Here is a 1,153,433-nt window from a genome sequence, read left to right as displayed (position 1 = left end):
CTCTTAAAATATAAAAGGTTACTTTCTACACATTCCTAAAATGAAGGAAATTTTAGTGTTCTCAGTGACTCCCTTAGTATCTTCCATCTTTAGGCTATTTGATCATTAACAATGTCCATTATAAAAAGGGGTGGTGTTTCTCTTCCTTTTTTATATTTCTGTCACTGTCGTATCTCAGGCCTAGGTCAGAATGATAGGAAGCATGGCAGTAATGCAAATTCTCGTTTCTGACCCCAATAGGCCTACACCTCTCTCAGCCAGCTTCCACACATGTCTCTCAAAAATTCGAATCCAATATATCATCACCTGCCCTTAAAAATATTAATAGCTCTTTCTCTCCCTTTCCTGTGCTTTCACACCTTCAATTTTCTCTATGTTTATTTCTTGAAATTTCACTCTAAGTCTATCATGGGGAAATCAGGCTGCACATTCTGTCTATGGTTCTGTAAACCTAAGATCTATTCCTAGACTCAGGCCATCTTTCTCTACACACTCCTGCCTTGCTAATTTCTCCACAATAGATTTAGAGTGAAATTTAAATAAATAAACATAGACAAAATTTACCCACTAAACAGATATGAAAAAATAACTTTACCATTGGTAAGCCCAACAGATCCCACCTTAAGGATGTGATTCCGCAGAATTGGGTGGATCATTTGATAAAATGAAATATAAAGAATCTCTGTGACTTACGTGACCTGTACTCTTAGAAGTGTTAAGAAAAGAAAATAATAGCCAGCAAATTTCTTTATGATCCTGAACACATCCAAGGTCATATGCATGAGGGCATGGACATGGGACAAGGGCAAAATCTGTACAGGTCAGACCATGCAGATGTACTAATGTGAGTTACCTTCCTAAATTCCTGGTTATAGCTATGGAACAATGCCCGTGTTGGAAGAAAAGGCATCAAAAATATTCTGAAGCTTTACATGTAATTGTTTCAAGGATTTGTTACTAAATCAATTTAATTTTTAAAAATTATTCTAAACATGCAAGTGTACACACACACAAACATCCTACTCTCTGGTCTATATCACATGACTTAGCAAGTTTTATTATTTGACAGGTTAATAAACTTCTACAATGAATTTTATCCATTTTCTCCTTTCTATTCCACTCTCTCATCCCTTTCTCATCTTCTCAGTGAGCTTTGATTTGACAGCCATGTCTTCTTTTGTGTGTGTCACTGAGTTTACTTAGAATGTCTTGTCCAACAGTTGGTGGGAGGGAAGTAATTTACTGCAGCACAGGAAGCTTTTCATAGCTACATCACTGAAGAAGATGGTAACCCCTCTTCTAATAATCTTTAGCTGCCAATAGTTCTTCAAGGAGAGTGGGAACCTCATGGGCCCCTCCACAATCCAAGATATGCTGTCATGCCCAAACTTGTATAGGGACAAACAGATTACCACAGACTCAGTAAGTTTATTATGGCTTTGTCATGCACAGAAGACATCTTTCTGAAACCTATCACCCCAGTCTCTGGAATTGCAGGCTGCCTTCAAACTCATTATGTGCCTGAGATTAACCTTAAATTTATGATCCTCCTGCCTCTATCTCCCAAATTTGGACATTACAAGTCTAGACCACAAGACCCCATTTATGTGGTGGTAAAGATCAAACCCAAGCAAGGTACATGTTAATCAAGCACTCTACCTACTGAGATATAATCTTCACTCTGAGGTCTTATCTCATGGTCTATTTCCAATAGCTATCATGGTTTCATCAACACCATGTGTGTACATATGTATGTTTGGAATCAACTCCCTTTTGGAAGAGCTACAAACTAAAATAGCCAGTGTATTCTACTCCATCCACCCTGAGATTGCAGAAAATGGTGTTTTCTGAATTTGGCTGTGCATCAAAATTGCCTAAAATGCTTGTTAAAGCATAACATCTTCCTAATCACATATTATTCAGTGGATCCAGGTGTTGCTGACCAGATGGATGCTGTCATTATACTTTAGCTTGATCATGGGTGCATGTGGCTATGCTCTCCCAACATTGGCATTCCAGGCCTTTGAGTCAAGCCTCTGAAGTCTAGCTGATACTTTGACAGAGTCCAAAGGGTTAGCCCTCATAACCCTGAGACCTAAGTACCCATCACTCCTAGGTTAGAAGGCAGAGATTGTGATTGTGGGCATTAATTAGGATTCAGGTTGCAGTGGCTTTGAACTACCAGTGGCCCTGGCATCTGACAGCCTATTGAAATCCATAGATTTCCACAGCAGTAAGTGGAAGCAGTAGATGGGAACAAGCAGTGGGAAGCACTATCTACTACACTCAGAGCTACCAGACAGGATGAGAGCTCTCAGACCTACAGTAACAGGCATTATATAGGCCTCCAGTCTAGCATGTGAGGAGCCTCTGTGCTTGCATGGAGTATCACTATACTTATCCTTGGATAGCAGCTAGTAAGGCAACTCTGAGGCAAAGGGTATGTGGGGCTTTACAGCTTCCTGGCACTTCTTTAGTGACCTGGACCCATAGTTTACATCTCTAGCTTTCACATTCCTTGTTTCTGTCACCCCTGCTCTCCATGATCTCTTCTGCTACAGCTGATCTGTAGCTCGGTGGTGCCACCATTGTTGCCTCTGCCCTTTTTCATGCTTCTATGCTGTTCTTCTGACTTCTTCATGGACACCTTGGACTACTGTTTCAAATATGATGCTCAAGAGCCAACAACTTGCTACTTTTTTCCTTGCTCATTTTAAACGAGGACCTATATGTAAAACAATAACTTTTTAATACATTTTTATTGATATTTATTGAGCTTTACATTTTCTCTGCTCCTCTCCCTGCCTCTCCCCTCCCCATTTAAATCCTCCCCCCAAGGTCCCTATGCTCCCAATTTACTCAGGAGATCTTGTCTTTTTCTACTTTCTACTTCCCATGTAAATTAGATCTATGTAAGTCTCTCTTAGTGTCTGCATTGTTGTCTAAGTTCTCTAGGATTGTGTTTTGTGGGCTGGTTTTCTTTGATTTATGTTTAAAAACCACCTATTAGCGAGTACATGTGATAATTGTCTTTCTGTGTCTGGGTTACCTAACTCAAAATAATGTTTTCTAGCTCCATCCATTTTCCTGCAAAATTCTAGCTGTCACTATTTTTTGTACTATGTAGTACTCCATTGTGTAAATGTACCACATTTTTTTCTTATCCATTCTTCTGTCAGGGGGCATTTAGGTTGTTTTCAGGTCCTGGCTATGATAAACAAAGCTGCTATGAACATAATTGAGCACATGTCCTTGTAGCATGATTGAGCATCCTTTGTATATATACCCAAAAGTGATATTACTGGGTCTGGAGGAAGGTTGTTTCCTAATTTTCTGAAAAATTGCCACACTGACATTCAAAGAGGTTATAGCAGATTGCATACCCACCAACAATGCATAAGTGTTCTGTTTTCCCCACAACCTCTCCAGCATAAGTTTTCATCAATGTTTTTGATTTTGGCCATTCTTACAGGTGTAAGATACAACCTCAGAGTTGTTTTGATTTGCATTTCTCTAATGACTAAGGATGTTTAACGTATCCTTAAATGTCTTTCAGCCATTTTAGATTCCTTTGCTGAGAGTTCTCTGTTTAGGTTTGTACTTAATTTTTTTTATTGGATTATGTGATCATTTGGTGTCTGTTTCACATTAATATTTGAAAAAGAGTGAAGGAGCATTAATATGATCAGATGACTAACAGGTTACTTGAAACTTCCTCTTATATACAGTCCGGAATCCTCTGACTTTTGAAATAAACAGATAATTATTGATATGGTTTAGTTTATTACCCCCAACCATGCTTTCTGTTTGGGAATTGTTCTGTCATTGATTAATTTTTAAAGAAGTCATACTTATTTCTTTATGGGGAATGAGTCAGTCAGGCTTTCTTAATGTATTTATTTTTGTATTTCTTCTATTTGGTATTGTCTTGCTTTTTCATGGCTAAATATTAAATTATTCAAGTTTAATCTTCATACTACTATTAGCCAATTGGAATTAACCATGTACCAATTTATCTAAAACATACCATGGTATAATTTCAACTGTTCCCAATTGCATGTCATATTTTTCATATGTTTTACTTCTGTACATATAATAATCTCATGACTCAAAATTTTGTTATATTATCAAAAATTTATTTAGGAAATATTTATTTTTATTTTTTTTGAAAGTAAATTTTATTAAATTATAAAAGTTTCCATTTCCGCCCCTCTTCCCAACACCCTCCCACTTCCCCCGCTCCCTCTCCACCTCCCTCTTCATCCCTTAGGGCAGTCAGGGTTTCCTGCCCTGTGGGAAGTTCAGGTTCCTCCACCCTCCCTCCAGGTCCAGGAAAGTGAGTATCCAAACAGACTGGATCCCCAAAATCCAGTATATGCAGAGGAAACAAGTCCCAGAATCATAGTCAATGGCTTTTCAGAAAGACTTCGGGCCAGCCACATTCAGAGAGTCCGGCCAAATTCCGAGAATCAATTAGATCACGTCCTCGTTCAGTCCCAGTCCAACTGGACTTGGTAAACTCTCATTAGATCCGTTCCCTTTTATCAGTGGGTGATAGCATCCCTCGCAGTCCTGATTTCCTTTTTCATGTTCTTCCTCCTCCTGCTCCTCATTTGGACCTTGGGGGGCTCTGTCCGGTGCTCCAATGTGGGTCTCCGTCTGTATCGCCGTCCTTCGCCAGATGAAGGATCTATGGTGATAAGCAAAATATACATCAGTATGGTTATGGGCCACGGCCGGTTCAGGCACCCTCTCCTCTGTCCAGAGAACAATCTGGGGGATCTCTCCTTGGACCTGGGATCCCATATATAATCATGTCTCCTGTAAACCCTAAAATGACTCCCTTAGTTGAAATATATTCTTCCCTGATCCCATATTCATCCTTCCTCCCCCCCCATCCCAGGCCACCGAGCTTTCCCCATTCCTCCCCTACTCCCTTCTCTCTAACCCTCTCCCCTTCCATCAGCCCTCCCACCCCCCGCATGCACCCGAGGTTACCTGGGACTCTTGTCTATATCCTACCTCCTGGCAGATAGCTAAATAATCTTCGTCAGGTTCATCTTCTTATTTAGCTTCTCTAGGATCACGAATAATAGGCTCAAAGACCTTTAATTATGGTTAGAATCCACTTATGAGTGAATACATACCGTGTTCCTCTTTTTGGGTCTGGCTTACCTCACTCAGTAAAGCGTTTTCTATTTCCATCCATTTGCATGCAAAATTCAAGATGTCATTGTTTTTTACGGCTGAGTAAAACTCTAATGTGTATATGTTCCACACCTTTTTTAACCATTCTTCTATTGAGGGGCACCTAGGCTGTTTCCAGGTTCTGGCTATTACAAATAGTGCTGCTATGAACATAGTAGAACAAATGCTTTTGTAGTATGTTAGGGAATCTTTAGGGTATATTCCCAAGAGTGGAATTGCTGGGTCCTGAGGGAGGTTGACTCCCAGTTTCCTGAGAAACCGCCACACTGATTTCCACAGAGGCTGCACGAGTTTGCATTCCCACCAACAATGGATGAGTGTTCCCCTCACCCCACACCCTCTCCAGCAAGGGTATCGTTGGTGTTTTTGACTTTAGCTATTCTGACAGGTGTAAGATGGTATCTCAAAGTGGTTTTGATTTGCATTTCCCTGATTGCTAAGGAGGTTGAGCATGACCTTAAGTGTCTTCTGGCCATTCGAAGTTCATCTGTTGTGAATTCTCTGTTCAGTTCAGTACCCCATTTTTTAATTGGGTTAATTAGAGTTTTAGTGTCTAGTTTCTTGAGTTCTTTGTATATTTTGGAGATCAGACCTTTGTCTGATGAGGGGTTGGTGAAGATCTTCTCCCAGTCAGAAGGCAGCCTTTTTGTCCTACTGACAGTGTCCTTTTTGCTTTACAGAAGCTTCTCAGTTTCAGTAGATCCCATTTTTTCATTGTTTCTCTCACTGTCTGTGCTACTGGGGTCCTACTTAGGAAGAGGCCTCCTGTGCCTATATCTTGTAGACTACTTCCCACTTTCTCTTCTATCAGGTTCAAAGTGAACGGATTAATGTTGATGTCTTTAATCCATTTGGACATGAGTTTTGTGCATGGTGATAGATATGGATCTACTTTCATTTTTTTACAGGTTGACATCCAGTTATGCCAGCACCATTTGTTAAAGATGCTTTCCTTCTTCCATTGTATACCTTTAGCTCCCTTGTCGAAAATTAGGTGTTCATAAGTTTGTGGGTTAGTATCCGGGTCTTCTATTCGATTCCATATTCTATTCTCTGTTCTTATGCCAATACCAAGCTGTTTTCAATACTGTAGCTCTATAATAGAGTTTGAAGTCAGGGATGGTAATGCCTCCAGAAGTTCTTTTATTGTATAAGATTGTTTTGGCTATCCTGGGTTTTTTATTTTGCCATATAAACTTGATTATTGTTCTCTCAAGGTCTGTGAAGAAGTTTGATGGGATTTTGATGGGGATTGCACTGAATCTATAGATTGCTTTTGGTAGAATTGCCATTTTTACTATGTTGATTCTCCCAATCCAAGAGCAGGGGAGGTCTTTCCGTTTTCTGGTAACCTCCTCAATTTCTTTCTTCAAAGACTTAAAGTTTTTGTCAAATAGGTCTTTCACTTCCTTGGTTAGAGTAACCCCAAGATATTTTATGCTATTTGTGGCTATCATGAAAGGCGATGTTTTTCTGATTTCCCTCTCTGCTTCTTTATCCTTTGTGTATAGGAGGGCCACTGATTTTTTGGAGTTGATCTTGTATCCTGCCACGTTACTAAAGGTGTTTATCAGCTGTAGGAGTTCTTTGGTAGAGTTTTTGGGGTCACTTATATAAACTATCATATCGTCAGCAAATAACGAAAGTTTAACTTCATTCTTTCCAATACGAATCCCCTTGATCTCCTTATGTTGTCTTATTGCTATTGCTAGAACTTCAAGCACTATATTGAAGAGGTATGGAGAGAGTGGACAGCCTTGCCGCGTTCCTGATTTTAGTGGAAAGGCTTTGAGTTTCTCTCCATTCAGTTTGATGTTAGCTGTCGGCTTGCTGTATATTGCTTTTATTATATTTAGGTATGATCCTTGTATCCCCAGTCTCTCCAACACCTTTATCATAAATGGGTGTTGAATTTTGTCAAATGCTTTTTCAGCATCTAGTGAGATGATCATATGGTTTTTTTTTCTTTCAGTTTATTTATATAATGGATTACATTGATAGATTTGCGTGTGTTGAACCAGCCCTGCATCTCTGGAATGAAGCCGACTTGATCATAATGGATAATTTTTCTAATGTGTTCCTGGATTCGGTTTGCCAGTATTTTATTGACAATTTTCGCGTCGATGTTTATGAGTGAGATTGGCCTGTAATTCTCTTTCTTGGTTGTGTCTTTGTGTGGTTTTGGTATCAGGGTAACTGTAGCTTCATAAAAGGAGTTAGGCAATGACTCTTCTGTTTCTATATTGCGGAATACGTTAAGGAGTATAGGTATTAGCTCTTCCTGGAAGTTCTGGTAGAATTCTGCATTGAAACCATCTGGTCCTGGGCTTTTTTTGGTAGGGAGATTTTTGATAACAGCTTCTAATTCTTCACGACTAACAGGTCTATTTAGATTGTTCACCTGTTCTTGGTTCAACTTTGGTATATGGTACTTATCTAAAAAAATGTCCATTTCTTTTACATTTTCCAACTTTGTGGCATATAAACTTTCATAGTAAGATCTAATGATTCTCTTAATTTCCTCTGTGTCTGTGGTTATGTCCCCCTTTTCATTTCTGATCTTATTAATTTGCATGTTCTCTCTCTGCCGTTTGATTAATTTGGATAGGGGTTTGTCAATCTTGTTGATTTTCTCCAAGAACCAGCTTTTTGATTCATTGATTCTTTGGATTGTTTTCTGTGTTTCTATTTTGTTGATTTCAGCCCTCAGTTTGATTATTTCCAGTCTTCTAGACCTCCTCGGTGAATCAGCTTCTTTTTTTTCTAGATCTTTCAAGTGTGCTGTTAAGTCTCCAATGTGTGCTTTCTCTGCTTTCTTTAATTGGGCACTTAGTGCTATGAACTTTCCTCTTAGCACTGTTTTCATAGTGTCCCATAGGTTTGAGTATGTTGTGTCTTTGTTTTCATTAAATTCAAGGAAGAGTTTAATTTCTTTCTTTATTTCTTCCTTGACCCAGGGGTGATTTAGTAGTTGACTGTTCAGCTTCCATGAGTTTGTTGGCTTCCTGGGGGAAGCATTGTTGTTGAATTCTAATTTTAGTCCATGGTGATCTGACAAGACACAGGTAGTTACTAATATTTTTTTGTATCTGTGGAAGTTTGCTTTGTTACCGAGTATGTGGTCAATTTTCGAGAAGGTTCCATGAACTGCAGAGAAAAAGGTATATTCTTTCCTATTTGGGTGGAGTGTTCTATAGATGTCTGTTAAGTCCATTTGATTCAATACCTCCAATAAATCTCTCAATTCTCTGTTTGGTTTCTGTCTGATTGACCTGTCCATTGGTGAGAGAGGAGTGTTGAAGTCTCCTACTATTAGTGTGTGTGGTTTGATGACTGCCTTGAGTTCTAGAAGAGTTTCTTTTACGTATGTGGGTGTCTTTATATTAGGAGCATAGATATTCAGGATTGAGACTTCCTCCTGATGAATTGTTCTAGTTATGAGTATGAAATGTCCATCTCCATTTCTTCTGATTGATTTTAGTTTGAAGTTGATTTTGTTAGATATTAGAATGGCCACACCCGCTTGTTTCTTAGGTCCATTTGCTTGGAAAACCTTTTCCCAACCCTTTACTCTGAGTAGGTGTCTGTCTTTGTGGTTGAGGTGTGTTTCTTGTAAACAGCAGAATGTTGGATCCTGTTTTCGTATCCAATCTCTAAGTCTGTGCCTCTTTATAGGTGAATTGAGTCCATTGATATTAAGTGATATTAATGACCAGTGGTTGTTGACTCCGGTCATTTTTTTTTTTTAGGTAGTAGAGTGTATGTGTTTTTCTTCTTTGATTTGTGCTTGTGAATGGTCGCTAGGTGTTCAAGTTATTGTAGGCCGTGTTGGGAATGCTGGATTCCTTCGGTAGTGATTTTCCTTCTAATATTCTCTGTAAGGCTGGATTAGTAGCTACGTATTGTTTAAATTTGTTTTTATCCTGGAATATTTTGTTTTCTCCGTTGATAGTGAACAGTAGCTTGGCTGGGTATAGTAGTCTGGGTTTGCATCCATGGTCTCTTAGTTTCTGCAGTACCTCTATCCAGGATCTTCTGGCTTTCATGGTTTCCATAGAGAAATCCGGTGTAAGCCTGATAGGTTTTCCTTTATAAGTTACTTGACCTTTTTCCTTTGCAGCTCTTAAAATTTTTCTTTAATATGTATGTTTTGTGTTTTAATTATTATATGGCGAGGGGATGTTTTTTTCTGATCCAGTCTATTCGGTGTTCTGTATGCTTCTTGAACCTTCATAGGAATATCGTTCTTTAGGTTGGGAAAGTTTTCTTCTATAATTTTGTTGAATATATTTTCTGGGCCTTTGCTCTGCAGTTCTTCTCCTTCTTCAATCCCTATTATTCTTAGATTTGGTTTTTTTATTGTGTCCCAGATTTCCTGAATGTTTTGTGAAGAGAATTTGTTGGATTTGCCGTTTTCTTTGACCAGAGCATTCATTTTCTCTATGGTATCTTCAGAATCTGAGATTCGTTCTTCTATCTCTTGTATTCTATTGTTTATGCTTGATTCTGTAGTCTCCGTTCATTTACCTAGGTTTTCCATATCCAGCCGGTTCTCGGTTTGTGTTTTCTTCATTGTCTCCATTTCAGTTTTCAATTCTTGGACTGTTTCCTTTACTTGTTTGATTGTTTTTTCTTGGTTTCTCAGGGTCTCATTCACGGATTTACTTATTTCTTCAAACTTTTTGTTATATTTCTCATCTAATTCTATACTCATTTCTTCAAACTTTTTGTTATATATCTCATCCAAATCTTTAAGGGAGTTATTCATATCCTGTTTAAGGGACTCTATTGCTTTCATAATGGCACTTTTTTCCACTTCTTCTGGGTTAAAGTGTTCAAGTCCTTCTATTGTAGGGTCCTTGGGATCTGGTGTTTTCATGTTGTTTTTCAGATTGCTGGATGAGGTCCTGCCTTGGCGTCTGCCCATCTCTTACTTCAAATGTTCTCTATTGGAACTTCTGTTACTGGGTCAGGTTCCCTTCTTGGGCAGTGACTTCACTGACAGAATGCCCACCTTTCCTCAGGCAGGCTATTGAAGCACAGGCACTCCCTCTTTCCGGGATGTGCTTTCAATGCAGGCCCAGTGCGCAAGGCAGCTGAGCTGGGGAAATTTTATGGCCCCAGGGGGAAGGGAGAAATATAGGAATTCGTACCTGGATGGGAGCTGGGATGGCAGGCCGGAGGGGCTAGCCAGCACTGCAGGGCGACCTGGGCGTCTATGGGGTCGGGGAACGCCCAAGCTCCTCCTCACCGGGACCCTGCCCGGCCCGAAGGAAACTCACCCCTCTGATGGCCCTCTGCTAGAAGTCAGGGCCCCTGCTGGTCAGGAATGTGGCTGAGCTGGCCCCTGGTCCACCTGTCCTCAGGGAGGCCTTTAAGACCCAGCAACTGCCTCCAGCCGGGATGCGCCTGCAGCCCAGGCCCAGCTCGCAAGGCAGCTGAGCTGGGGAAATTTTATGGGCCCAGGGGGAAGGAAGAAATATAGAAATTTGTACCTGGATGGGAGCTGGGATGGCAGGCGGGAGCGGGTAGCCAGCACTGCAGGGCGACCTGGGCGTCTATGGGGTCAGGGAACGCCCAAGCTCCTCCTCACCGGGACCCTGCCCCGGCCCGAAGGAAACTCACCCCTCTGATGTTAGGAAATATTTAGTTAGGAAAAGAGTTACACTATTGGCATATATATTTGGTATTTAGAATATTCTCTTTTTAATATTAAAGTTTTCCTATTAAACAGAATAGTTTTCATTAGCTCTTAAGCTAGTGTAGATAAGCCAGAAAAAAATGATTTATAGTGCTATTAATCTTGAAACCATATAGCTATATTTGGATATTTTCTTGATATAAAATTATAGACTTAATTTTTTTCTTTTAACACTTTAGCCCCATTCTATTTTCTTGTATTCTTGTTATCCTTGTGATCTCCTCATTTATTTCATCCTGTCTTACCCTGTAGTAGCCATGTAGATTTCCTTCAATTTAAGTTGCTTAGTATTTTTTTGAGCTTCTGAAATTGGTAAGCTTCATTTTCCACCAAATCTGGAGAAATTCTGGCCTTTTTTGATTTAACTAATTGTTTGCCCTACTATGTTTTAGGTTCATTCTTTCATAGTTCAATTCTTCTCAGTAGACACTGTGATATGATATAAATATGACTTTATTTCTATGTTTTTCTCTTGTTTGTCATGAAGTTCATTGACTGTTTAACATCTGTTCATAAAATTTGAATCTGTTTTTAAGGCTGTTGGTTTTATATTTAAGAAGTATTAGCTTTTAGTTCTAAAACTTTCAGGTTTCCTTTTTCTATTACTTGTCTTTCTTTCTTATAACTCCCAAAGTGCTTGCTGACTGCATTCCCTCCTTGAAGCCATTGAACATATTGAAAATGACTCTCCTAAAATCCTTATCAACAAATGTTGATCGTATATTTATGTTGCCTTTTCATGGTTTTGTGCTGTATTCTCTTGCTTATGGAATCCCTTCCCTTCTCTTGTCTTTCTTGGCCTCGTCCTCCTCTTCCTTCCCCCCTCCTCTTATTCTTATTCGCATTCTTAGTCTTATTTATTCGTATTCTTTTCTCTTTTACTGTCCCAAGAGTTTTAAACTCTGATGGGCATCATATTTGGAAACTGAGAAAGAATGAACTACGTTTTCTTCCATTAAAGGACACTGGTTCTGTTTCTTTCGTTGTGGATAATGGAGTGGTGTGTGTGTGTGTGTGTGTGTGTGTGTGTGTGTGTGTGTGTGTGTGTGTATTGAGACAGAGTTTTACTATATAGCTCTAATTGACTTAGAAATCAATGACCATCCCAGGCTGGCCACAAACTCATGGCAATCTTTCTGTCCCAGCATCCAAAGGATAGATGTTAAAGGCATGGACCATCATATCCAACAGTTTGTTTTTGTTTTGTTTTATTAAACTTTCTTTTTATTTATTCTTTGTGTCTTTCACATCATGCATCTCAACCCCATTCATTTCTTGTCCCTTTGTATCCACCCTCTGTCCTTAAAGCATCTTCTCACAAAAGAAAAGAAAATAAATTTAAGAAAGAAAAATTAAAAATCTCCTCATAGAAGCAAGTGTTCATTGCAAAGAGTCATTGGTCTGGTTCAAGGTCTCTCTGGTTTCTACTATGCCACCAATGCTGGACCCTCATGTGGTCTCTTCTTAGGTATTCTGTTGTTGCCTTGAGTCTTGGAAATCCCACAGCTTTGTGTTTGCAAGCCCAGCCCCTTCATATGCTACAACATATCACAAATAGGCCACCCTATTTGGGGTGAGCCAACTCACAACCCTGGTTCTGAGCCTGGATATTTGCAGGTTTGGTCAGGCCACCAAGTTTCTCCCGTCTTTACCACTAGAGTGAACTCTCTGGAGTTGCCCTGGCTAGTCCCCACCTTGCAGAAATGAGTTCTCCTGCTTTCACACCATTAGGGATGGCTCTCTCTACCTACACTTTTAGGGTCAGCTCTAGTGTTTTCCCCAAGCAAGGTATAGGGGATACACTCCCAAATAGCAGCTGATGAGAGGCAGGGATAGTTCTCTCATTGTTATGACCTCAGCTCTAGCACCTGCTACAGGTGGGAGGGGCATCTCTTCCCTGCCCACACCACCTTTTGGTAGATGATGAGCAGGGCCAGTTCTCCCACTCTCACATTCTCAGGACACCCTGTGAAAAGGGTCAGCTTCACCTTCACGGTGCTGCACAGGCAGGTGCCCAGTCAGCTTTCCGGAGTGTTGGAACTGGGGTGAAGGAGCATGTCAGCTCAGTCATCAGCTAGAGGCGGTAGGAGTAACAGAGAGTGCATCTCTCCCTCACCCCCGTGCTCACTCTTCACACTAGGGAGGGAAAACTAACTATGCCCTTCACACACCCTCAGGGCTGGAGTACTACCTCCAGGATCAGCTCTACTTTGCTGGCCAGTTGAGGAACCGGGCCCATTCTCCAGAGGGCTGCATGATGGTGAGTGGCTGGGTCAGGTTCTGCACCAGATGCAGATATAGGAGGGCACTTTTCCCTCAGTCATGCCATCACGTGGCAAACAAGAGGAGAGTGACCTAATGTCCCATTCTCAGTCGCTGCCCTGCTCAGTGTATCCTGGTGTTGGGCTGTAACTTGCTTCCTCCTTGGAGCCTGAGCCTCTCTGCCCCTGGCCTGTGGGTCTCTTCCCTGATCCATCTGTTGTGGTGCTGGGCAGGAACAAGTTTTCTCCTCAGAGAGCCAACACTTTGTCCTTATTTATTTTGACTTCTGTTGAAATTTTTTAAAACCTATAAACCTTCATTGATATTTATCAGTAATTAAGGTTCAATTTTGTTTGGGTTTTAAAGACTGACTTCTGATCCTTATTTTAGCATATGGTTTTTGCTGCGATCTAAATATCTTGTCTACTAAAATTCATATATGTTAAGATTCTAATCACCAGTAGGATATCAACTGGAGCTGGGCCTTTTGGAAAATAACTAATCATAAAGATGAATGCCTTTCAGAAGAAAGATGTTGGAGAGGTTTCTTGCTTCTCTCCTCAGTTTTCTCTATTCTTCCTTCCCCTCTCTCCCACTTTACTCCCATGCACCCCTTCTTCCCTTTTCCTCACCCCTCATAAACCAAGTGAGAACCAGTAAAAGGGTGGCATCTATAAGTTTTGATGTGGGACCTCCTCAGACACTAGGTCTTCTGGTAAGACTCGGTCTTGAACTTCCTGGCTTCAGAACTGTGAGATATAAAGGATGTTTTAATTTAAGACAACTGTAATGTTGCTTTTATAGAAAAAAAAGGATTGTCTGTTACCTGCCTTATTCCTCTATTGCAACTTGTCCAGGATTTCAAAGGATGCCATGGTGCTCTATGATATCTTGTAACTCTTAACTGGCCAAGCCAGAACGCCACTGGAACAAAGGAATCAGCTGCATCTAGTATCCCAGATCACATCACCCAGCCGTGTTGTTTTCTATCATATCATCCCATGTGCCCCAGCATCTAACATGATGATGTCCTTAAACATCAATGTGAAGTCTACACTAAAAACTGTATCATCTTTTGTGGATTAGCTTTTCTCCAATCTCTTAAACCACAAATTCTGATTGTATTGAGACTTCAAACTCTATACTTTACTTAATAAGTGTTTGTACATGCTGGTGAAGTGTCTGTATTCTTGTTAATATCCATGTTAGCACCCCAGTCAAAAATCCAAGAAATTTCTGCAAATAGTAGTAGTCCTGGTCTGCAGAACTAATACTAACTCATAGTTTCTCTAGACTCGGAGAAAACCCCATGTCAAAGACTGTCTTTGTCATGATACTATCATGTTGGATACTCTGTTAGATTCACTTATCAATAGGCCATCATATTTTAATCCTTTTTCTTGATTGACACTAGTACAAATTTTGTCAAATTTTTTGATTCTTTAGTTTTAATTCAGGTGAGAGCTGGTGAAACAACTCATCAGGTAAGAGTGCTTGTTACCAAACCTGAGAACCTGAGTTGTAACCCTAGATCATTCATGGTGAAAGGAGAGGAAAAACTAGAAGCTATTCTTTGAATTCCATACATAGACCATGGAATGCATAGCATGAACATATATGCAAACATATATATATATATATATATATATATATATATATACAGAGACACATAAACATATAAATTTATTTTGAAATATTGGTTTCATAGGGAAAAGTCTGTACCTACAGTAGGTTTGACATTCATAGGTAATTAGACATAGCCATAGATAGATAGATAGATAGATAGACAGACAGACAGACAGATAGATGTGAATATAATGCCTGCACCCACACTTTGCATTGCCTCCCCCATCCCACTCCACACCCAGTCTGTCCACATCATCCTCTTGGGTATAGCCTTTTTAGTATCCCTGATCTTCTCATTCATGCCTTTTCTGCAATTTCCCTGAATCAGCTTGGGTCCCACAACCAGTGTACTAGCCTAGTCTAGCCTTCCATACCGTTACTGTAGAGGAGCTCTACACTTGGTTTAGTATCCTCCCTTTCTATCCAACAAACCTCTGGACTCTTTCACTTCATCACTAACATTTCCAATAATACCTATCTACCCTCGTATTCCTGAATTAAAATGATAAACACATCCTGTATATCAGACCATTCCCCCTGCCTACCTGAATTCATACCACTCAAGTCATTCCCAACCTCGAGATATAACCCACCCCCATATTTTTCTTCTCCACCAACTTACTCTATCTACAACAAACTCAGAAGTAGGAAAACTCACATGTCCAGGTATCATCTCAAGGATAACACCAATATGAAAGAACAAGTCTGTATCTTCTCTCCAAAGCCTACCTATCCAGAAGATGTTCTCACAAACAAGAATGACCTAGCTAAACTTCAGAACAAGTTAAAGGAATGATCCTAAATTTCCTCAAAGAATTCAGAGAGTTTAAAAAGGACAGTTCAATGAAACCAAGGAGAAAGAGCCTAAAGAAAATAAATGCCTAAATGATACCAAAGAAAACACAAAGGTAAGACTGATGAAAATGATTAATGTAATCCAAGCTTTGAGAACAGATTTCCATGCGTAGATTGAAGTGATGATGGAATTGATAAACAGAACATATCAACTATAAAACTCAAAGGAAAGTCTAACAATTAGACCATATCAAGCAGAAGATAGAATATCAGGTCTTAAAGATAAAATGGAGAATCTAAAACTTGAAATTACAGGTACAAGTGAGGGAAACCTGACCAGATGAGGGAGGTCTGATCAATGGCATAGGCTAGATCTTTAACAAGACCATAGAAAAAAACTTTCCCAAACTAGGGAAAGACACACCAAAACAAACACAAGAAGCACACAGAACAACAAATAGACAAGACTAGAAAAGAAAATACTCATGGCATATCATATTTATAACACTTTCATAACAAAGAAAGTGTATTGAAGGCTGCAAAAGAAAAAAAACTCAAGTCACATATAAAGCAAAACTGATCAAGTTAATAGCTGTTTTCTCAATAGAAAATGTGAAAGTAGAAGAGCCTAGAGCAATACAGTCTAAGACCTTAAGGACTATCAGAGCCAACCTAAAATAATATATTTAGCAAAACTATCTGCATAATTGAATGATAAAGAAAAATCTCCACTACATGTATAGCCTAAAAAATTTCTACCAACAAATCAAACCTAAGCAAAATACTAGAAGCATCATTTCAGGCTAAAGCAAGAAATGAATGGAGTGGAGGTATTGGGGAAAGAAGTACAAACTCACTGAAACACAAACAACAACAACAAAATAAACAACACAGTGACTACAATAAATATTTCAACAATAACTTTAAATATCAATGGACTCAATTGTCCAAAGAAGAAAGCACAGCCTCCCTGGTTGCATCAAGAAACAAAACATCTATATGTCACTTGCAAGAAACACAACCGGGTTTTAAAGATACTTAGAATAAAAGCATGGAAAACTTCACTCCAATCAAATGGGACCAGAAAGCAAGCAGGCATCACTGTCCTAATATGTAACAAAATGGACTTTAAAACTAACTAGAAGAGATGGAAAAGGGACACTTCCTTCTAATCTAGGGAACAATTAACCAAGAAGATGTTACTATCCTAAATATATATGCAACAAAATCTGGAGCACCCAATTTTGTAAGAAATCTACTCCTAGATTTGAAGACACAAATTAAAATAAAAATGACTGGCATTTCAATATTCCATTGTCTCAAGTTGACAGGTCATCTGGACAAAAAAAATCAGAATTATTTGACATCATACATCCAATTGACTTAGAGATGTTTACAAAATATTCTATCCAAACACCAAAATTAGATCACACACTGGGACACAAATCAAATTTAAAAAGATTGAAATCATTTCTTGTATCCTATATGGCCACATACAACAAAACTTAAAGCAGACAGCATTAAAACCTCCTGTAAATGTGCAAATTTATGGAAATTATGTAACACATTACTAAATAATGAAGGAGGTGAAGAAGTCAAGAAAGGAACAAAATTTTTTCTTTAACTAAAATGAAAAGAAAACAGAACAAAACATACCCTGTGGTACATGTTGAAAGTAGCCTCGTGAGGGAAATTTGTAGCTCTAAGTGCTTACATAACAAAGAAAACCAGAAAAATCACAAGTAACTAGCTTAGTGATGTAACTCGGAAAATTGGAGAAACAAGAACAAACCAAATCCAAATGGAATCATAACTAGAAATAAAAAAGTCAGGACAGAAATCGATGAAATAAAAACAAAGAAAATAATACAAAGAATTAACAAATCTAAAATCTGGTTCTTTGGGAATATAAAGCTGTCAGACCCTTGAGCAAACTAAACAGAAGAAAGGACCCAAATTAACAGAATTAGGAGTGGATTGCAGGCCAGCTCAACAAGAGGGACACCATGCTTGGTATGGAAAACCTAGTTAGCTACTTAATTCTAATAAATTCCTGGTTATTGTAAGAGAATCTAGAACCATTAATTTACTAAACCAACATAACCCCTAACAACAATCTATAAACAACTGTCCTTGTGCCCACGGAAAATTGTTATCTTTGCCCCTCATCAACGAAACTTATTTCTGCAACAGACAGAGATCACTACAGAAAACCACAATCACGTAAAATGCAGAGTTTTAAATTCAAGTTTCAGTGAATACATTTACAAAATACTCTTGCACAGAACGCTCCGAGAACATTGAGGGAGAAGGTTGTTCCAGAAGTCAGGATTCTCTAGATTCACAGAACTTATGAAATTAATCTCTCTCTCTCCCTATCTATCTATCTGTCTGTCTATCTATCAGTCTGTCTGTCTGTCTGTCTGTCTACCTACCAACCTATCTATCTAGTATATCATAGATGTACATGTGGTATTTATTGTAATGACACTTATTAGAAAGATTTTGAGGCTTCCATCTAAACAATCTAATAATGATTGACTGTGAATTCAAAGTCCAGGAATCTAGTAGTTGCTCAGCCCCACAAGGCTGGGTGTCTCAGTTGGTCTCCTGTATATGCTATATTCCTAAAGAAGCAGGCTACAATCCCAGTAAAAAAACAGATGTGCCAGAAAAGTGAAGACAAGTACTTTCTATTGTAAGGAGGCTGCTTGTTCATTTCCTGTTTGCTCAGCCCCAAAATAATCATACAGAAACTGTATTAATTAAATCACTGGTTGGCCCATTAGCTCTAGCTTCTTATTGGCTAATTCTTATATATTAATTTAATCCATTTCTATTAATCTGTATATCATCACATGGCTGTGGTTTACCAGTTAAAGTTCTGGCATCTGTCTCTGGCAGGGCTACATGGCTTCTCTCTGATTTTGCCTTTTTTCTCTCAGCATTCAGTTTAGTATTCCCCACCTAGCTCTATTTCCCTATAGTTCAAAGCAGTTAGCTCAAAGCAGTTCCTTTATCAACCAATGGCATTCACAGCATAGAGAGGAGAATCCCACATCACCTATCTTCTTCCATGTCTTTACATAGGATTACAGCAGAAGGTGTAGCTCAGATTAAAGATGTGTCTTCTCACCTGAAGATCTGGATCATATGTGTGCCAGCCATCCATTTCTGAATTGTACTTCATTCCAAACATAGTCAGATTGAAAACCAAGAATAACCATCACAAGTGGGAAAGAAAAGATTTTAAGACTCAGAGAACCAGGAAGTTTGCTGTGAGAATATATCCTTAAAAATATCAAATGCTATGCCTAGGAAATCTCACCAACATGACCACCCAAACATTAGCTCAAATACGATGATACCCCAAATATACCAAACTAGAAATGGAAGCCTCAACTACACACACACACACACAAGCAACTGAGTAAAGTAGACAATGAGAGAGGTGGTCCTTTCCATCCTTTTCTGGTGGTCTTTGTTCAGTGCCGAATGGTCAGCCCTAAAACCATACACACAAGTAACATTATTTGGACTCAATAGCTTATATTTTGGAATATGAGTGTATACAAATGCACATATGTATACAGTAACGAAAACAATTTGAAGGAGAGCGGGAAGGATTAAATGGGCAGATTTGGAAACAGAAAATGGTAGGGATAAATAGTGTAATTAAATTACAACCTCAAATTTTTTTTAAAAATGTCAATATTATTGAATCAACAGTGTCACTTTTACATGAATTCATAGAAATGCAATAAAATGAATATAAAATTGGATTTCTAATATATTTTGGTCAAAAGTCTAGATATTTTCCCTTATACATTTATAAAAATTAAATGATAAAAATACCAAGAGATGTGCCTAATTTTGTTTCTTTCAATATATAATATTTTGTTGTCTATTCATTAATAACATTTCTATATTTGACCTTTTCTGTTGTTACTTTGCCAATTGTAAAATACTTGAAAAGTTATCTGGTTACAGATTAGTCCAGTGAATCTCGGCAGATGATAAATTTCATTTATGTTCATTGACAATATTTTTAACTTATGAATTTAATTTTTTTTATTTTTTGAGAACTTCATATGTAAGCAATGTATTTATATCACTTCACTTGTTCTTCTCCCCCTTCCACTCTTTTGCACCTTCTCACATTCATGACTGATGTGGGATTCCCCTCTGTATGCTGTGAATATATTACCATTGGTTAATAAAGAAGCTACTTTGGACTATGGCAAGGCAAACTATAACAAGACAGAAAATCTAAGCAGAGACAGAGAATGAAAGAAGGGGGAATCAGGGAGATGTCATGTAGCCATCCAAGATATAAGAGGTAGCAAATCACGAGCCTCATAATAAAATGTTAAAAAATGGAAATGGGTTAATTTAAGATATAAGAATTAGCTAGAAATATGCCTGATCCATTGGCCAAACAGTGTTTTAATTAATACAGTTTGTGTGTGATTACTTGGGTTTGGGCAGCCGGGAAATGAATGCACAATCTCTGTTTAAACATGACACCTTCTTCTGTAGTTAGTATTAATTATGATACTAGTGGTATATAGAATATGTATATATGTATGTGTGTGTATGTATGTTTGTATGGTAGTAGGCCCATTTAATATTGCTCCTACATACATGTGTTTAGGATTTGTCACTTGGGATTGATTGCCCTCTTTGGTGGAATTTGTCTCTGGAAAGAAGCCCATTTCCTCTCTACTGGCAGCTATTGGTTGCCTGTAACTTCTAATCTAACAAGAGGGACTTCTAAAATTTCTGCTATCCACATTGGCAAGAAAACTGGTATTATCATTATGTGTCATTTTGCAAGTATTATTTAGGAGATCAAATTGTTAAAATTTTGTGAATATTATTTCTTTGTCAGGTCTAGAAGACGCTGTCTAAGAGCAGATGTTCTGCCCCTTACAGTCTTTCTGTGTCTCTCCCCTTACATCCCCCAAGCCTTAGGTATAGGGGTATGCATTGTATATGGACCACCAGGGCCTGCTTTCTCATCTTTGTGATTTCATCAGCTGTGGATTTTAGCAATAATCTTTGCTGCAAAATTAGCTTCTTTGTTGAAGGGTGACAGCCATGCTTATCTGCGTGTATATGATTTATTATTTAGAATGCAGTTAGTTATTACACAGATTTAGGGTAATTTCAATGTTAGACTCTCCTCTAGGATCTATGAACTACATCCATAAGTAATTGGCTAGATTTATAGTACCAGGCTTGAATTCCGTCTTGTTGAGCTGGCCTTAAGTGTAAGCTATTGGTTAACCACAGATAAAAGTGCCACTACTGTGCCATTAATATTTTGCCAAGCCTGTCATTGTGGTTCATGGGTTTTACAGCTGGGTAGGACTATTGGTTGTTTTCCTGCCTTGGCAGATTGCAAAGCACTTTGCGTTACCGCAAGAGTCTGCATGGAGGATAATTCCAAGTCAGTTCCAGCTCAATTTCTTCAAGTATTCTGCACAAATTTTGTTGTAATTTTGTCAATTGAGTCTTTCCTTTAACTTTTTAGCAATAATTAAGTACAGTGGCAATATCCTATATCGTTTTGGCAGTCTCTTGGATCACATGCCCCTCAAAAAGCTGAATGTCGTTTTTTTTTTGTCTGACACAGAAGTTTTAGAAGATAGTTTATTGTTCTTGTGAGAAGAATCATCACCTTGTATTTAATCCCTCCATTAAACACACAGCACCGACACAAACACTATATATGTGTGTATATATGCATATATCACATATATATGCATGTATATAATAGCTTATATTACTAAATATATATAAATGTGATATTAAATATGATCCATACAAATACAATATATATTACACATATATATTCTTACTTTCACATAAGTGCTATAAATTAATCAGTTTTTGTAGTTTCTTCTCAAATACTCTTATTTGTATATTCTTTTTAACTATCTTTGAAATTAATATGTAATTATATATTACCTCTTTCCTTTCCTCCCAGAAATTCTCCCCAGGTCCCCCTGCCTTCCTTCCTATCAAGTTCATGATCTCTTTTCTTTAATTGATATTGTTTTCCACACACACACACACACACACACACACACACACACACATACACAGACACACACACTTAAATATATAACCTACTCAGTCTATTTATTGTTGCTCAAGGACATGTAAATTCAGAGCTGATCACTTAGTACTGGGTAACCTATTAGGGAGCTCATTCCTAGGGAAGAGTAGTAGTCAATAGTTGCCTAAAGTTCTTTAACTACTAGTGTAGTCCTGTAGGATTTCCCCCTAGTGGTGTCAACTTTTTCAGGTCTTCTTTAGACAACCATATTGATGAGGTATCGTGGATGAAGGTTCCCTATCATTTTTAGGAGACAAAGTCTTACAGCAGATTGCCTTGTGCCCTGGCTCTGGGAAGATTCTAACCCACCTCCATCTCTGAGAGGAGAGCCATGGCATCTGCCTGCCTCTGCTTTCTTTCTCCCACAATTCTGTTCTGTCTATTCCACCCACCTAAGGGCTGGCCTATCAAAAAGGCCAAGGCAGTCTCTTTATTAACCAATGAAAGTAGCACATAGACAGAAGACCCTCCTCCATCAGTCACTTATATTTTACAAGTGTTTTGTATAATCATTTCTTAATATTTTGTATGCACAGAAGATTGTGTGAATTATCTATCACCAAGAAACATTTTAGAAATTGTGCTGGTCTTAGATACAACTAAAACAAACTAATCAATGTCAGGCTCTTGGAGTTTGAACCAACACTGTCTATCAAGTTGTGCTGTACTAAATTTTCTTCTTGTCTCCCCTAGATTGGCAGCCTACTGGCTATGGTGTTTTCACAGACTCCCCACAACAGCCTATTGTGGCAGAAAAACCATTGTGACAGAGCTAGAGACAGCTAACTAGTCAAATCACATCTACAGTCAAGAAGCAGAGAGAAACGTTGGTGTTTAACTAGTGTTCTTTTTGTATTCAGTCCAAAACCCTGTACCACCGAATGGCACTACCTACACATAAAGTCTATTTTCTACATCAGTTATTCCATTCCAGAAAAATTCTCATAGATAAGCTCAATGTTTTCTTTGATGATTCTAAATCTCTCCAAGTTGACAATTCATATTGACTATTACAACACCAACTATCTCCTGTTGTTGCTGGTTTCTTGTGCCTATCATTTCTCTGTGGTTGTTTTTCTATATATTTATTCTGATGTTTAATGATCCAGACTTTTTTCTCAGTACCTTTCTAGTATATATTCATTCCCACCTTTGGGTGTTTTATTTCCTTTCAAATCATAAGCACAGTTCTCATTGCCTGTTTCTTTGATACCCAGTCCCACAAACTGGTGTTTTACTAATTGTTGCTTTCTGTCTTTAGCAGAAGGGGAATTGCTATCGAAAACAAGTTAAACATTAAGTGAATGGCAGCAAGAAGGCAAAATTTATGCTATTTTTTAATCTTTTTGAAGCAACAGATGATATAAGGGAAAATTATTGTTGAATATGTTTGCCATGAGAAACAGTAAAGTGAGGGAATAAAAAAACAGAATATATTGGTTTTGTTCCTAAACTATCTCCCCATTATATTTAAACATTACTATTGCCAAGCAATCATTTTTGAAAAAGCTAGGAAAAAGAAAATGATAAGAAAGTAGACAGTATTTGGTGGCTAAACAATGCCATCTAAAAAGTTCTACTATCGTGGCTCTTCTGGTGTGTCAGCTTGCCTAGGCTAGTTATTCAGTCCAATTCTAAATAGTGTTGTAGATATAATTGAAACATGTAATCAATTTACTTTAAGTAAGTGAGATTATCCTGGATGTTCAGCATGCCTCTGATTCAATCAGTTAAAATATCTTCAAAGCAAATATTCAGTTTCTCCAAGAAGAAAATTAATGCCTTTGGACAGAGACTTCTATTCACATCCAAAAGTTACAGTCTGCATGGTTTATTCCCTTTTCTTCCTTTTGAAGGCCTTCACTGCAGAAGAAAGATCATTCTTTCAGGCAGTTGATCTCTAAGCAAATTTTCTATTAATATATCTATGTGTTTATCAATATATCTTTTTTCTTTGTTTGAATGTATAAATACTCATATATACTGTACTATTTTATGGATATATATTACATATTGTATATGTTGTGGTAGTTTGAATAGGAATGACCCCCATAGGCTTATATATTTGAATGCTTAGTCATTAGGGAGTGACATTACTTAATAGGGGTTAATAGGTGAGGCCTTGTTGAAGGAAGCTTGCTATACAGGTGGGCTTTAGGGTTTCAAATGCTCAAGACAGGCGCAGTTTCTGTTTCTTGCTGCTGCCTGCAAATACATATGTAGAATTCTCAGCTCCTCTCCAGCACATGTCTGCCTATGTGCTGCCTTGCTTCCCACCATGCTGATAATAGACTACACCTCTGAAACTATAAGCCAGCCCTAATTAAATGCTTACCTTTGTAAAAGTTGCCATTGTCAATGGTGTCTCTTCACTACACTAGAACAATGATTAAGATATGTGCCTATACTATTTCTGTCTGGATGTGTTCCAAGTAAGTCATATTTTAATGTGTAGGTAAGTTAATAATTCTGATAGAGAATTAACAATTATTGCTGATAGAGAATTAACAATTGTTGATCCATCTTGAGGACGGTCTTAAGATCAGGTGTTAAGATCATATTCAATATATTTTGTGGAAGAGTAAAGATAATTATCTTATAAGTAGTGGTTGAAATGACTGAAGAGAGTAATTCAAGTTAATAATGAAAAGATTAAATTAGACCTGACTCTCAAAATATTGTGAGGACTATCTATAGTCTCAATAAATCTGTAAACACATTAAAAATGAACAATTTTTGTATAAAACCATGCTATATCTTATATCAAGCAAAAATATGTTCATGGGGATCAGAACTAATATATCCTATAGCTAATGAATCTCACAATAGCTTTCATTGGAAGTTAATGCAAACTTTCATTTGTGTTGATAAAAAAGTATAAAAATACATGTTTAGTTGATTGATTTCCCCATTGCTCCATCTGTGAAACTAAATTTGACCCACTGATGATAATGCATTTAGGTTCATTAACCTAAAATTTCATTCATGGGAAACAGAGGAATGAGCTCCAAAATTATCTGTTAATTGTTGAAATATGACTTTCTGTAAGTTCATTAATTTTCCAAAGTTATTTATAAAAACCCTGGGGGTTTCTTGAAGCCCCGACTATAGCAAGATTTTATGAGCAGAGACTAAGCAGTTTATATCTATTTATATAGCTAGGAGGTTTGAGGTCCAACTCAACTATTTATTATTGTTTACACCAGTTTAAAATTTTCTTTGCCATTGTATCATTGCAAAAATTCAGGAATAGTTTTCCATATTCTTGTATTAAATAGATTAATACAATACAAGAATTAAAGGTTTGCATAAAGTAGAATATCTCCCTTGTTTCATTTTATAGGACATCTGTAAGCCTTTCTCTGCATATAAAATAGTTTTCTTTTAATTTGGAAATTATATTTATCATTTATTTTTATCATGTTGGAAAGTCTGTGAAAGCTTTTTTTATGTCTATATGTGTTGTCATATACTACTCTTTAGTTTCAAATAGACATGACAGATTTTCTTTCTAAAGTTCACTAGTCAAGCTATTGGGGAAAGAACAAAGGAAAGATAAGTAGGAGATAGTAAAGTATACTGTTGGGAAGTAGCAATACTGTTGTCTTTTCAGAAATATTTTAAAATGGTGTGGCAATAGAAAATAGGTTTATGGTCTCTGTGACCCAAAGAGAAGTTTTGTTGTTGTTGTCATCAGAATCTCGATAAGTCACTTTTTGGGAAGTTCTAGAAGATAAAAAGAACTCTACTCTCTCCTGATAATTTAGTTCCAAAGTGAAAATTTTAGATATTGATATCATCTGCAAAATAAGAAATCTCCAAATCTATTTATTCAAGGTAAATATATGTATTGATCAGGATAGTTAAATGTGACGTTTTATTTGCTATAATATCCTTGGGCATTTAAAAAGGTTCAACTAAGAAGATAAAGCCTACCTTAACTGTGGAAAACACCATCATAAGTACCAAAACCTAGTATTGAATCAAAAGAGGAAGGAGGGCAGGGAAAAGGGGCAGAGACGCAGTAGTGTTTTCTCTCTGCTTCCTGACCTCATATGCATGTGACCAACTACTTCTCACTGTTATGGTCATTCCTTCCCCACCATGATGGACTGTACCCCTCAAACAATGAGCCTTCTTTCATTGGGTTTCTCTTCTCGGGCATTTTGCCTCACAATGAGAAAAGTAATTAAAACATTTAAGTATACCAATGCCTGCAAAATAGCACTGTGCTTCAGCAGTAAAAAGGTAGAGTATTTGGTACCGAGAGCTTCTTTTGTGTGATTTTTCTAGAATTCTTTCAAACTAGCACATGCATGCACATGTTATTTAAGTGGGGAGAAAAGAATCATGAAGTATTCTTCATTTAAAAAAAAAAAAGGAAGCAGTCTTCGTGCTAAGGACCAGAAGATCTGCAATTCCTTCTTCAGGCACAAACCTAGACTAAGATGTGGCCACTGTGACAGTGGAAAACTGAAGGCACAAGATAACACCTTAAAAATGGCCTTTGGAGAAAAGCAAGACCACAAGGGAAAAGATGTGAAGTCCAGGAAGAAGAACTCAGACAAAGGGGAAAAGGACAATTACCCAATCTCTACTTGGACTGCTATCCTTATTAGCTAGCTAAACAATATAAAAAGAGTAGAAGGAAAGGGTTATTCCTATAGTAAACCCAGAGTCCTGTGCCTCTGTTTACCATGACTGGCCATTCCAGCCTGAGTTGCCCACAGCTGTACTATCTACAGCACATCATCACTCTTCACATTTCATGTAACTGTAAACCACGTGGTCATTCTCTTAGTGTTCCATTGCCATGAAGAGAGACGCTATGATGTAGGAAACTCTCATAAAGGAGAGTATTTTATTGGGTATTTGCTTAAAGTTTCAGAGACTTAGTCCATTATTTGAATGCTGGCATGCTGATGTGCTGGCATGCTGGCAGGCATGGCGATGGAGAAGTAACAAAGAAGTTCATATCCTGATCCTCAGGCATCAGGCAGTGAGAGAGAGACACTAGGCATGGCATGGGTTTTTGAAACCCCAGTGACATACTTCTTCTAACAAGGCCACACCTTCTAATCCTTCTCAAACAGTTCACCAACTAGGGACTTGTTGTGGGAGGTCCTTCTGTCTATGTGTTGCTTTCATTGGTTAATGAATAAAGAAACTTCCTTGGTCTGTGATAGGGCAAAAGAGTAGAGCCAGGTGGAGAAAACTGAACTCAATGCTAGGAGAAGCAGGGCAGAGTAAAGAGGAGCCATGTAGCCCCACCAGAGACAGGCGCCAGAACTTTACCTAGTAAGCCATAGACTCATGGAGATACACAGTTTAATAGAAATGGATAAAATTAAGATGTAAGAGTTAGCCAATAAGAAGCTAAAGCTAATGGGCCAAGCAGTGATTTAATTAATACAATTTCTGTGTGGTTATTTTGGGGCTGAGCAGCCAAGACTCAACAAGTGATATCCTACAACAGGGACTAGATTTGCAAATAAATATATGACACTATAGAGATAATTCTATTTAAATCACCATATTCCATTCGTTGATCACCATATCATAATGTAACCATATCATAATGCAAAATGCAATTAGTTCGACTTCAAAAGTCCCATCTTCAAAAACTCAACACCTTTAATAGCCCAAATATTCTTCATAGATTCTAGGCAATCTTTTTCTAATTTTTATTGCTTTATAAATAATACCATTCAAAATTTCCACTTCCTCCCCTCCTCCCATTTCTCTCCTGCTCACCCACTCACCCACCTCCCTCCCTCTCCAGTCCTAAGGGAGGGCAGGGTACCCAGCCCTGGGGAAGTCCAAGGCCCTCCCCGCTCCATCCAGGCTTAGGAAGATGTGCATCCAAATAGACTAGGATCCCAAAAAGCCAGTAAATGCAGTAGAGACAAATCCCAGTGTCATTATCATTGGCTTCTCAGTCAGCCCCCATTATCAGCCACAGTCAGAGAATCCAGTTTGATCACATGCTCATTCTGTCCCAGTCCAGTTGGCTTTGGTGAGTTCCCATCAGATCAGGTACACTGTCTCAGTGGGTGGACCAACCCCTCGTGGTCCTGACTTCCTTGGTCATATTCTCCCTCCTTCTGCCCTTCAACTGGATCTTTGGAGCTCAGTTCAGTGCTCCCATGTGGGTCTCTGTCTTTATCTCCATCTGTCATTGGATGAAGGTTCTATGTTGATATTTAAGATAGTCATCAGTCTGACTATGGGACAAGGCCAGTTCAGGCACCCTCTCCTCTACTACTCAAGGATCTAGGTGGGGACATCCCCATGGGCACCTGGGAACCCCTCTAGAGCCAAGCCTCTTGCCAACCCTAAAATGGCTTCCTTAATTAAGATATCTTCTTCCCTGCTCCCATATCTACCCGTTCTCCATCTCAACCATCCCACTCCCTGAAGCTCTCCCCAATCCTCCTCTTCTCCCTTCTCTCACCCCTCTTCCCTTCCCCACCCCACGCCCATTCCATGCTCCCAACTTTTGCCTGGTGATCTTGTCTGCTTCCCATTTCCAGGAGGATCTATATATGTTTTCTTTGGGTTTGCTTTATTATTTAGCTTCTCTAAGATTTTGAACTATAGGCTCAATGTTCTTTGTTTATGGCTATAATCCACTAATGAGTGAGTACAAACCATATTCAGGTTTTTGGGTCTAGGTTATCTCACTCAGGATAGTGTTTTCTATTTCCACCCATTTTCATGCAAAATTCAAGATGTCATTGTTTTTTAACGCTGAGTAGTACTCTAATACGTATATATTCCACAGTTTCTTTATCCATTCTTCCATCGAGGGGCATCTAGGTTGTTTCCAGGTTCTGGCTATTACAAATAGTGCTGCTATGAACATAGTTGAACAAATGTTTTTGTAGTAGGATTGGGCATCTCTTCGGTATATTCCCAAGAGTGGTATTTCTGGATCCTGAGGGAGGTTGACTCCTAGTTTCCTGAGAAACCGCCACACTGATTTCCACAGTGGCTGCATAAGTTTGCATTCCCACCAACAATGGATGAGTGTTCCCTTCACTCCACATCCTCTCCAGCATAGACTATTATTGGTGTTTTTGAGTTTAGCTATACTGACAGGTGTAAGATGGTATCTCAAAGTGGTTTTGATTTGCATTTCTCTGATCACTAAGGAGGTTGAGCATGACCTTAAGTGTCTTTTGGCCATTTGAACTTCTTCTGTTGAGAATTCTCTGTTCAGTTCAGTACCCCATTTTTTAATTGGGTTAATTAGAGTTTTAGTGTCTAGTTTCTTGAGTTCTTTGTATATTTTGGAGATCAGACCTTTGTCTGATGAGGGGTTGGTGAAGATCTTCTCCCAGTTGGAAGGTAGCCTTTTTGTCTTAGTGATAGTGTCCTTTGCTTTACAGAAGCTTCTCAGTTTCAGTAGGTCCCATTTATTCATTGTTTCTCTTATTGTCTGTTCTTCTGGGGTTCTGCTTAGGAAGTGGTCTCCTGTGCCTATATCTTGTAGACTATTTCCCACTTCCTCTTCTATCAGATTCAAAGTGGTCGGATTAAGGTTGATGTCTTTAATCCATTTGGACCTGAGTTTTGTGCATGGTGATAGATATGGATCTATTTTCATTCTTCTAGAGGTTGACATCCACTTGTGCCAGCACCATTTGTTAAAGATGCTTTCTTTCTTTCATTGTATACTTTTAACGACTTTGTCAAAAATCAGGTGTTCATTGGTTTGTAGATTAATATCTGTTGTTAGATTCGATTCCATTGGTCAACATCTGTTTCTGTGCCAACACCAAGCAGTTTTCATTACTGTAGCTCTGTAATAGAGTTTGAAGTCAAGGATGATAATGCCTCTGGAAGTTCCTTTATTGTATAGGATTGTTTTGGATATCCTGGGTTTTTTGTTTTTCCATATAAAGTTGATTATTCTCTCAAGGTCTGTGAAGAATTTTGACAGGGATTGCATTGAATCTATAGATTGCTTTTGGTAGATTGCCATTTTTACTATGTTTATCCTCCCAATCCAAGAGCATGGGAGATCCTTCCATTTTCTGATACCCTCTTCAATTTCTTTCTTCAAAGCCTTAAAGTTCTTGTCAAATAGATCTTTCACTTCCTTGGTTACTGTTACCCCAAGATATTTTATGCTATTTGTGGCTATCATGAAAGGTGATGTTTCTCTGATTTCCCTCTTCACTTCTTTATCCTTTGTATATAGGAAGGATACTAACTTTTTTGAGTTGATCTTGTATCCTGCCACATCACTGAGGGTATTTATCAGCTGTAGGAGTTCTTTGGTAGAGGTTTTGGTGTCACTTATGTATACTGAAGAGCTAATACCTATATTCCTTAATGTGTTTCACATAATAGAAACAGCAGAGTCATTGTCAAACTCTTTGTATGAAGTTACAATTACCCTGATACCAAAACCACTCAAAGACTCAACCAAGAAAGAGAATTACCCACCAATCTTACTCATGAACACTGATGCAAAAATTCTCAATAAAATACTGGCAAACTGAATCCATGAACACATAAAAAAAATCATCCATTTTGATCAAATAAGCTTCATTGCAGAGATGCAGGGCTGGTTCAACATATGAAAATCTATCAATGTAATCCATCATATAAATAAACTGAAAGAAAAAAAACATATGATCATTTCATTAGATGCTGAAAAAGCATTTGACAAAATTCAATACCCTTTTATGATAAAGGTCTTGGAGAGATCCCCTTTAGGGATACAAGGATCATATCTAAATATAATAAAAACAATATACAGCAAGCTGTCAGCTAACATCTCAAAGCCATTCCACTAAAACCAGGAAGAAGTCAAGGCTGTCCACTCTCTCCATATCTCTTCAATATAGTGTTTGAAGTTCTAGCAATAGCAATAAAACAACATGAAGAGATTAAGGGAATTCAAATAGGAAAGGAAGATGTCTAACTTTTGTTATCTAGGCAATCTTTAACTATAACCCCCTGTAAAGTGCAAAGGCACATCACATACTTAGAACACACAATGGCACATGCTATAAATTATCATTCCAGAAAGGGTGAGAAGGGAGCATAGTGACGAAATACTTGACCAAAGCAAGACCAAAAGCCGATAGGGAAAACTCCAAACTCAGTATCTCTATGTCTGATGTCAAATCACTGTTCAAATCTCTAATTCTTTTCAATTTTGTTGATTGTAACAAGTTTCTATTTAGGGGGCTGGTTCCACACCCTGTTAGCAGCTCTCCTTGGCAGGTGTTCTGTGTCTCTGGCATCTCCAACATTTGTGGTCTCTAATGCACTCAAGCCTCCATCTTCACAGTTTCACAAATGGTCCTCTGGACCTCTGTGCAGGAACTGCCTTGCCAAATGGCTGACCTCAGGAGCTTTCATTAACAACAAAGGAAAATTCCATATCTCCTTTCCTGGTCCCTTGACTCTAAATCTGGAACCAAGTGGGCTAAACTGTCAAGTTCTGTTGCTTGCTATACTAGAACCTGTGCCCTTCCTTGTATTACATTTGCATAAGCTTTTAGTTGTTGATGGCTTCCTTTGCTATTTAAGCTTTTCTTTAATTCCTTTTCACAAACTCAAAGCCTAACTGGGCCAGGTCTTCCTCTGAGTGCACCAGTCATTTTATCCCATTTACCATTAGGCTTTTCTGTAATCTCCTATCTCCTTTGGCACTATTACATTTCTCGGTTTTCCTTTTCTCCTCAAACTGTTCATTTTGCAATTCTTTTCATCTTTCTCACTTCTTTTCATTATAGTTCTGCATATACTTGATTGCTGTAACCATAGAACAAAGTTAATACTAGACTGTCCTGAAATCTCTTTCCCAAAGTCATTCCTCCAATATTCTTCAGTTTAGCCTCAGGCAGATTTTTAGGTCAAGTACAAAAATGCAGCTACAATCTTAGCTGATTTGTCACAAGAATGGTCTTTAGACATGTTACTAAAATTCTTCCCCTCTGAAATTTCTTGATCTGAGCCCCAACATTGCCCTCAGCACCACTGACTTCCATGTTTCTATGCTAACCTCCACTTAAAGTATTCAATCTCTTTTCTAGTAATCTACATTCCATCAACAAACAGCACATTCAGACAAATCACAGCAATACCCCATCCCAGGTAACAAAATCTGTATTAATAGGGGTTCTCTAGAGGAACAGATATTATAGACTGTATGCACACACATAGACATACACAGATGTGCATACATACACACATGTGTGTGTACACACGTGCAATGCATGCATGCACACACATACACACACACACACACACACACACACACACACACGCACACGCACACCAAAGGAAGAAGAATTCAAGAATCCAGCACTTGTTCAGTTCATGAAGCTAAATATCTCAAATGGTCTTCAGAATATACCAGAATCTAGAACAAGTAGGCGCTAATCCCAGCGAATGAATAGATTTGCCAGTGAGAGTGAGCGCAAGCAAAGAAAGCACGCTTCCTTCTTTCATGTCCTTTCCACAGGCTGCCAGCACAGGTGTGGCCCAGATGAAAAATGATATTTTCACCTCTCCCCCCCAAAAAATGTATCTTACTATTCAAATGATTTAATTAAGAAAAAAAATGCTTCTCAGAGATGTACCAGGTCACTTTAGTTTTAGATGTAGATATGTTGACAACCAAGATTAATCATTATAGCCACTTACTATCCAAAACTCAAGGGGAAAAAATATTATACATCAACATAATCAAAATCCTACAAAGGTGCTGAGCATCACTAATGGTTTTCATTTTAGCTTCTATCTTTCAGCTTTCTATTAAAGAAGTGACTATAGTAATTGGCTTATAATGAAGAATGGTTCATTTGGAGTCACAATTTTAAAGGTACATATCCATGCCCTATTATCTCTATTGCTTTGGGCCTAGAGCAAGATGTTTCATTCTCCTTAGCTGATATTCACACTGTATGGGGCCCTTTGTAATATATCCAAAAGGAAAAAGGAAGAGACCAGCATCCCACGAGGACAGCAGGTTTCAACTTGTAAAGATTTTTTTTTTCATTTCTTGGTAGATATGTAGCTTGGGGACAATAAACTGTTAGCATGTGGGGACATTTATCTAAACAGCCCCACCCTAAATAAAACAGGTTTTTTGGTGTCATCACAGAAAATAATTTAATAGCAAGGATTTCATGAATTATTAAGCAATTGCTTGAATTTTACTTTAAAATAATTATATTTAACATTATCATTTAAAATAGTTATATATACTAGTGCTACATTTAATGTTTATCACTTTCCTTTTCTATGCACAAATTATATTCATGTTCAGTCAAGCAAAACATTACTGAATCATTGGGGCATTTATTCTATTCTCTCAAGGTATTCAAGTACATCAGAACTCTTATGTTTTACTTCTGAAATGAGCTCTATCTTCAAGCTTCAGTATTCAAAATATATCTTTACTTAGTCTTCAACAGTGTGAAGCAGGATATGTCAGCCTGTTGGAGTGAGAGGAAGATCAATTAGGAAGACACCATTGCTTCCTTCACCATGAAGGGACTTCTTAGTCTTTGCCTGCTTATTCAGAGAGGAAGCATGACTCAGTGGTCTAAAATAAGGGCTTTGAAGATCAAAGTATTTGAGCTGACTTTTCAAAAGTAAAGAAATTATCTAGACTTTTAAAAATATCTTAAAATGCTACTTAATGTTGACTTCCATTTGTTTTATATTGATCATACAGGTCACAGACACGAAAGTAAGACTCACAACTCTGCCGAGGGTGTCAGATGTCCCGGTGATGGAGTGTGCAGAGATGCTGACATTTTCATTCATCAGTGCCTACAATATTTTAAAAATTGTTAGAGCATTATCTAAATAGAAGGAAAAGGATACAAGAAAAATTAAGGTTTAGAAATCTGTGATAATTGCGGTAGGTTATTGAAATAGTTAAATTAGAGCACTATTTGCTTAATATTAATTAAAATGAAATATGAGAGGATTCCTGAGTAGATATGTGTATTTTTTCTGAATTTCTCTAGAGCTCAATTAAGTCATTCAAATATCAGTTACATTTTAGAGACTACACATGGATATTTATTGTTTTCTATTGGGTTAAGTCAGTAATCATACTTCTTTTTTCATGATGTTTTTGCAATTCTAAATTTTAAGAAAAAAGTAAAGAAATGCTTATAGATATGATCTTGATGGTTTCTGATGAACTACAGTCAGATTACCAATAAATCATGAGGAAAGCCAAAGAAATGTCTCCTTCGAAAGTTCCACAGTTACTTGTATTCACAATAGCTCTATGGGAATTGTTAGAAAATCAATGAAAAAAAGTTCTTATAATACTTTTGAATACTTCCATTTTGAACCCAAATATCAAAGTCCGGAATCATCTGCATTCACCTGTGCACTAGCGAGCTTTATTTTGAAAGATCAACAGAGAGATCTCTGCTGTAACTTCAGGGATTATGATTTGTGTCAAGAGTTCTGTTTTATATATTTAACATATGCTGATGAAACAACACTAGTAGTAATCTATAGTTTCAGTATTTGGGAGGTCACGGATGTCAAAGTTGGTCTAGGTTCCACAGTAATACTATCTCATATCAAAAAACAAATACTCTGTGTGTGTGCACATGCGAGTGTCTATGTATGTGTGTGTGTGTGTGTGTGTGTGCGTGTGTGTCTGTGTGTTTGTGTGGAATGTGCAATATATTCCACATATCTAGTGTTTAATTCAATACTGTGCATTACAAAAACAAAATATTTAAAAGGTTCACACTACTTTTTATTGACAAGATCTATCTTGCCATTTTAAAACAAATCATATTCAAATTTAAAGCAATTTTGAAACTATGAACAATGGGAAACAGATATGTAAACATCATGATGAGTATGTTTGTTTCAACTTTCTTAAGGAAGAAATAGCTTTAGCTACAGGATGGACAAGTTATATCTTGTTTCTATTACTCAACAAAATTTAAAACTTGGTCAAATTTCTCAACCTGGATATCTTTTTTAAATATTCCAAACTTTTCATTTTTGACTTGCCAGAATAAATGTCCCATACTAATCATCAGAATAAGTGCCTTATTATTAATAATCCAAGTTATTAATAATATAATAATATCCAATAATCCAAATAATGCAGAGTCATTTAATGTCATAAACATCTGTCCTTGGACAGTAAATATCCTTTGTGGATGGGGCTACCTGATAGTTTCAAGTTTGTTTTTTTCCTAGCAAGTCTTAAAGCATTAAAAGATTTTTTAAAGAAAGTTTTGAATTTGCAAAATATTTTCATAGTTATAAAATAAATTGCTTAGGAATATGAAAGGCATGCATCTTCAGGATGAAATTTAACAAAAGTTCATTAAATGACCAAATTTGAGATAAATTCTTGCTAACAAAACAATTTTATGATATTCAGGTGAACATTACTTCCATGTGATGAAAGACTCATTGATGCTAAAAATATGCTTTAGAATAGTAAGTATTCAAAGATTATTAATTTCCCCTTCAGGCCAGGGAGGAAACTGTTTAATCATCTTCTAATCCAATACTTTGTCAAATGCAGTCATTTCAGAGCAACCTTTCTGATAGTTATCTTAGAAATCAAAGGCATTCTGTCTAAATCTCACTTCAGAAATGGAAAATCTGAAGTGATAACACAATATTATATACTAAGGAGATCTGATAAAGAGCTATAATATAGTGTATGAGTGTATGTATGTGTTTTAAACATTGCTGCTTACATGCATTTTTTCTGATCATATATTGTTTTCTTTGTTTCTCTGATATGTATGTATGTACACATGCTTGTAAGTGTATATGGAAGGTAAAGGCTAACCACAAGTGATACTTCCTGGGAGCGCTTCACCCTGTCTTTGAGATAGCATCTCCCACTAGACTACAGTTTAGGCGAAGTTGGTTAGCAAATGAGTCCCAGAAATCCTCCTGTCTCTGCATCCCTTTTGCCTGTGTTCTAGAGAACCAAATTCAAGTTTCCATTCTTGTATGGCTAGCATTTATTGAATAAGCAATCTCCCCAGCCCTCCTTTGTTTCTTAAGAGCGCTAATAAGGTCATGTTAGATGAAATTATCCCTATATAAATACTGTCCGTATTTTACTATATTGTTCTTTTCAGCATTTGACAATGAATCTCTTTGTTCTGATGTATCTGTTACTCATGGGCATGCACACAAACACACAGTTTGTATCAGAAGCTCATGCAGTTTCTTTCGGGAACCATGCCTTTCTCATTAAAACTTTGTATTTAAATCCATCATCATGCCTTTCCTTAATCTTGTTGCAAGTTTTTCATCAATCAGTCTAGTTTAATCTTTCTAGAAGTAAAACTTGACCTATTTCTCTCTCAATCAACATTTTTCAAGAATCCCTTATCTATGATGTAAAATCCTTTCTCATCAGATCATTACCTTCCGATTGAGGCAAACTATGGTCTAAGAACTCCCTGAGTTTTTAAGGTAAACATTTAGTTTAAATCATTATTAGATTGACATAAATTTTGCAGTGTTAATATACGGTATTCTCAAGGTACCCCTTCTCCAAAACACACATAATTTTTTTCCAAAAGTAAAATATTGTCTTTTATATATTGTGTTTTAGAAATATTTTTGCCCTCAGAGTTTCATAAAGCTTCTGGAAGATTGGATGCAAGTGTGCTGATTCCCAGGTGTATTTCTAACAAGTAGAGTCTAAAGAAAGGTAATTCATGACAACTTCATGAACTTTAATGAACTACTAAGAGTAGTCCCTCGACAATATACAGTGACTTTGAATAGCTTCCCTACGTTACAGAAATACCATCTCTATGGAAACACACTGATCCCACATGAATGTAGCTGACCAGTGAAGTCAGTCACACTGCATATCCTAACTTTGATACTCACAAGTCTGTAGGCCAAGTTCTAAGCTGCGCTCAAGAAAACGGAGGTAAATGCTAAACTGATTATTTCACAGAAGATGTTTAAATGGACAGGGATTATCCATCCATAAGATGCTGATAATCGTGTATTTATGTTCCCACCAAATGTTCATAGTTAAGTGTTAGGAGCCACATTGGTTATTTTCTATTAAAGTCTCTTTTAAAAATCCTCAATCTGTAGGTCCATATACTCTCATGCTTAAAGTTCAGGGAACGTTTCAGAAGAGGAGCAGAAAGACTGTTACAAGCCAGAGGATCAGGGAGTTTGCTATGATATTGTGTCCCTTAGTAATATTAGAAGCAAACACCTATAAAATTTCCTCATGACTACCTAAACCTGAGCAGTACAATGATGACAAAATAGACATGATAAAATGGAAAACTGGGTTAGGGGAAAACACCCACCAGGCCTCAACCCTACAATTAAGAAACACAAGAGACTAAGAGATGCTGAGAGATGGGAGAAATAGTCTTCTCCAGAAGAGAGCATGTGAATTGGTTATTGTATACCAAATGATCAGAACTAAAAACATACAAGAAACATGATACAGAATGAGCAGGTTATATTTAGAAAAATGTATGTATATACATATATACATACTGTACATAACAAGAGTCAATGAATAAGGAAGTTTTTTATTTGAAAGAGAGCAGGAAAGGTAGATGGGAAGCTTTAGAAGAAGAAAAGGTGAAAGATAAATTATGTAATTATATTATAATGTCTAAGTTAGAGGAAGAAAGAGAAACTTCATTTGGAAGGTGATGGGAAGGATTGTTTTTACCTCAGATAGAGTTTAGAAAGGAATGGAGACTTGCCTTGAGACACTTTTAGTTACAACAATTCCTGGAAAATGACAAACACTTTGGTGGGTATTAAGCAATCATTCGATGGAACCCCACAGTGGAGAGAAGGGTATATGCATGGGAGGGGAAGAAGATGACTGTCTGTCTGGATTTGTCTATTTACAGTTTAACTAATAAATACAACCACATCCTTTCCAATATAAAAAATATGCCATCCAAAATTGATGAACATAGATTTTGAAACCTTTAAAATTGAGCATTTTAATATAAAAGTAAAGTCAAGATGCATGGAAGATAAAGACTACCTACCATCTCCTAGAGCTTATTTTAATGCAAATGTCATTTGTTAACTAGATGACAATACATTTTTAATACTTGCTTCTGTGTTTTGATTATCATGTGTATGCATATTTGTATAGGTGTGTGTCATATGTATGAAGATATCATATAGGCCCAAACAGGGCCTCAGATCTCCTAAATCTCAACTTGCATATGGTTGTGAGCCACCTGATATGGGGCCTGCTACTGAGAACTGAAGAGTCCTCTGAAAGAGCAGCATTGCTTTTAACTGCCGAGACATCCTTCCAGACGAACAATAGAGTTCTATCAACTAAAACTACAAATATTTGTTTGCAAAGATAGCTCAAAGGTTAAAGTACTTGCTATGAAAACATGAATACTGGATTCAGATCCCCAGACCCCACAGAAAAGTGCCTAGGGTATAGTGGCCTGTCTGCAATCATGGCCTCAAAAAGCAGTAACAGCACATCTCAGAAGGAAGTTGGCTGGTGAGAGGACCCATCTTGGTGAGCTCTGAATTTGATTGAGAGTTCTTACCTCAATAAATATGGTAGATGAGTGATTGAGGGTGATTGACATCAATCTTGGACTCCACATACACGTACCCATATGCACCCACACTCATTTGCACACACATGCATGAATACATAGACACCCATGCATACGTATTAACGTATGGAAAGGCAGGAAAACACATATTTCCCTCACTTAATGTGTCTTCTATCAGCCTTTTTATGGTGCATCTCAAATATACATTGTCCTAAAAGCAGTGTCTTCCCCATGTGTTTCTTTGTTTCCTCCTCTCCTCTCGCCTCTTCTCCCCCACCCCTCAGCTCCCCTCCCTGTCTCTTGCCCATCCTCTCCCCTCATCATCTCCTTTTGTTCTTTCTCCTCTCCCCTCTCTACTCCCTCCTTCAATCTCCCTTCATTGTTATCCTCAATTACTCCAAATCGAACACTAGCATGTATTGCTGTAAGAGCATGATTCCTTTGTCTTTAACCTTGCTTCCCTGTCCATTCAGCCCGTTCCATCTGTGAGATTGCCAAGACCACTGATCAGACTCATTTTATGTCCTTCTCTTCGTACAGAGATATACTTGAAGAAGACTATCCCTGCCCGGTCCACACAATAAGAATGATAGGGAACAGAGACAGTGGGGAGTCTGAGAGTGTTGACATGCTTTCCCAAAATCACAGCTGCCTTCGGTGAAGTATCAATGTCTTAGTTTCCTTTTTTCCAGCCCAAGTTGTATTCTTTGGTGACTCCAGATTCCTTTACAAGGGAGCCACGACCTGCAGAGGGCCTCCATCTTCTGCCCGAAGCCGGTGGTCTTATTGGTGTCGCAGTTCACTGTGGTCAGAGCTTGTTAGCAGGCATACTGACTATGATTTCAAGCCTTTACAATTCATTCTTTTCTTAAAGTTTGCTTCCATGCCAAGGGCAGCCGTATACAAAAGCAATGCTCAGTACTGAAGATACCCTAGTATAAAAATGTAAACTGTCAAATTAGCCAGACCTCAGAGCAGACCGATCTAGGCACCCCCAAACAGAAACAAGAGTAGAGAAACAAATCTAAGACACAAAATATTCAGTAAGCCAGTAACCAGTGACTCCCATTTCAACCCCGTAAACAAAGAAACCCTTGGAAACTCTTCAATATTTCGAGATAAAGAACATTACTTTTTGTTTTGCCAGAGTCTTGAAGCTCATATTTTTAGCCTAATCTGATTCAAAAATAGAACTAGAAATAGCGCAGCTACTGGCATCCTGGAAAAAAATTTAATTCCCAAATGCTACAGCTGGGAATTTAAGAGAAAACACACCATGTTTGCTTGGCTGTTCTTAAGAAATGGTGCAGGCTTCCGCACCAGATGGGAAGGAGAATAAAGACAAGTGTCCCTACCTCCATCACAGCCACCACCTTCGGAACCACAGGCACAAAAGCTGCCTATTGAAATGTTTGTGCATCTGAGAGACTAGGGCTTCCTTTCTCCTTTTCTTTTCTGTTTAAGTAGCAGCAGGAGAGCTGTCGATGTTCCTGAGACTACAGATGGATAAAAACCGATTGCAAGAAAGGTGGAAACTTTTGTATTCCCTGCTTTAAAAGCCAGAGCCAAAGGGACTATTTTACATTATCATAAAGCCTTTAATTCCCTACCCATGCCTCCCTGGATACCCCTCAACCGTGAATACGCATTACTTCTTAGAAGACTTGGTGTTTAATAGGGCTCCCCCCACCCGCCACATTTATTCCTCCACTGAACATCTAGATAGAGAAACACAAGGGCTTAGTTTACAGTACAAAATAATCTCCTATCCCACCCCTGGCCCCTGGTTATTTACAATGCCCTGAAAATAGTTATACATCTTGATTTCCTAAGAAAACTCTAAGATTTTTCCCAAAATTTCATATATATGTATATACCCACAAGCCCTAGTTTTTATTTTTTTACATTAGAATTTCAACAAAGTTTATAGCAACTTCCTTGTCTATTCCAGAATGCTCAAAAACCTCCAAATACCTTTATTTCTGTGTAAGTTTATGGTTGTAACACTATCATTCTTTCATTGTTTTGAACTGTATTGGAATCAAGATTTTGAGAGTATATTTGTCCCTCTGTCTACATGTATACCTACCGGTACACGTGTATGTGAGTCTTCTCTCTCTCTCTCTCTCTCTCTCTCTCTCTCTCTCTCTCTCTCTCTCGTGTGTGTGTGTGTGTGTGTGAAGGAGGAAGCCCTGGGATACAGGTAGAGCCACAGGGCAATGTCACTAAGGCAGTCAGCGTGATTATCTGCTGGGCTGAAATGTTACCAAGCTCCCCAAGCGCATACTCTTCTCCAGTCAAATGCATAAAGAAACCGCTCAGCAAGGTGCTATTTTCTCAGTCTAGGAAAAGGGTAGCATTTCCCAGTGGGGCAAATCGTAATGGATCAGATGACAATATAGCACTGTGGTTTTCCTAAAAGAAAATGCTCCAGAAAATTAACACTTTTCAACAATACAAAGGCTAACAGCTTCCATCTTTGGCCCCCAGAAGTGCATAGGAGCACTGCGTATGCACAGGCTGCAGGGCATCTCTAACAACAATTCGCCTAATGCAGCAACAGTGTCTGCCCAGGACTCAGAGAGCACTGCGCTAATTGTACCATGTCAGATGGTAGGTGTGTCAGTGGTAAAATTTTAAGAGGCACATCAGTGCAGCTTTATACTGTATAATAGGCCCTGATTAGGCAGCCGTGCGGTGTAGCAGCAGTGTGCTTAGTGCTGACTGTTAGCTGCCAGCATCGAGGCCAACTTAAGATGCAGGCAAACGCCATGGTGCTGGGGAGATGGCAGAACTGCCACTCCAGTGTGTTTCTTGGGAGACTAGCTATTTGCTATGGGAAAGGGGGAAAGCATACAGCATCAGGTCTCCTCTGGAAGGCTTTACAGGATCCCAGGACACTGTCTGGTCAGCTAACTTGAACGGGAGACCGCTTTTGACCCATGGTCCTCCTGCAGCAGGTCACTCTGCACCTTCATAGAGTTCAGTGGAGACCACAAGTCTATACCCCAGCTCTCAAACAGCATTATGTGTAGTTAATTGAAACTTTTATGACACACAGAGAGTGCATGACTGTAGACTTCTGCTGCTACTGCCTTTGTGACCTGATGACATTTCTGACCATCTGTGTCACACGTCCCTGTCTGATAAGGTGTGCACAGTGGACCATAAATGGCCTTCTTCCTCATATGTCCTTGACTAGATGCCACCCAATTGTGTGTTGTGCCTTCATTCAAATGTTAGGTCTTTATTTTGCTCTTCTGATTCACTCCTACCCTTGCTGTATGTGTGTATCTGTGTATAATGTATGTATTCTTGTGTGTCCATGTGTGAATGTCTGTGAAAGCATTGAGAGCACCTGAGACTGACACTGAGTCCCTTCCGCATTCTTCTTTTAGGAGACATAATTTCTCACTGAACCTGGATCATGCAATTTAGGTAAGACTGATTAGCCAACAAGGCCCAGGAATCCAAAGAAATGTCCAGTCTTCACTCCATAGTGCTACCATTACAGGCATGTGTTTCCATGACTAGCTGCTTATGTGGATTCTACCTCGGGTCTTCATGCCTACGTGGCAAGTGATTTACACGCGCAGTCACCCCCTCATCCTTCACTCCCTTCTGTTTATTTCTGGAGTTAAACATCTAAACTAGGCTCTGGAAATCAATGACACCAGGATCACCAACTGCCAGGCAAGTCACTAAACAGCAGTCACTTCCTGGGCTGTCCTCGTGTCTCAGATGCCCAACAATGGCCCAAGGATATTTATCTTTGTTACTTCATCTCTCTCTGCTTCTATAAGAGGGCAAATGGGCTGGGTTTTCTCTTCATCTGTAAACTTGGCTTGGCTTTCTTTGCATTTTTCACCTTGATCCTTGATTCTCTGACCCGCCTTAAGGATGGTCACTACCAATTTCTATGGAAGCTGTACATTTTATTACTCAAAATCTGTCTCTTAAAGTTGTCCTTTTGATAGTCATTTTGTTTCAATCCCAATCTGCATCTTTTATGTACCCTCAGAGTGTTAAGTGTTAAGTGGTTAAGGACAAAGGCCCTGGCCTGAGTTAATGCCAAGTGAGAATATAAGTCTAATTTTCAGTCTATGTCTCAACTTTCTTGTATAGAACATAGAAAAGATTTCTTTTCTGTTAATGTTGAGAAAATTTCATGAGATAATTTCTGTTTGACACATGACATGGTTGGAAAACAAGAAATGATATTAATGACCATGATGGTTAGTCTTGCCAACTTCACAGGATCTAGAATCACCTAAATGATGAGGCTCTGGGAATGCTTGTAAGGAATTATCTTTATTGGGGCAACTGAAGCAGGATGGCCTGTCTGCTCTGGGTGTACCATTCCTTGCAGCATGGCCTGTCTACCTGGGTTCACCATTCCCTGCATCAGGGTCCTAAAATGCATGAAGCGAAGAAGTCAAACTTAACACTAGAACAAATCCAGTGCTTGGCTGCGGGTCTCTGCATTTGTTTCCACCAGTTACTGGATGAGGGTTCTCTGATGACAACTAGGGTAGTCACCAATCTGATTATAGGAGATGGCCAACCCAGGCCCCCTCTCCACTATTGCTAGGAGTCTTAGCTGGGATCATTCTTGAAGATTCCTGGGAGTCAACAATAATGCATTTGCTTCATCTCACAACAGACATGGGTTTTTAACTTGTTAGAAAACATGCCGCTGATAAGCACTATCACTTTTAATACCCAGACTCTGGTGTCATAGTTCAGAAGAGGAACATAAGTAGTATGTAGGAAGACATAAATATACAGAGAGAGAGAGAGAAAGAAAGAGAGAAACAATAGAAACAATGAATAAATGAATGGTTAGAAGAATATGTGAAATCATACTAAACAAAGTCATTCCCAGTACCATGGGGGAATTTGTCTCAGGCCATCAAATTCACAGACACGCAATCACGTATGTAAACCAGTGTTTGCATGTCATCTACATCTATTACCTGGTCTATATTTTTGTAGGAAATTGTTAATAAAATAAATAAAGACTCAAAAATATACTTAGCCAACTGTCTAAGTGATATGTTATGATAGTGCATTTATAATTCATCTGGCACTGCACTCAGAAGGAAGAGGAAAGAGGATCCTGAGTTCACGGCCAGCATGGCTGCTTAGTTTCAAATCTAGTCAGTCCTACATGTCAAAACTGCAAGACTGAGGATGTAGCTCCACGTTAGAGTATTTACCCGTCATGCACAAGGCCCTAAACTTAATTCTCAGCACCAAAGATCAACTGATATAATAATTTTTTAACTTTTTTTGTATTTATTCTGTGTGTCTTTCACATCATGCATCTTGATCCCATTCATTTTCTCATCCCTTCACATCCTCCCTCAGTCCCTACAACCCTTCCCCTAAAAATTTAAAATTTAAGGGAAAGAAATTAAAACTCTCATCATGGAAACTACAGTGTGACCCAGTGAGTCACACAGTAAGCCTTTTTGCCCGTAGATCTTTATTTGCATTCATTTATTTATTTGCATGTTCATTGTGAAGCCGTTAGTCTGGCTTGAGGCCTCTGGTTTCTACTACACTGTCAATGCTGGTCCTCAATAATACTCTACTTGGATATCCTATTGTTGACTTGTGTTATGGAGATCTTGAAGCTTTGGGTCAAGCATCTTCATGTGCTCCAGCAGATCATAGATAAGGTGGGTCAAGTCATAAACCTGGTTCTGCTACTGGCCAGCTACAGGGTTAGTCAGCCCACCACTAGAGTGAACTCCCAATAGTGCAATGCAAGGGGCAAAACCAGTTCTCCTGCCTTCCTGCCTGAGGGGTTGGTGCTCCCATACCTACACCAGCAGAAAGAGCACCACTGTATTACCTAGGTGAGGTGCATCCAGAGTGCCGCAGTTACTGATGGGCAAGGAGAGCCCTCCAGCCCTCATGAACCCAGGGCCAGCTCCTCCACCTGTCCCAGGCATCAGTGGGCTGGGGGGGGAGGTCATCTCTCCTCCACCCATGCCACCACATGTCAGTTGAGTAATGGGGACATCCCCCTCCTCACAACATAAAGACTGGGTCACCCACACCTCCAACAACAGGTCCAGCTCTGCTGTGTTGCCTAGGTGAGGAGCAGGGCTCACTTTCTAAGTGCCGCAGCTGGTATGGTATGGGGGACTCTGCTATCTTGTCTGTTGTAGGGAGTAAGCTGAAAGGGGTAAGGGAAACATGTCTCCTCCACCCCACAGGCCTGGCTCACCCACACTTCCTGCAAGAGGGCTGGCTAACTCCTGTTGCCCAGGTGAGGTGTACAACCTTCTCTCTTGAGTGTTTCCTCTGGTGGTGGGGGGCAGGGACAGCTCTCTCACTCCTGTGACCTCCCAGCCAGGTTTCCCACTCGCCTCACCATTGATGGGTGGGAGGGAGAGGGTATCTTTCCTCTGCACTCTTAGTCTCCTAGATGAGTCAGAGGAAGTCATGAGCTTCTATGGAGTGTACATCAAGTTTTATGCTAAAAGTTGAGGTATTTGGACAGAAGGCGAAATTCTAGTCTCTTTGTTTTAAAATCAGTCAGATGTTTAGATGATAAGCAGAATTAATTCTCATTCAAACAAATGAATAAAGAATGAATTCCTGAAATGAACAATCTAAGTATTCTATATCAGGACATTTTCTAAATTAGACTTAATGGAGTACCTATCATTTTTGCCTTCTTTATATGGCTGTATACGTTGATACAGAAGATTTGAAATTACAGTTTCATTTTAACCCAAAAGAAGTTGTCCACCATTTTTGTCACACTATCTAATAGAGTCTGCTAAATCTTAATTACTGTCTTTAAAATGCATTAATACTCCAAGTTATTTCAGTGTGGATTCTCTTCCATCATAAATGTCTCATTTTTATCAGACTCCAATGGCATTTGTGTGTGAGTATGTGTGTTCATTATGTATAAATTCATTGAAATGTATGGTTAAAATCAGGGTTTTTCTATTCAGGAGAGTCTCCTGTCTTATATTTTTTTTGTTGAACTTCTTAAAAATCATATTAATTTAATACTATTCAAAGTACACTACTAGGGATTAAACCCTGTCTTATCTACCTATCATTCTACTAGTTACTTTTTTCATTAGCGTAGCAAGAATATTTGGTATTGACAATTTAAAAGACGAAGAGTTTCTTTGGCTCATGGGTTCAAAGGGTAAACTATATCATATGAGTTGATTTAGGGATGTGTGGCAGAATAGAGCAATTCATATCTTGGCAGGCAGGGAAGCAGAAAAATGTAATGGCAGATCTTGGCTGTCTCTCTTCTTCTTTTTCTCTTTTTATTCTGTTGGAATTTCCAGGTCATTTGTTCTAGTTTACGCTTATTATTTAATTTATTTTTGACATTATGATGTAATTATATCCCCTTTCCTCTTCCACTTCCTCCCTCCAAATCCTCCTATCCTTTCTTTCGAATTGATGGCCTCTTTTTTTTCGTTGTTACATGCATATAAGTATATGTATATACATGTGTTTTCCTAATCTGCTCAGTCTGTATAATGTTACCTGTATGTATCTTCTTAGGGCTTGACCTTTTGGTACTGTCTTTCCTGGGGGAGATCATTGCTCCACTCTCAACATGGCTTAGTTGTCTGTAGCTCTTTGTGTTGCTGCGATTAAACAATGAGAAAAAAACTGACTTGGGGGAGAAAAGAGTTCATTTCTGTTTATAGGCTATGTCCATCATGGAGGGAAACCGGGACAGGAGCTCAAGGCAGGGACTCGGCTGGAGGGACTGAAGGATTGCAGTTTGCTGGCCTGCTCAGTCTATGTCACTCAGCTCTGCCGTATTCCTAGGGAGCTGCTGGGCTTCAGGCTGCTTCCACGGCCTTTTACCTGTATTGCCACCAGAAGGGGCTGCCCACATTTAGGTAAACCTTGCTAATTCAAATAATCTTATCAGGAAGCTACTTTGTAGGTGTAGCCAGCAACTTAGGCTTTAGCTGATTGCAGATCTTATCTCGTTGATGACCAGGCTCAGGCAACACATCATGAGCTAGTTCTGCTGATATCTAGGTTGGCCACTGGCATTCAGTTCTTTCTCTCTGGAAACATCCTCACAAGTACTCCAAGAGATGTGCCTCACCCATCTCCCATGTGATTCCAAATTCAGTAAAGCTGACAGTAAAGACTAACCACTTGGTAACTTTAATTCAAGAAACTGTTTGCCACAGTCGCCATGTTTATGACAGATATCACCTTGCGCAAGAACGGACCACAGGATATAAGACAAAACCCACTTGAAGAGTTTTTATTAATAAACAGAGAAGGGAAAGAGGGGATGCACAGGCCTGTCTGAAAGAAACATGGCAAGAGAGTGTTTGGCGGGCGTGTTCGCTTTTTAAAGGTAGTTCAGCACATGGGTATAGGGGCCTGCATAGCCATGCCACATATGCATATAAATTGCATGGCTACAATAGGTATGTGCATGTAGGACATAAGACCCTAGGGTGACTAGGCAATTTTCCTGAATGATGATGGCGTATGTGCGGCTGTGGTATCTCGGAAATGCTAGCACCTGGGGTGTCTAAGCATTTTGCCTGAATACTGATGTCTAAGGGACCCCGGACATGGTAATAATGACCTCTTCCAAATAAGTTCTTTTCCACCCCTGTTGTCACTAAGAAGCCTTAAATGTTACATTTTTTGCCTTTGATGCAGTAGAATCAACATTAGATTGGAAGTGAGAAATATGGAGCTAGTTTTAGATATGCCATTTTGGTCGTGGAAATGTAAAAAGAATAATTTGTCTCTCATAGCTCATGTTCTCTCAGTGGGAGGCTGGCTGTTCCAGTTTCATAATTATGATGGACAGAGGGTGAGCACACTTTGAAGGCCATTCCTCAGGTGCAAAGGTGTGGCAATCCTTGTTATATTCACAACAGAATATAATAGATCAACCTTGCTGAGTTCCCAATTTGCTCAGGTTCTGTACAAGGCACTGCAGAGTGATAAACATGAGTAAGAAGTCACAAGTTAAGTGTTGAAGATAAAAGAAACTGCCAGAAAAATATGATAAAAGATAAAAGATAACAGCTCAAAGAAAATATGAAAGCAGTCGCAGGCTAAACCAGAGTGGCAGAGCTGAGAGGGTGGTAGGGATACTCTTTTGATCAGTGGGATAGAGAATGAATTAGGGGGGTCTCACTGATCTTTTCTGCAGTCTCTGTGCCATGCCTTGGGGTTACAAACATCTGCTGGTGCTTCCAATTCCACATCTGATTTTTCCTTGGTTACCACAAAGTACGTAACAGTTCATTTGAAACATCCAGACCCTGGACCTTCAAGGAGCACCATGAGACAGGTGTGTTGGGAACTTGTGATTGACCTGCAAGCCATATTTTTGCTGAAAATGAAAGTCTCTTTATTTATAATAGCATGTTTCAAAGCTTCCATGGAGAAACGGAGATTATCAATATTGTATTGCCCTGTTTCAATACAACCTGCTTTGTGTATCAGTTAAGAGAGAGTTCATTTGGTCACTAGAATGTGCAGTAATTGCCTTTTGAGCAAATACAAAAACAAAACCAGGGCAGAGGCCAAGATTAAACAAATAACTGCACAGGATACAAGGTTGGCTAACTGAACAGTGCAATGACCACACGATTTGACAGGTGTTGGGATACTGTTATGTTACATTGCAGGAGCAATTGCAGTATAATTACAGTTATTGGTAGCTGGTGTTTTCTTTTAGGATTTTAGTTTTTTTTCAAGTATGCAATGTAAGTTTCTCATATTTAGAAGCATACTGCCAACATGGGAAAAACTATCAGATACATTAGACAAACTTTATATTGGCTGTCATTTAGTAATATTGCTTGAATTCACTAGAGCGAGACAAGGTACTGGCTTCATTTTTAAAGCAGTGAATTATACAATATAAACATATTCAGATTTTTGTCCATTCAATAGAAGGATGTAGATTAGACTTTTATACAATGATTCAGATAATCGAGCTATGGAAGTTCTATCATTTTTTTAATGTATAGTTTCCAGGGTTACACTGACCATCAACAGCTACCAGCTGTGACAGAGGCTCATGTCACATGCTTTTACAAGTAAGAGTCAGATGTACTGCTGTCATTTTGTCACCGTTCCATTAGCCATAACTCAGTATGATGGTCATCCAAACTGCAAAGGATGCTTGGAACCAGAATACATCCTGAACCTAAAAGGAAACATGAGCCCCTGAAGGTGATCTATCAAGTTTCATCAGATACAAGAACATACATCTACGCCACTATAGATCTCTTTTATCTGTTTTGACTCACAAGGTCATAAAAACCCTATAACTTATTTTCCTCTTCAATCCTTATCTTTGGAACAGAAATAGATCTAAACCTTTCCTACACCATGGGAGTTTCCTACAGTCACAGACTGGCTACTGATTCCAGAATCAGAAGCCTCAGCTTCTAGTCTTCTATCTCTAGAAGTCATTCTCTCTCTTTACCTAACTCCATGCATTTCTCCTTGCCTTATACTTTACTAAGAATTAAAGGAGCAACCATAGGAATTCTTAGATCCGCCAAAATAATAATAGAAGCACACAAATAAAGTGACTGAGGTATAACTACTCAGTGATATTGTAAACAAATGTGTTAAAGGGTGAAAAGGAATGCAGTTTGTTTAAAGAATCCATTTAAGTTACTACAAAAAGGGTAAATAGTTGAAAAATAAAACCTAAGGTCTTAGTCGAGGGTTTTAATAAGCTTTCTTGGAAATAGAGAATGACCAAACATAACTCTGGTAGCTACTTTTTTATCCTGGTTTTAAAACGAGTTCCTCTAAGAACTGATTCCATTTGTAGAGTTTGATATAGTCTCTGGCAGTGATTCATGAATCCATACTAAGAGGAAAACAGTTCTGCAAAAAAAGAATTTTAGAAATAAACTAAGGACCCAGTTGAGTTTAAAAACAAAACAAAACAAAACAAACAAACAAACAAAAAACCATTTGGCAGTTTTAGATTTAGCCAATGCAGGATGAGCTCCTGACAGAATCCAGATACTGCGGATGATTTACACATATCATTCTGTTTATTCTAACGTAATTACATACGAACAAAACAGCATTTGTACTATCTAGAAGTTTAGGGTCTTTATGTTATTTTTGGGTCTTTTTAGCATGAAAGAATAGTATATGGATTTAGTGATTTTTTTTCCCTCTCTCTCTCTGATCAGTTCAAACTTTTCAAAAGTTTGCTTCGCTTTCAAAAAGAGCCAGAGACCTCAGAGCGGAAGGAGACATCAGCAGCACATCTCCTTTATCCTTGCCCTGTGAAAACAAGAGCTCTCACGCTGCTCTTTAGCCATGGGACCACAGCAAGCCATTGGTGAAGCCCTGAGAGCAATATATGCTAGATCGTAGTACTGACATGCCCTGCTCACCGTTTGCTGACCTGATAGCTAGGGCCATCACATTTTAAGTGTGGTTTGGGTTTTATTTTATTTAAATCAGAAAGCATACATCAGACGGGTATTATTAGTGCTTTATTCAGCGTTAAGATGGATTACATTGTGGCCCACTCATGTTGTGTTATTATGTTTTGCTTTTATTTATCCTGCTCCTCCACCATACTTCCTTATCCCAACTGCTCCTTCCTTGCCTGCCCATATCCTATTCAACAAATAATCCCCATCTCTGCTTAGATCTCATATATAATCCATTAATCTCTGTTCTTACCTGCTCTTAAGACTACTTCCACCCTGTCACAGCCCCCTTTATAAATTCATCATGCACACGTATATGTTTATATCTAAAATATAAATATATAAATTTAAATCTTGAGTTCAGACATGACATTTATCTTTATAAATCTGGCTTATTTTGTTTAAAATAATGATTTCTACTTCCATCCAGTTTTTTTCTTCCCATGTCATGATTCTAATATTCTTATGGATGAGTAAAATTTTACCATGCAAGTGTACCATTTTTCTTTATCCATCTGTGGATGGGTATCCAGAATGGAACCATTTCCCAGCTCTACTGGCAAGTGCATCATTAGTGAAACATTGACTGATCTTTATATACTCACTGTAACATGCTTGTTGGGGTTTTCTGTCTGGCCTGGTACCCCACAACCGTTTAGCCCCAAATAAAAATCACACACAGATCTCTATTAGTTATAAAACTGGTTGGCCCATTAGGTCAGGCTACTTATTAGATAACTCTCACATCTTGATTAACCCATTTTTCTGATCTATGTTAGCAATGTGGCTTAGTACCTTTTTCAGTGGGGCAGATCACATCCTGCTGACTAGGTAATCTGGGCAGGAGTGGGAGGAATCAGCTTCCTCCTTCTCAGAATTCTCCTGCTCTCCTTGCATCATTTCCACTTCCTGTCTGGTTTTCCTGCCTACACCTCCTGCCTGGCCAATCAGCATTTATTTAAAACATGATTGACAGAATACAAACAATTCTCCTACACCAACTCACTGCAGTTAGGAGCAGAAATCTGTGTCTAAGTATCTTCCACTTTGAGAATTGATGAGCAAGAGTTGCAGTTGCTTGTTGACTTAAATGACTTTTGGTTACTATAAGGCAGAGGACATTACTAAGGTCCACACTGCAGAAAAGAGTGATCCCTTGTTGCAAAGACAAATAGAAATCTGTGAAAATTTGGAATCACTAACTACCAAGACCACTATTTAAAACTGAGTTTTAATTAATTCATATTCAAAAGACTCAAATAAAACTACATTTTTTCCAGCTTTCCCATGCTTTAAGTAGTTAAAATAGCATTCCAAAATCATTTTTTTTTCCATTTAGAGGTGAAAGCACCAGTGTTTATGGCTTTAGTGAGTTTGCTGGCTTCATGAACTTGTTTATTTAAATGAAAAATTCTGTAACATGAGGGAGCCTGTTTGTTTGGGGGGTTTTCTGTCCTGCCTGGCCCCCCAGCTGTTTAGTCCCAGAGAAAAATCACACCAAGGACTTCGTAAGTTATAAAGCTGATTGGTCCATTAGGTCAGGCTACTTATTAGATAACTCTTACATCTTGATTAACCCATTTATCTGATCTATTTTAGCCATGTAGCTCAGTACATTTTTCAGTGGGGCAGCTCACATCTGCTGCTTCGGTGGCCTGGGCAGGAGAGGGAGAGATCAACTTCCTCCTCCCCAGAATTCTCCTGCTCTCTTTGCATCATTTCCACTTCCTGTTTGGTTTTCCCGCCTATACTTCCTGCCTGGCCAATCAGCGTTTATTTAAAACATGATTGACAGAATACAGACAATTCTCCTGCACCAAAGTAGATAAAATAGCATTCCAAAATCATTTCTTTTTTTCATTTAGAGGTGAAAGCACCAGTGTTTGTGGCTTTAGTGAGTTGTTGGCTTCATGAACTTGTTTATTTAAATGGAAAAAACACAAACAAACAAAAACAGTTGGGGTCAGCAAGATGTCTCAGTGGGTTATGGTATCTATCACCAAGCTTGGCAACCTGGTTAGATTCCCAAAACCCATATGATGGAAGGAGAGAACCAACTCCTACCAGTTGTTCTCTGACCTAATACTCATATCATGGAATGCTCAGATACACACACATGTAACATAGGCACTATACAACATAAATAAAAGTACAAGAAGAATAATTTCTTAAAATTATGTGTTTATTTTCATTTAGTGAGTACATGGATAGAAGCCCACAATATTTACAACATTAAATTGTTTGCATTTTTCTTCCCCTCCCCCACCCCAAAATGGCAACAGTGAAGAATAGTACAAAAATGGTCTACTATGATATAATTTCTGCCCTGTAATCAGTCTCTATGTATTTGCTGCAGTTAGGGGCTGAAGCCTATATCCGAAAAGTCCACTTTGAGAATTTCTTTCACATTATGGTAAGAATGAGCCAAGGATGATTTGGAACACTGGATTTTGGCTGCACAAAGAGATATTCAAGCTAGCCTTTTTACACCAATGGAGGGAGACTCACGTTGGTGAGTGTGTCCAGAGTCGCTGTGGCATTGGGGCATTTTGACCCACTGAAATAAGAAGGTAATTGACACCTGTGTGTGGTGCAGTGGGAATGAGGGAGATTCCATGCTCTTGAAACCTCTGCCTTCTACAAGTGTTGCCCTGTAGGAATCACAGGAATGGTCAATGTGCTTACATGCAGTACTCTTTCAGAAAAGAAGGACCTGGAATGTGTTTACATATTTAAGTAAACATAGGTGTTTGTCCTTGCATTCTTCTGAAGAGAATTTGACCTCTACAGGAAGATGTCTAAGGGGTAGGCCAAATAATACTCAGCTCGGCAGAATACCTTCCCTCTGAGATTTAGCATTTCTGTGTGTCAGTAAGTAGTGCTTCTTAAAAACCTGGAGTTATGGCTATGTGTGTCTCCTTTAAAACCTGGTCCTACATGTAATACTAATTCGTAGTACACTGGACTGTAGCTATGCTTGAAGTTATGTTCATTAAACAAATAGTTGAATCATACTGGGAGTGTTATGGTGGACCTTAATCAAGCATGGCTGGTGTCCTGTATAAGAAAGGATGAGGACAGGGCAGACAGGGAAAAGTAGAAGACAACAGACAGACAGTATTGTCAGATTCCGCCTTGTCATTATCCGAGAGAGGAGAATGAAAGAAATGACCAGTTAAATGTTTTTAAAATCCCGTTGCTCAAAAGCAACCTCTGTTGCGTTTCTAGGAAAAGAAATCAAGAACAAGAAATTGCTCATTTTATTGTTAAGTCAATGACTGGAATTTATATTGTGGTTGAATAATGAATAATCCTTTAGGTCAGGGAAGCTAATTCAAGGCCCAGAGTCTGATGCTCAGCATGGCGAGGAAGGATATTGGTTTTGTTGTCTGGTTAAGTTTAGACATTCTCTTGTATGCTAAAAGGGGTGACCACACCCAGCTTTAGGTTGTCCAGAATTTATGCTTTATCAATGATTCTTGCTTTAAATGTTGAGCGGGGTTATGTCCTACTTTGCCACTACTTACTCACTAGACTGTTGTGACAAACAATATTGCATTTTCATTCTGCCTGCAGCCTGCCAGGACAGTGATGAGCTGTGAATACAGCGACCCGCACCTGCTCAAGTTGCTCAGAGTATGTGACAATTGAGTGTTCAGTCCTAAACAGGACATTTACACCACCTCCTCTAAGCTACGGAGAACATTACAGAAGATTCAAAAATAAATAAATCATGCAAACTGGGGCATAGGAAGAAGAGCTGCAAAATGCTGACTTTATCTTTAAGCACAACATAGCCATTGTGGTCATAATATCATAGCTGGTGGTTATCTGCCCTGGGCCAATTGTGGATTGAGTAGGGGGTTTGTGAGGTCCTACCCTACCCTGATGAAAAAGAAATATTGTCTATTGATATATTCTGAACGAGGAACAGTTGTACTCTTCAGTGAGCTGATTAGCTCCAACGTTTAGTTCTAATTCCCTGGTCACACAGTTAGGTCTAGGTAAAAGAAGTGAGTCACAAAATAAAAGAAAAAGGCACGAATATGATAAGGGAATTGTATGTGGGAGAAGAGAAGGAGAGAGATGAGGTAGCATGAGATAAAAAAGGAAAGGAAGTAGGGATAAACAGAATGTACTATATACTTCTAGGAAATTGTCAACAATTTTTGCTTTTATTAAAAATATGTCTTTTTCAAAAGAAAGCATCTTCAACAAATGGTGCTGACATAATTGGATGCTGACATGGAAAAATGCAAATAGATCCATATCTACCCCCATACACTAAACTCAAGTCGAAGTAAATCAAAGACCTCAATATAAATCCTGTCACTCTGACCCTGATAGAAGAGAAAGTGGGAAGTAGCCTTGAACACATTGGCACAGGAGATCACTTCCTAAAGATAACCCCAGTAACACAGAAACTGAGTACAACAATCAATAAATAGGACCTCCTGAAACTGAGAAGCTTCTGTAAAGCAAAGGATACAGTCAATAAGACAAAACGGCAGCTACAGAATAGGAAAGGGTCTTCACCAATCCCACATCTGACAGATGGCTGATCTCTAATATATATATATATATAAAGAAATCAATAAACTAGACACCAAAATAACAAAAAATCAAAATGTAAAAATGTGGTAGAGATCTAAACAGAAAATTTTCAACAGAAAAACTCAAATTACAGAAATATACTTAAGGAACTGCTCGACAACACCCTTAGCAATTAGGGAAATGCAAATCAAAATGACTCTGAAATAGCATCTCACACCTATCAGAATGGCTAAGACCAAAATCACTGATGACAGCTTATGCTGGAGAGGATGTGAAGTAAGGAGAACAGTCCTCCATTGCTGGTGGGAGTGCAAATTTGTACAGGCACTTTAAAAATCAGTATGGCAGTTTTTCTGAAAACTGGAAGTCAACCTAGTTGAATCTACAGATTCAACGCAATGCCCATCAAAATCCCAGCAAAATTCTTCACAGACCTTGAAAGAATAATACTCAACTTCATATAAAAAAGAAAAAAAACTCCAAATAACCAATTGCTACAATAAAGATTGTAATGATAACAATAACAACAACAAATAACAATCCTTACAATAAAAAAAAAAAACTTCTGGAGGCATCACAATCCCTCATTTCAAACTCTACTACAGAGGTACAGAGGTACAGTACTGAAAATAGCCTGGTAATGGCATAAAAACAGACAGGAGGACCAATGGAACCGACTGAAGATCTAGATATCAATTCACACACCTATGAACACTTGAGTTTTGACAAAGAAGCAAAAAATATAAAATGTAAAACAGAAAGCATACTCAAAAATTGGTACTGGCATAACTGGATATCAACAAGTAGAAGAATGAAAATAGATCCTTATCTGCAACCAGGTACAAAACCCAAGTAGAAATGGAAGAGTCCTCAACAAAAAACAACCACACTGAATCTCATAGAATTGAAAGTGGGAAGTACATTTGAATGCATTGTCACAGGAGATCATTTCCAAATATAACCTCAATAGCATAGATACTGAGAAAAACAATTAATAAATGGGACCTCCTGAAACCTAGAAGCTTCTATATATCAAAACACATGGTCAACAAGACAAAATGGCAGTCTACAGAATGGGGAAAGATCTTCACCAACCCCACATCAGACAGACGGCTGATCTCCAAAATATACAAAAAAAAAAAAATCAAGAAATTGGTCATCAAAAGACCAAATAATCCAATAAAAAATGGGGTACAGACCTAAATAGAGAAAGAACTCTCAATAGATGAATGTAAGAAGGCTGAAAGACACTTAAGGAAGTGGTCACCATACTTAGCTGTCAGAGAAATATGAATCAAAACACCTCTGAGATTCCTTCTTATACCTGTAAGAATGGCCTAGATCAAAAACACTGATGACAGCTTATGGCATCCTCTCCAACATAAGCTATCATCAGCATAAGCTATCATCCCCACATTAGAGTATGTGGGGAAATGGAACACTCCTCCATTGTTGGTGGGAGCACAAACTGGTACAGCCACTTTGGAAATCAGTATGGTGATTTCTTAGAAAATTAGGAAACAACCTACCTCAGGACCCAACAATACTTCTTTTGGATGCTCAATCATACCAAAAGGACATATGCTCAACTACGTCAGAGCAGAATTATTTGTAATAACCAGAACTGAAAACAACCTAGATGCCCCTCATCTGAAAAATGATTAAAAAAAAGATGTGGTACATTTACACAATGGAGTACTACACAGAGGAAAAAAATGACATCTTGTAATTTACAGGCAAATAGATGGATCTAGAAAAAAAAACATATTGAGTCAGGTAACCCAGACCCAGAAAGATAAATATAATGTGTACTCACTCATCAGTGGCTTTTAAACATAAAGTAAAGAAAAACCAGCTTACGGTTAACAATCCCAGAAAACTTAGACAACAAAAAAGACCCTAAGAGAGACATACATGGATCTAATTTACATGGGAAGTAGGAAAAAAACAAGATCTTCTGGGTAAATTGGGAGGGCAAGGGATCGTGGGAGAGGGCAAAAGGGAAGAGGGGAGGAGGAGAGTAGAGCAGAGAAAAATATATAGCTCAATAAAAACAATAAAAAAGTAGATTTAAAATACAATACACCTCGTGCCTGAAAAAAAAAGATAAGAAAAAAAAAGATCTGGTGCCTTTACACATTGGAGCATTACTCAATGGCAAAAAGCAATGACATCTTGAAACTTAAAACTAGAAATAACTATTCTGAATGAGGTAACTCAGTCCCAGAAAGACTCTCATGGTATATATTCACTCATAAGTGGGAAGCAGATGTGAAGCAAAGGATAACCAGGTTACAATCCACAATCCCAGAGAAGCTGGATAAAAAGGGGAATACTAAAAGGGACACACATAGGGACTCTGGGAAGGAAAATAGGATCTTCTGAGTAAACTGGGAGGGGGTAGAAGGGAGAGGATGGGGGATGCAAACATGAGAGATCAAAAAAACCAAGTTGGGCGAGGAAATGAAGGGGAGAGCAATGTAGGAGATATCTTGACAGAGGGAGCCATTATGAGGTTAGAGAGAAACCTGGTATTAGAGAAATTCTCAGGAACCCACAAGGTCTCTCTCTCTCCTTCCCTCCCTCCTTCTTCTTCTCTCTTTCTCTATGTGTGTGTGTGTGTGTGTGTGTGTGTGTGTGTGTGTGTGTGTGTGTGTGTGTGATGTCCAGTTGTGAGTCTCTGTGTTTGGTCCCATTTGTTGCAGGAGGCAACAATCTGATTTGATATGTCAATCAAGCACATTCCATGAGATGGAATATATAACAGACACTGAGAGACTTATAGTAAAGTCAAATACTACTGGTCTTTAAACAAAAAAGATGTGATAAAATGACTTCTAATGATATTCTGCTAAACTGACAAATTAATGCCTTATTCAGTCAGCATAGGAGAAACTGTTCAACAAATTTAGTCAGCTATACAAACGACAAATTCTGTGACATAAAGCTGAAGAGAATCAAAGGATGGAGAAGTCATGCTGCCTATGCTTAGATTTCTCAGTATAAATAGGCTTTTCTGTTTAATTTTGCATTATCAGTTATTTTACAATCTGAGTTTCTGTTTTTCATTTTCTTTACATGTATTCATTTGATGTAGATGGGGATGAGGTAACTCACCAAGGCTTCTGTAGAAACCAAGAATTGTTAAAAAAAAACTGTTTATCCTGTCCATCTGTGATATTAACTTGTTATTATATTTGTAACAAATTAAACAAAATCGTTTTTAAACCATATACATTTATTCTGTTACAATCTTGAAGGTCAGAATTTTAAGATGAGCCTTGCAGGGCTAACATCAAGGTGGTGATAAGGCTGTGATGCTCTCTTTGATAGTATGGAGGAGGATTTGCTCTCCTGCTTCTTCTAGCCTTGGGGGTGTGTATCCTTGGTTCACATCTTCTCTTCCATCTCATCAAATGTTTTCCTCTATCAAATGCCATTACCCTGAGAAATGTCAATATGCTTCTACTTATATAGATATATAAAATAAGTGCACAATTCAACTTCTGCTGAAATAAGTCAGAAAATATTGCACAATAAAATTTATTGGAGATAATCAAATTTGCATATTGAAATTGAATGTTTGTTTCTTCCATAATGAACTATATCTTAGCAGAAAAATGGATAGTGCAGGGCAGTGCATTATCTTCAACAGTTTTCAATGCTGATTGACGTTTTATTTGATAATTTTCAGTGCTGAGAATGCTGGTTGACATTAATATATAGTAAAAATGGTAGAAATATGTTTAAGGCTATGGTAGAAATTGTTGAAAATTGTGTCATAATTCTTAACTAAAATTTTTTTAATAATTTTCGTATGAATTCAAGTCAATAATTCAAGAAGAAATTTTAAAAATAAAGTATCCTAACACAATACAATCCAAGCTGTAAAGTAACAATAGTCTTTGTTTTGCATCATTAAATCATTATGTTTCTATAAGAACAGAAAGCTTGATGTGCAGAGTCAAACAACACTCCATAATATGTCATAGTCTCAAACTTTCGCCAAAGTGTTTTAGGCAGTTTCCTGTTCTGTCACAGGTAGTGTCTGTTGGTGTCTCACGACATGATGACCTGTGCAGTACAAAGAGCCGCTGCTTTGTGTTCAGCATCAAAACTTTAGGGAATCCCAGAGTGAAGCACGGTAAGTGTGCACAGAAACACCTCGGATCCACAGGCATATTCTTTCGCCTTGAGACAAGCATTCTGAAACCTTTTACTGTTGCATTTTAATACACAGTCCCATATGGAATCACGACTTACAGTGAATCAGTTTCCCTCTGCTTCTGCCATGTGATGTCCTCCATGTGGTCACATCTATCCTTATTTTTTATAAAAAGACTTGAATTTGTCTTTGGGGGCCCATCTGGGTAATCAGAGGATTGTTCTTTATCTAAAGACTCTTAGCCTTTTGCAGAAATCTTAATTTTTACATAAAATAATATTCACAGGTTTTAGGGTTTGTATCTGGATAGCACTGGGGTGCTTATTGCACAGTCTACATTGCCTGCTGGGACATAAATTGCCCTCAGCCTGCCATGAGGCATGGATATGAGCTCTTTGCAAGCCTTCTTATACAGACCTCTATGATTTGAGTGTAATAACTGTTATTAACATAGTATAATTTAAAACGTGCTGACCAGAATGTAAATAGTTAATATATTTATAAGGTCAGATTTAAATAAATGTAAATGTTGAAGGCCTTTACATAACTCTATGATAGTTAAATGTAAATCCTACTGGAATTTCATTTGTGTCTATTATTTCGATATAGAGTCTGATAGGTAAATCATTAAACATGCCTTTTACCCTTTCAAAGAAATTTTCTTTTTAAAATTATATTGAGTGTGTGTGTGTGTGTGTGTGTGTGTGTGTGTGTGTGTGTACACATACTCATGCCATGATATATGGAGATTAAAAGTCAACCTGTGAGAATCTACTCTGTTCTACTCTATGGATTCCAGGGATCCTGCAAGGTTCCTGAAAGAAATTTTATAATGTATGACCAAATATGTATACTTTTATGAGGTTTGGTTAAGGCTAAAGACTTACAGAGATATTATAGCTATTGATCAGAACCATTGCTTGTAACTTTAAGGAAGATTTTAGAGAAAGAAACATAAAAGCTGGCAAAATTTTTGACTAGCTAACTAAAGGTAAACTTGGGATAGTCAACTAAGCAACCCTTCATGCAGTTTCCCAGCTGTTACATGGATTAAACTCATAAATGGGAAGATAATTTTATAGACTTGTTTCTGACAAGTCCATACCCTATATGGAAATGTACTAAGTATTGGAACAAAGCAAACTTTGCTTCTTTAAATGAATACAATACATTGGGCACAGAGAGAAATTTCACTTAGTTATGTGCTTTCTATACAGGTAAAAGGCCGTGAATTTGATTCCCAGAGGTCACATAGAAACAGTTGAACATAGGTTGCAGACCAGTCAGTAGGGCCTACTCAGGAAACTGCAGGCCTGTGCGAAAGTTCATTTCAGAAAAGAGAATGGGCTGAGGAGAAAGTCTGGACAGTAGAGCAAAAGACACCCAGTGTGAAGAACTAGATTTGAATTCCCAGATCCCCATGAACTAGCCAGTGGGGGAGTGGGCCCCTGTTACTTCTGTGCTTCTACAATACAGTGGGAAGTGGAGAAAGAATCCCTAGAGGTTTGTGTGGTGGGGGACAATTCTGTATTCTGTCAATTATGCTTTAAATAAACACTAATTGGCCAGTAGCCAGGTAGAAATTATAGGTGGAACAACCAGACAGGAAGTAGAGATGGGGCAAGGAGAACAGGAGAATTCTGGGAAAAAGAAAGCCCATTCCTCCTTAGTCCTGCCCAGACTACGGAAGAAGCAGGATGTGACCTTCCCTGTTGAAAAAGTACTGAGCCATGTGGCTAATATAGATAAGAATAATGGGTTAATATATGTACGTTATAAGAGGTAATACGAAGCCTGAGCTAATGGGCCAATCAGTTTATAACTTATGGATCCTCTGTGTGATTTTCTTTGGTGCCAAATGGCTGTGGGACCTGGTGAGAGTACAGAAACCCCAACAAGCAGGCTCTCATGTTACACTTGTGGGGCATCATGCCTGGTGTGCACAGTGGTGAACACAAGTTCTCCATGAAACAAAGCAGAAGGGATGGACTCACTCCTGAAATAGTCTCTCTCCTTCATGCATGGAAAGCAGGCAAGTGATTGTCATGACTGTTTTACATACATGGATGTGAGTTCCTGCACACACATCCACACCCATGCAGCAGTGTGCAAGCACATACATACACACAAATATATATGCATACAGAGTTTGAAATGTGTATCCATTTTAATTGATTCTGTTGTTCTACAATTTCATACATACTTAAAATGTATTCTGGTTACTCCCTTTTCCTTTCCTGTCATATCTTCTTCCTGTCCTCCTAGGTCTTCAACAGCCCATTTCCTAGGTTCATATTTTGTGACCAGGGACACCTGTGTGACCACTGCATTGAAGTGTCCACTGAACCCTGGCAGGGTTATCAGTTTGTACAGGTAAGAGGGCAATAATTGTTCTACTTCCTAAAGGTGTCATTAGCTAATAGTTCAGCAATGACGAGCAGGATCCCCTGGGTCCCTGCTCTATCCTCATTTGACTATCTATGGGTTCTCTCAATGACCATTATTTTTAATCAATCATAATGGGTCCTGGAAAAGACATCCAAGGCTGACCACCATGACATGCATAATCACCTGCTACACATTTGAATATGAACTACATGTGCATGGAAAAGGAGAATGCAAAATGTTAATTGGCAACTAAATAGCATTACTTCTAACTTTTTTCAGTTAGAAAAGTCTAACTGAAAAGTGTGATACGCTTTAATTATTTTATAGTATCTGTCTTATGTTAAAAACTGGCATCTATATCTTCCATAGCTCCTCCAGTGTTTCAACTTGTTTATAAATCTTGAATGGCATACACTTTTATCTGTGAAACTGACTCACTGGAGGGAAGAAACTTCTGCACCAATGAAGTCGACACTCTCTCACTGTCCCGTTGATCTCTCAGATGCAGTAACTGACATAACCCAGTGACTTATCCTCCAACCCACCAGAAACCAAGTGCATCATCTGTGCAAGCATGTGATCTCTATTTGCCAAGTCTGAGACATCCAAAAGCTGGGGAAGACAGATGGCCCAGGGACAAGCTGCCAGGTAGAGAGCAATTGCTTCCGTGAGCTGTCAGTTTTCACCTCTATCCCCACCCCTGTCACATTCTCTAGCAGTATTCAGAACAGTCATTTCAGCCTTTGTCTGTTTGATCACCTGTCTCCTTTGTCAGACCCAGTGAGCCATTTGGCAGTCATAGTGGTGGCCATCTGTGCTGTTAGGATGAGGCTCCTTTCCCATCACTTACCTATCTTTCTCATCCAGAGATTCTTGGCTTAAAGGAGTCAGGTGCTTTGGATTTCTGGGCTTCTTGCCACTGACTAGGTGGGTTTCACATCTTGGGCCAGGTTTTGAGGTAGAAGCATCTAGAGGGAGTTGTGCTTTCTTGGAAGTTTCTTTTTCATTCCCAGAGCACTGACATTTACTTGGCTGTGCCCACTGGCTTGCTCTATTGACCCTTCTACTTTAGGTGATTTACTCTATTCCTGAGAGTTCAGTCAGTCTAGGTGAACAAGAATGGACATAATCTTAGCAACAGGGAGTGATGATCAGTCTATTCTTTATTTGTTGAGAAAAGTAGACTCATTGATTCGGGTTAAGGCCATTACAATGTAATTTTCAGGTTTTAAAATGTTATAAACAGGTCTCTAGACCTGTAAGTATAACTTCACCGAAATCTACACCTTTGACACTACTCTAGGAAATTTTTTCTGTGTGCATAGAAAAACAAAGCCATTTGCTTTTGTGCTAAATAAAGGGAAACCTATTTAATAACCATTACCATCTTTGGAAAATAATGCTAATAATCAAGAATACTGTGATTCCAATAGTCTTTTACCTTGGTTAATTTTGTCTTTGAAAATATTGACCAAGGTCAGTGGTTTATGAGGGACCCTGAAGATCAAAAAGGAATCTGATGGCATGGTAACCTTGTAAAGCCAAGGGTAGTCTTGGGAAGAGCTTGACAAGTACTGAAACTGTCTTTCTGGTGGTTTTTTTTTTTTTTCGTTATGCTTAAATCCAGGGACGGTAATATTTCTCTCCCTTCTACTTCGCAGGAATATCATTACCATACTAGTAATTAATGGCTATAAAGATCTCAGAAGTATTATGATATCATAAAAAGTGAAGGGGAAGTGTATTAGACTGCAATAAATTCTCAGTCATTTATACACTTTTAATTTAGAACTGGATGCAACAGAGTGAGACACACTTCGGCAGCATAGGTAGGCACCATGTGGGAAAAAGTCATTTGCTAGGTGAGTTAAGAGGGTTAACAGAACTTTCAGGATAAAGTAAAAAAGAAATGCATGTAGTTCCACGCTCCTGAGTAAGTACTTGAAAATAAATGAATGAGAAATCTCCAGATTCAAGGTTATCACAGAATGCCACATTAAACATCAGGAAGGTATTCTGTTAGTTCCACACATTTTTAGGTATTGTAAAATATACTTTTTTATTTCTATTTGGGAACTTGCTATATGGTGACCCTAAGATTATATATTCAATTTTTATTAAAATGCAAAGAAATATTGGTTCACTTTTTAAAAAAATAGCTACCTATAAAACCCACAGCACATATAGTTACAAAACAGTATCCCGTGATAGATTAAGAAAGAATCATTTAATTCTGACTTACATTAGATAATACCATAAGTTGTAAAAATTCATATAATTTGAATAACAGAGACAGAAAGCACTATTTGGGGAAAGTCACTGAAAACTAAAATATGTAAGTAAGCAATATACTCATAAATTGTCAAACAGTTCCTCATTGTTGGAAAATAGGATGCAAAATATGCAATCAGAGGCAGTTTTGCATAAGAGTGTAACATGAGCCCTTCCTTGTGTCCCATAACATTGAGTTTAAAATTAATAAAAAATAGAATAAGTATGTGTGTGTGTGTGTGTGTGTGTGTGTGTGTGTATTTAAGCATATGATTTTGGAAGAGGCTATGGATAAAAACTTAAGAATAGACCTAGGCAATACAAATTTTAAAAAGGAAGGAATGACCCCAAATAAAAGGCAGGTTTAGATAGTAAATTCGTGTAAGGGGTAGGAAGATAGAGAGGACATTTGGACTTCTCTTTACTAAGTTTGAGGTTACAACAAAGAAGTCACTATTAGGAATCTGTCTATCAAAATAGTAGCATTTAAATTCCATGTTTCCTGACAGAAACATGAATGAGGTTTTCTTCTGGGTAGACAAACAGGGTTACAATGTGTTGCTGCTTTACTGAAGATCATCTCTAAAACCTTGGAAGAATGTCGAATTGAAGAGGAGAAATGAGGGCAAAATGAAGAATACGATAGAATGAAAAGTTAAAAAAGAAGAGACTTCACTGAGAGGTCTGAAAAGGAATCACAGAGAAATGAAAAGTATAGAAAAAGCCAACACAAAATGGAGAAAAAGCCATATTTAGTTTTTGAGTTCACATGTATGTGGTTTTGTTTATTTGTTTGTTTTGACTTAGTTTTTTTTAAGAGGCAGAACATAAAATATGGCAGGAATAGATGGGGTAGGATCTGGAAGGAGTTCAGGGAGGTGAAAGAATATGATCAAAATATATTGAATTAGAACTTTTAAAACAATAAAACTTAATAAAAGTAACTTTTCAATCCTGAAATCTAAAGCCAAACTCTAACAGAATTCATCAGTCTGTCGGATTTCGCAGATCTTAATTAAATGAGGATTTAGATATTCTTTTTGGTAAATATTGAAATATTAATAATCTTTGACAACACAGCTTCAGAGCTTAAAATGAGAGGGTCAATGTGTCATGGAAAAGAGAGAGTGTCAGTGTTTGAACCATAAGTACCACGAGAAGCAGGCATTTCCCTTTTAAGACTAAGGTGGAAAATGCAGTATTTAAAACTCTAAAGAAAAAACTAATTCAGTAGAGAAGTAAATCTGAAGATCAAAGAGATTGAAAGATCAAACATTTATTTCACGAGGATGAACCCCGTAAAAATATGAGGACTTGTTGTGAGATGTTCAAGCATGAATGGAATCTCAGAAAGAAAAATGGTGTCATATTTCTTAGAAGGATAAATGATAAATAAAAGACAGTATTACTGAAAGTGTTGTTTCAAGGTGCTGAGAAAAGGAATCCTAGCAATTCACAGCAGCGCTCTGGGTTTTTCTTCAACAAAGTCAGAGGTGAACTAGTAGAGGAACAGGAAGAAGTCATGAAGAATTAGAAACTACTCAGATAGAGCAATAGACTGCAAAATTCATGAGGGAGGGAGAGAGAGAGAGAGAGAGAGAGAGAGAGAGAGAGAGAGAGAGAGAGAGAGAGAGAGAGAAATTGAGAGAAAGAGAGAGAGAGAAATCAACTAGGATTACCTAGGACAATGCTGATGATGAATTATAGAACTTCATTGTGAGTCTTTTTGTTTCAGGGATGTCAGAGTGTAAATATAGGGAAGATGATAATCCAAAGGAAAAAATATAAACGACAATACTCTCAAATAAAGGTAAACAGTCTTGTCTCCATGTGTATTCTTATCTGTATCTATCAGCTTATATGTGTGTGTATGTGTTCATGTGTGTATGTGTTCGTGTGTGTGTACGTGTGTGTGTGTGTGTGTGTGTGTGTGTGTGTGTGTTTCTGCGCGCACGCGCACATGTGAGCACAGAGGATATTGCATACTAATCAAAATTCTGGCAGGAAAAATTTGGTATACTATTCAAATGTGGTCATTCAGGAGAATGTAGTAAAATACCTATTTCCAAAGATAGAAGGGAAAGAGAAACTACAGGTAACTAGCAACGTATCTAGGGCTATTCTGTTTGAGATTTATGAGAGGCCTTACTAAGTATAGGGCTTTTGTGAAATTAGGAAGTCCAGTAACTTCAGTCAATACCAAACAGTAGAATATGACATTTAGGGAACCAGACCTTGCCAATGTGTTTCATCTGAAGGGATAAAGATGAAAATATAAAAGTCTTGTGGGTCCCTGTTGGTCTCTTCTCCTATTTCTCTGCTATGAGTGTCTTTTGTTGCCTGAAACAAACAGATGAACAACAACAAAACACATCAAAGCAAAAATAGACTAGCAATCCATGGAAACCAGCTCTACCAGGACGAGGCCTGAAGGACCAACACACAGAGCATCCAAGAAGAATGAGAGGAGTAGATGGTTGAGTTTACCCCATGTCTTAAGAGAGGACCTTTTCAGCGGGCAGAAAAGCAGATCGAGAATATTTTGAGACATGAATGATGGAGGCTTAACACTGTCCAAGAGACAAGTACTCCATTATCTTTTATAAGACTAGCATTTTTTTCTTTTAAATCACAAAGATCTGGGAGTACCAAACTCCCACTGGGCTAAAAAAGCTCTGACCTGGACTAGAGGAATACTTTTGGAATTATTTGGATGATAAAGTAAGGATATTTTAGTGTGGTTTGTTCAAACATCAACAAAACAAGACTCCTAGTTTTGTTGTGTGTGTATTTTTTTATTTAGTGTACTAATTTTACTTATGGTGAAATTAATGAGGTTTTCCTTTTCAAAAACTGTTTTTATGTCTAGTTTAACTCAAACAATCAAAGACAGTTTAACAGAAAGTAACTGTGGTAGTGTGGAACTCATAAAAAAGAAAAATAAGAAAGGCCGAGGTTGACATGATAATTACTGAAACAAACTTTCAATCAAAGCCCTCTGGATGTTCTTTTGGCAGGTGTTTATTGATGCAAATTGAATGGAAGATGAAGTAAGCAGACTGTCATTTAAATCTTAATTAAATTAAGGCTTACACATCAGTCCAATCTTTTCGAGTTCTCAATAGACAGGGGACAAGACTAAGAGAAAGAAGGAGAAAAATTAAGATGCAGCTTAGCTTGTTTGTAATTTATCATTTACAGCCCAAATGAGAAGATGGAGAAAAGGAGATAAAGATAAATTCCCTGAAGTTTCTCTAGTGGCATCTATGAAATTACATCAATTATATTTGTCTATCCACCATCCATCGCTCTATTCCCCACAACGACATAGTCTTGCAGGGCTTGGAGTCTTCATGTTACTTAGCCACATTTCTGTCATAATTGCAAAGCAAACTTACTTAGAGAACACTGTTGGACTTGGTGTATATTTGGGACAGGAACCCTGCTTTGAAGTCTGTTGCAAATTATGGTGTACATGTCATAATTATAGTTTGTTTAATCAGATTTTCTCATCCTATTCCAAAGGCAGGGAAACAAGCTGGTTTTATAGTGGCCTTACACAAAGTATCTTGTAGGCTATCCAATCTGATGATTCTATCATTGACTTCAAGTAGCTTTTGAAGCTGTCTGTGGCAATCTCTAATATCCAAAATGTAAATGACTTTAGTTTAATAAAAATATATTGAGCATCACTTTAAACACTGCTTAATGTCAAACACCAGTGTTACAGAGATAAAACATGCCGTGTCTTCCTGTCAAGGAGTTTATATTCTGCTATTAGAAGCAGTTATGTAAATAAATAAATGTCACACAGTATACCACATGCTGTAATTCCAGCAGAGTTCAAAGCACTCCAGGAGAGAAACAAAGCAGGCAGCAGCTGCCTCTATCTAGCAATAACATATTAAATAAGAAGACACAAATTGAATCCTGCAGAATATCAACAAAATATCTCTTTTTTTGTCTCTGCTTAACTCCAAGCTTATGTTGTGCTCTTTTCTTTCTTTTGTACACTGATGAAAATTCTCCTTCAAAAAATTTAAGTGAATTAGGTCAGAAAACACTATCAAATAATTCTTTATACATAAACAATCTTGAATAGATATATTCATGACTTAAAATAGGCACACCTTGAAAATGTTCAAATGGATGCTGTTATTAAGTATAATTGTAAATTTAAGATTAAGTCATTAGTATTGAAAATAAATTTATGAAACCAGAATCTGAAGCCTGTGGGCCTAAATCCTATATTTAAAAATTGAGAATATGTAAGGATATAAAACAGAAAAAAAGCCCTGATCATAAGTATTTGACATTTGAGCAAGGGAGTTAGACACACACACATAAATGATGTCTGCATTCCAAATGGTCTCTTAAGACAACCATGTGCAGGTACAAAAGAGCTATGCTTTGGTGATGGGAAGAGAGGATTCTGTGAGGTAAACATCTAATACTTCTTCCGGAAAGTGAGAATTTCTCTTTATATACTTTGAATTGTGTCCTGATCTCTAGCAGCAGGCTAAACCTGACAGGAGCGGTCATAGTCTCTAGCACCAGGCTAGCCCTGACAGGAATGGTTATGGTCTCTTCTATTTAGAATCAACTGTGAAGAACTCCATGTTCATCAGTGAAGCTTCCATTGCCTTCTTTGCAATCTATAATACATACAATCTTAAAAGTCCAATATTGGAATCAACATCTCCTTGTCCTATATTCTTTCATGAAACCATGGTGCCCAGCCATACCAGTGAGTGTTAACCATTGGGGTAAAAAAATGGTAGTTATGCACATTTGAAGATTGTCTTCTCAGAGACCTGTATTAACCGCACATGGCTGATAAGACTGCATTTACTGAGAGCAAGAGGAAACGAAACCACTGAGGTGACTGATACTAACCAGTCATCTTGAAGACACCTTGAAGCTTCAGTTTGTGCAACGGTTAAGTTTCAGTCTATTCCAGCTTATCAGTGTTTGCACAATTCGCAGAGTCCTGTACTCAAACTATCAGATTTATCACTCTGAGCAGCAGGGTCTATATGGCATCATAGTATCTTATTATTTTACAGTACCATGCAAATTGGGTCCAATTGGCCTATCGAGGTTCATGGAGAAGATGAAAAAGTGGCTGAGAAGCATATTCCCCATAATATACTAAATATTCCCATTACATTACACATTCGAGGCTCTATGGCAAATGGTACCAGACAAATACTGAGTAGATTAGAGTCTATTTGATCGGCATTTAGCTTTAAGAAAATAGTTTTTGAAGTGATTTTGGTATTAGATACTATGGCTTCTAAAGAGCCATAAATCTTGTTTGTATCTCTAAAGCTTTATGAAGTCTTTATTAAAATGAAACCTATCATCTGCCTTCTACCTTGATTCCACTTTAGCGAGTATATTCTCCAGCTTCAAAAGACATAATGGGTGTAGTTGCCTTTTTTCCAAGACTAAGTTCTATTGAGCAGTGAAAGTGTGTTTCCTGTTTAAATAGGGCAGGAGCCTGGATACTGAAGCTCAGTGGTGGACTGGTCACTTCATATATGTAAGGTAGTATTTAATACATAACACTGCAGATATACATATCTACCTCTGAGTCTCTCTATCTCCATCTATCTGTGTCTGTCTGCCTCTTTCTCTATGCTGTGTGTGTTTATGTTTGTGTGTCTGTGTGTCTGTGTGTGTGTGTTGAAGACAAATTGAGTAGGATTCTTTCAATTGTCTACAATGAAAAGTTCCAATTATGGAGGATAGAAACTACATTCTATTACTGAACATTCTATCTCAGGACGTGTTTACCACTCCCTAGCTGGAGCAGAGTCACTTATCAGTGTCACAACACTGAGGAAAATGATTTTCAAAAGTTTTAAGTTAGTAGTAATTTCAGTTATACATAGATGTTAGTTGATCTTGTAAGACATTCACAAGATATTGGGTAAGAGAAAAGTGAGCCTTGACTGTGGGTAGTCATTACCATAGGGAAGTGTTTGCTTCTCTTTCATAACACTGCTTATACTAACTAATAAATCACCATTAGACTCTTTTTACTCCTCATTAGATGGTGAAATCAACAGATCTTAATTGCTTAAATAAGATATGCAATTGTTTTCTTGCTCCCTTCAAGAAGATTTAAATTCAGGAAGGAAAGAGAAACTCTGCAGATATTCTCTAATTATTGCTCTATCTTTTCTGGAAATTACGCTTACTTGCTTTGTTGCATTTCTATAAAGTGGTCCCTCATGCCTCCTTACAGCCCCAAAATAAAAGTTAGTATCTTGCCTGAACAGAACCCTAAGGATGACTGACTATAAGTCAAGGGGAATTCCCTATTTACCTCCATCCTCGAGAAACATGACTGAAGGCCCTTGTTTGATCCCTGAGACTACATGATGGAAAAAGAGAATAAACATCGACAAGTTGTCATCTGTCTCCACATGTCAATTGTGCCTTATGCATACACAAGTAGAAACACAAACAAACAAAGAAACATGCTTTTAGTTTCACAAAGACTCCTACAGGATACATGAAAATCAATCTCAAGCAAAAGTAGAAGTAGCAGGGCTTGCTTGCCCAAGGCGAGGATGACTTACCTGAACAAATGCATTAGAAGATCATCATTTACTGAAGTACCATGATGGCTTAAGGCTCTGCCGTCACCATTGTAATTCTTAATCATGTTTACAATTGTCACCATAATCTCAAAATTATGTATTTGTCCTGATTTGGAACAATATTTTGTAGTAACTGGCATTGCATTTTCTGGGGGCATGTATTATATTTCAAAATGTTTGACAGAACACTGTTGCTTGGTATCTGGAGTCATTGGTCTCATTTGGATATTAAAATATAAATGACTGTCTAATCCCTGCAGATCAATAGATACCATATTTAATAGATCTCATGAAAACCCACCTCAGCTTTGAAGGTTCCAACCTCAAGGGAAGAAAAGAGACTGTGATTAACTTTGCACTTGAAGGTATTGCTGAATGAAACTATTGAGATGATTGTCAGGATCATAACAATTAAATGATTTATTGAAGTTACTAATCATAGTATCATTCCCTGCTACTAAAACATGCCTCATGACAAACTTGGAAACCTTTCATCAGAGGTCACCAACAATCAGTGAAATTAATTGTAAAATTACAATGAATTCAAATGATTGGTTAATGAAAAAAAAGTTGATGAAGGTTTAATTTTTTAATACATTGAAGGCATTTAAAGTAGTTTTGTAGCTCCCTGAGAATTTACTTTGTGTAACCTCAAACCCACATATTCACTTTGCCAATCATTTTCATCCGATAGATAAAAGAGAATCTGGCCAGTGAAACATTGTGCTCCACTCTAAGTCGCAATTACATAAAGTTCTCCACGTCTAACAAGTTATTGAAATTGCTCCATGAGTAAGTGCATTTGTCACCAAACCTAATGATTTAGGCTCCACTTCAGGACCCACATGATAGAAGAGGAGAACCAACTTCTACAAGATGTCCTCTGGTCTCCACATGCATGTGCAGGGCAAGTTTGCACAGGTACACGTGCAAGCATGAACTCTCACACAAACTAATATTAAAACCTTTTCTACCTCTAACTGGTCACGACTCTCCCCTTCTCTGATTGATGGACATCAAAAATGCTTTGCATTTAGTGTAAATATTTGTCCTCACCAGACAATAGAAAGAGGCAATAGTGTTTCTCTAGTAAAATCCTTAGATTATCACACAAAATTATAGCCAATTGGTTAGAATTTTTACCAACTGAACGGATATTCCCATGATCAAAAAGTCTGATTCAATGGTCAGTAAAATTAATCTGAGATTTTTGGCAGCAAAACATTAGGCTTAATTACCAACCCTCTCTTTACTGTTTTGTTCAGAAATATGTCAAACATCTGTACTTAAAGTCTGGATTGAACTTAGTGCTGCCTAATTATACATTCTGAAATGGTTACAAATTGTTATATGTTTTTAATCACAGAAAAAATACATTTTAACACTAATAAAACAAATAACCTAATCAGAACTGAAATAAAATCTAAGCAGAAGACATATCAACCAAGAAGTTCCAAAGATGATATATAACTCAGGAAAAGATGCCTAGCTGAATTTTCCTTTGGAACATTCCAAGTGAAAACAGTGATGAGATATACCTCTGCAAGTACTGATGTCACTAAATAAATTTCAATGGTAATGTGAGAAAGTGAAGAAAGGAGAATAACATTTGACTGCTGATGAGAAGACAAAATGGGGCATCAGCTTTGGAAGATTCAATTTTTACAAAGATAACTATAGACTAATTAATTTTGAAATCACAAGCCTCCATATTTATCCATTTAGGCAAAAGTCTTATTTCTACAAGACTTAAACCATAACACATTTTTTGATAATTAACCAAAAGTAGGAACAAATGAGAATTTCTTCCATGCATGAATAGTTTTTTAATGTATTCATTTATAGAATACAGTCATATAATAAAACAATAGCTAGCAATTAAATTTAAAATTAAACCATGGAAAGCCCAGGTTAACTGAAATGAACATTACTAAGTCAAATAAGCACTTAAAAGGCTGCAGATTATAGTATTCAAACTGTATGAAATTTTGGAAAAAGACGAAAATATATAGACAGTTTTAGATTAGTTGTTGCCAGGGATCTGGGGAAAGTCAGGATTAAAGGTGAAATGTGGGCACGATTTTAGGATGGCAAATTTTTCAGTATGCTGAAGAGATGACTGGTTTATGAGATTAGGCTGTCAAAATTTATCACAGAAAACATAAACTGTAATATATACAAGTTTTAAACAGGTTGACTGAGCCCAAAAGAAGGAATGTAGACTGTTGAAAACCTAACTACATCTTATGCATGAAACAATGTGTTTAAGAGCCATGGTGATAGAGGAGCATCTAAGTCACTTTGAGTTTTAGTAGAAACTTGAACATAAATAAGAGGACAGGAATGGGATGTGACACTGTAATAGATGAGAACTGGAGACACCAGGATGCTCTCATAGTTGGTTTGATATAGATAGATATGGATACACAAAGAGTTATTTATCGCAACATGTATATACATGGGTTGATATAAACACATAAATTTTGGGCCCAATAGAAATGACACACAGAGTAACATCAAGAATCTCTAGCACCCAGATACTTGTTCCTAATTCTAAGTCTTTTATAAAAGGAACCAGAGTTTATTGGAGTAAGGTCTTATTCTAACATTGAAATCATGAATATCTTGTAATATCCAAAGAAAATTAAGCAGAAAAATTTAATGGTTCTAAATGTCTCTTTAAAAATACCTAAAGGTAGATATATTAAAAAGAAATGTACTCATTTGGTTCTAGATGTTAGACTGAATGAATGACCATGCTGGTTGAGGGATTCTGCTGTGTGACAGAGAAATAGGAAAGGAAACGGCTATGGCACAAAGGATTGAGCATGTGACCTGGCTTCATTTAATAATACCCTGCTATAGGCTTTCTGAAAACCAAATATGTCTTATGAGAGCTGTCCCACACACAAGTCATGGGAATTTAGGGGTTCTTTATCCAAAAAACAACAAAAATCTTTTACACACATAAACATGGGTACAGAGAGAGAGAGAGAGATAGAGAGAGAGAGAGAGAGAAAGTTATCAAGATAAAGTATCCTTACAGGAAATATGGAAACTTCTGAAATATTTTATTAATATATGTTTTTTTCTATTGCTCTAAAGCTGTTCAAAATAAAACTTATTTTAAATGCTATTTTTAACTCTATGAATAGGAAAATGTAATTATATATAGTGTTGTCTGAGGTTTCTGTCCTGCCTTGTCCTGCAGTCATTCAGTCCCAAAGAATCACACAGAGGTCTACATCAATTTCAAATTGATTGACCCATTATCTCAGGCTCTTCTTATTAACTAATTCTTATAACTTATTCCATAATTTTTATCTATGTTGGCCACGTAGCTCAGTACCTTTTGGGCAAGGCAGTCACATCTTGCTTCCTTTGCAGTTGGGTCATGACTGCAGACTGTGCTTTCCTCTTCCCAGCATTCTCATTGCCCCACCTCTACTTCCTGCCTGGTCACCCTACCTATATTTCCTGCCTGGCAACTGGCCAATCATCATTTTATTAAAAGTAATACAAGTCACATAAGAAAAGACTATTGTCCCACAACAGTTAGGTTGATTTTCAAATTCCAAAGCTGGACTTTATTCTCATTGTATTTATTACAATGCGAATATGGTATAAAACAAGAAAGTTTTCAAAAAATACATACTATTTCTCTTCATGGGTTTGAAGGTCAGGAGTTCTCTCTGTGTTGACTTAATCTTTAAAATTTACTTTTGTTTTGATTTGTTTTTCTAAGACTACGTCTTATTATATAGTCCTGGCTTGCCTGGAATTCACTGTGTAAACCAGCCTGGCCAGAAATCCTCCTGTCTCTAGCTTCTGAATGAACTCTAGAATTAAAAGCATGGGCCACCATGCCCAACTTTACCTAAACATTTTAAGAAAAATATTAGAAACAAACTAATTCTAAAAACAGAAGTTATTAAAATTTACCCTATAATTTGTCTATAACTCAGCAGATAAAAATATTGAATATTTCTTCCTCTGCAATCTAAACACTGCCTTTAGTTTATATTTTCCTATTTCCATGTCCAACCATATTTGTTTATCTCCTCTCAGTGAGCAATGGTTGATTTTTTTCTGTCTTAGTCACTGTTGTATTACCAAGAAGAGACACCATAACCAAGGCCACTTGTAGAAGAAAACATTTAATTGATGACTTGAATATAGTTTCAGAGGTTTAGTCCATTATCATCATAGCAATCATGGTGGTAGATAGAAAGGCATGATACTGGAGAAGTAGTTAAGAACTCACATCTAATCCATAACTTTCAGGTCAAGAGGGAACTAGACTTGGCCTGGAGTGGGCTTCTGAAATCCCCAAATTAACCCCCAGTGGCACACTTTCTCCAAAAAGACCACACCTCCAAATCCCTTTTAAATGGTTTCACCAACTATAGGAACCAAATATTCAAATACATGAATGTGTAGGGATCATTTTTACTCAAACCACCACAGAACCTCTGTGTTCTCATCTCCATAACTATACTCATTACTGTGTGAACACAAATCTGTCATTGTGAAGGCCTCATGAACCTACTTATAACTGTGTGTGTTGACATGGAGTGTCCCACCCTATCATTTTCTATCTCTTCTTCAGATGCAAGGTCCCTCACTGAACTGGAGCTCAGTGACTGACAAGACTAGGTGCTCAGTAAAACCTAGAAACCCACCTGTTTTTATTGCCCAAAGCTGGAATGACAGCTATGGCTCATGCCTGACATTTTGAGTTAGAACTACCAAAAGGATTCCTTCTGTTTGTATAATAGGCACCAACTGAGCCATCATCCCAGCCTCCAACTTGAGCATATTCTAATGGTGTCCTCAGTCTAGTGATGGACACTTACTAGAAAACACATTTACTTCTTCAACTGCAATATCTTATAATGTATAACTCAAATTCAGGAGTTTGCAGCATGAAGCATGAGTTTGCATAGCAACAGGTTCAATAGTCATTCAACGCTGCCCTTTCTCCCAATATGCCTCACTTCTAAAGCACTGGTCAACAGGATTGGCACTTTCTTTTTCTACCTGATTGCTGCTTCTTATTTCAGTACAAGCTACATTTACATCAACAAATTATGAGCAAGACTTGATAATTCTTTCTTCCTAAGTTAGTATCAGACTTTAAGAAGAGGGTGATTAGCTCTGAGCCTCTTCATATATGAAAGATCACACAAAAGAGAGCATCTCTAATGCAGAGGGTCAGTCTTTACTTCTCCATTACTTTATGACTTTTTTATACATTGGCATTACTATTTAGAAAATGAGTTTTCCCGACATTGCTTTGGAGACTAATGTGAATTACATTTTCATATCTGTGGTGTCACACTATTCCTAGGAATTAAATTTGGAAGTCAGCCAGGTGCAGAGGGGGAAGCCCCCAGATTTAAAGGTAGACGCCCCTAGACTTGAGGGCTGCCTCTGCCTGTTTGCAATGTGTGAGTCCCAGCTTCTTCAGCAGTGAAAAGAGGGAAACGTGAGTTCATTGCACTGATCCGAGCATAAAAAGCTGTGTCTTTCCAGAGTATGCCGGGCACCTGCCACGTGGTAGGTATAGAGGACTCTTATTTTGTTAAGAAAGGAAAATAACAGAGGTTAATGAGAAAAGAGAAAAATCATTGTGTCTGAAAATTGAATATCAGTGTGAAAATAAAATTAAAATCTGAGACCTCATATAACATTGTGTGGAGCTTTTTTTGTTTGTTTGCTTGTTTGTTTGTTTGTTTGTGCTTTTTTATGGACTGGATTTCTTTGTAACTTTGGAGCCTGTCCTGTCCTAGAACTAGCACTTGTAGACCAGGTTGGCCTCGAACTCACTGAGATCTGCCTGCCTCTACCTCCACATTGCTGGGATTAAAGGTGTGTGCCACCACTCACAGGCTCATATTAAGTTTCTTAATATGTGTATATTTAAAACCTGAAAGAGGATGAGAGAAAGGGGCAGGGATTTTATAATTTCCAGTGTATTTGTTACACTATTTTAAATATTAAGAAGTGTTTTACTCATTCTCTAGAAGCTACCACTAGGAAAAAGAAATTTCAAGTCACAAATCAGGAAATAATATAAATAATACAAAGAAGTTTTGATGACTTGCATAAAAAAACTTATAAGTTTTTTTATAATCCCAAGTGATTTTTAAAATTCCAGTGGAAAATATTTGAAGATAAACTTTAAAATAATTGCCAAAGGTGCTCAACACATGAGCAGTCAAAGATATGAAAAAAAATCAAATTCAATATCACTACCCACTTGCAAAAGTGGCTAAAATTGATAAAACAATATCGAGTGTTGGCAGGGTTGTAGAAAGTTCCTGGAAAATGACCCTCATATAAATCTAGAACAGCTATAACCTCTATGTGAAAGATAAATGATATAAGCCCTGGGAAATGTATAATAAGGTTAAATGGATACCAGTTTTATATCCTAGCAATTCTCAGCAGTTCCTTGATGTTGTTGGTGGTTCCCTGCATGTTAAGTCTCTACTAGAGGAAGAATACATCATAGGAAATGACAAATAAAACAGTCTACATAAAAGAAATAAATGTGTGTGTACAAGATTTGTAGAAAATACTCCGAACATCCATACATATAGAAAGAAGAACTTAGAAGTAAACCAGATGACTATCTCCCAGGAAAATGGAATGGACCTTGTGCTACATTCCTGAAATAAAATGCTTCTAATACAAAGTGATCAAATATGACAGTCAATGTCATGGAAAGAATGCCCAGAAATCTTTTTAAGAAGACTACTAACTTTGTGATTCTATTTACATGTGACTCGTAGCAACAAAATGCAGAACAATTATCACTGATACATTGTAGTTTCTGGGAGAGAAACTGAAGAAATCCTTGGCCTGAGGAGAACAATATCTCTCTTTTGTGGTTACTTGCTACACATATTTGACAGAGTTCATGAAACTGAAACTTTAAAATTTGTGCAGTATACAACATATAAATGACACCTTAATTTTAAAATTAAAAAATATTGAAACTAAGAACAAAATATCCCCTATAATTTAAGACCAAGTGCCACTTAAGCAACAGTTTCTGAATGTCAGACCATGTCTTGTCTCTGGCACTACAACCAAAGTGACAGGGCCACTTTCCAAGGGTAACCTAAGGTCTGGATGTAAAATAACTTATGCCTCAAGAGGTCAGGGTCCTCCTACTCCACAACCATGTCTTACAGAGGTCAGGGCGACATTTTCTTGATGGACATGGGTCTTGTGTGTTCAGGTGTCAAGATCATACCCTATAGGCCTCCGTTCGCTTTCATGTGTCTCTCACCTTTAATAAATTTGACCTTTCCTTGATGCTGGTGGTGGTTCCCTGTGTGTCAAGTCTCTGCCAGAGGAAGAATACATCATAGAAATAACAAATAAAGCAGGTATTCTTGTGTTGATCTCCAAAACACTTGGTTTGGGTTCTAAGTGGTGGTCTGATAAACTGAGTCTATTTGTCTTCTGTTTATTTCCTTTACTGAGATTTTGTGAAGGAATTTAATTGGCATCTCTCTTTAGTCCTTGGACCAATCTGCGCCCTTCCCATTCCTTTTAGAAAAAAAAAGTGAGAAAGGACCCTCTCCAAATCCAGCTTTGGAGCACTGTGTCATTTAGTCAATTTCAGTTAAATTAGAGCTGACATGGAGAAATGGCTGTCCATTGCCAGTGCTCTTATTCCTGTCCGTGTTTCTGTTTCTTTTCCTCACCCCTAGTCTCTCTCATTTGTTTTGCATCATCTTTTCATAATTAGATGAAGAATAAAAGTTTTACCAAATTGTGCTTCAGTTCTTAAAACATGGTTGCCTTTGGTGATTGTACTGTACTAGAATCACCAAGTACACAACTACTTATCTGGAGGTGAATTGTCAATGGAACTAGCCCGATGCACTTCTGTCTGCTGATCTCAATGGTACTTCATCTGGCATGATCTAACATCGAAAATGTTCCTTTGCGTGCTTATTAGTGGAACACTGAAATCCTGAGTATAATTCTCATACATAGTTGCAACATTGAAATGTTACTTTGCATGTTGTATTTTTGTTAAGGGATTGTGTTTAAGAGTGGATTCATAGAAAAATGTTAACCATTTGTTAACCAAGCCATAACACTTTATTGAATCATGCACTCCAAATTAGACTCAAATCACAGAGAACATATTTTCTGTGTTTATCCAACACATAAGAAAACAATTGGAGTCCATGAGAGCATTCTAATTCTATTTAGAAAACTCAGAGTCACTCTATTTCTTCAGTTGTTCTAAATTCAGGATATTCAATATGAGCATAACTTTGGTCTCATTAGGAATATGTTCCAGCAAAGAAAGACTGGGAAGATTAGGGAGGATTTCCACTTCTTTCTAAGCACAAGATGAAACAATTATAATATTATGGATGCCCTAGAAATTGTACACCCTTGTTAAGTGTACCTTCTGGCTTGGTATGGATAAAGGATGTGCTCTCTCCTCTACAACGAGAGGAGTTGATTAGGAACACAGACTTAGTATTTTCCTCAGTTTTAGAAATGATGAATCTGGAGATAAATGAAGAAGTGCTGCCAATTGCCAAGTATCTGTCATCTGACACCAGATATGGTGGTGTGTACTTGTAATTCCTGTACACAAGAGGCTGTGGCAGGAAGATCACCCCAAATCCAAGGCCAGCGTGAACTACATCTGAGTTCAATGCTAGCCTAGGCTAAGTGGTGAGACCCTGTTTCATGAACAACGGCAACAATAATAACATAAATGAAAAGTGGGAAATGAATATTAGTTTACGTTTGAATCCAGTGGATGCACCTGGCAATGCAATGGGTCCAGAAAATTATTTATCACTCAGCTTCCCTAAGCACTCACCTTAACTGATAGCAGTCAGGTTGTCTTGATCCCCTTATCGTGTATGCAAGCTTGGCATTTGGCCTCAGAAATCACTAGTATTCCTATCCCTTCCTGGAAGACAAGGTTATGACTCTGAATGACTCTAAATCCCTTTGAAAGTCAAGAAGAAGATGGACAGACCATTTGTGAAAACACATCAAGGTATTTTTTCAGGAGTAATCTTCAAAGGCCATTTCTAGAAACTTCCAAGGATGGTGTTGCTCACCTTACCAAAAAAAAAAAAAAAAATAGCTCTACAAGTGGCCTACGTGTCTCACCAGAAGGGGACGGGTGAATCTGCACATGTATCTGTTTCTCTAAGCTTTTTTATTGGTTCTACCATAGTAGAGCAATGAAATTCTGCATTTCAGGTTCATCTGCAGTGGATTAACACTAGCTCCAGGTTACCATCCACTACAAAAACAACTGATGAAAGCCTTTCTTAGATTTCCAAGTTAGTGTAAGGAATTTGAGACCTCTTCTACGTGTGTGCAAACTGATAGATTTGATAGTTGCTATGTAAAGAAGTTCTGTAGAGGAATAGAGACAACTGAAAGAATGGATGCTAAAAGGAATTATTAAATTGCCATATGTGATGTGTACTTGGTGATCAACAATGGTAATCTTCCTACTGGAGAGGCAGTAATGTCTCTTCTCTGTTCATAAGGTTACTTGAATCAGCAATCCCAATATTTTCTGAAGGCCTGGAGGAATCCTAGGCAACCACCGTTATTCACTACTCACCGGAAGGCTGAACTTTCTGGGTCACACTGTCAGCAAAGGTGACATCAGCGGCTACAGTAGCAACGGCAAGAGTAGATGTACCAATCGGCAACAGGTGCAGGAAAGAGGAGGAAAAGCAAGAGTTTCTTCCTTGAACCTCCTTATATCTGGGCTACCCACTTTGTGGAATCATCTTCCCCTTGGTTAATCCTTCCAGAAAATTCTCTCATGTGAAGCCCATCGTTGATTCCAGAGTTAATAAAGTTGACAAAACTCTGCTCAACTATCACACTTCTACTCTATTCTTGTATACATTGATACCAAGATTCTTTCCTTCTCTGTATTATTGTCATGCTAAGAATTAAACTAAGCATGGCAAGCCCTTGTTTGTTTGTATGTTTGTATGTTTGTTTGTTTGCTTGCTTGCTTTCAGATGAGGTCTTACTATTTAGCTCAGCATCCTGAACTCACTATATAAGTAAAGTTGGCCTTGAACTCATAATCTTCCTGTTTTTACTTCCGGAATGCTGAAATTACAGACATGATCCACAGAGCCAGGACAATATATCTGAATTTTTACTGATGTAAATAAACTGCATTCTCTAGTTCTTTGAGTACATAAATCTAATTCTTCACACATCACTCTTCATGTGCATCTTCTTTAGTTACATTGGAACTGACTCTAGAGTGAGTCTAGAGCCTACAAGAGATGGTGAGTGTAGATATTTTGGAAATAAACATCCCTTGAGTTGCTAAAATTCTTTCCTGGGGAGGGGGAGATAAATACGATGTCTACCCTTTCTCCTAGGCTCCCAATGCAAACTAATACATGATTACTCCAAAGTTCATTCTGGGGAACTTGGGGCTTCCTTGGGAGCATAGGTAAAGGGTTACTTACAGGACATAACTGCTCTTCCCACCATAAGCTGCACCCAGAGAGCCTTTACCCAGTTTACTCAGAAAACTTTTACTACAGTTGCACAGCTATATAGATAGATTAAGGCCTCTTTCCCTAGTCCTCCCTGGCCTATATACCCTAATGCAGCTTCCCGGCCACCCCTTACTAAGGCAGAGTTGTCTACAGTACGTGGTAAGAAGCAGCTGCTTATGAAAGTGAGTGCCTGTGACCCTCTCCACACTTTCTCTTACAGCTAAGAGGGCATAGCTAACCTCCCCAAGACAGCAGCTGTCTTAAAGGGCAGCCACTCACAATCCCTTGTAATATAAGGCCATTGTAGCATCCACAAACTAGAAGAAGCAGACATCTTCAGAAAGAGTCAAGATACTCCGATTCAAATCCACCCAAGTTCCTTTGTGTCTGTAGTCAGACGCCAATCTTCAAATCAGTGGCCCGAAGGTGACATAAACAGGATGCCGACGAGAAATCGGTTTGAATCATAAGGTAGACGGCAGGCACGTGGTGATCTTCATGGCACACCCTTTCGTGGATGCACTTACCTTGTGTTCATCCCGTCCCCCCACTTCTCCAGTGAAATAAGGAGGAGTAGTGGACTGCACTGTACCTGTCACCCTTGGAAACAGGCAGTCATGTTGTTTACCCAGTCCCTCTTTTAGGGGAACATTTAGGCATGTGACTTTGAAAAAAAAAATACAATTTTTTTTTAAAAAATCATTTTTTAAGATATAGTCTGAATCACATGAGTAGGTAAGTCATTTGATGAGATGCCTTTGACAGGTGTTAAATCGGAGATTTGCCCCAATAAGTGAACTCTGCCTTAAAAAGGCCCATAAGAGTTCTTTATCTAGCTATAAATGTCATAGAAAGTTAAAATACCCATAAATCTAAAAAACTTATTCTTTAAAAATACTCTGTTATACCCAGTTGGTGGTGGCACACCCTTTTAATCCCAGCACTTGGGAGGCAGAGGCAGGCAGATCTCTGTGAGTTTGTGGGCAGCCTGGGGTACAGAGTAAATTCCAGGATAGGCTCCAAAGATTCAGAGAAATCCTGCCTCAAAAACAAACAAACAAACAAACAAAATTATTCTGTCATAGTCTTCACCAGTGAAAACAAACCAATTGGTATCCACTAAGGTATCAACCCCAAACCATATACATGCATGTAACATTATGCAGATTGAATAAATTAAATTTATGTATTTAGGAGTGTGTGTGTGTGTGTGTGTGTGTATCAATCAACAAGAATTTGAAAGAAGAAAGGGAGGGGTATATGAGAGGGTTTAACGGGAGGAAAGGGAAGGGGATACGAAGTAATTATATTAGAATCTCAAAAAATAAAAGAATAAACATAAACAATATAAATATGTCAATAATAAGAAAAAAGAGGTTAAAACAAATAAGGCCTGAGTTGTATTTACCCTCATTACCATTTTTGAGGCACACCTGAGACTTCCTGGTACCTTTTATCTTCGTTCACTGAGTCCCTTCATTTTTTGACTAATTGAAAAGCTGTTCCAATTACACACAGAACATTTTACTAGAAGAGACACAAATTTGCAACTTTGGCAACTCTGACTGTCTCTGGAGTCATTCTCTATCTGTATCTGGCAAAGTATGTAAGATTGGTTCTCTGCCTTTTGCAGCTTTTCCCCCATCTTCCATTTCTGGTTTCTTTCTATCCTTGATGAGGAAAAAATAAACACATCCCTTATTTCTCGTTGATAACAGAAAAATGCATGGTTATGTCTACAGAGTTGCTTTTCCCCCTGATGCTCTATTGTAACTGATAGGCTGTTCTCATGGTAAATGAGATTACCAGGGAATACATTTTTCATTACACAAGTCATTTGGTACCTTTGCAAGATACCAAAGAAAATATGGCATGTGGTTTACTATCTTCAACAAGTTTAATTCATTGAATAGATTTCTCTGAAAGTCAGAACAATCTTACATCCTTTCATCCTTTGATCAGTGTGATCAAAAACAAAAGAATGTGCAAAACTTTATTTACTAGATTAGTTTATTAAAATACAAAAATATCATGCAAAGTTTTGAGGTAAGATTGCATGAAGGAAACGTAGAACACCCTTTCTGAAAGCAAGCATTGAACTAGAATACTCTCTTGAAATAAGAATGTATAGTGTGCAAGAGCTTGTGATCTTAAGATATGATGATTCAGTCAAAACTTACGTAATATCATCTTAGAATTGATGTCATAAGATTCTGAGTGTATTCATAAAACCAGTCTTCAGAAATAAGGTGTTGAAATTGAACAAATCAAAAATAAAGATCTTTATTACTTAATTTTTTACTACCATCTACAAAACCTTCATTATCTTCGAAAATACCTTCCAAAGTAAGGAGTAAATGAGTCTGGAATTTTAATTTTTTTCCTACATATTTTCTGAGTTTAATTCATATGCAGACAAGTCCTCAGCTATTTAAGAATGATTTGGTTATGGGAAGTCTGTTATCTCTTTCCAAATCCAGGGCTGCAAAGCTGCCTTTAAACACATTTAAATAAAATTTAAATACTTTAAAAACTGCAACCCTAAGTGTATGTGTTTAAGATCTGTAAGTAATTTAAGAAACACACTGTGGCTTTGTCTTGAACAGATGGGTGTGCACTTCTGAAAAGGAACATGTCTCTCAGAGAACAGTAGATGATAACATTCTGTATGTATTTATAGTTCTTACACTGTTCAATGGCTCTTTATATAACCACCTTTTCACTTGGGGATTTTCATCCCTGGTGTATGTTGTGATTTTACTGTTTGCTTTTCTTTTCTTTGGAGACAATGGGCTATTTCGTATCTCTTTTAAAATCTGTTTAGGGTGTGCATTTTAACAGCTTTTTTCTAGTTACATTATTTGCTTGATTTCCTCCCTCTGGCATTTCTTCTTTTTAAAGCAAACAAAGACAGTAATTTGGGGTTTGAGGATAGGAAAGAGAATCTTGTGATATAAAAAGTATGGAGTAAAACAGTAGAAGTTTCACATGTTTGTTAGATGGGTTTTCCCAGAAATTCTTGCTATTTAAAAATATATATTCATACTATCGAATGTCATTAATAGAAAGTATAATGCATTATACACCCGTTGAAGACACTGTTTTTGGTTTTCAGTATGTATTTGCATATACCTACTACTGTACATAATCCTCACACATTAAAGACTTAAAAGGCAATGCTCTTATCTCATTTCTATATTGAAATCTGGCTAAAGGGTCTTAAGCAATTTTTCCCTAATCTCATGGTCATGATACAAAATAAGTGAGAATATAAATCAGTTCTATAAGACAAAAACTCCAGGCAATGGATGACATGGGTCAGTGAATAACACACATACAGATTAGTTTATATTTTGTAAGGATTGAAGGTAAAAAATTGTCAACAAGTAAATGTAGTAACATAATAATGTGTGTTTAAGAGCACAGTTAATAACGACAGCGTCAGTACCAATTAACGCCAACTATCAATTGGTCAGCATCACTTAAATCAGTGGTTTTTGGCCTTCCTAATGCTATGACCCTTTAATACAATTCCTCGTGTTGTGATGACTCCTAACCATAAGATTAAATTTGTTGCTACTTTATAAAAGTAATTTTGCTATTATTGTGAATTGTAGTGTAAATATGTGTTGTCCAGTAGTCTTAGGCAGGCCCTGTGAGAGGGTCATTTGACACCCCAAGGGTTGAGAACATTTTTTTCTTCTCAACAACACTAAGGAATGATATTCTTATTCTAAAGTCAAAACTTAAACTCAGGGAAAGCTATGCGACTTACCCAAAGTCACATAACTCATCCACTACAGACATTGAAGCTCAGATGTGCTCCAAATCATGCTTAATTTCTGCTCAACTGTGAACTCCTTTCATTGGTACTTGGGACTTCATCTCAGAAAGTCATTGTCCTGGAGTCCTGGAACTTTTAATTCTATCATAATATGACATGTATAGGGCACAATAATTGGAGCTGTCACTGTCCTTACATAGTTAGTTATCTTGTTCTTGGAGGGTTCAAAATGACTGTGCTCTTTTGGATCTTGTTGACTAAACCCAGGCTAGGGTTGTGATGGAAGAGAATACCTTGAATTGGAAAATTTCTTCACCAGATTGGCCTGTGGTTTCATGGTCTTGATTAATTATTGATGTGAAAGAGCACATCCCACTGTGAGTGCTGCTATCCCTAAGTAGGTGGTTCGGGGTTCACTAAAATACAAGTTAAGCAATCCATGGAAAGCAAGGCAAGAAGCAGCGTTCCTCTGTGGTCTCTGCTTTCATTCCTGCCCCCAGATTATTGTCTTGAGTTTCCACTCTAACTTTGTTCCATGATGTTCTGTAAGCTGTAAGATGATATGAAAAGTTCCTTCCTCAAGTAGATTTTAGTCATGGTGTTTGTCACAGCAAGAGAAAGCAAAGTAGAACAATGGTCTTCCTGAAATTGGTAAAAAAAAAAAAATGCTGGAAGCAGAGGTGGAGAACTTAAACGTAATACATCTCTCTGTGAAACATTCTCAATGGATAAGAAGAGAGAATAGAATATGAGGTCATTAAAATTATGGAACTGCTTGCAACATTTAAAGAAAATACAGCAGACATTACATAAAGTAGGGATTGAACAGTATCTCAGATATCAAAGTGCCTGCCATACAGACATGATGACCTGAGTTCAAATCCCAGTACTTTGTAAAAGCTCAGCAAAGTAAACACTTGTAATGTTAGTCCTAGGAAGATGCATTTGAAGAGTTAACAGGCCAGCCATTTTAGTCACTCATTTAGTCAACTGGGCTCCAGCTTCAAAGAGAGACCCTGCCTTACAAAACAAGCAGAAGAGTAATAAAGGAAGACATCTGAATGAATTCTGACATCACATGTGCACGTTAATATCCCTATTCACACACACACACACACACACACACACACACACACACACACACAAATACCCACAGACACACATACCACACAGGTACACAGAGAGTATTGGGGGCATAAGAGAGAGAATTTTTATCACATCTTCCAAAAGCAGTATTTACTGTGAACAGAATCATGCAAACTAAATTAACAATACTAGCTATCAAGAACACGATCCGAATCAGAAAACAAAACACCACTCATCTGAAACTTTCCTTTAAATCTGAAGGAGAAAATAAAGCAAATGCTAAGTTGAATGCTGCAGCTAAAATGTGTTACTTTATATGCAACACACAAGGAGGAAATCCAGAAAATCAGAAGGACAAACTTTAAAACCTGTACTCCACCAAATGGGAAAATCTAAAGGAATTGGATAATTTTTTTCAATACATGCCAAAGTTAAATCAAGAACAAATAAGCAATTTCAACAGACCAATAGCCTCTAGTGAAATAAAAGCAATTATTAAAATTCTCCCAACTGAAAAGGAAAAGCAAAAAACTCAGGGTCATGCAGAATTCTACTGGATTTCCAAAAATGAGTTATTAACAATACTCCTCAAATAATTCCACAAAGTAGACACAGAAGAACCTTGTCCAATTTTTCTTAAAGGCCAGCCACAGTTACCCTGATAACCAAATCACATAAACACCCAACAAAGAAAGAGAACTACAGACCAATTTTCTTTATGAACATAGATTAAAAATGTTTCAACAAAATATGTGTAAATTGAATCCAAGAACACATCCAAGATCATCTACTATAATCAAGTAGGCTTCATCCTACAGATGCTGGGATGGTTCAACATACGTAAATCTGTAAATGTAACCCACCATATAAATGGACTGAAAGACAAAAGGCACATAATCCTTTCATTAGGTTTAGAAAAGGCCTTTGACAAAATCCAACACACTTTCATGATAAAAATCCTTGAGTCCAGGCAGTGGTGGTACATGACTTTAATCCTAGCACTTCGGAGGCAGGGACAGGTGAATCTCTGTGAGGTCTAAGCTACCTACTGTACAGAGTGAGTTCCAAGACACCCAGGGCTATGTAGAGAAACCTTATCTTGGAAAAAGAAAGAGAGAGAGAGAGAGAGAGAGAGAGAGAGAGAGAGAGAGAGAGAGAGAGATTAGGGTACAAGGAACATAGGCCAACATAATAAAGGCACTTTACAGAAAGCTCATAACCAACATCAACTTAAATGGAAAGAAATTCAAAGCTATTCACCTAAAATCTGGAGCAGGACAACATTGTTCACTCTGTCAATACCTATCCAATATAGTACTTGAAATCTTAGAAAGCAATAGTACAGCTGGAGAAGATCAAGAGGACACAGCTTGAATAGAAGTCAAGGAATCTTTATTTGCAGATGATATGGTAATAGACATAAGTAACCCTAAAAATTCTACCAGGAAACTCCAATAAATGGTAAACACTTTCAGCAAAATAGCTGAATACAAAATTCACTTAAAATATTCAGTCAATCTGCATACAAGTGACAAATGGACTGAGAATGAAATCAACAAAAGAACATCTTCCACAAAAGTCTCAACTAAACAAAAATATCTGGGGTAACTCTAACAAAACAAGTAAAAGACTTGTGTGAGAAAAACTTCAAGTCAGTGGGTCTGTAGAGACAGCTCAGAAGGTAAGAGCACTGGCTGCTTTTCTGGAGGTCCTGAGTTTAATCCCCAACAACCACATGGTGACTCACAGCCATCTATAATGCGGTTCCTCTTCTAGGATGCAGACATACCAGCAAACAGAACACTGCACAGTAAATACATACATATGTACATGCATACATACATACACTTCAAATTCATGAATAAAGAAATAGAAGATATCAGAAGATAAGAAGATCTCACATGTTCATGAATCAGTAAAATTAATATAGCAAAAATGGCCAGTTTACAAAAAGCAATCTACAGACAGATAGAATGCAATAACCGTCAAAATTCCAACACAGTTCTTTCCAACTCTTGAAAAGACAATCTTCAGCTTCATATGGAACCACTGTCTAGACCAACCTCAACAAAAATATCTCTTGCCAGGGTAGAGGCATGGGAATTTAGAAATATTAGTAAAGAATATGAAGACACATGGAAAATAGTAAGAACAGAAACCATAAAACAGTACCAGGAGGGCATTCCAGTGAATACTGAAATTGCCCACGTTTATTTTTCTATAACATTTATATCCAATGTAAATGAGGATGGGGTAGAAAGTAACAAAAGACTTTATTAACATGATACAAAGGACAACTCAAAGAGTAATAGCTTTATCACTCTGATACACCAAATTATTCACATTCTGTTTGTTAATCAGTGTAGCTGCTCTAGACTATGAATTCAGAAGGCAACCATTCCCCAGGTGACCTCATAGTTATAAAATATGGAGCAGAAGTATGTTTACGTATCCTGACTATCTGTCAGGATTGAATGGAGCTATCTTAATGTCAAAAGACTCAAACAATCACATCCTGAGTTGGGACATGCAACACACTTGTCACCCATTTGAGCAACCCCCAACTCTCTGACCATCAGATAAGGTGGAAATAGGTTCACATTTTTGGGCCTTCACAAAACACAAAAACTTAGGATAAATAAAACAATCCTGAGTAATAAAAGAACATCTGAAGGTATCATCTTCCCCAATTTCAAATTGTACTACCGAGTTGTAGTAATAATAATATAAAACATGGCATTGGCACAAAAAAGAAAGGTCAATCAATGGAATTGAATTGAGGACCCAGACATAAAACCCCATACCAAGGAACACTTGATTTTTTTTTTATAAAGAAGCCATAAATACAGAATGCGAAGAAAGACAGCATCTTCAACAAATGGCTTTTCAGAGTTCGCAGTTGTGTAGAGAATCCAGGTAGCTCCATACTTATCACCCTGCATAAAACTCAACTCCATGCGGATCAAAGACCTAAACAAAATACCAGATACACTGAACCTGATAGAAGAGAAAGTGAATTATTGTGTCTTGAACTCATTGACTCAAGAGAAGACTTTCTTAACAAAACACTGTTAGCACAAGCACTAAGATCAACAACCAGTAAATGGGTTCTCAAGAAACTGAGAGTCTTCTGCATGACAGAAGACATCATTTGGATAAGGTGGCAGCCTTCAGTGTGAGAAAAGATTTTTATTAACTACATATCTGACAGAGGGTTCTTTATATCCAAACTATATAAAGAACTTAAAAAACTAAATATCAAAAATTCAAAATAACCCACTTTTTAAAAATGCAGCACAAGTGAACAGAGAATTCTCAAAAGAGAAAACTCAAAGGCTTAGAAACACTTAAAGAGCTGCAGCAAGCCAAGACTGCAGGCAGGGGCACCTCTGACCAGCGAGGGGCTCTGTTCCTGTGGAGGGGTAAGTGTATTGTTCCTGACCGCCACACAAGGCCGGTTAGGGAACACACAATACTCCCGCCACCCTTATCTCCCTGACTACTCCAAAGGGGCAGCTTCCCCAGCTAATCCCTCTCTCCTGCAACGCCATCCCAGCTTTCTGCCTGGAACCCATACCCTCCCCTCTCCTTTTTTCGGGGCTTAAATTTCTCCATCTCAGCCGGGGTGGGCACCACGGGACGTACAGGCGGTGAGTGCAAAGGGACGGAAATCCCTCTGTTCTAAAGCCTGCCTGCAGCAACCTAAGGCTGCAGGCAAAGTGATTCCTGGATAGCAAGGGGCATTAATCCAGTAGCAAAAGACCCAGTGGAGGGAAGAGCCATTGGAGAGCATCTGAAGGAAGAGATGGGCAGGCGCCAAGGCAAGAATTCCTCCAACAATCTGAAAAACAACACGAAAACACCAGATCCCAGCGATCTTATGACAGAAGGACTTGAACACCCTATACCGGAAGAAGTGGAAAACAGTGTCATTATAAAAGCAATAGAGTCTCTTAAACAGGGTATGAATAACTCACTTAAAGAAATAGAAGAGAAATATAACAAAAAGATGGAAGAAATGAGTAAAGAAATGGAAGACAAATATAACAAAAAGTTTGAAGAAATAAGTAAATTCGTAAATGATACCCTGGGAAACCAAGAAAAAATAATCAAACAGGTAATGGAATCAGTTCAAGAATTGAAAACTGAAATGGAGGCAGTGAAGAAAACACAAACCGAGGACCGGCTGGATATGGAAAATCTAGGTAAACAAACAGAGACTTCAGGAACAAGCATAACCAATAGAATACAAGAGATAGAAGAACGAATCTCAGATTATGAAGACACCATAGAGAAAATAAATGCCCTGACCAAAGAAAACAGCAAATCCAACAAATTCTCATCACAAAACATTCAGGAAATATGGGACATAATAAAAAAACCAAATCTAAGAATAATAGGAGTAGAAGAAGGAGAAGAATTGCAGTCCAAAGGTCCAGAAAATATATTCAACAAAATTATAGAAGAAAACTTTCCCATCCTAAAGAGTGATATTCCTATGAAGGTGCAAGAAGCATACAGAACACCGAATAGACTGGATCAGAAAAAAACATCCCCTCGCCATATAATAATCAAAACACAAAGCATTCAGATTAAAGAAAGGATATTAAGAGCTGCAAAGGAAAAAGGTCAAGTAACCTATAAAGGTAAACCTATCAGACTTACACCAGACTTCTCTATAGAAACCATGAAAGCCAGAAGGTCCTGGATAGAGGTACTGCAGAAACTAAGGGACCATGGATGCAAGCCCAGATTAATATACCCAGCCAAGCTTTCATTCACTATCAACGGAGAAAACAAAATATTCCAGGATAAAAACAAATTTAAACAATACGTAACTACTAATCCAGCCTTACAGAGAATATTAGAAGGAAAATTACATCCCAAGGAATCCAACATTGCCAACACTGACTACAATAACTCAGACATCTAGCGACCCTTCACTAGCACAACCCAAAGAAGGAAAACACATACACTCTACTACCTAAAAAAAAAAAAAAAAATGACTCGAGTCAACAACCACTGGTCATTAATATCTCTTAATATCAATGGACTCAATTCACCTATAAAGAGGCACAGACTTAGAGATTGGATACGAAAACAGGATCCAACATTCTGCTGTTTACAAGAAACACACCTCAACCACAAAGACAGACACCTACTCAGAGTAAAGGGTTGGGAAAAGGTTTTCCAAGCAAATGGACCTAAGAAACAAGCGGGTGTGGCCATTCTAATATCTAACAAAATCGACTTCAAACTAAAATCAATCAGAAGAGATGGAGATGGACATTTCATACTCATAACAGGAACAACTCATCAGGAAGAAGTCTCAATCCTGAATATCTATGCCCCTAATATAAAGGCACCCACTTATATAAAACAAACTCTTCTAGAACTCAAGGCAGTCATCAAACCACACACACTAATAGTAGGAGACTTCAACACTCCTCTCTCACCAATGGACAGGTCAATCACACAGAAACCAAACAGAGAATTAAGAGATTTATTGGAGGTATTGAATCAAATGGACTTAACAGACATCTATAGAACACTCCACCCAAATAGGAAAGAATATACCTTCTTCTCTGCAGTTCATGGAACCTTCTCGAAGATTGACCACATACTCGGTAACAAAGCAAACTTCCACAGATACAAAAAAATATTAGTAACCACATGTGTCTTGTCAGATCACCATGGATTAAAATTAGAATTCAACAACAATGCTAACCCCAGGAAGTCAACAAACTCATGGAAGTTGAACAGTCAACTACTAAATCACCCCTGGGTCAAGGACGAAATTAAGAAAGAAATTAAAGACTTCCTTGAATTTAATGAAAACAAAGACACAACATACTCAAACCTATGGGACACTATGAAAGCAGTACTAAGAGGAAAGTTCATAGCAATAGGTGCCCAAATAAAGAAAACGGAGAAAGCACACATTGGAGACCTAACAGCACACTTGGAAGCTCTAGAAAAAAGAGAAGCTGATTCACCCAGGAGGAGTAGAAGACTGGAAATAATCAAACTGAGGGCTGAAATCAACAAAATAGAAACAGAGAAAACAATCCAAAGAATCAATGAATCAAAAAGCTGGTTCTTGGAGAAAATCAACAAGATTGACAAACCCCTATCCAAACTAATCAAACGGCAGAGAGAGAACGTGCAAATTAATAGGATCAGAAATGAAAAGGGGGACATAACCACAGACACAGAGGAAATTCAGAGAATCATTAGATCTTACTACGAAAGTTTATATGCCACAAAGTTGGAAAATGTAAAAGAAATGGACATTTTTTTAGATAAGTACCATATACCAAAGTTGAACCAAGAACAGGTGAACAATCTAAATAGACCTGTTAGTCGCGAAGAATTAGAAGCTGTTATCAAAAATCTCCCTACCAAAAAAAGCCCAGGACCAGATGGTTTCAATGCAGAATTCTACCAGAACTTCCAGGAAGAGCTAATACCTATACTCCTTGACGTATTCCACAATATAGAAACAGAAGAGTCATTGCCTAACTCCTTTTATGAAGCTACAGTTACTCTAATACCAAAACCACACAAAGACACAACCAAGAAAGAGAATTACAGGCCAATCTCACTCATGAACATTGACGCGAAAATTCTCAATAAAATACTGGCAAACCGTATCCAAGAGCACATTAGAAAAATTATCCATTATGATCAAGTCGGCTTCATTCCAGAGATGCAGGGCTGGTTCAACATTCGCAAATCTATCAATGTAATCCATCATATAAATAAACTGAAAGAAAAAAACCATATGATCATCTCACTAGATGCTGAAAAAGCATTTGACAAAATTCAACACCCATTTATGATAAAGGTGTTGGAGAGACTGGGGATACAAGGATCATACCTAAATATAATAAAAGCAATATACAGCAAGCCGACAGCTAACATCAAACTGAATGGAGAGAAACTCAAAGCCTTTCCACTAAAATCAGGAACGCGACAAGGCTGTCCACTCTCTCCATACCTCTTCAATATAGTGCTTGAAGTTCTAGCAATAGCAATAAGACAACATAAGGAGATCAAGGGGATTCAAATTGGAAAGGATGAAGTCAAACTTTCGTTATTTGCTGACGATATGATAGTTTACATAAGTGACCCCAAAAACTCTATCAAAGAACTCCTACAGCTGATAAACACCTTTAGTAACGTGGCAGGATACAAGATCAACTCCAAAAAATCAGTGGCCTTCCTATACACAAAGGATAAAGAAGCAGAGAGGGAAATCAGAGAAACATCACCTTTCATGATAGCCACAAATAGCATAAAATATCTTGGGGTTACTCTAACCAAGGAAGTGAAAGACCTATTTGACAAAAACTTTAAGTCTTTGAAGAAAGAAATTGAGGAGGATACCAGAAAATGGAAAGACCTCCCCTGCTCTTGGATTGGGAGAATCAACATAGTAAAAATGGCAATTCTACCAAAAGCAATCTATAGATTCAATGCAATCCCCATCAAAATCCCATCAAACTTCTTCACAGACCTTGAGAGAACAATAATCAAGTTTATATGGCAAAACAAAAAACCCAGGATAGCCAAAACAATCTTATACAATAAAGGAACTTCAGGAGGCATTACCATCCCTGACTTCAAACTCTATTATAGAGCTACAGTATTGAAAACAGCTTGGTATTGGCATAAGAACAGAGAAATCGACCTTTGGAATCGAATAGAAGACCCGGATATTAACCCACAAACCTATGAGCACCTAATTTTTGACAAGGGAGCTAAAGGTATACAATGGAAGAAGGAAAGCATCTTTAACAAATGGTGCTGGCATAACTGGATGTCAACCTGTAAAAAAATGAAAGTAGATCCATATCTATCACCATGCACAAAAATCAAGTCCAAATGGATTAAAGACATCAACATTAATCCGTCCACTCTGAACCTGATAGAAGAGAAAGTGGGAAGTAGTCTACAAGATATAGGCACAGGAGTCCTCTTCCTAAGTAGGACCCCAGCAGCACAGACAATAAGAGAAACAATGAATAAATGGGATCTACTGAAACTGAGAAGCTTCTGTAAAGCAAAGGACACTGTCAGTAAGACAAAAAGGCTGCCTTCTGACTGGGAGAAGATCTTCACCAAGCCCTCATCAGACAAAGGTCTGATCTCCAGAATATACAAAGAACTCAAGAAACTAGGCACTAAAACTCTAATTAACCCAATTAAAAAATGGGGTACTGATCTGAACAGAGAATTCACAACAGATGAACTTCGAATGGCCAGAAGACACTTAAGGTCATGCTCAACCTCCTTAGCGATCAGGGAAATGCAAATCAAAACCACTTTGAGATACCATCTTACACCTGTCAGAATAGCTAAAGTTAAAAACACCAATGATAGCCTATGCTGGAGGGGATGTGGAATGAGGGGAACACTCATCCAGTGTTGGTGGGAATGCAAACTTGTGCAGCCACTTTGGAAATCAGTGTGGCGGTTTCTCAGGAAACTGGGAGTCAACCTCCCTCAGGACCCAGCAATTCCTCTCTTGGGAATATACCCTAGAGATGCCCAAACATACTACAAAAGCGTTTGTTCAACTATGTTCATAGCAGCACTATTTGTAATAGCCAGAACCTGGAAACAGCCTAGGTGCCCCTCAATAGAAGAATGGTTAAAAAAGGTGTGGAACATATACACATTAGAGTTTTACTCAGCGGTAAAAAATAATGACATCTTGAATTTTGCATGCAAATGGATGGACATAGAAAACGCTTTACTGAGTGAGGTAAGCCAGACCCTAAAAGAGGAACACGGTATGTATTCACTCATAAGTGGATTCTAACCATAATTAAAGGTCTTTGAGCCTATTATTCGTGATCCTAGAGAAGCTAAATAAGAAGACGAACCTGATGAAGATTATTTACCTATCCGCCAGGAGGTAGGAAATAGTCAAGAGTCCCAGGTAACCTTGGGTGCATGGGGGGGGTGGTGGGAGGGTTGTTGGAAGGGGAGAGGGTTAGAGAGAAGGGAGTAGGGGAGGAATGGAGAAAGCTCGGTTGACCGGGATGGGGGGAAGGGAGGAAGGATGAATGTGGGATCAGGGAAGAATATATTTCAACTAAGGGAGTCATATTAGAGTTTACAGGAAACTTGATTATATATGGGATCCCAGGTCCAAGGAGAGATCCCCAGATTGTTCTCTGGACAGAGGAGGGGGTGCCTGAACCAGCCTTGGCCCGTGACCATACTGATGAATATTTTGCTTATCACCATACATCCCTCACCTGGCGTTGGATGACGATACAGTTGGAGGCCCGCGTTGGAGCACCGAACTGAGCCCCCCAAGTTCCAAACGAGGAGCAAAAGGAGGAAGAAAATGACGAAGGACTGCGAGGGATACTATCACCCACTGATACAAGGGGTCGGATCTAATGAGAGTTTACCAAGGCCAGATGGACCGTGACTGAAAGAGCATGTGATCCAACCAGATTCTCTGAATGTGGTTGGATTTTCTGAACGTGGCTGGCCTGCAGTCTTACTGAGAAGCCATTGACAATGACACTGGGACTGTTTTCCTCTGCATATACTGGATTTTTGGGATCCAGTCTGTTTGGATGCTCACCTTCCTGGACCTGGAGTGAGGGGGGAGGAACTTGGACTTCCCACAGGGCAGGAGACCCTGACTTCCCTTGGGGACAAAGAGGGAGGAGGAGAGGGAGGGGGGGAGTGGGAGGGCGTTGGGAGGAGGGGCGTAAATGGAAACTTTTTATAATTTAATAAAATTACTAAAAGAAAAAAAAAAAAGAAACACTTAAAGAAATGTTCAACATCCTTAATCATCAGGGAATTGCAAATTAAAATTACTTTGATATTTCATTTTATATCCATCAGAATTGCTAAGACCAATAACACAATTGATAGTTCATACTGGTGAAGATATGGAGTAAGACAAACACTCATACTTGGCTGGTGAGAGTGCAAACTTGTACAGTAAATATGGAAATCCGTGTGACAGATTCTTAGGAATGTGGGAATCAATCTACATTAAGATCCAGCTATATTATTCATGGGCATATACCCAAAATATGCTTCTTCCTACCATAGAAGCACTTAATTAATTATGTTCACTTCTGTTTTATTCATAGTAGCCAGAAATTGGAAACAACCTACATATTCCTCAATGAAAGAATAAATAAATAAAATATGGTACATTTATACAGTAGAATACTACACAGCCATAAAAAATGAAATCATGAGCTTCATGGATAACTGAAAAAAACCATACCGATTGAAGTATCCCTTGCCCAGAAAGAAAAATATGGTGTTTTCATGTATGTGAATTTTAGCTGTTAACTCAACAATAACCAACAAAAAGTCTGTAGAACCACAAAAGTCAGGTGTAGAGTAAGGGAGTAGGGAGAACAGATAGAGCTTGTTAGGAAAAGGAAATAGAATGGTCATAGATGGGTGGGCCGAGGTGGAATGGGAGGATCAGGTGGGAAGAGAGAAGGAAAATACTGGCAAGAGGGAGGATCAACTAAAATTAAGGACTCTCTTGGGGGTAGTGTAGGACCTAATACACTAGAAATTTCCTAATACATACATACATACGTGTGTGTGTGTGTGTGTGTGTGTGTGTGTGTTCATGAATAATGGAAGAGACAGAGTCCCAACTGGCCATATCTTGTTACCAAATGAAGTTCTAATCCCGGGAATGGGCTACATTTAGTTGAGTTGCTGGTAAAAGGTGTCCTATAAGAACCCTTAAAAAAACTCAGGCTAAAAGCAAGGACCTATTGCTGAAGACAGTACTTACATAATTTATTGAACATTGAAAAGTCAAGATGGTAGCTACATAGAGCCTTCTCCCTTTTCTAGAGTCTTTGACGCAAGGATGCATGCTACTAAAGGATAAATATAAACACCAACATAGCTGCAAACCTTTGAATCAACATCGATGCCCTGCCTACAAGGTATGCTAGTGCAATGGTGACACAAGTCTTGTAAAAACCTACTAATATCTGATTTAATTTAAGGCCAATTCCACAAGATGAAACTGTTACCCAAGATCACCCATGGATGACCAAGAACCTAAAACTAAAGAGCCCAGAAACGCAGGGTAAAACAAAATACTTCTGTTCTAAAAAAAATATCTAGCAATAAAGTAACTCCTAATGGTGTTCTGCTATACTCATAGGTCAGTGTCTTTCTTATCTATGATCAGAGAAACTTCCTTTAGCAGCATATGGAAATAAATACAGAGATCCACATCCAGACATTATGCAGAGAGTGAGAAATATCAGAACACTTGGCTCTAAAAAGGATGTGTCCATCAAATTCTCCCCTTCAGGGCTCAGTAAACCCCAAGGAAGAGGAGGCAGAAAGAAGAGCCAGAGAGAATGGAAGACACCAGGAAAACAAAGCCCTCTAAATCAGCATGATTGGTGCATATATGAACCCACAGAGACTAGAGCTGTATGCACATGGCCCGCGTGGGTCCACACCAGTTAAAGTCCTAGTGCTGAAAGAAGTGGACACTGCTCCCATTCCTAAGTCAGAAGCAATCTTCAATTGATAAACACTTTTAAATGAAAATGTAATTTCCTCCCAGGGAGTCTCACCAGGGAAACAAACCACTCTTCAGTATAAGCTATGTGCCCAGCAGTAGTTGGCCAACACAAAATGAACTGAAAGACATCTTTGGAGCTTCTGTATCTCATAATATTTGGGAGGGCTCTTCTTCTCTACCTCCTCCTTCTCCTTATTCTTCTTTTAATTTTAACTTATGTTTAATCATATATACATATATGTATATGCATATATACACACACATATATTTCTTCTTCTTACCCTAGAGGCCCTTTGAAATATATTATGACTTCCTGTTTAGTGTTTTAATGGGATGCCTGAGTGTGTAAAGGAATGAACCTCTGTTTCTTGTACCTTCTATTATGCTTTTTCCTTCTTCCTTCCTTCCTTCCTTCCTTCCCTCCTTCCTTCCTTCCTTCCTTCCTTCCTTCCTTCCTTCCTTCCTTCCTTCTGTTTGTTTGTTTTGTCCAATTCTTATATGTTTGGCATTTTGTCTTATTATATTTTATTTTATCATTATCTCATAGAACCCTGTTCACTTTCTAATGGAAGACAGAAAGAAGGGGGATTCAGATGAAAGGGGAAGTAGGAAAAAGCAGGAAGTAATACAGGAGAAACTATAATCAGGCTATATTTTGTGGAAAAAAACCCTCTTTTCACTAAGAAAAAATGTTAGCTTTTATGTAAACAAGGCTTGTTACTCTGAGTCAGACAAGAATTGTATATATCTTTCTGTGTATACTGTGCAGTGCATTAGTCTTATTAGGCTACTTTAACAATAAGCTATAGACAAAAGGTTTATTAAGCAGAGCTTCATTTTTACAGAATGGAAAGCCAAGAGCATGTCATAGAGATTTGGTTCTGAACAGAACATTGACTTTGCCTGTACTTGGTTGTGTTTTTGCTGTGTGTATAATATGGAGGAGCGGACTGTGTCCAGCCACCTGGCTAGTTTAACCCCTGAAATAATCACACAGAAATTGTATTAATTAAAACACTGCCTGACCCATTAGCTCCACCCTCTTATTGACTAACTCTCACATCTTGATCTAACCCATTTCTAATAATCTGTTTATCACCTTGTGACTGTGGCTTACCGGCAAGATTCAAACTTATGTCCGTCTCCAGCCAAAGCTTCATGGCATCTGCCTTACTGCCTTCTTCCTCCCAGAATTCTGTTCTGTCCACTCTGCCCACCTAAGTGCTTGGCCCTATCAAAATGCCAAGACAGTTTCTTTATTCAACCAATGAAAGCAACACAAATACTGAAAGACCTCTCATATATTCAGAGAAAGGCCATTCTCTAGGGCCCATTTTCACGACTTCGTTGAGACTTAGTGACTTCTCAAAGGTTCAAATTCTATTACTGTTTCATTTCATGCTAGGATTTCAAAATATGAATATGACGTGTATATAAGTAATATTTCTCCTTCCTTCTTCCTACAGATAAATAAATATATATACATAGATGATAAATAAGAGATAGAGAGATTATATAGATCAACAGATACAGATATACAATTATAAATTTTGCCAACTACAGAAACAAAGACAACTTAAGTAGAAACATAAAAATAGAGGTGATAATATCACCTTTGAGTTGCTACTTAAATATAGCACATGCACTGTTTTTTGAAACATCTGGCAGAAGTGTTGTTTTTTTTCTTTCGTGTGAAACTTACTGAGACTTAATCTGCTGACAAGTGTATTTATTCTTAATAAGCATTCTGCATAGGCTGACAATGGTAGCACCTAAAGCTAAGCCTCCTGCATATCTCTGACATCTGGGCACATCACACATTCCCTTGAACCTTGGGTATAATGTCTACTGGCTTCCAAAGCAATAAAATACAGTTATAGTTGGTTTATTTTAAACTAAATGATTAGATAATAATTTTATTTTCAGAAAACTCTAAGGAAATGTGTATGAAAATGTATACATGTATATTTCTATATACAACCAACCTGACATTAATTATAGTAATAGAATGGTTATCAAGAGGTAGAGAATGTTTAAACCCCGATGGTGGTGGTGCATGCCTTTAATTCCAGCTCTCAGGAAGGCAGAGGCAGGCAGATCTCTGTAAGTTCAAGGCCAGCCTGATCTACAGAGTGAGTTCCAGGACAGCCAGAGATACACAGAAACACCATATCTTGAAAAACCAAAAAAAAAAAAAAAATTCTCATTAAGAATGTTTAAACCAAAGTGCAGCCACATTTAAAGAAAATATTAAGTCATAACATTTAATAATTACATTTAAACAACTGAGATAAATGTGTCAGAAAATGGGAAGAGAACAATTGTGAACATTACTATTTCATTTCCCCTCCCACCAAACTTCTATTCAACCTCAATTTGAAACAGTAAGGTAAGTTCACCAGGCAAAGCTTATCCACAGGAAGTAGCGGAAGTGCTTTATCTTCTGGTCTCTTTGGCCTCAGCTGCAGAAGCAAGATGAAAAAAGGAACGTTATCCTTCGGAAAGCGTCATAACAAGACGCACACATTGTGCCGCCGCTGTGGCTCTAAGGCCTACCACCTTCAAGAAGTCTACCTGTGACAAATGCGACTACCTTGCCAAGCGCAAGAGAAAGTATAACTGGAGTACCAAGGCTAAGAGACGAAACACTACCAGGACCGGGCAAATGAGGCACCTAAAAATTGTCTACCGAAGATTTAGACATGGATTCCATGAAGGGACAAGCCCTAAACCCAAGAGGGCAGCTGCTGCAGCATCCAGTTCATCTTGAGGATTTTAATCTGTCATAAAATAAATGTTCTGGTTTCCGAAAAGAAAAGAAAAGAAAAGAAAAGAGAAGAGAAGAGAAGAGAAGAGAAGAGAAGAGAAGAGAAGAGAAGAAAAGAAAAGAAACGAAACAGTAAGGTAATAGCTAAACTGAAGAAAAAGCAATATTACTAAACCAATTAATACAAATAAAAAGAACAGTGAATAAAAGTTTCAGGAGACTTTCTAAGACATAGAAATGAAATGAGATTGGAAACACAGAAAAACCAGACTAAAGGAAATTAGAATTCAAACCTGGATTTGCAAAGAGTTCGGTGAATTTTTCAGGAAGCTCAAAACTCGGCACTAGAACAGGATCTGGAGGGAGCCTTATGACAATCATCCAGCTAAAAGTAAGTTGGACAATAAACTATTGATTTATTCAAACTCAAGAATTTTAGATTGATCAGGGAATTATACTGTGAAGTCCACAGATGATAAAGTACCACACAAGACATGTGGATGACCTAAAAGCCAAGCTAGGGAAGAGGATCATTAAGTTCATACCTGTCATTCTCTCTGGATGTTAGCTGATAAAGATCTGGTATGCAGAAGCAATCTAAGCAAAATCATTTGAGATAAATTCATACACACACACACATACACACACACAAAAAAATTAACAATTAAAGAGTAAGAACAAACTGGTATCCAATGAAAAATTACTTCAAAGTGAACTCAGCTAATACTCTTCTGAGACATGGATGAAATATAATAACTTAAACATGTTCTCAGAAGAAAAATCTCAGTTGAGTTGAATTGCTATGAAAAAATATTAATAATACCAATTAATTAATAAATTTAACTACCAAAGTTTTGCAATATTTAGCACATTCCTTGTAAACAGAAAGTATAAAAGAGAATAAAAGGGTCATATAGAATGTACTTAGAAGTTCCCCAAATGCCCCAGAAACAGAATATTTTAAAAAGCATATTTATATAAAGGCATAAAAGAAAGACTTACAATATTACTTTTAAAATTAGAACCTATAAAATATAGAATATTTTTTATACTTATATGCCAAGGTGTATGTGTGTGGACTTCACATTCCAGGGTGGAGGTCAGAAGATATCATGTAGGAATGGCTCCTCTCTGTCTACCAAGTGGGAACCAGAAACAGAATTCAGGTCACTATCATTGGTGACAAGTTCCTTATTACTAAATCACCTCACCAGTCTCATGAAAATTCTTTATAAAGGAATCAAAGAAAGTGTTCAGGATCTAATAAAAATTGTTTGCTGTTGAATTAAATAAAAGGAGATAGAAACATCAAAAAATAATAAATTGAAGATTATAACTTAAAGAAAAGTTCAACAACAATGAAAGGGGGCATGATTTTGGGAGAAAGATGGGTTTGGGGTCAATATGGGGAGTCGGAGAAAATTAGTGATGAATTTATATGATCAATACATATTACTAAATGTCTGGAATTTTCAAAAAAGAGAAAGTACATATCTTAAAATCTAGGAAAACAGATGTATAAATAATAAAAAAGAATTTAAGGGTAAGGTAACAATAAAAAGTGTTAAATATCAAAGCAGTACTCTAGACGCAAACTTAAAGGAAAATAGAAACAAAGCAGAGGCAGAAATATAAGTGCTAAGTGTTTACCTGGTAGGGAGACAGTTGTGAATCTTCAAATACTAGAGTTGTAATCAATCCCAGTCAAGATTAAAAATAAAAGAAAAAGAAACAAAAATCAAGGTATTAAAGAATGGCAAAGAAAGACATTGGAGAATTTGTGAGGAAATCAGAATTCTTATCAATCAGTCAAAATAATGGAGTTTTAGAGGAAAAAAAAAACTTGAAATACCAGGGAGTCAATGCAGCCGTGAAGCTCTTCACCAGTTAGAAGTGAAGAGACTCATAATGCCTTCTCAAATATCTTAAAATTGCTCAAAACCATAGTCTATAACTTTCCAAGCATGAGTAGGGAGAGAAACGGAAACGTTTTTTGTCGTGTGGTAGAAAATATGTATTCCCTTCCCAGGAGAGGGGAAGTCGGCAGTCTGGGCGTGACATCAGCACCTATGAGCCAACGCCAGGACCTGCGAGACCGTTCTGAGAAGTAAAGTGAACGAGACTTCATAATGCACAATATGCTGAAGAAATAAAAAAACAAACAAACAAAGGAAAACACAACAGCAAAAACTAAATGAGAAATAAATTTAATATATAAAAAGTAAGTTCAAGAAAGTAAGACTAAGAAATAAACAAAATAGGAACGATTTGTTATAATGGTAGAAATAAACATTAATTTAATAAGAGCAAATGGATTAATGTTCTAGGTACACTAACAAAATTTTAGAAAGAGCTGATTATATGTCCAAATGAGTATTGGTGGTAATTACTTTAATTTCCTGATTTTGTTAATTCATGGACTCTGATAGATGTATAAAGTGGAATGAAGTTATGAGGTTTGCATTGGTTGGTTTTGTTTGGATTTTGTTGCATTGGTGTGCATATATAACATTAAAAATGTTATTTTTGAACTTTTGATAGAAATGACTAAAATGTGACATGGGCCAAGAATAATGTAATTTAATGTTTTGTATTAGAGAATAATGATTTTTTAAAACATTTATTGTGTGTGTGAGTGTGTGTGTCCTTTTACAACACTTATAAGTCCTGATTTGGTACTAATTAATCTTCTTTTCCATTTCTAATAATCCTTATCTGTGCTGTATTTGATTCTGATTTGTGACAGCTTGGATTTATCTCTTTGATTAGCCTTTTATTCTTAAAGAATTCTTGCTATAGTATCTTTATTTTCAGGGTCATTAATTTTAGCTTTTAACTTTCTAATTTCTTCTCCATAACTTTTTATGGATTTCATTTAATTCTTACACTAAGCAGTGCAAAAAATTCAGTCCAGGTATCTCTGTGATGTTTAAAAAAGAAAAAGGGGCTCTTCCTAGGATTTACAGTCACCAATTTAGAACAGTAAGGAGGACCAGAGAGTCTCTGCAGGTAAACGTGATGCCTGCCAAGGCTGATGACCTAAACTTAAGTCCAGAGACTTTCTGTGTAGAAGGAGAGAACCCACTCCTGCCAGTTATCCTCTGACCTCTACCACTTGCTTGTTGCAGTGGCATGCACATTACAGCCCCTGCATACAACCATGAAAATACATACATAAATATCCCAGAAAGACTGGAAAGTCAGTTGTCAATTAAAACAGATCTATGCCTTAAAAATTAATCACTGTATAAACCCATAAGAGACAATTGAGTTATGTAACTATAAAAATTGTAGCACAGTCTCATCATGCAAAAGCAAATTAAATGTTGAGTTGGTAAGCAAAGTTACTCCGTGATGTTTCCACAAAGATTTCATGAAAGAGATTTTATTAAAACACCACACAAATTAAATTCTTAAATTAACATTGATACTCCTTCCTTAAGGGAAGCATATTTAAAATTAAATTTGTCTGTGATTACCTCAAACATAGCCTTATTAACAGCCACCTAGATGTTTGTGGGTTTTCATGCATTAAATTTTTGTTCCAGATTATTCACGGTTTGTTAATTGGTGTGATACTTGATGAATATTGATGGTGCATATTGTGGAAATAATTTCCATATGAAAGGGGGTAAAAGCATTTCCTGCCCAGGCAAACTCTGGAAATAAAAATAAAAGAGTTCTGTATGCCTGGATTCAGAATAAGAGTTTACGGTAGCTACTATTTATTTAACAGTTAATTGTCTCTATAAGCAAGCCTCCCAAAATGTATGGGTGCCAGTTTATAGCTGATCGCTTTAATGATGTCTAAAACGAAGTTAAAATTAATTTATGCATTAGGGCTGTGTTTAAGTGCTTAACTTGGAGGCTAAATATTTGCTTTATTTAAATAGGATATTCCTGTTTTAGAAAAATCTAGGAGATTTAACATCTTCCATAATGCTGTAATCTCGGGGTGTTTGTTTTCCTCATTCTGTGGCAGACACATGAATTCAGTCAATACTGTTTCATGTGAAAGATCTGACAAAAAGAGGATCTTTTCCAGCCCAGTTGTGATGATTATTTACCAAACCGATGAAACTATAGATTACTATATCTGTAATACTTCACTTAGCAGAGCCGTTGAAATCTTCCTTTTTTCCATGTCTTTATTATCATACAGTCACACCGGAAGTACTCAATAAATACTTGCTTTTATTTCCTCATTAAAACCCACTTGGCACCACAGAGTCAGTACAGTGGACAATAGAACTTTACACACTAACTCATTCGATCTTCACCAAATTCATTCTAAAACTACTAGAGTCGTAACATTGACAGTGTAGGAGACTCTTGAAGAATAAAGTCATTCATTAACTCTATAGTCTTCTTTCTTAGGTAGCTGTGATATTCTTGCAGTTATGAATTTGAAATAGAACTTGAAATACTTCCCATTGTTTTCATGAGTTTATCCTTCAAGTATGTAACAAGAAAGCTAGTAGATCACATGACATGTATCTAGTGATCTCTTTGCTTACAAATGAATCATGTTCTGAGTCTAAATAGACAGCTTGTAATCTTGGGTTAAGGGTATACCTTTAATTGATTATTATGTGCAGAGCAACAGGGAAGAAAAGATTCAGAAACAGACATGTATAGTAAAGTCTCTTCTTTCCATACCCTGCCACTGAGCTAGACTTGATGTTAGGCCTGTTTGCATTGATAATCATTGTTCTTCAGTTGGTTTTTGGTTGTTTTCTACCATTCAGCTTCCTTTCAGTTTGTATATCCTTATACTTTTGTAATCACAAACCACTTCCTCACCATTCAGTATTCTATCTCCTCTCTTCTTTAATATCTGAAACTTAGCCCCAAGAGCTAAGCTATATTACACCCAAGAGCTACTCAGTACTTGGCTCAGGACTCAACTTCTACATCTGATTCTCTTTTCACCAACAGAATTTCTCTTGAAACTGTACATTGAATTATTTGTCTCAATTATTCCTAATAAAAACATAACTGAATCTTGTTTTTCTTTTTCAAATTATACTGCTAATGCAGGCAAAATGACCAATGTGTTTCTACATATTAAAAACCCCTATGGGCTTGGAATCATTGAAGTTCTCTGGGGACTTTCCTAATTTTACATATATATTCCCTGTTTCTGCTGTGAAGCAGTCATTTACTTCTTGAAAGTTCCCTGATGTCAACCTCACTGTCCTTAACCAAGTAGTAGTTGTGATAGTTAGGCCCAAGAGAAGAATCTTTCACTTCCCAAATCTTACCTGACTAGTAGTCTCTGCACATCTGACTTGCTAAAAGCAGACCCTACAACTGAACTTTCACTATGACTCTCAAGCCCTGGCATCACTACCCTGTATCCTAGGGTTTAAGGACGACTTGGACTACTTCCACCTTGAAAAGGTAAATTCTGTTAGTCTCATCAGAGGAGTCTCTTGCTTTATAGAGGGGAGCGTGGTTTTGCCAAAGTCCCTCTCCATGGGATGACAGACCACTTCAACTGTTGCTGGAATATTTCTCCCTCTGACAAGGTAACTCTGTGTCTACTTTATAAATAAATCCGAGTTAGTGACTGAAGAAAGTGATTATCAGTTATCTTTCATGACTCTTTGTTGACTTCTTGGTTGGGTGGTTTTCCTTCCCTGTAATGTCAGCTGACACCTTAGACTTAGGTATCTCAACAAGGCTGGGATATCAGAAGTATGTATCATTTAAATAATGGATATAATAAAGACTGGGGTCATCTTGGAAGACTGGGTGTCAGTCTTTCTCCATGTAGTGTGTAGTTTTAAATTCTAGACTCTTCAGCTGTCATTTGCATATGGTCACTCTGGATTTTTTTTTTTAATGACAATTTAAGAATCTACAAGCCACAGAGTTCAGAAGGAGGAAGAAGGAAAGGAAAGAAAAAGAAAACAAGCCCTGATTCCTAACTAAAGAGAAAACAAACCCCTAAAACCTGAAAAGGAAGAAAAATTCGTTAGAGAGAAAAGAGCATGTGATGCAGAATGAAGAACATTTGTCTAGATTCTAAGGAGGAACAAAGAACATTGTTCTAGAGTAGACGCATGGGACGGGGCCAGAGGAGCATAGAATGAGGTTAGCCAGAAAACTGTATACAGCCTTACTGGTTTCACCAAGGCCACAGAACCTTTTTAATAGTACAGAAGGAGACTATTCAATGGTTTGTAGATAAAAAGATTAAATGAATAGATTTTTCATCTTGAATAGGTCATGTTGGCTAGACTAGAAAATGGTTTGGCAGAAAACAGGAAGAGAAGGAAAAGCCTCATTTAGTAAAGGGTAATAATAATATGGGAGAAAGGTGATAGTTTTTAGACTAGGGTGGAAACATGGTGATAGAGGAAATCAGTTTGCATCAAAAGATTTATGGGCTAGATTAAACAGGACTTCATGATTAATTAAAGGTGCTATACTAGTATCTGGCTTGAGGCAATATGTAGATGTTGTAGATGCCAAATCAAGAGGCCACAGAAGGAGATTTGGAGAATAAATATTACTAGTTCTGCTTTGAAAGTCTTGAGTTTTAGTTCCCGTGGATACAAGAAAATTCAAGGGACTGTGGCGCAATGAATACTAGGCACATAATTACTTAAGGTTATAAGTTAATGAGAATTCAGAAGACAGTTGGAAAGGATGTTGTTGGACCATAGGAACAGACGCACAATGGTGTAATGGCACATGAGCACTCAGAAGGATGAAAGCACTGTAGGGCATATGACCGATTTACATGTAAAATGCCAGCAAATTCACCTTCCACAGTTATATGAGCATTGACAGAAGACAAGATATTTTTAGGACCAGCAAGATGGCTCAGTGGAATTGGAGCTGTGACCAAGCCCGACTACCCGGGTTCAGTCCCTGGAACACATGTGATGAAAAGAAAGACGTGAATCTTACATGATGCTGCAGTAGACATGCAAATGCACACACAACCATTCATACATACAACAAACATATTAATAAAAATTAAAGGCACTTTTAGGTAGAAACACATCATGATGATGCCCTAAATTGTATCAGCTCTTCTGTCCCCAATCCTTTCAGACCAGTCCGAGGAAAGTCTAGTGATACCATTGTCCTGGTGAGTTTTCCTGCAGGGAAAGAGCCCAGAGTTTAGGTTCCCTCAGTTTTATTTCATGGGCAGTAAGTGTGCTTCCTGAAGGGAAGACTTTGTCTTTCAAGATTATCAAGTAGACAACTACCCTGGAAACCATAGTCCAGAAGGAAGCTGTCTTCACCTAAAACAGTAAGGGCCTGAAAACTTACAAAGAATTGGCTCCCAACTGAGAAAACCCAAGACAATTGTCATTGTCTGAGTAAAATGAACTTGTGTATCACTCAGTGCTGATGACCTTCTAGTGATTTGTGGCTATTTGTTCTTTGCAGAATACAGACATTCATAATATCTAGGACCAAAGGAGAGTGACTAGAATAGGAGGGGTGTAAGAACTGGTGAGTATAAGAATAATCAGAATGCATTATATACTGCATATATAAAGTTGTGATTGAACGAATTAAATTAATAACAAGATTTCTAATTAGAATCCTTAGTTGAGTAAGATGGTGATTTGGATGAAAATGGCCTCCATAGGCTCATAGGGAGTGCCACTTGTAGGAGGTGTGGCTTAGTGGCATAGGTATGGCCTGTTGGAGGAAGTATGTCACTGGAGATGGCTTTGAGGTCTCAGAAGCTCAAGTCAGGACCAGTGGCTCACTCTCTATTTCTGCTGCCTGCTGATCCAGATATAAAACTCCCAGCTTCTTCCCTATCACCATGCCTGCTTATGTACTGCCGTGCTTCCCACCATGACAATATGGACTAATTGTCTGAAACCTGTAAACTTGTCCCAATTAAACATTTTCCTTTATAAGAATAGCCATGGCCATGGTGTCTCTTGACAGCAATAGAAACCCTAACTAAGACTACCATTCCTGTTTGTTCAGAGGGGTTGTTGTTTGCTTGATTTTTTTATTTGTTTATTTGTTTGGAGTTTTTTGTTTGTTCATTTGTTTTTGCTGTAGCAGAAACAGCAATGACGAATATCTGGAGACAAACACAGCGTGAATCTAGTAGCGTAGTGTTTATGTATACAAGTTCTAATAACAGGTTGCATGTAATTTAAGAATTTCTATTCAGGGGCTGGGTATAGCTCAGTCGATCCTGTCCTTGTCAGGCATGCATGAAGCTGTGGGTACAATCCCCAGCATCACATAAACTGCACACAGTGGTACATGTCTATAATTCCAGAATTTGGTAGGTAGAGGCAAAATGTTCTGGAGTTTGACAACATTCTTGGCTCTTTAGTGAGTTTATGGCAGCCTGGGATATATGAGATAGTATCTCAAAAATATATAAAATAACTTTATTCAGTAAAGGACACAACTATGGACATATCTCAGTCAGTCGATTGCTTGTGTTGCATAAAAAGGTATTAGGTTAAATCCTTAGTCCCACATAAACCAGAATGGCATCACCTGCCTATAATTCTAGCACGAATCAAGTAGAAGCAGCAAGATCAAAAATGTAAGCTTATCCTCATTTAGGAAAAAAAAACTTCATTGGGCAGAGATAGTTGAAACTCTGACTTTGAGTTTAGCCTAATATGTAAGGAGTCCGTGCTCAGCTAGGCTACATAATAGAGACTTTGTGTAAGTAAGCAAAGAATAACAACAAAGAAGCAGAAAGACAAGATGCTGCTGAAAGATATTTCAGGGCACAAGGGAAGATAGAATATTTTCTTTTTGCCTTCTATCGCTGTAGCAGAACCAAATTAGAATTGAAATCTATTAGTCAAATTATTATTATATCATAATCAAATCTGGGGGATTAAAAAAACCAAAATGTTGTTTGGTCTCACAGTTCTGCATGCTTCACTCTGTAATTGAATCAGTCATTGCTTTGGCCCTAAGGCTGGGTGACATAGAGAAGTGCAAAGCTGTGTCACTTACCTAACAGCCAGGAAACAAAAGAGAGACAAGGAGAAGAAGACATGAGAGCCCTATAATACCCTTCAATGGAGAGGGCTCCCTGTAGCCCCGCTATTTCAAGGTTCCACTATGTCCTTGTAGAACTCCTCTAGGGACTAACCCTTTAACACATGCACCTCTGCGGATCAGTCAAGACCCAAACCTCAGCATTGAGAATGGGGAAAAATAAGAACCACAAGTTGTGCTAATGGAAAAAGAGTGATGCAGCTTTGCAGAAAGCCATCTGGCAGTACTTAGGGAAATGAAATATGTTTATGCATATGCTACAATTTAGCAATCTTTCTCCTTGAGTAGGTACCAGACAGACTCTCCCAGGATTTCATAAAGAGATACATATGAACAAGACTGCTCTTGGGATATATGGGACTCAGAGAAATATTTTTGGCAGAACTGATCTGCATGTGCAATCTTATCAGAAAATATATTTAAAGACTCAGGTGTACCTTAGTATCATAAGTATAGTAGATGAAGGTTTGGAATAATCTCTCATAAGATAACCTTTTCTTGCCTAAGGAGCACATGTGACCATTTCATCTCATCTAGATATCACTTGATCCTATTAGGGCATTCTGCACATCTCTCCCTGTCTATTTTTATCAAATGTGCCATTTCTGATCAATTTCAAATATCCTACCATAAGGAAAAGCAACACACTGTTAATATTCATAAATTTATGACTATCTGTAGGCCATTTTCATCAAAACAAAATAGATCATCTTGCCTCTGCAGTCACAGCATGTCAGTTGTTTAATGCCGGGTGCTTGACATGATCTTGTACCACCCATGCTCCATCCCTCCATATTGCCACCTAGTGGACATCATCATAAATTCTAGTTTTACCCAGATTATCCACACTATCAAAGTTTCTGTACAAATCACCTAATATCTACTCTGGGTCTTTTGCACTACAATCAGTAAGTTCCTACGGTGTTATAGTGATAGAGATTACACCTTTGGAACTCTATGTACTAACATCACTAGAAGTCCAAGGAGCTGGGGGACAGTACTGTTGTCTCAGAGAATGACCATCCTCTGATACGAATCCAGAAGACAGAACACAATGCCATCATATTGACTAGAAGATAAAATATGAAGAGGAAAATATGTTAGAATAATGATCCAAGACTGCAGTTCTCATATGCTTTTGGAAGAGACTGACATTGTCAACCATGATGGTTTGACATGGCAAGTTTATAGAAACAGTAACCACTCTAGAGTCTAGAAGTTGGGGCGGGGGCATCTGATTGTGGCACAGTATAAAGAATAAAGGCCACTCCCCCATAACCTGAATCTATGCTGTTGGATGTCTCAGTAGATATCCAACTCTTGTTAGCACAAAGCAAGTGCAGTCCATGATTGTGGGAGTTAGCTACTGGAGAAGCCCAGTTGGTTATAGGAGGACAGAGGACCAAGCCTTTTTACTTGATTCACCCCAAGAAAACACCAACATACATTTCATGTCTTACAATAAGATCCCACCTATCTTTCTTTCTCTGCTCACTTGATTTGCTACTTACAGATGCATGTGGGTGTCATTCTCAAGTACAGTAGGAGAAACAAGACGAAGACACATGAGTAGTATTCTCTTAAAGTAATATCTTTAAAAGATCAATCAATCAAAATGAATGAAATCTACAGCAAAGTAATACTTTTTCAAATTGAATATACATACACTCATGAAAATCCCTATAATGATATATTCTGGAGTTGTGCACACCCATGTACACACACCCAAACACACACACACACTAGCAATAGCATTGAGAAAGAAGGAAATAAAGAATTGGGAAATGAGGTGGTAATGAATAGACAAGTTGAGACGTGAAAAATTACTGAACCCAAATTTGTATGGCATCAGGGACAAAGACATAGAAAAGGATGGGCATATCTCCAGCAAAGCCAGACACTTGTGTCAGAAAATAGTCCTTTAGCGTCTTAACAACTTTGAGGATGAACATAGGTCACCAGCAAAACAGAAGAGCAGCGCAGGACTTTCTAAACAGCATTCATTCATTTTCCCAGTTATCCTTCTGTTCAAAAACTGTTAATTTTTCTTGCTTGTATATCTTGCTCATTTTTGATATCTCTGCCTGAAGAATAGAATGATAGGGAATTTAGAATAGGAATTTAGAATATTGCTGCCCTCCAAAGTCCAAACCAATGACCTCATTTCTCCTCATTTATTTCATCTGCCTGTGAGTTGCTTGTATTTGACTTGCCTGCTGGGACCATAGCTTTACTAAGGTTAGGAGGCTGGGGCAAGAGAAGAGTCTTTGGAATCTAAAATTAGCAGCACTGCCTCTCTCCTTCATGCATAAGCATTCTGAGTTTTCACCCAGCCTTCCTGGGTATTTCAAGAACTACTATAATTATTTGCCAACGTTTTTTCACATTTGCATTTGTTCTGCTTTTTTATTTCTTCAAAATGTGTGAGTGTTAACAGGAAAAAGAATTCAGGAGAGAAAAAGAAGAAAAGATAAATGTGTCCTATGCTTCTTGATCCACAGGTGAGCTGCCCAGCTCTGGTTTGACCTCAGTTATATTTCTGTACAAGGAAGTGCACGTCAGTGGTCTATTTGGCAAGTACTCACTTCAGGGAAGAATAAGAAACACTTTAAATGAGAAAGATAATAAGACTTCCCATTCTGTGGATACTAACCAGTACATGTCATTGACAGCAGATGACTTGTCTCCTCGAAATTTACCCTTATTCTAAAGATTAAAGCCCTTTCTGTCATCCAGATGAAATGAGAAGATCCTCACCTAGAGCCCAGCATGGGCGTAGAAGCCTGAACAAAGGAGCTAAGAGCTGAAACAGGAAACCTCAGTGGGGCTTCCCCAAGACATCATTCCTTTGAGCCTGGGCTTCTGTCAGAACTGAGCAGTCTTTTTAGAATTCTTCTGCCCTCCAGTCACTCATGCCCCTTGTCCCTAAAATTTTACTCTCACAGATAAACTTTTATGAGGTTAGAAAGATTCCTTCAGCCTTTTTGGAAATTAGACTTTCCCAGCTAAAAGGTAGGTGACAGTAAGCATCAATAAACCCACTTTTAGTATCTCAGACTCCCCTTGTGTTATTGTTCCCTCAGGGAGCACCAGGCACTTTAAAGAGACAACTATGTGTGACAGTGGAATCAACAGTTTGTGGGGAAATGTACCTTCATCAAGGGCGGTTATGCTGCTTAGAAGTTGTTAGAAAGTAAAGTGGCCCTCATTGTCTGTGGAGGATACTTCCAGGAACCCCAGTGCCTGTCTGAGACTGTAGACAGTAAGGAAGAGGCCCCTTGCACACTGTACCTCACAGTTCAAATTATAAATTAGGCACATAAGAAGTAAAACCAATAATAATAGAAGAACAATAACAACATGCTATAATCAATGTTATCTAAACATTCCTTGCTGTGTATATGTATAAATGATGCATATGTGTACAGAGAGAGTGAGAGAGAGAGATGTGTGTGTGTGTGTGTGTGTGTGTGTGTGCCCATAAAGAGCCTTCCCCTTTCTCTTTCTTCCTGTGGGTAACTACACTGAGGAAAATCAGCGCTGGAGATGAGAGATGGCTGCAGCAGAGAAATACAGAAGTTGCCTATGTTCTCAGCCTCTGCCAAAGTCACCATCACAGAACACCAGTCTTAAGTGTTAAGACAGAAGCTGATTCTATTCCATTTCTTGTTGCTTTTCATCCTGCCTTAACACCAAGTACTTGAAGCCTTCATTCCCCCTGGCAGAGAATGCATCTAAACTATTCTTGATTCCACCCCTTATGTGTTCCTCCCCCAATTTAAAAATAAATCTTTTGTTCACTAGGTTTTGAGGTGGCAAGAGAACACTCTTAAAATAGTAAAGTGAATGAATGCTCAGTGTTCAGAAACTTTCAAATATCTTAAGACTGTAGACACTGTGAAAATGGTGTTCTAATGATTAGAAAATTATGCTACAATTTGAAGGAACATGACATTATCTTTCTTTTTAATTATAAAATCTGATCTATGACACTTCTACCACCCTAACTACTTTTTTCTTTTCTTTTTCAATTTTATTATTTTCAGTGTGTTATGCTACATGTATGAGCAGTGTGTGTGATATATGTAAGTGGTGTATGCACATGATTGTGTAGGTATATGCACTCATGCAGGTATACAAAGAAATCAGAGGAAGAAATCCAGGGTCATCCTTTGTAGCTCTCTGACATATTCCCTTGAGACAGGGGTTCTCACTGAACCAGAACCTCAACATTACAGCTAGACTGGCTGACCAGTGAGCCCCAGGAGTTGACCTGTCTCTACCCCACAACACCAGAGTTACAGGCATACATAGGCAAGCCTGGAAGTCTTTATGAATGTTGAGGATTCAAACTCGGAGCCTCTCAGATGCATGGCAAGGATTCTTACCCTGTAAGGTAGCCCTATACAATTCCTTTTCCATAGCTATCAAAGTAAAGTGACTGTAACCCTTCAATTCTTCTTTGCTTGTGTCCTAGGCTAGCATTGCTGAGGTAGGGAAAATAGATGCACGCACGCACGCACACACACACACACACACACACACACACACACATATATAGCTTTCCCTCTCTTTCCTAATCTGTGAAGTGATGACAACTACAGCACTAACTGCATATGATTGCATAAAGGTTATACAGAGTTATAGAAATAATTTATATGGGTCGCTTGTACCATTAGATGTGGACAGTGGGAGAAACACACAAAACACATATTATATAGATAGTTCATCTGAACCTTATGTTCTTATACAGTTTCCTGATCAGATTATTCTCTTCTCAGGCTTCTGTTCTCTGCTTAGAACACCTTGCTAGAAATAGTATTAATTTTTCCTAGAACTCAACCCAACTTGACAAAATCGTTGGCTTCTCAAAGATTATATATAAAAGAGGTACCCATTTCTACCACAGAACTCTCACACAGCACTCTCTGGTGTGAACTTTCATATAATTCCTAATCCAAGGTCGTTGGCTCATTATTTCCGACTAATTTATGTTGTCCTCGAGCCTTGGTTAGAAGATTACCAAGCAATCTCCACACCTCCTAAAAAGGAATATTTTTTTTTTTCCTCTCTTGAAGCTGTCAAAAATTTTCTTCATTCTTAGTTCCTGCTCCGGAGGCACTGGGGCTCATTATGTAAATTAAAATGACTTCTACACAACCCACATCACCTCGGGTTACACTAACGAGTTCTAGATAAGAGAGAATGAACATAAAATTGTATCAGGGGTATTTAGGAGCAACTGCCCAAGTGAAAGAATAATGAGATGAGTTGTAAAGGGAAGCTAAGGAAAGGTAGTTAAGATAAGAGTTCATATCTTCAATCATGTTTTAAAATATGCTCACCTGCTAATGTGTTACACATCTGAGCTGTACATTTAAGAACACATTCTGAATATCACTCGATATTGAGCTTGCCAATATATGGTCTGTGTTAGGAGGACATTTGCCTTCTTGAGTACCAGTCCTGAGGGTCAGAGGGTCCTGTTCTATACCTATAGCATCAAATTCAGTCACTGAAGATATCAGCGAAATGAGACCTCACTGTGCCTTGCAAAGAGGAAACTACTGAAAGTATTGGCTTTTTCAGTAACAGAACCTTTGCCAATCCTAAAGTCAAAACAAGCTAAAGAATCTTTTACCCTAAATGGAAGTATCTAGAACCCCCAAACAGCATGTGCTAAATCTATAGTCAAAGACTATTAAGATTTTTGTTTTTTGCTGGAATTCCACTTGGGGATCTACTTTTTAATTTAATTTAGCCTTTAACAATTTTATGTATATGTGCAATACACATTGACCACACTCACTCCCCCAGCCCTCCTTAGTCTCATTCCCACCTCTATTCTTTCATCCCAACAAGTGTAAAATATACAGAAGAATGTGGATAACTTACATACAACTGCTATACAATTTCATACAAGAATATGCATGGATGCATTAGATTAGCTAGAGATCTCGATGGCCATGGGAGATCCTGGAACTGGTCCTCATAAGACAGTGGGTACAACTGTACATACTACTTAGTTTGTTATTAGGAGGGCTAATCAGTGTAGTGTGGTTGGGTTTAGAAAGTGCACAGAATTGACTCTCAAATTTCATACTTATTTAGAGGAAAAAACTATAAAGAAAAAGAGAAAAGTTAGACTTCAGAGTAGAAGACACCTGTACTGTGCTTCCTGATCCAGTCATTGGCAAAAAGATTGAAATTAAAGAATCCTTTTGACTTTTCCCATCTTAGTTTCACTTTTAGAAAAATGTAATTGTAGACACAGCATCCATCACCTGATACATTATTAGATGAACTCTGATGTCTTCTTGCCTGCAGACTTTCATGGTGGCCTTTTGGTCTGGCTATCCTTGTCCTTGATTACTTAACTCAATAGTCACGTCTACACGTCACCTCCCATCTAAATTAATACTCTAGGGCAGACTGTGAGGACCTAAAAAAGTCCAAACTCCAACATCTACTACTATTGTTCATAGGCCAAGAATTTAATGCTGCAGGATGTTTTTCTTCAATTGTATAATGAGTAGCTTTGAAAATTTATTAAAAGATAAAAACAAAACAAAAAATGTTGAACTGTTTATTCAAATGATTCACTTGTTTACCCTCAGTCAAGAAAGTGCCTTCTTATTTCTAGTTATTTTCATACTTAATGCTTGGTTAAGTTATGTTTAATAGGTGTATTTTCAAGGAATAGAAGACAAAGCATAGGTACTTAAAAATAAAGGAAATCATGGTTTAGATTTTTGATGGATATGAGGATTCCTTCATAGTATTTTTGACATATATATGTTTTTTGCGTGTGTGTGTGTGTGTGTGTGATAAAATAGGACATACTTTTTTCAGTTTGCATAAACTTAATTATTGATTCCTCACTCTAACCATAAAATTATTTATCCAAGATTTTATTGAGCACATTCTATTTATAGTCTACTTAACGTAAGATCTTGCCCTTGACTTCCAAAAGCTCTTAAGTTAATAGAAAGAAAATGGTATGGGAATACATGAAATGACCTAGCAAAGTGTGATTTAAAAGATAGTTTGTGCTGTAAGTAGGATGGGCTGGCTTTATGTTTGAATTCCAAGGGCACACTAAGAAAGGATCAGTGCGCTCTGTGAAAATGTGTTCCTGGTGGTATTCCAGATGTGTTAAAAGAAATAAAATTGTTAACTGTGTTTGCTAAGTACAAGGCACTATCATAAGCACTTCTATTATTAAATTACTTAAGACTGACAAAATATTTTGTGATCTATCCTGAGCAAATCAAGTTAGAAACCTTGTGCAAGGTCTTCTTGTGACATGGAATGGGACTGTGATTCCTATTATGTGGTGATTTGAATAAGAATGGTCCCAGTCCTTCCCTTCTCCCTTCCCTCTCCCCCTCTCCCTTTCCCCCTACCTCACTCCAACACCTACCCTTACTCCCATGATTACAACTTTGGCCCTGCAATCTTGTTTGCTTCCAATTTCCAGGAGGATCTATATATGTTTTTCTTTGGATTCACCTTGTTATTTGGCTTCTCTGGGCTTGTGAACTATAGGCTTAATGACCTTGGTTTATGGCTAGAGTCCACAAATGAGTGAGTACATACCATATTCATCCTTTTGGGTCTGGGTTATCTCACTCAGGATAGTGTTTTCTATTTCCATCCACTTGCATGCAAAATTCAAGATACTATTGTTTTTTACCGCTGAGTAGTACTCTAATGCATATATATTCCACACTTTCTTTATCCATTCTTCCATTGAGGGGCATCTAGGTTGTTTTCAGGTTCTGGCAACTACAAATAATGCTGCTATGAACATTTTTGAACAAATGCTTTTGTAGTATGATTGGGCACCTCTTGGGTATATTCCCAAGAGTGGTATTGTTGGATCCTGAGGTAGGTTGATTCAGAATTTCCTGAGAAACCGCCACACTGATTTCCAAAGTGGTTACACAAGTTTGCATTTCCACCAGCAATGGATGAGTGTTCCCCTCACTCCACATCCTCTCCAGCAAAGGCTATCATTGGTGTTTTCAATTTTAGCCTTTCTGACAGGTGTAAGATGTTATCTCAAAGTTGTTTTGATTTGCATTTCCCTGATTGCTAAGGAAGTTGAACATGACCTTAAGTGTCTTTTGGCCATTTGAACTTCTTCTGTTGAGAATTCTCTGTTCAGTTCAGTACCCCATTTTTTAATTGGCTTAATTAGCATTTTAAAGTCTAGTTTCTTGAGTTCTTTATATATTTTGGAGATTAGACCTTCGTCTGTTGAGGGGTTGGTGAAGATCTTCTCCCATTCAGTAGGATGCCTTTTTGCCTTAATGACAGTGTCCTTTGCTTCACAGAAGCTTCTCAGTTTTAGGAGGTCCCATTTATTCAATATCACCGTTATTGTCTGTGCTACTGGGGTTATATGTAGGAAGTGGTCTCCTGTGTTCATGTGTTGCAGTCTACTTCCCATTTTCTCTTCTATCAGGTTCATTGTGGTCAGATTTATATTGAGGTCTTTAATCCATTTGGACTTGAGTTTTGTGCATGGTGATAAATATGGATCTATTTTCATTCTTCTGCAGGTTGACATCCATTTATGCCAGCACCATTTGTTAAAGATGCTTTCTTTCTTCCATTGTATACTTTTAGCTCCTTTGTCAAAAATCAGGTGTTCATAGGTTTGTGGGTTAATATCCGGGTCTTCTATTTGATTCCATTGGTCGACTTCTCTGTTTTTATGCCAATACCAAGCTGTTTTCATTACTGTAGCTCTATAATAGAATTTGAAGTCAGGGATGGTAATGCCTTCAGAAGTTCCTTTATTATATAGGATTGTTTTGGCTATCCAGGGTTTTTTGTTTTTCCATATAAAGTTGATTATTGTTCTCTCAAGGTCTGTGAAGAATCTTCTTGGGATTTTGATGGGGATTGCATTGAATTTATAGATTGCCTTTGGTAGAATTGCAAGAGCTTGGGGGAGTGGGATGGAGATGGAGGAAGGGTGGATATAGGAGCAGGGAAGAAGATACCTTCATTAAGGGATCCATTTTAGGGTTGGCAAGAGACTTGGCTCTAGAGGGGATCCCAGGTGTCCACGGGGATGTCCCCAGCTAGGTCCTTGGACAGCAGAGGAGAGGGTGCATGAACTGTCCTTGCCCTACAATCACTCTGATGATTATATCGAATATCACCATAAAGTCTTCGTCCAGCGACGGATGGAGATAGAGACAGAGACCCTCATCAGAGCAACGGACTGAACTCCCAAGGTCCAGTAGAAAGGCAGAAGGAGGGAGAAGATGAGCAAGGAATTCAGGACCGCAAGGGGTTGGTCCACCCACTGAGGCAGTGTGCCTGTACTAATGGGAGCCCACCAAATCCAGCTAGACCAGGTCGGAATGAGCATGTGATCAAACTGGACTCTCTGATTGTGGCTGACAATGGGGGCTGACTGAGAAGCTTTTGATAAAGGCACTGAGACTTGTTTTTATGGCGTATTCTGACTTTTTGGGACCCTAGTCTATATGAATGCACAGCTCCCTAGGCCTGGATGTAGGAGAGAGGGCCTTGGACTTCCCACAGGGCAGAGGTCCCTGCCCTCTCTCAAGCAGGGAGATGGAGGGAGGAGGTGGTGTGGGGGAGCGGGAGGGGATTGGGAGGAGGAAGGAAGTATAAATAATTGAATGAAAAAAATAAAAATTAAAAAAATAAAAATAAAACAAAGACTAAACAAACAAACAAAAAGAATGGTCCCTATAAACTCATAGATTTGAATGCTTGCTCACCAGGGAGTAGCATTATTTGATAGGATTAGGACTCATGGTCTTGTTGGAGGAAGTGTGTCACTGACGTGGGGGTTTGAGGTTTTCAGAAGCCCAAGCCAGACCCAGTGGCTTTCTCTTTTCCTGCTTCCTGTAGATCCAGATGTAGAGCTCTTGATTGCAGCTTCAGCACTGTGTCTACCTGTGTGCTGCCATTCTTGCGACTATGATGATGACGTACTAAACCCCCAAACTGTAAGCCAATCCAAATTAAATGCTTTCTTTAATAAGGGTTGCCAGTCATGGTGTCTCTTCATAGCCACAGAACACTGAGACACATATAGTGACATTCTGACTCTCAAGTTTACAATTTTTCTACCATGCCATAGTACAAGAGAGAATCCTTCCCCATGGGAATGTCAAGGAAAAAAAGACAGGCAAATTGACACATTTTTCTAGTTCTTGGGTCAAACAAACAAAAACCTCCAGTAGTAGAAATAACAATATCTCTACCTAAGTATATAAACTTTGTATATTGAAATTTTGACTAAGTCTACCAAGGTTAAGAAATTTTGGAATTCACAGATGAGCCCTGGGTGAAGAGAGTGGCCATGTTGTTATCATTCTCCATGCATGATTATGCAAATATTGATATAAAGAAGAGCCCGGAAGTGTCAAGAAGAAACTCTAGCATCAAGGCAAGACCTGCTTTGTTAGACACATTCATTAGATGTATTTGTGAGGTGATAGATGAAGAGATATGATAGGGTATGTATACAAAGACAATACACACATGAAATGCAGGGTGATTGCATGCACCATTTGAAAAGCATGAACTTAATATTTTGTATTAGTTCATCGTTAACCACAAGAAATGACAGAGTGAAAGAGTGGGGGTTACTCAGTAACAGTAGTTTCTGGTTCTCAAAGAAGGCAAATCAAGGAAAGGCAGACTTCTTAGTATATGATTCCTGAATAGAGCATGTCTTCTTTTATAATATATAGAGCATATGACACTTCCAATAGCAACATGGATGCTTGATGCTGCTGAAACAGAGCCAAGGCAGGACCTGTTGGAGGCTGCAGAGAAAATGTCCCCATCTTCCTCATAATGGTGCCTCACACATTCTGTTTCTCTCAAACCTTACTCTTCCAACTGAATTGTTCTCTTTGCAGATGGTTTGCCCTAATGAACATGATTTCCTAGGCTGTTTTCATGATCTTCATACTCCTCTTAAAACATTTAATAGAAAACACTCAACCCTAGATATCAAAGAACTTATTGCAAAACCACCTCATTAAGCATGTGGTGAATTACATTGTCATAGAATACCCAGAGGCCTACATAGTCAGTGCCCTAGAAGCGGTTATCTGGTTCCTTTCTTGCAGTCCAAGGAGACATTTGCTATTGTGACTTAACACATTTCCCTTAGACCACACCAGACAATCTAGTCTTTTTGGGCAACTTTCAATCAGTCTAGGCTTTTTAGGATACATCATTTATTTTACATGTTCAGGTTTAGGGACTTAAATGCTTTAGATTTAGGGACTTAAAAGAGAGGGGAATAAGGTTCTCTTTTCATTTGTTTTTTAATCACCAAATAAAATTGTGAAGGTTCTCAGGTTATGCTTATGACTAAACTTGGTAAGCTTGACTTTAGTTCCAGAAAAATTGTTAGTAAATAATAAATATTTTCTTGGCATACCTCAAATCTTTGGAGGCAAAGCTCAATATATGAGAAGGATACATTTTAGTCACTTTTATTGGTCATTTAGTCATTTTATTGGTCATTTATTTAGTCATTGGTATCTGTGTTATTTTTTCCTTACTTTTATTTACTTATTTTGGTCACTCAAAAGTGTTGGCATTCTAATTATTCTGTTATTTCTAATCCATAATGCTTTACATGATTATAACACAATTTCTGTAGTATTTTTGGATAGACAGTGATTAATGATAGATAGCTCAATAAGTAAGTGATAAATGATAGATGATATCATAAGACAGATAGAAGATGATAGGTAGATAGATAGATATTAATACAGTGTTTCTTAACAACATATGTGTTCATTTGTTGACTAATGTAGACATTTTATAACAATGTAATCCAATTTTGACCCTTTCTTTATACTCTTATTATGAGGGTTTTTTAAAACTCACATATGTAATTTTGTTATTTATATAAATTATTTAATTTGACTCAATTTTTAAAAATCCATGACTGTTGACTCAAATATTCTGACTCATCTTTAGGCCTGTTTTCACAAACTGATTTTTCTGTTTGTCTATCTCAGTTCAAAATGTTAAACTCTGAATTGTACCCTGTCAAGATGAGACTCTGGATTCTGCTGTCTTCCAGGAATGAAAGCCTTGTTCGATCTAGTAGAGAGATAAATTATTGGAATCCAGCATGAGCTGAGTGATCCTTGGTGTCACTATTGTTAAAGTCGAATGTGTTTCAGTTTTGCCTCTTAGTTATAGTGAATCTCTTGGCTTTTGTAAGTGGGCCTTCAATGAAAAATCCAAAATATTTACCAAACCACCTTTGCCCAGTGGGACCTAAATTACCAATTCAGTCTCCTCTGCAAAAGACAGCTATGTCTCCAACTATTTCACCTTTAAGCTGCCTGTTTCCTTCTGAGCCCCAAGCTACCTCCTCAAACACACTCCTCAGTATGATTTAAAATATCTGAAGCTAGTTAGTCAGTTTGTCTGCCAGCTTGGTGATTTCTCCTCATGTAGTTCCATTCTTCCTGCTGCGCCCCTCCCCTGGCAATTTCCCACATTTTATCCCCTTACTCATGAGGCTAATAACACTTGGATTTTTTTTTCTCTTTCTCCAGCTAGGGAATCTGGGATTGCCCTGGCAGGGGAGAATCATATTAACGGGATTTCGCCCGCTGCGGTTTCCTTCTTTCATGAGACGGCCCCCTCTGGTGTCTACCTGATTTGGGTCATGCTCCAGTGCTTTTAAACCGCTTTCTAAATATAATTGTTACCAGCAGGCCAACGGAACCAATGCAAGAGACTGCAGTCTATGAAAATAGGAATCGAAAGATAAATTCTTAAATATGAATTAATTTCAATCTAAAAGAATAAATTGTATTTATCTCAGAATGTAAGCCAGGACTAATGGCTAGATAGGGTGCTAGATCCTAATCTACTCGTGTAATTGAAGCTAAATGTAATTGGGCCGCTTCACCTGAAGACTTACTTTTTTTCCTCCTTAAAATGGCTATTTTCCTGGGGGTGCCCTCGCACTACCGAGGGCATCTGAAGAACACTGGTGTTAATATTTTGAAGCAAGGTGAACACTGCTGGGGAGAGGGCAGTTCTCTGAGTTAATATAATTTCTGGGTTGCTAAAGCAACGGAAGGCTGTGCACTCTTAAAAAAATCTGATTTATTAAGTTCTATGAATAGCTTCACTCATTTCTCATTACTTGCTCTTGACTTTGCCTCTTTTCTGGGCAGTGGGAAAAAGCACCAAGATAAATCTTACTTTCCTCGGTCTTTATTTTTTAAATATATTTTAATATACTCTTTGAGAATTTCATCATGTACACACAGTACAATAGTTCAATCTCACTATGTAGAACTCCTCCCAGACTGACCCCACTGCATCCAGCTCCCAACTTCACATTCTCTTTTAAGTATTATTTCATTATTATTCTGAAGAAGATATATGTGTGTATGGAGGGGATTATGCATGTTTGTAAGTTTAGGTATCTTCAGAAGCCAGTGACATTGGGTGCCCCTGAGCTGAAGTTATAGTCAGTAAGCTCAGCTGTGTACCACTAGTCCATGTGTGGGTAGGGTCCCAACTCTGGTCCTCTGAAAGGGCACTGTGTACTCCTAACTGCTGAGATATCACCCCAGTCCTATGTCCTCTTTTGTTGTTGCTGTTTTTTGTTTTATTGGGGGAGGGGGTATTTGAAATATTTTGTTGTTGTTTTTAACTTTATATACAGTTTACTGTGTTATGTTAGTGCATGAATAACCTGCCAGAGACCACACTCCAGAGGAAAACGACTTCACCCCTGCCTGGAAGCCATCAACTGCCAATGGCTTCTCTGCTAGGGGTGACACCATGAGTCCTGCCTTATCCATGCTGGCTTGATCTTCTACAGGCCTTGTGTGTGCAGTTCCATGGTGGCTATGAAACTATGGACCTACTACACATCCTCTGTCTTTCATTATGTTTTCTTGGAGAAATATTTTTATAATTATGCAATTATCTGGCGTTTGAAAAAGCAGAAACCATATGTACAGAACTAATAATGAAGTGTTTTTAAAATAAAATAATTTTTCTGTTTCAAATACATCTTGGAAAAGAATCAGAAAGTTGATGGAGGCCCAGAAATACTTCATGTGATTCTTCTTTGTTCACAAAGTTTCCAACCCGTACATGGTGATGTTCTGCATGCCTTTCACTGCATTCCTTTGTGCTGTCTACACACTAGAAAAAAATTTTGTCTAATGAAATTGTTGCAGACTTCATTAGAAAATAAGGTTAATAATAATGCATAGATGAGATCTTAACGATTAAGAGAAAGTCCTAAGGGAGTGTTGAGCATGGAAATTTATACATCAGAATTTCGTTTGAGGAAAAAACTCCTATGTCTAAATTTTTATTCTGTCCTAACAGCGTGGATTTTAGATATCTACCTTTACACAGGCTAAGAGTGATATTAAAAATGAAAAGGAGGGTGAGACTTAAGTGTGCATGTTCCCTCATCTGCATATGTGTGCTTACACATGCTTATGCTGGGATAGGAAGTGATGAAGGGGGCTCTTGCTGGTGCTCTGGAGTGATGAGCATCCATACTGTGCTGGAAGAAGAGTCTTCTTTTTCACTTGGGAAAGAACACTGTGAGGGTGTCTCTCAAGGTAGTTCCAAGTAAATGGCCCGTAGAAAGAACTCAGTAAATGTTACATAGACAGGTCGGTGATTTTAGTAGTCACAGTGTGCATAGAAGAGAAACAAGGAGAAAGGGAAGAGGAAAGGGGAAATAGAGAGGGAGTAGGGGGGGATGAAGGATGAACAGAGAAAGAGAGGGAGAAGAATTAGGAATAATGGGGCTCGAAAACTTCAAGTGCAGGAAGATGAATTGATATTATATCATGAGAAAATATTTCTCAAGGAAATAGAAATAGGTCTTGATCTCACACACCTGTGTCTGAATCTGTTGTCATTGCTTTTATTTGTTTTATTTATTACAGACAGGTCTCACTCCATACCCCAAGACTGGCCTCAAACTCACAGCAGTCCCTCTGTCTCATCCTCTCAAGGCTGAGAAGCCATATCCAGAATGGAACTGAATCTTCATTCTATTGAACTCTTTGCAGAATTATCAAAATTACTCTTTTGAAATTTTCTCTTCTTCTCCGTAAAAAGAGAAGTAACATCTAAACACCTACAAAAATATCACTGGAATGATGGGAATTAATGGCTAACGGATGTTAAGCTAAGTGCTGCACTGTGCCGTGACGCGTTCTCCACAGGTGGACTGGAAACGAATGACCCAACTAGTGGAAAATGCTTCCGATTTCATTCTTCCTTGTCATAGCCTTTAGGGATAATTTTCTTCTCTTTTTTTTTAGAAAAAAAATCATTTTTAAAACAAAACTAATTTAACTATGCTATCTCTACAGAATTGTTTCTTGTCCAGTCTATGATTATCTCCAAATATAGAGATATCCCACCTACATTGTTTTAGCACTCACCTTTTTAAATGAAAAAAATAAAGAAATTTCTTTTGCTAAATTTTAAAGAGCATGTTGAAAACCCATTTATGCAAAAAAAAAATAATAGTTTTTGAAGTGATATGTTCAAAGAAGGGCCAGAAATGAGGAAACAACAGAAAGTGATTCATGTTCTAAACCAGAATGATATTCAGGTGCTCACACACTGCATGAACAAATCCATCTGCCCATCCCTGTGATCAGTGCACTAGCAGAATTAGCTGCAGTGTTACCTCAAAATGACGTCATGGATTTTCATCTATTTGGCTCACCCCTTTGTAACTACATTTTATTGAACATTTATCGACTTAAACCATCTTATACATATCACCTCACATTATTCTGACACCAATTTCTGAAGAGTGATACTATTATTCTTTTTCACAAGGGAAATAGCTGAGACTTAGTAAGTTTTCCCAAAAAAAATCACACAGCCAGCAATTCCCCAAATTGGATTCCGTATCACACCCTCCCACACCAAAGCTCTGCTTGTGCACACATCCTCCAATGCAGTCAGACACAGACACTGTCATGGCTTCTCTGTTTCTCGGTGGCTAAGGAAGTCTTCAGAACATTCTGTTGGTTAATGTTTACCCCTTGAAAGGTCTTTGAGAATAGAGCTAAGCAAACAAAGCACAAACGGAGTGTTTACATGAGAATGTGAGCCACACAGTGGCCTCGTGTGTGTGTGTGTGTGTGTGTGTGTACACTCAGCACACGCTCACCTGTGTAAGACAGTAGCTTTGAGTGTCTATGTTTTGCCCAGGAACACATCACAAAGGTTTTAGTTCCTGCAGCAGCAGCAGCAGCAACAACAGCAACAGCTGTACGTAAGCCCCACCTTTCTCTGTCTTCAGACTTCTTTTCCCTCTCCTTTGCAAGCTTTGACACATCTTTTCCCAAATATTCTGATTGTTGATGTCCTGGCCTCCTAGTGTTGATGCCATGGAGGTCCTCAGAGCATGTCCTGAGTAAATCTCCTGAATACATTAAGCAGAGGGAAGGCTTCACTGCTAAACCAGCAGTTCCAGAAGAAATTCTTTCCCTGTGTAATATCAATGATCAAAATAGACAGCAGATAAGTTTATCAGAAGAAAGTAATTTTACTGTGAATACTGAGAGAGTATTGTCTGTACTGGTGAGTATATACTAGCATGTAACTTACCCGAAATCTTCCATGAGATTTTTTTTAGAATTCTCATTATATTACATAAAAATGTCACGTCATCCAAAAAGACTGTAGAAGGCCATAGTAATTATGGACACTTCTATAAGGTTAATAAGCAGAATCTCTTTATGAGACTGGTGATTCGAACAAGACATAAAGAGCATAAAGAATAAGTCTGAGGCTTATGCAGAAGAAAGCAATGAAAAGAGAGTTCATTTTCATGGCAGCCATCTGAAACAAGTCTCAACACATACCAATATTTGCTGCCATTTCCAGTAAGCACAGATATGAATCAAATGCATTCTTCTTTAAAGATATGCTTACTTTTATTCTATGTATTTGAATATGCTGTCTACATAAATGTAAGTGCACTGTGTGCATATCTAGTACATGCAGACAAAGACATGGACTACCTGGAACTGGAGTACACATGGTTGTAAGATCCCCTATAGGTACTGGGAACCAGCTCACTTCTGTAAGAGCAGCAAATGCTCCTAAGCCATGAGCCATCTCCCCAGCCCTTAGATGTCTTCTTAAGTACTTTCTCTAGTACTCTTAACAGTTTATGGAGATATATTTTCTTAAAGGTTCTTTGTGTGTGTGTGTGTGTGTGTGTGTGTGTGTGTGTGTCCAAAGAGCCCAGAAGAGGGTGTTAGATTCCTTAAAACTGGAGTCATAGGTAGTTATGAGCCACCCAGTGTAGGTGCTGAGAAGCACATGCTGGTTCTCTGGAAAAACAGAACGTGCTCTTAACCACTCAACCATCTCTCTAGACCCATAGATAATTTCTTTAATCCCCCTTTTCCTAATAAAGGTACATTAAATATTTGTGAGTCATTACTATATGACAGGTATTAATGGGATCCATTAAATAAGGGGAAAGTTGACAAAGGGTATTAAGAAATACATAATGTAGACAGGCTGGGGTGTGAGAGGGAAGCCAGAGGAGAGTCAAGACATACAGGAAAAGTCACCAGAAAACTAGCAGGAATCTCCCATGCCAGGCAAGAGGTCAGCACCTATACAGAGAGTCTGTGAGTAGAGATAGGAGATGGGAGCCATCTTCCAAGAACAGGAAAAGAGACCCAGAATAAACAAGTAGAGGCTGCAAGGAGAACAAATTCTCACAGTTCAGGCTGAAGGAAAGTTTGAAAAAGGGAACAGGGCAAAAGTAATAGAGCATCATGGCATCAACTATAAATTTGTTGATTTATAGTTTAAAGACCAGAAAAAAAATCAAATCATGTGTGGTGTGAGTATGAGCATGAATGTTTAATGTATAATATATATGGATATAACGGTATAAGTGTGGTATGTAAACATGTACTGTCCTTGCACACATGGAGGGCTCAGGAAGATGTTGGTGCTATGATCTACCATTCTCCCATTGTTTTTAAGGCAGAGTCTCCCTCTTAGCTGCGAGCTAGGCTGGCAAGCAGCAGGCCCCAGGATCCATAGTCTCCATCCTAGAGCAATGGGGTTACAGATGTCTTTGTTGCTCTGCCCAGATTTATACACTCTTGTTTAGCGTTTGACTCAGGTCCTCACACTTGAACAGCAAGTGCTCCTGCCCACCCACTTAGCCAGTGCCACCACGATCTATATAAATGTTGTTGACAAGACAAAGATAAATAAGCACATAAATGGAATATTTAGGAAGAAAGTCCAACAAGAAAAGAAATCCACTAATGAAGGTACCTAAGGGATCCTTGGGATAATATTTGAAAGCAATAGGACTTGGAGAAGAACCATTGCTATAAACAGCAGGAAGGAAGGCAGGAAGGCCTGTTGGATATGGATAGATAGATAGATAGATAGATAGATAGATAGATAGATAGATAGATAGAGATAGAGACATGGATATATATATTAAACATTTTATGACATAGTTCCTCCTTCCTGTACCTATTATATTTAAAAAGTTATTGCATAATGAACTAATTAAAATATGCCAATTCAATTAAGATTAATGGTGCTGTTAGATGGTATGTATGTGCTTTTTGTTTAGGTCAATCACATGTTATTAACATCTGCTAATTTCCTCTAAGGAGCAACTTTCTAAAATGTCAAGAGTGAGTTTAAAATTAGCCCATCCCATCACCTTATTTAATCCTTTTTGCAATTTGGTCAGGTTTTTTTTTTTTCAACTTTAGGAAGTGTGGCCAGGGTTTAATGCTTACATTAACATGTCAGATTTAGACAGAATTGAAGAACTTTGGTATCTTGGATCCAGTTTGGAGACAAAGACATCTACCCATCTTGGTTCTTGTACAGGACTCCTTTGTGTTCAGAGTTGCCACCGAAGTTATTTTCAGAACAGCGTATGGATTTTTCATTGAAACATCTGTGTTAACTTTTATTATCCCTGGTCTGCTTTGTAATTTTGGAAACAGATATAAAGAACGAGCAACCCAAAGCACAGTAATATAGTGGGAAGCATCCTTCATAAGTCAATTGAGGAATTTAATAATCTCTTTAGAAATAAGCTCTGCAGCTATGAGAAAAATGTGTGGGTTAAAGGCCTTCCAATTAAGAAAGGTTTCTCTGTGGATTTATAGGCTGGTGGTTCACTCTTCCTGTTCGTGTTTCCATAGCAACTGTCAGGTAGATTTTCTGCTACTTGCTAGGAAGTTGGAAATGTTGAGTCTGGTTGAGCCTTTTCAATTCAGTGAAGCTTAAATGAAATTCTTTGCAAGGAACTGGCATTTAGCCTGGGTCATTTATTCATATCTAGAAGGAAAAAAATCAATTATAGTAATCAAATGTGCAAATTTTTTATTGGGATTATTTTGGGTACATATTTTGTGCTGTAATCTATTTTTAATGCCAGGGTGCTAAAGGTTTTAAGGCTGCAGCTGGCCTCTTTGCTATCTGATGGCTTGTGGCTTTAATTACAGCCCAAGACATAGGAAGGCATGCCTTTTTCTGCTCTACTTTTTGCAAGCTATAATCACCCCTGGTGATATTCAGAAGCGAACGAGGATCCAGAAGGCTCATTAGTTTGAGACACCTATACTGCACAAAACACAGCGTACAACCTTTTATTCTTTTTATTTTTCTTGTCCCATTGGTTATCTGGATTAAAGCCTGGGGATATAAATAATGCAGATGCTATTATTTAAACTTCTCATGAGTACAGTGTCTTCGTTTTCCCTTCAGATTAAACCCAGTTGGGCGTCTCTCTCTATGGTTAATTTCAGCCCACATTGACTGATGCCTGACAGCTCTACGTAGGATGGTCTCTTTTAATCCTCAAAAAAGAAAATAAAAGAAAGAAAGAAATATCAAGCCTGTAGGAGGGCAGAGTGAACGCCTTATGTAACATACAACATGTGCCGCAAAGGACAGACATCTGACAAGCATTACTCAGGGTTCTTTTGTTAGCCTCTTTGCTCACTGGCATGCAAACATCGGCTTCTGCAGAAAATAAGGTGCGGTCCTTATCTCATGGGGTCCTGGATTTTTGTCTGTCAGCCTCCCCGTAGATGTTTCTTATATGTCATTCACAACAGCACCTTCAGATGGATATTTCAGTGCCCTTTATTCTGTCTTTCTTCTTTTCTTGTGTCATTTATATGACATGCCAATATCTCTTATGATGACACTTCATAATACTATAATTGAGTATCAGTAAAAATACAAATAAAGGTGACAAAGACAGAGCGAGGCAGAGAGAGAGAGAGAGAAAGAGAGAGAGAGAGAGAGAGAGAGAGAGAGAGAGAGAGAGATTTTAAGTCAAAGCTGAAGTGTCTTTTTTTCTCTTTGGTCTTGAAACTGCTTTCTTCTATTAAGCTAAATAAAAACTTTCTCAGAAGAGCTATTGAAGTTGAAGGAAGCTCGCTCTTCAGTCGCTATACTAGGAAGTGGAAATGAAGTTGCTTGGCCCTGCTCTCAGCTTTATTTACTCTAAAAGGTGGGCAATTTTCTCTTAGAATCAATCGTCCTTGGAATTGCGTGGCTCACTCAGCAGAAGATGCAGCTGTACTCAGGAGCAGAGAGGGCCGAGGAGCTGTGTTCAGGATGCTCGTTGGCATCTGGAGAGCTGAGGAGAGAAAGATGAGCTGAGTTACAGAAATGTATTATACTGTACAGATGTCTAAACACAGAGATCATTTGGCAAGAGACAGGCATGCTGACTCATGCTTTTGTGCATGAAAAAATAAGTCACTAATCGGCCAAGTGAGAAAGTTGGAAGCCCCCTCTTTGGGGAAGCAGAAGCCCCTAGACTTTGGCTGACAGTGCCTAGGGGTTAGAAATCACCTCCTCTCTGTTGCCCCCCCACCTTCCCCTGAACGTTGAGTGGGAGCTCTCTTCCACCTGTTCTTCTTCTAACGCAGGTGCCTAGCTGGGAATGTTATCAGCATTTAAAGAAACCACTTATCCTACCTGAGGCTGTATCTTAGTTGAGTGTGCTGTTAATTCAGTAAATGTCCTAGTATTTTTAACTCTAAAGTCCTTATGACCAATCATGCTCAGTAACCTGAGCTTTCTACTTGGCTCAAACTCTGTTCCTACAGACTTTTGCTCCTAGAGCAATGGAGGGCCCTTATCTCTTCAATGATTTCACTCTGAGACGTCCTTCGTAGGACTATAGCCATCACAAGTGAGTTTCTTCGCTCCACTAAGGTTTCTTTTGTACAGCAATGAAGTGGGTAGAATTGTGTCTCTGACATATTCCTCCAGACCCATATTTCAAAAAGCTGATATAAGTGGCAAGTCCTAGAGTTCCAGTCTAGTCTAAGAAAGACAGTGAAATCCTGTCTCAAATGAATAAAATAAAACAAAACTCTTAATCTCCAAATCCTCAAAGCCCACCCCAAGTTATTCACTTTGTCCATAAAGACTCCAAGTCCCAACAGTGCCATAACCTCCTTAAGCTGCAGCATCAACTGGGTACCAAGTGTTTAGACACATGGACCTGTGGCCAACATTTATCATTCGAAGCACAAAGCAAACATAAACACCAACGACATCAACAACAGATAAAAATCAGCAGATGCAAACAAGATCTGAACAAGCAAGTCCATCACTCAAAGATTGTCTGACAAATATTAGCTTACAGAATTGGCTTTGTGGAATGTTCTATGTTGTTACAAAAAGCTCAGGGCTGAACCACTATGCATGCATGTTGAAATCTCTTCTCTGCCATATGACCACATGTACACTTTAGAAATGAGTGGAGCCTTCTTCCCCTGTACTAAAACAAAGGAGTCAGTCTGAGCTCTAGACCTATGAGGAGGCATTCTCGGCCTAGCAATTACTTTATGCCTGCCTCCTGGTGCTAGCTCTTTTCTCTTCTGCCTCGTTAGCATGTTGATTCCTTAAACATCTTCTTAATTATCCTTATTGGTAACTTACTATTGTGCATATAACACACTTACACAACTACCCCTATCTTACTCTTTTTTGTAAAATATTCTTTTTCTTTATTTTTCCTTGGGGGAAATTCTCCTGATTTGATGTCAGAATTCTTGGAATAGTAGATTGGAATCAAAAGAGCCATTAACTCATTCCCCTTCCATATATAACTGAGTGCTTGCAAGACATTACTAACAACAAAGGGTGAGCCCCCGCTCACTGGGATAGAGTGTCATGGCATTAAGAAGGCATAGCGTCCTGCTGCATAGGGAATAGTGCTGAAGGAGGATGTCTTTAAAGCTTCCAAAACCCAAGCATTCCTTTTCCACTCTGTTTAGGAACACATCTTTTTGGCAGGGTGTGGAGTGCTGGAGATGTTCTCTGTCTCTTGTTCCAAATTTATATTTGGAAATTTTTTTAATTCATCAATCCTGGACGTGTTTCTAATTCCTTTGTTAAGTTTGCAGTCTCCTGCAGTTGCCAACTGTGGAATTATTTGTGTCAAAACTGCCCCTTTCAGATTGGCTAACTTGAAGATCAGAGCATTCTGCACAAGAAAAGGCTTCCTGGCTCAATGTGTCAGCTCCTTTTCATGTAGCTGGATCTTTCAATTTGTAGCATAACCCCTGCAGCACTAGAGAGAAAGGATGCTCTGTCTGAAATGCTGAACTGCACTCACCCCTGCCTACCATTATATTTCCACGGGCGTTTCTATAAAAAGCCGCGGGACCAAGGGCGCTGAGATCTGACACCTGGAATGGCTGCAATCGCTCAAAGGCACCCCTTTCCCCAGCTCTTGCTGATTTGACCCCATCCCTTCCTGCCTTTCAACATGCATCCCATTGCTCTATATTTAGGTGGATGACCAGACACACACACAGCCTCCAAACACTTCTCACTCTTCTTTGGACAGCTTCCCCTGAGAGTTTGCTGTTAAGTCGGAAGAGCTCCATTTCTGTCTGTGCTGGACCACTCCTTGTGTGATAGTATATACTTTTCTGGAGCGTTCCAATGTCTCACACTCTATAAAATATTAAACAAGAGTGACCTGACTTCTGCCACGTGTGATGCTGAGTGCATTAAGTATGTGAGTGTGTGTGTGTGGGTGTGTGTGTGTGTGTGTACAAATTTCTTTAAATCTTTTTTAAAAAAGGATTTTTTTTTACCTGATTAACCTAGGTACATATGGGATCATAGAGACTGAGCTGACAGCCAGCTGCTTGGTACTGGCCTAGACTCTCTTCATATATGTTACATTTGTGTAACTTGGTCTTTGTGTGAGACTCCAAACAGGGAGAGCAGGAGCTTTTTCTGACTCCGTTGCCTGCTTTGGGGACCCATTCCTCCAACTGGATTGCCCCATCCAGCCTTAATAGAAGAGGAGGTACCCATTCTCACTGCAACTTGATATACCATGGCTGGCTGATATCCATGGGAGGCTTGCCTCCTTCTGAAGACAAACGGTGGAGGAAGAGTGATTTGGATGGGGTGCCAGGGGGAGGCAGGACTAGGATATGGGAGGAGGGGAAGAGATGGAAGACTTCGGTCAGGATGTAAAAACAAACAAATATGTATTTTATGCTTTGAGATTATAACATGATTTCATCACTGGCCTTTCCCCACTTCCTTCAAAATTCCACCATATACCTTTTCTTGCCTTCTTGCTTCCATTCATGCCTGGTATGCAGCTTTTGGCAGACTGTCTTTAGCCATTGAAGGGAGCATTGTCATCTTAGATGGGAAACTTCCATTTAAACTATATGTGTATATTTATACATAAATTAGCATGTATTATAGGTATGTTTAGGTAGAGAGTTGATAGTATGATTCCTTATAACTTTTTCAGATATATCCTTATGCTATTTTGTCCTCCTTCCTCCCTAATTAGAGCCCCCCCATTTATTCCCATTTCCCCCATCAGATCATTCGTACCTTGCTATTCTCCTCTCCCCATTCCCACCCTAACTATGGTCCCTTTTTACCTTCCTGGTCTTAAGTTATTCAGGTTATAGTACTCATATCTGAAGATCTGTACTAGAAGTCGCCAATGAGAGAGAGCCCAAGATGTTTGTCTGTGTCCATCTTACCTTCCTCGTTATGATCACTTCCTGTTCCACCCATTTACTTGCCAAGTTCATGGCTCCATTTTATTTATTTATTTGTTTTCACAGCTGAATAGGATTCCATGGTGCAGATGTACCACATTTTCATTGTGATCCATTGGGTCAGGTAAGGGACATTTAGGTTGTTTTCATCTTCAAGATACTATGAATAGAGTAGCAGTGGACATGGCTACAAAGTATCTCTATGGAGTAGGATGTCAAGTCCCATGAGCATATGCCAAGGAGTGATATAGCTGGGTAATATTGTAGATTTATTCTTGGCTTCGTTAGGAGCTGGCCACCCTGATTTACACAGCGTCTACACTAGTGTGCCATCCCCCCGACAGTGAGGAAGGGCTGCCTTTGCCCTTACAGCCTCCAGCATTTGTTCTCAGGTCTTTTGTTGATTGTTGCCATTCTGATCTTTGCATTTCTATAATTGCTAGAGAATTTTTTTCAAGATAAATGTCTTGTGAATCAGATGTTTTTGCAGAAGAAGAAATCGAAGAATGTGTATTCCCAAATATTCCATGGTAAAGTTAGGGTTTAAACTCAAAGCCTGTGACGAATAGCCTTGATTATGTGACAGGGATAGGGTTGACCAGGAGAGACACTTCTGTGGATGTGTCTTCGGGGGCCTATAGCTGGCATGTGGAACAGGAACTGAGGGAAGGAGGGTAATTGCACTCAATATGGTATAGTTCCAGTGACGCAAGAGAAAGAAGGAAAATCCTACCCATGCAGACTTGTTCTGATGGCTTTGCTCCCAGGCTGCTGTATACGAAACAGTTTCTTGTGCCCTTCCATTGTAATGGTCACTTTCACTATGGACCCAGAAACATGGAGCCAAAAGAAAATGCCCTGAAGTGTCAGAAACTATAAGCCGAAATAAATATTTCTTTCTTTTGTTTTAATTAATAATTTGATCAATTTTATTCACACTACCAGAGATTTAAACCTGAGGTTTAAAGTGTTGAACAACTTCAGCCTCACTTAGCTACATAGCCAGCCTTCCTTTTAATTAGAAATAAATTTTTGCTTCAATATGCAGTTTGTAAAATATGTTATAGTTATATATGTTTAATATATATAGTATATATTTATAGTCAGTTATTACTATGAGAAGTAACTATATTCTATATAGTAACTGGGGGTATTGAATTAGAAAATAATTTAAGCATATATCTAGGGATAAATACAAGGTTAGGGGATCTACAAATAAGATAATTGATGTATAATTATATTGATTATAATTGATGTATAATTAATTGATTAATTAATCAATTATATCAAATATTAATAAAATATAATTATAATTATATTTTACTCTAGGAGTATTTCTATTTAAGAATTCCTTATTAGTTATAGACTGCCAATTTATTAACAATGAGCTTGTGGCCCACCACAGTATAACTTGGGCCTGAACTAAATTTGTGTGACAGATGGGTTTTTCTCAGAAAGGGACATCATAACCTTCTTGTAAACAGTAACTCTCAACATCACTTCATAACTACACTTGTGGGTCATTTGAAACAGCACAATCACTAAAAGAGTACAAAAACGTAACTCAGTGGCAAGTAAATCGCAGATGGTCATGCGTTGACAGGGTGAAAGATGCAGGCAGAAGGCCACCCTTGTCTGACCTCACCTTGGAAAGCGCCCACATCCAGATCTTAGGATTCGTAAACTGTGAAGCACAGGTGGCTGAGCTAGTAGCTAGGTGCTGAGTTGCTGGTGTGGTTCTAAATATGTTATTACTGGAAGGTTGGAAAAACGGCATATGGACCAGCACTGTTGTTGTTATCTGGTTGTTTACAAACGTGTAGACACTCGGGCCTCCCTGTACCTGCTGGACTATAGTCTACATGTTTTCATTTGCTGAGCTTCCTGCAATAGTCAAGGACAGAAAAGCAGACTTTGCCATACCAAATCTGACATTGATTTGCTGGCATTTCGTAACATTAAATACCCATTCATTTTCTCCCCAGTCATAATTCTGGCCATGGTGCCATGATCACTGAGACCTCATCAAGCCCTAGAATCTCTGTTGCTCTCCTATGAGGCCACCGCGAGCAGTGGGCTCCTACGTTTCATTAGAGCCCTTGGTGTTTTCTTTTTTTGTTATGTTTCAGTCATTTTCATTCTCAGCAGCTGCATGCAATTATCATCCATGACCAATATCTGGACTTACAAACAGCCACTATTCCGACCAGCTCACTCACCTCTTCTGCCAATCAAATGCCTTTTACCTTGTCATGTAGCCTACATGTCAGGGAGACTTTCCCTGCTACCCGGCCTGAATATGTGCGTGAGAATTTTAAATAGTTCACAGTTTGCTTGTTAAGCTAAAACTTCCACCCCATATGTTTGCTTAATTCAGAAGCCCATAATTCTCCAATTTATGCAGCCATTATGTATCAGAAGATCCGGTTAAGATTCTTATTTTTACACATACGTTCTATTATTCATGGTTTCTCAGCCTGTTGAATATTGGATAAGAGAACACTGCTCTAATTCATGCGACCTTCATAGATACCTAATGAGAAAGTGAGGATGTGCTTTCTACAACACAGACCCATTCCGCAAAGGTCAGTTAGTTTGTTACTATCACAGTACTAACAGCTCTCAGTACTAATGCTCTTAAAATCGGCAACCCATTAATACAGCAGAGAATGTGTGTGTGTGTGTCTGTGTGTGTGTGTGTGTTTCTATATTCAGGCAGAGGAAAAGCATCCCATATATAGGGTGTTACATGTCTAGAACCATAGCTGAAGTCTCTGAAATCAGCTCACATTCTTTAGCTATTGAATATTTAATGCTTCCAGAGTGACAGATAGCTAGACATGCTGGTTTCTTTCTGAAGTCTGAAGTTATTTCAATGCATAGAAGTATTTGGACCATGTTTTTAGTGAAAATGTCATCCTTGGCATTTATGAGAGCGCCAGAAACCAACAAACTCTCTAAGAAGCTTCGTCTCATATTACCTTTGCAAAGCAGGGGTGGTGTTGTCCCATTAAATAGCCGGTCATGTCATCTTTTGCTACATATAGCAAAATATATTTTACAAGCATATAAATGGATGAGTGCAGTTGAAATCCTGACTCTGCTCAGACTCAGAATCTGTGTATCTCTCTGCTTTCAAAGAAGAGAATGGGGCTAGAGAGATAGCTCAGAAATTAAGAGTACTTGCCGTTATTGTAGATGATTGCCTACAACTCTAGTTCTGGGGGATCAGATGTTCTTTTCTGACTTCTGTGGCCACCTACACAGGTGGAATATATATGTACACCCAGGCACAGACATATTCATAAAAATATGAGGAACAGTGTATATAATTCTCGAGTCACTTCTGAATACTACACATGAGTTCCCATAAAGTCCTCATTCCATAGTGTCTGATGAATATTCGCTGGTACCCATTGTCTAACTTGTTTTTTATTGGTACATATGGTATTTGCTAATGATACTATTTCATCTGAATCATTGGAATTCCTGCTTCAAAAAGCCTAGTCATGCCTGGCAAAAACAGAATACATATTGCCAGAATGATGGATTCTGTTTCCCTCAGCTGACAATGAGTTTCTCAACCATAAGGTCTCACTGGAGGTGGCAGAACCTGAAGTTTGGGGCTTACTTATGATGTTTCCTCTTTTCTTGCTATTAGAAAATATTGTTTTCCAGTTAATGTCATGGTGTCTGGAGCCCAGTGTCCCACCCTGCATGTGGTTACTGTGAGACCCACACAAAACCAGTATCTTGAAACTTTCTGATATGGTTTGCAAGAAACAGGCATAGCTGATTCTGAGAGCATTCTTCCTCCTTTTTAGTTCTGCAAACCACTCTTCATTTCAGGATTCTGTTGATTTTGATGCTAGTTTTAGAAAATAAGAAATGTTGGAGGGGATAGGGAACCTTAATTGAAAAGACTTGAAAGTCACTAGAAGAAAGGGATTTGGGTTAATAACCTCATAACGCTTAGTTTTCAATGTTGTTGAGCGCTCTAGATGGCAGCACTAAAAATTCACAGGTGGGAAGATCGTGCTCTTGGCCTCTGGCTCCTTGCAGTATCGGAAAAGCAAAAGAGCAGATTTAGTAGGGCCATGGGTGTGAGCTAGTAACACATGCTCTACTCCCAAAGAAACCAGCCTGGGAATTTGGGAGAGATGTGGTCTGGTTATTAGAAGGCCATATATGAATAAGTTGCATGAAGGAAGTGGGGTCGAAAATGCTACGAAATAGGTGTTTTAAAAGTAAGGGTACAAAGGCAGAAAAGCCTTCCCAGTGCGGCAAAGGACAAACATCTTAGAATCACTACAAGTCTGTGCTTATCAAGAATGGAGGATAAAGGTGGGAAGGAGGGAAGAGACAAGTTAACGTCATGTTTAGTAGTCTGGCTTCATCCCTAGTCAATGGGAGTTAAGGGGTTAGGGTGAGAGGATGAGAGAAGGGGGCACGTTGTGAAAATCAGGGCCCTGTCTTATCTGAACAATAAAGATGAGGAGTCTGAGAGCTGGAGAAGGAAGGAAGTGAGGCAGAGAGAGAGGAGGAAGAAGATGTGGACATGAGGAATCTCTGTAGCTAGATGGGAGGGGGTGAAGGGCTTCTGAGGAAATCTACAGTCAGGAAGATGACAGGGTGACCAGATCCAGAAAATAATTCAGGGGGGGAACTGGGAGACAGCAGCTGGATGTTCTGAAGAATAACGAAGGGCGCTTTAGGGAGCTGGTGGATGATGATCCTAGGGTTTAAGCCCATGGATGGACAGTGCTACTTCTTACAGAAGTAAGAGCTGGGAATGTCTGGGCATCCTCTCTCCAGCACAAGGCTTGCACTTGTGAAACATCTAAATGCCTAAAACTCAGAGGAGAGACAATATAATTGTATGGCCTTTTAAAACCCGGTGTTGGTTTGATGAGTCATCTAACTTTTATATGAATGTTTCAACTCAGAATTTTAACAACCAATTGAAAACATGAATCACGGATCATATTATAAGGCTGTTGTTATCATTACACTGATTCCCATTCTCATGCTTCATCAAGGGTTCCTTTTCTTTTCTACCATAGTTTCCTTCAACCATACTTAGTCCATTATCTGAAGATGTAGCAGAATATTTGAGATGGGTTAATTTGTGAAGAGAAGTCCGAGATCATGTTGTATGGCGTCTACTTTTTTCTCTTTGAACAGCTTCCTGCTGATTAGATAACTGCATGAAAATGGCAGGGGAAGTCAGCACAGGTGAGCAGGGCAAAACACATGGGATAGATTTGTGTTAGAGCAAAGAACTCTTCTAGTAATTCAGTCGGTCTCGCCAGAACAGGACATACTCATGAGAGTAATGGTAACTATACCTGGTGGTCCTGACCCATTGCCAAACCCCACCTCCAAACACTGCCTTTCTGTCCTGTGTAGGAAATTATGTTTCAACAAAGGGGATATTTAGAGAGCCACCCAAAGAATCAAAGTTGAAGGTTAATATTTTAGGAAGAGCTGCCTTTTGTTTATTGATTTGTTTTTTATTACATTTTTAATTGTCTACATGTGTGTGTGTGTGTGTGTGTGCCCATAAGTGAGTGGTGAGTGGGCACACATGCATGCGTGAAGGTGTCCACAGAGACCAGAAGAAGGTATCAGACAGTGGAGCTGGAGTTGCAGGCATTTGTGAGCTCCCAGATGAAGGCACTGGGAATGGAGCTAGGGTCCATGGAAAGAGCGACATAGGCTCTGAATCACTAAGCCATGTCTCCAGCCCATTCGTTTCTTACTCATTTAAAATTATGAATAATTTTATTCACTTGCATGTGGTTGCACATAACATGTAAAGAAGTAAAGCTTCAGCATTCAAAGGTTAATATCCTTATTCCTTAACTTTACCTTTTAATCCCTTAAAAATCAATCTGACTTTGCTTCATATCTCAAGAGTAAAACAAAAGATATTATTCATCAAAGGGTTTCATATTATTTGAAAATATATACCACTTGATTTTTTGTGAATATTTCAGTGACTCCTTTATTAAGAAGAAAATTTCACTTCTCATTTGAACATTTTTTTCAACTATCATAGATGATCACCAAAATATTTATTAGCTATCTGCAGAAAAATTTACTGAAAAATATCTGAGCTTCTGCTTATTTTTCTTATTCTAAAAATAGAATAATTTAAGCTATACCAGCTATTGCCATGGATACTAACATATTTACACATTGAGAAAGAACACGAAAATTTCTAAATGCATTTCCAACCTTATGATGTATATTTCTATAAGCAGGAGACCACATACTTCAGATGAATTGAAGTACAGGAGGTCCTAGACAATTCCTCCTTGTAAACATTTATACCCTATTACCCCATAAAGACATAAATCATAAGACTAGGGTCTGGTATTTATTTGATAATTCCGTATCATATGCAATGTACAAAAATGAAATTTATCACTTTTGTTTTTTAAAAAAAAGCATTGGAAATGAATCCTAATAGAGTTTTTTGCTAATTTTTGCTTCAACTGTTTAATAAATTCTCAAAATATCTAATTTTTAAAAATATTTCAGACCTAAAACTTCTTGGTAAATCATCTCTCTGCCTGTGTTCTAGTCTCATAGGCTCTAAACAAAGCAGAAAACACACATTTAATTCTGAGTGAATATCTATGACACTTAAACTGATAATCAATCCTACATTAAAAATCTTGAGAAGGTGATAGTCAGATGTCAGATACAAAATATGCAAGTGTTAGCTGCTGGTGTAGAAGTATAAACTAGGTATATTCAGGGCATCTGACTTAGCCTGGAGGCATCAAGGAGTCCTGGGAAACAATGGCTGGGTAGGTGAGGGGCTGAGAGTGATACCTGAATTAAATCTTAAAGAACGATAGTTTACCTTGCAGGACATGTTTGCCTGACCAAATCAATACTTATAATATACAGCTAAGCTAATGGTTAACAAATACAAACCAAAGGCTTACTGTGCACCTGTAAAAATCATGAAGGGAAAATGTCTAAATTGATTGGATAATGGAGACACGCTTCATCTTACCTCTATCATTTCACACTATGATGTTGCCAGCATTCATGACATACAAAAGTATTTTCAGAAGGGGTTTAACCTATATGAATGTTAATCTTAGAAATAGTTCTGGAGTGTTCCTCCCTTGAAGCCCCTCTTATTCCATGAAGTTTATTCTCACTTTAATAAAGCTAAATTCAATCTGCCTAAAAAACAGCTTTTAACTTTGTTCTATAATCACCTCATTAATATATAAATTTGTGTACCCATAATTTTGCTTACAGTTGTTTATTTTGTGGTAAATGCATGTTTTTAAGATAATTAAACTATGTTAATAATTTTTCATAAAACTAAGGATGAGTAAGCAAAATCACAAATTGTAACAGTTGAATTTGGAATCAGGAATACTAACTCTTACCTTTTTATCTCTCCTGTTTTCTTTCGTTGTTGTTGCTGCTGTTGTTGTTGTTGTTATTTTTGACTACACAGAAGAGAACATTGTATCTACAGGGGTAAGAAATACAAAAAAGCAAAAAGCAGAGTCAAAGGAAAACCCACAAAGTTTCAAGTTAAAGAAGTCAGAGTGATTCCTGTCTCTACTGCTGATGTCCTTGCATATTATCTTTGGCAAACAATAACGCATGCTGTGGTCTGAATGTTTGTGTCTCTCCCAAACTTATATTGAAACATGTTTCCCTTGTTCTGATATTAAAGCTGGGAACTCTAAGAGATGATAGGTCATGAGAGCTCCATCCACACAAATAAGATTAGTATTTTAACAAAAGAAAGTTGGTAGAAACTTCTGCCACATTCTCCAAGGAAGGAGAAGTATGGTAACTGTAGCACTGTGTCACCTGCAAAGCAGAGGGCAAGTCCTCACTGGACACCAAATCTAATGGCAAATTAGCCTCCTGCACTGAGAGCAAGAACTTTATGTTGTTCATAAGTTATACTGTCTATGATATCCCATCATAGCATTGTGAAATAATACACCATAGAAAACTGGGGACCTGGAAACAGTCCAAAACAAGAATGGAGTAATAAAAGATAAATAAACTTTGCTATTTGACCTTAATAAGCTTGGAGATTATAGAAATATACAGCATAATAATGTAGAACAGTGAGGAAGAGACTGAATGTCTTTGTTTTAAATAAATTTTTTATTTGTACTTTAACGGTGCATGTACATGATATATTTATTCATATTCACTCTTCAGCAACCTTTTTTTTTCCACCTCCCTTAGACAGAATGCCTCATTTTTACTAACACATTTCCCTCCTACTGACACATCTGCCTTTGTGCATGGCCCACTGAATTTAATACAGGTTCTTTGCACAGAGCAAAAAGGAACTGTTTAGTGGAGCATGGGCAACTTGTCAGTGGCTTCACCACTGAGAAAAATGACTCTCCTGCCCTCAGCACTAGCAACCGTTATCTCCCCAGGGAATGCAACACCTCCTCAGCTTGTCCCATCTGTGATGGAATGCTGACAGGCCCAGTCTAGTGCAAACCACAGCTACTATGAGCTCTTGAAGACAATAACCAATCAAGTCCTCACCAAACTCCTTATGTTGGCTAGTTTTATGGCTACTTGACACAAGCTAGAGTCCTTTGGGAAGTAATAACCTCAGCCAAGAAAAACGGTTCCAACAGACTGGCCTGTAGGTCATTTCCTTGACAGATGATTGATGAGGAAGGTCCCAGCCAATTATGGGTGGGGCCATTCCTGGACTGGTGGTCATGAGTGCTATAAGAAAGCAGACTGGACCACTGCAAAATGACTCCATAGTTAAGAGAAATTGTTGCTCTTACAGAGGATCAGTGTTTGATCCCAGCACTCCCATAGTGGCTCACGACTGTCTACAACTCCAATCATGGAGTATTTGACACTATCTCTGTCCTCTGTGGGCATGAGGCAAACACATGTTGCAGAGACACACATGCAGGCAGAATCTGTAAATAGTAAAAGAAGAGGAGAAAATAGGAAAGAAAAAAGAAGAGAGAGGGAGAGGGGGAGGGAAAGAGAGAGGAAAGAAGAAAAGGAAAGAAAAAAAAAGGAAAAAAGCAGACTGAGCAAGCAACATGAAGCCACTATGGAGCATTCATCCATTGCATCTATTTCAATTCTTGTTTCCAGGTTCCTGTCTTGAGTTCCTGCACTGACTTCTCTTAATTGTGGATTGTGATTTGAGAGTTGTAAAATGAAATCAATTCTTTCATCCTCATGTTCCTTTCAGTCATGCTGTTTTATACCAGCAACAGAAACACTAAGATACTTCTAATCTTCTGGCTCTTAATTTTTTTTTCTGCACCCTCTTCCAAATGTTCCCTGGCTCTTGGTGAGAATAATACACATGTTCCATTGGGACTAAAAACATAATGTCACTTACTTTCAGTCTTTTGACCAGTTTTAAGTATCTCCATTCAGAACTTCGTCATTGATTCCACCATCAATCCCACACTGTCTCAAGGTTCTGTAAGCTTTACCACTGATAGTAACTGGTTCATATAGTTAAAGTTCTTATAGTTTAAAAGAAAACACATCCTCACTGATAATCCCAAATAAGTTAAATCTTTGATTCACTCATATCAGGAGCTTGAAGGAAGTAAAGTTCAGTTGTTCTTTGTAGGATCCGAGAAAGTGCTTCATTCCCGGAAGCTGACTTTCTAGTTCTGAAAGTAAAAGAACACATAATTATCTCATTAGATGCTGAAAAACCCTTTGACAAAATTCAACATTCCTTCATGATAAAGGTCTTGGAGAGAGCAGGAAGCATGCCTAAACATGATAAAGGCAATAAACAGCAAGCCAACAGCCAACATCAAGCTAAATGGAGAAAACTCAAAGCCCACTGAAATCAGGAACAAGACAACATTGTCCACTCTCTCCATAACTATTCAACACAGTACTGGAGGTTCTAGCTAGAGCAATCATACAACAACACGAGATCAAGGAGATACAAATCCATAAAGAAGAAGTCGAACTTTCACTATTTACTGATGATAAGATAGTTTACGTAAGTGACCCTCAAAAGTCTACCAGGGAACTCTTAGAACACATAAACACCTTCAGTAATGTAGCAGGATACAAGATCAACTCAAAAAATATCAGTAGCCCTCCCGTATACAGATGATAAAGAAGCTGAGAAAGAAGATAAGGTGATCCCACAGTAAAGAGCATGTACTTACAATAGCAGCATAGCTAGTGTGTACTTAATGGAGGAAAGCTGCGAAACTTCCTTCAGACCAAGATCCGATCAAAAATAATGCTTCTATGAAATAGAACAGAAGCTCACTATGCACATTTAAGGTATACAACATATTAGAAGATACTTCTATATATGTATAAAAATAAGCATACTTATAGTATAGTTATTGTAGTGACAAAAGTGAATCCACTCATTCTTACATTACCCATCCTCACCTGGGGCACGAGCAGCTGTGACCATATCTACCGGAACATCTGTGATACAATACACTCTCATGAATGATATTTCCCATGTTGGCCACTGATCTTTCTGACTTCATTCTACATTATCTTTATATTCTATCCTTTGGCTTTATTCCTTCCCAATCCCAGGTCTAGGAATCATGGATTAATTCTCTATCTCCATATATCTGTCCTCTTTCAGCTGTTGCTTAAAATCTTACATATCAGTAGGCACTGTCCGTATGTTTCTTTCTCCATGTGACTCATTGCACTCAGCAGAATATACTCATTGTCTGCCATGCTTTGGCAAATGGCACATTCTCCACTCCAGTTTGAATAACATTGTGTTCTGTGTATGTGTGTGTACGTGCAAGATACATACATGATCGGTTTCCTCATACATTCATCCATTAGTAGACTCCAGGGTTTCTTTTTCCTATTTTGATATTGTAAATAAAGGCAAAATATACATGAATGTATATGTAGGCAACAAGAAGTTTATTCTTAGGGTATGACCTCCAGCACAAAATAGGAATTTCTGGGTCATACAGTAATTCTATTTTTAATTTCTTTAAAAAAAACTTCCATACTGTAGCAATATACATTCCCACTGAAAATGTACATATGTTCACTTTTCTCCTTGTTCTAATCATACTGTCCTGTAAGGAGACAGCTATTCAAACAGGTGTGCTGTATTCAAGGACTTTGATGTTTCCACTGATGACTGGTATTGTTGAGACCTTGTACAAGTACCCACTGGCCATTTTATAACTTATTTTAAGAAAATATCTGTTTAGATACTTTAATCATTTCTAAATAGGCCTTAGGGGTTCCTTGACCTTGAGGTGTATAACTCCTTTATTATTAATTTATTCATGTACTTGTTGTGGAGTGTGGGTGAATAAACACACAGCATGGTGCACATAAGGAAGACAGGGACAATTCACAGAAGCCGGTCCTATCCTTCCACCATGGGGCTACTGCGGATTAAACTGAGGTAATCAGGCTCAGGCCTAGGCTTGGCAGACTGCACATTTATGTAGTGATCCTCCTCACGGATTTGACTTGAGTTGCATGCATCCCCTATAAAGCTAGAGACTAAGGGAAAATTTCAAATTTAATGTGATCTATATCACATAAAGGTTAATATAAGAACTTATGCACTAACACTACTGGACAACATGCTAAGACTTAGAGGGAATAAAATATATGGCCAAGCTACCCCCTTGGATGATTTTAGAAAATCCACAGGATACCAGCACTTTACTCACAATTCAGTATTTCTGCATATTAATAGTGAAAAATTAGAACTATTTTGTCCCCTCTTAATATTTACAGAAATACTAGAACATAACATTCGTTAGGTATGCACTTCTAAATCATATGTGCATGATTTTTATGTTGGATAATAAATAGCAATTAAATAATATCTACGTAATTAGAGAGTTTTAGTATGTTTAGGAAATAGAAAACTGATATTCTAATATTCAATTTTTACAAATTAAAAACTAAATACAATGCAGGCAAAGTCTAAACATGCAGTTTTTGTAATGATCACTAGAAAAGTCTAAAATTTATAGAGAAAGGCAAATGAAACAGAATCGTGCAAATGCTGCAACAAAAAAGTTCTATTTGGAGTACATAATGAACTCTCAAAAAGTTTCAAGCAAACAATTTTATAGGGGACACACACACACACACACGTGTGTGTGTGTGTGTGTGTGTGTATGTGTGTGCATGTGTGAATGTGTGTATGTATGTGTGTGTATGTGTGTGTGTATTGTGTGTATGTGTGTGTATATATCTGTGTGTGTGTGCTTACAGATACTTCACCAGAGAAAGAGGTACAGATGGCAAATGAGCACAGAAATTGGTGCTAAAAATCATTAGTCATCAGGGAAAATGCAAATTAAAGCCAAATGAGATATCATTATATACGTATTAAAATAGCTATTATCAAGGATAACACCGTCCAAAAACCCACTAAATTACAGTGCTGATAAAGAGGTTAAGCAGATAGACTTCATACACACTGCTGGAAGGGATGGCAAAAGCTTCCAAAATGCCGAACACAGCACTTCAGGTCCTTAGAAAGCTCAGTCCTATAACTCATGTGTACCACACTCAATATTTATAGAAGTGAAAAGGTCACATGAGCACCTGGCTACAAATGACTACAGAAGTTTTTTTTTTTCATGATTTCTAAGAGCCTAAAGCAACCCAGCTGTCCTTCATCCAACCAAAAGACTATGAGGATGACATCACTGTTCTACAACCATTCAATAAATATGGAGGTAAAAATGAATGAGCGGTTGGTTCATGCAACAACTTAAATAAATCTTGCATGCAATTTGCTAAGTGAAAGAGGAATGACTTGAATACAGCCTGTGATCCCAAATGTGCAATACTGTGGAAAAGCAGAGCTACTGAGGTTGACAGGTTTTTGGTGAAATGTGTGTATGTTGTGGAGGCCGATAAAGAGTCAGCACAGCCACTGGGACTACAAATAAATAAAGCTAGTGTGGATAGGAAAGGGGAGGCAACACACATTAACAGTGGGCTTGCAAATTAACGCAGCCACTTTGCAATCGTTCTGAAGGGCTTTCAAAACACTAGAATTAGAACTGCTGAAAGACCCTCCTGCACCATTCCTTGGCATGTATCAAATCAAATTTCCTATTCTTCAACAGAGATACTTGTAGGCAGAGGCTGCTTGTTCGTTTCTAGCCACCCAGACCTGACATAATCACATAGAAACTATATGAATTAAAACACTGTTTGGCCTCTATAGCTCAGACTTCTTATTAACTGACCCTTATATCTTAAGTTAACCCATTTCTATTATTCTATGTATTGCCACGGGGCACGTAGCTTACAAGTAAGGTTCCAACATCTGTCTTCTTTAGCAGCTACATGGCATCTCCTCGACTCCACCTACTTTTCTTCTCTATCTCTGCTTGGAATTCCCGTCTTGCTCTATTCTGCCCTGTCATAGGCCCAAGCAGCTTCTTTATTCATTAACCAATAAAAACAACACACATACAGAAGAACTTCTCACACCAGATACTTGTACATTCATGTTCACTGCAGCTCCATTCAAAGTGGTTATGTGAAATCACCTAGATGTGCATCAGCAAGTGAATGGATAAGAAAAATGTGTTGCAAACACACAATGAAAAATTACTCAGCTATGAAGAAAAATGAAATTTGAATAAAACAGTATAATGGGTAAGTTAACTTGGACCCGGAAAGATAAACACCATATATTTTTCTCATATATGAAAGCTACCTTCAAATCTTTTGTGTATTTCACTTGGAGTACAAATGAAAGCCACGAATGTAGAAAGGGGCATTTGTGAGGGCACCTGAGAAAGAAAGAGCTAATATAATGTGTGCAAAACAAAAGCAGTGTATTAGAATAATGGGAGGAAGGAAATGCTTAAGCAGAGAGGGGTGTGGGAATGTGGAGAACCCAGAGGAAGATGAGGAAGATTTACCAAAAGGAAGGGGGTATGAAAACACATATGGAATTCTACTATCTTATAACCCAACTTGAAAAACAAAAACATGAGTGGAAAGATAGTAGACACATGTGAAAAGAAAGAAGTGGTGGGCGTGGGTGTGCTATTGAGTGTGAAAGGGTTAAATAGGGCATGGGTAGTGAGATAATGGAGGGGAAAGAGCAGTGAGTGCATTAACCAAAATTAAGATGTACAGAAAAGGTTATGGAAATCTCTTAGTAAGCTAATTTTCAAATACAACATGTTAAAAGAGGGAGATCTTGATGATAACTATACTTCAATGCTGAGCAATATTACTCCCAAAAGACATGCGTTGTTAAATGGTAAAATTATAACCCAAGGTGTGGGATACCTCCCTATGAGTTATTGGTCATGGAGACACCAGAAATCTTCAAAATACCACAGGCTATGATTATTGCTATTGGTTACTCTTGATAACTACCTGGTAAGGTGCTATTGCTGAAGACAACATTCAGCTTAGTAGTGGAGCATAGAGAAATCAATCTCAAGTCAATCAAAAAGTCTCCTCCCTGCTCACTAGATTTCATAGTGCCAGAAGGTACTTTGCAGGATACTCGGGGAGAAAATAATGGTCTTAACCGGTGCTAGAGCCTGAAATCTGGACTATCTCTCTGCCAGACCAGAAAGACACACCTACTGAAGCAATACTGGTACAAGTGTTATGGGGGTAACAAATCACATCTGTACTGAATTTGAAGCATGTTCCAGAGGACTCCTTTCTGTTAATGTCATCCTGACTCAGAACTACAGCTTGGGAGATCCAAGGCCTGAGTATAGAAGCTGCTATTGGTATTTTTCTAAATGGTGATGCTGTCAAATTATCTTTCAAATATTTAAGTTAATACCCAATGATTTATGCTTTTTACCTAGTTAGAGGAGTTTCCTTTTGCAGTAGACAGAAGTCAGTAGAGAGCTGCACATGCTGATAATCAGAGACTTAGTGTTCATCTGTAAGCAGGACATCTACATTCATTTTACCATCACCAAGGCTTAGGGAACATCTCAGAAGAGGACAGAAAAGTAGTGTAGGACCCAGAGCCTGGGGAGGAGTCCTGTGAAATACTGTTTTCTGGACACAGACACTGCAATCATGTTAACAGCCCTTGTTTCCCTGCATAAGACCTACATAAGAATATTAGCTTGTCAGACTAGTGAAATGGATGAGGTCCAGTTTTGTTGAAAGCCCTGTCTTGAAAAAAATAAGGTGAAGACTAATGTGTGAACACACCTGACACAAACTACTGGCTTCCACAGGCACAATACATAAATACATACATACATACATGAATAGAAACCCATCAAAAAATGCACACTGATTGAGATATGTTTGACTCTATGAATCTTACCATGCATCATTCTAAAGAGTTATGATGGCTTTGAACCACGCCCAGCAGGTTCCTAGGAGCTGAGTATGATCTCCTACCAGCTGTACCAGAAGATTGTTGTGGCTTTTGCTTTATAGATTATCAGTCTGTTGCAGCCCCATTGCAGTCTGCGGGGCCAATATTCTATTTGTCCTTCCTCTGACCTCCAGAGATTAAAGAATTATCTTCATCAGACTTTAGATGTTTAAACTATGCTAGTATTGGTAGAATTTTTTCCAGCTGGAAAACTAACAAGGTAGAAATTTGGAAGGTCCTCCCCAGGATCCTGGAAAATTTTTTTTCCATCTAATGTTCTTTTTTTTAATGTTAAAACTATCCTTTGTACTGTTTCTCTATTTATAGTCCACACAATTCAGCTCAAGGCAGGTGGTTCTATTGAAAAATAAACAAACTTGTAAGAGACCCCATGGGTTCGGAAATGGCCCACTGGGCGGACAGGGCAGGCTGTAGGTGACTGAGCCTGTCCAGAGATGTTGGTCACTTACTACAAAGCTGGGGACCCCACAGTGTCTTTGGCCAAGAAACAGCTGGTGTTTGCAGCGTTTTTATCTCTTAACAAAAGAAAAATCAGAACCCATGGCTTATATAAACTGGTTGAACCTATCAGTTGGGTTTTTCATCTAATTTAACAAATTCCAAAATATCAGACCTGACTTCTTTTGCCTAATGTGTTTATTGATCTCTCAGCATCCCCAAAGGTTTTTGTTGAAACGTCTTGCTTTTGAAAACATTTTTTGGTCCAGATGGAGCATTCTTTAGCATATCAGGAACATGCTTCCTCTTCTCATTGCTCCTCTCTGTCTCCTCAGCACCTTTGTAAACTCGTGTTTTCTTCCATAAAAAGAACGGATAAAGAACAATAAGAACTCCTTCCTCAAGAATGGATTTCTCTGGTTTCCTATCTATTTTTTCAATTTATTCCATGGTCTCTTTGGATGTTTATACCATCCATTTAATGAACTCATGATGAATCTACTTGCCTCCTAATTAATTAAATCTACTAGGGAAGACTGAGCCTGTGCTCGTGTCCATGAGTGTATTCTTCACAATTTTATTTTGACTGTTTGCCATAGAAAGCATCTATAACTACCCATGCCTTTTATAAGTACCAAAAAATATCTACTGAAATGTTAGTACCACTCCAAGTCAGAGCCCAGTCCAGACCAAAGTAATTACCGTCCATCAAGGAAATAGAGGACCTGCCCTTAAACGGCATCCAGGTATGATAGGTAGGCAGTTAATCACAACACGGTTGCATTTAAGGATATGGCACACGCTGAAGTTTGGATAAGTGATCTTCAACCATCGTCACATTAAAGGCTGGCCCCTAGTGGTCATAGTGGGCTGCAGCAGAATCAATAAAAGGCTCTACCTAATGGAAGGTCTTTAGGTCATCAAATATCTTCAAAGGTAATTTTGGAATATCCACCCCTAATTCTCATTCTAGTCATGGGATAAGTAGTTTTGCTTTGCTTTTCACTGCTTCCATGATGCACTGTCTCTCCTGTGTCCAGATAGCAAAGAGACCAAACCCTTTACAGATCGGAACCTCAAAAGTGTGAGTCAAAATTATCTTTTGTCCCACAGGTAGGTTGATAGGAATAGACTATCAACTATAGTTGCTGTAGTCACAAAAAGCTGATGCTACACTGAAACAAAGTGTGATGCTGAAACATTTTTAGGTGAGAAAGGAAAACCGGCAAACGATGACCTGGCAAGGGATGTTAGGGTGAAGACCCAGAGGATGGTGGGCAGTCACTGAAATCTTCAGCAAGGTATATGAAATGTCCATTCCAAAATATACTATGGCTGCAGAGAGAAACGGTGATAGAGAGAGGCAGGACTCAGAGCAAGTGCAGCTGGCAGGCTGCTGTCAAGACACAGAATATGCTGAGTCACACATATAGAAAAGCGTTGAAAAGTTTTAAAAATACGTATTTTTAAAATCAGGTTTTGAACTTCAAATGAAAATAATATAAATATCAGAGACACACACTTTGGAAAATATTTTTCTAACTACCATCCCAGAATGAATTGCACTGTCTTTTCAATTTTGTTTTATAATTAAGATTATTTATTGGCAATAACAGAAAATAGTTTAATCACAGTGCACAAACAAATTGAGAAGCGAGAAAATAAAATTAATGATAATCAATTGTTGAGCAACTGTATCTCGTAGCAGGAGAAATTGTGGCTTTGCTATCTGAGACTGAATGGAACATACCTAACTTTTAATCATCCATATTATTGATCACTAAGATATTGACATATGAAGTGGCCATTTATTATGTTAAGTAGAGAACAAAGCAACCTCTCAAGACAATTGTGTTAGCTGGACTTCATTACTGTGATAAATATATGAGAGAAGTAGCTTCAAGGAAAAAATATTTTTAATGACTAAGAGTCTCTGAAGGTTTCGTCTAATCCATGACAAAACAAAAATATTACAGAAGATCAAATGGAATGAAAAAACTTCTTCCCTCATAGCATCAGGGAAGCAAAGAGACCTAAGTAGAACAGGCTGTGGCAAGATACAGACTTGAACCAGGGTAACAAGTGGTCCCCACCTCTCCCCAGGAGTCTACTCAAATTTTGAATTCATTCAAAGCATTAAATCATTCATTAAGTCATAGCCCTCCTGATCGAATCATCTCTGGAAATGCCCTCACAGACACACCCACGGGTATGCTACACTAACATCCTAGGTATATCTCAACCGATCAACCAAATACTGAGGAATAAGTATCATGTTACTTCACGGCCTTTTGACACGGCCAAAAGACAAGTTCTTGTTTCATGAATTTCTTTCACTGCTCGAGTATAAATGTGTTTGTTAATTTACATTGCTGTGCACCATCTGAAATTCAGATGACCCTTACATCTTGTCTCTGCCCTTTTTAAGGCAGTGGGTTACCATGGTTCTAAAAGATGAGCAGGGAGATCTCCTAAGACTAGCCATGATATGAGAGGCCACAACAAATACTCAACATCGTCCTCCTCTACTGACACTCCAGTTTATGCTCACCTTCAGCTGCACTTCTGATGGTCCAAGGTCCTCATCTGCTGAGGTAATCTGGACTTTCAATGTTGCGGAATCTGTGTAGCTGATTACTGTGCATGGCTTGCCCTGTGGTTGTTTCAGTTGGCTATTTCCATCAATCACCAGGCACAGAAGTTCCCGGATGTGCCTGGTAACTTGCTCTGGCATAGAGCAGGGATCCTCTATCTTCATGAAATTCAGTGTTAACTAGCCTGTACTATTGACATAGTAATTCCTGTTCTCCTGCCCCAAGGCAGCTGACTACAGATCCCAGAATAATTGTGTAGACGCCTTTAACTCAGGTCTAGCAGTATCATTTTCTATATCCTATGAAAGTATCAATTTCTTACCATGAAATAGATTCTTTAGGAAAACTGTACAATTAATTTTGTAAGAGCAATGGTGATGGAGTCTATTCCTTTTTCCTCCTTTGGCAGTTAGGCCCATGTTTGTAGCTTTAGTGGCACAGCATCATAGAATGACTCCTTGAGGTACAGAGCCAGAGCAAGATGTTCCCTCCCTATGATGGTTTAGCGCTCTACCTTTGGTAAGTTTGTTTGCTGTCCTATCCGGCTGTCAATTTCCTCTGATGCCTTCTAAGGAGGGATTGGAGAATCCCATGGTCGTAAATCCAACATCCTGTCTTCTTCCTGTACAGTGGATCCTTGAAAGCATCTGGCAGTGGTGCAGAGGCACTGCAGACAGAATCGGCAAACCCAAGTGTAGGATGTGTTTATTCTCAGGAACAGCAGGAGATGGAAGGACAGAAGTGGTCTGAGGCTACCAGGTTGTCACATTGTGGCCAGATGTTCATTCTTAAAGGATTCTAGATAGGTCTTTGAGTCAAACGTAGGGTGCTAAGATAGAATTAATGCCAATCCAGGCAAAGCGTGTCCACTCCTCCAAACCTGACTGTGTAAGCTAGCTTACACAGGCAAGTGTATAAGCAGGAAGTCAAATATGTAAAATAGGCTACTGGAAGCTCATGAGGAATTTCTCTGTTGCAATGTTAAGGCAAAGTTTCTTCAGGAAACCTCATGCTCTACTCTTAATTCCTACAGGATTGGAAGAGACCCACTGATATCATGGAAAGTAATCTCTGTTTCTTCATAACCAGTTAATATTAAGTGGCTCATCTTAATCTAAAAAAAAAATAAACTGTCACAGCAACATCTACACGAGTAACTGATCAAAACCATGAACATTGTAGCCTAGCATAAATAACATAAAATGTATTTATGATGTCTATTTATAACATGCTTTTCTGTACCAGGTGATATGGTCTCAGGAGCGGAAATGCTCAAACCTTCTATTTTAGTTATACCCAGAGCAGTTTGTTAAGTGGTTTCAGAAAAGACAAAGATCTGAAATTATGAAATTAGACTGCATGTACTTTCTAGGACAGTTCCAGATCTCTTTTGGGGGTCTCGGATTCTCTTTCAATGGGTGGGCTCCGGTTCTTATCATTTGCTCAGATAAGGAATTGGAGTAAGACACTGTGAGGTTGATAGTCCCACAATTAACATACATTTTCTGATTCTTTCCCCTTGATTTTTTGTTTTTATAAAAAGGAGTGGTGCCCTTCTACTGGCTAATCTTTCTCTTCTTGGAATGCCATAGCAAGTAGCCAGTCACTGCTAATTGAGAAATTAAGGTAGGTGGTATTCTGATTCTGCTGCAGGTGACGGTAATTTCTCCTTCTTGACTTAATGGTTAAATACTGTCACTTGGTTTTGAAACTTCAGGAATCTTCACATTTCAAAGATTCTGGAAAGTTCAGCTTTAAAGCAGCCTTCTTCACTAGCAAGGTAACACAGCCCATCCATTCACTTTACCTCACTATAAATTCTTGTACTAGCTTCTTAGGGAAAGAAGGAGAGCTCCAGGGACCTGACATACAAAGCAGGTTCACGACTGGTCTTTTTTAAAGAGAAAGATTGGAGACAAAAGAGTTATGCCACTGGCTAATATTTATTTGACAGGACAAGATTAAATCACTTGACTGAGTGAGGAGAAAGTGATTCATTGTTATAAAATGAGACAAGAGTCCATCTTATCCATATTGGGTGTAACAAGAAAGGTTCTTAACATATTTTTTTCTCAGTGAAAGCGTGAAGAAGTTTCTTCTTACTACATCTCTTCACTCACCCACTACAGGGTCACGGTTCTCCTTCCCGAGTCCCCTCTAAGTAGTGCTATACATGGTGATAAAATTGGTTAGGTATGGAGTGTAGAGGCAATTTTTAACACTGAATATATTTAGTTCTGAACATTTCTTCTTCTACATGTGACTGTAACTTAAACAAATCAATTCCATCTGATTAAGCTCACTTTCCATGGTTAATGTACCATAGACCCCCTTTCTCCTTCAACATTTCCCCCAAGGATCACAGGGGCAGCATTGGGATGTTCATTTTGAATGTTGCCCTCATTCAAACAAAAGCCAAGAGACGCAAAAGGAGGTGCTGCATTAAATTAAATCAGCTTCAAGTGCAAAGGTTTATTCCGTATGATAAACAAGTCAAAGGAAATAATCAGATGCAATGTCACTTTTCATTTGATATCTAAATCCACTCAAAACAAGGACTTTCTAATTCAAGTCACCCTACCTAAATTTTCTTGTCATAGCTCTGTAGGGGAAGAAAATAAAAGCTTCAAGAACTTGGAGGCAGAAAAATGATGTGAAGATATAAAGAACTTAGAGCAGTTGTTTCCAACCTTGGCTGTGTTTTAGAACCACCAGGGGAGCTAGACGAATTCCCAACTCTCTGGTCTCACCTGAGACTAATTAGTTCAGACTTTCTAGGATTGAGGCCTAAACATCAATATTTTTTTAACCCCCTGGGTAATTCCAACGTGTGAGACAGGTTGGTAGGCTTTGATTTAAAGAATGAATCTCCAGGGTTGGTATATTGCAAAGCACCCAGAGAGCTTGTGAAAGCTGGATTACTAGGTCCTATCCCAGATTCCCGAATTTGTATATCTAGAACTCACTTTCACAATTTCCCAGGTGATGTTTTTGCTGCTGGTTCAGTGTGTGAACAACGACAAAGAAAAGCCCAGATCAGGGCACACAGGTGCTCATTGGCTGGTGTGGATACAGAATACGTACAACACATACACGATGGAAGTTTCTTCAGATGTAAAAAAGAGAATTATGCAATTTGCAGGGAAATGGATGGAAGTAAATATCATCATGGTAAACGAAAAAAGCCTGACTCAGAAAGACAAGTATTGCATATATATATATATATATATATATATATATATATATATATATATATATATATATATATATATCATGGCATAAAGAAAGGCAGAAGAATGCAGTTTTGTAAGAGAAAGAGGGCTAGCAACAGGAGGGAACTGTGGCAAAAAGAAAGAAAAATGGAGTTGATCACAGCTAAAGTACATGGCATATTTGAAGGCAAATGTCTTCATGAAACCTACTATGAATAAAAGTTAGTTTAAAAAGGTAAATCATGTTCAGTTGCCTTTGATACAATGTAGAAAAATGAAATAAATGTGAGGGGAAATCAGTATTTTTATGGGGAAAATGCTATTACTTAGTAAGTTCTGTGGAAGAATAAACTGGTCTAAATAAATGCATGCCAGCGTTATAGAATGCTGAGATTCTCTAAAGAAATATCTTCCTCAGATTGAGAATCTAGATGGAGAAGATAAAATAATATATTTGTGATCTGAAATATTTGGGGCAAATGAGAACATAAGAAAATTATGTCTTCATTAGTTTAGCAATGTTGGGATTCAAATCAAAGTAGAAAATAATTCCTAGTAATGATGGTGATGATGATAATGACACTGTTGGATGAGCATTAACATAAACTTCATAGGCTGCCCTTGATGACCCGTGCGTTCACGTCCTACAAATTTAAAATATTTCACAAAGTATAAGCCTCAAGCAGATGAAGGTCTTTTCTGACACCCTCTCCTGCTCTGGGCTGCTCCAAGTATGGTGGCAGTGGCAGGGAATCAGTAAGGCATGTGATGATGAGTGGTAGGCATCAGATAAGATCAGCTGTGTCATCCTGAATGTCTGGTCACTAGGCTCATTCGTTGTTGATTGGCTGGTTGAATGTTTGGAGGTCTCTGACTGATGGACTCGTAATTGGTTGTTTAGTTGGTTAGTTGAGTAATTGGTTAGTTAATTGCTTTATAGTTGCTTAATTGATTAGTTGGGTTAGTGGGTGGGTGGGTGACTGTTCAGTTAGTTATTTGGTAACTTAATTGGTTGTTTAGTTGTGTAGGTGTGTGGGAGAGTAGGTAGATGGGTGGTAATTGTTTAGTTAGTTGGTTGTTTAATTGCTTGGGTGGATAGATGGTTGGGTAACTAGTCAGTTAGTTGTTAATTGGTTGCTTTATTTGTTGCTGTCTTATATTTTGTATTTTGGTGATACTTAATCCATTAAAATCTAAACTTCAGTATTCTTCTAGTTTCTGTTACCTGATCTATGATATTGTTGATGTCAATTAAGAAATCAATATCTCCAGGAGGATAAGTACATGATTTTCTTCAGGTTCACCTTCTTATTTAGCTTCTCTAGGATCTCGAATAATAGGCTCAAAGACCTTTAATTATGGCTAGAATCCACTTATGAGTGAATACATACCATATTCCTCTTTTTGGGCAGTGGGAGGAAGAATCAATGGATATTTTCCATATACACTGTCGACACTGGAAAAGAGGAAGGGTTTGCCCCCTCCGAGCTTCACTTGGGAAAGGCTTTTGCCATACCACGAAGCTGAAGCATTGATCCTTGGTGTGGCTGTTCCCTTGTCAAACAATACATATCCACTCAGGACTTCACTCCCTTTTTATAGGGACAGGGATTATCGAATCCGAATCCCCGGCTGTCTGCTTTACAGTAGCTATAAAATCCTTTGTGTCACATGTGGCTGTAAAACAGGACAGAGAAAGCCCTTCATGAGACTATGTACTTGTAAATTCAGCTCTTGGAGGGCCAAGTCAAAAGAATAGGGTGTTCAAGGTCAGTCTAGTACTGGTGGGCAGACTGTCAAAAATGGAGGAGCGGAGCTATGCAGATGCCAATATGGAAAGATATCTGTGATAATTTTAAATAAATGAGTTCAATTAAACTTGATGTATTACATAGATATGAAATTGAAGGAGTATGCCACAGATTTCAGTCTGCTGAAGAACTCTGGGGAAAGTTCAGTGTCTGCTTTTTACGTTTTTAAAGGTTTGCGTTGTTTATGATATGATTTCTTCCACAGTGCAGAAAAAAATAAAATGCTAAGTACCCAATGGTAAAGTTTTCTGTATAAAGGTGGCTGACGAACTGAGAGCACACAGCCATTTAAAGATGCCGTTTCTCAGCCTCTTCCTAAGGGATGAACATCAGAAGGCCAAGTTCTGCAGAGGCGTTGTTTGTGCCTCCTCCTGGATATCTTTGGAGGGGTACAGTGTGTTTCTTTTGTTGCCTATTTTTCTCTCAGGAATGCAGATTTGATGTCTGGAGTATAGACAGCTAAAAGGATCAATGAAGTGCAAGCCACATGCTTCTAATATTGGAGTTACAAAAAACTGAAAGGAGTTCGTTTTCCTCACACTCCTGACTGCCTCGTCCTTCCTGAAACCAAAGATGAGGGCAGGGGGAACTTCACCTGTCCTTTTTAGTTTGGAGTGGTTTAGCAGAGGGGGCTTTTCTCAAGCCTTGACAGCTAAGAGGATGCAGATCCCAAGAGCATCAGTGTTGCCTTGACTGGGGTGTGCCTTGACAAAGAGACGATGAAGTCTTTGAAATTTGCTGAGGTCCCGCCAGTTATCAGACGATGTGCCCAGTTTACACAACAGGAATACCCCGCTTAGCAGGTGGGAAGTTAAACCGAAAAGGTTTTCTGAAGCTATCTTCCAAAACTGCTCTAAGTGGTCTACACCTCTCTCTGTTCAGTACATGAGTTGCGCTAGCTTCCGCAAAGCTCAGATCATTAACCGAGACAAGAGGAAACTCCCTTTCAACCAGGGACACGTACTAAAGAGAACTCTAAATGTTTCTTTCCAAGCTTTAGTTTTCCAATGCAGAATTTGTCCGAGTGGCCACTATACCATTCTAGCAAGAATGTACAGAAAATCAATATCTGAAAAGTTCAAAGTGGTAAAATACGCCCGAACTTGAAAATATTGTGCTAGCACTTCACTGAGTCAAGCCTACCAGACTTGTTTTCTTGTTACTACAATCCTTTTCAATGGATTCTGGTCTTCAGGTAATGTACTTACTTTCTGTTTGAAGGTTGTCATTTTTGTGTAGTGAAAAGCAATCCCTTGAGGAATTTGATCTTAAGTCTTTTTTTTTTCCTTTTAAGAAAAATGAATGCCAGGTAAAGTACCTAGACCACCTCTCTAAAAGGCTTAATTCCTCTGTGGTGAACTCCTGGGATAGAAAATCAAGAATTAGTGACTGCGTGAAACAGGAGCTATGGCAAGCTCTTTTCTGATACCTGAATTTTATGTAGGTTATAGGTTGATGGGACTCAAATCAGAGTGAAGGTAACACAATAATGCATGTCCCTGGTCTTTGAAAATAAAAGGACTGCTCTTTAATTTGGGTGGGAAGAGTGTTTTTGATCTTTGATTCTGTGGGTTGTTGGATTTTTCTTATCTTTTAATCTGCATTCCAGCCATTTAATCTCCAGCAACTCCCTGACTGTCTGGGTAGTCACGTGGTCTCAGTTACTCCTTGTTCCTAGGACAGCAGTGGCAGACTCCCCACTCCACCCCCAATGTTTAGGAAATATTCATTCAAGATGCATACCTGTTTTCAAATTAGCCTAGCTACGTAGTGAAAGATCTCTGGAGTGGGGAGACTCTCACTCAAGTCTCGGGATAACACAACCTCCCAGGAACTCACAAGAGACCATCCTTGCTGCAATCACACGAGGTTTATTGACAGGATAGGAACCAGTGCACTGGGGCCGAAACTCATTTCCCACACAGGGGTAGAGAGTTTGACTCCAAATAGCTGGGAGAAGGGGTATTTAAGGGAAGAAACCACAGCTCAGTAATCCAAAGGGGGTAGGGAGGGTGTCATTGGAAAATTCCAAAAATACCAGTGCTCATTCAAAAATTCCAAAAATACCAATGATAAGCACAAGGGGGGTAACTCCCTGTTTCTCAAGATTATAATCTAACTTTATCTTCAGCTAGTTTCTGAAACAGTCACTGAACCGGATAACCTAGATTTTTGGCTCTTCTCTTCCTGCTAGATTTTTGGCTCTATTTTTCCTGCTAGAGGGGTCTGGATTTATCCCAGTCTTTCAGTAGTTCGGTGTATCTCAAGACTGACAATGGTCATCCAGCATTGTATCCATACATATGAAGAAGAAACAAGGAAACAAGGTCTCTCAGGCCCATCCACTAGCACACACCAGAAGATGTCAGCAGGGAAACCACATCCATCACTGAGCATGGGTATCTGAGACTGTGCTTGTTGCTGGTGTCTCACAAAGCAGGCAAAGAGGAAGCTGAGAGTTAGACCTTCGCCAAGAGAAAAGACAACAGGCAGAGTGTAAAGTATGCAGGTATTTAGACCATGAACAGGGCTGGGGACATCCAGAAGTTTAGTCCAGGGAGCTAAGTGTCAGGAGTAGTGTGCAGAACCTGAACAGCAGTTGGGAAGGAAATAAAGGTGGGATGTGGGAAAGTGTGGCTCTCTTCAAACTATCATACACAGTCTGGAGAGTGAGCACAGGTACTCAGGTGAGCCCAGGTGAAGCATCTGTGTCTCAGACTTCAGTGTCAGAATTAATTGGGAGACAATGAAAGATCCCAGAGGAAGCCAAACTGAAAGTGGAGAACAGATACGGAAACTACGATTATAAAGTCTCAATCAAAAAAAAAATGAAGAAAAAAATGGGTAGAAAAGAGGGAAGAAAAAGCAATAGAGATGAAGTAGGAGGGAAATGGGAGTTTAATCATCCTCTGTTCTATTGAAAGCCCTGTTGTAGCTCTTCCATCTGTGCTCATTCATTGAACCCTATTGATATAGCTTGGATAAGGATCCCCAAAGAAATACATCATATGTGCCCTAAACCCAGAACAGAACATTATTTGGAAAAAAAATAAATTTCTCAAGTATTTGGATGAAAGATTTTGAGATGGGATTATCTTGGATGCTTCCTGAACTAGTTGCAGGGTTCCTTTTAAAAGGTCACGCAGATGTAGGTAACAGGAACCATGCAGGTGATGACAGAAACTGGAGTGGCACATCCACAAGCTTAGGTGTGTCAAAAAGCACCAGAAGCTGGAAGAAGGCATGGACCAGAATCTGACCCAGTGTATAGAGGAAGTGATCCCTATCATCACTTGAACATGGATTTTTGAACAGCAAAAATAGTGAAACAACTTTGTTTTGTTGAGAGATACAATGCCAGCGGTCATTGATTTCAAAAGTTACAGAGATTCATATATCCATAAAGTAGGCAGAATCACCCATATTTTGCAAATAAAGAAATGAAGCCCTGGTATTTTGGATTATTTCAAGATGTGTTACATTTGTTTAATGATATAAAGATGTGCTGTATTCTTCTGTGTTGTATTTGTTTAATTCAGTGAAGCTGTTACTTTGCCTGTCTAAAACATCTGATTGGTCTAATAAAGAGCTGAATGACCAATATCAAGGCAGGAGAAAGGGTAGGTGGGGCTGGCAGGCAGAGCAAATACATAGGCAAAATCTGGAGGAGTGAGAGAGAGATCTAGGAGCGGAGAAGAGGCGGATAGGAAGACTCTAGGGGCCAGGTACCCAGTTACACAGCAAACCATCAAGAAAGAAGGAAAAAAGGTATGCAGAAATAGAGAAAGATAAATAGATAAAATAAATAGAAATGGATAAAACCCCTGAGGCAAGTGTTAGATGGAATAATTTAAGATAAGAAAAGCTGGCTAGATCGAAGAACTTTGGGTGACTGTCCAGGAAGCAAGATATCTCTGTCAATTCTAGAGTTTTAGAAGTTGTTTACAATGCACTTTCTGTATACTTAGGTAATATATCCTTCTGGAGTCTTTGATGAAGTTGAAGAATAGATAAATTCTTAATTTATTTTCCTTAGTTATGATAAGAGATAAAGTAGATATAAATATTGTAACTGTAAACCTTGATTGATACCTGTTTTGTTATATATAGCTTTGCTATATTAAAGTTAAAACCTTCCATTTTATTTAAACAGAAAAGGTGAGGTGATGTGGGAGTTGATAATGTTGTGAATATGTTTTATTACCATTGGTTAATAAAGAAACTGCTTTCGGCAAAAAAAAAAAAAAAGAAAAGCTGACTAGAAACAAGCTAAGCTAAGGTCATACATTTATAAGTAATAATTAGCTTCTGTGTGTGATTTATTTGGGAGCTTGGTGATAGGCTCCCAAAGAGCAAAGAACCAAAAGAGTAAAAAAGAAAAAGAGAGAGAGAAACACACTGAAGTTACCTAGTAACAGGAGTCAGGAGGAGGATTCCAATCTAAGCAATGTGACTTCAAAGTTCACAGTCTCTACTCCTTACATGGCCTCACCAATTCTGAGAGGCTCAAGAATTATTCAGTATATCCTCGCCATTTATAATGAAGTTGAGGCCAACTAGGGAGCAATGAGCTGGGGCAGAACTAGAAACGTCAAGGCCCACACTGGTGATCCATTTCTGCCAGTAAGTCCACATTTCCCCAAGGTTCAACAATGTCTTTGAACAGAACCAAATGTTCAAAGATAGAAACCTGTGAGGACACTGTACATTTAACCTGCAACAGCTACCCAACCTACTTCTCCATCTCTTTAGACTTGTGCTGGAGAAAAACGCCTATTGGTAAATACTCATCAAACCGGCTCCTTGCAATAACAGCAGCAGCAACAAAAATCACGATTTGTAGTGTAGGCCAATGTTCACAATATAAATACATTCATCATGAATTTCAAGCTAATAAAAATGCCATTACTTGATCAGAAATAGAAACAATATGTATAAATAACACGAAAACATTGTATCCCAATACTCAAATGCACTAGGTAATAATGACCTCAGGAGCACACGTAAAGTACAATAACCAAGAAACAATTTCAGGACCCATTTGTTTGTATTTAATGTAGTTTAATTAAATGTATTTAAAGAATTTAATTTTGTGGCGACAGGTTAGCAAAACTTCCTGAAATTTACCAGTGAGCTTTAGAGAAATTGCTGTGTTTATCCATCACAGGACTAGGAGGTAGACATGTGATCTGTCGTTGAATTCCTATTTCTGCTCAGTGATTGTGGGATTTGCATGAGCTCATCCTCCCATGACTACTGCACCTTTGTATCTTAAGGCAATGCTTAATATGACCACCACCCTGAGATTTTAGTCTCTAAAGTGTGGCTGGCTCAATATTATATGAGTAATAGATATTTATAGAAACTTATCGATGGTGGGGCAATTTGTATTCAAATACCTTACATCACTGAAAATTAAAAATTAAATTACCTGTATTTTTTGAAAGTCAGGCACCATCCTGTGCCTGTCTGACCTCTAACAATGGCCACAGTCCTCTTTAATTCAAGAAACTATTTCTTCTTTATAATCCCCATTTATTTTGAAATATAAACATACTAACTTATAACAAAAATATATGTTTTTCCCTAGCCACATCTAAATCATGACCCACAGTTCTCAAACTTTCACAAATAAAGAAATCTATCAACGCTTTGCTTTGGTCTGTTTGTACTGTTAAGCATGAGGAGTTCTCGCTCTAAGAACTTTGAGCCTAGTTGGTAGATCAATAATATCGGTGATCAGCTCATCACCAAACAAGGATAATGTCCTAGACCACAGCACTCTAGTTGCTGCCGCAGGATCTACTTTAGGCCTGGTATAAATTATTTGAAACTCATATCTGCTCACCTGAACTCAGTCATATCTTGTCACCTTGGGCCGGCTGAATGTTCCCTTCCCATGTAGTTGTTTCTCAGTGAGTCCACTTTTTCCTCATTTCACTGAACTAAACTACAGCCATGTTCCACAACTGCTGACAATAATAAAACTTAACACCAGAGCACTGTGAACAAGGCCCCCTCTACAAGCTCTTCCTTTAATGTGGCCAATCCTCAGTCCGGTGGGAACATTTAAGCAAGAAAATCTGATCTTAGTAAGTACACGATCCCACCCTTTCTGCGTCTCTGGTGTCACAGTGATTCTCTGAGCCCCTGCTGCTTCCAAACAACAACCTGGTACCATCCCTACCATCTTGAAGATCTGTAAGTAATGCTTCTGTCTTGTATAGTTTAGTTCTCCCAACTTCTTGCTTCTTACCTGAGTAACAAAAAAGAAACACACACAACCAACGAACAACAAAACCTACCCAGGATGCTTATAGAGCATGGCTATTGCTAGTTTATGGCTACTCTTATGACTTCAGTCCTCTAGGCCAAATTTAAAGAAACCACGATGAGAATAATCATAAGATACAGAGGTGTCATTATTATCTAAGATGAGAGCAAGGTAATCCTTTAGAGCTGTGTTTCTCAACCTGTGGGTCTCAAACCCTTTGCAGGGACAGTCAGGTGACTCTTACACAGGGGTTGCATATCAGAAATTTACATTAGCATAACAGCAAAAAATTGCAGTTATAAAGTATCAATGAAAATAATTTGATTGTTGGGAGACACCACGACATGAGGAACTGTATTAAAGAGTCACAGCATCAGAAAGGTTGAGAACTACTGCTATAGAGAATCTTATAACCTCAAAACCATTAATACTTTGCTAAAGAAACTGGGTCCCAGCTTGTGGATATGGTGGGGTTTGCAGGAGGTCAAGGAGAGGGTTGTGCAAACACCAGGACTCATCAGTTTATGAAATGACTACAAAAATAAGGTAATTAATCAAGGAACTAAATGGGCGATCTTAGAGAGCACAAAGGACAAACTTATCTTACCTATTTGATGTGTGAGTCTAGAACCCCGGTCTATGCTATTGTCTTCAGATATCTAGTCCTGCTTATTGCAGAATATTTTTTAAGCATCCCAAATTTTAATTTATAGAAAGAGTAGTTAAATGCCCCATTTCAAATAGCTGGGCACACCCCCCCCCAGTGCAAAACAGCCCAACTCTGGGGTTACTATTCAGAGTCAGTGATGAAAAGCAGGCTGCCGTTCATCACAGGTGACCACGTGTTATTCCAGCTCCTACCCCTCCCCTGAACTGTATCTCTTGAATGAGTGGCAGTCCTGGTTCTGATCTCACAGGTTGAGACCCAGAGCAATCCTGTACTCTATTAAAACAGCTCACCACTTCTGTGTGAACTCGGGTTCTTGTTTTCCATATTGTAATTTCAGCCGAGCTCCGCTCCTGTCATTGAGATAGCACCAATTTTATATCAAAAATAAATTAGTCCTTAAGACATGTGCGTGTACATTCATGTAATCTCAGAGAGTATTACAGAACATAAGCATATTACCTCACTCCCGTGAAAATAATCCTGTCTTATTGTATTACATGTAAGAGAAGAACAGGCTAGATGAGACGGGGCATAATAGGCATATTAGCTTGAAATCCTTTCCAGGTAAAAATCCCATTGTACCAAGCTTGGTTGGAAACCAAAATTGCTATAGTGTAATCAAACAAGATGAAAGTTAATTTCTAGTAATACACTGGGTGGGGGAGACTACTGTTTGCCAGGCCTTTTCTTGTTTGTTTACTCAAAGCAGATGTTTAATGCATTCTCTTTGTACAAATATCATCTCTGTCTCTTTGGAACTGTTCTGCCAACAGGGGCATATTATGTACTTTGAAACTATGTTTAACAGTTAAGCTTTATCCATACCTGTGTGCATCTGATTTTCTCTACAAGTGCTCGAATGTGTGATGAGCATTCTCTCTTAAATTTAATATGATCTGAAATATAAACTTGATAATAAATGTTTTTTTAAGATGCATCCATTACCTTAGTACATGCTTCAAAAGCATGCTCTTCCACACTCGTCCCTAGCTGGGACCTTTGTAAGGGCAGGAATGCATCTTATTGATCTTCATGCCCTAGCAGATCAAGATGCTTAATGGATATTCATAAATATTTATTGATGAACAACAAGTTCGTATCGAGACTAAAACGCCAGAGCTATTTAGGAGCAAACTGAAAAGAATCTAGTAGGGCTGCAAATTCAATATACATGGTAGAATTTAAGGATTTGGATAGAAAAGAAGGAGTGAAGGTAGCAGGTGGGCTTTGCTTACAAAGCTTCAGGAACCTGGGCTCCTTAAAGGGAGATACGTTTGATATACGCTAAGGTACAGGATAGAGAATTGTAAGCAGACAGAAGGTGAGGAGAAAGCAGTTATCTGTCTTCTCTTGCAGTCTCTCTAACAGTTATCCCAAATTAATTTGTGTGCGTGTGCGTGTGCGTGTGTGTGTGTGTGTGTGTGTGTATATATGTGTGTGCACGCATGCACACACATTGTGGGACAATGGTATTTTATCCTGTCACTTGTATTATCTTAATAAAACACTGATTGGCCAGTAGCCAGGCAGAAAGTATAGGAGGATGGCCAGGCAGGAAGTAGAGGCAGGGTGACAAGCACAGGAGAACTCTGAGAAGAGAAAAGAGTCAGTCTGCAGTCGACACAGAGGAAGCAAGACGAGAACGCCTCATTGATAAAAAGATACCAAGACACATGGCTAAGATAGACAAGAATAATGGGATAATTTAAGATGTAAGAATTAGTTAATAAGAACCCTGAGCTAAATAGGCCAAGCAGTTTATTATTAATGTAGACCTCTGTGTTTTTCTTTGGGACTGAAAAGCTGTGAGACCAGGCGGGACAGAAACCTCGGTCAACGTGTGTGTGTGTGTGTGTGTGTGTGTGTTTGTGTGTGTGTGTGCGCGCGTGCACGTGTGTGCTGTATAAGCACATGTATGTGAATGGGTGAATGTACATATGTTCAAGTGCTGATACCAAAAGAGAATGTTCAGAGGCAGGTAGGCGCCATCCCCAGACGTCTTCCTGTCTTTGAGCGTTACCCCAAGTACTGGGGTTATAAGTGTGCATCTGGAGGTGGCAGGCTTCTTGTGTGTGAGTGCTCTGGGCATTTAAACTAAAGTCCTCCTGCATGCACAGCAAGTGTTCTTCACACATAGAACTACCTCTTTTCCCACACACAACTGCCTTTTATAGTTTTATTTCTCCTACCCAGTCAATGACTTTCGTATGTCCTCCCTTTCAGAATTTTGTTCTGAATCTTACAGGCATCTAAGTCTCAGCTTTCCTCTTTCACTTCCTCTTATACTTTTCTACACCATGTCCTCCTAAGACCACAGCAATGTTGTATGCATCATTATGTAAGTGAGCATAGAAGTATCTATACAGATATCTGCCTGTGAAAATGATCTTTTTCCATGACAAGACACTTAAGATTAGCAACAAAAGATAAAATAGACAATACTTTTACTTTCTTTTACTGAAAGATAAAATCTCAGGGAAAGTGTGAATTTGAGGATTTTTATATCTTATAAAGGAAAACACATATAAACATAAATTTATCTAAAGAAATGCCCAGGAAGAAAGCAATATAAACTTGTTCTGTACTTAATGGCCAGGAGCCTGTAAACACATTTCTTAAATAGAATTTTCATTCCCTTTTATGATGGTTTTCAGCACTTAGGAATCTTGAGTGTTGTTGATTTTTCTCTTGGGCATGATGTCCACAGTTTAGGTCACCAAAATAAAATTGAACGAAAGTTATATAATCAAGTCCAAATGAATTATCAAGTATTCTCAAAAGCCTGGATGACTAAGTATAGGATTTAAAAATTCCTAAATATATTGCTAAGCTTAACTGTGAGCAAACATGTTTTATATCATTGCTTATTTAATTCTGTATTTTATAATTTGTACTTATGGGGTATAGAAATTATGGCATTATTTCCCTTTTGAATTCCAAATTTTAGACTACAGAATAGGCGGATTCCACTGATGATCACTTTTCAGAAAGATTTTCCATGCATCTGTGAACATACATGTAAGTACTCTGTTGAGTGACACATTCAGCATAGTCTTAGAGGTGAAAGGTATACTATCTGCTTATCTATAGCATCAGAGCAGGCAGTGGGCAACAGACAGACAAAACCCAGGGACCCTACCCAAAGCAGTTAGAGGACACATCATGGGGCAGGGGGTTGGAAAACATGGGGAAAACAGCATATGCAATTCAGAAGGAACTGCCTTGTTCTCTTGTGATGATACATACCATCATGTGACCTATTTTAAGAGAGGAGTTCTCTGTTCTTTTCTACTCAGCCCTTCAGAATTGCAGCTATGATGCCTTTCTGAAGGGCATTTATTTGTCCCTATGGCTTCCTTGGAACAGGATCTCATGGAGTTCACAGGCGAGTTCAGGCTAGCCTTGAAGTCACTGTGGACTCCTGACCTTCCAGCCTCTACCTTCTGACTGCTGGAATTATAGGCATGACTTTAGAATATGGATCTGAGAGAAAAACTTAGTCCACTTAGATAAGTGAGGATAACAGTGCAGCTGCCTGTGTTCACGGAGGGAATTTAAAGTATTGAGAATCTGAGCAGAAACCTTGAGAATGACTCAGGTAATTAGCAGCAAGGACAGAAAGAATGGAAACATTGGCAACAATTGAGTTTCTTAGTATTGAGCTTGATTCAAGAAATAACTTGACATTCAACTCAGATATGAGATCACACTCTTTTCATCCAAGTAACCCCAAGCCAGTGACTAAGCACAGCAGTAACATGATGATTTGGCCACTCTTTCAACTCAGGACTCTCATGTGCCTGATCCTGAATCTCGAGTTCTTTCTGGGTTTTCTTAGACATCCTAGGGTCTGCAACTCCCAATCCTGTTTGCCTCCAACAAATGTCAGTTCTATAACATGATTTGAAAGGCCTTTCCACCTAAATCTGTTTGTGGATTGCTTTATCTGTTCCCCATGTCACCTCTGAATAAATTGCTCACATTTATGTCTATATCTAAGCTTTCACCTTAGGGTATTTGAGAAGCAATTAGAAAACAGAATTGACTGGCATGTTTATTGAAGGGGAATTTAATATTCACAAGAATAGCTCAAAGACAACTCTAGATCATTGAATGGATGGTACTACATTGAAGGTGGGTACTGGAAAGGATAGATCTGCATGTGGTAGTTTTGTGATAGTGAGGCATGTAGCAAATCAGTTCCATACGTAATTATCTACATAGGTCAAAAGAGACAAGTATATGATCAGTATCCATATCTTGTATACACAAATATTTTCAACTCTACCATTGATTAAGGATGATATAATTGTCAAAGGCACTGGTTTTTTAACCACTAACATAAGTGGCTGTGATAAATATGTTCACACACACACAGAGACACACACATACATAGAGGTCTCTTGCACTTGAGAGGTAAAGAATAATTAGCAAACAAACTTGAAGCCCCAGGGGGAGATTTTTTAGCTCATTGTTTGTGCAGCCTGGGGTAAAACTTTTCAACAACCATGCAACTAGGTGGCAGTATTTTAATATTTCAATTTTTTAATTGTAAAATAAATTTAAAATAGTACTAACATCAAGGAATTCTTATGTTTTAAATATGTAAACTAGTAGGTCTTTCTTATAGTGCTCTAACTGATGGAATTCTACAAACTATTATATGTCTTTGTGTTTTCTATAGCTACATTCAAGCTGATCTTTGTACAGTTCAAATTTGTTTGATTTTTTTGGCTAGGCAATTAATGAAATATAAGATGAATAAAAAAATTAAGAGTTTGCCACAAATAATAAACAAACCTTATTTGAGGAGGTCAGATTCTCATAAGCTCTAATTCCAGCATTCTCTGCAGTCTTCACTGCTAACTCCTACAATTCATAGCAAAGACAGAGACACCATATTAAATCTTCTTAGTGTTTGCTTAAGAACGTTATTGTCACCATCAATCTGTTCACTTTTTCACCTTTAGAAGTTTTACAGTCTTCTACTTCAATATCCTCTGTAATCTCAGGCTTCATGGAAAATAAAAAGTTGTGCTTTGCCCCCTAATAGACCAGCAATGGCATTTGTACGTGAACAATGAATGGGTCTCTATCGGGTCAGCAAAACACCATTTTATATGTTTTTAATTTCTGTCACAATGAGCCAACTGAGCTGTAGCTGAGCATCTTTGCAAATTGAACCAGCTCTGAAACCTTAATTTTCACTTTTCTATGGGGCAAAATTTAAATGCTTAGAAAGTTCATACATATGCCAGCAGCGCAGTTTTTAATTGATCTTAATAATGCAAACCCAGAGTCAGATATTAGGGGGTGAAAACTGAAAGATCAGAAAAGCAGAGCAGCCATCCACTAGTTCTTACCTCTAAAAAATCCTCTGTAATCTTGTCCCCAGACTGAAGGCCTTGAGATGCTATCTTCTCCTTTCTTATATTCCTTTCTCTGCCCAATCATATTCCTTTCTGTCTCAACCTCCCTAATGCTGGGATTAAAGACATGTGACTCCCAAGTGCTAGATTAAAGGTGTTAGCCACCACTGCCTATTTCAGTTTCTCTTTTAGACTGGATAAATTTTGTGTAGCCCAGGGTGGCCTTGAACTCACAGAGATTCATCTGCCTCTGCCTCTGCATCCCAAGTTCTGGAATTAAAAGTGTGTACCACCACAGGCTGACCTCTATGGCTAATAAGTCACTTAGCTCTGCATTCTGATCTTCAGGCAAGTTTTATTTGTTAGATCAAAAAGCAAAATACCACAGCATTTCCCCTTTTTTGTCTAAAGTAAAAAGGTTAAAGCTAATATAAGAAAAAAATATAAAATAAGTTCAATAACTATATATAATATATACAGGCAATAAATACATCAACAATGTCTAATCCATAAACTTAGAGAAAATAGTTTATTATCTATCTCATTTTGGAAAGTTCAAAGGATTGTACCTAATTCACCTTCTATCCTAATTTGCATTATCAAAATTATGTTTTAATGTCTATCATTCCTACATACTTTACACCTTTTAGTGAGTTTCTTTTCTGAATCTGTTAACAAAGAAAACTATAACTATCTAGTCTTCAAATCCCTTAGAGACTCAAGAAGGAAATACTATTAACTGAGTAAATGGGAAGAGCAAGCAAATGACTTCCAAAAACTGTGAGAAATGACAGAAACAGCTGACTCCCTCAACAGTCACCCAAGGTTGCTCTGTAACTTTGGGGCATCCATCTTCAGTCTACAGGCCTAGAATATTTGACAGACTTTTCTATGAAGCAGTTTTGAAGGACTGTGCTACCTTGTTTTGGCAAGGTTTAATAGTCATTCTCTTTTGAATCCTGCTTGTCCAATTTGGACAGCTCACTGTCAGAAGTCAATATAGGAGTACTTTCTTGCCCAGTGGCTTAATTTTGCCAAAAAGAAAGTAAACTCCATGTGGAGTTTCTTCTGTACCCATTATCTTCTCCAAAATAGGTTGATGCTGCCAGGAGGAAACATGCCTCATTGTAAAAAAGGAAAAAAAAAGAAAAAAGAAAGAAAGGAAAAGAACCTATGCTATTTAAACATCTTAAATGTCATATTTAAGATGTTTATGTAGATCTCTGAAGTTTTTGAAGATGACATGACTCTAAAATCTATGTCTATTTAGTCATAAAAACATACCTAATTTGACTACAAGTTTGATTGTAGTAGTAGGTGACTAATTACTGACCTGCAAATTTATTATTCTAAATTATTGGTAAGAACTTTTAATAACTAGAAATTTGCATTATATTGTTAAATGACATGTGATGTGAGATTCCCCTCTGTGTGACATGAATACCATTGATTAATAAAGGAACTGTCTTAGGCCTGCACAGGCAGAATATAGGTAGGTGGGGGGAAACTAAACTGAAGAAAAATAGTAGAGTCAAGAAAAGTTATGGAGACACCTCCAGAGACAGATGTGCTGGTAAACCACAACCTTATGGTGATGCACAGATTAATGGAGATGGGTTAAATTAAGAAGTAAAAGTTAGCCAATAAGAAGTTAGAGCTAATGTGCCAATCAGTGATTTAAATAATATAGTTTCTATGTGATTATTTCGGGAGTCTGGGCAGCTGGGAAACAAATAAGCAGTCTCCTACAACAAATTGGCACCCCAACATGGTCAATTAAATCCATGTAAAACCTGAGAAAGCTTGAAAAGGAATTCTAGACACAGGAAAACAAAGTTAAGCATTTTCTCGGGTGGGCTCTGTTTGTTAGAAGCAAGCAGAGACATGATTCTTTTAAGAGAAGGTTTCCAAACTCAGTGATAGCAGCAAAAATTGCACATTTTCAAAATGGTGGCTTCTTGGTTACCAGCACAAATGGCTCTGACTCTTTTGGAATGTTCAACTATGGAGCACCTGAATGGGGTTTGTGGGCCCAGGTGTTGTATGCCTGCTTGGAATTAGGAAGAAAGTAGCTGAGACCATGCCTGTAGCTCAGTACCCCCACCTCAGCAGGTGGCAGAATCAGGTCTTCTAGGAGTACACAAGCAGGAGAGCATGGCAGATTCCTGCCACCATACACAGAGATACTTCCAGGCCTCACACTGTGCTGCATGATTGATTTAGCTTTTATTCAGATAAAAAGGGTTTATATGCTGTACGGTGCTTCCCAGAGTTGAAGTGGTGAGGTTGACTTCCACCAGGCAGTCTCAGAGGCTGTAAACATGCTTCCTCCATGTTTAACTGGGTGGAACCAAGAAATAGGGCATTGTTGGCCCTAACCACACTGGTGTAGCAAAAAAAAAGGAAGAGAGAGAGAGAGAGAGAGAGAGAGAGAGAGAGAGAGAGAGAGAGGGAGACAAAGGGACACTACTCACTACTTCTGGTCAGAAAAGGATTACAGATACACAATAGGACAGATTCAGACATGAAAGACCTCTAAATGAGACAAAGTATGTTTTAAAAAATGTATGTAGGTCTTAATAGAATAAAGAGAGTAAAGGGACAGTAAATGTAATATAAAAGTGTACAGACAGTCATAGATTAAAGGAGTAAAAAAAGTAATAGAGTAATAGAGTAAGAAAAATGAGCCATGTAAAGATGGAATATACACATAGAGTCTGGATTATGTATAGTATTGCATCTTCTTTGAATTTTTGACAATGAAGGAGCTAAGTAAAAAACATATATATTTTAATGGTATCTTGTCTTCAAAGTTTGGGTTTAAGGATATGTTGTTTTGGAAAAGAGATTTTTGTTTTGTTTCCACAAAGAATGAGAAACTGTGGAATCCTTCCAGGCTAATGTGGTTTGATGGACCAAGGACACCCAAAAAGTAGTCATGAACACCCCCCAAAATTACTTTGTCCAACAAAAAACAAGAAGAAGTTTGGACAGAACTATGCCCAAATTTCCTAAATGATTATTTATAAATATTTGTTTGCATTTAAAAGGATATATTCTATAGAGATTTGCATTGGTATGGATCTTGCTCTATTGATACAAATATTGGCCAGTCTGCTTGTATATATATTGTTGTTTTTGAATAAGATATTGTGTTTGTGCAGCTCATTTAAAAATATAATGATTATAATATATAATCGTTAAGAAATATAGGTTAATTGAGAGTCATCTATAATAGTCAAACTTGTAGTCATGTTAGATTTTCTACATGTACAGAGATACATTTCAGATGGTAGTTATTCTTCAAACCTTTCAAAGACTAACAGAATTTGGCATTTAAAATGTTTTAAGAAATTAGGACTTTTCATGACATGAGACACATATACTCCTGGCAGCATCAGTCTACTTCAAGAGGATGATAAGCATCAAAGAGGATTCTTACAGAGTTTGTTAACCATTTGGACAAAAAACTGCTCTTTCCTGGACTACTTGATATTATGCTGTATGAACTAAACATGCAGGACCCACAGAAAATAACTACTGAACTTGCTAAAAGGTGAAAGAGTCCTTTAGAGTTCCTGCTTCATGAAAGAGTCTGCTAGACATTCAACAGGACACAAAGAAAGTGACTGACAAACTGCCAATATAGGTGAAACTGTCTGAAATTTCCTGCTTTATGGAAAAGTCTACAGGATACTATGGGCTTACAGGCTGAATATGGATGCCCCAATGTTACAGAAGAACTTTGGGTAACTGTCCAGGCAGAAAAATGTCTCTACCAATTCTGGAGTTTTTAAAGTTGCTCATAATGCATTTCCTCTTTACTTAGCTAATATTATATCCTTCTGGAGTCTTTGATGGAGTTGAAAAATGGATAATTATAATTATAGTTTTCCTTCATTATGATAAAAGATAAAGTAGATATAAATTTTAAAACTATAATTCTTTCTTAGTACCTGTCTTGTTATATGTAATTTTAATATGTTAAAGTTAAAGCCTTCTTTTTTATTTAAATAGAAAAGGGGAGGTGATATGGGATTCTGCTCTGTATGCTGTGAATACCATTGGTTAATAAAGAAATTGTCTTAGGCCTGCACAGAACAGAATATAGGTAGGTGGGGAAAACTAAGCTGAATGCTGGGATAAAGAATTAAGAGTCAAGAGAAGCCATACAGCTACCTTTGGAAATAGACCGCTGAAACATTGGTGGTAGGCTACAACCTCGTGGCGATACATAGATTAATAGAAATGGGTGAAATTAAGATGTAAGAGTTAGCCAATAAGAAGCTAGAGCTAATATGCCAATCGGTGATTTAAATGATACAGTTTTTGTGAGATGCGTCTGGGCAGCTGGGAAACAAAAAAGAAGTGTCCTACAACAAATTGGCACCCCAACAATATATAGGTATAATACTTTGAATAAGATTAGGAATGTATGCACAGTCTGTTTTAACAAAATTAATCTTAAAAGTGTATCAATATACAAAATTTGTATACAATATATATAAATCCAATCCAACATAAAATATTTAAAACTAGTAGTGACTTTTTAAAAGTGGATTCAATAATCTACCTTTTTATCTTATCATATCTATAGTCTTCCTTTTTTCTTTTCAGAGTAGTTTCAATAATCTACCCTTTTATCCTATCATACCTATCTCCCTCTTTTTTTGTTTTGAAAAAAGAATGTTGAATCTAATCTTTGTTTCTAACCAATGAATCTAATCTCTTTTGTTCCTGACCATGAATCTAATTATTTTTCCTAACCATTACCCATAACTACTTGTAACCAATCCCCCTAAATAATCACAAATATCCATAACCCATTGAATGACCAAAACCCACCCACCCCACCTCTTGGGATTGTGGGCATCGTGCTCTTAAATTTACTTTCTGATATCTGAGGGTGGGGGGGACAACAAAATCTTTAGAGGATCTTGAAAAGAAAATTTTTGGTTAATTGTCAAGTCCTGGGAGAGGTAGCTGTTTTGAGCAGTTTGTAGTCTAAAGTTGATCATTAGGTGATATTGTTCAGTTTAGTGGTGTTGTCGTAGTCATGGTGGAATCATTGTTGTGGGGCCCCATCTTCCTTATGGAGACTTTAAAGGTCCCTGTTAGGTATGTCATGGTTCACTGAAGAAAACTGATAGATACTCAAACCCGAAATCATGTACAGAAAACTAAATGAAGTCTTTTGCTAGAATTAATTAGTATTCTATATGATCATTAATACCATGACAAAAATAGATAAATAGATAGATAGATAGATAGATAGATAGATAGATAGATAGATAGAGATATGTTAATCATGAAAATTTGATGTAGTATTTATACCTTAAAAAATCTTTAAGGAGTCAAAATGAATCCAATGGATTATGAGATTAGTGGCAATAGAATAGTACCTTAACTTTGGTTTTTCTTCTGTCCCATATCAGATTATTCTTCTGACACAAGACAGAGATTTTAGACTTTTTCTTTTAACAAGTATTCTTGGGTTTAGAGGAGAGAGCCACACTCCAACTCCAAAACAAGCTTTAATTTTTAATTGGACTGGAACTACAAAAAGATCATTTGCATTTTATGTCTGCAGAGAAAAGTAGAAACAAACATTTGGGAAGATTTATGAAATTTTATCCTTTTGAAGATATATCAATAGGCCAAATTACTCTTTTTCTTGTGACTTTTTTTCAATGATTTGTCCTTTTTCTTCAGATGTCTTATTTTTCCAGTGGTCTTCATTCTCCTGAACAGACAAAAATAAAACCCTTCCCCGACCCTAACACTGGGGAATTTCCATTATAGAAAGGTATGTCTAATCAAATCTAACAATGAAAATATCACCATGTGTGCCTCTTCCTTTCTTAGCAAACCAATGCAGTAATAATGTCAGGCTTCTATGTCTAACCAGATGCTACAGCAGAGACCTGCATCCCCAACACTCAGGAGACAGGGGCTACAGGCTACCTACCATCTCCATACTGGCCTTAGCTATGTAATGAGTTCCTGTCAGTAACAACAGATTCTACTTTATAAGTCTTTTATTAGATTATGAAACCTGATAATATTTTGTCCCATTTTAATGTGCCTAGAAACAGTCCAGAGAAGAGAGTGTATATACAGTATGAACTGATTTTTCTAACAGAAATAATGTCAGAAAAATCAGAAACCCTAGACTAAGCACTCATCTTAAGTAGAGGATTTTCCCCATAACAATGATCCTGCAACACTCGATTCATGTTATGTAAATTAACTAAGAGTTAGAGGAATGACTTAGAGATAAAAAAAAATCATGTTCTCAAAACCTATGATAATATAGAAAAGCACTATCAGAAAATAAATGCTTCAATATTGTTTGTATTACATCGCCCTTCCAAGGCAGCCCCACATTCACACACCAACCTTGGGCTCCTTACTTTTAGCATACGTATAATTTGCACACAACTTAATATTAACCTCTGTGTTGCTTCATTTCAGACATCAGGCACATTAACCAGTTCAAATGCAAAATTATTAGATGCTCTGAGTGAAAGATTATATCTGTTTAGAAATCCAATTTACTCGATATTAACTATTGTTATGTTTTATGTTAGAATCTGCTTCCCTCTGGCATCCAGAGGTGTCCAGTTCATTCTATATGTAATTTGAGGTCAACACTGGTTGCTTAATTAGCAGCTAGTTGAAATGCAGAAAATTTTCACTGATATTTTTCATAACTGTAAATGCTTCCTAAAAAGTTGTTTTGGAGAAATAGCTGGTAGGATCCGATCCAGCTTTGAACCCCAATGTCCAGTCAACTTTTCTTTTCCTTCTGTGATGGGGACCTCCCTACTGGATGAGGGCTTACATTTTATAACTTGACAGGTCCAGACTCTGGTAAACTTTTGGGCTTCAACCAAATTCCAGAACATTTTTGAGAATTACCTGTCATGGCAGAAGAAAAATTATTGATATAAATTTAAATATTATTTAGGTTATATTAATATAATTCCTTCTACAAGTAAAGATTTTACATCAGGAAAAAAAATAAGATCTGTGAACAAAGGTAAGTTACAAGATCTGCCACCTTCCAAGGATAAGCCCTCAGGAACTTCCCCGAGTATTAAAACAAATAGACAAGCCCTGACCTCTCTGTCCAAGCACCCAGGCTTCAACCTCAGCACTCTCAGCTTCTAATTTCCTCTGTTTTCACCTAAAGACCTACCTGTTGGTTGGTACAAGTAAAAAAAGCAAACAAATGAACCAAAAACTAGACAGCATCATCCCAAGACCTTGTCTGGAGTTTGGTGACATAAGCTACTAATTTTATGACTAACATTCGACTGTTCTTCACACTGCCGGCTAGGTAGATTTCATCAGTCCAACTTAGGTTGTTGTGAAAAACTCAGGGCTTTTCCTGGCAGCTCATGCAAATGAGGTGCTAGCCATAGAAACAGACAGATGATGGCTTAACAGAAATACTCAGCAGATTTGGGAGCAACAAAAGAGGGCATAAAAAGAAAAAAACAGTTAGCAATCTTCCTGAAACTTGGCTAAAGATAAATGATGGAAGGAAGCCGGATCTTGTCATTTTTCCTCATTTAAATTTGCCCCCTTTTCTCTTAAATGAGCACGCTTTGGAATGGAATTCTGTAGAGGAAAAAAGTGGTGTCTCTGGACTGATAGCTAATTAAATGCCGCCGGTATTTCGTAGCCTAAAATTTGGTTTCAGAAATAAAGATCAAGAACCTGCCACAATAGAACATGTCCCACTGAGGCATGGGTGGCCCTGGAGCAGGTGGGAGTCTCCAGAGATCATTATCTCAATGGAAGTTCTCTGGGAAGAATGTCTGTGGCAAGATCTAAGGAACTCATAAAATTCAAAGCCAAGTGTTTGGAGCTCTGTTCAGAAGATTTTGACAAATGCTGCAAGGTGCAAAGGCAGAAGCACAAAGGTCCTGTTTCTCTGCTCCAGTGGCTCGCCTGTGGAGCTCCTGTGGGGTTCAAAGACTGCCAGACACGGTTCATCTTCTAGGGCATGGATCAGGGCAGGGAAAGGACCAAAGACAGGAAGAGATAAGGGCTAAACAAGGGGAGAGAAAAGTTCTATGGAGGAATTTTCTTACAAAAGAGGGCACCTTTCTTCTAAGCCACACCACTACTAAAGGAGCAGATAGAAGCTTCCATTATACACCTACAAAAAAGTTCTAACTGTCTCATATATCACACAGATGCATACAGTTGTCTCACATATATAAAACCCAAGATATGTTCTTTTTTGACGAGGAAAAACAATGAACTAAGGTAAGCAAAGGAGCAGAAAGGCTATGAGAAAATAGCCTCAGGGATAGATTTCAAAGATTTCAATTGTCTTGGGAGTTCAACACTGATGACTCTTTTTCCCCAGAAAAGCCATAGAGAGGGGTAGCAAACTGACTCTCTATTTGGGGCATGAGCCAGCCCTGAATACCCGGAGCACGGGAGCGAGAGACTTCTGGCTTAAAAGAAACTACTCATGAGAAGACTTGGAAAAAATAAGCAAATTTTAATTTCTTGAGAATCACTAAAGTATTTTTTTAATATTTAGGTCTTTGATACATGCACAACTTATTTTTGTATCTCATCTTTAATGTGGATACCATTTGCTGTCTCAATCTATTGTTTTGGTTTTTTTTTTTTTCCTCAGAAAGTCACAACAGTAATTCTCTCCTAGGTCCCTGTGCTCACTTTAGCCTGTTTCAGGATTTGTTATTTCTCCATCTTTCTATGTTGGCTTGTTTTGTTTTGCTTGGCAAATTCAATATCCAGATGGTCAAATTGAATCAAAAACATGTTGAGAGTTCACTTTCAATTATAGTGAAATTACAGAATAATTTTGGAGATTTTATCTTAATATTATTTAGTTTTCTCATCCATTAACACACAACCAGAAGAGAATTCTCAATCGTTTCAATCAGCAAATCTCTCTGATAACCTCTGCCTATTCTGGTGACCTCGAGGTTGCTATGGGTGACTGTTGTGTATCCACCTGAAGCCATGCTATTGTTTGCTCACACTCCTTCTTCATCTCTTTGGCCTTGCCAGGCACATCTCCTTGGTCCTCCATTGTCCTTCAATCACCAGTTTCCCCGTCTCTATATGTGGGCACCCAACAGTCTACAAATATGACACATAGACTTTGGTGTCATTTGTCCCTCCACTTTCCTATGTTGAAGAACTTTTCTCAACATTTTTTTTCTCCCTAATTTCTTCCTGATCACATCATTTTATTTAAAAAATATATTTATTTTTATTTTTATGTGCATTGAAATTTTGCCTGCATCTGTGTCTGTGTGAGGGTGTCAGATCTTGGAGTTACAGACAGTTGTGAGCTGCCATGTGGATGCTGGGATTTGAACCCAGGTCTTCTGGAAAAGCAGTCAGTGCTCTTAACCACTGAGTCATCTCTCCAGCCTCCTGATCACATCTTTGAGTCAGAACTTTTTACTGTGCCCTTCTAACTGCTCTTGTCAAGGCCTTCCACATTGAAAAACCCAGCCGTTTATTTTAAAAGGAAACAGTTCGAGTTACCTCTGACGTTCAAATGTTCCCTCTGACTTTCAAATGTTCCCTCTGGCTTTCAAATGTACTGGTACATGGTTATGCAGTGTATACTGTTGTGATCTTTTCCATGTTCACATATGTAGGAAATGCCTGTGTTCTTTATTCCCATCCTGTCCTTGTAGTTTGGAGGATTATTGATCTGGGTGTTTGTATTTTGTTGTTGTTTAGTTTTTCCTCTTTTCTTTCTGTTTCTCAAAGTTTATCATTTTTTGGTGATCTTCTCTAATCAGTCTCTACTTTTCCTTATGATAGTTTTCATTTTGTTTCACCCTTGGGCTTATTTTGCTGTTTCTTCTCTATAGTCATGAGTTTGAGACTTACATTAATCTCAATTAAAATATTATTTTTAAAGTTTTCATATTTGTTCTTCTGTTACTATCATTTTCACAATATTATCTGACTTGCAGTATAATTTGTTTCTCTGATTCATGACTTACTCCAATGCATATTTCTTATTTTCCAGCATGAGGTTTGTTATTATCTGTTAGATCTCTACTTAATTGCCTAGAGGTCAGAAAATATGCTCTTCCTTATTTAATTCCTTTGAAATTTGTTGAGCTTGCCTTAAACCTAGGATATGATGAAATTTCTGTCTTTTAAGTGTACTTGAGAGAAATGTGTATTCTGCAGCTTTGATCAAGATTACTAGTTTCTGTGTCCAAATCTTTTCTTTTTGTCAATTTGTTCTACCAATTGTTAAGAGTCACATTGAAATGCCCAGTTCTGACCACAAATTTCTGTTTTCTTCTTCTTGTAGTTCTTCCAGTTTTGTCTTATATATTTTGGGTTGATTAGATAAAATACCTACACTTTAAAATTTCAGTTGTCGGGCTGGAGAGATGGCTCAGTGGTTAAGAGCATTGACTGCTCCTCCAAAGGTCCTGAGTTCAATTCCCAGCAACCACATGGTGGCTCACAGCCATCTGTAATGAGGTCTGGTGCCCTCTTCTGGCCTGCAGGCATACACACAGACAGACTATTGTATAATAAATAAATAAATATTAAAAAAAAAATTTCAGTTGTCTGGTAAATTGGTATTTCTTACATAGCAAGGCTTTTGTCTATAGTCTTTTGTATATAGAAATAATTAATCTGTTGCATCCTTCTCCACCTTCCAACTCATTTTTTCCACAATTCTTGGAGTGGTCTACTAAGAAGCATGCACTCAGACTTCAAATTTTGTTCTTTTGATTTTCAGTCTGATACAAGTTTGCTTTCTTATAACATTCAACCCACACAAATTTAATGATTCCTTTATGCTTAGTATGCTTGCAGCTGTTTGTAGACCAAAATTCTGTCCTGCCTAATTCTGCAGTCATTCAGTTCCCCCAAAAAAACATACAGAGGCTTATATTAATTATAAACTATTGGGCCCATTAGCTCAGGCTTATTATTAACTAACTCTTACAATGTAAATTAACACTTAATTCTTGTCTACCTTGTGTCATATGGCTTGGTCCACTTTTTCAGTAAGGTATTCTCATCTTGTTTCCTCTGCATTTGACTTGTAATTGTGTCTCTGTCTTTCCTCATCCCAAAATTCTCTTAGTCTTGTCACCTTGCCTATACTTTTTGCCTGGCTACTGGTCAATCAGCATTTTATTCAACCAATATAAGTTACAAAACTTTACAATGTACAAGAGCATTATCCCACAGCATTTGTTTAATTTTTCTCTCATTTATTGCTTTTATTCATATAGATCTTCATTTCAGTTTTTCTTCCTTTTTAGCCTCTAATATGGGAATTTTGATGCTCCATTTTGAAGGTATCTACTTGTTTCAATTGATTTACTGGATTATAATACTACCCCATGACTTCTGCCTAATGCTTAGGGGTTGGTAGACTGTGAAGTATTAAAGGATATTTATCCTATGGTTATTTCTTATATAGCAAAAGGGAGCTAATCATTGAGCCCTCATGAGAGATAAGAATTGGCAGCAACAACAACAAAGAAAGCATGAATTGAAAGTTAAAAGATTGGAAGGCAGAATATTACCTGATTTTTGCAAAAGCATGGGAAATCAGAGATTATTGGATATATATCTGCAGTGTGCTGAAAAAGTTCACATAAAACTTGGTGATAGATGACCGCTCTTTCCATCGTGAGAAAGTAATACAGGAAAAATTCTTCCAGGCAAGTAAAACCTGAGTTGTTATCCACATAAAATCATTAAGAGAAATTGCTAAAGTATATTTACTGACCAGGAAAAATAATTTCTGAATGACCTGCTTGAGATGAAAGGAGCAATAGAGAGCAAAGTAAATGGTCAATGTGTGCCTCAGTCTAGGAGAACACTGGCAATATAAACTATCATATCTATAATGATGTATGGTAATAAAACAATAGGAATGCTCAGCAGTGTGGCAGGTAGGGAAGTATTCGTGTTGCATTATCTGGATAAAGCTAAATGTGATTAATTTTATAGCATGGCAAATGTGCTGTCGACTTTCTAATACAATTGCTAAATGTGTTGATATTCTATCCCTGTGTGAGAAAATCTCAAAAACTCAGTGGCTCTAAACCAAACAAATGGGTGGGCGTGGTACTGCAGGACTGTAGTCTCATCAGTCTGAGCCTGAGGAAGTCCAGTCTGAAAGGATATACATAAAGAACCCCATCTCAATTGTATAGACATATAGATCTATAAATATATGCATGACATCTGTCAAACTTTTATGCATGTCTCACACACATACACATAAAGGAATATACTGTTCATATTCATATACATTTGTACATAAACCTGCACATACTACATATGCATATTTTGACACATGTGCACATACTCACACACATATACATGTATGTGCAAACATTTTTTTAGGTTCTCTATTAATTTCATACACATATAATTCATTTTTATTACTGAATCTCCCTCCTTAGAAACTCTCTCTTTTTCCTACCTTTTTCTTTCCCAGATTAATGGCTTTTGGCTTTGTTACATGAACAATTTTTTTTTAAACCAGGGACACAGGGGTCACCATTGGGATCAGCAGTAGGTATACAAGTGAAGGAAATAATTGCTCTGGTTCCTGAATCTACCAGTAGCAAATAGTTTGACATGGAGAGGCTAGGCTCCCCGAGAATATCCTCCATCATTTCCTGGTAGCTGTTAAGCCCATCACTATTTCTATGAGACAGAATTTAGAGTCACTTTATGTATCTTAACTACCATGTTTAATTAGAGTCAACTGTATATATAATATATATTATATATAATATATGTAACTATGTATAAATATATGTATATATTTATATACTTTATCAAGAACTTAATTTCAAAATACATAAAAATATCTTACAAAAGTGGTAAACAAAACTCAGTAACTCCAACATAAGCAAAGGCAATAGACTGACTAGGTGCCTCATGAACATGGTTGTCCAGATGGTTAATGAACTTACAGAGGAGCACACTCTACGTACATGTCTTAGCTCTACCTTGTCTATCAAATTCACTCACAAAACTGATATTCTACAATCTGAGTCAGAGAAAGTTATCTTTAGGCAATTTTTAATTTGCATATATGTTTTGATTAGCTAATACGATAGAGTAAACATAAAACTGCAGTGATCCAGATTCAATAAAATATCTTCTGATCCTACTTTTTAATTTACAAAGTTTGAAAACATTAGAAAGTAATGTTTGCTGGGATTCATACACGAACTATATGGAGTTTAATAGAGTCACTATATTCTGGGGAAATAATGGGAATAGCAAAACTGAATTCTTATGAGAAAAAAGAGAAAAATATAAGACTATCCAATTCTACTCAGATGCTTTCTGTCATGATCTCTTTGGATCTGAGATTTGGTTTTTATTGCTCAGTCTTGGCTGAAGCGTTTCTCTGTGTTTATCTACTGCAGCACTGGCCATCACCACCCAGTTGAAACTATCATCTCTCCTTTGAATTACATCCTGGCTGCTCCTGTAGGCATGATCCCTTCTGTGATGAAGTTAAAACACAGTGATTTGCAGACGCTTAGACATTTCCATTCTGCTTTGAAATGAACACTCTAGATTTCAAATGCTGTGAGGAGTAGAGACAACACACCCTAGCTCTGTCTGCCTCTCTCACGTGAGATGTGTGCAATAAACACTTTAAGAACACATGCGCTATGAAATAAATTTGAATAACTATTTTGAGGGAATGAAAAAGATAACCCAAAGAAAATAAAGAGCAAGAACTCCAAAAACAAACACAGCAATAGAAGAAAAGTAAGGATAGTCGAATGCACCAATTGTGGTGGCAAAGCTTCTCCTGCGGACCTCTTTAACTGTCACGACCCGCTCTCTTCATCCCCCCTGGAATTTCAGTTTCCTCTATTTGGCTTCCACCTGTCAATCTACCTTTGAAAGCCATCATAGTTCATGATATATTTCTATGTCCGAATGTTGTAGACAATATTTTATGAAGAAAGCACAGTCATTTGCCTTATGATTAGGAGACTGGATACTGTGAGATACCAGGCTTTTCTGCTATACCCTATCATAGCAGAAGGAGTCACGTGGTAAGAGACAGAAGAGGCAAGCTTAGACGTTTAGCATAGATTTAGATTTTATTCTTGTTGTTCCCCTTTGTAAAATTACTAATCCTGACCTAGGAGCTCCACCTTTATTAACTCCTGCTACCCCAAATGCCTCCAAAATCCTGTTCTCCAAATTCTATCAACACACATAAGAACATTTAGGGTCTGTCTTAGGTTGTTTTTGATTGTTGGCAATAAAACACCAGGACCAAAACAACTTGCATAAGAAAACATTTAATTTGAGGCTCAAAAGTTTCAGATAGTTAGGGTCTATGGCCATCATGGCAGAGAGCGTGGCCACAGGCTTGACACTTGTGCAATATCTGAGAGCTCATGTCTTGAGTCACAACTATGAATCAAATGGTGCAAATCTTTTGAAAACTCAAAGTCTGCCTCCAGTTATACATCTCTTAAACAAAGCTACACATCTTAACCCTTCCCCCAAGGTTCCACCAACTAGAGACCAAGTATTCCAATATGTGAGCTTACGGGAGCGATTATCACTCAAAACCCTGCAGGACCACATTCAAAGCATATCATCCTCTGAGGTCTGCTGTCTGTATTTTTTGCCACCTGGTTGAGAGTAATTCCAGACTAGAGTTCAACCTGACCCTAGCTATCATGGGACCTGCTGTTCTGCCAACTTTTCCTCCCTTACTATCCAATCACAAAGCTGAGATCAACACCAGTTCCCAATGCCCGACACCAGTGTGTTCACACAATGGACCTTTCCCAATTCTATATAAAAAGGAAATTCTTTTTACTCTGATAGGCACGTAGATGATAAATATCATGTTACTCCTGAACAAAATATCTCTGTGAAATCAAAATATCTCTTTGAAATTGGTTGTCATCAAGCACAACCTCCCTGAGAAGCAAGTGACCATCTAGAACAAATGGAGGCTACTTTCTTCTACTATCACACTCAGTTAAGACTTCTGTTTGCTGCTGGAAGTTCTAAACTTGAACTGGGTAGGTCACTGGTTTCCTGGAAGAAAGAAAAAGGTTTTTTTTTTGGTTTTTTTTTAAATGCACTTTGGAATATATACCTGGGGCAAAAAGATTATTGTTACTAATAATGATGTTCAGAACAGTGCTTGTTCAGAACAGTGCTTGCTTCTCCTCAATCAGGAGACAGCTGTTTTCATCATGGCAACAGCTGGACAGCTGGACTATGCACACCACCCTGTGGGCAGTCTCAGATCACTGCCTGGACTCCATGGATACCAGGGAAGACTAGGTACTTTCACCTGCTGTTATAAACAAAGGATGCATCAAAGGAAATATCACATCAGAGAGGATGCATCATTGCATGGGGCCATCTAAACTAGTCTAGACCCAAGGACTCTGCGATGTCGTATACTGGCAAAATACACACGATATGAAAGAGTCATCATGGTGAGCACCATAATTACTGCTATCATCAAAGCCAAACAGTAGCTGAAGTGGCAGTGGCTGGTGTCGGACTCAGGATGGAGACCAGAATACACCCCAGCCCTCTGCCTTATGTTCCAGATCCACACCTCTGCTTGCCTGCTGTGCGGTAGCCCTGGATTATCTCATGAGAACATGAAGAACTGTACAGCATGTCTAAAATAAACATGTTTTTTTTTTTTACCCATAGGAGTCCCTTCATCATATTCTTTTCTTGACAGCAGCAAGCACCAGTGCTCATCAAAGTAGAACTTAAGGATGATCCTGGAAGCATTCAGATCCCATCCTGAGACTCTAAAGTCATGTTACTATTTTACACAACTCTACATTCCGTCACTGAAGGGGTAGCTGTTCAATTTTGAATCGACTGAGCTTCGATCATTATTTATTGAATTTGTGGCAGCTGTTCTCAAAAATCTTCCAAATATTATTTTGCTTTGTTTTGTTTTCGAGACGAGGTTTCTCTGTGTAGTTTTGAAGCCTGTCCTGGAAGAAGCTTTTGTAGACCAGGCTGACCTAGAGTTCTCATAGAGTTCTCCTGCCTCTGCCTTCCAAGCGCTGAGATTAAAGGTGTATGCCACCACCACCTGAAAAAGGGTAGCTCAGGCTAGCCTCAAACTCATGATTCTCCTGCCTCCGCCTCCTTCAGCAAATCCTACCAGCATGCTCCACCAGAGGCAAAGATTTATTTATTTATTTATTTATTATGGATACAGCATTTTGAATGTATGACGACAGGCCAGAAAAGGGCACCAGATCTCATTGCAGATGGTTGTGAGCTACCATGTGGTTGCTGGAAATTGAACTCATGGAACTGTCTGGATTGTGATAACTGAAGTAGGAAGACTAGCAGACTGTGGGTGGGACCATTTCTTGGGTAGAGATGCTGAATGTTATAAAACAGGAGGAGGGAGTTGATCACAGGCTTCTGATTAAGAATGTGATCTGGACAACAGCTTCAAGCTTCTGGTATCACAGCTTTGAGCTGTGAGCTAAAATAAACCTTCTCTCCCATAGGTTGCTTCCATGGGGACATTTTATCATCACATCAGTAAAAGAAAGGAAGACATCAACCTCATTGAAGCTACTGCACAATTTCCCATTGACCTTCCAATTAATTCCAAGCCTTTTAATAAAATGTCCAGACCCCTTAATCACCTGAGCCTAAGCATTACTTCCTATTCATCTCCACTTTCTTAACCACTGTGTTCCATTAGTGGTATTACAAGGACAAATCTGGGGCCAAGAATACCCACTAAGATTTCTAGATTCTTACGCTCCAGTGCACAGACTTTCACCAGCGATACACAAGGCACTAGAAAGGAAGACGAGAGCGCTTTCAGGAATAAGTGGACGGGTGAGCTAGAAAAGAAACATAGGTTCCAAAAATTTATCCATGTGTCTCACGATCCTTTCGCTGTCACTTCCAGAGCTCCTGCTTGTGTTCAAGTACTGCTCGCTTTCTGTCTGTGCTGTTTGTTGCTGGTAACGAAGGCTTTCCAGACCTGTGCACTGACTTTATTTTAAGACACTCATTTCAATGCCACCCTCTCTGCTCTCTAATTTACCACAGTCCTGAACTAGCAACCCCTGTGCCAAGCCCTTTAAGAAGCATCCTTTCTGGCTGAGACACAATTTCTCTCGCCTTTGATCCCCAAACCTCTGCCTAAGGAGTTCTCCATGCTTCTTCAGCTTGGTACAGCGGTTCCCCCTCTAAGGGACATAGCCTGTCATTTCAGTCCTCTGCTCCCCTGCCTTGCCATCTGTTACTCCAGAGCTCCTTCTATGGCTGCGCTGACTCTACCAGACATGTGATGCGCCAGGCTTCTCATCTGGTTATAAAGCTGCTTAGTAGAAACCAAGGGCCTCGTCTTGTCTTCAGTTTATCACCAGCACCTCATACAGTCCCTGCCATGCAATAGCTGCTGAATAAATATTTTAAGCTGAATGGGATGGAATTGAGCTGAATTACAATCGGCTTGCTGGGGGAGTGCATGCAAATAAAAAGATTCAAATGCAAAGTGCCAAATGAGAGCTGATCGCTGCTCAAAGAAGAGAGCAATTACTCTAGGCTAGGGAGCGCTGGATAAGGCAGAACATTTTATAGAATCAGGGTTATATTTCATGGGCTTTTATGTTCATTTCAATCTTCCCAGAGTTACACTAATTGTAGAAGTGGTTGATTCAAAGTATCAGGATAGTATCAACAGGCCCCTCTTCTGATGCATAATGTGAAACATAAACCCCTTGGCAAGACCATAACAAATGTGTCCCTGTTTACCTCCATGCATGGGGAGCAAAGCCAATAAGTACCTTTCCACAGTGGTGTAAATGAGGCGTACTTGACATTATTTTTATTCTGTTGTGATAACCTCTCTCTAATCCCCACCATGGAGCAAAGGTTTACATGAATCAGCACAATAATAATCCAGCCCAACGTGTTTTTACTCTGCCAGTATCCCAAGGACTTCTTAGGTGGGGAACCTGCGGGCCTTGCTTTGTTTAACCTATGGAAACCCAGCAAGGGGAACTCAGGTCTAAGAGTCAGCCCATGAATCAGATGGTGACTACTAGACATGGAGAACTAAAACTTAACCTTCTGGAACATTAGTAAAAAAATGTTCTTTTCTTCCTTCAAGTTTCCAAGCTTTCTTAATGCCAAGTTCGAACTCCAGACCAACTGACTGAAATAATTTCTAATAAAAAAGATACATATATTTAGTCTGTATAATGTGTCTTGACAGATATATACTTTACAGAATAGCTGAATTGGGTTAATTACTGCTATAAACAGGAGAAGGCAAGTCCACAGGATGCTGACGTGAATTGTCCCTCAGAAAAGTTTTTTTTTTCTTTTCTTGTTTTCAGAAAAGCATACCAAGGGCCCAGAATGGAGACCGGTCCTTTCTGATTGAGAATTCCTGCAAAGAAGCTGTGTCTACAAAGACTAATTGATTTCTCAGAACTTCAGTGACCATGGAGAGGCTGGAATGTTGCAGCTCCAGAGGCTTAATCACCTTATCATGGGTGCCTTAGCAGCCTGGCCGCCCATTCCTTATCTACCTCTATGCTGGAACTAACAGCCCATGATTGGTAGATAAAAAAACCTTTTAGAGTTCATTAAGTTAACTCCCTCAAGCAAAACACTAAGGTTTTCATTTGATAGCATCTGAGATCTGTAGAAAACCATTCCCCTCTTCCTGTAACCCCCTCTCTGATGGATCCCCCAGTACATTTTAAACTTGTCTTGATGTATGCATTTCTTTGTTCCTATAAAATCATAAAGTGTTTCTACATTGGAGCATAAAATTTGGGGTACCCCCCTCGGTGTTCCCAGGCCATGTTTACTCAAATAAACTATCTTTTATTTCCTTTAAGTTGAAAGCTGGGTTTCATGCACTGATCCTTTTGCTCTTAAGAAGGCCTTCTTTGGGAGAGATAGCCATCATGGCTAGCACAAGTGTTCCTGAAGGAAAAGAATAGAGTAGAATAGAGTATGCTATTAATTATGGTCACCTGTGGCACATTAGATGGCTTAAAATTGTTTCTTTTAACTGATGTGTGTGCGCGTGTGTGCGTGCGTGTGTGTGTGTGTGTGTGTATGTGTGTGTGTGTGTGTGTGTGAACTGATGGAGTGGCTAGGTTGTAAAACAGGGCTCCCATGAGATTACAAATCACTTTACTCAGTTGTATTTGGTCAACACAGAATGGAGTGTCTCCAGAACGGAATGTCTCCGAAACAACCTGTCTCCCAAAATAGTATATCTTGCCTCCAGCAAACAATTTCAGGTAGTGGAGACTACAGGAGCACTCACTGACTGTCCCCTGGGCCACAACAATTTCCTCACCTCCAAGACCCTCACCCCACCCCTGTAAAGGGTCACAGCTGGCCTTTTCCCCTTCTCAGTTTCGCCTGAGAGAGAGGCTGCCCCTCATTTGTGCACTAAGAAACACAGTCCTGATTGTTAAAGGTCAGACAGACACTGGTCTCTTTCTACTGTCTGTCTCTTAATGCTCAGAAATAAAACATGACTACGAAAGAAACTAAGTTTGTAAAGACTGATTGAAAGTTGATGACTTCAGTGATCTGCATGGGGAAATTGGAATGTTGCCGATCCACAAACTTGAGATAATTAATCTTGAGTAGTCTTTAACTCCCTAAATAGCCATTCCTTGCCCACCTCTGCGTCAAATTTAAACAACCAGTGACTAAGAGATAAACAATCTGAGAATGTATTTTGGAAAGCATTCGCTTAACAAAACCCTAGCTTTTCATCTGTCAAAAGGCTAAGCTGTCAGCATCAAAGACACATAGAAGCATCTCCCCATTTTGCTACAACCTGCCAACTTAATGTACCCACCTATGTGTTTGAAAGCTGTTTTGATTTATGGCTTTGTTCTGTTACTACAAACAGTTTATAAAATAGGTATCTCATTGGAACATAGAATTTAAGGAATCCAAAACCCAAGTTCCTGGGCCATTGTCGCTCATAGTTGGTTCCAGAATTAACTGTCTCTTGTCTCTTTTCAAGAGAGACCCCTGTTTTGGCATCTGCAATAGCCTTTGGCTAACTCCTTCCAAATTTTTGTTTCCCCACACACCCCACAAGCCTTTTGAATCATGTGCCGCTCTTATGAGGTTGCCATATTCCTAATCCACGAACGAGATTAGGAATGTCTTCTAAATTATATTTATTGACTTTGTGTGTGTTTGCAGGTGTGAACATGGTATGATCAGAGGACCTTTACAAGAGTTGGTTCGGTTCTCTCCCTCCAATACATGCATCATTGGAATAGAGCTAGGGTTGTTAGGCTTGGTGGCAGACACCCTTAATTACGGAGCCATCTCAGCAGCCCGGGAAGTCTTAAATTCCATTGAGACAAGATCTCAGGATGTAGCACAGCATGGGCTCAACTTCAAAACCCTCCTACCTCAGCCTGTTCAGTGTAGGACTAAGTGTTTGTGCCACTGCACAGGACGAGGGCTTGTCTGAAGTATTTGTCTGTTCCATGTCTCTTAAGTCCTTAGTCCAGGTTCATCGATGTTGTCATAAATAGAAGCTTTTTTTCAAAGGTTGGATATCAGCACACTGTGTGAGTATTCCACCTGTCCTTTATATACTGATCTGCTGCTTGGAAGTCCTGATTTTAGTCACTGTGTATGATGTGGCAGGGAGTGAGAACTGGGAGTACAAATGTAATTTAACATGCACAATTCATTCCCTTTGTGTATGTGCACAGTAGCAGAATTGCTGATAGCTCTATTATTGATGTTCTGAGAAGTTCTCATACTGTTCCCCTTGATGGCTGCATTAATTTACATTGCCACCAGCAGCACGCTAGAGTTCTCTTTGCTCTACATGCTTGCTGGCATGAGTTAGCATAATAGACAACCTGAAAGGTGTGGCCCACACGTTATCCTGACTTTAATTGTGCTTCCCCAATGATTAGTAATGGTGGGCATTCTTTTTCATATATCTACTTGCAACTTATATGTCATATCTGAAAATATGTATTGAAAATTTTGCTTGCTTTTAAAACATGTTATTTTGTTTCTTGCTCCTGCATACTTTATATCCATTTCTTCTGTTAGACTTAACAGTCTAACAAATATGTGCTATATAAATACTTTCTCCTGGTCTTCGGGTCGCTTCCCTAGTCTGTTGCTTGTTCCCTTTGATGTGCAGAAACTCTTAGCTTGATGAAGTCCCATGTGTCTGTTATTGCTTTTATAGCCTGTACTTTTGGAGTCATAAGCAAAAATATCATTGTTGAGACAAATTTCATGAAATGTTTCCCTTCTGTTTCCTGCGACTCGTGCATATTTTACTGCCTACTGACACACAGTGATGATTCGTTCAGGGACTAATGCTCTCTATCCTAGGTGACCACTCACCTAATAAAATGGTCGATGCCATCCATGCTAGAAGGTTGCTTGTGTCCGTCTAATGAAACTGGAGCTCTAAATACCATCCAACACTCTTCCCGCATATGGCAGCTTTCCAGCTGTGTAATGATTATCCCAGGACCCTGTGATCACTGCAGTGACTCTGCTTTGAAATTCTTTACTCACTGACAACATGGGCAGTGCTTTTCTTGTCACTCAGTGCCAGGACAAATGACTGAGAAAGGAAGTAGCTACCATTGTTTATCTAAATGCATCCTGATGTTAAGTCTTACCCACTAAACACAAAACGAATCCAGTAGGAGGGCATGGAGTTTTCTACTAAGTAGTCACCAGGCTCTCCTTAAATTAAAACAAGGTAATATATAATTATATAATCTTTAAAAAGCAGCACAAGCATTAATGACTTCCAAGCATCTGAAAGGAGCCAAATGAATTAAATAGTCTAAGGAAAGGCTCCACTCTTGGAATCAAAGGCTATGCTGACATTTCCTTCCATCACTTCCAGAGTCCTCTTCTGTCACTCAAGCCTCTGTCTACAGAGTTCAAGTTTTTCTATTTTTCTATTTCTATCTAGTTCAGCTCCAACCCAGTGAGTACGGTGTTGATTGCTAGTAATCCAAAGATCCAGCGGTCCTCACCCAATCCAATGGACTCACTACCGTCCAGGCTGCCTCTCCAGTTAGCCTGTCTCTTGCTTCAAGACAAGCAAAATAATATTGTCTTTTCTGGGCTTGTCTTACTTCAAAACAACCATTCAAATAAACCTTTGAGTAGCTTTTTCTTACATCAAATTGGAAGTATGAGATATATTAAGACAGTTTTCATTACAAATATGACTGACTTTTCTTTCTACCTTACTCCTAATTAAAAATGAAAATATATCTTGATTAGTCTATCCTGTTCATTCAACACATTAAAAATATTTAGTGGTGGTGGTGCATGCCTTTAATCCCAGCACTTGGGAGGCAGAGGCAGGTGGATCTCTGTATGTTTGAGGCTACTCTAACGTACAGAGTGAATTCCAGGACAGCCAGTGCTGTCTTTAAAAATATATTAAAAAATTGTATTGGATTTTATGAGAAACATTCTTGGGAATGAATATATTTGGGATCACACGTGTGAGTCATAAACTGGGTACTGTTTTCTTTCATTAAAGCCATGTGGGACTGGTTGCTTCAGCTAAGACTCCCACTTAATGTGGACTAGATGTTCCATGTAGCCATAAGCATATGGACATACCAATTTAGAATAGCTCAGAATAGTCTCTGGAAGGCCAGAAGCATTCAGAGCTTATGTGACAGAGTCATCTTGATCTTAAGAGACCAGGATCATTACCACCTCCTAATCAGTGAACTCAACACACAGGTGACTGTACCGGGGATTCTGAGGGCCATCTAATAGGACAGAATGTGCCGTACTGATTTCCCTTGATGTACTAAGTACATAGCCAGAAAGAAAAAGCAAGCGGTGGCTTCGAAAAGCATTCTGCAAATACTTTCCAGTCTTCAAAGTATCACCTTGAGGAACAGAAAGCATGTGGATTATAATTTCTCCAAGCTTAAAACAACAACAATAAAAATCCTTAAAATAGTCTTCTAAAATTTAGAGGTGTTAAGTTGGGATACAATGCAGAACACAGGGTTGTAGAAGTTAACTTAGGTATCATAAGCAGTACCATATTTTTAACCACAGGATCTAAGTACAAGCTAGCCTCTCAGCTAGTAACAATTCCAGCATGAATGAGGTAGTATCTTCCCAGGTGCTACTACCTACTTGGCAAGTGACTGGGAGTCAATGGCTCCTGATGGAAAGAGACCGTGTATCCTTTGGGTACACGGCCACTGTGTGATCTAATTGTGGATGGCCTAAATCATGGCCAGCCACCCATCCTCAATAAACCAATCAAGGTCCAAGTCTAAAGTGGAAAGTGGAAAAGGGAGATTATGTATTCAATGTGGCCAATTGGAAACAGGGAAAAGTGATGTCCAGCTAAGGCCCAAGCCCTGATTCAGAGTCCTGGAGTGAGATTTCAGCTTAAGTAGAGGGCCGAGGATATGAACTTCTATGTAGCCCATGTTATGGTACTTTCCTGGGCTTCAGCATCATCCTGTAAGATGGCCTGACAGCTGTTAGAACTGTGTCAAATCTTTTCCCTGGAGTCAAGTTTCCCTCTGGCTGGAGCCTTTTCCTTCTCCCAGCATGAGATTCCTAGGGAAAGTCCCTTATCTTTGAGATCCTTTGCTTCAAGTCTGATAGTCAGATTGAAAGACAGAAGTGTCTTTTGAGACGAGCTTCATTTTTGCCAGGTCTGTTATAGCTGGTAGACTGCTTCTGCCCCAGTGACTACCCCACACCCATGAACATATGGGCCACACTAAGTGGACTAAAAGGGATATTAATAATCCCTTTTTTTTTAAGAGGACAGGAAGTTGGTAGCAAGATTAAGTGCCACTGGGGGAAGTTTGAGAGAGATAGCATTGGATGTATATAATCAATATACATTTTATAAATATACTGTCAAAGAATGAAAAATAGCTTTTAAAAAATTTGAGCCACTCTCAGGAATAGTTCATGAAATTCTATAGCTGATTTATTAATAGATGGGTCAATTTTAGATTGTATTCCCAGTTATTTATTGCCGGGGAATTTTATATTTATCAGATAGTAATTATGAAATTATGTTGCCTTTATTAGTGCACAGTCAAGTATTAAATAACAAGTTAGATATGAGATTTTAAAACTGCTTCTTTAGCACTTAATTTGTTCCCTGATTTAATAGACATTCATAAAATGTTTTTGTATGCACAAGCCAAGTGGAGTTAAGAAGGAGGGTCTGAGTGGAAGACGGCTCATAGACTTCTTTGGGAGATTTTGCACCGTGGAAGAAGAAATTAGCCTGGAACACTCAACATATTAAGAAACGAGGCAGAAGGTCATATGCTCAGAGAAAGTTATGCATAAAATGATATGAGGTTTAAAAAATGAGTCAGTCATGTCAGATCAGTGAAAATAGAGAAGACAGTAAAAGATGTCATATTTGAACTAGATAGCAAATGTCACTTGTCATATCTGAATTCAATGTCAAGATGTCAACACCAGGGTTGGTGTGAAAAGGAGGACTATGCTAGAAAAGTAAGGGTGATTCTGTTACCACACCTGAACCGTGAGGTTCTACATCCAATTATCTTGTAGAAAGCCTTCCCAGGGGCCATTGGAGTCTCAAAAAAAAAAGGCCCAAATTACAACAGTGTACAAGGATCCTATGCTGTGGATCATCTGGGGCTGACAAGGAATCTGGTGTTTATTATGAAACAGTTTCAGTCATTCCACTGTTAAGTGAGAAAATTAGTGGTTGAGAAGAAATGGCTCTTGGGCTTGTCTCTAGAGGGTCAGGATGATTTTTCAGAAAGCCTACCTTGGAAATATGGGAAGAGAAAGTTATTGAACTGTGTAGAACAAGGCAGTTAACAGGGTGTGTCTAACAGAGCAGATCTGGAAAGGCAGAATCCAGATTCAAGATCACTAGAATTTATTGCAATAGCTCAAAGCAGAAATAGGCATGGTCAAAAGGAAGATGGCGGTATAGAATGTGAAAAGGAGATGAGGGGTTCCAAAAACTAAGTGAAGGGATACGCCATAGAATTCAGAATGGACTAAATAAGAACATTGAAGAAAAAGAAATGCCAGTCGTGGACGTCAACTCTTGGAAACAGGGAGAAACATCTAGAAATACAAAGACCTTGCTTAGGATTAAAGATAATACTTGATTTGGATATGGGTGGGTTGGTGAACAACAGGAACATACCCAATCCTTCTCAGAACTGACGTTTAGCCTAGAATCATCCTTCTCCTGGCAGGCTACTGTGAGCAAGAAAAGTACTTATATCAGTCAATCTGATGACCTTCAAATAGAATGGGGGGGGTATGGAAAAATCAGAAATAGTTTTAAGACATTCATTAATTTTTCAAGTCTTTATTACTACAACACATGAATCCATGGTACTAATTCAGAGAATGTCATAATACCCCCGATACATTAGTCACTGAAACAGGTGCATGGCTGTGTACTTTAAGGAACTGGCACTCGGGCAGAGTTGTCAGACATGAACACAGTCACTTCTTTCCCACTGACACTGAATTGTTTATTGAAGCCTAAAACATCAGAAGCCTTGTAAAGACACACACCTCATTTGCTAGTCTCTTAAAAATAGCTTCACTTTTTAGCATTTGGAGGCAGGTAAGAATCGTAAAAGTTCCCCATACAGAAATCGGGGGACTAGAGAGAAGAGGCTCAGTTGTAAAGCGCTTGTGTTAGAAACACAGGAATCTAAGTGTGATCCCATAGTTGTGTCAAAAAAAAAAAATCCATGCATGACTTTGTCATCTTGTGGAAGTGGAGCTGATCCCTGAGTCTTCCTGGCCAGGCAGCCGAGCCAAATTGTGTAGTCACACAACAATGAAAAATCCTGCCTTAAGCAAAGGGATGGAGGTGGATAGCACTTACAAAACAGCATTAGAATTGTCCTTTACACCCCAGGCATTGGTATTACCCCACAACACACAAATAAACACACAATAAACACCCAGGCATAGGTATTCCCCCCACAACACACAAACAAGAACACAATCAACACCCAAGCAAAACTCAAAAAGGAATGCATGCAAAATCACTCCTTTCTTTTTTGAAATTGTTTTGCATGTAATTAATGGAAACCATGGCTGGTAGAATACAAAGTAAATTTGTATAAGTATAATAAGTATAAGCTTTTAAGTTGCACGCCAAGCCAGTGATGGTTCTTCAGGAACTTGATTTTCCCTAGGCAAATATCTAGGCAAACACGTAAGTTAAGGAGCCATTCCCTCTTTCACTCTGTACGTTCTGACCTCTGTGAAAGGCATGCCTCACCAGTGTTCTTGACTTTCTACTTCATCCTGCATTACTGCTCATGCGAACTTTTTCACCTTCTGATCCTCTTAGCTGTAAAAGTTTTACTTTTCTTTTAGTGTTTCTTAAGGTCAGAGCGAAGGTAAATGACTCAGAGTGAAAGGGTAAAAACACAATGTGTACCAGGCACTGCCAACACTCCTCTTCCTGGGTCTTTTGTCCTCCTTTAAGCTGCAGGTTTCTCTGAACAGGTCCCAGCCTTTGTCTGAGACCCTAGAGTGTTGGACCAGCCACTGGCGTATATTATAATTGCTTTAGAGTGGGACTGTTCTGAGAGCATTGAGAAATAATGAGATTTGCCTGAAAAAATTATTATTAGCACATCTTAAAGATTTAGATCAGGCTTCGCATCTCCTTATTCCAAAGTGCTAAATATGCTAATGAGATGGCCCAGGAAAAGAATAGAATACCCATACTGAAAAGTGTGAACAGCACAGCCCGAGACGGCTGGGAAGGAAGAAAAGCAGAGTCGTGAATATGCGGAGTGACAGCATCATATGGGTGCTGTGGAGCATGGGAGACCGACCACGCCCTATCACAGAGGAGGCACGGAGACGGCTCAGGAGACTAACTTGGTTTCCAATGGGTAAGGGTGTAGGTTTACTATTGAGCGGGAACGCCCCGCCATAATGAGTCTTCTGTAGAGCTCCGTGGGGTTAAGATGGCATGGACAAAGCAGAGAAATGGAAGAGGAGATAGTGTTTGGGGTGAGATCATTCGAACTTCATCAACAACCATCAGTTACTATCACTTAGTATTGGTATGAACGCCCTCATTAACTACTGCTAAAACCAAATTGTGCTTCTCTACGAAGTGGGAAGACCCACCTCTGCTTTAAGGTTTTTCAGGTAACTCAATGTGAAAATGCGGTTCTTTTTCGAGGCAGAGGCTCTTGTGCATGCAGCACTCTCAAACTTGCTAAGTAACCCAAATTCACCTTAAAACTCCAATGCCCTGCCTTTACCACCCCAGGACTGAGATTAGTCATGTACTAAAATGTCAGGTTTATGCTGTGTTGGGGATCCAACCCCAAATTTTGTGCATGGTAGACCAGCAATCTACGAACAGAGCCAAATCTACAGTATGTGTGAAAATGCATTTTACGTCACTTACCAGAATGCTTGGATCTGCTGAAGCCCTGAGTGACGCAATTAGCTGTGTTAGTGCGCGCTTAGCTGTGTTAGTGCGCGCATGCCTGACAAAGGCAATTTAGGGAGAGAAGCCTTTCCTCCGACCCACTTCAGCTTTGCTCCATCAAGGCAGAGAAAGCATGGTAGAGTTAGTGAGTTAGTGACCGTGGAAGCATGCCCCTGGGGCTTCTCACAGTTTAGGACCCAGGAGGCAAACAAATTAGCCCCCAATTGAATGTGGGCTTCAATTCACATAGGCCTGCCCCCAGAACAAACATCATCCAACTACAGGCCCAGAGGTGCCACAACCTCCTACATCAGTCCCAGGAGCTGGGAACCAAGTCCTCAAACACATGACTCTGCGGAGGACATTTCAGACTGAAAACATCGCCTTGCTAAATTTCTTAAAGGTTTGTCAGCCATCTTTTCTTGAAATCTGTTCTAATAATTCAGCTCAGTAAACCTTCTACATGATGAAACCTCTCAGGGTTTGTCTAGCCCACCGCACTCTGCACTTGCCTGCCCAAATTCGGCTACCATGACTAAAACAATTACTTGGTGGTTTTATACAATAGTGCATCCTCTGCTTCTGAGGATTGGTTATATCCACATTTTCTGCATCTTTGCCATTGCAGCCTACACCAAGGTGTGTAGGTGTTTTCTCCCATCAGTAGGAAGGAATCTATTCTGTCATTCTCCTCCTTTATGAAGTTGGAACCAGTTATAGAAATACAATTAGACCCTTAGAAACATAGTTTGAAAATAAAATATTCTACAAAGACGATGCATTAGATTAGAGCATACTGAACTTGTTAGTGCAATGGCTTCGTTTGCTTTGTAGACTGACAGAAAGGAGAAAAAGACTTTTACCTTTATAAACGTATTTTTAGATTCCATAAATGTTTCTCGTTATCCTAAAAGTTGGATCATGGAAATTACAGTTTGTTAAGCTGCTTAGAGAGATGGAGCCTATCCTAAGACATTTATAGTCTTGGAGGAGAAAAATCATGCATATATAAATACTATAATGCAAGGTAGGGAGGATGAGAGTGTGTGATAAGTCTTGAAGGATTTGCATATATCCCACTGTGGCTTCAGAAGAACTTGGCGACTACAGTTCCAAAGTGTATGGTACATAAAATCAGTAGCTTTATCCGTAGTTCCCTGTTAACCTCTTAGTCATGTGTATAGGCACCCATCTTCATGTGTGTACAGGTAAACACTGAGGGACGTGCATATGCGTGTGCGCATGTGTAGAGACCCCAGAGATTAAGCTCAAATGTCATTCTTCAGCCACTCACCTTGATATTTGAGATAGGCTCTTTCTGGAACTTGGGTCTTTGCAGTTTGTCTGGCTTAGCTAACCCCAAGATTCCACCCATCTCCACCTCCCCATTCTGGGATTACAAGCAGATACCACGATGTCCAGCTTTTTTACATGGTTTCTGAGAATTGAACTCTTAGGTCCTTATGATTATATGGCAGGCCATTTATAGACGGACCCATCTCTCTCATTCCTAATATCCTTTTTATCATGTGATGTAATAACTTTTATTTTCTAGTTCTGCTCCAAATATGCCTCTATCAACTGATTTCATGACGAATTGAATTTTTGGTTGCTTTCTTTGGTCTATAAAAGTATGGGCAAACATTCACTCTGTGCTGTTTAGTATAAAAGTAGACACAGATAATATGTATATGATGCACATTCCTTGGTATAAAAAAATCTTTATTCATAATATTAGGTTACATTTTGTTGATGAATGTTACCTTGCCAATTCCTGGCATATTCGTTTGTTTTCTATTGCCATGATGATATACCATAACCAAGGCAACTTAAAAGGTAATACATTAAAATTTTGCTTACAGTTCCAGAGGTTTAAAAGTCCATTATGGCATAGTGAAGACATAGCTCCAGGAACTGCTGAGAGCTCACATCTTGAGTCATAAGCAGGAGGTAGAGAGCGCACCAGGAATGTAATGAGTTTTTCGAAACCTCAAAACCCACTACCACTTATACACTCTCTTCAACAAGGCTACACGTTTTAATCTCTCCCAGAGAGTTTTGCCAACTAGGGTCTGAGTATTCAAACATATGAACCTACACATGGGCCATTCTCACTCAAACTATCAGACCTGGTATTGTAGTGTGACCTCTTTCCTCCCTGTATAACATTAGCATTCCCATGCTGCCATCTTGGACTAGACTCTGCCTCTTCCAGGTAACTGTAGCAACTAATAGAGCAGAACAATAAAGTGACAGCCAGGTCTCAGATAATCATATGGAAGTATTGATACTCTTTAGACAACAGAAGAAGGAAACATCTCAGGGTTCTCTCCTGAGATTCCACCCATTATTCTTTGCTATCTCCATTTCCTGATGCAAGTAGTCACGGGAGATTTCTGGGGTACATAGGAAGTATCAGGTTAACTGACAGCACTCTACGATGCAGTTTCTATAAGGCAGTCACCTATGATGGGGCAGAACTTTGTGGTAATGCAGTTCTTTGAGGGTCACCTTCACTATGATAAATAACCCTTCACTCATGCTCTGTAAGTAAACCCAATAAACTCAAGAGTTTGCCAAGTTAACTTTTTGGTAGAATACTCACTTCGGTCTATTGTTGCTGTTGTATTTGATATGAATGGATACTTGCTCACTTATCTCTAGCTTATTTATAGTTTGAGATGTACCAATACAAAGAAAATATTTCTGCTGTGTGATATTCATACAAATGGTACTCCACCACAGAGAGTAAGCCACTTCACCAGTGTAAAAAGTACCATGTTTCATAGGTGCCAGCATAGGGCATGTGATTCCTCAGAGACAAAGGACAATTATGACTCAGTAAAGGCAGAGTGAGATGATATGCATTTCTTATGCTAATTGTCTATACTCAGACTCCCAAAGGGCCACACAAAGACTTAGTTAATAACTTTACACAGATCATTGAATTATAGGAGGAAAAGCTGGAGTCTGAATGGGTCTCTTCTGCAATGAGCTAGGTACCTGCCTGCTCTTTGCACCAGAGAGAAACATTGCATCGACCTTCGTCGTGCCGATCCTTTACTTAGAAAGGAAAATCTCTCTGGCTTCCAAAGCTGTTCTTCATGCAAATACCCTTGAAGGGGACATATAGGGAGCGCCTTCATCTAGATGTGCCAAAATACCTGAGACCCAAAGCCTTGCACACTTACCCCAGCCCCCTAAAGCTACAGGCTGGCACCTCTACATAGGTTTGGAAAGTGTTGGTAGAAGTATGGGGTGACATTAACCACAAGTTACCAAAACAAATGCAAAACTGTATCAAAACTAATGCAAGTATCCTTCCTATTTTTGGCTCATAATGATAGGTAAATAAAGCATGGTGGAGCATCCTTTATTTCACCACCAATCCATGCTTTCCTGATTCTCAAGGATCATATATTTTACCCTTAGCTATATTAGAATCAAACTGTTCAATTATGCTTATAATCCTTATTTAAGGTACAAATTTTGAATGGTATGCATGTATGTGTACATATTTTATATATATGTACATATATATATATATATATATATATATATATATATATATATATATATATATATAAAAGTCATCCTTGTACACCTACCAGAGATTACAAGGGAAAGAAAAGGGCTGACAATGTTCCTAATCTGAAAGTCAGTTGAGATGTTTCATGTCATAAGTTAGGGCAACTTGAGACAATTTCAGCTTTTAAAAGATTTGCTTTTGTGATCCTTGTTTTAAATTTAGGATTTCCAAGAATACAATTATCTATAATCACAGTTATAGGGTTTTCCCTCTGCAACCTCTGGAAATAGAGGTGCGTGTGCAAAAAGCAATTAGCATGAGGTTCCTGGCCAGAGCGAAAACAAAATCCTAATTTTGAGTAGTGCTTTCTAATCAAAAGATCTCAGGTAAGTATTACTGAATCAACCTGTTGGAGGAAAAGCCTAAAAACAAAGAAAAGGGAAAAGGTCAACACTTTCCCAATAAAAGCTGCTCAGCTGGCCAGATAATATTGACCTTTTCAGTTTAATATGGTAAGGAACTCATAACCTCAGTGTAGCCTTAGTGTGTAGGCCGTCTCCCATATTATCCCTTACAAAGACTTCCTCTTGGCCCTTCTCCCATGGTTCTTCTGGAGCTGCACATGACTCTCTCTGCAGCTTTCATTTGAGTCCACTGAGGAAGGCTATTTCTTCTTGTCCAGGATCCACTTGATCCTACAATCCTATGAGAAGACTTGGGAAAGATGAGGGCCAGCTTTACAACTCACAGTGTTAGGGAAACAGATGTCACAGGATTTTTAATTGACAACCACACCTTTTGGAAGTATAATGGCCAGGACATCAAAACAAAAATGTGTTAGCTTTCTTTTATGGGCATTTGGTTTTGACTTTCTTGGATCCCTAGGACTATATTCTATTTCTGTAGAGGATATAAAAGGCAGGATTAATATTGATCTTGTAAAGAGGCTGTCTCAACATCATGGCACACACACACATAAGCACATGGGTTACATGCAAATGGGAGAGAAATCTGCTGTATAAAAACAGAATGGTAATAGCTGAGAGCAGATAGGGAGGCAGTCTGTCCTACTTGGCTTCTAAGAACACACTTACATCTGATGTCATTAAGTTCCTAAAAACGAAAAATGGATGTGCACATGACAGGTTCATACCACAGTGTGTGTGTGTCTCCTTCACTTTTAACCATACAAATCTTTTTTTTTTTTTTTTATCACAAGCCCATAAGAACTACATCACTACCACTCTGGTCATTTCTATCTGGGGCATTTGTGATGAAAGGTTGCTGATTCATTCGGCAGAGAGCTGACTTTGTCCATTCCAGTGTACAGACATATCTCAAGTGTGACCCCAGCTTATGCATACTGACATGAAGATTTACGGAAGGTGTGATGGATGTGTCTCTCCCATGCTTCATGGAAATGCACGCAATGTTGGCAGCCGGAACAAAAAACGGTGGCAGGCACCAGGTTTGGAGGGTTTTTTTTTTTCACCCTCATGCTTGTACTTTGTTCCTCTTTTAGAAGCATCGTGATGTCAGTCACATTTAAATCAGATGAAAACCTGAATTTTTCATATTAATTAAAGTTCAGTGGTTTCCTTATAAAGAATACATGAAAAGATCCGCAGTGAGGGAGTGGGGGGCAGTCACATGGGCTAGACAGTCAGCAGATTAACTGTGATGGGGCTTAACTGCCTCCTGGGTTTTCTGGACTGATTCCAAATTTAGAAAGCAATTGACAAACAATGTTACTTTATCCTACTATTTTTTTTTAATTCCTAAAAGGAACGTAAATGGAGAAGAAGAATAAATGTTTCTAGTGAGTGGGGACGTAGACAGATTTCTGGGTATGTTTATTGTGATGCCAATGAAATAGCACTAATTTGCCTTGTGTGGGCACACACACACACACACACACACACACACACACACACACACACGATGGGAACTGGAGAGGTGGCTTGACATCTGAAAGCAATTGGTGCTTTAGAAGAGAACCGGGGTGCTGTACCTTTCACCCACATTCTGCAGCTCACATCTACCTTCTGGCCGCTGTGGTCTCCTGAACACATGGGGTACATGTACGTACATGAGCATATTTACACATACATAGGAAGTAGTATAAAGCATGCCTTTAAAAATGATCTGACAAAGCTGTCCTACCTGTAACAGCCTAAGACAGGAAACATCTTAAGGCTTGAGCTGAAGAAGCACCCCTTCCAGCTGCGACAGGTGCCTGTGCCTAGCAACTTGAGGCTTGGATCCAATCCTTCCTGCCTGAGTTTTTTCATATCACCATGCGACCCATTGTTACCAGATTTCACAATGGCTATAGGGGTGGGTTTGAAGCGAGGCTTATATTTTTCTGATAAGGTCAGAATGATAAACCAATGTTTGTTCCACCACAGTTCACACTGGAGAACCAATGAATTTATTAGGCTCAGTAGCAGAGGTATACTTTAACCCTTTCTAAGACCTACTATGCCACATGCAATTAGGGTAGAATTGCATGCACACACATACACACACACACACACACACACACACACACACAAATAGATGGGAAGAGTAGCTGGACACTCAGATAAGGGCTCAGTGACCCTCCCAACCCTTCCTTCTAGGAGGCAATATTAGCAGCCCAAAGGCACATCACGTTACTCTGACAAGTGTACGCAGATAGTCTTGTGAAGATGGCAGCAGGTGTGGTTCAGAGAGTAGTGTTATAGAACACCATTCAACACTTTCAAGTTCAACTATTGAGCTGACTTCAATTTTAACTTTCCAATACAGGTTTTTAAACAAAGAAATGATATCACCTGGGTCCAGGCTACAGCCAATCATCAAGCAAAGCAAGAGTGAGCTAAGGAGGAAGGCTGTTTACAGGCTTGCGATCGAGATCATGCTCACTTAGCTTTTGAAAAAAAATGAGATTAATTTATTTGTATGTGGGTTCTGCCTGCATGCATGTATGTATACCACGTGAATGCCCAGTACCTCGGGAATCAAAAGAAACTATTGAATTTTAGGAACTAGAGTGACATATGATTGTGGACCACCATGTGGATGCTGGGAACTAGACCTGGGACCTATGAAAGAACAAGCGCTCTTACCTGCTGAGCGATCTCTTCAGCTCTGTTAGCTTCTTATCAGCCATGGACCACCTTCCCAAGGAAGGGACTATCACATATCAAAATTATGCCCCAGAGATAATACCCAGGTGCCACTCATTAGTTGAGGTCCCTGCTTCTGGGTGAATCTAGGTTGTGTTGAGTTGAGAAAGACAAACTAGCACATGCAACAAAAACATTTCAAAAATCAACATCAAGGAGACACAATGTTACTAAAAAGCAAAGGTAAATTCAAAAGAAAGTCATAGAAACAAATGTCAAATGACATTCGGAAGGTCTGAAGTGTCTATCTCTTGGGGATTATTACATTCTTGATCTTGACTCTGAATTCCACCTGTCCCATTTAACCATCTCTTTACTTTCTAGAGAGTTCCCAGAAAGATACGAACCACAGGACATAACCAGAGTCTCTGTGAATGTGCCACCTTCTGAATGCTCAGGTGACTGTGTATGACTTGTGTGCTAGGTCTTCCCATGAAAACACTGTGAAATGTACAGATGTTCTGTGTGGAATCCCAAGGGACTATGTGAGGTCTCTGGAAGTCTGCATCACCTCCATGTGTCACGAGAGGTCTCTGGGTATGGAGAAAGTCTGTATGATTGTCCTTCTGAAGGTGCTGTGTAAAGATCTGGAAGGCAGAGGGGTGTCACTGTGAGGGAGTGCTGTGTGCTACCCTGAGGCCACCAAGTGACATCTCTACTTAGGTCTCTGGGAAGTTTCTGAGGTCTCCCTTACTGTCTTTATCAAAAGTATCTTTGAAAACTCTGTGTGGACTCTGAAGTTTGTTCCTTTTGCATGTTGTAAGATGTACCAATCATCAGAAGTCTCTTTGGCGGTCATTGTCATGGCTTCATTATTGATCTTTGTGGGGGTATTTCTGTGGAATTCAAAAACTCTGTGGTGACATCTCTCTGTGTGGGTCTTAGTAGAGGTCTGCCTTTGGTTTCTGTGTGCATGTCTGTGGAGGGCTGAGAGGGTTTCTGCTGAAGTGTGCTGGAGCAGGCCCCATGTCCATGTCCTTGATGACACCTTCTAGAAGCACATTTTCTACCAGGGAATAAGTGACGCTGCTGGAGCTGTTTCCTGTTGCCGTCTGTGAGGAACAGTGCAGGCCACCCTGGGAATAGGCTGCTCTTGTATGCAGTTGCATGCAGTTATGCCCATGTGTTTCCTAAGATACAGAGACTGGGGCAAAGAAAAATGGAAAGGTAGCTGAGCAATGCTCAGGAAGGGACCCTTTTTTGCCGGTCTAGCGCCGCATTTTAGACAAGTGCCTTCTGCTGTGTGAACCAGCACTATGAGATGGCCTGTTCTGCTGGTCTCATGGGAAGGCAAGGGCTGGAGGCCTAGAATGCCTTGCTGTGTGAGCAGAGTATCCTCTCAACCATTTCCAGGTCCTCTCTTTTCCCTTGAGAGTAATGCTAGCACAACGTGCATGTGAAGGCCACCAGGCTGTGTGGGACATTCAGAATTCCTAACTTCTGGCCTTTCCGCCAGCTCATCTCTAGATCTCAGAAGAACATGCAGATTGCTGGATGTGCTTTTGGGAAGCTACCCTCTATTTGCAAAAAGTCAAGGGTTTATCAGCCAGGACACAAAGCTGAGGGGCAGTCGTGAGCAGATGATTCATGGCCCGACAAGTGGCTGAAAGAAAGGGCCTCATGACCTCTGTTGGATTCATTCCAGAGGAGAAACTGGGGTTCCACCATAGGTGTGAAAGCAAACTTACACAAAGAAACACCCAAAGCTCCATCCAGCAAGTCAGTATGTCTACCACCACAGGATTACTAGGGTACAATCTAAGAAGAATCACGAAAACACTGTGTTAGCGAAGCCAACCCTATGGTACACAGCCAACATTCCACAGACAACTGGGTGCCCCATGATCATCCTATGTGCAGAGAACCTGTGTTCTGAGCTGTCCTGTATCATCACAGGGTACAGGCACCATGTATCACAGAGATCCCTATGCACTGTCCAAGGTACTGCCTCTGCAGAAATGTACTATCTGGAAAAGCAAGCGCTTTACCCGATTTAAATTAAATAAACACAACTATCCGGGAGAACAATATGACTTTTGAGTCCACACCATAGAGCCTCGTGGGCAGAGCCTGATACAGTGATGGGGTTCTGGAATCTTGGACAGGCAACACAAAGGAATCTGGGCCTAGACAATAATGTCTATGAGCCACAGGAGTGAGAGTTTGGCTTAGGAGAAATGTACAAAGAGGAGTAAGTTCGAGAGATCAATGTGACATCTAATCCACCAAGTAGCAAGGATACCACGGAGCTGGAGCAGGCAGAGAAGGAGGAGTCCTGTGACTGGGAACTCCCTGTGGAAGCTGTGGAGATGGGTAACTCTCAAATCAATGAATCACTGGAGACAAAAGAAGTCTATAAAATTCTAGAATTATTTCCCAGGATCCAGAAGACTCAGGACTGAGCACCTCTCACTGCTCAGCCGCTGAAGTTGTCCTGCAATATTGTGCCAAAGCAAAGTCCCTTCAAGCTAAAGGGCTCCTCCAGTCCATGGTAAAGAGACTGGGCTGAGGTTAGGTGTGTGGCTCCGACCCCCATGTCAACTGTCTGTACTGGAAGGGCAAGGGATTCACATGCATGAAACTATTAGGGCATCCTCACGTTATGTGGCCACCTGCCTTGACTCTAAACTTTGTATTTTCTACCTCCTCCTTAGCCTCATCATGCCCACGGTCAGATGAGCACTGTATATACAGGAGGTATTGCAAATGACCAGGGGTCTCTGCAGCTACCACCCTCATGAAAGTTGTCTGTTCCATGCTGGCCACCATTCTGGCATTGTAGGCAGACATAGGACAGGGTGACACTGCTTTGTCATCCAGGCTGAGCTGGAAGGGCCTGGGGAACTCTGGTGGTTGCCAGTCTCCAGTGAGTTGAGTAGGAGGTCCCTAGGGTCTCTAGGTTCTTTATGCCTCTGCAGGATATTCAGACGTGACCATTTGCCTGCTTTGAAGTCAAGGATGCCGCACTACTGTCCAGATGACTGGACCTACTTTGTGACTTGGGTAGACACTGGGCTGGCTCTCTGATGCCTGTGTACACAGCTACACAAGGATAAGTTTAGAACATATCAGGAGAAAATCATGGCGACAATAAAAAGCCTTTTATTCTGTCCCCAAACTTCTTTTCATGGTTTTTTGATGCGGAGGATTCTAGAAGCCTTGTCCCTATAGCCTATAGGTCCTGTCTGTGGCTTCCATACTCAGCTTTCTCATTATTTGGACCAAAAGATATGGCTATGCCATGCTTCCTAGGGATCCGAAATCTTGGGGACATTCCCTCTACTTGACAGAAAGGGATTCCTGTCCTGGGAGGGTGACTTGTTTGGAGCAGGCACAGTCTTGAAGCTGAACTGAGAGCCCTAGAGGCCAGGATATCTGCAGCCATCAGAACCAAAGGACCCACTCCTGAAAGAACTTTCCCTAATTGGAGCTGAGTGGTGCTGTAGTTTTGGGAGAGAGGATGGATCATGGGCCTGGGTTTGGATTCCAGCCACTGCTGGTGATCTGAACCAGAACTGATTCTGAGTCAATTGTTTGGGCTTGACAATTGATGAATCAAGGAATTCTTAGAAAGAGCTGTGGAGCTATGATAGTCTCCACTTGGTTAGGGTGTCATAGATCGTCTGTTGAATTAGATGGAGAGGTGATCTAGTGGGGACACTGCCATGTGGACAGTAACCACAGGGGACTCATTGTGGAGAAAGACAGGCCCCAGAATAATGGGCTTGATTTCTGCTGTAAATTGTCTGGTAAAACCTTCTGGTAAAAAAACTTCCAAGAACTTGAAAACTGCTCTCATTTGCAGTTTCTGCTCCAAACGGAGCGTGAGGTGGTGCTGGCCTGCTTCCGGCTCCACTGCTGTAGGATACGGTCCATACAGCTAAAGGCACAGTCAGACCTTTCTTTTTATTTCTAATTCCAAACTTTCAGTTGAACCCTATTCCTAACCTGAACTTCCAGCATTTCCTGGATGTCAGGGTTGATAAGAGAGTTCCCCAGCCTCCATCTGCCTGAATGTGGGGTCTGCCCATAGCGAAGCCTCTTGGAAGCTGACGGAAAGATCCTTTTGCTAGTACTCACCATGTGAGGAGTTGGGGTGGCACCAGGTTTTGGCAGCTACCTGGTACCTGGAAATTTTACCTGAGGCAGGCCTCCTTGTGTGGTCTAGGCCTGGAGGGATTGAGGTGGGCCTCCTTGAATGGTCAAGACCTGGGGTGGTTGAGGAAGGCCTGCTTGAGTGGTCAAGGCCTGGGTTGGTCTGGATGGGAGCTGACCCTTAGAGTAGGGTCTTACGTGGTTCACTTATCATGCTCCCCAGTACTAAGGACTTCTTGTTTGTGCCTTGCAGGGCTGATTTTGAGTCCTCCACTACACACACACACACACACACACTGACACACCCAAATCCTCAAACCTTTTGTTTTCCTAATTACAGTATAATTGACTCTAACGACAGTGATGGAACTTGGAGACGGTTCTGTTCCCCCTTTGTGGAGCCATATCCTCTCCTGAAATAGTACGCTAAGGTGGACCAGATGCAGACATCTCTTTGTGGCCTAGCAAGCAGATACAACCTCAAGATAAAACATACCCAGAGGAAATAATGTCTAAGATTTTAATTTGGGGAAAGGCTTCTTTATAGATCATACTTTAATGCAATGTCCATGACGTGGACAGTACACTGGTGTCCCTGGGACATGTGCAACATGGGCTCTTTGCTGATGAGAGCTGGTTCGGAAGATAGGGTCTCTGGATACCCGGGCCTGCTTGATGCCATTGGGCATGCCTTCGTCAGGGGAAGGTTGACTCTGAATCTTGAGGTTTGCATGGCAAACTCTGCTGTTTCTTTGGTTTCCTTGGCTATGGGTCATCGATGGTACACCCTTGTAGTTTTGCTTGGAGTTGTCTGTTACGTTATATTTGCGGTTGAAAATTGATAGTAAACATTTCTTTATTTGATGGTTTTCATTATTTGATGGGTGGGCTTGGTCAGGCTTTGTCCATTTAAGTGGTCTGCCCTGCCTGGGAGGACTTCTGTATTTATCATTTTGACTATTGGTGATAATGTGTTGGTTATACTGTGGATCCTGTGACTTGTAATTCTTGAGGACGTTTTTGTCTCTTTGTAAGAAAGGGGACCTGTAATTGCAGTGTGACTTGGCCGTAGTGGGCTCAGTCTTGGGTCTGTACCGGCAGGTCCTGGAAGCCAGGATCTCTGCAGCAATCACTACCTCGGGGTCCCAGTCTTGGCATAACTCGCCTGTAGCACAATCCTTCAGGACAACACCAGCAGCTGAGCAGTGAGGTGTGTTCAGGCCCAAGTCGTCTGCATTCTGGGGAAAGGTTTTAGATAGATTTCCACTTGCCCCCAGAAATTGATTGGTTTGAAAATCAGCGATCTTCGCAGCTTCTACGGGGAGTGTCCACTCATGAGATTCTTCTTCCTCTGTCTCCTCCAGCTTCCTGGTACCCCTGCTCCTTGAGGACTGAGAAACCCCTGTGATCTCCCTAACAGAGACCTCGTTGTCGTTATGGCTTAAAGTCCCACCCTCACTCTTCTGGACTCGGCCTGGATTGGGCTCTGGGTATTCTGCCCAAGACCTGACAAGAGTATCCCTATGCCAGGCTCTGCCCACGAGGCTCTCTGGGGTGGAAACCGAAGTGACATTGTAGCCCCGGGCAGTTGTAGGGGCCTCAGGGGGCACAGAGTTGTAACTAGGTGGAGCCTCTCTAAGGAGTGCTGGCTGGAGGGCAGGACAGTTCTGTATGGACTGACATTCCACAGAGGAAGCTGTCTTCATGTCTCTTTCTGGGGCTTGCTGGATGGGTTCTCCCAGGTCACCGGCCAGTTGGGTCATAGAGTCTTCTGTAGAGTCCCAGGACAGAGAGTCATTGGAGGACTGCGGAAACGGTGAAGTGGTATCCTTCCTCATGTTTAAAGTATGTGTGTCACTTGTTTGGAATCTCATGTGGCACGTTTCCCTCTCTGTCTCAGACAAGGCCTCGAGAACTCTGCCCAGGGAACCCTCTGGGGGCAGATCTTTTCCCAGAGCTCTTCCTAGAATGTTTGGAAGATCCTTGTGTGGGGTCCGCCATGGTTGTAACATCTCTGGACCCTTTAATGAGACACTGTGTGGACACTCTCTGCTTTCATTTTTCTGTGCAGAGGGACCTAGAGTCCTGTGATTAACTTCTGCCTGACCCAGGCCAAGAGATAGCTGGACTTTGGGGGGCCTCTGACCCTGGTGTAGTGAGAGTCTCTTTTTAAAATCTTCTTCCGTCTGCTCCCGTAGCTCGGGGATAATGTAATTCCCCTGGAGATGGACAACAGGCCCCTGGCCCTGCGAGCCCCAACTGTTGGACCTCTGTTGATTAAATACTTCCTGTGGATGGCCTTTAGTCTTAACGTGTAATGGGCTGTAAGTAGAGAGTCCATTAAACAAGATGGAGGGGGAATCTAGTGGGGACATTGTCATGATGACAGGAGTCACTAGGGACTCACTGTGGAGCCAGGGGAGACCCCAGTAAAGTTGGACACATTTCTCTTTTAAATCGTTATCTAAGTCCTTCTGGTGACCTGACAACTGGTCTGATTTGCTGTCTTTGTTCCAGAAGGAGCGTGAGGTGATGTTGGCCCCCTTGCTGCTGCAGGAATGTGGCATACTGCCCGGAGAGCCGGAGGAAAGGTCTGATCTCCCCTTTCCTTTCTCCTGCCAATATTTTAGTTGGACTCTTTTACTGAGTTGAATTTCCTGCATCTCATGTATAACTGGGCTGATGAAAGAGGGCTCCCTAGCCTCTATCTGGCTGTCTGTGGGGCCTGTCGAGAACGAGGCCTTGTGGATGGTAAGAGAAAGATCCTCTTGCAAGGACTCGTCAGTTGAGGAGGTTGAGTGGCACAAGGTACTGGAAGTTATCTGGTACTTGATAGGGCCTGAGGTAGGCCTACTTGAGTGTTCAATGCCTGGGTTGGTCGAAGTAGGCTTGCTGAAGGTATCAAGGCCTGAGGTGGTTGAAGTAGGCCTACTTGAGAAATCAAGGCCTGGGGTGGTGGAGGTAGGCCTGCTTAAGTGTTCAAGGTCTAGACTGGTTGAAGTAGACCTGCTAGAATAGTTAAGGCCTGGGGTGGTCGAGGTGGGCCTCCTTGAGTGGTTAATGCCTGGGGTGGTTGGTATGGGAGAAGGCAAACATGGCAGAGTTTGTGAGCTCTGTAAGGTCCCCAGTATTTTCGAATTAAACTCACGAACTGCCATGTTGGGATGTGGCAAGGATGGAGGATAAGCCACAGGATTCTGAGGATGAAATGGGTAGGAAGGTGCCTGTTGGGTTGGTGAATGGCATCTTCCAGTTGTCAAGGTCTCTGGTGGCCAAGAAACTCTCTCAGATAACTGTGACTCAATCGGTGAGGAAGTCATCAGGACAGGAGACAAGGGTTTAGAATCTTTGAGCAACAGGTGTTCGTTGCTAGGAGCAGAGGAAGTCTCTAGGGGTGAATGGGTTTCCACAGACTTCCCTGTGGTCTTCTTAGGTGGCAGGTGGGCTTTGGCATCATCTCGTTTGAATACTTCACCTGAGGCATCTTGTCTTAAATGTTTGCAAGTGTCGCCAAGCTTCTCCTGTATGCTGCAAGAGGCAGGAGATATGATTGCAATCAGGAGTTCATGGGGCCAGGAGGTGGAGCAAGATGAATAGGGAGGGACCCTCGCAGCCCATCACAACCACCGTTCCACTCTTTGCTCTTTACGAGACCTTGTTATCTTAACTTCCAGGGCTGTATTCATATCCCACCCATCCAGGGAGCCCTTATTCCCAGGATAACCTTATGCCCTGGTCACGGGTGATCACATAGCAGGCGATAGGAGTGAGTCAGAGAGAACTGGGGATGGCTCACCTGTGCAGAAGTGAACCCAGTACCTTGTCCTCCTTAGGTTTCTTCCTGCTGACTCTGTAAGCTAGAAATGGAGACTGGGTTATTGGTGGCTATAGGAAGGACTGGGTATCTTACCAGAGACTGGATGAACTGTCCTTCCATAGAAATCTACAGTTAAACAGGAGCTCTGATATCCATGAGCAAGGCCATGTGCCCAAACACATGGAGAGCAAGGCACATGGGCAGGACAATGACCTGCATAGGCGTCATTATCTCCCTGTGGAAGGGAAGGAAGGACTAGGGCTCTGAGAGAGAAAATTGTCTCAGAGAAGAGGCAAGCTACCAATTTACCTCCAAATCCAGGCAGCATGGCCCCACTTCCTCCCATGGCCCCACCTCCTCCCACACCATCCCTCCCCAGAGAGTACCCAGTCCTGGTGGTACAGAGCTTCATTCTGAGCACAGGACTGGGAAATGGCTTCAATTCTGGGTTCCTTTCCTGGAGCTGCCTCCTTGAGGGTCCTGAAACTCATTAGTGTTATAGTGGGACTGGGGCCTGAAGTCACCTCACCAGGGGAAGGAAGTAGCCTACCTTTCACAGTCCTGGTTTTCTTCCTAACCTTTCTGTGCTCCCTCCTCACCACCTGAGAGAGAGAGCGAGAGTGAGAGAGAGAGAGAGAGAGAGAGAGAGAGAGAGAGAGAGAGAGAGCAGCTGCGGTTCCATTCACATATTGATAATGTGGGCAAATATGTGTTCTTTTTCTCTTGGAAAACTCAAATGGGGACCGTCTCTGTGAGAGCCACATGGGACCAGAGGCTCAGCTCTGAAGTTCCAGCAGTTGGTTCCTAATGTCCTGGAGGTCACTGCCCCCTTCATATCAGGTCAGTCAACCCTATAAGCATATATGTTAGAGGGGAACATAGAAACCATCGCTCAGAACCTTTCCTTTCTCAGAGGTCCCTAACCAACCCAGGAACACCGTCCCTGACCACCAAGGCACAGGACTTCTCCCAGGTATGGATGGTCTGAGAGCAGACATCTTGGAGTCCACTCTTCCTTTCCCCTACCTGCCAGGTCTCAAGAGGATGGGGTCCGGCTCTTGGCTGAGATCCCCTGTCACCACCTCCCTATTAATTGGAAAGTGAAACCTGGAGAGAGGGAACTAGTCTTCCTTGGTTTGGGCCCAAGGCAAACTTACCTTTTGCGGGGTGGTATTTTCTGCAGGTGGAGGTGAGGGTGAATAAGGGGGGAGGAGGGGTGATAATAGGCGGAAGAGCCCCAGCCCACACACAAAGGCAAAGATCATGTCCATTACCCGAGTGGTGGAGCTGGGGGTCAGCCATGAAGGATCAATGCTTTCCAGAAGAGAGAGAAAATTCTCCATCTGAATCGCACTGTTGATCTCAGGCAACTGAACTCTGAGAGTTCTCTCTGGGAGTTGTCAGCTGGGTCAGGTCCACATCACAGAGCTCCTGTCTCCCTGTCACAAAGGGCTCCTGAGTGTGGGGGAGGGGTGCTAGGAAGAGCTGTCCAAACACTCCCTGTCCTCCAGGTTTCACATGGGCTCCATCCTCCACAGCCTTTTGTGTCTGTTTCTAATTCCATTGCACACTCCATCAGAAATAGAGTCTTATCCATTTTCTCTTCCTCTCCTATGCCCAGACAGAGGCTTGTCCACATTCTGTGGGCTTTTGAGACCTCCATGCCACCTCCAGTGACATGCCTCCTTCAAAAGGTCCCACCTCCTAATCCCTTCCAAAAGTTCTACCAACTGGAGACCAAGCACTTAAATATATGAGCCTTTGGGGGTTTATTCCACCCTCAATAGTCCATTCTCTGGCCCTCCATAGGCTTGTAGCAATATCATAAAGCAAAATTCACGTAGTCAAAGTTCAAAAGTCCCCATAGTCTTTTACAGTCTCAACACTATTTCAAAATCCAAAATCTCTTCTGAGACTCAAGTCAATCTCTTAACTGTAACCTAATATACAAATAAAACTCAAATTTCCCATTTAAACATACAATGTCACAGAAAACATATTTCCATTCCTAAAGAAAAAAAAAAGGAAGTTGTGAGGAAAGGCTGGACCAAAGCAAGACCAAAACCCAGCAGCGCAAACTCCAGACTCTACATACATGGTATCAAAGGGCTCTTCAGCTCTCCAGTCCTCTCAGCTTAGTTGACTGCAACACACTTCCTTCTCTTGGGCTGTGTCCACTCCCTGTTGGCACTCTCCTTGGCAGGAATCTACGGGACTTACATCTCCAACATCTTGGTGTCACCAATGAATTCTATGTTTCACCTTCACAGTGTCATGTAATGGGCTTTCTAGGCCTCCATGCAGGGCCGCCACTGACATATGCCTGTCCTCAGCAGCTTTCCTTAAGCCCAGAGGATGATTCCACAATGTCTTTTCTCTATTTTCCTTATTGACTCTAACTCCAGAACCACATGAACAAAGTTGCCACATTCTGCTGCCTGCTTAGGATAAAACCTGGAACCTGGATCCTTCTTGAGTAGTATTGGCATAAGCTTTGATTTGTTGTTTATCTTTAAAGACAAGTCAATCCTTAAGGCTTTTTCTGCTCACAAATTGCAGGATTGTCAGGCTGGGGTCTTGTCCTGTGGGGACCCTTCCCTGTACTTTATTCCTCTTTATCTCTTCAGCACTAAGCAAGGCTCCAACATTACATTTCTTATGCTCTTTGTCTCTTCAAACTGTACATGCTGGAGAGTGTGGAGTAGGGGGTGGAAGGATTCCTTCATATTATTGAACTCAGAGAGCAGAATTAACATAATAAAAATGGCAATCTTATCAAATACAATCTACAGATTCAACACAATGCCCATCAAAATCTCAGCAAAATTCTTCACAGACCTCAAAAGAACAGTACTCAACTTCATATGGAAAAGCAAAAACTCAAGATAGCCAAAACAATCCTGTACAATAAAAGAATTTCTGGATGCATCACAATTTCTGACTTCAAACTTCACTACAGAGCTACAATACTGAAAACAGCCTGGCATTGGCATAAGAACAGACAGGAAGACAAATGGGACTGAATCAAAGACCCGGATATTAATCCACATTTCTTTGAACACCTGATTTTTGACAAAGAAGCAAAAAATATCAAATGGGAAAAAAGCATATTTAACAAATGGTGCTGGCATAAATGGATATCAACATGCAGAAAAATGAAAATAGATCCATATCTATCACCATGCACAAAACTCAAGTCTAAACGGATCAAGACCTCAACATAAAGCCAACGACACTGAACCTTATAGAAGAGAAAGTGGGAAGTACACATGAATGCATTGGCACAGGAGACCATTTTCTAAATATAACCCTAGCGGCACAGACACTGAGAGAAACAATTAATAAATGGGACCTCCTGAATCTGAAAACTTCTGTAAAGCAAAGGACATGGTTAAAAAGGCAAAACAACAACCTACAGAATGGGAAAATATCTTCACTAACCCCACATCAAACAGATATACAAAGTACTCAAGAAATTGGTCATCAAAAGAATGAATAATCCAATAAAAAGAGTGGAGTACAGACCTAAACAGAGAACTCTCAACAGAGGAATCTAAAATGACTGAAAGACATTTAAGAAAATGTTCAACATCCTTAGTCATCAGAGAAATGCAAATCAAAACAACTCTGAGATTCCATCTTACACCTGTAAGAATAGCCAAGAATAGCCACTGATGACAATTTATGCTGGAGAGGTTGTGGGGTAAAGGGAACACTCCTGCATTGCTGGTGGAAATGCAAGCTGGTACAGCCCCTTTGGATGTCAGTGTGGCAATTTCTCAGAAAATTAAGAAACAACCTTCTTCAAGACCCAGTAATACCATTTTTGGGTATATATAGAAAGGATGCTCAATTGTGCCACAAGGACATGTGTTCAACTATGTTCATAGCAGCATTGTTTGTCATAGCCAGAACTTGGAACAACCTAAATGTCTCTTGCCCAAAGAATGGATAAGAAAAATGTGGTACATTTACACAATGGAGTACTACACAGCAGAAAAAAATAATGACATCTTAAATTTTGTAGGAAAATGGATGGAGCTAGAAAACATTATTTTGAGTGAGGTAACCCAGACACAGAAAGACAGTTATCACATGTACTCACTCAAAGGTGTTTTTAAACATAAAGCAAAGAAAACCAGCCCACAAACCACAATCCCAGAAAACTTAGACAACAATGAGGACACTAAGAGAGGCTTACATAGATCTAATTAATCTATATGGGAAGTAGAAAGTATAAAAAGACAAAATCTCCTGAGTAAATTGGGAGTAAATGGGGACATTGGGGGAGGGTTGAAGAGGGAAGGGGAGGCAGGGAGGAGAGCAGAGAAGATGTAGAGCTCAATAAAAATCAATTTAAAAAAGAAATGGACAAAAATAACTAAAATAACCTAAAAAAAAAGTTAAAAACCATGGACAAGTGGCCAACAAGCAATGTGTTCTACCTAAACCCCATCAGCCTTACTTGTGATGACTATATACATTTCAGTTATAGTTTTTTATGGTAGTAAAGAATTTGTCCTATACTTGTGTTTTTCACTGAAATTGATAACTTCTGACAAAGTGCCTTTATGAATGTTTTCCCCTTAAAAGTCAACATATATTTATCATTGGTATTCATGTTTTTCAAATGCCCCAAACTTTGATGAAATGGGACATAGGGGAAAACAGCTATAGGAACATATCTGAAAAGTTCCATTAATAACAATGCTGCCTTTTCAATATTTTCTTATTTTTATGTCTCCACATTTAACTATAAATAAAATTATTAATAGTCTATGGTAAAAAAAAAGTCAATTGCTCATTATATGTCATAGGGTAAGTTTTACATAACATTAAAAGCACAGTTGTTTTTGAAGGAAAGTTGAAGAAAGACAGTTGATTATTGAGGTCTAGGAAGAAGAAATATGGATATTTATATCGTGTGTTACATACATGTGTTGCAGTTATAGAATCCAGTTAATTCTCAAGAGACAAGATCTGAGAAATCATGGCTACCAGTTAAAGGGATGCAACTTGACAGTAGACTGCTTGCCTAGTATGCTTGTGGCCCTGGGTTCAGCCCACAACACTAAAAAAAATATCAGATTCTTCAAATGACTTGTAAAAATATAAATATTAGCGATGTTTTACCGGTGGCACACATTCATGCATAAATTCTGTGCAAACTCATCCCTCATTTGCTCTCGTGGTTACACTGAACTTGTAAACCATTGTCCTAGTTAGAAATTATTGAAATAGGTAGATAAATAAAAATATTTGTACTGGTGATCAGAGAAACTGTATGTGCTTTCAGATACAAAAAGCAAAACAGGTTTATATTATATACAAATAAATATAATTGAAGTGCTGTGGACTGTTCACCATGTTATTATCACCATATCACTTGCTGTATGTAAGTTCAGTAAGCGAAATGAAGGTTGACTGCCAAGAAGCCAGTGATGTTAACACAAGTACAGACTCTTGGAATCACAGTAGCATGCTTGCACTGATTTATGTAATAAGAAATAGGAAATTTGTATTCAAAATGGGTTTTGAATGCTCAGTTATAAATTTGAATAAACCCAGCCATCATGAATCTGCTAAATTCACTATGAATCACAACAAATGGGGGCATCGGTGCCCTCCTTTACTTTAATAGTGAAAGACATGACTCAAATGGTTTATTTGATAATAATTGAAAACCTTGATATCAGGCAAATTTATTTTCTGTCTGGAGACTTTTTCAGAGAACAAATGCAATATATTTTCAAACCCATCATCCAGAGGTGATTTTCGTTCATCAATGTAGAATGTGTTTTTCTCCTTAACATTGCTTTTCTTCTAGTAAGAAAAAATGAGGCTAAGCAAACCTCCTTTAGAAGTAAAAGGCACAAATCTGTACATTCCAGGTTTTGTGATAACGTGAAAATGTGATATTTTATGTGGTTTCTTTTTGAAGAGGAATAGCTATTTCTATATTGCTTCCTTATTAAGATCTATGCAACAACAGAAGGTCACACGTATACCAGATATTGAAGATTCCACCAGTTGGCAAGGAAAGTGGTTCATTAAAAGTAAACCAGGTATTTGGACAATTTTTCAGCCAAGAGAAAATAGAGTCTTTTTAGGTGAGTCATCTAGAGAGTGAGAGCTATATGTCATTTACACCTCTTCCTTGTACACCAAAGGAGCAATGCTCTGAGTCATCACGAATGCACACACACACACACACACGCACTAATGAATGCATGTACACACACATCCATACACAAAAAAAGAAAAAGAAATAAGGAAGGAAGGATGGAAGAAAGAAAGAAAGGAAGGAAGGAAGGAAGGAAGGAAGGAAGAAAGAAAGAAAGAAAGAAAGAAAGAAAGAAAGAAAGAAAGGGAACCTGATGTATGCAAACTTTTGTGAGGATAAGCAAAATCCTAGAAACAAAAGAGTGCAGCTGCATTATTCATGGTACTTACAGATAAAATTCAGTTTTTTTGCCTTTTTTTCCTGCAACCACCTCACAAGTAAAGTTTTACAAATTGTACTGCTAGAGATGGGTGGATAAGATTCATACATGTTAAATAATAAGCTCCCAGGATAGACAATTCAGGATTTCTAAAACCAGGTTTCCAAAGTGGAGTTCTAGATCAAAGGATGATGTTTTTCATCAATTATACCCTCAGTCAATAAGGTTAATTTGCCAGAAAAAGACCATGGTCCTGTAAAGGGCTTGATACTATAAAACAAGACACAGTTACTTCAGTAAAAACTAAACAGAGTGTGTATTGTTAAAGGGTTTCCTAAATGTGCTACATATGAATCACTAAGGCTTAAAAATCAGTATCAAGTTTTAATCAGATAATATTACACAAACCACACTTACTCTTTTATATTTTGAATTTAATTGTCCTTAGATCCTAACATCAAGACACTTGTGATATATTGCAAAAGAAGCTTAATGCACACATGTATATATGTATGTATGTATATATATATATATATATATATATATATATATATATGTAGACAGTGTGAGTGTATGAGCAAGAGAATGAAAGAAATGAGGTCCTAAAGGCTCTCAATGATACAGTAGATTTTTTTCTTTTTTTTATTTGTTTGTTTATAAAAATTTCCACTTCCTCCCCTCCTCCCCATACCCTCCCATTCCCCCCACTCTCTCTTCTCCCCCCCCACTCCCTCTGCTCCTCCCTCTCCAGTCCAAAGAGCAGTCAGGGTTTCCTGCCCTGTGGGAAGTTCAAGTTCCTCCCCCCTCCCTCCAGGCCTAGGAAGGTGAGCATCCAAACAGACTAGGATCCCAAACAGCCAGTACATGCAGATGAAACAAGACCCAGTGCCATTGTCAATGGCTTCTCAGTCAGTCCCCATGTCAGCCACATTCAGAGAATCCAGTTTGATCACATGCTCGTTCAGTCCCAGTCCAGCTTGCCTTGGTGAGCTCTCATTCGATCAATCCCCTTGTATCAGTGGGTGAACGCACCCCTCGCGGTCCTGATTTCCTTTTTCATGTTCTCCCTCCTTTTGCTCCTCATTTGGACCTTGGGGGGCTCAGTCCGGTGCTCCAATGTGGGTCTCTGTCTGTATCGCCATCCATCGTTGGATGAAGGTTCCCTCTGGTCCTGCCTTCCTTGTTCATGTTCTCCCTCCCTCTGCTTCTCATTTGGATGTAGGGAGTTAAGTCCAGTGTTTCAATGTGTGTCTCTGTCTCTATCTCCATCCATTGCCAGATGAAAATTCTATGGTGATATGCAAAATATTCATCAGTATGGTTATGGGCCAAGGCAGTGGACTTTTCAATGACAAAAATCAGCATATTTCTCACAACTATGAGTGTCATGCTTTTTACCACAGTCTGAGTAAATTGAATAAAGACACCCAAACTTAAAAAGTTTTAGTTCAAGCTTGTTTCTGAATACATTCTTTGTGTTTAGTGCTATGGTGTGATGGATTTTCTGTTACATAAATGAGAAGTACAATGAGCATTAAAAGAGTTTTGAAGCAAGTTTGGTATTGAGGTATAACCATTTGTTTTCTGTGGCAATGTTTTATATGAGATGACAAAAGTTCAGTTTAGAGATATGAATGTATTCTGTAATAAACTATACATTTTATAGAAATCCTGGCATGATCACACCAACTGTGAAAACAGTCATCATTTGAAGAGTTGTTCCTACACTGAAAACGATCCTGTAAGCAATTCAGATTTGATTTTTCATCTGGCTTCTTTTGGCAATCATAGAAGCCAAGTCTCATGTTGAGCGCATGTGTATAAATTAGTACTAATTTTCAGTTGTATAACTTACTTGCACAAAGAAGAAGGGAATTGTTCGTTAAATAATTTGGGATCATTTAGAATTTAAGAAACATAGTTGGGATAAGGAAAAAAACAAGGGCACACATGACATCAGAATTCTATCTTCATTTCAATATTCTGAGTGCTGGGTGCCCTCATTCTCTCCTTCCCCCTTTCTCTCTCTCCCTCTCTTTTTCTTTCTTCCTCTCTCAGAACCAGCACATTGAGAATATCTTAAACTCAGTTTTGTCCTACAAGATCTGAGCTTCAACCGTTTTAAGTCAGATATCTTCTCCTGAACAGTCATCTGTTTCTAGACATGCATATACACTAGGTCCAATATAAAAGATGGGTAACTCTTATTTAGGTAGAAACTAGAATTTTCCAAACTGGAGGGGGAGCCCATAACTCTCACTATTATGTGAGTTGAGATAAGTTGTGCTGGGTAGTCTGTTGGGTTAGATGTGACCTTAATCTACACTTTCTGACTCTTCCCTTTTTGATGAACAGGCAGTGTTTCCTTGCTTACCAAAAATCAGCAAGTAGTTTACAATGATCAGTGCTTGGTTCAGTTGTTTTTCAGAGTGTGGATTTATGAAGCATTCCAACTGTACTTGGCACAAGTTCTTGAGTATACTTAGGGAGGCTGCCAAAATGCACAGAGTGTCTTTGGCAAAAAAAGAAGAAGAAGAAGAAAAAAACCAGATGGTCCCATCTCCCATCAAACAGATCATATTCATGGATGTTAAATTAGATTTGAAAAGAAGAGTTATGCCTACCTGGGGGGTATGCTGTAACAGTTAAATCATTCTGTTATCACAAGCTAGTACTTAAAAACTTAAACTGATTATGTTTGAAATATATTAGACACATTCAATATATGAAGATTGGCAGAAGACAGTACTCCAACAAGACACACATGATCAGAGCGTCTATAGAAGAGCTCCTTGGAGCAAGAAAGAACTAACAAATGGACAGATCACAACTGATGAGAGAGTCCACCTGAGTGGAGTGGTGCGGATGTGAGTATCAAAGTGTGTATTAGCTGCTTCCCTGTTGCTGCAATAAAAAAGGACCCTATCAGAAGCAACTTGAAAAAGAAAGGCTTATTTTAGCCCACAGTTATTGATTATAGTCTATCACTGTGGTGAAGTCACAGTGACAGGAGCTTGAGGCAGCTAGTCACCATGCATCAAGAGTTAAGAGACAGAGGGTACTAAAAGCTTGTAGTCAGCACACTTTATCCTTTTTAGACAACTGAGGATCCCAGCCTAGGGAATGTTGCTACTCATAGTAGACTAGTCTTCCCAATTCAACTAATCTAGGCAGGATAACCCCCATAGGCTTGCTTAGGGACTTTCCTCCTCCAAGGTTTGACCATTACAGTACGTATGACAACAGAACAAGAAATTAGAACATCAGAGGGTCTCAGATAAGGATACAATGGTCTAGGTGTCTACACAATCCAGGAGATTTTACAGGATGAAGATCACCCTGTCTAAACTCATCATTTTGCAGAGACAGAATCTGAAGTTTAAAATTGTTAGTATTTAATATCAGAGCTCCAATACTCTTTTTTGCATCATTAAACAGGAACTCTGAGTTAATAATCAAAACTAGAAACAGTCTGCTGGGAAAAGAGACCTTCATATCAATCCATCCAAGACTGCTTAGTTTAATAACACTTTTTTAGTATTCATTTCTATTTTAGTAACAAAGACAATGAATGTCATTCACAAGTCAAAAATTGAGAAAATTTTATTGCCAGTCTTCACACAGTACTCAGCAAAAAATTGATTTCTCCTTTAATAAAGTTGGTAAAAATCCATGTGCCCATATGTGAGAATCTCATTTACAACAGTGACCTTGGCACTAAATAGCATTTATAACACATATCTCCTAATGCCTAAAGTAATACATAAACAGATGTGAGGAAAGAAAGGTAGGTGTGTAGATAGATAGATAGATAGATAGATAGATAGATAGATAGATAGATAGATAGATAGACAGACAGGCAGACAGACAGATAGATGAAATGTGATAGGTGATAAAATGTTAGATAATTTTGCTCAACAAAGTAACCGAATTAAGAGATGTGTGGGGTATTAAACTTAAGTTCCTTGGATGGTGCTTCCAGAGAAAATTTGGTCATGAGACCCTGGCCTAATGAATGGATATGTCCCTCAATAGGCTATTGGGAATGGATTATATGATAGCAATATTGGGAATTAAAAATAGGAAGTGAAGCTCTTAGAGAAAGTACATCACATGGAAGAGGAAAAACAATATCCTTAGGCACATCTTGCCTTTGGCCTGCCAGGACAGATACTCCCTTTTTCTCTTCTTCTTGACTACCTATGAGGTGAGTAGCTCTCAGACATTATATAGTCTTCTCACCACTGTATTCTGCTCAAGACCAGGCGACCATGCGATGAAGGACATAACTCTCTGAAATGAGGAGGCAAGACAAATCTTTCCATCTTTGCAGGTGCTTATTCAGACATCCTGTTAGACTGGCAAAGGTCATTCACACACGTGGCCTGCATAGCTCCAGGAGGCAACAGAAACAGCATTTTGAAGCAATGCATTCCTTTTCTAGGATGCAATTTATCCTAGGAAGGAATTTCCTCATTTTCTGGAATTGCATTTCTCAACTAACCCTGCATGGTGACCAGAGTGACAGTCACCTAATGACCATGCTGCTTACAGCTCAGAGGGATTAACAGATTACTGTCTCTTACTTCTTCTACCTGTTTCTATTGTCTTGTAGTATATTCTGTGAACCCAAGACATACTCAGATTCTTTCCCTGGGAAAGAGTATAGACTCCACCGTCACAGTTGGGAGCAAAGTTTTATAATTTATTTTACATTTTTGGGAACTTCCTCATGAGTAGGAATATTTCTTCAACATTTCTACCCCATCCTCTCTCCTTCCAATTCCTCTTATGTCTCCCATTCACACACAAATTCATGACCTCTTTTAAGTTTTGGCTACATCTATGTGCATACATAAGTATAATCTACTGATTCTAATTTCAAAACATTTTAGCTTTAATAGTTCATAAATGTCTACATTGCCATTATTTGACTAAGAAATAAACCTTAGTAAGATTAAAGTATTGAATATTTAGGGTTATTTATTAAAACAGCTAAAATAACCCCAATTTAATTCAATAGAACATTCTCTTGTATAGGTGCCATGTTAGATATGTCTAAAATATATGATAATAGGTCATGTTCCTAAAGGAGTGTGTTTGAATAAAGTATGTCTATTAGAAATTCATAATACACAAAAATTAAAAGCCTGTGCATCATCCTCGATATACCACTTTTCTTCAGAGTTGATGATCTGTCTCTTTGCATATCAGAAGACATAGTTTTACGCTAAAATAATGACTTATTCTTTGATTCAAGCCTTGGGATCAAATTATATTATTGGAATGAGATCTCCAAAGAACTATTGGGAATTCCATGAGCTTCTACTTCTAACAGGCTTTCCTAAGGCAGCTCCTCGAGGACCAGCGGAGGCTAATTTGTTTGTGCCAACAGGAAAATATCAAAGATGACCAAACTTCTGAAATTCCTCAACAAGTGGAACACAACCTCAAGGGGGTAGTAATAAAACTGAAGTGGCATAGAGCATAAGCTCAGAAGGCCTCTAATAGTAATGAAATCATGGGACCAGGTCTTTATTTCATGTGAAGAAAACTGTGTTGTTTTTTTTTTTTTTTAAACATGTCACTAACTCCTTTCTTTAAATACTGGAGCAGTTTTCACTAGGAAATTCTGTACCTATTTTGAGTTCCTGGTGACCATACATTCTTTTAAGTGTGTCTGTTTTGTCTCAAACCCTTGTGTAGTATTCAGCATCCTAAAGTGACATTCAGCCTTAGAAGAGAATTCTGTCACAAAGTAAGGTGGGAACTGGAAGACTGTCCTAGTGAAAGAAAGAAACACAGGAATTGTAGTTGTGAGAAAGATGAAAGAGGAACTGGGAAAATGTAGCTCATGTTGAGATATTAAATCTGGAGATCTTTAGGGTAGCAGGAGATCTTGAGTTAATATTGGATTGTGTACCTTAAATTTATAGAACACATACATTTATGACCAAAAAAATTTCTTGTGAGAAGGATGTTGTAGGAGATGGCATTTTTGTTCCTGGCTACCCATGCTCCAGAAATAACGACTCAGAAACTCTATTAATTAAATCACTGCTTGACCTATTAGCTCTAGCTTCTTATTGGCTAGCTCTTACATATAAATTTAACCCATTTCTATTAATCTGTGTATCACCATGTAGCTGTGGCTTGCCGGAAAGGTTCCATCCAGTGTCTGTCTCTGGCATGGCTACATGGTATTTCCTTGAATCTGCCTATTCTCTCTCTATATATCTCTTCCAGCCTGGCTGTGTTCTATTAAGCCACTGGCCAAAAACAGCTTCTTTATTCATTAACCAATAAAAGCAACACATATACAGGACTTCCCATACCAGAGGGATGCTGTTTAATTATAGTAATCATTTCACTATGGAAATAAATATCAAAATATTATGCAATCTTTAAATATATATATATTTACTTGAAAATAATGATGTTCAGATGAGACAGAAAGATGAGAAAACAATTTTTAAAATGTTGAACATTATATATTCAAAACTAGCTTGGACTAGATAGAACCCTAAATCCAAATTAAAGTAAAGAAATTAATGAATAAATTAATAAAATTTTTAAAATCCTATCTTAACATGAATCAAAACTATCATAGAGCTTCAGAGACACTGATAGTTTTATATATTGTAATAATAAATCTTTAGGAGGATTTATCTGAAATTATAAAGATTATTTGAAACTATTATTTTTAACTTAGAAGTGGAAAGTAGATATTATAATGTGAAAAATATACCCATGTTTTTATTTAATTATTAGTAATAATAAAAATCAGAAACCACTGAATATTCCCAACCTCTGCAGAGATAGAAAGCAATATGGTTTGCTGGTACCTAGGCTCGGTGGTACAACCCATAGTGATTGGCATAAGTTTTCATAAAAGTTTTCCTGCCTAAGGCAAGCTGAGGAGGTTTCATCTCAACATAATACCAAGATTGTAATCTATTGTATGCCTAAATTGAGAATAGATCTAGAATATCCACAAATAAAGTCAAGACAAACTCTAGCGATTGTTGTAAATAGACAATGTTGTAAAATATGTTGATGGACATCACACCTTATCTCTGTGAATGTAACATATAGATATTATGGATTTCAGGATCATGGCTATGGGTCTATTGAAGTAAAGAAAGTTTGTTTAAATGTTGAAGTATTTTCAGTATTAACAATTAAAGGACTCAGAACTATTGTTTTTGCATGGTGACAATAAAACTGCACAATCATCCTCCCTGATCTGTATTAACCCTTCTCTCTTTCATGGGTCCCTCCTCCCACAACAGGCCTTGATCATCTGAGGCAAAGCTTCATGCTTTGCCATCATATTGATTATGACACATTTAGGTGCTCTGGGAATCCAGATGCTCTGGTAAGGTTCTTGATATGTCAAAGGGGACACATATGCCTGTAGAATTCACCTGCTACTGTCATGTTTATAAAATTCTGTTAATCTGGGTCACACTGAGAATTCTCATCTAAGAAAAAAGGGCCAGTTGCCAAACTACACACTCTTTATCACTAAGAGGGAAATACCACTTCAGACTTCATGGGTTTCTTTGGGTTTTTTGAGGCAGCACATGCTGTACATAAGCATAGCATTCTGACCCTCTCATTGAGCATAAATGAAGAAAGGCTGCCAGTTGTGTGCACATAGCACAACAAAAAACTTTCTGACAGGCCCTGATTGCATGACTTGTCAAATCCAGAGACCCTGCTGTGCCTATAGTAAGCAAAGTTCTGTGTAAAGCTTCCAGTACACTCCAGTAGACAAGGTATTGCTTTGTGTTTATGGAGCTTCCCTTAGCATTCCGCATCATCTCAGTAGACAGTGAGTTCCTAGACATGGCATATATATAAGTTGGGTACAGTGACTTTGGCCTAGTTATAGAGTTGAACAGGTATAGTTACAATCAAGCATACAATGAGAATTATACTTATAGAATTTGTCCTGAGTGAGTCTAAATTACTCCTGAAACTTGACAAACAAATATTTAAGATGATTATACCGCTAACATCTATTGCTTTAGTTGACACTCCCCTATATTAAACTAAGGCCTCTTGAAACAACAAGGAAAAGAAGCGAGGGTAGAAAGACTAAATCTTGGACTACAAAATAGCTTAGTTCAATATGTTGGTAAGACGAGAGAATATTCGGATGCTTACATGCCATCCCTGTCCCAGGAATAAGCTGAAGAATTATGCTGGATGTACATGCTCTTTGTATGCTTAAAAGCAGAAGTCTTGGTTATCCCATCTAGACAGAAAACAAAGAACCCCGAGGAAAGAAGATACATGAATACCTGGGAAATAATATGATTAGTAAGAGCCTAGGAAGTACTAGACTGAAAAGCCTACAAAACGATGAAAAGCAATGAACTATGGACTCCAGTGAGTAACCAACAGCTATGAACTATAGGAGAGTGATGAATGCAAAGTAGGCACCGACCCTTGGCTTTGCCTCTCTTATATGATACAGCAGTTGTAGTGATAGAGGTAGAGGCTACACATGAATTCAATAACCCTGGGTTTCTTGAACCCATGCTCTGCTTCAGAATTTTCCATGCAGCCAACAATAGAGACCAAACCTGAGTTCTTCATATGACACTGTAATGCAGAGAGATGAGCCAGCCACTTGGTGGAAACCCTGTTACACCAAACCTGTTAAATACCACAGGCTCCTACAGAATATAACTGTGAATTCAATGACCCATTTTATGGCAAACTTGATGAGACAGTGGACACCAGATTTCATGTATGGTTGAGCCCTGTTTTGAATCTCTCTGTTTTGTTTTACCAATCAATTCCTTTATCCCTGGTCTTATCCTTTATAGTAAGTCTTGTTCCCTGAGTTACCAAAACACATGTAAACCTCACAGTTCTTACTAAAAAAGCGTGGACAAAATTTTGTCTTTGAGTGTTCTATTCTACATAAATTTAAGAACAATAAAGATCTTCATTACTTTCTTATAGAATTTTGAAGCAAGTATCACTCAAACTAGGAATCAATTTGAAGATTAAGTATTATACTAACAAGCCTTCTGGTTCAAGAACATGATGTGTCTCTTTGTAAATTTGGGTTTTTCTGTAAACAACTCTAAATGATTTTCTCCATTATTGTTTTACATAAAACTTAGACTTTTTTTCCTGCATATGACTGACAGGTTTGTGATGTGCTTCATGCTTGTTCACGTATGGAAATGACAATTTCATATGAATGTTTGACCATTTTGATCTCCAAGCATCTTTTCGCATGCTTTACAGACAAACACAGCCTCTAGGAGCACCATTGCCTCCTAATTCTCCTACTTTTTTTATCAACTTTCCTTTCAATGTTTAAAATGTAAGGACCCAATGCAAAATTGAAAAATCGTACTAAGAGTTTCATTAAGCATTTATTAAGAATTCTTTTATAGTTCCATCATTAAAACTGTTTATGAGCTGTCTTTAATTAGATAGAAGTGACAAGATTTCTTTTTTAAATATAAGCAGGTATTAAAATAAACTTATTTTATAACAGGATAATCATATAGATTTGTTTTCAAGTCAGTTAATTTACTGCTTACATTCTTCATGTAGATGTGCCATAGTTGCTTTAGTCAATGTGGATTTGAATGTTTTGGACCTCAGGTGATGACTGATGTGGGTTGCAAGATATATTGGAGTGTATTTTTATCATTTACCATTTTCTGAAATAAACTAAAATTGGAATTACTTTCTCCTTCAATGTTTTATGAAATTCAGTGGCAAAAAGTTTGGGGTAGATAATTTTTTTGTGAAATTTTCTTTAATAATTATCTCTTTTCCATGGTCATTAAAAAAAACTATATTGGCTTGTCATTCCATCTTTAGCATGCTGAATCATTCATGTGCTTTTAAAAATTTGCAGATTTGGTCCATGTTTTCAAATTAATTAGCATCAAACTGTTCATAGTTTCTCTTGGTGTACTTAAAATCTTTCCCTTACTCTAATTATACTCTCTTTATTGCTTGCATTGTTCCTGTATGAGAAAATTATATTTTTATTATTAACCTTTAAATATGTTATGTTACATTTTCTTTCAACATGAATGGTTTTTAATCTTTTATTTATTGTCTTTTCTCTACTTTTTTGTTGCTTGTTAATCTTCTATCATAAATGCTTGTGACAACTATAAAATTTCTACTCAGTTTACAACATTGTATTAAATATGTTTTGATTTATTTCATTATTCAATACCAATTTCATTTCAATTACATTGTAATTATTCTTACTTTTATTATGATTTTTTCATTTAGATACAATTTATTGAGAAATAAATTTAATTGAAAAGTATAGAAATTACGTGAAAATCATTGCATAATTTCACAATAGTAAAAGATGTTCTCAATATTATAAAAAGAAAAAAACAATCATTGGGTACTTTAATATTTGAAATTTTGTGATTAACAAGGAGACACTTTTATGTAAATAACATTTATTAGAAAACTCAGAATAAACCTCAAACAACTCAAGCTGTAGTCAAGACTTTAGTTTCCACAAACTGACAGCAAGACCTTATTGCTGAAGCTAACGTCTATACAACTCAGTGAAGTTGGAGAAGTCTCTCTGGTGCCTACACAGAGCCTTCACCCTATGTTCTAGCATCTTTGGTACAGGAAGATCCTCTGCATGCTACAAAGAGACATGTAAACTCCATCTCAACCACAAAATCTTTGGTCTGCTATGGTGCCCTACTTGCTAGATATGTTCATGCAGTGAAAGAACAAAGTCTGTGGGTGTCACAAGCCAGTATCTGATTTGATTAAAGATCCCTTCCACAGAATGGATCCAGGACGCGACAAGACTTCAGCGACTCAGATCCTGAGACTAAATAGCACAGGGATCTAGGGTAGAAACAAATGCTACTGGTCTTTAAAAAAAAAAAAGCAATAAAATGAATAAAATGTCTTGCTCAGCCACCATCAGAGAAGCTTCTTCCTGAAGCACATGGGAATAGATACAGAAACCCACAGGAAGAGATCTTGGAACATTCATCCTTAAAAGGGATGTCTCTATTCAATACAACCTCTTATTATTCAAGGAGCTCTGTATAAAGAGTGTGAGAGCCAGAGGGTTTGAGGACACCAATCTAAATCAATATGACTGGCACACACATGGGTTCTCAGAGACTGAGACAGCATGTACGTGGTCTGCGCAGGTCTGCACCAGTTGTACGTGGTCTGCGCAGGTCTGCACCAGTTCAAGTGCTGGCGCTGAAAGGAGAAACAGCTGCTGCACACCTCCATCCCTAACATAGAAGCTATCTCCATTTGATACTCACTCGTTTTTATTGTTTGTTAGTTTTTGGGGTTTTTTTTGTTGTTGCTGTTTTGTTTGTTTGTTTGTGGGTTTTTTGGGGGCGGGGTTGAGACAGGGTTTTCTCTGTGTAACAACCCTAGGTGTCCTGGAACTAGCTTTTATAGACCAGACTGGCCTTGAACTCACAGAGATCTGCCTGCCTCTGTCTCCTGAGTGCTGGGATTAAAAGCGTGCACCATCACCGCCAAGATCAACAAACTACTCTTAAAGGTGGGCTATGTGTCCAGAACTATACAGCCAACAGCAAACAAACGCAGTGGCATCTTTTGAGGTTTCTTGTCTCTTAATATCATGTCATGGCTTTTCATTTTCTAAAAAAAAGGTTTTATTTACATATTTTTTCTTCTCTCTTTTTACCCTACCGGTCCTTTGTTCAAATATTATGGCTTTTAGTTTAGTGTTTTTGTGGGGTTCCTAACTGTGTGAACAAGTGGGTCTCTGTTTCTTGTGCCTTTTCTTATGATCTTTTTCTTCTGCTCGTTTTGTACAATTCTGATTTGTTAGTTTTTGTTTTATCCCATATTATCTTATATTCCCGTAGAAACTTGTTTGTTTTTAAATAAGAAACATAAAGGCAGTAAACCTGGATGGGAGAGAAGGTGGGGAGGAGCTGGGAAGAGTAGAGGGAGAAGAACAGTATCACAAAATCTTATGTGAGGAAAAAATACCTGTTTTCAATAAAGGGGGAAAATCTCAGAATAACATTTAAAGAAGAAATCTATTTTAATAAAATGCAAGTTCACTTTCAGGAATATAATGAAAGCTCTGGCAATCCAGAAACCTAAATAATTGTCCTAATGAAAAAAATAATGAAATAATTTCCTAAAAGATAGATAAATGACTGGAATTAAAGGCAAAATATTTTTAGCAATTTATGAATCAAAAATTTATGTAGCTGATTTACCCCAGTTAGTAATATTTTAAAATGAAAATATGTAAGCAAAGACAATCTTACATATCCCATTTTGTTATTACAAATATCCTCATAAAACTGAATATCCTGTTCTCTGTTTTGAGAACAATTTTTAAAAATAGATATTTTTATACATAAACTTTTCATTGCAGGAAGGTACATTATATCAAGTCTAATTACGTTAATAGTTTATAGGTCAGAGTGGTGATTCATATCCGTAAGTATTTCAGATGCTGTAGAAAGAGGATCATGAATTCAGGGGCAGCCTCTGCTATATAAGGAAACCTTGTCTCTACACACATAGCAACACATAAGTAAATAAATAGTTTAAAGACTATTTCTTCTTTTGTCAATTGTATGAAATAATTTTTCAAGATACTTATCAATATTTATCTAGCTTGTTGTAGCCTTTAAATTGTAAATAAGCTTTTGCTCCTATAAGATCTGAATGTTATGCACCATTCTTGACAAAACATTTTCTTATCAGTTTTGAAATAATTAGTAGTGGACTGTTCTGGCCCAGGGTATAGTATATCTATGACCAATTCATAAACACATCAGAAGAAAGAAGATTACTACATCAGTAGTCAGATCTTCTATGCTTATTTTAATTTCTTTTTATTCAGTATTTTTCTGAAAGAACATTCACCAACTCTAAATTTTCCTATCTCTTTATCTCTGTCATCTTTAGACATGTTTTCAAAATACTTTCTTCAGGCAAATATACATGTAAGAGTGTTGTGTTATCCTGCTACAATTACACTTTAACTATTACAAAACCTCTTACTTATTTATTGGTTTTGATATTCCTTACCTTTCAACTTACATGGATGGCTGAAGTTAATCTTCCCATTCATGTTTTCAGGTACCTTGGGTCATCCTTTTACTTAAAGCAGGATGTTCTCATTAGATCTCTCAGTGAATCTCATGTTTATTTCATTCATCTTGGCACATCTTACTTTTTCATATAGTCTGATAATGTCTGCAATTTAGTTGGTATGCTTCTGTTATGGTTAATCTTGGTCGTCAACTTGACACACTTCAGGAGAACCTCAACCCAGGAATCACCTCCGTTGAACTGGCCTGTGAGCATGTCATAGGTCATTTTCTTGATAGCTATTTGATGGGCGGTGCCCTTTCTAGGCAGCGGTGATGGGTTTTTGTGTGAAAGCTAGCTGAGTATGAGCCTGGGAAGAAATCAGTGGGCAGCATAGCCCAGTGGTCTCTGCTTCAGTTCCTGCCTCCAGGTTCCTGTCTTGAGTTCCTGACCTGGTTTGTCTTGATGAGGGACTGTAACCTATAAGTTAAAATAAATCCTGTACTCCCCAAGTTACTTTTGACCATGGTATTTTAACACAGTAAAGCCAACTAGGATATCTCGGTTCTTTAGTACTAAATACAGTTGTTAGTATATTCGGGTATTTCTCCTTGTTTGCTGTCAGCCCTGACTCTTGTCAGCCTATGATTTCTCTTTTGTTACCTTCATTTTGATCAAATGAATTTGTATTTTCTTGCCTATCCTCATATATAGAGTAGAATCAAGGATGCTGGTTATTGTGAATGACATATTGCCTAGATCAATGACTTCTATTTTATTGAGTTTTGCTTTAATGGGATGAAATTTCCTATCAGGGCTACAAAATGTAGTTCAAGCCTGGTTTGGCATGCTTATAAAGGATGACTAATTTCTCAGATGTAGTTTTCACTCTAGCTTATCATTTTACTGATTTAGTAGCCCAGTGTCTTGTGTATTAGCAAGGACCTTCCATTCGGTTAGACTGGAATGCAGGACTGCCCAGTACAGTGTACTTTCCACTCCACTCTCAAGCCCCTACCAGCTACAGTGGACTGAGCAGTGCAGGATCCCACCCCAGCTCTAAACAAACGAAGGCAAAGAAACCATCACCGTCTCAGGAGGTCCTTCTCTGTGACCTGCTCCTTTCCCGTCCACCCACCTAAAGGGCTCCGTCTTTGTGCAACCTCAAGCTCTCTGTGGCTTCTGCTTCCGGAGGATGTGAGCTCTTCTTGAGCTAATTTACATCCTCCTGCTGGATTTGAGAATCTTCTCTTGCTGCTGGTGGGCATTTCAGATATGCCGTCTCTGCTTCCCTGCTTTGAGGGTGACAGCCCCTACCTTCTTACTTGTATTCAGTTTTTCCACATATTTGCCTCAGGTTATGGTCCATGACTGGGAGGGAAATGCTGTACTTGGTCTTCGATTCATGTTGAGAGATTGAAGTGTCTGCCCAATTAAAATAGCTTATCTTTCTGTCTTCATTACACCTTGCTTTAGCATTTATTCATTTTGTTCATTTTTTTAGACATGCTATGCTTCCTGAAGCAGTAATTTTACATTGGTAGGGAATAGCTGGAAAATTTTTTCACAGACTTCCTCCAAAATATCCTATATTAATGGGAGTCAGAGTACACCACAAGGAGCATATTGTGAATTTGGATTTTCTGAGTTCTAAAATTTAAGATTTTGATTAAAATTGTCTTTATTAAATAATGTGAATACGAAAATATAAAAATTGCAGTTACAAAATAATTTAAATTTACTATCTACAGCATCATATAGCATTTATAACATATGTTAATATATTTAATAGCATACATTAATATCTGACGTACCTCTTGTTAAAGGTATTACTTAAAACATCAAAGCATATTCCATTAAATTTTATGATTGCTTCTGAGTCATGACAACTTTGACTTCTATATATTTTTTTGTGAGAGTAATTTGATTTTCTATCAATCAAACTGCTTGTATGTAGAGTATCTTAATTATTATACATAAATAAATACATTAACTGAAAGTAGAGAAAACTAACCGTAGAGATTCTCTTCCTACAGACACTCCAGATTGTCTGTTTCATTTTGCCTCCTCCACAAGGATAACCAAAGGCACCCTTGGTTCATTACTGACCCACTAGGAACGCTGGCGTTTCTACATTTAATATGATGCCTGTCACAAACTTTAGGTAAATGACCTTCACTGTGCTAAAGAGAGGTTCAATCTATCAATATTTATTAAGAAATTAATTTCGCCTAGGAATTACTTTGAAATTTGCTCAGATTGCCCTCTTCTAAGGCATGAGAGAGAGAAATGGTAAGTCACAGGAGCGACGTTGTTCACTTCTTCACCTCAGATGTGGTAACTGAGGCTCCTTTTGGGGGCCCTTTCTTCACTTAGGCAGCTTCTGCTCTGTATTCAAGATGTCAAGTAGACGCCACTTACTTTTGGTAGCCTTCTTGGTTCCTCATGTCTCAGCTGAGAATATCATTCCTTTTCACGTGTCAGCCTGTGCTTTCCTCATCCCAACACTTCTTTCTCACTGTTGATGCTGTCTATGAACTTCTCTTGGCTCCAGTAGTGCGAAAGAAACATGGTCTTCTTCCCAGGTATATCCTCTGTGTGAAGGAGAGCACTGAACAGACTCGGTCCTCAATACCATTTAACTGAAAGCTAACCTCTTACTACATTTTGTAGTTAGTCTTATTACTAAAGTGAAAATTTCAATTATTGTGTTTTCAAGCTAAAATTATAATTCTACTTCAAGCCTAATTTAAGACGATGCATAAAATATAAATGTTTGTGTTGATAGTTATTAAATACATCATTTCTACTTCTCTCCATAAGAACCTATAAACTTATTCTCTAATTTCTCATCCTAAAAGCCTATACTTCTTGTCCACAGACTTTGCTTTCCTTTTACAGACGGTATGACACATGTGGCTGGTTGTATCATTGCTGTTTGGGACGCTGAGATCCATGGCCTGCAGATGAAGTGTGTATGCAGCACTATAGAATCATTGTGGAAGTAATTTGGTTCCTTGCTTATTTTTTTGCCTTTTCTTTACTTATGTCTACCTCCTCTCTAAAATATGAAATCTCATCTCCTGCTTTCTGGTTATAGTTCCTTGTAAAGTACCCTAAAATGTTCTCAACCAAAGTATAGTATTTTGGGGTTGATGTGTCATTAAAGCAATTCTTGCCAATTCATTCTCTTTAAAATGTTGCTGACAGATTTTTCTCCCAATAACACAGAAGTAATTGTGCTATGCTCCTAATTAACCTATTTCTCTTGTTCTCCTTACTCTATAGAGAGAAAAAAAAACAGGAAAACAGGCAAGAAATATAAACAACAACAACAACAAATCAACTTCTTAAAAAGTCGTATGTGGCATCTTCTTTTAGGTTTTGCTTTTTTTTGTTTTGTTTTGTTTTGTTTTGTTGCATCCCTTTAAGCCCAGAATGGCTACATTTTACCTAAATTACCTGTAAAAAAATAATTATTTTTCCCTATCAACATATTTGGTCTATCTTTACAACAGTGAAACAGGGCAGAATGAGTTTTGTTTGGTTTAGTTTATTCTTCTTTAGTTTTGTTTCAGAGAGGAAGGAACGGAAATGCTAGAACACTTTGTCATGCTGTAAACAGCAAAGAGTATGAGAAAAGACTTAGAGACAGAATTATTAATTCTGTAACTTTTGCCTACAGAAGCAGTCAAATCTTTAGCTTTCTGTGTCTTCTGAACAAACTGTTGTGAAAGCTACTAACTAGATAACAAACATAACTCAGAGTCAATGGAAGCTACGCCTGGTGTTGTCCATTTGCTGAGGTGACTTTAAAATAAAGAAAAGTGCTAAATTACCTCAGAAGATAAAAAAGCATTTTTAAGTCTTAAAAATAACCATACCCTCCCATTGTTTCCTCTGATTTTCTGTATCAGTTTAAATGAGAGCAAATAAAATAGTTCTCTTTATCTGTGGAACATAAAGAATTTTAAGGGCCCTAGTAGACATTGAAACCAGAGAAGGTGTTGACCTTATTGGATTATAGCCATTTCTATACACACATCCCCAACATACAGTTTCGTTTATAAATGAAACACAGGAAGAGGTTAATTATACTTAGTAATAAGATAAAAGAATTATAATAATACCTTTAATAAAAAGAACTATTTTAACCACATGAATCATTTATTTCTGGAATTTTTTATTTAATAAAAAAAATTAGATCAACATTGACTGTGACGTACTGAAATCTTACAACTCACAACTATGCATAAAGGAAGCTAGGCTATGTCAGTTCTGGTAGGTGTAGAAAATTATGGATTAGAAGAAATCACTTTGCTTCAAACAAAAAACAAAAACAAACAAAAACCTAAAAAAAATTTAAAACAAGAAAAAGCCCCACCAATTTCTTACCAACAACTTGAAAAGAAATTTTGAGATTTTGGAATGAATGCTATATTCCTTTGCTAACGTTCCAAAATAGCACATTTTTATATTCAGCCTTGCTAACAATATAAGGAAGCAGAAGCTGTGTTGAGCAGAAGCGTGCTGCAAAGCATCTGCTGAATGGGAGGGCTAACCTTCCTTTTCAATTGATAGATTAAGCTTCTACTTTGAGAGAATTTATAACCAACAACTAAGAGTCAAGTCACTGAACCAGGACAGAATATGACTGGCTCAGATTAGTATTGGTGACTGCCCTGTGCTCTGTCTAAAGCAGTGTGTTGCATGTGTACATAGCAAATGGGGTATGGGTAGTATTTAAAAAGTATGTTGGGGCACACCTCAGTTCCATTTACCTAGTTGTCTAGGAAGCAATTTCTCAGTCATGCAAGAGACAATATAATTTCTGCTCTAAAATAATATCCATACAGAATGTTCCTGCCATATTGGATATCATACACTGACCAAATATAGTTAGCTATTATTTCATATACACTTAGAATCTTCTATGCCATGTAGATTTGCTTTTGTCCAGTATTCTGGGTGAAAATTCCAGCAGCCAGTTTTATCAAGGTATTGAATGTTTCTGTAAACCATTTTGTTCTTTGTGTCTGTTTTTGTCCTACAGCTTACGACAGTGTTCTTTCTTTGTGTCTTGTATATCTAGATATTAATAAAATGCTCCAACATCCCATGTACCACATACACAAACACAGGAGTTCAGGGACACAAAGCTTACCCATTGGGTCCACAGTCGCGTGTTGGTATCTTTTACTTCACAATTGAATTTAATCTAAAGGCAGTTTGCGTTCAGCCCGTTTGCCTCTGTGGGAATATGGCTGCAGGTAGAAATGACCTGTGGAAGTTTATATCAGCCTTGGTGTCTCTGTTCTATTCTAGGGCAAATGTCAGTTTTCCTTTCAATTTCTTTATAGCCTACATCACTCAGAACGAAATGATCCATGATTCTCTTTCTATCTACTTTCAAAAGTCTGCTTGTAAAAAGCACTTAGAATCAGGAGGTTGGTGTTTTTATTGCCTACTTGTGTTCAAATGTCATATATTTAACAATTTTAATAAAAGTGGTCTATGACCATGAAGATATGTTTTTTAAAATGCTGTGAGGCCAAATAATAGACTCTTTTGATGTCAAGAATGAGATGAATATTCCCATGTTATACAGTTTATAGGGTCTAATTATGATAGCTTAGTGGTACAGGAAAAGTGAATAATTTTTCTGAGTTCTACTGAAGGAAAAATGTATTAGTGACTATTATCATTAAGACATAACATCATACACTAGACAGCATTCCATGGCCCAAAAAGCCAAATAATAAAATTACTGCTCTCATTTCCCACATTAATATTTAGTTCCTTTGGGAATGAAAATTTAAATAACGTGTGACATTACAGTAATTCAAATAATTTTTTTTTCTTGACACAGCTTCTCACTGCGTCCTACTTGTCTTGAACTTATTATGAAGTTCAGGTTGGCTTTGAACTCATGATCCTCCTGTTTGGAACTATAGGCAACCACCATCATGCCCAGTTTTAAAAGAATTTTCTTTAAAATAATACAGGCAAAATATGGTGGTACATACCTGCAGTTCCAGCACTTAGGAAACAGAAGCAGGAGGACCAGTTAGTCAAAGCTATATTCAACTATACGCCCAATTCGAAGACTAGCCTGGACAGCATGAGACCTCAAATCTAAAAAGCAACCAAGCAAACAAATAAACAAAATCTGTCTAAAAGCTAAATATGCCTTTAATCCAAACAGAGCTGAAGTGTGACCAACAGCATTTCGAGGCAGCCTGGGCTACATTGTCATTCTTTCTCAAAGAATCAAGAATGATGATGAAAGGCTCACACATTTCCAAATACTTATTCAGTTTTTAAGACACAGTCTCTTAGCTTGTAAGCCACACTGATGTCTTTCACCACCCACAATTCCCTAATTCGATAGGAATTTATTTTTGAAGTGGGTCGTTTTTCAGCAGGGCCACAAGAAATGCAGTATATTTTTAAAACCCCACCCATACAGCACCAAATGACTACTTGAGAAGTGACAGGATAAATGCCTACTAAAATAATGTTTTATACATTTTCTAAGACGTAGACGACTTAACAAAAAATGTTCCTTATCTAGAATTCAATGTAATTTTGTTTAAGGTTAATACACAAATAATTCAACTTGGTAATATTGCTTACTATAAACATATTTTGTCTTTATCTAAAATAAAAGCATTCATGACATAAATCAATGTGTGCTACCATACACATGGTCTATGTATACATGCACACACATACTGCCTAACATGTTCTAAGTATATGAGTCTTCACTTTTGCACAACCTAATTCATGTTGGCATAGTAGCCTTAAGTATTTAAAAGACACCAATTTTTAAAACTCTGGCTCAGATATTTTTCACTTACATCTGTTTGTGTATTTGTTTGCTTGTTTCTTCTTTCTAGAAGTTTTTTCTTTAAAACAGAGGAATTGAAGGAAAGTCACTAGAAATTAAAGAATGCTTCAAGGAACTGAAATCTTGTCTCACTGTGGACTCTTGAAAAAAATCTACACCTAACACAACCAAGCCAAAGTATGATTTAGTTTTATTAAATTTGTGCTACTGCAAAGATCCACAATTAGTGCCTTGGTATAATTTACCACTGTTTCATTATAGTTGATTGCCTAACTACCTGGGAAGTAAGGGTGACTTCTGGTATAGTTGGTCTGTTCTGTTTCTCTATGGTATGAAGCTGGTGGGCATTGGGCAAAGGTATTCATTATGAACAATTTTAGAACAATTTTACCCAGGTAAGGGGTGTGTGTGTGTGTGTGTGTGTGTGTGTGTGTGTGTGTGTGTGTAAGTGATTCGTCTCTGTTTCAGTCATTTCCAGTTTTAATTAGTTTGTTTTTATGGTAAACAATAAAGGCAGGATAAATATCTAATATCTGACACCCAGCTAGCATTTTACCAGTTTGGGAAACTAAATCATGTTACTCTATTGGCACCATTAAGAATTTCTCTTTTGAAAAGTGAAGTATATGAAAGGAGCCCACTGTTAGCCTTACAAAATTCTAGAAATGCTAAAATCCACTTAAATGTATAAGAAGATAAAATAGGTAGAAATAAGAAAAAGTAATTATGAGAAAAAATAATTAAGCGAAATTAAACACTATTCTGTCATTAAGAAGAATTTTCTTCTGTCTTTAGCCAATGGCACAAAGGTATGAATAATTACATCTCTGTATCTGAGTGTGTGCTTGCACACACATGTATACATACATGTTCATGTATGTAGGTGCATACTCAAAGATGTGTGCATATATATGGAGGCCAGAAAACAGACTTGAATGTCATTCCTAAGACATAGTCCACTTTGTTTTTAAAAGCAATCTCTTGCTACCCTGCAACTCAAGTGGGCTGTTCTGGATGGTCAGTGGACCCTAGGGTTCCTCTGCATGGACCACCACATTCAGCCATGGTCAGTGGACCCTAGGGTTCCTCTGCATGAACCACCACTTTCAGCTTACGGCTTATTTTACATGGGTGCGTGAGGTCAAACTCTGGTCTTCAGCTTACAAAAGAACCACTTTGCTGACTGAACTATTCTCTGAAGCCCGATTGCATATTTTGCTGCTTAACCACGATGTGGTTATGGAGCATCACAGAGATCATCGTGGCACACTTACATTAGAGTAGACAGCTTGACCCTTTGGTAGGAGACCAAGACCTGTACGATAGTATAAAAAGAAAGCTGGAGATAGAGTCACCCTTACAGAAGACCCAGAACACACCTAGGCTATGATAGTGTCACTCTCTCACTATCAAAGTAATTCATAACTGCCTGATCAGAAAAATACTAACAGGAAGTTTCCTGCAAAAAGTCCATGTAGGAAAACAATTACTCATGGAAGAATGGCTTTTCCTCTACCTATTCTTTGTTGCTAACTAGAAATATGTTGCGTCTTAAGTATCAGAGTTTTGCTACTGTTGGTAAAATTCAAAAAGTTTCCACATCTCAGGTTAAATTTTTGGTATGAACCAAGGTTAGCTCTTTGGTCTCTGGTTATTTATCTGCTTCATAAATATTAAAATAAACATTTAGAATTTGATTATGGAGGTTTCCCCCATATTTATTCCTTCCTAGAAGTTTCTGGTGCTTTTAAAAACTTGGTCGTGGGTATGCCTTCACACAAATTGTTTTCAACACTGCAGACTCTCAAAAAAAAAAAAAAGAAAACAAAAAAGTCCAAACAAAATTAAAAGCCTTTATAATTTTGATATGTCTTCTATTGTGTTCCTTGATGTGCCCTTGCTTGTAATGTAAAGGAAAAGAGAGGAGAGAATGTGTTTTGCAGCAGGAGAAAGGAGACAGCAAGGAATACAAAACTTGACACAAGATAAATATTAGGAAAAAATATAATTACAATAATGTTATAAAGATGGAATAAAAAACAAAGCAAACTGTAAGCAACCCCTCAACTACGTGTTATTAGCCTCCATGGTAAGGAATGGCATGTGAGCGCCCGAAAAGGAGCTGCAGAACACCTTCCCGGTGGTGATGCTTAGTTGACAGGACAAGTGAGACCCAAACAGCAGACAGAATGGTCCCAGCATGCTGGCTGCCTTTTTGTGTTTGAACAGTGGCCGTCAGTCCCAGCCTTGCAGGTAATGGAACCCAGCGGGAAGAAGGGGCGGGACCCAGCGGTGCAGCCTGAACTGAGAGCAAATTTAAATTACTGAGTTTTCCCCCCCTTTTTTTATTTTTCTACTCTCTGCGACAAACTGAAAAGATTCCAGCACGCTAATTTAACCACCCTGCTTCTTCTCTGCCCCCCTCCCTGTCTCCCTGCTTCCAGGATAATTAAAAGAGAAACCTGTAAAAGCAACATTCCCGTGAGCGAGTTGGTGCTGCAACGTGCTGGTAAGAAAATGAATTTAATTTTTTAATCTTTTTTTTTCTTTTTTTGGATTTTCCTTTTTTTTTTTTTTTAAGAGCTGAAGGCTTTGTCTCTCTAATGCTGTCATAAGCGAGGCTTCCCTGCTGTGAGGGGTTAGCTTGTAATGAAAAGGTATAATTGCCTGATATATGACCTCCGCGTCATACTTATAATAAGGAATAACCGCATCCCTCTCCACCCTGATGATGCTTGCCTCTGCAAACTGACTATTCGATGCCCAGCCGCAACCAGGCTGAGACTGCTCCACTGTGTCAAGGAGCCGGTTGGTGGTGTGGGGTTGGAGTTTCAGTGTCCTGTGAGAAGTCTTGACTTCCTCAAAGTTGCTGTCTGACAGGTGTTATTATTTATTCTAATAGGACCCTGACCCGTCTTAACGTTTTGATGCTTACTTCTAAACCAGGAAGCACAAAGATTAAACTTCTTTTGTTTTATGGAACAGTGTAATTATCAGAGACTTCTGAATCCAGCTATTGAAAGACCAAGGCTACTGCTCTGTGGAGTGGCTTTAATTCCTTTTATCTGTAACTAGTCAGGAGTTCGTGAGACAGCTGTGAAGGAGAGCCTATGTCGTTTGGCGACCTTGAACTTGAGATGCCAACTTGATTCTTTGAAAGGACAATTTTTAATTCGATCCAATTAAACTCAACAAGTACTTCCATACACTCTGACTGAAACGGCTAGGGAGAACGCTGGTACTGGTTATTCTGTGACGAGGGAGAAATTCAAACTACACAGAGTAAATTCCAGAGACCAGCTTCTTTCTCTGCCTTTAGAGCTGGCCTCCTACAATGCACAACGGTTAGCAGTAGATAAAGGCTCAAGGTTAGCTCTCCACGGAGTAGGACTTCCTTGCCTTTGTGTGCACATTTTGTTTGTGAATTTGTACCTGTTGCCTATATGTTTTAAATTATAGTTCAATGCTAAAGAGAAGAAAACGATGGAACTATTACCACCATTGTCACTCTTATCAAATACTATGCATGTTATTTGAAAGTACATTGCTTATGCAGATTTGAGTGTCTGAAACACAAGGACACACAGAAAGATTTAGACTTTCTGAGTCTGGCTTAGATCTGGGTCAAGAAACTTAGAAGTAAGGATTTTAAAATTTGCTCTTAAATTGCATATAAAACATCAAGGAATAAAATTTGCTGTCTTCCACTGTGCTTTATAAGCCGTAATCGATTTTACTTAGTTTCAAAAAAAAATGGATAAGCAGAAATAGGATGGGAGGCATTCAGAAGCAGCAGCCAGGAACTGTCTACCAAAACCTTTGCTAGAGACAACGTCTCCTACGGATATTTGAAGGTTGTGTACCTTTGCATCTTAGAGAGAGCGGAGTAGCACATACCCTGGTCTCTGTAGCCATTCTGTCTAATTGTGTCATTCCTCCATTTAACAGCTCTAAGCCTTGTCACCCTTAGGTCTTCACCGATGCCCCCAGACCACTTGAAATGTCTAAAACGACCTCAGAGCATTAGGAAATGTCAACTGCTAAAACAATTTCTGTCTTTTTACAACAAGACAAAATGCTGTAGATGGAATAGTTCATTTTTAGAAAAATCTGTTCTTCACCAGTAACTGTCTTTGCCGTGATTCAGTAATAATTGGAATAAACTGTTGCTCACTAACAAGTAACTAACTCCGTAGTGACTTTCCATAGAATCTGTGGCTTGAAAGAGCCACCCAGAGATGCCTAAAAGTCAAACAACAGTGTTTGTGCTTAAGTGAAAAAAAAAGTTCATGTCATTATAATTCTCTAAATTTTCATATGTACAAAGTCAGGGTCTTCTATTTGTAAATTTCTGATTGAATGAGCAGTGCCACAAGCGAAAATAAATGTCCATAGGTCTCTCCAAAATTCTATTCCAGGAACAAAATAAGAGTAAGATGGGATAAGCTCAACCTCCCCAACTTCTCATGCTAACAAGATTTGTAGCTAGCAATGTTGTTCTGCATGTAGGCTGTCATCATACCTTAAAGAACATCCTGGAAAGCCAGGGCTTTCACTGTGGGACTCTGTCAATTCATGGTTCTGTAGGTTTCTGCAATTGAAGGGATGCTTTTCCGCATTAATAAAATGCTGGAGTCACCTTTGCCCTATCCATTTCCCCAACAAATAAAGAACCAGCAATAGCCCCAAGTTCTGATCCCTAAACATAGAAAATGTCAGAATGTCTTTTATTCTCCTGCTGAAGGGCTGTGGCATGACAAATTCCAAGCTGAAATTCTTCCACAATAGTTCTGCGTTTATCATTAGCTCTTGTGGCATGTGGGAATAGCTTACACCTTCTAATTGCACAGGTGTTGAAGCAGAAAACATTTGATGAAGAGGGTACACATTGTGACTTCTCACACCAACATAAGATGAAATCATCAGGGATGCCAGAGGGAAACTCTAAAGACAGTATGAAAGCATAGGAATTGTGCCTTGTAGATATAATGGGATGTTTGCGAGATTTACTGAAAGGGGTGGACTGAGCATCAACTAAACAAGCAGTGAGAGCGTATTTAGCTATATAAATAAGACAATAAGCTGTTTTCTTGTGATGGTTGTAAGACTTTCTGTTTTTCCTAGCAGTGTGGGAGAGTTTCAAATGTGGAGTGTCTATCATCAGGTGGTGTTGCCAGTCTTTTGGATTTCAGACATTCAAGAAAGTGTGTAACAATATCTGGCAGTGGTTTTGGTTAACATTGTCCTGGAAACTACTGATGTTGTGTTTCTTTGCATGATCCCATTGACTGATTTGGAAGTGTCTGTACAAGTCTAAAAAAAAATCCATTTTTAAAATCATACAAGGTAGATTCTCTTAACATTTTGTTGTAAACATTATTTCTAGATCCTGCATAAAGACTTCTTCTCATATATCTGTATGGGAAATGCTTGTCTCCCAGGATATCATTTTTCCCATTTACTTTAATGATTTATCTCAATGGCAGTTTTATTTTGATTAATACAAAATTTACCATTGTTCCACACTGCCAACATCATTTTTAAGAGAGGATCTCTCGTAAACCAGGATCCTAATCTCCCCATGTAGCTGAGGATGACCTCAAACTTCTAATTCTTCTTCACATCTTGAATGTTGGGACTGCAGATGGGTGGCCAACATAATATTTACATACCTATTGCTTTCTCTGTTTCTTCACTTAAATACAACAAAAAGAGTTTTCTTCCGAGTTATGATTTGTTTGTTTTTTATTTGTTTTGAGATAGGGTCTAGATGTCTAGATGTCCTGAATCTCTTCCCACAGAGTAGAAGGGGCTTAATCATAACCTCCATCATGAAAAGGCAGCCTGCTGAAGTTCCTCATCTGCTGAAAGAATTTTTCCAGTGAAGGATGCTGTCCTTTGTATGCTGACAATATTTGCTAAAGCCCTGTGAGGGACTTTTGTGTCTCCATTCAGGAGAAAAACTAGGTCTTATCTGTCCTTTGATGTGTCTGGTGTAGTAACAGTCTAAAAACAGTCCCAATGCAGAGATGGGAAGGATTCCTTTCTTTCCTATTTCACAAACCATCTTGTATTTAGTTAGAATTCTGTTCTCTCTCTAAATATTTGGTGGAATTTACAGGTAGGCTCTCCAGTCCTATAAGTTTTCTTTGTGGGAAGACATGATTACAAGTCCAGTTTCATCTCCAGTTTCCTCCGGTGATTTATGCTATTTAGAGAATTTGTGCATGTTACTTGAGTTATCACGATGTTTGCTGTAAAATGACTTAGTCTTTTCTTTGCATGTTACAAGTTGTCGAGTTACATCGATTCTCTCATTAACATTAGCTTTTCTAGTTCATTCTCCTTTATAAAACCAATCCAATTTCTGTTTGCCTCATAAAAAATTTCTATGAACTCAGTGCCTTAAATAATACAATATTATTATTTTATAAATGTTGTATGTGTGTGTGTTGGTAGTTTTGGTGTATTTATATAAACATGTGTAGGTGAATGTACATTTGTATGACAAGGGTGTGAAAGTCAGAGTTCAACCATTCCCAATCATTGTAAACATTGTGTATTTGTAAGAATGTGTGTGTGTGTGTGTGTGTGTGTGTGTGTGTGTGTGTGTGTGTGTGTGTTGTGCCTGTTTGTATGAGTCTGGAGATATGTGTGCACTTTGTGTGCTGAGGCCAGAGTTTAGCACAAGCATCTTCATTAGTTACTACCTACCTTTATTTTGAGACAGGGTTATTCACTGAACCTAGAACTCATCAATTCAGCTAGGTTGGCTGATAACCGAGCTCCAGTGATTCTTTTATCTTTGTTTCCCCAAGTACAAGATCGCAGGCACACACCACAGTGCCCAGGTGTGTATCTGGGTGCTGAACAATCCAAACTCAGCCTTATTACATAATTCCCTGAGGTACAAAGTATGATACAAGTCTCACCAGGCTAAAGTCAACTTATTCTCAGCTCTTCATTCCTTTCAAAGAACTCCAGGGAAGAACTCATTTCCTTGTAGCAGTAAAGCTCATATCTGCCTGTTTCTTGGCTTCTAGAAGTCACACAGTGTTTCTTTGCCTGTAGATTCCAACCCCTGCCCAAATCTTCAAAACTGGCAGTACTGAGTCACTTGATCTGATCTCCCATCTCTCTTAATAATCTCCCTATCAAAGGATCCTGTCTGCAATTCACATCAGTGAGAGCTTTCTTTTTTTGTTTTTTGTTTTTTTTTTTTTTTTTTTTGGTTTGGTTTTTCGTTTGTTTCTTTGTTGTTGTTTCTTTGCCATCTGAGGTCACACATCTGAAGAGTATAAGGGATTAGAGGAAAGACGTCTTTGGAAATCCTTTTTTTTTTTTCACTTCATGATTGTGGTTTATGTAATTTGTCTTTAGTGCTTGCTTTCTTTCATAGTATGTATGGTTAAGGCTATGAATTTCCCTCTTAAACTCTACTTTACCTGAATATCACAAATTTACATTTATTTCATTAAAAACTAATTTCTAAATAATTTTGACTATTTCTTATCTTCCATTGAATTTAGAAAACTATATATCAATACTACAGGTACTTGGTGATTTTCTACATGTCTTTCTGTTACAAGTTTCTAATCTAGTTCTATTCTGCTCAGATAGTATACTCCATAAAATCTTTGATACTTTTCCCAATACATTGCTTATTTTGGAGAAAAATCTTACTGTCCATAAATGGAATATGTACTTCAGAATCATCCTGTGCAGTCTTTTCTGATTGTTACTTATGGTAGTCGTCTCTTTATGATCATCTATTTTCTTACTAATTTGCTTTTTTGCTTATCTTAAAACTTAACATATTCTCCCAATAACTCTTAGGGCCCCGTGCATTTGCTTTCATCATGCTTGCACTGTCTTCCAAATGGGGTAATCTGTGTCGATCTATTTTTAAGGTTGTTGAGTCTTTATCATTTCCAATCTGCTCATTATCCCTGGTAAAGTTTTGGTTTATTGAAAGTTTCAGTTAGTTTGTTTCCCCCATTTATTTATTTAAATTCCCTGACGTTTTCAATTAGGACATCAAACTTTCTTTAATTCTTTGAACATTCCATGAAAAAGTTTTGTCAGATAACTCTAGCTTCTGAGACTACTGGAAGTCATAACCTATGTCCTGTCTTTGCTTCTTTTTCATGTTTCTATGTGTGTCTTTTAAGTTTTTATTATAAACTGGTTGTTACCAATTATATATTTCTGTGATAATGAATCGGATAGAGGTTCAAGAGTCTTCATATATTCATCCCACGCTTTGGTTTTCTTGGACGTGACTGGCCTGTCTATCTTCCGTGTGCTGTACAGTCAACCACTGATGTTTCTTCTCAGTGACCAGCTTCTCAATATGGCTTTTATCATTAGTCGGCTCCTGCAGGTCTTCCCTGGGCATGTGTTAAACATGTTTGGGGGTTCATCTTTCTTCAGCCTTGCCTGGTCTTTGTTTCTTGTACTGATTTTCTAAATCCAGATGCTTTGGTTATAGCCCCTGGATCTTGTTTTTGACACTTTCAACCCACATGACCAGTTTCCTACTGCCTATGCATCACACAATTTGAAAGTGTTTTCAGCTTAAAGAGAATAAAATGTACATATTTTGTCTCCTGAATCTTCTCAGGAATACATTTACCTCTGATCTCTTCCTGCTTTGTAGATGGACTCAATTCTCTACTCCACATGAATAATTCCTCCACCATTCAAAGAATGTGGCTTTGTGTTACATTTCTCCATAGTTATCTTGATCTTTGAGGCTTTGTCTTCACATTTGGCAACCTCATACAAAGATTTTTGTCAATATTTATCAACCAGTATTTGTTTTTTCACTACCATGGTCTTAGGTATTGGAGAATAGCCTTAATCTATAAACTTGTAATCTATAGCTTGTGTACTCCTTTTTAAAGAACTTTGGGAGATTTCGCCTACCTTTAGATATATACCAGTCTCTTCTATAGACTGTTTTGAATTTTATCAGTCTTCATAATTACAGAAGGTTTGCACAGTTTGTGACTCCATTGACTTTTGTAGAGATATTGATATACAACTGATATGTATGTCATATAAATAAATGAATTTTATTCAAGTCATTTTTCCCCAAGCTCACTAATCTCAAGCTTAACTTCTGGTTACTACATTTCACTATTAAATGGATGATATATTCCCATTGCATTTTAAGATCTAGAAGTCATGATGACACCCATTATTTTGAATAATTAATATGAACTAATAAAAAAGAATTGGGAGCACTGAATTCTATAAAATGCTTATCCAAAATGCTTTGGATAAGCCACCTTTCCTGAGTATGCTAATTAATCCTGAGTGTCTGTTTGACTAGATTCCAAAGCATGTTGGAGATGTTCCTTTGGTATGTCTGTAAGCACATTGCCAGGGAGGCTTAAGGAAGAAAGACCCACCTGCCTGACTGTAGGCAGCATCACTTCATAGCCTGGAGTCCCAGATTAAATAAAAAGTAAGAAAGGATAAAGGTAACTGAGTAGCATTGTTCATAACTCTCTACCTTTTAACCAGAGATGGGATGTGACCAGCGGCCTAGTCACCATCATCATGCTTACTCTATTACTTGGTATTTGAAATTGTGGCCCCAAAACCTGTTAGTCCAAACAGTCATTCATCCCTTTTCAGGAATTTGGTAATAGTAGTGAGTTAATTAACTTGCACAATGGGCTTCGTTCTGCTGTGGAACAAACTGATGAAATTCTAGCTTAGTCATCTATTGATTCCAATGACTCCATCAGTAACTGACTAGAAGGTGATAAGTGTATGATGCCCTATAAACGACAGGTACTTACATCATCAGTTGTCCATTTCTACTCTTCATTGTGGAGTTCAAAGAGTGACTTATTGAACAATAGAAATCTCACAGGACGTTTTTACTCATCAAATAAATATTATTTACAACCGTTAATGAACAAGCACACATTTGAGAATCTTCATTGGCATAAGTAAAAAGTACACTCTCTGTTCATAAGAAAATTGTAGTGAAAAAAATCCTGCTCCCTACATCTTTGGACACTATAGTGAATTCAAGTGTAGACTCAACACCCATAAAAAAAATATTGATAATCTCCATGATCTCACAATGTGAACTATTTGGAAAAGAGCTATTGCAGATGTAATTAGTTAAGATTATATTGAAGTAAGGTTGCCCCTTCATCTAAAATGATGCTTTTAAGATAACCACATAAAGACAGACACAGAGGGATTTGGATTTGAGTGCCCTAGGACAGTGAGGCTGAGGCCAGAGTCATGTCTATGCGCAGTAAGAAAAGCCTGAACTGCTAGTTAATTACCAGAAACAAGAAAGAAATCCCTACAGGCTTCAGAGAGAGAATTGCAATTTTATTTTGAACTTCTAACCTCCAAAGTTGTGATACATTGGATTTCTCCTGTTTTAAGTCACCTAGTTTGTGAAATATTTTATAACAACTCATATATTGGTATTGTTGCCAGACAGACATATAACAAGTTTTAGAGAAACAAAACAATGGTTTATTGTGCAACTTATAAAGGGAAAAAATAAAATCTTGGCGAGAAGAGGTGTATTCCATAGCATGTTGCTGGAATATTTGGCTACTCTTCAGTTTTATTCTGCTTTTTTAAAATCATTGTTTTTTAATATCATTGTTGTACTTTGGTCAATCATTTTTGTAAAACAGGCTCAGAAGACTAATCATTAAGTCAATGAAAGAAAAAGTGAGACTACGTATCAGTAAATTCTTTGTTTAGAGTCACATACTGAGTTCTTGGAAATACTGCATAAGGGAGTAAACGACCATCTTTATTCTTATTTTGTCCTCAATGATAAGTTAGAGTCATTAAATATTAAATATTTGAACTAAAACAATGGTTCTTGGGCGGTTGGAGAGATTTCTCAGTGTTTCAGAGCACTGTCTGCTCTAGTAGAGAACCTGGGTTTGATTCCCAGTACCTACAGGGCAGCTCACAAGTGCTTGTAGCTACAATCCCAGATGTCAGACACCTTCTTCTGGCCTTTGTGACCAATGTAAAATACCCAAACCAGTAAAATAAATCAGAGAATAAAACATAAAACATTAATTCTTAACAATTATTTCAACATCTAAAGGAAAAAACTTTAGAATTAGGTAAACCAAGCATTGTGTCTTAGAAAGAGTTTTGTGGTTGCAATTCTCATTTTTGTAGCAGTTTGATTTTCTATGCAAGGATCAAGGAAGGTTTCCCTGGGTAACGTACAATTTGGTTCTAGAATGATCTGAGAAAATTATGGGGTATTCTGAGAAATAGCACCCAAGGACAAAAGAAATCAGTATACAAATGGCAGAAGTTTATAGAAAAATGAATTTAGCATGGTTATGATATATCGGAAAGTATAGGGGGGAAAATCCATTGATCTCATGACCAGAAAACAAAAGACAAAAAGGTGAAGCCTGGGATCATATTAACACTTTGACAATCTTGTTCCCAGTGACCAAAAGACCTCCCATTCTGTCCACTTCTCGAAGGTTCTAATGCCTCTGGAGAGCACAAAGGTGAAGATTACGCTTCTGATAAGTGGGTATTTATAAGACACTACAGACTAAAGCCACAGTGGCATGCAAAATAACTAAATACACCCAACAAAATAATATTTATGAACATGAAAGTTTGAATTATGTGTAATTTTTTTAAATAGCAACTGTTTAAAAACAGAAAAATATACTGAGAAATTATCTTTCCACCCACACCTGTAAAAACTTGCAAGACATGGACTCTGCAGAAAAAGTTGTCTGAGATGAATTCAGATGATGAAGATGAACATGGCATCTCTGTAAAAACAGACTCTAGAGGAGATGTGTATACCAACGGGTAACAGCTAGGCTAGCCATGGCAAACATGGGGGAGCAGAGCTAAGATATCAGTTATGAAGGTAAAGAGAAGGGGCAGCCTTGACATATCCCTGAAAAGACGATCTAAGACCATTTCCTGGTAAGTTGGGAATGGTTTTGACAACACAAAGATCAAGAGGAAGACAATTTGTCCATCAAAGATGTAGAAAAGCAAGAGTCCAAACACAGATGTTCAAATTCCAAGAGGCAACTGAAGGTTTTCCTTGACAGAAAGAAACCTTATGTATTTTAAACCATTCTTTATCGTATTTCCGGTGAACCATTTTTATGAGAATATATAAAGACTGCCCTACATTTCTCTATAGCTCTGGTTTTCTCTGTGATGTTGAAATTAATAAGGTAGGTAACGGGTATGAACTCTGAAAATGAAGCAGGTAGGCATATGGAAATCAGACATTTCTCAGTAGGATCCCATATATTCCTAAAAGTCCCGTCCTGTGAATTCTGCCCTCAGGAACTTTGACCAATACCCTTTGATATACTAATCTATCTCCATCTTACTCTTCTGAATGTGGATATGGAAAAAGGCAGCAGTACTGAGCTGGCAATGTCTCCACTGGAGGAGTTGGTCAGGTACTTATGCTTGGCCACTGGGCGGGGAGACGGCCAGTAACATAATTGTGTCTTTCTGCTTCCAGACCGCTTCTCAGGGTAGCATCCTGTCTATAGAGAAAGAAAAAATGTAATTATATAATTTGAGGACCTCTTTCTGGGCAGCAGATGTTGAACAAATCTATGTATTGGTAGCAGGACAAAGAACGCATTGTGTAGTAATTAAAACATTTTGGTCCTAAACTCATATGCTCAATGTATGTTGTATTCATAGGTAATTTGAGGCTAACAGAAAGTGCCCCTCATTGCTTAACACTTTGTTCAGACCTTCACTGTAATTTTATGCATAAAAGGCTTAACTTTTAAATAATGAACCCTTAAACTCCCAATTTTAGGCAATTAAGATGATGGAATGCATTTTTTCTTTGAGTAGTCAGACATTTTCTTCCTTTTATTCTTTTGTGAATTCCACTTTGAAGCTGTTTAGCTCTTTCTTTTGTAACGGTTGTTGACAATTGCTTTTTATTTTGTGTACCATCACTTCTGAGTCACTTTGGCACCTGACTCTGCTAACGCTTACTGTGGGTTGCTGCTTGCCGCTACCAAGACTGCTGGGATTTTGTTCTCTTAAATATGAGTTCCAAGGAAGAGAGTTGTTTAGCACAGATTAGTATAGTGCAATTAACAACCTGGGGTTTCTCAAACATAAAGACATTCTGGGGAAAAAAAAATCACAGATTCTCAACCTGTTTTAGTGTCTTGCCACTCATATGTACAGCGAAGGTTATCGAACGATCTATGAGTCCACCCTCTCCTTTTACTTTAAACAGCCATTTTCACTCAAATGCAAGCAGTTCCAAGTTGGAATGGTTGAACTTCACCACCAAGAATCGTTATAAGTTAGTCTGGTATAGAATCATAGGGGCTAGTTGAATGTAAAAGCTGCCTCTATTATCAAACTGTGAACTCAATACTATGACGATGCATGATTAATTATTAGTATCAACTCAGATAGATTTAAGATTCCTTCGAGTACGTACCTTTGGGTACTTCTGTGAAAACGTTTCCAGAGAAGAGTTACTGAGGGGGTTGACTCTCTTCATCCTAATACTACCGTCTCAGATAAAGGAAAGAGGAAAATGAGAAGACCAGCAGAAAACCAACATTCCCCTCTGTCTGTTTCCTGAGTGTATATGTGACATGATGAGCTGTTGTATGCCCCCAAATCATAAAGTCACCTGCTGCCACACCTTCCCCACCATAGGGTACCAGATCTTCTCAAACGAAAAGTCAAAATAAATCTTTTCTTCCTTAAGTTGCTTCTTGTCTGGTATTTGGTGACAGCGACCAGAAAAGTAACTAAGATAGATGCCATGGAGAAATGTATTAAATTAATTTCATCTGACTGAGGCTCTAACTTCAGGTCAGAGAAAATGTTGCTGAAGTGAGTTCTCTCCTCCCTTGTAGGATCCAGCCATGAACCTCGGGATATGAAGCTTGGCAGCAAGTGCCTTTATCTGCTGAGCAAACTTGCTGGTCCATTTTCTATTAGACCTTACACTGGAGGAAGATATGCTGTATCAAGTGATGGGTCTGAGATTAAGGGCCAGTCAGTGTCCTTGAGCTGTCCTCAATGGAAAGCTCAAGCTGCTTTTCCATCCTGCTCCCATGAGATGAAGAAAATGCACACATTCACCATATTAAAAGATAAGGTTGTTCACAGTAATGAGGAAACGAATGTATAGCTTTTTCCACCTTCAGCCTGGCCCTGCCCTTGGCTTAGAATGTTGGGGTATGCCTGCTGAAATGCAGTGTGTGAGCTTAGAAGCACTGAGTCTATTTGATTCAGACACATCAGAGTCATAGCTAAGTAGGCTGAGAAAATGGATGGCGACCTGGTGAACATTCTGACATCTGTGACTCTTGACTTCATTGTTCTTCATTCTAAACCCCCATCAGTCCCAGCTCTGGACTCCATGTTTTCTAAGCAGAGCACTTTATGGACCCCATACGTTGGCCTAGTAGGATCAATAGGCTCGCAGACTGATTTTCATATGGCCCTTAAACTAAGCATGTGTTCGCCTTTTTAATAGAAAACAGGAGGGAGGGAGAACAGAGGACACCAGAGGAAGAAGGGAGATGAAGGATCCAATGTAACTCCAGCACCAGTTAGGACTGTATCTTTATGGAGAGTCCCATCAACCTCTGAATATTGGATATTATTTTACTAAAAATGATGGCTCCACAATGAGATCACACATACAACACACAAGAGTGTTAGTAGCCTCAGACCATCTGGCATACAATTTCATCCTACAGATATGAGATTGACACTGAGGTTGGCATAGTTACCCATCATTACAAGTCACTGAGTCACCACCCAACATCAACTAGAAATGTCACCAAATTTCCAGTTCCTTATACCAGTTTCCATATGTGCCTTTATTTCTTTTTATAATTTTAGGACAGTCTCTAAATTATTTATTTTCACTACTTAAAATAATTTTTAAATTTTAATATATTTTGATCATATTTTCCCCTTTACATAGTCCTTCCTGATGCTCCCCCATCCCCATTCAACTTTAAGGTCTTTCCTAAAAATCAAACAAAAACCCTACAACAGTAACCCCCACCACAAACCAAGAAAACAAAATAAAAACCATACCCAAAGCAAAAAAAAAGAAACTATAACCAAATAAAAGCGCATACAAACACACTCATTAATAATAATAACTTTAGAGTCCATTTTATGTTGAAATGAAATCAGGGCTCTCTACTACGTGACATACTAATTTTAGACTCCAAATCCACTGCCTTGGTCTTCCCAGGTTATAGTTCCTTCCAAAAAAACCCTTTATAATGTCACAACAATCTACTTTGGAGTCATGCTTGAATCAAACAAGATATAAAAAGATCTTTGCTATACAGCTCTTATATGGTTACCACTAGAGGCATTCACCAAAGTCTTAAGTCCCGGCTTGACTAAGCTGAGCATGAGGCCTGCCCTGGAGCAGTTGATCGTGACAACTCTTAAATCAGAATTATGAAGGTGAAACTCATTCAGAGACAGTAGCTCTGAGATGTAATTCCTGGACACAGTTGAAGGGAATTCTCTTTGACCCTAGACACTTCTGGAAGCCAATCTACATCAACAGTTCTGGCTGTACAACTTCACTTTTGAAAACATTCCCAGTGAACTATTAATGAGGCGGCATTTTATCTGGATAGGGAGCAAAGGAAGGGTAAACGAACAAGGAAGAAAAGGATGACTTTGACTCTATTTGGTGGCAATTGATTAAAAATGTTTAAAAAATGTTTAACTGAATTTAAAGAAAGTGTGTGTGTGTGTGCGTGTGTGTGTGTGTGTGTGTGTGTGTGTGTGTGTGTGTGTGAAAGCACAGCTCTTGGCAGACTTATCCATCCAGACACCTAGGAGTGTTGTCTGAAGTTTCTGTCCTGCCCAGTCCTTATTCTGCCTGGTTCCTGCCGTCGTTAAGTCCCAAAGAAATCACACAGAGGTCTACATTAACTTGAAACTGATTGGTCCATTAGCTCTTAAAACTTACATTAACCCATTATTTTTATCTAGTTTAGCCACATGGCTCAGTACCTTTTTCGGTGAGGCAGTCACATCTTCCTTCTTCTGTGGCTGAGAAATGACTACGGAGAAATGGGCTTTCCTCTTCCCAGAATTCTCCTGTTCTCATTGACCTGCCTCTACTTCCTGCCTGGCTACTGGCCAATCAGCATTTATCTAAATTATAACTGACAGAATACAGACCATTGTCTCACAGCTTAGTAGGATTCAGTGCAGATCATCCAGCCTGTGTATAAGCATCTCTACCTGCCAAGGCATCTTGGTGTCCCTGGATTTTGTAGCCTTTTTGTAATGTCCTTCACATTCTCATGCTCCTCTTCACCCTGGCTCACCGTAGGTATCAGGAAACATTCCAATCTCACATACACCAAAAAATGTAAAGTTCTCCCAACACCTTCTCATGTTTGTGACTTGATTCTCCTGGAAATGTATCACTGGGTCAGCAGAACTTAGGAAGAAAAGAAAAACAATAGCATTTTTTTTGTACTGATGTATTAAACTCCAATGTGAAGACTCCCTCACCCATTTTGATTATAAATTGTTGACTCGGTTCTGTAGGATGAGTGAAATCATGCAAATACTAGGCTTCATTCTCCTTCAATAACTTCAAATAATAATTTACTGATGGAAGCATAGGCTCAGTACATGAAATGATCTAGACTCAAAACTCATTGATTATGCGGAAGGTCTGCATAGAGAGGATTCCACTTGGAAATTGTTGATTATATATTTATACTTTTGATTTTATCAGGAAACAGTTTGTTAGGAGAGGTGTCCTTGGAATATGCAGTGCACATTTTCCCTTTGTTTGTGTCATTGTAAATTATCCCTTATGCATCGAGTATGTGTAACATACATTTTGCTTCATTTCTAATGACATTTTTAAAATTTGCTCTTTAAAATACAAATAACGTTGGTTACAGAAAAGCATTTAGCAAATTAAATTCATAATATGAATTTTCTATTAATGTTAACAGATATTGACTACAAATAGTATGTCAATTTAAGAATTGTAGATCAAACAGTCTTTTAAAGGTTTGGTGGTGCACATCTTTAATCGTATCAGTCAGGAAGCAAAGGCAAAAAATCTCTGTGAGTTCAAGGCTAACCTGGTTTACAAAGTCAGTTTCAGGCCAGTCAGGATTATATGAACCCTGTCTCAAAAAAAAAGAAAAATAACAAAAATAATCTCTTTATTTTCAAACTTCAGGTAATGTTGGGTATGCTGAAGGGCACTGTAATGTTCAAGCCAAATATAATATTTACTATATTCACCCTAGTCATAACAAGATAATTTCTTAAGTGAAAGTACATTAATTAAACTTTTAATTTTTTGTATTTTTGATGTTTTGATACTAGAAAATTTCTGTTGATCCTGTAGACTGCCTTTCTCCAAGCTAATTCCCAAGAGTTTTATTTAATAGGTCTTTGATAGGAGACATGCACAGCATAATCCATGGCAACAGGCATTAGGCTGGAGCAAGTGTACATGCATCTTGACATGTGAGCACAGGGAAGTCTATCTGGAAGCCGGAAAATACTTAATATTGGTCAGTTGTCATCTTTAAGATATAAAGAAGTCATATTTGTTTGCCTTGTAATAAAATCAACTACTTTAAGGTAGTATCTATTCCTATGTTATCTCCCAACCTTAATTTTATAATGAAATAAAAATGGAGGCTCGCTCTTCTTATGATCAATGTCTCTCTTTATACTTCTACCTACCAGGCTGGTCCCCAGACATGTTTGTCAATTAGATACTAAAATATTTCTCTAGAAATAAAGCACATTGCTCTGTAGTCAGGTTGATGAATATCTTAAATGTCACCATAGAACCTTCATCCAGCAACTGATGGAAACAAAGACAGAGATTCACAACGGAGCACAGGACTGAGCTCCCAAAGACCAGTTTAAGAGTGAGAGGAGTGAGAATATGAGTAAACAGGTCATGACCATGATGGGGACATTCAATGAAACAGTTTACCTGAGCTAATGGGAGCTCACCAACTCCAGTTGGAGAGGGAAGGAACAATCATCGGACCAAACTAGATCCTCTGAATGTGGGTGAGAGTTGTATGTTTGGGGCAGACTGAGGGGCCATTGGCACTAACACTGATTTTTCCCTACTGCTTGCACTGGCTTTCTGGGAACCCGTTCTCTTTTGATGTATACCTTGCTCAACCTAGATATAGTAGGGAGGACCTTGAACCTTCCTCAAACCAATGTGCCTTACCCTCTCTGAGAAGTGGATGGGGAGGTAAAGTGGGGGAGGGGAAGGAGGAGGGAATGGAAGAAAAAGAGGGAGTTGGAACTGGGCTTGGTGCGTATAATGAAAAAAGATAGCTTGTTTTCTTTTTTAAAAAAATAAATAAAACCTCAAATAATTAAAAATATTCTGTGAAGAACATAAGTTTTCTCAAGTCCTACAACTTACAAAACTGTATTCCTCACAGACAGTTTTTCAGCAAATGTTTTTGGCTGCTCGGGTGGGTTTAGTTATACAAACATTTCCCAGGTATACATAAAGCTGACAGTGTTTATCCATGTTCAAACCAAAAATATTCCAGCAGGTAAAGAATCTAAAATAAATGAACATAGCAACTAAAAACCATAAGTCATACAGCACCATTCTTGAATACAGGCACCCTTAGTAATTAGGCAGGCAGTACCCTGACTCCCTTGGCATGGGCTTTATTTGTTCCTACATTCCTAAATAGCCACAGGAATAAGGTAGCTTTCAGATGCAAATATCCCTTTAGTTGAACTCCTCTGTGCAGAGAGTTTCTCAGTAAAGCTTTATGAGAAGCTGTGCCTCACCCCTCTTTATGTACTTTCTCTAATGCTACCAGGAATTGCCCTCTAGGGACACTCTGATATTTCACATGGTGTGCCAGGAGGGTTGCCCTTTCATACGAGAACTCTCTAGTCAGTCATTGGTAATAGATTAAATTACCCCGAGTGTCATTTCTCAGTCTTATTGTTAATGTACACTGCATGTTGTTATGGTATCATCTTTACAAAAACAATTACAGCAATGATGACGTGCACCAGTGCTCTGGATGTAAAGCTACAGCTGCCCAGAGGTGGCAGGATGCTGGTTTCGTTGTTCCGTTAAATGTTTTCTCTAATTCACAGATGTCCACATACTTATTTCAGATATACACGTTTAGTTTTTGCAACTGGGTTTGCAGTGGAAGCACTTGCCCATCTCACTTGTTTCTTCGTCAAGCTTGAGATACTGCTCTTCTTCCAAACTAGGCTTTAGGTCACACGTGTGGGCAATCAGACAAATATGTCCAGGCTGGCTGGCATTCAGAGAGCAATCTGATGGATAATTCCTCTTAAGAATTATGAGGAGGAAAATGTTCTTTCTTCATGCAGTGAGAGAAAATCAACTGTGTTCTATTTGTGGCCGCCACAGCTTTATATTAGCAATGTTCACAGCACACCCACCTTGTGAGACATTAGGAAGATGAACGCAACCATTTTTTGCAGAATTCTTTGTGTTTATGTAGCATCTCTTCCCAGAATACTCCCAGGGGTGTTGTGGTGATTTTCACTGGAGTTAACAGCCTCTGTACTATTCATTTCTAAAATAGGCCTAAGAGTACAAGGCAGAGCCCTACAACCTCATCATAACCAAGATGAATAGGAGGCTTACTTGCATGCAGCATAAACTCTGACAATTTCAATGCAGAGAGATAAAAGCAAACAAATGAGATCAGCCCTCTCATGATTAGGAACTTCACAGTTCTGTACTTGGCATGTATAAGGCAGAATGCACCATTATAAAATGAGTTAATTGTTTATATTAGAAGGTGGAGTGAGATTTGAATTATAGAGACACAAAATAGCTGCATTTGATATTTAAGTGTTTTTTTATAGCTTTTCCAATATTATGATCTTATGTCTACCAGAAAGACATGAGACTTTGAAACACAGGGATAAAAGGGCAAACAAGGAAGAGGGGGTTCTACATCCATCTTGCCACTAACTCTGCTCTAAGCAAGGCACTCAGAGCAACAATGGTGATCAGATGACAAGAGCACAGCAGTGAAGAACTAATGGCTTCTCCTCCTCTTGTTAGATATTTAAGTACACAGAACGCACACAGAGGGGGACAGGTAGAGGAGGGCTCTCTGATACTGCTCCTTATGATGATTTTCAAGTTCCATGATTTGATTAGATGTGATCTAGAACTAACAGCTGTTAAATACCAGAGCAACAGGGAGCCTCCCCCTTGGGACTATATCTTGTGTCTTCAATTCAAGAATTACACACACACACACACACACACACACACACACACACACACACACACACTATTACATATTGGTTATATACTGTTCTTTGTTTTATACTATGAAAGCACTATAAATAAATAACCCTGAGTGTGGTGCCTTGGAGTTTGTATCTTCATTTGGGAATCTGTTGACAGGAGGTTAGAAGCAGAAGGACTCAACAAAGCGGTGGAAGAGCCAGCTAAAGGTTAGGGCATAGAAAAGAACAGAGAGGAATAAAAAGCTCACGGCAACAAGTTGGTATGTGTTGACTGTATTGTCCTGCTCTGTACTGCCCTCATTTCCCAATGTGAAATTAAACTTCCTTTTGCATACTACATATATATGAAGTATTGTACTGAACTGGGGAATGTAAAGGCAACTTCAAGTTAAAGCCGTTAGGACAAGGGACGTAAGGAAGTGGATGAAGACGATGTCTTACTAGGCTATGCCTAGTAGGTTGGGTTTCAGAGAGCATGAAGTACAGATGTTGTGAGGGCGTCCTTGGTCCTCTGTGTATTTACCTTCTTATCATTACTTGGCCTGAGTTACCATTGCCTCACATGCTCCGTGGTGTAAACTACCTAGCAGAATGGCCAAGTGACCTTGTCACCAAACAGAGCATTGTAAGCACCAGGGGATCATTTGCAGATGAAACTTGCTCTCTCTGGTTGCATCTTGTCCTTTTAAAAGGCTAAGTCGTGGGATATTTCATTTTGGTTTTACACGGTTTGGATTGTTTCTGAAAGTTTTCTCACTGATTCCCCCCCGCCAAATTTCAAATCAAGCACATTGTTGTGCCTTTGTTCTTATTGACTGTTGACTTTCAAGGGATTTTCCGTAATTCTACATCCGCCCTCCTATTGGATGTCATGCTGCCCTGTCTCCCTTCTAGAAAATGTTTTAAAAAATGTTTTTTAAAACTTAATTTCAGATGTTTCATAAAGAAAAATATATACTTTAATATATACTTTAAAAGATGTTGAAATAACAACTATACCATTTAACAAAAATTATAAGAAAATCATTAAAATAATATATCTTATTCACATTTATTTCAAATTATTATGTCATGACTAAAGGTCTTACAATAAAAACAAAATAAAAGAATAATGATGGTCTCTATAATCTATGGTCTGCATAATGATTTAAACTGTGCAGGAGTGTACTTGCATAAAATTGTTCAATGTAAAAGTAAGAAACTTTAATTAAATATGTCATATTTGTTATATAAATATAGTAAAATTCTAATCATTTGAAGACCCTAATAATTTTTTAAGTCAATGTTTTATATAACAGTAAAATTCAGGGTATTGTTAATTGAGTAAGGAAATCCCCAAGCTAAAAATACATTTAGTGTGTACCACCATTATAAAACATTAAATTTGAATAACCAAATCCAATCAATCTAAGTGGTTTATTTCCATAAGAACTTGATGAATGTATGTGCTTAGTATATTGACTTGGTCAGTGCAACACAATAGTATCATAGAAATCAGATTAAATGAGAGAAATGTTTGAAATCGGTGTTGAGTCAGACAAGCCAAGGTTTCAAATTCTAGGAGAGTTACTCATTCTTTCTCTGTATCAGTCAGATTTTTAAATTCCCAGTCCACTAGTTTCTTCTTTGGTAAGAATGAAACTAAAGTTAATTGTTGCATAGACTTGGGCTTTGAGAGGCGAAAGATGGTTTGTGAAGAATACTTGGTATGGCAATTAGATACCCTGAATCTTTCTGTTCTGGCCATGCATGGTGAACTATACACACTTCATATGATTTTTACCACTTAATCTTAATGTAGTCACCAATATCATCCCATTCTCTAAATGAAAAACTGAAGCCCCAAATCATTAGTGAATAACTGCCAGGCAATGTTCTTATTGTTTCCATACTATAATACTTAACTTTTTCACCATCCATCAATATTGATTCCTATTTCTATGGGAATACAATTTAAAAAAACGCCAGTGACTACATAATTAGAAATATGTGATATTGGAATGGAGATAGAGTGCATGAGACTCTGGATTCTATCACTAGGGCCACCAAAGGGAAAGAAGGAAAGGAAGAAAGAAAGAACAAAGGAAGAATGAAAGGAAGGAACAAAGGAAGGAAGGAAGGAAGGAAGGAAGGAAGGAAGGGAGGAAGGAAGGAAGAAAGGAAGGAAGGAAGAAAAACATTATTTTGAGGTACTAAATTAATATTAAGCTAAGGATTATTTTCACAATCAAATATTTCTATTCCCCTTTGGGATCTGTAAAATAATGATAATAATGCAGAGACAAAGTGCTTATGATAAAATCTTTATTTAAGAATCCCCACCTAAGACCCACAGACCACACCACTAAGCCCTCTGTTCTATTAAAGATGCAGATTACGGTGGTATACACAGTTTAGTTTTCTCCAAGCATGGCTGTGAAAAATCTCCCATCAAGTCTCAACCTAATCATCAGAAAGCACAGCTGTGACATGCATCCCCCCCACACACACCTTGAAAGGCACCTTCTGTAAAGCTCCATAGCATTTCTGATGGAACATCAGAATCGTCTTGGGGCCAGTAGGACAGCTTAGCAGGTAGAGGCCCTTGTCCCTTGACTTGATGACTTGAGTTTATGTAAGCACCACTGTAGAACTCAACTAGTGAAGGATATTGAACCTAATAAGAATGACACACACCTAATAAGAATTAACACGCCCTTTATCTTTTATTAAGGTGTTTTTTTTATTTTTGTATGTGTGTGTGTCTGTGTATGTGTGTATGTGTAGGTGTGCCTCTGTCTATGGTTCTGTTGTGAGATGTGCACTTGAGTGCAGGTGCCTGCAGATGCCAGAAGAGGGCACCATAAGTGCTAGGACTGAAATGGGTTACAATCTATTATGAGGTGTAGAACTTAAGTTCTGGGAACCAAACTCTGGTCCCCTGGAAGACCAACAAGCACTCTTAACTACTGAGTTATCTTTCCAGTCCCAAGAATCTTTTCTTCCAAAGTCTAAAAATATTAGTTGTGTCATCTCCTTCATCCAAATGACAAATAGCCTCAGGGATTCTGGATTTTATTTAGAACAGTGTAGGTCTAAGCATAGTTACAGACAATCCTCATCCATCATCGCTCATTTAGAAACTAGCCATTTTCAATGCAAGTTTAACCCAGTTTTTACTGTTTTGATGATGTCCAATCATATTGTATTTACATATTTCTCTACTCATTTGTGAATTTTAGTTCCTTCAGCATTTCAGGTAGCTTCTTCACCCATTCATACTACTCGGTGAATGTATGGTATCTTTTAGACATATTCTGAATTTCATTGAACTTTGATTGCCATGTGCCAGTAAAATATAAGTAACTGTAGCTAATGAATAAAACCGGCACAGCAGAGAACATTGTTTGTCAAGATTTAGCAATATTGGGAATTTTTGCTGTTCTGAAGAACTTTTATCACCAGGTAGCCCATGAATTATTTGAGAGTGAGTTGTGCTAATACAGTCTCTGCCGCCTGTCTCGGAACACAAAATGCGAGAAGCGTCAGCGAAACAGTGAGATTCCAGGCAAAGCTGACAGCTTCAATTAACCTCACGAAAACTTGAGAATTTCAGAAAGGTAACTTTTTTTCCTCGTTTATTCTTCTAAATTAAAACAAAAACAAAAACCAAATAAACAAAAATCACCCTACTTCCAAGGAACACCCAAGACTGATAGGAGAATATGGCACATTTACTTATACTGAGTATTTCCCATTAGTTACAAGGAACACTTGATTTTGTAACGATTTCCTACAGGGATTTGGATGTCAGGGAGAAAAGCAGAACATACTTTTGTGGCAGAATTAACATCTCATAAATCTTTAACACTTATCTGAAAAAAAATCACTTTTGATTGTTCCTCCAATAAGATTCTGGAGTTCGGAGGAGGAGGTAGCTCAGTAAAGTGCTCACAGACAAGCACGAGAACATGAGTTCAATCCCCAGCACCCATGACAAAAGCGGGACATGATGCAGCACACCTGCCATCCAGGTGCTGGAGGGAAGAGATGGGATCCCAGGTACTCATTGACTGACCAGTTTAGCCAAATGTTTAAGTTCCAGATTCAGGAAGAGACTAATAATAATAATAATAATAATGTGGAAAGTGAGTGAGGAAGACATCAAATTTTGACCTTTGGCCTATACACACACCCATGTCTATACATGTACAAACACATAAAATTTTCACAGTACTCAGAGAGGGAATCACTTCCACAATACTGTACAGCGATGGCAATTATTAAGATGCCGTAAATTGTTTAACTTGTTTTTTATCCATCTACTAATATGTAAATATTGGTATCAGATGTTTTTAGATTTGCCTAATGACCAAATGGCAGAATGGGTCTCCATTGCCTATACTGGAAACAGTCATATCATTAGAAGATATGCAGAAGTCTTAGAGTGCCAAAACTTTTTATTTAACAATTTACAAAATTATAGTGAGCAGAAGTCCCTCTGCCTGTCATACTCACCTACCACTTACCATCTCTGATACACTTTTCGTTGTCCTTGCAACATACTCCAGTGACAGGAAATCTTACAAAGTTACTTTTCTGACTTTTATGCAGCCAAATTGTACTAACTGACTCTTTGATAAGATCAGATGCATTCAGGGAAGGATGACCATAGATGTACTGATGGTGAATATGGAGTCAAAGTTGTGATGATCTGGGAGAATTAAGAGAATTTTTAAATATACAAAACTATTCTCTGCCATCTCAGAAATTATAATTATCTGGTCATGGAGGGAGCATATAAGTAATTTATTACTCAGATTTCCATCACCATGACAAAATACAAGAGGCAAATTCTAAAGAAGAAGGTTTGTTTCAGTGCATGGTCCCAGCGGTTTCAATCCGTGATGGATTGGCCCTATTACTTTCCTATGTCAAGGCAGGAGTTCGGTGGAGCCAAGTGTTTACCTTATAATGGCCAAGGAGCAAGATAAAGAGAAAAGACACAACAGCACAGTGATTGGACGTCCTTCCTGGAGTTCTCACCTGCTAAAGCTTCTACCACCTTCCAGTGGTACCATAAACTGGTGACCAAGCCTTTAGAGGACGGCCTTTTAGGGGACAGTCAAAGTCAAAAATCACAGCATTCCGTGATTGGAAATTATTCACAACTCACTCCCCCCCTTCAGAATTAAAAGGGAAAAACAGTCAGAAAATGCTGGGTCTCTACATAAACATCCTACAAATTTGTGTACGCATGGTCCTTTCTGTCTATGCCTATGCCCTGAGGCATACAGACTCGTCAGCAGGTAAATATAGAGGTGCAGGCAGTTGACCCAACTTCCCAAGGAATCAATCAATCCAGGCTACTTGGGAGTGAAGATAAATTTTGATCCAAACAGAAGGGTTTTAGAACGAGAAACACCTCAGCTTCAAAAAAGTGACCTTATGAACTGAAAATGTGAAGATCCTATAAAAACATAGCAGGAGGGAGACAGATGATAGGAAACTTTGAAAACGCAGCCCTTGTTTGTCCTCCACGGACCACTGCAAGGAAGGCAATATTATTTAAATGTCTGTAGGGGACCTGCTGGAGAAAACTGGAGTTTGATCACCACTAGGAAGTCACTGATTGCTCTGCCTCTGACTCAGCTTGGAGTCCCCCAAGGTCAAGGTTACAGAAACTTGCTAGACGAGGAGAGTTCTCCCACGGAGCAGACAGACGAGTCAAGATCCTTCAGTCCCGATCCTTTCACTAACATTAGGATCTATTCAATATATCGTATTCAGTGTGTTTCAAAAACTCCATCCAGACACATTCAATAGAATTGTCTCCCACAGAAATTATACTTGTTTGCATAGTACATCCATTCTAAAATATGACTAAATGAGGTTTCCTGCAGCGTCTGCACTGGAAATAGTTTTCAACCATTTGTGCACATTTACATCGTCAAGCAGATAATCTCCATTCTAACTGTTCTTAGCAGCACAATCCGACGTCCTCGCGGTTCCCTGAATATGGGTGGCTGCTGGCTGCATTTTTAATCTTAAGGGGTTTGTCAGGTAATAGGAAGCCCATTGCCCCAGACCGCTTGTGTTGGTGTTCTTACTCTCCGGCTAGTGTATTTATGAGTTCTTTTGGAACCTGGATTTCTATGCCAGAAAAAAAATTTTACATTACGATCACACATGAAACCAGTGGGACCTCTCTGTCCCATGAAGTAGGCAATTCAGTTAAACCACGGTGATTAAAGGAGTGGAGAAGCTGAGCCTGCTCCAGTAACCTCCTAATCCTTGTTTGAGAAATTCTGAAATCCCTTTTGTCCCTGCTGTTCCCACTCTGTCCCAAGGACATATTTAACAGTTTTCAAATTCGTCGCATACAAGCAGACATGCCCTTCTTTACAGGAGCGCGTTCACAAAGCCTTTCTCGTACCTTTCTTCCTTACTTTCTGGTCCCTCTTCCATCTCCCACTTCCCACCTCTCCGGCTGTTTCATTCTATATGTCCTATTAACAGCTCAGTTAACATGATGTGAGTTATTTTTCCCTCACTCTCTCATGGCAGCAACTGGCTGCTGGGGTGTCCTTGTCACATAACTCCATTGAGCACTTTTCCCGAAATTTCTTCAAACAGGCTGCTGCTGTCTTCCACAAGGGGCAGCCTTCCTGACCCTCTTCACCTTGCCGCACATCTCTCTAACTTTAGCCACACTTTCTAGACTTGTTACTTTTCTGCCGACTGTGACAAAATAGTCTGACAGAGGCAGCTTAAAGTGGGAAATGTTTATCTTGGATGGAGATTTGAGCCCATCATAGTGGAGGCGGAGCTACAGCAGGAGCGGGAGCCAGAGGTTCCTTCCTATGGCGTCAGGCAGGAAATGGAGAGAGATAAGGCAGGACATGGGGCTTTCCGTTTTAATGCTGAATAATATCCCACTGTATGCATAAACTGATTCGGTCTCCTCACCTTAGTGGACATGTGGATTCTTCCTGTATTTTGCTACTGTGAATAACGTTAATACGAAGCTGGGTGAACAGCCATCTCTTCTGGCCCCTGCCGCCATTCTTTCCTCTGGATACATGACCAAGATTAAAATCTTGTGTCATCTGGGGGAGTGCTATGACTTACTTGTTTTTAGAGAAATTGCTATAGTTTTGTTGCTGTTGGTTGTTGGGGTTTTGTTCCCTGCCATCCCCTTATTTCCCTAGAGGAGGTTTGATTTCTAGAGGTTGTTAAATGGTAATGCACTGATACTTGGTTTACCAAACTCATTGCCTGATCTTTGGAGAGCTGGTGAGAGCAGGTGCATCTTGGTTAAGGTCTGGCTGTCCCGAATGCTTGTTTCCAAGACGGGAGCCTTTAGGACCTGTGCCTGGATGACAGAAGTAAAACACTAGAGGTGGGCCTTCCGGTGTTATACCCCACAAACATGTGCTGGTGTGGTTCAAATGGTCAGTTTAATGTAGTATTTATCCAGTAAAACAAACAAGACTTGCTTCTCTTTAGCATAAAGTCCAGATTCTTTAGCAAGCTGTAGATTTCTCAACACCCCTTTTACTCCATGCCCTGATCATCATATTCCGTACTTAGGAAGTGCCATTTGATCAACCCATTTTTAACCTTTTCCTGGCAATCTGAAGAAGGATTGATGTCTGGCTCTGTGAGGACCGTCTGTCTCTTTCTTCTCAAGTGCTGGAGTCTGCTGATGCAGTCTTTGAGAAATGTATCCTAATATCTTCTCCAGGCAGAGCAGCCCTTTCCTGACACCAAGCCAACACCTCATAAACATTGAATTAATTAAGAGCTTCAGCAGGTACTATTATGTAGATAATGCTGCCAGACCCATTATCGCTTCATTTTACTCTTTCTGTCAAAGGAAGGGGACAAAGGTAAATAACAAAACCTCAAAATAATCGTTTTCAAATATTGGTGTTCAAAAAGTTTTCACACAAGCCTAGCTAAGTTTAATATCAGAGGGACATTTTAGTTCAGTAACTTTTGTTATTGAATGATAGAATAATAGAGGTCAGGAACCTGAGAGCTTTGACTGTTCCCAGACAAAGGCATGGGGTTCTAAGATTCCATAGTGGATGTTTTCTGAATATCAGACTCAGTCACTTTCTAGTAAATTTCGTCTTCTAAATGAAAATAGCACAGCAAAATTCTGGTGGGGTTGATAAAACTGATGTAAATGGAGAGCAATGGCTTTGACTGGTAGATTATCAAATACAGCTTTGCTTTATGACAGTCGTGTCAAACACGCTCATGATAATTCTACAGCGAAATTCATCTCCCAACCGTGCAGTTAGAGAAAATTTGTTATGTACCTGTTATGTGATTAAACACTTGGATCCCAAGCAACTTATCACGTAAATGCCACCGTCATTGTCTCAGATGTGATAGTTAGTTTTAATTGTCAGATTACCCATCTCTAGATCACCTGGGAGAGAATCTCAGTGAGGAGTTGTCTATGTCATGCATACCTACTGGGTTCTGTGGGGGTTGCTGTGGCTGACTTAACTGAGGCAAGAAGACCCAGCCATTGTCCCCTTCCCTGCATTTGGGACCAAGACTATTCAAGTGTAGAGAGAGGCTGCAATACAGGTAAGCAGACATATTTATTCTCTTTCTGCTGTTCTTGACTGTGGATCTGAGCAGCTGCCGCAAGTTCCAATCTTGACTTTTCTGAAATGGTGGACCTAGGGGTCAGGAGTCAAGTGGGAAACTTTCTCCCCTAAGTTGACACAGTGTTCTGTCACCACCGCAGAAATTAAGCTAGGTCATCAGACATACTTTAAAGTGAGTCTACAACTCTAACTAGAGATACAAAATCAGTTGGATATCCAAAAGGGATGTATGACACTACTAGTCTCCTGCATTGGTTTAACATCAATCTACAAACACTCAAAGATCTAAGTCCCAGTCAATTTTTCCTCATTAAAATAATTACTTGTACTGCCAGGCAGTGGTGGCACATGACTTTAATCCCAGCACTTAGGAGGCAGGTACAGGCACATCTCTGAGTTTGAGGCTGTCCTGGTCTACAAAGAGAGTTCCAGGACAGCCAGGGCTGTTACAGAGAGAAACTCTCAAGAAACAAACAAACAAAACAAAACCAAAAAGCAACAAAAAAGAAATATATATATATAATATATATATATATATATATATTTGTAAGTAAAGAAGAAAACCTGAGGTTTGCATTATATATGAAACAGTAAGCAGTTATAAGCCATAATTTAATTTGTTCTATGTTGAAATAATAACTCTTTTCATGTTATGTCTTCAAATAGCTCCTTTTCTGAAATATACTACAGGACTTGCTTTTACTCATGAAGCCAGTCTTTGGAAAGAGCCCAAAGGCCCTTAAGAGCATCCTCATTATGGAATAAATTCCCTATACTAGGAAACAGCCAGATCTGCAGACACCCAACATTGATCCTCCGAACATCTGTACTTTCTCTCCTTCTTTACAGAAAACTAAGATATTTTGGCAGAGAAAATTGCTACCTGCTACCATCTGACAGTGCAATAATTAAAATGACTCTAAGTGACCTTTCTACCCAATGTTTAATGCAGCTTGGGTCATTCCTGAGTAAGAGACATGCAGGCAAAGAAAGAGTTGTGTGATTCTGCTTCCCAGATTCTGTAATGAGTCCTTCTATTCCGACAGAGTAACCTCACGGGCTGCGACACTGAACCTCATCTCTAGGCATTTCTTCCCTATATCTATATGTGCCAGAATCAGTAGCTATAATTTAGCTGAAATGGAAATTTCTGTTGGCCTCTGTTTAATTGATTGCTATGTCAACTTCCTAGATGCATCCATTTGTTACTCTTAGACTGTAGCATTGCTTATAATGTAAGTAGAAGTTTTTATTGAACACTTACTATGTTCCTGATTGTGTGTTCTGTATTTGATATGGACCATCCTGCTCAGTACTTGGAAAAAAATCCTATGAAATGATTTTTCCCCGTAATCCCATTTTCAGCTATGAATATAAGGCTGGGAAAAAAAATAACCCTAACCCTAGCCCTAAACCCTAACCCTAACCCTAACTCAAGCTTTCAGATGAAGAGCCTGGAAGTCACACTCAGATCTGTAACAACTTCAAAGCTTGAATTTTTAATAAGTCATTTCTCCATTCAAGTAAAAAAAATGATCCAGTTCCTTCATAAATTCACCCATTAAATGTTAACATGCATATATTTAGTAAGCATTATTCTGTGTAAGTCTTCTAGCTAGGATCTATAACTCCCAAATCGTACCATTTATTGGGGATCAAGTATTCAAATGCCTGAGCCTATCGTGGATGTATCTCATTTCATCACAGTTGTTAGATTGTTTAGTACCTGGGCCCATGCTTAGTGTGCAATGAGCCCTCAACAGGTTTCTTTCTGTGAACAGAGATCATGGATCCTTTCTTTCCTCTGTAGTCTCTTTCTCATGGTCCCCATTTCCTTTGTTGGCTTTCCTTTTACCTTCTTTTGCTTCATACACAAGGGTATCTCCGAAAGCTGCCCACATCACTGTAGAACAGAAGCAGCCAACAAGGTCAGAATCAGGAGTGGATACAGTTTTTAGAGGTTCACCCCAAGGAACCTATGTCTTTATGTATGACGCCATCTCCTAAATGGTCTACAGTCCCAGGAAAGAGCCACCGCTTCAGAATAAGCACTGGAAACATGAGCCTGTAGAGGACAGTTCAGCTTCAACCCATAATTAATAAGAACTGACGCAGGGGGACCTAAAGGAGGAGACCCTTGGAGTAATCCCAACCAGAGATGGAGGTGTCAAGCTGAACACATTAAGATGGAAGTGGTTAGAAGCCCAAATTCTAGAGATAATGTGCAGCTAAACCTGTCAGGATGGCCTGTCGATCAAACATGTAGAAGAGAGAGATCAACAGAGCATCAAAGTGTGAAGCCTGAGCAAAAGGAAGTGAATTTCCCACCCTGTGAAGTAAGAAATCTCAAGAAAGAGATGCATCAGTGAGCATGTCCACAGTTTAGTTAGGACGACTGGAAATCCCAGTAACTAGTCCAAAGTCTGATTGTGGGTTATAGAATTTGTAGTCACAAATGAAGCACTGGGGCCAACATCAAACCTGTATGGATATGGAAGACTAAAGAAATGGCTTGGTGGCTAAGCATGTTTGCTACTCTTCCAGAGGACCACAGTTTAGTCTCCAGTACCCACCTGCTAGTAATCCCAGCTCTTGAAAATCCAATCTCTTATTATGGCCCCTCTGTGAACAAGGATATTCAGAGGAAACCCATATACACATAAATCAGAATGGAAACAAAACTTAGGAACCTCACAAATAATGAGCATGCTGCAATTGCAGTAATGGTTAATGTTGGCAAGTTTCTTGGGTTCCATTGAGAGAGAACAGTTTGGGCTTTGTTCCCAAGGGCAGCACTTGGCTAGCCATGGGGAGGACTGTGAGGAGTGACAAAGAAAACAGCCTAGGAAGGCTGCAGTTATATGTAAAAAGTTGGGTAGTTATTAGACATCCCACTGTGTAAGTTCGACAGAAAATGCCTTTTCAGTGAGTATTATTTCGCAGGGTAGAGTTAAGATCCACCCTCCTCTGCCCTCTTTCCTTCCCATCATGGAGCTAAATAAGGGCTGCTGGAAATGCCAAATAACAAAAGCCAAGCAAATAGTACATTAAAGCCATGAAAAATTAGGAGGTAGAAATTTGCAGCTAAAATTTGATTAATTCACTTCATTACAAAAGGACATTTACATACCAAATAATGTAGTACAATTAATGGTCTCATTAAAATCTTTACTCATAAATTAGATAAGGGCTATAGGGAGGTGAGGGAGAGCTGGAGACAGAGAAACGAGAGACCATTTTTCAAGCCTTATTTCACTTTCCTGACATACAGATGGCATATGGCAGGGAAAAAACACATGTCCTCCTTACCCACCCATTATACTTAAGACTGTGACCATCTTTTGTGTGTGAACAACTGGATCTTTCCCAAGCGATTCACCAATGGGGGGCGATTCATTTTTTTTTCCTACTTTGCAAGGATGTGAAAGTAATGTGTGATCAGCTAAAACCTTACTGCAAATTTGAATTTAGAGTTTTTCTCAAACAAGTGGCATGGGATAGAATACTCTTGTGATGCTGGTGGCCAGCAAACTAAGCTCTCAGCCAGCTATTTAACCATTGGGCAAACAGGCAACCAGGGTCCACAATTCCTGACCTCAAACCATTGCTTCTCCCAGGTGAACTCATTGCATCTGCTATGTAGAATAGTTTTGACTTACTTGTTAAGTAGAGTTAAAAGCCCATCACAAGTTCAGGGAATGTTATGGGTTGCATTTAAATTATATTTTAAAGCAAAACATCTGGGGGGCTAGGGAAGTGGCTTAATGGAAAAAGTGGTTGCCACACAAATGGATTCCTAGCACCCCTTCAATGCTGGGTGGGTGTGACATCCCACCTGTAATTCACAGTCAGGAGGCGGAGCCAGAGAGCCCTAAAGTACTCTAACTAGCTAGAAAAGTCCTTCCTGGCAAGGTCTGAATTCAGTTCAGACCCTGCCTCATTGGAAAAGGTAAAGAATAATCGACTCTCAAAATCAATCCTGGGCTTACACCACACACACACACACACACACACACACACACACACAATTGCTGGGTACTTCCCTAGATGTTCTTCAAGGTTGTGGGACACATCCCTAGTGCATTACTTTTTATTGCTGAGTACTATTCCATGGCATGAATATACCACAGTTTGTTTAACCATCTACCCTCTGAAAACCATCTGTGTTGTTTCTAGTTTGGGATGAGTATAAAGACTCTAACAATATTCTGGTTTGGGTTTCTATACCATTTTAGCCTTCATCTTTCTGGAATAAATACCAAGCAGTGCAATTTCTGAGAGGGACTTTGTATAGTCTAACATTGTCAAGATTAGATGTATCATTTCATATGCACAGCAACGTATAAGCAACTTCCTTTCTTTACCTCCTTGCCAGCATTTGATTGCTCACTGCTGTTTTCCTCCAGCCCCTCTGCTAAAGGCATAGTTAGGCTTGCAGTTTTCTGTAGGTTAATGATACAAAGCAAACATCCACGTGCTAATGTGACATTTGTGTGCTCTCTTCTTGTCTTTGACCGCTGCATAATCTAATTGATTATTGTTATTGTTGTTAACATTATTAACATTTTTATTATTACTACCACTATATTTGTGGGTTTTGATTGGGGGGGGGTCTAATTGGTTTGCTTTGGTTTAGTTTCACTGTGGAGTTTTGGAAGGTCTAGGCATAAGTCATAAGGACTTGTGGTGTGTACAGGCTGTCCTCCACTACACAACTTACCTTCTCATCCCTCTTGGTCAGGTCCTTTACAGAACAGAAATCTTCAATTTCTGGAAAATGCAATTTATTGAGTCTTCCATCACATGGTGGTTTTGGTGTCATGTCTGCGGACTTTGCCATATATTTCCCTGGGTATTCTCCCATGTTTTACTCTGAAAGCATTGAAATTTTATGTGCAACACTTAAGTCAGTGATATATTTTGACTTTTTTATATGAGATATATGACTTAGGTTAACTAGACAGCCTCCCTTCCTCCTTTTCTTCCCTTTTTTTGTAAAAAAAAATTCCATTTGCCTATAAATGCAATTGGTCTCATACATTTTGTTGAGAAAGACATCCTCCATTGAATATTTTTAATTTATCAGTATAATTATTATTCCTTTAGTGCCTTTGAAATGTTTATTGCATTTACTTATGTATTTCGTGTGTGTGTATGTGTGTGTGTGTGTGTGTATGTGTGTGTGTGTGTGTCTGTGTGTACACATGTGGAGGGCACAGGACAGTTTGGGGAAATCTGTTAGCTATTTCCACCGTGTGGGTCCTGGGAATTGAACTCAAGTCCTCAGGTTTGGAAGCATGAGCTTTAACCAGTTATCTTGTCAGTATTATTATTTTAATTTCTTAAGATGGAATCTCTCTGTAAACCAGGAGATGAAGGTATGGGGTGTTTATTTAATAGTCAGAAGACAATAGAAACCAAACATCTCTTCGCTTTAACTATCCTTCCCTCAAATTTCAAATGCCTCAATATAACATTGAAACAAGTCCCTTTATTTCGTTTCTCAACTTCCTGTTTCTATAGCAGTAAAGTTACAAGCATGAAACAAGGCACCTAAGTATATCTCACATAAGCATCTGGAAATCCTTCAGCAAACACTAATTTTTGAGAAGCGAGATTTTCACTGGTAGTCCACCAGTTTCACAGAATTATCTCTCCCTTTCAGACAACATCGCTGTTAGTAAAAGAGTTTATTCCTCCACCTCCATTCCTCTCTTACCCAACCCTGTAAAGGCGGCATAAACAGGAACCATTTGACAAAATGTACTGGCTGGACCTCGTGTGTTTGCAGGATCTACCTTCTCAGTGGAGAGATGAAAGAGAATAGGCAGTTATTTCATCTTCGTGGATCAATCCCTGTCTCTGTCACGATGCTGTTTTAGAATACATCATAAGAAACCCAGTGGCCTCCTCTCATCGTCTTTGAGGAATTTAAACTCATGTGTATAAAAGACATAAGGCAAATGAAACGAGCCAAAAAACACCAATGGGCTCCAGCCTAAGCTCATTCACACCTCCTGGAAAACTTACTCTCCGAATCTCAAGAGACCAAGGGCACAGGTACTGAAAATAGACGAAACACCAGAGGGCCAGCCGCTCTTGGCACAGAGCAGTCCAGATGGCAGAGTGTGCCTCAGTCTATCCCCAAGTTCCCTCACAGATACAGAGACCGGAGCTCCAAACTTGTCAAGTGCATACAGTCCAAAATGGCTCTGGAAACTGAGAACTGATGAGTTCTTGGGAAGGGAAGAGGTTGTGGAAGGGAGGGGATGCAGCACACATCGATAATTCTTCTGAATGTCTTTGAATTCAAACTTCCTCTGCCCAAATAAAGACTGGCATTATAAAAATAGACATTGGGGAGAAAGTTAGAAGAGAGAATCATACACTAATTAACACATTCTAAGAAATTTCGTCTTTGATATCGAGAATCCCTCAATTTAGCAGAAGTTTAAAAGGGTCAAGCTATGATCCAGGGATTGTATCTAATTTAGTCTACAGAGTTGGAGTCCACACAAGACAGATGATGCTGAGATGAGGATAAATTCATTTTTCACAACATTTTCTTTTGGCTTGGGGCAGAACACAAAAGCCCAGAGAAAGAACATTTACAAAACTAAAAACGAATAAGCCCAGAACAATCTGGGAATAATATCTAAGTCTTACACTGGTCCAAACTGTAACTCCAAGGAGGTGTCTGAGCTGTCTCACACAGTCAAATCAAAAATGCATGTGCCTTGCAATAAGCAGCCAAATTGTGCATCCTGCCTCCAGCAGATAAGCCTTCCTGGTTGTCCAGTGCTGTCTAGCAGGTAAAAGGAAAACCACTGACCCCACTGAGCAACCCACAATTCGACTTGAGCACGAAAATACCAGATGGATTGAAAGTGACAGACCTAATAAGCAACTTCCAGAATCTGCATGAACCTAATTGCACGAAATCCTTGGTGCAGCTGCTTCTATTTGTCTTCTCAAATCCTTAAGCCAAACAACCTAGATCAGAGAGTCTCAGCATGCTCTTGAGCCACCCGAGCCATCTTAAATGGACTGTCGGGTTTATCTGAACCAAGGCTCCAATTAGGAATTATTAAGGAAACCTTCCAATATTCTGTAGCAGGCAGGGATGTCGACTCAAGATATTGGAGGCATCTGTGCCTCGTGGCTTAAATTCTTAATATTTCTCTCACTCAGATTTCTTAAAAGAATAATGCATGCATGTTTTCAGTTAATGAAACAATGTCTTGCTTCAAATGTCTTGACTTCCCAGGTGACTATATGGTTGGAAAACCGAGACCATACTTTTAGTGAGAAATGTGTGTTTTTCTTTTCAGAATAAGCCACCCTCAAGCACTTAAGGATCGGTTTAATTTGATTTTCCACTGTTTTTCCTGTTTGCTTGATTTCCCTTTCACAAATACTGTCACACACTGGAAGAGTCAGGCAGTGGCTGTAATGAGATGTAAGGGGCGGATAGTTTCTTTCTTCTTGAGGAAATTGTCCTCATTCTGCCATGCTACCTTGTGACACTTGTGACAGAATGTTCGTGTGTGCCCCAAACAGCCATGGAAATTCTAAAATCCTAGTTCCAGAACGATGGCTTTAGGAGGTCGAGTTTTGAGGGAGATGTGAGCTCAGAAGAGTAAAATCCCAAAGAACAGAATTTTTGTCCTTATAAAGAAACCCCAGACAACTCACAACTCATCTACCTCTCTACAGAGAAAGGATGCAATGAGTCTACACCACCTAAAGCCAGGAATCAGATCATCCCAAGACACTGAGTCCTCCAGTGTGAGCCCTGGCCAATCAGACTTCAGAGTTTTGGGATGGAAGTGTCCCTTGTTTGGAACACATGCAGCCTGCTGTATTTTTGTGATGGCAGTCCATGTAGACCCAGATAATGTTATAGTGCAGAGAACTCCTAGACTGCATCTGAAAGAACCAGAGACTCTGTTACCACTCTTTGTCATGGGGACTTTTTCTGTGAGTCCTAGTCTGCCAAGCTTTGAGTGACACTTTGTTACAATCTTGGAAATTTCTAGTCCTATTACAGATTAACACAAACTAGCGAAAACAAAGCAACTCCAGAGTGGCTTTAAAATCCCTCAATGAGTCCAAGAGTTAGTGATATTTCTCCATTGCCATTACCAAGCACAGCAAGGCATTACAGTTGGAGGATATGCTGGGAATCCAGCCACAATCTTAACAGTGAACTTGCTTTGTGCAAATAAGGTCAAATGTTTCTAATGGGCTTGCTATGTAACCAGTAAGGCTTCTGCTTCTGAATCTGTTTTTGCCTGTGAATTATAGTGCCTGCCTATGGTACCAATCACATTTCCTGGATAAGAAATATTATTTATCTCTTTTGACATTTTTCATAGACATGGTAGCTGGGCTAATTGACATTCCCACTAATGCTGTATTAGGGTCCCTTTCTCCCACTTTCTTATCAGCATTTATTGTAATTCGTACCCTGATTATAGCCATTGGTACTGTGGAGAGATGGTATCTCAATGCGATTTGAACTTGCATTTGTGTGATAGCTGAGGGTCTTGAACACTTTTTCATATATTTGTTGTCCTTTTTTATTTATTCTCTTGAAAGCCAACTGTTCGATTCATTAGTCCACAAATTTGAAAAAAAAAAATTTTCACTCAATATATTCTGATCACAGTTTCCCTTCTCACAACTTCTCCAAGATCCTCTCTATCTCCCCGCCCACCCAACTCCACTCCCTTCCTCTCTCTCTTCAGAAAACAAAACAAACAAACCTAAAATATATTTTAAAATAAAATGGAAAATGCACAAAATCAGAAATCATAATATTTAAGCAGAAGACCACTAAGACAAAAAACAAAACAAAACAAAACAAAAAAAACTCTGCAAAACTACCAAGTTCATTTTGTATTGGCCATCTACTGCTAGTCATGGGACCTATCTTTCCCATGACCTATAACAGAATGTCTTTAGGAGTCATTTTATTGATATGTTCCCTTAACAGAACAGCAGTATTTGATTTTCCCTAAGTCCATGACCTATCTAGTCTCTGGTTCTTGGCCATCTGAGCAAAGTCAGACATAGATTCTATATCATAGAGTGCATATTAGCCTACTTATCAATACTCAGTGATTTTATCCATATGAAATCCTGACATTTGCAGAAAAAAAGACGAGAACTGAGAATCATTATGTTAAGCAACATAAACCAGATAGAGAAAGATAATAATACCACATGCTAGTCTCGTGTGTGGAATCTCTCTTTCTCTCTGTCTTTCTTTCTCTCAATTTGGTGTGTGTGTAAGTAAGTTGAGAGGTAAATCAAAGCCAGATGAAGGTAATGCTGAGAGCTGGTGATAGGGTTGAGGGATAAATCAACATATTTTTCACTGACTTTTTACTTCACTAAAGTGTCCATCTTTTCCTAGCTGATAGTTCATTAAATATGTTCATTTATTGATTTACTCATTTACCAACTGTGTAATGATGCTGACAGTGTTTCAAGATTTGTTCTTGTCACCGGGATTATGGGCAGTACATAAAATAAGTTAAAACCCCTACTTTTCTGAAGTATTAATTCTAGCAGCAATAATGGTGAACATACACATAATAATGAATTGTCGGATAGTGTCAAGGAACAGAAAGCAGAGAGGGGATGCAGAGGCATAGAGTGAGGTCCTCCTTTGTAGAGCAAGTCAAAGAAGAAGGTGTCTGAGCAGAAATCTGAATGAAAGAGGCAGGACACAGTGCGAACAGTCAGGGTAAGAGCAGGAGGGGGGAGGAAAGTGCACACACAGAGGACCAGAGTGGAGAGAAAGCCTGGGTGTGCTGGGAATGGAAAGGGCAGGGTAAGCACTGGGTAAGCAGGAAGATGAGCTTCCAGGGGTGGGTGAAGCAGAATGCAGACGCTCTACAGGCCTGGGAGTGAATCTGTATTAGGGTCTGTATTACACAGGAAGTAATACAAGGGTTGGGATTAGAGAACTGTGCTCTGCTTCAGTTTAATTTATGCATATCACACACACACACACACACACACACACACAATTTCAGTGTCATTTGTAGAATAAACCTCAAGAAAGAAAAAGTCTGAAAGGAAAAGAACAGGATATGAGGATAGTTGGATAGTTCACATGATGAAGGAGGAGTCTTCTGTAGAAGGACAGAATGTCCAGACAATATCAATACCTCTGCAGCTATCCCTATATTTCCTTTTTGCCCAAGCTGAATGCTGGCTCTGCCATGAGATTTCATGTAGGCTCTTCCACTCTATCTGTGCCTCAGTTTCCTTAACTACGAAATATGGATGATACCCTCTAAAGCTTGTAAGAACCATGTGAGTAAATTGAAGAATGCCACTCCCCATGGTTGTCAGTGTGCTTGTTACTCTCATTGCTGGCTTTATGGGGGCTCATGATTTACAACACAGATTCTCCTTTTCTAGTGCATGAAGACACTTTAGTATGCAGGACTAAAGAATTAGTATGAGACTGAATGTCCAACCTTCAGTAGGTATGTGTTGAAATGAATCATCGCCAGGATGCAAATTAGTGTGTTTCTGAAGTACCACAGAACCCAGGAAAAATTGCTCTCATTTTCCTTTAAAAAATAACTTTAAAACTTAGGAGGAACTGAGAAGTGCCTTACTCCAGGGTAACATGCAGCCAGGAACCTACAAAATTTTCTGTGATCAAAAACTTGTTTGTTTCAATCTCTGTCTAAAGAAGGAACTCTGTGAATATTGTGCTACTGATAACATCTAGGGTAACAAATTGGAATGCATAATACCAAATATCAACAGTTCTGTATCTTAACAATAGAAAGTGTGACCCCTGTGTGAATCATCTCTGCATGTTTAGCAGAAGACTTTACCCATTCGAAAATGACCAGTATGGATACCTTTGGGAATTCTTAACAGAATCCATTAGTCATTTGGTTCCTGCTCTTTGGGGTTGCTCTTCCTCTCCTGCTCAACATGGCCATCTCTTCGGTTCCCTTTTTGAATTTCCTTTAGCATTAGAATATTGAAAATTCATCTATTAGTCCTTCCTGGTGGCCATAGCAACACTCTGGCCAGCATCCCAGGGCTAAAAAGAAATACCCTTGAGATGGTTTTAGCCTACTCCTTCATAAGAAGCTTCCTGTTGCCTAACATCAGATCCTTCAATTCAGTGATTCATCTAACATCATTAAGAACAGTGTGAAGGTGTTTGTTTTCCGGATGTGGTTAAATCTCTTTATTGTTCCTTTACTGTTCTGAGTTACATGCAATGGTAATATCCAGAGTCATTAAACAATTCAAGCTAGACTACTAGATTAAATTCTTATAACAGTGAATAGGGCTTTGGGGGTATTTGTGTTGTTAGTTTTAGAGGTATTTTGGTTTGCTTTGGTCTGTTTTGAGTTTTTTCTCTTGAATTTGCTCACAACCTGAAGAAATAATACCATATTTAATCTAATAATCCAAGAACAAGGGACAAGGGTTGCCAGAGATCAGCCTTTCCTCAATTCCCATTGGGTCCAATTTGGTGAAAAAAAATAGCAGTTTTTTTCTTGATATGGTAGTCTTGCTGGATTGAAAGACTTCCTACCTTTTTTGCTTTTACTTTCTTCTTCTGTGTGTGTACATGTGTATACATGTCTGTGTCTATGCTCTGTGCATGCACAGTTGTAAGTGTATGTGCACGTGCAGCCAAAGGTCAATTTCTGTAGCCTTCCTCAACTGATCCACACCTTGTTTTTTGAGACAAGGTGTCTTATTGAACCAGAAACTTGCTAATTCTACAAGAATAGAAGACCAGCAAGCCCCAGGAATCCTCCTATCACTAGTTCTCCAGTACTGGGAATATAGGTGCACGTGACTTGCCCAGTTTTTTTTTCACATAGGCACTAGGGATCAAACTCAGGTCAGTCTTAAATGACATACCTTTCAATGACTAGGCTACCTCTCCAACCTCCCTTCCTTTACCCTTCATTTCAAAACTTCTAAAAGAGTCCATCAATCCATAAGAGCAACTACTTTGATCAATTGAGAAAAAAAGGTCCTCCTTTGCCCAGTATAAATTATAAGAAAAATAACACCAAAAATAAAGGCAATATGGGAATCACGTATCTTCAACATACCTTTAGCAAAGCTGTCTGTGCACAATACAAGTACAAATGACAGAAATGAACAGCTAAGATGATGGATCTGTGCACCCACCATAAAGTGCTGACTTTATGTAAAGACTTACTGTCTAAAAACATGAGCTCTCAGAGTCCACTTTGCTATAGGCCCCACCACAGTCTACATTGATGCCAAAGAATGAACAAAGTAATATATGTGAACAAAATCTAGATTCCTTCTCTTGCCAGCAGCTCTCCCATCAGGCTTTGCCTGTGGAAACACCCCTGAGCTATCCATTCCTGATGGATTGCTGACAAGTGTATTCATATTCTTTGTTAGGCACACAGAACTCTGAGAACTTTGGATGATATTATCCTGGGATTCTCGGGGAATATATGTAAAAATAAAGTTTTAAATTTCATGTGTTCTAGCATGAAATAAGTAACTCACCTCAGAGTAATGGAAATGGAGATGTTTCCAGAAAGAGCTGACCCTAGACTATTGTTATCTATAATCCATTCATAGAATTTATTGTCAAAATGGGCAAGTTCACAGCTTACCTATTAATGACTGGTAACCCACTTGGCCAACTATATATTCTTGGGTATGTGTTGACGTGTTTTGTGTGTGTGCCTGTGTGTGTCTGTGCTCCAGCATATTTGCTCAGGTCACACTGATGTGTGCATGTGAGGCAAGAGGTACAAATTCAGGTGTCACCCATATTTAGGTTTGCTTAGTTTTGTTTTGTTTTGATGCAGGATCTCTCTCTCATTGGGTCCTGGGATCACCAGCAAGCTTCAGAAATCTGCCTATCTCTACCCCAAGGGCCAGGGTTACAAACATCTGCAACCAAACCATGCATTTATTTGTTTGTTTGTTTTAATCTGGATTCTGGAGATCAAACTAATGTCCTCATGCGTGCAAAGCAAGCACTTTACTGACTGATCTAACTCCCCAAACTAGGCATCCTTTTCTATGTAAATGATAGCTAACTGAGAACATCTCAGGCTCTGCATAACTGAAGTGAAGCTTAAAATGAATGAAAATAATAGACATGACCTCCTCACACAGGAACCTAAAAGTTCAGGAAGTAACCAGCACAGAATAGAACATGACCAAACTGAGGAAAGTTTCTGTTCAAGAAAGCTTGGGTAAAACAAAAAGTGCCGCTGTGCCTGAAATCTCAGTGCTGAGGGAGTTCAGGCAGGCACACTTCTGAAGCCCACTGGCCCAAGTGCCAGCTGAATTGATGAGCTTTATATTTTCTGAGAGACCCTGTCTCCAAAATTGACCAAGGAAGGTGGGTGGCATCTAGAAAAGACATCTACTGCAAACTTCTGCTTCCTCATGGCATACATGTGCACGAACACCTACCCACACATGTGCACAGACACCCCCACTAGCAATTACATGTAACACAGAACACACAAAACACATGGCGAGACAAGGTGAGACCTGGAAGGGAGGAGGGTGGGGCTGTGGGTCACCAATGAAGGAGGCTCTAATATAATTGGTAAATGGAGAGAAGAGCATTGGTGATGCAGTTTCCCAGTTCCTTCTTCAAAGAAACCGATTAGAGTGACTAGATCTGTCAATTAAGCCCAAAACCATGGAACTAAGAGCATGGACGCCAACTTCTGAAATGCTATGGGGTCACTATGTAGTATGATTCAAATTGTTGCCCCCAATCAATCTTACCCTCAATTTCCTCATCAGCAAAATCAGAATAACCTCTGTGTGACTTGCAAAGCACAGCTAATTAACATTTATGACAAATGAGGAATTATATAACAGATTATGTAAATACATAATAGCACCAAGAACCAAACTGCTTTGCCTATAGCATTTAAATTGAAAAGAAATCTGAAAATACAAAAAGAAAAAAAAAGCAAGTGTGGTAAAATAAAATAAAAAACAAACAAATGAAAATGAAAATGCTGTTAAGGACAGAGGTCTGGGGTAAGTGAATACCCCTCCCCAAGGGCTGTCTATAGGTATGAAAACTCTACAATGGCATATACTTTATTTTATAAACATCATGCCAAATGCTCACAGTTGATTCTAGACAAGCAATGAAGCTGGCATTCACCTCTTGAGAGGATTCATGAAATCAGGCAGCTATGCTAAGTATGAAAGCTCCTTTGTTATATTCCGTTGGAGTCATGTCATTGTTGTCTTCATTGTTTTGACTAAAGGTCATTCATTTAACACCAGAATCTCTTCCACCACAATTTTCAAAAGCTCATACATGGTAGTTGAGCATTTATATTTAATAATTAAGAAAAGCAAATGTGATTCAATTTGGTACAAAAGAATCAAATGACCTTGAGGGGGTAAAAAGGTTGATCTGAACTCAAGGCATTGTTTTGAGTCTCATGTCCTACTGTGCCTCACCAATGCTCTGTTATTATCAGTGTTGACTTCACTTAAGAAAGGAGGGGAGACATTGCTCAGAGAGAATAAAGGACTTCTCAAGGTCACAGGGGCAGACAAGCTAAGTGGGAAAGATGTGCGTCAGAAACTGGAGACACATGCCGCCTGTGTTTGCCACTTCACCATTCTTTCCCACCCCCAGCCTCGTGGTGTGTGTGTGTGTGTGTGTGTGTGTGTAACTTCTGGAAGACAGAAGTCAGCATCAGACGTCATTCATCAGGATGCTGTTCACCTTGTATTTCTGGGACAGGATGTTTCTCTCACTTGCTGTTTCTGTTGGGCCAGCGAGTGGGTCAATAATCTACCGATTTCTGCCTACTCAGTATGGAGGTAACAAGACTGAACTACCATGCTGCTATATATGTTTTGGACATTGAACTCAGATCCTCACATCACATGGTAAACATAAACCAAGCTATCTCCTCAGCCTACTCTTTGAACTTTGATCAGTCACAATACTGGTTTTCTCCTAGGAAATGTGGGTGCTGAGATTCACATTGTATGCTTTTTTTTCTTTAATGCTTCATGAACTTCTGTGCCATCCTTGTGCAGGAGCCATGCTAATCTCTACATTGTTCCAATTCCAGTATACGTGTGCTGAAGAGAGCACCATTGTATTGTTCTAATTCTCTTTGTGCATCTCTGAAATGGAGAATCATTCTAGCATGATGATGTCCTGCCCGACAATGAAATCATGAATATGACAATAAAACCAATGAAATACTGGTATGTCTTAACAGTCACAGGCCTTGGAGTACATAGACAGTAATGATTGCAGCTCTGGCGAGAATATGTGAATGTAGTATAGACGTGGAAAGGCTGTGTGGGCAAGTTATCAGCTGGATAATTCTCACCCTCCAAGGAGTTCCGTCAGGAAATTGGAATGTCCTAGGTGGTGAACGTAAAAGTTATTTAGGTGTGACTGTCATTGTGGATTAAATGAGAAATGTCTTCTATAAACTCATGTGTCTGAGTAACTTGGTGGTCCCCAGGTGACTGAGCTGTTTGAGAGATCGTGAAATTTAGTTTATTGATTATCGCTGGAGGGAGTAAGCTGCTGGAGTTGATATTGAAAATCTATAGCCTTTTTTATCCCATTTGCAGTTTGCTCTCTCATATTCCTGTGTGTGGTTAAGATGTGACCACTCAGCTTCCTGCTCTTGCTGTATGCCTTCTCCACTCTTATGGAAATCTAGCCCTCTGGAACCATAAGCCAAAACCGAAAAACTCTTCTATAAATTGTACTGGCTCATGATATTTCATGACAGCTACAGAAGTAACTGGCATAGTGTTGCACAGTTCAAGTCCCAAGGTTCTGGGGGCTGAGGCAGAAAGACCGCAAGTTCAAGTCTAAACTGGAGTGCATGGCAATAATCTGTCACCAGAAACAAAGGATACATAAAGAAAGGAATAAGGGAATGGGGAAGTAGTGAATGGGGGAAGGAAGTAGAGAGTGGGGGAGAGAGGAAATCAAAAGTAAAAATAGCCACATTTTGCTATAGTCTTAACTATTAGAATGCATAGCTATTAAATGTAATAGCTTTAAAATACTTAGGCAGGAATGGGGAACCGGCATCATTGGGTCAGTGCAAGCCAAACAATCAGAAGTTTTACGGAATGTATCTTGGAAGTCTATTATTTAAATCTGAATTCTATACTGACTTGTAATCTTGATATTTTTGACAAGTGCGTGTAAGAATTTTTGACAGTAAGGAAGTTTCCAATATATTTTTACTATATAAAAAATAAATGTAAAATACATAACTGTGTTCCTAAATTGCTACTGTTTATTTTAAGAAATAAAACATTCATCATCTTAAAACCCTTCACTTCTGAGCACTGATTGCTGTGTGCTAGGAGTGAGGGGAGCGGCGCAAATTACAGTCGATCCGGCAGCAGGGAGAGAATGCAGCTGTTTTTAGTTCTGCTTCTGCAACATCCATGGTGGAATTCAGAATTTACTGAGAGCTGGCTTTTCTCATTTTACTGGCAAAGGAATTGTAAGCTTAATTACTCTCAAGGGTCTTCTGTAAATTATTTCCATAGATCTGGAGAAAGAAGATGGCAGAAAATAAACATTCAGCCTCATTGCTTTTGTAATGAAGAAAAAAAATCACCCCCACTGAACTGTGCTCTCTACCCACACCCAGACCTCTTCTGGGGTTCGGGAGGGTGGAGAGACCCTCCCTGATTCTTGCACACATTGCTTGTCTCTTGAAAGTCTTTTCCTCTCTCTCTCTTTTCTCCCACTCTCCACCTGGTATATTTATTCACCCTGTCTGAGTAGGCCTGACCCGCATAGTTCCTTTTTCTCTTCATCTCCCCCATACAACTGGCATCTGCATGCTTGGAAAGACCCCCGTGTTCTTCCACCTTGCCTTCATTCAGTGATGAACACTGGAGCTATCGGAAAAATCATGGAGACAACCGTTAGTAAACTAGTTCATATTCCCACCCCTTGAAGGGAGAGCCAGCAGCATAATCATAGCTGACATTTATTGACTGTTTGCTCTGCCATTTATTTCATTTAGACCCCTTACACGCACTGTGAGAAGGCATTACTCTAAGTATTTCTAATGCAGACCTCCTTGATGTGCTGGAGATGACAGCATCTTCTAGCCAAACTCAGGCTGTCTGACCTCAGGGCTCACACTTTTACCCGTTTGCCATGTTTACCTTCCATAAGAATTTGGGGCAATAGGGGAGAATATGTAGTATAATTTAAAGATAAAAGGAAGGAGGGAGGATCTGGGGAGGGAGGTAAGGAGGAGAGAGGAAAATAGAATGGATCAGGAAGGTTGTGAGTGATGGACCACCTTATCTTTGGTCACCTCAATCAATGAAACAGGAAATACAATGTTTTGACACGTGACTCTCTCCTGAAGTTCCGACTGACACCCAAACTCATATTTTACATCTGATGCTTTGATGCCCTCGTCAAGTGCATTGAAGACATCAACCAGAGTTAATGTCAAGTTGTCTTATAAAATTAGCTCGGTTCACGGAAGCAGTTGAGACGGACAGTGCTCCAGGGTAGGCGAAGGCAGTAGCAGTGAGAGTGTGGTCCTGCCTAGTTCAGAGAGGCCCCCTTGACGTTCACTCAAAAAGAGCTCTGAAGCTTTTCCAAAAACAACCCCACTATGGCAAGTGTGTGGGAGACGTTTGCATTTTGCAGAAGGCCAGCAATCCTGCTGAGGAATTATATGGTTAATGTGCTAGAAAAGCCTTCATAAAACTGCATTTCCTTTTCCAGCTTTCCAGCCTCCCACACCTGGGCTTGCCAGGTTCTTGTATGAACACAATGGCCTCACTGGCACCATTGGATTTCATTGCCAATGAAAAAGCAACAAACCATGTCATAACCACCCACCATCTCTTTGAAACCCACCCAACTGTTTGGACATTTCAACCAAGCATAGCATCTCCTTTATGTCACAAGGAGACCAGGTGGCTGCAGAGCCATGAATGGCACACAGCCCGTTCTCTATTAACCCCTCCTCCAGTAGTGCTTAACTCCCTTGTTCCATCTTGTTCTTTGTCCTTCTCTCTATTCTAATTGAGAGTAGGGTGAGTACATATGGAAGTGGGATACTTTGCACTCTACTGTCCTAATGTTAGATCTAAAAAGACCCTAAGAAAAATATTGAGCATTCCTCAACCCTTGTAGCTGACTGAATAGGAAAGCATGATATAGGGAAATACCTATATAATAGATAGCATGAGGTACTGTTTGGTTTTTACTGCTTTATCACAATAGAGAAGTTGTTTATACTGTCAGGACTCTGGACAGCTCATGGATATACCCGTGAGTTTATTTAGTGTTGTTTGTTTGTTTTACCTGGGTTTTTTTATTATTATTTAGTGCTTTTTCTTTGAGATCCAATGCTGTAGGAGTAAAAATACTCTCTTATTATCTTGGGCTGCAAACACTAATGGAGATTCAGTAAAATCTTTAATTAAGCACTAAGTGCTGATGCATAGAATCTGAAAGGAGCTAATGTTTGCACTTAATATTAGCATTTATTTTCTTCTAATGAACATCAAAGTAGGTGTACTGCAGCATAAAATGGTAAGAGATAAATGACTTCATATTAGAAAAACAGGAGGCCTCTTCTAAGGATCAACAAATGGGTGAAAACAGGCTGCAAAGGAAGGAAACCAGTTTAACTGCAAGACAACTTAAACATCAGTTCTTGGGTTAGGGAGATGCTTTGTGGGAAAGCACTGGCGCAGGGGAGGACTTGAACTCCTAGCCCAGTACTCATGCAAAGGTCAGATGCCTAGTGTGAATATCTGTAATCGCAGTGGTCCCACAGCAAACTCAAAGCTAAAGACAGAGAGTTCCCAGAAGCTCACAGGCCAGCCAGCCTGATAGAAACTGTGATGAACATGAGACTATGTCTGGAATGAGGGGAATTCCAAGGATCAACATCCCAGGTTATCTTCTGACCTCCATCTGAGCACCATGGCATGCTTGCATCCACATTTACACAAACATACAAACACATATGCAAACACACATTGTAAAATAGTAATAAGTTTATACATGCAAATGTTGTATCTGTTGCTAGGTGCATGTCAAAAGAGCAAATAACACAAATAGACAAATATTTGTCAAGAGTTCAGTAAGGAACAGGATGAATAAGAGGCATACCATAGTATAGCATAACAACATAACACGATAACATAAGGTAAACTGAGGCGGACACCAATTCAGGGGCAATATAGCATGGATTTGACGGCTTTGACTAAATGGCAAGCTAAAAACAGAAATTATCACGAAAACCAAGAATTTTTTAAAGCCTCAGAGTCATCATTGACATTTTCTGTGGTTATCTGGGGGCGTGATCTTTGTGTACTTAAAGGAGATCTTGGTTTGAATTCTGGAAGGGACTGTTTTTTGACAGTTCCAACTCAGAAGTCTGATTACGATTCAGATGTACGAATGCTTGGGGAAAATCTTTTATGTAAATTACTGTCATCTAATATTAGGCTAAAACAGGAAGATAAATTCAGAGAGTGAACGCATCCAAATTTTCAGAATTGAAATGACCCATGACATCTTTTCTGACAGCATTTCTCATAGCATGGAGGATGTGTCTGTATTATTACCATTTAGGTTAACATTACAGAAGCTTTGGAACTTCACAAGTCAACAGTTAATTTGACTTACCAGTGGTAGAAAAGGGAAAAGAAACAGTCCTGACAGATGTATCCCATGGAAGCAAAGTGCTGAAAATTAAAGAATGCCTAGAATGTTCCTGTCAGATCCCATTTCCCTCACAAAGGCCTTCACATAGATGAACAATTTCAGGGTGTTCTGCTTATAAATAGGCTACTTCCCAGATGCTGAGCTGAGCCAGAACCCAAGGCTAGCTCCGGGTTTAAAGACTAATGAGAAGGGTAAATCAGATCTGCTTAAAACTGCCCTCTCTTATGCTGAACCAAAAAGTACCATCCAAGAGATACACAGGGGATGAGGCTGCGTGAAAGAGGCTCTGCCTGCCTAGTTATTCACAAGGAAGCAGAGATGCTCCCACAGTACAAGGGAAGTAAATTGTTTCATTTAGTGCAGTTCAGATCCTCTGGCTGGTTCATCACAGTAGAAGTGTGATTGCTTTCACACCCCTACCTGTTACCAGCCAAAGAGATCTACATTCCTCACAATTACTGACTCCATAGGTTCCTGATCTTGAGATCTAGCCGAACAGAATAGACTGCTAGGAACAGATCTTGAGGTTCCTTAGGGTGACCCCACTTCCTGTCCTCTCTCCTTCCAGACTGCAGGCATAATTCAACTAAACCACTCCACTCCCCTGCTGCCCTGCCTTCCCTGCCTTGCTGGATCATATACTCTAGAACTGAAAGGCAAAGCAGAAACATACAAAGCAAATGAACCAAAAGAGCTTATCCCCCTTCAAACTGCCTCCTGTCAAACATTTGGTCCCAGCCATAAGAAAGGTGAAGAGTGCTCTGAGAGTACTCAACTCTCTTCTTTGGAAACCGGAGCTACTGAATCTTTCACTGCATCTTCCCCAACAACGACCACAATAGACTAATCGAGCCCCATCTCAGTTTAGAAGGATGTCAGAACATATGGCTCTCGCCAGCATACCTGAGAATATCCAGACCTTTTGGGACCTACCACCGTGACAAGCTTCTCAGGCTATTGGGTAAGGGTCGATAAACATTTATCCCGAAAACACTGGAAAGCTTTATGCAAGCACTTGAAGAGCCAAAATATTCCTATTCCCCCAGTGCATAGGAGCATATCCTCAAGCCTTCTTCCTGCGAGTCATTCTATGGAGAGCAAAACCCACGCTGCACTGGAAGCTGCCGGGATGAAATGATATGCACAGGGAAGATGAGGGCACAGTGCTGAAGGCAAGGGTAAGAGAAGAGGGCGTGCAGAATATGGGAACAGCAGCCGGAAAGCCAGAGCACAATATGAGATGCAGCTAGCGAGAGAAACAAAGGGCAGCCAGACAATATTTCACAAATACATTAGGAACAAGACAAAGGGGAATGTAGACCCACTAATTAGAAGGGAGGGAAAACAAATAGCAGATGCATCAGAAGGCTTGAGCTTTTAATACCTATTATGCTCTAGGCTTCACAAAAATGGTTAGCTATCATCAGAAGCTGAATATAAACCACAGTAATGAGCACATGGGGAAAGGGGGGGGTTAAATGGAAACCAAACAGATTAGTAACTACTTAGTCAAGCTGGATGGTTTCAAATCAGGACCTGACAAAAGTCACAGTACCATGTAATAAAAGGAGAAAGAAAGAAAGATAAAGAAAAGGGGGAAAGTAGCTTCTGAAATTTCAGTTCCCGTTAAAAGTGTTCTTGAAACTGGGGGAGATTTCAAATGAGTAATTAGGAAGCAGGGGCACAGGACACAGCACTGTGGGCGAGAGAGAGCAAGACATGACTGAAAACAAGAGTTTGAATATTTAGAGGAGAAATTGTGGTGCCTTCTACTGTGGGAGAGTCCCAGTGAGTTTGAGAGGGGAAGTCTAGACCCAAAGCAGAGGTAGGAAAAACTCTACAGTGCTGACGGCAAAGATAAGAGATTATGGCATGTGTAAAATGGTAACAAGAGCTGGAAATCCAGAGTGCAGCAGGGTGAAGAGAACCATTTGTCCTTCTAGGATATCATATCCAAAACCAGGTCTCAATAAAATGTAAAGGACTGCGTTAGAGAAGGCCATAGGGAAAGCCAACTGTAGAATCTATAGCAGCGTCCAGATAGAGCCTGGAAAGATAAGCCAAGGTTTGGAAACTTTTGTTTTATATGTTAATAACTCTCCATCCCTATTCTGTACCATAGAACATGCTAAGCATGTTGTATGTATTCACATTTTCCTATAAATCTGTTAAGATGGGCACTATGATTATGTACAATTTCTAAGCTCTTCATTGATGCTTCATGGTAATTCTCTGTACAGATAGAAGCAGAATGGAGGAAGAATCAGAGCAGTTATATTTTTTTCATTTATTTATACATTTACTTTAATTGAAAACAGTATATTGCTATATGGCCCTGGCTTACCTGGATATTTATTGTAGCCTTGGCTTGCCTCAAGCTCATGATAATCCTTTTGCCTCTGCCTCCCCGGGTTCCTGCAGTCCACCATTGCATGCTACAAGATTGGATTTATCTTTTCAGTTGTTAATTGTAAAATATAAAATCTATGCAACTGCTTAGAGTTGTTAATAACTTTTATTAATTTGTGCCATTGATGTACAGTCATGAGGGCTCTATCTTAAAGGCAGATCTAGTTTCAAAATAAAATTCTTCAGGGCTGGAGAGATGACTTAGTGGTTAAGAGCACTGTCTGCTCTTTCAGAGGTCCGGAGTTCAATTCCCAGCAACCACATGGTAGTTCACAACCATCTAGTACTCTCTTCTGGTGTGTGAGCATACATGAAGGCAGAATATTGTATGCATAATAAATAAATAAATCTTTAAAAAAATAAAATAAAATTCTTCAGAGGTATCTTTGTCAGGGTTCTCTACAGTGATATAACTTATGTAACGAATCTCTCTCTATCTCTCTTTCTATATACATATACATATACATATACATATATGTGTGTGTGTGTGTGTGTGTGTGTTCAAATATACAAAAATGAGGTGAACCTGGGCTATAGGAGGATTTCAAGAAGTTAACTTAAAAGCCAGCATTCCTCAGAAACTTGTGAAACTATTTACCTTCTGCCAAAGGAATTGTTTCCCTTACCTCTGGCAGGTGTGACTTGGGACTGCACTGACATAACATCAAAGCCAGTACTGACTTCTAGGCTCCCTCAGTCCCTACTCACAAGTGCTTGTTACACATCTCAAAGGTAGCGTGCTGACCTGTACAACCCCAGGCTTCCCTCCTCCCAGATTTGTTCTCTTTATAATGGCAAGGTTTTATCCACTGCTCAGGCTATTTACACTAGTTTCTCTCTCTCTCTCTCTCTCTCTCTCTCTCTCTCTCTCTCTCTCTCTTTCTCTCTCTCTCTCTTTGTTTCTTTCTCTCATATATGAATATTTATATAATCTTAAATATGTGCATAATATATAGTTATGTACATATATATGTAATCTTTTCTATTACCTTTTACTCTCTTATTCTCTCTCTCTCTCTTTCTCTCTCAGCCTCTCTCTCTCCCTCCCTCCCTCACTCATATCTACATAATAATCCTAACTGTATCATGAAGCAATTATCTCAGCATATTCTTTACTATGCCCCTTTGAATACACTTCCAGAGATAATTTAAGGATTATCTTTAGAAAGAATTTTCTCTCACTAATACTTCAAAAACAGGTAAGTGCATTTTGTCTTCGTTTAGGGATTTTGAACATAGTCGGTCTGCCATCATAGAAGCATTCTAATGTCACAGAGACACATCACTCACTATCTGTGCGGGATATTTTTTAAACCTAAGAGGCATTGTTTTATATGCAGGCTGTAAATTTCTGGGAGAGGGGCTCTACATATGATTTATTTAGAGCCAAGAGGCCCAGAAAAGTCTCACATGGAGCCTGAATGGTGAAGCAATGTAAGGGTATGTGATTTTGTGCCTGGAAATGCCAGTGTTCTAGTCCTGAGGCAGGAAGTTCTCTGTAGTAGATGAGTTACTTCCTTTTCTAATTTTAATTTATTTATAGAGGATTACATGACTTCTAGATACGTATTTACATACTATGCCAATTGAAACAATCAAAGCAATGTAATTATTACCTCACATATCATGGCTTTGTGAAGCATGAGCATAGAAGATCTACTTTTAATACTTGCCAATTCTACTGTACATCCCTCACTGCCCCCTCGTGTTCTACCAGAATGCGCTCCTCCTATCTAATACAGCTTTCCACCTGTGCCCGTCATCTCCTCGGTGGCCCACCTCCAAGGTCCAATCACCCTCATCTTGCTCTCTTTTATGAGTAAAATATTTTAAAATTGCACAGGTGGATAAGATAATGAGGATTTTTTTTCTGATCCTCACTTATTTTACTTAACATATCATCCTTCTGTTTTGAGACAAATGACAGGATTTCTTTCTTTTCTGTAACCAAACAATACCTCACTGTATGTACCTATTCCCCATCTTGTTAATGGACTGTATCCGTATCGTGGCTGTTATGTACAAAGTTGCCATGAACCCAGCACATGGATGCCTCTTCAACATTCTCATTTCCTTTGTGTATAAACCAGTGGTGAGATTTGTGTTTAATTTTTAAAAGAAATTCTTATACTATATCCATCATGGTTGTTCTAGTTCATATTCCTACCAACAAAACATAAGGGCTCCCTTTTCATCACTTCCTTTGACCTCTGACACTGTAGCTAGTGGATCTATGAGCTAGGTTAAGCTTGCATGCGGGGATCCCTAGAAACTGCCCTCAGTAGCTAACAACTTACCTCTATATCCTTCACCCAAGAGTTCCCACCTTGAGGAAGCCAATATTTATTCAGAGTTCCCCCTTTAATATTGAAAGAGCTGTCTTGTGCTGTTATTTCCTTCTTTCTCCAGAGAAACAACTTACCAAGACCATATAGCTACTTACTACCATATAGGTAGTAAGAAGATGTTTTCTATTTACTGGGTGGTCAGAAAGACCAGTCCTTCAGATGTCTAGCTTTTTGAAAAAATGGGTTTTATCAAATTAGCACACCAGATAACTAAACTTCCACAATTTGAAATCTATCCTCACTTATCTTATGATTCTTTATGATACCAAAGTGAATGTGCCCAACACGGAAGAGGTGAATTCTCTAAGCTTTCTGGGAGAAGAAGATAAGATCCCAGAAGACCTAAAGCTTCAAAGACACAGGCTACCTGGAGACCATAAGAAGGCAGAGTATTGGCTTAGGGAGGTGGCTCTGTGCAGCCGCTGCTGCTCTGATGCCTCCCAGTGTTGTGTGAGCTGGCTGACACTGACAGTGAACGCTCTCACAGACGGCATCCTGTGCGACAAATGCTACGCACACAACAAGAATTCAGTCTCAAGTTTGGGGAACTGATATTTGAACCTAAGATATGAATATGTTAATTTATCCTCTCCCAATTAGCAGGAGACTAAGCGCAAGAAATTCCACAGCAGGCCTGTCTGCAGGCCCCATTTGTGCTCCTTCCCCATCCCTTCTGAGGATGGCAGTCACACACACAGCCTTATCTGCTTATTAGCATGTATTACCTAACAAGTGAACCAAGAAAGCAAATCATCCATCTGGAAGTCACTGGCTTAAAAGAGACCTAAAGAAAGGAATATTTATTTTTAACTTTTGAAAACAAATGTTTGTTCTCAAAATCTTTTTATTATTATTGTTAGTGTTATTTTGGAACTACCAAATACCCAGGAATGGCTATCATAATGCATTAGAGAGTAGTAATTGAATGAAAACTTGATTTTTATTGCATCCAACAAAAAGTAGCTATTTTATTATTATTATTATTATTATTATTATTATTATTATTATTATTTAGAAATTACTCGTAATTACAATTGTTTGGAGAATGTCTTATCAGCCTGAGTAGGACAAAAGTAAGCTAGACACACAATAGCACTTCCTGGTCTCTGATTTAAATGTATATGCTCATTAATAGCGATGCTAAATTAGCACTATGGCAATTTTGCTCCATGTCATTTTGGGCAGAGTCTAACACTACAGATGAATGATATACGACTGACGTTGCCTACATATAGTCAGCAGTGTCTGTACAGAGGGCAAGTATATTCTTTCTAATGGATGGAGATTCTGCGGTTCTCACGGCATCAGTGATTGTTCATAAAACAGTAAGTGCTTATATGTTCTCTTCTATACAATGATCTTGAAGATTAGGAAGCTAGCTGTGATCTGTGCTTTGAAGAGCTCTCATTTTATTACCTAGAGCTCCTGGCAACTTTCATATTTGATCCATAGTGGATAGTTTTAATTGCTGAGATCACCTCTGTCTCTATGAAAATGCTAAGACATCTCAGCATAAGGATAAGATGGAAGCAGAATCTCACAAGGGCACTGGCTGACCTTCCTATAACAAAGGCAGGTTAATAACACCCACCATGACGACTTGATTTCATAAAAGTGTTAAGTGACAAAGAAGTCTTCAGAAGGAAGACTCACAGACCCAGAAGAAACTGGTCATGTGTAGATTGGATAAAGCACAATGGGCAGCCATGTAAAAATCCAATAAGACCAAAATAGTATGTGCGAACGGCCATAGACTAAAGGCGAACCGCTCAACAAGGCCTGTCTATTCAGGTTATTTTGGGCCTGTCTGTGTATGTTCCTTCCTCCTAAGTACCCTGCAGAATCCATTCTGCGATGAAGGTCTTCTGATCTGCTATCAGACAAAGGAGGTCACAAAAGTGCTACAGGGCCAGCTCCAACACAGACACAGTAGTATTTTTATGCCTTATACCTTGCTTTTGGTAAAATGTGTTTTGTTTTCTATGATTTACCTTGGGAAAAAGGTCTTTCTGGTTTCTATGACCATTTTAGAAGAGAATAAAGGATGGGAAGAGGAGGGCAGAGAAACTCAGGAAGACCTTGGTTCTTGGGCCCTCTCTGACACCTTCCAATGTGCTTTAATTCAAAGTATTTGGCAGGCCAATGTGTCTTCCTTTGTAGTATCTTTTTTCTGTGTCTCAACAATGACAAAACGCTCCACTCCAGTATCTGCATCACTCCTTTACAGGTTACAGAGTGCTGCCAGTGTTTCCTAACTGGGCCTTACCTAGTAATTCTCAAGAAGTTTCCAGAGCCCAGGTGGGATGTAAGAGGGATTGTTACAGCTTTCCCTACTTACCAACTATAGCAAAGTCTCTCTCTCTCTCTCTCTCTCTCTCTCTCTCTCTCTCTCTCTCTCACACACACACACACACACACACACACACACACACACGGCCACAATGTACAATTCAATGTTTTCCTTCTACCACAATGGCTCTCAATGTTCTTAATGTTTCAGTCCTTTAATAGAGTTCCTTATGTTGTAAAGACCCAACTACCACAAAACTGTTTTGTTACTACTTCATAACTGTAGTTTTGCTACTGTTAATGAATTGTAAAGTTCTGATATGCAGGATATCTGATATGCAACCCCCAAAAGGGTCATGTTTGGTTATGGTTGAGAACCACCGTTCTACCATATGGAACCTTAGGATAATCAGGTTGGTAATCAGTACCTTTGCCCACTGAGCCATCTTCCTGGCTTTAGGATGACTCTTTGAGTATCTTGATTATCCTGGCCAGTAGAATAAGAATGGTGGTCCCTGATAGACCTAGGGAAGAGGAATGGAAGAGCAAGAGATATGAGAAATGACGGCAAGACAGTATTTCTGATCAAACCACCTATTATAACCTCAGAAGCTGTTATATAGCAAACGGGCAAGGGGGAGGGGAGATGTGTCAGGTCTGTTGGAATTCAGGCCTGGAGATATCCCTAGCTAACAAAAGAAAATGCTAATGTTTTCTAAAAGCCTGGTGCCTACAGGTCTCACCAGGCTAATGTCCTAGGTCCGGAAGTTGCATGCAAAGGTGATTATCTTACTTGTGAACTTAAGATGGCTGTAAACAAATTCAGGTCTCAAAATACAGGTCTTTGCTTTACAGCACTTGATGGCATCAGGCTACAGACTGAAAGCACCAATAGTGATGGTTGGGGGACAGGATCATCCTCAATTGCTATGCAACTATCACATGTCACTACCTGGCTGGTGACAAAGTGTTTGGACCCAAAGGATGTTGAGATAGTCAGGCAGAGTGCAAGAGGAAAGGTTTTCAAAGCAGTCAATACGGCATGCTATTCATCAATTCTATTAAATTTTAGGGTTTATTTCTCACTGTTCTTTTATTCCAGATGTTAAATAAAATGGTAGAATGCTCTTTTTCAATGTCATGTCTTCCAGTTGCATGGGAGTAAACCAGAGGGTGGACCTACACCTGCAAGCTTATGACTGCTCATGATATTTATAATGCAAAATGGCGAATTAAGATGATGGTCAAGTGGTAGCTGTCTGCGGATATTAGCATAGAAAATCAGAGTTGTGCCTCGGGGTGCATTTAGCCTTACAGTATCAGCAAGTGAAAAACAAATACTCAATCCAACATCAGTCTACCAAAAAAAAGCTAACCACATCTCTAAAGAGAATGTCTTTGGATTGGCATTCACTTGTGGTCATGCTTCATCTTAGTCTGACCATGACGGAAGACAGTGCTAGCCTCCAGGTCCAGTCATGGACCAGTGGTCAGCAAGACTAGTCAGAAGGCGTCCAGCATATTGTGGTGCTCCATCCTCTCCTTTGGTACCACATTTGTGTTAGTCTTAGTATTTATATGATGAGAAAGGAGGGAAGCTGACAGGGCATTGGAAATCCTGAAATCAACGTACTGAATGAGGAAACACTCATTTTAAATTGTGAATATTCTGAAGTTGCCTGATGGCCAGCACTGTGTGAGATACTCATATTCTTCAAGATAGGTAACTTCTTGCCCATCCCATGCCATTGTCTGAGATATGCTCAACTGAACAGAGTCTGTTCAGTTGCATCTCCTTGGTGATACTCTAAAATTCCTTCACCACAGATTTTGAAAGTCTGTGGTCATCATCCGTTCTGATGATTTAATTAACATTTAAGCTACACAGCTGTTTGATAACTTATCGACAGAGATAGGGATGCTTGTTCATGGGCTAGTGATTGACGGGGGAACAGATTGACTTGGCGTTTATGTGGAAACTTGTTAATCTTTTTTCAAGTACATCCTGGGGAAACATAGAGTTCTCTCAATAAGCTGTTCTGAAAACAGCACTTTCCTCTTGTACAGTGGGAGTTCTAGTTAAAATGGCAGCCAGAGTTAAGAAAAGAGGTCTCACTCTACAGCAACAATGTTATCTGTGTATATACATGACTTTTGTATATGACATCACCAACCTTGCTGAAGCTTAGTGGAGTTTTTTTTTGTTTGTATTTTTGTTTGTTTGCTTGTTTACTTATTTTTCAGACCAGACTAGCCTAGAGCTAACAATCCTTTTTTCTCAGATTCTTGAGATCTGGGGTGACAAGTATCTGTCACATCACCCTGTTACTGTAGCCTTAATAGCGACTAGGATAAGGCCAAGTCTGAGCTCATTCATAGATAGCACATGCTAAATGTTGATCCCTGACTGTGATTTTGTCTCTAGTTTAAGCAGCCATATCTTTGTGTTTCAGAGCAAACTCAGTAAAGGTCTTGGAGACTCCTAAGCCATGAGGGTGCATCATTGAGAAATTAGATACTAAAATGATAAGAGGTAAAAGATTAAAGATAGGTGGTGATCATTACAGATAAAGGATAAATATCCTTAAGAAAACACCCTCCAAGAATCAGCAGGAAAGAGATGCTGGCGGGAATTTCCATGAGTGTTGCGTTTCTGCCTTTGTTCTAACTCTGAATGCTGTCTCTGCACATTTAAATCCATCTTATTTCAGAATGCTGGATTCGTAAGAGAAGGAAAAAAATGGTGCAGATGGCTAAATTATCCTCACTTGTTTGAAACCATGACAACTTACCATAATATAGCTTTAAACACCTGAAATTAATTAGAGAGAGCACATTTAAACATGGATAGCAGGATTTACTGTATGGGATTAAATACAGAGATGTGTTTTGATTTTAGACTGTCATTTATTATTTTACCTATAAATGTTGATCAGACAGTTTACTTTGTCTGTTAATAAGGGATACTTTAAGGAACATAGGGAAAAGCCTCCTGTCTAATATTCTAAGCATAGGAATTTTCAAAATCCAGAATGGAATTTTCTTTTAATCATGGTGATTTAATCATAGTGATTGTCTTAGGCTTCTGTTGCTGTGATAAAATTCTTTGACCAAAAGCAACTTGGGGAGGAAAGGATTTGTTTTATATTACAATGTATAGTCTCTCACCCATGAAAGTCAGGTTAAGAATCTGGAGTCAGGAACTGAAGCAGGCACCCTGAAGGGGTGGGGCTTACTGGCTTGCTCCTGGTGGCTTACTCAACTTGCTTTCCTAAGCCATCAGGGACCACCTGCTGAGGGGTAGCACCTGCCACAATGAAATGGGCCCTCCCACATTATCAAGAAGATGCACCTTATGTATTTTCTACAGGCCAGCCTTATGGAGGCTGTTATTCTCCTGAGGAACTGCATTTCCCAAGAGGCCCCTTTGCGCAGGCGCAGAGTGAAGCGTGGCCCGCCTGACTCGAAAGACTTCATTTCCCAAAAACACATGTACTCACAATCCAACACAGATGCAGAACACAGCGTCTGATGCGTGTATGCTGGGCTGGTCTTTAAAAGGCAGAGCCGCAGTACCCACTTCCTCTTTTCCCCTTCCTGTTTCCCGCCTCTACGGTCCCCATGCCCCTTCCCTGTAATAAAGTTACATGTGGGTCTGTTTGTACTTCGTGGTTTCTTTCGTATTCCGCAGAAACAACAATAGAGACACACTTTCAGATGACTTTAGCTTGTATAAAGCTGACACAAAATTAACCAGCACAGAAATCCTTATGGGCAGACAGGAAGAAACAATAACAGTTTTTAAGGACCTATCATAGATCATTAACGTTATATAATATTTCCTGCTAACATTATTACAGGTTCTTCAGAAGCTTAAGGTAGGCCTTGTTTACCTCTGTGTGTCAGAGTGAGCCAGAGAAGATAAATCTCAGTATGATGGAGACAGACAAGCACTGATTTGAACCTTGACTCCACAGTTGACTGTCTCCATGGCCTTGGGCCAATAGCTTCACCACTCATGTGCAGAGAAAAGAGGCAAGGTGAGAGAGAAAGAAGACCAGACATGATGGCACATGTCTTTGAGGTCACAGAAAAAGTTAGGTGCTACTCAAGCTGTGTTCAATTTGAGATGCTGCTGACTACCCTGGGGAAATAAAAAGAGTTAGAGTCCAGAAGGGAGCTGGGGCACACCAAAAAGCTCTTAGACACTAAAGATAGATTTATAAATTTAAGCATAAATTTATAAAAAAAGTTAAAATTTATTAAAAAACCTTTAAATTTCTAAAAAAATAATATCACCATAGAGATCAGGAATGAGAAAATAAAACATAGTACTGTTCATAATGCTTAAAGATTAGTTAGCAGACAACAAGAGAAAGTGAGCAAATCAAGTCTAAATTACAATATCAAGATGCTTCATGCTCCAAAGAATTTTGAGTAGAAGTAAATTCTGTGTAATGGTCAAAAAAAAAAGATCAAGACAAGAAAAAAATTGCTTTGGACATGTAGGAAACACTTAGAGGAATAGCAGCCATAAAGGCCAATTGTGAAAAGGTTAGGGGCAAATGGAGGGAGGACAAAATCAAGCAGTAACTGCAGAAACACTTTCAGGAAGTTGAAGGTAAAAGAGTACAATAATTTGGGACAACTCAGAACGTCTTTCAAAGGTGGAAGATGGAGTGCTGTCGGGTCCCAAGGGTACCCCATCCCCCTCCCACAAAGGGCAGGCCCACTGAAGTGCTCCAAAATTGAGTCTAAACTCAGCTCATGCTGGACTATAGAAGGATTTCTGGCAGTTAGATAAAAAGCGAACACTTCTCAGGACCTTGTGAAGCAGGTTCCTGCCTGCTAAGAAGAGTCACTTCCCTTGCCTCTGGCAGAAGGGACATGTGTCTCTCTATTGGCATATATCTGTGGCACCTATCAGCATATCAGAGTCCATGCTAGCCTCCAGGCTCCTACAGTCTCTATTCACAGGTACCCACTATTCATTTTGCAGTCCACACTAACATCCTGGTCTTTCTCACCTCCCTAGATCCTCCCTGACTCCTCCCCAGCTCCTCCTCCACCACTCCTCAGCTCCTCCCCAACTATGCTATACTTTGTTAGCTTCTAGGCTGTTGTAGTATACAGGCTTCCCTCCTCCCAGATACCTGTTCTTTCTATATATAATGGCGAGATTTTCTCTCTAGCCCTGCTGCTACTCTCTCTACTCTTTCTTGTTATTCTCTGCCATTTCCACTTTTCTAATCATGGTCATATCCAGTCTACTTCCTTTTCTCTCTCTGCTCTGGACTTTTATACATGCCTTTGTATGTTCTCTCTTTCTTATCCACAATAAAAACTTTTCCCCTCATCGTGGAGCAGCCACCTTAGTGGTTTCTTTACTGAACCCTCACAAGTTTGTTTTGTTGATGGGGTTATACCATAAAGAGAAGAAGAAACTGATTAAGTTTCCCATCAACCTGAAAGGAAATGAGGCAAGAGACACAGTGTAGATTAACCTTGGAAAACAAAACTTTTCAAGTCAGAGGAGATGGAGATAAATTTTATGTCTTGATAAACTGAAGATATGGACCTTGTGTTCTAACACAATTTTTCTTTCCTCATCTGTAGTTCTGTGTGTCTCCTCTTTTCTAGACACCATGTCACAATCTCTTTTGGAGCAGACGATTCATTTTTAGGAAATGGTTAGCTTTATGACTTTGAACTAGAGGTTATTCCAGTACATCATTATGGTTCCAAAGAATCGTCTTCCCCCACAACAAAAAAGATAGGAAAACTTATTTTATCCCTAGTCACACCAAATATAAAGTAAAGCACTTAATAGTTGAGTGGACCTTTAGGAATCTTTAAAGGAAGATAATTTTAAAATAAACATGTGTTTATATATGCTAATTCTGTGGATTAATTAGTTTAATGCCACACAGAATATATATATATATATATATATATACACACACATAAACACACACACACACACTTACACACACACACACACACACACACACACACACACACACACACACATATATATATATATATATATATATATATATATATATATATATATATACACCTCTCCTTCTGCCTCCCCTTGCCTTACATCCAGCCCACCTCCATCCACTCCTCCAAAAAGGTAAGTCCTCCCATGGGGAGTCAACAAAGCCTGGCCCATTAAGTTGAGATAGGACCGGGCCCCTCCCCTCTGTATTAAGACAGAGCTTGGCATCCCACCATAAGGAATGGGCTCCAGCAAGCTAGCTCATGCATAAGGGTCCTATTGCCAGGGGACCCTCTAATAGATCAAGTTACACAACTGCCTCCCACATGCAGCAGATCTGGTTCCATCCCATGGAGTCCCTATAGCTGTTGGTCTATAAGTTCCTACAAACATGGCTCAGCTGTCTCTGTAAATTTCCCCACCATGATCTTGACCTCCCTTGCTCACATATTCTGGGAATCTAGTTGAAGAGAGGGAGGAAAGATGAGTTTTCAAGAGAAAGAGGAATAAAACTAGTATGTGGTTGTAGTGATCCTGTTTCACCTGGTATTTTTTATTATCTTTTTCCCCCGTTGTATAGGGACATACCAGTGAATCTCTATGACCAAAACACAACACCCAACACTAGATGGATAACTCAATAGTTGATATAAGTCATGTACATTCACAGCATTGAGGAAGACATGTTATAACATACACAGAACCACATAGCTATTGCACTGTAGGGCACTATTGACAGGTATAGGAGTATGGGAAATAAGTATTAAAAGAGTAACATGTGGGGCAGGGGTGATGATGACTCAGCGGGCAAACTGTGGGTGGTAGAAGCATCAGGAATAGGATTTGAACTCTCACCCCTCACAACCTCTAGGTGTGGGAGCACACATATGGAATCCCACTGCTTCAATTGCAAGATTAGAGGCATTTTTTTTAGTCAGTATTCTATTGTTATGAAGTATATATCACTGTGCCCAGATCTTCCATGGATGTTGGGTTTCTCACTCAGGTACTCATAACCATGAGTCAGGTTCCGGTGACTGAGCCTTTTCACCAACCTCAATAGAGAATTTGATATAAAGAAACATTTCCTGGGTAACTAAAAATGTAAAATGAGAATATTAAATGAGCCCAGAAGATAGATGAGTTGCATGAAGCTAGTTGTGCTAGAAAAAAAATATATGGGCAATAACTGAAATAATTAAAATATCCAAGATGAGAGAAGGCAGCCCGAGGGAAGATCTCTGAGGAGGGGCTTTCAAGGGGACATTCCGAGACTAGTTCTCTGGGCTTTGAAAAGCAACAAACAGGCCAAACAAACTGAATTCAGTTGTTGCTTCTACAACTGGAACAAAAGCAACTGCCAAAGGGAAAGGGTGATGCTGTGGTGACACAGGAAGTGAATTTGGGTTGGGGGTTCCCTTCTTCTTCCAGACTTGTGGTCAGACTCCCTATAGCATGGAGAACCAGACAGGGGAATGGTCGAAGGCATGAAAATCAGTTCTACTGTTCTGGAGCCATGAACTATGAAGCCACACTAAATGGCTCTGTAGTTAGTCAAGAAAGCTAAGATTAATTAATTAATTATGGACAACTAAGACAATATTGTGAAGAGCCCCAGAGGTAGAACTATGGGAAAATCGTCATTCCTGTCACTGACCTCATAGGACTTTGTGCAAGAGTGCAAGTAAACAACTCTAAATTGATGAAAGTATGAAATAAAATACATTCCATTGATTTACCTTAACAAATATCATTTTACAGTGACCCAAGTGGCTTTGCATTTAATACTGGGACTCCTTGAGATTTCTAGATACCTGCGGCATGGGCAACACCAGCCTTTCTTGTCCTTCTGCCATTGGTCCAGCTTTGCCATCTAGATGAGTTGTGCTCACCTGTGTGAGCCCTGCCAACCCAACCTGCACATGCTCCTCTAGTTAGCACCCGTAGAAGCATCCTAACTTTACCATCATTTATGGCTATGACTATAAACACTATGCATTCTTTACTGGCCCAATGAAAAGCCTTGGCAGGTTTGATAAGTAGGTACGGGGCCTTTTGAACAGAAGGCTTTGGAGTTCGTAGCACTTAGAGGCTGATTTTGAAGTGGGTTATGCATGTAATCCAAGTGGTACAGGGTTCTGATGCCACAAGGACCATCAGGTACGAGGAGAGATTTCAAGGAGGGAGAAACAAGCACCCTCCCAGACACAATCCTTATTAGGCAGAAAGAAGCTGCTGTTACCCTTAGCTATACAGCGGGAAAAAGAAAAAGGGATGAATCGCCAGAAAACAGAGGAATGACTAATGGATAAGTCCTTCAGCAGAGAAACCTACAGCTCCACATCTGTTTTTTGCACTGGGTTTATGAAGGTTGGTTGGAACTTTGCTGAACTGACCTTAGAGAAAAATCTCAATGGCTTACAAAGATCCAGCACCCTCCCTCTGCACTACCTGTGACCTTATCCACCATTAAGATTTCAGCTCATCACGGTGACAGCAGAGGGAGTTGGGGCAGATTTTTCACGACCTCACCAAAGGCGGCAAAAGAAAGGTTGGAAGAACGCTCTCAAAGCTTGGCTGCTCGAGTGACACAGAAAATTCCATAACTCCAGCCCTTAAATATTATTGTTATTATTCTATTTTTTAGTCCTAAGCGGTGTGGCCATTGCTTTTTTATTCAGCTTGTGTTGAGAATGCCTCCTGGTTAGAAATTGTACCACCAGGCATTAGAGCTGTGTGCACAGTTCATCATTGGAAAAGGCTGAGACATAATGGAACACATTCGAAATAGCTCAGCAAATACTCACGTTCAGTTACAGTTTCCAGAGCAAATGACTTTGCTACTTGAAGCAGAATGTAAGAAAATAAGCCCAGCTAAATAAGGGAATTGCGTCTAGATTGTTATTTCTTTTCCTTTGGGTATTCAGGGAAGTCTGCCAGGTATCATTTTATTCTAGCAAATTTGGGGGCAAAATTAATTAGTTCAATGGAGATGAAGGGATGTTGAACATATCTGGCTCTAACACACACACACACACACACACACACACACACACACACACACACTCCAACACTTCTTTCCAAAAACTAGTGAGGCAGCTAGTAATTCCTCTTACCACTGTCTGGACTTGGAGCTGGTGTTTAAACCGTTGCGACTTCTTTTGCTGGAGGCAGTGTTGCTCGGTTGAGTGGAGAGGGGCTTCAAGGTGAAGTTTTAATTCTCTGTCGCTGTCCAAGTTGTTTCATCTCGAGGCCTGGAAGAATGCACGTCAGCACACACAGCATAACATATCTCCCCCCAGAACCAAAAGCCTGAGGACCCACTGCAATCTAGTGTGAGACAAAGGACAGCATGCTGCTGGCATTTAGCTCTCAAATTATCCTTATCTCTTGCTTACAGTCTAGGGCTACCAGCTCCAAAAGGAAGACCCTGCCTGCGACACTCAGGAACTTTTGCCATGGGGGCCTGTTGACAATAGTCACCAAGAGCAATCGCACAGCTGGCTTATTTTGCAGCAAAACATCTAAGCTAGGTTTCCTTTCTTTTTGTTTCAGAGGACAGAGGGGCTTTTTAAATTTCTAAGTGTAGAAGACCTTGCTCCCCACACAGTGACTTCCGGCTAAGCGGAAAGTAATAGAACAACAGGAAGGGAAAATCTATCCAAATTATGGAAGGGTAGAAGTGATATATCACCACTTAAAATCAAAACTAAAAAGAGTATGGAAATGCTGTATCTCCCAGGGAAGGAGGTCTCTCTCCAACCACCACTAAGGAAAACATAGGAGGCCCCAGGTCTGGGTCAACAGGGACTCCTGAGGCTGGAGGATTTGGGGTGTTGTCCACACTGTGCAGCAAATGTGAAGGAACAGACAGCCTCTAAACTATGACAGATCCTTCAGAGTTTATCCTGCATCTGACCTTTCCCCTGCTGCCTCTTGACATCCTGACCCAACAGGTCACCCAGGTAAGAGCTTCACGTAAAGAGTCTAAAACCTTGCCAGTGTTGAATCTCTGCTGAATCCAGACAAAGAAATCTTCAGTGTATACTAAAAATTAATTTGTGAATAAGTACCAATAGTTTCAAGCAGTACTTCACACAGAGTTGCATCTTTAGTTTATTGACATGATGCAGGCCAAAGGAAGAGGTAAAGGGATAATTAAGTTTACTGTAACCAAACTAACAGTAATGGCTGTCACCAATGTGTATCAAGTCTTCGATTTTTCTCATCTACTTTATGTGGCCAAGCAGCACCATCCCCATTTTACAAATGAGGAAACTAAGAAACAGATGGTCAGGTAACTCACCCAGAGATACTTAAGAGTTGACACATGCATTTAAATACAATTCATCATGTTTCTCCAGTCCACATGCGTACTTCTGTACTACATTATAAGGGAGAAATCATTGAGGTGAATAAAAATAAGACACATTGTCTTTGTTCCTTTTCTGTCCCTGTGATTAAAGATCCTAACAAAACAACTTCAAGAAGAAAGGGTTTATTCTAGTTCACAGGTAAAACAAAAAGTCTACCATGGTGAGGAAGTCAAGGAGGGAGGAGCTTGCCGCAGCTCATTGTATCACAACCACAATCAAGAACAGAGAGTGATGAATGTATGCTGTGACCCAGCTCTTTTCTCCATTCACAAAACCCACGATCCTAGGCGGTAACTGTCTTTTCCCACCCAAGTTAATAAAGATAATACCCATAGACACCCTCAGTTTAACCTCTGTCTAGATAACCCCTCACAAATATGCCTAGAAGTGTGTGTCCTCGACCATTCTAGACTCTATCCAGTCGATAGCAACAACCATCAACCACGTCACACCTACTGGCTCAAAACTTGTTATAGCAAGAACATTGGCCACCATCTCTTGCATTCAGGTAGAAATCCAAAGAAGATGAACACTTTAGTGCAGTATAAAGAAGTTTCTCTTATATATGAGCACAGGGTGCAGTGGAGTTTCAGGATAGTTAACCAGATCATCTATATCCTGTGTGGTCAAGTAGGAGCATAGATTTGACTTTCCTCTTATTCACGATGCTATGATTTGTTGGCCAAGTCCTGATCATTTCCTGTGGTTTCTTCCTGTTACTGTTCAGTGCCCCAGGTTATTACAAGAGGTAATGATGTTTTCTTCTACAAGTCTGACTGAACAGCCAGATGCTGTAGATCACAGTAGAGCATTCTGGGATAGCTGTAATTTGAGGGTCAGGGTTCTAGTGCTCTACATGGTCTACCCATTGTTGGTTTGTATTTCCAATCTCTTGGTTGGAAGAAGCTTTTGGAAGTCCTCATAGTCCCGTAGAAAAGCCTTCCAGATGACAATAGATTCAAATCTGTGCAAACAGTGCAAGAATTAGTTTATGTTACATTCCCTGGCGTTGATCCGCTCTGGTGCTTACGATTTGATGGTAGAGAGTAGAGATGTAGAATCCCGTTCTTATTCTTACCACTGACTAAATTGCAAAGGCTGGAAGAGCTTATTGCTGATAATGAAGGAGAAGGAAATATCCTCTGCATATGTCTGGTCTCAGCTAAACACATCCACACACCGATATTGCCCTTCATGTGAGCTAGAAGTTCCCAATGGGGCCACCTGCATGTTCCTGCAGACAAAGTTTCTCTGTAGCAGCTGGTGACCTGCACAGCGGCCTCTCACCATTCACTGTGCTAGGAAATGGTTCTGTGTTTAAGAGGCTCAATTACAGCACAGAGAAGCATGTATGTAAATATCACAGCCAGTCAGCACAATTTTCCCGAGCACCACCTTGGTGCTCACCATGAGAAAGTAATAGATTACAACCCTCCTGACTCCAGAGGGTTCTATAGTCTTTTACGTGAGTGGTGAGGTTGTTTTTTTTTTCATTGACTTCATAGAATGATAAACAAATACAGCACTAAGCATCCAGTGAGGCTTGCCTTGAGAAATATATGAGTCCCTAATGAGATATGGCTCTTACAATGATTTCATTGCCTCTTCCTAACATGCAGCTAATATGAAAGTGCCTGCTTTGGGGGACTTGAATCAATTATGATACACAACAACTACAGGTAGATGTTCTAAAGACATTAAAGGGATACAACAGCAGATTAAAGAGATGCTAGCATTCTCTCTATTCACCTTCTGCTACAACAAATGTGAGTGACTAGCGCTAAAATTGGAATCTAATAGAAAATAATGTAGGAACGAATCCTTCATTGGTGACTTGGGTAAACTACAGTCTTCAGAAAGAGGGGATTGTTTGGACAAAGTCATTGTCTTATTCCCATTGACAGAAAATTATAAGGGATCAGGGGAAAGGTCATAGGAGAACAGATAGATAGGAGCCACATCCTGTTCTGTGCTGCACAGTGGGGAAAGTACATATTTCAATAAACCTGGGATCGAGCTTGATCATTTACCACCTAAAACAGTGGTTCTCAGCATGTGGGGCATGACCCTTCTGGGGTCAAATGACACTTTCAAAGGGGTAACATGTCAGATATCCTACATCTCAGATATTTATTTTACAAGTCACAACATTAGCAAAATTACAGTTATGAGGTATCAATGAAATAAGTTTATATTTGAGGTCACCGCAATATGAGGGACTATATTAAAAGGTCACAGTGTTAGGAAGGCTGACAACCACTGACCTAGAAGTATGACTTTTGAGTAAATGGCTCTCTTTGGGCTTCAGAAGAAATGAAATTTGACAGCGATACACTGGTAATATAAATGTGTGAAATTTTGGGTGGATTTGTATAGAGATAAGTGATTTAAAATAGAATAAAATATCTCATGCGTAAAGCCATTACCTCTTGGGTTTATGACTGGCCCAACATTGAAATTTTCACCAGATCTGTAGTACCAAACCAAACCATATGTAATTGTCTCACATTTGATGGGCATCAGATCCAAACAGAAAATGGTTGGCTCCCATGATGACTGTTTTGCCAGTGTTGCACCAGTGGGCTTCCCTTGCCTGTCCCATTGGCGTTGCTGTACATGGGGTCTACACTTCTCCATCAACCACCTACTTGGCACCTTCCAGCACTGAGAAGGGTGATCAGCTGCAAGAAAGCTTCCACACCAATACCAGCTTGGCTTCCCTGTGTCCTAGGATTAAGCATGTGGTATTTTCAACCACAGTGTGTTACTATCTAGTTTTGGTGTACAATCAAAATATTATCAACTGCCTGTGTTGTGTAGGAGGTCTTAGGGGGTTTGCCTCACCAACAGCTCGTAAGGAGAAAGCACAGCCCTGATATTACTGGTTCTGTGCAGTATGATAATAGTCAGACACACTCAGTACACTGCCACTCTGCACAAGAGTTCTAAAATCTGTAACTCATTTTTGAATGCTGACCAATATGACTAGCTTCTCCCTATAAGATATCAGGGTAATAATACCAGAGAATAGCAACTTCCTGTTAGAAACGACCAACCTAACGGAAAGGTTAAGCGAGCTAGCGCTCACCTGCATGAAGTGAAGACAACCTGAATACCCTTCCCAATGGCACATATACAGTAATTCCTTAGCTGGGTATTCTGTTGGCCAAAGTGTGGTGAGCAACATCAAGACGACTTTCTGGAGGCTTTGAACTTGCACGTAAGCTTCTACATCTAAGAGAAAATATTTCGTTCAGATTCATCTTGTTTAAAAGGTTCTCTAGCCTACAGTGCCTGGATTCCTAATCACTGCAGTGCACACATATCAGTGGGTTTCAGTTTGGGTTTTGTTTTTTCTTTTTTGATACACAAACAGAACTAAGCAATCAACCCATGTAAGTCCTTAGTTCCTTTGGAGCACTTGATAAATAGAAGAGAATACACACACACACACACACACACACACACACACACACACTCAAGAAGCCAAATCTGTAAAGTCATTCATTCTTCTAATACAAAAATCCTGTTTCTTACTAAAAGTATTCCTTCATGATTTAAAAGTCAGGCATGATCTATGGAGATGTATGTAGAGAGCTGTATCTTTATATAGAGAAACATGGTTTCACATGTCCCTTAGGCTATAGCAAGCACTAATAGACACATGCTCTACTTCATCTGTCATGAGGAGAAATTCTTTTCTGGACCAATTGGATTTCAGCCAACAATCAAAACAAACAAACAAGTCCCACTTCAAAAGAAATGACACCAAGTACATTTTCTAAGCAAAGAAAAAAAAACTGTGTTCATTAAGGAAAATGGATTCCTTATCAGAGTAGCAATGAGTGATTACTCACCTCATCATTCCAGAAAAAAATACACAAACACAAAACCGCATGTAAAATGACATTCTCATTAATTTCTTGATTTCTAATATTTTATTATGAGGATACTGACTTGCAATTATTCTTAGGAGAAGAATATGCCTATAATACATAATGCTGTGGATTATATGATTTATACCTTTATGTTAAGAATTAACCTTCAAATCGAAGATGACATTTTTAAAAAAAAACAAATTCAACACTTTTAGCATGGATGCGGTAACAAGGCCACCCCAAGAAGAATTCCTCAAAATCTGAGGGATGATAGCAATGGTGCCAAAGTTCTGGCAGATGCAGGCTTTCCACCAAGAGCACAGCTGCATCCATCGTTAGGAGCACTAAGACATGAGGGAATCCCTTGGAGGAGACACTGTGCATGCAATTTTGGCTATTCTCCCAGAGAAAGGTAACAACCAAGAGCAAGATTGCAAGAATCGCCTAGCCAACAGGACACAGAATAATACTGATGGTTACCATGGGAAGGATGCGGATAAGCATTTTAGGAAAGTTAATCCTGTCCGAGGCACCTGGCACCAACAGCCCATTCAAAATAGCTCTAGAAGTGTTGGGGTCATCTCTCCTTAGTTACTGTGGTAATAAACACTAAGTACTTTCACACGGATAACCAAGAAGGGTGTTGCCCTCACTCAAATGGCAGGGTAATGTGTCAGTCATTAGAAGGTAATGTTTATACTGCTCATTAAGCGTGCGTGGTGTTACAATGGCTACAGCTTAACTCAAGCTTTTAGAGTTCAGACTAGCATGATTTGTAAAAGCTCATTTTGATTTGGGTTCCTTCGTAAGGGTCAGTGAAGCAGGGAAGGAGTTTGTAGTCATTGGTGAGTCTGAGTCTGAGAGAATGGTGTAGCTCAACCCTGTGCCATTAATGGCAAACTGACCACATTAGAAGTAAACTGGCTATAACTGCTCTGAGCCATCAATGCATCTGTCCTCAGTTGTCACGGGTAACTTCAGCAGTTCACCAGGAAAGAGGAAGCATCTCCTGAGAATCTGCCTCCACCTCATTGGCCTATGGCAATGTCTATGGGGCATTTCTTGATTTTTTTAGTGGACATGGGAGGACCCAGCCCACTGTGGTTGGTATCACCCCTGGGCAAGTGAGCCTGAACTGTGAGCAGACAGCTGAACATGAATCTCAGAGTATAATTTCTTTTATATCCCAAGTTGTTTTGGGTTGGTATTTTATTACATCATCATCTATTTTATTTTAGTGTGTGTGGCGGGGAGCGGGTTTTGCGAGAGGGTTTTTCTGTGTTTGTACTGGTTTCACAGATCAGGCTGGGCTTGAACTCGCAGAGATCTGCCTCCCAAGTGTTGGGACTAAAAGTGTGCACCATTACACTTAGCTAAACACTCAGAGTTTTTTTGGTTTTGGTTTTGTTTCTTTGCTTAGTTGATTAGTTTGTTTTTTTGTGCTTGTTTATTTGGGTTTTTTGTTTGTTTATTTGTTTGCTTTGGGTTTTTTGCTTTATATTATTTTATTCTTGTTTGTTTGTTTGGTTGGTTTTTTTTTTTTTTTTGACACATGGTTTCTCTATGTAACCCTGACTGTCCTGGAATTCACTATGTAGATCAGGCTGGGGCCTTGAACCTTGCAATCTGCCTGCTTCTACCTCTCAAGTGCTTGAACTAAAAACATGTAGCACCTCTACCCAACTCTAAATTAGAATGTTTGTCCTGCATGTGGACAGGCGCGCAGGGGTAACCAAGCACATTCTGATACTTACAGGTCATCATTACTCTAAGAACACAATAATGCTGGACAGTGTTGGTACACACTTTTGATCCCAACACTTAGGAAACAGAGGCAGGCAGATATCTGTGAGTTCAAGACCAGCCTGGCCTACAAGAGCTAATTTCAGGACAGCTAGGGCTGTTACACAGAGAAAACCTATTTCAAAACACACACACACACACACACACACACACACACACACACAATAACTTAGATGTTATGCATAAATTATGTAAAACAATATTCCTTAAAAATTAAAGGAAGGGCTGGAGACATGGTTCAGTTGGTGAAGTGGACAAACATGAGAAAGTGCCTGAGTTTGATTACCCAGAATCCATGTGAAAAAAAAACCAGGCACAGTGGCATATACATGTAATCCCAGTGGAGGTGGAGGGAGAAAGATCCATGGGGCTCACAGCTAGCCAGCTAAATGTCATCAGTGAGTTCCAGGCTAATAAGAGGCCCTGTCTCTGTAAACAAGGTAAATGGCATCAAAGAAAGAATAGCCAAAATTGCCCTCTGGCCTTCACACACATACATACACATGTATTCACTTACATGTGTTCATACATATACATGTGCTCACCTATCTATATACTCATGTGTACCCCAGGGATATCCACACATGTAAGAAAAAGTAGGAAGAGTACCCCATACGTGTTTTTCCTTAATGGTTTCTTGAAACTTAATTTTCAAGTAATTGTGTCTGCATAAAAATGATTCTCTGGGATCGGGAAGTCCTGACAAGAAATTGATTTGCATCCTGGCAAATTGTATTTTTCAAGAAATTCCCATTATAAGCTCCTCATTGTCTTGCACAAGCTTCAGTCCCACCTGCAGGATGTCTGGCCAGCTAAGCTGTGTGTGGCAACACACCACAAGGCAATTACCATAATTGGTTCTACAATGGTTGGAAATACGGTGTAGACAGTAGGAGAGCTTTGATTTCCACTAAATTTTTCAACCAATGAAAAAATAAGAGATGAATATTGGATTGTCTTACAAATGAAGTACATGAAACATCCCTAAGCAAAGAACAGCAAGGCACACCTTCCTGTGCAGAAACCTTTTTAATGTGAAGTTTATTATTGTCCTGTGGAGCACTTAGTGGATCCAGCACCAGGGATCCAGTAATTCACTGGTGAACCACCTGGTCTCCGAGGAAGTTATCACAAGAAACCAAGCCCTCTGCCACAAAGTATCAGTGTTTTGTTCTAATACAGCAAACAAGTAAACAAACAAAAAGCCCACAAGACGCCTCCGAGGGCAAAGAATTCTTTGTCTCCTTCAGCAATGCCTCGCTTAATGTCCATTTTGGTGGGGGAGATGCTTATGGAGACTCACCTCCTCCTTGAGAGACTATTGGCAGTTAATGGGTTGCTGGGAAGTGGGGAGTAATTTCCTCAGTGTTGTAATCACGCATGAGTTGCCCAAACGCGGAGTCGGCCCACATCCATGCTCATGCAAACAACTGTCATTAAGCACAGTGGACCATGAAGAAATGACAGAAAAGGAGGAAGGAGACTAGTTGTAAAGAAGGGGTCAGTAGGAGAGGGTACTGGGGGCTGAATCAGATCAAGATAATTCGTATACAGGATTGAAATTATAAAATACCTGTTGCACATGATTTATTAAATCATCAAATTAATTAATCAATCTAAAAAAATTTAAAAATAGGGACTTAATTTAACAAAAAGGTAAAACTGCTAGACTTGTTGCTGTCCTCTACCTTTCAATTGTTATCCACAAAATGTCTTCCATCCCTCTCACTATGACCTAATGCTTCACTGTGACCGATAACACAAGCATAATACTCAGGTTCGTAACATCCATTTCATAACAAGATGCAAACCATCCAGAAAAGATCCAGTTCTTTAGAAAAGTGTTTTCATGTGCACTCTGGTCAGCATGTTCCTTTAAAAATAAAATATTCGTTAAGGTAAAGGCAACTTGTCATCAGGGAAAAAACCTGAAGGAAACATTAAGAGCTTTGTTTCCCATCCACCATGTAATATATGCCTATGGTTTAATCTGTCTAGACTCTAGTTCCCTTATATCTATTAAAGGAACAAGATAGACTAGAAACTGTTTAAGTCCCTCCCAGCCCCAACACATGCTCACAAATCACCCGTTGCCAACCTCCCTACTTATAGCCCTACTTATAGTGACTATTGCAAACATGAATTTTGCCCTTGGTTTGTATCTTGCTGGAGGGTGCTTGTCAGAGTCTCAGTCCTAGATTTCAGCCTTGCATTCCATAAGCGCAAGGGCAACTGTGTGGTTTGGAGAGCGACGGATGCTGGGGCGTAGAGCTATTGAGGCACACCAAGAGGGTTTATTTCTCTTTTAGTTCTGAGCTTGTCCTAATAAATATCTTAAGAGTAGAAATCTTTTGACAGTTTAAAACTTTGAAGACTCAAACAGACGCAATTATTATTTTATAGCTATGGGAGTCACAGTATTCTACAAAATTAAAAATACTTTTATCTTTCAGGGTGAATCAATAATTTTCCCTTGGCTAAGATTAAGTTATATTTTAAGATTTTTAGAAAATGTGCCAGGGTTTTCTTTATAGTTGTTTTTGGAGCTCAGTCTTAAGCTATTGTAGTTTTATAAATAAATGTGTATTTTCTGTTCCATAATTATTTTTCATATTTAGATTGCCTTGCACTTTAAAAGTGTGCTTATGATGATCTTTCTGAGTATATGTGTGTGTGTGTGTGTGTGTGTGTGTGTGTGTGTGCGCACGTGCATACATGCCATGGCACTAGAGAAAGTCAGAGACAACTTTTGTTGTCATATTTACCCTATACTTTGTGTGCGACTGTGCTTCTTCATCCCTGTTCATGCTAGACTAGCTGAAGACTTTCAATAATTCTCCTGCCTGCCTCCTATCTCACTGTAGGAATACTGGGCTTAGACACTGGCTATCTTACCTGGCTTCCCATGGGCTCTCAGGATCACAACTCAGGTCATTGTCACATTTGCATAAAGAGTACTTTACCTACTGAGCCATCTCCTAAACATCATTGTGATGTGTTTAATTATTAGTAGGAAAAAAAAAGAGTGGTTTGTGGCTTGTTCCCCTTGGCCAGTCCCAATTAGAAGGACGTTCTTTATAGGCAGTCATTAAGGATAGTGAGCGTTGATTCAGTTCTTAGGATCTGTAGAGGGCTAACAGTAGCTGCAAAGGGCCCAACAGGCAACAGCATCAAGTTTTAATTTCCTCTCTTATAATAGGAAGACAGGAGCTTTAGATTGGCATTCCGTTCCCTGGCTGAATCACCCTAGGCAAAGCATTTAACCTCCCTGATCCTCGGTTCTCGTGTATAAACCGCAGGAGGGTAGTGAGCAAGGGCTTAGGTGGAGCAACTTGTCAGAGCTGCTTCGAAAAATTCATCATTAAATGTGTATCCTTTAAACAAACAACATTTACTTCCTTATAGTTCTAGAGATCGGAATTCTAAGATCAAGAAGTTGGCAAGGTTGATTTCTGAGGTCTTGTTCTCAGGCCTCCATCGTCCCTGGGAACGTGGTCCTTCAGCAGTGAGTGATCTGGTCTTCCCGCTTTACTTCTTATGTTTCCCCCGAATAGGAACAGGGCTCAAGAGAGTTAACTCTCAGATACTTTTTAGCATTGAAATCGAAGTTTGGTCTCCTCTGACACCCTTCCTTCCACCATCCAGACCTCTTTAATCAACATAAAGCATAAAACTCCTGGTAAACAGAGCTCTTTAGGGAGCTGCATGCTGCTCCAGCATAAAGCCCTGCAATTTGCAGGGTGGAGGCTTTTTGATTATTATTTTTAAATACCCTACTTTTAAAATTTCCCATCTGCAGAGCCCCGGAGAGGAGCATGTGGAACACAATGAAGAGCAAGCCCTGGTGGAAAACAAAAGAGGAGTGGGTGGCAGCAGACAAAGCGCTCGCCTTGTCTCTCTGACATGAGGCTTTTGTTGTTTATCAGTGCAAAGGAGAGCTCGTTTGGGAAAGCCACGTGCCTCTCCAAACGGGAAGATAATACTTGGTGGTGGCGAGTCCTTGGGTTGAAGCACAGCTAGGCTAAGAGGAGAGACATTAAATGGCAGCTCATTGTTGCAGGTAGCATGGCTAGTGATGAATGGAGGAGAGGAAATAAAGACTTTTAAGTAAAGAAAGGTAATGTGTGGAAGCAAAAGAAATACATCGCATCCTTCTTGTCTGCGGCTTTACCTGATGGAACAAACAGAAGATAAATAGGAAATCGCTTGATTTATTTGGTCCCTCAAGGACAGAACCTCATATGGCCTGTCCTTCAATATTATCTGCGTGTGGCATGAAAGAAGATCCTATTTCCGCATGTAAATTCACAATCACAATACCAAGAAGGATGAAGAGATTAAAAATCCTTCTAGTTCATTCTTACCTCAAATGGACCTTCTAAGTGTACTTGGGAGCAGCATATAAAAAGTCTCAGGTTTGGGGCTCAAGAAGGACATTGAAGACTGTCCTTTGGGGTAAGAGATTACTAAAAAAGATATTAGTGCCATGGAAAGACAGCACAACAGTGAGTTTGGGACCCCAGGAATAGCGGGTTTCCCTTCTCATAGGTAACAGAAGAATGGTTCATGAGTAGATCATAGTAACCTTATAGTCAGGCTGACGCTTATTTCCAGATAGCAGTGAGGGGGAGGGCATCTTCCATTTCCATTTCTAGGAGCAAGAATTCTTGCTCCTAGAAACTAAGAGGATGTGGAGAAGCAGGCAGGAAGGGCACATTTAGCTAATGCATATCCTTTATACAGGTGAGGATTTAACCATCCCATGTCTCTGAATCTGGTAGCCAGGGGCTATAAATATTCTTAGAAGATAAGAAATAACATGCTTGCTATTCTCCTGGAATGTGGGCACCCGAGAAGTGTGTTATATGGTTACAGATACACAAAGGAGTTCTTAGTGGGTCTCCCCCTTCCTTTCCAGCAGCTGTGAGAAGAGGCTGCTGCTACTTCAGTCCCTGTCAAGGTTTCAAGGCATGGTTGTACCCATCACCAATCTCAGGACTCTCATCTCCCCAGTAAGGTGGACTAGCAAGCTATAGACCTCTTTACGGAACACAGACCTTCCCACTGGCTGCTTCCAAACATTTTTCTTGATGTATAAGATTCCTGGGGAAAGTCCAGTTTCTGGGATCCATCTGATAGTCAGGGGAAGGAGTCGAGGTACGTTTTTAGAATGTTTTTTTGTTCTTGCCAGGAAAGTTACAGGATGACATAAGTACTTCACAGTTAGGGAGGTCAGAGAGAACTTCCCTGAAGATGTGATCACTAGGTTCAGAGAGGAATGACGAGCTCAAATCCACTAAAAAAAAGGTCATTTGAGATAGAGGGGAAATGAGAGCACGGCACTAGCAGGGGACATACAAGTTCAAGGACTGAAGAAGAACATTGTGCTGGAGCCAAGAAACTTTCAGGAAACAATTATGAACAGTTTGGAAAAATCAGTGTGGCCTAGGTCGGGCAGGACTTTGCTAATTCTCGTAGAAGTTGCCATTTTCCCCAAGAAAAAAGGAGTACCCCCCCCCAAAGCAACTGACATGAAGTGGCAGTCTGACGGTAGTTTCAGTTGGAAAAGGTTGGTCACTTAGTTTCTTTTCCTATTGTTATAAAAATATAAAGACCCTAACAAAGTCAATTTAATAAAGAAAGGACTTATTTTGGTATAGAATTCCATGGGGACACAGTCTAGCATGTTAAGGACAACATGCCCCAGGCGGGAAATAAGGAAGTGCGAGGTGCAGTACACATTATCTGGAGATTGGTTAGGAACTGGGCACAGAAGAAGGAGCATGGGTGAATGTGCACACACCTACAAATGAAGCAAGCATCTCTCTGAGGTGTTTATATTGGCCTCCTACCTCTCAGTCTTCATACAAAACATCCAGTATGTGACTCACCCCACCAACCAAAAGTAGAAAGCACATGTTCCTGTGGCCATTGTCATACCACATTGCCTGATGTGTTCTTGGACTTGCATTTTGTCCTATTCTGTCCTAATTGCTGAGAAGTTGTTCCCTGAAGGCTGAGATTCCTCACTTGGACACAGGTCGGAACTGCTAAGACAGGAAACAATGGGAACAATTGGAAAGCCAGATCTCTGTCCTTGTCTCAGGCAGTGCCCAACAGTTGCTGTGTCTGCCTAAGGTCCTGCTCCTTCCTAGACACATAAGCGTTTGCTTCTGCCTTTCCTTGGCTGATGCTGGCTGGTGCTTCTGGGAACAGTACTTGTCTATTTTGGTCTTCAATTCACCTTCGAGTTATTCCTCATTATCCCCTCTTTGGCTTCACAGTGCTTCTATCATTTCAGAAAATATTTCTTTGAGTTCAATTTTCTCCACATGCCTATCTTGATTTTATTACATATAGTTCTTGAAAGTCACTAAATTCCGAGATGAATTCTTTCCAGCTACTTAGCAGAGCTAAATATAATAAAACTCAAACCCTCTTTTCACCACATATGGTAAGCCTGGCTGACCTGGCTATTGTTGATTTGGGGACTTCAGTGATTCCTTGAGGTGCCATGGATTGTAGCAAAATAAAGTGGCATTTTTGGCCAGAGAAATCTGCTTTTAAAACCCGTATTCACTAGCCATGTGTTTGTGGGTAAATTATGATAGTCTCTGGGTTTTTGTTTACTCATTAGTTAAGCCCCACGTAATGATTCTAGATAATGAAGGCAAAGCACTCCGTACAGGTTTCGGTGTGTAGATCCTCAAAGACAATTCTGACTGTTGTGTTTGAATCAGGTGGGGCTGGGGGTGGGAGACAAATTGGTAAGACAGCATTGATTTTACCCTTGTGTTACCATAATGATTCAAGCACTGGTGGTCAGAATACACAGAAAATATACTGTGGCACATATATAAGCGAAGCGTCCTATGAATGATTGCAATGAAGTCTATAAGCTGTTTAGGTAGACTTCATGAGAATTGGAAAGTAGCATGGAGACGGATGGCCTAAGCACAAGAGCAGAGCATGGACCCCTTTGTTCATAGCAGCCTGTTCTTCACTACCCTGCTCTCTCTCCCCATGTGGCAGAGGCCTCTAAAATCTTACCTATGATCTTTACTAAGAAACTCTAGGAATATAAAAACTTTGTTACAATAGTTATGGCATGGGAATTGGTAGCTTTTATTGACACTTCTGAGGTGTCCTGTGACTCCCTGGGTTTCTGGAACATACGCCACAAAGCCGAGTTGGCAGTTTTAAGCTAGACAGTGTTAAAAATGAAATCTTTAATTGAGGGCTCAGTGTCACGAAATCCTCGATCTGATTTATATCTGTTATGACTCTGCACCGGTTTCTTCCGTATTCAGGTCAACTTCCCAAGAATAACTGTCACTGAAGCACAGTCTGCGGTGGGAGCCTGGACTGTATAAAACATAAACGGGATAAATGCAATGCAGTCAGGAGCCTCGCCCCTCTGCCACCGTCCTTCCCAAAAATGACAGACCCCATCCCCTCAAATCAGGAACCACAGTAAACCCTTCCTTAGATTGCTTTTGTAACCTATTGTGGCATAACAATGAGAACGTTAACTAATGCAGAAGTACAATAAACTCAAAAACATTAGCCCCAGGCCTACCAGGACAGAAAAGAAAATAGGCTGAAAAACTCTTTGGTGGTTAATCCATCCATCAGCGATTCTATAGTTCACTGTGCCAGAGGAGCTGTCTGTGATTGTACTGTAATGTGAGCACACGTATGTATGGCTGTTTGGGGATGGATGTGAGCCTGTGTTTGCACATACGGAGGCCAGAGATAGATGTTTGGCATCTTTCTTTATAGCTCTCCGCCTTACTTATCTGAGCAGCATAGTGATTGACTACTCTCCTGGGCCAATGACTGCCTCTTTCTTCCTTTTGGCACTGGGATTACAGGATACATCCACCTATGTTGTACCACCATACTTGGATCTTCATGTGGGTTTCAATGCTCAAAATTCAGGTTCCCAACAAATTTTTAACCTCTGGGCCATCTTCCCAACCCAGGACTCTAGAATGATTTCAGCCAGTGGCCAAGGAAGATTACCCATCACAGCCCTCTTATTTTTCTCACTTTTTTCTCTGAATCGTGACAAACTTTCCACCCTCCTTTTCCTCTCCTGGACACCATTCGCACCCCTTCTCTGCTATTCTCCAACCCAACTTTGGCAGAAGATAAGTTTAACTGACTGATTTTCATTACAGACAATTAATTATTGGGCTGACATTTACTAGCTGCCTACAATGCTATGTGGTAAGAAGTACACAGCCATGGTTCAGGATCTCTGCCTTTTTTATACCAGCCATGATTTTAGTTGCCGAGACAAGGCTCTAAACAAGGCAGAGACCCCTTTCTTCGTAGCCTTGAGACATTCCCAATAAGCAAGACAAGTAATTAGAACATCGAGTATCTCCACTGATACTAAGTGCTACAGAGAAAAAGAAGGCAGAGAAAAGGAATGGGTCATTGTGGGAATCTAATGTTGAGTCAGGGAGATGGGAGCACTATCACTAAGTTGTACCTCACCATCTTGCTGCCGCCATCTTCTTTAACTTCTTTGTGGAGCCTGGTTAGGGAGTTAGACACAACCTTAAGATTAAAGTCAGGGTGGGGAAATCTAAGGTATCTAAATCACATGCTCTAATTCTAATACTCACCAAAAGGCTCTAACCTTATCAGCCAAAATCAGCGTAGCCCCTTGCCCAGAATTCCCTTGGGAACTTACCCATCTAGAGAGCTTGCTAGCCCAGAATGGTTTCCCCGCTGATAGATTTCCAGTGATAAGAACTCTCAAACTGCAGGAAAATAACCCCTCGCCCTCTGGTATCACAATTTTCTCCATCTCTCTTGAGTCCTCCAGAGACGGGGAGGGGAACAGATTTGATGACTATAGCTCCACCTAGGTTTCCTGCTCTGTGAAAACCCAGAGTGACAGCTCTGTGCAGCTGGACATAAACCCAGCTTCTCCTGATCATTTGCTGGGTTTTTGGGAAAGTTTTAGAAAAATCCCTGTCTTCTCCTGATCATTTGCTGGCTTTTAGGAGAGTTTTACTAAAATCGGTGTGCATTGGATTCTTAATCTTCTCGGCATCTCTTTTGTGCCGTAATTATTCTTACATATGATAAAGCTGAAGGGTAGGGAAATTATGTCATTTGCCTCATGTAGTGGTAAAGCCAAGGCCTGCACCCCGGCAGGCTGACTCTAGAACATTCTAATAGTCATGCTGAGTCTCTCAGGAACACAGGAAGGCGGCAGTTTCAGAGGGGAAAGTATTCATTTACTGAACTGCCCACACAATCCTCAATTTTGAAAGGTTCCATTGCCCTTTTCCTTCTTCTCTGTCTTCCCTTCCTCCCTCTTAACCCCTTCCTTTCATTTCTAGATGGGGCACGGATGCCAGCTCTCTGTCCCACATTGTTATTGAGTTTCTCGCAGTGAAGCGCAATCTCCTCCTCAGATTCTCCATAGGTCAACAGCACTTCTGGGCCACTAGAAACCATAAACAAAATGTAAATATTTTCTTTTCCTTTGTGTCCTTCCTTCTCTTCTCCTCCTCTCAACCTCTGAAACAGATTCCTAACATGTGGGTAGTGACCCAACTGAAGGTCACCCAAATATCAGATATTTACATTAAAATTTATCACAGTAACAAAATTACAGGTATGAAGTAGCAATGAAATAATCTTGTGGTTGGGGGTCACCACAACATGAGGAGCTGTATTAGAGGGTTGCAGCATTGGGAAGGTTGAGAACGACTGCTGGAAAGAATGGCAGCGTTAACCAGTAAATATCTAAGAAGCTGCAGTGTCAGTCCCCACGTCCAGAAAAGTGTAGTGAAGTTCACAGAGCAAAGAAAGTACCTAATAGGAGTCTACCAGGCCTTGGGAGAGAAAATACTCACCCTTTCCTGCTTGTCCTCATTGTACTTTGCTTCTTCCAAAACTATTTTTGTGTTAGGCATATTGGCGATGATGGTCCAGAGGAAGGTCAGGAATGGACGTTAGAGACATGTGTAAGGAAAAAGAGAAGAGAGATCTTAAGAATAGCCAGCAGAAAAAGGATAAAAGCCAGAGGCTATGGATACTTTAAAAAGAAAAAAAAAGTGTTTTTCAGACACGCAGAATAATTGCATATATGACATCATAGTAATTGCAATAGCATTTACAAAGCCAATATAAACTCAGCGTAGAGGCACAGGTGCCCAGAAAGACTCATCCTTAGCTGAGAAGCTATTGTTAATGGATAGCTACTGTAGGAGGATGTGACCCTCTGGTAGGCAGACTATTCAGCAGTGGATGAACACATACCCAAGAGTATACAGCTAACACTAATTCATTTAATTTAATGGACTTAAAGAAATGAGGGTATAAAATGTATGGGTGTGAAACAGGGAGCAGACTTTGAAGGAGTTGGGAAGAATTTTGACTATAATAGAAACACAGTATATGCTATCTTGAAATAATTAATAAACATAGGTATTTAAAAACAAAACAAAACCAGTCAAAAGAAATCACTGCTGGGAGTAGAATGGTATTCTTGCATTCACTAGTCCTACAAATGTAGGACTATCTTGAAGCTGTTACATTGTATGAAGATGCAGTCTATGGAATGTACATGCTTTGAGCCTAGTGTCAGATATAAGCAATGACACCTGACCTTTAAGACATTCACAACGCAGATTGAGTCTCATAATCGAATGCCTTAAAATTGTTTATCACCCTCAGTTGTGGAGCTTGGAAGAAGCGAGCAGAAAGTGCTGATTTGAGTGGGAACGTATCAGAGTTATACTTGGCTCAATAAGAATCCTGGAAGCTTAATGTTGTGCATCGGGTGTGTGTGTGTGTGTGTGTGTGTGTGTGTGTGTGTGTGTGTTTCCTACATGTGCGTCTCATTAAGAAGTTCAAGTGGAAGTGTAGCATAACGCTAGTATATCTTATTTGCATCTCTCCCCTCCTTTGCCCTCTACCTTCTGCCTCCACTGGCTCTGTGTGAAATATGAACCACTTCCAAACAACTTAAACTTGAAGACCTACTTAGTTTCTCAGGCTCATTACCAAGGATTTAAAACTGTTCTATTCATCCGACAACAATGGTTTCCATGGCAATGACTGCAACACATGACATTCCCTGCAGCTCAGCTTAAAAATGCACCCACAGAAATGGCTGAACATCAACACATTCTCCAGGAAAAAGCTAGACAGGTCTCTGGTTCTGAGCTTCAGAAATTAATAATAAAGAATAATAAAAACTAAAGGAAGCCATGGTTGATTTCTTTGTGCAGTATCGATCTTTCTCCTTTCTTTAAATCCACCCATTGCACTTACGAAGGTATAATTTCCTGTTCCAAGTCACTGGAGTTGCACTGATGTGAAAATGGCCAGGGACAAGAACAAAAGAGTTTATTCACAATTGTCGTTACCCATTTTATTAGTTTCTGATCGTTTAATTATTATATCTTGCTCCTTCTCCTGTTCTAAGAAATATAATTTTTGTTTAATTTAGAATATGCATTAATGTTTATACAAGCACATCTATCTATATACATACATATGCATATTTCTGTGAACATGTTCACTTGCATGCATATATGAGCATGCATGTACAAATACAATTTTTTCTCCACACGGTGAACAAAATCACATCTGGGAAAATAAATACCATAGTAGAAAGCTGTGCTGAGACATCACCTTCAGTATAATCTCTCTTCCCTTTCTGCTTCTTTCCAAGGAATATAAGCAGGAGGTTCGCTTAAAACTTGCTCCCTGAGAAATAATTGCTCAAATAAAACACACAGATTAGGAACGCTCCTTCGATGGGGCAGTGGGCCAATGTATCAGGCACTGTGGTGGGCATACTACATTAGGTATTTCAAAGCAATTATAGGAAAGCAGGCTCTTCAGTTTTGTGCACATTAATAAACATGGGCTCAGGTGGAGAAATGTGTCCTTGACCACATAGCCAAAGATTTCAGATTTGGGATAAAAACAAACCAAAACAGAAAAAAATATTAGCCTGTCTCCACAGGCTTTAATTAATTGATAAAAGGGCTTATTTTCTGGTTCGTGTTTGAGAGATGGTGGAGTGGTGCGAGATGCTCAGTCAAGTGGCCCAGGCTATTATCGGGGCGCTTGAAGTCTCTACATACTTACTAGGACAATCATAAACAGGTCCCTTGAAGCTTTATTCTCCCTCATTTTTTTTCTAGGAAATATTAATAGCAATGTTGACCTGCTTCCCTGGGCTATGTTAAAACAGTCAAAAAATAACCGTGAGGTGAGAGTTCTGAAATGCCAGCCAGTGACAATAGTGTTCAGAAACCCACAGGGACAGGCAGATGTAAGTGGAATACAGAACGAGAACACGCAGAATCTGAGGTTTTAAACTGCATTTGGGAGACGGGCTTGCCCAAATGAAAATGAATGCAGTGATCCAATTACCCTCATTCTGTCTGACCCTCAGCTCGTATGTTAGATGAGCAACAGAGCTCCTCATTCTAATTTCTGCAAGACCTGGCTCTTGAGGTGCAAAAGGCCCCTAAGAGAACACTATCCAGGTCATTCCTGACTGTTTCTGGTCTAAGAATACATAAGGCTCTGGAAGGCTTAATGTGTGTACATAAATTCTCCACTAGGAAGAGTTTGGGATTTACAGGTTTCCTTTTAATAAGCATGGCTGTAGTGCAAAGATCTGTTACCTAAAGCTTGAGAGCCTATTTGTATAATCATTAAATAAGGAGCTACATTAGCTTCATATTAAGGTAATAGCTATGCTTATCGAATTTTGCATTTACTTTACCTAGGCTCAAGCCTTAATGATGTATGATACCTTTAATTAAGGGTCAGCAATTAATGAGGCAGTTGAGGTTACTGTACTTGACTTTGTGTTTTAGTTAGCAGAAATTAAACATGGTTGGAGCACTGCATCACTCTCTCTTCTGACTGCGCTTAAGAAGCTATGTAAAAGAGACTTTGAAAGTAATGCAGAAATCCACGCCAATGCATAGTCACCCAGATGTTTATGTGACAAGCATTTATTCCCCACCTAAGGAAACAAAGCAGAAACATGCACTGTTTTACCCACAAGGAACTCAAAATCCAGGGCTAACTGCATCGGGCTCGAACAAACATCATTTCAGAGAAGCTTCCTGGAGGAAAATAGGAGACCTCATCAGTAGATGGGATCAAACCAGAGCATGGGACTTCAGCGTTTTTCATGGTTCCTCCTTTGTAGATGCAGCAAAGGCACAGGGAAAATGACGTGTAGGGATATTTCCTAATTGCTGATGGCTGTGTTAACCTCTTGTAAGAACATTCCCTGGTACCAAAAAAGTTCTTGGGATTTTCTAGCTTTTAGAAAAAGAAGACTAAGCTACTGCAGTTTATAAATCAGGAGGCTGCCATCTTTGTCACTTACATAAGTGAATTACTTACAGAGCAGAATTCTCTGTGAGATTTCAAGGAATTTCAAAGGGACTTTTCTGAGCCTGGTATTTGTGTGTGTGTGTGTGTGTGTGTGTGTGTGTGTGTGTGTGTGTGTGTGATTACCACCGCCGCCGCCGCCACCACCACCACCACCACCACCACCACCCCGCCAATCTTTGGGAAATTACTTAAGGTCCTTGAAAATAAGTGATTCTTTTAGAATGAGACTTTCCCCTATGACCCTACTTCAGTGTTAGATATTTCTCCAGCAATATATAAGCTATAACCAAAGAACAGGCATGGCATTTTGTCTTTAAGAGATAAGCATGCTTAATGATATATATATTCATATTTAATATTCATATTTAAGTACTAGTCACATCTGCTACTAAGATAAAAGTGGAGAGGATCAATATGCAGAAAAGGATAGTTAGTGTTCATTCAAGAAAAGAAAGTCTTAATGAAATATGAAAGGGGGGAAACTTCTAGTTACATTTGTTCTAAAGGAACAAATAGATGCAAATAGATTCAGTGAGTACGCTAAACATCCTCTCTCTTGCTAAGTCAGTTTTAATGGTGAAAAGAATGGAGAAGGCAGAGAAGAGCAGGGGTTCGTTTTAAAACAAGAAAATTGTGTTTCATTTTAAACAAACTGAGAAGGAAAAGCACATTGATTTGAAAATTCCCCAGAAATTGTTTTAAATCCTTATTTGCCATGACTGGATTAATTAGGCTTCAGAAAGTGTCACAGGGTGAGTCCCCTGGCAAGATGACCCTTGAGAATACAATGAAGGAAGGTTTTCCCAAGAATACGCTGGGTTCCATACACAGGGAAAGCAAAAGAAGGAGAGCAAACTGAGTAAGAAAGCAGCTGAGCCTTTAGTGTAGTCTAAGCACAGGCTCAGGCTAGGAGTGTGTTCATGATAGAACTCTAGCCTAGCATATGTATGGACCTGGGTTTACTTCCTGTACCAGCTTCTATACTGACATAGAAGAAAGAGACAATAACTGTTGGGGGCTCTGAAGTAGCTGTGTCTTAGTTAGGATTTCTATTGCAGTGAAGGGACACCATGACTACAGCAACTCTTATAAAGAAAAACATTTAATTGGAGTCGCTTACAGTTTCAGAGGGTTAGCCTATTATAATCACCGTGGGACATAGTGGCATGCAGGCTGACATGGTGCTGGAGAAAAAGCTGAGAGTTCTATATCTTGGTCCAAAGGCAACAGGAAGTGAACTCAATCACTGGGTGCAGCTTGAGCATAGGAGACCTCAAAGTCCAACAACCACAGTGACATACTTCTTCTAACAAGACCATACTTACTCCAACAAAGTCACACTTCCTAATAGTGTCATTCCTTATGGGGTCTATTTTCTTTCAAAGCACCACAAGCTGATTCTTCAGAACTGCTGTGAATTGAGGTGAGGGAATCAGGTGTGTGTGACTGTTGCACTGATCATCTGTTAGAGGGACAGAGGCTTCCTAAAGAAGTGACCATGATGTGGGCCATCTAGGTTCCTTCAGAAATGGCACATGTGAGTGAATGGCATCAGTCAATGGATTCCCTAGCATCTTAATAAATACAGTCTGTAAAGTAGTGTGTGGGCAGCATACTACAACATTTTCACATTGTGTCTCAGAACCATGCATGCAACCATTTGACAGATAATGATGGAATTTTTTCAGTCATTAGTCTAGAGGCCTGTGAACAAATGATGGATAAAGTCTGTCAGGTCCTTCCTTATCCTTACAAATTGCTTTTTCTGGGTGATATAAAGAATATACAACCTAACTAATTATAGAGTATAAGAACTACACAGAAAAGACTCAAGGTAGAGGGACTAGAGAATAGGCCAATTTAAATAGAATTTTTCAAATAGAATGGATTAAAGAATACACAGATTTCTCTGTGAGGGTGTGTAGAGAATGAAAGCAGACTTGATACTTGGAAACATTTCCTACAAAGTAAAATGAAGAGATGCAGTGAGATCTATGGACTAGGACTCTTCACTGAGGGTCACTGGGACCTTCTTAAGACTTTTTCAAAGCAGATGAGTAAAAAGGAAGGAAAGGTGGCATCGGAAGTGAGACCCTAACTGTGAAGAAAATCTAATTTAAAGATGTACTTCCTTAAAAGATGTGATTAGCTCATGTTTCAACCCTACGCTTTTTCTTCCAACCTGTGCCAGGGATATGTAAAATGTAAGACCCAAAAAATTTGGTTGAGAAAAAAACATAAGATTATCACCCCCAAGTATCCAAAGCAGAACAGAAAAATTAAAGAGACTAAAAGTAGAGTGTTGATGTTGCGTCTACAATAAGCACCGACTGGCTGCTAATTTTGGTTCTTCAAGGGGAAGAGCATAATCTTCATTGCAGATTCACTCTTGAAGCTGAAGTTGGTCCTGTATGTCAGTGAGGTGAAGAAGAGGAAGCAGAAAAGCACTCATGAAACAATGAGCACAGAGGAACTGGATAGAATCATGTGTTTATAGAAATCTTTGAGTTCTGGGAGATAACTTAGTGGGCACAGAGGCTGAGGATGTGAGTTTATATCCTCCACACTCAAGTAAAGAAAGCCGCCTAAGTTGGCCCTGTGCACCTGTATCCACAGCATGAGAAGAGAGGAGAGGCAGAGGTTGAAGATCACTGGGCTTCTGGCCAGCTAACCTAGTCAAAAACAAGGATCTCCAAAGCTCCTCCTACTCCACAGGTCCAATGAGAGACTCTGTTTCAAGAGAACAAGTCTGAGAATGATACAGGAAGATAGCCAACATCCTCTCTGACTTCTACATCCATGCACCTGAGTATGTACACACTCACATACACACAAGTGGATGTATCACACACATGTGGACACAATCATATGCACACAAGTGGATGCATAGCACCCCCCCCACACACACAAGCACAACTATTGAGTTGATTGAATAAGTAACTTGTAGGCTAGACTTCTTGAAATGACTTCAAGATACCACAAAATGAAGTACTTTAAAGTTACAGCTTCAAGGGAGATACGCTGTGGTAACATGGCAGCTACTGCCATAAGTGAAATAAACTCTGGATACCAGGAAGAAAATAATACCTTCTAACTCAGCAAAGATCAGAGAGGTTCCACAAAATTTCCCCTAATTCCATAAGCAATTTCCAAATCTAACATGGGTCTATCTCACTGGGAAATTCTAAATCTTACTTTTCAAGAGCAAGCAGAATAATTTTTCTTCAATGGTATAGCCACTAGTAAGTGATTCATATTCAACTAAGTGACCTCACACCCATATTCTTGCAAACACTCTCAGTTGCAGTTAGTGCGTAAATGAATAAACAAATAGCATTAGACGAAAGTTAATAAAGCATGTCCCCACTCTGGTTACCATAGAAATCTAACTCAGCCTTGTCCAACTAAATGCATGGAAAATTTAGGATGTTTCCTTGATATTTTGAAATAGATTATTTGACTGCAATAAATATAATGCTAACAAAACAATAAACTTTATAGCTTCCTAAACTCTCTAGATAAAATAGTAGATGAGAAATCTAACACCTCCCACAATGAGAAAATTGGGAAAGAAAAACCAGTTAATAATAATAGATATGAACGAGATCCATTTAAAATCTGTGAGTTAAAAATGCAGTTACTAAAATTCAAAATTTTCAATAGATTCCATAATACAGTTAAGGAGAAAATGGGTAAACTGGAAGATACTGTAAAGAAATTGACCTAGAACAATGATAGAGTTATTAAAAATGCAAATACCAAGGAAGAAGATGTAAAAAATAGCATAAAGTATTTTGGTGTATATCTCAAATCTTTCAAAATGAAAAGAACATAATGATATTGGAGAACTTCTAAGATTTTTGCAAGCAGAAAAAAAAATATCATTAGGGTCTTTTTCTAAAAGCAAAATATGCCTCCAATACTAAGTAAGTGAAGAAAAGTTGTTCTACACCAGGATCTATGACAGCTGAATAGCATGTCAAGAATAATAAAGTCTTAATAGTTTCTAAGAGAAAAGGGAAAAGACTTAAAACAATGGGCAATTACATGACCATCAGAATTTTCATTGGCAAAATGTGATTGATTCATCCAGATGCAAATGTTAACTTAGTATCAGAAGAACAAAAAAAAACTGACATCAAGCATGCTATAATTAGACAAGGTTATTTTAATGACAGAAAAACAAAATATTGACATACTGAATGACAGAAAGTTTACCACCTACAGACATGTACTGCAACTATTATTAAAGAATGTGCCTGTGGAGAGAAACGAAACATATTCAGTTGACTTGGGACAAAAGCACTGTAGTGAGACTTAATAACAACCACAAATTAACTATCAGCAGTAAAAAACAAATGTAGTTCAATTACCCAAAATAATATAATTTTCCATATATGTGTGCTTCTCAAGCATTGGAAGGAAGGATATGAATACTTGGGTTTTACTCCGTGAATTAAAGGAAGGAGAGGGGCATACTTATAGACTCTGTGTACCAGGGAGGTGACAATGGTAGATCATGGGTTGTAAGTGGAGCTATGTGGAATATGAAAGCCAGCTGGGGAAGTTGAAGGATCTGAGTTTGATCCCTAAAGCCCATGTGAAAAGGGATAGAGAGGGAGGAATGTTTCAGAAGTTGGGAGTGCTTGCTATGCTTTCAGAGGACCTGAGTTTGGTTCCTAGCACTCACACAGGGCTGATGGAATACCTGCGCACATGGGAGGGGACACACACACACACACACACACACACACACACACACACACACACACGGTGGGGAATAAATAGATCTAAGAAACAGAAGAAATACAGTGCTTGGATAAAAGAAGACAGGCAGATCTATGGGATCAGTGGTCAGTGACCAATGAGCCTAGGCTACCGACGCTGCCTGCTGTCTTTCTGGATATATATGCACTAGATGTTATGACTATTTCCAAGGTTTTCATGCAAGCTCTGCACTGTCTTATGGTTCCAGTATCTAGCTGTCCTGGGGAACTGTAAATCTTCATCAACCCATTATCAATCCTCAAGGAACTCTTAGTCCAATAAAATCAGGGCAGAAGTGAGATAATATGTAGATATTTTCATAATATATTGATAATGATAAATTACTCCAATGCATAGAGATAAAATCTGTTTGTGGACTCATCAGTTATATGCACTTGCTGCTCTTACAGAGGACCAGAATTTGGTTCATAGTTCCCACATTGGGAAGCTCACAACTGCCTGTAGCACGAGCTCCAAGGGATGCAACACCATTTTTTTTTGCTTACTTTACTTTATTGATTGATTGATTGATTCATTCATTCATTCATTCAGACAGACAGAGTTTCTCTGTGTGTCCCTAATTGTCCTAGAACTCTCCCTCTGTAGATCTGGCCGGCCTCAGACCCAGAAATCTACCTGCCTCTGCCTCCAGAATGCTACCATTGAGGGCATTAACCACCTCAATTTGCCTCCAACACTCTCTTCACATCCCGCTGGGCACCTACATTTAATGTGTATATATCTACACACAAACACATACATATAATTTAAAAAAATAAAATGTTGTAAGAAATCTATTTGTGAAGTAACTTTAAATCTTAAAAAGGTTCAGATCAAACAAGGAATAAGATATTTTACAGGATTAAAACTGATGAAGTAAAATTATTTGTTGAACATTTATCTAAATTTTCCGTGCCATCTGGCTCTCTATTACAAAGGAGTTTAAACAAAGTCACTGCTTCCTAGGTTCAACACTGACATACTTGTATTTATAATATCTGTAACATTTTATAAAAGCCAACAGATACTAAATGACAAAGAGAAATATTACTTTATTAATATCAAATTTATTAATAGCAATATTACTATAATATTACTTTTATTTTTCTAAATATTAATAGAGAAAAATTATCTGTGTGATATGACGTGGTACCGGGCTTCAGAAAGAGGTTTTTTTTTCTTTCTCCTTCTTTATGTTCGTAGTGTTTATGGTGTTTATGCATGTGGTGTGGCATGTGGTTGTGTGTGTGTATGTGTGTGTCTGTGTGTGTGTGTGTGTGTGTGTGTATAAGCTTAATCACTATGTTGGAGGCACAGATGTATGGGTATATGTGCCTAGGCACTCACATGAACAATCCTGTAGAAGCATGACATTGATGTCTAGAGTCATTTTAATTCATTGAGGCAAGGTCTTTCAAGCAAACACAGAGCTCATCGATATGGCTAATCTCTCTAGCCAGCTTGTTCTGGGGCCCCTCTCTCTCTCTGACTTCCAAGACTGGAATTACAGGCAGGGACTTTAATTATGAAGCCACCTATTTCCCCAGTTTGAGAGCCTATTTTAAAAATAAGTTGGAAAATTAAAAAAAATATATATGTATCTTGGACTGGTGGTGGCAGCTCACCCCTTTAATTTCAGCCCTCTGAGTTCAAGGCCAGCTTGGTCTACAACAGGGCAAGTTTCAGAATAGCAAGGGCTACACAGAGAAACCCTGCCTTAAAAAACGAAAAGTGTGTTGTGTGTTTGTGTGTGTGTGTGTGTTGAATACAAATTTGAGATACAGAAGATACGCGTGATAGAATCAACTCTCAAAATATGTTCATATGGGATGAGAATTAAAGATTAGGTGTCACAATCTGTGAATTCCATCTCTGGCCAGTGGGAGACCCAGATAAATTTTAAATAAAAGAGTAGCGCAGAACTCACTGATGACCAAGCAGAAGGACTGTAAACGAGAGCCATTGGAAATGTGACCCTCTACCAGTATAGGGTGGAGCAAAGCAGGAACCAGTAAAAGATCAACAACAGACTGTCTTACTAATTATTTGCAGTGAGCTTTTGTCTTACTAATAATTATTTGCAGGTACAAAAAGGGGACTCAAAAGTTTCCAACCAAAGTTCAACTCTATTAATGAAACTATCAGGAAAACAATGGCAGGAGCAATGTCTCAGAGATGGAGAGCGCTTGCTTCAGAAACACAATAAACTGGGTTCTTATCCCTCAAAACCCATGGAGAAAGCTGGGTCTGAACATGCACATGCCTGCTGCTTCCGGGTGGAGAGGGAGACGGCAAAGACAAGAGGGTGGCTGAGACTGCTGGGTACTGGTCCAGCTCCAGGTGCTGAGAGAGCTTTTCTCAAAGGAAAAAAGAAGAGTGATAGAACGGATATTTAACAGCCCCATCCCTCTTCACACATGTGCATATACATGTTTGCATATACTACACACACACACACACACACACACACACACACTAAAGAAAATAGCAGAAAACAGGAGAGAAAGATGTTTTATCGCCAAAAGTATTCATGTCTTGTGAAGAATAGTGCACACACAATCTCAAAATTAGCAGCTGACAGTATGTATATTGTTTAAGGCAAACAAATGAGTCCTTATTGAGTTGTCTTTGTTAGACATAACTACACTTAATATTTCTAAATTGTCTTAACAATGGAAGAATGGATATAAGTACAACCATTTGCCATTTCAGGCATGCAGTGTGTCCCTGAGCCAAGCGTTCCGAAGAAGGCAGCTTGAGCATGCATAAGCAGATACAAGAGTGAACACAATCCATCAATTCCCTCCTGAATTCATTTTCGTAAATTTAAATTTGTTCCCAATGAAACACATCAACAATTTTCGGTGGTATTAGGAATTGAATGCAGGTTTTTGTCTCAGCTGCAACACTCAAAATGAACTACTTCTTCACTCCTTCTTTCCACCTCCTGTGTGTGTATGTGTGTGTGTGTGTGTGTGTGTGTGTGTGTGTGTGCGTATGTGTATTCTGGGAGAAGACATTAGGTATCCTATTTTTTCATTCTTTCCCTCATTTTCACCAATCGTGGAGTTTACTGTTTTTTAGGAAGGAGCCCCCTTTTGTTCCACCTTTCACAGCGCTGAGGTAACAGACACACAAACCATGCCTGGCTTTGTTGTTGTTGTTGTTGCTTGTTTGGTTTTTGTTTTGGTTTTGGTTTGGCTTGGTTGCTCTGTGTCGCTTTGGTGCCTGTCCTAGAACTAGCTCTTGTAGACCAGGCTGGCCTCAAACTCACGTAGATCCCACTGCCTCTGCCTCCCGAGTGTTGGGATTAAAGGCGTGCACCCCCACTGCCCAGGCCATGCCTGGCTTTTGATGTGGGTGCTAGCAGTCTGAATGCTAGCCCTCATGTTTGTACAGAAAATCCTTTTCCCCACTGAGTCATGGCCCAGGCTCCATTAACTCATTTTAATGGGCATTAATTATTCATGGGAATATATGAAAGGCCTAATGTAGAATAAAGTTCAAGTTATGAAAGAATTCATAGTAAATCCATATTTTGTGTTTATGTTCCTTATTTCAGTTTGTTATCAAAACTTATTAGCTGAGCTTAATGGTATTTAATATAAAGTCCTGAAAATCTGACTCTTAAAATACTTAGTTCAACCATATTTTCCTTTTCTACAGGTATTTTATGCAGTATGTTGAGCTTTTTTTTCTTCAAAAAACAGAATCCATTCCACCTCCACGGCAAAGGAATAGTGTCTGACCAGGAAAATTCCTTGTCTGACCTAACATCAGATTGAGCTGATATGTTCCAAGAACTGAAAGCCTCGTTTAACTTTACACACTAAAGTGGTAACAAACTTAATGTTTTGGTCCACCCAACCAGCTAAAATAGTTTCAACACAGAATGGACATTAAACAGTGGGAGTCCTACAAAAGACACGATGCTCTCTTAAATTACATGTAAGTTAAGGGAGAACACTCTAAAGTGCATTATTGATTTGTATGATGACACCGGATAATCTAACTAAAATTGACAACTCAAGAAAATACTTTTAAAGATTGTGTTTATGGGATCCTCTGACCCCTAGCAATTCCAGGGTCACGAGCAGGCTGTACCTTCTGGCTTAGAAGGATAAATCTTATCAAAATAGATTTATCAATCAATTTTGCAAAACCTACAGAGGGCCCCATGCCAGGCACCCGATTGATTCTTTATGTGCCTGAGATTTTAGGCCTGGAATTTTTCTGTTTTTCACATGGCCAAAACTCTAAATGTTCTGCCTCATCCTTCTAAAGAGACAGACTATAGCAGGGGTCAGGTGATGCAAAGCTAAGGGACTTGGAAGGATCAGAGGGCTGGGTGTAGCTGAGAGAGAGCTCCCCACTTGCCTTGTCTGAAGTGGACAGTTAATGTAGAAAGGAAATTACCCAGACTTTCTGGTTCTTTTCTTTAGTGAAATGCCCTGGAAGGCTTCGGGTGTTAACGCATGCTATTGCTGGGAGCCTCCCAGTGGATCCACCAGGAGACACAGTTGTTTGGACACAAGCATGGGCTCTCATCAGGAGTCAAATGACCCGAGTTTGGATCTTGAATCTACCGCTAACAAAGTATAAATTTGTGCCAATTGTTCAAACTTCAGCATACGTCTAGAGAAGGTGCACAAAAATAGTGTCTACTCCAAATAATTGTGGAAATATGGCTAGTTAAGCCACGGGACACATTTAGCCTTGCGCTTCAACTGTTGTCCTGTGGTGACTTAGGGAGCCCCGTGAGAGTTCGACAGTGTTACTACTGTACTATGCTATTTGTTAATGGCCTTCACTTTTCTGGGATGTTAACTATTTGTTAACTATTTGTTAACTATTTGTTAACTATTTGTTAACTATTTGTTAATGGCCTTCACTTTTCTGGGATGACTTATTTCCTTTATTTCAAATTTCAACTCACCATTTCTCCACCAAACTATGAATCTTGGCAAAACGAACTAAACAGCAGCAGCAGCAGCAACAGCAAAACATCCTTTTCAAGAATTCCCCGCTTCCTCACTCTCAGTTCTCTCTTTCTCTCTTGCTCATCACCCATTCAGAATTTACTTGTATGCTGTGCACTCTATTTTCTCAAATGTCTGACACAAGATAAACTAAGACTCAACTTGCTCTTATCAGCAGGACATTGAACTGTGAGACACCACAAATAAAATGTAGCCGACCCATAAGTGAGTGAGAATCCCATGCTCGTTTGGGAAGTCATACTGTTCTCTCCTCAAACAGGATTCCACAGTCACTCCTGATTTTGCAGAGAGAATAAAAGCACTAATCACACATGTAGAATACAACATCCAGTCAGTCTCAAATCATAGATGCAAGACAGGACACTGTACTGGAAGCCAATATCTAAGTGTCTATAAAATTAGAGGCCCCAAAGTAGGAAGCCCAATGCCTTTGACCAGAAGTAAGTATTAAAATGAGCATGGGGTGTGGAGAGGAATACCCTCACTTGGGCGGAATCTTTGGATGGAGTCATCACAGTCAGGGCTGCATATAGTTGATAGAGCAGCAGGTTGGGAACTCACTTGATAAACTTTTCCATTTTCCTTTGTAAGAGTGAAAATCTGTGCTCTTTTTAAAACCTTCATTTTTGTATTATTTAAAAAAAAGTGTGTGTGTGTGTGTGTGTGTGTGTGTGTGTGTGTGTGTGTGTGTGTGTACATATCTATGGATCCTCACTGAAATCCAAAGAGAGTATTGGATCCCAGGGAATTTGAGTTAGTGGTGGTCATGAGCCACCTGCCATTGGTATTGGGCTTTGGACTGGGCTGGGCTAAAAGAACTGGAAACACTCCTTTTTTTTATTAATTTATAAAAATTTCCACTTCCTCCCCTCCTCCCAAAACCCTCCCCCTCCCCCCACTCCCTCTCCTCCTCCTCTCTCTTCAGTCCTAAGAGCAGTCAGGGTTTCCTGCCCTGTGGGAAGTTCAAGTTCCTCCCCCCTCCCTCCAGGTCTAGGAAGGTGAGCATCCAAACAGACTAGACTCCCAAAAAGCCAGTCCATGCAGACAGAACAAGTGCCAGTGCCATTATCAATGGCTTCTCAGTCAGCCACCATGTCAGCCACATTCAGAGAATCCGATTTGATCACATGCTCATTCAGTCCCAGTCCAGCTGGCCTTGGTGAGCTCTCATTAGATCAGTCCCCTTGTATCAGTGCGTGAACGCCCCTGTCACGGTCCTGACTTCCTTGTTCATGTTCTCCCTCCTTCTGCTCCTCATTTGTACCTTGGGGGCTCAGTCCAGTGCTCCAATGTGGGTCTCTGTCTCAATCTCCATCCATCATCAGATGAAGGTTCCCTCTGATCCTGACTTCCTTGCTCATGTTCTCCCTCCTCTTAATGGCCGCCCATCTATCTCTCCAGCCCCTGAAATTCTTGGCTGTTGTTGCGGAATTTGGCTTTACTTACTTGCACTATCAAATTGTTTTATCAATTTTCACAAGGTCTTTAGTTTTCATTTATTCGAGAAAACAGCCAATGAAAGAATATAGTCAGGGTTTGTCCTGCAAGACTGTTTAAATTGGAATATTGATTTTCAAAGCAGACAAAATACTATGCAAGCACATTTCAACCCCAGATCATAATTACCTTAACCAAATATGCGTCTCTCTGGAGAGTCTCCTCTCGTGACATTGGTGGTTTGCAGCATGGTGAGTTTGTTGCTCACATTTTATTTATAATTTTAAAGCTTCCCTGGGTTCAGACACTCTTTACACATTTAATTCAAGCCTTGATATTGCTTCTTCCCATAAAAACTAAGACTAATGTTATTCTATATTGATTGTTTTCGCACTCAGCATTTCGTTAGACTAGTCACATTGACAGGATCATTTATAGTCACTGACTTTTCCTTATAGATGGTGTTCAGCTACATTGTGATCTGCAGGTACACACACACAGTCCCCTCCTCTCAAAGCTTCGCAATGCCCAAAATTCCTCCTCCACGGTGAGACATATTGTTCAGGAGTGATTAAAGAAGTGTGTGCAAGAACAAAGACACGTTGCTAAGAGAATAGCAAGGTTCTTCTCGGACCTTCTTCCTTGATATTTCCAGATGGAAGATTGAAAAAAAATGTAAACTCCAGCTAAATGAATGCCTCATGTGGCTACAGTTATGGCAGATTCTCAGGGATCCACTTAGCTTATAATTAGGTCAAGTGTGAACGCTTCCCTTCCCTGTGTTAATTGGTGCTGGAAACTCTAACTGTACACAATTTAAATCAGGGCTTCATGAAGCTGTCCCACTACTAGCCACTTTATCTAAGAAATTCTCATGAGCCCCTGAGTATATAAGGGTGTAAAATAGGCATCCAAATCAAACATATACTGGCCATAAATCACAGAACATATTTTAAACCAATTGTTTTTCATATACATAATGTTTGCATTTTGTAAAGTTGATAGCAAGTTTGCAAAAGAATAATCTGGGTGTTCTTATTTGTCTTTACATAAAGAATTAGATCTTGACTGACTATTTGATCCTGCAGAAAATAGAGTATCTTCAGTGGTTTTTTTTTTCAGTTTACTGATATTTTGATACTGAGAATATTATTTTGCATGAGGATGTGGTACAAACTGGCAAAAGTATGCTTATGATTATTGGAGGAATAGGCATGTATTCCCACTTGGGAAGCAGAGGCAGGTGAATTTCTATGAGTATAAGGCAACACGGTCTGTATAAATCCTTTCAATTATGACATTGATTAATAAAGTGTGTTTCGTGGTTCTCCTTCCTCCATCTCACCTGCCCCTACCCATCCCCCTTTTTAGTCCTCCTAGAGTCTTTTCCTCATTTTCATTCCATATGTCCTTTCCCTACATAACCTTCTTCACCTAATGTCACCCTCTTCTGGTTTCTTTTCTAGATGTTAGACTTTATTCACACTTATACCTAATTATATGTATACATATGTTCATGGTAGGATAGGATCCATATATGATGCAGAACACGCAGTTTTTGTCTTTCTGAGTTTGAGTCACCTCACTTCATATCATACTTTCAAAATCTATTGATTTTTATGCAAATTTTGTGATTTCACCTTTCTTCATGGCTGAATAATGCTCCATTGCATGTGCATACTACATTTTTCATTACCAATTCATCTGTTTGTGGACATCTAGGTTGCTTGTGTTTACTTGTCATGGTGAATACAGAAGCAATAAACATAGATGAGCAAGTGGTTCTGTGGTAGAATATGGTGTCCATTGGGTGCATGCTCGAGTAAAATGGCTGGGTTATATGCTTGATCTATTAATTTTGAAGAACCTCCATAGTGGTTTCCATAACAGCTATGCTAACTTTTACTCCCATCAGCAGAGAATAACAGTTCCTATCCACACATTCTCTCCAATAGTTCTTGTCAGACCCATTGATGATAGCCATTCTGACGGGGGATTCACATTTCCCTGATAACTAGGGGTGTGAAGCACTTAGAAACACTGGCACTTGTGTTTCTTTCTCTAGGAATTGTCTGTTCATCTCATTAGCCCAGGTGTTGATTGAAAGTTTCATTTTCTTAGTGTTTCATATCTGTAGGGTCTTTGTTTGTTTTGTTTTTGTAACTTCTGGATAACAGCTCCCTGCCTGGACTAGAGCTACCATTTGCTCTTCTGATGGATTCTTTTGCTTGGCAAGTGCTTTTAAGTATCACATAGCTCCACCTGTTGATCTCAGGACTAGTTCCTCAGTTTCTGGAGTTCCATTCTGAAAATTCTTCCTGGACTATTATGTTGAAGAACATTCCCCATTTTTCCCCCAGCAATTACAGTGTTTCTGTTTTAAATGAAGAGATTTGCTCCACACAGAGTTGAGTTTTACAGAGTGAAAGATATGGCTCTAACTGCTGTCTTTCGCGGGTGGATGTCCAATTTTGCCAGCACCACAGACGATCTGTCTTCTCTACATATTGTTAATAACTTTGTAAAAATTTAGGTGGCCAGAGAATTGTCGGTTTATTTCTTGATTTTTAAATTTTATTCCATTGCTCTGCTTCTCTTCAGCAATTTTGAAAATCACACATTCCAAAATCATACAATTCAAAGATGAACTAATTTGAAACATCATGGTATAACATTAGGAAGACAGTAAAAAACTCTGCTTTCCATAATTAAATGATTATGTTTCTGTAATCACAGGAAACTACAATGAAACACCACCGTTTATACCATACAAGTCCTGTATCTGAGCCAAGATGCTCCAGGCAGGGCTCACTGGGATTGTGGGGCATAATGGCCTCAACACTACAAAGTGTGCCAACTGTATGTTCAGAACTAAGCTGCAGTGACGTCCTCCCCTACAGCCAGAATGCCTTGCCTTGATTTTTAGGTAATTTTTTACTGTCAGGTGTTCAGAAACTTTTTGCTTTTGAAAATTTCTCTGACTCACACATTCAGTTACATAAGAAGTTGGGGTTGCAACCTATAGTTTAAGAAACTGTGGCTTAAATGGCAGGATAAAAAGATAATAGATACCCTATAATAAACTCTTCTCTCTACTTGATGGAGGTATGTTTAGGAGAGGGTAAATAAAGTCTCTTAATGGAGGCAGTCCTGCCCCATAATGCTAGCAACAATCGTTCTTTGGCGCTAAATCGTTAGCTTGAAAATATATTGAAGGAATTTTTAATCTCCTCTGGGAAACATTAACTATCTGACATTATAGAATACTTAAAAGTTCCAAATATCTGAGAAAGGAATAAATTGTTGTTGAGTGGGAGCCGCAGAGAGAAAAGAGTTATGCCCCCCACACAATGAGGTGTTGATGGAATGGTTCAGAAATAGAATGCTGATATGGGGAAAAAGAGATTTGAGTTACAGGAACAGATAAGAGAGAATATGAGATATGGATTGACACAAGGGGATTCACAAACACATCTAAAAAGGTTACTATAAATTATGCTCTGCCTCTACACAGCAATAATAGTTGCTGTACCAGGAAAATGTGTTGAAATCATTTTCCCTTAAAATAATTCGTCTCAAAGCATATTTTCATGTGAACTTGAAATGGAGAGAATAGGTTCCCAAGGTCAAACTGCTTTAGAAGGTTATAATTGTTCTTGGATGAATCAATGCGTGTCAACCTTAGGCCAAAGAAAGGAGAACTGGGAGGCATCTATCCTATTTTCCCTGACTTATTTTTGTGCTTTGAGAGAATTGACATGTCAGAGTTGTCCGTGTATCTCCATCTAGGATCTTGAGTAGTTCTTCACAGGAAGACTCTGAACCCCATTTTTCCAGGAGTCCACATAGGAATGTCCACAATCCTTCCTGACCCGATCATCAAAGTGTATAATTTGCTGTCAAGGATATTCACTTAAATGATGATGTATGTGTGTTTGCGTGTGCATGTGTACATATATTACACATGTATGTAAATAATTGAGTGTGTATAGGCTAAAGTCAAGAGGTCTACACTGAATATTTTTCTCAATCTCTCTCTCTCCTCTCTCTTTCTCACTGATTTAACTTAACTATCTGGCCACAAACTTGAGGAATCCTTCTGTCTCCACTTTCCCAATGCTGGGATTCTAGGAATTCGCTGTCACTCCTGATTTTCTTGTGATTGTAGTTCACACTTTACCAACTGAGCCATCTCCCCATTCCCATGGTGCTGCATTTTATCTAGAAGACCAGAAGGCCCAATATTTGGATCCTATCTGTAAACATCCTTGCGACCCTGAGTATACATCGTAACTACCCTGGGTCACGGTTTCTTCATATTTAAAGTAGCGTAATTGAAACATGAAGTTTTCAAAGTCCCTGACAGTTCTTTGCTTCTGATATTAATGCATCAATTCATGGCATAAGTCATAATTGCTTTGAGAAAGGGGAATCTATTAAGGCATTGTCTTACTATATTAGGGTACGTCTATTGACACATCTGTATTCTGAGAATCAGAGAACAGGTAATAAAAATGGTTTAACAAATCATACAACATTGAATTGATAAATATTTACTGAATGATCGAGATACAGACTAAATTGATCCCATAGTGTCTGTGTGAACCCTAAACAGAGCAACAGAATTCTCTGGGACCACAATGTGAGAGATGGGGAATGATTTCCTTTTATGAACTCCGTTTGTCCATGAAAAGGTTATAATTCTAAACAATTTAGATTTAGGTTCATAACTATAGTCATACCTTTTTGTTGATCCTGTCATCCTAACTATAGTCAGTAATGCCTGTATGTCAAAGATGTTATGTTTTTGCTTTTTAAATGTTGATAAATTAAACATATTTTGAATGTCCTGACAATGATAAGATGCCAGTTTTCAAACACAGCTGTGTTGTTTCCTACATTCACAGAAACAGTTCACATGAGACTTGGGCAAGGGAAGAGATGCAGAGAGAAACCAAGACTGATACCACAGAGCTATCATGCGATATTTGCATGAGAGCAAAAGCGTGGCTTCCACAACACATCAAAGAATATGCCCTGCTCATTTGGTTTGGTAACCTTTGTTCCTCAGATACCAGATTAAATATAATCTTTTTCTATAATTTGTATATTTAAAGTAGTTTTAGAAGCAGCCAGTTATTTGAGTCACGAAGCCATCTGGGGAGGCTAAGTTGAGAACACTACCAATTTGGATCTACTTACTATCAAGAGGGCCTCTTTATGGAAAAGTCCAAAGTGCTGTTGCTTGGATTGACCATGGCAAATGGGAGATGACAGGCAGGATGAGAGATGAGGAGAAGACTTTGGCAGGGGTGGAAATCATGTCAATAGTACTCAGGAAAGCTGACACACTGACACAGTAACGGGAAAGGCGTGCAGCCTTCCCACATCCACAGAAACAGGTCACATGAGATTTCAGCAAGAAAGTGGATGCAGAGAAAAAACGACACTGATTCCACAGAGTTATTGCCAAAATTTCTTAAAAATCAAGAAAATAACTAGCCTGGTAATGTAGTAGTCTTTTAGACACCCTCTCAGTTACATTAAAGATTAAAGAGTCACAGTAATAAAAAGCCAAAGGAAGGCTCACTCAACCCTGGGACCTATGCCCCACGTGAAACCATGAGTATCCTTTTGAATGGTATTACAACTATGTTTAACCCAGTGTTACCCAATTACTGCCCTGTATTTGTGAATCCCTTCTTGAGGACTGAGGATATTTAAACTAGTTTATGTATAGATTTCTACAGTAGATTCCTTATAATATTTGGAATGCTTTATCAAAATTTGAGGAAACCTATGAGCTACCATTGTTGTGACCATTTGATTCTGAATTTTTGGTTAAGTTCTAAAGAATTTGTATGGATTCGTTCTAGGAAAGCATGGGATAATTCCTAAAATAATTTCCTGACATTTCACACTGGTCATAGAAATAGAAAACACTAAGAAAAGTTGGAGACTGTAGTAATTATGGAGTTAAGCGTCTCACTTTGTAGTTGAACAAACCTTTTGTCACTAGCATTCCAAATACTTCTCCAGTTCTGGTTCACAAAAGCATGGTCTAGGATTTGTTTTATAATTTTGCTAGTTGTACATATTTGAGTCTGAATTTTAAGCAGTCAGCAAGTATATGGTAGGTTCTCCTGTCCTCCATATGGTTCTAGCTTTCTTGGGATTGGTGGTGGCACACTAACGCTACCACCTTCTCCTTTCAAGTTTGAAAGTCTAATGAAACAAGGTGATGAAGGAAGGGCTTGGAGCCAATGGGCTTAGTGTCTCTGACTTTCCTCCAGGCTCTCCCTCCAGTAAGAAGTGGTAGAATCACGGATTTGCTTTACAGAATGATAGGATTTGGAGAGCAGGAAAGGAAACTTCAGTTCTACTCACAGGTGATCAAAGTCAGATGAAAATGAAACCTTCAGCCCTAATCCCATCTGTCTAAGAAGAGGTAGATAATTCCCAGTGTTTGTTAGATAATGAGGAATTCCAAGCACTTGTGCTGAGAGGAGATGCTGAAGAATAGTCAAGTCTCCAACCTACAGAAGAAAGTATAGCGGAAGATAATGAAGCTATCTCAGAGTATTGGAAGGCCTTGCAGGCAGCTGTGGGAGAGAACATTGTAAGAAATGTACAACTTGTTACCTCTGACCTACAAGTCCAAATGAGATCGCATCAATACCCAGATTTAGCTGCTGCTTCTTATTTTCAGAGCTGCAGTATTAGACACTACCACTCAAGATATTCCTGGGTACGTCAATGTTTTGTCAAAGTATCTTTTTCTTCTACCTGTCACACGTCAGAACCCCCACAAAAAAAACACTGCCTGCTTACCACTGTTGCTGGTGACAGCCCTATACACACGACAAAAAAGTAGTCTTTTACCCCAAGGCTCTAAATGCTGTTTAATGAAAAGACTTTGGGCCTCAGGTTGATGAGATGGTTCAGTGAGTAAAATTTGGCATTGGCTGTGCAAACCTGAAGTTAATGACCAGATCAAGGAGAGATCTAACTCTGTAGAGTTGTGCCTGGACTCCACACATGAGCCCTGGCATGTGCACACCTTCTCTTTTCTAATCTTGTACCATCACATTGTGTACACAAACACACACACACACACACACACACATTTTTGATAAATAAAACTGTATGAACCTTTAAGACACAGACAAATATGTTCCTTGTGTATTGCTCCAAAGAGAGAAAATATGCCTCTGTCCTCCAAAATCAAAGACTTGCTTTTGTTGGAAGGACTAGACAGTTTTTTCTTCCATAACACCCAAGGCAGCTCATAAAACTTTTTGTTTTTCTTTTACAAAATACGTTCCTAGAATGCGGGAAGAACAGAAGGCTAACACGAGACTCATAGCTTCATTTGCAGAACTAAACTCTGGCTGGTTGTTTTAGTTAGGAATTCAGTTGCTGTGAAAAGATACCATGACCAGGGAAACATTTAGTTGGTATTGACTTACAGTTTCAGAAGCTTAGTTCATTATCATCATGGTGGGAAGCAAGATGGATGCTGGAGAAGGAGCAGACAGTTCTACATCTTGATCTGCAGACAGCAGGGAGAAAACTGACTTGAATTTCTGATAACTCCAAGCACACTTTCTCAGTGACACAGTCCCTCGAACAAGGCCACACCTACTCCAATAAGGCTAAACATCCTAATAGTGCCACTCCCTATGGGCCAAGCAGTCAACCACATGAATCTATGGGTGGCCATATCTTTTCAGACACTTGTCAAAGTCCTGGACTAATGAGTGGACATTACTAGGGGATGTTTCAATATAAGGAAAGAAAATAATTAGGGTCTTAACAAGAAAATTGGGATTCTTTAAGAGAAACGTCCTTCACCATTCACCTTCCTTTGTAAGTTAACGGAGTTTCAAAATTGGTCCAAAGGTATCCATTCATCATCAATTCTGGTTTCTCTTGTCTCCCTTTCTGCCTTCTACATATTGCTTTACTGAGGTCATGGAAATGTCATGACATGTGTGTACTATCAAACTTAGCTAGAATTTATGCAGGGAAGCTGGGCATTTAGCTGGGTATATTGGCATGAGCACACATTGGTTTTCTAGGTAAGCTGTGTTTTGACCATGCTTGACATTGTTCTCCTGTTTTTGGAAGAGAAGTTACTGATAGCGTATTCTAACTGCAGAAAGAACAACTGGTGCTTTAAACAGATCTTTTCTTTGTCTTAAGAAGAATAAAATGTTGTTAAAATGAGTCAATAAGGAGAAGTCTGTTTCTTTGTTGTCTGATTAGCAGAGCCTTTGTATAATCGATTTCCCAAGTTCATCCTCACATTGCAGAAAGGCCCTGATGCATTCTGGGGGTGTTAGCTGTTAAAAATAGTTTTTGGTTACTGGGTAAATACCAATTTGCAGCAATTGGGAAGAAAAATTTAGCATGACTGTTTACATACATTGTAGAGAGAATATTAACATCACCTTGAGATATCTGTTGTTTGCTTGCATGTGTGAAGAGAGAAAAGCCACCGCTTAACACAACACTTGCCGCTCACATTTGCTATTGTATATTCATAAATATTAATCTAGGGAGATAATTAGCTCTATAAATTTTACAATTAGCCTTTCAGAAGAGAAGTGGATGATAATAAAAAAAAAGAGGCATGCTTTTAAGCTTCTCCACTGTGAATGTTTTCACTCTCCAAGAAGTCTGAGGCGCAGCCTGTCTCTGTTTAATCTTTTCCTGAAATACACATACTTTACACTTATTCCATCTCTCCCTCGAGACTATAATTTAACATCAGGGAAAATAGGTCTTCTATTCTTAAATCTGGTTACTGTCTGTTTTTTTAAATCTTTTTAATTTTTCCCCTAAAATACTATAAGACAACAAAGAGAAGGCCAGAGAGTTCACCCCTTAAGATGTTGCTTGAATTAAAGCCAAGTGTAATTTCCAAATGTGTCTTGCTCAGATGAAATCAAGATGTGTTTGTACTCTGTGCATATTAATGTCTAAGTGATATCCAAGCCTTTCTATCTGAAAGGTAAATCCTGTTTTATGATGTCATATGAAAGACAAGCAAGACTAGTCCAGAAAATCTTGCCAGCATCCTCTTTTAAGTGTATCCCTTCAGGAGGCCTGTTGGGGACTACACACACACCTGACAGTAAGCAGTGGAGCAGGCCAGCGAAACTGACACTTGGTCCTATCATATCATCCTCTCGGAATCGAAAATAATTGGCTCAGTTGGTAAATTCCAACCTTGACTAAGAATTTGATAGAATACAGATTCCTGAGCCTCTCTCCACCATGACTAAATTGGAATTTTTGATGAATTCACGAATTTCCCACTTTTTCAAGTTCTTTTGATAGTTGTTATAAGCTAGCAGAGAGTGTGGGCTGTGTGTGGTGGCAGTGTACTTGGTCGCCATGACTTCTGTTTTCTGTCCTGTGATCCAAGAGTGCTGGTGGATTGACGCAGGGACAGGACTGAGACGTCTGGAAGAAGACACTGCGAGCGTGGATTAGAAAGAAGACACAAATCCTCAACAGAACCAGAGATCAGTTGTTGCCTTTCCTACTCACTCAAAAATACTTATTATCTGTAAAATTAAAGTAGGCATGACCCTAGCCAGAATTTTCCCATTGGACAGCCTAGACGATTCCAAACCAACCACAGTTTTCCTGATGGTAGAAACTGGAACCCTGTATGAAGTTGGAGAAAAGTCTGAGGTCAGTCCAGAAGAGACCAGGAAGAATTTTTCATGCAGCGTTGACCATACACATCTCCTCAGATCTCTTCTAGACCATGGAAGTATTGTAAAGCCTAAAGGCTCCAGAGTCAGGTCTGGATTCAAGTTCAAACTTTGTAACCCATTGTCTTGTCACCTGGAGGGCCTGACTCTCATTTCCTCTCTGCATTCACTGAAAACCAGAGTGAATTCAGCACCCCATACCTCGAAGAGTACATTGCAGAATGTTTGAAAAGCTTGTAGAATTGTACCTAACTCTCAATAAGCAAAACGTCTTATTTCTCTATTTTTCTACTTCCCAAAGCAAAGAAATCAGCTTGGATCCATTTCAAAGTACAAAAGAACAGGAGGGCTAAATCTCTGAATGCCTACCATGAGAAATGTAGGGAAAATAACATACCCAGTGCTTCCTTCTCACGTATCTGGCACTGGTACAAACCTTGCTTATTTTTTTGGTATTTGTCCTTGAGTAATGGTTACTTGTGGAGCACAGAGAGGTGGAATGGGAGCCGGAGACCTGGCTCAGGGGTGACGAGCACCTACTGCTCCTGCTGAGGACCCAGTGCCTTCCCAGCAGTCGCAGCAGGTTGTCAGGCAGCTTGTAACTCCAGCTCCAGGGCATCCAGTGCCTCCCCTGGCTTACACGGTCGCTCCACTTACATGAGCACACCGCCACCACACACACACACACACACACACACACACACACACACACTGCATAATTAAAGAAAAAACTAAAATCTTTTTTTTCAAGAAGTGAAATACACAGCTAGTCGTTGGCACACCAGAATTCTAACTCCCACACACTCCACCATGATACCGTTTGCTAAGAGGAAGAGGCAGGAGAAGGAGAGAAACTTCACGCCAAGTAGAATATGAGAGCAATAGTCAATCCTTGTGTAAAGGACCCTTTTCGTGTGACCTGTCACGGGAACTTATTAAAAATTCAACCTGACAGCTGTAGGCAAGACATGCACATTCCGGTTCCTCTGCTCTGCGGTGCTGGCTTTGTCAAATGCTAGCCACTTTCTCCTGTGCTCCAGTCTGTTTCCTGAAGTTAATGTCTTTGAGATAACGCTTAGTGAAATTATGTGGGACTATGTGTATCCTGTCAAACAAAACCCTGGGAATTCTGGAGAACTTTGGCTACTCAGTATATCTGAAACTTTCCAAACTGTTTGGACTCATCTGTTAAAGAAAACTAAATATCTCAATGAAAAAGAAAATAGAACTTTTTCTTTTAGAAATAGAAAGCACACTTTAAAATGGGTATATCATAGGAACTTATTTTTCCACGTCTCTTTCAAATCAATTTTCTGTGACCTCAAAATATCAGAACTATCTATGTTAGTCCTAACAGTACATTTTAAGAACTCTTTTGTTTCTGTTTTCTCTTTCTCCTTTTCTCTCTACTCCTCTTCTTTCTCCTCTTCTCCTTCTTCCCCTCTTTTTCATTTCTTACCCCCTTCATGATTTTCATACTAACTAAATTTAAGAGGAGAAATTTGCAGCTGCAAAAGAAACTAGTTCTTGATTTTCTAGGCTTTGTTGGAAACATCTGAGGGAATGTTGCAAATAGGTATGTGTAGCCTTTGGAAATGCAGGATTTCCCAACCCAACTGTAATCCACTCTAAGAAAAGACATGAACGAAGTAGAGAGAGCAGAGGACAAATTCTTTGTTATTACATAGCACGACATTTTAACACTCTTGAAGATGAAGAAATAGCCTCTTCTGGCAAATGATACAGTAAAGAAGCACAAATGATTCCACTAATTGAGCCAACAGGCCTAAAATTGTGTGCATTTCACAACTGACACTCTCTATATGGCCCTTTCCCCACAAATCCCAGGGTGTCTTCAGGCACCCTGGCGACTTTAAAGGACTTGCATTTGGAACCTTGAGACTCAGAAGGAGAAGAAATCGCCTCAATGCTGACACTTTTCTCTTTGAAAAATAAGGAGCATCACAGTGTATCAGATGACCTTGACTCTAGCCTGGTTCCCAGCTGGCCAGGGTACCTATGTTTGCTGTTCCCTCTGCTAAGCTTCCAATAAGCCTCATGGCTCCAGCATTCTTCAAACATGAAGTTGGTATAGCAGGTTGCCTAGAGCTGTTATGCAATGGTACCGTCCTGGGCTTCCCGGGAACACCTTGGGGAAGGAAAGGCTGTTCAACTCAGAATTGGCCTCAGAGTGGTCCTGCCCAATGTCGAAGCAGGGGGACACTAGCAAGGGGGCCCTTTGAGGGACTGGAATTAAGTGAATTTTACCATGAGAGTTAATGTTTTATTGCCTTTTTAAATCGTGTTAGTAAAAATATATGAGATTTATGATTTTATCAAAAAACTTAGGGACTGTAAAGACTAGCCAATATTACCTCAAAGCCATTAATGAAAGAAATCTCCAGCTCTTCTCCAGGTGCTATAGACTTGATCAACAGAATCTGAGATTCCACATTTTTTTTTCATTTTTTTCTCCTATTGAAAATAGATTCTTTTCTCATATACTATATCCTCAGTATAGTTTCCCCTTCCCTCTGAATCCATTCCTTTTCTGTTTCTCATTAGAAACAAACAGGTTTCTAAGGGATATCAACCAAACATGACAAAATAAAATATAAAATAGAATAAAATAAAGTATAATAAGATGAAGGAAAAACTATCATATCAAAGTTGAACACGGCAACTCAACAGGAAGAAAAGAGTTCTAAGAACAGGCAAAAGAGTCAGAAGCCCACTTGCTCTCACAGTCAAGAGTTCCATAAAACTACCAAGCTAGTAGCTATAAACATATGCATAGATGACCTAGAAGGGATCCACATAGGCCCCATGATTGCCGCTTCAGTCTGTGAGCTCATACGTGTTTTACACAGTTGATCCAGAGGCCTTGTATTCCTGATGCCTACCATCCCCTCTGGTTCTTACAAGATCTTCTATGTAGTCTTTTTCTCCATGTAACATCTGGCTGGAGTCTCTGCATCTGTTCCTATCAGCTGCCAGGGAAGCCTCACTGATGACAACTGGGTAAGACACTAGAGATCCCACTTTCGAACACTAAGTCTATTGGAACTGAGAGCAAGCCCTCAAGTTGCACTAAAACTCCCCTCCTGCCCTGTGCTCTCAGATTCATTATGTTACACGTTCAAGGCTTGTATTCACAAGTTAACTCACTTGACCTACAGGCCACCTGCCACCTGTGTTAAGTAGTTAGAGCCAATGTCAACTCCATTTGGGAGAATAGGAAACTATGACTTTAACATACCTAGTGAGTCATTCCAAGCCAATGGAGTGGCCCCTGGTTAAGCTCTGAACTAGACTGTATCCTTTCCCCATACTAGAGGGCATGAGCCATTGTCATTGTGGTCCACTGAGAAGCGAATTAAACCCAGAGAATTAGGTGAGGTCTCAATATGTCATTCTACCTGTCTGTAGTTAATAACAAAGCATTCTCAGGTTTCCTGACTTGAAATATTACATTTTTGCACTGTACTGCTTCTAAAATGATGGGGAAGAGCCCAGCCCTGGCTTCAACGCTGACTTTAGTGCTCGAGAGCCCTAAGATCGATGTAGCTGAGTTCCTAGCCGGGTTTCAAATCCTGGCAGGAACTTCCTCCTGGTGCTAATTTCGTTTGGGAAACTAAGGAATCGTTTCCCTACTATACAGAAATAAGTCGGTCATTTATTTGACTCCAGAACCATAGAAACACGTGTTGCCTTGCGATCCGACACTCTAGATACATGCAGGCATTCGCACACTTAACTTCTAATGGTCTCTATTTGGAATGAGCACATGAGAAGAAAAAAAAACGATGAAGTTAATTTTCTGTTTTCTGTGACAGAGAATTCAAGAAATGAGTTGGGTATTTGAAACCTATAAAGAACTTACAGCCTCAATAGCCATTGTTTTAATTACTGTCTCACTGAAGTGTCTATGGGTAAGAAAGGACTAAAAGTTCCCCAACAAAAATAAAACAAAAGAAGGAAAACCAGGAGCTAGGAAAATGTGCACACTGGACGTTCAGCCTTTACTAAAGAATAAGTTATGCATCCAAAGGCAAAATGCTCAATTGTCAAGAGTGAGTGGACAAATCACAGACAGGGTCACAGTCGGCTGTGATCACTTCTGATTTGCCTGTGAGTAATGTTCTTCAGCTGTCTCCACAGCCAGCCCTGAGGCTTTCGGGATCCGCTTCCAACCTCTCTTCACTCCTAGATGCCCAACACACTAATTCCCCAGTAAAACTCCATCATAGACGGCACAGCTCCACACCAGCACAGACTTACAAACCAACCTTCTAGAGAGGCTTCCCTGCTAGTTCAGCCAAAACCTTCATAAACCTTTCACTTGATTCCTGTGCTAAGATGTAGGGTCTGTGCTTTCTTTGTGTTTTCTAAAAAAAACCTCATTTGCCACTCTCCTGTCCTTTTAAATGTTATTCCTTTTATGTGAACTTGCTATGGTAGACAAACAAAATTGCTGATCTCTGATCAGCACAAAATGAAGCAGTGAGATTAAACATTTTTACTTCATTTGCTATATTTGAAGTATATTTATTTCCGATGTTCACACAACCATAGTAACACAGAATCTCATACACCATTCAGCGAATATAATCTGACAGAAAATTTCATTAAAAATTGCCTTTGCTATTACAACCTAAACCAGTTCAAACACCCTGACCCAGAAAGTTCATTTCTTTAAATTTGCTTGGAGGTTACACAGAACTCTGTCAAAAGATTATTTATGGGGAACACTCAGTACTGTATTATTTATAATATCAAAGCTAGTAACTAAAACGAAGTATTTAAAATAATAATGAGATATTTTAAAATATAATAGTCCACATACAATATACATATAATTATTATAAGCTATATTTAGTAAGTTCTTAACACGGATTGTATCTACAACATTTTAGTATTAGTGAAAAAAGTTGGACATGTAATAAGCCTGCGTCTGAACACGCACATATGCCCAAGCACACATACATATGCACACACATGAAGAAATTAAGTGAATATTTGTGGTCGGTTACTCCTCTGAAGGAATTATAAACCATTTTTATCGTTTCCTCCTTTGGATTCCTTCATTTTGCAAAAATTTGGACTCAAATATTGTACTACATTCATATCAGGAAAAGCAAAAACTCCATATTTTTTAAATTAGAAACTGCTGTGGAAATGAGAATTTGAGCTGTTTCCCTTCCGAAATCACATGTCTGCGCTGTCCTCGGAGCTTTCCTTTCTTTAGGACATAGGTTTTCCATAAGTGGCTATCCCATTCAGATACAGAAGGAAATTCCCAAGAGATGGCTTTTCTCAGGCACATGAGTTCACTGCTGGGGCCATTTGGCTCCCCACCCATAATCCCTTGTGCCTCTCTCCCTATGCACTTAGAACATGAACTGCAAGCCCATAAGGCAAGTGTCCTGGCTGACTGCGAACTGCTACCTGCCAGTCTGTGCGGGCTCTCTCACACACCCTCTGGTAATTGGATCTGTATTTGTTTCGTTAAATTCATTCAGTCAGCAGTTTCAGCACTAAACAGTCCCTGAGGCCAAGGAAAGGGGGAAAAAAATCAGTAATCAACATACTACTTTCAAGTACCAAGTACCGACCTCTTTATAAAAGGAAATTAAGTAAAAACCGGTAATTATAACCAGAGTACAACCTTTCAACATAGTCAATGAGAAATTCAATTTGCTTAAAATAATGAGATACTCTGGCAAGAACAATCTGTTCATAGGCTGCTCCCCAGAGCCTGGGGATGGAAATGAAGCCCTGGCTGACATTTGATACTATCTGTCGCTGTGTCCACTCTGTCTTGGCGAGTTTTACGATGGTACTTGGAGATTTGGGATGGAAAGGGGAAAGAGAAATTTGCTTTCTCTTTTCTGCCTCCTTCCTGGTAACATGTTAGAAAATGGATCCAGTTTCTGAATCCTTGAACAAGGTAAATAACCTGCCCCAGTGTTTCTCCCCTTGGGTTTCCTGTAGGGACCTTGAATTCCTCTGAGCCACTGTCTAGAGCTGATGGGTGGACTTTCTGAGAAATCTGCCTGGCTGGTTTCTTGAAGATTCTTTATAGCTCAAAACTCACTAACTTAGTTCTTGTAAGAGTTGGCATCCTATGAGCAAGGAACAATATCTAAAAGACTGAATTAAGGCCAGGGAGCTGGCTCCGTGTGTAGGGCGCTCACCTTGTAAGCATGAGCACCTGCAGCTGACCTTCAGAACTCACTGCTTTGTTGTGCCCAACAAAGCAGGGCACAGAGGCGCATACCTGTGATCCTCGCACTGGTGAGATAAAAGTTGTCAGATTCCTGGGGCTTCTTGGTAAGACAACCTAGTCTAGGGCGGAGAATTCCCAGTGAGTGAGAGACCCTGTCAAAAAACACCAAGGTGGATAATTCTTGGAGAAAAGTACTCAAAGCTTTCTGCTGGCTTCCATAAGCATGCGTACACACATGCATGTACACTCACATATGTACCTGCACATTCATGAACACACACATGCACATGCATGTGCCCACATGTATATATAAAATAAAAATTTATAAACAAAGTAGTAAAGAGTGACAAATCAACTATATCCTTGTCTAATTTTTTTTTAGCTTCCTCAAGGATCGTCCTTGTAATTTTATTTATTTAAGTACTCCATCATTCACTCATTCACTCAAATAGCTTTTTAAAATTTCTATTTTATTTTTAATTTTGTGTGTGTGTGTGTGGTATGTGTGCAAGCACATGATTACAGAATGTAGTACAAGGTGTAGGATTTTCTGGAGCAGAAGTTATAGGTAGTTATGGGCTGCTTGATATGGATGCTGGGACCAAACTCCAGTATTCTGAAAGAGAAGTGTGCTCTTAGTTGTTGATCCATCTCCTCAACCTCTTCCATTTTTTGCTACCATTAAGTACCATTACTGTTCTAGATGTTGGGGAAGGGCATGAAAAGAAATGTTGGGGTGTCTTCAGAAAATCTCAGATTCTAGTAAAAGAGAAAACCAGATGTGTATCACTATAAAACATTGGAAGCATTGTGATAACACAGACTCAAAGGAATAAGTGTGAAGGCAGAAATATAAACAGTATCGAAACCAAGATGCCAAAGTGGAGCATGGTGAGACAAAGGCATTCCCAGCTGAGGGCCCATGATGAAAAGGCAGACAGGTAGAATGCTATATTAGAAAATTAAGTGAAAAGTCTGAAGTGGAACCACGGATTTGGGAAGTGGATATGTACATCATTTGACTTGTACTGTGCAGCAAACTGCCCCTAAACTTGGTGACTAAATGTAACAGTTATAGTTATCCATGATTCTGTGAATCGTCTGGGCAGTTCTTTCGGTCTAGAGCTGCAAGTCCAGAGTACTTTAGATTGGCATTTCTTACACATTGAGGTCATATTAGCAAAACAACAGTGTTTTGATGTTGTCTCTCTTCCTCAAGGATTAGCTGTGGATTCCTCATGGGGAGACCAACAGGGTCCCGGAGAGCCATAAAAAAGCATAAATTCTAAACATATGCTAAGCCTTCATTTGTGTCTCAGTTTCTAACATCTCCATGGACCATAGCAGGTCATATGGAAAGTTCACAGACAGTATGGGAGAAGAACACTGGATAAATGGATTCAATCATAGCAACCCTCCAACCAAACCAGAGGATAACAGAGAGCCTTGAGTGAAGCACTAAACAAGTGGGAAATTACTTAAGGCTTTCAATGGGAGGAGATTTTTATTGTAAATGGCCAATACAGATAACTGACTTCAAGACAGTCATTGTTTCTGTGATGTAGGCTGATTTTCTAGAGACAAATAGACCTAGACTTAAATCTTGATTCTCTGCTATGTTAAATATGAAAATTTGAGAGCATCCCTTAAGCTCAGCAAGTCACAGTTTCTCCTATCTGTCAAGAGAAGACCATGATGCCAAATGCCCAGAGAACATTCATGTCAATAAAGCAAACAAAGCACGTTGTGAAGGCTGCAGCTTTCAATTACACCCCTTAGCCATGAGCACCCTCACTAAGATATTGTCATTATTATCATGAATTTGAGAGTGATGGGTTTGGGAACAGCTAGGACCCAGATATATCAGTTTAAGGGTGATGATGAAGCAGGGACTTAGAGAAAAAGACAAAATTTTTTACTGACTATGGACAAAGGGGGTGCTGAAGACTGATCGAATCTAGGACTCTTAAGACTCCAAGTCCTTTGATTGGACATAAAGAAGACATGGCTTTGACTAAGAATCATGGGCATGACCAGAAAGTTTGAAGGACCAAACTTGTTCTTTTAGGAACTACTTTACTACTTAATTGTCATGATTGTGAGGAACTGGATGAGTGTATTTCTCTCTCACAAAGAGGTCAGAAAGTCTTCTATGTTGAAGAAATTTTAAAGTTCCGCTAGCAGATTCGGGGACTGCCCCAAGACAGCTGTCTTAATGAGGGTTCTTACTGCTGTGAGGAGACATCATGACCACAGTAATTCTTACAAAGGAAAACATTTAATTGGGGCTGGCTTACAGTTCAGAGGTTTAGTCCGTTTTCACCATGGTGGGAATCATGGTGGCATACAGGCATTTGTGCTGCTGGAAAGAGAGTTCTACACCTAGGTATGAAGGCAGCAGAAAGAGACTGAGACACTGGACCTAGCTTGAATATCTGAAACTTCCAAACCTGCCCCCAGTGACACACTTCCTCCAACAATACCACACCTATTCCGACAAGACCGCATCTCCTAATATTGCCACTACCCCATGAGCACTACCCTGTTTTCTTTCAAACCACAACAGTTTAAAAATGCCTGGAACCTCTGACTTAAGAATTACTATAGTCACTATATACAGAGCAGACTTTAGACATGCTAGGTAAAATATAGGACAAAGGATCTTTAAATATCATTCTACTATATTGTGACATATGTGAATACGTGTAAGTGGTATCTGTATCTGCTTATGTGTATCCAGAAGCGTGTGAAAGCCAGAAGTTGGTATCAGCTATCTTCCTCTTTGTTTTGAGGCATAGTCTCTGAGCTCACCAATGGGTAAGCTTGCATAACCAAGTTTCAGGGACCCTTCTGTTTCTACCACTCCAGAGCAAGGATTACAGCTACCTGGCATCACCACAGATGGCTTTCCTCTAAGGATATGAATTCAAATCCTCATGTTTGTATGGAAAGTAATTTACAAACCAAACCATCTCGCTAGACAACTGTTGTTAACCCAAAACAAACACATTGCTACACACACACACACACACACACACACACACACACACAGAAAAAAATTCACAGCATAAAATCATCTATATAATTATAGGCTATGCACAAGCCTTTTAAAGATTATAGGAGTTTGAGAACACAAAACTAAGCACTTAATATAAATATAGAAAATGTTTACGAGGTAAGCTTAACAGTTACCAAGACATTGAATCTCCTCTCAGAATGTGGCCATGCTTACACAGCATGCACAGGTTAGTCGTGATGTTAGCTGGAATGACTGGGAGATTGGTTAATTTCATATTGAAAATGGTTTAGGAAAGCCTTTCCCCCTTTGGTATAGTAGATAACTGCAGCTAATGAGATTGAATTTGGTGGAAAAAGTAAGACTTGCTAGGATGTTTAGAAGGAATCTCAATCTGTATAAATACCCAGCATTACCAAATTCAAGCCCTTCTTATACTGTTTGCCTGGAGAGATTTATGAAATTGAAATTTCTTTTTTTTCCGTGTTTAGAATATGGTTGCTGGGCAGCCCGCCCACTCTCCACATTGTCTCAGAATTGCACATGTGGTTTGGTATCCTTACAGAGAACACTGTGTGCGTGAGCTTGGGTTGGCTTTGCTGTGGTGGGTGGAAAGAAATCTGTGCAGGGAGAGACCAGGTGCTACTGCGTTAAGCGTGGGTGGCCCAGCAGGAGCAAACAGTTCTCTATTGAGAAGCGCACAGGAAGCAGAGACAGCATTGAGAATCATATCTGGTCACTCAGCAGCTTCCTGTGTTCCGAAGTTAGAATTTTCCTGGTATGAACTCTTGCTCAGTAGCTTCGTGTCTTTGTGTTTTCCACTTTGTTCTTCACCCAGTTCTCAGACTGAGGTAAAGTCACCGCCTCTGCTCTCCTTTATCACTACTCTCAAACCCTTCCTGTCTTTTTCTTTCATGGAATTGAAACTGCAGCATAGAAACATGTGAGGCAGAAAGGGAACTTGGTGGGGGCAGGTTTACAGTTTCACCAGGAATGGAGGTGACTTCCCCAACATCACACCTTGTCTTCTCAGTCATGTTGATGGGTCTTTCCCCATCCTGCTAAACTTCGGTGATCACTCAACATTGACTCAAGCAACCAACATCTGTCATGTCCCAACTGCTCCCAAAGTGCTAAGGCATGCTATTTCTTGTGTACTATCATTATCATTGATGTGACAAAATTCTGGTACAACTAAGGAAGGAAGAAAAGGTTTACTTTGGTTTAAAGTTGTGGAGGACTTATTCTAGGATCATTTAGATATGCGCTTGGGCAGAATATACTGTGGCTTATGCAGTAGTGTATGTGATGAAGTTGAGATGTAAATGTCATGGTAGACAGAAAGCAAAGGGAAACACAAGAAGGTGTTGACTGAGTTTTCTGTCCCACCCGGTCCTTGTTCTGACCAGTTCCCATAGTCCATAAGTCCCAAAGAAATCACACAGAGGTCTGCATTAACTATAAACTGATTGGCCCAGTATCTCAGGCTTCTTATTAACTCTTACAATTTATATTAGACCATTATTCTTATCTATGCTAGCCATGTGACTCAGTACTTTATTCAGCGAGGCTGTCACATCTTGCTTCTTCTGTGGCTGGGCCAGGACTGTGGAGGAATGGGCTTCCTTCTTTCCAGAATTCTCCTGTTCTCATTGACCCACTTCTAATTGCTGTCTGGTTGTCCTGCCTATACTTCCTGCCTGGCTACTGGTCAATCAGCATTTATTTAAAATATAATTGACAGAATACAGACCATTGTCCCACAGCAGGAAGGACCACCTTCCAGGAGCCTCCTTCCTTTAGGTAAGTCTCAACTAACATTTTGTCAATTTCCAAAATTAGTGCCACCAACTAAGGAATAAGCATTATAAGCAGGAGTTTCTAGATGACATTTCATAGTCATAATATAAACATTTTGCCCCTGAATCCTAATATCTCCTGCCAATATTTATAATGGCAAATTAATTAGTTGTTCTCCAAGAGTTGCCACCAACTTCAGTCTTAATCATTCTAAGTTTTTAAAAGTTCCAAGTCTCATCTGCTACTCAATACAAACTCTTATCTATGAATCCAATAGAACCAGAAAAATGACATATTTTAAATTTATAATAGTTCTGAATAAGCATTAGTATTTCAAAATGAATGAATGGGTACATAGAAATCATAATGAACTAAAGAAAGACTAAAACCCAGCAGAACAGTCATTAAATCCTGTCAGGCACCTGGAGCATGTGACATTGTGATATGGGATCCAAAAATGTGAGTAGTCATCTATATGGCTTTATCACTTACAAGCTTACATGGTCTGTTTCCTAGGAAGACTCTAATTTTGCCTAAGGCTTTCTTTAACAACAACGAAAAAATCCTAAAATCTTTAACATCCTGGAGTTTCTAAACACATTATAGAATATATGAACAGCCTAAGGAACAAAGGATTTATGTTTGCTTATAGTTTCAGGGGGTTTAGTTAATTGTAACTTGCATAATATCTACTTTGGGCAAAAACCATGGTGACTAGAATGTAGCTGTTTAGCCCATAGCAAATAGAAAGCCCAAAGAAAGACAGTGAGGGACAAGGCAGAAGATAATTAGGACCCGCCTCCACTGACCTACATCCTCCAGCCAAATTCCACATCCTAAAAGTTTGCACAACATCTCACAATAGCAGCATCAGCTGTGGAACAAGTATTCAAAACACAGGCCTCTGGAAGTCATACCATATTCAATTCTAACACCGATACACTATTGAAATCTGTTTGTTTTTCCTCCCAAACACCCTCTGCTCTTTAGATCATAGACCTCACAAATCAAACCCAGTCTTCTTTCCATTCTCAGACCAGATCTGAGTGCTTTGAGTATGTGAGCTGAGCAGAGAAAGATGCATGTCTCTAGTAACTTAAATTTTTGGATGCAGAATGATGGGTTAGCTCAAGAGAACGAGGAGCCCAAACCAGTTTCTCTGTACAAATTCAGCAACTTGTAGTCAGTCTCACTGGACTCCGAATAACGATACACTGGGAATACTGTTCTGAAAGTGGAAAGTCTTGTGAGTCTCAACAATGAAGTCTGCTGTTTGCTATGCCCAAAAAGCTCTCTTTTACCACATGCTCAGCGTTTCACAATCTTTTTCAAGTCCTTGTTCTAATAACACCAGCACTTAACTAGAGATAAAGGAACATATTTGTCCAATTAAATATTTCCTTTAAACCATTCCCCAGTGTAACTCAAAAGAAAACAGTGTCTAGGTCTAACACGGAAAAGGTACTTCCCTATCACACTCAGGAACGAGACCTTTGTTTTAATAAATGCAGTCCAATGAGACTACCTTCCTGTGAAGGGTTTCACTTACCAATACTGTTTAAAATTAATCATTTGCTTCTTAAATTATGAAGTATTATAAACAATGCTTTCGTTTAAATAATTGGTGCCTAGAGTGCTTGCTAGCCCTTCCCCCTTGTGTCTGTGTGTTTCTTGAGACCAGGAATCCCCATATGACTGGGGAAGGCCTTGAACTCAGGATCCCAGTTCCAAAATGCTAGGGTTACAGGTAAATATCACCATACCCAGAAGAAGTAAAGCAGGATTTACAATATCCAAGTTCAAGTCTTGTATTAAACCTTAATGTGTAAGATGAGATGCTAATATGGCTGAAATATTTGTTCTGGAATTTCAGATAGGCATGGACAAGGCTTGGTCATGTCTTACATGGGACTTCACTCCCTCCTCATGGAGGGTTCTTAATAGACTGGTGTCAGTCATTAGAAAAGTTCTTGCTGAGTTCTACCACTTTTCCCCAGGGACTCAGCTGTGGGTTACGTACAGTGTCTATGGTTTGTGTCAGACATCTAAGATAATCAACATGGGGCATAAAGCCCAAGACACATCAGGAAACCCTGAGGACTAGAGTTTCTGACTGTAGTTACATTGGCTCCAGGCCACTTAGTTCAACTTACAGATCCCTAATACATATGCTTTCTATGTCAATAAATTTTATGAAGCCACGCATGTCTGTGAAAATGACTGAGCGCATGTGCGCAGATCTTCAGCTTAAAAGTGAAACTACAGAATTCAACATGAGGAATAATTGTAGGACTCTGTCAACTTCTGATAGATCAAGAGGCGATTTTCCAATTTGATGATAATTCAGAAGTTTGTTTATCTTCATTCCATGTGCCCACTTAAGCCTAGTTTTAAAGATTACTTGTGTATTCATGAGAATTACCAACAAGTTGGAAGAACACTACAGAAAGCTCATTAAATACAAAGGCTTTTGAAGTTGTTTGGTTCTATCCCTTATGAAATGTGATCAGAGGGTGTAATATAACATCCATGAGACTCAAGTGAATTCCTTACCTCTAACATGAAGATAAAAATGGTATATACCCCTGAGTGTATATGTATAAGTATACATATACATACATATACACTCAGGGGTATATACTATATATACATACATACTCACATACATATGTGGGTATAGGTCATAGGTCAAATACATACATATATATATAGTTTTTGTCATGCAAGCATGAGGCCCTGAGTTGAACATCCATGTAAAAAGTCAGACATAAAGCATGGTGGTGGTAGAATATGCCTTTAATCCTAGCATTCTGTGAGTTTGAGGCCAGCTTGGTCTGGTCTACAAGATCTAGTTCCAGGGCAGGCTCCAAAGCTACAGAGAAACCCTGTCTCAAGAAACAAAAAACAAACAAACAAAAAAAGTCGGACATGATGATGCTTGTTTGCAATCTCAGTGCTGGGGAGACGGAGACAGGAAAATCCCCGGGTCCCACTGCCCAACTAGTCTAGCTTAATTAACAAACTCCGCATCCCAGTACGAATCTCAGACTAAAAATGTAGATGGCTTCTTAGGAACAACACCATAATTTGACATATGGCCTATACCCACATGTGCATACACAGAGAAAAGCAATTATGCAGTCTGGGCATGGTGGTATAGTCCTAGCACTCAGGAAGAAGATAGACAATGATTTCAAGTTTGAGGGTAGCCTTGGTTATACAGATAGACCCAGTTTCAAAAGAAGATGTCTCTATATATACTGTCTGTCTATCTGTCTGTCTGTCTGTCTACCTACCTATGAAATCCATTGGTTCTTGGATCAGAATGAGTATGCAATAAATTCTAGCTATCTTTACATGTATCCAACAGTAGGCAGTGATATTACAAAGAATGTTTTGATTCTGAATTCCAATTGATATCATTAAATTTGACCATCAGAGCTGTAAAATGTGGAGAGTTGGCAGTTAGAAAAACATTAGCCCTGAAGACAGTTTGCAGAGGAGAAAATAGAAAATGTGCCTTACAAGGCTGAGAAGATGATCTCTCTGCTCTTTGCTGCCAAACCACCTGTAGCATGTTTGTGTTTCATTCTGCTGCTGTTTTTGTTTGGTCTCTTACTCTTTCTTTGTTTGCCTCAAGACTGACCTTCTACACAAACGCACTGCCACAGCCTCAGCAGTTACTTCCAACTAAAGTAGAGAGCTAAGCAACACATACAGTACTGGTACCAATAAAATGCAGAGGAGTTCTTGCATGCCAAAAAAGGATGCTAAGAGAGGGCAGCCAGCTTTGGATAAAACTTGGGTCTTTGCACAGCAGCCTTTCACTTAGGAGTAGCTTTCTTAGCAGGGCAGTGATGGCACATGCCTTTAATCCTGGCACTTGGGAGGCAGAAGCAGGTAAATCTCTGTAATATGAAGGGGCCTGATTGTTGGGGTTTATGTCCTGCCCAGTTCCCCACAACCAGCAAACTCCAAAGAAAATTACACAGAGATCTCCATAAGTTATAAAACTGATTGGCCCATTAGCTCAGGCTACTTATTAGCTCTTGTAGCTTATGCTAACCCATTATTCTTATCTATGTTAGCCACATGGCTCGGTACTTTTCTCAGCCGGGCAGGTTACATCTTGCTTCTCCGTGGTCTGGGCAGGAGTGGGGAGGGAGCTTCCTGTTTCCCAGAATACTCCTGGTCTCATCGCCCCACCTCTACTTCCTGTCTGGTTGATCCACCTATGCTTCCGGCCTGGCCAATCATCGTTTATTTAAAACATGATTGACAGAATACAGACAATTCTCTCACACCAAATCTCTATGAGTTTGAGGCCAGCCTGGTCTACAGAATGAGTTCCAGTACAGACAGGACTAAACAGAAACAAAAAGAGTGATTTTCTTACTTGGCATTTGTAGGGTATCACTTACCTAAGTCTATTTTCAAACTTGTCCATCTGTAACTTGTCTATCTCTAAAGCTGTTTTGAAGACCAAATATGTTATGAAAATGTCCAGTGTGTTATTCCACTTCCTACTCATTGGAAGGATTAAATTATTTTTTGCATAAAGTATTTCTTAAAGATATAATTGGGGTAAAAAGAGTGGCATGGGAATTACCTATTTGATAGTTTCGTCTGTAACCATGGAGACAAATAAAACCCCAAAGTGGGGCAGAAGGACATCTGAGTGTAAGAATTTGAGAATGGCTTTCATCCACCTGGTGGATATAGGAAAAGAAAACCATTTAATTGTCTCTGAAACACACAAGTCAACAGTTACTTGGCACAGTAAACAAGGCAACAGTTCAGATGCTAAACAGAGGGTTTCTAACTTCCCAGACATGGATGTTTCTTCTCCAAGAATCTGGTATCAAGTTCAATATATAAACTAAGAGAAAAGGTAGGGAACACACCATATAGCTCTTTTGTAAGCACACCATATGCAGTTGCTCAAGTAAATCATGAAATACTCTCATTTCCCTACTGACCCTGCAAAAGATAGTCCCAGACTCTTCACAATGCCTCAACACTCCCATCCCTAAAAGAAAAAGTTCCAAGGAGGAATGGGGGAAAATGCGAATTGGAGAGAAAGACCAAACCGATATGTAATGGCAGAGGGAGCAGAGATGGGGACCACAGGCAGCAAGAGAATAGAGAACAGTGTCAATGATGTTGTAACAGCTGCAGCACACATCCAGCTGGGGTGACAGGATTTACTCAGGAAGCATAGACGACTTTAGATAAGCTAAACTTGTTCAGTGCTCGGAGAACATACTCGAAGGGAAATGGATGCCATTCTCTTCACTTGAGTCACAGACGCTCATAGTAATAAAGTTAACTGGAAAAAAAAAACTTTCTTTCTAGATGAGTCTGGGTTTCACAATTACTTAACGAATATCTTCTATATACTAAACTTTGTTATATGAATATAATTTAATATAGTAATTTTGCCAATGAATCTTCCACAATCAAAGCTGGAAGGAGCTGAAAAAATATTTCTACCATAATTTTACTTGCCTTTTAAAATAATGATCAATGCTTGGTGAACACATGTATTTTATTTTAAAAGTAAGCAGGTACTGAAGAGTATCATGAGGTTAAAAAGAGCAGTTCTGAACCAGAATGATGGATCTGTGTGTAAAGTGCTTGATGCCAAAGCATGAGGACCTGAGCTGGAATCTTTAGCATGCATGTACATAAGAGGATAGTCCCAGCCCTCCTTCCATGACCTCAGTACCTCAGTGTAGGATTGGGAGACACATGGATCTTGTAAACTCACTGGGCATCTGCTGCAGTACAAATAGCAGAATGAAGAATCAGTAAGATAATTCTTTCTCCAAAAATAAGGTAGAAATGGGCACGCCAAACTAGATGGGGCAAAATCAAGTAGGCCTCAACTCTACACAAAGAACTCTGGGCAACTGAGAAAAGTTAGGAGCAGACGGTGTGATATTCACAGGGATAGATCACCAACTGGTTACCCAGTGCCAAATTGTCACCCTTGAGAGCAAACATACAGGTAGCAGTATACAGACTGAGCAGGTTATATTTAGAAACACACACCTGTGTGTGAGTGCATGAGCAATAACAATTAATGAGCAGAGAGGTCATGAATTTGAAAGAGATTGGGAAGGGTATATATGGGAGGATGTAGAGGGAGGAAAGGAAAGAAAAGGAAGAAATGTGATTATAGTTTCAAAAATTAAAGACTTTTATTAAAAAATAAAAGTAGAGAGCAATAGAAAAAGATACTACTGTCAACCTCTGGGCTCTACACTCACACACTCACACACACACACATACACACACACACACATACACACACACACACACACACACACACACGTTCAGGAATAGGTGCACCCACATAAACATGCATGCATACACCACACAGACAGAAAACAAGAAGAGTTGGTCTTTTGTTTTTTATCAGTTAGTCACAAAGGAACCACAAACTGGAGCTGGCAAGGTTGAATAATGCAGGCATACCTTTTCCTAACTGATGTTCATCCAGGGATTTGGGATTATTTCTAAAATATGAGATGGTATGTACCAAGTGCCTCATAGGGTCCAAAACGAGCCTATATCTTATGTTTTAGAATATTTCTTATTTTATTTGTGTCTTTGCCAAGAAGTCAGAAAGCTGTCCTTACACGGGTTTTTCACGAAATCACATTGTAACTATAAATCTTCAATTTTGTTTCCTATTATTCCTAACGAAAAAAAGAGGCAGATAAATGTGTGCATGCTTGAAACACCTGACAGAGCTCTAAGAGAGGGCTGCTGTGGTAGATGGAGAATTAGAAATGCAGTTCCGTAAAGGAGGTTTAAATCTATTTTAAAGCTATGTTAAGTGTACTGGGAAGGCCCCAAATAGTTCCATGAAGCTTGAAAATGAGAAAAATAGCCAAGAGGACAATGAACCGGAGGTAGAATTATTTTCCATATATTTTGCAAATCTAGGCAATGTATTCTCTATTCAAACCACAGAATGAATGAAGAGCTGAGGGAGCAGCTGAGATGAAGACTAAAATTGCTTTTACCTCGGGGCCACTGTCTTCAGCCCCTTGGGATGCATTTCAGTCTAAATTCTCAACTTATTTGGGGGAAACTGGAGAGGCAGAGGGGTAATTATCACAAAAGTCACTTCATCACCCATCTTATCACTGAAACGACTCCACTGACATAAATAAAATAAAACCCGGGATATTTTATATTATTAAATTCTGTGCTCTTATGGAATAAACGAAGTATAAAAGGATCCTCTCTAATAGTGTGCTAATGAGCATCTGGACCTTCAGTGTGACTGCAGAACCGAATGGCTGTCTTAGTGCCAACATGTAAAGAAGTGATGCCTCGATGATTTCACATTCTCTCTCTCTCTCTCCCTCCCTCCCTCCCTTCACACACACCACACACACACACACACACACACACACGCATGCATGCACACACGCACACAAACACCCTTAAACTTTTGGAAGAAAATTGTTTTTACTTATGTGTACATGCCTGTGTCTGTGTATGGATGTGTGCGTATGAGTGCAGGTACCCACAGAGGCAAGAAGAGGGTCTCACATTCCCTTCCTAGAGCTGGAATCAGAGGAGGTTATGAGACACCTGGCAGGTGTACTGGGGAACTGAACTTGGGTCCTCTGCAAGAGGAATATCTGCTCTTAACCACTGATTGTCTATCCAGGCCTCAATTTTTGTTCAACTATTGAAGTCAACATTAATTCTTATGTAAATGGCACATATTGAAATTCTTCAGAAAGACATATAATGGTGTTTAGAATATTCAAAAATAACAATTGACTCTCATACAGGAAACAACTTAGCTTAAGAGTCTATATATTTAGTACTTTTTGTTCCAGTTTACCAGGAATTAATGCATTAACTGTTCTGGTCAAAAATAATTTTGATGGTTACAAAACAGCAGACAAAAGAAGAAGGCATGAGTTCATATCCTAAGAGAGAGTAAAATGATGTCTGTGCTTGCTCGATGACACAGTAACAGTCTGAACAATAGTGACTCGTGCCTTCTTCTGTAAGCCATGGTGAAATTCGGTGCGCCAGCATAAAGCGCTTAAAAACGAACACATGATTGAATTGACTCACCTCAGCCTTCCAAGAGTTACTTCCATAGGTAGTGCTAGAATCCTCTACCTGGTCTTGCCAGCCTCCAGCCAATCAGTAAAGCAGAAATTTTCACTGATGAATGGGATGGGGGGGGTATTGAATAACAATTCATGCTTTTTCTTTGCTAGAATAAATGTTTTGTTCAAATTAAAATTTACTAATGTTGACAACTTTATTCTTCAGTAAGTGAAATTCTTAACATCCATCCTTGGAAGGTGTATTTTATACATCGTTCCCATTTCTGTCTTCTTAAGAATAATGAGAGACAGAAAGGGTACGAATTCTGATGAGATGTGGAGGTGAAGGGGATCTCAGAGTAATCAGGGGAAGGGGAAACCATAATCAGAATATGTTGTATGAAAAAATTCATTTTCAATAGAAAAATAGAAAAGAATATTGTTAAGTTAAAAGCAATAACTCCCACATAGAAGATAAGGCAATAGATTTTTCCAAACATTCAAGGAAATCTCCATCTTCCAGTTGTATGGTTACTAGCAGTATGGTTACTCTTTTGGCTGATTAATTAATCAAATAAGAGGACTGGTTGATTCTCAAATTTACTATATAGTCAAACCTGAAATCAGCTCAAAGCATTGACCGGACCACATCCTGGCCAATTTGATCGCATTTTATATGTGTGTTTACGCCAAGGAAGAGCTCAGGAAATGCAGATGATGTGGGTTTGCATGGATGTTCGACACCCCTATCCATTTACATAGGGTCACAGTCATCATGTGATTGACAGCAAAGTTATGTACCAGCTCAGGGTGGTTACAGGCTTCTGGAAGACTTCCACCGAATCGGGCCAAAGGCCCTTAGTTAGGCAAGTGAATACAACGAGCTGTTTGGAACTGCAACAGGGCCTCAGAAATCGTTGCCTGTAATTGTGAGCCAGAGAGCATTTGAGTAATGTGCCTGAAACGTGTGATGTATGCAGAGTGTCCTGCCAACATTTTCCGGGCTCTAAGTCATTTTACAACCCTGAAAGTGACTCAGGATGTTGGCCAGAGCTGCTATTTTGTTCTGTTCTTTGCTCCTTTTATTCTTTTCTGTCCCAAATGTTGTCTCCCTTCAGTCAAGTAAATCCAGCCTTCTCTTTTAGTGTTAAACCAGGGGACCTTAAGGGCTGGGTGACTGTGTTGAGTCCTCCAGATAGTGAGGTGTTTAATGGAGTAGCTGCAGCACTGAGATATCTGTGTTTTACACACACACACACACACACACACACACACACACACACACAGAGAGAGAGAGAGAGAGAGAGAGAGAGAGAGAGTCACTGAAGAGACATGGCCAATTTTATTTCTCCAGGAGAGCTTAGGGGGATTTAGACTGAAATGGAAATTTTACTGGATGGAGAATAAAGGCTCAAGTTTTAGTCCCAGGCCTGAAACGAAAAGCAATTGCATAATTATTTTGAGCATGAATGTCCTTCATAAATCAACAGTCATGCAACTGAAACATAGTGAGTTGAAAATCAGCTTCGGATTGGGAATGATTTACTAGTGATAAATTGAGGAGCAAATACCATGGCCACTCTTGAGGCCAGTGACACATATTTTCACGAATTATGGCTCTCCACTAAGGCCATGAAATGGAATATTAACTAGCATTATTCTGAGTTCAAATCAACAAGGTTGGATCTTTGGAACATATTCTGACTGACCGGGATTTCCTAAAATGGATTATGTTGTTTTGGACCTTAAAGTTCCTTGGTATTGCTAGATTAAAATATGAATACTGAAATAATAATTTACTATTTGTAGTTATAGTGGGCCAACCATGAGAAAATAATTCCTTTGGTGTGTATGTATTCATCATATAAGCAGTGTTGTTGATTTCATCATCTCACTCACTCGTATAAGGCACTTTCTTCCATCTTTAATAAATTCTTACAGGGACCGGGAAAGTCTGGCTCCTCATTTATCTGAAACATAGGGATTTGTACAAGTATGTTGATTGAAAGATGGTAAATTAGGACCTAGACTGTAACAGTGAATAATAAATTGTATAATCAATAGTAAGATGCAGCTTACATTTTCCTGAAATTCCTTGTGAATCTACAATCCCATGTCTATCTTAATCTGAAAAAAGCAGAAAAAAATTATAGAGTAATCTTATTTAAATATGGCTATGGTAAACATAACGTTCTCTCCATAAATTTCCCAAAGCTATTTAATACTAGAAGCTGATCCCTGACCAAAAGCATTTTTATTTCCTTGTTCAATTTAAAACTTTAGCAATGGCCCTAAACTATGAAATATTCGGTGACGATGCCACGTCAAGTTCCACCACTGGAGATAAATAATGGAAGTGCTTTTCGGTGTGCCCCATCGTGTGTGTTTGCTCATGTGTCTCATTTTTCACTGCTACATTTTATTTATGTAAACAGAATGTTTAAAGAAGTAGGGAATGACAGCGAAATGAGCTCCCTGACAGCCTAACGCAATGCCTGCCATAGGAACTGTGGCTTCCATTCGTTACTTGCAGGTTTGCACTACAAGCATTGAAATCACAGGTTCAGTCCCTGCGAGACCTCAGCACCACACGTGTGTACGGTTCCATTTTGAAAAGCAGCAGGTGTTTCTCTTTCATCTTGACTTTCTCCAGACATTAAGTATAAAAAGAAAAACAATGGGGTGAAAACTGTCTAACTAGGGCTCGCTCCTCGCTCCTCCCCTCTCTTCTCTCTCTCTCTCTCTCTCTCTCTCTCTCTCTCTCTCTCTCTCTCTCTCTCTGTGTGTGTGTGTGTGTGTGTGTGTGTGTGTAAAATCTTAGAACACAATCACATGTCACTATGTATGTTTTCTTCCTCACACACAAGACTTGGAATGGGGTGATTCCTGAAAATACAGAAAATACTTCCAAACTACTTACAGAATAATTTACAATTAGGCTTAGTGTGTGTTTGTGTGTGGGGGGGGTTGCTCAAAATTACTAAAAGTCAGAATCAATGCAGTAAAGCAACAGAAGATTCTGGCATTTTCATACCAAAAGGAAAAGTTGTAAATAGGAACTGAGTGCTGCCGAGTCTTTGCTTTAATCTTGATTTCCTTCAAGCAATGGCATGGGAGATACTTTGAAGATTCCCCCAGTCTAAGATGGTTCCTTGATTTAGATAAGAGATTAATTTTGGTTCACCAGATGTGTTTAAGAAAACCAGATTAATAGTGGTCCGGGGACCCAACATCATTCATTGTTAGTGACTGTCCACTGCTTTAGGCAAAAATAACATCCTGGAATTAACACATCCCTAAGGATTTTAGTTAGCTACAAAGCCAGAATTGAATACTCCAGATTCCTCTGCCGTTTCACCTTGGAGCTTCAGAGGTTGGGTGGAGCTGTGAGGCAGGCTGCTTTGTCTTTAGTTGGGGGGTTTTAACGGAAGATTTCAAGCTTTTTCTAGGGTGAATGAGAGGCAAAGGAAAACTATCAGAATTAAATCTAAGAAGTGAAGTTTGGTGTTATAAACGGCTCTCTGCTTGCATTCAATAATCAATGTTTTCCAGCTTTCCTAGTCTTTCACCAACTCAACCGCTTCTTCCTAGGAAAGTTCAACCTCACACTAGGTCTAAGGAAATGGTGTGATTACTTTTTTAAAGGTTTATTCTCATATTTGTGTGTATGAAAGTGTGTGTGTGTGCATACACGCGTGTGCACACACAAATGCTTCTGCGTGGATATTTGAGACCTCTGGAATCCAGAAGAGCATCAGATCCTCTGAAGCTGGATACAAGGAGTTGTGAGTTGCCCTACAAGTGATGCTGGGAACCAAACTGGTCTTTAGGAAGAACAGGAAGTTCCTGTAGCCACTGAGCCATTTATCCAGCTATAGGATATGATTTAAGGAATATCCCAAAGCTTACACCCTGTCAAGTATCTCCCTCTGCTTTCTGTAATTTCTTGGAAAAGAGAAAAGACATACGGAACAAGAACACTACATAGTTAAAAAGAAAAAAAATAAAAACTATCAGAAACACTCTGAGGTATTTTGAAAAACTTAGCAGAAGAAGCTGGAAGGCCTCTTAAATCAGCATACTTAACATTCCAAATATTAAATCATCTGGAAATGAGGGTTGCAATGAATGTGACCTATAGTGACAGTTGGGAGTACTGGTCTAAACCAGCCAGGAGGCAAAGCAGCCTTATTGTGGCTGTAATCTCCTGTGAGGGACCAGCGTTATTCCCTGCCATAGAGAAAGAATTCTTGTAGCAACCCTCTAGCATTCTCCTGTCAGGACAGCCTTAGGGGTCACACAATATACTGTATGTACTTACGTGCCAGGTCTCAAAATTAAGTCCAGAGAGGAAAATTAAAATCAAAGCATAGGTTCTCTAGCCACAGGTAAATCCCAAACTCTGTATTTTCTTTACAGTTCAGTAAATATTCTGTTTTGCCAACACCTGCCCTGCCGTTATCAATTTGCTTCATAGCATCCTGCACCACAAAAGTGTAGTAAAGCATTTAAAAAAAAAGATGCAAAGTACCAATTTCTATACACATGGGAAACAGCTAAACACTGTTTTCTTCACCAAGAATAAAGATCCCTTATACCAGTTGTCCATACACACTCCTTCCCAAATACGGTATGATCAAGAAGTGTCTAAGATAGACAAGGCAAACTTTGCTGGGACCAGCTCTAACCCTTTTAATAGAATAGCTAGATGTGTCTTGCAAAGTAACAGATAACTGGCTCTCAATCCCTTGTAAGGAACAGATGGGAGGTAGGAGTTGAGAACACTATTCTGAGATTGCAGTCATCATATTTGATGCTTTGGTTTTCGCCAAATCACCCAACTGGCTTGTGACTCAGTTCTCTCCATCTGCCAGTGTGCGAAAATAATGGCTTCACCATCTTCTGTGCCTCTTAGACTCAAAGACGAGTTTTGAGGAGCAATAAATGAATTCCTTGCGATTTTCTGTATTGATTCAAAACCACTCCGGACATCAGGGATTTATTAATTACTATGGTTAAGGGGAAATTAGTTTTAACCTTTGTTTTCAGTGAGCACCCATAGACCCTTCTAAATGTAAATATTATTTTCAAAAGGACAATTGATCTGGAACCTGTTCATGTCAATCAATATATTGTACTGTGTGCATTGTACCAATTAAGATAACTAGTTCAACCTAAACCATCCTTTGATAATTTGATCAAAACTAAAAAAGGCAGCAATACAATGAATCTTGCTATCCTCCAGTTAGTTCAACAAGAGCAATCAAAGCAAATAGGCTACCAGCTTGATCGAATGCGCCTCCACATGGAACCCAGCATCTCTGTCCTTCGACCTGCATCTTTAAGCCATGCATACTTTCAAAGCTGCACATGTTCTTCCTACAGGAGCAAGGATGGCTCTCCTTTTCCTATATCCCTCAACATTTCGTAAAATGGTGCCAGCTCTCCCCCAAAGTTTTCATTTCAAAATGTAAAATATGTGTGAATATCACTTCATTTCGTGAGTGGCTTTGGAAAGTTTGTAAATTACAATTTAAAGTTGGCATTTTGTTTCAGAAGTGACACTTTTTGATGGTTCATTTAAAATGATAATAGCTTCAAGTCGTTTTTGCTAATGTGAGAGAACTTGAAAAAAATCTTATATTTATCTTTAGATAGGCTATATGCTCCTTCAGATAGAAATTGGAAGTTTGAAGGAAGTCACTTCCTTTGATGCAATTCTCCTTAATTTATAGGAAACTATTCTTTAATGTTAATGAGAGCTCTTTCAATAGGGTGTGAAAGATCCAATAATAGATTCTGAAAAGTCATTAGGAACAGTCAAACTTGTAATCTTGTAAACATAAGGTAAACAAGCTGATGGTTCTACTCCAGACCAGATTTTGTGGCTGAGGGGACAGCTGAAAAAAGAAATATTTGGGAGGTGATGACAGAGTCCAAAATCGACATTTTGCAAATCAGCCTTAGAAGTCTGGAAGTCAGAAAACCACACAGGATCTTAAGACTGCACCATTTCTCCCTCTAGTCTAGATGAGTAGAGACAGGGGCAATGAGTTTGGAATGGGGTCTTCCTAGACTTGCCCGTGATCGAGCTATGATGTGAGCTGAAAGGGGGCGAGTTGGAGATATCGCCTGTAGTGGGCCAGGTCAGCAAGTTACTTATTCTTTTTGTTCTTTGACCTACTGTGTAGATGAGGGACTAGCTCTGATGGCATGCAGACATCGCCGGGGCCATGAAAGCAACCTCCCCTGTGCATCTCTTTTTGACACTTCAACCCTATGAACTGATTAGAGAAGTTCTCTGTAGCGGGTCCTCCAGAGGAACTGACCCTGAGTTGCACACAGAGACACATCAGAGAAAACACACAAGCACCTTTGCCCATCCTGACTTCCTCCGCGAAGGCTACTTTGAGGAAACTGTATACCTCTGCATCATCCCATTCAGTTTCTTCACTTCCAAGATGGAATCTCTGATTAATTTATCTTTACATCAAGCTAGAAAAGTGGCCATCATATTGCATGAATAATGTCTTTCGGAACCCAAAGTCACACGCATATGACAAGATGATATAGTTGTAATACAGCTGTAACAAAACACAACTAAAATCACTTTAATCACCACTGGCATTCCTAAAACTCCAGTTTGATTGAAAAGCCCCTTCCCTGCAAAGCAATGTCATCTTTGCCCTTGTCTAACTTGATTTCTTGCTTAGGGTAGAGATTAATAAGTGAGTCCAGAGACACATGAGACCTATTACCTATTAATTTTATATACACATTTAAATGCAGAGTGTGTACATGTGCTCAAATATACACCACAACACATACACACACACACACACCACTAACTGGATGAATAGACAGATAAATATAGACATATAAACTATGTTTTTAATCTTCCTATTATATAATAAACTCTTGCAAGCTGTTTGTCGAAAACAAACTAAACAGTTCATCATGAACAGGGAGAGGGAGGAGTCATGGATTCTTTATTCACTATTGGCATTAATAACATTACACATCACTCCAAGAACATCTATTCTTTTGATCTAATAAGTAGTTAATTTTATGGGGAAAAGGAAAGATCAATGAGGTGACTCTGGAGTAAAAGTACATGCTGCCAAGTGTCCTTGTGACTTAATTCAGTCCCAGGACTCACATGAGGAAGGGTAGAAATGACGCTTGCAAACTGACCTTTGACTCTGATATGTGAGCTATAACACATGCCTCTGTGCACGCAAGCATGTATCCACACGCAAATAAATTAAAAGAAAACTTTTGAAAGAAGCGTAAGAATCATTTTGTCTATTTGTTATTGTTATAACAGAAACAATCCTTTGGAAAGATGAAACATTTCTCAAGTCAATCATTATCACACTATTAGAATTACAGGAGTAATTGGATTTCCGGGAGTACTAGGTAGATCTATTCAAAGAAATGCTTCAATGGCTTTTTTATCAAAAATGCATCCAGTGGTGTTTCCATTTAAAATGATTATACAAAACCTCTACTTACAAAAAAGTTTCAGTATACTTTATAGGAAAGTCAAGTTCAATCTATATTCTACCTTTCTTTTGGTCATTTCCAAAAATGGGATGCGATGATAAGCTTTTCTATATTTTTAGTGAAGATTTCATATTGTTTGAACAGGGAAAAATACACAAGGCATTCTTAGCTTAGTTCATTCATTATCATTTGTGACCTTAAAAACCCTTAACCCAAACAAGCTAAATTGTCTGGGTGCCCCCAGACTGCTGGATGTGCAAATGTACACATGAAGAGAAAATTCAACAAAGATTGGTGTCTGTGGGAATGTGTGACTTACTGTGCCCAAGGGGGTGCAGAGCATGTGCAGGGAGACAGAGGTTCTCCAACAGCAAATGCTAGAAGAAAGGCAGAGAGAGTTTGAGGAGGAATCCTTTAAGGCCTCTAGATCTCTACCCATCCCAACATATGTAAACAGGTGGGTTGGGTCAGTCTCCTGTCTTCCAACAGATCCCCACGTTACCTTTGTCATTTTTCTTCAGGGAGCATGTGCACCAATCTGTACTGCTGTGTGTGGCCAGTCCTCCTGCGGCTTGAGAGCCTGATTCTCGCAGCAGGTTCTTATTTGGTTCATCTTGATGAAAAGCCTCATTTTCTGCAAATATAGTAAAGGCCTTCTTGATAACGGAAGTGCAAGAACAGAATCCTAGATGGCAATTTTAATCCATAGCCAGATGAGTGCAGCTGTTTTAATGATTCAATTAGTGCCAAGTGATAAAATTGGCAGAAAATAAAACTAACATCACAAGAAGTAAAAGGGTGAAGGAAGAGCCATTCAGAATGGCAGCGTGGGAAATCAAAATTCCTTAGCTGAGAAGCTCTCAGCACTGTAACTTTGAAAAACTTTTTTTTTTTAGTATTTTATTTTCCATAGATCATGAAACAAATGTCAAGTGGAATTATAAAGGGTGTTCTTCCTCTTGGTGCTAAAAGTGAGGGTGGGCTGTGTGGGGAATAGGAATATTACTGTTGGCTTGACAACATTATGCTCAGAAAATATCAAAAAGCAAAGAGAGTTTAAAATGGGTATTTACATATAATATCCGTGCATATTTACATTTAATATCATATTGGATTTAATTTTATTACTTTCCGGAAGGCAATTGGGAGAAAAATAAACACAGTGGAATGCTATCTCATTGGCATGCAGAATCAATATGGTAATCACATGGCTGATATAAACTCATAAGAAAATGCTTCTGACATTTCATCGGAGCTTCTTAATTTAGTATTTACAATGTCTGTGTGAAATGATATAGTAGTTTTATTGTTTAATTATGGAAATGGCAGCATGTAGCAGATTCTTGACTGTTCTCCTTTAATTACTCTCCAATTATTGAGTGCAAATGTATGAACTTTGGTATCATTATTGAGCTGGCTATTGTTTGTATTTAGAGTAGTTTCTAATCCTTTGCCCAAACACATTGGAAAGAACAGGGGTTTCCTCTCAAGGATGGGGTCTTTCTAAAAAGGAGCAACATAGCACAAGGGTGTTATTGTGGGGAGATAATCACAAACAGAAGAGAAATGATGATTTTCAGTCAAGTTATGTCCAGAAAAAGTTGTTTATGTCATCAATGTCCCCTAGATTTGTGACTTGATACTCCAATAAGGCAATGGACACTTTGAAAACCAAGAGCTGATATTCTATTATTACACTGTTGTCAGTATCTATAATTTGTAAGTGTTGATATTTAAACTAGGAACTCTACAGTCCAGAGTAAGGCACAGTGATTGGTAACCAGTGCTTGGCCCTCTCCCGGCTCATACAGAACCATGCAAATGTGCTGAGTTTTTGTGAATAGGAATCTGGTCTTCTGTTTCTTGAATAATTTGAATATAAGAATCTGTTTTAATGAATCTTCGAGGATGATTAGAATGACCACATTCTTTCCCCCTCCATGTTTCTTGGAAAGTTTGATCAGGTGTGTTTTCACCTTCCTGTGTGCGCTCAGGTATATGTAACATGTGCACCCATGGCATAACTGAACACCAGAAACCAATCTCCACCATCTGTAACCAGATGGCTGTTTTTGTTTGTTTGCTTGTTTGTTTTCAAGTAAGGGTCCCAGTGCCCAAAATGCGCGCAGTAGGCTAGGCTGAGAGGCCAGGAATCTCCAGAAATCTGCCTGTCTCTGCATCCCCAAATGTGGGATGATAAGCACGTCACATAACTGCTTCTGAGCAAACTCACGCCCTCATACTTGCAAGGCAAGTACTTTAATAACTCAGTACCCCGGTATTTTAAGACTTCGTCGTCGTCATCATCATCAATTATTATGCACATTTGCAGTAGTACATGAGGCATAGCTCATATGAGGAAGTCTGAGGACAGTTTGTGGAGTCCGTTCTCTCCTTACGCCTTTTGAGACAGACTTATTCTTGTTTCTGCTGTTCTGCAGACTCCAACCTAGCTGGCCCATGAGCTTCCAGGTGTGTAGTAGGAGGACACTCATTCCTTCCCAGCAGCTCAGACCTGAAATAATTACTCAGAAACTATTATTTGCAACACTGTTTGGCCAATAGCTTAAGCATATTTCTGGCTAACTCTCATATGCTAAACTAACCCATCTCCGTTAATCTATGCATTGTCCCATGGCTGTGGCTTACTGGCAAGATTCCACCGAGTCTGTCCCCAGAGGCAGCTACATGGAATCTCCTTGACTCTGCCTACTCTCTCCTCCACTATCTGCTTGGAACTCCCTCCTTGTCCTAGTCTGCTAAGCCACAGATCAAAACAGATTTATTCATTAACCAATAAAAGCAACACATAGAGAGAAGGACTTCCCACAACACAGGTGATTCTTCTTTCTCCACCTCCCATCTTGCCCTAGGAGTGCTATGATTACAGATGTGTGCTACATCTGGCTTTTCCTGGGTTCTAGGGAATACATTCAGGTATGTAGGCTGATACAGCAAGTGATTTTTACCCATGCAGCCATTCCCTAGGCTCCATTTTCAACAATTGTTATGTCTCAAATTATGCACTGTTGGGTGTCCCTGGGCATCCCTGCTCTACCGGAACTGTAAAATCATCCCACAGCCTTGACTTCCCACCCCATTTCCCTCCAAGTAACAAATTCTCTCAATTTCTGGGACATAGGTCCCAACTGCAAAAAACCAGTGTGAAATACAAGGCTGCCCTCTCGGTGGCAACCCCTAAAAGCAAAAGTCCTCTGTGGAAGCTGTTTCCCTGGTGTTAAAGGCCAATCCACTATATGGCAAATGGCCCTATTTAAACAAAAGTTATAAAACTCCACTGCTTCCAGACCTGATAGGAGTGATTCACAGTCTGCATAACTCCACAAAGGCTGCCACAGGGAACTCAGCAAGGGAGCAGTGATGGAGTCACTTATTCAAGAATAAAAATGAACAAGGTGCCAGGCTTGCTGACAGGGAGAGAGATGGGGCCAGCCTTATCTACACGTCATTGCCCTTGCCAGTTGCTATCACACTATTAAGATAGAGCAGATTACCCAGGTTAGACAGTGGTTGGAAGGTGGATATTGAATTCAGGATTTTCTCTCTGCAAGTACTGCCCAGAGCCTAGATAAGGTATGTTGGTAAATAAGAAACTTCCTCTTTAGGAAATAGGCATGAGGAACAGTGCAAAGTGCTCTGTGACAGACAGAGCATGTCTACAGACTGCACTTGTGCAGTAAAATGTGGCTGACAAACAAGTAATGAGAGCTGAAGAAGAAGCAAGCTTGGAAGAGTCTGACAACATCCACTGCCCCTATCTTACCATTTCTAACAATTGTCTACTGAGAATAAATCACGTTTCCTAAACTTTAGTTACTGTTGCAAGTCATTTGAAGTATTAACTTGCTACCTAAATTTCTAAAGCTATGAAGTACAGACACACAGTATTCCAACTGATAACAAGATACAGCATATATGAAAGTAGTCCGCTCTCCTGATTTATAGAGTCTCAACATGTTAATTTTTCCTTCTAAAATATTTTGCAGTCCTAAAATCCATACTTATGGAGCTCTCTCTCTCTCACGCGCGCGCTCTCTCTCTCTCTTTCTCTCTCTCTCTCTCTCTCTCTCTGTGTGTGTGTGTGTGTGTGTGTGTGTGTGTGTGTGTGTAAGAGAGGGAGAGAGGATTTAGATTCTTGTGTAAACTTGGCAAATGCTCTCAATGCCAAATCCCAAGACTTGTGATGCATTGGAGATGCCTGCACTCTGTAGTAAAATGCCTGAATGAACTGACCAATATAAACATTCCTTGATGAAGTGAACAAGGCAACATGGTGCCTTCTCATGTCGGGTCTCTTACTACATAGTAGCGTTCTCCTCATAGACTGCTTAGTGCTGTATCTTCCACTGACCCCCAAGCAGAATAATTATGTGCTTCCCAGTCTCTCCAAGGGCAAGAAATTTGTGATATCCCTTATGTCTTAAGTAAGCTTTATGGAGACATAAATGATGCTGATGATTGCCATATGAGTGAGGGTTAATGAGTCAAGAGTCTGGGTTAGCTAAGGCATCTTTTTATAGAAACAGATATTTAAAGAGTTATTATTGACCAGTTAGTGAAAACGTAGGAGCCCAAGCCTACATTTTCTCAAAAACAACAGCTTTCTATTTGCTAATTCTGTATTTATTATAACTTTTATAGATATAAAATTCATGAATTTAATCTTAAAAAGTGAAAGCTGCTGCATAGATTGAAAGGTTGTCGGTTTCATTCAAGGTTCTATTACAAATAAATATATACCCTACTGATTAGAATAAGTGGGAAGGCTCTATAATCTTCTGTTCTAGAAATTACTTCCATTGTCTGTATATTAGTCTTTGGCCAGTCTCTCCATCTTCTGGCACAGCTGGGTGTATGAAATAGCAGTATAAAGCCTTCTTGAGTGTGTTGGATTTGACAGAAAACAGTAATAGGCATGTTGAGTGAACATATGTGTAGGTTACACTGGCAGCATCCTTGGCTGCCAAACCGCTGTCCTTTCAGGAAGAGGAAGTGGTTTTCCAGTTCCCTCCAAGAGAACAAAGAAAGAAATGTGCATTCCTCTCCAAAGTGTTCGTTCTAGGTAGAAGCAGCTTTATGAACTGTCTATTATCAGTTCACATATATTAATTGTTTTTCAGATCTTTAGTAGCTGTATTTTCTAGAAGAATGACCATTTGCATGGCTATTGGATGAGATACCACTGAAACAATGAGTTCACAGCATAGGGGTGGTAGAAAATCAGGACCACTTGGGTTGCAGAATCAATAGCAAGAATTCATCTCCCAGTTTGTGCTGTTCTAAATTTCGTGGAGTTAGGTCATCAAAGCACACACTAAACAAATAGTCGATTTTTAACTTTATTTCAAGTTAAAGCAAGCCAGACCGAAGCAGGTTGAGTAATTTGCCCAAGTTTCTAAGTGATTAAGTGGCCAAATTGGGCTTTCAACCTTGTCTATCAGGCTACAAATACCTCACTTTGATCACTACATGCAGCAGGCCCTCCTGTGTCCTCTTGGGAAAAATGAATCACTCAGAGACTCCACCATATCTTTGTCTCTGAAGCAAGAGAAAATGGGTTAGAGAAAAGGTGGGTAACAAGGGCAGAAAGGGAGAAGGTATAGGAAAGAGAAATCAGAGAGAACCAGATTGCAATACTTTGCTGGACCTAAAGAAAAAACCAGGGTGTAGCAGCCTTATCAAGAAGGGTGTGTCTAACTGCATTAGGTTCCAATCACATAACACCCCATTTATTTCTTCACTGACACCAACTCACTATGCTGGAGAGAGAAAGCAAGAACCTCAGAAATGATCCAGGGCATCCCTTTGCCTTTTTCTCCTTCTCCCATTCACCCTGTGGTGACACTGTCGCTGAATAACTCTCCCACCTCCGTGCTGCTAAATGATCAATTCATTTAGCCCCCATCACCTCCTTCCTGGATTATAGTTGCATGCCATGCTAACTTCTACTCCTAACTCTTTCCAAGCTGTTGTCTGTAATCATCTGGAAGGATATTATCAAGGGAAACTTGATACTGCCTGACACCTGGGGCTGACTTCCTAGTGGCCTAGGAGTGATCTCTCCTCCAGGCTCTATCTCTACTCATCCTCATCTGTGCCTCTCCACTAGAATCTCAATTCCCCACGCCTTTCCTTGAAAAAAGCCCATTCCCTTTCACCTCAGTGTCTTTGTACTTGCTGGACTGCTAGTCTTTGGGGTCCATACAAAATCTGTCTGATAAAATCCTGCCTTTTAGATGAGTGTCAGAATATAATACAGGAAATGAATCCCACCTCATATAATTAGATTCCTGAAGAACAACCCAACCGATTCTTGTCACAGGTCTTCCTTTCTTTCATTCAGACAGGGACTCATGTGGCCCAGGTTGACTTCACACTCACTATGTAGGTTGGGATATATTTGAACTCCTGATTTTCCCTAAGCCTTGGCCTCAAAGTGCTAGGATTACAGGCATACACCACTACCATGCCAGCTCTATCACAGATTTTATCCCTAAGTACCCAATTAATACCTTACTTGTATCTCATTCTTATTAGACTGTGTGTTCCCTCAAGACAGGAACTAGGACTGTCAAGGGATCCCCAAGACATATAGCAGCAACATTCCAGTATTTAAAAAATGTTCTGTCACTTACCAGCTGTGAGAAAAACTATGTGAGTACTGGGTCTTAGTTTAAAATGTATAGAAATAGTACATGTAGGTCATTCTAGGATGCCCCACTCACTGAAAGTCACTGAACTAACCTGGGCCCAAGGGTCTGTTGTGTTGATTGACCACACTGTTGTTTCTGAAGATTGACATTGTCTTCAGTTACAATAACCTCCCAAGTTTTCCCAGATTTCCATGTTCCCCTGGGCCTTACCTGATCCCAAAGGCATTAGAACGTGAAGCCTTTGATGATAGAGTTGGGCATGTTTTGGAATGTGCTGATGCAGAGACTGCAGTATTATCTAAATAGTATGTGTAATCTATTGTAATAGGAATCTTTTGTAATAGGAGAACTATATTGCTTGTTAAAATACCATTCTAAATGTTTGGGTACGAGTTAAGATTTCAAAGACTTAATTGTCTTTGATGGCACAGTTCTTGAAAATAATATAAGAGATGCTCTATGTAGAAAGAAAAAGTAATTTGTGGTTGTTGGTGATGGTTTGGATAGGGGATACGGTTGAAGAAAAGACACAAATGCAGGTAGGTAGACAGAACTTACAGATATCAGACACAACAACGCATGGCAAGATTAACAAGCTTGGAAGCAAAGGCCATGTTTGGCCACCATCTATTTTTGCAAATAAAGTTCTATTGGACTATAGCCATAGTAATTTGCTTACATATCGTCTGTGTCTGCTTTCACAATTCAAGGGCAAAGTTCAGTAGGTTAACAGAAACCACATGGCCCACAGAATCTAAAATAGTTACCATACGGCTTTATACATAAAGGAGAAGGAGAAAACCCCACTACGAGCAAGGCTAGAGAAAGGACAAGCGGACAGCACCCTTCTCTCATTACAATGTCTCAACAGAAGTTTTCCCACCACAGAGGTCAGGAAGCAACCTCACGTGCAACACAAGCATTATGGCTTTCAAATCTGTGGCAAGAGCTTGTTTGTTTATGAAGATTTCATAGGAGAGAGTTTGGGACAGAACATTGGAAGAACAGCTGTGTTGAGCACTGGAAGAACAGTTGTGTTCCACATCTGGGTCAATGCCGCATTCCAGAGACCCACATCCAAAGAAGTGAGTTCATGCGCCACAGGAGAACCTAGGTATCAACTCAAAATACACAGAATTTCCTGAGTCAAACTAGCAGTCCCTAGGTGATAGGTGAGTGGCAGAGACCCACAACATACAGGTTTCTGATTGTTATCCGCCCATCTTCACTCTCGGGGTTGAGGGGACCAGGAAGCAGCAACAAGGAGTGTTCCTCTGAGACTTTTATAACATCACAATGATAACTGGAATCTACACTTTAAGGATCTCAGAATCCAATCCAAACAGAAGGACTGCATTTGCTAGCAGAGTTAACGTGGGTTCTGATTACCCTTAGGAGTAGCAAGCAAAAGGAACCGTCTATCTAGGCCTGAATTCTAGGAAGAATTTCTTACATATAGCCTTGAAGGTATTTGGAGTAGGAAAATGAAAACCAAAGTTGCTCATGGCCTGATTTTAAACTTTTATATATTTTATTTTGTTTTGTGAGACAAGGTCTCACATAGCTCACCTGTAGCCCAGGATGACCCTAAACTTCTGACTCTCTCCCTCCAGCACTTTAGGATTGCAGGTGTGTACCATCATACCTGGTGCTGGGAATGGAACCCACGGCTTACTTGAATACTAGGCAAGTACTCCACCAACTAAGCCCCCCCCACCTCTGAATTTACAATGGAAAACCTTAGAGGCTTCCAGGGATTCTTACTCTTGACTTGTCCCCCAACACTGCCAGCCAGGAAAGGAATGGTCCAGGTACACCACATGCAGCCCTCCGGATGACTATGAAGAGTGGCCAGCGTTAAGCACAACAAGGATGATGTACCTTAAGCAAGAGATGAAAACATAAGAGAACAGGATGGTCGGGTGGGGAAAGGGACAGAGTGGGAGAGCAACAAAAGAGAGATCTTGAGAGACAGAGAGCCACCATGAGGTTAGTGAGAAACCTGGTGCATGGGAAATTCCCAAGAATCCGCAAGATGACCCCAACGAAGACCCCCTAGCAATAGTGGAGAGGGTACCCGAACTGGCCTTCCCCATAATCAGATTGGTGATTACCATAATTGTCATCATAGGGCCTTCATCCATTAACTGATGGAAGCAGAGGCAGAGATCCACAGCCAAGCACCAGGCTGAGCTCTGGGGATCCAATCAAAGAAAAGGAGGAGGGTATATATGAGAAAGGGAGGCCAAAATCGTGATGGAGAAATTTGCAGAGACAGCTGAACCAAGATGGTGGAAACTCAGGAACTCTAGAGCGACAGCTGTGGAGCCTCCATGGAACTGAACTAGGCCCTCCATGTGTGAAAGACAGTGGTGAAGCTTGAACTATCTGTGAGGCACCTGATAGTAGCACCAAGATCTATCCCTAGTGCATGAGCTAGTTGTTGGAGTCCATTCTCTATGGTGGGGTACCATACTCAGCCTTAATGCAGGGGGAAGGGGTTCGGCCAACTTAATGTAACATACTTTGTTGACTTCCCATAAGAGCCCTTACCTATTGGGAAGAGTTGATGAGGGGTGGACTAGGGTAGAGAGGCAGAGAGGGGAGGATGGGGGAGACCTGTGGGTGTAATGTAAAATGGAATTTAAAAAATAAAATTAAAAAAGCTAAGAAAGCAGTGGAATGCTTTAAGCATGCTCAATGGGTCATACTAATAAAAGTCTGGAAGACAAGAAAGAAAGAAAGAAAGAAAGAAAGAAAGAAAGAAAGAAAGAAAGAAAGGAAGGAAGGAAGGAAGGAAGGAAGGAAGGAAGGAAGGAAGGAGAAAGAATACAAATGAGTATTTTGGTTTTGAGATTTACCAATGTAAGACTTTTCATGTAGCACAGTGAAGAATTGTCTAGAAGACTATAGCAATTTTCAGAGAATACTAAGTCATTGCAATGAGCTGGGGAAATAACTTCGCATTTTAGCACAGATATGATTAGCAGTGGGGTTAAGGAGTAGACAGCAGGCAAAGTATGATTGGGTACGTGGCTTGGGAAGTAGGCTATGCAGTTTTCTTCATGCCCACAAACAATGTAGTTTTGAATGATAGGACACGTGGATAAGATGCTATCTGTCACTCACAAAGGACACGAAGGTTTTCAATTGCACCCTGGTAAAAAATATTTGTCAAAGTTTGAAACCTGTCTTCAGAGCATACTCAGGAGGTTCTTATTCTCCCAAAAGCAATGAATGTGGACAACACATGGAAAAAGACATGTCAGAAAAGATCTTCTTGGTGCTTTACTAAAAGTAAGAGGGCAGTTTGTGAGCTGATTGAAGAGTCCTTATTTAATTAACTCGGAACTTACGTTGACACTCCCTTCTGAGTCTGTGAGGATGCCACCCTTCACCACAGAACATCATGTCAGGATGACCATGTTTGAATGTCAGAAAGTCCCTTTCTCTTGAGCAGGGTGGACCACCACTTTGTTTTCCATGGTCACAGTAGTCACCCAAGGCTACCCCAATAGTGACTGGTTTCTTGGAAATAGTTCATCAATACTAGTAGCTCCTAGTACTTAGGGGACGGAGTCAGGAAGCCTCTGAGCTGGAGATCCTAAGACAAACCAGAGAGCATGAGTGGGGAGGCCATCTTCTGATGATGAGAGTGGTTTGGAGGGTAGGAGGCAGGGAGAAAGAGAGAGAGCAAAAAAAATCGCCATTTATTATTTGCAACATGCCATCTGCCATATTAAATGTAGTATGTACTCTTATCTAATCGAGACCACAGCTCTACAAGATACAAGATTTCTTATATTTCTTTTCACCTTTTTATTGAAAATAATTTTTTCTACTTGAGGTCTCCTCTCCTCATCTCCTCTAAAATTATTCTTATCCATCCATCTCCACATTTTCATTCTCTCCATTTAGAAAACAAGCAAATCAAAACATAAAACTCAATTTTATTATTAATAATAAACATATTTATTTATAAAGAAATAAAAGAGAAGCTAAAAAAGAAAAGACATAACAAACACATATGCTCACAGACCACACACTCTATAAAAACAAAAAAAAACAGAAATCATAATATACAAGCAAAAAAAACAGTAAGATAGTAAAATGTGCCCAAACAAAACAATCTGAGACAAAAGAAAATCCTACAAAAACATCCTTGTGTTTGTTTTGTATTGGCAAAATACAAAATTTGGCCATCTATTGCTGGCTTGTAGCCTCCCCATAAGTGTGGTTCATACACCCAGTGAAACTCCATTGAGGAGAAGGAACTTTTCCTTTGCAAGCAGTTGTCAGTGGAGATCGATTATTAGTTAAGGATGGATGCCTGTATACATTTTCACCTTTCACTGCTGGGCCCCCATCTGGCTTGGACCTGCGCAGGCCCTGTGCATGCTGCCACAGTCTATGCGAGTTCACGTGTGTAACAGTCCTATGTGTCTTTTGTTGGTGTCATCCATCCCCTCTGACTCTCATAATCTTGCCATCTCCTCTTCAGCATAGCTTACTAGGCCCCCAAGGGAGGAGTTTGGTGAATATATCCCATTTAAGACTGAGTGTTCCAAAGTCAAGATAGGATTTCTTAGATAAAAATTACTTCTTGGGAGTTTGAGATGTAGATGTAAATGAACATCGGTGTGATCTACCCACTTGAGCTGGTGAGACTCAGGACTTGAGCCTTGGGACTCAGAATGTAGATCTTCTGTAGAGAGGAGAACCTTCTGACAGTTTGGACTCTTCACGGTCCTCCAGACCAACTTCTGTGCTCGTCTCGGTATTTTCATTGACTGTTTATCTACGATTTCTTTGCTTACTCTGTGACTTGGAAAGAGAAAGAACAGGATGTCCGAGGCAGTGTGCAGTGGAAAGAAAATTCCCAAGGGCAACAGCAGCTCCTTGTCTCCGTGTCCTTGGATTCCTTCTTATCATCTCTTCCATCCAGCGACCATTGTACACATATCTGCAATCCATACTGAAATCTGCTTCATAAAAGTTTATGCAACCCCCAACCAGAGGTGCTTCAACAAACTATTCCTTCCTTCCGGCACATAAGAGCCAGACTAAGCAGTCATAGTCGTGTTTGCAATGCAAGTTCATAGTGATTTTAAAGATTTGGTCTGCATCTTTACAATCAAAATGATGCTGACTTCAATGCAATCAACTGGCAAGTCAGGCTACCTTAGTTCATATTGTGCTTGGTAATTTAGTCAGTCAATGAAGAATGGGTTATAGAAAAACGACCTAAGTAAATGTCATGCCGTGTTTTCATCTCGGAAGCCTAGCCCTGTTGCTCGTGCATATGTTGGCTGCTGAAAACTCTGGGGACGCAGGCTCCAATCCCAGTAGATCCCGAAGTCTGCAGATAGCAGACTACTCTCAGCTGTTTGCCTGGAATTTCATAAATGAAGACAATCATCCGAGGCTGAGAGATTTTTGTAGAGAATTCTGTCTGCTGAAATAATTCACGGGTAATCATCTTCCTCCAGGGAGTGAGAGGAGAAAGAGCAGATTCCCAGAGACACAAAGAGGCAGATGGCAGAGAGAAAGGGACTATTGCTGCCACTTTTGTTAATGATAAAAATAAGATGTCACATGAGCACTCGTGGCTGCTCTGTCCCTGCCCTGCACCAGCAGCATTGCCAAGCCTGAGTCAGTGGGGATATTCCCCCAAGTTCACTAAAAGTATACGGTATAATAAAAAGAGAAATGAACTAAAACAACTCAATTTTAATACTTCCATCTTAATTTTTTGTGTGTTTACAAGTGGTATGTGAATGTGTTCATGTTTGTGCGCAAATTCAGCAAGAATAGCTGACCAGGGAGCTCTAGGCATACCCATCTCTATTTCTCTAGTGCAAAGACTACAGGTATGTACCACCAAGTCTGGCTTTGTACATGGATTCTGGGGATCAAACTCAGATCACCATACTTACATGACAGCAAGCTCTTTACACTCTGAGTCATTCCCTAAGCCCCTGCAGTGTCTTCCTTTTCCCTTACACTATTCCCTGGTTTGTCCTCAGGTAATTGAGGTAGTTACTAGTTAAAAATGTGGTGAGAACAGGAGAGTTCTCACTAAGTTACTTGTGTCCATGGGTATAGTATTGATAGGAGGCAAATCCCTCCTACAAAATATGATTTTAAATCCACCTTTCCCACTATCTAAATCTTGTGATGGAGGGCAATTCAAACATGACAACCTTGACTACAGTGTGGGAACAATAGCTGCCAACATTTGCTAAATGTGTGTTGTGGGCAGGTCTCATAGACTATGGCCGTATTGCGTGCCCGTAGCAACTTCATAATCTCACTTTATACTGGAGGCAACGTTGCGTATCTCAGAATCAGAGTAAAAGAAAAAAAATCTTATACTTTTGTACAACAAAAGTGTCATGCTTGGCTGAATCAATTGGGAATGAAGAGAAGTTTCAGAACTTCAAATATTAAAGGAAAACCCGAACAGCAAGGTTCTCCCCCTTAATGAACTAGCCTTGGGGCTGAAATAGAAAACCCGTGCTTGATCATGGGTAGTGTTTAGAAAGCATCCTTGTAGGGCCACCTTTCCTTTCCCTAAAGCATCTTTGCCCTTTGATCCTTAGCCCCAGCTCTCCATTCAGGTGTCATACCATTCCTTATTGAAGAAATGCAAACGCATCAGCAGGTGCAGCATCAACCTCAGCTCCCAAGGGACAGAAGAGTCTCACGAGTTTTAGGTCTCTCTGGGCTAGCGTGATTTTCTTTATTCTTTTTGCCACTACTTTAAAAGTTCTTGTGTTGCATCATTTTTCATGTAGTTATATTTTGTTTTGTGTTGCTATTCCGAAAGAACCAAGTTGGCTGCGAAGAAGAGGCACACTCAGTATGATGCCAGGGACTATACAACAGTGGTTCATCATGTCTCACCTACCACTTAGGGGTGAAAGAGAATGGCATCTAGGGGTTTGTTTTTAACTCCGGGCAAAGTAAAAAGCCAACCAGACTCCCGTATACCTTGAATTTCCTGTGTGCCCAAATCCAATTGAGGAACAAATTAGCTGTTTCATTTACTTCTTACACATCATAGGCTTAGGTTGTAAAATCCTTTCCCCATTTCCCAAGTCTTTGGGGATAGTGACCAGGGTCTTCATAGTCAAGACCGCCACATGTATTTATGTTAGAAAAGAACTTATATTGCCAGTTGGCACAGAGAACATGTGATAAATCTGATCTACGGTAGTGAATCGGGCCAACCTGGGCTTCACTTGCTCTTAACAGCACGCCCATTTCTTAAATACAATCAACAGCTTCATGCCCATGAAGGCCACTAGTAACTGACAAAGTTCTCATAAAGCAGATGAAAACAATTACAAAGAAACAAATCTTCTAGAACTCTCTTCTCCAAGGTTTTGGTTTTGGGTTTTGGTGGGGTTTTGAGGAGAGGGATAAAGTTGAAATTTAATCTTTTTAAGAGTTCCTGTGTTACTGAGTCAAGATGGAGTAACTCCAGCTGGCTGGCTCTGATGGAAGGCTGCAGTATGTTTTCTGTTTGGTGTATTTCATCGACACTTTATTAAAATGTGCTTTCTTCTGCATATTAATTTTGGAGTTCTCAAGTCCTGAAAAAAACTCAATCTTTAATTACCTGTTTAAAATGAGATCTTAAGACGTTGAGTGTTTTTCCCTGTCAGCATTACTGACCACATACCAAACGATCCAGGACTCAGAAGGGGTTTTTATGTTTTTGGCTTTTTGTTTGTTCCTTGTTTTCAGCATTCCTTAAAGCCTACCAATCAGGCACGCTATTGGCTTTCTAAACTAAGAACACATTGGAGAGTGTTCTTAGGCCAGTGACATTTGACAAGTTATTGCCAGGGCTGAGGAGATGGCTTCATGGGTAGGAGTGCTTGCTGTTCAAGTATGAAGACTTGAACTGGAATCTCCATCACACAAATAAAAAAAAAACTAGGCATTGCCACATGTGCCTGTAACTCAAGCATTGTGGTCCGAGAAAAGAGGATCCTGGGAGCTCTCTGGCCAGTCAGCCTAGCCAAGAACGAAATTCAGATTCAATAATGGACTCTGTCTTAAAGGAAAAGGCAGAAAGTGCTAGGAAATGGTACCTGATGTGGCTTCTGGCCTCTGTATGTACACAAGCACAGAGACACATGCACCTACAAACCCACACACAGCTACATACATACCTGTATACAGACACACACATACATACACACATCCATACACATCCCTACACACATACACATACCTAAACACAAACACACACATGCATATACATACACGCACAGACCCATTAAAATTAAATTAAATTTTTTTTAAAGAACCTAATGCCAAATGCCTCTTGTAACTGAATCATAAATATATCAGAATAATCAAAGATCCTCAGCACCCAATAAGAAACATCCAGAAGGTCTTTTGAGTGAAGCACTTTGTAATATCTTAGTTCATTCCTGTAAGGAGGTGTACATGCACAGTTTAAGCAAGTCTATGTAATTTCATATCTCAGGACTCTGAGCTTTCCCATAAAATCTCTAAATAAATCTGGAATTTCCCCAACCTCCTGCCCATAGGGAAGTTATCTGAGCTGATAATGCTGTTTATAGTAAGTTGTGGAACCTTTAAGAGATAAGGGTTCACGGAACATGTAGATCACTGGAAGACCATCCACAGAAATGCGACCCACTGCAAGTGCCTACTTTCATCCCCTTCCACCACGATGGACTGAATTTCCCAAAGAAATCCCCAAATAAATCCTTCCTCCCTGAAGTTGCCCCCATCCATCACATCACTGAGAAAAGCTAGCCTGGCATGCTTTCCAAAGAGAAGGCTTCAAAGAGTCTCCATGTGTTTGGCCCTCTGAAGATAATTTGAATTCAGTTAGTACCATGCCCATGGCAATGACATTTTTAACAGCTTGTCAGCCATCCTTAAATGTGTGAATGGCCTCAGAGCTGCTTTCTTTGAGTTCTCAGTGGACCTGGGAAGTTGGCAGACCAGGAATAGAACAGTCAGAGAAATTGCAAGATGTCAAAAGCTCCTTGGGTGCAGAGAATAAGGAAGAACCTTGATGTCTTAGTCACTACCTATTGCTGTAAAGAGATAGCATGACACTGTAACTCCTCAAAGAGAAAACATTTGACTGAGGCTGGCTCACCGTTTCAGAGGCTTAGTCCGTTATCATCATGGCAGGGAGCATGAAAGCAGTCAGGAGGGGTGATGGAGAAGTAGCTGAGAGTCATGTCCAGAATCAAATGCATAGAGAAAACTGGGTCTCGTGGGCATTTTTGAAACCTCAAAGTCCACTGTCAGTGAACACACATCCTCCAACAAGGCCACAGCTCCTAATCCTTCTCAAATAGTGCCACTTCCTAGTAACTAAGCATTTAACGTATGAGCCTTTGGGGGGTCATTCTTCTTCAAACCACCCCACCTGATAACCCTATGTTCTACTTCCAAGCATTGCAAACTCTGTCTCAGACTGTTCTTCATTAAAGTTTCTGCCATCTGGTAGCTGATGATCTCAGTAGATAAGGACCCTTGACCCAAAATAAAGAAGGCTAGGTCTGAGGAGCAAAGAACCAATGTGGTCTTAATAAGACCCTACCTGACTTAAATAAATCCTCATAGAGGACTTCAGAGATCTCAAAATACTTCAGCTTCTACTTACTAAACTTTCTACATAATCTCTTAAAATGTAACTTTTTTCATTTTCAACAAGAATATACGTCCAATGAGAGTAGACCCATGTACATCATGTATGTTCGTCACTATATTCATCATGTTTGACATATTAATTGGGAACTTATGATGGCCCTCTTTTTGTCTAATTTCTTAAAAAACAGCAAACTGCATGACAAAGTCAAAACTCAAGATTGTTGTTTCTAGGGAACCAAATATTTCATTATCATAATTTTCAATGTGCTCCCATGACAAGAAATGAAGTCAGGGAAAGAAACTGGAGTGCTTACCATATGCCAACCACACATTATTCTACCCACTCTGTGTGTGCCGCACAGCCCCCTTCCCAAATTTCAGAAGTGCATGATCTTCATTTCAGAGCTTAAAAATGGAGTTTCAGGCTATTTTGTCACCAGTCACTTCCAAGAAGTGACCCACAAGAGTCTGCCTAGGAAGACTGCCTTCTTTCCAGGCCACCAGTGGCCCAGAAATGTATTGCTGGAGAGTAAAGAAACTCCAGAAAGTTCCTTCACTGTAAATTACATGCACCTTCTAACCTAAGGACTCTAAGCCTTGGCATGTAGGAAGAACCCATTCTTGAAATCCAGTTGAGTTTAAGAACACTTCCGTTAATACAGGAACTGAGTCTTCCCTGAGAAGCCATTAATGCTGGATGCTGGACTCTGGACGGATGTGACCTCAACTTCTCAAATGCCACTGCTTTGGGTTTCTGCTTCCAAAATTTCTCAGCACTGGGCTTGAATGTCTTTTTTCCAGATCCATTTTTTTCTCATGCTCTGAAGTTACCTCCAAACTAAGAGTTTCCCTCCAGGACTTAGAAGAAAATTAAGCTTATAGAAGACCCTGCTGTTACTAAGTCCTGTCTTCAGAATGATTGAGTAAATTGTCACATGTGGTTTAAATTGTTAGAGATTTTGAATACCTAGGAAAATATGCCAATTGACTTTTAACCTCTTTTGTTTTAAATTTTCCCTCCTTAAATTTAATTCAAACTCCCTTTATATCATCTTGGATAACTGTCTTGCAATGGTGCCTTCTGCTTCACAAACTGAGCATCCTTATTACTTCAGTTACATTCTTGGTGGATTACTTAAACTTGAATGCTTTGGGAATAACCATTCTTGCTGGAGAAAGAAACCAGGTGTTTGAAGTTAACTGTTCCCAGGGAGAATGTTGAAAAGACCCATGTCCTCCATATTGGAAAATGAATTGGAGGGGCATGGTTTAGGAATCTGGACACTGTGTATGATGTCTTATTAGTCACTAGGCTTTGCTTAAGCAAACCATTGCAAAGAATAACTGAAGAAGAAAAATTAGGCTTCCACTTGAATGTTAAATAATAACCTATTTAGTTGTCTCGTGCCTTAAAGAGTTTTAGCTCTTTAAGCTAAATTCCTGAGGAATCCTACTTACTGTATTATTCAATGTGCTCTCATTTCATAAATTAGATGATAAAAGAATAATAAGATAATATTATGCCAAGCAAGACTCTCCATCTGCTTTGTTTGTTACTTATTTTCCTAGCCCATTGCCTGCTTTTCCCAAATGCTTCCTCTAATGCAGTCATTTTCCTTTCTCACAGACCTGTGATTTTAATAAGTCCATCTGTGTCATTCTGTGTGGAGAAAGAGATTGGATAATCTGTGCTTGTTCAGTTGACATCTTCAGTGTAAGGGTGTATGTATCTATGTATGCACACACGGTAGCTTACTGAAAAACATTGAGCAATTACAAAGATGGTCCAAGCATCCTCAGTCCTCATGAACACTGTCTCTTTTTTTGGTTATCTTAAATATTAGATCAGATACAGTGTGTTATCTGGGTAGGAAATAATTCTGATATACCCACCATCTTGATTGGAGCACACTAGGGGTCTCTAATCAACAGTAACAGTTTCCTAACCAAGCCTAACTCAAGGAACACCTGTCCCCATTATAGTGACAGGACTCAAGTGACTAGTCAAAACCAGACCCTTGGGCTGGAGGTTGTCACTAAATGCGAAAAGGTCTTCTGTGGTCATTAAACCAAGGCTTCATAAAGGAATGAAATTTGAACGGGGACAAACCCAGAACCCGTTGATAACATCAGAAAGTCTTATGGGTTGAAAGGCAGATCCTGGGGATGGGCTTGATGGGGTGGCAGAGTGAGTGAGCTCACACCTGCCTAGCAGTTACAGCCATTTCAAAGCCTTAGAGCCATTGGCTGTGAAACTACGGAAAACGTAACTGCCAGTAGACAAGGCATAGGTGAACATTCCAGCTAGGACATCAAAGCGATGGCTCCCACTTTCCCCATAACGCTCGCTCTTCACACTCATGAAGGAGCTACGGAGTTCACAAAGTGTACATTTTTATGCCTCATTAGATAAAATGTGATGTCACGGAGTGGCAGTTGCCAGGGGAGCTCTAATTTGGAACTGCCAACGTTAGACACCTTACAACTTGTGACTGTGCTACAGCATTAAACTTTCTCACTGAATGTCTTTAATAAAAAAACACATACACAGCTGTGAACATTCATTCAAATACCTACTCATCTTGTTTTATTCCTATGAGTAATCACTTTCAGGTTCAGCCTGACATTTGGAACTTGTTTTTTCTTCCCTAAATGGAAGACTTTGAATTAGCACAGACACCTTTTCTCATTAGAAACAGAGCCAAACTCTTGGTGAGTTTTAACAAGCCGAATGATGGCTAAAGAAAACATTCATCAAAAATATATGACTACATTTTGAAATTGTCCTTTGGACCTGGCAGTCTTTACATAAACACTGAATTGATCCAAAGAGCTTAGAACTCATTCATTTTGCTGTTTAGTTTTGGGTCAAAATGACACAAACTAGAGAGTCATAGGGGAAGACAGAACCTAGATTGAGAAAATACCTCTGTAATATTTGGCCTCTAGGCAAGTCTTTGGAGACATTTTCTAAACTAATGATTGATGTGACAGGGTCTAGCCTACTGTGGGCAGTGCTACCCATGGTCTCATGGACTTGGGCACTATAAAAAAAGCAATCTGAGCAAACCATGAGAAACAACCCAGTAGGCAGTGTTCTTCAGTGACCTCTGCTTCAGTACCTTCCTCCAGGTTCCTGCCTCAAGTTCCTGTCTGGACTTCCGTTTATGATGGACTGTGATGGCGGGGACATGTGAACTCTACTAAACCCTTTCATCCCCAAGCTGCTTTTGGTCATGATGCTGTTGGTTGGTACCACAGCAACAGAGAGTTAACTAGGACTCTTAGCATTCCATCCCCCAAATCGTACTCCAACAATATTACTAGAGGCTGCCACACTTTAAAATGTCCCCTTTAAAAATTCTACGTGCTCTCCAAAAGCAAGGATTCGTTCCAGTGCCAAGCATTCTGGTGATAAATAGCTTAAAATTTGACACTATACTTACATATACCTACTTAAGATGCTAAAACATCGGGAGGAAAATATATTTTGAAGAAACTTTGGAACTGTTCGTTTCAGGGATGTCCGTAAGCAGAGCGTTTGGTGACTCACTCATCATCTTTTTCTTTTCTGGAAGAATTTTCACACGTAAGTTTCAGGTCCTCCCCAAAGGTTTAAGCATAATATAGGTGGAATCCTTCCAATAAGGTGAGAATAATATTCCATAAGATAGGATATAAAAAGTAGGGACAGTATTGAGCAAAGTTTTCAAATTCTGGCCAAACCTCTGATACAGTGTAAGCTAGAAGCAGTGGGTGGGGAACCGGCCTCCCTTCTTAGCAAATGGATGGCTGAGCTGTACATTTTAGTATCTCAGTTTACTTGAATCATGGGAAGATGCTAACCAAACATAATTACTGGTATCATTATGGGAAGAGAAGGAGATGACTGTAAACTGCTCTGCACCAACCAGGCAGGTGGCCTTTCGATTTGATGTTTTTGTTCCAACACAGCTTCCTTCCCCACCCTCCTATCTTTGCTTTCGGGTGCCACAATAGTTCAGGCTATATTCTCAAAGCTAAATGAAAATGGAAGAAGATAATTCATGGATTCTGCTCAAGACCGATATGAATGGACACTTCCACCCACTGGAGCAAAGGAGATGGTGCCTTCTTCCTAGTTAGAGATGCTGTTAGAGATGCCCGTATGGATGCTGAGAGGCACAGGGGATGGGATCGATTTTATATTCCTTCCTTGCTTTGTAAGTGGCTCTCACCTGACTCACCCAGAATTAAGAATTTCTAGAAGGCTCACCTCATAGACTGTGTGAACACAATTCCACTTCTAACTATGCCCTGAAAGGATGAAAGGATGATGTTCTAAAAATAACCATGACATCATGGGAAAGGAGAGAGGAGAGCACAAGGGTGCTGTCATCTGTCAGCAAGATGAGGCTAATCAATGAGCTTCCCCGTGCCATATTCATCTTCCAGAATTCTGTGGCAATTAGCACTTAGCATGAACCCTAGAAATTCCATGTATGCTCGTTTCCCATGTTCTCTTTGAGAAATTGCTCTGTTTCTCTACTAGATGATACGAAACAGGAATGTAAAGCACAATAGGTAGAAAATAAACATTTTTTCTGACCTCTTGACCCAGTCTTCCTGTTTTTGTCCTATTCCTAGAGGTAACTATTTTCATCAAGGCTGTAGAACATTTTTTTTCCAAAATAATAATGATATACAGACACAGGTCCAGGCACACACATACCAACATCACTACAAGATACATATTTTTATACTTTGTTTTATTTTTATACTTAACAACCTACCTTGTAGCTCATCCATTATTGGTACATATAGAGATGCCTCGTTCTGCATAAAGATTGTATAATAGTCCCTTGTTTGGATGTACTGTGATTTTCTTAATCTAGACATTTTTCTTATGATCATTGATTTTAGTTGTGGTGTTATTGTCACAATTATCATCATCATGATCTGTTTTAGAAACTAGTTTTTAGACTTATATGAACCTAACTCATTGTATAGCTGCATGAGTTTATTTGAAGAAATTTGAGAACCGCTTGTGTATCTGAGAAGTAGCCTGGAAGCAGAGATTACAGGAATCTGTCCATGTATGCTTTTGTTATGGTAGGCCCTGAATTGTGTTCAAATGTACGACTTGGAATTAACTCCTTTGTCTTTCTTCAGGCACAAGGATCTTGCAGGGCTTGATCTGGGGAAAGGATGTTAGCAACTCTTGCCCTTGGGTCTTCCAATAGGTCTTCTCTTTCCATTGTCTATACCAAAACCAGGCACCACCATCCCTCACCTGGTGTCTTTGCCCTCCTGTGAGCGTGTGGTATTTGCAGGGCAGTTGAAATTGGTGTGTCTACAGGTGCATGCTCTTAGGAGCAATCATCTTGCTCTGTTTCTGAGAACATACAAAACATTTTCAAAGATAGACAGACAGCTCCAAATTGCTTCAAACCAGATAGGTTTTTTTAGTTTGCCATTAGATAGTAAAAGACTATCCAGTTACCTCCCAGGTCCCTCCATGTTCATCAGCACCAGGCGAGGCAACAGCTTCTTTACTAATGTAAGAAGCACTATCGCTGTGGTTTCATTGTCCTTTGCTGGTTCAGTGCCTTTAATGTGCTTGTTTCTGGTTTCTTATACGTAAACCTTCTACCTAATACTGGAGTTAAGCCCCATCATAGGGTAGGACCATCTCCTTGAATCTGTCTCACTTGCTTCATCAATTTAATTTAATTTTTGATGCAGGATCCCACTGGATGGGATGGCCTGGAAGTCACTATGTAGACCAGTTAGACTTAAAACTCACAGAGACCTACTTGCCTCCTGAGTACTAGGATTAGAGGCATGTGCCACCACATCTCACCATCACTGTGGGTGGGTAGCCTGTCTTTAAGAACCACGTGTTATCTTTAGGAAAAATGGCTTTGCGCGTGCAGTGAATGAATGTAGCACATCACAGACACATGGAAAGTCTCCTTCTGTGACTGCTCCTCAAAATCGTGTCATCAAGTGTAAGTGTATTCAGTTGTCAACTAGTAAAACTAAAGGTTGGCATATGAAGAAGTGACACTACATGATCTTTGGAAAATTTTTGTCATTATTTCAAATTTTATCCAAAGTCATTCAGTTGTTTAACAAATACCCCAAGTATGTTCCACACATTTCTAACCCTTTGTGGTTGGTATAGCGACTTTGATAGCATTATTTCTTTCTTCTGAGGAGTAGTGTGTGAAGGGATTTGAGAACAATTTCATCTAGAACAAGTTGGCCTCAAACTCCCTGTGCAGCGGAAGATGTCCTTAAATTCCTGAGACCCCTCCCCCTACTTCCCACGTGCTGGGATTACAAGTATTGCCCCACTGTAATCCTAGACGCTAATATAATTTAAAATGACTGGTATATTCTCAGGAGTCATTATTCTATTTGTAAAAATCTTTCCTTGATCTCTGGAACCAGTTGAGAACATAAACAAATATGTATGTGATAAATATCATGGAAATATTAGTGGGTAAGAAATTTGTCCATAGAAGAAATGCATCAAAGAATCTAAAAGGATTTTTTTTGCATTTCCAAAATACTGTTTTAATGGTCAATTAGTTAAGAATGCCGTTTGACTCTTTCCCTTCTGATCAATAATAGATGCACAATAAAATATTTGTTTTAAAGCATTTACTGCATGATCAAAACAATATATAATTGCTACTTCACTTGCCTTACTTTGGAGTAGAGTTAATATTTGGCTTTTCAACCTGCAATAAATACCTTCCTCTCTATTCTCTTACGTTTGTGGCATAATTAACACCAAGGAAGCAGAGATTTAACTGTAGATGACAGATATTTATTTAAAATACTTTCTGCTGCATATATTAACATTTTTCTTTCAACTTGTTAAAAGTAGCCTTGAGTTCAGTGATGAAATTAGATTCCAAATTTCTGTTGTGCTAATAGCCTGGTGCTGGAGCCGAATGTGTCATCTCAGAGGAAGTCTGTGAGCAGCAGCATGACGACCAAGAGTTTAGTGTACTGGGCGATTTAAGTAGGAAGAATGCTATGGGAATATATGGCTTCCTCTTTCTCACTGACCACATCCAGGAACAAATACGGAGTCATACTCCAGTCAGCTAGCCATACTAATCCCATACATCCTCAATAGTCTGTTTCTTTCTAATAGCTGAGAAAATGGAAGTCCTCATGGGTTATAGTCTTTCCCTTAATGTCTTGGGATCAGTAATTCATCATGTAAGTAATTCTCCTGTCAAAAACAAACTTCCATGTGAAGACAATCTGTAAGGCATTGTGAAGGGGCATAGACTGTCAAATTCTAGAAGCAGAATTATGAACCATTTGTGGATGTCGCTATAAGATGGTAGGATAAATAAGTGAGCTTTGCTTTCTAATAAGATATGAGTCTTAAAATCTATAGCTTCCCAGTGTGTATAAACGGAGCACATGAAAGAAGTTATCAACCCAAGAGTTTTAAACTGAAAGGTGTTTAGAGGCCACAAGTTTGCGTAAGTTCGAAACCGGAGCTCAGAGAAGAAGGCAGTCACATGGTTCATCAGTAGTTGACTTCCATTAGATGATTTTCCCCAACACACTGCATGTGTGATCAACACTTCAAAGGAGTAAAATTCTTAAATATTAACAGTCTACATCCTATAGGACTTTGTTCTTCACCTGAAAAATATGTCTTAGTGCCCCAGTCCACTGAGTATAGGCACACTTACTGAGACAATCCTGTCACAGCACTAGGACTAATGTCCTACCTCAGAACATGTTCCAGATCCCCATCCAGTACGCTTTCTCCATACTGTCCTGTCTCCTTTATCGCTATAGAAATCAGAACTCTGATGAATCATCACATCTGCTTCTAACTAGAAGTGCTCAGCTGGCAGAGTTGGGGCTAACTGCTCCTTTTGAATGGAAAAGGGACTCTAGTGGCCATCTGGAAAACATACTCACCTTTTAGTTAACTCTGATTATCAATTATTTGAACATAGCATCCTCTCTGCTCCCCTCAAACTATCCTGAATAGTGCACCATTGCATTTGTTTAGTCCTTGGCACCATGAAATTTCTCCTTGCAATTCCACATCTGAATGAGGGTTAAGTAGAAGTTTGGAGGGTCTTAAAAATAAGCATCATATATATATATACATATACATATATATATATATCGTTCAATAATAGTTTAAAATTTGTACTTCTTTACAAAGAAAAGAACAATTAGAAAAATATTTTGTTTCGTTTCCCCTTTAATGTGGCTGATAAGGCTTTCACTATAAAAGGAATCCTGAGTAATTTAATTAAAGGCACCAACATGGGCAGAACAGCATGCTTGTGCTTGAAATATGGTAATGTTGACAATGTTGACAGCATCTTTAGAATAAAACAACAACTAAACTGTCTGTCTGTAAAGGTTAATGCCATTATATGAAGGTTATTCACATTCCTAGCTCCTAAAGAATGTTTAAGCATAGTGACACATGCTTATAACCTCTGCACCAAGGAGGCCAAGGGCAGGAGGATCTTGAGTTCCAAGCCTGCCTGAGATAGAGTAATAAGATCAGGTCTCAAACAAACAAATTTTTAAGGGCTCAGGCATATAGAAATGCGTACGCCATTTTTGACTACGTGTCCAAAGCTCTGCTTGATTAGTCTTCAAGCCAATAGCTAATTACCACCAGGCCATCCATTCCTTAATGAATTTCTACCTAAATCTACTCACTCATTAATGTATCCATCAATCCATCCACCTACCCATCTATTCACCCATTCACCCATCTACCCATCCATCCATCCATCCATCCACCTATACATCCATTGTTTTATCTAGCCACCCATTTGTTCATTTATTCAAGAATGATAAAATGGCCATACTATTGTATCACAGGGGCTCAGAACTACGTACTATTTGCTGTACCATCTACCAAAAAGCTATGGCTGTCCTGAAAAAGTTCTAGTTTTCCTGAGTTACTCACAGAAAATAAACCTTCAAAGCACCACATAGAGACTAACCATCATACCACCTAAACCATTCTGGATGGCACCCCATGGTTAGCGTCATGGTCTGGAAATGTGTGATTACCAAACAAACTGCTGTTAGCAGTATATAAGGCTACAAGGCAGAATCACAGGTATTTCCGTCATGGTCAGCCAAAGAGTACTGGCACAGGATCAGTTTTGCTCCAAAATGCAGATCTCCCTAAACCCATGAATATCCGGCTCCTAAGCAGATTGAAATTAAACATTACTTTCTGTCAAAATTTCAGCCTCATCCTGACTTGCAAAATGGAAATTATAAAAATTATAAAAGTCAACAAACAATTTTTATAGGTCCGCTGTCACTGACAATGCTTGTTTAATCACCAACAGGAGTATGGACTGGCATATTGATTTAGCATTTCCTCTTTAAGATTAAGCCTCCTTCTATTCTTCTCTTTGTTTTGAACACCCCAAAAGAGAGCTTTTACTAGAGAACCAAGGCCACTGCTTGATTGTCATAGGAAACAATTCAAATGTATCCTAGGTGAATGTACAATTGTGAACTGAATGATTGACATACTCGAGGCAAAACTTACTTTATGTGCTGGAAGACCTTCAGTGTCTTAAGTATTTTGTATCTAATATTGTCAGCTTATAGCTTATGGTACTATTAATCATGACAAATCGTTTCCCTATGTAGATTAAACCAGACTGCACTAAGGGGCTTAAGATTTTTCTTTGAATATCAAAACAGGTTGTTGCTCAGCTCCTTCAGGTTTGCAAGTCAGAGAAAATGTCACATTCATCTCCGTTTAGCTGCCCCGTTAGACTCTTTGCTGGGACACTTTCCAAGTGCTGCTTCCTACCCTGCTCACACTCCTGACTTATGCACCAAGGGCTTCTTCAATTGTTGCTCCCCTCTGATGAACTTCCGCAATTACTATCCTCTTCCTCACCCACAAGGCGAGACGTGGATTTCTTCCTGACATTTCCAGAGAAATCTCTGTCTTCTTTAAAAGCAGCGTGACTCATTTTTACTCAGTGCTCCAACTCTGAAATGTTGAAGGTTTTATAAGCAGTAGACATTTTATGAACCTTTGAGTTTCTATGACTAGCATAGTAGACAATAAATATTTGCTGGATTTATAGATTTTTAAGTAAAATTTAATGTGTAAATCTGGATCTAGTGATCATTCTTGTACTATTTTCAGCAGGGGCAGGGAAGCCATTTAAATGACAGCATAATGCAGAACACTTGGCTTCATTCACCTTCTATCCCTGCTTCACCCCACAAGCACACTGCCTCCACTATAGAAATGGGTTGCCCATCCGTCAACCATTCTTTTCCTCCGTACTTCCTATCCCATCTGCTTGGCTTTGCCTAGCGAAGAGAATCTGCTTAGTTATAATTCAGTCCTATGAATATGGTATTACTCCCTTAAGGAAAGAGAACCATTTTAGACTCCCTGAACGGAGCAAGCACCAGGCTGTTGCAGTGTCATGACGCTGCAGTCCTTTTCACATCTTACCGACCGTTCCAGAGAATTATAAAATGTCACCACTCTCCTGCAGTCTGAACGTACCCACAACAGTGACTGTGTTTTTGTTTGGACAGCAGCAGGTGTTGGTGGAGAAAATGAAGACTTCATACGCTGACAAATCAAGGTTTACGTTGCATAACTCCAGTTTCAATGTGCCCGTCGGCAAGGCCAACTTGACTTCTTTATCTGTAACGTGGAAATCCTGGACTACTTTGTCATGGGTACATAGGAATTAAGTTATGTACCACATGTCCAGACAGGCAGCATTTAGAACATGCTATGGATACAGTGCGAAAGAAACGTTAAGACAGATTTCTCATTGATCTCAATTTCAATACAGATTCCTTAACACCAAACCCATAATCAGTTTCAGAGTTAAAATGGATGAAAATGAATATCGACAAAAGCTAGTTCCAGGACAGGCTCCAAAGCTATAGAGAAACCCTGTCTCGGAAAAATAAAATTGAATATCAAAATTCCTCTGAGTGTGTGGTGAGATAGACTGATAGCAAAACTGACAGCCTGAGCTCAGTTTGCAGAACCTTCAAGGGAGAATGACAAAGGCAACAGCTACACATTGCTGTCCTACTTCCACACGCCCGCTGTAAAATGCAGATACATGAGCACATGCGTGTGCGCGCACACACATATACACAAAAATAAATATTTTTAAATGTTTAATTCATATAGCTCACCCCCATACTGTATTAGGTATTTCTCTCTTTTATTCTGGCACACCTGGATTTTCTGTTATTATAGAACTTTGTTCACTCTAGTTTAATAGTTTAATTGTAAAACCCTTTACGAGGAGGTCACTAGCTGTGCTGACTAGCCTTACGTCAACTTGACACAAGCTAGAGTTATCTGAAAGGAGGGAACTACAATTGAAAATGTGCCTCCATAAGATCCAGCTGTAAGGCAATTTTTAAATTAGTGATTGATGGGAGAGGGCCCAGCCCACCAATGTAGGTGGGAAACATCCTTGGGCTGGTGGTCCTAGGTTCTTCAAGAGAGTAGGCTGAGTCAGGCAGTAGTGGTGCACTTGAGAGGCACAATCTCTGAACTAAAGTCCAGTCTGGTCTATAGGGTAGCTAGTTCTAGGACAGTCAAGGTTACACAAAGAAAAAATAAAAGAAGAGGAAGAAGAAGACGAAGATGAAGACGAAGACGAAGACGAAGACGAAGACGAAGACGAAGAAGAAGAAGAAGAAGAAGAAGAAGAAGAAGAAGAAGAAGAAGAAGAAGAAGAAAAGGAAACAGGCTGAGCAAGCCATAGGGAGCAAGCAAGTAAGTAACATCCCTCTGTGACCTCTACATCAACTCCTGCCTCAAGGTTTCTGCCCTGCTTGACTTCCTGTCCTAGCTTCCTTCAGTGATGGACTATGATCTGAAAGTATAGCCAAATAAACCCTCTTCTCCCCAATTTACTTTAGGTCGTGGTGCTTTGTTCCAACAGTAGAAACTCTAACTAAGACACTGTCTTAACATGTGATTCTGAGTAGTGACAAATGACTTAATGGTACATGGCCAATAATTGGTTGGCTCACTGATTCACTAATTTACTCCATTGTCAGTCAACACTATCCTGCAAGGAAATTTTAGAACACCAGGAAGCCTGCTAGACAAAGACAGAAGAGCACAAAATGTGGCTCGCTTGAATTGCAAGGATATTTTTGAATGCCCAAAGATTACTAAATTTTCTGTTTATATATTTTTATCCTATTTTATGATTAGGTCTCTTGTATCCCAGCCTGGCCTCATATGACTGCATAACCTGGGAGGTAGCAGGACTAGTCCTTTCTCTCTGCTTCCTAAGGGGTAAGGTTACAAGTATGCACACTGCACCTGATAGCACAAATTCTAGTTGGTTTTAATTAATCAAAATCCAGAGTCAGATGTAGGGGTTAAAGCTGAAGATCAGAGAGGCGGAGCAGTAAGTCACTAGAGAGACCTTTTACCTCTAGCAAGGCTCAGACCGAAAGGGCGATCTAGGATTGCCTGGTCTGCACTGTGTCTCCACCAATCCTCAGACTCCGATGAGCTCTTGTCTCCTCCCCCTTATACACCTCTCTCTGACCAGCCTCATCACTCCTGTCTCCACCTCTGGAGAGCTGGCATCACTTTCTGTGAGTTCTGTTTCTCTCTTTCGACAGATTCAATCTCAAGTAGCCCAGAGTGGCCTCGACCCTGGGATTAAATGTGTGTGTCACCATTCTCTGACCTCTAGTGACTTAGTACTGCACTCTGATCTTCAGGCAAGGTTTATTAAAACACAAAGTATCACTGCAGCAGCTACTTCAAGGGGTTCTGGGGACTGAACCTGGGACTTCATTCACACAGGGCAAGCCCTCTGTGCCCCTTCTCCAGTTCTTCCTTCGCTGTTATCTGAGGCAAATTCTTTCTCTCCTAATTCGAGTATTGCCCAGGAGTGCTCTTGTGATCCTGGTGGAGCAAATGGACTTCAGGCGAGTTTTCCCCACCATTTAACTCTGTCAATCATTGTTTTCTAAGTCTCAAAGCCAAACTGGCTACTTGGAAATTCACAGTACCCAACAGACACTGTGTTGTCTGAGCGGCAGCTTGCATTAAGCAGGGATGTCATAACCAGACTGAAGATGTCTTTCTAGCAGGGAGCAAGTGGGAAAATGAAACAACTAGACAGAGAAAATGTTTATTGAAATGCAAATGAATCCTTTGTGCGTGTTCTTTGGCTCTTTTGAAACAGAAAATCCGTCAGAGGAAGGCAGCCCTCAAGCTGCCTCCCCTCCTCTCTCTACTTATTCCTACAATGTCACAGTGCACTAATAATATGAAAACATATAAGAAATTTGGAGATGCAGCACTTTATTTTTTAAATGCATGCTTCTTTCTAAAACAGCAATAGGAATAGTATAAGTTTCCAGAAGCAAATTAACGTCGGGTCAAGATCGCTGTCCTTTCCTTACTGCCCTCCCCATCCCTGGATGGCGCAGGAAACATTTGGAGAAGTATATGTTGAGCTGTAGAATCCTGGCCCGCCATCTGACCCTGGCACTGTCCTTCTACACGGGCTGCCTCTCAGTCAGCCTCTTCTGGGGGAACAAGGACATTCCTCATCTGTATCCCTGGCAAACAGCAGTTGCTGAGAGACTTGGCACAGCCCTTTGAGTTCTGCAGCTAGGCAAGTTCTCTTGAAATGTAAAATACTTTTAAAAAGCTTCAGCCATCACAGGGTAACACTTGCTGTCACACTGAACTGATCTGGGAGAGGACATGGAAGCATCTAGACATCCCAAGGGAATGAGCCTTTTACAGAGTCAGATTTCTAAATGCGAGGCAATTCTTGTAAGGGTGAAATGTTTTAAAAGTTGGACCAGAGTTTTAAATGGTCCCCTGGTTTATACTTTTTTTTGTTTGATGCTCTCAGTTAATGAAGGCTACATCTGATGGATCGTAAGAAATAAGATCTCATTAGTGGCCCCAACTGAGTCACTTCTGCAACAGATGACAACAGAACATGTTTCTTATAAGAATAGCTAAACTTCTTTTAGCTCGGGAAGCAAGCATCCTTATTTTCTCTAGCTGCTGTTGCTGGTTAAAGCACATAGTGCAAGCTACACTCAAACTCTCTAGGTAGCCAAAGATCACCTTGAATTTCTGATCGTCCTGGCTTTGTCTCTCCATTGTTGGGATTGTCACCTTTCCTGTTGAGTGTGGTGCAGTGCATGGGACCTAGGGCTTCTTCAGGATAAGCCGGCACTCTACCGACTGAGTCGCGGCCTCAGCTGTTCCCCCTATCTTAATGCACCCTCGGAGGAGTCTAAATTGCACCAGTCTTAAGTGGCAATTTCATAACCCCCATTTGCATCTAGAGCCTTTGACACGGTTGCAATTTAATGGGTTATAAATACTATAAATAATGGGCCATAAATCGCAACCTCTTATAGTCCACAGTCAGAAACAATCTCTCTTCTGTCTTGAAAAGGGTAATTTCCTGCATATTATTTTGTTCTTAAGGTAAAAAATGTAATATAATGGGCATCCTCCTCGCCCTACCCCCATAGCCCACACCTAAACTTTGCCTTTGTTTTCTAGCAGGTGACAGAAGAGAGTTACCTAAAGCTGAAGATTTTTATACAGGCTGTAGTTGAGGCTTTCTTTCTAAAAATCCTCTCTCTCTCTCTCTCTCTCTCTCTCTCTCTCTCTCTTCTCCCCCATGATAAATGGAGTCTGTACCATCCGACACTGGCAAACAATGGGTGAAATGGGTATTAGAAAAATCTCATTTATCTTCTGCTTTATTTCTTGATAGGGGTCCTTGTCACTCGGACTATTGTGTGACCAGCCCTGGAAAGGGCATCTCATTAGCTTTGCTTATCAAGATTGCCAGGTCCTTTGAAACACTAAAGCACTTACATTTTAGATTCAATTAGGTAACTTCACTGTGTGTGTGTGTGTGTGTGTGTGTGTGTGTGTGTGTACAGTAATGAACGTTTGCCCCTAGATTGTTCTGTTTTGATGCACCGAAGTGTCTGCTGGAATTTCCTGGGCTCAGTTTGTCCCATGGTTCAACCTGATCCCGCACTCTACATCTGTTTCCAGGCAGGCAAGAGATCCTGTCTGGGGCAGGATCAGGGAGCGTCAAGAAGCAAACCAGGCAGCCATCTGTGAAGTGATTGAGGCGTGGATGTCCCTTCTGAGGTAGTCTGTTTGTGTCCACGCTCCAACAAGAGGCTCCTCTTGGGCCCACCATCTCCCGGCGAGTCCCCTGGCCTTCTTTAGTTGCTCTCATGCAGTGGGCTATTCTGACTTGGGAATGGTTCAGAGTTGCCACTTTGACACCTGGGAGAATGTCGACAAGTCACCGTGACTTAGAATATGTAAGATGGAAGCTGACTTGTTTGCATCATTTCAGTACTCCTAAGTGACAGGCACACAAAGTGGGGTAACTGGAAAGCAGAGCCCCAACTGGTAAATTTAGCCAATAAAGCCAGAGAAAGCTCCTCTCTTGGAGCAGCTGGAAAAACAAACCCAAAATAAAAATATCCTTCCAGGGTAGTGAATAGTCTCCCGGGGATATTGGTCTCATCTGGAAGCCCTGGATGGTTTCAGGACAGTAGGGTGCCATATCTCTCACTTGTTGAGTGGCTATAGGATGCTAGTAGCTGATGACATTGGGTTCTGCATTACGGAACGTTCTGGAGTCCCCTCCTCACTTCTGGTAAATGGTTGCTGCAAATAAGGATAATACACTTGGAGAATCTGATTGAGTCCCTGCCAACTCTACATTTTGTTCTTCTCCACCTAAACTTGGAAGGGAGACCCAGCTCTCATGATACATCTTCAAGCACTTACGACAATTGCGATTTAGTGAATGTCAGCTTCACAGCTCCCAGAGTGCAGAGGCTGTGCTATCCGCTATCCAACTCCTATATCTCACAGGTACCTCGAGAACAGGCGCTCCATCAATTTCTTTCCGAATGGATATATGACTGAACATACAGAAGACAGATCTGTCTAAAACTCTTTGCTGTAAAGCAGAAATTTCCACTTAAGACTATGAAAGCAAGCAAGGGGAATGCTCACTTGGCAAGGCGCTGGCAGTGCAAGCATGGCAACCTAAATCTGGATCCTTAGCACCTGGGGAAAATCCTGCACGTGGTGTGTGCCTGTCATCCCAGCTCTGGGGAGTGGAGCTAAGAAGGGCCCCTTGAACAGGTTGGCCAGTCAGACTCGCTAAATCTATGAGCTCCAGTTCAGAGAGTTCCAGCCCTAGATTTCTTAAGTAACCAACTGTATATCTTAATTTAAAATAAGCAATTTCCTCACCTAAGTTGTTTTTAGTTAGTTTTTTCTATCAACACCATTGAGATATAACTAGTGTAGCCCAGAAGCCACACCACTAACTTACTATAACTCACAAGCATTGTCTCTGTGATTGACTTTCCCTGCAGATTATAAGTTGATTCCACAGATATGATAGTTCTATCATCCCCCCTCCTAATGCAATCAAAATCTCATCATCAAAACTTGAGTTTGTGGCCACATCCTTTCCTTTCTGGAATTGTACAAGTAGACATAAACTGAAAACCTCAAGTTCTACTCTCTCTCTCTCTCTCTCTCTCTCTCTCTCTCTCTCTCTCTCATCTCTCTCTCTCTTTCTTTCTCTCTCTCTCTTTCTCTCTCTCTTTCTCTCTCTCTCTCTCATCTCTCTCTCTCTCCATTTGTCCTTCCTTCCTGCCCTCCCTCTCTCAAATTAATAAATGAATGTAGAAATCACTTGGAGAATGGTTAAGGAAGAACTTTGCACCCACCTCTGGCCTCCATAAACATGCACATGTGTGGACACATGCACATAGATGTGTATACACATGTACCCCAACACAAAGATTTTGTAAAGGTTTTTTATTGCATACCTATGCCCTGTTTCTGTGTTTTGTTGATTGGGATGGTCCCTGAACATGAATTTCAAGTGACATCCATTTATCCCTGAGTAACAAGGGATGGGTATCATTTCCAGAGGAACTCACCCTAATCCCATGAATTAGAATCTGGAGATCTTGACATTTTATTCTGCCTAAACATATGAATTCTAAGCTAAGAACTACGACAGGGGGTTGTTCAAAAGTGTCAAGGCATATGCTGAGCACTATTCCCTCAAGACAGGCTACCTGAAGCTCCACAAGGTTTTCGAGCACCCACAAACAAAGGACTGGGTAGAATGGGGTGAGTCAGCCTCAAGTGAGGACAGACAGGAAACTTCCAGAACTAGAACTCAACCTAATTAACATTTTTCCCAAAACCTGAACAGTCATGTGCGAATAGAGGCAAAATAAGGAAATTAGCGAGTCCATTCCCACAGTAGCTATGACCAAAGGGGTCTTTTAATCAGGGTTCTCCATTAAACAGGCTTTCATCATGTGTCACCTACATAGGGTTGCCTGATTTCCCTTGTCCTTAGCGTGTTCCCCCACTATTTGGCTGTGTCTCTTTCCACCACTACAGCATTTGTGTTAAATATGATCTCAGTCCCATCCCCTCCTCATGCATAATTAAGAACTGGATTAGACGCTTGGAAAATGAAAATCAGTGCTGTAACTTCGAGGCTAGAAAAATTATCCAAATCCAGTATTACTTCCTGGGTTTTGTATCATGGAATATTTATGACAAGCTGTGATAAAATATTGATCCAGGATGTTCTGACTAGAAGCAGGTGTCACCGAGGGGCCACAGCCTTATGTGGTACTCCAATGGGATTTTGTCTCTAAAACATCAACTGTGCGTCTTATTGGGGTTATGGCCTCTAGAGTCTTGCACTTTGAGTGGAGAAATTGAGCCTAGAAAAGTAAGTGAATTGCCCCGTGCTAATGACTTCTACCTGCCCTTCAGTGAACCATGTGGCTCATGCAGCCTGCACACTTTTCAACAACCCCCGTGTGGCTGTGAGGGCTGGGAAAGCAAAAACATCTCCCACTTCCCACTTTTGTCTTTATAAAGAAATTCCTGGAGCCCGTCTGACCGACTTCACCTCAGATTCAGGCATTCTGAGTGGGACTAGCGGAGTCCGAGCCCGCTTGCCCATCTTTATATATCACATAGTCCCAAGCCTCATTCCTGCCATCTTGGTTTCTGTTTAGTGTTTCTCTTCAGGCTCAAACCTCTTTGTTCCTTTTCTCCTCCAAGCTAAACTCTAGACCTCTTTGGCAGCTTTGCTGACCTGTCATTACCTGCCCTAAGAAAATCGGGTCCCTACGATTTCCTGTCCTCTAAATGCTACACCACCCTGCCCTCTATGTGACTATATAAAACACCACTGTTTTTACATAAACAGTCTTTTACATTTGTCCTCAACACTTGTGTGTGCTGGGCAAATCAAAGAGAATTTCAAAAACAAATATCCACGACAAAACGTCACTACTAAATTCTGTCGCCAGTGTTCTGTCACCAAAGTGCTGGGCACACTAGGTCAGGAGTCAGATGACTTATTAATAAATAATGATGCAGATCACTAAATCTGCCTTCACAGAGAGCTGTACTTTTACCCAGCACTTCCATGTGCGCCATGTCTTAAACTGTTCTCCCCTGATACCATGGCTCTAATCACTACCCTGTAGCTCTCAAATTTAGACAGACATACTAACATTTTTTCAATTCATGCCAGTTTTTACCTTCTCTGATAAGCCTGTTCATTTTCAGTTTTAAAATGATTTAAAATGACCTGCCATTGAGCAAATGTACTTCATCCAAAGTACTTCCTTGTGTCTCCTAATCTAGTGGCCAGCACTACTGTGCGGTTCGTAATGACCCTGTTCATGGATCTATAGATAGTGAGATACCTGGTACTTTTCCATTATTGCAGATTATATTGATCAGCAATGTGATCATTTCCATAAGTTACAGGATCAGGTTATTGGACAAGGATGTGGAAAACAAATATGTTTAGCTCTGAACATCATGTATAATTATTTTTGGCCCTTATGAATCTTCCAACTGCCCTTGCTTATAATATGGAAAAGCATATTTGTTTATCTATGCTCACCACAGAGCAGCAATGTATAGGAACAGTCCAGGGTCTAGGCCCAGTGGTAGTTCATGCTCAGATTGACTTACTCTACACAGACCTTGCTCTAGCCCCTTCTGTGGTCATATATACATCATCCTATCTAAACCACAGCAATATCATGGCTTCTTAAAGCCATTTATTACCACTATAATCATGTCTGTCTACCCTTAACGTGCTATAAAACCTTTGAAGGCAAGCACCGTGTTTTACACATCTTAGTGCGTATAGTAGTCTCAGCTCAGCATGTCACCCATCTGGCATGTCCCTTTTGATGTTCTTGGTAATTGAATGAATAAATGAACTACCCTTCCGGTGACACAAAAATCCAGGGAGGATTGAAATGGGCTAAATAATTTTTCAGAACTCATTTCATCATGAGCCAGGGATGAGAATAATTGCAACAAGGAGTACATAACACCGTGATGAACCACACGGGTCTATAGCCATTGCTTTCTGCGGCCTGGATAGATATACGGTGTTCTGGAAGTAAAGGTTAGGCTTAGACATGTGAGGTGTATATTTTTATTTTCTCTTACTGCTTTTTGAAAAATATTTTATGGTTTTGTAATTTGGTTTCTGAGTCTCCGAAATGATTGACCATGCTAGCCAGAAGCCCAGGGACACCATCCTTAAATGCCATGATTATTTATCCTGAGATATTAGGGCACTCTTATTCGAGATTTGATCTTCTCAGAAGTATTACAGTAGCCTCATTCCATTTGGTTCATGGCTGAAATTAAGGGGAGGGGTGTGCAGCTTACAGACTGTGTGTTCTTGCCTATTATGTGTGTGTCCCCTCTTGAGAGCCACTGAATTGAAATGTTACAGGTGCCTCACCTTTCCTTATGATATTCTATAACTTCTCAAGGCTGAATATTTCTATTCTGTACATTTAGCTGCAAGGTAAAGACTGATTTCCCGTCTCGTCCTCTTTGATAGAGGTGCTATATCCAAAGAAACCATTATCTTTTGATTTTTTTTCCACTCTGGTGAAATACAACTGCTCAGGGATCACTCTATACACATTTATGCATTCTTGATATCGAAGAATGACAAGGTTTTCATTTCCTAAATGGTTTAACAAATGCAAGCTACATTTTCTGAATGTACTCACCTTCACTATACATCTTACACAAAATACAAAAGAGCAAGACGGTGAGTTTGCTTTCCCACTGAGGATGGCATCAACTGAAGGTGAGTGTCATTGTATGTTTTCCCCTTTTATATGCACTTGGGTCAGCATTACCATAATCAAGTCACTAATGCCAACATTTTTCTGCTAAGCAAACAAGTTGGACAATCTACAAAGGTAGTTTTGTGTTTCATATATAGATACAATCTATAACGAAGACAGTCTCTGACCTGGCTAGCATTAACTGTCAACTTGTGACAGTCTAGCGTTCCATGAGAAGGCAATCTCAGTTAATAAATTACTAAGATCAGATTGGTTTATAGGCACACCAATCAAAGATTTTTCTCCCCAGCTGTTGGTGGGCAATACTCTTTCCTATGCATGTTGTCCTGGGCTATGTAAGAAGGCTAGCTACATATGGGCCTATGATCAAGCCACCAATCAGCAATCCTCCTTGCTTTTTGCTTAAAGTTCCTGCTTGAGTTCCAGCCCTAGATTTCTTAAGTAACCAACTGTATATCTTAATTTAAAATAAGCAATTTCCTCGCCTAAGTTGTTTTTAGTTAGTTTTTTCTATCAACACCATTGAGATATAACTAGTGTAGCCCAGAAGCCACACCACTAACTTACTATAACTCACAAGCATTGTCTCTGTGATTGACTTTCCCTGCAGATTATAAGTTGATTCCACAGATACGATAGTTCTATCATCCCCCCTCCTAATGCAATAAAAATTCTCATAATCAAAACTTGAGTTTGTGGCCACATCCTTTCTGGAATTGTACAAGTAGACATAAACTGAAAACCTCAAGTTGTACCCTTTTACTTTTGAGGAGATTCTATTGTCTGCATCTATAGCCAGAGTATCTTGGAGAGAGGCCCCACACCTGCTGACTCTGCTGCCCCACACTGCTCTCCACTGAGCAGTGATCTCAGTGATTATCAAGAGCAGTGGTTCACAATATTCCTAATGCTGTAGCCCCTTAATAAAGTTCCTTATGTTATGGTGAGCCCCAACCACAAATTATTTTGTTGCTACTGCATAACTGTAATGTTTTCATTGTTATGAATCGTAATGTAAATATGTGATATGTAGGTTATCTGACCAAAAGGGTCATGACAAACAGGTTGAAAAACACTGATCTAGGTCAATTCCTGAGACCCCAACAGAGGCGTCTGCCCTGTCATAATCTGTTCATGTGTGTGACAAGCCTTAGCTTAGCTGCACAAGTGTTGTTATGCTACATTGTGTTACAGTCTAACACAGACTTCAGACTATTTAATACTACAATACTTTTCTTGGGTTTTAATAAAGGAGGATACAAAGTATAACCTTGTCCCTTAGTAGAGTTTTATTAAAGCACTAAATTGAGGCAAACTAAGGAAATCGAAAGCAAAAATCATGGAAAAGTGAATAATGGGAAGTAAAGGGTCCTGTTGAAAGCTTTGTGAGCCTTCAGTCATAGCGTGGGTAGAAATGACGCACAAGGCCTCAGGTATCTTGGCGAAAGAACCCAATTTATTTCATTGAGCATATTAAAACTTTTGCTTTTCATCTTACTTTCAGCTATTAAATCTACTCATGTTTAGTCAAACTCTTATTTTAAAAATAACTGTCATATTTGAAAATATGTATAGTCTACCACCTAGAAATTTCAGTTCTAAATATATATTCTAAATAAGTCCATGTACATACAGAACTCAAATAACCAAGTTACCCAACAAGAGTAAAAAAGGTTATTACAGGTGAAAAGATGGTATAATACATTGCCAACATTCTCCTGTTGAAAGTAGATACTTAAAATTTCCTGTCTAGAAAGGAGCTTTATATTTCCAAATATCAGTTCTCAATACAAACTGAATGCAAAGTTAGCTGGAGGACCTTTACGATCATCATAGTCTTTCTTAGCTACTTACAAAAATCTTTTGTTGTCTGTTTAGAATATTGAGGAGTGTGGTGATTTCAATGACAATAGTCCTCATAGGCTCATATATTTGTTGGATGAACTGTTTGGGAAGAGTTAGGAAGCATGGCCTCATTGGATTCTTCTCATTGGGTTTGCCACTGTGGGAAGGCTTTGATATTTCAAATCCCAGTTAGCTGTCTCTACCTCATAACTGAGTCTCAAGATGTCAGCTTTCGGCTACTGTTCCATCTCTATTCCTGCCTGTGTGCAGTCGTTCTCCTCAGCGCGGTGGTGGTCATGGATTTCAACCCTCTGAAACTGTCAGCCCATGAGAAACACTTCTGGCCTTGGTCTTGGGATCCTTTCACAACAGTAATAATAACTAAGAAAAACGTTTCTTCCATCTTAGACTATCGACCAGTTGTGTCTTTTGTAATTACACTTCTACTTAAAAAGCACTTACATGTACATATATATGTACACGTGTACAATATTTCTGTATAATATGTGTGAGTGTTGAGCATCATCTTTCATCAAACCTGTGTTCTCTTCTTTCTCCCTTCCCAATCAGTCCCCTTCATTTCTCTAAGCACTTTCACTTCACTTTCATGTTTATACACATTTGTGTGTGTGTCATATGTGCATGAGATGTGTGCATATAATTTTATGTATCTATACAAAATCTAAGATTTTGTATATATTGAAATATATTTTCCACAAGTAAAAGAAAATATAATTATTTTCTTTCTTGAACTTGCTTGATTAGACAATCATTATAATTATCTTCAGTTATATCCATCTTCCTGAAAATGTTGTATGTATCAATTTATCCATTGTCAGACTAATGTTATCTTATTATTATATTGTATAATTATATATTTAATTATATTTTATAATTAATTAATTTTTTATATTTTATAATCATTGCATATTAAGCAATACAGCACAGGCTGATTTTATGCAAGTAAATTTGTAAAAATCTAGATGTTACACACATTGTCTAAGAAACTTTGTGACTCATCCTCCAGGTAGCTTAGATTTGTTTTTCTGTGTTTTTTTAATTTCTAAAATAGAGGAATAAATACTCCTACTTTAACTTTCAAAGATACATCATCACCTTTTTAACTTTTTGAATGTGAGTATATTCCATCCAGGTTCATCTTGTTCCCTTTGCAAATAGCACGTTTAACTCTTTACTTAACCTCCTGGAATTTCTTCTTGGGGGGCTTGGTGGTCATTTCCCAGGAGTTATTGTGTTCTAAGAGTGTGGAAATCCTTCCTGATAATACAGAGAAAATGCCAAAGTCATTTTGGTAACTGAAGAATCTTCAGATGAGATATTTTCTTTCTTTTTGATTTGAAGAACAACTCCATCTTCTTATCTAGAACTCCAAAACCCTCTCATCCCTGTCTAGAATGCCTCATGTCCCGAACAAATGTTCACAGAAAGAATGTCAAATTCATCCTGGACTGCAGATTCAGAGGAAAGTCCAATATAAGCATATAGGCTCTTATTGTAAAGATGTGTTTGAATTCTTTCATTTAATCTCAAATGACCTCAAGAGCTTGACATCAGGGTTTTCTGTTATTTTATTCTCTTTGAAGCCCCAATCCCTAATTCATAAAGAAACAAAAACACAATAAAAAAATAGTGTACTCTATGATATAAATAATTTGTCACTGTTCTCATGATAGGGATTCTTCCAGTAAGGTTAGTCAGTGAATTGTTTGCTCTTTAATAAAATATTTATGTTGCTAAGTCTAAAGTGCCCTCAGTCTTGCAGTATTTAAAGTAACTTCAAAGTGAGTAATTTCAAACTTGTCTCATGAAAGTTCCCTCCCTTTAGTCTTGACCTATCTTGTCATAAGTGAGAATCACAAGTCTCAACTTTCCCATCCTGACCTCTTCTTTCAAATGTCCTTCCTGATTGTGATGAAGAAAGGCTAAACGCAATATGTAAAACTTTAAAGCCCATTTAAGGAGGGATGGTAAGTGTCTGGTACATTACAATAACTTGCGAGATTAGGGCCATGTTTCCAGATCCCCAAGCCTTGCAATCACCCTCTGCCATGATTAGAACTGCCTGAAGAAGTACAGATCTTAGTTGTTGTATATGCTTTATAGTGCTTCTTTTCTAATTTATTCACAGTGATATGCAAGGGCCTGCATAGTCTTTTCTCCACCTAAATCCCAGAGGCCTGTTCTTTATCCACTCAGATCTGTTATAGTCTCAGGGTGATTTGTATTACTTCTATGTAAGTGAAATCACATACACCTCATGCCTAATTCACCAAACTTCGATCCCCACAATCTGCTATATGTTACCTTATATGTTCTGAAAAACTTTTCAAGCATGAGTAAGTAAATAATTTAATGATAGGAGATTTTTCTGGATTGTCCCAGTGACCTAAGGCTTGAAGGTCATGGGGAGAGGAGAAAACACAACAGAAACACAATGGAAACAAAAAAGGAAGAAGGGAAGAGATAAAAAGACAGAGATAGAGAGACACAGAGAATGATACTTGAAGAGACTACGTGTTGACTTAGAAGAATCAATGAGCTAAAGATACAAGAAGCCTTTAGAAGCTGCACACAACAGCAAAAGCATCCCCAAATGAATTTTACCCACTAACTTTTTCCTGAGTTCTTAATCTGATCAAAGAAAAATGTTCATGAATGATTCTGAGTTAATCAGCCACCTTCCCAAGACAATATGGCATTATGGCAAAACTGCAAGATGAACATATTACCTAAAAGCAGAAATGACCCAGAGCTCAACCTAGGGCTTGGCTATGGATCTCTACATCTTCTTTGATTAGTTACTGGATGAAGTATCTCTGATCTCAACTAAAGTAGTCACCAATCTGATTACAGTAGATGGCCAGTGCAGGGAGTCTTGCTGAAGAAAGGGAGGAGGGATTGTATGAGCCAGGGAGGGTCATGACAGGGGAACCCACAGAGACAGCTGACCTGAGCTAGTGGGAGCTCATGGACTCTGGACCAAAATGTTAGGGAGCCTGCATGGGACCTACCTAGGCCCTCTGCATGTGCCTGACAGTTGTGTCACTTGGTCTCTTTGTAAGGCTCCTAGCAGTGAGATCAGGGCCTGTCCCTGGCCCTTAACTGGCTTTCAGAAACCTGTTCCCCATGTTAGATTACCTTGCCCAGCCTTGATGCAAGGGGAAGAGCTAGGTCGCGCCTCAATTTGATGTGCCATGCTTTGTTCAAAGCCAAGGGAGGCTGCCCTTTTCTGAATGGAGACAGAAGAGGTGTGGATGGGGAGGGGATAGATGGGAAGCTGAGGAAAGATATGGAAGGAGAAGATGGAGGGGAGAGATACTGGTAGGTAAGTAAAATTATGTAAAATTAAAAAAATACTATTTAAATTTAGAAAAAGTAGAAATAACCCACTGAGTCACCTCCTCAGCACTTACCACACTCATTTTATTTTATTATTTTTTTCAGTTGTTATTGTTGTTGTTGAGACAGTGTTCCTCTGTGTAGCTCTGACTGTCCTGGAACTCACTTCATAGACCAGGCTGGTCTTGAACTAACAGAGAACTACACTAGCCTCTGACTGCCAAGATTAGGGATTAAAGTCATGCACCACCATGCAGGACCCTACACACATTTCTTAAAGCAATGCAGAAAATAAATGTGCTCTCTCTTTCTTTGCTTTTAATTTTCTCTTTATCCATTTCTTACATCCCCCTCACTTTCAAATCCAAAGTTAACCTGGAAGAAGTTCAACCCAGATGGAAAGTCATGGGTCAAGCACACAGGGATGCTGAAGTAAAGCAACCCATGGGTCTCCTTAGTCTGTGTCTGGGACTTTGAGCTGACTTAGTCCCTGTATAACACAGTTGATGAGCAAAATAAACAAATCTTAGGAGACATAGAGAGAGAAAAAAACACTATGCTTCCTACATCTGCTTTCTGAAAATTGGCGTATAATTTACATACAGTGAGCTGCTCACATCTTAAATGTGTTCTTCAATCAGTGTTGATGAGTGAAATCAGGCAGAACATTTCCCTCACTCCTGAAATCCCTTTCTGTCCCATTCCCATCCATGTGCTTTTCCAACGCTGTCACTGATCTGACTTCTCTGCTTTTGATCAGTTGACCTATTCCAGATTTCCATTTAGAGTGAGTCATAAAGGGTCTTCTTGTTGTGAGTTGCTTCTTTCACTCTCTAGGATTTTTGAAGATCCCTCTATTCCAATGAATGTACCATGGTGCAGGCTCTTGGTTGATGATCTGGAGTCTATTTTATGCGCACACCATACTTTATATTTCCATTCTTTGGTTAATAGATGTATGGGTGTTTTATTTGAACTCTTAGGAACAAAATTGTGATAAACATTCTTGTCCAAGCCTTTCTGTGACTATATTTTATTATATTGAGATATATCCTAAGGAAGCAGAACCCTGTGTGTGTTACAATATTAATACAATATTAATCTGTATTTTTTTAACAGATTAATAATTAGATGCATGTAAAATTTTATATGGTCAACAATACACAATGGACCATATCCTCCCCCACTGTGAGAGTCAGTGTGTCACCATAGGAAGCTCAGTAACCAAGTGTCTGAGTTCACATTCTCTTTTTTTATTATTGTTTTTTATTGAGCTCTACATTTTTCTCTGCTCCTCTCCTTGCCTTTCCCCTCCCCAGTTCAATTCTCCCCCAAGGTCCCCATGCTTCCAATTTACTCAGGAGATCTTGTCTTTTTCTACTTCCCATGTAGATTAGATCCATGTAAATCTCTCTTAGTGTCCTCATTGTTGTCTAAGTTCTCTGGGATTGTGGTTTGTAGACTTGTTTTCTTTGTTTTATGTTTAAAAACCACCTATGAGTGAGTACATGTGATAACTGTCTTTCTGTGTCTGGGTTGCCTTACTCAAAATAATGTTTTCTAGCTCCATCCATTTTCCAGCAAAATTCAAGATATCATTATTTTTCTTGCTGTGTAGTACTCCATTGCGTATTTGTACCACATTTTCCTTACCCATTCTTCGGTCAAGGGGCATTTAGGTTGTTTTCAGGTTCTCTTGATAAAGTGATTAAAACTGGGGTTGTTTCGTGTGTGAGGTCTTAGCAAACATGCCGGGAGGGAGTAACTGGGAAAAGAGATAGTTTCGGATAAAGACCTACCATATCGTCATATCATAGAAAGTTAGAGAGCATATTAAGTACTGACAAGGAAGCTTTCATTTGTACCTGTCTATCACCCTGTCAGTTTTCTGGGGAGCAAGCTTCTTTATGGAATAGGACTTATATGTAGGTAATCTTACAGCCATTTCCTGTTTGAGATGGCTGTTGATTGGTTCAAGGGTGGCCATTCAATAGAAGAGCAGCTATGAGGTATTAGTAGATCCCCTGTCTGGATGATAGGTGTGTCCATCGTGGTAGATCCTATAGGAGCCACTGCAACGGGTGGGTCACCAGTGTAAGAAACTGGTATCAGCTCAGGACCCCCAAGATCAAGCTCTTAGCACAAAAGAGATTTATTTGCCCCCAGAGGAACAGAGAATAAGAGACAAAAACAGGAGATAGAGGATGAGGAAGAAGGGGAAAGGAACAAGAAACAGAGAAAGGATGTTTGTCCTGGAGTGAGAAAAAAAGATTGGTTCTGGATAGAGGAGAGACATACCTGGCACATAGAAAAAAAATGACAGTTTATAAAGATACAAGGGCGAACACTGTGTTTGTTAAGATGAGGTATTCAGTTTTAACTGGGAATGTTAGTTAGGTGAGTCAAAGGGGACTTTTGATTGGTGTACTTCACTACTTTAAAGGCTGAACCTTGGCGGTTGGCCTCAGGAGGAGAAAGCGGACATGTAAGGGAATAGACCTTGGTAGCTAGTATGAGGATTGTAATCTAAGGGTTTTTAGTAAGGCAAAAGGAATGAAAAAGAAAGACAAGGCCTGCCACAGCCATGCTTGCTAGGCCTGGGCTGTCTAGAGTTTCTTCAACCAGAAGATGTACATTCTTCTCATGTTGTAAGTGCAGAGAGAAAAACCCATACCAAGGAAAGGTTGAGAAAAGCTCACCCTCCAGAGTCAATATCTAATGTTTCCAGTTCGAAGATATTAGAAACTTTGATGGCTTCCTAGGGAGTAAAAACCAACAGTGGCTGCTACCATTGGACTTCTAACCTTAGAACACAGGAATGGTGTGTCCGCCACCTGAGATCTGTCGTTGCTACCTGGCTCCCAGGGACGGCTGCTCACGTGGACCAGTCACATGCAACGCGGTAGAGGAGTCAGTCAGTGCTGGTTACCGCATGAAGAAAGCTCACGTGATCCGGCCTAAGAAGTATCCTGTCACAGTGAAACCAACCCTAGCTCCATGGGATGGGCCTTCAGAGCAATGGATGTCTGAAGAGAACTATTTTATCCTAAATGGAGAGAAACTTGGCCCTAAACTAGCACCGTTGGAGGGTGTGATGGAAGGACGCCTCCAGAGCCCCCGGGTGATCTTCTGACCCAGCAGTTTTGCTTTCTGATGTGTTAATTAGAGTGCGCACTAACCACTTGCCGGAAAAGAAGCGTTGGGACTGCTTCACACGCGTCCATGGCAACTCAGTGTCAAAATGTCTTTCCATGACCCTCGCCGCACTTGGTGAGAACAAAGCACCGTTCTGTTTTGTCTGTCTCGGCCGCATTCTGGAGGGCCCTATTCACGGCACTCTGAGGCGCTATTGTTCCACATCTTACAAATCACATGGTGGTGGTACGATAACTGTTATTGCTAACTCATCATACTTTATTATTTCCATCAAAGAGAGAGGAGAAGTCCTCAGCTTAGCTGACATCCGACAGGGGCCGAGAGGTGGGCTTGAAAAGCCTTTCATTTTAGTGCGCAGCAGCTACAGCACAGGGAACACTCAAAATACCACGAGGAAGGGCCCGACCAAGAACAACAACCATGAAATGCAGTAGCATTTATTAATCTCTAGTTATTTCTCTGTGGTTGATCAATAACAAGTGGCTACAAGTTAGTATTTAAGACTATTCAAGGAGAAATGTCTGGTCAGCTACAATTTCTTCACAGTTTTCCTCCCACAGAAAACAAAGAAACTAGGATATTCTTACACTAATAGCAAGAGTTTTGAGAATACAACGATAACTCTTAAATTAGTTATTCTCAAACTATTATGTTGATTGAGTAGTAAAGTTGTCCATACCATGGGATAAGGCAGACCTAAAGAATGTCTGTCAGTCACTGAATCAAGGCAAAGACAGATGAGAGCAAACGCCAAAGGTTCATTATGTATCCCAGTATGCCCATTGCCAGCAAAGAGGAAGACATCATTGGGGGATGATGGGAACCAAATGGTTTCCAAGTCACCTCAGTCGGCTGACTCAGTGAAGCGCACATGAGGCTGTCTGTTGTCTGCAGTAACTTACCATGACATCTGAGACTTCACGCCCCTAACCCAAACACTTTTGCTCTCCCTCAGAGATGAATCAAGCCCTGCAAGAGAAGTAGTCTTCTATCCCTACCTCAACAGCAGCCACGTGTTATGATTAGATATAATTAGAGCCTGGGAAGACCCTTCAGCCTGCCATCTTCAGTTTATTACTGACAGCTTCAGTTTATTACTGACAGTTTATTACTGATCGGAACCAAAGGAGCCTGTTGTGCTGAAAACATCCTGAAAGTGAAGCTGGCTACGAAAATATGTATTCCGCCATTTACAGCTTATCTGCATCAACTTTGAAACCCCCTGTGTTCAAAGAAACACATCTGCCAAGGATACAAACTGCCAGAGACAGAAGCATATTAACATCCTTAGAGTCAAAATAACATGAGATCTTTGCATGGTGGCTCATGCCTGTATCCCTGAATGCAGGCAGCAGAGGCAGGAGGATCACTGTGAGTTACAGGCTGGTTTGTGCAACAGAGTAAGAGCCTGTGTCGCCAAAATGAGCAAATAATAAATAAATAAGATGATTTTGCAGAATCATACTAGGGGATATGTAGACAAAAGGATAGCAACTAAAAGACAAAGCCGCCTAGTTATCACAGCAGATATAAAGCCGGAACAAGGTTTTCAGCATCTCAAAATAATAGGCATATCAATTTAATGTGGCAACAAAAGCGTTTAACTCTTCTGAATAATGGAGATGAAGCAAGATCTCAAACCAGAACTTAATACTCATTATGAAAAATCTTTATTGCAACCAACTTGGACCCCAAGTTTTAAAATATGAGTGGAGAAATACAATGCTACGGTAACACACACCTTCAATCCTAGTACTGAGGAGGCTGAGGCAGAAGGATGTCATCTGTGCTTGAAACCAAGTTGGGCCACAGCGTGAGGTTTTTCTCAAAAATGAAAGTAAAATGAAAAGAAAAACTATAAGCGTTGTAATAGAAAATCTCTGTTGGAAGATTAATGGTCATAAAAATTAAAACCCGGACAAGTAAAGCTCGGAAGGGTCCCTCTCACAACACTCAGATACCTGAGCCAATACTGTCTAGAAGATGCAAAAAGAGGTTCCCCTTATTTGCAAAAGAACAAGCAGGAGACAGAGTCTAGAGCTAAATTTTGCCATCATGTTTTTTTCCTTCTTCCTTCTTTCTTTCTTTTGGTTTTGCGAGACAGTATTTCTCTGTGGCTTTGGAGCCTGTCCTGGAACTCACTCTGTAGATCAGGCTGACCTGACCTCATAGAGATCCACCTGTCTCTGCCTCCCGAGTGCCAGGACTAAAGGCATGCGCCGCCATCACCTGGCTTGTCATCATGGTTTGATTTTGATAGTGGAATTGACTCTTAAGGAACCATGGGGTTCCCAGAGAGTTTTAAAGGCAGTCCGATAAAAGCCAAAAAGGGATAGGAAATTCGGGAACCATCTTCCCTTAGCTCCAAGCATAAACTGAAGAGGGTTTGTGTTAGCTTCCCAGTTGTAAACTGGGCTTTGTAGCCTAGGTGACTGTGTCTTCACAGGCAAGCCTACAACCTGATGTCACAAAGACAGACAAAAGTGGCAATAAAATTGCTGAAATCCTTAAGGCATTTTTGCAATGGTAGAGGTATATTCTTAGGAACTGTGGGAACTGAAATCATCATTCTAGTGAATCAAATATAATGGAAGAAAATAACAATACCAACAAATGAAAGCAGTGTGAAGCCACTCAGCACTGTGGTACTGGATTAATCATGTTGTTCTTTGAGAATTTAAAGCTTTTAATCATGGAGTGCTGCCTTCTTTGGTTAAAATTCATGGGCACTTCACAGGTTTGTTTGGGCCTCCAGGGCCCCTTTATTGTTCGTTAAGTACAATGGAAATCCTTTTAAGAATAAAGAAGCAAAATTAATGTCAAAGTGAATAAAGAAGCTGAAAAGGTCAAAATTTGTTCCTAGGGTCACAAGAATACGATGGCATGAGGAAAAGACTGGGCCAATCAAAATTAAATACAGGGCTTATGTTCTTCTATTTGTGGATGGAGTAAAGCCATCTGCAACTTATGTTTCCATAGCTCTGTATCTCAAATACATAACACCATGAAAACACATTAAAATATATGTAAATGTATATCTAAACAAGAGGTAATTTCTGTTTTTTCTTTCAATCTGAATGATCCAATTATCTATACATCCCTCAGAATGAGACTGTACCCTTCTAGGATGCCTATTGTCTGGGAAATAAAAGTCACCAGCAGCAACCATTATTCTCACATTAAACAAGATTATATTTTGTGGGTGAAAGAAAGTAAACTGAATGATATGAGAAGGAAAATATGATTTTCTCCATATATTTACCTCAATATTAGTAAATTAATGATTTTATAATTTTTTCATTCTATTTATTTCATAGACTTAAATATGCAAGGTTAGCCACAGTCTAAAGAATTGATGCAAATAGAGAAGGACAAGAAAACAGAAAAGACAGTAGAGGTGAAGGGAAGAAGAGGCCGTTTCTATAGAAAAGGCAATAATGTTGCTCTGACTGTTACAGAATCTTGGTGCCCTAAACAAAGCTGATTATTCATCATACTGAACACAGAAATGTAGAAACATATTTATTTCTAGTACCCAGAATCAGGTTTAGATTCTTTTCTTTTCAAAGAAAAGAAAGATACCACCATGGAATGGGCCAAGTTTAAGAGTTTCACTAGAGATTACAGAAACAATTCTCATTTACAAAACCCTCACATAATTCATACTTCAATCTTAAAAGAAAACCAAAGCTATATAGACTTTGAAAATACCCCCCAAAGAGGCGTTAACTTTTAAAATTACTGGCAAGATGGCTCAGTAGGTTAAAACACTTGCTGCCTAACTTAATGACCTGAGTTCAAGCCCAGATTCACATAATGGAAGGAAAGAACTATTGTGGGAGGTATTGATTCCCTGATTTCTTTCTCAGTCATTTTGTCATTTGTATCTAGGAGGGCTACTGATTTCTGTGAGTTTGTTTTGTATCCAGCTGCTTGGCTGAAAGTGTTTATCAATTGGAGGAGTCTCCTGGTGGAATTCTTAGGGCCACTTATGTATATTCTCAATTCAACTGCAAATAAAAGTTCTTTGAATGCTTTCACTTCTTCCTTTCATATCTATATCTTCTTGATCTCTTGGAGTTGTCTTGTTGTTCTAGTTGTCAAGTACTATATTGAGTAGGTATGAAGAGAGTGGGAAACCTTGTCTTACTACTTGCTATTAAAATACTTATTATTTTAGTGGAATTGCTTTGAGTTTCTCTTTATTTTAGTTGACGTTGGCTATGGGTTTGTTGTAAACCACATTTATTATGTTGAGATATGGCCCCTGTATCCATAGTATCTCCAGGACTTTCATCGTAAAGTGTTTTTGTATTTTGTCAAATTATAATTAAATGATCATGTGGTTTCAATTTGTTTGTATGATGAATTACATTTATCAATTTGCTTATGTTGAACTTTCCCTCCATCTCTGGGATGAAGCCTACTTGATCATGGAAGATGATCTTTTAATGTGTTCTTGCATTTAGTTTGCAAATATTTTACTGAGAATTTTTGTATCTTTTCATAAGGAAAATTGGTCTGTAATTCTCTTTCTTTGTTGTGTCTTTATGTTCTTTGGGCATCTGTGTAACTGTGGCCTCATAAAAAAAATTGGACAATGTTCCTTCTGTTTCTATTCTGTGGAATAATTTCAGGAGTATTGGCATTAATTCTTCGTTGGAAATCTATTAGAAAGAATTCTACACTAAAACCATCTGGCCCTGGGCTTTTTTTTTTGTAGACTTTTAATTAGTTCTTCTATTTCACTTGGATTTATAGGTCTGTTTAAATTGCTTCTCTCATCTTGATTTAACTTTGGTAAGTGGTATGTATTGAGAAAATTACCCCTTTATTTTAGATTTTCCGTTTGACAAAGTATTACAGCTTTTTAAAAGTATGTCTTTCTGATTCTGTCTGTTGTTATGGCTCCCTCCTTACCTCTAAATTTGTTGATTTGGATATTCTCTCTCTTTCTCTCTCTCTCTTTCTCTCTCTCTCTCTCTCTCTCTCTCTCTCTCTCTCTTTCTTTCTCTCTGTCTTTTAACTATTTTGGATAAGGATTTGTCAATCTTACTGATTTTCTTAAAGAACCAACTCTTTGTTTCATTGATTCTTTATAATGTTTTTGTTTTTGTTGTCTGTGTCTATTTTATTGATTTCAGCCCTGAGTTTGATTACTTCTTGCAGTCAAATTTTTGTGGTTATGATTTTTTTCTTTTTGTTCTAGAGCTGTCAAGTGTGCTGTAAAATTACCGGCATAAAATTTCTTCGTGTGTGTGTGTATGTGTAACTTCATATATGTATATGTACTTACAGCTCTGAACTTGCCACTTGCCTCTTAGAGACTCTTTCCTTTGTCCCATAAGTTGGAGTATATTGTGCACTCATTTTCATTCAAAAGTTTTAATTCCTTTCTTAATTTCTGTCTTGACCCATTTTTCATTCAGTAGAGAGCTGTTTAGTTTCCATTTAGTTTCCATGAGTTTATGAACTTTCTCATTTCTATTGTTTTGTTAATATCCAGTTTTAGTCTATGGTGATCAAATAGGATACATAGTGTTACATAAATTTTCTTGTATATGTTAAGATTTGCTTTGTGTGTGAGTATGTGGGCAATTTTGGAGAAAACTTCCTGAGCTACTGAAAAGAAGGTTTCTTCTTTTGTGTTTGGGCGAAATACTCTACACCTATATATTAGGTTCATTTGGTGTAGAAGATCAGTTAGCTCCAGAATTTCTCTTTTTAGTTTTTGTCTGGATGACCTTTCTATTGTAGAAAATAGAATATTCAAGTCTCCCACTGTCAGTGTATGAGGACCAATATGTGGTTTAAGCTATAGTAGATTTTTGTTTCTTTAAGAACCTCGGTGTCCTTGCATTTTCTGCAAAGATATTAAGATCTGCAATGTCCTATTGTAGATTTTCCTTTGATGAACTTGTAGTCCTTCCCTAACTCTTCTGATTGCTTTCGGTTGGAAATGTATTTTATCAAACATTAAAAGGTTTTACCAGTTTACTTCTTATGTCCATTTGCTTGGAATATGTTTTTTCCATCCTTTTATCCCAAGGTAATTTTTATCCTTGACATTAGGCCTGTTTCTTGAATGCAGCAGAAGGATGGAGCCTGTTTTCACATCCATTATGTTAGTTGGTGTCTTTTCTTTGGGAAATTGAGAACACAGATGTTGAGAAATATTAATTAGTAGGGCTTGTTATTTTATTGGTGTGTGTGTGTGTGTGTGTGTGTGTGTGTGTGTGTGTGTGTGTGTGTTTTCTCCTCTTATGATTTTCTGGTCCAAGTTTACTTATTTCTTGTGTTTTCTTGGATGTGATGAACCTCTTTAGATTGACATTTTCTTTCTAGTGTCTTCTCTAGGGATTAATTTGTAGATAGACATTGCTTAAATTTGCTTTTATCATGGGATATCTTTCTCCATCTATTGTGATGAAATTTTTTTCTTTATGTAGTAACCAGGGCTGATATCTATAGCCTCTTAGTCTGTGGAACATCTGTCTAGGCCCTCAGGTTTTTAGAGTCTCTATTAAGAAGTTGGACAATATTCTAATAGGTCTGCCTTTATAAGTTAGTTGGTCATCCTTCCTTGTGGTTTTTAACATTCTTTCTTTCTTCTGTACATTTAGTGTTTTGATTATTATGTTCCAAGGGTTCTTTCTTTTTCTGTTCCATTTTATTAATGTTCTGCATTATTCTTGTAACTTGATAGGCATCTCCTTCTTTCAATTAGGGAAATTATCTTCTGTGATTTTGTCGAAAATATTTTCTATGCCTTTTACCCTGGTTTTTCCTCCTTCCCCTATTTGTGTTACTTTTAGATTTGCTCTCTTCTTAGCGTTCAAGATTTCCTTGATGCTTGTGCCAGGACTTTTTTTATTTACCATTTTCTTTGATAGATGTATCCATTTTTTCTATTATTTCTTCAATGCCTGGGATTCTCTCTTCCATCTCTTGTATTCTACTATTGAGACTTGCTTCTGAGGTCCGTGTCCCAGTTCCTAAATTTTTCCTTTCCAACTTTACCTCAGCTTAGGCTTTCTTACTGATTCTCTTTCCACTTTCAGGTTTTGAATTGATTTTTCAAAGATGGTTAGTATTGCAATTTTGCAAGTCATTAATGAATAAGCAGAAGGATTTGGGATTGCTCTGGGAGGTAGCCTTTGATGTATCAAAATCCTTTGAGTCGCTGTAAAATACTAAGGTCTACAACAGACTCTGGATAGAAAAAGGTATGTAATTCAGAGGAGAAAGAAATTATTTTGTAAAAATTACTAAATTTACCCCCATACAATCACTCACATGGTCAGTGAGGTGGGAAGGAATCAGTAGATATGAATCACAATAGGATTTCCCCCCAACCTTTCCTGGTCAAGTGATAGTAATGCCTAGCTTTCTCTTCAGGCTTCATCCTCATAGCAAAGGAGAGAAGTCTATGTCTTGTGGTTGCAGTCTTGTATACTGTTGTATATCACAGCCTACCACTTTGCCTGTATGCCTGGACTGTATTGCCCTAGAGAACAAATTTCAGTCTTTACATCCAGTACAGCCAACAGCACTAGCCTCTCCTTTCTCTTCGACAGTAATTGCCATGTGTGCACATGCCAATTGTCAGGTTCCAGTAGTCAGACCAGTATCAGGCAGTAGGGCCTGTTCTGGCTCCCTCTCTCTTCAGAGGTAATAGGACAAGGAGGCAGATGGTTGGGCAGTGCCTACAGCAGGTCCACCTCCTGCCCATAATTATTTTAAGCAATTCCTTTAAGCAATTCCTTTTCTGCTCATTGCATGCAGTAAGCAGTTTTAATCTTAGGTTGGTAATGGGAGAATAAGATGACAAGAATAAGACCCTCAAATAACCTTCTTCAAAAACATTCAAAATTTCTACCTGAGAGAAAGAAGAATAAGGAAATTAGTTAACCATCTAGTGTATGTTTGGTGTTTGATTCAAAGAGGCTGTGTTCACAAGCAAGCATTGATAGCCTCATCATATACATATAAGCCAAAAGATGCTCCAAAACAGACCAGATAGGAAGATAACAGGGGTGAACAACAGAGAAGAAAGTGAAATGCGTGATCCAAGAGGTCTCATTCTTTTGAAACTGTTTCAAGAAATCAGACTGAAGAGCTCCATGCGCCTGAAATAAGAAAATTGACTAAACCCCTGGTACGATGACTGTACCAGCTATAGTCATTAGAACTCAAAACATCTAGCATGTCTTCTCTGAACATAGGCAGTTGAATCATAATGCAATTCCGTGTACTAGAATTGACAGTATCTGGGGTCACCATTCTGAGTTAGTGACCACCTCTGTCAGTGAATTGTTGCAAAAATGTAGCCAAGCATTTGTTTTGGAAGTAGAAAATAACCTATTGAAAGTTCACTTCTGCTTACCAGCTCTTCTGAAAAAATGACACATATGTATGACATATATACAAGTGACTGTGGTGTCAGCAGCACAAAGGCCATAGGAAGAGTTGGCTGATCATAACTATAAATCCTATGAAGTGATGCTGAAATATCTCCTATAGCTTAACCAGTAAGCTGCAGTCATCGAATAACATTCAACATTTTAAGGAACCGTTTTATGTTCCGAAGCAATATTATTTTTACTGCCTGGGTCTTTTAAACAGTCTTCAGTGTGCAGGCTATGCAAAGAAGATTTTTCAATGGTCTTCCATTGAGTTCACATACATTAGCCCCCATCCCTTGGAACCATGGGTAGTAAAGGTACAACCTGGGTTCAGAAGTTCAGATGAAAATAAAATTGAGTCTCTAGGCTCTCTTGATGCACAGCCACATCATCCTCCAGTCAAGATTGTTCTACGCACCCAGGACTAGTCATGCATTTTCATTTTTTAACTGCTGAAATGAACCCACTTCTTTACCCACCTCACCAATAGCAGTCCTTAGACTAAATTAGATGCTCGAATTATCTACCCCAGCAAGACACGGATTCACAAAAGCAGCTCCACACTTCATCTCTTTCTTTTCTCCATTGTTTGGAAGGCAGAACCCAATGATTCAAGCCAAATGCCAACCTCAGGGGAGAGGTTGAGATAACCAGAAATTGAGAACAAGCATTTCTCTGCTTTCAGGAATTGTGGTGATTAACGTGACAGGCACTTTCATAGCAGTGTGGCCAACATACAACAACAGGGATTAAATGTACAAGTCAGCAAGTTGATCTTGTGTGATCGTCTATGAAATCACCAACACCATCATGATATCACCAAAATTCCCTTCAGATCTCCCTGTAATCTACCCCATCACTCCCTGTGTGCTCTGGCCTCATCCTGCAATTTATAAAGTGGACCTTTAAGAAAGCAAGCAAATGTATTATGCTGCCTGACTGCCCAGCTTTCTCGATGTTTTCGCCTGTTCCTGAAGTTAGTGGGCCCTCCTTCTCTCCTAACCCATCCTCTCCCTTTCCTTTTCACCCTTTTCCTTCCCTCCTTCTTTCCTACAAGTGGAGAGCACGTGTGTTTGACAGTAATTCCTGAGGCGTTCACACCTGTAAAAGGAACAGCAGGCCGCTTCCCGCCACCCGGCTAGCTTTACCCGAAATAATTACATGGAAACTGTATTCTTTTAAACACTGCCTGGCCATTTAGCTCTGGCCGCTTATTGGCTAACCCTCACATCTTGCTTTAACCCATATTTAGGTATCTGTGTAGCACCACGAGGTGGTGGCTTACTGGGAAAGATCCTAACCTGCGTCTGTCTGGGAGAGGAGAGCCATGGCGTCTGCCTCACTGCCTTCTTCCTCCCAGCATTCTGTTCTGTTTACTCCGCCTACCTAATTTTCTGTCCTATCAAAGGGCCAAGGCAGTTTCTTTATTAATCAATGAAAGTAATAAATAGACAGATGACCCTCTTCCATCACACACCCAGCTCCTGGCTCAGCACAGTACATACGTTTCCTGTGGTATCACATCTAAACTACTCAATATCTTGTTGACCCAACTATTTCTGTTCTAGTGTCTCTAATAGTAGGTTTTAGTTGCTTTGTTATTCTGTCTGTGACTTTCCGTAAAAGCTACATGCCATGTGAGGTGGCGGTGGGAAGAAACCCTTCTGTCTACTTGAACATTAATCAAAGAGCAATCCCTGAAAGCAGAGAAATACTCATTCTCAATTTCTGGTTACTTTAACCTCTCTTGGGTCATGAATATTCTTTAATTCTTTATTTTATTTATGTATATAACTGGGTAGCTATAGACGTGCCTATCAGTACCTGGGATAGGTAGAGACCTTTAATCTCCTGGAGCTGCAGCTGACTGTAAACTACCCAACATACGAGCTAGGAAGTGAACTTGGGTATTCTGGGAGAGGATCAAAAATTCTTACCTGCTAAGCCATCTCTCTGACGCATTGTTTAGAACATTTTAATTTTGTCTGCTTTGTAAAAGCATTTTGTGGACACCTTTGTTTACTTCTCATAATGAAGAAAGCGATAGTGTGAGAAGTGAATTTAGGTTCAGGCTCTTTGGGAGAAAGCAGAATGACCCTGGGTAATTAATTTAATTCTCTTCTCTTAGTTTTAGGTTTTCCTTCCTTGAAAATTAGAGAAAATACCTGTAAAGTCCAGTGTTTGAGTTAAAGTAGTATATAGGTTAGCATTTTATGCAAAGAGTAAAGTCTTAGTCAAACGCTATTGTGGCTATTATGTTGGCGTTCATCTGAGATGTGGAAGATTCTCCTCAGGTTCCCTTTAAATACAGATTGCTTTGCTGTATAGAGGAAGCAAATGAGACTAACAGCAAGCCAGCCACCTTGCAAGGTGGGAAACAGTATCAATGGCTCGGCCCCACCAGTTCACAGTATTAAAAACATTATTTTCATAGTCTTATTCCTTCTCAAGATGATGAGCAAGTCTTGATCCTAATTTGCAATTAGCCACCTCTCCCAGGAGCTGAACACGTAAGAAGATTAAATGTACAGGTTTGTCTTTGGCTATCACTCCCCAAAATAATCCAAATACCCGAGCTGGGTGACTTATTTCTGTCACCTCTCCCTGGGTATCTTCATTTATATTCACAAGATATTATTTCCTTTGCCTCTGAACCCTTGAGGAGTTCATCAGAGTTCCATTCTGACACATTTTTACACTGTAATATTGCTGTTTATGTAAAATAGCTGCCTTTTGAGATAGGAACTGAGTCTGAGCTACACTTTAAGTATACCACAAATATGACGTGCATTTATTGAATCAACTTACTTTTAATCCCAATCTGTGTTTCCAGTCACAGAAAGAACCTATACTGATTTTACAGCCTAAGAGGTCTCTTGTCAATCAACAAATTCTGTTTTAAAATTGTTAAATAAAATAGGTTGCTGATAGATTAACAATTAGGTATTTTCTTTTCAGAGCTCATTTTTCACCAGAACTTTTTAGGTTGTTTATTACAAATGATAGAGTTAGCCTTGACTATTTATTATTAACCAGAGTGCTCAGTGTTATCCAGTGTCTGAATACACTGCACCTATTTATCCATTCACCTACTGAAGGACACCTTGATTGCTTTTAAATTGAGCAATTGTCAACCTGATATAAGCACCTGTGTACCTTAGGTTTATATTAGCATTGTATATTCTGTAGGCTTGGACACAAGTGCAATGGCACGCTGGTAGAAAAGTTTTGTCAACCTAACAGTTTTCTGTGGGACAAGGATGTGCCAAGTGGGTGTTTGCCTCACACACAAGACTCTGGATTAGATTCTCAGGCTACAAAAAATAAAACAAAATGAAAATCTTTAAGTCCTCTGGTGCCGTACCCGTTAGTCTCACCCAAACTCTGACATTTCCTGATTTTTATCTTCACTACCTTCATAGTTTTGACTCTCTTAGACTGTCATTTGAAGCTGTCTTAGTCACTACTGTATTGCTACGAAGACACACCATGACCAAGGCATCTCTTACAAAATGAGCATTTAACTAGAAGCTTACTTACAGTTTCAGAGCATCAACCGTGCTCCCTGCCTAATCCTTCCAAACAGTTCGTCAACTGGATACTTAGCATGCAAATATGAGTCTTTGGGGGCCATTCCTACTCAAACCACCACAGAAACACAGAATATATACCCATTTCCAGTGACGTCTTTCACTTAATAATATTCTTTTAAGTCTCCCTGTGTCTCTACTGCAGAATATTGTCTGAACATGCCACAGTTTGTTCTTTCCCCTGAGGCATTTTTGTTGCTTTCTAGCTGAGGCCGTTTAGATAAAGTTACTATAAACATCTATGTGGAAGATTTTGTAGACACATTAAACACCAACTCCTTTAGATAACACTGGAGGAACAGGAAAGCTAGTATGTACAGTAAGAGTCTACTTAGTCCTGTAAGGAATTGCTAGTAGGTATACCATTTGTGCCTTCCCATCAGCACTGGGTGCTAGCATCAGTTCCTCTATGACCCAATAATGCTTACGTTAAGGGTTCTGGATTTCAGCCATTCTAAATAGTGTGATTTTTAGCTTTCATTGTCAACTTGATACAACCTAAAAACATCAGTATTATCTGCATTGGGTTGGCCTATGGGCGTATCCATGGGGCAAGAGTTGTCCTAATTAAGAAACTTTAAGATGAAATAAACTCCTGAATCTCTTTTTTCAGAGTATTTTATCACAGCAAAAGAATTGAAACTAGAACAAGTAGGTGTTCAGTGGTATTTATTGGTGCTGCTTTAATTGGCATTTCTCTGATAGGTCATCACCAGGAAGATCTCTTCAGATTGCCATTCACAGTATTGGTTTTTGTTTTGTTTTGTTTTGTTTTTTGGGATCTTTTTATGAGGTCATGAGGATCCTTGGCTTATTTCTAATATACAGACACAATATATTGTTGATTGTATTTTCTTCATGACTTTGAAGAAGTTGTTATCTCATTTTGGTATTTCCTTTACTTATTTCTTTCTTTTTAAAAGGTTTCTTCTATTGTTTTAAATCCTGTACATGTCTTTGGGTTGTGAATAGGAATGACAGTGCCCTCAGAGGCCAGAGGGCCAAATCTTCCCAGAGCTGAAGTTACAGGTAGCAGTGGGATACTCCATGTGGGTGCTGACTCTAGAACTCAGGCCCTCCTAAGAGCAGTGTGTACTCTAAACCACCGAGCCGTCTTTCCAGTCCCTATCTTGTCTTATTCTTGCTTGATACCCTTTCCTTATTCATATAGCCTTGAGTTCTAACTCGTATTGTTTTGTTTCTTTCTAAAATATTCCTTAATATTCCTTACAAAACAGATCTAAGGTCAATAGTGTCTCTTTTTCCTTGTTTTGGCTGTTTGGTTGTTTGGTTATTTTGGGGTTTGGGGGTGGGGTGCATTTGTTGTTGTTGCCATTGTTCTGTCTGAGAAAGCCTTTATTCCTCTCTAATTTTTAAAAGATAAATCTATAGAACACATACTTCTAAACTGGTAAAGTTTAGGTTTTTTCCCTCAACGCTCAATATTTCGAACCATTTTCTTGTGCATGTCTAGATAAATATTCCCTGCACATCTTTGTGGAGAAGCTGTTTTTCTAACTGTTTTTTTCCAGAATTTTGTCTATGTCTCTGCTCTTCTATAGTTTGAAGATAATATGTTCAAGGTGAAGTTCTTTTGGCTTTTACACTGCTTGGTATTCTCTGAGTTTCTGGGATCTGTGGTTTAGTATCTGACATTTACTTGGGAATATTCCCAGTCGCTGTTATTTCAAATAATTCCCCTGTTCCTTCTCTTCTCTGTCTCCCTGTTATTGCTGCTACACGTGTTTTATAGGTGCTTCGGTGCTTCCACAGTGCTGGAAACAGTCTCTTCTTGACTTTGTAATCACCCTTTATTTTCTTGGCTTCACAGATTTGGAAAGGTCTATAACATGCTGTCTTCAAATTTAGAATTCTTTCCCCAGCCAGGTTTTATCTACCAACAAGCCCGTGAAAGGCACCTTCAGTTCTGCCATGGTGGTATTTATCTCTCATGTCATTTTGGTTCATTTTTAGACTTTACATCTCTCTTCTTATATTGCCCATATGCTCCTAGTCACTGTCTTATTTGTTGTTTTAACTTCTCTGTGAGGTCATTCATCCCACATTATCTGCTTCTGATATTTGCTCTGCCTCTTCACGGTGTCTTTTTAAATTCCAGATTGCCTTTAGATTGGGTTGGTTTGACTTGGTTTGGTTTGGTTTTGTATTCACATAGTGTGTGCTGGGTAAGAAGAACTTCTGTCAATAGACCTCAGTAAAAGCAGATGCTAAGAGTATGGGGTAGGAAAGCATTCTATAGTCCAATGATTCCATGTAAGCTGGATTCTGAACTTTACAGTGTTTGTGTATCTCTACCCTCACCCCTACCTACCATATGACACAAGATGGCTACTGTGGTTTGGAATTGTGTCCCTCTCCCAAGGGGAAAGCCAAAGTTGCTTAGAGTTGGATATCTCCCCACTCCAGTGATCTGTGCTCTGATAAAATCCTCCAGGTCAGACTCTGGTGAACTAGTTTCTCCTGAGGGTAGACTGTTAGCAGAGTTAACATGGTTCTTTTTTTCTCCCTTGCTCCCTTGCTCCTGAAAAAAAAAAAAAACAAACGTTGAAAGGTTTTCCTCCAGCATTTCCTGTGAGAACCTGGTTAAGTTCTAAAGTTAACATCTGCAAGAATGTAAAAGACGTCCATACTGAGACTCCAGCAATTCATGAACTACAGTTCCTTAATATACATTCCACCCTTGGCTCCCATGGAAGTTTCTATGCAGTGTGCTGTGATACTCTGTATCTACCAATAATATGTGTCCAATGTAGGAGGGCAGAAGATGACCCTGGCCCTACTTCTCCTAATGATATATGAATCATCGTTGATTTGCTAGTTAGCTCTGATAGAGCTGACATGTAGAACTGGAGATGAGAATTACTTGCAGATTTCCCAAATTTAAAAACATAAGCTTTAAATTTGAGCAATTAAATCGAGCATGCCTGCATAATCAGTCATTATGCTAAGGGCTGGATGAGCTAACTAGTTAACCTTTAATTGCCTCCATTTATTAATAAGATAAACCTTTTAGTATGGTCCAAAAGAAGCAGATCTTATCAGCACAGCTGCTCGTGGTTTTGTTTGACAGATGTAAGGTAATGATGGCCAAAGCAATGTATGGCTTAGGAAAAGAAATCTGCCAGGATTATTCTCCCGAGACATTACAGTATACAATTACATGATGATCATAAAATACTTGGGGGAAATCACATCATTTCCATCCTCAAAATTAATAGAAATGTACTGAGTACCATTTATACACTGCCTGTACTGGCTGGTTTTGTGTGTCAACTAGACGCAAGCTAGAGTCATCAGAGAGGAAAGAGCCTCAGTTGAGGAAATGCATTTTCTCAATTAATGATCAGTAGGGGAGGGCCCAGGCCATGGTGCGTAATGCTGTCCCGGGGTTGGTGGTCCTGGGTTCTATAAAAATGCAGGCTGAACAAACCGGCAGAAACAAGCCACTTAGCAGCACCCCTCCCTGGCCTCCGCATCAGCTCTTGCTTCCAGGTTCTAGCCCCACTTGAGTTCCTGTTCTGACTTCCTCCAATGACAGGCCATGATCTGCAAGTATAAGCCAAATAAACCCTTTCCTGCCCAACTTACTTTTTAGTCATGGTGTTTCATCGCAGCAATAGAAACCCTAACTAAGACACTGGCCAAATATGTCTTAGGAATTGGGTAATACTAAAAGGAAAAAGGGTCTTTGGGAGACCCAGAAGAGTTTCTGTTTAGATTCAGGCTAAGAGACAGAGAGAGAGAGAGAGAGAGAGAGAGAGAGAGAGAGAGAGAGAGAGAGAGAAAGCCTTAGATTTCTTTAAGATTCGTATCACTTGGGTATTCGTTGAAATTGTATTCATCACTATTCACATCATCATGGTAGAGTACTTCACAGAAGCAACTCAAGGCAGGAGAAATTGACTTTGGCTCATGGGTTGAGAGAAAGTAGTTGGTCATGTCAGAGAGCATATGAGGTTACCTCATAGCAGTGGTCAAGGGGAAGATAGTTCATAGAAGAACTAGGCCCAGCTTATAACCTCATGGCCTACACAAATGACCTCATATCCAAAAGATTCCACAGCCTGCTCAAACAGTGACTCCAGCCGGTGACCCACTGTTCAAATACATATGCCTCAGGGAAGTATTTCACACAAAAACTATAACCAAAAAAAAAATGTATGTTCCTGGAACCCCATCATGAAACTCTGAATGAACACTTCTGAAATTGATCCTAGGATTCAGAGTTTCTTTCAGGTCCATTGAGTGACTTCTAACCCAACATAAGAGTTGTGAGTCTCTCTTGTGTGGCTAATGTGTCCCTGAAAGGATAGAGCGCTGTAACTACTTCTGTCCTTCTAGGTACATTCTCAGTAAGGAATATGTGTCATACTTGAAAATGACTCCGGTAAAACTGACTTGGCCTTTGGGATACTCCTTTCTGCTGTCTGTTAAACAATGAACCAAACTGTTCAGCATCAGTTGACTGAACTATTCCATTGACCAGAAGAAACTCTAACTGTTGAGATTGGTCCGATTCCATAGAAGCAGGCGGACAATGAACTCACATGATACTGTGCAATACAGTGGCTGGGACTGACAGTCTCTCTAGGTCACTTTTCAAGACAGGCACTTGAAAATTTAACCTAGTAAGTTCCTCTCTTCAGTCTAAATGTGTTCCTCTGCTTGAGCTGACCAGTCAGGCAGATTTGTTGTCAAACTACTTCTTTCGCTTATTTTGACTATTTTATTCAGTTGCCAGACATCAAAATATTTTTCTATTACTCATATACATGAACCTGAGCATTGAACAAAAAATTATTACAGAACTGGTAGTCTTAAGGTTATATTTTGAGGTTATTATTCTATCTAATATCTTATGGAGTGCCATGGCTACTTAAAATGGTTTTTACCTTACTAACAAAACTGCAACATTTGTATTTTAAAGCTCTCACCAAATAATTCAAACGCTTAGGATTGAAAACTTAAAGAAGGTCAATAAACTATCTGAAAGGGATCATTACTACTTTTAAGTTGTTTTCCCCTGTGTGGGAAATGGCCACAGGCATAAATTGTATGTGTAGCCTAAATTCACATGATTGCAGAATACTAGGAACTGGGTCTGTATATGTCTCTGTGGGTGTAATAAACAGAATTAGAGACCTGAATTAAGTCAAGTTGTCACGATTTTCAGAACTGAATTCCATAACTTCCCATCTGTGTGTTATTAATGAATGAGAGATGGATGATGATAGGTCATAGATGCTTAACTGGATAAATGATAAATAAATGGATGATAGATGATTAACTATATAAAGAGATGATATATTGATGAGATAGATAAATAAATGATAGATGGATAGACCATAAACTGATAGGTGCTTGATTAGGTATATAGATAGACAGACAGACAGACAGATAGATAATAGGTAGACAGACAGATACATAGTAGATTGATAGATGATTGATTAGATATCCAATTATGCGTAACAGTTCTCTTGAAGAATATTTTACATACTCCATATTGAGGTAATATTCTAGCTATTCTAATCAAATACTAAGGATAATCTTGAATAATTGTCAAAATGAACTTGTAAACATCTCAATTTAGTGGGAAAGCCAGTCCACACTTTCTGTCACTAAAAGGCAAGAATTTGACTTGTACATAGGACACCTTTATGGCTAACCATGAATACTTAACATGATTCCAGAGGAAAATACACTTTTATTTTGGCAGTTTTTAAGGCTATCAGTCACTTATTTTATCAACTGGCCTTACTAGTTAGCATCTATTCACATTATTTCCTGGTCCTCCAACAAAGCTGAAATCAATTACACTCTCGCCCAGGTGTCAGCAGTTTTCTTAAAGCGCCAGGCAGTGGTTCCTTCAAGATGAGCAGGCCATACCCTCTCCTTCCCAACAGCTCACATCTGCCACTTTAATGGAAAGCCAGTCACAGATTGTGGACAAAGTGTGTGGCTGAATTCCAGTTAGACTTTAGAGATAATAACATTTGGATTTTACATTTTAAAAAAAATCTTATCAACACATATTCTTCCTTTGATTTTTTTCCCCAGACATTTAGAAACGCAAGAATTATTCTTAGCTTATGAACAACATACAAACAGGATGCCACTTGAAGTTGGACCATCAGCTCTAGTTTGCCAACTCCCGGCTTAGGAACGTAGATTTCAGAGTCATAGAGCAACCCTAGCAGTAGAAAGTCTAAATCAAGACAGCAATATTTGACTATGGCGAAGACTAAGGAAGTTTCTTCTACAGCTACAATTTCACTCCTGCCATCAACTGAATAGTGACTGTTCACTTAGAACAATTGGCTGATTTGCATAAACAACTCTGAGGGAATCTCGCTTGTCAAAGATAACTCTAGTCCAATGGTGAAGGCACTCGCTACCAAGTCTGACAACTTGAGTTCAAGTCCCAAAAATAACATAGGAAGAAATTGCCAACTCCCAAAAAATGATCCTCTGGCCTCCACTCACATACACAGAAACACACTAGATAGGTAGATAGATAGATAGATAGATAGATAGATAGATAGATAGATAGATAGATAGGTAGGTAGGTAGGTAGGTAGGTAGGTAGGTAGGTAGGTAGGTAGGTAGACGGACGGACGGACGGACGGACGGACGGACGGACAGACAGACAGACAGACAGACAGACAGACAGACAGACAGACAGACAGACAGACAGATAGATAGATAGATAGATAGATAGATAGATAGATGATAGATAGATAACTGTAGCTTGATTTTAAAACCGGGAGTTTTTAACAATTATAGCTTTGCATTGAAAAGGCTTTCTCAAATTGTAAGACTGTACTTCATTTCCTGTACGCATGTTTGTTTTTGTTTAGGTCTACGCTGCTGCAGAAAGGAGTGAGCCAGGCACTGAGGTAAGATCACTGTCTTCCTCACACCAGAGGAGTGGTGTGCATACAGTGTCCTTCTGGAAGGTAGGGATGGTGCTTTGCTCGCTTCTTGCTTCTCTCCTGCTCACACTTGGCTGGGAAATAAACATTTTGGTTCTTTCTCTTGAGAATGTTCTCCTCTGGATTCTGAGTATTGCTGAGTTTGATCCTTGTACTTTTGGGTCATGTTTGCCGGAGAGTTTTGTTGTTGGATATTGGTTGGTGCGTCTATAACAGAACACTCTTTGATTTCACATCCTCATATTGCTTTGCTTTTATTGTGGGTATTTTATTGTCTCAAGACATGAACTTCTTTAAAAAGCAAAAGGATTATAAAAGGGTTATTCAGAGTCTATTCATAAAAGTACTTTTATGGATCTACTTTTGAGAATGGAAACTTTCAAGTATGGTTATATATTGATTCCTCTCTTGAATGGACACAATGTCACACAGGCCACACTGTTAAATTTCTTCTGTCCCCCAAAATCAGGAAAGAGACCTCAGAAAAAGATAGACTTATATTCTAGACATCTTAAAATGGTGTCTAAATTCAAAATAATAATTTCCTCTCTTAAATAAGTTACCTTGAGGTTTTCCCTACTAGTGTATTTTAGTATCTAGACATCGGAGTGGTTTAGATACAGTCCAGTTTCAAGGAAGAAGAAACTTAGAAATTAATCAATTGTTTTCAAGTCATCCTCACAGAACATCTCTTTCCAAGTCCCTTTTCTCCCATCTTTAGCTTGCTAAGTATTGTTGCTTTGGATACTGGGGACCCCACACTCTGGAGTATTTATTACTGATAAGTACTTCCCGTTAATAACAGTTTCATTTTTAGAGCTGTTTAATTTGTTTTTGGTTTTGTTGCTTTTCATGGTTGTATTTCTCATACTTTTTTCCCCACCACATTCCCTGTTTCTGTTTCTTTTCACTGTTTTAATCCAATTACCAGTTCTGTAAACAAGCATTTGTCACATGCACAGTAAGTGCACTGAACTGTAGTGGAAGTGATTTCTGATTACCGACAAGCTCATTTCTAAGGGACACAAGGAACAGCATGCACTGAACTGAAGAAAAGAATAATAGAAAATGCCTTGTTAGGTGACTATGGTGCAGATTCAGAACACAGATGCTAAACAAAAAAAAAAAGTCCCAGGCTTCTAAAACACAGGTATTTTTCTGGACAGTGGCTCTGATCTGAGTCATATGTGTTCAGTTTGATTATAAGAGGAAGTAAGTCACATATTTTGTAAATCCAGACTTTCATTAATATTGCTGTTAGAGTTTCTGAGTGTGCCAAAAAAATTTATACTCTTGAAATCCCTATTTTTGTTACTTTTGTTTATTTTTGTTAATAAAGCCAAAGGCAAAATCATTAAGCAAGAATAGCGTTAGGGTTTGGACTACTGGTCCTTTCATCTCATTGGTGGTCTTTGTTTTGTTTTGTTTTGTCTTTTATTCTACTATTTCTAGAATGTCTACTTCCATGGTAGACATACTCCCACAAAATAAGAAATTCTGATGCATCTTGGACCTTGACACAGATTAGAAATACCTTGAGAAAGTGTTCTGTTAAGGGAGTCAGGCCTTAAGAAGAGGTACAGAAGGTAGAGGATTGAGATTGATGCAGTAGGAACCCACAGATGAGCAACTGTTGCAGGAAGTCAGAGCCCTTTCCCAGAATCCCTACAGTCCTGGGACTGCACAGCACAGACTAAATTGACCTGCCATGAATGTGATGGCTGTGTGAGATCATGTACTCAGAGCTGGAGTCAGAACCAAGTGAGCCTGAGTCTCAGTGACTGCTGGTAGTTGAGTGATTAGTGGGGGGTGCGGGAAGCCTGTCCCATCAGCAAAAGCATCGGTAAAACGTGTTTTAAAAACCAAAAACCAACAAAATGTTTGTCAGATAAGGACATCTTCCATCTCAAAAATAGAACATTGTATTTTGTAAGAGGTAAATCTGAGAATCAAGATTCACAGCTCACAGAGTCTGGACAAGCCATCAGGGATGCTGATACAGTGAGTTTGGAATCGTGCCAAGTGAACTTTCTACATCATAGTGCTCTATAGTTTTGTGCTTAGAACCTAGGCACAGATGACTTTAGGATGCATGCTATCTGCTATAGAACAAATAATTAAAAACCCAGAGACAGATATTGGGGTTCAAGATAAAAAAATCAGAAAAACAAAGTAGCTCTTGTTGTTTGTTTGTGGTTTTTTTTATTGTTGTTTTGTTTCGTTTTTGTGGGTTTTCTTTTTTTTTTTTTTTTTTTGAGACTGGGTTTCTCTGTAGCTTTGGAGCCTGCAATGGTGGCAAGTAAAAATGAGGAAAGTCTCAACCTGGTCCATGCCCATTAGGGTTTGATGAACGCACAGGAATGGCATCTAAGAGCACAAGGGTCAGCTCCGATTTTGGTACCGCCTTCCTTTCTCAGAGACAGAAGAAAATCAGCTTTTACTCTGCCTTGAGGTGGCTTTGTATGGTGTAGTTTTACTGTGCTTAGTAATTCAGCCCTACATGTGTCAAATCATCAAATTTCCATAGTATTTAAGAAGCATTTAACTGCCAAATGGTGAATAAAATGTGTGATTTAAACAGTGAAATCTCAAGTTTAATGTCACTTTTATGGTTTCATGATGTACTATAAAGTACAGAGCATAACTTAAAATGACAATGGCAGTCACCCAATACATTTTGCAAATTTGCCCCTCATGATATCAGAACATACCTGACTGTAATGTCCATTTCCAGCTGTGACCCGGGGGTTGTAACTTTGGTTTCAAAGCTTTTAGATTATATATCAGAGGCCAAGTTCTTTGTGCTGAGAAGGTGGTCATTTGAATCTCATTGTTTGAAGATGGCTCAATAGCCCAGGACTTTTGTTGAGAGGTGAAGCAGCTCTTTCTGTGATGTGGGATGATGTGGGCGCAAAAGAATCTGTCTCTTAAATAAACCACGGGGCTGCACAAGTTAAATATAGAGAATAACACAAGTAGGACTCTTAGCAAATGCAAAGTGGCATTCAGAAAGTAAATGATCTATGCTGTTTTCCTCTATATAGATAATCATCTCAGAATTACTTCCTCTACGTAAGCGGTAACTTCAGAATTTAATATTGGCCAAAAGTATGGACTGCTCTCTTTGAGTTTGATCTTTACTATCTAGGTAAATAAGTGCTGAGTTTTCAGGATGCTTCAGTATGGTATGATGGGGAATTTTTTTGGTATTTCCACAATGCCAACATGGTAGCCACTTTATATGAACGTGGTAATACTACACAGCTGGGCACTATTTTGCAGATGACATACAAAGGTGTATGAAGTTATCACCATGAGCATTAAGATCAGGGAGCTTTTACAAAATCCTTAGTTTCTGTAAACGTTTTTGGTAGATTTCTCTCCTACAATCCCTTGTTAGCTCACCTTTTCAGACTAAACAGAGAAAATTCCTCCTTCCCCTGGATGGCTGAGTCCACGTGCCTGAGGATCTGTTTCATCCTGGAACAGAAAGTCAGATTCTGGACCGAAGGGAGGCTCTGACAGTTATACTAAATGGTATATTAAGATTCAGACCTCCAACCCCAATTTCACATTCTTGGATCAATCTTACATAGTGGTTTTTCTACCTCAGTTCCTGAGGACTGGTTTCCTATGCGCTCTGGTTCTTACCTCAGGCCTCCACAGAAGTAACTTATGCCTGTTGCGTTTCTACATCCGCAATGGTTCTACACTTAAACTCTGGGATTTTCCCCCTACCCCCCCTTTCTGGTATCTCACAGAAGACTTTGTTGTAGAATAACTGCACAGATCAGCATATTCAAAACACAGGTCCTCTGGATCTGCGTAGGTTTTCATGGCTGCCCAGACTCTACACCTAAAAGGACTGCCGTAGAAATAGAAAAGGCTAATTTTCCTCCACTTCATACTTGCTATGCAGACCTTACTGGAGAGATGAATGTGCTCTTTAAAAATTTATTTCCTCGGCAGTTTCTCTTCCTATAAATGGGAACCTGGGATCTCATAAAACCGAATTAAAATTATCAAATGCTATTGAACCAACCTAATGAAAATTTTAACCAAAAGTCATTGTAAATTAGGTGTGTGATATACTGAGGATGCAAGCTTTGCAAAGCAGGTATTGTTCTTATGTAAACTCATGAATGGAGACTTTCTTGAATAAATTACTTCTTAATAACATCAGAGAGTCATTGGCTGGGTAAATATCTCCCCGGGCACTCACTGAGGTTCCTGAATTCAAATGTTCAATCGAACTTCTTATTTGTCACGATTCCTAACGAGTTTTTCTTTATGAAATCATTATTAGTATGAAAAAGTAAAAATTTGTACCTAATTTCTAGATTAATGTTCTTTGAAAGACCTCAAGGGGTTGAATTTTTCTTGTTGAAACACAACATTTACATAATTTCTATTGCCCCAACATTTAAACTTCTCAACCCACTGTCAGTTTGCTACCTGAAGCGGGAGAAAGAAAAATGATCTGAACAGGCAGAATGGCTGGGATTTCTCCTCAGAGCAACAATAGGCTGCTTATAGGGCCTGACGGCACCATCAGTCTTTGCTCCGTGGCCTGTGAAAGATGTGAAGGCTTCGCAGATCTTCTTTCCTTAGTCCCAACAATTCCTGACGCTGCTCTACGTCTCTGAACGTTGACAGCCATGTTCAGTGCATGCTAAGCCGTTTCCTGAGTTGCGGAGGTTTGAATAAGACTGGTCCACATAAGGTCATCTGCCTGAACGCTTAGTCTCCAGGGAGTGGTGCTACTTGAGAAGGAATAGGAGGTGTGACCTTGCCGGAGTAAGTATGACCTCATTGGAAAAAGTGTGTCACTCAGGGTGGACTTGAGGTTTCAAAAGCCCAAGCCAGGTCTTTCTGCTGCGTGTCTGTTGCTGTGCTCCCCACCATGATAATAGATTAACCCTCTGAAACTGTAAGCAAGCCCCGATTAAATGCTGTCTTTCATAAGAGCTGCTGTGGTTTTAGTGTCTCTTCACAGCAACAGAACAGCGATGGAGACAGTTGTTACAGCTATAATATGGAGTTTCTAGATTTTTGGACTTAGTATGATACCTGCATTCTTTTTATTTCAGCATCGCAACAGATGGTCTGAATTCACTCCTAAAGAGGTCAGAACTGTAGGTCCTACTGGTTCAGCTTAGAACTATCAATATACTCTAAACTGCACACCCTTTAGCATAGGAGGGGAAAAAGTTTGCTCATAAACAGACCCGACTGCCTTGCACATATGGGGTAGAGAAGCACCACCGTGGCATGTCAAGGATGGTGTTCCCACTGCCATCCTCCGAAACAGGAATGCAAACAAATCATTGTTGTCCTCTAGTTCTGCCTACATCCTGCCCAGACTCCTGCCGTTTGTTGTTAAGGAGACTGAACTGGATAGCAGCTTCATTTTACCATGGATTGAAACAACAGGGTATTTGATACCCTATTATTAGGGAAATGTAACATGGAAACCTCAGTGCAGATGCAGGTGTGTGTGTGTACACATGTGTGTACATGTGATTGTGCAGTACACATGGAAGTCAGCAGACATTCTTGAGCTTCTTTTTCTCATGAGTTATCCTGTTGTTTAAAATAGAGTAAATCATTAGGCCAGAACTTCCCAAAAAGGTTAGACTGACTGAGTGGCCATAAAATTCCAGCAATCTACCTTGCTCTGCATCTCTAGTGCCAGGACTACAAATACACATCACCATGGCTGGCTTTTTCTTTCAGACTCTGTGTGACAAACTCGGATTCGGAGACTACCTTACTGAGTCGAATCTTCAGCCCAGCGCACGGCTTCTGGATCACTGTGTGTTTGTGGCACATCTGCTTCTAGACTTACTTCCCTGAACCTACCTAAAAATTGAATCTGTTAGTATAGCAGGGTTCATGTATAATCCTAACACTTGGGAGGCAAAGGCAGGGGCATCCAAAATTCAAGGCTACAAAGGGGAAGCAGAAGATCCTGTCTCAATAAAACAGACAAAAAAAACATTTAAAAAGTAGTACATTGTTAAATAATTAGTTGTATGAAAATTAATGTTTTACTTTTTGAATGCCATAATATTTAATAACCTTTCTATATAGAAGCTTATAAAAGTATATTTTATAAAACCTCATGAAAAATTAAAACTTTAACATATTTCATAATACCAGATTTTTAGAACACATGTGCTTACTATAATTATCAAAAGATATTCTAGGGTTTAGGCAATGATATTATTCCTAAGTAAACCCCAGAGATAGTATTCAAATCACCATAGCAGAAAACAAATTTTCCCCAAAAACCTAAATTGACAAATAGCTGAGTGTACATGGCTACTACCACGTGGACAGCCTGTGTTCATGAAAGACTTTAAACAAAAAGCGAGTTTTGTCTACATTACGCTACTGGTTGATTAAAATGCATATATGCTAACAAAATACTGTATTAATACATAACATTTCCCTCCTGGATTTATTTTATCAGGAAATCAAATATGAAACCCCACAGAGAATATTCTCCAGGCTACTTCATTTGAGAAATATAGGTGAAGAGAACGTGAAGTATGGTAGACGGTCTTCACCCAGGAACTGTGACAGGGTCACACAGACAAGACTGCAGTTTGAGCTGTGATTATACCTACAGCCCTGTAGTGTGCAAGCATGGAGAGCAGGAGCTACAGGCATCAGTGACAATGGTCTTAGTCTTCTCGGGTTGTTATTATAACCAACAACAGCCATATGAGTCCAGAAGACCAAGTTCACAGTATCAGTAGGATTCAAGTTTGTCAAGAGCTCTTTTCCTGTTTGTCGAATGACAGCTTCTAGCTGAGTCCTCACACAGTGGAATGGGGCTGGTTATCTTTCTGGGAATCCTTTTTTATTGATTGCCACGCCACGCTACCTATGCCTGATCATGTCTGGGGAGCCTTTTATTGACGCATTGGTTTTAACATGAGAATTGGTGCCCTAATGACCTGATGCCTTCTAAATGTCCCACCTGTAGTACCACCTCCATGGAGACAACATGTGAATTTGAGAGGACAGAAATAAAATAACAACCATTGGAGTTAAGCCTCAGTTTGATGGAACCGTTTCCTTACATATACACTAGGACCTTATGGAATATGATGAGACAACCAATCAGTGGTAGGTCAACTAATGGAGCCTAGACGATTCCAGGAGAGAACTTAACCCAGCGCAATTGATGAATGAGCTTGGAGTGGTAGGTGCTTCCCCAGGTTAGGCTATCCTCTCTCTTTATGCATGATAGCTGGCTTCTGCGCTCTTTGAGCTAACATCTTGAAAATGAAAAAAAGTAGTATTTTTGTATCTCACTATGGGGAAGATTTAAATAAGGAAAAAATTAAAAACAGGAAAGTGTCAACAAAGCATAGGATGAAAGCAAATTAGCAACATGACTTGTTCCTGAATGTTCTTTCTTCAGAATGTTCGTTCTTCCTGCATGTTCTTCCTACATTACAAAGGGGAAGCTCAGGGTAGGCGTGAAAGGGCACCCACCACTTGGGGTTAAGGCAGGAAGCCCATAAGTGAGTGGACAGTCTCAGCACAGTGAGATCCTGTGTCTAAACAGAAAGCAGGGATAGAAGTGATTCCATTTCCTCAAATCGTGTGTCCATTTACTTTTACAGCAGCCGTCCAAGAGCAGTCTTCTCAACAGAACCACAGATCAGAGTTGGCTCTTATCTAAACGTGAGCTCCTGAGACGGCACACTGGGGCTCAGCCGCTTCCCCGCTGACTGCTGCTTTAGTCTCCCGTGTTCTACAGCAAAGTTGGCAATAGAAGAATTCTCAAGGCACTTAACTATTTTTTATTATAAGCAAATAACAAAGGGTAGAACACTTGCCTAGTATATTCAGTGCACCAGGTTTTATCCATAGACATACCAAAACATGAGGATACAGAAATTAAAGAAGAATTTCTACAAGGCAGCAGGACAAGCTAAGTTGAGTCTGTCCTTTAAGCAGCTCTCATATAAAGCTGTCGCCATCTTAGACGTCACTCTCAATTATGAAGCCCAATAATGATTTCTGTCTTTTCAATAATCCTACAAGTGAATGCAAATACTTATATTTGTATATATTATCACACATAGACAGCATGGTGTATTATTATAGTATATCATGTAGACTAGTAAATTATATGTATATAACGTAATTTACATGCTAGACTCATATAATATCTATAACTATGTAATGTACATATAACTAAACATATATATATATATATACTTTAATTTCCTCATGATAGAACACCTTGTTTTTATTTCTTGAATGTGTGCGTGTATGTGTGTAAGTACAAGTGTGCATGACAGTGCTCATCACTTATGTGTGTGCATGTGAAAGCCATAGGACAATCTTGGTTATCCCTGAGAATTTGTCCACCTCACCTGAGGGAGGACCTCTCATTGACCTGGAGTTCATCAACTAGACAAGCCTAGTTGCAGAGCAAGTCCCTGGGAATCTCTTATTGTCACCCCTGAGCACTAGAATTAACAAACACATGCCACCACACATGACCGTTTTGCATGAATTCTGGGGATCAAATTCATGCCTCGTCTGAACGATTGAGCATCCCACAACCCTCCTCCCTCAAACTTTTTCCATGAGCTCATATAATAGTAGATACAAAAGATCTTTTTGAAAACTATCCCAATTACATTATACATTCTGTATATTCATACATAAATACCAAACTCACTAAAGGAAATTATACATGGTTTTCCCACTTGAAGTGCTGAACAGGTAGAGTCTATTCATATTGGTTTTTTCTTGTTATTGTTGTTTATAGACGGAGGCTCACTCTACCACCCAGGCTGCTCTTGAATTTGCAGTATTCTTCCTTTCATCCTCCTTAGTACTGAGATTATAGACATGAACCACAATGTCTAATTGATAAGGTGTTATTGAAGATTACTCCACTCATGTAATTTCCCATATGATCATAGAGTAAGTACCCTGGTAACAGTCAGCCCCAGAGTTAGACTCACCCAGTGGCAGTGACTTCTTTCTGCCCCTGTATCAGAAAATATGGAAAAACCAGGAATGACAATGGTGAGCTCTTCCCACACAGTCTCTGACAAAGAGGGTTGTTCTAGGGATTAGAGAACAGAGGTGCAAACTGAAGTATAATTACAAACAGTCTCAGGGCTATAAGTGGTAAGAATAAAGAAGATGGTTCTCAGTTGTCAGAAAATCATCTGAAAGTGAAAATGACGTTTGATCTGGCATGTGCACGGTGGTTGGGGTTAGCTAGGCAGAAGGAATAGAGTGGAAATAAAGTACTGAGCTATGAGAAGCACCCTCCAACAGAGGGGCCCATGACACATCCTAACTCAGAGGAGATGACAGCCTCACCACAGATGTCTTTGGTGTTTAAAAGCCTAAGAAGTGACCAGACAAAATGGGTGCTATAGGGGAGGAAAGACTCTCAGACAGAGACTGAAATTTTCTGATGCCTTGCAGGCCATTATAGGGATTCTGTGCTTTCAAAGCCCCGTAAAATACTCTTCTTTCTTTCTTTCTTTTCTTTCTTTCTTTCTTTCTTTCTTTCTTTCTTTCTTTCTTTCTTTCTCTCTCTCTCTCTCTCTCTCTCTCTCTCTCTCTCTCTCTCTCTCTCTCCCTCCCTCCCTCCCTCCCTCCCTCTCTCTCTCTCTCTGCCCCGAGAGAAGTTGGATGACTTCATGTATCACTATCTGCCATAGTTTTTGAAATGGGATCTCTCCCTGAACCTGATACCTGATGCTAGCCCACTGGTTGGCTAGGCCGAGTGGTTAGTGAGGTCAGAGGCATCCTCTTCAATTACAGATGTGTACCACTACACCCAGCTTTTTCACATGAGTGATGGAGGTCTGAAGTTGGGCCTTTAAGCTTCAGCAGGCACTTTAGTCATTAAGCCATCTCCCCATGTCCCTACTTTAGCTTTTACACAGGAATGGAGAGGTTTCATTCCTAGGCAATCATAGTGACATATATCGAGGACTAGAAAGATGTCTTGAACATCTCAGGTTTTACAAATCTCTGCTTCCCGTTTAGGGGAGTCTCGTCCTATTGCTATAGAAACAGCAGAACCCTAAATATTTAAATGCTGATGTTTCAGGAAAAGCTTCACCTCCAACTTTAGCAGAGAATATCAACCCCACTGGACATGTGGCATCCCCAGATAGAGGACTGACTCCTTTAGCTTCAGGCTTTGTTCCTATTAATATGCTAAGAGGACTCCGAGCAGTAGCATACAGATCTGTAGATTATACCTCACTGTGGATTAATCATTGAATCCTCTCATGGGAAGAGGCTTAATTCTGGAAGAGACAGAATAAGAGACCAGCTACAGGGAAGCTGATCTTGTGGAATGAGTGGCACTGTAGAGAGAGGGAGAACGACTCACCCTTCATACCACCAGTTGATCACTCTCATCTCCTGCCTAAGTGGAAGATGTGATGTGCAACTGCCAAACACCAAATGCTGGCCTCATTATTCCTTCTGCCAGGCCTCAACTCAGTGACTAAACCACAGTGTCTCTCGTTGTCTTACTAATCCCATAAAATCTAAATGTGGGACTGTGTAATTGAGTACAGTAGAAGAATACTTACCTGGTGTGTGCAAAGTCCTAGACTCTGTCTCCAGCACATACACACACACACACATGCACACACAATCAATCAGTTCACTTCTCCATCCATGTATTCACACGGCAGCCCTCAACTGTAGGTACTTATAGAAACACAAAGTAGGAATTCATTCCCACTGGAATAAAAAGCCAGGCTCCAGGTTTAAAGTCTCAGCCACTGGTAATGTAGGCAGGCTGTAGGGAGTGCCCAAGTGTGAGAAAAGAGCTGCCTTCTGTGAGCCAGCAGCCCAAACCAGCACCAAATGCCTCCCCAAGCTGCTAGGAAGGATTAGATCTAGGGAACTCCAACAGAGAAAGATGCAAATATCCCCCAGAACAGGGACAAATAGGAGCCTCAGTTCCAAAAGTCAATTACTAGAAGTCTCTAGAGCCTGGTTAAAAATAGATGTGCAGGTTTCTTTGTTCACGTGTCAGGAAGGGTCATCCTATCAAATCAGATTCCCATCAACCTCTTATCAGCCAAGAGCTGAGTTGTCAACCCTTTGCAACTGTTAAGTTTCTGTTATGCTGTTGTCACTGTGCCCAAATTAGGACAGAGCCTTTTGACGATATCCAAACGCTATAGTTTGCAGGTTTTCTTGGAACACGCACGGGACACAGGTATGTGAGCATTGCTGTGCTCTGGCTTTGTTTTCCCATGCAGCCTACCCCCAATGTGTTTGTGCCAAAGCAAGGAGGAGAGAGAAGGGAATAGTCCCGGCTGCCAGCAGACACATTTTGCCAGCCAAGATGCCGCATGGGCTGAGGACAAAGAGAAGTTGCGTCCTTTCCTGTTTGTGCTGGCACCCCAATTAGAGGCCTTGGGAAAACACTGAGCCAGGCCACAGCAACTCATTTGGTTGACTTTTTGTATCTCTCCGTCTATGCGTATTTGTGGTTCAATGTTGCGTCGTATGTTTCCTTCTTCCCCCAATACAAACAATCACTTCAGCCATGTTGATATTGGGGCACCTTAACCAACCCTTTTATGTCTCTACGGTTTTTGCATCCACAAAACGGCAAGTGTTTTAAGAATTAGCCTTGAAGGAAATCAAATCTACTTTTGTTGGCAAAATTTCATTAGAACGTGGGTATTCTAGGGACTGGGGTTTTGTTCAGTTGGTTGAGTGTGTGCCTAGCACAAGAATGCTCTGGGTTTGTCCCCAGCTCTGCATAATGCAAGTGTGGTCGTGTGTTGCAGTATATAATAAAGTAGTCCCACTAGCCCAGAATGGAGTATAATAAAGGTTTCTTTATTTAGGAGTAGACTCGCAGATCAGCAGTGCTCTGGAGCTGAAACCAGCAGCCAAGGGGCCCCGCACAGGCTTTTACATCTGCGTGGGACCACGCCCAAATTGGACCAGTATCTTAAAGGCTATCATGGGCTGAAGGAGTTCCCACAGCAGTAGTGCGTGTCTGTATTATCAGCACTGGAGTAGTAGACCCAGGGAGATCAGAAGTTCAAGGTCATCCACAGCTATGCAGACAGTTTGAAGCCAGCCAGGAGAAAATGAAACCCTATGGAGGAAGGTTGGGTTATGACTTGTTGGGTAACAGCTGAGTTCAGTCTTTGTGACTTCATAATGGAAGGAATTGGCCTCCGACTCCCACATGCATGCTGTGCCAAGTGCGCACACAGATACACTCATACACAGAGTAAAGGTAGCACACCTCTTAAAACTTAAAAAAACTCAACATTGTATTTAGTATTTAGAGCTGGCTTTTATTTTTTCATAGGAGGAATAGAACCCACAGCCTCACAAGTTCCAAGTCAGGCTTCAATCACTGAGCAACAGTCCCAGCTCATACTTGTCTCTAAATGCAAGCATTATTTCTTTGACCTTTCCCCCCATGCAAGCAGACTTCCTCCAAATAGGTAAAAAGTCAAAGGTCCTATAAAGTCAACTTTGTTAAGAGCCACTTACAGGGTTTATGTCAAGGGGCCAAGCTGTTTGAGCAATGTTCTCATCTCCTGAGGGTTCCAACCTGATCTCTCTTAGACTCTGGAGGAACAAGGAGACAGTGCCCTCTGCTCCCTCTGTAGATAACCTATATATCCCAAAGAATAGCAACTGGCCACCTCATGGTTCCTACTGTTGCCCAGAATAGATCTAACTGGTCATAACCCATTCAATTATAGCAACCATCACCAATACTTTTCTTTTCTGGTAGTGATAGATGAGGAGTCCTGTGCAGGGGGACCTTAAATAAATGTCAGAACAACTCACAGCTAGTCAGTAGTGGGAGAATTCAAAACTAGGACTGCCGATTCCAAGGCAATGGCATTCTTCACCGCTTTCCTTTACATGGCACGAGCCCGATTTAGTCAACAGTGCAGCTACATCCGACTTCACTCCTTCAATACCTGACACCTCTTCTCACCACCGTGGTCCCATGAAAAACAAGGAATATGCTACCTTCTGTGCAAAAGCATGGCTTCCAACTCGCCACACCTCCCCAAGGCTCTTAAACATAAATTAATGCGGAATGTCTGCAAGACGGGGAATGCTTTTAAATAGTTCCCTCATTGATTCTGTTGAACAGCCAAGGCTGGGGACCATTCAGCAGCCTTAACAGAAGGTAGGTTAGAAGAAGATGAAATGATGGGAGGAAAAACACAGGAGCATTAGGCTCTGAATCCCATTCTTACTCTTACACATGTGAGCCTTTAAACACACCAACTTGTCTAGTTCTTTCCCAGATCAGGGAAAAACTGCCTGCAAGTTAGGCCTCCCTGTTTCTGAGAAGGGGAATCATATTATTTGACAATGGAGCAGCTTAATAGACTAGAGGGTTGAACAAAACAAAACAAAAAAAAACATATGTGGGAATCTGGGAGATCTCTCAGTAAGTAAAGTGCTTGTTGTGCAAGCAAGAGGACCTGAGTTCAGACCCCAAGCACCCATGTAAAATGTCAAGTCTAGTGGCCCAGACCTGTAACCCAAAGGCTAGGGAAAGAGGCAGGTGGATCCTAGGGGTCACTGTCCAGTCAGTCTCACAACAACAAGCTTCTGCTTTAGTTAGAAACCCTATCTGAAGAGTAAGATAGATAACAAAGAGGCAAAGAACTGAAGTCAACACCTGACCTCCAAGTGTGCGGGCATGCACACATGCATGTGCATGTGCACACACACACACATACACACACACAGGTGAGTGTACCTATAATACGCATGTACACACGTGCACTCGGACACACAAGAGAACGTATATAAAATCTCTTCTGCCTCGAGATCTGTGATTGCTAAGGAGAAAAGTTATAACAATGCTAAATGGTAACTATTAAAATAGCCTTTTTCCTTTGTTCCTCGTGCCGCATTTATAGCAGACGGTCCCTCATTCTTGCTTCAGTACTCTGTAAGCCAGATCATTATTTGAAACCCCTGCAGTCCCAATGCCATTTCTGAGCAGAGATTTAATGTGTGAGTCCTAGAGTGAGATTTCTGATTACCAAGACTTCATTATCTTTATGAAACAGTGGCAATACGTATGGGCAAGTTTTATCATAGACTGTTAAATCTGAGCCACCATTGTCAAAATAAATGGAGAAAGCATATTGTCTGATATAGTTTCCCCTGTATGGTTTTTTTTCCTGACTGTTTGCATACCCACTCATCTGCAAAATTTGGTAATTCACAAAGGGTCTCTGTCATTAGTCGGAATTAGAAAGTTCCTACTGTATTTTAAGAAATCAAATTGAAGACCTCAGGAGGTTGAAACGCTTGAAATTATCTAAATGATTTTCATTATCATAGCTCAGATTTTTATTAAACATGTTATTACTTTTCAGAAATAATGAACAATAATATAATAATTAATAATCAAACATACATCAAGGGGTCCTTCATCTGAAACTGCAAAATTAAATGGCTGATGATCAGGGCCCATGGCAGGGAAAAGCAGTTGCAAGTCTCTCTGTGACGTTTTTGTAAGCTGGAGTTTTAGTTTGTTTGGTTTTGGTTTTAAGTTGTGTATGGTGGCTCTCAATACTATCCCAGCATCCAGGAGCTTGAGGCAAGAGAGTTCCCATTAGTTCAAATCTAATTTGTAATTTCAGGTAGGCCTGGGCCACACTGTCTCAAACACACAAAAGTATGTGGTTTTTTTTCCATTTTTTTAAATTTATTACTTCATTAATTCATTTGTTTGTAACAAGTATAGTGTTGGGAACCGAACCCAGGGCTTTGTGAACGCTAGGTAAATACTCTGCTGCTGAAATCCTATCTCATCTTCTGTAGCTCTCTAGCTAGACAGTTTGACTTCAGTGACCTAGAATCTCTCCACACTCACTGCCTGTCCATACTGCTCTCACACATCACGGTTGTCAGGACTGTAAACATAGTTTATAATGGCAAGAAAAGGACAGCATTTCCAATATCCACCCATCCACCTACAGATCTACTAAGCAGGACACAAAGAACCATGGGTAAGAATATCTCCCCCTCGTTTTGTCCCTCCTACCTAGCTAATCCAGTTGTTTTCTGGCATCTTCTATAAAGACTCAAACCCACGTATGTGAAACATTCTTGTTGTGTGAATGTAGGAGTTTGGTTTCCTTCTACTTCCTCTGGTTCAGGAGGCTGCCTTCTTGTCTCTACAGAGTTAGGGAAGCTCAGGGTCAGACCTCCACAGCAATGGGATGACTCCTGAAACATTAGCATTTAAAACATTGAATTCTGGAGTGTGAAATGAAAGGCTGTGTTTGAACTTCAAGGAGAAGGAGGAAGAAAGAGTAGAAAGGGTAAAAAAAAAAATCCATTTAAAATTATGCACAAAAGTCTAAAATGGAACCTGAAACTTTCCACTTAGCAACTTAGTGCTTGGGGGTTCAGAAGTCCACGATGCATTGAGGGTCAGACACTCCCCATGAGGTTCTCAGAGTTTCTCTCTCTCTCTCTCTCTCTCTCTCTCTCTCTCTCTCTCTCTCCCTCTCTCTCTACTCAGGATAGAGGTAGTTCTTCAATTTGCTTGTAAGTTCAACTAATAATATGTCCCATTGTACTTTTTCCACGGAATATTCTGTGGCATAAGGACCTGTTTTCAGGAAGTCAACCTTGTGTCAAATCTGCTTTGCCTGGTAATAGTACAGAAGTCCTGTTGTTTTTGATACATCTGCCATGTCAACTGCATGTGAAGGAAAGGCATGTATTTGCTTATTTATCCTTACCCTGTCCCCCACACAGCCAGCATTTAATTTAGTTCAAAGGAGAAGTTTGACAATTTTGTTTTCTGAATGGGAAGATAGATAAGGAATGGAATGGGTCAGTAAATCATGTAAGTGGATTTTGCATTATTTTTGCTCCCTAACCATATACTACTCCTGCTTCTAATATTGTTATTGCTCTAAAAAAATCTCCTTCAAACCTCTTCCATTCACCCTTCACTCAGAGTACATGCTAAGTGAAACCTTGCACTGAAGAAGGGGAAGAACTAAAAAAGGATCTGCTGGCTTGAATATGGGAGAATGCATGTGTTCTTGTCATGTAAAATGGACAGCAAGACCTGGGGCTTTTTCCATGTCTTGGAGCAGCAAATAGGAACAACAGAGGTGAAAGATAGAGAGAAGGCTCAGTACTTAAGGGCACACACCATAATCTTGCAGAAGAATAGAATTCAGTTCCTAATACCTACAATGGATGGCTCACAAGAATGGATGACTCCAGTTCCAGGGGATCTGAAGCCTTCTACCATGGCACACACATGCACACAGATGCACAGACATGCACACAATCACAGTTTAAATCTTTACCAAAAAAAAAAAAAGGGTTGGTGATAGAGAAGGGGAAAGATGGAGAGCCAACTCAGGTCATTGGGTGATCAAGAGAAACCACTGACACTGGCACTGGTACCAAAGTGATAAACAGTGTACTAAGAATCTGCTGGACTGTGTGACTGCTACGAATAATCTGCTGTTTTGCCCAAATGTGAAACCTGTTTGTCATTGCAAAGGGCAGGCCAGTGTGTGCCCATTTTGTTAGACTGCTTATATTAAAATGGCCAACCTATCTCACTTGTTCATTGATCTGTATATTTAGCTTGGTCAATTCTCACAGCTTTAAACACCTAAAGGTAATTATAATTATCTATGCCTGTGTTGACTTTTACAACATGGTCTAATCCTTAGTTATCTGTGCCTTAGTGATCTATGCCCTTGTCCCTTTTAGCGAAATGGTCTAATCTACTTCTAATCCTGTCTAAATTTGTGTACTCAGACCAGCAGAAAGAATAGATATGGACCTAATGCCATCTGCTTTAGATGGCAGATTTGTATATACTGTTAATATAAATTGTGATGGATCTATGATACTTCGACTCTTAGGGGCAGCAGGTATCTTCATGTAAATGAAAGTATTAGGAGCTCATGTGAGGGAGGAGTTGCCACTAAAACACTGAGTCCTTGAGGCACAGATTAAAATCAAAGGGCATAGAGGAGGGAAAAATCAAAGATAAATAGTATCTTTTCCTATTATATGTATCAATAGACTAGCCCATGATCTTAAACTTAGAAACATTGTATTATATGTAGATGTTAACATGAACACGTATGTTAAATCTCAGAAACAGAAGGACTCCTGTTTTACCAGTGAAGAAATTCAGATTCCTGAAGCTTTTGATCTTGGGAACATCATGTGGGAGACACTGATACCGTTGCTACTCAAACTAATTGATTAATTACTACAAGGAGAGCTCGCTTGTTTGCCCTGGCCACCTGGCTAGCTTAGCCAGGAAATAACCACACAAAAACTGCATTTGTTAAATCACTGCTTGGTCCATTAGCTCTTAGTTTCTTATTGGCTAACTCTTATATCTTAATTTAACCCATTTTTATTAAACTGTACATCATCATGTGGCAGTGGCTTACTGTCAAAAATTTGGCATGTCTTACTCTGGCTGTGGCTCCATGGCAGCTCCATGGTAGCTCTCTATCTCTGCTTTTCTTCTCCCAGAATTCAGTTCCATCTTCCCCACCTACCTAAGTTCTGTCCTATCAACAGGCCAGGGCAGTTTCTTTATTCATTAACCAATGAAAGCAGCACACAGAAGGACCACCTACACCAATTAATGTTTGCTTGGTACCTTCACACACAAGGAAAGGGCCTTAAGCTATACAGTGGAAGTAAAAGCAAAAGAAGGACTTGGCACATATAAAACACCTTTAACTTGAAACCTATCAGAGATAACATCAATAATATCAATATGAAAAGTTAATGGAATGGAAGAGAATATTTATCATAGGGATTCATAGCAGAAAAATATTAGATTATTCCTTTTTTCTCTCTTAGTTATTTCTCTCATTTTCTTCTTTTGGGGGAGGATCTTACCTTAGAGCCAGATATAAAAGATTAACATCTTTTATATCTGGCTCTATATAGGCAAGAATACATTTCTACATATATGATTAAAATAACAGACTGAGAATTATTAAAAAATATTTAAAATTTGGCATGGTGGCTCATGCCCTTCAATCTCAGAACTTGGGGGGTCTGAGGCAAGAGAATCAGGTGTTCAAAGTTAGCTTTGGCAGTGTAAGACTATCAAGGCCAGCATGGATTACACAGGAGCCGGGTCTAAATAAATTAAAATCAACAAACGCTGTTAGACAAAACAAGCGGAAGAATAAAAAATATATTTAAATTGAGAAATAATGACTCTTACTGAATCACTATGGACTTTGGCCCTTTCAAACACACACACACACACACACACACACACACACACACACACACACACACACACTCGTATACTGCATTTTTATGTGAGAAAAAAGATAAAGCCATCATTATAAAAACTCTGTAAAAGTAAAGGCTATTTCTGGCGCATGGTCTTTGAGCCGCCTGCCCTTGCAAGGTGTTGTGTGTGCAATATGTACTTCATAAATACTCAGATATGGGAAGGAGGATGATGACAACAACCTTTGCCAAATGCCAATTACAGGACATCCAGTCAAGGCTTCATGGGTCAATACATCAGCAGAAAGGAAGCAGCAAATGGAATTAAAATAATGTATCTGTTTGTTCATTGTTAATGGCTGCTATGAATTTGAATTAGGCCAGTAATTGCTTCCCTGATATGAGAGCAAAATGCCAAGGTAAAGACTGTAATTAACATTCTAAAGGGATGGAAGCCCAGAGTGTGGCGACCCCTTTGAAAAGAATTCTCCATTCTCCTTCCCCAGCCCTTTTCTGATTTCTTAGGACACTTTGATTTCCAAACTTCAGATTTTATTGATTTTGTTTTTGTTGCTGTTGCTCTCCATCTTTCTTCCACTAATTCTGGTACTCTCAGCTCCAAAGCTTGTTATTTCCCTATGTGCAAAGAGATAAGTTAGGACAGGACAGTAACGTCCACCTAGCATGTGGGGACTCTTCAGCAGACAGCCAGCGGCCTCTGAGGAGCTCAGCGTGTAGAGTAATACAAATTGTCCAAGCTACTCTGTGTAGAGGGAAAATGAAAAAGTGTGCTTTAACACATCTCGTCGTGATTTGACAAGAAGAGGACAGGATAATGGCTCAAGCTCTTCAAAGTGTGGAAAGTCAACTGACTTCGTTACATCCTTCAGAAATGATGGTAACTGGGATAAATCTTGAACATGAAGCTCCGGTTTTTCAACTTTTCTCAGTTTGTGTTCCCTTCCTTTCACTGGTGAGGTCTGGGACACAAGAGCGTCATCTATTTCTGTACCGCCTGATCTACTGTAAAAATGCATCTCCCTCCCCAAGAGAAGCAGATCCCCTGGTGATTGGGTAACAGAATATTTTTTTGTCCACTTCCTGGTGGTATTTTGTTCAGTTGTTGGTTGTATGATATCAGAAAGATGTTTTTAAATCATTAAAAAAAAAAGTCCTAACCAACACTTTTTACTTTACAAAAACTAAAATAATTTTCTCCTTCTTCTCATTCACCTTCCTTCCTTCCTTCCTTCCTTCCTTCCTTCCTTCCTTCCTTCCTTCCTTCCTTCCTTCCCCTTCTCTTTCTCTTCCTTTCCCTTTGTCCTTTGTGAGGCAGGGTCTTACTATGCAGCCTACACTGGCCTTCTACTCAAAATCCTCTGACTTCAATCTCGCCAGTGCTGGGGATCATAGGCAAGAACTACCACATTCATCTGAAAAAAAAAAATTGTTTTGAGAGTCAAACATCAAAACAGTTTTCTTTACAAAGGCATACAATACAAACTTAAAAAGAGGAAAATGTGTTTCTCAAATTGAAATTTGTAGGTAGGTTCTTGCAGTGAAAAGTCATTACCATCATAAAGTGGTTGTAAGGAGATAGATCTGAAGTAAGAGATACAACATTTGTGAATAATTCGTGTCCAGGTAACGATTTCCTAAGTGTAGGATTTTATGTTTCTAAGTAAACATAATTGATTATAGGCAATAGTTCTATCGGTGAGTGCTACTTATTAAAATATATATATTCAAGGATATGCCCCTATTTGTAGTGCCGTTTTCAAAGCAGAACTGAATGTAACTAAAGAATATATTTGACCTGATATTATGATTAAAGAACAAATTGTTTGGATGAAAATCAATTGCACCGGGTACCCACTACCTAGTGAGCTTAAAATTCGATTGTTTTTCACTTTTGTTCCTCTCTTGGAATGGCTCTAAAATGCCGTATTTTGTCTCCGCAACAGTAGGGGTTCCATCTGCAGGATCAGTGCCATGCAGAAACTTCATGTGCGATGCTAAAATGAATGCACAGAAACACTATGAAGCTGTGAATGTTTCTGTGTACCGCTGATGGAGTCCTGCTCTTACTTCTTCTTTCTAAAGCAAAACAAATGTCATAAAACTGAAACATCGGCACCGGTACATAGGTATCATAGAAAAGAGGGAACTAACAAGATCATACTCTGCTCATTTTCAAGTGAATGTGAATACTAAGAATTAACTGTGCCTCTGGAAGGTAATGGTTGCGCTTCGCCTGCTCAAGGCTGCATTTGAAGAGAAAGGATTTTCTTTTGGGGATGGGAGGGGGTTGGTTTGTCCCTGCATGCTGTGAGATTTTCCACATCGACAGTCATAGCCTTCAATGTTAGAAAGCCGGGTTGGTGGGCTTTGCTTTTGTTTCATGTTGTTTTGTTTTGTTTGTTTTGTTGTTGTTATTCTGTTTGGTCTCTAGACATTACCCAGTGTCCCTAGGAAGGCAAAGTCACTTTCATCCCCATTGAAAAGCACTGTTTTATGTAGGCACATAGGGGACAGTCCGTGAGGTGAGCTGTCAGAGGCTGAGCTGTCATTCTTCTCAGAGACGGCATTCTGACTTGCGGTTATAGTATATTAAAAATCTTGCCTGGCATTGAAAGTTCACGACCAAGCTTCCCAAGCAAAGGTGAACTGAAACACTAGTCCCAATTTGCACACCGGGGGTACATCTAATGAAAATAAGTATCATGAAATTAAAGGAGGGGAAAGTGAATGTGTTCCCCCTATTACTGGTTTACACCAAACTGCTTGTCCCTGGATTTGTAAGGACTAGACTCCCGGAGGAGCACAAAGTTCAGACCATTCACAATAACCCACCACTTCTCAAAGTCATTATTTTCTGACTTGTAAAATGGTGTGGGGAAGTTTTGCCTATGACTTTCAAATTGATATCAGCAGCTGCAGCTGGCTTCTTAGCTGGGTTTCTTCTATTGTTTAGATTACATAGAGACAATCATTCCTATATGTAATATAGAAGAATCCCACTTAGACCTGCTGGTCTAGTGAGCCAGCCACTGGGGTTATTCATCCCCACTTCCCTTCACTTGGCAGTTTCCAACCCCCAAATCATAGATGACCCTGAATTTACTTTCAGTGATAATGATTTATGAATCAATCAGGTGAACCCCTCCTTTGAGACAGCTTCAAAACCTTGGATGGCTTGCAATCCTACCTCCATGAATTTGAGTACCTCTAAGACTCAGTAATTTCATCTTACACAGTTTAATCAAGGACAACAAAACACTCAGAGAAAATGTGTGTCCAAGCTCTGAGAGCAAGGAGACATATTGCAAGAGAAGAGGCTATGTTCAGACAACAACCATAAATGTAACCTCTCAAAATATCCAACATCTTTTGGGCATTAGGAAACATGAAATTTCCCTCAAGAATAGCACTTAAATTGGGACATCTTTCTTTAACTCTTGTGCAACTCTCATTTTGTTTGGAATGACTTAGCTGGTGCCAGCCTCATCAGCATTAGCCTTGGTAAGAGAAATTTTATCTGAAAAAGTACAGAAAGCACGTAGTGCAATTACTAATATTGACCCAGAATATAAGACAGGACGGTAGTTGAATTATAACTAATTAGAGAAAGGCCATCAGAATTAGGGCATGCTTGTGAGGAGACATGCTCGGCTTCAAGAGGAAAAGAAAGTGTGAACAAGAAAAAAAAATATCACAGGCCCATCTTTGCATCTTCCCAGAGTTGGGCAATTAAATGAGATTCACACCAATTGAGATCAAGGGTGCCCATGGGCTGACACAATAAAAAGGAGGTTATATATGTCCCTATGCCATGATGACAGAATTACAATCATCTCAGTGCTGAGAAAGACAGGGATTTTTGATGGATTCCTTGTAAGGGATATCTTTTAATCATAGGGAAAATAACATCTACCAAGCATTAAAGTGAGAATGCTCAACTACTTCCTTTGGCATGCACATGCTTGCATTTTAATTGACAGATAATTATGTTGGCAGATCTACAAGGTACTGTCGTCAGGTCAGCCCCACCTCGAGCAGTCAAACACACTTAAGCAGTCTTATTCTTTCAAATCAAAATCTAATTTATTAGAAATAGTTCCTATTAATGGGACTTTCTTTCTGACTTTTAGAAGACCCGTCACTGTATGACTTCATAGAGAGCTCATATGTTCTCTTTAAAGTGTGTATATGTTTGTGTTGTATGGTATGTGGTGTAAGGTCTATGTGGGGGATGTGGGAGGTATCAGTGATATGTATGTTCACATGGAAATATGGAACTTCGTGTGTCTTCACATGCATGCAGAAACCCTAATGTGTAGTCTATAGTCTTTATTCAGTTCTCAGCTTAATTTATTGAGGAAGGCCTCTTACTAAACTGGAGCTTGTTAATTCTGGTTGAAGTGGGTAGTTAGTTTGCTCTCGGGAGCCCCATCTTTATTTCCTGCAAGCTGGGATGAGTGAACCACCATCTCTGCTAGCTTTTACATGGGTGCTGGGGATCTGAATTCTAGTCCTAACATTTGCCTGTCAAGTGTTTAGTCTACTGAGCCCTCTCCGGGTCCGACTTCTGTTTTTTAAGTGTTTAGTTAGAGAATATTTTTGGATCTGGATGACAGAAAGAATGAGATTTAAAGTTCAGGTATTGGAAGCCATTGCCAATTGAAGAGTTATCAGAAATAAAAATAAAGCATCTCTGGAATCATTAGCAAGTCAATAGTGGAGTCGGTGAACATTTTCAAAACTTTGTGGATCATTTTAAAGAATAAAACAGTGATATAAAACAGGAGAGTGGCAGTTAATGTAGTTCATCAAAAGCCATGAAGGAGAGAAAATGGACTCTTAGCATTTCCAATAGCTGGGGAGGTGAGGATTCAATTCTGAAGTGGGGGACTACAGTAATGGGTAAAAGCATGTGTCCTATGACCCGTCTTGGTGCCCTGAAGGAACATAAAATCCAGGAGGAGTAAGTAAAAGCAGATCACAGTAGGGTAGGTGTCTGTAACCCTAGCAGCCCTAACTGGGCAGATGCGAGGCAGACAAAAGACACAGAAGCCTTCGGGCCATCTATCAAGGCTTATCCGGTCACAAAGAAACAAACTCTTGAGCACATATAAATATCACATATCATATAGTTCATGAAAACATATTTTTAAGCCTTATTGTTCTCTGCCTTTATAATTAAAAGAAACCTGTGCAGTCGTATTTCCTTTTGTCCTTCTGTCAGAGGTCAAATGGCGTAAGTCAGCATGGAACTGTCCATGAAGCCAAAGGGACCTGACATATTACGCTAAATCTCTTAGTTAGAGGAGTTAGTTGCCTAATATTTAGTTTTGATCCCATTGTGTGACCATCCATTTTCCCAGATGTGAAATGGAGTGGAATAACTCAGCTGTCCATTTGCTTATACTGTTCTTACAAGGATAAAAGGGGATCAGGCACCTGAAAACTCTATAAGAAACATGCAGAGCTACATAAAACTGCCAGAAATGTTGGTATTTAATACCAGCACACAATTACCATTTGTAGGTAATAATGTGGTCAGGAAAACATGACATAGTATCATGAGATAGTGAATTTATTTGGGATAAAGTCTTGCAACCATGTGACCTGTATTATTAACATTGACATGGTTCTAATATAGTCTCTATAGTTAAACGGCCATCATTCCTCATTAGTTAGTAAGATTCTACTGGAATTGAAACCACATGAGAGGTATATATCAGGTATATCCAGGTGGTATTCATTGGTGGGTATGATGTTATTGTTCATTTTCAACCTAGTGGGATTTAAACTCACCAAGGTTGTTTCAAGAAAGGTTTAACTGAAGAAAGAAAACCCTCCCTGACTATGGCCATCACCACACCACGAGCTAGAGTAAGAAGCTGAGTAAACAAGAGAGGAGAGACTCTCTAGGGGCGCTCACCACCCTCTGCTTCCTGACTCCAGATGTAATATGACCTCCAGCCTCCTGGTCCTATTGCCGTACCTTCCCTCCTCTGGTGGACTGTAGCCTCAAGCTACAAGCCAAACCAGTCTTTGCTGAAGTTGTTTTTGGCAGGCATTTTGTCATGATGATGAGAAAGGTAACTAATAGGGTGTGGTCCATGGGGGGGAGGGACTGTGGGTAGGCTTCCTCATATCTGCACTCAAGGACAGTAGCTGGTACTTTACTGTCTAGAAGGTCCAGGTCAGATAATTTTTGGAATTTTTAAAAATTCATCCACATTTATATTAAAAAGCATTGAAAACAATCATTTAAGGATCCACTCCTTTCATTTTTATGTTTATGTTTTTGAAATGTAACCTTAAAACAGGCTTGGTGCCACCTGCAATTCATGGCCATGTCCTTCTGTTTGTTTCCAGTCTAACCCCAGGCGCTCACTGTGTCTTGGTATCAAAAGGAAAAAACAATCCATTGCAACCACAGTATCGACCAAGATTATTGTTTTAACATTTCCTATTCACTATAACACGTTTTGGGGGAGTTGTTTTTTATTGCCGTGACCAAAGTGTGTGCCTAAATTTTATAACCCAGGAGCTCTAATTAAGCCTAACATAACTAATCAATACAGTAAAAGGCTCCCATGATTTAATAAAGCAATAGATCTCAGACGTCTAACAGTTGAGGGTGCTCACGGGGGCCTGTGAATCACAGTGCTTATCAGGGACTCAGTGGGATCATAATACGTTCTTTCAATCTGTACAGACAGTAGTGGGAAAGTATTTTATAGATTTCTTGGTAATCTGAGCTGATACTCTACCTGTTACAGGACTTTTTCAATAAAATAGAAACACAGCAGGATAAAAAAGATACAAATGGTGATTTTTATAGCAGTCAATAAAACCATGACTCTATCGTAATGGAAAATTTGTTCATGAATTGTGAAGTACCCGTAGCTCAGTTGGTGTGGTAATAAAATAATTTGTGTCCTGCCACTGGAACTTTCTTTAACGTGCTAGCTTGTACGTTAATTTACCGGTCTCTCCTTTCCTTGAGGAGAAGAATCTCAAAAGGGCTATGAAACTTATTAAGAAAATACTGTATCTTAGTCAAATACTGACACCTAATCAAAACAACCTCCTGAATGGCTTTTTAAACTACTTCATAGGCCATTACCTTTATTCATGAAGAGAATTTTCAGATCATTATGTGAAAAAATAAATTTATATTTAGTCCTCTCATAAAAATGGAGATGGAACAATTTACGTATAAAACAGTTAACTTCATGCCTCCCGAACAAAGAGACAAGACTTTTCTCTTAGTGCTAAGTCATGAGTCAACCTATAGGAAGTGAAATTCACCAGAAAAGGAGAACAACGTGTCAATATTTTATGGGATAATTTAAATGGGCAAAAAATAAACATCCAGGAAATAAGGGCCAGAGTCAGTCAAAGGGAGCGAGCAAGATGATGACCCGGAAATAGTTTTTCCATCAGAAGATTCTTTCCCAATCCTCTCAAGAGGAAAGCTAATCTGCAAGTTCCTATTGTTGTCTTTGTGGATATCGATACCCTGGGGCAATGTTCTTCACCTCACTTTACCCCACTGTTCCTCAATTATGATAAATAATTAAAATGATGGCAGAATCCTACTTTCAGGTGAGAATATATTGTCAAATTCATGAACTATAATTTTTCCACTTTGATGACAATATATGTTCATCTAAATTACATAACTTCATAGTTGGAGCTAAAAGCAAAAAGAGAAGATAATTATTATCTTTGAAATACAGAAAATAAAATCTTGAAGGGAAAAGCTACCTATAAATGATTTCTTGTTCAACAACCAATTCAATGTTTTTTTAATTGCCAAAGTTTGAACCAACACACCCAAGAGTCATATGTGATTGTGAACTCTTATGATAATCTCTTTCATGGTCATTATAACCAACAGCTTTGAAGTCATTTTGTAAGAAATTATTTTGTGGTAAATTTTTGGAGGTTTTAATCTAGTTTGGTCATTTCCATTGTTTTAGGTCTATTATGAGGTATCTGTGGAGTAGAATGGGAGAATAAAGTAGCCTCCCCTCATGCCTACTCCTCTGATCAGAATGCCAAGAGTCAGAAAGAGAGGAAGGGACAAGGTTTTGATATCCTCTTCAGTGGCACAATCTAAGTGACCTGGAGATCTCTACCTAAGTCCTGTGTCTTAAAATCCCCACCACCACTTCTCAATACTGTAGACCTGTAGAAAAATAAAGAAGTCGTTGGAAGACCTTTAAGATCCAAGCTTCAAGTGTGCTAGCTTCTTGACAGGAAGCAAAGAACTAGTGTTGTCTGACTGTCCCTGTGGAGACATGAACAAGCAGCGATTCACCCAAATAGAACCCTAACTACAGATCAAAGAAATGAGTCTATGCAAGCTCAGCTTAACAAGTCAGTGGGTTTATTAGGATTAGTTATGGGAGCATGCGTGAAGGACTACACAGGCATGTTTGCATGCGTGACTCGACTCGACTTTGCATTACTACAAAGCCAAAGGGTTCCCCCGGAGTGACACCCCTAAGCTCCCAGTACACTTTTTAGGCAGCTGGGCCAAATGGAGAGTCTTCCTCCCTTTCTCTCCCTAGCAATTTCTTGTTAGTGCTTTTACAACCTTAGAGAGAGAATCCTTACAACTCACTGAGCCCATGGATTTCACTGGTTTCTGGAACCTCGTGCATTCAGTTAGCTTCCTGAGTTGGATGTATCTCTCTCCTCCATCTAGTGGGGAGGTGTCAGTCCAAAGAAAGATCACACACACCCAGTACATTGGTTACTTCTCCTGTCACTTTGACAGAAAAGTTGGCAAGAGGCGAGGTAAGGGAAGAAGAGTTTTTATTTTTCAGCATAAGGTTTGAGGTCGTAAGTCCAGCAGGTGGAGAAGACACTTTGGAGCATCCAGCTGGGATTCATCACCTCCTCACATTTCTCCCATTGTGAGGAAGGAGAGAGTACCAGGAATCTCACTATATAAACATCAAGACCTGACTCTCAGAGCCGACCTTCTCTCACCAGATTTCACCTCCCAAGTTTCCACCACCTCCCCAAACAGCCCCACTTGCTGAAAACCAAGCATTCAGATTTCCTATCCAAAGTGGAACAACCAGTAGATTTCAGCAGAGGACACATTTGTTCTTTCCATCCCTTTGCCCTTTTGGCTTCTCCCCTGTTCATGCACTTGAGACTTCTTGCCAACCACTTATGTGTAATTTAAAAAAAAAAAAGCCAAGGCCCCCCAAGCTCCATGGATTGCAAAGGTGCCTCCAACAATAGCATGATGCTCTTTAGGGCTGATCAATAGCATGGTCCAGTGAGACTCTTCTGCTTATCTCTACTGCATCCATATTGACATTTCTCCACATCTCCCAGGGCTAACCACAGGGTGTGGGTTATTGCTCAGATCCAGCCATGCAGAGAGGATAACATCAAAAGCTTGCATTTGAGTTCACAGGATCCTAAGAGTTGATGGGGACAGTTCTGCTTACTGGACTTGCACAACCAACACACTGTCACACACAGAGCAGGTGTGCACCCAGCATATTGCTTAGGGTGCACAGTCATGCACAGGTTCAATGGCTTCCTGCTCAGGGGAGAAAATTGATTTTGCTTATTTGTTCTCAATTCATTTAAAGAAAAATAGAAAAAAAACCAAGCAGGTGTTTTCAAGATTTACCATATTTGTGCTAGATAGCTTTCTGAAACTGTGACCAAAATACCAGGAGAAACAACTCGAGGCAGGAGGAGGGTGGATTAGTTCTTTTGGCTCACAGTTTCAGAGGCTTTAATCCATTATGATGGAAAGAGTTTGAAAGTGCAGATCACATCATGGCAGACCGGAAGCAAAATGGAACAGTAAACAGGAAGGAGGCCAAGGGCAAGATGGAACCCCCACAGGTGCTAGACTTCCAAGTATGTGTCACTGAAGTCCAAACTCCTCCCAATAGTTTGTTTGAATGTTGACTCCTTCAAGGAATTAGGCCATTTAGGTTTCACCTCTAATCTTCTCTGGGAACACCCTGGCAGACACACTCAGGGCTGTGCTTGACTGAACTTCCTAAGTGCTTCTCAATCCAGTCACGTTGACATTGAAGAGCAATATAAAAACTCTGCTGCTGAAGCTTTAGCTCCAACTGGGAGCCACACTGAAGTCTGCAGAAGCCAGGAAGAATTAAGCCAGTGACCAAAACCTATGCAAAACCTATCCTAGTTTTGGCGGGGAGGACCAGTGGCACAGGAGCTGGCTGGCAACGACCTTGAGCGGAAAGTGGCAGTGGAGTGACTTGATACGTCACAGCATGGCGCCTATGCTGACTAAGTGCTTTTGCTTAAAGCAGCCGAGAAAGGCAAGAATAATAGTTCAGAGGGTAAAACGCCAGGAGGGCAAGGAAGCAGACCTAAATTCAGATCCCCTGAAGCCACATAGAAAGCTGGAGATGGCAGAAGGCTCCTAGAACCCCAGCACTGACAGAAGGAGAAGTGCACATTGGAAACTCATTGGCCAACCAGCCTAGCTGAACCCGGAAGTGTCTGGTGCAGTGAGAGACCATGCATCAAAAAATTAAACGTGGAGAGCAACCAAAGAAAGATTTGATGTTAGCCTCTGACCTACACAGGCTTATAAATAAATAATAAATAAATAAATAAATATATCTCCACTCCCCAACACATGCACGCACGCCTGTGCGCACCCACACACCCCCCCCACATACACACTCACTCATGTACAGATGATTTTGGAGATAATATAAAAAGTTTGTGAGTATCATTCATGTTCACCTACATAACCTCATTATGCACTGTACCCTTACTAATCACCAGGTCCTTGGTTTGATGCGGGCCCAGCTCACCCTGATGAACATTGGTCAGCAATGGTTACCAGCAACCTGGCCAGGCTCCTGCCTGAACTGAGCTTGTAAACCTAGTTTTACCCTCCCCTTTCACCATTCAATCCAGCATATAATGCATAATAAAATAAGCAGAAATAAAATCTTAGGATAGCCTGTTGGGGAAAAACAATGAATGCAAATCCTAAAAGTCTCGTTTACAAGCCCTCTGGATGCAAAACAAAATGTTCTGCCTGGTAACACAGATTAATAAAATAATTAAGCCATGTTAGACAGGTAATGGTTTAGTCAATTTAGTGTGGGTAAAGCTCTCTCACACAGCTTGCAACTTCTGCTCAGAGACTATAGGCATTTGCATTTTATGAGTTTTTAAAAGCATACCTTATTTTAAATGCAAAACCTTAATGTCACATACAACCACACTTGATGGAAACTTATTTCCATGCCATTTGGGGAGAGCAGCCAAATGCTGGGTTTGGGCAGAGATTTTGAAATAGGCTGAGGTCAACTTTTAAAAGTAGCCAAATAGATCTAGCTTGAAATATTAATCATTTGTTTACCTGTTCTTAATGCATTTTACCCCTGTTAATCTACACTGAAATATCACTTGGAGTTTAATAGCAATCTATACCCAACCATCAAATATTTAGTATCTGTTTAGAAAAAGTAATTGGTAAAACTCAAAGCTACTATTTGTTCTCTTTGATTAATGTTTGCCAAGTAGAGGTTTAGGATAAAATAATACATGAGTGCTCAACATCTGCTAATGCCCCCCCTTTTCAGTAATAGCACACCATTCTTCACCTCACCATGTCTTGAAAATAGAGTATGATTATTTTCTTAAATTAAACCTTAGCTTCTATAGCAAATTTGCATCTGCTCTGGTCCACAGAACTGCCCACTTATCAAAATCTCTGCTCTATAAATTAAGAGTGTAGCCACTGTCCATGATGCAGTTGCCTTCTTTGGTAGCTGGCTAGCCACAGCCAGGTATACCAAATTGAGGGTCCAAAAAGCAGCATTCCCCATGCTGCTTCCTTGTGATTCCATCACTTCACGGCATGATCTAAAAGTCTGTAGGAAACATAGTTCTGAGCATATACTATGAGCTCCAGATCTGAGTAATGAAATGACCCTACGTTGAGCCATGAAGGCCACCTTCCAGTGTTATTGTCTACCCAAGGCACAATACAGGGTTCCTTAAACATTCTCTACTTGTGAACTGTTTTACATAACCCTGTGTATATAGTATATAAAATAAGCATATCAATAAATCACTGGTAATAAAGAAGTTTATTTAAAACAATATCTTGAAATTTATACGAACTTATTTATTAAACATGAAAGCATATTAACACACTAGTGAGGCGAAGGCACTCACTTATTCTTACATGAAGAATGAAATCTTGGCAGAGTGATTGATGCTGCTGGAAGTGGCGCATCTTCAAAAGTTTTCCAAACTGATTGATACATTTAACTTACTGTCATTAATTCTGCAAACAACATTCCACATAAAGACCGTAGCACACAAAATAACAGAGGTATGTTTTGGGCAATTTCAGAAACTGTTGGGAATCCTGCTCTAATCCCAAGTCAAAATTGATTTAATTATCTTCTTAGGAAGCTCAAGTCAGAAACTCAAACAGAAAATTTTGAAAACAAGCTTCCTAATAAAATACATTCCAAGAATATACTCATTTGATAATTCTGTGCAGAGGATTGATGGTAGGGAAATATTAAAAGTCTATGTTTTGCAGCACTGAACTATGATGCTTCTATAAGAACAGAAAACCTTGTATATACAGGAGAAACCAGGGGTCAGAGCAGACCAGAGTCTGGAGTCAGGCCTGAGATGTTTCAGGCTGAGTTCACTGGTTTGTGTGATGGCAGGCACAGTGTGAAGGACACCTGCGTGACTTAAGAACCAAGGCTGCAGTGTGGTTCTGGGATACAGCATGAGCAAATGCTGCAGAAAGCATCTCGGATTCATTATGTGTCTGATTGAACTCGTTTATGGTCATTGTACATTCAGAAACCTTTGACTATTGCCAAAATCTTCAGCACCTCCTCTTTCAGGTGTGGAGCCTCATGTAAGTCTGGCCCATAGCTTAAGAGGCTTTGAGTTTGGCAGAGCATTTTATAAATAACAAAACTTACTTTCAGGATATATTCATTAAGATTTCAGACCTTTAAATTGACCACATTAATACTAAATATTTGAAATATTTAGGAGAGGGTATAAGAAATATGTGAAGGCCCATAAAAATTAAAAGAATCTAAATTACGTTTACCCTAATAGTAGATTAAATACAGTCTCCTTAAAATCCATTTGGGAAACTGAAAACAAATGACTATTTGTTGTCATTATCATCTTTAGTGGTGGTGGTGTTAGTGGCAGTTGTAGTATTGGTGATCCTTATTGCCTTGGTGGTGGTGATGGTGGTGGTGATGATTGTGTTGGTGGTGGAGGTATTGATGGTAGTGGTCCTGCTGGTGGTGATGGTGGTGGTGGTGATGGTGATGGCTGTTGCCTTGGTGGTGGTGGTGGTACTGGTGGTTGTGGTGGTGGTGATGGTGATGGTGGTGGTGGTAGTTTCTCTTTTCTGTTACCAAGTTCTTAACTTGGAATTAAGTCTTCATAACCAAAAAAGATTTTAAAATGAAAATTTTGCATTTGGGGAGATGGCTCAGTCAGTGAAGTTCTGACAGTGCAAGAATGAAGTCCTACATTTGGATCTCCAGTGCCCATGTAAAAATCTGGATCTGGCAGTTCATGTCTATAGTGTTCACTGTGAAGAAAACAATCAATAGAACAGCCAACCTCAGAAGAAGGGCAAAAACTTGCAGACAATTTTCTGACAAGGGAAAAAATCATGCAGAAATCTCCATTTCTGCAGAGTTACAGTAATCAAACAGCATGTCATGGGAACAAAGACAACTTACAGGCCAGTGGAACAGAATAGAAAATCCCGAACTTAGTCCATATGCTCACAACCAACTGATTTCTCCACAAACACACCAAGAATGCATCAGCTTATACAGACTCTCCAAGTAACTACTGCTTTAGAAAAAAAACTATGTGATTTTTTTAAATGAGCAAAAAACATAAATAGACGTATCTCAAAAGAAGATATGTAAATAACCAAGAAACCTATGAGAAATGTCCAACATCCCAACTTGAAAAAGTACATAGCACTAATTGTCAAAATTAATATAAGAGGTATTTCTAATTATAGTGGTTATGTTCAAAGGGATAAAAAGTTATCAAAGGGTGTCAGGAAAGAGAAACTCTTATAATTTGTTTGGAGGATCATAAATTAGGATGACTAGGATGAAAAGTGATAGGTAGCTTCCAAAAGAAAAAAAAACTGAAAAGAGACTATAGTAGCCAGCAATTTCACTATTAGGCGTATACTAAAAGATAAAGAGCAAAGGTGTTATGTCCAAGAGATAAACACACACCTCTGTGCATCTCAGTGTGTCTCACAGCAGCTTTAAAAAAAAAAAAGGGAACCAAAGCATCCATCACCTGTTGCTAGATTTATCAGATGATGAGAGGGCTCCATGTGTAAAATAGTTAGTCATGCAATTGTGAGGACCTAAATTCAAATTCCCAGAACTGATGCAAAGCCCACTTCTGACCAAGAGATGGGAATGGATACAGGAGACTCCCTGGAAGCCTGAGCACCTGCAAACCTGCCACACACATCAGAGAAACAACAGAGACCTCATTAAACAGCTGGAACCTAAGATTATCCTCTGTGACACTTAGGTGCATCACGCAGAGGAATGCACGCCACACATACACACATACACACAGACCTACATACACACACACACACACACACACATAAGCCTACATACACACATATACACATACACACACTGACCTACATACACACACACACACATAGGCCTACATACACACACGCACAGACCTACATACACACACACACATAGGCCTACATACACACATATACACATACATACACACACAGACCTACATACACACACATACACACACACAGAGGCCTACATACACACACACACAGCTCTACATACACACACACACAGGCCTACATACACACACACAGGCCTACATACACACATATACACATACATACACACATACACACACATGCATAGGCCTACATACACACATATACATATATCTAAAACACAGGCCTACCTACACACATACATACACACACACAGACTTACATACACACGTACACACACACACACAGGCCTACCTATACACATACACACTTAGGCCTACATACATGCACACACACACAGAGGCCTACATATACATATAAACATACACACACACAGGCCTACCTACACACATACACACACACAGAACTACATTCACACATACATACACACACACAGACTTACATACACACGTACACACACACACACACACAGGCCTACCTATACACATACACACTTAGGCCTACATACATGCACACACACACAGAGGCCTACATATACATATAAACATACACACACACAGGCCTACCTACACACATACATACACACAGAACTACATTCACACATACACACACACACAGGCCTACATACACACTCAGGCCTACACACACACACATGCAGGCCTACCTGCACACATACATACACACATGCAGGCCTACATACACACCCTCTTATTTAAGCACAAAAGTAGTATTACTAGTGAGCTATTGATATTTAAGGGGTCAAAGACATAAGATGCCAAGGATTCCTGCAAGTACATCTGAGCCCTTCTGGAAGGAAGAAAGAGAACTCTGGAGAAGGTGGTCATTAAAACTAGCAATACAGATTTCAGAATCAGTGAAATAGTTTAGAAATGTTTTAGAAGTCATCCGTCTATTGTGTTTAAAACCACATCTCACTGGCCGTACTCTTTCCTCTTCGGGGCAGAGGGGTGCTTTCAGTATCATGGTAAAGACAGTAAGGTTAAATGGAACAAGAATTTGATCTGCAAGTGCCAGAAACTACGTCTGCTCATCTATTAAATGAAAGCTATGCAGAAATAGTGATAGGTGCATTCGAGAAGGGGCTGTTTAAATTACTCATATTCATGCCCCAGCTTAACTGAGCTCAAAACAAAAAGAAACTGAGACCCCCATCCTTGAACCTTGTGACACGTTTATATCCCCTCATTTCTGAATCTTCCTTAAAAATCCCATTCTTTTGAGTTCAGAATGAAAACCAAGTTCTGGATAACATCCATGATGTGTCTCCTGCCCCAGGTCCCTGACTCGCAAGCTGTTAAAATGATGAGGACTCAGTACTACGCTCAGCCTCAGTTTCCTCAATGAGAGATGAGAAACTTCACGGATTCTCTGAGCCCTGGAAGCTTTGAGGTTACACCAAACCACATTTCTTGGGCTTTATAAGTTATGCCCTTGACCCTGGCATTCATATACTGACTTCTCTTTTTCTCAAATCCTTGCCTCCTGTAAATGCTTCTCAGCCCTAAAATTCTTCATAAATGGCTCACTATAACCTTACGGAATCGCCGTAAGGATCGTGTTTGTTGGGATGTTGGTAAGCAGTAGTGATTTGGTTATCAATTCAGAAAGCGACGAAGAGAGTGTCATCTGTCTGTAGTCCCGAAACTGAAAATTGTCTGCTCAACTTCAAACGTTTCACCCTGAGTCACATAACTGCCTCCAACTCATTTCATATTGTTTTGAAAACATGTTCAATGTCAGCACTAACTTCTGTGAATTTATTCCTGAATTTACTTTTGCTTTTACCTGAATTCCAATTCCTAAGCTCTCTTATTGACTGTAATTTCCCTAAGGGAAGCTTTCTTTTCATGTTACAGACAAATCGATTGTTTTTGTTTCTGGAAATGAATGGAAAAGAGAGTACAATTAGCTGGAAGTATCAAAAAATAATAGTAATAATAGTGATATTGGAAAGTGCTTATGTTGAGAGAGGATTTTCTTTTTATCAAAGGAGGATAGAGCCCTTTTCCAGTTTGACAGGGTGATAAACAAACTGAATCCAAGTGATCGATCCCATCAGCCGGGGTGAAATGTGGTAGTTATTAAACAGTCTATAGCAGTGGAGCATTGTGGATGGTGACGAACAAAAGAGATGTCTTTATTTATTGCCTTGTACAACACATACCCCCTGCTAGTTGTCCTTAGCCAACCAAAGTAAACCTCAACTTGCCCATATTAAATTCCAGTTCTAGATCTCATACTTACACATTGCACAGAGCACTGAAGTTGTGTTGAAATAAAACATGATTTCTTTCCCACGAAAGCCCTCAGTCCAGTTCCTGTCAGCAACATTTCCTCTGCAGTGCATGCAAGAGGCTCCCTGGCTTCCTTGGTGAGCTGCTATAGGCATGAGATGATGGTGGGCAGATGGGGAGCCTAGGATGTGCTTTCACACTTCAGTTAATGTGCTACAGCCTATCCCTTGGCGAATAGGGATGGGCAGTGGTACTAGGGGCTGAGAAGGTGGTTATGGATTTGTCCATGCCATTTGGGGGCTGTTCAGGGATGATTATCTTCATAGTTTGCTAGCATGCCCTCTTCCTCTTCATGTGTGACTGGGTATAAGTATTTGTGTGTTTGTGTGTGTGTATATGTCCATGTTATGTATATGTGACATGAAGGAATATAGGCTACCTCGGGATTAAACAAATAATATGGCTTTGGGTAAGACTGAGTTCTCTTTTTTTAGTTGAAACAGTCTCCAATGTGTGCCAGTAGAGGCCAACAAAATCCAAAAAAATAATTAGAGAAAGTAGACAAAAAAAAAATATCAGTAGAAAAACATGCTCTCTCTAGACAGAAGAAAGGGGCAAGAACTACCAAGGCTTCAACCAAAAAGCCATGAGTCCAAGGACAACTTAGGCTTCATAGTAAGACCCTTTCTCCAAAACCCATTTTTGAATTTTGTACACAGAAGAACAGTGTCTCATCTGCTCTTGGGGACTGTGTTGTTGATGCCCTACAGGCTCAGTAGCTCAGGGGAACTTGCTTCCATCATGAGTCAGGGCCTAGAAATTCCACTCAGGAGCCATCAGGACCCTATAACACCTTACTCTGGTGGTTTCCACTTTCCTGTACTGCTTTTCTTTCTCCCACAGCTACCTGCCCTAACCTTATGAGAGATTTCACAAGCACTTTCCCACGTTTCCCACATCATTTCTGAAGCAGGCTACCAGACATTGATATTGAACTAAACCCCTAGCTGGTTTTATAAATCACCATCAGCAAAGGCCCTGAAAGCCTGCCCTTGATTGCTTCATAAAGAAAAACAGGCTGCCATCTTGAAGCTTCCTTTATGACATACCATAACTTTGTCACGCGGAAAATATTTTATACTTAATCCAATTCATTTTTATTGAGTGCTCCAATAAGCCAGGCGTGAAGCTGCTGTGGACACAGAGATGGATAAGTTCTTCCTGCATGGCTCGAAGGGGAGTGAGAAGGAAGTCGAATACACGAAGGTCATGTAGAGATGTCAGGGCTGATGTTGGTAAGCAGCGGAGGAGAGGGGAGAAGAGGCTTCTGTTGCGCTGACCTCTGGGCTGAATCCTGAAACATAAGAGGTAACTCTGTTTGCCAAGTAAATACAGGGTAAAGGGGGAAAAAACTCATACAGATGTATGAAGATAAAGAAATCCAGAATGTCTAGAGAGAGCAGGCTTTTCTTCTGATGATTTTGTCCTCTATTTTGGATTGTCTGTATTGTTGGTCTCCACAGTCCTCCACTGAAGGGTGTTTAAGTCAGGAGGGTCTGTTCTCACAAGTTATGTCTTCAGGAGCTGAAGAAATGGTTCAGTGGGTAAGAATGCTTGCAGCACAACCGTGAAGATGGGAGTTAGACTCCTCCGCACTCATGTAAGAAGCTGAGCGTGTCTCTGTGTGCACCTTAACCCTGTGCTATGTATGCGGAATAGTAATGATGATCCCGAGGGGTTTCTGGGTGGGCAACTCCCTTCAGGTTCACTGCAAGCCCCTGTCTCAAGGGAAGAAGGCAGAATAATAGAGTAGGTTACACTTTATAGCCACTCCTTCCTTCCGTGTGTGTATATATGAGTGCAATCACCCATGCCCACTTGTGTATACATACACACACGCACACACCATCAACACCATACCACACACAGAGAAGTTATATTTCAGGGCTGTTGTTCAGAGTCATGTGGTGAATCAGAAAGAGAGAGAAGGCACTTTGGTAATGCCCTGTTCCCCGTCAGTTGTTATTTCCCTAAGTGCTTTTATGGAGTTGTTTCTTTTTCACCTGCCTCAGTATAAAGCCATCATTTAAGCTTGCTATGAACTACACAATGGGAATTTATTCTTTTAGGAAAGCTACCAACACCACCAACAACCCTGTCTCTTGCACATTAACTGGTTAAGTGATTCCACTGCCTCTAAATGTGGAATATAGTTGAGTTCTGGAGGGGGAAAATTGATTGAAATAACAAGGTCTACTGCTAAACCGAACATATGTTGCTCATAATGTCACCTTCTAAATCAATGAAATTATCATTATAGAACATGTCGACAAATTAGACATGTAAAGTGCCTGCTGTATGTGGGAGAGATGTAATTTGGCTCCATAAAATGAAAATTAAACAATAAAATATCAATGACAGATGTAGTTAGCTAAAGGTTTTGAGGTTTAAATACCAATTTTCAAGGGAAAAAATATGCAGACAAACTGAGGAGAGCCGATAAAAATACCAATCTTTGTAGGGGAAGAAGATTCAGTATTCTGTCCAGATGTTTAGAGACCTCCGTGCCCTTTGTTTAGCAGGGAAACACACAGAAAACTTCCTAACTGCTTCGAGTCAAAGGATTAATGATAATAAAGGAAGTGCTGCTAATTGAATAATAATCTGTTTGTGGTTTGAATGATGCAATAGATCAGGTTTCAATTGTTAAGTCTCATTCTTCCCCACCCAGAGAGGCACTGAGTGGACGTGGTCATTCGTCCTCATCCTCAGAGAGAAACGTGCCGAAGCTATACCTCTGTTTGTGGTTAATTATCCCTCCTAATAGGTACATTATAGGAATATACAACTGACTTAAGTATGAAAAATAATGTAGCTGTTGGTGATGAGCTTATTGTTCTTACAGTAAAAAGTGCACATTTCACTTTGAACAGAAAATAAATCAAGATTAATCTCTGACATTCTTCCTCCACAGACTTTTCTACCCTCTAGGGAGTATTGAGAACAAGGTCCCATAGAAAATCATTGCAGTTTAGGTATTTCAGCATCATTTATAGATCGAGGAGGAAAAAATGGCAATGTACTGAGATTTCAGAGATATTGGCAAATTTCAATTTCATCAAGATTTAAGTATCAATTAAATTTCAGTATTGTGTGGCTCTCATCTGTGATCCCAGCTCCAAGAAGGCTGAGGTAAGAGGATTGTTAACCATCTGAGGTCAGCTTGGCTATATCGTGAGTTTCAGGTTAGCTTGGGCTACAGTGTGTTGAGAGAAGGAAAAAGTGAGAGAAAAGAGAGAGGAAGTAATTTCCAATGTCATGTAGACCTTCTGTGTTTTCCCCCAACACAGTTAACAACCCTGGGTAACAAAAATGGATTGTCTGCTGTTTTGTCCTTTGCACTGGCAGGGAAACTTACATCACAAGTAACGAAATAAGTCTAGAGATGAAAGAAAGGAAGTTAAAATATTTGCCATGCGAAATCCATTCACCCTCTTCTGAAACTTAATTCTTTGTCTTCATGTTCAGGGATGGGGTGCACTTTACTCCTTACACGGTAGTGTGGAGCCCCAAGAGTGGAGTTATGCCTTCTAGGTTTGTAAGGGATGCAATAGAGTCACCGCCTAGACTAGACCCTCTTGCTTCTAGAGTGAGGCCCAGCAGAGCAAGCTCCCTCTTCTCAGTATTCATGCCAACTGCTCGGTCAGTCCAAGTTCCAAACCGAATATAAGAAAAATAAACTACCACCAACCTGTGGAGATGACACCCAGTGAGAAATAACCTGTTTTCCCGAAATTCCTGGGATGATCCTGAATGGTACAATAGACACAGATAGAGCATGGTGGACATTTCCTAGAAACAAAGCTTAGCTAGTTAGAATGCCACATGGTAGACATCTTTGCAGTTACCATAACTTCCTTCTCAAGCACCATTCTTCCTCCCAGGAAGCACGTTAACTGTTAACTAACCATTAAATGAAGTGACATCCACATCTGAATCTCGGCCGCAAGTAGAAAACCTTGGCACCAAAGCAAAGACTCGTCCGTGGAAAATGACGCATGCAGGTGTGCATGAACAGTCCCCTGAGTCATTGTCTCCATCTTCCATCTAACCGATAGAGCAAAGGAAGTTTGCATGGTGAACTGCATTCTTGTGGTCATTCAGGTAGAGGATGAGGGTCTTAAAGTTTCCATGACTACTATTATGGAATTGATAGTTCCATTAGACTGCAAACAACATAATTAACAGGGAAAAAATGGCATAATTACATAAAGTAGGAAGAAATGAGGATCTAAATGAAATGACATTTCCTTCTGAAAGTTGTGGATGGAAAACTTCTCCAGCATCTGTTATGGAAATATGGAAATATATTTTTAAATGCAGTGTGAAATGTAAAATAAGAGACAAAATGTGGTTCATCCATATTTGAGCATGCTCGCTTGTCAAAATAACGTTTCCAAAAAGAAAATCACTTAGAAAGGGGACCCCCTCAGAATACTAAATCAACAGTGATACTTTCTTGTGTGAGTGTGTGTGTGTGTGTGCGCGCGTGCATGCGTGTGTATGCACATGCGTGTGTGCACATGTATGTGGAGGTCAGAAATCAACAAGGTCTCTCACTGGTACTTGGAAGCCACCAAGTAGGCTACAATGAATAGACAGTCATCCAGCCCCAGAGTTTCTGCTAGTTCCACCTCTCCAGTGCTGGGATTGCAAAAGTACACCACCACCTGACATTTTACATGGATGCTAGGGACTGGGATGAGGTCTTCATGCTTGCCTAACATTCTCTTTACTGACAAAGCTAGCCCCTCAGGCAGAACAATGCTATGGTCAATAAAGGATGTGTGTAATATAGTCATAAGGGATTCAGCACTACAAACCCACCACAAAGACAGTCTGTTTAGAAAAGGAAAGGAACATAGCAGTTCTGAATTGAAAATGTCTCATGACCAATAACCTCAGAAACATGTGAAAAGAACTGTAATCAGCAGGCAGACTAGAAAAGAGGATCCCATCCCTAAATGCCTTTGATGAGAAACGAGTGATGGATACCACTACTAACAATTAACGCAGAGCTATGGAAGAACGATCCAAAGATAAAGAATATATCTCCTGGAGATGTCTGTGAGGTCATTTTTTTTAAATCTTTTCAAATGTAATGTTGGGGCCTAAAATACTCATTCAATCAACCAAAGAAGACAAAATTCCTCATAGGGAAGAAGAGAACCTAGAACAAGCTTCAGCACCATGTTTTTGCCCTTAGTAGACTAGTCTAGTTCTGGGCCCTAGCCCTGAAAGATGTCAGCGCGTGCTCGCTCTCTCTCTCTCTCTCTCTCTCTCTCTCTCTCTCTCTCTCTCTCTCTCTCCCTCTCCCTCTCTCTCTCTGTGTCTGTCTGTCTGTCTGTCTGTCTGTGTATGTCCTATCCGTCTCCATCTCTCTTCTGTCTTTGCCTCTGTCTGTTTCTGTCTTTCTCTCTATTCTATCTGTCTCTGCATGTGACTCTCTGTCTTTGTCTCTCTCTCTGTGTGTGTATGTGTGTGTGTGTCCCTCTGAAAGTTTCTGTAAGAGATTTGCTGTCTGTATTAGTGGCTTTGATGGTCCTCTGATGACGATACCTGATAGTAAGAACTTAAGGTCAGAAAGGCTTCTTTGCTCATTTTTCCAGGGCGTGCCATCCTGGTGGAGACGGCACTGTAGAGTTTATGAAGAAGACTGAGTTGGAGGCCTCTGGCAAGACAGGGGACCAGGAAGTGAGAGAGCAGCTAGAACCAAGGACTAGGCTTTTACCTTAAAAGACCTGTTTCCAGTGATGGCCTTCTGCCAGGCAGGTTCCATCTTATAAAGCTCAAATGGCCTCTGGGGGGGGGGAGGAAGAGAGGGAGAGAGGGAGAAAGGGAGGGAGAGAAGGAAGGAAGAAAGGAAGAGAGTACCGCTGACAACACAGGCATTCAAACCCCAGCCCATGGAGCAGGTCCATAATTAAGTCTGTAAAGCCAGCTAGGGGTGGTGCTATGTTTTTTTCAGACCTACCACTCAAATTTGGCAGCTGTCCTTTGAGAATAATATTGAATTTCCAAAAGAAAATAAGGTTAAAAGTAAATACATACTTAAAATGAGAAATCGCGTGACATTACAGATGTTATTTTCTTCAAATTCCTAAAGAAATTTAGAAAAATAGCATGCGCATGTTTATTGATAAATGTTCAGGAAACCTCAATGGTGTCCTTTTTTACCATGTGCTGGGTGTATTTGCTTTGTTTGATGAGTTTTCTGTTTTATTCTCAGTAATCACTAGATATATCAACATTCTTGTTTTGTTTTCTTTAATTAGACAATGAAAGAGGAATTTGGCTTCCGTGTTTGACCAGAAATCCTTGGTTATTGTTGTTATTAATAATTGTTATTATTATTATGAGTTCTCAATTCACAGCTGGTGTCAATTGAACAGACATTCTTAAGATTGCTGTCATGTTTAAGAAAACTTCTTCAACTTTCTTTCCTATTTGGTCTATAAGATGTAGAATTTTAATACTAGTCTTCCAGGCAAGATGGTAGTGCTGCCATAGAGGCATGGCTATTGCAGGGGTAGCTATCTACTCTCAAATTAGATCTATATCAGTGTTTCTGAAGAGACTGGTATCAGCTCAAGACACCCCAAGACCAAGTTATAGCAGAAAGGAGATTTTTTTTTTTAACTGGAGGAGCAGAGGCCAGGGAATAAGAGACAAAGGACAACAACCAGAGGACCAGGAAGAAGGGGAAGGGAACAAGGGAAAGGGGGCAGGAGTATTTGTCCCGGAAGAACAACAAATAACCTCTGGATAGAGAGGAGACAGACATGGCCAATGGCCAAATGGCGGTTTATACAGGTAAAAGGGGAAACTCCAATTTAGGATGAGTTCGTTAGTTTTAATTTGGCATGTTAATTAGGACAGCCAAAGGGAACTTTTGATGTCTAGACTTCAGTGATTTGATAGCTGGATATTGGTAATCAGTCTCAGGAGGAGGAAGTGGAAAAATGATGGAATAGATTTTGGTGGCTAGCTTTAGAAATGTGCTCTAATGGTTTTAGCAAGGCAGCAGGAAGGAAATAGCAGAAGGGAGAAGCCTGCCAGAGCCCTGTTTGTCACGCTAGAGTCCTTTCAGTTTCTTGGTCTATACATTTCACGGCCTACTTCCTCCTGGTTTGCCACTTCTCAGTCAGGCTGCTTTTATGACATATTCGTGTTCTTGGTGAACTTCTGGCCTTTTTGTATCACAGTGCCATGTGAGTTTGCCATGTGAGCACTGGGACAGTGCAAGAAGAAGTTATCCTAAGTCAAGATAGTTAACAAATATTCCACCGTTGACTGAAAGAACTGTTGACCACATGTGTATGTGCTATCAATCACAACTCAACCTTCCCTAAGCTACAGCCTAGGACAGTATTAAGGCTATCCCAGTGATACAAGAGCGAGTAAGACAGATGGAATGGAACTGGGAATGGGAAAAAGCAGCAATCTTAATCTATGGTTATAATATCTTTTTTTAAAAAATGGAAGATTGGCCTCAAACTTACTATTTAGTGGAAGGTAACATTGAACTATTTAGTGAAAAGTGATCCGCCTGCCTCCACAGTGCCGGAATTGCAGCCCCACATCACCATGCTGGATTTATGTGGTTCTAGAGCTGAGACTTGGGGTTTTCTGGATGTCAGATTAGTCTACCAACCGTGCTACATCTTAGTTCTTTTCGCTGTTTAGGAACACATAACCTTTATGTTACGTTGACTTCATGTCCCAGTTTGTTTTAGACGTTCTTGGCTGAGGAGTAAAAACCCTTACTCCTGATGAACTTCTTGGTGCCAGGGAAACCAAGACAGCCTGTGTGAGTCTCTGCAAAGGTGTATCCAGAGCACCTGTCGGGGTCCAGGTGTGTTTGAAGGGTCCGAAGGTTCAGTCTCCACTTGCCTCTCACAACGAAGCTACTCCTGACTCTAGGTCCTGACTTGTCTCCCGGGTTTCCTTCCTTTTTTAAATTACGTATGCAGCAAGCTACCTTAGAAAAATATATAAATTTTTAAGTATGCAGTATCTTTCATACAATGGGAATTCAGCTCCTAGAGATTATTACAGATTTTTACTAACATCAAGACTAAAATGATTCCCATGGGTATATCCCCTCAATATTGTAATGAGAAGGCAGCAAGAAACATTCTAAAAGCTGAATTCAAACTTTTACTTTATCGTCAACTTTTAAGAATCCTACATGCCATTTTACAGGCTATTTCCGAAAGCCGTGTGTTATAAAAAGTATTTCCACAGATGCACGCAGCTAAATTAAATTTTGATTCATTTTAGCATATCAGGACAAGAATGATATAATTTACAATTTAAAAAAGACAACTTTGCAATGGAGACCATGAAATTAGTAGTCTGAAACAGGCTCTCATATTAAATAAAAGTAACAAAGTAGAAAAGCCTGAGGTTGGTGCGTACCTGCTCTATCTTATAATGTCCTTCAGCGCCACCCAGGACTTCAGTGTTTGATAGCTGCTACTTCCAGAAGGTTGTTTCTTATACTTGACTGAGTTCACTTCCATGACAGTGTTTGTAGCATGATTAGTAAAAACCCAAAACTTGGGGTTCAACCTGGAGGGCAGAAAAGGAAAACAGCCAGCCACTGGCTCTTACCTCTACATCAGTCTGAAATGACAATTCTGCCTCCAGGAATCTCAGAATGACACTGTGTGTGAGAGTTGTCACATCCTCCTCTCTTATATTCCTCTCTAGAATAGGGATTAAAGGCATGCACCTCTACCATCTGGTTTCTATGGCAAACTAGTGTGGCTTCTAGGATTAAAGGTGTGTGTCACCACTGCCTGGTCTGTAAGGCTGATCAGGGCAGCTATTCTACTCTCTGAACTTCAGGCAAGCTTTGTTTATTAAAAACAAATGAAATGTCACTATGAGTGTTGATCCATTGGTCCTCGTCTGCATTGCTGTAGTGATAAAACATAACCAGCACCACCATAGAAGGTTCTATACACTGAGAACAACCACCTTTTCCTAGTATCAGTTTAACGATGTTCTGTCTTCTCAGCATTTCTCAGGAGAGCAACATGGCAGCCTGAATGTCAATTTCAAAGTAAACTTAACTTGCACTACATCCTGCGCATGCAAAATGCAGCAATACTCAGCACACCCTTGACAGAGAGCCTGAAAACACCTGCCTAATTCGTCTGCCACTAGCAAGACATGTGAATCTGAGCAAGACCCAAAACCTCAGTGGACCAAATTCTTCTCATGATTACACAAGGAAACCAGATTACACTTTCCCAAGCACCAGTCTACTGCTAAACCCTCTGTCAACTTCCCATCTAGATTTCATTATTTGTTTAAGGCTCTTACTGGGTAGCCAAGGCAAGATAAAAATCCCCCAAAATATATTTAGTTCAATATACTGGCAGGTCTTTACCTTGACCTCTTTGCTTGTTTTCTTAGAAAGACTTATAGAAACCTTCTGGCTTTTAAAGGGGTGTTAGGAATGTTGTAGTCTCTCAACATGAGAAAACTTTTTATTTATTTTAAAAACTGATCTTATTGGCGGTGCATGTATGCATGTACATGTATGTATGCATACGATGTGTGTGTTAGTGCAGGTGGGCATGTGCCAAAGCACACACAAGGAAGTTAGAAAGCAACTTTTGGGACTTGGTTCTGGCTTTCCACTTCACTAAAATAGATAGGGTCTTTCTTGGGTCTTCTGACCTGAGTACTCCAGGTTAATTGGCCTATGAGATTTAGCCCAATTCTCTTGTCCCTATTCCCCATTTCTCAGTGGGAATTCTGAAATTATAGATACTTATCACCTCATCTGGCTGTTGTGAATATGTTCCAGAAATCCAAGTCAGGTCAACAAACTCTTTTACCAAAAGAACCATTTCAGCATCAGCAACCCTCCTCAGTGTTTTTTAAACCCATTGGTTTTCTTTCTCTTTCTTTTCCCTTATTTTCTGTTTTATATAGCTGATGACATCAAGCAATCACAGTACAAAGTGATGAATATCCAATGACCAACCTCTATAAAACAACATAGTTGTTAATACAAATTTAAGAGACCTACGCAGGCATTTCTGCATTTTTGCTTCCTTGCATTGTTTTGGTTCACAAAATTGTGCTTGTGTAACAGGAGGCTTGAGTGAGGGAGAATAAAAGAGAGAAACTGTGGGCCCAGTGTTTTCAGAATTGATAGTAGCCAAATATATGTAGACTATTAATATTTTAGGGTACGTATACTAAGGTGTTTTAATAATAATAGAACAGTGGAAGTGCCAAGACTTAAAAGATTTTAAAAGAATACTTAAAAGATTTCCCAAGAAGGATGATTTATGTTTGGATCACAATGCTGTGGTACCCTGGCAGGCAAAGTAGTCAACACTCTCGGGATCGAAAAAGTCACTGTGCCTTTCAAACGGTCCAACTTAATCCCGCAGAGGAAATGATGCAAGTGGGATGAGTTAGCCCTATCTGTGTAATTATAAATTATAGATAAGTAATTAAAGATTAATTCTAAATCTCAGTAGACTCTATGATGGATGGACCATCTGGATGGTCCTGAAACATTTAAAGAGCCTTGGTACTTATATGTCCAAATCAATGACAAGACCTTTAAAAGAGATAATGCACAAAGAAGTGTCAGAGACTTTTGCATTAATGTTTTTATTGGTGCCCTCTATTCCCTACATGGTTAAAGAGTTATCTGGTGAGTCCATTTAATGGCTCTCATAGTAGCTCTATAATTCTCTTTAAGCCTCCTTTTTGAAAAGCTATGGAGATTTAGGAGACCCTGGTATTTTAAATCAGCCTGTTGTCATCCCAAACATGATCAACACATTGTCTGAAGAATTAGTAAGTCACACTGAAAGATGGACCTAGTATCTCACATTGTACATATACAGAGTTACATCCACTACTCTGAACAGCTCTTTCTGATGCCACCTTGTGTTGTCCTTTTCCTGGATATTGTAGCTTCTGCCAGGAATCAAAACTAGCAGAACACTGTCTGTGGTCTGAGTTTTATCATTTTTATCTGGCCATTACTTCACACTCAGCACAATGTGCTGTGTACAGTAAGACTGGCTTTCTTAACAGGGTTATTTGGAAAGTCTACAGTAAGGGAAGGTCTGTCCTCGATTCTGCCCTATTGTACACCACCATTCAACCCTTTTCCCCTGAATAAATTGTCTTGGCACTCCCTCTTCTCCTTCCAGTCCCGCCTTCTGAGTTTCCCTACTGGATGGCAAGCTAGATTGGCATATGAAGGCATAGCAAGCCATCTGTCTTGTTGCCATTTTTCTCAGATGACCTCTTAACTAAGGTCAGAAAGCAACACCCAGCTATAATCTGTATGAGCCCTGTGAGAAGCAAAGACACAGCACAAATCACATAAAGTACACCAGTTTTATTCTTTGCTAATGAGCTTCCCCTGGCCTCCGAAAACACTGAGGGTAAAAAGTCACCGCTCTGCATAGCTGGTCTGTGTTTACACTCCAGCATCATCTCACATCACCCTGACTTATTCCAGCCACTCACAAAGGACATAGAGAAATAGCATGCTCTCACGGCGCCTGCTGGGGTAGGAGTGCAGGACTTTGCATTGGCATGTAGTTTCTTCAGGTTCCACTGAGCACAATGCATTCAACACCTTGCTCTCCAGATCCTTTGTTCCAGAAACTTCACCACTGCTTTTATCCTAAAGATGTAACCAGTGACATATGAACAAATAGGTTACAGTGAACAGCAGTGTCCTTGGTGGCAACTAAAAGCTTAAATTACCTTGATGTCTTCCCAAACCAACTTGACTGAATATGATGTGACCCAATAATATTTCTGGAGATATTAAAATTAGACCAGATCCTTACATGTGAAAGAAAGTGCACAGTGACTCTCTTTCACAGAATACAATGTGAAGGCCAGTTTAGCACATAAAGGTATTTGCTGACCAGACTGACTACAAGAGTTTGATCTTCAAGACCTACATGGTCAAAGGAGAGAACATAACCCATAAGGTTGTCCTCTGACCTCCACACTGGCTCTACTAGTGATACACATGCATTCAGTCATGCATGTGTGCACAGGCACATACACAACCCATACACAAATAAAGAAATACAGCAACATACTTTTTTTAAAAAAAAATCATACAGCACAAGAGACAAGGAAGTACCTACATGGGACTTTGGATTTAAAAAAAAATTGCAAAATGCATTGGTCCCAAATCATCACCACTACTCTTTTGAGTCTTATTATAAAATGAAAAAAGAAGTAGCTAGGGAGGGTGGCAAATAAGGGAATCTGCGTGTGTGTGTGTGTGTGTGTGTGTGTGTGTGTGTGTGTAATGTGTGTGCATGCTTCAAACCCTGTTTACTTTAAATATCTATAGTAAATTTTAATAAGAACTCGATATAGAGAAAAAGGTCTCATCAATTATTTTCCAATATGTCCTCCTTTGTAATGTTCTCATCAGAAGGAGACAGGGCCTTTGAGCAAGACCTACAAAATGGTCTTGCCCCGTCTCACTGCATTTCATCCAAATGTCCATGAGACCCAGGGTCACCGTCCTTGATGAAGTTCACATTGGTCACTGGGTTTATCAGGATCCTCTCTTGAAATTATTACATCTTAAGAAAAATATTTTGCAACTATGCAAATGCCCTGACTCTTCCTCTGCCTATTCTCTAACTTGAATACCTATAGTACGGCTCTCATCTTCAACAGTTACTATTGCCTGTTAAATTGTGGCTTTCTATTTAATGATATATATATATATATATATATATATATATATATATATATATTCCTTCACATATATTATAATTACATTATATATTTGTATTATATGTGCATATATATTATATATTTATATAATGAAATTCTTCCCCCACTCCACTTTGTAAAATTGTTTCGACAGTGTCATATACTTTTGCAACAAATTTATTCATTTGTACCCCTCAGCTGACATTCTTTTTCTACCCCCTCCTGCTTTCACGTCCTCTTTTTGTCTGTGACCACTGAGTTTGATTCAAGTTTCATCTCTAGTATGGGCAGGCAGGAGGTTCTTTATGCAAGCAGAGGTAATTTACCAGTGACCACACCAGTGAAGAAAGCAATGGCCCCTCCTCTGGTGGCGATTACCTGCCCACAGTCCCTGTTGTTCCCGCTCCCTTATTTATGCACTCACCGTGAGAATCAAGCTCTTCTCCCGTGTATTATCACCCTGTAGTATCTCGCATTTTATCTTTGCTACTAGAAATTCATTTGGTCCGACTCCTTCATCTTTCCGTCCTCATCATCCATTGTTAACGGATGAGATTTGCTTTGTTTTGTTTTGTGACGATGCAAAACACCTAATTGGTATGAAATCCATACTTGCATCTCGTATTGTCTCTGAGATTGAAGACGGGATCAGAAAGCCCTTGCTACAGTTCTTCTTCCATTCAGTGGATGACTTCTTTTTCTCGGGCTCCCCCTTTCACATTAGAGTTTATCCTTTCTATGGACACATCCTACCTTCTCTATCATCTCTTCGCAACATCTTTACCAAGATGAATGCAACTCGGAACAAAGCTTAGCTGAAGTGTGGGGGTCGGCTGTGTGGATCTATCAGCCTAAACTTCCCAGGGACAGCTCTATTGTATGCTGTAGTCCCTCTAGTCTTATCTCTCCGCAGTCAGGACAGCATTTGCTGTCTCAGGCAGGAGTTTGCATCTCTCTGGAAATGTGCAAGGGAGGAACGTCTAATCGCCATGCGCAAGCAAACAAGAGGAGAGCAGACGCCAGCATGTGGAGGAAGGGTTCAAGTTCCTGCTTTTCGACCAGAAGTTGGAATCTTAAGCTTGTGAAGAAACGCTATGAAAGTGATAGACTTGATGTATTTATTGCTTTCTCTTTGCTTGCCTGGTATGTCTTGCTACATTCATTAATTCATTGACTTAAGACACTTCTGATCACCTACTGTGTGCCCGAGATTTTCCCATCATGCTCTTCGTCTTTACCAGAAAATGCCCCTCTAATCTTGCTAAACCCTCACAGTTGCCTACTGCGATTTAGTGTGTGACTGTAGCTGGCAGTCCCGTTAGGAAGAGAGGTGGTCTTTAAAAGCAAAGCAAAATCCCCTGGAGACAGAAAAAATTGGAGCTTTTTCTTTTCTTTTCTTTTTTTTTTATGAAAAACAGAAAGGACAAGTTAGGTACACAGTCATGGAATTTTGCTACAAAGTGTTTCACACTATGCAGCCAGATAAAGGACTGCCCTTTGAAAAGCCGAGAATGGCTCTAATCTCTAAATGGCTACATGTCGTTGGGCCATTATCACCCCTGATGAGCAGATGCCATCTGCCCAAATGCACATTTGATGGTTTCCTCACTGACAAGCAACTTAAGACCATAATGAATAATTTTTTATTAAAGAGTACTGCTGTTTCTTTCTGGCTATTTCCTTCTCATTTATCTTACACACAAGTAGCATCTTCGTCTTAGTGATGTCTTGGTTCTTGTTTACTTCATATATGAAGTCAAAATCCTCTTTTTGACATCTTCACCCGTACGTGGTTGCTATGGAGATGATTGGAATTTTGTACACAAAGGATTATTACCTTCAGTCGGTTGCCATCCAGACTATGTGATCTCTTAAGACACCACTAGAGGCAAATGTGTTAGTGAGAAATCAGAAAAAGATAGATTCACAAATGCATAAATGCACTGACATAAATAAAATGATTCCGTTCACCCGCCCTACCCCAGGGGGCTTGGTCATCTTGAATTGTTACAGTTTGGGAACTATAGAGATGAACACTTTTAATTACTTTTTGGTCTTTATACTAATGTCTGTTGTTCACTAGTTTTTATATTAAGTGGTTTTGTAATTGGGTTTTTTTTTCCTTCAACAACTTAGATAAGACTAGTTATCTAAACTATGAAAATAGTACAAAAGTTCTTCAAAGAATTCTCAGAGCCCCAGCCCATTCATGGTAAACGGCTGCAAATGACACGACAGTGTATGCCTGTAATTCCAGTACTTGGGAGGCAGGAAGGAGGGTCAGGAAGTCAAGGTCAGCCTTGGCTATGCACCTAGGCGGAAGACAGCCTTGGCTACTGTGAGACTATTTCAAGGGTGGCGGGGCTAGGAAGATGACTCAGCCAGTAAAGAGCTCCTTGCTGAAGCATGGGGGCTCAGTTTGGATGGCTAACACCCACATAAAAAGCCACCTGTGACAATGAATATTAATAAGACCGCTAGGACTTGCCAACCAATGAGAGTCCCTGTCTCAAAAGATGATTAAGCAGAAAATGATTGGGGTATTAATCTCTGGCTGCGCACATGCACATGTAGACATACACATATACATGCACACAAACACAAATATCCTCCCACACACCCGCAAAATAAAAAGCTAAAATGTAAGAAATATTTAAGTGCAAATGTTACCATTCACCCCACTACCTCTGTGCTCAGAAAAGCATTAGAAATCACAGTTTCCTCCACGTGGATATTCCCCCCCTCTCTTTGAGTTTAAAACACATTAGCGTGATTTTTGCATCCTAAATTGTTCAAATGCATATAATTCCAGTCCCTGAAGATGTTAGGTATAATTATTCACATTTTGCAAAAAGCAAGAAGAAATCTTTGGGTCATAAATTAACAGTAATGGTGCATGTAATTTAGTACTTACATGTATTAGTGCATTTTCAAAGTGTTTGAAGTGTCTGTTTATAAATAATTTCCTATGACACCCAGTTGTTCCCAAGTAAAGAAATAGTACCGGTTATCATTTCTATGGCATAGAGATCCTGTGGATAACTCATATCCTCATCCCAGACAGCCAAGTATGCCCTGCCCTCTGTGTCAATTCCATGTGAGACTGGAATACATTGCTTTTTGGTCTTTACGGAATATATACACATTTATATATGTTGATTACATTGGTAAATATGATTCATCTCTTTTACATTTAGCAAGCATTTATTGAGCGTGTGCTTAGAATTGGACCCTCTCCAGTCTGACGTTTAATTAGTCAATATTCGTCACTAATTTGGTTCTTCCCTCGGATTCTGAGTGCAAGACGAAGATCTGTAAATCAAACACATTCTGCCTGCAAGGAGCAGGAACCAATAACTGTCTAAATCCTCCCCTCATTTAAATGAGAAGGCAATTACCTACGTTTCCAGTTCCGTTTTCCCCGCCCTTTCTGTCAAATGGGGCTTATGTGTGTGTGGAGTTCTCAAACTAGCACACTCATAGCCAGGCTTACAGGACCTGGCATAACGGTTTGGGAAAACTGACTTGAATATTAGTTTATTCCTGTGGGGAAAGCATACTCCATAAAAGACTCGGGCAGTGTGCTTGCTCCAAATTCCTTCAGACGTACCATGCGAAAGCACAGGGAGGAATTCAACTGTAGCAAAGTGAAGCTACGTTTACAAAGAAGCCCATTTTATGGATATGATCTCTGTATGATTTCCCCCTTTGTCATCACTCAGCAAACAAGGAGAAACATTGCAAATGGCGGTTAGATCTCGAGCAGAATAGTAAGTAACACTTGCTTCCTGGTCAGAATGGCGATTTCATCGCCTTGATTTCTTCCAAGGTTGTTTTCTTTTCATTCTTTTTTCATATCTCTTCTGACCATTCTCAAGGCAATTTTGTAGCCCGTGTGAGTCTGTTCCGTCTTTTCTCCAAAGGCCCCGTAAACATTTTCACATGTTCATCCAAATTCTTCTCTTTTTTTCCCCACACCCCTGCCGGGCTCTCTTTGAAGTGGAGAACTTGTGGGATCCTTGCCAGCAAAGCAGCCTGCATCCTCCTGGGGTGGGGAGGGGGCAGTCTGCTGTGGACTGTGTTTAACCTCCTCCTAACTGGCCTGCTAGACAAAGGTCTGTATGGCTTTAAAGCCAAGTCCACCCCACGAAAACTGCCTCTTTGTTCTGCTTCACTATTTATGAATGGTTTCCTGCCTCTGTTTGCTAATGGATGATGCCTCTCTCCTCACCCTCCCAAGGAAGACTGTGTCTTGCCTACCATCAGTTCGCCCTGTCCTTAATGGGCATCCATGGGTATGTCATAACCGGTGATCATTTTTCAGTATTTCTGTTCTGGAATGGTAATGATTGTTGGGTCCCTCCCATCTGTTTCCACTCTGTGAAATCACAGCACTTTTTAATGTCACCCGCATCCTGTTGATATTATTTCCTGTCTGTTATTTGGTTTGGATGACATAAGGGTAGAAATCAACCACCTCAAAAAAAAGTTTCTAAATTATAATTTCTTTTCTTTCTTCTTTGCTTGGTTGTTAATATTTCAATCTGCTTAGCTTCTCTCTGCATCTTGTGCCAATTTCTCATTTTAATTAGATGGCCAGTTCAGGGCATGAATCCTCACATTGCCTACGTCTTAGCCATTCATCTAAGGCAGAGCGGATAGCTGCCTGCCCCGCCTGCCTTTCACTGCCTGATGCCGCTGTCATTTGCTTTCAAACCTTGCAGCAAGATCAGTTGTTATGAAAATGGAATCACCCGTGCTCTGTGAAGGCAACAAGTAAAGTCTGCAGAAAACCAGGAGAGCCGGCATTGTGGACAGTGTTGATACAGACTTCGTAAATCAGATGTTTCACATTTGATGATGCATTCATTTGTCAAAATATGTCATAATGATTCTGTGCACCTATGCAGAACATACGAATGTGATTAAAGCCTTTTGCAAAGATGTTTTGTCAGATAAACCCAACTGAGAAGAAATAAAATAGAATAAAAAAGGAAGGAAGGAAGGAAGGAAGGAAGGAAGGAAGGAAGGAAGGAAAGAAGGAAGGAAGGAAGGAAGGAAATGAGAGAGGGAAAGAAAGAGAGAGAGAGACGGAAGAAGAGGGGGAGGAAGGCAGAGCAGAGGGGAGGCAGGGAGGGAGGAAGGTAGGAGAGGAAGGAAAGAAGGAAGAAAAGAGGGAAGGAAGCCCAGATTTTGTACTGATTAGCTATCTCGTATAGAGTTCTAATTCAAACATTTTCAGAAGGCTAAGTGAATGATTTTAACTTTGGCTGCTGACGAGGCCAAATCTGGAAATTAAGTTCCAGAGCATATTGTGCAGGGGGAAAAAAAAAATCTCATTATCCTTCTGACCTTTCTCTACTTTAAAACTGAGCAGATACCAACAATCATTGTGAAGTCATTTCTTCATTTTTGTAAAACCTTTTACTAATCTCTTAGACTTCAAAATTAGAGAATTAGATCATATTGGATTTAAAGCCGCTATCCATAATAATTACAAAAAGAAAGTCATATTATTTTTTAATTATTAAGTTAATAACTTAAATCTAGAATGCACCAGAAATGGGAAGCTACCATAACACTAATGTTCTTGTTTCCAGTGGTTTCCAAAGGATGACCTTTCCGTCTGGTCGCAGTATGTGTCAGAAGACGAAGATCAACAAGGGCAATCATTATGTTACTTTCTAAGTGAGATTTGGGGTCATCAGAGTGAAGCTTTTGTTTAGGTTCTGATACCTAACAATACTTGATTAGGAAATACTAATCAGTTTAGTAAACAGCTGCTGAGAATTTTTTTTTTATTTTTTTATTTTTTTGGGGGGTCGGGGGATGGAATTTACTCAGGGAGCTTTGGAAAAATGGAACTGAGGCTGATATTGCCAAGTAGTAGAAAATCCAATCTTTAAAAAAAGACAAACCCTGCAAGAGGCTCACTTGTTCAGTGTTGGCTTCTCATGAGCTCCATCTCCAGCATCACACTCACACAGAGAGGAGGAGGTAGGAGAAGGAAGGAGGGAGTAGTGAGGGAAGAAGAGAGGAAGAAAGAAATTTAACTTAAGGATATAATTCAGTACTAGAGCAATTGCCTAGCATATGCAATGACCTAGACTGAAACCCAGCTCTACAAAATAAGATAAATAACATAAAATAAAGTATCCAAAATGTGGTGAACTTAGGTGGATATTCTAGGTTAACCCTGCCTACCTTGGACAATAGGGTATAAAGTCTCCTTCACTAGGTATTTCCCCAGTATATCCTGTATGCTAAACATTCTGCCAGGAACTAGGAGTCACACAATGAGACAGGTAGATAGTATATTTCTTGTTTTCTTGTCTAGTGAGAAAGGCAAAAACAAGTAATAAATGTAGACATGTGTCAGATAGCATTTTAATCAATGACAGCACATACAATGGTAATCCCATAGTGTTATGAAGGAGATTAAAATTAAACAACCCCATTGCCTGGTGGCATTGTAGCTCTCAAGGTACCAAAGGATAAAACAGGCCATTGTCAGTCTAGGATGTTGCATGCACAGATATATGCAAGCCTATCACTTGATAATAAGCATATACAACTGTGCAACTGATTTATACTTTATCATATTTTCCATTGTCATTTTTGGATGTAGTTATCCTGTAGGAAAGAAAGAAAGAAAGAAAGAAAGAAAGAAAGAAAGAAAGAAAGAAAGAAAGAAAGAAAAAAAGAAAGAAAGAAAGGAAAAAAGAAAGAAAGGAATTGTTTAACAGCAAGACACTATGACACATTGACCTGGCAGCAGCTACATACATAGATACACACACACACACACACACACACACACACACACATATATATATATATATATATATTCATGAGACTGAAACAACTGTATATGTGCATATGTGTGTATATATGTACATGTGTGTGTATATATATATATATGCACGTGCGCGTGTGTGTGTGTGTGTGTGTCTTGTTGTTTACAGACCCATGATTATGTCAAGAATCCAGGTTGTGTTACTGGTCTCCTAAGCCATCTGTGCTTGTATTAGTATACACAATGATTTCAAACAACAAAATCACTTGGTACTGGTCTCAGAAGTTATCCCCATAGTTAGGTGACAGTAAATACAAAGAAAGAGGCAGACATACTGATAGTGGCAGAGCCTGGTGTAGAAGGGGACAGATGCTTAGTCCTCAAGTGTGGGAAGAATTCAGATTTGCAATGAGCATCAGGGAAGGAGACAGAGATTATGAGGGATGAAGAAGTAGGTAGACGCTCTGAGAACAGGATGGTGACAGAATTTTCAAATATGGCCAATGATAGGGGATAAATTGGGTAACTCCTGATAAGCTATGGGGAAATGTCTGCTTTGTAAGAATTTATTAAAAATGCTTAGGGCAAAAATCACTAACATATTGTTTACAAGAGAGAAAATTCTCTGGGCAGGAGAGATGGCTCGGTGGGTAATGTGATTGCTGCACAGCCTGAATACCTAAGTTCCGATACCCAATACTTGTATGAGAAAGCCCGATGAAGCAGCACACACCTGTAATTCCAGAGCAGGGCAGTAGAGACAGGCTCTGAGCCAACAGTCTCGCCAAAACAGTGAACTGCAGAGTCACTGAGAGGGGCTGTCTAAAAACACAAGTTGAAGAGTGACAGAGGAAGACATCCCAAGAGCAACCTCTGGTCTCCACACAGCCCTGTGTGAAGGAGTGTGTGGATGAGTGTACCAGCACACACTTGTATGCACAAGTATATCACACACACACACACACACACACACACACACACACACACACTTACAGAGTGACAAAGTAGGACATCCCAAGTGGGTGAGTGTGTGGATGAGTGTACCAGCACACACTTGTATGCTCAAGTATATCACACACACATACACATACAGAGTGACAAAGTAGGACATCCCAACAGCAACTTCTGGTCTCCACACAATCCTATGTGGGTGAGTATATCAGCACATGCTGTGTACACAAGTACACAGCACACACACACACACACACACACACACACAGTTCTCTTTAAAAAAAATAAGGTCAGCGGTGGAAGTGAAAATAACAAGAAAAGGGCACAAGGTGGGCTGATAGCAGCTCCTAGGGATGGAGACGGAGCTGGGACGAGTGTTTCTAAGGGACATACATTATGTAAGGCAAAAGAAGGACTTGCCATGTTCATGAGAGAGATTAAGGCAGTCATAGCAGTGCCTAGGTTGTTCTTTAGGCAAACCAGAGTAACTTAAGGCACAGTAGGCAACTGGGGGCATAGACGGGTGATATATCTGCTTGTTTTGAGGAAGAGATGGGCAGTAAGGAGAAGTTCAGTAGATGGGTGTGTTAAACTTGAAATACCCAGAAGACAAGCAAGGGAAAGTCAAATGCAGGTATGTTTAGAGTGTGACATACTGTCCTATTATTGCAGAAGGCTTTGGGATGTAGGGGACGTTTGTGCTGGTTATAAAACCATCCCAAAGTACTGGCTTTGTTCCAGAAGCAGAAAACTTGTACTGGCACAGCGGCAAGCCACCTCTTGAGGAGAAACTGAGAGCAGCAACGAGCTCCTAAGCAATGAACTAGATTACAACTTTCTATGTCAGACATCCAATTGTAGATTCAAGGATACCTGAGTGCTGGGGCAGTGAACGGTGTTAATAGCCAGTGTGCAAAGAGTAAAATTATTTGTTTATAATAGTAAAACACTGGTAAAAATTGAAAATATCCAGTGCAGAAAGAAAAGTTATATAGTACATATTCACATATGGGAATGTTAAATAGCCTTTGTAGACGATGGTTCTACAAAACACTTAATGGCATGAAGTAAAACTTTAAATGTAGAAGGGACAATATTGGGATTGCTTATAATATGAGTTCATCTTGATTTAAAGACTGAAAATAATATATGGGAGGAAAAAATTACTGGAAGAAAATTAGTCAAAATATCAACTATATTTATCAACAGATAAGATAAAAATCATCCAAAGTAATAATATCTAAATAGATTGAGTAATTTAAAACTTTTGAATAATGACCTGAGGAACATTTCTCCTCATTCGTTTATTTCTGCTAGGTTGATAGCGAAGCTTTCTTTATCTCTCATAATCACCACCAACTTCAATTTTGCACAACTTGAGTGAGATCCTAACGAGCTCCTAAGCAATGAACTAGATTACAACTTTCTATGTCAGACATCCAATTGTAGATTCAAGGATACCTGAGTGCTGGGGCCAGTGAACGGTGTTAATAGCCAGTGTGCAAAGAGTAAAATTATTTGTTTATAATAGCTCTGAGGGGGAAGAAAGGAAGGGGTATTAAAGACATTGCTGAAGAATATGCTTCAGAAGGAAGGTAGGCAGAGTAACAAGTGAGGCTGCCGAGCAACACATGCTGCGCACTCACCATGGGTCAGGCAACCTTTTAGGAATTTCTGACTTCAGAAAGACAACTAAGAATGTTAAATCCACATTGGATTAATTTGTATTAAGTACTATCCCCCCCTTTTCAAATACTCTGATGTAGAACAAGAAATTGGAAAAAAACTTAATAAACAAATACACAGATGCAAATGTGTGTGCACATGTGTATTCCGTTCTCATATAAAGTTAATTAATCAAGAGAAAGTTAAAATTTAATTAAAAATTTTGTCACTAATTCTGGCCCTGGTGATAAGGTGGAAGAACATAATGGTTGTCACCTGTCTGTCTGTTGATTTATCATTAATTAAAGCTCAGCTGGTGAAGGTATCCTTGACACTCCGGTGGTGGGATATGCTTAGACATAGTTACCATGGGTGCAAATTGAGGTCCCCGGAGTCTCTAAACCCGTTCCATCCCTATTCCATCTTAGATACTGGCATCTGTAAAACCCAAATCCCTTTGTTAAGGCTGATATAAAGACCTGCAAAATAACAAACATCACTTCTCAAAATAATTGTTTCAGGATTTCAAAGATGTTTCAGTGGTGTCTAGAAATCCCTGCATATTCCTTGTGCTCTTGATGGAATCCAGCAGGCTTAAGAAGCTCACCCTGTGCTAACAATATCTCCTTCTCTGAAAATATTGGAGTGTGGAGCTGGTGGGAAATCTTTCTGCAGTCTTGGTTCGGGAATACACTTATAAATCAGATTTTACTATGCTCCCTCCTCCTGTCCTTTTGTTTAAAAATAACTATCTCTGCCCTATATTCCATTCCACGAGATGGAGAGGGAGCCTGCTGAGTTCTAGGAGGAAAGCTGTTTCCAAAAAGGCCAGCTGAAGTCTGGTGGGTAGACCTACTTCAAAGTTCCATCTGAACTGCAATTATGTTATTTTGCTTTCTTGAAAAGCAAGTTTGTATCTAACAGTGCAGAACTATAACTCCTTAAAAGGCCACACAGGGAGTTCCCTAGGTGGAGGGAGCACACATCAGCCATTTTGTAATTCCATCCAGATGGCTCCTTTCACTGTTTTTTTTGGGGGGGGGCTCATAATTCTACTTAATGAAACCTCACCTATAGGGTAATGTTATATATATATATATATATTATATATATATATATAACCAATCTTATATGAGGTCTGTCTGCCTTTCATGGCTATAAATTTTATGAATCACCTGTAATCGTCCTAATAGCAAAAGAATGAGATGAACTGATAGATCAGCACAATTCTTGTACAGCTTTTGGGGAAATCAGTTTATTAAGCTTCTGTGCATTTTAATTTAGAGTGTTTGTGAAATGTATCGCATTTCAAGTTTGTGATAATAGAAAAGTTTTAGACATAGAGAGAGAATCCAAACAATCAAGTATTTCTGGTAATACAGTATCCTACTTTATGGCTTTCCTAGCCTTGGCTAACCTTGGCTTTTTAAAGTTAAAGCACATTCACAAATCAAACAGATTTGATGACAACAAATATCCTTGCTGAAAAAGAATGCGTCCATAATAGCAAATTATGGCCTGTTTTGTCACCGGGTTGACAGTGGTGGAGTTTTGCCTAAGCTACTGGGATTCAAACCCAAAACCATCAAGTGGGGGCAGACAAGATGAGCATCCAAGCATGGTGTGTACCAAGTAGAAGCCATGGTTATGTGTGATTTGAGCTCCCCGCCCTCTTGAAGAAAATCTGACCTGTGATTGACTTCCTGGAGGTTTCTGTCCCTGACAACCATTGCTGATCTATCTCTCCCATTATAGAATCCTTTCTGTGAGCTAAGACACCACTAGAGGCATGTGGATGGCTGATGCATCTAAATACCACTGGCTCCAGAAATGTGACAAAGCACTATGACGGAGCAGATCATGCTGTTTGTTATATTTCCAGATCTGCTAGAGAGGAAAAGGAACTCAGACTAAGGAGTTTACTAATACTACCCAGGGGAGAAAGTGCCAGTGAAAGTAATAATAACAAGCCACCACAATAGACATTAAAGTATGAAATCAAGACTTGGAATTGTTCTACTTCTAATCCCTGGTTTAATAGACTTTTAGGCCCACTATTCAAAAGTTAATACTGCACATGTTTACAGGCATCACAATTGTTCACAAATCTTGCATAATGTACCAGAAGACAGTCAGTTTCCAAGTCAATGCTCTGTATTGCAACTTCTCTGTTTTACATGTTACTGGGTAAAACATTTGTGTTTGTGTGTGTTTGCAAGCATATATCTTATGTCATAATGGAAATTGAAATTTGAAGTCCAAACCACAGAGATTTATTTCCCTTTGGCTTTTGTGATAATAAGGCATGCTTTTTAAATTTTCATGAATTTTAATTTCTAAAAGAGAAATGTATATTTTGTGTGCAACAGGAGTGGGGTGGTAGTTCCCATGCGTAGGTGTCTGTCTATCTGTCTGTCTGTCTTTCTATTTGTTACCATCTACAGCAAAAAGGAATTCACAAATTCAGAAGATGGCTCAGTTAGTAAAATGTTTTTCTTGCAACTATGAGGACCTGAGTTTGATCACTAAAGCCTACCTGATGGTTCATGCTTATAATTCTAGTTCTGCGAAGGAGGGGAGCAGAGAAAGAAGGACCCTGGGATTCATTGGCCCCCTACTCTAATCTAATTAGTGAGTTCTAAGCCTACCAGGGACTTTGTCTCAAAGGACCTGGACAGAGTTCTTGAGGATGACACCAGGGTTTGTCATCACACACACACACGCACACACACACAAATATATATATATATATATATATATATATATGTATGTATATTGTATGCACATAAATAAAAAGTGATTCACACAAAAAAATAAACATTTGACCTCATAGGATACTCTCTAGCTTCACTTCCAGTCCTGTTTATTTAGAAGGAGTGGAATGTTGCCTTCTTGACTTCTTCTCTTGCCTTTGTTATGATTGAAGTTCTTTTTAAAAGACAATTACTGAAGGAAAAAAAGCAACATTGTGTTGGTCAATAGGTTATAGCTTTTATTGTTAGACAACTAAACAAGAGTGCCATTTGTCTGTTCTATAAAGGAAATCCTAAGTTTCTCTAGAGAATTCATAGGATGAACATTTGATTCTTGAAAGTGTAAAATCTTGGGCTGGAGAGATGACTCAGTGGTTAAGAGCACTCATTGCTCTTCCAGAGGTCCTGAGTTCAGTTCCCAGTTCCCACATGGTGGCTCGCAGCACCCCTAACAAGATCTGGTCCCCTCTTTTGACCTGCAGGCACACATGCAGACAGAACACTGTATATATAACAAACAAACAAATCTTTTTTAAAAAAACTTTAAAAAAAATAAGAAAGTGTAAAATCTTTATGATTGGACATGTAGTCACATATCCTGGATTTTCCAAATTAAAATGAAAGTATATTTATGGAGCTATACAAAAAACATAGCCCCCCTCCAGAAGTTGTTGCAAATAATTCAAGAGCAGTTTATGGTGTATAGGAAATAGACTGACCTGCATAACTGGAAGGTTTAATTTGTATTTTTAATGTCTACTTAAAGATGAAGGCTTCTATGAACAGGAGGCTCAACAGGTCAAATGCCTTGGTGTAATTAAATTACTGCGTACTGAAGCATGTTTTACTGCTTCTAATAAAATAAATATAAATAAAGTCTGCTTGGATATGTGTACATTCTGGGGTAAGTTTTGCTTTTAGCAGTGTCCTAGACGAGTATTAATTGCTTCATCATTTAACTGATGAAGGATAAGACATAAATTTGGGCTGGAGAGATGGCTCATTTGGAAAAGTAGCTTGCCACTCAAGCAGGAAGACCTGAGTTTGGGTCTCCATGATCCATGCAAAAAGTCAGTTACCATGACAGACGCCTTAACCACATTGCTGGGGTGAGCAGAGGGATAGGTTAGTACCCGAGTTTCCTTGGTCAGCCACTCTAACTGAATCAGTGAACTCTAAGTTCAAGGAGAGACTCTGTCTCAAAAAAATATAGGCAGAGTAATCAAGGAAAGATATTGGGTGTCAAAGCCAGCCTCCATAGGCATATTACACACCTGCCAGCACACATGCACACACTCATGGTTACACGTATATACACCACAAATACAATACTTACATGAGTGGGGAGAGAAACAGAGATTAATTTGTGTTCTGTAACATCCTAGAGAAAAATTCTAGTCCAGGTTGCAGTGATCAACAGGAGAAAATCTGGCCATTAAAGATATAGCTTCATTGTACTGGGTGTGTATCTTAGTGTGCAAAATCCTGGGTCAGATCCTTAATGCTGAAAGAAAAATAAAACTTGAAAGTATGAACATTATTGTCGTGGAGCTTGAGTTCCAAGTCTTGGCCCTGGTCTGTTTTCACTGTCAAGAAATTCAAATCCAAATTCTTTTTCCTCAGTAAAACTTGAGTTTATCATCCTGCTGGCCATCTCTGTGGCTGGGCTGGCTTTTGTTAAATATACAAGTTCCAGAAAGAAAGAAAACTTTCTCACAGCAATTATATATATATATATATATATATAATTATATATATAATATATATTATTTCTCTGTACTAGAAGAACCCATTTTACATTCCATCTAAAATAGTTTTCTTCCACACTTTGCAGGAAGAGCATGGCAACTCCCCCAATTTATTGATGACATTCCTTTTAATCTCCATATATTTTCATATATGCGGGGAAAGATGGCCCTTTTCAACAATTTAATAGTTGAATACATCAGATTCCAAAAGGTCTGTGTGAATTTAAGTGTTTATGCATAACCATTACATTGATCACTAATTGCTGATAGGAGTCTCTTGCTATTGACATGGAGAACTTGTTAATAAGACATTTTCAATTATTATCACTTTATTTCTGGAGACATAACAGGCCAATATCTCTACCAACGAGAACTATCCTTCCCTAACATCTCAAAAACGCATATTTGGGGTATAATTATTTCTTCCGTATTTTTAGATATGGAGTCTGTACAGTAGTCCAAGTTGTACAAAAATTGTTATATATAAAGAAAGCTGGCCTTAATTTCATAATCCTCCTGACCCAGCCTCCTAAGTGCCATAGCGTGGCCACGCACTGTTAGACACAGCTGTTGAATACTTATTATATTTGAAATTTGGGGAAATTTATTTTAACCATGAAAGCAATATCATGATTTTGACTCGAGCAGTTTATTTTCACTTCTCTTAAACTAAAATTATATTAAATCTTGAGTTTATAAATCCATGAAACTAACATATGTATTTCTTGTATGTTGAATGATTTTTCTTTCTTCTTATTAACCATCAAGAGCCACTTGAGTGAAAACAATAGAGTGCTACAGAATATGTCTCTAATATATTGACTTTTAATAGTTCATAATGGTTTAAATAAGCTTGCCATAACAACATTTTATTGACATCTGCATTTTATTTTCTTGAACAATCACTTTTTAAGATTCACTTATGATTAGTAATTTTCTAGGACTTGTGCTAGGACAGTGTTAATATCAAGACTCCAAACATTGACTAGAAGAATCAATAATTTTTATAACTCACTGCACAAAAGATCAATACCCATAATTTGAAAAAGCAGCTCAGTGAATTCACTGAATACAACAATGGGCACATATGTATGCATGCATGTATGTGAAAAGACATGCAGTCACGCTGTCCAATGAGACAGGACAAGATAGTAAAGCAGAGTGATGTGTGTGTGCCATGTGAACCGGGGTCTTGTGTGCACTAAGCTGTTGCATCTAGTTCTGTGTGGCAAGTGGGTGGCAGCAAAATTAAGTCATCTGGCAGTGAGCTTTTCAGAGTATATCCCTTCTTAAAACAAAGCATGACTCTACTCAGATAGGTAGGAGATGAGACTCAGTAGCCTAAAAATAAATAGTAAAAATGAAAACCTGGCAGTGGTGGCACACCTTTAAGCCTAGCACTCAGGAGACAGAGGCAGGCGGATCTCTGAGTTCCAGGCCAGTCGTCTGGCTAATAGACTGAGTTCCAGAATAGTCAGGGCTACACAGAGAAACCTTGTCTTAGAAAATCAAACAAACAAACAAACAAACAAATAAATAAATAAATATAAAATATAAAATGAAAACAGCTCTGAATTGGGGCTAAAAAATTTTTAAAGAATGCTTTATCTTTAGATAGATGTTTGAGGAAGATGAAATGTTTACTTGTGATTTGAAGGAATAGTATGGCAAATACTTCCCTCTCTTTAGCTTGAAATAAATGTTCAGGAAAAGTAATAAAGAAAGCAAACAGGGAAGGGAGGGAGAAAGGGAAGGAGAGAACAGCGAGGCAGGGGACAGAGACGGAGGCAGGGGGACTGGGAGGAAGCAAGTGTTGCCAGTGCCCTTCTGCCACAGAATCTGTCCCAAGATCACTGCATATTTTATAGTTTGAAACTTGCAGGGAGCCTTTGAAAGTGAAGCAATAAGTCTATAAACTAGGTCCCTTGTAGAATGGACTTGTTTGAGCCTCAAGACTTTCTCTCTCACTATCAATAGGATTCCAATGCCCTCACTCTATCTATAGGTACCACCAATAAAGCGTTAGTGGTTGGATGATATTGACATAGCTATCAGCAATCTGCAGCTTTTCATTTTGAGTTCTGGAATCCTGGAATAAGTTGAAGCAGAAATAATATCCCTGGGTTGAGAGATTTTTCAAATTCTTTTTATTGATAGGTGAAGTACAGGGCCAGATATTAGTAAGTGAACAAAGTTGGCAGAGGGCAGAAATAACAACCAGACTCAGAACCACAGCGTGAGAGAGAAAAGCCAAGAGGAGAGGGAGCAGCCGGCTTCCCTTCATTCTGTTTGGTGTGCTAAGCTTCACTTCACCTTGGGCTCTCTCTTTGCTTTTCACTGGGCTCGCCTTTTCGCTTTATTCTCTTCGGAGCTCTGCAAGGAATTATCAGCATTAAACCCTTCAGGAATGCTTACTGGGAAGCCCTGAGAGGTCAGCGATATGAGCCAGCATAATGACATCTTCCTGCCCGGTACAAAGGCAGCATTCATCATCATTTAAGCGGGCACGCAATGCTGCTAGACAAAACCTCAGTCACAGATCACATCAGTGTCCCATTACTGAGGCAGCACTGTCCCATTGTCTGCTTAGAAGACGAATCTCAGGGCTGGGCTGGGTGGTGGGGGTGCCTTGCGCAAGCTTCAAGGAAAATTAAATGCACTAAATCAGCTGGTTAATTATCTGTGTCATTGACCTTGGAGCCTTAATGGGAAAATGTATTTCAGACATCACATGCCTGTAAACAAAGAATTATAAGGAGTGGTGCCCATTACATAATTGACAGACGAGAGTGCATTTAAATAGCGTGCAGTGAAACAAGCCACTCACCCTAAAGCAAACACCTTTCTTTCCCCTTGATGACGTTTGCTTCTGTGCCTCAGAATTACACCTCCTTGTGCTTCCCCCAAAGTGAGACAGTGTGTCTTATAATTTCACTTGTCTTTAAAGTTGGGCTTGAGCGAAGCTGCTCAGAAAGCTTTTCCTATCTCCTAGTTGTCAGACAGTCTTCCACATTTTCTTAACCTTGCCAGAAGCTGAAGTCCTTAGATCTTTGCTTCAGTGTGATAGGAAGTAGCGTCAGGGAAGAAAAAGACTGCAACACACAGTGCTGCCCACCCTTCTGCGACCTAACCTGTGCATTCGTCACTGTAGCTAGTCCCAAGGGCAACATGCTGTGGCCACAAGGTGAAATGAGAAATGTTAGCATAGAGAAGCTGAGCCCAACTCACCCTTCGTGAAGCAGGCATCCACGGGTGTCAGCCACATTCATCAGGGAGCATTCACTAAGCAGTCAAGCATGACTCGTCCTGACCCACTACCTATAGGCCCTGACAACACACAGAAGAATCGCCAATATCACAGAAGACTATGTGTTTGTCTTCTCTTCCTTGTCAAAAAATAAGAAAACCAGGCTTTATGGTTTTCTGAATATACGTGCCTATACTAAAATCATATAGAGAAGGCACATTATAGTCATGGTATTTGTGATTGTTTGAATGTAATGGACCCTCATAATCTCATAGGGAGTGGTACTATTAGGAGGGTGGCTTTGCTGGAGTGGGTATGACCTTGTTGGAGGAAGTGTGTCACTGTGGGGGCGGACTTTGAGGTTTCCCATGCTCAGGATACTGCCCAGTATCTCAGTCAACTTCCCGTTGCCTGCAATATGTAGGACTCTCAGCTACCACTCCAGCACCACATCTGCCTGCAGCCACCATGCTCCCTGCCATGACGATAATAGACTGAACCTCTGATACTGTAAGTGAGCCACCCCAATTAAATATTTTCCTCTGTAAGGGCTACCATGGTCATGGTGTCTCTTCACAGCAATAGAAGCCATAACTAAGACTCTGTTCTTATAGAACAGTACCCAACATGACTAAATCTTTATAATCATTATCTTCCTGTCTCTCTCCTTTTTATTCCTGGTTCATTTAGATCCCCTCATCATCCTACCACAGTCCTCCCACTTTTTTCCCCCCAAGTATATGAGATTCTGGGGATCTTCTACTTTGAATGGAGAAGAGATTCCACTGTTGCTTGGTTTGGTGTCCATTGTGAAAGAAGAGCTGGTTGTTATGTTGGTTCATTTATTGCATTCATTCTCATTCACGACACCATTATCTCATGGTTCATTTAACTCATGAGACAACCAGAAGACAAAGAGGAAAAAAGGAAGAGAGACTGAAAGAAATAGAGAAAGAAGAAGGGGGAGAGCAGAGAAAAGAGACAGAAGGAAAAGGAAAGTGGGGAGGGAAGAGAGGGAAAGAGACATGGGAAGAAAAGAGGGGAGAGAAGTAGGCTGCTGAAGCACCTGGGATCCTTGAAGGGCATTAGACCTATGATAGACTTCTGCATTCATGAAGATTTCAAACTCGTGCTCGGAATCTGAGACTGTGTTCCAGAATGTTCTGGAAAAGACTAGCCTCCAGCTTTGAGAGGGAAGCTTTTGCATCTCAGTCTGATTCCCAGCTCATGTCTGTGACAAGGACTTTTCTCTGAGTGGGAGCACTTAACTCCTAAAGCAAACAATCCCTGAAAGATCCATAGAAAACAAGTCTTAGGGAAGAAAAAGAAACTTTCAGTTTCCAGTTAGTACTAGAGCTTCAGATTACAAGTTCTAGATTTTATCTCTAGATTTTCCATATACAGCCTCAGTGTCTCTGAGCTTCAGTTTTTCTTTAAAACCCTGTCTAATAAATAGATACTTGCCCTGTGGAACTGAGAGAACAGGCAGAGGAATCGCAAGAGACTCTGCACGAGACAGGATATCACTTAGAGCAAAATGTTAACTAAATGCAAACATGTGGAGCAATGGGTTTTCTCTAGTGAAAAAGTCATTTGAGTCCTGTGACATTTGGGGACAGTTTTCAACACCTCCCATTTACTGCCTACAAAAGCAATTCTCTTTCTATTGTGAGCTTTGTGAGTTTGCTTGCAAGGTGTATTTAATGGTAATGCACTTGGGGGTAGAGATTGCTCTCTCAGATTCCAATAGCCCATAATTATTCAATGTAGGCCCTCCAGATCTCGCTACCGGGGCAGGCAGTCCAGGCCAGAAAACCCACTCTGGATGGTCATAGATTTAATTGGTACACTCTACAGAGCTACCCTGGGTGTGAAAGAGTAGACACTAGCAAAACCTAAATGTGCACTCTCTCTTGCATATCATTTCACGAAAGCACAGTTATGAAACTCTAGAATTGTGTTAAACAAAAGGAAAAAGCATGCTCCCGAGAACAAGGAGGGCAGTCTCTTTCCACCAGACAAAAAACACAAAACACAGCTGAAAAGAGAATGTTCCAACATGAAGAGGGAGGAGAACTATTAAAAAATGCAAAGCAGGAAGTGACTGCCTCCTGTAATATGTATTGGTGACAGGTAAGGAGGGCCATCATACCACCGAAGCATGGAGGATTGCACTATCGCGTTAATTACTCTCCGTACTGACTCTCTGAGCTCTGGACTATTTAAATTCGGGGATGAGGGAGTGCTAATGGATATGACATTGTAGATGGAGTGAATTAGTGGTTCCCGCTGTGATGCTGTCTGAAAGAGTTTGAAATGGTAACCCGCAGACAACCCGCAGACGGGCTGAGCCTCCTGCTTTCACTGTTCCGTCAACCGTTTGTTTCTATTAGGAGCAAAGCAACCGGGGTCATGTAAAAATCCAGAAAGGAAAGTGGATGTCAGTGGGGCACTCCGGGGAGATTAACACGTTTTGCTGTGAGGCTGTTTAGAGCCGGCTTTATGGTATGCATGGTCAATAAAACGCTGACGGCTCGTGTTCGAAAATTCAAAACTTCCAGATCAAAGCGACTTTAAATGCTGCTCTTGTGCTGTTTCGTTGTTGTGTTGTTTTGTTTTTTGTTTTTGTGTTTTGTTTTGTGTTTGTGTTTCAAAAAAAAAGCACATTTTCCACACGAAAAAGTTCTATTTGGCCATTCAGGTGCCCCATCCTATGCCTTCACCCTTAATTAACTTTCATCTGTCCAGCCAGGGTATCCACATGTGTGTGACATGTCAACAAACATGTTTATGGCACGACACCTCAAACTTGACCACAGCGACTCACGAAAACCTAACCCAACAATTGAATAGCTCTGTACATTGCAGGAGAGGCCCTCTAAGAAGAGACACAAAGCCCAGTTCTCCCAGAAAGAGGCCAAGGATCCGTGCTCTAGAGAAAAATGCAGCAGGCTTGGCAGGAAAAGAATCCATAGAAGGGCCACCCTGCAACCCTGTCACACCTCACAGGCTTACTTTCTGTCTCTTTGTGACATCCTTTTTAACAGTCTTATAAATCATCACACCAGTACACTACCTTAAAACTGGAAATAACACAAGCAGGACAAAAATAGTCCCCTCTGTGTTCCAGACGGCTCTCGTACCCCACCCTTCTGCTACCTTCCGAGCTTCAGCCTGGGCGTCTTCAGGATGAACTAAATCTCTCTGCTTCGCGTCTTTGCATTTTTATGTGAATTCTGCCTTGGCTAGGCTCCCCAGAAAGCAAAGCCTGAGGCAAAAGCTTATGTGTAGTATTTTTGTAGGAAGTCCAATCCCCAAAAAAGCAGGATTAAGGGGCAAGAAGTATGAAAAGAGACGGGAGTGTAAGCCATCACAAGGGCGAATCACTATTGCCAAGCTGGTTGCCCTTGGAGATCCATATCTGATATTCCCAATTGCTAGATCTTATGGGACTGGTGCCCAAAACTCCATATGATCAACTGTAACTTCAGTCAGGGTCTCCAGAGGAGGGGGAAAACTGTAACTGCCAGCTCCCAAAACCTGCTTTAAAGAGTTAGTGCACATCTTAGAATGAGTGTCCCGAATATCCTATGAGATACACAAGCATTGCGCTGAGCGGGTCCCAAAGCACAATTTACTTGAGTTCTTTGAAAAATAGAACCTTCAGGGTGTGCAGTGGAAGGTACTTACTGCAATGACATACAAAGACCTGTTGGGTACCATTCATCTGAAGTGATATTGGCCTGGTTCCATGTGGAGTTGGTTACAAAGCAGTGGCTAGGTCAGCACAAATGGCCAGGGTCAGGAAATAGACAAATGTGGGAGGATCCAAAGATGCATCTGCTACAGTCTCCATGCCCCCCAATTGCATTGATGGCCCTGTTGCAACAGACTCAGTGCCCTGGCTACAATCTCTCAGTGACCTAGAGAGGCCCCAATAGAAAAGCCAACCAGTCCCTGTGAAGAAGGAAGGCAGACTCAGTATCTGGGAATGGAAGTGAAAAGGTTGCTTAAGTGAATTGCAATCCCTCCTACGCCGTTGGGCCTGGGGCATGCTTGCTACGAAGCCTCCACCACCTATTCTAAAGTCTCTTAGGCTCAGCAAGTTCCAGGTCGTTTCTGTACAATTCATCTGCCAGCTAGGCTGTGCTAGACCTTCATCCCTGAGACTCTGGTTATCCTTTCCTGTTCCTGTAGCTGAGGTAGTCAGTCTATCAAGTATCATCCTCACAGGCAGCAGAGAAGCGCCAAGAAACACTCAAGCGCATTTTACAAATTCTGTGCTTCCCTTGAACAAGGCTGCTCATTCATGTGCTTTGTTCATGTCTTCTGGATCTTAATAAGCATGATTCCTACCTAGTGGCCTAAGATGCCTTCTCTGCTTCATTGTGCAGCAGCCCTCCCAGGTCTTCATGACAGCCAAGATCAAAAGGCAAAGAAAGGCCATTTATAATAATTGCTCCGTGAGTCTCTAGCACGCTCACCCGGGAAACCACAGGCACCTATGAACAACTACAAGCCGCCAGTCCTGAAAACTAGAATGTCTAAGTTGGTAGAAGCTAAGCTTGCTAGAGACTGAAGCACAGGTGGTTTAGTTGGGTTTCTGGGTCATGGATGGTGAGAGGTACCAATCCTCTTTCCCCTTGATTTCTAGACGCCTTTTGCCTAGCAAATGCTGTCCCTTATTCTAGTTTTCTTTCTGTTGCTGTGATTAAAACCCTCTTATCAAAGCTGTTACTGAGGGGAAGAGTGGATTTATATTACCTTATGGGTTCCAGTCCATCACCAAAAGAAGTCAACCCAGGAGCTCAAGAGAGAGCTTGAAGCAGACATAAAGGAGGAACGCTGCCTGCTAGCTCACTGACCCATGCTTAGATAGCTCTCTTAGGTAGCTCAAGACCACTTTCCCAGGGAACGATGCCACCCACACTGGACCAGGCCCTCATACATTAATTAATTATAGAGATAACCCTCCCCCACAGACACACCTACATGTCGATCAAATCCGGGCAATTCCTCAGTAGAGAATCCCCTTCTCAGATGACTCTAGACTGTGCCAAGTTGACAATTAAAGCTACCTAGGACACCCTTGTATAAGGCTGACTGTTACTGACTGAAGAGTAACATAGAATGAGAGGATTTATCTGTAGTCTGCCCATTGTATCTTCTTTGTTTCTGAGACAGTTTTATGCAGGGTAGATAAGTAGAATAAATCTCTGAACAGAAGAAAGAAGAATCATAGGTGGTGAACACATCATTGTACTCAAAAAGAATGGATTGTTGCTTCCATCAGGTTGCAAGGCAGCTGCTGTAGCATACCGCAGGTGCCAGGCTGTTCTGTGTAAGGAATGGGGCCCTGCTCTGCAGAGGTAGGGACTCTAGTAGGAATGGGAGCTAAATCAGTCATTGTGAGAACATGTGCTATCAGGCTCAGGTTTGGTCTCCATCCCTGTTTCCATAGCTACTGTTTATGGGCCTACGGCACCTGCACTGGGAGTGCTAAAGATACAGACTATGGAAATTAGTCCTCCTGCTTTTGTGGGTCCTGACAACCTCCTCTGCCGTGCTTCTCTCTGCTGCACATGACCATTCTGTCCTCTGCCTGCCTTGTGCCCTCTCACCTACACCCACTAACATAGGGGCTTCTGTAGACATCTTTGTGGTGGACTTTCTATCCTTCTCTCCTTAGGTTTCCAGTAGATCAACCAATTCATTCAATGGATATACACACTTAACATATGCTTGACATAATGCTGTGGGATAAGAATGTAGAGATTAATGCTGTAGCCCTGTTTTAAATACTTAGGTTGGCAGACGCTCATTCTCATTGTTGGCATTTCTCCCAAACTGGAGAGGGGGAGAAGTTTTCAAAGAGTAGATAACTTTTGAGCCACGTTTCAAAGACTAGGTAAGAGTTGTTCAAGTTGATGAAGATGGACAGGTGATGAGATGACTCAGTGGGTAAACTTGTCATGCAAACATGGTGACCCGAGTTTGATTTCCTAGAATCTATGTAAAGGTGACAGGATAGAACCAGTTCTACAAGACTGATCTCTGACTTCCACATGTGTGCCAAGGGTATGTGCCTACACTCAAACATATGTCCATTAAAAAGGAGGAGAGAGAGAGAGAGAAAGAAAGAGAGAGAGAGAGAGAAAGAGAGAGAGAGAGAGAGAGAGAGAGAGAGAGAGAGAAGAATGAAAAGAAAAGAAAAAGGTTGATGGAAAACCCCTCCTCAATAGAGAAAAATCCCTATATGAAGGCCCAGGACTGAGACAGCTCATGAAGAAACTGAAATATGTTTACTTGCAGAAAATGTGCCACATAAAGACAAGAGGCTAATAGACTGCATGATACCTTTAATCACCATAAGGAATCTGTTCCTAATTCAGTGCGTGATGTCAATTCACTTACTAGATTTTTAAATACGAATATCAAAGAATCAATTTCCAGTTATATTCTTCTAACTTATATTCTTCCAGTTATATTCTTCTAATTGCTTTGCAGCAATAGGGAGACAAACGGTAGTGTTGCTGAAACTGTCCAAGCAAAAGAACATAAAGATCTGAGCAGCGGACATGGCTACAGAGGGTGGTAATTTGTACATGACGTTTTCCACAAAAGTATGCCGGATGAGAGCTTGGTTCTCAGCTGGCAGCTCAACTGAGAGAAGGTGGAATAGTGAAGCCTTTAACCATGCCAAGGAATTACTCCATTGATACGCTCATAGCTGATCAATTTGTTAGGAAATGGGGAGAGAGGAAGTTCGTCCTGAGGAATCATGTGTCTTGAGAGCATATTTACTCTGAGCCACTTCCTGTTAACCTCTCTCTGTTTTACGGCTGCCAGGAGGAGAGCATTTTAACTTCGTCCTACCCATCCACCATGATATTCTGTCTAACCACATCCCAAAACAGCTGAGCCAACCCATTATAAGCTGAAACCTCTGCATTTGGGAAACAATATGAGTTGCTCCCCTGTAAGTTATGTCAAGTATATGCAATGGTGATAGAAAAATTGTTGCTGGGGATTAGAGAGAAAGAAATAATTAAGTAGTGGGTTTGCAAGATTTTGTAGTCAGTGGAATATTGAGATTGAGATAAACAGAGGTATAATGTCTAACTTGATGGTTTTCTGTCCCTAAAGAAATGATAGAAACAGGGTATAAAAGATGCAGCCTTAGCAAAAAAGAAGAAGAAGAAGAAGAAGAAGAAGAAGAAGAAGAAGAAGAAGAAGAAGAAGAAGAAGAAGAAGAAGAAGAAGAAGAAGAAGAAAAAGATACAATCATGTCTGAATATATTAGCACCAAGGTCCCATGGAATATTCAACTATGTGTCTAGAAAGAAGCCAGATTTAGAAATGTCAACTTTGACCTGAAGATGTGAGCTCACTTAGGTAATTCTCTAAAACGGGAAGAATAAATCACAGACATATTCTTAAAGAAATGTGATGCCTTAGGAGAAGGTAGACAAAGGGAATTCTCCAAAAAGGAAGGGATAAAGAGAGGGTTGAGGGAGAAGCAGGGGAGGAACAAGAGGCGCTGGCTGTGTAAGATGGGAACTGAAACTGTTTTCTAAGACCAGAAACAAAGATAGAAGTAGATAAAGATCGAAGTCAATGCAGGCAAATATGACACTAGTTGGGGGTTTGCCCTAACTTTCTCAGGAACATGATGTGTAAGAGACACGTGGTGGACAAACCAGTAAATGGTGGCTGGCAAACAGGACTAAAGAGAACTATGGTTCATATGTAGCACAATTCTCAAGCGATGAGGACACTAGGAGGAAGGGGTTATTGGGTGTCTTTCATGCTCCAGAGTGGGAGAAAGGAATTCTAACTAATATGTATTTAAAGCAAACTGGATGCTCACAAAATGGAAATGGGAGGGTGAAGATAAACTATAACACATAAAAGTGTGCCAGAAAGCTAGAATCAAGCATCATCAACAGGTCAGAAGATGGACTGTGAAGTCCAGCAGGTTTATATCTATGTACGGTCCCGCTACCGTGCCCTCTGTCCCCTAGAGTGCTCTCTGTCCCCTACAATGGTACCCCACGAGTGCCCTAGTGCCGGCCCCACTTCCTCATTTCTTCATTAAATTGTGTTGCTTCTTATTAAATTGCATCTCTTATGCATTTGAATCTAGCTAAGTAAATTAGGCTAATCTGTGATCGGACAAGTTGGTGATAAGATATTGGTGGCTAAAGAGTGTTTGATACGTTATCCAGCTCAGGAAACACACTGCTGGTGCTGATTTAAAAGGGGAGTTCTGGTTTGGGGATGCAACAGTGCCACCCTTGAGTGCCCTGGGCTCCCCACACTCTGTAAGTCCTAATTCTGTGACTCTGAGATAAGGTCTGGTTGCCCAAGTTTTTGCGAATACCTCCACTTACAGGGCAAGTTAGTGGAGAGAGATGGGAGAGGAGATGCACTTTCTAGCTCCTCAAGTCAATAACCTTTTGTGTAATTGACTCTGATTGATTGATTGCCTCACTGTAAAGCTTTCCTTTCTCCACTTCCTCGGTGTGTTACCACCCTAACCAACTGGACATAGCCCTAGGAAACCTCAGAGCCCTCTCCCTCTGGACAGAGCAGGCTATGTGGTGCAAGCCATCCTACCGGAGATGTTCTCAGAGATTGAGAAAAAGATATGGAAGCCACAGTTTACAGTGGCGTTGCCAACAGGGTGTAAATTTCAGGCCCTGTGGCCATGTTCCCAGATCAGATGCTCAAAGGAGTTTATAACATGAAGCCAAATAACAGGGAAACAAAAATAATAGAAGTTCCGGATCTCGGTTCTTGAAAGTTCTTCCAGTCATGGGTACTGTTCTAGTATCCTTCCCAGTTACAGCAGTCAACGATAGTGATTTTAGACACTTGCTGCTAACAAAGTCCAGAGACAGAGACGCAGGCAGAAACAAAGGGGCACACACACACAGAGGATAAAATAACTGATGACAGATGACTGACAGATGAATAAGAAAATGCTAGCTGCAGATGACGGTTAAGATAAATAAATGGATCATAGATAGATGGCAAGTAGATGGTAAATAATTGGACAAACCATAGATATATAAATGTTATATAGATAACAGTAAAATAGATGATAGAGACATAGATATATAGTAGATATGTAGGTAGGTAGGTAGGTAGATAGATGATAGATAGATAGATAGATAGATAGATAGATAGATAGATAGATAGATAGATAGATTACAATGTGCTGGCTAGTTTTATGCCAATTTGACACAATATATAGCCATCTGAGAGGAGGGAACTTCAACTGACAATGTAGCCATAAGATCATACTACAGGCAGGTCATGGCATTTTCTTTTCTTTCTTAAACTTTTTATTTATCTTTTGTGTCTTCCACATCATACATCTCGATCCCATTCATTTCCGGTCCATTCATATATGTCGTCAACCCTTGCAACCCCCCCCCAAAAAAAAAATAAAATTTAAGAGAAAAAAGGGGGAAATCTTGTCATGCAAGCTGTAATGTGACACAGTGTGTCATGCAGAGAACACTTCTATCCACATATCTTTACATGCAAGTGTTCGTAGCCAAGAGTTATTCGTCTCACTGGGTGCTTCTGGTTTCTGTGACTCTACCAATACTGGGCCCTCACTGGGACTCTTCTTGAATGTCTTGTTGTTGCCGTGTCATGGAGACCCTGCAGCTTTGGGTCTGCAGGACCCGCCCTTTCTGTGATCCAGCAGAACAGAGACGGGGTGAATGTTGGCGTGGGCCAACTCGTAGCCCCGGTTCTGGGTAGTTGCGAGGATGATCAGCCCGCCAGCTCTCCTCTGTCTTCACCACCAGCATGAACTCTCCAGCATTACTCTGGCTAGTTCAGGCTTTGCAGAGATGAGCAAGGGGTGTGGCCAGGTCTCCTGCTTTCACACCCTCAGGGAAGTCTCTCCCACAGCTACACCTTCAGGGCCAGCTCTACTGTGTTGCCAAGGCAAGGTGTAGGGACTACTCCCCACCCCCGAGGGTTGCAGTTGGTGAGGGTCAGCTCCCTTGTCAACCACAGGTGCTGCATGGCATTTTCTTAACTGATGACTGATGTGAGAGCAAGCAGCCCATTGTGGGTGGCACCATCCCTAGGCGGAGGGGGTGGGGCTGAGCTGTGTAATAAGACCAGTTGGGTATGAGACACTGAGCAAGCCAGTAAGAAGCACTTCTCCCTGTCCTCTGCATCAGCTCCTGCCTCCAGGTTCCCTGTCCTTCAGTGACAGATGTTGCCTCCCCAGGGGAGGGAATGAGAAGGTGCAACTAGGAGTCAGGTAAAAGGCAAATAGCAGGCTCATTTGTTCAACAATGGGGAGAGCTTTATATACCCTCCCCCCAGCACTCAGCCTGCACTCCAATCCATTGGCATTGCATGGCTATGCCTCATTGGCTAGACAAAATCAGGACTTCTGACCACGCCAGTTGCTAGACCCTCAGGCTAACTCCAGGTTGGCTCATCTCAGCCTTGTAGGCCTTTCCTAAGCTCTTTCCTGCCCAAGTTGCTATGGTCATGGTGTTTCATCACAGCAGTGATAACCCTAAGAAAAATAGACAGGGCAGATGGGAGAATATATGTATGTCTGTGTCAGACTCCTCCCAAGTACACAACACTTCTGATTATTTCTCTGACTTTGTGTCTCTACAAGGACAGGAAACTCTTTTGCAACAACACACGTATTACATACTGTAACAAAATTGAATAGAACTTTACTAATGTGACTATTGACACTTTGATGAAAATGTCTCCAACTGAATTGTAGCTTGTAACTTATCAGAAATATTACCATCTTCAAGATTAAACTCAACTCTGATTAGCTTAGAAATTCTCTGAAGTTCTGGGGTGTTTGTGGGGATTGTTTAGTTTGGTTTTGATTTCAGTGCTGATCCTACAGCCCCGGGGCACCTCTCCAGTCCCTGTGGTTCCATTTTCAGTGGAACCTGGAAACGCGCCATCGTGTAGCAGGCAAGCTGAGGACTGGCCTTCTACTCTTGGACTTAGACCTGTCAGCACCGAGACTCTGAGACAGTCATCTGAGCTCTTTAAATTTAGTGTCAGCCATAACATGCAGTTTCTCAGTCTAGATTATTTTACTGAAAGAAATTTCCACAAAATGTATTTTGATCATGTTTTTTCCTCCCCCACTCAACTTTGTGTTCCTTCTCTCTTTCTTCTAAAAAGAAAAACTGAACTAAAACTAACAAAAACAAAAATCTCCCAAAAAGATTTTTGAACTTCAGCTTTAATTTCCCACATATATAGGGACACTTAGTTTGCATGATTAAAAATACCCAAAAGTTAGTTTCCACTTGAAATGCCATCTCTTCTTGTTTTATAATTGCATCATTGTAATAAGAGCACCTATATACTGCAACCTGGGCCCACGGTGAAGTGAGGGTCTGAGCTGGTGATTCTGAGATGCACCCAGGTAAACACGTGGACGTGGGACCACTGCCTATGGGACTGAGAGAGCAGTGAACTCCCCACAGCTGCTGACTTCTCCTGGAGGCGGAGCCTTGGAGGAGCTATAACTTTTCCTTCCCATTGTCCCCACGGGATAATTAAACACAGTCCTCTATTTCCTAGGGAAGCTCCCATCTGGGCAAGAGATGCGAAAGATCAAGGCAACATATGTGAAAGCGTGTCAAGTCAAAAGAAAACTCACTTATTTGAACATATTAAAAGAACGGAGATTAAAAAAGAGAGAGAGAGAGAGAGAAAGAGCACCCAGGGAGTCATAAAAAGTTAACTTTAAGCCAGAGAAATGCTGCTTTTAATTTCCATACAGTAGAGGAGAATTCAGCACCTTGAATAACAGTTCATTAGAATGTATACCTTTAAACGATTATACGGCCACACTGGAGCACGAAAGACAGCACAGGGTATTCAAAACAGCCTGACCCGTGCTGGTCCAGCCTTTACTGTTAGCAGCATGAGCCAGCTAGCAGGAAAAAAGTAAATTTCATAGATAGATAGATAGATAGATAGATAGATAGATAGATAGATAGATAGACAGACAGATGACATCTCTCTAAATAAATATGGGGGTAGTTTCTAGAAAACTGAGAACTCAGACAGGAAAACTAAGCCCCATCCCCACATACATTTTATATTCTACTTTTTTAAGACTGTTGCAGGGGTGTATATATGTTTGTGTGTGTTTGAAGGTGATGCTCTGAAGGGCTTATCACTCTGTACACTGACACATAAGTACACAACAAAAATATGTGGATGAAGGTATTGACAGCTGCAACAGGCACATTCAGTCCAGCTGAAATCCATCCCAGGGTCATCCAGAGGGCCTCTATTCCATGTGATTTCATTACGAGATTTGAAAGTCCTTGTGCACGTGTGCTTATTCTTTTGATGTGAAACTTAGCATGCTCCATCAGTAAAAAACAAGCATCTGGAGAATTAGGTCTTGTGACTAGGCAAACGTGCAGGATTGAAACTTGGTGGTCATGGCTCCATTTGTTCTGAGTGGATTTTATATTAGCATTCAACATTATATGCTAAGTTACAGATTATGTTCACATTAACATTGTATTTGTTGAGTGTTAGTGTTGTCTGGGAGACGTTTCTAAAATCACCAGCGATACAGGATAATGTCAACACACCTGGTCTTCCTAATAACTTTGGTAACGTTTTATTCGTTAGTGCTAGGGACTAAACCCAGGGCTTCATCATTGCTAGGCAGCTACTCTATCGAGCACCAGTCCCCTACCTGGTAACAGCTTTGAAGGATTTTCTTTAAGTGTTATTTCTGCCTTTTAATCACCCAGAAATATTTATCGAGCATTTATTTAGACTCTTTTCAGTACTGGAACTACAGCTAAGGTCCCTGAATTTGAGGGTCTATATTAACAGAAAGAAAACATACACTCAATGTAGACAAATAAATGAATGTACGAGTGTGCAGAGCAGGTAGACACTATGATGAAGCTAAAGAGGGCATGTGTTTAAGAAAATATTACAGTTTGTGTTTAAAATATCCTCTCAAGGGCTCATGTATGTGAACACCTGGTCCCCAGATGTTGGCTTGTCTTAGGAGGTTACAGAACTTTTAGGAGGTGGGACCCTGCTGGTAGTTGTCCTTAACTGAGGCAGGCCTTTGAAGCTTTAGCCAGGCTGCTATAAAAAAAAAAAAAAACAAAAAACAAAACAAAAAAAAAACCAACAACAACAACCTACTCTGGTCTTTCTCTCTGCTTCTTGACATTTAACAAGCTGTGCTACAGTCTCCCGTCACTGCAAACAGGGATGCCCCAGTCACTGTGCCTTGCCCAGCATGCGGGACTGTATCCCCTCGAACTGTGAACCAAATAAACCCTCCCTCCCTTACATTTACCCCTGTCACTTATATTGTCACAGCAACGAGAAAGGGAATGAATCAGAAGGTGGCAGTGGGTCTGACAGGGTGGCATTGTTTTCTCTAGCTATTCAGGGAAGTCCTCTCAGGTGAAAGAATTTCCAAGTCTAGTCTCTCTCCTTATATTCCCTGTCTATCTGTCTGTCTGTCTATCTGCTTACTTATCTACCTACCTACCTAGACTATAAGGAGAGAGACTGGGAGAAGGGGCTGCTGCAACATCCCTGCCGTAGGATGATGCTCATATGTCTGAGGTAGAAAGGAGACACCTACAGCAACAGAGGTTGAAGGGGATAGCAGGAAGGGATGGAGTCACTGACAGACAAGGAGCAGGGTAGTGGGACCCTCAAAGCCACAATGGACTTTATCCTAAGAATATGACTTTACCCTAAGAAGTAGATCACAGATGGCGAACCAAAGAGTAATGGTTAGCAGTAACACCTCACAACTGGGTGGATGATGGCTCTTTGTGTCCAGTTAGCTCTGTGATCATGGCCATCTGGCTCCTGCTGCCTTTGCTCTCTGATGATGATCCAGCAAAGGTCAGCAGGTCCGTGGTAAGCTTAGGTCCTCTGTACTCTGTTTTCCTCAATGCTGATTAGCCAAATCTTCTGTGCAAATGCTTTTTCCTTGAGTTCCATGGTGTTGCCAGTTCAATCTTAACTCCTCAGTCTCCTTCATGGCTTCCTCTTTGGTGTCAGTGGTTGATGTTATGCAATACTATGGATTGTTAGCCTTTGTTTCTCCTTGCTCTACATGCAACCAGATCGGACAAATTACTTCTATGTTACAGTACTTTCTTATGCTAATGATATGCTAATGATCCTCATCCTGAAGGTTCATCCCAGGTCTCTATCCTGAGTTCTGGGCTTGTGTATACCATTGTCCCATCTGCCACCTTTACAAAGATGTCTCTGTGTACTACAAATTTAACAGCTCCCAAACTGAATCTGTAAGCATCTCTCCAAAGCAGCCCTCAGTCTGTGATTCCTGACTTAAGAACTGTACCATAAATCATACGTTGATTAAGCCAGAAGCCTAGATATCATATCTGTCTCTCTCTGTCTCTCTGCATCAAAGCAGTCACTCTGTCCAGGTTTTGTCTACCTTCCCAGCATCTTCCTGCCCAGCTGCCTATCCTTTCTTCGCACCACAGCCACCATAATACCTTCTTCCATTCATTGCTTGTGTCAATGGCACACTCATTAACTGGTTTTCCCACCCAAAACTCACTCCTTCCTGACCATGTCTCATCTTACAATGGGACAATGATTTCTAACATGAAAAGGTTTATCTCCCTGCTTATATCCGTAAGTGGTTGTCTGACCTAGCCTTCAATTTCTTAATGAGTCAAAGATGATCTTGTAGTTCTCTATGGTCTTGCTCCTCCTACCTCTATCTCCAAACTGGTTTCTTATCTCTACATCACTCTAACCATACATTGATCCATAAGGAGCTAGTTGGTGTTTCTTGCCCAGACTTTGTCTCCTTTCTTTCAGATTTCTTTGCTCACACAGCATATGGAACACATATCATTTCAGCTTGGCAAGTTCATGGCTTTGCTTCCAGTTTAAATTCTACAAAAACTGGGCAAAAGCCTGCTTCATATGGCTCGTTCAGAATTTAAGAGCTCTTGCTGCTCTTAAAGAGAACTGGAGTTTGGCTCCCAGCACCCAATTCAGGTAGCTCGTGACCACCTATAACTCCAGCTCTGGGCAATCGGAAGCCATCTTCTGACCTCTACACACAGAGATATGCATACACATACATACATACATACATACATACGTACATACATACACAATTTAAAGTAAAAAAATTATTTTTAAACAAGTTTGACTTCTGATAGCACAATTGGATTCAAGATGGAAGAACTCCATCAATCACACGTAGAAAGAGCCCAGGATGACAATGAAACTAGAGATGAACTCAAATGGCCAGAAAATGGGTGCATAAGTTACTTTTTTTCATTGCTCTGACAAAAAGTCTGGCCAGAAGAAATTTAGTGATGAACTATTTATCATAGTTCAAGGAATTGGGTCCATCATGGCATGAAAAGAATGGAGCAAGGGTAAAAGTCAGCAGGCCACATTGGACCCACTCAGGAAGCAGAGAATGAAGAGCAAGTAGGACCCAGTACTTGAACAAAACTTGAAGATCCACAAATAGTGACCCACTTCCTCCTGGGAGTTTCCACCCCCTAAACATTCTGCAATCTTCCAAAATAGTGCTTCTGGCCAAAAACATGTTAGAAGAGTAAGAAAGTGAGGGATTGGGGAAGGTCCCACTTTCCTAGTCAAAGGTAGAGTGATTTGATTGCCGGATGCTGTGCCCCCATAGAGGAAGCCAATTACTCTAGAGGTAGGCAAGAGTGTAAGGCAACTGGAGCCCTACCCCTTCCATATCTAAGCAGAAACACAAATGCACAACTATCTCGAGCATTGGCTAACCTTCAAGCCCACAGACTTTAGGAAATTGTAAGTTCCCAGAACTTAGCCAGGGAAAAAGGAGGGAAAAATGTATTAACATGAATTTAACTGAAAATTATCTGAGGTTCTTCATAAAATTAAATGAAATGTAAAAAAAAGGAGTTTTGCACTCCTGTGTTGTGAGCTGACTTTAGACTGCCTCAGTTTTTGCCCCAAAGAAAAGCCACCCATTGTTTGTTCCCCCAAAGAAACTGTAATACTTTATAGTAGTCTATTGGTAGCACAGGCTAGTCACAGGTAAATAAGAAAAACAAAAGAGGAGGCTGGTGAGATGGGTGGTTCAGTATAGTGCTTGCTGTATAATCAGGAAGATTATGAGTTAGATTCCAGGACCTACGTGTAAAACTGAACACGGTATTGTGTGCCTATAATCTTCTGGAGTTACATGGGCAAGCCTATCCAAATCTGAGTTTCAGGGTCAGCAAAAAGAGATATATTTCTGCTGCCTGAGAAAATAAAATGGAGAGAGTAGAATGAATGAAGAAGACACCCAACTCGAACCTCCAGTGTGTGTGTGTGTGTGTGTGTGTGTGTGTGTGCGCACACACACACACACACACACACACACACAGAGGCATGGATCAGACATATACAGAGGACTCATTACAAGGTATTTGTAAAGGACCCAGTGAGTAATATGCAGTTAACCCTGAGTCCTTTCTTCTTTCACTCTTGTTGTCTGCATGTATGTACACGCATGTGTGGACATGCACTCCACAGAATGCACATGGAGGTCAGAGGAAACCTTGTGAAAGTTGCTTCTTTCCTTTCACCATGCAGGTTGCTGAGACTGAGCCAAGCTTTTCAGGTTTTGTGGCAAGCATCCTCATGTGCTGAGCCACCTTGACAGCTCATCATTTACGTTGTCTTTGCTTATATGTACTAAGTCCCTTCTCCAAGTCTTATATAATGGATCATGATCCCAACTGTGTTCACTTAACACTTGCCAATAGTAGATTATATCAATGGTTTCAGGAATAGGCGCAAAATCCAGAAGCCAGAAAATTCTAGCTACTTCTGCCCTACTTTCTCTGCCAAGGTCTTTTTCTACACAGTCAATTAAGCAAATGCAGCATATGGGTAATGTAGAGCCAGGGACAAAAATGAGAGCCATGCACTTCACAGACATAAATCCTGAGTCAAGCCAGAGCCTGGCTTGAGAGTCCACCAACTTCTTTATTCTGGAGCCACTTTTGTTACCCTTCTACAGACCTTCCTGGTTCTTTTTCTAAGCTGATTCCTTCATCCATTTAACCTTTCTTCCTTTTCCCTGTCCTGTGCCTCTTCTTTTATTTCTGTTTAGAATCATTGTACCAAACTCTACAGGTAGCAAACTGAGCCACCGTGAACATACAGACAGGGACAAACATCCTCAACTAGGATAGATATTTTCTTCCTGACATCATCTCTCTAGGTTTAGTTAAAATATTCTGGAATGAGATCTAGGCTTTATCATTTCTAAAATGTTTTCCCTAAGAAATCCTATGATGCATTCAATATTGAGAACCATGGTCTTCTATACTCTCTACTTTGACTTGTTTATCTATAAAATGGGCTCATCAGCTTAAAAGCTATGTAAGAAAACTTTTTGAACTCAGGGCCTCAGCAAAGTTGAGCATACACTCTTACCCACAGCCTTAGCTCCATTCCAAGAAAGGTTTTAACCATCCTAAAGCATGAAACCCCTTCTAAAGACCCATAGCACTAGAAGAAGGTTTGTTAAAGACTGAGAGTCAAGGTGAGAGGGATGAGATTGAAGATAAGATCAAAATGGGTGGATTTAATAACTTTGTCCACTTTAAGGTCTGACATTGGTGAATTTTGTGATTTGATTTGGTTTTGCTTTATTCTCTATAAGCAGAATAACCCATACTACTTTTGAAGGAAACAAAAACAAAACAAAAGTGTTTTTTACCATATATTTTGAATGTGTAATAGTATTTAAATTCTCTAATAGTTTGGTTTTGATGTGAAATCTAGAGTCAAAGAAACAGGGGAGCTTTCTGGTCTTACCCAATCCTGTGCATATGTATATCTGGAGTGAGCAAAAGTGAATGACCCCTGCAGGCTTGAGCATCATAAAGCAGAGGCTAGGTGCTGGTGCTTTGTGGGGTTGCCAGGGTCACAGTAGAGTGGAGAACTGTAAGCAGAGACTGCTTCTTCATTTCCCAGCCACCCAGACTCGAAAATCACAGAGAAACTATATTAATTACAACACTGTTTGGCCAATAGTTCAGGTGTTTTCCTAGTTAACTCTTATATCTTAAATTAATCCATTTCTGTTAATCTATGTATTACCATGAGGCTGTGGCTACTGGTATGGTTTTCTGGCATCTTTCTCCTTTGGCAGCTATGTGGCATCTCTTTGACTCCACCTACTCTCTATATATATCTCTTCCAGCCTGGCTTTACTCTACTAAGCCATTGACCAAAACAGCTTTTTTCATTAACCAATAAAAGCAACATATACAGAATGATATCCCACATCATCTCCTCTTTTCTGTTTAATTAAAAAAATTTCAACTTTGACATAATAAAATTTCATATACAAAAAAACTTTCAAACAATAGCTATATTACAATATTTATTCTATTTACATTTGGAAAACTAAGGAAAATACTTTACTATCTATCCTATCTTTGTGAGTCTGAAGTTTTTTATATAACTTATCTTTTAACATAGCTAAGGAAAACTATAACTATCTGTCTTCAACCCTTCAAAGACCCTAGCAGGATATAATATTACCTAAGTAAACAGGAAGTACATTGTAAGCAACTTCCAAAATTCTAGAATTGACAGAGACATCTCACTGTCTTGACAGTCACCCAAAGTTCTTCTCTAATGTTGGGGCATCCATATTCAGCCTACAGGCCCATAGTATCTGGCAGACTTTTCCATGAAGCAGAAAATTTGAAGATCTGTTCAGCCTTATAATGATAAAGATCATCAGCTGCTTTCTTCCCTGTCCTTTAGAATGTCTGACCATTTCCTCTCTGAAGTAGGAACCCTGAATGACCATTCCATCTTTTGGAAAGTTTAGCAATCACTTTCCAGTGTGTCTTGTATGTCCAGTTCATACAGCATACTGTTAAACAATCCAGGCAAAAGCAAATTCTTGTCCTAATGTCTAGTCTCGTCACAATGAAGGTAAACTCCATAACAAGTTTCTTCAATGAGAATCAACTGAAGTAGTGCTGCCAGAAGAAGATTTGTCTCACTGTCAAGAAAAGTCAAAGTTTTTAAAACATTTTAAATGGCATATTACATAGGTCTTTGAAGTGTTGATTATCTAACTGAAATATTTCTCTGTATATCTAGAAAACCTAATTAATATGACTATAAGATGGACTATGATAAATGACTATCTATTAATCTGTAATTTAAAATTATACATTACATTTTTAAATGAGCTGCACAAACACAATACCGTAAACAAGAGCAAAAATATATATATACACAGGGTAACAAATGGATCTTAAATTTATTTCAATAGATCAAGATCCATACCAATGTAAACTATCATGTTTATGTCATATTCCCCTTTAAATGAAAACAAACATTTATAAATAATAATTTTGGACATTTGAGCATAGTTTTCTCCAACTGGCTTCCTGCTGTTTGTTGGGTGAAGTATTTTTAGGGTTCATGGAGATCTTTCATGGGTCTTGTTCCATCAAACTGCATTAATGTAGAAGGAACCAATAGGTTCTCATATTCTGTGGTGGCAAGAGCAGACCTTTTTCCAAAGTAACATATCGTTAGACTCAAATTTTGAAGTCAAGATACCTTTAAAGTATATATGTTGGTTTATCTTAGCAGCCCCCAGAATCAAATGTCTCTCTGTGGTCAAAAAAACAAAAAGAAAACACTATAATATATATAATCCAGACTCTCTGTGTATTTTTCATCTTTACATGGCATCTTTTGCTCTATTACTTTTTAATATTTAATATCTTTATTCCTTTAATCTATGTCTGTCTGTACTCATTTTTTAAAACTATTTACTTCTTTTTATAACTGTTTCTACTCTTTTTCCTCTCTCTCCCAAGCCTACATATATTTTTGAAAACACACTTGACCTGTTTAAAGGTTTATTTTTGTCTAAATCTATCTTTATTGCATATCTATAATTATTTTCTGACCAGGAGCACCTTTATGTTTTTAATTAAGTGGTCATTAGCTAGGACCTGTTGCGTCTTCCCAGTCTGTGAAGTATCCTCACCACCCCAGCTCCAGGGACACAGGAGGTCTATGTTGCCATTAAGTAACTAGTAGCATGTTGCTCACAAATCCCAATTAAGTACAGGACCTCCCGAAAGAGCCAGAGCTATCATCTCTTAAAGAAGCCATGTAGTTTTTGCTGCTGTTGCTGAGTTAGGGAGCCTTCTCGTAAAGAAACCGCACCTCTGCTTACAGCCAGAAAACAGAGTCTATCTGGAAAAAATAATGGAGCTTCCAAGAAGTTGCACTTGACTCCTGTTTTTATGGGTCTAGAAGCCCTGTTTTCTTTTTCTTAAGCTTTTTAAAGTCTTATGTGGACTCATGCCTCAGATGGTGGGTACCATTTCGTAAGCAGAGATTGCTCATTCATTTCCCAGCCATCCATACCTGAATAATCACACAGAAACTATATTAATTACAACACTGTTTGGCCAATAGTTCAGGTATTTTCCTAGTTAGCTCTTATATCTTAAATTAACCCATTTCTATTAATCTATGTATTACCATGAGGCTGTGGCTACTGGTATGGTTTTCTGGCATCTTTCTCCTTTGGCAGCTATGTGGCATCTCTTTGACTCCACCTTCTCTCTATATATATGTTTTCCAGCCTGGCTTTTCTCTGTTAAGCCATTGGTCAAAACAGCTTTATTCATTAACCAATAAAAAGAACACATGTACAGAAGGACATCCCACATCAGAGAACCTGGAGATCTTATCCCATCCTGATCTGAGGCCACTATGTGTGGGAACAGCAGGGAAATCCTTTCAAACTAAGGAACTCACATAGCTGTAGCCTCTGGTATTTGCAAGCATCAGTGACACCATTATCCTGAACCCTGCACATCAACATGATTCTAATTAGCTTAGCCTGTCAGTAGTATTAAGTTGGGGTTATTACAGACTCCAGTAACTGCCTCACTTGGGGCTCAGCAGGTTTCAATAAGCAACATGCCTGTTGATAAAGCATTCTCCTCTCCCCAAATCATCCCAGAAAAGTTTTTTTTGAAAAAAAAAGTGAATAATTCTATCAGAGAGAATATTCTGTGAAAATGAACCCACTTATCAAAAACAGACAATCTTTACAATCTGTCTTAGTACTCTTTAGAGAAGCAGAAACAACTGAGAAAGAGGGTGGGTCCAAGAAAAGGGGTGTGTCCGAAATAGGAGGTGGGTCTGAGAAAGACGGTCGGTCTGGGAAAGGGAGTGTGTTCTTATGAGAGATTGGTTCAGATGATTGTAGAAGCTGTCTATCACCATTGGTTATATTCAGGTCACCAATGACTTAACGGATGGCTGCCTGCGTTGGTGAGGACAATCTCCTGAATCCATCACTTAGAATGTTCATCTTTGTTGGAAATGCTGTCTCAGATGTGCCAAGAAGCATAGTTGAAACTGGGCACACAAATCAAATTGACACAGTTAATCTTCAGGGTGCCTTTCTCACCCTTGCCAACAAGCAACACTTATAGGATATCCACAGAGTGGTAGCCTTTGTCTTCCCCTTTTCCTCAGGCGCTTGCCTTGAAAGCCTCACTTCCTGAAGTAAGGCTTTGAGGTTTCTTGGCTTGCACAACTGATGATCTATGATTGAACTTGGAATATATTTAACAAAAGGAATGCACAGGCATGAGGCTGGATGACTGGACTCCATCTGTGTTACTTACTTTGGTGTTGCTGTGATATAATTTTACTTGAAAGGTTTATCTAGGCTCACAGTTTCGATGGATTAATATTAGCCCTGGGAAGGCTTGTTGAAACAGCCATTGGCAGAAGTGGGAGTATGGGATGGTGGCTGTTAGACGTGGCAATAGAAAGGAAACAGGATTCAGACCAGAGCTTGAGGTATATAGAACCTTGAAGGGTTTGCCTCTACTTACCTACCTCACCACTAAAACCTTCAGAAAGTATTCCAAGCTGGGTGTTCTACCACTGGTTGTCCCTTAGGGCTATCCTCTCACCTGGAAGAGAGAAGGACCCTGCATGGATACCTGCCTTCAAAATGCCCTTATCTCTACCACCAGAATTCATACTAGCGGTGTTGGCTCCATGAAAACTTCCAGCCAAAGCATTTGATCACCCTGAAAAACATGGCATTTGGAAGTTCTTAATTATACAGTCTTAAAATTTATGAAGTTTAATTCTACTACATTTACATGATGAAGCTTAGGAAGGATTATTTTCAAATATAAAACTCACATTATGTGTTTGACTTAGGTTTGAGCTATGGCAGTCCTCTCTCGGGTGATCAGTAAAGAAGTCTATGTAGTGCAATGGTACTCAGCTCATCCTGCACACAAGCATTTCCTAGAAGCGTAAAAAACACTGGTCCTGGACTGCCAGCCTCTGAAGTTCCATTTCAGTTTTTTCTAGACATTGGACTTTTCAAAACTCCCAGCTGAGGCACAGTTCTCCCATAGATGCAACCATGCCCCAGAATTTATGCAAAAAATAATTAAATCAACAGTTTCAGCCTGTTGGTTGTGACACAGTAGACTATATCTGAAAGGAACTAGCATCTGTTCCTTCTCTCATTGCTATGACCAAATACCTCATAAAGAGCAAGTAGAAAGGAGGAAAGGGTTGCATGGCTCACAGTTGGAGGGATACAGTCTACTGTACTGGGAAAGTCGTGGTGGCTGCCACCGGCAGGAAACAAAGATGAATGGTACTGCTCAGTCACTTGCTCGTGTTCATGCAATGTGAAAGTCTAGCTAGCCCAGGGAATGGTGCCACCACAGTTGATGGGTGTGAGGTGGGGAAAAGTCTTCCCATCTCAAATGAACCTAATCTATAAATCACTCACAGTTTGCCCAGAGGTTTGCTTTCATGTGATTCTAAATTCTACCCAGTTGACATTCAATATAAACCATCATACATCCTAAATCCCTTCAAGGGAATGAATAGATAAATATAAGGTGTGCATGTACAACAGAATAGTTAGTATCCAGTCTTAAAAAACATGGCAGCCTGTCAACTGTAGCATGGGTGAACCTGGAGATCATTATATCAAATGAAATAAGCCGTTCCACATGCTATTGCTTACATATGGATTTTATAAAAGTAATTTCATAGAAATGGAGAAGAGGGTGGTATTTTCCCATGGGGAAAAAAATAGGGAATGTGGAAAGAGTGAGGAATTGCCATGACACCAGCCCAAGAATCAGAAATGTTAGATAAACAAAAAGAATAAGCTTACGAGACCCATTTAACCGCATAGTGACTGTAGTTAATAACATTTATTATGTTACTGAAATTGAGAAAAAAAATTTAAATGTTCTCCCACCAAGTTAGAAGTATGAGAGGCGATGCATAAGCTAGTCCATAAAGAAGAGGTTCCGTGAGGGTTGTATGTATGCTTCATCCTGCTCCACAGTCTAATGCTTCATACATGCTTTTGCTTCATACATACTTTTGTTTCGGCATTGTTGAAACCAGAACAATGCTAGCTCCTCCCACTCCCTAAGGTGAGCATTAAAATGATAATATATATAAAAACCTCAGGTCCTCAGAATGCCTGCATGGGTAGAGATTCCTTCAAACCTAGAGATTTCTAGCTGGGAATGTGTTTGGAATCATCAAGGATAACTAAGCCTCCGTAATAGGTAACTTCTTATAAACCAGGTCTGCACGGTTAGAAAGCACCAGTTGTGATCTCTCTGAAGGCAAATTCCAGCAAAGGACTAATTATTTTCAAAGGAAGTGACCGTGTGTGTGCTTCTGTGGGTGTGTGTAAGTGTTGGTGTGTCCCTGGGGAGGGCAGCCCTGAGTACCGTTTCTCAGGTACCATCCACCTATCTGTTTCTAAGACAGGGTTTCGTACTAGCCTGGAACCTGCCAAGATGGCTGAGCTGATCCCAGGTTATCTATCTTCCTCTGCCTGCTCAACCCTGAGATTGTGAGCACAAACCTCCATGTCCATTTGGGGGTTTTGTTCATTTGCTCATTTGTTTGTTTTGTTGTTTTTTTCATTTTTAGGCAGTTTTAGGAACTTGAACTTTGGTCTTCATGCTTGTCAGACAAGTGCTTCATTGACCGAGTGGTCTCCCCACTGCTATTACATGCTTTCTGTAAGTTGTGATTCAACTCAAGGAATGGAAGTCATATTGATGGAAAGCAAATGGCTTCTTGTTGGTTGCAGGAAGTCCAGAGAAGTAGAGAGAGGGATGGAGAAACAGGCAAACATGTTGCCATAGTGACCAGGTGGTCTGACATCTCCCTAGAGAGGTGGAAGAACAGAATGTATCTAGAGTTAAGCTTAGTGGGAAAAAAAAATCAAAGCAAATTGGTTGTAAACAATACCTCTTGCCTCCGAAGGGAATATTTACAGCCTCCTCCTTGCAATTATTATTTACTTAGGATTAAAGACTAGAGACTTTTTGTCTTTTGTTTTGAGACAGGGTATCACTAGCAATGCAGGCTGACCTAGGACTTTCCCATTCCTGCCTCAGCTTTCCACTGCTAGGATTACAGGTGTGCTTACCACCCCCAACTAGAATGATGCTAGTAAAACAAAGAAAAATAGAGACATAGATACACACAAAGGGAAGCATTAAAACAAGAGCCATAGAGGAGTTGGTCAAATACTTGCCTTCATAGTGAACTCCACACTTGGGAAAAGAATTTCCAATTTACAAGTGAATAAGCCTTGTAGAAAGAGAGCATAGATTAAATAGGATAAGAACTGTGTGGATTTGTGATAACTTTAATACGTGTTAAATATTCAGTTATAAAAAGTCCTCCCTCCCTGCATTTCTAATTATAAACTGGCATATTCATTTAAACATTGTCAGCAAGAGATCAGAATTCTCACTTTTCAGTGCTTCAGCAGGAAGAAAGCCCTTAAGGTCTGATATCACGCACACACACACACACCCCAGAAAAAAATAAATCTTGTTTTAAAGGTTAGATCAAACCTTTCTCTAAAAAACAAAGTACAATACTTTCTAATCCATAATGCCGGTCTAATAGCAAAGGTATAGGAGATATTTTTATTACGCTATTGCAATGAGTTGATTTTTCATTCTATCTTTTTATTTTATTGATTGATGTTGTTTTGAGACATGATCTTTCATGAAGACCAGGATGGCCATGAGCATCCGACCCTTTTTCTTTGCACACCTCTCAGGTGCTGGGAATGCAGGTGTGTAAAGCCATTCAGGGTTATGCGGTGCTGGGGTTGGAACCAAGAGCTTCGTGCATGCCAGGCAAGCACTCCACCCACTGTGCTACATCCCAACCCTTTAAAAACTGAGCATGTGCCAGGCATACTTTTAACCCCAGCACTGAGTTCAAGTCCAGCGGAGCCTACAGAGAGAGTTCCAGGATAGACAGGCTCTAAAAGCTACAGAGAAACCCTCTCAAAAAAAGAAGGAAGAGAAGGAAGAAGAGGAGAAGGAAGGGGGGAGAGGAAGAGGGAGAAGAAGAAAAGAAAAGAAAAGAAAAGAAAAGAAAAGAAAAGAAAAGAAAAGAAATGAAATGAAAAAGAAAACCAGAACGTGCTTTATAGTAAAATAAAACAGAGGGACTAAAAAGATGCCTCAGCCCTTGCTGTTCTTACAGAGGACTCAGGCTCAGCTCTCAAATGGTTCAAGACCATCTGTGACTCTAATTCCAGATCTGATGCCCTCTTCTGGCTTCCTTAGGCAATGAAGGCACATAGCACACATTCAGATAAAAATTTGTACACATAAAATAAAAATAAGTAAATCTTTTTTTTAAAAAAAAAAAAAGAAAACAAAAGCTGGTTAAAAGTAAAAACCCAGATTCTTCTCTGTCTTCCCAATTCCCATAAAGCACAATTCTATGTTATCAAGAGAGATGTCAAGCTAGCTCACTTCCCAGGAAGCCTCATGAGGCCAGTGGAGGGGGAGGGGAGTCAAGATGAGTGCAATGCCCAGCAGGGAATCTGTAATTAATGGATTTTGAGCTTTGTGAAAAGCATTCTTTGTCTGCACATAAAGAGAGGGCTTTGTGGTTTCTGCCAGTTGTTTTTATCGTTGCTCTCAATCAGCTGTGCCCGTTACATTCTTTTTCTTCGTAGATTGAGTGAGTTCTCAGAGAGTGTGTTCCTTTTCAGTGTTGGTCCTTTTCTATAAGATGCCTGCCAGAGCCGACTTAGAAGAAATGGCATGGCAGAGCTAACTTACACCCTAAAAGCTTCCTTTTCCACTGGAAAAGCCACACCTGCCTGAATGGCTATGGGATGCCCCAGTAGCTTACACAATGAAACACTTCAGCCAGCACACTGCTGCTACACTAGCTAGCTCATATCAGAAACATTTCCCTGCATTTGGTCTTCAGTATAAGCAGAAGAAAATGCAGGTGATGTGGAGAGAAAAGACTGCTGTAAAACAGAATGTTGGACCAATAAATGTTTCCGAAAATATCAATAAGTAAATGGAAAATTCAAGTCTTTTAATGGGCACCTCCCCTTCTTACACTATGATACTTCTCTGTAAATTAAAGTAACCATACTTAAAATTCTTGGTGGCAAGATAAAATACTGTTGTCCCCTTTCTATAATGCCTAATTCCCTGTCTTCATTGCTTATTTCATTTTTAAAGTCTTTCAATGTCATCTTATCAAAATTTCTTTCTTAACACTATCTCATTTCATAGATAGAACACTGTGCATATAAACATAGATATTTATGTAATGCATCTTGTTGGATGTCTAAGTTTCCTTGATAACTCATCAATATACACCAACATACCCAGCAGCTCTTTGAAGGTCTTACTGCACAAATATTTCAAAATGATGTATCTTATGAGATTTTTAGAACAAATTGCTTTCCTGATGACAATTACAACTCAGCACTGACCTTTAAATGGTTCCATTTCTTTGTATCACTTTCCCTCTTCCATATGCTCTCTTTGAGGAGTTTTCCAGTTCAGCGAGTTTTATTCTTTCATAGATGCGTAATTGTTCCTCAATTGATCTTTCATATTTTAATGGCATATATAATTCTGATAAATGGATCTTTATGTGCTCAAAATGCATAAAGTTTTCTTTTTTCCACGAGAAACATTCTCATTAACACTCTGAGAATTTCATACAATGTATTTGATCTCATCCATACCCACCCCCCCACCCCCCCGCTCCTCCCATATTTACCCACCCACCCCAGCACTCTGTCTGTCTTCCTCTTCCTCTTTCAAGCCCAATCAAGTCCAATTTTTACTGTTCAGATCCCCTTGAGCATGGAGCCTGCCCTGAGAGTGACCTACAGGGGTCACACTCTAAGAAAACTCTGATCCTCCCTCTTTGTGTTTTTAGTAATTGCTTTTTATTTAAGAATCCCCTTTGTAATTGTTTTTGCTTGAAAACAGAGTTAGAAATGACCTCCCTTGTGTTGTTCTCCACTTTTCTGTGGTTTCTTTTGTGAACTGTTCACATGCCTGATACTAATTTTGTTTTCCATAGGAAGTGAGTCCGGGTTATCCACCCCCAAAATTCAGCCCGGTGCTGTGCTTCCTCCCGCACAATTCTGCTTCCCTAAGGTTCCAGAACCTCTGCAGACAATTCTGCTAGCTGGAGACCAAGTATGTAAACACAGGAGCCTATGAGGGACGTTTGTATTTAAGCCACAATATTATTGCAGGCAGGTGGCCATCATGTTGCTCTAGCTGCATGGCTCAGAGCACCAAGTCACGCAGGGCTCTAGCCAGGGAGCAGATGAATGGCGAGTTTTCATCGCTCTACTAGCAAACGTCTGCCTCCTTCCTCCTGGTTTGATCTGTGAATTCTATATTCATGGAAAGGATCTGTTTAAAATCACATTGCTCTTTCTATAAATAGCCCACTTGAATTACATTTGTGATTCTAATACGTCCTCACACGTCCTTTTCTGGCTGGAGCCAGGCTCACCTGTACTGAGCATTAACCAGGAGATTCACTTACAGTACCTGTGCTACCCGTTTCACCTGAAAAAAAACAGACGTCACCATGGTCAGCCCTCCAGACTTAGTCCGGTTTAGCCTATGCCTGCTCAGAAGGCAGCTTTACCCAGGGTTCCTTGCGGCCGAACATGTCTTCCCAGGGCTCTTTGCCCAGTGGAAAACATACCAATGGTATCTACGGATTGGTTGTTCTATTTCACAGCAATGAGAAGTGAAGGGCTTGGAAATGCATAGCAATTTGGCAAAGTAGTTTTACGACAATTAATCTAATTTTCTTCTTGATGGTTGGGCTACATTTTTGTACGAATTTGCTTTTTGTTCAGTAATTCAGTTATATTTTATTTTACAAAAGTATTGAACTACAACATATTGGGACTTTTAGCTAGCAAAGGAGAAGGGAAAGGTGACGGGTCATCTTTTATCACGGTGGATGCCCTGTTGGTAAGCAAACTCGATAATGTCTAGATGCTAAAACATCCTTCGGTTGCTAAATAAATACTCTACACTGTCCATCTATAGCTTGTTTGCTGCGGTTACCACCTTACAGGAAATAAACAGGTGTGCAGCTCTTTAGATCTCTGCCTCTGGCCTGGTGTGTTGCACACTTTAACTCCGTTTTCCTCTGTAGCATCAGAGGAAGGTTTGCCTTCTCCGCTCAGTGATCCCAGGCGAGGCAGTCCTGGATCAGAAACTGGCATTGTGTCGTTAACAGGCAACTTGGCAAGTATGTTTGACTTTCCACTGAAACTCAGATTTCCCTCTTCAGACTGGCAAAGAGTTGAGTCTCTAAGCACACAACCCAGAAGAACATAATGCCACCATTAATGCAATGTAAAACAAAAAGAAAGAACCGGGAGATCAATATTCCCCTAACGCCCTGGCCCACGACACGGAGACCCAACAATCTGTGTCTCTTTTGAATGTCTCTTTGTGCCTGTTGCTGTAAACCATGAGTGTTAACAACGACAGGCTGAGAATTAGAAGCACACAGCTTGAATATTGCATCTGCCCCGGCAGCACAGGAGTTAATCAAAGCTCTAATATTTTTTTGCCTCCTGGATGGACTGAATTTGGCCTCTGATTCCTCTGAATGGCATGCAAAGCAGCCGGCTGGGTGTGAGTCCCCTCCATCTCCCTTCTTTCTCACTTTTCAAATATGTCTGGCAAAGTCCCAACTTCCCCCTCCTGCCTCCACTCTACTTTGCTCTCCCGTGCAGCTGAACAAGATTCCAAATGAGAAACAGCATTCCTTCCCAATCTTTAAAGGAGGGCCCAAGCCCAGTGGAAAAAAACATACCAATAAATACGTGGACCCTGAATGACTGTTCAGGGTCTTCTGCTATTCTTAGCAGGGTTTAGAGCTGTCTGTTTAGAGATCCTTCCTTTTTTTACTGTGTAGTGTCCTGGAATAGCAGTTCTTCAGCCATTGATGGAGCACCAAAACACATATCTTTGTTCCTGGGCTTTTCATAGCATCAGATGTTGGAAGTAAAACACGCAAGCACTTGGAATTCCATTAAAACGACACTCCTTTATCTAGAAGAAGAAAAACGCTGTTGTGGGAAGTTCGTCTCTATAGACACCATTAAGTGAAGATACCTACAATGCACGTTTTATATAACTGAAGATGAATGGTTAACCCTTCCTGTGCTGGTTCCTGACAGCCAGAACTTGAAGGGAACATGAGAAAATACAGCAGCCCTGTTTACTGAGTCTCTTTTTTTCTTGTTGTTTGCTTTTAAATTACGGCTTTAGTCAAAAATGATCTGGAGTGGGGCTTCTGTGTGTGGCATGTAATACAGTGTGTTTGGTATTCCAATACAATAGACACCATCAAGAAAAAGATTAAAAGCGATTAAATATATTTTAATGCCTTATTAATAACATCAAGAGAACCATTACAGACAGCGAACCTTGACAGTGATGCTAGCTAGTGTTTTTATATGAAAATTAGTCTAATGTGTGATTGCCAGATCTCCACAAATGAAAGCAAGGACCCACAATTGAAGTTGTAGTATATAGATAAATGTATAGTATTTATTATATTTAATTATTTATATAATATATTAATTATATATAATTGAATATATATAATTTTAGTATAGTTAGTTCTTATACAGTATCCAGGGAATAGCCATACTAAAATATAATTTGTTGTTTCTATGAAACAAAGCACAAGCCAAGCACACCGTATCCTACCTGGCTACCCTGGCCTGTCCCAGCTGTGGGTTTCAGGCTTGGTGTGCCCTCAAAAGCTTGTAGCACTTCCTAGGACTTTCCAGGGTCAAGGACAAGCATACAAGTTTCTCAGCTCCTTCCATCTGTCATCTTAAAAACTTTCACACATCCTCAAGCCCAGGAAGTCTTCTCTTCCAGCAGCAGCACACATTTCCAGTTAGTCACTCCACACCCGTCAGGGAAGGCGCCCAGCCATTGGAGGAGAAGGTGAGATCTGGCAGCAAGGAAGGAAGGGAAGACTGGGATGCACAGCCCTGCAGAGTCTCTGTCAGGAAGGAGCTGAACAGGAAGCGAGGAGGAGAGAAGCAAGAATTTCTAAAACAAAGACAAGGAAACTTTAAGAAAAATCTGATCCCTAGAAAGGAACTTTATCAGAAAACAGAAAAGAATTTTTTAAATAATAAACATACAAACAAATAAAAGCAGGATTAGGGGAATGGCAAGGTGTAAGCATGAGGACCTGAGGTTGAGTCCATGTCACCTGTGTGAAAGCCCATGCACGCCAATATGCCTGTTCCCACGGGGCGGAGCCCAGTGCATCCTCAGGGAAACCACTGACCAGTCTATCCAAACTGGACAGCTTCTGATTAGGTGAGAGAACCTACACCAAGTCAACAGTGTACCACACAGGTGCACACACACACACTCACAGGCCTGCACCATGCACATCTCACAAACACACACACACACACACACACACACACACGATTAAAAGTAAAGAAAGAACAAAACCACAGAAGACAAATGAAAATGTGTTTTTATGTCTGTACAAAGCACACTTAAAAAAAAAATTCTTTATCCATTTGATAAAACTCCTGACCCCATAAGGTTGAAGACCTGAGTTCAGAGCCCCAACCTCAGAACCCACAGGAAATCCCAATCCCGGAAACATATGCCTGTAATATAAGCAAATGCAAGATGGGAGACAGAAGCTCCCAGGCTGGTTAACCTCGTCTGCTTTGACAAACTTCGAGGCCACTTTGACTCAAAGAACAGAGAGAGGGAAGGTACCTGAGACAACATTGGAAATTGTTCTCTTACCTCTGCACTCCAAGTGTATCAAGTACACACATATATGCACGCGTGCGCGCGCGCGCACACACACACACACACACACAAAACTAAATAATTTCTTGACTACCAAAAACCTAAACACTGACAAGACAGAGAGACATGGTGAGACCTCGTATCTGTCTTTCAGAGCCCCTGTGAGGTAGCTGGTTTAACTTACGGTTGGTTGGCGGTAAATTCTTTCTCCTCATTGGTTGCCTCGCGCATCCGGTGTTTCGTGCTCCTCTGACACATCTGAGGAGGTTCCAGACTTTTGCTTTGGCTCCAGTGATTTGCGTTTATTCAGAGGGAACCCACCCAGGGTGCCCCAGAACTAGAAAGTGCTGTGCTTGCTGAGGGACACTGACCCCAGGAGTAGCATTTCCCAGGTTGTTCTCAGCAGAGGCCTGCTGCACAGGGCAGCTTCCTGGACTCTGGCTGTCTCCTGACAGGGACTTTGCATGTCCATCTGCTTCCCACATCGCTGTCGCCCAGAGCCTGAGCCTCACAGGCTCCTAAGGTTTTCTTGTTTGGATAGAGGAGACAGAAAGAGTGGATTTCCTTTTTGATTGGAACTTGGGTTGTACTTTTATTTTTATATTTTATCTGAAGAAACTGAAGAAGAAAGAGCACCACAGAGGTAGATGTTAGTTAAGTGATGGATTCACAGAGGCGTTAGTTGTATGAAGAACAGACAGCTTTGTCTTCCCAGTGCTGATAATACAGAGTCACTAATTTTATTTTATCTGCAAGGAAACAAACCGAAAAACAAAGCAGTAACAGCCAGGCTTGATGGTCCATGCCTACAATTCCAGCATGTAGAGGCTGAGAAGAAAAATCAGAGTTTGTGGTCAGCCTGGGCTACACAGTAAAACTTAGTAAAACCAAACAAAGCAACAAAAATACTTTTATGTAAATGAATCACTTTCTCAAAATTGAGAAAAATAAGACAAAAAAAATGAAAGTTCACGCAATTCACACAATGATACAAAGGAAAAACATAGTTTCTCAAGGCTGAACTTAACATTTTACCCCTGAGAACAAAACTTTTATTGTTGGCCTGCTGTGTTCCAGATAAGCAGCTGGTTCCAATCTGAACAAGGCGATGTTTTTGCTCTTGTGCAGTAAGCAGACTCTTCGCTGATAGCAAATGTACAAATCTGATGGCCTAAGAATTAGCAGATTGATCTATTTTGTCTTAGCACTTGGGGGCTGAGGCAAGACACTCACTCTCACTGAGAGTTCAAGGCCAGCCTATATCACAGAGGGACCCTGTCTCCAAAACCAATGTAAAATATCAGAACAGAAAACCAACACATTGGGTTTGAGCATTCAGTATTGCAGGAACAGAAGGATAAACTAAAAGGCAAAAAGGAAATTTGCCTCAACTTAAAGTACAAATTTAATACATATTGCATGTAAAATACTTGAACCTTAAATTAAAAATGAAATATTTAGTGCATTTAGAGTTCAATGAATCTTTTATTGATCCCATTTTTTCTCTCATATATATACATATATATACACATATGTGTATCTATATACATATATACACACATATATATGTACACACACACACACATATATATATATATAAATGTTTTCACGAAACAGGTTTCAAATGATGTTATGGACACTAATAGCTTGGGAGTGACAGGGAAAGGCCTTGAATCTGATGCTGGCCCCACCCCCACCTCAAGAAGATGCACTCTGTCTGAGCGTCAAGTTGAGAGGAAAAGAATGAGGGGCATGGTTGCCCTGGTGGACTTGTAGGCATACCTGCTAAACACGGTGGTGCTCAGGGATCAAGCCAGTCGCTTACTTTCTTCGCAGCCCAGAGCTCATTTATTTCAGGAAGGTGAGCACACCCCTGTTGCTCATAAACAAGTTAGCTATGAGGAGTGCAGTGGGTGGGCCATGGCGCACCAACATCAAGCCCTGCTCAACACTCTGAAGCAAGCTTTAGCTGTGTCTCTTCAGGAGGTCTTGATGCAAGATTTTGTTTGAAAGAAAGATTCTACTCACCGTCGTTTAAAAGGTCTGAAAAACCCACTGCTCAAAGGCATGGCGGCTGATGCCTCTAATCTTTGCATTTGGGAGGCTGAGGCAGGAGAATTACGTGCCCTAGAGAGTATGTGGGCAAACTTGGTTACAACGAGGCCTTGTTTAAGAAAAACAAAACAAAATAAATGATTTTGCAACTCAGGATCATGTTTACCCATTTGTGCTTTGGCGCAAAGCCAAGTCTCTTCCCTTTTTCTCCTCCCATTAACCCTGAACTCTTAAGTATTAAGGCCTCATTGCTCTCGCCTCCCCAGATCTGGATCCCTGCGGTACAGTGGGCTAATGAGTTAAGGATGATGTCATTATAATTGCAGAAACTATTTCATGATAATCTTTTGTTTTTCTCTCACTAACTTTCTAAAGGAGAAAACACTTTATTATCTGAGCATCGGCAGCGTTTTGGAGGTAAACTCCATATGAAGGCTACTGCTATTAACCACATTGGATGAAGCACTTGGGAATTAAAAGCGTTATGTAAATGTTTACACATGCTTATGACATGGCCCCAGCTTCACACTGAGGTGGAACAAACAGCCCAGACAGAAGTATTAAACCCCAGAGAGGCAATGATTTCTTTTTTTGCAAAGTATGAAGTTGTCTTTTAATTTTAGCAGAAAGATAGTCGCACACTTTTGAAGAGTGTCATTCACAGCCATTAGGTGACATTTATGAGTGTGAAAGAAAGTCACTCTACATTGAGGGTTAACTATTTTAAGAACTGGGGTAGAGAGAGGGGTGCGGGAAGCAAGAAGAAGAGGGGAATAGGGGAGAGATTAAAATGGGAGAGGTTTTTGGAGTGACTAGAACTTTTGATAATAAAAATGACAGCTCCCAAAGGCAAGATCTGAGGATCTGTGCTTTTCTCTCTGGAAGAACAATGATATTCTCAAGATAACTTCATATTCTCTCTCTCTCTCTCTCTCTCTCTCTCTCTCTCTCTCTCTCGTCATTTTATTTTGCTTTATTTTTTGATAAGTTCCACATAAGAGGCAAGAAACTGGGAGAAATTGTAAACCTCAGCCCAGCCCCTTTCCAGGCCGCCTGGCTTACACAGAAAGGCATTCCAGAACACGCTCTTCTGAAGATGCCTCTCGCTGGTGGAGTGTGTACCTACTAGCCCTTTTGTGCTGCTACGAAGATTCAAACCCAGGACCTCACTTGTCCTAATCACGAGCCCTGCATCAACTCTAACCCTGAGCTACATCCCAGCTTCTAAACTTGTTTTTCAGCAAAGCTGAGAGGCCACCATGAGGGCCTCTGTCTGCTCTGCTAGCACAGGGGAGATTGCTTCCTTCCAGCCGGTTCTCCATGTATGGTAATGATCTAAAATTTTCTTTTTAAAATTAGAGTCAGAAAAAAGGGGGGAATTGACATAAAAGAAGGATGCACACAAAGCTTACACGGCTCAGGGCTCTAACAAAAACCTTGACAGTCTGAAAGCCTGGACTGGATGATTTCAAGGTTGTCTGACTCCAGGATCCTGGGAGGACAGGTGACAGGAGGAAGGGGTCCTGCCATAACTGCTGAGAAGCATTAGCGAGAGCCAGCATCCCCCCCGACAGGAGAGAGCCCGAGTCCAGGAGGCAGTGCTTAAGAAAATAAGAATTCCATGTACTGAGAAAGAAATCCCTCACCCTGCCAGTACAGAAGGCTAAGCCAGGAACTGCGGACTCCACAGGAGTCAGTGCTGCCTGGTTTTTCAGATGCGAACTGCAGGGGTCTTTGCTTTTAGTGTGTGTGTGTGTGTGTGTGTGTGTGTGTGTGTGTGTGTGTGTGTGTGTTGCCACCGCACTTGTGTGGAGGTCAGAGGACACCTTGCAACACGTCTCTCCTTACACCACGGAGGTTCTAGGAATAAAACAAAGGCTTGGCAGAAGGTGAAGTGCCTTTACTCACTGGGCCATCTCACAGGTCCTGTGTTTGGTGTTAAATAGGGGACAAAGGCACAAGTTGGTAGACACACTGACATTTTCACTTCACATTTTGAGTGATTGTGCATTTCCCTCTTCTTGTTATTTAAATTTAATGAGAGAGAAAGGAATGCGGAGAGGGGAGGGGAGCAAATGAAAATTCTGCAGGAAGTTGATGCCAGAAAACACAGTAAATTCGCGCTTGTTAGCAGTATGGCTCCAGATTATTTTTTCCGAAACAAATCCTAGCAGTAATGCAGTTACAGCCTCGGCGAGGGGGAGCTTTAAGCCAGGTATCAGTGTCCCAGAACCGAAGCGGGAGAAAGAGGAAGCAAGCAGCCTAGCCACTCATCTGAAGGGAATAGGAAAGGAAATCCCGGAGGCAGGAGAAGCCCCCCAAAGGAGGAGAAGGCTACAGCCCACAGTAATCTGTAAATGATTGCTCCTAAAGTCTGGAAGCTTCGGGCTTGAGCTGTGTTTGTTCCAAAAGAAAGCCGAGGAGAACGGAGTTAATAAAGAGAGATTTAACTGAGAACTCTGGTTGGAATAAAGTGGGCTACAAAAAAGGTCAAATTTGATCAGTTGGAGCAGATTACAGGGGCTTTGAAGGGTGGTGTGGAGAGCTGGAACCGGTCTGGGAAGTAATAGAGCTCGAGATTGATTCAGGGGGTGGAGAGAAGCCAGGACAAGCGCTTATCAGTCCTGGACGGAGGAAGAGCCGCGCTGCTGGGCGCTGCTGCTCCAGCCTGAGCCCAGAAGCCGCCTCTGCCTGCGTCCCTGTTACCCTGTCCAGGCACCTCTGCTCTCGGATTTGCCTTCCTTCCGCTGCTCTCAGACAATGGTTTCCTTAATCTCTGACTTGGACTCCCTGAGAGCCTGGAAAGTGTTAAGGTAGGCCTGCTTCTCTTTCTCTCCCGCGCTATTTCAGTTCAAGGCCAGCTCCTGCCCACCCCCACCGGCTAGGGAGAGAGGCTGGCATTCTCTGAAATGCCTGCGTTGGGGTTTAAGTGACAAGCCAACATGGCCGGAGGAATACTGTGTTCTGTCACAGGCACAACTTTAAGCAGACAGACAAGACGTGAAAGTGGTCCTCAAGTTTCCCTGCAGGGGAGCAGAGCACACAAGCTCTCTTCAGGAGCCTTCAGTGCTGTTTCAATGCTCCCAGTGCTGGCTGGCTCAGAAATGAGTCCTTACGTTTAATTATTGCTTCAGGGGGCACTGAAGGGATGGAATGGAATATGGAGGACTTCCTGGGGCTTCACAGAAGAGTAACACCCCCCCCCAAAGAAAACCTCATTATTGCCCACACTTGAAGAGTCCAAAGAATTGTGTGTCACTCCTGAGACTTCTCCCCTTACTCCCAGGTCAACTTTGGAAAAGTTGATATATACAAACAAACTCAGCTGGTGAGATAGTAAGTATGTAGTATGATCTCTCTCTCTCTCTCTCTCTCTCTCTCTCTCTCTCTCTCTCTCCCTCCCTCCCCTGGGGCTGGGAAATGGCGAAGTTAAAGTAGCATACAGAAGACCCTGGGTTTAACCAGGAGCTGTCTATAAACTCAGCCTTGCCGTACACGCTCAGAACCCCTGCACTGAGAAAGTAGACGCAGGAGTTCAGAGTCATCCTTGGCTCCAAGGCGAGTCTAAAGCCAGACTAAAACCCGATCTCAAAAATAAAGAAATGGATAATAAAAATGTAAAAAATGACCTCGGACCTCTTCACCGCGGAACTTAAAACCTAAGTTAAAATGGGCAAGCTCAGGTGTGGTCCCCACTTGAGCCTAAGCCCCTTTGGTGGAATCCACAGCGAATTGGTGGGTTGACTCAACTCTAAATGATATTCCCAAGGGGAACCATTTGGGGCAGTTTTTTAAAATGTTAAATTCAGAGATGGTTTTTATTATTATTTAAAATGGTTCGACTCAGTTTTCATGTTTTTCCAAACACCTTCTCCAAAACTTGGTTTTGTCAGAGGTAGACCAGAACCCAAGCCAGAATATATAGAATTAGAAGCATGCACCGCGGACCAGCCTACTGATGTTTGCCTGGGGTTATCTGACTTTTTATTTCACTTTTGTGAGTTCTGCCTCAGCATTTGTCTGATTTTATTAGTTTTAAAGCGACATCTATAAACAAGAACAAATAAAAATAGAGCAACAGTCATCTCCTTTTCTCCAGTTATTGTATCACTTATTTTTTTATCTATTTATTTTCTTTATTGTGTGCTGTGTGTGTGGGATGGGGGAAGACAGTGGCCCATGCCGTAGCCCACATGTGTCGATCAGGGTATGTCTTGTATGGAGACCCTTTTCTTCTTCCAACTTTATATGGACTCTGGATATCAAGCTTAGTTTACCAGACTCACCCCTTTAGTCCTGAATCTTATATTCTAGGACTTTCTGTATATTCACATTGTACATCATATAATATGTCCTTTTTCCAATTATATCATATCCATGTTTGGTCACCTATCATGGCTGTGGCTTTCATGGTCAAATACAGCACTGTTCTGTGATGCTCACCAACTGACAAGTTATCGTATTTGTTGAATATTTATATTATTTCCTGGCCTTGACTTGTATTGACAACGCAGTGAACATCTTTAGTGTATAGCTTTTATTTATTTTATTTTATTTTTCTTAAGTTAATTCCAAGATTTCTCGAAGAGAAGGTTAACTTTATATGTCTTTTGGTTGAATATTTTGTTTGCAAGGTTGAATTTAATTGTTTAAAAATTATATCTATTTTTTTATCTGTATGTGTACATGTGTGGGAAACGCAGAGAGAGAGTCACAGTGTGCTTGTGTGGAGGTCAGAAGCCAGCTTGAAAGAATTGGTTCTCTCCACCTATCATGTGGCTTCTGGGATCAAACTCAGGTTCTTCAGGCCAGCCAATAAGCACCCTTACTTCCTGGGCCATCTCACTGGCCCCTTGAACTTGGTTTTTAATTGGGACACAGTAGAGCATTTCTGTTCATCTTTTCACGGCATATAGGCTGGAATAACTTTCATTTGCCTTTTCTTTCCCTGAAGACTAACTTATTTCTAAAACTGAACGCTATCTTAAGAAAGTCTTCAAAAAATTCTCTTTGGGTGATTAACTTAATATTACTACACAAGTAGATGGGGAAGGCTCTGGTTTCAGAAATGTGTGTGGCTATGACAGCATCTTTGAAAAGTCAGCCCTCCGAAGGCCTTGTAAAATAATGTTCCCATCTTAACCTATTTAAAACTCCGGTGAGGTTTTCTTATTAATGTGTCCCTTATATAAGTGCAACGTATTTTGTGGTTAGAGTAAGTGAAGCTGCAGAGATTTGGAGCTGAGAAAGATAAACATATTTACGTGGATGCTTCGGCTCCACTGAGTTGATTTTATACACGCCTCTTCTTGGCAGGCTACATATTAACTATGTAGAGCCCTTTCCAAGTGAAGAAACTATAAAGTGGTTAGATTCATTAATTTCATTAACATTTACCAGTTGCTTACTGTAGCACCTATTTGGGGGTAATCTTGAGGGTATACATACATACATATATATGTATATATATGTATGTATATATTCATATGTGAGGGTGAACATGCATATGCAAGTAACTGTGTGTGTCATGTGCCATGTGCATGTGGAGGTCCAAGGAGAGTTTTGGGTGTCCTTTTTCAGGTGCCAATCACCTTGCTTTTTACAGACAGAGTATCTCGTTGTCATGGACTTGCTGATGAGGCTGGGCTGGCTAGGCAGTGAGCCCCACGGATCTGCCTTTCTCACCTCCCCATACTAGGAGAAGGTTCTCTACACACCTTTCCCCCACTCAACTGTGATGTAATCGTTACTTTTCTGTGGCTGTGGTCAGATATCCTGACAAAAGTAACTTCAGGGAGGAAGGTTTTAGTTTGACTTACAGTTCCATAAGAATAGAGTCCATCGTGATGGTTCAGGCATGGCAACCATCAGAGAAAGCCCGGGAAAAGGAGCAGGGAAATTGACTGATCACATTTTACCTGTATACAGGAAGCAGTCTGAGAGCTCAGGAAATGGAGTGAGGCTATAAAACCTCAAAACCACCTGTAGAGATATACTGCCTCCAGCAAGGCTCAACCTCCTAAAAAAGTTCCAGAACCCCAAACAGTGCCACCAAGTGAGGTGCTCAAAGACCTGATCCTCCTGGGGACACAGCTCATCCAAACCAGCACACACAGGTTCTGAAGATCAAATTCAGGTCCTCAGGGCATTTCCTGATTGAACCCTTGCTCTAAACCCCTCCTTGGCTATTTGGATTCACTGGCCTGTTTACTCATTCACAGTAAGCCTCTGTTTACAATGTTCAGGAGAAGCAAAGATTGAGCCTAACTACAGTAGTGGTAACCTAGCAAACAGGCACACAAGGTGTGGATTCCCAGGCCACTCCTGGGGGTCTGTGGTAAGGATTTGGGGAGTAGACACTTTAAAGATCCATAGAGATTGGGTACAAGAACCCATTCCAGTAGAGAAAAAGAGCAGTTTCTGCCTTTGCCCATCATCAGTTGAGTAGAACTCTTATTCTCGGCATCGACAGCGTATCAGAAAGCAGAAGGCTGTTCAAGCCCATGGAACTGGGATATTGTCAGGTGTTTGGTCAGGAATGTGGCCTGAAGCTGTAGTGGCTTCACTTCTATTTTAATAAGTAAATCTTGTCTGAGGATCAGAAAAGTAAACCAGCCACACTGACCAGCCTTACAGACCAGGCAGCAATGACACACACCTTTAATCCCAGGAGCCACACTAGCTTGCCATAGAAACCAGGCAGTAGTGGTGCACGCCCTGAATCCCAGAACTAGATAGGATTATAAAACGGGAGGAGACAGCTCTCAGGCTCAGGCTCATCCTGAGACTCCTGGAGGCAGGATGACCATCTTGGACTGAGGTCGAGGTAAGAGCTGCTTTGCCTGTTGGATCTTCAGGTCGAACCGCAATTTTTGTCTCTGAACTTTTATTAACCACACTTCATGTAGTTCTGCTGCAGCTGCTGTGCCTAGAAAGTGGTTGCAAGAGAGGATTATTGAGTGCGCGTGTCACACTTGTGGTAAGGTAGGACCTGAAAATGAGAGATTTATTAAGTATGCCTTCGAAAAACTTTTGGTGATTAACAAACCACTCTCGTAGGGCACAACTCTGGGCCATGAACTCCTCTACAGACTCCAAACTATGTTCTCGTTTGTCACATGGCCAAATCAAGAGTGCGGGCAGTGCTATTGGCTATTTTCACGTCTTTCCACCCAAGGGACACAAAAGAAACCTACTGCTACCAAAAGACACACCAACTTCCAGCCATCAGACTCCCCTTTGGACGTTCGGAAAGAGCAGGGTGTACGACTTCACACACACAAAATGAAAATTGCAAAATTCTCTCTACATAGAAGAAAAAAAAACTATGTAGTAGGATTCTAAGTAAAGAAAGCAAACTGGCCTGGCTGCAGCGTGTTTACTAGAATACCTGAGGCCCATGTGTATTGAAAGGTACAAAGAAGGAAGGCAGGGAAGGAGACTGAGCAGGGTCCAGGAAGTCACACTTGGCCTCTCCTCCCACGACCACACCCCCCTGCGTCTCTTCTATCAGAGGATCTTAGAAGAATTTCCTGGGTTTTTGTTCCCATTTCAAGATGAGAGAATCGAGTACTAGAGGCGAAGGGGAAGTCACAGTTTCATTTCTAGGCCAGGCTTTGTGCCGTTCTCACTTACAGACTCTGACTTTGGGGCTTTGTCTCTCACCTCATTTCTGTTCCCATGTGTCCTCACATGATTTAGAACATGTCAGCCCAGGATTCTCAGCAGAGCCCCTCGTGGCCTGTACGGATAGCTGAAGCTGGACAGGAGGCAAACTCTCTGCTAGGGCCCCCATGGCCGCCTTTCCCTACTCTATCCTAGTATGCTTCTAAAGCACACCACTGTCCATCTTGGTAGTCAAATAAGAAAAGTAGGTAGCCTTCCCCAGTCCTTTGTTTTTGCTCTTAATTTCCATCCAGATACTCCCTACCTCATGTGGACCTCTACTCTCTGGTCTTCTCTACAGCAGCACTCCTTCCTGCCTCTCCTGCCTTGTCTCTGGGCTTCAACTCTTTCCTTCGCAGGCTGCTTTTCCACACAAGTGGGTAACGCAAACATTCCCAAAGCCATCTGTCAGATTCAGTTACTTTCCTAGAGAAAAGTCAGTGTCCCCTGCCTCCTGCCCCTATCTGACAGGACCTGTGCCAACCTCTCCGGCTGCCTTTCTTCCCTCTTCCCCAGCTCTGGTGGCGGTGCCAACTCTGATCACTCTTCTTCATACAACAGCCAAACTTCTGTGGCCTTTGCTGGTATTAGCAACTGACTCCTACTACCCGGAAATCTCTCCTTAGCTATTGACAGGGTAGGCATTTCAGTGAGGCCTCTCCCAACTCCCACTTTAAAGTCGTTCGGAAGGCGCTTACTAGTTTGCCTCCCAAACAGGGAAATTTTCAATAGTCAACTACTTTGTACTGATAAAAATATCAATACTTCAACACATATTCTCATCACAGCACAGCCAAAGCCTGACTTCTTTCATACGTATTTGATTATTTGTTGTCTCTTCCTCCTTCACTGGAGTGTATAATCGTAGTCTTAATTGCTATATATTTAATGTCTGAAATAGTCTCTTGCTGTGCGTCAAGCGTGAATGAGTGAACTTGTTACTGTCGCTCTCATCTGACCATACACTCTCTATGGCCAGAGACTTGTGTATTTTGTGCACACTGTAACTCCAGTGTTTTTCACGATGACCTGGAGCTGTGACAGTCAATGAAGAATGAATGAATTTGAACAAATGAATGAGTAAGTGAATGTTTCCCGATTTCAGCTTGTGGTAGTTCTGGACCAGACAGCAAAGTATCTAGTTCAGTAACGTGGAAATTTTCTGTGAGTCTGTTTGAGAGTCCAACCGTCCTCTTTATTGTTCCAATAGAATCTGTTCTTTCTGGACAAGTGAATGATCTGGGATAGAGGTTAACGAACTCTCGCTATAAAAGGCCAATAGTAGATATTTGAGGTTCCCTGGTTGTGCAATTACTGTCATGACTCAGCACAATTACCGTCATGACTCAGCACTGCTATCGTAGTGTCATAAGGGCTACTGATAAAATGTAAATAAGATAGATTTACTGTGAGTTAATAAAACTTTATTTAAAAAATGTAGAGAATCAGTTAAGATTTAGCACATAGCTCTTGTCTATCATGGAGACTTACAGCTGTGACCAACAAGAAAACAGAGGTGGTCTGGACAGTTAATTGGAGAGGTGATTTCAAGTCTCATACGGAAATGTGAATTAATAAACTTGCTTCATTATTAGGGAAACTATTAAGAAGCCTGGGAGATGATTCAAAGGTCAGGGATGCTTGAAGTCGGGAGCACTTATCTCACAAAGGTGGTAATAGTCTGTAGAAAATGTATAGCTTGCCACATCCCTTAAATGTTTGGATGAGCCTGAAAGCGCTAGAAAAACAAGCTTTTGCCTTCTCCTTACTGAGTGTGTGAGAAATTCTCACTAAAGAGAATAGCACGTGTTGGCGGAACAAAATACACCAGACTTTGGCCTGCATCTTTCTTTGTCCCCTGACTTGTTTAGTATACATTTCCCTTCCACGTGCCTGACAAAACTTTCAAGATAAATTCCAAGTTTGTTTAGGAGAGAGCCTGCTGTGTGAGTTTTAACACATACACATGGAGATGCTCTTTGGGTTTTATTACAAGATATCTTAGGTCTATAGAACTGTGAGTATCAGGAGGGGAGCGGTCTGCTGGCTATCTGGGGACCAGGAATTCATCTTCTTTGGGGCTATTACAGTGGTTCTCAACCTACCGAATGCTGCGACCCTTTAATATAGTTCCTCATGTTGTGGTGACCCCGGCCATAAAATTATTGCACTGGTACTTCATATCTGTAATTTTCCTACTGTTATGAATTGTAATGAATATCTGATAAGTGACCCCAAAGGGGTCTTGACCCATAAATTGAAAACCAAGGGGTGAACGCTTTGTTCTTGCTCTGTGCCAGGCTTTATGCTAAGCACTCCATTGTACTCTCTCATAATAGTTTTAGAACAAGCCCCTGAAGTGGGTAGTGGTATTATCGCCTTTGAGGGACATGGCACACAAAACAATTTAGTAACGTAGTCTGAAGCGCACAGATATTTTTGCTTCATGACTCAGTAACAAGTGCAATTGTGTAGAGCTAAGTCGTTTACATAAGGGATGCCACTCTTCTCTACTCAGTCTTTTACGTGTATCCAAACTGTTTGGCAGCCTGAGAAGACGACTTAAAAAGTCAGCCAACTCAAGATGGCGGGAAATGTAACGCAGGTATCTGCAGAGGAAGGTCGGCCCTGTTTTCCTTGGGCGGGAAATCCTAAGGGCGCTACATGCTGTGCTAAATATTTGATTTTAATATCATTAGATTTCTTTTGATGAGTAGTTGTTCTTGGGGATCCTTCAGTCTCTCAGTCAAGATCTAAAGTCCCAGCAATTGTTGGAAGTGGGGTATTAGATGGAAACTTGGGATGGGCAGCTGACATGAGGAGTAGAGGAGGTAGCGACTTGGCAGGGATGTACCAAAGGATGCAGGGAAGGAGAAAAAGGGAGGGCCAGAGGTGATGAGAAAGGAGAGACGGTTTCCTATCAAAGTTCCAAACCATCCTTGGTGGCATCCCATCAACAAGAAGACAGTAGTAAAGTCTTGACGGCAAATGGCATCAGCAGGATTTCAAAGAAGGGAGTTTCATAGGATAGGCTGAAAACTTTCTGTGGATGAGAAACATCAAGTAAAACAAAAGAGGCTTCACAGAAGGGAAACAGTAATAACTCCATCTCCATCTAGGCTTAGGGAGTAGATCCTCACTGGAAACAAGGATCTAGGAGGAAGACCTTCAGCTCACACTGTTCCCGCAGGAAGCTGCCAGACAATAACCCAGCCTCCCAGCTTACACTCAGAATCCTGAGCATGAAATCTCTCTTCACTGTGCTCCAAGGGACATTTGGATCCGGACAAAAACTCATCCCCGGAGACCTAGAGGAGCAAGCCCATGGTGATATGGCAGGAGCGTCTATGCACATGTCCATGAGTCTCATCCAAGGGTCAAGCACTGCCAGACCCAGATCTGAGTCTTTCTGCCAACTGACTGTCAGGGAGAAGTAAAGTCAGACATAAACATGATAAGGGCAGTTTTTAACCAGCAGTCTGCTTTTGCAATACAGAAGGGCACCCAGCAATCCAGATCAACTTTACTTTGACTTCTACAAAGGGTCTGAGCATTTTGAAGGGTAAATGATGGCATTAAGTATGGGGCTGTTGATCAGGGCCTTAGAGACTCAGGAGAGTGGAAAATTACAAAGGGTTTGTCACTGTGAATGCAGATCCCAAATCCGGCCAGCTGTGTCTCAGAGCAGAAAGCTCTGGCTAGTCTCCCTCAGACACTGAGAGGCAGAATCCCTAAATTTCCTAATCTCCAAGTTTAAAAAAGACTTTCTGGTCTTTTAGGAGGAAACACATTATTGGGTCATAGAAGAAACGTGTTCTTTCAGGAACAGAGCTGGTCACCAAGCTATAATCCCCTGCCACCGCCGTGATCAGAATGTGCCTGGACCACGCCATGACTTTTGTATGCTGTTTGAGCTTTCTCAAGCAATAAGTTTAGCAGGAGCTGAGTCACCACAGAAATGTGTTCTTAAACTGTTAGAAACCATAGAATTGCTTCTTCGAGTCTTTTAGTGGGAGGTAGGGAGTAGACGAGACTGCTCACAGTGAGTCTGTTGTGTTTATCAGCCGTGATAGAGAGGATAAACAAAGAGGGCTCAGCAGAGTGTGGTCAGAGAATGCCTTTCACCAGGCAACTAGAAAACATAAGGTGCCGTGTCCCTCCCTCTGTTCCCCAGATACTGTTTTAGGCAGGATGTCCCAGATTCTAAGAATCACCTGCCTTAGAATAGATTGCGCAGAGAGTAATTGTGTGCACACTTCTGTCGGCCATCATGTACTTACCTTCCATCTGGAGTGAAGGCAGAAGGAATCTCAGAGATAAAGGACTCTTTAAGTCTTGTGTTAAGGGGATGCTCTTCATGTCCCCAAGGCACATAATTTACAGAGATAGGAACTATATCTTGGGTCACCATTGCATCCCTAGATTTCCTGAACCTGTCCTTAGAACCTAAACTTTGGTCTTAATCTGTTTTTAACTGAGAACGTCTCATTACAGAGCATGCTCAACCAGGAGATTCTCTTTTTCTGAGCTGAATCTAAACCTTGATCCCAAAAATGCACTGATATATGCATATTTTCTACTTTGTATTACACCACACACACACACACACACACACACACACACAGAGGCACAAACACGGTATGTTATTATGCAAGCAATTCCCAAGACTGATGATATTCAATTCCTGAGTTCTCTTTTTGTCTACCTGCATTTTAAAATCTTCACTTATTATCGTATGTGTACATACGTACATACGTAGGGACTGTGTGTGTCTGTGTGTCTGTATGTGTGTATGCCACAGTGCATGCATGGAGCCAGGAGACAATTTTTCAGAGTTCTCTCTTTTTAGCACCTGGGTTCCAAAGATCAAACTCAGGTCATCAGATTTGCTCCTTGCATGTGGCTTTACCAGCTCAGCCACCTTACCCGACCTAGCTGCATTCGGTGTGGCACGGCTGCCATATTTTTCTAAGCCAATAAAAGGATGGACACCCATACATTCCTCATTTTTGAAATGAGAAATTGAACCACATTGTAACTAACAATCTCCCATCTATAAAATCATATGATCAATGTAGAGTAGAACAGAAGCACTTTCCCCCCTGGACCCTGGATCCCACCTCTGAGTGATACTGCGAATCTATTTCCTACACATTGGAGTTTTTCTCACAGCAAAGCAATTCGCTTTCTATTGATCCTCATTTTCTTTCCAGGCTCTTTTCTTCCCGCTCCTTCTGGAGAGCCGATGGACTAAACTACAAATCTGTTTGTAGAGGTTCATTCTCTGAATGAGCGCTCTAATGTAAATCAGCTGTTGTGGGGATGAATTGTGCTGACAGCCACTGACATTAGCAATCAGATGCCTGGTCTTGCGGGGAAGGCTATCGCAATCAATCCAGGTGTGCAGGTGTTCTCTTAACCACGGCTATAGAACTCCATTTTATGTTTTCTGGGGGGGCTACTTTTTCATTCTTATAGAGACACAAATGTCTGAGCCAGAAAGAATTGCTGGAGGCCTGCAGAAGCGGAGCTAAACTCTTTCATCCTGTTTCCTGGTGAGCGAAGTGAGAGGCTGGGTGAAGGATGTTGCCGGTGTTTAAGTTTGTTATTTGTAAGCGATACTCAGCACTGCTGCCGAGCCTTCGCCCAGAAGTTCTTTGCCCACCATTGTCTTCGTCGTGATTGCATCTAACGTGTATTGTTAAGTTCTCTGAAGCTGGGCTCTGCACCCGTGAGGTCACAGGGATTGAAAGGGTTGGTTCTAATGTGATTCCTGTGTGTAAATCTGGAAAATCATAATTGGATCATCTTCTTGGCTCCAAATTTCCTTGATACTTGGTTATCACTCTCCAAGTAATGATGTTCAGATAACTATTGGTTTTTATGGTATTTTTTTTTAAATTTCTTTATTCTTCTACATTATAGATGGAACTCCATGAGGGCAAGCACCTTGTGCTCCATTTGAAGGCCCACTGTCAGGGGTATTTCCTCAAATCTAAATTACATAACAAATGTAGTTCTTTTATATGCAGACTGTATTATTGCTTTACCGTGAGAAGAAATACCAGACAGAAACAACTCAAAAGGAGGAATTACTTGTTTTGACTTATAGTTTCAGAGATGCCAATCTGTCTTGGAGATGGTGGGGAGCATGAAATAGCAATTTGCATCCAGGAGGCCAGGAATCAGAGACAGGAAGACAGGAAGGGATCAGGGATAAGATGCCTCTCAGGGACTCTCTTCACATGACCTGCCTCTTCTAGCTAGAAAATAACCCTGCTTTCTTGGGGCATGGGCTTTAGTATATGAGCCTGTGGGGGACGTTTCCTTATCTATGCCATAACACAAATGATACATGTTACTTAGTACTGTAAATACTTGGGGAACCCAGGAATATTTCAGTCCAGGGATAGACTACAGTTGTCCGGAATGGTTCAGGATGTTCAAATCTCAAGTTTGTTTAGTTTCTCAACTGGAGGTTCAAAACACATATTTCCTGGGTGCTCTCAGAGAAAGTACAGTACTGTGTCACTTGGTCAACTTCCCATGCTACTGAATATGGATGTGGCCATGGGGACCCTCAAAGCTTGAGAGAAACAGTGACAAGCAATAGCTTATAATCAGCCTGTTTTTGCTTCCATATCCCAGCAGACATCAATCTAATGAGTGGTACTGAACTATATGAGGTACTTAAATTTTCTAATGTAGGTGGTCCAGAACCTTGTTTTCCCTGCCAACACTGTAAAGATAGGAATCAGTGTGTGTTTGAGAGGAAACAATAAGCCTTCATCTATTAGGAATGTATCAGCTTCAGGTAGCTAGAGCTAAGTAGATCAGCCTTGTCTTACATGTCTAAAGCAAAGGTCTGCCAACTTGTCCTGTCAAAATGTCAATGAGCACATGCTAACTGTTCAGTCAGTTACTACCTATAGTCATCCTTGGTGCTCATTGGAGGTTGGCTTCAGAACCAAGTCCCCCAACCTGAAATCCTGAAGACTGCAGATGCTTAAATCCCTTCTTTGAAAACAGCATAGTAAAGCTAGGGATATGGTTTAGGCAGTACAGTGTTTACCTGAAGAGTTTCCTGTCAGCTTGCAGGAAGCCGTGGATTATCCCCTGTGGACCCATGTTTCTGTTCCACCCCATCCTACAGCCGTTCAGTCCCAAAGAAACACACAGAGGTCTACATTAACTGTAAACTGGTTGGACTATTAGCTCAGGCTTCGTATTCTAATTCTTACATCTTACAGTAATGCAAAATTCTTGTCTGTGTTACCCACGTGGCTTGGTACCTTTATGGGTGAGGCGTTCTCATCTTGCTTCCTCTGCAGCTGGGTGACAACTGCAGACTGACTCTTTCCTCTTCCCAGAACTCTCCTTTTCTTTTCACCCCACCTAGACTTTCTGCCTGGCTACTAGCCAATCAGTGTTTATTAGAATACAAGTGACAAATCTTTACAAAGTACAAAACCATTGTCCCACAGCAATCCCCAGCATCACAGAAACCAGGAGAGGAAGCACAATCTACCACACTTTTCTAATCTCCACACTTTTGAACTTGAAGCAGGAACATTAGGAGTTCAGGGTCATTCTCCCATATACAGGAAGTTCATGTCCAGCCTGGACTCTAAGAGACCCTGTTCCAAAAACAAAGTAAAACAACAATAAAAGAAGCAAACTGTTTTCATACAAGCTATTCATATCCTTTTATGCACCTTAAATCCTTTCTAAATTACTTATTATACCTAATGCAACATAAATATTGTATAAACAGTTATGCTATATTCCAAGGAATGATATGTTTATAAATTCAGTACAGACCTATTTTTTAACCTATATTTTCAATTTACTATTGATTGAACCAACAGACCATTATTGTGCAAAAACAGTTCCATCATGAAAACTGAGTGTTCCTGGCTCTATAATATAAAGTCTACACCAATAAAACTATTTACAAAATCAGGCAGCAGTCTAGATTTTGGACCCAGATCATAGTTTTCCATCACCTGAGTTAGCTTATGGACAACATATGTTCCAGTGAGTTCTAGACCTTTCAGTCTGTAAAGAGTGGGAGCCAGGGAAGGCAGCCAGAAAGAGCAAGTTTCTCACAGTGCTATGGGCTGAGCTAGCGATCTGGACCACAGACATAGGAAGAAGGCAGAGCCTACATATAAACAAGGATTGAGGAATGAGGGAGGAAGAAGAGGTTGGGGAAGGGTCTTTCACAGACCTGAGATCACCTCTCATTTTGGGTTATAGTGAGACACGTCCAAGGCAGGCTCAGCATTTACCTTTCATAAAAAAAAAAATGTCCTTTTCAGTGGCCAGGAATATTATCAATTCAAAGTCGGAGCGCATCTCTTTCCAGAAGATGATCATAACATGTGACCAAAGGAGGGGTAAATGGAGAAGAGAATCCTTGAAAATCCTTCCCTAGCAGGGTTCTTGACAGCTGTGGAGGGAAGGCATCTGGGAAATTTCGAAGTGCTGACCCCACAAAGACGTGACCAGAAAAGCTGTACAAGTGCGTCTTGGTGCTTTAGGTTTGTAAGACAGTTTGTCTTCATTACCTTTGAATTCACTTCTTTCTTTTGATATGGGCATGTTTTATCATTGAATAAAATGTATTTCATTCATTCACGGGTTGAATGCTGGATCGAATGTGTACCCGGTCACAGGAAGCAGAGAGCTTTGGCATGCATCTTGGAGAGGCCACCATTTCCTGGTGATTGATAGTGTCTCCTTGATGGCCCATTCATCACAGTCACTGCAGAGCAGAGGTAGAACTTATTGAGAGATTTAGGGTTGAGAGCTGGCCCTGGGCCAAGTGAGGTCACCTGGTTCCCTTCATTTGCTCATGGAGTCTAAGGCTCTCAAAGAGCTTGGCCAGATACAGCTTAACCCAAATCTAAATCAGTATAACAGGACACATGGGACCTTGCATTTTATGACTTTTATCCAATTATGCAATGAGGAATGAGAGATGGGAACAGAAGAATTCAGGAATTAGAAATTTGCCTAGGCTTTCTGTGGCCCCTATGTAAAACCTTTAAGTTCTGCCTAGAAGACCTGAGTCGGCAAGGCAGAATGTGAGGTGAGGAGCCTCCTAGTCATGACAGTCCTCTGCACTCTTGGATCTTACTTAATAAATTGCCACTTCACAACAAATTGCCCATAAATTACTGGATTGAAAAGTGTCAGTTCACCTTGTCAAAGAACTAGAATTATGTCAGAATGGGGCTTCAAGAAGATCACTAGAGAAGGAAGAGGAATGAGACACAATTGCTTTTAGACATTTAATTTTATTGATGACTTTTTCCCCGATGGAAAGAGAAGCTGCATAGCCCCTGCCTTAGCACGGATCAGTTTTTCTTAGTTTGCTACCTCTGACCTTCTCTTTTTTTCTTCTCCTCCCATCCTCATAGAAAGACAAATGTTATGCTGCAGGAAGACCCCACACAGTTGATGATAGAAACTGAATAAGGAATGGACTCGATATGTGTGTGTGCACATGTGTACACTTGTGTTAAGTTTTTCTTTGGTGCCTTCCTCATTGCCTTCCCCACCTTATTTTCTTCGGAACTTTAGCTCCAGAGTTATTCTCTTCTCTCTGGAACTCATCAATTACGCTAATGCTCCCTGTCTCTGCCTCCCCTTCCCAGGACTGAGATTAAAAGCTTGGGTCACCACATCACCTTTCCATGTGGGTTCTGAGGATCAGACTCACGACATCATGTTTTCATGGCAAGCACTTTACCAGTGAAGACATCTTTCCAGTCTCAATATATTTTTTAGGAAAGGAGGAAACAGTTGAAACAGTTCTTCTTCTCATGTTTGAAGGACACATGCAGGTGGTTGAGGAAAATAGCTTCTAAGACCTGGGCTCTGTTGCACTCCAGCCTACTGAGTTGGAGAACCAAATCTCTCTGCTTGCTTCCCAGACTAGTATTTTGCTGTCCTGCCATGACTCGTTACAGCAGACAGCACACAAAGGTGGTCTTCCATCCATTGAGCCTGTCTTGGGCAAAGCCCTTAGTACAGGGCTACTCTGTTGTGCCTCTGAATCTGGCTTTAAAGTTGTCTGCAACCAGGCAGAGCTCTCCAGAGGAGGAAACTATACTAAGCTTTAATTTTCTATTTAATTTTTTTTGCAGCCATAAAATTTAGCTTCCTTGTCTTTTGCTTATTTCCTGCAGCTTTTCAGTCGGTAAAACAACAGACCCAGGATTCGCTCTCTTCAAGCCTGCCAGTTAGATAGAGAGCTAACTTAAATAATTGCATAGACACTTCCAGCACTACAAAGTCCAAAAAGGAAGAGAAAAGATTACGATTCCTCAAGTCTGTGTCACATAGTTTGGGTCATTTTCCCTTAAACTTGCCTCCGACCTCTTTCTTAGTTTTTGGCAGACAGTTTCTGTGGACATAAATAGTAAGTGTTAACTCGTAGAACAGTCTCTCACATAGGTGTTCTACTTGCATTGACTTTGCAAGTGTGCATGCACTAAATTGCAATCTCCAAACCATAAAAAAAAAGTTTAAATCACATCTCCTGGCCATCCACTTCTGCAGTTTTTACACTGGTATATACAAAAGCCTTGACTAATGAGAGTTCATGTCAGAGACAAATAAGTGTGTTCTAGAAGGTCACACGGGATGCCCTAATGTTCCATCAATCCATCCATTTTCATTTATATCTGATCTCTAACAAATAATCAGAGGTAAATTTATTGAGGTTTGAGTTCTAGGGTAATTCTGAAACCTACCCCTCTGCTTCTGACTTTAAATAAACCTTATTTTCAAAATAATATTTGCCAAAACCCCAGTCTACCTGATTATAGCAATCAAGATGTTTGGGTATATTGAGCGTATTTTGAAAATGCATGGTTTAATTATGACATTTTCTCTGTCCCCTTTCCTATAATTATTCTTCTCTGCATTATGCACATCCTGAAATAGCCAAAGAGCTATCTTCAAGGGGAAAAAAATGAGTAAGTGGAAAATTAAATGCCCAGTTAACTAGAGACATGGTTCTGTGCAGATATGAAAAACAAGTCGTATCTTAAAAATACAGTCCACTCTTCTTGAACGGCCTTGATAAACAAACTTAGTGTTACTCAAGTTGATCATATGCTACTAATTTGCTGCCCAGCTTTTCCATTAAACTCTCCACAGGTGACTCCATATAACAATTAAGTTTAGCATAGTCCAGATTCAGGTAATGGATTAAAGTTAAGCAGATATTCTTTTGAAAAGACAGCATGTAACTGTGGACTGTGCTAGAGTTTTCGGCAGGAAAACTCTCACAAATGGAAGATAAAGTATCCTAACACACATTGCTCTGAGTCTCTTTTAATGAAAAAAAAAAACAGCTTGGGAGATGTAACCGCAGATCAAGAGCCATGGTGCAGTGTCAGACAGGTGACTCGGAAACTGGCCCTAAAGGTTTCCAGGTGACACACAGTTGAGTGTGCCGGAAGTGGGGAGCTAGAGACTGCCCAGCAGGAACTGGTGCTTCATGTAGAATCAGAGAAGAGAGGATGTGCATCTGTCTGAACTGGACTTCCTTTGTCCTGGACTGACACAAAGATGGAGTAGAAGAGTGAGTGGATTGGCTTGTTGTAGATTTGTCCCTGAAGCTAAACAGTACTTTGCAAGAGGTTTTATAGCAAGATAAACCCAAGTTCTAATGCATTCTGTGACTTAATAGATGTTTGAATTTAGGCAAGCATTAAATCTTCTTTTCGGGAGTCCTGTTACCTTATAGATAATCTACAAGGTTTCCCAGGATGCAGTGTTCACACCCTCATTCAGCAAACTGACGTGTTGTTCAGAGATTAAAACCATCTGCTTCTGAAAACTAACTTCTCTGGTCGTATATGGGGTTTTCTGTAGAGTAAATAGATTATATAGACAGCATCTATTTGGGAACTCTCTGAGGCAGTAATTTAATAAGTCATGGGTTATCAAGCACTAGTGTGATTCAAGAAGTGCCCTCAGTGACCCTCTCATCTGTACTGCCAGCAGGAGGCAGCCACATGACTGGCAGGTACATGTTGGCTGCGTGGACCATTAGCATAAAGCAGAAGACTCAAGAAAAATATCCAGAAGAAATTTTCTCTTTCTTAAGACGTGGTTCTGCTTCTGCTAAGGGGACTCTCAGGTTGGAGTCATGTGACCTCATTTATAGGCTGCCTCCTAGAAAAATCTCTCTACAGGCACAGGACAGCATCTAACCTTATGTAGCTCCAGCCAGTGTTGCGCTTCCGCCATATGCAAAGGTGGACTTTTGAGGTATGGTTAACACGGACATGCAGTGTGTGTGCAGTAGAGGTGTGATTCTGCCACTGTTCTATCATTGAGTAGGCTAACTCAATGGCTAACTGGGGGAGAACCAGCAGAGACGAAAGGCGGAAGCTCAGATTTGAATGGACATCTATCACAGAAGGATATCAGGGCATCTATCTGGCTGTTGGTCCTGGTAAACCCTTAATGTTCCTGCTCTTCTGTATTCTTATTCTTATCTCTACAGCGAGTAGCATCTGCCCTGTACATCTCTAACAGCTATTGGTGACTCAAGATAGCATCAAGCTGATGCAAAATTACTCTCACTTTTATTTCATTTTAGTTTGATTTTCATTTCCATTTTTCTTTTTCATCAACTCAAGAGGAATGTGAGATATGCAGGCTTTTAAAAGGAGCATTTGAATTACCTATGGTCAGAAACAGTAACTGAGAACCCTAAAGAGAAGGTGACGAAATCAGTCTGGCCCCAAAAAAGAGCTAGACATAAATCTCCACAGAGACTCACCATTAAACTGTTCGGCTAAGGTTACTGATGCCAGATTCTGGCAATCATACCCAGTGGCTAAATTTGAAGTCCTGCTGAACTTCAGCTCTCAGACGCATTACCAGCTCTGACACCCTCTTCTCCCCGGGGAAGCTGCCTCTCTGAGCCTCCACTCTTCTCTCCCACAGCCGCTCTCTTTGTTCCATGTCCTTAACATGTTGTCAGCATGGCTTCTGCATACTTCCATCTCTGAGCTCCTATGGCAGCTTTCTCTAAGATGTTTACCAGCTATTCGGGCTGGCCAATGGTATTTGCTGATGGGATAGTTCCTCGCTCGGGTTTGGATGCTGAAGTACAGTCTGAACCTGCCAGTTCACATCCTCACTTGTCTCATCCTTCACCATTTCACAGTGTCCCTTGTTGTCCCTTATCTGGCTGCGTAGTTCCTCCAAGCATTTGATACCTCAACCTTCTGTGCACCCACCCCCTACAATGCATGATTTCCAGTACCTATCCATGATAACTCCTAGGTTCAGCCCTCCTGTTCAAACGTTTTAGTCTACCCCACAACCTACCTAGACAGACAAACAAAAAGTAAAACTGTATATGCCCTAAGAGGCTGAGCAGATAACTCAGCTGGTAAAGTACCTAAGTTTGTTCCCCCAGAAAGCATGTAAAAAACAAACAAAAAAAATATTTGTGTGGTGATGTGTTTGTATTTGAAACCCCTGAAGTTTACTGTCTGGTCAACACACACACACACACACACACACACACACACATTTACATATGCACACATTCATGCGCGCACACACATACACCTCTCACAAAAGTTTATACCCTCAATTTATCTAAATGTCTAACCTTATTCTCAACTTCAACCGACAGCTTTCTTTACTTCTTCTTTTTCTACACTGAAAACCAAGAATGCCCCTTTAGTCTATTTTCGTTCAGATATTTATTGAGCATCTAGCGTACTGAACTTTGTGCTAGAGTAGGACTATTCAGTAGCGGGAACTGACAGACATAGCCCAAGCCTCCTGGAGTTAACCGTCTAATGTGGTCAAAAGCATTAAGGATGTAACAAAAACACAGGTCACATCTGTGCTCGGAATAAGACAGAAAAGCACACAGGGCTGTGCCAACCATGTACAGGTCTCTGATCTAGTTAGGCAAGTCCCCGGAGGAGTTCCAGAAGATTTGATATGAGGTTGGAACATTGTAGACGGTGACTATCTAGAACAAGAAGATGTTAAGGACACACTCAAGGCCCCCTTAAAGATTCTGCTCTCCTATCTCCAGAACAGTAGAAACCCTCTCAGGCTTGTAAACAGAAGGCCATGGAGAAGTTTGCATTTCAAAAGTTCATCTTGACCCTGGGAAGACACGTTTGCGGAGACAATTGTGAATGTGGGAAAGGCATTTGGGAGACTATTAAAGATGTTCAAGCCAGAAATGACGTCATCTGGAAACGGAAAACAGCAGTGGGATTGGAGCTAACTTGACAGAGTGAAATGCTATTTGGAAACCAAATCTTGGGGTATAAGGTAGGAGATACTGGATAGGAAGCTGAGGAAGAGGGAGGCCAAGGGTCACTCCTAGGTTTCTGACTTAGGTGTTTGTCATTTGACCAATTTATCCTATTTAATTCCTAGAAGACAACCAGACTTTGTGGTTTAATTTGTACTTTTCGGGTCTGAGCCACCTGTTTTGCCCCTAAGTTGGCATCTCAAACTGCCAGTTGCCTTGTCTGGTTTGCATCTGTGGGGAGATGACTGGAGAAAACCATGCACAGCTCATCTGGGTAGAGAAGATCCTTAAACACATGCACAGATAGTCCTTGGATGTGTCGGTTTGGCTAGGCAAGGAGCTAAACTATTGATGACTGGCATGAAACAGGAAGAGAGATCATCGGCACCGAGGCTGGAAAATTGCCACTTGCAATGGTTTACCACCTGTGCCTTGCCACGCGCATTTAATGGTCATTCTGTTCCTTCACACGGACCCTGGAAACACCTGAGAGCTGGGCCCTTCTGGGCTCTCACTCCTATCTTAATTGTTCCTTTCCAAAGCTCTGGCAGACTCTACAAAGCTCGCTGTCACCTTCCTTCCCAGCCCTAGCACTTCCTGAAGTTGCTGTTGGGTGAACTTCAGAGAAGACAAGTGTGGTCTCCCTCCTCCCCTTCTTCCAAGTGCCTGGGGCTTCCTGTTGCTGACAGAATCAAGCGAAAGTTTTCCGGAGCTGGCACACAGGGCTGCTAACAATGGGGCTGCTCCCTCCCTTCTGTTCCCTCACAACACCCTGGTTATGGTGTCCTGGCAAGCATCGCTACTCTATAGCTGTCTGTCCGGAAGCCTGTTTCCTCCCCCAGCTGGAATGCAGTCAGGCTCTGAGGAAGGGGCAGGATCTCACCCTTTTGATGCCCCTCAAGTCTTGCAAGAAAGCTGGCATTTAGGGAGCATGCAGGAAAGAGCTCTTTCCCCAGGACAAATATGAATGCCAAGTCTCCCCCCTTTACTTAAGTCAGAGGCATACTTTTATATGCAAAAGGGCCTTGCTAAAGGCAGGGAGTTAGGAAAATCAGAAGGGCACTGTCACGTCATTAGAATCAATAGCCAAAGCTGTTTTGCCAGTTTCAGGTATGGTATTATTGTTACTCAAAATAAAATGCCCTCAAAACCTCATTGGATTAAATTCCACAGATTAATTACATGTGTTCAGTGAGGAAGAGTTCAAACTTGTACTTCAAATGGGAAAAACCTCAGAGGAAAAGATGTCTGTTTAAGCAATTAAATATCTGTCCTTAGACAGGATTTTACTGATTTGCACTAATTTAGCTTCTTTGTTTACTTGCAGAAGGTGGGGGAGGGATAGGCAGAGGAAAGGAGACATGAGAACACACAGAAGAACACACTTTTATATAAATCCAAATATCTAGTCATTTGGAGTAAAGGAAATTAGTTGATAAGCTCATTACAGATTTTATTTTTTTTCCTCTTCATTTTGATTGTAGAATGACTGTCTGTCTTAACAGCTTGCCCAGTATTGATGCATTCCAAAGAATTTACTTATTAAAAAATAATTTGTACTATTCTGGGATTTGTACATGCAAAGTATGTGTGTGGTCGTGTCCCCTCCCCATTCCCAACTAGATGCAGATAAATCCAAAATGAAGACTCTAACACTCACAGCTGTTCCAGTTTAGGGTTATATGGGGGGTGGGGCTGGCTTGGAGGATCTTGCGCCATGAAGCCCAAAAACTATCTCAAAACTGGTATCCCCATGCTTTGGCCACCCAAACACCGAGGTTATACGCATGAAACCACCACATCCCATTTCTTATTTTGTTGAGGGCCTACAGCCATGAGGGTTCTTGAGAGCTGAGTATTTTCTTGTGCTAAACAAAAAGGCTCATAAAGTAGCCTAAGTGATGCCAAATGCTTACATGGGACTAGAGGTGTAGCTCGTGGCAGAGCACTTGCCTAGTACACACAAGACCCTGCACTACAAAAACTCGTGTGTGTGTGTGTGTGTGTGTGTGTGTGTGTCCATGTCCTACACTTCTAGTAACTGATAGTGAATCTGTAGTTGGATGTTACATCCTACTGAGAACATATGAACTGCCCGAACACAGTCTCAAAGTATTTTAGTTGTTCCTCGTCTCAGGTTACGGGCATCCCCAGCATAGTGTGATGGGTTGCATAACGAGGTATAAGGATCAGAAATGTGCCAAGGATGGAGCTAGGGTCTGGTGTTCAAAGGGAGCTCCTGAATCAGAATGAGACCTCTCGGGTTTAAGGATTACCTCATACTTGCACAAGCTTTTTGAACTGAGGCCAGAGAAATAAAGTAAGCCTTTGCTTTGAGAACCGTGTGTGTGTGTGTGTGTGTGTGTGTGTGTGTGTGTGTGTGTGTGGGTGTGGGTGTGGTGTGTGTGGTGTGTGTGGTGTGTAATGTAGTTTCCTATAGGCAAGAAAATGAAGTGACTGAGTTATATACTAAATACATGTAAAAATAACATCAAAATAATTTAACTTATTGAAAAATATGAAACTAAATATGGTAGAGATGATAATATTGAAAATGAATCCTTTGAATCCTCTATAAATATAATCCACTCGCCATTTGAATAATCCTTGTATGGCAAGCCCAGTCCTAAAATCTTTTGCATCTAGTATTTCATTTCATCCTTGTGACATCCCCATAACACAGCACCATGATGATTCTCATTTTATAGTCAAGGGGAACAAAGCACGGAGTTCATACAAATGTACACTGTTAGAATACCTGCTTAATACAGAGCTTCGACACATGAATAATAACTATACTAAGCTTTATCTAACTATCTGTGTGACTAATAGAATTGAAACATACCTGAGGAATAAAAGTTCATTTCACCATCTAATTTCATTTGGAATTTGCTCCTACTACACAAATAATTTTAGTTATTAAAGTTTAAAATTTAGAGGTCTGATATATTCAAAAACCAAAGTAGGAAGCCTGCAAAAGCATCTTGCTTTCTCTTCTTAGATGACGTGCTATGACTGAACCACACTTTGACATGCTATCAATATTTATGCTTGCTTGTTTATTCTTTTATTTGCCTAGCAAACAGCCTTCTAGTTTTCTGTTTGTCTCATGCTCTTCATTGCATCTCTATTCTGTTTTTACAAAATCCCCCCCAATTCAAGTGCCTATCTAGACCCTAATATCTTAACAAAAACCATTTGAAAATGGACGTTAGAAATCCCCATCATACCAAACTTCAATACACATCTCAGATGTCACATGTCCAGAACCGCACATGACTTTCAGATCATCACTATTTGCAGTCTACGACTGGGGCGATAACATCAGTAATGCTGAGCCTCAGCTTTAAAAAGTACGCAAATTGTAAACCCACTTAAAGCAACTGCCTCCTTAAGCTAGCTATGGCAGAAATATTTAGTCTCCAGTGCTGAACAGACTGCGAACAAACTGTAGCCAAAGGAGGTCAGCTCAGATATGCGCCAGCACGTCCAAGCTGCCAAAAAACATAGGAACATGTGTAGAACAATGAGTTGTAACTTGAAGTTTTTTAGCTCTCATAAAAAACCTTAACTTCCCTACATCCACTCGCACCTCTTTTGCTCGAGAAGGAACACAGGGAATGGGCATGGAATGGGGCCACCTCATGGAAATATTTATTCAAGCGGTGACATTTCTGTTTGTTTCTGTTTCCTTGGACATGCTGTTTTAATAAGCGTTTGTGATTTTAATCCACATAGCATCGTACTATTTTCCAAAGATTCTTGGATACTCCTTGAGCAATTTCACAACTGGAAATAGGCGTTTACTTGGAGCTTGTTCTAGAAACATCCCCTGGGATTTCCTCTGTTTGAGTTGAGTGGAGTTTGTTGGGGAAGAAATCACTGTTGTTGTTGTTGTTCTATGCACTAAATGCTAGTATTAAAATGTCTGTGTTCCCATAATTTTTTTTGTAATAACCTAATGCTTTCATGTGTGCCTAAGTCTGGTATTCTGTTGCAGCTCAGGGTGTAGAGATCAAACCCAGGGTCTTGCACATGCTAGGTGAGCATCTACCACTGCAGCTACATCCCTTGCTCCTGCCTCGAACCTTTCTATGCATACTATGAACATTTCTCTGCATTTTATCAGTGATGCAGATGTCTAGAGTGTAGTACCAGTCCCTATCAGATAGCATCACAACGCAGAGTCATGAGTACTCCTGACTGTGAACCCATCTAGCAAGAAAGCTTGAGTAAATTATTTATACATTCAGTCAGTTTCCTTACCTGCAAAATTATAAATTTAGACGAGGCCATCTCTCAGATTCTCAGTTATGATGACACGATGTTTATCAAACTCCCCAAAGAATTTCAGGAAAGGCCCTTTATTCATACATAAATATTTTAAGGATAACAGCAAAGTGACTGCTATGTGCCGGGAGTTCTACTATTAACCATCTTTTCAATATCACTTGGTGTTGTGTCAGATGAAGAAGTTGAAGCACCAAATAGATGCCAGAGTAATCAAACGAAATTGAGTTAGCTTCTACTATGTTAAAATGGGCCTTAATTTTGTATTAACAGCTTCTACCTTCACTAAATATATTTCATATGATTAAGGACTGGATGGTACAAAAAAATTAGTATTGCTCCCAGGCACCCGTTCATCTAGCTCTGCCTGTCCTTGGAAAAAGATGATTATTATTCATATTTAATAAGTAGATCAATGTTCTATAGAAAAGAGCATGGGGGAACAAATTCCAAATAAAATTAGATGGTGAAATGAACTTTTATATCTCAAGTGTGTTTCAATTCTATTAGTCACACAGATAGTTAGATACAACTTAGTATAGTTATTATTCATGTGTTGAAGCTCTATGTGACTGATCCATTTGTGGCCACTGTAGACATCAAACTAACTTATGTCCATTTCCAGGGTTCATACTCTCAACTATGACATTCTAAGACTACATTGTAGAGTTAGTCTGTTGTAGGAGGCTGCTAGTTTTCCCGGCTTCTCAGCCCCAAAATAACCACATAAAAACTGTATTAATTAAATCACTGCTTGGCCTATTAGCTCTAGCTTCTTATTGGCTAGCTCTTACATCTTAATTTAACCCAATTTCTATTAATCTGTGTATCACCACATGTCTGTGGCTTATGGGCAAGGTTTCATCCATCCAGCATCTATCTCTGGTGGAGCTACATGACTTCTCCTTCACTCTGCCTTCTTTCTCCCAGCATTCAGTTTAGTTTTCCCCACCTAGCTCTGTTCTGCCCTGCTATAGGCTCAAAGCAGTCTCTTTATTCATTAACCAATAAAAACAACACATATACAGAAGGACTTCCCATACAATTAGCCAAATAAAACTGTAGGACATCCAGATAAATTTTAATTTCATCGAAACAACAAATGAGTTAGTGGGAGACTACATTAAATGTTGCCCAAATTATACTTGAATTAAAATGTTGTTTATCTGAAAGTCTGATTTAAGTGGCCATTCTGCATTCTTACCTAGAATATCAGATATGCCAAAACTGAAGGATATAATCTGATTCTCTGTGTCTCCAGTCTGGTACAACTTCTGTAATAGCCCATTTAATGTAGATTTAACCATAGATTAACCCAGTGTTGAAGTTAGACCCCTCATGGTGCTGTCACCGTTCAATAGCCCCACACTGTGGGGACCATACTTTAAACAACATGAACCTGTTGTGAGAACCCTTCATGTGCAAACCATAAGACAGAGCCTATCTATGATTTAAGTAATATATCATATCTCTGAATCTAGCTTCCAAGAATGATCCAGAAGAACTTATGTGTGCTAATCTCTCTTTGACATGGAAAATAATCTTGTTCCTAAAGAGTCACCATGGAGCTGAGTTATTCTTGTAATTCATAGTCGCTCCTTAAAGTGCTTCTAGTAACTACTGATGTGTCAGATCTGACATTGGTTTCGTTTTCCTATGTGTAGAGAATGTATGCTTCGTGCACATCTCAGCTTCATAACAGAGATACAGTGAGAGTACAGATGCCAATCATGAGTGGCTGTGCACAGGTTGAGTTTCACTTTCGTTGATGTGAATGTCTCTCCAGAATAGAATAAAGCATTTTTTTCCCCAGAAATGAACTACTTTGGGTTAGAAAAATGCAGATTAAAACCACAAATGGTTACTCTCTTACACTCACTAGGATGGTTACTGACAAAAGCAAAAATATATGAAGTGTTGATGAAGACAGGGCAACACTGGGATCCTTGTGTGCTGCTGACAAGAGTATAAAGCAGCACAAGCCATACATAAACGTTTATGTCCATGTACGCATGCATGTATGCATGAGTGTGTGCATGTGTGTGTCTATGGATACTACAGTTTTTGCCTATAACTTACAAATCATCCTGCCATAAGTCCATACATTGCTTTTGTAAATAGTTGGTACAGTACATTGTTTAGGATATAATAACAGGAAAGTCTGCATGTTCAGCAACAATGCAACTTTTATAAATAATTTGATCTCTATGTAGTGGTCTGAATAAAAATGGCCCATAGGCTTAAATATTTGAATGCTTAGTCACCAGGGAGTGGAACTCTGTGAAAGGATTAGAAGGTGTAAGAGATGTGCCCTTGTTAGAGGAAGTATGTCACTGGGGTGTGGGCTTTTAGATTTCAAAAACCCATGCCAGTATCTCTCTCTTTCCCTCTCCCTCCTTCACTCCATCCTCCCTCCATCCTTTCCTCCCTTCACCCTTCTCTCCTTCCCTCCTTTCTTGCTCTCTCTCTGTCTATGGATAAGGATGTAGAACTCTCAGCTACTTCTCCACACCATGTCTACCTGTGTGTCACCATGCTCCCCACCACAATGATAATAGACTAATCCTCTGAGACTGTAAACAAGCCCACATTTTTTTTTACAAGAGTTGCCTTGGTCATGGTGTCTCTTCACAACAATAGAACAGAGACTAAGAAACTGTGATTGACTTGTTCTGTAGGTACATAATATATAGATATGGAGGGCCCAGTGATACATGGATTTTTTTAATCTTTACTAATCTTGTAGAGTTTTAACTTAAATATCTACATTCCTTGCCCAAAATTTCTTACAAAAGCAAAAACAGTCCTACCATATCATATTTATCAGATTTGTGGTTAAAAATCAGCTTTGGAATACAAGATGAAAAGAATTCTGGGTTAAAAAAAAAAGTCTGAAATATTCTTAGGCTGCCTGGCGTCAGAGCAGCCAGCATCCCAAGATCTAAAAAGTGACATGGAGACACTTGGGTGGTTGGGGTGCAATGGCCCTGGCACAGGTAAAATTATGGCTTTCAGCCCCTGCAGAATTCCGCCCCTGTACTGTGTGATAACCATGTTCTAACATTGCCCCTCAGTGTTTAAGCTGTAGAGTTGTCTCTGGGATCCCGGGAATAGCAGTCCCTGCCCTGTTCGCAACACATGCACTTTCTGGAACCCAAACAGAAGCAACCTGTAACCTGTTTGCCCTTTCTTTCTGCTTCTCCTGTGACCATTTCTTCAGGCCCATCTCCTGTTTCTTCCTTTCTCATCTTGACATCAGTATGGAAATTTTTTTTTAACTATAACCAACTGAGCACCAAGACACAGTTATTTCTGTGGAGAACTTTTATAAGACTCCATCCATTAAAATGCCTGGATTATGTTTGGTAATGGAAGTCTCCCCACTCAGTTTCATAAAAGCAATTGTTTAGTTCAGGCTTTGAAAAGGTTTCCAAAGGGCGATATAAACTATGGGCTATTAAATGCTATGGATTTTAAAAAATCAGGAGGATATTGTGGGATTACAGTAATAATGCAAACAGTATTTATTATGGATTTGGAGTTACAATGTAATCATAGCTATTTTATTGAAATAGTTTTCTTCAATGTTGGTCTATTTACTGAATTCTTTTAAAAAAACGAAACACAGTTCATATAGTCACCCCACAATGAAGCAAAGATTGACTACTCATTTCCTGTTATTCTTCCTTTACTCCCTTAAAGTATATTTTTTTTGAAAAATTTAATAGCTTATAATTCACTGCTTTCTTTTCTTCTTAGGTCCTTCCCACTCCTTACGCTCTGTGGGAAAGACTGAGGAAATGAAATGAAAGGGCTGTAGGAGAGAAGCAAGTCTAAAGCAAAAGCCCTCTCTGCTCCAAAGGTTTTAGTTCTTTCATGCATTAGTCTTTGACATAGAGAGAATTCACATAAAGAAAATAGGAGATTTATAATTCTGGTAATTTGGCTGGAAGCACACAGCCACATACTTCCTGTGTGTTACTGTTTTCTGGTTGCCTAGCTGCGAAACACAAATATATTACAAAACTATTTTTTTCAGCACAATTACACACATGTGTCAATGAATCTACTTCCCTAACTTTTTACAGAATGTGTTAAACACAGTAGATGTCAGCATGTCAAATTCCAAATTCCTGGTTAAATCCTTGTGTAATGCAACATTTTGTTAAACACTGGGCTCTCCTGAAAGATATATAAAATATTCAAAAACTACTCTAAATCGACAGTTGTAGTGTATTAGGTTTTTTTTCCCCTTAATATTCTTTTCCTGAAAGCTGTAGAACAAAGAAAGGAATGTTCTTACATTCTGAAATGAGTTAAATTCCCCATTGTAAATTTCAAGTGTGTTAGCATTAGTCCATAACAAATAGCCTAGTGTTGACTTCCCATGACATAATGAGGACCCTGAGAAACTTGACTGTGGTCCCAGATTCCCCATGTTTACCTCCCTTGGGTTATAAAGAGTAGCAAAGGTGCTTCTGGACCGGGGATTGGGGAGGCTTTGTGCTCTACATGAACAAGACTGATGTCAGCTGGTGGGTGCCAGTTCCCTATAAAGGCTCTTGGCCTGAAGAGCTGATTCAATAAATTCTAGAGGCAGGTGTTGAAAAGAAGGCTGAGAATACAGGCTGGGGAGAAGGCTCATGTGCAACGTCCTTGTCACACAAGCTTGAAGATCTGAGCTTAGTTTTCCATGCCAAGCTGGGTATAGTAGCACACATATGGAACTCCAACACTCCTAAGGTGAGACAGAAGGTGGAGACAGACTTCCTGGAAGGTCACAGGCCAGTTACCCTGGTGATGCAGTAAACAAGAAAACATGTGTAAAACAAGGGAGAAAGCAGGGACTGACAACTGAGGTTGACTCTTGACCTCCACATACATTCTGTGGTGTATATGAACTGGCATGCAAACACATGACCATTCACACATGTGAACACTTATGCATCTATACATAAATGCATACAAAGAAGAGAGAGAGAGAGAGAGAGAGAGAGAAATAAAAAAGTCTGAGACCGTTTTCAATATCCACTAGATTTGTCCTATTTACAGCATATGAAACAACTATTTATTTCACCATTCATGAGAGGAGCCCTGACTCATGCGATGCATTGGGAATCTCTAAGATAACATTGAAAGCTTGACCTCTTCCTGGACCTTCTGCCTCATCCTGTAGGTCCTCAAAGAGAAACAGTGCTCAACACATGGTAGGTTTTAATAAATATACACTGGATGAGAAAAAACAAAGAGAACTTGCACAAATAGGCTCAGCACAGGTATTCAGGATTTTCTCGGGGGCCTTTCATAAGAACTCATTGATAGCAACAATAGTCCATGAATTATTTCAAAAGCCAGGAAATAACCCAGCTTTGCATTTCACACAAGGCCACAATGGCAACCACAACCACCTCTATCAATCTTCTCCTCCTCTTCCTTCCTCCTCTTCCTTCTTCTCCTCTTCTTCCTCCCCTTTCCCCTACCCCTCCTTTTTTATATGTATATGTGTTAATATATGTGCACGCGTGTGCATGTGGAGGAAAGAGGTGCTTATCATGTGTTCTTATCAATGACTGTATTTTTTTTTCTTGAGACAATGTCTCTCACTGAACACGGAGCTCACTGATTTCACTAGACTGGCTGTCCACCATGTCCCAAGGATCCCCCTGTCTCCCCACTCAACTCTCCACTCGCAGCACTGAGGTGATAGATCTTTGCCACAGCCATATATGATTTTTTTTTGAAGGGTGGCTGCTAAGGATAGAACTAGGGTCCTCATGTTTGCATCACAGGTCTTTTATTGATTGAGATTTGCCTCCAGCCTCAAGGACCCCAACTTCTTGACAATTACAGTTCCAATAATAAAACAATGGAAAGCGTGGCCCTTTCTGGCAGTGACTTTAACTCTATGGTGATCGTATGGAACTAGACCTACCAAAGCATTGATGACCCATTCCTCGGCTACACAGACAACCCGATGTCAAAGGTCCAGTCTGTTTCCACGAGCTTCTTGCTAAGGTCCTTCGTGCCCTCCATTGTGCCTCAATGACCCAGTCCTTCACTTGTAAGTGGAAATGTTTGAATATACAACTTCTGCAAACATGATTTCATCTGGTGAAATTGAAGGGGAGAAAATATCTATCTAAAAAAATCCATCTCGATGAACAGTAAAATATGAAATGTGTTAGTTAAAAAATAGCTTTCTCAAAATATCTAGGAACTGTAGTAGGACTCCATATTGAAGTTCTCCGTGTCATCTGTATGGTCTAGCACTATTTGACATTTTTTTAGTCTCATATACACAGAAGGCAGGTGTGTGTAGGTGTGTGTGTGTCTTTAAGGTCAATTTTGTGTAAAATAAGTTTAGCACAAAAGAAAAAGGAGGATGCTTCTTACCTGTATACATCTGCAGCTCTCCCGGAGCGTGTGTGGAGAACAGGGGCCACTTTCATGAGCGGTTCGTGCCTCCAACCATGTAAGTCCCACAACTCTCTAAGCTGTCTCCCAGGCCCTCCATAACTTCTTTGATTGGTAGTGCCTAGTGCTCATGGCTAATCTCTCCAAAAAGCTTCAAGTCTTTTCAGGTTTATGGCAAGTAGCCCTTTCAATCAGTCTGGTTAATGTAACTGAATAAAAATACAGGACTCTTCCAAAACCACAAACAATTTCCAAAGGCTTCCGAAATGTGTGCGGAATTTCTTTTTACCAGTTGTGTCCATTAAGAGTGGTTTTCAATTTAAGTTCTCATTCCATAGCACAGAGCACCTGACAGGAAAAAGAAGTTACCCAGATGTCTCGTAGTTCAGGCTAAGTCCAGACTAAGAGGAAGAATGTGTTGTAAATAGACAAGGAAGTGGGTAATTAGGAGCCAACTGCATTATCTCAAATGTTCCCACACCGCCCCCTGAAAACAGGCAGAAATACAGTCAAGAATGCTGGGTGGAGAGATTCAAGGAAAGCAAGGAACATGAGAAGTGGGCTGGGTTAGCGTGGCTCTGTGTACTCCTCATTTTAACTCTCACAGTGACATAAAATATTTGTCCCCGTGTTACAGAACATTCGAAAAATCAAGAGGTTCCTTAGCATGGGGAGGACTTGCCCCTGTGGTGTATCAGAGCTGGACATTATCCTCAGGAGTTTAACTGAGCAAAGACTTTACTCTTTTCATCAGAAACAGTAAACGCTGGGGAGCTGGGGAGCTGGGGAGCTGGGGAGCTGGGGAGCTGGGGAGCTGGGGAGCTGGGGAGCTGGGGAGCTGGGGAGCTGGGGAGCTGGGGAGCTGGGGAGCTGGTCCACTGAAGTGTTTGTTCCCCAGAACCCTTGTTAAAAAAAAGCCGAGTGTGATGGTGAGTGTCTGTAGTCCCAGCACTGGGGAGGCAGACACAGAGGGATCCCTGGGGCTGACTGGCTAGCCCATCTGGCCTAATCAGGAAGCTCGAGTCCAATTAGAGACCCCCTTGGAAAACAAAGGGGGTGGCTTCTTTAAAAACAACACTGGAGATTGAGTTCTGGGCTTATGTGCACCGACAGGAACACACACATGCATACACACACATGAAAACCTCACCAAAGATATTTCTACAGTGCCCTCAAGGCTTTGATTTGATGGGATATAGAATAAAATTACAAAATTTATTAATTGGACAAAAAGAAGCCAGGGACATTTGCAATGCGGATTCCCAGGTGGCAGTTCGGGTTCCATTTCTGTGCTGTCTCTCGGAGCTCTGCCTCAGTTTATCTCAAAGACTGACCTTTGGGCCTTCCCTGGATCTATACCTTAGAATCATTTCTGTTAAATCGTTGCTCTTCTTCATCCTTATCCAATCAGAAGCATAAATCTGTCTCTCTTTTTCTTTCAATCCTCTTACACACATGCTTTGTTTCTCTTGATATGAGTCCGACACGAAGCCTAGACCATTAGCAAACTCACTTATCCTTAGACATTGAAAGTGTTCATATATGTGGCCAGAATAGTCTTTGGTTTGTTTTGAGACAGTCTGGGTATCTCAGACTGGACATGAGCTCACTCCATTGTTTAGGATAACCTTAAACTCCTAACTCTCCCACCTCCTAGCTGCGGACACTGCAGATGTGTATGGTCCCTGAGGCCAAACCTAAAACCACGGGCATAGTACCAAAGAGCTACCTCTCCATATCAAAGCTACGTTCCGAAATGCCAGAGTGGTTACAATGGGTCAGAATTTGCACAAATGTGCCATGTGGGCAGGAGCCTTCCTGGCATCTTTCTAGGGCATATGATATAATGGATGAACAGACAGAAACACAGAAAGAGCAGTTGACAACCACAGCACGAGACTAGATGGATTTTAGTTACTTTTCTCATTGCGACAATAAAATAACTGGCGAAGCAGTTTCAGAAAGTAAGGTTGATTCTGTCTCACAGCGTGGTGGTGCACACCAGCATGGCTAGGGAGGCGTAGTGGGTGGGACAGGCAACAGCTGGTCACATTGTGTCCCCAGTCAGGAAGCAGAGAGCCACAAAGGCTGGTGAGGAGCTCATGCTCTTCCTTTTAGTCAGTGGGAGACCCACCCTGCTCAGGGACATTTATTAGATGCTATATAAATTAGTACATCTGGCTGCATTCTTAATGATGGCGTCATCATTAAGGAAAAGAGCCCTAGGTATAGCCTCTGCAGGACCTTCTCTGGGGGAAAACACTGGAAAGGTGTCCTTATGCTTTGGTTTGTTTCTACTTTCAATAAATTGGGGGTGGGGAAGTTCTAAGGCTAAAACTCACAACTTCTCATCCTCTGAGCTACAGCCCAAAACACCCCTCTCTTTTTTCCATTTTGCTTTGTGTAACATGAGGGCCTTCTTATTGGGGTTTCTGTCCTGCCCACTTTCCACAGCCAGTAAGCCCCAAAGAAATTACACAGAGGTCTATATTAATGATAAACTGATTGGCCCATTAGCTCAGGCTTCTTATTAACTCTTATAACTTATATTATCCCATTATTCTTATCTATGTTAGCCACATGGCTCAGTATCTTTTTCAGTGGAGCAAGTCACATCCTGCTTCTTCAGTATTCCTACACAGGACTGGGGAGGAATGGGCTTCCTTCTTCCCAGAATATTGCTGTTCTCATTGCTCTACTTCCTGTCTGGTTGTCCCGCCTATACTTCCTGCCTGGCTACTGGTCAATCAGCATTTATTTAAAACATAATTGACAGAATACAGAATTGTCCCACACTACCTTTGAGATGGTGTCTCAGGTTGGCTGTGAAACCATCCTGTAGCCCAGACAGGCCTTGAATTCTTGGCAGTCCTGCTGCTTCATGCTTCTAAGTAGCTGGGATTACAGGAGATTATGAACCTGTGCCATCAGGCCTGACTACTTTTATTTTTAATTTTAGAATAGTTTTAGGTTTATAGAAAAACTAGACAGATAATAAAGCATCTCCATACTCAAAATTAATGAACTAAGATGACTACAATATTACCTAAAGCTCAGAACAGATTCAGATTCCCTGAGTTTTCGACTAATGTTCTCTTTCTGTCCCCAAATTCCCTGTAGGGTGTTATATTGTCCTCAGTTGTGGTAGCTCCTGAGACTTTTCTCAGGTCCTCATTTGTCAGACCTTCTTCATGTTTTATGATCTTGTCAATTTTAAATATTGGTTCAATATTTTTTTAAGTCCCTCATTTGGTAAGTAATATGCTCCTCATGATTAGACTGGGATTATGAGTGTTTAGGAAGGAAAAATACATAGCAAGCAGGTGTACCTTTTATCACTGTTAATGTTGGCTTTAATCACCTGGAAGTCATCAGTATTCCCCATTATATAGTTATTTGTTTTTTATCTTTCCATTCTGTGCTTTGTGCAAAGAAGAAAATTGATCACAATGATTCCACAATGTGGAATCATGACTCATCCACTTGAGGGTGGATTACCTATGAATAATAGTGTTTGTAATTCTTCTTAATGGGAGCTATATCTCTTATTTCCATTTTTTTAGTTGTTAAGTTATTTATGTCAACATGGTCTCATGGTATGTATTTTAAACTTTGGATTGTGATATAATATTAATCTTATTAATTTATTGCTCAAATATTTGACCATAGGGAGCTATCATTCAGTTATCCATTATATATGTCTCCTTCAACACAGGCTCTTATGGGAGTTTGTTGTGCTGTATTTTAGATACTCCTTCATATTCTCCATATATAGATGAATGGATGATAGATGGAAGATAGGTAAATAGATGGATGGATGGATGGGTAGATGGATGTATAGATAGATAGATAGATAGATAGATAGATAGATAGATAGATAGATAGATAGATAGATGAATTACATGTATTGCCTACTCATACTACAATTGGCCATTTTGGTCCCATTGATTAGAGAATGGTACTAAGTCCTAAGCATAGCCATGGCTGTTGAATTTTCATGATGTACTATCATTATGTACAAGACTTCCTCAGTTGGTGGCATATGGAAATGGACGTGCATTTGTTACATGGTGCATGTGACTGTTTCTCTATAACCATCTCTATGAGTTACTTTTCTCATTGCTGTGACCCAACGATGATCAGAAACATTGTAAAGAAGAAATAGTTTATTCTGCCTCACAGTTAGTGGGAGATATTCTATCATGACAGGAAAAATAAACATGCAACAAAAACAAGTAGCCACCTGGCCCCATTGTACCCCCACATGGGAGGCAGAACGAACAGGTAAGGGAGCTGTGTTGTAAACTGTCAAGCTTCGACACTGCCAGACTTAACCCACTGCCTTCTCCTCTTGTATAACTAGAACTTCCCGTTCTTCCAATAAGCCCCCTGGCTCTTTCATGCCATCCATTTCCTTGAGTATGTTATTTCATATATGTGGCGTCTTCAGACTATTAATTAACCCCACTTGGAATGCCTTTGATTAGCTAAGGGGCAATCTCATTTGTACTTCACGTTGCCTTTCTAGTCTTAACAGATTCCACTCCTTCCCAAAGCCACATCAATTAGTGGTTTGTCACTATCCTCTATAATGATATTACCTTAAAGATTTGTTGTTGAGAATTAATTTGTCATATTCTGAATATTCTGGAATCAACTGATCTTTCAAAGTACTTTTCTGAAACATGAACAAACAGAGAGGTTCACTATTTGTTTTCGCTCTTTGTTCTCTGGGATTTGACAATGCAGTAGCATTTACCCACGATTATAGTGTCTCACAACCATTGTTCCATTGTCTTCTACCATTCTCTGTGCTGCCTCTCCTCGTCCTTCCTGCTCCGAATCCTGGAAATCACTGATAGCTTTACTGTCTTTATATTTTTTTGATTTTCCTCTGGAATATTTTGTGTACATAATCATACAATATGCAACCTTTTGCTTCATAGCATGTTTTTGTATTTGTATAGTTCAACAGCTCATTCTATAACTAAATAGTTTTATGTATTAATAGGAAAGTATACCCATTTTCCTATTAAATAACATATTGGTTGTTCACCTTTGAAAAGTTATAGATAAACATGTTATAAGCAATCATGGCAGTGTTTTAAATGGATGTAAGTGTTCAGTCTAGCTAGGTACATACATAAGATCAAAATTGATGGATCATAATCCAAGACTATGTTTAGCTTCATAACAGACTGGAAAACTAGGACCTTTGGTATAGCTCAATGCTAAAATCCATATATATATATATATATATATATATATATATATATATATATATATATGAGTTCTTGGTTTGATTCCAGTACCCCAAAACAATAAGAAAGAAAAATAGAAAACTGTCTTCCTAAAGGGCTATAAAGTTATACAGTCCCTCCAGCAATGAATGAGAGATAACACTTTTAAATACATCCTCCCCATCAATGCCGCCATCCCTTTATTTTTCCATTTAAGCCATTTTAATGGATAGCACATTGTTTTAATTAGTATTTCCCAAATGATGGATGAGAGTCAGTGTCTTTTCATGTGTTCATTTGCCTTGTGTCCTCCGTTTTAATGAGGTATCTCTTTAGATCTTTTGCTTGTTTTTTAATTGGGTTGCTTGTTTGTAGCTCAGTGTAAATGTTCTGTGTATTAAGACCCAAGTCCTTTATCAGACATGTGTTTTGAAAGTTTTTCTCAAGTTTTTGATTGTATTTGCATTTTCTTAATCATGTCTTTTTAAAATAAAGTTTTAAAATTCTGATGCAATACATTTTTAAAACCTTGTTTGGATTGTAATTTGCATGTATTTTTAAAAAATCATTGTCAGGCTGGAGAGATGGCTCCGTGGTTAAGAACATATACTGCTCTTGCATAAGACCCTGGTTCAGTTCCCAACACAGCTCCAGGGAACCCAGAACCTTCATCTGGCCTCCATGGGCACCTGTACTCACATGTACATTCACACACACACACACACACACACATACACACATGCACACACACAAACACACACTCATACACATAACTAAAATAAATGCATATTAAAATAATTGATCAAATCCTGAGTCATACAGACGTTTCATGAGTCTTATATTTAGGTTTTTTTGCATTTATTTATTTGTGTGTGTGTGTGTTGTGTGTATGGGTGTACACATTCCTGAACACACCTGTAGAGGTCAGAAGATAAGCCAAGGAAGTAAGTTCACTTCTTCTACCACATGGATTATAGAGAGTAAACTTGAGTTATCAAGCTTGATGGTAAACAGCTTTACCTGTTGAGCTGTCTTCCCAGCCCATAGTGTGTTCCTCTTCCTGTCTAGGCCTATAGCCAATGTTTCCATTAGACCATTGCTTATTTGTATTGCCTTTGTATTATATTTGTATCAGTTCACGTCTTGAACTTTCATTCTCATCTATTGATCTGCATCTCTATTGCTTTACAGAAATCCCAGTGTGAGGACTGTAGCTTCATAGTAAAATTTGAAATCAGAGAGCTTGAATTCTCCAATTATGTATTTCTTCTTCAGTATTTTGACTTTCCTATGTTTTCACATTTCTGTTTGAATTTAGAATGCCTTATTGATAATCACAAAGATAACTACTTTTTGTAATTCTGATTGAGTTCTCATTATGTCTCCAAATGAAGGTGGAAAAATTGACATCTCAATGACAATGAGACCTTCAAGCCATGAGCAGACATTATTTTTCCATTTATTTAATTTTTCTTTAATTGTTTTCATTAGTTCTCTGGATGTTTATACACAGGAGTTCTGTAAATATTTTTTTCATTTTATAGTTGAGCATTTTGTTTTGTTTTTGGTGATATTGAAAATGACATTTCTAAATTTCAGCTTCTAATTGTTTAGTGACATGTGGATAAATCACCTTTCCATCTTACATTTGCGTCTGATAATGTTTTATTTGTTGACTACCTCCACCTGCAAACTCTGACTTTCTATCAAGAGAATCATGACATCTGATAATACGGTTTTATTCTCTTCCTTCCTAGCCTGCATAGCTTTATTTTTTCTTTCTCTATTCACCTTCCAGTAGGATGTTAAATTGGAATCATGAGAGAAATATCCTTGTCTTAAACCTGATGCCAAGGGGGAAATGTTCGTTATTTTATGAATAGCATTGTTAAGCCTGTAGCCAGGTGAGAAGAAGGTAGAAGGAATGAGTAGACAATGTCAAAAATGAAAGGCGGGTTATCATCTCAATTTCAGCGGCCACTAAGAGGACAATAAAAGAATACTAGGAACAAGTCTATGACGACAAACTGAGTAACTTGAATAATAATAAAATAGCTGTAGTGTGTGTATATGAGTATGTGTGAGAGTGTGTATATATGTGCGTGTGCAATTGTGCATGTGTCTCTGTGTGTGGTATGTGTGCACCTGTCTGTACCTATGTGTGCTATTTATCAAAATGAAGAATTTTTCCTTCAACCTATTTGTTTAAGGGATTTTGTTTTCATAAATGGGCATTAGAATTTTCGAATGTTCTTTGGGCAACAACCAATATGACTCTGTGATTGTTCTGCTACATTTTGTCAGCACAGCCAGTTACTTTAGTGGGTGTTTTGTTTTGTTTTTCGAGACAGGGTTTCTCTGGAGCTTTGGAGCCTGTCCTGGAACTAGCTCTTGTAGACCAGGCTGGCCCCAAACTTGCAGAGATCTACCTGCCTCTGGCTCCCAAGTGCTGAGATTAAAGGCATGCACCACCACCGCCTGACTCTGGTGGATTTTTTTTTTAAATTTATGATCTGGAATATATCTCAGCTGGCCATGGTAAATAATTTTTAACATACATTTTTTAAAGTCATATTTGCTAACATCATGTTGAAAATTTTCACATGTATGTTCATGAAAGATATCTGTTGTTTTCTTTTTTTATACTGCACTTCTCTGTTATTTTAAATTACTATCAATGATGGTCTCATGAGATGCATTTGGAAGTGTTTTGCTAGACTGTGATTTCCAGAAGATAAGGTCAAAAAGTAATGTCTCCAGTTAATGCTTGGTAGTAGTGACCAGCAGATCTATCTTGACCCAATAGGCTATTTTATATTACTGTAGATGCTATTAGTCATTGATTTGAACGTTTTAGTCAATATAGGTCTACTAAGGTTGTTTTGCTTCTATGATTCTTGATAGTCTGTATCTTTGATGATACTGGTCCATTATTACCCAAGTTACTTAGTTTATAGTAATAGAATTGTTCCTAGTATTCTTTTATTGTCCTCTTAATGACCCCTTAAACTGGGATGATAAGCTGCCTTTCACTTTTGACATGGCCTCCTCATTCCTTCTCCTTGACTACAGGATTAACAATGCTATTGAACTTCCCAACAGATCGTGTCTTGGCGCCATTTGTTGTCTCCATTGTTTACATATTCTCAGTCATTGGTTTCTACTCTCACTTTGTGATTATTTCTATTCCCTTATTTGCTTTATAAATCTTCTATCTTTAGTTTTATAACATGGATGTAGGTGTTATTAATGTTAGGTGGCTCATTTCCAATGTATGTATTTGATACTATCTGTTATCCTCTGGGTTTTGCTTGACTGAACATTTAGCGCTGTCTATTCTCCAATTACTGCTTTGGCTGCACAGCCACATCCTCCCCCTCCCAAGTTGTCTGTTATTAATTGAGATTTTAATTCTATGTGGTCTGAAAAGTTTGTTTTGTATGTCTGTGGTATATTATGGCTCACTATATGTGTTCTCTCTCAGTAAGTGTGCTGTGTCAGCATAGGAGAATGTGCCACAGAATACTCTATGATTGTCTTTCTCCTAATAGTGACTAGAAACGCTCTTGGCACTGTTATGCCCAGATCCGCAAAGTCCCCCAAAAACCAACAAGGAGACCGAGTCACCTATGTAAAAGCAAAGAGACTTTATATTTTATACAAGTTTGCAAACTTGGTCTCTCCGCATGTCGAACGTATTGAAATAATTGGAGAACCCTGAGCTCAGTTAGAATTGGGTTTTTATGGTCGTAAAGGTGGGGGTGAGGGGTTTCTAAGGTTCAGGACCCCTGATTGGCTGACCTTTGTCTAGGGGTGTCCTGGTGAGTGTGCTGGCAGGTGATCCTATCTCCAAGGCTGAAACTTTAGGCATTTCCTTTGGATGGTGTTCTTGGGTGGTGCTGGGATAATCTCAGTTTGTGGTCCTTCCTGCAACCAGGTATTACTTCAGAGTAAACTACTGAGACTCAGGCCTCCATTAAACTTATGGATGGCTGAGTCCTACTCTGGCAGGTGATAATGGTTGGAAGTAAAGAACTTCCTTTGGGTGGTGTGTTTGTATTTAGCGTATCATGGCTGGCACTTACAACATTATCTGTGCAATTACTGGTTTTCTTCCTTCTTGGGCTATTCATTATTGATAAAGGTATATTAAAATACTGACTGTGATTTGATGTTTGAAACAAAGTTGATCCTCAATAATGTTAATTCACTTTCCCTCTGAGCCCACATCGATCGCCTTTCCATGAACTATGCACACCAACCACTTTGAAAAGTGATAGCGTTAAATCATTAGAATTGCTAAGAAAATTTTACATTCAAGGTACGAATGCAACAGACAGAAAATCTACTTGTGAAGGACATTTGTGGAATCATGCATCTGGGAAGAAATTCTATTGATGATCTCTGTAATCCTTTCAACTCTGGAAGCTTTGACTGCTTCTAGGTTCTCTCTTGATGATAATTTTTATTTCTGGTGAAAAGATTAAAAAAAAAACGAAGAAAGAAAGGAGAAGTGGGTACCTTTCGGAGGGCTCTGCCAAGATATGGCACTAAGCAAGCTCACTACATGCAACAGATTTAGTGCAAGAAGTTTACTGGGGAAGAGGGCTAGTGAAAGAGTTAAAGGCCATGTCAGAGTGGGGACATCAGAGAGGCCAGCAGACAGAGAGAGAACACGGGAGAAACAACTGGAAAAAGAGAGGTAGGACAGGAACAAGAGGCAAAAGGGTGAACCGTGCCTGATGGGCACTTTCAGGGTCGCACCTGCCGCCTGGCTGACTGTGGAAAGGCACCTGATAACTTACGACAATGTCGTAACTTAACTGCTTTGCTGGCAGAGGAAGGCCTCTGCGGAAGCGGAAGCTCACACCTTGTTCCTGAATCACGGACCCATCGCACTTGTTCCCATTAGTAGAGGCTGTTTGTTAATAATACCCAATTTGTGACTTATGATCCATATTCAGAGGTGTATGAGGAGACTGGTGAGTGATCCGATTCCATCCTAGGGTTTGTTTGGTTTCTGAAATTCTACTCTCAAAAGTAGAAAGTACTCTCAAAAGTAGAAAGGACTTCCAAACATGTAGAGCAAGGAAAAGCAATCCTTATCACCTAAAGCCAAAAGAACTCTTTATGGAAACTTCTAGCCAAAATGATTCTTTTGCTGTCTTCTGGATCAAAACTGGGAAGAAAATTTACAAGTTGACTTTCTTAGGCACATGTGCTCGGGTGACGCTGAAGGGTGGTTTTATAGACGGAGCCCAGCCCTTTACAATACCATCACTATGTTCAGTTCTATCCAAAAAGTTAAAAGCCCAGGGGAGACTTTGACAAATGGCCCTTACACTATGTCTGTCAATCACTCTAGCAAATTAGCATATGCCTTGTGCTCAGTACTAAAGAAAACCTAAGCCTTTCTTTCCTGTTTACTCTTTGTTGAGTTTTCTTGGCCTTGTCTGACTTTCGACATTTTTACCTGGGTTTTAGGATCACAAGAAAGGGGCTTTTGATTGGGGTTAGCAGAAAATACTGGAAGAAAGATTGATTTATGACACAGGACAGGGACAGAAGATTTTAAATCAGAATTGTCCTGGAAAATCAGGCAAGTGCTCTAGCTGTTTGCAGCTTATCTCTGCCACAAGAACTTGTGTTTGAGCAAAGCCTTGTGACTATTCATTAGTTCTCAGAGCTTCGTGTGAAATGGCTGAATGACCAGAATTTTCATCCCATTTTTTTTTTTTTTAAAGACAAGCGTGAGAAACAGCAAGGTTTTAATTATTTGCTCAAGGACAAGCCTGGTCTTCTAATTCCGGTTCCTGTTCCCTGCCTAAGCAGTTTCATACCCTGTAATATTTAAATTACTGCTTAAATGTTTTATCTAATGATGAATGGCTTTTGCCATCACAGATGGAAAATAGCTTTGGCCATTTTCTTGCTTGAATAACTAGTGTCTCGGAGAGCACAGGCTTGCTCTCTGAGGATCACAAATGAGAGCTATGTTTTAAGTGCTTTCCGAGGCAAATCAGCTGTCTTTGAAAGGAAGAAAGAACACACAATCTTAGCTTCCAGTCCTTAGCATTCAGCACATTGCTCAAAAGAAAACGGGGGCTGATTTACAAATAAGCTTATGTTGTGATGGTATCTGTGGAAACTCCTCAGACTTAAAAAAAAAACAATAATGAAACAAGTCAAAACAAAGAGCTCAAGCATGTACAAACACACGCACACACACACACACCTACACACACATACCTACTCAAACACACGTTGCATGCATACATGTATTCACATATGAACTCACATATACACACTTATATACACATGCACATATATCTTCTAATACACGCATGTATACATACATATACACATGTACACATATAGACCATATATACTCATGCACATACACACATGCACATTGATATTATATATCCATATACACATGCATGCAAACACATATATACATTTGCAGATACATATGTATATTAGTTATATGTATACACATATGTCTATATACATATATGCACACAGACATATGCATATTAGCACACGTGCTCAGACACATACATATGTAAATATGTACATATGTACACAAATACACATGCATGCATAATACAGCCACATACTCATATATATGCATACACATACACACACACACACATATATATATGTACATGCACACATATACCTATATAAATATACACTCAGAAGAGAACTATCCCAGGACTCCTTGCTGGACTCTACCAGTCACTTCTGAACTATCTCTTCTCTCAAGAAGACAGTATTTTGGGGAGAAGTGTTGAAGAGAGATTCTAAAAGCAGAAGACAAAACCCAGTATCAGTATTGTCTGGATATGTTAAGCAGGTTAATTAAGGCGTTTCAAAAGAAATGCGTAAAACAAAATATCACAAACATCATAAATTTGTACAATTTCTGTTAGTAAAAAGGAACAACAAAAGCACTCATTGTGAGCTAAACACTTGGTTCAAAGATGAGCAAATTTGTCTTTGATACAGTAAAGTGAGCTTGTTATGCTAACACTTGCAAACCAGAGACAGGAGAATAGCTGTGAGTTCAAGGCCACCTTGTTCTGCATAGAGAGACCAGGCCTCAACAAACAAAAATGTTAATGCAGTTAGGTAAGTGCTTTGGTGTGCTTCAGTTTCCCCCACCGGAGGATGGGCTGCAGCCGCTCTTTTACTATTAAGCTTTTGAGATGTGAACAGGTCCCTCTATGCTACCTGAGTTCAAACAAAAAAAGCGTCCCTTTTCACAACATGTGAGCAACTCTTCACCATGGAGAATCGACTCCCTCCTTTTCTGCCGAAACTCTGAGCTCTCCTGACTAATTAATTGGATGTAGGAGAATCTCTTAGTATCCAAGCTTAGTTAGTTTCCCAGCTTCTTCAAGCTTCCCAGAGTCTGGCTGCCTCTACAACTGTTTTTTGTTTTTGCTGACAGTGAGTCTTTCCACCTACTGCCCAGAATCCCTCACAGATGTTCCCTGTATCAACACAGCAACAGCTGCTGCCCAGTGAGTGAGAGCTCACGGAATCTGCTGGTGTCTTTTCATCTTGGCAAATATCATTCAGATAAGCAAATAACTTTCCCCAAATCCCAGAAGAATCTTTGCATGTGATCGTTCTCCTGTCACTTTCTTTTCGAGAACTTGTCTTCCGTTTGATGTTTTTATCACTGGGGATAAAAATGTAGAAGGAATCCATACATTGCAAGAAAAAGCAGTTAATTGCCTTTGAGCTGAGTGCAAAATGCCAAAACTGTGCGAGGCTCTGAGTGGTCCAGGTCTTAATGGAAGTTTTCTACCACTTAGCACAGCGAAGAAAGACACCCTCACGGTCACGCCTGCGAGCAGAGCCCAGTGTATATGAATCCCGGATTCCACTGGAAATGAGATTAGAAAACAGTCTAAGGAAAAGTTATGTTTTCCTGGAGTAAAAATTGAGTTTCAGCACCAAACTATTGTACGTGTTGCTTAAATAAGATTTCAGCACTTTCAAGTAATTGCATGGTTTGGATTTTCTGTTTGTAATTCCTTCTTGCAATTTCCCCATACCTGTTAGCCTAAGGTTAAAAAAGAAAGATAGATCTGATATGATTTCTTTTATTACCTGTACTTGACTTACAATTTCTGTAGCCAAGTCCATTATTAACCTTGAAGAGGGCATTCTAAAGAAAGTCAAATAGTAGTTTAATGTTTTTATTTCCAGTATGCATGTACACACACACACACACACACACACACACACACGAACTATATACATTATGTGTGTATAGTCATTTTATAATATATATTTTAAAATTTATGTGTGTTAGTGTGTATGAAATGTGTTCTAGGAAGGAAAAGTTAAACTTGAAGGTCAGTAATAGCACTGGGAAACACTAGTGTGTAAGGTGTATATGCATGTTTATGTGTGTGAGTGTAAGTGCGTACGCATGCTATGTAGTACAGGTAGAGATCAGAGTGGGATTCTGTCCTTTGGTTTCTACCTTGTTTGAGATACAGTCTCTTAGCTGTTCTTCTGCATATGCCAGACTAGCTGGCCCACAACCTTCCAGAGATTCCCATGTCTCCATCTTGTCACAGGAACACAGGAGTTATATAGATCTATGCTGTCATGCTTGGTTCTTGGGATTCAAACTCAGGCCCATATGTTTGTGCAGCAAATTCTTTACCCACCAAGCCACTACTCCAGCCAATATATGTGTTATATATATATATATATAGTGTGCGTGACGTATATAATACATACATAAAGTATAGCATGAATCTTATATGCATAAAGACAAAAGCGAGAAGAGTCATATATTAGGTGCAAAACAGCCGATATTGTAATCTTGACAGAGACAATTTTACATCGCTGTTTCAGTTCTACCATGTTTCTTAATCAGTCTACAGAGTAGTTGATGATATCATCTGACCTACTTATTTGTAGGAATACATGAAAGGTTCTGGGGAAGCAAATTCAAATGCATGCAAGGGTCAGTAGTAACCCTGTGAGGCACCCGTGAAGGGCAGCAAGCTTTCACTCTGCCACCAGCCCCTCTTGGTAAAAATTTGCATGTTTTAAAGTACAGACACATATAAGAATGCAGCTTTACACTTCAGCAAGAAAGAGCAGCTTTCTGTCCTCAGAGGCTTTGTGACAACCTGACTCCTAACAGCAAGCGTCTGGGTGTCAGAGGGTTCTGTGTGCAGGTCAGCAGTGATGTGTACAGCAGAATGCTCATTTTAAAGCATCCTCGGCCTCTCACAGTTCCACGGAGCCAATGGGGCCCAGAGCTGCTCATTCATTTGGTTTGAGATGAGGCTTAGCCTTGGTTTGGATTAAGCTCTGCAGGGCCTCCAAGGGGCAGACGGATTTTACAGCCTTAGCTGTGGGCTTCAAGATATAGGATTTAACACACTCACAACTGAGCTGACCATATTAAAATGACAACTGGTGAATCTTGTAAGCATTTTATTTTTAACATACAGGACATCATCAGAGCATGCATACAGAATGACTTCTCTTTCCCTCCTGTCTTTCTTCTTTCTCTTTACCCTCAAGGTAGACAAGTTCATCCAATAACTGGAGATTACAGTTCCTTGCTATATTGTGCATATCAGCTCAAATTAAATCCTTCCAAGGAAATTTCATTTCTTTATTTTTTAAATGTGAAATTGCCCTTTTAAACAAGTACATTTTAGGTAAAAAGCTTTCCTATTTGATTTGTTCGCTGCCTCTTTATTGCAATAAAAATGTGTAGTCCTGAATAAGTTTGAATGCTCTTGACTTTGGGAGCAAAGCTATTCGGAATGCCTAGTGTTCACACTGGCTTCTTTCCCTTATCTGAATCTTAGCCTTGAAATGTATTAACAGAGCCTTGGATGTCGAGCTACTCACTCTGGGCTCTGCTTTTAGAAAGAGTGATGTTTGAAATTTAAAATCTGCTACAGATTAGGAATATTCTTTGGGTCAGAGATGCTCTGTGGAAAATTTGACTTTAATTTGTGAGTAGGATGAAGGCAGATGTCTTATTAATGCAGTTTGCATTCACTTGTAGCAAAAGGTGAACATTGGCAAGAGCTCTTCCCCAGCCCATGGAAGGGTTTCCTAATTTTGTAGGATTTTGGCGATCTCTTCCCTTTCAGAACAAGGGGTGAGATGCTTATTTAACCTTAATACAAGTTTGAGTCATTCTAAAGGATTATAGAGAGAGAACGTCAAAAGAATATATTCATTTCTATTGTTACCTTTGTCAATCTATTGAATTGAAAAAACTTAAATTTTATTTCCTCAGTCTCTCCAATCATCTCTAGACAGCGGAGATTGTGGCATGAGGAAATTAAGGGTCTTTATAGAGTGGAAGAATTCAAGGAATGTGTGGATTTGATCCAGGGTAAACATCAGAATTCTGAGTGTGACCTGTTTTGTAAAATGTTTTCACTGAAGGAAGTAGAAAACAGGTTGCAGAATTCTTCTGTGTTAATTCTTATCACTGGATATGAATCCTCAGTTCCCTCAGTGAAAAATGAATTCACACACACATTAGGACATATTATTATACATGTATAATTCCAACACTTAGGAGTCAGAGGAAGAATCCAAAATTCAAGTTCAACCTCAGCTCCACAGCAAGTTTAAGGCCAACCTAAGCTACATGAGACCTAGTCTCAAAAAGGCAAGAAAGATGGTATTTGCCAATAATCTATTTATATTCTTCTTTATATTTTAAAATCATCTTTAAGTGATCTAATATGACTTAATTACTATATACATTCTTTTGTGCATGTGTATATATATATATAATCTTTCTAGCCAGTTACATAGCTAGTGTGAGACCAAAGTACTTGAGACCCTGACTCAAAAAACAAACAAACAAACAAAAACAAACCCCAGAAAGAATAAAAAGAACAGGACAACAGCATGAACTGAAATGAAATCTTGATCAAATACATCAACAAGTCTTTCACTGTGGGGCTTAGGTGTCATGCGTTTTCTTTGGATCCAGACATAATGAGAGCAAGCATCTGGCTGTGTCAGTCTCCCGAGACAGGCAGACAGCCAAACTTAATGCAGCCAGAGTTGCAGCCTCCCCCTCCATCAGTGAGAAAATGGGGAAAATCTTTAGAAAGAGGAAATGGAATCTAGCAACCCAGGGAATGAAGAATGCCCACCTGAATGAAGATCCCAATGTGGGAACAAGACTTCTGTGCACAAGAAACTGGGGAGGGGGTGGTGTAGAAAGGGTGGTCCAACAGAAACTTTTGGAATCCCTTCCTCAGACACTTTCTTCAGCTTGACTCTAAGGTCCCATCTTTTGGAATTGCTTTCCTATTAACTCAACTTTCATTTGATAGCCGACTTATAATAGGCCTCCTCCTCACTAATGCAAATGCTAAGTCATAAACTCCTAAATAGGAATGACAGATCTCTCTAGAGAACAAGGAGGAGTGCACTGTGTCGGGATGAGAGGAAGAACTGGACAAGGGAGGTTTAAAAAAGGCTCTAGATGCCTCATTTAAAACACATTTGTGTGTGTCTCTGTGTGTGTGTGTGTGGTTGTGTGTGTGTGTGTGTATGTATTCGTGTGCCCTAGTGCTCAGAGTACAATTTGTGAGAGTCATCTCTCTCCTTCCACAATGTGGGGTTCAGGGATAGAACTCAGACCATGAGTCCTGATGGCGAGGGTCTTTACTTGCTGAGTAACCTCCCGCCTTTCCTTTAGTTTTATTCAGCACTTGCTCCAACCATGAATAGTTTAGGAACAAGTTCCTGTTGTAGGTGTCGCTGGCCCCAAGTTGTAAAGTGTGGTAAAGTCTGGCTGATTCAGCAATGGCATTAGGCATATGAGGTGCCCAGAAACCAGAGGTTATGAAGTATCTTCACGTCACTCTCCTAATAGCCTTTTCTCCAGAAAGCTGTCTAATAGCATTAGTGAGTTAACGGCTATAGATAAGACTTTGACTCTATTCAAACACAATTCAAATGCACATGAGTCCACACAGCCTCTTCTTGGCACGTGAACTCATCAAAAGGGACATAGGTTCCAAAAGTAACAGCTGACACACACAGGAACCAACTTTACTGGCATTATCTCAAACAAAGACTAAATGAATTTAATTCCTTCCCCTTATCTTTCTTTCTGCACAACAAACCTGAAGACTTTCGCTCAAACTAAATTCCCAGTTCAAAGATCCATCCTCACCTACCTTTCTCTGAAAGAACTTAGAAGGATTTGTATATAAGCATTAAGACATCTGAATGCAGAACACTCTGTTGTCCAAGCCCCCACCATTTTCTCACCTCTCCTAATCCCCTGAATGGTTTAATCATATAAGGATTTAGCCCTATGTGAGTGGACAGAAGTTGAGTTCCAGATGAGGTGAGGAAAACGAGAGGCAAAGTTCTTCTATCCAGCCTGGGTGAGGGATTTCACACCCCCACACGGTGATAACTCTGCCCGCCAGACAGAGTCAGTGAAAATCCACCTTCCCTACTGGGAAACCTCATCTCTGCATACCCATTAGGGTAGACCCACCTGCCCTTCTTTTGGTTTCTGAACTGATACCACTTTATGCGATTGGGTTCTCATCACAACAGGAGTCTGCACAGAGGGCACCAGCTTCACCAGCTCTCGTGGCACTCAGATGGAGGGTCCACTGTCCCCTTCTGCACATCAACATGTCCATTTGGCACCTATTTCCCCGGTCACTTCCTCCTGCCTTGAAACGTTGGCTTTCCCATCTGCAAGTGTGATCAGGTGTAAAAGAGGATGTGGAAGCAAAGTGACATGGCTGTCACCTAAGATGGGCTTCCTGCAGCTGACATGTGTACACACAACAGTGATGCCCAGCCTGCTCATCGCAGTGCCCCGGCACTGGTGTGGGAGCTGAGCACAGGGGCTCAGATGACAACAGAATGCTGTCACCAAAAGCTGGCAAAGTATAGAAAGATATAAACCTGTCATTGTGACTGGCACATAAATCCTATACTGATTGTGACCTTGAAAGTTTTAACGACCAGACATATGATAGAGCATATTCTTGACATATACAAAGAAAGGTTTTCCCATTGATTCTTCTAAAACAATCCTATCAGAAAGAAGGATAAACAAGATGGTTAATTTAAAATCAAGTTATGATTTTAAATAAACATGATAGAATTTCCCAAATCTGTTTCAGGGAGTCATAAGATCCTTGGAAGTTTGCTTCGGAGCTAACACCCAACAGATTCTACAACCATTCCAACTTAGTGTCTCATGGTTGCCTATGATGTAGAAGGCAGGATTCTAAGGCCCACCGAATCAGCAAATATCAAAAGAAACAAAAGGTAGAAAAGATGAGCAAGAGGTGTTTAGAGAAATAGTGTCTAAGAATTATGTTAGCAAGGAAAACAATGAATTCATTATTATTCTTTGGTGGATGCTATTAGTGTTATCTTATTAATTAATCTTTCCAAAGAATTTTATTAGGAAGAAGAAGAAATAGAAGCTATATTTCAGTGACAACTGATTGACTGATTGGCATGTCTCTCTCTCTTTCTCTCTCTCTCCCTCTGTACATGTGTGCATGTTTGTGATTGTGTGTGTGTGTGTGTGTGTGTGTGTGTGTGTGGTGGCTTTGAGACTCAGTCACCTATATCTCAGGCTAGCCTTGAGCTCACAATACAGCCAGGATGACATTGAACTACTAATTCTCTTACTTCTTCCATGAACCATACCACAAACCAACCCTGTTACAAGGGTATAATTCCCATTATTTTATACCAGATTGAATTGTTTTCCTAACTAAAAAACAAAAGAATTCAAATGTTATACTTTGGAAAAAAACAGACTGACCAGCACTAAAACCAGACTCCATCACAAGTCACCAGACTATGGTATTTGTTAAAGTCGATTTTAACCATCTGGATATGTCGTTACCCCAAGGAAATATCTGTAATTAGTACTTAAAGATTTAAAAACTTGTAATTTGGAGGAAGAATAACTTCCATTTTGAATAAAAATAAAAAGCAATATTTTCTGTTCAAATTGCTCAAGTCATTTGATAAGATCATTAATGAAAATAGTCTTCCGATTATAAACTATTTTTATTTTGATATTGTGTGTTTGCTAGCATCTTACTTAAATGCCAGGTCAATACTATAATCCTGTTCTCCCCATTGAGGACGGCCCTTTGCCCACATACATGTCCACCTCAAATGATCAATCCTTTGAATTTATCAGCGGCCCTTCCATAAATGTATCATTCTCATGAGCATCTATTGTAATATTACACTACTGTATTAGCATGGGTTACAATATTGCTGTGAGATCATTCATCTTCAAACAGACGAAGTGTGATTTTTCTGGTCTTCCACTTCCATCTTGAGTACTGTACATGTACTCCTGACGTGGACAACTAAAAAACTGGGGGAGTAAAGGAAACCAGCTGTCGAGACACAGACAGCAAGGAGCACAGGATGCTAATCTCTTAGAGAAGGGAGACAAGCTGGCTACACCCAGTGAGCACCCCAGCTCTCTGCCTAGAGGAAGTTGGCAGTCTCCAGCATACGCTAGAGGACCCAGGTAGAACACAGCAGTCCAGGTGATCTCAGAACACCAGGCTTCACTTTGCAGACCGCACTGGGTGTTCCTGGAAGAATACTGGATCACCTTGACTCAATCTGACCTCTTCTACACCCACTGCTTTCCTTTCTATTACTTATAAATACCCAAGATTGCAGGAAATGCCAATTTACCTACTCCAAGAGAATATTATCTGTTAAATTCTCTCTCCACATCATCAATTATCAAATGTGGGCACACAGTCCTTGATCAGAAAATGCTTGTTAAATAAGCACACTTTCTTAAACGTGCGTGGGAGTTACAGCCTCTACTTTTCAGGGGGACAATTAGGTAGCACTATCCTTTTAACACATTTAGGAGATCCAGAGAGCTAGAAAGGAAGGAGAAATGTAATTTTGTCTCCCATGCCTTGATAAAGCATGGCGTATCCAGGTATAATTTGATGTTGGGAGAGGACAGAGTGATCTCTTTTGTATAGTTGTTTTGTGCTCACAAGTGCTTCAATAACAGACGATAAGTACATTGTATTCTTCTCTGGCAGGCTGGCTTTCAGAGAACTGAGCTTTCTTCAAAAGTCTCATTATTACAATTCTCAATGTTTCCCCCATTTCTGCTACATTTATTTGTTGTTTAGCTCAAAATATAATTGTAGAGACCTGAGAGCAATTCACTAAGCAATGACAAATAAATTTCACATTTCCCTAAATTTTACTGATCAGACCACAGCTTGGCTGCAGATTCAGGCTGTCAGGATGGTTAAGTTTTATTACTCTGGTTAGAATCCATTTCCAGAACTTGTTAGTCAAAAGTAACAACATTCTTGTTTGGCTGATTAAAGGTGAGAGGTGAAATGGAGTAGGCCGCTGAAACAGAGGGACCTGGCCATTTGTCATATGATTTACATTGTTGAGTAGATAAGGAAACAGTCAATAGCCACACCCATCCAGTGCTGTGCTAGGATGGGATGAAAGACATATATATTTAAGGTAACCTACGTGCTCAACAAATGATGTCCCATTTAGGAAGATCCTTTCCACTCAGTTGCCACTGAGTACATATTATGAGCACATAGATATACACAGAAACGTTTTTATGCCAGCCAAAGTCTGACTGAAGGAGCCTATCCAGGAGCTCAGGAATGTCATACATTATTCCACAATGTTCTCTGATTCTTTCTAGAATCGTTGAAACTGAGAACAAAACACAGACCTGGGAGCCTAAGGTTTTAGATTGCCTAAAAGGATCTACTCGTGTCCAGTATGAATATTGTACTTAATGCGATAGTGTTTATTTCTCCAGTTCAGTTCCCAACCGTAAGTTCTCAAATATTTTTCTCTCAGCACCTTTACAGTTTTTAAAAGATGTTGAGAATCTCAAAGTAGTTGTCTATATACATTAAGCCTACCAATATTTACCTTAGATATTAATACCAATGAAATGTTAAATGTGTATTAATACATAATGTATGTTAAATCAATTGCATATTTTAGTGAAAAGCATATATTACTAATGATTTTATTAAATAGCTAAAATTTTAATTTTCGTGCATGTTTGAGTGTTTTACTTGCCTGTATGTATGTACACCATGTGCCTTCCTAGTGTTCACAGAGATGAGAAAAGTGTGTCAGATCCTTTGGAACTGGAATTTAGGATGGCTGTGAGCCACCATCTAGGTGCTGAAAATGAAACATGTCTTGTGCAAGAGTGACAAATGGTCTTAACCACTGACCCAACTCTCCAGCCCCAGTAAAATAGCTGTGTGTTTTTATTGTAGAGAAAATATTGGAAACGTCTTGCATTTTCATTTGTGCGTGTGCACGCATGTGCTTGTTCTATGCATATGTGTGCATATCTATGTGCAAGTATGTGCCTCTGCGTGCACCTCTGGAAGTCAAATCTCAACACTAGGGGTCTTCTTCAACCACTTTCCACTTCGTATTTTGAGGCAGGGTCTCTAAACTAACTAACTAGTAACCCTGGGATCGTCCTGTCTCTACCTCTCAGAGCTGGGATTCCAAGCTTGCACTACCATACCTGGTTTTTTATACACTGTATATGTCTGGAATCTGTCTTCATGCTTACGTAGCAAGCATTTTGCCTATGAGCCATCTCCTCAGCTCGTTGTCTAACATTTTCTCAAACCATTTTTTCATCATGGATAACTGGATACTCATGTATACTTCTGTATTTGACCTATTGCAACATCTTAAATGCATAGTCTGTAGAAGACTCCACAGTTCCTTCATGAAAAGATGAAATGAAAATGGACAATTACATCTTAATGTTCTTATGAAAATAATTTAGATTTCACAGACTTCCTAAAAGGCTCTATGGGACCCATAGATACCCCCAAGCCAGTAAGAGTGCCTAACCTAAGTAGTTCAAAGCATTTTGCCCAATTAAAGTTATGTAGGAGAAATTTATGACTCATTAACAAGGAATAAAAAATATCAAAAATACAGCCTGGGGGTAGACAGATGGCTCAGTGATATAAAGCACTTGTTGCTCTTACGGAGGACTCAGTTCAAAATCATCCTTTAGCTCCAGTTCCAGGGGCTCCAATGTCCTCCTCTGACACCCCTGGACACCAGGCAGATATATGGTATACATACAGGCAGACATGAATACAGACAAAGCATTCATGAACATAAAATAAAATAAATTTTTAAAAAGGTTAACTACAGGCTGGACCTGGAGCTTAGTTGGTAGAGAGCATTCCTAACACTTGAGTCAGGAAAGAGTTTGGTTCTCAGCACTGCACGAGACAGACGTTATAAGCTTATACTATAGGCTAATAATCATAATATTTTCAAACATAGAAGAGACTCTGAAGAAAGTGGCAGAGTGGTGGGGAAGGTGAGAAAGAGACAGGCAGGCAGGCAGGACAGAGATAGAGAGAAAGATAAAGATGACAGAGATAGAGTCAAAGACAGAAATGACAGAGATAAAGAGAGAGACAAAAGCAGAAATGACAGAAAGAGAGACGACAGAGAGAGAGAGATAACAGAGACAGCCGGGACAGAATAGAATGGACTCTGACGAGTGACAGAGTAGTGTAGTAAGCTACAAACAGATAAATGAACCGAGATGACAGAGAGAGAGAGAGAGAGAGAGAGAGAGAGAGAGAGAGAGAGAGAGAGAGAAAGCAGCACAGACAAGAAATTATAAAAAGTTTTGGAGAAAGAAGATACTGTTTCTTTGTTTTCTAGGGGAAAATCACTTTTAATTGATAAATTTTACATGATGAAACTCTTAGAAAGAAAAGCTTCAGACAAGCAGAGTTTACAGAAGTTCAATTTGAACCAAGTTCAAAGAACCCTACCCAATAACCTGGGAAGGTGATATTTATTTTTAAAAAAAGGTGACTCTGAGAAATAATTTGATTGACTCCAGCGCACTATTCGCCTTATAGGCTGATCATTTAGCAACCAAGGATTGGCTAAAACTCAACTACTATAATTGACTGACTAGCTACTTCTTCTAAGAATAAACTGTCTTATTGGGCAATAGTTTGTTTAAGTTGTGGTAAAGAAAGTGGGAGGTGGGAGGCAACCTCTAACTGTAATATTACATTTGATGTAATAAATATGTTTGTATTATTTTGTAAAAGACAGACTATGTATGCATAGACTATTTCTCATTTGTGAGTGGGTTTTAGGGCTGTTGAGTAGCAGACTCAGCCCTAGTGACTTTAAAACTCTGCACAACATCACCCTCCTGCTTACCTAATTACTTCTTACCTTACATCCTAGCTTGCAAGGATGGGACCCTGCCTTTTTTTTTTTTACCATAAAAAGGTTTTATTTCAAAGAAAAAATGTTTAAAGTTCATTTCTTGAAAATTCTAATTTGTCCTGGAAATTTTGATCAAGACAGATAAAAATTGCTCTCAAAGCCTTAAGATCGCAAGATGAAGATGGAAGATAATTAATAGGCTCGAAGTTCGGCTAAGGTCCTTGACTCCCTAACTATTATATAATTAGAAATGATCTTCTTAAAACAATAGTTATAATAAAAAGAATTAGCAGAGTCAACCTTTTCTTTCCTTTTTCTCCTTTCAAATTGTATCCAGCTTTTCACAGTAGTTAAAAATGAGGTTCTCTGGGCGCTGAGACAGAGCTGAAACTAGCTCTTCAAATTAATATATGATTTCAACCTGGGTCAGTACACCTCTTTGAAAATATTGTATTTTTTCAATATTTTCAATACAAATTCAATATTTTCAATATAATATATAAAAACATAATATATTATTATAATCTTATATCATTAATAAACATGCATTACATTAATATTATATTGATATTGAATATTATGTTAATTATATTATACTAATATGCTGTTTGCAGGCTGTTAGATCAAATGGCAGCACATAGAGGACATTAGGAATGTAAAGGCTCTAATATGCATATGTTCTAGCTACTAGCCATGTGACAAATCACCACCAAGACAAGCAGCTTGAATGCACCCTTATTTTTCTCACAATTTTGTAGATCAGGAATTCAAGAAGGAGTTGACTGAGCAGTTGTCGCCAAGGGTCCCTCAGGCAGCTGCAGTCAGATGTTGGCTGGGCTGCCGGGATCTGAAGGCTCTGTGGGGTGTAGATCCAATTTGGCTCACTCACCTGGCTGGCAGCAGATGCTGGTCGTCAGCTGAAACTCAGCTGGGCTGTCAATCAGAATGCCTGTACATGGATTTTTTTAGTGTGACAGTTTCAGACTGCTTATTCGGCACCTGGTTGGATTACCCCAGATAAGCACTTTGGAGAATTAACAGAAGCTAGTTGGATATATATATATATATATATACACATATATATAAAATCTCAAAAGTCATTCAATATCACTTCCTCTGTGCTATTGATGCTATTGTGCAATTAGGGTGAATCCAGATTAAAAAGAGGGTACATGACCCTCCCAGTCAGTGGCAGACACTTAATAATAGGAAAAGAGTTTTGAGATCAATATACCATGTAAGGCCAAGAGTTTCTGCCTTCATATTTTCAAATCAAAAAATATTTCCATGAAAACAATACAATGCAATGCAACTTTATTCTCAGTTGAAACATTCATAATCACAAGGAAATAAGTTATAGTCCCAATTTTACTTTAATTCTATAAAAAGAAACAATTCTAATTTGTATCAATGACCGAAACCTACAATCCTGCTACTTGAGAGGTGAAGACAGGAACATTTCAAGTTCAAGGCCTAGTTTCTGCCTAGGTTGTAGAAAGTCTAGGGCCAACTTGGGCAACCTAGTGATTTCTTGACTCAAACTAAAAAGTGAAATTGAGAGCGGAGGGAGGGCGTAGCTCAGTGGTAGTGTGTTGGCTAACATATGCAATGCCTGCGTGCAGTCCCCAGTCCTGGACTGGAAAATGCAATCTTCTCAGAAAACATATAGTAAAGGATTATTTTTCTTTAAAGTTAATTTATAAAAAGCTATAGGCTGGCTAAGTCATTGATGGGATGACTCTTAAATATTATTCTATTAAAAATTGTTCAGATGAGCTCCAGTTTCTTCATCAGAGTGTGTCTGTCTTCTGATTTGGAATGTACATGAAATATGTCTGTGAATACACAGAAGATATCTATATATTCTTAGGAAGGGTTGATCAGTAATACCTCATCTTTCATGTAGGAATGAAAAACAGCAGAGAAAAACTGAAGGCAGATCTGTGTGCTATTATAGGCACTGAACTTGGAGTGGAAGTTGACAGGAGGTCACAGACAGATTCTGGAAGCTACAACTGTGCACTGCCTATGAGCTAAGAGAAACTCAAAGCTCTAGGCACTGGATTGGCCTAAAGCCCTAGCATTAATTCAGATCCATGATGGTTTAACCACCAACATGGATTGCAGGCGGTTATAATGTGATAATCATATTTAGGAAAATTCAAATGTTATATTCAGTTGAAACTAAGTCTTAGAGTCAGCGTGATATTTACCTTTTATTTGCAATGTGAAAAGCTTTTGATGTCATTTTTTTTTCTAAAGGTTAGAAAAAAATCACGTAGTGAAACTTTTAGTCTTCCCCTTTGCCTAGATTACTGCTTTGGCATTCAGAACGATCCATGCTCTTTGGCAGAATTGTTACTGGGTCAGTCATGAACTTTTCCATGTGAAAAGCAAAGATTTCACAAATGTCCTGGCAGGCCCCATGTCTGCCATGCTTCCCTGTTCCCTCACGTCTCACACTCCATGCTTTCGGACTGGCCCTGCTGACTAGAACGCCCATCACCTTCCCTGTGCAGGTTCCATGGTGACCCCCTTTCCCACCCACTTTCAGAAAATTGAGGAGCAGGCATGCCTAATGGACAGCTGAAATTTTAAGTGAAGAATTCCAAAGCAGGCTCTAGGACAATTAGTCTCGGAAGCTTTCTGAATCGCTCCAGTAATGGCTGTGAACAATGAGCAAAGAACAAGATGAGAAGAACATGCAAGGATGAGACCTTAAGAAGTAGGGATAGGAAGAAAGGAAAAAGGGAAGAGAGGGAGGCAGGGAAAGAGTAAAGGGGAGTTTGGAGGACGTGGAGAAGGAATCATTGAAAGTCAAGGAAAGGATGCACAATCCTCAGCAGTAGTGACTATGCAGCAGGATCAAATGTTTTTATGCTGAAGTTAGAGAGATATGCCCGTGACTTGGTAACTGAACAAATGGCAGTCGTCATGGAATGTGAGACAGCTGTTTTAGTACAGGCACCAACTCACCCGCCTAGTTGAGCAGGTGTTCGTGTGACCATGATATGTGAGATCATGCTGGGTTCCTTCAGCCTTTTCCAACTGCTCAGAGTGAAGACCAAAGAAGGAGAGTGACTAATTTTATTAGAGTTTAGAGGTTTCACAATTATCAAAGAACAACAACAAAAATACTATGACCAGAACTTGGAAATAGTTCAAAGTCAGTTTTGTTAAGCCACTAGGCCAGAGGACATACATCAGTGAAGAAATTCACTGGGTAGTAAGCCAAAAGAAAAGTTCAAAGTTCACTCAGAGTGGGGTCAGTTCATAATAACTATGCTAATTAAGGATAATCTTAATACTCTTACTAGAATGAGATGAGTTCATAGGTTTGTACGGAGTTAACTTTTATTAGGAAAATCATTTCTGGTAAGTCTGGAAAGGCCTGGTAGTCCAAGTCATGAATTCAGTTATGATAAAAACACAACCTTTATTTCCCGTGCCTCCTAAGCCAGGGCAAGTAAGGAGGAATTAGCATTATGATTTAACAGCATGAAGAGAAGGAAGGACAAAAGGCAAAGAGTGATGGCGGCAGGAGTGGACTTGGAATCAAAGCTGGGTAAATAGCAGTGTGGATGAAGCTGAAGGAGAATGTGTCCAGAGAACTGAGAGGGCACATGCCATCCACCAATAGGGCAATTTCTCTTTAAGCAAGAAAGCAGTAAGGAGAGAAGGCTATGTTGAAGAACGATAAGAGTCTTAACCAGTGGGGCTGCTCTAATAAGACTTCGTTGATTGGGCAGTAAATAAACAATGGGATGTTATCTCTATAGTTTGGAGTCTGGAGAATCAAATATCAAGACAGATTCTTTATCTCCAAGGCCTGCTTTCTGGCTCATAAATAGTACCTTCTAGCTGCGTCTTCAGATGGTTAGAGTAGCAAAGAAGTTATATTGGGTCTCATTTATTGGAATTATAATCCCATTTGTGAGGACTCCATACTCAGGACTCAATCATTTTCCCAAGGCCCCACTTGCTGACACCATCACCTTGGTGACCGATCCACCCCACAGGACCCTCAGAAGCTTAGACCAAGGTAGTGCAGGAATTTGTGTGGAACAGAGGAAGTGTTTGGATCTATGAGTCCAAATGTTGGGTGTACTATCGTCATGCTGACGTGGTAAGCACTGTTACCTTCTGAACCATCTCGTTAGTGTTTGTAATTTTCCTTGAATTATCATTATTATATTTAGTGGTATGTGTACACACCCATGTGGAGTTCAAAGGAAAATTTTGTGGGGTTTGTTCTCTCCCTCTACCATGTAGGCTTGGGGGATTAAATATAAGGCTTGAACATTTACCCACTGAGCCATGTATCTAGTCCTTGTATTTCTTTTTATAAAACTGTGAACCCCATCATGGTGACCATAGTCACGTGACCTCGTATAAGCCTTATTGCCTCTCAAAATTGCATCTTCATATACCATCACTGTGGGTATTAGATCTTCATGGTTTGGGGGAAGGCACGGACATTCAGGCTAGCACAGATCAGCTTTGGTCTCCTGTGCACTGCCTGAATATTTTCCCCTTAGGGGAAGCTTTGGGGATTTAAAAATCCTTTCTTGTCTTCAAATTTTATCAGCCAGAAGTAATGAAAAAATATATATCCACAATATAGTTGTTTCTTCTTCTATAAAAGAATAGTGGGTATTTTCAATATCTTAGAGTGTGTTGTTGTTTTGATATAGTGAGCTTAATTTGCTGTATCTTTGCATATTCATTTTAAAAATCCATTTTAATAAGTGCCCTTGGAACTGAAAATGAGGACAATTATTTTTCCTGTTAGATAATTTTCATTCACTAAACAGAATGGCCATTAAGTAGAATCCACCACCACCATGTGCCTCACTTTTCAACTGTTCTCAGCAGGAAACATCAGCTTCTTCCTACTGTATTCAAGGGGAGCAGGGGAGGAAGAGGTTTAGTGACCAGCTTACTGCCTGAAAGGCCTCCTGGGACCTTCACTGAAGCTACCCGGTTAAAGAATGCAGCAGAAGAGTTCAAGTGGCGTGAAGATTTTTTTTTATAGTGTGCATTTTTTTCATCCTCTCAAAAATATAACCCAATATTTCTACGCCAGTTATTACGTATTCTTCTTTTATAATTTCCCCGAAATAAAATACACTAATGTGTTTCTATTTAATAGAAACAGAACAAGCTAAAAGGCTTCTAATTTTAATGAAACCTTTCAAGTCAATATTACAATTCAGAGAGTGAGTCACAAAGCTCTTTATTACCCTCATAGCCACTCCTAAGCCATTCTCAATCAGTTTTTATTGCACAAGTGGAAAAAATAGTCATATAGTTTAGTATACAAAGTAACAGCTCCAAACCCTCGGGCTTGCTTTGCCTCACTGATAAAAACTTTTGTCTTATTTCAAACCCACGAGTTTGAAATCCTCTTGGGATTATGTTTTTATTCATATTCGTAGTTACCTTTTCTTTTTGTTGTGTTAATTCACTCATTTTTTTTATTATTATCCTAAAGCAAAATGAAACAGAAAGAAGAATGGAGACAGTTATTTAGAAACTGAACTGGTAGAAAAATTAAAAAAAAAAAAAGATAACATGTAAGAGCAAGTCAGTCTGAGTCCTGGGTTCTAACACATTAGTTACATGGCTAGATGAAATGATGAAGTTAGATAATATTTTTAAGTGACTGATATAGTTAACGTGATTTTCAAAGATGAATCTTCCAGAGTGGTAGGTGACTGGCCTTGGGACTTTTACCCAGGAGTGGAAATGTTCGTGTGGGCTGAACAAAGCCTCCATTACTCCAGTGAGGAGCTAGAGAATGGCTGTTCTCCTCTTACAAGGATCATTTCATTCCATACATCTGGCCTGGAACCGTGTCTGCACAGTGCTGAGTGCTGCTGACTTCAGCCTATTTCCTTCGGTCTTGGAATGTTCTGGCACAGGGAAAGGAGGATGTGTCTCGTCACAAGTAATCAGTCACATATTTTCTAGCCCAACCATTATGCTTCAAACCACACATGAAAGTATGGTGAAATACTCTTTGAATCTACCACTCAAGACCTTTAAGGATGTTAAGTTGGCTAAGGCATCAGCTAACAGTCTATACCGAGGAAAAAAGAATAAAGTGAAATTTTCTTATGATAAACAAGATCCAGGGTTGGAGGAAGTGGTTAGGTGTTTAAATCTTGGTTTCAGGAAAGCAAATGTCCTGTGTGGTAGAAGACAAGATCCCCACAGGCTCAGGTATTTGAACATTTGGTCCCCAGGGGATGATTTGAGGGGGTGATGTAACTTTGCTGGAGGAACTACATCACTGGAGGTGGACATTAAGAGTTTATGGCCTTACCCCACTTCCAATCTCTCTCTCTCTATTTCCTGTTTGTGGTTGAAAATGTGATTTCTCAGTTTCCTGCTTCTGTCACCTGCTGCCATGCCTCCCTACCCAGACCCACCTTCCCTTCATGCCAATATAGACTCTCTCTGGGACCACAAGCTCAAATGATCTCTTCCCTCTTTATGTTGCTCTGATTACAGATATGGAAATAACTGCATGCTGTTGGGCCTAGTGAATGTTACTCCAGCCTTCAGCACACCCTTGAGTAAATATGATAATAATGATTAATAATAATAATTAATTAATAAAACCTTAATTTTATTTTTCATGGGCATCATTTTCCCAACCAGGGACTTTATGAAGTTCTTATAAGTGAAAAAATTAACTGTTCTTTCTTTAAGTTAGTGTTTAGGTTAGTGTTTAGGTTAGTCTTTAAATTTAAGATTTGCATAACTCTTAACTAGTGGTAATATCATTACAGTACGTCACTTTACATCAAGGAATCCAATAACGCTCCATGACTGGATCACAGCCACGCTCCACTGCCTCTTCCATTTCTTCTCTCATAGAGATGATCTTAGTAACCTCAGATCTGGGCATCTTCATTGTTTTTTTTTTTTCATTTCTTTGCACTTGGCTTTTCTGTTCCCACACAGGCTAAAGTCCTGGGCACTACTTCAACCACCTCCCGCCTGAATCCATAGCTCCCTCACTCTCTCGCCCTCTTCCTTGAGCCATAGTTGAAGATCTAACCAGGTCCGCTGCTCTCTCTCCTGATCTGTGCAGCTGAGCACAGATGGGGAAATCCCAGCCCTGCGCAGATGGTATTCTTCAAATTTGTAACACAGCCTCAGCACCGCCCTCCCTCAAGCATGCCTGTGACCTTTCGCCGAGCTCTCCCTGCATTTCTACAGTATCTGTTATTTCAAATATTTATTCACTTCTTAAACCCACTGACCCATCTTTTTTACTCTCTTACAAAACAATATTGCATCTAAAGTTTCGCCTCAAATTTCTCAACCATTCAATCTGAAAATATATCTGGAACTGTCTAAGTCATCCGTCTTTCTTATTTTCCTCCTGACAAAGCCAAGTTCAGTTATCTTTTTCTAGTTATCACATTATTCCCAAGGTATTAGCTTTCTTTCTTTCTCTTTCTTTCTTTCTTTCTTTCTTTCTTCCTTCCTTCCTTCCTTCCTTCCTTCCTTTCTTCCTTCCTTCCTTCCTTCCTTCCTTCCTTCCTTTCTTCCTTTATTTCCTCTCTCTCTCTTTCTCTCTCTCTCTCTCTTTTTTTTTTTTTTGAGTGATGGGTCAGGGGATGAGCAGAGTCTTACTATATAGCTCACTATAGCCTTGAACTTGCAGCAAGGCAATCCTTCCTCTTAGCTTCCCAAGCCCTGGTGGCTTTCAAACAATTCATTACGAACTCGCAGGTGTTAATAGGCAATGCAGGTTCAGATGAGCATTTCCCCATAAGCTCTCTCAAACACCTGGACTCGCATGTTTACTGAGGTCACCCGTAGCTCTTGAATAATCTAGATATAGAAGATGCCTCGTTTAGCACACTGGAAGCTGAGAATTGGTTAACTACACTGAGATTGGAACAGAGTACCTCTTACAGCTTGGGGCTTGTTTCTAAGAGAGAGCATACCAAAAGCACATTTTCATGAGGAGAAAGAAACCACCAAACCAGTAACAGGTTTAGCATGGAAACGGTGAAGTATTGGGCCACTCTGTTCTATTTGTCAGAGCAGTTACAGTGCCCAGCAGACTCAGCAGACAGAGAAGCGGGGTGTTCCCCTTTATGGAGGTTGGGGGGTCACAATGCAGAAGACAGATGAGAGGAGTAACACTGAACTTGTCCTTACGAACTACAGTCTGTTAGAATACTACAACTTTCCTCATTGTTGTCTGCATCCATTGTCCTGGCCCTCTACTTCCTATACCGATGAGCAGGTTCTGACAGTTTGTTTTGTTCAAAGTATGGAGGTAAGTAAATTTATCATGTGGTTTTTTTTCTGTTTGTATATAGTCTTCAATGACAAGTCTAAACACTGTAAGAAGAAATGGATTGAGACTACTACTAGAAAAATATGAGGGTCTTCATATTTACTGATTTTTTTTGAGACATTCACACATACACCTGACTGGTTTCCAACCTGCTACATAGTGACCTTGAATTTCTGACCCTCCTGCCTAACTTCCCAAGTGCCAAGATGACCTGTGTGACCCAGCACTTCTGATTTATATAGTGACAGAAATTAAAGTCAGGGCCTCAAACATTCTGGGCAAACACTTCACCAACTGAGTTCCCACCCAATCGACTACATTTGGTACTAGCTTCAATGCTAGATATAACCCCAAATTTGGTGCTTTTTAAAATCTAGAGAACTAATTGGTCCTTACCATACATATAAAGTGGCATGTTCTATTATTAGAACAAATGAACCTACTACATCTATGCAGAATTCGAAATCTTTCCATTTTCCATCCCTTAATGTTTTTTTTTATAGTAAAACCACATAATAAACTAATTTCTGACCTGGATATCGGAGGCATTTCATAAGGTCTAGGAAAGGTCTGGAAGTTTTGAGAGAAAGTCCATGTACATATAATGATTTAATCTACTATTCATCCAGTGGGGTTAGACTTACTAATATTCCTTGGAAATTGAAACAGAGATGACTTTTCATATTCATTGTAAAATGAAATTTGTGAATTTATGCATGGGAAAGTGGCTTGCTAGATAAAGTACAATCAAGGAATGATGTGGGATTGCCCTCTATATGCTATGAATATCATTGGTTAATAAAGAAACTCTGTTGGGCCTATAGAAGAGCTATAGGGAATAGAGGTAGGCAGGGAAAACTAAACTGAATGCTCAGAGGAAGAAGGTGGAGTCGGAGAGAAGCCATGTACGCCCCACTGGAGCCAGACAGAACTTTAACCAGTAAACCACAGCCATGTGGCGATACAAAGATGAATAGAAATGGGTTAAATTAATATGTAAGAGTTAGCCAATCAGAAGCTAGAGCTAATGGGACAAGCAGTAATTTAAATAATATAGCTTCTGTGTGATTATTTCAGGGCTAAGCAGCTGGGAACAAACTAGCGGCCTGCTACTACAAATTGGCGTCAATGTGGCTAACTAAAATCCACTTAAAACCTGAGAAAGCTTAAAAAGTAATTTTGAACACAAAAGAACAGAGTTAAGCATGGCTTCTTGGTAGCCAGCATTTTGCTGGCAACGTGCCACAGTTCCTGCAGCCTCCTTCAACAAAAGAAGACACCTAACACGAACCTCCAAACTATGTACATATATGTGCACATCCAGCCTATATATGTTAACATACACAGATACCCACACACATGGGATAACACACATCACCAAAAGACATGTGAACCTTATACACATGCATACATATGCAAATAGTAACTGGAATTCATTTTGTTTAGCCAATTTTGACAAAATGTTTTCGAAGACCTCATTTTAGGGAAAAATGAAGACCTAGGCACTCTTCAGAATCTTCCATCTTTCTTCAGTGTTGGATTGTATCGTTCCTGCATACTGTAGTTTTGCTCTGTGTCAACTGATGGTACTCTAAGAAAATCACATGTCTGTCATTGAGATAATTTACATGCCAAGATGTAAATGCATCGCATATCTCGTGATTTGGTTAAATAGTGTTTTTACATGGAAGTTTTTGTTTTGTTTTTCACTCTGTTAAAGTAATTTGGCCATCGGGAACAGAAAGTTCATTCTTTAAGAAAGACATTTCCAAGTAGCAATACCTCTGAGGCTCTTTATGCATCTCTATGCTTCCATGATTTCCAAAATACCAATAAATAACTAGCAAGACTTCAGGAGTTCACCCCGGCTCTATGCAGAGCCCAGTCATGCCTTGTGACTTTCCCCATAAAGCTGCTAACATTACTGAATGGATGAACAAACCAAACCCAGAAACCGGCATTACCCATTAGTCCATCCATCACACACTTACAAATTCTCAAATGTTGCAGTTTTGTTCTAAAGCTTCAACCTGAGATCCGTGTTTCCTAACCTGTTATCAACCCATTCTTCTCCAGCTGGTAGCTGTCTTCCATCTGCCCTATCCTAGACAAAACCAGAATTCAGTGCAGTTGAGTAGGGCTGAGTGTAGTCTCTAAGCAAGAAAAAAAGTGATTTACTGTCTCTTTTGAGTTCATACATCTTACTTGCCTCTGGTCTTGTTATTTTCTCCAGACATCACTGGACTTACTAACACAATGGCCTGGAGGAGGCAGGAGGCAGAATATGCCCCCTCCCACAACCCCAACTTGCAGAGAAGTGTGCCTCCCCTTGCTATTGCTCTATAAATAATTTAAGAGTCTCTTCCAGGCAACACAGACAAGATGCAGATTTAATTTATTCCCTGGGAGGACCAAAGGTGGTTGTATAGACCCTGCACACAGTCAAGTTGAGCTGGGGACACAAGCACCATTCAAAATGTGTCACTTACAGGGCACACACCCTCAGGTCTAGTGCTGAACTCCTAGGCAAAGCATGGTTGCTTTTCTTTTTATGTTATATTGTATTTTGTTTTGAGTACCCAAGTGCTTGCCTTTCCTCAGCAGAAAGGGAGATGATACTTTAATGAAGTAAGGAGGTGGCACTTCCCACATCTCTAAATTGAAAGAGAAATGTCTCCACTCGTTCTGATACCTGTGATTGGAGATGGTTGTTTTCTTTAGTTTCCTCGTTCTTCTTAAATTCCTCTGTGACATATTTGATCTGTGCTGCAAAGTTGTTTTACTTAACCTTGTCTATATGGGCCCTCAGAAGAGAGAGAGCTCCGCTGGCCATGTTAGAATCACAGCAGAAAAGAAATAAGCAGAAGTGGGGATTTGGAGGGCCAGGAGGGTATGGAAGAGGAGGGAAAGGAATCCTGACTAAGGGGGGTGGTTCAAAGACTTCTGATTGCTGCCTGTATCAGGTATAGAGCCAGTGCCTATAGAAGAAACCCGGGCACTAACAGCAGCAGGAAGCCTCGGGAGCAAAGAGAGGAGTGTTTTCTAGAGGCCTGTAGGAACTGAAGCTGCATAGGAGTGGAGGAGAGACAAGGGGCAGACTGCAGTGATGCAATAGTCCAACACATCGCTGACGCATGGACTTGTGTCCTTAAGTGTGCTATAATAGCATAGGATAAATCAATTGTTTTAATACAATAGTGACTGTTGTACTGCCCTGAAGAGATATCATGACCGCAGCAACTCGTGTCAAAGAAAATAGTCTTTGGGGCTGGCTTACAGTTTCAGAGGGTCAGTCCATGATCATCATGGTGGGCAGCATGGCGGCACACACGGCAAGATGGAGCAGTAGCTGGGAGCTACGTCTTAATCCCCAAACAGATGGAGAACCTGTGCCCACTCTGGTCTTTAGAAACTCAAAGCCCACCCCAGTGACACATCTTCCTCCTAAAGGGCCACATCTACTCCAGCAAGACCATATCTTCTAACCCGTATCAAAGAATTCCACTCTCTAGTGACTAAACATTTAACCACAGCAGCCTATGGCGGCATCCTCAGGCAGACTACCACACTGACTACACAAAAACTTCTCTTTCACATTTTAAAGATTTTTTTTTTCTGGGTTGCCTTTTCGATTACACATTTTAGAAAACACTGTAAGTTTTTTTTTTTTTAATCATAAGTAATGCTTTCTTAGGACGACATGGCTCTCCTCTTTGTCCTGCTCAGCTTTTAGCGGTGGGGATTGTCAGGTTCCGCAGTGTGTGGCTGGAAGCGTAAGGCTTGAGATTTGTTGTCGAGTCTGGGTTGCTATGATTGCGTCCCTAAGGAAGTGTGCTCAGTTTTGGAATCAATATTTAACTGAGAGGTCCGAGCTGTCCGTCTGACCTCTGAAGTGACTGAGGGAAAGGACGTAAGCAAATTAGGTTCTCGGTTGTTGTCAAATGACTTCAGGAGACACAGCCACAGCAGAAGTTCAAAGTAACGATGTTCTGCTGGACTCTTGACAAGTTTTTAAGTATAATTTTCCAAATAATAGAAAAGCGTTCCAAATAACGGTGTCTGGTTCGCTGCCCACAGCAGTCAGTTAACACCAAACGTTTATGCTTCCCAATAAGAGCCTGGAGGGACCCAAATGGCTCCGTGTTGTCCATCTAAACTGGTAATAGCCCTAAACTGGGGAGACTCTTGTATATAGACATGTAAACTAAACCCACAGCAACAAATAAATAGATACATAAATAAATAAAGCAAACTATCAAAACTTTAAGGACTATCCCATGGGCTAGTGAACTTCGTTGATTTTCTGGGCACATAGGGTGGGAAAAAATCGGAATTCTGTCTTTTTGTAAAAACTCTGTAACTGTGTGTGGCAGCGGTGTTTGCATGCATACGGATACACCTATGGAGCCAATGCCTGGCGTTTTCCTCCACGACTCTCCCTCCTTATTTTTTGAAACAAGGTTTCTCATTGAACCTGTAGCTCCCCAGTTGCCTAGGCTGTGTCACTACTGTGAATTCCAAGGAATTCATCTCCCCAGAGCTGGGACTTCAGACACGTGGCCTCAGATGTACCACTGACATGGATGCTAGGGAGCCACATTCAGGTCGCCACCTTGGACGAGCACTTTATCAACTGAGCCCTTTCAGTGCAAACTTTTGTCAGGGAGGATTTTTAACACGGAAAGTTACATCACTGATAGAGCAGTGTCTTATGATTTGTTTATTTAGAATTTAGAAACAAACTCTCCTGACTAGGGATTCTTTTGACCTGTCTCATACAGTGCTTGTTTCAAGAGCTCCTTGGTGGTTAAAGTAAAAGACAAACTCACAATCTTCAAGCTTTTTCCTTGCTTGCTGACAGTCAGTTTTCCTAACTTCATGCCCATCTGGGCAAATGTACACATATCCACTCATAGGCATGTGTATAATACATATATTGTACCAACACAGCCAATGCAATATTTATATTTGTGCTTTGAGCTGCCCAAGATATTGTTATAAAATCTAAGGCTCCTGTAGGGGAGTGAGTGCATAAAACTTTCATGCCTAGTATAAAAAATACAAAATGTTATTATTAATATTTAATAAGATTTGCAGCAGTCAATGAGCCAAATCAATGTTTTCTAATTAAGTTATTCATTTGTAATACGAGTTGTGCCTTGTTGTGCGTTTATGTAGAATTCAGCATGTTGAATTAAAATAAATAAATAAGCCTGATTTTAGCCCTCAGGGTAATGGTATTAGTAATAAAGCTATTAATTGGTTGCCTTTCCTCTGATAAGCAAACACGGCGGCTTCAGTGGCACCATCTTTCATTTGAAGGTGCTCTATGGCTCTCGGGCTGGATTTCATCTCAGGTGTTTAGTGAGATGAATTTCAGTTTATACCACTAGGAACAGGCTCATGCAGGCCCTCACTTGCTGCCTAGTCTTCCTGGGTCACTCTCATTGGGAACTGGGACAACTGAGGGTGAATAATCTGAGTATGTTTTTAACCAAGCTTTCTGCGTCATCATATATTAAAGAAATAACAGTTTAACAAAAGGTTTGCACTTCTCCTTACTCCCATGTTTCTGAGGAATTCTTTCTCCAACCTATACCCTCTACAGTTTTTCTTCCTGTAAGTCTTCACGATTGAAGTTTTTCCAACCAGTCACACTTGCTTTGTAGCGTCTAATGGAGTGAGCTTCCTGTAGGCATAGTTGACTGAGGCAGATGCTACCTCGCTCTTACTCCTGGTCATCTAAAAATACAGCTTGACTGGTATAAAACTAATCTCATCTTTGTACTGTACTTAAGCCTGGTTGCTATAAATAATACATTGAAAGTGGACAATAAGAATTGTACTATCGTGTTTACAATGCAAAGGGGGTGCTGCATTATGCTATATGAACCCAAATTTTTCTTCTAAATACTCAGCAAAGTGTGTTATTTAAAAAAAGAAGCCATAAAGTCCTTCCGCTCGCCTATCCCATTGTGGTTGTTCTTACGATATGCATGCTATTTGTTAATCATGAGTCGGAGAATGTAAATGGACCACAAAGGACCTCCATTACAAAATTTTCAAAGTTTATAGGAGAAAGGGGGCATTTCCCATTGAATATTACTATAAAACAGATATAAATTATTGATGCAATTTCTATTTGCAGGAGATGTGAGCACAGGCTGAGAATGAAGCTCATGGTAGTGCTCTGTAGGCGGGAAGAGGATCCTCAATTTGACCCCCAGCATCACAAAATCAAAATATTCTATAAACCAAACAGCTTTTTTCTTAAATGGAAATAAGACTGTAATTGCTTTTTATTCTTAGACATCATCTATGGAGTTAAACATGGGCAGACTATAGGTTAGATATTGAGACATATGCTTTAATAATTGATAATCTCAGAATCAGATGCCAGTTGTTGAGAACTGGCTCACATCTGTCACCATAGTAAAGCACGCCTTCTGCCTGGGGATGAGAGTTAACCCTTTGCACTTTGGGTCTAAAAAGTTACATGTGGGTCTCACCCACTCTGTCCTCACTTATGTTTCTGTCGGGTCTGTATATCTTTGCCCTTTAATTATTCTTACTTGAGCTTTTCATAATTTGTCTCAGTTTTGATGATATCATACCTGCATTCATTGCATTGTGGTTTTGTTTACCCCCAACTACACTCCCTCATCCTTCTATCACTCCCACCAAACCACTTCTTCCAAAACAAACCATTTTATAGTAGCCAGATATAGCATCGCACACCTTTTATCTTAGTGCCTAAGAATTGGCAAGGAAGGTCCTGAAGTTAGTCAATCTGGCTTATTTGACAAGACCCTCTACTTCTCTTTCTCCTCCTCCTTATTCCTTCTTCTCCTTCTCCTCCTTCTCTTTCTTCTTTAAGTAAACAAAGTAAGTACTTTCCATGTGTACATTTGGCTACATTTGCTCATTTGAGACTGATGGGATGATTCAGTAGGGGAAGGTGCTTGCTGCCGAGCCCAGTGACCTGAGTCTGATGCCTGGTTCCACATGGTGAAAGAAGAGAACCCACCAGCTACTCTTTGTTCTCCACCTACCCTAAAATGTCAAGGGCATGTACCCCAGACAACACACACAACTTAATGTAGTAAGTTTGCTTAATTTGCCTAACGGAAGACCAATGACATACTCAAAGGTTCAAAATCAAACAAAATAACTTTAAAAAAATTGAAAAACTAATATATATTGGTAAAATATGTTTCTTTAAATTTGGGATTAACTTGATAACTTATAAGAAATAAAATGAGAGCAGCACCTCAAACATGTTCAGATTCATTAATAAAATTATTAGAAATCTGAGAGATACAGTTGATGTGACAAGGCAGATAGAAATACATCATTTTGATCTTAAAAATCCTCGAAAATAAATATCAGATGTAAATTAAATTTAATTAAGCACAGATCAAAGATGGGTTTTCTTATCAAAATTAGCATGAATAGATAATATAAACCCTTGGGGAGTATAGGAGGACGTGGGGAGGACTGTGCTAGTTTTATTATGTTTAGCTTTCTTTGTTGTCTATTGAAATGTGTCAACTTTATTGCTAATATTTCACTGATGGTGCGTTCTTCATTTCTTCAACATAGAATTCAATTTAAAATAAAATCCGATATTCTGTCTGAAAATTTCAATTCCCACCAGCAGCATAATTCAATTAAGCTCCAAATATTTCTTTTAAAAATACAAAATAAAATCATTCTCTCTGCATATGCTATTTCTGCTCCATTCCAAAAGGATAAAAAACTGCATTTGTTTACTTTTGGTTCATCTATCACTTTGTACATTTTTATGGATTTCTATGTATAATCACATTTTCAGAGGGGATTGTTATAGACTCTGTCCCATTTCAGCAGTTATTATCTTTCAGCCTTAAAATTATAAAAATTGATACACAATCTCTGCATTCTCTCTCCCTAGGAAAGTGATAGGTGGCCATTCATCACTCACAGTGACAAGCTGAACTTGGGCTGTTTACTGTAGTGAATGATGGCTTCTCTTCCCCTTTCTCCTCTCTTCCCCGTTCTGGCTCACAGGGTGGTGATCAGGGTCCCTCTGAAGCGCTCAGTGGCTGGAGGGTGGGGAGAGGCACCCCATTGCTGAGCCTGGGAACGAATCTGCATTTTTCTTCTAAAAGCTTGATAAAGTGTGTTACTTGAAAGAATTTTCTGAAAGAACTCCCACTTCCATTTGCCTGTCCTCTTGAAGCCGCTCTTTAAAAACCTCTCCCCCTGCCTCTCTCTCCCAATTTGCCTTTCGCAAGATGACTGCTCTATCAGACATAAAATGCTCCCTTTTTCACTTAACTATGCAACAGCCGCTCTCTGTACTTCCAGGGCACCCTTAATGGTGCTGTTATATTCCATTCAAACTTGAACACATCAAGAGCAAAACCTACCTAGGGGGATCCCAAGCACTGATGGCATTCGCTGGGCTCTGAAAGCCTTGCATATGGCAGTCTGTTTACTGGAGCCGGGCCAGAGTGTTATCATTAAAACACAATTGGGCTTCACAGGTGTCAGCCGGGCATAGGTGAGGTTTAGAATCATTTCTGTGATCTTCCCGATGGTTTCTGTTGAGGCTCATTTTAATCTCTGGGTTTGTCCAAAGGACCCTATTGGAAAGAAAAAAAAAAGCTGTGCACGCATTCCTCTCTTGAAAGTAAAGCAAATGTCAGCTTCCATTTGGATGGCAACTAGAGCCGAGTCTTCTCTGTAAATATGGCAGGAGAAATGGGAGGTGAGGAGAAGCAGGGTGGCACTTTAGGAGAAAGCTCTCCCGGTGCGCCCATCTTCGGTGACATCCTGCTCAACCTTTACAGTTCAGTACCAAGTCCCAAGTTTGCTTTAAAACAAAAATTTCAAGTGCTCTGCCATTGTTCCAAATGTCGGCGCTTCACAGGTGTGGTCGTTAACTCCTTTGCTCCCACACGTGAGGACAAACACATCGATTCGAAATGAGCTGCAGCAAAGGGCACTGCGTACTGTGAGGCTTCACGGTTTGCGAGTAATTAGAACGGCCTCAATCTGACCTCCGTCCTTCTTGTGTCTGTCAGACTTCCTACTCTGTGCAGGGCTCCCCCGCCACAGGATGAGCTCTCTTGTGTCCTACTCATTGCTCTTCCTTCCTTGGATCTTGTCAGGAAGGGACTGTCATGCATTTCTCCATAAGGGAATGACATTTGAAGAATAAGCTGGGACCCTGAAAGATGGCCTAGGGACTATGAGTGCAGAGGACTGGAATTGAGTTCCCAGCCAGATACCTTATTACCACCTATAACTTCTTCTCTAAGAGATCCAATATCCTCTTCTAGCCCCAATGGGCACATGCATATATATACATACAGAGAGACATAGACGTACAAAGAAATAAACTAAACCTTTTTTCAAAAAGAAAAATAAGCTAAAATACTTTTTACAACTTGTAAAGATTGATGTGGCATGGTTGAGGATCAATCAAGCACATGCACGCATACCATGTGCACATGTGGTCTCAGGCATGTAGATTGGGGATTAGGAACCTACCCCCAAATCCCGTACTCACATCTTCTCAGCTGAATGGAATCCAGGAGTCTCATTTGTTCTACTCTTATCTGTCAGCAATTTTGCATGCCTTTCAGAAAGGTCTTAATCCCTAATATATCTAAAATGTCTCAGGACACTATAAAATAAGAAACTGAATAGATGCTGAAGAAGAAATTAGAGACCCCCTAGGGATCTGAGCAAGCAGTGATTCACCTTCCCTCCCTCCTAATCTTTGAGGCACAACAGCCAAACCCTTTTTAACTGTATGGGAAGTTGGACAGTTGGTAAAACTGGGAGTTAATGAGTTAAAGGGAAGAGTTGGGCGGCATGACTCACTGCATTCATTCTAAGTAGAGGTTTAATAGGATACCGTATTCATTCATTGATTGATTCATCAATTCAGCTTTAGAGATCTTGTATTCAACAAGGCTGGTGCAGCCTCTGTCTTATCGGTGACCACAGGCATCTCTTTTCTTGTACTCAACCAGAATGACCTGATTTCCTAACCAGCCTGAGCCAGATCAGGCTGACAAGCACATACACTCTTCCAAGGTGGAAAATCCACAGGCCACACTGGGTAGCTGACACAGAAAAGACCACAATAGAGGGATGAGAAAGGTGATTCAGTCAATAACATGCCTGCCATGCAAGCATGAGGACCTGATTTTGAATCCCCTGCACCCACGGAAAAGTCAGCCATGGTGGCACATGTCTGTATCTGGAGGCTGGAAGGGAAAGGGGGAAGCAGAGATGTTTGCAACCCTGGGACTTGCTGGAGAGTCTAGCCAATCAGTGAGCAGCAGGATCAGTGGAAAGTGGAAAGTAATTGAGGAAGATACTTGACATCCAACTGTGGCCTCCACATGCAAGCATGTGTTAATGCACCTATATACACGTGTGCACACAAATATGCCCTCACATATACAGTACACAAAATTTTAGAAACACACACACACACACAAAGACCAATGGTGGGAGCAACCTATGAAAACTACAATTTCCTACTTTTTGGGAAGCTGAGGCCATCAGAGAGATAGAGCTCTCTGGCATGCTAATGAGAACTTCCTAGCTGTAGATGGAAATGACCGCCTCCCCCACCACCCTGTCCAATAGGAGGAGGCACTCCGGCAGCCCTGGGTGTGGCTCTGCCCTGGGTGTGGCTCTGATCAGATCTCTCACCCACATGGAAGAAAGAAAAAAAAAGATTCTAGCTTCAGGCACTACAGGCCCAAGAGCTGTTCTTTCTTTTGTCTCTTGGAGAAGTCATTCTCTCAGGCTCAGCCAATCACCAACCATGCAAGAACACCAGACAAAGGCCTTTCCGTCTCCGTGAGTTTCTTAGCACAGTGAGTCACCTGCTAAAAGGAAAGGAAGACTCCAGTGAACCCTCGCCTCCTATGGATCAGTGCCTTTTCTGTGTAAATCCTGAGTTTGCTTTGCATTTCTGTCATCTAACACCATTCCCTGCCCACACCCGAAGCTTGGGGCTTGTCTGCCTTGAATGAGGTGGTGGGTAGAGATCTCATTGCATGATTCGAGGGGGTGAATGCCCAGACAGATGGTTGGGCAAAGGCCTTCAACTGGCCTGAGTCCTCCTTGAATGGCAGTCTGTGCTGACAAGACCGTCCTCACTGGAGATGGGTGAAGACAAGCAGAGGGGACAGTGTCTATTTCCAGTTCAAATTAAGCTCTCATAATTGTATATGACGGAAAACACAACTTTCTCTTCAGCAGACACATAGATGAATATCGCATCACTTCTTACAGCTGGTCACAGCATTCTCAGCTCTATCCCGCTCCGGGTGAAGTTCGCGGTCAGAGGAAGTGAAGAACTGGGGCTGTTCTTGCTCCCTCCCACCATGTTCCAGGGCACTGGCTGGAGAATGTAGGCTTAGATTTTGTGTTCTTTGTTTTTCTCACCTCTAATACCCACGGCTAGGGCAGTTCCTTCTTGTTTTTTGAAGCTGCACCAGCCGCCTTTAATTGCTTGTCTCGTTATATCCAGGAGAATACCGGGGATGACTGTACTTACATCCCAGGGAGTTATCCTTCAGGTAATCAAACAAAAACGGTTCATTCCCAACCTGCACGGCAGCAATGGACTTCCTGCTAATGGAGAGTAAACACGGTGTGGTATCCCTGCCGCAGCTCACAGAGAGGAGGGCCGGGCACATCTGCTCAAGTCTGACCAGGAATAAACCCGGGTGCTGCCTACTCCTCCCCTTTCCCTTCGGGCACCCCCTCGACACCTCTCGAATGTGTGGGTGATGCTTGCCACTCACTGGCTCACATTTTCAAAGGCATTCTGCTTAAACTCGGGATCCAAATGTGACTTAGAACTTCACTTTGGCCTCTGTTTTAAGAGAAGGTTAAACTTTTGAAAAGTCACGCAGTTGCGAACCCGTTCTCGACTCAACCCCCCCTCATAATCCAGGTTCTTAGACGTCTAAATAAAATACACTGAATTTACTACGACCCTTCCAGGAAGTCCTGCAAATAAACTTTTGGAATGGAAACAGTTTTATTTTAAAGGCACTCCAGAAAAAGAACCCACGGTACAAATAAGTAACTTACTGCAGAGTTAAGGATTCCCTCCTTCGACGGTCATGACTGCTTCCCGGTCCAATGTAATCCCAGTATCTCTCATCCACTTCTGCTTTCTGTTTGGAAATAGAAACTGTTTTTCTGAATCTCTCCTTCAGAGCTCATCGTCCTTTCCCTTAGCCCTCTATTTCTTTGAGGGGTTGAACAATTCCTGTGTTTTCAGCTTGTCTGGCTTGGTCCCGCCCCTATTCCTCACCACACATCCTCATTCCCAACCCCTCATCAAGTCCGACACTAATGGCACCCCAGAGGTGACCGTCTTCCTAATTATAAAGTCTGACATCTAACCTCTTGAGAAATCTGACACAGGGTGAACTCAAGCAGTTCAATTTTCATTTTTAAATCCATTTAGCAAATATTTATTCAGCCCGCTAAGTGGAAGGAAATGTGCTTCATCTAATGGGAGCCAGGAGGGGAAGGTAGGGGTCCTGTCTTCGAGGACCGTAAATCTGAAGCCTTGGAAGAGCTAACTCGATGAGTATGGTAACCACCCGAGGGGTAGCACAATGGGCAGCTGTTCCTTGTTGTCTAACAAAAAGGTGGGTTCTGGCAAGTTCTACAGAGACTCTGAGGGACGTGAAGCAGCAAGGAGGAATAAAGAGACTAGAATTTGGGAAGAGGTAGATTTTCCTCTTCTTTGATAATAGGGCACACATGATAGTTTCTGCTCTCTTTTGACTTAAGAGTCACTGGAGAAATAGGCCTGGGAGTATTATAGGCCTGCATGTTACAGGCAGAAAAAATAACAGGAGTGAGAAATGTACTTTAGGCATATTCCAGTCTCATTCCTTAAAGACGCCCAAATCAAGGAGAGTACTAAGGACTGTCTTTAACCAAATTCTTTTAAGGTTCGGATTCTCACCCAAGGGTTCTTCAAATGAGATTTGGGGCTGTAAGGATGCGGGTTGCAGTTGGTACTACTAAACCCTGTGAACCTATGCATGCTATACAGGGCATGGTTTCTGAAGCAGAAGAAATGGCTGGGAGGAAATTTCCTTATGGCTTCCTTGCACCCCAACTGAGGCACTATTTGGAGAAGCTGCGGAAATCCTGGTAAGTAGGGGTCTAGCTGAATGGAGTAGGACATTTGGGAGTGGATCATGGGAGAAATATTGTCCCTTGCCAATGCCTGCTGCTCTCTGCTTCCTGCCTACCGTGTTACAGACAGCTCTCTTCCTCCAGAAGCTGCTGCCACAAAATAGTCTACTCAAGTTCAGAGGACCAAGTGCCTCTGGAGCCATCTTCTGAAACCACAGAACTAAATACACCTTTCTTTCCTGGACATGTTTCTCTTGGTTGTTTTGGTCATGGTGATGTGGAAGTAGCCGATATGACGTCAGTGTTAGGCGGCTCTCAAGACAGCGGTAGCTCTTCAGAGGAGTGGCCAGTGGGGCACAGACGACAGAAGTAAGAAAGACACTCTGTACAGAAGCAAATGCCTAAGGAATTCTTCCCTGTTTACCATTCAGATGTAAATACTTTCTATTCAGACAATGATAGCCAGGCTAGTTACAAAAAAGATGTGCCTTTGTGGCTTAGAATACGTGTGTGTGTGTGTGTGTGTGTGTGTGTGTGTGTGTGTGTGTGTGTGTGTATCTGTGTGTGTGTGTGTTTACACACTAAGGAGTGTGTGTACATGTGTTTATGCACGTGTGTACATGTTCATGTGGGAGAGGTGTCAGGGAACAATCTTGGGTGTTCTTCTTCAGGAGTCTTCCACCTTGTTTTCTGAGACAGTGTCTTTCACTGGCCGAGCACTCACCCAGTAGGCTAAGCTGGCAGGACAGGAAGCTGTCGGGCCCAGTGTCCTGCCTCCCCAGCACTGTGGTTGCAAGCACGCACTACTACACGCAACTTTTATGTGTGCTGGGAGTCAAATTCAGATCCTCATGTTTGTACAGCAAGCTAGTTTCCAACTGAGCCACCTAGCTGCCCAGGAACACTTGTCACGTTGATTGCAATTACAGTGCCCTTCTACTATTTATGTCTAATAATGTCTTTGATCACATAACAGAGATACTTCTTGATTCCATACTACCTATTTTTTAATAACTATTTGTTTACCTAGAAAAACTCTTGGCCTGGTGGCAGCACCCTAAGATGCTTTCAAAGTATGTTTCCAAAGCTGCATTTAGAATAGTTTCATATCTACACACCAAAGGGAAATTTTATAGTTTTAATATTTTCTTTCTTGTTAACATTTGATCATTTTTCGACTTTGACTATGTATCCTGCTTAGCTTGTTGTCCTTTCTGTGTTCTGGGAAATCACAGAGTGGAGACAATGTTCCAAAGTTTATTGCTTTTTTAAAGGGCCAGAGACTTAGGGGAAAACCTCTCCCTAGTGAAACAGGAGGGAGAGCTTCCTATGAGGATCATTTTCCTGCTTGGTTTTTGGTTGTCATTTTCTTGATTTGATCTCTTCTCCTCCCCCACCCAAATAATTAGTTCATTAGTTGATTTCACAATTGACTTTTATTTTTCTCTCCATAATTTCTGCTCCATTATTTCATTCCTTCTGTATCCTTCTCTCTTTCTTACCTCTTAAAGTAAGCAAAATGCTTACTTTAGTTTCAGTCATTGTTTAATAAATCTGTTCCATGCATATTTTGGTGTTACATTTAAGTTTTTAATCCTCTAATGATTAATTTTTTCTGTAACAGTTGATTAGCAGATATGTATATTTGCTTTGCCTTATTTTGTTTTTGATTTCTATGATCTCTGAGTAACCCACAGCCTTTACAACCTTTTTTCCTAGTAATTTACTATTTTGAAAGCCTATTAATAGATCAAGAATTTTGTAGCAACTATATTATTACATTGTACAATTAAAATTTAGATAATTTATATATGCATTGATTGTTTTCTAGACGTTTTATAGTACAATCTTTTATCTCGTGGTTTTTGTTTTGTTTTGTTTCGTTTTGTTTTGTTTTGTTTTGTTTCGTTTTGTTTTGTTTTGTTTTGAGACAGAGTCATATAGCCCAGACTGACCTTGTACTTACCACATAGCTGAGGTTGGCCTTGAACTCTTGCCTCTACCTCCCAAGTACTTAGATTGCAGGCATGTACTTTTACCCCTTTTGAAGATTCATAATCTGTTAAAAACACGAGCACAATTGTGGTAGCTCTTTAGCGCCTTTGCTCATGCTTCTTTTCATTGTTATTTTGTAAAAGGTTTTCAAATCTTATTCAAACACTGACTTGTCTCTCTTAATCATAATATTCATATTAACCCCCATTATTTTAAAAATGTTATAATAAATTTTACTGTTCATCTATGCACCAGCTAATATTTATGTAATTATATTTTTTTAAAAAAACAGAACTCTGGTTACTGTTACTTGGTAATTCCATGTGTATATGTTCTTGTTTGTGTGTGTGTGTGTGTCTGTGTTTAAAATTCCTTTATTATAATATATTTCATTGATCTTATTGTATGTGTATGTCATATATATATATATATATTCCAAATATACATGAATTATCCATTGTGCAAAGATTTATATGTATCTGTATATAAATAAAATATGCATATATTTTATATGTCTTTATAACACAAATCTTGAGAAATATTTTTGTTTTCACACTTACTTTTAAAAACGTGACCCAGTAGTAAAAGCACTTGTATATACCAGGCATTGGTTTGATTCCAGCCTGTGGGGGACAAGTCCTCATAGTCAGGAGACCTGGCTGACAGACACTGCAATTACATGCCTGGCTTGTTTTGCTTTGTTTGTCTGTTTTGTTTTTTTCTGATCTCTTCCTTGGAAATGCAGATTTGTTAATTCTCCAATTCTTTGATTTTTTTTACTTCATTTTTATTATCTTCCATTTTTCTTTATATGACTTTTTAGCCCTGGAATGCTTTCCTACATGTTCTATTAGCTTTTCATTTTTATTGCCTTGAATATGCAGTTTTCCTCAGGTTGATATGTGTTTGTTTCTTTAGATGAATTTCTTCCTGGTTAATTTCCTTTCCACGCCTTCCCCAGATCTATTCTTTCTGTGTTGGAGAGGTTTTATTTCCTAAAGTCATAGTTCATAATCTTACGGGGTGGTGATGATGGTGGCTTGAGTGGCAGTAAGCAGTGTGCGGAGCCTTATTCAATGAGTGATGATGTAAGCACTTTGTCGAGCCTGAGGCCATGATACTTCACATTTGATTGCGTTTACTCTTCACCCATGGTGCTGGCATCCTCTCCATTTCATGGACATAGAATCTGAGACACTCAGACTAAGTAACTGATATGTGAAAGAGATGTGTTGTATGTGTGCATGTGGACATGTGTGCACATGCACAAGTGTGCAAGCTTTGGGTATTCAGCGTAGGGCACACTAGGCAAGCACTGAGCTACATTTATATCTTATTGAATTGGGATATTAGCCCAGCAACTTCAGCTCTCACGCTTAAGTTTATGGGTACCACAGAGGATTCTTTCTCTTATGCTAATGTATTGTTGATGTCATGTTGCTTGGATAAGAGACTTAACCATAAAATCTACCGTCTTAATAGATTATTTTGGTGCTCAGTACCTCCTGCGGCATTGTTGTCTGTAGACACAGTGCTACACAGCAGATCTCTAGCACTCATTCATCTTTCTGAGGGTTTATGAGTTTATTTCAAGAGCATCTGGAATAGTTGCAAAAATCGAGCACATAAATCTCGGCAAGTTAGAAATTATTCATCTTGTAGAACTGAAAGTGAGTACCTGTTGACTTTTAAAGGAAACCCTGCAATATGTAACATCACGAATGATCCTTGAAATCTTAGTATTCATTTTTAGGCCAGCACAGGGCAATGCTGCATGATTTCACCAATGTAAGATGCTCCCACCCTTTCCAGGGCCAACACATTGATTTGGTACTTTTGTTCTTTATCTTGAGTTATGTTTCCCTTTCAAATCCACTCCTGCTTCCTCCCTCCTATTCTTCCTATGTGTCCTCCATACCATTTTCACTTCCCCTACGTATTGCAGTCTGTTTTCAAACCACTGAGTTCATTTCATGCCCATAGTTTGTGTGTGGGTGTAGGGCTGTCCACTTTAGTACGGGTTACTTATCAGGATCCATCTTCCTGAAGAAAGTTGATTTCCCTACCCCAGTGTCCATGGTGGGTCAATAGCTCCTACCTGGGGTTTAGAGTCTTCATGGACCCTTTCTTATTTGTGCTAGAATTTTTCTGACGTAATCTTGTGTAGGTCTTGTCCTATGTCCTGTCATGTCCACAAAACAGGTCCACAGTCATTTTGTAGAGCCTCTGACTCTTAGCACGTTTCTGCCTCCTCTTCCTCATTGACTCCCAAGTCTTGGGAGGAAGAAGCTTTATATACTTAAGCATGCAGTGCAGAGCACCCCACAGTCACTAACTCTCTGCAAACTGGTCAGTTGTGACTCCTCAGTAGTAACCTCCAGCTACTACTCTGACGAGATCTGATAGCCATGCTAATCGATAGTTGTAAACATTAGTTATATCAGGATTTTTAAGGACAACCTTGTCTGTACACAGCATTTTTCTGCTGACAGAGTCACCTACACCATTGCTCATAACGCCATTGGCTTGAATCTTAAACTCCTGCCTTCAATCTTGTCTCATAAAATGAAGCAATTAGCCAAAAATTGACTTCTGAAAGCCTTCTCAGGAAAGGGAAAGGAGAAGAAAGCATGGGCTCCCTAGAGTGGCCCCTGGCTGGCTGGCTTACATTGTCATAGAATAACAGAACCTAATGTGGTCTCTCTCAGAGTTTGTTTGCTTAAATTCATCTCCTCTCTGTCATTACTTGACCGCAAAGACAAAGTGTTCTGTTGTCACTAAATTACTTGCCCAGTCAGGAAAAGACATTTTTATTGGTTTAATCCTCATTCAACTATAAAAATGTGCCCTCTCTTTCTCATGAAACTCAATTCATTCTAGGAAAATCCCACTGGTAATGTGAGCAAATGGAATTATCCCATCGGGCTTTATTGCTCTAAAAAGCAATTCCTTCATTGATGAAAGAAACCATGATATGTTAAGGGAAGAAAAGTATTATACAGCACATGGCAAGTATATCTCATGAGGAATTTTCTCTCGGAAGATTTTTTTTTTATGACTCAGAGCCCTGATACGTAAAGTACATTTTATTCTTCTTCACTCACCATTTTATTCTATTATTCCAAATTTTAAGACATCAAATAAAACCATCACGTCCTGAGAATGATGTTAGCTTTGGACTCTTTGTCAGTCTTAGGTTGAGTATTCTGAGAGGTCCTCTTGTCCCGACTGTATAGCTCATGTGTCCCTTGCTTTTAAGTCTCCTGGATATTGGCAGATGACAAAAACACTTGGTGCCTATTTTTTAAAGGGTTGTTGTATTTGTGTAAGTATGTGTGTATGTTTATACAACACGTGTCACACATGCGTATGTGCACATGTGTGTAGATGTGCAAAGGCCAGAGGTTGACTAGGGATTTCTCAATCACTCTCCTTGTTACTTTTTGAGGCAGGGCCACTCACTATATATGGAAGTCACTATCTTGGCTAGACCAGGCAGGCAGCCAGGGAGGTGCAGGGATCCTCCTGTCTCTGTCTCCCAGTGCTGGGATCACAGACATGTGCTGCCATGCTCAGCTGTTTCACATGGGTGCTGAGCATCAAACTCCACACGTGTATGCTTGCACCTTGTCTCCATGAATGTGTGACAAGCACTTTATCAACAGAACCATCTTCCTAGACTGTCCCCTTCCACTACGCGCAAACACTTTTTAATGAAAATAATGCTGACAGTTTAAAAAAAAATCCTCATATAATTATACTTTAATAGTCCTTTATGAGAGGCCCAGTTTGTCTTGTTTTACTAGCAATGGACACACTCACCTTTCCGCATGAAATATGCACATACATTTGACTTCTCAAGAGAAACAGCGCCATAAATCTTCATAAGTTTAAATACTGACTAGAGGAGGAAATAGACACACATATTAAAAAATCCACAGAAAAATAACAAGACTGTGTGTTAACTGAGTTTATTGTATTTATTTGGAGCTTCACAACTCCCACCACAGAAATTGAGCCTTTAAGAAATAAAATTTGAAAAGCACAGCATTTTTCATGTTTCAGAATTTCATATCCTGCATTATGAGGGGACATGTTTTATTCAGGCAGCGATGTTGAAAATCCATAGCATCTCAGATTCCTAGTTGAAAGGCATGCTCCTGCGTGCGTGCTTTGTTCTTTCTCTGTGTGTTAGCCGCAGTCTTCTCAGGCTCTGTGGCCTCAATGCGTGGTGTCATTCAGAGGCCCTGGCAGGCCAGCATCACGCAGTGACAGGAAGCACCTCAGTGCCAGGGCTGTGGCTAGCCCCATCTGCTGCAGCTAAGATGATGCTGAATCCTGAGGTGTCAGGAGAAATACGGGCTAGACCCTGTCCACCTGGACCACAAGCCGATTTGCTTCCAATATGGCAATTTCTTACAGTTTAGTTTAAAACACACCTTTCCTGCTGCCAGAGCTGAACAAAGGCCATGAATTAGGTACTCTGTGTGACTGCCCTGTTCTCCCCTCTCCCTCTTTCCAGCCCTTCTGCTTCCCCCTCCTCCCTCTCCTTCATTTTCTCCCCTCCTCCTTTCTCCTCTTCTCATCTTCTCCCTATTCTCCCCAACCCCCATCTTCCCTTCTCTTCATCCTCCCTCTCTCCTCCCCTCGTCCTCCCACACCCATCCTGCCTCCTGCCTCCCTATTTCTTCTCACCCTCTCCCTTCCATCCTCATCCTGTCAGAAACAGCTTGGGAATATGACTTGGGAGTCTAAAAGGAACCACATAATCCTTCTCATTTTCCATTTTACCCCTTTATAATGAGAAAAGCAAGAAACTGAAAGAAAAAAAAAACAAAAACAAACAAGCCAGGCCCAGCAAGCAGCACCCACAAGCCCTTTGCAAACACAGCACTCTGGAACATAAGGTCGGGGAGAGCAACCAGAATTAAGCTGGGTTTTTCTGCACACAGATGATGCGCATTTCAGTGTCTGTCTGAGGAGGTAGAGTTTCTTCTGCCTGCCCACCAGCCCTGCTGGGCGATCCTCCTCACATTCCAAACCAACCCAGCACCAACTTGGGTCTCAAGTTCACGCAAAGCTGAATGACACAGTAAGTATTTCACGAGTCCTGCTATTAGGCTTAAGCACACTCAGCACACACACACACACACACACACACATACACACACTCACGCTTACACACCCCCCCTGGGCTTTACACATCTCTTGGTTTCCTATTTCTAGACATGTCTTACACAACCACTGATTTATGTTTCCTTGACCTCAGGAAATTCAAGCAAACCAAGAACAAGACAATGACCAGTCTTCTTTGTTCCAGCTTTTCTTAATAGAACTCAGCCTCACAAGTCATTCCATTTTCCCACCATGCTGCTATCCCTAACCTGGGGCCACTCAGCCCCTGTTCTCGTGAGTATGCATGTGTGCACGCTTGTCTAGCTTATTTGGTGTTGCCTTTTCTGTCCCTGAGGTGGCTCCTCATCTGGCAATTACTAAGTGGTTCTTTACGGATAGTGTGTAAAGTATTTGCCTCGTGCTGTGTTGAATGTTTTTTCAGAGTGCTAAAGTACAAAGCAAAAGACAAAGTTTTTAATGGTAGATGGTGGTTCTTAAATATTTTTTGAGATGGGACTGGAGAGTTGGCTCAGTTGGTAAGCACGCTTGCTATATAACCACAGGAAAGTCAGATTACTGGTCCCCTGTATCCCCAGAACTGGAAGACGGAGGCAAATAAATCCCAGAGGCTTGCTCGCCATGCTCACCCGTCAGTCTAGGGAAAGAAAAAACAAAGCAAATTCAGGTTCGGTGAAATTCTTTCTCAAAAATAACTCACCCAAAGTCAATCTCTGGCCTTCATATGTGCATGCACAGCCAGCAAAGCCACACACACGTGTGCACACATGTACACTATACACAGAGAAAAACAGAATGTGAGACATCCCATCAGTGCAGAGCCAGAGCATCTTCAGATTCCAGAGACGCAAGCAGAAAGCAAGCCTTTTCGTAATGCTGAGCATTACTAAATTACGAGAATGAATGAATCTGATTTCTTAAAAGGCATGGACATAATTACATAAAAGAACCAAAGAACATTTTTATCCTGAAAATGGCCCCAGAAACCTTTGGAAAGCAAAGTGGAAGCCTTGTATAACACTTTCCTATTCTCACTGTGGAAAATAAACACGAGCTTAGTGGTTCACACACACACACACACAGACACACACACACACACACACAGACACACACACACACACACACACACATTTATCTTGCCATTCTGGATGTCACCATTCTGTCCAGGTCTGAGGGGAAGGCTACATTTCTTGCTTCTTCCAGCTTCTGCAGGTCACATGCATCCTTAGACCCATGGTCCATCCTCTTCCCTCAACGCCAGCCATCTGCACATGTCTCTTTTGATCGGTCCTCTGCTCCCACTATCCCGTTTCCACACCTTTGCCTGCTTCTCCTGCCTACCTCTCTCTTTGAGGAAGATCCTCGGGGTTACATTGGCCCCACTCAGATGACACAGGAAGATACTCGCTCCATCTTCATTATTACCTGCAAAGTAGTGAGCTCAAGGATTCTAGGGGCAGGGACTCCGAAACCTTTGGAAGACCATTGTGCCCACAGCATCTCATGATGGAAGAAATAACTCAGGTTATATCCCAGGTAGTCCAGAGATCTTCACAGATTATTTTTTCAGTTATAAATCAATTATTTACTCAAGTATATTTCCTTACTTCCCTACTTCTTTCTCTTCCTCTCCCTCCTTCTCCTCCTTGTGTGGTTATTTGGAGATGCTTCATTAAACACAGGCAGCCATTTTAGTCCATATTAACGTGCCCACAGATGTTCCTTGACTATTCTCTTCTCTTCTCTCCTCTAAAAGGAGAGAATGACAAGACTCATTCATCAACTTTTCCAAATGAAATGTATGAACTTTTTTATTAAAAATTTTGGCCATCATTAGTATGGAACATTTACTGAACATATAAACATTCAGAAAGAGAGCAAAGCACCAGCCAAGGGACCGCCTCTTGCTCCTTCCACATCTGACAGATGAGACTGTTGCAAAGGAGAAGCTGACAGCCGAGAAAGCACTGGGCAAGTGAGTGATGAGCTGATGTCATTATAGTTGTGTGTGTCTGTGGAGAAAGGACTGTCACAGGGATGGCATTTCTAGACAGGGTGGGATGGCCGGCCGCATATTTGTCTGGCTATCCCAGCTTCTTGAATTCACAGCTGAGAGCAGAGACATCAGCCACCTCTCTCCTTAGCTTTAAGCTCTCTGTCGCCAGGTCGAAAATAGCTGGGGACTGGCAGAAGCCTAAACGATCCCTTCCCAGATTGGCAGCGTTGCTATCCCACGCCCACCCTACCCCTGAACTCCACCTGTGGAATGTTTAATGTCCGTCCAACTTGTAAAGCCATTTAACACAAGCACATCATCCTCTGAGCAATTCTGACAGTCGTGATACTCTGCGTCTTTTTTAATCACCCTCCTTTCTGTAAGGTATCACAGATAGCACGTGACGCTCAGCTGTGATTACTAGGACCCTTTCGCCACTGACTTCATAGGGCTCCAGCCTGCCGAGAGAGACGTGGCTGCTGATAAATCTCTGATAAGAACTGCGTTACATAAGCGTGTGTGGAGGCGTTCCAAGGCACATTATTACGACAGGGTGGTACTTTGCAAATTTCAGTGGCATCAGCTAGGGTCTCTTGTCCAATTGATCGTGCTTCTGCTGTGAGAATCGCAAATCCTGATGGGGCCGCAGCTTGTGTGCACAGGATGGAGATGACTTGCTGGCAGTGCATGCCTTTCACCTGCTCGCCACTTCTCCACCTGTGCTCAAGCTTTGAAGAATTTTCCAAGCTGCCCTTTTATTTTTATTTTTCATAGAAATTAATACAACTGAGTTTCTTATAGAATATAAAATTTGGTAAATTTTAAGTCATTCTAGAGGTCCGAGGGGATAGCTTCATCTGTAAAGTGGGTAAAGTGTTAGGTGTGCACACATGAAGGCAGCATGTGTAAAGCATGAAGAGCCTCCTGTGCATGTTTGCAATCCCACCCAGCCTAGGCTACATGACAAGCGAAGAACAGCAAGAGATTGGTCACAGAAACTAAGTGAACAGCACTTACCCTAGGACACAGAACAGAAGGTTGTCTTCCTGCCTGCACCCCATATGTGCAAACACTACCACACACACACACACACACACACACACACACACACACACACATCACACACATCACACACACTTAAAATTAAAAAAACACTTGCAGTTTCTCAGAGGGAAGATGGGAGAACAGTTGTTTGTGAGTTTGGGCAGTTACAGTTCTACAGTTCTTTGGTCAGGGGGTAGTTTAGCATTGTTAGATTGTACATGGGCAATTTTAGATAAAATGAACAAAAATTCTGGGTTACTGAACTTCTAAATAACAAAATATTTAAATCGTGAAAAAAAAAACCGCCTTGTGTTTGATTGGATCACAAAGAATGCTGCCATCCCTTTAAGGTAAGACTTGACTACTGGAAACATTCCAAAGGAAATTTAATTGTGCACGCAGGGTATTATAGGGAATCAAGCAGGCTTCCCTAAGAATTGAATTCTGTGGGCGAAGAATCGGAGAAACACTTTCATCAAACACCATAACTTTGCACAGAGCTACAAATTATCATTTTGCTAAAGTGCAGCATACAAGAGTAAGGATCAGTTAGAAAAAGGAGTCTAGGGTTTTATAAAGGTGAGAAGCCAGGGCTAGGAGGTTGCTCAGTCAGTAAATGCTGTCCTTGCAAGCATGAAGACTCAAGTTAGATCTCCAGAGCCCACATTAAAAAAAAAAAAAGTTTAACATAGTGGTATTTGCTTGCAATATCGGCACTTAGGATCTGTGGAACTCGCCTAGCCTAGTTGTTGAGTTTCAGGCCAAATGAGAAACTCTGTCTCAAAAGGCAAAGTGAGTGGCTTTGAAGGAGGAATTCTCCAAGTTGTTCTTTGCCATCCACATAAATTGAATACACATAGTGTATTTCATCTGAGCACCACCACCCTCCCCATGACACACACACACACACACACACACGAAGAAAAGGTGAGAAGTCAAGCACAGAGGCTCTTGTTTCATTTAATAGGTCTTTCGTGTGTAAAAAGGAAGCAAAACTCACCCAGGCAGCCTCGTTCATTATCTCTCACCCATGCTCTATGAGTGCGGAGCTTGAAGCCATACCAGAAAGCTCACCTCACAAGATCCAGGGATCTTCTCAGGCCTCTGTGCCTTTGATGGAGCTGTTCTCTGTGTCCAGAGTGCTAGTGTTCCTTGGTGACACCCCACTAGTCTGTCATGACCCAGGGCAGACATACAGATGACATCTCACTAGTCTGTTATGACTCAGGGCAGACAGACAGACAGATATCTCACTAGTACTTCATGACCCAGGACAGACAGACATCACCAAGAGCAGTTCTTTCCAGGATCTCTCAGGCACACAGTGCAATCCTACTATACAATAATAACAAATAGCAATAATCTTTTTAACGATATGATCTGTCTCCCCAGTATATGATGCGCTTCTTGGACTGAGGACTGTGTCAGCTTTATGTTTCTATTTCCACTGGAGATTTGTCCCCAAAGAAGAGGCACCGACCTGTCAAAGGGACAGCCCCTCACCCTCCGTGGCATGTCTTATATTGTCAAAGACTGCAAATTGTACTTAATGTGAACACCTCTGGTGAAGAAAGCAGGGGCAGGTAGTGAAACCTCAAATCCTGTAATGTAAAGAGTTCACATGGACAGATCTAAAGAGAAGGAAGTAATCCTTGGGGATTTTCATGTGGAAATCCATGGCTTTACTTTCCTGTTGTTTCTACCTCTTCCCAGTAATTCCATGTGATGGAAGTATTTTGCAGAGGTTAATCTACACATAATGAAGTTTCAAAGAAATCATATACTGTATGCTGCTTGTGGGGGCTCTGGGGTTTCTCTTTGCTGGACTCCATGGTATAAACACAATGCTATCTCTGTGGAGGGAATGCCATATTCCCTCACACCCAAGTAAAGGTGTCTCAGTCTGAGTGCCTCCAGAGTTTGGCTCAGCAGTCACACATCCTCAGAGAAATGGAGCTGGTCATCAGAAACATGCATGATCCAAGTGACAAGTTTTGCCTGTGAAGGTCACTGTGGTTTCTGACTCATGTCAGCCTGTACTTTGATTTCTAATAAAAGTCATGAATTAAAAAAAATAGTCATCTGTAGCTTGGCTCTGGGACTGATACTAAGAGCACAGCTTCCAGCTGGGGAGATCCATCAGTAAGAAAAACGCTGACAACCCAAGCATGAGGACCCAAGTTCAGTCCCAAGAATCCACGTAGAAACTCTAGGTAGGACATAGGCGAACATCTATCATCCCATCGCCGCAGAGGCAGAAGAAGACAGATCTCTCTGAGTTCCTTAACTGGGGGATTTTCAGCAGAAGAGAACAGCAAAGTGACAAGACTTAAATTCTGGTTCCAATTCCCATAAAAGCAGACTACCCACCTGTGAAGAACTCTCCTCTCTCTGCGTGACACATCTGAAGAAGGTACAGGCAGGACAGTCGTGCACAATAAACACTCCGCAGAAACTGAGTCTTCCAGCCTGTAGTACCAAGTCGGGCTGCAGATTCTCGTGATGGAAAGAATGGGGTTAAAGTGGTGAGGGCATCATCCCCATAATTCCCATAGAGGACTTTAATATTACATAGATTTGATGGATTCTCAGGACTTTCCTCTCTCTGTTCAAATGAGAATAAAGTTAATGACCAAAGTGAACGAGAATAATTATATATACTTCATGAAGGCCCAAGCAGCTATAGTCCGGGCTGCTGAAAATCAGCAGCATTTCCCTATGGCTTCCCGTCTAGACATGGGTTGCTTAGCACCTCAAGGGATAATGACAGCACATGGGGGACTGCCTATCTCTCTGTCACTCACCAGCCACACCTTAGATAGGGAACTTCTCAGAATGCCCTGGGAAGGAAGAATAATTGTAAACTTAAAAGTGTTATAATACAAAACATTGCTACCCAGACTGGGTGATCTTAATTTTTCTGATTTTATAGTCCAATATTAGTGTAGATGCATCTTTTGTTGCTGTCTGTGAGATACTTTTTTATTTGTTGGGAAACATCCTTCTGAAGCCATGAGGCTCTATCAGCCTAGGGAACCATGATGCTCAATGAGAGAACTAAGCTCTGGTCTGGGTTACTCTCACGGGTGTACAGTGTGGAGTCCTTCATTTACATAATGCAGAAGAAAAGGGAATGGGGGTGAGACAGAAAGAATTTAGGCTCCCCCCTCCCTCTCTCTCTCCCTCACTCACTCTCCCTTCCTTCTATTTCCAAAATATTAGTAATCAACTTTACTCTTTTTTCTTTTGTTCAAAATTATTTCCAGCACACACACACACACACACACACACACACACACACACACATGAACACACACACACACCATTTTAAGTAAGAACAAATACAATTTTTAACTATATATTTAGTGTTATTTGTGTTGCTTTTTCTATATGTTTTTGTGAACAGCTGGGAATAGACTGTTGTTAAGCCTCTCACATGCAAATTCTTAGCCAAAGAAGTTCATTTGAGAGCAAGTGGGAATTTAGCTAACCCTATACTCAAACCCAATGGGAAATGTTTATCTCTTTCTCTAAAAAGTATAGAAAAGAAGGAAGGGAAAGAAAATAGGGGAGTGGGTTCACATTTTGCTGAATTCCTTGTATGTGTCAGATGCAATCTGACTTTTGCATACATTATCTTATACAGTTTCTTCCATCAACCTGAGAGGTGTGTGTTATACTTCTAGGCTTTAGATGTACAAAGGCTGGCCCTGACCGTTAACATACACTTTGGACATCTTGTACCAGGCAAAGCAAAACTTCCACCCAAATATGGCTCAAGGCCATATTCTTGCTGGTATTCAATGGTACTGTCTCTGTGTTTATTAGCTAGATGTGCAGTCATTGGATTTACAGAACAACAAGCCTTGGAGTCATAAGACTTCTGGCTTCTAGCTTCAGGCCTGTCACTTATTGTATTGCCTCTGTGACCTTGGAAGAGTCTGTTAATCACTCTAAGTCTATTGTTTTATCCATAAAGTGTTGTTAGCATAGGGCTGTCAATCCTCCACATGTCCTTGGAGGAGCAGATGCTGCACTGTACTAAATGCTAGACAACAGGAGGCTTTACATCTCTCGTCTCTTGGGTGGTACAGTAGATTCTAAAAATTATATCTGTCTTCTAGGTTTTGTATTATTTTAAGACATGGATATTAATCAAGGATATAGACAATGAAATGTGTTAAAAATCTTTACTTAATTAGAGGCTAAGTAATCAAAAATAATTAATTGCCTTTTTTATTGCTCTTTCTTTTCTTTTGGAAACAGGGTTTTGGGTCTAGGGTGAGGGTTGTCCTGAGTTCAAATCCCAGGCATCCATGTAACAGTCAATGATGGCTACAGGTGCCTGTAACATCCAGTACTGAGGAACAGAGACAGGGGAATCTTGCCTGACTGAAATAGCTATTTCTGGCCTTTATCATCGCAAACATTCTAAAAATGGGGTGCTAGGGAGGTGGATCACGTTAAAGCTTATTATACTTTTGAGAAGGGCTCCGAATCAATTTCCAGCACCTGTGTAGGATAGCTTGCAACCACCTATAACTCCAGCTCCTTTGAATGATAATCCCTTTTCTGGCAAGCTTCAGGTTCAGTGAGAGACAGAGAGTAATAGAGGAAGGCACATGACATCCTTGTCTGCCCTCTCATGTTCACACACAGGCAAATGCACACACGTAATCACGTGTACACACGCACATACCACACACCCACACAAATAAATACATAATGAAACAGAAACAGGATCCAGCTACGGATCCAGGCCGTCCTCCTGCCTCACCTTCATAAGCACTGACATGTCACGTGTGTGCTGCCACACCTAGGTCTTCATTCCGTTTTAAATGCTACTTTTGAGTGAAAGACACAATAATAAGGAAAATGAAGAGATAAGAATTTACAAAAAAATCAAGATAATTTCTTGGTTATGTCCAGGGTCACAGTTAGAGACAGTGTTTTCCTAGGGAGCAGTAGGTAAAGTCACTTGTTCAAGGTCATTTATCCAGTAGAAGCTTGGTCCCAGGAGTCTGGGGTAAAGCCCTGTGGCCTTTTGACTCATCCTTCCCATCTACTGGAACTTATCGATCCAACAAAAGTGACTAGCCTGTAAGCTCTAGGAACCTAGCTGCCTTTGCATCCCAAGTGCTGAGATTATAGACACACACTGTCATGAACAACTTATTTTTTATTTTTTACCTAAATGCTAAGGATTCAAACTCTAGTCCTCATGCTTACATAGCTGACACCTTACCAACCAGGCCATCTTTGGTGCCATTTTGCCTTCTTTCTCTTCTCAGGATGCTGTCTCTCTTCTCTGCCCGTTGTCTCAGTCTTTGCGGGCGGGCATCCCGGGCAGCAGTAGAACAGAACATTCTAACATTATACTTTGAAGCATGGATCAGAAGTAACTGCCCTTTAAATACAGCAACAAATTAACCTAAGTTCCAGAAGGGAGGTCAGTAGACTTATTTCCCTGATGCAGGGTGTCTCACACAGAGACACAAGGGAGGGTAAATTACTTGCTCAAGGCCACACAGCAAGTTACCAAGCGGCATGGGAGCAATTACACATATAGAAAGATCTTAATTATTTGAGCTCTGAGATTTCAGAAATGTCATGATACCCAAGGCGCCCAACAGCTACTCCGCAGTCCCAGTTGTTGCCATATCAACCACCATGAGGTTGGGAAGTAACTGTTACAAACAAGGAGTTGGCAGGAACAGAATGCAGGATTTACAAGAGTCCCATACCACCGCTGTGCTTATGTGGAGGGCTGCAAGGACTGAACTCCACAGCCCTGGCCTACTGCAGAGTTCTCAGAACAAATCCAGCCTAGCAATGGTACCCCTCCTGATGTCTAAAATCAGCGAGAGTCATTGGAGCTGCTTGCCACGAGAGTAATGAGTGTGGATAAAAAACTTCAAAACCAGTTTTAACAGGAACTACAGTGGAAATGTGTTTTTAAGATGATTCTTTTAGGACAAAGAAAGTCTAAGAGAAAAAAATTCATTTGGGAGCCAAAAGAAATTTGAGGTCATTTCAGAAGGTTACTTCTTGGGGCCAGAGGCCATATTTTGTAGTACAGGGATACAATGGGAGCTGTAAGATAGATTGTAAAGAGCCAAATACAATAAAATTGAGGTCTGAGAATAAGAACTGTAACATGTCACTGGGCGTTCTATGATGAATCACCTGACCAGTTCAATAGAGCTGACGTGATGACTTTAATGTAATGTCCCAAACCACTTAGCTTTGATATTGTAAGTAGCCTGACCACATAGTGTGATACTTAAAGTCACATGATTTTTCTTTCTCTGGTATTGCTCTATAGTAGAGACTCTTCATCAAAGCCACAGACACCGGGCAGGTGAGAAGATATAGAGAAATTCCTCTAGCATAGAGACTTGGCGGGCTCAGCCTACATCAGCATCTTCCAATCGTATCAGTTTGTCTCATCATAAGCAATAGATCCAAAAGGCCTGACTGAACATGGACCACATATGATTAACTCCAAAGAGAAATCTACCGTAATAAAACACAAAGTGTGCCATATTAAAAGAGGAAAGTGTTCTGGAAACCGGCAACCTGTGACACAGCATGTCTTCAGCGGCACCAAGCCAGTTCACAAACTTACTCTGTATTGCAAGCCTGCCTGTCACCCAGTGATGATGGATGCACTGGAAATCTAATAGGGTTTCATTCCCTGTCTATAACCAGGAAAATATCTAGCTACCTAGAAACCCAAAGCTGTATTTTAGGAAGGAATTTCTCCCTCCCACACTGCGCACTCCTATGGTTTCTAAGACCAATTTTGAAGTAGAACAATAATAAGATCTGATCGTTGGGTGAGGATTGGATGTGCTAATTACCATACACCTGGAACTCTTGGAAGGATGTCACATTACATCATAATGAGAGTCCAGATGTGTCTTCATTTTACAAATGAGACACCATGGTACAAGCATGAGGTAATCTGCTCTATAATGTCACATGGTTGAGGGGCAGCGGAACTCGGACTTAAATGCTGGCATCTGGAATCCCCAGCCCATATTAGCAGTGTTGCTTACTGAGTCTCTTCATGGACTTACATCATAAGGATATTTTCTCTGGAAAATGATACGTATTAGCTATGTTGATGTGAATTTGACGGTGTTATTGACCCACAATATTTTATCTTATTTTAAATTAAACACTATCTAGCTCAAGAAAATTCTGGAAGAATTTCTTCTTTTGAAGAATGTATCATGGACTAGATTTTCTTTCCTGTATAATTAAACAGTCCAAAATAATGACAAAATATTAAATACATTCTTTAAGTAATATACTAAAGATATTAAATATATTTTTGAAAAAGGAACTAGTTTGTAAAGCATTGGTCAGCAGATAATGAAAGGTAATGATCATTCAGAGAGAGAGAGACAGAGAGAGAGAGACAGAGAGAGAGAAGGAGGGAGGGAGAGAGAGAGAGAGAGAAGATGCAAATGAAATAGTCTATAAACAGCCCCTAGTTAACTATTTTCCTTTCAAATGTTTGATTTAAAATGTATTATTTCTGTAGTATAATATAGTACATATTTCTATAGTATAAAACAATAATTCAATATGTCACTTTTGTCTGATATGGCTCAGATATGGCTAAGATATGGCTCAGAATATAGGAAGATGGGGGAAGAAGGTTGGGAGTAGTGGATTCTGAGGTGAGGAGGCAAACTGAAAATTTAAGAATAAGATGATCAGAATTACCAGGAGAATGTTGGAGATCTAAGAACAATGCAGAATAAAAATAACAGACATCTGAAGAATAATCATTTTCAATCCTCTCCTTCACACTGATCAATGCATGCATGTGAAGAGGACCATCTGAAAAGCTGAGAAGTGACACTTAACAGTACTGACACAGAGCCGAGAGCAGTACCTGATGGGAATGCCTCCGCACTCACAAGACAATGAGTACAGTAGTACATTCCTTCAGCAGTGGGGGATAACAAGTCATAAATTGAGCAAGACCCACTATATGCTGCCTGTAAGAAAAGCACAGCAAATGTTAAATTATAATATAATTAATGTGTTATATTAATATATATAATAATATAATATAATAATATAATTAATGTGTTATATTATTATATATAATAATATAATATAATTAGTATAGTAATAATATAAATTTGACAGTAAAATGATATAATGAGATACATTTACTTCACTGAGTATAGTTGCATTTCCAAAAGTTTATGATCCTCCAGACTCTTAGAACATATTTAGAAATAGGACTTATGGAGATGAAATTAGTTAAGAGGAAGTCATAAAAGATCAAGATGGCTCCTATACATAATGAGGTCTTATGGGAAGAGGAGAAGGGCTAGGCACAGTTACCTATAGAGAAAGACCTGTGACAGCAGTAATAGAGAGGATGGAGTGGTGTAGATTCAAGCCAAATGATGTCAAAATATGTTGAACAACACCAGAAGGTAGGAAGGAACAAGGGGCTCTTCCTCACTGCCCCCAGATAGAGTGTGGCCATACCAATGCTTTAAACTCAGGCTTATGACTTCCTTAAGTATGAGAGAAGACATTTCTGTAGTTTAAGCTACCTACTTTATAGTAATTAATTATAGCAGCACTGGGCGGTTGGCACAGAGTTTAGTAATAGGAAGCTGTGGTACTAAAAAGCACGTGACAGTGTGGAAGTGACTTTAGAATTATGCACAGGCTAGAAGAATTTTTAGGTGCCTGATAGGTACCTAAGATATCATTAAAGAGACTGTTGGCAGAAATTTGAATGCTAAAGATGGGTCTGGTAAGGGCTTAGGAAGAAGTGAAGGCCACGCTAGAAATCTCCTATCATTTTGGAAAACGCTTATGTCGTTCTGAACAGAATGGTGATAGAAATATAAGCATTTCAAATGCTCCTGGTGAACTCTCAGCAAAACAACAACAAAACAAAACACAAAAAAACAGACAAAAAAATAAAAAACAACAACAAGAGAAAACAAAACAACAACAAAGAAAGCATGTTCTTAGACCCTGAAGAAAAGAAAGGTAATTCTTGTTAGAAAGTAACAGGAGAGTTTGCTGAGCTGCTTGTAATGTTTGGGGGGGAAGATAGAAAATATAAGTAATAAGGAATTTTTGATAAAACATGGAGACCTAGTGTAGTGTCTCCATGTTGCTCATAGTAAATTGAGAGAAGGGAGTTACGTGGAGGAGGGAACTGGAGAGCAAACAAGGACATGCTATGGCCGCAGGGCCAAGGGTATAACCGGACAGACATTCCTTAAGAGGTTAACTTGTGACTTTTTGGTCCAACCATCTTTGTAGGAGCCAGGAATAAAGACAGGTTATCTGGAAGAATCCTTGATAAATTCTGTTCTGTAATTACATGGATCCCTGACAGGCACAGATCAGCAAGATTTTCAGAAAGTATTCTGTGTACAGAAACATTGGCAGATTGTGTAGAAGAGATGAGAGACAGGGCGAGACGAAAGAAGCCCTCCAGACTCCGAACAGTCTCTATTTGTCAAGGAAAAGAAAGAATGGCTTCAAAGGCCAAGATGGTGGGGCAGAGACTAAAGTGGAAGCCCAGAAGCAGGACCATAATGTTCTGCACAGACACAGAGCAGGCTCAGTCTATAGGGGTTCAGAGTGTAGGTCTAGCTACAGGGTCTTGAAACTAGAGGGAAAGTTTCCTGTTGGGTTGTAACTGACTGTAGACCAGTGATCCCTGAGTTTATTCTTGTCTGTCTTTTGGGATGCGGATGTCTGCCATGTGCCAGCTTCACTATGGCAGTCAGTACTCAGATGTACACAACTCATCTTCTAGTGTCAGAGGAGGACAGGAAATGTCCCAATGAGGATCATTCTCAGAAACATACCCACATCTGACTTACATGATTTCTGTTGTGACACTGTCTGCTTTCCAGAACCCTGGCCACGTTGATAGCTTAACCTTGAAATTCTTTTTGTTAGAACTGGGAGAGACCTAAGCTCTATTATCCTAAGCCATAAATTTTTCTGGTTTTCTGATATATATATATGTGTGTGTGTATGTATGTGTGTGTGTGTGTGTGTGTGTGTGTGTAACTAAGAAACAAACAAATTAATCAGAAGGAAATTGAAGAGGCTCTCCTCATAGCAGACAGAGTGAATCTCAGGGCAGAGCCTAGCACCAGAAATAAAGAGAGTCCATTGACAATTCATCAGTGTATGCAGGGACATACTAATCTTATATTTTTGTCCATCTAACAACAAAGATTCGAATAAACTGATAGAAAGAAACAAACCCAGAACAGAAGGATATTTCAACAGTTCTCTCTTCACAATTGATAGAACAAATAGGCAAAAATACCAGCAAAAATGTAAAACATTTGAATGGTACTTGAAAGAGCTTGACCTAATTTATATTCGGTAACATTACACCCGTCAACAGAATATACGTTACCCACTAGTATATGTAGTATATGCAGTACACTAGTATATGTAGGCCACTTAGCAAAAGAGATCACACTGTGAGCCATGATACATGTCTGAATAAATCAGAAAATGTTCAAATGCTTCAAAATACATAAATGGCAAGATAATTAATTAGATACTAAAAACAAGAAATCTCCAAATATCTAAAACTAAAATGTGTGTGTTTTTTAGAGTTATTTTATTTTAAATTGTGTGTGTGTATGTGTGTGTGTGTGTGTGTGTGTAAGTGCAGATACCTACAAATGCCGAGCAGACCGTCAGATGCCCTAAATGAGGAGTTTTAGGTGATTCTATGCCACCCAATGTGACTACTAGAAACCAAACTCGGTGCTCTATCTTAACCACTGACCCATCTTTTCACCCCCTGAAATAACATGTTTCTAACATGCTTCAACAGATCAAATAAATCAAGTGGGAATTAAAATGTATTTTGAACTCAGTGACAAGAGAAATACATCTTATCAAAAATGTATACTATACCCCTACAGCACTAATCTTCTATATCAAAACAAAGAAATATCCCAGATTGCTGACTTCGGTTTCCAATTAAGAAACTTAAATAAATAAATAAAAAGAGCTAATTAAACATAAAATGAGAGGACGAGAGGAAATAATAAAGACCACACTGGGATGGGAAACAGAAAATCAATGAAACTAAAGGCTACTTCTTGGAGAAGATCAATAAAATTGGAAAAACTCTAGGGAGGCTGATTTGGGAGAAAAAGAGAAAACATTATTTATTAATATTAAAAATGAAAGATTGCTAATGATCCCACAGGTATGAGCAGGCTAAACATGAATATCATAAGAAACTTTATGTCAATAGATTTGACAGCTTTAATTAGGGATCAGTAAGCCCTTTATACAGGAAGCCCCCCCCCAATAAATATTTTAAGTTTGGGGTGTTGCATATGGTCTGTGTCACATTTTTTTCAACCTTTAAAATTATTTTTAAAAATAATCCTTGGCTTTTAGATATTAGATTCCCCTGACTTAGACAATATGATCCAAATTATTGAGAGGAAAATGCACAAATCTCATTTAGTAAGACATAGATAATTTGAATGGCTCTATCTTAATATGAAGTTGAGTCTGAAAATTTGTCACAAAGGGAACTGAAGTATACTTCACTTCACTGCTAAGTTCTATCAGATCAGGCAAGAATGATACCACAATTCCTCATAGAGAATTTAATTGTAAAGAATCTTTCCCAACTCATTCTATGAGATCAGCATCACCCTGTTGCTGACAAAAACACAAGGAAAGAAAAGTATAAGATCATCAGCCATTGGGAACGTGGATGTACAAATTTCAAACAAAAGTTTAGCAAATTGTGACTAATTATCAAATAAAAAAATCATCATGACCATATGAAATTTATGTGACAAGCTCAGATTTGGAATAACAGCTAAAAATAAATTTTTATAAATCACTGTATCAAACAAAAGGGAAAACTCATAGGTTCATCTCAAAACATGGAAAAGAAGATTCAAGAAAATACCATATACATTCTTGATTCAAACTATGAACAAATCAGGAAGAGAAGGAAGTGTCCTCAATCAAAAACCTTCCTTGCTTAGTAAGAGAAAACTATATTCCTGGTAGCCACTTTAATAATGAAAGACTGAATAGCTTTCTCCTAAGATCAGACACAAGACAGTGATGCCTGTCTTCTCTGTGTTTACTCAACATGTTGCTAGGAACTGTGGCCAGTACAATCAAAAGAATGTAATACAAAATGCTTGCACTGAAATGGAAGAAATCAAACTGTCTTTTGTAGACACCATAGTTGTCTTTGTAGAGAATTTGACAGAATCCTAAAAAAAGGTTGCTAAAACCAATATACTGTGTCAATTAGAAAGATACGAGATGTATTTAAATACCTGTATTGCTAAATGACCGAACTAATAAAGGAATTAAGGTTTTTGGAATACATATAACCTAACAGGTAAAATCCATACTGAAATTACAAAATACTGCGAAGATAAGTTGAAGAAATTTATATGTAGAAATGCTGGATGTAGGGGCCAGAAAATTCAGTTTTGTTGAGGCAGCAACTCTTTCCTTGAGGGTCTATGTTGGTGGAGGCTGCTCGTATGTTTCCTGGATGCCCAGTCCCGAAATAATCACACAGAAATTATATTAATTGAAATACTGATCAATTGCTTCAATGTATTTCTAGCTAACCTTTATATCTTAAATTAACCCATTTCTATTAATCTGTCTATTGTCGTGTAGTTGTGGTCTACCAGTCAGGTTCTGTTCGGTGTCCAGCATCTGTCTCCTGCAGTAGCTACATGGCTTCTCCGTAACTCTGCCTACTCTCTCTCTATATCTTTCTAGCCTGGCTATATTCTTTTAAGCAACTGGCCGAAAACAACTTCTTTATTAACCAATGGCAAAAAAAAAAACATATTTCCAACATACAGAGGGGAATCACACAACAGGCCTATAAGTTTAACAAAATGATTTCAAATCAACTTATTAATCACAATCTCAGCAAAATTTTGGGGTTTAAATTGATTGAAGTGCATTTGGAAACATGAAGGCTTTCAGATAACCACGTCACTTCAACAAGACAGGATGAAGATGGAAATCCAGTGCTGTGTTTTCAAGATTTATTCTCAAACTGAAGCAATCAAAACCATGTGGTATGGATACAAACACAGACAAGTAGATCAAGGCAACAGATGTCAGAATATGTACATGTAAGAAAACGACCCAACCAATACATGGATGACTGATTTACAACAATGGCGCTAAAGCAATTCAGTGGGAAAACGAGGTTTTTCAACACACCCTGTTAGAACGATTGGATGTCTATTTGCAAATAAGCATACTTTGACCTTGCCCCATGTTAAGATGAACTTAAAAATGATCACAGACCCAAATGTTAAGCTTCAAATTACAAAGTGTGCAGAAGAAAACATAACAGAAAATGCTTTGTAATTTTTGCATAGGCAAGATAGCCTACTCTTGTATGTGTGTGATCTAAGCATTCATGAGTGCAGGTGTACTTTCCGTGGGTGCCTGAGGTCAATATCAGGTGTCTTAATCAATCACTCTCCACCTTATTTTTGACAGTGTCTCTGACTGAACCTGGAGCTCACAATTAGCTGGACTCCATGGCCAGCAAAGCCCTGGGATTCTTCTGTCCCTCTTCCCCACACTAAAATTACAGGCAGGGTGATGTGGGTGCTGGGGATCTATCTGAATGGGGACCCTCTTGTTTTCATAGCAAGTGCCTTATTCATTTATCTATCACCCCATCCCAGCCAAGAGTTTTAACACAAATCTAAAAACATGAATCAAAAACTAGTACATTGGACTTCACAAAAAATTTATCTTTGTGTATCAGCAATAAAGTGAAAAATAAGACAGAGTGTAAATTCAATGAAGGAGTTGCTTTCAAAATATACACACAATCCCAAACACTCATCAATAAGAAAATAAACTTAATATTTTCATTGGGTGTAATATTTCAGTGAAGATAGACAAATATCACATATAAACATTACAAGATTCTCAATACCATTAGCTAATTATATGTACTGTAGGCTGATATCACTTAGCTATTTGGTGAATAGCTAAAATAAATTCTATTCTAAACCATTCTGGAAGAAAGAATTGGAACACCATCTAGTACTGTTACAGTATAGGTAGAAGTAAAATGGTATAGTTTTTTAGGAAACAGTTGAACATTTCTTAGAAAGCTAAACAGACGTATGCCATTTGCTGGTGTGTGTATTCAAATCTACCTGTGGAAAAATCTTATTTCCCCTGAGTTCACAAGTAGGTTCCTGCTTCTCCAAGGAAATAATGTAATAACACTAATGAAAATGATCACGGCAGCTTTATTTGCAATGGTAAGAAACAGAAATAACTCACATTCTATCAAGAAGAGAAGGGGAACAACCAACCTGGACCATATTCAAACAGTGGAGTGATGTTCAGTAAATGGGAGTGAACTCTAAATGAATTCACTGAGCAAGAACAGCAGACTAAAAATGTTCACGTCATTTGACTCTATGTATATGAAGTTCTAGACATGGAAGTTAAGGCACAGAAATGATCAGTGAAAGGGAAGAGATGGGAGGAGGGACTGTGATAGGGGAAGAAGGAGAGATGTTTAAGAAGTGATACAGTTCACCATGGTGGGAGACAGATGGAAACAGGAAGCTTGAGGTAGTTGGTCACAGTGTGTCTGTGGTCAGGACACTATGAATCGTAATGCGCATGCCTGCCCTCGATGTGGGACCTTGGTCTAATGATGCTGCCCACATTCAGGTAAATCTCCCTTCTTCAGTTAAACCTCTCCATATAGAGGGCTATACACAATGTATAGGAGACACTCAGCTCACTGTGCCCTTGCTGGGGCTTGTGAATGTCCTGGTCATACCCACATGCCTGCAAACTCACTAGCAATGTGTTAGTTCCTGGCCTCGCTAAAGGCACAGTGAGTGAGAGCATCCTTGATACTGAGGGCCCCGTGATGCCAGGCCAATGATAGACACAAAGTACTGAGTGCTTCTAAGTAGAAGCCACCGCTTCCTCAGGTTATTGCTGTCCAAATTCAAACTCAAATCTGTCCATGGAATATCTTTTTCTATTTTCTACTTAAGACATAAATATCGTTCGGCTAAACTGTACTATCCTGTAAGATTCTTTATATTACCCATCATGCTTTGTAATTCTGTCTTATGGCAACGGAGTCTACATCATTCTTTTTAACCTCTCCATGGACTTCAAAATGGCCACAGTACAGTTGCTTTCACCATTTGCTTATCTTCGGACACAAAGATTGTTTCTGTTAGAGGCAGCTGCATGATCCAATGCCCATGGCCTCAAACAACTTTGGGATGATGAAAAACTAAGATTTTAAGAAAATGTTTTACCCAATAGCTCATTCTGAGGAATACTATCTTACTTCTCCTTACTTAAAATTCTTAACACATGTAGACCTTTCACTTAGGAAAGGTCTCTATCTCACCTGCAATCCCAGAACATAGAAAAGCTGAGGCAGGGAGATGGAGATCTGGAGGCCAGCCTCTGCATACCATCTTTTTCTCATGAAAGGATAACTTTAAATAGAAATCCATAAGCGAGTGTTTCATTACGGCTTTGACATAGAAATACTCTTTTCTTAATAGGTTAGCATCTTTCATACTAAAAGTTTGCCCTGCTTCCAGTCTACCCCATCACAGCCGTGCGTGTCTTTTTTAGTCTGGTTGACATCAGAGTGCTGCATGGTCAGCTATTAGGGTCATTTCAAGGTTGTAAAGGATCTTGAGAGATAATTTACCCCAATTGCTCATTCTCAGGGTATATAAGCTTTGCCAAACCATCTTTTTTTCCAGGCCTCCTAACTCAATTGGATAAGAAGTGAGATTATCCTTAATTTCCAGAGTCATATTGTCAAATTTTCTTTGATGTTCAAGTCAATCATCCAGATGATTAATAATCAGTTATTTTCGACCTTAATGGCAAAGACCTTAGTAGGAAAAAAAAAAAAGAAGCCTCTTTCAGGGAACTGTACATGTTTAACTACAGGACTCTTTGGACCAGCCATTCTTATTTGTCCATGTTGGTGATAGAGATGTCCAAAGGTAATGATCAAATCCTGACCTGGAATTTAACGAGTAACACAGCAGGAATGATGTGGAGTTGAGCTGCAGTCAGGATGTATAGTGTTTCACTGTTCCCAGTTAGGTTCATATTGGCATGCATTTTGTGAGCCCTGAAACCAAAGGAAGCTCTGGAACAGTCACAATCCTGGAACCTCTTGGCTTTCACTACATAAATACACAGCAAATAAACAGGGCAGTGTCTTACAATATGTGAAACAGAGAACATGGTTGCCTGCAAAACGTAGCTGTTCCCAAAATCTTTATCTGAAAAATATTCTCTATAAATTACCTTTAGTTTCAAAGACATATACACAATATACATTCATACATTTACATGTACTTACATACATATGCACAAGCATACACATGCACACACATATGTTTATACACACACACATAATGCACATGCACACACATACATAATACACACACATGCACACATTTGTGTGCATGCACATATACACGCAAACATTGGTAAAAAAAAATTACCTTGCAACAGGCCCTAGATATTTAAATACCGAAACCTTTCATTTATACTAGTAATTCATATACAGCTATATGGGGTGAAAAAGGTTAATGATGGAATTTTTTAAAGTATGTTCCATTGACTATAAATGGCAGATCTGACAGTTAAAATGAAAATTGTTCCAGAGGAAACTTTAGTCAAACTAATTATTTGAGACGTTATAAGGATGTATAATTATATTCTTCACCTTTTAAAAAAAAGTTTTATTACAAATGTGCTTTTAAAGAACAAGTAGAGAAATAAAAGCTGTAATTGTTCTTAATTATAGCTAACTGTAATTGCACTCAATTGCAATATACTAAATATCACCAATGCCTAAAGAAATCCTGGCATGAGGCAGCGCGCCCACGTTCATGAGATGAGGTATAGTTTTATGAATATTCTCTTATCTATAATTTAGCTCTTTTGCTGTTGATTCTGTTTCAGTTTGTTTTATTTTATTTCTTTATTTTAGTGATTGTAGAGACATAATTGTCATCTCTGAATGAGCTGAAGGTTGTAGATTTCATCTGGGGTTGGTTCAAATTTCCCATTGCTGCAGAGCAGGACGTGATGGAGATGGTCCAATGAGCGACTTGGACATGACCCACTGTTGCTGACACACTGAATGCATGCCTTTGAATTTTCAGAGGTAATATGAATACCGAATGTAATGTGCCCAACAGAGGCTCTAAGAAGCAAGATGGAAAATTTGGAGGCTCTAAAATGACATTAACTGTTCCCCTGCTAATGACGCTTAGAACAATGTTGTTTCAAATTGGTAAAATTATCTTATTCATGAAAGGATCCCCACTCCTCTCACTCTCTCCCTCCCCGCTTCCTCTACCACTTCACTCACACAGATGCCTTGTATTCTGAATATTCACAAAGGCTGACCCTTGGTCCCTAGGGCTCAGTGAACCTGTTGGCACCGCCTCCCCAGTGCTTCTCTGCAAAATGAGGGCTGATGGGAACATTTTCTCCTCTTGTGACTTTAGGAAAATTGACCTAAAATTAATTCTGTAGGATAAAAAAGATATTAGCTTCAAAATCTTAATTTTTACTATTATTATTGTGTGTGCACGTGTTTGTGTGTTCACAAGCACGTGGCATTGCATGCCTGAGGAGGTCAGAGGACATCTTTGTGGAGTCATTTCTCCCTTCCACTTTTACCTGGGCTCTCGGCTAGAACTCAGGCCTAGAGGCTTGTATAGCAAATGCCTATGCCTGCTGAGCCATCTCACTGACTCAAGAAATGGCCTTTTTCACTTTAGGAAAACAGAATATTTTGTTATGATGCAAGAGCAACTTTTCTGAAAAAAAAATAAACAAGAAACAAGCAGAAAAGTTCTGTTGTTGCATCAAAACAACCTTCATTTCTTCTCTTTTCTGTGGTTGGCTTCTAAGAGCTCTCTGCCCTGATTCAGAGATTCTTTGTGATACCATTTCTGGTGCATTTTTAAAGAAGGGGGAAAAAATAAACAACCCACCTTTGCGCTCCATTTCCTTGGACAGAGTAGAGGCCTGGGGAACTATCCCCGTATCAGAGGATGCTGCAACTCACCCAGGCCCTGGTAGTGATGATCTGTCAGCAGCCTCTACCACACGGAAGTGTTGGTGCCTCCCACCTTGACTTTAGACTCTTTTTCAAGACAGGGGCTTTTACAATTTAGAGTCTTAGGAAAACGAACATGTCTTCCCTGGAGAAATGGAAACTGCTCTGCCATCATAACTTTGTTGGTGTTTATTCTGCTAATCAAATCTTTCAAGATTTGTTTCACCTAAACTCCCCTCCACAGAAAGAGTTCAGTGGGTTGGAGATATGGATCAGTGGTGGAGTCCTTGTCTAGCATAGACAGACTCTCAGTTCAATCCCTAGCATGAACTCTCAAGAGCACATGTGAACACAAACACACACATCCACATTAACAAAACACACACAAACATACAGACAGACATACACACACCACACACACAAACATACATATACACCACAGACACAAACACACACACTTTCTCTCTCTCTCTCTCTCTCTCTCTCTCTCTCACACACACACACACACACACACACACAATGTGACCAGTGGAATGATGTGGAGAAAAATCCCTCCAACCATTTAATTATTTACACTATCTGTCCACTTGTCTAGATACTTGTGACTGTGTCTTCCCCACCAGATATGAGAGCCATTAAAAACTCTCCCATCCTCTCTCCCTTCCCCTCCCTCCCTCCTGCCTTCCCCCTTTCTTCCTCCCTTCCTTCCATTGCTTTTGTCCATTCCTTTTGACACAGCAGTAACAGAAGAAACTAATCCCCAGCCTTTCATATGGTTTGTCTGGATTTTGTGTGGGGGGCTTTGTGTTTCCTTTTCATCTCTGAGAGTACAAGTTGGTAAAAGAAACATAATACACCATTTCCGGGCTCAGCAACTGTCCTCCAAGGTTGGTAACATTTGCCGTTGCTAAAGTCTATGTAAGTGGGTTTTAATGAGCGGGAATTATGACAGACGCTCTAGTCAGGTACTTAACTCTATCACATTATCTAACTATGGTAGTAGAATCTCGGAATATCAAGAGCACAATGATTAATACACAGAGCAAAGGATATATGGGGGTCTCCTCCACCTCATAGTGCCTGGCAGTGGCAGAGACAGACTCATCTTCCTAGGAGGATTCATGGGCCAAATGACACAATGGCATTTGTGAAAGAAAAGAAAACGGGAGCCCTTACGACTGCCTAAAGTGACGGAAGGGACAGCAGTGCCATTTAAACAGTGGCCTCTCTTGTGGACCTGTCAGGCCAGACAGGCTTTTTGCTGTGCTGATGAAGAGAAACCTCCAGCAATGTGATTTGCAAGGCACTTGATTGAGCACAAGGACCCAGACAATAGCAGGCATTTTCGGCCATGTCATTTAAAGAATACTAACATATTTTGAATAAGTCTGGAGCCAAGTAAAATCTTAAACAACATCTCTGAAGATGAAAATGGGGGACTATGAGAAGGAAACTGGACAGAACAAGAATTAGATTCCATTTTTCTTAATGGCCTTGGCCCTTCTGGCCAAGCGCATGCTAGCACATGCCTGTCTACTCTCAGAGGCAACCCGCTGGCTCTAACCCCTGCCACCTTGTTCCTCAAGTGTCCTGAGAGATTTGATAGAAGTCCAGTCTTTCATGATGAGAACTCTCAATGGGACAGAACTGGGAGCCTGACCAGATACCAATTAGATAGTTCAATCCCAAAAGTGTACTGGGTAATGTAAAGAGAGACATTACCTCACAGCTGTTTGCTTTTGAGCCAAGGGGCAGCATAGAAAGTTCTACCCCACCCCACCTCATGCCCTGGCAAAGCTGTAGAAAGGCAGAGGCCAGAAGCATGGCTATGAATGTAGCTGACTCACTGGGCATTCACTAACACTCAGGAGAGGCTTGGCAAGACCACCTCTACCAATGTGAGGTATCTCTTAGGAAATCTTAGGTGGCTAGCTGAGTTCATCACAGGGTCTGGTCTCCTCTCGGCTCTATCAGCATTATGAATGTGCACACCAATCAACCTATAGGTTTTTGTTTGTTTCAAGATAGGCATACCTCCCACTGTCTGCTTGGGGTTGGGGGTTATTGCAGGAAGAGACCCTGAAAGGAAGGAAATGGGTTCATGCAGAGGAAAGAGATGAGCATTGGTAACAAGCAAGGGGTAGAAAAGGCTGCATTTAAGGCATCCCCATATTTTGTGAGTTATGTCTTCAAAGAGGTGTATAAGGACCTCTGTATATAAAGCAGTAGCTCCCCAACTGCGCCAACTTTTACTTTCTAGTTACTGACCTCATGTCTTTCTTCTTAATGGCGTCTGTTATGTAAGATTATAATAAATATTTGATTTTTCCTCTTTCTTTTCTGTCTAGAATTGGAAGTCTTCATTTTTAAAATCTGCTCTTTGTATTTTGTGAGACAGGGCCTCATGTATCTTATCCTGACCTCTGTGTAACTGAGGATGCCCTTGAACTTTTGATATGCCTGCCTTCACTTCCTGAGAGTTCAGGTTATAGGCCTGTGTCATCACGCCTGGATTTATGTGATACTTGACCTAGAATCAGGGCTTCTGGCATGCTGACCCAGTACTCAACTAACTGACCTGTATCCCTAAGCCGTGCTATTCGCTGTGACAGCACATAACCAAGAATAAACGTGGTCATATATGATTTCATGAGAGAAAGAGTATGCTGTGTCTTCCATATACTGCGCTTCACTATACCATCATGATTTAAAGTGTCAACTATACAATCACAATATCTGGGTTGTTTCATATTCTCAATATAAAACCGATAAGCAATATTTTCCTATCTCATCTTTTGTCTTGAGCGTCCCATAGTTCGTAATAACCCCTATTTCGTTAATCCTATACAAGGTTTGTGTGAATAAACCCCTGCTTTAAATGAGCATCTGGTTAATTCAATAAAATACCAGTATTTATTGTAATGAATCTTTCTCTGTCCAGCCAACTCCGAAATAATGACCAGAGACTTCTTATTAATTATAAAAGTTCAGCTTTAGCTTAGGATTGTTTCTAATTATTTCTTGCAACTTAAATTAATCCATTTCTATTTATATACCTGCTACCACCTGACTCATGACTTTTCCCTCTCCTCTTGCATGTCCTGCTTCCTATGCATCTGGCTGACAACTCCTAATTTCTTATTCCCAGAGCTCTCTCTGTCCAGATCCCCACCTATACCTCCTGCCCAGCTATTGGCCATTTAGTTTTTTGTTAAACCAATCACAATGACATAACCTTACACAGTATAATCAAATATCTCACAATAGTTCTCCTTTTATGTCTAAATTTAAAAAAGGGTTTTAATTCTAGTATATTAAAACCATATACAATAAGAACAATTATCAGGTAAGAATTATATTTACAATGTCCAAAGCATGTGTATTAGACAATTTCAGAGAAAATATTCTATTATCTATCCTATCTTGATGAGTCCAAAGTTTTATACCTAAACCATTTTTTATCAAACTGCATATGGAAGTTCTTCAATGCCCATCATCCTCTTTTGAAGTAAATTGATAATTCCAGGAGCAGACATGTCTTACTGCCATGAAAAGCTTTATGTTATTAAGACATTTTAAATGCCATATTCTGTAGGTCTTTGAAGTGTTTGAAGATCACCCATCTGTCTGAAATATATTTTTGTATGACCTGAAAACATACATAATATGACTATAAGTTTGATTATTGCAGATGACTAACTTTTAACATGTATTTATTTATTATCCTAAATAGCTTTCAAAGCTTAAACTTTACATTACATTTTTAAATGAACTGCATAGGTAAAATACCTTAAATGTGAATAGAAAGATATATTCAGTATAACAAAATAACCTGACTGCTTAGATTAGCACATGGCACTGGCAGCTGGCTCCAGCCTGCAGGCACCAACCAGTAGCTGCACTTCTGTGTGCCACCAAGCACCACTTGCCTGAGAGACTGCAGGACTATGAAGCTACCCAACTCCTTGTACAGAACTTTTCTTAGCTTTCTCAGGCCCTATGCTTGAATATTTAAGCCCCATGTTGGGCACCATATGTAGCAATTTTTTTCTGTACTGTTAGCTCCCAAATAATGACACAGAGACTTATTATTAATTATGGAAGATTTTCTTGAGCTTAGGCTTTTCCCACTACCTCATATAACTTAAATTCACCCATTTATTTTAATCTGCATTCCGTGGCATGATTCATTACCTCATTTCTCCTTGCTGCTCATGCTGCTTCATCCATAATTGGCTGACGATTCCACCTTTCTTTTTGCCCAAGTCCTCTCTGCAACCAGATATCCTACATAACCTCTTCCTGCCTAACTATTCATCTCTTTATTAAACCAATCATATGCCTTCATATGATGTAAAGGAATATTCCACAACAATGTATGATCAGTTTCATGTATGTGTGTGCACAACAGTAGGTTTTATCATGTAATAAAAGCTTATGGGTGTGCATATGTATATGTGTACCCATCTTAGGCACATGAGCGAAAGTGGAGGAAGCTCAAAAGGTAACCAAGATAAAGAGAAAATGAAAGTAGATGCAAGATCAGAGGGAAAGCAGAACAAGCACTGAAGAGTGTTTCTGGTTTTAGCTGAATAGAAAAGAAACTTGAATGTCTAGATTTTTCTCAGTTTTCTCAGTCACCTTGTAAGAAAAGTGACCTGCCCTGAGTCAATGTACAGTTTGATAGTGATGCCTTTAAGCTAGATTCTTGGTTCTCCATTATTTGGAAACAGATCAGATTTAAAAGGGTCTCAGTTTGTATCAAGTTGAATGAGTAAGAAGGAACAGAGGAGGGGAAGGAAGGAATGAGGAAGGAAATTAATGTTAAAAGGAATGAAGAGAGGGAGGGAGGAAAAAAGAGAAGGCAAAAAGTGAAGGGAGACGGAGGGAAGGAAAGATGTCTATTTGATGATCATGCTTTCACTATTAATTAATTAAAATATAAAAACCTTACTAAAATCTAGGACCAGAATAGGTAATAACAATGAACTGTATTTTCCTACCTTAAAAAAAAACAAATCTTTGTATGTTTTGGAAGACAAACACCACAGTTCTAAAACTTATTTATCACATTGACTGCATTCACATGGGGACTCATGTCCTCCATTGTATGGTTGTCAGCTGATTTCAGAAACGGGCAAGCTGCTGAGATATATGTTGAGCTCTGGCTTCAGCACATCCTAAAACAGACCTGTTCGCACGGGTGAGGAAAGGGCAAGAATGGGAGATCATGAGGACGCATAGATCTTCAGACAGCTGCTAAAGGCTGGCACCACTGCTAAAGTGCTACATATTTAACATTGACAGGAAATTTTTTTCTTTAAAGGAATGCAAAATTTGTGTAAAAATGTGTAGCACACCTGCAACCCCCGTCTGCTGCTGAAAAGTATCTGTTTCTTCTCATTCCCCTATCCATCTTACTAAAATTGGATCTTCACAGGGCCTTCCTGTTTGTTCCTGTTTATCAATAACCTCAGAGCAAAAGGTAGAAGTATTAGTCTATCCTATGTGCAGGGGACCTCATGAGGTCAAGGGCATGGCCTAGGCTGCACAGCGCTAGAGGAGCAGTCACCACCTACCCAGCTTGCTCTGCTTCCGAGCCCTCAGGAGGGAGCTTTTCCTTGGAGTCCAAGATTCCACTTTGTCGTTTCTTTCACTACAGATGTCATTCAATCTTAAACATTTGCCTTCTCGGAGAAATCAAAACAACTAGGAAATGAAAAGAAAGTAAAGGAAGTTGGTGTGATTCAATTCCAGATGTTGCCTTGACTACAGCCATTTCTACGCATGAGCTGAAGAGGCTGAGGTTACTGCCAGCCAAGTAGAAAGCATGGCATGCTTCTGGTACAGCCACAGAGCTTTAGTGTCTTCAGAGTCCTGGAAGCCAAGTATTCAAATTTGTATGTGAGAGGTGATTCCTGACCTTAAAAATCTTGCTTTTTGTGATAGTTTGTGTTGACTCTGAATTTGACAGGATCTGGGGTCACCTCTAGGAGACAAGACCTCCAGGCACACCTGTAAGGGATTATTGAAATGAGGTCAGCCTCTGGAAGTGCCTGAGAGGGATGCTCTAGAATGGCTTAGTTGAGGTAAGAAGATCAACCAAAGGAGAGAGGTACCATTCCCTAGGCTTGAGCCCTGGACTTCACAAAGCATCAGCATTCTTTGCTTTCTGCTTCCCAGTGGGGGATGCTGCTTGACCAGCAGCCTCAAACTTGTTCTTTCATGGTCTCCCCACCATGATGTACCCTCCAACTATAAACTGAAATGAACCTGTCCTTTCTTAAATTGATTTTGTGAGATATTTTTATCACAGCCATGGGAAATGAAACTAAGACAGCTTTAACAGTGGAGTATCAGAAAGTACCTAGCACTTTGTACATTGCTTATTAACTTTTCTAGAATATAGACACTTAAAGGGAGAATCAGATCTACATTCACGTTGGTGAAGCATGTGTGTGAAATGCTCAGTGTGTCAGATGAGTAACTGTAAGAGACAGGAGATGATGACACTATGCTAGTGATAGACATTGAACTTCTACAGTCCACAGCAAAACCCATGGTGTCTGTAACACCTTTACATTCCCCCAGTAAGGCTGTGGAGGAGAAATAATGCACAGTATCATCTGCGAAATTTACATCTCTCAAAAATTTATCTACAAAAGTCATAAAACCAAGGAAATGTATAAATAGTTGAGATGATTTGTTAGCAATACTAAATCCTCTAAAACTGGAAAAAAAATTACCTGTTTTAGAAGTCTGGGCTTTTCCTGATTTGCTGATCTCAAAAATACTAAGTAGTTCATCATTGCAGCTTCATACAATGGCTCTGTTGTCATTTCCAACTTGTTTGTTTTTGAGACAGGGTCTTGAACTCTGGGATCACAGGTCTGTACTACCACACCTAGTTTGATTTATCTGTTTAAATCCATGAGGTACCAAATGGACTTTTCAGATATGTGATGAAGGTCATTTCTTACCCAGCATTTGTTTTTTTCTAGCAAAGGCAGGGCTAATATCTCTTCTTTAAGTAGATAGATCTACTATATAGGCTTCTATTTTGACTTGTACACATAAATCTATCCATATGTCACTATCTGGAATTTCTAGATCATTGCTTTTTTGTTTGTTCAAGAACTTGAAGACACTTATAAGACTCACCTCCTTTCCTCAGTGTTTAGAATTTTATTGTCCGTTGATCTAATCCCACATAACTTTTCTTAAGTTCCGAGTTTTGTCTTTCCAAAGTATCCGATTTAGTTCTTGGAGCAATAAGGACATTCTTTACAGTTATATTTCATCGGTTCTACATCACGATTAGTTAAATGTAAAATGGATAATGGTATTACTGTTTTCAGTGGGTAGGGGAAGCAGTACTCTCTGTAAGCATGGAAACTTAAGTAGGAGGAGCCAAAGCAAGGCTGACGTTATTGGGAAGGCTCAGACATCTGTTTTCCGTGAAACTGGAGAATGCCAATCATCTGGTGAGCATTTGAAACAGAGGTGAATCTTGAGTACATCTTATGTTCTGTCAGAAGCATTACCAGTGAAGGCAGTTTTGTCCCTGAAGGACTCTCAGCAATGTCTGAAGCTACTTTGGGTAGTTGTAACCGAGTAGAAGATGGGTGGATATTTGTGGTGTTTAGTGAAAGGAACACTGGGAGGCCACTAAGCATCCTGTGTTGCTGTGTTAGTTGCTTTCTCACCACTGGGAGGGAAAGATTTAAAGAAAAATGATTTATTTTGACTCACAGTTTCAAAGTTTTCAGTCTCTTGGGTCAAGTGGAGAGCAAAGACACAGGGAGCCGGGAATAAGAGCAATGCACACCATCCTGGAACTAGTCTTTCCTGATCTATTCTCTCACTAGTCCCTGTGTCCTCACTGCTACTGCCTCCCAACAATGCTGTCAGATGATAAATCCATTGAGGTATTATGCACTGAGTGTGTCAAGGCCCTCATTATCTAGCCATTTCTCAATGCATGAGTCTAACAGGTGGGAGCTAAGCCTCTTACAAATGATACTTTGGGGAGATACATTCTGTCTCAAATGAATAAGGCAGAAATTGATAGAGTAGGTACCCCAAAACATCTTCTGGCATGTGTAAACTCCCAAATTACACATACGTGCACATACACCCCCACGAACACACATATAAAAAAATAGATGAACATGTACAGATTCAACAATATGGTGTTGTCCAATGTCTTCAGGAGTAGTTTTACTGAAAGAATGGAATCTTTCTCCCCGAAAGCTATTGTTACAGTAAGGAAAACAGAAGGCTGATGGCTGAAAAGGAGCATTTCTAAGAGAGCTGAACTCACAATCATTCATTTTTCTTCTGAAGGGAACATGGCACTGTGAGAATCATCCCTTCCCTGCAGTAGTCAGACACTGCCACAGACAGTAGGTATAAGGAGGCAGGCAGTTCTAGAAGCTGCAAGGACCAGAAAGGTTCCTGGAGTATGGAGTTTTTTATTTAGACTTCTTGAATGAGTAAAGGAAATAGTTAACGCTCCTAACCAAGTTGAAACATGAGTTCTAGGAAAGTCAAAAACTTTGACTTTTTGTGGGTGATTGTGAGCCACATTTGTGGTGTGTAAAACCGTTGATTTTTTATATGTATAAATATCTGGAATGAGAGTCCTTAAAAGATCACATGACATTAAATTAAACATTAAATCGCTGCTTCTGAAAATTACATCTTCAATCCTTTAGTCTAGAGTTGAGCCCTCCTTTACTTTTTTAAAATACATGTATGGATGTTTTATCTACATGTATGTTTGCACACCATGTTCATACATTCCCCATGGAGACCAAAAAAGGGCATCAGCTCCCCTGAGACTGGAGTTACAGATGGCTGTGAGCCAACATGTGGGTGCTGGGAATAATGCCCAGATCCACTGGACAAGCAGTCCCTTAATCACTGAGCCGTCTTTGCAGCTCCTTCTCTTGCTTTAAAAATATTGCAGCATAAAACTTTTTTTCTGCTCTGACTTTTCTCTGTTCCCTTCTGTTTACAAAAACAAATCTCTGATTGAAAGGCACAATGTGTTGGTTAGGAGAAAGTTAGTCTTAAAATTAGTGTCTGGTCATTTTTATTATTACATTACTCAGCCTTTAGTTAGTAATGTTTCTTTTACACATTTGAATTATGATAGCTCCAGTCTTCAGCAATACAAAGTCACAGAGCATCATAAGGAAGAAGTTAAAAAAAAAAAAAGAGAGAGAGGCTGTAATCTGTTGCTGAAAGAATTGGATTTTGTGTTGCCCATGCTGCTCTCTAAGGTGCAGTGATCAAGAACTTAGAGCAACATTCCCAATGTCCTCTGCTCTTAAGGGACTCTTAGAAAGAGATTGCCATGCGCTATTTCATTAAAAATATATAAAAGGTAGTTTGGGACTTTTTTCTCATCCTTTTTCCTTCTGGACGTTGTCCATTTTTAAATTTCAGTGTCTTAGCCTCGGATAAAGTCTACCAACAGAAAGTAGAAGCAGTTATGTTACATATGTGTAAAATCTCCTTTGAAAGTAGCCATTGAAATGTTTATGGAAATTAAGCAGAAATAAATCAACTGCATGTGTCATATCATCTTCAAGTATTGTCTTGTGGCATAACATGATATGATTGATTTTTACCACGATGAATTTAATCATGCTTGTTTTGTTTTTGTCTAACAGAGAGACTGCCACAGAGTTATCTGGAAGTCCACCAAGGTGAGCAGCTGGCTTTTCTTATTCTCCTCCTGATTTTTGAAGCGTACAGAGAACAATACTGTGTCTTCTTTAAGTGGGCTTTTCATTTCTCATTATTGTGCCAAGAGACTATGTATGACACACTGAGTCACATGGAAGCCATGTCAACAACAAGGCTAATATCTAAGAATGATTTCTCAAAATTTTTCTCATTCTTTTTATGTCTTTAAATAGATTGCTAGCTAGATGATAGATAGATAGATAGATAGATAGATAGATAGATAGATAGATGATAGATAGATAGATGATAGTTAGATGACAGATAGATAGATAGATGATAGATAGATAGATAGATAGATAGATAGATAGATAGATAGATAGATAGATAGATGGATGGATGGATGGATGGATGGATGGATGGATGGATGGATAGATAGGTAGATAGATAGATAGATAGATGACAGTGCCTATATTTGCCCCAGAAATCATAAAGTGCTGATTCCTCCATTAGAGTCGAAAGATAATCTGAGATACTTTTTTTAATGTACTGATTATTATTGTATTCAGAGGTTAATTGATTTAGAAAAGAGCCCTGTGCTTCCCCCAAAGAACCTGATTAGAATTTTGATAATATAGACACACTTATAAATCTTATTGTGGTTCAAATAAGAAAAAGAGAAAAAAGAAAGTAATGGGGTAGCCATCTTTTAAAAGCTATTGTACTGAACATTGTGTATCTAGGATCCAGCTTCAGTACCGAAATGTGTGCTTAGTTCTTGAAGGTACTTAATAACGTTGAAAATTAATTAGTATGACTTGGGGCGATTGGTTGGAAACTATTGAGTGGTCGTTAAGATAATCTCATGGACAGAACAAGGAACAAATAATGTGACTCTGACTAGCACCAGGGAACGGGAGGTTATGGGTTATCACAATCTGGAAGAGGGAAGCAGTCTTGCTGCTTTTTGTATGTTAAAAAATCTTGCTTGTTGAATCATGATTGATGTTGCCTTCCACCTCCAAAACCTGTTTAGTGTGTGTCTTCATTCTTTGGAGAGCATCTCAAAGAAGCATCCTAAAGGTGTGCCAGTTTGCAGGGTTAAACCTCTGAGTGTGTTCTGAGTTATGTATCACTGCTGAGTTTGTTTGGCATAATGCTTTTCCACTTGGAAAACGTCTGCCATCAAGGACTGAGAATTCCGTCATTTGCAGAGGGGGAGAGTTGTGTGTCTACTCATGTTTGTGGTGAAGAAGTTAATCCTGAAATAATGGAATGAGGAATGACTTCCAAACTTTCATATTACGGTTAAGACGCGGACCACCTCTGTATTGTCAGAGAAGACCCACACCGTGCTGTAATCATGCAGATGAAAATTACTCATATGTCTGAAAATCTGCAGAGCTCCCTGAATTCTATTAACCAGTGCTTTATTGTGAATACCAAGCAGCCATTCATGTATTCCCCAGGAATGATCTCCTGTTGTAGCTGGTTTATTACCCAAGGGACGGAATGCTCTCTTCTTCAGTTTGCTGGGTGGTATTTTGGTAATGAGCCTATTTATTTTTGTCATGAATTTTTGTTATCCTATTGTTGAATAATGTTGAAAATCAACAGCACAGTGGCGATTCAATTCCAACTGCAACTTGAAGTCATTTTCAGGCTTGTTTGGAAGTGTGAGAAATAGGGTTAGTTGTTTCTCAATTTTGCACCTAATACAGCCTCAGGTGCTCTGCCGGCTTTCTCCAGGGGCAGCTTGGGATATATCCATTGACTAGTATTTCACTTCTCACATTAACATAAAATAATGTAATTAGTTCACAATGAATGCTCCCCTTAGTGTCTAAACCATTTCTTTGGCAAGCATTTGCTTGCACCGCCTTAGCGGTATTCCATCCCTGCTCAGCTGTTCACCTGTCTTCAGATCTCTTCAGCCTGTCACTAGGAAATGAGCCCTCTGATGCCTGGGTACCGTTTAGAACAGGCATCTGTAGTTATTTTGTTTGTTTGTCGGCTAATGATTAGTGGAACATGACACTTGGAGTTTTTATCCTTTTAGTCATAAAACATGCTCTTGCTGTGACATCTAAGAGAAATGGAAAATTGCAGTCCAGGCAACTGCCAGCTAGTGATATGTGGTGGCCAGGAAGGAAGACAGTGTGTTTTATAACACCGTTATGATTCGGTTTTCACTGGCTTTGACTGTCGTGAAATTTCCCAAAAAGCCTTTAAACAACTGTTCTGGTGTGTGTTGAGGGGGTGTGAAATATTTCACCTTTAATTGCCTTATGTGGTGTTACTTTCCAGTCACTGGTCACAGGTTGATAATACCCTGTACAAATGCACAAATCACGCAGCATGGATTGTATCTCAAAAGCTAAAAATGCTTTGAAGTTGAAACAAGATGCACGCACAAGGTGCTTGAACAAGCAGCAGCTCCATTTTCCATTGCTAATGATAACCTAAATGTGTTTTTGAATTCTCGCTGTTGCTGAAATTAAAGCTTAGTAATAATATGCCACCAGAAAAATATTAGATTACATGAGCAACATGCACTCTAAGCAATGTAATTATATTATAAATATTAAAAAACCAACGATCTTGTCAAGATTACAACAAACATTTAAACCAACTGCCTATAATACTCGTCTTGAAGTGTCCCGCAAATAGGATGCTTGCTCCCTTCCTTGAACTGTGAAAACAATGATTTTATCTTACACATGACTTCTTTCTTTTATTTTACATGTAGCAAAAGACAATTCAGCAATCTAAACAGTTTTTCTATTACAACCATTTATTTGTGTGTGTGTGTCTGTTATTTATGTATATTGAGTAAATTGTATGTCTGTGTATGTAGAAGTCAGAGGACAACCTCGGGTGTTATTTTACAAGTGCCATCCACCTTGTGGATTTTTGTTTGTTTGTTTGCTTTTTTGGTGTGGGAGGGCAGTCAGCATATCTGTTGTTGTGTTATGGATTTGCTGCTATTGCTTCTTTTCTTCTTCTTCTTCTTCTTCTTCTTCTTCTTCTTCTTCTTCTCCTTCTTCTTCTTCATCATCATCATCATCATCATCTTCTTCTTCTTCTTCTTCTTCTTCTTCTTCTTTTTAAGGAAGTCTCACTGGTTTGAGGTGTTGAAATTTGTTAGTCTGACTGGTCCTTGGTACCCTAGCCCCTTTCCCTCAGGGATCTGCCTGTCTCTGCTTTCCCAGGGCTGGCATTGCAAGTACATGCCATAATGCCTGACTTTTTAAAAAGACTTCTGGGAATCTACTTCCGGTCCTCATTCTTGCAAGGCAAGCACCTTACCAACTGAGCCATCTCTCCACCCCTATAATAATGTTTCCCCAAATCTGTTTCTTCTTTTGAAGAATGATTAGTTTAGGTAGATATGTTCAAAAGAAATCATGATGAGATCCCAATTGTTCAATGGAGTGGAGGCACTAAATTAATTATAAGCTAGATTTTAATGTAAATGATGCCTATACAAGAAAAATGCCTTTTGGATACCAGAGTAAATGTATATATTTGGGCCTTACAGCCACTCAAGCTTTAATATTATCATGTGCCATCAACTGCTGCTTTTGAAAGAGAGAGAAGGGACTTCAACTCCCTGTTGGCATAGTCCCTGGTTATAGACTTAACAGTATGGAAAATAAGGGGATTTAATAGATTGTCACAGAAGCATCTTAAGTACTGCAAGAGAAATTCATGAGCCGGCTCTTAGATACAGAACCTACAACTCCGAATACTCTGCGAAGAACATGAAGTGTCAGCCAGTGAAATTTAAAATAATTAAGCATGGGGGCCAGCTACTACCTTCTACTGGATTTCTGCCTCAATCAATAGGAATCAGAGCTAACGGTTAGCTTTAGGAAAGAAAAATTGCATTCAAATTCAGCACCTTAATAGTTTTCCTTCAAATTTCCTACGATGGTGGGAAAATGGTGTCACCATAATGTCCCTAGATCTTGCAATTCCCAACATTCTCTTCTCTCAGTTTCACTACTTGGCTCCCAAAGAAAAATCAGGGCATTGACCTAAACAATAAGTCTCCATACCAAACAATAATGACCATGACCAAACAATAATGTCCCCACATTAGACATTATGTTGGGGATTTAGGCATTTCTGAGACTAGCCATAGGCAATGTGACACTCCCCATGCTGATTTCTAAGGTCGGGATCAGCCTCCTTGATCCCAGGAGGAAATGACAATCACTCTGTGGGTGACTTGTACTACAGAATAAGGAATTCAATTTATTAGGTGCATCATATACTTTTTGATTTAATGGTATTTTCAGTTTATGTGTTTATCAGAACATAGCCCTCCTCATAAGATAAGAAGAATCCATATAAGAAATAAAACCGCAGTTCCTAATTTCCAAGGAATGAGCATTCCATTAGTCTTTGAGACTCTCTACCAAGGCAATAAAATTGCTTCTCTGGGACTGTCTGATCAAAGTCATTCATGGTGGTTTTACATGTGGAATACTGACACTGGAGCACCTATACTGTGTGTAGAGCTCTGCTTTCTGGGGTTTGAAATGGACTCTACCATTTTTCATCAACCAGATTTATGTCATGGATGTGCCTGGTCAGGAAGCAACAAGGAAGAAAGGTGTAAGGACAGGGAATTAAGATAAGCTCACGTGGCTCAAGTTGCTATTTGTGGCTCTAGAGGGTTTAAGGTCAGGGCTTTAGTTCTCTGTGGAAGCTTTGGTAGCTAACACAAACTCATATTTCTCATTGTCCTCAAGATAAAATGCGATCTCCCTGGAGATCCTTAGAAAGTAGTGGATAAATACATTTGTACTTCCAGGTCAACTTCTTATTCAGTAAAGAGCTGGTAGACGCATACTTCTTCCTTCTTTTTTTCATAAAGCCCAGGAAACAGAAGTTTCCTCTACCATCCTGGGTTCTGTATTCATTGTAGCTCCATACTGATGTGTTTCATTATTTATTCACCAATCTGACAAAGCTGAGTGCCAGGTATATGCCAAGAGTAGGCACGGTGGAAGAACAAGATAAAACACCATTTCTTCTCTCTGGTGTTTTAATCTAGTAGGAAAGGTAGCGACAACCCCAGTGCTAGTCACACAACCCTTCTAAACAGTGTGTAGACGAGAGAGGAAGCACCTGCAATAGTTAGTACGAATTGTGAACTTGGCAACTAGAAGGCAAGCCTCAGGCACACTTCTGAGGGAGGGTTTAGGTTAAAGTTAGCCTCTAAGAGCGATCAGAGAAGTCAGAACTGTGAGCAGGATCATGGCTGGTTGGGGGACTCTGGACTCCAGAAAGAAAAAGCAAGCTGATCACTGACTTTTGAGGATTAGCTCATTGTTCTGCCTCTGCAAATGCTTGCCTTCTCTTATCTTTCTCTATTTCCATTTTTCCTGACTCACTGGCTTTTATTCACCCTCCCTTCCTCAGAGAACCCTTTCCTGAGCACCCTTACTGAGCAGTTCTTTCTGAGACACATGTACACACTGTCCCACTGCCGTCGTGTGTTGTCTGTGCAGTGATTGTTATTATCTCTGTGTCTGTCCATGGTCATGAGGGGCTGTCTTCCTACTCAGACCCAGAACAATATCCTCATCGCCTGCCCAATTTGTTACACCCTTTGCCAGACTCAGAACAGAAGTGGCAATCAAAAAATAGTTGTTGAATGACTACGTGAGTCCCCATTTTAGAAATAAAAGCAAGACTAACGAAAGTGAGATCTAGTCTGCAATCTGCTCTTCTTCCTTCTCCCATGTGCTCTATTATCTCCCTGTTTCTAGCTCTCTTCTCACAGATGATCTCCCACTCATTTGGGGGGTTAGGGACAAGTTACAGTCGCAAGCAAAATCTAGTCCAATGCCTGTACCTGTAAACAAATACTCACAGAATAAAGATGCATCATTTGTTGATATATAACCTAAGCTTGGTTTTGCACTGTAGTATCAGAGTTGGTTCATTGGGGTAGGAAAAGCATAGCATGGCAATGAGAAAATGTTTCATATTCACTTTATAGAAAGGTTTCCTGACCCCTCTCCTTGATACAGCATATGAGAACTTTTTTTTTTTGTATAAGATTTACTTTGCCCTGGACACGTCTACATTTTTTCTATTATTTCTAAAGTTCCCAATGACAACATGCATGTCATTTTCCAGGAGACATTTATACATTTTATACTAAATAAAAAATATATTGATAACCTGTTATTATTCAAGGTTTAGCCCCAATGCTTAGTACTATCTGGAACATAGTAGGCATTGAATAAACATTTGCATAAATGTTGACTGTCTGAGTAAGTAGATACTTGAATTAATTAATAGGTATTTGAATGAATAAATAAATATATGAATTGAGAATGTAGGGGAATGGGACCAGAACAATCTCCAGTGTTGGAAGAGGTGTGCGATTTCTGCCATCCTTCACTCTTCCCACTCTGCTCAATGTTTCATAACCTTTAGCCCCAAAAGAGTTCCGTTTATTTGGCTGGGCTGTTAATACGCTGTCTAGAGTAGTTACTGTTGAGTGTTTGTCAGTATAGAGTCTGTAAGACCAGGCATGAGGCTCAGATAAACTTGAATTCTCTATCTGCTATTTCCTGATTATGTGAATTTAATGTGTCTGGCTCATCTCCTCATTTATAAATTTGGAAAACTTCGAATATTCATCTTATAGAGTCACTACAAGGAGATGATCCATGAAAAGTGGTTAGCTAAGTACCTGGCACACAACCAGTGATGGATACATGATGGTTAATACTGTGGTTCATTCCAGGCCAGCTTTAGCTAATTGCTTTCTTTTTTCTAACACTTGAGTAGTGTTACCATGTAGGGGATGGCAGCAGACTGCAGTATAAGAAGCTGCCCAGCAAAATAGTTCAGCATCTGTACTCTGGATCCAAACTCGAACTTCTACTAATGTCCCTGCCCAGCCATTTAATTCTGTGAACTTGTGTGCATCCCTTCACTTCACAATGCCTTTTTTCCCCTTCATCTGTAAAGGAAACAATAAGAGAACAGGGTTTCTGAGAAGTAAGTGGTATGATACGCTTAAAATGTTTACACAATGTTTTCTTTATCATAATAAGGGAATTAATGTAGAATATTAGGTGAAGCTTGAGGGAGAGAGATCAAGTGAATACATATAAATCACTAACTAATCAGATTTCACTTTTCAGTGCCTAGATTTCTAATTATTAATGATATGCTTGGCCATTTAAAACCAAGTTTGCCAAGGGCTGGGGATATGGCTCAGGGGGTAAAGCACTAGCTGCAAAAGAAGAGCCCTGGAGTTTGGATCACCAGAGTCCACAGAGAAGCCAGGAAGACATGGCTGCTACTTATAGTTATAGCATGGGGAAGCAGAGGCAGGGTGCCAGGAGAGGAGCAGCAGGGTAAGCCATCCAGTATGCAAGCTCAGGGTTCAATTACATGATGTGACATCGATAAATAAAGAGAAAATATATCAACCTTGGGCCTCCACATGCCCACACACGCATATGTAGGTGCTCATGCACACACACTCACAAATAATAACAATAAGACAAAACAAAGTATTCCAAGCATTAAATTATGCAGTGTGTGTGTGTGTGTGTGTGTGTGTGTGTGTGTGTGTGTGTGTGTGTGGTGTGTGTGGTGTGCATACGTAGCCACTTGACTTTGTTATGATACATGAAAACAATACTGCCCAAGTCCAGGATACAGAGAAGTCCTGCCTTACTATGATTCAACCTAAAATGTCACAAGAGAGCTATCCACTCAGTAGAAACCATACTTTAAATTTTGAATTTTCTCTTTTCCGGGTTAGAGATCCTGGTTCTACTATTCTTTGCTCATGTGTATAATATCATGGATCCACAGTTCACAATCAGGCATGCAACCATGGGACACAGTTGATGCCCTATGTGCTCTGCGTGGCCAGTGTTTTCCAGTACTTTACGTGAGACAGTGTGCACTTTATTATAAAAGGGCTTTGTGTCAGATGACTGCCCAACTATAGGCTCTTACATGGGTTATGAGCACGCCTAAGATAAGGTGGGAAAAACTATAGCATTTAATAGGTTAGCTGTAGTTTCCGTTTAGGATATTTTGAACTTGTGCTGAGCTGATGGGGAGGCAGCTTCATCGTAGGTCGAGGAGCACCTGAATATGCAAATATGTCTCATCAATCACAGGCAGCACTATCCAGAACATGGTTTTCATTAATTCTCCAAAGTACCTAAATCAAAACATTTCATTCTTTATAGATATTTTTAAGAGTGTGGTGACGGGATTAAATTACACTTGTTCTATAATACAGTGTTCTGATGTGTAACACACTATTAGAAGAAGACCCCTTACAAGGAAAACTTCAGAATATCATTAAGTTACTCGCTGCCTGACCTATTTAGACTGATCAGGTTCTTTTTGTTGTAGACTGCATAATTAAATTTTAAATGGAACATGATAAAGAAATTATACTGGTGATCTCCAGAGATTTCGATACCCTATTTGGCTCTTTATAAGAATCTAGCAAAGACATACTTTAAATTTTAATAAAGACCTGCCCTAATTTTTCCCCTTTTAGGTTTTTCCTATCTGTTCTATAATTCAGTGCTCTGTTACCTGATCCATAAGTGTTATCTGAAATAAACGTTGAAAATAAAAATTCTTAAAAGCACACTTATCCCAATTTGAGAATTCTATTATTTGTGGATGAGTGCTTTTGTGTAGCAATTGAACTCTTTTTAAGATAAAACCTGCCATTTCCTGAGTTTATCACTGTAGAGAATTGGAGTCTGTTTGTGGAAGCATTCACGTCTTCAGAGTTTATAGAGCAGGGGAGTAGAAATTGGTTTCTGTTTAAGATATAGTTTTACAATTGAAATTTCTTATTTGCTATGTAAAAGTTTCACTTCCTTAGAGGATTAAAGACACACACACACAGAGAGAGAGACAGAGACAGAGACAGAGGCAGAGAGACAGAGAGAGACAGAGACAGACAGACAGACAGACAGACAGACAGACAGAAAGGGGGAGAAAGAGAGAGCACTCAGGCAAAAGAGTCTACAGGAGATGAATTCCTAGCATGGGGACCCTTATAACCATTGCAACATCTCAAACGGATAACTTTGTTTCACAGCTATTTGTCACTTAGTTTCTTCTGTGCTTAAAAAGATACTGCCAAAGCCAGGCGGTGGTGGCGCACTCCTTTAGTCCCAGCACTCAGGAGGCAGAGGCAGGTGTACCTCTGTGAGTCAAGGCCAGCCTGGTCTACAAGAGTTAGTTCCAGGATAGGCTCCAAAGCTCCAGAGAAACCCTGTCTCAAAACACAAAAATGAAAACAAGACACTGCCAAGATAAAATTAACTGCTGACTGCAGTCCCTGGCACACTCACTTGAGGGAAGCCTTCTGCTCTATTAATAGGTTTCACTTTTTGCTGTCCTCTCAACTTTGACCGAAAATGAAAAGGTAGGAGAGTCTCTTGTAGAGTTTCCTGTCCAGATTGCCTGCTCCCAAATAACCTGCAGGTACTTCTCAAATAACTGACTCAGAGACTTAATATAAATTATAAATGCTCGTCCAATAGCTCAAGCTTGTTACTAGTTCTTACAACATAACCCATTTCTATTAATCTCTGTGCTGCCCCAAGGCTCATGGCTTTTATCTCTATCCCATTGTGAGTTTGACTCGTTCTCGGTCTGGCTTGTGACTCCCCTGTCTCCACCCTTTTTCATCCCATCATTCTCAGTTTGACTTTCCCACCTCACTTGATCCTATCCAGCTATTAGCCAGTCAGCTTGTTTATTAAACCAATCATAACAACACAGTGTACAGAAGGGCTATTTCATAGCAGTCTCCTTCCTCTCCAGAGTTCCTTGTTTTTGATATCATCATAAATTTTTTTATTCCCATTGATATTTGGCATTGTCAAGCAAGCAAGTACATACTGACATCTGTAATATTTTTTTATAGATATAAAAAGAGTTTTAAGCCCTATAAACCTTTCCTTTCAGATTATGTTTTGTAAATGTTTCTGTTATTCATTTCCCCTTCTTTTTGATAAATACCCTGATTTAATTGACAGCCTAACCTGTTTACACATACTGAGTCATTTTTGCTTTTCATTAAAGTCATAAAACACTGAATGAAATCAAGATGATGCAGTGATGTGGCCAGTGGAGAAACAGTCTTCCCTATCAGGTCTGTCCATCCTTCACCTCGTACCTGTCACCCTTAAGGGGAACAGGACAACTTTGAAGAGTCATGTTGAACTACACAAAAATGCTAAAGAGAAATGTGTACTGAGAACATGACTGTCCAATGAATAAGTGAAGTTCTGCTTTCCTACAAATACAGCATTTGGGACCTTCCTTCTTCTACACCAGACTTGCATAACCCAGGCCAACATCCACAGTATGGTGACAGCCAGTGGCCCTTGATATATAATAGAACACCAAAACCTCCTTCCAAAGGAAAAGGAAGATGTTCCCTAATTAGGCTTCTGTGCAGAGTTCCCAATTCAGAAACAAAACTATTGAATGAATAATGAAGATGTTGATCTGCATAATAAATAAGAAAGAATTAAAATGAATGTGCTGACATTAGCAATGTCATGATTTCCTGTTATACCATGAATACCCATATGAGAAAGGAAATTATGTGATCTGGCTACAGAAGATGCAAGGTAAAATGATCTATTTAAGAGTCAAAAGATTCAACTAAAAAATATTGAACTCAGGAGAGAGAGTATGATGGTAATTACAATGACTAGAGGCTGGGGGTAGAATGGAACAGTTTGGAAGGTTGGTTACAGGTTATGGAGTCAAATTGCAAAGAATGACTTTGGGATTATCTGAAAATTGTACTTGTACAGCATGGTGGCTACAGTTAGTAATAATGCAACACATTTGAAGCTTACTAAGAGAGTAACTTCTAAATGATCTCATAAAATACTAAAGGTAATGATATGTAACTAACTTATTTAATAAATTTTTAGTGCATACACATATTAGAATGTGTTCTGTGGTAGTAAATTAGATGCTTTTTGTTTTTCAATTAAAACAATGCAGAGAACCTGGAATGTGGAGTGTTCTGGGATGCAAACTCGTCAGCTACTTCTACCTAGGTGACTTGTTGAGAGAATAATGAAATACAGGAGTGGAGAAATAGGTGTAAGCTTTAGAATTACTGAAGAAATATGCTTTTGATTTGCTTGTTTTTGTTGTTAGTAGGCTTTAGTAGAAGACTGTTTTTCATTTCCGGCTACCCAGGCCATGAAATAATCATCAGAAACTATATTATTCGTAATACTGTTTGGCCAAAAGTTTAAGTATATTTCTGACTAACTCTTATATCCTAAACTAACCCATCTCCATTAAACTGTGTATCACCATGTGGCTGTAGCTTACCAGATAAAATTCCATCCAACATCTGTCTCCGACAGAGCTACATGGCTTCTCCCTGACTCTGCCTCCTTTCTCCCAGCATCCAGTTTCGTTTTCCTGCCTAGTTCTATTCTGTTAAGTCACTGGCCAAAAGTAGCTTCTTTATTCATTAACCAATAAAAGCAACACATATACAGAAAGATTTTTCACACCATTTCTCCTTTTCTGTTTAAATAAAAAGGAAGGTTTTAACTTTAACATAGAATTAAATATAACAAAACAGTTATCAAGCAAGAATTATAGTTGCAATATTTATATCTACTTTTATCTTTTATAATAACTAAGAAAAACTATAACTCTCTATTCTTCAACTCCATCAAAGACTCCAGAAGGATATAATATTACCTAAGTAAACAGGTGCATTGTAATCAACTCCAGAACTCTTGATTTGACAATGACATCTCACTGCCTGGACAGTCACTCAAAGTTTTCTGTAATGTTGTATACACCCATCTTAAGCCTACTGGCCCATTATTATCTGGCAGACTTTCCATGAAGTAGGAAATTTCAAAGACAGTCCTGCCTATATTGGCAGTTTGTCAGTCACTTTCTTCTGTGTCCTGCAGAATGTCTTGCAGAAACATTTTGTGAAGCAGGAACACTGAAGAATGATCTCACCTTTAGGCAAGTTCAGCAGTCATTGCTCTGTGGATCCTGCATGTCCAGTTCACACAGCATACCATCCAGCAATCCAGACAAGAGCAGTTTCTTGCCCAAATGGCAAACAAACTCCATAGAGAGACTCTTCAATGCCCATAGTTTTCTTGAAGTAGATTGGTACTGCCAAGAGCAGATGTGTCTCATTGTCATGATAAGTCCTAGATTCTTAAAACATTTGAAATGCCATATTCTGAAGGTCTTTGAAAGATTTGAAGAATACATAACTGAAATATATCTCTATAAACCTAGTAAACCTAAATAACATGACTACAAGCTTGGCTATTATAAATGGTTATCTATTAACCTATATTTCTTAATTATACGTTACATTTTTAAATGAGCCATGTAGAAATAACCATATAACAAAATTGATCTAAAATTTGTACCAATAAAAAGTATTGATCTCTATAACATATCACCCTTTAAATGTAAGCAAATATTTATAAACAATCATTTAGGGATTTGGGAATAGTTCTCTCCAAAATGCTTCCTGTTTTTTGTTGAGCAATGTAATTTTGGGGTGTGCACAGTGATGTTTTGGGGAGTCTTGAACCATTAAACTACATTAGTCTGGAAGAAATCCTCTGTTGAAACAAAAGAAGAACTTCTTTTCCAATGCAACAAATCCTTGGACCCAAATTCTGAAGTCAAGATATCTTTAAAATATATATGTTGGTTTAGCTTAGCACTCCCCAGAATTAAATGTCTCTCTGCAGTTAAAAATTTAAAGAAAACACAATAGTATACATAATTCAGACTTTCTGTGTATATTCCGTCTTTACATGACTTATTTTTATTTATTTCTTTTAACCTATAACTATCTGTATTCTGTGTCTTTAAAGACTTTGTTTTATTTTTTAAAAAATAATTTACTTCCTTTTGTAACTCTCTATATTCTTTTTCTTATGTCTCCCAAGTCCAACACTGTGACCATTTAGAGGTCTTTCCATATGGATTAGTCCTTATTACATGTGTATCTGTAATTATTTTCTGATCAGAAGCACCTTTTTTTTAAAATGCTGAGCAGGCATGACTAGAGTCAACATGGATCTGCCTGCTTCCTCCATTCAGTACAACAGGGCAGAGACATGTTTGCTGGCTCTGAGAGCCATGTACATTGCCTCGTTGTTTTGTAGCAGGACCTCCCAAAAGAGTCAGAGCCATTTGTGCTGGTGAACCAGCTTCTTTTTTTTATTTTTATATTATTAAAAAATTTCTGCCTCCTCCCTACCTCTCATTTCCCTCTCCCTTCCCCACTCCTCTCCCCGTCCCTCTCCAGTCCAAAGAGCAATCAGGGTTCCCTGCCTGTAGAAAGTCCAAGCCCCCCAACTCCATTCAGGTCCAGGAAGGTATGCCACCAAACAGACTAGGCTCCCACAAAGCCAGTACATGCAGTAGGATCAAAACCCAATGCCATTGTCCTTGGCTTCTTAGTCAGCCCTCATTGTCCACCACATTCAGAGAGTCCAGTTTGATCCCATGCTTTTTCAGTCCCAGTCCAGCTGGCCTTGGTGAGCTCCCATTAGATCAGCCTCACTGTCTCAGTGGGTGGGCTCACCCCTTGCGGTCCTGACTTCCTTGCTCATGTTCTCCCTCCTTCTGCTCCTCATTTGGGCCTTGGGAGTTTAGTCCAGTGCTCCAATGTGGGTCTCTGTCTCCATCCATTGCCAGATGAAGCTTCTCTGGTGATATGCAAGATATGCATCAGTGTGGCTAGAGGATAGGGTCACTTCAGGTTCCCTCTCCTCAGCTGCCCAAGGAACTAGCTGGGAACATCTCAATGGACACCTGGGAACCCCTCTAGAGTCAAGTCTCTTGCCAACCCTAAAATGACTCCTTAATTAAGATATCTTCTTCCCTGCTCCCATATCCACCCTTCCTCCATCCCAACCATCCCATTCCCCTAGGGTCTCCCCATCCTCCCCTCCTCACTTTTCTCTCCTCATGTCCCCTTACCCACACCCCACCCCTACCCCAGCTTCTTAAAGGAGCTGTGCAGTTTTTGCTGCTACCACTGATTAAGGAGGCCTTCTCTTAAAAGAATCATGCCTCTGCTTGTTTCTAGCAAACAGAGCCCACCTGAGAAAACACTGCTACTCAAATGCCATGCTTAACTCTGTACTTTTGTGTCTAGAATTCCTTTTTAAACTCTCTCAGGTTTTGTGTGCATTTAGCTGGCCCATGTTGGAGTGCCAATCTGTTGGGGGAGGCTGCTTCTTCGTTTCCTGGCCACCAAGATTCCTGAACCAGCAGCCTTCCCCAACAGTAGGCCACAAGCAACATTTCAGTAAGATAAGGATGGGATTCAATGAATTTACAAACAAGGTTAACGTGTGGGTGTCCTGCAATGTCTATCACTGAGGGAAGTGTCACCAGGCTGTGAGCTCCTAGGGAACTATAGATGAGTCTGTCCTACTGCCTTTACTGTCTTTCAGACCTATCACAGGTCCCAAGCACAGGGGAGGGAAGGACTCAAACATGCATCAGACTCATGACTAAATTAGAGATACAATTGCTTTTCCTAAATAGTTCTAGTAAAGAGAATTAATACATGAACTGATCACTGTAGAAATAAAAAAGCAATGAAATGCTAAAAATATTGGAAAAATAAAAAAATTAGCTTTACTTACTTAAGCTTAGGAGTTAATAAAAACATTTCCTGAAATTCCCAAGATTCCAACCAAAACCAGGAGGTCTAAAGCAAGTGCTTGTTGGAAATGTGGAACTTTAAACAGGATTGTTTTGTATCGAGTTTGGGGTAAATTTAGGTCAAGGGGTGGAGGCTTAGGGTCAGTTCTGTGTATCAGATGGGAGCCTTGAGCATTGAATATTAAAGTGGATTGGGCATTGTTTACATGGGAGGTGAGAGGAAGTCATTCTGAATCTCCAATGATTCATGGTTGGCTTCTCATGGGGGAAATCTTGCCAAATTAAAACAAAATAAAACAAACAAAGCAGATACAGATTCTTTGAAAACAATGTTGATGCAGAGATAATGAAATACACAAATGGCTCCTTAATTCTTTCTGGCAATTTCCCAAGAGAAAAGGGTATAAAGGCTGTCGGGACAGCACAGTGACTATCTTTTCCTAACACTGATGGGAAGTTCTGTACGTGATGCTGTTAGAGGACATTCCAATCGCAACAGGGTTGTGTGCCCTGTGTGTTCTTGATTGGCCTTGTCCAGCTTGGCCTGCACGACCTTGGTTTGTTTCATCATGCCTGGGGTTTCATCTCTTCTGGGTTCTTGCCTGCACCTTTGGCAGTTGAGAGTTTTCAGTTGAGAAAGCCCTAAGTTCAACTTCCATGATGCACGACTTTCTTTTATATCAGACTAAATTGAAGCCCAAGTTTCACATGCTTTTGTCGCCAACTTTGCCATCTAGCTCCAGGCTTGTCCAAACTTTTTAAGTGTGTAGTTTGTTTGGCAGGAGTTTCAAATGGCTTAGAGACAGTGGTAAGGGAAAGGAGGTCCCAGAGTGATTAATGACTGAGAGCATCTCATCCTGAGGTCCTGGTATTCTAAGGGTCCTTAGTTCTGTTTGTTACTGTGTTTGGTCATTCCTTCTTAGACAGGGACGCACATGAGGTGAGAAAACTATGCTCCTGTTTCTAGCAGTAACAAAAGATGGCCACATCTTATAATTAAAACAAAACAAAAGAAAGGAAACTCCATAAAAAGCACTAAGCTCTAGAAAGCCAGACGGAGCCAGCAGGGCTTTTCTGGAATTCTTACTACCCTGTGACTCCAAAGATTATTATATTCTTAACATGAAGCTACAAGGCTATGAGAGGGGGAAAAGAGGGAGAAAATTGTTAGCATCTTTGGAACAATGACCACATTTTAACGTTAAGGGATCCTAAGACAACATAGCAATATAATTGCTCAAATGTTCTCGTTTTATGACTGGTCTCTGAACTAACCAGCCTGTTAGTTTGGGCATCTAGGATTGTAGCACTGTAGAGTCACAACACACTTCTTTGGTGTCTTCATCTGTTATATGGATGATTAGACTGAAGATCAGAGAAAATAAAGGAAATCCCGTAATGGCACAATGTGGGCTTTCTAGACAAGCTGTGTGTTTGCTTATAGGCTTTGTTTTTATTTTATTTTGTTTGGTTTGGTTTTGTTTTGGTGAATGTAGTTAGTCCTATTACCATTTTAGAACACATTCTTCAGACAGTAGTGCGAGGGACACCATTAACTGCCCACTCGGGCACAGTTCCCATTAGGTATCATCTCCTTTAGGTCTATCTCACTCCCCTACTTGCACCTTGGGGCAAAAATCTCTATTTCCGGTATTTTCCTCCATATCCATGTCCTTTCTGAATGCAAGGAAGGTGCTGAGTCAAATATGGTCCTGGTTATTCACATCACAATATGGAGCAGGATTGTTCAAGTTCTGACGTGTCCGTGAGTCATCTGAGGATGCCGTGCCATTGTTTCTAGCATTCTGCCTTATAGCTGATTGATCTCCCATGGCCCGACTCATTTCCTGGTAGAGCCTAAGAGTTTAGAAAAACACTGCAGAAGCTCATGGGTCCTAAAGAACTCAGTGAAAGCAAGATGACGTCATTGAGACCCTGTGAGTCTAAAACGCAGTCTCAACTAAGATTTGGCCTTCAGTTCATAACAAATAACTATAACTTATGGAAAAATTGGACTTTATAATAGAAAGTTTTTATTTTTTAATCTGCAGTGTGCTTGTGTGTGTGTGTGTGTGTGAGAGAGAGAGAGAGAGAGAGAGAGAGAGAGAGAGAGAGAGGGTTTGTTAATAAGTATATACTTGTACAGAGAGAAGAAATGAGAGATAAAAGAGAGGAAATTGTGAATTGATTCTGGTTTAGAAACTTATTGTCAGCAACTGACATTTACTGACTAGACAGACATTAACATTGTTTTCTTTATTCCACACAAAACGCAGAAGTATCACAGAAGCGATATTGCTTCCCTACTTCGACTTCTATTCCCATCCATCCTGTCCCCTGTACCAAAGTAAACCGAGGTGTCTTATATAAAGCAATCTAATTTGAAGTGACTCAAGAGAGGCAGAGAAAGTGATAGGTAATTCTGCATATTCAGAATTCAATAATAAAAATAATCACTTTAGTGAAAAGCCAGCTGTTCTTTGTTCTCTAATGGGCCTGTGACGCTGATGAGACATAGCATCCAGGTGACGCTTACCAAGTGGCACTGGTCTGATTTGGAATATTATACCTTTGTGCAGGGTAGGAAATGTTATCAGGGTTTAACGAAAAGATGAGCAGTTCAGCCAGTCCAAAGACCCAAATGCCAAAGGATTGTCTTCAGATTTAGAAAATGAAAGCCGCTAGTTGTATTACCGTGAAGGTGTGACATGATAATTCTTCCCGGGAATTTGTTTGTGCTTTCTGTGGCCTTCAAATTTCCTTTAGATGAATGCTTTCTAGATTTTTTTTTATTGTAAAGAAATCATTGCAAACACGCGAGGCAACTTAGGCTGGGATGGTTCTAGATTGGAGTTATTTTTGCATTCTGCTATGTGAGCAGCTTGGCAACTATAGAAGTCACATGCTGCAGAGGTCATTTTCTGTGTCTCCCCCATGACTTGATTAGTTCACTGAATCTCCCCAAAGGAGACCATGAGACGAGGATTTCAGTTATATGACCCGAGGGAGTAGATGGGGGCATGTGATAGGAAGGGAATAAAGCAGTAAATGCTGTGGCTGACTATGTTACTGCCTGAGTAAGTGGGACCCTATTTCATGGGAGACTCTGTGAAATACTGTCCCATGGAGAACAAGAAAGAGATATCTTCATCTTCCCTGCCTAAGCTCTCACTGTTTTCAGTCCCTCCGGGAGCCTTTGCCCAACTCAAGCATTTGTGGGGCACAGAAAAGTCCTCTCTGAAAGGCATAAAAACAGAAATCTTGAGGAAGAATCTCCAGGAAAAGTTCAGATAAGGCTGAGGGCATAAAAGCATGACACTGTTACCATTTATCTTATCAGAATAAATACTGTGGGTACCCAGCACCTGTGAAACTACCCTCTGTCTAGCAATTTACTCAAGGAAAGCAAAAGAGGGGAGATAAAAGTAAAGAGGGAGAGATGGAGGAAGGGCAGGAAGGAAAATGATTCAAATAATATTTCAAAAGCGAGCCTTGACAACATATTACCTGGCAATAACGACAGGTGAAGGATTAGAGATAGGTTTCAAAAAATGTTATTTCCCTTCTGATGCAGGTCCTTAATCTAATATCAAAGTTTACACTTGCCACATTTATTATGTATGAAAATATAGGAGAGGGAAAATGAGAGTAGATATGATAAATATGAGCACTCCAATGCCTATCTAATTTCTCCCTCTCCCTCCCTCTCTCTGCGTGTGCGTGCACGCGTGAGTATGTGTGTGTCTATGTATATGAACATTTCATGCGAGTGCACAGGTGCATGCATTTCCATACAGGTCAGAAATCTTTCTCAGTCGTCTTGTATCTTACCTGTTGAGATATCTTCCACTGAACCCGAAGCTCACTGACTCAACTAGACTTATTGCCCAGCAAGCCCCAGGGATTTTTCTGGTCTCCATTTCTCCAGGGCTGGGATTGTATACACAATCCCACACCAAGCTTTTTACATGAATGTTGGATATCTGAACTCAAGATCTCATGCTTGCACAGCAAACAATTAATTAAGCCATCTCCCCAGCATCACTACTGTCTTGGGCCAGCCTCGACAATAACACCTCTTGCCAGGATAGGGGCTTGGGGTTTTTGAAATATAAGTAAAGAACACGAAGACACGTGAAAAATAATAAGAACAGAAACCATAAAAAGTACCAGAAGGGCATTCCAGTGAATACTGAAATCCCTGCATTTATTTTTCCAAAAGTTTTTATACCCAGATACAAACAAGGGGAGAAAGTAACAAAACACTTTATTAACATAATACAAAGGACAACTCAAACAGTTAATTGCTTTAACACTTTGAGACATCAAATCATTAGCATTTTGTTGTTTAGGCCGTGAAACTACCCTAGACCACATTTCCTAAAGATAGCCACTTCCCAGGTGACCTCACAGTTACAAAAAGGGGGGCAAAAGTACATTTACATATCCTGACCACCTGTTAGGATGGCACAGACCTACTTGGATGAGCTATTTTAATGTCAAAAGAATCAAATAATTACACCCTGAGTTGAGACCTGTAACTTTGTTAGTCAACCACATCACTCCCAGACCACCAGACAAGGTGAAAATAGGCTCACATTTTTGGGCGTCCACACACTACCCAATTTTCTATGAGATTAACACTATATTTATTTTGATTATTTATAATAAATAACTTTCCACTGTTCCAGACACTTTACCATTATCAAACAGTCATGGAAGAGCTTGGTTACTTCTTGGTCATGGGAGAGAAAGAGTTGAGTGGTCTGAAAAGAACAGCTTGAGATATGGACACACATTGTCCACCAACTAGATACAAAGTGGAAAATTTGTTGTCTTAGTTAGGGTTTCTATTGCTGCAAGGAAATACCTCAGCCAAAGAGTGAGCTAGGGAGGAAAGGGTTTCTTCATCTCCCACTTCTACATTGCTGTTCATCACCAAAGGAAGTCAGGACAGGAACTCAAGCCGGGCAAGATCCTGGAGGCAGAAGATGAGGCAGAGGCTATGGAGGAGGCCATGCTTCCTGGCTTGCTCAACCTGCTTCCTTACAGAACCTGAGACTACCATCCCAGGGATGGCACCACTCACCGTGGTCTGGGTCCTCTCGCATTGATCACTAATTAATAGAATGCCCTACAGCTGGATCTTATGGAGACATTTTCTCAATGAAGACTCCTTCCGTTCTGATGATTCAACTTGTGTCAAGTTGACATAAAAGCAGGCAGTACATTTGCCTTGGATTCCACTAATATCAAGATGTTTGGCATGACACAAATGACTTCATTTATATCCTAATTATATATGAAGATAGACTATTAAAAAATTGAGTTACCAAAGACATTTAAATCCATGGCATCAAATATAGAAATTTTTAAAATCGTGTACGATTATGTTGTTGCTCTGATAGTTCTCATTATGCTTTTAAATAGTTGTAACCTGAAAGTGAATATCTGGTCAAGCATCGTTTTGGATGTGTTTATATGTAAAGTGTTTATGCATGTATTGTTAAAGACTCAGGGAGTAGGAAATATAATAATAAGGGATTTCTTCCAGAAATATGTCTGTTTTGGTTTAATTTCGCCTTTTGAGCATGTGTCGTTTTTGTAGTAATCATGATTTCCACGTGATCATGAGAATTACTCTGTAGGGGTCATATAAAGCATGGCAAGGCTGTTTCCCTACAGAACATTAGTCTTTACTGCTGGCTCCCCTGTTTATTTCTTATCTGAGAATCGGGACGTTTTTCCACCCTCCTTGATGGGTTCTTGAGTCATTTTCCTAGGGAAATAGTACCAGAGAAGAAGAAGTTTCACAGAAAAGCAGCATTGAGCACGCAGAATTTGAAAATGCCAATGAAGGGTTAATGAGTTAGAAATGCTTATTCTTCGCCAGCAACGAGAACAGAAAGGCCTTGGCAGTGACTGCTGTCTATGTTTTTCCTGCAGAAGTAGAGGAATATACCACAGAGACATCAGGGCCAGCATGGGCCCAGAGCATTTAGTTCCCTGCCCTTGGGGACCCGATACCACCTCCCTTTCTGTGTCTGTCATGACCCAAGATCTAGGTGATAGGCCAGCTACTTAGAAGATGGGAATTCAACCCACAAAGACTTGCTTCTTTTGTCTAGCAGCATTTCTATCTCCTCTCGACAATTTCCTCATACTGATTTATTGATTTAATTTTTGGTTGGCAATGGTGGTAGTTATGATGCAAATTTACCCCAGGAAAACAGGATATTTTGGGAATTCATTAATGCTAACACACTGCACTTGGATCCCAGATCCCATCTGCCCAAATCAACCTCAGCAAGCAAGAAATTGACAACAAACAAGCAAGCAGCCACCTTCACTTCCTTAGTACAGTTAATACAACATGAGTATTGTTTGCAACTCAATGGTTAATCTCAGAAACCAGAAGCCAGGGACTTCCACTAACACCATGGTTCTCACCAGAAGTCAATGGCTTTCACTAACACCATGGTTCTCATCACACTTAAATTTGGCAACCTTGGTTTGGTTTTTGTTTGTTTGATTTATTTTGATTTAGTCCTTAGGAAAAAAAATCATCTTGCGTGCATTTCTTTTCTATACTTGAACCAGGCAGAAGGATTGATTGGATGCTGTATTAGTTATCTGTTTTTGTGTAGCAAATTATCCTGGAAGTTAGAGGTTTATGTTACTAGCTGGTGTTATCGCAGTTCTTATGGGTCCAGAAAATGGTCATGACTTAGTTAGAAAGGTGAAACTGCCACCACCGTGGTTCTGGATGGGCCATAACCATCAAATAGTGAAAAGGTGAGCTTTCAGATTCGCTGTGTGGTTCTCAGGACGGTCCAGTTCTTTAGAGTAAGTAAGGCCGTGGATCGGTCTCCCTGACTTTCTATTGGCTGGGACTCTCCACTCATTTCCGTACCCTGTGGGCATCTCCACAGGAAAGCTGATTTCCACTGCAACAAATAGTGTATTTAAGAAAGGGCCAGAAAGATGGAGGTCACATTCTTTGCATAACCTAATCTCATAACTTCCTATGACTATCTTTTCTTCGTTAATGGAGGTTGTCAGGAGCAAACCATACTCTAAGGAGGGATTATATAGTGGATATAAATGTCTGTGTCCCCTGGTGAGTATTTTAGAGTCTACTTACATATATATGATTCCAAACTAAAATAAGATAGCTATTTATGCTGCAGTAAGTGCCGTATTCTAGAATAAACCCTCAATTATTTCCAATGATATAGATTAAAATTTTGAGGATTAAAAAATAAACCATATGGCCAAAAAAAGCATGGCAATTAGACTATTTCTTTGATGACTGGAAATACTTCCAGTGTGTTAAGGAATGAAGTAGGCATTTAACCTGCTGAGTCATCTCGAGTCATTGATTTTAGTCAACCGATCCACAAAATGGAAGGCTTTGCCCCTTCTTCACCAGGAAAACCCTACAGATGTCACTGAAAACTTCAAGTGGGCAAGATCATGCTGATAGCTGAGGGAAAGCAAAGGACTCTAAAAGGGGGTGATTCTTAAGTGAGTCCTGCTCGTGTGTAAATGCGTGGAAGGCATAGGATGGGGTAGGAAACCCCTAGGAAGGAAACGATGGGAATGAATCCAGAGCATCGATGGGCTTTTCCTAACGAAGGAGCCAACTTTTGGTTTTAACACTATGGAGCCTGGTGCACACCAGTTTACCAGTATCCACAAGGCTGAGGCAAGATCAAGACTAACCTGAGATGCATATAGAGTTCCAAGCTAACCTTGGCTACATAGGGAAACTTTATCTCAAAAAACCATTAATTAATTGATTTAAAATGATAAGTTAAGAGACTGGAAAGATGACCTTGCAAGGAAGCACACTTGTTGATCTTGCAGAGGACCAGGTTGTGTTCCCATGTTCCCAGAGCCTACATACACGGTGGTTCACAACCATCTATCTATAACACTAACTCCAAGGGATGCAATGTCCTCTTCTGAACTCCAAGGGCACAAGGCACATCTTTAAATTATATATTAAAGTAATAGGCTGGAAGGACAGATGGGGTGTGTGTGTGTGTGTGTGTGTGTGTGTGTGTGTGTGTGTAATCTGATTAGCTTATAGGCCTGGGGGCATGAGTAAGTCTTCCAGAAAGTCTACCTAACAGTGAGCTGAAGCAGTAATGGAGGAGAACCAAAGAGACTGGGATGCTGCTAATTGACCTAACATCTGGCAGAGAGGAAAGCTGGTGGGTCGAGGTTGGGAGGGCAAACAGCCTCCTGCCTGGTCACGTATACCTGAGCAACAGAGAATAGAGTCTTGTGTAGTAGTGAAGACGCAGCAAGAAGACGAAGCAGCAAGGGAGTAAGGCATAGCATGGACAGGAAGAATCCCTGGACCACTGGGGAAGGACAGACTTTGCCTTGGAGCATAGAAACTGACCACGCCTCTGCTTGGGCCAAGGACAATCATCAGAATACAGGAATTAAAGGGCAGTAAGAAAGCTGATAAGCATGCCCTGAGAAACTGCTCACGGAGAACTCTGGCCTCTGTGACCGCCATAGCTTTTTGTCAGGGAGCCCACTAGCCTGCCCCGCCTACAGGACTTCTGCTGGTGAGAGCAAGAGTAACACACACTCCTAGGCTGTGAAATTTCAATACTTGGCGTGCTTGGATCCAGACTTAGAGAACTAGACTAATTGTCGCTGACCAGAGAGGGTTACCGAGAAGGTTACTGAGGGCAACTGGTGTGACCAGCGCTTGGGGAGCTCTTCCCAGTGTGTATCTGAGTGAGGAACAGGGTCTGCAGTGGCCTTGGCTCTAGAACCTGAGGTGCTGCTGGCTCTACGCACCTCTTATGCTGGAGGAAGAGACAGGAAGAGGTTGTCAGCAGCTGCTCCAGGGAAGGCGCCGAAGGGAAGTGGCAGTTAACGATGCTGACACATTTCTAACTGGGCGATTACAGCCTGTTAATGTGGATTCTCAGACAATACGTTTCCGACTCTCCGTTTTTTTTCCCCCTCCCTACTGCTTTGATTGAGAAAACCAAAGCGACCAAATGTGCAAGATTTATGCCATTCCTCTAGCAGGGGATGGGGTGTAGGGAGGGGAGCCCCCTTGGGGAGGAATTTACCTTTTAGAATTAGCCCTACACAGGTGCTCTGGAACTGGCGGGGAGCTGCGCGAGGGCGGGGTGGCATTCCTGAAGGGAAAGGTTATGCAGATTAACAACGCTGCGGAAAAACGCTGCTGCCCTGGCTGTCATTAAAACAGGTGGCTGTCGCTATGGACGCTCACTCATAATGGGAAGGTAATACAGGCTTGGAGAGATTTATACGGGCTCTGGAAAGATGGAATCTCACACAGAAATAAAAAAAAAAATGGAAACAAGGCATCAGGAGGGCCAGTTGGGGATTCTCTCTTCCCCCAGGACTGCATGTGACACTCATTAATAGCATAGGCTGTGTCACTATAACCAGAGGGTTAATTCACCTACAGAGATTTTATTTATTCAGGTCTATTCAAGTATCCTTTGGGAAGGACCTTTGTGCTGTCTCCTCTCTGCATGTTTTCCTTTCTATGAGGCAGTAGTAGTAAATATAAAATTTACTGTGTACATCAAAACTTACTCCTGTTTCTTTTTCTCTTCCCTTTAAATGATGCCATATGCTCAGCAGACTATTGAATGGAGAGCGGGGTCCAAGTGACGATGAGGCAAGAGGTGACTTCTGTTCTAGAAGAATGCTGAGAGATCCATGTACCTCATTTGTCACACTCCCCCCCCCTTTTTTCTGATAGTGGGGGTGGTTTTGCGGGTTGAAACTAGAGCCTCCTTCCTGGTATGCAAGTCTTCTACCACTGAGTCATATCCCTATACCAAGTTTCTTGTTTTTACTAAAGAGATTGTACTAAAAGGTTGTCAAGTTGACAAACATATTAATGACTCGAATTATTGCCAGATACTACTCTAAGAATCTTACAGATAATATTTCAATAGTCAAAGCGTTAAAAGTAAATCAATTGATCACATGTATTTAGGGCTGAGGTACAGAAAGGCTATGTCTCAGCAGTGTTCCATTGCTGTGAAGAGACACCGTGGCCACAGCAATTCTCATAAAAGCAAGCATGTATTCGGGGCTTGCTTACAGTTTCAGAGGTTACTCCACTATCAGCATGGTGAGAAGCATGGTAGCACACGGGCTGTCATGATGCTGGAGAAGTAGCTGAGAGTTCTACATCCAGATCCACAGGCCGCGGGCAAAGAGAAACTCTGGGCTTGAAATGGGCTTTTGAAAGCTCAAAGCTAACTCCCAGGGACACACTTCTTCCAATAAGGCCACACCTCCTAACCCTTTCAAATAGCGCCACTCCCTAGTGATCAGGTATTCAAGTCCAGGGAGCCTGTGGGCCGTTCTCATTGAAACCACTACAGGGTGCTTTTCCTGTGTACCAGTCCAAGCTTAGACAGCGAGGCTGTTGTGCATTTGAAGCTGCAACCCCATCAGTCTCTCTCTAGCAACAAGGTCTTAACTGTTCTGACTCTCCAGACACAGTATGCACTTTTAGACTACTTTCATTTTAAGGGGCATTTGAATTATTGGTTCATTGCATATTTGAGTCTGGTTTTCTATTGATGTGATGAAACACCATGTCCAAAAACATCTCTGGGAAGAAAAGGTTTATTTCACTCACAATTCTATTTAAAAGTTCATCATCGAAAGCATTGAGGGCAGGAACTCACACAGAGCAGGAACAGCCTGGAGACAGGGGCTAACTTAGAGGCATGGAGGAGTGTTGCTTACCGGCTGGCTCCCCCTGGATTACTCAGTCTGCTTTCTTAGAGAATTTTGGACAGCAGCCCAGGGGTGACACCACCCCTCTATGAACTGGGCCCTCTTCCATTTTTCACTAATGAATAAAATGCCCTACAACTGGGTCTTCTGGAGACATTTTCTCAATGGAGGCTTCCTCCTCTCTGATGACTCCAACTTGTGTCAAGTTGACATAAAACCAGCCAGTACACCCACCGCGTTTTAAACTTCAGCCATGGAAGTAGTTGCTGCATTAAGGGTCAGGGAGCGAGAATTGTGCTTGTGCTAGAGTGACCAGGCACTCTCTCTTTCCATGAGGCCTCTGTAAAATGCATAGGTCTGGAGAGCCTTGCTCTGCTTGCTGTGGATACAGTCTGAGGAGGCCAGGTGACCTTTTAAATCCACTAGAAGCGCACATGCTTGCCCTCAAACACAAAAACACAGAGGAACCACGGAAGGACTCAGACATGCTGACACACCCCCTCCAGCTTCTCCCTCACCTGTTATATGAACCCCACCTCTACTTGTAAAATGGAGAGACACTTCTGTGTTTATTACAAACATTTTTTCCTTCTCCTGGAGATTTACAGTTGATTGGACACAGATGGGAGCCAAGGTTATTTCTCCTTCCCCTCCCCATCTCTGCTCACCATTCGACACAAGACATGAATAGCGTGTTTGCCTTACAAGGCATAGCCAGATTGCCAAGTAATTATCTTGATTTACAATGGTAAGGATGGAAGGTAGCATAAAACGCCATTTTAACGGATGATGTTCAGCTTCCTAGTCCCATAGTTTGTAAGTTATCTCCTGTCATATTGGGGGCCCAACGAGTATATCAGTGGAGAGAATTGTGTCCAGTTCCCTTTGCATCTCCAGTGCCTAGAACCACGCCTGGCTTTCGATGTTTTGAGAGGAGAGTGAAGAAACTCATGAGTAAGTGAGCCTATCGCATATTCCCTTTAAGATACTTAAAAAAATCCCTTTGCATTTCTGCTTCTCCAGGTCACAGATGCTATAATAGAACAAATATCCAAAACCATGACACGGATGAATAAGAGGCATGTGGCATTTTAGAGAAAAGAGGAGATGGTTGTAGTTTAAAAGGACAGGAAAGCCTTCATGAAGAGAATGTTGAAAAAAGATGGCAGTGAATAAGTGAAGTCCATAAGAGCCAGAGGCCAGAATGAATGTGGGGAACACCATTGACACACCCTAGGAGTCTGACATGAATATAACACATGTGGGAATAAGGAAGTTGGGTCCAGATTTGGGTGGATGATGGGATGTCAGATGCCAAACTTGAACATTTGTTTGTGGTTCACTGAACAAAGAAAAAGACTTGAGGGTTTTGAGGAGATCAAAATTTCCCTTTGGCGAGATTGAGTTCACAATAATAGTATTAATGGAGACAAGGAAACTATCTAAGAGATAAATGGCGTTGTCTAGATAAAAAGCAAAATTAAGCAAAGATGGTGGTAGTAGAAGCAGAAAGGAATGTTGTCTCAGAGGCTTAATTTGTAGGAATCAGAGTCATTTGGATGAAAGAGAAAAATGAAAGAAAGATTCAGATTTACATAGTTTGAGCCAGCGTAATTCATGGTCACGAAAGAGAGTAAAGGATGGGAACTAGGAAGATGGCTTAGTGGGTAAAAGTAGAGCGCTCGTTACACAAGCGCTAAGACCTGAACTCGGATCACACTGGGTGTGTAAAAGCTGTTCACTTGTAACCATTCCTCTAACACTGTCACTGATGGGCAGAAGCATGAGAATTACTGGGATTGGCTGGGTTCCTGACTAGCACTGGGTTCAGTGAGAGACCATGTCTCAAAAAAAAACAAGACGGAATGTGAGAGACCAGGATACTCGACATCTTCCTCTGATCTCTGTCAGGCATGTAGAGGCAGGCACACTCACACATACATACATGCATACAACACACATACACACAAATAATAATAATAATAATAAACAAAGAAAAGAATAGTCCAGAGGAAGATTCGATATGGGTAGAAAGCTGTAGAACTGAGTTTTGTAGGACAGAAAATGGGAACTAGAAGCTACCCTTCTCAGATCAGAGTTACAGAGTCCCAAGTTCGCTCAATAAAAGTAGCAAATGAAGAAGGAAGCATGAGTCACAACCCTGAGGGAAAATAAGTGAGGTGAAGTATTCTAGAACAGCTTATTCACAAGATGAGGAATCCTCATCATCAGGTTTTGGTGAGCATGAGACACTGAAAAACAGAATCCCATATTTCCTCCTCGGTAACCAGAATCTACCCCCATCCTCTCCAGCACGGCCACAGGGCACAGGATGGTGTTCCGCTCCAGCCCTTAGGCACATCCTAACAGGCAGGATGAATTCTCCCTCTCCCCATAGTTCAGGAGTAGTTGCTGGACTGCCAGAATTTCTTGGCTTCTATCCTTAGCCTCCTTAGTCTATTCCCAACACCCGCCACAAGAATAATGTTTTTAATATAAAAATCAGACCATGTCACTTGTCCCCTAAGACTCACCAAGCCACGAGTCACAGCTTTCTTAAGCATGCCTGAGCAGTCTATTCAGAAAGCTCACTGCACACACACACACACACACACACACACACACACACACACACACCAGCCCTGTAAGGCTGCTACCCTGCACCAGCCATTCCATGGTTTTCATTTCTCTCTCCACCTTTGGGGACTTCCACAATCCAATGATTCTTAGATTTGTGTCTCTGTCCTCATCTCTTTTCTGGCCTTTGTGTGCCCTTTTCCCAGTACAGCTTCCAGGGAAATCCCTATTAAAACCATCACTCTGGTCTCAGTCCTACTCAAACCTCCTGCCCAGCCCCCTCCAGTGTGGAGGTGATCCTGATCTGAACTGAACTGCTTCCTAGGGTAAACCTTTGCTTTTCTTGTTTCTCAAATGCATGTTCTTGGGTCAACTGCTTTAAGCTCTTCAGGACCTCATGTTTCTTATCCATTAAATGGGGGGATAGTAGAGCTGTGGCTAGGACTAAGACCTCACGTGCAAGGTGGAATTTTGCCTAAGACATTTGTTTTTCAGTAAGGGGCATCGCTTTCTCATAGTGTTTATCATCTCTAGGCATATTATTTGTCAGTTTTCTTGCATACAAATCTGTTTCCAGTGAGTTCTCAACTTCACTGTTGGGAATTTTCATTGCTTTGTTCACCACTCTACCTCCAAGACCTAAAATAGACACACATATAGACAGTCAGCTAGTATTTGTGGAATAAAAATGTTTGCAGCATTTTTCTCTGTTCTTGCATCTGTTTTTGATTTCTTCCATCTTGGTATTAGAAAGAGTGGAAGGGCTGGGGAGTTAGTTCAGTGGTAAAGGGCTTGCCTAGCAAACACAAAGTTCTATATTCAGTTTCAGCTCTAACAAACAAACAAACAATTTTTTAAAAAAAAACAAGTATTCTGACAAAATTAGCTGAGGTGTGATCCTATGTAAGTCATGGGTGTGGCTCCCTTAATTAATGACTACCCCAGTGCCAAAGTCCCAGGTCTGAAAAGAAGGCAGTATCTTTTCTGCTCACTCTGTTCCTTCAGTCATCTCCCCTGGCTCCAGTCCATGACACTGGGTTTTCCTTCTGTCCTCAGGCCCATTCTGGGTCAGGGCATAAAAAATCCTGAGGAAACCCTGTCTTTGAGCTGCTGCCTCTGCCATACAGGTGGACATTCAGCATCTTATAGCTCACACCTGCTCTCTCTCACTATGGGTGGTAGCCTCTGTAGGGCCCAGGAACAGTTGACACTGGGAACTGCTGGGAAGCCTTGGCCAACACAAGATGCCAATGTCTTGCTCTCTCTTCTGTCTAAAGCCAAATCCCATCTCACTCTAGCTAACACATGGTTAAAAAGATTATTATGCTTCCCATCTTGAAATCATTAAACTTCTGCAGGATTGCAGTATCAAGACTTAAAAGGCAGCATATTTTGCTATCAGACTCTAAGGAGTTGGTACAGTACAATTCTTTCTCATTGGTTCATTTGACACTAAACTGCCTATAATCACTCATAAAAGGTACTTTTGGGTAAAGCAGTTCTGATACTTTGATTGTCTGATCTGCTAATTTCACAGATGCTATTTGTCCACCCATGGCTCAGAGAAGCAGTGAACCTCTCAATTCTATGCTCTGTGGATGGGGTTGCCTCAAGCCATGGATCAAGTGAGAAGTGGTCCAGCCATTGCCTAAAACAATACCCACTGAGCATTCCTATCTCTGTTACTTCACTTGGTTTCCGCGATGGGACTGGGTATAGAGCAAAATTAGTCTGTGGATCTGTGATTCTCTTCGTTAGTTGATACGTCACTCTACACAATCCAATGGAATGTCATAGAACTGACATGCATCACAAGCTGGAGTCAACTGTCACCGTTTGGAACAATCTAGTACCTTAAGGAACTGTTTTCCATGTTCTCCTGAAGCCATTTGTAATCCGTTTTTGTCAGACGACTCTAGTATTTGCTAATAGTGTACTGCACCAACCATTGTGTCCCTTAGAAGCCCAATTCCAAGGGAAATGTTCCTCCCAACCAGGGTGGCAGCAGAAGATACAGTAGCCTCAGAAGAATACCAGTCTAGACCAGGAGCTCCTTCTCCTGACAGGAAATTTAGCAGTCACTAAACTTGGGACTGGCTATCAAAGCCACCCTGCATTTCCGTATGATGTTTCTGTGATGGCCCTAAGACTTTATGTTCTTCGACCTTAGAAGTCTGTGGGTCCCTAACTTGTCTTTTTCTGACTGATTAGTAGTCTTAGAAACCTTTCTGAAAGCCACGAGCATGCTCAGGAGGCCCAGGCCAGCCTGACCACCTCCAGCCAAGCCTGGTTTTACAGCTGTAATCAAGAGTCAGGAAAGAGTAAGTGACCCTTTGGAGGACAGCTTGCGTCTGAGGCTGGCAGGGGTGCACACCACATACGACACTCAGATTTGCCTTTGGAAAATTCCTTCCCACACCCACATTTACTTCACATCTCCACAAACAGTTTCTAAGTAAGCCCCTAATCTTGTTGAGACAGGAAATTCGCATTCCCCAGGACCATGGAACTTGCTCATTTTGTACTAAAAGATCTGTCTCCTTTCTGACCTTTGATTTCTTGAACATCTCATCTCATTACCTAGACCATGCAGGGGACCATATGTCATCATATCTCCCTCCACTTCCTGCTGAGTTTAGCTTTCGGCAACAGGAGGAGAGTCCCGGGGCCGGTGGGAGGTGTGGGGGGTGGACATTGGTTCACAGATTCTGTGTGGGCCTCTGTCTTTATCTGTGCCCTTGAAGAAAGGTAGAAATCTGGAGCTGGGAAAAGCCAAGATGCAAACAGTACTTCAGAGTGTGTCCTGTATCAGGTTTCTGGAACCCCAGGAAACTCTGCTAGGAGAAAACAAACATCTGCCTGAGGACAGACGCTTCAGTGTGAGGATGGCCATTATGGCCATTATGAGATAATCGCCTTCTCCTGGGACGAATCAGGAGCTAAGGGATGGTTTGTAAGGGATGTAAGGTGTCTGCTGCACACACACATGCAGAGTTCAGTCGCTAGCACCCAAATAAAAAGCGAGGCATGGTGGCACGTGTCTGACTCTAGAGATATACAGGTAGAAAGAGGCAAAGCTCTGGTACTTTCTGGACAGCAAGCCTAGCTGAATTGCTGAGCTTAAAGTTAGGCAGGCCATCCCGTGTAAAATACGGTGAGAGTGACGGAAGAAGATCCTCAACGGTGATCTCTAGGCTCCATATCCATGTACATCCATGCACATATAAATGCACACACACATATGCACACAAACATATACACGTACGTACACACATCCATACATCTCTCAGACAGCCAGACCCAGTGAGGATTCCAGATGGAGACCTAGATAGGGACAAAGGAATCAGGCACAGGTCTTTGAAATACTTTTAATTATAAGAGCAGACAATATGGTTCTTACTATTTTGTCTATGTGGGTGATACATGCAGTTTCTTTAACAACACATTACTGTGGACTGTCCCATTGAGGGCAAGATAGAGGAGCTGCAGAAATGCCAGGATTTCATAAGAATGATATAAGAGGCACCATTTCCCTAGATCCCCACTGTTGCTGCTCACTTTGAGAGATTGTATGTGTTTACTTATCATTTTTGCACATCAGATTGAAACTTCCACGATTATTTATATTGCCTCAGGGCACAGCGCAAAATATGAAAGTTCTGCTACAGTATATAAGATGGGACAGCAACAGCAATCAACACCTATTGAAATGCCTGCTGCTAAATGCCTCTTATAAGAGCTTGTCATATGTGGCATCCTGGAATGAAGGTGTGTGCTACACAGAACAGGATTTTCACAGACAGCTCTTGGTAAATTGATGTCAAGAAAAGGTCTATTTGTAGCCTTGTGGTGTCTGTATATGGCAGGAGTTGTTCTTCTCATGAGAGTCGTGTGGTACCTTATGAAACAGCTGCTGTGCCATTTATGATGTGTTCTGTTTCGTGTTTTACTATTTGCCTGTAAAATTGGTGTCTACCCTAGTCAGGTACTGAAGCTAAAGATGTGGTTCAGTTTGTAGAATACATGTCTTTTACTTATAAGGCCCACAATTCAATCCTGCACCACATAAAACAGTCATGGTGGTATATCACTGTCACCCCAGTACTCCGGAGTGGAAGGCAGAAAGGTCAGAGATCAAGGTCACCCTTGAATAGATGCATAGGAAAAAGTCAGTTACCAAAGCCAGAAGAGCAAATTCTTCAAACCTACTGAGAACTCACCCATAGCATCATCCTCTTCTCAGAGTAGAAAATATGCAATTAATAATAATAATAAATGTCTTTTGCATTGAGTGGCAGAATGCTGTCATCATGCCATTTTTCTCCTCCAAAGACATACATTTTGAAGATTGGAAACTACCCAAGCCCTCCACAATTCAATTGTTTTGTGCTCATATTTCCAATACTGCTAGGGTCTCCTCTACAGACAGCCGATGACTCTTGGACCAGAAGGAAAAAGGACATGCTTTTCCAGTTAAATCAAACACGAGTCACCTTTAAAGTAGAGAAAAATCAATTGTCCCCACCCAACTCCCATACCTTTCCTTTATGGGTCCAGCAGTGTAGATATAATGCAGCCTTTACCAAGTCAGCTGGCCAGCCCAAGAGCTGAAAAGCATTCTGTGTCAGGAGACATTCAGATCCTAGCTCCAAGATGCCCTGCTCTTTTTTTACGTGGCAGGTTTTCTTCAGTCTCTGTATGCTGAACTCATGGGGCTTGTTGATTGTCCACAGGGCAGCTTTGACTCCATGATCCAAGAAAGGAACAGATGTGAAAGTAAAGTACATAAGACCCTGTGCATCTACATAGTGCCTGGGCCCGGCAGGGAACATGGCTCTCCAAGTCAAGGGTGTAGAGTCTTTCTATAAGCATCCAAGAAGAAGAGAAACCTTTGGAAATTCTCAAATGTCAGAAAGTAGCAACAGGGAATTACTATGTCAGAATTACTGTCTTAGTTTTATGTTCTATTAAAAAGCTGTGTCATAACAAACTCTTAATCCTTCCGTATTGAAGTTCTGCACCTATTATGTACTTTTCTCATCACAGCTGTGAGCTCTCGACCAACTCTGAAAAGAACGAAGCTCCCACTCCTTTAAAAAAAAATTAGGTGTTGGAGCATTCCCCAGAGACATGAACTTCAATGGTGCATGACTTCGTAGCTGGAGCCTCTTGAGGCAGAAATCATGAAAAGACAAGGAAGTCAGCGAATGACAGCAATAAAGACTCGAGAGAGACAGTCAGCAGACTTGTGCAGAGTCCCAGAGTCTCTGAATATTTGTTCCAGCAAGCATCTTGACATCTGTCTATAGCCACATCTGTGTATCTAACTATATCTACATATAAAGAAGCAGTGAACATAAGATGATTCAGGAAAAAGGAGGCAAGGCATTATATTTATTTAAGTGGCTATTTTAACACTATATTTAATTAAGCATTTGTACAAAGTAACTATGGCCTATGGCTTTATGGGAGAAGAAAACTGCTGAAAAAATTAGGTAGAGATAGAACGGATAAATTATGCCCGGATTCTTACTTACCATTTGGCCCATGTGTAATTAATTTCCCTTCCCATTCCTCTAGTCACGCTTCTAGAATTATCTCTATATTTGTAAAGGGCTCAGGTTTGGTAGTAGCAAAAGATACTGCTAGATATAAACAGATTGGTGAGTTGGTTCAGATGTCTGCATAATAGCTGCACAGTCATAAAAATGTCATCCCCTTCGCATTGTAGGAAGATAAAATGCAATGCTCATCACGGATGAATGCTTCGTCTTGCTCTGTCCTCGAGCCACAATCAATTGTACATCATTAACAAGACACAAAATCTTTACTAATTAGCTTTTATGATTATATTGTTATTGCATTGAGGCTTTTTAAGCATTGGAAATCAAGGAGATAGGATGCCCAGAAAAGAGTCCTCTGGAAAGGGGAGGATCTAAAGCCCACCAGCCTTGCCATCATCAGACGTTTTCGATCCATTCCCATCTGTGGTTTTCAGTTCAATTCGCTGTTAAGATTAATATTTTTAGTAAATGAGTGACAACTGTTAGAAGAGAGGGAGAGGAATATTGAGTGTGATTTCTCACCAGGCAAGATTCAGCTGTGGAAGTGATCTAACAAGAATATTTGTTCATTTTCTCTTCGCTCAAAATCTTTAAGGCTTTTTATAATCCCGCGTAGCTCTGTTACGCATTGTTCTTTGCTAGATACGAAAAAAGGAGAATTCTTCTAATTGGGAAGATATATCTTTACACCAGCATATATTTCAAACGGATCAAAGATGTAATTTAACAATATAAAATAAGTTTATCAAAAGTATTCTTGGGAGGATTCATTTATTACATCAGAGTAAGGAGGACTTTCTTAAATCGTCAAATGAAACTCAAGCACCTTAGAGAAAAAATTAGGTAAATTCAACTACGTGATTTTTGAAAAAAATTCACATGGCAAACTAGCATACTCAATGCAAAACTGCCATGAACCCAGTTTTAAAATACATGAAAAAATTTTGCCATTCATATCATCATCCAAGGCCAAATATATAAAGAGCTGCTATAAATCAAAATGACAATGTCCAACAAACCTGTAGATAAAGAAGCAAAGGTTTTCCCAGAAGGGGCCTTCACATTTTTTCTGAAGTATATAAAATATGCCCAGCACTTCTCATAATAATTAAGCAAAGTTGAGATACCATTTTTTGATTATCCAGTTGGAAAAGGTCAGAAAATTGGATGACAAATTGTGTTGCAGTGGGTCAGGAAACAGGCTCTCTCCCACAGTTGATGGGAGCGTGAATTGCTACAAACCGAAGAGGGAAACTCAGCAATTTCTAACAAAATGGCAAATGTACAACCCTTCAGATCCAACAATTCCACGTCTAGGAATTTACCCTCTAAACACGCTGTGAAAAGACTCACTTAAAAAATTACTCATTCCTGCATTGTTTGTGAAAAAACAATGCTAGAAAACAACCTGACTCTCCCTCCATAGGGGACCAGTTTGAGTTATGAGAGCAATTCGGTGGAACAGAATGATTCTAGGAAGTAAAAATGAGGTTGTTCCTCATGCACAGATCTGGAAAAATCCCCAAGATGTACTGTGAGTAAAAAATAAAACAATATATAACGTAAACATGCTGTATCTTTCGCTCAAAGGGGAGAGAAAATCACATACTCATGTATTTGTTGTTTTTAAGAAGACAAATCGTGAGTCCCAGTTCCTGGAGGATGGAGTGCCTGTTTCAAAGGCTCCGAAGAGCTGGTACTTCTACTCCTTCTCTGATCTCTCTTACTGGGTCGAGCGATCTCTGTAATGATGCTTATACATTTTTTTAAGTATCTCGTATTGATTGCTCGCCAGGCTTTAAATTTGTCACCATTGATCTTTCTCTCTACCTCGCAACAGCACTGCCAGAAGATGATTTTCTCTCCATTTCCCAAATGAGAAAACAGATGGAGAGATGACAAGGAAGTCAGTCAAGGCCCCACAGCTGAGAAATGACAGAGGTAGTGTTTGAACTCAGGTCCATTTAGTTCTAAAGCTTGTATGCTTTACACTGGGCCACACTGAGCAAATATGTCTGGTCTGCCCTGGAGAGGGATATGGGTGCTCAGTGAACTGAGATTTTAGCTCCAGCTCTACAAGACTGCCCACAGATTATAAAACATCTGGTCGTTAGAGTAGAAGCCACCAGGACAGAGCTCTTCCCTGTGGACTGTTCACGGCTCCTTGGATGAAACCTCTCGGTTCAGAAGCGCAGTTCCACAATGACCATACAAACGGAAGAAGAGATCAACCTAGTAACTTACTCAACTGTCCATGACTACATAGACTATGCTGTAGTGTAATTTCAATCGCCCCACTTCACAGCTGTATAAGCTGAAGCTTTGGGAAAGAAGGGAGATAGCTTGTCATGGCTGTATTCACAGTAGGAAGGCATAGTGGGGGTGTGGAGGTGACTCTGCTCTAAGCTGAGGTCAACCGACTCCGGCCCTCTTAACCATGGTACTATATTCTCAGCCATGTTCCACAGCTATAATTTCAATAGGAAGATTAGAAGCAGACTCTGTTGTGGGGTACATTCTTTGTCTACATGGTTGAGGTAAAAAAAAAAAAACCCTCAGTGATCCCTCATACATCTCACACAAGGAAACCCAAGCTGCAAGTGGCTACGTGACTTTCAGGCACCTTGTGCATGTCCTCGGTGGTTTAAATGCTTAACCAAGCCACCCCTACTTCCTTCGAGGCCTGTCACTGTGAATCAAGTCATCATTTGGAATTGTCTGGACCTAAGTTAGGAAAGATTACACTTGTTAGAAAGAAATGGGGAAGAAAGGGCAACTGAGAATCCATTTTCCCTGGCTTTTAAAGTTGTCTTGTGTGGATGGATCAGCTCACAGATATTTTTATAGCAGCATCCTTCTTCCTTTCTCCTCTGCGTTTGATGGGGAGCTTACAAAACATCGATACTGAGTTATTCTCCTTTATTGCTGCCACAAAAGTTGCCTTAATAAGAAGCGAAAGAAAGAAGAATGGAAACTGTGGTCTCCCCACTCGGTTTCTTCAAGAGAATCCCATAATCAAAGTTTGAGTCCTTTAAAATTCTTCTTTAGAGGAGGTATCTTCCAGTTGCTGGTACAAAGATGTCCAGGTCTTATGCTAGCTCGTGAATCTCCCTTTAGGGAATTTACCTTTTCTTGGGGAACAGCTGCCAAGTTCTCAAGTGGGTACACCCTTCAGAGGAAATGATACTTGGAGCACACATCTCTTTCCCCTGCCTGTAAGCAGAGACCTGAAGCCAATTTAGTAACTTCTGTGAGCCTCACTGCTAACTTCTCCACCGTAGTGTTAAACACTATGTACTAGATGGGTCTTTAAGATACGACAGATAAGAGAGCGAATCACCCAGTGTGAAAGAACCACAAAAGTGGTTTGAACATAGTAGATGCCACTTAAATCACACATCCTCTTGTAATGAGTCAAAATCTGTTTCCTCACAGACTCTGTGAATGGTCCCAGCTCCATCTTCCAGCACATCAGGATTTAGTAATATCCCCTAGGATGGCCCTCAAGGTACTGCAAGGTTGCCACTTTCTTCCCATTCGCTTTGCTTTATGGTCCTCTGGATTTCTTACCTTTTTCACATCTGACCATTCATAATCTTGACTATTAAACCAGTCTTTCTGATGATTCACCTCAAACTGGTTTATGTATTTATATGTGACCTATGGTACAAGCCATTTTATTGAAAGACATTTATTACAGGTAATGGCACATTAATGGTATAATAGAATTAACATTTTGTGCATATGTATCTTCTGGGAGTTATCAGCTCTGTGAAGGATGACCTGAGATGCCTTGGTCTGAGACTAAGAGGATGAATGCGTTTGCCTGGGGGGTGGAAGCTGTGAGAAGCCCTGTTGGAGGGCTGGGGAAAGGGCTCAGCCAGTAAGGTGCTTGCAATGTGAGCGTGAGAACCTGATTTGGAGCCTCAGGAGCCACATCAAAAGTCAAGTGTGTAACAGGAGCACACCCACATTGCAGTGGTGTGTGTGTGTGTGTGTGTGTGTGTGTGTGTGTGTGTATCCCGGAGGCCTGTTTTCCAGCCATTTTAAGTGAATTGACAAACTCCAGATTCAATGTGAGTCTCTCCTCCAAAAGTAAGTTGGAGAGCAAAGAACAGTAGAGATGAAACTTATTGTCAGCCTCCGCCCTCCACACACTTGCACATACACACCCACGTGCGCGCGCGCACACACACACACACACACACAAATAGCGACAGAGAGACAGAGACAGAAAGAGAACTAAAAGTAGCCAGGTCTGTCTTAGCTAACCATTAAGTTTTGGCCAGTGGATTCTCTCCCCCCTGCCCATCTCCCTCCCCTTGCTGCAGAAAGGAGGAAAGATGGAGTAACTGACGAATTTCACCGCCAGTGGAGACGTAAATGTTCATGGCACCTCATAAAATAATGTCTCATTGGTCTTTACATTGCTCAGGTGATTTCATGTGAGAAAGTATTTGGTGTGTATGGACTGGTCTGGGAGTCAGGACAGACAGAAACCCTTACTACAATGTATATGTATATGTATATGTACATGTACATGTACATGTGTATGTGTATGTATATGTATATGGGGAAGTTGTGTATGTGTGTGTGCGTGGGGGGGTATGTGTGCACAATAGCATGTGTATGAGGGTCAGAGAACAACATCAGACTTGACAAGAAGCATCCTTACACTACAAAGTCATCTGACCAATGCACAACCTTTTCTTTCATTTCTCCACCTCCCGAATAGATATCATAGTCACAACTAAGTCCTCTTTTCGTCACTGTCCCATGGGAGATGAATCAAAAGAAATTCGTTCTTGATGTCCAATCAGAGACACAATCTTGGTTATTCATTTCAGGATTGTTATGTCTTAAGGGAAATGCTTATAAAGCATTAGACAGTCTAGCACAAAGTAGGCAGATTAAATGTGAGTGATTCCTCAGAAGTCAGGAACGGCGATGCTCCGAAAGCTAGATTTGGAGAAAAAGGAAAGGTTTCTACTGAAATAAGTATGAGTCTGTATCTTTGTTTCTCTCTGTGCCCACCTGTCTAGAGAGGAGGCTATATGAAGGGAATTTGACAAGTTTCATCAAGAGAGGAAAAACTTGCTCAAGCATGAGGATGCTGTTTCTCTGAAATCTGTGCTTGGCTTCTTCCCAGGGATCTGACTTCTCCCGGGCTTTGCAGCGAAATTCTCAGGGATGTATCCTCAGAAGTACTATCTGTACCGATTCAGCTGCTTCTAGAATGAGCCACATTTCAAAAGGGAAAAAAATAGAACACACTGTAGAGTCGAGGAGATGAAAGTGAGAAAGCCAGCCATCTGCCCGTGATATTCTGCACACCCTGGGGTTCTCCGGAGTGTAGAGCTAGCTCACAGAGTGTGGTGCGCCCTGGCAAAGCTGCAATGGAGGGTCTCTAAGTTGGAGAGTCAACCATCCTGTGCTCAATTTTGAAGTATTATGTCATAGTGTGCTTCTCAAACATATTAAGAAACAGAAAGAACAGGCCCACATCACCATGCTGCATAGAGAGCTGGTGCTTTTCGGGGTATGTTTTAAGAACAAGCTGGCAAATTTCTCCAGTTCTAACAAGTCCCAGATCAACTGTCATATTCCTGAGTCACTTTATATTTTGAATTTTTATATATCAGTTCAGTTTTATCACGGCCAATCCATTTCCATATCGCATTTTACCTTCAATAAGAGAATGTGATTGTCTTCCATAAATACCTGTTTAGCTTTTACAGTTCTTTCGTTCTGCTCAGAATACAAATGCTCTTTTCTTTTTAAAAATAATATCACAAGCATTTTTACAAATGCAACCAGTCTAACATGGATGGTCCAGTTTGCTTCTCTGCTGCTATGATAAATGCCCCAACCAAAAGAAACTTAGGGGAGGGAAGGATGTATTTCAGTTTTCACATTAAGGTCATAGTCCATCATTGAGGGAGGTCAGGACAGGAAGCCAGAGGCCAGAACCAGGGAAGAATGTTGCCTACTGGCTTGCTCAGTGTCTCATGCTCAATTTGTTTTATTATATAGCTCGGTCCCACATTCCTAGAGATGGTGCCACCCTGAGTGGACTGGGCCCTGGCATATCCATCAACAAGACAGTCTCTCACAGATATACTCACAAAGCAGTCTGATTTAGGTAGCTGTGCGATTAAGGGTTCCTCTCCCAAGGTGAATTCTACGTTGTGTCAGGTTGGCAATAAAAACTAAGCTATGCAGGGGCTGGAGAGATGGCTCAGTGGTTAAGAGCATCGCCTGCTCTTCCAAAGGTCCTGAGTTCAATTCCTGGCAACCACATGGTGGCTCACAACCATCTGTACTGAGGTCTGGTGCCCTCTTCTGGCCTGCAGACATACACACAGACAGAGTATTGTACACATAATAAATAAATAAATAAATAAATAAATAAATAAATAAATAAATAAAACTAAGCTATGCAGTGGGGAACCAAACCAGGGTGGCTTGGAATATTCTCAAACATCTAGGCAATATTAGTCAGCTGTCTTAGTTAGGGTTCTCATTCCTGTAACAAGCCACTATGACCGTAGCAATTCTTATAAGGAAAACATTTTATTGAGGTGACTCCTTTAGAGTTTCAGAGGTTCAGTCTATTACCATCACGGTGGGGAGCATGGTGGCATGCAGGCAGATGTGGTGTTGCAGAAGTAGCTGAGAGTCCTACGTTTTACAGACAACAGGAAGTCAACTGGGTGGTATCCTGAGCATAGGAAACCTCAAAGCTTTCCCCCAAAGTGACGCACTTCCTCCAATCAGGCCATACCCATTCCAACAAAGCCATATCTCCTCACAGTGCCGCTCCCTATGAGATTATGGGGGCCACTTACATTCAAACCACCACAGCCAGTGTAGTACAACCTTCTTCTAAAATGGAACATTACATTTTTTTTCCTCTTTGGGTCCTTTTGGTCAATCAGCAGAAGAGCTGTCATCACCCAACTATTGCCTGGCCTTTTCATAGACACAGAGTGACCCCATTCCCCAAGGGGAAGGTGCCTTGATTAGTTTCCTCTGTGAAAAATATCTCTGCAGTCTTCTGGATCAAAGAGCATGAGGTGGATGCCGGCTGCTAGAATATTGAATTATCGTTTTCCTTTTCAATTAGCACCAGTTGCTGGCACCTTGTGTGACCCAAACTGAAAAAGAATTAGCATCAGCATGTTTTTATTACAGAGCAGTGGTTACAGTCAGAAGCATGGCTGCTGGGGTGCCTGGTGTGGGTTCCTAATCTCTCCCACCTCCCAGAACGGTAAGAAGCGACAGGTGGGAGAGGCAGCTTCCTAGCTGGCCTTCCCAACCTGCGTGTCTTCCAGGGGAGCAGGAGCTCAGCCGACATAAGTCAGTTATGTCTGGAAAGCTCTCTGTTAAGGGGGCACTAGCGACGAAGGGGAAAGATTGAGTGCCTTGTGCTCCTCACCTCCGTCCCTACAGGCTCAGGGCGGAAAATATATTTTCTTATTACTGAATCCACTGAAGACAATGTTTTATTTATTTTATTTTTTTGGCATTGAGCCAAATGGACTGGAGATGGGGAAGAAATCCATCTGATTAGTATTCTCGCTTTGTTCAAACATACCCAGTAGAAACAATATACTGTTAAAGCTAGTTGTTAGAATATTCTGTCAAATGGAAACTTCTATTAATTGATAGAACTATGCTTCACTGGGCAGAGTGAAAATTGAGGTTCATAAAGGTGGTCTGGAGTCAATGAAAAATTCTGAAATGTCTTGAATCACGAGAGAAGGATTAAAGTACATTCAGTGTTGTTTTAGTGTTAAGTGTTTTATTGCATTTCATATCTGGAAAATTGGTAATCATACCTAGTATTTCAATAATATTCTATTAAACTGAGTGTTTGATTTGACACAACATCCCGTTTCCCAATAGGGCAGGATGGAGAAGCCTTTTTGTTATAGCCGGCTGGTTGTTCTGCTCTAGGCAGTGTTAGGTCATTCTTATTTTTTATAGCGAAACTAATAGGTATGAATTGGAACCTACCTCCTTTTTCTTGGTAATTGGGCATTAGCGTTATAGATTTAAATACGCCAGGCACAGTATTATAAGTAGGCATACTCCTAGCTAGAGGGTTTTGTGCTTCTACATTTCTCCAAGCCTAGCATTCTCTTTAACTGGATTACAAAGGACACAAGGATGGGACCTCCTCCGTTACTTTAATATCCCTGCCGTTTTCTTTAGCACCAGTTCTCAGCTGCCCAGTGTTCTTCACGCAGGCACAAGTATTTCACAATATTTTTTTTACAGTGTCTGTTCTCTGTAGCCCAGGCTTTCCCAGAACTTACTATGTGGCCCTCTCTGACTCACAGTAATCCTTCTGCCTTAGCCTCTTGAGTGCTGGGATTATAGGTGTGAGCCACCCCACCCAGCCACAGTGATATTCTCACAGTTCATTTTTATTTTAGGCCTGACAAAGGCCGTGGAGCTAATTTGGAACTAAAAGCCTTCTACTCTTCCTTTCCAAGGGAAAAGGAGGTAAATTTTCTAAGTAGGTGAGGGGTTTAGAGGAGGAAGATAATCACTTCAGGTTTTAAAGGAGACCCAAAGGGAAGCTGACCTCATTTTATTGGCAGAAGATAACACTGTGTATTTATAGATGGTGATATTGACTTCCTGAAGAGAAAAACTAAAAATGTACTGCGAAATGTTACCATATTAAAGGAGGAGTGATTGACATTCTCATGCAGGCAAATTTATTCATTGGACAAATAAAACAGGTGTGATGCTGGAAATTGTATTCTTTTAACTTTGAATGTTTTCGACATTATTTAATGTGGGGGAATAAGCTAAAGTTAAGTCAATACAGTGCTGCCCATGCAAGCTGATAACTTGAGCCTAAATCCCTGGCACCCATGTCAAAAGCTAATCACAGCAGCATGTTTCTGTAACCCTAGAACTGGGAAGCCAGAGGTATGTGAGCCTGGAGGTCATGGGCCAGCTGCCTAAGCTGCATCAATTAGCTCCGGGGTAGGGAGAGCCCCATCTCAAAAATTAAGGCAACAAGCAATCAAGGAAGACACCCATGACCTCTGACTGCCACATGCATGTGCACACATAAGCAAGTACACAAACCACACAAACACACCACACACAAACTGAAATAATTTTTTATTCTTAGATTAACCTTTCATTCCTTTTATTTTTTAAAATCTCCTTTTCTTCTCTTAGTTTTTTTTTTTCAAAGCAAGTATGGAAAAAAATGAAAACTGCAGTGGAAGCTTGGGGATTCTTCCATCCGCTTCTTTGAGTACATATGCCCCTTGGAGTCATGTGACTGAGGTTTCTAGGGAAACAAATCAAAATGGGGTGCTGGGCACCAGCCATGTGTGTCCTTCCCATCTCTGTTTTACTGGAATCTTTTTTACAAAGCTCCAAAGAGCTCTTAGAATCACTGCTTGTTTCAGGGTAAATTGTGATGTTGCTTTAAGAGGCTTTTATGCTTGACACGGTAGATAAAAAAGCATAACAAGAAATTTCTTTTCAACAGCTAACATGAGGAAATGAGAGAAGAGGGGAGATGGCAAGAAAAAAAATAGGAGAAAATCATTTTCTCCTCTCCTCCACGTTCCCCAAAGGTCACTCATACCCTCAGTAAATGCTGAAGTAGATTCTGTTCTGTTGTGTGGCCATCTGTTGCTTATGTGCTCCAGCCATGTTTGAATCAAATGTAAAATAACAAACTCGGTAAGTCAAATGGATTAGCTTTCTCTCTTCATGGCTAAAGGCTGTTTTAATCAGTGCTGAGAAGAAAAATCATACGCTGGGGAGATGCCTCAGTTGGTAAGTTGCTTGTTGTAAAGGCATGAACTCCTGAGTTCAATCCCAAGAACCCACTTAAGAAAGCACCCACTCAAAATCTGGAATGGTATTGTACATTTAATTCCAGTACTGGGGAGGCAGATAGGAGAATCCACAGGACCTGCCTAGCCTACTCGGTGAGTTTCATGAATGACCCTGCTTAAGATAGATAGATAGATAGATAGATAGATAGATAGATAGATAGATAGATAGATAGATAGATAGATGGATGGATGGATGGATGGATGGATGGATGGATGGATGGATGGATGGATGGACGGACGGACGATGGATGAATGGATGGATAGATGGATAGATAGATTTTTAAAACTGAAGCTGCACAGATGGTTCAGCAATTAAGAGCTCTAGCTACACTTCCAGGAGACCCGAGTTCCATTCCCGTCACTCACATGTCAATTCAGAACAATTCGTGACTCCTGTTCCAGGGAAACGATGCCCTCTCCAGGGACCAGTTGTGCGCATGACACACAGACATTCATTCAAGCAAAACACCCATACATATAAAATAAAACGAATTTAAAAAAGCAAATAGTAACTGAGGAGCATCACCTGTACTCTGGCCTCCACAAATATGAATACATATGCACCTGCGCACGTGTGTGCACAAACACATATACACACACACACACATTTTCCTTCATTTGCATACTTTGCGCTACCATCTTTAACTTTGTCCCTTAATGTTTTCATTAGCATCTCACCACAAAAACTTAGAACTTCTTCTTGAAATTTGTCGAAGTTCATGCTCAGGCAATCTAGGGACCTGAAAACTCAAAGAACTGGACAACGACAGTCACTAGCTAGTGCTTGCCTGCCGAGGAGATCTCTAGATGCTACCTCCGGGCGTGGGCCCCTGCTTACATGGCCCCAGGACACAATTAAATGACAAATTACTTGTTGAGAAAGCTTTTAGTCCTTGTTCTCTTAGAAAAGGATGAGTAGCTTGTGAACTGGATGTAATTTTGACTTTTGAGTAAGAATCAAAGTGAAGTAAAGCTTGTCATGGGTAGTGAGTACGAATGAAGATCGGGGTTTATTCTTTTCCACTGTCACTCGGCAATGTTGACCCCAATTTTGACGGATACTCAACCTTCCTCCTTCTAGTGAATGCATCTCATCTGCATATTCCCTGGGGAAACATCCTAATCATTTTCAGAGTTCCTGCTGTCTTCACTAGTGTCAAAAGATTCCTTCTTCAACCAAAATCTAAATTCTAGAACCACATGTTCCCACTCATTGTGAAAGCATAAACCATAATCAAGCTGGTATTAAAAGAGACGTCTTCATTAATATAAAACGTGGACAAAAAGCAACATTTCAATAACATTTCACAATTTTTAAATGCATTCGTAATTAAAATCTTAGAAACTATGGGAAGGGTTCTCTTACAGGAAACATGTGAGATTTTTTTCTCACACTCCCACCTCTTACTCTGACGATCGTGCTGCGAGTGAATTTAGTAATGTCTATAAAATGTTTTATGTTTATCAAAACCTAGCATGAATGAAATTGAAGGAATTTAGACTGATGTTAGCAGTGATTAACAGGGTAGAGTGACTACTTTTGGAAGGTAACTTAATTATACTTATATTATAAGTATAATACTTTAGTTATACTTAACTAAAGTATTAAAGTAACTTAATACTTTAAACCTTTAAGATGTCTCTTAGTGTTTTGGAAAAGGCTGTTTACTAAATGATACTTTTGTAACTTAAAAGAATTAATGACCACCTCAAGTGAGAAAATCATTGCCCTTGCTGATTTAGGATCAGGCCTATAGAATCCCATGTGAGGCCATAGTCTTTCAAACAGATAGGATTTTTATGTCATTTCAGAAAACAAAACAAAACAAAACTTGAAACCTCAAGAAAGGCTGGTACTTCTAATTGGTCTGATATGCATTGTCTAACACATCTAAAGAATAAATAATAAAATAGTTCTTTTTTCATTTTTAAACTGGACGTGACCCTATTTGCTATTGCTACTTTTGAATCAATAAAACCAGCAGCTCTTAAAGGCAGTAGTAGTGCAGCGCTTTGGATCACACAATAAAATTAGCAACCATTTAATATAGTTTAGGGACAGCTTCTACCTAAAAGATTTGATGAGTGTGTGTGTGTGTGTGTGTGTGTGTGCGCGCGCGCACGCGCATGTGCATGTGTGTGTATAAACCTTCAAATCTGTTCAGTAATATATTACTAGTCAGTAAAAAGGAATTCAGTTGAACATGAACAAAACAAAACAAAACAAATCCTTCCTTGCCTGGTGGCACAACTATAGTGCAATTAGAAAAAGCCCTGAGTTCATTGTCACTGATAACAAAAACAGCATATTTAAAGATCCTATTAAATTTACCCTGATCCACTCCTTGTAGCCCAGCAAAAAGTAGCTTTACCCTAGTCCTTCCAACTTACCAGAAGAACTTTTTATCTTTCCATCAATAGCAATTATACACGTGTAAGTAAGGTCAATGTTGAATCATATCCAAATAGATATAATGCAAAGAATCTAGCCCTTCTCTCTTGAATAACTCATGGTACAATTTGCCTTGCACAGTTTTAATTATTTATTCTCATATTGGTTTTCTGTGAACTCTATGTTTGAGTTTCCCTAAGTTAATGAAAAACTTCAAGTCGTACCTGGAGTTGTTTTTGAACTAGCTAGAAGGAGTATCATTATCAGCCACCAATGATAGCTATGAGTGATCCATGAGGGCTGGACCTAAAGTTGGCGGATACACTGCGTCTTGACCTTGAGCACAGGTCAAAATCTCCTGTGAGGGAAAATGAGGCAGGAGCAAGGTGGTCAGAGGTGTCAGTCTGCCACACATATCTCATCCTGAGAAAAAGGAAGTGTCTGGAGGCTAAAACACAATTCAGGGTCTACCACCAGAATTTCTGTAGCATTAGATATGGAATACCATTGATCACTTACATTTCTGATAAGTTCCCAGGTGCAATGGTATATTGCTAACTTGGCAGGATCTAGAATCACCTGTGAGACAAGGAGGATTAGAATAACTGGGATGAGAAGATGTATCATAAAGTAGGTGGCACCATGCCCTGGGATGGACCCTGGATCGAATAAAAAAAGAGAAAGTGAGATTCACACAAGCATTCATTGTTGTCTGCCCTTTGGTTATGGATATGATGTGTCCAGCTTCCTCACGCTTCCCTAACATGATGGGAAATACTCTCAAACTGACAGCAAACCCTTCTTCACTTCAGTTTCTTCTGTCAGAGTATGTCCACAGCAACAGGAAAAGTCACCAAGCCACTAGGTGATGCTGATACCATTGGTCCTGAGAGGACACTTGGAGAATCATTGCACTAGATTCACATTTAGCCTCCTCCATGTTTTATTTGCTAATATAAAAAAGCTCCACACTTTTTAAATCTTTTAAATTGAGATTTAAGGATAGAGGCCATTATTCACAGAAACAAATATAGTGAAGGAGTTTAAGGCTAAACCCACAAGTTAAAAGACCTAACAGAAATCAAGCTGAGTTCCAAATACATCAGGCCATGAATGAATAACTCTAACTGATTAATGATAATAATAATAATTTTCTAAATGAGGCTGTATCCCACATCATTAGCACAGTTATTACCCAACTTATGAATGGATCATGTCGCAGTTTATTTGGGATTTTTTTTTTAATTTGAAACATGTTTTGCTGTAGAATTCTGAAAGGCCATAGCAACAAATGTCTCTCTGCACACAATTTACTCTAAGAGTCTTCTCCAAGCACCATAGCAGTATTCTTGTGAGTGTGGATGCTGAGGTTACAGATCACTTCTGGAGATTCAAAGTCAGGTGCACACATTTATGTGGCAATGTTTTACCTACTAAGCTTCAGCATTTACAGATAAGTGTGGCCACCAACTTACAGTAGCTACTCCGCAGATGAGCCGGGAGAGAGGAAATGATTAGATCCATCTTGGATGTCCAATATATTCATTTCGGTGAAAGCCACTGCAGCATTCCATGGGCATCCACAGACATGTCAGCCTCTATGGAGCCAACTCCCAGAATCCCATGTTCAGCTAGCCGGACGATAAATAATAGGGATGTGGGACCCTAATGACATTTCTCATACGTGGCTAGGGCAATGAGCCCAGCACAGTGGAGCTAAAAGTTGAGGAAACATAGTGTGTCATGTAGAATAAATCATGGAGGGTGTTTGACTGCTCAGGCATTCTTAGATATGCTAGCCATCATTGCTCCCTCTCCTCTCTTCTCTGTAAGTTCCTGCCATACTCCAACCTTTCTGTTTTTCTCTTGCTACCCAGATTTATAAAGGACTTAAATCTGCTCAGGATGTGGCTTGGGATACAATGCTGTTGGCATTTCAGGGGAAATCTCTGAGCGTAGAAAGATTTCCTAGTAAGCAGAGACTGAGGAGTTGGACAGAGGACAGAAGTGAGAAGTCAGAGAAAGCCGGCTTGGTGGCAAGAAGTCAGTGAGTTCTTTCATTCCCGTGGACTTGCACCGCTGGATGAGGCGCACATAGCCAGCTCTGAACCTCAGCCACAGTGAGTTTTATCTGTTGCGTATGTGGCCAGATGAAAGGAACAGAAGAAAGCATTCATTCTTGGCCAGTCAGAAACCACTTCTAGTGTTGGCTGAGGTAAGCAAAGACTGTTATTTGAAGCTGGGTATTTTTAAGTATGGAATTCATGAGTGCAAACACACACAACACACTCGGGCAATGAAATGTCGGAGTTGGTTTCATTGATTACCAATTCGCACCTTTCTACACTTGATTCTCACATAGAATTATAGACTTCAGGAGTCCCAGGACTTGGAGCCACGGGCATGAAGAAAAAGCATGCAAGTGAAGGCTGTATTAGAGGAAATATCTGCGAGAAAAAAAATGCAGCAGGAGCCAGAACAGATGAGAGTGGCCAGGCTACCAAGCAGTGCGGTTTGAGGGAGACTCCGCAGGACCACTCAGAGTTCTTGACCCAAACTTCACCATGAATCACCTTGCATTTCCCAGGAAAAAAACCTGCTTGACACTCCCTGCTGTGCTCAATCAAAGCCTGGGAAGCTGGGCATAACACAAGTGTACTCGTATTTCAAAACCCAGCATCTGGGACTGGGGGGAACGACACTAAAACTGGACCTCAGCGAGGAACACACCATCCACATGGAGCAGTGGCCAAAGTGTGTTGGGATAATTGTAAATGAAGTAATTTTTCTTTGAAAAGAAATGGTACAGTTTTATTTATTAATGTTGAAAAAAAGTTGCAATTCATTCACTGTCTTTGGTGGTACTACCTAGGAAATGGAGAGTAAAATGGAAATCTACCCGATCTAAAATCTGAAAACTCTCTCTCTCTCTCTCTCTCTCTCTCTCTCTCTCTCTCTCTCTCTGTGTGTGTGTGTGTGTGTGTGTGTGTGTGTGCGCGCTCTGTGTGTGTGTGTGTGTGTGTGTGCGCGCGCGCGTGCATGCATGTGTGTGTGTGTGTGTGTGTGTGTGTGTGTGTGTGTGTGTGTGTGTGTTTGGGCACACATACCTGGCATATGTCAGAGAACAATCCTGAATGTCAGCCCTTGCCCTCCCCCTCCTTTGAGACTGCTTCTGTTCTTTGCTGTGCATCCCAGTGTAGCTGGCCTAGGAGCTCCTGGGAACCCTTGTCTCTACCTCCCATCTGGCCTCATGAAAGTCGGAATTACAAATGTCTTCCAGAGACCCACACTCAGGCCCTCCAGTCTGTACAGCAGGCACTGCTCCCCCAAAGCCATCGCCTCACTCCACTCTGAACTAGTCCTACGTCGGGAAGAAGGGAAAATTGACCAACTCTGGCCTCACGTTTGCCTTGAGGGTAAAGGCAACAGAATGTCATGGAAATGGAAGCCAGAGGGATAAAGACAGGCTGCAGGGAAGCCCCTGCTCACTTAATCACAGCTACCGAATCAGAAAGAGTTGATGGCGCATCTCTAGTCTTAGAGGTTACCAAAATCTCCATTCTTTTGACTGAAAGAGGAAAAAAAAAATACCCTGACTTTTAAATTTAGAGCTCCTAATTTTGCGATGTTCCTCCAAGTTAAATATGCACGTATAGTGCAATATTGTAATTATGTATACAATTTTGCTTTCTGTTTGTTTAATATTAAAACACTAGAACATGGAGATAGGGGCATTTTTTGTTTTTTGGGGTTTTTTTTTGTGTGTGTGTGTTTTGTTTTCCCCAGATCTAATGGATGTTATATGCCTGTGTGGTTGACAGGCATGTGCAGAGAGGAGGGTTTCCTTCAGATACTTCTTAGAAAACCAGGGCTTGTGACCTGTCTTATGCACTTGCATCACATTCTAATCGGATTATATTACACTCCACTCTCAGCTCTTTCAGGCTTAAAATAATCTGTAACAATGACAATATGTTAATGGATTTTTACTTTAAAAATAATTTTAAAACTCAGTTATCAGGGGCATACCATTGCTTAGTGTTCTATATTGTTTTTCTTGGGAAAGATTGCAAAGGTCAAAGCACATGCCCCCTGATAAAGTTTTTCGTCGTGGTTAATGAGATAAGCTTCTAACTACTGGAGTAAAAATTCATAATAAGATAATGACTCTAAGAATAAAATACCTTTTGGTTTTCTTGTTCAAAATGAAGTGCAAAAATTAGTCCTGACAATACACAAATGAGATTAACAAAGACTTGGGGTTTTTCTGGTAGAGAGAAAAGTTAAGGTTATGATTGTCATGATGATCCAGATGAGACTATCCAGGGTCAGACTCAAAACGAGGGGCCTTGGGCATAGCACAAAAAGCCCCGGAGTGAATTCCAGCAGTCTCAGAATAGAGGTGGACATTAAAATGAAGCAGCAGTGGTGAGGGGTTGCTAAGAAGTGTGACTGTTTCCAGTATTGGGATAATTTTCTCGTATAAAATGGAAACTAGCATTTACACCCAGTAATTGCGTGCATAGATCAGTCTATCCCCTTTATTTACATATGAATAATGAATAAGCTTCAGGCACTCCTGTTTTGCTATACAAAGGCATCTGCAATATTCAATATTATGTTCTCTCTCTCTCTCTCTCTCTCACACACACACACACACACACAGAGAGAGAGAGAGAGAGAGAGAGAGAGAGAGAGAGAGAGAATAAGGCAGCAGGCTCTCCTATGCACGCACACTCATTCACTCAACCATAACATAAAGGAAGGTTTTTGTGTCTAGAGTTCCTTGCCTCCAAATTCAGGTCAAACAAAGGTGTGTTCCCTAATGTTATACAGCTGAAGTATTGCCTTATTCTTCTAGGTCTATTTCCATAAAAGCTTTTCCCTCATAAATGAAGATGCTTATCCCTGTGTTTGTGGCAATTAAAGATATGTATATTTAATGGTCTTGCGCCATCAGTGGGATGTTGGCTAATCCTGGTGTCATAGGTTGCCAATTTACTGTCTAGTAATTGCTGCCTAAATACTTGTTTGAGATGGGCCACAGCTTTGTCTTACTGCTGGCTTAGACTCACAATGACGCTTCATCAAGCTTTGGTGGAAAAGCTGGCTTCTAATTAAACCAACTACAGCGCCGAGAGAACGGAATAACTTCCGTTTCTGTCCTTTTTAATATGACTGGCTAAAGGATGAAAGTACAGTGTTAATCAAGTAAACAGCTGGGGAGCTTGTGTTTGAGCAATCTCAAAACAAGATGGATTTTGCAGAAACATCATCAGAAAGCTTCCAACTTCCAGTGTACACATATTCTTCAAAATCAAGGGATGAGGAATGAGATCTTACTTTGCATGGACACGCAAAGCCCTTAAAGTAATGATTTTTAATATATTACCCTAAATACTGATTACTTCATATCTTTAAGTGGCAAACACTAATTATCCATAGCAACTCCCATCTTCTTGTCTAGTAAAGAGTATTATTCTGACAAGGTAGAAAACATAATTTTGTCCAGACTGATTAACAAATGTCTCCTTCCAGATTGCGGTCTCCCACAAACCCTTGGCTCAATTCTTCTTTACTAATTTGCAGAACAAACAACCCGGTTTTGTTTTGCTTTACTCATAAGATCTTCAGTTCACCTACAGTGTTCTGTGAATGCTTCTGTACTCTCTTTTTCTGTTCGTTGAAAACTTTGTGCACGTTTAAAATGGAAGTCAAATAGGTTAAAAAAAATTTAAAACACACAGAAAGAAACATACAAATCCAAATTGGATTCTGAAATCAATGAGCTATTATAGTGTACAAAACCAGTGATTTCTAGTAAAGAGGGATTACATAACCATGGGAAGTGCTGAATTCTGCTACTAAGTGTCTTTCTTTGAGTGTATTCTTTTTTCTTTCTTTTTGATTTTTCAAGACAGTTTTTTTTTTTAAATAACTCTGTCTGGCCTGAAACTTGTTGTATAGACAAGGCTGACCTCAAACTCACAGAGATCCTCCTGCCTCTGCCTTCTAAGATTAAAGGCGTGTGCCGCCACCACCCAGCCTTTGACTGCATTCTTATCTTCAGCACCACTTCACCCTTCCTTTTGGCTTCTAGTCTTCAGAATATCTTCCCTTTTCCCTCTTTCCACTCTCTTCTCTTCCTGTTCTTTCCAGACCCAAGGTCAAAGGGGCCTTGCCCACTACTTCAAATGGTTATTACATTACTAAACCTGTCTTTCTTTGCCTTCTTATACATGGCTGACTTTATCTTTCTACAAAACCTCTCTTCCCCAATGTCCTGTTCTTTATCTGCGCTCCCTCCCTCCCTCCCTCCCTCCCTCCCTCCTTCTCTCTCTTTCTTAAACCTCTCTCACACACACACACACACACACATTCACACCCTCATTCTCTTCTTTCCATTTATCTGGAAATCTGTCATATTTTTATGCAAAGCTCTCTTTCTTGGAGTATCCCACTAATGCTGGAGTTCCCATAATTATTGTAACGTGTATCTGTTGATCAAGGATCCCAAGTTTTTCAAGCGTAATCAATGTGCACTGGTTTTATACTCTCACTTCTTTTATTCATGTTTATTGAGGTATGATTGACAAAATGATATATCTGAACTATATACCTTAATGTTTGGGTAAATTTTCACTCCCTTTTCTGCTCAAGACTTCACCCTTTCACCTAGTCTTATTGCTGCACTAATATCGCTTTGATCAAAGTAATCAATAATCTGGAAATAGTCAAACGGTAGCCTGTGTGGAGTCTGCTCCCTGCAGGATCTCACTGTGGTGCTCATGTCATAGGCCACCTACTCTTGAGCTGTGGTACTGATGTCATAGACCACATACGGTCGAGAGACACTCACTACCTACAGTTTCCAGAAACATCCTGCAAGGGACACTAGCTTTGAAAGTTATGGGTGGGTTTTATGTTAAAGAAAGATCTATGCTTTGATCATTTCATAAAGCTCTCCATTTGTAATTTTTTTAAAGACTCACAGTGTCGCCGAGCACAGTTGTACATACCTGTGGTTGGGTACTTTGAGCAGAAGCAGGAGGTTCCTGGGTTCGTTTCAGGACAGTTTGGGCTGCGTAGCAAGATCCTCATCTCAAAGACAAACAAACAAAAGCCAGATTCACAGTATTAAGCAGTGATCCTGTTTTTGCTTTAGTGTGTAAAATCTTATTAGACAACTAAAACTTCACTTCCTCAAAGTTAGTTCCCCTCCCAAATCTAGTTCTCTTAATTTTACAATAATTTTCTTTTTCTCGTCTTTTTTTGGATATTTCCCTCCATTTCCATCATTCTGCTTTGACCCATGGCTCTTCATTCTCTCTTCAGTGAGCTCATACTTTCTCACAGTTTCAACTATCTCCTAAAACTGAACGATTGCCTAACTGGATTCCTTGCTGACCTTCCTGTGTTTTTCATATTTGCACACCGAGTTTTCTAACATGCTCACCAATGCTTTCTTTGCCTGGATGGATCTCAGACACCCCCATCATTTCCTTTCCCGAAACATAAGGCACTTCATTTTGTCTGTGGTTTCACGGGTAGCCCAGAACAGGACTGAAACAGTGGAGTAGTTTCAGGATAGATGGTAAGGTAAGAACTGAGGGCAGGGAGTGTAAAACAAAGTACCTAGAAGGAGTAGTAATAAAAGACATAAGAGAATACACTCCCAGATGGAGCTCTGACTTCTTGGCCCCCAGATTCCCCTGATAAGCCATCTCGGCTAAGGATGATTACACAAGTGTATGAGCACTGCCTCTGGCATTTAAAGACATTTTCAATGGATATCGTACCCTCACATCCACCTACACTGGGTTCTTCCAGAGACCATGCTTGAAAGCCTGCCTACTCACCATGTGGAAGAGAAAGTGTGCATGAGTGGGGAAACCCTCCACAGGCCCTTTAAGAGCAGTCATTATGCAATGGTATGATGCGGTGGTACAGGTTTGCCCTTTGAGCGCCAGGGTACTGCTGCCTTCCTGAGTTGAGGTGTGTGTGTGTGTGTGTGTGTGTGTGTGTGTGTGTGTGTGCTCTCGCACACGCGCGGGTGTATGTGTGTCTGTGTCTGGTTGTACGTGCATGCATGTGTGAGCACCTGCTCATGCGTTGGTGTATGTGTGTCTGTGTGTGCGTGCATGTGTGTGTATGCACGCGCATGCGTGTGTGTATGTGTGTCTGTGTGTGTGCGTGTATGTGTCCTTGGATGTGTAAACAGGTTCACTTGTGTGTATGTGTCTGTGAGTCTCCGTGTGTGTCTACATGACTCTGTGTGCCACAGGACAACCTTGTTAGCATGTTGGTGGCGTTCCTCACATCTTTTCTACCTTGCCAGGGCAGCAGTATGTCTCATTGACCTAAAGCTCACCCACAGGCTCCACTGACTGATCACTGTGCTTCAGGGAACCGTCTGTCTTCACCTTCTCAGAATTAGGATTGCATGTGTACATACGTCACAATACCTAATCATGGTGGGAGGTGGGATTAAGGGTTTTTTTAAATCCTGTTTTATTGTTTTCTTACTATGGATTCTAGGGATTGAACTCAGGTCTCCATGCTTGCAAAGTAAGTACTGACGAAACCATCTTCTTATCCCCCATTCCTACTTCCTAATGAGACATTCAGTAATTCACAACAGCATAAATAAACGGAACAAGCTGGACTTTCCAGGTCACACACACCTACATTTACATCTCAGTGCTCCCAGTCAGCTCAGTGAAGTTAAATATGGCATTCAAACCTCCATGTAGACTGCATTTAAAAGTATTTGCCCGTAAAGGCAGCTGTGAGGATTCAATAGATAATTCCTATTGAGTGTCAAGAACATGCTGGCTGTTTAATAAATAGTGGTTAATGTCACTTAGTCTTTTGGACCCATTTTTTCCTCAACACATTGTCAGATCACACATATAAATGCTATAGTGCCCAAGTCCACTCAGATATTCTCAGTGTAATTATGAGTTCTCACACAATTTCCTCTCTAGCTATGGTAAAGGCATTAGAAGCAGTATGCCTGAAATTCAATACTTAGATAAACAAAAAGTGCAAAGTATTTAGAGTCTCCATAAGAGAGACTGGATTTGTGTTAGAAAGCCTTGTCTGAGTCTCTGACATAATAAAAAAATCTATGAAACGTAATTGATCAAACTCAAGGAGATGAAGAGTCACACAGGCTCTCCTGGCTTTAGAACTTGAGGTTTTACACTACCTTGGATAGCAAACCTGCTGCTTAGCTCACTAAACCATCCCCTCTGGCTATGTGATTATACACAGCAATTTACCGTCAGTGAGAGAAAATAAACGCTCACTATATTGCTCTACCCTCAGCCCCACCTCTCAACTGCAGCAACAAAACTGAATATACCATTTTAAGGCACATCAGGCTGTGCCTCATCAAATTCTCATGAAGCAAGACCAAAATTAATTTCCATTACAGGAATACAGGTCAACTTCTGGTTTTCTCATAAAGGCAAGGTATATACCGATTTTACAATGTTCTTACTCAAAAATTTATCTTCCTATGTTGGCAGAACGTACCTTTGATATTTGTCTGCCAATGAAAGGCCAATGAAAGGCAGTCACAGCTGATAAAGGGTGGAGTAAATGCTGGGAGGCTTTTTAGTGTTTGTGAGTCTAGCAGAAAGAACCCAGGGTTTAGAATTCGATCGTCCCGGTGTCAAATGCTGTCTCTCATATCCTTTTAGCTCCATGGCACATTATTTACATGATTTGTTTTCCCTAGTGAAAAGATCCAGGGATCAGAAGTTCAAAGACCTAATTTCTAATGTCAGTTTCACGAACTGACCACTCAATTTCAATTTTCTTCACTTGTATGGTAGGGACAGCATCAATTGATGACGATCCTAGGACTTGAATCCGTAATACCAAGAGACATTTGTAGGTGACTGAATCGGATGAATCTGATTATCATTTGAAACCTGGCTCCCTATTGCCAAGCAATACCTTAAATGCATTTGCATTTCTGGAGGGAAGCATATCCTATTACTCCTGTTTTGCAGATTCGGAGACATGGCCTTGGATATGTTAAACGGCACTGCCAAACTTTCACAGTTGGTAGCTTACTGAGCCAAGTCTAAAGTGTGGATCTTTCTTCTGCCTACAAAGAATGTTCCTTCCCAGAGCCACAGATCTGGCTGCAGACATGATTTGTGTGTACCTGTGTACATCTTCATGAAATTCGCATGTTTCATGCATACCAGACTTGGAATTCTGATTCTCCTTTTTTCACATGAAGCCACTTTGCCCCCCTTCGTTCCTATGCCTGTAGTTGCAGAAAAGGGGGTTTTAAAAATCACCTCAATTTGCTCCCCTTTACTTTTCTTCACTTTTCTGGGTTCAAAATCATATTCCGCTTCTGAGTCCCAGGTTGCTAATTGGCACAGTACACTGAAGAGGGCATTGTAAATTGCAAAATGCTCAATAGATAAATGATTACAAAGACAGATAGATGATATATGGTAGATAGAAAGATAGATGGGTGGGTAGATAGATAGATAGATAGATAGATAGATAGATAGATAGATAGACAAACAAATGATCAGCATTTTTAAATTAAGCTATATATTTTTTTCTCTGCTCCTCTTCCTTCCTCCCCCTCCCCTTCTGCCCTGTTCCATGATCCCTACACCCCCAATTTACTCAGGAGATCTTGTCTTTTTCTACTTCCCATGAAGATTAGATCCATGTATATTTCTCTTAGGGTCCTCTTTGTTGTCTTGGGTTGTGAATTGGAGGTTTGTTTTTCTCTTTGTTTTCTGGGGTTGTGAATTGTATGCTGGTTTTTCTTTGCTTTATGTCTAAAAGCCACTTATGAGTGAGTACATGTAATATTTGTCTTTCTGGATCTGGGTTACCTCACTCAACATGATTTTCTCTAGATCTATCCATTTGCCTGCAAATGTCAAGATGTCATTATTTTTCTGCTGTGTAATTAATACTCCATTGTGCAAATGTACCACACTTTCTTTATCCATTCTTTGGTTAAGGGGCATTTATTTTGTTTTCAGGTTCTGGCTATTACGAATAATGCTGCTATGAATATAGTTGAGCACATGTCCTTGTGGTATGATTGAGCATCCTTTGGGCATATACCCAAAAGTGGTATTTCTGGGTCTTGCGGTAGGTTGTTTCCTAATTTTCTGAGAAATCGCCATACTGATATCCAAAGCAACTGTGCCAGTTTGCTCTCCCACCAGCAATGCAGGAGTGTTCCCTTCACCCCACATCCTCTCCAGCATAAGCTATCATCAGTGTTTTTGATCTTGGCCATTCCGACAGGTATAAGATGGAATCTCAGAGTTTTGAGTGACCTTATTTTATTTGACTTTTGAGGCAGGGTTTCTCTGTGTAGCCTAGACTGTTCTGGAACTCACTATGAAGACCAGACTGGCCAGGAACTCACATAGATCAGCCTACCTTTGTCTCCCAAGCTCTGAGATTAAAGGTGTACGCTACCATACTTGGCTTCCCTCATATCTTAGCATCTGACTGCTAGAAACTTTGCCGCTCGTTTTCTAAAATTAACTAGAAATGCCAGCTATTTGCAGCGCTCTCTCTCTATCCCTCCCTCCCTCCTCCCCCTCTCTCTCTGTCTCTGTCTCTCTCTCTCTGTCTCTCTCTCTCTCTCTCTCGCACCCCCCCTCTCTCTCTCGCCCCCTCTCTCTCTCCTGTCACGTGTCATTTTGAATTTCCCATCACTGTGTATTTTGCAGGTAGCCTTCCTTCTGCCAAGATACTCAGTTACCCCGTCTCTGCTGTCCTCATCACTGATTTATTTTTGAGTGCAGATTCCCCCTATGTATCGTGTCCCAGAAAGAAATTCTGACACCTAAAACAGTTCCTGCCAGTTAATATCCTTCTGTCAGTAGATTTGCCCTGATTTAGACTGATTCTTGACAGCCTCCCACAGGCAAACACCTGCAGAAGCCCGCAGTAGCTACAGGTGGATTCCAAGACCTGAACTTGATCTGAGCAGAATTCTGGATTATTGCTGAATGCACCCTGGAAAAACGAGAGGAGCATCACCCCCTCTCCCTGCAAAGTCATTTTGTTATTCAAAGGGAACAAGAATACAGAACAGCTGTTGTTTCAAAGGAGTTTACATAGACATTTAGTGATGCAGCGGGGCGATGGTGTTGGAGGGTTCTTTCCAAATACTGTATCACTGTGAAGTATTTTTAGTCTTTGGGGGATATTGTACAAGGCAGACACATTGTTGACATCTGGCAGGTTCATATGCAGCCACTGAGATTATTCAAAACAAAACTGTTGCAAAGGATATTTAAACCATGAATGTCAGTTGGGAATAAAATGTTCCCTTCTTAGACTGTCTTTCCTGGTGTGAAATGTACAAATTCTAAAGATTAGGAGTGAGTCAGTTTAGATATTCCAAAACACGGAAATGAGAAGAAAGCTTTCTCCCACCCCTGAATGTCCTCCGCTTCTAAAATTACAGGAAAAACTTTGGTGCAATGATTTAAAGAAAAATAGAGGAGTTTTGTGTATCTTTCCTGAACACATTCAAGTATAATATTGTCTACTTGGAAGTTAATTGTCACATGCCCTGGAATTGGACAGGGCTCAGATTTTGATTCCATAGCTTCATTGCTAAGTGGGGGTGAACATTGTAATTAATCATTCTGAGTTCAGATTCATTTGTTGCTTTGTCAAAGGGGTGACACCAGAGCCAGTAAAATGACTTGGTTGGCAAAGGCACTTGCCACCAAGCCTGACGACCTGAGTTCAATCCCTAGGACCCTCACAATGGAAAGAGAAATATGACCCCTGCAATTTGTCATCTGTCCTCCACACACATGCCATGGCATACACACTCCCACACACGTGCCATGGCATGCACTCTCCACACATGTGCCATTGCATGCACTCTCCCACACACATACCATAATATACACACTCCACACACGTATCATGGCATGCACTCTCACACACACATGCCATGGCATGTGCTCTCCCACACATGTGCCATGGCATGCACTCTCCACACACGTGCCATGGCATGCACTCTCCCACACACATGCCAGGGTATATACATTCCACACATGTGTCATGGCATGCACTCTCACACACACATGCCATGGCGTACACACTCCCACACACAAAATAGTAAATCCTCACCCAAAATAGTAAATAAGTGTTTAACAAGGAGGTATCAATATTCCCTGTCCCCTAGAACTTCTGGAAGAACAAATGGGCTATCTATAAAGAGTTAAAGCAGGTGTCTAGTGCACTAAGTGCTCAATCAATGTACCTGTTATTTTGCTATTATATAGAACTTAATGTACTAAGAAAGGCATAAGGTTTTTTTTTCAGACAGAGATAGTTAACATTAGGTGATTCTTCTTTGAAGTTGATAATAGATTTATAAAACTCTTTCTATGAAATTACTGTACTTGACTCTCGTTGAAATTATGTAATTCAAAAATGAAAGCCATGCAATTGCTCTCAAAACATTTGCAGCTTTCACAAGATACTGGTTTTATACCATTGTTCTGTTATTCAGAAAATGAATATCCAATTTTAGACTAATAGACTAAAAAAAGATGTAAAATCCATATTTTCCACAATTTAATCCTTTCATTATCTTCTTACACTTCTAACAGGTTTTGTGTCAGAAGACAATCAAACTGTTGGAATCTGAGACAGGGTCTCCTGTAGCCCAACCTGGCCTCAAACTCAAAATATAGCCGACTGGTCCTTCTGCCTCTGCCTCCAGTGCTAAGATTACAGGCATATGCTCCTCTGCCCAGCTGACGTTTTTAAGTAGGTTAACCTGGGAAGTTTTTCCTACATCTATATTTCTGTTGTTTCCTAATGAAGACAGTCAGCGCTGAAGCATTCCTGAAGGCACTCCAGTCTCAAAGAAGCTTGGATATTTTTAACAAGAAAAGTGATAGAAGATTGGCAACAATAAATTAACCAGCCTACAGAATAATTGGCTGAGTTAGACCTCCAGTTCTTCCATGCATGACAAGAATGCACTAAAAACAATTTTGAGGATGGCTTAGGAAAGGACTACCAACGGCCATATCTGGCCTAGCCATCACCTGGTGGGAAAACTCAACAACCGCCAGTTATTTGTGCCGTAATCTATTTCCCTAAGCCACAAAACTAAGTACAAATAGAAGAGAGAAAATTATGAAACAGAGAATTTTAAAAGCCCAGTGTTTAAACAATACTGTTATTGCTGTCAGATAGGAGACAAGCTGGCAGGGACATTCATGGGCTAGGCAGAGCTCTGTGGAAGTATACTACTTGCCGTTTTAGAAACTCCTGACTGGACAGCTGGCATCCTCGGCAGGACTCGGGTATGTGTTGTTGCTGTTCTCAGTTTTCCACGCTTCTTGTTTCCATGACCATGGAGACCATTCTGGAGTTTTGTGTTTCCAGAGACAGTGTGGCCTGCTTTGAAATCTCTGCCCACTTCTCTGCCCCAGGTTGGCTCATCATGTTCCAGGCATCCAAGTGATTGGCAGAGTGGGGGCTGAGACTAGGGAGAGGGAGTGTAAGTAAAGCGTCCTTGCTATACCACTACTCTTATGATGGCAGTGATACTCTCCCCTCATCATGCTAGCATGTGACTTCCTTCTTTGGAATCAGGCTGAGGACAAGAGTCACCAACCAACAAACCTCAGGCTATATACCCAAGAACAAAGATAGGACACACTATGGAAATTTTTTAAAAATAATTATAAACTATGCTAACTAAATATAAATTACACAGCAATAAATATATATTATGATGTAAGAAGTGTTCTAACTAAAGAACAAGTCAAAGGTAATGGTGCCCACAAGAGCAGAAATAAGTCAGAACATACTTAGTTAAAACATCTGCATCGTCTCCCCACATCCAAGGCGCAGAAAGCCTTGCAGAAAAAAAAAAATGGACCTGCTGAAAGAATGTAAGAGATGAGGAGAAGAGCCATGAAATTCTGTCTTTTAGACATGACATGGTCCTTGCATACATGAGATCACAGTAGCTGTGATTACCTGCACTGGATACAACTCATCAAAATTCCAGTGTGACTGAGGGAGGGACTCTTGAGGCTCCACCCCTAGTTGAGAAAACATTAGCAACTGATGGTTGCTAAAGGAGGAAGAGTCACTGTCTTTTGGGTATGGGGCTGCTGATAGGTTGCCCACACCTCAGTGGATGGCCCGACACGTATGCATATGGAGTCAGCACTAAATTAGCTTCAGAATGAGAATAATTATAATAGTAATAGTAATAGTAATAACAAAAAGAAGTCTGGAAAGAGACAGGTTATCAGACTTCAAGAACAACTGGAGCCAGGCAGTGGGAGGCGAATAAAAACAAAATATATTTTATACACTTATGAAATTTTCAAAGAATAAATGGAGAACAATACACTTAAAAGACATCTGGAATGGTGAGGAATGGGAATCATGACATGAAAATGACAGAATATGGTGACATGAAAGGGAAACATATGGATGTGACTGTGTCTCTTGCCCCTATTTGATAAGAAGAAATAGTGTCTATTCCTACATTTGTTAGGAATATCCAAACTATTTTTAGAGGAAGTTTTGTCAATACCTAGTGAGACAGCAGGAAAATGATAAGGAATCTATATTCCAGGAGGCCAGCACTCTTAATTAACTAGAAGACATCCAACTTGTTCTAGCAAACCACCAACAGTGGGGGAGAAACAACAGAAGGCAAGGAGAAAGAAGTCTACAGTGGCTTTAAATGCCCAAGAGCTGAACATACCCTGTTGTCTCACATTGGACCAACTTCAGCTTTGTCATGTGGGTTTTTTTATTTCATTTTTCCCAAACTGGAGTTGTACTTCTATAGATGCCCATGCTTACTTACCTGAAGTAACCTCTCCCTTGTTTCTTTTTTCTCTCATTTTATTTTAGAAGGGATATTTTTGCCAAAGGCATCTTCCGATGTTATGTTTCCGTATGTCTCTGTTGAAACTTTTGTAACAGCCTGCTCTCCAGTCTCTTTCTCCCATCCATCATGTTCTGCTTAGCTCTCGCTATTTCCAATGGATGGGCCTTAAAACAACGTACTGGTGCATGAGATTCTCAAAAATTGAAAGTAAAAAGAAAAAAATTAGTAATTAGATTACCCTGATGAGATTTCTTTTTGTCTACAAACTGGAAAGCAATGGCTCCCCTCTCATTCCATAGCAGTCCCAATGCCACCTCTTCAGATAAGCACGTCTGTATTAACTGATACAAACTATCGTCCATTTTCTCCCTTTCAGTGCCTTTCCCCTCTTGTACTTTCTCTTTTGTTAATGGCACTGCTCATTATTTGCCCTAAAATCCCATAAACGTTTCCGCATCTTTCCCCAGAAAGATTTGTGACAACGAAGGCCATCATGAATTTTTACTAGTGCCAGCAACTCTGTGCCAGGGACACAGGAGGGTCCTCCTGCACCATGGCGCTTCACTGCTAGACCCTAAATGAATGAGTCATCCAGCAAGTATCATCTCAGGAATGAACAACCCTCATTCATTGTATCCATTTCTTCTCACCCGGCTTCTGCTTCATTACCAGGTCTTACTAAATACCTGTGCTCAAAGATCCTTTTCTGGAGTTACAGCGGTTGTGACTGATTGAAGAGATGATAAGGGAATGAGCACACTGCACTTTGTCCTCCGGTTTTTACCATCCACTTTGCCATCCACCATCACCAGCGCAGTGTAAGATCACTAAAAACTAATGGTGGGAAGAAGCGGCATGGATATTACCTAATACAATCAAGGTGGGGAACTCCACATCTACAGGAGGCTACACAAGTTAATAGGCACTTTACAGGTTGTCACCTGTAACTCTAAAATGCTGAGCACTTACACCTGTTTTATAAAGAGCACACGCCTAATTTTCTATTGTTCGCACACACAATTCTTCTTCCCAGTGTCTCAAAGTCGGTATTTCCCAGAGTGCTCACCGTAGCTATTTTCTCTCTTAAGACACCACTAATTTTATTACATTTTATGTTGAGATTTTTTTTTCTCATTGCAATATTATAAAAAAATATGAATAGCTAACATTTATTGTGCAATTTCTGTGTGCCAGGCATTGCGCCAAACCCTTTCATGCATTTCCTTATTTAATCCTCTTTACTCTATTAGGCAGGTAAAATTATATCATTTTCGTTTATTGATGAGAAAACGGCAGCTTAAAAAGGCCACACAGATTTAGGGGATAGCTTATTAACAAGAAACGGAAAACTGACAACTACTTGATAGATTAATCAGCTTGAAAATGGCAGTGAGAAAAGTAATACTGATGACATCTGAATGTACCTTAGATTACAAAATAAGCCTAGTCCTGAAGGGACCCAGCTTCTCCCTTCAGGTCAAAACGGATTGGACCAGGTGGTGAGTAAAAGTAAGTTGTTCACAGGTTGTCCCCGTCTAATCCAAATATCAAAAGTCCCCAGTGCTCCAGTGTCTGAGACTTTTTTTTTTCAAATTTCTCCAAAGGAAATCCAGGCATATAGGTACCTACACGTTTCGCTATTAAGTACCACTGTGCATTTGAATCATGTGCCTGAAACGATTTTAACTTAAATGCTGCGTAACTCCATGCAGCAATACGGATGCACATTGTAACAGCAAAGGCGGCAATGGGGAGCGTGAGAGTGCTTTGACACATGACTTCTTCCTAAATTAAAAAATTTACCTGACTGATTGGATTGGAGAGTGTCAAAAAATGAAACCCAGATGTTTACTGAGCCCACGTTGTGCTTCAGACCTTCTCATCCTCTAGAACCCATCTTTCCGCTCCACGTCATCGTAAGGTCAGTTAAGTGATGATTTGATGGTATTAGTATAATCCGTGCAGATAGCCAGAGAGAATAGTTATTTAAACTATTAAATATTTAAATATTTAAAACTATTAAACTTTTAAATATTTAAAAGTCCTAAATAGCTATGTTTCTTGGACTACTTGGCTTATTTAACTGTCTATAGTTACCAAATAAATGGATCATTTTAAGTCTTGAAATGATTCTAGGTGATGTGGACATATGTTTGATGCTGTTTAATTCTGATTCTAACAATATTTAATATCTATACCTAATAGTTCCTTGTCTAGTGAATATATCTTAAAGCATAGAGAAAATATACACTGGAGGGCAGCTTTAGGAATGTGTGTGCAGTGTTAGGGTGGGACAGGAATGCTCCCTTCCTCTCTCTTTAAGGAAATTGCATGTAGGAAAATCAGATTTACAAACAGGTCACTGGCAAATAATAGCTTGATAACAAAATAACTCTTCCTTTAAAAAAAAAGCCATGTCCTTGGGATTTGATTTCATTATTAAGAACTTCTGATATGGTAACAACATTACTTTAATATATGAATGTGAATTGAGCCTTTCTCAAATAATATATTGATTGAGCGAAGCAAACATATACCTTGAATTGGCTAAATGCTGGCCATTAGGAACAGCACAAAAATGTTCCTTTTGTTCATTCTATCAAAAGTTTTAAAAGCAAACAGGACCAGAGCCAAGATGAACACACGCAGGAATGAGTGTGGTCACTCGCGTTGACTCTAATGACTAGCATCCCAAAAGCTTTTTGAGAAAATGTAATCATATGTTGCTTTCCCTCCATTTCCAACTTCTAAGGAAGCATTTTGACTAGAGATTGGGTAAAATGTATTTTAGCTATAATATACATAAAGATGTTTGAACTGTAATTGCATGTAATTTGAAGAAAATGTTCAGTGGGGTGAAGACTGACCTATTCCAGAATATAAAAAAGTGCAGGAGTTCACATTTTCATGATAATATTTTATCATTTTGAAAACTTATTCTTAATAGACCCCTACATTATGTTTCAGTAAAGTGGTTTCATTTTCTTTAACAACCATTAATAGCTATTAGCGGCACAAAAAAAAATAAGGCTTTATATAGATCATTAAAGTACATTTAAGTAATTTGTAATTGACAATTAAATCATCGCGGCAATGCATTATCATAAGTTTGATAGATCTGCCTTTTTTAAAGCACTGAGAAGAAAGGCCCCAGTGCAGACTATTCTTGCATTTTAATTGATCACAAAGCACACATTGTCTTGATATATGTGCTTGGTAATCATCTTGTACAAGTTTCCTTTTGTGAGGATTTTGATGCTGTGTGTGGGAGTCTGGTTCATGCTGGAAGCAGCATCCTTAGTGGAGTGTGGAATCAGCAGCAGCCATCTTTAAACCTTTGCCCTTGGCATTGTCCTAATGTATAAAATAAAGTTGAGACTCTCCAGTTCGAAGCCCCAATTCCCCCATTCTTTCCTTCTCTCTCCGTTCCCTTCATTTCTCTAAAGAAATGCATGGATGCTTACAAAGCTGAGTCGAAGGGTTACCATGGTGATGGTTATACTGATTGCTACACTCAGCCAGTAGACATTACCCTATCCAACCATATGAAAGGTGGCATTTGTTTGTAAAATTTAGCCTCTTTTGCTACTAACTTAGGAAATTTGTGGACTTGACAAATGGAAATTATGGTCAGAATAGTTATGTGTTGAGATCAAAATACAGAAACATCACCGACTTGGAGAGCCAAATTCTAATCATTCATGAACCAATCTTTGAAATATCCAATAAATATTTATACTTTTGTTGATTTTATTATAGCATAGAGTAACAATAGAACTTGTATATTATTAGTATAAATCTTGAAGAACAAGAGTAGGTTTTCTATATTTCAAACTTCATAAAACAAAAAAATCAAAAGATTAATTTTCTTATAATTGGGTAGAATCTGAGATATATAAAAATGCCATTGGAGTGCTTTTCCTCTCTGATATTGAGAAGTGATATTTTATAATGTGAACACAACCAAGTTTTATGCAAATTTGACCAATCTCATAAATATTTATCTGCTTTGTCTTCTTACTGTCATTTAATTTATGAAATTTATGGACTTCCTATGAGACGCTACATCACATGAAAGTTTAAAAGACATAATGGGTGATTTTTAAATCATTTCTTAAAATTGGAATTAATTAGATATTGGTTCTAAACTAGTAGAAATTAAGCTTTTAATCTAACTCTAACAGAGAGTATCAGTTTTTCAGATTAAGTATCTACTTCATATATAAACTATTCAGGAAATTTTAAATTAAATTGGATTAAGGAATTCAAGCAGTTGAGAGACCATTGTGACTATGCGAGAGACAGCGACTATGGAAGAACTTTAGTGAAGAGTTGAGCTGATCTCTTGCTCCTCTCAGCGCTATGGCCAAGTTTGTCGCTAGGACAACATGAATGAGTACTAGTAACTGGAAGTACAATGATCAACCATCTCTGTCCACATATAAGATGGGTATGAATCTACAAAAGAGGGAGAAAGCTGACTACAGATGTAAGGACTTTCAGTGGAGTAGAGAGACACCATGTAAGGTGTTGCTGATGGGAATGTCAAAGGAATGCTGAGAAGTGTGTAAATTGTTTACTTGAGGAGAGGAAGCTCAAAGTCACCAGGAGATTTTTCTGAAGGTCAGCCATGGACAGTCTCCTTGTCAGTAGGAATCTTTAATTTTAGTTCCGCCATTTCAATTTGACTCCACCACTTAAGACATGTCTCAAGGTATTAATGAAGGAAATTAAGATTGACAAGGCAGCAGAGACTGTTGATTCCAAAATGCAGGCAGCAAAATGGTTGATAAATTAAAATAACCTCATCAGTCAGTAGTAGAAACTTGTGTGAGTGTTCTTTAGAGATTTGTTTCACATTCTTAGGTATGCACAAACACTTCACTAACTTAGAAACCTATTCTTAACTTGGAATTCCCCAAATATGAAATGTTATTATAAATATTATAATAAGCTAAGACATATATATGCATATATAACACATAATTGAGTTCTGTATATTAAGAAAACAGATTTATTATAATGAGACTATTTTAAACGTATTTCCGAAATTCAGTCAAGCTGCCTCATTTGCTTCTGACATTTTAGTTTAAAAAAGTAACATATTCTTTAAGCTTTCTAGCTAAGATGATGTTTCAATTTATGGCCCTTGACATAATCTAAAGATAGGTTTCTACATTGAAAGAATAATATCCCACAATTTAATATGGTTTTTGCAAGAATATAAAAGGATGTTTTAAATTTATAATGTGTAACATAGCATAATAAATCATTTCATAAGACACTAAGGAAAAAATCTAAAACAATCCTCAATAAAACTAAGCCTTGTTCCTACAATGGGAGCGAAGCTTACGGTGACAAGTATACGAACTTGTAAAACAAGATAAAAGACATCCATCATAAACCAACGGCTGGATCAGAGATGAACAAGAGTGCAACTTATCATCATTTGTTAATTAATGTTCTAGAAGGTACTATCGTCATAAAAAGCCATTTAATTAAAATGAGAGATATGCTCATTAGACACACAAAGATAAAAATTCCGTCACTTGAAAAGAAGATAAATGTAAGTACAAAAAATAAAAATAACCAACTAAAAATCCGTAACAATTTAAAGAGATTACAGAAGTGCTTTAATCAATAACTTTGCCAAAATAGAAACTATCTGAAGTAAATATTGTCTTCCCTAAGAGAGAAGACATCAAGATTTTAGTAGATTTAGCCTCCATCTATGCTTCTACCTGCAAAAAGCAAGAATTATAAAGGGGCTAATTTTTCTCTAACTACAGATGTCAATTAGAATCCTGAAAAAATGGCTTGGGCTGTAGGTCAGGGGTAGAATGTTGGCTTGGCATACACAGGCCCTCCCCAAACCCCAGAGTCATCACTCAGGGACACAGTGGAGCAGAGTTATTTCAAATGGAGATGACTTCTCTTCCTTTGGAAGGAGAGAGCAGTGGGACAATCGGATATTATAAAACAATACTAAACTTCCATATTTAAACATAAGAAAATGCAAATGGATTCAGAAGCAAGAGATCTAATCCATAAAGACCTGTGTCCTACCTCCCGCCCAGCCCACTAGGAAACGCGATACAATAAGCAATACTGGTAAACTGCCACATGTAGAAAAGAGGGAAACTCATGTTGTAGCCTCACTTCATCCCAAGCACCCAAATTAACTGTATATGAATCAAATGATAAAGACAGAAACCAACAAGATGCAGAGGTAAATACCCAACCTTTCAGGACAGGGTCCTTTTACAGAAAAATAAAATAAGCATAATCTTGGTTGATATAGTAAAGTAAATGAACTAGAAATTAATTTTAATTTTTTTTCTTAAAATGTACAGCAAAGTTATATATCAGATTACTGCAACACCACTTAAAAATCTCTGGTTTATGCCTGAGATACATAAGCTTGCCATAAAGGTAGACAAATGACAATACCATTGGGGGAAATATTCACCTCTACTAATATTCAAAGAAATGCAAATAAAGCAGTGAAGTAATATGTTTTCACTCATCATACTTGCAAATGTAAAATTAAATAATAGTGTGCTTCAGAGAACAGCGAGGCTTGAATTATACTGGGGGGGGTGTCGGCAAGTGTAAATTCTCAGCAATGAATTTGGAAAAATGTGTTCACGCTTAAAATAGTTCTCTCTAAAGAAAATGAGAAATGCCCACCAACACCAGAGTTTAAGACAGTGCTTCTCAATCTTCCTAGCACTGCAGCCCTTAAATACAGTTCCTCATGTTGTGGTGACCCCCAACCATAACATTAATTTCATTGCTGCTTCATAGCTGTAGGTTTGCTAATGTTATGAATCGTAAGGGAAGTATTTTTGGAGATTGCAGGTTGCCAAAGGGGTCATGACCCACAGGTTGAGAACCACTGGTTTAAGAATTTTTTTTTTCTGTGCTGAAGAGATGGCTCAGTGGTTCAAACCACTTGCTGCTCTTGTAGAGGATCAGAGTTCAGCTCCCAGCAGCCTTGCTGGGTGTTCACAACCACCTGAAAATATAGCTCCAAGAATCCATGTCCCCTCTCTCTCTACAGGCCTCTACACATAAGTGGTATATATATGCACAGTCTCTCACAGGTTCTCTGCCTCTCTCCCTCCTTGCTCCCCCTCTCTCACACACAAATAAATGAATAATAAACAGATAAATTTGAAAATGAATATTTAAAAATACTTCATATCAGTGACAATTTTAATAACATAACTTAAGAAACATAAATAAGTTCCGGGATATCAGTGAAATAACATGGCTCAGTAGTTAGCAGTGCATAGTCCTCTTGTAGAGGACCCAAGAACTGAGGCCCCATGGAAGTACTCAAAACTGCCCATTAATTACCTCTATGTGAGCCAACACCCTCTTGTGGCCTCCATGTGCACTGAACTCGTGTGCACAAATCGCCACACAGATACATATAAACACATCTATTAAATAATTTTTAATCAATAATAAATACAATGAAAATTCTGTATTTAAAAAGATAAAGTATATACCCTGGAATATCTGAAAAGAAATAAACCAAAAGTTAAATAGTCTCTTTTTCCGTTGGATATAGATGATGACTATTATTTCCTTTATAGTTATTGGCATTTTAAAGCAGCTGTGAGCATGAATTGCTTTTATGGACATTGAAAATAATTAACATTATTTTTAGAAAGACGTATGTCCTGGATAAATAATTGTTACAAAAGGAGACTTGTGTTAGTCTGAAACAGCCTAGCAGTGGGACTCAGTTAGTTGCCCACCAGAGCACCAACTGATGACTCTCTGCTTGTGCCAGGCTGGCGAGGTGTATTTGGGAGCAGTTTTCTTCTCTGCAGCTTTGCATAACTCTTAACGATTTTGCGGGTGTTCTGTCATTGGGCTTCGTTTACAGAAATGAAAATGAATTATTCTAATGCTTACAGTTCTCTGAATGTGTGTTGTTTTCTATGTGGTGTGTGTGTGTGTGTGTGTGTGTGTGTGTGTGTGTGTGTGTGTGTTTTCCCTATAAAATATTCCTTTTGAAGTTCAGACCTTAGAGAAAGCCTGAATTTGGCAGGGGTAACTTTTGAATGTATTAAATAGTGGCTTTAATCTCAGCTTATGATTGGCAGCAAACAAAAATGCATATCATTTCTTTCTTCTCCCAAATACAGTGGAAGACATGGAAATATCTCGGGTTTTGTATGTGTATTCATATCGCACATGCATGTGCTATTTGTTCAATGTAAGGCAAAATTTACAAAGCTCAGCTGCAGACAGCTGATGAATCTGAAATTCTCCAAGCTGTCTCCTGAGAAATGATTCTAATGATAGGCTAATGACATATGCACTAAGGGAACGTGACAATAGTCCCTGTTGGTACATCCTTTGCTGAAAAGATTGAGGAGGATGGGCTACAGAGACCTCTGGTGACCAAAGACCCTCCAAGGCTCAGATGTGGTATCATGTCCATCTGCCAGGAGCAAAAACCATCAGTAGATCAAGAAAAATGGAAATAGATTATCTGCATCAAATGAAATGGATACCTAGAAGCAAGGCTGTTCAATGGGAGAATAAAGGGAGTTTTATTTTCCTATAGTTTTGTTTTCTTGAATTCTTTGGAGGAGTGTCACTTTTTTTATTTTTATTGAGCTCTACATTTTCTCTCTTCTCCTCTTTCTATCATCCGTTTCTCTGTATTACATGTGGTTACATTCAGAAACTGCAGCTGTTCCAAAGTTTGCCAGACTAAAAGAAGTAGCCCCAAAAGATTACTTTAGTAGCTGGGGTGCTGTGGTTGTGTCCTGTGTGCTTGTCACATGACACTGCTGCCCTCTGGAACCCTTGATCTCTGAGTGTGTTGCAATACGTATATGATTCCTGTGTAGCCTCAGTCTTGCTACATATCTAAGGACAGCCGCTTCCATCTACCTTCCAAGTACAGGGACTGCAGTTCTGTGCCACCGTGTCCAGTGTCGGAGGTAGAGCTCAGGGCTCTGTGCATACTAGGCAAGCACTGTCCCCAACTGAACTATATTTCTCATTCCTGATCAACTGAACATAAAACACGAATCATACTTTGTTGTTTGTTTGTTTTTCTGCTTGGGCTTTATTAATCTGAGTTTTTGTTGTTATTTGATTATTGTTTGTGATGACTATGTTCAATTTCTTGAGGCAGTGCCTTACTACACAGCCAAATGAATGATGGGGTTTCAAATTCCCCATCCTCCTTGCAAAAATACTTTGTCTCCCTTTCTTCATTGTACTTCTTCAACTATTTTGTGTGTTTATCTTATTGTGTAGTGAGTATTGAGTGAGCAGCTACAGAGTGCTGGTCACCTCTGCAGGCACTGGAGCTGTATACATTGTCACTGTGGTCTCTTTTCTCAAGACCAACACTAACTGTGGCATAGACAAGAAAATGAGTTGACCAGCCAATTGCTACAATAAGCTCCACCCAGATCTTTCCGCTCTGGGATGACTTGCAACAGTAAACACTTCTTACTTCTGCAAGTCTGCAGATCAAGGGTGGTTTGGCAGATCTAAACTGGGTGGCTCTCTTTCAGTCTATGAGTCAGCTCTGCTTGGCTGCCATCATTGAGTAGGCTCGTATCTCTTTCTTATGTGTCTTCTGGGGCTGACATAGGAAAGTCAGCAGATTCCCAGAGAGTATGTTTTTCTTCGGATGGACCACAGCACCTAAAATCTCCTCTCCGTACAGGAGCATTTCACACAATGTCTACTCATATTTTAGAAGCTGAAGTGGGTTCTGTTGTCAAGCTCACTGTCAGTGGAGTGAATGTATGTCGTCTATCCACTCTAGTGCACTATATAGTCAGACGATAGGGGCAGAGCATGAATAATAAGCAAAATAATCCAATCTTCCACACAAATTATGACAACGAAGCATGAAAATGGTGCAAGAGAAGTCTTTCGATGTTTAGAGGAGGTGCAGTGAAATATTTTAGAGAAGGAATATATCCATCAAAATTTTGGTAACCAAAGACATTGAATAAGTAGAGTCAATAGACAGATGATAGATGGGTGAATGGTCAGATAAGTAGATAGGTAGATAGACAGATAGACAGACAGACAGACAGATGGTGGATAGATTACAGATACATGCATATGTCACATAGATAATAGATGACAAAGGATGGGTGAGTTGATTGGAAGAGGACACAGTTCAGTCCTTAGGAGTACTCCAATTCCCTTAAAGTCCAAACCTCTTTTTTTCTCAGAGTGTGATTGCATGTGGAGAGCACCTTAAGGGACTGGTTAAGCTTACTGATGTCATAACTGTAGACATAACTGTAGAACACTTTGGGTTCCACCCAAAGGGACCGCTAGCCTTATAAGAAGAGAAAATGCTACCACAATGCAAGAGAAGGGCTCAGAAGAAATCAACCCTGTTAGCACCTTGATCTTCACTCCAAGCCTCCAGAATTCTGAATTTCATGTCTGTGGTTTAAGGCCCTACAGTGTCTTGTTACAGCAGCCCCAGCTGACTAATGCAGGCATCTGGGAAGTTTTATAGCTAGAGAGTGGAGCAGATTGGAGGCGTCACCGGCAGAAAATGATTAAAAGAAGAGGCTGTTTCACTACAGCTATATGAAATAAAACGTGTGCTATTTACTTTTGTCTTTTGTACCATCTTGCGTTTCTTCCTTCCTCACTTCAGATCCTTTCTCCCCACACATAGTCCCCTTTCTACATTCATATCATTACATATGTGTGTAAATATATTTAAGTCAAAATTCTGCATGTGCGAGTAGACTTATGCTATTTGTCTTCCTGGATCTGGCTTGTTTTACTTAACAGTTGCATCTGTTTTCTTGAAAATGACGTCATTTCGTCCCTCACAGGGAGTGAAACTCCTTTGGTATGATCACTACATTTTCCTCATCCATTCATTTGCTTGCACTGACTCTTCTTATGTGCTGCCCCTGGGAGCTCTTACAGCTCCTCAGACCTCACAGTATAAGATACCATAATGTTCAATTCACCTGTAACTTGTCTTCTTCCAACATGATTTTCAGTTCCTCAGTCAGAGGCTGTGTCTAATGCTGTTTTTAAGTACCCCATAACACCATTCAGTTTTAGAGAGCCAACACTGTAGTCCTTCAGAAGAGGTGGTTGGTCACCAAAGATTTTAGCATTTTTCAAACTGAGAACGTATTATGAAATCTTTGTATAACATTTACTATTGAAGCGATAGTCTTAAAATATTATTCATGTATACCAACATCCAACGTTTCTTAGCATCTGTTTTGTGCCAAGAACTCTATAATTAAGCTGAGTCCTGAAAGATGGACAAAAATATACCTCGTGAGGAGCTAGTGACCACTGGAGCTTTGTGGAGAAAAGCATGAACAGAAGCACAGAAGAAAAAATCTTATCTTTGAGGACTGGAAGAAGTTCAAAGAGCAAAGAGCATAACGTACAACAGACAGCTAAATTGATCCTATAGATGGTGGCCTTTTGGTTAGAGGTGGATCTTGCATGGATTGAACTGTATGGAAAAGAATAGGAAGTTTGAAGTTCTGATGAGTTTTTAGCTGGAGACAGTTCCGACCATAGTTTAATGCTAATAATTCTGGCTCAAATGCATAGAAGTGATCAGAACCCAAGAGACTAGCACGTAATAAGGAAATTCCTTAAATTTATGGTGACTTGAATTAGAAGGATATGGATGGTTGGAAGCAGACACATTCTGGAGAAAGTATTGTTCGAAATGGCTCATTGTCTCTGGCAGTTTTTACTTGCGTACATTCTAGATACTTTCTATTTATAGGCAACAAATCATGCTTTGGTTACAGAGCCAAAAATAGACACAAGGGTTTAGTTTGGTTTGGTTTGATGTTTTGAAATCCTGGTGATGAAATCCAGGGCCTTACTCATACTGACCAGGTCCTCTACCACTGAGCTACATCCCTAGTCACCAAGATGTTTTGATCTGGGTATTGGTTGCTTGTGGATGCTCATTCTATCAATATTTGGAAAGCTGAACACTTACAGGTTCTTTTCTTTAGTGACAGAATGCTTTGAATCTTATGAGTGACCTAGAAATTTTTATCTAAGTTTAGAGTGTATGATTCCTTGTGTCATCAGACAAAATTCACAGAGAGCTTCAAGAACTACTTTTGCTGTTGCTTTTTCTGAAATGTGGACTTTCACGTGCCTGTTATAAGTATATATCTTAGCTATACACAATTGGGTTTTTTTTTATCCTGAAGGTGGGATGCAATCTCCTCCCTCAGCCCCTTCACCTCAGCTGCTTTTATTTATGTGCTAGAGAGACGGTGGAGGATAGCTCAGTATGTTCATATTTGTCTCAGTGGTCATGGCGCACAGCTGAATGTTTGGCTAGTCTAGTCAAGCTAGAATTTTAATTTGACCTGTAGGATGTGCCTTGACCCATAGTCGTTCCTCCTTTCTTGGCTAGTTTGTGGGCACCGAAGTAGCCTGCTCACAGCTAAGAGTAGGCTGTCTTCTAATTATTGCTCCAATTACCAATTGGCTTTTGAAACAACTGTCTTTTACTGGCAGTGCATTGTTTTCCATCTAGCATACAAATGCTTACTTCCTGTTATCACTTAGGCCAAGTTGATAACTATTATGTATTCTATCCTTAGACCTTCCAACTAGGTCTAAGTATCTTTGCGACGTGTTTAGCTCTTCTTCACGGCAGCATATCCTCCTTCGATTCCTCCTCGCTTGCTGATTCACCTGGGATTCAGTTCTTAACTTAGTTCTTTATGCTTCACTCTCAAGTCTCCTCCTGGCTGATCTCATCCACAGTCATGTTGCTAACTGCATCCTCAACACAGATCTGCCTGTGGGCATCCTGAGCTCAGCCTGTTCTCAATGCATCAAGGTAACTTCCTTAGTCTCCCTGATTTTGGTGTGTGTGTGTGTGTGTGTGTGTGTGTGTGTGTGTGTGTGTCCATCCGTCCATGTCCATCGTCATTCTCAGTCAGTGACAGCATCATTAACCAAACGGCCCAAACTGAAAACGTCAGAATCATCTTCAACTCCTGTGCTGTGTTCTTTCCACCTACTCAGCTGTCCGTATTATGACTCTGCCAGCAAAGGGGAGCGTGAGCGGGAGCATTCTCTTTTCTGTAGCTGCTGAGTAAGCAGTACGGAACCGTGAGAAGAAATCTGCTTCACTCCCACCTGTCCTCCTTATCTTGGATTTTTCCCCCAATCTCCAAAGCAAGCCGTCTCCCCATGGCTGTCGTATGATACTTTGTATATACTGGACTTAGTGACTTGATCTCCAATGGAACATCTTGCCCAGGCTGAGCAGATAAACAGTGGCCAACTCAGAAAAGAACCTCCCTCAAAGGCTTGCCTACCCTTATCTGTACAGTGCCTTCCCCACGGATGCCTTCTCCGTCCTGTTCTGACTTCACAGTAGAAACAGAGTTATCTTTCTAGAGCCCAGAACTTTCCGTGCCTTCTTATGGCCAAATTTCCAGCATAAGATGCAGTGTTTTCCCCTCACCCAGCTTCTAACTGCTCTCTGCCCTGTCTCCGTGACTTCTGGACCTCTATTTAACTAGTCAGAAATGTTATTTTGAAGTATGACTTAATAATGTCCTTTAGACATTTACTATAAATACCCTAATTATACTAATACATTTCATGATAATAAAGAACCCAGAAAAACATTGTGTGTCTGTCCCAGCATCGAATGTAAAGCCCTTTAAAACGCAAGGCTATGATTCATTAGGAACTGATCTCAGGAAATGTATGTGGCATTTAACAGCTTGCCCTGTTTTCAACAGCAGGAGGAACAGGTAAGAATGCAATTTACTGTCGAAGCCAGTGAAGGGAGAAGGAGCTAGAATACAAGATGCACTGAAAGAAATGAACTGAGACCAACCCTTGGTACTGTGTCACAACTAACTAGCTAGATGCACACAACAGACCCACTTTTGGAATCAAGGGAGAGGAGGAAAAGCAGTCTAACTTCTATCTCTTCCTCCTTGCCTATAAAGATGCTGACTTCTTGCCAAGAGATCACCCAAACTCCCCTCCACTCCCATTGCCTTGATTCTGAAAAGTCTCATCTAGTCCCACCAGCCTCCAATTTAACAAGTTCCAATTTATAGAGAGCACTGAAAGAAATACAGAATTTTACCTCTTTATAGCTGCTTTTCAGTCACAGGGCTTAGATGGCTCAGTAGGTTGAGGCACCTGCTGGCATGTCGAATGGCCCAAGTAGGATCCCTGAGGCCCACGTGGTGGAAGAAGAAAGCCGATGCACAGGTTTTCTCTCATCTTCACTTGTGTGCTGTGCTGGGCACATACTCACATACACATACAAACACAGATTCACGCACAGACACAAAATAAATTTAAATGAATCCAAACTAAAAATTCAAAAAAATATATAGGAAAAACTTAGGATTCAAGCTCTAGGCACATGGCAATCCTTAAAGTTAGGAACAGGACTCCCTAATCCTCTGGACCACTCAGGTTCTTGCCTAATGACTTAGTAGTCACTTTTCCTTGGTACTTTTAGAAATAGTATAGAATAACAGCCAGTCAGTGAGGTTGGACAATGTATCAGAAGACTACTATGTAGAGAATCCTAACCATCAGATATGAATCTATGAAGTGTCCACCCTATGCTCCACCATGTTTTACAGTGGCGAGAAAATGGGATCTTTGATTTCAGGCAATGTGAATTCAGATAGGAAAACCAAATAACAAGTAATCAAATAACTTCAGAAAGTGCCACAGAAAGATAAGCCGCCATAGCGTCACCTGAGTACTCTGATGAGTGTCAATGCATCGTGATGGGTTCAAAGCCATCTTCCCCCAGACCATCTTGGTTTCTTTTTCATCCCCCCCCCCACATAAATCACCATCTTGCTCTCACCCTTCTGAAAGGAAGTTCCGCTCAGCCCCAATAATGCTCCTTGTTCATGCTCTACAGTTTACTTCTCAAATTCCCTAGGATGCAAGTCACTAAGAGAGAGGGCTTCCCCAAGTGCAATAGACTCTACCTTCTCCTTTCCAGTGCATGGACAGTGATCCCAGGGCATAGGGCCTCTGACTTGGCTGCTTGCACGAGAAGAAAAGCAGCTGTCTATGCATATGTCTCACTTAAAAAGAACAAGCCTAGGACAGGCAGGATGGCTTGGTGGGTAAGAGAACCGCACCCAAGCCTGATGACCCAAATCTGACCTCTAGGACCCACATAGTGGAAGGGAAGAATCAAAGTTGTTCTCCAACTTCCACAAGTGTACATGTGCACACATGCGTGTGTGAGCACACACTTATAAATAAGTCAATGTCATACAAATATTAAGAATATACTTGGGGGCTGGAGAGATGGCTCAGAGGTTAAGAGCATTGCCTGCTCTTCCAAAGGTCCTGAGTTCAATTCCCAGCAACCACATGGTGGCTCACAACCATCTGTAATGGGGTCTGGTGCCCTCTTCTGGCCTGCAGGCATACACACAGACAGAATATTATATACATAATAAATAAATAAATAAATAAATATTTTTTTAAAAAAAAGAATATACTTGGCATATTTTCCAAGCAAATGTTACCACCTAGCTTAAAGATATTCTCCCATGGGACTGCCCCAGGCTCACCTTTGGCAAGTCATTTGGCCAGAAATGATTGTTCAATTGCGAAAATGTTGTCTGCTAAGTGATAAGAGTTCGCAGCCAATTACTTTAGCCACTAGGTTACTTACAATTGTTGATGTAAAGGGGAAATCCTCTACATTCTGTCCTCAGTGGACAGACACAGTTCTCCAAGGCTTGATGTCTGCTTTTATCTGCAGCAAGCCGTCATTATTAGTCTATAATATCTCCTCTTAGATTTACCTTGTACCTATTTTCAAATAACTTTTAGGAGTCCTAAGTACTTCGCTGCTTATGTACACATACCTTATTGATAAATACAACACTTTCATCTTAAGGGGCCTTACAGTTATTCTTGCTAACTGTTCGCCCACCTGCTCTATCCACCCCAGTAAGCATCTTCAATTTTGAAATGAGTAAATGGTCCCCTGGCTTGCGGAAGGAATCCCCAATTGGAACTCAAGTCACTTCTTGTCACTGAGATGGTTGCCACCTGCTTCTGAGGGGAGAGTTGAAGATCACTAGTGAGTACTCCTGGGAAGGGACCTCTTACACGGTTCCTAAGAACTCCATCGAACATTTGCTTTACCAAACTGCTGCGATTTTACTTTGGATCAACTGTCAGCCTTGTGTATTGGGGTGTGACTGCTCAGACCTATGTCCTGTGGCTTTGAATGTGTCCCACACCCACTCCTCTACCACACAAGCCAACTGAGAGTAGTGGAGTCTGAATAAATAGGGTTCTAGTACATTCTATTAGTTCTATCCAGGGCTCACTCCTGAGCTGATTTCTCTGCTTGCCCCCCCCCACCATTACACCAACAAAAACTTTGCCTCTGAGGTTAGCAAGCTTTAAATCAGAAGAACCTTGTGTCTTTTGTTATATATACATGTTCATATGTATGTGTTCAGTTGTGCAGAGACCGTAGGTCTACATTAAATGTCCACCTCGTTTACTCTTTACATGATTTTTCAAGACACAGTCTCCCATTGAGCATGAAGCTCAGCAGTTGGTTAGTGGCTAGTTAAGGAGCTACAGGGATCCTTAGGTCTCTGCTTCTTCACATGCCTGGTGCTGGTGTTACCAGTACACACCAGTGGGCCTGGCTTGTATGTGGTTCCTAAGGACCTGAACTCAGGTCCTCACGCTTACATAGAAGGCACTTTACCAGTTGAACCCCTGTCCATCTCCCCAATTCTTTTACTAGATCAATTGTTTAGTAAGAATACAAAATAATGTCTTTCTTTATCCATATGTATCATTATACTTTGCTCATATTTGCACCCTAGTCACCTTTCCTTCTATCACCTCTATATGTATGTGTAATGAATATCATTCCCAAGTTAAAAAACTTGCAAAATTCTTTATTTCCCCTTCCACTATCCTCTCTTCTCTTCCTGCTAACTCCTTTAAGACTCCTCCTTTCTTTCATATCATCCCCTTTCTACTTACACGTGTTTGTTTATATTGTACACATGCATGTAAATATGTATATTTTGACTACAGATTTAGCAGGTGAGAGAAAACATAGAATATGTGTTTAAGTATGGCTTATTTCACTTAACAGGATGATCTCTGGTTTCATCCAATTCCCTGCAAATAACATTATTTTATTTTTCTTTACACCAAATAAAACTGCATTGTATATGCAAACTTTCTTTATGCATCCATCTGTTGATGGACATCTATAGTACTTCAGAGTCTTGACTATTGTGAAAAGGACAGCAATGACCATGCATGTACAAGTATTTCCGTAGTACGCAAGCTTAGAGTCCTTCTGGTGTATACCCAGTAGTAAACCTGGCAATTTTTAACACCTGAAACTTGAAGCCAAATAAATTTGGTATTCTTGGTGCTTTTGCATTTCAAGACTATCCCTCAATGATGTGGCTCTGAAAGGCAGGCTAGGTTTTTGTAGTGCTCCATCTTTCATCAAAGAAGGATTTTGTTCCGTAGAGACCCTATGTCCTTGTTACTCTTTGTATTATACAAGCCAAGTGGAATGGTGCCTTTTTATTACTTTCAAAATGTAAATGTTAAAGTGCAAAGACAAGGCACAGAAGGTGGAAAACAGTTGGAGTCATCAATGTGGCATGTGAAAATTTAGCTTTTGATTCTGGGAATTGTAACTGAAATAAACCCACATATAATTTACCTTTCAAAAAAACTTTTAGGAAGTTCAGATTGAGAAAGATCAAGAAGTTGGCTGATTATCCACTTTCACCAATATTCCCACATCACAACACTCTTCTAGTTTGTCCTTTGCCAAATTTGTATTTCTAGCTAAAGTTTTAATATATGAAGTGGAAATGTCTTTTTTAATATAAGGGGCATTGAAGCCATCTATTTTTTTTGTTGCTGTTCATTGTTAATTGCTGCTATAATTCTTTCAAACAAATTTTCCCTACAAACCTAATTTAATAATCAAGACTGTTAAAATTAACTATTGTTGATGACCTAAATAATAAATTTGCCCTCAAGAGTGCTTAGTCTGTGTGGTTTTAATCTTCAATTGGAATGAAGTTTGAAATGAATTGATGTAAAACTGGTATCAGAGGAGTAACCTTTTAACTCAGTTTTCATTAACTTACTATCTTTCCTTTCAGTCTGCTACGATCACATTAAGGAAGTGTCAGATTCGTTACACTAATCGTTCCTTGCAGGCCATGTCCCGCCTAGTGTATCTAGAAGCCAAGCTCTGTGTCAAGGATGCGGTAGACAGAGTTCCCAAGCTTGCTCATTATTGCATTTCTGTAGACAAGTCCCTCAATCACTCTGCACTTGAACTTTTTAGGTGGGACCGTAACTTTATGCAATCTTTATCAATGTTGTGGGATGGCTAAATACAAAGAGACCTTGAAATTTAGAGACCAAGAGTGTGAAAGGAACTTTCCTGTGTTGTCATCTGTGCCAACTCATGCCCAAAATGGGAGATTTTTTTCCTATTTGTGACGAAAAGTGCCTATTTTTTAAAACAAAATGATCCTTTCCCCAGTTTCAACTGTAAAAGGGGAATTAATTTACTAACAAATATTCATAGGATCAATATTCGATAAGAGGATTCAAACTGAGGCAAAGGCAGTCTATTGGATGTGTGAGGAAGACCAGAGGTTAATTCAGTGCACACTTGGGGTCACAAACTTCCTAAACAGTATGTAAATATTACAAGTAACATACATGCTCTATCCACTCATTTTATAACCCATATTCAATACATGTAGCTGGAGTGGACAAGGTCCTCAGCCTGTCATTTAGGAGAACGGGATAAATAGTAGACCCTTACTTCAGTAGCGTTCACATTATTTAGGACTTGAAACTAAAAAGCAAGTGGATAGATACAAAAGATTTAGGGATTTGTTTCAAGTCTTGTCGTTACTACTATGAATCCACAATTCATTGAAATGTAGAGAGCTGCATGAGCTGTCATAGCAGCAACCTGGGTCTTGTATTTTTACCCTTCCCTATCAGACAAACTTATGCCAGAGGTCCATGAAACCATTCCACTTTTTTATTAATATTTGCACTGACCAAATACATCCAATTTAATCACAGGCTCTTCCCATGCTTTAAAATGAATTAGCGTTCGTTGGCTCCATTTATCTACAGGGCAAAAGAGCTACAGGGAGGTCAAGAGCCTTCTGCTCCAACACTCAACACCAGCCACAAATGAAAGAGGGTCACATGCTAGTTCCCCAAGGTCTCTCTGGTTCCAAGTTCATTTCCATGGTGCTTTTCCTCCTTCAAATGAACATGTTGGGTTTCATATGATAGTATTTCCTGGCAAGGTCATCATTTTCATATATTCACTCTGTAACTTTTATAGACTGTAATGAAGCAAAGATGTGTAAAATTGAGTTGTCCTCAAGATAAGGTTCTTGTTTCAGGACCTGACCTCTGTCAAGTGGTTCGCCATGTCTCTTGATGGGTAGAAATGGTAATAGCGGTTGGCTACCCTTTCATTTTTTTCCATCGCCTAACTGATACACTAAGCAGGGTTGCTGTGTAGCAGAGACTAAAGATCTATCTCCTCATCTCCCTCCCCAAATCTCCATGTCCCTATCATGGACTAAGACCAAGTCAAAAGTCAGGGATCTTGTAAGATATAGAATATATTACTTCATGTCTTCAAATAGGTGGCAAACAGAGCCCCCCAATATTTTTCTTCACTCCTACTCTCATTTATATTTCAAGTCTAGAATTTTACTAAGGAGGATATACTTTGGGCTGATGCCAGATGGGAGTGGTGTTCAGAATTGACACCAGTATTTTTGATCCAGGTCTGTTTTGAAACATTCTAGGCTATTCCATACAAGCTGAGAGTGTTCTCAACTTCCAAGGTCAGTGTGCATCCCCTGGAGTGATGTCTGAACTTGCCCTTTGGATGACTACTTGTTCAGCCCATAGCATTGTGTCGTCTCTCTGTGTGTATTTAACTTGCTATTTGACTTGGCTAATTATGCATGGAATTCTTCCTATTTCAACAATCAAAAAGGGGAATGTGTATTTCCCTGGTCAACTGTACGTACAAAACCCTGAGAATACAGTCAATCAGAGAAGCAAATTTTCTTCTTTTGGGAAAAAGTCACTTTCTTGTCTTTTGGGGATAAAACAGCTATATGTATTGACTAGGTATTCAGTGTGACCAAACAATCTTTGTGTTGCCTGCTTCCTTGATGCCCCGCTTCTGGTGAATGAAGCTCTAATTTATAAGAACTCCGGCTTGCACAGAGTTAAAGCACTTCCGAGTCCCCCTGCCTCTGTTCTCTGCATCTAAGATCCAGGGTGGGGCTAAGGGTCTTGACCTTGTCACTCTTTCTGAGGACAAGAGAAGAGGAACAGATGAATCCAACTGTGAATGCAGTGTCCCAGAAAAAAGAGGCAAAAATCCTTCTGAGCACACTGACCTGTGCAAGTCTCAGTCCTCTGTGAAGCTTTGCTGATAGTCGGTGGTGAAACTGTCAGATTGGTTTTGCAATTAAATGTCTATATAAACGAAGGTCACCGACTTGCTTAAAATCTTTGCAGTTTTTAAGACAGTAATTAGGAGAACCAATGCCAAGCAGGCTTTGGGTGCATACAAAACAAGCTCACTATAGGAGACACAGCACACTAGGGCAAAAACATGCCTAGATAACATAACTTGTCGGAGAGGATTATTTCTTCTCAGTGAGTCTGCAGGAGCCCTTTTCTGTACTATTCAGCATTTGAGAGGAGAAGAGTGGATTGAGAGAGAGAGAGAGAGAGAGAGAGAGAGAGAGAGAGAGGAGAGGGGGCGCATTAGTGAATAGCGACTGTGGCATTGATGTTTGAGCGCACTTCTGAACTGGCTTTTGTTGAGACTATCAGTGTAGAAAGCATGCGCTGTCCCAAATCCGCTGTTACTATGAGAAATGAGGAGCTGCTTTTAAGGTATGTTGTTGGGTCCTTTGTTTTTAATATAGGCTTTTCTAGTTCCGAGAGCTGGTGGAAACACTAATCTTGCCCCGAATCAAGCAGCTTCCTTAGCTTAGAAGAGAAGGAGGGGGAAAAAGGAATCTAAACAGAGAGAGAGAGAGAAATGAAATTGAGACCTAGAGATTGGGGGAGAGAAAGAGAGAGAGAGAGAGAGAGCCAGAGAGAGAAAGGAGATGGACTGTTGTAAGGGAGTTGTATGTGTACTAGTTGCCTTTTGAAAGCAGACCATGCATCTGCTCCCTGCTATCTATGAGCAGCCAGTGGATGTTTTAAGGGTTCCGAATCTGGCTGTTGGTTCGTCTTTTCCTTTGCAATGTCTAAGCCTCTTTCATTATTATGCACTCTGCATGGAATAATCACCGAAAAAGGAGCTGAGGAGACTCCATATTAGACTTGCGTTCCAAATAGCACTCTAATCTGGACTTAGCCACCTAAATAGTCGTCCCGTGTTATCAGGTTTGGATCACTTTATCCTGTTTGCCAAAATGTGTACCTGTTTGGAGACCTCTGTTCCTGTATGGCGTCCTGGGTCCTCTTGTGTGGGGAAGCAGATATCTGCTTCCTGCATGGGTGTTGGGGTTCTATCGTAGACCAAGAAGGAGGCACAGCTGACCTTTTGGGAAGCTGAGAGAGAATTATGATAGATTTGGCATCCTGCTTTTAAAAATGCAGTCTTTTGTTTATTTGCTAGCAGACATTGTAGCACTGAATACATCTTTGGGGCTGACAATGGGACCGGTCGAACAATGGAGCTGTCAAACTAGCTTAATGCATGTCTGGGGCTGTTTTTTTTCCCGTGTGTGTGTGTGTGTGTGTGTGTGTGTGTGTGTGTGTGTGTGTGTTTTCCTCAACACCTCCTTTTATCTCCTATAATCTTGTTTGTATGGACTATCAGAGTGAAGAGCTTTGGGTCTGCTTATTTGTGGTTTTATGCTTTTAAAAATGTATTATCTACCATTCTCGGAGCTTTTTGCATTTTGCAGTTACGTTAGCTGGATTAAGTTAGAGATTTATAGCTTGCCTCCCTGTTAACTACAGAAAGAAAACTTATTGATTGAGAATGCTTGTAATACTGTTATCATTGTGGCAAATGCCTTGTTGATCAGACCTGCGTCTACTGTGGCTAATGCTTAGGGTTTTAAAATGTGCCCTTTTGGGGGACTTACGGAATGTAGCATGAGAGAGAAGTTAACAGCGGTATGTTTAATGCTTAAGTAATCAACAATCCTAGTTTTTAGTTTTCTGTTCTGCAATCACAGACAAATAGTTTAGAAATCCAAGAACAAGTAAGAACTTTTGCCTTGATAATTTTGGTCACAAAACTATTGTTCTGTTACTTTATTATGTTAAAGGCTTCAGTGGAATATAGTGATCTCTAACTTAAGGTTTATATTCTTATAAATTGCATTTCTGGGCAAGGCAAGTATTTCATGCCTATTCAAATGCCTTTCATTTTATAGGATGAACATTGGTTTCTAAGGTGAAAATTATGAGACTGTAGGAGAGAATATGAAAGAATCTGGTTCAAACTTCTCAAATGTCGACACCATTTTTATTGCACATTAGATATAAAAAGAACAGACCATAAAATAAAAAGTAAATGATTTACACGAAAATTCTCTTCCTAAGGTTGATGTCTATGGAGAATATGTATTTAGAATATTTTAGTGCTTTGCTTAATGTACTGTTTGTGCCAGATCAATATATTAGATATATATTAGTAAATTCATAGAGTAAGACTAGGGGCTTAATTTGAGAAACAAAGGGGGCATTGTTGCAATGAATAAAATTAAAAGATAAAATTGGTTTCAAATATTTCCGGTAGATTTTGGTTAAAGCTGATGATGCTCCCCATCAATAAGGAAGGAGATGTATGTGCTACTTATCAAAACACAATTATGAAGTATCAGTTATTCCTTACATTTGGACATGAATTTTAATTTTTTAAATTTAAGGTGAAATATTATTAAATGCTTAATGTAGAATTATTTACATAAATGTTTTCAGTTACCCAGAATTGCCTTTGCAAGTTGAGATTTCCTGCCGGTAATATTTTCAGAGCTTAGGTACACCCAAAGCATATGTGTGCGATGTAATAATATTCTTTAAGTTACCCATTGTGAATAGAGTGGATTTTAAAAGCATGCTTGTTATGTCCCCTTAGTTCCAAAGGGATCTGAACTGCTCCTTGCACTGGGTATACCAATAATTGCTTTTAGGATGAGCTCATAAAAGGTAATGGGTGAAGCTTCATATCCGAGGCTAACCAACTGTTACCAGCACACCCAGGTTCCGCTTTCATGGGAAAATTTCAATCTAAAGCACAGGTTGCAAATCAGTGTGTGTGTGTGTGTGTGTGTGTGTGTGTGTGTGTGTGTGTGTGTGTGTGTGGTCTGAGAGCAAAGTAGTCTCCATGCTTGCTAGATGCTTGTCAGGAATTCATTGAAATAAGGAAATCACTAGGAGACCACCACGTAGAATTTTTGTTTTCTAAATTGGTAATTATTTAACTGTGATATATTCACTTAAATTTCTGAGTGCTCGTAGTTAAACCAGAACCAGGGGAAATTCCCCTTTCCTCCCTACTCTGGTGCTTTGATATACTACCAGTTTCCAGAATTTGGGACCCCAAACCTCTCCTCTGCCCAATCTATAGTTCCATCATACAGAACAATGTGTTTTTCTTTATGTTGATAAAAAATACATTGTCAGGAGTTGGCAAACTTGTCTACTATCGTACCTACAAGAGTAACAGAATAATGTATCATGCTATTCACTCCATGGTCAATAATTTTTCCAGGATGGTGATCTAAACAAATGTAGAAACAAATTTTAATTATAACTTCAGACCTGAAGAAAAGGAATAGGCAAAGATTCAAACTGGTAAAATAATTTCTTTCGCTGGAGAATAACAATTGCACCCCGAGCCCCTTTATGTAGAAGCCTCGGGAATATTTACATAAATGTGTTCAGCAGACCACAGACCACGATCCTCCTGTGATCCAGATACACCTCCTGTGTATTCAAACTCTTTTCTTTGTAAGGATGGAACCTGGCAATATTTCTTTATTGGCTCTTCTCTTTTTATGCGACTGGATAAAATTGCAAGATATCCTTTGGGGGCTGGAAAAATGATGAAGAACATTTAACTAATCTTCATATCTAGAACTTTATAGCAACTGCGAATTGTGCTTGAATACCTGGGAAGTCATTCAAAGAGTGAATCAATACTAATTATTGTAATCAGGGGGGTTAATTAGGTGAGAACGTAGCTGATGGAAAGTTCATTGCTCACAGCTCTGGAAACATCCAGGTTGGTGGGAGGAGAGGTGAAATGCAAAAAGAACATGTTACATGGGGATGCTTGCTCGGTGTGGAAGGTGCCAGAATTTGTAAGCAAAGATCTGACTTGATTTCTTATCCTTATGATAGCGATTAAATTAAAAATGTCCAACCTTTTTGTAATGTAGATATTTGAATAAATGTTAGGGACAGATGCAGTTTGCCTCGCAGCACTTGGTACGCTGGCATCTATTTACCCTTGTCACCGTAGCAAATTCAAGTCCACTTAGTGACAGCAGCCTCTCCTTGCATCCCATCTCACAGCTTCCCCATGATTTCTTCATTTTGCTAATTCCCAAGGGACTTGGTGGCCAGGGAGAGACTCTTCTTTCTCATTTCCCGAACTACGGATTGCCTTCTTAATTACTGGACTTGTGAGTTTTTCTGAGATAAGGTGACTTTTGTTCTGTAGAAAAGATGAGGCTGTGGTGGTATGAAATAAATTATAATTTTGTGGCATTTTTTTTCCTCAGCTGACATTAGGAAGAGGCTGCCAGAGAAGGAAGATAGTGTGAGAATGTGAAGATGTGAGGTGTTATCTTGTAGCCCACTCAGAGCAAAAATGAAGTCCCAGAGAGCTGGGGTGCCTTTGCAATCACATGGCACAAAGCAACAAAGTTGGTGTGTGTGTGTGTGTGTGTGTGTGTGTGTGTGTGTGTGTGTGTGTCGGGCATCACTCAACTCAGAGTTGCTGCTGGTGGACTCTGACCTGGTGAAAAGTTCATTCTGTTCCCACATACACCTTCAGGCATCATAGAAAGGCGTTAGAAATGATCCTCTGTGGGCGTGTTCATCTTTCCCACAGCTTTCTGCTTGTGACCCACGCTGGCGTGTTTCCCTGTATGTTAAAGCTAAGCTAACAGGAAGTGACATCTGTAGAGAGAGGATGGACAAGAGTGACATGTCTCGTGAGGGCCGGTTAAGCTGCTGCCACCTTGGCACACTTCATGTTGATCTGTCCATTGTTGGCTAACACAGAATCAGGATGAATCCTTGGAGTTTATGAAGCAGAACTATCAGCATGCCTCCAAGAAACAACAACAACAAAAAAATCAGAATTTACCTGAAAAAAAAAATATTCCATTCAACAAAGTTTGTTGTGTTTCAAGGAGGTTTTTATACTGCGGGTACACTTGAGATTCACGGCTTTTTTATGTACTTCTTGAGGAAGCTCACAGTCACAGTCAGTAGGAACTCTGCGTAGATGCAAGGCTGGCTTCTATCAGGGAAGTGAGTGGTTTCTGAATAAAGCTACCTGTTGTTTTCCACCTTCTTGGAAAGCCCCAGATCTTGGTCCTAAATCAAGGGCCACAGGTCCTGTATTGTTTATCTTTCCTTTACTTTGACTGGCATCCCAGGTCCTCTTTCTTCATAAAACAGTACCCTGTCTCTTCCATCTCAATTAAGACTTTAGATACATCATCAAAACCTTAACGCAGTAAAACTAAGACGGGCTTTCTCCCTTCTCCACTGCCATGTTTAGTTTCCGATGAAGATTAGGGTATGAGATGCTATTATAAAAAGAACACAGTTAAGACTTATCCACAATTACTCTTTGCTTCGCATTACATTAAGCGTTTCTGTTCTTATCATTTAATGTAATTCTCATAGATACCAACTGGTCATTAGAGTTGTTTCCATTTTCAAGACGGGAAAACTGAGACTGAGAATAGTAAAATCACATAACTGGAATCATCGAGGTCAGAGTGGGAAGGACTCTGGGTCCAGGCCCAGTAATTTTCTTCCCTGGGCAGTGACAATTTGATATTTGCTTCTCATTTTTTTTTCCTGTTACTATGAATTGAACCTGTGATTTGGAAGATGGGAGATAAGGGCTCTGTTACTGAACACTATCCAGCAATCTCTGCACCACCTTTTGATTTTCTTTTGAGACTGCATCTCACTAAGTTAACCAAGATGGCCTTGAACTCATTCTGTAGCCCAGGCTGATCCTCCCAACTCAGTCTGCTGAGTAGCTGGGATCACAGGCATATGCCACCTAGCCCAGTGATACTTGCCATTTTAAAAAGTAGTTGTTTATATTATTGCTAATTACATATATGGCTTCTGGGTATGAGTGTGCACATGTGAGAGAGGTGAGGGTATATGCATACGTGTGGTTATATGTTGGATACCAGGGAGCTGGAGTTGTAGATGGTTCTTAGCCACCCACACAGGGTACCAGGAACTGAACTCAGGTTCTCTACGTGCTCAGTATGTGATTGTGATCTTAAGCACTGAGTCACCTGTCCAGTCCCAGATATTTTCCATTTTAAAATCCACGTGGCAGCATTTCCACCATACGCTGTGATTGACACATGCATTTCATTTGCATTGATGAAACTGTTTATCAGTGGACCATTTTGTCCACTTGATCTAATCAAGACCATGGTCACAGCTCATGGCTCCAGCTGCTCTGTTCTTCCTGGATCACATTTCTTTTAACTTACCTTCCAGTGCCAATTTTTGGGAGAGTGTAGGATTTGTGGGCCAGAAGAAATAAAGACCAACAGTAAAGAAGAACAGATTAGGGAAATTATGAAAATAATTGCTTGAAAGCATCACTTCATGGAGTTCTCATTGCTTACCTTAGAGCTCACAAGGTCTTCTCTGTACTTTTAGACAGGATCTCCATAAACAACCCATGCTGGTCTCAAACTCCATATCCTCCTGCCTCAGCCTCCCCCACACTGGGATTTATAGGAGTATGCCACCACACTTGGCACTCATGAAGTCTCAGAAGAAAGTGTTCCATGCTTCATTTCTCTTGGGCTTTAATCTACCCAACAGCAACTGATGTGGGGTAGAACAATCGAGAATTTTAAAGCACCATGAATATTAAAAATGTCATATTGTAGTCATAACCAATCAAACAACATACACATAGTGTTCAATAAAATACACTTCTGGACCATCAAATAGCTCCAAGACTCATGGGGAAAAAAGAGGAATGAGGGCTGGAGAAGGATTGGAGGTAAAATGCTCATAGGTAGAAGTTGAATTTGACTGTGAAGAATGAGGAAGACAGAAATAAGGAAGTGGGGGGAGAAGATGTCTATCTTTGTTTTTAAAACCAAGCAAGACAAGCTCTTGAGCTTAGTCACTTCTCTTCCTTAATTCCCAAAGTCTCATCTCACCTCCCTTCTTGCCATAGTCCTCTAAAACAGGGCAAATATAGCTATTAGAATTAAGAGAGATTTGAGAGACTTGAGGATTAGGTAGCAGCTTTACACTCGGCAATAGAGATAAAGAGCCAAGACAGAGAGAAAGCATACACATTATATTTGCCCCAGATAGACAGTTAGACTACTTCTGTGAAATGGCAAAGCTTCCATGAAGATTTTGTGTGGTTCTGCTAAGAGAAAGAAAGAAAGAAAGAAAGAAAGAAAGAAAGAAAGAAAGAAAGAAGGAAAGAAGGGAGGGAGGAAGGAAATTTCCTCTAATAGACTTAGTTGGAATTAGCATCAAAAGCAAATTTAAATAGTCATTTGGGATCTTCAAAAACCTCTCTTATAGAATAAAAGTGGTTCCAGATTTGAACTGTTATCGTGGGAAATTTTTTTCCCGATCTCAATACCTTGATATATTTTCAACCTACACGTCACTTTAATAGCTCAGTTATATAATCGCTGTAGTAATAATTAGGCTAACACATTATACTTATCTGAGGATCATGGCAGGCTTTGAATTGTCATCCATTCATCTCTACTAGGACGTAATGGCCACACATAAGACAAAGGTCTAGTTGGTGAATCAGAAAATTAAATGACTTTGTTTCAGTGTCCATCAATGCTTTGACGAAACAGAATTCAAAATCCAACAGGTTTGGTCCTTAACTCTCACAATTTTTCACTCAGTCTGAAAGTACCATTTGTCCCAAAGTGTCTGATCTGTAAACACCAAATCCGACACCTTCTGATCTTAGGGGCCCAGATCTCTTTGCTGGGGATCAGCTATCACTATGAGTAAAGTGGATTCGTGTGCTTTTTTTCATAGAAACCCAACCTTTTAGTCTCTTAATCCTCATTCTTCTTCCAGTTGTATTTGCTCAGGAAAAAGAAGCCCCAGACAAGTCAGGCCAATTGTCTTTGTCATCGGAGATTCTGATCCCGGATAAGATCTGCCTCAGTCAACCCCAAGCCAAAAACTTACCACATCCATTTGTCCATTGCTTTTTATTCCCTGCCCACCTGTTCCTGCTCTCTCTGGGACCTCCTGTTATGCCGGCAACTGCGTTCGCCCAGCTGTTACTGCTCAGCTGCTGTACTTTGTCAAGCAGCAATTTCTTCTTTCTAAAATATGACAACTTGGGAGAGAGTCAAATCACTTTCTGTGGATTAGGGGAAACATTTGATGGGGTGGGGTGTTGATGGGTGGATTAGACGGGAATAAGAAACTTCATTCTGATAAGTATAAATTTTGTTCCTCCCGCCAGGCTGGCACCAGATAAGGGCACAAGTATCATTTGACCAATCTCGGTAACTTCCAAAGGCTGATGGAACATTCCTTCAAAGGCTACCCCTGACCCCTCCAATACCTTCTGTGTGCAAAGCTCCATGCTAGACAGGGAAGCCTTTTTTCTTCTCCCCACCCCGTCCCCAGACTTCTTCCCAATGTTCACACCCTATTTTCCTGCCTCGTGGTACACAATCTCCCATCCTCCCCCTTGTCCTCCCCCCCCCCCCCCGGCTGTGTCTGGAAAGGAATCCTGCTGCTCCCTATAGAGACAGCTGTTGCTACTTCAGAAATCAGCCTTGGTCAAGGCAAGTGAAATCTGATTTCTGGTACAAATAAGTAATCCTCGGCCTGCTCCTCTCTTCACTTTGGTAGCCACCCACCTCCTCAGGCACAGAGCTGTAGAGGAGGGTGCAGACGCTGTCTGGCTCCCGTTTGAAAGCGAGAAAGAAAAAGTGAGGGGGGACGCAGAAAGGAAGAGAAGGCTGAGCAGAAAAAAGATTAAAGATTGCAGGAGTGGAGTCATGGAGAAAGGAGAAAAGGCAAAGGGCAGGTTAGTTGGGGAAATGAGGCGATGGCTGAGCTCTGGGTCTGAAAGACCCCGGATATTAGCATTCTCTGCCCTTGGAATGGAGGTCCCTGACAACTCTGGAGGGGCAGCTCATTTCCCAGTGCGAAGGTAGGTATGCAAAGAAGCAGCCTCCATTGAAGGGCCTCTTCAGAAGGAAGAAAAATTCACCCTGCTGTACTTTGGCTCTGTTAAAAACAAACTGAAACAACAACAAGTTAAGATTGCAACACGTCAGTAGAAACTGTTCTCCAAGAAGACTGGCTATTTAATAGTCCCTTAAAAACGTAAAATGACTGCTTAATCACAAATTCATCTGCATGGGTGTTTAATTTTACCTATCTAGTTGTAGACATGTGTTAAGGATGCACTCAGTATGGGGAGAACAGGCTCAATAGTTTTAGATTCATGATTACAGATAAGTTTATTAAGTGATAAACTTTATGGAGCAAAGCTATCTTTATAATGTATTGCTTAAGGACTTGTTTGGAGTTGTTTGAAATCTTTTCTTGTTAAGGCATTGTTTATTTTTCGTGAGTTGCTATCGCAACTGGAATGAACCAAAAATAAACACATGCCCACAAAGTGAGATACTCTCTCAGGTACTTAAAATTCATGTGGATTTCAAGTTTATTGCTTGGAAATGATGGGGGGAAATCTCATAATAGAGCCTGCATTTCTTGCTTCAAGTGGCTCTGAGCGCATTGGGCTTGTTATTTTGTTTTTTAAAACTGAAACAACTATGTTAATAAAACTTGAATTCAAAAGTGTGATAGGGAAAAGATGTTTTGGCATTTGGTTTGTACTAAGTAGCCAGTGGTGAGGGCAGTGAGGAAATGCTTTTACAAATGTGGCATTTGGAGTCCAGTGAACAATACTAACGCATCTTTGTTCATTGTGAATGGCTAGTGCTTTTAAAGGTATGATCATGTGGGGAGTAAAGAGTAGGAATGATAACAGATAGAAATTTGTCTTATACAACGTTATCTGCAGAAGAAGAAAATAAACCTCTTTTATTATGAACATGAATCATGGCCTGTCAGATGTCAGTTTTCAAATCGTAGCCCACAGTTTGCTAAAGAACGCTGAAAGATTCAGTCAGTGGAATGTATTCTGGTTCATTGAGTAGAGTGGCAGGAAGAGGGTTCTTCCATTTAAGCCATGTGCAAGGCGTTTATTAGCACCCTGCTTTATTGAGACTTGTTTTTAACACTAGTGATAATTCAGTGCCCAGACAATGGCCATTGGACGCAACGGTATGAGATGCTGAGGAGGGAAGGGGGAGCTGAAACAGCACAGTGCACTGCTTTGCCTTGGAAAGCCTCATATAAAATGAGGTCATTCAGAAACTTTCCCTTGAAGTGCTTCCAATTCTTGAATTGCCTTTTGTTTGGGAAATGAATAGCAAGTTGATTAAAAAAAGGAGACAATTAGGGGAGGTGGGGGATGGGGGTAGAGAAAAGCTTAAGGTTTGGTTCCAAGGGAGCTACAACTACGAAGAAACTTCATTGTTCCTGCTAGCCTGGTCCCCAGGGATGTCTGCACAAGGTGGTTCATGTCCACAAGAGACACCGTGCTAATGTCCGTCCCCTTTCACTGCTTCTGATAAGATCCTTGGCTTTAAAATCCCTCTTCATTGAACCCAAGTGCTCAATTGTGGCCCAGTGAAGCTGTCTGCCAGTTCATTTTAACGGCCACACATGATACCTGATGGCTCACTGCTGTGTGGAAATTTAAAAAAAAAAAAAAAGATCCTTGTTGAGTCTTTTTTTTTTTTCTACCAAAGCAGTAAAATGAAAAATGGAAGCTTTTTATCAAGAGCCATTTGGTTGAGTTTTATTTTTTATGTTAAGTTGATTTTCAGAAGTGGACAAGCATGCATGTGATGTGATCATAGAAACTGAATAGACACGAGAAATAAAAGCTGTCATTGGGAGACTTATACCTCACCTGTCAGGTGGGGGGAGTGAGCACATTTTGCTTCCCGGTGGCTTCTCCATCAGGTGCCTATGCAATCACACCACTATTTGTGTATTTGCCAGCCAGGGTGTGTAAACTCAGCTGCGCTCTGCAAGCTTTCCTTGGTTCACACCACCATCTTCCACGTAGTGTAGTTTTCTTTTATTTTTGACCCCGGTTTTGCTTCTAACTCCAAATGGCCAAAGCAACTGTGCATTGAAAAGCATGCTACACTGTAGTTGTTAAATAAGGCAATAACCTATGCACTTGTAATTCTCTCCCTATGACCTACTTACATCCTACTTCACCCTCCTTATAGTATGATTAAAAGCTGCTTTGAATCCACTATTGCCTCAAGGGATTTGAGGCTAGAATTTAACAAACTGCTGAGAAGGCTTAAGTCAGTAAGAGGGCTTCCCCACAGCTTCGCCTAACTAATTCACATGCAATTAAGGAGAAAATAAATATTTTAGAAGTGTATATGTTGATGAAGCAATTTCTACCTTATAGAATATAGGTATACAAGGAGCTTTATTCTGTAGCTGATTTACAAATACTTTTTTTTTTCAGTGTGGTTGTGTGTTGTTTGTTTTGAAGGTTGGCTCTGTTTGCTCTGCCTTAAATTTGCATGCATTCAGGGTTTTGCAAAGAGTATATAATAGGAGATTCAGAATTGTCAAGATTTGTCTTTGGTTATACAGCTAACTACTTCAGTAAGATAATTTCAAAAGTAGTTGCCAATAGCTTGGTAAGGAATAAAAACAGGTTGGGGGAAAAGCTGGGGTCTGTTTTTCTTCTAATAATTCATTTTTGATACAAGTGTCTGTTAATTCATTATCAACTGGGACCAGGCGGTGTTTAAAAATGAAAGTCAAGTCTTCCATTTTAACTACTTTGCAGTTAAGAGGCTAAATGCCAGATAGGTTGTTCAGCTGGAGAAGGAATGAGTTAAGTTTGTTTGTGTGGATTTAACTGAATAGCACAGGCCTGTTACTCTATGATGCTCACCATCCCATCTGCGTTTAAAATCGACACATGACTGTTTTGTCTTACAATCTCTAAGGAGAGTTCCCAATGTCAGACAAGAAATTGGTGAGGAAAATTACATCCTTTCTTTATATTGTGACTGATAATTTAACTATTTTTCACTTAGTTTAGCTATTTGGCTACCATAATTCAGGCATGCCTTGATTTGTGTTAAAAAAAGAAAAAAAGCAAACAAATGCTTTAGTACAATGCTCTGGTTGTCTTTAGAATAATAACAGCATAGAGTAGAAATAAAAATTCAAACAAAACCATAAAATATATACATACTATGTTTATATTATTATGTATATATATGCCTATGTGTACACATATACTTAGTGTATACATATGCATTACCTCAAAGTTTAAGACATGCCATTTGGAAATGGAATATAAGTTATTACCACAAAAAGTAAACTATAAAGTTTCTAGTGTGCAATTTATGAGGTTGACTTTGAACATGAAATCAAACGTGCACGTGTCTACACTGTGGAGTTTGTTTTAACCCAAATAGCCAAACAAGCAAACGAGGACAGTACGCCGCCTCATAAACTACTTTTCTTGAAAACTTTTGCTAAACATCTATTTATTTGCCCCTTTTCTCTCAATTCGTCGTAGAATATCTTCCCACAAATCTTAAGTGTGACACGAAGTCACAGCATTGGTCTTTAATGTTTGTGTTAAATAATCGGAAAACACCAATTTGGAGATTTCGCCCTTTTTAAAAAAAAATCGATTTATGACCGTTTCTCATTTTAAGACTCGTTTATTTCTCGGTGTTTAAGGGCATACTGAAGGCAGCACCTTTGTCCTCAAATGTCACTCGGGCCACCTCTCCGAGTTACTTCGCTCCGTCCCAGGGGCGGCTGGCCAGCCTCACCCCGAGGGGCACGGAGGTCCCTCGCGGGGACTGTGTCCCGCCGCTTCGCACTCCGAGCGGCCGTGGGAACCGGGCGCCCGGTTCTGGGCAGGGCGGCCCCAATCGGCGGGCGCCCCGGAGGCTGGTGGGGCCGTGCGCAGAGGCCGGGGCGCCGGGGCCGGCCGGGCGGGCCCGCAGGGGTTAAGCGTGAAGCGGCCGCCCCGGGAGCTCCGCCCCCGCCCGCCGCACCTGGCGCTCGGCAACCAGGCCGCCCCGGCGCTGGCTGGCGGAGAGGATTGGTGGAGCGCGCGAGGGAGAGAATGTGACAAGTGCCCGCTTCGGCGGCCGCCCGGGGAGGCCGCGCGCACCTGTCCCTGCCTGTCTCGCGCCGCCCGCCCGTCCGCCTGCCCGTCCGCCCGCCCGCGGCCGCTCGGACGCGCGCACAGCCCCCCGCCGCCGCCGCCGCGTGCGCTGAGAACATGACTTCTGCCTTCAAGCTGGATTTCCTCCCGGACATGATGGTCGAGGGCCGCCTGCTCGTGGCTGACAGAATGTGAGTGGCCGAGGGCCGAGTGGCCGAGCGCCGAGTGGCCGAGCGGGGCGTCGTCTCCTCAGAGGCAGCGGCCGCCTCCCTGGGCGTCTGCTCTTCCGAGGACGCGGCCGGGACGGCGCAGGGCCGAGCGGGGCGAGCGGGGTGAGCGGGCAGCCTTGCCGGGGCGTGCCGGCGCGGGGCTGGCGGGAGGGGACCCGCGAGAGGTCGCGCGGCAGCGGCCCGGAGCCCGAGCCGGAGCCCGAGCCCGAGCTGGGCGCGGCGTCCTGCGCTCGGACCGGCCGGCGGGGGCGCGGGGTCCGGGGAGGGGCGGGCGCGTGCTGCCTTGCACGCTCTTGTCATTAGCAATGCGGGGTGGCCCGGCGGAACATCCCTGGCTTTTGCACTCATTCCCGCGATGGGAGGAAGGAAGACAGCGGAGAGAAAGGGGATAATTCCAACCCCCTTAAACTAGCCAGGTGTACTCTCTCGCAGAAATTAGAGGTAATTTTTTACGTAACCGGGATGGTTTTGTCTGATAGGCAGCCCGTGATTTAATAATTAATGTGATTCTGGTGGTTTTATGTGTCGACAAACTAGGATAGGACGGTTATTGGGACAAGCAGAGGGCTGGGATCCGCGAGGAAGGGAAACTATGTACAGTTTTTATCTGGCTGGTTTGTCTTCGTGTGGAAGTTTCTCTCTTTAGCTCAGGAATCTCAGTAGAATCCTCTTGTATTTCTGGCTTGTTATGTAAAGAAACCCCAGAAAGAGGATTGCCAGAAAAGAGGTGGAAAAGTCTGTGTCCTTCTGAGACAAGGGATGTGTAGAATTCTCTTATCAAGTGAGGTATTTGATAATGTATAGGGAGAGGGCTGCTGCTGTCAGATAATAGACAAATTTTCCTCTTCTCTCCACTATGAGACTAACACACCCAGATGCTTTCTGGCACCTTATGGTAGTCTTCAAAATGCTCAAGCCATTCGGGGCTTTATGATCCATTTCCCTGGCAGCTAACTTTCCCTTGTGATGCTAGGTTCTTTTTCTGGTATGTTAAGTATTATGAGTTGAGAATCTTGAGAAACTTCACAGCGGCCAATTAATAAAGCCCTAGAATTAAAAAAAAAATCAAGTGGGAGAGAAGGATGGTAGACTCTGTTAAATACGAACTGTCTTTTTAGTAGATGTTAGGGCTGCTAACTTGAGAGGACGTGGTCAAGTTCACTGTCTCAGAGATAATCAGATAACAAATTAAAATATCGAATTCCCTTTTGGCACTTTTCTCTGAAAATTAATCTTGATTAGTAATATTCCCATGATAGTTTTCAGAGCTCTCTATCGTGTCCTTTTAAAATGCAAACCTTGCACAGACATAATCCGTATCTGCACAGGAGTTACTGTGCAAGCCTTACGTGTTTTCCTCTGTTTTTCTAGAATATTAGGGCTGCATCAAGGGCTTGGGTCGATGATGGTTTTGAATTTATGATCACCTGCTGCCTAAGTGACATAATATATCTAACTAGTGAATGTTCTATGAATTTAAAGCATTAACGGCTTCTGAAAGATGTAGTCTCTTGTCAATTAAATTATGGATTATGAAAATTTAATTCCTCCTTTTCATTTGGTAGATGAATGTGGCTTGTTCAGACTCTTAGCTCTGAACAGAGCCTTTGTATCTCAGCCATGGAGGTTTTTTTTTTTTTTTAAATATGAATCTCAATATGACTTCTACCCTGCTTTCCTTCCAAAAGTTCATGATTTCCAAATGATAGCCTTTGGAATCGACCCCAGATTGTTTTCAGGGTTTGCCAGCTATTGCTTAAATGAACTAAGAAAAAAGGAATTTGCAAGTGACACTTATTGTTTGTTTCCGAGATAGCTGTTGTGTGTCTCCACAGTCCTGAGAGCGCTGAGACATATTTTCCACAAGAGTGTGTAATTAACTCATGCTAGAGACTGTTTGGGGGCTAGAGGTATATGAGCAGGAAACCCACCTAGGCAGTGTATTTTATAGCGGTATTCGGACACCGGAGAAGATAGCTGTATGCTTTTATTGTTTGGGGGACTGGTTGTCATATGAAGTATATTGCGATTTGAACTAAATGCAGTCTGCTAGATATTGGCCTGTTCATAAAAGGAGTTGGAATAAAGCATGGGACTTTTCTGGTGTTGATTTTCTAAATCAGTAGAACATATTTTCTCAATGGCGTTTCCCCACAGGAATATATTAGATAAGTTTGCAAGATGTAATATGTTTGAGTCCTCCAGGCAGATGAACAAATAGCTTTTGAGATGAATTATTATGCTTGATGGCCCCATGAGCCATCCAGTGTTTAAAGAGCCCAGATCATTTAAGGCTCTGTAGTGGTATAGAATTGCTGCAACATATGCTTCAAAGTTTGGGGATTTTAAACATTCACTAACAAACTGTAAATGGAAATAAGCATTTTAAATAATCTTGGCTGTTTGTTTTTGTGTTGTTATAAACTGTTATTCATAGAAAAGCATAATGAAAATATGAACTGTATTTTTAAATTTGATTTTAAGCTGGGAATTTGGTTTTAATTGAGAATGGGGATGAGTGTTTCCTCTTTGTTTCACCTCATTAGTGATACATTTAGAGTCTCCTATCTTAGACTTTTTAAACAGAACCAATATGTAATGGCTTAGAAATGAGAGACTACAGGTGAAAAAATGTGGCCTGAAAATTGTTAGTTTTGTATCAGTATTTAGATTTGCAGTGTTAGAAGGCTGAGGAGAGGCTACCGATAAAATGAAATCTCAGTTCTTTTCACATTCAGTAAATAGCCTTACAGAAAAAAAAAATTAACCTGACTATAAATTAATAAACCTGGGGAATTCATCTGCTTTTTGAAAATAGACCAAAAAATATTTATCTGTATGTAAATAAACTGAAAAGGGCTCCTCAGGACGTCATTGGTAAAGTTAAAAGGGGCTTTGAGACCATCTCATCTGACCTCATTTTATAGATTAAGAAACTCTTGCAAGGCAGTAGGACTAATCCCAGGAGGCATAGTCATTATTGTTTCTGCAAAAGTGAAAATGTTTTTTTAGTAAGCTGTGTGGCTACTGTGTGCCAGGACACCTGATTTATAAGGCCTCTCATCCTTGTGGTAGGTCTAGAGGGTAGGAAGTGTTCCTCTTGTACAGGTGTGCTAGGGAACCAAAACTGTGCCATCTGAGAAAAATGTATGAAGATTCAAAGCATTTAGAACTTCCTTTCCACCTTTTGTATTACTTCTAAACTTTATGTAGAAAATGTAATTACAAATCATAAAGTGCCAAGGTTAATGACATTTATTACCTGATTCCTTAATGGTCATGAAAAGAGACTGAAATGAAACTCTGGAAGATCTATGCATGTATATGGATCTTTAATGAAGAATTTTTAAATATTTTGGAGTAGGATGTTCAGTTAACAAGTACGTACTTTAGTATCAGCTACCTTCTGAGACCAAAAGTTCTTCAAGCCTTTAAAGATGTGAATGTTATCTTTGATCTGGTCAGAGGTATTACTTTAATTGATAAGTCTTGCTATTTAATTGTAATGTGCTGGATTGAGATTGCTCCAGCATCTGTTGATGAGATGCAGTGAACTAGGAAAACAAGAACCTTGAAAGACAAGATAAAAAGGAGATAGGATTTTCAGATATGAACCTAGTAATTAAGATTTCATGGGGTGATGTTTCCTACTTTGGGTGTGTGTTTTCCCTCCAGCTACGTTAATAACACTGTTTGGCCTTTGAAGAATGCAGTTGGTTTTACATAAATCTCCAAACTTTTCATTTCTTTTTAGCCTTTTTTCCTTCTTTGTGTGTGTGATTTTGTTCTTTACAAATTAAACACTCATGGAATTCCCATAAAGTAGCTAATGTTATTATATGCTAAACCTGATACACATGAATGTAGATAGAGCTGCACCTGCTAAATTCAAATATTGGGCAAAAATTCAGGTACTGTTTATAACAGGAATCTGAGGTCATTAACAGGAATTTTTAAAAACAAATAAAATGAACCACACTCATAAATGTTCAACAATTTATAAGCTTCCCTTATTTGCATTTAAATGGAAATGTTACACTTATAGCATGTTTTAAGGAACTAAGTTAGTAAGTCATTGTTTTGGTTTACTTCCAAATTTGAACTTCCCCCAAGTTTAAAAAGGCATTATTTCAAACAGAATTTTATTTCTTCAGGGAAGAGACCTATTTTTTTTTTTTATTCTTAGGCATGGATTATGTCATCACAAAGAACAAGGCAGTTCTGAGTATAATATTTGTTTTACAAAACTCAAGAAAGGGAGGCTTTAAAAACCACTAATGATTTCCAGTTCATTAGCACCTCCAAGTTCTCCTGCCACCCTGTCTGTTTCCACTATCACGGAAGTATCAAGTCATATAATGAAGCCAGCGTCAGGGCTGTGCCACTTGTGTAGCCGTGCAGAAAATGTATTTTTATGTTTTCCTTAAGAAAAAACGCTTGCTGAACCTAAGAGAAATGGAGCTGAGTGTTCCTGGAAAAACCTATGTGGGAAACAAAAACTAATTAGAGCAGTAAATGTGCTGCTCACAGGTAATTGTAAAATAATTATTCCCCTTCAGCATCATCGCTGTTTAATTGTGCTATCCAATATCTCCCTGCTCTGAATCCAGATGTGAAGGGAGAGCAGCCTCCTCCTCCTCCTGGGAATGTCTTTTTCATTTAGTGTGAGCTGCACACTCCTCCTAAAGGACTTATAAAAGAAAGAAGAGAACATTTAGGGGGTTTTGAACAGCTTCCCTCTTCCCGTTTGTCCTCAATCATGACAGAAAGTGATTACTCCAACTATTTCTATAGAAATACGATTCCACTTATGTGGCTGAAATGCTTTCTGTGAGCATATCAGAGATTTACACTTTTTTTCGTGCCAACCCAGACAGAGGTTTATGAACATTCTCTTTTATGAACTAAAGGTTGTATACTACATTTCATGTTCAAATATGAAAATTAATATTTAAAATCAGCTAATAATTTAAAATTTAATGATGACAAATATGTAGTCATATGACTTTCAAAATGACTAATGAATACAAATTCAGATTTGGGTTTAGTAATTATTCCAGTTAACAGAAGTCTCAGCAAACTTAGCAGTAAAATATTAGATCCAGTTTTTTTTCTAAAAATTTGCATAAATTTAGACTAAATTATAAAATATCATTTCAGATGCTTCTGTGCTGTTCTGTCATGCATAGGTAGCATTAAGGTCATATTGGTTGAAATAACCTGTGTTTCCTTTAGGTCAGGATAGGATGACCAATCTGGATGACCAATTGACCCAGATTTCCTTTTTGAGAAACAGAGCTTTTCAAATGAGATATGTGGAATGTTTTGATTTTAAGCCTCAGTAGTTAAAGAAGTTTGTCTCTTTAGTGACATGGTATCTCTGTGTGTGTGTCATAACCCTGGAAATCATGTTTTCCCAATGCAGTAACTGCATTTTCTGACATTTACAGGCTTATTTAGGACTGAAAATTTTCACAGATAAATTTTACATAGTAATCAGAATTGACATTAACTAATTTATGTAACATTGGTTTTGGATAGTTTAAAACTATTTTATATACCATAAAGTATAGTGCTGTGTATTTTAATTTACCATACTAAGTTCAACATTCTATGATTTTTTATCCTAAAAGACTTAATTTTTATGCTTTTACTGAAGTTCATTATTAAACTTCGGTTCATTAAGTTTTAACATGGTATCTTACATCCTTTTTCAGGAATTATGTCTTTGATTTTTTTCATCTCTGTCTGTAGCAAGAGTGTTAGACCTTAGTTTTCTAATATAAAGAGACTCAGTTGGTCCTGAGAGCTAAAAGACAAAATCTTCGCAGTGGTCACTGTATGTTTTATGTTTGTTTGTTTATACACATATTTATGTAGAGAGAGAATGTATACTTATGATTCCATTTTATTGATCTTAATACTTCACTTTCTTGAGATATCTTTCATTTAATGGTCTTTGTTTATGAAACTTACAAAATTGTGACATCACATAAAATGTGCTTATAGAAAAATGTGCTTATAGATTATTACCTTTATGATTGAAGGATTTTATGTTTCAGGAATATTTTGCATGGTGACCAATCATGCACTACAAATTATGAGCTATCAAGGGTCTAAGGACTGTTTCAATCTCTTGGCCTAGACCACAGATTACTTTCTTTGGAAAAAAAAGTGGGTAAAGAAATTCATTCAGATAATTCCATCATATGTTACTGGGTAAATAGCCACAGCCCTCACTAGCGTTATGACTTGTAGTGTGAAGTACTAGGGTTTCAGTGCTTGTGCGTTAGCTGCCACACACAAGATCTTCATAGAAAAATCATAGAAGCAAGGCCTAATTTTTTTCTTTCTGTATTATTAAATATGATGCTGGACTGAATGAATTTCTTGTGTTGTATTTCTTTGATAGTAGCATTGTTTTATGAGCACTGTTTCATCAATCCACAACTTTCAGTTGATGTTAAAAGCATTTCTTGAAATTTTAATTATTGTAATGGGAATTCAGCACCTAGACTAAGCATTTGACAAAAATGAACACGACAAGAGATTGATGAGCCCATGCCCTCCTGAGAACCTATTAGTGTAAACAAACTTAAAACACCCACACAGAACTTCAGTTCATTTGTCTTTGGGAAATTGAAGTAAGGTATTGGGTGTTGAACAACAAAAGTATGTATTGGATTGAGGTTTGATGTTTCGTTTTGTCCTTGAAATTTTTAGGAGAAAAATAGAAGAGTAATATGAACAACATAAAGAACAACATTTGGCAGGGGATTGCTGCACAATTTCTTTATACTTACTTATTTTACTCTTTATTTTCTTTGTACCTCAGCCTAGACTCAGTGAGGATACAAAGTTCATCTTTTTTTTTTAATACTTACTTATTTTATTATTTCTTAGTGATGTATACAGTGTCCTGTCTGCATGTATCCCTGCCTGCCAAAAGAGAGCACCAGATCTCATTACAGATGGTTGTGAGCCATCATGTGGTTGCTGGGAATTGAACTCAGGACCTCTGGAAGAGCAGCCAGTGCTCTTAATCTCTGAGCCATCTCTCCAGCTCTCTTTTTTTTTTTGAAGTTTTTTTTTAGTGCCTTTGTTATCTTTTCTTCGTATATAATCTTTTAATTTATTCTTCTCTAAGTCTATATGTTTTTTGATCCATTTCTAGGTTTCAGAAGGGGTCATAGCCATGCCTGACATAATTCTCAGAGTTGAATATGTAATAGAGAAGAATCAAGACACCTAAATCAGTCTAAAACAGCTGCATATTTCTGTGCATAAAACTATATTTTGACTTCCTGCATGATAGAAGGGGTGTTGAATTTTTGGGTTGAGCATACGGGTAGCATATTTCAAAGTGATTAACTTTATGGATGCCATTGTCTTGGCCAGCTATATTTGGCTATGCTGCAGCTGTGTTTGCTTTCTCAAAATTGTCACCAGGAGGCCTCCAACCGAAATTATTCACTAAGCCCATGCTAGTAGCATCTTTCCTCATGACTTGATTGTCTACTAGAGCATCATTTCGTAGGGTTAGCGTCTAGAGATGAAACACTAGTCCTTTGAAAAGTTCAAATGTCATGATCACTCTTCGGTGTGAACAATTCTATCTCAAAACAATTTATTAATAATAAATTTGTCCTTCTGTTGCATAATAATCTTACCTATCTCTTTTTACACCAAGCCTATGTTTTATTGACTTCTGGTTCCTTCTTTTCATGTTTATTTAGATGTTGAAAAATCTCCCCACATCTTCTGATGGCTTGCTTTTCTTCTTCTTTATTAATAAAGCATTTGGAATGCATTTTTACTGAATTCCTGTGTCTTAGAGATTTCTAACTTGATGGATTGGAGACACAAATCCTCTTTGTTTCTTGATTGGCATTACCATCTATTTAGTTTTATTCATAAGAATTTAGAGATTTTTTTCTTAATATAAAAACACCTTAATTCTATGGCTATGTGTGAGTTTTTATAAAATGGAAATAGCATTCTCTTGTGTTGACCATCAGGGATGCTTCCTTTGGTATGGTAGCATGAAATCTCTGGAGTCTCTTCAGCCAGGTGGAAGGCGTTCCTTCATGGCTGGGTATTCGTTACATGGATCTACCCCAGGTCTTATGCTGACTTAATTTCCGGTTTGTGTTATGCTGAGTCTCAAATGGCTTGCCATAATTTCTCATCAAGAAAATAGGAGTAGTAATATGCTTTTCAACTGTAACACAGTTTTATTGTTAAGACTAACTTGGAACAAGGATGATGGCCCAAATATCTTACAGTTTCATAGTTTTTGGAACTGACCATCCACCTGTTTCCTGGGAGCATCAAATGTAATGGAACCTCATTATAACTAACTGAGTTGTTAATATTTTTTCTCTCAGAACATTCATGCTGTAAAGTCTCAGGCAAAAATCTCATAAAGCAATATTGTCCCCTTGTAAACTTTGAGGAGACACTCAGTTTCCGGAGCAACATTATGATGACTGATTTTTTTCATCCTTTTTCTCCATGATGATAGAGACATACCATGTTCCAACTGTGAACTTGTACTCAAATTTCCTATTCTGGGATGGGATAATACAAAAGCAATTTCTCCTTTCAATATCTTGATATATGCAACCTGTAAAGCCCATCTCAACACCTGCTGGTTGAGGTTGCAATTTTCTTAGGAGAAAAGAATCATTTAAGCAATGTTAAGAGTGGTTCTAACATACTGGAACTCTGACCTCTGCATTTTAGGAACTCCGACCTCTGGTAGGAATGTGGAAAGGAAATGTAGCTTTTGCAACCCAATGACCTCATTAGCCACAGCACACCTGAAGCACACAGGATTAGTAGCTGGAGGAGGGACAGACTCAAGGGGGAAAAATCAGTAATTTTTTAAAAAATTTACAATGTGGCATAAGACATAGTATGTGGCTATTTGAAGCATCTAGGGTGCCCAGTTGTTGATGGATTCTAGTTCTTCTTTTTTTGTACTTATTAAAGAACCTCCTCCTCCTCCAAACATTGTTGAGGAGCTCCTTAGAGTCCTAACAGGTCAGAGTAACTGTGATGTGAGCATTTGATTCTACTGCTACAAATCTTGGTTCTTCTAGATTAGTCAAGATCATGTTTTCTTCAGAAGCTAAAGCCTTAGGATGTGAATCCATTGCCTAGGAAATAGCCTCTATAATGGGCCAGAGGAGTACTTGGCCTCTACTGTGGCTAAAATCATCACTTTGTTTGGAGAAACTGTATAAACCATGAAATTGACCTCACAAACACAGTCTCTTGCCTTATATAGCACAGCATTTCATGTATAAGGTGAGCCAGATAGGAACTTCAATAAGGGCAGAGTGGATTTGGGTGGTGGTGACAATTTTGCTTGCTGTCTTTTAAGTTTGTTGAAAACTAGGGCCCTGGTGTGAAACTGGCAGGTCTTTAGAAAGGGGACCAGTTGCATAGCTACCAAGTGTTTCTGTGAGAAATAATAAGTTCTTTGTAATTAACACATTTTATCAGCTTGAAGTATAATTTGCTTTAAAGGCAAATCTTCATTTGGGCTGAGATATTATAAAAAACAACCAAAGTTGAATTATTGACAGCCACAGAAGTTGAATTATAGTCACATCATTGTCTTGCCTCTAAACCTTATTTTTTAGGTCTGCTTGGGACATAACATTTTAGATAACAGATTGAGGTACAATAAAGCCAAGCTTGTGTTTCCTTCAGAGCTTCCCAAAGCCTGAGACCTTTTTATTGTTGCTTCCTGAAGTTTAAACCTAGAGGTTGCTCTTAAGATGTTTGAGTTCTTAGATTCTTCCAAGACCAAACACGTCTGTCTCCCTTTCTAATTTGTATCCCCTTGATCTCCTTCAGTTGTCATATTGCCCTAGCTAAGATTTCAAGTTACTATATTGAGTAGCTCTGAGCGACTGTACATCTTTGTCTTGTTCCTATTTTAGTAGAGCTGCTTTGAGATAATCTCCATTTAAGTTGATGTTGGCTATGGACATGCTGTCAACTGCCTTTATTATTGTTAAATATATCATTTATATATGTTAATATATGTCTCTTTTATCCCTAGGCTTTTCAGGACTTTTATTATGAAGGGGTGTTGGATTTTTTTCAAAGATGCTTTCTATGTCTAATGAGATTATCGTGTGTGTGTGTGTGTGTGTGTGTGTCTTTCAGTTTGCTTATGAGGTGGATTATATTTATCAGTTTATGTATGTTGAACCATCCCTGCATATCTGGGATGAAATCTACTTGATCATAATAGACAAAATTTTTTGCTGTTTTCTTCGATTTGGTTTGCAAGTGTTGAGAATTTTTGCATCTATGTTTGTAAGGAATATCAGTCTGTACTTCTGTTTGTTAGGTCATTATGTATATTGGGTATCAGTGTAGCTGTGCCCTTCTAAAATGAATTGGGCAATGTTCCTTCTGTTTCTGGTTGGTTTTTTATTGTTTATTTTTGTTGTATTGTTTTTGTTTTTCTTTGAGTAATTTGATGAGTATTGACATTAAGTCTCCTTTGAAATTCTGGTAGAATTTTGCACTAAAACCACCTAGCCTTGGGCTTTTTTTGACCAGGAAACTTAGTCTATTTCATGAGCTGTTATAGGTCTGTTTAAATGGCTTATCTAATCTTGATTTAACTTTGCAAATGATGTGTATCTAGGAAATTATCCATTTCTTTTAGATTTTTTCAGTTTAGTGGAATACAGGTTTTTAAAGTATGTCCTTATGATTCTCTGAATTTCTTTAGTGTGTTTGTTTGTTTGTTTGTTGAGACAGGGTTTCTCTATGTAGCCCAGAACTCACTCTGTAGACCAGGCTGGCCTCGAACTCAGAGATCTGCCTACCTCTGCCTCCTGAGTACAGGGATTAAAGGAGTGTGCTACCACCGCCTGGTCTCTTTGATGTGTTTTATGTCTCCCTTCACTTCTAATTTTGTTAATTTTGATATTCTCTCTCTGCTTTTTAGTTAATTTGAATGAGAGTTTGTCAATCTTACTGATTTTTCTCAGGGAACCAACTCTTTGATTTATTGATTATTTTTGTATTGGTTTTTGTTGTACAATTTGCTTTCATTTTTGATTACTTTATTTCTTGCCATCTACTCCCTTTGGGTATGATTTCTTCTTTTTGTTCTACAGCTTACAGGTGTGTTATTAGTATGAGTTCTTTCAAATATTTTATTTTGGCACTTAGTGATATAAACTTGCCTTATAGAACTGCCTTTATTGTGTCCCATTAGTTTGGGTAGTTATGTGTTCAATTTCATTTAGTTCTAGAAAGTCTTTAGTTTCTGTCTTGACCCATTTTTCATTCAGTGGTGATTTTTTTTGTTTGTTTCATGACTTTGTTAAGATTTCTGTTGTGTTTGATATCCAGCTTTAATTTTAATCCAGTATGGTCAGATAGGATGCAGGATATTTTTCCATTTCCTTGTATCTGTTGATACTTGTTTTGTGTCTGAGTATGTATGTAGTCAATTTTGAAGAAAGTTCCATGAGCTGCTTAAAAGAAGGTGTGTGTGTGTGTGTGTGTGTGTGTGTGTGTGTGTGTGTGTGTGGTGTGTTTGGGTCTGAAAATATGTTAGGTCTGTTGGTTAGCTCCAGCATTTCTCTGTTTAGTATAGATGACCTGTCAGTTGGCAAGAGTAGGTAGGGTATTGAAGTCTTCCACTAGTGTGTGAAGTCAGATTGTGATTTGTGCTGTAGTAATGTCCCTTTGATGAACTTGGGTGTCCTTGTGTTTGGTACATAAATGTTAAGGACTGCAATGTCCTTGGTGGATTTTTTTTCTTTGAATACATAGTATCCTTCACAATCTCCTCTGATTAGTTTTGATTCAAAGTCTATTTTGTCAGATATTAAAACGGCTACATCAGCTCAGTGTGGTAGGGGTCCCCTCTGATTTTCTGGTCTGCAATTATTTCTTGTGGTTTTTTGGGTTTTTAGTTAGGAGTTTTCCTTTTGCTTTCTGTAGGTGCAGATTTATAGATAGATACTAAGTTTAATTTTATCATGTAATGTCTTATTTTCCCTATCTATTGTAATGAAAAGTTTTTCTGGGTGTGGTTGTGTGAGCTGGCATCTGTAGTCTCTTAGAGTCTGTAGCACATCCGTCTAAGCCCGTCTGCTTTTAGAGTCTCCACTGAGAAGTCCAGTTAAACTTTATTATGTCTGCCTTTAGATACTACTTGGTCATTTTTCCTTGCAGCTTTTAATACTATTTCCTTTTTTTGTATGTTTAATTTTTTGATTATTTTGTGGTGAAGGGACTTTTCTGGTCCTGTCTATTCGGTGTGGTCGTTTCTTCTTGTATCTTTATAGGCATCTCCTTATTTAGGTTAGGGAAATTTTCTTCTATAATTTTGTTGAAAGTATTTTCTGGGTCTTTGATCTGGAATAGTCTTTTCATAGTGTCCCAATTTCCTGGATTTTTTGGGCCAGGATTTTTATATTTAACTAAATACAGTTTCTTAGTTGTTACCAGCACTCTTGTGCTTTTTAGATACTTTTCTGCCAAATGACTTTTAATTTTATTTCATAACAATATACAGTTTTTAAGTCTAGAAGGCAATAATGTTGCAGATTTGTCTTTTTTTTTGTTTGATTGGTTGATTTTTGAGACAGGGTTTCTCAGTAGCTATGGATCCAGTCCTGGAACTCACTCTGTAGATCAGGCTGGCCTTGAACGTACAGAGATCCACCTGCCTCTGCCTCCCGAGTGCAGGATGAAAGGTGTGCATCACTACCGCCTGACAACTTTTTGTTTTTAGTTTATGGAAAGGAGAGCATATTGTGTCAAGATCTCTATGTCTGAGGTAGATTCTTACCTACTCAGGATAAAGAAACATCTTTAATATTAAGGTGGATCCTTTTTATTTATGATTGTTTATTTTACTGATTTTCTTTTAAGGATTTATTAGATACATGGAATTTCACTCCAGAGATTTACTTCTAGCTTCTGAATGTGTACATTTGGTTTAGATGAACAGTTAATTTTTATTTCTGGGGCAACTGTAGTTCTGCTTCTTATGAATCAGGAGAAGGCTTTCAAGTGGTGTTGGTTCCACATCGTCTCCATTAGTTGGCAGTTTTATGCAGCATCTTTTTTAGATTTGCAACCATTCTTACCTCCTTAAGTAAACCATATAATAGTCAATAAATTAAGTGAAATCTAAAGATGCTAATTGGTTTTCAGTGCCTGAGAGTTGTCACCAACTCTTCCATGTGGTACCTTTTCATTTCAGGAGCCATTGCATTACTCTTCCATTCTCCCCACAGCGTAGCTTTACTCAAGTATCCCGAGTTTTCAGGAAGCTAGAAGTTTCTGTCTTTTCTTTAACACTGAGTGTCTGTAAGAGTTAATAGCAAAGTTAGAGTAGAATTCATGCATGGGTTGATCCCAACTATCAACGGTTTCATACCAAATATTAGCTTGTCGAAGTGCCTTTACTCTTGGCAGGAGACGAACACTGTAACCTAAGAGGATGTGATTGGAGTGGGGTTTTCATGCCCCATGTGCTTATTGTATTCTTGCTACTGATGCAAACATTATCTATAATTACATTTTCAAGTGACTGAAAATTGCCGGCTTTGTTGAACAAAAATACAGCCAAAGAATGGAATGTATATTCACTCTATCCTCATTATAGGGCTTTCAGAAATCAGACTATGAGGCCCAATACCGTGGTTCTCAACTGTGCGATACCAACTACATTCTCTGATGTTTGAACACTTTGTCAAAATGCTGGGTTTCCAATGATGATCGTGTAATTGGAGGAAAATGCTATTACTCTTATAGGGCTTCGTTTGCTGTATTGTCGTCTCAATCACTGTGCATCTTCTACCACAAATCTGCTATTTCCAGGACGTACAACAAGAAACCACAAATTAGTTTAGCTTCGAGCACAAAGGGCAATAGAGAACGTTTGTTGAGCTCCAGTCACTGTGCCTCCCAGGAGCAGGCTCCACTTGTGCTCCTCTGACCCTATGTTGTGGTTGTAAACCCAGTCATTCTTTTTTTTTTTTTTTTAAATTTCCCACCACCTGCCCCAAACCCAGTCATTCTTGTACCTCTGATTTTTCTAATGTTCCTGTAGGGATGCACTGCATCATAGATTCTTCCCTTGTTCTTAAATGCTGGCCCTCATACAAGAAAAACACCCTGCCTTAGTTTTGTATTTCAAGACACCAGGCTCAATGTCTAACTTCAGTGAGATTCAAAACCACTTGGATTTATTTTTTAAAGCAAGGTAAAAGGAGTTAGATTTAAAGTACCTTGTATTTTGCTCATTGTTGTTTCTAATTTTAAAATCTATGAAATAGAAAATGTGCCTTGGCTTAGAGTGGAAAACTTATAGGAAGAAGTTATAGTGATTTTATTGTTAATTTGTTTTTAAAGTACCATATTTACAGTCTTTGTGGTATTATAATTCACCTTTCAATCTCTACTATAGCCTAAAACTGGTGAAAATTTTAAAGAAAAAATACTGTGATGGCTTTATTGAAGAGAAGCAACAAAACAGAGAAACAGAGTTACTCCAAAAGCCCCAAAACTGTTTATAAGCCCGATTGGTTCTTTTTCTGATGAGTGAGGCAAACTTGTCATCAAAGAAATGTTTATTGGGTCATAAGTTATTGTACCAGTTAACATTCATTTGGGAATGGTGTATATATGGTAGATTTCCCAATATGAGTGTTATGTTATCTTTTCAAACAAAATTATTTGGTATATGTTATGGTTTTAACAGATCACTTTATACTCTAATATCAAGGTTTTCAATTATATTATGCATTTTTAGCATTTGTAGAACTGAAATAAGATTACTGGGGTATGAATAAAAGGTTGTCTGTGTAATACAACATACCAACAAGGTTTTTTTTATTGTTGTTATTCTTTTGAAATGTAAATGTTTTGTTACAAGCTTTGTAAGCAAGCTCAGGCAGTAAATATTCGGAGAGATAGGCAGTTTCTATAATTGCCCAATTGTAAGGTGTGAGGGCAATTCAATCTGTCTATTTCTTGAGTTTCCTCTATGAATTACAATCAGTCTCTCCCTCTCCCCCACCCTCCATTTCATGGATTATTTTTCTTGATGGGTTGTATTTTTATGTATAACTACCTGAGCTCTTGATATCTTAGATTCTTAGCCAGTCACCAGAACTCATTTTAAGAAATGTAATTAGCCTAGAGCTAAAGTATATTAGCCTTTAGAGTTAACTAATTTTCTAGATTTCTTGTGTACTTCTATAGTACTGATTCCATTGTGGTCTTGCAAATACAGCGCAGGTCAGAAACTACACTGTATTCTTACAGTTTGTTCTACAGATTGAAGAGTTAAAATTCAGTTGGACAGCTGAGGAGCCTTTTAGGACTCACAACTGACCTGTTCAGCTTAGATATCAGTTGTTTTGCTGCCACGCGGAAATAACCGAAGCATCTTTTTGTCCTGAAATCTATTTTTTTTATATTATTTTGAAATGCTTGCCATTGAACAAAAATGCTGCATATATTCTAAGAATGATTCTTCACACATTCAGAGTCTTAGGTGGAAACTTTCAGATGTTCTAAGAGTTTGTAAAATGTTCTTAGAGTACAATCATTAAACTTGTGATTTCTCTGAGCTTCAGTCTGTGACCCTTAGAAATATTAGGGTCTTCTTCAAGGAGACATTAATTAAAGGAAGGATCTTCAATTTAATTTTTTTTCTTTAGACTCTCTTGAATTAGTCTGGACTTTTCTTGTTGAATCTTCCTAACTTTCCATAAACCTTCATTTTTTTCAAAAGAGTAATTTCACTCTTTGTCCAAAAATGTCATAATATTTAATATGTTGTATGCTATTGTAGAGAATGTTTAAGTTAAAAAATGTGTGTGTGTGTGTGTGTGAGGGAAAGAGGCAGGAGGATGTATGTGCAGTATGCACACATGCATGTAGGTACACATGGGGAGGACAGGGAAGTCTATTACTCTCTACCTTATTTCCTTGAGATAGGATCTTCCACTGAACCTGGAGCTGGGCTGTCACCCAGCAACCTCTCCTCCTGATCTCTCCATCCTTTTAGAGCTGGGGTCACAGGACAGTGCATCAATATAAAATGTTTTACATTGGTTCTTGATGTTTTAACCCTGGTAGTCATACTTGTGCACCAAGCATCCTCAACCATGAGCCATTTCCCCAGCCATGACTTTCATTCTTTAACCTACAGATCATGTGACATTAATATTATATTGCCACAACATTTTTTGGCAATAAGGATCCTTAAAAATAATTATCATTTATCGCTAAGAACACTAAAGAAATAGTGTCCTCAAGACAGTGTTCATGTATATTAATACTTTTGTGATCTTGGTTATGTTAGCTTTTGAAAGCAAAAAGTCAACATAAATCAAAACTGGGAATATTATAGTTCTTCCTCTCTGAAAAAGCAACAAAATAGTAGTGCCCTTCCCCGCTGGGACGTTTGCTGTGATCCACAGTATTAGTTGTGTGAGTGAAGGTGTGGGGATTTTTGTCTAGGCCATCTTTTGCTCTCTGAACTTCCTTTATAAGAGTTCTTTAATTTACTTGGATGGCGGCTGAAAATGAGGAAGCACAGGTGATGATAGTAAGAATAGGTCATAGCCACCACTCATTCAGCATTCCCTTTATGACCTCTGGTTCCTTTTCACTTTCTTATCATTGAAGGTAGAGTGAACATGTAGCATGCTCTGCTAGGGTAAGCCCAGCTTGTCCCTCTTGTACCAATGCCATCATTCATAGTGAACTCCCTTTGCTCTAAAAATTGACCTGGTTTGAACAATAGGCAATGTGGTACTCCATCTCAAGTGTAGTCTGTGTCACTAGCTTTCTTAAATACAAATGTGTGCTGGTTGTCAAAAGCCAATGATGAGGTTAATGCAAACCTTTCTACAAAAATGGTTATGCAGGCTTTTAAACTGCCCAGGAAAATAGTTTTTTACCCTCTCTCTAATTCTTAAGCAAACAAAGATGCGGCCATTCCTTTGATGGTTCGGATGTGTTAGCACCCTGCAGGTCATTTTAAAATATGTCATTTCCTTAGGTTATTTTTATTCTTTAACCCTGATCATTTGTACTGGAAATTTCTGGGAATTGTTGTCAACACCCTTCCCCAGTGTCTGGATTCTTGATGGAGTACCTTGAAATGAGACTTCGAGGGACACCTTTTTGTTCCATTCAGTTAAATTCATGAAATAACTTTTTCTTATTCTGGAAATCCTCAAATAGGAAGCTAAGGTATTTCTGATGACTATCAAGTGAAGCATGACCAGAACCAGAGAGCTATCTGATGATCCTGCCTTTGTTTGTTCTCACACTGCCCTTCTGGAAACCATAATGACCCCAAGCTGCCCAGGTTTATTTTTGAACTTTAATCTCTGGAATACTTTTTCACTCTATGATGTCAAGTTATCTTTCTTGTACAGTGCTAGAATTTCAGAGGATTTGTGAAATATGTATGTTTAAAATTGATTTTCTGATTTTTACATTTATACCCAGCTGTTTGTTATTCAGTTCAGCCATCAGCATGAGTCTCAATGGACCGTGTAATGTGCAGCTGTAGCCAGACATAATGTTTCCTCTCCTAAATGTTTCTGTTAGAAGCTGAGAGAGGCAGGCTAAAGACTGCTGATAACCATGTTGCCTGCATTAATTTACCCTCTGGAGCTACGCAAATTCTGCTTGGCAATTTTATTTCATGACCAACAAGCAGAGCAATGTTTGTGATCTCTTTCCCTGGTAGTAATGTTGACACTGTATATCAAATCTGTCTGCATTGATATGAAAGGTACTTGTACAGTTAATTCAAGCTCCAGGAAGCGGCCTGATCTGCATGCATAAATACACTAGAAGCAAGTTGTACTTTGGAAATATCAGCCAAGATTCAATAGAAACCTTTGCCTAGATTAAAATAGGTCCATAAACTAGTTCTGTGAATAGAGATTTCTTCAGAAAAATGATTTTATGATCATTTCTCTTTAACCTCTGTAGTTAGATCTTGTTTTTCATTTACATTTATTATTCAAGTCTGTGTTTCCTTTCGTGTTTGTATGATGTACCCTTGTTTAGAAGCTACAGCTTCTACTAAATTTAATTACTTCCTTTCGAGCCTTTAAATTGAGGGCAGATTCTATTAATTGTTAATTACTTTCCTCTGCCGTTTACACAGGAAAGGTACAGTTACTAATTGAGGGTCTGTGCTGTCTAGTGACAGGCAGTTCCTTCCATCTCAACATTTACCTTTCTATGGAGAGATTTTTTTAATTTCTTTAATCTTTTATTAGTATAAATGTAGACAGACATTCAGTTGATATATTGGCCATTATTATGATCTACTGTCCTTACATATTCTAGATAAATAACTGGCAATTATTTTTGACTCTGTGTTGCCATCTGGTGGTATGTTGACCTCTTTTGACCCCCTTAGGCCAGTCTCCAATGGGAAGATGGTGTCCTGAAACTAATACATAACCAGTTTTACCCTTCAGTCCCTCACTGGTGGATCTGGGATGGAGGGGAGAGAAGCCTTACTATTGGAGGGTAGGGTAGTTATCTCATACCTTTTGTATTTGAGAATATTTATTGTCTCCTTAAAATTCTCTTGGTCTTTGTGTGCTCCTTACTCCTTTCTGTTAACTGACCATACCCCCATTCTCCTGTCTGACTGTAACCATCTTGGAGTCTGACCTTTTCATATCCAACTTTCCTTTTCAGTGAGTGAGCTTACCTACTCACATGTCATGTCTAGGTTGATTGGGGAGTAGAGATGTTATCTTTTGACATTTTTGTCTGCTTGTCTCCCCTCACATGAGTTGTTTTTCAGCCTCAGTAGCTAGTCTGAAATTGTGGTCAGGTTTGCCTGCTCATTGGTAGGCATATCTTGAATATTCCTGAGTTGCTTAGAGTCCCATTTCAACACTTAACTAAAAGGGTTATGGACTTGACTGAGTGCTTCATAACTTACTAAAACAGAGTTTTATTTATTTTCCCAGGATCCTACATGCTGAAAGTACTTCATGAACTAGCTTGAGTTAGCTTCTCACATCCCACTGCTTTCTTCCCAGTGGGTGTGCTATGACACCAATTTTGTATCATCACATTCTGCTTCCACATGGTTCTGAAGTGTTTTGGGTGGTGGTGGTTCTTCTGGGACAGTGTCTCAAGTTCTTCTAGCAGTCTGGAACAGGCTGGCCTCAAACTCACAAAGATCTCTTGCCCCCGCCTCCCACATGCTGGGATCAAAGGTGTGTGCCATCACATTTACTAATTTTTTAATTTAATTTTTAAAAATTATAAACATGGGTATCAGGTTGAATTAAAGTATTAAAAAACTAGAAATTTTCTCATTTTTTGGAAACTTAGGTTGATTTAAAAGTTATTTATTTGATTTTGCAAAACTGTCATATAGTCCTAGAATTCTGAGTAGATAGTTGTGGTAGCTCGTATAGCTGTCATCTCTGCTAGTAATGACAAAAAAGGAGAAATGGAGCAAGGGAAATGCTGTGTGCCCTTCTGTGTAAGCATCAGTGGCAGCTGCTGAGAGAACCAGCCACAGCAGCAAGGATGACCAGCAGTCCTTGTGCCTACAATGGACATTTCCGTGCCCTCCGAGAGTGACTCCGCGCTCCTCTCACCTGAACCTTATTTTTCTTGGTAGAATCTCTTTGTAGTCTCTGCGCTATTCTCTGAAGAGAAAATTTGAAGAAATAACACATCTAAGGTGGTTTTCACCGTAGTACTCTGTGTTGTGCTGATAGAAGTATGTGGTGTGTGAAATTGAATGGTCTTTCAAACTGTAGTGCTTATTAAGTTATTGATACAGGACGGTTGTCGACTTAGGCAAGGTATGAAGATAATCCTATTAGAAAGTGATTACCTGACAACCAAAACGCATTGACATAGTAATAGTTATGGTACTAGGAAGGTAAGAATTCTGACAGGTTTTCCATTATCAGGAAAATGTTGTGCAGTACAGTTATAAAAATGGGTTTTGGAGTAAAAAGTGAAATATCTATTTGCACTGATTTTGTATCTATTATGAATATAAATTATAAATAAATCATAAAATCATACATGAATTTTAAAAATAGGACAAATCTTTCTTAAGGATTATGATTTTTCTAATGAGCTATATAACCTTAGTATAAATATCACATCTCAAACTATTTTAATATTTGGAGCACTCTGTTTGGGCTTGAAATCATAATCATTTTAAAATATACTGATTGATTTACTTTTTATTAAAACATTTCTAGTAGCAATGAAATTATTAAATAGTACTTTTGAATTAAAAATGGAAATTTTAAAATGGGCATGGTGGCTCATGCCTACAATCACAAAACTGGGGAAACTAAGGGAGGAGGATTGCTATAAGTTCAAGGCCAATTTGGACTATATATCAAATTCCAAGTGAAAAATAAAAAGTAAGAAACAGGAAAGTTTTATGAATTTTTGGTGGTATAGAATGGAAATAACCTCTACAATTAACTACTTGTCTTTTAAATATATTTATATATACATATATATATATGTATATATATATATATATATTGAATGTATGATTTCAGCACCCTCAGCTGAGTGTTTCTTTGTGTCCCTGTTGTCTTGATGTGTGTATGTACACATAGAAGTCCACACTGTCCTTTAATGACATTGGCTGAGTACTGGCATTATTAGTGTTGTATAATCTCCCAGTAGCCCTGAGGAAAACATGAGTAGACAGATGTGAAACTGAGTCTTGGATCACAGTTCCTGGCACTCCATATCCCATAGGGGCGTAGAAGCCTATCAAAGGAAACTATCAGAAGTAGACTCCTACTGCTGGTGTTGAAGTGAGTCACATGCTTGCAGAGTGACTCTGGTATACTAGAATGTGGGGTCTTCAGAGCCACTATCAGTACTTCTGACCATATTCGCCTTACCTACCCCTTCTGTTGGTTACATTCATTCAGACTGAGAGCAGGGGGTGCTATATTTACAGTGTAGATTAAAAATGCCACAAAATTAGCACTATAATTAATCTTTGGATTTGTTTATTTACCTCAGAATGCCTCATAATTTGTCCCATAACTTCTCAGGCACACTTTTTATTCTCTTCATACCATGCATAAACTTCTGGGTTCATATTATTGAAAACCTGTCATGCTTTTTTAATGGCTAAAGCCAGTTAATAGAAGATATATTAAATGTACATCATAATTTTAATGACTGAAGTAGAAGCTTATCACTATTAAGGCGAATTAAGAAATAGATAATTATATATTACACTTTACAGTATATGCTGGTTGCCATGGAAGAAACCATGGGCCCATACAATCCAAATAAATAGGTAGATGTCTTAATCCTAAGTGACCTTGAAATATAATACGAGTTGAGCATGAGGTTGACACGGAGTTTCACAGTGTTGTCCTCCCTGATTTGCTTTTGTCAAGCTGAATAAACACACACACACACACACACACACAAAGGTCATTGAGAAGAACAAAGTGTGTCAATAGTGTGTTGGTATACTTGAACTATAACAGATTGGTTTTTTTTTCTCTTTTTTTGAAATGGTCTCACTAGGCAGCCCAAGCTGGCTTCTTCTAACTCGTGACAGTCTCTTATCTTGTGTCCCATCATACCTGGCCAAATGGATATTTTTTTGAAGACTTCTGTTTCAGAATTTGGTGCAACTTAGAAAAACAAAATTTCTGTTATTGATATGGGGACACATGAATTTAAGGCAAGTGTGGGACAAGAGACAGTGAAGAAATACTCTTGGCAATGCAAAGTAGAGGGAAGGGACACAGTGATTTTTCCAACAAAATCTTCACTGGTCTGTGTGAATTGCTTCCCACAAAATGTAGCTAATTTTAAATAAGCATTGACAAGATGGAGATACAGTGTTTTAAAGAAACAAAGTAGATTGTCTGTTTTATAAACATACTCTTATATGTACTGCTTGATAAGATTTTAATCTACAACAGTTTCATAGCTGATAAATTGGATCCTATAAAAGTAGCAATAGCTTATAAAAACATTTATAGACATAATTTGGGGTTTTCTTTATGGAGCAATAAAACTCAGCCTTAAATGTGTACGTATGAATGTCTGTCTATCTATCTGTCTGTCTGTCTGTCTGTCTGTCTGTCTGTCTGTCTGTCTGTCTATCTATCTATCTATCTATCTATCTATCTATCTATCTATCTATCTATCTATCTGCCTTCCTGCCTGCCTGCCTGCCTGCCTGCCTATCATTGCAGCTATGTTTTGTTTTGGTCTGCTTAATGATCCTCCCCCCCTTTTTTTTAAACCTATGTAATGATTTAACTTGTCATTATTTTGTTCAGTAAGTTGTTTGGTGCCTACGTATGTATCAGTTACCGTCATAGGTGCTGAGAAAATCCTGTATCATTAATGTTACTTTCTGTTTGTAGAAAACACTGCTTCATTCTATTTGATTACTTCTTCTGTAACCTTTTTTTTCCCCTTTTTAACCTTTTAGGATTTTCCATCATCTAGGATTAAATGATGTTTCTGTTTATATTTCAGAAATATTGTTTTAGCTCTTTGTCTTCTTGCCATTCATAACATCTTGCTTGTTTTTGGCTGATGTAACAATATATCATGGACAGAGGGGCTTAGACAATTTACATTAGTTTCTTAGTTTGAAAGGCTGAGACGTTCAGGATTGAAGTGCGGCCTGCAGGTTTGGATTTGGTGAAGGCTTAAACAAACAAAGACAAGATTATTTATTTTGGCTTACAGTTCCATAGGGAGCATTTATAATGGCAGAGGAGGCATGGCAGCAGGTGGCTGGAGCAGGAAGCTGGCCACTTACATTTCCATCCACATGCAAGTACCAACTGGAAGTGGGGAAGGCTAAAATCTCTCAACGCCTGCCCTTAGTATCTTCCATCTTTCAGCAAGACTTCAAGTCCTAAACATTCATCAACCTCCTCTAACAGCACCACCAACAGGGAATAAGTCTTCAGGTACTTTAGACTATTGGAGATAGTTTTTTTAAAGAAGGATTTTACTCTGTAAAAGGGGGACATTCGGGGTGAGGTAGAAACCTAGTGCAAGGGAAACTCCCAGCAATCTACAAGGGTGACCCCAGCTAAGACCCCTAATGGGGGGATACGTAGCCTGAACTGGTCATCTCCTGAAACCAGGCAAGACCAGTCAAGGGATTGGGATACATAACCCAGAAAAGTAAAATCAGGTTGTTCTCTGTAGAAATTTTGGAACGCCTCAAACACTAAGGTCTCACTGTTGTTTTACCTTTCTCCTTTTGGATGTTTTGTCTGTTTGGTCTTTTTTTTTTTTTAAGGTCAAATTCTTTCAATGTTTATAATATTTCATTTAAATTATTTTTCCATTAAACATTTTTATTGTTTTTATTGTGCTATATATTTTTCTCTGCTCCGCTTTCTCCTTCTATCCTCTCCTGTGACCCCCATGCTCCCAATTTACTCAGAAGAGCTTGTCTTTTTCTCCTTCCTATTTAAATCCATGTACGTCTCTCTTAGGGTCCACTTTGTTGTCTAGGTTCTCTGGGATTGTGGACTGTAGGCTGGTTTTTCTTTGCTTTATGTCTAAAATCACTTATGAGTGAGTACATATTATATTTGTCTTTATTGGTCTGGGTTACTCACTCAACATAGTTTTTTTCTAGATCTACCCCTTTGCTTGCAAATTAATTTTTAGTTGTTATTATTTTATGTCAATATCACAATTTCCTTTCTCTCTCCTAATTTCTTCTCACCACCCCCCATCTGCTCCTCTCTTTCTATTCAGAAAAGTGCAGCTTCCTATGGATAGCAACGAAACAGGGCATATCAAAGTGTGGAAGTCTACGCAACTCCTCTCATATTAAGGCTGGGCAGGGCAAACCAGTATGAGCAATAGGGTCCCAAAAGCCAGCAAAAGACTTGGAGACAGCCCTTGCTCCCACTGTTAGAAGTCCCATAAGAAGACCAAGCTACACAGCTGTAACATGTATGCAGAGGGCCTTGGTCAGTCCCATGCAGGCTCCCTGGTTGTTGATATCATCTCTGTGGGCTCCTATGAGCCCAGGTAAGTTGATTCTGTAGGTTTCCTTGTGTCTTTGACCCTTCTGCCTCCTACAGCTCTTTCTCCCCCTCCTGCAGGATTCCCCGCGCTCTGTTTAGTACTTGACTGCGGGTCTCTGCATTTGTTTTCATCAGTTACTTGATGAAGCCTCTCTGATGACATTTGGGTTAGGCACCAATCTATGAGTGTAGTAGAATATTGTTAGGCAACTTTACATTGACTTTTTTTCCCATTTATGTTTGAGCATATCCTAGTCTTGTGTTTGGACTATTCAACCTTTAGGTCCTTGCCCTCCAGGCAGTGCAAAGAGGGCCTCCCTCTTGTGGTATTATTCCCAGTCTGGACCAGTCTTTAGTTGGACACTCTCACAATTTCTGTGCTCCCTTTACCTCAGCACATCTTGTAGGCAAGACAAATTGTAGGTTATATGGCTGGGTTATGTGTCCAGTCCCTTGACTGGTCTTGCCTGGTTTCAGGAGATGACCAGTTCAGGCTACGTATTCCCCCATTGCTAGGAGTCTTAGCTGGGATCACGCTTGTAGATTGCTGGGAGTTTCCATTGCACTAGGTTTCTACCTCACCCCGAATGTCTCCCTGTCAGTTATCTCTTCCAGTACTCTTTCCCTCTATCCCTCCTGTTCCCATTGCTGCCTACCCCCAGTCCAACCTCAAAATCTCTTTCCTTTTCCAGGGATATCCAAGCAACCCCTCTCCTCCTGAGCCTCCCTTGTTACTTAGCTGGTGAAAGCTTTCTTACTGGCTTACAGAGAGCCGCTTTCTAGCTGCATCCTCATATGACCTAATTTTCTAATTTTATTTCTTCCTCTTATAATCCACTTGGGGGGAGCTCCATGTTTGTAAATGCAACTGATCTAATCACCTCCCACAGTCTCCATCTCCTAATACTGTCACACTGAAAGCTATAACTTAAGCATGCATGTTTTAGATAAGTTGTAGATACATAGTCAGTCAGCCAGTAGCAGACACTGTTAAGACATAAAAGCCGATCCCAAGAGAGGCAGAGGAGCTCCAGTCTTCACTAAGTGGAAAGCTTCAGGCTTAGCACAGTGTTGTTAAATCAGATTAGCAGACAACCCTCCCAGACCACTAGCTAGGGTTGGATATAGTCAACTGGTGGAGCATTAGCCTAGTCTGTGTAAGACCTTAAGTTTGATCTACAGCAATGCACAAACAAGCAACATATGTGCTAGGTATGAAAGACATGACAATGTCCAAAAGCACATGTGCCATAGGATTTCTATTTCCTGCTCCTCTGAACAGGAGCACTTAGAAAGCTGTTCTGAAAAGTCCCCAAGCTCTCTTATGAGATGCAGGCTGAAAAACAAGAAGTATAAATCTAACCAGAGTCAAGTAAGTAAGATTTCATAATTACAACATGATTTAATTCTTACTTTTCCTCACAAATTTAAATTCCTGTTAAGTTAGATGAAATTTTCTTGCCTGTCTTTTTAAAAAATTTTACAATGAAATTAATAAACATTCACAGAATAGCCCTTTTCTCTGCTTTAATTAGTTGATATCTCTGTCACACCTTTATCAGGGCATAACATTAACTGCCTTGGAACTGAATATGCCCTAGAGAGTTGACATACTTGGATGTTTATAATCCTGTGACTATATCTTTTTAAAAGTTCTGAAAGGACTGTTTCAATTTTATGTATTTGGTATATTCCTAGGTGTACGTTTCTGCGGCTGTCTAGCTTCCGTAGGATCTGCTGTGGATTTTCTTGAGATGATCTCTTATAAATCTACCCTTTGGGGCATATGTGGTTGTTGTACTAATCATAGTAGAGATGCAAGATAACCAATGACTTTGGGGGGAAATAATTTTTTCATGATAAAAATTTCAGTTATATGATGAAAATCAATGTGAGGGTGTCACATATCAGATCAAGAGATGACCAAGAAGCTTGTTTTCTGTTGTGATAGAAGGAAATCTAGTGTTTATCCCTTTAAGTTTTCTGTTATTTTCCCACAGTAGGCTCTCTCCATAAAGAAGAGCTTTTGAAAAGATGAGAAGCTCTGTATTATGAGTGCCCAAAGGTTAGAGTTCTTGGGAGCTAAACTCTGTGGTCAGGGTGGACATGAGACGGTAACTGAAGCACACGACAGTCTGCTGATCAAGACTCTCATGATGTTTTTACAAGACTTGTCTGGTTTGGCATTTTTCTGAGAAGGTGTAACTGTTTTTGTTCCAAGTCATACAAAAAAAAATAGAAAACCTCAAGTTACAATTCATTCAGCACGATAACCACTCTTCTAAAATGTACAGTTTAGTATGTCTTTTACCATGTTCTCAAAGTTGTTCAGCCATTACATGTTTTCAGAACATTTTCATCACCCATAAAAAAGAACCTCTTATCCCTTAATATTTACTTCCCAGCCCCTCTCTAAAATCCACTAGCTGTAGCAACCACTAATGTACTTTCTGTGTTTATTAATTTGCCCCTTCTGTACATTTCACATAAATACAATATATGGACTTTGTGTTTGGCTTCTTTAATGTGTCACAGTAGTGTTCTAAATGCTAATCCATACAGCTCATGTCAGTGTTTCATTCCTTTTTGTGTGACTGTTAGTTCATCACATGTACACAGTACCATAGTTTATTCATTAGTTGCTAGAGATTTAGGTTGTTTAGGTTGTAAGAAACAATTCTGCTACAAGTATTAATCCTTGTGCAAGATTTTTGTGGGAATTTGTTTTCAGTACTGGGAATGAAACAGTAGCGCAAACGTCCTACGACTGAAGTCGTAGTTCTTTCTGTGTGCTGGGTGGGAACTCCTAGTCATCCTGAGCATAATGCATTACCATACCGAGCAAAACATGAAAATGTTTAAGTAACTTGGGAATTAGCTTATGATTGGAACTTCCTGGTTATGTGGTAATTTTTGAGAAATTGCCTTTTTATTTTTAAATTGACTTTTTTCTGTCACACTATTTTTTTTGTTGGGGGAAGCTGGGTAGTGAGGGGAGAGGAAAGGAAAGAATTTAGAACTCTTTTTTCCCCTGTGATGATAGCCAGTTGTATGTTCTTAGCCTCAGTCTTTATTCTAATGGACTTCAGTGGTCAACTGCTTTCTTTACTGTCTTTTCTTCAATGTATACTGGGCAAGTGGGACTTGCATATCCCAGACTAAAGCCAGTGTTCTCACCCTTCCTTTTTCTGTTTCCTTAGGTGGTAGCCAGGTATTGGGGCGAGAGCGTCTCATGTTTCTTAACTCCTGCTTTTCATTCTCTAGACCTAGTTCATCAGTTATGCTGTTATTGTGTTCAACATGTAGTCATTCTTTTTATGACCACTTCTATCTCACTCTGTATGTGTGTGTGGGGGGGGGTCATGCACACACATGTGGAGCACACCTGTGGTCAGAGGGAACTGTAGGACTCCCTTCTCTGTTTCTACTGTCTAGGTTCCTGAGGTATAACTCAGGTCATCAAGCTTGGTTAGACTGAGCCCTTTCACCATGCACCAGCACACTTTTTAAGACTTGACTTTACGTGTTACTTCATCAGAACATTGCCCTAAATTCAATATCAAATATAGCAGCTTGTCATTTTCTGTTATTACTGTTATATATTCCTTTTGTAACATTTTGATTATTTGATAGTATATGCTTATTGTTTACTGATTGTGTGCTTCACAACAGTAGAGAGTTCTTCTCTTTGCTTGATGCTATATATATGTAGCCTGAAATACTGTTTACATTGTAATAGGCAGTCAGTTATTATTATTAAATGAACAGGTATTTCATTTATTTCCCTGGCATCACTTGCAGCATTTTGCTGCCAACCTACATTGGGTAAGCCCTTAATTTTTCATGCATTTTGGAACAAATATGTATCTTTTGGTAACATATATAAATTCATATACAAATATGTAGTAGTGCTGTGCAAGAGCTTTGAAATCTCATTTGAAAAATGTTTGCCTCATAAATACAGAAGTTTATAATGATAATATCATTTTACAACTCAATCTAATTTTAATATATTAAAACAGTGTGGACCCTATTAGCCAAGAATGTGGTAATAACCTTCTGTTATTATACCCTAGGATATAATATAATATTTTTATTACTGTGGTTTCACTAATAAGTATCTCAGTTTTATAAACATTGAACTTTCTTAGTTTAAGGATAAATATCCAGACTAATAATTTGCCATTGAGAATCTTCTTTAAACTATAAAATACTGTATGTAAAGAAATTTTGACAAAATATGTCTATATAATCAAACTGCCCTATTTTGTTTTAATTAATTCTTAAATCATGTTACATGTTTTCACCTAAAATTCCAGACTAATGCCTTCTAGCCCTTGTCTCATCTTTTATGTGATTTTATGCTTTTGCCAAAGAGAAGTAAGGCTAAAATTAGCTTCGCAGATAATATTCTAGTGCATTAAATAATTGAGGAAGACATGAGATAGTGACTGAACTTTGGTTCCTATAGTCAATCTTACCAAAGTTTTAGTTTAATTTTATATTTTAATATGATGTGTAACAGTGAGGGATTTAATCTTGCTATTCTTCTATTCCTGTAAAGTGAGATAAATAACTAGGGCAGTGAATAAGACCATCCCTGAAAAGCAACTGAAGTAATAAAGTGAGCAATAATGCTAACCACACTTATTATTTCTGGTAAAGCTTTTGAACATGGTCTGTTTGGCAAAATGATGCTGGAAAGATTATCAGGTAACAGGGAGTAAAAGAGCTTCAAGAAGAGCAATATAACACATATACATCACTTCTGCTTTGCTCCTAGAACTATATCATGACTGTTTGAAAAGAGAACTACCATTGCCATTAAACACAAGTTCAATATAGATTCCTTTGAGGAATCATACCTGTTTATCCCTTATCTGAAGCAACAGAATTGAATATTTTGTAACACTTGTCTGTTTGAGACTCATTAAGTTATATGCTCATTTGAGAGTCCGGATTCTTCTTTCTGCGTATGCTTCCAAGAATAGGAGTGAGTGGAAGAGAAAGTATTCTCACATGTTCTGGCTTTGTTTTGAAAAGCAACAATGTTGCTGTAGCAGAGTTTGAACATTCAGAGATTATCAGACCTTGAGCTCTTTATACTTCATGGCTTTGTTGCTGTTTTACTGTTGCTGTTTGACGTTTTTATTGCTCCCAAAGGTGTTAGAGGCCACTGCTTCTGAAATCACTGCAGGTTTTTACATATATACCAAATCTAAAGTCTGTACCATCTTGCTGTTTCAGTGTGTCCAGGTGGGGCTGAGAGTTTGCATTTCTGACAAGTTCCTGGGAGGTTCTAGTGTTGGTGCTGTTGGTCAGGAAACCACACTCTGCCAACTACTGCTCTATGTAATTTGAGTTTTTCCCAGAGTGCATGGCCCAGAGTTAGGCACACATTGTGCACTCAATAAATGTTGGTTGGTTCACTGCATCTAATGACACTGGGATGAAATATAAAGGGAAGATAAAGTATATTAAGATTCTCATTAGGCGCACTGCCTGATTCTCATTAAGACTGTCCTGATTTCTTTTATGTCCTGGGCATGAGGGCTCAGTGCTAATTTTCATGGCTTCTGTAGTCCCTGAAGTACTATTATTTTCATCTACTCCAAGGTTCTCATTTACCCTTTCTTTTCTTGACTCATTTTAGGCAAATCACTAATAATATTCAATAGAACCCTTAGGACGAATATGTGGATGGGAATTCTTGTACTTTCTTAAGAATTTTGGTAAATAAACTTGAAGCTTGACCATAACTGCTAACATTTGAATGTTATAGGAAAGGAGAGAATATAAAAAAGAAAAATGAATTAGACTTGTAGAGGGAGAATTGTTTGGAATTGCTAAATTCATTGTTTATTTCTCTCACATTTTTCTGAGTGTTAGTACTTGGATATTTCTTCACCAGAAAAGAATTTTGCAAGATTATTTGCCATATCATTTATATGCTTTCTATTAAACCATTTTAGAGGAAAATGGTATTTTCCATCATTAAAACAAGGAAAAGCAGTAACAACCAACCAAACAAAACACAAGGAGCCCCAGACCAGCCTTTGTACATTTTTTAAGCTTTACCTTTTACAGAACCTCCATTACACCACTTGAAGAAAATAGTATACACAGATATGAAATGTCTTTTTCATTGAATTTCACCCTACTCACAGCCAGCATGTGACTTCAGTTTTTAAAGCACTGTTTCCTTTAGAGTCCTGGGACAGTAAGGGGGTGTTTTGTGGATGCCAAGGACTTCAACAGGAATAAAGCTTTAGTAAAACAAGTTTGAACAGAGTTAAGCAGGTGTCTTTAATTTGGGACTCCAGAATTTTCACTGGCTGCTATATACTGTGAGTATGGAGACAGGGTGTATTTTCAGACCCTATATAATCATGGAGTCTTGTGGTGCTGACATTCAGCTGAACCATTTTTGGAAAGTACTGTGTACATCAGATCCTGTACTATTTCTCAAGAAGACTCAGGTGTAGAGCTGAACTCTTAGGTTGGTATGAGGTCCATGGTTTTGTTTTTATTTAAAGTGGAGAAAAGAGGGTGGTGAGAATCTTTGGAAAGATATAAGGTGGTAAAGAGTTTTTATTTGGTAATTCTCTTACTACTGATAATTCAGGGTCTTTCTGGAATGTTGAGTTCTGGCTAAGGTTTTCTGAGATACAGACATTTTCATTCCCTATTGCCTTTATTTGGATAAAATTTCATTGTCTTATTCATCCAGTCTGATGCTATTGCCAGATGTTCTTTTAGAATGAAATGTTGCAGGAAATCTTATATTCGACCCCTTGTATCTATCAAATTTCAAAATTATGGAAAATTCAACTATCAATTTAAGGTTCAACCATTTACATTTTAATCAAGCCCATGAATTCTCTGCCAAAATGAAGGGGGTGTTCTTTGCCAATTCATATTCTTTTGAGGCTCATTGTTCTACACCCCTCTTCTATTCCCTCCCCAAGGCTGTATTCTAGTTAGCAATCCTCTGCCTGTAATGTTGTTTTTCCCACTTGCTAGAAAATGTCACAGAGGTATAGTTTGAACTGTGAAGGCTATTAATCTCTATGACAATGTCAGAGAAAAGATTTTAGTTTTATAGTTGTAGGTTATTAACACTCCTGACAATAAAAAAGTTGACATTTTTCTTTTCATTTGGGCTCTTGCATCTTGGGGCGGGTACTGACAGTGAACAGAATATGCACTTTTAGCTGTTTCAATATTGCATATTGCATTTATAAAAGTGATTTATAAAATCTGAAAATAGGGTTTTCTTAGGTATGCAATATATTTGAGCTTTTAATCCCAGAGTGGTTGTTAGGGATAATAATTATTGTTGCCCTCAGTCTACCTCTGCCCCTCGCATAAGGACTATTGGCATCTGGAAAGAGTTAGATCAACCTCATTTGACAACGGTATTATGCTTGTTAAGATGCACTGAACCATGAAAACACATCCATAAGACATCTAAGGTAGAATTTAAGAGTACGGGCTTCCTGCTTATCTTCTTCAGAAGTAATCCAAACTTTTTAACTTGATGTATTACAGAGAACTCTTATTTTTGTTTCAGCCAATCTGGTTCTTATTCACTACCTATAATTATGAGTGTAGGTGTGTGAACTAGTTGGTTTAAAGACTCCAAATTCTGCACACATATAAATGTGTTGCATGTAAATGTTTCGTGTATAGAGTACCCAATTTAAGTGAATGACAGGAAGCACAAACATCGAAATTGTGAAGAAAACAGAAATTAGGTATTTTACAGCCTTGTTTTTTTCTCTGCAAGCTTCTTTTATGTGTGAAAAGCAAAGCTACAAAATATGTAGAGAATTGAGTGGGATCTTGGGTGTAACCTTTTAACCATGAAACATTGGCAAGAAGGAAATCAGTTGTTTTCTGTGTATTCTTATGTAACTGTGAACAAATTGCTCCTGCCCCTCCTCGTGTGTGTGTGTGTGTGTGTGTGTGTGTGTGTGTGTTAAGCCTTTACTTTTCCCTTGGTATAAAATGAAATGGACACACATTGTTGACAATGCACTCTGTGTGTGCTTCTCTGTGCCTCTTTCTCCCCCTCAAAATTGCACCTCTCTGTGCTGTTTTCTTCCCTCACATTTCCTAAGTGTTGGATTGCAGATAGGAGTTTGGACTGAGAGCCTTGGCAGCTTGACTTACAGTAATATTTTACGTACTTGGAAGACTACAGCGTGTTCAAGTGTGCTGGAGTCTATCATCATTTTACCTTGTGTTCTAATGTCAACAGGATTTTACTAGCCCAGATTTCTTGTTTGTATCTAATCATTTTATCATGAATATAGATGGAAGCGATGCTAAAGACATAACTTGTGAAAACAGTATGAACTAAGACTTCAGATTTTCTCTAGTCTGAATCATTCCATAAAATGCCCTGTAGCGCAAATTCTAATTGGTTTTAATGATAAAAATCAGAAGTCAAATATTAGAGGGGCGAAAGCTGAAAGATCAGAGAAACACAGCAACCAACCACTAGTTCTTATCTCTACGAAAGCCTCAGACTGAATGCTGTCTCTATGAAAACTTCAGACTGAACACCCTGAGCTCCTGTCTCCTCCCGCCATATAGGCCTCTCTTCACCCATCCATTTCATTTCCCTTTTCCACCTTCCTAGTGTTGGGATTTAGAGTGTGAACCACTACTGCTTGGCTCAGTTTTCTTTTGTAGACTGATTCAGTCTTGTGTACCCCAGGGTGACCTTTAACTCAGATCCCCTTGCCTGTTTCCCTAAAGGTGTGTGCCACACTGCTGGGCCTCTGGCTAACTAGTGGCTAGCTCCACACTCTAATTCTTAATCAAGCTTTATTTGTTACAGCACAAACAAAGTATCACTACAAGACCTTTATTTAATGTTTGTGTTCTTTTCCCCTTTTTCTTGCAACTGTGTCTCAGTGTGTTGATATCTTCCTGAGTTGCTTTTCTTTAAAAAGTTACTTATAATTTGGTATCTATATCTCTCATTTTCTTCACTACCACGTGTTTCCTGTACATACTCTGCATGTAGGTTTACACAATTTGAAACAGAAAAGTCCATCGAAAAGCTGTTAAAATGTCTTAACAGCTTTCTTTGGGCAGTCATTTTTTAATAGAATATTTATGTATTGTAGCTTAAGGAGAAGCCCATGTAAAATGGGATAAAACCTACAAAATATATCTTTACACTTAAGAGGGAGCTAGACTATTATCAGTATGGAGAACTATTAACATCTTCATAGATTTTCATTGTCCATGTCCTTTCTCAGGGGTGTCAGAACACTTGCTGGTCACACATACCACCTGTGACTGACCGATCAGGTGTTCAGAGGACAAGCAGAGGCAAGCATTACTTGAGTGGTTTTATCTGGATTTGGGGCTCAGCTGGACTGCTACAGCTTCCTTGCTTCCTCTGAGTTTCTTGTCAAACTGGCCTCCTGCTAAGGGCAGGGAACCTAATGGTTATGGGAGGAATTAATGAGCCACTGAAAATGTGGTTCTCTGAGAACAGAATGTTGCTTGTGTCCTAAACTCTTTGTCCCTAAAGTTTTCAGAGGAACCCAGTGTAAATGATTTAAAAACATCATGTTTGGCATGTTTGTGTTGATCTCTTTTGAATGCAAAAGAAAATGGAACATTTAAAAATCATTAAACCACATTGCTAGAGCATTATGTTGAGCTTGGATTTTAGATACTTCTAGGACATGCATGAGATGCTTGTTGCAACTAAAAGAGAGAAATTGTGGAAAGTAGAAGACATTTCTGTTATACTGTGACTTTCCTTGAGTCTTGTGTATTTCAGTTTGGTTCTTCTGGACTGTCTACTGTTGGGTGTGCAGGCTGTTTCTCATTCCTTCACAGCTATAGCAACAGGAATTCTATAGAGCGCATCTCTGTCAGCGCTGAGTGCTTCTCTCTTCTCCATATGGCAGCACTGTTCTCACCATTGGATTATTGTGCCGATCAGCTTTGTGTTCATCCCCACTCCCTTCTACTTCTCAGCTGGATCAGTAATTTGGCAACCTGTCCTGTGGAGTCATGCCTAGTCCCACAGTATTCAGTGGTTACCTTTACTTAGTCTACAAACTACAGTCTTTCTTGCCATGTCTCCTTTTAATTCACTGCATCAATGAGCCTGGCTCTCATTGCCTGCCTCTTTTCTTTTACCCTTAGTTGTCCCACATAAAGCTACCACACAAACCCAAACTCTAAGAGAGAAATACACCTGTTGTTAAGACTGGATGCATGGAAACACAAATGAACAGCCCCTTGGCTGAGCATTGCTGTCTTTAAAGCACAAGAACAAGCAATTCAGTGGGGGAGAAATTTGACTCTGGAAGTGGGAAAGATTCTGAACGAAAGATTTGTAGTTCTTGGTTTCCTAAAAACGATAGCCACTGTTGAAAAGATTTGCATTTTGGAGGCTTATTAAACAGGGAATTCACAAACCAACTATGCAATTATATGTCTGTTACTTTGGAAACTTAATTTCACTTGAAGCACTTTTTTCACATTTTAAATATTGCATAGTTGAACCATAGATACTTATCTTTTGGTTTCTACTTACTATAATTTATGCAAGACATTTAATTCCTATGGTGGACTTAGCTTTTAGTTTTATTTCTCTTGATGAGCTGCCTTAAATAAAACACAGTAACCTAACTAGTTTGTGAAAATCAATATGATGTCTCAGTTTAACCTATTTAGTGGATATTGAATGAACATGTGTACCAAGTGACGAGGGAAAGTACTTGCAGGTAGAGTTTTCCTGTTGCACAACCACTCTCAAACACACTGAGGCTTATGTTAATTTCAAATGCCCAGCTCATAGCACAGGATTGTTATAACTCTTATATTTTAATTAACCCATATTTCTTGTCTACGCATTACCAGGTGACTTGGTACCTTTTCTCAGCACAGCATGCCCTTCTTGCTTCACTCTGCCTCTGGCTTGAGACTCCAACTCTGCCCTTCTTCTTCTCATCTTTCTCAGTTTGGCTTTCTCGCCTAACTTTATCCTGCTCAGCTTTTGGCCAGTCAGCTTTTTATTAAATCAATCATAGTGACACTTATTCACACACTGTACAGAAGGATTATTATTACATAGCAGGTACTATTTTAATAAGGTTTCAGAACAAATAAAGTTCTGTTTATAGGTTTTATTATATTCCAAATGCTAAATTTGCATTATACATTTGAAACTAGCTTATAAATTTTATTTGTGTGACTTATTACCAAAGATTTAAAGTATAGGTGGAGCCAGTTGAACACTGAGGATGAAAGTTTTGAGTTTCAGATAAAAGACCTTCGTATTTCCTCTATGAGATTAATCATTTGATGGTTCTCAGACTTGAAAGATTTTTGTTTTCATGTGTATGTGTATAAAATATGTAAGAATTTTATAAAGCTGGTTTTATAAGTACCGAATATCTGAGAGAAAGTAACAAAAGTAGAGCCCTTTTCCCACGGAGTAAAAGAGCTAGTTACTTACCCTGGTTTTTAGTTATTCTGCTGCAGCTTTGTTTCATCCTGAAACCCGAGACTGTAGTTTCATTTTCTTCTTACCAATCTCTAGGTTTTTGAACACCAGAATGAAAAATCTCAAGCATGTTTCTTTACATGATTGTTGTCAGGACTTTAAGTGGTGACTTTTGGGTTCTCAGATGGATTTTTACCCAGTAACAGCTAACAAGTGCAATATTTTAAAGTGAAAACCTAGCTTCATATAGGAAAAGTAGAATTCTATTCTTGAATAGTTTTAGTCAAGCTGACACTTACGACTTTGGTGAGTGTCTCTAGTGGTATCCATGTAAGAACTGCACAGCAAAGTTCTTTTTATATCTTGTTTGATTCAAGCATGGCTCCAAAGTAGAGTGTCCTGATATTATAGTGGAGTTTATAGTAGGTAACTGTAACCTGAAAAGACCAAAGCAGTGGATTTGGAATCTAGAACTAGTGTGTCATGCAGTAGAGAGCTCCTAATTTCAGTATCTATGTTATGTTGTTTAATTTACCTCTTTAAATTTTTTTTCTGATATTCTCTTCATTATCTCAAATATTTGTTTTTTAGAAAATCAAGGTTGTGACAATGTTTTGTTCTCACAGGGTGGAGGAGTCCTTAAGAAAACCAATTGATCTATAGCTTTAAATTAGAAATCATAACCACTGTGACTATGTGATGTTTTCTCTGGACTTTTTTTCTCCCACACACTTTCACAACAATATGTCACATAATAGCATTCTTTTGTTGCTTGGGTAAACTGTTAATTAGTTTTCCCCCAATTGACCATCTCTTCAGTTAAGCAAATGAAATGCCCTGATATTTTTTTATGTTTTCTAGGACAGAATCCTTCCTTTTACTGCTGTTGGACTTTCTATAACCTGAGAAGCTTAGCTAAGAAAATAAAATGCACTCAGCACCATTTTCAACTATGTTGATCAGGAGAAATATCTAACTTTTTCTTTTTAAGACACTCAGGGTTAAGCTAACAAAACGTTACTTCAACAAAGTGCAATCATTGTATAAAACATGGATTTTTAAGGAACTAAACCAATCCCTTTGAACATTTGCAGATATTTTATTTTTCTCTGGTAGCTCATCTTGGGTATCTTTGACAGTTCTGTTTATAGGCTTTACTAATGTTATTATGAATACTAGGTTTTCATTACTTTGTAAAATAAATAAAAATACCCTGGTATGGTAAGACATATTGTTAGTAATCCAAACACATCGGAGGCTGACGCAGGAGGAGCAACCCTTCAGGACCACCTTGGACTACATAGCACGCTCCAGGGTACCCTTGGTTATATCATGATACTCAATCTCAAAAACGGTAGAAGTGGAGAAGTGCAGAAAGAAAGAAAAGAAACTCTACTTTGATATCAAATATATCCACAATTAATTTTAATATGCGATTGCTAATATTTTTAGAAAGCAACACATTTCCAAGTTTTTTCAAGTTGTGAGGAGTAAATCAATATACATGAACCATTTAGCATAGAGCCTGGCATATGGGAAATATACATTAAATACTCTAGATTCTATGTTAAAGCTATTACATAATTGCACAGCCATCATAGGATACACAGCAAATGTCTTTTTATTCCATCCTACCTCTCCCTCATTAGAGCTTTGATTTTTAATTTCTCTTTTCTTTACCTTGCCATCCCATGATTACTTACTTCAGTGTAATTAGAAGAGGTCATTGATACTTATATGGCAGAGGTTTCTGAACTCAGAGAGACATGTATAAAACTGCCTTGATTTTCTTTTAAACAGGCTCTTGCTGTGTAATTTAGATCAACCTCTAATTTTCAGTCCCCCTGCTCAGCCTCCCAAAGGCTTAGATTATAAGTGTATACCACCATGTAGTCTCTAGATTTTGTTTTGACAATAAAAGATTTTTAAAAGTACCTATCAGTCATTTCTTTCATATTTTTAAAAGTAGTAGATGATAAATACAAATTAAGATTTTCTTTCAGATAATTTCTGGGTGCAGTGACATGTAATTTTAGCACTTGGTTAATAGAAGCAGGGGAATCAGTAGTTCAAGATCATTCTTAGCTGCATAGTGACTTTCATGCCAGCCTAGGCTATGTGAAACACTGTCCTAAGAGAAAGAAAAGTATATTGTCTTGATCCCACTTCATAGTGGCCTAGGGGAAACTCTGTGGCAGACATGTAGTCTGTGTACTGTACCGTATAAAAATAAAGAGACCCAAATGAAGGACATGATGGGGAATGAGATGTTCCAACACTTCTCCACTGTGTTCTGTGAGATATGTCTGTGAATTATTGTTGATTCTAAAATTGATTATATTGTGAACAGAATGACCATAATGTTTAACCCATATGTTTATATATTTGTGTCAATTTCTTGTTCACTAGAAAACAGAGGAGTTAAGAAATACATTCTAATGTTTTATTTTCCCTCCTTTTCTATTTTACTATTCAGTATGAGTTACAAGTGAAAAACACTCACACAAAATTAATAGGTAGGTTATACATTTGTAGAATTTCTTCAAAAGTCAAAATTGATGTCCTTCTTCCTTTATTTTGTATTATGCTATCTTCATAATCAGATTTTACGAACATGATGATATTTCTTTCTCTGAAGTTTCTGAATTGAAATAACAGAGAAAAATGATAGAACATATTGGCTTGATGCAATGTCATACATATAGTTTTAATATCGACAGACAGCCCAGGATACCAGGATAAAAGAAGTGCATTTTCTTCTTACAGAAATTCTTTTTTTTTGGCTATCCATGTGCCCTAATACTTCATGTACTTGTGAGTGGGTAAGCAGAATAGATGAGCTTGACTTGAGTGCTTTTTATGATCTAAACCTAATATTATGTGAAATAAAACCTGAAGAAGAAAAGAGAATTTTATTTTGCTGGCCCAAAGTTTTGATGGCATCTAGACAATATGGTAGTTAGTAAACTCGGTGCAAATATATTGCCCCCGTGCTAAGAGCTCTTGGATGTGCATGTTTTGCTTCCTCTCCCTCTCCCTCTTCCTATCTGTAGTATCCCCTGTCTAGCCATTTCTAAAGGTTCCTTTTTAGTCCCAACTGCTGTATTATTTAAATCCCATCTACAGCACTCACTACAAGCAGTGCTCAAATCTGCTTTTGTATTGGAAAACAAAGCTTTAAAAGCAGCCAGGGGAGCCACATGGTAGAGTAGTGATTTTGTGACAATGGCCTAAATCCAGGAAGTGCATTTAGAGTTTTTGTTTATTTTAGGTAGAATTGACTATAGCATGTTTGTCCATTGAAAATAGAAAATACTTTTTTTTTCTTTTTTGGAGAGTCTGAATTTCTATTACATGCTGGGCTGGGCTGTGTGTTTCTCATGTACCTATATCCCATAGTCTATAAAAATCCTTAGTGTGCACTTATGATCATACAAATAATTTATTCTGCATCCAGATGATGCCCTTTTATATTCTGTGCTATTTATAGAGTTATTCCATAACCTATATGAAATGTTCTCATGCAAAATAAATAACTAACTATATTTTTATGAATAACATCTTCCTTTTTAAAAATGCATAGTTGGGAATTTGTAGCATATTACATATTCTATAGTTTGTATTCCATCAGTGGGTAATGATTTCTTATCCAAGCCTTTCTACATTGGTAAATAAAGAGAAGTAAATTTAAGATTCAGTTAAAAGCATAAGTGCTATAATATACTCTGGTAATGCAAAAGGTGGGAGAGAAATGAATGTGTGTTACTGAATCTTTAAGGAACCTTTATGTGATAAGGAGGGCTTTGACTGTATAACAGGAGAACTGAGATGACAAAGGGCAAGAATGAAAGGATTACAAAGAATGCTGATGCATTTCTTGATAGAACTCTCACACAATATTTTAGAGCATGTAAGGCTGGAGGGATTCATTTTCATTAACATAGTAGACCACTAATCATAAGTGGTAAAGAGGATGATAAATTCAAGTGTTCGAAACAAACCATTTTGAATGATTATTGTATTCGAATCAGAATCTGAGTGAGCATACACATTAGAAATAATTCATAAATGTAAACCAGGAAAGAAATCATGAGACCAGGAAAGTTTGATGTAGTGAAAGGCAAGTGCCTTCAAGAGGAACACCCTGCACTAAGTCCAGATAGTAAGTAACCAGGTGCAAAGCTAACCACCTCCTAACCAGATGCTTCTGGGGGTGTTGAGAACTAGTGCATCGAGGAGTCCAGTCACCTGCTTGCCAATTGATTCCAAGTTGTTTGGGCCTGAAAGAGGCTGTGCTAGCTGGTTAGTAAGGAGCAGTGCCTGGAGGGTATGGTACCCTCTGTGTATCAGAAGATCACCTGCCTGATGAAAACATTTTGTCTTGAGAGAAGCAGATACAGCACAGCCCCTGGTGGGGTAAGAGGGACACAGCCCAGGTTTTGAGAAATAACTTCCATAGCTAATGAATGGTGTGGGTCAGAGGGGGTGTGCTCAGGTGTAAGAGCGCTATGGAAGCCTCTGGGAAATTGTGTGGTTTTGTAGTTTGCGGGGTGGGTAAGAGAGGTGTTGGAGGCCAGTGAAACCATAGAACTCTAAACCCAAATTCCTAACCTCTTTTTGTGGGAAAATGATCTTTGCCTGAGGATACAGTCATATCATGACCAGTCCTACAGTCACCTCGAGATATTATCAATTCCTTAAAAATTAATGTATATAAAGAAGAAGATAAAAAGGGAAACAAGTTAATGATATTATAAACATAAACTACTGCTTTAGAACTCTCACAGAGAAGCCCCTGCAATGTTTTGTGGGAGAGGATGCCATTTGAATGATTGCTAACCCAAGGAGAATACATGTCCTTTATGGGTACAAACATTGATTATGTTCTCAAAGCTATTGCTGTAGAAGTCACTTTTTTTTCTTGATGAAGGCTTTGAAAGCTGGTTTTTTTTTAATATGAGGAAGCAATATAGTGATAGTGATTGTCAGATTATTATTTGGGACTAATAGGATTCACAAAATATTTTTAAAAGCTTTTATTTCCAAACCCCAGAATCATTTCTTTAACTCATGTTACCAGAAAAACGCATGCTAAGATGCCGTATCCAACAAGATTCTGACATGTACTAGCAGTTTTCCAAGAACAATTGTACATAGCAAGCGAAACTACTTTTCACTGTCAGAAAGATTTGCTAAATTAAATGATTTTTTTTGTTTACTCCATTTTTATCCTGACTAAACTTTACAATGCCTGAAAAAAAAATAAGAGGCTAAACATAATGAAAATATTGCCTTAACCAATTTGGAATATGTTATGAGAAGGAAAAAATATGCAAAACTCTAATTTAAGACCCTGTCTTCTGGGGCCATTGTTCAATGTTTAAATGTGATGTAAAAGAGTTTACTCTTTATTTATAAATAAATGGCAGACCATTTAGCCTGATCTCGGCCATGGAATAATATTTTAAGTACTGTTGTATCTACAAATTGTTTTCCTACAGGTGCAGAATATGTTCAGTTGTATGCCCATGTGTATTTTTCTTGATTAAAAAAAGATTCATTTTAAAGAGTTACACTATACTTGCATCCTATTGTGCATCTGTTAGCCTTACTAGCTTTCCTTTGATGTGTTGTATTAAGGTATAAAGTACGATTTTTCACTAACCACTCTCTGGGAGTGACATTGCTTACTATTCTTTGGATGTGAGACAAACTGTAGAAGCAATTAAGGCTGTCAGTATTCTATGCTAGAAAACAGAACTATTACTTGGACACAGACAATCCTATTCACATTGCACCACTTTTTCCATCCTCTACCTGTGTCTGTCACTTGATGCTATTTCAGTGAGTCAGCTAACATGTGCACTCTATTCCTTAATCCCTGATTTTTCCACTTGATTTGTGTGAAATCAAATGTTTGTTTTGGAATGGAGAGAGTACTTCAGTGTGTTTATCTTTACAGTGCACCTAATAATTTGGCCTTCCTCACAAGGATGATGGGAAGTTTGAGATATTTGTTAAGTTGGAGAGTAAATTTTGCAGGGTATTTACTAAATAAGTAAAAATAGACAGTGGGCTTTTTTTTTCTCATAATGGAAGTATTTTTGCTTGCCTCATAGTCCTTCTTAATGAAAACCCTGCTTGAAGCACAAATTAGGAGAGATGGTGAAAGCATATCCGATGTTAATGTTCCCATCATGGAGGAGGATTTAAAGCCTTCTCTGGAGCTCAAAGAATGGAGTTGTGCAACTACAGTCAGCTGAGTGTGCCCTGAGACAGGAGATGGGATATGGAGGATTTTCTGTGTGTTAGAGGCAGGCTTAGCTCTGGACTTCTGGAGAGTGGAGAGAAGGAGAGTGCTGTTACTGCTCCAAACTTTTCAGCAAGTTTTGACTATCTGAAATCTCAGATATAAGTTTCCATCTTCTGACAGTGTTCTCAATGATGGCATGGTGCTTTAAAATCTAAATGACTAAAGTTTATCAAATTTGGTTTAGGTTTTAATCTTGAGTTGCTGGTCTGTCACAGAGCAGGTAATTAAAAGCATTCAATTGGCTCACACTTTTCTTTTTTGTACTCATTTAATACAGAAGCTTAGCTAAAATGTTGATCTTTGAAATTAGAAGGAAGAAGGAAGAGAAAGGAAAGAGGAAGAAACGAGAAATGTAAAAAGTTCCTAAGCTAGTGCTCTGAACCAGCTTCTGAGTGCGAGGGCTGCGCACAGAGCATGGCGTTTGAAGGCAGAGTTCAGTTTGCCCCATGCTGCCACACAACCCTTTGTCCATAGACAGCAGAGTTTTATTCAGTTCTCCTGCCTGAGACAGCATGGCATATGCTTTGCATTTTATTTGCCCACAGATACTGAGTAAATATCATTCAATCCCCTGCTACCATAGGGTGACTGAAGATAGTTTTTTTTTCCAGCACAAAAGCCATTGTACTTCCTGAGGACTAAGGTAGCCATAGGTAAGATTCTGTCATTATAGTGTAACTGACTATAGAAAAAGGATATTTAGTTATGGGAAATGTCTTCTATGGTACAGTGTCCTAGCAGTGATGCTGTTCTGGCCTTTCAGTGCCACAGCTTTTATAACTGCTGCCACTCTTAACAACTCAGGGTCATCCTCTGAGATGCTTTTGAGGAACAATGTTTAAAAAATATGCATGCTACATGTAAAGAGGTGGAAGCCTGTTAAATATTTGTTCCCAATCTGAAATCTGTGAACTACTTTGAAATCATTAAATGAAAGATACTGATTTGAAATGGTTAAACAACTACTATAATACTGTGGTTTTCCTATTAAAACAGGCATAGAAGCTTTAAAAGTCATTATTGAAGCTGTAGTATTTTAATTATCCATTTCTACTCCAGACATCTCTGTCTGTTATACATCATGTATATAATTTTCCTTTTAAGAGTAATTTGGGACTACAAATTTTACATGAAAGCATCGTAGAAATAGGTTTATTTCTTCATTAGGATATGCTTTAATATCTTAAGTTTAAATATCAGACTTTCCTGGAATGTCACATCAGTGTGTCAAATATCTTTCAATAAAAAGAAAGCTATCTGGTTTATCAGTATAGGTAAGAGTGTGTAAACAGAGACTGCACAATTGTTTCTTTGCCGCCCAGACCCAAATAATCACACAGAAACTGTTTGACCAATGACTCAGGAGTATTTCTAGCTAGCTCTTATATCTTAAATTAAGCCATTTATGTTATTTTATATTTTACCACGAGGTTTGTGGTTTGTTACCTCTTGCTTCTTGGGCAGCTACATGGCGTCTGTCTGACTCCGCCTACTCTCTCTATGTGTCTCTGTTCAGATTTCACACCTGACTTTACTCTGCTAAGCCATTGGCCAAAACAGTTTCTTTATTAATCAGTGGTAATAAAACATGTTCACAGCATACAGAGGGAATCCCACATCAGAGTATTGTATATTTAGGAATTCAGTATGGCCAGACACACGCCTATAATCCCCGCACCTGTGAAGTAGAGACCGAGGTAGGAGTGTCACTTTGAGTTCAGGTCTGACAGGAAGTGAGATCTTGTCTAAAACAAAACAAATAATCATTGTTATATCAAGAGATCAGTGGTTGTCATTTTTGTATATACATGAACTTCATTCACCTAAGTAATATTTTAAAAGCCCTGATATTTGGATCCTTTTCTTACTAGCTAAGTCATAGTCTCTGAAAGTGGAGCCTTAATATCTTTGTTTTGTTTTACCTTAGACAGGCAGAGGTAGAAAATATATGTACTTTCTATACTCCATATAATATAATCTCATGTTCCATAGCACCCTCAGAGCTGTGTTCGCCAGTGGAATTATAGTCACTCAATGGCACAGCAAATGCTAATCATTCTTAAGTTTGTTCAGAAATAACTTGCATGTCTGCCATATACGTCAGGCCTGACTGCCAGCTCCTTCTGGAAAAGACTCATTAGGATATCATCCTGTAGTTTATATTTCTTGTTGTTGGTGAAACATATTAGTTTTCTTTAAATTTAAATGTACCACTGATAGAATTATCTCATTTTTAGCACATTTAAGGTAATTTGTGGGTACAGGCTGAGTTTTCTAATCAGCTCACAGGGCCTCACCTTTTTTTTTTCTTTTAGACTTTTGGATCTTGTATCTTCTCAACCACATTCTTTATTTGGATCGAATCACTATTTACCAAGGTCAGTCCCACCATCATTCCCCTAGTAATGAGTATGGGATAGTCATTTAGCCAATGAATTATATTTTGTTTGCCTGTAATAGAAATGGGCTGGGGCTCAGCAGTCAACAATATTCACAGTCTTTTCAGAGGATCTGACTTTGGTTCCCACGACCCACATCAAGGGACTTATAACCAACAATAAATCCAAATCCAGGGTTCTTGATCCCCTATTTAGGCCTTCTGAGAACAAATTCATGAGTGTGCATGAACACACACACACACAGACAAGCATACTCACACACACAATAATTGAATAAAAATAAAAAGAAACACTTGATTGCCTTTGTCACTGTAGAACTCCAGGCTTCAAAGTTAAAGCCAGATAGCATGCCTTTTTTGAAAAATGAGATTTCAAAAGTATCATTCAAGTCTGAAAGATTTAGAGTGATAAGATCACTTAGCAGGAAAAGGCACTTGCTGTCAAACCTGACATCCTGAGTTTCATTTCTGGGATCCACAAAGTAGAAGGACAGAGCCCAATTCTTCAAATTGTTCTCTGACCTCTGTATGTGCACCATAGTGTGTGAACTCTTCCAACAAAAAATAAATAAAGACGTAATTTGAGAAAAGAATTAAATATTTGAAATTATTCTGATATTTTGAACTGTTCAACTTCAAGTGTAGCCTAATCATTATAGTCTCTTCTGCATACTGATAACAGTCTCTCCACTCTCAATAACTATAAAAATCTTGATATATAGAGCATGAACATCAGGGATAAATGCACATTCAATTAGGCCAGAGCCTCTTTATTGACCTAAATAACAGTTCATTCATGAGATAATGTGACTTGCAGCCAGAGAGAGAAATCTACTGCCTGAGCTGGGGAAGCCTGGCTTAGCACAAACTCTTCAGTGGTCAGGAAATCACCTAAAATTAGACCAGGCAGAAAAAGTTTGCAGAGCTTTATGGGTCTGGTCTCTATTTCAAAAGTAGTTCTTTCTCAAGTTATGTGTGTAATTAGTCATCTAGATTAGACCTGGTAATCTTGCAGTCTATGCCTTTATTATTACAGAATTCCTTGTTATAAAAAGAATTTGGTGATTAAGCAATTTTTATATTTAAAATTATATATATTATATATCTATAATTATAATATATATAAAATCTTCAGAAGTTTCACATTTTTGTCAAAGAATTTCTTCTTTAGAGAATTGGTTAATTTATCTTGTGAGTTTGGGATAGCCTTAATACTAGAAGAACCTCAGATTCTTTGGGGGAAAAAGAGATTGACAGAAATAAATTCATAAAACAAGTTAATATCCAGTGAATAATCCAATTTTTTGCCTAGAGGGTTTTCTGGATCATTTAGTGGTTTCTGATGTATTGGTGTCAAAAAGACAGAATGACAAGATGTGGTTTTACTTTTAGAACCAGCAAGGGAAACTTAAACCTAAAATGAAGTTCAGACTTCATTTATTCAAAAAGTGTTTATAGACTATCGGAACAAAAGGGACAATTTGTCCTGGCTTTATGGAATATATAGTCTGATAGAAGAAACAGAAAACTGATAATGCAGCAACTGTGTTAAAAAGTTTATGTTCTAGAGAAGTTAGAGCAGGGTCAGGAAATTGGGTGAAGGATTGGTTAAATATATCAGTATAGGCTTTATGCAAAAGGAGATACATGAAAAAAACCAAAGGCATAAAAGGTATACCATGTGGTAATATCAGGACAGTCTATGCAGAAGGTTCATCAAAGGAAAATGCTCTGTGAAATAGGAATGTTGGCACAAGAGCCTGAGAACAGCTGTGGCAGTTGTAAAGGTGAAACTGTCTGGATAGACAGAAGATAGGGAAACATGGGCACAGTAGTGTCCAGACTACCTAGGACCTTGGAAAAAATTGATTTTATCAGTGCATGGAAAGCCTTTGAAAGTGATTGAGTAGAAAAGCAAGTGATATGGTCACACATATATCTTGATGTTTATCAGAATTTTTTGCCTTAAATTGTATCTCTTCTGGAATGCCAAGCACCAATTCCCATGCCTGGATGATAGACAAGAATTACAAATTGACCTGGAAGTGCATCAAAACCTTATGGCTCTGGCTCCCTCCCTCTCTTCATCCCACTCCTACCCTCTCTCCACCCTTCCCTCCATCCATCTTCTCCTTTATGTGTGTGTTTATGTGTTGATCATTGGGGATGGGGAAGAAGGCAGGGTCAGCTGCTACTTGAGTTAGTTTAGTGTGAGACATTGTCAAAGTATGACCAAATTATAACATAAATTTCTCTCTTCCATAAAGTATGTATTTGAGGTGGAGATGCTGGGTTGATTGTTTTACATGTGCCTACATGTTCTCATGTTGGGTCTTCTCCTTCCTTACTGATTGGTATAGCTATTGTTGGGTTGAAGAAAAACAATCAAGATAACACTTTTCTTGGCTCTGCAATAATAGTCATGTGGTATGATAAATGTTTCTGCCTAAAAGTAGAAATTATGTAGAGGGATTGAATTTGTGACTTTTGGTTCCTTCTAAATTTCTTCCAACATCAAGTTATATTTAATATCACTCCAATATTGGCTATTGATGTCACCTCCTCACTTTGCTGTTACATTTTGAAAGGAGTGTGCAAAGTCTTTAATAGAAATGTATGAGGTGAAATAAGTTCCAAGTAGGAAGCCATTATAGCTAAGAAGACTATATAAATGTGTGCACAGGAGAAAGATTAAAAATAGCTTCTTTGATGTCTTTGTGTTGTATGGAAGCAAGCAGTTTTATATGAAGTACAAAAATGTTTTGAAGTGTATAAAAACTGAGTCCCTGATGGAGGGCCTTTCTTACTAAATTTGATATCAATAGCTTGTGAGTCTAGGTCACAAAACTATCTCCAAGGATTCAGGTCAGATGCTACAGAAAGTGAAGGAAACTTAGAAAGTTTATAGTCTGAGGGGCTACAGATTGAATTCACATACATGCTGTTCGAGTCATGTTCTTTATCCTTCTGCTGGCTCTAATTCTAACTCTAACTTCTAGTCCTCCTTTGTTCCAGTTCTCTCTGCTTCTCTGTTCACCTGGCTTAAATACATTTTTTTAGTACAAAGTTACAAGGTTTCTGGAATAAGATTGTGACCAGAGGGCTTGGGCACAGTGCCCAGTGAGATAAGCTTTGAGGCTTAGGTCTTTTTATCAACTAGGCTTGGTAAGCAAAGAATTGGCATACTTTTTTAGGTTGCTTTGTTTAAATAACCTTGGTTAGACACCTGTAGCTCTGACCTTGTATATAACTGTAAAGTTTTAAACTTAGGATCCATTTACAAAAACCTGTAGTGTAGTTTGAACTTTCTCTGAGGTAAAAATGAGCTGATTTTGTGAAGAAGTTAGACTGAGGAGAAGTTGTTATTTTTTGTGTTAGTCTGAGTAAAAGGAACAAAGCCAATTTTAAGAGTCTTATAGCTTTGTGGAACAATAGGTCTAGTTATGAAGCATGTCCTAGTTTATTTTCTATATATCATAATTATACAGTTTATGAGAAATCATCTTCCTGACCATCCACAGTAGATGGGATATTTTCATGAAATAAACACACAAGCAGTGGGAAAGCACCCAAAGCCATACTGAGGAAAGAAATGAAGTGACTCATGAGAGAAATTCCAGACAGAGACAAACAGTTATCTATAGCCAGTGATGGTACCAAGTGGGACTCCCCATCAGAGAATCACTCATCTCAGAGGTCAGCCTGTTAAATACTAGTTGTCACCTACTGTTTACTCCCATCTCATTTGACAATTTAATAAAGACGAGATATTTGCAAATGTGTCGTATCTATGACACACCTATTATTATAATGGAGCCAACTTTCTATTTTCCAATGAAAATGGAAATGCCTGACAGAACTTGAATAGCAAATATTCTACTCTTAAATGAGATTTCATGCATAAGGCAAGGAGAGTACAGATTTTAAGAAAAAACAAAAACAAATAATTCATGCAGATAAATCAAATCAAATATTGATTTAAATTGAATCATTGCTCTTTTGATAGTGCCATTTTGTACCCACTGTTTCCTAACCAAGAAACTCCCTGGATCATTCTGGATAATTGTTAGCAGAAGTAGAACATGCTTTCCTGGTGTCTTTCAGCAGATAGAATAGAAAAGATACTGGGTAGAGTCAGATCAGATATGAATTTAAATCTTTTTGTATTTACTTATTGGTTCTGTGACCTCAAACAAGTTATTTAACCTTCTAAATCTCAGCTTTCCACCTGTAAAATAAAACTAGTAATAAGTATGCACTTTGCAAGATTTTGAGAATTAAAATAGAAACCACCTCAACCCAGTAGGTACTTAGTAAATATGTTCTTTACAGTTGTCAAGGGTCACACGATGGGGAATAAAGGAGGAGGATGAAAATATATAACCTTACAGGAAAAATGATGGTTCAGTAGTGTGCCTGTTTTTACAATGTTTGTCTTTAGTGACTGCATAAAGCAGTAAATTTGGATTCATTTCCCTAAGGTCCATGGTGAGAATTTACAATATGTGCCATGCTTGGTCCAGATACTGAGAATATGCTGGAAATGAAAGTCACAGTCCCTGCCTCATAGTCCTTATTTTTGTGAAAATGAACGTTGATTTCTTACTAACAAGACTAGTAAATGTTAAAGTACAGCTGTGCTTAGTGCCATGAAAGGGAAGACAATATTATTATGAAACTGTGTAATGGGCAAGTTCATCCTAGCATCCTAGGGCAATCCTGAAAAACCTCTCCTTCAAGATAATGGCAGTAACGTGATGTCTTATTGATAGGGAAGCCACCTGAGCCCTCACTGCACCACCAGGGGCCTTTGGACCATGTATTTGCTTTGAAGGTTTTGTTGTTGTTGTTGAGACATCTAATTATTTTTCATACATTTTATCTTCCAGTAGTATCTTCCAACGGAAAAGAGTTTATTTCAAGCAGGGAATAACTCATGCTAAATAACGTATCATTACTAAATAGTGCCATTGGACCCTTTTTCAAAGCTAAGATGAATTGTGGCATCTTAGTGATTATTTGTCCTATGTTCTGGAACATTCCTATTTCATTACCTGAGGACTTAGTACATCTTTGCTTATTAACTATTCCAAGCACAATAGAAAAAAAGATCAAGAATAAAGAAGCCAGAATGATGAACTTGTCAGCAGAATGATACAGTTATGGAGTAAGATTTCATTGCTTTATTTTGAATTTTCTTTACTGCATTATTCACAGTTTTACAACATCTTTCATAAAGGTATGATGGGAAAAATCTAGAGTCACCATAGTTTATGTAAATTAAGAAAAAATATTTAATAGAACATACTTAGAATTCTGTAAAAGCATGACTTTTTCCACATGATAACAAAGAAAAGGAAAGTGATAAATATGCCTTTCAGTTAATTACAATTTAGAAGACAGTACAGGGCTGGCAATATACTTCATCAAGAGGTCTGTGTACTATATTTGGTACCTTGACATTGGTCCCCAGAACTTTACAATATGAAATTTCATTACAAGTAAATGAAGGAAAGAAGGGAAGAATGGAAGAAGGAAGGAAGGAAGGAAAGGGGTGACCTAGATAGTGGTGACAGTGATTTGTTTTAGTCTCTGCTATACTAAGAATTCAAGAGGCAGAGCTATGGGAGTAGATAGTGTAGAAAAAACAACAAATGAAAAGCCCTGAGATAGAGTGACTCACTAGAGGAACGGAATGAAGGCTTGTGTACAAGGCTTGTGTAGTTGAAATGCAGCAACATCCACATTGGGCTCTAGCAGAGCACAGTGCTTTCTATGTCTTTGGAGGATTATTAGAACAGGAGAAACCTAATAATTCTAAGCAGAGATAGATAAGATCCTTTGTGGTGAGTTATGATTCATCCACATTTAGTATGATTGGAAATTTTAATTTATTGAGATCATTAACAATATGAAATATGCCTGTGAGCATGTAAAATGAAAGAAGATCAAGCACCTGGTGACCTGGCCTACAGAAAGAGGCAGAGAAAGAGTAGCAGGAATGTAGCTGAGCTCATGGAAAATGCTAGGTGAAGGAAGTCAGTAGTAAATATAGAGAGAGTTCAAGTAACGTTCTTCTTGAATTGAGCAACATGAAGATATTTGTTACTTGTAAAAAATAGTTCAGTAAAGTAATAAGATTCCAAGTTTGAGGTGAGGCAGTTGAGTCAGGATTTTTGTTTATTTTTGTTTGTTTGTTTTGGAGAAATTTGACTGTTTAAAGGAAGATAGTAATATCAAATGATCAGATGTTAATAGTGAGTCTTTCCATTTTCATATTTATTTTTGTTTTATTGTATTTTTGTGTTAATCTTTAATAAGTGTACATATATGACTACTTGAATGACCGTGTTTTTGAATATTCAAATTCAAGAGTCTCCTTGAATTCTGACTTACCTTTTATGACAAGATATAGAAGGCATCAGTTTTGATAATCAAATTAAAGATACTGAGGTTATATTAGAACAGGCACCCAACCAAAATTGCATCAGATTTACTGTTCACAATAATCCTATGAGTTTGATTTGTTATTCCATTTCAGTGTGACGAACTATTTAAAGAAGGAACATTTTCTTTCAGAGATCAGCCATATTAGAGGAGTTAGAGCTGTCATTCATACCCAGAAGAGTCAGGCTCCACTTTTCCTGATGATCTTCTCATGGCAATAGTGGCACAGTCTTAGATAGAGAAATGGCTTTCACAAGGATTTTTCAACTCAAAGACTAGGTTCTTGACAGACATGCTGGTTTAGCCTGCTGAGCCATGGTGGCACATGCTTATAATCCCAGCAGTAGGGAGATAGAGACAGGTGGACCTCTTGAGTTTGAGGCCAGACTGGTCTAGAGAGTGAGTTCCAGAACAGCCAGGACTGTTATACAGAGAAACCCTGTCTCTGGGTAGCCTATCCTGTAAGAGGGTTTGGAGAGTGTGGCTGGCTGGCTGAACAGTAAGGAAAGCTTGTGAGAGATGGCAATTCGTTCCTAAAAGCATTTTACTGAAAGTATTCTATTCTTTTGTAAAGAACTATTTTTAAAAACTCCAAGGAAAGCTGTTGTACTTTGAATAAGAAAAAATTCATGCTGGAACCTAATATTGACTGAGATGTTCAACGTCTCAAAATTGAATGTATCTTTTGTTTACCTTAGTTCTCTTTGCCACCTACCGAAGACTTGTCTTAGTAGTAAGGTTTGTGGGATGGCAAGAGTGAAGTGAGGATGAGCGTCTGAATCAGGTTGGGAAATGAAGAGAGACTCATAAATGTTACCAGACAGACAGATACTGTGAAATGATGATCTCAGACTTCTAGACCAGGTAAAACTATTCGGGCAAAGTCTCAATTGGAGTCTTTAATTTACTACAACATAATGTGTCAAAGTGATCAAAATAACTCTTTTCTTCTTCTTGGTTTCTTTGGCTCATTTTTCTGGTACAGTCTCACTATATAGCCCAAGCTAGGCTCAGAAGCCTTCCTTGAGTTCTAGAATTAGATGCAGCTGCCATTTGTCTGGCTTTCATGTTTTGGTTGAATTCCTTTTTTTCAAAAAGATAAATTAACAAAATTGGTGTAAGAAAGCTAACTATTTTAAAAGTTAGTTTATTTGAAGTTCCTTGAATTAAAAAGAAAAAACTGGGTTTCATATTTAATAAAAGAAAGTGTAGATATAAAAAGGTAGTTAGGATTTTTTAAACTACATTATATATATTTAGATGGAGAAAGCTTGTTAACCATATTGGTCTGGTAGAAAGTTGCCAAACTTTAAATAAATCAGATATGTACATGGATGAGGGAGAATGTTGGAGGTAAGAGAATGCTATGGGGGTGGGGGTCTTTGCCTTAAAAATTCCATGTAATGCTTAGGAGACTAAAACTAACAATTAGCAAAAAGGAACAGAAATTTCTGAATAGTAACATGAAAAAGCCAGATGCTTAAGGCTACATTAGTATTTCAGAGACATGTGCTCACTACATTATACAGCAAGAGCTTGATAGATGTGGCCTGGGGCTCTTGCTGTGCACTGTTCACTTTAGCTTCTGTGGGTAGAGCCAGACCCAGAGATATTTGTCAATGCTTGGACATGTTTTAAGGTAAGGGCCTTATAAATATGCTTTATAACCCAAAATTAAATGGAGTACTGAATGATAACAAGTCATCTGAAGGAGCATACATGTAGCAACTGATGTCCACTTTTGAAAGAACACTGGAGTTGGAGAAATGGCACAATAGGTAAAGTACTCACCATGAAGAACCCTGAGAATTTGAGTTCAGATTTCCAGTGTCAATGTAGAAGCCAGGCATGTAGGCACATACCTGTAAACCCCAGAAATAGGAAGCAAAGCCAAGTGGATTCCAGGGTTCCTGGTCAGCTAGTATGGTGGAAATGGTGATATTCAGGTTCAGGGAGATATCCTTTCTCAAAAAGGAAAATATCCAGTGGAGAAGCAGTTGAGGAAAATATCCGAATGTCAAATTTAACTTCCACACGAGTACACCCACAGCCCCCCCTCCAGCTGCTACCACCTACCCCCACACACGTGAATGCTGTTCATAGATGGTTAATTTATAACCTCTTGGTATATACTGAAATGATGTGGATTCATTAAGCAAAAATTTATAGAAAAGAAGTGTAACTTGGATTTATAAATTGACTGCTTTTAGCCCTAAAATATGAAGAAAATTTAAATCTGCTGATTTTAGCTTTAAAAATAAAGATATTGATAGCCAATAGTAAAATGTCAGGCTTATAGGAACTTGAATATAGGAAAACCTGCCTGCCATATCTAACCTAGATTTGTAGCATACAGCTTTTTAAAAGACAGATAAACTAGAGACTGTAAAAGAAGTATTGAACTTGTAGATAAGATCCTAGCATTGAATTCTTTCTCTGCTGTTTACCTCTCAGTAACCTTAGGCAAATCACTTTCATTTTTGTGGGTCTAAATCTCTTACCTATAAAATGGTAAGTTTTCCCATCCTATGCAGTTTTAAAAATCATTAACTCAAATAATTGACATATCTTTGGTGATTGTAGTTCACACAATGCCTTGGAGTTATCATTATAAATGTTAGAGTTTGAATGTACAGAATAGTTTCTAAGAATAGCTAGGTAAGAATTGGGGAAAATGTGTGCCAACACCAGAACATATTCCTGCAAAAGGTTGATCACTGATGCATAAGTTTTGATTCAAGTGTTTGATTCAAATGAGTACTATTGCCATTTTTTTTTCTTTCAATTTTTTTTAAGCCATGCTCAGATAGGATAAGTAAGCACTACACTAGGGAAAATCCTAAATAATTCCAAGTAAATCAATTCTGTGTAGTCCATTGTAAGGTACCATAAGGCTTTTATAACTTCAGTGTTCTTCTGTCTTGGAAACAATGCAAGTCGTCTGAGCCTCATAAAAGAACCTATTAGTCTTTTCAATGAAATGTGAAGCTGGAACTAGAAAGTAATTAGTTTCAGAGTTAGTTGTTTATTGTTAGATGTTCCAGTGCTCTGTAAGATATACTGAAATACAGGCATGAACCTCTTTACAAATAAACTTTGAGCAATTCACTCATCACCATACCCATACGATACACATGAACATAAAATTAATTTTATTTTTATGAACTCTAGTTCCATAGCTCGAGGAACTGTTATATAAGTGGAAGAAAATCTGTCGGACAAACTCTACAGTCTGACTTCAAATTGCTGTGTCAGGATTTAGACATACAGTACTATCTATAAAAGCGTTTGAGTAGTTCTGAAGCTCAGAGTAATCCTTGAGAAAAGCTTACCACAGGGAATGAAAATATAAATGAGAATTGAGAGGTGACCCATTACATAGACTGGAATATATCATGTTCTGCCTGGTCAAGGTAATTTCCTATTCTTATCGTTTCTATTTTATCCATTTAAGTTCTGAATTCTTTTCTTTGAGGACAGTTCCATAGTCTAATAGATACATAAATTTCAAAGCATTTAAAATGCATCTATATTAATGTTTTCTATTAATTTCTTTCCCCTTTCTAGTTTCTGTGTAATTCCCATTCCTTATATTACCCAAAGTAAGTTTGTAGGGGAATATATTACTATGGGAAATTAGTTCTCAAAGTTTTTAGTTGCTCAGATTCCACAGGCTTTACTTTTGATGAACTTATGCTTTCCTTATAGAAAATACTGACCAAAGGGGATGAATTTACTACTTCCACTGAGATAAATCTACCTAATTTACAGATGTTCATAAAGAATAACTCGACTCCAGGATCTGCAAGGGAGTCTCTTCATATGCCCTTCTTATTCTCAGTTCACTGCCTGATTCATTCATAAAATTCTCAGTTTCATAGCTCTAGAGCAGGGAGGGGGTTTCAACCTTCCTAATTGTAGGACCCTTTGTTTAAATATCTATTTGCAAATCTTTTAACATTATTAATATATAATTTCTTAGTGCCTAGTATAAGACCTTTGGTATCTAGTGGATGCTGGTGGAAGAAATTTCTGGATGGCACCTGTGTTTAGTTGGTTGTAGACATTATTGTTTCCATCAGAAGTCCAGAAGCATGGATTTTCAGTTTTCTCAGGTTTATTCAAACATTTATTCACCAACTAATTGATCATCTATAAATGTAAATAAATTTCTTGACTGTTAATTTCATCCAAACCTGGTAATAGATGTGAAAGTTCCTGTATGTATTAACCACTTCCTTCATCTTTATCTAACACTCATTGTTTAAGAATATAATTTTGTATGGTACCAAAACAGAAATGGAAGTGCCTTTGTGATTGTTCATTATAGAAGGAATGTCATCTGAGTACTTAATTTAAAACTTACATGGTAAGTTAGCTTCTCTTCTGCATAGTGGGTAGCCTTTGCTGGGCCAATCTTTACTTTGGACCAAAGTCCTAATGTCCGTTAAATGTTTCATTGGGCTGTGATTTTTATTTTCTCTTGACTGTCAATGAGACCCTCTGTTCATACTATGGAATACATTGACAGCTGACACTTCTATTGGGGAAATAACAAACTGATAAAAAGGATATTATTGTTTTGACAGATGTCCAATTGTGGGAAGGGCAGCTTTTCCATCTGCTAGGTTGCTTATCATGGGAAAGAATAGGTATTTTACTGTGAATGATTATCTAAGAATGGCTTCTTAAAGATAATCTAATTGAATTTATTGGGAGAAAGTAGTGAAAACTGGCCTTAAGTTTAGTTTGTTTTCTGTGTTAGGTATAGCTTTCTGTAATCAGCATGGTGACCAGGTATATAACTAGACTGTGAATAATGGGAAGCCCTTGGGCTTTAGGTAAAAGCATTAAGTGCTACCACATCTTCTCTCTGAATCTATTGGCCATCCCTTCTCCATCACCCCCTTTACTGAAATGGAGAGGAATACAATTATTCCCTGACCCATGTAGCAGGGAGGTTAGCGGTTAAAATCAAGAGTTGTGGAGTTCTGACAGCTTGAATTGAAATCTTGCTTCTACCACTTATTTGGGAAAATCTATTTCCCTTGTATTCTTCATTTTCAAAAAGGACAGATTATTCCTTCTTTTAGCGACAGGGTTAATCAGAGAGTACATGCAGAGAGCTCTAAAAGAGAGGATTTCATATAGCCAACACATTTTCACTCATGTTTCCCGTTGCTAATCTACTGAAGTGTGAACAACTTGCTATTTATCATTCCCTGGAACCAGGGGCGTAGACCTCATGGTATTCAGAGCAGTTACCAGCCTATACTGATGATCCAGCCTTGCTGGTTGTCAGTGGTCTGCTTGAGGTTGAATTTGGTAAATAAATAAATAAATAAATAAATAAATAAATAATAAAAACTGTCATTTAAATAGTTTGGTTTTTTTAGCCTCCAGAAGACAGAGAACTCCAAAAGAATCTGTTGTCTTGTTTACTAGTTGGCTATAATATAAAAGGTAAAAGTAATTCCAAAACATATTTAATAACAAGTTCTGTGATAGTATGTGCCACATATAGTGGTGGAATGCACTTGAATTCACATAGTCTGTTTTTTGTATGGAAAATAAAATTGTATCCTAAACAATTGTTTAAATATAGCTATTTTTCCATTGGTGGAGAAATCTCAGATCCTATTGATAATTAGAACAAATCTGTGGAAAGGGGAACAGAAAAAAAAACAGTTTATTCTAAATTCTAACAAGAGAGTGGGTAATTATAATCTAGACATTAACAGACCTCTTCACCAACACAAAAGTCCTGTTATCATCAAACACTAAGGTCATCAGTACACTACATGCTTTTAAGTGAACCCAATGATCCTGTTAATATCATTACTCCAGCACATTAGGAGAATCCTGTTGGGATATTCTGCTATTATTGCATTTTGTAAAGGGTTTGGTTTCTGAAATTTTTCTACAAGTAAGCACCCTGTGGCCTCATTCTAGTTGCTAGTAGATAATGCAGTGATCTTCTGCATATTCAAATCTAACTGTTCCTTTTTAACTTATATCTCAGAATTTTGAGTAAATTGCTTTGATTTTATGTTACAATGATACTCATTTCCTCAAATTTAATTAAAAAGAGTTAAGTATAATCTAATATTTTATGTAATGTTATCACTTAAGACATTATAAGTTAGTTTCCAATTCTTTATAGAAAGGAAAACTGAACCAAGAATAAAGTGCCTTGACCAACATTGTGTTGTTACTTCGTGGGTGACTTGAGTCTAGTAGCCAAATCTCTGTTTCCATTTAATGGCCATCCTTAGTATAGTAACTTTGACTACTGAGCAAAATAGATTTAAAAATTTGAACAAGTGCCTCAGAACACTTTAAATTTAAACTACAAGAGGTTGTTGAGTATATCTTGACTGGCAAGTTGTTATTGGATAACAGTAGTACATCCCTTTTCTAAAGGTCTCCATAACACTTTTACATGTATTATTGTTTAGTCTATCCCAGCTACTTTAGATATTAGTACTGTTGTTTCCTTCAATTTGCATTTGAACCATAAAATGTAAAGAGTTCACATGTCTTGTTGGAATTTATAGATGACCATGTTGCAAAGCTTGAATTCCAAAGCAAATGATCTGACTCATCTTTATTTCTGCTTCTCTAAAATGAGATCTGATCATTGAAAGGTTTTATTCTCATGTTTCAATCTTCCTTATGTCAAAAGCAGTTTTTTTTATTTCATATTAACTATATAGTTGGTAAAAGAAAAGGACTGAGAGGCTGGAGAGAAGGCTTAATGGTTAACATTGCTCTGACAGAGGACCCAGGTTCTATTCCCAGCAAAAACATGACAGCTTACCACCATCTGTGACTCCAATCCTAGGGAATCCATCACCTTCTGGCTTCCATGGGCACTAGACACACATGTGGTCACAGACACATGTGCAGACAAAACACTTATACATATAAAATAAATTTAAAATTTAAAAACATTTATGTACACATTCCTCAAGTTTCTTTTATTTGAGTCCAGTATCTCTGCCATTTGTACAGCCCTATAACTATAAGGCAGTTCCATTGAGGAGAAGCAGGATCTCTCTGGTTGAGAAGCTGATTTTAACTCCTGTGGCATTGACAGTGTTAGCAACCTTTTGCTTTCCCCTTTGCTTTTAGACTTTTTTTTTACTTGAGACAAGATTCTTAACTGAACAGTATCATTTATATCTGCTACTTGTGTCATTGAGGGTGAGAGCCACATACTTTCAATGCAAATCTAGAGGAGATTGGGTTGTAAGCTACTACATCATTACATAAAACAAAATAGTGTCGCTGAGAAAGGTGTGATTGAACAGGCTAAAATACTTGATAACATTGAAAGAGCTTTTTTCTTATTCTACAATTAATCCATGTCTCCATTTGCAGTTGTAGAAAAAGCTCCTGACAGCACCAACAAGAAAACAAGAGAAATGCACAGCCTGAGCAATAAATCTCTTGAGGCATTCAGAAAGTGCCACAGGGCTCATTAATCTTGATTATTTCCAGTAATAGATAACTTCACAAATCAGCTATTATTCCTAATCATGCACATAAAGATAACGGATGGATAATAGCTTCTTGCATGGTTAGACGAAGCTAAAATTTCATTACAAATGCATTTCTATAAATTCCAGTCAATGGTATTTCTACTCTCTGAAGGAGACAGGGAGAGAGGGCTGTCACAACCACTGCAGGAGAGATCTGTGTTCAAGGATGAATTTTAAGACAGGAGACTAATTAGGTTTCACTAGAGACATCTGCTGATTTGTGTTACTATTTTGCAAGGTAAGTTTGTTTAGGTCCGCATGACACAACAGAGTTCTGCAGTTCCAGTTTCTAGAGGCTATACCATCGTATAAAATAAAATATAGTCATTGAAGGGATGTTTCCAGATGATGGTTAGGAACAGTACTCAAATGAAAAGTAGTGGTGTCAGGGTTGTGTGATAATTTATAAGAGTGGCATGTGTTACTTGGATTATCCCAAGTATGTTCTTCAAATATTGAACAGAGTGAACAATAGAAGGGATTATAGATGATGGGAGTTATGTTTTTATGTAATTGGATTATCTATGAGTGATTAAATGGCTTTGATTTTGTTTCTGTTGTTTTTAAGAAGTGACACTAGACTGTTAAATAGCTAAAAACTCACAGGGCAAAATAAAGTTGAGTGTACACTGAGTGCTCAAAAAGAGTTCTAGCCAAAGTTGCCCACCTGAAAGATATTAGTAACAGCCTTCCTTTCTAAATAATGCCTTTAGTTGAGATCTCAGCTGCCCTGGGAAATGGTTTGTTAACATATAAACAGAGGCTGCCTCCTTCATTTTTTTTTTTTCGCAAGATCTCAGTGCTTAAAATATAGGCTTGAAATGAGATACTTCACATTTATGATAGGACTTTAACTCAATATTATTCAATATATAACAATTGCCCCATCACAACACACACTTACAAAAGTATTGCATCATAATTTATACCTTGTAAACCGATCATATCCATTGACAGAAATTCTTCAAGTTCCTAACTTTTAAGTTTTACTCTAACCTTTTTTCTACCTAAAATAAACCAGCTTTGCTTTTTCAGAATTTTGAAGAAAGCAATGCACGAGGCACACTTTGTACAGCCTTTCATATTTTTTATGTTTGTTAAAGTAGAAAAAATTTCAACCCAGAGTTCTTTCCTGATGGTGCCTGTACAAGGCAATATACTGGGAGCTAGGGAGATCCTAAAAATTCATTGTGCGTCTTTAATGAACTTTCCAATTAACAGAGGAGAGAAAAATATGAACATACTCATGAAATGAATGATAAAGGCATGTCAGAAGGTAATAAACACTGAGGACATTTGCGCATAGCACAGCTGTACATTAAACACATAAGTTCATAAATTTATTCCTATGATATGAAATGTCAATATATCTTTTGTTAAAAGACAAAAGATGGCAACAGAGTTAGTGTGTAGACTCCCACTTACTTTGTCTTGTTTTGGAAAACTATAATTTGTCTTACCTTTGTAAATGGTTATGAAACAACCAATTCCTGGAAGGCAGGAGGATCCAGGAGCAGTCTGATTTTCCTGGAGTGGGTACTATATAGTACTATTACTGTAGTTGCTGTAGTGTAACAGTTCACCTCAAACTTGGCTAGCTTAAGAACACTACCACTTCATTGAAAACAGGGGCCTATCACTTACTGTTCTACAGTGTCTTATAGCCTCAGCCACAACTCTTCAGATGACTGAAGGTGACTCAGATGCCTGAGATTTGGAGATGTAGGGTCATCTTCACTTAGGTGTCTAACATGCAGGATGAAATTCCTAGAAAGCTGGGCTATACTGGTTATGGTGACTAGAACACATCTAGACTGTCCTCGATTCAAAGGGAAGGAATCTTCCTTTCTTCTCTGGGAAATGGTACGGTCTTATTATACAAGAGTGTTAGAGAATTATTATTGAGGCCATCTTTGAAAAATAGTCTGTCAAAAGTGGAGGTTGGCAGTTGACATCAGCAAAGATTACTATTTAAATTTTGTATTTGCTGTGTTGGAGATATCTATAGGATTTTGTATGGGGAAACGGTATAGTAAAAAATACAGGAATTAGGCAGGTGGTGGTGGCACATGCTGTTAATCCCAGCACTCAGGAGGCAGAGGCAGGTGGATCTCTGTGAGTTCGTGGCCAGCCTGGTGTACAAGAGCTAGTTCTAGGACAAACACCAAAGTTACAGAGAAACCCTGTCTCAAAAAACAAAAACAAAAAAAAAAACCAAAACAAAATCCAGGAATTAATATTTTATTCTAGAGATGGTGTATTTTAAAAGACTGATTATGTGAAGATAAGAGAATGCAGCTAGGTCTTAGTAAGGCTCTTTCAGGTGGGACCAAAAGAAAAGGAGCCCAGTAAACACGACAGGATTCTTGAGAGACTAGAAACCATGGAAGCTGAACTAAGAAAGCATTTAAAGCAGAAAGGTGTGCTTTGCATGATCTCCTGAAGGAGGTTCAGTGAGTAGTAGAGACAGAGGACAGGCGGCAAATGCTGAGGGAGTAATAGTAAGAAAGTAACAACAGTAGGTGGTCTGATGAAGCAGGGAGGATATATTTAAAGGGGTAGCAAGGTAGATATTTTTATCTAATACTGTAATGCATACTTAAAAGAAGAAATAGCAGTCCTCCCAGATGAGAGGCTTTCTATTTTTAACCTTTGGGAATTAGGGAGTACGGCATGTCTGATTCTATATATGCTTCCTTTAATGCATTTTGTATATTATAATATTTGGAAAGCACAATAGACTTACTGGAGAAAATTCTAAGTGGTTGATTTAAAAGTGGGATCTTGAATTTAAAAAGTCAGGTGCAGCATTAATAACATTGCAGTCAGCAGTGGACCATGTTTAGTTCAGTGATTCATTGTTTGAAGTAGGATGATTTTGGGAAAAATGCCCCCCCCCACAAACACACACACACAGATTGAGGTTTAATTATGTGTTTTTTTATAACTAGCTTCTTAAAGTAACATTACATTAGGGAGCTGACCTACTCCACCCATATTCAGATTTCAATATTTTAATCAGCTGCCATATAGTCAGCTTACTTGATGACATTAAATGAAATTGCTAATCTCTCAGAAACATGGAGGTAAGGCCTATTTTCCCTAGTGGGGGACCGTTCAGCAAAGGAATGAAGACTGTTGTAAGAAACATGGCCTCTATATAGAAGTTAATCAGCCTCTTTCAGGCTTGAAAAACTACTGACCCAGATGCCTGGGACTTAACAGAAATGAGGCCATGGACATGTAATAGAGCCCTCAGAGAGAATTACTGTACTCTGCTTCTCTGTCAGTGCCTTTTCTGGCTGTTCCAAAACTGCGTAAGCTATGTTTGTGAGGAAATATGGAAGTGCCAGTTCTTACAGTCTTCTCTTGATTGGGAGCAGTGTGTTGCTATGTTCCTATGTCAAACTTTCACCACCACCACCACCACCACCATCACCATCATTGTCATCATCATCACTTTCTTAGAAGTATACCTTGTAGATGATAAGCCCACTACCACTGAGCTACATCCCTATCCTCAAGGACACTTCATATTAGCAATAATTTTTAGGTATGCACACTAGAGATTTTGCGTTTATTAGAGAATCACATTTTAAGATTTTATTTATTATGTTTTTGTTTATTTCTTTATTTATTTTGTATGTGTATGTACAGGAGGCCACAGAATGCATATGGTGCTCAAAGGACAACCTATGTTTGGTCCTGGCCTTCTACCTTGTTAAGGCAATATCTATCATCTATCTTGTTTCTACTGCTTGATCCAGGCTACCTGGCTCTTGAACTTCTACCAGAGTATCCTGTTTTCACCTCTTCATCATAAGAGTACTGGGGTTGCAAATTTATGTTACCACATCCAGTTTTTTTTTTTTTGCATTATTTCCAGGGATCAAACTCACATCATCAAGTTTGTGCCGAAGTTGTACTTTTATTAAATGAACAAATTACCAGACTCCAAACACTTTTTTGCATGTGTTTTCCAAGCTGTATTTTTCAGTCCTTCAGCCCAGAGAATTCAGTTAACACAACTGAGGGTTGTCAGTGTAATCCCAGTATCTCATTCATGCCTTGACCTGTATTTTTCATCTAGAACCCCAGAATAAAGGACTAATAAAGCCAGCCTGTGATTTAATAATGATAACTTTAGCACTTATACTCGGATTAAATTAACTCTTCTAGGGTTGAGTCAGTTTTTTTTTTCCATAATTGTCATGGGCAATTAGTAGCCACTTACAATTGGTTACAGATCATTTCTGCTAGTGGTATTACAGATGAGAGTGTATCTTCCACATGACAGCCCACATGAGTTCTTGGAGACGGGGTGTCCAAATGATACTGGAAGTGGTTCCATTTTTCAGGCCGATTTGGAAAGCCGCTTTTTGTGGGTTGCCATGCTTTATTTGTACAGAATTTTATGAAACCTGTCTTTATGGGAAATTAACTTGCTGGAGGCTTTGTTGCCTGAATGAATTGAATTGTGAGCATTAACTTTATACTAAGTACACAACAGTGACAAGAACTAAATGTGATTTTAGAAATGTGAGACTGTTATTTTCTAAATGGCCATCATTTCTAAGAAATAACTTTGTAAGAGAAGTATGTCAGAATTACCAGTGATTTCAGAGATTCCATTTATTGATAGGAAATACATTTATGAGCAAAGAACTGCATTGTTTTCTGAAATTACTTTGTCTTTTTGTCTTCATTCTTATTAAAATGAACTTGTGTTTAATTAAAAAGGTGACTTGAAACAGTTTAATGGTTTTTTTTCAGTCTTTTAATATTGAAGTAGTCTACAATAACAGTTGCTGTAGCAACTGGCTTTTTTCTGAAAACATTTTTGAAAGTGGGGATATAAAAGAAAGCAAGTCACGTCTATATGTTAACACATTGGCTTATATATTTTTACAGTTTAAAAAAAAGGCAAGGTTTTGTAAGCACTGTGGGAAAAGATCACAAGCCTCATGTCTGTGTCAAGGTGTCACGGATGCTGAATCCTCATAAGGAAGAATATATTTCTGGCAGATGAGTCTTAGCCATCCGATATTGTATACCTTTGGAATAGGGGAAATTGTTAAGATTTCTAATGCAAAACCTTTAAGGGAATATTGCTTTTGTTTTCATTGAATGCTGTTTTCTACATTAATTATTGTGTCCAGTCTAATTTCCTAAAATGACAAATAACGATGTGTGGAAACCGTATAATTACATTTTTATATTTTTGGTAGAACAATAACTGGGTTTGATTTGCTTTTGATCTTGAAGTTATTTATTATTCTCATCAATAATTTATTCTTTTAAATTATATCTTTTTCCATTTTTTCTGTTTTTATTTTTCATTGAACTACAAAATCAGCTATACTCCTGCTCTGTGTTCCTATGATACCTTGTGTGGGAGATAAACAAAATAAAGTTTCTTCCTGTGCTTGCTATCAAAATACTTTGAGGTTCTCTTCCTTCAGTGATGGTGCTAGATCATGCATGTAAACACACTGGTGGACACACGCATATGCTAATTTTGTAATCAGAGTTGGTGACCTCCTTAAAATTAATATCTTTGCTTTCATTTGGCAGTGTTATGTTGTCTGGTTATTGTCAGGTCCAGAAGAAACCCATGACAAATGGCTAACTGTGGTGCCTAGCTTACCAAAGCACAGGCTGACCTCCAGGCTCCCTCAATGTCACAGACCCCTGTTAAGGAATCCATGCTGGCATCCTGGCCCCTTTCAGCTCCTCTCACCCTGCACCCTACCATAAACTTCTCAAACTCACAGGCTTCCCTTCCCCCAATTTTTCATTCCTATATAACCCTGCCACTTCAGCCAGGGTTCTCTTTGCTGTCTTGGTTCTTTTGGCTCTTTCTTTGTCCTCTGTCTTGGAAGAAAAAAAAATAAAGCATTTAGTTTTGTATGTGTGTCATGTGTGTTGTCATGTAGACTCATATGCAGGTGTATGGCTAGGTACACATTGCATGTGTGGAAGCTAGAATGGGACATTTGGTGTCCTGCTCCGCCACTTTCTACTTTATTCCTTTTATTTCGTAAAATAGGATCTCTCACTCAACTTGGAAGAGAGGTTGCCAGTCAACTAGCTCCAGAAATTCTCTTGTCTCTGTCCCTAACAACTACAACAAAGAGTTTAGGGATGTGAGCTCAGATCCTTATGCTTGCACAGCAAACTCTCTCTGACTGCTGTCCATCTCCATGTCTTTTGCTCATGTTTTTAACTATGACAAAGAGTTGTTTGGAAAGCCTTTTCAACTTAGGGAAAGGGCCTTACTGCTTTTCAGCTTGAGAAAGGTTGTGATGGAATTTTTGTTTGGAGACAGAAAAAGAGTAACAAAAGCTGTCATGGGATACACCCTGCAGGACAGTTTGGACATTAGCATTCATCATTATGACAGGTGACACTTTGCAAAAAAACATGAGACTAACATTTATAATTGTGAAGAAAATTATGAATCCATTTGTGAAATTCCTTTTTGGGGAAAAATGATGTATTTAAGATGCATTTTAAGCTGACTTTTAGGAAAAAACTACTTAGTGTGTTTGGACGTGCACTGTGCACCCTCAGAGGTTACTGTCTCTACTCCCTCTTGTCTTTGTGCTGTTGCCAGATCTGATTTTGCAGAACAAAGAAGTAGGTGCACACTCACCTACATTTAGGATTTTTTATTGATTTTTATTGAACTCTACATTTTTCTGTTTCCCTACCTGCCTCTCCCCTCCCCTTTCAACCCTCTCTCAAGGTCCCCATGCTCCCAATTTACTCAGGAGATCTTGTCTCTTTACTTCTCATGTAGATTAGATCTATGTATGTCTCTCTTAGTGTCCTCATTGTTGTCTAGTTTCTCCGGGATGTGATTTCTCACCTACATTTATTAAAGAGGCATTATGTACCAACTGCAGAGGAGATGCATTTACTTCCAGATCTAAATAACTAATTCTTAAGTAATGACTTTCACCAAGACAATCTATTAAAACAGCTCTCTTTGATAAGTGTTGTTATGAATCAATTTATACTTAAAATATAAATTGTGTTCACTCCCACCTTCTAAACTCTTTCCTTTGTCTTACCTCTTATTTACATTATTTAAGAAAAACCTAGTTGGTTGTTTCTTACTTCATAAATCCTTTTAAGAAATGGCAAATGGTTGATTTAAACTCATTAATTTGAAGGAAAACTGCATTGTCAAGGAAAAGATACTAGCTTAATTATGATATCTAATTACAAAGAAGAGTAAATCACTAAAAGCAAATTAAGTGCCTTAAGTAAAATGGATAATAAAAGCAGTTAACAAAATAGGGGAAATACTGCCATCTCTAAAGTATGTTTGCATAAGCAAATTGAAGGCAGCTCATGTTTGGATGTCTGGCCAAACTATGGATGGCAAAGCTTTTTGCCATGAAACTCTGACGAAAATAACAAAAAATAAACATGCTGAAAGTTCAGATGCTAAGCAGCTCTAAATATCTTTTAGTTGTCAATTGCTCTTAGCTGCGATTCAGTCTGACCTTCAAATATTATAGCCCTAACTTAAATAAACTGGAAAGAAAGAGGAAACTTTCTAGTTGTCCTTAATCTGAAGACTTCTGAAACAAGTGTATTACCAACCAGATCCATTTCCTCAATCTGCTTCTTCAGTGCCAGCTTCTTATGACTTCAAATGTATTCCAAACTAATGTCAAAACAATTCAGGAAAAAAAGAAAAATAGTTTAAAAATCAGGTTTTTATTTTTTCTATTAAATGTGCTTCAAAATTGTTGTTTCTTATAAAATTCTCCCGATCATGACAACTTCCATACTTTTTTTTTATCTAATGCAGTTTAGTGTTATAATATTTACCACAAGTATTCCAAGTAGAACTGCCCTGCCCATTCATTGTTATGGTATGTCCATAGTAAAAATTAAAAAACAATAGCTGGAAAAGATATTTCATTGCATGGTTAATTTAAAAAACCCACCTTTGAAAACATTTATATGTCTTCACTTTGACTTACATATCCAAGAAGTTTCAATGGCATTGTCCTATTTTTGACATATTTAAAGGGAGGCCAGAATTTTTAAAATTTGCATTAGTAGTTTTTTTGAAAGTGTTAGTCATATTACCTTTATATTTAACTTAAGGAAGATTTATATCTTGAAAATGCAAGGACAAATATTTTACATCATAATCTGTATATAAATAATACAATAAATGTATGTGTGTATATACATATATATATTTATACATAGACTATAGCAAATGTATGTATTATCTATGTATATGTTATTCCCTATTGATTTTTTCATTTTTATTCTTCTCTCATATATTACATCCCAATCACAATTTCCCCTAGCTCTTCTCCTCCCAGTACCACTTCCCACCCTTCTCTCTCCCATATCCAATCCTCCTCCGTTTTCCCTTCAATAAAGAGCAGGCCTCCCAGGGATATCAACCAAACATGACATTACAAGTTACAGTAAAGACTAGGCATATCCCCTCATATAAAAGCAACCCAGTTGGAGGAAAAGGGTCACAAAACGAGGCAAAAGAGATCCAGCTCTCACTTTTAGGAGCCCCACAAGAACACAAAGGTATACAACCGTAGTAAATATGCAGATGGTCTAGGTCAGACCTATATAGGCTCCCTGGTTGTGGACCCCTAGGAGTCCAGATTAGTTGATTCTGTGGTTTTTCCTGTGATATCATTGATCCCTCTGGCTCTGAAAATCCTTCCTCTCCTTCTTCCATAGGGCTCCCCAAGGTCTGCATAATATTTGGCTATGGATCTCTGCATCTGTTCCTATCAGTTGCTGGTTGAAGCCTCTCTGATGATGAGAGAAAAGACAGAATTTTAAAAGTACACTTTTGAGTCGAGAAAGATTTTAAGATTGAAAAATAGAAGATGAAAGTGGGACAGAAATCCTAATGACCTAGTAAAGTGACCTCTTGGGGTAGTTCCTTCACCTAGAGTCACATAACTCCCAATTTTACAAGGTTTTCTGAACCCTGAACCCTGGGACCAAATTAGAAGGAATGTAGTGTTCCAGTTCAGGTATCCTGCCCTCAACTTTCTGTCCTGTGCTTTGATTTTGAGAATCAAATAGCTGTCTCTTAGTTTTTATAACCAAGTACACTGGCAGTGCTCACCTTGTTCTTTCATTCCTGATTTTAGGATCCTGCTGGGTACCTGAATTTCTACTATTTTCTAACACTTAGCTTTTTCTGCTAGGAATATCCTCAGATGGTAGAACTTTCTGGTCAACTAACAAGCTGCTACCTTCATTGCCTCCAATAAGGGACTTCTCACTTGGTAGTAGGTTGGTTTCTTCTCTAGGCTCTGGCCCTTTAGAATATACTGCACCCCATCACATGACCACATGAAAGTTTTTAACATGTGATCTCACAACATTTGATTTTAGGTTCTCATCATTGTGATTCAGTTGTTGAATTTTGACATACTGTGTTACTCACCAAAGGTCATGAGGCCTGCCACTTAACAATAGCACTCCACACACTAGCCAGAAAAACAAATTCAGGGTTATTGAAAGAAGTGTTAGTGAAGGCTTAGAGTTTTGTCTTTCTGACAAATTAGATATATTTGATATAACATATTTTGATTAAATAGATCAAGTAAAGGACATTGTTGTCACTGAGATAAAATAGCTGATAAGTAAGTGCTCCTTAGCATCAACAGAGGCAAACCCCCTCTGCTATCTTCATTTCTTTTAGTGAATTATCATGTGCCAGCTGGCTTCTCACTAGTTCGTTTGAGAGCAATAGACTGTGTCTAGAAGCCGCAATTCAAAAGCATGTGTCTCGTTCTTGCTACTGCTTAGCCCTGTTTGTTCTTGGGTCAGAGCAAGCTTGATAACAGTTCAAATTCAAGTATCCTGGGCAGGAATAAAAGATCTCTAGCTTTGGAATAGGCACCACAGAGGCAAAACTTAATGTGGGGAAAATTCATAAGGAAGAAGCTGATGGGGAGATAGTAGGCATTGGCATCACCCTTTCAGAAAAGAAATATGCATTGCAGGTTACCTTTCTTTCTTTCTTTTTCTATTTAAAAGAAGTAGTCTTTAATTTTTTCTCTGTTACATACATTTGTTTATTTTGTGTCTGTGTTTGTCTGTATCCTTGCTTATGTCCACACACATGGATGAGTGCATTTGTGTGTGTGTGTGTGTGTGTGTGTGTGTGTGTGTACACAAGAGCAAGTGTACATCACGACAGGTGTGTGGAAGTCAGAAGACAGTTTGTAGCAGTTCATTCTCTCCTTCTACTATGTGGATCCTGGGAACTGAACTCAGGTTGTCAGACTTAGTGTCAAGCACCTTTACCTGCTAAGACATCTCATCAGCTTTAAGAATGTAATAGTATGTATAAGAGCACACTTCTTTCTGTGCAAAAACATGAAGGTCCTATCTAATTTAGCATACCTGCTCCTTCTCTTCTGCCAATGGAGCCTTCTAATCCCTCTAGTTTCTATGTACCGCCAGAGAGATGATTTGATGGAAGCTAAGTCCTGCGTATGGTGATAACACTACCTGGGCTCTGAGCCAAGAGGAGAGTAGACAACTCCTTCATAACTCTTTATCTCTTCAATTTGAGTATTCTCCAAAAGAATTTTTAAGAACCAGTTTAAGATGCAGATAACAGACATAAAAGCAATTAGGGTTATACTACATGAAATATGGAGATGATTTCAGATGATGTTGATCAGAGAATTGAGACTTTCCTCCTGGGGCATCAGACAACGTTTTACACTATGAGTTCTGCCCATCTTTCAGAATCTACAAAATAGGAGAGATGCTTGAAAAAAATCATAGTTTCATGAAATTGTGAGTTCATGATGAAGTAAATGTGCTGTTAAAATACCTTCACCTTTTAATACCAGTATATTGCTTGAACTGTTCCACTCCACAGTGAAAATGATTAATAGCCCCCATCCATCCCACTGCACAATGTGGTGGATCTGAGTAGCAGAGAACTTATATTTGGCAGTAATTAACAAAACATTCATATTTTAATAACATTCTGAAGGAGAAAAGGCTGTTTTTCAATAAGTTCTGGTACATCTTTCTTCCAGATTTTATTTTTCATTTTAGATAATCTTAGGGTCAGATTTTCCCCCTCTTCATTGGCTCTTCACTCAATTTTTTAACCAAAGATAAACATGTTTCAAAGGAAGACCAGAAAGAGGATAAGCACATGAACTTGGAATTCTAGATCTCCTATTTCTGCCTTGGTTGCAATACAGTCAACACCAGTAAAACTGACTATACTGAGAGTTAGTATTGTTACTCATGATCAAGTAAAGCTGTTTCACAACACAGTTAATTTCTAGGTTCTTCTCCTTATATATTTGGGTTTTCTTTGTAGATAACTCATTTCTCCTCTCTACTATATAAATTAGAGAGTCATTCTTAGGAAAATAGTTGCTTGCAATTTTAATATAAGAACTGTGCTCTTAATGTATGTTACCTGGTTATCCCTATTATTAGAACTCACTGTTCTGCTTCTTAAGAAGATGACTTATTTCTGCTTGGTATTGTGGAATATCTGTTAAGAATGATACTAATCATAGAAGAGTCTGCTTTTCTGCCCTTTATAGGTAGTCAGCATTTATTGTTCATAAGTGACATGAACTAGATTGAGTTCATAATAAATTTATATAGACTTTATTTTCTAAAAAAATAAAAATTAAAAGTGTGAAATTTGTATTCATACTTTTAAAATGATACTTAGCCATTCCTTTACTTTCCATACCCCTACCAGTATTTGAACATTGAACTCATAGCTATAATAATGTATAGGATTTTCTTGTTTGAAAGAGCTCCCATAATCTATAACATGAAGCACTTTTAAAGCATGGGAAAATGTTCAGTGTTCACAGCCAGTAAACATACACCTTAGGACAGGTAGAAAGCACATGTTCCTTTGTGTTTGTAAGGTGAATATCTTATTTTAGCTATCTCTGAATTGGAGGACTTCTCTCAGTATATCAAAATCCAGAGTAGGATACAGATGATGAAATGTTGACCTACCAGGTAGAACTAGGTATTTCACTAAATACATTTGAGGCTTTTTAGTTATCACTGTGAAGCCTAACTGTTTCTAATGCGTTTGTTTCCCAATCTTACACATCTTTTAATTGAGCACTTAAGGTTGATTTGGAAAGAGAAGTCAATAGGACATATGGATTGAGTATGGTGAGTAAGAGGTGGGGTATAAATGACCCTAGTGTTTGTGTGTGCTTCAGTGAGTAGTGTGATGAGAAACTATCAGTGGAAGGAAAAATGGCTTGAGAGGAAGTGATTGGATGAATGTGAGTGTTTAAAGCCAGCTGTGTGGATTGAATTCTCATATTTTTGAGACATCCAGAAATGTAATAGTGAATAGTTTACAGAGATCTCAGCATCGTAAGAAAGGTCTGCGTTAAAGACCTGTTAACTATATGTATATAAAATCACTTCAGTTTTGGGAGTGAGAGATTGTTTAATCATTCATGCACTTGGGGATGCGACAGTGGGTCTGCACAGGAGAGAAGCAGGAATTCTCCTCACAGTGACAACCAAGACAGCATTTAGAGCTCAAAGGAACAAATATGTGACTTTCTCTGCCAGTTCTGGTGTTGTCAAATACACACACAGTCACATGTTGGCAACACCAGAGTCTAAAATTTTGTTGTAGAAAATCAGCAAAGATGCCCCTTAGTTGACTAATACATACTTTTGCTACTGTACTGTAATGAGGGAAAGAAAATCCAAACTCTATATTTCAAGCATCATTTTTCCTATGCCCTATTGCTTCAATTCTACCCTGTGGTAAATATATCTAGTTTATTGACCCATTTTCCCCCATTTCATATGGGATTATAATGATTATCACTTTTTTGACAATTTGACTAATAACAGGAAAATATCATTGTTCCTGAGGTATCACTCTTACTAGTTTAAAGACATTCCCTAGGGTAAGGCATCAGATTCTCACAATAAAGTTGTATCCGAATTTTTAAATGTATTTTTAATTTTTTTCCCTTTGGATAGAAACATCAGAAATCTTTATTGAGCCAATTATTACGGTAAAGCTACTGGGATTGACTAATGTTCAATTTTGCATACTACATTGTAGTTTCCGAATTTGAAAACCATTTTTAGACCAAATTGTAATCCAGTAAACCTATTACATGCATAGAAATGTATTAAAAATAGTAATCACTGCTTACTTTTCCCAGCGTTCCAATCCATGACAAAAATAGGACTCAAGATAACTTCACTAGCATTCTGATTTTAAAATAATGAATTAAAAGAAGAAAAACATCAGCTGCTTACTTTTTAGTGTACAATAAGAATCACAACTATCTAAGCAATTCTTACTTTATAACACAACTTCATTCTTTCTGTAGAAACAGCTGCATAAGTAAAGATAGAATAAAAGTTACACACCATTGACTCCTGGCAACTTAACTGAGTTTTAACTGCCTGAATCTTAGTTAATATATATTAATTATATATTAATTAATATATACAATCTTAGTTGTATATTATTGTATATTTTCCTTAAAATTAACTTCTTTTGGGCCATCGTAAGTAGACCATTGCCTGTAACTTTTTTGGGGGATTATATTTTTTTCCCTCAAATTCTGGACCCTATTTTCTTTCTAGTATTATATCTATAGATGCCCATACAACACTGACTTCCACGTCTTTATCATAAGTACAACTTTTTGCTTGAATTGCAGTTACTGCTTACTGGATTTCTGTTTAGACTATGAGGTTTAAATATAAAATGGAACCTGAAATCCCCTGTTGTACATTTCTTTCTCTACAGAAACCAAGTCTCCGAAGCATTCACCATGACTGTGGTTTAATTCCTTCTGTCCCTCACCCCCAACAACTAATTAAACACTCACCTTGTTCATTGTCTTTCCTAAGTAGAATTTTAAAATTTAACCTCTTTTTCTTCATAATACACAGGTAGGTCTTCTCCTCAGTTTTGTAATTGCAATTACTGCTTCAGTCATCCCAAGTCTCCTTACTAAACTCTCTGATTTTTCTAAGTTCATACTCACTATTTAATTCCTTGTTTATAATTCTCCAATGTCTTACCCTTGCCTAATGGATGCAGTTTCAACTTCTTAGCATATCATCAGAGCACTTCATAACATGACTCCACCCTGCCTTTTTCTGCCGTATTTTTTTTTAGTAACTTCTGTTTACTCTTTACCCCAGCTTTCCAAACCCACTTATAAGAGCTAAAAAAAAAAAGCCACAGTTTGTCAACAACCAGTCCCATACTGTGATTTTTGTCTATGAATTCCTCATTCAAGAGTCAGTTGTAATTTTTGCCCTCATGGCTTCCTAAACTTGATAGGTAATTTATTTCTTTTTCCTCTTTCATAACATTGTATCAACTTGCAATAAATATATTTCCTTTTACATTTTATTAACATAATAACAGGAAGCTTGGAAGCCTGGTGTTTTCTTAAAAGGCATAATCTCGTGAATTAGATAAATCTGAATTTTTGAAGCTGATTTTTACCAAAAGCAACAATAAAAACAAAATATTTGAGTTCTCTGAATATTATTTTTCTCATTACAAATTTTCAAAGGGCTGTTGTAATTACCTGAGGTACATTAAACAGTGTGTTTGGCATATGTTCTATTTGTTGTGATAATGGTAATATTTGTCTTTCCTTCATTGTTATGAGTGATAATAATTGGTGCTTAGTAGAAACCAGGTCAGTAAATACTTAATAAAAAGCTACCAAGTAGTCTACATATAATTACTAAATAAATTTAGTTTGTTTAATATTACCAAGCACTAAAATAAAAATTCTTATGAGATATAATACTATTCCATGAGATTAGATGGATAAAATTATTGGAAATTTTTTAAACTTGAAAAGATAGAATGTCATAATCCTTAAATTTTGCCCTTCCTACAATAGAGGGAATTTGTAATAATGTTAATGTTCTGTCTTTTTTTTTTAATTCAACAAAGCACAGGAAAGAGTTAGTGAAATAATGAACCACTCTTCTTCAGCTTCTGACATTTGAATCCCAGAATTTATTTGATTTTCAGTGATAGTGCCTGAAACATGAAAGTGTTTAAGATGTCTTAAATTATGTGAGATTAATCAATTCCATACATTTGGAGTAAGAAAATATTTAAAGAATTGTCTAGTAATTCAAGTTTCTTTGCTTGCATTTTTCTATTTGCATGTAAAGTATTCTGATGCTCTGCCAGACAACTGTAATCTGCAGTTGTTTTAACTGGATTTCTGTTGCAGTGTTAAGCACCATGACCAAAGGCAGTTTTGGAAAAGGAAGAAAGAGATTATTTTGTCCTACATTTCCAGGTTATGGTCTGTCTTTGAGGGGGAGTCAATCAGCAACCATGAAGGAATGATACTTGCAGGCTTAATTTTGTCATGTTTCTACTCAGATTCCTATACAAGCCAGGCCTGCCTGTCTAGGGATGGTACAGTCCACAATGAGCAGGGCCCTTCCGCATCAAACAATAATCAATAAAATGTCCAAAGACTAGTCTCATCTAAGAAATTCTTGAATTGAAGTTTCTCCTCTTACTGGGAGACTCTGGATTATGTCAAGTTGACAACTGAAGCTAACTATAAAGACAATCAAGATTTTAAAAAGTCCACACCCAGGGGACAATATACAAAAGATCCTAATGAGGTTTACTTAAAGAGCTTGGATATTTACTAAGAGTAGTATACGGATAATAAATAAAATTATTATCTTAAAATTATTTAAATCAGATACATTTTATGTGCTCATTGCTATTTGGACTTAAATAAGTCAGTTTCTTGTAAAAATGGAAGTATTCAGAGCTTTTATGTCAATATGTGAAATTGTGTGTTATAGTTATGCTACGTATACTGTGTGCTAGGCACCAGCAGCTTAGTGAGGAATATGAGCGTTGCCTCCGGGAGCAGCTGCCACTTGCACCTCTGCAGATCCATAGTCAGAGAATGAAAGGAAGATGAGGTGGGGGAGGGAAGAGTGATTTAGGGTAGGGGAGGAAGTATGAAGGGCTAGAATGCTAGCATGGACTTTGAAATGTGTAACAGGTATTTGTGATACTGAGGTACACAGAGGTCAGCATGTGTTTTGATATGTTAATATGTTTCACTTGTAGCCATATGTCCCTTCTGCCAGAGGTAAGGAAAAGGACTTCCTTTGGTAGAGAGGAACCAGCTTCCAAGTTCCTGAGGAATGCTGGCCTTTATCCAACCACCAGAAATCCTCCATTCTCCAGGTTGAACACATTTCTGGATATTTGGGCTGCCTTTTGGAGTTTGAGGAATTGGACTGTCCTTTTGACCTGTCAGTCGGTTTATAGTTGTATAGCCTTGAATTGAATAGTTTGGTTGTGGAGTACAGTTTCCTCATCAGTGGAATGGAATAATTACATTCCAGTCACAAAATAGTGTTGCAGCGATTGGATGACATGTTTGCTAAAGGTACAGCACCTAAGGAGTGAGAAGCGGTAGCTGCAGTTGTTTTCACCTTTCAGCCTTGTTTGCATCCAGAACAATATTGCACTCCTGACTATGTATAAGTCCCCTTTGTCAGAGCTAGTTGTCATTTGTTGGGTACCTAGTAGTGGTCACTGTTGACCGCTGTTTCTCTTTTGGCTGTGTATATTTACATGTGTCTGTAACTTAATGCACATTTTGTTAGCCCAGCCTATTCTAGATGGCCCCTTGCCCCATTTCTTGCTCTGTTTTCTCTTGTTCTCTGACCTTCCTCATGTTTGAAGAAACCTGAAGTATTTCTATTCATGATCTTTTCTTTTATTCTTCCCCTTTCATAGCTACGTAGTTGGAGTTTCCCTCAATTGATTTTGGGTTTCTGTTCCAGTGTTAACTCTCCAGAGAGTTTTCCTTGGCCGGGTGAGATGGCTCCTTGAGTAGAGGTGCTGTCTGTCAAACTGGCTCGTCTGAGTTTGATGGTCTCTGGGTCTTACCTGGTAGAAAGGAAAACTGACTGAAAAGAGAAGTGACTCCTACAAGCTGTCCATTGACCTCTACACAAGCGCCGTGACACATGTGTCCTTCCTCCCCTACATGAATGAATGAATGTAATTTTTAAGTTTTTCATTGGATCGTTCTTTACTATTTTGCAAATTATATACTTAATCTTATTCTTAGCATTACCTATGTTATGGTATATTTGCTTACAGATTTTCTTAACTGAAACAAATCAGTGCTATATATGTATTCCTTTAACAATTTTAATTAGACTTTGTTACTGCGTACCAGAAAGCCACATTGCAAAGAATATGGCAATGTAAATCTCACCAGAATTTCCACAATCATTTTGAGAAGGTATGACCCATGTTAAAGACAAGCTTACTCCAGAAAGAACATTTAAAGCCAGAATTTTGTCATCTTGACTCTTAACATTGGTTTTAAAATATAAGAGTACACTCATTTTATAGAGCTATGAAATAGAAGAAAGATTCAGGAACCCCTGGGTGGAATTCTCAGAATTCTTAGAGCTATTTGCATTAGATGTTTCATCAAGGACAAGGAAAGCAGTATCAGTTGAACAATGAATAGCCATCACTTGTACTTTCTTCATCTTAATGGAATGAGATGATGCCTAAGCAGGGAAGTTGTGTGATATTTTGGGGGAATGCTGTCTGGAGGGAGAGTGACTTCTGGGTGTATAGGCCTTCTATCAATTTAAGCTTCCTGTCTTAAATACCTACCGTCAAAAGGGTTCATAGGGGACTTCATATGCTTGAATATCTTTCTACCACAGGAGATATTAAAAACTTTCTTTCCATGTCTTGTTATTTTCTACTATTTCTGAGTCCAAAGAAAGTGAAGCCGTAGTTCTAGGCATCTCACTTAAATTGACTTATTGCCCAGTTTAAGGTAGTTTTACACCATTATATTTAGAGAAAATGAATCAGTGCACCTCATAGCTTCCTTGAGGCTCTTAGGGCTGCATGGTTACTTACCCCTACTAGCTACATGTGGTACCAACTCATGTGTGCATAGTCCCTTGAAACAGTACAAATAACTAAGGGCAGGTGGGAGCTTTGGCAGAACAAGGTCACATGTCCACTATAGGAGGACAGCTCTGAGATCTCTCAGGCCCGGATTTAATGTGAGACCTAAATATTGGCCAATAGTTATATTTTAATCAATATTGTCTAAGCTGTGTCCACTTGTTCCTTAATAACAAAGTTTTACCATCATCAGACCTTTTTACATTATCTTTATTTAATAAAAGCAGGAAGCATTCTAGATTGTTATGCTACCCATGGGAAAGCTAATTAAAGCTCAGTGTGTATATATATATATATATATATATATATATATATATATATATATATATATATATGCAAGTTGTGGATACATATGCTTTGGGGGACTCTTTTACTGTCTAGCAATGGATGCCTTAATATTCTAGTCTGAGTTCCCAAATCTTATCACCAACTTGTTAGAAGATTTTAGGAATCAACATTATTCATATGAAGATTAGTTTTAGTTTGAAGTCACACTTTCTCTAATCCTGGCTATTTAATAAATACTTAACAAGTTGATGGCATGCTGTATTTGAACCAAACCTCTGTTTCTACTTACGACTTCTAAATTCTTCACTTTTATTGGAGACCATGTTTTTTCAGACAGGTTTGCTGCACAGTCCAGGATAGTCTCTAGTTTGTGATCCTTCTGCCTGCCTAGTGCTATGAGTATAGCCTTGAATCACCATTCACTTAACTTTTTTAGAATATTTCATTCAAAGTTTGGGATTCTTAACCCCAGAACTTTCCCACAGAAGAGTTTTCTTCCTACTTTGTCTTCCAGTTGTCCTTCCCCTTGATTCCTACCTTCCTTCCTTACCTTCCTCCTCTTTTATCATGCTGCTACCTTTATCCTTTCTCTGCTTCCCTTTCTCTTTCCCCTGCTTCTTTTGCTCTGTAGCTCTGGTCCCTCTTCTTTAGCTGTCTCATCTTTCCCTGTCCCTTCTCTTTTTGCTCTCTTCTTTCCCCCTGGCTCCTGTACCCTTCTCCTTCCCCGCTCTTTGCTTCTACAGATGCAGGATAGAAGTAGGGATAGATAGAGCCTGTTGCTTGGTACCTGATGGCAAGTTCTCATCGTCAGACTTTATAAGAATACAATCATTTTGTTTTTCCCTCAGCCAATATCCAAGTCCAAGATAATCTAAAGAAGATGTATATTTTTCCTGAAAAACCATATATTTTCATGAATGAATTTTATAATTAATTTCATAATTTTATGTAACCATACATTATAATTTTATAATTAAATGGAATTATAAATTCCTACTTCCTGTATTTTGTTTCGTTGCTGCTTTTATAGCAATTTAGGTTTCTGAGAATAAGATCTCGTTCCTTCTGACTGCTCCATGATATCCTCTTATATAAATTCTTACTTTATTTATTCTACTAATAATGGTTGCCCAAGGCAATCTCCCATTCCCAGGTAGCTCAAGTAGTCTTGCTGTGAATATACTGCCAATTTATGACTTCGTGGGAGAATTTTCTAGTTTTGCTTTCAGGGCAATACAGCTAGTATACATTCCAACTCTCCAAATGCAAGGGATTACCCTCCACAGTGACTAGACCCACTAAACCTCCCAAGAACTGTGAGCAGTGTTTCTTTTCCCATATTGCCACTTGGTTTTATTTGATTTTGTGTTTTTAATAAGATAGTGTATGACTGTCATTTTAATTTGCATTTCTCTGATAACTGATGAGATAGAACTTTTTATATACTGCTTAGTCTTTGGAATTTCTTTTCTTCTCTCAGTTATCAGTTTTATCTTTTGCATATCTTCTGTTGGTTTTCTTTTTTTCTTACCCATCTATATACACTTGTAGTAATATTTCATTCATTTTAATACAGCAAATATCTCATTTTGTAACTATGCTTGTATGATATGTTTATCAGTGAATTCTTTTATAGCTTAAATGTTTGAGAAATCCTTTCTATCCCACTTGCATGAATTTAAAGGATATTTTTCAATATAAGTTATTTCTGTTAGTTTCATAATTACACAGATTGAGCATCTCTAACTCAGAAATCTGAACTGCTTGCAGCACTTGAGAGTTGGTGTTCAGAAGGTCTCAAATTAGAGATGCTCCACTGCTCAAGTTCATGCAAAGCTTCTAAATCTGTGCAAAACTTAAAGATGAGATAATTCTAGAGCCAGACATTTCAGATGAGGTCAGATAAGGGCCATTTGATCTACACCTCGTATTTGACAGCCGATCCACTGGGGTGGTAATGGAGATTTGTTTGTCTGGCAGGGCAGTTAGATAGGAGTTACCATTTTCTGTTTTTGGAAAGCTGGTTTGTATATAATTTTGTCTTGTAAATTATATACCTGCTTTTCACTAATTTGCATTGTTACCTCTTACAACATTAAAAAAAAATTGTCATATACACAAGGATCTGTTTTAGGACCCTGATTCGATTTTGAGAATAGCAGACAGACGTGGGTCCCAAAGGCCTCTGAGAAAGCAATGATACCAGGAATTCTGAAACCTCATGCAGAGAGTTAAAAATTGAAAAGGCTTTTTAAGTATGGCCTACTTCTTGATAGAGATGGAAGAACTCAGACTGGCATGCCACTGGCTTACCTAGAACTGTGAGCCAACTTCTCCCTAGGACAGATAATGTTTCTGAGTTGGTTAGGTCAGGCTGCCTCTTCCCTTTCTACTTCCCAGCCTAACTTTTTATTCCTACCTGTCAGTTTCTACTTGTGTGATTGTGGGATTTGCGTGCGTGCGTGCGTGCGTGTGTGTGTGTGTGTGTGTGTGTGTGTGTGTGTGTGTGTGTTGGTGAGGCATTCTTCTGGTATTGAGCTGGCTTATTTTCCTGCGCTGGGAGCAGATGTTTTATATTTTCTCCACTTTGCTTTCTTCCCTAACTTTGTAGCAAGTAGGAATTTACTTTTACAAGTCCAGGAACAGGTGAGAAACTAGCTATAGGGCATCAGTGACAAGAATGACCTATTGATGCCTTGTCTTTTAATAGGGCTCAAAAAATTACCTACCTTTAGTCCTTTCTGGAAGCAAGGTCTTGAGGTGCATTAATGTGATGTCTGAAAGTAACAATTTTACATTTACAAGATCCATCCATTCCTCTCATTTCTATTAAGTAAACAGAAAATAATTGTATGAAACCCCTCTTTTTAGAAGTCATTCAGTCCTTAGTACTTCCTTCCTGGTCATCTACAGGAACATGAGCCAAACCTAATTTAGGCTTCTCACATTCATTTTGCTTGGTCTAGATACTGTTTAGGTTTATAAATGTGTCAACTCATATAATTGAAATAGAAGAAATTTAATGAATGTGATGCACCTAGACATAAAATTAAAAATCTTTTAAAGAAAGAGGCATTCTGGGTGATGTGCTATGAGGAAGAACAGGGCAGTAATACAGCCAGTATAGTCTTGACGTTATCTGCAGTCATTGGTATTCTCAGCAAAGAACTGACAAAGGAACTTTCGTCAAGAATGTCACATGATTTGTGCCTAAAGCAGTTTCTACTTGTGTCCAGAACTATGAGCCTGACCTTAATTGCTATCTCATTTCATGCTTGCAAGCCTAGCAGCCTTAACAACCACTAACAAGGAGTAAGGTTCTTGTCTATGTAACACAATAGTCTGTACTTACAAAATTCTTATTTTCAGAACTGCATAACTGTGTGAATGGTATCAGGAGGCACTTGGGGTGAGTGACTATCAGGTTGTGAATCAGGCAGCTGAGCATCTCCTCATCTAGAATATGTTCTTCCATCTTCAGTCTTGCTGTTACTTGCCTCTAAAAGTGAGATCTGTCTTTGGAAAGTTAGATGAAAAGTTAGATCTGTCTGTGGAAAGTTAGATGAAAGTTAGATCTGTCTATGGAAAGTTAGATGAAAAATAATACATATCTTTTATTTAAGAAATGGTGTTTGTGTTTGTTTGTTTTGAACAGGTTCTTGCTATGCAGCTGAAGCTGATCTTGAACTCCTGATCCTCCTTCTATGCTTTCCAAGGACTGAGATTGCAGGTGTGTGCCACCACATCCTGCTAATAGTATTTTCATTTAGACAGACTTTCTGGGCCTCTGGTGGGTTAATTTTCACATTTCTACAGGGCATTAAAAATGGACAAATTGGCTAAATAAACTGATAATCTCCCTATTCACTAAGTAAGTCAGCATTATCTAAAAGTAGGGTAGCTTTATAGAATATAGTATTTATATTGACTTGATTATAAGTAAGCTTGATTTTTCCTTGGTGCAGATTTCATAAAATCTTTCTCTTGAACTGAAACTTTATTTCTCTCTACCAAAGCCAAACTTCAGACTGTGTTTTTAATTTTTACTTTCACCTTTACTTTTTTAAAAAAAAGGACATCTTTTCTTTTTGGTCATATAAGTTCTTATCTGTCTGATATAAAATTATTCTTGTAATCTAACTTGGAGGTCACAACCTGAGCCCCAAGTCAGGTCTGGCCACCTGCCCCACAGTAAATCAACTTAAAAAAAAAATTAAAGTAATAGCAGGAAAAGGAAATTGATTTAGTGTAGCCACATTGGAAGAGGAAGCATCCAGTGACTCCCAGATCTGCCTTGGGGTTCTGAAGGTAGATTCGGAGTTTAAATAGAGGGCCAGGGATTTGTTCTCTTATGTAGTCCTAGTCAAGGTGTGGTCCCACCTACGAGTCAACTCATTGTCTGAGCTCCACTCTCTTCCTTTGAGGTCCTCTGATCGGTCCTTAGAGCTGTGTAAAGTCTCTCTAGAGATACATTCCTCTCTGAATGGAGTCCTTTCCCTCTCCTAGCATGGGATTCCTGGGGAAATTCCCATTGGTGGGGAGGGGGTCCTGCTGTTTCAATAGTCTGATAGATTTAGACCAAATATGTATCTTTAGAATACCTTTTTTTTTTTGCCAGGATTGTTGCATTCTCTCTCACTAAACAATAGTATAGGGGTTATAGAAGAATAATGATTGAAATTACATGAATGGCTCACCCTGTTCCATGTCTAGTAGAGACAAAAATCATCACTGACATTGATGTGTTTTCATAAGCAATTTAAGAACTAAGCAATCCTTGAGTGATGATGATATATCCCTAAAAGAGTCTTCTAAAACAGTTTTTGCTTGAAAATAGTCATGTTTTAGTTACTGACTCAGTGAGTAAAGTGCTTGTTGAATGAGCATGAGGACACGAGCTTGGTACCCCAGCATACAAATAAAATGCTATTACATGATGCCACACACCTGTAATTCTAGCATGGGAAGAGAAGAAAGGAGGATCTATGAGAATTACTAGCTAGCCACTTAGCCTTGTGGGGGTGCTACTGGTTCAACGAGAGATCTTGTCTCAAGAAACAAGGTAGAGAGGAATTGAGAAAGATACCCATTGTCAGCTTCTTGCCTCCACTTCATAAATACACACACAGTAATGCTTGATAGAGAAGGACTTTATTCTTTGATAAAAGACAAGTCCATGCTATTTATGTGCCTCAGCCTAGCTTTTAGAAGGAAAACATGCTAAGTCTTCAAGACTGCTCCAAAGTAGATTTTAATCTACTTTCCTACCTATTTCTTTGTCTCCAGTTTTGGCTTATAAGACTATGTATTCTACATTTATACCTTTAAATATACATAGTATCTTAACACAGAATTTTAAACACCTTATATCACTGATGTGACTGTTCTACTCAAGGAAATCTTAATAATAATAGGATTTTCCATACTGTTCTTCATTTTATCCATGGGAATAGTGACCTCTTTTGTTTCAAGGTGGATCTCAGACTGTAGAAAGCATCTTTAGAAGATCATAGGGATAGATAATTTGAGATTATGAGATATTTGGTCTGAGAAAGTAACTGAAGAAAAGAAACTGAATGAGTAACTGAAAAAATTAAAGACATTAACAAATTTACATTCATAGCATATACATATAGTATACATACATGTCTATATGCCTGACTAATATTCACAAATTTGTGCGTGTGGATATTCATAGTCACTGTTCGTACTAGAGAGATTAGAACAGTTGGCTGAACTACTATCAGTTTATCAGTTTTTAATTGCTAATAAAAGCAAATGGCTCAAAATGAACTATTTATTGTTTTTTTAAGTTCATATATATTTTTCGCAACAAAATATAGGATAGACGATGAATAGCCAGATAATTGCCTTAATATTTGCTGAAGGAAAAAGAATTCAAATGGCAATAAACTATAGCAACAATATATAATTTGGAAAAAAATCAGTGATAGTAATGTGGGGCAAAAGAAGTTGGTGACATAAAAATGATTTAAAAAGGGAGCTGTGTCAAATGTGCATTTTTGATGAAAGATAGCTTTGAAACAGAGTCATGAGTAGATGGATTTCTTTTCCATACATTTCAAAAGTTGGTGTTTTTTCAAAAGTTGGTGTATGTTTTCCATACATTTCAAAAGCTAATGTATCTTATACAAAATTATGGATTTTATTTTGATATTTTCTGTGCATACATAAAATGTACTTAAATCATCTTCACCCCAATTGTTACTCTCTCTCTTTCTCAGCTGCTCTCCCACCTTAATCCCATGGTTGTATAATAATCCCCATTCTGCTTAAATGTTATAACTTTTTAAGAGAAATAAATATCTTTAATTCTTCAGTAAATCAACACTTAAAGATATGGAGGCCATAAACTTAAATTCTACCCTTATGCCATTGTGAGTCTTTCCAGTGTGTTGCAAATACTTTATGATGGTTGGCAAATGTTTCTTAAAGGAAAAGTCAAGATTGTTTTACTCACTATTACAGTGGTCTTTTTAGGTGTTTTAAATTCATTGAGAATACATAATCAGCAACATCATTACTATTAATAGAATTATCATCTCCACTGGATGGTGTGTAGGGAATTAGGGACCCTGAATATTGTAGAATTCATTTTCCTGCTTGCTATCACTAATTAGCTGTTAGGGGAATATAGGAATGTATTATAGAATAGAAGAAAGGGGTTGATAACATTTGATGAACTCTTCTTGCTAATTAAAGTTGTCTTGGAAATTGGGTGATAGAATGGCGAAAGAGAAGGTCTCCCAGATTTACACCTTTAAGTTAAAATAGAGCACTAAAGTGGATTTTATAAATACCTTTCAGTGGAAGCAAATATTATTCAAACTGCAGTTGAAAAGGGTCTAATGTTCCAGTGGAGCTAGGTTTTTGAGAATCCCTTATTAAAGAAGACTGTCTTAACCAGTGTTTCCAGCAGGTCTGCATATGTGAATTTGCCTGAATTGAAGTTCTGACTCAATTCCCAGCTTGTCCTCCCTATGAAGCTTCCCCTAAAAATAAGAAAGGAAATAAAGGGTCTTGACTTGACAGGTATCATCTTCCAGGACCATCACTTCTCTGTTTCTTCTTCTGTAATTTTAACAGACTTGAGGGAGGCTCTGCTGTCAGGAAATGTGCCGGCCTTTAGCTTCATGTATGATACCTTGTGTCTGGCTTCCTCTAGATTGAAAACATGGTGGAAAGCATTACAACTCATTCCATTCAGATGGTAATTGAGCAGAAGCAGCTCATAAATTCAACTCTGGGAAATGGTTCTGTGCTTTATTACATTCTTTCCTATTTCTCCCTTTGCTCAATTTTTAAAAGTTGGATGTAATATCTCATGTAAGGATTCTTTGTTTTTTGCTTTTCTTTCCAATCCTAGAGACTAACAAATGACCTGACACTAAGCACATACAGAGAATAAAAGTCCATAATATGATAGTAAGTGACCCAAAAATATGTTAAAAACTCTTTGAACACTGAAATTATTTCTTAATATTTATAAATATAATAAGTTGATAGCTAATTTTAAGATGCCAGGATAAAGCAGATGCAAAGATTGTTAATGAATAAAGTTGACATATTTATCAGTAAATAAGTAGCTTACTGAAAACAATTTAATGTTTTAGATGTTGTATCAAATCTTTTGATAGCACAAAAATTATATTTGATTTAAGACATTTAATAGCTCCTAAAACATAATTTATATTTAGCTATGTTATTATTAGTTATACATCAGAATTTAGACATGTGGTTGAAATTTTGATGCAGTCAGACAATTTTTTGTGTGCAGTTGAGTGAGTGAGGATGATGATAGACTTTTTAAAGAAAAAGATTCTCTGATTATCTCTTTGTGTGTTAGCAAAAACCTTTTAAAAAGTGGTAAATTTAAACATAGCAAAGATCTTTACCCTCACAAAGATGTTTCCACTCTGGGAAGACTAGAAATGATTTTATGCATTAGAAAATACAACAATCTTAACCATGTAATTTTGAGTTTTCATCAAATGAAACATAAAATAAGTACATCAAAATCTGTGTATTTTTTTTTCCTGAAAGTTCATCAACTCAATAGGTAACTGACTTTCTGTATGTAACTCCACCCATCTTGTATTAGCACTAAATTGCAGAAGTGTAGCACTAGCTCTTGGCATATATTAAGAGCTTAGAAGATGTTTTTATTTATATTAATGAATACATATTTTATGCACATAAGAAATAAAATTATCCCCATTAAATTATTTGGAAATTTACTTGTGACAGATAGTGCATTGTGCAGATTGATAAATCTACCTAAAGGCCAGTAAGCTAAAGGAGTGAGATATAAAGACTGGTACAAATTTCTGTTCTTTTCAGCTTCATTTTGATGGGTAACATTTGCTGGAACCTAGTGGTAAGATTCATACTAGTGACTCTCTGATGAATTAAAACATTTGGTGTCCTAATCCAGCCTTTTATATTCATTCCAAGAACTGCATAGCTCCTAATGTTATATACATTTTTGTTGAGTTCTTGAAAGAGGAATGCAGGATGCAGTTGGTTATTAAAATTTTCCTCTTTTTTAGGTAGAAAAGAAAGGCCTTGTAGGGAAGTTGTATTTGTGAGTCATAGGGATCCATTATCCATATCTGCTGAAGGGCTGTCAGATATATCAAGTAAATTTAGAGACCTGCCTGTCCCTTTTTTTTTTTTGCACAATTTTTATTGTTTCCTTAAGAGAAATCTGTGGGAGGATATGCTGGGTCAAAACATATGAACATTTCCATGTTTGTTTTTAACTGTTGCCAGAAGTCATCTACTAATGTGCACTCCCAAATGAGAAAACATCTGAATGCCCACTCAACAAAGAGATAGGTTAGAAAGAAAACTAACCATTTGGGTATTAGGAATATTGTTTTTGTTATATTTCTTTTTTTTAATTTTTTTTATTTGTTTATAAAACTTTCCACTTCCTCCCCTCCTCCCCATACCCTCCCATTCCCCCCACTTCCTCTCCCCCCCCAACTCCATCTCCTCCTCCCTCTCCAGTCCTAAGAGCAGTCAGGGTTTTCTGCCCTGTGGGAAGTTCAAGTTCCTCCCCCCTCCCTCCAGGCCTAGGAAGGTGAGCATCTGAACAGACTAGGATCCCAAACAGCCAGTACATGCAGATGAAACAAGACCCAGTGCCATTGTCAATGGCTTCTCAGTCAGCCCCCATGTCAGCCACATTCAGAGAATCCAGTTTGATCACATGCTGGTTCAGTCCCAGTCCAGCTGGCCTTGGTGAGCTCTCATTTGATCAGTCCCCTTGTATCAGTGGGTGAACGCACCCCTCGCCGTCATGATTTCCTTTCTCATGTTCTCCCTCATTCTGCTCCTCATTTGGACCTTGGGGGGCTCAGTCCGGTGCTCCAATGTGGGTCTCCGTCTGTATCGCCATCCATCGGATGAAGGTTCCCTCTGGTCCTGCCTATCTTGCTCACGTTTGCTTGTCTCTTTAGCTATTCATCACTATTGATTGGCTCCAGTGGCAAGCAACAGTATTTTTAGAAGAACAAAATGATATGGAACATTAGTTGATACCATTACGCAAAGCTACTAACAATTCATAATTGAGACATGACAGAGTCTCAAAAGAAAAACAATAGATCTAAGGAACAAAATATTGAAATATGTGAGAAAATATAAACATTCAAATTACTCATCACTACTACTGATCCAGTTTGTTTCTACTCTAGTTTTTTTTAATTTTTATTATTTATTTATTTATTAAAAATTTCCACCTCCTCCCCACCTCCCATTTCCTTCCTATTCCTCTCACTCCCCCTCCCCCACCCTCTCCAGTCCTAAGACCAGTCAGGGTTCCCTGCCCCATGGGAAGTCTAAGGTTCCCCCCCCCCATCCAGGTCTACTCTAGTTTTTCCAGTGGTATTAAAATTAGTTTTCATATGAATCAGTGTTGTGTATGTCTCTTTCCACTATCAGAGAGTATAAAAAAAATTGTTGATTTTTCACATCTTGTACTGCTTTCCTTTATTATATCTGACATTTATGCTTTGACAATTGGTATATGAAGACAAAACATAAAGACATTAACCCCTGTAGCATTCTTGAAGTTTCTATCTCTTTGTTTTTAAATAATGAATGCAAGAAATAGCATATATTTTTTAAAGTGGCTTAGTATTTTCTAAAATATAATTTTGAATTTACTAGTATAATAATGTGTTTAAATTTATTTTCTGTGAGAACTCTAGATAGTACAAATGGGCAGACCATTCTTCACAAGATCAAAAGTTCAAGCCATACGTAGTTACAACTTTCTTTAAATGGGCACCTCTTCCCCAAAGATCTTTTCATCATTCTTTTCCTTAGTACTTGGAATGCAGTGTTTCCGTGCATGTGTGTGTATGTGTACTCATACATACCCATTTATATCATCTCTCTTCAAATCTTTTGTTGAAATCATTAAGAAATTTTGTTGAATGCTATCTATGTTGGATTCAAAAACAGTGTCTTTGAATTGTAACATTTACTGTGTAACTTTTGAAGAGTCATCTTTTGGAGTCATTTCTTTATAGAATAAATGCAACGATTCTGTTGAGATCATCAAACAAAATTTTCTGTAAAATGTAAAGCACTGTAGAAAATAGGCATCATTGAGCAAGACAAAGTTTCTTCAAAGACAAGAATGTCCTTGGTGGTCTTGCTGGTTTTCTTGTAGTTCGGCATTTTTACTGTTGTATTAGCCACAATAGGGGCTGCTTTCTTTAGACCTGATCTTGCTTGGTATGTTGTATCTTTATAAAAATAAAATCCCATGTATGTATGGGTATCATAACATGAGTATGATCCTTTTACACATTAAAATGGAGCAGTAGAATCTCCATTCTAAGTAAAACGGAACACATTCACCTAAGTATTTTTAAAATGTATGACTCCCCAGAGATAGTAACATTGAATGGCTTTGGCACGGACCATGAGCAATGTGATACTGAACTTCCAAAGCATCAGGCTTATACTGGCTAGTATTCATCTTAGCTTCTGGTTCTGCTCTTGTAAAAACTAACTCATGCATGCACAGCATGATGGGGCATGTCATGTCTCACAGCCATTTCCTGTGCTATGCTTTTCTTTGTTTTTTTATAAGGCAGGAGTATTCAAGGCATTCTGCTTCAAAAGGCATTTTTCTCTAAAGGCTGTGTAGAGATGTTTATTCTCTGTTTTTGTTTTTGTTTTGTTTTTAATAGACTAATCAGAATGACTTGTCTTAGATGTTCCAAAAATCATAATTAAATGGTTTATATTTTAGTTTTTCAAAAGTATAAACATGTTGTTGATTAATATGGTCTTTCATCTGAAAAGAAAGGTGATATATTGCTTAGTAATATCACCACTTATCAGCAAATTTCATTGAAATCTGTCTTTCTTCTCTAGTCTTCTTCACTATAATTTTTCCAAAGATTTGTGAGGTATTATTTCACTGGGTTCTTGTTTAGACTCCCCTTTCCTCTTCTCTGTCATCCCTTTCCAAAGATGAGTGAGCTATTGTTAATATGTTGGCCACACTGGATGCTAGTTTTTGTATCAAATGCCATGACCACAAGCCATGTTAATATCATCTATCCTGAAAGTTTTGCATATACTCAGAACTCTGCCATGTTTGTTTAAAAATTAATTTAAAATTCCAGTTGTCAGTTCTCTAAATTTTCATCAGTTGTGGATTTCTGTAATGGTCTCCATAAACTGCTGAAAGAAACTTTTCTGAAGAAGAATGAGAACTCCACTTAACTCTGGGTATAAGGATAAGCATTTAGAATGCAATTAGGAATTATACTGGTTTAGGATTGTAGACAGTAGTAGATTCTTATAAAAGATCCATCACCTTATTAGCCCAGGTAAGTGGTTAGGTTTATAGTAACAGGCATGAATTCCCACATACTGAGTGTGCTTTAAGTCCAGCTAGATGCTTGATGCATTTACAGCACAACCTCTCCTAATCTAAGACTAAGAAAACATCATGGAAGTAGGCAGAGGATTATAAGGAACAACGAACCAGAAAATCTGCTGAGATAGTGTCTTCTATATATTATAGGAAAGTTGTACCAATGCCATCTGAGCAATCCGACTGCCTAAACTAGACATAAACAGTGACAGCATCAGTTAAGATGCCAGTGTGGATAAGGGCATTGTCACACAACTCCACTCCTAGATTAAGAGTTACAGGCAATTAAGGACTGCTGGGAAATAGAAGATTAGTCTTCTCCAGGTGTGAGTCCCCTACCTGCTTAATTAATACCATGTGGTCAGCCCCAAACACAGATACATGTAAGCAATATTAAATGAACTCGGCAGGTTATATTTACATATATTTGTGTGTGTGTGTGTGCCAATTTGAGTGGTAATGAGGGGACATGGATGGGGTTGGAAGGATGAAGGGAGAAAATGATATAAATATAGCACACATGCATGTGATTTAAGTAATTAGTAAATACAGTTTTTTAATTGATTCTTTGGAAATTTTGCATCTGGTATCCCAATCCGACACATCTGTTAGTCCCTCTGTATCTGCTCCTCACCTTTATAGTGCCCCCCTGGGAAATCTTTAATAATAAAAGTAAGATAAAGATAACAAAACATCAAACAGAAAAATAAAATAAAATGAAATATAAATAGAAAGTAAAAATATCAATATCAATTAAGCAAGCAAATAAACAAAACAAAAAAAACCCTACTTCACTCCTCTCTTTGTTAGCTCTACATTGCTTCTTCGTTAATCTTAGTGGCATTGTGAACTGCTATGTAACATGCAATATATTTATCCAAACAGCTTTACTTGCAAATGTTCATTGCATAATGTGCTATTGGTTAGGATCAAGGCCTCTGGCTTCTGCTACACCATCAATAGTAAATACTTCTCACTGTCCCCATTTTATAGACAGAAGATATGAAGAGTAGAAGTCTCAAATTTATGAGTAATGTTCCAGCTACTTAGCAGAAAAACTAGAGTTACTAACTTTTGGATTCTTGGCCTTCAGACTTTCCTTTCCAAGGGAAATGTTAAACTACATAATTGTCTAAACTCATTTGTATAAGGAAGAAACAATCAAAACACTATGTTACTTTATAGTTCAAAAGTTTTATTTCTTGACTTTGAATCACTTTAGCAGTAGACAGACAAGGAGGTCAGCAAACCCCAGTTCTAGTTTGGTCCTGAGCAATGACTGGTTGTATGACTTTTCCCAAATCACTTAGCTCCTCTGTCCCTCTTCTACATCAGCATGGAAAGCCCTGCTTCCCTTCCTGTCTCAGGAAAGGTGAACGCAGCTGCTCAGAGAGTCCTGCTTGTGTACTTTACCACATCACCATCATCTTGTTGTGCAGAAACATGAATAAGGCCAAACTAGATGAGGAATGACATCTTTCTAACAAGACATATCAGAAAGACACTGTGACATTGTCACATTGTGTCTTTTTGTGTCAATGAGGGTGTGATCATTCAGAAATATTATTTTCTTCCTTAATCTTTACATTTCCTGAATAAATTTTAGCATACTGCGTTCATAGTTCAATAAAACAAAGCAGTCGGTTGAGCAAACTTGATGGACTTATTTTCTGGAAGTAAGAGTTTACTATAGCTTTTTTGCTAAGAAAGAGTACTTTTTAATCTGTCTCAGAAAACTTGGAGGATTTCCTGATTCATGATAGTAGACCTGATTTCCTATGAATACTTATAAGTAGCATGCTCTCCATAGAAACCCCAAGAATGTACTATGGAAAATGTATTAAGTTAACTTATGGTTTGCACTGTTATAGTCTAACCATTAATGACTTATCCCATTAATTAAAAGAATTGACATAGTCAGAAATTATCTTTGTACATAAATTTTCATTTCTGTTTTAATAACACTTTTAAAGTATTTAAAATATTTTACATATATTGAAAAACTACCCTTCTTTCCCAAAATGGAAAAAAATAAATTGACTTTTTCCATAACTATACAGAGTGCTAATTGCAGATACATACATATAATTTAAAAGTACTATTTTAAAAAGAAGCAGGTATATTTAGGTTTGAATCCTTATTGTACTATTTAATTAGTGGGTACTTCCCCCTTTTGTTTAGTAAGTTATGGCTTGGCTAAAGTAGAATTCATCATTTTATGTAGAGTGTGATGCATTTTTTTGTTTGAATATAGTTATTCAACTTCTACTGCAATCTATCTAACTCTTTATATATCTAATTTCCTGTCTCAGACGTTTCATGACATAAACAAGAACTTGATTGGAGGAGAGTTCCAGTGCTAATTCTACAGGTTATGAGAGAATTCATTTGTAATAGTAGTCAGTAATTCTTCAGGTACCATTACCAGGTGCACAGATATCATCTTCAAGGAGTTTGTATAGCAGGAAATATAGTCAGTTGCTAATAGAAGTACACGTTTAACCTATTAATTTATACATTAGAGAAGAAGGAACACCTTACTTAATAACAACAAAGCACATACTCCCTAAGTATTTATTTATCAAATAGTAGTTCTGTTCTTGTATACTCTTTTACCTAAGAAGCAAAAGGACAACTTGCTGGTTTTGTTCCAAATGCATAATGTTCCAACAGGTCTCTGTTTTCCACATTTGAATCATTGTTAACTAACAGAAAAATCTACAAAGAGAATATTAGGCTTAAACTAACACGAAACTATCTAAAGAACTGCCTGACTGTACTATCTCTGAAACCAGACTGTCTGTATCAAGCATCTCCAACTCCTTCTTTGACACCCACAACTCCACTCACTTTTCTAAAATCAAATTCAGATTAGAAAAGCTACCTTAGTCTTTGAATTTCTGAGTGACTCTTGACTCTCGCTTTGCTGTAATCTGGGGCACTCTTGATTTCCTTCGGCCCTTTGCAACTCTTTCATAATGTGGCTGGTTTAGGCTGTTAATTTTCTAGGTTATTACATAAAAACAGAAAACTTGCTGCTCTAAAGCTCTTACAGATAACCCTATGGGCATTCTTGCCTAAAACTTGTATTCCCTGGAGTGCAGAATAACTTAAGGTGTAGCTTAAATAGTGTTTAGACTGGCCTCCCAAATAGTAAGCTTTTAAAGTTCAATTTTATTCATTCATTCATTCATTCATTCATTCATTCATTCATTGCAGAGACAATGGGTTCTCACAGAGGCCTACAGCCTAAAACTGACCTCAGTGTCTACAGAGAAAGTGACTTAAACCCCAGGACATATTTCATTTGGATTAGAAAATACCAGTTTGCACTCACATCCTACCTGAGATGTTTATGTTTGCAAAGTTAGACTTTATACCTACATGCACTTTTGCATATTCAGTAGTAATAAAATTCCCTCCAGTTTCTAGACACAGAAAACCAATTTCTTCCTTGATGGGTCCAATTACATGGTTGATCTAAAATTTTTATGTCTATCTTGATGATTTTTAAGGCTAGCCACTCCCCCATAGTCTTATGGATGAATAGCACATATAAGATACTTGAATATTTATAGGTATGATGCACAGTGTTTTTTCCTAATACCACAACACTGAGCACAGCTTTCAATTTTGTATGGCTCTTCCTTCTCCTGTCCCTTTCCTGGCAGTTGTGCATTTCTCCTCCAACAGATATTTGGGGCCCTACAATGTGGCAGCCACCTATTCTGTGGCCACTTTTATGGACAGAAACAAAAATGATTTGTTTACTTGTGGAGCTTGTCACAAAATAAAGGTACAGACAATAGTCATATAATTTCAAAACTAACCTAAATTCTTTATTTTGATTAGTACAGTAGGAAAAAATTACTCAGTGCTAAAAGTTAGTATCTTCCTTTCCTTTACCTTTTCATTTCTGGAAAATGATTGTTCCATGTGTTATTATTGAGAAATGTCTCCATAATGCTTCTTGTAGACACTGTCTTTAGGGAGATCTTATTCTAAATGCACAGAACTTCAGTATGCTTAGAAAAAGGGTTTGGTGTCAGTTCACTCTTCAAGGCACTAGGTAAGGGCTTCTGTATTTTGGATTGCCTAATAACTGTGTGGCTAGAATGGCATGACGAATATGAGCTCATCTTAAAGGATCTCAGCTACTCCAGGTAACGTACCACCAAGTTAGAACATCACTGGAAATTGGTTTTTGGTTCCTGACCGTGTGTGTGTGTGTTTGCGCACACACATGTGTTTGCAAGAATTAAACACGTTCTTTTTCTCCCCTCCTTTTTTATGTTCATATCACAGTTCTTCATTGGGAGAGGTTGGGGTTTTCGTAAACAAGTCTGGCCTCGAACTCACAGAGATCCGCCTGCCTCTGCCTCCCGAGTGCTAGGATTAAAGGCATGCACCACCACTGCCAGGCTGAAGAGGCTGTTTTGAAAATGTATCAGTGCTGCAAGGCTTTTGCTATTTCCTGAATCATCTCTGAATATGACATTATGTCGCTTCTAGTACTACACAGAACCATTGGGCTGTTTTTCACCCACACTTTTTGACCTCCTTATTTTCCCCTCTCCACTTTTAGCAATGAGAAAGGCAACCATTAGAATTATATTAATTGTACTTACTAGTGAATGTAGCAAGTTGATAACATCTGTTTTTCATAATATAGAACCAAATTTCAGATGCTTTCATGATGTTCAGAAATTTGTCAGTCAAAAAAAAATTTCGTGATAAAATCAGTTGGTTGTTTTTGCTGCCTTCCAACCAGCTAGCTGTACTCATTAGACAGTAATAACCTAAAACTATATTTTAGTGTACATTCAAAGGTCTTCAAGGAATAGTTCATTGATAAGTAGTATTTTAATATGCTTTCCAACCCAGTTATGGTATTGCTTGTCCTTTATTCTCTTTCTGCAGTTACTCCTTTAAAACTAGAAGAAATATTCTCTTAAAAAGTAATTCTAGGCTGGTTTTCTTTCTTTATGTTTAAAACCACCTATGAGTGAGTACATGTGATAATTGTCTTTCTGTGTCTAGGTTACCTCACTCAAAATAATGTTTTTTAGCTCCATCCATTTTCTTGCACAAACCACAATCCCAGAGAACTAAGACAACAATGAGGACACTAAGAGAGACTTACATAGATCTAATCTACATGGGAAATAGAAAAAGACAAGATCTCTGAGTAAAATGGGAGCATGGGAATTTGGGGGAGGATTGAAGAGGGGAGAAGAGAGGCAGGGAGGGGACCTGAGAAAAATGTAGAACTCAATAAAAATCAATAAGAAAAAAGTTAATAAGAAAAAGTAATTCTAGTAAAAGAAAATTTAAAAATGTCTTCTGCAGAACTTTAAAGCTTCATTTATTCACAGCAGATATTTAGTGACCAAACTTTTTATCTAATAAAATAATTTTTGTCTTCAGCAAACTTGATACTCCAAGACTGAAACAGAAAATTATTTTAGCATTTTAAATTGTCACCAGTGGGGTAGGTGTTGGTTCAGGTATGAATTAGGAGGACTTACAGGAAACTTCTTACAGGAGCAAGGAGAACATCTATTCTAGCAAATAAAAATGTCACATCTTGGACCCAATTTTACAATTTTGAACATCAGTTTCTATACTAGTCTGTTTTCTGGTAATGCAGAAGCTTAACCAAGACTGGGAGGCTTTAAATAAAAGATGTTTCTTGTTTTGTTCTTAAAGCTGGGAGGTCCAAGAGTGTGATGCTGATATGTAGTAAGGTCCTTCATGCTGTGTTATAATGCTGTAGAAGGGTAATCCTGAACATATGAGGCAGAGAAGAAAAACTACTCCTCATTATTAGCAGCCCACACTGAGATCCCCAACCCTCTTCTTCTATAATGGCATTAGTCCAGGTACAGAGCACCTCCCTAATCTCACCTCATAATGCCCACCTATACTTCCTTGTGTTGAGAATTCTATTTCAGCAGAGATTTTAGAAGAGACATTCAAAGTATGGCTGTCAGGAGAAAGGAAGAAACCACAAAGGATGTAAGGAAGGATAGAGGGATGAATGGATTTTCAATGCCTCTCTATCTCTTATTTCACTACCTGATCTTGGTAGGAGAAGTCAGAGATGTAAAAGGAAAAAGTATTTTCTACAATGAAAAAATTAGTGGCCTCTGAAGTACCCTTGTTTGCAAAGATATTCTGAAAGAGGACCTTCAGGTACATGAAACATAGAGCTTTGGAGAAACCAGTCTGTGTGAATCACAATTTCTGGCTTTAAGCCTTTCTAGTTATCTCTTTATAGTTAAGTTTTTAAATCTTTCCCCTTCCTTTCCTTTGGTTATTGCAAAACTCATTCTATATCAATGAAAAAGACAAAAACAAAGCAAAAGGATATAAGAGTAATGGGCCAAAGATCGACAATATGATTCTGATACCAATATAATGCAGTATTATGTGGAGAATTAGGCTTTTTACTTCTTCTTTTCTTTTGATTTTATTTGGTGTTGATTTTGAGACAGGGTCTCATTGTAGTGTCTAAAATGGTCTGAAACTCATTTGTAGAGCAAGCTGGCCTCCCAACTTCATCCTGCTTCTGCCTCTTGAGTGTTGCTATTATAGGCATGGACTCCTAGACATAAATGAGATCCTATTTCTGGTACAGAATTGAAATAGGTGGCTAAAAAATCAACATTTGGTAGACTACTCTGTGAAATCCATAATGTGGCTGGGCTGAGCAGCCTCTGATTTGGAGATGGTTCTTTGAGAATGGAAGTACTTGGTCTACACAGAAAACCTGTTTTTATTGTCTTGCACATTGCTTAACTTGCTCTAGTGACAGCTCTATAGCCAGTCGGTAACCTGGTGAAGTACTTTTGATAAAGGGAATCTTACAAAGCTAACATGTACAGAAGTTGAACACCTGTGTCTTTCCACTATGGTTGCTGTCTCCCTCTCTTCTTCCCTTCTTCCCTCCCCACTTGATTAGGCATGTGCATCCAAAAATACACTCATAATATAATCATACTTATTATTCTTGATGACTTTCCTGTGAAGTGAGATCTCATTTTTTTAGTCTTAGTAAAGATGAAAATGAAATTGGAGGTGAAATAAAAGTAGCTCATTTGAAAGTAAGAATCAGTACAAATATGCATGCAATTAATTTCATGTTTTTCATATCTGAAACAGAAACTGATTTTATATTTTGAAACAATACCAAATGACAGTATTTGAAATTTTAAAGAAATTAGTGATCATTTGTATTGGGCAACAGAATGTTTTATGAAACATTGCCAGTCATTTATTTATCTACCCCATATATATGAGTGTGTGTGCATGCATGTGCACATGCTTGCATATGTGTGTGTGTTGAATGGCTGCAGTATATCATGTACTAAGATTTATGCAGTCATACATTCATGATATCTTATGGATGAAACTGAAAAGATGGTCAAATGATTGAAAACCGTTTTGATACATATTGATCCCTTCTAATTATTTTGTGTATTTTAAGAATACCATTAAGCTCTGATTCACACTTAATCTTTTTATTAAAAATAACATGGAATTGCTTCTTACAGACAAGAATGGAAGAGAAAAAGAAACCGACTGAAATTATCTTTCTTGAAATAATAGGAATATTTAAATAGGCATAAGGCATATTTTCTGCTTTACCTTGTGTGGTTGTTTTACTAGTTACTTCAATTTACATGACTTCTTTTCTAATAGGAACCACTTAGCTGGACCATTAAATATGGTGTTTTCAGGATCAAAGGCATTCCTTTCAAACTGACCTGATCAGTGGTAGAAATGACCAAAAACTTAGACAAATGTAGTGTGAAGACCTCTGAGCCCCAGCTGAGAGCAGCTCATTAAACAGCAGGTAATGGACAGTCCAAACTCCTAAGCTGTCATACACCCAGAGTCTAGAGAGAGAAAGAATGGCCATTTTTCTTGTTGGCTATAAAAACATAAAGCTAAACTGCTATGATCCAGGAATCCTGTTTATTCAGTGACCTTTGTTATTTGTGATGTGACTATGGGGGAAAAGACCCTGAGTATGAATCATTGATAAGGAAAAGCAGTTTTAAATAAATAATTTAGTAAAAACCAAAACAAAACAACAAAAAAAAACCCTCGAAATATCACTTTCACATAGGCAGGCAAATGGAAGTTAACACAGATTTCACAGCTAAATTCTGAAAATATTCCTCAATTGAGGGTGTCAACTTCCATGCACCTCCTTTAATAAATTGATGATCAGTTACCTAATAACTCTTTTTTTTTCTCAAAGTTTATTAAAATACAAAAGTCTCCATTTCCGCCCCTCCTCCAAACCCCCTCCCACTCCCCCCACTCCCTCCCCTCCTCCCTCTCCATCCCCAAGAGCAGTCAGGGTCTCCTGCCCTTTGGGTAGTTCAAGCTCCTCCCCCCTCCCTCCAGGTCCAGAAAGGTGAGCATCCAAACAGACTGGATCCCAGAAATCCAGTATATGCAGAGGAAACAAGTCCCAGTGTCATTGTCAATGGCTTTTCAGAAAGACTCCTGGCCAGCCACATTCAGAGAATCTGGCCTCATTCAGAGAATCTGACTGGATCACGTGCTCGCTCAGTCCCAGTCAACTGGCCTTGGTGAACTCTCATTGGATCAATCCCCTTGTATCAGTGGGTGATCGCACCCCTCGCGGTCCTGATTTCCTTTTTCATGTTCTTCCTCCTTCTGCTCCTCATTTGGACCTTGGGGGACTCCGTCCGGTGCTCCAATGTGGGTCTCAGTCTGAATCGCCATCCATCATCGGATGAAGGTTCCCTCTGATCTTGCCTTCCTTGCTCACGTTCTCTTTCCTTCTGCTTCTCGTTTGGACCTAGGGAGTTAAGTCCAGTGTTCCAATATGTGTCTCTGTCTCTATCTCCATCTATCGCCAGATGAAGGATCTATGGTGATAAGCAAAATATTCATCAGTATGGTTATGGGCCAAGGCCAGTTCAGACACCCTCTTCTCTGTCCAGAGAACAATCTGGGGATCTCTCCTTGGACCTGGGATCCCATTTATAATCAAGTCTCTAGTAAACCCTAAACTGACTCCCTTAGTTGAGATATATTCTTCCCTGATCCCATATCTATCCTTCCTCTCTCCCCCCCCCTCAGTCCCCCAAGTATTCCCCATTCCTTTCCTGCTCCCTTCTCTCTAACCCTCTCCCCTTCCAACAACCCTCCTAACCCCCATGCACCCGAGGTTACCTGGGACTCTTGTCTATTTCCAATCTCCAGGAGGAAAACTACCTGAATTTTCTTCAGGTTCACCCTCCTATCCAGCTTCTCTAGGATCACGAATAATAGGCTCAAAGACTTTTAATTATAGCTAGAATCCTAATAACTCTTTTTCCTCATTTTAAGTTCCTTTAAAATGGCAAGTGGTCTAGAATTGATGCTTCTAAAATAGTAATAGTCTCATTTTGTCACATTGCCTGTCACCTCTTAGTTTCAAAATCCCCACTCCTTGCTTTGTCACTACAGCCTCAAATCCCTACTGCCCCTATTAAAGTGTCTACTTGTCTCCTAAAACTCATTTATATGGTTTGTTTTTTTGTCTTCTTCGGCAACTTAATTTATGTATCTGTCATTTTTTCAAACAGAGTAATCCTCTGCTCTTCTCTAAATTTTCTGTTTTGTAAAACTTCAGCTCTTCTACTGGTGTAACCCACACATCTCATTCCTCTCTTACACACACACACAGATTTTAGTACCTTGACAAATTAGATTCCACAATTATGGTGGCTTGAGTTTCCATAATACCTTCTTTGACTTAACAGAGTATTTTATTTAGAAAGCAGTCAACCCTTTAAAGTGTTTTATTTCGATGACTAGTAGCATAGAAGAGAGCAATACCAATAACTCTCTTAAATTTTCACTTTATGTTATGTTTAAAATTATTTCACAGCACTTTCTTTAGTAATGAAGAAATCTACTTTTCAGAATGTGATATGAAAACATATGTGATCTCTGTACCTCTGTGCCATTTTTTTCCTGTTATATGTCTGTGGTTGTCAATATCAAGACCCAAATGCCTGCCTAGCTATGAATTCATCTCTCCCAAAGATTATAATATTAAGGAAATTAGTAGTAAGTGAGGATTTAGACACGGCTTCAGAATTTTCTAAGGTGGTAGCATACATACAAAATTGTACATACATGAGTATGTACTTAGTTCATTCAACGTAATAAGATTATCTTTGCAAAATGAAAGACTGTCATTATTGATGTGTATTTTAAAGCATCATTCTCTTGGTTAAATCTAATTGTAGCTATTTAATATTCACAGATCTCTATTCAAAGCAATTGTGTTGGTACAGAAAATTGATTAGAAGGAAAAGAGAATAAAATAGTTATGTCTGGACACGAGTTAATGTTTGGAGTCTGATAAATTTTTTTTAATGGACTCATTAGTAGTTCACATTTTATATCTTCTACTCTTTGTAACAATGAGCATTTGCCTTTGTAACATTGTATTACAAATCCCAGGACCTGTGCTTCCTCATTAGTCATTTGTGGTCATCCATATTTTCAGGCATCCACTCATTTGTGAGACTGCCTGAGACTAGATGGAGGCTGCTTGTTCGTTTCTTGGCCACCCAGACCCAAATTATCACACAGAAACTACATTAATTACAACACTGCTTGGCCGATAGTTTAGGCGTATTTCTGGCTACCTCTTACATTTTAAATTAACCCATTTCTATTATTTTTTATTTTACCATGAGGTTCGTGGTTTGTTACCTCTTGCTTCTTGGGCATCTACATGGTGCCTGCCTCCTTCAGCAGCTACATGGAGTCTCCTTGACTCCGCCTACTCTCTGTATCTCTTCCAGCCTGGCTGTATTCTGCCCTGCAGTGGGCCGAAGCAGCTTTTTTATTAACCAGTGGTAATAAAACATATTCATAGCAAACAGAAGGGAATCTTACATCACTGCTTTATTACAGTTCAAAGTTTTTCTAATCCTAAATTGGAAGTACAAAATTTTCTCATATGATCACCACGGAGGTAGCCATTGCTATCTACCATGTTTACACATGTTTACCTCTCCTCTTGGCTCCCCAGTAGAGGTTTTGATTTTTTACTCTGATGCCCTATTGCACTCTATTATAAATTTTATCATTAAAAGTATTGAGATTTTAAGTATATAACTGCGTTTATGCAATGCAGTGCATGTCAGTGGGGAAGTTCTGAAGTATAAAAGTTTAAGAGTACAATGTATTACTTTGTATAAATCTCAATCTCTTATAAAATACTTTTATTGACTCGTAGTTGTTTGGAGGAATGCAAATTACTGAAACTAATATGTCTGTAAATGTAATAGCTATTTTTCTGCTTCACCTTCCCACTATCATCTTATATACAGCTATTTCTTAGACATTTTTATTGCTAGTTTATATACAATTAGATGTAAAGAAGTCTGATCCATCTGGTGTTAGAACATGAAAAATTCCCAGACGTGTTTTTAGATCATTTGCTTATTGTTATAAAAATATATTCATTTAAATATCCAAGATTTAATATACACACATTCATTCCTTAATTCACTCACACACAAACACATACACAGTAATTTGTAACCAAGAAGTAATGCAGACTGACTTGCTTCAAGTTCTGCAATTACACTAAAATATGCTTCAAGAAAATACATCTTTAAGTTTTGATTATTTGGCTTAATGGGAAAAAAACTTATTAGGTTTGGGGGTACTACTGAGGATATGCCTAGATCCTAAGTCAATGAGATAGTTTGAAAGACCACAGTGGCCTTAATACATGCCTCACAGGCAGGCAGTTCTCTAGAGTACTTTCAATTTATGAAAAGATGCTGTGTTCCAAAAGCTTAGTGGAATCTGGGAACTTGCTCTAGACATTGAGGATTGTGTTACTACAGACAAGATGTCACGGTGGTTTGTAGGACTAGGTACAGTGTCAATCTCCTAGATTATCACTCTTTAAAAAATAAAACAAAACAAAAAAATCCCTTCAGATTAGTTTTTAGATACCCTGGTCATAATAAACATGCTGCAAAAACTTTACAGTTTTTACAGTTTATTTGTAATATCTGACTATATTTTAAAAACAACAGTAGCATTTTATTTTGTTTTATTTTGTGTTGTGTTGTTTTTCATGGGAAGAGTTCTTTAGTGAAAGAGGGATAATTTAAGTATTGGCCTGGGGATCTGGATATGGAGGAGCTGCTTAGGTATAAAGGCCAGCATTCGCAGATTGTAACACTTAATGAAAAGTTGAAGTTCTACTAATAATAAAGAAAATGTTTTATTATTGAAAGTATTTTGAACAGACATTGATTTGTTTATATTTTTGAGGCAGTTTCGTGTAGCTTGGCTAGACTTAAACTCACTATGTAGCCAGGGATGACCATAAATTCCTTATCTTTCTCTATACATTTCTAAGCACTGATTAAATTCTAATTCCTGCATTCAGGATTAAAACTTATAATAGTATAAAAAGTGAAAAATTCTGATGATTCAGAACTTTATAAAACAAGTTAGAGTTTTAGATACTTTTATATTTGCTGTGATAAAACTCTATGACCAAGCCATCATATAAAAGAAAACATTAGTTTGGGGCTAACAGTTTCAGAGGGTTAATGTCCACCATGGTGGGTAGCATGGCAGCAGGAATGTGTGTAATACTGGAACAATAACTAAGAGTTCACATGATCCACAAGTACAAAGCAAATAGCTAACTGGAAATGGTCTGGACTTTTTGAACTTCAAAGCCCCAGTGACATACCTCCTCCAACAATGACACTTCCCAATCCCTCCCAAACAGTTTTGCCAACTAAAGAGCTAGTATTCAAACATACATGAGCCTATAGGGCCATTTGCATTTATGCCATTGCAACATATATCTGTCCAGTCCAATTCTCCTTGTATTAGTTGTATTATTCAGTCATCCCTTGCCTTTGTGTTTAGGAATTTCTATGCTAATTAAAGTTGTCCTTGAATGTACAATCAAGAGAAATCAGGGAGGTTAAGGGAGACACTGGTGAATTTCTTGCTAAAAATGTATTTGGAATGAGCTTCTGAGCATTTTTACCTTATTAATCCATTTGTACATTTTTTTCAAGTAGACTATTTTTCAAAGAAGGAACAGCCCTACAAGAGAGTATTATCAAGTAAAAATATGGATATTCTTCTATGGTGGTAAAGATTAATATGGCCTTAACAGTACAGTTAAGGAGTGAAAGTATACTACTTTCATACTTCCACAGAGAAAAGTAGAGCCCTAGAAGTCAGTATAATCCTGAATTCTCAAGGCTGAGTGTGCTAAACAATGACAGGGCTAATAAAATAGTCTAGGTGTTATTTTCAATTTCAGTTACAGCTCATTCAAGACCTAATATCCATAATGTAGTCTGACACCAGCAGCATCACTGTATTGGTAAAAGATTTCAATGAAAAGCACAGATAAATGCCTGCTTTCGATAGAAAATGGCTCTGTGTTGTCTAATTGCATGTCCAAAGGATATCATAGGAAACAAACAAATAAAAAATAGAGCCACCAATTGAAGTCCTAGGCCTTTGCTATCACGCATCCGAAATATTGATTGTTTACACAGTGGTATCTACATTGTTCAGTCATCAACAGAGTCACCCATCTTCAAAATAGAATATATAATATTATGAATGATTTAAGAAGCAATACAGGAAATTATTTGAACAGAAAATACAACAATAAGAAGGAAAATGTGGGTTCACTGTGAACATGATAATACCATTAGTACTGGTCGTATGTTCAGAAAAGAAAATTGCAAAGAGCTTGAAGAAAACAGTAGAACTTCCTGTGTGTCCTAGAGTCCTGACAATTTTTCTATCATAAAGTAAGAAAACAGGAAATTGTGTATAGGTAAGAACTAATTCATTCTAAAGAGGTCACTTTGTGCAAAAGGAACCATTAAAATAGGACCAAATAAAATGACAAGAGTTTGGGGCTTTAATTGATAGATATCAAGAACCTAAATTTCTTAGGATTTTTATGCATTGAAATCTTGAAAGCTGGAACCATTAAGCCCACTCCTTCCCAAGGTTGATTCTAACCAACCTAAAAGATAGATTCTGTGTCCAGTAAGTTATACTTTGAGACAGAGAGCAATAAGAAATATAAAATAGTTCATATTTCTTAGTTTGGAAGTCTGTGCAGTTATACTGTAATTAATGGTGATATTAATAAAGAATTGTGAAGAAGCAGCCTTGTTTACATGCACATCCAAGTAGTGGAATATGTTAAGGCTCTAACAAAATAGTAAACAATTAAAATCATAAGTGAAATGTATTATATTCCCATTGCTGTGATAAACATATTTGAATTCAGCTTTTTAAAAGGAAAGATTATTTTGATCCATGGCTTTAAAAGTTTAAATTCATGGTCAATCTGAGCCTTAAGCGAGACTAAACATGTTACACAAAGCCACTTAAACTCATTGTTGCCACATATTGTAGGAAAGTAATAGGAAGGGGCCATGACCACAGTATACACTTCAGAGATATACCACCAGCATCCCACTTCTGCCAACTAAGATTCTCCTTTCACAGCTCCACCCCTTTCTAAATAGTCTGTTGAAATTTTGAATCCTCCAGTGGACTAGGTCAGAGCTATCCTGATATCATTGTTTTCTGGAATGCTTTCATTGACATATTTAGAGGCATGCTTTACTAATCTAAGTATCTCTCATCTACTCAGGTTGACAGTCAAGATTAACCAGCACAGGAAATAGTGTTTATAGAGTTTCATCTGACATATTTATATCATTACTGTTTCAGCCCAGTGAATATCTTCAATGTTGCTTTGTAGAAAAAGTCAGGTCTCCAAGGGCCAGGGCACATAACCAGCTGGCTCTGTCTCCTGCTTGCACACCTGTAGCCTTTGCTCGACTCAGTAGTCACTGACCTAGTTTTTCCTCACTGCAAGTCTAGTAAAACCTAGGCTTCCTCACATAATCCCTAGAGACAGATATTCTGAAAATTTTAAAATCCAGCCTGGTGATGGTGGCACACATCTTTAATCCCAACCCTCAGGAGGCAGAGGCAGGCCTCTGTGAGTTTAAGGTCAGCCTGGTCTACAAGAACTAGTTCTAGGACAGGCTCCAAAGCTACAGAGAAATCCTGTCTCAAAACTAAACAAAAAAAAAATTAAATCCTTAATAAAGCTCCTTTTCAGGGCAGGAGAAATGGCTTAAAGGTTGAGCATAATCGGCCTCTTCCCAGATCCTCCGTTTGTTTCCCAGGACCACATTGGGTGTCTCACAGCTACCTATAAGACTGTTTAAGGGGATCTGCTGCTCTCTTTTAGCCTTTTCAGATGCACCCACACACACAAAATGCTTCTACAAAGAAGCCTCTCCTTTCCTCAGCTAATGTTAAGCAAAAACAAGATAACTCATTATTTGTGCAATCATGTGTGTGGTATTTTCATAGCTGCCTTTTATTACAAATAAATTCTTTGTGTCTTGGAATGCAATTATACATACTCACATATGTTTTCATTCATTCCATAGACTATAAAATTATTAGCATAAGTACATATATATACTTTGTTATAGTTATCATTACTCTTTTTTTTTTAAGAGAAATGAGTACCATTGTTGTCCTCTCTCTTGTTCCAACCCCACACCACAGGCATGTGCAACAATAAAGCAGTCATAACAGCCTTTTTAAAGAATTAGATTACCATAAGCCAGAACATTTGCTCTTGCATTTCCTCTGAGTTTCAATTCACTGTTTAGAGAGCTGCATTTTGATCCTGTAGCTCTTCCTCTTCTGAGCAAAATGGGACTAAACTGCTTTAGAGAGCTCTGAATACAAGAGTGATGTGGAGGAGTTGATCATGTATTCCCTCAGAAATACCATCCATTAAGAATTTTAGATGACTCCAAGCAAGACTTTGTATATAACTACATTTTACCTGATCAAAGCTTTGGAGTTTGGGCTTGGTCAGACAACACTGTTGTATTCTCTCAAGATACTCTGAGTTTTCCTTCTACTACTTAAATGTTTGCTGTGTTAAGGACCTCCGTTGAGTGTCTACTAGGTGATGAAATAAATGAATGCTGCTCTTTTGTGGGGTGTTGGTTTTTTTTTTTGTTTTGTTTTTCGAGACAGGGTTTCTCTGTGTAACAGCCTCAGCTTTCCTGGAACTCGCTCTGAGGCCATTTCTGGCCTCAAACTCAGAGATTTTCCTGCCTTTGCCTTCTGAGTGCTGGGATTACAGGTGTGCGCCACCACCACCCAGCATGATTGCTGTTCTTCAGTGTTAAGCTGTTTGCAGTGACCTATGACAAGGGGAGAGCTAAGAATCAAAGACTACAAATGGAAACTTTTCCTTCCTATGCCTCAACTCATACAGAATTGCTGCTAGGTGGAAAAGGTGGGGGTATATGTTTGTCATATAAATGTATTAGTTTCTTTTTAAACAGTTTAAACAGCTATGACCTCTGACTTAATAGAATATCACAATCATAGTACCTAGTGTCAATGGTGTTAGAAATTTTAGGTCCTCACATGATCACTAAATGCTGGTTTGTAAAACTTCACAGAATCCTTACAGGTTCCTCTTGTAAAAAAGTATGCTTATTAACCAGTGCCTTGCAGAGTTGAAGGACACCACAGGGAAAAGATGAATGCTCAGTTTCAACTTTTGCACCTTTCATTTTGAGAAAGCATCTGCACCAACCATTCTGGCATGTTATGGCAATATTTCATTCAAATTATGTGGAAAAACACTGCCCAAGATTCCTCCAATAGTACTTTGATGTCTTAGTCAATGTACTTCTTTTATTTTTTTTTTATGTTTTGGTTTTCTTTTTTTTAAGTAAATTTTATTAAATTATAAAAGTTTCCATTTCCGCCCCTCTTCCCAACACCCTCCCACTCCCCCCACTCCCTCCCCTCCTCCCTCTTCGTCCCTTAGGGCAGTCAGGGTTTCCTGCCCTGTGGGAAGTTCAAGTTCCTCCCCCCTCCCTCCAGGTCCAGGAAGGTGAGTATCCAAATAGACTGGATCCCCAAAATCCAGAATATGCAGAGGAAACAGGTCCCAGTATCATAGTCAATGGCTTTTCAGAAAGACTTCGGGCCAGCCACATTCAGAGAATCCGGCCAAATTCCGAGAATCTGGTTAGATCACGTCCTCGTTCAGTCCCAGTCCAACTGACCTTGGTAAACTCTCATTAGATCCGTTTCCTTGTATCAGTGGGTGATAGCATCCCTCGCAGTACTGATTTCGTTTTTCATGTTCTTCCTCCTTCTGCTCCTCATTTGGACCTCAGGGGGCTCAGTCCGGTGCTCCAATGTGGGTCTCCGACTTTATCGCCGTCCTTCGCCAGATGAAGGATCTATGGTGATAAGCAAAATATACATCAGTATGGTTATGGGCCACGGCCGATTCAGGCACCCTCTCCTCTGTCCAGAGAACAATCTGGGGGATCTCTCCTTGGACCTGGGATCCCATATATAATCAAGTCTCCTGTAAACCCTAAAATGACTCCCTTAGTTGAAATATATTCTTCCCTGATCCCATATTCATCCTTCCTCCCTCCCCCCCCCCATCCCAGGCCACCGAGCTTTCCCCATTCCTCCCCTACTCCCTTCTCTCTAACCCTCTCCCCTTCCATCAACCCTCCCACCCCCCCATGCACCCGAGGTTACCTGGGACTCTTGTCTATTTCCTACCTCCTGGTGGATAGCTAAATAATCTTCATTAGGTTCATTTTAAAAGAATATAAATTATTTTAAAAGAATAATTTATATTCAACCACTGTATTAACCTGCACACCTCTTTTTTAGCAATTTCTCACTTCCCCGACATAGTGGAGGTCAGCAGTACAGATCAAGTGTATAGCTTGTGCATTATGTTTCCTTTGGTTTGCTAAAAAGCCATTGAAGTCTCATGAAAAAATAACATTTCTTCCTGACTTGACACCATGTTAATTAAGACTTTGCAAACAAAGAAAAATTCTGAATATTGAGATAATTTTATCAGGTGGAAGGAGAGAACCAGTTCCACAGAGTTCCTCTGACCCACACACACTTGATTTGGCTTATATATGTTCACACACATCACACAGAAGAGTAAATTAGAGAATAATAATTGAATAGATATCTTTAGCTGCCTTTGTTTAGTTTGTTTTCAATCTGTTTTCCTTGAAGAAGATAAGATATGAAAATGAATAGCAGATGGCAACTGTCCATTAGAAGCCCATCTTCTGAGTAAGTTAAACAGAGTAGTTCTCCCTTCTAAAAGTGTACAGTGATTTAAGATAGACGCTTGGGTGCTGTGACTGAAAAGCATCATAAATTATTAAGTCTAAGCGAAAGTCAGTACTTATCATGAACTTGTGCTTGAAATGATATTGTAACTAAACTGATGGGAGCTAATATGTAATTACTAGTTTTTACAATATAATTATAGTGATTATATGTTATTTTTTCTATTTTCCTTTGGAATAATACAATATAATTACTAACTGAAGATATAGGCTCAATGACCTGAGTCATGAAAATAAATTACCATTGTATTGAGAATTTATCATTTAACACGTATTAAGAATAACTATAGAAGTAGTATTTCTTAAATTATTATTTTTAAGGGAAATGGAATGAATGGATATGAAATATATATCAATGTGAGAGGTTATAGGTGCAAAACCATACCAGAGTTTAATAGTTAGCTATGCGTCAGTTTATATATGATACATAGGCATCATATCATTTGAGTTCTAAAACTAAATTTTTAAGTGATAAGAACTTTGTTTTTCAAAAGTATATCTGCAAAACATACTTTTAAATTGTTTGGAAAGAATTATTTTTTTTAATTTTTTAAAACATTTATTTATTTATCATGTATACAGTGTTCTGCCTACATGTGAGTCGGCAAGCTAGACCAGAAGAGGGCATCAGATCCCATCAGGAATGGTTGTGGGCCACCATGCTGTTGCTGGGAATTGAACTCAGGACCTCTGGAAGAGCAACCAGTGCTCTTAACCTCTGAACCATCTCTCCAACCCTGGAAAGAATTACTTTAAAAGAGTTATAATTCAGGATTATTTTCAATCCTTGATCTACTTTTAAGGAATATTTGTAATGACTGGGCAAACTTACATTAATACCAATAGTATTATTTGCAAGAAGTAGCCATATTAAGCTCTTCTCAAAAATATTTTGGTTCCTTTAGGGACAAAACTTCATGCAGATGATATGATATTTGATATTTTTTCTTTCCTTTTTTTTGTTTTTGTTTTTCGAGACAGGTTGTCTCTGTAGCTTTGGAACCTGTCCAGGAACTAGTTCTTGTAGACCAGGCTGGCCTTGAACTCACAGAGATCTGCCTGCCTCTGCTGGGATTAAAGGTGTGTGCCACCACCACCCAGCAATTTTTTATGTGGAAGTGAAACCTGCAAGAAAGAAGTTATGACCACTCATGTTTGTGGTATCTCAGTGCAATTAATAGAATGTTTTTGTTATTGATCTAGAAACTCTTTGGATAAAACTTTGAAATTTCTAACTCTTTCCTGTTTTTTCTACCATGCTGTTTGATACTTGAGTATCTTTCAGCCATTTTAGATTCATCTGTTGAGAGTTCTCTGTTTAGGTCTGTACCCCATTTTTTATTGGATTGTTTGTGCTTTTGATGATCAATTTCTTGAGTTCTTTGAATATTTTGAAGATCAGACATCTGTCTGATGAGGGATTAGTGAAGAACTTTTCCCATTCTGTAGGCTGCCATTTTGTCTTCTTGACTCTGTCCTTTTCTTTACAGAAGCTTTTCAGTTTCAGGAGGTCCCACTTATTAATTGCTTCTCTCAGTGTCTGTGCTACTGGGGTTATATTTAGGAAGTCTCAAAGGATTTTATTTAAAGCAAAAAACAAACGAACATTTTTTGGCATTTGAGTACTATATAGCACACTATTACCTTAGAAAACCACCTCACTGTTCAGTTGATTAATCAGAGATAACTACAGTTCATTTAAAAGAAATCTACTTGATATGTTTTTATCCCATACCCAAAAGATCAGTAATTCCACGAAAGACATCATCTTTAGCTGTCAAAATAACTCATTTCAGATGTCTAGTATTTTCCTCTATGAAATATTGTGGGAACAATATAATCTCCACTCTTTTTATTTAACCCCAGGAATCTCTCTGCAGTTGTAGCATTGGCTTTAAGAAAAGTCATTGTATCTTATGAGCATATAATTTTAACTATGAAAAAAATGTGTAATATGCAAAACATGTATAAAATATTGAATTATCTTTGTCGTCTTCTATACATATTCAGTGTAATGTCTTCAGCATTTAAAAAATTTTAAATGCTGTTGAGGTCTTTGATCTATTTGGAATTTAGTTTTTTGCAAGGTTATAACTATGGATCTGTATTCTTCTACCTGCTGATGTGTGAAGCAGGATTCTTGAAAGTTTTTCTAAGATTAGTGAAAAACTGAAGGAGTCCTGAATCTTTTTTTTCTTCTCTTTAAAAAACCAACATTTCTCTGTTTTATACGCACTCTGCATTTGAGGTGTAGTGAAATCTTTGCTGTTCACTAGATGTGATGTTTTAGTTTCTTGCGAACAGGATTAGGAAATAAACATTCAGAAACTAATATTGAAATTTTAAAACAGTACCAGAGTAAGTGAATTTTATGTTTTTGTTCATTGTTGATGTTTTTTTAAAAATCCCCCCATGTAATTATTTTGAACACCTTGCATTGTTGTCACTGTAACATTGGGGCAAGGGAGGGAAAGAAGTAATAGTCCACATGGCTTGTTTGGAACGTTGTGCAGACTCGAATGCTCTTTTGTAAGAAAGGTTTTGTAACATTGAAAATAAACATAGTGAATTCAAAAAAATATTTTTTGAAATAATGTCCTTACTTCCATTAAAAAATAGAATTGCTGCTGGGGATGGTAGCATAGGCTTTAAGCCTGGCACTTAGGAGCAGAGGCAAGCAGACTTGTGAGTTGGAGACTAGGCTAGTCTATATAGTGAATCCCAACCAGGGAAACACAGTGAGTCAATCTTCTTCTTTCTGTCTTTATCTCATCCTTATCATTCCTTCATCTCTTCCTCCTCCCCTCTCTTCCTCCTTATCCATCACTTTATGTCTCTTTCTTTCTCCTTTTCTTCCCTACCCCACCTGTCTTTGTCTCTCTTTCATGTGTATGTGTGTGCATGTATGTTTGTATAGATAAATATAAAGATACAAATATAGATATATAGATGTTTGCATTCCTTCACAGAGTAAGTAATAATTCTATGAATATTCTTCAGTACATATTTTTGAAATCTGCGCAGGCTCTGAAAATGAAAACATGGCTTCTTTGAAAGGTATCTTTGTCTAAGTTATATGCTGAAAGCTTTGTTACTTCGAGCTTCCTAAGTGTTTCATTAGCAAATAAAATTTGGCCAGATAAATGCAAGTGATGGGCATTCTCATGCTGGAGGACTTCGTATTAATAAATTGGGTATATTCTGGAACAAATGGTAGGCTAATATGTCTGGGAAAGATAAATTGAGTAGGATGGGGTGACAGTAGTGATGTTATATAGAATTAGACTCCAGCCTGCTCCTAGAAAGTCATGATCATTCTCAAGTGTTTGAAGAATATCTGAAGGAGCTTTAAAAGATTTTAGGGAAGGTGGGCAGTGGTGGTGCATGCTTTTAATCCCAGAACTTTGGGAGCAGAGTCAGGCAGATTTCTGTGAGTTCAAGGTCATCCTGGTCTACAAGAACTTGCTCCAGGACATCTAGGCCTATTATACAGAGAAATCCTGTCTTGAAAAAACCAAAGGGGAAAACAAAGATTTTTAGGGAGAAACACAAGCATATTTACATTCTTGAAATATCCTCTAGAAGCCAAGTGGAAAATGAATTAGTGTGGACAAGTTTGAAGTGGGGAAGAATACTAAGCAGCAGGCTATAGTTCCTTAGGTCCTTTGCCAGAGACTTTGAAGTACAGAATAATTCATTCTTGCATATTTATTTAGTTCCTATTGCCTAGGATGTGTCTTGATAAATAAAGCTGAGAATTCAAAGAACTGTTAGACCTGATTCCTGCCCTCCAGACATTTAGAGTATATTTTGGAAAAAAACAAAAACATAATATATATATATATAATATAGTGTTTTAATACCATCCAATATATTTTTTTGTGTGCAATACCTCTTTTGATCCTTAAAATACTAGTCTCTCAGAGAGTATCTAACATTTTCTAAATGAAAGCTTGTGACACAATTCATAAATATAATTCCAAACAGTCTTCATGGACTCATAGGAATATCATCTTACCAATACACTGTACTACTATTCAACTTGTTAAAAAACAAGATCATTGGATGACGTATATGGTAAAAATATGTGACATTGCATAAAATGTGACTCCTTCTCATACACTTTCAGAGACATACATTCTGTAGTAAATTTGGAGAACTGATCAGTCTGTCTTAAATGATAACTTCTTAATGGAGTATGATTCCAGTTCAAGAGTAGTTTGTAAAGGAAGAAATATATGCAGGCAGGCAACAGAATGTGAGCCTTTGTACATTTGTTCTTGTAGAAGAGTTTAAGAAAGATTTGGACTCATCAGTGGAATCTGTCTAATAGTAAAGATCTTAGTGTCAAGTTTAAAGTGTATGGAATTTTCTAAATAGAGTGGTAGCTGTGAAAAATACAATTAGAACAATTAGAAAAAAAAGAACACTAGAGTAGCATTTGGAATAAATGGACAGGGTAACATAGATGTAAAGCCAGGCAGAAAAATGTTCTGATAGGTGTGCTATTCTTCCAGTGGGCAAACTCACTGTTGTTCTGTTTCTCCCTCACATCCTTCATGTGTCTTGAGTTCTTACTCTTATCTCCCACCCCTATGTTGTCTATGTCATCTTTTTGTGTATTTATTTAATGAAGTGCTTTGTTCTTTAAACACCATGGTTCTGATGGCCTGAAAATCTGAAAGCCACTGAAATGTTAGACTTGTAGAAAAACATTTACAATGCCAAGCATGGTGCTTAATGCCTGAGGTCCCAAGGCTAGGTGGGAGAGGCTGGAGGATTGCAAGGTTAGTCTGGGCTACATAATGAGATTCAGCTTCACAGAAGCAAAACAAACAAACCAAAACACATTATTACTTTTGTGATCCAGAGGCTCTGTCGTTGAATATGCAATTTTTACACTTTTTCACTCTAGTTTACATTTTGGTTAGGCTTACCCTTAACTAGAAGAGTCTTACCATTTCTGTCTTCTACCTTCAGTGACATTTGGGATATCTTAATTTTTAATGCTTCTTTTCTTCCCATATGAATTAGTTGGGCATTCTCATATAAATAAAATCGGAGTCCTACACAATCTAGTATGTCCTACAAAATTATATACTGCTGATTACATTTCCAAATTCTTATCACAAGTACTATTCTTAGTCTGCGGACTAGCTTTTCTAACGCCACATTAAGCATTAACCTAGGTAGTCTCCTAACATATTTTTAATTTATTGTAATCTCAAAGCATATTTTACTTTAACACCTATGCCTAAATTATAAATAAAAATTTTGAGTGATAAGTTTCTTATTTCTCAAAAATTGTGAAACTATTAACTAAAATACTTGGACTAGGAAGAGCAGGTTCTTTGAATATATAAATAGCACTACCATGTAGCAATGACCTCATTCTATCCGATCTCTTCAGCTAATGTTTGTTACATGTTCAGAGTCACTCCCTAAACGTTTAGTGTGGCTCATGTGGACATTATTAGTAAAATGTTACATTTTGTAATTTGGAATAAAATTTCACAGTAATTACATCTGAATGATACTTGCAGCGGTACATCTACAAATCAGTATCTGACTTAATAGTAGTGAGGTCAGAAAAGAAGCAAATTTATGAGACAATAAATAATGTTTTTTATGTTCATAGTGATTATTGTGATTGGGCAGTTAGAAAAAAATACACAAATTAGAGTTTGATGTAGTAACAAATTTAGTCACAGACTATAATACCATATGAAATGTCATTTTCTTTGAACAAAATACAATACTACAGGTAAAATACTCTGTCTCCATAGTTGAACCGTATGCAGCTTCTGCTACAAGTCATAGAACCATTCAGTCATTAAATCAGCCTTGTTTCACAAGGTCAACCCATCAGAGTAAGCGACTCTGTTTTAGATAATTAAGCCAGGATGCAAGGCATGTTGCATTGTTACCTTGTGAAGAAAGTGACTGTTTCTTGCTGTAAGATTTCTGACTGTACAGAGCACTGGACTGAACTCCCAAAGTCCAGCTGAAGAATGGGAGGAGTGAGAATATGAGCAAAGAGGTCAAGACCATGATGGGAATAAACACTGAAACAGTTTTCCTGAGCTAATAAACGGTAGCTCATCAACTCCAGCCGGACAGGGAAGGAACCAGCATAGGTCCAAACTAGACCCTCTGAATGTGGGTGACAGTTGTATGGCTGCGGCAGACTGTGGGGCCACTGGCAGTGGCACCAGGAGTTTTCCCTACTTCTTGTTCTGGCTTTTTGGGAACCTATTCTATTTGGATGGATACCTTGCTCAGCCTAGATATAATAGAGAGGGCTTGGACCTTCCCTAAAACAATGTGTCTTAGCCTCTTTGAGGAGTAGATGAGAGGAGGGTGAGGGAAATAGGTGGAGGGAATAGGAGGAGGAGAGGAGAGTGGAAAATGAGATTGCTATATAAAATTTAAAAAATAATTTTTCTTTATTAGAAAATAAAATAAATTTAAAAGAAGTTTTTTTAAAAAGAGATTTCTCATTGTAGCTATTCCTCTTTAGTTACGAATTTGGGATTTTTCTCCCTCAGTTCAACACTAACTAACACTAAGTCAGTCACACAATGAATTAACCCTGCTTTGCACTACCAGGTCTTTGCCTCTCTGTCCTATGTAAACATAGAGATCTGCCTTCCTGCAATTATCTCTGTTGACAGGCATTTGGTCAGCATTTTTGGGTCCAGACAAAAGAATTCCATTTAAGGTATTCTCAGATATGCAAGGACATATGATTACTACATGCTCAAAGCTGCTGTTTCATAGCTGCTCACATAGAAAAGAATATATCCTGATTTTACCTCACTTAAAGATAAGGAAAGCGATAACCTAAAACTAACCTTACATTCAAAGATTCCTAACTCCTCACCTCACCTTCACCTCAGTTTACTGATGATTTTAGCTCAGGAGATTTACTGCTTGTGTCTTGCTCTCAGGAAACATAATTAACCATCTACTCATAGCCCAGAGGAAGACAAACCTCCTCTGGCACCTCTCATAAGCATCCAACTTATCAGAGCTTGCTAACATTGTAGCTTGCTAACATTTGGCAAAAATGCTAATGGACAAGTGGCTTCCCTTGTCTGTTTATGTAGGCTGCCTGGTTACCTATACCTGCAAGATTTTGTGAGTGTTTATAGCTTGTTAAGAACAAAGAGAGTGGGCAGATGTGGAAACAGAAGCTGGAACAGAAGATGGAGTAAAAGCATCCCAGAAATTAGCAGATTTAGGGAAGTGAAGAAGAAGGAAAAGAATGTAGCAGAAAATTGGAATTGGAGTTAAAATTGAGATAGAGAATTAGAGCTAAGAAATTATAAACAGGTAGGACACAGAAGAATTAGAATACACTACGAGAAAGGAAGAAAAGAAATAAAGGAAGGGAGAAAAGAAATAAAGAGAAGGAAGGAAGGAAAGAAAGAGAGAGAAAGAGAGAATGAGAGAAAGAGAAAGACCGACTGAGAAAAAATTGCCTGTGAGTTGGTTGTTTCCCCTCCGATCCCCTTAGTTATTTTTTCTTTGCCGGCTGTAGCATCTTGGCTGGACTCTGTAGGGACCTGAGGTGCAGGTACCCCAAAAGGACCCCATACATTTCTAGTACAACTATTCAGACTACTATGTTAGTAGAGAAGGCAGAACAGTAAACTAAGACAAAGAATTGTAGAAACTAACTTAAACATAAACCACTTTTATTTATGTTTTTAAAAAAAGTACTCCCAGTGAAGCTCCGACTGGAGGTTGGAAATTGAAAGCATACCTATTTCTATGTTACAGGCAAGACAGCTTAATAGAATTTTAATATGACTAAATTCAACCATTTAATCTGTCTGCCTCCTTTATAATGCTATAGCCAAAGGTAATCTGCTTGTTATGCACTTTCCTTTATGATCCCTGCAAGTCACACATTCTGGAAGTAAATGTTATATTTACCATAATCCATGAAAGGAAAAAGCCTGAGCTAAAAATACATAACTGAGCAAATGTGAAACACTGCTGCTCAAGTTTTGTAATTGCTCTATAAATGAGACTCGGGCATCTGTGTGGCAGAGATACTTTTATGTATCATTGAAAGAGCTGGCTGTGCTTCAGATGAGTTTGCAAGAACATCAAGATTTGTGAGCATCTGTGAAATGTTTTGTGCTGACCAAGCAAATAATAGCAGGTTGTGTGTGGGATTCTTAGGTTTTGAAAACACAGTTGCCTGGTGAATGATTACATGTAATATGAGAATCAGGTAAAATTGTCTACATAGAGCCAATTGAGAGAGTGGAGATATTAAAGGAGAGAGTTGCTCTGGTAAATCTATATTCTCAAACCAGCTACAGAGGAGGATGGGAGTGCCCTAAGCAAGAAGTAGAGGGAGGAAGTGAGCTGTGGGTGACTGCAGAGAGAACATCATGTAAATAATGAACTCTGTTCAACCTGAATGTGGAACAACCACAAGGAAACCAAATAGGCCATAGAAAATCCAGCTGGGCCTCCATAGTGGATGAAAAACTGTTTACTTTTTCAAATTTCTGTAATATCATGATCAGCATATTTAAGCTTTATTTAGCATTGTGAATGCAGGGATCATGCTAAGCTATATGGATTCTAATTTTTTAATATATTTATCTTATATTCTACTTGTTTGCTTTGTATGAGCAAATATAGTTTTAAAAAATATTTTCCTGATTTTTCTTAAAATCAGAATGAATTTAACCCTAAAATTTCCCAGTGCTATTGAACATGTAACATTTCTTGTTTAATCCTCTCAGTAGCACAAAGAAGTCCCATGTGTTCATCCCATGGCTGAGTTATCCACCCAGACTTATAGAGCCAATGGTGCTGCATAGCTTTGATTCAAACTTGTATCTAGCTAGTATCAAAACCCCTCAAATGCATTATACTTTCTCAAAATATCTTAATAGTATTATAGGAACTCATTATAATTAATGAATTATTTTTAAATAATTGTACATTACTAGGAACATTCTATACATAAAACCATGAAGTCCCCTCCAAAAGAAGAAATCTAAAGTCTAATCAAGCTTTTTACCAAAATATTTTAAATTTGTAAATTTAAACTTTTATTATTTTGCAGTGTTCTTGATTTTTTAATATTATTGTTTTTTCTTGGTAAGTTTATACATGTGTAAAATAAAACACAATTGTATCCAGTCCCTTTTTCCCTCATTCAGTTCTCCCTAACTCCCCTCAGCATGACCCCTCCCAATTTAATTTCCTTTTTTAAAAAATGTGTTTAAATAATGTATTTGATCCTGTGGTGCTGCCCATATGTTATAGTGTAGGGCCATCCACTGCAGCATGGGGAATCTATCAGCAGTAGCCACACATTCAAAAAACAAAGAATGATTCTCCCTCTCCCAACAGCTACCAACTATCAACAGTTCTCAGCAAGAGATGGGGCCTAGAGAGAATATTCTCATCTATGCCAGGATGTTAGCTACATGGGTCTCATGAGGATAACAGTTAATATGAGTTCAATAGCCACATCCAGTTCAGAAGTCTGTTCTTCGAACCTTCTTCCATCACCAAGTTCTTACATTCGTTCCATCTTCTTCTCCAACAATGCTCCTTGAACCTAGGGATATGGTGTAATTAAGGAAAAATGAACCATTTAGAACCGAGCCCCAGTCTCTCCTTCTTACCACATTGATTAGATGTGCATCTCAGCATTGATGCAGCTCACTGCACAAAGAAACATCACTGACCAAGGTTGAAGGCAACCCAGGTCTATGTGTATAAAATAAGTATTTATAAGGCAGTTTGACAATATAACCATTTAGCAAAATAACAATAGCAGGTTCTACTGTAGTGTCTGTCATATCCTCAGTTATAGTCAATGGGCCTTTGACTTAGCCTTGAAAGTCCTTTATATGGATCAAACTTCTAATTCCATCAAAAAGCATGCAGCTATCCATAGCAATAATGCCACTATCACACCAGTGGATATAGCATGCCTAGTAGGTCAGTATTGTAGCTTGTAAAGTCCAAAACTAGGTAAAACTACCTTTTCTCCCCAGCAGCCATCCAGCACTATTAAAGCAAGACAGTTGAAAGAAAGTTTCCTAGTTGGTTTATGATTGATTTTTCTGAATCCTATAGGCAGTATGTGTAGGACATAACAGCAATAGGTCTCTTGTTCTTTTTTTTTTTTTTTTGGTGTTTGTTTAGTTTTGTTTTAGACAAAGTCTCGTGTGGACCATACTGACTTCAGATTCACTTTGTTACCAAAAGACAGACCTTGAATTCTGGTCCTCTTTTTTTTTTTTGAGTATGATGTAATAATTTTTTTATTAATTTATAAAAATTTCCACTTCCACCCCTCCTCCTAATACCCTCCCACTCCCCCACTCCCTCTCCTCCTCCCTCTCCAATCCTAAGAGCAGTCAGGGTTTCCTGCCCTGTGGGAAGTTCAAGTTCCTCCCCTCTCCCTACAGGTCTAGGAAGGTGAGCATCCAAACAGACTAGGATCCCAAAAAGCCAGTACATGCAGAGGAAAAAAGTCCCAGTGCCATTATCAATGGCTTCTCAGACAGCCCCCATGTCAGCCACATTCAGAGAATCCGGTTTGATCACATGCTCGTTCAGTCCCAGTCCAGCTGGCCTTGGTGAGCTCTCATTAGATCAGTCCCCTTGTATCAGTGGGTGAACGCACCCCTCGCGGTCCTGACCTCCTTGTTCATGTTCCCCCTCCTTCTGCTCCACATTTGGACCTTGGAGTCTCAGTCCAGTGCTCCAGTGTGGGTCTCTGTCTCAATCTCCATCCATCGTCAGATGAAGGTTCCCGATGGCTCAGTGGTTAAGAGCATTGCCTGCTCTTCCAAAGGTCCTGAGTTCAATTCCCGGCAACCACATGGTGGCTCACAACCATCTATAATGAGGTCTGGTGCCCTCTTCTGACCTGGAGACATACACACAGAATATTGTATACATAACAAATCAATAAATATTTTTAAAAAATTGATGGATGGAGATAGAGACAGAGACCCACATTGGAACACTGGACTTAACTTCCTAGGTCCAAATGAGAAGCAGAAGGAGGGAGAACATGACCAAGGAATTCTGGTCCTCTTGACTCCCACTTTTGATATGGTAGGTTTGTAGGCGTGTACTACCACAGCTGGCTCTAAGGCTATTTTTAAAAGCATATAATAAGCAAAATAATAATAAACATACCTGTGTTCCATATCTGAACATTCAAACCTTACATAATAAAAAGAAGGAAAGATTTTTGTTATAATCTTAATTTACAAACTTCATTTTTTCCTCCTTTCCCCTCATCCTTGTACTATATTTGTATCTTCTGGCTCATCTTTAGCTGACTGAATTAAATTCTACGTAAGTGAATTAGAGAAGAATTCCATTGGATCACTTTGATTTATTATATGGTTTCCTAATAAGCAAATGGTCTCATGCTCTATCTGTGGATTATTGCTATTTACTTTCTTAAAGAATGGACTCTTTCTTATGGTCTAAGAAGTCTTTCCAGGATTCTTTTCCTCGAAGACCAAAAGCTTCACTTTCCATGTCATTGGATACCTCATTTTTCATTTACAATTCATAGTCACATCCCGAAATGTGTTTATCAAAAAAGTATTATCTTTGTGGAGCTTTCTGATACCCTTAGGTAAAAAAAAAAAAATGTAGTTCATCAGGCATCCATATTCAGAAAAGAATCGTGTGCTGTTTTGGTAAATGTTGCTATTCAAAATGATAGTGAGGTTATGTGGTATGTTAATAACAGTTGTCAGGAACCTTTAGATTAGATCAGTTCTTGAATGAAAAAAGATTACTAGATTTTATCTATATCCTATTCATCTATCTGATATCTTTCTTATACAGGGATGGCGAGGGATGGAGAGATGGCTCAACAGTAAAGAGATCTAGCTGGTCTTCCAAAGGACATAGCTTTGAGTCTGTATGCACATGAGGGCAAAACAATTTATAACTCTAGTCCCAAAGGACCCAACACCCTCCTCTGCCCCCTGTGGGTACTGCATGCATGTGTTACTCAAACACATGAAGGCATTACACCTGTTGTACAATAAAATATAAATAAGTGAATATTTAAAAAGAATATATGGACTAATAATGACCATAGAAGTGAGAATAAGGAGGTAATTCAAGGACATTATTTCTTTGGGTTTCTTTTTCTTTTATTATTCTGTCATATAATGCATTCAGACCACAGTTTTCCTCCCTTCTCTCTTCCCATCCCTACTATACTCCCCAATCCAATCTTCCTTCATTTTTCTCTAAAATAGAACAAGCATCCCAGAGATAATCTACTGAACTTGGCATTAAAAAATTACAATAATACTAGGGACAAACCTTCAAGGGGTTCCAGGAGCAAACAAAAGAGTCAGAGATTACACCTCCCCCTCATGTTCTAGTCAACAAAAACCCCAGTCTGAGCAACTGCAACCTATATGTAGAGAATCAACAATAGATCCATGCAGGCTCCATGATTGTCACTTCAGTCTCTGTGAGCCTTTAAGAGCTCTGCTTAGTTGCTTCTGTAGACTGCGTTTTCCTGATGTCTTTGACCCCTCTGGCTCCTACAATCCTTTCTCCCCCTCCTCTTTGAGGTTCCCTGAACTTCACCTGATGTTTAGCTATAGGTCCCACCACACCTGCATCTGTTCCTATCAGAAGCTGAATGAAGCCTTTTGTAATAACAATTGAGCTAGGCACCACTATATGAATATAGCAGACTATCATTAGTAATCATTACATGGGCTTTTGTTTTTTTCTTATCAGTCATGTTTGGTTTTATCCTGGGTCTCTGGGCTATCCACTCTCTAGTTCCTGGCCATCCAGGCAGTGACAAGGATGGGCTGCTTCTCATAGGTCTCAAGTTAGACCAGTCATTGGTTTTCTTGGAATTTTTAAATGTTTGCTTTCATGAAAGATAATTGGGTCAGGTGACTGCTCTGGCTAGCCTTGAGCTCATTGTAAAACATTATCAACAGTATTGGTGTCAACAAAACCCAAAAACTGGACAAAACACGGTGATATTGTAGTTTCTAAGTGTTTAAAAAAAAGAAACTCTCATTAGGATTTTTTTTTTATTCAGAGGTAGAAGTAATTAAAAACCAATTCTGTTTCTCTTCTTTTTTGGTTCTTTTAATGTAATGATTCCCAAGAGGTTCTATAGTCATTAAAAGCTAAAATGCTTGTGCAAAGTTTGTCCTCATAAGCCCTTTTGAGTGTGACTTCTATGAATATCAACCAGGATGTCTTTGTTAAGTGGGCCAAGCCTGTTAAAATGATTGGGTTCAATGTTTCATAAGCACAGGGAAATAAATGTGAAACAAATGGATTTCTCTTGTCTTGAATGTGGAATAGGAGTTACAGGAGCATACATAATAACTGTTTGCCTTTTATTAAAAGGAAATTGTTCTGACTATTATCTCTATCTCATAGAGTGGAGATTTTGTAGTACTGTGTCACTTGAATATCCCTTTTGTGAATACCTCTCTATAAGCCTATAAAAATTCCAAGCAGATCTTTGTTGGGGCTCCTGCACAGGACCTAACTGATTTCTTCCACCCAAAGCAGGGGGTAGCACAAGCATAGAGGCTTCTCTGTCTTGGAGAGAGTCACATTTCAGAGTGAAGATGAGCCTGAAGTGTCAGTGAGGTCATAGGAGTTTATGTAAAGTTAAAATATATTTTACACTAGAGAACTACTACAACTTAGTACCAGCAGAGCTACCAAAAACCTGTGCTGGTTTATTTGTGACTGTCCAGCAGCAAGATCTGTCACCTGTAGAATGAGGATTGGGTTTAATCAGGAATGAACTCGACATGCTTCCTAAATGCATGTATTATATCCTAGGGACTCCAGCTACACTCAGATTGAGATTATTAGTAATAGGACCTCTGTTTGGGTTGCATTGTCCATCATTCATATTTTACCAGAAATAGTCTTTGACTTCATTTACATAGTACAGAGCATAAGAAGCTGCTTTTGCTGACTAGTCTAAAAACATTAGACCAAGTGTAAACATTAGAAGTGTATTTTGCCCAGTGTGCTGCTTTCTCCTATATTTAACCAATAGAAATGTGGAGCTGTAAATAATTGAAGCTGAGACCTATGCAGCATTAGAGCCATACATGAATTTTAATATAAGTCTAGGGCAGTATGATACTCTGCTGGATGCTTGCAAAACAATCCACCTTTTATATCTTGGGCTGGAACAAAATCCTGTCCTTCCTCATTCTTGAGATACTTTGTTTTGTTAAAATGACCACCTTCACCTTTATTTGAATTAAGAACACATTTAGAGTAATTTTAATAATATATGGTTTCATTCATAAGTATCTCTTTATTACATCAAATTCTTCTCTACCTCATCTTTCAATGTTTTGCTAATTTTTTAAAAAAATAAAAGAGCAATATTTACTTTGACCCAACCAACCTGGTTATTATTAATATAGATTAGTGTCATAAAAGTAAACAAAACTACAAACAACCCTGGTAGTCTGTCAGTAAGGGCTAGTTAGTGACCTAAAAATTCCTCAGCAAACCGCATTGTATGATTTCACAGGGAAATTGTAACCTTTTAATTGTGACAAGTCCCTGCATTCACACCAAAATTTGTTGGTATTTATGTGTTACATGTATTCCCCATCTCAATTAGCTGGTGAGATTTTTATTTTTCTACACAGCTAAATACACACTTCTTTAGGTTTTATTTTACCTGGGTAGAATATCTGAAACCCAAGTCCATTCTAAACCCCATGTCAATAAACAAGAGAACCATGGCTAAAGCAGGTGCTGTTTCCAGAAGTAGTGGTCAAGAAGTTGACCTCAGGAGAGGCTTTGCACTTTTGAGCATGGCCTTAGTACTATCTGTTTCTTTTATTTCTAACTTTGCTTATGTTCTACTCTGTAACAGGAGAGCTCGCTTGTTCATCCTGGCCATCTGGCTACCTTAGCCCCAAAATAACCACATGGAAATTGTATTAATTAAATCACTGCTTGGCCCATTAGCTCTAACTTCTTATTGGCTAACTCTTACATATTAATTTAACCCATTTATATTATTCTGTATATCACCACGAGGCCGTGACCTGTCAGCAAAGTCTCAGCATGTATATCTCTGGCGGTGGGTCCATGGCATCTCTCTGACTCTGCTTTCTTCCTCCCAGAATTCAGTTCTGTCTTCTCCACCTGCCTAAGTTCTGCCCTATCAGGACAATGCAGTTTCTTTATTAACTAATGAAAGCAACACAAAGACATACACAAAGACTCCTACACTGCTACTCTCACTTTCTTTGACTCCTGTTTATTCTGAACTCTGTGTTAAGGTGAACCATTGCCAAACTACTCTTTGTGTTTGTCATTCTTTGGGTTATGAAATTTCTGTGTAGAAGTCTCAAAAACAAGTTGATCTATCTCAGTGTGTGTGCATAAAGTTAAGGGTACATAATTAGGAAGCCATCTCATCATCTTTGATTTCTATTTGTTCTTGAATGCACACTCATTTAGCTATATGCTCACCACCTGATTCTTACTGCCTTTGTACTCTTAAGTTTATTTTGTATATTGTGGATACCAAAGTTTACATGACCAAATTTCCCATAGAGGTATAGGATTCCTGATAGTTATACCATATGACTTTGTGGAGGTTATTGAGATCATTTTGTAGCCATTTGGATTGTTTTTAATATTTTTGTCCTTGATAATTGTTCAAGCTTCTACAATAATAATGTTTCTGTATAATTTTTATTTGCAGTAATATGAGCCATACATCTTTCAAAATAGTTTTGTTCTCAATCAGTCATTCCACTGAAGAAAAAGAAGTTTTGATTTTCAATAACTGAAGGTGGGATAATAGGTATATCATCATACATGTAGCCTTGGCATAGTTACTAACTTTGTGATGCACAATCCTTGTAAAGGTGTTCTTGTTAAACTCTGACCTAGCATCCCAAATCCTAGAGGAATATTTACTAGTATTCCATGTTCTAGAAGAGCTTCTTTCATAGTAGCATTTAATGACCCTATTGATTAGGTAAAATCTCCGTTCAATTTATTTGAATTGATTACCCTCCTTAAATTGTTTATTTAAAAAAAGTATACAAACATAAAATCAAACAGACACCTGAATGTTGAAGGGGCTGCTGTTCCAGCAGTGGCCGGCACTGGCCTCTTGCTTTCAAGTCGGTAGACATTGAGCTTCTTCTGCATAGCCAGAAGTCCACACGATAAACAGGAATAAGAAGGCACATCTCAGAGAGAGAAACCTGTATTTTCAGCTTTCACTTTTGAACTTGTTTTTGAAACAAGTGCTACACTCAAAATACAATATCCTATTTATTTCCCATGTGTATAATTTCTTTCACTTCACGAAAACTATTTAGCACATACTGTCATTTCAGGAAAATTATGATTGCAATTTTGGTTTCCCCAGTTTACAGCTGTTATTTTAACACAGAAGAACTATTTTAATACTGTGGTCTTATTAAAAATCAAAGTAATTATTTCAATAATTTAGAAATACCAAAAATAATGATTGCAGGTAACATTTTAGTTTCATTATTCAACTCCCTGAGTATTTCCCAGTGTTTTATCATAAAAAGACAATGGATGAAACATACAATATTTACAAGCAGAAGTTTTCTGGAAGAATAAAGTTGTGTGATTACACTCGTGAGAAGGGCAAGCTGTTGATAATCTTTTTCCATTCAGCAGCTGCAGATGTTTCCTCTTCCAGTATTAAGTAGAATAGTAGTAGACTTTAATTACAGATGGAAGTTCTAAATTCTGCATTCCATCATCAAAGTTGTTAAATTTAAGTTTCACAACCTTTCCTGTGTATTCCCTACATTTAGAGCCTACAATTTGAACCTCTGCTGCAGTCATATGGCTAGTCTTCTGGGCTTTGTGTGTGCTTTTTGAATTATTTTTTTCTTCCATGTCCTTTCATGAGTAGGATAGCTGGAAAATCATCTTGGAAGTGGGTGAGGGAACATAGTACAGTATAGAGCTTATTGTTCTTCATAGTCAGCTTGGCTACAAGATATTCAAAAGGTTATTGTGGTTTTTATACTAAAAGAAATTGAGACAGTTTCTTTGAAAAGATCTTTTAGACTTATTTTATTTGTGTGTATGAGTGTTTTCACTTTCAAATATGTCTTTGTATCACATGCACCGCTGGTACCTACAGAGGTCAGAAGACAGTATAGAATCCCTTGGAAGTGGAGTTATGGGTGGCTCTGAGCCACCATATGGGTACTAGGAACTAAATCCGGGTCATAAAAGTAGCAGGTGCTTTTGACCTCTGAGCCACCTCACCAGCTCCCTAAGGCAGTTTTAAAGACCAACCCTTTAAAAACATCCCTGAGTTTTCAAATCTTCTGGTGAGGTGAACCAAACTGAAAAGAATAGAGTTTAAGTGTGACTAAGAAAAGTAACTAGAGGCTCTAGGTGAAGCCATCCATCTTTTTCCTGCTTCCTGCTGAATCTTAGTCTGCTCATGCATCACACCTCTGAATGGGAAGCAGCACTGTGCAATCAACAGGAAGCATGTGGAGTTACAAAAGGACTTCTACAGAGAAGACATACTGTGTGGGCAGCCAGGACTTGCACCTTCTCCCTAAGTGGTGCTGAAAGTTCCCACCCTAGCACCCTAGCCCACTTGTATCCTAGACTTTAGGGTTGATTTCTATTAACTTTCTTCCGGAAGAGTGTTGTTAACTAATAGTAGCCCAGAGTGATAGTGAGTCATGGAAGTGTTTTTACACAGCCTGCTGCTCCTAAAGTAGAATTGTAGGCTTGCCCCAGAAATACTTACTCATATAATAATTTCAATATAAACCAAACTTTGAATGGAAAGAACAAAACATCATATTTAGAACACCGGGTGTTAGATTGTATAAGCTACTAAATAGTGAGACATTTGCAGTTAGTGTGTTGTTACTGTGATCCAAACCCAGTGACTAACTTACAGTATGCGCTTAGTAAACACTTGTTACATAAGTAAGGGGCAAATTTGCCTTTTTATAGTAATAATAGTTCAGTTAAATAACAGTGTAAGAGTTGGCAAAGATAGCATTAACTGAGAAACTCAGATGAACAGATCTAGCTTACGTCTATCTTCTGGGTTTACAGATGTATCATCTATAACTTCACCACTTTAACTTGACTATTGTTTCTAACTAATGATACTGAAAGGGCATTTTTGAACTTAAGATTAAAATGTGCTTTATCCCTAAGTAATATTTTTATCTGTTCTCCCAAAATGAAATTTCTTTCCCCTTCAGTTTTATTAATAGAATCTTTCCTTGTTTGGTGGTGTAGTTTTAACCTCCATTTTAGACTGCATCTTCAGAATGCATCAAATTTCTAAAGAGCTGCAACTGTTATTTTTGACTCACTAAAATTTCAGTGGCCCATCTTTGGCTGTAGAATACTCAAGGGTAATTCTGGATACTGGTGATCCAACTGGTTATTTATCTAGTATCACAGAACAGAGAGGAATAGATAGGTTAAATTAGTTCAGGTACCATGAGTTGTGGTGGTGATTTTTTAAAGCTCTCCACATTTCATGATCAGAGGTCTCAGCTCCTGAAATAAGAACTTACTCCCTAACCATGTATTTGAAAATTATGCCACAAATGGCTTGATTTAAAAAAGGCATTTTTGCATTTCTGGATGCTAGCTGAAGCAACCCTAAGAGCCAAGATGAATGTCTAATTTACCAACCATAGAGATGTAAGCTATTTCTAGAGTGATCTCTCCCCTTTTATAAATATAGATAGATATTTAATTTTTAATACTTTTCAGGTTTTTGACAGGTTCCACATATGCTAATAGAAAATAGGCTTATTATTTGAAGCACAGAGCTGCTTGTCACTGAAGCTTCATTAACACTGTTATCGCTGCCTGACATTTATCTTATAATTTTCTGGAGCTGACTGTTGTGTCTCCATGGAAACCTAAATTGCAATTGAAACAAGTATGATAATAAAGGCATCCACCAAGATTGACAGCAAGCAAAGCCTAGTTACATTTGTTTATAGTTCCTTCAGTAGCTACAGCTAGAGACAGAGAGTATGCACTTTGGGTACTTGGAATTAACTCTCTCCTGTCACAGTGGTACCTAACTCAGCCTATAAGGCATGTTTATTACAGCATCTTCAGCTATGATGTTAGTAATAATGATACTGATTTTTGCTGGAATCATCTCATCATTATGAATATTGAATATAAAATTAACCATGATCTTACTTCAATCCAAAAAAAATTCATATATCATTGTGCCACTATTCAGTGTTGATCACTCCTGAACTGCCAGCTTGTGATGATTTATGAATAATTTCTTTTAGAGTGGAGGTAACAACCATAGTTATACTAATTTTTCCCTTAATGTTGAGGAACCTGAACTCTCTCAAGTTCATGACTTAACATTGATTTGGTTGCTGCCTCAAAGCAGAGTCCAGAAGTAGAGTAGGTCCATAGTGAATTGATTTAAAATTAATTTTATTCTGAAAGACTCCATCTATGTTTGGGAAAGATAGATATATAAAACATATATTCATTGTGCCAGATGTAGTGTCAAAAATGAAGCAATGTCTCAAAAATTATCTATGGGAAAATTTCATATAATGATATTCAGCTTCTTAGTATAAGAGTCGTTATAATTTAATGCATAGTCTTATTTTAATTCTGTTTGTTTAGGAGGTTAACTCTTTTGGTATATATATGTGTATTTTTAAGAATAAGTAATTAAATGTCAAAGTCTGTTTCTGATTTAAGACATTTTGTCATTTTTTAGTGATGATTTAAGATATTAAAGGTAATTTCTTGCTGGGTAGTAGTATCACATGCCTTTACTCTGAGCATTCAAGAAGCAGAGGCAAGTGGATCTCTGAGTTCGAGGCCAGCCTGACTACAGAGTGAGTTTAGGACAGCCAGGACAACACAAAGGAACCCTGTCTCAAAATAATGGGGAGAGGGGTAATTTCTTATTGGAAAGAAGGGTTACAAATTTCTAAATCAGTCTGTTCTATTTAGTATTGATTTCATCTTATAATTCAATTTAGGGATTTAAACTAGCCAAGTAAGTTGTCATTTGGATTTTCCTTTTCATAAATGGTTTTATTGCATGAAAATCTACCAAATCCATATGTAAAAGAAATAATAAACTTACATGTTGCTAACTGCTTTTTTCAGCTACAGTTGCATTTTATTTGTATTGGATAGCACATAATTTATGTCCATAAATGACCAAGAAAGATAGGCCAAATGCAAGCTGAAGAGAGATCAACTTGAACATGAACTTTGCTGTGATATGTGATGAAATGAATAATGAATGGAAGGGTCATCAATGTTTAACAGAAAGGTGGGTAAAGTCTGACTGCCAGGTTATGACAAACTTCAGCAAGCTCCTAGTCCTGAGTGCAGAGTGGGAAAGTCCACTGAGTAATTTGTCTATGGCACAAAGACAAGATGATAGCCAGGGTTAGGACATGGAGCATACAAGACAGGTAAACTCAGCAGGCCTTGAGAGAAAACTGGGTATGCTACAAAAGCTCATTTGAATTAGCGCATTGGTTCTAAAGATTTGGCAGAACAATACTACATGAGATAGCATGTTTTTTATCATGGTACAGTCATATGAGATTTAATGTTTACAACCTTTCAGACTTCTTGCCCTGTTAGACTTCTTGATTCAAATAAATATTTATTGAAAAGAGACAGTGATAACATTAGAATTCTAGACAAGGCCTTCCCTGACTACATTATTCCTTTGCAAAATTATACTCAATGCTTTTTCTCCCCAACTTACTTTCCCCCCTGAAATGATATTTTTAAATTTTGTTTTTGCTTATTTTGTCACTCACTAGGATATAATCTCTGTAAGAGTATTTTATTTTAATTTTTCATATTGATTTATCCTCAGTGCCTTGAACAGTGTCCTAATTGTGAAGAGTCACTGCATAAATATTTATTAATTTTATAATTGAATAAGACATTCCTGTCATTAAGAATTTTACAGTTTCAGACTATCCATGTAGGGGTTTAATTAATTGTTTCTGTAGACTCAGTGGTCAGAGAAGGGAGGAAGTCAGTGCAAGAGCAAGTGATGTAGGATGTCCTTCTGTATATGTGTTGCTTTTATTGGTTGATGAATAAAGCTGTTTCAGCCAAAAGCTTAGCAGAGTAAAGTCAGGCAGGAAATCAGAACAGAGAGAGAGAGACAGAGAGACAGAGAGAGAGAGAGAGACAGACAGACAGAGAGACAGAGACAGAGAGAAACAGAGAGACAGACAGAGAGAGAGAGAGAGAGAAGGCAGAGTCAAGGAGATGCCATGTAGTCACTGAAAAAGAAAAATACCAGAACATTACCAGTAAGCCATAGCCTCATGGCAATACAAATGAATAGAAATGGGTTAATTTAAGATGTAAGAGTTAGCTAGTAATATGCCTAAGCCATTGGCCAAACAATGTTGTAATTAATATAGTTTCTGTGTGATTATTCAGGTCTGGGTGGCTGGGAAACAAAAAATGCAGCAGTCACCATCTACAAGCAGGCAGTCTATATACCTGTTGAATAGGAAACACTGTTTTCTATTTCAGAAAAATTAAAGCCATTAAAATACTAGAGAAGTTGAGCATAAAACTTCACTGGAGGTGCTAGGAACAAGACCTCTTACTCTTAGTGAGTAAGAATATATGCTTTATGTTCATGACCTGAACTTGGATTCAAGTGCCCACATTAAAATCTGGGTTTGGCTATGAGCATCTGTAGCCTTAATCCTGTGGCAGATAGAGACAGGGGAACCACTGGGACTTGCTGAGTAATAGCCTTCCTCTAATTTTTTTTTAATGAAAGACCCTGCCTTAAGGAAATAAGGAAGAGAGCAGAGAGTAATAGAACAGGACACTTCCCCCAATTTACATCCTCTGGCCTCTGCATGCACACAGATGTATGCAGCCTTCCATTCACCCACCCTCAAACATGTGACTATGCCTCATCCCACCCCATCCAACATACCTCTACCTTATAGGAGGCAAAACACACAAGTTTATTTTTAGATATACAGAATTTAAGGTTGTGGTAGAATATTTGTTCAGATTGAAGTTAGATGGTCATAATCGAACCATTTTCATAATGACATTGTAAAAGAATTGTTTGCAAATACAGACTTTCTATCCAGGACTTGGCAGAGTGTAACAGTAAGAGAAGAGAGAGGAAAAATTTTGTATCATAGGACTCCCAGGATATACACCACAGACAGTGGTTGAGGGACTGGCTTATGACCCTTATGACCACCATCCCAGCAAGGGATCTCGCCCAGACTTCTCTCCTAGTAACCCACAAGCCTTGGGTCTCACATTCATGCTTAGAAGAAAGTGCTTCAGGGGCTGCTTTTTCCTAAAGTCTGTAGTGAGGGGCTGCGGGCAGGCCTGCTTTTCATCCTGCCCAGCTCCCGCACGGCTAGCTTAGCCCCAGAAATAATAACACATAAGTTGTATTCATTTAAATACTGCCTGGCCCATTATCTCTAGAGTTAGTTACTGGCTAGCTCTCACATCTTGATTAACCCATTTCTAATAATCTGTATAGCACCACGAGGTGGTGGCTTACCGGGAAAGATTCAGCATGTCTGACCTGGTGGCTGGCTCCATGGCGTCTGCCTCATAGGCCTCTTCCCAGCATTCTGTTCTGTTTACTCCACCTACCTAATTTTCTGTCCTATCAAGGGGTCAAGGCAGTCTCTTTATTGACCAGTGAAAATAACACAATATACAGATAACCCTCCTCCATCAAAAGTCTCATCACCCATGTCAGAGTTCCTTTACCTCTTCCTCACCCTTCTTTGTCCCCATTGCCAGTCGTTTAGGTCACATGGTTAACTAAATGAAATAACAAGAGTTTACCATCCTTTGGCTTTTATTTGTTTAAACTTTACTTAAACATTGACCTTGGCTATATTAGTCACTTGTTACTGCCTTACTAAAGGACCATTCCATATATTGTGTTCCATTAATGTTGTATCACTTTACATCTTGATTCTTATATGTGTCACTAGTCATTAATAACATAAATTTTTTATTTTTCAGATACCTCCTTCATACTTAGCTTGTATCTGTCATAAATCAAGCCCTCAATAATTGTAGGAATGGGAAGCAGCTAAGGAGTTGGTTAAGTTGGTAAAGTGTTTGCCAAGCAAATATGAGGACATTACTTTAGATCCCCAGTGACACACACACACACACACACACACACACACACACACACACACCACACAACCAAAACTCACAGATACAGCAGCATTTATTTGTGATACTGACTCCAGGGAGGACGAATCAGGCATATCCATGGAGCTCTTTGACCAGCTAGACTAGCTGGTTCAGTGAGCTCTAGATTCAGTGGGAGACTTCTGTGTCAGAAAATAAAGTGGGAAGCAAGTTGAGTGGCTTATTAGGTTACTATATTTGTTGAGAAGTCTGGTGACTTGAATTTGATCTCTAGGTCATACATGGTAGAAGAAAAAAATGAATTCTTTTGGTCATCTTCTGATCCCCACACATACTGTGACACACCTGTACCAGCACAAATATACATATACCTTGCACACTATAAATATAATTTTTTAAATGTTAAAAGTAGAAAGTGAGAAAGACATCAAGCATAGAGCTCTTCCCTTCAAACTCATGTATCATACATGTGCATACACCCACACAAACATATGTATGCACACACATACACATTTATATACATGAATTATAAAAATGAAAAAAAACAATGGGAAGAAATTAAAAGGACTCTGTGTGGTGATTAATTTTGGGTGTTTGAATTCTTCATAAGTAGACTTGGACAGCTAGCATGTATGAGTGAGTGGAGGCAGTAGATATGAATCTTTCTTGGCTGCTGTTTCATACATGAATAAATCCAGCCACTGTTTGTACTAGTGGCTAAAGCAGGAATTGTTTTCCCTGAGAGTAATACCCGCAAAAACCTAGTCTACAGGAAGTCAGGTATTGGGTTGTTAATTCTGAAGTTCGCCAGAAAAATCAGTCCCACCATTTTGGCCAAATTAAAGAAAGCTTTTCTTAAAATACTTGGTCCTAGGGTAATTCCCAGGAATCCATATCAGAAAGGGTAAGGAGTGGGGAGGGGTGGCAGGAGGAGGTGGGAGAGGGGGAGGTGGCGGAGGGGGTACTCTGGTTGGTATGTAAAATAAATAAAAAATTTAAAATTAAAAAATGTTAAATATTTACCACAATGGAACTTAATCAGGACTGTCACCTGGAAACTTTCCAGGTGAGTAGCCCCAGGCACTTGTTGTGGGTCTTATAAGGACAAAACCCATAGGTCACTGTACTTTCCGAACATACAACTTTGTTATTTTCTAAGAACTACAACTCCCAGCGTTCCAGGAAGGTACCTGGTCTTTGGGTGGGTGGGGCAATTGGTACAGGTTAATTTAGGGTCTAACATTGTCTATATTATTTGCCCCTCTTTGGGGCATTTAAATAGTGGGAGTAAAATAAATATCAGTGGTCATTTTGGGAAATGTAAGCCCATGTTGATTTCATGTACTATTTGTCTTCATTTCATAATGATCTAATTTTCAGTTCATCAATAGCTAAACAGTCTCCTCTCAGTCATCCTAAAGAGCCATTTTTGATTACTTGCCTACAGCAGACAGTTATATTCCCCAGCAGGTATGAGCAAGTAAAGCAGACTGGGAAGACTGGGAAGTGGAAGCAGTAGTCATAACCTTGGCCACCCAGGAGAGGGTGTGTCAGCATGAGTCTATGTGCAGTTTGGAAAGGTGAGGGCCTCTGAAAATCTTGTTTGGGATGATTGTTTCCCTGTTGCGATTTCTAAACATTCATCAGAAACACCTCTGTCCTCTAGTGAGAATGCCTTCTGCCCAAGCCCTAAAGCCCACTAAACTATTTCAGACAAATTTCAGCAGGAAATGAGTTTTTCAGTGAGGGTGGTCTATGGTCAGTGCTTTGCCTCTTTCCCAGCAAGTGCTATTGTGTGTTCAGCCATTATGTACCTTCCTAATGACTCTAAATTTACTTCTTTGTGGGGTTTTCCAGCTTTCTCCTTACTAGTAGTCAAACTGAGATAAGGTAATCAGGTTTCCTTTTCACTTGGTGAGTTCAAATGCTAGTGTTTGTGACCTTTCTAAAGAGAAAGAGTTCCCTATGAGTAATAGTTACTTGTTATCCTAATAACAGATGTATAACTTTCAGATCTCTGACCAAATACAATCCAGTATTAACTCTAGTAATTTAGTAAAACATCCATCACAAATGTGTTGTTTCCAAGTTGCTGGTTAAAGAAGATGATGTCCTGTATACTCTTAGAACATTTATTTCCCCCCCTTTTTTTTATCAAAGCTTTTACACACACAGTATTGCATGTGTATGTATAAGAGTAACCTTGAATGTTTTCTTAAGAATAGCACAGCTAATTTACTTAAAATTTCAACATTGGAGAAAGACTTTACCTATCTCAGATATTTTGAGAATGTTTCCTCCAGTTAATCTTCCATGAAGTTTTTTGAGCTGATTCATAGCTGTTCCTCGATCCCAGAGGTCTTGAGCCTTATTGTATAATTTGTATGGCTGTAATTCAAAAGGTCTTGTTACACATGATGAACGATAACAGGATCTTCCATACAGGGGTATCATTATATCTTATTGATGATACAGTTGATATCAAGACAGTTTTAAGTTTACTAAAAGTATTCAGCTACCCACAACCTTACTACAATTAGTACACAGCCAAGCAGCCTAACAGTATCCAACTGCACCTTGTTGAAAGGCAGCCAGCAAAGATGCCAGGAGGTTTCTGTCATGTCAGACATTTAAAGGAATATTTTAAGAGGAGTTGGAGTTTCCAGAGCTTGAAGTTGAAATTCTGATTCTTTTCTTTTTTAAAATTGGAAAAACTGTAATAAGTTGGTAGTGACAGTTGAACTTTAGAAAGTTCGGTAAGTTGTGACTACAGGCAACCGTACAGTGGCTCTGTCTGTCACTTGGTTGCCATGCTGCTAATCTGTAGAGAAGAGAAGCCTCTTATTAAGTGACCAATAGATTGACAGTGCAGAAGAGTGTTAGCTCATCGTGAGGCCTACCTGAAGCATCAGATCCATTGCCAGTCCTTTTGTTTTCTTTTGCCTTATTCAGCTCAATCTTGGATAGTTTTTTGTGACATCCAAAGAAGCTTCTTTTTTGTGTGCTATCACTTGAGTACAATGGAGTGTTAAAAATGATTCCTAAACCTAGGAATTAAAAGAGTGGTTTTGTCAGTTCACTGAATGATGGGGTTGCAGCTCATTTTGTTATGAAGAATGCTGGCACATATTGGGAGGGATGCCTTTTTGACAGCACCCTTGGCAGCAGGGTATTCACAGTTAGTTCCATCTGAACCTGAGCTGCTCCCCACAGTGTCCATGACACCTTGTCAAATCTCTGACTTGTGTGTAGTTGTCTATGAGTTTGGGGGATCAAAGAAAGAAAGGGCATCATACCAGAGTTTTAGACCACTGATCATATTTTGTAAATTATTTTTTCTATAAGTCATTCTCTGTATCCAAACCATACCCAAACACACTGAAGGTAGAATATTTTAAAAAAAACAACAAAACATTAACAGAAGTATTTATAGAACTTAATATTTCTTATAGTCTTTTGTAGAAATTTTAGAAATAAAATAAAAGAAGCTATTTATTCTCTGTGGTTTATAAGGGGGTTGGGTAAGAGAAGAGGACACACAGTAAAATTGATGCTGAGCCAAGACCAGCCCCATTGGCCCGTTACCTGCGTATAGTTATGCAACTCAGAATTAATAGAGTTTACAAAGCAGACCCCTTCGAATAATATATTTTGGTGAATTTCAACTCTAATTAGGGTTTTTAAAGAAGAGAGGGTAGTATATTTATTTCTAGAGCTATTTAAAGAAAATTAATAAAAATTTATTTATGTAGTTACATTAGCCACAGTTGAGTACTCAGTTGCCATATGCAGCTAGTGCCTAGCATGATTAAGTATACACATAGGGACCACTTCCATCAGCATAGACTCAGATAGACTGATATTGATTATTCCAAGAAATAATCACAGGTAAAGAACAAACAAAAATGTTAAGAATAATATGATCTATAAACAACAGTAAGATCAGCTATCTTTAGTCAAAAGTATCAGAAGCAGTATCATTTTCCATAGTACTTTTGGTTTAGTACATTAATATGGGTCTTTATTGGCACTTGGAATTCATCACTGCCATTTTGAAAGTCTGTTATAGGTAAAGGGAGTTAAACACAGAAGACTCTCCAGGAACAAGTTACAAAATCAAAAATCTGTTTCTCTTGTTTTCTTAGTCTTGAAAAGGAAGCTTGAAAATTTCTAGGTCTTTCTTATAAAACATCTTCCTGAAGTTAATAATGATGCATTAAGCCACTTATTTTTAATGATATTCTGCTTTCTCAGAGGAACTACAGACAGTTTTGCATATTCTCTGTTGATCTGATTTCTTACTAGAAAATAGAGTAGGTAAGTAGGTCAGCACAGTGCTAAAAGCACAATGTAAGCACTCTCATCAGCCTCCCAGTATCGCTGGGTTTTCATCTTGGCTCTAAGACTCCTACCGACAATGTCCCCTGGCTCTGTGCTCTCTGACTTGTGGTCCCATTCCCTTTGGCACCTGTCGTAGAGAAGTCTTAGAGTAGGTTCTTTGCCAAGGGCAAAAGAAGAATTGGTATTCAGGATCAGGATCTTGCTAAAGTTTTTAGGCAAGGTGCCCACAGATATATCTGTCTGTGTCCAAGATCTGCAAGAGTTCACAGAGTCCGTGTGAAACATCTCCAAAGAAGTCTAGTTCTCATGGACAGGAAGGAAAGACAATTGGTTTTTAGGTCTTACTATATCCATATTTTATAGTCTCGATTCCTTACGGTGTTACATTGGAAAAGGCACATTACCCCCGTGGCTCTCATTTGCTTGATCTCTAAAATGAAGATGGTTCCAACCGAAGCTATTGTGATATTGTGTGTCAGATACTTGGCAAAGGTTTCTGGCAGAGGGTAGGCCCTCTGTAAATATTAATTCGATTTGAATCTAAATTTCTGCACTAAAAAAGGCATTACACTGGGTTACAAGGAAGGTGGGGAGTGAGGAAAATTAAGCTAGTCCTAATTTTCTAAGGCCATCAAATTCTTCTTTTTTTTTTGACAAAGATTTTAGTAGATGGTTTTGCTGAGATTGGGTTATAGGTAGCTGTAATTCTTTATAAAAAATACCATAGCTGTCTATGACCTCTGTCAGGGAATCCCCAAAAGCTTAACTTAAAACATAATTAGCACACAATCTCTGGCTTACTCAGAAGTATCTATACCTACAACCCCATGACAACAGAAGTCACCACATGGACAAGAACAATGAACTTCAGTCAAGACAAAAGATTCAGAGTCCAAAGGAAGAGTCTAAGTGTGTCAAAACAAAATTAACAAAATTGTTAGATACATCAAGTTGCAGCAATAATAGAGTCAATGTTATATGAACATCTATCACAAATAAAAATTTTTGATTGGGAATTCTTGGTGGTGGTTTTAATTTATACTAAATATGACTGAATTTCCTTACAGGCAGAATTGTACATTTCACAGTGGATACAAGTAGTCATTTGCGAAATAGCAGACAAGAAAGGTTGTAAATAAGGATGGGTGACAGCTACTTATCAAAGTGTGGGAATAGAGATGAAGGGATCTGGACAGAGAGAGATCTTATGTGATGACTGAAAGGATATGGGGTTCAAAACAGACTTAAAGGTTCATAATTTAGGAGCCTTGCAGCATATTTTTCAGATAGAAGAACCAAGTGTGTAATTTTTTTCCAGCACTGCTTTTTTTTATTTGGGAGTGTGATTCTAGAGACTCAGTAGGACGTGCTCTGGAATTTGTCTTTCTCTTGATTTGTTATGAGCTGTATGCACTCCACTCAAGCCAGACTGTACAGAATGTTTGACCACATGGTGGATTAAACATACTTTGCACTTTGGAGCCCAGGAGGCATAGATTTGGATTCTAACTGTAGTTTATAATCTGGTAACCTTAGGGAACAGAACTTATTTCTCAGATGTTGGCATTTGAAAAACACTAGTTTCTCACAGAACTGTCTTGAGGATTAAAAATGTAAAACTGCCAGATGTAGTGTTTCACCCATGTAATCCTACCTCTTTCTAGGCAGAGGCAAGTAGATCTCTGAGTTCAAGGCCAAGCTATTCTATATAGCCAGCTCAGACCAGCAGGCAGGTCTACATAGTAAGACTCTGTCTGCAAAATAAACAACCCCAAAATCAATAAACAAAAAATATAAAGTGCATACATAGTATTGGTATAAATAAGTATTGGTATATGTAAGATGCTAGTATTACTAAGGATATTGTGTTTGGATTTATACAAAAAGAAGTTTTAATTGGAAAATAGACTTATAGTGGTCATTCATTTCAATTATGAAAAGAAAATGCACACAGTGAGAATAGCAGACATTTCTGAGTCATGTGACTCAATGGGGCAGAATCTGTTCTTGCCACTTTATAGATGAAGAATCAGGCCCAAAGTAGCAGTTAGAAAGTGATGATCTTGGTATACAGAGGCCACACATTTTGCCACTACTCTGCATGTCCTTTGAATGATAGGCGGTCTCTAGGTGTCTAGGAGGAATAGCTGACTGGGAGAGATTCTACATAAGCACTTTCTACTATATGAAGACCAAAGGCAGAAGCCTTCATCCTTGTCAACAGCTTTCCTCTTTTTTTTGACTCAGGGAGTTTCTGTTATTTGGGAAAGCATAAAAGTAATGTTCATTTGAGATATGAACATTAGCAAGTGCTTACTCCAGAACTCTAAGTTTAGATATTAGACAAATTTACTGTGGTCTAACTCTTGCACTATATTAATCATAGTACAACTTCTGCTTTCTGTTAGCTTAGACCTGTGGAAATACCTTCCTCTTTGCATCTAGCTGGTTGTCAACAACACTAACCACAAGTCCTTCCTGTACCATAGTGAGTCTTGCCACACTCTCTTTCAAAGTGCTATAAACACTGTATACTGCAAAGAATTGTGCCACCTCCATCCTGTGCAGTCACAGCTCCACAGGTTAAACTGTTTATTGAATTTTCAGTGACGGGAAGTAAGTAGAGGTGCATGAGAACACGATAAAGACTCTAGTTCTATATAAACAAGCATTGCATTATACCTGAATTGTTGAAAAAAGACCTTGTACTCAATATTTTATTCAGTAGAACATTTTTGTAACAATAAGATTGATTAGAGAATGCACTGAAAATGCTTCAAGTTAGACACTCTGATTGTTTACTTCAAAAATAAAAAAAACAAAGTGGTAAAATATGGAGGTGGAGGTAGTAGAAATTCAAACAAAATCTAGTGAAGAGTATCTGACATCATTTCCTTTCTGGATTAAATCTGAATTGAAGTTTCTCCATTCTACAAACCTTTGACTTTTAGGTGTGTGTGTGTGTGTGTGTGTGTGTGTGTGTGTGTGTGTATCAAACTTTTCACTGTGTATGTTAGTTTGTCCTCAAATTCAGAATCATCCTGCCTTAGCTCCCAATTGTTCCCATTCCAAAGAATAGAGGCATACTGGTTTTTGTTTGTTTGATGGTTTTTAAGAGATTGGATCTACTAGACCTAGACCTGTAGCAGCTTTAGAGTGTTCTTTGTATTTGTGTTTCTTGCAACAAAATAAGAAATTCTTGTTAATATCTTTTTCTAGTACTATTTTTTATATTTCTCTGAGGCTACAATGAGTCTACACCTGCCATTTACAGTTTAGTGTCATGTCTTTTCTGACCTCCTTATGTAGTCCTGCAAGACTGTAGGTCACCAGCAGGCTTTGCACTTGTTCAGGTGCTTTATATTTTCACGGACTGAGGAATTGGACCAAAAGTACTCTGCTACAAACGGGACCATTCAGAAGCAATGTAGTCTTCATTAGATAGGAGCTGGAATATATAGTGTGCTGGGTGGGGATTATGAAGAAAAGGATGTTTGGTTTACTTTATTATTCTGGTTCAAAGGGGTTGGTTATCCAAGGTAAAAAGGAATGACTTCTTCACCATATCAGGTTTGAAACAAGTATTCTGTCCCAAATGTGGGTCTGGGAAATGGTAAGAAAAAAGACGTAATAGCTTATGCTTTAATTCTTTGTATCCACCCCAAATATTTACTGAAGCTAGGAGAAGAAAAGGCAGATCTTTTTTTTTTTCTTTCCCAAACGTGTGATTGTTTAGAACTTAAGTGCAACATCTGGAAGTCAGATATACAGAGAGCAATTTATGGAGTGTGAAAGATTTAAAATATTCAGTGTCCTTTAGTGGGAACTCAACTTTCTGTGCTGTATTTTTTTTCCCAACACAAAGCAAGTAATTCTGAGATCACTTTTGCCTCTCTGAATTAAGCCCTTTGTGCTTGGGTCCCATAAACAATGTGCTTTTTAAAAGGGAGCGCCCCCCCCCCCCAAGCTCTGGCCCTTTCCTCCAATGCAGGCAGCCAATCAGCTGCACTGAGCTGCATAGCTGGAGCGCTTTCCTTTCTAAGCAGCAACAACGTACTAATTTGATGCACACATGGATGCCTCTCGCACTCTGCAAATTCATCACCAGCATCTTGCATTAGTCATCTGATGGACTGCCAAGTGTTTCATTTTCCTTCCATGTGACTTTATTATTACCACCTCTCTCCTCTCTTCCAAAACCTCTGAAAAAGGGCGGGGAAGGGGGAGAGGGTGAGAAATCCAGCAGCAATCCAGCTCTGCCTTTCTTTCCCAGCGATAACCAGTGCAGAGCTGATAATGCTGCCGGTTTGTGAGGTGTTGATGGCAGCCTTGCCAATTGAGACCTGCACTTAACTTGCAGCTGCCTCCCAAGCTTGGATTCTGAGATGTCTGTGCCCTGGGTGACAGGCGGCCAGGCACTGCCCTGTGCTTGGGAGTCAGTGCTGAATAGCAGCAGCATGCAGTGAAAGCATCGCGCTGCTGCTGAGAAGCAACCTAATGGTGCCTCTGCTTTGTTTTAGTTCATCAAATTTCTACGAGTCATTAGGCACTTTCCCCTGTGCTCTTCTTCCTCTTTCCGCCTCCTCACCCCCAACCCCCACTATTTTTTTCTTCCTGTCCTTCACCCTGAAGCCCTAACTCTGGCTCCTGGTTCCGTTTTTGACAGTAACGGCACAGCCAACAAGATGAACGGAGCTTTGGATCATTCAGACCAACCAGACCCAGATGCCATTAAGATGTTTGTCGGACAGATCCCTAGATCCTGGTCAGAAAAGGAGCTGAAAGAACTTTTTGAGCCTTATGGAGCTGTCTACCAGATCAACGTCCTCCGGGACCGGAGTCAGAACCCTCCCCAGAGTAAAGGTACAGAATGCATGTGGCACGGGGGTAGGGTCACTCAGGTGTCAGGGTGGGCTTAGTGGCTGGGGCGGGCATTCCTGGGCTGACCAGAGCTCCCAGAGCCTTCCCTCCACCGGAGAGAGGGCTACAAAGAGGAAAGGAAGGCAGTCTGGGAGCAGCTGGTGCTGGCAGCCCTGGTGTTCTGGCTGTGCCTCAGGGCTCCTCCCAGAACTCCCGCCTGCTGGGACAGGTGGGACTCAAGAAGGAGGGCAGGAATGCTGCCTAGCTTTTTATGGTCCCCTGTTTGCTCCTGTGAGGTCACTTTCGCAGCAATGTGGCCTGTGGGTAGGGTTGCTGACCCTGTAAGGAACAATATTTGTCAGCCTTATGTTTCAGGCTAACTCTGTCTATGTTACCTTCCCATGATTACTCATGGAATTACAAATATATCACACTTTTCCATGGCCTATGGAGACATTGAAATGGCTTGCAAACTGTTAGTGTGATGCCACTGGTGGGATAAAGAAAGGGTTCACTTTGAGGATGGACATTTATTTGGGCCAGTAGGGATTGTTAGGGGAACTGTGCCTGCTGTAGCCAAGGTAACCTAAGGGCCTGAGATACTTACCTTCAGAAATACTTAAGGCTTATACCCTTATTAGAGGTAAGATTAACCAGAAAAGTCTGGTGCTTATCACTACCTCCATTTTAAGATAATGGTGATGGGGTGGAAGTTACAATCATTAAAACAGAGACCAAGAATTGTACTAGGTTGATGCTTCTGTGTTTTTGAGTCCTGTGTTGTAAGCTCTGTAGACAACATTTAAAATACCTCCTCTGTCGCTACCACTGGGTTTCTGTCTCCATTTTAACCTTCTTTAGTGATGTTGTTCTTTTTCAGTCTCTCCTCTCAGAGCCTCTCTGTCTTCTTTGGATATCACACTTCCTTTTCCTCTGTGCTTTGCTATTTCTTTCTAGCCAGTTTCATTTTTATGTGCATCTTGAAAGAGGGAGCTCATTGCTTGACTAGTGTGTGCTCTTTAGTTAGCACATGAACCTTGCCTCACACTTTTCTCTGAGCCTTTTAAAAATAAAGGAGTAAGAAAATTTTAAGGCCAATATTCTGTAATTCTGTAAAGTGTTAGGTCATCTCCTGTTTTCTATAGTGCTGAGCTCTGCTGAGCTTTGGGGAGCTTTTAAAGGGATTTTAAAAGCCCATAGCCAATATTCACTTTATAAAGATCGACAGATTTGCCTTCAGATTTTGTTAATAAACTAGGTTTTTTTAAATGTTCCCTATTATACTACATCTATTAAAGAGACTAGATTTTTTTGTCTATAAATTTTATTGCCTATAATTAGAAAAGTGGAAACTCAGATCTAAAACCAGTAAAATATAAAAACCTTAAAAATCAGGATTATATTAGAAACCTTTGTGAATATTTAGATATTTTCCACACAAAAAAACTATACGTTCATTTTAATACTTTAATAGTATCCTACTTAGGAGAGACAGTATATGCATGATTCTCAGCTAAGTCGTTCTCAAGTGAGAATCCTCCTCATCACCTAAAGTAGTACCCAGAGAAAACTTAGCTGTACCAGCATGCCCATTTCTTCCTCTGCTGGGAAAACAGAGCACTGAAGTTGGGTTTATTGGTGATTTTCAAAATGGCCTCTGACAAAATTATTGACCTCAAATAATGACCTCAATTATTATTATTATACTTGATTGATTGTTCTATATCTTTTGAGTGTGTGTTTCTTATATTGACCCAAAAAACTTTTTTTCTCGGTCAAATATATTCTATGTATGACTCTGCCTTTTCTATACATGTTCCTTTGAGAAATATCTTATCCATACCAAGTTCATACTATATATTTTGTTAACTTCTATTTGTTAGATTTTCTAAGTAATTTCATGAACATAGTTTACAGAAACCCAAGCTCTTGAAGCAAAGCAGTGAAGCCAAGTAAGGAAACTTTGGAGGGCATATGCAGTATTTCAGGTCCTCTAGTGAGAGATTTATATATGTCTTCATTTAGCTTTTACCAAAATCTTGAAGGTATATAGTGTCAGTCACAGTTTACAGATGAGGATACTGAGACTCACCAAAGTGAAGAAATGTAGCCCAGCTAGAAATACAGCCCATCTAGCAGTATATATCTGACCACTAGTCATCAGTCTCCAGAGACTTCACTATTTTGTCTCTCAGTTTTTGAGATGAGATCAAAATTGCACCATCTGCTCCATTTCATGGCTTCATTTTCATGGATAAGTGTTCCCCAAGTGAAAAGAAGGAATTCTTCCTTTAAGAGCACTGATGGTTTCATTTTTGCCTTTGTGTTTTTATACTCATGGGTTTGGGTCATATATCACTCAGACTCACGGTATCATGGGATAGGAGTTAGAGATGAAATCATTCAAATCTTATATTTGGAAATACAGGTCAATTCCCATTACTGTGAACTCCAAGTCTCACATCCAATATTGCTTGAAATATGTGGGCTGTCAGCCAAAGCTTGAAAGGGTTTTTGTTATACAGACATCTCTGTTGTAAAGGTATTTGTTGTGATGGGATTTGGGCTATATAATGACATTACTCTCAGAGGATTGCAGTTCTTAGCTGCTTATATGTAGAAAGCAACAGCTACCATTTTCTTCATATCAATATCTGTGCATACCATACGTAATTTTACCAGTTATATGTAAAACTGAATCCCAAGTTCATATTGATTTTGACTCTGTCAACAAGGTACAGTTACCATATTTTCACAGCACTGATGTTAGAACCTCAAAAACTAGAAATATTGGTGGCATTTGTCTAAGTAAGTTTTAAATTATGTAAGCAAGGCTTTTGGATGGCCTTAATTAATTGCCTCATTGGCCTTGATGGTTCCATGGAAAGAGACAAAAGTCTCTTTACTTAATCTTAAGTCTATTACTTAATCCAGGTAAATTAGATCTTTCTTTTTCTTTGCATTTTATGTTATGTTTAATCATGAGTTATACAAGCTTCACTGTGTTTTCATTCTTTAAGAGTGGAAGTCTAAGCTGTCTGTTCCTTCTTACAGACTATTGCCCAAGCAGTTTCAGAAGCTAGAGATCTAAGTAAATTATTGTAACTATTAGGGCTTAAGGGTAACTTTTTCAAATTATTCTGAGTTTCATGTGTACATGTATGTGTGTGTATGCGTGTGAGTGCACTAGTGGAGATCAGAGGATGATCTTAGGTGTCAGGCTATACCTTCCACTTTGATTTCTTTATTGTTTGTTTCTGTGTATGCCAGCCAAGCTAGTAGGCCTCTAAGCTTACACAGAGGCTGTCTTTTCCTCTATTCTCCATATAGGAGTGCTACAATTACAAATGTATGCTCCTACACTTGGCTTTACATGGGTCTGCTGAGCTGAGCTCAGATTCTCACATTTTATAGCAAGTGCTTTACTCACTGAGCCCTCTCCCCAGCCCAAGAAGAACATGCTTTATTCAGTGATGATCTGCCAGTTCTGCAGACAATGAGAAATACTACTTAGTGAGTAAAAATATGGCCTTTAAAATCAGACATGCCTAAATCCAATTTTTGGCTCTGATTCTCCTTAAGTATTTGAGCACTTGAGCTCTTCACTTAATCATATCAAAAAGGGGTGGTGGGAGACAGTCGTCGAATGCTGTGTTAGTAATGTTCCATGCTGAAATACAGTAGGAACTTGTAATAACAGATTATTATAGTTGTTATCTTCATCATGACTATCTTTTAAGAACTCAAAATCTAAAAACATTAAAGTAAATTTATAGATCACTACAATAAAAGACTATGAAATAATAGTAACTACAGAAGAAGACCTGCATATTGAACTTAGAGAAGTTCACTGAAGAAATAAATTTATTTTATTGAATATAGGAAAAGATAGCATCTCTACAAAATTTTGAAACCAGTAACAGATTTTTAGAGATGATGTTAAACATTACAAGCGAATGGACTAGCTTAGTCTCATTCACACAGAAAGAGAATGAGACCATCATCTGAAAGCTGAAGTCTCACAAATGTGAAAGCAATGGAAGAAAGGAAAATTACAAAGCTAATAATTTATAGGATAGTTTTAGAGAGTCTTTATTTTTAGAATTAAAAAAATTAAAATTTTTCTGTTAGATAAAGGAGGGTCTGGAAGGGATGCTGAAGAAAAAGGTGGTAAGAAACAAGTGCAGTCTGTTACCGTGTACTCGGAGAAGGGTGTTCCTTTTCCTGAGAATGCCAAGGGAAGGAGTGAGTGGCTAAGGCATAAACAACAGTGTTGTAAAGATGGAAAATTGGTAGGTAAATTAAAGCAATGATGATGAAGTTTTGGTTTATCTGGAAGAAATGGAGACAGAATCAGCAATGGTGGGAACAATAATAAGGAGAAAATTTTGGAAACAGGAAAAACAGGTTCAATTTTGAGGTGCCCCTGAAGGGTCAAGAAGAATGAGGGTTACAAAAACCCGTTGAATGTTGTGGTTGTGAGGACCAGACAGCATTTCAGGAGCAAGATGTCCAGGAGAGGGAGAAGAGTTGAAGGTGTATGTGAAATGGATTAAATAAAAATGCTGCAGGATCCTGAGTGGCTGTAGTGGGCAGCTGGCCATGAGACCATGCTGCAGGTGGAGACATGCGGCTGTGGGCAAGAGACAGAGACATGGATAGGCACGCCATGCAGAGTGAGGTTGGATATTTATTAAGTGGGTTATGGAAGGAAAGGGGGAGAAGGAGAAGAGCAGAGAGAGGGGTAGGAAGAGAGGGGGGAGGGAGAGAGAATGAGAGATAGAAGGGGGAAGGGGAGAAGTGGGGAGAGGCAGAAGCTGCCTCTTTGAGAGGGAGACAGGAAAGGAAGAGAGGCAGCAAGCAGGAAGATCTGCCTGCCTCAGCAGATGGGGGAGAGGGGTGGGGGAGGGAGTGGGTGTGCTTGTCTATAAGGCAGGAACTCCTCATCTAATGTGTTGCTGATCACATTTTGCTGTCACTTCTTTAATAACTTCTAAGCCGAAAGAGAAATAAAAAGTAGAAGTCATGTGTGTTGACTGCCTCTATATAGACCAGCCAGAAGAAAAAACTTCCCCTTTTTCATGAACTATGTTAGGAGGCCATCAATACGTACTTCACAGCTGTGCACTCTGCAATTGCTCAGAGCTCAGTATTTTCTGGGTGGAACAAAGATTAAGTTCATGTCTCCCTTGGGAAGAATTATTACCTTCAAGTTTCATAAGAGCAGCTCTCATAATGCTTATGACACTATTACTATTTCATCTTCCTTTCAGTCGGCCTGCAGTCTGGTGACCCAGGAGACTGGCCACATTGATCTTAGAATATGATGACAAGACATTTCTTTCCTTCTCACAGACTTTACTCAGTGTTTGAGAATTATTCATTAATAAGGTCTAACTTTGTCCTAATCTCTCATTAGTTGAATACAGTGGATAAGTTTCTTGAAAATAAGATTATATGACTAGAGAATGAACAGTGACAGGGGGAAAAAAAGAACACCAAAACCTAACTTTTTCATTTCAGAATTGGCCAGAGTGACAGCTCACAATCCAGATGATTCTTCTTGTTCTGGTAGGATGAGCATGGGCCCTGGAGACAGGATACTTACAGCTGATCCTTATTACTGTGAGATAGCTTAGAGAATGAACCTCAATTTCTGTGTCCACAAGACAGAGGTAATACTTAGCGTTCAGAGATGTTTTACATATCCAATAAATACCAAGTATGAATGCTGCTAATATAGTACAATGACAGTTGATAATCTTGCAAGCTGTATTCTTCTCGAAAATGTTACGAGTTTATAAAGAACATCCCTGGAGAGTTTATGTTACAATACTAAGGGTGCAGGGGCTTCAGTGAGGTGGTGAAATATGGTTCTAATTTTATGCCTCTCCTTTTTTTCCTAAAAACCTCTATCAGAACCTTGACATAAGTAATACAAATGGTGCTAGAATTATTGGTGTCTGCCACCACATCTAACTGTCCTATGTATCTTAAAAAGTGGGATTGGACCCTACATTGTGTGTGATTGTCCCTATTTTTAGTGGTCCTCAAGAAGAATACTTTTGTCATTAGTTTTTGCTGTATTACTTACTGTGACACTCTTTCAATGTTTACTGACTAAGGACCAGCAGGGTAAATATGAAGCACAATTAAGAATTTTTATATATGTGTAGGCAGGGATCCGAACTCTGCTTTGTGAAAGATGGATTCACTAAAGATGGATTATATCATACGTTTATATTAAAAAGAATTATCAGAGGGCTAGGAAGATGACTTAATGGGGTAAAATGCTTGCTATACATTTGTGAGGGCCTGACTTCAGGCTCCCTGGCCTATGTAAAACTGGGTATAATGAAGTGTATATGTAACACCGGTGCTCCCACAGTGAATAAAGACAAAAGATTTCCCAGAAATGCATGCTGCACTCACTCACCTGAACACACAAACAGGAACAAATACACATGTATACACACATGTACATCACACACAAAAATTAATGAAAGAGCTAACAATATAGATAATTTTCAAATTGAGTTTTAAATATCACCCGTTCGATTATTTGAGATAAAGAAATGAGAATGAAAGGTGATTTTCTTTAAGTTCTCACAAGATGAAATCCTTTTCAATGACCCATACTGGATAGAGTGGCTGGGCTATGTTTGATTCCTTTTATTTTTATGAAAGGGCCATTTCTACCCAAGCAGATAATAATAAAATGTTACCATGGGTACATTTTGGTTCTATTGTCTCTGGAGAGAAGAAGAAAAAAGAATGAAGAAACGGAATGAGGAAGATACAGAATATACAGAGTGCCAGTATCAAAGCCAATATCAAAGTAGATAAGAAATTACTCGACTGCCTCTATTTTGTTTTGCTTCTCCTCTGTCTGGAACAAATTAGCTTTCAGCAAGTCCCCAGTTGTCTGGTCCCTGATAGATTTGTGTTTCTGGAAATAAAGTTTTAGAAGACTAAAGAATACAGGCTCTGGATAGAAAAGGAAAGACTATTTTGGTAATAATTGGACATGAGAGAAAACCTAGGGTTCATGGCTTGTGTGTCTTTGAATGCCTTCAACATATATGTCTGGTTAATGGAAAAGGTGCAGTCTCAGTAGCCTCACGGTCTGCATTTGCCATTTTATGTTGATAGTTTGCCTTACTAGAGGCCATTTGCCTTTCACTGGTACCCAATGAAATTTCTCTATGGTAGAAGGGCTGCAGCATCAGTTACACAGTTGTGCCACTATGGATGACCAGGCTGTGGGACTTTATGAAACCAATCATTTGGAAATAAGCAGTCCGGCTTCTTCACCAGAAAGAGATGCTCCCCACAAGGGAAACCTGTTACTTTTTAGGAAGCACCTTAAACATGGCCAGAAAACTGCCATGGCTTACCTCCCTTTCTACTCACCTGGGATCCAAAGATCCTTGAAAGTCACATATTCTTTTTAACAGGCTTACTTTCCTTTGTCTCTTAACTTTACTTCTGATGAAAATTTAAAATTAATCATAGTTATTTTTAAAAGGATTTGAAATACATTTTAAAAAGTTGCTTCCCTTTTGAAAAGTCTATTATCCTTAATAATTCCACCCACTGAGAATTGTAAAATTATGTTAGTACAGTTAATACCACTGTTCATTCTTACACATATTGCCCAAGATTCTAGCAAAGTTTATTTAGTTTTAAGGTCTCCAGTTGTTGGCTCTTCATCCTAATTGTATTGATTCTGAGACCACCTATTCTCATGCTTTGTTTTCCAATATTGGTTGACCTTAACTTCTTACAAGAAGTGTCCTTCCTCCAGTTGGAAGTAGACATCCTGAAGATCCATGAACAAATATATTATGAATATCAAAATCTTTGGAAACTACCAAGGAATTTAGATAGCTAGACAAATGGGAAAGGAGAAATTAATCTAAAATAATAAAATCTTAAAAGAAAATTATGTGTGTTGGTAGCAGAAATGATTGATGCTGGTATATTGGCTTTTAGGAAAGTTACTTAAAGAATTGAAAGTATTTTGACCCATACTGTGAAAATCAGTAGACAATTAACACTAGGCATCTCAATGATACGTTAAGATTAGCATCAGAATCACTCTGGCAGTAAGTTAGATATGTTAGCCTGTTAGACTATAAGACCTTCAGATTAACTTGATGAGTACATGCCATGGAGAAAGAAAGAAGCACAGAAAGGTACATGTGAGATGATATATAGTGATGTGCTGGATTTCTCTTGTCTTCTTTTTAGCTGAGTTTTGTGCTCGGCCATATAGAAGTAGAAATGAGAATAGCAAGTTTTCCTACAAATAGAAAAGGTGCTTAATCAGCTGAATTGGGACAAATACAATGCTAAAATTAATGGCTCAAGGTAGATGGGATAGCAATTCAGGCACCACAGAAACTGGTATTTAGGATCAATTTTTTTTCACTCTCTGTGTAAATGACTGAGAGACAAGTGTCTAATTCAGTATTCACACTCTGGCATTAACTCAAATTAGAGACACTCATAGTATATACTTCAGGCAGTGATTATGTTGAAGAATAAAGAAATATAATTTCTCTGTTTCCATTAGAAGAAAAGATTGAAATAGAATGATGATATTCTTCAGCTCTCTTGGAGTCACATCTCTATAAAATGTTTTGAGGTAAGTTAGGCCTTAAGTTTATGTAGCAGACTCTGCAGGCCAACTTGCCAAGGGACCAAGATGTCTCCTGCACTTCCCAGGAAGTTCTGATGCGTTTTGCTTCTTTCTCCAATTTAGCTTTAAGTTAAAACAGACCCTACTATAATTCAATGGAGATCATATTTATAGACATTTAGAAAGTCATACAAAATTTATAGGCATTGAAGTGAATAGGAAAGAAGGCATGTGAGAAGATAATGGACCAAACTGCTCCCCAAATGGTCAGCATTACAAGTGATACCAGAAGCAAACACTATGGAGCAAGTAACTTAGCAACTTTCTACCACACAAAGGCTTTTTGCTGCTATCTGGGACACCATGCCCAGCATTAGCAAATGTTATTGAAGTTATATCAAGGAGATGGAGCATTCCAAAGGAAAGCAGCATGAATCACAAAGGTCTAGAAAGGTGGACCCACATGGAAGGTCTAACAGGTTAACTTAAAAGGACTGAGAACATTAAGCCATAAGAATGAAAAGAAGGAAAACCTAGAACAAGACATTAAAAGGAGGGTTTGTGCTCTCAAAAAAAAAAGTGGGGGTAGTCTCTGACTGAAGTTTTAAAGATGCTGAAGTGCAGAGTGAGGCTCTATATAGATAAGCTCTTTCAATTAATGCTAAACCCTGGGATTTTGATGCTTATACTTAAAATATTGGAACAGCAGGTAAAGTACAGAGTTTGAGCCAACATTTATATAGAATTGGTAAACTTAGAGCAGTGAATAAAAAAAGATGAAGATGCAGCAGCTAGCTTAGCAATTCCTAAGAGTGAACCTTGCCCATCTGTCTTAAAAAGACTGATGCAAGACCTGTGTAGCCATGACCTGGAGATTAAGGTGTTAATGAAAGGAAAATAGGTGGCGGAGTCATGTGGAAATATGTATTTTTTTTTTTGGTGGCTTACTGTTCAAAAGGCATTATGCTTATATTCTTGAATTCAGTGCTTTTCCTGTGACCTAGATGAAATGAGAGATTAGGGGAGCTAAGATCGTGTGATAGGAAGCATGATGTTTTCCTTTTCGGTTTCGTGCCATATAGCCTCCTTCCTCTTTTTCTTAATTTTAGTATCCTTTCTTCTTTCATCTGCCAGTAGGGAATATAAACAATACCAGTTAAAGTCTTTTTCTAGTGTGCCTTTCTGAAGGTTTTCCGATTAAATACAAGGAGATAAAGTCTGCTGCAGCCCTTACATCGGCATAACCAAGTAATTCCTAATGCATCAGTCTGACCTTCTGCTGCATTAATTTTCTTGGGAAAACATGAACAAACATCTGCTTACCCAGATAGGTCACCAGTAACAGACTGACAAAAGGATTCCAGCCAAGCCTATTGTGAGGTTGCTTACAGGAGTATGGGTGATTCTGAAGCAGCTGCAAGAATAAAAAGTTCCTAGCCCAGCATGGGTGACATCAGGAAAGCTGCATTCCTGAAGCTCCTTGCCCAGTTTGCAGGAAACTCCACTGAATAGTCTCCTATCCTGTCCCCTTGTAGATTTTTATTGTTTCTATATAACCTTGGAAAGAGGTCTTCCATTACATATGTGACTTCTCTGAATCCTATATGTCTCCACCTTCCATTTTCTCTCCAGGAATGGAGAAAATAACTATATAGGCCTTCAAAACCTGTAGTTCTGCTTCTTTTTTGGGTTTATTGGCTGCATTGGTCCACAGGGTAGTGAGAACAGAAGCAGGGAACAGAGTTCAAGACAGTTTTGGGTAAGAATGGACACAGCCCTTCGAGAGACAGATTTTGGTGAATCAGCTCAACTTTATTCCAGAGTATAAGGAATATGTGGGATTGGTAGCCTAGGGACAAACCCTAAATTCCATTCAGTGGCACAGTCCTATTATCTAGCTGGATTGGTGGAAGCGCAGTCCTACCAAAATGTCTAGAGAACACTTAATTACCGTGTGGATCATCAGGGGAAGAACAGTTGGAGGGAGGGAACAGTGTCAAGGGTCACCCTCGAGGTAAGTCATGCATCCCAGGCCTAGAGACATCCTTCAGATAAGGCTAGGTAGAGAGCAGGAAACTTTTCTGGAGAAGGAGAGAGTTTCTATGTTTCTGAGCTAAGAGAAAGCTGCCAGGCTGTGATAGACTGCAACCTCTGCCTAGCAAACAGTGTCTTAAAAAAAAAAACCACTTAAATTTGCTTAAATCTGGGGGATTTTTGTACAATTTCACATATGTAGAATGCATTTTAATGACTATCCTCTCCCCTGCCCTCTACCATCTCACTATGACCCCTGTATACTCCCCACTTCCTGAGAGATCTCCTTGTCAAAGACGTATCTGTTCATTTTGTTTTGTGACCCACTCACTTTAATAAGGATCATCTGTGTGGTCATGGACTTGGAGTATCCACTGGAGCTTGGTTCAGCAGTGCAAACCCTCTTACTGTGACAGTATTTAGCATAGTGTTCTGAGGAAGAACTACTAGCCCCTACCTAATATTACTTGACATTAAGCTGACTAGTAACCTTTATCCTTACAGGAAGCATGTGCATTTGTGTTTTAAACTCTTATCTAGTGTTTTAAACTTCATTATAATATGAAATTGGTTTATTTATTTCTTTGTCCCTTTTTCCATATAGATGTAAAATCCTCCCTATAAAGTATAAAATGTTGCAAGTTCATTGTTCAGTGAAGAGTTTAGCATACAGTGGAAACTAGATAAGGAGGAGTGAAAAGTAGAGGGAGTAGAAGAAAATAATGAAAAGAAAGAAAAAAGAATAATACCTGACTTTATAAGCTGGGTAAACTGAAATGTTTAATTTGAATTTTTATGTACGGAAATCTTAAATGTTTTTTTAGTTCTGTTGCTAGGAAATATACACAATTGAAGTAAGTATCTTTAATGCTTATGCAATTGTGGTAGACTAAGTCAAGGGATGCGAGTAGTCAGATAAAGTCAGTGATCTCTTGAGAAAGAGTGTAAAGTGTGACAGAATGATTGTCTTCTAACTCATAATCAGGGACTATGGAGGAGCTCCACCTAAAAATTCCAAACTTAAGTCACTATCCCAAAGTCTTGATTCTAGTGTTCCTGACCTCAAAGGTAGCAGACTCTTTCAAAATAATTATATTCTCATTCATATTAGCTCACATTCTTATAAGCATCCTGTTAGTAGCATAGATCTTAGGGTACATTATACTGCATATTGGACTGTTTGGTATTGTTCTATAATTTAGTATTCTGCTATCATTTTCAGGTTTAAATTTATCATTGGCATACAGATTTTATTGTTTGTGCAAAATTGCCATCACAACTCAACTATCAACAACATGTTACTTCTGAGTCAGATTTTGTTCTTACACCATTTTTTATTTTATTATATTATTTTTTAATTTTTATAAAAGAAAACAAGCTATCTATTTTTTATTATACATACCAATCCAAGTTCCATTCCTTTACTCTCAGAAAGCCTACAAACTCATGAAAATTGAACAGTGAACTATTGAACCACTCCTGGGTCAAGGTAGAAATAAAGAAAGAAATTACAGACTTCCTAGACTTCAACTGAAATGAAGGCACAACATACCCGAATCTTTGGATACTATGAAAGCTGTACTAACAGGAAAGTTCATAGCACTAAGTGCCCACATAAAGAAAGTGGAGAAAGCTCACCTTAGTGACTTAACAGCACACCTGAAAGCTCTAGAACAAAAAGAAGCAGACTCACCCAGGAGGAGTAGAAGACAGGAAATAATCAAATTTAGGGCTGAAATCAATAAAATAGAAACAAAAAAAAATACAAAGAATCAATGAGACAAAGAGCTGGTTCTTTGAAAAAATTAACAAGATAGACAAATATTTATTCAAACTAATCAAAAGGCAGAAGGAGAACATCCAAATTAACAAAATCAGAAATGAAAAGGGGGTCATAACAATGAACATGGAGGAAATTCGGAGAATCATTATGTCTTACTACAAAAACTTGTATGTCACAAAATTGGAAAACATAAAAGAAATGGATAATTTTCTAGATACCATATACCAAATTTAAATCAAGACTAGGTGAACAATTTAAATAGACCTATAAACTGCTTATGTCAGTTGTTTATTAGCTTTTATACGGCCTCTCTTACTGCCAGCTATATCTACTTTTAAAAACTTTGGGTTGTTCTGTGCCCAGTAGAGGAAATTCACTGACTTTCATGGCAGGACTCTCTAAGAACCATAGCTTTCAGTAATGGACTCAGTCATTTTCAGAGACTAGTATTTTTCCCCGACCTGCACCCTACCCAGAATCACCATGCTTTCAGAAGCCTGTACAAGATAGGTCATTTTGGGGGGAAGATAATACTTACAGAAACCACAGCACTGAAAAGGAAGTAAATATGTTAACAGTTGATAGTTATACTTCTCTAAAACATATATTGCTAATACATCCCTTCCAAGAAGATTTAAATTGTGTTTAATAGGAATATATTATGATAATTAATAGTAATTCAGAATAGGTCTTGTTGCCATATTTTAAACAGACACACATAAACTGGCGTGAGCACACACACACGCACACACACAAATGAGTATTGGTGCATAAGAAAAGAAATGCAGCTAATCCTTTTCACTTTCTACAATGCTTTTGAAGGTTCTTTAACTCAGGTTAGTTCAGTGTTTGTTTTCCTTATGTTTGTACGTGAGAATGTTGAAGAATATAACTAAAATGCTTGCATGTGTTAAGAAAAATCAATGAAAGAACTACTTCTTAAGTCCACTCCTCTGCTGTGCTAGAAGCACACTTCATCTCTCCCTTCATTCAGAGACAGAAAACAGAGCAAGAAGCCCAGTCTTATGGTTGAGATTGAGTCACAAACTTCAGTGGACAAAACAAAAAACTAAACCTTTGGGTTGCTTGTTTTTTAAAGTCTTTCATAAGATAGTAAGACATTATAATTTATAATGAAGGAGCATCTTGCCCTTTCTCTTTAAAATTCCTTAATAATTTGGGTGCTGATACTACTTAACCCAGGACAAGTTAAAGAGGGTTTTTTTTCTATGCCTGTTATTTCAAAAATATTTTCCCTGACACTGTAATAAAAGCTGATGAGAGGATTGTGGGAAGTTGTAAACTCCATTATTCTTTGAATGAAGTTGACATGTCCTAGCAGTGGTCTTAGAAGACCACTGTGTGACTCAATAAACCACAGCCTAATTAAAACAAATAGCAAATAAACAAAAAAAAAGGAAAGAAAGAGAGAGAGAGAGAGAGAAAGGAAAGAAAGAAAGAAAGAGAGAGAGAAAGAGAGAAAGAAAGAAACAGGGTTCCTGAGTTGGATAAATGAGAAGCACAAAATTTGGCTCTGAGAGCTATTGCAATATTTTTTGCCACATGCCCTCTGGCTTGCTGCCGTGTGACTTGGTTCTTTAGTAAGAAACCACGTTGGGCAGAAAAAATAAGTACAGTTTCCATGCCCAGTCATCACTCCTCTGCCAACCAGGCTGCTGAGTGTGGTATTCTCTTTGTGAAGTGGACATCTGTCAAATGGGAACGGTACTGGTGTGACTACCAGTTCTTTTTACATAGACCACCATACAGCTGGCAGATGGTGACAGGCCTTCCTTAGCTATTTTGTGAGTCCAGTATGAGTTGTATTTGACCCTAGAAGTAGAAAGCATACAATCTTTCCACAAGCCGTAGCTCTTCAAAGAAAATAATTCCAGAAAACAAGGCTTTGCTCTAATATACGTGAAGGAAGAAAAAGACTTTAGGAAAGGTGATGAGTAAATATACCACATTTTAAAATCGCTTCTTTTAGGCATTTCCCTTTACCTAATTGTGCTCTAATAGTTTCTAGGGGCACTGCTTTTAAATCAACATATCAGGCTTTTGTGCCACAGGTTAAGTTCCAAGGCAAATAAGTTCTTGACAGTTTAAGAGGCAGAATAGGAGTGCCAAATGGCAGAATTGTGTTGTTAACTTAGGCTAATAATTAGTAGGCTGACCTGCCACATGTCATCATGATTGGGGTGCTTGGGAGACAAGGAAGGGGCTCTGGCTCTGTGGCTTCCTTTTCCATACATCAGCTGAAGAGCTGCAGGAGAGTGAATGAAACTATGGTCCGTCTGCCCTCGCAGCACAGAGTGCTGTGTTGACAATACTCCATCACATGTTTGCAATGAAATGCTGTATTTTTAGAGCATTTCAAAGTCAGGAAACCGTTAAACCATACTACATCCTCCTTTGCCCTCCAGCAACTTCCCCCACACCCCTAGGAAAATTCACCCTATTTTCTAAAAAAGGACCTGAAACAAAGATTAAGTGGTATGTTTGAGCAAAGTTTATAATCCCAGGAAAAATTGTTGGTCTAGTCTTAAAATCTAGATCATCCTTCAGAGTAATTTTTAATGTTCCTACTTCTTTTGCTTAAACCATGTGTGTTCCATATGACCTTGATCTAAACCTTTGTATTGTATATGAAGTTCAAAAGCCAGCTTAGCCTCCATTTTTTGTTCCTGGCATTTGTTCAAATAAAAATACGCATATAATATTATAATGTTAAAATCAAAGCTCCATGAACACTTTGAAAATCTTTTTGCATTTCTAGTACTTATTTTCACAAATGTCCTTAAGACATCTCCTTTATATTACTTGTTGAAAGAATGTCTTTTGTATCTCAAAACTTCATATGCCTAGATCAGGACCTAGAGTGAAGGAAACATTTAAACTTCACAGAAAATAGCATGTATGAAGGAAGCTCTACTTTGTGGTTTAGCACTAGCTTATCCATTTTTACAGTTAATTCTCAACAAGCAGGCACATGCTTTTCTGTCTTTTATGCAGTTACTTTGCTAACCGTATGTGATAAAAAGTGTGTAGTATTCTGGGAATACAAGGGAAAAAGGTGTGTTCCAGATCCACAGGCCCTCAAAAGTCTTCTAGAGGGAGTAGAGTGTACAGTTACATAGGTGAGTGTGTGCATGTGTGGTATGTGCATGTGCATGTATGTATTATAGGAAAAGGAACTGCAGCATCCCTTTTTTAAAAAAAAGCTCTGTGACCCAGTAACTAGTAAGAACAGTAGTAATGTACAAGTCAGAGGAAAGCGCATTGGAGCTCTTCCACTTACATAGCATATTGTTTACTGTGTGCAGTGTCTTACCAGTTACATACTAAGAGCATACTTTTAATAGCAGAACTTAGTATGTTCCAGAGAAGGCTGCATCTGACCCCAACTCCCGGCACATCTACAAAAGGATGAAATGTTCACTCTGGGGCTGGCGAGATGACTTGGTGGTTAAATGTGTTTGCTGTATACGCCTAGCGACCTGAGTTTGCTCTCCAAAAGTCATGTAAAGTTGGAAGGAGAAAACGGACTCCACAAAGTTGTCCTCTGACCTCATCATGCATGCTATGGTATGCATGCCATACACAATTTTTTAAAAATATGTTTGCTCTATTTCAGTCCTGTGGTGACATACAACAGCACCTTAAATGTACCAAACTGAGGGATTTCTTACATGTGGTTCTGTTTGCTGGCCTGTTTATAGCCCTCAGTCACTTGGGGTCAGAAGGAACAGACCAACCAAAATGCAAAAGCATTTTATAAATCGTTGAACATGGCACACATTTGCTATCTGGGTATATGCTCTTTACTAGTTAAGTTAATCTCTGTGACATGTTTAGTTTCTGTTACTTCTTTGCCTACCAAGTAATATACTAACTTCACATAAATGGTATAAATTTGAATGATGGTATTTGTCTGAAGTAAGATACTGATTGACTTCCAATCCCTGATCAGTCACCCTTCTGTGACCTAGAATAAGCTACTTGATTTCTCCTTGTCTTGGCTTTCTAATCTAAAAAACAAAGCCACGTGGGGTTGTTACATAGATTAAAGGAAGTCCTAATTTAGAGCACTCAGTGATGTCTGGTGTACAAGAAGCTTTTAGTCAAGATGAGGAAGCTGTTATACTGGGTAAATGAGAATTGGCCTTTCAGTAAAAGCAGTCCTCAGTGTCATGGCAGTAATTGCATCCCAGATACTTATAGACTGCTTGTGTGCCAGGTACATACCTGAATAATGCCAGGGGACTACTATCTATTTTCTTGTTACATACTTTCGTAGAATATGTAGGACATATTGTACCTCTCACCATGCCTAATATTTTCTGTATTGTGCTACATTTGTGTGTGCATGTTTATTAAACTTTAAGTTGCTTACTGTCAGAGGCTGTTTTATCTATTTGATATTTATATTTGTTCATTCATTCATTTTTTTTTCCTGAGGTAGTGTCTTGTATCCCAGACTGGCCTTGAACTCGGAATCTTTCTGCTCAGCCTCCTGAGTACGGAAATTTTCGCTGCAACATCCAACTGGGGCTATTTTAGTCCATCAGTACATTTAGAACTTAATACAGTGACTTCAAATAGTGATAAGCATTTTTAGATTGAGCAAATGTAAACCATTGCAGAGAGAGAAGTGTTTTATCCCACTAGCTTATCTTCTGTCTTTTCATGTTTGAAATACAGTACCCATTGTATTCCTGTTTGAGTCAACTAGTGGGCACTCTATGGAGCATGAAATAATATTGTTTCAACTGAAACAGCAAAAGTAAGAGAATCATTTTAGGGTGTCACTGTAGTGTGAAGAGCTTTGACATTTAAAATGAAAGGAAAGAAGGAGAAAAATAATTCACAGTGTAGTCAGAATCTCTTCCCATCTCGGGCTCTGAGCCCTCTCAGCAGCGTGCTCATCTGAAACCCTGCCAGGCTTACAGATGTTTCCCTTGGCTCTCGTGTGAAGAACCACACTGAACTTCTCAGGAACAATTCTATTCTGGTAGGGACTGATGTCGAAGGGAGGCAACCACAAACAGAAATGACCTCGTAGGTTTTACCCATTTCTGATGTATTAGGTCCTGTGGAGTGCACTGCCTTTCTCCTTTGGGTTTTCATACATTACTCTGCTCACTTAGGGCCAACACATATAATCTCTGTATGAGGCTGTGAAAAACACACTTGACTGAGTGTATGTTTGGAACTTTAAGATGATGGTGTGTTTTGCCTCAGGGTGTGATCCTTGAAGGTCATGTGTAGGTGAATGGAATTCTTTTAGACTTCAGAGTTGTTTTGTTTCTTTGTTCATTTGTTTTTCTTTGAGAACTTGGATTGTGACACACAGAGCCAAATTATTTTCAGGGTCAAGAGAGGAAAGACACAAGGAATGAGAAGTTTAAAGTTAAATTAATTATGCAGAATCCCAATATGGTCTCTAGCCTGTCATGTCCAATTGCAAACTTTAACTGTTCTTTGGAATTAGATGTTCTGTTAGCAAATGGCTTTACATATATTTCCTTATGTCATCCTTGTTTACATTAGTAGCCACTTAGCTTTGTGTCAGCTCCTCTCACAGTGGTGGAATTATCATTCACTCCTGCTTCCTTGTCTTCAGTCTTGAACTCTGCCTATTCTAGTCACTAGTGCTGCTCATCCTGGTTTCCTTAGCACTTCAGTCGTCTTTACAATGGCTATTTATTAAAAATTAGTTTTCCAATATAATTCTCATATTTAATTCTAAAATGTGCTAAGTTGTAACATATGTATATACCTGTGAAACCATACGACTATCTCAATGATACACATATTTCTCATTATCTGACAGTCTCCTTGAGCTATTTGGAATTATCGCCGCACATGCGTACACACACAGCACATTAATTTGTTTCTGTTCCTATAAACTGATTTTTGTTTCCTCAAATTTATAATAATAATATATTATGTAATTATTTTGTGTCTGGATCTTTTATTTAATATTATTTAAGTTCATATTAGTAGTCAGTAGTTCTTTTGAATCAATACTTTCCTTTTTCTTGCTGAGTACTATTCCATTGATTGGCTATATTAAAATTGTATTCCTTCATCTTGTTGTTGTCACATGTATTCATTTTTCTTGTTGTTGCTTTTGGTTTCCTTTTACCTTCCTGGATTCTGCAGTTACTCAGGTTATATACTTACATCTGAAGATTTGGATCTAGGAGCCTCCAATGAGAGAAAGCATACAATATTGTCTTTCTGGGTCTTTGTTACCCCACAAATATCATCTTTTCTCTTTCTACGCAATTTCCTGAAAATTTCGTGATTTATTTTTTTTACAGCCAAAGAATATTCCATAGTGTATATTTACAGCATTTTTATTATCCACCCAGTTGAAGAACATTAAATCTGCTTTCATTTCCTAGCTGTTGGAGTTGAAGGAGCAGTGAACATGACTAAGCAAGTCTTTGTGCAGTAGGATGTTGAATTCTCTGTACATGTACAAGGAGTGGGTCATATGGTAAATTTGCTTTTACTTTGGGAATTCTCCACACTAATTTCCATAGTAGTTAAACCAGTTTGCAATCCCACCATATTGACTAAATTTGAGTTATACTGTGTCTTGGTTTGCATATCTTCATTTCTTATATTTGGAAATTCATTGAACTTTTTAGATCTTTGAGTTTATAGTATCCATCAAGTTTGGCAAGACTTCAGCACTCGTTAGTACTTTGAACTCCTCTTTCTTTCCTTGGAAATTCCACTCTTATATACCCTGTGACTCATTAATTTGTTGTTCTTTTGATGTTTATTTTTTATGATCTTGTCTCTGTTTGATTTTCACATGCAGATAATCTTTTTCTGGGCAATTCTTAATCTGTCTTTAATCCCACTCACTGTCCTTTTCATGTCAACAGAGGTTTTAATCTTTAAAAAAATCCATTTTGAATTCTTTCTTAAATTCTGTTGTCTTTTTTTTTGAAACATCCCTGTTATGGATTTGCTGCAGGTCCCCACAAAACCAAACCAAGCATTCCCGGGGGTGGGCAAGGGGCAGACAGATAGGCACACCATGCAGATGGGTTTGCTGCAAGCTGCCGGGGCCCCAAGCAGGGATAGAGCATGTGACGCGGCAGGCTCCATGTGACTGCGGCAGGCGGACGAGAGAGACAGATAAACATACCATACAGAATAAAGTTAGATATTTATTAGGTGGGTTATGGAGAGGAAGGAAAAAGGAGAGAAGGGGGGAGAGAGAGAAAGAGAGAGGGAGAGGGAGAAGGAGAGGGAGAAGGAGGCAGCCTCTCGGGAGAGGGGACAGGAAGAGGGAAGATTGGCTCTGAGGCTGCAAGCAGGAAGGGAGTGGGCATGGCTTGTCTTTAAAGGAACAGAACAATCATTACAATCCTGAATATATGGGTAGTAACTACTTCTTAAAAATCTTTGCTATTTTTAACATCTTTATTACTTTTTTCCATTCTAAAGTTAATCCTTACTGAGTTCTCAATGTGCTATAGATTATAAGTTTGTCTAAACTGATAGGAAGGCACTATTTTGAGCCTATTCATTTCTTTTTCAAATGCTTATTTCTTGAGAAAAGGTCTCAAACTCATCCTCCTGCCTTAACCTCCTCCATTCCACATTACAGGCATGGACCACTCTGCCCAAAGAACCTTTGATCAGCTTGAGTGATTCTTTTTCTTGGCTGTGGTACCGTTTTTGTGAAGTGCATTGTGCATTGATCAGCACTCTCTAAATACTGGATGGGTCCTTCTAAGGATCTCTGGCATTCCTTTTATGCAGCTTGATCCTTGAATTCTAATTCTCAATACAATAATAGACTCTCAAATCTAGGAATCTCGGAGAGTTCCACTCAACTTCCAACTTGCTGTGTTGTGACCTAGTTATGTCAGAGCAGTAAGTTGTATCTCTCCACATATGCCAGAATCAGAGTCTGTCCATATTATGCTTCTTGTCCCTGGTTCTTTTCTTACAAGTTCTGCCAATTTATCCAGGGGATAAATTCATTATCCAAGAGCCAATTTTGGTGCATGAACCTTTGGTGGCTCCCCTTGCCTAGTAAACACAGCCTGATTTTCTTAGTGGTGTTTTTCCAAGCTATTCATAAGCCAGTTTGTTTTCTTTCATTCTCCTGGTCATGTTGATTTCCCCTTGTACAGATCTGATAACTAGAATTCCTGCACTTTGGATCTGTTGGCCTCTACCTTCCTTCAGGGTTCAAGCATTTCCTACTAAATGTTAGCACATCTCCAATTTGAAAATGATTCCTTCTTTATCCACACTATTGGCAAGTTTTATGTATAGCTAATTTTATTTAGCCTGTCTTAACTTGTTTATGCACGTATCATTTCCTTTCTCTGTAAATCTCACATGGATGTGATTTACATCTCATTTACATGTGGTTAAAAATAAGTATATATAATAGTGAATACTTACAGGTCCACTTAGTGTACTTGTTTCAAATTGAAACTGGACAGTTGAATAGATATGATTAAATCTTAGCCTAATGATAATGAATAGCTTAGACTAAAAGTCGGTAGGAAGATAGAATTGATTCTGTAGGATATTTGGATCCCACTCCTGTCTTCTTCTGTTCCTCAGTTTTCATATAGAATTGCTCCTTTCCCTTTGAATGAATGAACCTTGAAGGCAGAGATTTTTGTTTGCTCTCTTTGTATTTGTATTCCTTCAACCCAGAACTGTACCATTCAATAAATGACTGTTTACTCAGAGCAGTGACTCTCAATGGGAAGTATTAGCAAAAGAACAACGCTTGCTTGCTTGCCTGTTTGCTACTTTTCTTTCTTCCTTCCTTGCTTGCTTTTTTTAATTTGTTTTTTGTTTTTTTACAAAGTAAGCAATACCAAGGAAGCAGTTTTCTAAAGTCCTTTTGAAATACTGAAATTATCCAGAGAAGGAGAAAACATGAAACTAAATTTTGATCCAATCAACATTGAGAGTGTGGTCTCATTTTGAAAAAATCATTCTACTTATAGAACACACCTAGATGAATTAGTCAAATTTTTGTTACTGCAACACACACCCAAGATAGTCATCTTATTAGCAGAAAAGGTTTATTTCAGCTCACAGTTTGGCAATTTCAGTCCATGATTTGTTGGCACCATTGTTGCTGGACCTGTGGAAGATGTGTTATATGTGTTTTGACAACAAATGATGGAAAAAGCTCATGCACTTCATGGCAGATGTGGAGAAGAGGGGAAAACAACCACATCAAGAGATGTGCACAAATGCCGTAACTTTCTCTCTCATTGAGACCCGCCTTTAAAGTTTCCAGTAGGACCTAAAGTGCCATGGGCTGTATAACTTTGCAGTAAAATCCAGAGACAGAAAGTAAATTGGGAGTCGCCAGAGAGAGGAAAGAAGATGGAGTTTTAGTATGAATGTAAAGGTTTGGTGAGGGAAAATGTAGAAGGGCTAAAAATAGGTGGTGACTATGGTTGAACCAGAGTGTCACCATCAGTAGCAGCACTAAACTGTACCCTTAAAATGACCTTATTATACTTATTTCAATAAAAGAAAGTCAATACATTGAAGTCCTAGCGATGTTTTTGGAAGGATTACAAGCAAATCTGAGTTTAAATTCCAGTCACTCAAAGTTAGACAATCTGTTTACCCTCTCTGACACAGTTTCTTCATCAACAAATGCAGCCTAATGTATTGAAAAATGACACTGTAACACTGTGTATATTTGTAAGGACTCAATGAGCTCTTTCCTTCTTAGTTTTGTAGACAAAGTTCTTTTATAGACGGTTCTATCCAGCTGTGGGCTTAAAGAGTAAAAGAACAAGGGTGGTGAACTCTAAATGAGTAGCGATTAGTTCATCTGAACCAATAGATGTCAATGCCTGTATCCGAAATGTATAAGGTGCTCCATCCCACCAGAGCCCTACATCTAGTCTTAGGAGATACTCTGGCCTGGAGAATTCTCTTGAGTTGTGTCTCCTGTTGTGGTGGGAGAGACCAGTTTGTACAACAGGAGGTGATCTGTCACTACGGTGATCTGCAGGGTACAAATCAGGATACTGTCTTGAAATCTGAAGTCACTGAACCCCTGAGAACCTGTATTGCTCTTCTGCCTGGTGTTATTTAAGTGTGGCCTCCCCAGATACATACTCTATAGCTTATTTTTTGGAAAAGGTTAGACTCTCCATATAATTACATTAGATGTAAGTTTTTTTCTATGTGAACTGTTTATTTAGTTGTTGTTCCATTGGTGTTTATATTTCTGAACCCAGTGGTTACCAGAAGTCTGATGGCAGATGAGGGAGAAAATGTGTGGTAATGTCTGCGTATAAATACAATTTGTTTGGTTTATATTCTCCCTCTGCATCCCTTTGTTTCCCTTCTTAGTAACCTGACAACACAGAATTTTCCTAGGTTGTTACAGTTTGCCCAGAAGAGCCAATTAACAGTGAGGGATTGTCACCTGCTCATCTCTAGCTTTTCATCAGTTTTAAGGAGCCAGATGTCCCACCTGTGCAGCTGTGCAGCCCCTCAGGCTGGAATCTTGTCAAACTCCTAACCACTAAGTAGTGTTTAGTCATGGTTGAGATGCAGCTCTTCCAGTATAATCTGACAGTACTCCAGCAAGTGGTGCTGAGGAAGCACTGCCTCCAGAATTCCTGTCTGGTTTGCCCCCTGTGCAGTTGGGAGTCAGAGGAAGTGATGCATTCAGTTGAAAGCAGCAGACACTGCTTGCTTTGCTTAGTAGCATTACAAAGCACAAATGTTTTTGATTCCCAAGAAGCCATTTCTCATATCTACATAGCCTGGCAAAAATGTGCCACCATGCAGCTGACCATTTGAGGGTGAGTGGGGTATTGGGTGCTAATACTATCATGTACTAGATTGCGTAGGAGTTGGTTTCCATGGAAGTCAGTTACTTCCCTCTCTCTCCTCCTTTGTAACTACTGCCCTGTGACCAGCTGTCATAACAATAACAATTGAGCCTGTTGTTTTAGAAAGGAGTCAGGAACTTTGAGATGGGGTCCAGAGAGTCTCAGCCCACTGTGTGGTCTGCAATATGTGGTCCACCCTTTCAGAGATCTCTTATCACATGTTTGTTAAGAAATTCAAATTAGATGCTTGAGGCAGGAGTTTTCAATCCTCTTTTTAGAATCACTTAGAGAAGTTTAAAAACAAAAGCACTGGCATTAACCTTCATGAATTCTGATTTAATTCCTCTGAAGGTCTTGAGGTGATTCTAGTGTACAGTTAGAGTTGAGAGGGACAAAGGTAGAAATAAGAATGCTTGACTACAAAGAAACGTTTTCTAGATATAATAGGAGCTGTATATGTGAATTCATAGCAGTTGAGACAGCTCACACAAGACCACAAGACCTGGGCAAGCTCAGGCCAGACAACAGTGCAGTGTAGAAAAGGAAGGTGGGCATGACACTGCACCCCAGCTCAGGAGTTATTGCCAGATGATAGCTGCTGGAAGAAGAGTCAGCTTTCTGTAAGGGTGAGGCCCCTGTTGGGTGTACCACCCTCAAGTGAAAGCTGTATGTCTGAGAAGATACAGACTATAGACAGCTTTGTGCTTAGTGATGGAGGGGAGAATTCAAAGTTGGGTGGATAAGGAGCGTGGAATGGATCTGGGAGGAATCAGGATGAAGTAAATATGATCAAAATACATTGAACAAAATTCTCAAAGAACGGAAAACAAGAGGAAAGTTTGATGCCGCAGGGCGATTGGTAATGAAAAATCCCCAGACTATCTTAATACAAAATATACAGCTTTAATAAATAGAAGTAAGACTTACAACAGCTTACACCAGAATTCAAACGATCCATCCAGGCGCAGGAGCCAGGCGAAAAAGAGCTAGCAGAGCGTGCTTGCTAGATTTATAGGCAGGCTTTAACCTGAGGGCGGCACGCCCCAAAAACAGAATGTGATTGGCTGAACTCCCCTATCAAAAGTTTGCTTGGCTACATTTAGTTTGATGTGACTGTCATTACATTTTCCATTTCTTCTCACATAACGATGTTATAATCATTGATGACTTTTTCCATACCTTTGTTACATCAGGTTGTTATTAATGAGAACTCATCAGCTCAGTTTCACAGGCTCAAAAACATACCCACAAATCCTCAGCCTTTCCTTGGGCTTCAAGGGCATCTCTGTAGAAGATACTCTTTTCCCTGGGAGAAAGAAGGGGGATTTTGTGAACTGCTGCCCCCCACCCCCAACATACTTACAGATTGTAATTTCTTCCTGATGAAAAACCTTTAAGAGCTTTTTTAGGGAGGAAGATGCCAACTGTAAGGCTGCCAGAGGGTGGGATGAGGGAAGAATGGCTTTGATGGATGAGATAGTTTGAGTATCACAACACATTGTGTGTGGGAAATCACAGATTCATGGGAGAGAACTCAAAAATCTCATAATGACAAGGTAACTGCACTGGTTATATTTAAATGAGTACAGAGGAAAATTTTATCCCAAACTGCTTTAACTAAAAAGTATCTCTATCCCGGGAGGTAAATGAATTAATGGTAAGTGCTGTATGCTACTGCCCTGCCATTCTGCCTGGGCTATTGCAGTGTTTAGCCAAGGATTCCTAGTTGTTGCATGTGGAAGAGGGAGGAAAAGAATGAAGTCAAACTTGTCTCCTGGTATATTTTTTTAAAATAATAGTTTATACCGTTTAGGAGTCCACAGTAATTTTCACCTCAGGAAAGTGTAGTGCAGTTAACTAGAAGAATATAAACTATTCAGACATTCATTTTCTGAAATGTTTTGCTCATATGATTTATTCCCAACAAATTCTAAAAACGTGCTTTATGTGTTCTTCATTTATACAAAGAATGAATTTTCAGAATTAGAGAAATGCTAACCATTTCATAAATGAGTTTGTAAGTCAGAACTAAGATTCTCACAGGTTAAATAGTGGTCATGTCTAAAAATTTCATGGATCAGGACTTAAGTTTAGTGATGCCTGATCTTAAAAATACACACTTTTTCTGTTTCACAATTTTCATAAAGTGGGAGTTAGAGTTTTGTTCTTTTGGTTTGGTTATGGGTTTTTTATTTGCTTACTTGCTTACTTTTTGTTTTGTTTAAGTGGTTAGAAATAAAAATTTTATTTGGGTTTCATTTTCAAGTGAAAAGTAGGAAATTTGAAATGAAAATTTTAGCTTTTTCTCAATCAAAAAATGATTTATGCTTGTAGCCCTATAAAAGAAATCAGTCCATTTTCTGCAAAAGGTGTCTTAAAACATGTAAGACCCAAATATTAACAGTGAAAGGGAAGAAGAGTGTAGTAGAGTGCCTACAGAGAAGATTCCCTGCCCTTTAAATAAATCCTTACTATTACCATTGTTATTATTAGTAAAGATCATTGCATGTTAATATAGTTGATATTTTATTGTAATTGTGGGTAGTAAATTGTAACAGGAATTCAATTAGGAGTTTCTGAATATGAAGGAAAGTGATGGTGGTCGCAGACATCGTGGAGAAGCTCTACTCCATTTTTAATGTGCTGTCTGTTTCACAGGAAGCAGTTAACCTCTCTGCTTTCTATGGCCATCCAGGTTATCAAGATATTGATAGCTCTTTGTTTGATAAGATATAGTAAGGAAGGGATGGACGTGATCTTGTATTTGGTTGGACCCTATTCACAATCAAAAATTTAGTGAGCCACTTTTAAGCATCCTATGATATTAATGTCATTTCATTATAATGGGGATAATAGGACCATTCCTTGTAGAATTAAGCTTTTGAAGTGTCCTCTTGGAAACTAGAGGTCTATGATACTTGTCAGTGTTCAGTTATGAACTTAAATTCATCTTTTTTTAAATATTTATTTATTTATTTATTTATTATGCATACAATATTCTGTGTGTATGTCTGCAGGCCAGAAGAGGGCACCAGACCTCATTAAAGATGGTTGTGAGCCACCATGTGGTTGCCGGGAATTGAACTCAGGATCTTTGGAAGAGCAGGCAATGCTCTTAACCACTGAGCCATCTCTTCAGCCCCTTAAATTCATCTCTTATCTTGTTTCTAGGTGTGACAATATTTTCTTCTGTTAAAACAGACTAATGCCACAGTTAGCACTTTTACTGTCCTTTTCTTAGAGTATCCCAAATGTTTCTAAGTGTGTTAATTGATTTTTTTGCCTCATTTTCTCTGCAGTAGATAACAAAAACACAAGAGACATCAGGGAGGGGATTTTGTATACAGTGGATCATTCCAGAAGGTGATGAGTACAATTTGTTATCTATTGACACCTACTTTAGTGATTTGCTGGAGGAGGTCGTGGTCTCCTTAAACCATCCTTTATCTTCCCTTCTTTTTATCATTCAGTATTCGCTAATCATCAGACTTAACCTTCATACTTATCCATACCAAAAGCAGTGCTTAGAGGAAGAAAGGAGTGTCGTTCACAAAAAAAAAAAAACAGACAACAGAAGTTGTGTTTAAAGTATAGAGTAATATCTGATTGAAATAACAGAAATTAATTCATCATTTTGATGCCATAAGCCAGGTTCTGTTGGCAGGACTGAATATCCAAGTTGCCGGCTTACTGGAGAAAGAGGGAAGGGATTTCAGTTAAGCAGTGATAACCAGCCTAGTAATATTTTATGTGAACAGGCATTGGTATACTACTGATTGTTTATCTTCTGGTACCTTGATCCACATTGCTTTACATTATAACTGTGCCAGAAAATGGGTGAGAAAATAGCCCTATTATTAATCTAAATTGAAAATATAATGGCTTTTTTAATGTCTTCATTCACAGATGGTGTCACACAAGTATCTGTGTTCATGTTCCTGATAAATACCTAAGAAGAAAAGTCTTATTCCCTTGAGGATTATTTTATCATTTATGTTTGCATTAGTAATTGGGCTACATTCATTTACTGGCAACTATATATTAGCATCTATTTGTGACTATGTAATTTAGAGCATTTAGACCAGTCATCATCACACAGTAGCCCTGAGAAGCACATGAGAGTTGTCAACCCCCTTTCAGAAGGACAAAAATGAAGCATGGTGAGAAACCTGCTGGAAGCTGCTTAGCTTTTGCTGTCACCATGGGTTTTCTGCCTCAAAAGCTTGGATGCCCATTTGATAAGACCTAACAACTGAAAGGAATCCATCTGTAAGTAGCGCATCTTCACATCATTCTGGCCCAGTGAGAAGGCAGAATAGGGTTTAGTATCCTCATTTTTCACAGCAAAGGAATCTGTAGTCCAAGTGCATTGGTGATTTGACTCATCTGTGAGAAGTAGGGCTAAGATCTCAATAGCTCTGGGGCCTACACTCTTTCTGCTACACCTGGGAGACTGTGGAATCCAAGATCCCTCAGTTCTAATACACAATACAGCCTGAATAAAAGGCTACTTAAGTAACCTTCTTTTTATCTCAAGTTTCAGTTCCCATAGAATAAACAGGCAGCAAAGGTCCCTTATCAAATGTCTCAGGGAAAAGAAAACAGTCATTTTCTCTGCTCTCAGAATACAGTGCAGTCACCAGGTTTTCTAATACCTCCAAATACCTCCAATGAAAGCAGCAGCCACTATTCACTGGCCAGCTCTCAATGAACTACTTTTATTTTAAACAATACAGAGTGTGGAAGTAACACAGACAGTCCTTTGGGATTCCTTGATTGATCAATGCAGTAGAATCTTAACTTTTGTTTAATTTGCACAGTCAATGGCAGGAGAAAGGGAAAGCACACTTACATCTTTATTCCCAAAGGAGTGTCTGGTATTTAAGTGCATATAGATAAAATCTGGTCCATTTCCTTCATACTTAGCTTACTGTGACAATTTATTGGACAGTTTTTAATTTGTTTCCTAGTTTCTTCTTTGGCGGTTTTTTGATGACAATTTTATTAAGGATATTTCTTTGATTTTTTTTAATGTTCCTTTAAAATGCATTCTATGATAACTTTAAGGCAGTTGCAAAATACTATCTTTTTCAATGCAGAAGTAGGATTAAAACTTAAAGTACTACCATCTCCTGGTAGCCAGATCACATATAACTCTATTTGTATTCACCACTGATTTATTACTTTAAATTGCAATCAGCTCTGTGTTTTTTAACACTGCAGGGTTAATCTGGTACCTACTGGTGCACATGAAATCTGCTATTCTAAGACTAATGAAATGTTTAAAAGATGGCTGTGTATCAGTTCATTATCTTCTGGTGTTTCTGCTTATTCTGTTCTATGTACCAATGGGCAATCTCAAAACTAAATATTTGCTAATATGAGAGCCAAAGGTAGCAATTTATAAAATACATCTAGCAATCCCTTTTCCCAAGTTGATAGTTCTATTTTGTTATCTTCTTCCAGTAAAACACAGAGTTATGTTATATCAGACCTCCTGGAAGCCCATGAACTTAGGACAAGACCTAGGAGACATAATATTTAAATCTATCACCAGTGTCTTTTTGTGGCTTTGCTCTTTTGTTTTTAGATAAGTTTGATTAGGCTAGACTATTATTCATTCACTTAGATATAGGTAGGCCCCCTGGAGTTAAGAGTGTTGGTGCTTACATTTTCTTTTATTGTAAAAGCAATCAAACGATACGAGATGTAGGATGTAGACTTTTAACCAAAATGTAAACCAGTGTTCATTTTTAAATATTCTACTTCCATAGACAGTTATGACTATAAAAAAGACTTGTAAGGGAGAATTTAAATGGTTTGCTTAAGATCTACCATTTTCTACCAAGCTTATCTTTAAAACATCAGATTTTTCATAAACTGTAGTCTCTAGAGATTGTAATTTCTGTTTGCAGAAATGTTAGCAGTAATTTGTATACTATTTTAAAATACTTTTACTAATCTTTGAGAATTTTGTGCAAGGTGTTTGATCATCTTCATTCCCATTCCTTCTCTAACCATCACAGGTAATTTGTAGACTATTACTGCTGTTTCAGGGAAGATCTGAGACTTAAACATCTTTTATACAAAGGTTAACCACTTAGAGCACATGGACTGTTTTTGAAAGTCGGTGCCACATGTGTTTTTTAGGCAATAAAGAAAGGAAAGGAATTGCACTGTGGGATAGTTAGTTCTGTTCTTTTAGCCACAGTGAGTTTGCTTGTAAAGTAACCAGGAATCTCTCCTGGAACAGATGTTTGTGGAGCTGAGAGTAGGGTGACACAGAAATGTGTGGCTGTTCTTTTTTTTGTATGTAAAAAATTATCAAGGCAGAAATTGTTTATTAAACTTAAAAATATGACTTCCAGCAGCAAACCCTTTCATTGGAAGCTAGTTGGACATTATTGGACATTATTGCTTAAGAAGATAGAAGATGTTCCTGATTGTTTCTAGGACTCAGTTGCCAATCATCTCTTGGCTCCTTCTGTTTGCTACTTGAGTATGTAGCTAATCACTTTCAAACAGACTTAGCCCTGCAGCCAGAGGCTTCTCGTGTCACAGTGTAAGTGTGAGCCATACTTGGTGTTGCAGCCTGAGCAAAAGTCCCGAAAGAAGATATGGAGCTAAGGCCTGTATAGCATACACTGCCTGGGTTTTCAATTTTGTATAGCTAACTTAGGAAGAAATTTAGATATTACCCCACATTCCCTGCCTTCCCAAGTACATCTTCTGGAAAAGATGTTTTATTACTAGATGTTTACTTCTAGTAAGTTACAAGCAGATCCTCCAGACTTCATTTGAAGGAGAAAACATTGAAAAATTTAAAAACTATTAACACAAAAAGTTAAACTCGATGTGTGGAAGTTAGATGCTTTTAATATTTTTTAATGCCAACAAAATCTTTCATTGTTTCTCCAAAGCAGAATAACTGAAAGAAGTCTTGGCAGCATCGAATAAGGAGTATGAAGAAGACTAATGAGATGAAAATCAATCTGAGTGTTTAGACTCTAGAACTTAGAAGTGCCCTAATTGGATGGCCTGAATCATCTATCTGGGGACTTTCCAGAGCAGTCAACACCCAGATATGCCCTGGCATTGGTGTCAGGAAACTGGGTCATGAGAGTATGTTCCGTTTAATGCCTTCTAAAGAAAATCTTCTGGGAGTTTTTAAGAGTCTGGATTTGCAGTTGTAGTTGAGAATACATGATGTTAAAACTCACCCAGACATTCTAAATACCACCTCACTGGTAAGAAAAGAGGGTTGTGTGAGTGGACTCTTTGAGGTCACTGGAGGAGTTAAACAAATAGTTTTTGAGAAGCAAGTTGTCACAGTGATTTATATTCTTTTTATTTTAGGGATCACATTTATATGTGGATGTCTTTCTTATATTTTACTTAATTTTCATTGCAAATATTTTTTCTTTGTTATGAAATATAAGATTGGTAAAAGGCTAAAAATATCTTCTCATAACAATGTTATTTTGTACATGAAATCCTAGCCAATGAGGATAAAAAATGATATTTTAAAAAATATTTCTAATATTTTTATGGTTTATTTAACTTTTTATTTTATGTGCATTGGTGTGAAGTGTCAGATCCCCAGCAACTGGATCTTCAGACAATTATGAACTGTCATGCAGGTGCTGGGAATTGAACCCGGGTCCTCTGAAAGAGCAGTCAGTGCTCTTACCACTGAGCCATCTCTCCAGCCCCAAAATGATGATTTTTTTTATGTTCATTTGGTACCATTTCTCTTGATCTTGATAGCATACCTACCCTTTGATAGTTCTATTACTCTGTCATATGTGGCATGTACTTATATTTATGAACACTTTACATGGACTTCCAGAACACTGTCTGCTAGTTCATAATTTACCCCCCCCCCCAAAAAAATCTCATGGGAGTCTGCTTCTTTCCTTTGCCAAATCATTCCAGGCTACTTGAGATATTTCTAGATCAGACTTCTTTACCACCCTCATACATTTGCTGTCCACCTGCCTCTCAGGTCTCCAGGATCACCTGAGACCACTAGTACTTTAGGGAAGTGGTAAAGGAAGGAAGTGGAGTTTAGTTTGACCACTGGGTGAGGCTTTTTAAAAGCACTTCAAGGAGCTGGAGAGACAGCACAGTAGCTAAGAATACTTGATGCTCTTCCAGAGGACTTGGGTTCTATTTCTAGCATCCACACGGCACTTATAACCATCTATAACTCTAGTTCTAGGGAACCCAGCACCCTCTTCTGCCCTCCAGGGCCACCAGGCATGCACATGGTACATTGATAAACACCCAGGCAAAGCACCATTAAACATAAAATAAAAAGTAATGATAATATGATATTTTTAACTTAAAAATAGAAATGCTAACTGAAGAAGGAATACATTGGGAAGAAAGGATAGAATTAACTTTTGTAAGATTTTTTTAGCTAAATCTTGACAAGTACCAATTTTTCTCCTGTGAACAAATGAAATTTAAGAATTATTGACAATGACAAAATGTTAGACATAATTAGCAGAAAGTATATTCTCCTCTCAGTCTTGTGAATTTTACCAAGTGACTTATTTTATTTAAAAAGAAAACCAAGATGGTGTAAATACAGGTTAAACACATCAATTTCTTTATTCACACAACTTCTACACATTTGTTAGAATTCTGAAACCAAAATTTATCCTTACCATATATTTGAAATAACAGCCATTTTCAATAGTCCCTAGGAAATATGCAAAGGTGTGAGGTAGACACAGTATGTGATGACCTATTCTGAGTTATCATTATTTTACCATATAGTTTTTTTCACCCATCAGGTATTGCATTAATGAGGATAAACTAAACTATACAAAGTCGATAACTTTTTGTTAGTATCAAGAATCCTGCTTGGGTCGGGCCTTACAGTTGCAGCCTTTTATCCCAAACCTCAAGAGTAGGTTGCAGGTGAATCTCTGGGTTCAGAGTCAGTCTGGCATACATAGTGAGTTCCAGGACAGGCAGAGCTACATAAAAAGACACTGTCCCAAAATAATAACAAAGAGTCTGCATGGGTGTTTCTGGATGAATCCCCCATGAGATTCCAAAGATCTAGGCATCCTTGTCTTTTAGCTGTGCCATCTCCATTCATGCAGATACAAAAAGGAAAGAACATGAGGAGGTCTGTTGTGTCTGTTCTATTAAAAGTCGAGTTCTGGGGCAGCAAATGTCCCTTCAACTTGCCTCCTCCCAGATGCATGTTGCCTTACTTAAAGGACTAGCAAGTATGGTTGTTAGCATGTACTCTAGCCCTGACACTGTGCGTAAAAAAAAAAGAATGGATTTGGGTAGAAAACCAGTATTCTCTGCCACAGGGGTTCTTTTTGGGGTTTTGTTGTTGTTCTTTTTACTGTATTAATCCTACTGTATTGATCCTACTGATCAGTGAGCATGAGAGATCTTTCCATCTTCTGCTATCTTCCTCAGTTGTTTTCTTCATCTTAAAGATTTTATCATACAAGTTTTTCTCTTAGTTGGTTAGGGAAATCTCCAAGATATTTTATATTATTTGAGGCTATTGTAAAAAGGGTATTGTTTCCATTATTTCTTTTTCAGTCTGTATGTCATTTGTATATAGGAGGACTACTGATTTTATCAGTTAGTTTTGTATACAGCGACTTTGCTAAAAGTGTTTATAAACTGTAAGAATTGCCTGGTGGAATTTTAGGGTCAGTTATGTATATTATCATATTATCTGCAAATAAAAATATTTTGACTTCTTCCTTTCCAATTTGTGTTCCCTTGATCTCCTCCAGATGTCTTTATTGCTCTGGCTAAGACTTCAAGTTCTCTATTGAATAGATATGGAAGAGTGGATGGCCTTATCTTCTTCCTGATTTTAGTAGAACTGCTTTGAGATAATTTCCATTTAAGTTGATGTTGGCTTTAATTCGTGGTGGTTTGATAGGATGCAGAGAGTTACTTTAGTTTTCTTGTACTTATTGAGAATTGTTTTGTGTCTGAATATGTGGTGAGTTTTGGAGAAAGTTCCATGAGGTGCTGAGAAAGTTATATTCTTTTGTGTTTATGTGAAATGCATTATAAATATGTTAGGTCCATTTGTTTTATAAGCTCAGCTCCAACATTTCTGTTTAGTTTTTGTCTGGATGACCTGTCTATTTGCTAGAGTGGGGTATTGAAATCTCCCATTATCAGTGTGTAAGGAGGTATGTGATTTAAGCTGTAGCGGTGTTTCTTTTATTATTTTGGGTGTCCTTGTGTTTGGTGCATGGATGTTAAGAATTGCAATGTACTATTGGTGGATTTTCCCTTTGAATAGTGTGTAATATCTCTCCCTCTCTCTTTTGATTAATTTTGGTTTGAAATTTTTTTTGTCAGCTACTAACATGTCTACACCAGCTTGTTTCTTAGGTCTGTTTGCTTGAAATATTTTTTTCAATCATTTTACCCTGAGGCGATGTCTATCATTGATGTTAAGGTGTGTTTTTTGGATAAAGCATAAAGATGGGTTCTGTTTTTGCCTCCATTCTGTGTCTTTGTATGGGGAAGTGCTTGTTGACTGCTGTTAGGGTGTGTGTGTGTGTGTGTGTGTGTGTGTGTGTGTGTGTGTGTGTTCTTGATTTTATACTCTGGGATTATTCATTCCCTGTGTTTTTTGAGGGGGTTAGCTAGCCTCTTGAGGTTGGATTCTTTCTTTTAATGCCTACTATAGAGCTAGGTAGATATTAAATTTGTTTGCATCAGAGAATGTTTTGTTGTCTCCATCTATTGTGATTGAAAATTTTGCTGGGTATAGTAGTCTTGGCTGGCATCTGTGGTATTTTAGAGTCTGCAACATATCTTTCTGAGCCCTTCTAGCTTTCAGAGAGAGTCTCCATTGAGAAGTCGGGTGTTATTCTAACAGGTTTCCCCTTCTGTTTTATTTGATCTTTCCCTTGTAGCTTTTAAAATTCTTTCTTTGCTCTGTATGTTTTGTGGTTGATTATTATGTGCTGAGGGGATTTTCTTTTCAGGACCAGTTTATTTAGTGTTCTGTATGCTTCTTATACATTGGTAGGTGTCTCCTTCTTTAGATTAGAAAATTTTCTTTTGTGATTTTGTTGAAAATATTTTATGTCTTTGATCTGAGTTTCTTTTCCTTCCTTTATTCTTATTATTCTTAGATTTGTTCTCTTCATAGTGTCCCAGATTTTCTGGATATTTTGTGCCAGGAATTTTTTAGGCTTAACATTTCCTTTGACCAAAGTTTAAAGTATCTATTTCTTCTATCATGTCTTTAATGCCTGAGATTCTTGTTTCCATAGCTTGTATTCTGTTGGTGGGGCCAGCCTTTGAGGTTCCTCCTCATGTCTCTAAATCTTTCATTTCCAGATTTTCCTCAGTTTGAGATTTTGTTACCGATTATGTTTCTACTTCCAAGACAAGACTTAAATTGTTTTGTTCGTTTTCTTCGACTTTTTATATTTTCATAGATTTTTTTAAAAGAAATTTATTCCTGTTCTCTTTAAGGACCTCCCTCTATCATATTCATTAAGACTATTTTAAGGTCTGTTTTTGTGTATGTGCTTCAGCTTGTTGGAATACTCAGGGCCTGCTGTAATGTTGCTAACTTCTAGTAGAGACATATTGGCCTGGTTGTTATTGATTGTATTTTTACAGTGGTGTCTAGGCATCTGGGTTTGGGAAAAAGATGGTAATTCTAGATGATGATATCTGATCTTGTCTTTATTTGGGTGGGTGTTTTGTTCATTGTTGTTCTGTTTTTCTGTTTGTCCATTGTTCTGTCTGATTCTCAGGAGGGTGTGGTGGCTCTGTGTTGCCTGGTAGGAAATTCTTCTAGAACCCTGATAGGGTTGCATGGATTCTTCCTTTTATTGTTTCTCAGACTTCCTAGAAAGGGAGAATTCCAGGGTCCTGAGTCAGCAAATGGCACTTGAACTTACATCCTCTTAGATGTAGAGTCTTGTGCAAAGAACTAGAAAATGTGGTTTTCAGTAATTTACTGTACTACACAAGAATGGGTTTTGGTAGACAGCTAGTATTCTCTGCCCTAGGGTTTCTTTATTTTATTTTTTTTCAAAATTTCTAGAGAGTCAGAATCCCAAGGATCAGTATCACACAGACTGGCAATCCTTGCCTCTAAAAAGCCTTAACTGACAGGTCTCACATGATTCCAACAATCTGTGATTTGCCAACAACCCCAAGTGATTATTATCTTCAAGAATGTTTGGGAAAAAAATATTTTAAGAAGTAATCAGAGTTTAGAAACGTGTTATACACATCTATTGCTTAAGTTGTATATGACTTGCTTAAGAGTCCCATGTTTAAGGTATTAATGGCAAACTCATGGCACCTATATATCATCTGTCTTGGAATCCAGCTACATGCTTTGTCATACAGGCATAACACTGATACATCTGTTCAAATCTGAATTTTGATTAGATAAGTTGATTATTTCATTTAATTGATAAAGTTTACCAATCATTTTGAAATTAGATGATTCTATAGCTTATATAAAGTAATTATAATATATCACCTTCTGACAGTTCTTCAGCACATCTCAGTGGATGAAGCTGGCTAGTGATGAAGTCTTAGGGTAGTTTTCCCCACTTCCATCATAGTGTTGAAGCTCTCAGGACACCATCCAGGATGGTAAAAGCATAAATACACTGGATGAATCATGGTTGGATTTTCTTAAATCACTGAGTAAAAAAAAGTTTACATACCATAAACAGAAGGAAAATAAAGCCTGTCTATTCAGCATTCTCAGTGTTCTAGAAGAATGACATATGTGTAGGATATTTGTTACATACAGTAAATTTTAATCCTTAGCCTAATGCACTGTGCTGCTCGCAGTCCAAGGATTTTGACAAACTGAAATTTATTCAGGGATTCCAGCCAGCTTCAATAATAGCCTTAGACAGTTATATTGATGAAAGTACCCCTGTCACTAACATCCAAAGTATTCCAGGACTTTCTGAAAATATGTTTGGAATATTTACTGTTTGTCAAAACAGTAAATATTCAAAATGGTTTGAGCTATTGATGGTCTTGTTAGAGAATATAACTAGAACCATGAGACCTGTAGTGGTGGAGAAATCTCCTTTAATCACAAAGAAGTGTTATTATAATTTGTCTTCTACACAATTAGAAATCAATAGAGTAGCAGTGACTTTTCTATGCAAATAAATCTTTGTCACCTACAGTCTTTCTGCTCTTGGCAGGATTTGTTTTGTTTTGTAACAAGCTTTTTTCACATTCTCCTAATAATGTATGTTTTAGGTAAAATCTAATGAATCAGTGACCCTGAAATCCGAAACGGCTAAAGTACTTGAAAATCAATCTTTATGCATTCATCTAAGGAAGAACCAGGAGCCAGTTAGATATTCCTTTTCCTTTTTTCTAATAATTTAATAAAAGAATGAGTGTCACTAGCAGTTTGCAAAAAAAATGATTTTTTTTAGATTAAATACCACTTGGATATGCATGCTGTGTGGGGAAATTTAATAGATCACAACCTTTTTCCTCTTACATACTTGGTACCCCTGGCACTCAGTTCATGGCATGGAAAGGTTTTGGAAACCCTAAAGACAAGGACATTTTTACTTTTCTGAAATCTTCTAGAGATAGATTGTATTTCATAGGATACAAATATCTTTTTGCCTGCTAATGAATGAGAAGTTAACTGCAACAAAATTAGAGAAATATCTAGTATAGGAACCATGTATTTTTCTTCTATCCAAAGTCAGTCGCACCTTATTCTATTTTCTGTAAAATGAAAGGCCGTACTTAGCATCTGTCTATGTAGACATTTAGAAAAATGAAGAAGTTGCAATCTCTGGAAAGTTTAAATCTGCCCACCTGTCTAGGCTATGTCAGTTAACTAGTGTGGGTACTCTCAAGATAATACCTCTTTCTATTTATGTTCTTTTATTGGAAATAAAGATTCAACTAGATAGTTGTTCCTAAAATCTCCTTTCTTTGATCCAACATTAGAAGTTGACCACAGTGAAATCAGAAGCAGTACTTGTCCAAAATCACAGTGTGACTAAAATTTGTCACTTTGTCCCAACCATGTAATTTTGGGGGTCATTTTTTTCTCTTTCACAACTTTCTCATGGCTAATTTCAGCAACCACATTCTGACTATATAGACATTTGTCAAAGTATGTCATCATAGGTTGTTTACAGAGAAGTTTAGGTCATCAGGAATGTAGATCACAGTGCCATTTCTTACAAGAAAATTTTGTTTTACTGTCAATCTAAATTATAAAGTTTAAAAGTATAAATCTCACAAAATGAGAGGAATGATTGGGACAGAATATAGAATCACTACTAACATTACACCTTCCACTTTCAGAAATGCTATCACCTGGGTGATCTTCATAGTGCTTCTAAAACAAGGTATCAGCAGAAAGAAAAGAACCTATTTTTTATGTACTGTGTCCTGATTCTAGATTTAGCAGAGTGTGAACATTCGGTGATTAAACAGTTCAAACCAAATATATTTTGTGTAACAGCTAAACCACAGCTGTTTTTGTCAGCATTAGAACATTATACCCAGTTAGTTCTCAGCAAATGGAATGTTGCATGGACAGTACTTAACACTTGCGGCCCAGATTGGGAAGCTGTACTTAGACAACATAAAGCACAGAAGAAAGCTATGAGGCTGTAGGTTGAAAAGATGGGGAAAGGCCCTCAGGTTTGTTAGACACTCACTGAAAAAAACTGGTGTTGGGGTTGGAGACTGGGCTCAGTGGTTAAAAATATTGAATGCTCTTGCAAAGAAACTGGGTTCTATTCCCAACACCCACATACGTGGTGGATCAGCAACTATTTGTAAACGCTGATCCAAGGGGGAAACAACATCCTTTTCTTGCCTCTGCTGGCACAAAGGCATATACATGTGCATGGACATACATGTAGGCAAAACCCATAAAATGTTAATCAATTGAAAAATTTAAAAACCTAGCGTTCTGAGACACCATGCCTGACAGCATACTATGTCCCACATAGAGGCAAGGAGCCATGGAAGCTCACAGAGCTCCAGGAATCATTAAGTAGCATAGGAATAAAGTCACCACAGAATTGCAGCAAGAAGCAGAAGTCTATCCGGCAGTAAGGGATCCTTTCATGTATTTCATATTTGATGGGAAGCTCTGGTAATGAAGTCTGGCATCTAGGAACTCCTTTTTGTGAGGTACCTAACATCCCTGGCAGTGTGTGCCCCATACTTCTGCCTGACACTTTTCTCCTTCCTTTCTGTCCTTGGAACCTAGGAGACTGCATCTTCATGTAAAGACCAGGATGGCTTGCTTTTTCTTTCTCTGCTGGTAAATTACAATAAAGTGACACAACTGGGTTTAAATCTTTTTATAATAATGACACTTGGGTGTACTCATTGGATAGCAACAGTTTTTTTTTTTTAACAAACTTTCAGGAAATATTTGTCTCATGGAGGCATACTATAGAATGTACCACTGGGGAAACTTTTGTTGGGCCCTAAATAAGAAAGTCAATCAAAATGATTCCATTAAAATTGATTTTCTGTTTAGAGGCCATATAAATGAATGTTCGGAGTATCAGAGGCCATACAAATGGTTGAACTTAATTGGTTCTGAGTAATTACTTCAGAAAGTCAAGGCAAACAATTCTAAACCCCATCAAGAGGTCCCTTTTCCCTACCTCCTGTCCAGAGATCCATTGAGGCAACTTAGTGTGTGGTGAGTCTGTCAGTACTGCCTTTCCCTACTTAGCTCAGTATCATTTGTTAGAAGATTGGAGTCATCATGTAGCTTACTCTGCCTACCTCTAAAGGACATCTGCTTACAGTATGTTTATAATCAAGGCTTCCTAAAGAAGCATGAGAAATTAAAGATAGATAATAATCCTTAACATCTGTGAAGAACTTTTTGTGTATTTTATGTGTGTTTAATCCTATTGTTAACTCTACATTTCAAATGAGAATGAGAGGCTTAAGTGGGTAAAGGAACTTATCAAACAGTATCAAACTAAAATACACTTAAAGAGGGACAAGTAACTGACAGGGGTCTTGATTGGGTTCTTTTTCTCTACCAGTTAAAGAATTAAAAGGCAAGAAAAATCTCAAGTGGGACAGGGAGCAATGGAGAAATTTGGCACATCAAAGACAGAAGCAGACAGAATCAGCAATTGAAGAATGGCATTTACTGGGGGTCAGGGAACACATGCATGCAGCAGACATCCAGAGGAAAAAAATCTTTTGCAGAGGGAAAACTCGGGAAGATGAAAACCCATCTCTTCTCGATGGATGGGTTTTTTTAAGTCTCAAAGAGTTTTCCTCTACCAGTTTAGAGTTGTCTATTTAAAGAAAGATGGGATGGTTGATTAGACCACTACTGATACATAGCATGTCTTGATCTTTTCCTTGAACTTGCTGAGCCAGTTCGTTAGTAGAAGGTTTGCTGGCCTACAAGGCTTTTGCTTTTAACTACTTGATTTTTGTCTCAAGTCAGAACAGTGAGGAAGAAGTCAGACATCTTGGGGGTTCACCACCTTTATTACCTAGTCATGATCCCCCTCCCTACCTGGTAAAATTTTTCTAGCTACTCTGAGTCCTTCAGTCACCTAAATGTCTTTTTATAACCCAAACCTAAATTGTTTTACATATCACTCAGTCACCCTTAACACTTATTTCCTTTTTAAAAGTGCTATTTTCATAGCTAAAACAGCAGCTGCCCCAAGCAAATGCATCATCCTGTATGAATTAATGAAACTTTAGCCAATTAGCTTACGTTTATAGAGTTTGCTATAATTGACACTCTAACATACAAAGTTAGATGTTAAAAACATCTGGCCACTACCTAGAAAACAGAGATATGCTATTTGAATCATGTGGGCACCACTATCTGAATTATCAAATGCCACACTTGTTCCTCTGGCCACCTGGGGCAAGGGCCCAGTGCTTTCCAATAACCCTGAATCACTCCAGATAGAACCATTTCTACATAGCAAATTAGAATTTCTCAGTTAAGCTGGAACAGGAGTGCTGATCTCATCCAGTTAAGTGGCATCCTCCAGCTCCCCTCAGATTCCACCTGAGAAGTGTTGACTCACTTCTTTAATTGCCCAATTTTTAATGGTGATACAAAAGGAGCCTCAAGCATCTCCCATGTCTTTAAAATAAGCTAAGATCCATCAGGTGTTTTGAGGGATGATCTTCCTGTGCTGTCTACAACAGGCAGTGCCTTGGCAGAGAGCACCCCTGCCAGTGAGTCTCGGGAAGTTTCCTGCATCTTTTGTTTGTTTTGTTTGTCTTTGAGACAAGATTTTCTATGCAGACCTGTCTGACCTCAAACGAGCAGAGATTCTCTTGTCTCAGCTCCCCTGTGCTGAAATTGTAGTACTTAGTTGACTGGAAGCAGTGTAAAATGGAGCAGTGTAAGGCTAGGCTGGAAACATGAGCTTGTAAAATTATGTGATCGTACAGAGAGAACATAGAAGCCAGTGACTATAATACTACTTCTATTCCTTCTTGTTTTCTTTTTCTTACTTTAAGGATTAAGGATAATAAAAAGGAGAGGGTATGCAAAGCAATCCCTCTAATTTTTTACTTTAGCAAAACAATGCTTTGTTTGTCACTGTTCTCATGTCTTCCATTCCTGTGTGCTTATGCCACAGCAGTCCTCCTAGTTCCCCACCCAAGCACAGAAAAGCCACAGTAATTAGGTCATAAGCAAGAGCACATGAATACATTGAGCATGTAGGAGATTAAGATTAAAGTATTAGTTTGTGAGATGAATAGTATCCTTTTTAAAATTATACTTCACATCCTTCATAAATAAACCTCATGTTAAGAGCACAGTAGAACAAATGAACACACAGGGCAATTAAGCACCAAGACCACATGCTACTAACTGTGCATCTGGTGTGTTTATATGGCAAGAGCATGTCTTCTTGGTGGTAGATTCAACTAAGAGCAGAGATGCTTCTTTGGCTCTCCAGAATATCAAGTAGCTTCCTAAGGCAGTTCTGTACTTTCTAACAATAGCATTTTGTCTGCTTTTTACCTCAAAACACTAAAGGTTTAGACACATTCTTGACCATTGAACAGCACACTTGTCTTTTTAAAGAGGAATCCTAGCATTGCTTTGAAAAATTAATCCAGATTTTTTGAGGGTTTGTTTTTTTTTTGTTTTTGTTTTTGTTTTAACCTTTAACTGTTTTTTAGAAAGTAAAAATAGATGGTCTTGGAAGGGCAAAGCCAGAAATGTATAGGTGAGACTACAGTACATAGGGGACACATAAACAAAAGATGAACTACTTAGATCTTTCAGACTCTTAAAAAATCATATTCTCTACATAGTGACTAGAATTTGGAGAGAAAATAAATCACAAGAGAAACAGAGTATGTTGAGTATGTCCTTTTTTTGTCTTAAACTGCTTTGGATGCAAGATCCAATTGCAATTCTATTTCAGTAAACAATCACCCAATTCACTCATAAGTGTGGATGCCAAAAAAAAAAAAAACCTTCATTCACAGTAAGAAAAACATATCAGGTTTACTAATTTACCCTTCCAGGACCTTCTTTGGTCCCTTGATCTCCAGCCTTTCCTTAGAATCTAAAGGCAGCTTGTAAAGAAAACTTTAGTTTACTTGATAACTATTGACATCTTGAATTTTAGTATAACTTGAATTGAATTTATCTGTCAGAACTTGGTAGAGGGGGAAAACACAAGTGTAGCATTTCGTCATTAAATTGCCATTCAGTGACTTTTTAAGTATTCATTTGCTTCAATTTAGAAAACAAAGTAGGTTTTTTTTATGGTTATGATGAATAACCTTGAAGATATAAATGAAGCCTCTTGAGTTCATTTATGGTAGATACCTAACTAGTAGACACCACAGTAAGCTTCAGATCTGAAATACTTGTTTTAAAACTGCTTTAGCCACAGGGGGAAAAATTTTTTCCCTTCTCAGTCCTCAAAATGCGTGGTTATTTGTATTTTTTAATTATAGTACAATATTCTGTATTAAAGTTTGGTTTAAGGCTACAGGATTTCCAAATCTACCATTTTTCCCATTTCAGGAGCATTTTAGTATTTGTCTTTGCACCAGCCTGGTGGCCACAGGAGATAGCAATAGCTATTGGTATGCTTAATACCAATAGCACATGGAGCTGGCTCCAGCCACTGATAATGGATGTTGTCGGCATATGACCTGAAATTTCTTCTTGCCCTTGAATTTACTATTTCAGTAATTATGAACAATCCAAATCATTGACCTTCTATCTTTTTACTTGTATTCTTTAAATGCAAAGCTAAATTTAATTTTAAAATATTCATCTTATTGTCCATATTTTTTAAATAACGTATTTTATTTTTTTAATTAATTAATTTATTTATTAAAAATTTTCCACCTTTTCCCCGCCTCCCTTTTCCCTCCCTCTCCTCACCTCCCTCTCTAGTCTTAAGAGCAGTCAGGGTTCCCTGCCCCGTGGGAAGTCCAAGGTCCTCCTCCTTCCGTCCAGGTCTATAAAGGTGAGCATCCAAACAAACCAGGCCCCCACAAAGTCAGTCCATGCAGTAGAATAAAAACCCAGTGCCATTGTCCTTGGCTTCTCAGTCAGCCTTCATTGCCAGCCACGTTCAGAGTGTCCATTTTGATCACATGCTCCATCACTCCCAGTTCAGCTGGCCTTGGTGAGCTCCCATTAGATCAGTCCCACCGTCTCAGTGGGTGGGCACACCCCTCGTGATCCTGACTTCCTTCCTCACGTTCTCCCTCCTTCTGCTCCTCATCTGTTAGTATCATCCTCTCTAGCTGTGTTGACACTACCTTTCACACTGAAGAATGTAACTGCTGCCTGAATCAGGGCAAGCCAGGATATCAACTTATTATCTCTACATCAACAATACTTTCCACACCCTGTGGAAATTATTACCAAGAATTTTTAAGTACAGACTTTCTAAAGAAACATCTGTGATTTGAAAAGATTTGCAGTTACCCAGATGTTTTCTTTGAGAAGAAATGTACTTGATAATTTAAAATTGAAGTCTTTCAGTAAAATGTAGTGTTTTATTATTTTTTAAGTGTGTGTGTGTGTGTGTGTGTGTGTGTGTGTGTGCATGTATATATGTATGCATGTTCCATTGGCCTGTCTGTTGGGGCCTTTATCTTTGGGGAAAAAAATAGTGTCTCAAATTATTTAGCAATTAAGATGAAAAATACATAAGGGAACTCGTTATGACAGCAGAAACTGTTAGTAAAACAGTAATAGATACCAACTACCATATTTAGGCTTTGTGGTTCTTGGCTTCTCTGGGAATTACCACTCTCAACTTCTGATACATAATAGTATAGTTAAATATCATAGCTACAAGACTTTTTACAGATTCCTTTACCAACTGAACCTATACAGCATATTGTTAGACTTATCCACTTCTGGGAATGTGAATAGTGAAAGGCTTTAAGTACCCCGACAGTACTGTGAGAAGACTGATGGAATGACAGGTGAAATTTGGAAATAAGTGTTCTTTTGTATGTTTCTCAGTGTCCTTTAGTGGCCAGTATTGCCTTACTATCTCCTGAGTATCCAGAGATATTCTTCTTGAAGCTGCATATAGGCTGCCTGCACACAAAGTGTGTACACTCAAATCTCTTCCATGCTTATAGCTTTGTTCCTTTCTGGTAGTTTTTTTTTTTTTAATTTAACAACAGAGTTAGTTTTCAGTGAGTTGTTAATGGTCTGTAAACACAGAAGCTCAAAATATTAACATCCACAAAAAGTGTCCTAAATATATGCATCACTTAAAGAGAGTAATCAGTAGTGGAAATATTAGACTCTACATGGATCAGACACTATGATATTGGGTTTTAGTATCACCCCTCAGAATTTACCATTGTACCAGTGCCTGTGAAAGGTAGAGGCCCTGATGAGGGATAGTGGGAAAAGGTTGATAAATGAGCACATGAAGGATGATTAGATGTTTTCTTTTGCTCTAATTTTCATTAACTCAATGAGTTGTTGAAGCTGTTGCAACAGGGATGCCATAAAGTAAAAGTTGTGTTTGTCTTTTCTACACTTGAACTTTGCCAAAACGCCAAACTTGGAAATTGACACTGGCAGAAAGTTATGAATGAGTAGATAGGTGTGAGACCAATTATAAATTGTAAGTGCTCATCAAACAGGGTCAAGTAGGCATCAAAAAATACCACTATAGAGCTAGTTTCAGGACAGGCCCCAAAGCTACAAAGAAACCCTGTCTCGAAAAACAAAACAAAACTAAAACAAAAACAAAAAAACCAGTATAGAGCAAAAATAGAATGGTTGGGACTGATGAAACTCATGGTTTAGACTACATCCATCTCTGGATGTATCCTTGGAGTCCCTAAAATACCCAGTGTTCCTCTATGAAGATGAGCAAGGCATGTCTCGGTACCCCATGAAAGAGGAGTTCCAGAAATAAACATTGCCACAAGAGGGCTAACCCTCTGATATGTGTTTCCACCACTGACCATGGAAGACCATCTTGATATTGTAGGTGGTTAACCACCCACCTTGAAAAATTTGTATTAAAGCAGGACATGCAGAAGGAGGGAAGCTTGTCCCCTGGATCTGATGACAGAGCCATATGGTGTGACATCTGACCTCGAAATGAATTCAGTGTATTTCAGACCTGAGTTACATCTGGTGTGGGTATATCTAATAGCAGGTGGTTCCCTTAACAGTTGTACTTACAGTTAGGGCCAGCTAGAAAGACAGTTTTATGCTTGTTTAAGCCTACATGGGTTATCTGAAATCTATAGTTGTTCCTTTGCCTTTGCTATAAATATTTTTAAAAATAGAAGAAAATATTGTTCCTATTCCTTTTCTTAATTGTTCTCTACCAATCAATTAATCTTAATTTTAAATTAATATTAGGAGGTAGGCAGGTAAAAAAGTCTGTGATAAACTAAAAGAGTACTCAAAACAATAATCTTTAAATATGTTCTAATTCTGGAAATATACAAATCAAAGTTGCACTGGAAGGGAAGCACTAAATTTCTGCATCTATGGTGACTCCTTAAATGTGGATGTCTAGATTTACTCTGTAAATTTTAAGACATTAGTTTTCATGCGTGTGAAATGTAGAATAAGTCATTTTAAAATAATAAATGGAAAAAGGTTTTAAATTTTTAAAAACTTGTTTTACAAGTTTTACTTCACTGATTTAGAGTGATAAAAAATGAACTAAGATGCAGAGAAAGAAGTGTACTTTTTCCTAAATAATCTAAGAACCAAACTAGAAACAGAAAGAAAATATAAGATAATATTCCTAGTTTTATTGTCTGTCCTATGACATTCCTCTCACATTAGTAAGATTTGTTCATTGTGAGAGTACCCAACTGGGGCTGTGATTAGGGGCAGAAATATAGTCTGGACCATTAATAAACTATGGTAGAAAAAACTATATCCATCTGGAGGTGGGATGACTTTGAATTTACATGAAAGTCTTCAAATTTGGATGCTAAGATGGCATTACTGGAGCTGAGCTACTGGGTTCAGCAAATGAGCAAATAGTAAAAAGTATGTTACCCAGATCCTCAGATAGTCTTCTATGATATTACAGTAAAACCGGAGCTTACTTTTGGCATAATTTTAAAGAATCTCTGTTTAGATTGATGTACAATAAAAGCATTTATGAGCTATGTGTATTTTGAAAGGATGTATAGTGATCTGTCCCTGGTTTCACCATAGTGATTGCTCAGGTAGAGTAGATGGACCTTAGATAACCCTAGAAAGAATGGAAGATTTGGGATAGCTTTCCATTGGCTCTTCTGTCTACCAGGTATCTTCATCGCTTTCTCCTCTTCTCCTAGCATCCCATAACTGCTCAAATGCTGTCTTAGAGTTTCTGTGAAATACCATGACCAGAGCAACTCTTATAAAGGAAACATTTAATTGGGGCTGCCTTACAGTTTCAGAGGTTCAGTCCATTATCATCATGATGAGGAGAATGGTGGGATGTGGGCAAACATGGTCCTGGGGGAATAGCTGAGAGTCCTATACCTTGAAGGCAACAGGAATTCAACAGAACATCACTTTGAGGGAAGCTTGAGAAAAAGAGACCTCAAAGCCCAGCTCCACACAAGGAGTAGGGAGTGGCAGTGATTTTCTTTGGATGTCCAAAGCGATAGAGCTTCTTTAATCCAGAGATGACAATGTTGTTGGGTCAGGAGTCTTCAAGTGGTCCCAGTGTGTAAGAGCACATAATTCTCATATTTACATCATCTGTGTTTGATGCTGTTTCTGCTTAGTTCTTTGTTTTTAATTCCCTGTCATCTCTTGATTCTTTAGGCTAATCTATATATTCTTGGCTCTAAATTTTTATTTTTGACTATGAACTCTGAATTTTTTTTTGCTTGGTTTTGGTTTTGGTTTTTTGTTTGTTTGTTTTGCTTTGTTTAGCCTTGGCTGGCCTACAACCTCGCAATTAGTTGTCAAGGTCCCTAAGTAAGGTTTATTCTGTGAGGCCCCCAAGGCCATAGTTAGGGATGGAAATAGGAAGTCCTTAGACAGCAACAATACAATATATAGATGGCACTTTAGAGGGAAGGAGCAGAAGGGAGGAGAGACTTTTCGCTAGAGTCTGGAGAGGAACTTCATTGAGATTGAGAATGAGAATAGGGAGAGAAAGAAGCAGAAAGACTGTGAGAGGGATGGCGGGGAGAGGCCAGAGGAGCTTTGTCAGAGACCAGTCTTAATCTCCAGATCAGAGCCCTTGAGTGGTTCCAGACCAATCCCCAGAAAAGTATGACCTTTATAACCTTTAGGAGTGGTAAGAGATTTTGCTTCATATAATTAATTCAGCATAGCATACATGGTAGGAACTGTAGAGGAGCCAGGTACCACTTGGAAGTGAAATTACAAAATGAGAGAATATCACTGTACCACAGCAAAAACAGCTTCTTTATTCTCTGCCCCAGAGGGTGCTTCAGGGAGATATGGCTGTAGAATCAAGCCTTAAAGTTCAGTTCTTGCTTGTGACAATCTCAGATCAAAGATAGAATCTTTTCTCTTTAAATTTGTAAAGTTGTAGCTACAAGATGACCCAGTGGGTAAAGGCACATGCAGCCAAACCTATCAACCTGAGTTTGTTCAATCTCTGGGATCTATGTAGTAGAAAGAGAATTAACTCCTGCAAGTCATCCTTTAATCTTCTCCCTCATGCTGTAGCCTAAACATATGATTAACTAAGTAATTAAATAAATTTGTAAAGGTTTTTTGGGGAGCAGTTAGTTTATTTAAGTTTTTGTTTTGTTTTTTGCTTTGCTTTGTTTTGTTTTGAGACAGGCTCTGATTATGCAGCCTTGGCTGGCTTTTTGTGAAGATTTTTAATATTACTTCTTCCCAAGGTGATTATGCTGAGAAATTGTATAGTGATTAACAGATTGATGATGCTAACCAGTTTCTTTATAAGTTGATAAAAGGGACAGGCAAGTCTTAAGTCACTAAAGTAATGGTCTGAGAATGATAGAGAAGTTAAATGGTACCTCAGTTAAAAAGAGGTAGTGTCTGGACTGCTTTGGAGGGATTTTTGGCCTGGCTTTCTATCAGCTTTTAGAAATGAGGAACCCAGAGATGTGCCACAACTATTATTGATTGTATGGGCTAGATTCAGCTCACAACTGTCTGGGTACATATCCATTCATTTTGCAAGTGTTTTGGTTTTTGTTTTTTGAGACAGGGTTTCTCTATGTAACCCTGGCTATCCTGGAACTCCCTTTGTAGACCAGGCTGACCTCAAACTCAGAGTTCTTCCTGCCTCTGTCTCCTGAGTGCTGGGATTGAAGGTGTGTGCCACCATGCCTGGCTCAAGTTAATTTTAAGTTAGTTAAAATTAGCTAATCATTCGTTAACAAACAAGGATTGAATGGTCCATACACAGAACTTGACTTTATGCACTTTATGGTAGAGATAAGGGAATAAGGCAGCTATCCCAGCCTTTAAGAACCTTCCTATCTATCCAGATTTCTAAACCTTTAAGCTTATAAAGTGTTTTATAAATGTGACATTCTAGAGATACTCTGAGAAAATTAAAGATAATATAAGTTCATGCAAATGTTGCTGTAATTAAGTACTTCTCTTTATTATGGTTGCTATGGCCCAAGTCCCATTAATACCTTGCCCTCCGACTCCTACCTCCTACTTTCATTTCTAAATAGCTGTATCCCAGGTAGTTAGTACAGGGGGCTACGAATTGGTCTCCAGTGCAAGTAAAACTAATAAATGTGATTTAGGATGAAAGGCACTGTGTAAATGCTTGAGATGTTGTTATTACTGCTCTCATGTGCTTTATTATTTTTAAATTGTGCATCCTTTTAAGTAGATTATTTGTTCGCCACAGTCTCCATTATATCTAAGCAAAGCCTTCACAGAAATTTCTAAAACCTTTTCATTTCTCTCTGTAGGTTGTTGTTTCGTAACATTTTATACAAGAAAAGCTGCACTTGAGGCCCAGAATGCACTGCACAATATTAAAACTTTACCTGGGGTGAGTCAGTTTACTTTTGTACCAAAATCTCTTTATTGGTTGAAAATGGTTCTTTCAACTAAAGGTTCCAGTTATAGGTTCTTAGTGCCAAAAATGGCTTTGGTCTTTGGAGGAGTAAGTTCTGACCCCTCTGTTCTGCAATAGCCAGCCTAGCTGGCCAGTCACAAAGCAGGCTACCATTAACACTGATGGGAAGAATGCTCAAATAGCCTGCCCCACTAGGTGGTACAGCAGCTGCCAAAGAGTATTGGAGTGGGTTAAGATTTTAAAGGTGGTGGGAACACACACACAAGGAGAGCAAATGGAAAGGGAAAAGCTTTTGCTCTCCAGGGGCCCCTTTTCAAATTTAGTCTTAGATTTTCATTTGAAAGGACCAAATGTGTTCTTTATAGACATAATATTAAAGCTCCTAATGACTTCTAAACAGTCAATGATGGTTAACAAAGTCAGCGTTTTAATGCCAAGTTATGCCTTCGTGTTGGTGTAGAACAGAAAATAGAAGCTTGCAGTGCTTGTTTTTCATTTCCTTCCTGGTTATAGCTGATGATTAATACAATTATTAGAAATGAACTATTGCTGCATATGACGTTTTCATCAAGGTTTATCAGATTTTTGTGGGACTTTTATATATTGCATGGTAGTACAAATTGTCCTTTGCTGTTTATGTGGTATATTTTCTCCATTTACATAAATGTCAGTGGTGAATTAATTCAATATCAAAATGATATGTGTTTGTTATAATAAAGGACCTGTGGTAAACACTCCACATACCATGATTTTATTGAAACATGTTTTGGTAAAAAAAGGAAAAAATGCTGTTTTAGGGTATAATTTCATTGTTTGCTTACTTACCTGTATATATTCACAAACTATGTGCATCACATACTGATATAGGCACACATAAATATTTTTGCTCCCACTTACCCAAAAGATAGAATTGTGTAATTCGTGTTAGGCCCACTGAAAAACTTACAATGTCTGTAGTAGAAAGATGCTTAGCAAAAGATTTTAAAAATAAGGGCTTCTTTTGAGGTAGATGGATTTTTGAGACAGGGTCTCACTGTGCATCCCATGTTGACCTCTAACATGTGGGCGAATGTAGAGATTACAGGCAGCTGTCACCACTCAGTGACCACCAAGAGCAAAGATTAGGGAATACGGCTATTCTTCATACTGCTTTGGTTCCTCTTCTTCATCTGAACAAATCAAAGGATAGAAAAGCAAGTATGTATTGGCAGAATGATCCCTTCAGTGGAACTACTTCTTCCTAAAACTTCTAAAGTGATTTTTAGTAAGATGGCATCTGTTAAGTCCTCTTTCCTCACTGACTTAAAAAGTAATAGAATTTAAACTTCAGTCTTGATGTAAGTGAAAATTTTCAAGTTTAATAAATGCTTTACAATTAATAGCACCAAAACCCCTTCTTATGCATTTTTAGTCATGAACTATTATTTACCATATAAAATATAGTATAATTAGATACAACATAATTCAGTTCCTGTCATCTTCCTCTACAAAATCCAGAGATTGTTGATAAATTCAACTGACCACAATTCACTATTTTAGTGCCCAGTATATGACTTTGCATTGACAGAAGATTTCAAGCTGACAGTATTTGTTTTCATTTACATGCCAGTAATAATTTGATGATTAGTACAATTTACTAGAAATCTGGGATGAATATGAATAAAATGTATTGAAATGCACAGAAGTGCTGACAACTGCAGTTTGGGGCAGCAAGCAGGACATTTTAACTCTGATTCTTACAATCAAATAGTTCTTCTGTATGTTTTTCAAATATTGAGGTTTTTTTCTTTTGCTAAAATTCTATATGTGAAATTTAAGAATAGAGACTTTGGAAACCTGTAACTAAGTACCATAAGTTGCGGGGACAAGGACTGGGGAAATACCTCAGCATTTAAGAGCACTTGGCTGACTTTCCAGAGGACCCAGGTTCCATTCCCAACACTCACGTGGTTGCTTTTCCACAAGAGTTGATGGGCACCTTCTTGATGGGCACTAAGGCAAAACATCCATTTGTATAAAATAAAGAATAAATATAACTTTTATAATAAATAAACTGGGAGCTTGGAAAATACAGTCTGGATTTTTTTTTCTTTTTATTCATCCCAGTTTCTTAGGCTCAGTTACTTGAAACAGGTTAAACAAAAATTTGAGAAGTCAGATATGATTAGTAAGATTCAAATCTTACACAGTATACACTTGCCACATTTGCCTTATCACTTGTGGTCAATGGGGATAGAATCTCACATCTTGCATTTATGTGCAGCTTTGTCTTACAATCATCACTCTTAACAGATGCTGGGAAAACATGAAAGTAGTTGCCTTTCAGTTGTGAGCCTTTGGTAGACAGGAAGAAATGAAACAGACATAAAAGATTAATGCATATTCTTGGAAAAAATATTACAGGGTACCTTGTTGTTTGATTACAAGCCTTAAAATTAGTCAACATTTCCATAATTCTAAACCAATATACACCTGTTTTCCCACTGTGACGTGAAAGCAAAACTTAATTTAACGGAAACCCTGCTGTGCTAAGTCTCTCATTAAATACCCAATAAGCTCAGTTATTTAAAGTTGTAGCATGACTATTTTAACTGGTTGCCTTCATGTTATAAAATTAATAAGAAGTTAATGATGTGCTTTGCCATATGCCTTCAGTTTCTTTGTATATAAAAGTAAGAGGGAGAAAGAAAACCACATCATCTGCTGACACTTTAAATCCTTTCTAGTTGGAATCACTTCTGGGAGATAAAGTCCATAACTTACTGCCACTTTTCTAACATGTCTAAAACTTTCTTTTTATAACAAGATCAAGTAGTACTTTGTTTTCTTTTTGTACAGTTCATGTTTTGTGTTCTAAGGAAATTTTATTGTACATTGTGGTTTATAAAGGTCAACCCTGTTAGGATGAGTTCTTTAATTTTAAATGTACACGTTAATTAGGTGAGCTGAAGAATGCTTTTGATTTCTGGATTTCAATACTTTTATAACTAGACCTTGGTGATCAGCCTCAGGAGGAGGAAGTGGACAAATAAGGGACTACACTTTGGTGACTAGCTTTCGGAATGGAATCTAACAGTTTTTCACAAGGCAGAGGAAATGGAGAAGAAGGCTAGAGTCCCTTCAGAGAGTTATATAGGAGGCTTTGAAGGGAGGAAGAGAAAAGGGGGAACACTGATTAATAATTAAATAGTCTCAAAAATAACAACAAACAGACAGTATCCTTTGTCTTTGTTGAGGGAAAAAATGGTACAGCCCAAGGTCTCAATCTTGCCTTAGCCTCCCTGTGCTTGTATTAGAGGTTTGTGCAGTCACTCTCAGCAATAGTCCCCTTTCAAGCAGCTACAACTAGCAAGCAGGGCAGTATCATTCAGAGGAAACATTAGCATCTACCATTGTGTGTTCCAGAGAGGATATTCTTACAACGGCAACCTGGTTTTTTTGTACTTTTGTTTTCACTAATCTATTTTATGTAGCTCAATAAAAAAAAAAAAAGCTAAAAGTAAAGAAGTCTGCGGCACAGAAAACTTCTTAGACCTTTTCAGTGCTCAGATGTTAGAGCCCAATACCCTCGTGCCAGTGATAGCACTGTATCCTGTACCACTTTTCTCAAGGTCTTGCACACACTGTCTGTGTCAATAAGACTTTTTGATTAAAATCTATAATAGTATCAGTAGAGCATTTTCTGTATAAATTAATTTAATTAAGAATGTAACAACATAGATTACAATTTTGAGAAAGCTCTTAAACTTTAATAGCAAATAGGAATCTGAAATGTCTTGTAAAATACTAATCATAAATTTCTTTCAGTCATTCTTATGGATATATCTTATCCTTTTCTTTTTAGAGTCACTACCAATTTTATTAAATGCAGTTTATATTAAGGAGATATTACCCTAAGAGATCATTTGTTTAGAGCACTCCATTTTAACAGAGCCATACTGAAAGGTGTTTTATAATAACACAGGCAGTGTGAGCAAGGACTATATATCTGCTTGAGTTATAAAAACAAATGATCCTGATACAGAAGGAAGAAGCTGAAAATACAGTGGCCTCCTGGGACAAGTATGTTCACCCACATGATGTAAATGGGCCCTTTGCTGGATGCCCTGGAGGAAATAATTTACTCTTGTAGGTAGGCACCTTCCTTCCAAGTAGAATTGACTAAGCTATCTATAGAACTGTTTTCATGCCCTTAACAGAATGCTAGGGTTTATTCTTTTCTGCAGAACATCTGGGCTCTTCCTGACACTAAATTTAACTTGTCCATTGTAATGTATTTTGAGTCACTCAGTGTCTTTGAATCACTTCTCCTAATTATTAATGTGTATTTAATGTCTTTGTTCTCAGAACCATGGTCATGATTTTACCTTTATCACCATCATCACCATCATTATTGCTGTCATAAATCTCTCAGCTCTTATACCTTCATATAATGAAAAGAACCCCCCCAATCATGCTATTTTAATTATCACCTAACTAGAATAATTTGGGTAAATTTTTTCAGGTGTCCTTTATATAAATTTATTTTAAAAATAGCCAGAACATCTGTATAAGTAGGTTTGTACCTCCAAAATTATGTACCATGTGTAATATAAAATATGCATTTATTCATTCAAAAAACACTTAACAATATTTTATTGTTTTACTTGTGCTTTTCTAGATACTAAGGGATACAGAGTAGTGTCATTGCCTTTCATAACTGAATTACCTAGAATAAAATGATTGCACCATGTTTATACTAAGTAAACTTTCAATAAATAGGTATAAGAAATTTTATTTTCAAATAATAGGCTAATCTTATTTATTCCAGTATTTCCAAAGACGTCAGGTTTTACTTTGAAAAGAGATAATTCTGTCTATATGGTAGATGTTCTAATACAAGGTAAATACAGATTTATATTAGTGCATATATATGTGAACAGCAACCTGGTTCATTATACATATACAACTCTTGTATCAGTGTACATTTTACACAGCTGTAAAGAGGTGTGTGAAGTTCTGTTGTGTAAATGCAGCAAGATACAATGTAAATCCTACTCTATTATTTCTCCTGTCAACATACTCTTCTCTTTTTTTCTATTTCTGTCTTTCTTTAGTAACTTTATTGACTCTTTGGGAGGTTCACACCCCAATTCTGCCACTTTCCGGTCCCCCCTTAATTGCCCCACTATACTCTCTTTTCTTAGCCATCAATTGTCTTAGCTCCTCTGTATGATAGTAACTATTCTTATATTTCAATGAGAGTCTTGTCTCTCATACTTGAGAACTGCTATTAAATAGTGATGATCCCTGCCTTTCACTTTAACAGAAGACTTGGTAACTAAATGACATGTTGCCTGTGTAGCTCCTGAAATCTGGAAAGAGATGGACCTTAAATGTCATTGTTTCTACTTTGTAGCTTCCATAGATGTGAACTCTTGTAGGCAATCACCCAGAACAGAAAGTACACTTTCTATAAAATGTATAAACCAGAACACCCATTTTTGTTTGCCTTCTGTAGTGTTTTAGGTTTCTATTGCTGGGAAAAGACACCATGACCACAGCAACTCTTAAAAAGAAAATGTTAATTGAGGTGACTCACTTATTTTTCAGAGGTTCAGTCCATTGTCATCATGGTGGGGAGCATGTTGGCATCAAGCAGACATGGTGCTGGAGGAATAACTGAAAGTGCTATATCTTACAGCCGCAGGAAGTCACCTGAAATACTCGGCAGTATACTGAGCATAGGAAACCTCAAAGCCCACCTCCTCAGTGACACACTTCCTCCAACAAGGCCATACCCACTCCAACAATGCTACATCTCCTAATAGTGTCACTCCCTATGAGATTGGGAGGGGGCAATTACATTCAGACTACCACATGTAGTTTTGCATTTGCAAAATCTAACCAGAATTAAAATATTTGGCTTCATAGTACTATCTATAAGGATGTATGCCCTGCTTGTTGCTATTATTTTCATGTAATGCTTAATCTTTCAGGAATACAACCTAACCAAAAAGTAAGGTCTTTGATTTTTTTTATGGTAACTTAAGGCTATAAAGAAATCTTATAGGGTGTACAGGAATTCCCTAGATATAAAAGTTCCTTTTTAACCCTAAGAGTCAAATACTAGGGTCAAGGTGTAGAACCACCCCCAAGTGAGACTCAGTCAGAATTGACCAGATTGCTCAAAATCATGGATTTAAAGAAGAAAAATAGAGTTATAGTTATAGGATGGAAAGTAACCTATATAGTCCCAGCCAAATCTCAGGGACCTGGGAAAATTTTAATACTCTATAAAAGACCATGGAGACTGGAGAGATGACTCAGTAGTTAAGAGAACTACCTGCACTTCCAGAGGAAAGGGTACTGTCCTCAGCACCCACAGGGTGGTCATAGCTGTTTACAGTTCCAATTCCAGAGGCTCCAGTGTCCTCTTCTCACCTACACATGCAGTACACAGATATACATGCAGGCAAAACATTCATACACATAATAAGAAATGAATAAAAAATGTTTTAGGACCATGGATATTCACTTCACCCACTGTAAAGTTTTGCATGCCACATGAATAGCCGGATGTTGGGTTTTTGGCTGACAGTCTATCAACCCTTAGAAGCTTTGACTGGCTGTTACTGCGTATGTCTCTGAATGAAATGAAAATCAAGGTACTAAATTTTAAAACACATCCTGTTCAATACAAGGAAGTGTACAGGAGAAATTAAGGAGAGTTCCTTAGTGATGAAAAAGTTGAAAATGCCAGCACAGGATAAAAGTAGAGATTCAGCTACACTCTCTTACAAAAACACGAGACTGGGAAGTGGTGGTGCACACCTTTAATCAGAACACTTGGGAGGCAGAGGCAGGTGGATCTCTGTGAGTTCAAGGCCACCCTAGTCTACAGAGTGAGTTCCAGGACAGGCTCCAAAGTTACACAGAAAAACCCTGTTTCAAGAAAACAAAACAAAAAAAAATTAAAACAGAATTCTGTAGCAAGTGTTTCTGTATTATATAGCAAACAGTCTTGGCAACAGGTCTGAATAATAGGATTCTTGTGAGGCTTAATGAGAGAATTTGTGTAAATGCCCTGGCACTGGTTCCTGATCAGCTTTTCAAAATTGTTCTTATTCTTTGAGAAGGACTATGATTTGATTATTGTTCTTATGACGTTTGAGAGAACAGCGTACTGGCAAAATAAAGTAGCAAATTGCTAAGTTCACTTTTCAGACCTTAGATTTCAAAAGTTTGATAAGACTTTAAAAGAAAATTAGAGAGGAAGGCATCTATGAATTTGATTAAAGGTCTCTATGGATTTGCAAAGAAAGAGATAATATGGCTTTTAAGAGCCAAAGATAGAAATTTTGAGATAAACCCAGATAATCATTCAAATTCTGATATTGTAGTACAAGATTTTCATAAAAATTTATCACCCAAATAGTGGCAGAACATTGATCCTTCATCAGGAACTGTGCGTGTGTACGAAGACTTAGGTCCAATTGAAGCAAGTTGGCCAGTTCATAGCCCCAAGTTTGAGGTTCCCAAAATCAAAGTTTATGTTTGGGTAAGTATGAAAAATATTCTCCTGGAACTCCAAAGTTCTTCCTCATCCACCAAGAAGTAGAGAATAAAAGAGCCTAGCACCAGAATCAGAAGAAGACAGAGGACCCCACTGCTCAGCTAGATCTTCTTAGTACAGAAGTCATTGGTCTCTTAAGAGGGGAAACAGAGAAAAGAATTTCATGTATATTTCTGCTTTCTTTCACTATTCATAGCTTTGTACACAGGTGCTCAGGAAGTCTCATTAGTATTATGACATGCGCTATTAAAATTGTTTTCACAATAAAATAGTATTTCAAAATGCCATTACATCTGTCATACTCATTGAGATGAAAAGAAAAGCAGTGAACAGGACTTGGGGAAGATTGCAAAAAAAAAGAACAGTATGACAAGTGCTCTTTTATCTTCTTCATTGTTCCCATAAGTGAATCCCATGAGGACTCATCGCACATATGCCTACTGCCAACCATCCCTTCCTCTGCAAGCACCTTAAAGCATTTGAAATTACTTCCTCTTCACATGCGGAATCAAGGTGTGGACTAAATGATTCTTAAAGAGGGCTTTTCCACTCTGATACAATTGTACTCTGCCTTCTACACCTTGTCTGTAGTCATGTCCTATTTAGTTAGAGGAAAAAGTCTACATCTATCTGACTTCACTTCCTTCAGTTATTGGTTAATATTTGAGGAGTACTTTATGTAGAAAATTGTGGATCACACAAAACTTCAGTTTGAAATTCTCCAGGCACCTGCTTTTCTTTCCCTTCTAAAATCTTACAGGTAGCTTAACACTCATAATTTTTCCATCAAGGAGCAAAAAGAAAGAAGAAGCAGATGAACTCTGTCAAATCAGCTTAGTTCCTTGTTTATAACCTTTGGTTAGGCTGGGTTGAAAAGATATTTATCCTAATGAGGTTTGAGATTTATTAGTGAGATTCTTTTACGTCTTTAATTTCTTTCCCCAGCTAACAAGGATAAGTGAGTCATCTCTGTTTGTAAGTAGGTTTATGGGGTTATCTTTTGTCATTATTTCTAGAAATATTTCAGGGGTATATCATTAGCATTCATCTTGTTAAACTGAGGACACTGAGGTGTCAGAGATAAGTTCATTTCCCTGGCCTCTTCTAACAAAGCAGTACCGACTAGGAACAGGTCAGGCGCTAGGACCCTGGTATCTGTGTCTCTGAGTGGATTGAGACAGAGTAGAGTAGAAGCATGACATGGAGAAACAATACACCGCAGTAATAAAGCACTTGCTATATAAGCTTGAGGACTAGAACTCATATCCCTGGAACTTACATAAATATCAAATGAACATGGCGGACTGCGTGTAATTCCAGCAGAGACAATCCAAGACAGTGTCCAAGAACAATCTGGTTAGCTAGACTAGCCCAGATAGAGAGCTCTGGGCTCAGTGAGAGAACCTGCCTCAGTGAATAAGGTGGAAAGCAATCAAGGAAGACACCTGACCTTTGCCTAAAGCCTCTATTACACATAAACCTTATTATATATACATATACACACATGCAAGGATACCATACACATAGGCACATACAAAAAGTAAAAACAGTTACAATCATATTTCTGATTGATTGCCCATGTGGAAGATCCAACAATGTATTTTAACTTTGACTATAGCATCACAAAATACATGTTGAATTGCTTGATTTTGCTAACATGGAAACTTTAAAAAATAAATTTAAAAAAAGAGTACCCTGTTTGGATTACCCAACTGGTAACTGAGTTCACAGGCAATCAGGTTTAAAGCTGAGGGTCTGGATTATAAAGTCAATGAAGGGCTTTCTACTGTTATGGATCCTATCTGTCCATCCCGTCTAACAGAGCCTGCCAAGAGTCCAGGAGTTCCTTTTGGGTACTATCTCAAAATAAGTAAAAAAAAAAAAAAAAATCCTCGGCCCCTATTCTGATGCAGTTTGCTGTGTGGTGCTGAGCTGTCAGTGAGATCAGGACAACTATGCAGATCCCAGCTGTTCACGATGACATCAGTTGAGACCAGAAGGTCAAGTAAACATCTCCACACATTCTCACACCCGCATATGTATCAGAGCACATGGCTCAGCTCTGCCCCAGATGTGAATCTGTGCTATCTATCAGACACAAATCATACAGAACACTGTAGGCAAAGCAAGAAATTTGCTGAAAACTCAAGTATGAGGCTGCTATCTTAGAGGTCTCCAAGAAGCATATGAATATCAAAGACAACCATTATTCTAACAAGGAAAGCTTTGAGAAAACAGTAATGAATGCAGCACCTCTCTTCAGAGGAGTATAGTTTACCAATGCCATTCCACTGAGATTCATGTGTTAGAGGGCTTTTCTTTATGTGCACACAGGTGTGCTGCCAGCCCACCATCTGCATTCTAAGGCCTATCTCTATTCAGCTGTCCTCACTACCCTTCCCACTATTTCCCATTCCTTGGGGAGAGACATGACAGGGCCTGAGGCTTATCTTAAAACACTAAGCAGAAACCTCTTAAAGTTGAGGCAACAGGAAGAAAAGAACATACCAGGGAACTGCGTGAGTTACTTTGTGCTAAGTATCCTGTGATGTCCAGTGCACAAGAGAAGTATTGTCTGCAAGTCATAGAGATTGGGGAATTGTAAGAAAGTTACTATCATTTTGTATAGTTTATATGCTAGTTGTAGAGCACAGAAGTAGTTACAAACATCAGGATAAGTATGTTTCTATCAAAGTTTGCTTCTGTAAATGTTTGTGTGCATGATTTCTGTTTTTCAGGGACTTTCAAAAATTAAATAATCTAATAAAATAATAATGCATATTGAATCAATAAAAGGTATAATTAGAGTCTGGAGAGATGGCTCAGCAGTTAAGAGCACTGGTTTCTCTTCCAGAGGACCCAGGTTCAATTCCTAGCACCCACATAACAGTTCATAACCAACTGTAAGTTCAATTCGAGTTGATCCAACACCCTTTTCTTCATTCCATGGCATGTAGACATGTAATGTGTACACATGCATACAAGTGGAACACTCGTACATATAAACTAAAAATAAAGCTTTAAAAAACTTAAAAAGTAATGGTGTTTGTGTTAACTATGTCCTGGGAAATGAATCAAGAGTACTACCTACTTACCTACCTACCTGTATCTGATTACATATAAATAAAATAGTGATGATTGTTTTTCTATTTCTGGTAGCCTTTTTCAACCAGAAGTCTGCTTAGATTAAGAGAGCTAAAGTAATTATACATAATAAGGAATTTTTAAATAACAAAATCATTATCTTTTATAACTTTGTCTAACTAGATTCAAGTAAAAAGTGTATTTAAACATGGGAGATGGGTTTCATTACCCCCATTTTATACCTGAAACTTAATAGTACTGAACCCTGTATATAGTTCTTTCTTGCAAACATACTTTTAAATTCATGCAGTATAATATTGGTATGTCAGACAAAGGACAGGCTCACAGTCGAGAAGGACTGAAAAGTGTTTCAGCATAAAGCTCATAATGGCGTGGTGTTTAAAACTTACAAATTACCTCTGGAAAATTTCCAGGTATGGTTTTAAGACTGTATTTGACCATGGAAAGCAAAACCTCTGACTACGGCTTACTATATAACATAAAGGACAACTGTCACTTAATTGAGGTTTAACTCATCCTGACTTTTCAGTCTGTTGCTAGATCTGACTTATGGACTATTATTTGTAAGATGTCATTTAAGTGGGTGCATAGACTCTAGCCTGGGATTTTGATTAGTTCCATATTTTTGTGTTTTGTTTTTTCTGTATGCAGCTCATAGGATAATCATAACCACAGCTCTAGAATGTGCTCACAAGTACCACTGAATCACTTACTAGAGAATCTCAGTCATAAAGTGATTTACGTCACTCCTGAGTCAGTTGACAAAATGTAAAACATTCATTGATCATTAACAAAATTAATTGTTAAAATTAATAATAGTCAGAATCTCAGGAAATCCTATAGCCAATTAAAATAGGTTTCTCCATGTTTCAGTTTGTTATGTGGGTCAGCAGAAGAATAAGACATATGGAGAAAAGAAAGTAGGCTAAATCTAATGATAGTTCCCATACTGCAGGAGCTTATATTAGCCAACCTCCGCACTGTATAGATGAAGAAACTGAAACCCAAAAGGTCAGGTGATGGATTCTGTGCTAATGCAACCAAATATTGGTGGAGATAGGACAACAAATCATGTCATGTTCTCACAATTTCCCTATAAAATTATTCCAAGCACATTACTTTAAAGAATCAAAACTTCAGAGTTCAAATTACCAACATATTCTTGGGTTTACCTCCTTCATAGGAGGTTATTGATGCTGTTTCCTCATTTTAATTTTGCTAAGGAAGACCTAAAGGAATAATAATTATCTTTCTGACCATTTACCTAAAATGATCATATGATGAAGGAAATGAAAGCTGCCCTTAGTCTTCAAGTCTATTTGTATCTACAACTAGGGCAGTGATTCCCAATTTTATCTGGGAAGCTTTTAAAACCATATATACCAAAGCTGTACCGTGGGGGGGGGGTAGATTAAATAAGAGTCTTTCTTAGATAGAGCCAGACATCAATATTTTAAAGCTTCCTAAGTGATTCCAGTGTTAGGTAAGTTTCAGAACTGCTAGTTCAAGAAGAAGCCAGTATCATCAGCTTCAAGGACTGGGCATTGATGAACAAACAGCAAGTTTTATTTTTTCTGTAACTGGGGTTTTAAGACAGAAGCCCTGACCCCAGCTAGCCTAGCAAGCTAGACTTAGCCGACCATCCCAGTTCATCAATTAAAGAAACAAGTAATACTAATAGTGAAAAGCAGACAAAGGGGGTTTAATCAGTGTGCATTGAGAAGAGAAACCGATAAAGGGTACAGTGGCCCAATTTCGTCTTCGCATACTGACATTAGTTTTATGTTTAAATAGAGGAAGATTGTGGCATGGGTTTAGAGATAAGCACAATTAAACTGTCTTGGCCAAAGCACAGTCTGTGACCCTTCTCTCAGTTCTGGTTCTACAAGGTGGTCCAAAGAGTCATTATTTGAAGGAACAAGTTGTTTCTCATGCTTAAGCTACACACCTGCCATCATGAATAATTGCCTCAAGGAGTTTGTCCTGTGAGGAGGGTCTGCTATCTTGAAATTCATGTTGAATGCAGGTTTAGGAAGATTTGACTCAAGACATTTAGGCATCTACTGGAGATCAGCAATATAATATGTTGGTCATTGTAGTATGCTCATAGTAAGGTGTCCCAGTTACCCTTACCTTTGTGACTTGAAATTTGAAGAAGAATGAGACCAGTTAGATATTTTAGTTTTTAGATAGATGCACCTTGCCAGGTTTAATGTGAATATCATTTATCCCCTTGTTGTGATAAAATACCTAAAAAAGTAACTTGAAGAAGGAAAGGTTTGTTTTAGCTCACTGTTCAAGAATGCAGTCCACTGTGGTAAGAAAATCATGATAGCAAGAATGTGAGGCATCCACAGCCAGGACCAAAGAGAGACAGAAGCTGTACTCAGCTCATTTTCTCCTTTTGAATGCAGCATCCCAACCCATGGAATTTAGTGTGGGCCTTCCCACCTCAGACCCAGTCAAGTAACTCCCTCACAGACATGCCCAGATGTTTGGCTCCTGGGTGATTCTGATCCTGTCAAGTTGACAATGTCAACTATTACATCATACCTAAATACATACAAAGGGGAGCAGGTGGTCCCAAATTAGACAGAGACAGTAAAGACAGAAATACCACCATTTCTTCCAATGTTTAGTTATGTTTTAGACCCAAGTAAGGAGGTAGTTCTTTTTAGTACAAGCAATTTCTACATCCCTATTTTATTTCTATGATTTTTCTGGCTTCACCTTGATACAGTGCTGATTATCTTCCTCCAAGTACATGGTGACTTGCTAATTCAAGGTGTGGTCTTCAGACTACCAGCATTAACATTACCTGAGACTTGGTAAGAAATGAAAGTCTCAGGCTCTACTCCAGACCTGTAATTAAATGGGATCCCTAGTTCTTACCACACATTCACATAAATAAGTTTTGTTTGTTTGCTCTTTTGTTTTTCACTTCTTATAGTTGCTGTGATACTCATTTCGCAGTGCTTCTTGTCTGTAGGATAAAGCATCATTATGTGTACAGTACACACTTTTCAAAAGTTAAAGTAAGTCATAGGTCATACAGTAACATTTCAGAGGGACTTTTTGATAGGACTAGGTGTTAACAGTACTGTATTCCTAGGTTTCTCTCATAACACAAGTCAACTCTGAATATATGTAAAGATGTACATTTTGTAATCACTGAATTGTTACACCCCCTTGTCTAACAACTAAAAAGAAGCAAAAAGCTGCCGTGTCACAAAAACTCATTTTACTGACTCTTTTTTCAGATGTTCAAAGAACAGTAAGGTGACCTACCTGACCATCTAGGAAACAGAAGTAAATAGATCTACAAGGGTGACCTGTATTTTCCAGAATCTTTAATGTATAATTCTATTTTTTTTCCTGTCATTGGTACTTTAAACCTGCTGGGAAAAATCTTGAATGAGACCTACATAGAATTAATACATCCTAGTCGATGAGGAGATTAATGGAATTGGTGCTATTTCGAGCAGTTTGCCTTTGTGTTATTTTTGTTCTTCCTGGCCAGAATAAGCTAATCCTAAAGCTTAAGGAACAATTTTCTACCCACAACGAGTTAATCAGTAATCCTCAGCAGCCCATTTCTCTTGTATAGAAGCCATAAGAATGTAGAGTTCTTTCTGCTTCATCATTCATGAGTTTGAAATTGCTTGATAGGAAAGCAAAGCATTTATTCTGCTGTTTTTCTTGATGCCCACAGCTTGAGAGACTTTTGCTGAGGAAGAAAGTTTAACTACCACATGAATGCTAAGATAGATCTACTACTGCATAATAAGGGTTACTGTGTATACACTTATCTTTCTGCAGTTTGGAAGACTTTAAAAGAATGTCATCTGCTCTGAACAACTATAATAGTTCATTTCTGCTTAGTTCTTATGCACTAACCTTATTTCTTGTACATCAGGAGATTTTTCACAGTTTGGAATTTTGTGATTGCTTATAGTCCTTCAGATATCCTTAATAGTAGTTTGTTAGTACAGGCATTTGTTACCACATCAGACTGAAACTTAGCATTGTCAAAATTAATAGCTGTGCTTATCAGCCCAATATCAAAGGGTGAGTTTCAGTTAGTTGACCAAATAAAAGCAGATCATGGATAGAGGATCCATGTAATAAAAGAAACAAAATGGGAATAATGCACACGCCAAGGGGAAAGCAATCTCAAAGACTACTGTCAGCCAGGTGGAATGCTAAACCTAGACAGAAAGGGACATTCAGAAAGGGATGTGTGGGTTGGAAGATAAAAATCAGTCTTCTCTTGAAACAAAAGACACATAAATTATGCTTATCTTTTTCATCACAGCCAAATATCTAACTTGGGGTAAAAATCCTGTCAACTGAGTTTGTATATAATTTATAACTGTTCATGTACACATTCTTCTACCCATTTTTGTATTTTAGTAACTGCATGGGGCTGACCTGGTAGACTAGGAACAAAAGAATAGCTCTTTCTTACTGGTGTGTTTTTTTTTAATTTAATCCTTACTGGTTTCTCATCAGTATGTATGCCTCTGAGTCTATAAGTTAAATCTCCTTCACCCTTAAACTTGAGGAGAAACGTCTGAAGTCAGCTGCTTACCCAGAAGCAAGAATCTGGGTCACATGGTCACGATTAGTATCCCAGCTCACTAGGAAAATTAAAGTCTGTACTAAGAGCATACTTGATGGATCTTGTTTCTTGGAAAAGAAAAAAAAAACAAAATTAAAGATATTTTTATCCTTTTGGAAATCTTTAGTAGTGCCGCTACGATGGTCCTGATAACTGAAAGAACTGTAGTGATTTTAAGGAGATGCCCATGGTGTACTATTTTACATGATTTGATTTAGATGAGATAGCTACATTCTTAGATGTGCAAAGGAAGATGAAATATTGTGTTGTATCCTCAACTGGGCTTTAAGGAGAGGCAACTCTGTCAAAGTGAAGTTCCAACTTGTCTAATTTCCCAAAATAGCATCCCATACTCTTATACAATATCTTCATCCTCCCATAGATGCACTCTTTCAGTAGATGCTATAATTTGAATAATTTTGTTGTGTTCTATGGCATTCTATCTTGACTTTCTTATCTGAATATGATACTTGAATGTTAATATTTTATTATAATATAGTTGTTGTTTTAGGGTAACATTTAAAAGTTTTACTGGGAAAGGTCATGTTTAGTTTAGACTTGAGTAAAATGCTAAACAATGAAGATAAATACATCATCTGCTCAGACTTGACATTCTTTTTTCTTTGGGGGAGGTGGGACATGGTTTCTCTGTAACTTTGGAGCCTGTCCTAAAACTAGCTTTTGTATACCAGGCTGGCCTCGAACTCAGAGAGATCTGCCTGCCTCTGCCTCTCAAGTGCTGGGATTAAAAGCATGTGCCACCACCGCACTGCTCACCTTACACTCATTTTTAAAAGGAATTGTTGGATCTGTCCTACAGTTAGAAGATAGAAGAAACTGGATTAGAGAACAGTCAAGTATATAAGAGAACACAGTGAAGCATCTTAAAGGGTCATGTGCCTTCACAATGCCTTAATCACACAGTGAAGAAAATATTAATATTTCCCCCAAAATAATGAATTTTTATGTTTTATGAAGATGACAAAAAGTATGATTTAAAAAAAACTCATAAAATACTGATTTGCTCTAGACTCCTGGTAATCATTTTCATACCTTCTACAACTTTAATAGACTATGAAATTCCATTTGGACTTGGGTTTTGTGCCTGGAAATATGGATCTATTTGCATTCTTCTACATGTTGACATCTAGTTATGCCAGCACCATTTGTTGAAGATGCTTTTTTTTCCATTGTATAATTTTAGCTTCTTTGTCAAAAATCAGGTGTTCATAGGTGTGTAGATTAATATCCAGGTGTTTGATTTGATTCCATTGGTCCACCTGTCTGTTTTTATGCCAATACTAATCTGTTTTCAGTACTGTAGCTCTATAATAGATCTTGATGTCAGGGATGGTGATGCCTCTGGAAGTCCCTTTATTGTATAGGATTGTTTTGGCTATCCTGGGTTTTTGTTTTTCCATATAAAGTTGAGTATTGTTCTTTCGAGGTCTGTGAATAATTGTGTTGGAATTTTGCTGGGGACTACTTTGATTCTATACATTTAGAGAGGTTGCCATTTTTATTATGTTGATTCTACCTATCCAAGTGCATGGAAGATCTTTCTGTTTTCTGCTATCTTCTTCAGTTTCTTTCTTCAAAGTCTTAAAGTTCTTGTTGAAGTCTTTCACTTCTTTGGTTAATGCTACCCCAAGATATTTTATGTTTTTTTGGCTATTGTGATGTTTCTCTGATTTGTTTCTCAGCTTCTTTATCATTTGTGTATAGGAGGGCTACTGTTTTTTTTTTTTTGAGTTGATCTTGTATTCTGCCACATTACTGAAGGTATTTATCAACTGTAGGAGTTCCCTGGTAGAGTTTTGGGGGTCACTTATGTATAGTATCATCTGCAAATAGCAAAAGTTTGACTTCTTTCTTTCCAATATGAATTAATTCCCTTGATCTCCTTTTGTTGTATAGTCAGAATTTCAAGAACTATGTTGAATAGATTTGGAGAGAGTGAACAGCATTGTCTTGTTCCTGATTTTAGTGGAATCACTTTGAGTTTTCTCTCCACCTAATTTGATGGTGGCTGTCAGCTTGCTGTATATTGCTTTTATTATGTTTAGGTATGTTCCTTGTGTCCCTGATCTCTCCAAGACCTTAATATAAATCTGACCACACTGTACCTGACAGAAGAAAAAATGGGAAGTAACCTTCAATGCATGGGCACAGGAGACCACTTCCTAACTATAACCCCAGTAGCACAGACACTGAGAGAACCAATAAATAAATGGGACCTCCTAAAACTGAGAAGCTTCTGTTAAAGCAAAGGATACAGTCAATGGGACAAAAAAGCAGCCTATTGAATGGGAAAAGATCTTCAGCAACCCAACATCATACAGAGGACTGGTCTCCAAAATGTATAAAGAACTCAAGAAAATAGACATCAAAATTCCAAATAATTCAATTGAAATTGGGATACAGAACTAAACAGAAAATTCTCAACAAAAGAATATCAAACAGTCAAAAGACACTTAAGGAAATGTTCAACATCCTTAGCCATTAGGGAAATGCAAATCAAAACAATTCTCACCATTTTACACCAGTCAGAATGGCTAAGATCAAAAACACCAATGATAGGTCATGCTGGAGAGGATGAGAGCACTCCTCCATTGCTGGTGGGAATGCAAACTTTTACAACCACTCTGGAGATCAGTATGGCGATTTCTCAGAAAATTGGGAATCAACCTGTCTCATGAACCAGCATATACCCAAAAGATGCTCAGTCATACTACAAGGACATTTGTTCAGCTATGTTTATAGCAGCATCATTTGTAATAGCCAGGACCCAGAATTCCAAATCTCAAAATTGTGTTTTCTACTAAGCCCTAAAATATAAATATCTAGTGGTCATTATTAAACAGATTCAGTCAGATGGTCCACAGAAAATTGTAATGTTAAAATCGTTTTTCTTTCTTTCTTTCTGTTACTTTAGTGACAGAAACCATATAGGTGAACCAACTAAGACAGAAACCATCCTCATATCCCCCATTCCTGTTTGTGCCCTTATTACCCATTTCCAGGGAGTGAGGAAATCCCATATCTTACCTTAGTAGTATCTCTAGATTTCTTTCTTCTTAACAGTTCAGAGTTCAATTACCACAACTAAAAAGCATAGAAGGGATTAAGGGCTTCTTCAGGTTATCACTATGAAAACTGTTCTCTTTGCCAAGTGCAGTCTTGAATGAGTAAAGCTGGGATGGAATTAGTCAGTGCCCTAGAATTGTACACTACCCTTGGCATGTTCATAATAGTATGTAAGCATTGATATGCATATCTTGTAACAGAAACCCAAAAATAACAAAAGTCGGGTGACTGCTGAGTGTAAAAGGTGAAAGCACTCTTCCTCTTTCTTCAGCTTCCAAAATATTCTTGCCCCAAATACTGTATGGCATCTGTTCACCAGCATCATGGACTGTATCATAATCTTAAAAGGGTAAGAATCAAAACTTTTTTGTTGCAGTCTACTGAACTACGTGCTGAAATCCGTCCTGTCACTTATTATACTTAATTCTTCTCCATTGTTAGCATTTCAGTGCTTTCCATGTTGAGATACAAATTCCATGTAGAGAGGAAACATTGTCAGAGCCTCATGCCATAGATGGTGCCCACAAATGTTTCTGAATCCGTGAATATCCAAGAGTAGTTTTTGGTCATAGATGTTCTCTCAGTAAGTTAAGAAGTTATATAGATAGGTAGTAAGTGAGGGAAGAATAGTTCAAAACCATATAGTGCTTTACACTTTACCACACACTTTTATTTATACTATGCAATATCCTCAAGTCAGCACGCCGACTTTTCTGGTGTGATACTTTCTTCAGGCTTCAGTTTAACAAAGCTTAAGGGTGTCAAGAGATTTTATTGTAAATATTTGAAATTGGCAAAGCCTGTTTGGTCAAACGCAGACCTTATGGTTCTAATTATGATCTTATTTATCCTGCAAAATCAAATGCCCAAACTTTCCAAGCCCCACCTAAATGTTCCATGGGTAAGCACGTAAGGATTAGAAAAGTAGATTTGCTTTTGCAGGTAAGTGCTGTCCGTTCATGGTTTCCAGCTTCATTTCTAGGTTGCCCTTATATCCTTCTCTGCCTTTGCCCTGCCATTTAAATTTTGGGTACAGGCTTTGTATTTGAAAGCTTAAGCTGTGAATTTAATGTTTAGAAGACTGGGCCTAAATATAAAGCTTTTTTGATAAAATAGTTGAACTGTCATCCTGATTTCCCTAAGCTCTGCCAACAGATAATTTCTAAAGTTGGCAAAAGATGTCCCATAATCAAGTAGAAGGCACAAATCAAAATGAGATCGTTAAATGAAGCTCAGACTCTAAAGAATTTGCAGCACTAGAAAGAAGGTCTTCATTTGGCAGAATTTCAACCAAAATTAGTACTGTGGTAAGAGCTGAGATGGATCAATAGAACTGCTATCATGGTGTCAGGTGTCTTGCTCAGATGTTTAATGAATTTGCATTTTATTGTGCATTTTACTGGGGATGATACGAAATTGTCCATAAGGAATTTTTTTCTCAATTTGTCATTTTTGTTTACTAGAATTTATTTTGACCAGGTGTGTATGGAAGGGGGGTAGGGTGCAGGGAAGACAAGAGATGAGACACAGAGAGAGATAATTTGAACCATTTTGTCTTAAACATAATTTAGAAAAAATATTTTATTTGCTCTTATTCAGTTAATAGAAACCCCAAAATATACAGAGGCAGTTTAATAAAACCATGGAATAATAATATTGATTAAGGTATGGAATTTACTTGTCTATTGTAAATCAATCAAATCATGTATTTTTTAATTAGAGGTTGCAGTTGCAGCTGCAGAGAGGTTAATATTTTAGGCATGAACTAATGTGTCTTAAAAATTATTCAATTCATGATTCGGAAACTATGCTGTGAAAGTACCACTGGAATATATAATTTGGTGATGCTTTTCCATTGTGTTAATAAAGTTAGCTGTATCCTGTCAAGTTCAAGATAAATTACCGTTAACTTAAGTTTTGCAAAATTTGAGCCAGAGGTGGAGTTGGTTTTTCTAGCACTTTACTCTTTTGACTCTTTGCTCTTTCGCGGGACCTGCCACCTAACTCCCACATAAACACTCATGGAGATTTATGAAAACTTATAAATGTCTGGCCTTAGCTTGGCTTACTTCTAGCAAGCTTTTTAAAATTAATTATCCCACCTGTCTTTTGCCTCTGGCATTTTACCTTTCTCTTTCTGTATATCTTTATCTACTTTTTACCCTATGGCTTGCTGTGTAGCTGGGTGGCTGGCTTCTGGAATCCTCCTCTTTCTCTCACTCAATTCTTAACCTTTTTTCTCTTTTCTTCTTCTGTTTATTCTCCCTGCCTGCCAGTTCTGCCTATCCTTTCTCCTGCCTTGCTATTGGTCATTCAACTCTTTATTAGACCAATCAGGTGTTTTAGACAAGCAAACTAACACAGCTTCACAGAGTTAAAAAAATGCAACATAAAAGAATGCAACACATCTTTGCATCATTAAACAAATGTTTCACAATGTAAAAAAATGTAACACATCTTAAAATAATATTGTACAACACATGTTTTAACAATTTGCTTATTTGGAGTATTTCTGTGCTGAGTTTAGGTTGTCTTAAAGCCAAAAGGAAACTCTAAATTCCTAAATAAAACACCAGCGATAATACGGCATTAAGGTTGTTTGAAGTAGATGAAGGAAATTTTGTATTGGCTACAAAATACTAACCACTAAGTCATAGTGAACTTATAATACAAAAAGTCATGTTATTAAGACTGTGTTTAATTTACTTGATTAAAACTAGTAAATATGGGACTTGGGAGATGGTTCACTGGTTAGGCATACATAGTCCTCTTGCGGAGGATCTGAATTTGGTCTCTAGCACCCACCATGTATCTCACAACTACCTGTAACTCCAGCTCCACCAGATCCATCACCTCTGACCTCCTCAGAAACCTGTGTAATCAGACATTTCTCTCATGCCCTGAATACCACTCAGAGGCTTATATTAATTATAAATGTTTTGTCAATGGCTCAGGCTTATTACTGGATAGCTCTTACATTTAAATTAGCCCATTTCTATTACTCTATGTATTGCCATGTTGTCCATGGCTTACAGGTAGTGCTCTGGCATCTTAATCCTTCGGTGGCTGCTGGCATCTCTCCTGACTCAAGGAGGAGGCTGCTTGTTTGTCCCAGCTACCCAGAACCAAAATAACCACACAGATACTGTATCAATTAAATCACTGATTGGCCCATTAGCTCTAGCTTCTTATTGACTAACTCTTACATCTTAATTTAACCCATCTCCATTAATCTGTGTATCACCTTGAGGTCGTGGCCTACCAGCAAAGTTTCAGCACGTCTGTCTCCGGTGGCAGATCCATGCTGTCTCTCTGATCCTGCCTCCTTTCTCTGAGCATTCACTTCAGTTTTCCCCACCTAGGTCTGTTCTTTTGCTCTATAACAGGCCAAAACAGTTTCTTTATTCATTAATGATAATCACAGCACACAGAGGGGACTCCCACATCACTCGACTCCTCCCTCCTCCCTGTATCTCCATTTGGCTTTTCCAACAAGCCTTATTCTGCCTGGCTATAGAAAAAGCCAATTCAGCTTTTTCAACCAATGAAAACAACACATATTCACAGCGTACAGAAAGACCATACCACAGCACACCCACTCTCAGGTACACGTACACACACAGAGAAAATTAAGGTTTTAAATTTTTAAATGTTTTTAACCAAAAATATAAATAAATCTAATAAATATTGTAGAGGAATTTCTGGAAAACTCTCTAAACCTCTGAAAGTAAATAACCTGTAAAATTAAACTTTGAAAACTTTTTATCAGTCATCTAAAATAATGCATGTTGTTTGCCATGCAATAGATGAATTTGAATTAGGAAATTATCATATTAAGCCATGCTTAATCAACAAAAGTAACAGCTTTATCCTAGTTTGAAGTGTAAGCTTTGTCTAGTACAGATTACAGCAATTATGTTGCCAAAAGAAACAACATGTTTATATGCATAAGAAAGGGTTCTGATCCTTTTTTGTGGATTAGCATATGGCAAAAGTTCCAAGAAGAAAGAGTTAACCAATTTGAATAAAAGAGAAATGCAGTATTGCAATGAGAAACAAGCCTGTCAATACTACTAGGGTTGAAGCATAAGGTAGCCTAAAATATAGGCCAGAGAGTTGGAACTGAATGTAGAAAATGTTTGTGAGATTTTGAGAAAGAGAAAACTTCTAGACCTAGGTTTCAAGAGCATTCAGAAGGCAATGGTGTAGAAAACAGTTTGGAAGGCAATGACCAGAACTGGTGAGGAGGAGCTAAAGGCATTTACGTGAGCAGAAATGAGAACCTAGCTAAGGTATTGACTGTGGAAATAGGAAGAAGTATGATAAGGGGAAAAAAATAAGTAAAAATAGGTCTAATCTGGGAATTCCAAAGATAAGAAAATTAAACATTAAAGGCCAAGGCAGAGTGCTCTGTGGGGAGGGTTGTTGCTGTGCAGAGGGGACCCTCCAGGAGCAGTCCTCTCAGTCCAGCACCTCGGGTTTCTGCAAGGTCACTAAAACCTAAGTCCTCTTAGATAGATTTCTTTCTCAAACCATTTCCTGTGAGGATGAAGCAATGGTGTGACTTTAAAAGTCTGAGTAAAGATTTCTCTGGGAAGAAATTTTAAAAATCACTATTAAGGAAGAGAACGTTGGGGGGAAATGTTGAGTAAACCAGGTGAGGAGGGTCTCCAGCACTCACTACTAAAAGAAAAATCAGGCCTTGGAGTCCCAGGCAGAGCGGTAAAGAAAATCAACTGGGCATCTTCCCACAGAATGAAGGTTAGCAGGAGAGACTGCAGTGTTACCTCTGGCCTGCATGCAGGGCTCTGTTCATCCCAACTCTGGGGATGAGGAATTGGCGAACCTGAAAACAACTAATGCTGGGGACAGAGCCAGAAGCCACATGTGACAATTATGGGCAGTAGACTAATACCAAAAGGGATAATATATTTTAAAAACTAAACTCATTTCTCATAAAGTATAAGATTATACTAAACTTATGGCATGTGGAATTTCATAGTAGAAGTATACACAAGCTACCAAATCATTAAGTAGCTCATTATTAGCCAGGTAAGGCATTCCTATTTCAGTGTATATGTTGTCTTGCTCCACTAAACCTCAGGTCTAATTTCCACCTGTTTAACATATGAAAGAATGATCATTGGAGCAATTGTTGACTTTGGAAGACAGTACCACAACAAAAAGAAATAGTCGGAAAGGATTCTGATGAAAGGAAAGGGCACATTATTACCTTTCTCTTTGTCTTGGCTCATTAATCAGTAGTGATTTTTATTTTCCAGCTGTGTTCACACAAAGTTCTTGTGGTCTTTTGCTCCAGTTGTAGCTGTTGTGTGTTTAATTTCAGCAGCATTGTAATTCTGTAAGGTTTTTCTTATCTTGAATCCTCTTTTATCTCCATTTTTAAGTTGCTTCATAACTTTATTTTGTTTGGTTTTTGTGTTGGGGGTGATTTTTTTTTGTCTTTAATACAAGTAGATCTTAAGACCTAGGCACAATCTTAGCAAATTTTGCTTTTAGTTGGTAGTACATTTATCTAGACCAGATATTCATATCACAGAGATGCAGTGACAAATGTGGAAGGACTGAAGTGCTACCCAAGAAATTCGCATACAGTAACTGCTAAGTACAGTGCCTGTTACTGTAGAAATCACTAGCTGCTGCCGGGTGGTGGCACTCAGGAGGCAGAAGCAGGGGGATCTCTGTCAGTTCAAGGCCAGCCTGGTCTACAAGAGCTAGTTCCAAGACAGGCTCCAAAGCTACAGAAAAACCCTCTCGGAAAAAAAAGAAAAAGGAAGGAAGGAAGGGAGGGAGGGAGGGAGGGAAAGAAATCACCAGTTGTGAAACTGATCTATCACTAGAGTTAAAGTGACATGGGAGTAGGGTTATAGAGATGCCTCAGTGGTTAAGAGCATTTGCTGTTCTTGCAGAAGATTCAGGTTTGGTATGCACATAACAATACACAAGTATCTATAATCCCACTTTAAGAAAATCTGATGCTTTCTTTTGGTCTCCGAGGGTACCAGGCATGGTGTGGTGTACATACATAAATACAGGCAAATATTCAACTGCATAGAATTAAAATAAACCATATTTTTAAAAGTAGCATTGTTTTCCCTTATCATTAATGTGTCAAAGAAAATAAAAGGATTACCATTTTTAAATAGCACTGTCTCTGAATGATCTGTATTTTTTATTATAGTTACTTTTTATTCATGGCCTGTACTTATTTTAAAATTATTCCTTTTTCTTCTAATTTTAGGAATAAATAGACCAAAACGGAAGCTTGTGTTTTTATTTAGTATGAAAACAGAACCTAATCATAGCTAATGAGTATAATAAATGCTAGTCTGTACCTCTCTTGTTTGGTGTGTGTTATATACGCAAAAGGTAACGTGAACTGAATAACTAGGACGCCAAGTTACAGATGGGGTTGGGAATGTTATTTGACAGCCGATTAGAGTAATCTGTCAGCAATGATGGCTTAATCACCATAACAGACTCCAAATTCCCTCATAGAATTCTACCCAGAGTAATCTAATTTTCTTGCTATATTTTATTTTTATATTTTACCAGGACTAAATAGTTTATATTACTTATTTTACCCCCTTAATACTCTACATTATTCTAGCAGAAATATAAATAACTCATGTTATTGTGGCTTAGAAAGGCTGAGTTGGAGCCCAGTAAGCCAAAAACAGATACAAAATTCTGAGTTATCTATCACTATATTATTATTATGTATCAAAAAAACTGGAAGTTGAGCATTCCTTCCAAGAACCAGAAAAGGCCATTCTTTAACAGTGCATCATTTTAGCTTTCAAAAAGACTTTTACTAAAACCCTCAGAGCAACTTTTGTATAGAAAAGATAACAATAACTTTATTGGACACTTCACATAGCTCAATGACTATGAGGAAGTCATAATTTTTTTTACTGAGTTTTTCTCCAGTTGTGATTTGCTATGGGAAAATTATATGTCATATTTCTTGTTTCTATCCCATTCAAATCCTATTTTTTCCCAGCTTAAGCATGTATATAAAAATATGCTAACAAACAGTGATTGAAAATTCTACATGTACCTATGGTGGTAACTCAATCCCAATGCTCCAAATGAGCTGTTATGAATGGCCCTGTGACCTGTGGCCACATATAAATGAATCTTGTATATTCTGCTTCTCTTGTGAATGTGTATCTTCAGCGGATAACAGCTTCCTTGAAAATTTATAAAGAAATGTTGAAAAAACTATGACATTAAATAATCTAAGTAGTTAACACAGCCTTTGGATGTGAATGATGGCTTACATAACAGTAAGTTGCCCATACATTGATTGATTTTAAAGATTCCAAAAACTGGAGATAACCATACTAAATAAATTAAGCCAGTCTCAGAAAAATATATATATAATTTGTTTTGTGTTTTGTATATTTTATGTAGATACATAAAACCATATAGGTATAGAATAGAGGGAGTGGACTTACTATTATGCTCTTGCCACAGACAGACCTGAGTTACAGTCCTGCTCCCTGCTTGTTTGCTATGTGACAAGGCCAAGTTATTTTGCCCTGCCCTCTAGATTATTCTAATTACCAACTTCACAGGACTGTTTTGAGAAACAATGGAATAACTTACAGAAACCCTTTAACAAATGCCTAGGAAATTGGGAGTGAAGGAATGATTTCCTCTGTATTCATAATAATAGTAGTTATTGATTAAAGTTTGTTTTGATTGATCTGAGAAATTATTTTTGTCATCTGTGTTTTTGCTTAGCTGTCATTCTAGTAGCCTCATCTTAGCAGAGTTACACTTGAAAGAAACAGTAGCACGTGCAGAGGTTCTTGCTCATACTGCTTATCCTTGACAGTCATAAATAAAGCCACCCTTGTTTCTTCCCTATCTCTTAATGCAGAGCGTAATGTAACAATAACTGCAGTGACAGAAACACTTAACTTAGAGGGACAAAACTATATAACTGTGGAGCATCTTACTGTAAGAAAGAACCTTTGGCAATACATGTAGTCTTACATTTCAGGGAATCACCTACCTACAGTTGGTGGCAACTCTTTTACAACTTACCAGTCACAAAATTGTTTTTATAAAAGCTTAGAAAGTATAGCATAGTTGCATTTTATATTATATGGTTACGGAAACAAGATGCCAAGTACTCTGCACAAATCAGTTTTGTGTTATGGCGTAAAATAAAAATACTAGTTTGTTTTTTACGAACTGGAACACTTTGATTCTCTCGTTTTGCATGGAGCTCTTCCACAAGTTTGCCTGTTTCACGCTCCTCCTTCTCTACTTTTAAATATTTTATTGCAGTAAACTTATAATATATGCCAGCACAGCTGATCTAGTAAGGGGTTGGGATAGCTTTAATGATACATAACACTGACTTTCTAAAACCTATTTCAGGCTTAAAAGGGCATGTTTTATTTTGAATCTTGTGTGGAAGGTGATTAATTCATCAGTTGGTGATGGCTAGAATTAAACAAGTTTCAACATGAGTTCTCGTGTGTGCAGCCAGGCTGTCCTCCTCACCATCCCCTGCTTTCCCCCAGGGACATGTTGTAAATCATATTCTTCCTTGTAGGTATCAATACACTGAGAGAAGAAGTTAGGAGAAATCAGTCTAGGGCTCTATAAGGAGTGATTAATGATTGCTGGTGATGTGGCCTAGCCTTGCACCTGTCACTATGGCATAATGCTTGGATTCTGGGTTAGGTGCAGTACTCTGTTGCCCTCACAGACCTTCAATAATGGCTTTCTTCCAAAGTTCTATCCTCATTTTCATTTTCATTAGCCACAGTTGGTTCCTTCTGTGATGAAGCTGAAACACTTTCAGGAATGAAACACATTTGTTCTCTTCAACAGTTTGCTGTTCTGAGCTCCAGTAGTGGACAGATCAGTTCCAGGGTATATATGAATGGAAAAGAGGAAGGCATACCCCCATGCTACTTACCAAGTAAGAGGAGGGATCAAAGTGGGGAGGCTTTATACAGGAATCCTGTGTACTGCAGCACCATTCACAGTACATGAAAGATAGCAGTATCACACAGAAGAAGGTGCTTGTTGTTGATGGTGCACAGTCATAACTTTAGGGCAGAAAAATTAATGATACATAAATGCATCCTCACTGAAAGTTAAGCAGCTCCACAGAAGCATTACTTAGTGTGCTACAGTAAAATATATTGCTCTGCATGTTTCTACTTTGACTATACACATAATTCCAGTGGTTAATGGAAATTAAGCAACCCTTATATAAAGACCATAATTAGAACTACCATACCCCCAGTAAAGATTGGAGGCAGCTATTAAATTTTCCCTTTTCATTATGTCCCATTTGTTTCAAAACAAGTAAGGCTAAATAGAGACCAAGAAACTAGCTAGCAACTTGATGTGTAACTATGGGCAAGAATGGAAAGGGGATTCCTGTCAGTCAAAGAAATCTGCAATAACACAAATTCAGAAAACTTTCCTCCTAAAAAACACCATCCTGAAGTATGTTAAGTCAGCTGCACTCCTGTGAGCAGGATCTGTATATAAAACTGGCACCTATCATTTTCTCTGGAAACATGCTCCCCACAAAGAGTAGGAGTATGTGGTTTGTTTTGCTTTGTTTTGTTTTTCAGTTAGCTACCAGTACACAAGTAGGTGACTCATTGCTCATGTTTCATCATGGCCCAGGAAAACTACTCTCTACATGTGAGACACTGGTATTTGTAAAAACTTCCTAGGCTCATCAGAGCTGATTGTGACAGTACAGACAGATCACTAAATATTTTTTTCAGACATGGCCTATTATATATGGTCGTGAAGAGACATACATAGCCTTAATTTAACTAGCACACACCTCTAAGGAAACTTTTTGAGGGGAAAAAAAAAGTCTTGGCAATCATATGCTCACTTGCCACACAGAACCAGGCGCAGTTCTGACTCTGGAATTCCCTTACAACTGCTGAGACATTAGACACTGGAATGGAGACTACCAAGTTTTCTGAGCCTTTCCTGCTCTGTTGTCATCAGGTAGAATGTCCAGGTGCCATACACAGCATGGAAATACCGCCTTGGGACACATCCAGCCTAGGCAGGTTCCCCCGTCACGGTGGGAAGTGTTAAGAAGCAGCCATGTTGATACCATTGGTTTCATCTTCAGTTCTTGAAAAGGTACTAAGGATGTGGCTTTCAACTGCCAGCCCTGGTGACTAGGGGACAGCCTAAGTTCACAGTTGGGTAGTCTTGCATCACTTACTTCTTTCAAAGTCTTTCATGATTACAGACCTCTCCTCCTAGTCTTACCGTGCTTTCTGGTAAATGGTCTTCTTAAGAACTCCTCTTGCTTTGGTTAGAAAGTCATAATATCATTCTATAATAGCAATACGTCCTGTGTTCACTTGCTTTGTACCTTTGGATAGGTGTTCTCTTCCTTGAGATGTCCTTCCTGCAGCTCTTTTTATAGTACTAGGAATTAATCCAAAGGCCTCATGTATGTTACGTAAGTGCTCTCCCACTAACCTATATCACTTGTCTTCTTTGACTTGTAAGACATGGTGTTACTAAGTTTCTCAGGCTGGCCCTGTACCCATTGTGTAGCCCAGGAAGACTTCAAACTCACAATCTTTGTGCCACAGGATCAACAAGGATTTATTCAAGAAGGAACACCTTGAATTATCTAAGACACCACAGTGTCTTTCCTTGGTCTGTATTGGATATTTCTGAGATCCCAGATTGTCTTATCTCAGCACATACTGTACTCTGGAAAATTGTTGCTGGATCTGTCTCAGTATACTTTACAATATTCCATCATGACAGCTCTCCTTTTCATTTCAATCATCTAACAATATATGAAAAAGCAAAAACAAATAGAAGGATAAATAGTCCCAGGGTAATTCTAGGTCAAACCTTTAAAACCCACTTTGTTGAAGAAAAAAAATTCCTTTATTATAATCTGAAACAAACTCGAATGCCCATTCTTTTGTAGTAACCTCCCTGTTCCACTCAAGAAACCTCTCAAAGTTCATTGAATCAGGGGGTTTTGAGAAAGTAAAGTAACATGATGAGAATGACTCCTCCATGCTGCTTTTGTACTTTTTGACATTTACGTCTTGTATGTGATCAGAAATTTGTAACTCAAATGAACAATGTTCATAATAATGAGCCACTCTTAATATAGTACTGATTGAACACCTTTCTCGAAAGATACAGTGCTTTACATACATTACTAAATTATCTTCAGAATGTACCTGCAGTAGGTGACCACCCACTTAGTGTTCACCATAGTCTGACAACCAAGATTCCTGTGAACTAGGTTTTACCTGCTCTGGGCCCACTAACGAACAAAACAGAGTTCAAGTATATAGTGGCAGTAACTGCTTTATTACTGCTGCTATTCTTTCTAGATGATCTTAGGTCAGATACTGAGCAGCTACAGGAAGATGAAAAACAAGATATTACTGAAATAGCAGTCATGAACCTACAGTGTTTGGGGAGTTTAGAGGAAAAAAGAGAATACTTTCACCTGAATGCATGTTTACCTGACTCTGGTGGGTGAAGCCTGGAGCTCTTAACTAAATGCTCATATTAGACATTTTGTGGAGAAGCAGTGTGGTCCAGGAGAGTCATCACTGTGTTAAGAGCAAGGTGATCTGATTTCTAATCCCAGCTCTGTCATTAATCAGCTGTGTGTCCTTAGTGAAGCACTTGTTCCCTTCATAACTGCATTTGAGAGAAGCCTTGTAGTAGAATGACGCTGCTCATGTGACTCACAGATTCCTCCTCAAGTGTCCTATACAGGTCACAAATAAGTCTAGATGGCCATAGCACTGACACCTGATGCTCACAGCACCTGCTCCTCTTCTGGTATTTGTCATCCCTTTTATAAAATGTGTGTATCAACCACCATGATGGACAGTAGGCTTCCTGAGCGCAAAAGCCACATTTATTTCATCTATATGTCCCATAAAACATACACTTACCTCTATCCTTTGTATCTTTAGACTGTGAATTTCATCTGACTCTTTTCAGTATATTAACCCATATAGTTTTTTTTTATCTTGAAAGAAAAGGTTGCCATCTACCACTACCATTATCAAGATTTACATATTCATCCCTTTTAACTAATGGAACCATTAGTCTTCATTTATCACATGTACTGTTGTCCCTGTTACCCACCATCTACTGCCTATAATCTGGAGTTGGCCCTACTACTCCACGGATACTGCTTTTAACAACAACAACAACAAAATCCCTACATTTTGTTGCTTAATCTAGAAAGATGTTTTGGCATTTATAACTTCAACACCATCTGCTCTGATTTTCTTATTCTTTTTTTAAAGATTTCTTTATTTTTGTTGTATGTCTATGAGTGCTTGCCTTGCATGTATGCATCTAACCCAGAGGTTAGAAGAGTTCTCCTAGAACTAGAGTTACAACCACTTGTGAACCACCATGTGAGTACTGAAAACTGAATTCAAGTCTTCCACAGGAACAGTCAGTACTTGTAGCCACTGAGTCATCTCTCCAGTTCTAACTTCCTTATTCTTAAAACTCCCCTATCATGCCAACTCTGTCCTCTTAAGATGTTGCCTTCCTAATATATACCCTCAGTGGTTCTGTCCTTACTCTTGGTTCCTTTCAGTCCTTTAATTCCAGTGGCTTCCACGGATACCTCCCACACTGGGTTCTTTCTCGAGCTTGAGCCATGCATTTCCAACTTCTTGCTATATCATAGTTACATCAAATTTAGTGTTTTCAGGGCATTGTTTCCTCTGAAATGATTTCCTCTCATTTCCCCTAATTTAGCAACAACTCTTAGATTTATCTGGCTGTCTGGCATAGAGCTCTCTCTCATCCCCAAAAGAGGCAGTTAGCACTTTAATTTTATACCTTCCTAGGGTGATTGGGGCTGTTTACTACCTGCCGTCCTGGCTCCTGTGTCTTTTATATAATCTTCCATGATGTCACCAAAACTGACTTTTTTTTCTAAACTCAAAACTTTGCCTGGTTGCTTTTACTACTTAAATCTTCTGTCCTGACCATACACTTTAACAAACTGCTCTGATGGGTAGGCTGTATGCCCAGCAGTAGATGGTCAACAGAAAACAAACTCAAAGCCATCTTTGGAGGCTCCTTGTCTCAGTGTCATGTCAGGACTTTTCTTTCTCTCTTTTTTTAATTTTTATTTAATTTAAAAAATTTTAATTTATTTATACATTTTTCTTCTCTTTTACCCTATATGTACTTTGCATATTCTCATTTAATGTTTTTGTGGGTTTCATGAGTGTGCAAATAAGTAGGTTTCTGTTTCTTGTACCTTCTCTTGGGCTCTTTTCCTTCTGTTTGTCTTGTCCAATTCCAATGTGTTACTTTTTGTTTATCTTACTGTATTATTATATTATATTCCCTTAGAGCCTATTTGTTATCTAATAAGAGATAGAAAGACAATAGAGCCAGATGGGAGGGGAGGGGAGGAGGAACTGGGAAGAACAGAGGGATTGGAAACCATAATCATGATATATTATGTGATGAAAAAAATCTATTTTCAATAAAAAGGGGAGAAAGAGTTGTTTGGTTTGTATCCTTATTGAAACTCCATTGGAGACATAAATTTTTCATTTGCATGTAATCATCAGTTGGAGATTGCTTCTAGGTTAGGGATGGGGGCTTATGTTGACTTCTCTCATCCCTGATACCCCCTGTGGCTGGCTATGTGTGCTGCCATAGTCTCTTTGAGTTTCTATGTTTGTTGGTCCTGCTGTGTTTAAAAGACCTTGTTTCCTTGGTGTTCTTCGTCCCCTCTAACTCTTACACTCTTCCTGCGTCTTCTTCTTCTACATAGTTCCCTACGATCTGAGAGAAGGGATTTGATGGAGACATCCATTTAGGACTGAGCAGTCCAAGATCTCTCACTCTGCAAATTTTAAGACTGTGTTTCTTCATCATGGAATCAATGAACCTATGAACCTAGACCCTATGAACGTGGGTGACAGCTGTATTGCTGGGACAGACTGCAGGTTCACTAGCAGCAGCACCAGGATTTATCCCTACTGCTTGTACTGACATTTTGGGAACCTATTCTTTTTGGTTGGATACCTTGCTCAGCCTGGATATAGTAGGGAGGGCCTTGGACCTTTCCCAATGCAATGTGCCTTACGCTCTCTGAAGAGTGGATGGGGGAGTGGGGAGGCGTTGGTGGAGGGAACGGGAAGAGGGGAGGGAGTAGGAACTGGTATTGGTATGTAAAATAAAAAAAAAGGTAGTTTGACTTATTTTTGTAAAAAAATAAAATAAATTATTTTAAAAAGACTGTGGTTCTCTATCTTTGTGCTTCTCTGATGATGGCAATGATCCATGAGTGTGGCAGAATGTCATTAGGAGTCTTTTTATTGCCGTGTTCCTTTACTAGGTCCCTGGCCTATCTTGTCTTGGGTTCTTAGTCACCCAAGCAGTGTCAAATATGGGTTTGTTCTTATCATTGCGTCTTTGATGGGACATCTGTAGGTTTGACAAGCCATCTTCTCTTAGTCTAACAAGTCTCAGAACTGGAACTAGATACCATGTTTGCTAGGAATCTTTGTCCTTTCCAGGCAAAGTAAAAATTTCTTTATCCCTTGGTTCCTAAAAACTGTGTTGCCTCTCCTCCAGCATTTGGCTTGTTGCTCTGCTAACTGTTTGCACTGTGTTTTCCAGTCATGCAGCACTCTTATGGCCTTTGACAGCTAGCTGACCTCAGCCTAGATCTGGCACAAGAAGACCATGCTGGCTAAATGGGTGGACCGATGAAACCAAAGGATAAACCTGCTCAAAGACACTGTTGATCTTCCTTAAACCTTGTTCACTCCAACCTTGGTCAAATCAGAACTTTCCACAGTTTGCTTCTGTAGTGTTTTTAAGGACTGTTTAGGACTCCTAAACATTATACTATCATATATCAGGCTTTCATTAGGGTCACCAACCAGCTCCTAAATCATGACACAGGGACTTATTTTAGTTATGAAGTCTCAGCCTTATCTTATGGTTGTTCCACTAGCTCTTATAACTTAATTTAACCTGTTCTTCTTGATCTACATTTTGCCTCGGGGCATTTTACCTTTCTTTCATTTTGTATGTCCTACTCTGTGTCTGGCTGGCTGGTGGCTGGCTGGTGGCTGCCTACCTGGCTTACCAGCTGGCCCCACACATCTCCTCTCTTCCTCCCTTATTCTCATTCTCTCTCTCTCTCTCTCTCTCTCTCTCTCTCTCTCTCTCTCTCTCTCTGTCTCTATGTGTCTCTGTCTCTCTCTCTTTTTCATTATGTCTTTCCTCGTACTTATTCTCTCTGCCTGCTAGCCCCACCTTTCCCACTACTGCCTAGCTATTGGTTGTTCAACTTTTTTTTTATTTTTTTATTTTTACTTATTTTTTTAAAAAACTATCTTTTCTCATTTTGTATGCCAATCAATTTCCCACTCCCTCCCCTCCTCCTGCTCCTTCCACCTTCTCTCCTCTAACTCCGCATCTTACCTCCCATCCACTCCTCAGAGATGATAATGCTTCTCGTGGAAAATCAACAAAGTCTAGCACATTGCTTTGAGGCAGGACCAAGGCCCTCCCCACTATATCTAGGCTAAGCAAGGTATCCTTTCAGAGAGAATGGGTTCTAAAACGTTAGAACAAGCAGTAGGGATAAATACTGGTAACACTGCCAGTGGCCTCACAGTCTGCCCCTGCCATACAACTGTCACCGACATTCAGAGGACCTAGTTTGGTACTATGCTGGTTCCCTCACTGTCAGGCCAAAGTTGGAAGGTTTCCATTAGCTCAGGTCTGCTGTTTCAGTGGGTGTCCCCATCATGGTCTTGACCTCTTTGCTTATATTCTCACTCCTCTCTCTCTTCAACTGGACTCTGGGAGTTCAGCCCAGTGCTCCTCTGTGGTTCTCTGCATCTGCTTCCATCAGTTGCTGGATGTTGGTTCTGTGGTGACATTTAAGGTAGTCATCAATCTGACTACAGGGCAAGGCCAGTTCATGCACCCTCTCCACTACTGTTTAGGGTCTTAGCTGGGGTCATCCTTGTCTAGTGCCAGGTTTCTTGCTAGCCCCATAATGGCTCCCTCAATCAAGATATCTCTTTTTTTGTTCTCCATCTCTGTCCTTCCCCCATCTCAACCATCCTGTTACCTCTAGTTTTCCTACTCCCTCCCCTTTTCTCCTTCTCCCCTTCTGCCTTCCCTTTCCCCCCTCCCCCCGCCTCAACCCCATGCTCTCAATTTTCTTAGGAGATCTTGCTTATTTCCCCTTCCCAGGGGGATCTATGTATGTTTCTCTTAGGATTCTCCTTGTTACTTAGCTTCTCTGGGGTCGTGGACTATTGGCTCCTTACCCTGTGCTTTACTGCTAGTATTCACGTATGAGTGGGGACATACCATGCTCCACTTTCTGGGTCTGTGTTACATCACTCAGGATAGTTTCTTCTAGTTCCATCCATTTGCATGCAAATTTCAAGATGTCATTGTTTTTTTACCACTGAGTAGTACTCCATTGTGTAAACATACTACATTTTCTTTATCCATTCTTCTGGTGAGGGCATCTAGGTTATTTCCAAGTTCTGGCTATTACAAATAATGCAATAATAGCTTATGTTGGAGAAGATGTGGAGTAAGGGGAACACTCCTCCATTTCTGGTGGAAATGCAAACTTGTACAACCACTCTTGAAATCAGTATGGCGGTTTCTCAGAAAACTGGGAAACAGCCTACGGCAAGACCCAGCAATACCACTCTTTGGCATATACCCAAAGGATGCTCAACTATACTTCAAGGACATTTGTTCATTTATGTCTATAGCAGCATTATTTGTAATGGTCATTCAGATTTTTATAAGACCAATCAGGTGCCTTAGGCAGGCAAGGTGAAACAAATGTAATACATCTTTACGTAATTTTAAAAAATGCACTGTAAACAAATGTAACACATCTTTGTCTAGCTAAACAGATGCAGCATAAACAAATGTAACACATCTTTACATAGATAAAGTAATATTCCATATCACCCTCAAGTAGTCTCTGCTCCACAAACTGAATATATGAATTACTGAGTGGGGATACTAGTAGTTGCTATATCTCGAGGCCTATGATCTACAGATAGAAGCATCCTGCCTTTGAGGGCATACAGGCAGCTCTGAATTACTTAGGTTCTTATCCCTTGACAGTTCTTTCTCACTATATTCTTCCTCTGGTGTTCTAAAGACACTGGCAGGTATTTGGTGCACACATACTACCTGATATAATGTCCCATCATGTAAGTGCCATAACTAAGTACCATTCCCTTTTACTTAAATTAGATAAAACCCAGAGCTGTAGCTTGCAAGTAATGGAAGCCCACTGGGGAAATTAAAAGTTCACAAAGAGTGGACCCATTATAATAAAAGCTTTTGCACAGCCAGTGATTCCATCCACCCTGTGGCTTCCCTGTTCCTTGGGGTATGATGAAATATCAAATAAGAGGACCTTTGAAAGTAGTTTGAGGAATTTATTTTAATTGGAAATTGTGGTAACATTTTGTGCTTGGAGTAAACTCTGGTTCATACACAGCAGTGTCATCAGCTTTGTATAACGAACCATGGAGCATCCAGGTCTTCCATTGTTCAGGTCTCTATTCCTGCATATGTAGTAATTAAATTAGTAGGCTCAAGTCTCTCTTCTGCCCTTGCTCCTGTTGGTCCACATATCCCAGTGGCTATGCAATATGTGTGTTTGTGTGTGTGTGTTGATACCTCAATCAAGCCACTGATAGACCTTCAAATACATCCTATTGAGACTTGAGATAAACCCAGAATTCAAACAGAGTAGCTGGTAGACAAACAAAGATGATTACCATTTACCATTTAATAATTCTAAATAATTCATTCCATATTTCTAAATCCTTCAACACATCCTAGGCTCTGCTTATGCATTAAAGCACTTTACATGTGTGCTCTCATTTGACTCTCAGAGTCCTCTGCTGGCATTATCCCCATCTCACAGATGAAGAGACTACATGGAGAAATTGCCCTAGTCCAGATAACATAGCTGCGATTGCCGAGCTAGAATCACCTATAATGCAGAGGTAGAAGCTATATTGAATACCAAAGCCAGGTTATACTCCAGCTTGACTCCAAAGTTCGACTTTTTAAGTACTATTGCAGTGTTCCCTGGCTTGAGGGTTAGATTCCTGAACATAAAACTTGGTTAACAAACTAAGGTAATATCACACTTTAGAAACCTTGTTATTAATTATGTGACCTTGTAATTATAGTAGTACTTGAATAGTATCACATTTCTTAGACTGGTTTTACAGTTGTTCAATCTGTCTTTACTTTCTCACTTTTATATTTTTAGATGCATCATCCCATTCAGATGAAACCTGCAGATAGTGAAAAGTCAAACGGTAGGTGGCAACCAACTGTCTAATATAATAATGTCTGCTACTTTAGATTAAGTTAGGTGGGGAGGAGGAGCCAGCTCTAGCTGTTGTTTCCCTCTGGAAGGTGGTCAGCTGGTACTCCAGGCATTATGGTTAGCACAGCCGGTGAAACATGTGCTTCACTCTTCTTTTTCGTTCATATGTGAAGGGAAAAATAACCAACAACTGTGAAGACTGTGACAAGGAGTGGTTTTCCGTTAGCTCTCTTTATGGCTTGCCCTATATCGTAACGTTGTGGAATTTGGCTAATATTGATCTACTCCTAGTACAACACAGGGATACCTGACGAGTGGGAACATGAGTGGAAAATGAATAGTCCATTGAGAAACAGGCCACCCTTGTTTGTTCTCTTATTAATCCTTTTTAACTCTCTTACTACATTTTTCTCTACATTTTACCAATACATTCGCATCAGAATTCAGTATGCTGATTAAATGAATATACAGTTGCCGCAAAATTAATATGTATTTGATGAGATCTATAATAAAATTGAGATTGTCTCTTCAAGACACTTCAGAGTTTTGATAATTCACATTTTTTTGTCGAGTTTTTGCTTCTATCTCTACAAGCCTTCTGTCCCTGTTTTGTTCTTCTAATTCACTGAAATGTATATTAAAGAATCATCTACCTTCTCAGACCACAGAGCTCTGTCCCACAAGACTGGCATAACCAGCACTGTTTCCTACCAGCAGGCAGTTTTGCACCTCATTAATTAGTAATCAGAGCAGAAGCCGTGCATTTAGAGATCTGTATATCTGCAAATGTACGTTATGATTGGGCTCTACATCTCTCCTCAAGGTTTTTTGTTTTGTTTTGTTTGTTTTGGTTTGGTTTTAGGTTGTTTTTTTTGTTTTGTTTTGTTTTGTTGCTAATTGAATTGTATCCCATTTTCTGGCTTCTTCACGGACTGTAAAGTTTTGAAGAAAACTCCCAAGTTGTCACAAAGGCTGCCAACAGTGGTTTGTCAGAGCTAGCACTCACTGTCTGCCACTTACCCCATCCCCCTGAGCAGTTCTGATGCTTTGCTCCCATCTTCTCAGCCCTGTACTTCCCTCCATGCTGATTCCCCTTTGCTATACTATTTTATCATAAATATGGTATTTATCACAAGAAATTTCTAAAAATCTGCCACTGCTTTGTTGTGATACCATAATTAAATTGCTTGCTTGCTTCCTTTCTCCCTCGCTCCCTTCCTTCTTTCCTTCCTTCCTTCATTAGTTATACATTTATCATTTACTATGTGCCAGGAAAGTCATCTAAAGGATGGTATTGCAGCAGTGAATATGAAAGAGTAAAGAGACTGTGTCCCTGACATGGAACTTTATCCATTTCACTAACTAATGCCCAATTTTAGTCACTAACATAGAACTGTTATTCATTCATAGATATGTTCATTCATAAAATAGGAATAGTGGTAACTACCTTAAATGGGTTAGATTTTTGTTTCTTCTAGAATCTCAAAAGATTTTTGCCACAGTCTTTGTAAATGACAAACACTCCTTTAAGGGTTAGTTATTACCTCCCAGAGGGATGCCCTGGATGTGGAGCATTCTTTGCTGAGCCTACCTTCATTGAAAGCTAGCCATTTCTACCCCAGACTTCTCTTATACTGTTCTACTCTTTCGTGGCAAACAGAAGAGAAGAATCGTGTGGAACAAGCCCTGTCAGTGTATGTCTTCTTGGAGTTTCTAGTCACCATGAGATGCTCTCGCTATCCTTTGGCTCCGTACTTCTCTAAATTATATCAGAGCAAAAGTCCTTAAATTAAAGTCTGTGGAAACTTTGTGTTGTATTTTTAAACACACTTCAGATAGTTAAATTGAACACATAGGGCCCGAAATGCCCAAGTATCAAAATATGGTATATATTCTTCTTTATCTTGTCTACTTTCATGTAAGCGACCAGATAGATTACAAACCCATTGCTGCCAAGAGTTCTCAGTGTTTTGCTGCTTTTATTTTCCAGTGTCAACTCTGAACACAATGTTTGGTCTAAGTCTAAAAGTACTGCAAACTAAAGTATGTGCCCCAAATTTTTCATGACCTCAAAAGTCAAGGATGTTTTGGGTATCCTTATTACTACAATAAAAAAATAAAAGTCCTTAAAATTTCCCTTTTGAGGAAGCTGTATGGGATAGCAGGTAAGTAAACCATAGCTGCAACCAAGTATTCAAATGAATGAGCCTATGGGGGACATTTCTTACACACATCATCACACTCCATTCACTGGCCCTCAAGAGTTCATGGCCTTTCATGATATAAAATGCATTTAGTACAACGTCAGAAGTCGACATAGTCCTTAAAGTCTCAACACTGTTTAGAAATTCAAAGTCTGTTTTGAGACTCAAGGCAGTCTCTTAAATATGACCCCTATAAAACCAAAAATTAAATTACATACCTCCAGCATAAACTTAGAAAAATCCAGAAGGGATAAATGGGACATAGTAAAGAAATATTAAATCAAAGCAAAAGTAAAACCCAGCAGGGAACTGGCTCCTGTAGCTCTGTGTCCAGTATCTAGGGCTTTAGTTTGAAAGGGATTAGATGTCTCAGTCCTATAACTTTGCTGTAGGATATAACACACATCTCTCTTTTTAGCTGATTCTATCCCTTGTATTCAGCTCTCTGTGGCGATTCTGACATCTCCAACATCTTGTAATTTTCCCTGGAACCAGGCTTCACTTTCACAGTTTCATGTAATGGTCTGGCAGGGTCTTCTCAAAGGGACTCCAGCACTGTCATATGTTGCCCGGCTTCAGTTTCTCTCTAAAATTATGGAGAAGAATACATGACCCCCTCACTCCAGAATCTTCCATGCTTTCAAAGACAGTGCCATCTGGATTAACTGCCAAGTTAACTGCCATCTTGAGATGAACATCTTGTACCGTTTGACTGAATTAGCAGCAGCTTTTCTGTGTTGAAGCATTTGCTTTCTAAGAGCGAGCAACCCCTTAAGCTTTCTCCTTTCTTAAGTTGGAGTCTTAGCTGGGTAGAGTCTTTTCCTGAGAGCACCCTTCCTATTGTTCCAGTGCAAATCAGGAGGCCTTTCCTTCATGGCCCCACTCTGCTTAACAATTCCAGTCTCTCCTTAAGCAAGCTGAAATATTATGCTTCCTATTGTTCTGTTTCTATTCAACCTATACATTTTAAATTTCGTCCCCATTTTCTCTTTTTCATTATAGACCTGCATAAGAGTTATTAGTAGTAATCATACCAAAGATTCAACATTATGCTGATTTGAAATTTATTCTACTAAAGAAATTAGGCCATTACGTTTTTATTTTATTAATTATGGAAACAAGATCTCTCTATGCAGCCGTGATGGGCCTCGAACTCACTATGTAGACCAGGCTGGCCTTGAACTCACAGATACATGTGCTTCTACCTTCTAAGTGCTGGGATTAAACACCAGCAGTCCATTTCTTTTTAATTTAGCCTCACATAAAATTTCAGAACATAGACAGAAAACAGTTATATTCTTTCCCAAAATATCATAGAAATGGTTTGTAGCTCTGTTGCAAATAAACTCCTTATTCCCCTATGAAAGAAACCTCGTGAGCCAGACCTTCACTGCTTTCTGGTTTCACACTCCCACTAGAATATGCCTTTAAGTTCTGCTTACAACATTTAACTGCTTGTCTAGTCCAAAGTTCCAAAGTCTTTCACATTCCTCAAAAAAACAACATGGTCAAGTGTTCCTCAGAAACAGCCCTACTCTCTGATACCAGTTTTTCTGTTGCTCTGAAAATAATACCATGACTAAAAGCAACTTATTTGGGCTTATAGTTTCAGAGGGAGAGTTCATAAGGTTAGGAAAGACATGATGGTAGGAGTCCAGAGCAGAAAGCTAAGAGATCACTTCTCAACCTCTCAAGCACACGTAGGCTCTGTCATAGCTCACCTCCAATAACTTACCTCCTCCAGGAAGGCTCCATGTCCTACAAATTCCACAAAAAGTGCCAGTGTTCAGATGCATGTGTCTATGGGGAACATTTACCAAACAAACCCCCGCAGTCTGTAAAAAAAAAACTTAACATAGTACCTGCCACACCAGAAATACTCATTTTGCTGTGTTATAGCAATACTAAATTAGCGTCACCGCCTAGCACACCTAGACTGCTCACACTCCAGTATAAGCTCAGACCCGAACTGAGGGTCCTTAAACCTGCTTGTGGGATGAGTTCTCCTTTGACCTTCATTTTTTAAATTTCTGATTAGAAAAGTCAAAACATGAGAACAAACTTAAAATTACATTTCAAAAACTCTATTATGGAAGCTCAAATAGAACTTTGTCTTACATAGATATGAAGAGCTTGCATAGTTTCCTTTGGCCCTAACTTAGGAATCAGAAGAAATGTGTACTTTTCTAACTCAGATTATAAGTAGTACAGCCCTTTCTGATTCCTCATGGCATTTTTGACAGGTAAGCATAGTTTCAGAAGCATAAAGAACACAAAGATTTCTTTGGTTCAGACACTCTGAATAGCTTGAAAGAAGTATAACGAGCTCTAATTGCACTTTTATTGAGTTTGCTGACATTTATGTATAGCACAAAGGACTCATCACAGCTAGACAGTTGCTGTCTTCATTATCTGTGTGCTCAGATTCTGAAATTTTGTATTTTCTGAGCAAGGACTGGTAATCACGGATCAGTTAGTTATGGATAAGTGAATTCCAGAAAAATAGTCAGCTTTTGAATCCCTAGCCATCTCTAGTCTGATACAGGGACTCTTTGGTGAGCTCAGAAATGTTAGATGCTTGTACACCAGCCTTGCACTGTTGGATCTTAACTGAGTGGGATTCCTAAACCTCTATGGCTTCCTTCAATCCACCCTTCAGATAGCTATAATTTAATGCAGATTCTCTATAACATGCATTCCACTCCATAGCATTTTATTTTCTGGGCTACTGTACCAGATGTGCTACTACTCTAGATAAGTAATAATTGATTGGGCATTTAATAAGAACACTTTAAAATACTCAGACATCAACAGATTTCAACTTTCTTGTTATTTTCCACTGCAGAAAATTGAGTGATAGTATAAAAGGTGTGTTTGTGAAGGTATGAATATAAATACTTGCATTAACTAGCAAAAGTAGTTACTTTCTTCCATTCTATGTATCATATATTTTTCTGTAGCATCCAGATGTCAGTCTTCAATCAACCTTCAGTCCTCTTATTATGAAGTAGATGCTAGCTGTGCAAGATTTAAAAGCAGTTACTAAAGCTAGTCTACTAGTGAGTGATAACAAAAACTTGAGATTACCTATGCTATGCTTGGGTCTCATTGGCTAGAGTCAGTATTGACCGTTGACATGCTTCTTGTTGACAAGAAAGATACTGTTTAGAAAGAACATAGACTACATCCTGTTTTAACTTTCTAACCATATATGTTGAAGGACCTTAATTCCTAGACTCCAGAAATGCTAATTAAGACCTCTTTCTCCAGACCTCTAAAACCTCTATATTCTTTTGTCAAGTTCATAGCTAGCCAGAGTCTTAATAACTGTTTTCATGGGAAGGTGAAAACTTTCAAAGCCACCATTAAAAGTAAAAATCACTAAATATTTTTATCCAGTCACTTTCTGATTTTGTAGAAAATGGAAAAATAATTTTGAAATTCAAAGTGGAGCCACTCTCAGATTTGGAGGCAGTAATTAAATGCCATATGTTAGCACCAACACACTGAAAAGTTGTTAATTAATTCAAGCAGCCCCAAATCCAGGTGTGACTTTGACAGATTGTGTGTCAGGGTGTTAGCACAGACTTACAATTAGAGATGTTTTAAAATGACATTTCTGGACCTCTCACTCTAAGAAGTTACCTTATACTCAGAACATTAACCCTTTATCGTTACACATGTGAGGAAAATTTTTCTTGACCTCTGGTCTGGAAGGCACTTTGGTTCTATTGCTTTTGTTGATGAAGTAGGGTATTCTTCTGTGCAGCAGTTCATGTGTGAAAGTCCAGTCCCTGTGCAATTCACTGTGTCCTGGAGGAAAATGGTTTTGCCCTAAAGAAAAGGGAGCTTACTTCTGTTTTTTAAATTCCTCTAAAACACCTAGCTACCAGACTGCTCTGGAGACAGTAGAATGATTTGGGCAATCCACATTCTTATTGATTAACAGGTATGAGCCACACAGAGAGAAAAGGAAATTAACATTTCTACTAGTATACAGATGTCCTCTCCCCTTTTTTCTTAGCTCATAGTATTTTAAGGAGGAGTTGTCTTCTTTCTTGATATCTGATTGAGTTTATTCTTCATGGTACCCAGGAAGTCAGTATTTCCTCTGAAATTATTTCCATTTTCATAGTACTCATCTTGTGTGAATGGAGCCATCATTTAGCGTACTCAGGAGGATCTGCATGTAAAATTTACTGTAGTACCATCCCGGAACAAAAAATGTACAAATTGTTTTAGCTAAAATGCTATAATTTCCAATTCACCAGTGAAACTAAAAACCAAATGAAAGTTTTAAAATTTGTGTTTATTTTAAAGTACTAAAGCAAGATTCTTCAAGGTAAGAAGTATGACAGGAATTTCTGTTCTCATACAGCTGCCAGCTATAGTTTGGTAGTTATAGGAGTCCTGAGCAGGGAACAATAAGAACCGGATAGTAGTCTTTCCCTTTCTTCTGCATCCATTTCCATGTCTCCATCGAGGGGTGCCACACCCTCACAGGGCCTGCCATTCTAAACCCTTTGAGTTCATGGGCCAGCCCACAGAGAACCTATAATCAGACAGGTGGGAGATCATAAAGACTCCTTGTCAAAGGATCTTGAGATTGCTGAAGTTTGGTGCCCTGGACCACTAGGTTTGTGCTAATTCATAGGAGATAGCTGGTATTTCATTTGTTCCAGCAGTACAATAACGAACAGTATTCAAATTTTTTTATCCAAATAGAAGTTATTTGATAGCCCACCCAATGACTTTTAATTTTATTACTGTCCTTATCCACTGAGCCCATTCTCTCATCATATCATAAGGGGTTTTTGTTTATTTGTTTCTTTGTTTTGCCTTCTACAGATACACCAATTGCTCCTGACTTTGTCCTTTATGTGTTAAGAATCTTGTTTTCCCACCCCCATTACAGGTCTCTTCAGAGTTTGCCTTATTTAAGTTTCCTCTCAGGAGAACATTAAAAGAGCCCTAGACTTTTCTCTGAGTTGTCTTGGAAATTACCGACTGTAAAGGGAGACAGGAGAAAGGGGAGCCTGCACACAGTTATAGCACCCTCCATCCCAGTGCTTCCGTTAGCCAAAGCATGCAGCTGGTTGCCTTCTCTGCAATGCTAAAGAAAGAAAGAAAAGGAAAAGAAAGAGAAACTGACAAAAGTGAGATGATTATCAGGGTCACATTTCAATTAATGACAACACTAGAACAGAGACCAGAGTCTGAGTCATGACCATTGCTTGTCCCTTTAGGTCCCATCTACTTTTTCTAGCTGGAAATATTAGTAGGGGAATAAGAATATTGGACTGGGAGTGGGAAAGTACTGTAGTCCACATTAGGCCACATACTTCTTGAATGACCCTAGGAAAGTCCCTTTTCCCTTTATGGACTCAAAAATCTATTTTACAAATAGAGTTAGTCCTTTACTTATTATGTGGAATTCTCTGACAAAGAACATTTAGCTGCTTCATTTAGGTTCTTCAAAGATACACTAACAAATATAATAGATACATAGGGCTTTGGAATTTTAAACTATGAGTTGGCGTTAAAAAAATATGTTTCTCAGTCATACGAGAGCCTTTTAAGTGTTGAGTGAACTCATGTCTTTGGCTGTGTATGACAGCACAGACATAGGGCTTTGAGGCATTATAAAGACCTGTGCAACTGTGTTGCTTCAGGGTAAGTCACTGACTTGTAGCAATGCTCCAGAAAAAAGATGACCCAGTCCTGGCAGGCTCAGATATGTACCTTCACTTGAGTTCCAGTGGCACGAGGACTCAGAAAATTCAGAATAACTGTATGGAAATAAGACCCTGCCCTATAAAGGACTAAGAAAAACAGAAGTAAATACCACCTAAACAGCAGTGGCAAAATGGTAATCCAGATTCAGTAACAAAGGTCACACAGTGACTTATGGCAGAGCATATGCCAAATCTCAGAGGTGTATGGCTATCTCTCTCCTCCCCCATCCACACTTTTAATTCTGAGAAATAGATTAAATCAAAGCAGTAGAAGATAATCAGGCCTTATCTCTAGGAGTACTTCAGACATCTTTGAAAAGGTCCTGTCTCCTAGAAAGGTGGCAAGCATTGTCGTGAAATCAGCTGTCATTTTCGCAGTATAGGCTAAATATAATTCAAATACTGTGAGCAAAAAAAAAAATGGAGATTTGGGGGACCCTCCCAGATCTGAAGAAAAACCTGTCTAATCTTTCCTCTCTCAGAATCTAAAGTGTGCACATTGTCATGATACCCAAAATGTATCTCCATTCCTTGAAAAACCTGGCTCCAAGTTATTGAACTAGTATAGCTTCCTTCTTGCTCTTCTGTTTCTAGTTTTGCACAGATAGGAACTGTCAGAGGTGATTCTCAAGAAACAGAACAACTTTCTCCTCTAGAATCGACTTCTGTGTCAGGTGTAACCAGCCTGGCGAGTTAGAAGCTAAACAAATTGTTCTTGGGTTAAAGTGGAAGACAGACCGAATACGGTGAGCTAGAGGAAGAGGGCAGATACAGGTCTACAGTTAGCTCCAGGACTGCATTCATTCTCACATGGCCAAGCCTGGTTGTTAATGAAGCATTGATTATAAGAACAAAAGATGGCATGGCCTTTGTTCGTTTGTTATTTTTATCTCCTAGCTGTGGAAGATCGAAAATTGTTCATAGGAATGGTTTCGAAGAAATGTAATGAGAATGATATCAGAGTGATGTTTTCTCCATTTGGCCAAATAGAAGAATGCCGAATTCTCCGGGGACCCGACGGGCTGAGTCGAGGTGAGTGTGCTCTCTGTAAAGTCTCTTTCCTTAAGTGATAATTGGAACTCTGTGTCACAGTCAAGGGAAATGCAGGCATCACATACAGCAGGAAGTCAACTTGCAGTATGTCCCATGTGAGCAAGTTATCCAACCTGAACTTTACTCTGTAACCAAAATGATCATCTCATAGTTCTCCAGGTGAAAAGGTCTGAGTGTCAGGTCCCGTGGAATGCTGCCAGGCTGCCCTAGCTCTGTACCTACTTTCCATCCTCAACTTGAGCAAATTGCGGGGGGAGGTGAGAAGGAAAGCTGGAAGATACTCAGCCATACTTTTCTTTCTGTTTACCTGAACAAACATTAAAGATGTGGTCCTCCTAACAGCCACACAAGCCTAGAAAGAGATCACTGCTCATGCACTGCAGAGCAGGTGTGTGATCAGTGTAACCAGACCTGTCCTGCCTACATTTTACCAAACCTCTAGTCCGCAGTCCAGTCTTCTAAATGATAGAAAAATGACTTTGACCTTAAGATTGTAGGCTCTTCTTTTGTCACAACAATAGAAGCAAAAGCTGTGGCATACAGCCCTGAGGAATACTACAGTTTGGTAAGCGGGGATTCTGCTTCTCTTTCCCCACCCCCTTAACAAGACCACACACCTCCTTCCTTAAACTATACGAAGGTTGACAGTATGTATGAACAGTGTCTGACTGCAGTTTCCCAAGTCAGTCCAAAGTAGAAGTGTATATGCCAAACGCTTTTCAGTTTGAAGAAGAGATCTTCATTTTGCAGTGCAGTTTCCATGGGGATAACCAAAAACTGCTCATTCTCAAGCTCTGATTCTGGGCCAGCTCCTGTACCCAAGCCACACATTACAATAAGTAGCCAGACCATAAGTGTCAAGGTGATAATTTTCATACTTGATAATTTTCACCTGTCTCGCCATACTTACCTGATTTTAAAGCCATGGGAGGAAGGGTTTTTTTTTTTATTAATCTTAGACATAAAGCTTCATGTTGTTGACTTTAGAACTGAAATCCCAGCGAACTAAAGTTTCACCCACATCCACCTTCAAGTTCCAAATGAGGTCATCAGTAAACTAGGAGACTGACACCCAAATTTGATTCCTGTATTTTTCCTCTGAAGGTAGTTTAAAGGGGTGGGGGAGGGAGAGCACTGTGCAAATCACAGTTCATTCATTCTCTGTCAGTTCTGAAACACTAGTTATTTAACCCTCACTCCAATGCTGAATTTCTAACGTTTAAATAACAGACAATACCTGAGACAAGCAATACAGACAGCATGAGGAAGACAATGAGAAAGGGAGGGAGGAGGAGAGAGGATAAGAGAGGAAGTAAGGAGGGAGGGATGGAGAGGAGGAGTGAGGAAAGGGAAGGAAAGGGGAAGGAGCGAGGAAAGGAAAAGATGTCTTTAAATTAATTAGAGTGCAGTTTACAGTAACTCAGAGGTCAGTGACTCTAATTTCCTGTCCAAGAATTTTTGATGGCATGTGGCCTTAGTCAATTGATTTTCCTATTTCTATTTCTTAGTTTCCCCATTCATAGATGACAGCAGTGAACGTATATCTGTCTTGCTTCTCTCACAGTATGACTTTAGTTGCCAGTTACTGACTTTTCCCACACTTACAGTCTGTATGGGTGCATAGAGACATGAGTGTGAACCTGAGTGCTGGCTTTCTGCCGTCTCTCTGCTTGTCCTCGCCAGCTATGATGTGATCCTCCATCTCACGGCCTCTGTACAGGAGATGGTGATAAAGACACTCTGGGTAGCTCTAGGTAGACATTAGTATTTGCTGCCTGTAAGATTTTGGAGCAGCACGACTTTCATGGGAAAGAGCAGAACACTCAATAAAATTTAGCTAATTTGATCTTCTGTTTGGCTGATTAACAAACACTTAACCCTAAAAGTAGCCTCTTTTTTTAGTAAGTTATGGGTGCCTTCTCATTTTTATTTTATGCAAATGGCTGAACTCAGTGTAAAGAAGAAAATTTTGATTCCTGGTGAATTCCCTATTGGAAAAAAAGAAAATACTCATTTATAATCATTTATTCTGAAATTCAAAGACAGTGGTACATTTTTCAACTAATAGGACCTAGGGACTCCTGGCTACAGGGACCTGCTCCTGAATCATTGTATTTAATATAAAAGAACAATTCTATTTCATGCTACTATTTTGTTCTCATTAAAGAATTTCAGTTTTCAATCAAATATTAATAAATGCCCCATTAGTGGCACTTCAGATAAAAGATACTTGGCATTTTTCCCTCAGTATCCGTTGCTAGCTCAACTGCTGAAAAAGTAATCAACAAAAATGAAGTGAAAAGGAAACATGGCTGCTCCGAAGAGCACCTGTATCGCAGGTCAGAGATGACCTGCTCGGCAGTGATGACATGGCGAGGTACACCTGAGCAGTTAGCCTTGCCTGTCTTCCGTGTTCACCAGTTCAGCTATAAATATGAAGACAATTAGTCAAATAGGCCTCTTCCTCCCTTCTTTCTCTGCCACGTCAGCCATTTCAGTTCCTCCCTAGTGGGCACTCCGCCAAGCCTGCTCAGACATGTTGACTCAGGACACTACTCTTCAGCATAGAGCCTATAACTGCCAGGACTCAGAGTTGTACCTATCACACCCTGCTTCTATTTCAGTTAGAGTCATTGGGGGGAAACTCACTATAGCTAGTACATGTCCCAGGACGGACACCCTCAGGAAATGGTTGTGAGTATCTGCATGGAAAGTACCCAGCACCTGCCAGTCATACATAACTCTTCAGCCAATATTTTTGTCTCATCCACACGAAGGACAATATGCCCACATCTAGGGAGGCCTTTCCTCCACTGGGAATGTTCTGTTGACGCTCTTGTTTTAGAAAGTGTGCTGCTCATCATTTTCAAGCAGCTTCATATCAATAATTACATCATTCTGCAAGGACATCTGCACTTCTCAGGCACCTGCACAGCTCTCCATGAGAAAGTGAGTAGGGCCACCACAACCCATCCGTGGCCTTTCCAGTGAGACATTTGCTCTTGGAAGCAAAGCTTGAGGTTTCTAACACATTTGACATTCTACACATTTGACAGTGTCACTTCAGGATGTTGAACACCTAAACTAAACATGTTCTCACTGATCCACAGTCAAAAAGGCTATTGAGATCTAATCTATGTTGTTTTCTGCACAGTGGCAATTGAATTTCTATAACTTGGAGTCAGGGAAAAGTCGATTTCATTTTTCTTTCCCACAAACTGTAGTCAGATCTTCACTACCATTTAAGGTAACTTGCTTTCTGCATGTTGAAGAGTATTCCAGCTGTGTTCTAACATTCCCCACCTAAGCCCTTGACGAATGTTTTCTAGGAAGAGCACAGCCTGGGTTTAGCAGTTAAATCCTTGTTTGTTCCTTGTTGTATTCAAGCAGTATATTAGGATAGAGCTTTTGACTGTGCAGACAGGTTTGTGGAGAAGACTGTCTTGTTCAGAGTGTAGTCCTGTCCACACAGCACCTAAACATTCATCTATATGGAAACTGTCATTCCGTGTCCCCCGGAACACTGACTACGTTTTGCCATCTTGTTCAAAATAGTCTTCCAGCCTCATCTAAGCAATGACATTTGCCATTTCCTAAGTGGGTCGTAGTCTGTACCCAAATTCAGATGCCATAAATAAATGACTGATGTGTCAATGCCATTTTTCAGTAAACTAACCCAACATTGCCTATGATACATTAGATTACTTATGCATGTGCCCAAGTATTATGCTGTACTATGTGTTTGATCATTCATTTTTTATCATTGCCTGTACTAAAAAGGTACAGCAAGAAAAATTGGCTGCATTGTCTTTGTTAGGTGATGATTTGTTTATAAGTGAATTTCCCAAAGTTTGAAGCCTCCTTCTTGCTGCACAGTAACTTAAAATCATGTTTCTTCTATTGAAGATATAGAAGGCCACTGTGCCTCTTTGAAAAAAACTAAGAGACCCTGGGATCATTTGTGTTTTTAAAAGTAGTTCTAAATTTGGGGGTTTGGGGGGTTTGTTTTTTAGTATAAAGCAAGAATTCATCTAGTTCTATAAAATTCTCTTGGTAACTGAGAGAAGAGTTAGAACCCTGAGTTAAGATTGCCCTTTCACTGGGTAACGATAGTTCACTCTTTTAATCCTAGTTCTCAGGAAGCAGGGCCTGGATCTCTGAGTTCAGGGCCAGCCCACTCTACAGAGCAAGTACCAAGACAACCAGGGCTACACAGAAAAACATCTCAAAACAAAAATGAAAAGAAAAGGAAAAAGAAAAGAAATGGGGGGTGAAGCCCTTTCATCTGAAATGGCAAGTGTGATGGATGTATGTCAAGAAGCCATCCTCAATGGCAGCCTTTGCACTTGTGCAATAAGAGGAGTTCCATTCCTCGTTCCTATTAGTAATTTCCAACATTCAGAAAGTGGAGACAGTTAATTGCAAGCTAAACTGCAGGTTAGCCACAAAAGGATTTTTTTCCTTATATTGATTTGACAGTCTTAAGACAGTCATATATATATATCAAAACCAAAAATGAAAAAATATGGTGTCATTGTTTTAATACTTGTATCTTTCTTCCTCCAGTCTAATTTCTCTAGCATTGAGGTTACCAGAGTACTAATTGCCTAGATAGTACATTTAACAGTCCTCAGTAGTTAAGGGCTAATACTACAAAGTCAGAGGTGCAGTCCTGTCAAGACACAGTCAGTGCCACTGCATGCAGAAAGGACCAGTTAGGACGTAAGATACTTGTGCCCAATAGAAAGCCTTCTGATTCAGTTGTAGAAAAAGCAGTGGCCAATTTTAAATAGTAGAACTCTTATGACCCTGTGTTAGTGAAAAGCCACACATCAGAGACCAAAAACTGCAGCCACTACTGTGTTTGTACTTGTGTTGAAAAGAAAATTAAAATCGCTGGGAAGTGGTGGCATACGCCTTTAATCCTAGCATTTGAGAGGCAAAGCCAGATAGATCTCTGTGAATTCAAGGTTAGCCTGGTCTACAATGCAAGTTCCAGGATAGACTCCAAAGCTACACAGAGAAATCCAGTCTCGAGGAGGGAAAGAAAAAAAGAAATTTAAAATCTGTCTGTACAACTGCCACAGCCTCTCCTGATTTAGAGAAATTAGAAAGGTTAATAAACTTTACTGTCTGAAAAAGTAGTTTACTCCTAAGTTGCTTAACTTCGTCCTGAGATGCTCTGTGCACTGAGTGTAAATTTTTCACTGTGTATTCCCACTTTATAAATGACACAGTAATTTTTCCTCCTAAGCAACTGAGCACAGCACATAGTACAGAACTTGGCAAAAACCCTAAGGAGACAGCTTCTCTTCCTGCCAGTAAGATAAAAAAGGTTAAAGAAGTCAGATCATTTGTCAGATCATTTTTTTGAATGAATTAGGATTGTACAATTAGAAGCATTGCTTGAGTTTTTAACTAAAGGTTTCTTAAAGGAGAGGGCAATGGTTTGAGTTGATAGTTTTTATTGTGCCTGCTAATTGCTTTATCTTTCTCTCAAAGTTACTTACAAGCTACTTGTGTGAAATTGTGATAAATGTATAAATTGTGATAAATGATATCATGTGCCTTAATGATTCTTATTGACATTTTACATGTTTCTAATGCACTTTAACCCCCATTTGGAAACTGTCAGTCTAGCACACATTCCTAGCTAATAAGAGCAAATGACGTAAATATAACAATTTTTGTGACTATTAAAGCAGAATTCACAGGCTTTCAAACATACTTCTGCTAGATGATGGCCTCCATATTATAGTCTCAAGGCATGAAGTGGAAAAATTAAAATCTCTTAGTCTTATTTCCTCTGCAATTTCAGTGATGATTGTAACATTCTAAGGAAATAATGCTTTGAAACAAATGCTAAATTTGAGAGTATAATTTTAGATCTCAGCCTCAATATGGAAACCAGTGGAGGCACTGTTGTCTGTCTCACATGCTATTTTACACACATGGTCTAGATTTCTTAGAGAAGGCCATTGCTTTCATTGGTGGCAAAAGCTACATGTCTGGGTACATGCAGCATGAAGAGTAGACTTCATCAGTTGATGCTCTGTCAGAAAATTACCTGCAGCACCTCAGTGCTCATAACAGCTGGACTTCTTGCCTGCTTCTTAAGACCTGCTCAGCTGGTGGGGCGAGTATGGGATGACCTTCCTGTGTACTGGGAACTTTTGTATGTTAAAGATAACATGTTGCAAAACATACACATTTACTTACTTTCATGACTGGATGTCATTGTGCATTGGGAATAATGGACAGACACTGCTTTCTCTTAATGCTGTTTGATTAGAAGGAACCACAGCAGTATTGACTTGATATTCTTACCAGGTACATAATGCAGGACAAAAGAAGAAAATGTATTTTATGACTCACAAATTGATTTACATAAACCAAACAATCTGCTGGCTGTTTGAATGTAGAATGTTCTATTTTGTTTATTGGTCACAGGGGCAACAATCTTCTACTGTGGATGCCAGAATTCTGCCTTCATGCATTCTGCTCTGAAATGACAATAGGTTTCAGCATCTCAGTGTTTAGATCTGCTTCATTTGGAAATCTTTTAAGTAGTAATAATAATGTTTTGAGGAAATTGAGTGGAACACTAAATTATTCGCTGATACCTAAGTTCAAACTGTGCAAGGCAAAAGAAGCTGAAAATCAATGCACTTTTAAAGTCATTAGAGATCATAAATGAAATAAGTCTGCATTGCTTTCACTAAGCTTTTAGTGTGCTGTGGTATTATTATAAAATCAGCCTAAATCTGCATTAATTTTACAGCCTTTTTCTCTAAGAAACCCAAGGCTGTATGATGGATAAAATGTAAATTCTACAAGGCAGTGTGTTTATTAGTCCAAAGGGCGATGAGCCGTGTAGTTCAAGTGGTGACCTGCGTGGTGGCCAGTGCTGCTATCAGAAGCAGGAACCAGCACTACAGACACTAGCAATTTTATAGCACCAGATAAAATAAACACGGAAAACTTTACAGGTCTCATAGTAGATGTTCAGAGAAATGTACATTGTCTTGTATGTGTTAAACTTTAGGTCAAAACTCTGATTCCTTTCAGAAAGTTATAACTTCCAAAGTCATGAAAATTTTTGTACAAATTACAGTTTTTATAATTATTTCATATGCACTGTTGAATTTTCTCAAAGTAATAGTTTGTTTTTGTCGCTAATTAGTAGTTACTACTTTGTAATGTGGATTTAGTATATTTGTTTACATTTGAATAGCACCAATTTCTATTTGTATATGTTTCTAACTATCCGAGATGAATTAGATATATTTAATTGTTAAAATTCTGAGATCTTGAAATTTAGCTGCTTATTTACTGTTGGTGTGATGAATTCTTTATTTACTTCTTAAAATTCAGTGATAGATTTTTAAATGCAACAGCCTAGTGTGTGCATGCTCTCAGACAAGGAGAAGATAGAAAGTAGCCCACCTTTAACTTAGAAAATGCAAGTTATCTCTTGCTACTTTCAAATGTTGTGGGGGAAGAAAGTACTCAACCATGCTCCCTAGTTCCCTTTAAAAGAATGCTGATGAACACATTGTTCTGCTTTGGTCGGATTAGCAATTCAGCACTGTGGATAAAAAGCAAATAAGACGAAGTCGAAGAGAGAAGCTGTTTATTTTTATGTACTACTGAGAACAGTGTCGTCTTGTGGCAGTTCTCGTAGACTGTGTTGGTTTAACAAGCGTCCAACCCTTTTGTCTTGTTGTTTTTTGTCTTTCCTGCTCCCTGTCCCCTTGTTTCCCACAGGCTGTGCGTTTGTCACATTTTCTACAAGGGCAATGGCACAGAATGCAATCAAAGCCATGCATCAGTCTCAGACCATGGAGGTACTGTATCATCTGCCCTTTCTTTGTTTTCTTTGTGCAAATGATGGGGAATGGTAAAGCAATTCTCTCCTGTGTGGATTGTTCACATGACAATCACAGATTTAAACTTTCACCATTTCGCTTTTCATTCACTCATATTCATCCCCCTCTCTGATCCCCTCTTTGCCCCTTTCCCTCTTCTCTCTTTCCACTTGCATTTCCCCCTGATGACTTGAAATGCACCTTAGTGAAACCTCTCGCTTGCCCTACAGCTGTCCTTTGAGCCTTTAATTGGAGTAACACAGGTCCTGAGATACGAGGCACTGGAAGCAAAGTGTCATTCTGGACCTAGAGGATTGAGTACATATTCCACAGCAGGGTTGGTACGGACTAAGCTGAACAACCCCCACCGCAGATTGCTGCTATAATAAATCACTTGACTAAAGAATTATTTTTTTCATCTCAGAAATATTCAAAAAGTTAATAATGCTCCTATTTAACAATGAAATGCTAATTTTCAGTCTCCTGAAAAATCAGATTTGTCCCTTTACTTAAAGGTAAACAAGAAAGACATGGGCTCAAATCCAATCTCTTAAGAGGTTGTGACTTAAACAGGAGAATCAGCAATGTGAAATATGCCACAGGTGGAGACGCACGGCTCTCTGTGCTCAGTCTGTGATTTGGATCGTGGCCTTTCAGAATTTTGCACAAGAACATTCCAAAAGTGACCTGCCATCACTTATTCTGTATCGTCTGGTAGAATCATTGAGAGTGCATGTGCTGCTGTGTTATGTACATTGTATCTGTGTATGGGTGACTTTCCCAGAGGTGGTGGCCTTGTGGTGTTATCTGAAGCTGTGTTTTCCTATTTGAACAAAAATACTTTCAATTTTATTTAATGTGCAAAAACTAGTAATTGTTTGAGCTTCTTTTTTTAAAATCCCCCTGTACCTGGGGTTTTATTTTTGGGACTTTTTTGTTTGTTCGTTTGTTCGTTTGTTTTTGTTTTTGCAATGCTGCATCTTCCAAAGCATGCTGGGAGCTAAGTAATCATTATGCGTCATGTTTTATGGAAATCTTCTATATATTAATTAAGAAGGTGGGAGGAAAGGGTTGGGGGTGTGCATGGCTTTGTCATTAAGTGTTTACTGTACTTTTTTGAGTTGTGACATCAGCATTGCAAAGCCTATTGTCTTTTTTGAACATTTATTTTGACTTTGATATTCCTAACATATATAATTAATGTGTTTTCCTTGCAGTGCAATGCATTTTTAAGACAATCCCACCCCCACCCCACCTGAAGGCAAGCATGGGTGAAAATCAAACATGATAGAAAATAATAAGCAGGATTTCAATCTTGCTTACCATTCAGTCACATTCCTGATATTTTGACTTCCCCTTTCTTGTAGACTGCTCTAGATTTGTGGATTTCCAGATATTTTTCAGCTTAGACATTAAAATGAAAGTGCTATTAAGAAAACAGTTTTCATATATATTTATTTACATACATGCATATAACTATTTTTATTTCCTATAATTGAGAGATTTATACCAAAGTATATCTCCCCTTAGATAAGGTTTCTAAGTTCTTTTGACAATTAAAAGTGCTGCCATTCCCAAATGAGTTCATAGAGAATGCCTGTATGGCCTGAGTCTTTCATTCTCCTGTAGAAGATACAAGGCAGAACCGGGATGAACCAAAACCAAAGTGCAAGATGCTTTCATGTGAAAAAGCACTAGATAAGGCTGGCCCAGGTTTATTTTTAAGATCTCAATTGTGATCCCATCAGAGTTGGTATACTCCTTTTTAAAACTGGATACCCATGTTTTAACAAAGGGCCCTCAGTTTGATTTACAAAAATTGACTTCTAAGCAGAACAGTGCATGCCATGCCGTTCTACTATAATCATACAACTAGGGTTATGTGTTTGATTTTTAACTAATTACATTATTTTCAGGACTTTGGTACACATCTTTAAGTCAGACATTATTTAACTTAAAATGATGTGCATGTTCAAAGATTTGTTTTTAAACATGAATATAGCATCTATTTCCCCATTTTTCTCTACACTATGCCCACTTGTTTTTCCTTTCATGACTTAGACAGGTCACATTTAAAGCTACAGTTATTTACCTAATTTTCTGCTTTTATGCCTTTTTCATATTTAATATCAAGAAATCATTAAATGCATTATTAGGAGAAGATGCTGTCATTCGTTATGGAACACATTTGATGCAGCCATAGAACTTCTCCATGCAAAGCTTTTCTGTGCTGTTTTCATCTTCAGAGTATTTTGCTCTCGTTTAAGAAGTAGTAAAGTACTAAAATATGTATTAGATAAAGAAAAAGGCATATTGGATTTTTTAATGATGGAAATGTTATAATAGATGTAATTTATTGATCTATAACATTTTGTACCATGAGTCTGCTTCCCAGAGCTATAGGTTGATAGACTAGAAGTTCCACACTGAAACAGTCACCTCACTTTCTTAAATAACAAACTTGATAGCCTTAATTCACAGCTACATTCCCAGTAACTACCCAAAGTGATAAGGAAAAGCATGCAACTTTGTCTTTTAGAAGAAAGTAAAATGACCCAATTGGAATAAAGGGGAAAAGTTCATTTAAATAGGAATATATCTTGTGTGAGAGAACTCTGTTATCACATAATAAGATTTTATTTAACCACTTGGGTCAAAATACCTTTTTTAAAAGATTCAGCAAAATGGAACAGAATGATGATGGAATGTGCTTCATGCTCCATATCAAGACAAAAGGCTTGGGAAGGAAGGCATTGTTCTGCTGCGTTCTTACCAAGTAGCAGATGTTTCAAGGGAGTTTGAGATAGGATGATCCTGCTTAAAGCTTAATATTTTCCCAAAGATTATATCTAACTCAAAGATTAGTTTATTATATGACCTTTTACCATGTCTTTCTCACTATTTTTACTCCTTACCTTTTAAAGGAAACTAAAACTGAATGAGACTTGTAGATTGGTGAAATTAATAGAGAAAAGGAACCATGTAAGCTCCTTCTCCTGCCATTTAAGAGACATCACTTTGACTAGAAAAAAAAATGTACTTCTGGATCTTTTGGTTTGCTCTGGGGACTTTGAATAGAACAGAAGGAGGGCTTTGAATAGAACATGGAAGGAGGAAAAGAGACCTTTCTGAGCACATGTGAATAATTACTTTGATTAGTGCCTATATGTATTTTTTATATCTCTGTCCTTCATCCATGTTCCTGAAATGAAACTCACTTCTTTCTTTTATTGTGTCAAAATTACTTTCATTGTTCCAGTGTTCATAAATACATAACTGAAAATAAATGAATGGTAAAAAAATGAGTGAGATATTTTCATTCCAATTGCGATTTCTGTCCCTTTATCCTCTACCCATCTATAGAAATGGCAGACACCCCAACAAGCTATCTTTAAGTCAAGCAAACCCTGAAGTTTAATTAAAGATAAGGTCTTTGTCTTGAAGGAAGTCCTGGAAGACACATGAAGAGAGAAGAGAGTGTAATAGGTGTCTTCACCAATCAACAGATCCCATTAAAGAAACCAGTGGCAGTATATGAAGTCTTCTGTTGATGGTACCATTCAGAGAAGAAGGAATATCAAACCATTTAAACCATTCCAGACCATTCCATGTGCCCCAAGATAGTTAAGAAAGATAAATCCAATGATGACTGAATATTATAAAGGGATTCAATCAGGCTGTAACATCCTCTTCACTTTCCAATGTGTCTGACCACAGGGTTGCTCTTCACCTATCGTGGTGAAGTTTGCTGACACTCAGAAGGACAAAGAGCAAAGACGCCTCCAGCAGCAGCTTGCACAGCAGATGCAACAGCTCAACACTGCCACTTGGGGGAACCTGACAGGGCTGGGCGGACTTACCCCACAGTACCTGGCGGTAAGTGTGGGAGTATGTGGGTCTGTGTGGTCTTCGTGGAGGAAAGGAATATGACTTCAAAACTGATAAAAGCTACTTGTCCATAAGTATGTCAAAAATTTACTTTCCTTACGTTATGAGTCCCAGGGATTATGAAATCAGCATTAGAGCAGGTTTTTGTTAATTAAATTGATTAGCATAACAATGTGACATATTTAACTGTGGCCAGTTGGCAACTGAATAAAACTCAATACACTAGACTTCTAAACAGTGTTTTAAGGCACCATAAAAAAAAAAAAACTCTGCTATATAAGTGATGCCGCATGCATGATAACTGATCATCTAAACTTTAGAGTCTAAAGATTCCAAGAGAATTGGCAGAGACCTCACCAGCTGCAGGTTAGTGCTAGTAGGAAGATTTATTTTAGCTCCAATCCTTATCCCCTGTCTTTCTGGTGAAGCTGTTTTGATGACCCTAATGTTTCTTTTTAGGCCAGACACAGATCTTTGAGCCATCTCTTACATTTTTCATAGATTCTGAGTGTTTCCTTTGTATTAATCTCACTTTGTTATTGGCTTTATTGAGATACAGTAGCCAGAATTTAAGACAGTTCCTCTCTTAAGAACTAAGCTAGACAGAATACTAACCCCAAGCATGGACTACAGAACCTCTTACTGCAGCTCCAAGTGGTAGGCAGCCTTTGTAGAAACTGTCCATGTGGGCTGGGAACCAGTGAGTGCTCTGCGCCTCTGCTTTATTTACCTGCTTGGAAACCTCAACTCCACACTATATGATTATTAATGAAGTTTAATTTCGTGATTTTGAAACTTTTTCTTCTAGCATGAGAGTTTTAGCAAGGACATGTTCACATCCTAATTCTGCCATTTTACGTTTTAACTATTCCTTGAAGGTTTTACACTATAGCAGAAGTGGCACTGTTTTGTGAGACATCTTCCCTGCTGCTTTGGAAGGGGAGATGAGGAAAGGGGGCTCTAGGAGATCTAGTGCCTTAACCTAGATCATACAGCTGCTAGTGTCTGTGGCCCTTCAGTTATCTAAGTTCTCAGCTTTATCACCACCACTTCCATGCCCTGCCAGGCAGAGTTTGCAATGTAAGGAGCCGGTGGGGGAAGGGGAGACATGCTTTTTCTGTCTTTGTCTAAGCCAGTATAAGATATATTACTGTAATTTTCTGGCTATTTCTCCACTTTATCCTTAAAGATATCATGGATAGTTTTTCCAAGTGTATGCTTAAATCTACATATATGCTGCCATGGTTGTTTCCTAGTCTGTGGTCTGGCAATTTTATTTTCAAAAAAGGATAAAAAAGTAGAATATAACCTGTAACTTAGAACTTCTCTGTTTTCCCTCCCCCAGTATTTCACTTTCTTCTTCTTTTCCAGAAGCAATCCGTATTCTAATTCTTTTTTAACCTTTCTTTTGATTTTTGAGATTATAATTAAAGCTTTTTCTCCCTCCCCTCTCTTCCCTCCAAACCTTCTAATATATCCCCCTTTCAAATTCAAAACATCTTTTTTACTGTTATTGTATGTGTATAAGAATAGGCACATACATATATGTTCCTAAATATAACCTGTTTCGTCCATACAATGCTACCTGTATTATGTTTTGAGTGCTGTTTGGCACTGGACAATCAATTGGTGTGTTCTTCCCTGGGAAAAAACCACCACCACCCCTTCTCTATCTCCCAGCTTTCCTCAATTGCCTCTAGTTTTTTATGTAGGATTGAGGCCTCATGGATTTTTCGCAATCCAGTTTGGCATATCTATTGGTATCATCCTTGTTCAGCTCACAGTGGGCAGTCATGTTCATAAGACTTTATAGATGTAGCTAGACAACTATACCTTTGTATTTGTGAAGTATTTTATCACTGTATTATACGCTCATTTAAAAGTTTTTTCAATGTAAAAAAATTAAAGTTATGTTAATTATTTTTTCACAAATTTTTTTTTGTTGAGGTAGTCACAGGCCATCAGCTTAATTGTAGGTACCAAACTTTTCATTCAAGGTTAACTTCATGGTTGACCTTTTTATACTTTCTAAGTCCTGCTTCTTGTTCTACCATTTCTGAAAACCAAGACATGGGTTCCCTGTCTCAGAATTATGACACATTTCCCTTGCTCTACAGCTCACAGGAATCTCTGGTATTTGTTCCTGTGACCACATCTGAAAATTGTTTCACAACCTGACAGATAATAAAATAGCCTCACTTATAGAATTGCCTTTTTATAAGCAGTAAGTAGACTTTCTCATGTCCTGCTAGCAGTCTGTGCTTAGTCATGCTTCTCTTTTTTAAGATTTACTTACTTATTATGTATACAATGTTCTGCCTGCATGTATACCTGCATGCCATACATACATACATGGGGGCACCAGATCTCATTACAGATGGTTGTGAGCCACCATGTGGTTGCTAGGAATTGAACTCAGAACCTCTGGAAAAGCAGTCAGTGCTCTTAACCTCTGAGACATCTTACTCTTTTCATTTGAAAGCCTTCTTGTCTGAAAAGACTTTTGGCCATTAAGGTACTCCCTACTTCTCTGTTAAACAGGAGTTCAAGTCTGTAATTATTGGTGATTGTTTCTTGACTTTCTAAGTAGTCTGCTTACCTTGGCAGGTGTTGCTAATTCCTTAAAATACCTTCAAAGCTAATTTTACAACTTTAATTTAAAAACAAAATATATACTATGAAGGGAGGGCTGCCATTTTAAAGCACAGTAGATGAGAAATTCAACAAATCAAACCAAAATAAGACTCTTATGCATTAAAAATGGATAATCCCTAGGGTTTTTTTCCTTCTCTCTTCCTGTTCACTTCTTCCTGTTGTGAGAGTTTGAGAACAGGCTGTGTGCATGTAACTACTTGCTTCCGCACATGTAAGTTGTATCTTATTAATTATCTTACCAAAAGAATATCTCCACATCTACTCAGTGTCCTAAGATAGGACCTAAATTAGCCTACAGTCCAGCTAAGGTGGACAAGAATGCTTCAGAACTGGAACCATGTGCTTTACCTTCTGATACCCACTGACTCTGCACAGCAGAAACTGTATTTTTAAAAGTGGAAAATAAAGACCTTCACACATTAATTAATATATTTTTAAGATTTTGACATATCTAAAATATATAGATTTGGTGTGTAGCATATCATTCCAGATTTTGACACTGCTTTGCCTTTTTTCTGCTGGTAAAGACCATCTTTAAGAATGACTGACCACTTGCTTAGCAGTATGACTGTGACTGTAAATAGCTGTTCTTTGGTCTGAGTCAGTAAACTCATTGCTTCTGAAAAAGGATAAAGAAAACTGAGTCTGGACATGGATGGGGAAGGAGCATATAAGGCACTACCTCTAGCTGAGGAACTATTAACAGTTAATGGCTGTTTGTGAAGGAGAGCCATTTTTCTGTCAGTGTATGGCCCTTGATATGTTGCCTGTGCTCTATGGACGATCCCACACTCATTTACCATGTGCATATGGGTGACTAGGTGGAATCAGTAAGATATAAAAGCAAGAAGATATGAAGTCCAGAAGTAGGATGCATAGAAGGGATTAATGGGAGTTGGAGGAGGAAATTGTAATCAAACTATATTATACACATGTATGAAGGTCTCAAAAAATAAATATTTTTAAATGTTATTTAATAAAAAAAAAAGAAAGGAAAAACTGAACTGGGAAGGGAAATAGAAAAGAAGAGGGAATGGACCTTGATTGACAGAGATGAGTTATGGTAACTACTAGACTACAGAGAGTTATAATTAGTCATGCTTTGTTGGTGTCAAAAGATTTAACACCTGGTTGTTAAAAAGTAAATTGATTAATTGTTTTAAGACAGCAGTGTTAGTGAGTTTCCCTAGTGTCTGTGTTTCTTAATGGAGATTAGACATTAATATGAATTTACACCTCCAACTCTGGGGACCTTCAGTCCATCAACAGGGAGTGGCAGCCAACTATGTAAAGGGAAAGGAAAATAAATTTGTACCCAATAGAATGAGGAAGTTGCTTTGTCTCCGCATTGCTCTGACTGAGCGCTTGTGTTCTTTTGCAGCTTCTGCAGCAGGCCACCTCCTCCAGCAACCTGGGTGCATTCAGCGGCATTCAGCAAATGGCTGGTAAGTCATGAAGCATATGCTATTCCTTTCAGTCATGCTATTTTCTGAATTTTTACTTGTTTCAAAGGATGAAAGAAAGAACCAAAGAAAAAGAGTAAAAAGTACTTACCAGACAAACTAGCTTTTTGTGCCATGGGTATTAAAATTGGAATCCGCTGCTCTGAAGTGTTTCTTTTACTGCTGCATTGCAAATTTTGTCAGAGTATAGTCTTTAGTTGTTTGTGGGATTTTTGTAATAGGTTGATGGCTGGGAGGTTTCCAGTGATATTCCTATATCTAAGGAGAGCTGAAATAATTAAATTCTCTAAGATTTTTAAGAATAAGTGATCAATAAGAATGTTCTGACCTCCATAACAAAAGCCAGGATACTAGCCTACATTTGATACAGTTTGTAGTCCCTTGATAATAACAGACAATTAACATAGTGCCTTTTTTTTACTTTAGTACCCAGTTAACAGAATTGTGCATCAGAAGCTTTTATGTAAAAGTATAATCTTTATTCTCAGAAAAATCAAAGTGTGACTGTATTAGAAAAGCAGCTTATTGAAGGATTCCTTTTCATAATGAGCTATGCCAGTAGCTGCTGCACCACAGTGATTAGTGATTAGTGAAAGGTCAGACATGCTGGGCCACCTTCCCTGCTGACACCCCACCCTAGCTCAGGGCCAGGGAAGGTAGTGTGTGCAGGAAATCAGAATACAGGTGCCATTAACCTTCCAGGAGGAAGTCTTTCCTTGTTTGATTCCAAAATAGGGGGAGGCAAAGAAGATATTGGGGGTATGTTAGAATGAAGCAGTTTTCTTTAATTAGGGAACACCCCTAATTAACTAAATGAAATCCACATGTATAAAATAAAAGCCAGGTTTATTTGTCACTAAGAGACTCCTATTTTCCTTATTTTTTTTTCCAAGTGAGTACCTTTAGTTGGTTTTTATATTGTTGTTCTTGTTTTGGTTTTGTTACTGTTATTTTGTATTCTGACGAGTTTCTATCCATATGCATTCTGTGACTAACAGCCTAGTGGTTTGTTGTGGTCCACAGGGTAAGGACAACTCATCAGATTGTCTAAGTTACTCAGATCTATTGTTATCATTGTAATACAGCTTTTATGCTATTCAAAAATGTATTTTTAAAATGATAACTAGTTAAATGGTTGCATTATATGTAAGAAAATGTGTTAGGAAACTGGCCTGGGACTAAGAGTCACACTAAATGACTAATGTATTTATAATCTGTGACAGAAACAGGAGAGATAGTAGTCAGATATTCAGGGGAGCTTCTATTCTTTGAAAGGAAAAAAATCTCTAAGTGGCAAGCTGCTCAAATGCATGCTAACATTTGTCATATTTCGGTGGGTAGGCAATTTGTTTTCCTTCTAGAACAGACTCACCCATATTCAAAATTAGGGGTTTTCCACAAAGGAAGCCTACTGTCAGAACTGTGTTATACAGAAAAGGTCATTTATTCCTGAGGCCTGGCACAGCATGCCTTCCCAGGTGGACAGAGTACCCTACCATTTTTCATTAGGAAGTGTGTGCCATGTGTGCCTCTGCCGTGTCAGCTACAGGTCAGGATATTAGCATTTACACGTCCTGTGTGCTCTCTTGGAAACCTAGGGTATCGAGGAGTCACCCTAAAAGGTGTCATGGAGCAGATGGCTAATTTAAAGACATTCTGTAAATGCTCTGGGGTTTCCAAAAAATCCTTTTCTTGAACCTTCACCATGTTAAATTCGCTATCCTAAGTGTGCACAAACTGTAAAACCAAATACTGAACCGTCCATTATGGGCCAACATCTTGGATATTTAAAGTATTAAAATGTAGGTATCAACCTCTTTTTTGTAGCTTTAAAAAAGTACTTCTCACTTATGAGAATAATCAAGTTTCATCTTTCTAAGTATTTAAACCTTTATGCTTTGCGGTATTTTATTTTTTAATAAAGTAATGGAATGTCTTGTCCCCAAAATAGTACTTAGCTTTGGTAGACTTATTTTTTTAACTTGTCATTTTCCTGCTGAAGCATTGTGGGCTGATCATGGTAGATGGGTGACATCAACTGCTTGCTGTTTTAATTCCTGTTCTATTGTTGTGAAGATACACCATTATTAAAACAACCTTAAAGCATTTAATTGGGTCTCACACTTTCAGAGGATTAGTCCATGATCATCATGGCAAGAAGCATGGTGGCAGGCAGGCATGGCATGGCACCGGAAAAATAGCTGACAGCTTTCATCTGGTCCATAAGCACTACTCAGATGCACTGCGTCTGGCATGGGCTTTTGAAAGCTCAAAGACAATCCTCAATGACACACCTCCCCATCCTTTCTAAACAGTCCACGACCTGAAAACCAAACATCCAAATATATAAGCCTGTAGGAACCATTCTCATTCAAACCACTACACATGCTAACTCCTCCAGCTTCCCTAGAGTTGTTTCTCCCTCACCAGAGTATCCCTGAATACCTCAAACTGGTCAGTGCTCCAAGCCATACTGAACTCCTAGAGAGCAAGGCCTGCCCCAGTGGCTTATGGATGCATCCAGTCCTCCTGTAAAGATCTAGAGACTGTGTCTGAACAGATGAGTGAAAATAAATCTGTGAATTGACAGGCAAAAAAAAAAATTATATCTGGGATGCATTCTCAATTGAGCTCAAGATAAATGACCATTTTTTAATTACAAAACTTAACCTTAGCCTTGCCTATAAACTGAAAATCACCATTAAAACCATTGTTACTACCTTCACAAATGTATTACTGAGAGTTTGGAGATAGTTTGTCTAATATAAAACATGTTACAGAGCACATTATACATGATAAATATAGTAAAAGCCATGTAATAAGGTAGAAGGTATTTAAGAAGACATTTAATCCCAGTTCTAATTGGTGTTCAGATGTTTATTGAATGATTGATAGTCTGACATAGTAAAAGTGAGGATATACGCAACTCATGCTGCCAAAGAGTGTGAAGCATTTTGCAAACCAATACTATTTAGCTATGAACAACTATCAAAGCATAATAGTTTTTCGGAAGACAGAGATTTAAAAATGATTCATTTATATGAACAAAACATTTTTCACTTGAGGAGAGGAAAAGGGTAAAAAGAAAACAGAAAAATAAATTTTAGATGGTACATTATTAAATAATCCCATCAGCAAAGTCTGACTGTTGGACCACAGACCCTGTAGCCTTTCTCTGTCAGTCACAAAAATCAGGCCACATAGCCCTGCAGCTGTTACAGTTGAGAAACTATGACATCCTTGTAGCTCTGTAGCATATTGGGGTTCAACCTGAAGGTCAGAAAAGCAAAACAGCTGGTCACTGACTCTTACCTCTACCTCAGTCCGAAATGGTGATCCTAACTCCAGGAATCCTCAGAATGAGACTTCCTGAGAGCTGTCTCCTCCCATCTTATATTCCTCTCTAGGGCTGGAATTAAAGGCGTGCACCATTACCACCTGTTTTCTATGGCAAACTAGTGTGGCTACAGGGATTAAAGGTGTGTCAGCCAGGTGGTGGTGGTACACATCTCTAATCCCAACACTCCGGAGGCAGAGGAGGCAGATCTCTATGAGTTCAAGGCCAGCCTGGTCTACAAGAGCTAGTTCCAGGACAGGCTCCAAAGCTACAGAGAAACCCTGTCTCAAAAAACAAAATGAAATAGAAAAACAAAACAAAAAATAAATAAAGGTGTGTGTCACCACTGCCCAGTCTGTAAGGCTAACCAGGGCAGCTGTTTTATTCTCTGATCTTTAGGCAAGCATTATTTATTAAAATACAAATGAGACATCACTACATAGCATCTCCCTATTGCTGCTGCAAGGTAAGTTTAAAGTACTACCTAATGTCTGCATCTTGGCATATATGCAAAGCCATACTTAATCATGTTCACACCATCTCCTGAAAACCTAGAGAAGTCAGAAACTCTGTGTTGTTGAGAGCATCCAAAATATTTCCTATAGTGACATGCTTCATATGTCTGTCTCTCTTACCTCTTCATGGCTGTCTCTCCTACTCTACCACTTCAGGCTGTCTCTCCTAATGAAGCTACTCCGGGTTTTTTTTAAGGAGACTGTCTCCCTTCAAGGCCCTATCATGTTGTCATTGGTATGATAGTCTCTCCCAAATGGTCTCAGAATGCTCATTCTTAAGGGTAGTTCCATATAAGCTCCTTTCCAAGTCAGCTGCATCTGTCTGTATCTCCAATTTATGGCATAATGAGCTATGCTTTATACTGTAGCTATATATCAGCTATATGTTTTCTTCAAAAAAATCTAAACCATTTTCCTTTGAAACTACAATTTTTGTGGTTTCTATAAAAAATAAGCTTTACAAAATTGAAATTTTAAAGTAGAAATGGATTTAGGATCAAATCTTCATAAGCTGAACCCTTTGATGTGTACTTACTGTGCTTGAAGGTAATCAATTTTATTTTACCTTTTAAAAATTCTAACAAAAATATATTCATATTTAACTCTCCTCTAGTATTTGTTCAGTGAATTTTTGAAACTTGAGAAACATGGGGATCTGCAGTTAACCTAAGAGTATGTATATTAGGTGAAGGAAGAAAGAATAAGGACCAACTATCCTTTTGATTTTTAACTTCTTCATGGCTACTGTGGCACCTCAGAAGACTAATGGGAAAACAGAGGTGACACTTCAACATTTGCATTTAACCTAATTGTTTGTAACATCGTGCAGCTGTAAGAGTATACCAAAAGCAAAAGTCACCTATTTACTACATTGCAAATTGGAAAAATAGAAGTGTGAAATGGTTAAATATGTTACCTTAACACCATATTACCATTAACTGGAGTGATGTGGACTAAGATACAGACCTCTCAAATACCACTTATGAATATGGAACTGTTGGCATACCATGGAACAAGTGGGCAAGTGAGGCTAAGAAGACGGGCTAATAAATTTAACCTAAGTCATTCAGCTAGTGGCTATGGACCCATATTACAAAACCAGTTCAGCCTGATTCAAAACCTGAGCTGCCTGTGCCCATGAGGCTTATGACACAGCACTGTGTCCCAGCCAGGCCATGTGTATTCATATAAACATAAGCTCCAATAAGGTGCCTGTCCAGGTGGCCTACTGGGCAGATAACAAATGCTAGTTGAAAGTAGAGCCCCACAGCTGCTAAAGAAGTAGCCGCTAGGGCAAATAGTAAACTGCCTTACTTCACTCTGGAAAGTGTTTCCAGTTTATTAAGAGTAGGCTGTAACTCACAGAGATCCACCTGCCTCTGCCTCCCGGATGCTGGGATTAAAGGCGTGCACCTTTTAGTCCCTGAGAACAAACTCAATACGTGACCAAGGATAACCATAAACTCGTGACTCTGCTGCCTCTACCCTCTGAAGCGCCAGTAGGTACCACAGGCAGTTTCTGCTGTGCTGGGTGTGGAACCCAGGGCTCTGTGCATGGTAAGCAAGTACTGTCCCAAGTGATCTCTGTCCTCCCCTAGGATCATAAAAGCTTGGAGACTTGAAGCTAAAGGTGAATAATTACCTGCTGAGGAATAGGGGAACAGCTTCATTTCAGATCTGACTGAGCTGACTGCAATTCCCTTCTGGAAGTCGGCTCTAAATTTTGAAAGTAATAATAAAGTGTAGTGAAACATTTGCTTAAAACAACAAAATTCTTTTCTCCTTTTGTGAATTTAAAATCCAGTCTCTGAGAAGATTGTCTGAAAGTGTCTTTCACAAGTAAAGAAGAGAGTTTCCGAAAACAGCGTCTGGGCAGTCTCAGAAGAGGCAGTTGGAGCAGCTCCCAGAGTGAAGTGTGCTCATAGGCCCACAAAGACCCTGTGTTCTTCCCTGAGTCTCCAGCAGTCCACACCACAGACACTTCCTGTGACTGTGCTAATAGGCCTTATGAGAATGTTCTATAACCACCCATCTGTCACTTTCTAACAAACCTGATTGGCAAGCACTTGTAACAACTGACATCTGTTCTCACTTATTGATATGCAGATTTATGGTAATTGCCATGAACAATAAGACACAAAATAACCTAAGGTGAACATTAAATTAAATTTTCATGCCCTTCTCCTTATAAATAATTTTTTTAATCTTAAATTTCAAGTTGGAATATTGTGCATCTGTTTTCTACATAATTTCTTTATTTTTGAGGAATTTTCTTATCAAATAATGAATGAAAACTTGAATCTCCTCACTCCCAAGTTTTTTCTCTTTGCCATCATAATAGCTCACTTTTAGATTTCCTAAAACTTAAGTGTTTTGTATGTTTAGTCACCTAGATTATTGCCCTTGGTTTGAGAGGTGCCCAGCTGAGCAGAAGTTAAATGTGGCCATTTTTCTTCTCAGAAAAGCTGTTTGCCAAGCCAGAGCCAGCTTCCAAGAAGGGTGACAGGCGCCTTTCCATCTGGTGCCCTTTCTTGGTGAAAGAGGAAGTATGAGTGGAGTGGGAAAGAGGGGCCTGCTGTAGGACTGGGAAAGAAGGGAAGACTGGGAGCACTCCCTGCCCCATGAGTGGAGTGGGAAAGAGGGGCCTGCTGTAGGACTGGGAAAGAAAGGAAGACTGGGAGCACTCCCTGCCCCATGAGTGGGGTGAGAAGAGGGACCTGCTGTAGGACTGGGAAAGAAGGGAAGACTGGGAGCACTCCCTGCCCCATGAGTGGGGTGAGAAGAGGGACCTGCTGTAGGACTGGGAAAGAAGGGAAGACTGGGAGCACTCCTTGCCCCATGAGTGGGGTGGGAAGAGGGGTCTGCTGTAGGACTGGGAAAGAAGGGAAGACAGGGAGCACTCCCTGCCCCATGAAGAAGTGAAAGGAACTAAATGACTGGAAGCAAGACGGTGTAAGACTGCCTGTGGGCCCAGGGAGAAGGCAGAGTTAGTAAAGGGCAGGAGCGTTATTGCAATCCCTCAGAACAGCTTTGGTAGGAAGCAGTTCAAGGCAGAAGGTAATCTAGTGTTCTGGGAAAGTCTGGCGGTGGAAGGCAGCAGAGAAACTCTGAGAGCCTGCCCCACCCAGTTTCTTACAGAGAGCTATTACCTTTTCTCCAAACAGCCGACCCTAAGTAAGAAGGGAGATGGTAAATAAGATGTCTAATTTTAAATGTGAACACCCTGGCCCATTTGTGGCAGAAAGAACCCAAACCTGTCACCAGGTATTTGCTGTTTGTCAGTGAAGGGTTGAGAAGCACCATGCCCACTAAAAGTTTTCCAAGCTCCTACTAATCATAGGATCATAACCAGTATATAACAGAGCACGAATGAGGGGATGGACTGATGGGTCCTCATCTTGACTACCTTGGCCAATAGCTTGTGTTTTCATTGCAATATGGTCTTTGGACCATGTTAGCCATCCCCCAAAGTGGTATCATGGAGACTATTATTCTATCTGGTCTTCCTATTTATCAACAAGAAAAGGTTGAAGAAGATGGCAGAGACTCTCTCATGTGGTGATATATGTGAAGGGAAAATTAGGAAGTTCACTTTGGAAGGAATACTTACCCTCACTCTGAACTCATACAGGGAGAGAACAGAAGAGAGCCTTGTTGTTGCCAACTTGGCTCCAAAACCTGTAATAAATGTCAGTATGAAAGATAAAGAATGTCTGTCTAACAAGTATATGTTTAATTAACAAATGATTGTGGGAAAACAGTGAATATTTGGTACTGGTGCATCAGTTGGGGAAATAAAAACAATGATTGGCTGTACAGACAATAGTCTTTATAACACTTTATTAAAATTGTGTGCTGTTATTCAGATCACTCATTTTATGTGAGTCTATCCATGATCTATCATGTATTCTATGTGTGTGTGTGTGTGTGTGTGTGTGTGTGTGTGTGTGTGTGTGTGTGTACATGTGTGGTGGACTTGAACATAAGATAAAATCTTTGTCCTCAAAAATATTAGTATTTTTGTTATAAAGGTAGAAATTGCATATAGTATCTAAATGGGATACAAAACAAGTAAAGAAGTTTATGGATAACACAAAGAAACTAGATTGTTAGATTCAAATTGAGTTGTCAGAGGGAGGCAGTGACCATGGGATCAGAAGACTATGCTCAGGGCTTTAAACAAGGACCTGATGTTACTAACCCATTGAATGTACTCATTCAGGCCAATTGATACAGAGCCTTCTGACGCTGGTTCTAATACTGTGCTTCCCCCTTAGGAGAGTCCTAAGTGTACTGGAAAAGGGCCCTCTGACCTGAGTCTATAATTGTTACTAACTGGTGCCAAATGCATGGTTGAGGTTTTAATTTCATTGCTAAGTCCTCTTCTTATATGCCCTATTGTCTGTAGTATAGTCTTACGGTTCACATCTTTAGAACATTAGAGGGAACATTGGTAATAAAAAGGGACAGATGAATCTGTACAGTGGGCCTCACTCTTTGCAAAATCACTCACAGTCCAGGTGCTCTTGTCACACTTGAGATGAAGTGTGTTCAGGTAGCTTTCAAGAAATACAGTCTTTATTTGGTCTGAGTGGGTCTCCACTAAAGCCAGGCAAGTTCCATACTTCTTCCACTTCACTAAAGTGAACCTGAAAAATTAGCCCAGTGCTGCTTAATCCCCACAGTGCTTCTAATAAATACGCCACTGTTAGACCATCACCAGAGAGACAGAGAGACTCACAGACACATTTGATGGCTAGATTTCACATATTCCATATCCTGTATCTCTGCATTGCTGCCAAAGAAGTGGGTAGCTGTTTGGATTTACACAACCCAGCAAGTCCAATGGCTCCTGAAGGAAGGCAGGAAGTGATTTGTGACATACTGAAAACTCACTTTAAAGCAAACCCCTCAGGAGCTTCTTTTCAAATCAGGAGCCCAAGCAAAGAGCACAGAAGCAGTGCTATTTCTAGGGCTCAGCAGCCAGGCTCTTCTTTGTGCACTCAGCCAGCTGTGCATTGCTGTCTGGAATCTGCTTAGGATGGAAAAACTGTCTTTCTTCCTCATAGCACATATGGACTACTATCAGGCTGCTCTTCTTAAACAAGTCAAATTTGTTGAGAGATAGTTATTGGGTATCTGGATTTGAGTCATGAGAAGGTAAAATTAAGCTGATTACTTGACTCCTGTCTCTTTCTATATAGGAAAAGACACATTGTTACTTTTACTTACCGAGACAAGAATAATGGGGAAAATTACCTCAGGTATTTAGAGGACCTGTTGACTGAGTACAGAAGGAGTGAGGGGAAGAATGTTGAAAATCTAAACAGTAAAGGCAGCAGGCCAGAGCCCAGCCTCAGCCCATCTTACACTCTTGCACACTTTCGTTTCCTTTTTGTTTCTTTTTTTTTCCTTTTTTGTTTCTTAACTTTAGTAATCAGAAATTCATTCTAGTCAAAAATGTATTGGCTGTAGGTTTAATGTGTGTGTGTGTGTCTGTCTGTCTGTCTGTCTGTCTGTCTACCACCACATACATGTGTAAATCAGAGGAGAGCTTTCCAGAGTTGGCTCTCTCCTTCCACCAAGTAGCCCTCAGGTCATCAGGCTACACTGAAAATGACTTAAGGCACTGCCAACTCTCGTCTGTCCTACACTGAGTTCCTACTGTGGAGACATGATCAGATATATCTGGAGGCATTCATCACTAACATTCGTTGAGTACTTAGATGATGCTAGAGTAATTTGCATTCGTTATATTTATTTGCACAGCTCTCTTGCATTCAGGTACAGTTCACCTGGTCACTGAGAAATGGAGAGGCTGAGTAATTGTCTACATCCATGTATCTGGAAAAATGACAAAGCCAAGATTAGCACCTGTGTCAGCTGAGCAGGAACATTTATGCAATGATCTTTAATTCTTCTGTAGTATCTGTTTACCTGTCAAGTTAGGGAATGCAGAGTTTACTCCAATGCTTGTCCTGCAGCTTCCTATGCCCAGCCCTCACCATTTTCATGACAGCTACCTCATAGGTAAAAGTTTCCAGTCCCCATCACCTTGTTCGTTCAATACAGAATACTCTGTTAACTTGATAGTTACCTCTACAGCATTGAGAGAAGACAGTCCCAAGTTAGGCTAGACAGTGCCAAACTGAGCTGAGTCTGCTCAGAGCTGAGTCTACGCAGAAGTACTGGATACAATGAAGGTACCCCTTCCTAGCACTCCTTCTCTAGAAATGGAAGATGATATCATTAAAACTCAAAGGAGGTGTCCTCTGAGAAACAGATCCTAGTTCCTATTCAAGTGGTGAAATCACACCTGTTCCTGAAACAATTCAGATGAGCACAGTATCACAGGACCAAGAGCAGGGGGGTCTGTCGGCGGTGGGGGGGGGGTTCAATTTCAGTTTAGAAAACAGGAAAGTTTGGGTCTCTGGCTAACATCACTTTTCTCTTTTCTCTACAGGCATGAATGCTTTACAATTACAGAATCTGGCAACACTGGCTGCTGCTGCAGCTGCCGCCCAAACCTCAGCCACCAGCACCAATGCAAACCCTCTCTCTACCACAAGCAGTGCCCTGGGAGCCCTCACAAGTCCCGGTAAGTGGAAGACCTTACTCTTCCTGCACATGATGCAAGACCAATGTTCATGCAAGCATTCAGACACACAGAGGCAAGGGGTGAAGCTGGAGGTGCCCAGGAGAACCTTCATGGGGATTCTGAAATTGGACGTGTGTGTTTTTTCCAAGGATAAAAGGAGAAACGTTTTCAATGAGAGAATGCACATACTTGATTTTTACAAAAGTTTCCTTTTGTTTACCTGATACTTGGGTATCATTACAGCGACCTTTAGTCTCACAGTCCTGCTTTTGTGTCCCCTTCTCTTAAAGGGGAAAACTCTGATCTTTCTGGTGTTGGATTTCACACCAACTCCATCCTGTACTTTCGGCTTTAAATTCATGATATAATAAAGGACATTATGTCATTTATTTATGGTCACATTCTGGGCTATGTAATTGTCTTTTTTCCCTAAAAATTTTTTTGCCTTATTCAAGGGCCAGTATCATTTTCTTTTTTGTATAAGAAAGGCCTAATATGGTTGCTTAGATACCATGATTTGTTTTCTTTATTTTTAAAAAAGAAAAACAAAATGTTTTATCGGCTTCCTTCTCTGAATTTTCTGGGCTTTAATACATAATCTCCTCTCCTCTGTAATGTGTGAGGGAGTTGACTTGGACAATCTTGCTTATTACTTTGAAAATTTCATAGCCTTCTATCATCTGTGTCCAGGTGATTAGCTTAACAGCTATAGAAACCTTGTAATTCTACAAGGTTTTCTTATGGAAAAACAAGAAATGAAAGGTACAGCATATTACTGACCATCATTCTCAAGAACCCCAACTTCAAGAAGCAATAAGGCATGCCCCCTGAACATGTAAACTTGAAGGGAGAAATAGCCCTTGGATATTTGTAAAATATTGTGTATCTTAAACATATACCAGCTTAGTTTTGAGAGAAGAAACTCAAGCAATATTTATAAGACTCTACTAGATTTAACCCTACTGTGCTAAAATCTCCAAACAATAGCCCCTCAGCATAGTGATTTAATTCTTTCAAGTATTTTAAAAATACATCTTTAATGTGTGGGGCTTCACTTTATGCAATGAATAGTATTCCCAAAAAATCAACTTTTGACAGTTTAATTTTTCAAGAAATTAACTTAAAGCTTTAATTTGATCCACAGATTTATCTGAGTAAATCCTCTGATGACCCTATGTTAACTACTTTTCTTACTCAGACAAAAACAATTGGGCATGGATATTTTTGTTAGTGGTTCAAGGGTATAAGCCCTTCATGGTCAGGAAGCTATAGCTGGAGGACCTTGGGCTGCTGGTCACGTTGCATCTACAGTCTGAAGCAAAGGATGGACGCTGGTACTCAGCTCAGCTCACTTTCTCCTTTGTATTTAGTCCTCCTTCCAGACCATAGGATGATCATGGGTAAACCCACATTAAGGGTAGGTCTTCTCTCTTCAGTTACACATCTCTAGAATATCCTCACAGATGCAGCTGAAGGTTTGTCTTCTAGGTGGTTCTAGACCTTGTCGAGCTGGCAGTATCAATCATCACAAACATCTTTAACATTATCAGTTTCTCCCATATGAAAACAGCATTTATTTTCTTAAAATATGCTAAGTGTTAAAATGTTATATTTCATTAAATAATATCTATAAATTATTTCACAATACTAGATACTGTCTTTGTGGTAGGAATATAGCAAGTGAACCAGAAATACATAATACCTAGAAGTCTTTAAGCTTTTCAGGAGACATCAGAAGATAGATAGATAGATAGATAGATAGATAGATAGATAGATAGATAGATAGATAGATAGATAGATAGATAGATAAAAGTTAATTTAGGTGAGATAGGTCTGTTGATACTGATAAAAACAGAGTAACGTGTACAGTGAAGGATCTATAGGAAGAAAATCCTTATCAAAAGGTGACATTTGCACAAAAGCCTCAGTGGAGTGAAGAAAGCCAGGTAATTTTCAGAGAAGGACATAGGCAGGAAGGAGCTTGCAGTGATTGTAAACTAGAAAGGATGTCCCAATACTCCCTGGAATGAGTAACAGGGAGAGGAAGGAAAACAGTAGGGCTTAGCTGGGTGTGGTGGCACACACCTCTAATCCCAGAATTTGGAGAGGCAGAGGCAGGTGGATCTCTGTGAGTTTCCCCTCTGTGAGACCAGACCAGCCTGGTCTACATAGTGAGTTCCAAGATAGCCAGAGAAAATAGTGAGACCCTGCCCTGTCTCAAAAACGAAACAGAACAGGCCCATGTCAGTGGATCCACAGCCATTTGTGTTAGTGAGCTCTCCCATTGCTGTGACAGAATGCCTGATGGAATATGGCAAAGGGAAAAAAGATTTTTTTTTTTCGCATATGGTTTCAGAAGGTTCGTTCCACAGTCATTTGGTACTGTTTTGGGGCCCATCGCAAAGAACTTCACTGTTTGTGAGAGAGTGTTGCTGAGGAGGCTATTTGCCTAATGCCAACAAGAAGTAAAGACAAAATGCAGGAAATGGTCAGGGCAAGATACAACTTCTAACAGTATGCCACCAGTAATGTAATTCCTCAAGGTAATTCTCAACTCCAGAAGTTACTGCTTTACAAAATCATGTCACTAGCTGGGGGAAAGCTCTCATCATATTAGCCTATAGGAGACATTTCAGATTCAAACCATAGTGCCATTCCATCCAATATTTTAAAAATCATGAATTTTTACTTTTTTGTATTTTATTGTATTATGTTTTGGGGTTTTTGAGACAGGGTCGAACAGTATATCCCTGGCTGGTCTGGAACTTACAGAGATCAACGTGCCTCTGCCTCACAAATACTAGATTAAAATCTTGTGCTACCATGCGTGGCTATGAATTTAATTTTAACCTTCTTAAAATGGAGGGTGCTCAGCCTGGGAATATGGCCTGTTTGTCAGAAGGGAATTTTAATTATATAAAAATATCCTATTTTCATATAGCCAAAGAGATACTGTATCTGAAGATGTATTTGCCTGCTTTCTGCTGTGGTCAAAATGTCCCATTAGCAAAGTGTCCTTCCCTGTCTTCCTGAAGCGGCATGCTGCCCTTCAGTAGATGATGCTACCTGAGGGTCACTGAAAGTACTTTTCCCTGCTAAGGGATGCTCTGTATAATAGCTAAAGTATTTCATTAGAACCTTTATGTGTGGCAGCAGAAACTATTTAAATCTTGTATTTTGATTATTTTTTTCTACATAACTAAAACATTTTTTGTTGTTGTTTAACTAAAAATCAATATATTTGTCTAATTTCTATCAGGAACTCTTTCAGAGGTGTAAAATGTGATTAGCAGCATTTCTGAATCTATTCTTCATCAGGATTATCACTTATAAAGTAGTGTTAGAATCCATTCATAGGGCTACTGCTATTATACATTTTAACAATGATAGTAGAGTGTTCTTACTGTCTGTACCATGAACGGTCATACTGTAAAATGCATGAGGCCTCATCTTCTCACTTTTACACAAGGCTTGAATTTACCCTGTGTATAAATATCTCTCATAATTTCCAGACAAATTCATCTACAAAGGAAAGGGACAATTTAATCCCCCAAACTATTAATTTTTTCATAATTGTAAATTTATCTTTTTAATTTTGCATACCAAGGAAAAGTCTCCCTACAGCATTATTATAAATGATTTTAAATAGTCTTGGCTTTAAAACATGAAAGATTAAGCCTTAATTTTTATTTTAAAAAAATTCCCTTAAGCAATAAATAGGTTCCTTTGTCTCGTGGCCTTGAAATAAAAATTAAAATAGTTTAAATTGCCCATGGTTAAAATAAGTGTTTCATGTAATTATCAGATAGTAGTGAGTAAAATTAGAAATTAAATCATAAAAGAATAAGAAAACCAGGTAAGTGTATATTACTCTTTTTATGAGTTCCTCATAGGTCTTTTGGAGCCTAATTTAATCTTGTTTCTTTTATTTTGATAGGCTAATTTTTCCTTTATTTACTTCAGTCTTGTATTTAGTTAATTAATTCTTGGGTCATTTCTTATTATCCAGTTTTCAACCTGTTTTTGAGAATGGTTTTGTTTTTATAGAAAGAAGCAATTCTTATGTCCAGCAGGTAGCTGGTTATTAAAGGCAGTAATATTTGTTCCCAATGCTGTTTATAGATGAGTTTTTGTCTAGTAATGTTGAGAGCTTGGAAAACAGCAAGCTCTCAACTTGCTTATTATTATTTTCACTATATGTGAACTTTTCTTTGGTATTTTCTGTCTAAAACCTAATACTACAATATTGCATTCATTTCACTGACCTCCTGTTTTCTTTCCTTTTCTTTTATTAAGAAAAAGAATTTCTTAAATGTTTTAAAATTCCCTAGATGTTTCTGTAAGTGTAGACTCAGTCAAGTGCACACTTCAAGATAATGGATAATTTCTTTCAATAGCGTAAGACATTTTAAATGCCTGGTTCTTCAAAGAGTTTTCCCCTTAAATTTTTAGCAGTCTTTCCCCGTCTTCAATATTATTCAAGACTAAAACAATCTCAGAGTTTGCAGGGAAATGTTGCTGTGCGCTACTGGCGCACTTGAGGTTAGAAGAGGTGGAGGTGCTTTCGTGTGATTCAGACCCATTCTGCCCTCCTCAGATAGTCATGACTGATGAGTAGGTGCTATCCCTGTTACATATCTGTGTCACTCAGCCAGGTACATATAGAACAAGATACAAAAATTATCCCTGGAGGTTATCCTGCAGTGTTTCAGTCTGTAGGAGGCTTTATCATCTTAAATATGTGTGTACCTTCATCATCAGAGTCTGCACTCTGCAGAAAGAAATGATCCCCAGCATGAGCCTTTCAGTATGTGCAAGTCTGTTGTATTAAGATGTGACATGCAGGTGTATGCTATGACCCAGAGAGAGAGAGAAAAGACACTAAGTAATGCTGCCTCTCTGAAGCTACTACAATGATGCATGAGCTTCAGGAAGTCCAAGCCTAAATGTCTCCCATTGACCTATTCTTCCTGCTGCCTTCCCACTCTGTCCAACCTAATAGGATGTAGTGGCTGGGTCTCACATCCAGCCATGACAGCAGCATACCTCATCAGTCTTCATCCTGGTGGGTTCACCCTATAAGTATCTTTCCTTACAGCTCACACTACCCTGATAGAGACCCTTGTTTTCACGTTCTCTGTATACTATAAGAGCCCCAAAGCAATCTACTACCCTCTGACCATTTTTCTTACTGTAGATTAAACAAAACAACCCTGTTTAGAACTTCAGAGTCTGCCTGACTGTTTTTCTTTTCATATCAGAAAGGCACTGCCTCTGGGCACCAACACTCAAACCAAGTTATGTCATTCTTTTCATCGAGCACAGGCTTGACCATTCCACCTTTCTTCTTGCTCTTTGTCTTCTAGAATCCTAGACTTCTTCCTTTAGCTCATTCTGTAAAGCTCTCAGCTGTCTTCTGCTTACAGTGATGCTTGTTCTTGAGATTGCATGTAGGTACAGAGTTGGCTCTTGTTTTTTTGTTGTTATTGTTGAGACAGAATCTCACATTAATCTGGATGTCCTGGAACTTGCTATGTAGACTAGGCTGGCCTTGAACTCACTGACAGTCAGGCAGAGATCTGCCTGACTCTGCCTCCTGAGTGCTGGGATTAAAGGTGTGTGGCACCATGACAGCTTAAAGGAGGCTTTAAAAAATCACATATTACTACTTGTGTACATTGAACTGCAGTAACTTGTTTTGTGGTGATTACTAATTGTTTCAAATATTCTAGTACTTACATTTTAATAATTAATGAAAATGATTTCTTCATTAGTTAAGCCTTCCATGCAGAATTGTTACCACTCTAACTTAAATGCTTAACTAAGTCTAGCCCTGAGTCTATAGCAATTTGTTCATAGAGAACTTCCAGGAAGGAGTTCCTTAATAACAGAGGAGGAGGGAGAGGGGTGTCAACATGAGATAAGCATCCTGTGAGTGTCACACCCCTTTCTTCTCTGCTGCCAGAGTACGTGCCTGATCCCTCCACATAACCCTCATCATGCTGCCTTTGTCAGACAGTCGTTTGGACATACGCCTCTGCATTACACTCCTGTCGGTGTTCTCAGCCTTCCTAATGCTGCAACCCTTTAATCCAGTTCCTCATGTTGTGCTGACTACAACCATAAAATTATTTCATTGCTACTCCATAATTACAGTTTTTCTATTGCCATATGAATCGTAATATAAATATCTGATATGCGACTCCAAGGGGTCACAACCCACAGGTTGAGAAGTACTGTTCTTATACTAGAAACAGTTTCTCCTTGCATTTGAAACACTACACTAGCTTCCAAAGTGTTTTTCCTAATGCTTTGATTTTTATGGATAGCCAAATGAAAACTCTACATTTGCTGTGTAAGAGCCATTCACCTTAGTCTGGTACAGTGCATGCACCTCTGAAGAGATGCCCAACCCTGTCACGGTGATGTTGACAAGGTCCACATGATACTTGGTTCCCGAGGAATCCAAACATAATCATACCTTACATGTGGATAGTCAACTCTGACAGGATGCTGAGAATTAATCTATGCTAGCATCTTGGAACAAAGTTATGTAAGGTAGGGTTTTTTTTTTTTACAATAGTCTTACAAAGTGTGGCTTTCAGAATGTTCTTTCATAATACGGAATATAGAATCACTGTTTATCAACTAAAAGCACTTTATTTTCAGAACTGCCTACTCTAATATAGACTTTTGAAAGATGACACAAATCCGCTTTAGCGTGCGTATTGCTGGTTCCATATAGCAAGGGAATGCTACGCTGGTCAGAGAAAATGAGATCCATTTAGCTTAGAGTACTTTTTACTTATAATGTACTTATACTACACAGGGCATTTTATTAGTTCATAATGAATTCATAATTAGTTCCCCTTACTCATAAAGAATACCTCAGTTTCATACCCTCACCTTTGGCCTCTTAAACTTATTGCTTTTCATTGCTTATCATCACAGAAAGGAGATAAATCTCAAAGCAGATAAATCTCAAAGAGTAGTTATTTTAGCTATTCTTGTACATGTTCTAGGTAAGCAGAGACAAGCCAGTTAGTAAATGAACTATTTACTTGTGGGATTGAACTAGTCAAATTTCTTCACACCCTTTTACTACAAAAAGAGTTTGAGATTCACTTCTTGACTCATTTCCTCTTAAGTTTTACTGGTTCATTTCCTGTAAGTTTCAACATTTTTGAGTTGCTTTTCTGAAAGTTTGCACGTCTGCTCTTGGTCCTGACATTAAGGAACTCAATGGAATCAAACATTACAATAAGAGGTTTTTATAAGTAAAATGACACTATAGTAATTTTAATTTCCTGATTAGTGTTCATTCACTCAGCATCTATTTTGAGCCTGGAATTCCTTTGTCCCCTTTATTTTGTTTTATATATATGAATGTTTTGTATGCATGTGTGTCATATACATGCCTGCTGCCTTAGGATGTAGGAAAATGGGATCAGATCCTCTGCAGCTGGAGCTATGGAGAGTTTGGGACCACTGTGTAGCATCAGGAATCAAACCTGGTTCTCTGCAAGAACAGCAAGTGCTCTAAACCACTAGCCCCATTCCTGGAATTCCCTTGAGTACTTAATATGTTAGTAGATAAAGCTGGCAAAGTCTTTCCCCATATATTGCATATGGTACAATTAGCTCTTGGAGAACCATTATTTGCTAAGACTCCCCATAGTAAAATAACTTCAGCAGCCTTTAAGTATAAACTATAATTTATACTCTCTTAAAAATTTTTGCATAACATTTTAATACCTAATATTAAAGTTTGTGAATTGGACAGAAGTGAGGAAAGAACCTTCTTAGTTTTCCTTATCTTCTTTAAGCCATTTCTTTTTCTGTATATGCAGTGTAACCAGGGGCTCTGGTTAGTTTTTGTCCTTCTTTGGAGAGTTGACAAGAAAGAACCAGAAGCACAAGGGTTTTGCCATAGGAAAGAGTCTGCTTTCACTGCTGAACAAAAGGGTTTTGTGTGTGTGTGTGTGTGTGTGTGTGTGTGTGTGTGTGTGTGTGCGCGCACATGTGCGCGTGCATGCGCATACATGCGCAACTGCCTTTAAATTATATTTTTTTATCAAGAAAATGGTAAGTGGGGGCTGGAGAGAGATATCTCAGTGGTTAAGAACACTGGATGCTCTTCCAAGTTCAATTCTTTGCACCCATGGACAACTCATAACCCTCTGAAACTCCAGTTCCAGGGGATCCCACATCTTCTGACTTCCATAGACACTAGGCACACTAGTGGTACACAAACATACATGCAAACAAAACACTCACACATTTAAAATAATAACAATTTTTAAAGAAAGTGATTTAGGAAGTCTGAAATAGTCAAACCCACGGATAATTCTCTGATACATTAGTATCAAATGCCAGAGGGTCTGGGCTCCCAGCAGAGTAACTTGGGCACAAGGGCTGGGTAGCCAGTGGTTTGTGTGATGCTTACAATCTAGAATAGAATTCTTAGTAGTTCTGAACTAAAGCGCACTTTTATAAAGCTGAACAGACGAGGGAATAGAGATATTTAGGCTCACCACAGAGCCATACTCAGATTTCTGTGAGTGGATTCCACCTATGCTCTATCCTCTGTTTTGGGGACCCTGTCACTCTAAGAAGAAGCAGTCCCTGTGATAACTCGGTGCATTGTTGTTTGGGGGGCCCTGTCACTCTAAGGAGAAGCAGTCCCTGTGATAACTCGGTGCATTGTTGTTTTGGGAACCCTGTCACTCTAAGGAGAAGCAGTCCCTGTGATAACTCAGTGCATTGTTGTTTTGGGGACCCTGTCACTCTAAGGAGAATAGTTCCTATGATAACTCAGTGCATTGTTGTTTTGGGAACCCTGTCACTCTAAGGAGAAGCAGTTCCTATGATAACTTGGTGCATTGTTGTTTTGGGAACCCTGTCACTCTAAAGAGAGGCAGTTCCTGTGATAACGCGGTGCATTGTTGTTTTGTGTACATTTTTTTAAAAAATTTACAGACATTGACTCTAATTCTTTGTATTTGCTTTTTGCTTTTACTGTCTCAGAATAAGTGTTACTGATAGGACTTTTTGTTTGTTTGTTTTTAACTAGTTCTTTTTTATTGATTTTATTAAGCTATACGTTTTTCTCTGTTCCTCTCATTTCCTCTCCCCTCCCCTTCTACCTTCTCCCATAGTCCCCATGCCCCCAATCTATTCAGGAGATTGTATCTTTTTCTTCTTCCCCTGTAGATTAGATCCATGTATATCTCTCTTAGGGTCTCATTGTTGTCTGTGTTCTCTAGGATTGTGAATTGTAGGCTGGTTTTCTTTGCTTTATGTCTAAAAGCCACTTATGAGTGAGTATATATGATATTTGTCTTTCTGGCTGGGTTACCATTCAATATGTTTTCTAAATCCAAGTGATAGAGTTTTGATTGTCAGTCTTTACAATCTTCTATATTATACATCAAATTCACGCTCAATCTTTTTATGATATTTGAGTAAACTCAGGGTATGTTTTCTGTCTAACATAACCATTTAATGATATTTTATTCTGCAAAAGTATCTGTATTGTTGTGAAATACAGCTATGCACCATTCCTATCACTGATGAAAAGTATTAAGTATTAATTGCCTAATTGTGTTCTGCAGTAGAAAGAGAACACAAATCATGATTCTAGTCATACCTCCCTAGAATTCTATTATCTAATGTCTATTTAAAAAAAAACATGAAAAAACATGAGAAACTTTTGGAACCGATGACCTCACACATGCTAAACAAATGCTATAGCCCAGCTATAGCCCAGCCCTAAAGTTCCGTGAGACAACCTGAAGTCAGTAGACTCCTTTTTTCCTGGAAGTAATGGAGATTGAGCCAAGAATCTCACTCATATCGGGCAAACAAATTTTTTAAGAAAAAATAAAATTTTCATTTTCTATGTGGATTCATGAACTCTTTTTTATTTTTTTGTATTTTTCTTTTTTTAAGGTGGGTATCTTTGTGTAGCTCTGGCTATTCCTGTACTTGCTTTGTGGACCAGGTTGACCTCAAACTCACAGAGATCTGCCTGTCTCTGCCTCTTGGGTGCTGGGATCAAAGGTCTGTGCCACCAGCACCCACCTCATGAACACCTTATTAATTATGTACCACAAGGAACATAGAAAAATAAGCAAAACACCTCAACCTATAAAATCTAGTTGGAGAGCAGTCAGATCAGTAAAGTGCCTGCTATCAGTGACAGGAAGTATTCTGTCCTAAGGAAATGAGAAGGATATCGATAGATAAATTGGTACTAAAGCAAAAATCTTAATAATTAGTAGGAGTTTTTTCAAGTCAAAATAGGGTGAAACAAATACATCAAATATGAGTGTGTATGTGTGTAAAATGATCTAATGAGCAAATGGATCTTCTCATTTATTTCAAAGTATGAGATATACAGAAAACAATAACTGTGGAGGTCCCTGGAAAGTAGAGCTTAGAGTCAGAACTTGTTGTTACAGCACTGGAGAACCATCCATGTGTGGACTTCAACCCTATGAATGAAGTCGTTAGACTTAGGTACCAGTTTGGTGTGAAGAAGAACAAAAGAGAAGAATAAGAGATGACGTTTGCATGCTCAGCTTTAGAGAGCAGTGCTTGTACTAGAAAAGAGGTGTTTAAGGAGAAGGAAACCTACAATGTGAGATGGTTTCATTTGGCACTTGCTAAACTAAAGCCTGTTAATGAACCTTGCTGGAATATATCAAACAGAAGTTGACTAGCTCATCCTCACAGCTAGAAGAGTGAACTGAAAATCAGCTGCAGGACAAGCTGCTGACCTCAGCTTAAAGAAAGTCATGATAGTAGCATCGCCAAGAAAGAAAATAGAGGTCTGTCTGTACATCTTTAGTTTCTATACTTGTGGGATAGACAGATGGAGCAAGAGTACACAGGAGCTCTCTAGATGATTCAGTCTCAAGAAGGCCACACAGAACAGAACTGGAAAAGGTGAGAGCACTGACGTGATGCGTGGCATTGGCATTTATGCAGTTGCTTCTCTGTAGAGCAGTCATCTACAGTGGCAGAGCAGAGGTCTGTTCCGTAGGCAGAGACAGACTTAAAGACTGGAATTATAGACAACTTTTTCAACTGCGGAGAGATGGCTCAGCATTTAAAAACAAACAGTTCTCTGACCGAGAACCTGAATTGGGTTCCCGACACCAACATTAAGCCACAGACAGCCATCCAGTTCCACGGGATGAAATATTACTGGCCTCTCTAGGTACTTACTTTCATATGTGCATACATCAACATATATATACACACACACATACACATAATTAAAAATAATTTTAGCCGGGTGGTGGTGGCACACTCCTTTAATCCTAGCACTGGAGAGGCAGAGGCAGGCAAATCTCTGAGTTTGAGGCCAGCCTGGTCTACAATACAAAGCAAGTTCCAGGACAGGCCCCAGAGCTGCAAAGAAACCCTGTCTCAATAAACCAAAAACAAAACAAAAAAAGATAATTTTTAAAAATAAGCATTTCTTAAAAGTCTGTAAAAGTTATTATCGTTGCTAAGGAAGAGTTTTTTAAATGGACAAAACAAACATTTATTTTAGACTGAAGGAAAGTATCCAGAACCAGGAGTGGTGGCACACGCCTTTATTTCCAGTACTTGGGAGGCAGAGACAGGCGGATCTCTGTGAGTTTGAGGCCAGCCTGGTCTACAGAGTGAGTTCCAGGACAGGCTCCAAAGCTACACAGAGAAACCCTGTCTCAGAAAAGGGTATCCAGAACCAAAGAAACAAAGGAAGTGACTGTGAAGTGAGAAAAGGAAGACAGAGTGGAGGGTTGTGACCATCACAGAACAGTCTTTGGGAGAGTCAGTCCTCAGCCAACCGCACACAGGAACCTCTCTGCTTGAACATTCCCCAGTTTCTGCCTTTTTATCTTTCCCAGGTACCTAGTACACAAGGTGAAAGGCAGAACACCAAACAGATGCTGAATAAATTGATTATGCTCTTAAAACAAAGAAATGAAGTGTGTACAGTTTTATAACTGGCAACCAAGATGTCCTTCCAACGAATAGATGGTAGCCTGTCCATTTTGTCCGGTACTGTCCACCTAGCTAATAGGACTTACCTCTGGAAACCCTCAGAAAGCTCAGAGGCTGACGACAGAACCTGGGCTCGCTGGTTCAGTACAGCAACCCCAGCCAAGTGTGTTGGAGATACTGCTTTGATTTGTTGGCCTGGTTTACATCTTCTAAATGCCTTTCCCATTTTCAGATCTACTTCCAAAGTCTGTTTTTAGGGACTATACTTGGAATCCTTCCCCTTTTCTGCTGGTATGCTTTCCAAAGTAACAGATCTTGGGGGAGATGCATTCGTAGCCAGGCCTATTGGCATAGGGCAGTATATCTCAGCTACCTGGGAAACTGAGGCAGAACGATTACAAGTTCAAGACTAACCTAGTCAACTTAGAAGACTGTCTTAAAATAGAAAATAAAACAGAGCTGAGGATGCTGCTCTATAATACAGCACTCGCTTAGCATACATAGTTCCTCTGTACAAGTCCTAGTACCGCAGTATGGGTTGTGGGGGCAGACTGTTCCAAGATGTAAAATTGGACCAACAGTTCCCCAGTAAGTCTGACAGTGATGACGACACAGTGTCTTGCTTAAATAAATCTGCTAACCGTGGATTTAAAAGAGCTCTGAGACATGAGGGAAAGCTCAGCAGAATTGGGAACATTCCAGAAGCTGGAGCTGAAAAGTACTTATTGCACATATAGATTGAAAATATTAAGTATCTGGGTCTAGAAACAAGATAGATTCCTATCCAGAGTTGAAGTTTAAAAACCAGTAAAGATTGTAATGGAGGAAGTGCTTTTGTTTTTACAGAGAATGTTGACATCTTAGCAAGAGTCAGTGGAGCTAATCGTTTCATTTCCTCAGGTGTGGAATGGAGTTACCTCACTTTCCTCACTGAAATACTGAGGTTTGATACACATGCGTTTATATGCGTATATACACATAGTACATATGTATCCTTGGGAAAACAAACATTTCTGCAGTCTTCCTGAAAGGGCTAGAATGTGAATGTAAATGCTAGTGTGGTTCTTCTCTGTTCCCCTTTTGTGCTTCAGTGTCCAGCTGGCAGGAAACTTCTCACAATACCTGAAATACAAACTCTCTGAAGACTAACCTCTCCTTAACAAAGACAAAACAGTGCTACTGGATGAAACAGAGTGGGACAGCCATGTCTGGGTGGGTTTTATTATCAAAGACCAGGCACTAAGGCCTGTCCAGAGTCAGTTTAGCAACACACTAATGTGTGATATGTGTTGAGTACTTGCAAAACCACAACTTTGTTGATCCTGACCCAGTCAATCCCACATACCTGTTTTCCAAATATGGCAGTGTAACATGAAATTTTGAGGTTCTGTTGTTCAGAGGAAAATCTATTGTAGCAACAGCCATCCTCTCATCTGGGAGCCCTTCCCCCTTCCACCATGATGAAGGCCAGACACAAGGCAGGAAGCTAGTGAGGCTGATGACTTGGGCCTTCTTTCCTCAGACTGTTTTTCCAGGGGCTACAGACTAGCCAATACCATATTTTATAGGGCAGAATGTCTTCATGGTTGTCTATCCAGATACCTCATCCATAATCCTGACAAGGAGCCAGAGGCTAAAGGATCGTTTTTCTGAAGGTGTTGAGAGAGTTATTTTAGACCATGACAGACTAGGAAACAGGGGATTCTGGGAACCAGGATCTGTACTTCTGTGTCTGCGTGTTTCTGTCTTCTCACCCTTGTCAATCAGTAGTTATCAGCCTCATTCTCAGTCTGCATCCTGATCATTTGTAAAGTGCATGTTTGTCTGGGGCAGCTAAGAAGAGATGGACTTTTTAAAAGACAGGCTCTCACTATGCATCCCTGGCTGTCTTGGAACACGCTGTTAACCCAGGCTGGACTTGAACTCACAGAGATGCGGCTACATTTGTCTCTCTGTGCTTCCCAGGTGCTGTCATGTGGCATGTCCCACTACAGCAGGCTCAGTCCTTTTTATTTTGATAAATCATGAGCAAAATATTGAAGTGTCAGTGTTCTCTTTTTTCTGCTTCATTCTTATCACACAGATCCACATGTGATAAAATTATATTAATTGACTCTTTCAAACTCGAGGCCTCAAAGGCCATTTTCATACTTTGATATGTCTTTATAGGATTGAAAAAGATACCAAAAATAATACCTGGTTTATTGACAATTACTATTATAGGGTTTTTTTCAAATAAACTAGTGAAAGTTCTAGAAGGCGTTTAAAATGAAAATTGAAGTGATGAAAGCACTGAGACTACATTGTATATTAAAGTATGGTTTTCATCCACATCAGTTTCCCCTCTTGCAAAATTTTGGCTCTCAGAATAAAAAAAAAAATTGAAAAGTAATTTCAACTCACAATTTAGTCCCGAGACTGAATTTCCCTCTCTGGTCTTCTGGAGAATCCCTCTGCAGTGCTGCACCAAGCTATATATACTTTCCAGTGAATGGGCAGTGAAGTGGTACCAATGTACATGGGTAAAACACACGCCACCACAGACTGTCCAGTAATGAGAAGACAGACTCAAACCTTTTATGCTGCTGTATAGCATGATTTCCTCCTCCTACCCACATCAGCCCTTCCTTTTCTCTCTCTCCTTACTTTCCAGAAGTAAAATAAGAGGTGTGGTTATTGGAGAATAATTAGGCCCCATGGGAGAGGAGACAGTATTTCATCAATGCCCTAGGGTTGTGATTAGCTAATAATGATAGCACCTATGTTATTTCTTAACTATCCTGCCCCTCTCATTATTTTCCTGCACTGTTGGAATTCAGTATACAACTGATTGGAGACAAAACAGCAACCACAAGCTCCATTGTCTTACATTTAATAGATATTTTCTCTGTGTTTACAATTGTTTTGTTTCCTAAACCACAAAGACACTGTGCTTTCACTATCTAATCACTCTGTGGAAAGTGGTTCATCAATGCACTGAAGGCAGCTCTTGTTCCTTTCTATTAACACTGTTTTATGTAGCTTAGAAGAAAACTCTTGCTGTCTGGAAAATGTCAGGAAGAGGGTCAATATAAGAAAATCTGTTTTGTTCCCTGTGAAGGTAGTGTAGAGTTGTACTAGATATGACCTGCAAATACAGAAGTAAAGGGAGATCCTTGATGTAGGAAGAAAAGAACTCTTCAGTAAAGAAGTGGCAAGTGTGAATGATCAACAAACCCCTACTGGGTACTTCTCTACCTTCCTTGGCAGATCTGGCTTTTTAGAAGGATTAAGTATGACCATTCCATTAAGTATGACTTTCCCAAAGAAAAATGCTATCTTCTATCCCATCATCTGTAGAGGGTAAGAGAGCGAGCAACAGTGAAGTTTCTTTGTTTCCAGTGCATCTCAGGGTCAGGGCAAGTGAAGTCACAAAATGGCCTTGGATTTTGGCCTCCCACGTCCTGCTTATGCACAACTGAGAGTGGATATCTACTCCTTTCCTCTCAAGAGTTGTGTCAGGGATGAAAGTGTCTCTGGCCTGCTATTGTGACACCAAGGCAGTAGCTAGCTTCATGGTTCTGGATTTAAATACCTTTACTTTCTTTGTCTTATAGCAGAAAGTAAGTTGGTAAGTCCTTCACTGCACCACAGCTTCACTAAGGCCACAAGCTAAAGAGAAGTGAGTGCTCTTGCCTGTCTCAGGTCTGCAGATCAGCTTTCCTGTAAGAAGACTAGATGAGCCTGTCCTATCTCCCTGCCTCAGCCTTTCATTCATTCTTTCAGCATGTGCATAGTACCTACTGTGTGTCATCACTCTTAGTACCTACTGTGTGTCATCACTCTTAGTACCTACTGTGTGTCATCACTCTTAGTATCTACTGTGTGTCGTCACTCTCAGTACCTACTGTGTGTCGTCACTCTTGGTACCCATTGTGTGTCATCACTCTTAGTACCTATTGTGTGTCATTACTCTTGAGGTTATAGGAAATTAAAACAGGCAAAAATCCCTATTCTTTAATAGGCTTGCCTTCTGGTGGGATTTTTTTAATATATAGAACAGAAACCACACTTATTATAGTTTTTTGTTTGGTTGGTTTTGTTTTTTGAGATAGGGTTTCTCTGTGTAGCTTCTGCTTCCCTGGAACTTGCTCTGTAGACCAGGCTGGATTCAATCACAGCTTCACCTGCCTTTATTACAGTTTTTTTTAAAAAACTTTTGATTTTCCATATGTTCTTTCCTGTCATAAACCAGACATAACCTCTCTCCATAAACCTTCACAGTTCTAAGGGAAATTTATAAAATTACATCAGACATTCCTGAGACCAGTGGTTCCCAGTCAATGGCTCATGCAAAAATAAAGATGGCTTTCTGAAATCAGATTTCTGAGAGCTCTTCTCAGCAACTATAGTGTTTAGTGAATCAAAATGAGTCCCAAGATCTACTGATTCTGAGATATGGGAAATCCTAACTATCTCTTTAAAAAATAAAAAACCGGGCAACTCTGACCAGATGACCCAGATAACATCTCAGCAACTCAGCAACACTGGCTTCTGGGTTTATGCTACACACACACACACACACACACACACACACACACACACACACACATCTGTCCTTTATGTTTATTCATTTAGAGTTGGAGTGGCATGCGCTAGTAAATATCCCTTAGAGAGAAGACAGAAACTACCAGTAGGGCAAGCATAACGAGTCATAAGTTCCATAGATACCTTTAGCACTGTCTAAATAGAGCTATATTTACGTCTTCAATATGTTGTGGGAAGTGAAATTGGAAACTTTCCTAAAGTTTAGCCTTGAATTGTGAGAATTCTATCTCATTGGAGTGCTCATTTTGGAGATGGCAACCATGTTTGGAGCTAGTAAAAACCAAAGCATTTTGAAAAGCTGATTGAGGCTACCAACGCTAGCTCCAAGGGTTGCAGCAAGCCCTTCATACATAACTATCCAGGTCCCTGCATTCATAGATTTCACAAGTGAAGGCAATTATGCCTCTGGGCCATTTCCCCTCACTTTAGAAATCATCTATTCTCAGATGAGTCTCCTTCATATTAACCTGAAATCCACCGTCCACTGTTTCTAATTTTAATCTCTCGAACTACAAAGAATACCTTTTTGATGTCAGAACCTAAGACTGTTGTGGTGATATTTTCTTTGTGCTATAACAAATAAAGCTTGTCTGAAGATCAGAGAGCAGAGCTAAGCCACTAGTTATCCATAGAGGCCAGGCAGTGGTGGCTCACACCTTTAATCCCAGCACTTGGGAGGAAGATCAGGAGTTAAAGGCCACCCTGGGCTACATGAAATTGAATCTGTCTAAAGAGAAACAGAGCCAGGTGGTAGTGGTGGCTCACACCTTTAACCCCAGCACTAAGGAAATAGAGGCAGGAAATTAAGGCAGGAGGAGACAGGATCTCAAGTGCATTCAGTCTGAGGAGTCATAGGGACAGGATCAGTCTGAGGATTCAGTAGAGGTAAGAACTAGTGGCTGACTGCTCAGGTTCTCTGATCTTTCAGCATTACTCCCTATATCTGACTTCGGGTTTTTATTATTAAGACCAATTAGAAAACATGTTATAGATTTGGTTTTCTCTTTGTAAACTAAATATTACATGTTTAAACTTTTCTTGTGTTTTTTTTTTTAACTTTCATCTCTGATCATTCTGGATGTTCTCAAAACTATACACACAAACACACACGATTAGGGAGGTGGCTTTCTTGATATGTAACTTAGCAGTAAAAGCTACTGTTTGTCATTGTTGATCCAGTTACGAAGGGGTGGGGCAGCGTTGAATCTTCAGGTGTTGCAGAATGATGAAATGGCTAATTTAAGGGCAGATGACCAAAGGTTTCCCAACAAATTCACATCCTGCTATATAGCAAACACCAGTGCCACAATTTTCTTGCCCTCTCTCAGAGATAAATTACAATTCTTCTTTGGGAATTAATGCTAAGCTCAGTTAAATTAAATTGTCTAATATCTTACAGATTGGAAGCAACAGAGCCAAAAATATTAAAGGTGGATATAGGCTCCACAAGCAAATTTATTGCCTCCATAAGTAAATCTCTGCGGTACCCACAAGGTTCATCCAAAACACAAAATAGGATTTTCAGTTCAGTGTCAACATAGTGTTAAGCCTCTATAGTTAACGAGCTGCCTGTAAATCCTAGTTCCATCATTCATAATGTCTAGCACCTGGTATGCACTCAAAAAATATTAGCTGTCATCATTATTAGTGTTGTTCCTGGTGAAAATGAGTTTTCTATTTTTGTTACTAATTACCACAAGTTCAGTTGCTTCAAAAATATATTATGTTAAAGTTCTACAGATAAAGAAATAATCCAGCACAATCACTGGACTGATATCAGAGTATCAGCAAGTTGCATTCCCTCCAAATGTGATAGAGGGGGTCCAATTTCATTCCCTTTACAAATTCTGGCCTGTCTTTATCTTCAGAGCCAGGGACCTTGGGTCAAATCCTGCTTTGCTACCATATTCCTGGAGTTTTCCAATTCTCACTTGCACTTTTATGAGCCCACTAGTATATTAGACAATCTGGAAAGTATCCCCATTTTGGGATCAACTAACTAACAACTTTAATTGCATCTTTAGTTCATCTTTACCATGTAGCCTAGCGTGTTCTCAGGTTCAAGGAATTAAAACTTGGACATCTCATGAGAAGGGGCTGTTCTGCCTGTCTCTTCCTCGAAACATAGTTCTTTTAGAACCAAAGCTTTATTTGCCTGTGCAGGATAGAAAGAGAGCAGACAAGAAGGTCTTTAGCAAAGCACCATGTTATTTTGTTTCAGCCCAGTACCCTTGTGATTGTGGTCAGTGAATGAATGGTCTTGCCATTCTCTCCATTCTAAGAAGTCACTTCTTTTCCCATAAGCCAAGTGAAAATGATGATGGGAAGAAAAATTATGGTCCTTTCCTCTCTAGAAAACTAAGAAAAGGAAAGCAGGCACAAATCACCTTTGAAAGAAAACAAACTAAACTCTTTATTGCTAAGACTGGAACCCAGATCCCTGTATGCAGGACACATGTGCTGTACCCTGTCTATACCACCAGCCCCCGATTAAACTTTCTTAACAGTGGTGACTGTTACCTTAATATATGCACTGGTTAAAGAGAGATTTCTGCTTACATCTGCATGAAAAAGTCATGTGATCTTCCTGTGACCCTGCACACAGCTGGAATTCTAGCTGCCTTCTGTACCTCTCCTGTATGCTAACTAGGTAAGTCTCTTCAACACCTTCATCTATGCTTTCTCATCCTTAAAGGAAAGGAAGACGTCTGGCTAGTTTTCAGGCTGTCTTAAAGGATCTACCTGCAGTGGAAGGACGCCTGAGAAACTGGCCACCCTATGGTATTGGGAGCTAGGGAGTGGAAAGCAGAGCTGGCACTGGCTGAGTGCCATGGTAGGGGCTTTGTTAACACCATTGTCTCTCTGCATCACAAAGGCCTGAGTGGGTACTCAGTCTGTGACCCACAGTTTTCACCTGAGTCAATCAATTCCTACATATGTTGTTTACCCAGGACAAACTCTGAACACAAGCCATCCCATTCCCTCCATTGGGGTTGGTGTTAGGGATTTCTCATTGTGGAATTTTTACAGTAAGGAACAAATCTAGTCAGATGAACAAGAAATTTTGTGACCATATCAAAGCAAGCATGTCCTTACTACCAATCTCCTTTGACTATCTCACTTCTCAAATTTTATACTGCCCCTGCATACAGTTTCACAAAGGGCACAGACTGTGTCTACCACATGAGCTATTAAAGACAAGACTTTTGTCTACTACGTTTCATTTTCTTTCCTTGTTAGTTTGTCCCAACATCTATAGGCTGGTAGGTAAGATATATCCTGTGGTAATGCCATGTATGAAAGTTATCACTGGCACCACATAAACAAGGTGAAGCAAACATTGCTGGGCCCCATTTGGATTCTTCCTTATGTTACTCTGCAACCTCTTGTATGGAATGAAGCAGCCTCCTACCAACAGGCATTCTTGGAAAATGAACCAACATTTACACACCACACCTTTCCTGAAGTACTCTTTTGGCATTTTACAAATAGTTTTTGTGAGAAAGTGAAAGATACGACTCCCAGGAAAGACTGGAGAGAATTTTAGGTGGACAGAATGCAGTTACCCAAGACAGCCCATTGCTAGTCTGTCCACAGTAAAATGGAACAATATGTGGGTTGATGCCTTTAATTTGTTTCTGTGTTGAGAACCTTTTTTTATATGTTGTGCATCTACCAAACATTTAGTTTTAAGTGCTTGATGCTTGACGGAGATTGGCCCTGTGACAAATCTGAATTTAAACAGATTGTTAAAATTCAAAAGGTTCTTAAAGGAAGCTCCATAGGCAATGAAGAGATCTCTTTGCAACTAAAGTTAGGACAAATTTTTAAAGTATTGGCCAACGATACAGCATACATGGAGTCCTCTCACTTTAAACACTTCATGCAGGTAATTTCTCACATTTTCCTACTTAATTCTACTCTGTACATCTTCTTTGCCTTCTATTAAGATTTCCAAAAGTAGTACAATAAGAGGTGTGAAACTGTATTCAGTCAACTTACTATAATCAGTCCCACGTGTTTTAAATTAAGTAGAAAAACAAGGTGCAAACAGACTATGGCTAGCAACTGTTTACTGTTCAGGACAGAGGGTCCTGTCGCTCCAGGCCTCTTTCACCACCACCCATATTCAGTAAACCCAGGTTTGCTTGACACTGGAGTGCCACATGTGTCTCTAATGATTTTCTCTCTAGAAAAAAACTTACCACTTACCATTAGAGCTGTGGATTATGTACACAAGAGCAAATAGAGGAAATTTGTTACTCCTTTCTCCTCAGACTCACCTCTCAGGCCTAAAAGACCCCCTAAAATCATTCACAAACCATGGAATCTGCCAGTTTCAAAGTCATTCTCTCTCTTGCTGCTGAGTGAAAACTCTAAGGTGAAGTAAGCTGCCGATGCTACTACTTTCTTCTTTGTTGTATTCCTCTGTATTTGATCTCAGATAGTGGGCAAACACAGCATGGCATGTGTCACCCTCTGATTTCTTTATAAGACAGAGGAGATGGGCCACCCAGCAGAAATAAAAATATAGCCATGATGTCATCAACAGTTAAAGATGATTTTATTAGTTACTTGTCTTGTTGAGACCAAAATACCTTACAAAAGCAACTTAAGGAAGGGAAATATGGTTTAGGATCACAGTTCGAGGCTCTAGTCCATAATGGCAAAGAAAGTCATGGTGCAGGAGTGTGAGGCAGCTGGTCACACTGCATCTGCTGCAAGGAAGCTGAGGAGGATGCATGCTGGTGCTCAGCTTATTTGCTCCTTTTTTTGTCAGTCCAGCACTGTACACATTTAGGGTGTGTGTTCCAACCTCAGTTAACCTGTTCCAGGAAAATCCTCAAAGACAGGCTCAAAGGTTTGTTTTCTAGTGATCCTAAATCCTGCCAAATTGGTCATCAAGATTAACCATCACAGGTGTTTAGACTGAAAAGTAGGGAAGAAACAACTCCTCTTCTTTGTGGTTGTGTGAGATATATCCAAGATGACCATCCCTTCATTTCATCTTTCACTTAATAAATGATAAAGAACCAAGGGTAAGTAATCATTACAGTGACACTGAGCTATCTTCTTTTTTCTTTCCGTTTTCTTTTTGTTGTTGTTGTTGTTAATGTTAAAATGAAAACAAGCAAAACTTGGGAGAACAGTTTGCACATGAAGTCTTTGCAGCTTGACTGTGGTTTTCAGACCCTTATTTCTTTCAGTTGGTGTTATTGGCAGCTAAGCGTAAGGTCTCTGATATGAACAATAGTTACACATTTGCCAGATGACCAAGGGCCTAGATTTCCTCCCCTCCATAACTCCTCCAGCTTTGGTTTCTGTTCATTTCCTGAACTGTGTGAGGATTATCCCATGCCTCAGCCTATTTTCCATTCACTTCTCTTTGCTCTGAAGAGTGTGAGGACAGAAAACTCAAGCTTAAGTAAAATCAGTCTTCTGCTAGACATTTGAGTTACTACTGTACTGGCCGCATTCATCAGGACAAATTCCCTCTCATTTTCTTTGACCCTGATGAAATACAGGTTTTGTGAAATGCAAGAGATTAGGCCAATGTTTTTCTCTTCAGAGTTGTCCTATATTAGTCTCTTACTACTCTAGCCAATATATCTTCTTATAGCTGCTGTTGGCAATGTATGTATTTTCTATCCTTTAACAGACTTATGGGTCCACTTCTGGTTTTTCCCCTTTAGAATGGAATGAAAGCAATATGTGTCAGTGGGAACTATACTTCCAAGTTTGAACTGTGATCTTCTCCTGAGCTAGTGATATGTGGGTTCAGTGTTTCCCATGTAGGCAGCAGCAGTGAATGATAGGGCCAGTCAGTCTCAGTCACGAGGAGAAACATCAGGTCTCTTACTGTGTTACGGAAATGGAATGTTCAGTAGGATGGTGTAGCAAATACATTTCCAACTTACGATATTTCCCATTTTGAATGTGCTCATTGTTCTGTTGGAAGTCAAGGAGAATCTGTATTTTTTCAAGTTATTTGTTTCTGAATCTTAAGTGCACCTCCTTACTTACCATAGTTAAATCTCAGCTGGAAATTTTTGTTAAGTACAGTCTGGCCATACCTCCCTTTCCATATTAACACTTCTATAAATAAGGTTGAGTTGGGGTGTGTCCTTTGCTTTTGCTTTTTTGTCACATGGCCTGTTTCTCTAGTCTTCTTTTATAGTTTTATTATAATTAAGTGAATGTTTACTAATACAAAATGTTAATTTCCTTACTAATCTTTCATATTTTATTTTCTTATTTTAATGATTAAATTATCAGAACATACTTCTAATTTATTGTCTTCATTTCAGTAAGATAAAAAAATGTTCCTCCTATATAATTCCTTCCCTTCTGGCATTTCAGGTGTCTTTTATATAAGCAGTATGTTAAAAACCTAACAACATATCATAATTACTTTATATAATCTTACATCTTTTAAAGAAACTGAATAAAGGAGAGCAAGTAGTAAATCTTAATATTTATAGGGTATTTATAACTTTATTTACAATTTCTAGTTCTCTTCATTCTCAAGATCTGCATTTCTTGTTCTGATAGAATTTTCCTACATCCTCCTCCTTTGTTTGAATATTCTCAAATACATTATATTTCTTATACAGCATACCTAATGCTGTTATATACATTTTAGTCAACTTATTTGAGATGAGAGTTAAGAGCTATTATACTTTATAATATGTAATTACGTACACTATGTATGTGTGTTGATACCTGTCTAAGATCTCTTGTTATAAACCTAAAGAATTTTATTATTTCTTATGAGGCAGATCTGATACCTATGAAGTAATGGTTTTTTTGTTGTTTGATTCTTTTTAATCTGGAAATTGTTTCTCCCATTTTTGGAAGATAATTTTTCTGAATATAATTGTAGTTGGCACTTAGTGTTTCCCTGTTACTGAGTATGTTCCATAGTAAATGCATTGACTCTGCTGAGAAGTCGACTGTGCATCTTACCTGAATCCCTTGTATGATGGTTTTTTCTTTTGCTACTTTTAGAAATTCCTCTTGCTCATTGACCTTCAACATCTGTATTTTCATATATCTGGATCTGGGTCTCTTTGTGACATAGTAGTTTATCATACTTAGAATTGGTTCATTGTGTCAATGTCTCTAATCAAATTTGGGAAATCATTAGTCATCGTGCTTTGGAACAGTTTTTCTTTTTTCTTTTTATTGAGCTGTACTTTTTTCTCCACTCCTCTCCCTTCCTCCCTTCTCCCTTTCTACCCTTTTCTGTGACCCTCACGCTCCCAATTTACTCAGGAGATCTTGTCTTTTCCACCTTCCTAAGGGACATTTTTCTAGTCTCCACTATCACCCCTTGCCTTATGCTTTACATATATGTTAGTGTGTTCAACTCTGTGCCACATTCCTTTAGTGTTGTGTTTACTTTTTATTTTTATTTTCCTCTCTGTTCTTCTGAATATTTGTATTTATAAATAAATCATGCCTTTCTTCCATTCTTTAAGCAGGATTTCCTCTAGTTGAGTATCTTTTTAATACCTTCTTTGATTTCTCTACCTGCTAAGTCTTAATATCTGGGTCTCTGTTATCTACTCCTTTGCTCTATATGAATCACATCTTATTTCTTGGCTTATTATTATGATTTTTTTAACAACTGAGGATCTTAAATAAAGCAAATCTCGTCCTGTTTCTCCTCATTCACTCCCAGACTGACTTCTTCATTGTTTATTTGCTTAGCAACTTAGCAAGATTAGTGTAGTAAAGAATATTGCTCTGACATGGTGCCCTTGATATCTTCATTCAAAAGGCATAACCTTGGGCTATGAGTGACAATTGTTTTTCTTTCTTTCTTTCTTTAAATATTTCTCCTCTGTTGCTTATGTGCCTGATGTTAGGTCTCTAGCTGATATATCTCTCTGTTGTCATCATACCCAGTGTTAGCCTTAATACATTTCTAGGGTTTTTTGCTCATAGACACCAAAGTCTGATCTGATTAAAGCCAGGCCGTTGTAGGGGTCATCTTTGAACTAATCCATGAGGCAAGCCCTGACCACAGGAAGATATCCCTTAGCAGTCTTTCTGACTGCTTCACCAGCTATGAACTATCAGCCCACTCCTAAAATTGCTTACCAGCTACATTTTTGTTAACGATAGCTTACATTTTCCCATCTCTTTCAAATAAAGTGTCCCCTTTAAAAGAACCTGTGTTCTTACCCTGTCTCACACTCTAGACAGAAGCTCTGTCTCATTGTTTCATAGCTGGTATGGGAGCAATGGCTTTGATTTTCTTCTAGTGGCACCTCTGCTCTTAAGAAGAGTTTCTGTGCGAGGGAGGTTACACTCTTCTTCACTTGCCTTTTCTAGCACAGACTTCTAGCCTGTATATTTGGTAGTGTGGAAGTAATTGAAGCCTGATTTCTCCCAGCAAGTTGTTTATAGAAAAGGCCTCCATTCTTCATGACTTGGAATATAATTTGTACAATACAGAACAGAGGGGAAGAGAAGAATGGGGTAATTAGAAATAGCAAAGTCTTCTCTTCCCTGAAGGAACCGTGGTACTAGGTTTGGACCTGTCAGGAAGAGAGCCCCACTTCCTTGGTCTCAGGCAAGTTTCTGTTAAACTCATCTTCAGGGAGATACTGAGACACCCAGGGAAGGGAACCTATTGTAGACTCGTGAGTTCTTATGGAGATTTATACATTTTCCTAGAGAAGGGAAAATAGAGTTCTTTTGTTAGAACACTTTCTAGAGGTGGTAACTGATGCATTCCCTTCACGGAGGAGAGGCCACAGGTCCTTACATTCCCTCTCAGCTCTGCACTCACGCCACTCAGACTCGGGCTTTGTTTTGTTTTTCAGTACTTTGCTGGTTTAGAATTCAGATGTGTACCATGAATAGTTTTTCCACCTTATCTGCTGGCATAATCTGATAGGGACTTTTACATGTAGGATATCACCAGATAGAGTCCATGGGAAATGTGCAAATAGTTATAATTTAGGTGAACTCAGTCATCAGAAAAAATTTCCACTGGAAGAGAATACTAAGATATTGTTGTTTGTATTTTAATCACATCACTAAGTAGTAAATTACTAGAAAGCTTAGGAATGAGTGGTTAAATAAGGCAAACCCAGGAAGTAACACAATGAAATAAGCTTCCACATTTAGGGGCATTTGGTGAATTAGAAAAATTTTGAGTATAAAGTTTCAAAGGCTCCTGGTGCATAAAGAATACAAGAAGTTTGTGGCCTGCCTGAGGTAGGAGACCATCTCAGTACACCTCTGCAACCCCGAAAGGCTGAACTGTCAGTGTGGGATGAACTCAGTGCTGAGAAGAGCCCTTCTCAGAGATACTTTGCTCTGAGAACTTATAGTAGTGAACAGGCCTTCGTGCTTGCTCAAGACCTCAAGCATTTCAAAAAGGTCTCTAGTTCGCCTTTTCCTTTAACACCTTATGTAATCAAATGGAAATCATCCCTTAAAAGATCCATCTTCAACCCAGACCTCAAATATTTCCAGAGATAATTTTTCACAAATATTAAATATTATTAAATCTCTCATTCAAAAATCATAAAATACAGTTAAACCAAGGACCAAAAGTAGGAATCAGGGGCTGGAAATGACTCAGCAAGTAAGAGTCTTCAATGCTCTAACATGAGGACTGGGCTTTGAATACCAGTACCCGTGTTAGGTGAGTTACAAATGCTTGTAACTCCAGCTCCATGGGATCTAACTCCCTCTTCTGGTCCCAGCAGACACCAAAATACATATGCACATATACTCACATAAGTATATAAATAAATAAGCAGTAAAAACAAATCTTTTAAAAACTAAACAGCAGTCAGAGTTGAACAATATATTTAGATCAATCTGTGGTCTCAGAATTAGAATTATTAGCACATTTACAGAAAGGAAATGAAACCAGTATGTTCAAGAAGCTTAAGGGGTTTTAAAAATTTGAATAGCAATTGATTATTGCAATGACCATACTGATGCTGCTAGAAATGTAAATTATAACGTAACATACAGAGACTATAAATCTAAGAGCATTTTAGATACAGTTAAAGAAGGTTTGGTGAGCAAAATAGCACGAAATATAAATTTGAGAGTATAATCTAGACTTGCAGGGTTGTCATTCACAATTTTTTTCCCAGGCAACAGCAAGCAGCATACTCTTTATGCTGGCAAAACAGATGGAGGCAGACCATAGCTAGGGTAGAGACTGAATGCTCAATGAGGCTGAGGAACACTGAGCTGCAAACCCAACCCACCATGTGATCTCTTCAGTCACCAACCCTAAGTGCTAAAGGCCCTACATGTACAGTTCCATTTATCTTTACAGAGAATATTTAAGGAAAAATCACAGGTCTGTGGTGTTTAAGAGACTCCACGGTTAGCCTGTATAGTGACAACAGACTTTTTTCCGTTCTATCTGGCTCTCACCTTGTGCTTTCTCTTTCCCTTTCTCTCTTTTGCAGTGGCTGCTTCAACCCCCAATTCTACTGCTGGTGCAGCCATGAATTCCTTGACCTCTCTTGGAACTCTCCAAGGATTGGCTGGAGCCACTGTCGGATTGAATAATATTAATGCACTAGCAGGTACCGTAAACAGTGAGTATTTGCTGCTCTGGTGGACAGCCTTCCCCTAAATTCTCCAGAACATGGTCAACCAGAATTGACCAAAAAGGCTATGAAATGGGGAGAACTAAAACTTGGGATGGAGGAGCGCATGGTTCAATAGGCAAAAACTTGCCCCTTTGATTTTATCTCAAAATAAACCCAACCACATCCCACCCCAGCCTCTTTCCAGTGTGTAATATAAGTTTGAATCCTCAGATTGCTGTAGTTTGACAGATAGTTTCAGGTTCCAAGGAATTTGGTTTGGTTTTTTATTTTCTCAGCCATACTGCAAGGCAGGGTGTTATAATAGAAAAGTTAATGGCGTGGAAGTTGGGTAGCGTATATCCTACTCGACTGCCAGTCAACTGTAAGAGCTCAGGCAAATCACAGCTCCCTCTCTGGCCTAGTCTCCATGGGAAAATTGAAAATTCTGGGTCAAGTGATATTAAAGGTGCCCTCCAGCTTGAAAAATCAAGAATTCCAGATAAGTGTGAGAGCAAAAAACTAGTCCTTGGAAAGCCAGAAATGCAACTGAGTGTCAAGGAGCTACAGCTAGAAAGAGAACTGTCTTCATTAAGAGCCTGGAGATGTGAGCACCTCTCCAGTAGTGACTGTAAAGGGTGTCATTTTACTGTGGCAGACAGCACAGGATTAGCAAATAGGTTAGCAAATTACCCTTGATTCTGAAACAAACTGCCCCGTTTAGAAAGGATGCTAGCCTCTGTCCCACACAGCTAACTGTTCAGTTATTCAGATGCATGTGGAATAGTTCCCAGGCCTGAGGATGAGTCACACTGGAGGATCAGGTTTGGGTGGGCTTCTGCACTGGAGAAACTGAGCCTCAGCCATAAAGAGGACATATAATTTACCTTTCCATCCATTTGGTCACCCTGGTTGCCCTGGAGGCCCAGAACAGCTAACAGTTTCTGCATTGTGAACCTAGTTGTCTGCCAGACTGCCCAAGCAACCTGATACTTGCCTGCTTACATTTGTAGTAAGTGGGCCCTGGCTATTTACCTCACTTTAGGTCATGATTTATTAAATAGTAAACTGTTTTATATCAAGTGATCAGACCACAATTATTTTAAATCAAAAATCCTAAGTTATATTTAAAAGTTCAAAAAGTAATAATTTACAGTTGGACCAGCATGATGACTTGGCAGGTAAGGATGCTTGCTGCCAAGCCTGATGAACTGAGTTCAACCCCTGGGAACCCACTCAGACAAGTTGTCCTGTGACCTCCACAAGCATACCGCCACATCACATATCCCTTCTCTCTCTCTCTCTCTCTCTCTCTCTCTCTCTCTTTCTCTCTCTCTCTCTCCCCCTCCCTCTCTCCCTCCCTCCCTCCCTCCTTCCCTCACACACACACACACACACACACACACACACACACACACAAAATAAATATAACAAAAGAGTTTAAACTCTAAAATATATCCACATAAAGATTAACTTCTATAATCCCAGTAAGAAAATAAACCATATTTTAATAAGTAGATAATGTTCAGGTTTTATTAAGTCTTTTCTTTGGATGCTCTAGGGAAGTTTTAAAAAAATAGACTGAGTTTTACCTGACCATAAAGGAAAAATAATGTTTTCTTCCACAAGTGATGGCTCTGAATTAGCATTTAGCACATGGCCTGGTAACCCTGTGACAGCCAGAATGTTTTATTCCAGTTAAAACTGCCTCCAGCTTTTACATTTTCCAGCAGCCTCCTAGGAGCCTCGAGGTCTGAGTCCTGTTTCTGGTGCGGCTCCTCTTTTTGACCTTGTCCTGCAGCAGTGCCAGCCCACTTGCCCTTCACCTGGGTTTCGGATGTGTGTGTGCATACATCCCTCATGCTGCTTCTCTTGCCCCAGGACCTAGTTCCCCTCAAACAAGGACTTTGATTTGATCGCCAGCCTGTCCTTGGTCTGCAGAGTAACAGGCCAGTGGGAATGGTTGTCCTCCTCAGCACGTGCTCATGACTGCTGTGTGTCTCTTGTCCATGTCTTGTGCCTCTGCACTTGCTTTGTTTTGTGTTGCTAAGCTTTTCCCATCTTCATTGTGAGGAGTCAGGGGGAACATCATTGAATGATGAGAAACCATATAAGTCCTTGTGTGGGGTCATATGCTACACAAAGTTTGCTCTGGCAAGGACAACAGTTTCAGTTTGGGTTCCTGACTTCATTGTTTGCAGTTGGGTTAATAGAAATCTGCATAGTTCTTGACAAGTTAAGAAACAATGGTTTTAATTTCACATATCCCTGCCTACCAGTCAGAGTGAACCAGGAAGAAAATGTTTAACTTAACAAAAATTGTATACAAATAAAAATGTGTTCTTTCTTGATTGCTAAGCATTACTAGTGCAAACCTCTTCTATAGCCTCAGCATCAACTTTAATATTTGTCTCAGATTAAATACAAAGGGAAATTCTTATAGGGTAGAATATCCTCTTGGTTCATTCTCCTCAACAGAAATTATGATGAAACCTGTTGCAGATAATTTTCTCAAGGCAATCAAGAAATACTTTATAGACAGTCAGCTCCTAAAACAGTTAATGGCAGCTTGTGCATTGTTTCCTGCCCAACTCTGCACCAGGAATGGTTACTGTGTGTATTGTGGGTACAGTGATAAGAGGATTCTGGTTTTCTGAACAGAATCAGGTCTTCTCTATGAACAAAGCAGCAGAAAGAAAGTAGGAAGATGATGCCTCTTGGCCTGGACTTGATCCTTTTTCCTGCCAGTGCCTCTCTGAAAGGGTTCATAGATAAGTTGCTAGGTTAAACTGTTTGAAAGCCCTCTCCTTTCCTTTCCCTTATTTGTTAATGAGTTGAAACTAAATAAAAGTTCAGTCTCTAATAGTAAAGCTAGAGTCAGCAAGATGGAAAAGAACATGAGTCATTCAGATCCTTCATCTGGGTAGTTTAAGGATTCCATTGGTATGTTTTCTATATTAACATCTAAATTAAATTAAGATGAAAAATGCTTTGTGCAGATATATCTACCCAAGAGCCTCTGATTGGATATTTCTAAATCTAGGTGAAATGGCATCCTTCCTTTATTTGTTTAAATTATGTTCTCCCATATGTTGTCTGAAAATATGGCTATTTTCCGGTAACTAGCCATAAACACTTGGTGAAGAGTAGTTTTGAAATTCGTTTTTTGTGAAGAAAAGAAGAGAGGCACTGAGCACATTACCCTAGCTACATTGCTCTTATTTACACTGTGGGATTACCGCTTTAATCTGTCAGCTAGCAATTTCTGAAGATGAACGTCATTCCATACCAGAGCACAACCAAACACATTTGCATGTGTGATCTTACCAACACAGGCAAACATGGAAGTGCAACTGTAACTAAATCGATATCCATCTTCCCTAATTCCAGATATTTCCCAGATCCTCATTTATTAAGGTGTAGCTCTGCAGACTACACCTCATCTAATCAAAGGAAAATTTACCAGTCAGTAGATAATACACCTGTTCAAATAAATCCCTTACTTTTTCTCTCTTATTTATGTGTTCTATCTCCTAGAAGAGTGACCTGCAAATAAATGTGCTCCTGGCACACTCCTTCCACTTCTGCTTTTCTGTACCGTATCCATGGTGCTCACAAAAATAATGTGGGTGGCTGTCATCTTAGCTAACTGGGGTCTGAAAAGTAAATGTAAAAGACTGAGTAATCAGGCTGCATACCTCCTAACTGGCAGGCCAGCTACCCAGACTTCCCTTACAGAGGTTGGTCATGCCCATCATGTTATCCATCCTTTTTGTCTAAATAGCATATATGAGAATTTAGATGAAGAGTAGGAAAGAGCTGGTCCACGTAGCTTTGTCAAAGAAAAGCCCTATTCTTTTAAATTGAAATAACTGAAATATTTTATTCAACTAAACTTTCTTCAAATCACTGCTTCTATTGTCCAAGGCTTTTAGAGGTAATCAGATGCCAGCAGCCGAGCTGTTAAGTGTTAACTTTGGTACCACGACTATTTAATGTAGAATAACATCAGGTAATTCATAAGAATTGCTCTCAGAAATTGAAATCCTCCTCGGATGGTTCTTCAGATGCTTGTGTGTGGTCATTTACCTGTTACTCCCTGAATCTGGCCAATGCCCAGCCTCCAGATATTCCAAAATAGTACAAATATTCTCAATGCATTTGTATTTGAAAGAGCTTTTTTACCCCTCCCCTATTTTTATTCAAGAATATGGTTATATTCTAGAAGAGGGAAGCTTTAGGCTGAGGAGACCAAACTGTGGCTCTCTTATTTGCACAAGTCCCTGACCAGTTTCCCTGATCTTGGCATCTGTACTCCAGCTACCTCCTGCCTCCCTATAGCCATCCTCAAGCACATATGGCTAGACGTTTTCCTCCACGTACACAGCAGCAGTAGAAGCAAGCAGAGCTTCCAGAAAGTAGGTTAGGGTTGGAGTACAGTGTAGGAAAACAACCAGTCGTGACAACATACTACCCAGAATACTCTATTTAGTCATGAAATCTTCCAGTATTTTAAGAGTATGACGTTCATTCTGTTTCTGTTTTAAGGGGTAGAAAATGACTAAAGGAGGGAGAATTCAAAGCTGCAGACTAAGTAGAGCCCTTGTATGGCAACTGCACAACCCTCAGCAGACAAGCTGCAGTGGAGTGACAGGTCGTTTGGAGATACTCGTTAGAGTGTGACTTAGGCTTCAGCACATGCCAGGCAGCTGGGAAACCAGTTTCAAAGGGTCTGTGTGCACAGGAAACCATACAGCCTGGGGCAGAAGAGCAATTTCCTTTCAGAATTCCCTCCTATAAAGGAATTGAGTCCACAGCTTAATGGCCTGTATCCCTAACATCTGTTGGGAACTGAAAGAATCAGTTGTTCCAAGTTGTCTCACACACTCCTTTGGGCCTCTCAGAAGTATCACACACATACTAAGCAGTAAGGATAAAACATAACCAAAAGGGAAAAAGAAAATTCCAGTTCTTTGGCAGCCATAACAATAGGGATGAGTGTGGAGGAAAGGAACAGCGAGGTGAATATGATTAGTTGGTATCTGAGGGATCGTTTGGAGTAATTAGGAGGACAAACTATCTCTAAGCTCTGTAACAGTGCTTATTTGCATTAGTGGAATAGAAGAGAATAGACTTCATAATAGGAACCCAGAGCAGGTGCAGCAGATCCCCTTCTGGCCAGTGCCTCCTAACTTACTCTGTACTTGCTGAATGACTTGAAATTACTCCCTTTCTCCAAGTGCTCGTATTTCATTCTTGAGGCTTTCAGACTTTTCTTTCCCCAGCCTCTACGAAGATGCTATATGTTGTACTACTGTGTAAGGCCCAGTCCAGTGTCTTCAGGCCCCACAATAGGAAACCCAAACCGAAAGCACTAGGAGAGTCCTCTGCTACTAAGTCCTGGTCAGTTTCATGTCTGAAGAGATGACGTTGTTCAAGGAGTATACACACATCTGGTGTAAATAAGACATCTCCTGCCCTCTTTTCTTCCTGTGTGGCAGGTAGTGACCCTGACAGGGTGTTAAGTGATTTCTCTGCACCCTTTGCCAGCATCCTATAGCAGCTATCCTCCCTTACCATCAAGATTAGTGTGATTTCCAGTAAGTTGTTCTCAGAAACAGATCTTTTAAAAAGAAACCAAAGGCAATTGTGTTTCCTATTCCATTTCCTGTGTTCATGTGAAAGTTCATACTCCATGAAGCATACTCTGTTTTAACTTAATGTTCAAGAAAATGACAGTCAGCAGCCAAGACCCCAGGACAGAATCACACCCTGGTCTACACTCAGATCCCCAGGCTGCTGCCAGAATCCAGCTCATCGACAGTGTCTCTCCAGTTCACTGGAGAACATGGATTACTATCCGTGAGCATGTGCAGTGTGCCTTTCATAGGCTGTGAGTAGCTTGAACTGTCCTGTTTCTCAGCTCTGAACCAGCTAGGTGATGTATTCCTGAGGTCCCAGGCCCTCACATCCTTTGACTGTTTAGGAAGTCACTTTGATGGTACTGCTGACTCACTGAGGTGCACACCTAAGATCATGTCTGCTCTGCCTCTTCCTAATCACACAGCTTGAATGTAAAAGGTTTCTCTTTGCCCTCAAGTTTCCTGAAAGACCTGTGGCCCCCTAAGAACCTATAGTCAGTGGACAGCAGCATACAGATATGATAAGCTAATGGTTTGGTTTGGTTTGGTTTGGTTTTGGTTGGTTGTTTTTTTCTTTTCCACATGCTTCCAAGATCTAAGAAACAAAAGGTACATATTTCAGAAAGGTAGCAGTGGTTCTTGCCAGTAGCACACTGCATGGAGTGATTCTGTCTGACTTCAGGGCCTCATTGCATTTTTATCACTGGCAAAGGGAGGGAGAATTATCATTGCTTAATTTTTTTCTCCACCTTATTTTGATTTCTTTCTTCATATGTATTGTTTTTGACTTTATGTGCGTTTAATTGGTGTGCTAGCTGCATGCACTAGCTGTTGTACTGTGTCAAATGATTCTCTGACTTCCTTTGGAAAGCACTAATGAATAAGTGCTATTTCTCTTCTCTATTGTTGGGTTTTTTGTAAAGTTGCTCAAATGCTCTCAGGTATGGCGGCTCTGAATGGAGGACTTGGCGCCACAGGCTTGACGAATGGCACGGCTGGCACCATGGACGCCCTCACCCAGGCCTACTCAGGAATTCAGCAGTACGCGGCAGCTGCACTGCCCACTTTGTACAGCCAGAGCTTGCTGCAACAGCAGAGTGCTGCAGGCAGCCAGAAGGAAGGTAGGTATCGATCCGCACCCCAGGGCCTGGCGGGGCCAGCCAGAGCTGCATTTGCCTCTAGAACACGCCCAGAAGACGCTGATGTAAACCAGTGTCTTAAGAGAAATCGCCGGCTTAATTTCTAGTATTCATGTTACAAGAAAAAAGTCTCAAGCATGAGCCATTTATCACAGTCTCTGTTCATCTTACGTTTTCCTCAGTTTCTCACGAATCCCTTAAGAAGTTCTCATCCATCAGGTGCCTACAGGAAATGATTTACTAGTTGCTACCATCAAAAATGCCTAGTACATCCTCTTCCCAGTCAGCATGAACTCAGTCTCTCCTCACACAGAAACTCCTAGTGAGAGGGCCATCTGATGCAGTCTGGTGTCGGGGAAGAACTTCTCTCCTGAATTCCCCGGCTTCTTAGTGTCCACGTCCCTTGAAGTGGCGTAGCTGCCTCTCAGTAAGCAATAGGCTCCGACTAATGACGTGATGACGGAATCCACAGTTAGAAATGATTCAGTTTCCTGTATAGGAAGGATGTCTTCTGAGAAAGAAAGTAAGTGATAGGTTCAATAAGGCAGGGTAATCCTAAGAATAAACTAAAGCTAATTATAAAATGGTATATGGCCTTGTTCAAATGAGGATAGCTTGTCCTTCCTTTTCATTCTTTTGCTTTATTGGTTGGTTATTTTGTTGAGGTAGGGTCTCATCCTACAGCCCAGGCTGCCCTTGAATTTGTGCCAGCCTTTATTGGCTCCACCTCACCGTTGCTAGGTTACCATTACACTTGTACGCTACCACACTCCACTGTTTTAACTTCTTTATTAACTGAAGTTGCTTTAAAGCAGTCAGCAATGTGCTGTTTTATTTTTGACTTGTTCAGAATATGAGAAAAGGTACATCAGAGAAGAATTTTTGTTTGGTTGATTTTTTTTCCCTTTTACCCATACTGTATAGTTACAAATGACTTTTGCTTGGATATTAATTTAAAGATCTGCAAGTGGTATCAGTTTCACTTTACAAAATTAGGATTTTAAGGAGATACAACTTGAAAATAGAAAATAAATTTTTCTTTGACAAATAGCACAGCTATCATGAATAAAGAAAAGAAATACATGAGACTTAAGTTACTCCTCAGCTCTTTCCTCTGAGCTATGACTGCATCTTTCTATAGGTATTCAAGTGTGCACAACTGTTTGGACACCTGTGTCCCCCTGGGTGTTTGAAAGGGACCCCACATCGTGCGCACCACGGGTCTTCCCTGGAAAGCCTATCTTTGTTTAGTTCCTGTAGCCAGTGTGAGAAGGAGCATGGGAGAGAACTAAGTCCTTACGTGGTTCCGGAGAACGCTGGATCTACATTATCCAGCATGGCATTACAGGACAGTATAATTTGTGTCGCTCAGATATAAAGCTGCCACTAAGGATAAAAATTTAATTGTTAAAGTCTGGGCCCTATAATAGTATTTTTCTAAATGACTTCTCCCAGCCCACTGCTGTAAGCTGCTTTTCTTTGACTTGTAAGGACTGGAGGTCATGATCACCACATCCTAATCCTAATTCAGGGATGTTGGCTACCAAGGATATGCTTTAGGGCTCTTTATTTTTTGGTAATAGTCATAGCTTTTGGTTTGTTCATTTCATTGGTTTGGTTTGTTTTTCCCTGCCCCAACCCGCATCTCTTACCTTCTCATACCTCTCTTGGTCATCTTGTCACCCTGTTCCTCTAGCTCAAGAATATCATCCATCTGCCATTAGTTTAAAATGAAGGGAAAGAACAGGTTTACTAATCAGCAGACTTTGAGATTTCTGTTCTGCAACTTGTCCTTGGTCTGACCTTTAGTTAGAGTTGAAACATACCCTGAACTATTTAGTCATGAACTCTGGTATATTTTTCCACCACTGGAAAATGAGCCACTTGAACTTGGCAAAGAAATGATTTAAATTAATGTTTCCATAGCTAATTTTCTGAAGGATTGTAGAATTTCTATTGAGCCTAAATATCAGGAAAGCCAATCACTTTTCATGCCATTGTGAGCATCCTCTGGGCTACTCTCATACATTCCCATCTCCTTTCCTTAACAAGAGACAAGTTTTGTACACACATAGTTAGGACCCCCAGGAACCCAACAAGAGGCCAATCGGCACTTGTGGTCTAGTGTAGCTTTGTTCTAGAAAATAGTTGCCTCTGGGCCTTGGGGTTTTGTGTTTCATCAGGCACCCTATGAGAAATACAGAATACAACAACCAACATGTAGGGCCCAGTAATATAACACAACTATCAGTTGAGGTGTTATGCTAGGAGAAAGTAGACAAAGAGTGAGTTGTGAACAGGTTTTTAATTACTTTTAGAGATCTAGGGGTGTCTGTGTGTGTGTGTGTGTGTGTGTGTGTGTGTGTGTGTTTGAATTTATATCAGCTATATCATTTGCATACAGTGAATGTTTTTCTATATGAAACTTTTTTTAAATCTCAGATCAGGAGGTTTAAAAGATCAAACTGCTGCCAGGTGGTGGTGGTGCATATTTTTAATCCCAGCACTCAGGAAGGTAGAGGCAGGTGGATCTCTGTGAGTTTGAGGTCACCTGGTCCACAGAGTAAATTCCAGGACAGCCAGAACCATGCAGAAAAACCCTGTCTCCAAAAAAAAAAAAAAAAAAAAAATCAAACTGCTTCTTGATAGTGGCATGCATGGCAGAGGAGGGGGATTAAGAAGACGTTGATAATTGTTCCTGGGAAAATAATAAACAAAGGAACCAATACCTCTTTTTGTCTGTCTCACTGTTCATGGTCTCCCCCTGTCTGACATGGACAGAATCAGAATGTAGATAGCATTCTGGATTCCCAGGATCATTCAGGTACACATAGTCCATATTGTTCATTACAATTTTGCTTATTGCTCATGCTTCAGGAGTAGCAGCATTCCTTACAATACAAATTGAGCCACATAAATCTTTTGTTTAAAAGGCACACTAAATCTGGGATACACATTTGGCCAGTATGCCTGTGACTAAGAAAACACATAGTACAGTAGCACTTAGCATAGCACACCTGTTTTCAGCATTTGAGTTTTTACATCTATCCATATTAGGACCAGAAAACAGTTAAGGAGCAGTGTCAACTATAGTTGTCTTCCTTTAAAGCAAGCATCCCTTGAGCTAGATTAGAGAAATATCCATAGACTCTGTAAGCAATATAGTAATACAGACAAAGTGTTTTTGGGTTTTGGTTCTTTGTTTGTTTGTTTGTTTTTGAGACAGGGTTCCTCTGTTTAACAGTCCTTACTGTCCTGGAACTCACTCTGTAGACCAGACTGTCCTCAAACTTGCAGAGATCCACATGTCTCTACCTTCCAAGTGCTGGAATTAAAGGCGTGCGCCACCACTGCCCGACACAGACATGTTTTTAAGTAAAGAAGAAGTAACTACATCTATGGCTTCAGTAAAGTCTCATTCTTTATGGCACTTTGTTCATTAATTTTTCTGGGAGCAAAGATGTGCCAGTTCACTTATTTTCATCAAGTTCTTTCTAATCCTCATATCCCTCATGTCCACACACATGGATACCATTCCCCACTGTAAGAGTTCTGTAGGGAACTCACAGGATCCTGGCCACAGATCTCCACATGGAATAGGCAGGCACATCCCCTGGGTACAGAAATCACTTCCCCAGTTCTGTGAGTATCTTACCAGCATCCAAGAAGTATCCCACCTTTATCCTCTCTCTGTCCAATGCATCTGGTTTCCTTCTTCTCATTCTTTTAACTTCCATACAACTCTTTTATTGGTGAGTCTTGAGTTCAGTGAGAAACTTAAGACAATTAGCTTTCCAACATTATAGCTAAAAAGACCTTCTCCCTTCCCCCTTGGTTTTTGGAATTTGCATGGAAAGGGAAAGGCTGTGTTTAAGTCAGTCTTGGAGAAACTCTTGGGTCCACTGTACTTACTCAAGTCTAATTACCTGTCAAAATTGTAAGATTCTAGCTACCTTTCCCCCAGTTGTTAACTCCCTGCCAGTCATCCTAATAAAGATGATTATTACCGTGTGTGCGCACAGATTTGCCAAATCAGAACTGGCTGAATAACCGGGCAAATGATGGAGATATCTGAGCAGCTTTGTTGTTTTGTATTCATTATTCTAAATTGCTGCAATTTGCTTAAAATGCAAAGAACATTCTCCTCCACTTCAGGAGATAGTCTACACATAAAGCATGGTCACCCAGGAGTAGCCCATGCCTAAATCCTATTCCTGTCCTGCCCACTGCTGCCACCTTCACACCATGGAGATGAGGCTGATGAGCAGCTAAAGTGAGCCAGGGATTCTCTGTGAAAAAGAAGCCCTCCTCCCCACCACATGCCTGCCACCAATTAGAACATGTTAGAGGAGAAGTGTTTTCCTAAACATCGTGCTGGCACTTAAAATTCTCCATCTGCTTATTCTTTATAAGAAAAAGCCAAATGGCTGACCTACCTATTACTAAAGTATTCCTAAGAGGCTTTGGGGACTAAGACTTGGGGGATACCTTACTCTGATTTTTTCTTCCTCTTTAGGTCCAGAGGGGGCAAACCTCTTTATTTACCACCTTCCACAGGAGTTTGGAGACCAGGACATTCTGCAGATGTTCATGCCCTTTGGAAATGTTATCTCTGCTAAAGTCTTCATTGACAAACAGACCAATCTGAGCAAGTGCTTTGGTATGCAAAAGAAACCTAGCTAAATATTGCAGGTTTCCCAGTCAGGAGTCAGGATAGGGCCTTCCTTGTGGTGGTGACTCCTGACTTTCTAGCTGCATGTAAACAGATTTGGGCAAAGTTATTTAATCAGAAAAGGGGGAAGTGCTGTATAAAAGGGGACATTCCTTTATGTTAGATAATATTCTATACTGTAGTATTAAAGTATCTTCCTATATATCTGATTCTTCCTCACCATAGAACAGTAGTTGTTTCTTCAAGCCCTGCAGATGAAGCTGTGAATTTTCAGTCTGTACTGCTACAGATGACCACTGTTAACACTCTACCACTAACCCCTTACTCCTACAGTCTCAGATAGCTGAAACACTGTATCAGGGCTTGCTACTCAATCTTTAGCTTACAAATATACACACTCATAAGCAGGATATGGCCAGGTTGCTGCCACAGCGCATCTCTGTAGAGTGTCCCATGGCCACAGAGAACAAAGCATTATGATAAGCTTGGATTGTAAGGTTGGCTAGGGCTTTGTGCACAGGCCAGAGCACAAGACTATGTAGGTGTTCATCAAACACTACAACATACCTAGCTCTCAGGCTTGCACCCTTGGGGTTCAGAAGGAGCATCTGTTCTCGCCTCACATGGTCCTATAACAGAGTAATGAAAATTCCTGCCCCAGTGTTTCTGTATGACAAGGACAAAATTTGTTAAATCCATGGCCTCCTTATTTTTCAAACTGATTTATCCACAAAGATGTTAAGAATTCAAAATATTCATTGCCTTGTTTAGCAAGCTCTGGCTCAGTGTGCATCCAACAGTTTGTTGATATCACTCCTACAGTTTAATAATTCATATTGTGGGAGGTGGTACATTTTATAAAATAAGATATGAGCAAAAAGAAATAGGGTTGTATGTGTTACAAAGAAAACTGTCTAAGGTAGAGTAGTTCTCAGAGAGCCAGAAGTTCAGACTTGATCTGGCTGGCTGGTAGATAGTGTTTTGGTTCTGCATCTCTGCTGCTAAGGTCTTTCCCCATCCAGGACAGCCTAACCCTCAGGGTTAGAAGAATTAGTGCATCTCCATTTTCAGTGATTGTTTTTACCCTAGGAGAAAGGCTGTCAGCCCAAGCCCACTCCACCTCTGCTATGGGAACTGTATAGAAACCCTTTGTTGCTGAGGAGTGAAACGGAAACTAAGCTGTTATGTAGGGGGCATGCATGAGAGAGCCAGAGCTTACCTTTGGGAGGGTTTCCTGGGCAAGGTTTAGACAGACATATTTTTTCATAGTTGCATAATTGTCCTAAGTTTATCTGGAGACTGAAAGGAACAGTAGTCCATGATTTGAGAAAATACTATCCTCAGGCCTCAAACTACTGAACCAATATGTTCATGATAATATAATCTGTAGCTGTGAGAATCCCCGATATATTTTCAATTTGTCTTAAAAGCTTTGTCTCCAAAGTTCCTTGGTGAACGAGTCTATGTCTTAAGCTCCCAGTTTGCTGAGTTGCTCATCGTAATAAACCCATCCTTCCATCCATCTCACTCTTGACCCATTTCCATTCTTTAATCATCTTGCCACTTTCTACCTAAAAGACCCCAAGAGAAAGGAGAGGTCACATCAGGGCGAAAGTCTTGGATTTGAGATTACTTTTACTGGGAATTGGAGTTAATAGAAACATAAACAACCGTTTTTGCAATATGGCCTACCTACTGAAACTTTCCTGCCTTATACCTTGTGTCCACTTTTATCAGCTGAGAATTCTGCTCAAGTGTGTTCGTGTCCTTTGCCCCCTCCACTGGTTTGTAAAAGAATTTTCTCTTTAGTCTTAAACCTTCATAGTAGTAGATAGGTGAAAATACCAGAACCTTCCAAATTACTGATGTTTCAAAGTAAAATTCAATCCATGGAGTAGCTTTCTGTCACCACTCAAAGTCAGGAGGTACATATAAGCTCACCACTTGCCTGCCTGGTCTCGCAGTTCACTGTTAGGACAAACTCAGCTAGAATTCTCTTCTGAATCTGTGCAAAATATCTATCATTTGTTTCTCTCTCTCTCTCTCTCTCTCTCTCTCTCTCTCTCTCTCTCTCTCTCTCTCTCTCTCTCTCTCTCTTTCTCTCTCTCTCCCCCTGACGGAGTGGAGGCTTATTGTTGCAGATACAAATAACTGGGATATGTTGAAACAATTATTAAGCCCTGATACAAAAAGAAAGACATGTAACTTTTCTCTGGGTTTGTCTGAACAGTAATTCTAAAATGTTAAGAAGCTAGTATACATTATTCTAATTCACTTAATTCAGTGGTTGACTCATCCCAAAGCCCAGCCCTTTGTAGGCTCTGTCTATGAATATATATAGTACTTACTCTTTTCTGAGGAGTTTTTCCAAAGGATCCTGGGGAGTAGGGAGGGGGAGGGATACCAAACAGGGATACTTCAAATCACCAAAAAGAGGGGGAAAGTTCATAGAACAACTTAGCTTTAGTTTTCTGGAGAGAGCTTTTGCCCTTTATGGAGAATCTGCCCTCTGACTAGCTCTTTCACTCCTTGCCAGTGGGCATTACCGGTGTTGTCCACAGACATGCACTGTGCATGCATGGGACAGCTTAAACCTAGCAGAGCCCAGCTCAGGTCCTGGGACAGGCACCTCTCAGCATTTGCAGTCACACTATGCCGGCCAGCCCCGCCAGTCCCATTTTCTGCTTGGCTTCCCCTTCACCCTGACCTCCCTACCTCCTTCCCCTTTATGTTTTCCAGGTTTTGTTAGCTATGACAATCCAGTCTCTGCGCAAGCTGCAATCCAGGCTATGAACGGCTTTCAGATCGGCATGAAACGCTTGAAGGTGCAGCTGAAGCGCTCCAAAAATGACAGCAAACCTTACTGATCCTAACCCCAGAAGCTCCCTGCTCTTATTTTAGCTTTCTTAGGGTAAGTCCCACGAGCCAGCCTGTTCTCAACAGGGAAGGCAGAGGAGGGACCACAATGCCAACTTTTGCCAAGAGAGACGGTTATTTTTACAATAAGGCCTCCATTCCTTCCACTCATGCCCCACCCAATTTGCCATAATTAAAACTTGGGCTACCTTGTTTCTGTTGAGTAAATTCCTTCTCTAATTGTGCCACTGTATTCTCCTTTGTTTTGCAATTTGAATATCCTTACTCCTTTTTAAATTTTTTTGTTTTGCTTTTTAAAAGAAAAACATATAAACAAATAAATGACATCTTGAGATTTGAAAAGGCAAGCAAACACTAATGTGCAATTCTAACTCTGAAACCACTGGTGCCCCAAGAGCACTGCCTGGAGAGCTCACCCCTCCTTGCCCGCCCGCCCCTCAGAGGCCCTGCGGTTGAGTTAACGTGGTGGCCTAGCAGAGGGAGAAGCCAGGAGAAGCACTTAAAACACCACAGAACATCCTCCCACTACATTGGTTTGTTTTAATATAAGTAGGATTTTATTTTAGGGTTCAAAGAAACATGACATTTATTGGTCAGATTATTACACTGGTTGTCTATTTTGTTATTGTTTTATTTTTGTTTTTAGAAAGGATTAATGTAAAAAAAAGATTTAGAGATCTGTTTCTTAAAGCTACAGGGTTTAAAAATAAAATAAAAATGAGTGAAAATACTTGATGTTTCTTGAAAGATAAATTTAATAATAAATAAATACATAAATAATACATAAATAAAAAAGAAAGCCACAGGCCTGTAAATTTTATTTGTAAAAAAAGCATTTCTATTTTTATACAAAATTTTTACTGCCTCAGAAATAATGGAAGTTATTTATTGCCTATTGTTAACTTATTGGGTACCTAAAGAGCAGTTCTCTGTCCAGCTAGCGCCTCCTGAAGTAGTCTCTAGAGGAATTGTTCTAGGAACGGGCTTTGTCTCACTGTTGAACCCTAGACCTAAAGTTCATGCTTTATCCTCTCGTTGTTTGTATCTGTCTGATTATTTTGTTCGTAATTTCCATTACCTAGTTTACAGCTCAGTTGTCTTGACTTCCCCATATGTCACCTTTGTTCAGACTGGACCCTCTCCTCTGTCCCTTGCTAGTCCCTCACCCCAAACACCCAGAATCCATCCCCTCTCACTCTCTCCAGATGGATTCTCTTGGGGTTTCATTGTGCTGTGGAAAAAGAGTGTAAGAAATGCAAATTATGTGACTGGCTCATAGACTCCCTGAAGACCTCAGATTTGCATTAGTTTTTCTCCTGCACCCTTGAAAGTGATTTTGTTGCTGCTGCGTAGATTCTGTGTAACTTTTTACTCTTCCTTGTTTTTTCCCTAGACATCTTCATGCCCGTTAGTTCACCGTTTGCCTAGCATGTCCCTGTGGCGTCTCAAAAAAGTTCCATCGTCCCGTCATTGTTTCTGATGTCTTTCTGACCTCACATCATATTTGGTTCTCCTACTGACCTTTGATCTAGTTTGACCTTTGAAATTTGCATGTGACCTCATCTAGCTATGAATTCTGGGAAGTCAATGTGAAAAACATTGCTGCATTCATGCAAGACTGAAATTATTAGACAAATTATAGAAAAAAACCTGTGGCAAAAATGTTTTTTTTCTTATTTTTTTTTTCATAAAACAGACTTGAAAGTATTACACAGGGATTGGCATTCTTCCCGGTCACTGGTGACAATAGCAATATGTGTCCAGGGACACAGAATGTTGGTTTCTAACAGACTACTTCCAAAAACAGTTTGAGAAAAAAAAACTGTCTGATTTTAAGTCTCTAGAGGTCTGTAATAGTTTTTACATTTTTCAGGCAGTGTAAAGTTTTTGATAAGGCCATTTTAGGTGGCTCACTTTCTCATTAAGATATATATATAGAACCACTTTTTGTAGATTAGTATAAGAAAAATATTTACCCTGTTTTGGGGCAAATGCTACCTATTTGTGTCACCTTTTGCTGAACTGACTCACAGTTAGACAATCCATGGTTTAATGCACATGAAATTACCTATATTTTATACTGTTTCAATGTACAGGAGAAAGGTTACTGTAACTGTGTCATGTTGGTGCTTCTGTGGATTCAGTTGTGGTCTCATCATGAGTCTCAAGGTCTTAATGTTATTTGTTGATAAGACAAGCTTAGAATTGGTTTACTTAAAACAAAACAAAAAAAAGAACTAAAAAAAAGTTGTTTGCTTAAAAAAATAATTTCATGTGAGAGAAAAAAAAAACTATTCCAGAATAAGTTTTGTGTTGGCTTGAAAAGCATTGATGTCACTTTTTTTATTGTGGACTATTAGATGTGTTTGTGTTCAGCAAAATGTGATCTGTTTTGTTTTTTCTTTTAAAGAAAAAAGTGAAAACTATATAGTGCCAAATTCCAAAGGTACTTCCTCCCTAGAGCTTCGGTGTGTTTCTTGTGAGAAGTAATTTGATAACATGGGTATTTTATTATGTGTTTTGTATAAATCCCTAATATTTAAAAAAAAAGGTTACAAAGTTTGTTAACTTGCTATTCTGTGGTCTTGTTGCCTGAAATTGTTATTGTTTGTTATTTCTCTATGCTGTTTTTTGTAAGACATTGTATAAGTGCCCATGTCTCACTTTTTTAACCACTCTGCACATCAATGCTGTGAAGGCAACCCTCACAATGTATTTTCTTCATAATATCTGCAAACCTCTAAGGTGAGAAAGTCTTGAACTTTTAACCCTTTCTACCCAGAGCTATCTGGAATGTTGGTAACTTTTTATACTGTCATCCTTGGGTTGTTTGGGGGTGTTTTTGATTTGGATTTTTCCTTCTATATATCTTCTAAGTTCTTATTTTTGTTTTTTAAGACCCTCCCCTCCCACCAAAAACTCTTTTTCTTATACCATTTTTTTATTTTCTTTTTTATCCCCCCCCCCTTACTACTATCCTATGCTCCTTTAGTTTCAGTTTAAAAGATTGAGTTAAACCCTGTGAAGGTAAAAACAGGTAGACTTAGTCCCAACATAAACCCTAAAAACACTGTTTGCTTTTTGAGATCAGGTTTCATGGTATGTCCAAGTATACAATATTTCCATACACCCTGCAGTTAAATGGCTTTTGTATGGTCCAATCTTTAAAGGAATTTTGCTTTTGTTTCTTAAACACTCCTAAGTAATGCTGAATCAGCCATTGTGCTAGGGATTCTTGGACTCCAGTGGACACTTGAATAAGCAAGGTGTCCGTGGGAAAAGCCCACAGGCCTTTCCTTGCCTCTCTGGTTTTCTAGGGTGTTTTGACTTTTGATTGAACACATTTAAAGGGGCTGACCATGTAAGAGGAACTCAACTCTGTTCTTCACCATAGTTACTAACCAAATACCCAGGACCAGGTCCTGTTGCCACTTTTTAAAGTGCCGTATTCCGCTGAGTCTGGCTTTGTATGAACAGAAGTCTTGTTCTGACAGACCCTAATGTCATACCTACAGTCCCAGCCCACACCCAGCCTCGGGGGAAGCATACCCTTCCAGCTTCTGGTCTCAGCCCCCTTTTCCTTCTCACCCACCCCATGGTTAGTGTGTGTGTGTGAATGTGATAGCCCTGAGATGGAAAGGATTAGCCTCTCACAATGCAAAAAACAAGTTTCCTCCTACAGCACGTGCACTTCCAATGACATGATTCGTGTTACCCCACACCTGTTTACTACTGCCGGGGCCTTCCTTCATCCTTGAGGGCTATTTTGTACTTTCTGCAGCACTCAGCTTAATAACAAAGTGGTCACACACATTTCTCAGTCTCTACTGTATGGTGGTGTGTAGATACACGTGTAGAAACACAAGAGAATACCAGTTGTATTTCATAGACCATCTCATTCAGAATCTATTCATTTATCAATGGTATAAATCTTTTAAAAAAATCAGATTTTTTTTCCCCCCATGGATGCAAACTGCCCTCCTTCCTCTTAACCCACCTGCAGTCCCCCGCAGAGGCTCGGGCCAGGCAGGCACTTTCTGTTGAGTGTTTCTAATTTTGCAGGCAACCAAGACAGTACATTGAGGGGGAGGTTTTTGGTTTTGCATGTTTCATTGTAAGAAAGATAACCTTCCTCAGAGACAAACTGTCCTCTATCTTTCAATGTCAAAAGGAAAAAGCTGCAAGGGTGTACAGGGCCTGTTTCTGGAAGACAAAACACAGGGAAGCTGCGTCTTTAAGAATCAAGTGTAGAACATAGTCTTTCAGACTCACTCAGAGAACTCTGATCAGAGCGCACCTCCAAGGTGTCACAAGTTCATCTTTCTTTCACCGCAGGGGTTCTAGTTCTTTGGCTTGTGCTACTCTGGAATCATTTACTGTTTCTGTTTTTATTATCTTAAGTGCTAATTAAAAAAATAAAATTTTAAAAAAATGTAGTTTCATTACCTTTTGAATAATGTCATACAAAAAAATGTATTTGTGTTTTTTGTGCTGTGGGAATTGTTGTTTGTAGATTAATAATACCATTTTGTTTAGAATTACAAAGTAGTTTTTAAATATTGTCTGAGAAAAGCCAAAGTTAATGCAACCTAGTGGAGACTGTAAGACCATTTGAGTATTGTTTGTTTTATTGATGCATTTGGATTTTGTTGTTTGATGGAATTTGAGCCAAAAAACAAAACGCAGGCTTTCCTATTTCTACACCTGATTGTACTTATGCATTTTGTACCAGTGGGATTTTTTATACTGGAGATTAAAAAAATGGAAATTTTTGTGGCTTACTCTTGTGGGCCCCTGACAATGACTGATTTCAAGTTTGATTTCTGGTTGATAGAAAGAAAGTTGCTTTTCTTTTAAGAATTAAAAACTTTGGCTTGATTTCTTTTTTCCCTTTGCTTATATCTAGCATTAGAATTTTGTCTTAAAATACAGCGGTAAGTTTCACTTTTTATTCTGTATTGTGCAGTTACACAATAAGATAATTAGACTTAGAAGTACTCAGTCACTTTAAGTGGATAAATGTATTAGTTAAACTTTAGGAGTTTGCTTTTTTGCTGTTTAGATCAAGGTTTTTTCTGACCCTCTGTCCTCATTGTGAACATAACCGTGTAGTTGAAACAGTCAGACTTATTTTTGTAATGTATGTTACTGTGTGATGCGGTTTTTTGCTTCTGTCTCCAATATTAAACCATTTTCCTAATAATTGTTTCTCTCTCTGCGTGTTGTATCGTTGGTAGTCATTCTGTGTTGGTGAAGCATCTACACACCTCACTGTTGCACGTATGTTTTTTTTCTATATGTTGTGTAAAAAGATACAGTCGATTCCACCTAAGTGAATATCTGATTTGGGTGATGAGGAAACTGCACATCTCATCCCTGGTTTAGCATAGCTTACCCTAACCGCTGCTTCTGAGGCAATACGACACCTTTTCCCAGTGATTCATCCAATAACTGCCTACAGGGCTGGACTTGGCAAGGCCTTTAAGGGTTTTTGACCACATGTGTTCCTTTCCTTTGCTCCCCTCTCCCTCATATCCACAGTTCCTAACTAACCGTAAGAAGAGCAGAAACAGTAAGTCCAAAGTCACATCACTACAGTAAACTTAGAAAGGGATCATCTTTACAAGAGGTGAGCCCTCAGGGAAGGACCAAATAATACTAGCTGATCAACAGGGGGTATAAAAAGAGTTAAACTTGGCTGTCTGCTACATTAGTTGATATATGTATAGAAATGCATTTCTACATGCTAATCATTTTAATCCAGGAGTAGCTTCAATTATTACAACTGACAGATGTGGGAAGACTGTCAGGTACTCCCGTGAAAGCTGAAATGAATAAGGGAGGTGGGGTGGGGGACTTCTAGAGGGGTAGCTCATGATGCCATAGGCCCATGTTCCATCCTGGGTGGACACAGGATAGGAACGAGCTGTGTTCCCACTGTCCCCCAGCCCCTGATCAGAGAACATCCCCCACTCTCCTTGCAGTGAGAGCCACAAGCCTACCTTGCTCAGGAATCCGGCTCCCCTCAAGGTATTTCTCACAGAAACCATGGGTGTCTACTCTTCCTCCCTCCTCTTCTCACTCCTCCTAACCTTTCCATGCACACGTCAGGTCACCCTGAGCCTGGTAGAGCTCTGGCTGCCCACCCTCTGGTTTCAGAAGGCCCCTCAGGCCCCTGTTCTTCAGTCAGATCAGCAACCTTGGGCCTCCCAAGCAGAAGAGAGGTGGCTCTTTCCTTAGGCTGAACAGCTCACCGGGAATGAGCTTCAGAGTTCTAAACCTACACTGCTGGAAGCTGATTTCTAGCGATGCTTCTGCTGTCCGTCTCACTGCCTAGTCAGTCTGCCTCTGAAAGGCCACTGCTTCCGTTAGCGAGGAAAGATGGCTGACGGTGTGATTGCTTTTTCTGTCTTTTCTGGAAGAAGGGGTGGCATAAGGGAGGGGAAACTGGGGAAAGAGGATGATCACATTCTTCCCGGGGTGTGTTTCTTCTGGAAATACAAATATGGCCACCATGCAGCACAAGGCATAACATTCACACACAGAAAGACAAAGTGGGCTTCCCCACAGAAGACACAAAGGCTTGTTCCTGTAAGCACGTGGGACCATCAGGTTGGCCACTACTTAAATTAGCACTCGGTGTTGATTCTGGAATGCTCCACTACGGTGTGAGCAGGTCTGTCTACAGCCCGCACACAGACCGCTTTGAGAAACCACAGAACCATATACACTTCCTGGCTGATGGACGCCACATGCCTGCCAGGCCACAGCCATGGGGTGTGAGCCGCAGGCTCATAGCTAGCAAGCTAGGCAATGCAGTGAACATACGCGGACCATGAATCGTTCCTGATAAGTGAATAAAACATTGTGGCCAGACAATCAGCTTATTCACTTATCAGGAATCGACTGTTCTACTAATTCACTGTTTTTGTTTTTCATTTCTGTTGTAGTTCACTATTTTTGCTGTGTTCTGTTTTTTTTCCCCCCCTTTCATGCTTGGGCAAAATCACTGGGAATATTACCTTCATGTGACCATGAACCATTTCTATTGAGTGAAAATGGTATCTTAACAAAATCTATGCACTTGCTATCAGGAACACAATACTGGATGTGTCTTATATATATTGAACTATATAGTACTCGATTTCTTAAATAAAGCTTAAGAAAGGACTCGTGTGTAAAGTTAATGTGATTATTTCTCAAAGCAGTGTTTCTAAGGGATATTGTTTTAAGTCTTGAGTGATATAGGATATTTTTCATTAAAATTATATCATTGTCTTTATGGATTAATTAATATTCAGTAAATTGACTTTGGAAACAAAACAGTTGGTGGGGGGAGTTCTTCCGAGTGCATTTTAGCACGGGCTGGAGACCTATCTTTCTGATGAGTGTGGCTAATCTCTAGCCAAGGGTTGCAGGAGACGAAGCAGAAAAATCCCTTCACTTCCAAAGACCACTAGAAAGCAACTATATGCAGCCTAACCTAGAAAGCCTTTTGAATGGAAGGCAGGCCCGAGAATGGTGCTGGTATGTGTCAGTGCGGTGTCAATGAGGTGGTACTAAGGCCACACCCTGTGGAGGACAGTGGCAGTTCTCTTCAGGGCTATAGCATGAGGGACAGCTGAGGAAGCACTGCGCATTCTGAATGAGACGGTAAGATTTCCACGTCACCTGTGAGGGGAGCTGGCCTGTAAGGGGAGCCAGGCTTTATGCCCGAAGCCTGTTGTTTGGCCCTTTGAAAGAGGGCTTTTGAAATTTTCCTGCAGGCTTTAAGTTTGAACAGAATGGCATTTCTATTAGATCTTTCCACCTTGGGAGTGTTATGATACATTTGCTTTTTTTTAATGTATGATTCTCAGAAAAACTAACTTTCTACCTGAAAAATGGCACAGACACCTAACCCTTGATGAAACAGATCGTATCCCTTGTGGTGAGGAACAGAAAGAGTATGGCTACTGAAAACTCACTGAGAAGCCAGAACTCTTCTTCCATCTCCCACCCACCACAAACTTTTAACTTGTAAACCTGTCATGCCCCAAAGCTTGTAATGAAAAGTGAGAGTTAGGGACAAGTTGTCAATCAAGAGAGGGGCTTCATAACACATTGTGGGTGGCACCACGCTGTCTGAGAGGGGTAACACTAAAGCCACAGGTGTGCCAGCTCCACCCTTAGGAGCTAGCCAGCCAGAAGACACCATTCCCTTTCTTAAGATCATGTCCAAGGCTATTGGCAGAAGTATCCTGAGCCTCAGTAGCACAAGAAAAATGCAACCTAGCACATTCCCTCTAAGAGGTCTGCAGTCCTGAGTCTATAGTGTTCCATGCCTGGAAATTCAGCGTGTGCTGCTGGGAGGCCAGCTCAGACTGCTAGCTGAGTTGGCCTCATGCCAGGTCAATACCAAGAGCTGCTTTATGGGGAATATTACATCTTCTTAACTTTGCTGGTGGTCACCAAAACAGCTCCTCCTTGCTGCATCAGAGGGATGTCTTTAAGGCCAAAATGTGGATCGACAAAGAGAACTCACATAGGCGTTGTGTTCGGTAACTGGTCAACCACGGCTTAAGCTGCACACAAGGATCCCCAAGTGTGGATCACTGGTTGATGTTTCTGTCATGACGTTGGTGTGAAAAGCACAGAAAACAGGCATATGCCCTGAAGAGCCCACACTACCCCAGTGTGAATGCCATCTCTCCCCTTAATTGCTGGTTGTGCCTCTATGTACCTTAATTTCCTCCTTAGCATAACAAGGGTGAAGTTATACCTCATGGGTGCAATTGTGTACCAAACACATACAAGATGATTGGATCACAACATAAACTGTTCAGTAAGACTCAACGAATGTGTATCAGTGCGCAGTCCAGGCTCGGCCGCCTCTGTGGTGTCCTCTCAGCCATCTCTGGAATGCCTCACAGCTCTCTCTGGGTTTCCTGGGTAGCGCAAGCATGGCTGGCCAGAATCTATAGTCTTCCATTGAGAGTTATATCCTAACAAGCCCTAGAATATACAGCTTCCCCTCCTGAGAAACTGTCCAGAGATGACAACCTCCTATGAAGCCAGCAGACCAGCACATTCTCGGTGAGCTCCTGTGTGTCTCCGAATCATGCCTAGTCATCATTCAGTAGGAGAGCCTGGCTCTTCCAGTTTGCAGCCGACACAGAAGAGACAAGGTCGCCTGTAGAACTGCCTCTTGCAGACCTGCAGGTTCTAGACCGGTAGGTCTCAACCTCTTTGGGGTTGCAGATAAGATATTCTGCATATCACATGTCTGCATTATGATTCATAACAGCAGCAAAAATCACAGTTATGAAGTAGTAACAAAATAATGTTATGGTTGGGGGTGGTCACCACAACATGAGGAACTGTATTATAGGGTTGCAGCATTAGGAATGTTGAGGACCGCTGTTCTAGGCCATTCCAAGGCACATCGGTGTCTTTAGCAGCAGTCTGGCTATGTCTGTCTGTGACCATGCTGGGGGGAGCAACAGCAGGGCTCAGAAGCACAGACGGAGCTGAGCGCAGAACTCTCTACAGCATCCCTAGTCTACCTCCAGTTAAACCAAAACATTCTGCTCTTGTTATTTGACTTAGTGCCCCCATCGTGTCTCAATTTAGAAAAACAATTTCGTGAGCGCACAAGAGAAAAGTTACTGCTCGGCCACAGGGTAACAGCAGCTCTCACTGCCTAAGCCTTGGAGCACTATAGGTGGAGCCTCCCCTATCTCCCCACACCTCACGGCAATACAGTCCAGCACCCGCTAGTCACCAGGTACTGAGCACTGCTGGGAATGCCTGCGCCCAGGCAAGATGTGTGCTGTCTGGGGGAAAGGACTGTCTCACTCTATCCAGTGCCTCACAGTGATTGTGGAGGCGGGGAGAGAGGGTGAGTCAGTGGGCAAACAGGGTAGATGCAGGAATGTGGCCAGTGATTTGCCTGGGACTGTAGAAACACATTCCTTATTCAATGGACAATAACTAGGAAAATTCATGCAGAGAGAGGTCTGGCCGTGGCATGGGCTGAGGATGGTGCAAACTGAAAGCCTCTTGGCAAAAGTCAGGAACCACTTTGGGGTTCTAGGGCAGAGGTGGGAATGAGGAGGAATAGTTGTGCTTGTGAGCTCCAAATATGCATAGAGAATCTCCCCCACAGAGTTCTCAGGCACAGGGTCCTCAAGGATGGGAAGACCCGTAAGTTGGCGCCCTCACTGACAGTGTGCTGGAGGCTCATGACGGGCTGCTCACCCAGACTCACCAGCTCATACCTAAGTTCATTACCGAGCTGATGCAAGTGGTCCATGTGATCGGGGGCACATTCTAAGCAGTTTAGAAAGAGTTCCCATGAGAGAACTTCACCCTTTTACAAACTATGAACTTAAGCAAATCCTGCCAGCCTTGCAGAAGCAAGGAAAAGATCAGTGACCAGGGCCCCTGTGGTATTCCAGCTGGAGCTGAGCAGTGAGCTGTATCCACCACAGACTCTGCAGCCATCATGTCGTTAGAGCTCCAAGGGCCCAAATCTGAAGCTCCCTCCCCGCATCCATACCCCCAGCCTGCCCCCTCCCATCGCATCGTGACTGTGTCGATCCCTGATGTGGCTTACTCAGCTCTCCTTATACGCTACGTATACCCAGTAGCTGTAATATGGGGATCACTACCTGCTTGCTTGCTCTGGCACTGACCTCAGCAGAATAGGGGTTCAAAACCAGGAGAGACCCAACTCCCTTCCTTGAGTCTGGGATGAAAATGAGAAAGTCTGCCTTCCAGGGCTGACTACAGTAAAATAAATAAATTACTAGACTCTTCGGTAAAGATTGTGACAGGGCTGGCAATAGGCCTCGGCGGTAAGTGCTTCAGTGCAGGCACAAGGCCCTGGGTTCCATCTTCAGCTCTGTAAGCAGCAATGTGATGACCACGGAGGTGTCACACACCTGCAATTACAACTGTCTCTGAAAAGATAAAAACCCATCCGGTGGTGAGAGAGATGTGTGAAATGCTGTCAGGTGCACTTTCTGCTTAGAAACTCACCATCCGCCATGACGTGAAGTCTCCACATCCCGCGGCCAGGTCCATCTACCTAAGTGTTAACCAGTGTTTAAGGTGCCCATGCCTCCTCGAACTGTGTTGCCATGTGGCATGCACTAACCAGGAGCAACAATGTGCCAAAGAGCTACTGCCTGGGTTTAGCCATGACTCTGCCGCATATTAGCTGAGTGACCTTTAGCATGTTAGTAAATCTCTTCCAGCCATAACATGAATGCAATGATCATAATCCTACTAACATGTAAAATGATAGTTTATCTACTGCAGCTCAGTGGGCAGCAGGGCAACATTTATACACTAAGCAGAACCCATGTTCTAAGACACTTGGGAAAACAGTACGAGAAAACTAGAATCCCTGTAGGAATCTGGGGCTACTAGGGAAAATTGCAGACTAACTGATCGCTGCATGCCTTTAACCTCAGCATGCACCTTTAACCTCTGTCTGGAGAGACAGAGGCAGGTGGAGTTCATGCAAGGCCAGCCTGGTCTGCACAGTAGTAAGTTCAAGGCAAGCCAGGGCTACGTAGTGAGATCCTGTCTCAGAAAATTACATATTGGTGGAAAGTGGGGAAATCGTAAGAAAGGAATGAGGACTTTGGAGCTCAGAAAGGGCAAGGAATAAATACTTCCAATGATGGAGGAGACTTTGAGGGAGTCTGACAGATCAGAGTGCCGGTGGAACTACACCAAGAACAAGAGTGTGACAGTGGCGGGACAGGAGGGAGGAGCAAACAGAAGGCCAGGGTAGCAGGGGACATCCTCAGGATGGATACAGAAGAGGATTATCCTGGGAAGAGAGGGTTCAAATCTCTGCTGATCTTGATCTCACATAGTGAGGTTCCTGAGACATAAGTAATGAGAGAGAAGCAATCATGGGAATCCCTGGGCTCATGGTGCCAGAATGCGTGGAGGAGAGAACAGGACATGTCCTGAGCCTTGGGCCACACCACCAAGAGATGCAGGGGCACGGTGTATTGTGAATTCTCTGGGCAGCAGGGATGTTAGCATCCTGAAGCTGCAACCCTTCCTTTCCTGCCTCTCCCCCAGTGGATGACAGAGGCCGGCCGTTTCTACCAGTGAAGACAGCATGGGTCCCTTCTCCTTATTCCATGTTGGCTAGGGACTGCCAAATTCCTTTCAATCCATGAACCTATGCCATGTGTATTCTCAAACATCTACTTCCAGCATCTGAGAAACCGATCCTAATGTGCCCTAGACTCTAGGAAGGGAGTCAGGGGACCCAGGGTTACAAAGTGCCATTGATGGGGACTCAGACAGAAGTGATTCTGCACAGCAAACAATGCAGGTTCACTCCTCTACAGTTTGGATCAAAGACAGTAGCTTATAAGGTGGTCACAAGCACACACACACACACACACACAAAATGATTTTGCCTAAGCCACAATTTACCTCATAGATCTCCAGCTAATAAGAGAATTAGGCGTCATTTACTGGTACAACTCCACACACTACTTCGATGTTTTGCCTACTTCCAAATGAAGAATTGCTATGAGGGTCCTCAGGGGGCAACAGTGGGAGATACAGTTCATGATGGTGACGGCCAAGTTAAAACCACATAATATGGCAAGCATAGGAATCAAGGATACAGTTAAATTTTTAACTGGAACACTGGGCTGGGGATATAGCTCAGTGATTCTCCTCAGAGGGCCTGGGTTCAGTTCCCAGAACACACATACACACACAAACCTACACACACATTTACAGCAGTATATTTTCCAATTACCAGTAATTGCATTACTGGTTCACTCTCTCCCTGATGCCCTCATCCCTTCGTCCCTTCCTTGGACCGAATGCATCACTGCATTCTCACTGAGGCTCACTGAGGTGGAGGAGTGCAGAGTCAGCAGTGTCTGTTGTACACATTACTTTGTAATAAAGTGGGGGGAGCATGTTTTCCTTCTGTCATGCCTATGTCAAAGCAGCTCTCTCAAATCCACAGTAAAATCCCCGACCTGGAACACGCTCATTTCTAGACCCAGTGGTTTGATGGAATCATCCAAGTAGCTGCCTCTCCTCTCTTGAGGATAGCACTCACCAAACACCGTCAGCCATGGCCTTTCCTGAGTGAAACCCCTGCTCGGTCTGTCAGACTCTCACCCTGAGGCTGCCTGGCTTAGCTAAAGGTAGACACCAGCTGTGGTGTGACCCTGAAACAGAGCAGGGTGCAGTCTCACCCAGGTGACATGCAATGTCGCCTGGCACATGCAGGGGACACTGTGAAATAACCCTGGGCCAGACCATAGCCTGGCCCTGTGCCACCTCCCTCCTCAAGCTGCCCCTGCTATGATGCCCATTACCAAGATGGTGTCCCTGCAGCAAGAGCCTCCTAGCAAGTTCCACATGCAAATGGAATCCATTTACACCATTCAGTCCAGCTCAGACACCAGGGCAGAACACAGCCACCCTGATTGCAGCCACCTGCAAGCATGAATGCCTCTTCTCTGATGGGGATTTTACTCCAACAGATGAAGTAGAACAAATAAGACACAAATGGCCTCTCAACACCCAGCAACCACATTTGGCATCTCTGCAGTGCGCCAGGGACTGTGCCTTATGAGCTCTGTCTGTCGTATCTCCGTTGACCCTCACAGTGGTCCAATGAAGCAGACATCACTTCGTTGCTTTTCATTTGTAAAGACTCCTGTATCCTACCATCTCTTCCGGTCTATGGGCAGCAATGAAAATGTCAGGAAGCCATTACCTTCCTCACCGCCTCTCCCTTCCCTGACTCCAGCTCTCTGTGTCATTGCCATTCCAGAGTTTACCCATCTCAGGCAGGGAAATAAAGTCAACCCAATGATGTGTCTTTTGGTATTTCTATTTTAGTAAGTAAGTAAACAAACAAACAAACAATAGGTTTCACAGGGTGTAGAGGTTTACAGCTTCTAATCTCAATACTGGGGTGGCAGAGGTTGATGGCTCTCTTGAGTCTGAGGCCAGCCCAGTCTATGTAGCAAGTTCCAGGCTAGCCAGAGCTACATGGGAAGACTGTTTCTAAAGGCATGAGGGAGGGCAGGATTTATTACCATCTCATGTATGTGTATCATTTATGTTGATCATACGCACCCCCCCCCCATGACTCTCTTACCCTCCTCCCTCACCAGTGGACTCCTTTTCTTCCCAAATAGTCTCCCTTCTACTTTCTTTAATTGTTTGCATCTAGATTCTATATTAGAATAAAATACACAATAGTTATCTTCTGGGCCCCAGCTTATTCACTTAACACATGACCTCCAGTTCCATCCATGTTCCTAAAAGTGACCTGATGCATTCTGGTTCATTACTGAGTAAAACTTCATGATGTCTGTGTATCTCATGTTCTTCAGCTTGCTCAGTTGCCTGTCTATTGTGTGAGCAGTGACACGGCAGACATGGATGTGCAGACAGCATTGCAATGTCCTGACTTGGATGCTGTTGAGTCTGTACACTCAGGAGTGCTGTAGCTGGATCCCGGCTTCCTAGGCTTTAACGTCAAGCACTTGATGTTTTGTTCTTTGATGTCACTCTTACTGAAGGTAAGGGCACAATAAAAAAAAAAAATCACAATACCCAATGACATTTGAATTCCAGAAAACAGCAAATAATTCTATAGCATTAGTGTGTGCCAAATATTGTATGGAATATTGCTCTTGCTAACATTTTGTTGCTGCTCGTCTCATTCAAGTTTAATTTGGCATCCTATATTTATATTTGCTAAGTCTGACAGCCATCCTTTGGGCATACCAGGGTTTCCTTTTTTTAGTAACCTCGATTGGAGTAACGCCAAGAGATAAATGGTCTATGTTTGCCCTTGCAGACAGGAGATCATGTTTATAATCACAGTGTGATTTTCCCACTCAAAATGCAAACCTTTCATGATCTTAAGAAAGGAGAGAGAGAGAGAGAGAGAGAGAGAGAGAGAGAGAGAGAGAGAGAGAAGAGTAGAAGCCTTTTATTTGCTAAACATATGCAGTTGGGTATCTCAAGGCATATATCTGAAAGCACTAAAACCGCCATGTGTGGGGTATGTTGGGAGGCACATGCTTCTACATACACAGCTCCCACAACCTGATCTCCTTGATTCTTTCCACTGTGGATATTCAGGCCGCAAGAACAAAAGAAAATTACACTGAAAAGCATTCAGCAAAGTCCTAGTGACTTCCCCACCTCCACCCACCCACACTGTTATGGTTGAATCAGAATTGGTGACTTAGCGGAAGCAGCATTTGTGACATTTCATAAGCAATTTAGACCCATTAGTCTAAAAAATAAAAAAATTTAAAAAAAGAAGAAGAAGAAGAAGTCACTGTGGCTCTTCACCCTTCTCGGAAGCATCTGTGCGTGACAGCAAGGGTGGATAAGATGGAACACTGTGACCGAGCTTATCATAAAAGCAAAAACCTTGCCTCGTGTGGCATGTTGCCCCACCTATCCCTAGTTACAGAGATGTCCCTGCCCCAGGACTCCATGACAATGGCACTCGGAAAGACACAATTTGCTTTTCCTAAGGGTGTGCCCAGGGCCAGTTTTTCACTGCTATAACAAAACACCAAATAAAAACTGTGGAAAGGAGGGCGGAGGGTTGGGGTTCCTCATCTCAGAGGCCTCAGTCTGGCTGACTCCAGCGCTCCTAGGCCTGTGGTAAAACAGCATTGTGGAGGACAGCCTCGGCAGCATTGTGGAGCACGGCCTCGGCAGCATTGTGGAGGACAGCCTCGGCAGAGGAAATCAACACACACAGAAGTAGAGAGATGGAGAAAGCGGGAGTAACATGGACCCTCAGGGACACACCCCAGAACTCTGTTTCCTCCAGCCAGGCCCAGCCTTCTGTAGTTTCCCCACACAGTGATAGCCTGTCCAATTATGAATCCATCAACTATTAATTCTCACGATCCAGTAACTTTAAAAAGCCCCAGTTCTGGACCATGCAGCAGAGTCCACATCTCAGGATACAAATCTTTCGACAGACACTTCATCTCAGCTCCACCGCAGCCTCACCCTACCATCTTACATCTTCCCGCCCCTCCCATCCTTCCCAGAGCTCCTTCCCTTCATGGGCCCAGTTACATTCCTTCCTTTTCACTGTCCTTCCTTAGTTTTGATGTTTCCAGAGTCACAGGCAGCCGCCTCCTTTGACAGCGCTATGACCAAACGCATAGCAACCTGGACTTCCAAAACCGCTTTGGTACTTTACATTGTGTGTAATCTCGGGGGGAACTGGGAAACAGAATAACTGTCCATGTGAGAAAGGTTAACTTTCTGCGGGCTCTTGCACCTCTGTCGCTGCAGAGCCCAGGGCTCATCCTAGGCTTGGGTGCATCTTGCTTCCAAGGAGCCATGTACAGAAAGACTTCATCCTCTGCAGGGCTCGAGACCTGACTGTCCCTGTGCAGTAGCACACAAATATAGACATCACTTACTCTCTCCTCTTCCCAGGCATCTGAAGCCCTCACCACCGGGCAAAGTCTCTGGTGTACAAGACCATGGCTCAGTCAGTCATGTGCTTTCTGTGTCAGCGTGAGGACCAGAGTTCAAGCCCAAGGATACATGGAAAAGTAACATCCAGCAATGCCTGTGATCCCGTCAGTGCTAGGCAGACTCAAACAGCAGGAAGAGAGAGACCCTGTCTCAAAAAGCAGTGTAGAGAAAGCTAAAAAGATACCCACTGGACCTGAACACACACACACAGAGAGAGAGAGAGAGAGAGAGAGAGAGAAGAGACAGAGACAGAGACAGAGAGACAGAGAGAGAGAAAGAGAGAGACAGAGACAGAGACAGAGAGAGAGAGTGCACAGGTACACACATAGGCACACAGGTGAACACACATGGGGAAAAGTCCCCACCTTCAAAGGCCTTTCTATACCAGTATTATGGGAGTTGGGCATCCACATGGGAAATAACTGCTCAGTGGTGAGTCTGAGATGACTGAGATAGAAAGCCTCAAAGTCAGAGAAAGCTCTGAGCAGCCAAGTACTGGCCACTAGGAATAGAGTAAGCTGAGGGAGTTGTTGGGGGATGAGGTCTCCAACTCCTCCCTTCCTGCGGCCATACATTACACTATGTCTCCTGTTCCCACCTCTGACTTTCCCTCCTCGGAAGCATTAATGGTCATAAATGGGACAAAGAAATAATTAGAATTTAATCGCGCTCCTATTTTGCGTGGCTCAGTTGGTAGGGGTCTTACCTAGCACACACAAAACCCTGGGTTCAGTCCTCAGGATCCCACAAAACAGGGCATGATGGTACACAGCTACAATCCCATCCCTGGGGACATGGAGTAGGAGGACCAGAATTTCACGGACATCCTTGGTGATAGGGGACTTGAAGTCAGCCTGGGCTACATGAGACCTGTCTCAAAGGGGAGAGGGGCTCTAAGGAGATGGTTTCATTTCTAAAGTCCCTGTCTTGCAAGCCAGATCCCCACCATCCACATAAAAAAGAGGTGGGCTGTAGAGAAAAGATAGTCTTGCTGAATCCATGAACTCCAGATTCAGTGAGAATGAATTGCAAAGCAATAGCAGAAGACACCATTGGCCTCCACACACACAGAGAGAGAAGGGAGATGGGAGAGACAAGCAGACAGACTCACGGATTGAGAAGGACAGGACCAGTATAAAGAGTCATGAAGTCATTCATCTCCTTCCTTCTCGCACAGACAGTAAGAAAAGCCCGGAGTCAAAAACAAGGCCAGGGCAGAAGGCCATGCAGCAAACCTCCAATACAAGAGTGCAGAGGCAGCCAAGCCCTGGTAAGCGAATGTTAAACACACCTATTATAGCAGTGACTAACAACGCAGGATGGAGTACACATGGTGTAAACACCTTTAATACAATTCTAATTCTCTCTCTGCTTCAAGAGCCACACACTGTTATGGCAACAGAACAGGAAAGCCGATCACAGTATTAATTTGATATCTCGGCTCCATTTGTTCCACATTTACAATACAACGCTCGCATAATAAGCAGCCGGGCCCGAGCCAGAGCTGAAAAAACGCTCTCGCCGCTGAAGGGCACCACGGAGCATCCGCTCAGCCTTGGGTTTTGTGAAATAAAAAATAAATAATAATTTTTTACAAAGAATGCCAGGTTTGTCTCCCAGACAGTCTGCAGTTTGATTGACAACACTTGAGAAACAGGACTGTGTAAAGGAGGGACACAGAGACCAGGAAGGCGGCGTAGCCTGCGAGGAGCAGCCTCGATTCTGAGCTAGGAAAGTCACCCAGCTGGGCCTCAGCCCCAGGTTATTGTCTCCCTACTGAACACCCCCATTCCTCCCAGTGACTCACTTTACAACCAGAGAGATCTGGTCCAAAGAGAAACCTGAGCAAAAAGCCCTTCACTTTGCCACTTTTATCTGTTCCTTTTCTTGCTGCTGTGACGGAATTCCTGGCAGGAAGCAGAGGGAGGAAAGGTTAGTTGGAGCTCGCTGTCCAAGGGTTCAGTCCCTCACAGAGGGGAAGGTGTGGAGCTCATGGTGTGAGAGTACAGAACCTCACAGGGGAGAAGGTGTGGCAGCTGGAACAGCTTGAAGCTGCAGCATCCAGAATGTGCTTGCTTGCTTGCTTGCTTGCTTGCTTGCTTGCTTGTTTTTCAGAGGACCAGGATGCAGAGAGTACCTGGGGCCAAGAGCTGGCTGAACTGTAACCCTAATATTTCTAACTCCTCCAGCACCACCTTGCCTCCTAAAGACTATATAGACCCCAAATTATGCCACAAGAACCCATGAGGGGCATTTTTAATCCAAGCCATCGCAGGGTTGCCTCTTGGATCAAAGCGTTATAAGTTGAAAGTTTCATGAATTTGAAAATACCCTAAGTCCACAGTTTATATCACATAACTAAACACAGTCGTCACTCAATGACGTCTGAGGCTACCACGTGCCTACACCTAAGCACTGACAACAACATCAGACATCATGAAAGCGGTTCACTTCTGGTGGGGGGGATAAACCTTTGGAGAAACAACCCTGGATCGCTAGCGAGGGTGCAGGGTAAACTGTGGCACCCGGGGGCCTCACAGAATAAATATCCCCATCACAGTCTTGATAAGGAGCAAGACCCTTGTTCTCTCTCAAGCAGCCTGAAAAGGCCCTATCTCTCAACATCACTATCCTGGGGGTCAGGTTTCCTCAAAAATATTTGGACAGACAAATTCAGACCATACTACTGGAAGAAAAAGAGAGGAAGCAAAAAAAAAAAAGGTTCTGTATTATTCTGAGTCTCACATAGCCCGGGCTAGCCTCAAACTTACCATATCACCAATGGCAATCTTGAACTTCTGATTCTCCTGCCTCTACCTCCCAAGTGCTGGGGTTACAGGTCTGAGCTGCCATACCTGGCTTTAATGGGGCTGGTGAGATGACTCATCTTGGTTCTCAACTTGACTACATATAGCATCCACTAAAACCCAAGCAGCTGAGCCTGGCTCTCAGGGCTTTTCTTCATTGGATCTTTTGAGGTGCTAAGACAAACCCTAAATCTGGGTTACATCATCTGGTGGCCGCCCACGTAAAACGACTTAGAAGAGGGAAGCTTTTGCTTTTTCCTTCTCGCCTTCATTCTTGCTGCCAAGTTCACCTCCCCTACTGGCTCATTACTTTGCTGATGTTAGAATTCTACATTGTGATCTGACAAGACACATGTGGTTACTAATATTTTTTTGTATCTGTGGAAGTTTGCTTTGTTACCGAGTATGTGGTCAATCTTCGAGAAGGTGGGACTGGTTTCCTCTGCATATACTGGATTTTTGGGATCCAGTCTGTTTGGATGCTCACCTTCCTGGACCTGGAGTGAGGGGGGAGGAACTTGGACTTCCCACAGGGCAGGAGACCCTGACTTCCCTTGGGGACAAAGAGGGAGGAGGAGAGGGAGGGGGGGAGTGGGAGGGCGTTGGGAGGAGGGGCGTAAATGGAAACTTTTTATAATTTAATAAAATTACTAAAAGAAAAAAAAAAATTTAATAAATAAAATTGTTTTAAAAATCAAAAAAAAAAAAAAAAAGAATTCTACATTGTGGAGATTCTAACATAGACTGAAGACCAGCTAAGAAATCTAACTGTGTACTGAGCCGCTATGAGATTCTTGACCTTTCTGGAAGGAGGCAGCCATTGATGGACTAGGCACACCAGTCTGTAAGTCACTCTAAAATATCCCCGTTAAAATACACTCATCCTATCAGCTTTGCTCCTCTAAAGAAACCTGACTAATGCACTGACTTCCTGCATGCTAAGCCAAGCACACTGTCAACTGAGCCAGCAAACCCAGCCCCCAAGAAAATTGTTTTAATGTCCCTAGGAGAAAATTTAAGACTCCCTTGCCCTAACTCTACCCAATTATACAATCAATTCTCCCCCACCCTCCAAGAATACTAAGACATGAAACTATGAAGTGGGTCCCCACGGACAACATGCAGAAAGGAGGCAGAACTGAACAATGAGGCTTGCATTCTGAGGAACAAGACAGCCAGCCTCCTCTCAAGCAAACAGGGCTGTGCTCCCAGCCAGGAAACAGGGACCTCTTTCTCCAGAGAAGCCGAAACACCTCTGGGAAAAGGAAGATCCACAGACGCCACACACAGGAGTCCTAAAGATCAGCTAATTAATATTCTCCTTCCCCACAGACCCAAGACAATGAGCCCCACAGAGGCTAACCCACCTTCACATACAGCACCAATCAACTGTGGAAACTCCTTCAGCCAATAGCCTTTAAGATACCAGGGCTTTAAGATATAGCCTTTAAGATATAGCATTTAAGATATAAGGGCGTGGTCTCTTATACTATAATGCAGCCATAGCTTGCACACTCACACGCTCGTAGGGGTTCGTTCTCTCTCTCTCTCTCTCTCTCTCTCTCTCTCTCTCTCTCTCTCTCTCTCTCTCTCTCTCTCGGCTGCTGGATTCGGTTCCTGTTGTCCACTCCTGACGAGGACTGTGATCTGTCTGTGAGTTGCCCCTAAATAAAAAACCCTTCATTAGACCCAGTTCTAAGCTAGTGTGGGACTATTTTATTCGCGTTCTCCTACACCAGTCTTTTTTTTTTTTCTTTCAAAGACAGGGTCTCACTATGTAGTTTTAGCTGACCCCAAACTCTCCGTCCTCATGTGTGTGGTGTCAGAGTTGAACCATGACAGTGACATGTGCGGTGACAGAATTAGGCTGTGACAGTGTGTCGGAGATGAGCTCTTACAGTGACGCACATGGTGCCAGAGGTGAGCTATGCCCCTGCCATGTGTGGTATTCAGCTGTGGTAGAATGCTCGGGCACGCAGCCCATCTACTGTTCTCCTGCATGGTGATTCCAGGATCACTGAGAGATAACCATCCCAGACCTTTGTTCCTCCCCAGTCCACAGGGGTGGGGGCAGGGCTCTGCTGTGAAGCTGTGTGCTGAGGGTGAGAATGGAGGGAAAGAAATACTTTAGACTGAAGGAAAGCACAGATTTCACTCCCCTCAACCTCAGCCACCTCCCCCACCCAGAACCCCAGCAATGCTGACCTCACTCCTCAATGTCACCCATCTTCTTGCCCATCCGCCACCTGCTCTCCCCACCCACTCGCCAAACGGGCGTGTTTAATGAAAGCAGCTTTAAAAGAAGGGGAAAAAAATTCCAAATAACAAAGAATCGTATAATTACTCTACAGCTCCTTGTCCTTGGTAATTTTACGCCTGTGTTGCTATAATTACACATTACCCAGAGTTACAGAGTCACAGTGCTTGTGTGGCCGATCAGTGACATCTGCAGGCTTCTCAAATAGAGAAAAAAAAAGAAAGAAATCACAGAGCTCCTGAGTCTACACTGCTTCTGTGTAAAAACCCTTCACCCCTCGACCATCGCAAATCCACCAGCCTCCTCTCCGTTCCTTGTTCACCTCTAAAAATGGTTCCCAGACTTCTGCTTCTTTCTCCACTGAGGCCGCTCTCCTTTGCTGAAGCCCTCCATGGCTGTCCCTGCCCTGAGTCTTTTCTTAAAGGCAAATCTGGTAATATTACTCCCTGCCCAATTTTCTTTACAGGTTTCTGCTATCATTTGAATATAATATATCTGAGGGATCTGTGTGTTGAAAGTGTGGTCTTCTCTGTGGTGGTGTTAAGAAAGAAAAATCTTTAGGGCACAGGGCCTCACAGAAAGTTAATTAGAAAGGGGTGAGCAACCATATTTAGGTCGGACAGAACTAGATTAATTCCTGCAAGACTGTCAGTTGTTACAAAGGAGCTGAAATCTTTCCTGAATTCCTCTTCTTGCCATCCTTACACATACCACCATTATGAGGCCGTGTACCATGAGGCCCCCACCAAAGCCAAGGAGAATCTCCAGAAGTATAAAATATATAAACATCTTTTATATATACATCCTTATAAAGTACCCAACCTTAGGTATTTTGTAATAGCGAAAGAACGGGACTGTACTAAGACAACCTACCACTGTCTACAAGAAAAGAAGGAGTCTTTCCTCGTTTCATGGATGATAAGGAAGTCTGACTGCCTGCTGCTCCAGCCTCAGCTCATACTTCCCTCCTTCTGGCACTGGCTTCACTCCAGGGTCAGAATATGATAGGGATGAGGCCCAGACCCAGCCTCCATCACTGTACCAAATGCCCAGGGCTCTTGGCTGTCCCTGAGATGCAGGTCACCCACAAGCAACAATTAAAATTTCCCAGCCCTGGCAGCTTCCTGGCAGAGGGTACAGTGCTTCCAGAACCACACTCCTGAAACCAACAGGAGAAACAAGAGCTAGGAGAAAGGTGAAAGGCGGCACTGCACAGCTTCTGAGACCTAAAATCTGACATCAGCAGCCTCCTGGTATTTCTTCTCCTCTAACCAAGTCAGAGGGAGGAGCCCAGGAAACCCCGGCTTCACCAGTTCAAAAGACTCTGGAGCCAGTGAACTGTATTTCCAGGAACAAGAGAGGCTAGGCAGGACACGAAGTTCAGAGCTTGCCCTGACTTAGAGGACTGAGACAGCCAGGATCCCAAGCCAACTGCAGGGGACCCTGTCAACCCCTGTCTTGTCAGTACCTGTGCCTTCACCTCTGGATTCTGAGACGGTTAATGCCAGCTGAGTACACCCCCAAGACATATCTCCACCCCAGCCCTATGCCCAGCTGCCCATCCTCACCTACACTGTTCTTCACCATGGTCCTGCCCTGGCTCCAACGGGCCAGTTCTCAGCTGATGGCCATCCCCACGGCACTGGGGTTCTAAAGAGAGGGAAAACTAGGGTTGGTCAGAGAGGTACAAGGCCTCTACCAGAAGAGGAGGACACTAGAGTGATGTGGTCATGTGACTGCTATGCTAGAAAAGACTGTCAGGGCCAGAACTCAAAAACAGTGCAACCAGCTAAGGATGAAGCCTTCAACACGCAAGTCTCTGGGAGGCAGAGGCTTCATATCCAAACCCTATCAGCTGTCCGTCCATCTCATCCCTCTCTTGCTATGCACTCTGAGCCCTGGGCCTCACTCACCTAGACTGAGTTGATGTTCAAAGAGGGACCCCCGGACAGGTGTGTAGTTCAATCCATAGGTAAGTCATCCTTTTGCCCACCTCAAATAGGTGCCATACCTGGGGCAATGACAGTTCCAGGCTCAATTAGGCAACCTTTGAATGTTCTTACACCCTGGCTCCGAAGACACGGCTCTCTAAGAAGCCCACTGGCATTCTGGGTCAACGAAAGTCACTCTGTGTCCCCACCTCTAGGGAGCAGGTCCCACTGACAGGAACAGAAAAGATAGAAAAGGCCTCAGCAGGAACCCATGCTCCCCATCCTACCCCAATCAACCGACAGGCTCGTTGTCCCCAAAGAGATCCTGCCTCCATTCAGCCTCCAGCCTGCTGCTAGGGGCAGTGTCTCTAGCCTAGGAGGACCACGAGAACACATCTATTCACAGTCTAGTCTTCCCTGTAGAGGAGAGGCGGAAGAGAACATGTCTTATTGATAGACGGCACCCTGCCCTGGTTTGCCAAGGCCACCGTGACATAGCACTCACCCACACCCCCCTCCCCCCTGCCTGGAGATTTAGCTGCTTCAGCCTCTGGTGGCTCCTGGCACTCCTCAACGCATGGTTAAGTTCTCTCTCCTCTTTGCCCTCATCTTTCACATGGCTTTTCCCCTGTGTCTCTGCCATTTGACCCAGGAGCACACCTTCTAGGGACTTGAGACACACCTAATCTCATCTTGATCGTTAGTCAAATGTACAGAGAGCCTATGCTCAAGTGAGGTCACACTTAACAGGTCAACACAAATTCAGAGGAGGAGGACATGCTGCTATAATCCTAATGTTCAACAGGGAAACTGAGGCTTCGGTAAGCTTGAGTGCTCACCTAAGACCACATGCACCCTAGATCGGTCACCAGCACCCCTGCTAATTCAGCTCTTTTGCATTGTCACCAAATTGGGGTCCTTCCCAGCACAGTGTTCCCAGCTGGGGAAATAAGCGAATGTTCCGCCCAGCTCCGCAGCTGTGGCTTTTGCCCAGGTCTGTGGTTAGGCAGAGTGACAGGAAGGTAATGACCTGGATGACTGAATGTTACATAAACCCGGATCATAGAGAAGCCAAAACTATAGGGAGGCCTGTTCCAAAGGCCAGCCTCCCCCATGCTGGCTCTGTGGGAGAAAGCTGACTGGAAAGCTGTGCTCAGAAGGGTCTGCGTCTTTGTAGATGCAAGAGGTGAGGGAAGGGCATCTTCAAAGCTTTGCCTTCATTTAAACTATCATTGAGCTCAGCCCTATGCAGGGCACCGATGCCTGAAAAAGCACGGGGCACTTTGAGCTTTAGAGAGGGCAGCCACCTGGTTGCTATGCAAAGCCCAGACTGCTGAGAAGCCAAGGATTCAGATCCTGGGCTCGGAGACACCACACAGACACACAGAGGCAGACACAGGCGAAGTAATGTGCTCAGAATAACACAAGATAAAGGAAGGCTGATTCTGGCCAGAGGGACCATGCCAGAGAAAAATGGAACGGGTCCAGAACTTTCCACAGAGATGAGCATTCAAGGACAAAAAGAAACTGCTTGTGGGTTTCAGGTGGTCAGTGAAGACCCCCATTCCTCACCTGCGTTTCTGGAAAACCTGAGAACCTGTCCTGTAGTCTTTGATGGAAGTTTAAATGTGGCTCTCATGATACTGGCTTGGAAAGTGTCTGAAAATGATTGTTCTCGGGGCCAAACAATAAGACCACAGCAGGTCCCTGAGTGGCACCTTCCTCTAGGTAGCAGTACTCACAGCCCCACATGCTCTACTGGGGACGCAGACATCTCGAGCATTTACCAAGGTGCACAGGCAGACCAAAGAAAGGACAGAGTTTGCCCAGCAAGTAAACATCCACCAGGGTCCCACAAGCGTCCCTTGAGATGACTCATATCGAGTGGCATTGGGTCAAACAACCTAAAAGTCCTCCCTGAGACTTTTCTTTATTCTTGTCCCTTTTTAACCTTCCTAGAACATATTTATGATCTGATTTTCTAATGTGTGTGTGTGTGTGTGTGTGTGTGTGTGTGTGTGTGTGTGTGTGTGAGAGAGAGAGAGAGAGAGAGAGAGAGAGAGAGAGAGAGATCTCAGAGAACCTGGGGCTCACAGACGGGGCGAGTGTGACTGACCAGTGTGCCCCAGGGATGCTCTTGTCTCCACATCTCCTGAACTGGGATAATAGGTACACACTGTCATGGTCGAATTTCTGTGTGAGTGCTGGGGATGGAACATGACAAGCGCTCAGTCCCCATGAAGCCCTCTCCACAGCTTCTCTGGTAGGTTCTCTCAAATGACCTGCTTTTCCTGTTACCATGTTAAGTTGCTCGTGTCCTCTGATTTGCCTGTTTTAGGTACATAGTACGCGCTGCTAAGAAAACAGCAGCCCAGTTACTCTCTTCCGCCCCAGTCCTTGTGCATGTTGTTGTGTGTGCAGAGCTGCTGACCAGGTCATATGGGGACACAGGGAATCCAGGTGTGACTATTGCCTAGCTGGAGGTTTCTCTTGGGATACATTGTAGACCCAAGACAGTAAGGGACAAGAGAGTGGTTTGTGTGGCAGCTCCTGTGAGGAAAAGAGTGAGACAGTGTGGTGCTTTGATGACAGAGGGGACACAAAAAGTGCCACACGAGGTGGACTTTGGTCATGTTTCTCTCACGCCCCTCACGTTGTGAACCCCTTCTCCTCTGTCCTTACTGTTCTTCCTTGATGGCTCTGCCACACTTCAACTTCCAACCACTCGCATGACCCCAGCCACGCCTGGATATCTCTCTCTGCTCAACCATTCCTTTGATGTTCTCTGAGGGCTGCCATCCACCCGTGGACAGCCTCCACCTAGGTCCTCAGCCTGGATGGCTCTTGCCTCCCATACCATACGAGACTCACTCCCCGTCCTCCCTGAGTCTGCTCAGATGGCACCCTCTCCATGAAGGCCACCATAACCAGTCCTTTAGAGATCAAAACCCTGCACTTTAGATCCCATACATGAGTAGCATGCTGACAGAGGAATCAAGAGCTGGTAGATCAGTCCATAGACCACAGGCATTCTTCATGCAAGAGAGACTCTGAGGTCTTTTCCTCGAGGGTACTAATCCAGCATGAAGGCCTCGCCCTCATGGCTAATCCCCACAAGGGTCTTGCCCCCAAATACTACCATCTTTTGTGTGACGATCTTAACACATAAATTTGGAGAGAGTAATCTTGTAGCTGAGATGTCCTCCATAGGCACATGTTTTACATGTCTGTTTCAGAAACAGTTTCTGGAAGTTGTAGAACTCCTAAGAGGCAGAGCTTTGTTAGTGGAGGTAGGTCACTAGGGACAGACCTTGGACTGTTATGCTCACCCCTAATTTCATCTTAGCTCTGTTTCCTGGTCTACCATGATGGAAGCAGCCTCTACCACAAATTCCCTCTTCCATGAACTCTGCTGTGCCTTCCCCAGCATGATGGACTGGAAGTCTCTGAAATGAGTCCAAGTAAGTCTCTCTTCCCTTGTCTTGCTCCTGTCCGGGATTTGGCTCACAGTAACACAGCAATGAATGACACAAGTCACCCAAACTTTCCACCAATAGCAATACTTTATCCACTCATCCTACTGCCCTGTTCAAGGATTAAGACATGCTCCCTGTGTTTGGTAGAAATGATAACCAAACCATGACATCTGCTCCGAGTTCTTCCAGAGAATGCCCTAGGTCACCTGACACAGTTATGACCTTTCCAGGGGGGCTTCTGTGAGGAAGGCCATCTAAGAGACACTGTCTCTGTGGGTCTGGCCTTCAGCCCACGCTGTGTCTTCTTGCTGCTAAGACCCATCACAGAATGCCCCTCTATGTCACCTCACAAGATCTCCATGAGTTAGGACATGTTGGCCTCATTTTACAGAGATCAGACTGGGGTTCCAGATAGTCCAGGACGTTCCCCAAATTCCCAACATTGCTCAGTGACCAATATGGAACCTCAATCAGCCTTTTGGGCTCCAGTACCCTTGTCTGTGCTGTTTCCGTCAACACAAAATCCTAGACTCTACAAGGGCCAACCTTCTTGATTGGAAATAAAGGACAGAACACTTCCGGGGAGGGTACAATTTCTTCATGGAGTGTCACAGATTACTTTTTAAAAAAAAAAAATCTCATGAGTTCCTGCCTCCAGGTTCCAGCCTTGAGCTCCTGCCGTGACCTCTCTCCCTGACATAAGCTGGAAGATGAACCAATGAACAAAAAACTGCATATGAATATGACTGAATACCACTCAGCTGTAAAAAGGAGCAAGGTTCTTGGATGTGGTGCAGTGTGTTTTCACCTTGAATATATACAAGAAATAAACTAGTCGGAAGATACAATGGAGGGGTAAGTGTGCTCCTGACCCCCCACAGAAGCCCGGTAAGGGAACACACAATTTTCCCACCACCCTTATCTCCCTGGGTATTCCGAAGGGGCAGCTTCCCCCAGCTAAACCTGCTCTCCTCCTACCCCATCCCCGATTTCAGTCAGGAACCCCTTCCCTTCCTCTCTCCCTTTTTCAGGGCATAAAATCCTCCAACCCAGCCTGTGTGGGCACCGCTGGGACGGGGCGGTGAGTGCAACCAGGCAGCAGGGAGTTCCTTCATTTTAATAGCCTGCCGGCACCAAGGTAGGACTGCAGGCAGGGAGATACCTGGCCAGCAAGGGGCACTGATCCTGTAGCAGAAGACCCAGCGGAGGGAAGAGCCATTGGAGAGCATCTGAAGGAAGAGATGGGCAGACACCAAGGCAAGAATTCCTCCAACAATCGGAAAAACAATATGAAAACACCAGATCCCAGCGATCTTACTACAGAAGGATTTGAACACCCTATTCCGGAAGAAGTGGAAAACAGTGTCATTATGAAAGCAATAGAATCCCTTAAACAGGGTATGAATAACTCACTTAAAGAAATAGAAGAGAAATATAACAAAAAGATTGAAGAAATGAGTAAAGAAATGGAAGAAAAATATAGCAAAAAGTTTGAAGAAATGAGTAAATTCGTAAACAATACCCTGGGAAACCAAGAAAAAACAATCAAACAGGTAATGGAATCAGTTCAAGAATTGAAAACTGAAATGGAGGCAATGAAGAAAACACAAACGGAGGGCCAGCTGGATATGAAAAATCTAGGTAAACAAACAGAGACTTCAGGAACAAGCATAACCAATAGAATACAAGAGATAGAAGAATGAATCTCAGATTATGAAGACGCCATAGAGAAAATAAATGCTCTGACCAAAGAAAACAGCAAATCCAACAAATTCTCATCACAAAACATTCAGGAAATGAGGAACACAATAAAAAAAAACCAAATCTAAGAATAATAGGGGTAGAAGGAGGAGAATTGCAGATCAAAGGCCCAGAAAATATATTCAACAAAATTATAGAAGAAAACTTCCCCAACCTAAAGAACAATATCCCTATGAAGGTTCAAGTAGCATACAGAACACCGAATAGACTGGATCAAAAAAAAAAATCCCCTCGCCATATAATAATCAAAACACAAAGCATTCAGGTTAAAGAAAGAATATTAAGAGCTGCAAAGGAAAAAGGTCAAATAACTTATAAAGGTAAACCTATCAGACTTACACCAGACTTCTCTATGGAAACCATGAAAGCCAGAAGGTCCTGGATAGAGGTACTGCAGAAACTAAGAGACCATGGATGCAAGCCCAGACTACTATACCCAGCCAAGCTATCATTCACTATCAACGGAGAAAACAAAATATTCCAGGATAAAAACAAATTTAAACAATACGTAGCTACAAATCCTGCCTTACAGAGAATATTAGAAGGAAAATCACAACCCAAGGAATCCAACATTCCCTACACTGCCTACAATAACTCAGACATCTAGCGACCCTTCACAAGCACAACTCAAAGAAGGGAAACACATACACTCTACTACCCCCCCCCCCAAATGACCGGAGTCAACAACCACTGGTCATTAATATCACTTAATATCAATGGACTCAATTCACCTATAAAAAGGCACAGACTTAGAGATTGGGTATGAAAACAGGATCCAACATTCTGCTGTTTACAAGAAACACACCTCAACCACAAAGACAGACACCTACTCAGAGTAAAGGGTTGGGAAAAGGTTTTCCAAGCAAATGGACCTAAGAAACAAGCGGGTGTGGCCATTCTAACAAAATCGACTTCAAACTAAAATCAATCAGAAGAGATGAAGATGGACATTTCATACTCATAACAGGAACAATTCATCAGGAAGAAGTCTCAATCCTGAATATCTATGCCCCTAATATAAAGGCACCCACATATGTAAAAGAAACACTTCTAGAACTCAAGGCAGTCATCAAACCACACACACTAATAGTAGGAGACTTCAACACACCTCTCTCACCAATGGACAGGTCATTCAGACAGAAACCTAACAGAGAAATAAGAGAATTATTGGAGGTATTGAATCAAATGGACTTAACAGACATCTATAGAACACTCCACCCAAATAGGAAAGAATATACCTTCTTCTCTGCAGCTCATGGAACCTTCTTGAAAATTGACCACATATTCGGTTACAAAGCAAACTTCCACAGATACAAAAAAATATTAGTAACCACCTGTGTCTTGTCAGATCACCATGGATTAAAGTTAGAATTCAACAACAATGCTACCCCCAGGAAGCCAACAAATTCATGGAAGTTGAACAGTCAACTACTAAATCACCCCTGGGTCAAGGAAGAAATAAAAAAAGAAATAACAGTCTTCCTTGAATTTAAGTAAAATAAAGACACAACATACTCAAACCTATGGGACACTATGAAAGCAGTGCTAAGAGGAAAGTTCATAGCACTAAGTGCCCAATTAAAGAAAACGGAGAAAGCACACATTGGAGACTTAACAGCACACTTGAAAGCTCTAGAAAAAAAAGAAGCTGATTCACCCAGGAGGAGTAGAAGACTGGAAATAATCAAACTGAGGGCTGAAATCAACAAAATAGAAACACGGAAAACAATTCAAAGAATCAATGAAACTAAAAGCTGGTTCTTGGAGAAAAATCAACAAGATTGACAAACCCCTATCCAAACTAATCAAACGGCAGAGAGAGAACATGCTAATTAATAAGATCAGAAATGAAAAGGGGGACATAACCACAGACACAGAGGAAATTCAGAGAATCATTAGATCTTTCTACAAAAGCCTGTATGCCACAAAATTGGAATATGTAAAAGAAATGGACATTTTTTAGATAAGTACCATATACCAAAGTTGAACAAAGACCAGGTGAACAATCTAAATAGACCTGTCAGTCGTGATGAACTAGAAGCTGTTATCAAAAATCTCCCTACCAAAAAAGTCCAGGGCCAGATGGTTTCAATGCAGAATTCTACCAGAACTTCCAGGAAGAGCTAATACCTACACTCCTTAATGTTTTTCACAATATAGAAACAGAAGAGTCATTGCCAAACTCCTTTTATGAAGCTACAGTTACCCTAATACCAAAACCACACAAAGACACAACCAAGAAAGAGAATTACAGGCCAATCTCACTCATGAACATCGATGCAAAAATCCTCAATAAAATACTGGCAAACCGAATCCAAGAACACATTAGGAAAATTATCCATTATGATCAAGTGGGCTTCATCCCAGAGATGCAGGGCTGGTTCAACATATGCAAATATATCAATGTAATCCATCATATAAATAAACTGAAAGAAAAAAAAACATGATCATTTCACTGGATGCTGAAAAAGCTTTTGACAAAATTCAACACCCCTTTATGATAAAGGTGTTGGAGAGATTGGGGATACAAGGATCATACCTAAATATAATAAAAGCAATATACAGCAAGCCGACAGCTAACATCAAATTGAATGGAGAGAAACTCAAAGCCATTCCAGTAAAATCAGGAACACAACAAGGCTGTCCACTCTCTCCATACCTTTTCAATATAGTGCTTGAAGTTCTAGCAATAGCAATAAGACAACATAAGGGGATCAAGGGGATTCAAATCGGAAAGGATGAAGTTAAACTTTCGTTATTTGCAGACGATATGATAGTGTACAAAAGCGACCCCAAAAACTCCTCCAAAGAACTCCTACAGCTGATGAACACCTTTAGTAATGTGGCAGGATACAAGATCAACTCCAAAAAATCGGTTGCCCTCCTATACACAAAGGATAAAGAAGCAGAGAGGGAAATCAGAGAAACATCACCTTTCATGATAGCCACAAATAGCATAAAATATCTTGGGGTAACTCTAACCAAGGAAGTGAAAGACCTATTTGACAAGAACTTTAAGTCTTTGAAGAAAGAAATTGAGGAGGATACCAGAAAATGGAAAGCCCTCCCCTGCTCTTGGATTGGGAGAATCAACATCGTAAAAATGGCAATTCTACCAAAAGCAATCTATAGATTCAATGCAATCCCCATCAAAATCCCATCAAACTTCTTCACAGACCTTGAGAGAACAATAATCAAGTTTATATGGCAAAACAAAAAACTCAGGATAGCTAAAACAATCTTATACAATAAAGGAACTTCTGGAGGCATTACCATCCCTGAATTCAAACTCTATTACAGAGCTGCAGTATTGAAAACAGTTTGGTATTGGCATAAGAACAGAGAAGTCGACCTATGAAATCGAATAGAAGACCCGGATATTAACCCACAAACCTATGAACACCTGATTTTCGACAAGGGAGCTAAAGGTATAAAATGGAAGAAGGAAAGTATCTTTAACAAATGGTGCTGGCATAACTGGATGTCAACCTGTAGAAGAATGAAAGTGGATCCATATCTATCACCATGCACAAAACTCAAGTCCAAATGGATTAAAGACATCAATATTAATTTGTCCACTTTGAACCTGATAGAAGAGAAAGTGGGAAGTAGTCTACAAGATATAGGCACAGGAGACCACTTCCTAAGTAGAACCCCAGTAGCACAGACAATAAGAGAATCAATGAATAAATGGAACGTACTGAAACTGAGAAGCTTCTGTAAAGCAAAGGACACTGTCAGTAAGACAAAAAGGCTACCTTTGGACTGGGAGAAGATCTTCACAAACCCCTCATCAGACAAAGGTCTGATCTCCAAAATATACAAAGAACTCAAGAAACTAGACACTAAAACTCTAATTAACCCAATTAAAAAATGGGGTACTGAACTGAACAGAGAATTCACAACAGATGAACTTTGAATGGCCAAAAGACACTTAAGGTCATGCTCAACCTCCTCAGCGATCAGGGAAATGCAAATCAAAACCACTTTGAGATACCATCTTACACCTGTCAGAATAGCTAAACTCAAAAACACCAATGATAGCCTATGCTGGAGAGGATGTGGAGTGAGGGGAACACTCATCCATTTTTGGTGGGAATGCAAACTTGTGCAGCCACTGTGGAAATCAGTGTGGCGGTTTCTCAGGAAACTGGGAGTCAACCTCCCTCAGGACCCAGCAATTTCACTCTTGGGAATATACCCAAGAGATGCCCTATCATACTACAAAAGTATTTGTTCAACTATGTTCATAGCTGCACTATTTGTAATAGCCAGAACATGGAAACAACCTAGGTGCCCCTCAATAGAAGAATGGTTAAAAAAGGTGTGGAACATATACACATTAGAGTTTAACTCAGCGGTAAAAAACAATGACATCTTGAATTTTGCATGCAAATGGATGGAAATAGAAAACGCTTTACTGAGTGAGGTAACCCAGACCCAAAAAGAGGAATATGGTATGTACTCACTCATAAGTGGATTCTAGCCATAGTTAAAGGTCTTTAAGTCTATAATCCGTGATCCTAGAGAAGCTAAATAAGAAGGTGAACCTGAAGAAAATCATATAGTTATCCTCCTGGATATTAGAAGTAGACAAGATTGCCAGGCAAACTTGGGTGCACGGCGGGGGGGGGGGGTGTGGAAGTAAGGGGAGATGGTTAGGGAGAGGGGAGAGGGGGAGGATTGGGGATGACTTGGGGGAATGGGACGGGGGTAGGGAGGAAGGATGGTTATGGGAGCAGGGAAGTATATATCTCAACTAAGGGAGCCATTTTAGGGTTTGCAAGAGACTTGATTCTGGAGGGGTTCCCAGGCCCAAGGAGAGGTCCCTAGATTGTTCCCTGGGCAGCAGAGGAGAGGGTGCCCGAACTGGCCTTGGCCCATAACCATACTGATGAATATTTTGCATGTCACCATAGAACCTTCATCTGGCGATGGATGGAGATAGAGACAGAGACACATATTGGAACGCTGGACTTAACTCCCTAGATTCAAATGAGAAGCAGATGGAGGGAGATCGTGAGCAAGGAAAGCAGAACCAGAGGGAACCTTCATCCGACAATGGATGGAGATAGAGACGGAGACCCACATTGGAGCACTGGACTGAGCCCCCAAGGTCCAAATGAAGAGCAGAAGGAGGGAGAACATGAAAAAGGAAGTCAGGACCGCTAAGGGTGCGTTCACTCACTGATAGAAGGGGACTGATCGAATGAGAGCTCCCCAAGGCCAGCTGGACTAGGACTGAATGAGCATGTGATCAAACCGGATTCTCTGAATGTGGCTGACATGGGGGCTGACTGAGAAGCCATTGACAATGGCACTGGGTCTTGTTTCGTCAGCATGTACTGGCTTTTTGGGATCCTGGTCTGTTTGGATGCTCACCTTCCTGAACCTGGAGGAAGGGGGGAGGAACTTGAACTTTCCACAGGGCAGGAAACCCTGACTGCTCTTGGGACTGGAGAGGGAGGAGGAGAGGGAGTGGGGGGAACAGAAGGGTATTGGGAGGAGGGGAGGAAGTGGAAATTCTTATAAATAAATAAATAAGAAAAAAAAAGAAATAAACTAGTCATAAGGCAAAAAAGAAAAAAAATCTCGTGCAGAATTTTAATTCATACTAACCAAGTAATGAATGGGGCTACAATATGCTAAAGAGGTTGGGAATGAAGCATTTGTAATCAGAGACGGTCATCTTCAAGCTCCCTGGCTTAGGAACTCAGAGCTGGTCACAGGGCCTGCCAATCCACAGTGGTGACAATGCTTGGTGTGATAGATGAGAAACCGGAGTAGGAAAGAGACTACTGAGTATTCTTGTTTACACAGACAGCAAGCTGGCTCCAGGCTAGACTTGGGACAAGCCCCTCCCCGCTCTGAGTTCACCTGAATTGGTGCTAATGCAATCTGAGGTTGCATCATACACCATCAAATGAATCTGATTCTGGAATGATAACAATCACCCAGTAAATTAGGCCAGCGAAGATATTAGAGTGGAAAAGGACCTTAGAGGTCATCTGGGCTAGTGACTGCCAGCCATGTGTATGGTAGAGTCACCCAAGAGCTATCAAAGGCCAGGGCCAGCCTCTCTGTAGGGTAGCTGCTCTGTGGTGCAGCTGAGCATTGGTGGATTGTCAAAGCTCTCCTCCGTGTTTGTGGGGTACGGCCACAGGACGGGTCCAACCTCCATCTTAGAAATGAGGAGCCCAGTTGTAGCGATTTGGAGGGATTTTTCTCTATCCGAACACACGCAGGGAGCAGACCAGGCAGGCATGGCAGTAGGTGTTGGAGGCTGCTTGATCACATCTGGGCAGATCAGCACACAGAGAGGGGTGAATGCTAGCCTCCAGATTGGGCTCCTCTCCACTTTAGTCAGACTCAGACCCATGCTGTGGGATGATGCCACCCACATTCAGGTAAAGCCTCCCTCAGTTAGTCCTCTCTAGAAACACCCCTCAGACAGACCCAGAGGTGCACATAGGCATTTCCTAACCCCACCTTGAACTTCTATGAGATCTGCGCTTTTGTTTCACTAAGTGGGGATCACAAGGGCGCCAACCATACAGCGCGAGCGCTGCCCTGAAGACACTCGGCAGTTGGAACCTATTTCGACAAGTCATCCAAATCCCTCCACCAGCTTCCTGACAGCTGGGACCAGAATCACACGAGAAAACGGATATTCAGAGAAGCCAGAGTACTTGCTTCAGGTCATACAGCCTGGTAGGGGCAGAACTGGAGACTCTCATGCAGCCCGCGGGTTCCCCCCGCCCCCCGAGATGCTCTTTGCCAGAACACCCAAATCCGCAGCCTCTCTCAGGCCTGGCTGGCTCACCACGTTGCATCTAATGAGCCCGGAAAATCAACTCCTTGTTAGAAGTCCTTTGGGGAGCGCACGGAAGGGAGGAAAACCACCGTCTCTGCAGCCTTCACAGTCAGCTGAGCTGAGCCCCTGGAAGGAGACTAATGAAAGCCATGAATCCTGGGCTGCATCAGGCATCTACAGCTGCGGGGGGGGGGGGGGGGGGGGGGGGCAAGGGGGCTAGGGTGAGAGGGAGAAGGAGAGGAGCTGATTTGCAAATGAGCACGAACCGCTTAGCTGTGGATTTAGTGTCCGAGGAGGGACCATCCGTCACATTTATGAGAGAGATAATTGCTTAGGATCGCCCAGAGCAGCAGACAGGGGCGCTGCGGGAAACAGGTTTGGACAGGCCATAGGGGGGATGCCTCGAATCAGCAAGAAACTCCAGACAAAGGCCACTGGCAGGTGGAAGGAGTTGGCCCAGCCCCTAGGGGTCTTTCTTTCCCACAGTGTTTGTTCACACTGGGGTCACGGCTCCTTATAGGGCCTAGTTGAAGGAGGCCTAGAGGGAATCAATCAATCCACCAGCACAGAGGTAGCCCGTGGAGCGTCAAGAGAAGACTTTCAGACACACAAAACTAGGGGTGACCATATTTAGCCGCAAAGACTGTGTGGGCCAGTACATAGCCCTTGGCCTCTCTGGGCCTCACTTACCTCTGTCTGAATGCTCATTAATTTCTTTAACAGTCTCACACGTCTATGAAATCCTGTAGCATCCTGACTACTCTATACCCCCTACTCTCAATTCCCACTCCTCTCTCTACAGAGTCCTTTCTCACAGTCACATCTTTTTGTTCTGTTTTATGACCCCACTGGGTTTAACCAGAACTCTGTAGGTGGCCATGGGCATGGAAATAAACAATGGAGCCTAGTGGGTTCTCCAGTGGATGTACATCAAAAAATCACCTTCTCCTCCTGCAGAATCCATCAGTTCAGAAGGAAGGGGTGGGGTCCTGTGAGCCCCACCTCCATCCATGATTGGCTGAGGATGGGACCAGTCTTTTGCGTAGGGCAGGCTGGCCCGGTTGCCGTGTGTTCATGGCTGCAATGGCTGTGTCTTGCCCAGAATGTATGGGGAAGGGAAGGGAGTGAGTAGTACATGTTGGGAGTAGAGAGCGGGAATACTGGGGGCAGACATTTTTAAGCTTGTATAGTGTGAGGGGTTGCTAATCACCTAAGCCTTTCCTATAGGGTAAGCCAAGTTCCAACTTTCTGAGATTCATTAAAAAAAAAAAAAAAAAAAGGGAGAGCAAGGTTCAGCCAGGCAGAGCCAGGCAGGGCAGTCAGCATTCCAAGTCGGTCTAGCAGTTGCTTGTACACTGCCCTAGGCTTCCTTCCAGATAATGGCAGCTTGGAAAATGGTACCCACAATCCACGCTCAGCTCCCAAAATGAGTGAGGGCAAGTCAACTATGACCCTAGGGGTCATGTACCTTTAGGAGCAGGGATTTGCGGGGAGGGGGGGGAGGTAGATACCAGCCTGGGGCACTAAGATCCTATCCCACTGGGATTCAGAGAGGAGTGCATTTGAGGTCTGTGAGACCATCCGGCCAGTTTAAGGCTGACTGTAGGCAGGAACAGCAAAAGGGGGAGTTAGGGACTGGTGGAGCCTCAAGGCAAGAGCTGATGCCGTAGCCTCTGGGGCCCCTCTATCCAGCCTCTGTGTTCTCATTAAATTTGAAAACTGGAGCCCACCTCAGGCTCTCTTCTCCTCCAGACACATTTTTAAAACTACAGTGCATATGTATTGCAGACATGTGCATTGGCCAGGGAGGGTGCTGATGTTTGACAGTCTGAAATCCCTGCTCCTTGTTAATCAGAGTCAAGAAATCACGCTTCAAAAACTGGAGTTTCCATTCATCTTTACTTGCAAAGTGTTCACTGCAGTGAGTCATCGGTCTGGTTCAAGACTCGGGCTTCAGCCACACCATCGATACTGGGCCTTCACTGGGACTCCTCTTGGACATCCTCTTGCTGCTCTGTGGCTTGGAGACCCGGCAGCTTCGAATCTGCAGAAATGGCCCCTTCACATGCTCCAGCAGTTCATAGACAGGTGGATGTTGGGATTGCAATAAACACTTGCAAGTAAAGGTGTATGGACTAAAAGGTACACTGTGTGACTCACTGAGACACACTACAGTTTCCATGACAAGATTTTTTTTCTTTTAAATTTTGTTTTACTTGGTGGCAGGGAGGTTGCAAGGGCAGAGGGCTGATGCAAAGGGATGGGAAATGAACGGGATTGAGGTGCATGATGTGAAATCCACAAAGAATCAATAAAAAGTTGTCTTTAAACAGCAGTGAAGAGGTCTTTAGGATGCCTCAGTGGGTAAAGGCACCTACATACCTGAGTTTTACCCTGGGCACATGCATGGAGGAAGAATCAACCCTGAAAAATTGTCCTCTGATCAGCTCTTTATTAGATCAATCAGGTGTTTTAGACAAGCAAAGTAACACAGCTTCACAGACTTAAACTAATGCAACATAAAAGAATGCAACAATCTTCGTGTCATTAAGCAAATATTCCACAGCATAAACGAATATAACATATCTTAAACTAATATTCCACAATCCACAGTCTGATTTTCTATCCCTCCTAAAGACTTTAAAGTCACTGAACATCATCAGCCCCCACCCTGTTCACCCTGTTCACTTTGGGGGACCATGGGCAAGTTGCTCAGCGGTCACAGATGTGCATTAAGCTGCAAGCCCAGCTCCAGTCAACCCAGACAAGAGCGTCATCTTCAAGTAGATGACTGTGAGCCACCATCAACAGCCAATATAACAACAAGGGAGACGCATTTGGCCTCTTCCCTCTCAGTCACAGCTTCAGAACCTTAGCTAAAAGCACAAGGCACCAGCTTCAGGGTTCTGTGAGGTGTGCCCGGATCACACAGAGGTTGCCAGAGTCTACTGGGGTTCTTGCAGTGTCCAGGACAGGTTTCGGGGACCAGAGTTGCTGCTCAGAGGTAGAGGGGCTGGCTCTAGGCAGCTGGAACCTTGGTTAGAATCTACTTGGGAGGTCATTATGAATCCTCCTCTTCCGGCACTAAAGCTCCAGGCAATAACAATGTCTGAGGCAGTTGGGGTTTGTTATGGTTTATGTACAAAATATCCACCATACATTGAAGGGGTAGCTATTTAGGGAAGTTCTAAAAGCTCAGGGAGGCCAGGGAAACTTGAAGAAAGCAGGTTACTGGGGATACTTCCCTTAGGGCTGTGTCTTGCGCCAGCTCCCTCAACCCTCTCCCTTTGCTCATTGTCTGTCAGGAGATGAGGTAAGTAAGACACCTCTGCCACATGCTCCCATCCCTGGAATGTTCTGCCTCGCCATGGACCCAGAAACAACAAAGCCAAGGATTATGGACAGAAACTTTGGAGCCAAAGAAATAATCTCTTCCCTTGATGTATTCTCTCGGGTGTTTTGGTCACAGCGATAAGAGCTGACGAGTGTGGGGTTAGCGTGACAGAATGACAAGAATCAGGTGACACCCCATCTTCTCCGCACATCCCTGTGCTTCTCCTCACAATGAATTCAAGCTAACACAAGTTAAAGGAGGATTGACTTTGGCTTACCCTTTGATAGGGCAAAAGTCTGGCAGTTGGAGCTTGCAGCACAGCCTGCTCCCCTAGCCAGAAACACCCGAGCCTCGAACTCCCAAAACCCACCACCCCCAGCAACCACCCCCAGATAGCCTCCTGAGAATTGCACAGCCAAATCCCAGACTCACTCCTCCAACACATACCCTGAAGACCCCACAACCTCCCAAACAGCACCCCAATACCAGGGACAGAGTGTTCAAACACATGAGCCTAGGGCATTTCACATTCAAACCATATTATCGAATGCTCTTGGAGTCTAGGAAGTTCACAGTGAAGTTTGAGGCTGAATTGATTTCTGGTGAGGGCCACTTCCGGGTACACAAATGCTACCTTTTGATTTCCTCTTCATGGGAGCAGAGAGGTCATCTCTCCCATATATATATATATATATATATATATATATATATATATATATATGCACTAATTACATTCATGAGGGTACCACAATGACCCAATTACTGTTCCTCATGTCTAAAAACCATCACACTATGAGTTACCGTGTAGGCGGTTCAGGGTTACAAGCATTTAGCCCCACAGGGCAAAGGAAGATCTGTTAAAGACTTTAAAGAGAATACAAGTAAATGGCTTACTGCCAGAGAGACAGCAGTTAAGAGTTCTGTGTGTTCTTCCAGAGGACCTGGGTCCAGTTCCCAGAACCTACACGGCAGCTGACAGCCATCTGTAACTCCCGTTTCGTGGGGTCTTACGCCCTCCACTGGTTTCCACAGTCACTGTACATACATGGTACACAGACACATGCAGGCAAACATCATACATATAAAAAATAAACTAAAATTTCAAACTATGGAATAATGATAAATCTCTCACTGCTTGAAAGAAAAAGTGAAAAGGCCTATGTAGTTAGGGAACTGTGTGGTCAGGCAGAAGCAGAGGTAGAATTTGGATTCAACCCAGGGAAGTTTGTTTGGGAAAAAAAAAAGCTGGCACTATTAATAAACACCCTCGGGCTCCAAACAATGCCTGAAGACCTTCCAGATCCCAGGTGATTAGGAGGAGGAGGGAGGAGAAGCCAGACGAACTTGGAATAAAGAGAATCGTGTTATAAATTCAGGTCTTAGTCCTGCCCCAAATAGAAAGGAGATGGCAAAGCCACTACCTCCCCTCCAGCCCGGGGCACGGGGCCCACTTTTCCTTGCTTGCCAGCTTTGGTCACTGCCATCAACATTTGAATAGGATGGTATTAAAACTGTGTTGCATGTTTGCCACAAAACACACTTAGTGCCCAGGAAGACACAGAATAGTCCGAAAATACATCAGGGCCTCAGGGTGGAACAGTTGAACCATCTACCAGCGAGATCCAAAGTTGCCCCCCAGTGACTTTTGACCCCATCCCTCCTGCTGGTGAGACCAGAGGTAAGATGGGTACAGGTGTGAGATGAGGTGGGTTCTCTGCAGCTGAGCCAGATGTCAGGCCCCAAAAGTAGCATGATTGCCCATGTCCTATAGCAGGACTCAAGAGTGTCCGGTGATGGCTCACGCCTTTAATCTCAGCACTCGGGGGGTGGGGGGGGCAGAGGCAGGCGGATCTCTGTGAGTTCGAGGCCAGCCTGGTCTACAAGAGCTAGTTCCAGGACAGTCTCCAAAGCTACAGAGAAACCCTGTCTTGAAAAAACAAAACAAAACAAAACAAAACAAAAAAAAAAAAAAACACAAGAGTGTCTAGTGCTTGGTGCACAGTAAAGCCTGTGTGGGAGACAAACCAGGAATTCTGAATGCACGTGTGAAAGAGATTGCTCCCTGCACCCCTTCTTCCCCCACCCCTGCCACTCCGAGGCCTAGCAAACTGGCCAGCTCATTGAGATGTACTCCCGCACATCCCGCCATATGGCAACCCAACTGTCATTGTCACTTTCCTATGACTGTGATAAAAAATACCCTGACAAAGCTACTTAGGGAAGAAGGGTTTATCCATGGTCAGTTCAAGGGCCGAACCTGTGAGGGTGGGTGACAGGGGCTGGTCCCATCACACCAGACTTCCTCCTTTCATCCAGTCTAGGGTTCCCAGGTACAGCTCGCGAGGGTCTTCCTACAGCAAGTCACCCAGCCAGATCACCCTCACAGGCAGGCCACCCGCCCATCCCGCAGTGATTCCCCTTCCTGTCCAGCTGTCCCCTAACACTGAGCATCTGGTCCTAGGGTGGAGCCCTGGTTGGTGACTTTGGCTTTCTACTCGGACTGCTCCACCCAGCTGCAGACAAGCAGACAAGCAGGGATAGCTTCTAGCAGAACAGAGCATGGGTGACCAGGCTCCCAAAGACTCAAAGGCAAAGTCGCTTTTTGCCCTGGTTTAAATACACTGCGTCCCCTTTGAAACTCATGTAATTAAATCCCCTCTGTGAGGCATCAACATGATGAAAATACACACACACACACACACACAGAGAGAGAGAGAGAGAGAGAGAGAGAGAGAGAGAGAGAGAGAAGAGACAGAGAGAGACAGAGAGAGACAGAGACAGAGACAGAGACAGAGAGAGAAGAGACAGAGAGAGAGAGAGAGAGAGAGAGAGAGAGAGAGAGAGAGAGAGAATTTCCTTTACAACAAGAGGAGTAGTACCTACCTTGGACCAGAACAGTGAGCTGAAGTAACTTTCCCAGTCTGGTGTTGTGTTGTAAGAAACAGAAACAGACCAAGACACAGTGTCTCCACAGGCGCAATGGGGATGTGAGAAAGGGAGATTGTCCAGCTATGACCTCCTGAGTCCCCAGAGATCTCTAGAAGCCAACAATGTAAGGATTTAGATCAAAGGCCACTCCACTAATGACATTATAAGGGAACCTTTGGGACGAGTTAATGCCTGGCTTGGCTAATAGGCAAAGAAATGGAAAAAAGCAAAATGTTGAAACTCAAGGGATGCCATCCTGGGGAGTTCTACGCATTGAGTTAAGCAATGTGGCCTATTTCTAGAGAGCACTGGGCAAACTCTGAGACTATGTGGGAGGCAGGTGGGTTAGAGCCTGGATGTGAGCCAGAAACACATCTTATTTCCTCCCAAGGACCTTTGTGCTCAACCAGCTTTCCTCACCAGGGTTCAGTATCCAGAGAAGGATGAGAGAAATTTGCTGAAATAATTAATGGCCAATATAATATGGAGACCCAAAGGGAAAGGATATTAAATAGATGTTAAATGTGACATGACATTTACAACCACCAATTAAAAACTCAATAACGAAGAACAAAATGTTACTCGGTTATTTCTCTTCTGCAGAGAAACCTCTTTTGAAGAAATTTGTGTCTGTGTTCACACGGAACCCAGGAATTGCACGTGCTAGGCAGGCAAATCTCCTACCGAAACACATCCTCGGTCCTTACTCTTTTCTGAGATAGTATCTTACCACGTAGTCCAGACTGACCCACCTCTCTTAAGACCCCCAAGTTCTACACTTCTTATCCAAGACAATATTTCTCTCAGTATCCCTGACTGTCCTGGAACTCACTCTGTAGACCAGGCTAGTCTCGAACTCAGAGATCCCCCTGCCTCTGCCTCCCAAGTGCTGGGTTTAAAGGTATGTGCCGCCACTGCCACCTGGTTCTAGGATGCCAAATATGCACCACCACACCAGGCATAAGAACTAGTGTGATCTATCAGTCATGACAAGTGGCGTAACTACAGCAATATACAAAAGAAGATCATGAAATTACCTTTTACAAAAAGCCAGGCTAGTGAACCTAACAGCCTTTGTTTTCCTGGACCCTGCATGGAGGTCTGGTGAGGTTTGTATGAAAGGAGACACTGGGGAAGCATTTTGCTCTGCCTGCAAGAAGTGAGGACAAGCCACCCGGGTCGGGTACTTCCTGGGGACAGGGGAACACAGAAACAGCCCTGGGAATCATGACAGAGAGGTAAAACATCTCAAGCACATCTGAAAGTAGCTTGCTGTGATGTAATCCTCTGTGTCTTTCTCCCAACAAGGTCCGTGGTCCTCTGCTCATCAGCATTATGTCCAAAGGGACATATTAAATTGTTCCCAAGTGGGTACTAGGTAAAAATAGAGGCTATTCCAATTGCTGGGAACAGAGGGTAAGGGATGGTGGCTATCCCGTGGATGAATCCTAATATCCCTGGAAGCTGATCCTCCCAAGCACAGGGCTAGACAGAGAGGCACGTGACCAGTGGGACACAGCACACTGGGGACAATTGGTAGAATCCAACAGCGCACAGCTCTGTGACCAGCTGAAGCCTTCAGCTGCTTACACCCCTGATTGCTCCATTTTGTGGCACTTTGATTCTCCTAACTCAGCAGGCCAGCCGCGGGCATGGGAAGGGCAAGAGAACAAACAACAGAGACCAGAGGAAGTTTGTCATCGGGGAAAAGCACACACACACAGGATGGATTTCACTCCGAGCTCAGCTCTGGAAACCCAGCTGCTTGCCCTGTGTGTTAAATGTAGGCTCATTAAGAAGAAGAGGAAGAAGAATAGAAAACACATCCATATCTTTAAAAGCAATGGAAATCATCTGAGAACTTCCCCCTGCCTGTCCCCCGCCCTCCCTGCACCCCCATGACTCTCCTGAGCTTGATACAACAAGCAATAGAAATGGAGACTGTAATTAAAGTGAGGCCAACTGATGCTGCTGTTCAAATTAAATCCCTTAAAAAAAAAAAAACATTTCAATAAAGCGAGGCTAAACTCAGCATGCCTTTTGCCGTTACTGTAGCATCTCTCTTCCAGCAGGATTAACAAACATGAAGCATAGGACTGAGAATTCGGATCAAACAAATGTTTTAAAGGGCTGTATGCTCTCCCCTCTTCCATTAACACTGCACCACTGCGACTCGATTCCCTGTGTTATGTGGGTATGCAATGCATGCTGGGTCTCTTGGACCTGGTGAGGACAATGGAACCTTCTGGGGGACGCAACATCTCTTTTAGCATCTGTTGGGGGAAAGTCTCACCTGTGAAAATGTCGATGGGCAATGAATGACTCTGTGGCTAAAAGCAAGTGCTTGCTTGGTTCCGTTGTGAGGGCAATGGTATTAAATTTGGGAACACAAGAACAGTGCTTTGATGTGCTCACGGAAGTTGAGCTGGGTTAGGGAGAGGCCTTCCAGGAAACTAGGGAGACCAGGCCAGATGTGTGGAGGAGGCCTTCCTGGAAGCAAATGGCAGAACTCTAGAAGAAGCCTAACTCTGGCCACCACTGTCTGTAGCCTAGGCCTCTCTGTCCTAGCACAGGGTGCTTCAATCTGGAAAGGAATGGCAGGAAAAGGAAGGAACTGGCAAACGGTGAGAGGGAGAGAGAGGAGGAAAGGAGAGGGGAGGGGTTGCAAATGAGTTTGGTCCCGTTCAGGAGAGGTCAGCTCAAATCAGCCTAACAGAAAGAGGGCATCATATTCATTCTCACCCTCTCTCTCTCTCTCTCTCTCTCTCTCTCTCTCTCTCTCTCTCTCTCTCGTGTGTACGTACGTATGTATGTAAGCATGTATACATGAGAATAGAAGGGACACTGAAGAGGGGACAGAGCGGGTCAAGAACATGGAGAGTTGAGCATCAAGAGAGGGGAACAGGGTACGTATGAACAGAAGCTAGCTCATATGCACAATACATGATACATCAAAATTCATAATGAAATGAAGGGAACTTGCAGATGCCAAGACAGTGTGGGAGGAGGCTGGGGAGGACTGAAGAGTTTCTCTTCCTATTCCAAGGAAGTGTGGTGTTCCCTTGTCCTCTACATGAAAGGATAACGGGACAGGAAGATCTGGTCTCAGTAGACCTCCCCTGAGGTGCCTGTGGCAGCCTCTGGAGTCCCCCTTCATCTTTCCCTTATTTAGTAGCTAGCAGACAAGAGTGGCCTGTCAGAACCTCAGTTCCCACAAAGACCCTGGGGACACGAGCTGGGGGTGAAGATGATCATCCTCGTCATGACCTAACTTGTCATGACGTCTTGTCTCTCCAGACCCCACCTCCATTAACACCTTACCTCTTCTTTCCCAAAGTCACCTCACAGAATCCATACTTCCATTCCCTTCGGTCATCTTTAAAATTCTGCCTTCCGTTTATGCCCAAATAATCCATAGTGCAAAGAATGTAAGATGGAGGAGGCAGGGTCCTATTGCCCCCCGTGTGCCCTATGGTGGCAGTCGGCTTCTGCAGTGAGGGCTCTTCACAGGGACCCTCCTGCTGGGTTTTCAGATGTGAGCACTTGCTTATTCTGCTGGACACACAACCAGTTCTTCCAGCTACCAGGCCAGGTTCAAGGCACCAGAAGTACAACCTTAAACCACAAATTCAAGATCCCACTTTCACAAGAACCTCAGACTTGGAAGAACATGCTGGAGAAGTGCTGCCTGGTAAGCCAAGGTCATAGAAAGAACAGACTGTGTGTAGGGAACAGGGAATCAAAGAAGGCTTCCTTGACAGCTAGAATTTAAACAGATTTGAAAGCATATGCATTAGCGTTTGCTTAAACAATGTGTACTTCCTCTGTCTCCTGGAGGCTGGAAATCCCTGGTGAAGGTGTCAGTGAGGTTGAGGATTTTCTCACTGGCCCATACATATCATCTTCTCCGGATCCTTGCATGGTCCCCTTGGTATTCTAATCTCCATGTAAGGACACCAGTCAGGGTATGGTCCCTTGCCTGATGACTTACTTTAGGAGTTATTTTTAACTTTTTATCGTAACTCAATCACATTCTTTGAGAGTCTGTCTTCAAATTCAACCATATCTAAGGTATGGGGGATTAAAACTTCAACATATGAATTCTGGAAAGGTACAGTTCAACCCACAGACTCTCCTAGGTGTTAACCTAACTCTGTTAGAAGAAAAGTTGTGGAAAGAAAGCAAGGACTCAGAGGAGAAAGCAGTCCCCAACGCTGGGGGGCATAAGCACCCCAAAGTGCATTATTTTATAAGGCTCTGATAAAACAGCTGACATAGGAGGGAAGATGTATTCGGGCCCTTCTGGGCAGAGAAGACGTGAGACTAACTCACTGTATGTTTAACCAGGGACCAGGAAACACGAGAAGCTGTTGGTATTGGGCTTTCTACTGTCTCCCTTTTATTGTGTCTGGGCTGCCAGGCCATGAGGTAATGCCTCCTACCTCAGAGTGGGTCTTTCCGTATGAACTAATTGTCTCTGGAAATGCCCTCACAGGCCTGGAGAGATGACTCAGACAGCAAAGTGCTTGGCACACAAGCATGGGGACCTGAGTTCAAATCCCCAGCACCTGTGTGGCAGCATCTGCTATAACCCTAGTGCTGCGGAGATAGGGATTGAGGATCTGTCAGATTTCTGGGTAACCAGAGCAGCCAACAGACTGCTTCAAGTTCAGTGAGAAACCCTACCTCAAAAGGGAAAGTGGGGGTGACGGGGAAGACATTCCACACTGCCTTCTGGCCCAGACACACGCATGTGTGCGCGCGCACACACACAGAGACATACCCAGGGTTGGGTCGACACCTCAGTGAGTTGAAATCCCATCACACTGACCGTCATTAAGCACCACCAGAAGAGATTTTTTTAAAAAATTAATATGGATGATAATTAAGCTGGGAAAGGCAGAAATTGGACTCAGCAGGAGTCTGACCTCCATGGACATGCCTTCAGGGAAGGTAATGTCTTCAGTGACATGGAATCCTGAGAGGAAACCATCTCCACGCAACCGTGTGTGATTATGGTGCGTATGTTGGGGAGGAGGGAGGATCTTCACTACTACACTTTCCTTCATTACCCCCCCTTCACCAAGCGCATTATTTGCCGAGCAGTTTCGAACAAATGTAAATCAGCCTTCAGTATTTACCTGGAAGCCTCCGAGTCAACACATCACAGAGGTATTTGCACACCAGGGTTCACTGCGGCGCTAATCCCAGCAGCTAAGTCCCAGAGCCAACCCAGGTGCCCAACAAGAGAGAAACAGAAAAGAAAATGCATGCGTGCAAACACACACACACACACACACACACACACACTGGAATTGTTTAGCTATTTTAAAAAATGTATCTTTTTCAGGAAATGGACATGACTGTACACCATCATATAAGTGCACAAAATCAGTCTCAGAAATATTCCAAATTGTATACTGCTACATGAGATTGTAGCAGTACATTGAGAAAGCACAAACGTAGCAGGGAGAAATTATCTAAGGGAATAAAAGGGACCAACTGAAGGGAGGAGGGGGAGAAGGAACTGGTAGCAGGGAATGGGAGTCCCAGGGTAACGTACATTATCTCCTTGCCTAATGTCACCTGGCTTAATGGAATAAATGTACATTTCGTTGGTAGAGGGACAATATAGGCATAAGTAGGTAGATGTGTACGTTACTGGCTGTGTTCTCTGTAGACCCGAAATGACACAGCGGGCTTCTCTGAAATGGAAACGTTTATGCCAGACCCAAAGACAGAGCCAGCTATGAAAGGGGCCAGGAAAGCAAATGTTGTTCCCAGTAGAAGACACAAATGCAGAGTCCTGGGGCAAACAAGGGCTGAGTCTGCTCAGAGGAGCTCAGTGTGGGTAAAGAGCAGGGCTGAAAGACAGAGATACTGGATGAGCAGGAAGGTCAAGCAGAGCCTTGCAGCCCAGCTGCGACTGGAAAACATCTGAACCCATCTTGATGAAGAGGACCTCAGGTGAGCAGGTACTTTGACCTTGGGAGACCATCAGGCTAGTTCTGTATTAACAAATTCAGAGCCTTTCATGGAAACCTATTGAAGCGGGGTGTGTGTATAAGTTGAAGAGATAAATTAATACAGGGGTGAACAAATGAGTAATGAGAAACACATTTGGCCAGACTCGTTGGCTCAGGCCTGTTGTTTTGTATAAGCGTTGTCCTGAGACATGCCTCTCAGCTATCTGGTACCTGCAGCAGCAGACCTCAGTCCCTATTACCATGCGCAAGTAGGCCACTGTGCAACCCACGGGCAAACCAAACTTTTCCTGCAGAACATTTTGAATTAGGTCTAAAAGCTGGGGAAGTCTGATTAAGCCCCTGAAGCCGCAGTCCACAAAGCACGCAGGAACTGTAGCCGAGTCCAGGTCAGCAGGAGCGAAAACAGCAGTTTCTGCTTTACCGATGGGGAAGTGGGGCTCCTCCACCCCGCATCCCCTATCCCCCCAGCTCCTCCTCCCTCCCTGCCTCTGATCATCTTCCACACCAGAACAGGTACCTCTGATTATCGTGGAACACCCACCTCTGTGAACCCTGGGGTCCAGACTAAAGCCCACTAGAATAACTGGGCCATTGAATTAGAAATTAAATTGCCCCCACGGGCCCTTCTCTCTCCAGCTAGTGAGCTCATCAGGGCTAAGATAATGGAACAGTTCTTGCCACTAATGGGCCATGAGCAAGCGAAGGAGGGAAAATGCCCCTCTAGGACTGCACCGGAGAGACACAGGAGGAGAAGGTCACTGGTAAAAGCACCGAAGTTTTTAGTGTTTGGGAGGAACTTTCCTCTGACTAGAGGAGATTTGGAGCATAAAGAATGGACACACCGGGTTGTGTTTACAAACGGAATGGGCATGTGCCTATGAGCCACAGAGACACAAGACCAGGCTTCTGAAATCAGCCACCCCCAAAGGTTCCACTGCTAATCTGTCCACAGACAAGAGCATGTGAGATCATCTGAGTCAGAAGAACCTTCTAGAAGCTGTTCAAGAAGCCTGCTTGCCAGGAAAAGTGGAACCCACTGAGGCGGCCTAGTTAACTTGGGCCACACAGGCCACAGGTGTCAGAACACCTGAGCATCCTTCCTCCGGGAACTGTGAGGGCCTTCGACAGGGACGAGACAACTGAAGGGCAAGGTCTGCCAGAAATGGCAAGAAATGATGCTTTTGGGATTCGGCGCTAACGGACATCTGCAGCTGCTGGCAACTAGGGAAGTTCTGGGTTCAGAAGCCTTTGGAAATTTGGACTCCACGGCTGTTTCTCCTGGGGCTGCTCCGGAGACCATGGCAAAAAGGAAGACCCCCTTACTGTCCACTGTCTGCCGTCCAGTTTACTCGCTTAGAGTTCTGGTCACCTTGAAAAGGTGAGATTTAATCCCGGAAAGTGACTAGACCTGAGGGTTCCTGGCATAGTGAGGGAAGCAGGAATGTCCACCTGTGCACAAACTAGAACTTCTCCCACGGAGGAACGGTGTTAGCACCAAAAGGGGTGTCATTACAGAGGAGGCGAGAGGGAATGCCCAGTGTCATGCACAAGGAAGGCAAACTGCTCCCAACTGGCTCCAAGGCGGTCACTCAGCCTAGACTGCCTTCCAGTGCCCAGCTACTGCTCAGAGTTGCCTTTGCCATTCTTAGTGGGGAACCCCTCTCTGGGGCCTAGTGAGCCCCTCCAAGTCTCCTCCATCCCAGAGCCTTCAAAAGGCTGGCACACCTCCAGCAAGAGTTGCTCTCGGGCCCAAAGGGGCGTCTCACAAGTTATGACCTTCATTATATCACATGTCCAGGGGACCAGGAAGGAGCTATCACTATGGCAACCAAATAGGACACAAGTAGGATCAAGATGCCCTGGGGCTCAGAAGCCTCTGCTAGAGTATCTCCCCTAAAGATGTCCTAAACCAGGTAGGGGCAAAGGTGGTGACTGTTACAGTCCCACTGTGAAATGTCTGAACACTTAATCCTCAGCAGATGATGCTATTTGGAGACCTTTAGCATTGTGATCTAGTTCACAGAGGTGGGTTGTAGTGGTGGCCCTTAAAGGTGGCTACACCAGGTGTCTTTCTATTGGTCCACTAGCCAGCTCCCAAATCATAATACAGAGGCTTCTTATTAGTTATAAATGCTCAGCCTAGCTTAGGTTCATTTCTGGCTAGCTCTTTGAACTTAAATTACCCTGCTTCCCTTTATCTATCTTTTGCCTCGGTGCTTTTTGCTTTTCTTTTGTTCTGTATGTCCTACCTTCACTGCTTCTCATGTCTGGCTGGCCGGCAGCTGTCTGGTTTCTGGTCCCAGTTGTGCCACCCCTTCCCGCATCCGTCTTTTCTCTTCCTCCCTCAAATCTAGATTTCTCCTTCTCTTTGTTCTCTCAGCCCCCCAGCTCCACCTGTCGCTCTCCTGCCTGGCTATTGGCTGTTCAGCTTTTTTATTAGACTAATCAGGTGCCTTCGGCAGGCAAGGTGAAACAGAGATAACACATCTTTACATAGTTTAACACACATCCTTACATCGTTCAACAAATGCAGCATCAACAAAAGTAACACTTTGCAAAGTTAATGTTCTATATCGTAAACAAATATAGCACATCTTTGCCTATCCTGGACTCTCTACATTCTGATCTGACACCGTATACTGCTGAAGAACCGCTCCGGGCACCGTACCTTTCCCGCTATGATGGACTGACACCCCTGGAACTGAATTCAATATCAGTCCATTCCCTCAGAGTTCCTTCTGTCATGTATTGTCAGTGATGAGGAAAATAAGCAATATAGCAATATAGTCGCCGAGGACTTGACCAAGCCTCCCTTCCTCCTACCCCTGCCTCGCGCCAGCCATCCACTCTTGTGTCCCGTCTGCTATGCTGTCTCCCACCATCACCTCTCCTGACCGCTAAGAACCCCCGACATACTACTCATCTCATAGGGAAGACCCTGGTTCACATATATGTAAGACTGCAGATGAGGGTTCCAATGGCGGACTGTGCCTCTGTGTGAGGCACTGTGACATCCACCATGAAGGACTTTGGCCAACATAGGGAGGCCCAGAGATCCTGGCATCGCTATGACTCCCACCTTAGAGGAAAGTGAGCAGCAGAGAGGCTAGTGGCTAGCTCGAGACCACTGGCAGGATCGGGGGAGGGGCGTACCCTGGTCTCTCCATCTCCCATGACAACTGTAAGAGCACTTGAGAGTTAAACTGAGCATTTCAGAGATAGGTACTGGGATTACAACCATGGCTCAACAGGTAAGGACACTGGTGTTCTTCCAGATGACCTGGGTTCAATTCCCAGTGCCCATGACAAGGCTTTCAACAGTGACTTCAGTTCTGGGGGCTACCCGGACACTCTTTTCCAGCCTGTGAGGAAGGACACTGTTGTGATGAACAGACATACCTATCAGTAAACTACCCATGTACGTAAAATAATAAGATAATTTTTTAAAAAGTGAGTACTTCTTAACCAAGGATGATTTTACACATGGCACACACATGCAGGTCCAATTAGGATCTCAAAAAATTTCCCTGTGAGCCAGCTGCCACTATGATTTTAGAGAAAAAACTGGCTAGCTGGTCATGTTTATACCTACAGGGGGTGGACTGTCAGGCTGCCTCTGAAACAACAGCTACACATGCCTCCAGCCCACTTCCTCAGCTAGTTCAGCCTCAGCCAGCTGTCCTCAGCTGTCTAGAGACTGGGCACATTCGAAACCCGGGATGAGTTCGGTTCCTTGTTTTATTACCAAAGTATCTGGATTCAGATGTGCCATTTTTTTTCCTCAGTGAGCAAACAACGCCATGACATGGGTGGGACACTTGATCCCTACTACTATCCAGGGCCTCCAGCGGTTCGCTCTCCTGTGGATCAGTTCGGTTCTCTCAGAGACTCTTGCTGCCACCTGTGACCAACTGGCATTGAAGCTAAATCCCTCAGCATCCCCTCCCGGGAGTTCCGAATCGCTGGAGGAGAAAGCAAGGCCTACTGTGCTGTGTAGACAACCTGGAACAGACTGGCAGAAGCACGGCTGTGTTCCTGCTCTGTGCCCTGACAGCCGCATGACCCTGTAGCTCCATCTCCAGCCTGGAGATGGAGGGGGAACTGAGCTAAACGGAATCAAGCTGTACTCGATTCCAGGAGTTTGAGATGAATTCTAGGTGCCCAAAGGTTTCAAAGACCCAAGACCCCAGAGGCTGTACCCACGGGCAACACTGCACCAGGCCTATGACTCGGTGCCTTGTGGTTTCAAGAAGGAGGGGGCTCAGCCACGCAATTCCACTTTTCTCTCTGTTACAGAGTTCCAAGGTGTGTAGCTCTAGATGGTTTGACCAGAACCAGGTGACTTTCTGGTTTTGTTGAGACAACCTGTATCCAAAACTAAGGTGGAGGACAGTTGAAGAAGGCACCCAAGGCCAGCCTCTGCCTCCATATACGTTCACACACACACACACACACACACACACACACACACACGCACGCACGCACGTACACACACACACACGCACACACACACACACACACACACACGCATGCTCAAACATGCACAGTTACACGTGACTTTGGCGGGATCTATTTTGGACAGTGAACTCTGTCTGATGTCACACAGCTAGCCTGGGCAGAGGCAGATGGGCCCTGGTTCATACCAGGCATCCCTGACTCAGAACAACTCATTTCTCCTGATGTTTTCATGTCGTTGTGCCCTCAGCAGGAGGACGAGTGCGCAGAGTCTCCTCCCCTCCAGCACCTCCTAGTCCCATCAGCCCACAGCAGTCTTTGATGTCCCCTGGCCCCCTGCCGAGGGGCGTAGCCAGGGTCCTGAAAGTCATATTCGCAAAGCCCATTTTGGTTCCATGTCTCCGGTTCATGAGGCAGCGTCAAGCGGCCATGCTGTCTGCACATGCCCCACCGAAAGCTGATTTCCAAAGCAAATGCAGTACCGTGTCCTGGTGAGACCACAGAGGGAGCTGACCAACCCACTCCCAGGGTGTCTACTTGGTCTCAGTAGCAATTGTGTGACATGGCCTGAGGCCGGACGCATGGGAAACAGTCCAGTTCCCCCAAACCTAAGCAGAGAGGGGATCCTGAAAGGGACCTGGACCTCTGTCTCCTGCCTCGCAGGACCAGGCTTGCCTGAGTTTGCTCCATTGCAGCTCCTGCCCCACAGGCTTCCAATGCAGGGTGAGTTCAGCTCTCAGTTCCAGGTGGGAGTCTGGTTCTAGCCAGGAGTCAAGAGGGATGCTCACTTCCAGGGCAGGTTACAAGAGACCCATAAACTGCCCTGATAGGAAGGGCTCTCAGAGTCTTCCTCTGCGCTGAGTCCTGATGTCCTTGATTCTGAGAAGAGGGTTTGGAAACCAGTAGCTCAGGTGACCACGGAAACAGGTCTCTATTCTGATGGGGCCTTAGCTGGTCCTAGGTGTCCATAATAAGCATCACACCCATGATGGCCACGACTATCCAGCATGTTCCTCTGCCCACACTCTGCTTTAACTTATGGCTGAGACTTCTCAGGGGAATGAGTTACATAATGGAAAAGCCTCTGCCATGAGGGGAACTCGAGTTCCTGTGTGGGGCCTGCCCCAGGGACACGAGAGACAGGAGGGAAAAGCTGAGGACAACCCGTGTATTTCAGTCCACAGTTAGGGAAGGAGGCCAGTGCTGGCCCTGGAGAGCCCAGAGGAGAAATGACTGCTTCTGCCCGGGGGGATCCAGAAAGAGACACAGAGTAGGTGACATTGGAACACTGAGCGGATCATTAAGAATCAGCAGACAGTCTTCCCAGCTGGGCTGAGAACACCTCTCAGTTCCCTTGGGCGGTTCCCCTGCCGTTGGGACCTGGCTCTGCGCGAACCTGGGTCACACCAGGCCACTTTGCTGGTAGCTCACTGATGAGGACTCTAGAGCTCCGACTCCATCTCAGTGACACTGACTCATTAGGCCGGGCCTTCTGAAGATACCTCCTGCACAGGCTGCCTCTCTAGCTCCCCTGCAGGGAACCTGATGCATGCATTGGCTTTTAATTTGTGCTTGGTTTGGTTTGTCATGACTGGGGATGGGACCTCGGCCTTCACGCATGTCAGGCAAACATGTCACCACCGAGTGACACACTCATTCTCACTGAGTTGCTGAAGCTGGCCTTGAATTCACTCTGTAGCCTGGATGAGCCACAAACTTGACATTCTCTGCCACAGCAGCTAAGATCACAGGCCTGCACTAGCCAGATCCAATTAGCTGCACATTTTAAAACATCCCCTAGAGGAAGGGAGGTTGAGGCAGGAGGAATGTCATTTCGAGGCCAGCCTGAGATATGCAACAAGACCCAGAGTCAAAATAATGATGATGATAATAATAATTTAATAAATCTCTATCACTTAAATTCCACAATTTTGAATCCATGACCAGTCTTGTTTTGCCCATATTCCCCCACCCTAGTTTCCCCAGCTTGTGCCCCATTCTATCATTTCATCCATTAATTTTATGTTATAATATCAAAAGATCAGGCTTTTAGACTACACCCCTGGTACCAGCATCATTCCTTCCATAATCATCAGCCCAGAACACTATCAAACACCCAGACAATGACTCTGCTGTCTGGATTTGCAGATTGTATCCCCAAGATGTCACCTAATTTGTTCTTATTCCTTGAACTTCCTGGAAATGGATATGTAAACTCAAAGGATCTGGTTTAAGTGTGACTGTCAAAGGCTGTTGGCTGAAGGACTTCCCACAGCATGTCTGGGCCAGAGACTCCTAACATAGTGATGTTCCTCCCATCAGAAGGTCCTCAGTATCCTCAGTACTGTTTGTGATTCCTGCACTGAGCTCCAACACAGGCCCCAGCTATGCTAGGCAAGTGCTCTGCCACTGAGCTACACCCAGCTACCTCACCACGCCCCTGCACTTCAGATCTGGTTGGCTCTTTGGGAGATGTCTATAGGCATCTGTAATGTTATTCAGATCCATCCACTCAGTAGAGGCTGTAAGAGGCAATGCTCTCACCCTATAATTCTTTCTTTGGTGAGCTGCTGGATCACTCCCAAATGAGGAGCTTCGTAGACCAAAGAGGAGTGAATTTCACCTTGCCATTGCTTTTTAAATTCTCCTATGTGTGTAGGGTGTGTACATTTGTGTGTGTGTGTGTGTGCCCACAGGTGCACATGTCTACATGTGGAGGCCAGAGATTGGCAGATGGACTGCTATTGCTCTCTACCTAAGTCTTTGAGATAGGGTCTCTTCAGTGGATCCAGAACACACTAATTTTCTGCACAGATAGTGAGCTCCAGAGATCCACCTATCTTTTCCCAGCACTAGGGCTGCGGACATGAGCCCCACACTAACCTTCTTATATGGGGCCTATGGTCCAAACTTATCTCTTATGTTTGCATGGCAGGCACTTTACCAACTGAGCCATCTCCCTAGACCTTTCTTTTCTTATAGCACATCTTCTCCAAAGCAGCCATGTTATTGAGGCTTGGGTTTCTCCACATTTGACATGTCTTCATCCCTCGCCATTACTGTCCAACTGGATGCCTGACTTGCTCCACCCTTGGGTTCTAGGAATTCTCGAATGCTCACACCCACTTGGAGAACTCCCTTGCTTTCTGCTGTGATGAGATTTTCCATGTCCTGCTTGCACATCCATCTCCTTCTTGCGTGTTGCCACCCTCAGCCCCAGCCTCCAATCTGCCAGTCTTTAGTGCAGTGAGATTAATATTTCCTTAAACTGATTTTTTTTTTTTTTAGCTCTGTTATCTTCTTGGGAGGAAGCAGGACGGAGGGTAGTGAGGAGCTTGGAACTGGGGTGAGCTGAGTTTGAAGTTTGTTGGATTACTCTAGGTCACTCATATTCCTTCTCTGGGGCTTCTGCATACTTGTTAACATAGACACAATGGGGTTTTACCCCAAAGAATGGAGGCAAGGAGGAAATAAATGTAAAATAGCTAGTTTACAAGAAACTAGCTTTTACACAAGCTGTAAAAGCATGTCAGTGTGTGTGGCTTCCCTTCTGTTTCTTCTGGGAACTCTTGTTGATCCTAATATGCACTCCATTGTCTCTGGCCCTACTGAATCTTGTTCTAGACTGTTCTCCCACGCACCTGCCGCCCTCACACAGTCCACTCACCTGGAGGTTGCTAATTGCTTCACTGCCCTTTACCTACCCTGCACCCTTTGTTTATTTGTTTAGCTTTGGCCACAGGCATTGAACCCGGAGCCCCTGCAGAGTGGAACCACTGGGTTCCACCCGCCCCCCAACGACTATCGGACTATCGACTCGTTTGGCAATGGCTCAAAGTCAAAGTTTCATAAAGACATCCACACACAGTGTATTGTTTTCCTTGACCGAATCCAACCCCTTCCACCTCTCCCTCCCTCTCTCCCCACTCCAGACAGGCCTCTTCATTTGGCCAGTTTTGCTCCGAATGCATGTGTATGTAAGTGACTTTATGCATCTACATCAAGTCTAAGGTTCACAGACGAAAGAAAATGCGATGCTTTATCGGAGTCTGACTATCACTAAATACCGTGATCTCCAGTTGGTCCATTTTCCTATAAACAGTGTAACTTCACAGCTGAATGAAGCACCATTGTGTATATCTCCTTCACCCGTTCACCTGCTGATGGGCATCTAGTCTGACTCTATAACCTGGAAACTGTGACCAATGCCACAAAAGACATGGATGTGCCGTGTGTTGTCTGAGGAGTCCTTTGGTATCCACTCGGGCATGGCATAGCTGGTTCATACAGTAAGGCTAGCTTCAGTTTCCTGAGACACCTCCATGCTGATTTCCACTGTGTTATAGCTGGTCCACACAATAAGGCTAGCTTCAGTTCCATGCTGATTTCTGCCGTGGCATAGCTGGTCCACACTGTAAGGCTAGCTTCAGTTCCATGCTGATTTCTGCCGTGGCATAGCTGGTCCACACTGCAAGGCTAGCTTCAGTTCCAAGACACCTCCATGCTGATTTCCACGTGGTTGGAATACTCTGCACGCTCAGCAGCAGTGGGTCAAGGTTTCCTTTCCCTCCATCCTTGCCAGCGTTGGTTGTTACATTTTAGTTATTGTTTCCAATGGAGTGTGATACATGAAGACATGAACAGGCAGCTTTCCAAATGAGGAACAAATGGCCAATAAGCAGGAGGAAAAGCTTTCAACAATCTTGTCCACAAAAAACTGTGAATTAAAACTTCCCAGAGGTCCGCCCCCACCCTTAGCCACGCTCTTTTGAAAAGTGCCCCACATCGCTTCTGCCTGTGCTAGTTCTAGCTCCCTGCCAAAAATAAGCTCAGTTTCTCTTCCCACTCCGTAGACGCTGGTTACAGCGCCCACACTCGGTCAGAGCCGTGTCCACTAACTATCAATCCACAAAACACATTGCAGGCATTCTTTCCAAAGCTGTTCTGTTAGCTCACAGACCTCGGTGACTGTGGCAGGTCCAGCTTCCGGGTTTATTGATATGTATGTAGTTATACAGATGCTTGAGTGTGACCATGTGTACGTGTGAATACATAAATGCACATGTATGTACATATGTGCGTGTGTTTGCCTATGTACACACATAGGAGGGGTGCATGTATACTTTCCCCATTGAACAGATATTGTAGCACAATGATTAATAAAATCCCAGCGACAGAAATTGGGGTCTGAAGGTCAGAAAAGTTAAACAGTCCGCTACTGGCTCTTACCTCTACCTCAGTGCAAAATGGCGACCCTGCCTCCATGAATCTCAGAATGAGATTGTGTCTGTGTCTGAGAGCTGTCTCCTCCCATCTTATGTTCCTCTCTAGGGCTGGGATTAAAGGTGTGCACTACTACCACCTGGTTTCTATGGCACACTAGTGTAGCTACTGGGATTAAAGGTGTGTGTCACCACTGCCTGGTCTATAAGACTGATCAGTGGGACTGTTTTACTCTCTGATCTTCAGGCAAGCTTTATTTATTAAAATACAAATAAACTATCACTACAAGACATGTGTCCTTATGCATACATGATCCCACATGCATATGTAGACGTGTGCATGCATATAAGTGACCGAAGCCAGTCTCGAAGCCTATGCCCTCTGACTCAGAATCACTCAGGGTCCCCGAGTCCCTGCCCCTCTCTAAGATTTTAGCTAGAAGTGGGGTGAAGTGGACTTTGATCTTTATAGACATTCAGTAATAATCTTCTCAGGACCTTAGTTCTCCAATGTGACGCCCCCCACACACACCTAGAACAAGAGAAGCCACAAATGGGGAGAGAAAGCAGTCCCAAGGCCCACGGATGTGGTGGCAGACATGAAAGCAAAGGTGCACTCTTGGGAAGGACTCTGAAAAAGAGGAGGCGGTGGCTCTGGTTCCCAAGAGAGGACAGCCCTATTCGGGGACCCCCAGAATGGCAACCAAGGTGCTAGATAGCCACCTGCAGCTTTCCCCCAAATTGGGTCAATCTCAGGTCAAGTGCACGGCCAGGTCCTGACTACTGTTGCAGGATGGGAGAGGAGCTGCTATTGTAAACAAAACTGTACTCAGCCCACTTAGCCCTCAGCAAGCATTTCCAGACCTACGCCAGGAGGGGTAATTATAGACACCAGGGGCTTGGATTCGGAGACTCAAAAAAAACAAACCTTTTTGGATCTTTTGGGTGTGAATCACGTGCCGCTCCTGCCCGCAAAGGCATCACCCAGCTAACAGTAGCTTAGGCCAAGCAGTGTTAAACCATAGGCACTATGAAGAAGAGTCATTTGGGGCTGGGGAGATGGTACAGCTGATCAAGTACCCGCCATGGGAGCACAAGGACCATTTGGATCCCCAGCGGCCATGTAAATGCAGGACGGGTGGAGCTGTCATAGGATTGCTACATTAAGGGGATGCCCATCTTCTGTTACATTACCAGGGAGCAGCCTGGGCTACAGGCTTCAGGGAGTGGAGGAAGTTAGGGGGCCACAGTCCGGGCTCTGGCACCGCAGGAGCTGAGGCGTAGGCTAAAGGGCAGGTCCACACCCAGGGGGCCTCAGAAGACAAACTGCAGGAGAGGACCTCTGCCTACTCTAGGAGCAGGTGAGCCTCGGAGCAGGTGTGGGACGGATGGACACCCTGCTGGGTGACAAAGGGGGTCTTGGAGTGCTGCGTGCAGTGTTAAAGGAATAGTGTGTCGGATTCCCAAAGTGAGTTGGGCACTAGTGGCCATTCCTGGGCAGACAGTGGTGCCGCAGGTGGTTACTGATGGAAAGAAGACACACACACACACACGGAGAAGTCCGTGACCTTTCGTGGTCTCGAGTCCTGAGTGAACCAAGTCCAGAGCACAGTAGGGGCTGAGAAGCGGAGGTTTCTAACACACAGTGCTCGGTGTGATCACACAACAGCCCTTAGTAACAGCTCAGTGTGGTCACACAACAGCCCTTAGTAACAGCTCAGTGTGATCACACAACAGCCCTTAGTAACAGCTCGGTGTGATCACACAACAGCCCTTAGTAACAGCTCGGTGTGATCACACAACAGCCCTTAGTAACAGCTCGGTGTGGTCACACAACAGCCCTTAGTAACAGCTCGGTGTGATCACACAACAGCCCTTAGTAACAGCTCGGTGTGATCACACAACAGCCCTTAGTAACAGCTCACTGTGGTCACACAACAGCCCTTAGTAACAGCTCGGTGTGATCACACAACAGCCCTTAGTAACAGCTCGGTGTGATCACACAACAGCCCTTAGTAACAGCTCGGTGTGATCACACAACAGCCCTTAGTAACAGCTCACTGTGGTTACACACAGCCCTTAGTAACAGCTCAGTGTGGTCACACAACAGCCCTTAGTAACAGCTCAGTGTGGTCACACAACAGCCCTTAGTAACAGCTCAGTGTGGTCACACAACAGCCCTTAGTAACAGAGCACAAAGCCCTCCTCCCAGGTTTGCCACCGGAAGGGAGGGTGGGACTGTGAAAGTGTGGGGTTTCCCCAGCTGCAGCTCTGCCACCCACAGAGACCCAGCCCTACTGCATGTACTAGGGTTAGGGCCTTTATCCAGTCCTCCTGGGAGCAGGCTTGACCATGAGGCATGCTGGCTTCCATGTCTTAAACACAGGTACGAAGAGCTCCCAACACGTAAAGTAAGGCCTCTGCACTGGGGAGTAAGACACAGGCTGTCTTTTACCATTCACCCTACAGACTGCCTAACCAGGCCGCTGAAAATAAGCAGGTGCCACCTGGGCCGGGCCCCTTGGAAAGCGCTGACCACAGAATCTTAGAGCATGTCGCCCCTCCATTTGAGGTCACGCCCTCTGGGATCCCAGGAGACTCTATAGCCAGCTTGCTTTGCCTTTCAACTATTTTTAAATGAGCCAAAGACCAGAATCCTCTCTGCTTTCTCAGGCAGATTACCCCATCCACGAGAAGGGATTACACCAAATTAACAAATCCATTCTCTGCTTCCCGACCAGGACAGGCTGGGAGAACCGCAGAAACATGGCCATCTGCCATCTCCAATACCATGGGACCAGGACAGCCACACAGAGTTGCAGAACCAGGCAGGGATTCCATCAGGCACTGAGGCACCCTCTGATGCTCCCTCTCGATACAGGTTAGTGTCTCCTCACGTTCCACACTCCAGCCCCTCACTCGACTCTTTCAAAACTAGCTATGATCAGGACTAAGTCTTTCTTGTGCTGGATATATTGTTGGTTCTGTTATGCCCAGATCACAGAGTTCCCCCAGAACCAACTAGAAGACCAAGTCCTGTATGTAAAAGCAAAGAGCCTTTATTCTCACATAAGTTTGCAAACCGGGACTCTCCCTGCGTCCAAGTACTGGAGTGAGCAGGGAGCCCGAGCTCAGTTGGGGGTGCGTTTTTATCGTAGCAAAGGTGGGGGTGAGGAACTTCTGAGGTCCAGGACCCCAGATTGGCTGGCATCTGTCTAGGGGTATCCTGGTGAAAAGCGATGATCCTATCTACAGTGGTTGGAATGTCAGGAATTTCCCGGGGATGGTCTGTTCCTGGGTGTTGCCAGTTTATGGCTTTTCCTGGAACCCAGAGAAGCCTGCTATGACAGCTGTGCGGCCTGCGCCCCATTATGTGTGATGAGGCTGCCCTGAGCCCCACAGGTTCTAGACGTTTCCTTCTTATCCACCCTAAATTCTGAAAGGTAGAAATGTTATGCTGCTCCACCAGGGGACCTGGGTTTAGTCCCGCCGCACACGACAGCTAGCGACCACCTGTAACTCCTGCTGCAAGAGATCTAACATCTCCATCTGACCTCCATGGCACCTGCATGCACCTGACATGCATAAAGTCTCTCTCTCTCTCTCTCTCTCTCTCTCTCTCTCTCTCTCTCTCTCTCCACACACACACACATGCACACACATACACACTAAAAAATTCTTTTAGAAAGTCTCTTGTGGAGATGGGGAAGGAATGAAGGGGGAAGGAAGAGGGGTTGGAGGGCAGAACAAAAGAGAACAGAGACACATAACAGTAAACAGGAAGCTCTCCCGCAGAGGCTGACAGAAGTAAACAGGAAGCTCTCACAGGCTGTCTGATGTTCTGCTAGATATTATTCCTAGGCGACTTCCCCCTCCACCTCACTTTTCTCTTTCCTCCTCAGCCTGACCTCTCCAAATCTCTCAAGCTCCCTTCATGGCTTGAGCTCCAGGAGGCTTCTCACAGGCACACACAGGCACGTGCACACATGCACACACCACTCTGTGCTCAGGCTTCTTACTTCCTTTGACCTACTTAATCCTGAGCCCCTCGCTCCTTCTAGCATGCATTCTGTGACACCGGCTGTGATGGTCTGGACAGGGAACCAGGCTGAGCAGGCAGTAAAGCAGATAGCAGCCACCCAGGGAACTCCGTGGGGCGCCTTCTTGCTCCCAAAATTTGTAAAATCACACGTATGACTTACGTGTACAAAGATAAACACACTTTACCTGCAACAACATTCTCTTCAAACTGAAAGTTGAAGGGTTTTTTTTTTTTTTTCGATTTTGATTTTAAAAGAAACGAAGATCAAAACACTTCCAAGAGCCCATCCCTGTGTCGTGACTGTTCCATTCTGAAGTGTGGCCCCGGAAGGTAGTTGCTGGCCTCAGTGAGCTGGCTGTCTGCTTCAGAATTGTTGTCCTGAGCTCAACCCTGGCTATACTGGGTGAAGGGGACACCCTCCTGCAGAGCCAGGACTTCTTCCTCACAACAGGGGCTTCCTCCTTGGTGGTCTGGAAAAAAAATGGCCCCCATAGGGAGGTGTGGCTTAATTGGGGTAGGTGTGGCCATGTTGGAGGAAGTGTGTAACTGTGGAAGCCGGTTTTGAGGTCTCATATATGCTCAAGCCATGCCCAGTGCCTCAGATCACTTCCTGTTGCCTGTGTGAGACTTGGCACCATGACCACCTGCATGCTGCCATGTTCCACTATGATGACAATGGACTAAACTTCTAAAACTGTAAGCCACCTAATTAAATGTTTTCCTTTATAAGAGTTGCCTTGATTATGGTGTCTCTTCACATAGAAACCCTAACCAAGACACTCCTGGGCCCCAGGTCAGGCACAAACCACACCCAAATACCTGTCCTCCCAGAGAGATCCTTTACTAAGTAGAAAAGTTAACGTGGCTGCTTTCCGACTCAGGCAGAAAAACAGCAGCAAATGACTTTGCAGGTGTAATTTTCAGCAGAAGAAAAGGGGAGGTCTGGGTTAGAATGGGCTAGGATACAGCCATAAAGGAGACAGGGGATGAGGGAGACAGGACGGGGTATTTGTCCTGGCAGGAAAAGGACCACCTCTGGATGAAAGGCGAATGGAGGTTTATAACCATAAGATGGAACCCCGTGTTAGGAGGAGATGTTTAATTTAGTTGAGCATGTTAGTTAGGTGAGCCCAAGGAGGCTTCTGATTGCTGGACTTCAATACTTTGAAAGCTGGACCTTGGTAGTCAGCCTCAGCGGAAGGAAGTGGCCAAATGAAGGAACAGACATTGGGGACTAGCTTTAAAAATGTAATCTAACCATTTTTAACAAGGCAGAGGGCATAAGAAAGCAGGGCAAGGCCTGCCAGAGCCACAGGCTTGAGTGGGCTGTGTCCCTTCGCTGGGGACATCTAGAAACCTATCCTTGTGGCACTCAAGGCCACAGAACCTCAAGGGACAGGACCCAGAGTTAGCAATCTAGAGCTGTCCAGTTGGCCCAAGGGCACCATCAAGGCTGAGAATCTGTGGGTCTCACTCCAGCTGTCCAAATCTCTGAGAAGTTTTATAGATAAAACAAAACAAAAATAACAACAGTTTTAGAGCTGGAGAAATACTCGGCTGTTAAGGACTTTCTTTGGCCATTCTTCCGGAGGAGTCAGGTTCAATTCCCAGTACCCACATGGTGGCTCACAACCATCTGTTACTCTAGTACAGGGGACCTGACACCCTCTTCTGGCCTCTGTGGGCACTGTACAAACACACATAGCACAGAGGCATTGATATCCAGGCACTCATACATAAAATAAAAATAGATAAAATCTCAAAAAAAACTTAAGAAAAAAGACTTAGGCATGAGATCTTGGATCCTTCACACTGAGAAAACAAAACAAAAACTTAAAGTAAGGGTTGGGATGGGTTCATGTCTCTTTCTTCCCCATCAACCCTTAGCTGGGCATAAATTTCCGTCTTTGGAAGTCCCCTCCCCTGGGAGTTTCCCTGGTCCGGACTCCACCCCCGGGAAAGCCCTACAAGCACTTACCCCTCCCCAGGGAAGGTCAGAACCACTCCTACAGGCTATTTAGGATACTGTTCAAAAAAGGAACACATGGTTTCCAGGTTTTGCATGCCCCCCCCCCACATGCTCTCAGATCGCCTGGGAGCGTTGCATTAAACATGGGCATGAATCTCTCCTTGACTTCATGACCAGACATTGACAGGCCTCACGTCTCTTTTTAAGTGATGCTAAAATACACCTAGCACACAGTTTATCCTGACCACTTAAGTGCACACACTTTAAGAGTGTGTGCAGGGCAGCAAGCACTCCCACGGTTCTGTGAAACCATCAGCATCACCCTTCCCCAGGACTCCTGTCAATCCAAACCTCAGCTTCCATTAATCCATGACCTTCTCCATCCACCTTCCTCAGACCCCCGGCTGCCCCTCTTCTATGTTCTGTCCCTTCAGACTCCAGGGACCTCCTGGAAGTGGGATTCTATGGGACTTATCTTTTTGTAACTGTTTTATTTCATTTAGCTTCACGTCTTCAAATGTCCATCCACATTATGCCAAGTATTGGGATTTCCTCCTTTTTCCAGGCTGAGTTATAGCCTATTGTGTGGCTAGATCATTCGGCAGCATTTATCACAGGAGGCTGCCTCTTGTCTACCGTGGCTTGGAAGTTTCCAGAACCACGATGACACATTTGCCTCATGCTAAAAGGATGATTCCAATAAAATAATTGACCTGAAGCACTCTTTGAGGGTATTCAAAGCCTTTTCAAGATATCAGCAAGGGCCATGCCCAGCTTTCCTCGGTCTAACTTCATTCATGTCCACAACACTGGGGGTCTTGGGGATGCGGAGGCCACACGGACCTGAGTAGATAACGCCAGTCAGGATTCAGCTTCCCTGGGGCATCTGAGTTTATACCTGTAAGATGCTCCACCCCTAGCTGACCAGAAGGCCAAGGAGCCACTTCCAGGAGCCGGGAGGGTCTCTCCCTGTGACTTTGCAGAGATAAGCCATGGTGGGAACACCTGGGTTGTCAGCTACTCACGGTACGCTGGCCTTACTCCCTTGGGGGACCCACCACGTTCCTCAGAACAAAGTCAGCAAGAAGAGGACAGAAGGCAGCAGAGACATCCATCAGCATGACACAAAGTGAAGAAGACAGAGGGGCCACTGGCCAGTGACCTTCACAGCTCCCTCTCTACACCTGCAGAAAGCCCAGGACTTTAAATGGGCCATTTGTCATTCCCGGAACAAGACACCACTTCCAGTTTCTCTTTGAACAGGTTACAGGAGACAAAGATTTGGTGTCCTAAATATGGGCAGTCAGTTCTCTCCCTCTCTGCCCCCTCCTCTCTTCTTCCTTCCTTCTTTTGGTTTATGTGAATGTGTGTGCATATATATATATATATATTTGTGCACATGTGTGTGAATGCATGTGGAGGCCAGAGGACTGTAAAAGGAACGGCGGGCTGCTTTCCCGCCACCCGGATCCCAGCTAGCTTACACCTGAAATAATTACACAGAAACTGTATTCATTTAAACACTGCCTGGCCCATTATCTATAGCATCTTATTGGCTAACTCTCACATCTTGCTTTAACCCATATTTAGTAATCTGTGTAGCACCACGAGGTGATGGCTTACCAGAAGATATTTAGCATGTCTGACCTGGTGGCTAGCTGCATGGTGTCTGCCTCACTGCCTTCTTCCTCCCAGCATTCTGTTCTGTCTACTCCACCTATCTAAGCTGCTATCCTATCAAAAGCCAAGGCAGTTTCTTTATTAACCAATGAAAGTAACACATAGACAGCTTCAGGTGTTGCTTCTCATGAACTGTCCACCTTGTTGTTTGAGACAGGTCTCATTTGCTTAGGGCTTGACACTGGTTTGGCAGGGCAGGCTGGACAGTGAACTCTAGACCCCCACCCTGTCTGCTTCCCCACCACTGGGGTTACAAGTGTGTGCCTCTGCACCGAGCTTTGTTGTGTGAGTTCTGGGGCCCCAACTCAGGTCCTCGAACTTATGCAATAGGCCAACTGAGCCAATGTGCCAGCCCCCAGCACCCCAACCTCCTTGTCACATGTTCCTGGCAAAAAGCCAGGCCCCAAGATGGCCCTGGTGCCAGATGCACCCCCTGCTGCAGCAGAGAGACACTGGCAGCCATGGTGAGCCACTAGGAGTGCTGTGAGGAGATTCGGGAAGGAAGGAAGCTGTTAAACCTTTCTGCAAAAATAAGCCAAGAACGTTTAACCCCTGAATGGACCTTCATCGTCTGAAAATGTGATGGGGTCTGCTCTGTCTCCCGCTGTCATATTTGGACAGCTCAGCCCAGCAGCCTTTGACACGAAGTAATAATTGTCAGAAGAGGGTCAGGGCTTCACCAGCTGGGAAAACACAGAGCGCGCCTGTAGAGGAAACTGGGGCCTGTCCATTAGCAGGTCAGGGAACTCGCCCTGCTAGCATTTGCGTCCTTTCTGCTCCATCAAGATATCTGACACGGATGACACCCCTCTGTGTTCACCCTGACAGGGAAGGGGGCTGGTGATATGCCCACCCTCCTGCTGAGTGCTGCTTTGCAGAGTCTAAATACCACAACAATTATAATAAATAATAGAAGGCTATTTGCAGTTGCTGGGAACATCAGGCAAGAGCACACATGAAATGAATCACGCAGTATTTCCTCCCTGAGAACTGTTCCTGTGAGTGTGCAGAACCCTTGGGAGTCAGTGCTTACTCACGTGTGCATGGTGTAGTCAGGCGTGTGTGCAGATCTGCAAGGATGCCTTGATGAGCAAACACGTGGACTTAAAGCAGAAGCCAGCCACCCACACAAGAGAAGACGCTATGAGAACACACATGTAGCTTCCACATCTTCAGCAGTGTTCTTTCCTGTGCTCACAAAACATAGTGTGAAATTTTTTGTAAAAGCTGGGAAATGCTACAGACCCTACAGAGATTCACATTATGAAGTCCAGCAACAGAGACTTGGAAGCTCTGTTTACCCAGCCAGGAGACCCTGGGCCAGGAACCAGCAACCATGTCTTTGCATGACGCTGATGGGCACTGATCTGTATAGGTCAGGGAGTCGGGTCTCCTCGTGGCTTTTCCTGAGTCCTTTCTAGTTCCCTAGGCCTGAGAGAAGCTAACTCCAGATCACTTGGGAGACTGAGACAGGAGACAGAGAAGGAAGGGAGCCGGTTATATTTCTTGGTTGTGATTCTAGATAATTAAATACGTTCTCCCCAGTTCCTCCTGGGCGTGGCTGGGGCAGATGAGAAGCTGATCTGGAACCCTCAGTTAGTTCTTCATTCCATTCTCTCATTCTCATCCCAGGAAGAAAAGGCAGCAGGGCAAGGGGTGACAGGCAGTGTGAAGAAGAAAAACATTCAGGCATCATCTTTGGAAGCACGTGAATTTATTTGCTCATTTTATGAAATTGGTACTACTCTGTGCTGACTCTCTGAGGAATTTGCTTTTTACACTTACTATGTCATGAAGAAAGGCTTGGGAGGGGGCTCAGTGGAGGGGCACCTGCCTCGCATTTGCAGAAGGAAAGAATTCTCACACGCTAGGCCCACTCTTTAACAGATCAGAAAGGTATTTTTCACAATGTTAAACAGACCTCTTTACTGAAGAACCACAGCTGTATTGAGGTATAGTCCATGTCTATTTATTTTTGTGTGTGGTAGATGTGTGACACATGTACACGTATGTGCATGCACCCATAATGTACACATGCTGTCCAGGACATGACATCATGTGTCTTTTTCTCACGCTGATCCTTACTGCCTCAGAACAGGATCTTCCCCTGGGTGGGGGGCTCTGCATTCAGCTAGCCTAGCTGGCCAAACAAGCTCCCCAGGCCTGGGTTAAAGCCATATGAACCTACCTCATCTCTTATGGACATTTGGGTTGCTTCCATCTCTGGGCTATTTTGAATAATACTTAAATGATCATAGGAGGACAGACATCTCTTCAAGAAAGAGATTTTTAAGGCAACGTGGTGGTGTACACCTTTAATCCCAGCACTTGGGAAACATAAACAGGTGGATCCCTGTGAGTTTGATGCCAGTCTCATGATCTACAAAGTGAGTTCCAGGACAGCCAGGGCTATACGGTGAAACTCTGTCTCAAAAAAAAAAAAGAAAGAAAAAGAAAAAGAAAAAAAGGAAAGAAAAGGAAGAAAGAAAAAAGGAAAAGAAAAGAAATGGAAAAACTCAAAGTCACCCACACTGTAATGGAAGAAATGAAGCGGTTTCTGTGAACAGAGGCTGCGGTCTAACTCCTAGGAAATCCTAAGGACTCCATCACAACCTTGCTACAACCAATGCTACTATAGACAAATGTAGGCGGACTTCTTTCTTGCCCACCAGTTCCCAAATCACCAATATGGAGACTTAATATGAATTACTGAGTCAATAGCTCGGTCTTGTTACTAGCTAACTCTTATATTTTCAATTAGCCCATATACTTATCTACACTTTGCCACATGGCTTGGTACCTTTCCTCAGTGTGGCATGCCCATCTCGTTTCTCTCTGCGTCTGCTCACTGTTCTTCTGACTTCTTCTTCCCAGAATTTTCTGTTTGGCTCTCCTCCTAACCTTATCCTGTTCAGCTATTGGCCAGTCAGCTTCTTTATCAAGCCAATCACAAAGACATATATTTGTACAGTGTAAAGGATTCCACAAACAAACTCAGAAAATGTTTAGGACACACTGTCAACATACAAGAACAAATGGCCTCTTACACATCATCAACAACAAACCACCCAAAAGGAAATGAAGAATCCAGTATGTAAGAGCATCAAAAATAATACAATGTGTAAGACACCAGCTTTAAATTCTTATCTACAAACCACCTACGGACTTACTGCAGTCTTCACCAAAAACCCAGTGTACATTGTTTCCAGAAACAGAATAAATGATCCTAAATTTCATATGGGGCCCAATAGAGCCAACAAAATCTAGAGGAAGAATAACAAAGCTAGAGGCATCAATCACTTCCTGACTTCAAAATATATTAAAATCTACAGCAGTCAAAACAAAATCATTTTTCCAGTATGGTGGCACCTGCCAATAATCCCAGAATCCCAGAGGACTGAGTTGAGGGTCACCATGAGCTACATGGTGAAGCCAGCATGGACCCCGAATACAAACATATACAGGAGGTGGTGAGATAGCTCAGTGGTTAAGGCTCTTGCCGCCACGCCTGACAGTGGGAGTTTGTCCCTGGAAGCACACGGTGAAAGAGAGAACCAGCTCCTGCAAGCGGTCACTGGCATCCACAGACGCACAGAAGCATATGCATGAAGTACATTATAAATAAACAATGCAAATTTTAAAAGTTAATTTACAAGAAATAATGGAATAGTATAGTGAGCTATGAAATAAATGCACGGAACCTGTCAACTGGTCTCTGACAGGGTGCTGAGGACAGTCACTGGGAAAAAGACAGTCTCTTGAACATCTGGTCTTGAGAAAACTGGGAAATCAAATGAAGAAGCGTGAAATCAAACCCCAACTTTATGCCATCCTCCCAAAAACATCAACCATCTCAACTATAAAGATTCCTGAAATTACAGGGGAGAGACATGTTGACAGTTGTGTTTGTAATGATTTCCTAAAGGGACCCCCCAAAAAAGCAGGATATTTGAGGTTGAAGGTTCCACATGGCACAGAAGACAGCCTTCAGGGGGCAAGGGATCTTCGCAGAGCACTTTAGACTCTCCGAAATACACAAACACTCCCTCAATGCCGCGCACTGCGCCCCCGTCTGTGCTCTATGCGCTAGAATTCAGTTCGTGAACTTCAGGCAAGAGACTGGAGGTTGAAACACACAAACACACACAGTCAGAGAGACAGAGACACGGACCTCTAGTCACTGGTAAGAAGCTCTTTATTCAATAGCACCATGGAGGCTTATATACCCAACAGTCAAGTAGGCCAACAGGTGAAAACCTGATCCTCTGATCCTCAAAGCCAAGGCAAGACGTGTTCGTGAAGCAGAGCTGGTAAACAACTTTGACACAGCCTTTAGTAACTCAAATCAGAAGGAAAATAATCTCTAGCAGGGATGAGCAGCTCGAGGCCAGGACTCCAAATAGTCCCAACACCTCAACACAACCGCAAACAGCAGCAACAAACATTCGATAAAACACCAAATAACCCAACTCAAAATCCGGCTAAGGACCTTGCCATGTAGGCATGTGAATGACACATGGGCAAAAGACAAGGTGTTCAGCACAATTAAACCTCTAGGAAATGCTAATTAAACAGGTGTCTAAAACATAGTACTAGTAACTTCACGCTCTTCTACTTGTGGGTAAATTCCACAGTTTTTCGCATGGGGTTTCAGTTATCAATTTATCATCTAACTGTTCCACAGTTGGAAGAGCTCTAATGAATCAGTCCACTTAACCATAAGTGCTGTGCTCAGATCCGCCAGTAGAGGGCAGGAGAGGGACAGGACACTGCATAGCTTACTGTGTGGGCTACTGTTCTATATGCTCCTGCTATTCTGATGGTTGTCCGTACCTGTGCATGGGTGGGGTCCCGGAGAGAACATGCTGTGGGCTTCAGGCCCTTGGACCTTGCTAATGACCACTTGCCGGAGGTCCTCTACACAGACACCAGTTTGCTCCGAGCTTCAGGCCAGCAGCCATGCCTTGGCATCTTCATGCACCTTGTTTAGCCCTGTACTGGAAGACTGTTGCTGCTGCCCGGTGACCTGGGTCGGCTCTGGCCAAGGCTATCCTGAAGTCTGTGTTGCCTAACATTCCTGCAAGCCTGCTTTCCTGGATGAGGGACCCTTTCATTGTGGTTTGAATGTAGAAGGCGTTCCACAGGCTCGTGTGCTGAACACTTCCTGTCCACCTGGTGTCACCACGTTGGCAGAAGGCAGAAACTTTATGGGGTGGGTTCTAGTAGGCCCTCTGGGTCAGGCTTGGGATGTTACACCTGGCTTGTGATTATATTGCACTGTCTCTGCTTCCTGACCTGCATGGTATGATGGGTTTGGCTTCACACACCCTCCCCTTCATGGTAGACTGATACTTCCAAAGCTCCACGTGGGATAAACCTTTCTCCCCCTGTGTTGTTTATGTTGGTAGTCTATCACGTGGATGGAAACCTAACTAATGCACATCCCCTGTAAGTTTGCCCTTCCCAGCTCACTCTCTTGGCCCCGTACTTACCGCTACCTCTCTTGCTACTTAGCCATCTTTATAGGTGTCTGCCCCTTTACAGACCATTTTATGTTTCTGCCTCCCGACTGGACCCACATGGACCCCGCAGCAAGGACTGTGTTCCAGGCATTGTTCTTTTTTTTTTTTCAGGTTACTTGTCTTTCTTTTTCTTTTTTTTATTTATTTATTAAAAATTTCCACCTCCTTCCTGCCTCCCTTTTCCCTCCCCCTCTCCACCTCCCCCTCCCCACCTCTCCCTCCCTCTCTAGTCTTAAGAGAAGTCAGGGTTCCCTGCCCTGTGAGAAGTCCAAGGTCCTCCCCCATCCATACAGGTCTTTAAAGGTGAACATCCAAACAAACCAGGCTCCCACAAAGTTAGTCCATGCAGTAGAATTAAATCCCAATGCCATTGTCCTTGGCTTCTCAGTCAGCCTTCATTGCCAGCCACGTTCAGAGTGTCCATTTTGATCACATGCTCCATCGCTCCCAGTCCAGCTGGCCTTGGTGAGCTCCCATTAGATCAGTCCCACCGTCTCAGTGGGTGGACGCACCCCTTATGATCCTGACTTCCTTCCTCACGTTCTCCCTCCTTCTGCTCCTCATTTGGACCTTGGGAGCTAAGTCCAGTGCTCCAGTGTGGGACTCTGTCTCTATCTCCATCCATCGCCAGATGAAGGTTCTATGGTGATATGCAAAATATTCATCAGTGTGGTTATGGGACGAGACCAGTTCATGCACCCTCTTTTCTGCTGCCCAAGGAACAATCTGGGGAATCTCTCCTTGGACCTGGGACGTCCTCTAGATTCAAGTCTCTTACAAACATTAAAATGGCTCCCTTAGTTGAGATATTTACTTCCCTGCTCCCATATCCATCCTTCCTTCATCCCACCCATCCCATTCCCGCAAACTATCCCAAATTCTCCCCTTCTCCCTTCTCTCTACCCAACTCCCCTTACATCCACCCCCCAACCCCCCACCCCATCCCATTCACCCAAGTTTTGCCTGGCAATCTTGTCTACTTCCAATATCCAGGAGGAAAACTATATGATTTTCTTCAGAAAAATATGGAACGCTTCGCGAATTTGCGTGTCATCCTTACACAGGGGCCATGCTAATCTTCTCTGTATCATTCCAATTTTAGTACATGTGCTGCCGAAGCGAGCACCCAGGCATTGTTCTTAAAGTGAATTCAACGTTAGACAGAAAAAAACCCACTAGAACAAAGCGTGTACTTATTCAAATAGCTGTTACCTTCTGGGCAGCTCTAGCGAGGGACTCGGGTCACTGAGGGATCTTTATGAACAACTATGAGAAATAACGCAGGCGTTATGCGGCCCCGTGGCAGGTACCACTATTGTCACTGTCTGACAGGCCGAGCAATGAGAGGGCAGCCGAGGGCTCATGGTGACAGGAGACAAGAATTCCTGGTGGAAATGAGACCTGCACCGTACACCTCTCCTGCTCACTCGCTAAGGTCAGACAGAAATGTCCCTTTTCCTCCTAAACATGGGGGCTGAGAGCTTTCTCTCCACTGCAGACGGCTGAAATTCCATGTTCTAACAAAGCGAAAAGAGTAAAGATTCAGAGAATGAAAGATGAAGGTCCTGGAACTTGGAAAGAGAACTCACGATGAACAGTTAACGAAGTTCAGAATATTGATTCTGGAAGGCTCTGTGTGACACATCTGTTAATTCTAATGAGAGAAAGGGGCCCATCCCAAAACAATGGAAAGAGACAAACAGGTTAGCCCACTTCTGTGAAGAGCAGACATCCTCTGTCCTATTACCAAGAGATAGTTATATTATTCAATATATTATATATCACATGGGGTAATCCAATATGACTAGTTCTCAGGCTTCTGTCTAATTCTGTGACTTACCTTCATAAATCAGGAACAATGAAATCTTGACTTGGGAGACTCCATCTACTGTGGCCTCCTGCTTGGGGTTTCCTGTTTAGAGCATGAGGCTGGAGAAAGAAACAAATGCTGGCAATTACCCAGGACAATGAACGGTAGAGGGGCAGAGACCAGAGGCCACAGCCTCACTGATCCGTCATCTGAGACCACCGATTGTCTCAGACACCTGCAGCTCCCCCTGTGGGAAACTGGAGACTTCTGATATTCTCTGATCAGGGACATAACAGAGTTGTTGTCCTCCACCACAGAATGGGGTGTGGGGTGCTCTGAAGCTGGAAGTTCCTTCTAATGACAGGAGCAAGAACCTGTTTCATACCTTTCCTATGTCTCCGGAACTGCCTACCATGCATTTCTTCCTTCATGCTCACATGGCCTCTCTGTGAGTGTGTGTGTGTGTGTATGTGTGTGTGTGTGTGTGTACATGTGCATGTACACCCAAGTTCCTCTTTTTGAAAGGGCACCAGTCGTATAACCCCCTCCCTCCACTATTAACGGCTTCATTTTAACTTATCACATTTGGAAGGAACCTTTCTCCAAACAGCCACATGCCAAGGTACTGGGCTTAAGACACCAGCATACAAGTTTGGGATAACACTCACCAGCCCACAAAATAGGTAAGAGGCAGTGGCCACCATCAGTGCTGGCAAACACAGAGCATCTGAAGGCGCTGGGAGACACATACAGTGATGCTTGTACCTATTCAATCCTCACATTGTGTTTAGAGACAGGCCTTTTAGGGAGTTAGGGTAAACAAAGTCGTGTGCGAGGGCCCCTAATCAGACAGACGGACGGTGGCCTTGCAAGAGGAGAATCAGCTTAGTGCCTCAGTCTTAGGTTTCCTCCACAATCATGAGAAATAAATGCTTGATGCTCAAGCCTCCCAGACTGCAGCGCTTGACTACAGAGGCCCGAACAGACCAACATTCCCAAGGAAGGGGGCTGCTGGCTTTGCTGGCACTCTCACCGGAGGAAGACGGGGACCTGACAATTGATTCACCAGGCACAGATTGGGGACACTTCGTTCCAGGGACGGGTGAGGAGAGGGAAAGTGCCCTGGAGAGGAACATTTTGCACACTGGAAAAGAGATCCGGGGGGAGCCTTAGAGAAGTGTTTACACCTTCTCCAGCTCTGCATGGACTTGTAATTGGCTGCCAGAATGTTTCTGCTGCCTGCGATGGGTCAAGCCAGTGTGCCTTCCCAACTGCTACAGAATTACACACCCTGGCCTGGTGCAAAATGCTATTGCCAGAGAACGATCACACCTCTCTGTCTCCGCCACGGGCGTGGGATGGTGACGGGCAGGAAGCAGCAGTGGCAAGCAGAAGTCTGCTTCCAAGCTTTGGGGATCAACACATTCCATTATGTGAGAACGTCTGTAAGTACTTTCGTGTGTGTGTGTGTGTGTGTGTGTGTTTGATTTTAAATGAAATGTATTCGCTACCGTGCCAACGCATGTCTGATAGCGATGCTTAGTGCAGGGGATGGAAATAATTATGGGCGAAAGGTCAAATACTGGCTTCTCTCATTCCAGGGAGCGATCCTGCTTCATAAAGACACTTTGAAAAGATTTCTAATTTCCAAGACAAACTGATCCTACAGCAAACTGAGCTGATCAAGCTGCCTAGCATGTTCATGGCTTCCCAAGAGGCCTGCTTCTCACCTTACTTTAAGGGACCAGGTTGGATGCATACCTGGGGAACTAGAAGGTTGGGGGGGGGAAGACCCCTAAATCAGCCTTTAGGAGCCTCTCCTAACACAGAGGAGAGCTGTCCCAACACCTACCCCACTTGGGTTCCTGAAGGTTGAGACAATGGAAATCCCTTACAGGAGGAAGTAACTAGCAAAACAAGAGCCGGATAAACTACGGGCAATCCGGGCAATCCGTTAGAGCTACCAATGATCTGGACTGGGGAGGCTGGGCTGCTCGTTTAGAATGCCCAACCTAAAGAAAATGGGACAGCATTGCCAATGAATGTCCTTATGCCATCTGAGCTGAGTAGCAGGATTCTGAGATACAGAAACCGCCCCAGGCTAGAGGAGGCACACACAGAGAACTGTACCTCACTGTCTTCCCTTCCTCCTTTGCTCAAGGTCCCTTTACGAAGGACAGATGGGCACAAGGCATGTGGTTTAGGGAGTGCACTCCCCAGAACCCACTGCAGTGAGAGGTGACTGACTAGATTCTGACCCATAAATGGCAAAAAGTGATTTGTGTAAGTTACAGATCCTTTTAATGAAGACACTTCTTACTCTACACTCCTTATTCTGTCTTCATGCAGACTGGAATGCAGATGTGATCAATGATCAAGCCCAGTTCTGCAGGCAGAAAAGGACACTTGGGGAGAGAAGGCAATATGGAAAGGACCTTGGATCCCTGCCGACCCTACAGGGGCAGAGAGACTTTGCACCTAAACCTTTAGATTATCCTACTGAGTGCCTGCCCTATCACTGAGAATCAGACAAGAAAGGAAGAGGACTCTCATTATGGAGGATGCTGGACCAAGGAAGCCTATGTGGGCTACATGGGGAAAACCACACCACATTACTAAACCCAGGTAGTTGGGCTGGATGAAGAATTGAATGGAATCAGGAATCAGGAGCTAGGCCATGGGGAGGAGTTAAGGGACATCTGTGTGACCATGGGGACCAACTGGACCAGAGGCGGCAGCATCACATGAGATCTGTTCCTCTTTTACATAGGTTTCCTTCTCGACCACCTTTCATCTGGGCTCATTCTAGGCTCCCTGACTGCGCATGCACTACATTACTAGCGCCGGCCTGAGCGGTGTCAGCAGAAACGACACTGTAGCTGTCAGAATGTGTTCTGTCCATTTTCAATGGACATTGCTTGCCTATCCTTCTTTTCTCCCTTCTTGTGGACGGCAACATGAACAATCAGCTCAGCTTCCAGCTAAACAGTGGCCACAGCCGGGAGGACAGCAGAGCCACGAGAGAGAAGCTGAGCTCCTGTCTACCAGCAGATCCTTCCTCGGGGAATAAACAGCTTTGGAACCACTCTAATGGGAAACAGTTGAGCCTGTACTGCGAGTCCTGCCGCTAGGGGGAGGTACTGCTGCTTCAGCATTTGCCGGAAGCAAGCGCTGAATTCAGTTGGTTGGTGATTTACTCTCAACCCTCTCCATCCCTAAAACTCTGTATAACCTGGCTGAACCATTGGTTCACTCACTCACTCACCCGACCTGTTTCCTACTCTGAAGACAGCAGTGCCTGCTGGCTCACAGGTGTTTGTGAGCCTCAGGTAAAGCGAGGCTTGCTGTAAAATTCAGAGCTGCTTGGCCAGGTGTGGCGGTGCACTTGTGCCTATAATCCTCACACTCAAGAGGCTGAGGCATGAAGGTCCTGGGTTTTAGACTAGCCGGTCAAGGAAAGGAGAGGAGGTGGGGCAAAATCTATGGCTGTTAAGCTAAGAGAATTAGCTTAGCAATCACTGGGAAGGTTTCTGAGAATTCTTTGCCCTAGAGCAACATGTTCTGAATTTTGCGCCAATGCGAAAGGGCTCAGGAAAACAACAACCCAAAGTAAAACATTAAGAACAATCTCTGCAGGCAATATAAGCCAGCTGGCAAGTCTCCTGGCTATCTATTACCCCGTCCCATTTTAGGGGGAAAACCTGCTGAGTCATGTGGTGGGTGAGCTGTGACCGGTATGGGCATGGTTAAGTCCCCTGCCCCTATTGCGTTCCAAACGCCATAGGCCAGAGAACCGTACCTATGCAAAGGGGCCCTGGCTATTCCACAAGCCGCATTGCTGGCCAGGAAGCCCCAAGGCCACTTGGAACAGCACAATGCAGAGACAGATACAAAGAGTCACTGTTGCTGCCTTCGGTTCATCCTCCCGCCCGCCCTCCTCCTCACTCCCCTTCCCCGCTGGCTCTGGGTTCCAGATTCCGGATCCTCAGTGAGCCTTAATTTCCTGCATTGTGGAAGACGGTCCCTTGTACAACACCCCAATGCCCAAGGCGTTGCAGGCATCACACTCATGGGGCAGAAAACTGCGCAGTAAACACCGTGCCTACTGGGAAGTCAGAACTCAAGTCAGGCTTCCACTGCTGAAGACTTGGTGTAGACCTGTCTGGGGCAAAAAAAGCCCCAGAGGAAACCCAGTCTTAGAGGCGTCCCCCCCCACACACACACACTTCTTACCTTCCAAGTTTAACTAGGTCTGCTTGGAGAGTCATAAACAAAAGCTCTTCTTGTGTCTCCACCCAGAGGGAAGGAAGTCTTCTCAAGGGCTGTGAGCCTTCTCAACAAGGTGGGCTCTCTGTGAGCTCAAGGCAGGTCTGTAGGGCCTCAGGGGCCCAGGGGAGGGGGAGTGTCCAGTGCAACCACCTGAGTCAGCCCGTCCAACCACGTGAGAAGCACACTAATGTCTGCAGCCTCCACCCCTTACCATCACCTGACCACAGTCCTGCTTATCCAGAACTCTGTGTTTTACTCAAAACACTTTGTCTGGTGCTCAAGAAAACAATATAAGACAATTACAATACATCTACAAGGAAAATAACACACATAGACACATGAGCACAGGGTTTTGTTTGTTTGTTTGTTATTCTTTTAAATAACTCAGGTCCTGGATGAATGGTGGAATTATCGGGCGTGAAAATAACTATGACCATGATGTGAAGTGCTCTAAAGGACAGAGTGGACGGCACACAAGCACCACAGGGCTGTGTGACAGAGGGGAAAGTCGAAGAGCACCGGCTGGAAATGACACTGTGAAGCTAATCTTCAAAGCTGAAGAGAAATACATCATCGGACAAACAAAGGTGGAGAGGAATTTGTTGACGGGCCCTTGCAAGAAACTCTAAAAGAGGAAGCTGTTTGGAGAAAAAGAAAGATTATATATGCCAGAAAGTGAGATTGCCACAGGAGGAGGAAGAGCAGCAGAGGGGAAGTGAATGAGGTAGTCTTCATTTTTTTAATTAATTGATCTAATATTAAATTTTTAAAATTTGCTCAAAATAAGAATAAAAACATATTCAGTTATGTAACACACACTTAATATATGAGGAATACCATCATGCCATCAGTGGCACAAAGGATGAGAGAACAATGTAGTCTTCTGCTGTGTTCACAATTGATGACAGATGTTACAAAATAATCCCACACTAGTTCAGAATTACATGTAATAAAGGTTATTTATTTAGGGGAGACTCACAGATCACTGTCCTAAATCACAGTCCTCTCCACAAACGGGGAATCTAGCTGCTGAATCTAGCAGCAAGAAGCAAGAACCAAAAGCAAGAGAGCAAGCACACGCTTTACAGCTGCATTTATATTATAAGAGACCACACCCAAGTAGGCTGGTATCTTAAAGGCTATTGGCTGAAGGAGCTCCTACAGCACCTCCCCCTTTTGTTTAAATAAGAGAGTTCCAAACCCAATACAAAACTATATATACTAGGAACAGATATCAAGTGTATGATTAGAATTATAACCAGCATAAACAATATTAAGCAAGGAACATATGCTACATGTTTTAATAAACATTCTATCCTAAGGAGTCTAAGTCTTGTATTGGAAATAGCTTGGCTAGATCATCAGGAGAAGGTAACTACAACTATCTAATCTTCAACCCCATTGAAGGCCTGAGAAGAGAGATAATATTACTTGAGTAGGCAGGAAGTGCAATCAAGCAGCTTCCAAAATGTGCAGTAGATGACAGAGACAACTGGCTGCCTGAGCAATCACCCAAAGTCTCATTTGCAGTGTTGAAGCAACCAACTTTGGCTAAGGCCTAGAGTAACTGACAGACCATTTTCAGAAGCAGAAAAACTTTCAGAACCATCTTATCCTGTCTTGGCAAGGTTTGACAGTCTCTTTTCTTGTGTCCTGCTTGTCCAATCCAGACATTGCACACTTTAACAGTGGCCAAGGCATGGGCAGTTCCTTGCCCAAAGGCCAGATGCACCAAGAAGAAAACAAGCTCCAAGTGGAGTGTCTTTGGTACTCAACACTCTCTCAGGAATAGATTGGTGCTACCAGGAGCAATCGTGCCTCATGTCAACAGAATTCTAAGTTATTTAAATACCATGTTCTACAGATATTTGAAGTGGTTGAAGGTTACCTATCTATATTGAATACGCTCTCTATGTATCTAAAGAACCTAGTCTGACTAAAAGTATAACAAACATGAATGACTATTGACCTATAATACTTAATACCAATAAAACTTAAAGATTAAGACTTCGTATCAGAATATTAAACAATCCTTAAACAAATGTGCAGTAAAAGAGGACAATGACCTCAAAATGTAAATGATATATAAATTCTGTGATCAGAGGTAGAAATATATAATGTAATATGATAAATATATCCTAAGAATTATATCAATATACAAAATGTCTTAAACAGAGGTAGAAACATGCATGCATACAATTTGACAAAATAACTTTGCATAGGTGTATAAATATTGTAAACAGAAATAGGAGCATATTCAATATAACAAATAAAATCTGAACTTTAACTTGTATCAATATATAAGAAACTTTACTAATGTAAATTGTCCATAAATAACAGTTCACAAGTATTCACTCTACTACTCACTATTATTATTATTATTATTATTATTATTATTATTATTATTGTGAATAAGTTCACAACAATCTACCCATTATCCCATTTAGTTTTCCTTCCTTTTTTTGAGATCTCTGGGCCTACATAATTTTCACACCAACTCCCAACCCTATACAAGTAATAATCAATCCCTAAATGGTGTCCCTAACAGTGAGGACAAGCTTTGTTGGGAGAGTGGATGCCGTCTTTCCACTGTCATGGGGGCAATGTTCTTTCTATAGGAGCCTGTAAGAGTAAAATGATGGGTAAGTTTCAAGGTTGCTATTTTGTATAATTGCAAATGGTCTCTGAGTAGTCAATAGGGTTTTTTTGTTTTGTTTTGTTTTTTGAAGTTCTTATTTGGAGTTTTGGCCAGAATGTTGTAAGAAGGTGCACTATTTCTGAAGCTGGTACCCAAAAATTGGTCTCCTAGTAGTGCTATCAGCATCATGATGTCATATCAACCAGGTGGAGTCATTGTTGTGGGGCCCCATCTTCTTCCTGGAAGCTTTAAAGATTACTGCAAGAAAATCTACTGTTCATTGTGGAAAACTTAAACATTATTCACATAGACATATATTCAATGAAAGATATGATATATAGACAAAATGGGCATGGAGAAAAGTAAAATATTTCCTTACAGTCTATCTTCTTTCTGTCTCATACCAGATGGCTCCTGACATGAGACAGGAATTACGAGTTTTTCTTTTAACAACACGCTTGGATTTACAGAAGGATAACCATCGTCCAACTCTAAAGCCAGCTCTGATTTTGAAGTAGAGATGTATACATGTCGAGATAATCAAATTTTACCATGCAGATGATACAGCATCATAAGTCAGATTTCTCTCTGCTTGGTGATCCTTTCTGGATAGTTATCTTTTCATCCTTTGGCAATTAGATGTCCAAGGTTTTTTGACTCTTTGAAGATAAGTATTTTCCTGCAAAGACAAGAACAGAACCCTGCCCCAACCCTTACCACCTGTATACTTGTCACCTCTGTGGATAAGCTGTCATTTCTCTTTCTCAAGAGGTTTCTCTTTTTCAAATCAAATCTTTACTGATTTTGATCGTATCCATAGTTTTTCTTCTCCTGTTGAAACAAGAGCAAAACCCCTTCCCCAATGTAGCACATCTCTTAGTTTCCATTGTGAGGTCAGCACATCCTGGAAATATATCAGTCGATTTAATTCAAAAGTTTTTTTTCTATTATCCAGTGTCTCTCTGCTGCTACTGTTCCTTTCTCATTAGCATTAAGAAAATTCAAGTTTAATAAAGCATTATGTAATCTATTTTTGGAGGTATTTCTATCCCTTTCTGTTTTGTTTAGCATATCCTTCATAGATCGATTTGATCTTTCTACAACTGCCTGACCTGTAGGATTGTTCGGTATATCTGTAATATGCTTTATATTATAATAAGCAAAAATTTGTTTCATTGTCTTAAACATACATGTTGGACCATTGTCTGTCTTTATTTGTGCAGGTATACCCATAACTTTCAATAAATGCGTGATTACTGAATCAGCCTTTTCTGAGCTCAAGGCAGTTGACTATTGAAAACCTGAATAAGTGTCAATGGTGTGGTGAACATATTTTAGTTTTCTAATCTCTGTAAAGTGGAATACATCCATCTGCCAGATCTCATTTCTTTGAGTACCCTTTGGGTTATTCCCTGCAGGTAATAGTGTTTGATTATAGAAAGTGGGATATCTCTTTACAATCTCCTTAGCTTGTTGCCATGTAATAGAAAAGTCTTCCTTTAAGCCTTTGTTATTGACATGATGTTTCTTATGAAATTCTGAGGTCTTCAGCACACTCCAATCAATAATCAGTCTATTTCTGCATTATGTTGAGCTAGAGGACCTGGCAGACCCATATGAGATTGGATGTGTGTTATGTATATGGGACAAAGCCTATTCCTGATTATATCTTGGACATAAATGAATAAGGAAGTCAATTCTGTATCATCTGGTATAAATTCAGCAGTTTCAATATGCAAAACAACTCTGTCTGCATATTGTGAATCAATAACTATATTAAGAGGCTCTTTAAAAATCCCTTAGTACCAAGAGGATAGCATTTAACTCTGTCTTTTGGACAGAATTATAAGGGCTTTATTCCACCTTACTTAGTTCTTCTGATTTGTAACCTGCCTTTCCTGATTTATTTGCATCAGCATAAAATGTATGGGCTTTGGTTATTGGTGCATCACATACAATTTGGGAAAGAATCCAAGTAGTTCTCTTTATAAGGTTAATTCTATCACTTTTGGGATAATTGCTACTAATTTCTCCCAAGAAAATTAGTACAAGCTTTTTGCCATGATTCATTGTCTTCCCATAATTTTTTAATTTTATCAGTATTAAAAGGCACTATAATCTTTGCTGGGTCTATACCTGCTAGTTGACAAAGTCTCAATTTTCCTTTCATAATTAATTCAGAGACTTTTTCCACATAAGTTTTTAAATTTTTTTACTTGGATTATGTGGTAAAAGATCCATTCTAAAATAATATCTTCCCTCTGCATTAAAATTTCTGTAGGAGAAATTCTGGAAGGCAGTATGACTAGAATACAATTAAGATTTGAATTTACTCTATCTACATATGCCACCTGTAATTTCTCTTCCATGACCATCAATTTTTTTTCTACTTTAGCTGTTAATTCTCTGGGGGCTATTTAAGTCTTCGTCACCATCTAAGGTTTTGTTTAAATTAATTATTAGACCGGGTGTTATCCCAACAGCCAGTCATAGACGGAATATGTCTCTTAACAATCTTTAAAGTCATTAAAAGACTGCAATCAGTCTCTCCTATTTTGTGCTCTAATTTTCTATAAACCTGTTTTGTAATTTAGGTAATTGACAGAATCTTCTCATGTGGTATGTGCTGATAGGGTTTGCTGAAAGAGGCAGAGGCAAGAGGAACACAAGTTTGAGGCCAGCCTTGGCTACACCTTTCTTTCTCCTCTCCTCTGGCCTGAAAATATTAAAAATTAGAAAGCTTTTTAAGTTATTAAAATTATGCTGTGGTGTATATACATGTTCACGTGGATGTGTGCATAGTGTGGTGCATATACATGTTCACATGGATGTGTGTGGTGTAGTGCATATACTTGCTCACGTGGATGTGTGTGGTGTGGTGCATATACATGTTCATGTGGATTTGTGCATGATGTGTTGTATATACATGTTCACATGGATGTATGTGTGATGTGGTGCATATATATGTTTGTGTGGATGTGTGCATGGTGTGGTGCATATACATGTTCATGTGGATGTAGGCATGGTGTGCCTGCAGATGTGTGTGCATGTGGCTTGTGGAGGACAGAGGTTGATGTCACATGTCTTCCTCCATTGCTTTCTATTTTATTTTTTGAGATAGGCTCTCCAACTCAACCTGGAGCTCAGCAATTCAGGGAGCATGGCTGGCCAATAGGCTATATGAATCTACCTGTCTCTAGCCCCATCCCACCACACCACCATCCCACATCTAGGGTTACAAACATACCCTGCCATGCCTGACTTTCACATGATGCTGGTATCTGAACTCAGCACTTTATCAGCTGAACCATGTCCCCAGTCCCTGAAAGGTACAACTTTTGAAACGTGGAAGAGTTGAAACACATTGAAATGCACAGTAGTCCCTGTACCTGATTTAAATCATTTTTAACACACAGCCAGTCTTGTTTGTCTGTGTCATCTCTCCCACTTCTTGCCTGTAACTATTTTGATATGTATCTTGTTTCATCTGTTTTAACCTAACAAAATTATACTCTTTTTAAAAATATAACAGTTCCGTTATCATACCTCAAAACAATTTAATTCGTGACAAGATGACAGAGGCCAATATACTATGTATTTTTAAACGTATTTTTAGAACATACATATTTTATGTATATTTAAAAGTTACAGGTGGGGGTGGGCAGCTCATAATGAAGTGCTTGTCATGCAAGCATGGGGGCTGAGTTTGAACCCAGCACCCACGTAAAAAGCTAGGCATGGTGGCACATGTTTGTAATCCCAGTGCTGGGAGACAGAAACAGAAGGTGGCCAGACAGCCTATCCCAATGTGTGACCCCCAGGTCCCGGTGAGAGACCCTGTGTCAAAAAACAAAGTGGAAGCCAGGTATGCGGCACATACCTTTAATCCCACTCGAGAGGCAGGCAGGTCTCTATGAGCGCCAGGCCAAACAGGTTGATGTAGCAAGACCTAGTCTAAAAAAACAAGGGGGGTGTCTCCTAAATAATGGCATCCAAGGTTGACCTCTGACCTCTGCTGTGGAATATTATTTTAACTAGACAAAGATGTGTTATATTTGTATTATTTTAACTGTGTAAAGGTGTGTTACCTTTGTTTCTGCTGCCTATGTTAACAATGTAAAGATGTGTTACTGTTTACCTTGCCCGCCTAAGGCACATGATTGGTCTAATAAAAAGCTGAACCGTCAATAGCCAGGCAGGAGAGGGATAGGCAGGACTGGCGGGCAGAGAGAATAAGCAGGAGGAGAAATCAAGAAGGGGAGAAGAATGGGGAGAGAATGAGGGAGAAAGAAGGGGACATGTTCAGGGCCAGCAAGCAGGCAGCCACCAGCCAGACATGGAGACAGCAGGAAAGTAAGATATACAGAAGAAAAAAAAAAAGATTAAAAAAAAATCTCAAGACAAAACATTGATAAAGAGAAACAGATTAAATTAATAGCTAAACTAGGCTGAACATTCAAAACTAATAATAAGTCTCCTTGTCATGATTTGGGAGCTGGTTGGTGACTCGGAAGAAAAAGCCTGGTACAGGCCTCCATATACACACATGTGCAGTACCGCCCCCCTCCACCACCACACACACGCACCTCCACCCATATGAATTTACACACAGTAAACAATAAAATCTATAAATGAAGGCAGTCAATTCTTCAATGGAATGTGTCCCATGTGTCCCATCCTTCCATTTATACTTCACTCTGATACTGTTGAATTCTGCGTTTCTCAGAGTTCCGCAATGGCATCCCAAAGACAGCTTTTCTCTTTCTTCCCGTTCTCATGTCTTTCCCATCACGGGAAGCCTTACACACACTTATTTTATGTAGGTCCAAGCTGAGCCTACCTATGGTGTCCTTACCCCTCTGGAAAAAGGTCCATAGAACTGAGCTTGGAACCATTTGGCAGGGAAGCCCACAGTCCCATTTGCGTAGGAAGGAAGGGTTCACTCCACATCCCTTGGCCAGGTGGGCTCCCCATCCCACAGGGGAAGACGGTGTTGGAGGCAGGACCGAACAGTTCGATCTTACGAATGGCTCTGGCAGGGAGATGGAGCTTCTGCCATCTTGTTCCCTGTACTCCTGCAGCTTTTTGAGTGAGTTATAAATACAAGCAAACATGTGTGCACGCAAACACACACACACACACACACACACACACACACACACACACACAGAGTGTAGACTTCATGTGCCACAGGGAATGGTGTGGGAGATGAGCAAGACATATTATCAAATGGTGCAGAAGGGCAGAAGGGTCAAACTGAGCCAGCAGCCACAACAGGTAGAAAGCAAACACAGGAAAGCAGTTTCCTATTGATTTCGGGGAAGATTCTGCTAAAAGAAGCTAAAAGGACTCCATTCACATTAACTCATGCTATATTTACAGTCTCCTAATGGACCATAATAAGGCAAAGTTCGTGTAAGAGCAACAGACCTAAGCTGAGTTGTTAAAAGCGTATTCTAGAACCTTGATGTGATACCCTTGAAAAGCCTGCATTTTTCCCCTTTGCAGCGACTAAAGTGCTGGTATCCTGGCCCTTTCCTGCAAAGGGAGGCGTGTCCTGTGATCAGGGAGACAAGACTCAGTCACCCTGAGCCATTTGCTCAAAGTGGCATCTTCACACTTGACTGAACACACCCTTAGTGCCCCACACTCCGCGCTTGGGGAATTTGTGGTACCTTTCCAGCTCCATTTCCCATCAGCTCTTATCGGGGCACGAGTGGTGCTCGAGGCTACTACAGATCACCAGCTCTCCACAGATGCTGCGTGCTCTCAGCTGACAGCGAGGCGCAGGCTCTTCCCGCAGGATGAGGAGGGAAAATCAGAGGCTGTGTCCAGAGAGGAGGTGGGTCTAGGAAGATGGGGCTCGCCACTGAGGCCGAGCCCCAGACCGTGCCTCTCTCTGACTCTGAGAAAGAGCTGTATCGTCTCAGAGGAGAGAAAACCCAGGCCTTGGGACAGTTACGAGCTACTTGGTAGCCTGGTACGTGGCGATGGCACCTGTCCAGCCAGAGACCCTGAGAAACAGGGAGAAGCCACAAACTGTGTAACTCTCCCTCTTACCTGCCTCCGTCCAAAGATGGTCTCTAATGGGTTGGGTGTGAAATATCCCAACAGGCTCATGCATTTGCGCCCTTGTCCCAGCTGGTACTTTCAGGGGCGGCTGTTGAAACTTTCGGTGTAGGGGTCTGGTGGGCAGAGTTGGGGCCACTGGGCTGAGAATTCAAGGTTGGCCTGGCTTCTGGTAGGATGTTCCTTGTCTGCCTCTATGGTGTGACCAACTGTCCGTGGGCCATGTCTTCCCCGTCACAAGACTGTAGGCTGAAACAAACCTCCACCAACTTGCTTCTCAGGAATTTTGTCCTGGCCAGAAGAGATATAATACAAACATGTCCACTGTTCTCAGCCTAGAACACACCTTCCTCACTAACACTCTCCCCTGACAAGTCACTTCACCTTACCTTAGGGTGAGAAAACAATTTCCCTGCTGTACCAGAACTATCTGGGTTAATGCCTGCCCCCATCTCAGACTGACTTCTCATTCTGAAAGACCTTTTAAGTAAAAATGAACAGGGAGAAAAAAACCACGCATGGCTCTTAGCCCTTGTTTTTCATCTCCTCTTCTTTTGTGTAATTAAAAAATAAGTCAATAGAATCTTATTTAAAGCTGAACACCAAGGCTTTATTTCTTATTTCCTTCACAAAACTATCCAATCAGGGATGAGGTTCACCTTGTTGCCACAGGCAACAGCGGCCCCTATGCTCTCAGAAGCCTCTTCCAGAACACAGCATCACTGCCGTTGAGAATATGCTTTCTGTGGAAGGGGGAAGGCCCCTCCTCATGCCTCCAACTTCATCCGCAAAGCTCGGCCCCACCTGCCTTCTTCCCCTTCCAGACACATTTGAAGCAGAGCAGCTGGTAAACTAGGCAGCACGCAGCCGCCTCCTCCAAGGTGGTAAGCCAAGGTCAGACCACAGGGCTGCTCAGCCGGGATGCTGATGATGTCATTTGTAGAAGCCATTTGGTTTACATATGACAGCCACTGAAGAACTCCTGTGTGCTCCAAAGATGACATCACAAATATGATTATCATAAATAGTCATAAGGATTTTCTATGGAGAGGCAATTCTCAAAAGTCAGCCCAGACGAGCCACCTGTCAGGGCCTAACATGACATTTCTCCTTCACTTTTTTTTTTTTCCACTCTGGCCTCACGCCCAGCACCGCATAATGAATCATGACAAGCTTCCTCCTCAGATTCCCAAGAACTCTCGCAACAAGGGCGTCTGTGCGGCTCATTTCTAGCCAATGAGACCCAACGGGGGACTCCTGTCAAGTGTCGCTCTTCTAGCTAAAGGGACAAAGGACACCATTACTTTGATCTCCACTTCCTTCCTCTCTGCCTTAAACACAGACATGCTGTACGGAGCTGAGGCAGCTATTTTGGAAACATGAGATAAAGAAAGCCTTGGAACGCCTTAGTCCACTTGGGATGCTAAGCAAACACCAGGCTGGTGGGCTATGCACGCCAGGAAGTGATTTCTTGTTCTGCAGACTGGGAACTTGAACAGGGTGTCAGCAGATTTGGTATCCGGCTAGGACCCACTTCCTGCTTTGTAGTCAGCTATATTCTAGCTGTGGGAGGGGAGAGGGGGACTCCGTAGTCTTTTTCATAATCTCATGCTCTCATTCCTAAGGGCTGCACCCCATGACCCAACAACCTTTTAAAAGTCCTTCTTCCTATCATTATCAAATTGGGGTCTTGATCTATTAATTTGGAGGCAACACAAATATACTATTGTACATAGTTAACTCTCAATATTGTCTCAATATTGTCCTGGTAGATTATCCGCCACTAACTTCAGAGCTTGAGAATATGACCTGAAATTTACATGGTACCATCATACATAGATATCAAGGGATCCCATGATAACTTCGGGTGGGGGTAGGTTGGGATTTTTGTGAACCCTACTTAGATGACCTAGTTTGCATCAAGTCTGATGGTGGCTTTTGTCATAGTGGGTATAGGCAGGCCTCCCTTTCACCCTAGGATGGTCGTTAGGGCTTCCATGTCTTCCAAAGAAAACTGGCCAGGCCAGACTCCATTGGGCTGCATTGTTGCTTTAGAAGGTGCGACACTCTTTCCTCTGCCACAACACCCTAGAGGTCAGATGAGCTCAGACAGCCAGGAGTTAGTCCGTCCCCTTCTCTTCTCTCCTCTCACACTGCCTTGAACAATCTAGCCACGTCTATGTACGAAACTTGGTGATATAAGTTGGAGTGTGTGTGGGCAGTGGACAGGCACAGTGGTTAATTCTATCTGTCAACTTGCCTGGTTGATTAGTGTCCAGTCACCTGGATCCACATTCTTCCAGGTGTTTCTGTGAGGATGTTTTGGTGTAAGATCAGCTTTTGAATTGGGAGAGCGAGTAAGGCCCGATGGCTTTCTCCAGGTGAGTGACCGCCATTTCACCCACTGGCACCTGAATAGAGCAAGAGGTGAGAAGGGAAGAATTTGTCCTTTTCTTTCCTGTGTCCCTGGATAAGCTGTGACATCTCCGCTCATCCCACCTGCTCTCACACTGGACTTCCCTCAGTCTTGGGCTCTCAAACCTTCAGACTCTGGCTAAACTCAACACTGGCTCATGTCTCTCTAGCATTTGGGGAGATTAGGAGAGCTCTCGACCTCCATCACCATGTGGGCAGACTCCTGGGAGAAATCACTGGTGGGGCAGGATGTGGTAGTGTGGGCGGCAGCACTAGCCTCATCCTTCGTCCTAGCATGGTCTTCATCCTGTGAATGTCTTGCGCATCTCTTCTTAGGTTAGCTGCTGCCATGGCAGATTACAGCCCACCTAAAGGCCTCAGTTTTAAAGAAATACCCCTTTAAAGATATGTTAGTTGTTCTTTATCGCTGTGACCAAAACACCTGACAAACAGCTTAAGGGAGGAACTCACTGTGTTCACATCTCAGAGGTGTCAGTCCATCTGGGGGGGGGGAGGTGCAGCACACAGAGCAGCTCAAACCACGGCAGCCAGGAAGCAGAGAGAGAGAGAGAGAGAGAGAGAGAGAGAGAGAGAGAGAGAGAGAGAGAGAGAGCGCAGGAAGAGGCGGGGCAAACTATAGTCCTAAGGGCACGCCCAGTGACCTACTCCCTGCAGCCAGGTCTCGCCTCTTCCTTCCCACCTTCCAGTAATGCCATCACGTTCTGGATGCATCTGGGAGTCAGTCCACTCCTGGCATCAGCCTTTACGAGCTGCTTTGGAAGGTACCCCACAGACACGCAGGTGTGCTCCACTGGTCTCCCAGGACATCCTTGAATATGAAATGTCACAGAGACCCCGCCTTCAAATATGCTTCACCCTGAAGTACCGGAGCTTGGGACTTCAACACACGAGTTGAGGACAGCGTAACCCAGGCACAACCACACTCCTATAGTAACGTTGGGCTTAGAATGATCCCTTTAAGGCCTACATAATCCCTCCCAGGTTCCAGGGTTTAGGGGTGGGTGTCTTCAGGGAAGGTAGGATGCCTCCGTGCTGCACTGTGCTCAGCACTTTATGTGCATTATAGACACATGCGCTCACTGCTGTTCATGACTCTGACTACTCGTCACAAAGCAGTGGCTCATCACTGCCTAACTGTGGGGTCCTGCTTTTTTTTTTTCCGGGGTCCTGTTCTTAGAAGCCATCCTAGAATGGCTTTATCATGAGGAAAGAGCTGAGAAGGACGTGCTTTAGGGCTCCCTAGGAGAACAGAACCAATAGAATGAATGCAGCGTACAAAAGGGGATTTATTCGAATGGCTTACAGAGGTGAGGATGGGTAGCTCAATAGCGGCCATCTACACCCTGGAAGAGGCTGCAAAGCCAGGATCTTCTCCATCACTGGGGCTGACGGCTCAGCAGTCCCAAGGCTGATGATGAAGGCCTGAAGGATTTCTAGAAAGCCACAGGTCCATGGAGGACGGAAGAAGACAGGCTTGGAAATAACTGAACAATGACAGCAGCAGCAGCAATGGAGTAGATACACTTTCCGGCATGGAGTGAAGGCAGGCAGACAAAAGCAAAACACTTTCTCTGGGACCTCCTTAAATCTGTCAGGAGGTGCCAACAACCCTGGGGGAAGGTCTTCCCCCATCAGATAATCTTCCCAGGAAATACTTTTATAGATCGGTCATACTTCTTTGTTGATTTTGGATCCAGTCAAACAGAAAGCCAATATTCACCATCATAGGCAGTGTAGTGATTTGAGTAAGAATGGCCCCCATAGTTTCATATATTTGAATGCTTGGTTATCAGGGAGTGATATGATACATATGATACTTATGAAGGATTAGGAGGTGTGACCTTGTTGGAGTAGGTGTGGCCTTGCTGGAGAAAGAGTGTCACTAGGGGTGGACTTCGGTGATTCAAAAGCCAGTGTCTCTCTCTTCCTGCTGCCAGTGGATGCAGATGGAACTCTCAGCTCCTTCTCCAGCACCATGTCCACCTGCATGCCACCATGCTTCCTGCCGTAACAGTAAAGAACTAGACCTCTGAAACTGTAAGTCATCCCCAATTAAATGCCTTCATTTATGAGTTGCTTTGCTCATGGTGTCTCTTCACAGCAGTAGAACATTGTCTAAGACAGATGCTAAGATCCCAGCTTTCAGATTCTTGCCTATAGCAGAGAGGAGGCTCACCCTGCCTCAGGACACAGGCCTGCAAAGAGGTGTCACACTCTGGCCTGACTGACTCTTGTGCTCTGTGACAACAGTCCTCATGATAGTTGGCAGACAGGACACAGTGCTGAGTCAGGAGCTCCCTTCCCCTGATGACATTTCTGTTGACCATGGAGTGGATGCTGATATACCCAGATTCTCATGTTGAAACCTAACCCTCAAGGCAGTGGTGGTAGTGGAAGATGGGGCCTTTAGTGAATAAGCTGTTCTCAATCATGGAACCCTCATGAATGGGCCAAAGAGACAAGAATTCTCCCTTTCCCAGAACGGAGACAATGGGGAAGCTGTCATCTGTAAGAAAGAGGGTGCTCCTGGACCCTCCCCCACCATGCTGGCCTCTGATCTCAGGCTTCCAGCCTCAAGAACCATGGGAAGTAAGCCATTCAAGGCTCTTTGTCGCAGCAGCTCACACTGACTAAGACACTGAATTCCTAACCTGAGGAGTCAGCAACTGTCCTAGCCGTGCACCTAACTGACCAGAAGCCTGACCCTGACAAGGCCAGGTCAGAAAGGGCTTGTGTTGCAACGTTAGGCCACATTTGTCTGCATCCAGATGGTGTCATTGCCACAGTGCCCTTGGAGGCGCTTTTGAGCCACTGGACTGGGAATGATAAACTCCAGGAACCCTTGCCTAAGCCCAGCCCTAGGAGAACCGAGCAGGGCTCCACGGACAGCAGAGTCAGGCAACCCACACACCAGGAGCGCTGCCAGCGCAGGGATGCACACATCGGGGTCGTGGGAGGGCTGTGAATGGAGATAGAAAAATCTAATCCTTCATTCATCACCCAGTCAGAATGAAACCAGCCATCTCCCCAAACGGCACTTCTCTTCTGCAAACAGTGGCCATAAAATCAGAGGCTCTGAAACTTTAAGAGGCCATAAACCCTTTGGCAACAACGCCGAGCTTAGTGAACACACATGAATAAATAAAAACCAAAAGCTGCTGCAGAGACACTGCTGTGCCCTCCAGGACACAGAGCAACAGATTCTCAGAGGGAAGAAACAACCCGCTGGGCCCCCATAGCATTTCACAGGCCCCCGGGGGCACTGCCTGCTGGGTATCAGTTTCTGGGTGAGTCAGCAGCCCCTGGCCTGTTGGGCATAGATGGGCAGGCTGCAAGTCACTGTCAAGGCCATTTCCTGGTAAAGAGCAGCCTTGCTGAAGGATGCTCAGGAGTGCAGACCCTCCTCTAAGGAGGGCGAAGGTGTGCATCTGTTTCTGGAACTACCCACACTCCGCATTCAGTGGCTGAACAAACCGCTTCAGGCAGAGAGCAGTGCTCTTGGGGGCTCTGTTCTGTAATGCCTGTGAGCAATGCTTCGCATTGCAAGCCTCTAGAGCCTTGGCTGATTTCTCCGTTGAGAGCTGCCTACAAGGAACCCACAAACCTTGCAGCCGGCTCAGGTCGAAGTTTTGTCCCCAGTTTAAAAACATCCTTTCCCCTGTGGAACTCTAGGGAGAGATTATGTAAAGACTTGCCGGGAGACCCTTGATGGGAGGCAGAATGAATATGCCTCTCTCCCCTGTGCCGCTGTGCTAATGGGAACGCAGTTGGTCTCCACCCAATCTCTCCTTGGGCTGTAAATTCAGGCTGCAAAGCCCTGGGATGCTTCAGGGATAATTGGCTGTAGAATTAGAATTGGAGAGCTGGGGAGGTGGCTCATCTGGTGGAGTGCACTCATCACACAACCATAAGGACCTGAGTTCGATCTCTAGCACCCACATAGAAAGCCAGGCATGACGGCATGCATTTATAATCCCATCGCTGGGGGTGTAGAGACAGGAAGATCCTTAGGGCAAGTTAGCCAATCATAGGAGCTGAGTTGATGAACCTCCAGGTCTCAGTATGAGACCCCAGCTCAAAAAACGAGATAGATGGCCCCTAAGAATTAACACAGAAAGTTAGCTTCTGGTCTCGAACTGAGCTCGTGAGCTTGTGTCATCATGGAAGGCATTCTCCTTCTCTTAAATCTCCTTCCATCTGGAAGTACACCTCTCTATAACCAAGTGTCCAATATAATCCAGCAGGGCTATGCTGGGATCTAGTTTGGTAACAGAGCGTTTGCCTGACGTGTGCAAGACCCTGCATCCCATCACTAGCACAATCAAAAAAGAAATCTCTACCAAGCTTGAAACTATGGATGCATATCTGGAGTCAGGGGACTGGGTAGACAGAGGGGCCCATGGGGACAGGGGACAGAGCCTCACAAATGGGCAATCTACTTCAACTGCACCAGCAGACAGTTGAGGGAGAGAAGAAACAAAGGTAATAACACTAAAGCAGGGTTGGGAGTGAGCCTACCCTAAGGCCTGGGCTGTAGCTCGGGGGTCAAGCACTTGCCTGATATGTGCAAAGTCCTTGGTCTGATCCCAGCACCGCAAAGCAGAAGTCACACTAGGTTTCCTAGTTATGCCAGGACGATACTGGGCGAGGAAGACGCATGAATCGGGGGTAAAGGAAGGAAGGGGAAAATGCACCAGCCACAAAGGACATTCCATACAGTAATCCTCAGCATGCTTCACTGCGGTCTCTCTCTCCCTTCGGGATAATGTCAACACATGCAACATAACCCTTTAAAAGGCAGCAATACGGGCTGGAGAGGTGGCTCAGTAGTAAAGGTCAGCAGGTGCTTTTTCTCTCATCCGACAGAATCTCCTTGTGTTCGCAGCACTTCTGGCAATGTGGAAGGGCTGATACAGAAAAATTGCTCACCCACTCATCAAACCCTGAGGTGCCACCTTCATTCTGACGATTACTGTGGCAGGGACGTCACAGTTGTGTTCAGAGTTTGGCTCCGCCCATGAACCTGAAAGCTTGAGAGAAGTAGGTGATCTTGCTGCTTCTTGTCAGTGCGCTTCTAGTGGACAGTTCTGGGGGAATGCAGTGGAAGTCCACCTTGAGTAACAGGAAACACAAAGAGCCTTAGAATGGCCGGATGGGACACTGCTGACCCAATGTGTCCATTCCCCCACATGTGTTATATCGGAGGTCTCCAAGAGGTTATGTCTGTGTCTACCAACTGGGAAAGGAAACAGGAGGGAAGATGGCACCTCAGACACGAAAGGCTATATCACAGCTGCTGGATCCAAGTGGAGACATATGCAAAGAGGGGAGGTGGCCTCTGGAGGCCAGCTGGGGTCCTCTAATGTGACCAGATCAGTGGCCTTATTTTGACAAGGAGCTCAAATGATATTCTAAAGGATGTGGCTATTTGGGGGAATACAAACACTTATGTAGAGCCAGCAACTGTCCCTTAATTATTATTGGACAAGTCCCCTAGAGGAGTGAACCAAACAGATTCTTCCAGGGGACAGGAGAGGCTTTGGGGATGAAATAAAGCTTTGTGGGACTTGGTGAGTCCTAATTCTGTGTGAGAACTTTAGTGGGATCAATCCCCATTTGCAATCAGCCTTTCTATATGCAAAGCTGATTAGTTACTGTTACCAAGAAACAAAGAAATATTACTTGCAATTATCCTTGATGGAAAAAATTAGAAGTTAGAAAGTATTGCCTTACTCCTACACTGCCCATCAACAACTATAAGAATTACCACTGTCACAGAAATTATTAAGACTGAAGTCCTTATTGGAAATCACTTAGGAGAGAGGGAGGGGAGGCCACAGGACCACACGACCATCAGGGAGACAAAAAGGTAAGCACCTGCTTACATACTTCAGGGTTTGGGTCACCACCATTCCTGAAGGGATGGTGAACTTCCTGAAAATTCCAAGGATCTGTCAGTCATGAAGCCAAGGTGGGAAGGACACATGAGTACAGTCACACACAGTGGAGACACATGGCTGTCACCATCCTACTTCACGAAAGCCTCTCTTCATATACAAGTTCCTAATGTTTGGATGCTCAGCATGGATCAAAGAGAGAAAGAGGAATATGGGTCCCTTCACAAAGGGCATGGGTCTAAGAATCTGCACTCACAGGGTCTAGGGTATAGTTATGTGGTAAAGCGCTTACCCAACATGCCCAGAACCTTGGGTTTAATCTCCAGCAACACACACACTGGGTGGGGGGCATGTGAACCACGTGTGAGCCTGGTGCCAGCAGAAGCCAGAAAGAGCATCAGATGGAACTGGAATTCCAGAAGGTTGGGAGCCACTGAGTAGGTAATGGGGATGGAACCCGAGTCTTCTACAAGAGCAGCAGGTATTGTAACTTCTGAGCCATCTCTAGCCCAGGTGAAGACTGTAAGCTTGTGAATGAAAGGACCAACTTTAAAAATTTTCAGAATAAAACACAAACAAAAACTCTCAAAGTCAGTTTCTAAGGACAATGAAATTAGTGAAACAAACAGAAACCTTATTACTTTTTACTAGGTTCAAAAGATACAGAAATACTGTCCAGTTGCCACAAAAGTGGGCTCAGCAACTCCCCAGTTCTGGGACGGTTAGATGTGGCTGGGACAGTTAGGCATGCTAGGATGGTTAGATACAGCTGGGATGGCTAGGCACAGCTCCCTTCATTGCCTGTGGACTTGAAGGGAGCAGGGAACCAGTCATCAATGCCATGTGCTAAGAAGAGTCATGCCATTTAAGGTCTGGCTCACAGAGTCAGAAAAAGCTATAGACACACAGAAAGTCAGGTCAAGACCAAAAAAAAAATTGTGAACAAGTACAATATGTTTGAAAATGTATATAGATGCTAAAAAGGAAAAACTGAATAGAAACAGTCATAAAATAGTTTAAAAGCAATAAAGTCTTAAAAAGAGTAAAGTCATATAAAAAGAATACGCTACATAAGTCGGGAAATACACAGGGCATCTGGGTCACATATGGGGCTTTTTGACTTTGAATTTTTTAAATGCTGATGAGTGAAAGGCAAATGCTGCTGAGAGACATTGGGTTGTAGGAAAAAACAGCTAAATTAAACCAGCCTATACATCTTAAGGATGTCTTGCCTTCAGAGTGAAAGTCAGGAAATGTGTCACGTAGGGGGAGAGGTTATGCCTTTGTCTCTACAAGAAACAAACAGCTATGGATTCTTCAAAATAGGTAAAGATAAGATTTGATCAGGGGAGACCTCCTGAAAATTTTGGCTGCAGATATGAAGGAAGAAAGAAACCAAAAACAAAGCAAAAATAAACCCACAAAACAAACAAAAAACCCTCCAAGACAGGTGATGTATAAGCTGATCCTTCGACATAGGAACAGCTCTGAGACTGGATGAGACATGATAAATCTTGTTGGCTACAGAGTCCTCATGACTTATCATTACATGACATCATTTCATTCGGTATGGATGACAACATATATTACAGTTTGGTTATATAGTCCAAATGGTCTTATAAAATTGACAGGTGACTTTCACCTGCTCAAACATAGACTAGAGAATTATCTCTAGCTGATTTGTTCATACCACCATTCCACACTTGTGTTATCCAGATATGTATGCCACCCTTAAAATGTATGTTTTCAGAACAAATGAACCAGCCATCAGTGAAGACAAGCACCCCAGGTGATCCAGCCTCTCAGAAAGCCTGTTAATAGTTTCCTCAAAATTATACATCCAGAATAACTTCAAAGTGGCTGAGATGGTCCAGCCTCACAGACTACTCAACCCAGGACTTCAGATAAGCCCTATACACAGAGACTGGGCAACAAATATCATATACTCTCCCAGGACTTAATCATTATCCTAATTTTTTCAGAGTCCCCCCTTGTACCAGACTTTCTCTTTTAGGCCACCAACTAGCTCCCAAATCATGACATAGAGACTTTTTATTAATTTTGAATGGTCAGCCTAACTTAGGCTTGTTTCTAGCTAGCTCTTTTTCTTTAACTTAACCTATTTCTCTTTATCTACCTTTTGCCTCATTGCTTTTTTACTTTATTCTCTTCTGTATATCTTACTATCACTGCTTCTCATGTCTGGCTTCTGACCCCAGGTGTATCCCTCTCCTTCTTCTCTTCTCCTCTAGATTCCTCCTCCTATTTATTCTATGCCTGCCAGACTTGCCTATCCCTCTTCTGACCAGTTATTGACCATTCAGCTTTATATTAGACCAATCAGGTGCCTTGGGCAGACAAGGTGAAGCAAATGCAACACATCCTTATATAATTAAACACACACCCTTACATTGTTAAACAAATGCAACACATCTTTACACAGTTAATTTCCACAACATCCCCTAAAGATGTCACTGACCCCAGAAAACAGGTTATTTATTTATTTATTTAATTTTGGTTTTTCGAGACAGGGTTTCTCTGTAGTTTTGGAGCCTGTCCTGAAACTAGCTCTTGTAGACTAGGCTGGCCTCGAACTCACAGAGATCTGCCTCCCTGAGTGCTGGGATTAAAGGCGTGCACCACCACTGCCTGGCTAATAGGAAGTAATTTTAAGAACACAACACCTACATTCCCAAGTAGTGGGGTGGGTAGTTTTTGGTTGGTTGGTGGGTTATGGATATTTATAATCATTTAGGGGGGTTGGCTGCAAGTTGTCAGGGAGGAAACTAAGCAAAGAAGATTAGATTAAGGGATCTCATTCTGAAAAGAAAAAAGGGGGATATAGAAATGATAGGAAAAAGGGATAGATTAGTGAATCTAGTTTTAAACTAAAATAAATAAGCAACTACTAGTCTCAAATATTTTACATTGGTATGAATTTTTATATACTGACAAAAATTTAAGTTTTTTTGTTATACTGTTTATATGTTTCTACTCTTGTTTAAGGTTTTTCTTGTATATTTATACAAATTTAAGATTATTTTGTTTTAACATGCTGTATATATGTTTCTCTTTGTTTAAGGTACTGTACCTATGCAGCTCATTTAAAAATATAAAATTCTAATCCTTAAAGACTATTGTTATAAACTATTTAAGATAATTACGAAATGCAGGTAAGTAGTTAGTCATCTATAACAATCAAATTTGTGGCCACGTTAGGTATGTTTTCAAGGTCAAACATATATTTTAGATAGATAGATGGTTTTCAAACACTTCAGAGACCTACAGAATATGGCATTTAAGATGTTTTACTAATATAAGGCATTTCACAACAGTGAGACACACCTACTCCTGGAAGCACCAATGTACTTAAAAAAAAAAAAGGATGATAGGCATTAAAGAATCTCCATATGAACATATGAAGTTTGCTTTAATTGTGGCAAAGCTAGCCACTGTGGGGGAAAACTGCCCTTGCTTCAACTGCTGACAGTATCTGTCCAAATTGGACAAGCAGAACACAAAAGAAAAGCAACCGGCAAACTTTGTTAAGACAAGGTAGGACAGTCCTTCAAAATTTCTGCTTCACAGAAAAGTGTGTCATATATTCTAGGCCTGTAGGCTGAAGATGGATGCCCCAGTGCTGCAGAGGAACCTTGGGCGACTGTCCAGGCAGCCAGATTTGTTTGCTCTGCACTTCCTGTTTACTCAGGTAATATGATATCCTTCTTGGGTCTTGTTATGCCCATGTTACAGGACCCCCAACAAGACCACCACAGAACCAGTATCCAGTGCAAATGGATTGGGGTTTATTGATTTCAAGTTAGCTAACTCAGACGGTAATCCAACACACAGCTACAGCAGGTGGGGAAAACAACCCTGAGGCTTCAGGGTAAGGGGATTTTAAAGGGGAAACTGCAAGCAGAGTGGCAGAAGCCTTGGTGTTTCAGGATTGGATAAAAGTAGCCAATTTTTGAATTTGTTGGTTGGGGAATAGGGGGATTTCAAAACAATGATGTCAGCAGACAAGAATTTCAAAACAGCAATTCATCAGATACCTACAAGGATGTATGAAACAAAGATGTTGTTTGGACACCCTGGTGGATCACTTTGACCAGAGTTAGCACAGTTTCTTGGGAACGTTTATGGTTTTCTCTGAGTGCACTCACCCCCCCACACACACACATTTAGTTAGGTCCTGTCTAAAATGGAGTTCTTTCTCAAAATGGAGTTTCTTCTACTCTTTCAATCTCTGATGGGGTTGAAGACTAGAGAGTTATAGTTATGATTTTCCTTGTTACCAAATTCAGAAAAGAAATTCAAAATAGAGATGTAAAGTGTATAAGGTTGAGAGATATAAAAGCTTGAGTTGTTTATCTAAGAAGATGTTTTAAGGTCTAAAAAGATATTTCTGGGTTAGTAATGCAAGTCATGATAGAAAGTAAATTAGGTACAAAATTTTGGACTTACCAAGATAGGATATAGAGTACTTTCTCCAAATTTGCCAAATACAAAGGTCTGGGAATTGTGTATGTAATTCTTAACTGATAATTGTTCTTATTGTATATTATTGTATATAGTTTTACTAGTTAGAGTTAAAAACCTTTTTTTTTAATTTAGAAAAAAGGGAAAAATGTTACAGGATATTTAAGCAAACTGTGTAAAGATGTATTGCTGTTTTACCTTGTCTGCCTAAGGCATTTGATTGGTTTAATAAAGAGCTGAATGGCCAATACCTAGACAGGAGAGAATATGCAATAAGTTCTGGGAAGAGAGGTGAGAGATGCCAGTGAGATACAGAGGAAGGCAGACATAAATTATGGAGGAAAGGTAATGAGTCATGTGGCAGAGCATAGATTAACAGGAGCAAGCTAATTTAAGTTATAAGAACTAGCTGGGAACAATCCTAAGCTAAAGGCCAAGCTTTCATAATAAGTCTCTGAAGTGGTCTGCCACTCAGAAGCAGGTAACTAACGAATACACTTGTTAACTACAGTGCCCATGAGCTTCTCCCACGTCTTCCTCTCGGCCCACTGTGGTCTCTAATACTTTCCGAGTCATCAAGGTTAGCATAGAATAGGAGAAGAGCCAACCTGGTCTCAAGATTTAACCTGGGACAGCCCATCACTGCCTCATACCTGGCATGATACTGTTTACGTATCCTAGTTACCAGTCCACTCTTCCTATTTTAGAAGCTTCTAGTTACAGAGACCAGGGGACACTTGGATGCTAAGTCTATGCACCCACTCTCCAGACCTTCCTCAGCCTGAGGTACTAACTGCTAGGCTCCAACCCTCACAGTCCAGGTCCTGGGAGTAGCCACAGACTTCCACATCGGTTCCACTTCCCAAGTGCTGTTGGAACAGCAGTCTCCAGCTGCCCTGGAGGAGAAAGGCGCCCCTCACGTCTGCTAACAGTATAAGGACCTGATACCTACCTGGACACGGCATAGCCAGCGCAGACAAATCGAGCAGGCAGGATCTACGCTGGCTGTTGCACACGGTCTGCTAAGGTTACAGAGGAGCAGAGCTGCCAGTGTGCTTATCTCTGAAATGGAGAAGACGCTAGTGCTGCCTGGCAGCTTTGTACGGCCCACAGTGCCAGCACAGGAAGATCTTCCTACATGGGTTTTTCTTGTTCTCTGATAAAACATGCCCAGTACTGTCACGCCCTTTGTACGTCCTGTCTGCTCCATTCCAGGTAATGGCACGTCAGCCTAGAAATTGTTCAGTCAACCTCCCTCCAACCCACACACATACAACCTAGATCTACACTCTTTGGTTCTGTTTTCAGAACTGTATTCACTGAATTGACTTCCTCCCCAAACTACCGGCAGCTCGTACAGCAGTTGAGATTTGTTCCCACCTCTATCTCGTCACCTGCTCTAGTGGCATCTCCTTAACTAGCAGCCAGGGAATTTGAGATAGAAAGCACACCACGTTTTGTTAAAAGTTCCTCCATTTTACCCAGGCAGTGGTGACATATGCCTTTAATTCCAGCATTCGGGAAGCAGGGGCAGGCAGACCTCTGCGTTCAAGGCCAGCCTTGAACCTAGGAAAAGACTGAAGCTCATCATGTATGGATCCTTCATATTTTAACTGAAATGCAGTTGCACGGGTCTTTTCTGAGCGTGGAAGGAAGTGTGGTGGCTTCATCTATTTTGTCCTAGTAGACCTCAGGGCCACCACCAGCTGCAGTCCGCACTTCCCATGACCCTAGACATTTCCCTCATAGGTAAATTAAATCAGTTCTCCTCTTGAGTTTAAAAAATGCCTGCCCACAGTAGAGAGTAGAACAGAGTTGGGGTTGAAGTTTTCTTTCTGGGATGTCACCTCTTTTTGGTTCTGTCAGTGAACAAGACTTCTAGTTAACTCGTGAGCACCACTTGCGGTGGAGTAAACGAGGGGATCCCGTGTCCTGGATGTACCAAGAGTTGGATGCAGCACAGCTGTAGGCCACAGGGTAGGGGCTTCATTCCAGGTTCCAGAGGCAACCATAGCTCTGATCACACAAAAAGAGTGTCCCTTCTCCCTCTTAGGAGGGAGCATGGCATATATGTTGGCAGACTTCCTGTAAGTTTAAATGAGTCCTATAAAACTAAAGCATTCAGTTACACCCATGCTTAATACATACTGGCTTTTTTTTTTTGGTTTTCATTCATGTATTCATTCATTCAACAAATGCTACTGAACACTCACCTAGGTTTCAAAAGTCGATTTGCAATGCCTTCCCCCATCTTTGCTTCATTTCTTTCTCCTTAAGCTCTTGGCCTAATGCTGCCCTACCGAATTGAAACTCGGGACACTTGGGGCAAAAAAAGCTGGCTGGCTGCTGAACAGTCAACACAAAATGCTCCCTTTGGGGAAGCTGGGAGTTCTAAGTCTGCTGGTTGTCTTGAACATTCTGTAACCTCACATGCATTATGAATGAACTGGGCGACCTATCTGAACTATCCCTTAAAAGAAAGCCATGAGGAAGGCTGAAGATTGACTGGAGCCCCAGGTTCTGTGGGGACAAGCTTGTCAGCGCTGGCACTTCTATATGGCACGAGGCCCAGGCATAGCAGGTGGCACAGACACAGGCTTAATTGATAGCTTAATTAAGGAATTAGGTAGGTTATAACTTCCACCCCACAGCTTGGTTAAGCTAAATTTCATTATCTCCTTTTTCTGTGGGAATACACAGAGAAGTAAACAGAGTGGGTGCTGTCCCTCCAAGAACGGCCGCTTAAGTAACTTGTCCTATCTGTATGCAAGCTAGAAAGAAAACGGTGCGCTGAGGAACCGAGGAAATGCCAACATACACTACCTGCACTTCCTGGAAGCCTCGCCAAGAGTTCCCCAAAGGCATCCGCTTACCCTGTTCCCTCAAGAACTTTCCTAATTGCCTTCTGGAGAGAAGCTTTGTGCTCAAGAGGCCCTGAGCATGGGGAACAGCTTGGTCACAAGTCAATCTACAGCCATGCCATTGAATCCTAAGTGTAGTTGCATATATTCCAGTCTTAAGAACTAGATCAAAATACCACCTCTAGAATATTCCTGATTGGTTGGTTAATTTTATATTATCTGGCTTCTGGTCTCAGTGTTAGGTTTGGGGGCAGGGGCATGCTGAATAGTCGAGACCAAGCAGGAGTTGGTGCTGTGGTTTGAATGTGAAATGTCCCCACAGGGTCGTGTGTTTGAACATCTGGTTCAGCTCGCAGTGCTGTCACAGGTTATGTGAACCTTAAGGAGCCCAGGTTTAACTAGAGGAAATGGTCACCAGGAAGGCAGAGATCTGTTTCCTGCCCAACGAGGTGTCAGGAGTCCCGGCCACATGCTTCCCCTGCCATTCCTTCCCCACACGAGGATCATACCCTCTCAAACTATAACCCCTAATAAACCCTTCCTTCCTAAGATGCTTCTGTCTGGTCGGTGGCAAGAAAGGTAACACAGACATGTGAGAATGGTGAGACACTAGTGGACAGTCCTGGAGCTGGGCTGCAGAAACAGCCTACTGGGTGAAATGCACTTGCTGCGCAAGCCTGAGGACCTGTGTTCCTATCCCCAGAACCCACAGAAAAGCTAAATGCAGTAGTTGAAGCATTTGAAACACCAGCAGGCCACTATAGAGAGATGGGTGGCCAAGACAGGATAATCTCCAGAGTATATGGGTCAGTTAGCCAGGCTTACCCAGTGAAGGGAAAGTTGTCCTGATTTCCATGGCATGCCCAAACCTGACCCCATAAAAGTGAGGGTGCACACATGTGCACACAAGCATCAGTAATGATCACATTTTAAGGACCACTTAGTTTGAGACCAGAAATGAGCCTCATGGCACTTGGTCTGCCCTGAGGTGTCTTGGGGAGTCTCCAGTAGTTTTTGAGCTGTGGGACATTTTCTGAGTTGGGCCAAGTTCTTGAAATGGCCTCTTTGTCCTCATATGAAACATCTAGGTGACTAAATTCTGGGCAAGTATCTTGCCCTGTTGCCCATCACCAAACTTATCCTAAAAAAACTTCCAGATTTCTTTGCAGTGGCCACAATCTTTCCCATCAGCTTCAATCATGTTCTCACTGCCTGAACTTCTTAGCTCATTTCAGACACAACAATCACAGTGGATCGTTACACTTCCCTTTTCAGGGCTCTGATTAAAACTCAACACTTCATCTGGCATTTCCAAAGCGACTTCAAGCCTGGATTCCTTTTCTGAAGTTACTTCCAAAAACTTATCCATAAATTAGTAGCTACGGTATGTTTATTAGTCTCCAGGGCTTCAGATAGCATATTGATTCTGGGCAGAAGCTCAGCATCTGGTTTGTCTACAGAATTTAATTTCCTGTAACCACATGCTCCCATCATATTGTCCAGCACAAGACATAATCATTCAGGAGCTCCCATGCACTGGGTAGACTGACAACCACACAGCTCTTTACTGATTTGTAAAGTAGGTTAATAAATCAATATAGAGGGCTTTTTTTTTTTAAAGAGACAGGGTCTCATGTAGCCCCAGCTGGCCTTGAATCACTAGGGTAGCCTAGGATGACCTTCAATTTCTGATCTTTTTGCCTCCACCTTCAAAGTTTTGGGACTGATTAGTTATGTCATCACACTGAGCTTATGGGGTGCTGAAGATCGAACCCAGAGCCTCATGCTTGGCAAGCACTCTACTTGTTTAGTTTAAGGACTATTTGTTTCTGAGTTTGTGCTTTTCTTGGTACATACTTGGTAAAATGCCAAATTGGTGATGTTCAGAGATTTCTTCCTTTTCCTTTCTGGGTCCAAAAGCTTTCTGTTGCTTCTGAATGGGGCTGGCAAGGACTAGAAGGACTGGCTCCCCAGACATGCTTTCAAAAAAAAAAAAAACTGTCAAGCCCAACTTTGATGTATTTGGCATGAAGAGAAGCATATGATCTGAGACTCCCCATGTTTTAACATCCTCATATTTCTGAGATATCTGTTTTTAAATCACTATTGTTTTTCAAAGTCTTAGTCATAGGTCTTAAGTTTAAAGATTTACACCCTCCCCCAAATATATATATATATTGTGTGTGCATGCACATATGCTTGCGCTCTCAGAGGCTGAACTGGAGTTATATAGGTAGCTGTGACCCAACCAATGTGGGTGCTGGGAACTGAACTCAGGTCTTGTGGAAGAGCAGCAAGTGCTCCTAACCACTGAGTCATCTCACCAGACACCACTCCGGCCTTCAGTGTCAGCTTTTGCTCCTCATTACCTCTGTGCTGTGTTTCAGTGTGGCTCAAGTCCCGTTCAACTGCTCTAACAGTTTTTCACTGTTTGCTCCCGAAGGTTTTGCAGAGTTTCTCATGATCCTCCTGGTGGCTCACAGTCTCCAAGCAACTCTCACTCCAACCCATTTTCACCTCTGATACCATGTTTCTGAGGCAAAACTGTCCAGCAGATCAAGGGGCCAAGGAATACTTTTTGTGGCATTAGTCATCAACAACTCAGTTATCTTTTCCTATCAGTACATATAAAACTATCTATACATTTTAAAAACAGGAGTGCTCCTTTATAGGAGAGTAACATAACTTAACCCTACCACCTATCTGCATTCAGATTGTTTTTATTATTTTGTTTTATTGCAAAGGCCAGTACAAAACATCCTTTGTATTGTTTGACCTAATAATGCATTACATAAATTCTGGTGCTAGAAATAGGATGTGAGATTCCCCTCTGCATGCTATGAATATGTTTTATTGCCATTGGTTAATAAAGAAGCAGCTTTCAGCCAATGCCTTAACAGTGTAAAGCCAGGTAAAAAATCTGAACAGAAATGTAGAGAGTAGGTGGAGGAGACAGAACCTTACCGGTAAACCATGAGCCTATATAAAATAAAGAAATGGGTTAAGATGTAAAAGCTAGCTAGAAATATGCATGAGCTAACTGGCCAAGCAGTGTTGTAACTAATAGTTTCTGTGTGATTATTTCGGGTCTGGATGGTTGGGAAATGGACAAGCAGCCACCAACTACAGAAATGTTCCTATTTTTGGAATGCCACTGTTGCCAATCATTGAGGTTTGGAGCGGGTTTGGTAACATGATTCTTTGTATGTCCATCTTCCTTTGCTACTATTGGCCCATTTTCCATGGACTACTCTGCTTGTCTAAATGGGAAAAACATTCCTTAACTGTCAGTGACATACACCTTCCCTCGTGGAGCATCTGTCCTTTCTCATTCTTCGATCTGTGACAGGACACAGGTCTCACTTCTGTTCTACTCCTCAGCCCAAGTCCAGCAAGGCTGCCAGAAAGTAAAAACTCCCAAGTTTGCTTCCCAGCTCCTATTCTCAGCATCACTACTCCAAACCGCCACATAAAAACCCTCTAATAGGATTATGAGATGGCTCCCTGATACCAACAGAAGCAAAATACAGGAGCTAAAAGAATTTGGGAAGAAAACTAAGGGAGGGGCATCTTTCTTCCTCTAAAGGCCAAACTGCTTTCTTGTTAACTGTGGCAGGCCATTTGTGGCTTCTCATCAAGGATTTAAATAAAGCCCAAGGGTCTCTCCAATTTCCTGAAGAATATTCTCATACAATTGTATTACAAGAACAATTTAGGTTTTATGGATTAATTATTAAATTGTGAAATGTGTTGTACCACCGATTAACTTAAGAAACAAATAAAAATCAATTCTTGGGTCCTCCTCCAAGAGGCTGTGACGTCCGTGGGCTGAGCTTCAACAGTGGAAGCCCTCCAAAACTGTTTCCAGGTAAGGCTGAGACCCATGGTCTTCCCTGGCTTGTCCTATCATACTCTGGCAGCAGAGGAAAGTGAGGCCATGCAGGGAAATATGATTTGTGCAGCTATTGCACACATTTAATGGCCACGAGGCCACTGTACCAGGCTGACAAATGCAGAGCTCCACTGAGACTCCTCCTCAAAGATGACTATGCTGGGGATGCTGTCCATAGGCACCACTGTTCATGTTGCTAAGGCAAATCTGGCTTTATATTCTCAGCATCAAGCTGTTTGCACCCACATCAGCACTCGACAGCTGCCTGGCCTCTCATGGCTAGAAGCATCTCCTCCGTCTGTTCTCATGGCTACTCCCAAAACACAGCCACTTCAAGTCCCATCTTTTCTCTTGAGAGTCACCTTTGGGCCAAGATGATTATGGCACTCATGGCTCTGGGGACCACTCCTTCTTGGTCCTTGCCACAGAAGTAGGTAAATACATGCCTTCCCCACTACTATTTGCTTCCCAATCAGGGTCTTCCCACTCACCACTTGACTCTCAAGGCCCTGCAGAGAAGGCAAGCAGCCTAGAGTGGGGGCACCCTTCCCCTCAGACTATGGAGCAGAGAGAACTATGTTCAGACTCCCATTTTCTGTTTGCCACTGTGGACACATCTGAAAACTGAGTCCTAGATGGGCTCAGTCACCTGCCAATAATGCAGCCAGATTAGTGGCAGAGCTCATTAACTCCCCAAGAAGGCCCCAGTTTTCTGCAAGTCATTGCTTGCTGTTGCCTTATATTTAGCATGCCGAAGAGTTCCCCATTCCCAACCATCCTCATGTGCCCGTCCCTTGTCACACTCTCCTCAGTACCACCGTGGTGGCAGCATTTAAACAGCTGTTCTACCAAGATGATGTTCACATGTAATCTGCTCGGTGCTGCCTGCTTTGGACTCTGATCATGCTTCCCTTCAAATAAAGTCAAGTCTGTGTTAGAGAGTTTAACAATCGGTGTTTAATACTTCTGAGAACAACAAGAAACTGGACCAGGAGGGGCTGCAGCAGGCAATCTCACCATCGCCTTCCACCACAGTACATTCCTCCTCCGCTCCTGGCTTACCTCATCCTTCACTGCAGCAACTGTCCATCTCATCTCATCCAAACCTTCTGAGAGCCTTGTCACCTCCTGCTTGTGCAGCTCACAACACTGATCTGCTGGTGGTTCTAGGAAGACAGCAGGCCAGCAAGCGCTCCTCCTCCTGGTCAAATCCAAACAGACTTTCCAGCCCCACATGAAAGGGCAGGTCTGCTGTATTTTATACCACCACCTCTGGTGAGAAGCTAACACCATCTCAAGTCTCAATCATGTTTTTCCTCTTAGATCACATGCAAGTTGACTGCCTTTACCCCAGGACTTCTCGCTAGATTCTCAACTCCATGGAAGCAAGGTCAAATCCCTCCTGACCACTAAAGTCTAGTGCTACGGTGGCATGTAATCACAGATAACACAATATTAGTCCATGACATCGTGCCAAGCACTTTAGAGCAATCAACTCAATCCTAGGAAACAGAAAAACAAAACACTTTCAGTTTATGAGTGAGGAAGTGAGTCAAAATGAAGGGACTGCAACACCAATTCCTACAAGGACTTAGCATAGCAGCTGGCACAGACACAAAACTCAAACCACTGTCACTACTAACTCCATTCACTCAAATAATCAAATCGTGGTTGTCTTCTCTTCCACCCCATATGTTATAGCTGATAATGGTGAAGACAGGAAAGGGAATGGGAATTTGCCCAATGTCACACAACCACTGAACAGCAAACTCAGACTACCATGCAGATCTAACAGTCCACATGGTCCGACTGACAGGGGCACAGAACACTACTGCCATTTCTCACAGATAACTCTACTATGTGGGGGATAGTTTGCTTGATCACCTTCTCTGGGGCATGTATTCTCTGATAACTTTTGTTTCCCTATGCTGGCAAAGTCTCACTTTTCTCTGGAATAACCACATGCCTATCAGATGATGACAACTATCAACCCCCAAATCCCACATGTCACAACAGAAGCTGCTCTGTCACTGAACTGAAACTGACTCAAGAATCTTTTGAAGGGCTGCTGGCCCCAACTTTCAACTTCCCCAACACCCTGGGACTATAAGGCAGCCCTGACCGCTCCTCTCCTTCCGTGGTAGAGCAGGTTTCAGGGAACAGGGTCTGAAGAGAAGGGCTTCTATGGCACAGAATAACACAGCAACAGCTTTAGAAATGAAATTCTAGTATTAAAAAAAAAACCATCAATCCCACAGAACTCAGAACAGACAGACATTCCATGCTCACACATTATAAGATTTAGTAAGACCATTAAGATGGCAACTGTTCATAATGATCTGTGCACTCAAAATAATCCTTTCATGTTCTCAAGTGTGGAAACACATCCCTGGGAGTTCTAGCTGCTCAAGATGTTGACTGGTCAAATGAAGGCTAGACCAGGGTTTTCTCCTTGCTTAGATCTTTAAATAGCTGGGGCGAAGAAAAGTAGACCACTGAAGGAAAATGGCAACCTTAAGGCTCTATTTTGAAGGAGTGGTGTAAGGAGTCAGGAAGCTAGTCAGCTGTGACTACAAGTTCATAAAATTCACAGACAGCTGGTAATGCTGTGGCCAGTGGACTTTTCCTGATTTTCCTGACACCACTTCTTAAACTGTGAAACTTTGACCTCAGAGAATTTTAAAAGCTAGTACACCTGTAGTGTTTGCATTTGAGACCAAGGGTTCAACCCTCACCATACAAAACAAAACCCACACTACAAAAGTCCTGTGCTGAGTAAGATGGAGGGGCATGTCTGTGACCTCAGCACTTGGGAGGCTAATGCAGGAAGTCCATCTTAACTTCAAGGTTAGCCTGGTGTACACAGTTTCAGAACAAGCAGGGATGCATAGCAAGACTGTCTCAAAAAACAAAAACAACAACAAACCACAATACCCCACAACAGAAACATAATACAACTTCGTAGACATTTTTCTTAAGGAGAGTTTCAAGCTAAAAGCATTAAGACACGAAAGAAATACAGTTAGCTGATATCTTGGTTCTATCCAAGATAAGATTTAAGTGGTCTGGGGTGAGATTTGAGCAGGGAAAAAAAAAAGGCAAAAACAAAAACTTAAGTTCACTAGTTTAGTCTAAAA

The 1,153,433-nt window shown here is 39.9% G+C and overlaps 2 protein-coding genes, 1 long non-coding RNA gene, 2 other non-coding genes and 1 pseudogene across 32 annotated transcripts; 2 read left to right on the top strand and 4 right to left on the bottom strand.

Annotated features, from left to right (window-relative positions):
• Positions 1 to 99,172: 99,172 nt before the first annotated feature.
• Positions 99,173 to 99,467, top strand: LOC125417690 (large ribosomal subunit protein eL37-like; annotated as a pseudogene).
• A 107,728-nt stretch (positions 99,468 to 207,195) lies between these two features.
• LOC125417675 (uncharacterized) lies at positions 207,196 to 210,306 on the bottom strand (the record flags this gene model as incomplete). Its single annotated transcript, XM_085699135.2, has 1 exon — positions 207,196 to 210,306. A coding segment is annotated over one exon (3,069 nt), but the record flags the coding sequence as incomplete, so codon positions are not given.
• Positions 210,307 to 239,251: 28,945 nt separating this feature from the next.
• On the top strand, positions 239,252 to 1,050,445 carry Celf2 (CUGBP Elav-like family member 2). 27 transcript variants are annotated; one of them, XM_085699123.2, is made up of 17 exons: positions 239,252 to 239,385; positions 433,427 to 433,465; positions 647,877 to 647,912; positions 787,750 to 787,812; positions 882,607 to 882,803; positions 931,543 to 931,625; positions 968,376 to 968,424; positions 977,272 to 977,406; positions 985,195 to 985,274; positions 989,013 to 989,171; positions 993,220 to 993,283; positions 1,003,617 to 1,003,751; positions 1,030,790 to 1,030,909; positions 1,037,478 to 1,037,675; positions 1,042,210 to 1,042,353; positions 1,045,105 to 1,045,276; positions 1,046,636 to 1,050,445. In XM_085699123.2, exons 5-16 carry the CDS (start codon positions 882,626 to 882,628, stop codon positions 1,045,230 to 1,045,232), a joined length of 1,473 nt encoding a protein of 490 aa, XP_085555249.1. In that variant the 5' UTR covers positions 239,252 to 239,385; positions 433,427 to 433,465; positions 647,877 to 647,912; positions 787,750 to 787,812; positions 882,607 to 882,625; the 3' UTR covers positions 1,045,233 to 1,045,276; positions 1,046,636 to 1,050,445. The 27 variants fall into 27 exon arrangements, with proteins under 27 accessions (XP_085555249.1, XP_085555248.1, XP_085555232.1 ...); XM_085699122.2 differs by lacking the exon at positions 787,750 to 787,812; XM_085699106.2 differs by lacking the exons at positions 239,252 to 239,385; positions 433,427 to 433,465 and adding an exon at positions 534,798 to 534,956.
• Positions 280,844 to 280,946, bottom strand: LOC125417705 (U6 spliceosomal RNA). Its single transcript, XR_007237228.1, has one exon. It is a non-coding gene; the product is annotated as a U6 spliceosomal RNA (small nuclear RNA).
• LOC125417434 (uncharacterized) lies at positions 282,102 to 302,157 on the bottom strand. 2 transcript variants are annotated; one of them, XR_015734820.1, is made up of 4 exons: positions 301,997 to 302,157; positions 301,715 to 301,852; positions 293,023 to 293,118; positions 282,102 to 282,384 (listed from the first exon to the last, which is right to left on the bottom strand). It is a non-coding gene; the product is annotated as an uncharacterized LOC125417434 (long non-coding RNA). The 2 variants fall into 2 exon arrangements; XR_015734819.1 differs by having other exon boundaries at positions 301,715 to 302,157.
• Positions 1,050,446 to 1,116,961: 66,516 nt separating the features above from the next.
• On the bottom strand, positions 1,116,962 to 1,117,068 carry LOC125417719 (U6 spliceosomal RNA). Its single transcript, XR_007237238.3, has one exon. It is a non-coding gene; the product is annotated as a U6 spliceosomal RNA (small nuclear RNA).
• Between the last annotated feature and the right edge of the window lie 36,365 nt (positions 1,117,069 to 1,153,433).

Source organism: Myodes glareolus, chromosome 14 (assembly GCF_982192425.1).
Source record: "Myodes glareolus chromosome 14, mMyoGla1.1, whole genome shotgun sequence".
Taxonomy (NCBI): Eukaryota; Metazoa; Chordata; class Mammalia; order Rodentia; family Cricetidae; genus Myodes; species Myodes glareolus.
Note: the sequence above shows the minus strand (reverse complement) of the source record. Positions and strands in the feature narration are given on the sequence as shown.

What these genes read in the sequence shown, in the direction of transcription:
- Celf2 (XM_085699103.2), top strand. Translation starts at nt 730,601, where the DNA reads ATGTTTGAGCGCACTTCTGAACTGGCTTTTGTTGAGACTATCAGTGTA. An exon ending in TTACCCCACAGTACCTGGCG is followed by an intron (nt 989,172 to 993,219) that starts GTAAGTGTGGGA and finishes GTTCTTTTGCAG; the next exon opens with CTTCTGCAGCAGGCCACCTC. An exon ending in TAATATTAATGCACTAGCAG is followed by an intron (nt 1,030,910 to 1,037,477) that starts GTACCGTAAACA and finishes TTTTTTGTAAAG; the next exon opens with TTGCTCAAATGCTCTCAGGT.